Raw genomic sequence first — 975175 nt, forward strand, 5'->3', positions numbered from 1 at the left:
TTCTCAGAAAACCTTCGGCTTTCTCCTCTTATTGGGACTCTCCCATTGTAACTTGCTGTTTCTAACATAATATAACATGATAGGATTTGGAGATGATACCTTGTTAAAACCAAACAGAATCAGCTTTAGGGTTCAGAATGACACATTTCTGCAGCAGGTAAAGGGATTCCTACAATTTTCCCATCCCATATCCAACTCTTCATTGTATTATACATGCTACTTTCTCTAAATGCTAATGATAAAACCATCAAATCCATGACCAAGATGGGAGAAAATGAAGATCGGTTAATTATGCCAGTAATAGATCTATATTTACTCAAGAAAGCCATGGTTGAACTAAATTATGAGACCTGTCTGTCACACTGCACAATAAAGAATCAAGTTACTGATTTCAGAATTTATAACATGTACTGTTTTTCCATGTGAACTTATTCATAGAAGGGAAAATTTTTGAGATGCTGTCCCAGTATAAATTTTTAAATGCTCCACAGCTTGAAATATATTTCTACTATGTAAATAAAATTTATGAAGGATATGATGTAATTATTATGCATTGCATGCCTATATCAAAACATCTCACGTACCTCATAAGTGTATACAACTACTATGTACTTATAAAAATAAAAATTAAAAAATTATGAAGAAAAAGCTAGGTGAAATATGTCTAATATATTAAAGTTCAAGTGTCCCTTGTCCTATGGTAGAGGTCTGTAGAAAATTCTAGAATTTGCAGGGGCTGTATCCTTCACTGTATGTAAGTGTGCTAGTTTCTATTATCCTTGTGATATTTTAATGAGAGACCCAGCTCTCATCAGTAAAGAAATGGGTTTTGACTCACACCTAGGCTATGTATAAACTGACTTTTCATAGTGTCCATCTCTCTGCAGTAAGTACATTTTTAGGTAGAAATACATCTGCATCTAATTGTGATTAAGGTAAAAAGTTGTAGAAAGCAGTGAAGAAAAAGGTTGCTCCCTTTACAATTAACCAGTTACAATATATTGAGTAGCCTTTATATGCTCAGTACTTTGCTAGGCTCTTTGAGAGATGCAAGAGAAAAATTGGTCAAATAATAGGCTATTTTTCTATCCACATCCCTTTTCTGAGTTCCCATATCTTTCAGGAAAAATCAAATGCTAGGGGGCCCTGCATGAGTTGTGCTCTAACCCCTGTCTCAGTGTGACCCCATTTCTTCTGCTTTTCCTCTAGCTTAGGGCATTTTAGCCATACTGAACCCCTTTCTTTCCTTGAACATGAGAACATTCTTCTGCTGCAGAGGGCCATGATGCTGGTCTCTCCATCTCCAAGCTCTTTCCCCTGATATCCTCATGGCTTACTTCTTTGGGTCCTATCTCAAATGTCATCTTAGTAAAGGCTCCCACACATGGTATTTAAAATTTCAACATAGCACCCCACCCCCATTATTCTGCACTTCTTTCTTCATCCCCTGCTTCAAATTTCTTCATTGCCCTTATTGCTATCTCTCATCCTAAGTATTTTTTCTCTTTTGTTTATTGACTCTCCCTAAAACATAGGACAAAAATCTTTTAATATTTGCTCCTACTGCTGCATGCCCAGAGCCTAGAACAGTACCTGGTACATTGCAGGAGCTCAACAAATTGTTAATTCAATGGATAAACTTAGTTGCTGCTCTTAAGAAGTATGGTACAAGACCTAAAATTGAGGCCAATATTATGTGCTGCCTTGACCTCTGGTAAAATTGAAAGGATCTCAAATGGTCTAAGCAATTTCCCTCCCGACTTGCTCCTATGGATATTGTCCCCCTCATCAAACAACCCCCCTTATCAGTCTGGATGCATTTCTTGCTTATTCTTGACTACTGGGTTCCAGTTGTGGAATTGTTCAACAAAACCACTGACATACTGTCCTGGGAGCCGGGGGCACCTCATCCTCTTGATACTACAAAGCCTGCCTCCCACAGTCCTTGTCATTCACTCTGTTCCTAAGCACAGGCTCCATGTGGCCCTGTGTGGCATGGTGTCCCTCTCCCCTAGTCTGTAAGTATATGTGACTGCTGTTGATCTCACTTGTCCAGTGTGAAGTATTACGTGTCTGGCCATTCCCATAACACTATAGAGAAATCCTTTCCTCACCAATGGAGTCAATAGGGGGCAATTTTAAAATGAGGAATTGCAACATAGTGTATGAGGCAAGATATATGCAAGAATCAATAATATAATTAGGAATGTCCAAGCAAGTGGTAAATTATGTGATACTAACTAAAAGTACCATGTAAGTTCAGAAATTTTTGTATACATAAATAATTTTAGTTTAGTGAACACAATACTTAATGAAAAAAGTTTAAAGACTTTGAAATGGGAATAAAAAAGATTAGCAAGTGTTCTATTTAGTGCATTCCTCTGGGTTAGCTCTGCCTTCCACTGTCCACTACTTTACAATTCAGAAAGTTGTAGAAAACTGGTAAAAATGCATATTACTCTTGTCCACAGAAATAAAAACTAATTATATCTGCTAAAATGAAATCAACTGTTGCCCTATGAACAGACCCACTTTGCATCTGTTTGTTATTTCACTTCAAAGTTCCTTACTGCATATATATATGTGTATATGTGTGTGTGTGTGTGTGTGTGTACACTATATATTTATTTCCTTGGGATTCTTCATTGAACCAGTTGTAACATTTTCATCATTAATTGATGAGTGAAATAAAGTCTGTGACACATGTTCATTTTATATTTTTATGAGTCATTATTTTATCCTTTAAGCAATCATCCTTTACAATGCCATTTCTACTAAAACATGAAAAATAGTGTATACTGTTCTATCCTTATTCTTGTGATTAGCCAGAGAACACTTAACATTTTGAACAATATGGTAAATTATAATGAAATTAAACATGGGATATTATGATTATGTCTACCTGAAAGCAAACATCTGGATGAAACATGAAAATTTCAGACAGCCAAAATTCAGATGGCTGGACCTAAGCAGATGAAACATCTGGATTTTGTGAATTGATTAATTTCCATCCGGCTTTTCTATTTTGGCTTCATTTAGACGTAGCTTTTATCCTGACCCCAAACTTTTTCTTGGCATTATGCAAACAGCATTCTCTGTTGTGTAGAAAGAATTTGTATTTATTTTATTTTCTACCTTTCTTCATGCCTCCACATGGCATACAAGATAATAGGCTCTATTTTTACTTATTACTTAAAATTATTGTTTGACGCCATCAATAAGAACAAAAGAAAATAAAAACTAGTTTGTATTTCATTTATTTTATGTAATTGTGTGGGTTCCCCTTACATGAGAACTATTTCTGCTGCATATTCCTCTATACATATACAAACAAAAAATTTATTTTGTATTTAGTGTCACATTCTTGCAAAGAGAAAAGTAAGGAAAAAACCTGAAAAATATTGAAGACTTATGACATGCTTTAAAAAAATACCTGGATACATCACACAAACTTAAGACCATGACTATGGAGGAAGGTAATGACCCAAAAGTGCACCTGGACCTTAAAGTACAATGGTGCATTCATTTTAGTTCCTTGAGTATTGATTCTAAGTAGTCAAAGCCAAACTGTAAAATCTATGACTTTCATTTTTATTTTCTATTACAGATTTACCACGTGGCAACTCTTAAAACTACAGGAAAAAACAACAACAACCAGAGTGCAAGAAGAAATAGCGCAGTGAGTTGTCCCAGTTTATATTCAGTTTTGTCAATTTGACCTTCACAGGTCTGTAATTACGGTAATCACAGACTACTGAACATGCTAACAATCAAAGCATCCCAATTTGAACAGTTCAACAATAGCCTTTTTTAATGGGGGTGAAATCGTGCCAGAAAGACTGGAAGGCTGGTTCAGCCTTTTCTGAAGACGCTGGATAATGGGGAACAGGTATCAAACAACTCACCTCTTAAAAATATGCTGCACAGAGAGATTGACTCCAGCTGTTACTGATAGAACCACTACATGGCTACAAAGAGGACTGCCTTCATCCCTTTGTAGCTCTGATTCTTCCTAATGTTGCCCAATGATGTGGACAAAGTATTATTTCCTTTTAAGACCTTCACTTTGAACACCCAACAGTGCCTATGACATTTTTAAAGGTCAAAAAAAAATTAGCAAAATAGGTAAGAATGAGTTCAGACAATACGCATTTCTGGTATTAGGAACTTTTTCTCCCTGAGTTAGAGGGAGAACCTCACTGATTTGCAAGCTTCTTAACCTCATTCTCTCTCTCTCTCTCTTTCTCTCTCTCTCTCTCTTTAAATTTCTTCTTCTAGTTGCTGCAGATTTACTTGGAATTATCTATGATATCTTTCTCAGTACTCTCTGGACAAAAATAGACATTTATAAGTCTCTGGCTAAGATTAGGAGAATAATCTTTGGTTATGAAACAGTGTTTATGGTTCATGTTATTGTTGTTTTATACTTGTTAACTGGTTCTTATATGAATTACAATCTATATATCAATACTTGTAACAATCTTAGAATGTCCGGGCTCAAAAGAAATTAGAAATCATCTAGCTTATATCTGTAATTATTTTTTTCCTTTTTGCCCAAGGACATTTTTAAACAAATTAAATCAGTGTATAAAAACAGGTAAAAGCAAAGCTTCTCTGAGCCCAGATGTCTAGATTCTCATTTGCTAAGAGTCTGTTATATCAGTGGTCCCTACCTTGTGAAAGGCATAACAGAACTCCAAACTCCATGGAACCTAGCTCTAAAGTCTATGATTTAATCCAAGCTTTCAATGGTTGGAGAGATAAAGTGACCTAGCCAAGGTCACTCCAGCTTCTGGATTCACATTTCTCTGACCTGCTGAGTCAACCAGAAATGAGCACCAAAACTATTTTAATTGGCACTTACTTATTACTCTGTAACATTTTTCCACCAGCTTACCCTGGCTATTCTACTCCCAATCAAGTACTTTCTCAATGACTTTGACTATAGTGGCAGCAGAACTAGTCAAATCAATACTGTAAAGTAGTGCCCACCTTCCAGAACCAGCTTTGGTTAGAAAAGGGAGGGGATGATCATAGGATTTATGGCACTAAAAATGAGAACCATTTTTCACTGAGGGTAAGCAGTGCACACACACTGTGGGATGCAAGTCTTGGTTAAGAAATAACCTCCTGAAAGCCCAACCTCTCTCGCTGCCAGAGTGCAGTGTGTGGAGGGCAAATGAGAACGTTGCAAATTTTATATCTCCACTGTCTTTGTCTGAAGGTGTGGAAAATTACACTGCTTGCCTGGGCAGCTCAGATTGTCTTTGTTAACCAATCTCATAAGCACTGTAGGAAGTGGTTAGATAGTGAACTCACTGGAGATCCTTATACTATTATTAAGATTCACCTCTTATTCACTATCAAGGAAGATAATGATTGGGGCCACTTGAATATGAAGGCTTTATGTTGGAGTACTTCTGAGTCCAGAAGAGCCATTAAACTAGGAGCAGGTTAGGGTAAATTGTCACAACAAAGTCAATGTCACAACAAAGAGACAGGGAGCGGAAAGAACTAATGTTCACTGAGCAGCTACTATGCAATACTCACCCTTCTGATGTTTCCTCTACTAGTTCTGCAATTCCCCAAGTACTTGTGATCCTGAGTTAAGGCTTTAAAAATCACAATTAAATACAAATGTTATCAAAGCACCTTACTGCATCCAGCCCAGCTTAGTTAAATGGCACCAATCTCCATCCAGTTGCTGAAGCCAACTTAGAGTTATCCTTGATTCCCTCATCATTAATATAATTTATCATTAAGATGTGTCGAATCCACCTTAAAACATCCTATATCTGCCTTCTTGTCTCCATCATCGTGACCTCTCACCTGGGTTGCTATGATACCTTTCTACTTAGTCCATTTGCTTTACACACTTTATGAATACTTGTAATAATCCAATATGAGAGCCACGATTACAGCCCTGTGAAACGCAAATGTCAGGAGCACAGAGGATCAGGATCACAGACCTACAGCTAGCTGGGTGCTAGGTCTGTCTGGCAACACTCACTGCAGAGTCACTTCATACACTTCACAGAATTTTGAAAGAAGTTAAGTAATGTCAGTTATTTTGAAATTCACTATTCACAGACTATAAAGAAAAATAGAGTTCATAAGACAGGCTTGACTATGTTCCTCAAAACACTACAATTTAATCAAAGGCAAAAAAAAAAAATTACCACTTTAAGATCCCAGCTTTTTTTCCAGGATGAGTGGGTCAAAATACATTGGTAGTTAGAACAAGTGAAAACGTTAGTGTTTCTAAAATACAACTGAGTGAATTTCCCCCAAATTAAGTTATATTATTTATTTTGAGTAAGTGAAAACTTTAGCTATCAAACAAACTTTTTCTATATGCATCTAGTAGCTAATGTTTCCAAAGGAAGGAAAAAGTTATGAATATTGTATGAAATGTTTTGCTCTGACACTCTGATATTCCGAAGTCCTTATGCTAATATGTTGTTAAATAAATTACCACCTTTGAGGACTAAGCCAAATGTGCAATTTGTAAGCCAAATGTAGTACTTATTTTTCCAGGATGAGTGCATCAAAATACATCGGTAATTAGAACAAATGAAAACTTTAGTGTTTCTAAAATACAACTGAGTGAATTTCCCCCAAATTAAGTTATATTATTTATTTTAAGTAAGTAAAAACTTTAGCTATCAAACAAACTTTTTCTATATGCATCTAGTAGCTAATGTTTCCAAAGGAAGGAAAAAGTTATGAATATTGTATGAAATGTTTTGCTCTGACACTCTGATATTCTGAAGTCCTTATACTAATCACTGCTTGCTACTGCTCTATTTATGTCTGTTGTCTCACAGTGGTAGAAAAGTGGACTGTAGGAATGAAGAAAACTGATGTACAAAGCAAGGAAAGAGATTTTAAATACAAAGCAATTTCACTAATAAAATGCTCAAGCAGTCTAGAGTAATTTGGGTACTTGGTGAATCATTGCTTAGCAATTCATGAACACTGTGGGTGCTTGGAATTCAATTCCATTGTCCTCTATCTGAATTGCTTTGAAAAAGGTCACATGAGAAGGAAAGGAAGTTTTGACTTTCACATGCCTGTTATTGCTAAGGAAACCACTTCCTCAGTATTCACATATTCAGCATGTCTCTAGTTTTGGCTTTCATACAAATTACATCTTGGTATTGCATTAAGAAACAAACAAGAGTGGAGAATATTTTAAAAACTCAACTCAACTATGACATGTTCACAGAACAAAAAGAGGAGCCCTTTCAGATGTCCTTTCTTTTCTGAAGTTCTCTAGGTATGCCTGGATGGAGCCTCTAAGACCTAACAGGATGTCTGAGATTAGAGGGAAGTGGCCTGTGATCTGTCAGTAAACAAATAAAAAGCTAATACAGCTTTGTTGTATTTTCTGATTGGCATGGCTCTGAACTATCTCCTACTTGTAGTTGCAGACAAAGAAACAGGAGACGAATTACCATGTTCTGGGACTTTGTGTTCCTTTCCAATTCCAACTGCAATAAGAAATAAAAATGGTTAGGCTTCCAGTGTGTAGATTATATAATGTGTCTCCTCTCTTTTATGGTTTCATCTTGTTTCGTTTTTTGTCTTTTAAAGAGAAAAATGAATAAAATGAAGGGATATTTTAGAATGATTGGGTCCATCAATGGGCCTTATTGCAAGTACAGCTGAACTCTGAAGGGGCTCTTTTGGTTCAAGAATATCTTTACTATTTGATGGTTTCATTGCTTTTATTTATAGTTCTATTTTTGACCCAAATAGAAAGATCTTGTGTAAGCTACCTCTTTATCCATTGTAGATATGCAGCTATTTTCAATTCTTTCTGCTGCTAAGAATAATAATGAGAACCCAGAAGATCACAATTCTGACATATCTGGGATCTATCTGCCTGAATAGTCTGGTTCTCTCTCCCAGCATTAGGATTTATGGCTCATCTTCTGCCTTTTTGTTTTCAAACTTGTTCATGAATCATAGGTTCAGAACAAAACTGCACTGTTCTTAAGAGCAATCTGCAAGCAACTATTCTATAGTGAACTTGTAACAGAAGAGTGCTCATTTGATACTACATGGTGGCAACTATGAAAGAGGCAACTCTTAGTTATAATAAAGCTAGAAGGCATAGGACTAGCTGAATATTTGGGAAATTTTGTACTAACAGAGTTAATATCAAGTGGACACCTAAAACATTTAAAATGCATTGCCTTGAAAATCATTAATTTAGTTTTTATTTTTAGTATACAAGAAAGGAATATATTTATAGATTCATAGAGGAAACACAGAAAGAAACTTAGTAATTAACTTTTTGATGATCATCGATGCATACTCCCCAGAAGTTGCACCAAAACACTCTATTTCTGGGTTGAGTTTATGAAAAAATTGCAGCCACTATTGTGCATCTTGGTTTCAATAATGATCAAGATGATGATGATCATGATGATGATGATATTTCCGTAGTAATAGTAGTAAAAATGGCTAATGTATATTAAGAATTCACTAAGAACTAGTTATTGGGGTAAGCATTTTACATATATCATTTCATTTAATCCTCACAACAACCTTGTGAGATTAGTACTATTATCCCTGATCTTCATATGAAGAACTGAGGCTCAGAGAGGTTAAGTAAATGTTTAAGTTCACTCATCTAGTAAGCAACAATTTGAAAACTGGTGGTCTCTCCCCAGAGTTTGACTTCTTAATCCTTGGGTGTCTGTAAAGAGAAGGCTTTTCACATAGACTAATTTGAGATGCCAAAAGGTTAAAGGAAGGAAAGGACCCAGGCAGCTCAGCTCCACAGGAAGGCTCAGAACCACCCCTTCCTGTTTCAGCAAGTGCGTGTGTATTGCTTGTGTGTGATTCTTTTGAACTTAAAGAGGCAGATACCACAGTCCTTTGGATAGGGAAGGGGTTATCCTCAGCATCATTCATCCAAGAAAGGGGAGGTCTTGTGTAAGAGAAAGAGGGAGCATTTGAACACCAGACTAGATGAAAGGAGAGGTCTTGGCCTGAGTGTCTGGACAGTGGATGTGCTAAGATAACAGTGACTCCCAACACCCCACTATCTCCACCTCCTGGGAAGTGATAAGGAACTTAAAAGATATCTGCAGTGGACAGAAAGTTAAGGGCAAGTTATGTCTCGGTAAACTAAAAAAATTGAGTTTCATTGTACATCTTCCATCTGTTTCATATTTAAATGTTTATGCTGTGTCAAAGACATGCTCAAAGATACCAAAGGAAGAGTCATGTTTGGATCAAGTATTAAAGGAAAATCAGGATTTCCCCTTTCTTCTTGCTCCTTGGACCAAAGAGAAGATTTTGCCAAGTAGAGGGGTGAATCTAGTAGGAAAAGGTCACATCACCTCATGCCATTGAGGAGATCCAGCTTTCATTGCCAAATTGAGAAAAATTAGTTTTTCTTTCTTTCCTTTTTTTTTTTTTTAAGGAAGGAAGCCTTCTCGCTGCAGCATTTTAAAACTATTTCTGCAATCTCCTAAATATTCATGTTCCTTCATTAAGACATTAAAGGCCACAATTAAATGCAAATGTTATCAAAACACCTTAGTTGACATTTAGCCCAGCTTAGTTAAATGGCATCGATCTCCACCCAGTAGCTAAAGCCAAAGTCTTAGAGTTATTCTTGATTTCCTCATATTTTCATGCAGTTTGTCATTACGAGGTGTCAAATTCACCTTAAAACATCCCAAACCTGCCCTCTTTTTCTCCATCATCCCGACTTCTTACCTGGGCTGCTGCAGTTCCTTTCTCCTGGGTCCATTTTCTTCCACACTTGCCCCCTCTTAATTCATTCTCCACACTTCAGTTAGTGTGAGCTTTTTACAACTCAATGAAATCACATCCCTCTGGTGCTCAGAATCCTCTAGTGGCTTCCCATTTAGAATAAATCCCAAACTCCTTACCCTAACTTGTAAAGCCTTCTATGATCTGGACCTGCCTATTCTTCGAAAGGCTTCTATTACTTGCCCTTTCAACCACCATACTCTACTATGGACTATGGACTATTCTTGAAATATGCCAAGCTCATTTCTGTGGTAGCACACTCTGCACAAGTTGTTTTTCTTCCCTAGATTTTCTTTCTCCTTGCCTTCACATGGCTTTTCCCTTTTTGTTCAGATTTTACTTTTACTGTTAGCTCTTCAGAGAAGACCCCTTCAGCCTCCCCACTAAAGTGGCTGACTCACATCATCATCTGTTTCTCCTGCTAAAAGGGGCTTTATGAGAATGGGGGCTACATCTGTCTTGTTCGCGCTAGTATACTTGAGGCTGAGAAATGTGCTGCCACATTGGAAGATTTCTCTGAGTACCAGTGAAAGGAGAAACACACACTTATTATTAGCCATTATGATTTAGATCAATTCACATTCTAGCCAATGAGGAATAGAACAGGGAAATTTTTTATTGGTCATGAGGAAGATGGAGACTATAATCAAATTACATTTGTTTCACAATTAACATCGGTAGATTTTAAAAACGACAATAAAGATATTGATATTCAGGATTCTAAAGCTATTGTTTCCACTCCAGCAATGGCTACTACATAGCCTAAATTACAGGTGCTAATTTACTCTACATGTACCGCTCAGGATTGGCTAGAATAGCATGTTGGCAACAAGTAACCCCCAAACTTCTCAGGGACTTAAACAGTTGAAGTTTATTTCTTGCTAATGATGTATATTCATTATTTCCGCGTATTGTGGACCTTCAGTGACCCAATCAGATGGAGGAGTTACTATCCTGAACTTGTGTGTGGCTGGGCCAAAAGGAAGGGAAGAGAGCGTGCAGTAAATATCACCCATCTTGCCTCTGCTCACATTTTATTTGCTAGAGCAAGTCATGTCACCAGGTAAATTTGGCTGTGTGGGGAAATGCAGAACAGCACTGATGACTACCACTGGACGTCTGTCTGGCTAACAAAGTTTTCTTTTCTTCCTTCACAATATGTACATTTACTGCCTCCCAGAGGCAGAACACACTAAAATACTGCTCAGTCACAGCACCATGCAGGTCCAGTGTGGTTCCTTATGACCCAGAGAACTACAAACTATAAGACAAGTTACCTGTCTCTTATACACCTAATATGCAATGGCAAAAGCAAGAGCATGATAACTTCACAAACACTCCCGTTCAGAAAGGGAAGGGAAGGGAAATGCAAAGGAATCACTGATCCATAGAAACTAGAAGAACCTGCGGGCAGAAGAGAGGGTCCCCAGGTGATGGGAAATATTTCTTGATTAGGCTTCAAGTCTTCAACTCGGGAGAGATGAGCAGCTTTCCTACATTTGGCCCAGAAGATTGGGGCCTTCAGGATCATTTTAAGTCTCACACAGTCACTCTGTCAGTCCAGGCTTCTTTCTTTTTTGCCAGTATGTCTTTTTAAAATATTGAATAGTTTCTGTGTTGGTTATATTCTGTTTGCCCCATTAAAAATATTCCCTTCTCTGTCTTATTCTGTGTCCCAGGAGCTGACCTCTATGGGCTGCAGTATCCAGACTTCCTTCTACTCTGGATTTTTGTTGATTGGGCAAGTGGTAGGCAAAGAGGAAATTGGAGGGCAAGATTTAAGAGAGAGAGAGAGAGGTTCCAGTATTTATCCCTATCCTGACACTCCCTCAACCTTGTCACAATCCTGGCAGTGGCTGCCTTGCTCAGCTGTTTTCAGCTTCCATCTAAGGCCTTTCTTCCATGGCTCCAGACCTCACCATCTTCCTGCCACACTATCCCTTTATCCTTGAGGCCTAGGGGTGGCAAAGGTTTCCTGTGGTTGCTAGTTCCTGAGTACCTCCTCATTCCTAATTGGTACCTTACCTTTCATATGCTTCTGTAGACTGCCTCTTTATTACATTTCATTCAGTTACATAATTTGTGTATGCCATCTACTTCCTGCCAAACTGACAAATGCAGCTTCATTTCTATTTGATTCAAACAGCTAGATGTGTCAATGTCCACTGAAAGGTCTTTTCTTGACATATTTCTTAGATGTACTATATTCCTATTATTCCTTGCTCCTATGCCTCGCTCCCCTTCTTGACTTACTTTTGAAACCTTTGATGTCTATGATAACTGGTCCAACTGAAAGCATTTACTGGTTTTGTGAAAGCATTTAATTTTTGCAGATGCTTGCCTTCCTACTGTGTCCTTACATGGTCTTTCCTCTGTGTATGTATTTCTAGTGTATCAGGGTTCTCCAGAGAAACAGAACCCATAGGAAATCTATCTATCTATCTATCTATCTATCATCTATCTATCTATCTATCTATCTATTATCTATCTATCTGTCTATCTATCATACAGAATTAGCTCACATGATTATGGAGACTGAGAAGTCCACAATCTGCCATCTACAAGCTGAAGACCCAGATAAGTGGGTGATACAATTCAATCTGAGTCCAAAGGCCTGAGAACCTGGGGAGCCAATGATGCAAATCCCAGTCCTAAGGCAGAAGATAAGACAAGGTATCTCAGCTCAAGCAGAGAGTCAGGAAAAATCGGGTGAATTTCCCTTTCCTCTGCTTTTTGTTGTATTCAAGCCCACAACACGTAGAATGACATCCAGCCACATTGGGAGGGCAATCAACTTTGCTGACATCACTGATTCCAGTGTTAATCTCATTGAGAAAATACTCTGCCAAACACACACAGAAATAATGTTCAATATGGTCACCCAGTGGGCCACTCAAATTGGTACACAGAATAACTCTCACACCCAGTGATTCTCTCACCTTATGAGAACTAGATTGTATTACGGCCTTACCCTAATACCTTCTTTCAACTTAATCACTTAAAAAAATTTTTTTTAAATACTTTTATTATTTTTATATTAAAACATAACATAGCTAGATGCATGTGCATCTTACTGGGGGCTAGCATTTTATTGCCATCTTCACCTGGATTTTGGAGGGGACACATTCAAACCACAGCAATAGGGCTTGACAACTAGTGAATCTCGTTGTAGAGCATTGAGCAGGCATCCAGCTCTCTTTTTTTTTTTTAAATACTTTAAGTTCTGGGGTACACGTGCAGAACATGCAGGTTTGTTACATAGGCACACATGTGACATGGTGGCTTGCTGCACCTATCAACTTGTCATCTACATTAGGTATTTCTCCTAATGCTATCCCTCCCCTATTCCCCCAGCCCCTGCTACCCCTCTCCTACCCCCCCACCCCGATAGGCCCAGGTATGTGACATTTCCCTCCCTGTTTCCGTGTGTTCTCATTGTTCAAAACGCACTGATTAGTGAGAACATGCAGTGTTTGGTTTTCTGTTCCTGTGTTAGTTCACTGAGAATGATGGTTTCCAGCCTCAACCATGTCCCTGCAAAGGACATGAACTCATCATTTTTTATGGCTGCATAGTATTCCATGGTGTAAGGCCATATTTCAGATAGGGTTACATTCTGAGATGCTATAGGCTGGAACTTCAACATGTGAATCTTGAGGGGTATACAACTCATCCCATAACATCCTTGATATGATCCTTGTCCCAGGGCAGAATTCCAGCTGACCTTTGTCTCAAAGCCTCTAGTTTTATTTTTTAACTGTTGAAGAGATAAAATTGCCTTCTCCAATCCTTCAGCTTCCCAAATTCCTTGACACTTCCTTTTTTTTTCTGAGGCAGAATCTTGCTCTGTCGCCCAGGTTGTAGTGCAGTGGTGCAACCTTGGCTCACCCCAACCTCCATCTCCTGGGTTTAAGCAGGTCTAGTGCCTCAGTCTCTCAAGTAGCTGGGACTATGGGCATGTGCCACCATGCCCTGCTTATTTTTCATATTTTAGTAGAGATGGAGGGCGGTTCACTATGTTGCCCAGGATGGTCTCGAACTCCTGAGCTCAAGTGATCCACCCACCTCAGCCTCCCAAAGTGCTAGGATTACAGGTGTGAGCCACCACTCCCGGCCCCTACTTTTTTTTAAATTGGTGTTTGCAACCTCGCCGATTGCTTCTGAAGTCACCTCTTTTTGTGGTGCCCTGTCAAATACAGTCATGTATCATTTAATGACAGGGATATGTTCAGAGAAGTGCACTGTTTGATCATTTTGTTGTTGTGTGAACATTACAGAATGTACTTACACAAACCCAGATGGTAGAGCCTAGTACACACCTAGGCATTAAGGTGTAGGCTATTGCTCCTAGGCTATAAGCCTGGACAGCATGTTAGTGTACTGAATACTGTAGGCAATTGTAATACAGTGATAGATATTTATGTATCTAAACATATCTAAACATAGAAAAGGCACAGTAAAGATACGTTATAATTGTATAGGACAGCTGTGGTATATATGATCTATTGTTGACTGAAACATCATTGTGCACATTATGTAGTGCATGACTGTACAGCCAATTATAATCACTGCATATCGCTAACACTGTTTTCCTATCTTATTCTCTAGAGCTACACTTTCTATCTTATGTTTTAACATAGGCAACAGTTTCAGCAACAGTTTTACCAACTGTTTTGCTACTGCATTACAGCGTTCACTATCATTCTTGTCTCCAGTAGTAGTTTGCTTGCTGTCTACTGCCTGGCTGTTAGCCTCTACCATGTATTTTAGCTTATTTTATATGGTAGCACTCATGTGTAAGTACTTATTTCTACATCATTCAAGATAGATATTTTGCTGCCATAAAAATACATATTCTTTTCTTGCTTTGTTACTTGTCTTTCAGGTTTAAAATGGGTCCCTGCTAGTCACTCAGGGCAGACAGATGGAGAAGCACATTCCTGAACATGCTCAGGTACCATGCCAGAGGGATAAGAGAGCTACTGCATCTTAAAACCTCTCTTCAGATATGACACGTCACTTTTTAAAATAATTCTTTGATGAAAGTGGGTCACTTGAGTCACTTGGGTGCTTTTCATTTAAAGGGGGTGGGAAACTACAGTCTTACCATATGCTTGAGAAGAAAACGCAAAATTTTTGGTGAACAGCACCAATGATTACTGCACAGCCTCAACACTCAATACTTGGTATTTAGTTCTGGAAATTTAGAAAAAAATAAACATTTATCTGTGGCATAAATCACCAGTACATGACAGTATTTTTGTTTTATAGACTGTGGGCCACTGTTTCTCCCCTCACACACTAGAAAACAACATCCAGCTCCCTAAGGCCACAGAATTACATATTCAGCTCTATGGGTATCAGCTGCCTATGTCAGTTAGTAATTTTCATATCTTTTCTTTTTTACCACTAAAAAGTTCAAAAAGCGATGTGAAAGAGTCAGGTGAAACTCTCTTATGCTTTATTGTCCTTGTGATATATATTATATGTATCTTATTCCTTTCCAAATGCATTTTAAAGTGAAGTCATATTTCAATTTATCATATCCATAAAGCAAGAAAGATAGTATTTATTGTCATGTACTGCCAAGCAGACTGGTAGATGCCACTAACAAATGGTAAAAAATTCTTCTATGGATCATTATTTATATAAAGACTTTATTTTTTTGGTTATCATTTTTGAAAAAGAACATAAACCGAACTAAAAGTGACAACAAAAAAATGCAGTGGCCATCAAGCTCAATTGCAGTGTGTCTTTAGGGAGCTAGTGAATAAGTAGTTAATCACAATACCTAATATTCTAAAAAGGCCTCATCACCCAGGGTACCAATTAAAGTAGTTTCCAGTCTAAAATAGATGTGTCTGTAACAGGAATCACTAACAATGGGTTAAAAATAGAACCAGGTATAAAACCTACAGTGGAAGAGTATGCATAAAATTAGATTGTTTTGATTAGGTACATCCTTTTCTCAGAACCTTCTCTAGGAATAAATTATTTTGCTAAAAGTCTTTTCCCTATTATTCCATACCTGTCTCTGACTCCAAGTGATTTTTCTAAAATACGAATCTGATCTTGTCATTTCTTTACTTAAAATTAGTGTGTACAGAACTAGGTTGCCCTCAGGAAACAGTCCTGACTCCTTAACTCCTCAAGGTTTAACATCTTAACCTTTCTAGACAAACCTATTAATGTCTGCTCTGGACTGAATGTTTGTGTCCCCCTACAAATTTATATCCTAACTCCCAAGATGATGCTAGTAGGAGGTTAGGCTTTTGGAAGGTGATAAGGTCATAAGGGCAGGGCCTCATGAATGGGATTTGTGCCCTTATAAAGCAGGCCCCAGAGAGCTTGTTTGGTCCTCTACCATTTGAAGACGCAGTGAGAAGGCACCATCTATGAACCAGAAAGTGGGCCTTCACCAGACATTAACTCTGTCAGCTTCTTGTTCTTGGGCTTCCCAGCCTCTAGAACTGTGAGAAATATATTTCTGTTCCTTTATAGGTTATCCAGTTTATGGCACTTTGTAACTCAGCAGTCTCAACAGACTATGGCAATGTTCTGTTCATACACTGGTGTCCCAGCCATTGGGCTAATTGCTATGTTTCAGCACTGTTAAATTAGATTTAGCCTAAAGCTGCCTCCTTACATATTTGAAGTTGGGCTGAAAGCTTTCTCTGAGCATCATGAACTATACCTAAAAGGAGTTGTGTACAGACTGTAGTCTATGCCTGTACCAGTCACCACGTTCACTGAAGGTGGCCAACTGTTCTAATTGTGTTCAGATAAGGCAAAAGTCCAGCTGTAACCAATTCAGCTGTCTCTGTATCTCACTTCCTTTTTCAGTATGTCACTTTCCTTTTTCCATCCACAACTCTTCTTCCACCATGCGGCTGTGCTGGAGTCTCTGAGCCCACTCTGGCTTGACTTGCGAATCGTTCTTTGCTCATTTAAACTCTTTTAAATTTAATTCAGCTGCAGCTTTTCTTTTAATAGCTGCATCCTTAACGCTTGCCAGTCTCTTGAAGCTCTACTTATATGTTCCCCCTGCTCAAAAGTCCCCTTTGTTTTTTATTCCTCTAGGCCCCATCATCACCTCTAAGCATTTATTATTCAGTATTGAGATGGGTAATTTGCATGTTTCTTCAGTTTTCTAGATTTGGGGGAACTTGGGGACAGCAATTTTGTCTTATAAAATAAATGCGTGTGTGTTTATAACCCATCCCATTTTTAAAAAGGCTTTAAGGAAAACGGTCTTACTTACATCTCTTCTTTTTTATATCCTAAGAGAAATACTCATTTTTTTTCCTCATGTAACTTATTAGGCTATGGTGTTAAATCAGATTACAGTAAAACAAATTTCTCACAGAGAGAATTTGGTTATTTTATTTTATTTTTATAGTTTATAAAGGTTTGCAAACGTATTCTACTAAGGTGGCATGTTGTTGAGGTCAAGCCCCTGGAGAAAGAAATGTTTGTGTCTCAGCATATAGGTTGGCAGTATCTTTCAAATGAATATTGGTATTAACCATCCCGTAAAAATACTCTTTCTAAAAACACAACTTGTAGAGTTGTATTCTGTCAAAATGTGTCTTAATATATAGAATGCCCATGAGGCCCCTTGGTTGGGGCCATTGTATGATTCTCTCTCTTATGCACAATGAAGATGATGTTGGGGAGGTGCACCAGGAAACTATACATATTTTCAGTTGGGCCTAAAGGTTTCTCTGTACATTATGAACTATAACCTAAATGGAGTTGTATACAGCCTATGGTCGACAATATCCCCATGTTAGCTATATATCTATACAGATATCTGTATACAGCTAACATGGGGATATTGTCACTGTATTTACTTTAATTCACAGTTCTTAGTGGAACATGACTGTCAGTGCCATTTTGAATCCCTTTCCTGATTCCCTCCCCCTGCTGCTTACATCCTTCCCTGATTTACAGGTTCCTGATTGCTTTTCTAATGTCTTTTTTATAGTTCTCATTCAATTTAATAAAAATATTTATCTGACAAAAATTTTGAAAAGCAGCCTTCCCTTGCCTTGTTTTTCTGCATTTGCAACATGGTCATTCTCCGAGTGCTTTTGTTTTCTTTCACATATTTTCCCTGAGCGCTGGTTAGGGCAAGCTCTGACTGCCCTTGCCTTCCTGACTGCTGACTCACAGGTTTATTCCATCCATGGAGTACAGAACTCTCTGGATTCAAGTGGACCCCTGCCTTACTGGTACTTCTGGTTTCAGCATGTTTCTGGTCCTACCACCACCAGACACTCCTAATCCCTTCTGCATCTTTTCAGAGATCCTTGTCTTGATGTACTGATTTATTGTGCAATCCTGGGTAATTTATTTAACCTTTCTGTTTCTTAGTTTTCCTGTTTTACAAAGGTGAGCCTTGATAAGCCCCAAACTGCCTTCACACAGCTTGTGAGGATCAAGTAAGATAGTTTGTGAAAACACTTTGTTGAATGCAAAGTGCTAAACTAATGTAAGGTATTATTTTCACTGCAACACTGTTTTCATTGAAACATCATTCCTGTATACCACTGTCTTTATATAGAGCTATATGATTTTTAAAATACTGATTTTTAGTTGGATAGACTAGGATATATGTAAGAAGGAAAATAATGGTAACTATTGTTATTGACCATATACCATTTGCCAAGTACTCTGCTGGGTGTTTTCTGTCTTATCTATTTTTAATCTTTTCATCTACTCTGCAAGGTAGGTTTTACAGAGCCTCAGAGACATAAAGTACCTTATCCAAGTATATATAGTTTGTAAGTCACAGAATAAAGGAGTATGTTCCCTTGTGTTTTAGTGCAGAACTGTGATACTCAACACATGCTTTCCTTGAGATACTGATATATTCCAAATAGGTTTTGCATTTTTTTCTGGTCATATCATAGATATGTTTCCACCCTATGTACTTCCAGCTCCATGACAACCACGGTGTAGTGGGAAGACTTCTAGGGTGGTAACCAACAATCTCCACCTCCTGGTAATAAGATTGTGTAGTCTCCTCCCCTTGAGTGTGGGTTGGACTTAGTAACCTGCTTTTAATGAATAGAATATAACAAAGGTCATGGGATATCACTTCTGAAATTAGTTTATAAGAGACTGTGACTTCTGTCTCGCTGGCATTCTCTTGCTCTCTCTTCCTTCCTCAGTTTGAGGAAACTAACTGCCATATTCTGAACTACCCTATGTAAAAGCTCATATGGCAGAGAACTGGTGGCTGCCAAGGACCTGAATCCTGCCAGCAACAGGTCAATGATCTTGGGATCAGATCTGACCCCAGCTGAACCTTGAGATGACTGTAGATACAGCTGACACCTTGATTTTATTCTGTAAGAGACCATGAGCTAGAGAGAGGACCCAGCTAAGCCATGCCTGTATTCCTGAACCACAAAATTGTGAGATAGTAAATGTTGTTTTATTCAGCTACTATATTTCAGGGTAATTTGATACACAATACACATAGTATGTACTGAGAAGCATTATTTAGAAGACTCTGGTATGCAAATTACTGATGAATGAAGAAATTATCTGTGGCATGTCCAATTTTATCATCTAATAAGCAATACCTAATAAAGCTGAAATTGGTACTTATGTCACTCTGACTGTATGGCATTACTTACTATGCCATGCTGCTATGCAAGGGCCTTTAGTGGAGGATGAGGGTGGCAAGGCTGCTGTTTTTATACTCAACTGTAAACAAGTAAAAATATTATATCTGAAGATAGATTGGTAGCAAAGACTTTATAAGCTGAGTGTCTTAGAGGGCTTCTCAAATAATAACTGTTATGAATTAAGTTACTTAATTAAGCTAATTAAGTTAGCTCTTGCTCCACTTGGATATATTGGTACTATGACTGAAAACAGAGATTAAATTTTTTTCTGAAAAAAGTCAGATAGTAAATACTTTAGGCATTGCAAGCTACCTATGACCTGTGTTGCATATTCTTGTTCGTATTTTTCATAAGACTTAAAAAATTTTTCTAAATTTTACTTTAGGTTCTGGGGTACATGTGCAAGTCATGCAGGATTGCTGCATAGGTGCATACTATATCTGGTATTTCTCCCCATGTTATCCCTCCCCACCCTTCCCACCCCCCTAGTACCCCACAACTGCCCCCAGTGTGTTCTGCTCCTCTCCCTGAGTCCATCTGTTCTCATTGTTCAATACCCGCCTATGAGTGAGAATATGTGGTGTTTGGTTTTCTGTTCTTGTGTCAGTTTGCTGAGAATGGTAGTTTCCAGATTCATCCAAGTCCCTACAAAGGACACGAACTCATCTTTTTTATGGCTGCATAGTATTCCATGGTGTATATTTGCTACATTTTCTTTGTCCAGTCTATCATTGATGGGTATTTGGGTTGGTTCCAGGTCTTTGCTATTGTACACAGGGCTGCACTGAACATACGTGTGCATGTGTCTTTATAGTAGAACAATTTATAGTTCTTTGGGCATATACCCAGTAATAGGATTGCTGGGTCAAATGGAATTTCTATTTTCAGATCCTTGAGAAATCACCACACTGTCTTCTTAGCTAAGAGGTCTTATAAAAACAGTCTATAAGTCATATTTGGCATAGGCTATAGTTTGCCACCCCTGCCTAAATGTAAGGTAACCCTCAAAGACCTTGGATTAATTTTTTTTTTCCTTTTTTTTGAGACAGTCTCTGTTGCCAGGCACCAGGCTGGAGTGCAGTGGCGAAATCTCAGCTCACTGCAACTTCTGCCTCCCTGGTTCAAGCAATTCTCCTGCCTCAGCCTCCCAAGTAGCTGGGACTACAGGTGCGCACCACCACACCCAGCTAATTTTTGTATTTTTTAGTAGAGACAGGGTTTCACCATGTTGGCCAGGATGGTCTCGATCTCCTGACCTCGTGATCCGCCCACCTCGGCCTCCCAAAGTGCTGGGATTACAGGCGTGCGCCACCGCGCCCGGCCGACCTTGGATTAATTTAAGTATAGCTCTTTATAGGATTCCTGGAGGGAATTAAACCCTATTGTCTTAAGGCATCTATTGCATGTAATAAATTAACTTACCTCCTGTGGATCTCAAATGGTATTTGCTATATAAATACTTGAAAGAATTGAGTAAATAATCACTCAAAATATTTTTGTGATTTGTGGTTCAGATGACAAGCTCTGGTTAGGAAAAGCTAGTGGCACACATACTCATACAATTATTTATTCAACAGTCATTAAATAAGCAGAAACTATATGCTCAGTGTCATATTATGTGCTGTGAAATTACCTCAGAAACATTACCATCACACTGAGTGAACTGCAGGAAATTATGAAAATAACTTAATTTCTGTAGTCATGCTCTAGCAGAAACAGTGTGATGATCCTAATAACTATTTCTCTTTCACTTATATAATATCCTTGCTACAAGATAAGAGCATTTTTTTTCTCAACAAGGCTGTGATCTGTGCAGACCTATGGATAGTTGCCTGAGAAATAATAAGATCCCCTAGCAATATATGTCTTTAAGTAGACCAAGATTAGACCCAATCTTTACCCTGTCACTATGTGACTTCCAGCAATTGCTTAACTTCTCCAAGATACCATCTCATCACAAAATGGAGAAAATAATAATACTTATTTCAGTGGATTGTTGTATGAATTTAAATGAGACAAAACTTGTAAAACCCTTTGGAGTAATGCTTCACAAGTAGAAAAAGCTCTACAGAAGTACAGGCATACCTTGTTTTCTTGTGCTTTTTTTTCTTCGGCTTCATAGATATTGTGTTTTTTTCAAACTGGAGATTTGTGGCAACTTTTCATTGTTCAAGTCTATTGACACCATTTTTCCAACAGCTTTTGCTCACTGCATGTCACTGTGTCACATTTTGTTACCCATTGCAATATTTTAATAATATTGAAAAATTTGAAATTATATGAAATAACTTTAAATAAATTAATATTCAAACAATAATTTTGATTAAATTATTTGAATAAAAATTATTTTGTAAAAATGAAAAATATTTTTCATTATTAGTATATCTGTAATAGTGATCTGTGATCAGTGATCTTTGATATTCCTATTGTAATAGTTTTAGGGCACCAGAAACTGCCATAATTGGTTAACATAATTTATCAATGTTACATGTGTTCTGACTACACCAACTGGTCATTTCCCCATGTCTCTCCCTCTCCTCAGGCCTCCCTATTCCCTGAGACACAACAATATTGGCCAATTAGTTAGTAAACAGTGGCTTCTAAGTGTTTAAGGAAAAGGAAAAGTTGCACATCTCTTACTCTGAGTAAAAAGCTAGAAATGATGAAGCTCAGCGAGGAAGGCATGTCGAAAGCTAAGACAGGCCAAGCGCTAGGCACCTTGCTTATGTTCACAACCAGTTAGCCAGGTTGTGAACAAAAAGGAAATGTTTTTGAAGGAAATTAAACATGTTACTCCAGTGAAAACATGAATGCTAAGAAAGAAAACAGTCTTATTGCTGAGATGGAGAAAGTTTGAGTGGTCTGGATAGAAGATTGAAATAGCCCGAACATTCTGTGAAGCCAAAGCTTCACCCAGATCAGTGTTCCAACTCTTCAGTTCTGTGAAGGCTGAGAGAGATGAAGAAGCTGCGGAAGAAAACTTTGAAGCTAACAGAGGTTGGTTCATGAGGTTTAGGAAAAGAAACCATCTTTGTAACATAAAAGGGTAGAGCAAAGCAACAAGTGCTGATGTAGACACTATAGCAAGTTATTCAGAAGATCTAGCTAATTTATGAATTTGGCTACACTAAATAACAGATCTTCAAAGAAGACAAAACAGCCCTCTATTGGAAGAAGATGCCATCTAGGACTTTCATAAGTAGACAAAATAAGTCAATGCCTGGTTTCAAAGATTCACAAAGGATAGGCTGACTCTCTTGTTAGGGGCTAACGCAACTTGGTGACTTTAAGTTGATGCCAATGCTCATTTGACATTCCAAAAATCTGAGAGCCCTTAAGAATTATGCTAAATCGGCCGTGCGTGGTGGCTCACACCTGTAATCCCAGCACTTTCGGAGGCTGAGGCAGGTGGATCACGAGGTTAAGAGATCGACCCATCCTGGCCAACATGGTGAAACTCCGTCTCCACTAAAAATACAAAAATTAGCTGGGCATGGTGGCATGCGCCTATAGTCCCAGCTACTCGGGAGGCTGAGGCAGGAGAATTGCTTGAACCTGGGAGGTGGAGGTTGCAGTGAGCCGAGGTCATGCCACTGCATTCCAGCCTGGCGACAGAGCAAGACTCTGTCTCAAAAAAAAAAAAAGAAAAAGAAAAATTATGCTAAATCTATTCTGCCTGTGCTTATTTATTTATTTATTTGTTTATTTTTGAGACGGAGTTTCGCTCTTGTTGCCCAGGCTGGAGTGCAATGGCACAATCTCGGCTCACTGCAACCTCCGCCTCCTGGGTTCAGGCAATTCTCCTGCCTCAGGCTCCTGAGTAGCTGGGATTACAGGCACGCGCCACCATGCCCAGCTAATTTTTTGTATTTTTAGTAGAGACGGGGTTTCACCATGTTGACCAGGATGGTCTCGATCTCTTGACCTCGCGATCCACACGCCTCGGCCTCCCAAAGTGCTGGGATTACAGGCATGAGCCACCGCTGCCTGTGCTTTATAAGTGGAACAAAAAAGCCTAGATGAAGGAAATGTTTTTACAGAATAACTTACTAAATATCTTAATCCACTGTTGAGACACATTGCTCAGAAACAAAGATTCCTTTAAAAGCATTACTACTCATTGACAATGCACCTAGTCACCTAAGACCTCTGATGGAGATGTACAAGGAGATGAATATTATTTTCATGCCTGCTAACATAACGTCCTTTCTGCAGCACATGGGTCAAGTAGTAATTTTGACTTTCAAGTCTTAATGTTTAAGAAATGCATTTCATAAGACTATAGCTGCCATAGATATGATTTCTCAATGGATCTGTGCAAAGTAAATTGAAAACCTCTGGAAAGGATTTGTCATTCTAGATGTCAGCAAGATCATTTGTAATTTAAGGGAGGAGATCGAAATATCAACATTAACAGGAGGTTGGAAGAAATTGGTTTCAACCTTCATGGGTATTTTTTAGGGTTCAAGACTTCAGTGCAGGAAGGAGCTGTAGATGTGGTGGAAATAGCAAGAGAACTGATTATAAGTGCAGCTTGAAGATTGGACCTTCCTTCAATCTCATTATAAAACTTGAATGGATAAGGAGTTGCTTCTTATGGATGAGCAAAGAAAGTGTTTTCTTGAGATAGAATCTATTCTTGGTGAAGATGCCATGAACACTGTTGAAATGACAAGACATTTAGAATATTACATAAACTTAGTTGATAAAGCAGTGGCAGTGTTTGAGAGGACTGACTCCAATTTTGAAAGAAGTTCTACTGTGGGTAAAATGTTATCAAACAGCATCACATACTACAGAGAAATCTTTTGTGAAAGGGAAATTCAGTCAGTGTAACCCATTTCATAGTTGTCTTATTTTTAAAAATTGCTATAGCCATCCTAAGTTTTAGCAACCACCACGCTGATCAGCAGTGATCAACATTGAGGAGCAATTCTTCACCAGCAAAAGATTAGGCCCCATTCAAAGCTCAGATGATCAGTAGAATTTTTTAGGAATAAAGTATCCTAAAATTGAGGTATGTACTTTTTTAGACATAATGCTATTGCACACTTAATAGCTTGCAGTATAGTATAGACATAACTTTTAAATGCCCTGGGAAACTAAAAAAAAAAAATAGTATGGCTCCTTTTAAAAGTGATGTTTACTTTATTGCAGTGGTCTGGAACTGAACTCAAAATATCTTCAAGTTATGCCTTGTAACTATTAACTATTATTATTTTCAGGCTCACTTCCATGATGTGAGGGGCATCAGATACATGCTCTTATTTTTTCTAGAGTCACTCCAATACCACAGCCAATAATTCTGTATGAGATGTATTAATAGAAAGGAAAAATCTATAGTTTTCTCTAATTGATTGGTTTTCTCAGAAAACTGGGCCCAATATGGGGGGTAAAAAATACCTAACAATCTTACATCTTGAAAACATTTTGTTTTAAAAGGATAGTTGATCTTTTTCCTCAATGTAATAAATGGCTGCAAAAGAATGGGGAAAGAAGATAGGGGAGGCATCAGACTTCTGATTTTAACTTTTTTTGTGTGTGGGGGGGTTCTTTTTAGAGCTTCTCTCTTCCAGAAAAAAAGTGTTTGCTTTTTTAGATTCTGAAGTAAGAATAAGAGAACCAAGTCTTAGTAATTCTTAGACTGTGCCAGACTCTGAACATTTCATACTCAAACAGCCCTATGAAATAGCAAAGATTTTATCCTTCACAATTTTATAAATAGGAAACTTGATGCACAGATTCCCTACGTAACTTATGCAAGGTGACCTGGCCTGTGTATCAGTAGCCCGACTCTGAATCCAGGTAGGTTTACTTCAGAGCCCAGCTCTTAATTCCAATACTCTACCACTGTTATATAATAGAAAAATTTTCTGAGTTACAGATGCAATTTTAAATTTTCTTGCAGTCACACTTAAAAAAGGAAAAAGAAACAGGTGCAATTAATTTTAATAATATATTTTATATAACCAACTATGTCTAAAATATGACCATTTCAAAATGTAATCAATATAAACATTTTAATAATGTATTTTGTATTTTTTCATACTTCATTTATAAATCCACTGTGTACTAAATGCTTCTGTAGATCTCAATTTGGATTTGCCACATTTAAATGCTTCATAGCCACATGTGGCTGGTGGCTGCCCCAAGGAAAGCACAGCTTCACCAACTGTGCAGCTAAAGTCACTTGACTTTCTATTTATATCTTCTATGTTTACATAATCTTTATTCTTTTTGTTTTGTTATCTTCAAGAATATAGAGACCAAGGGTATTAAAACTGAAAGTAACTTTGGTGGTGTGGGGGGAAGGATGACAACCAGTAGCAATATTGTTATTGTCTAAGGGTTTCTAATAATGCCTGCGGAAACTGATGTTCTTAAGTGCCTTTTCTCAGATTCCTGAAATCATTTGAGTTCCACTGCATGCCCATTTAAGAACATAAGGTTCATTTACCATATCTCCCCGTTGGCCAAGCAGAAATCTAAAAATAAACTCTTAGTTCTTAGGTTTGACCTAACTCTTTATATAAATATCCGTTTGCAGTTATTTTAGGGAAAAAAATTTCTATCCCCTAAGTCTTTTGGTTGTGAAAACTTTAAGAAACTGATTTCTCTCCTGAACACTTCCTTCCTCTAAACTGCATACAGTTTGGGGTGTGGGGGAAGGAAGCAACAGTCACATTTTATTTTGTTTTTTGTTTCCCATAAAAGAATGAAAGCGACAACCCCACTTCACAAAATTTTTCTGCTGTTTCCCTTTCCACTACCAAATTTTAAATGATGATTAGTGTGTGAAAAATTGGTTCCTTAATATAAAGCTTAACTCTAAACTTTGGAGAGCTTTGGTCTAAGATAGAGCATCTCATCACCAAGTTTGGAAGTGCCCTATGGGAAACTGCCATGCCACATTTTCTCCTATCTGTATCTCTGCCGATGTTTCCTCAACACTTGATGCACAGCAGACAATAGTGAGTGCTTGTTGAAGTAAATTTATTTTAATTAATTGGAGGAAATTCAATACAAATTTTGGATTCACTATTTTTAAAGAAAAGTAGTTTGTTATTTCCAAATATATTGATGGAAACAGGAGAAATATTTGGATGAGAAAGGAGTGATTTGTGAGGAAGAAATGACCTAAAGATGAGTTAGAAACTACTGGAACTTACAAGGCTCATGAGCTTCTAGGGGTTCCTCCTTGAACCTATCTTTATTTATTATTATTATTATTTTTGAGACGGACAGTCTTGCTGTGTTGCCAGGCTAAAGTGCAGTGGTGCAATCTTGGCTCCTTGCAATCTCTACCTCCTGCATTCAAGCGATTCTCCTGCCTCAGCCTCCCGAGTAGCTGGGGCTACAGGCATGCACCACCAATGCCCAGCTAATTTATTTATTTATTTTTTAGTAGAGACAGGGTTTCACCATGTTTATCAGGACGGTCTGGATCTCTTGTCGTCCTGATCCGCCCACCTCAGCCTCCCAAAGTGCTGGGATAACAGGCATGAGCCACCACACCCAGCCCCTTGAACCTATCTTTTTCTTTTTTTTTAATTTGAGACAGAGTTTTGCTCTATCTCAAAATGGAGTACAATGGCACTATCTCTACTCACTGCAACCTCCGCCTCCTAGGTTCAAGTGATTCTCCTGCCTCAGCCTCCAGAGTAGCTGGGATGACAGGCACCCACCACCATGCCCGGCTAATTTTGTATTTTTAGTAGAGACAGGGTTTCTCCAAGTTGGTCAGGCCGGTCTTGAACCCCTGACCTCAGGTGATCCGCCTGCCTTAGCCTCCCAAAGTGCTGGGATTACAGGCATGAGCCACCACACCTGGCCCTGAACCTATCTTTAAATGAAATTTTAATATAAACAAAATATAAAAATTAAAAATAAAACAGAATATATATTAAAATACGTGTACAATTTTGGTTGAGAGAGATGTTAAGGTAGGTAGGAAACTTAGCAAGAAAACATGGTTGTATTTAACTGGATTAGAGTGAAGGAATATATATATGTATGTGTGTGTGTATATATATATATATATATATATATATACACATACATAGTCATGCATTGCTTAACAATGGGGATACATTTTGAGGAAAGCTTCATGAGATGATTTCACCACTTTGCGAACATCATAGAGTGCTTACACAAACTTAGATGGTGTAGCCTACTACATACCTATATGGCATAGACTATTGCTCCTAGGCTTTAAATCTTTATGGTTGTGTCTTTACTGAATACTATAGGCAACTGAAACACAGTGGTAAGTTGTGTATATGTAAATGTATCTGAACATAGAAAAGGTAGCGCAAAAATGCAGTATTATAATCTTATAGGATCAATAATCTTATGGGAACACCATTGTATAAGAGGTCCATCATTAACTGAAGTGTCATTATGCAGTCATGACTGTGTGTGTGTGTGTGTGTGTGTGTGTGTGTGTGTGTGTGTATACAAAACAATGGACTGGGAAAAATATATGCAATCAGAATGCCATCAGAAGACATAAAAGTGACATGCCGAATATACAAATGGTTACCAAAAGAAGTTGTAAATAAATAAAGAAAATAGGCCATAAACATTTTCTTTTTCACGAATGAATCAAGGAAATGCAAAATATATAAAAATTAGTTGGAATATTTCACACATCAGGTAAGCAAAATTTAAAGAAGAAGAGGTAACACTGTCCAACATTAGTGAAGTAGGCCCTTTACCTAGCTGCTGGGAGGGCAAATTGCTCAAAACATTTTAGAAATTAAACTGGCAATGGCTATTACAATTTAAAACATCATACACTTTTATTCAGCTATCCCAATTTGGGTATTACCAGTACATAAACACAGGCCTATTAAAGGGCTTCTTACTTTTAAAGTTAAAGCTCTGTAATAAACAGGTGATTTTTCATGTGGCAAAAACCCGAAAACAAGTTGAACGTTCATTAAAAGGGGAATAGTTGAATAAATTATAATATGGTCATTATGTATCTTTTAAAAATAATGAGATTTTTATGTGTCATCTAGGATAGTTAGTTCTGAGTGGCAGGACTCTGAGATTCTCCTGGCTTTCCCCAAATTACAATCTAGGGGAAAAAGAGTGGGGCTTCCTCCTCCTATCTCAAAAGCCATGCCCACCAAGCCTTATCCTTCCCATCCATACAGACATTTTTTCTGTCAGTATCCAGTGGCTATGATTGGGACATTAAATCTGTGCTTCAGGCCCAGTGTGGTGGCCCACACTTGTACTCCCAGCAGGTGGAATGTGGAAAGCTGAGGCAAGAGGATCACTTGAGCCCAGGAGCTGGAGGCTGCAGTGAGCTATGATCACACCACTGCACTTCAGACCTTGTCTCTAAAACAAAACCAACAACCTGAGCTTCAGCAGCTTCAATTGTGGGAAATCAAGTCTTCCTATGGTATCTTCCCAGTAGGAGGTAATTTTTGCTGTGTGGTTTGAGGGACAAATCAACAGGGTACCAAGGAAGAGCTATCTCATACTGGTTTGAGAGGCCCCACTGTGCCCTTATCCAAAAGGAAGATCTAAGTACACACTTGGCTTGGCTTCTCCTCACTCCAATTATCTTCTGGTTTCAGTCAGGCTGAGTGCCTGGCATTGATTTGGGTACCTCAAATCTATGGCTTTTTTCCTTTCATCTCATGCTTTTTAAAAGTATTACAGGCCGGGCGCGGTGGCTCAAGCCTGTAATCCCAGCACTTTGGGAGGCCGAGGTGGGTGGATCACAAGGTCAACAGATCGAGACCATCCTGGTCAACATGGTGAAACCCCGTCTCTACTAAAAATTACAAAAAAATTAGCTGGGCACAGTGGCGCGTGCCTGTAATCCCAGCTACTCAGGAGGCTGAGGCAGGAGAATTGCCTGAACCCAGGGGGCAGAGGTTGCGGTGAACGGAGATGCGCCATTGCACTCCAGCCTGGGTAACTAGAGCGAAACTCCGTCTCAAAAAAAAAAAAAAAAAAAAAAAAAGTATTACAAAACTGTATTTTTAAAAATAACTGTAATATTAATTGAATGTAAGATTCTAATGACTTTAATTTGGTTATATAGTTATTTTTAAGGTAGTAGAAATACAAAATGATGTCATAATTTGAAAAACTGGTGGGAGGCTCACTAGGTCATCTGGTCTTACTTGGTTAGAATGCTCAAAGAGAGAATTTGTACCTGAAAACTTAAAGTGTGTTTTTAAAAAAAGACAAAAAAGGATTTTAAATAAATATAGTAGACTTTATAGAGATTTCCATGAACTGATAGCTACCCATAGCATTAGCACTAGCTATTTTTGCTCAAAACATTTTACCAAAGTATCTTTCATATCTGTGTATGTTATATAAAATCATAATTACTATTAAGGTAATATCTTCTTATATACATATCTTAGCATTTAAAGTGATATTAACCAGTTGGGTAATTTCCTTTAGGTAATAAACTTAACTTCAAAGAACATTTGGTGGCTTCAAATAAGAGTCTTCCTTTTAAGACAGTGATTTGTCACTGTTCCAAAGCATGTGATGTTGACTTTGAAGGCAATTCCAAAAGAGGAGTTTCCAAAAATATCTGGACAATGATAACATCAATCAAATTAACCCACAGTCTCTTAAGATGACTACTCAAACTGAAACAACATTCATTTAAATGCAAAATTCTGGCATGTTTATTGAAAATTAGTAACAATATATAATTAGACTCGAGAGAGAGAGCAATAGAAAATAATTGAAAGCGACTGGGCCTGGTGGCTCACACCTTTAATACTAGCATTTGGGAGACTGAGGTGGGAGGATCACTTGAGCCTAAGAGTTCAAGGTTGCAGGGAGCTATGATGGCACTACTGCACTCCCGCCTGAGTGAGAGAATGACACTCTGTCTCCAAAACAAATAAACAATCAAACAACAAACAAAAAAAAGAAAGAAGGCAGTTGAAGCAATTCAGGAGTGGAGAAGCTTCCTCCCTGTTGAGGCATCAATAATTTTAATGGTTCTCTGCTTAAAATCTCAATTTTTCTGGACTTGTTCTAAAATACTAGTGACTACACTTCTTTTTTCATTTATTTCTATGCTTACATTTTCAGGCCAGCAGCTAAATTCTTTTATTTGTTTATTTTTACATAATTTCAAATAGAGTGATTTAGGCAAAAATCCTCTCTAATTTTACTCCATAAGTTGGTCTTTTCTTGAGAGTCCATAATTACAGTTTCAAGGCAGATAATATTTTTCAATAAATATTAAAATGAGTATTTTTTCAGGTTTCTACCCATGGCTGCTGTGTCCTACAACTCCAGGGGTAAACTTGCCATACTCTTTTCAGATGACCTGGCACACATCAGTCACTCCCAGTACACACAAATGGTACTCCCTGGGCCTGTGGGATGCAGTAGCTTTGTCATACCTAATGTTATTTGTTGTGCTATATGTTTAAATCTTTAAAGCCTGAGATCTAAAGGGGAGCTTGCATAACCGTAATTATAGTTATTATATGGTTCTAAATACTTTGTCTACAATACTTCAAAAGTGATGTGTATGCCCAATGAGATTATGTTAAATAAATTTTATTTTATTTTTACAGAAGAGCATGCCGTTTGTAAACTATTAAGCTAGAAGAAGATGCCACTTATTTTCAAAAAGATATATCAAGGAGGGCAAACATGGAGCACAGATGTCAATCATAGAGTCAGGCAACTTCTTCATTTACTATTTCATGAAAACACTCATGGTGTTTAGAGGATTTCTGTCCAAGTAAAGCCATTTGATTAACTAATCCTATCCCAGAAACAGTGTTCAGAAGTCTCCATTCTGATTCTTGACAGTCCCCAGCTTCTCTTGAAGTTCAATTGTTCTAGATGAATACTCATCCAATGGCCATGGGAAGAGGAACAAAGCGAACTTCAGGCCAAGGCTGCTAATAGTCTCAATAGGTTCTCTCCATGTCTGTTGTCTGCTGGAGTAGCCCAGGAGACTTTATGCTCCAGACCGTGTTGCTCTGAGATGGAGGAAGGCTTCCTGACAGCATCAGACTGTGATGTGAGCTAGTCTAGCATAAAACCTTTGTTTGGTTACTCTACTGAGATTTGAGGGTCAATTTGAGATCATTATAGACCAACCAGTCTTAAAATTAAAAAAGATATGGTATTTGTAGATACAGTATTAGATCAAATTATAAAACAGTTTGATCCTGGAAAACATGATCTGCGTCACCCTTTAATTATTTCTCTTTCTTTAGAGATTGTTTTGTACTGTGTTTCACTTCAGAGATTTATTAAATAATCTGTGGAATGAGTATATAACTCCAAAATATATTATACATTCTGCCATTTTCAAAGAATCGTGATATAATAAAATATGCAGCATTTTAAATTATATGGAAGAGAATTCACTTTACCATATACCTTAGATTCTAAGTCACACCTGATTCCACATCTTAACCCTCTACCATTCAGATACATCATACACACAACAGCATCTTAGATTTGATGAAATATTTTATTTTTTAGCACTTGGAAGCATATTTAGATCCTCTATAGCCTTCAGTTTATCATTATTTAAATAGATGATCATTAACCTGTAATAATACTTACTAACAGAATATCAGGCCATGGCATTTTTTAAGTTGCAATAGCCACTGTAAAGCTGTTTCTTATACCTGTTCTGAATGTTCCATCCTAACTAACTCTCCATTTTTTGAAGTTTCGATCCTATTACATGTTCTTCCATTTTTACCCTTGCTTTTCACATGGGACTTTGCCCTCTGCATTGCTTTTCCAGCTACAACTCTTGTACCTTAACCACATTTGTCTTAAAATGTGGTCCCATAGAAGATTCAGTCTCCTCCTCTTCTTGCTCACGTCGGGCCTTGGACCCAGGAAGCCATAGTCCTTTGTGCTCAGTGAGGCTTCTTATTGCTGAGTCTTCTGCCGTGTTTATTCAGACCCCATAGTTCTTCAACATAAAAACCTCAGTGTGGTTGGGGAGAAGGTACTAACAACAATAGACTGCAAAAAACATCATTGCCTTCTTTGACGAAGTTAGAGTTAATAATTAAACATCATAACACGCTGGAAGTTCCACAAATACTTGAATATTCGCATAATTCTCATGATTATTGGCCTCTTCAGAGGACCTAGAATCCCCTAGTAGAGTCTGAAAAATCTTATTCATAGGTTTATCATTTAACAAATAAGCTCTTTAAACTTACCACAAGAGTTTTATAGACTCAGCCCTGAAGCCACTAGTTGAAACTCTGAGATCTTATAGGAAATTATTACTTCACAAGGTATTTTTCCCCTAGAGAACCCAAATTAATATTTCAATAATTATTTTGAAAATACCATAGTAATAATTTTTTCCTTAGTGAAAATAAACTGAAATGGGACCCCAAAAATCCTAAATGTTTATTAGCAAAATAATAAAGTATGTTTTTTTAACTTTGTAATCAAATGAAACTATTAAAATAAAAAGTAGAAAGCCAATATTGATACATAAAAGATTACCATGAAATAAAGGTAAAAGAAAGCAGAGCACAGAATTTTCTCTACTTTAAGGTCAAAATCACAGTCATAGTTCCAGAGTAAGGACTTTAGCTGTGTAGCTGCTTTGAATTCAGCTTAATCAAAATATTCTCTATTGTTTTTTAGATGGACTAACTGGGGAATGAGTGATATTGGGGATTCTATTTCCATGACAACTTAAGAGCTCTTCCAGAGGAGCAATAGTTGAACATATTAGAGTTTGTGACTGGTCCCTAACATTGAGACTCAAAAGAAATATGGGCTAGGGATGATGTAGAGAGCACAAGGGCTCCACATATTGCTATTGGGAGGTTTACCAGATAAACCAGAGAGAGCACCATGATTCATAAGCTTGGTGCAGAGACACTGATAGACACTGGGTAAGGGGTGAGGACAGGCAGCAAGAGTGGGGCCATTTTGATTGCAATACTTAGCAAATGCAACTTGGATTTTCTTCAAACTCAATCTCTTTCCGTAAGCTGAAAACAGAAAAGAAGTCACATAAATAAGCGAACAATGTGTGTGTGTGTGTGTGTGTGTGTGTGTGTGTGTAATACAAAGAAGGTAAGAACTTTCTGTCTTGTATTCTACAAAGAAGTTTAAATAATGTTAAGAGCAGAGCCATTTTTCTATTCAGAGCAGCAAAGCCTGGTATAGAAGTGAGGCCAGAGTCATCTCTACAAAGACTCAAGCTGTGGTCAGAACAGATGCAATCGGACAGAAGAGAGAAATGGCACAGCTATTTGAAAGCACATGGTTTCGGAATAATGGGAGAATACCTATTTGGCTACTGCATTTTTAAAGTGCATATTTACTACATGTGGTCTAGGGAAACGCAAACTATATAACTAAATAAAGATACATATAGCAGAAGATGCTGACTAGGACTGTTCTCAACATCCTGGAAACTGTCAGAGTACTTTGAAGTTGTAGACTACATACTTTAGTTGTTAAAACTTGAGCTTTAGAACAAGACTGCCTGGGTTTGAGTCCTGGCTGCCCCATTTCCTGATGTAACCTTTGGTAGATTCCATAAACTTCTTTGTGCTCCCATTTCTCCATCTTTAAAATGTGGTGGTTGTGAAAATTAGATAAGCTAATACATATAACATTTTAAGAATGGTTTCTGGCATGCAAAGTTCATCTGTGAGGTGGTAATAACTGTGATGATGACAATGACTAGGGCTCAAAAATGATGAAATAAAGTCCAGTTCATGACCTGTAGTTCAAAGAAAATATCAATAATTGGCTCTAGGCATCTCTATAACTTATTTAGAAATCTGGTCCTGCAAGTTCCGGTGACTACCTCAAAACTCTTTGCCTTCTCTCACAGATGTATTATGTATATTATTTGGGGTACTTCTGGGTACTGTTAACAGAATGTAGAACAGGCTTAACACAATAGCAGTTTATTTTTTGCTCGCATAAAATTCATGTGTGTGTTATTGGTCAGCAATGGCTTTTCTCTATGGAGTCAATTAGGAACCAAATTTTCTTGCATTCTGTATCTTGACCATGCCCAAGGAGTTAGGGTCCTCTTCATCCAGCTGCAAAAGAGACCAGCACGAAGCTACCAGCTTCTTTTCTTTTTCTTTTCTTTTTTTTTTTTGAGACGGAGTCTCACTCTTGTTACCCAGGCTGGAGTGCAATGGCACGATCTCAGCTCACTGCAACCTCCGCCTCCTGGGTTCAGGCAATTTTCCTGCCTCAGCCTCCCGAGTAGCTGGGACTACGGGCACGCACCACCATGCCCAGCTAATTTTTTGTATTTTTAGTAGAGACAGGGTTTCACCATGTTGACCAGGATGGTCTCGATCTGTTGACCTTGTGATCCACCCGCCTCGGCCTCCCAAAGTGCTGGGAATACAGGCGTGAGCCACTGCGCCCAGCCGCTACCAGCTTCTTAAAGGCTTGGGCCTGGGACAGATACCTCACCTTCATTTGTTTTTCATTGGTAAGCTGAGTCACATGGTCCTACTTACATGCCACAGGGGGCTGGGAAACAGTCTCTGAATGGGTCATGGTCTCTTAGAGACATATATACACCATGAAAGGGGAGTATGCATTTTCATAGGCATCTAGCTCTCCCTTCAACAGAAGCAAAGAGGGAGAGAGATTTGAAGAGAAATTGTGAATTGCAAGAAGGAGACAACAGACATCTCATTCTTGACCAAGTGTTTTAATGAGCTGCAGAACTGGTAGAGCCACCTGACACAACCCTTGAGGCAGAAGGTAAGGGAGGTCTCAGGAGATCTTTATGTTTGTTCCCTGGAGTTAGGGGTCCAGGTGCGTACATGAAGACTGGTGCTTATTTCTCACCTGTTCGTTTCATAAGGCAGAAGTCTCACTGGAGTAGCTGAATCAGTGGAGTATGTGACAACCCTCATGTAAGATACATGGGAGGAACATGGAAGGAACATGGCTACCTCATGGACTAACTCCTAGTCCATCGGGGGCCCACACAAGGACCCTAGGAGCTGCCATGGCTCAAGACCCCGTCTCAAAGAAACAACAACAACAAAAGAAGGTGCATAACACTCGGAAAAAGAGGCAGCAGAAGATATGGATAATATGAGCTGTTCAGATGATGCCCCACTTATGGAGTGGTTTGGAGGCATAGGTTCCTGTTGTAGCCAAAAGGGAGATGTAATTGATCCTTTCTGAAGGCTTATTAAGTAAAGGAGAGGTCACAGCCAAGCTGAAGAGTACCCCTAAAAAATTGCACATAACAACAATTAAACGGAGAGCCTCACAATCATAGAGACTTCGAGGAGAAGGTTTGAGGGTCATTTTCCCCTAGCATTGGACAGCCAGCTATGTATGACCCCTGCCATTTCTTCTATTTCTTCTTCCCATGTGACAGTTCACTGGAAGAGGAATGGGATGCGTAAAAGAACAGACCATAGCTCTTAAGAACTAAACACCTCCCCGGGTTAAAGATTAAGCCTGAGCTTTGGGAAAGAAGAAATATGACAGTAGAATTTGAAATGTGAAGAGTTGAATGAGACTGTTCTAATATCTAAAAGGGACCAGAAAGCTACAAGATTTTCCAGAGATACCACTAGAAGATTTGAAAAGTCCCCAGATTGTGGTTGAGTACAGTGATGGGAACAAAACAAAAAACAGACCACCCCCCACCAACATATCAAGTATGTCCATATCAAGACAAAACTGCTGAATAAACAGGTTTTCTAAATGCATAGGTGTAAAAGCCAGCACGTGGACTAGAAGACACCGTTCTCCCTCTACTGTTTGTTTGAACTGATCAACTTCTATGGACTCCATTGACTTTTATCTGCCAGCATGGTTTACTATAGAGAGGAAGGATCTGTGTATCTCTTAAGCTTTGTAACATATCAGAAACCACGTGATACTACTGTAGGGCATTTGTAACTGAGTACATCAAAGTGCAGATGGTGGCAGGAAGAAACTATTTTTCTTTCTCCATATGGCATTGAGAGCCTTGGTGCTGGAAGGATTGACAGAGACCTGTTCTTTGGAGCAGCAGAGACAAGGGAGAATCTTGGGAATTTTAATATTTAAGAGGGATGTTTTAGGAGTCAGGAACTCCATGAGCAAGTGAGGCCTTAAAGCTAATGAAGTTCAGTTCAATGATTTAAATGTTTTCATTTATATCTATAAACTGGTGAGACATAAGGGTATATGGAGTTCAAGGATGAGTAATTAAGAGGAATATTTATTCATCATTCATTTTAATCAAAATATGTATTGAATACCTACTATATGCCACACACAACGTTAGATGTTGGACATACAATCAAGGGTAAAAAATTCATGCTCGACTGGATTAAATTTGTGAAAAAAAATGCAGAACACTTTGAACGGTGTACTCGATCTGTCTGAGGGCAGAAGAGGATGGCTCAAGGAAGTGACACAAATCCTCAGTATGTCAGGGTGATGGGAAACTGTGTTTATGTTTAGAAATTCCTTTAATGCTCTTTCATAATAAATCATAATCATAAAAGAAATGAAAATCTTTCCACAGTGAACCCAATGGAAACTGCTTTAAAAGAACCTCACATTTTTCCTTATAGTTATATAGTGTAAATTAAAAATCATTTAACACTCTGATGAAAGGTCTTCATTACCTAATTTCTACTTCCGCTTAATCCAAAGTATCTTCCATTTGTTCATTTCCCCTTTCTTTTACTTCATTTCATGTTGGGTCCTGCCATATCCTGTTTATTTTCCTCCTTGAAACAAATCACTTTAAATATTTCTTCTTAGTCTATGTTGTAATTACAAAATCTTAAGTAGTTTCAGAGGAAGAATATTAAACAAAGTTGTGAAACTGTCATCCTTTCTTATTATATCCTGAAAAATTAAGAAAAAGACTGCTGTGGTTTTTAAGGAATAAATAAAATTAGTTGAGAAACTCAATAGGCAGGAGTGCTTTGAAAGCAAATAATGAGTCTCTCATGATTCTCAAGTAAAGCCTGAGAAAGTAGATTTGAATACCCAGGTGTGCTATAGAAGAAGCTGAGAAGACACTGACACAGGCATTCAAGGTGAATTAGAGCATCCTCAATTCACACCTATTTTTTAAACCCATGTGTGCACACACAAACACACACACACACACCTTACACAGAACATTTCCTCCTACTAGCCGGTAGACTGAATATAGGCTTAAAAGGTAGAACTATTAATAAATTTAGACCTTAATATTAACTGAAACTATTAATAAATTTAGACCTTAGTATTAATTGAAACATGAGTGATACAAAATTTTCCTCCTGAAAATTAGAGTTTTCTGTTCATTTCAATATAATAGCAATAAGCAGTCCATCTCAATGCTGTATATGTGATTCTCCTAGCTTTTTACATAGATACCAATCTAACTGCAGGAATATTAAAAATATTAAAGTAAAACAGTAATATTCTCATAGACTCACTTAGGTGCTTGAATTGAGACAGCTCTCAAAATTTTTCATAATCCCAGATGAACTTCTATCTGACTTAGGTTGGAGTCCCTGAAAGTGGCTGTCAAAAAAGAAATGGGACTTTTTGGCCGGTGTGATGGCTCATGCCTGTAATCCCAGCACTTGGGCAGGTGGAGATGGGCAGAGCACTTGAGGCCAGGAGTTTGAGAACAGCCTATCTCTACTAAACATGGATAAACCCTGTCTCTACTAAAAATACAAAAAGTAGCCAAATATGGTGTTGGGTGACTGTAATCCCAGCTACTTGGGAGGCTGAGACATGAGAATTGCTTGAACCCAAGATGTGGAGGTTGCGGTGATCTGATATCATCCCACTGCACTCCAGTCTGGGCGACAGAATGAGATTGTCTCAAAAATAAAAATAAAGAAATAGGACTTCTGAATGTGATTTCAAAGCATAGGAAAAAGTGTGGTGTAAAAAATAAAAAGTAACCCAGATAAGGAAGAAACACTAGGAAGTTCATTTCTTCCATATTGACTGGATAGAATAAATAACAATAATTGTAGATATTGCATTTGCTGGTTACAAAACAACTATTTTGCTGTCTACACAAAATAGCATTTTCTTCTGAATTGTATGCTAGGAAAGAGGTCTCTGCTTAGGAAACCTGTTTGAAAATATAAGATGTATTTCAGTAGGGAGAGAACCGAATAAAATATGAAAAAATCTTATGAAAGTCAATAAAATACTCATGAATTTGCAAAAAAATGGACTTACATGAATGCTTAATGCAGTGTTAAATATATAGAAAAACAATTTCACCTCTCTTTTCACTTAATATGGTATCAAGAGCGTTTTTCTTAAGTCTCAACCTTAACTATATACCTTCTTAACATGTATATTTCTTAAAACCCAGTATATAGATGCAAGTGTGGGCCAGGTTTGGGGGATGTAAAGATGTGTAGAAATTTTTATGTTAATTGGTTTGTTGGACACTGTTGGATATTGTAAGATATTGTTACACAGTATAAGATAGATTGACAGATGAAAACTCAAAATATTGGGAAAGTTGAAGTTTGTTCTTTGTGAAGGAAAAACATTCTAAGTGACCCTCAGAGACTTATCCACTCTATTTATAATGCTGGAACCTAGTGAGCCTCCCCAGCTTGCAGTATAAGGGAGAACTGGTTTGCCAGATAGGATTTAAGGATGAAGGAGCAGAGGGTCTCTTTCTTCCAAAAATGATAGCGAGTAAAACTGAGCTCAGCATGCCCAATTTACCCTTAAATTCCCAGTGTGATAGATTACTCTGCTCCCCAAGGGAAAGGGAGTAAAGGAACAGAAAGAGGGCAGAAATGTTTAGGGAAAATCCCTCCTCCTAGAAACAAGAACAGCTGAGAAAATGTGTTTCTCTCTAGCGGAAATGAGTCTATAATCCATTTGGATTTTTTCATTCAACACTCTTGGTGGCTTCAGCACATGGTTCAAGGTGGCTTTGAAAGATTAAGCATCAAAAGTTTAAGAAGCGTACTTCAGTGTAATTGGTAGCACTGTTTTGTATTGCTTTGAATCCTAATGTTTTCTTTTGGGTCCTATGCCCAGAGCTGTGTTAATATGCTTGAATGTTTTAAGCTTATTATTAGTAGCCACAACTGGTAAGAATCTGACAAATAAGCCACTAAGATCCACATACTTGACTTCAGATGGTCTCGTTCCACAAACAAATCAATGACACTTTGTCTTGCTTTACAGATGTTTGTTCAATATATCAGTTACATCATTGTTCAGAATTTATGCTAAACACAGAAGAAAGATATGTTTCTGAGTTCTTAGAAGTATGAAAAATGTGTTCTTCATATAAGATATAAACAATAACATTTCTGTAGACATTTACTTTTCTGTTACTATGTATAATGTATACCATGTATATATTATATATATAAAATACAGGCTTCTAAATGTATTGTCCACTATGAGGACCAAGTGGGGTGTGATTGCCAAAGTTGAAGTTGTTTTAGTAAGAAAAACAATTAGTGAAAGCTCTCAAAGTTAAACTGTCTCTATGCCAAATTTAAAAAAAGTTTTCTGCAAAACCTACAAATCTTAGTTTTCAAAATGATATTGAAGAAACAAACATGCCTGAAGTACAAATGTGATAGGTATTATTGTCTCAATTCTTCCTGACTTCTGATAAACAAGTTTTAAAACAAAAGCAGAGAATTTTAAATGACATCTTATGAGCTAGGAGTCTTACCAAGAGTCTTTTGCATTTAGTGATCTGGTGGCCTTTGAAGATTTCTTACAGTTTAGGGGGGAAATTGTTCTTGGCGGAGGTCCATGAGTACATGTGGGGACTGAGAGAGGCTGATCAGAATTCTAAAATAAGTCTGTGTTTATAGTACTCACAAATCACAGCTGACTTGTAGTTGGGGCTGTTACCCTTCATTTCTAGAAAGGCGCAAGGGTGCCCTCTGGGGCCCTGGTGAAAGTTTTTCTCACACTTTCTTGAATTAATGTGGGCCCTCAAATCAGAAACCTCAGAGGCATTGGCAATGTTTTAGCCAGCTGAAGTGGAGCCTGTGAAGTGACAGCAACAGCATGATCAACTGAAGTCAGGATTGCCAGCAATTGCCAATCCCACCTCCAGTTGTCCACTAGCCCCTTCTAACAATGTGTGGCATTGTCATGGTGGTCTGCCCATTCCTCAGTCAGAATGCCAAACAGCTGCTTTAACGACAGGTTGACTTCTGTTGTGACTCTTTTGGCAATAATAATAATGTTCTTTGCAAAACCACACAGTACCATTTCTTAAAGTCCCCTCGACTTACATCGTTTGTTCCATTACCCATAGAGTCTATATAATCTGAGGGTTAGAAGGACATTACAGATGATCTAATTTAACTCATTTGTTCTGTTAAAGAGGAAATGGAAGCTGAGGACTAAAGTGACACAACTTTATAACCACGAGATTTGAATCTGGGATTTGTTATTCTGAATCCAAGTTGAATGAACTTTCCCTTACACAATGTTTATAACAAATGTGGGAACAGGACAGGATAGATATTATTCCCATTTTATAGATGAAGCTGTTGAAGATCATGGAGGTTAAGTGACTTATACATGGGAACATGACCAAGTCAGGACAAAACTAAGAAGGAATTCCGTTCCTTTGACTCCAAGTGAGTATTTTTTAGAAAACAATATGGCAGCTGGATTCCCCAAGAACAAATGATCCAAGAGAAAGCAAGGCAGAAACCACAATGTGCTTTATTGTCTAGCCTTGGAAGTAACACACAGTTGTTCCAGCAGTGTCCTATCGATTATACAGGTCATCCCTATTCAGTGTGAGAAGGGACCAGACTAGGGCATGAATATATATATATAACATATACACACACACACACACACACACACACATATACACACACATATACACACACACATATATACATATATATACACATATATATACATATATATGGATATATATATATATCAAGAGGAAAAAATTATTGGGGGGCACTTCGGATGCTGGCTTACACACATATGCTTGAAGACAAACTCAGATACTGAGACAAAAATCTTTCACTAACTAGTCAACTATTGATCATTTACTGAGCATCAGATACTTTCCTGGTCAGTAGGGATATTTTTAAACAGGACAGAGTCATAATTTCCATGGTGTGTAACCCAGAATCCAAAGTGCCCCCCAATAATTTTTGCCTCTATCTCTCTCTCTCTTTCTCTATATATATAGCACTCTTTATATGATATATATGTACACACACACACACACACACACACATATACATATATAGTCCCTTCTCACACTGAATAGGGATGACCTGTATAATCGATAGGACAGTGCTGGAACAACCGTGTGTTACTTCCAAGGCTAGATAATAAAGCACATTGTGGCTTCTGCCTTGCTTTCTCTTAGATCACTTGCTCTCAGGGAATCCAGCTGCCATAACATGAGAACACTCTAGCAGCCCTATGGAGAAATCCATGGGGCCAGGAATTGAGACCTCTCTCTGGACAACAGCATAAACCTGCCTACCATGTGTGTCAGCCATCTTAAAATCAGATTTTCTAGCCCCAGTCAAGTCAGATGACTGCAGCCCTGGCTGACATCTATTGGGAACCTCTTATGAGACTCTGAGGCAGAACAACCCAACTAAGCCAAATTCTTAAGTCACAAAAAGTATGTGAGGTAATAAATGTTTGTGGTTGTTTCAAGCTACGAGTGTTTTAGATAATCAGGCAGTGATTGGTAACTAATATCAAGGAAGTAATAAACATAAATTAATACATAAAGTAATTTCAAATGTCAATAAGTGTTATGAAGAAGATAAAGTAGGATAATATGATAGAGGAATGGGAGAAGAGCTGCTTTGCTAGGGTGGGAACGTCTCTGAGGAAGTAATACTTCAGACAAGACAGAATAAAGAAGCAATCATGGCTGGGCGCTGTGGCTCACACCTGTAATCCTTGCACCTTGGGAGACTGAGGCAGGAAAACTGCTTGAGGCCAGAAGTTCAAGACCTCAAGACCAACTTGGCCAACATGGCGAGATCCTGTCTTTTAAAAGAAAAAATCAATCACGAAAAGATCTGAAGGAAAAGAAACCCAGAGAGAAGCAGGAGTAGGGACAAAGACCCTGAGTCAGGAAGATTGGCATGTTTGAAGCACAGAAAGCAAGCCAATTTGGCTGGAAGATGGTGAATTAGGAAGAAAGTTGAGCAAGGTAAAAATCAGAGATATAAGTGGGGGCAAATCACAAAAAGCCATGCAGGTAATGGGAAGCCATTGGAGGATGTGTGGGTAGAGGAGACACATGATTTGATTTAAACTTTGGAAAGATCTTTCTGGCTGTGTGTAGGCACTGGATAGTCAGAGGGTGGGAATGCACACAGAAAGAGAAATTAGAGGCTGTTGCAGCTGTTCTGAAGAGCAATAGTTGCCAATTGAACTAGGGTGGCAGCAATGAAGTGGTAAGAACTGGTTGGACCTGGGATAGATTTTGAAGATAGGGCTGACAGGACTTGCTAATGGAATGGGTGTGGGGTGTGAGGGAAAGGGAAATTAAGGACAACTCAGCTGTGAGCCCTGTGGTCCAGAAAATACTGTTGACTTCAGGTTTTTGATGTGAAAAGAAAGGTAATAACTGGACCTATCTTTGTCATATGACATACTTTATGGGATATTTCTTTAAAAAGCATTCAGCATTCAGTAGCTTCAAGAGAGTTTTACTGCTCATGACCTCACTCAAGTTTATTAGAATTGTTTTGCTTGGGAAAGGAAGCAAATAGTGGGAGATACCTGACTGTGTGAGGTTTTAAGAGAAAAGAGGTGTGAAATGAACTCTTTCCTCTTAAAATTTTGTGTCTTCTCGAGACTTTTAAGATTTTCTGAGCCCCAGTTATAATTACTGCTTCAGAAAGATAACACTAAAAAGCAGCGTATTTCTCAATTGCTAATTCTTTCTGCATAGAAAACATGGTACTGATAAATATGAAAATCAAAAGGCAGTTTTCACTGCAATACAATCAAGCCTTGTGAAGAACCTTAGGAATTCAGTACCTATTTTTAATGCCAGCATGTATTTTTAACAATAACACATCATGATTTGAAAATGATAAGGCACATAACTATGGGTACTGTTTATGTTTGGAAAACTAATAGCAAGTTCTCTTATATTTTATCCTATGAGGGAAAGACCAGCATGGGTCACTGTGGCCATATTATGTTACAGTCCCGTGAGTATCAGCTGTTCTCTCACTCATTCACATACACAGATCCTAGCTACTTAATATACAGTTAAGCACATTATCTAAAACAAAATTAAAATTCATTCAAATGCTGAACAGATGTGAATAAAAAGAAGAGGGTAGTCTAGAAATATTTCTGTTGCTATCAGCAATTATTTTGTTCCATGAATGGCACTGGCTATTGGTGTAGAATGTGAATAAAGCTGGTTTGGTTACTGTGGGAGTTGGAACAATAGCAAGTTTCTCATTTTCAGTCCATGAGATTGTTTACTGAAAGTTCATTATGCTTTTCAAGCTATATTTTAAATGAAGCATCAAATAAAAATAAAAAATATTTTAGATATTAAAACTATTTTGTTCTACACATTCACATAGTTATGGGCATATACAAAATGCTACAAAGCTGATTTTTAGAAATATACCTAAACCTAAAAATGACTATAGCAATAAAAATTATTGCTATCTTTATTACTATAAAAACATCCCCTTGAACCACATTCAGACAGACACAAATAATTAGAAACTGGATCGTACTTGTAAGGTACTGCTTCATTTAAATCCTATCATGAGTTTGCTGGAAAATTAGAAAACACAAATGTACTCCAGCAAATCAATTATATGTACCGGCGATTTTTAAAATTCACGGTAATATGAAGAAATCTGATAGGTGGAAATGAACTTCCTAAATACAAAATCCTTATTCATAGGGACATTATTTTATAAAAAGTCCATCCAAATGAAATGTCAACCAACTTATGGTAAAGACCAACTTGATGATTAAAGAAGAAGCAAGTGAATACTACACTTGAAATTAAAACATGATTCTAATGGAAAAATTAAAATCAGACAGGCTGACATCTCATATTAACTATAAATGACACTGGGCTATGTATAAATCTAACTTCCATGGAAATAAAACCTTGTGTAATATATCTATGTTAGTCAGGGTCCCCAGGGAAACAGAACCAATAGGATGTGTATGCATATATACAGAGAGAGTGATTTATTTTAAGGAATTGGCTCAATGTGATTGTGTAGGCTGATGAATTCAAAATCTACAGGATAGGCCAACAGTCTAGACACCCAGGAAAAAAGTTGATATTGCAGTTTGAGGCTGAAGGCAGCCTTTTTGTAGAATTTCCTCTTCCTTAGGAGAGTTCCTTTTTTTTCTTAAGACTTTTAATGATTGAATGAGGCTCACTCACATTATGGAGGATAATCTACTTTACTCAAAGCTTACTGATTTAAATGTTTATCTTGTGTAAAAAATGCTTTCACAGCAAAATTCAGATGTATTTGACCAGGCATCTGGGTACTATGGCCTAGCCAAGTTGACATATAAGATTAACCATTACAAGAGTATGGTAAATCAGTTCTCTCACACATTGTTGGTGAATGTACTAACTCTTCAATAATTCTGGAAAATAATTCGAACAATGTAACAAGTTTCAATATATTTACAGTTTTTTTAAACAAAAAAGTTACATTTGTGTTCTATGGAAGTAAACCTAAATGCATATACAAAGAGCATAAATCATAAAGAAAATGATTAATAAGTGTAATATATTAAGATTAAAAATCTGTATGACATTAGCTATCATACACAGATTAAAAGTAAGTAATCAGGCTGGGCACGATGGCTGACGCCTGTAATCCCAGAACTCTGGGAGGCTGAGGTGGGTGGATCACCTAAGGTCAGGAGTTCGAGACCCGGTTGACAAATACAGTGAAACCCCATCTCTACTAAATACAAAACTTAACCAGGTGTGGTGGTGTGTGCCTATAGTCCCAGCTACTTGGGAGGCTGAGACAGGAGAATTGCTTGAACCTGGGAAGCAGAGGTTGTAGGGAGCCAAGATCATGCCACTGCACTCTAGCCTGGGTGACAGAGAAAGATTCTGTCTCAAAAATTTTTTAAAAAGTAAGTAATCAAATAGCAAAGGTATGTGGGACACATAGAGCAGACAAAAGATTAGTAACCAAAGAACATGGAGAGCTCTTACACTCCTATAAGCAACGAGAAAATGATTTAAGATCCAATGGAAAACTAGCAAAGGTTAAAGGGCAATTCTTGAAAGAGGACACCTGAATGACTAGCAATCATCTAGGCAGAGGCAGGAGAATCGCTTGAACCCAGGAGGCAGAGGTTGCAGTGAGCAGAGATCGTGCCACTGCACTCCAGCTTGGGTGACTATTCAGCCTAAATTGTAATAAGAGAAATGCAAAGTAAGACAACAGTCAATTTTCAAACTATCAGAAAGACCAAAAGTAAAAGTTTAACAATGCCAGCTATTGGTAAGCATATAAATTGGTATAACCACATTGGAGAATAGTTTACCAATACCTAGGACAACTGAAAATGTGTATACCTTAAAATTCTCCTCCTAGAGCTATATAATGTAAGGAAATTTTGGTACATAAACATAGGTATGTGGAAAGAATATTTATTATTCATAGTATTATTTATAAATGCAGAAAAGAGCAAATGATTTATATATCCATCAGCAGAAAAATACATATATCTTGATGTAGTTAGCAAATAGACTACTTATGACAATTTAAATAAACTAGATTCATATTTATCAGCATGGTTTTATCATGAAAATATGTTAAGTGCAAAAAAGCAAGTTACAAAGTTACATATATTGTATGATTTCCCTTATTACAGTTTTAAACATATTTAGTTCAGAAAGTCAAGTAACAGTTTAAAAAATTATAATACTATATTATAGCATACTATGCTATACTATACATGCATATGTAGTAGGATTTTTTTCAAAGAGAGCAAAACATCCACTAACATTAAAATATTGTTTATCTCTACAAAGATTGTGAGGGCAATGGGTGGCTGTGTGTGCATGTGGGCACTCATGCTGTGTAAAAAGGAGGGAGTGAGGAGGTACGAAGGGGCTCTAACTGAATATGTAATGTTTTATTTTTTTAAACAAAAACAAGTTAAGCAAAGATGGCAAAGTAATATGTTAAGAATGTACCACAGCAAGAGTGAACCCTAAGGCAAACTTTGGGTTCTAGGTGATAACAATGCATAATTCTAAGTCCATGGATGTTTAAATACGTACCGCTTGGTGCTGAATGCTGACAGTGAAGGAGGCATGTGCAGGGCAGAAGGCACATGTGAACTCCCTGTACTTTCTGTTCAATTTTGCTGTGAACCTCGAACTGCTCTAAAAGTAGTTTACTAATTTAAAATATGTTAAGTGATGTTTACACTTTAAAAATTATTATTTGGACATAAACAATATCTGAAAAATTTAATAATAACATTGTTAGTTTTAGGTCACTTTAAAATCTTATTTCTGGTGCATGCATTACTCCTATATTAAATATAAATATAAATAAACTTGAACATTTACTTCACAAAAAGCTAAGGTTAATATTTTTTGAAGGGAGGTCATTTTAGATAATATACATATTTATTATATGTATGTAAATATATGTATATATTTAAGTGTGTGTATACACAGTCATACAACACTTAATGACGGGCAGTTCTGAGAAATACATCATTAGAAGATTTTGTCTTTGTGTGCATATCACAGAATGTACATACACAAACTTACGTGGTATAGTCTACTACACACCTAGGCTGTGTGGAATAGCCTGTTGCTCCTAAGCTCCAAACCTGGATAGCATGTTACTATACTGAATATTGTAGGCAATTGTAACACAATGGTAAGTCTTTGTGTCTTCGAACATTTTTAAAAATAGAAAGCATACAGTAAGCTTACAGAGTAAAGATAAATAATGGTACATCTATTTAGGGCATTTGATAGGAATGAAGCTCTCAGGATGGAAATTGCTCTGGTGAGTTAGTGAGTGAGTGGTGAGAGAATGTGAAGCCGAGGATGTTACTGTAGGCTATATAAACACTATACACTTAGACTTCACTAAACTTATAAAAACATTTTTTCTTCTTCAATAATAAATTAACTTTAGTTTACTGTAGCTTTTTTACTTTATAAACTTAAATTTCTTTTAACTATTAAACTATCTTGTAGAAGCTTAGCTTAAAACGCAAACACATTGTACTGCTATACAAAAATGTTTCCTTTCGTTATATCCGTTTTCTGTAAGTTTTTGTTATTCAAATTTTATTACTTTTTAAAAACTAAACTTTTTTGTTAAAAACTAAGGCACAAACACACATTAGTGTAGTCTTACCCAGAATCAAGATTGTGAATATCACTGTCTTTCACCTCCACGTCTTATCTCACTTGAAGGTCTTCACGGCAATAAAACACATGAAGTTGTCATCTCCTATGATAACAATGCCTTTTTCTGGGATCCCTCCTGAAGGACCTGCCTGAGGTTGCTTTACAGTTAACCATTTTGTTTGTTTGTTTGTTTTGTTTTAAACAGAATCTTGCTCTGTCACCCAAGCTGGAGTGCAGTGGCACGATCTCTGCTCACTGCAACCTCTGCCTCCTGGGTTCAAGCGATTCTCCTGCCTCTCTGACTCCTAAGTAGCTGGGACTACAGGTGCATGCCACCATGCTGGCTAATTTTTGTATTTCTAATAGAGACAGGGTTTTACTATTTTAGTCAACCTGGTCTCGAACTCCTGACTTTAGGTGATCCACCCCACTCAGCCTCCCAAAGTGCTGGTATTACAGGCATGAACCACCGTGCCCAGCCACAGTTAACCTTTATAAAAAAATAAATAGAAGGAGTATTCTCTAAAACAATGATTAAAAGCATAGCATAGTAAGTACATAAACTAGTAACATAGTCATTTATTATCAAATATGGTGTACTGCACATAATTGTATGTGCTATAATTTTATACGACTGGTGGTGTAATAGGGTTGTTCACTACTTTATCACCAAACACACATGGGTAATGGGTTATGCTATGATGTTATGACATCCCTAGGTAATAGGAATTTTTCAGCTTCATTATAATCTCATGGGACTGCCGTTGTAGATGTGGTCCCTTGATGACCAAACATTGTCATGAGGTATGTGACTATACATATACACACACACATACATACCCATACAAACATATTTTGCATTTCAGTAACAAAATTTTCATTTTTGCAACTTAAAATATGAATGTTTAAGCTTTTTAGGTCAAATATGAGTGGTATACATATCAAGTATTTGCTTTATCATCTTTGTAAGGAAAAACGTGATTTCTTCAATTCTTTTAGTTGACTTTTTCACTCTACAGCTCTCTTAGGATTCTGCAGTTTATCCCCAAACTTCAGTCACTGTTTCTTGTTGCCAGCTAAATAGGATCCTCAAGATAATGACAAAATTACATGTAATTGCTAGAAAAAAATAGGTATCCTTATTATTCATAACAGAAAAATTACTTAGCTCTTGAATAGGAAGATTTCAGGATATTCCAGCTCAACAGTTCTATAGCTGCAGAGTTTTTAAAAATCCTGATGCCTAGACACATCTTGTATCAGTTAAATCAATCTTAAATTAGGTTCCAATGTCAGTATTTTCTAAACTTCCTAGGTACACAACCAAAATCTTTCAGTAATATGTAATTCACAACTGTAAGTTGTCTTCTTCTCTCTTGAAGATAGATATATACAATTAGATTCCTATAGCAGCCATGATAGTGCCTAAAATCGGTATGGTCTTCACAGCTTTGAACATTATGAACTCTATAAATATTTGAATTGATAATGGGTCAGGAGCATGACCCATTATCTTGTTAGATTTATCTTATGAATACTGCTTTACTTTTGTATGCTTTTTGTTGCTAATGGCAACAGCATCTAAAATTTCAAGTTTTGGCCAAAAATAATATCACAAAAATAGCTTATAGGTTATTTTGAAAAAACTTACAAATACTTACCTAGAGGGGCTTTTAAGAATGATTAGTTTTTAGGTAAAACTGAAAATCTGCAATTAAGAAACCTCATTTATTTAAATATCTGGAGATATTTATAACATTCTTTTGAATTTTTTTTTATCATTTCCTGGAAGTTGGGCTTGTGTTTATCATTGATTTATTTTTTTGTTTCATGTATAAAACAATAAAACCATAAATGGGCGATGATTAAGATACTTCAAAGGCAAACTATCTCTGGTTCACAATGTATTTCATGAAAGCTCAGTTACTACTGTTGGACATTGTAATTCAGTTTCAAGAACTGCTTGAGAGAATCTTATTCAGGATTTCTGACATGTGGTTATAAAGTGGTATGTCCCTCAATACTGATCTTATAACTAAATCACCACCAACTTAACGGTCTTGCAAGGTGGATCAAACATACGCTGTGGTGAAATATGCAATTACTGATAGAGCATAATTTCAGCGATAAGAGAAAACTAGTGTTTCTTCATGTATTCATCTGTTTACTAAAATAAAATTGAGCACCTATTTAATACTCTATTTTGTATTACAAATTGTTTATTTTGCAACATTATTGCCCCTTAGAAAAAAGGGATTGAATCTACTTGGTTTCAATGAAATGGAAATTTGACATTGACTAGTGGAAATCTTTGTAATACTTCCTTGCCTGTTGGCATGAATTTGCTTCACAGATTTATTAGCTACTACAGAGGGAAAGAAAGTTCAGAAATCTGTGAGGGGAAAGTGAAGGGTTCCTCCACAAATTTATTTCACATATTTAAAGTTTTTTTTTTCTTTTGTGAAAACCCTTTTCCTCTTTTAATATATCCAAGAGTCATATTTTTTTTTGCTTCTATATGCTGTCAACTTATAAAAGAAGTGCTCTACTATGCTGTTTTCATATCCTCATTAACAATTCACTTTACAAAATTAATTACTGATTTTGTCAAGATGACAAATGGCTATTATAGAAAGAAATATAAGCAATATTGAAAACTTAGAAAAATAATCTTACCCCTAATTGTCCACCTCCTCAAAATCACAACCATAAACATTTAAGGAATATTACTTACAAAATCTCTCTATGCATAAGTCAATAGAGAGATAAATTTTAAAATGAGAAAAATAGGATTATATTATTTATGCTCTTTTCAAATTCAAGATATTCAATATTTATTTTTCTTATCAACTCAATAAGTGTAATGTTTCATATATAACAAACTCCATCCATGTAGGTGCACACCTCGGTGAGTTTTGACACTTATACCCACCCATGAAACTACCATCACAATAAAGATATAGCAAACTTGTATCAATCCCAAAAGATTTCTCACCCCCCATTCCATCTCTCTCTCTGCTCCTAGTCCTAGGCAACAACTTATGTGTTTTTTGTCAATATAGATTAAGTTACATTTTATATAAATGGAATCATAGAGACTGTACTGTTCTTTGTCTTTCATAGAGAGGTTTTCTGAATATAATGTTGCATAAATGTCAGTTAGATCAATGTGATAGTGTTTTCCTGTTCTTGTATGTTTCCAATGAATGTTTAGTCTCAATTTTCTATCAATTGTTTAGACAAGAGTGTAAAATTCTCCTCTTAAAATTGTGGAAATACTTATTCCACTAATTCTATTAATTTTTGCTTCATGTGTTTTGAAGCTCTGTCATTAGACACATATCCGTGTATTATTTTTATGTCCTACTGATTAATGGAATCTTTTTTGTTACAAAATGTTTCTCTTTATATTTAGTAGTAGTCTTTATTTTTTTTTTTGAGACAGAGTCTCATCGCCAGGCACCAGACTGCAACCTCTGCCTCCTGGGTTGAAGCAATTCTCCTGCCTCAGCCTCCCGAGTAGCTGGGACTACAGGTGCGTGCCACCACGCCCAGCTAATTTTTGTATTTTTAGTAGAGATGGAGTTTCACCATGTTGGCTAGGATGGTCTTGATCTCCTGACCTTGTGATCCACCCACCTCGGCCTCCCAAAGTGCTGGGATTACAGGTGTGAGCCACCACGCCTGGCTTAGTAGTACTCTTTATCATGAAGTCTGTTTTTAAATTTTTTTTCTGGTATTATTTCTCTTTAGCCTGATGAATTTCCTTCAGTATTTCCTTTATTGCAGATCTGGAGGCAATAAAATCTCTTAGAGTTTTTATTCGTTATACAATCTGAAAATATCTTTAGTTCACCTTCATTCTTGCTGGATTTAGAGTTAATTTTCTTTCAGTACATTAAGAACATTGTTTTATTGTTTTCTTGTCTTTATGGTTTCTGCTGAGAAACTCTATGAGTTTTAGCCATTTTTCCTAATCATTCAAGTTTGATTGTCTAGTCGTTGCTGACTCTGTCACTTTTAAAATCTATTACCACTTGTTTTACAAATAGAAATTCTTGTTTCTTTTCTTTGTCAGCTGACTCCTGATGATAATGATCCATTTTACTGTGTGAACTGTAACTTCTATCATAGATTGTATGAGAAACCTTAGAGAGTGATTCGTGTTTGCTTCTGCAGGGACTAATGGATTTTCACTGGTTCCAGATGGTTTTTAGACTAATTTCTCAGAAAGGGGTTTCTGTACCATATGGGTTGCTTTAATTCTAACTACACACGTGTGGCACAGGCCTGATTTTCTTATTTCTCACAGAATATGCGTATTTCTACGCACATGGGTATTTTCTACCCATGGACTTGGTATTATGACAAGGTTTCCAGACTCTGATAGCTGCTGATTTTCTCATACCTGTTTTGCCTATAGGGTGACCCTTCCTGATTCTAAGCTGTATATTAGGAGTTCAACTCAGTGAGCTTCCTAGGGCAAGTGTTAGCATCCATCCTGGTTCTTCTGTTAAGCCTTCAGATTTAACTCCCTATTACCACTCTGACTTTTAGTTCAGCTCAGCTATGCATTTACTTTTGTGGTTGTGGTATATTTCTCAGTGGTAAAAATGGAAGAAGAGTATTTCACTTGGCATCTTACTCTGCCTGTTGACTAGAAGCCTCTTGTCTATTTTTCTCTCATTTGTAGTCAGTTAATGAAGCCTGATTTTTATTCCTCATTTGTAGCCTTTCCTGTATTTTATGTTTCTTTTTATTTTCACTCTGGTTCTCCAGCCCCAGTCCAGGCTCTTGACACATCACACTGGATTAGTGAATTCATTATCTAATTCCCTTTTCTACTGCCATTGTATCTCTACTGAAATCTATTTCAGACACTGCTATCATAACACTTTGATAAAAATTGACTTATCATGTGACTTCTCTCTACACAAGTCTTTAATGGCCTTTCAGCGCCTAGGTGAAACTCTGTTTCCAGCATAACATGACTGAAACCTCTCTTTCTAACCATATCTTTTATTATTCTCAGCACAAACTCTGGGTTTCAGGTGAAGTTTCTCTATTCATTTAGTCCCTTTAGACTGTTTGGTCATGCAACTTCCTCACTACCACTTTACTTCTGTCTATATTATATCCCAAATGCGGAAAAATGTAAAGTTCCTTTCCCCAATCAACATGATTTTCCAAATAATACTGAGAAAATTGAAGGCTCTCTCCTTCTAGGAGTTCTTTTCTGAGATTCTCCCATGGGTCCATGTAAATTCTACTAGTTGCCTCTGAAAGTCTTTCAGTGCTTTCTCTCTCTCTATCTGGAAGCTCCTTGATAGTTGGAAGGGAGGTAAGAAACTTCATTGTATGAGGAAACATTGACTGGTAACTTTTATTTTCATAGTTACAAAGTGTCTTGCACATAAGTATTTTTTGATCTAGAAAATGAGAAGGTGAACTTTGATAGAATTAAAAGGATCAAGAAGTACAATAGTAATTGTACTAAGGAACAAGCATAAAAAGAAACAAGAAGTACAATAGTAATTTTCACTGAAATCCAGAAGAAACTTGAGACAATGTCTTAAGAATAAAAGTGGCTGAAAATCCCAGGCAATTTATTTTCACCTACTTGATTAGCCATTGTGCTTGGGCAAGCCTCAGAAGCTGCATTAAGGCATTGTCACCTAAAATGAAACAACAACATAAGCACCAAACACATGGCTCAATTCTTATGGAACTTATTCACTGCCTCCTCAAGTAGCCCCTTGATCCCTGTATATCCAAAGAGACACCTCATACAGGAGAGCTCTGACTGAAATCTGGTGGGTACCTTTCTGGGTCAAAGCTACCAGAGGAAGGAACAGGCAGCAATCCTTGCTGTTCTACAGCCCCCAAGGGTGATTCCCAGGCAAGCAAGGTCTAGAATGGACCTCCAGCAGTCCTGTAGCAGAGGGGCCTGTTAGAAGGAAAACTAAAACCCAGAAAAAAATAGCTTTAATATCAACAGAAAGGATGTCCACTCAGAGACCCCATCCAAAAGTCACCAAATTCAAAGACCAAAGGTAGATAAATCCACGAAGATGGGAAGAAACCACTGCAAAAGGGTGAAATCACCAAAAACCAGAACGCCTCTTCTCGTCCAAGGGATCACAATTCCTCACCAGGAAGGGAACAAAACTGGGCAGAGAATGAGTTTGACAAACTGACAGAAGCAGGCTTTAGAAGGTGGGTAATAACAAAGTTTGCCAAGCTGAAGGAGCATGTTCTAACCCAATGCAAAGAAACTAAGAACCTTGAAAAAAGGTTAGACGAAATGCTAACTAAAATAACCAGCTTAGAGAGTATATAAACAACTTGGTGGAGCTGAAAAACACAGCATGAGAACTTTGCGACGCATACACAAGTTTCAATAGCTGAATTGATCAAGCAAAAGAAAGGATATCAGAGATTGAAGATCAATTAAACGAAGGAAAATGAGAATGAAAGATTAGAGAAAAAAAGTGAAAAGAAATGAACAAAGCCTCCAAGAAATACAAGAATATGTGAAAAGACCTAATCTACATTTGATTCATGTACCTGAATGTGACAGGGAGAATGAAACCAAGGTGGAAAACACTCTTCAGAATATTATCCAGGGGAACTTTCCCAACCTACTAAGGCAGGACAACATTCAAATCCAGGAAATACGGAGAACACCACAAAGATATTCCTCAAGAAGAGCAACCCCAAGGCACATAATTGTCAGATTCACCAAGGCACATAATCGTCAGATGCACCAGGGTTGAAATGAAGGAACAAATGCTAAGGCCACCCAGAGAAAAAGGTCGGGTTACCCACAAAGGGAAGCCCATCAGACTCACAGCAGATCTCTTGCTAGAAACCCTAAAAGCCAGAAGAGAGTGGGAGCCAATATTCAACATCCTTAAAGAAAAGCAGTTTCAACCCAGAATTTCATATCCAGTCAAACTAACCTTCATAAGTAAAGGAGAAATAAAATCCTTCACAGACAAGAAATTGTTGAGAGATTTGATCACCACCAGGTCTGCCTTACAAGAAGCTCCTGAAAGAAGCACTAAACATGCATGCGGAGGCCCTAGAACAGAATTTCTAGAGCTTGGCCCAGAAGAGCTTGGAAACCACTGAACTACATCCTGTTTAATTCTTGATCTTTTCTGTGTGTGACCTACCTATCAATTAGAGTCATTTACCTAAAAAAATATACTTGAGTGCTTCATAAACACTTTTTCACAAGAGAAAGATTGAACTACCAATCTTGGCTATCATGGGTAGTTAATAAATGAAAGCTGGTCCTATGATAAACTTTGTGGTATTTTTGAAAAACTTTTATATATGAAATGTAACAGAATTAACTTTTTCTTCTTTAAACTTTGAAACAAATTTTAGGGATTGGATCTTAAAAATGTTTATCTCTTCTGTTAAATTATTATACTTCCTTATGTTGACTGATCATTATATATTGTAGTTTATTTTTTGCCTTGCCTGGAAAAACTTATATTTAGATGTTCTTATCTTTTTTTCAGGTACAATTGTCTTAATATATTTTTAATTGGCTAATGTTGCTTTATCCTGATGATTTTGGTGACATATATTTTATTGTGAAAACTTCAAATGTTTTAGCAATAGAAAACGTGGATTAAAATTAACATGATCGAAATAATAATGTGTAACTAACTGTAGAACAACCATACCTCAATTTTGTTAGAAATTCATATTTTTAACTATTTACTACATTTCAACTTTCAGCAGTTGAAAATACTGCTAACATTTTCCTTTTACAACTTTTTTGGAGAAAACAGTTATTTATTCAGTAGCATGTCCTTAGGAATTCCAGAAATCTTAATGTCATTAGTGAAAGCAGCAATACCTAGTCAGTCATTAAAGCAATCTTTAGATCATAGAAAAAAAATAGAAACAGGTTAGATTTATTCTGTTCAGCTCTGAGTGATAAACAGGTACTTTATTTTAGAATACTTGTAAAACAGGTTTTAGTTTTGTAATGTTTAATATTTATGTTAAGAAAGAGTGTCAGCTTTTTGGACTAAGTGCCAATAAACAATACCAAAAGTATGTTGTTTTATTATTACATCATTAAAAATCTGTAGTTCTTATAATTGACAACTCACTGTGAACATATAGTACATTGTAACACAGATAAGTAGTATCCCACAATCATTTTATAAGAATCTGTCTTTTGATAGATTTATTCAAAATGATGCATTTAAAAGTTTATATTATGTAACAAATAACATTAATCCAAGATTGTAATGTAAATACTACTGTCAGCGCATTTCCCTCTTGAAAAGCATTTATAGAGATAAAAGAATTATAGAGTTTTAAAAAAGACTGGCATTGAATTCTGAAGTTTAAGTACAAAAGAACAAATAAAAGTTATGATAAATAGAAATAGGCACAGAGGCGATAATTTCAACACCTAAAAACAGATTAAACCATAAAAACTAACATTAGTTAATGGATTGTAACTAAGCAATATTTTGCTTTAAAGGGAAGGCAGGGGAGAAAAGTTGACCTTTTGTGTTTGTTTGAGTAAATGTATATTTGGCACATTTCCAAAAAGATTTTGGATGGAAGAAAATAGCTACAAAGAAGCCTATGTTTAAATATCACAGTTGTGACATAAACTGACAAACACCAGGCCCTTTAGCCTGTCACTCTCCTAGCTGAAGAAAACAAAGCAGGGACCTGAGTGAAGAGTGGCATGTCCGTCAGAACGCACAATTTTCTGGCTCTTGTCATTATGTCGTACATTGTGTTTCTTTTAAAATATGCTTTTTATTTTATACAAACCTCTCACAGATCTGGGTCATGTGACAAGCAGCCTAGAAAATAGAAAAATAAAAACAAAGACAGCAGTGAAATTTAAAAATATAACCTTTAATCAATCACGTTAGGTGACACAAGACATGTCATTGTGGGCAGCATGCTAATGCCACTGTTAGGGAGACAAGGAGAGGAGCAGAAGACTTAAATGACTACACTTTTACATTTTTGATCTGTCTGAAATCAACGCTATATTTTTGTGTACTTCTATCTCAACATCTCTACCGATATCAGTTGGTGAAGGTAATGAGAAACAACAGGTCACAGATTGCAAAGAAAAACTGCAGCATAAAACACTATGTTTGGCCATTTTGCCTCGTGCTTATTCCAAATATTTTAGGAATGATTGCCTGACCCAGTATAGTATAGCTTTGTTACTGAATACCAAAGGGTAGAACTGTCCGCTCTGGTAATGACATCAGTTCTTAGATTTGGCAATTCGAATGCTCATTCTCTACTATAGAGTACTGTAAACAAAGTAAGCACATCGCACATACCTGACCAAAATTCACTCCTGGACTTACACCTAGGAAACAATGAATTACTTAGGTTTATGATCTAATGCCCTTAGCTATTCAAATCACAATAATTGCAGCAAGGACTCTATTCATCACAACTGACAGAAGAAAACTCAAACTGACTTAGAGCATTTATTGTCTTATGTTTCTGAAAACTTTAGATATCTGCAGCCATAGGCCACATCCAAGTCACCAAATGATGTCATCTCAAATCCCTTTTTAAATCTTTTGGTTCTGTTTTTCTGTGTTTCCCTCTTTATCACACTGGTTCCTCCCATGCACTGGCAAAAATAGTGACTAGCAGATCCAGGCTCACTTCCTAGCAACTCAGCAACCCCAGCCAAAGAGACCTTTTCTTTCCAAAAATTCCAGCAAAATGTATCAGATCACATTCATTAGACAGATTTATTTGTCCATCTTGAACTAATCATCATGGTCAAGGGATGAACGCGCTGATTAGTTGGGCCTGTGTCATATTCCCACAATCTCAATATCTTGGAGGCGTTGGAGGGGCTGGGGAAGGATGAATGTTTGGACTAGGTCAAACTCACACAAACAACAGGTTGAGAGCCTGGTTTGCCAATGGAAAATGACTACCACGAGAATCTAACCTTACTATCCCTAGTGTGCCTCATCCTCTTTATTTTCAAGATGTCTTTGGAGAGCTTTCCTTAAAAGAACCATATTTGATTAGTTAAATAAGAACTCCCAAAATGTTCCAGAGCTTCATTGTACAAATAACTGATTTACAAATTTCTGTAAATTGCACATACACAAATCAGTACTGTTTGCATGAAATCCCATCAATTAAGGATTAGTCTCTACTGTTCATATATTTTACATCCTTGTGAAGAAAACTTAGCAAGCCACACAGCTGTGTGTAACCAGACCAAGTGTTCTAGTGAATGAGTGCAATCTAGTTATTGTTCCTTTCACATACATAATAGATTCCTTTACTCATCTTAGCTGAGTGAAAAATAAGAGGCTGTGTTAATCTGGATCCAATCAAGAGAGAGCAACCATGCAGTAAGTTGAATAGGGAAGGTTTAAAATAAAGAATTATTAACTAGAAAGGGGATTAGAATACAAGGGGCTGGGCAATAAGAATTTGAAAGAATATATGAATAACAGTGTAAGGGGAGACACAGCCTTTGGTTTGAGAGAGCTCAGGTTGGAGTGTGGGCTAGATCCAGACTTAGTTGGGAAGGATCACTTCCCTGGCTCACTGGCTCACTGAGGAGTTGCTGTGATGGGGAAAAAAAAGTTTAGGTTGAAATTTCAAAGTTTTCACAGAATAGCAGGAAAGAATGCTTCTGTGTATTTAGTGATAAACACAAAGTAGATTTTTCCTAAGAGGATACAACAGCCTAACTCATTTGGTTTTATTTTCTTACTTCAAAGAACAGGAACAAATGATAATACAGTACTAACCCCATGGATTTTTGGAATCACTAAATAATTTATGTTGAGTTTTACATTTTAATTGGTAATACATATTAAATAATAAATGGGTAGTAATTATATTACCTTGATTAAAAAGTAATGGATTTTGTTGCCGTTTTTCATAAAAATATATTAATATATATTTAGATGAATACAAATTTTTCTCAGAAGTTAGTTGAGAAATTATCTTCATTTTCCTAAACTGGATTTTTGCCTCTTTTTAAATTACAACTTTAAAAATTTATTAATCTTATACGCTTTGGAAGAAATTGATTGCAGGTACAAACTAACAGTCTATTGATTAAATATATAAGAATTTAGAATTATATTCTAAATTCTTTAGTATTTGGATCCAGTCAGACATTTTCAATTCAAGAAGGCATAGTGTATTAATCATAAACACACATTATTGACCGGGAATTATTATTTTGGCCGCCAGATGGAGCCAGTATTGTTTCAGAAATGCAATGAATCCTGGTATTTTTCACATTTTCTCACTTTAACTTAAACAAAAAGTTTTAAATTTGCTTCTAAATTTGGTCAGGAATTCCAGAACTACTATTATTAATAAAATATATTATTATTAAAAGCTATGTAAATTATTTTCTATAAATAGACACCTAAATTTCCTATGAGTAAAATGAAGGATTTGTTTTTGGTACCTATTAGGTCTCTTCCTAATTTAGAATTCTCTAATACATGCTGAGAATATTTTTGTAGTACCATTTAAATTCCTCTTGCTACCTTGATGGCATTCTTTGGTATTTTATTATTCACAATCATGAAAGTCATTACTGATATTATAAATGAGAGCTTAAAGCATTAGGTAATAAGATGGGGAGAAACAGAGATGGAATAAAAAAGATTCTTAATGGTGTATATTATGAAAGTCCATTGAATGTTTAAACAAAGTTCAAAATGTAGAGCCACTCAGTCCAAGATAATGTAAATTTGTTTTTCTGAGGCCCCAGCCTGAGGCCTCTGCAAGTTCTGAATAACCCAATGTCAGGTCTCATCAGAAAGATCTAGGGAGGTAACACTGAAATGTCAAAGTTATTTGCAAAAATTGGAATGTTTAAACATTATCCTATGTTAAAATTGGATTTCTAAAAATTTGTTACTCATGAGAACTTATATATTGAAGAAAGCACATATTCATATATACATAAATGCGTCTCTCTCTCTAATGTTGGTTTCTGCTATTCCTTTGTTTTCTTTCCCCACATTTGGTGCATAATAAATACCTACCTTCCAAGAAATTGACTTATATATGTATATTCTTAATATTCAACCTCACTCTTTTTGTCATGTACTCTAGTGAAATCATTGCTGATGACAAATTTAAACATAAAGTTGCTGGTGAAAGGGAAAATTGGGCTGAGAGAAGAAATACCCTCACTGTAACAGGAAAGAGTTAATACAAGATTAGGCCATGGCAGCATTTTAGGAAGATTGTGTACATGTTGGTGGCCAAGTGGTGACAGAGCTCAGCAACCTTTCAAAGCCAGTAACTCAGGGGAGTGGAATTCACACAATTAGTCTAAGCATGTAGTGTGAGAAAGGATTTGACAATATGTGAAAGGCAAGAACAGGAGGCTGTAATTGATTTCACTGATAAGAGGCCAGAAGGGAAGTTGTAGGTGAACAATAAGAGAAGTTGAGCGTTTGATGTTATATAAACTTAATGGGCATAGTTCGGAAATGGCACGTTGTGTCTAGGTTACTGTCAATTAGAATATAAAAATAAGGAATGGTTGCTGTTGCTAGGATTGTATCTAAGTAGAATTGTGCTATGATTAGGCTAATGGAATATAAAATCTGTTTTGGGGGCTCTTCTCTAAATGTGAAATTAGGGGGTGTGAGAAAGGATGAAAAGGAACAAGGAAGTTGAGCTAATGACTAAGAATATAGACTCAGAGGTGATACTGTGAGTTCTAATTCTTGTGCTGCCACTCTCAAGCTGGGTTAATTCAGCTTTCTACATTTATGTTTTCTCATCTGGAAAAACAGAATAAAAGTGATATTATTGCAAGCAGTTGTTAAGATTAATTGAGACCATATGAAACAATAGTCCTCAATGTGTGATGTATGCTTAGTAACTTAGGACAATAGTAGTGAATAGTATTACTATCTCCAGGCTGTGTTTTCCAGGAGATATATGCATGGCACTGAATAACAAAGAACACCTCGGAGGAGGCAGTTTATCCTACTTACTTACTGGAGGAAATGGCAAATGGCTAAGATTTGCCAAAGGACTAAGTGCCTCTTAATAGGGCAGGAAAAAGAATTCCATTCAGGTAATGAAGTCTCCTGGGGAAATACTAAGAGGAGAAGCGCTGCTACCATCTGGGATATACATTTTCTAAGTGGCTTGCCTGTGGATCCCCTTTCCTGTTTAGTAGCAGGGATCCTTCAGAAATGCTGCTCAAGGACTGGGAAGAGTGGACAAGAGTCCCTTCTACTGTATCTCTCTAAATCATTATGGCTTGGGAAAGTGTGTAATTCTTAACAGCTAATGTGCTATGGATAGCAAGCAAGTAAATAGCAAAGAATGGGTTAGGGAGGAGTTCTGGCACTTGTGGTACCCCAATTATTCTAGTCATGAAGGAGAAAATGTGACCCTGATTCATATAAAAGCTCCGTAACTGCAGTGATATACAAGCTAATGGAAAATTACTTATCAGGGGTTTATAAATATGGGGTATGACCATTGATTTGAAGTCTTAGTCTTTAAAAAACCTAAGAAGCAACAATTTATTATGTCATATTGGAAAAATCAAATTAAACTTATGAACTTTAAAAGGAATATCCTCTCCAGCTCTATATGAAAAGTGGCCAAGAGGAGCAGTGGTATATTTGCCTACTACTGGCTTGAGAATCCACATAGCCATGTGTACAGATTTGGCCTCTTATAATTGTCTTCACAGAGAAATGCCAGTGTTCCTAGGGAAGTAGCTGATTCCATATCTTAGGCAATGGAAAATTCAAAGTAAGCAAAGACAATCTTACTATTGCTGGAAATCTTTTTAAGGATGTTCGGGATAGTGTAAAAAAATTGAAGGGCAGCTTAATGAAGCTCCTTTAGACCAAGTTGTGACAATCCAATTTGAATTAATGGAAATAAATATTTTTAAATTCTTGAAAATTTAAGAAATGTTGGCTGGATGCAGTGGCTCACACCTGTAATTCCAGCACTTTGGGATACTGAGGCAGGCAGATTTCCTGAGCTCAGGAGTTCGTGACCAGCCTAGGCAACATGGTGAAACCCTGTCTCTACTAAAATACAAAAAATTAACTGGGTGTGGCAGTGTGCACATGTGCTCCACACCACTGCACTCTAGTGTGGGCAACAGAGCCGGACTTGTCTAAAAATAAATAAAAGGAAAGAAAATTTAAGAAGTATCAATATAAAAGTCACGATAATACTAAAGAGAAAACAAATTTAATGTTTATTTTTATTTTAAGTTCTGGGGTACACGTGCAGTATGTGCATGTTTGTTACATAGGTAAACATGTGCCATGGTGGTTTGCTGCACAGATAAGCCTATCACCTAGGTATTAAGCCCAGTATGCATTAGGTATTTTTCCTAATGCTATCCTACTGCCCCATGCCACTCCCTGACAGGTCCCAGTTTGTGTGTTCCCTTTACTGTGACCATGTAATCTCATTGTTCAGTTCTCACTTATAAGTGAGAAGAAAGAAAAATTTAATGATATTTGTCATATTGTCTTTAATTAGTAGGTAATATTTATATATGAACATCTTGATTTATTATAAAATTTATATGTATAAAGTATAGATATGCATTTCTTTTATTCTATGTAATTAGGAAGTGAGTGAGTCAAATAGACATAAGAAATGTAGTGACTGGACCAAGAACTTTTGGTATTAGTGGGTACACTGAACAACTGGATACAACAGGGTCCCACACACTTCAGAATATTTGGTTCAAGCAATAACCAAGTAGACAAAAATCAACACTAGGGGTACAAACATTGCGAATTAACTAACAAGAGCTATAGGAATAAACAACTAAGCAAACCCTATGCCTTATTTTCTATGAGAGGAAACCTCAATGGTGGCTCTAATAATATGCTATAACAAAACATATGTGAGTTTCTGATAATGTTAGTAGTCCAGGTCTATACAAAACGATGGGATCAGTTATAAAACACTGGCAGCCATGCAAGATTGAAGAAGAAATACAGAAGAGAACATGAGATGCTAGGCTGCAAAAATCCTAGGTGGAAAAATGAAGTTAAAAAGTCTTAGTAACGGGGCACAGAGGCTCACACCTATAATCCCAGCACTTTGGGAGGCCAAAGCAGGTGGATCATGAGGTCAAGAGATTGAGAACATCCTGGCTAACACGGTGGAACCCTGTCTCTACTAAAAATACAAAAATTCAGTCAGCGTGATAGTGCGCACCTGTAGTTCCAGCTACTTGGGAGGCTGTGGCAGGAGAATCACTTGAACCTGGGAGGCAGAAGCTGCAGTGAGGCAAAATCGTGCCACTGCACTCCAGCCTGGGTGACAGAGCAAGACTCTGTCTTTAAAAAAAAAAAAAAAGTCTGAGTGAGCTAAAATATAAAGTTTAACTATAAAAAGCAAAACAAACAAAAAACTTAGAGAGATAACTAGATAACTAGTGGGTCACATGTGACTCATTTTGGGAGAGGTAGGTAGATTCTTTGCCCAGCCAAAAAGCAGTTAGTTGGTCACCCAAATCCTGGAACCTCAACAAATCTGAGATGTTAACTGGAGAAGGAGGAAGCACGTTCAGTTTCAAAAACATGTAGTAAAAGAAGGTATAAAAACAGTAAAAGAAGGTATAAAAACCTTCTACAGTAAAAGAAGGTATAAAAACAAAAATGAGAAAAATATAAAATAATGAAGAAATACTGAGAAAAAGTAAACTCAGTCTAACTTTTTATAAAAATAGGTGTAGGTGTAGCAGTAAATTTTTTACTCATTGGATTTATACACGTTTTGTCTCTTGGTTTTGGAGTTTAAACATATTCAAAAGAATTAGTCATAGTAGATTTATAATTATTATTTAAATCATTGAAGAGATTTTAATTAAGTAAGGCTTTAATCAATGTTTAACTGTTTAAAGAAATTTAATTTTCACAGTTTTGGAAATGAGATATGAGTTCAATGAATTGGACATTAAATAAAATAAAAGTGATGGTAAGTGTTTCTTTCAAATAACAAAAAGCCCTTCCAGATGTTACCTAACCTGGTCATTAAGTTAAATTGATAAAATCTTTAATTTAAATTAATAATTTGATTCCAACACTGCAGAAATAGGACTACCAGAAGCCAAGTAGTGGGCGCCGTCAGTAGTAACTGACTCGGTATTCACAGTGGTGTGGAAGAGTGGGTCCGATTGGGGATGGAACAAGGAGAGGGACCACAGGTAGAGGAGCCTCACCCAGTATTGTACTTTCTGCCATTATTGGCAGGAATTGGTGAGACGTGGTTTGGGAGGGTGGCTTCCTTTTCATAAAAAAAAATTATTTCAAGAATGATTTAGGGAGGATTTCTTCTTTCTCTATCTTTTGGAATAGTTTCAGTAGGATATCTAAAAATAAAGATATACAAACAGCCAACAAACATGAAAAAAAATGCTCATCATCAGGGAAATTCAAATCAAAACCATAATAAGATACTAGGTTGGTGCAAAAGTAATTGTGTTTTTTGCCATTACTTTTAATGCAAAACCACAATTACTTTTGTACCTCTAATACCACCTTGCTTTTGCAAGAATGGCCATAATTAAAAAGTCAAAAACAGTAGATATTGGCATTGATGTGGTGATGTGGTGAAAAGGGAGCACCTCTACACTGCTGACAGGAATGTAAATAACTACAACCACTATAGAAAATAGTATGAAGATTCCTTAAAGAAATGAAAGTAGAACTACCATTTGATCCAGCAATCCCATTACAGGGTATCTATCAAAAAGAAAAGAAGTCATTAAATTAATATAAAACAGATACATGTGCCTACATATTCATAACAGCACAATTCACAATAGCAAAAATGCGGAACCAACCTAAGTGCCAATGGACCAATGAGTGGTTAAATAAAATGTGGCTTATATACACACCATGAAATGCTACTCAGCCATAAAAAGGAACAAAACAATGTCTTTTGCAGCAACCTGGAAGGAGCTGGAGGCCTTTGTTCTAGGTGAAGTAACTCAGGAATGGAAAATCAAATATTGTATGTACTCACTTAAAAGTGGGAGCTAAGCTTGAGGACACCAAAGCATAAGAATGATGTAATGGACTTTGGGGACTCAGTGGAGAAGGATGAAAGGGGGTGGGGAATAAAATACTACATTTTGGGTACAGTGTACACTGCTCGAGTGACAAAAGTGCACTAAAATCTCAGAAATCACCACTAAAGAAACTGTCTATGTAACAAAAACCCACCTTCCCCAAAACCACTGAAATAGAAAAATCATTTTAAGCTCTTCCTGAAGATGGGTAACAATGTGAGGCTTGCTGCCTTTTCATGTGTTGGTTCTCATTTATCTGAACGTGAAATGTGGTTCTTATAGGGCTAGAATATGTGTAGGTTGGACAGGGGTGAGAGGTGAAGAGGCAAATGCCAGTTCAGCCACCCCCAGACACCATGCTATTTTACAAGGACAGATATGAGTGACAGGATTTTAAGGCATATTCTCGAAGCTGCCCTGTATTCTGCATAAGCAGGTTTTCAATTCAGATTCTAAATTTAATGCTTGATCTGTCATCCCGACAAACAGCATCATTACTCACTTTTCTGCCTTGGATTGCAAAGATTTTCAGCAGTTTGAATTGAGTAACAAGGAGATTCTCTCTGTTTTTTTACTATTTGAAGCTCAGAACTAGTTTCAGGAATGTTGGTAGTTATTTTTCAGTATAAGAGGGCTGTGTGGTCAAAAAATTTTGGAAACTACTAGATGAAACTTAATTAAAACTATTTACTTTACTGTGAGACTTTCTTTAGGTGAGGATTCATTTTTAAGGTAACCACTTGTAAGCCTGAGGCTCTGCAGAGCATATTTTGGAAATTGCAGCTACTTCTGGTTTTCTTCCCATTCCCAGAGCTCTGAAGTCTGATTGGGGCAAAGAATAGATCAGCAAACAAAGAGTAATAAACAAGCAAAAAAGAGCTAAAGATAAAGATGATCTATCACTTGCATGATAGTGAATAATAGACAAAGCAAAACAAAACAAAACAACCTCCTCTCCTTTCTACTAGATAAGCAAACAAATGGAAACAACAAAAACGTGGTGTAAGGTAGCAAAGAAACCTGGCTTCACAAGTGTTTTTATTGCCTATGAACCATATGCAGGCACTGTGGACTAGACCCTGCCTGCCCAACTAAACTAATAGTCCCTTGAAGGATTGTGTTGAGGGCTCAATGAGGTTACACAATGTAAAATGTCGAATATAGTGCCTGTTACATGGCAGATGTTCAAGAAATGGTAGCTGTTCTAGTAAGTTTAATATAATCACATTACATTAAAATTTTTTGATATAATAAATGCCTTTGAAAAAATTCCTTCAAATTTTTACACTACAGAGTACAACCAGTGTCTCTAAATCTAGTTGACTGAAATTAAAGTAATGCTGTTGATAAATTTCCCCAAAATTTCTAGGTAAGTCTCAATTTTAGATGTATACTGTAATTTGATTAAAGAAAAACTCCTAATGGTTTCAGGATATGTTTAAGAGACTGACTGTCCACTAAAACGGTTCTCGATGTGGTCAAATTTGGGGGAAGACTCTGCAGTACAGATATGGCTCCACCAGCTCAGACTCTTCTAACTACTAGGGACTGATTGATCTCTCAGGGTTGTACTGAGAGTATGGGAGCTCAGAAAGACTCAGCTACAAAACTGGACTAGCTGCATTTACAATAAAAACAATAACTGCTGAGTGGACTAGGTTCCTAGATTCTTGTGTTTTCTGGCTGACATAGCCTTCCTCTGAAGTCAAGAGAGAAGGCTAAATCATATTCTGAAGTTGGCTTGATGAGTGAGTCACAAAAGGGAAGTGGCTTATAATAACAACTGGTTTAGTGTCTACCATGTGCCAGATGCTCTGCAAACAGTATCTCATTTAATAGCTTCCCAAACATTCTGTGCATTTGGTACCATTTGAGCCCTATTTTACCATGAAGAAAACTGAGAGATAAAGTAAACTATCAATGAAGACATGGCTAGTAATGCCTGGAACCTTTCAGGCCAAAAGCCTTGGAGCTGTCCTTGACAGCTGTCTCTCTTACACTCCACATCCAATCTTTCAATAAACAATATTTTCTCTCCTTCTGAAATACATCCAGAATATGACTTCCTACTACTTTCATTATTATCAGAATATGACTTCCTACCACTTTCATTACTACCACCCCAGACCCTGCCACTGTCATCTCACACTGAAATCACTGCAGGCATTCTTACAGTGGCCAACAGTAACCTCTTCTTTTGATTGTATCTCTTGCTACCTTTCTATGTCTGCACTCAACTCCTGTCATCCTGGCCTTGAAATTTGTGCCAGCAATGTTCCTATGCTTGAGGCAGTAGACATTCCCTGCATGGAGTATTCTCCCTCAGATAACCACTTGCAGACTCACTTGCCATCCTCGGATCATTTCTCAAATATCACTTTTCAACAAAAACTCCTTGATCATTCAGATTAATTACATGTTGTTTCTTGTTTTCATTTTTGTAGTATTTTGTTTCTGAAATATTATAAAATTTACCTGTTATGATCAGTGGTTATTGTCATCTGTTACATAGGGTAGGGGCTCTCTGTTTTGCTCACTGACACACCCTAACTGTCTAGAAAAGGTATTTGGCATATAGTAGGTGCTAAAAAAATATTTGTATGGTAGATGAAAGACTTACCTGATTATGAAGCCCATAATCCTTCTGCTGTATGGCATCATCTCAGTAATACAGGAACCAACCAGTCAGATACTCTGTTCAAAGACCCTCGTATCCAGAGACTTCTTAGATGAATAATACAAAAATTTTCGTTTCTCATCTTGCTTCCGTAGCAGATCAGTACCTTCCTGACAAAATTTTTATTTATATAAAGAAAAACCTTTTAATATATAACAGCCAATCCTGGCATACCTGAAGCTAGTATCTTTAAGGTAATTTTGTATATCTATGTTTCCTGTTGAGAATCATCTCAGGTCCTAGTTTCTGAGCAGGGGTGTATTACATAACACCCTGAAACTGCCAATTACACTGCTGATGTCCTAGTACCCATAAGTCATTGAAATGTACCAAATTTACAATGTTGTATTCAAAGTAAAGTTTGCCAACACCTAGGAAGAGCATTAATTTTTTTTTTTTTTGGTCAAAACCTTTTGTCCAGGTTTTATTTTGGTTTGCTATATTTAGTTATTATACACATTGGTGAGAGCTTTTTTTTTCAGGGTCAGTTATTTTCTTTGCATATTTTGAACAGAGGAGAAAACAACTGGTGCTCAAAGGCTTTAAGCAACAAGAAATTGGTTGTCTACTTTGGCCAGCTGGTGGCTCATTCAAGTGAAGAAGCAGGGACAAGGGAAGAGGGAGCTCCCTCTTTCCTTGTACCTCCATCTTAATAAACTAAAGGTCTCATTCTTCTTTGCTTCAGGATGCTACAAGGTAAAATCCATTCAGAACTTCACTAATCTCAACATAACTAGCATAAATTGTTCAATTATCTTTTCATTATTCCTTGTTGGCTTTGAGAAGAGGAAAATGTCAAGGGAAGCTGTTAGGAAACTGAAAATATCTAGGCAGTTTCAGCAGATATCTGCTGCTTCTTTTTCTCTGCCATGCATACCGCTTTTTGGACATAGGTAGGAACATGTCAATCATGTTCCTCTCCCATGTAAGGGATAGAAAACATGAGCTGGCAAGTCAGAATGCTCTCTTCTGCTGGACACAGAGATTGGTTCAGTCTTGAGTACAGAATCCAAGTAAAGACAGCATTCATTTGGCTGACTAATAGGGATATTGTGAAAAGAGGAGTGTGGCTTTCTCTCTGGAATACTAACTAGCATTATAGCTATAAGAATCTAAAGTTGAAAGTATAGGTGGACATCTTCTCTGACATGTGGAAGAGACCTGCCTAAGAATTAAGGTACCATTAAGAAAAGTAAAACTAAGAGGGCAGGGGGACAGAAAATGATATTTGAATTCCTAGCTCTGTCTGTGGCAGAACAAAACAAAACAACAACAACCAATTAGCCTCTTTTTGTGGACTTTCCAATTAATTACATGAGCCAAATACATTCCCCTTAACCTCCCCCACCATCCCACTGTTTAACAAAACTGGTTTGATTTGGGATTTCTTTCTCTTGCAACTGAAAAGTCCTGAAATACAACAAGGTTCCACAGCAGAATTACCTCAATGTCCTGCATCTCATTCAATCACATATAGAAATCATGTATAAAATAATGACCTGATGTTCTGAAATAATAAAAAAAAATCAGTTATGTTTTAGTTTCTTCTTTTGCCCCTTCTCTTCTTCCCTCTTCTCTCTTTCCTTCCCATTTTTCTTACTCTGTCAGCCCATCTTTATTCCGAAAGGTTTGAAACTGGCTGCATCCACTACACAAAGGGAAGAAAAGTGGGTATTATGAGCAGATATTTAGTGTCAATTGTTATAACAGCATATTCTGATTATTCTTCAGTTATCAAGAAATTAAATAAAGCAGTATTCCCATTCCGCAAATGCCATGTTACCTGGTTAACAAATTTGCCTAGCAAGTAAAGAGCAATTCCATCATTCCATAAGGTATTTTGTTTGTTTGTTTTATTTTGTGCTTTGCCACTTACTAGTTGTGTTTCCTGTTTAAATTATTTAACCTTCTGAAACTTGGTTTTCTTATTTGTAAATGAGATGAAATCTGCCTGGAATGCCCCCAAAGTGTAATAATGTAATAAGACAATAGATACTGGCCTGGAGTAGGTGCTCAATAAATGGCAGTTATTTTTATATTATCACTGTCGCATTACTTTTGCCCACCATTTTTAGAATCAGGAAGGAGAATGACATAAAGGTGTTCTTACTTAGTCTTCAAGAAAAGCTAAGGAAAATAGGACATTGCTAAGTAAGCAAGAAAATTTGCATTCCTATTTCGTGCTTACACTTGCAACAATGTAAAAAAGCTAAAAAATTAAGTTTCTTTTGTGGTAACCTCCAAATTTTCTATCCCTGTACCAATGATTTCCTATGTCTCTTGTTTTAAAGATTTGATTTGAAAAATAAAACCAGTGAGGTGTATCTGCAGAAGTGACAGAGTCCTAAGGGAAAGAATGTGCTTTACTCTCATGCAGATTCAGCATGCCTTTTCTATAATAGAGCAAACCAAGCTTTACTGGGTTAGCTGCACATTTGACTGCAGATATTGTCCCTTAAGCTAGATTTTTACCAACCACTATAATGGCATCTATTTCTGTTACATCATTTCCATTCAACAAATATACATATTTTCAATGGCCTAAAACTCCCAAGTATGCAAAGCATGCAGCTAGGAAGGGTGAAAGAATGCTGAAAGAAGACTGAGAAGGAAACATGGCATGACTTTGTTTTATTGGTTTTTGTTAGGCAAAGCTCTTTTGGATTTTTTTTTCTTCTTCCAGTGATTGATGAAATGTTCATGCCTATAGCAATGAGGACCCTTAAAATTAACTGAATATCTTAAGGTACAGAGATTTTCATAACTATGCAATATGACTTGAATTAATCTTTTATTTTTATCATAATAGATATCAATACAAAAATAATGTCTTACATTTGCACAGTGTTGCTCAGAGATTTACAAGGTAGCTTCATGCACTTTCTCGTTTTATCCTTCTACTAAAATAGTGATTGAGGTAGAGTTTGCCTGCATCTCTCTCTCTGCTTTAAAATTGTAAAATTTGAGGTTTATTATGTGTAAATACTTGGCCAAAGGTCACAAAGTGTGTAAGTGACATATTTGGTACAGATTGCTGGGCCTAAGTGCAGCACCTTTTTTGCTATAGTATCTTTCAAGGATTTGTTTGTTTGTTGTTTTGTTCCTTTACCTATTTTATCAGTTTTAAAACACTAAACTTGAATATCTTCTTTGTGCTAGTAAAGTCTTATTTTTCAGAAGAATTGAGAATTCCTTTGTTTTCATTTGAGTGAAGGAGTCCCTTTACTTTCCTACCAAATCAGTATCCTATAAGATACTGGTTTCCCTCATCATCTTTTAATAAGCAGAAAATGGTTATTTGGGAAGTATCAATAGCTGGATTATAGCACACTTACTCCACTCCCTTGCCTACTAAAATCCTCACTTAGTTGTACATATTGAGGACATAAGACTATGCAGCAAATTCAGCACATTCTTGGGGCATGTGTTTTAGAGTAGCTGTGCATAAACAGGGAAATCTCATGAAAGTTTTCCTGTTCTAAATTACCGAAGATTGATAAAGTGTGTGTGAGAGAGAGAGAGAGAAGCTCCATGTATGTATTACCTCTTTCCCCATGTTTTCGTTTTTTCTTCTTTACTTGGGTAATGATAAAAACTGGATGATGATAGAGTATGCTGAATTAGAATGTCTAGGAATATTTGTCTGGACTAAGAATGCTGAAATGAGAATAAGAGAAGTGCTAATATTTCTCAAAACCCAGGTTCTATGCAATACTCCCCTCTACGAACCTTGTTCTCTTCCTTATTCCTCCACCCTTTTTCAATAATGGACCTTCCTTATGTTTAATATCCAAATGTTTTCTCTCTCTCTCTCCAGCAACAGCACACCATTAGCTGTTACTCAAGAGTAAATTCAGCCTTCAATTTCCTCAGACCTAATGGTCCGAGGAGTCTACAAACTCATCTGGAACAAGTACTGGATATTCCACTACATCTCAGCTCAACTGAGTGTCCTTGCTCTGGCTCTGTTATTATTGACAAGGTTCCTGCGAAAGTCACAAGTATCAAAAAGCAAATGAAAATGCAAGAACAACATGAGACTGAATGAGATGATTAAAGTTTTGTATAATTGAAATTTCAGAAATGGAGAAGAGAGAGGATGAGGCAGAAGGAACATCTATGGACATAACTATGTTAAATTCTCCAAAGGTGAAGATTCAGGAAGCACTACTAAATTTAAGCAAATTCATGTTGTATTAAAATGGCCAAAAATCAAAGACAGTGCTAAGGAAAATAAAGCATTAAGGAACCACTTGTAAGAAACAGAGCTGACCTCTGTAATGAACATTCCCCAACCTCAGAATTGTGGGCCTTGACATGTGCCTGGCAGGAGTGTATAATTGTTATAAATCAGTGACTGCTATGATGCCTCTTTTGCTCCCTCTCTGGAATGTGAGTGTCTGGTTCAAGTTATCTTTTCCCCATCTCACCAATATATTTTGGATGTGTGGCATGAAAATAACTACTTGGTTCACAGATCCATGGCTTAAGAAGGGCTTCAAAATGCTGTTCTTGAGAAATTTCACCCAAGAAGCCTCATTTTCATCAGGACCTCACACGTATTTCCATAGCCTGGACTTTAAGCCTTATGCAGTGATGGGTTGAGATTTTGGGGGTCTTCAGAGGTGGTTAGTAAATCTTGTATGTGGAAGAAATATGAATCCATAGGGCCAACAGAAGGACTAAGATAGATTTTTACAATAATGCTCCCAGCGAATCAAACCTCCCAGTATCCAGGTGGCCTTAGTTAGCTAGGGCTACCATAACAATATATTGTAATATAGATGACTTAAACAACATAAATTTATTTTCTTATACTTCCGGAGGCTGTCAATCTGAGACCAGGAAGATATAGCTGGTCTTCACCTTCTGGTGAAGGCTTATTTTCTGGCTTGCAGATAGCTACTTAACTCTCTCTGTCCTCACATGGCAGAGAGATAAATGGAGAGAGCAAGCTCTCTGGCATCTCTTCTTGTAAGGATGCCCATTCCATCATGAGGGCACTACTCTCATGGACTTATCTGACCCTAACTAACTCCCAAAGACTCTATCTCCAAATACATCATGTTAGGGATTAGGACTTCAACATACGAATTTGAGGGAAGCCGCACTCAGTCCTGAGCAGTGGCGAAAGAACAAAAAACAAGGAACCAATGTAACAAATAGAAAATAGTTATAAAGACAATAGATATTAATCCTTTTATGTCAATAATCACTTTAAATGTTAGTGGTCTAAATATATCAACTAAAAGACAAAGATTGTTAATTGATTAAAAAAATAAGACCCAAGCAAATGTTGTTGGCAAGGAATCTATGTTAAATATAAAACGCAGATAAGTTAAAAGTAATGGGATGGAGGAATAAATACAATGTTGTTACTCATAGAAAGAAACCTGAAAGAGCCACATTAATATCACACAAAGTGTATTTTAGAACAAGAAAGGTTATTAGGGATATGGAGGAGCATTAAATAATGATTCAAGAGTCTGTTCTCTAAGAAGATACTGAAATACCCTAGCTTGGCTGTGATGAATACATTTTAAACAATCCTGCTGACTCCATTTTACCCACCCTGAGCTATGTAGGGCATTCTGTTCCAAGAACTTATAGTCTGAGACACCTGGTATCTTTGTAACCAATTTTCTGAGAAACAGGGCCCACAGGCCCATACATCCTGTACCTGCAACCATGTAACTGCCTACCCCACATCCTGAGTGAAAAACAACTTTAAATAGAATTTTGTTGTTAGGCACCACCCTCTTCCCCTAACCTGCTCCTTCTGCTTCTGTAATAATTTGCTTACCACCCCCTAACCCTAAACTGATATAAAAATGTTGACTGCCCTTTGTTCTGGGCCAAGAGGTTTGAGCTCTGGCTGACTATTGGACACCAGCCATTAAAGTGGACTCTCAACAAACTCAAAGAGTGTGGTGCTTCTGTTTAAACTCACTGGGGTATAACAATTTAACAACACTAAACTTTCATGAACCTGCGAACAGATTGACAAAAAACATGAAGCAAAACTAATGCAACTGAAATGAGAAAGAAAATGTTCCACCATTATAGTTGGCAATAGATCTCTAGAAGTACACATATACTAACAAAGTGATTTTCAGTTGAGAGAGGAACTCTGTATCTGGGGATAAAGATAGGAGAGTGACTTACTTTTTATTTTATGTCATTTTTTACCTTTTCACTTCTGTATCCTTTACATCTACTGTGTATTAACAATGAATACATAAAAAGAGAAGAAAAAAGTCTTTGGAATGAGACTTTAATTTAATAATTCTGCTACATAATTCTGCTCCAAAATTGCTGTGATGATTGAGGTACATGTGTATGTCAAGTGGTGACGACAGTGCCAAACCCTTGATAAGCTCTTGATAATTGCTACTTTTAGTTTAGGTTTGATTCACGTAAAACTTAACTGTGGCTGTTCAGCAGCAAAGTTCTCTATTATTTATTTTTTAGGGCCCCAGGTTCTCTAAATTGTATTGTGTAAGTTAATTATGTAACTTCCTGCCACTCAAATTGGATGATTCATATGCACAGTACTCAGGAATTTATTCTCGTGTCGACAACCAGAGCACACATTATTTGTGTCATCTTAATTGTGTCATAATTGACACATAATAATTACACATACTTATGGGGCACAATGTGATGTTTCAATACATGTATAAATTATTAAATGATCAAATTAGGGTAATTAGCATATCCATCATTTCAGACATTTCCCATTTTTTCATGGTGAGACCATTGAAAATCCTCTCTTCTAGCTATTTCAATATACTCAATATATTATTATTAACTATAGTAACCCTACTGTGCAATACAACATCAGGACTTATTCTTGTCTAATTGTAACTTTGCACTCATTGGCCAATCTGCCTCAATCTTCTCCTCTCCAGTCTCTGGTAACTGCTGTTTTACTCTCCATTTGTATGAGGTCAACTTTTTAGGTTCCATAAATGAGTGAGATCATATACTATTTGTCTTTCTGTGTCTGTCTCATTTCACTTAATGCAAAGTCCTCCAGGTTCATCAATGTTGTCACAAATGTCAATATTTCATTCTTTCTGAAGATTGAATGGTATTCCATATATATTTCATTTTCTTTATCTTCTCATCTCTTATTGGACATTTAGGTTGATTCTATGTCTTGGCTATTCTGAGTAGTTCCACAGTAACCATGAAAGTGCAGATATATTTTCAACCTACTGATTTTATATCCTTTCGTTAAATATCCAACAGTGGGATTGCTGGATAATGTGGTAGTTCCATTTTTTGCTTTTTTGAGGAACCATCATACTGTTTTCCACAATGGTTATACTAATTCAATTTCTCACCAACAGTGTGCAAGAGCACCCTGTTCTCCATATCCTTGCTAACACTTGTTTTCTTTTGTATTCTTGATAATATTCTAACTAGAGTGAGGTGATATATTATTGTGGCCTTGATTTACATTTCCCTTATAGTTAGTGATGTTGAACATATTTTCATATACCTGTAGGCCATTTATTTCTATGTCTTTTTTTGAGAAATGTCTACTAAGCTCTTTTGCCCATTTAAAAATCACATTATTTGTTTTTTGGTTTTTCAGCTATTTGGGTTCTTTATATAGTCTGGAAGTTAATCCCTTTTCAGATTTTTAGTTTGCAAATATTTTCTCTGAAGAGGTTGTCACTTCACTCTGTAAATTGTTTTCTTTGCAGAGCAGAAACTTTTTAGTTTGTCTGTTTTTGTTTCTGTCAACCATGCTTTTGAGGTCTTATCCAAAAAACTCTTGCCTGGTCCAGTGTTATACAATGATTCCTCTAATTTTTTTTCTAGTAGTTTCATAGTTTCACAACTTACTTTTAGGTCTTCTCAAGTTACAATACATTCATTTTGAGCTGATCATTGTATATGGTCAGAGATGGGCATCTATACTCATTCTTCTGCAAATGAATGTCCGGTTTTCTTACCTTTATTTAATTTATTTATTTATTTTGAGATGGAGTCTTGCTCTGTGCTCCCAGGCTGAAGTGCAGTGGTGCGATCTCACTCACTGCAACTTCCACCTCCCAGATTCAAGTGATTCTCCTGCCTCACCCTCCCTAGTAGCTGGGATTACAGGTGTGCACCACCAGCAATGGCTGATTTCTATATTTGTGTAGAGACAGGTTTTACCATACTGGCCAGGCTGGCCTTGACCTCCTGACCTCAAGTGATCTGCCCAACTCAGCTTCACATAGTCCTGGGATTATAGGCATGAGTCACTGCTCTTGACCCCCTACCACCATTTATTAAACAGACTGTCCTTTCCCTAATGTGTGTTCTTGGAAACTTTGTCACAAATCATTTTGCTATAGATGCAGAAATTTATTTCTGAGCTCTCAATACTGTTTCATAGGTCTGTGTTTCTGTTTTTATGCAAGTAGTATGCATCTTTGGTTACTATAGCTTTGTAATATATACATACATATATATGCGTGTCATTTGTCTATTTTGGCTTTTGTTGCCATTGCTTTTGGTGTTTTAGTCATCAAGTCCTTTCCTATGCCTATGTCCTAAATGGTATTGTGTAGGTTTTCTTCTAGGGTTTTTGTGGTGTTAGGTCTTATGTTTAAATCTTTAATCGATTTGGAATTAATTTTGGTATAAAGTGTCAGGAAGGGATTCAGTTTCAGCTTTCTGCACATGGCTAGCCAGTTTTCTCAACACCATTTATTAAACAGGGAATCCTTTCCCCATTGCTTGTTTTTGTCACGTTTGTCAAAGATCAGATGGTTATAGGTGTGTGGCATTGCTTCCAGTCTATATCTCTGTTTTGGTACCATACCATACTGTTTTGATTACTGCAGCCTTGTAGTATAATTTGAAGTCTGGTAACATGATGCCTCCAGCTTTGTCCTTTTTGCTTAGGATTGTCTTGGTGCTATGGGCTCCTTTTTGGTTCCATATAAAGTATAAAGTGGTTTTCTCCAGTTCTGTGAAAAAGGTTGATAGTAGCTTGATGGGGATAGCATTGAATCTGTAAATAACTTTGGTCAGTATGGCCATTTTCAGGATATTGATTCTTCCTGACCATGAGCATGGAATGTTTTTCCATCTATTTGTGTCCTTTTATTTCCTTGAGCAGTGGTTCGTAGTTCTCCTTGAAGAGGTCCTTCACGTCCTTTGTTAGTTGTATTTCTAGGTATTTTATTCTTTTTGTAGCAATTGTGGATGGGAGTTCACTCATGATTTGGCTCTGTTTGTCTGTTATTGGTGTATAGGAAGGCTGGTGATTTCTGCACATTGATTTTGTATACTGAGACTTTGCTCAATTTGCTCATCAGCTTAAGAAGGTTTTGGGCTGAGACGATGGGGTCTTCTAAATGTACGATCATGTCATCTACAAATAGAGACAATTTGACTTCCATTTCCTAATTGAATGCCCTTTATTTCTTTTTCTTGCCTAATTGCTCTGGCTAGAACTTCCAATACTGTATTGAATAGGAGTGGTGAGAGAGGGCATCCTTATCTAGTGCCAGTTTTCAAAGGAAATGCTTCCAGCTTTTGCCAATTCAATATAATATTGGCTGTGGGTTTGTCATAAATAGCTTTTATTATTTTGAGATATGTTCCATCAATACCTAGTATATTGAGGGTGTTTAGCATAAAGAGCTGTTGAATTTTGTTGAAGGCCTTCTCTGCATCTATTGAGATAATCATGTGGTTTTTGTCTTTGGTTCTGTTTCTATAATGGATTACATTTATAGATTTGCATATGTTGAACCAGCCTTGTCTACCTGGGATGAAGCCTAGTTGATCGTGATGGACATGGTTTTCGATGTGCTGTTGGATTCGGTTTGCCAATATTTTATTGAAGATTTTTGCATCTATATTCATCATGGATATTGGCCTGAAGTTTTCTGTTACAGTTGTGTCTCTGCCAGGTTTTGGTATCAGGGTGATGTTGGTCTCATAAAATGAGTTAGGGAGTATTCCCTCATTTTGTATTGTTTGGAATAATTTCCTAAGAAATTATACCAGCTCCTCTTTGTACATCTGGTAGAATATGGCTGTAAACCTGTCTAGATCTGGCCTTTTTTAGATTGGTAGGCTATTAATTGCTGCTTCAACTTCAGACCTTGTTATTGGTCTATTTAGGGTTTCAACTTCTTCCTGGTTTAGTCTTGGGAGGGTGCAAGTGTTCAGGAATTTATCAGTTTCTTCCAGATTTACTTGTTTATGTGCATAGAGCTGTTTGTAGTAATCTCTGATGGTAGTTTGTATTTCTGTGGGATTGGTGGTGATCTCCCCTTATCGGTTTTTATTGCATCTATTGAATTCTTCTCCCTTTTCTTTTTTATTAGTCTGGCTAGCAGTCTTTTAATTTTGTTGATATTTTCAAAAAACCAGCTCCTGGATTTATTGATTTTTTGAAGGGTTTTTGGATCTCTATCTCCTTCAGTTCTGCTCTGATCTTAGTTATTTCTTGTCTTCTGCTTGCTTTTGAGTTTTTTTGTCTGGCTCCTCTAGCTTTTTCAATTTTGATGACAGTGTATCAATTTTAGATCTTTCCTCACTTCTCATGTGGGCATTTATTGTCATAAATTTCCCTGTAGACACTGCTTTAAATGTGTCCCAGAGATTCTGGTACATTGGGTCTTCATCATCATTGGTTTCAAATAACATTTTTATTTCTGCCTTCATTTCATTGTTTATCCCTTCATCATTCAGGAGCAAGTTGTTCAGTTTCCATGTAGTTTTACAGATTTGAGTGAGTTTCTTAATCCTGAGTTCTAATTTATTTGCACTGTGGTCTGAGAGACTATTAGGATTTCCATTCTTTGGAATTTTCTGAGGCGTGGTTTATTTCCAAATATGTGGTCAATTTTAGAGTAAGTGTGATGTGGTGCTGAGAAGAATGTATATTCTGTGGATTTGGAGTGGAGAGTTCTGTAGATGTCTATTAGGTCTGCTTGGTCCACATCTGTATTCAAGTCCTGGATATCCTTGTTGACTTTCTGTCTCATTGATCTGTCCAATATTGACAGTGGAGTGTTAAAGTTTCCCACTAGGTGGTAGAGAACTTGCGTTATGTATCTGGGTGCTCCTGTATTGGGTGCACAGATATTTAGGATAGTTAGCTCTTCCTGTTGCCTTGACCCCTTTACCATTATGTAATGCCCTTCTTTGTCTCTTTTGATCTTTGTTGGTTAAAGTCCATTTTATCAGAGACTAGTATTGCCACCCCTGCTTTTTTTTTTTTGCTCTCCATTTGCTTGGTAAATCTTCTTCCATCCCTTTATTTTGAGTCTATGTGTGTCTTTTCACATGAGGTGGATCTCCTGAATACAGCACACCAATGGGTCTTGACTTTTTATCCAATTTGCCAGTCTGTGTCTTTTGATTGGGCATTTTGGCCATTTACATTTAATGTTAATATTGTTATGCTTGAATTTGATCCTGCCATTTTGTTACTGGTTGGTTGTTTTGCCCATTAGTTGATGCAGTTTCTTCATTGCTTCATTGGTCTTTACCATTTGGTATGTTTTTGCAGTGGCTAGTACTGGTTGTTCCTTTCCATCTTAAGTGCTTGCTTCCTTCAGGAGCTCTTGTAGGGCAGGTTTGGTGGTGACAAAATATCTCAGCAATTGCTTGTCTGTAAAGAATTCTACTTCTCCTTCACTTATGTAGCTTAGTTTGGCTGGCTGTGAAATTCTGGGTTGAAAGTTCTTTTCTTTAAGGATGTTGAATATTGGCCCCCACTCTCTCCTGGCTTGTAGGGGTTCCTGCTGAGAGATCATCTGTGGGTCTAATGGGCTTCCCTTTGTGGGTGACCTGACCTTTCTCTCTGACTGCCCTTAGCATTTTTACCTTCATTTCAACCCTGGCAAATCTGACTATTATGTCCTCTTCTTGAGTAGTATCTTTGTGGTGTTCTCTGTATTTCCTGGATTTGGATGTTGGGCTGTCTTGCTAGATTGGGGAAGTTCTCCTGGATAATATCCTGAAGAGTATATTCCAGTTTGGATCCATTTTCCCCATCACATTGAGGTATACCAATCAAGCGTAGATTAGGTCTTTTCACATAATCCCATATTCCTTGGAGGCTTTGCTCATTTCTTTTCACTCCTTTTTCTCTAATCTTGCCTTCTCATTTAATTTCATTGAGTTGATCTTCAATCTCTGATATCCTTTCTTCTTCTTAATTGATTGAGCTATTGAAACTTGTGTATCCTTCATAAAGTTCTCGTGCTGGTTTTCAGCACTATCAAGTCATTTATGTTCTTCTCTAAGCTGATTATTCTAGTTAGCGTTTTATCTAAACTTTTTTCAAGGTCTCTTTGTATTGGGTTAGAACATGTTCTCTTAGCTCGGAGAATTTTATTACCCACCTTCTGAAGCCTTCTTCTGGCAATTTGTCAAACTTATTCTCCATCCTGTTTTGTTCCCTTGCTGGTGAGGAGTTGTGGTACCTTGGTGAAGAGGCATTCTGGTCTTTGATAATTTTGTCCTTTTTGCACTGGTTTCTTCCCATCTTCGTGAAATTATCTACCTTTGATCTTTGAAGTTGGTGATTTTAGATGGGATCTCTGAGTGGATGTCCTTTCTGTTGATGTCATAGCTATTTTTCCCATATGAGGCATTTTTTTGGTTATGCAATTGTCAGGAATCCACTTATTGAGGTAGTCTGTCAGTTCTTTGCCTGCAGAAGAGCTACCAGGCTGCCTCAGGCTCAGCCAGGCTGCTGGGTAGTCTTCCTTTGGGTTTTGTTTACACCGGTGAGGTTAGACCCACTTTCCCAATGGCAGGCATCCTTCCTCTGTCTGAGCTGAATCTTCCTGGGTCAAATTCAAACTTATGTGCTAGCTGCAAAACTCTAGTGAGAGGGCTTCAGTTTGCTGTACTTTGTGGGGTGGGACCTGCCAAGCCATATCATCTTTTCCTGCTTTCAACTCTCCCTCTTTCTGGGGTACAGGTAGGTCGACATTAGTCAAAACTTCCTCCCAGGTCTGTGCCAACAACTGATGGCACTGGGCAGGCCAGAGCTCTTGCTCAGATCTGTGTTGATAACTCGTGCTTTTCAGCCCAGTGGCATTCTCCTGTGCTGTGGGTTGTGGAGGCCATGGGGGAAGCACAATATCTGGACCACAGTGCTGCAGGGGTAAGGTCTCCAATCCTCTGGGCCAGTTACACTTCCTGGGTGGGGCAGTGCCCCACCCTGCTTCTGTTAGCCCTCTCTGGGCTTCTCCCACCCTGCTTCAGTTCACCCTTTCTGGGCGATTCCCACTGTCCAACCAGTCCCATTGAAATGAACCTGGTACCTTGTTTGGGAATGTGGAGTTCACTTGCCTTCTGGGTCTTTCTCACTGGGAACTGCTCTCTGGAGTTGTTCCTATTCAGCCATCTTGGCCAAAGTCCCCCAGTCAAGGTTCTTAGGTGTGGACAAAAGAATGCTCCCTAGCCTGTGTCAAGATATTGAAGAGGATTCCCACCTGTATATATGAGTTACCAGTGAGATGTCTGCTGTTCCTTTCCATGTGGCCCCTTCATGACTATAGCTCTCTATTTCTTTTCCAGTCTTTATATATGAGCCTCTTCCTTAAAAGTGATGGGTGATCCCATCTGTACCATGCAGCTCACTTTGTAGTATATTTTCAAGTCAGGGGGTATCATGCCTCCAGCTTTGTTTTTTCACTCAAGATGCCTTTGACTATTTGGGGTCTTTTGTGATTCCATATGCATTTTTGAATTGTTTCTCATTTCTGTGTAGAATGTCATTGGTATTTTGATAGGGATTGTGTGGAACCTATGGATTGCTTTGAGTAGTATGACATTTAAAAAATATTAATTCTTCCAATTCATGAACATGGGATATTTTTCAATTGATGAGCAGTCAAAATCCAGCGTTTCTATGTTGATTTTCTGTGTGGATGATCTGTCCATTGTTTAAAGTGGGGTGTTGACATCCCCTCTTTTTTCCCACTTTCCCACTTGCAAACACATATTGAAAGTACCATGAAAAATTATAACAACACATGTGACACAGGCTGGTTTTCAACATACATAGAGCCTAAGCAAGAAGCATGAGTACTGAAGCTCTACAGAGGTCATTCTGGGAGCCCTGCTACAGGAAATTTTAATCTATCAAATCAGCTTTTTTCTCCCACACTCCAGGCTCGTCACTTCTTCCTAATCCAAGCTGGCTTGTCCACACATGGAAATCAAGGTTGCTCCATATATGTTAATACTTGTTCAGCTGTGTTTCACGAGGCATCTCCACAAGTCATGTCCTGGCTCAAATTCTGTACAGGAAGTTCCTGTTGCTGTCAAAGCACTCTTGCACCCTCTGCACTACTTTGCTGCTGAAGTAACCTGGCTCCCCTACCCTCAACTCTTCCAGCTTCTGATCATTTGGAAATCTACCATTGTCAGTTCTTCTGGTGCTCTCAGAATCACTGGAGTACTTCCGCAGCTCTCTCTGATGACCTAGGGCTGCAGCAAGAGGCACAGAACTCTCCTTCTCCGGTTTCTGGTTTCCTTTATTCTTTCCCTTCCATCTCCTTGGTACATTTGTCCTGTGAGTGTTTGACTCTATCACTTTCAAAGCTGTGGTGTGATTTGGGTCTTTGGATGAGGCATCATGCCCCGACATAAGCAAAGAGCCTGATACAGAGTGGCCTGCAGGAAATGGCTTTTAGGTATTTCCAGAGCCTGGGAGCTGCTGGAATAAGTAGGCAAGCCCAGTTTTCTTAAGGACTTTTTGATCCTGCTTCAGTTTCACCTCAAATGTGGGTACAAACTTGCTTTTTAAAACTCTTTGCATCACATCAGTGCTGACATCAAAGCCTTCAGTCAACCTGGGAACTGACCGGGACTCTGACAGAAAAATGTGGGAATGTTTGGAACTTCCCAGACACTTGGAGGGCTCAGAAGAGAGAAAGATGTGGGAAAGTTTGGAACTTCCTAGGGACTTGTTAATTGGCTTTGACCAAAATGATAATAGTGATGTGGGCAATCAAGTCCAGGCTGAGATAGTCTCAGATAGAGAAGAGAAACTTTTTGGGAACTGGAATAATGGTTCTTGCTATTCTTTAGTAAAGAGACTAATAGCATTTTGCCCCTTCCCTAAAGTTCTAGGGAACTTTGACCTTAAAAGAGATGATTTAAAGTATCTGGCAGAAGAAATTTCTAAGCAGCAAAGCATTGAAGAAGAAGCAGAGCATAAAGGTTTGGAAAATTTGCAGCTTAATGATGCAGTAAAAGAGAAAACCTCTAAGGAGAAATTCAAGTCTGCTGCAGAAATTTGTATACATAATAAGGAGCCAGATGTTAATCACCAAGACAATGGGGAAAATGTCTTCAGGGCATATCAGAGACCCTCACAGCAGCCCCTCCCCTCATAAGCAAGGAGGGATAGGAGGTAAAAATGGTCCCAGGGTCCTCCTGCCGTGTGCAGCCTAGGCACTTGGTACGCTGTGTCCTAGGTGCTCCACCCATGGCTAATAGGGGCCAAGATACAGCTCTGGTTGTGGCCTCAGAGGATGCAAGCCCCAAACCTTGACAGGTTCCATGTGATGTTGAGCCTGTAGGTGCACAGAAGTCAAGAATTCAGGTTTGGGAACCTCCACCTAGATTTCAGAGGATGTGTAGAAATGCTTGGATGACCAGGCAGAAGTTTGCTGCAGGGGCAAAGTGCTCATGGAAAACCTCTGCTAGGGCAGTGCAGAGTAAATGTGGGGTTGAAGCCCTCACAATGAGGCACTTCCTAGTAGAGATGTGAGAAGAGGGCCACCATCCTCCAGACTCCAGAATGATAAATCCACTGACAGCTTGCACTGTGAACTGGAAAAACCACAGACACTCAATGCCAGTCCAGGAAAGCAGCTGGGAGAAGGGCTGTCCCCTGTAAAGCCACAGGGGAGGAGCTGCCCAAGGCCATGGTAGCCCACTTATTGCATCAGCATTACCTGGATTCAAGACATGGAGTCAAAGGATATCATTTTGGAACTTCAAGGTTTAATGACTACCCTATTGGATTTCAAACCTGTATGAACCTGTAGTCCCTTCATTTTGGCCAACTTCTCTCTTTTAGAATGGGTATATTCACCCAGTCCCTCATCCCCACCGTATCTAAGAAGTAACTAACTTGCTTTTGATTTACAGGTGAATAGGCAAAAGGGACTTGCCTTGTCTCAGATGAGACTTTGGACTGTGGACTTTTGAGTTAAATCTGGAATCAGTTAAGACTTTGGGAGGATTTGTGGAAAGCATGATTAGTTTTTTTGTTTGTTTGTTTGAGTCTGTTGCCCAGGCTGGAGTGCAGTGATGCAATTTCAGCTCTCTGTGACCTCCATCTCCTGGGTTCAAGCAATTCTCAGGAGGCCTCAGCCTCCTGAGTAGCTGGGACGACAGGTGTGTGCCATCACATCCAGCTAATTTTTGTATTTTTAGTAGAGATGGGGTTTTATCATATTAGCCAGGCTGGTCTCAAGCTTCTAACCTTAGGTGATCTGCCCACCTCAGTCTCCTAAAGTGCTGGGATTATAGGCATGAGCCACCATGCCTACTGTCAACATGATTAGTTTTGAAAGCTTTTCTCATCTCAGATGAGACTTTGGATTGTGGACTTTTGAATTAATGAGTTAAGACTTTGGGGCATGATTGGAAGGGCATGATTGTGTTTTGAAATATAAGGACATGTATTGAGAAATGCTAAGTGTATGACTGCTGAGAAATGATGATTGTATGATAGAATATACTGTTTGCTAGGAAGAACGATGGCAAGGAAAACCTAGCCGACCCTCCCCATTACTTGGGGCATTTCAAAGTGGCAGGAAAATATATAAATATCATATACTGATTAAAACAATTCTTTAAGATACTGACTCTGCCCCCTTGGCTCCCTCATGGAGAATACCTTTTTTTTTTTTTTTTTTTTGAGATGGAGTTTCGCTCTTTTCACCCAGGCTGGAGTGCAATGGCGTGATCTCGGCTCACCGCAACCTCCACCTCTTGGGTTCAGGCAATTCTCCTGCCTCAGCCTCCTGAGTAGCTGGGATTACAGGCAGGTGCCACCATGCCCAGCTAATTTTTTGTATTTTTAGTAGAGACGGGGTTTCACCATGTTGACCAGGATGGTCTCGATCTCTTGACCTCGTGATCCACCCGCCTCGGCCTCCCAAAGTGCTGGGATTACAGGCTTGAGCCACCGGAGAATACCTTTTAGTTTGTCTGCGATCAGTGATAAGCAGGCACCAGCTACCTACAGAGCATAATTTGTGTTATGAGAAAATACCGAACATCTGTTTGCTAATAATAATCACCTGTTCAGAGAGAATAATGGCATGGGTCAGAGTCTACTTGGGGCCCTTCAGCCTGGAATGCTACTAGCCCCTGAGGTTCTCAGCTCAGAAGGCTGCTGGTCCCCTGGAAACACCCACTTTGCTGTTCTTTCTGGGTGTCTGCCTCTCAGTTTTCTTCAGCGCCACCTGGGTGGGGGTCTCTCTGGCAAAGTTGGTACTTATTAGACATAAGATTTGGGAGGAGCCTGGGGTGGAATAATATGATTTGGCTCTGTATCCTCACCCAAATTTCACCTTGAATTGTAATAATCCCCATGTATCAAGAGTGGGACCAGGTGGAGATAATTGAATCATGGACACAGTTCTCTCCATGCTGCTGTTGTGATAGTGAGTGAGTTCTCATGAGATCTGATGGTTTTAAGGGGATTCTCCCTTCTCTCGACGCTCATTCTTCTGCTGTCCTGTGAAGAGATGCCTTCCATCATGATTTCCTGAGGTCTCCCCAGCCAGGTGGAACTGTGAGTCAATTAAATCTGTTTTCTTTATAAATTACCCAGTCTTGGGTATTTCTTCAGAGCACTATGAGAACAGACTAATACATGAGGTTCTATTTTTATGTATTTCAAAGTTTTGTTCCAAGACTTACAACTTTTTTTTTTTTTTTTTTTTAGCATTTCTTGTAGTACTGGGTTAGTAGTGGTGAATTCTCTAAGCCTTTGTCTGAAAAGATTTTATATCTCCTTTATGAAGCATTGTTTATTTAAAAAAATTTTTTTTTCTTTGTCCTTGATTAGATTAATTCTAAAGCCTGTCTTCAAGCTCTGAAGTTTGTTCTTCTACTTGTTCTATTTTGGTGTTGAAACTTTCCAGTGCAGTTTGTACTTCTCTAAATTTGTCTTTCATTTCCAGAAGTTGTGATTGCTTTTTCTTATAAGACTTACTTCTCTGGAGAATTTTTTACTCATATCCTTATTGTTTTTAAATTTTATTTAAATTATTTTTCATCTTTCTCTGGTGTCTCCTTGAGTAGATTAATAAGCAACCTTCTGAATTATTTATCTGGCAATTCAGAGATTTCTTCTTGGTTTGGATCCATTGCTGGGGAGCTGGTATGATTTTTTTGTAGGTGTTACACAGCCCTGTTTTGTCATCTTAACAGAATTACATTTCTGGTTCCTTCTCATTTGGGTGAACTATTTTATTGCCAAGTCTGGAACTCAAGGCCACCTGTTCAGATTCTCTTGTCCCACAGGTAATTTCTGGATGTGGTACTCTCCTTCTCCTCCTGGAGATGGTGCTTCCTAAGAGCCAGACCGCAGTGACTGTTATTGCTCTTCTGGGTCTAGCCACCCAGCAGGGCTACCAGGCTCTGGGCTGATGCTGGGTGATGTCTACAAAGAGTACTGTGATGTGATCTGTCTTCAGGTTTCCCAGCCATGGAAAACCTCTAGTGGAGGTGACGTAGACTCTGTGAAAGTCCTTGGTTATAGAGATGTTTAGTGTTCTGGCTTTCTTAAATGCTGGTTATGCTAGCAGTGAATTTGTGTGTGGACACATTCAAAACCTCTGGTTGCTCAGGTGTGGCGGCTAACACCTGTAATCCCAGCACTTTGGGAAGCTGAGGGGGATGGATCACCTGAGGTCAGAAGTTTGAGACTAGCCTGCCCAACATGGCAAAACCTCATCTCTACTAAAACTATAAAAATTAGCTGGGTGTGGTGGTGTATCCTTGTAGTCCCAGCTACTGAGGAGGCTGAGGTGGAAGAATCAGTTAAACCTGGTGGGTGGAGGTTGCAGTGAGCTGAGATCATGACATTGCACTACAGTCTGGTGACAGAGTGAGTCTCTGTTTCAGAAGAAAAACAACAACAATAACAACAAACTTCTGGTTAGCCAGGACGTTGCAGGCAGTGGAATTAGCTGTTGTCTTCTCTTTTCTGTGATTGGGATTATTCTGTCATGAGTTGCTGTAATAACCTGAGTTGTTTGGTATCCAACCAAGATATGGCACTTTCAAGAAAGCACCAGCTGAGGTAAGGAATTCTTTGTTATTATAATGTTTCTGTAAGTAGATCCAAGATAAGGGGGCAACCAAGCCATGCAGGACCACATGCAGAAGGACCAGGTTGATTTGGAAGCTGAGGGCACATTATAATTTTTATTTGGCCACATCGCCCACATTTATTTGTCCATTTCTATGCTTCTGTGGATCCTGGCATCTTAGCTTTGGATCTCCTAATACCTGCTGGTCACAGCACCATAGAAATTGAGTATCTAGGAGCAGAGAACACAGACCAGTGATAACAAGATGTAACTTTTTTTTCTTTCAGCACTTTGATTATATTGTCCTATTGTCTCCTGGCCTGCAAGGTTCTGCTAAGAAATGTGTTCATAGTCTAATGGGGATTCCCTTATATTTGACTTGACACTTTTGCTAATGTTAGAATTCTGTCTTTGTCTTTGACTTTTGAAGTTTGATCATAATGTCCCTTGGGGATGATCTGTTTGTGTTGAATTTGTTTGGAACTATTAAGCTTCCTAGGTCTGATATCTATATCTTTCAGAAGATTTGGGAAGTTTTAAGCTGTTATTTTGTTAAATAAGCTTCTTGTGCCTTTCTGTATCTCCTCCTTCTGAAAATTACATAGCGAATATTTACTTAATGGTGTCTCATAAATTCTGTAGGCATTCTTTGTTCTTTTTAATTTTTGTTTTCTCTGATAGGGTAATCTCAAAAGATCTGTCCTTAAATTTAAAAAAGTCCTTTTTTTTAAAACTTGATTCAGTCTTCTGTTGTAGCTTGAGTTGTATTATTTATTTTATTTATTGAATTTTTCAGCTCCAAGATTTCTGTTTGGTTCCTTATAATATCTGTCTCATCTCTGATGACTTCCTCATTCAGATTATGAATTTTTTCTTCATTTTATTTCCCATATTATCTTGTGTCTCATTGACTTTCCTTAAAATTATTATTTTAAACTCTTTCAGCCGTTTTGTAAATTTTCTTTTGCTTTTTGAGCTCAGTTATTGGAGAATGTGCTCTTTTGAGGGTATTATGTTTTCTTGCTTTTTTATGTTTCTTGTGTTCCTATCTTGATATCTGTACATCTGGTGGAATGGTTGTTTCTTGCATTTTTATGGAGTAGCTTTTTTAGAGAAGGGTTTTTTTTTCCTGTATATGTGTCCTAGGATGTCAGTGTGCATGGGCTTTGGTTCTAGGTCGGTCCCATAGTGCACTTCTATGAGGTTTCTTCAGCTGTAATCAATACCAGTGATGCCTGTGAGTTTCTCAGTGGCCTAGGATGTAGAAATTTGTGGTGGCAGTGGTATGGCTTTGCTGGGGCCAGGACAGTTGGCTGCCTCTCAAACCAAGGGTGTTCACTGGCTTTGGCTCAGCATCTCTGTTGTGCATAACCACCTGTACACTGGAGAATAGGACACTACATGGGCTTAGGTACCGGGCTTACAGCTGTTATACAGCCTAGCTTCCAATTAGTTGATATTGTGGCACTGTAGCTAGATGGGTGAGCATGGTGGAATGGCAGTGCAGCCTCAGGGGTGCAGTGGCTACTGTCCTTCTGAGCAAAATGTACTCTAGCAGTGACTTCAGTTTCAGTTTGGCAGTGTGCCATAGCACCTTGCATTATAGTGGGCTTGCTGAGTCCTGGGGATTTGGAGTAGGTTCCTCTCCTGGAATAATGCAGCCGTGTGCACTCCAGGCAGTTTCCTAAACTGGGCTTAGGGCCTTGTATTACTTCATAATTGTGCAGTAGTAGGGACTCCAGGTATCTACAGTAGTAATGGAGTATCAGTGGAGTAGCAAACAGTGGTAACAAAGTGGTAAATGGAAGGGACCTCCTGTTTACCTTTTCCCTGCAGGGAGAAGTCTTTCTTAATTTGGAGCTGATGTCAACTGGGGAGATGGAATGGAAGATGCATGGCATTTTCTCCTCTCGTCTATGCTGCCAATCTGAGTTTCTGTGCTCCATATCATTTTCTCTACTGTTCTCCACCCCCGCCTATATTCCAATGCTCTCCTTTAGAGTCTCTAGCTGGAATGTAGTTGTTTATTTATTGTTTTGGTCCTTTTTATGAAGTAACAAACATTAGGCACGTTTAGTCAGTCATCTTGCTGACATTACTCCTCATCTTCATTTTTCATCGGATTTAGTGCTTTGTTCACTAAGACCTTATTGCTTCTGCCATCTCTTGGGCACAAGAGTTCTTAGTAGTGAATACCTGCAGACACTTACATAGGCTTGTTTGTTTGCTCAAACTTCACAGGGGAAAGTGTACAGCAAAACTGAGTAGAAGCTGAGTGTAGGAAGGAAATAAGGGGGCAAATAATTGGACAAATTTTCTGGTTGGCTTAAATATTTTTTTTCGAGATCAGTTCCAAAATTATTTGCTTAATGGTTTAGGTGTTATTGTTTAGATGTAACATTGTAGTAAATTGAATCAATGTATAATCACACTTAAGTCACTTCAACTTACAATGTATATGAAATATAAGAAAGGTAGTATAAGTTAAAACAGGTATAATAATCATAGTCACTATTCAAAAGCACAATGCAGAACTTGACCATGAGAAGAAATTACATCACTCTGAGTAAACTTTTGAAGCTTTTTGACATTTTGAAGCTAAGAGTTTATAAAATGTTAAAGGATCAAAAATTAATTCTAAATAAAGGTTGATTCATGCATTTTAAGGCAGGTCAGCCTTATATAAATGTACTGTGACCAGATGATGCTGCTAGTGCTGTGGCATAAAATATTTAAAAAGGAAAAATCTTTGTGCTTTGTTGATTCAGAACTATTTATAATGTGCTATCTTTTCCTGCTATCCCCTACCACTTGTGTCTTTGTATTGTTCTTGAATTCTGTAAAATGTCACCTTTTTGAGCTTTATTTTTTTATCTGGCCATTCTTTTCTTACCCCTACATGTCTAAAGTAACCATATTTCTAATTGTAAAAAACCATGAGGAGGTTATATTTTCAATAGAGATGTAATAACAGGAACTGGATTTACAGTGTGGCCAAAAAAAAGCACAAATAGGAAATAACAGTTTTCAACATATTGGAAATTAGAAAATGCATCACAGTGATTCCTAGGAGAGAGGAAATGAACAACGTATACCACATTAGAGCCTTGAGAGTGTTTCCAGGTTGTGGTGTAGGGAGGGGAACCCAGTGATCTCCCTGGGTTGAGGAGACAGAGCCAACAGTCCAAGAGAATACAGTAACTAGAGTTTGCTAGACAGAGTACTGGATAGGAGAGATCTGTACAGAGAAATAACTCTGAAGATGTGAAGAAGGTATTCTTTGGCTATTCAGGAGAGTCCTGATCAGTGTATTTAAGTGAGCAAACTACTCAAGGTCCAGAAAAGAACTCATTGAAAGTATTAGAGGAAATAGCACCCAACAATTATACAGGGCTAAGAATAGTGTCAGTATATACCTGCTGGAATCAAAAATCCTTATTTAGTAGGGCACTGAGTAAAGTACACAGGGTCTTTCTTCAGTTGTAGGAAACAGCCTTAGACTGAGCACTGCTCCAGTCCTGCTTAACAAATCTTAAAAGCAGGGTCTGACTAACCCCAACTATTTGCAAATAACTTAACTTCATCCCAGAAAAAAAGCTAAGAATATTTATAGTAATACAAAAAATTCATTACTCAACAAGGTAACACAATGTCTGGTATCCAATAAAAATTACAATGCTGTAATCCCAGCATTCTAGGAGGCCGAGGCGGATGGATCACGAGGTCAAGATATCGAGACCATCCTGGTCAACATGGTGAAACCCTGTCTCTACTAAAGATACAAAAAATTAGCTGGGCATGGTGGTGCGTGCCTGCAATCCCAGCTACTCGGGAGGCTGAGACAGGAGAATTGCCTGAACCCAGGAGGTGGAGGTTGCGGTGAGCCGAGATCGCGCCATTGCCCGCCAGCCTGGGTAACAAGAGCGAAACCCTGTCTCAAAAAAAAAAAAAAAATTACAATGCATGCAAGAAGCAGATAATCATGATCCATAATGAAAAGAATAAGCCATCAAAACTGACCAAGAATTGACACAGATAATAGAAGAGCAGAAGAGAACATTAAACAATTATTATGATTGTATATAATATGTTCCAAAAGTTAAGTGAATACATGTAAGATATTAAAAAGGCCCAAATGAAATTTCTAGAGATGAAAACTAAAATGTGTGAGTTGAAAAGTATTCTAAGACTGATGAGAAATTAGCATTGCAGAAGGAAATGTAGTGAACTTGAAGTTAGAGCCATAAAAACAATTCAAAGTAAAATACACAGAGGAAAAAGAATCAAATAACAAAGAACAGGACATTGATAAGTTATAGAAAAATATTGAGTGGTTGATGTATGCCATTCAAGTCCCTGAAGAGAGAGGAAATGGAAAAAAATTTAAAGAAATAATAGTCAAGATTTTTCCAAATTTATAAAAACTATAAACCTACATATGCAAGAAATTCAATAAATCCCAAGCACAAAAATTATGAAGAAAAAATGCATAAAAGCATATTGTTATCAGATTGCTAAAATTATTAAGAAGAGAAAAATCTTAAGATCAACAAGAACAAAAAAGACACATAAGAGAAACAAAGATAGGAATGACAGAATTTTATTTTTATCAACAATGTAAGTTAGAAGACAGTGAAGCAAGATTTTTATGTGTTACATAAGAAAAAACATTAACCTAAAATTCTATACTAAAAATATATTTGAAAACGTAAATGAAATAAAAGCTTCTTAGGCTATTTAAAAAAGTTGAAAAAATTCATTATTAGCAGGTCTGCAATATAGGAAACATCAAAGGAAGTCCTTTCGTGAAAGAGAGAAATATGTCAGATGGAAATACAGATTTACACAAAGAAACAGCAAGCACTGAAAATTATAACTGCATGAATAAGTGTATGAAATTTTTTTCCTATTGTAAAAAATCTGTTTAAAAAATAATTGGCTGTTAAAAATAATAGCAAAGTGGTGTGGAGTTTATAGCATTTGAAAATGTAAAACATACTGCAATAATAACATGAAAACAAGGAAGAGAGATAGAGTAGTGTACCACTGTAACATTCTTGTGTCATAACAAAGTAGTATAATATACCTTGAAAATATACTGTGATAAGTTAAAGATGTATAGTATAAATCCTACAGCCACCACTAAAATAGAAAATAAACAGCTAGATCTAATAAGCCAATTGAAGATGTAATTGAATCATTTAAAATGTTAAATTAATCCAGAAAGTGTAGAAAAAAGAAAAAAAACACAGATGCAATAAATATAAAACAAATATAATGATAGGTTTAAATCTGACCATATCAATGATAATATTTAATGTAGATTATCTAAATACTTCAACTAAATCAGCAGTTATCAGATTGGATAACAAACAGCAACCCCACTAGCTCTATGCTGCCTATTAAAAAAAACACACTTTAAAAATAAAGAAACAAACAGGTAAAATATAAATAAATTAAAGTATGGAAAACATATATCATATGAACACTAATTAAGAAAAACTGGGCCGGGCACGGTGGCTCACGCCTGTAATCCCAACACTTTGGAAGGCTGAGGCGGGTGGATCACGAGGTCAAGAGATCGAGACCATCCTGGTCAACATGGTGAAACCCCGTCTCTACTAAAAATACAAAAATTAGCTTGGCATGGTGGTGCGTGCCTGTAATCCCAGCTACTCGGGAGGCTGAGGCAGGACAATTTTCTGAACCTAGGAGGCGGAGGTTGCTGTGAGCCAAGATCGCGCCATTGCACTCCAGCCTGGATAACAAGAGTGAAACTCCATCTCAAAACAAACAAACAAACAACAACAAAAAAAAAAAAAAAAGAAAAAGAAATACTGGACTGGATATACTAGTATCAGAAAACTCTTGCTCTGAAATCTATGTATAAATATATTCATGGATAAAGAATATTATTTCTTAATGTGAAAGGATCAATTCTTTAGGAGGACTTAGAAATAGGAAATGTTTTTATGCATCTAATAATGACTTCAAAATATATGAAGCAAAACTCATAAATGGAATCTTTTTAAAAAACTGCCAGGACTAATAAATGTTATTTGCAGGGTTACAGGATACAAGACCACTTTAAAAAATCAATTATATATACTAGCAATGAAAAATCTGATATTGAAATTTAAAATATCATTTAAAATAGCATCAAAATATTTAATACAGGGGGATAAATCTGACAAAAGCTGCCCTAGATCCATGTGCTGAAAATTGCAAAATGTAGCTGAGAGAAATTCAAGAAGCCCTAACTAAATAGAGAAATACAATGTGTCTATGAGTGCAAAGACTCAATATTGTTAAGATGTTAAATCTCTAAAATTGATTTACAGAATCAATTCAAATAAAAATGCCAGAGCACTTTCTGTTTTTGTTTCACAGAAGTTCAGAAGCTGGCATTAAAATTCATGTGAAAATGCAGAGGGTAGAGAATAGACCAAACAACCTTGAAAAAGAAGGAAGTTGTAGAGTTAAAATTACCTGATTTCAAGAATGCTTATAAAGCTATAGTAATTAAGACAGTGTGGCATTGGCATAAAAAGAGGGAAAGAGAATAATGGAAAAGGATAGAGAACTCAAAGATAGATTCACACATGTATGAACAAAGGCTATTCAACAAAGGTGAAGAGAAAATTCAGTTGAGAAAGAATATTTTTTGCACTGAATGATACTGAAAAAAGACCATATCCATATGCCAGAAATGAACTTCTATTCATAGCTCATAAAGTACATAAAAATCTACTCAAAACAGACTATAAAATTAAATGTAAAACTCAAACCAGGAAACTTATAGAAGTAAGCATATGAAAAAATCTTTGTTGGCCAGGCGCAGTGGCTCATGTCTGTAATCCCAGCACTTTGGGAGGCCGAGGCGGGTGGATCACAAGGTCAAGAGATGGAGACCATCCTGGTCAACATGGTGAAACCCCGTCTCTACTAAAAATACTAAAAATTAGCTGGGTACAGTGGCCCGTGCCTGTAATCCCAGCTACTCAGGAGGCTGAGGCAGGAGAATTGCCTGAACCCAGGAGGCGGAGGTTGCGGTGAGCCGAGATTGCGCCATTGCACTCCAGCTTGGGTAACAAGAGCAAAACTCCATCTCAAAAAAAAAGAAAAAATCTTTGTTACCTTGGGTTAGGCAGAGATTGCTAAGATAACACACCAAAACTATAATTAATTAAATTTTATGTAAATTTAAAACTTCTGCTTTTTCAAATATACTATTAAGAGAATGAAAAAAAGCCACAGATTTAGAGAAAGTATTTGCAAATCTAATAAAAATATTGTATCCAGCTTACACAGAGAACTGTTAAACTCAATAGGCTGAATGTTTGTGCACCAACTCTCAACTCGTATCTTGAAATCTTAACCCCCATTATGATGGTTTTTATGAGGTAGGACCTTCAATAGGTCATAAATGCTCTCATAAAAGACTTAGGAGAGCTCCCTCCCTCCTTCTGCCACATGAGGTACAGGGAGAAGACAACTGTCTATGAACTAGGCAGCAGGCCCTCACCAGACACTAAATCTGCTGGTGCCTTGATCTTGGACTTCCCAGTCTCTAGAACTATAAGAAATAATTTTTGTTGTTTATCTGCCACCCAGTCTATAGTATTTTGTTATGGTGTTCCAAATGCATTAAGACAGAAAACAACCTAATTTAAAAATTGGAAAAATGCTTGAAGAGACATTTCAGTAATCAAGATAAAAGGATGGCAAGTAAGCACAAAAATGAGATGTTGACCATAAGTGGTTATGAGAGAAATGCAAATAAAAATCACATGATATGACTATAAGCCTTTTAGAATGGTTAAAATAAAAAAGGCAAACTACACTTATCAAGCATTGGCATGTATGTGAAAGAACTAGAACTCATGCATTGCTGGTTGGCAGTGTAAAAAGTTGCAAACACTTTGGAAAATAATTCAGCACTTTCTTTAAAGGTTAAGTGGATGCAGTACTTCTCTCTTATTTTTGAGTTTTATTTTCCACAGTTTCAGTTATCTGCAGTTAACTGTGGTCCAAAAATACTAACGAGAAAACTTTAGAAATAAACAATTCGTAAGTTTAAATCGCAAATTGCACACCATTCTGAGTAGCATAATGAAATCTTGTACAATTCTGGCCTGTTCTACCTAAGGCGTGAATCTCCCCTTTGTCAAGTACTTGAGTGCTGTGTATACTACATGCCCATCAGTAACTTAGTAGCCATCTTGGTTATCAGATGTACTTTCTTGATATTATTTTATTTTATTATTAATTATTATGGTTAATCTCTTACTGTGCCTAATTTACATATTAAACTTTATCATAAACATGCATAGACAGAATAAAACATAGTACTCTATATATAGGGTTTAATATTATAGATGGTTTCAGGTATCCACTGGGGTTCTTGAAACACATCCTCCATGAATAAGGGGGGACTATTAAAATATATTTCCTACTATAAAATACAGCCATTCTATTCCTAGGTGTTTACTCCAAAGAAATGTAACATATATTCACACAAAGATTTTTGTACAAATGCTCATAGCAGCTTTATTTGTAACGTTCCCAAACTGGGAACAACAGAAATGTCCAACCAGATGTGATTAAATAAATATACTGATGTCTGTTTGTCCAGTGGGATACAACTCAATAATAATCATGAATAACCTGTAGATACATAGTATAACTTTCAGTTGTGTCCAAACCTTTGAATGTGAGAATGTTTTTGCTTATCTGTGGTGGCAGATATCATGAAAATTATGCACAGACCTTTTTTTTTTTTTTAAAGCTCATTAGCTATAGTCAGTGTAAGTGATGTGTAGCCTAAGACAATCGTTCTTCCAGTGTGGCCCAGGGAAGGCAAAAGTTTGGACACCCATGAATGAATCTTGAAATAATTATGCTGAGTGAAAGAAGGCATACAAATAGAGTATAAACCTTGTGATTTCATTTTTTAATATATAAAATTCTAGACAATGCAAATTAATCTACAGGGACCAAATTAAGATCATTGGTTGCCTGATAATGGGAGAAGGGTGGGCGATATGAGGAAGGGTGGGAAGGAGAGACATGAGGAAGCTTTTGGGGGTGATAGATATGATTTTTATCTTGATTGTGCTGTGATTTCATAATACATCCATATATATATATAATTACATACTTTATTGTATGTCAATTTTACCTCAAGAAAGTTTTTTGTTTTTAATACAGGAGAAAGCCAGTATTAAATCAAGACATACAACCTTAAAATATTTTTTTCCTGATTGTTGAATTTATAAGATGAAATACCTTAGAACATATCTTTAATAATTAATTCAACAATCATATTCAAAATGATCTGAAACCATATAATTCACAGATATCCAAAATGTATAGTCACGATGTGCATATCCCCATCTAACTTCTACAGACATTGATAGTTATCTGACAATTCAAGCTTTCTAAAAGCAAATAACCTTTTTTCAGGAGATAAATTTTTTGTTGTTAGATAACATTAGTAGGGTATTACAGAAAGAATCTGCTGTGGAATCTTGGCTCAGATTCCTGTTGTCTCTGTGAACTTTAGCAAGTGACTTTACTTTCCAATATGCAAAGTTGTGCTCCACCTAGATCTTCTGGTGTCCCTTTTACTATCTTGGTGGGCCCTTACCCTGTCTTCAGTGGGCCTGCTAGTTCATTTCCATATCCAGTCTCCATCCTTACATTTATCTGGTCTTTACCTGATGACTGACAGATGTGGGAATTAGAAAATCTTGCCGGCCATTTCAGAAGTCTCTTGCCATATTAGGTTTTATGAAGCAGGACTTTGAAATCCTATGCATGCCTGGCTTCTTTCTGTCCTTTTACCTGCTTCCCTCACCCTCTTTCTTATTTTTTTGGGAGTGCTTCCTTCAAAAATCACTCACACAAGAATCTTCATTTCAGAATCTGATTCTGGGGAGCCAGATCCAGGGTAGTCCTCATAAGTAAAGGAGATGGCAAAATGTACCTTGCAAATTTGTTGCTAGAACCATGATATAAGGTCCAAAGCTGCTGACACACAGGGCCTTCATTAAATAACAAACACCCTCCACTTGTTACCTAGTGCAAGTTAGCTTAGCTTAAATACAGCATAATACTACAGAGAAAGAGTATTGCCAAGTAGAAAAAAATCATGAGCTTTCTAATCAGAGCTACTTGGCCTCAAATTTCAGTCGTGTCATGTACAAGCTATGTTGCTTCATAAGTTACTTCATTACTTTGTACTTATCTTTTCCTGTAAAATGGGGACAATAATGTTCAGGGTTGATAAAAGAAGTATGTTCTGTGTTATAACTGAGACTTAGGTCTGAAGTATCCTGCTTTATCTTTGAAGTGAGAAAATGTCTAAGAAATACAAATATGAGATGCAAAAAAGACAAAATAAAAACAAAACCAAAAACCCTTGACCTTTGTTCACAACCAAGATTCAGCCACAAATAATTTTTAGCTGGCTTGGGCAAAATGTGACAAGACAGTTTTGGTGATGTGTTTTTGGAAGTCCTGAGAATTCACAAAGGGGAGAAGTATAATACAATGAATCCACTTTACTCAGCAATGGGAAGTGCCATGAGGCGATTAATCATTGTGGACAGAGCTCAGGAAATGATTAGAAAAAGTTCCGTCCCAGCTATCCAAGAGTTTCCTGAGACTTGAAGTTGTTCTCAAACTTTGTAACACTCTAGGTTCCAACTAACTATGCTTTTCCACCCCCAGAGAGTTCCTTAGTAGAGCTGTGGTGGTTTCCATCTCACTCCCTTCATGCTACCAAATGACAGGAACCATCTCGGGAGCAGAGGTGAATTGGGAGGATTCTTTTCTTTTTAATTGTGGTAAGAATACTTAGCATAAGAACTGCTCTCTTAACAAATATTTAATTGTGCAAGACATTGTAATTTATCAGAGGTACATGTCGAACAGAGACTCTTTCGAGCTTATTCATCTTGTTTAATGGAAACTTTAACCTTATTGATTAGTCCTTCCCATTTCATCCTCCCTTTGGTCCCTGGTAACCCACATTCCATGCTTTAATTCTATGAATTTGACTATTCTAGATACCAGATATAAATGGAATCATATGATATTTATCTTTCTGTGACTGGCTTATTTCACTTAGCATAATATCCTCAAGGCTCATCCATGTTGTCCATTTTGTAGATTTGTAGATGCCCAGGCGGGAGTGCAATTGCACCATCTTGGCTCACCACAACCTCTGCTTCCCGGGTTCAAGCGATTCTCCTGCCTCAGCTTTCCAAGTAGCTGGGATTACAGGCCTGCACCATCACGCCTGGCTAATTTTGTATTTTTAGTAGAGATGGGTTTTCTCCATGTTGGTCAGGGTGGTCTCAAACTCCCGACCTCAGGTGATCTGTCCACCTCAGCCTCCCAAAGTGTTGCTATTACAGGCATGAGCCACCACGCCCGGCCAGAATTTCGCTTTTTTTTAAGGTTGAATAGAATCCCATTATATGTATATGCCACATTTTCTTTATCCATTCATATTTCAATAAAAAGAGGTTATTTCTACATCTTGGTTATTACGAATAGTGCTGCAGTGAATATGGGAGTGAGGATATCTCTCGGGGATCCTGATTTCATTTCTTTCAGATATATACCCAGTAGTGGAATTGCTGGATTGGATGGTAGTTCTGTTTTTAATTTTTGAGGAACCTCCATACTGTTTTCCATAGTGGCTGCACCCTTTTACATTCCTCCAACAGTGTGCAAGGGTTCCAATTTCCCTACATTCTTACCAATACTTGTTGTCTTTTGTTTTTATAATAGCCACCCTGAAAAAGGTGAGAGGATATATCATTGTGGTTTTGATTTGCATTTCCCTGATGAATAGTGACTTTGAGCATCTTTTATATATCTGTCATCCATTTACATATTTTTGGAGAAATGTCTGTCAAGCTTTTAGCCTAATTTTAAATCAAGTTATTAGTTATTTTTGCTATTGAGTTATAGGAGTTTCTTATATATTTTGGAGATTAATGCCTATCAGATATATAGTCTGCAAATATTTTCTCCTACTCCATAGGCTGCTTTTTTTTTTTTTCTTGGAGACAAAGTCTTGCTCTGTTGTTCAGGCTGGGGTGCAGTGGTGTACTCTTAGCTCACTGTAACCTCTGCTTCATGGGTTCCAACAATTCTTGTGCCTCAGCCTTCCAAGTAGCTATGTTTACAGGCATGTGCCACCACATCTGGTTAATTTTTGTATTTTTAGTTAGACACGGGGTTTAGCTATGTTGCCCAGGCTGGTGTCGAACTCCTGGCCTCAAGCCGATCCACCTGCCTTGGCCTCCTAAAGTGCTGAGATTACAGACATGAGCCACTGTACCCTGCCTAGGTTGCATTTTTATTCTGGGAAGATGCTACTCTTCTTGGAGGCAGAGGTAGGGGAGGCAGAGGCATCCCAGGGCAGAGCAGAGGACAGCCAACACCAGTGAAAGATGTGGGGAAGAAGCCAATGATAGGTGATCACTTAGTGGGTTGATGAATGCATGTTGTATATACTATATATCCAGCAATACATGAATGGAGGTTGTCAAGAGATTAGGAATTCTGCACTGAGCAGGTGGGACACAGAGCAAACAAGACTGAATATTAACATTAATACAGCCTCATTCTTATCTGTGGACAGTTGAGGCCTGGGTACATTCACGTTACATAAGAATCAAGTGAGAAAATAACTATAAAAGGCTTAGCACTAGCCCTAACTATACTAGGCACTTATTTTCCTTATTGCTTGCTCTCTATATCATACATATGTAAGAGCAAGCTATATATATGTATGCACACATCTGTGTACACTCATAATATTCTAATTGACATTTTTAGGAGAAATAAAATGGCATGAAAGATATTAAAGAGGCAGAAAGTCAGGAAAAAGCATGCTCACTTCTAAATTAGATGAACACATTTTGTCACATAAGCTTCATGAAGAAAAAGCCTTGTAATAAGATTTAATTCTTGAACCTAAATTTCTTCAATAATTCATAATAGAAAAGCCTTGAAAAATATGATAAAACCTCCCAACAGACTTATTACTTTAAAATGTGAATACAAATATTCACTTTTTTAAACCTCTCTTCCCAAACGAACCTTTTAGAAACAGTGCAGCAGTCTAGAACACAATAGTGTGCAGCCTGTATTTCACAGAGCCTTAGGGTTTCCCATAAAAAGGTATGAAAGGTATGAAGTTGTAAAAAGGAAGCATTGGTGAAAGGTGAATGATCCCTTCGCACTTCTTCTGTTTTAAATATTGTGACTCAAGGCAAGATTTCATTTGAAAAAAATAATTCTGCTATTGAAAAATAAGGAGAACAATAAGAGGAGGAGTAAAAGCCACCATTATAACAGAAAGATCTTTGACTAGGAATCATGACATGTGGGATATAATCTCGCCATGTAATTTTGGGCAAATAATTTACATTTTGTTTTGACCTGCAAAGATTAAGAGCAACGTAGCCTCTTTAACACTTTTAAAGGACCCTAGAATGGATTAACAAGTGATGCTATTTTCAGCTTAAAAAAATGATAATTTGAATTTCAATTACTTACATATGTGCAAATGACGATAATTAAAACCTCTATGTGAAACGTTTGTTTTCAGAATTATGTTAATATTAATACCTTGCCTATCAATAAGTTACTATTTATTGAAGTATTATTTCATTTAATTGAATTCTTCCCACAGCCCTATGAGTTGCTATTATCTCTATTTTATTCATAAAGGATAATGAAGCTCTGAGGTATTCAAAGACTTGCCAAAATTACATTATTTTCCAGGCCTTTATGAATGATGAGTCTCTCCTTTCTACCCCACAGGCAGCCTTCTTTTAGGATAGTTTTGGACCAGTGGTGGAATTTATTTGTGGAATCAATGCCTGAGTGGCAAGGATACTTTGGGTTTCTGTAATTTAACGAATCCATGTCTATTGGAATCAGTCTTAGTAAGAACATATATGATGACCGTGTGGTCAAGATTTTTTTGAACAGACTCCATTGCAAGTGTTTTCTTCCTGCTTTATTAAAGTAAAATTGAGAAATAAAAATTGTAGGTATTTACAGTGTATAATATGATGCTTTGGTATCTATACATTTTGAAATGATGAAATCAAGCTTATTAGCATGACCTTTTTCTCACATACCTATTTTTTTGATGAGAACTATGAAGATCTAATTTCTTATCAAACATACAATACATTATTATGAACTATAGTGACTATACTATACAATAGATCTTCAGAACATATTCATCTGAACTGAGACTTTCTATCAGTTTAACTAGCAACTCCCCTCTTTCCATGCTCACAGCCCTTGGCAACCACCATTCTACTCTCTGTTTCTGTAAGTTTGACATTTTTAGATTCCATATATAAGTGAGACCATGAATTGCAAGTGTTTCTTCCCTTTTGTTCACTAAAGGCAGACTTTCATTAAATGTAACTTGCTTGGCTAGGTAAGTGAGAGAGCAGAGCTAAGATTGAAACCTCCATCAGATTCAAATAGCTATGCTATTAATATTTGGCTTCCCAATATTTTCTTATCCAGTGAGTTCTAACACACCTACTATCAACACTTTAATTCCAAAATAGTAATCCAGTTACAAAAATCAAACTAAAAGGATCTGAAGACATTGAGTTTCTTTCTCTCCTTTTCAGCACTCGACTTGTTTAAATGCTGCATCATTAATCCTAACAGAGATCTCTTGTCTGTCTGGGCAACTTTTAAACTATTCAGGAACTATATTAACTCATTCTCTAAATTGTGGTGTCTGGATTAATGAGTTATGTTTACATGCATATAGAGTTATGTAAAATGCTGTGTATCAATAAAATACATTTACACAATTTATTAGACTTTCTTACTCTTGGGCTGTTTAATTGTTACTAGATAAATTACATTAATGATGACTTTACTCACTGTTTGAGACAATGGGAAGATGAACATCTTTGAAACATGGCTCAAAGTCATAACATTCAGTCAATCACACTGTTTATTGTTACTTTAATTTTGCTTCCGAGATGGGAAGTTATTTTTCCTGATTGTTAATCCAGTATTATAGCTGGGTCGCAACTGTCACAGATTCCCTATGCCTAAATATTTAATATATTAGGCTGGTTAAAATGCAAAATGGCTGAGCTACAGACTGCCAGCCTAAGGCCGCAGTTTGGATTTTCTTCTTTATTTTTTTCCCTGCATATTAAACATCACAGTAGGGGCCTGTTAACAATTGGAGTTTATTGGTTATGGGATTTCTGTTTTATAAGTGACAGAAAAACTCTGCACATCACTAGGTACACAGCAAAAGACTTCTATAATGAAACCTTTTTTAATTGGGTTGCATTTTATAATATCCAAAACTGACATAGGAGGAATTAGAGTTCAGACATTTACCCTCAAAATTTAGAATTGGATTAGTTACTAGTGCTACTAAATTCCTTTACCTTATTCATTTCCAAAATGATTATAAACATATATTATTATGGTAGCTCTCCTCCAAAGAGTCTAAGGCACTTTGCAAAGAATAATTCTCTCCTTGCCTCTGGGTAAAGGGGAGGAAGCTTACCAGAAACCACTCTCACCCTAGTTCTATTCCATAGTCTCAATGACCTAAGTAATATAATGGGAGATCTGGATTTCCTCACAAATTTAACAAGGTTTTTCTTCGTTCATTCTGAACCTGTGCTACCCATCTACTTAAACAGGCTCTGGAAATAATTGCTCACCTGCATCCCACAGAATACTCACTCACATTTTGTCTGGGAATGAATGGCAAGAAAACACATTATTTTTGTAATTTGTGAGTAAACCAGACTCTTCCAGTTGTAGAAAATTTTGTAATTTAAATAAAATTAAATTTAAAATGTGTTTTAAAATTTAAGGAGTATGCTCCTTCCAGTGGTTAAAAAAACTGTAACTTAATTAAATGCATTCATATTCCCATTCTAGGTCTGAACAAAATTTCTAATTCTGGAACTGTCTTTCCATATGTATGTATGTATTAATATCAAGAGTGATATCTTTATTCTTGTTTTTTTTCCAGCTTGTGATTAAGTTTTACTAAAATCTCTGTCATACCTACTCCTATTGTTTAGCTGTATCTCTTTCAGCTTTCTTTCCCCTATCTTTTATAAATAAAACACGATCCTTAAGAATGAAATATTATTAAAGCTGTTTTATTAGACTGAAGGCAGCACAATATTTCATAGGCATGTCTTATAATGAATGAAATACAGCCACAGAGAGATGTCCACAAAGCAAACACATAACACAGAAACATGTATTCGAACTGAGGATGGAATGCTGAACAGGAATTCTAGTCACTGTATTTTGTAATTTTGTTTTCCCTTTTGCCACTAACCTGGGACAAATGATTTAATGTTGTGTCTTAATCTTCCATTTGTACAGTAAAACCAATATCAAACTTGTTTAAACTGCAAGATGAGAGTTGGTGCTGCACAACTTTGGCATTGGTAAATCATATTCTTAGTAAACCTGAAAACAGTCTGAATCTTGAAGCAGTTAAACCTGGGGATAGTCATTTACCTTATCCAAGAGATATATCATTCATTCGTAGAACTACACTATGAATGTCAGTGGACACATATATGACGAAATACATTGTGGACAAGTATAGGGGACAAAAGGGGGGGGGCCTAAATATACTATACCATCAAGATGATGATGTGTGCTTCAACACTAGCATTAAGTTCTACAGGAATTGAAAGGTAGAAGGCTCAAGGAATAATTTTACTATCTCACTGGCAATGTAACCAGAATTACCTGAATTGGCAAATTAAAGGAGTAAATTACCAAATATCAAATACTGCAAAAAATTAGGTAATATTGTACTTTCCAAAGATACTTCTTGATATTATATGGGTAACATGTTAGATGGCCATGTACTTTTATCTTTCAAAACAGGGACACTTTTGAGAGTGAAAGGAGATACATTAATTACTCTGGATAGCAGGTATAAACTAAGACTATCTCGGGCAATCTGGGATGCAGTGTTAAGTTTGCAACTGGACAGAGTTAGGAGACATTAACATACTTGCAAGCTAACAAATTAGCCTGCCACAGTATGTCTGTATATGTGCATACTTGTATGTGTGTATGCACATATTTATGTGTGTGTGCATGCATTTATACTCTAACAGTAATACGAGACCTCTAGTCAGATCAGAAAATAGATTTCTTATCTCTCTTAATAGAGCATCTTGTGTCAGTTCCCATACTGCTATTCCCCATGTGGCAATTTTGCGAGAGCCAGATATGCCTGCTCAGGTAGCAAAAGAGAGAACACCACATTGTGAAACTCAGAACTTACATAGGCCAGCTGGCATGCCTGCACATCCTCTTTGCTGGGGAGAAAAAGAATGAGAGAGATAGAGATAGCGATACCTTTGCTCTGGAATGTGAACCAATCCTATTTGGGGAAAAAAGAGGAAGATGTCTACTTTATCACCTTCACCACTCTGGAATGTAAATGAGTGGCTCCCAGGAGCTAAATCTCTATGGGTCTCTGGTGGTATATATCTTTAGGATTGCTATTCAGTTATCTGTTTTCATGTTTGTTTTGTTTTGTTTTTGTTTTTTGCTTTTTGTTTTTTTTGTTGAAGTCTCACTTGTCACCCAGGCTGGAGTGCAGTGGTGCATTCTTGGCTCACTGCAGGCTCCACCTCCTGGGTTCCAGCGATTCTCCTGCCACATTCTCCTGGTAGCTGGGATTACAGGCTTACACCACCACGCCTGGCTAATTTTTGTATTTTTAGTAGAGACAGGGTTTTGCCATGTTGGCCAGGCTGGTCTTGAACTCCTGATCTCAAGTGATATGCCCTCCTCAGCCTCCAAACGTGCTAGGATTACAGGCATGAGCCACTGAGCCCAGCTCCAATTATCTGTTAACCTGGGTGCCAGTGCTCTTTGGTCAGAAACATTACAGCATTTATGAAACACTGTCTACCAACAAGTCTCTCCCCCTCGTTGAATGCTGGGTGCATGACAATCTTTTAAAAACCAAAGACAGTTAGGTTAAGTTCAGAATTTTCAGTGAAACCTAATCCTTCCCTAGGTTTCTCAGATAGCCTATTTGGGGCTAATTTATGTATTTATATCTGAGTTGCATATCCAGAGTGAATCCAGTTGAATTCCCCACAGATTTCTGGGATGAGAAATGTAGGCATTAGGTCTATTTTTGGTAGTAAACTACAGAAATCTGATTTGAGCTAGCTTAAGCCCCCAAAATAGAATTTGTTATAAGGCCATTGGGTGTCAGAAAACCTAAGGGAAAGATGAGCTGAAATGAAGGCTTCTGCTTCTCTGCATCTTTTTCCTGGTGCTTCTGTCTCATTTTTCTGTCTCATTGCAGATCAGCTCCCTTTGTGTCTCTGTCTATATAGCTTAATACGTAAAATACAGAATGCTTTTGTTTCAAAAAGTCCTCACATAGCTTTTAATGCATATTTTACATATCTATCTGTCTTAGGCTTTGTGGCAAGAAACAAAGATTCAATCAAACTACTGTGGGACATTCATGTAATAACAAGAGAGGCCGTGTGGAACTTAAAAAAAGCAAAAGTCATGGGTTTCTAAACAGGCAGATTCTAATACTGAGTCAGAAGCTGGAACCGCGTTAACTTTCAGCCCCTAGGAAGTTAGATTTTGTTCATCTTTTGTGTTTCACATAATTCAGAAGTTCACCCTTCTCCTCCTACAGCTACTACTGGTGCTATCCAACAAAAGCCATGTTACCATGAGGCCGTCTTTATGAACTTTCCCACCAGAGCACCCTGGCCTCCCTTGTATGTTTCCAGCTTCTGGTAAGAACTACTCAAGTCTCCTTTCAGTGGCACCTTTAGTATTTCTGTATGGGTGAGACTCAAGGGCAGGCATGAGGTTTGAAAATTGCCTGTTTTTTTTTTTTTTTTTTTTTTTTTTTAAGGAATTGAGGTGGGAAGTGATAAAGGTTATGGAGTAGGAGTGAGCCTTTTCCACAAACCAATGTCAGGTCTACAAAGGTACACATTTTTGAAAGAGAAAATCTTATTGGAATGGAAAGTGGCTGTCATCTCTGTTTGGGCAGAGCTTTTGCACTGTCCTCAAGTCATGTGCTCTCTCCCTGACCTAATCAGGAATGTCCAGAGAGGCATGGTCACATGGCATAGCTCAGGATTACGCCCATAGAAGGAGCTGCCTGGACCATATTACCCAGGGTTCCTGTATCATCACCATTGGGGTTCCTCTGATTAAAGCAGAGGGAAGCTTATTTGTAAGAGCACCAAGTCATAAACCTGAACCCCAGCTCTATGGTTTTGAAGGGTTGGTGACTGTAGACAAGTATTTCCTGTCTGTGAGGCTCCATTTTCTTGTCTTCAAGATGGAGACGTTAACCCCAATTGAGACCAGTAGTGAAGACAAAATGAGACAGTGGATATAAAAGAATTTTGTGGTTGGTAAAGCCGTGTGAAAGTAAAGGGTTAACATTTGCAGTGCTGTAAAACTTTCAGAAGACTTCAGTAATATTAATAATTAAATAGCCAACACTTCCTGAATGCTTCTGTTATAAAAACATTGTGCATATTATTTTAATTAGTCATCATAATTACTCTATGGGGTACATACTATTATTGTTTCTATTTTCAGATGACAAATCTAATGTACACGGAGGTTAAGTAACTTGCCCAAGGTCACATAGCCAGTAAGTAAAGTTAGGATTTAAACCCAGATGGTCTGGCTCCAAAACCAGTACTCTGTTCTACCTAGGTCTCTAAGACTCTAACAAAGTTTCATGGTAACAAACAGTAAAAAAATATAAATTAATCTATAAGGTAGAAAAATCAACTTCTTGTACAGTCCTAAAGAAGTAGTGATAACCTTAAGAAACTGATTTTTGTATGAGAAGAGAATCTACTTTATATACAATGAATCTGGCCAAAGTTGTGCCACTTGCTGGTTTAAAAAGATTTCTTTCATTTATTTTTTTGTTTTCACATTTATACTAGGAGGGTTTCCTTATTCTGTCAGAAATACTCATAGGTGTTAGTGCACACTGGTGGGTGAGTTTCTGGATTAAAGAAGTGCTATGCCAACAAATTAAATCTTTTGATCTTTTGTAAAGAAAATAGCTCTATAATTGTTAACTCTTTTTGTTAACAAACTCAGGTCCCTTCAAACATAAGAGATCATATAGTTGAAGTGATAATAACCCACACAAACATTGATTTTTCTGAATTCCACAGTTTTCTAATTTCCCTAGTTAATATCTTGATGTATACATATAAATTTTCTGAAAGTAACATAGAAAATTTCTACTTCTCCAAACTGGTTCCAGAATTATTATGCAGCTTTTTATAATTGAAAGGTTAGATGGACAGTTATTTTGTTCTTTTTACACTTATTTATTCATTTAAAAATTAAAATACATTTCATATTAATACATAGTTATTTTTAAGTTAAGGGGTCTAAATACTTCACATGATTCTCACTGTTCATGAAGATCTAGTACAAAAGTGGTAAGAAAACACTGGTGAATAGTAATTCACTAATATTGTTATTGTTTTAATAGCTAACAATCATCACAGATTTACTATGTTTTAGGCACTGTTTTCAATGTTTTTGTGTGTAATTCTTTTAATCTGCACTGCTTTAAAACATTGGTATAACAGAGATTACTAGTTTTCCCCCAATTTCTGTTCTCCCATCTTGCTATAGTGATAAAGTTTTAACAAGGCATGTGGCATCTCTTGAAACTAAATGTGGCCATTGACTAGGTTCTGGTCAATGAGATTGTGAGTGGGAGTGATGTCAGAATTTCTGGTTCATACTTCTAAAGGAAATGAGGACATGTTCCCTTTTTTTCTTATCCTCTTCTCTGGTTAGAATGCAGAAATCCTGGTGGGAGCTGAAGTAGTCATCATGGTTCAGGAGATGGAAGCCACCTTTTGAGAGAGCAGAAGAAAAAGACACAAGAAGTCAAACTCCACAGAATCATGGTGCCACCTTACCAGCCCTGGACTCCTATATTGAAGGGAAGCAAACTTCAATTAATTTAAGTGGCTATTATTTTTGTTCTTATTATTATACAGCAAAACCACTACTGTAACTACTGAAGTTGATGTCATCATTATTCTCATTTTAAAGATGGATAGACTGAGACACACAGAATTTAAGTGATGGAGTGGCAGAGCCAGGTTTGAACTAGAGAATCTGGCTCCAGAGTCTTCCCTGTTAACCACAGCCCTCTATTTTTCTGATAAGATGCCATGCACACTTGTGTTTAATTAATTTTAACATGTGATTTTCTGCCATTTGTGACTTAGGGATGGGAAAGTCAGAAGGTTTTTTTGTTTGTTTTTGTTTTTTAATGCCTTTCCACATTTTGTATCGGTGATCAGGTTGAAATCAATATGGATGTGTCTAGATTCATTCAGGGAAGGATGGTGAGGCTGATAATGGAACCAGAAACAGGGTGGCAGAAGTGATGATGTGCAGAAGATAAGGATGGGGAGGTAATGAAATTAAGATGAGAATGTGACTAAAGAGGGCCAATTTCTGCACAGCTGATATGGAAAGCAAATAACAAGTGTGTGATAAAGCATAAGGAGATAAAGTAAGTATTTTTACATCACTGACCTATATGGCCCCATATCAGGTGCAATCAAGGTTGCCTGGCATCTTGCAGTTGGTCCTACTAGCCAGCAGTTTCCCTGGGACAACAATGATCCTGCAGCCTAAAGGAACACGTAATGTTCTGGAAACTTGAGTTTCAGTGTGACCCTCTCCACAGCAATCTTTTCAGCTTTAGGTCTTCCTGGGAAGCCTCAGAGCAGCATTTCCTGCAGCTTCATTAAAGATACTGTTTCACTCACCTGTCTGTCCTGGCTTCTCCTTCTGTAAGCAGCAAAGGCAGGATAACCCTTGGTATTAGAAAGGTATAATGCTTAAAATTAGAAGACTCTGAAATCATCTCAAATTGACTCCTCACTTTTCATATAGGTTGACCTAAATTTCATGTGAGAAGAGAGATTCTTCCTTTTACCACATAATTTTTGAGCGTGTTCTTCACTTTTCTCTATTTCATTTTCCTTAGGTGTGAACAAAAGACTTGAACTAAGTGAGTGCTGAGGGCATTTACAGGAATAGCCTTCCATGGTTTGCCCTTCTTCATAGCTTTGAATTTCCAAACCACTGAAAAAGAAGTCACAAACCATGCATTTTCTTTAATACATCCTTACTTTTCACTGCCTCAGTCACTTAAATAATGGGAAGTTTTGTGTGTTCATGCCTTTGTCTAAGAAATCATGAAAGAGGAAGTGTCTCATTAGGAAAGGTGACTTGTATTTACTTACACTATGATTAACAAAAAGACAATTCCATCTTTAGGAAAGTGGAGTTGTTCCAGGGAGAACAATGAGAAGATGCATCTGGACTCCACATTTCTGCCTTCTAGGCTTGCTCTCTCATTGAAAGGAGAATTTCCTAACTTCTAACTTCATAAACATTGCTCTAAGAGAGAAGTAGTAATGACCCTCACTGACAAAGAATGCAATGCAATTCAGAATATGCTTGATGCAAATCATCATCAAATTGATAGTGCTTTACACTTGGCAAAGTGTTCTCACAGTACAAGGCCCCCTGCCCAATGTGGGCAAAACACAATGAATAAAATATGATCCCTTCTTAGAAGGGACCTATAATCCAGGGTAGAAAATAGACAAGTGCATAAATAATTCTAACTCAAGACAGGCCCCCCATTTATGCTTTATTAGAGGTACAAAGAAAATAATAGCAGAACAGCAGAGGGAAAGGTGACTTCCCATAGAATTTTAAATGGAGGATTCTTGAAAAAAGTGAGAATTTGTCGAGGCTATTGCTAATAGCAAACATAATTGGTTACTTTACCTATTTCTTTAATTTCTTTCAATTTTTACAATAACCCAAATGAGAAAAGTGCAACATGAAGAAAAAATTTGAAAATGCAGGAAATTTCCTGTCTTGTGTAGACAAGACATTCTTTGGGGTGAATAGCAGCATCAACCCCTTCTACCTAAGGTTGATGCTGCTATTCACCCCAGAGACAACCACAGAGTTGTCTGTGTGAGAAGCATCTAGATTATAGAGCACTTCCTATAATTGGAGAGTGTGCCTGATGACTTCTGATTTGTGGGCACATAAAGGAAATTTTATGCATGCTTCAATCTATATTTTAAGTTTGACCATACCTAACACGCCTATCAACAGTAGTCATTTTAGTATAATGAGAATATGTGAATTTTTTCCTTTTATTTATTTTCAAAATATGATTTAAGGGTATGCCTTTAATAGAAATAGAAAATAATAAAAAGAAATAAGAATAGTGACAGAGTAAAAGCAAGAGAGACATGAAGATGTTTTTCATATATAGGTTTCTTACATTTCATTTTTTTTGTGACTGAATGTATTGCAGTTCTTATTTTGATCCTTGAGAGTGCATATTGTTATTAGCAGACACTGTCAGCTGGTGAAAAGGGCACAGATCCGGAGACTTAGGGAGCTTAGGTTTTAAACCTGGCTCTCTTGTAAAAGAAAAAAGAAACAAAAAAATCATTTGGTAATATGTGCATCCCTCCATCTTTCTTCTTGACTATAGTTCTGTGTTTTTTGAGATGAGTCTCACTCTGTTGCCAGGTTGGAGTGCAGTGATGCGATCTCGGCTCACTGCAACCTCTGCCTCCAAGGTTCAAGTGGTTCTCCTGCCTCTCACCTCGAGTAGCTGCGACTACAGGCGCGGGCCAACATGCCCAGCTAATTTTCATATTTTTAATAGAGACGGGGTTTCACCATGTTGGCCAGGATGGTCTCGATTCCTTTACTTCGTGATCTGCCCACTTTGGCTTCCCAAAGTGTTGGGATTACAGGTGTGAGCCACCGCGCCCGGCCAGTTCTGTGATTTTAATAAGCCTTTAAACCTCAGCCTCAGGTAGCTCTTTTGTTGAGCGGTCATTTCCTCACCATGTGATTGTACAACATTGATAAACATATAATCTGTTATTTATTTTAGCTATTCAAAAAACATTTTTAGGCTCCTCCCGCGAATCGCAGCCCCTGGGACTAGGGTTGCTCCATCTGTGCTCCACCTCGCAATGACTTCCTACAGCTATCTCCAGTCGTCCGCAACCTCGTCCTTCCGGGCCATGCGCTGCAGCTCCGTACATTTTGGGCCGCGCGTCGCGTTTTGCGCGCTCAGCAAGCACCGGGGGTTCCAGCGGCCGCGGCGTGTCTGTGTCCTCCGCCTGCTTCCTGTCCTCGTCCTCCTCGAGGGGCTACGGCGGCGTCCTGGCCGCGTTCAACGGGCTGCTGGCGGGCAAGGAGCTCACCAGGCATAACCTCAAGGACCGCCTGGCCTCCTACCTGGACAAGGTGCGCGCCCTGGCGGCAGCCAACGGCGAACTGGAGATGAAGATCTGCAACTTGTACCAGAAGCAGGGGCCCGGGCCCTTCCGCGACTATAGCCACTACTGCAAGACCATTCAGGACTTGCGGGACAAGGTTCTTGGTGCCACCATTGAGAACTCCAGGATTGTCCGGCAGATCGACAGCGCCCGTCTAGCTGCAGATGACTTGCGAACCAAGTTGGAGACGGAGCAGGCTCTGTGCATGAGCGTGGAGGTCATCAACGGCCTGTGCAGGGTGCTGGACGAACTGACCCTGGCCATGACCGACCTGGAGATGGAGATCGAAGGCCTGAAGGAATAGCTGGCCTACCTATAGAAGAACTATGAAGAGGAAATCAGTGTGCTGAGGGGCTAAGGGGGAGGCCAGGTCAGTATGGAGGTGGATTCGGCTCCGGACACCGATCTCACCAAAATCCTAAGTGACATGCGAAGCCAATAGGAGGTCATGGCCGAGAAGAACTATAAGGATGCTGAAGACTGGTTCACCAGCTGGACTGAATAATTGAACTGGTAGGTCGTGGGCCACATGGAGCAGCTCCAGATGAGCAGTCTGAAGTCGCAGACCTGTGGCACACTCTCCAGGGTCTTGAGATGGAGCTGCAGTCACAGCTGAGCATGAAAGCTGCCTTGGAAGGCACACTGGCAGAAACCAAGGCTCCCTTTGGAGCCCAGCTGGTGCAGATCCAGGCGCTGATCAGCGGTAACGAAGCCCAGCTGGGCGATGTTCGAGCTGATAGAGAGCGGCAGAATCAGGAGTACCAGTGGCTCATGGACATCAAATCGCGGCTGGAGCAGGAGATCACCACCTAACGCAGCTTGCTCAAGGGCCGGGAAGATCACACTACAACAGCCTGTCTGCCTCCAAGGTCCTCTGAAGCTGCAGGCTCTGGGGCTTCTGCTGTCCTTCGGAGGGTGTCTCCTGGGTAGGGGGATGGGAAGGAAGGGACCCTTACCCCTAGCTCTTCCCTGACCTGCCAATAAAATGTTATGGTCCAAGGAATATATATCTATACACACACACACACACACACGTACATATTATATAAAAATATATTATAAAAAAAATATAACATAATATCTATAACACATATAAAATATAAAAACAACACATGATTGTTGTGAAAATGTGGAAAACACAGCAAACGAATCAGAATTTCATAAATATCACCCCTGACTTTACCACCCAGTGAGATCCACATTACTTGCACTTTGTTGAATCTACTTCCCATTTGTTTATCCATTACACGCTAAGAAAGGTAAAAGCAGGGAATCCATCTTTATCCAACTCAGTGATCCTGGTCAGGCAAGGAGGCACTTAACACATGTGTTGAATGTATAGGATATAAGCATGGTTTCCTTATTACCTTTTTTTTTTTGAGATGGAGTCTTGCTCTGTCACCTAGGCTGGAAAGCAGTGGCGTGATATCAACTCACTGCAACCTCCGCCTCCCAGCTTCAAGCAATTCTCCTGCCTCCACCTCCCAGGGAGTAGCTGAGATTACAGGCACACCACCATGCCTAGTTAGTTTCTAAATTTTTAGTAGAGATGGGGGTTTCACCATGTTGGCCAGGCTGGTCTTGAACTCCTGACCTCAGGTGATCCACCCGCCTCGGCCTCCCAAAGAGCTAGGATTATAGGTGTGAGCTGTTGCACCTGGCTGTTTCCTTATTATCTTTTTCAAAACTCTCTTGTGACTCAGGCTTAATTTATTCCATGCCTTAAAAATAGGCCTTCTCAAAAACTTGGTACCTCTTGTTTTTTTTCAGGGCCTGTTCCTGTTTACCCTTTAGTCTCCCAATTATCTTGTGGGGCTTCTAGGACAGACTTCCCCTGCTCTGGTGCATACTTGTAGAATGATAGAGTGGTGGATGTAGACAGGCCCAGGGAATCTTCTGTTCTCTTCTTTAGTTTCCAAGAGGAAAATCCAAGGCATTCAGAGGGAACTAGATCAGAGTTATAGAGAAGGTTCTCAGTGGACACTGGACTCATCTTGAAACTCCTATAGCCCTCACCCCAGAACAGAACATCTGGAACCTGATGATATAGTCAATCTTGAGATATTCCTGTCCTTGTGTAGAGAAGTCAACTAGAGTTTAATTTATATCTCTACTTCAACTTATGAGGCATTACTTTGCTGATACAAGGTCTGATTTAGATTTTGTAGGCTTTCCTCCCCACTAACACTACAAAGAAGAATCCTTAGGGAGTCTCATAACTGTCACATTGGTCTCTGTTGACCTTAAGTTTACTTCTCAGAATACTCTGAAGTGCTTCATTTGCATTCCTTCAGTCTTATTTTTCTGTTTTAAGTATTACATGTTCTGTCATCTATATGCATTTTTTTGAGCATAGCCTTTAACGTAGGAATACAGGAAAGATCTGAAGAAGCCCAGTCAGCAGCCATGTTACATAGTAATTCATGTTAGTGCTTGAAATTATTGTGTCAATTTTAATGGAATTTATATAGTTCTGGAATAAATCTGTGTTGTTTTAGTGCTCAGCTCTACAAAAAACTTCCTGCTTACAATTAATAAGAAACGTTCACGTTATGAGAGATAATCCTCTGAAGTATATTTTCAGTGAGGAAAGGCAGAGGGAGTCCATCTTCCATTCATCCTGAGTCTTCTGTCAATTGCCTCCTGTGAAGACCAGTTGCGCAGTGATCAAGATTGCAGGCTTGATTCTCAAGGCCCAGGAGCAGCTAAGCGCATTAAAACACACACTTTGGGTGCTAAACGAACCAAACTAATTCTGGGAGAGTTTTAGAAACATATCTGCTTTGCAAAGTGCTTCAATCACATGATCTCCCATTTTTGTTTCTTTGTTAGGCTTTTTTGCTTCTGATTATTTAAATCTACAAATCAAGACTATATTTTTATGGTACACAACATGATGTTTTGAAATATATATATAGTGTGAAAGGGCTAAATCAAGCTAATTAACATATGCATTACCCCACATATTTATTAATTTGTGGTGAGAATACTTGAAATTCACTCTCAGCAATTTTCAAGTACACAATACATTGTTATTAATTATAGTCACCATGTTGTACAGTAGCAGCTGCTTCAATAAATGTTGGAAAACTGAATATTTTAGACCCTTATCTCACACTATATACAAAAATTAACTAAAAAATAAAGACTTAAATGTAAGATCCGAAACGGTAAAGCTACTAGGAAAAAAATTATGTTTCTAAGAATTTTTGTTCAATTTTTGTATTACTTTTCAATATGCTGCACTTCCATATGATACGTGCAGATCGTTAGTACTGCATTCAAGTGTCAGGAAATTATAAAGTAGGGGGATATATATTAAGGGCCACATATCTTCAAACACATTATGTCCTTCAAATTACTTCCTCTCAATCCTAGCAATGACCGAAATTAATTTTCATATGTAATGGGCGCTTTAAAAATAAAAGTGATACACAACAAAAGAAAACAAATGGGAAGAATGAGACGATGTCTCTTTTAGCAGCAGTAAGCAGTTGCAACACGACTGTGACCATACAACATCAACTCCAGCAGCTGCCAACTCGCTAGCCAGGCGCGCTGGTGGTAACCAGGCGCGCTGGTGGTAACCAGGCGCGCTGGTGGTCGCCAGGCCCCCCATTGCGCTTGCGCGTAGCGGCAGCGTTCCAAGGAACCCAGGCCGGCCGGGCGCTCTTCCCGTCCCAGTTTATCTAGGACCCTGCGCTCGCGCTGGCGCCGCCCCACCGTAGCTTTCCAGCTTCGCTTTTCAGCCCCTGATGCTCGCTCAGCGAAGTGACAATGGGGAAGGGAGCAAGTGGCAGTGGCGGCGGCAGCCTAAGAGGCAGAAGGGGCGAAAGGGGCGAGGCCTGCGAAAGTTCCCCATGCAAGGAATTCCATTTTATGCCTGCAGACCTTGGGAAACTGGGATTTCACAGGGTGGAACTGCGGGACGCCCTCCTCCCCAAAGCGCGGAGGACAGGAAGCACCAGACACAGGAGGTACCGAGGGCCCATTTCCCGCTAGCCACCGGAGTTCAGTTCCACAGAATTCGAACCCGACTTCCAAGAACCCACCACTGGCCCCTCTGGTTGGTTATTATGATTCACTAATTTTCTGTTTAAAACCTGCAGAATTTTCGCATTGTCGGCACTTCTAAATATGTATGTATATATTTTCCGGTAACGTTATGGAACCTCCATGACCTACCTACCTACCACTCAGCCCCTTATTTGTAGCGTCGTCAAATACAAAATGCTTTAAAATCCTCAAAAACATGGCTGGCTCTTTGAACGCATTTGGGGCATTCCCTTTCTAGTATTGGTGTGTTAGACTTACTGTCAAAAATAGAATTACAGGACCTGGCGCTGTGGCTCACGCCTGTAATCCCAGCACTTTAGGAGGCCAAAGCGGGTGGATCACGAGGTCAAGAGATCGAGAGCATCCTGGTCAACATGATAAAACCCCGTCTCTACTAAAAATACAAAATTTAGCTGGGCATGGTGGCATGTGCCTGTAGTCCCAGCTCCTCGGGAGGCTGATGTGGGAGAATTGCCTGAACCCAGGAGGCAGAGATTGCTGTGAGCCGAGATCGCGCCATTGCACTCCAGCCTGGGTAACAAGAGCAAAACTCCCCCTCAAAAAAAAAAAAAAAAAAAATACAATTACAATGCAGTGTAAAAATATTGGTTATTATTTGGTCTTTTCCCCCCTCAGTAGTATACAGCATGAATCACAGGAGCATAGATCTGGAATTTTAACCTTGTTAATTAACATAATTTCCTCATCACTTCTGTGAGTCATGATCATGTGAAAACTGCTGAGAGTTAGACATGAGGTACAATGCAACACAACTTTTCTAAATGGAGATGCCAATGTCCTGCTTCCCACCCATCCCAATTTCTCTGGTGATTAATAGGTAAGAGTTTAAAAACTTGTAACTATTAGTGACGGGAACTCGCGAAAAAAGTTGCTAATTTGATTTGGTTTGGTGCTTTACCAATTCAACTAATTCGGAAAATAATAATACAGATAATGCTGAAATATAACTTTTGCTGCATACAATAGAAGATTGTGGCCCCGAGTAAGATATTTAAAGAAAGGGCCTGGAGTTTGCAGCTCCCCTCCCTCTCCCTGAAGAGAAGTTCAGCTGAAGGTGTCCCACTGTCTGCCCATCTTAGTAGGTGACATTTGAGGAGGCCCCCTTACAGGGGCTGTGAGATTCCAAGGGACCTCCTGCCTGGGTTAGCTTCCACCTAACAGTCTTTTCACTGTTCAGTGCCCCTTGTAACTTCTCTTGCTGACCATAGAGGGCTTGGCCCATCTTCTCAGGCTTCCTGGAGCAGAAAAGGCATGAATGTTCCAGCTTCTCCTGTCCTATGTCGAAACAACTGTCCTGATATTTTAAATATTTTGAAGACTTCCACCCTCATCATATAAATTATAGAAATTGGAACAATTCTACATACAACTACATCCTTGGGTTTTAATTCTGGCCCCGTCACTTAACAGCTGTGAAAGTTTGGACAAGTTATGAAATCATTTCAAGCCTATTTTCTACATTTGTAAAATGGCAATAGTAACAGTGCCTGTTTCCTAATGTTGTGGTGAAAACTGAATAAGATATTACATGTAAAGCCTTGATACATGAGCTATTAATAAGTATTATTTCCTTTATTTTGTTTTTTACTTCACTTCCTAAAAGCTGTGTTATTTTGGACACAGTTCATTCATGAAATGGGAGGGGCAGGTAATAGTAGAATCTACTGTTGCTGTTGTGAAGATTACATTAATGAGTGAAAAGCATTTAGAACAAGACCTGGCTTATATTAAATGGTAAAGAATGTTAACTAACTTTAATCCATTCATTGATGTTTAGATCTAGACCCTTAATTAATGGTGGACACAGAAGGAACAGAGTCAGTTCTCTTTTCTGTTTTCTATGTGTTCAGTGGGAAAGAAAGGAGCACCCAGACTTCCTTCAAGAACTCCCAGACTGCTGCTTTCTCTTCAGTGTGTACTATCTACTTCCAGACTGCTTTCCAGGCTCTTCCACTAGGTCTTGCTCTGACCTGAAGAGTGACTAAAGGAAGGTAGGATTCATGTTTGTTTTGGCTCTTAATTGAGTACTGGAAGACATTTAGGGGGCACCTATTCTGCAAACACAGAACCATCTTAAATGTGTGGGATATGGAGTGATCTTGGTGTTCTTCAGGGACACTTATACTTCTTTTGGTGTTCTTCAGGGACACTTATACTTCTCCCTTCAGGCTGACTGGTCATGGAAATCTATTTTCTAGTCTTCATTACTTCAGTTTGAGGCTCTAGCACTTGCTAAATCACACAAACTTTTGAGAGGATGTATACTGTTAAGTTTTCTGCAGTCAACATTCCTCAGTTCCTGCAGTCAGGATTGACTGAACATCTGGTATGGAAGGTTGGGTATTAGAAGCCAGGTATATGGTGAAGAGAGCATATCTGGTAAGCCCCCCTTTACAGACATCAAAGGCATACTTCCAGCCATTTACTGATGTTAGCTTTGCAGATTATGTAATGGTGCAGGTACAGTGAACCTAAAAGTGCTGGGTTTTCATGAAGGAGAGAAGGCAGGCCAATCAGATGAGAGGAGTGAAAGAATGGTACCAAAAAGGTTTTTCTTGACATTGTTTTTTCCATCTGGATTTTCACAGCTGGCTGCTTAAGCGCCAGGTAGGGAATGAGAAACATGTTTCTCTTCTGCTGCTTATCTAAAGTTTCCTAATTAAAGCAAAGCATATATCATGTATAGTTTCTACAGGCAGAACTCAGCATTTAGTCCAATGACCTACTGAAAGAGATAGCCCTTCACCTGGAAAACACTGCTTCTTAAGGCTCAATGTCGCTCTCTAGAGATGTTTTGAAAATAGCATCACAATTGCTGACTTGGCATCAGGAATGGGGTGGTGATGGGGTTGATGAGAAAGAATGTGTTTCTACTATAAGTTAAAATATTTTAAAAATATTTGGATGTCTGATCTCCTTGGCTGCCAGATTGTTAGTTCAACTTTCTCTTTATTTTCACTAAAACTGAAGGCTTTTCTAAACACAGAAGGCAGAGTACCTCCTGACATCTAGTACTAGGTTTTTTACCCTGTTGACTAATGCTTTAGGGTTAAAACAGAATATATTTTGGCCATGTGGTTATCTGAGAAAAACTTTTGGTCATCTTTAGTATGTGGAAAGAAATTTTTTATCCTTTTTTAAGGATGGTGAAGGATGGAAATGAGAACCAGCTCCCTAGAAAAATCTGCAAGACGGCCTGTGGGATACAGATACTTGCCTCCTAAATGTAGGCAGACTGCTGAGTGTTTTAGATCCAGTGATTACACAATCTGTTATAACATAAATAGATATCAATTTTAAGCTAAAAACGGATTTTGCTAGTGGGTCATGTGTAACAGCTCTCTCCAAATGAAAAAAAAATCTGATTGTAGTTAACTATGAGATATTTTAACAGACTAAAACTATAAAAAAGATTAAAGAATCTGTTTCCCATACTGTATATCTTTCTAAACCACAACCAAAACCAAACAGCTATATGTGGATTAATTTCTTGAATAGTCCTGGGGAAGGTCTCAGTTATGCTGGTGATTATATCTGTATAGAAATAGTTGAGAACCAACACACTTATTTTCTTAAAACTGTGCTTTTACTTTCATGGAAAATAACCCATTGCACACTGAATTGGGTTGTTTGGTAGACAAGATTTTAGTCAGCACTATTGTAGGGAAGAGTCAAATTCTTGGCAGGGCCTGGAAAAGAGGGTCTGGGATCTATGGATACTTCCATAAATATACTTACCAGATTTAACATATAACACACAATATATACGGGAATTACACAGTCTATTTGGAAACAGCAGTATTGCTAATATGCAAAGAAATGAGAGAAAGGCTTTGGCCTAAGTTCCTGGAACATTTGTGTGATTGCTGTTTTGAGTTTCAGGAATACTTCTGCAAAAGGTCTTTACCTTTCAGAAAGACCACTTATCCCTACCCTACAGTGGTTTAGTTAAATAATTTATAATTTTCAGTTACATTTAATTACTTTTTCACCTCACTACTCTTAGAAATGCCATCTCATATTGAATAATGACATTGTGTTTATTTGTTGGGTAGACCAGTAAAGTCAAAATAAAGGTTTTAAGTTTGCAAATGTAGAAAACTGTTATTTAAACAATCAAAAAAGAAAGAAAATAAGAGGACTTGATTTATGATATAGCATTTAATTATGCTGTTTAAGAATGTTTTTACAAATTTAAAACAGAGTTTTCTAACCTGGGTCTGTGAACTACAGATGAATTGTTAGACTGCACAAGGTCTGTGAATTTACTGATATGATAAGCAGAATTTCAAATGTGTGTGCATATGTGCTCTTTGTTGGATATAGATTTTTCTCACTTACATGAGATTGCCAATGATGTTCAAGAATTTTAAAAAACCCATTTAAAAACCACCAGTTTATAGGAGCCATGCATGCCAAATTTTAAGTTAAAAAAAAAAGAATATGTAGACAATTTGTAAAAGTTGCCATAAAATTAATTTTCTCCTAAATGGTAATTGAAGGATATCTGAGAACATCTTTTCAAATAAATATTTTTCTTAAGTGACTGTTACAAGCAAAGAATGCATTATGCTTTCTTGGCATAATGTACTTGTTCCAATATTTAAGGCATGGAGTTTGTCACACTGAGTAGTGACATTCATTTGTAAAATTGATAGCATGAAAAAATAGAACAAACTTGCTGTCTCAGGGAACTGAATTTTTGGATTATTGTATATATCATATAATACATATATATAGAATATTTGGATTATTGTGTATATAGTATAATAAACATGGATAATATTTTAAGAAATTTAGTACATATCTCTCACTTTTGATAAATACTTCAGTTTCCCAGTCACTTTCATATCCACTATCTTGTTTGAGCTTCACAACTAACTCATGCATAGATTGTAAGAATTATAATTCTCTTGATTTTAGATTAAGCAAAGTGAGGTTGTTGCATGAGTTCACCACAGCTAATATGAATCAGATTTCAATTTGGATCTCTTGACTTCTAAAATTTTAGAGTTTTAAAATTGTAACTTATTCTTTCCCTATGTGTAACAATAGAAGCTAGTATTCTTTTTTTTTGAGATGGAGTTTTGCAGTTCGCCCAGGCTGTAGTGTAGTGGCGTGATCTCGGCTCACTGCAATCTCCACCTCCTGGGTTCAATCAATTCTCCTGCCTCAGCCTCCCTAGTAACTGGGACTACAGGCCTGTGCTGCCATTCCCAGCTAATTTTTTTGTATTTTTAGTAGAGACAGGGTTTCACCATGTTGGCCTAGATGGTCTTAATCTCCTGACCTCGTGATCTGCCCACCTCGGCCTCCCAAAGTGCTGGGGTTACAGGCGTGAGCCACTGTGCCTAGCCGAAGCTACTGTTCTTTAAGAACTTAGAGGGCACTCTCAGGATCACATGTTGATTGTTACTATGACTGTTGTTATCACTACATAGTTCAAAATAAATCTTCTCATGATTTAAGCCTTCTGATAATATGGAGTCTAAGCATGGTGATAAACACTATCACAGGATTGTTTTCTAATAAAAGTGATTGTTAACAAAGTTCACTTTGCAAGTGGCAAGTTTCAGACTCTTTCATAGCCATATCAATAAAATTATTCCTGTTATCATATAGTACTCGACTTAAGCACTCTAGCTCATATCCATATTTTGTTTATATGTCACATATAACAAGAAAAGATATTCATCTCTGCAAAAAGCAGCCTAAAATAAATATATTTATGGAATAAGGACATTAGAAAAATTTTCAGATGATTTACATATGGATATTCTGTATTATAAAATTTTAGGCTGTGTGCGGTGGCTCACACCTGTAATCCCAGAACTTTGGGAGGCCAAGGCAGGTGGATCATAAGGTCAGGAGTTCGAGACCAGCCTGACCAACATGGTGAAAACCCATCTCTTCTACAAAATAGAAATATTAGCCCGGTATGGTGGTGAGTGCCTCTAATCCCAGCTACTTGGGAGGCTAAGGCAGGAGAATTGCTTAAACCTGGGAGGCAGAATTTGCAGTGAACCAAGATCATGCCACTGTGCTCCAGCCTGGGCAACAGAGTGAGACCCTGTCTCAAAAAAAAAATTCTAAGTTTGGTTCAAAATTATTGACTGAGTGTTGAAATTATCAGACACTGTGATGGACTCTAGGCGTACAATGGTAAATATGATGAACCCTGATACAAGTTCTCAAGGAACTTGTGTTTAATGGAGAATTGGGACTCTAAGATCTTGATTGTGTCAAGTGATTTTTTTTTTTTTTTAAATTTTTTATTGGATTTTAGGTTTTGGGGTACATGAGCAGAGCATGCAAGACAGTTGCGTAGGTACACACATGGCAGGGTGCTTTTCTTTTCTTCTCCCCTTCACCCACATTTGGCATTTCTCCCCAGGCTATCCCTCCCCACCTCCCCCTCCCACTGGCCCTCCCCTTTTCCCCCCAATAGACCCCAGTGTTTAGTACTCCCCTTTCTGTGTCCATGTGTTCTCATTTTTCATCACCCACCTATGAGTGAGAATATGCGGTGTTTCATTTTCTGTTCTTGTGTCAGTTTGCTGAGGATGATGTTCTCCAGATTCATCCATGTCCCTACAAACGACACAAACTCATCATTTCTGATTGCTGCATAATATTCCATGGTGTATATGTGCCACATTTTTCCAATCCAGTCTATCATCAATGGGCATTTGGGTTGATTCCAGGTCTTTGCTATTGTAAACAGTGCTGCAATGAACATTCGTGTACATGTGTCCTTATAGTAGAACGATTTATAGTCTTTTGGATATATACCCAGTAATGGGATTGCTGGGTCAAATGGAATTTCTATTTCTAAGGCCTTGAGGAATCGCCACACCGTCTTCCACAATGGTTGAACTAATTTACACTCCCACCAACAGTGTAAAAGTGTTCCTTTTTGTCCACATCCTCTCCAGCATCTGTTGTCTCCAGATTTTTTAATGATCGCCATTCTAACTGGCGTGAGATGGTATCTCAATGTGGTTTTGATTTGCATCTCTCTGATGACCAGTGACGATGAGCATTTTTTCATATGATTGTTGGCCTCATCTATGTCTTCTTTTGTAAAGTATCTGTTCATATCCTTTGCCCACTTTTGAATGGGCTTGTTTGTTTTTTTCCTATAAATCTGTTTGAGTTCTTTGTAAATTCTGGATATCAGCCCTTTGTCAGATGGGTAGACTGCGAAAATTTTTTCCCATTCTGTTGGTTGCCGATCCACTCTAGTGACTGTTTCTTTTGCCATGCAGAAGCTGTGGAGTTTGATTAGGTCCCATTTGTCTATTTTGGCTTTTGTTGCCAATGCTTTTGGTGTTTTGTTCATGAAGTCCTTGCCTACTCCTATGTCCGGATGGTTTTGCCTAGATTTCCTTCTAGGGTTTTTATGGTACCAGGTTTTATGTTTAAGTCTTTAATCCATCTGGAGTTAATTTTAGTGTAAGGTGTCAGGAAGGGGTCCAGTTTCTGCTTTCTGCACATGGCTAGCCAGTTTTCCCAACACCATTTGTTAAACATGGAATCCTTTCCCCATTGCTTGTTTTTGTCAGGTTTATCATAGATTGTATAGTTGTATGTATGTTGTGTTGCCTCCGGTGCCTCTGTTTTGTTCCATTGGTCTATATCACTGTTTTGGTACCAGTACCATGCTGTTTTGATTACTGTAGCCTTGTAGTATAGTTTGAAATCCGGTAGTGTGATGCCCCCCGCTGTGTTCTTTTTGCTTAGAATTGACTTGGCTATGCGGGCTCTCTTTTGGTTCCATATGAAGTTCAAGGTGGTTTTTTCCAGTTCTGTGAAGAAAGTCAATGGTAGCTTGATGGGGATAGCATTGATTCTGTAAATTACTTTGGGCAGTACAGCCATTTTCACGATATTAATTCTTCCTAACCATGAACATGGAATGTTTCTCCATCTGTTTGTGTCCTCTCTGATTTCGTTGAGCAGTGGTTTGTAGTTCTCCTTGAAGAGGTCTCTTACGTTCCTTGTGAGTTGTATTCCAAGGTATTTTATTCTTTTTGTAGCAATTGCGAATGGCAGTTCGCTCTTGATTTGGCTTTCTTTAAGTCTGTTATTGGTGTAGACGAATGCTTGTGATTTTTGCACATTGATTTTATATCCTGAGACTTTGCTGAAGTTGCTTATCAGTTTCAGGAGTTTTTGGGCTGAGGCAATGGGGTCTTCTAGGTATACTATCATGTCGTCTGCAAATAGAGACAATTTGGCTTCCACCTTTCCTATTTGAATACCCTTTATTTCTTTTGCTTGCCTGATTGCTCTGGCTAGAACTTCCAGTACTATATTGAATAGGAGTGGTGAGAGAGGGCATCCTTGTCTAGTGCCAGATTTTAAAGGGAATGCTTCCAGTTTTTACCCATTCAGTATGATATTGGCTGTTGGTTTGTCATAAATAGCTTTTATTACTTTGAGATACGTTCCATCAATACCGAGTTTATTGAGGGTTTTTAGCATAAAGGGCTGTTGGATTTTGTCAAATACCTTCTCTGCGTCAATTGAGATAATCATGTGGTTTTTGTTTTTGGTTCTGTTTATGTGGTGAATTACGTTGATAGACTTGCGTATGTTGAATCAGCCTTGCATCCCTGGGATGAATCCTACTTGATCATGATGAATAAGTTTTTTGATTTGCTGTTGCAATCGGCTTGCCAATATTTTATTGAAGATTTTTGCATCTATGTTCATCATGGATATTGGCCTGAAGTTTTCTTTTCTCGTTGGGTCTCTGCCGGGTTTTGGTATCAGGATGATATTGGTCTCATAAAATGATTTGGGAAGGATTCCCTCTTTTTGGATTGTTTGAAATAGTTTTAGAAGGAATGGTACCAGCTCCTCCTTGTGTGTCTGGTAGAATTCGGCTGTGAACCCGTCTGGACCTGGGCTTTTTTTGTGTGGTAGGCTCTTAATTGCTGCCTCAACTTCCAACCTTGTTATTGGTCTATTCATAGTTTTCAGCTTCCTCCTGGTTTAGGCTTGGGAGGACACAGGAGTCCAGGAATTTATCCATTTCTTCCAGGTTTACTAGTTTATGCGCATAGAGTTGTTTGTAATATTCTCTGATGATGGTTTGAATTTCTGTGGAATCTGTGGTGCTTTCCCCTTTATCATTTTTTATTGCATCTATTTGGTTGTTCTCTCTTTTATTTTTAATCAATCTGGCTAGTGGTCTGTCTATTTTGTTGATCTTTTCAAAAAACCAGCTCTTGGATTTATTGAGTTTTTGAAGGGTTTTTCATGTCTCAATCTCCTTCAGCTCAGCTCTGATCTTAGTTATTTCTTGTCTTCTGCTGGGTTTTGAGTTTTTTTGGTCTTGCTCCTCTAGCTCTTTCAATTTTGACGATAGGGTGTCAATTTTGGATCTCTCCATTCTCCTCATATGGGCACTTATTGCTATATACTTTCCTCTAGAGACTGCTTTAAATGTGTCCCACAGGTTCTGGCACGTGTGTCTTCGTTCTCATTGGTTTCGAAGAACTTCTTTATTTCTGCCTTCATTTTGTTGTTTACCCAGTCAACATTCAAGAGCCAGTTGTTCAGTTTCCATGAAGCTGTGCGGTTCTGGGTCAGTTTCTGAATTCTGAGTTCTAACTTGATTGCACTATGGTCTGAGAGGCTGTTTGTTATGATTTCAGTTGTTTTACATTTGTTGAGCAGTGCTTTACTTCCAATTATGTGGTCAATTTTAGAGTAGGTGTGATGTGGTGCTGAGAAGAATGTGTATTCTGTGGATTTGGGGTGGAGAGTTCTGTAAATGTCTATCAGGTTTGCTTGCTCCAGGTCTGAGTTCAAGCCCTGGATATCCTTGTTGATTTTCTGTCTGGTTGATCTGTCTAGTATTGACAGTGGAGTGTTAAAGTCTCCCACTATTATTGTGTGGGAGTCTAAGTCTCTTTGTAAGTCATTAAGAACTTGCCTTATGTATCTGGGTGCTCCTGCATTAGGTCCATATATATTTAGGATCGTTAGGTCTTCTTGTTGTATTGATCCTTCTACCATTATGTAATGGCCTTCTTTGTCTCTTTTGATCTTTGTTGCTTTAAAGTCTATTTTATCAGAGATGAGAATTGCAACTCCTGCTTTTTTTTGCTTTCCATTAGCTTGGTAAATCTTCCTCCATCCCTTTATTTTGAGCCTTTGTGTATCCTTGCAGGTGAGATGGGTTTCCTGGATACAGCACACTGATGGGTTTTGGATTTTTATCCAATTTGCCATTCTGTGTCTTTTGATTGGTGCATTTAGTCCATTTACATTTAGGGTTAATATTGTTATGTGTGAATTTGATACTGCTATTTTGATGCTAAGTGGCTGTTTTGCCTGTTAGTTGTTGTAGATTCTTCATTATGTTGAAGCTCTTTAGCATTCAGTGTGATTTTGGAATGGCTGGTACTGGTTGATCCTCTCTATGTGTAGTGCCTCTTTTAGGAGCTCTTGTAAAGCAGGCCTGGTGGTGACAAAATCTCTGAGTACTTGCTTGTTTGCAAAGGATTTTATTTTTCCTTCACTTCTGAAGCTCAGTTTGGCTGGATATGAAATTCTGGGTTGAAAGTTCTTTTCTTTAAGAATGTTGAATATTGGCCCCCACTCTCTTCTGGCTTGTATTGTTTCTGCCGAGAGATCTGCTGTGAGTCTGATGGGCTTCCCTTTGTGGGTGACCCGACCTTTCTCTCTGGCTGCCCTTAGTATTCTCTCCTTTATTTCAACCCCGTTGAATCTGACGATTATGTGCCTTGGGGTTGCTCTTCTTGCGGAATATCTTTGTGGTGTTCTCTGTATTTCCTGCAATTGAGTGTTGGCCTGTCTTGCTAGGTGGGGGAAATTTTCCTGGATGATGTCCTGAAGAGTATTTTCCAGCTTGGATTCATTCTCTTCGTCCCCTTCTGGTACACCTATCAAATGTAGGTTAGGTCTTTTCACATAGTCCCACATTTCTTGGAGACTTTGTTCATTCCTTTTTGCGCTTTTTTCTCTGATCTTGGTTTCTCGTTTTATTTCATTGAGTTGGTCTTCGACTTCAGATATTCTTTCCTCTACTGGTCAATTCGGCTATTGAAACTTGCGTTTGCTTCGCGAAGTTCTCGTATTGTGTTTTTCAGCTCCTTTAATTCATTCATATTCCTCTCTAAGTTATCCATTCTTGTTATCATTTCCTCGAATCTTTTTTCAAATCTTTTTTCAAGGTTCTTAGTTTCTTTGCATTGATTTAATACATGATCTTTTAGCTCACAAAAGTTTCTCATTATCCATCTTCTGAAGTCTAATTCCGTCATTTCGTCACAGTCATTCTCCGTCCAGCTTTGTTCCCTTGCTGGTGAGGAGTTTTGTTCCTTTCTAGGAGGCGAGGTGTTCTGGTTTCGGGTGTTTTCCTCCTTTTTGCACTGGTTTCTTCCCATCTTTGTGGATTTTTCCGCTGGTCGTCTGCATAGTTGCTGACTTTTCGATTGGGTCTCTGAGTGGACACCCAGAATGTTGATGATGAAGTATTTCTGTTGCTTGATTTTCCTTCTACCAGTCTAGCCCCTCCACTGTACGACTGCTGAGGTCCGCTCCAGACCCTGCTTGTCTGGGGTGCACCTCTAGCAGCTGTGGCACAGCGAGGGATGCTACCAGTTTCTTTTTCTGCTGTCTTTGTCCCAGGATGATGCCTGCCTAATGTCAGTCTTTTGGATATAGAGAGGTCAGGGAGCTGCTTGAGGAGACAGTTTGTACTTTATAGGGGTTTAATTGCTGAGCTGTGCGCTCTGTTGTTCCTTCAGGGCTGTTAGGCTGCTATGTTTGATTCTGCTGCAACAGAGCTCATTAAAAAACCCTTTTTTTTTTTTTTTTCCTCAAATGCTCTGTGTTGAGGGGTTTGGGCTTTATTTTTGGATGTTCGATGAGGTGTCCTGCCCAGCTAGAAGGCAGACTAGCCACTGTTTGGCTGCCGAGGCTCTGCCCTGCCGTTGTGTGATTCGCCCTGTTCCTGCAGGCTCTGCTGTGGTCTCCACCACGCCCTGCGGCGGAGTCTCTTCGTTGTAGCATGTTGCCTCAGCAACGGCAGGCTGCGTCAGCAGTGGGCGTGTATCTCAGTAGGGACGGGTTGCCTCGGCAACGGCTGGCTGCGTCAGCAGTGGGCGTGTATCTCAGTTGGGGCGGGTTGCTTCGGGAACGGCTGGCTGCGTCAGCAGTGGGCGTGTATCTCAGTTGGGGTGGGTTGCCTCGGCAACGGCTGGCTGCGTCAGCAGTGGGCGTGTATCTCAGTTGGGGCGGGTTGCCTCCGTAGTGGTAGACACCCCTCCCTCACAGAGCGTCTCGGGCCGTCTGCTCGGGATAGTTTGAAATCGCGGTTTTGTTCGTCCCACTGGGTATCCCAAACGATCTGTCCCTACAATCCCCTGGGCTGGGCTACTGTCCAAGTCTCGTTCAGTCTCAAGTCCAGCCCTCTCAAGTCTCAGGTTGCCGGTTCAACAAGGCACCCGGACAAGCGCGCCCTGTGGGGATTGCTGGGTATGGCTGGCCGCCGCCGTCCCGGCTGCCGGCTTCGCCAGGCAGACCTACTGCCTGGCGTCCAGTGTCTTTTTTATACTTGGGAGTTTCCCCGTTCTGTGGGCAACAAAGATCAGTCTGGAAATGCAGCTCAGACTCACCGTTTGTGGATTCAACGTGAGCTCCAATCCTGGGTTGTTCTCACAGCGCTATCTTGAGTCCTCTTGTGATTTTTTTTTATACACAATATTTGTATAGTGAATCTGTGTGAATTTGTGGAAGCCAGGACATCAGGATATTGGTAGAGACCTCTTTCTACAAATTAGTTTCATGTTGTGGATGGAAGCTAGAGTTCATATTTGGTCTTTCCAGATGCCTGTCCTTTGTAAAGAAGGAAACTTTTCCTATTGGGGTTAATAAGTTTTCTGATATGAAGGATCTTTCAGCAGGGATTTGTTAAGCTCTTAGGAGAGTCACAGAGGAAAATTAAAACATAAGTGAGTAGTCATTATAAGGCAAATTACAATTTTCTACAAATTAGAGATACCATGACTTTTGACAGACCCTTCAAACTTAATGCAGCCTTGGTTTCTTCAACTTATTACATAAATTAAATATATTTTATCTATCTACATTACAGGATTGTGATAGCTCTCTGAATAATTTAACAAATGTATACTAATGAATAATTGCTGAAGATGAACAATTTGCTTTCTCATTTTTGGCTTATAGTTTTATTTTCTAAAAAAAAAAATCAAAAATTTGTATTCCTCCCCAAACTAAAAAAAAGCCCAGATTTTTAATTTCTTGATAAAATCTCATTACTGTGGAAAAAAATTATTAAATATAGACTCGTTAAATTTACCTTTGTTGTTGGTTTATTGACAATAATTGGAGGGAAAATAACAACCTTATTAAGTTATAATTTACATGCAGTCAAATTAATGCTTTGTAAGTGACAAATGATTTTTAGTAAATTTATGGAATTGTGGGCTGGGCGCGGTGGCTCAAGCCTGTAATCCCAGCACTTTGGGAGGCCGAGGCGGGTGGATCACGAGGTCAACAGATCGAGACCATCCTGGTTAACATGGTGAAACCCTGTCTCTACTAAAAATACAAAAAATTAGCTGGGCATGGTGGTGCGTGCCTGTATTCCCAGCTATTCAGGAGGCTGAGGCAGGAGAATTGCCTGAACCCAGGAGGTGGAAGTTGCAGTGAGCCGAGATCGTGCCATTGCACTCCAGCCTGGGTAACAAGAGCGAAACTCTGTCTCAAAAAAAAAAAAAAAAAAAAAAAAGAATTGTGCACTCATCTAGTTTTAGAACCTCCTACCATCCCCAAAATATCCATTAAACACATTTATAACCACTCCTTGTTCCTCAACCCCAGGAAACCACTGATTTGCTTACTGCTTTTATGGACTTGTTGTTACTGGAAATTTCAGATAAGTGAAATTATGCAATCTATAGACTTTATAGTATAACTCCCTCTATTTAGCATAATGTTTTTGAGAATCATCTGTGTTATAGCATTTATCAGTATTTCATTCCTTTTAATTCCTGAACAGTATTGTGTGGTATGAATATATACATTTTGTTGATACATTCACTAGTTTATGGGTCCTGAATTGTTTTCAGTTTTTAGCTACTATGAATAATGATGTTGTGAGCATTCACATACAACCATGTGGATATAGGTTATCATTCTCTTGAGAAGGTAGAAACCTTGTAGTAGAATTACTGAAATTTATAGTAAGTTCATGTTTAATATTTTTAAAAAGTGCCATATTGTTTTTTCAAGTAGCTGTATCATTTTACATTTCTACCAGCGATGTACAATGGTCCCAGTTTTTTCACATCTTTGCCAACACTTAGCATTGTCATTCTTTTTGATTATAACCATTCTAGTTGCTGCATAGTGGTATCTTATGTGGTTTTAATTTTCATTTTTCTAATGACTAATGATTTTGAGCATCCTTTTACATGCTTATTAGCCCTTTGTATATATTATTTGACAAAATGTTGACTCAAATTTTTTGCCTTTATTTTAATTTGGTTGTATATCTTTTTGAGTAGTAGAACTTCTTTAGGTATTCTGAATACAAGTTCTTTATCAGATATATAATTTGAAAATATTTTCTCCTGATCTGTGACTTGTCTTTTAATTTTCTTAACAGTGCTTTAGGAATAGGAAACTTTAATTATGATGCAGTACAATTTATTACTTTTGGTTTTAGAGATTTGGCTTTTGGAGTTAAATGTAGTCACTCTTTGCCTAATCTCAGGTACCAAAGATTTTGCATGTTTTCTTTTTGAATTTTTATACTTGTAGGTTTTACATTTATGTCTGATTTATTTTGAATTAGTATTTGAAAATAATGTGAGGTGTTTAGAAAATTGGTCAGGAAGACACTTTTGGAGTTTCATTTGAAAAATAGTGCCTTTAGCAAGTAAATGTGTAAGAAACAAATTGCCCAAATGAGCTCTTATCTTTTCTATTGTAAAATGAGGGCATTCTTATTACAAAAGAAGGTTAGAAGGGATTTATGACTTGTAGCATTGGAGTAGTAGGGACCAGATGTACCCTCTAACCTGGAACAACAACAACAAAGGCAAAAATTACACAAAATAATGTTTTTTAAGATAATCGACTTCAGGCAACCAAATATAGTGACCATTGAGAGACAGGAAAATGAGGCAAACCTTATGATTTCCCCAGTTTACTGCCTTGACAGAAATTCCAGATCTTGGGCAGGGAGGGAGAAACCAAGTGGAGCCCAGCAGACTTTCTCAACTAGGAAGACCAAAGCAATTAGAATGATTAGAAGAGTCTCCTGGAAAACAGAAAGATACACAGGGAAAGAACTCTAGGTATTTGCAAATGGTCACCTACAGTTTTCAGCCGAGTACTGTTTAATACATGACTGTGAAGAAAACTATGCTAGGCCAGAAAAAGAACTATCCAAAAGGTTTAGCTATAACAGCTTACGTGGCTCACATCAGACCCTAAATTGTGTTTGTTCTCACTAGACAGACTAGACATCTCATAATCCACATAGCATTAGAGAATAATTAACTCTACACTAAAGATGCCCTCGTCCCACCTAACAAATATAAAAAGCAAGGCCCAAGGGGATCAAACTGTTTCCAAGTAACTTAACTGTACCACAGGGGGAAAAAAAGCATTAAGTACTATTTATAGGATTATAAAAGTATCCAGCAACCAACAAGTGAAAATTCCTAATTCTTGAGGCCTAATAAATAATTACTGATCATGCAAAGAAGAAAGAAAATAGGGGCTATGATGAGAAAAAAATTATCTATCAAAGTTGACCCAGAACTGATGTGAAAATTTTCATATGAGAACATTAAAACAGCAATTATAACTTTGTTTCATGGATTTAAAAGTTAGGCAAAAATATAGACAATCTAAAGACAGATCCAAGTCAAATGTCTAGAGAAGAAAACTACAATATGGGAGATAAAAAATATATAGTGGGATGGCATTATGGTAAATTACACATTGTAGAATAAAAGATTGATGCTCTTAGAGACATAGCAATAGAAACTAACCAAAATAAAACACAGACAAAAAAATTTTTTTTAAATAATCAGTGAGTTGTGGGACAACTTCAAATAGAATCCCTGAATGTGAGGAAAGCAGAGATATCAAAAGTATTTGAAGAAAAATGGCCAAAATTTTTCCAAATGTGTTGAGGACCATAAACTGACATATCCAAGAAATTCAATCAACTTGAAACACAACAAACAGACTACATCAAGGCATATCACAATCAAGTTGCTCAAAGCCAGAGATAAAGAGAAGTATCTTACAAGCAACCAGAGAATAAAGATACACACACACACACACACACACACACACACACACACACACACACACAAAACAGAGTAACAAATGTAAGTTTGACATCACTATGTCATCAGAAGCAATGGAAGCAAGAAGATAGTAACACAACATCTTTTAAAAACTGGATGACAGAAAACAAAACAACAACATACAACTCTAGAATTCCATACCCATAATTCAAAATGGAGACAAAATAAAGTCTTCTTCAGACCTATGAAAGCTAAAATAATTCATCACCTGCAGACCCTCACTACAAGAAATGTTACATAAATCCCTTCAGGAGTAAGGAAGATGGTACCGGGTAGAAATATGAATGGGTGATCTAAACAGAAGAGGAGCACCAGACACAGTAACTGCATTTATGTACATGAACTGTTACCACAAATCCTTTTTGATAGTTCTTTTCTTGGTCAAGTGTAGTTCCCTGAATTCATGCAATGAACAGTAGGTGACAGCTGAATACTGGAGGGGGCACTTTGCAAATATCCAGAATTTTTTCTCTGTGTATTTTTCTGCTCTCCAGTACTCTCTTCCAAGAATTCTAACTGCGTTGTTTTCCCCAATTTAGAGAGTCTGCTGAACTCCATTTGGTTTCTTCCTCTCTGTTCCATGAGCTGGAATTTCTGTCAGGGGAATGAACTAGGGCAACCATAAGGCTCACCCCATTCATTTCCTGTCTCTCACTGGTCACATATTTTGTTGCTGAAAGTCTAGTATCTTGAAAACCACTGTTTTATACATTTTGCCTTTTGCTGTTATTGTTGCTCCTGGTTAGAGGGTAAATCTGGTCCCTACTATTCTGATGTTGCAAATCAGAAGTCCCTCCCAATCTTCTTTGGTAACAGGAATTTTCTCAGTTTCCAATAGACAAGATAAGGGCTTATTTTAGCATATAATTTGTTCATTATACATTTGTTTGCTAGAGATACAGTTTTCCAAGTTAGTCTCCTAAGGTGTTTTCCTGATCAATTTTCTTTGACCCCTATTGATCCTTTTAAGAACACAATTTAATTGATAGCATTCCTTTTATTATACAGTTTTCAAATAGTCTTGGCAGCTTTCTTTTTGTTGCTTTTCTCCTTTATGACTCGATTGCAGTCCCAGCAGAGGAGCCTCACTCCTTTTGTCAAATATGCCTCTGAAAAAAGGCTTTCTGGGGCTGTTCTGTAGACGGTTTCTTCCAGCTGCAATTTCAAGTGTTGATCTGAAAGGAGAGCCTAAATTTATTTGATTTCTGATTTCTATGATAGCATGTCTTCCTAAGCACAGTAAAGAGTTAAAGTCAGCTGCAGCTTATCATAGCAGGATTTGAATTTCAAAAAAAAAAAAAAAAAAGAAAAAAGGAAATAGAAGGTTTTTATTGAAAGCCCTTAGATCTTTTGCTTCCTTTCCAAGACTTAGAAGAGCATTTTTTTTTCATTCTCAGGGCAAAATGAAATCATTGTTCCATCTTGTGCTAGAGGAGTAAGAATTTAGCTAATACCTATTTAAAAAGATTTCCTTTTCTTAGCATGTATAGTCCTCAACAGATTTAGTGAGGATTACTGAACTCTTGTTTTTTATTTTTCCTTTTGTAAAATAGGTCAGGCTCCTTAGAGGCAAGTAATTCAATAAAATAGTTGTCTAACATGTGAAGTTTAAAAGACATCTGTTTAAGAGGACTAGACAAGGGGAAAAGGGAGGAAATGACATATCTGTCTATCTATCTATCTATCATCTATCTGTCTGTCTGTCTGTCTGTCTGTCTGTCTGTCTATATATGTCACGGCTTCTGCATACAAATATGCCCACTCATTTTGTGGATGGAGACTTACTGGCAAATCCATTAGAGCTGCAGGGTGGCCAGGGCTCTGAGCCAGGTTGCCTGGATTCAAGTCCTGGTTCTTGTCTTTATTAGCTGAGCAATCTTGGCCAAATTACATATTAATAATTTCTGTATATCTCCATTTCCCCAATAGTAGGTGGGGGTAGTGAAATCACCTCTTTCATAGGTTTGATATGAGGATAATTCAAGTTAATATTTATAAAGCACTTAGAATAATTCTTGGTATGTAAAACATACTGTATAAGTGTCATATAAAATATGCTTTTAAAAATATATTTACTGGGAAATGTAATCATTTGTTGACCCAAGAATCATCCCATATTTGGAACTGTCATTTATGAAAATGTTATGAAAATTGAGCTCTACTAGGAAATTTAGTTCAAATATCTGTAAAACTACTTACATAGAAAAGACTATTATTTCCTACATTATAGGAGCTTATAAGAAAACATTTTTAAACTCAAAAGTGTATTGAGGGCTCTCCAGGTATTAATCACAATGCAAAGCATCAAGAATTTAAAGATGAGTAGGGCCCAGGCTTTATTTAAAGAACACTGCAGTTAACAGACAAATAATTGGATCATTTAAAAATAATATACAGATGCAGTACCAATAACGTTTCCACAGTGTACCAGGTAAGAGCACCTAATCCAGGAGTATGGGGGTGGGGGGACTGGGAAAATAGGTCAAAGAAAGCTACCTGGAGTTGTTGAATGTAAATCAGGCCATGAGGCAGGAAAGGAAATTCCTGGCAGAGGAAGAGAATTGCCATTGTGATCCAAAGAACAAAGTCAGTCATATGTTCAGCATTGCTGGAGCTCCTGATAGGTCACTAGGTTTTGGGACTAGACTGAAGCTCTGAACTTTAAGATACAATTTTATTATTTTTCCCACATGTAGGTGAGTTTCAGTGTTGACCCATAATAACTAGATTCATAAGTAGCTGATTTTCAGCCATATATCACATTATGACTATACCGGAACTTGAAATCATGCACAGTAGCCAACTGACTATATGTTCACAAGGCCTCCAGTTTTTAGCCTGTTAGTTGAACTCATTTAGGAAATCAAATTAGAGATCAGAATGCTGATCACTCAGCATCAAAATGGAACAAAGGTCATAGACGTTCTTGGGATACATTTCCAACAACGCATATTAGGGGATACTCTTCACTTTTTCAGTTTGCAAATATCTCAACCTCAATGATACCTATTGTTCCTTGAGGGTTAGAAGAAGCATCATTTTCTGGAGACAACTGAATAAAAGCTGATAATTTAGGCTTTATGGCTCTCTAGTTTTAGAATTTGTGCAGGATTATGGATTTAATATACTATATTTGGGCTATTATAATATGATTGATGGGCAACAGCTTTCTCTAACACCAAATCACTAATTATGTATGGTGTTTTAAAGAAATTGTATATACTCTTGATTGCACATGGTGGTTTCTTTTCTGTACAAAAAAATACAAAACATTTCCCATCATAAGTCAGTTCTGCCATGTTGATATTCATCATCTGTTGATTTTTGTTAGACTTCAAAGGAAAATTTTCTTTATCTCTCAATTCCGAGGCTTCTTAAATTTTGTATTTACTTTTACTTTTGTAGCTGACTGCTTACTGACTAAATACAATAGTCATTTTGACCTTTTTACTTCTAGGGCTAGGCAATGAAATAACTGCTTAAATAAACATCTCTGGTATACAGAGTATTAGAATTGAAGCTGAGAAATAAAAACCAAAACACTATGAGAAAGTTATTATACTTCATTTTCAAATTTCAGAAATAGAAGAGAAACCCCAAATGTACTATATTTTCATTTCTTGCATCTTTCTTCTTTAGTATGTCACCCAGGCCAAATTCATACCTTGTCCTCTTCAACACCTTTAAGTCAATATCTTACCACATAAATTTATTAAAAATTGTTCATGTCTTTTGAAATTGTGTCTTGCCTTTAATAAATCAATAAATAATGATTTCCTGAGTTGAATATTGCAGTATCTATCAAAGGAGAAAGAATCATCTGTGAAAAACATAGTCACAGTTCTTTGTCATTATGGATCTCAGATTATTATTGGGGGGACAAGATACATACATGAAAAGATATCAGATATGTTTTTTATTAACAATCAGTAAGTACAAATTGCTTTACTAGAGAATATAATCATTCACATTTCTTTTTTTTTTAATTGCATTTTAGGTTTTGGGGTACATGTGCAGAACATGCAAGATAGTTGCAGAGGCACACATATGGCAGTGTGTTTTGCTGCCTTCCTCCCCTTCACCCACATTTGGCATTTCTCCCCAGGCTGTCCCTCCCCAGCTCCCTGCCCCACTGTCCCTCCCCTATTCCCCCCAATAGACCCCAGTGTGTAATACTCCCTTCCCTGTGTCCATGTGTTCTCATTTTTCATCACCTGCCTATGAGTAAGAATATGCGGTATTTCATTTTCTGTTCTTGTGTCAGTTTGCTGAGAATGATGTTCTCCAGATTCATCCATGTCCCTACAAATAACACGAACTCATCCTTTTCGATTGCTACATAATATTCCATGGTGTATATGTGCCACATTTTCCCAGTCTACCCTATCATCGATGGGCATTTGGGTTGATTCCAGGCCTTTGCTATTGTAAACAGTGCTGCAATGAACATTCATGTGCATGTGTCCTTATAGTAGAACGATTTATAGACCTCTGGACATATACCCAGTAATGGGATTGCTGGGTCAAATGGAATTTCTATTTCTAAGGCCTTGAGGAATCGCCACACCATCTTCCACAATGGTTGAACTAATTTACACTCCCACCAACAGTGTAAAAGTGTTCCTTTTTCTCCACATCCTCTCCAGCATCTGTTGTCTCCAGATTTTTTAATGATCGCCATTCTAACTGGCGTGAGATGGTATCTCAATGTGGTTTTGATTTGCATTTCTCTAATGACCAGTGATGTTGAGCATTTTTTCATATGTTTGTTGACCTCATGTATGTCTTCTTTTGTAAAATGTCTGTTCATATCCTTTGCCCATTTTTGAATGGGCTTGTTTGTTTTTTTCCTGTAAATCTGTTTGAGTTCTTTGTAAATTCTGGATATCAGCCCTTTGTCAGATGGGTAAACTGCAAAAATGTTTTCCCATTCTGTTGGTTGCCGATCCACTCTAGTGGCTGTTTCTTTTGCCGTGCAGAAGCTGTGGAGTTTGATTAGGTCCCATTTGTCTATTTTGGCTTTTGTTGCCAATGCTTTTGGTGTTTTGTTCATGAAGTCCTTGCCTACTCCTATGTCCTGAATGGTTTTGCCTAGATTTTCTTCTAGGGATTTTATGGTGCCAGGTCATATGTTTAAGTCTTTAATTCATCTGGAGTTAATTTTAGTGTAAGGTGTCAGGAAGGGGTCCAGTTTCTGCTTTCTGCACTTGGCTAGCCAGTTTTCCCAACACCATTTGTTGAACAGGGAATCCTTTCCCCCTTGCTTGTTTTTGTCAGGTTTATCAAAGATTGTATGGTTGTAGATATGTTGTGTTGCCTCTGAGGCCTCTGTTCTGTTCCATTGGTTTATATCTCTGTCCTGGTACCAGTACCATGCTGTTTTGATTACTGTTGCCTTGTAGTATAGTTTGAAGTCCGGTAGTGTGATGTCTCCCGCTGTGTTCTTTTTACTTAGAATTGACTTGGCTATGTGGGCTGGCTTTTGTTTCCATATGAAGTTCATGGTGGTTTTTTCCATTTCTGTGAAGAAAGTCAATGGTAGCTTAATGGGGATAGCGTTGATTCTGTAAATTACTTTGGGCAGTATAGCCATTTTCATGATATTGATTCTTCCTAACCATGAACATGGAATGTTTCTCCATCTGTTTGTGTCCTCTCTTATTTTGTTGAGCAGTGGTTTGTAGTTTTTCTTGAAGAGGTCCCTTACGTTCCTTGTAAGTTGAATCCCTAGGTATTTTATTCTTTTTGTAGCAGTTGTGAATAGCAGTTCGTTCTTGATTTAGCTCTCTTTAAGTCTGTTATTGGTGTAGAGGAATGCTTGTGATTTTTGCACATTGATTTTATATCCTGAGACTTTGCTGAAGTTGCTTATCAGGTTCAGGAATTTTTGGGCTGAGGCGATGGGGTCTTCTAGGTATACCATCATGTCGTCTGCAAATAGAGACAATTTGGCTTCCACCTTTCCTATTTGAATATCCTTTATTTCTTTTGGTTGCCTGATTGCTCTGGCTAGAACTTCCAGTACTATATTGAAAAGGAGTGGTGAGAGAGGGCATCCTTTTCTAGTGCCAGATTTCAAAGGGAATGCTTCCAGTTTTTGCCCATTCAGTATGATATTGGCTGTTGGTTTCCCGTAAATAGCTTTTATTACTTTGAGATACGTTCTGTCAATACTGAGTTTATTGAGGGTTTTTAGTATAAAGGGCTATTGAATTTTGTCGAATGCCTTCTCTGCATCAATTGAGATAATCATGTGGTTTTTGTTTTTGGTTCTGTTTATGTGGTGAATTACGTTTATAGACTTGCGTATGTTGAACCAGCCTTGCATCCCCGGATGAGTCCTACTTGATCATGATGGATAAGTTTTTTGATTTGCTATTGCAATCGGCTTGCCAGTATTTCATTGAAGATTTTTGCATCTATGTTCATCATGGATATTGGCCTGAAGTTTTCTTTTCTTGTTGGGTCTCTGCCGGGTTTTGGTATCAGGATGATATTGGTCTCATAAAATGATTTGGGAAGGATTCCCTCTTTTTGGATTATTTGGAATAGTTTCAGCGGAATGGTACCAGCTCCTCTTTGTGTGTCTGGTAGAATTCGGCTGTGAACCCATCTGGACCTGGGCTTTTTTTGTGTGGTAGGCTCTTAATTGCTGTCTCGACTTCAGACCTTGTTATTGGTTTATTCATAGTTTCGGCTTCCTCCTGGTTTAGGCTTGGGAGGACACAGGACTCCAGGAATTTATCCATTTCTTCCAGGTTTACTAGTTTATGTGCATAGAGTTGTTTGTAAGATTCTCTGATGATGGTTTGAATTTCTGTGGAATCTGTGGTGATTTCCCCTTTATCGTTTTTTGTTGCATCTATTTGGTTGTTCTCTCTTTTCTTTTTTATCAGTCTGGTTAGTGGTCTGTCTATTTTGTTGATCTTTTCAAAAAACCAGCTCTTGGATTTATTGATTTATTGAAGGGTTTTTCATGTCTGTATCTCCTTCAGTTCTGCTCTGATCTTAGTTATTTCTTGTCTTCTGCTAGGATTGAGTTTTTTTGATCTTGCTCCTCTAGCTCTTTCAATTTTGATGATAGGGTGTCAGTTTTGGATCTCTCCACTCTTCTCATATGGGCACTTGTTGCTATATATTTTCCTCTGGAGATTGTCTTAAATATGTTCCAGAGATTCTGGTATGTTGTGTCTTTGTTCTCGTTGGTTTCAAAGAACTTCTTTATTTCTGCCTTCATTTCATTGTTTATCCAGTCAACATTCAAGAGCCAGTTGTTCAGTTTCCATGAAGCTGTGTGGTTCTGAGTTAGTTTCTGAATTCTGAATTCTAGCTTGATTGCACTATGGTCTGAGAGACTGTTTGTTATTATGTCAGTTGTTTTGCATTTGCTGAGGAGTGCTTTACTTCCAATTATGTGGTCAATTTTAGAGTAGGTGTGATGTGGTGCTGAGAATAATGTATATTCTGTGGATTTGGGGTGGAGAGTTCTGTAAATGTCTATCAGGTTTGCTTGCTCCAGGTCTGAGTTCAAGCTGTGGATATCCTTGTTAATTTTCTGTCTGGTTGATCTGTCTAATATTGACAGTGGAGTGTTAAAGTCTCCCACTATTATTGTGTGGGAATCTATGTCACTTTGTAAGTAGTTAAGAACTTGCCTTATATATCTGGCTGCTCATGTACTGGGTCCATATATATTTAGGATCATTAGCTCTTCTTGTTGTATCGATTCTTTTACCATTATGTAATGGCCTTCTTTGTCTCTTTTGATCTTTGTTGCTTTAAAGTCTATTTTATCAGAGACAAGAATTGCAACTCCTACTTATTTTTGCTCTCCATTTGCTTGATCAATCTTCCTCCATCCCTTTATTTTGAGCCTTTGTGTATCATTGCATGTGAGATGGGTTTCCTGGATACAGCACACCGATGGGTTTTGGTTTTTTATCCAATTTGCCAGTCTGTGTCTTTTGATTGGTGCATTTAGCGCATTTACATTTAGGGTTAATACTGTTATGTGTGAATTTGATACTGCCATTTTGATGCTAGCTGGCTGTTTTGCCCGTGAGTTGATGCAGATTCTTCATTTTGTTGATGATCTTTAGCATTTGGTATGTTTTTGGAATGGCTGGTACTGGTTGTTCCTTTATATGTGTAGTGCCTCTTTCAGGAGTTGTCGTAAAGCCGGCCTGGTGGTGACAAAATCTCTGAGTACTTGCTTGTTTGCAAAGGATTTTATTTTTCTTTCACTTATGAAGCTCAGTTTGGCTGGATATGAAATTCTGGGTTGAAAGTTCTTTTGTTTAAGGATGTTGAATATTGGCCCCCACTCTCTTCTGGCTTGTAAAGTTTCTGCCAAGAGATCTGCTCTGAGTCTGATGAGCTTTCCTTTGTGGGTGACCTGACGTTTCTGTCTGGCTGCCCTTAGTATTTTCTCCTTCATTTCAACCCTGGTGAATCTGACGATTATGTTCCTTGGGGTTGCTCTTCTTGTGGAATATCTTTGAGGTGTTCTCTGTATTTCCTGGATTTGAATATTGGCCTGCCTTGCTAGCTTGGGGAAATTTTCCTGGATAGTATCCTGAAGAGTATTTTCCAGCTTGGATTCATTCTCTTCGTCACATTCTGGTACACCTATCAAACGTAGGTTAGGTCTCTTCACATAGTCCCACATTTCTTGGAGACTTTGTTCATTCCTTTTTGTGCCTTTTTCTCTAATCTTGGTTTCTCGTTTTATTTTATTGAGTTGTTCTTCGACTTCTGATATTCTTTCTTCTGCTTGGTCAATTCGGCTGTTGAAACTTGTGCATGATTCGTGAAGTTCTCGTTTCGTGTTTTTTAGCTCCATCAATTCACTCATATTCCTCTCTAAGTTGTTCATTCTTGTTATCATTTTCTCAAATCTTTTTTCAAGGTTTTTAGTTTTTTTGCATTGAGTTAGAACATGTTCTTTTAGCTCATGGAAGTTTCTCATTACCCACCCTCTGAAGTCTGATTCTGTCATTTCTTCACACTCATTCTCCATCCAGCTTTGTTCCCTTGCTGGTGAGGGATTGTGGTCCCTTGTAGGAGGCGAGGTGTTTCAGTTTCGGGTGTTTTTCTCCTTTTTGCACTGGTTTCTTCCCATCTTTGTGGATTTATCCACCTGTCGTCTGAGTAGTTGCTGACTTTTCAATTGGGTCTCTGAGTGGATGACCAGATTGTTGATGATGAAGTATTTCTGGTACTTAGTTTTCCTTCTAATAGTCTAGCCCCTCTGCTGTATGACTGCTGAGGTCCACTCCACACCCTGCTTGTGTGGGGTGCACTTGTAGCAGCTGCAGAACAGTGAGGGATTCTACCAGTTTCTTCTTCTACTATCTTTGTCCTAGAATGATGCCCACCCAATGTCAGTCTGATCAGTCCTTTTTGAGGTGACTCTGGATATACAGGGGTCAGGAAGCTGCTTGAGGAGGCGGTCTGTACTTTGTAGAAGCTCAGCTGCTGAGTTGTGAGCTCCGTTGATCATTCAGGGCTGTTAGGCTGGTACATGTAAGTCTGCTGCAGCAGAACTCATAAAACCCCTTTTTTTCCTCAGAGGCTGTGTCTCAGGGAGTTAGGGCTTTCTTTATGAGTATCTGTTGCACTGTCCTGCCTAGCTAGGAGGCAGTCTAGTCACTATTTGCCTGCTGAGGCTCTGCCCTGCTGCCATGGGGTCTGCCCTGCTGCCGTGGGCTCTGCCCTGTTGCCATGGGCTTCAACCTGCAGCCATGGCTCCACCCTGTTGCCGTGGGCTCCGCCCTGCTGTCGTGGGCTCCACCCTGTTGGTGGAGTCTCTCTGTTATGGTGGGTTGCCTCGGCAATGGCAGGCTGCGTCAGCAATGGGAGTGTACCTCAGTAGGGGAGGAATGCCTCGGTAATGGTGGACGCCCCTCCCCTACCGAGCTGCACCATCCTGGGTTCAGCTGTGCCCGCAGTGAAACCCTCAACCGCGAGCATTTCGAATCGCCGTTTCGTTTGTCCCTGTGGGGGTGGGACCCACCGAGCCTAATCACCTGGCTCCCTGCCTCAGAGTCCTTTTATTTTTATTTTTTTTAAGTTGAACGGTTGACTCTCTCCCAGGTGTTTCAGTCACTTGCTGATAGGGCACCGGGATCTGTGTGATTTCCCACGCAGCGACCCTCTGCGCTGGCTCAAATGTCCCTTCCCAGGAGTATCCTGGTCTGGCTCACTGTTTAAGTCCCGTTGAATCAGATGGATATGCTAATCTGCCCTCCCAAATCTCAGATTGCCGGTTTAACAGGGCACCCAGACCAGTGCATTTTGTGCAGAGTGCCACTGCACTGTGGCACTGGCTGAAAGGGCCGCACGAATCAAAACAGCTGCGCTGGCGTCCTGTGTCTCTCCTACACCTGAGAATTTTCCCATTCTGTGGGCAACAAAGATCTGTCTGGAATTGCGGATTGCACTCACCCTCTGCGTCTTCACTGAGAGCTGCAATCCTGATTTGCTCCTACTGTACCATCTTCCAATCACTCGCATTTGAAAAAAAAAGTTATAATGGGTTTAGAGTACTTCAAAAGCTTTAATAATTCAGGTGGGACTTGTGTTGAATCTTAAAGCATGGATAGATTAACCAAGAAGTGGCACAAAGGACATATTAGAAAATGATGAGCTTGAGAAGAAGCAGAGATAGGAATGAGTGTGTGTTTGTGTGTGTGTGTGTGTGTGTGTGTGTCTGTTTTGAAGAACAGGCTATAATAAATATCCCTATTGGGACAAAGAATGTTCCTGTTCTGAAAGACAGGTAAACATATTTGAATATGTAAAAATAGCTATCATTTATAAAGTGCTTAAAATGCTAAGTGTCCTACATAAATTATCTCTCTTAATCCTTAACCAAAAACCAGTGAAGTAGATAGCACAATTTTCTTCACCATTTTATTTATGAGGAAGCTGGAACTTAGTAACTAAGGTCACACAGCCAAAGAATAGTGGAGCCAAGATTGGTACTTAGAAAGTTTGACTGCTGAGTCTAGGGTACTTTTAAAGGAGAACCAGGCCACATATTTAGTGATCTTAATTATAAGAGACTTGAATTTTGACCTGAATGTTTTAAGGTAACAGAAGACCATTATAGTTCTGAGTGGCACAATGAAACTGACATCTAAATATGAGTTGCCTGTCAGAGGTACATAGAATGATTTGGGATGAGCTCATGAAATCAATAGAGAGAAAGGGGTGAAAGTGAGGACAAGTCAGTGATAAAAATTATCAACACTTCCTTATGTCTCTGTATTGTTTGACTGTACTACTGACAGATGTTTGGGGTATAGTAAAAAGTTGGGCATCATAGCCTGCACTCCTTCTGGTACTACTCATTCCTGCAGTGAGCTCTTTCTAATGTAGCTGAAGGAGCTAGACTGGGCCCCATGAGTGAGGTACTTTAAGGTTTGAGTAATTTGGCCAGTTGGGGAGAGATTATTTTGTGAGCCAGGAAATAAAATGAAAAATACTCTAGATATCTGGAGTGGATGTAATTCATTGCTTGAGCATACATGATACTCACCTCAAGGCTCATTAGACCTGGCTGTAATTCAGGATATTCCATCATTTTTATTGACAGACACCATGACCATGAATTTGTTTCCAGTCTGCTAAGCATGGCAGTATGATATGATCTCTGACTTTCTCTTTTCTTCTTCTTCTTACTCCTTGGCCTTTAACTAAATTCTACTATATAATAGTCATTTTGACTGATTGCTTTTAACATTTTCAAAAATTCCAATGTGCTTTGACACTGGTAGTTCTGTAAAACAGTGATATAAGTAGAGAATTAAGTCCAAGCAGCAACAAAATTTTTCTTTTGACGAGCAGACAGAAATATTTTAACTTCCTAGTCTACTCAATACAGAAAAATGTTCTTGTTAAAAAAAGGAAAAAATAACTGAAGTATATAGGTACTATAGTCGCTGAGATTTTCTGTAACAAAAGCAAAATAAAAATGCCTTCATGTTGTAGTTAGCTGATTTTAAAACTCAATGAGTAGTATTATTGCCAAGAGTAATTAAGTTATTCAGATTTTGACCATATGGTAGTTACAATAAAACTGTTTTAATGTTCTTTTTAACTAATTCTATCATCTATGCAACTTTGTACTTTGGAGGCTGCTTCTATTGATTGATTATTTTTTCCTTCTTTATGGGTTATATTTCCCCTCTTCTTTGTATATCTGTAATTTTTGACTGGATGTCATGTGAATTTCATGTTGTTCAGTACTGATATTTTTGTTTCCTTTTAAATATTCTTAAGCTTTCTTCTGTGTTGCAGTTATTTGGAAACAGTTTGATCCTTAAAGTTGCTCCTTTCAAGCTTTGTTAGGTGAGACTAGAGTACTAAATTTAGCACAAAATATTCCTCTCTCCTGGGGCAATACCCTTCCAAATACTCTACCAAATGCCTTTTTTTAAATTATGAGTTTCCCCCCTCCATTCTGGCTGGTAGGAATATGAACTATTTCCCACCTTGTGTGATCTCTGGAGATTGTCCTGCTTGCTCCTTGCTGCCAGTTCTCTCCCTGTTCCAGTACGTTCCTCACACACAGATGCTCATCAGTACCCAGCTGCAGCCCTCTATCAATCACTGGATCTCTCTTTCTCTTTTTCTGTCTGTTTCTATTTCTCTTTCTCTCTCACCCTCTCTCTGCAACTCTCCTGGCCATTCTCCTCTCTCTGTGCAACTCTTTCCTATCACATAAAGTCTGTGAAAGCCTGTGGCTATAAAGAATGTTGAGCCATAGATTCCATCACAGATAGTAAAAGGGGCCTTGAAATATTCTGAAATTTGCAGGAAGGTGAAGTAAATACCTAAGGTAATTGTGATAGATAGTACCTGAAAGTATTTTCTCTGCAAATTCCATCCACCTTTGCCTCTGAATTCTCAACTTCGTCTCAGCGCAGGAAGACCATCAGACTGGTCTTCTGATGCACAGTGGCCAGGAAACCCTCTGCAAGCAGTAAGTGGGGCATCCTGGGGATCACGTAGTTTGTTTCCCATCTCTCAGAGATCTTTCTCTCACTGTCTGTTTTTGACGTCTAAAATATATTTAGACTGGTTTCTTAGTTGTCTAATAATAGTGAGTGTATCTTATCCTCGATACCTGTCTTGATTGGAAGTGAAAGTCCAGTTATTCAAATTTTTAAATATGTCAAAAAATAAAGTAAAAATTTGAAAAATTTGGTGCTTACAGTAGATACTTGTGCTTGAAGTTGAATCTGGACTCACTTAATAGATGTCCTGTAAGCCTTGTGAGCAGAGGATCTCTTCCAGATTCTCGTTACGTCTCTTCACAGCAAAAATTGATGTTAAAATTATATTGTCCTACATATCAAATTTTTGTGAGGAGAAATGAGCCAAGAAAAAAAAAGAATTTCCAGAACAGCAGTTGTGGAAGTCTGTTAACTACATTTGGGATCGAAACAGTGGTGATATGTATATTTATATATATACAAAAACCTACATATTTTGTTTTGAGTACTGTTATATTACTGACAATAAAATGTTTGAGTGCAATGAGTGTTATGATTAATTGGGTTTTTGGTTAAATTAATACTAATTTGACACCTCTTGTTTTATGCCTTGCTTTGAAAATCTTTCTAATATTGTTTAATTTGTATACCTGGGAACTAGAGAAAATTTGATATGATTAAGCTTTTGCAAGCTTAATTGAGTTTATATTTTTCATATATCTGTGATTCAAGTAGTATATCTAGGTCAATTTTTTGAATATCAGTAATCATTTTTTAGCACTGTAGATGTGGCTCATGCGATTTCACTGGGCTCAATTGTCAGTACATTGATCAGACAAAAGATATTCAGCATCTAGAAAGCTAGACACAGATATATTCCCACATCGGGCTGGGATATAGTCCAGGGGAGATTCCAGGAGAGCAAGCAGGAATTATCTCAGCAAGTGGGGAGTTGACAACTAAGAATCCAACAGGATGTAATACACATCTTACAGGTGGGAAGGAAGGTCTGGCAGTAAATAGAACACTCCGGATCCAGGAAGACTGTAACTTTGGGGAGACCTGGATGTAGGTAACCTGGGAAAACACATGGAAATTAGAATGTTAGTCTCTGAAGAAGATGGAGTAGGGAGGGGCAGGCAATGCAGTATTCTCCAAGGACCTGAAAGAAAGAAAGAGGGGATCTAGAAAAACACAAGAGTAGAAGTAATCAGTGGTATTATAAAGTGACTTGATGAAAGTCGTACTTGCTACAGGGATGAGAATATGGTTTCCCTGGCACCTTGTCTATGGATCTGATCTGTTAGTTTTAAGGAGGGTCACTCTTAAACATGTAAATTACTGTAGGCACCCATGTGAGAGACCTTAAAAAGAATGAGACAAGCAGTTTGTTATGATGTTGGAGAATGTGCTGCGTGTACCATTTCTAATCCTTTAAATCAACTTCATATAACTCCACAAACATATGCTGAGGGGATGTTAAAAGCTATCAGGGCTTATCACACTGATAATAATATCACGCTTCTGTGATATTATTGGGAATCAATCCAGATTGATTGGAATCTGGGAATCACTCCAGATCTCCTCTCTTTCACCTGCTTGCAATATTACCTCATAGCAGCTCTCCTTGCGTTTCAGGACTTCAAATCCTCCAACTACATACTCTCAGTTTTTCTTTTGACTCTTGACACCTTGCCCTTGATTAAGATTTTTGTTTGGCTTCCCTCCAGGACATTTCTTTGGAAATTCACTCTCTGATCTTTTGCATGCTGTAGATCTTGTATGCCATTAGAGACCCTATGACATTGACTGGTGTGTGTCCTTTAACCCCTTGATCAGTGGACAGTTTCAACCCTGAGTTATATCCTAGAAATGACTTATTTGAATAAATGCCTTAGGTAAATTTGTTCTCTTTGGTTTGGTTCAACACCCTTATGTTAAACATCTATTGTGAGTCAGGGCAGTGACCTAGTTCCTGGAACTGGAAAGATCTGTCTCCACAGCTAAGGAGGTTGCAGTTTAGTGTGAAAAAACACATAGGTAGCAGATAGTACATTAGAGTGTGATGAGTGCTTTGAAGAAATCCATGGATACATTTGCTAAGAAGAGGGGGCTATTTAACCAAGAGGAGAGAGACATTTAACACGGTATGGAGATGAAGGGAAGGTTGGAAAATCTAGGGAATTGTTTTCTCATTTGCTTCTTGGTGTTAACAGAAAGTGTATGGGAACATTCTAATCAAATAGTTTCACCAGATGATCATAAGAAGTCTAATAATGGATTCAAAATATAGAACCATCTACAAAATACTTTGAGTGGACAGTTTTCATCATAGTGCTCTTAGGGTGTGGTTAGAGCCTAGTTTTAAAATTACCAATCATTTGTGGTGCTGAACATAATTTCTGGCTCTATCATTCCTGCCGTATTACTGTCTCCAAGCCTTTGTGCGTCCCTGTGCCAGTATAGATAATGATTACTCTGCAAGTGTGTCAGTTATCAATTTATTGCCTCTCAGTTCCAAATGCACTCTTCAATATATGTTATGTGACAGCAGAATTTTTTAAAGCATTTCTAACTTAAATTGAGCACAGTGCTAGCTTTTCTTAACAGAGGATGCTGGAAGGACAATGGAAAGGAAGAGGTTTCCTGAAATTTCTGGTGTGGGCTGGGGAGATGAGCAGTGTGGGTGTGAGGACATCTGGTAGAGCCTGTCCCAGCTACAGGCTCAGAAAAGAGTCTTTTTGTGATCTTGCAGCCTTGATCTGACAATGCCTATTCTGCAGCTCACTTGACATGGAGCCTGGAGCACTGTGCAGCTTGTATGCAGCTGTCAGTGCCCAGAGTATCACAAAACAGGTAGTAATTCCTTCTGCCTTCTCTGCCACATTCCTTGCCCTCTGAAGGCCTAGCCAGTGCCCAGATTCCCACTGCACATTCATACCACCAGTTACTGCTCACTGGCTCACTACATGCACTCTGGAAGATGGCCTGTCATTTGCCCAGCAACTGAAGACAAATTCTGGCCTGGACAGATTATCAAACTTCTCCACTGTATAATGGTTGAACTACCCCTTTCCAACAAAGTCTTACCCTCTTCCAAATTCCCTTTATTGGTTACTCTTTGTCAGTTCTGGAGCACTGTATAAAATTTCCTCTTATAGTTTCGCTTTATCATAGTTTAATTATTCTTTATATTCACTTTCCCTATTTAACCATTATATGGTTTCTATCTCCTGACTGGACCTGGACTGCAGCAGGATTTATCATGAGGAGTATATGAAGTAACATTTGGCATAATAAATGATAACAATTATAGCTAACCTTGTTATCTCTTCCTTCTCTCCAACAAAATCCTAAAATTTGCTTGTAAAAATATGTGTATTTAGGAAGTTGTGTGTGGGTGAGACTAAGTTCATTCAATGCCAGTTGTGCTTCTCCTTCAGTGTGCTACAGTCACTTATGAACAGAAATATACTTTTTAGTGCTGTAAGGATCATCTAGTTCAACTCTGTGGAAACAAATTGATGAACAGGAAAGCTAAGATTCTTGCTCAATGGCACAGTGAATTCTAGGTATACCTTTAAAAGAAGCCATGTATCTTGATAACCAGTCCAGGGTTTTCTCTATGGCTGGAATTTATTCTCCATATCAGTTTTAAAGACAGAATAATCTAGATGGCTGTATTAGTTTCCTATGGCTAGGAAACTGTAAACTAGGTGGTTTAAAAAAATGGAAATTTATTATCTTACAGTTTTGGGGGCTAGAAGTTTAACACCTGGCAGGGCTGTGCTCCCTTGGGGGCTCTGGGAGAGAATTGTTCTTTGCCTCTCCCAGTTTCTGGTGGCTGCCTGTATTCCTGGGCTTATGGCTGCATCACTGCCTCCATCTTCACATTACCTTTTCCTTTATATACCTGTCTTCTCCTCTTTGTATTTTTTATAAGGACACTTGTCATTGAATTTAGTTTTCATTTGAATAACCCAAAGTAATCTCCTTATTTCAAGATCCTTAACTTAATTACATCTGCAAAGACCCTTTTTTAAATCAGGCAGCTTGTACGAGTTTCTGGGGACTAAGATGCACACATACCTTTATTGAGGTCACCATTCAGCTCAGTACAATGTTTTGTGTTTTTAAAATAGATTTAGATCCTTAAGGTCTAGGATACGGTACTCTACTAGCTTGGTTAATAAAATACAGAAATGTTTTTCCAATGTTATTTATTCTACAGCATATTATTTACCAAAGTGATTTGCTTAGGTTTTGTAATGGTAGTCATGATATGTGAACTTATTGGGGGCAAACAGTCTTTTTACTATTATATGTCATAACCAGCTGTTTCACATAGTTGACAGGCTGATCTTAATGCAAACTTATGCATGAGGAGAAGTTGGTCGTGACACACCCTTCTGTAGTATCTTCACCACACCATCAAGCAGGGGCTTTTACTAATATCTGAGGTTAAGCTTCTTGCATAAGGCATTAGAAAATTCAAGGAAAATTTTGGGCCCGTGATCACATGGACCAGCCTGTTGAATGCATTTTATAGAGGTTTAACTATAAAAGTATCCTTCAGGGGTTCAACTATAACCCATTATTTTTCTCTGTGTTAAGCTGACATGCTGTAGAAAAGTTCCTCCTATAGCTGATAGCTTTGCCCCTTTTCCTTTCTCATACATCGCTTTATGTTTAATCCCATTTATGTGGAAGTGTTTTTTTAAAAATATTTATTAAATTAAATGAGGCCAATTTTGAGCATCATAATAGACTCTGCTTAAGCAGAAGGAATATGTGCTGTGGTTGTGGAAGAGGGAAGAAGACATGTTCTCACATAAGAATGTTGGTTGAAAAATATGCGTTAGATTCAGGATAATCGCTACTAATTAATTCTAGAATGTAGACAGCTGGAAATGCAGGTTCACTCACTCTTCCTATTACCCAAACTGGATAGGTCTTCATAAAATTATGCTTCATGATAAGTCATTTAGTTCCATTCTTACTGGTACTGGTGGTAAAAGAAAAAAAAAAAAGATATGATTTCTTTTTTTTTTTTGAGACGGAGTCCTGCTCTGTAGCTAGGCCCAGGCTGGAGTATAGTAGCATGATCTTGGCTCACTGCAACCTCTACCTCCCAGGGTCAAGAGAGTCTCCTTTCTCAGCCTCCCAAGTAGCTGAGATTACAGGTGCCCACTCACCCCCACCCCCTGCAGCTAATTTTTGTATTTTTAGTAGTAACGGGGTTTCACCATGTTAGTCAGGATGGGCTCAATCTCCTGATCTTGTGATCTGCCTGTGTTGTGTTGGCCTCCCAAAGTGCTGGGATTGCAGGCATGAGCCACCGCATCTGTCCAAGAGATAAGATTTCTAAAAAATGTATTGGTGACTATCTTTTCTCCCACATATATTTGTCTTTGTTATTTTGGGATATGCCAGGAGTAATGACTTTTTCTAAACCAAGTTTAGGATCTTAAGAACAAATTAAGTTGGATTGGCTGAAAACTAAATTCAGATGATTATATTTGCCAAACTTAGTGTCAAAACACAAGTTGTGTCTTCTTTTCTTGTAGCAGCTAAAAACAAAAACAAAAGCAAACTCTTCCTTCTAAAAAATGGAATTCCCTACAGAGAAGATTCCCTGCATTTTTTTTCTTTCAGATGTTTAGATGACATTGAGTATTACTGATTCTTTCTATACATGTTTCCTATCAAGAAAAACTCAGAATTTCCTTCATAAAGGACAAAGCCATGAGTCTTCTTGGTACACAAATGCTTTGGAATCTGCTCACTTTCTCTTTAAAGTGCTCTCTATGTCAAAGTTCTTATAATTATTATGACTTCAGGTGGAAAATCTCAATCAGAATGTTCTCTTTAACATCTGTACATATCCTTTTCTGCGGAAAGACAATAGCAGTGAAAGTCAGAGATTGGGGGGTGAGCCTTGCGGCATATTAGAGAGCAGCCACTTCTGTTTGGGAACCTGGAAAGCTTTGTCCTGCCATTTTTCACAGTACAACTAATGAATGGATTAGTGGAATGATGAAGTGAAGAAATTACAATGGAAGAAAATAAAGAAATGGGTGTGAACATAGAGATTCTTTGGTTTGACTGAAGGATACTGTTTATGTTTTCTTATATTCTACTGTCTGCTCTTTGCCTTCTCCTTTTCCTTGCCCAATCTCCTTCTTCTCTTCCATCCTGATTGCATGCAGTCTTTCACAGCTCCTCTTCCACTGCATGCTGGAAAAGTCTAGACATTCATTCAGTCAGCAAATATTTGTTGGGTTTAATCATGTGTTCTGTACTATGTTAGATGGTGGCTATAGACTACTGAATAAACAATATGCTGGCTCACATGGAACTTTTACTCTAGGAGGAAAGTTAGAACCTGAACTAGTAGTTCTATGTGACACACAGTGGAAGAGTTCTTCACCAGAGTTCCAGAGAGCTGTTCCCTATAAGGGAAGAGCCTCAGCAAGGCAGACCAGATTCTATACACAGGGCTGAGCATAGGATAGAGGTTTCCAAGTCCGGTGGCCAAGTGGAGGGCAGACTGGAAGATGGGCAGCAAAGGCTCTAGAAGAAAATGAAGAGACTTTTTATAGCCACCTAGATTGAGAAGTTTTAAGAAAACAGACATCTATACTGTGTGTTTTTTGTTTGTTTGTTTGAAAAGCTCTCTGCATGAAGCACTATGTGAAATCCCTGGGCTTTTAAGGTAATACAAATGAAGATTTAAAAAAATATATTCTGGCTGGGCATGGTGGCTCACACCTGTAAACCTAGCACATTGGGAGGCTGAGACAGATGGATCACAAGGTCAGGGGTTTGAGAACAGCCTGGCCAATATGGTGAAACCCCGTCTTTACTGAAAATAGAAAAATTAGCCAGGTGTGGTGGTGGGTACCTGTAGTCCCAGTTCTCAGACTCCGGGGGCTAAGGAAGGAGAATCACTTGAACCTGGGAGGCAGAAGTTGCAGTGAGCCCAGATTGTGCCAGTGCACTCTAGCCTGGGTGACAGAGCGAGATACAGTGTCTCTCTTTCTCTCTCTCTCTCTCTCTCTCTCTCTCTATATATATATATATATCTCTCTCTCTCTCTCTCTCTCTCTCTCTATATATATATATATATATATATATATATTTTTTTTTTTTTTTTTTCATTCTGCAGGGTTTCAGAATGGGATTTACATCTGTTTGTTTCTAGGTAACAACCAGCACTGTGCTGAGAGAAGGAAAGGAGGTGGGGCTAGTTAACAGACTTAGTCATCTGATCAGCTCTCTTGCTCACTGGCTCTCACTCTGGCTCTCTCTCTCCCTCTCCCTCACCCTCTCCTTGTCTCACTCTTCTTCTCTTTCTCCTTCCCCTACCAAGTGTTCTTAGCTGGTATTCATTCTAAAGAAAGAAACCTCTTTTCCAATAATTCCTGCAAAACTTCTACTAAAACTTTCAATTAGCACAGCTGTCCATTCCACAGGTCCATCCCAGAAACAGTCACATAGGCAGGGGATGTAAAACTTTGAAGGGCCTCCCTAGAGATGGGTGTTTCAATTAGTTTATTGAAATATGAAACATCTAAATAATTACTAAGTACGCATGAAATGTTTGAAAAATGTTTGGGAAAGATGAATGTTTAACATAAATGGTTAACAATATTTACAGCAGTACACACAGTTATCTAGGCTGTGTGTCATTCTAATCTTATATTTATAAAAATTATTGCTACTCAAAAAAGTAAATAACGAAAAGTAAAAGGAAATAAAAATGTTAATCTCTAGAGTAGATGAAATTAAGAGTGTTATTTTCTTTACATTTTGTTAAATTTTCACATTTAAAAATTGATGCAGATTATTTTAATAACAAGGAGAAAGAAATAATACATGTTGCAAAGATTGTTTAGATTTATAATAGTAACACTGAAGAAAATCTTGTTTTGCCCTAATATAACATATCCCATGCTAATAAACTACAGGATTTTTTTTTTTTTTTGCTGTTGTTAATAGCTAATTGTTATTCTTCTGTTTTTTAAAATTTCTTGTAAAATCCTTCTATTTATCGAGTTAGTGGCCTTGCTCTTGGCATTTCTTTGATAATACATATAGTATCATTTTTTTTTCTCTTACCTATGTATCTTGATCTCTGTTGCTTTTACTTTAAACTTTCACTTTTGGACCTGTTATTTACTTTAGAACCTGTTTCTTTTTTCTTTTTAATTTTTTTCTATTTGTTTGGGGAAAAGAACTCTGCCCTCACATAGTAACTAAGAAATCTAAGAATACAGGATGTAAACCTCAGTTATTTACTGTGTAGCTTTTTATGTTCTCAAGTAATTCCTTTAAGCTTTATGGCTGGAAGATCCTCTGGAGAGATCATGGTTCAACCCATTTATTCTTTCTTTGTATCTTGCATTCAGAAGTGAATAAACTGAGGTTTAGAGAGGTTAAGTAATGGCGGAAAGTCAGAGAGTTAGTTAACTGCTGAGCCGCCTAGGACCCCAGACAGCTAATCCAGTTTTCTTTCTTTATATGCTCTCCTGACTTCTTTCCTCTGCAATTTTCTAACCCACAAAATGGCGTTTTTTAGCTCCTTCATAGAAAGCAGGTTATCATACCATGAAGGTCTCTCTGTAGATGAGAGTATTGTCATTCAGCATACCCTGTAAATGTTGATAGAAAAGGCAAAATCTGAAGAGACATAGGTAATATCAGAACCAAATACTAGAATGTAGTTTATATTTAATACTGTCAACAAATTTATTACTTCAGATTATTTTAATGCCAAATAAATTTTGTAAGTGTTCATACTCTCTGATTGTGCCAATTTGAATATGACAGAAACTGAACTCATAAGCTGCCTCTACAATCCCCAAAGCTGTACCATCTACCCTGTTGAATGAGATGACATCCAGGTGATTTTACTTTCTCCTTTTTCTCTCTGATGCTTTTTATTCAATCTACTATAAAAATGAGCAAAGCAGTTTGTTATAATGTTGGAGAACAACTCTCTGATGCTTTTTATTTAATCCACATAAGACTGTATATCAGTTTTAACTTCAGATTGTCTCTTGCAACCATTCACTTTGTTGCCTGTATCACCCCTGCCCCTTTCCCACCAATCTCAGATCTGTTATCTCTTGTAGAGGCTCCTGCAGAACTCCTTAGCGTCTACCTTTTGCTCACGGTGGTTTTTGAGAAATGCAGACTTGCTCAGTAGATTCTCCTGCTGACATGTTCAGTGTCTTCCTTTGCTCTAATGATAAAGGGAAATACTTAGCATGTCCATCAAGGCTCTCTCTGTTTATCTTTAGAATCTAATTCTGCTCTTCCTCTTGCTGGCTTTCAGCCCCTGGTACTGACTGTGCTCTCCGCTCCTTCCCACCCCAAGGTTTGTGCATATGTTTTCTCTACCCAGGGTACAGTTCTCTCACTCCTACTCAGTCTTCAGATATTTGCTCAATCTCTTCTTCCTTTCTCTGGGAAGCCTTCTTAGTTCATCCTGCCATGGGAAAAAAATCACTGTTAGATGGTGTTATGGCTCCTTCCTCTTTTCTTTTCCTTTCCTTTTCTTTTCCACTACTGTGATTTTCTATTTATTTGTGAGCTAATTTAATTAATGTCTTTTTCTCATTAGAGCATAGGTTCTAGTTTTTACTCATAGCATTTAGAGGACACTCAGTAACTAATGACCGAATCAGTGAATGTGTATTTAATATTCTGCAAATGTTATATTTATATTAGAGAGCCAGCCTATATATTCTCCTGCTGCATCTTGTTTAGGAAGGGGGCTGGCTTCCATAAAAATAGGACTTTATCTTTTATCTTTCAAGGAAATGCTGGAGAAAATGCTGCAACCATGTGGGCTGTTGATCCCCAAGATATTTTCTATCTAAGCTTAGCGTGGATGCTCCATGACACTTAGCAATCCTTGGTGTGTACTGGTTCAGCACACTCTTCCATTCCTTCTAGCTGTTCTTCCAACTTCCAGTTGTTCTCTTTAAGTTGCCCACTGTGACCCCACAGTCTTCTTCGTTCTTAACTGGAGAGATAGAGTAATGAATCTATCAAGATGGAGATTCCTTTCTATACACACACCTGCAACTGTACCTGTCTTTATCCCCTTCCCTCCCATGCAAGACTAATCCATGTTCACATGTTCTAAATCTCATGTTCTCTTGTTCTCTTTAGAGACTCACTAGACCAATTAATCTGTCTTTTTTTCTATATTTCCAGCTTTCTTTTGACTGGCTCTCACTCTCCAACATTTGTACTTATAATAAAAAATTTTACAAACAAAACACAATTTATATATCATAAATAAAACCAGAAACCCCTCTTTGTAAAATGTAAGAAAATTAGTTGTACCTTATTCTAAAAAACTGAATGTTGGCAGGGAGTGGTGGCTCATGCCTGTAATTCCAGCACTTTGGGAGGCTGAGGAGAGTAGATCACAAGGTCAGGATATTGAGACCATCCTGGCCAACATAGTAAAACACCATCTCTACCAAAAATACAAGAAGTTAGCTGGGTGTGGTGGCACATGCCTGTAGTCCCAGCTACTCTGGAGGCTGAGGCAGGAGAATTGCTTGAACCCAGGAGGCAGAGATTGCAATGAGCCAAGATCTTGCACAACTATGCTACAGTCTGGTGGACAGTGTGAGACACTGTCTCAAAAAAGAAAACCGAATGTTTGAATTTGACTAACAGTATCTATACCAGTGATGGATAATACTTTCTCTTTCATTCTGTTCTGGCAACACTAGCCTCTTTGCTATTCCTTGGATACCAGAGCACATTCTCAATAGAGGACCATTCTCCTTTTCCCTGTGACACCTTCCTCCAGGTAACTTTATGGCCTCTTCCTTTATTCTGGTATCTTTTCCAGTGTCACTTCATCAGTGAGACTTTCTATGACCAATTATATAAACCAGCCCCTCCCCAAGCCCCCATCCTCCATTTCTACTCCCAGGTTCCTGATCTTCCTTATACTGCTTTATTTTTGGCCATTATATAGTATTTGTCATAAGCTCTTCTCTCTAAGAAGACTTGCTTTTCTTAAAAAAAAACAAAAAAGATTCACTTTTATTTATGAATTGATTAGTATCTCCTTATCCTTTAAAAGTACATTATGTCAATCCTAGAATTTGGAAACTCCCCTTTCTGCCCACACTCTGCCATGTGTTGACTAAACATTGTATTTAGTAGTTCCTCATGGTAACACCTCCTATCCCCATGCTGCATCTTCCCTCCTGACTGGACATAGCTGTTTGACTGGCTTCCTTATTTAACACTGCTCTTACATGCACCCATCCACTCCATTGGTTTCCCAGTTCCATGCTGGTACACATTGCTATAGAAAGGCCCAGGAACTGGGTCTGCTAGTTTTTCTACTGCACATCAGTGCTTACCCTAAGGTGCATGTAAAACACTGCTCAGTGCTAGTTGATTCTTCTCCCTAACTCACTTTTCTTGTAGTGTCTCTCTGAACATTTGCAATCCCCTTAAAGATTCACTTCTGCTCTGTCTCTGAAAAGGCCAATTTTGCTTTTACCTCACCACCAGATAAAAACTACCAATTCATTGATTTGTTTCTTCTACACAAAAGATAACATGCACATGCACACAATATGTTTTTTAAAAAAGATCATCTGTATTTGTTCTTCTCTTTGTTGACTCTTACCTTAGTGGAAGTAGTTCCCTACCTTGTGATTTGATACAATATCCTTTGATCATCTCTTGTTTTATTCCAGTCTCATTCACTCTCTTATTACAATGATTCCCTTTTGCAACCTCTGAAGGGACATTGTAAAAAAGAAATAACCCCTATGCCCCAAACCAAAAATGGGACAACATTCCAATAATTCTCTCTATTATGGGCAGGGGGATTTTTCCAAACATAGTCTGACCATGTGTCTACTTTCCTTTCCTGTGCCTCACATCAGCACATTTTAAGGCTTCAGATACACTTAAAATTCTCTCACATAATCTGTATAGTTACTCTCTCCTCAGCTGTATTCAGCTGTTCACACATTGCTATAACTGAATACCCGAAACTGGGTAATTTATAAAGAAAAGAGGTTTAACTGGATCACGGTTCTGTAGGCTCTACAGGAAGCATGGTGCTGGCATCATTTGGCTCCTGAGTTCTCAGGCAACTTGCAATCATGGCAGAAGACAAGGGGGAGCAGGCATGACACATGGTTAAGCAGGAGCAAGAAAGAGAAGGGAGATGCCACACTTTTAACCAGATCTCACGAGAGCTCATTCACTATTGGGAGAACAGTACAAAGGGGGATGGTGCTAAACCGTTCATGAGAAATCCACCTCTATGATCCAGTGACCTCCCACCAGGCCCCACCTCCTACATTGGGGAATTACATTTCAATATGAGATTTGGGTAGGGAAACACATCCAAACTATATCACCAACTCTCTTCCTTTGACAGGTCTCCATACTTTTTTCTGTAACAGTCTAACTTCCCTAAAGAATAAGCTACATATTCAAAATCACTTCTCAATTCCTCCCTAATGCTTTTTTCAGTATTCCACTGAGACTTCTCTTGAAAAGGTCACTAGTGTCCAATTAACAAGTCACAGCAAAACTAGTGGTCTGCTCTCTATCCTCATTATCTGCTCAACTGTTTGAAGATGCTGTCCAACATTTCTTCTTAAATGTCTTCTTTACTATTGACTTTCAAAGAATAAATTATTTTTTTATTACTTTCCTTCTGTCTCTGAGTTTACTTTTTTAATGTGTATTTTCTGGGTCATCTTTCTTTCTCCACCTCCTACAAATAGACATTCTTCCAAAGTTATCTTTCTCTCTCTACACACCTGCCTGGATGATGACTTTATTGCCTTTCTTGTGTTCCCAGAGGCCTTTGCATTTGAAAGATTGCTCTTGGTCAAATCAAATCTGCCAAGTACTACATATAGAAGAACTTGGTGCTAGTTCTACAAATGCATAATTTATCCCCCTGATATGGTTTGGCTCTGTGTCCCCACCCAAATCTCATCTTGAAGCTCCCATAATTCCACATGTTGTGGGAGGGACCTGGTGGGAGATAATTGGATCATGGCGATGGGTCTTTACCATGCTATTTTTGTGATAGTGAATAAATCTCACAAGACCTGATGGTTTTGAAAATGGGAGTTTCCTCAGGCACAGTGGCTCACGCCTGTAATCCCAGCATTTTGGGAAGCTTAGGTGGGTGGGTAACAAGGTTAGGAGTTCGAGACCAACCTGGCCAATATGGTGAAACCCCGTCTCTACTAAAAATACAAAAATTAGCTGGGCATAGTGGCAGGCAACTGTAGTCCCAGCTACTCAGGAGGCTGAGACAGGAGAATCACTTGAACTTGGGAGGTGGAGGTTGCAGTGATCTGAGATCACCCCACTGCGCTCCAGCCTGGGTGACAGAATGAGTTTCTGTCTCAAAAAAGTAAAAACAAAATAAAATGGGAGTTTCCCTGCAAAAGCTCTCTCTCTTTGCCTGCTGCCATCTACTTTATATATGATTTACTCCTCCTTGCCTTCCACTATGATTGTGATGCCTCCCTAGCCATATGGAACTGTAAGTCCATTAAACATCTTTCTTTTGTAAATTGCCCAGTCTCAGGTATGTTTCTATCAGCAGTGTGAAAATGGACTAATACACCCCTTAATTCATTCTAGGACTCTTTATAGAAGTAACCAAGCTTTAATAACATTTCCAGCTTCTTACATGCCTGTCAGTGCACATGCATATTCTACATGCTTAGTATTGTTTTTTGTTTGTTTTGAGACAGAGTCTTGCTGTGTTGCCCAGGCTGGAGTGCAGTGCCATGATCTCAGCTCACTGCAACCTCCGCCTCCTGGGTTTTTGTGATTCTCCTGTCTCAGCCTTCTGAGTAGCTGGGACTAGAGGTGCATGCCACCACACCCAGCTAATTTTTGTATTGTTAGTAGAGACAGGATTTCACCATGCTAGCAGGATGGTCTTGATATCCTGACCTTGTGATCAGCCCGCCTTGGCCTCCCAAAGTGCTGGGATTACAGACATGAGCCACTGTGTCCAGCCACTTAGTATTGTTTTAATTAAATTAGAGGAGTTGGGCAAGCCAAGATCATGCACTAGGTAGCATCATCCTATTCTAAGACCATAACTTAAGTCAGGGATTTCAAGGTTTTGCATTTTCTGCATCAAAGGGTGTAATAATTAAAAAATATGTACTAATAAATAAAACGTAATCACAGTCTTGGCAAAATAAATGTACAGCCTGTAGTCAACATCAACTTTCACTAGAAATTGAGTTAAAAATGTTTATTATTTTTCTAATACACAGAGTAGAATCCAACTATTGTTTGATCAACCAACCAGTCAAGGATATCACAGGGCTTTTTGTATTTTTTGCTTTATTTTTTTAATTTGGTATTATGTCAGGCTCTTAACTGTGTTTTAGTTTTGCTCATCAATCAAGGGGCTAGAGATATAAAATAATACTATTTTTCTTAGCTACAATAACTATGTACCAGGTATGGGCAGAGCAACTCCATATAATCCTCACAGTGCAGCATGTAAAATATTATAATCTTCATTTTACAAATGAAGAAAATAAGGTTTATGAAGGTAGAATAACTTGCCCAAGGTAAAACAGCTAGGAAGAGGCAAAACTAGAAAATAATCAGGTGGTATGTGACTACAATGCCCATGGCATTAAAGAGTATGATTTCTAAGGTGAGGGTCAGAAAGTAAGGGCTGAATCCTTCCCTGCAGTGGGGTTGTGTTTAGGTATTAGAGTGTTTACATATAATTCTAGTTAATTTGAATATTTTAGGTATGGTGTGCCCCAGTCCTAGAATTCCTTTACTTAGGTCACCTGGCTAATTTGTACATCTGCCTAACACCTTTAGTGATGTGAACTCTTTACCTCCATGATGAGGCATCCTCTCTGCCTTTACTGAGTTTGTATTAGAACTGAAGGGTTAAGGATATAAGTGAAGAAAGTATATCAATATTACAGTTCTAGTAGAAGTTAGGAAATATTTTAAGGTAACCCATAGGTGAAGGAAATGCATATATATAGCTGAAGTTCACATTTATCTAGTCGTGTCATGTACTAGAAACTGTGCTTTTATTTTTTAAATTTCTTATTGCATGTTAGGTTTTGGGGTACATGTGCAGAACATGCAAGACAGTTGCATAGGTACACACATGGCAGTGTGTTTTGCTTCCTTTCTCCCCTTCACCTACATTTGGCATTTCTCCCCAGGCTATCCCTCTCCAGCTCCCCCTCCCTCTGGCCCTCCCCTTTCCCCCCCAGTAGTCCCCAGTGTTTAGTACTCCCCTCCCTGTGTCCATGTGTTCTCATTTTTCATCACCCGCCTGTGAGTGAGAATATGCGGTACTTCATTTCTGTTCTTGTGTCAGTTTGCTGAGAATGATGTTCTCCAGATTCATCCATGTCCCTACAAATGACACAAACCCATCATTTCTGATTGCTGCATAATATTCCATGGTGTATATGTGCCACATTTTCCCAATCCAGTCTTTCATTGATGGGCATTTTGGTTGATTCCAGGTCTTTGCTATTGTAAACAGTGCTGCAATGAACATTCGTGTGCATGTGTCCTTATAGTAGAACGATTTATAGTCCTTTGTATATATACCCAGTAATGGGATTGCTGGGTCAAATGGAATTTCTATTTCTAAGGCCTTGAGGAATCGCCACACCGTCTTCCACAATGGTTGAACTAATTTACACTCCCACCAACAGTGTAAAAGTGTTCCTTTTTCTCCACATCCTCTCCAGCATCTGTTGTCTCCAAATTTTTTAATGATCGCCATTCTAACTGGCGTGAGATGGTATCTCAATGTGGTTTTGATTTGCATCTCTCTGATGACCAGTGACAATGAGCATTTTTTCATATGATTATTGGCCTCATATATGTCTTCTTTCATAAAGTGTCTGTTCATATCCTTTGCCCAATTTTGAATGGGCTTGTTTGTTTTTTTCCTGTAAATCTGTTTTAGTTCTTTGTAAATTCTGGATATCAGCCCTTTGTCAGATGGGTAAACTGCAAAAATGTTTTCCCATTCTGTTGGTTGCCGATTCACTCTAGTGACTGTTTCTTTTGCCGTGCAGAAGCTGTGGAGTTTGATTAGGTCCCATTTGTCTATTTTGGCTTTTGTTGCCAATGCTTTTGGTGTTTTGTTCATGAAGTCCTTGCCTACTCCTATGTCCTGGATGGTTTTGCCTAGATTTCCTTCTAGGGTTTTTATGGTGCCAGGTTTTATGTTTAAGTCTTTAATCCATCTGGAGTTAATTTTAGTGTACGGTGTCAGGAAGAGGTCCAGTTTCTGCTTTCTGCACATGGCTAGCCAGTTTTCCCAACACCATTTGTTGAACAGGGAATCCTTTCCCCATTGCTTGTTTTTGTCAGGTTTATCAAAGATTGTATGGTTGTAGATATGTTGTGTTGCCTCCGAGGTCTCTGTTCTGTTCCATTGATCTATATCTCTGTTTTGGTACCAGTACCATGCTGTTTTGATTACCGTAGCCTTGTAGTATAGTTTGAAATCCGGTAGTGTGATGCCTCCCACTGTGTTCTTTTTGCTTAGAATCGACTTGGCTATGCAGGCTCTTTTTTGGTTCCATATGAAGTTCATGGTGGTTTTTTCCAGTTCTGTGAAGAAAGTCAATGGTAGCTTGATGGGGATAGCGTTGATTCTGTAAATTACTTTGGGCAGTATAGCCATTTTCACGATATTAATTCTTCCTAACCATGAACATGGAATGTTTCTCCATCTGTTTGTGTCCTCTCTTATTTCGTTGAGCAGTGGTTTGTAGTTTTTCTTGAACAGGTCCCGTACGTTCCTTGTGAGTTGTATTTCTAGGTATTTTATTCTTTTTGTAGCAATTGTGGATGGCAGTTCATTCTTGATTTGGCTTTCTTTAAGTCTGTTATTGGTGTAGAGGAATGCTTGTGATTTTTGCACATTGATTTTATATCCTGAGACTTTGCTGAAGTTGCTTATCAGGTTCAGGAATTTTTGGGCTGAGGCGATGGGGTCTTCTAGGTATACTATCATGTCGTCTGCAAATAGAGACAATTTGGCTTCCACCTTTCTTATTTGAATACCCTTTATTTCCTTTGCTTGCCTGATTGCTCTGGCTAGAACTTCCAGTACTATATTGAATAGGAGTGGTGAAAGAGGGCATCCTTGTCTAGTGCCAGATTTCAAAGGGAATGCTTCCGGTTTTTGCCCATTCAGTATGATATTGGCTGTTGATTTGTCATAAGTAGCTTTTATTACTTTGAGATACGTTCCATCAATACCGAGATTATTAAGGGTTTTTAGCATAAAGGGCTGTTGAATTTTGTCGAATGCCTACTCTGCATCAATTGAGATAATCATGTGGTTTTTGTTTTTGGTCTGTTTATGTGGTGAATTACGTTTATAGACTTGTGTATGTTGAACCAGCCTTGCATCCCCGGATGAATCCTACTTGATCATGATGGATAAGTTTTTTGATTTGCTGTTGCAATCAGCTTGCCAATATTTTAATGAAGATTTTTGCATCTATGTTCATCATGGATATTGGCCTGAAGTTTTCTTTTCTCGTTGGGTCTCTGCTGGGTTTTGGTATCAGGATGATATTGGTCTCATAAAATGATTTGGGAAGGATTCCCTCTTTTTGGATTGTTTGGAATAGTTTCAGAAGGAATGGTACCAGCGCCTCTTTGTGTGTCTGGTAGAATTCGACTGTGAACCCATCTGGACCTGGGCTTTTTTTGTGTGGTAGGCTCTTAATTGCTGTCTCGACTTCTGACCTTGTTATTGGTTTATTCATAGTTTCGGCTTCCTCCTGGTTTAGGCGTGGGAGGACACAGGAGTCCAGGAATTTATTCATTTCTTCCAGGTTTACTAGTTTGTGTGCATAGAGTTGTTTGTAATATTCTCTGATGATGGTTTGAATTTCTGTGGAATCTTTGGTGATTTCCCCTCTATCATTTTTTATTGCATCTATTTGGTTGTTCTCTCTTTTCTTTTTAGTCAATCTGGCTAGTGGTCTGTCTATTTTGTTGATCTTTTCAAAAAACCAGCTCTTGGATTTATTGATTTTTTTGAAGGGTTTTTTGTGTCTCTATCTCCTTCAGTTCAGCTCTGATCTTAGTTATTTCTTGTCTTCTGCTGGGTTTTGAGTTTTTTTGATCTTGCTCCTCTAGCTCTTTCAATTTTGACGATAGGGTGTCAATTTTGGATCTCTCCATTCTCCTCATATGGGCACTTATTACTATATATTTTCCTCTAGAGACTGCTTTAAATGTGTCCAGAGATTCTGCATGTTGTGTCTTCATTCTCATTGGTTTTGAAGAACTTCTTTATTTCTGCCTTTATTTCATTGTTTATCCAGTCAACATTCAAGAGCCAGTTGTTCAGTTTCCATGAAGCTGTGTGGTTTTGCACTAGTTTCTTTCCATCTTTGTGAATTTATCCACCTGTTGTCTGTGTAGTTGCTGACTTTTCAGTTGGGTCTCTGAGTGTATGCCCAGATTGTTGATGATGAAGTATTTCTGTTACTTGGTTTTTCTTCTACCAGTCTAGCCCCTCCACTGTACGACTGCTGAGGTCCACTCCAGGCCCTGCTTGTCTGGGGTGCACTTATAGCAGCTGTGGAACAGTGAGGGATGCTAACAGTTTCTTTTTTTGCTATCTTTGTCCCAGAATGATGCCTGCCAAATGTCAGTCTTTTGGATATAGAGGGGTCAGGGAGCTGCTTGAGGAGACAGTCTGTACTTTATAGGAGCTCAAGTGCTGAGCTGTGAGCTCTGTTGTTCATTCAGGGCTGTTAGGCTTCTACGTTTAATTCTGCTGCAGCAGAACTCATAAAAAAAACCCTTTTTTTCTCAGATGCTCTGTCTCGGTGGGGGTTTGGGGCTTTCTTTGTGAGTGTCCGTTGTGGTGCCCTGCCCAGCTAGGAGGCAGTCTAGTCACTATTTGCCTGCCGAGGCTCCACCCTGCTGTTGTGAGGTTTGCCCTGTTTCTGCAGGCTCTGCCCTGCTGCTGCGGTCTCCGCCCTGCTGCCACGGGCTACGCCCTGTGGCGGAGTCTCTCTGTTGTAGTGGGTTGCCTCAGCAATGGCAGGCTGCATCAGCAAGGGGCATGTACCTTAGTAGGGGTGGATTGCCTCGGTAATGGCGGACGCCCCTCCCCCGCAGAGCTGCACCATCCTGGGTTCAGCTGTGCCCTCAGGGAACCTCTCCACCTGCAGCGTTTGAAATCGCTGTTTTGTTTGTCCCACTGCACTACCCCAAACACTGTTTCCCTGAAATTTCCTGGCCTGGCTCACTGTCCAAGTCCTTTTCAGTCTCAAGTTCAGCCCTCTCAAGTCTCAGATTGCCAGTTCAACAGGGCACCCAGACCAGTGCTCTTTGTGCGGAGTGCTGTGTAGTGCCGCTGCACTACAGCGCCGGCCACCGGCTGCACCGGCTGCTGGCTGCGCCAGCCAAAGCCTCTGCCTGGCGTCCCGCGTCTCTTTTAACCTGGGAATTTCCCCAGTCTGTGGGCAACAAAGATCCGTCTGGAAATGCAGCCCTGACTCACCCTCTCCACACATTCACCGAGAGCTTCAATCCTGGGTTGTTCTCACCGTGCCATCTTGAGTCCCCTCCGAAACTGTGCTTTTATAATCACCATTTACACTTCCCAATAATTCTCTCAGATGAAGTCTTTATAATTACCTTTTATCAATGAGGTACCTAGATTCTGGAGCCTTTAGGTCATTTCCCAATACCTCATGGCTGGTAATAGAGGCAGAACTCAAACATAGGTACCAGACTCCAAATCCAAGATGATGAAGTTTTTCATGCTGCTTCTGATTTGATCCATTATAGTAAAAAATGGGCATATAGAGGCACTTCTGGTGGGATTTTGAAAAGTAACATTTTATCATAGCATAATATATCTGTAGAAAGGTACACATATCAAAAGTACATACTGCATTGACTTTGTTCAAACTGACTATACTCAGACATTGAGGATCAGATGAAGAAATAGAACATTACCCCCAATTATTCCCATTCTCATGCTGAAGCTCCCAGTTGTTCCCACTCTCAAGACTAAACATTGTCCTAATATTTAATAGCAGAAACAGTTTTACCTATTTCTGTGATAAATAGACTCACACAATATGTCTTCTTTTGGCTTTTGTTTATCCAATTTATTGTTTGTGAGGTTAATTCATATTGTTGAACATATTTGTAAATCAGTTCTTTTAATTGTGGTGAAGTTGATTGGGATTTTATTATTATGTTTTACTTTTGAATCACATAAATATACCAGTGATTTTTTTATCTTTTGATGCAGAAGAAAATTGACGTTTAACCAGAGATTCCCAAAATAGTATTAAGTACATGCAAAAACTCTTAAAAGGGGAGAGCAGCTTATGTCAGGATATTACTCATGTGTTTTTGTAAATTTATAGTTGTTTTGATGGAGACTATCAGTCTATTTTGGAATATTATGTATTATTGCTTAATTTTCATAACCTCCTATGCATACTTACTTTGTTTAATGGGAATTTTTATTTACTTTTTTGAAAGAGTCTTTATATACAATAAGATGGAAAATACAATAAGCAAAATTAATTGTAAATATTTACATAGTGAAGCAAATCTTACATCTATGTTTCTAAATAGATTCTGTAAAAAAATAGGATGATAAACATAAGAGTGAATAATAGTTTTCACTTACATTGTTTGAATTTTATAATCATTTAAATTATTTTGCATTTAATCGGTTTATTTTTAATTCAAAAATTTCTTCAAATGGTCCTTCAACTACTCATATATAAACCTGGGGGAAACTAAAGATTTATATTTCATTAACAATGAAATTTTCCTTTCATTAAGATGCTCTTTCCTTTGTGCTTTTCATCCTATATAGCCTTCTACTCCTCCACCCAGAAGTATATGTTAAACAAAAATAACAAAAACAAATGGATCTTCCGGTTATAGAATTGTTTTTCAGTAAGACCTAGTAAAGGCACAGAAAATGCATGGCATACAATGATTATTATTTTATAGTAACGTTTCCACTGATTGCCTTGTTTTAATCTCTGGTGCATGTACACAGCCCTACTTTGGATTACACTCCTGGTTCTGATCCACACTGTGCTTTGGTTGCTGGTTTCCAGAAAGACCCCAGGCTGGGCTTGCTTCTACTCTGCTTCTAGTCTTGCTTTGATTCCTCTGGGTTTGATCTCTTATCATCTCCACTTCATCATTTCACCATGATGTTGAACCTCCTGGCTGTGTCAGTCCTCTTCCGGTCCATGGCATGAAAGCAGCTAATTAGTTATCAGCCTGGGAGTTAGGTTTCCTTCAGAGATGGCTTGAGATTACTCTGCTTGCCTGTCACACTAGAGCAGTGGTCCTCAACTCTGGCTGGCCATTATAATTAAGCAGGGTTCTTTAAGAAAGTTCTGAAACCCAGATCCCAACTCCAGAGATTCTGAATTAATTGTTATGGACTTGGATATGGGGATTTTAAAAATGCATGCAGCCAAGTTTGAGAAGCATTTGTGTTCCTCTTTGCTTTGAAGTATAGGGTATTCTAAATATGAGATAGATTTCTGCTTTGACAAGACTTTTGGGGAAGTACTTAGCTATTTTCTTTTTGCTGTCACCTTCCTCCTGCTTTCTAATTTTTTTGTCCAACTCTTATTAAGAATACACTTGTATTCTCATCTGAGTTCTTAATCCTTGTACTTGTCTATTTGGACTTTCCTCCAACTGCCTGATTTCTATTTTAGAATCCCACTTCATTTTACATGTGGTCCTTCCAGGGGCACCCATTCCCTGCTCTCACTGTAGACCAAACCCTGATCCTTTCCTAGTGGTTCCTCTGTGAACCCTTGCACCCAGCGGCCTTCCTGGATCTCTTCTATACCTTGTATTGTTAAGCTCTGTTTGGTTCACTTCACCTCTATGTTTGCCTCTGTCACTAAACTTTCTTTATGCTGTACCATACTTTTGAGGTGGAAGGCTGGAGGGTGTATACAGTGCATTGTAGGATAGTGAGTACAGAACTTCTCACTAGGGTTTCTCCAGGTCCATTAGTAATCATTTTCTCATCATCTGTTTTTTCTGAGATAGCCCCTAACATGGATGAAGTTCATTTTCTTTTTTTTGAGATGGAGTCTCACTGTGTCACCCAAGCCGGAGTGCAGTGATGCAATCTCAGTTCACTGCAACCTTCTCCTCCCAGGTTCAAGCAATTCTCTGCCTCAGCCTCCTGAATAGGTGGCATTACAGGCTACTGCCACCACATCCAGCTATTTTTTTTGTATTTTTAGTAGAGATGGGATTTCACCATTTTGGTCAGGCTGGTCTTGAACTCCCGACCTCATGATTTACCCACCTCAGCCTCCCAAAGTGCTGGTATTACAGGTGTGAGCCACCGCACCTGGGCTGAAGTTCTTAACAACATGAATTTATTAACTTATTCACAAATATTAATTGAGTATCTTGTGAGTCTGTTTTCAGTTTTATAAAGTAATCAAAGGCTGACATACTGAATCGGTTAGTTATTACTGTAGTTTCATCTAGCAGTAAAGATTTTCATAGTGGATAAACATACTTTTAGAGAGTCAATTAGCTGATGACTACCAATTTAAAGATACAACAAAGTAGTCATCGATATCTTTGATAATATCAAAACATATTCTAGAATCTAGATCGCTTGAGCCGGGTAATGCATACTAGTACTACAAAAGGAAAATGACTCTTTTAAAATTAGTCTCGTGATTCATAAAACATTAATTGAACATTTATTATATGACAGATATTGCTTCTCCCTTTAAAAATATACATAATGTGATATACAGACATCTAAAAAATAGTAACAAAACATGTGCCACACATATACACATGTATGAGAGAGGAAGATAATAGATAATGTGGTAAAAACACAAAGTCCCCAAAGAGTAACTCTAGTTGGGAAGAGGGACAGTTGGAAAAGTTTTAACGGGGAGGTAGCATTTAAACTTTGTCTTGTAGAATTTTAGCAGGTGTGAAGAAGGGGATAGTTATTCCAGACACAGGACACTAAGTGTGAGGGCACAGGGCAGTGGGATGGCTGCTGGGAGAATTTCAGTGAGCTAAAATGTTAGCATGAGTGGCTCAAGAGGAATATGTACCCAGTACATAGCTCTGAGAAATACCCTTAGAAGGGTATCAAATGAATGGCTTGTAGGAAAGATTCCTGAAGGAATTCACTAGGTGGCACTCTTTCTTTTTTCGCAGTGTCTTCATAATAAGTGGCAGAATATTTGGAATTATTGATGAATTTTTGAGTTTCCTTCAGATGAGTGATGTAGATAGATACAACTTGAGACAGTATAGCCTTTCTGTCTCTGTAGATGCTTCAGGGAATGCCAAGAATGAGGATTCTCAAGTGACATGAAAAACACTAACAGAATAATTGATTGAGATGCTTGCATGTGTGATAATCTGGAATTGTTTTTACCTTGGTAGGCTTTTGTCTGTATTTGCAATTCTTCCATTTCAGTCCTTCATTTAATGTTTTTCACTCCTGTGGAATGTTTGTAAACAATTTTTTTTGATATATCATCTACTGATTCTATTAGAATCAAAACTTATTTCACTTTTCATATTAGAAACAAGAATATTAAAATCTAATTAATCTAAGTTTCTATAATTTGAGACTCATAAATAGAAGATTTTATAGAAAAGAATTTTATTAATTTGTAGCTAATAATGTTTAATTACAATGAACTCAATGTCTTCTGGAAATAGTTAAAATATACAAAATTCATAAATAAAATTCATACTGGGTCACATATTAATTTAAAAATATACAGCTTCACAAATCAATTAATTAGATTTTTTTTGCCATTGATTTTGACATATTTGGAGAGAGGTTGGCAGGTATTTGAATAACATGTGCAGTAAAATGACAATGAGATCTAAAAATCTCTGGAATAATTACGCTTCCAATTATCCTTACTAGTGCTGCAGATCAGATTTTGTTGTTGCTTCTTAATGAAACATAAAATATTGTTCTGATGTACATTTTTAAGATCCATCTTCTTAAAATGTTTTTAATTTTTTAGAAAAACTATAAAAAATAGTTGCAATTGAAATTCACATTATAGCAAGATCAATTTTTAGTGAAATTCTGATAAGAAAGTGGCAACAATGTTTTCTAATATTACCAGTTAAACTTGCCAACATTTTCATTGAGGATTACATAATAAAGCTGTAGAGAACAAATAAACAAATAAAACAAATTTTAAAAATCAAATAAACCTTAAAGAGAAAGTCTGTGTGTAGCATTTCTATGTATTAGATACATGATTATGGAGAGTTTATTACATGTAACAGAATATAATAAGCATTGTGAAAGGAGAATAAACAAAAGAAAATATACAAAGTTTGTTGTTTTTTCATTTTCTTATTGTTTGCACCTAAAGCAGAGCTTAGATATTAATCTCAAACTTGTCTGAAAATATCCTTTGGATGAAATACTGACAACTATTTTGAAAGGTAGCTTTCTTTCACATGTAGGGTTACGTGTCTGAATCCTTCACTTCCAATTGCACTTCTCACTGCATCTCTCTTATGATCCATGGTGTATGTATGATAAGCTACGCGCTTGACATATTCTGTTCTTGATTTCCAAAATGCCATTCCTAATTTCCCAATGGACTGTTCTTCAAGGCTTGGGTTGAACATCACCTTCTTTTAAAATGTTCTAGAACTCTCCTTTCTGTTCTCCCAGTCTGGGAGAACTTCTGTTCTCCCAAGATGGTTGCTTGTTGTGCAGGTGAATGCTACTGCTCTTTAACTTTTGGGCTTCTCGCCTTCTTAGGTGCCCACTAAATGATTTCCCAGTTTCTTGCAGTTGAGAGGTACCATTTTGATTGTAGCCAATTGAATATGGATGGAAGAGATAAATGCTGCTCTAATGTTTACTTCATAAAAGGCTCTCACATGCAAGACTTCACTCTCTCCTGCCCTTCTGACACTGAAGACTGTTTATTGAGGATGGTACCACAAAATGGGAAGAACCGGTGTCCCTGTGTTACTGCTTGAACTTGTTCCACTGTGAAGAGAGAATGAAAGTTCAATGTATTACACAATATTCTGGGGTTGATCTATTACACAAGCTAGTATGACTGAGGCTCTTTGACCTCACTCCATTCCTTATTCCCAGTTCTCCCCTCCTCTCAAACTACTTTCATTAAGATCTTCAATGTCCTATTTATTGCTAAATCCAATGGTCACTTTCAGTTTCTGGACTCTTCCTCTTTTGATTACTTCTAAAGCAACATCTAACCCTTACTCCTGAGCTTTACACAGTGCATTAAGTACTTGATATGGTTTTGCTTTGTGTCCCCACTCAAATCTCATCTTGAATTGTAATCCCATGATTCCCATATGTTGTGTGGGAGAAACCTGGTGGGAGGTAATGGAATCATGGGACAGTTTCCCCCATGGTGTTCTCATGATAGTGAGTGAGTTCTCATGAGATCTCATGGTTTTGTAATGGGCTTTTCCCTCTTTGCTCAGCACTTTTTCTTCCTGCTGCCATTTGAAGAAGGATGTGTTTGCTTCTCCTTCCATTATGATTGTAAGTTTTCTGAAGCCTCCTCAGCCATGCTGAACTTTGAGTCAATTAAACCTCTTTTCTTTATAGATTACACACTCTCATGTATGTCTTTATTAGCAGCATAAGAAAGGACTAATATCACAGAGAGTGGGGTGCTGCTATAAGGACACCCAAAATTGTGGAATTGACTTTGGAATGGGATAACAGGCAGAGATTAGAACAGTTTAGAGGGTTCAGAAGAAGACAGGAAAATGTGGGAATGTTTGGAACTTCCTATAGACTTGGAAGGCTCAGAAGACAGCAAGATGTGGGAAAGTTTGGAACTTCTTAGAGACTTGTTGAATGGTTTTGACTAAAATACTGGTAGTGATATGGACAATGAAGTCCAGGGAGAGGTGATCTCAGATGGAGATGAGGAACTTCTTGGAAACTGAAGCAAAGGTGACTCTTGCTATGCTTTAGCAAAGAGACTAGTGGTAGTTTGCCCCTGCCCTAGAGATCTGTGGAACTTTGAACTTGAGAGAGGTTATTTAGGGTACCAGGCAGAAGAAATTCCTAAACAGCAAAGCATTCAAGAGGAAGCAGAGCATAGAAGTTTGGAAAATTTGCAAGCTGACAATGCAATAGGAAAGAAAAATCTCTCTTCTGGGGAGAAATTCAAGCTGGCTGCAGAAATTTCCTTAAGTAATGGGGAGGTGAATGTTAATCACCAAGAGAATGGGGAAAATGTCTCCAGAGCATGTCAGAGACCTTCCCAGCAGCCTCTCTCATCACAGGCCTGGAGGCCTAGGAGGGAAAAATGAGCCAGGCCCAGGGCCTCTCTGCTCTGTGTAGCCTCAGGATATGGTGGTCTGTGTCCCAGCTGCCTCAGCTCCAGCAGTGGCTAAAAGGGGTCAAGGAACAACTTGCGCCATTGTTTCAGAGGGTGCATGTCCCAAGCCTTGGCGGCTTACATGTGGTGTTGAGCCTATGGGTATACAGAGGTAGATAATTGAGGTTTGGGAACCTCCAGCTACATTTCAGAGGATGGATGGAAATGCCTGAATGTCCAGATATAAGTTTGCTGCAGAGGTGGAGCCCTCATGGAGCACCTCTGCTAGGGCAGTGCAGAAGCTAAATTTGGGGTTTAATCCCCCACATAACAGTCCCCACTGTGGCACTGCATAGTGGAGCTGTGAGAAGAGAGACACTGTCTTTCAGACCCCAGAGTGATAGATCCACTGACAGCTTGCACTGTGCACCTGGAAATGCCACAGACAGTCAGTGCCAGCCCATGAAAGCAGCTGGGTGGGGGGGCTGTACCCTGCAAAGCCACAGGAGCAGAGCTGCCCAAGGACATAGAGCCCACTTCTTATATAAGAGTGATATGTGGATGTGAGACATGGAGTCAAAAAAGATGATTTTGAAACTTTAAGATTTAACGACTGCCTTATTGGATTGCAACTTGCATGGGGCCTGTAGCCTCTTTGTTTTGGCCAATTTCTCCCACTTGAAGTGAGTGTATTTACCCAATGCCTCTACCCACATTGTATCTAGCAAGTAACTAGCTTGCTTTTGATTTTACAGGCACATAGGCGGAAGGGACTTGCCCTTGTCTCTGATGAGATTTTAGATTTGGACTTTTGGGTTAATGCTGGAATGAGTTAAGAATTTGAGGGACTGGTTGGGAAGGCATGGTTATGTTTTGAAATGTGAGGACATAAGATTTAGAAGGGACCAGGACAGAATGATACAATTTGGTTTTGTGTCCCCACCCAAATTTCATCCTGAATTGTAATCCTATAATTCCAATGTGTTGTAGCATGGACTTGCTGGTAGGTAATTGAATCATGGGGTGGTTACCCCATACTGTTCTTGTGATAGTGAGTGAATTACTGTGAGATCTGATGGTTTTATAAGGGCCCTTTTTCTCCTTGCTTGGCCCTTCTCCTTCCTGCTGCCATGTGAAGAAGGACATGTTTTCCTTTCTGTCATCATTGTATGTTTCCTGAGGCCTTCCCAGCCCTGCAAACTGTGAGTCAATTAAACCTCATTCTTTTATAAATTACCCAGTCTTGGGTATATCTTTATTAGCAGTGTGAAAATGGACTAATATAGTACTTATTTCAAATATTTTCCTAAATGTCTCTAAAATAGCTTGAATTGAATTTTCCATCTTCCTTTCCCAATTTGGTTCTTCCCCCAGTGTCCTTATCTCAATCACTGTTTTCGCTCTAATCAAGGCAGAAACCCCACCTTCTCTCTATATTGTCCATCCAATGAATTTCAAGTACTTTTAATTCCATCTTCTAAGCATCTATATACATCAGTTTTATCTAATTTTATGACAAGTACCCTAGTCTACAAGGCCAGCTTATGTATTTAGACCAGTTAAGTCACCTAAGCACTGGTCCGTCAGAGTTTAGTCTTTAGTCTGCCCTGAATCAGGATGATGAAATCCCAACAATTAAAATCTGTCTATTTAAAACTCTTCAGTAATTTCTTTTTGCCTTTATGGTAAAGCCCTTGTTTTTTATTTTATTTTATTTTTTTAGGCCTTCTATGTCCTGTGCCTGCATGCCTTTCCAGTATATTCCTGTTTCCACTCTCAGTATATATTTAAATTTTCTCAGTTTTTACTATGTTCAATTCTATCCGGCCAATAGGCCTCCACACATGCCAATTCTTTTGCCTCAGGTTTGGTAAAATACTAGTTGTCGTTCAGGTCAAAGCTTAAAGGTATTTTCTTCAGGGATGCCTACTGGGTCTCCTAGACTATATTTCTTCCCAGAATGTTCCCTGTATTACATGTGTATATTTAGTACTTATACTTTTCACCACTCTGTTATAGGATCTTTCTGCAGTGACTAGCACAAAGGAGCAACATTAAGGTTCACTAATTTAATTATTTTACTTATGAGATGGTAAAATAAATGGCATTTTCATATATCTTTCTTCCACTGTATTTTTGAAATCCCTGAAGTCAGAGGCCAGAATTTTCATTGCTAGCATAGTATCTGGCACAGAGGTGGTATCTAAAAGCAGTGAATGAATAAATGATTGAATTAGAAAAAGGGATGCTTGTGTTTGTCCCTCATACTAAGAGGTAGGCTGTGGTAGTTAAGTATGATCAAGGTTATGACTGTGGAAGTATAGAGTTCCAAGAGACTATAATCTCTCTGACAGGGGCAGGCTGGGGAGGAAATGTACATGTTCTTTAGAGCTCTACTTGTCATGTATATAAAACTAGAATATAAACTACAAATGTGTGAGTCTTTGTGGGCATTTTTTTTGACCCCTTAATAGAAGATATTGATGGAGCAAACGAGGACTAAAGGAAAACCCTTCACTGTTTGGGTAAGAGCTTTTAGTGCAGAGTTGAAAATGAGGTGTGAAGAATGAGGTTTCAGGCCAGGTATGAGAGAAAAGACAAGTGAAGTGCCAGAAGAATGGGGGTGTACAAGGGAATTTTAAGAACTTGTGGTTTACAAATTTATGTTCATTCAGGAACATAAATAATGATTTTAATGAATATTTAAGTGCTTCAGATATTGGGCTGTTTGAATTAATATAACTCCATACTAAGGTGGGGAGGTCATATAATACCAAGGGGTTTATTTAGAAAAGGAAAAAAAGCACCTCTTAATAGAAATTTTTTTTAAATTTTAATTTAAAAAAAGCAATTGTACATATTATGGGGTGCAGTGTGATGTTTTGAGACATGTTTACAATATGTAATGATCAAATTAGGGCAATTGACATACTTATCACATCAAACATTTATCATTTTTTTATGGTGAGAACATTCAAAATCTTCTTTCCTAGCTATTTTGAAATATACAATATATTATTGTTAATTATGGCCACCCTATGTGTAATGAAGCACTAGAACTATTTTCTTTTATCTAACTATAACATTGTACCCACTGACCAACCTCTCCACATTCTACCTCCTCCCTTTCCTTGCCAGCCCCTGGAAACCACCATTCTAATCTCTACTTCTACTAGATCCACTCCTTTAGATTTTACATATGAATAAGATCATGCAGTATTTGTCTTTCTGTGTCTGACTTATCCTGCCTGACATAAGGTACCCCAGGCTCATCCATGTTGCTCTAAACTACAGAATTTCATTCTTTTTTAATGGCTGAATAGTATTACATTGTACAAATATACTTTTCTTTATCCATTTATCTGTTGATGGACACTTAGGTTGATTCCAAATCTTGGCTATTGTGAATAGTGCTGCAATAGACATGAAAGTTTAGATATCTCTTCAGCATATTGATTTTATTTTCTTTGAATATATGCTAAGTGGGATCACCAGATGATATGGCATTTAATTTTTTGAGAAAACTTCTGTACTGTTTTCCATAATGGCTATACTAGTTTACATTTCACAGTGTCTGAGTTCTCTTTTCTCCACATCCTCACAAGCATTTGTTCTTTTGTCTTTTTTTTCCCCACACTGTGAATATATTTAGTTTATTCGGCTTTTTATTTCCTGAACAAAGGGAGTAGAGACAAAAATGTGTAAGTGAAGGAAGTATTCAGTATTCAGTTCAACTCTGGCTTTATGATACTTAGTTTTTCTTTTTCCTTTAAAAAGTTATTTAAAGGAGAAAATAATAACCTGATAAACATGACGGAAAATTATGCAAAAAATGAAGAGATTCCCTCCACACACTATTTAATAAAGTTTGGATCAAAATAACCAACCAAGCACACACACCTACACCTTACCAACCACCAAAAATCCTACAAAATGTTAAAGGAGATACTTTTAAAAAGTAAAATATATCCTTGGAAAACAAGAAAAATTATCATCAACAAACCAGAAATGTTAAGAAAAGATGGAATGGAGAAAAATTACATCACAGAAAAATAAAATGAAAAGAAAATTCAATTTAAATTGTGTGTAGGAGACATCTAAGGCAAAGATTGGAGTAGCTGGAGAGAGGATGTATAAGCTCACAGTTAAGAGATAAAGAAGTGGGGAGAAGAAACTGAGGAATTGGTCAGGGAAAGTAATTGACAAAAGATATTTAGAGTAGCTAGGCTAGTCAACACCTTCCTCCTCCCTACCTGGTTCTAAATTGGTACACAGGAAGCTACAGACTGCCAGGAAGAACAAGCTTCTCCTTCTTTATGAAGATGAGCTATTAATACACTCTTGCTTTGATTTTGGAGTTTTTAAAATTAACTCATAATTCTACATATTTATGGGATACAGAATGCTATTTTCATACTTTATATAATGTGTAATGATGATAAATAATTAGCATATCCTTCACCTCAAACATTTATCATTTCTTTTTGTTAGGAACATTCAAAATCCTCTTTTTGTTATTGAAAGTATATAATAAAGTATCCTTAGCTTTAGTAACCCTACAGTACTATAGAACACTAGAACTTACCCCTTCTCTAGCTGCAATTTTGCATCTTAACCAACCTCTCCCTACCCTGCCATTATCCCAGCCTCTAATAAGCAAAATTGTACTCTCCACTTTTATGAGCTCAACTTTTCAGCTCCCATATATGAGTGAGAAAATGTGGTATTTATCTTTCTGTGCTTGGTTTATTTCATTTAACGTAATGTTCTCAGGCTCATCCCTGTTGCCATGAGTGACAGAATTTTATTCTTTTTTATAACCAAATAGTATTCCAGAGTATATGTACATAGCACATTTTCTTTACCCATTCATCTGTTGATAGACACTTAGGTTGCTTCCAAATCTTTGCTATTGTGAATAGTGATGCAATAAACAGGGAGTGTATATATCTCTTTGACATACTGATTTTCTTTCCTTTGGATAAATACTTAGTAGTGAGATCGCTGAATGATAATCTTAGTTCTATTTTTATTTTTTAAGGAAACTCCACACTATTTATCATTGTAGCTGAACTAATGTACATTTCCACCCACAGTGTATAAGAGTTCCTTTTTCTACACACCCTTGCCAGCATCTGTTATTTTTGTCCTGTTTTTAATTAAAATGTTTTAATTTGTATGGGCATATAGTAGGTATATATGTTTATGAGGTATTTTGATACAGGCAAACAATGTAATAGTCACATCAGAGTAAGTGGGGTCTATCACTTCAAGCATTTATCATTTCTATGTGTTACAGACATTCTAGTTATACTCTTTTAGTTATTTTTAAATGTGTAATAAATTTTCATTGACTGTAATCATCCTGTTGTGCTATCAAATACTAGAACTTATTCATTCTGTTGAACTATAGTTTTGAACCCATTAACCATCCCCACACAGTCCCCCCGACCACTCACTAGTACCCTTCATAGTCTCTCATAACCATCATTTTATTCCCTAACTCCATGAATTCAATCGTTTTGATTTTTAGCCCTTACAAATGTGTGGGGACATGTCAAGTTTGTCTTTCTGGGCCTGGAGTATTTAATTTAATTACCAACAGTTCCACCCATGATGTTGTGAATCACAGGATCTTATTCTTTTTAATGGCTGAATAGTATGCCATTGTGTATGTATACCACATTTTCTTTGTCCATTCATTTGTTGATGGTCACTTAAGTTACTTTCAAATCTTGGTGATTGTAAGTAGTGCTACAATAAACATGACAGTGCAGATATCTCTTCCATATACTGATTTCCGTTTTTTAGGTTATATACCTAGCAGTTGCTGGATGATATGGTAGTTCTATATTTGGTTTTTTGAGGAACCTCCATAATGTTCTCCATAGTGACTGTACTAATTTGCATTCCCGCCAATAGTGCACAAGTGTTTCCTTTTCTCCACATCCTTACTAGCCTTCATTATTGCCTGTCTTTTGGATAAAAGCCATTTTAATTGGGGTGAGATGATATCTCATTGTAGTTTAGATTTGCATTTCTCTGGTGATCAATGATGTTGAGCACCTTTTCATATACCATTTGCCATTTATAGATCTTCTTTTGAGAGATGACTGTTCGTATCTTTTGGCCATTTTAAAATCAGATCATCACATTTACTTATTATTAAGTTGTTTGAGCTACCTATCTATTCTGGTAATCCCTTGTCAGATGAATAGATTAAAAATATTTATTCTAATTTCAGGTGTTGTTTCTTTAGTTTGTTTACTGTTTCCTTTGCTGTGCAGAAGCTTTTTAACTTGATGTGATCCCATTTGTCCATATTTGCTTGCTTGCCTGTGCTTGTGGGGTATCACTCAAGAAATCTTTGCACAATGTCCTTGAGAGTTTTCCCAATGTTTTCTTGTGGAAGATGTATAGGTTGAGGTCTTGGATTTAAGGCTTTAATACACTTTAATTTGATTTTTGTATATGATGAGAGATAGGGATGTAGTCTCATTCTTCTGCATATGAATATCCAGTTTCCCAGCACAATTTATGGAGGAGTCTGTCCCTTCCCCAGTGTATGCTCTTAGCACTTTTGTCAAAAAAATGAGTTTACTGTAGAAGTATGGGTTTGTTTCTGTGTTCTCTATTCTGTTGCATTGGTCTATTCTATGTGTCTGTTTTTATGCCAGTCCCATGCTGTTTTAGTTACTATAGTCCTGTAGTATAGCTGAAAGTCAGGTATTATGCTTCCTCCAGTTCTTTTCTTTTTTCTCAGGATAGCTTTGGCTATTCTTAGTCTTTTGTCATTCCATATAAATATTAGAATTATTTTTTCTATTTCTGTGGATAATGTCATTGATATTTTGATAGAAATTGCATTGAATATGTAGATTGCTTTGGGTAGATATTTTAACAATATTGATTCTTTCAGTTCATGAATGTGAAATAGCTTTCTTGATTTCATTTTCAGATAGTTTGATGTTGGCATATAGAGATGCTACTCATTTTTGTATGTTTATTTTGTATCCTGCAACTTTACTGAATTTATCATCTCAAATAGTTTTCTGGTAGGGTCTTTAAGCTTTTGCAAATATAAGATTATATTATCTTCAAACAAGGATAATTTGACTTCCTTCTCTTCAATTTAGATGCCTTTTATGTCTTCCTCTTGTTTGACTGCTCTAGCTAGGACCTACAGTACTCTTTTGAATAATGGCAGTGAAAATGGGTATCTGTTGTGTTCCAGATCTTAGGGGAAAGGCTTTTCTTTGGTCCCCATTTAGTATGATACCAGCTGTGAGTCTGTCATATATGGCTTTTATTGTGTTGAGGTATGTTCCTTCTATAACCAGTTTTTTGAGGCTTTGTTTTTTTAATCATGAAGGATGTTGAATTTTATCAAATGCTTTTTCAGCATCAATTGAAATGATTATATGGTTTTTGTCTTTCATTATGCTGATACGATATATCACATTGATTGATTTGTATATGTTGAACTATTCTTGCATCCCTGGGATAAATCTCACTTGGTAATGATGAATGATCTTTTACATGTGTTGTTGAATTTAGTTTGCTGGTGTTTTCTTGTGGTTTTTGCACTAATATTTATCAGAGATATTGGCCTGTAATTTCATTTTTTTGATGTGTCTTAGTCTGGTTTTGGTATCAGGGTGATACAGGCCTCATAGAATGAGTTTGCAAGCATTCCCTCTGCCTCCATTTTTCAGAACAGTTTGCATAGGATTGGTATTAGTTCTTCTTTAAATGTTTGGTAAAATTCAGCAGTGAAGTCATCATGTCCCATACTTTTCTCTGCTGGGAGAATTTTTATTGTGGCGTTGATGTCATTAATTGTTAATGGCCTATTCAGGATTTATGTTTCTTCATGATTCAATCTTGGTAGGTTGTATGTGTGTAGGAATTTATCCATTTTTTTCTTGGTTTTCCAGTTTGTTGGCAGATAGTTGCTCATAGTAGCCACTAAAGATTCTTTGATTTTCTGTAGTATCCACTGTAAGGTTTCCTTCTTCATCTCTGAGTTTATTTGGCTATTCTCCTTCTTTTTCTTAGTCTTGCTAAACTTTTATTGATTTTGCTTATCTTTTAAAATACCAACTTTTCATTTTGTTGATCTTTTATATTTTTTGTTTTAATTTCATGTATTTCTGCTCTGATTTCTATTATTTCTTTTCTTCTACTAACTTTGGGTTTGGCTTGCTGTTGCTTTTCTAATTCTTCAAGATGTATTATCAGATTGTTTATTTTATGTTTTTCTACTGTTTTGTTATAGGCACTTATAGCTATAAACTTTTCTCTTAATACTACTTTCACTGTATCCCACAGGTTTTGGTATATTGTGTTTTCATTATCATTTGTTTCAAGGAATTTTTAAATTTCTTTCTCAATGTCTTGATTGACTCACTGGTCACTTAGGAGCATATTATTTTATTTTTATGTATTGGTGTGGTTTCCAAAGTTCCCCTTATTATTAATTACTGGTGTCTTCCATTGTGATCAGTAAAAATATTTGATATGATTTCAATTTTTTGAATTATTTAAGACTTGTTTTGTGACCTAACATATAGTTTATCCTTGAGAATGATCCATGTGCTGAGGAGAAGAATGTGTATTCTACAGCCATTGGATAAAATGTTCTGTAAATATCTCTTATGTACATTTGATGTATAGTGCTGATGAAGTCTGGTATTTCTTTTTTGATTTTCTGTCTGAGTGACCTATTAATTTCTGAAAATGGGGTGTTGAAGTCTCCAGCTATTATGTTGAGGTCATTCTCTCTCTAGCTGTAACAATATTTGCTTTATATATCTGGATACTCCATTGTTGGGTGCATATATATTTATAATTGTTACACCCTCTTGCCAAATTGACCTTTTTATTGTTATATAATGACTTTCTCTCTTTTTATAGTTTTTGCCTTAAAATCTACTTTTTTTTTTCCTGATTAAAGTATAGCTCTTGCTCTTTTTTGATTTCTATTGGCATAGAATATCTTTTTCCATCCCTTTAGTTTTAGTCTGTGTGTGTGTTTATAGGTTAAATGTGTTTCTTATAGGCAACAGATCAATGGGGCTTGTTTTTTAATCTATTCAGCCATTCTATGTCGTTTAATTGGAGAAGTTAATTCATTTACATTCAATGTTATTATTGATAAGTAAGATCTTATTACTGCCATTTTGTTATTTTGTTATTTGTTTTCTGGTTGTTTTGTAGTCTTCTCTTCATTCTGTCTTTACTTCCTTTCTTTTTGTTAAGGTGATTTTCTCTGGTAGTGTGTTTTAATTTCCTGCTTTTTATTTTGTGTGGGTGTGTTGTATGTATGTTTTTTGAGTTGAGGTTACCATATGGCTTGCAAATTACATCTTGTAGCCTATTGTTTTAAATGGATAGCAACTTAATGATGATTTCAAAAAGAAACTAACAAGCAAAGAGAAAACTCATTAAAATTCTACCCTTTAATTTCAGCAGGCCTGCTCTTTTACTTTTTGTTGTTGCTCTTTATATTTTGTTATACTTTCGATGGCTTGAAAATTTGTAGTTAATTTTGATTTGTCTTAAATCTTTCTACTCAAGATATCAGTAATTTACATACCACATTTATAGTGTGTAATATTTTGTGTTTGCATACTTCTAATAACCAAAGAGTTTTGTACCTTCAGATGCTTTCTTATTGCTAATTAGCGTCCTTCTCTTTCAGATTGAAGACATCTCTTTAGCATTTCTTATCAGACAGCTTTTGTTTTTCTGAGAAAGTCTTTATTTCTCCTTCATGTTTGCAGAATATTTTCACTAGATATACCATCCCAGGAAAAAAGTATTTTTTTTTCCTTTAGCACTTCAAATATGTTATGCCACTCTCCCCTATCCTGTAAGGTTTCCACTGAGAAGTTTGCTGCCAGACGTGTTGGAACTCCTATGTATATTATTTGTTCCTTTTCCCTTACTGCTTTTAGGATCTTTTCTTTATCCTTGTTGTCTGGGAGTGTGATTATTAAATGTCTTTGGGCAGTCTTCCTTGGGTTAAATCTGCTTCGTATTCTGTAACTTTCTTGTGCTTGAACATTGATATATTACTCTAGATTTCAGAAGTTCTCTGTTACTATCCCTTTGAATAAACCTTCTTCCCCTATCTAGCTCTCTACCTCCTTTTTAAGGCCAATAACTCTTACATTTGCCCTTTTTAGGCTACATTCTGAGTCTCATAGCCATGCTTAACTCTTTTTTTATTATTTATTTGTTTTTTGAGATGGCACTCTTGTTACCCAGGCTGGAGTGCAATGGCGTGATCTCGGCTCACCTCAATCTCCGCCTCCTGGGTTCAGGCAATTCTCCTGCCTCAGCCTCCTGAGTAGCTGGGATTACAGGCACGTGCCACCATGCCCAGCTAATTTTTTTGTATTTTTACTAGAGATGGGGTTTCACCATGTTGACCAGGATGGTCTCGATCTCTTGACCTCATGATCCACCCGCCTCGGCCTCCCAAAGTGCTGGGATTACAGGCTTGAGCCCCTACACCCGGCCAACTCTTTTTTATTATTTCTTTCTTTTGTCTCCTCTGACTGTATATTTTCAAATAGCCTGTATTCAAGTTCACTAACTTTTTCTTCTGTTTGATCAGTTCTGCTGTTCAGAGACTCCAATACATTTGCTAATACTGAATTTTTCAGCTCCAGAATTTCTGTTTGATTCCTTTAAATTATTTTAATCTCTTTGTTAAATTTATTTAATAGGATTCTGAATTCCTTCTCTGTGTTGTCTTGAATTTCTTTGAGCTTTCATAACACAACTATTTTGAATTCTCTGTATGAAAGATCACATATCTCTTTCACTTTGTGGTTGGTTGCTGGTGTTTTATTTAGTTGGTTTGGTGAGATTGTTTTTTCTGTATGGTCCTGGTGCTTGTGGATGTTGATTAGTGTCTGGACTTCAATGTGTTTGACATTTATTACTGTCTTTGTGGTGTGGGCTTCTGTATACCTGTCCTTCTTGGGAAGGCTTTCCAGGTGTTTGAAGGGACTTGGATTTTGTGATCTGCATCTTTTTTTACTACAGCTGTATCAGCCTTAAAGGGGACCTAAAGCTCATAATGCTGTGGCTCTTGCAGGTTGATAGAGCTACCACCTTGGTGGTCTTGAGTAGAATCGAGAACTTACCTTGGATTACTAGGCAGAGAGTCTTGTTCTCTTCCTCAACTTTCTCCCAAACAAATGAAGTTTTGCTCTACATGCTGAACTACCTGCAGCCTGGTGGAGGAGGAGCTACCTAAGACTACTGTTGCTGCTGCCACTGGGGCTGCACTGGGTCAGACTGAGGCCTACATATCACTGGGTATCACCCAAGGCCTGCCAGGATCACTTCCTGGTTACCACCAATGTTACCTCAAGTCTCTAGGACTCTACAATTAGCAAGTGGTGAATCTAGCCAGACTTGTGGCCCTCCATTCAGGGCAGCAAGCTCCCCTTTTTGTCCAAGGAAGGTCCAGAAATGCTGTCCTGGAGCCAGGGCCTAGAATCAGTAATCTTAGGAATCTACTTGGTGCTCTATTCTGCTGCAGCTGAGCTGGCACCCAAACCACATGACAAAGTCCTTCTTACTCATCCCTTTCCTTTCCTTGAACAAAAGGAGCCTTTTCCTGTGGCTTCTTTCCTTGAGCAAAAGAAGCCACTGCCCCACTGCCATAGTGAGTATTACCTGGCTCCTGCCAGTGTTCACTCAAAGACAAAGGGTCATTCAGCCAGCTTGTGGTGAATGCTTCTAGGCATGCGTTTCTTAATTCAGGACAGTGGGCAGCCCTCTGGCTCAAGATATTCAGAAGTCAAGGCCTGCAATTGAGTACCTCAGGAGCCTACTTGGTACTCTTCCTCACTGTGGCTGACCTGGTACCCAAGTTGCAAGGCTCTAAGGCTAAGTTCCCCTTATTTTTCTCTCCCCTTTTCTCAAACCAAAGGAGTCTCTCCTCGTGGCCACCACATCTGTGAATGTGCTGGGTCACGGGAAAAGTCAGCATAGTGCAGAGTCTAAGGCAAGGCCTGCAGTGGGTACTCTACTGGTCTAGGGTATGTCTAGAAATGTCCTTCAAGACAGTGGTTACCCTTCTGACCTTGGGTACCCTTCTGGCCTAGGATGTTTCTAGAAATGTCCAGGAGCTGGGGCATAGAATGGGGACCTCAAAAATCTGCCAGGTGCCCTATTCTACTATGGCTGTGCTGGTGTCCAAGTTGCAAGTCCTCTTTACTATTCCCCTCCACTCTTCAAGCAGAAGGGAGTCTTTCCTGGAGCTGTGAGCTGTGCTGCCTGAGGTTGAGAAAGGGGCAATGCAAGCACTCACTTGGTTACCCTGGCTGATAACTCACTAGCTTGCATGTATCCCAGTTCACTGGCTTTGAGCCCAGCACAGTACCAGGACATATCTAGGAATTGCAGTTGTGTTCTACACAGCCTTTTAAGTTTATTTAGGATCTCAGAGCACTTTAGCACATAGTGGCAGGGCTTTCTGGAACTCACATTCTAACCACTGGGATGGATGATTTCCCTCTGGCTAGGGCTGGTCTAAGGTCAGGAGTCCTGTGGCCTCTGTACTCCCTGGTGATTTCTGCCCTGTATTGCTTTCCACTCTGACAGGCAAAACTGATTTCCAATGCAAAGTCCCACAGTCATTGTGCTGTCTCTCCCCTAAGTGCACAGATTCTCTCTCTGTACCACACAGCTGCTGCTGCTCCAGGGGGGTTGGGGAGAGGTGGTGTTGGCAATTCAAGACTGTCTTTGCTTCCCTTTTCAGTGCTTCTTTTCTTGATATAATGTTAAAACCAGGTACTGTGGTCATTCACTTGATTTTTGGTTCTTATAAAGGTGCTTTCTTATGTAGACAATTGTTCAATTTGATGTTCCTGTGTGGGGAGGGGCATCATTTGCTGGAGGCTTCTATTCAGTCATCTTGCTCTGCTTCCCTGCCTTTTAAAATTGTTTTGATAATAGTTATCTTGATTGGGCTGAGGTGAATCTCATTGTGATTTTAATTTCCATTTCCCTAATCATTAGTGATAGTGAACATTTTTTTCCCATATAATTCTTGACCATCTGTATGTCATGTTTTGAGAAATGTCTATTCAGATCCTTTGCCCATTTTTAATTTGTTTATTTGTGGGGTTTTCCTCTTTTGCTGTTGAGTTGTTTGAATTTCTTGTTTATTCTTAAAAGTAATTCTTGTCAGATACATAGTTTACACATATTGTCTCCCATTCTGTAGCTTTTCTCTTCATTCTGCTAATTATTTCCTTTTCTGTGCAGAAGTTTTTTAATTTGATGTAATCTCACTTGTCTATTTTTGCTTTGTTTCTTGTGCTTTTGAAGTATAGTCTAATCTTAAAAATCCTTGCTCAGACCAATATCATAAAGCATTTCTTCTATGTTTTCTTCTAGTAGTTTCATAGGGTTAAATTTTATTCCATGTTAAGTTTATTTTTATAAGTGATGAGAAATAGAGGACTAGTTTCATTCTTCTGCATATGGTTATTCAGTTTTCCACAAATTCTTAACAAAATACTACAAACTGAATCCAACAGCACATCAAGAATATTTTTCACCATGATCAAGAGGGATTAGAGATTCAAGGATGATTCAACATATGCAAATCAATAAGTATTATACATAATATTAACAGAATAAAGGACAAAAGCCCTATGATTATCTCAATAGATGCAGATAAAACATTTGATATAATTCATCATTCTTTTATGATAAAAACTCTGCACAAATTAAAAATAGGAGGAACATACCTCAACATAGTAAAGGTCATACATGACAAACCCACAGCTAATATAGTGAATGGGAAAAGTTGAAAGCTTTTCCTCTAAAATTTGAAATAAGACAAGAATGTCCATTCTCATCACTCTTATTCGATGTAGTACTGGAAGTCTTATCCAGAAGCAATTAGGCAAGAATAAGAAAGAAAGGCCATCTAAATTGGAAAGGAAGAAGTCAAATTGTCCTGTTTGCAGATAACATAACCTTATATATAGAAAATCTGACAGACTCCATAAAAAGCAGTTAGAAATAATAAGAAAGATCAGTAAAGTTGCAGGACACAAAATCAACATCCCCCAAATTAGTAGCTTTTCTAAATGCCAATAGAAAACTATTTGAAAAGGAAATCAAGAAAGCAATTCCATGCTATAAAAAATACAATACCTAGGAATAAATTTAATCAAGGTGGTGGAAGATCTTTACACTAAAAATTATAAAATATTGATTAAAGAAATTAAAGAGGACACAGAGAAGTAAAAAGATATCTTGTATTCATGGATTGGAGGAATTAAAATTTGTTAGATGTTCATACTACCCTAAGTAATCTACAGCTTCAATGTAATCCCTATGAAAACAACAATGATTTTCTTCACAGATATAGAAACAGAATCCTTAAAATTTACATGGAATCTCAAAAGACTCAGAATAGCTAAGGCAATCTTGAACAAAAAGAATAAAGCTAAAGGCATCACACTACCTGACTTTAAATATGCTGCCAAGGAATAGTAACTAAAACAGCATGGTACTGGCATAAAAACAGACATAGAGACAAAAGGAACAGCATAGTGAACCTAGAAATAAATCTATGCATTTGTAGTCAACTGATTTCTGACAAAGACCCCAAGGGCACATATTGGGGGAAAGGCCAGTATCTTCAATTAAAAAAACCCAACAACACTTCTTATTGATATTCTCACATAGCTGTCTCATTTGATCTGCACTGAAATCTCATGAATAGTGTGGATTAGTATTATTAGACCACTTTATGCACATAAATTAAGACATTGAGGAGTTGAGTGGCCTAACCAAATTCACAGATAGTACATGAAAAATGGGAAGTCAGCCATGTCTTCCCACATTAATCCCACACACCACATGTTCTCTAGTACCGTCTATGCTACCACTGAAAAAAAGACAGAATATTTTATTTATTACTTTATGATTAAGCTTTTAAAAATGAAAATGGTCAGAATAAAAAAATTATTACTGAAGAAAAGAATCTTTAAAAATGTACCTAGAGCTGGGTGCAGTGGCTCATGCCTGTAATCCCAACATTTTGGGAGGCAGATCACAAGGTCAGGAGATCGAGATCATCCTGGCCAACATGGTGAAACCCTGTCTCTAATGAAAATACAAAAATGAGCTGGGCATGGTGGCATATGCCTGTAATCCCAGCTACTTAGGAGGCTGAGGCAGGAGAATCACTTGAACTTGGGAGTTAGAGGTTGTAGTGCGCCAAGATCCCGCCATTGCACTCCAGCCTGGTGACAGAGTGAGACTATGTCTCAAAAAAAAGAAAAGAAAAAGAAAAGTCCATAGAGTTTTATGAAATGAATCTTGCCTTTAAATACTTTGAATACCAAACTTATGTGTCTATTTGCCAACAGAGGAGCCTATTTCTATTTAAACATGTTTCTTTCTCTAGGCTACAACATTAACTGAGTTTATTTATTTATACATAAATTCTTTTTTTTTTTTTTGAGACGGAGTTTTGCTCTTGTTACCCAGGCTGGAGTGCAATGGCGCGATCTCGGCTCACCGCAACCTCCTCCTCCTGGGTTCAGGCAATTCTTCTGCCTCAGCCTCCTGAGTAGCTGGGATTACAGGCACACGCCACCATGCCCAGCTAATTTTTTGTATTTTTAGTAAGGATGGGGTTTCACCATGTTGACCAGGATGGTCTCGATCTCTTGACCTCGTGATCCACCCACCTCGGCCTCCCAAAGTGCTGGGATTACAGGCGTGAGTCACCACGCCCGGCTTATACATTAATTCTTTCATCTATTCTACAAACATTTATGAGCACCTGTTGATACCAACGAGAAGACTAAGAGATAAATAAGATGGAATCCCTGTTCTCAAAAAGTTCACTAATAGCAGGCAAAAAGATGTATTAATAGATAATGAAATACAACACCATCAAATGCATTGATAGAAAATAGACACAGTGCTATAGGAGCACCAAGATGAGTCATACAGTTCATTCTGGGGTTGTGATCATGAAAGATTTTCTTAGAGGTTTGTTTACCTGAGCTCAGTTATAGGTTGAGGAAGCATTTCAGACAGTAAGACCAACATAAGTGTGGAGTGTAGCTAGAGATGCAAGACGTATGTGTGTGAGTATGTGTGTGTGTGTGTTTCAACTTTAATCAAGGATATGTCTTGCAGAAGCAAAATTACAAAATAAGGGGTGAAGAAAATATGACCAAAATATAAAAGGTCTTGTATGTCAGTCATCACGCCAAGGAATTCCAACTTTATGCTGGAGATTTACAATGGAGGAATCATTAAAGAATGTGTCATGAATATATTTGCATTCAGATAGGTGTCCCTTGCTATTGGGTAAAAATAAAAAGAACTTCAATAGCTGGACTGGAAGTATTTTAATTATCTTTAGGACAGGTTATCCTATTAAGCAAATACTAATCAAATATATACATTCATGTGAATGAAACAATGGCAAAACAAATGAATAACAGCAAAACTTACATGAATAGAACACAAGTCAATTTTCTCATATTTTATAGATTTTTTAATGCAAATAGTGTCTAGAGATTTTGAGACTTTAGATTCTGTGACTTTCAAGTTCGTGGGGTAAGACTAAGTCCTTAAATGATGAAAAACAGGTATTCAACAATAACATTATTAAAAAGAGACATTAACTGCTCAATAAACAAAAGGTAATTTTTAGTGACAAGTATTTCTGAAAATAACCTGTAAAGAAGAATTTAAAAGAAGGATGCGGGGAGCCTATGATATGAAACAGTGAGTGATTAAGGTTGACAGATGAGGGCATGCCAAGTTGGTGTAGCACCTGGACATTTGGATCACATGATTAAAGGTTTTTGCCTAAATGAATTTCTGCTCATGAAAGAGAGCTGTGGTATCTTCAAACAACAGAGAATTAAGAATCCAGCCAATGCTTCAAAATGATAGGACAGAAAGGAGTTAATATAATGGACAAAGTTTTATTACTCTTATATTTTTTCACACATAAATGATAAATACAGATATACCTTGGATTTAAAATCTCACAAGGAAATTTTACTACTATATTTGGGATGACAGATTGTTTTCTATGGATCAGTGTTTCTGGGACCAGAGAAGTAGTCATGAAGAAAGATCAATCTCAAGCTTTAAGGGCTCAGAGTGAGTTCCCACAGGTGGTATTAAGTGTCTTTCTGAGTACTAGTTGCTCTATTATAAAAAATGATATTGTTGAAAATACTCAAAAGAAAGAAAATGGTGAATATTTTATCCAAGTTTTGCCCCAAAGATATTTGTAGCTCTGCATTGCTTGACATGCTGTTACAAGCAAAAAAGGACATAAGAGAGTTCTGAGGGAGTTCCCCTTCATTCTTTCTATGGATCAAGTGAGAGGTCTCAAGCAGTAACTTTCATTTAAAGTTACTGCTAAAAGGAAAAACTAGGTAGAAGATTCCTTTTAAGGAAAAATACCATTTCATCCAAAATTGATGTTTTAAAACTTCCTATATCTTTGAGCAGTGGTTTGTAGTTCTCCTTGAAGAGGTCCTTCACATCCCTTGTTATTTGTATTCCTAGGTATTTTATTCTCTTTGTAACAATTGTGAATGGCAGTTTGCTCTAGATTTGGCTCTTTGTTAGTCTGTTATTGGTGGATAGGAATGCTTATTATTTCTGCACATTGATTTTGTATCCTGAAACTTTGCTGAAGTTGCTTATCAGCTTAAGAGGATTTTGGGCTGAAATGATGGGGTCTTCTAAACATATAATCATATTATCTGCAAATAGACACAATTTGACTTCCTCTGTTCCTAATTGAATACCCTTTATTTCTTTTTTTTACCTGATTGCTCTGGCCAGAATTTCCAAGACTATGTTGAATAGGAGTGGTGAGAGAGGGCATCCTTGTCTTGTGCCAGTTTTCAAAGGGTAATGCTTCCAGCTTTTGCCCATTCAGAATGATATTGGCTGTGAGTTTGTCATAAATAAGCTTTTATTATCTTGAGATACGTTCCATCGATACTTAGTTTATTGAGAGTTTTTAGCATAAAGGGCTGTAGAATTTTGTTGAAGGCCTTTTCTGCACCTATTGATATAATAATGTGATTTTTGTCTTTGGTTCTGTTTATGTGATGGATTATGTTTATAGATTTATGTATGTTGAACCAGCCTTGCATCCCAAGGATGAAACCAATTCTGTGCTCATGGTTAGGAAGAATCAATAAAGTGAAAATGGCCATACTGCCCAAAGTAATTTATAGACTCAATGCAATCCCCATCAAGTTACCACTGACATTCTTCACAGAATTGGAAACAAAACACCTTAAACTTCATATGGAACCAAAAGAGAGCCCGCATAACCAAGACAATCTTAGCAAAAAGAATAAAGCTAGAGGCATCAAACTACCTGACTTTGAACTACACTACAAAGCTAAAGTAATCAAAACAGCATGATACTGGTACCAAAACAGAGATATAGACCAATGGAACAGAACAGAGGCCTTGGAGGCAACACCACACATCTACAACCATCAGATCTTTGAGAAACCTGGAAAAAACAAGCAATGGGGAAAGGATTCCCTATTTAATAAATTGTGTTGGGAAAACTGGCTATAGCCATATGCAGAAAGCTGAAACTGGATCCCTTCCTTAAACCTTATACAAAAAATAACTCCAGATGGATTAAAGAGTTAAACATAAGACATAAAACCATAAAAACACTAGAAGAAAACTTAGGCAATACCATTCAGGACATAGGCCTGGGCTTCATGACTAAAACACCAAAAGCAATGGAAACAAAAGGCAAAACAGACAAATGGGATCTAATTAAGAGTTTCTGCACAGCCAAAAAACTATCATTAGAGTGAACCAGCAACCAACAGAACGAGAAAAAATTTTTGCAATCTACCCATCTGACAAAGGGCTAATAACCAGAATCTACAAAGAACTTAAACAAATTTACAAGAAAAAAACAACTTCATCAAAAAGTGGGCAAAGGATATGAAAAGATATTTCTCAAAAGAAGACATTTATGCAGCCAACAAATTATAAGAAGAAAAGCTCATTATTACTGGTCATTGGAGAAATGCAGTTCAAAACCACATTGAAATACCATCTCACACCAGTTAGAATGGTGAGCATTAAAAAATCTGGAGACAGCAGATGCAGGAGAGGATGTGGAGTAATAGGAACACTTTTATACCTTTGGTGGGTGTGTAAATTAGTTCAACCATTGTGAAAGAGAGTGTGGCAATTCCTCAAGGATCTAGAACTAGAAATAACATTTGACCCAGCAATCCTATTACTTGGGTGTATACCCAAAGGATTATAATACATTCATTTATAAAGTCACATGCACATGTATGTTTATTGCAGCACTATTTACAGTAGTAAAGACTTGGAACCAACACAAATGCCCATCAGTGTTAGCCTGGATAATGAAAATGTGGCACATATGCACCATGGAATACTATGTAGCTATATAAAAAGGATGAGTTCATGTCCTTTGTGGGGACATGGATGAAGCTAGAAACCATCATTCTCAGCAAACTGACATAAGAACAGAAAACCAAACATCACATATTCTCACTCATAAGTTTGTGTTGAACAATGAGGACACATGAACACAGGGAGGGGAACGTCATACACTGGGGCCTGTCAGTGGTTTGGGGGATTAGGGGAGGGATAGTAGGGGGTGGGGGGATTGGGGAGGGCTAACATTAGGAGAAATAACTGATGTAGATGATGGAGGGATGGATGCAGCAAACCATCATGGCACATGTATACATATGTAACAAACTTGCACATTCTGTACAAGTTTGCTTGAACTTAAAGTATAATAATAAAAAAATTAAGAAATTAAAAAGAAAAAAGAAAAGAATGCAGAAAATACCATACACAGACAATTTCTGTGTCCTAAAACTACTGCTGTGATTTGGTAGTTTCAAAGTTTGGATTCACAAACACACACAACCATGTGTTACTTCTCTTCATGAAGTCACATATTTCAAAATAGCTCAAATTTCTATTGGAGACTACAAATTGTTGGAGAGTGAAAGGGGGATGAGGGTTGAAAAATTACCTGTTGGATACAATGTTCACTATGCTGGTGATAGGTGCACTAAATGCCTAGACTTCCCCACTATGCAATATGTGCATATTTAGAAATCTGTACTTGTCCCCACAAATAAATAAACAAATTTATAATAAAAAGCTAAAAAATAAAAGTAAAAAAACAAAAATTGTACATGTAGCCATTCTGACTACTTTAATTGTTCTTAAACTTTGTTAGATATCAGAATTACTTGAAAAACTTGTTGAATAAATATCCCTGGGCTCCACCCAAAAACTACTGTGTCAGATATTAAAGAATGTCTCAGAGATAATAAATGCTTTGTGAAATATAAAAAGGAGCATTTTTTACATTGGTGAGTTATGGGATAGTGCAATAATGTAAATTTTAAAAACTAATGGCTACTGTTTCTTGCTTTTGGTCTAGTAACACATACATACTTTTTCAATTTTGTTGAAAATGGAATGTAAAGGAAAGATGAGTACTAGTTAGTGTAGTCAAAGATTATTAATCATGGCAGTTCAAGTTAATTAAATATTAGGATTCAGTTTCACAAGAAAAAAATCATAGTTATGATAACATATGAATTTTTGCAATAGTTGTTATCTGAGACTTGCTCTTTGCAGAAATATAGGTCTGAAGTGGGCGAAGTGGTCTTAAGTCTGTAGCTTTGGATAGAAACTACAATGAAGAACCAGAAAAAAATTAAATAATAAATACAATTTGAAATCATTGACATAGATGTTTGGGAGTTAGGAGAGGGAAATATCAAAGATTACTAAGGCTTTTGGTTATCATTGCCTTCTGGTGAAGGGAGCCTACCAGCATCTCCAGAATATAGCAAACTTTGGGAGTATAGAATTGATCAGTTCCCTAATACAGTCAAATTTCTGTATTTAGTGCAAATTTATTTGTCTTGGGGACTGTTATAAAGTTGTTTTAGTTCTTTGTATTTTGTATTTTACAATTGTTACATGTAAATTGACTTGAGTATTAATTTCCTTTTTTTAAAAAAATTCTTTATTTCTACTTAACACTAAAAGGGAGATTAAATATTGCTTTAAAGATTGTTGATGATGTAGTCATTACTTGTTAGGATTAATTGTCTTTGGGCATTTGAGCTTCTTTCTCTAATAATGACTAAATTAAAAATAAAAACTTCAGTAATTCACCAAATTAGGTGTTCTGGACTGCCTTTATTTGCTTTTAGGAGGTGCACACATTGGAACATGGAAATGAATTTTATACAGATATCTGTTCTTTCTCTGTGTATGTTCCTTGGTCAATATTATATTTGTGTGATATTTATAAGATAGAGGAAATTGATTAACTATCAAAAAAGAGGTTAAAAAAGGAAATGACACACTTTCTAGAACACTGTGATGGACTGTGAGTTGCAGAACATCAAGCTTGTTTTCACAATGAAAATTTTCATTTCCTGTATTAAAAAATAGACCATAGTACAGTGACTCCTAAGAAAAGCTTAAAAAAAATAGAAATGCCTTTCTAAGTGACTTTTAGTGATCCTGTAAGAAAATACATTACAAAATAAGAAATAAAACTTATCATAATCACACATGCATTTTTTATTTTCATATTTTTTTTTACCAATAAATTGCTCCAATATGCAGGAGTTTAACAGTAATGTTTTTGTGTTTCTCCATGGAGGCTACACAGAGGATAAATAAAGAAACAGGTTGATTATAGAAGTAGGTAACACCAATTTACACAAAAGAGTGTGGTATGTCTCACAGTCTCACTGAGTGATTCTGCTTTCTTTATTCCTTAAGTAAGGAACCTGTTTCGCCCTTGTGTATTCTGGAATACATTGGTTTGCCCAACTGCGTCCCCTTTGTTTGTCATCCCCTTGACTGGCCTAATTGTATGATTGGATTGTCTCTTTGGATGTATTGTGAGGGGCATAAAATTTGCTGTAGTTCAAGCCTTCTGAAAACACAAACACCAACATAACAGCATTAACAGTGTGGCAAGATATTGTGGAAGATGTGGAGAGTCAGAGAAAGGGAAGAAGCATCTAGAGTTTAAGAGTAGGTGAGTTTGGAAGTCTTTAACAAAGGGACAACAAATGAAGGCATAAAACACACATGGAATGACCAGTGCTGGAAAAAGGTGAAAGCTTGGAGACTTCCCTTTCTTCCTCATGAGTCCCAGATAATATTCTGATATAATAGTATTAACCTGTGCCCAGTAGCACCCTCACTTTTGGTACTTGGTGTTCTTTACTGTATCCAGAAATTGTTTGCAAGCACATCACTTTTCTGGAGAAAGTATTCAGGCAAAGGATTCCTCAACTTGACTATTAGCATCAGACTTTTAGCAAACACCATTATTTCTTTGCCTTACGCATTTCCCAACTAGCTTTCATTTTGGAGGAAAACAGAGGTTAGGTTCTGCAAATTGAGGTACATAACTTCTGAGCTTTTGAGCTTTCAGGGGAAATATAGTACAACATCAACTTAACTTTGAGGTGGGAGTGTCAAGCATTGATTAAATTTCAAATTTATTTGTTTATAGAAGAAATATGTAAGTTTATTATAAAATACAAATATACTGTTATGGAATAAAATGTGTCCATACATTTTAAGGTGAAATAGAAAACTTTAAATAAAGTTTAAACTGAGAGATTAAAAGAAAAAAATAGTTAAATGCAGAATCAGAATAATACGCTATAGAGTAAAATAAAGTAGAAGAAAGCAAGAAGACAATAAAGTATAAAAGAATATAAAAATATATCCTTAGCGGAATTAAACTGTTTTTCTATCATTTTCTGTTTCTTGGTTTCACTAATATATTAATTCTATTAAAGATACAGTTCTGTTGTATTTTCATTTTTTCCTTGTAGACAGCTTTTGTTGTCAGATCATATTTTACCAATTTTACTCAGTATCTAATTGTAAGATTTTAGTTTTATCTCTTTTTTCTCTTTTATCAATTTTGTATGTTCACATTATCTTGTTTAATTTTATTTTCTAAATTTTGCTCATACATAGAGATACAAATGATTTTGTATCTAGTCATGTTGCTAAATTCACTTATTTTAATGATTTGTAGATTCTTTTGAATTTTTCTATATATACAAAATTAAGAATAATAAAGACTTTTTTTCTGAATTTTTAGGATTTAAGCATTTTTTTCTAACTTTATTACACTGATCAGGACTTCAAATATAATGTTGAATAAAAATGGCAATAGCAGGCATACTCTAAATGATGTCAATTCTTTGACATTTTTGGAAACTTGTTCTGTGGTTCAAACATTCAGTTTTGGTAAATATACCAAGTGTGCTTCAGAAAAATGCAAGTATCAAGGCAGTATTCTAAATATCTCAAGATAAGTTTGTCACATTTGGTATTCAAGTCATCTGTCTCTTTATCACTTTTGTATTTAACTCTTCTATTAGTTACCAAGAATATGTGTTAAATCTTCCAACTGTAATTTTGGATTTTCCTATTTTTTCTCCTTTTATTTATGATTTTTAAATTTTACTTTATTTTAAATTAACAAATAATAATTGTATATATTTATGGGATAAATTATATATATACATAAAATGTGTATATAGTTATACATCATATGGAATGTGAAGTTTTGATATATTCACATTGTAGAATGATTACATAAACTATTTATTACCTCACTTATGTTTTTTGGTGTGGTGAGAACATTTATAATCTACTCTTTTAGCAGTTTTGAAACATACATTATTATCAACTATATTTATTCTGTACAAAAGATCACTGAAATTTATTCCTTCTGTCTAACTGAAACTTTGTAACCTTTGACCAACATCTCTCTTCTCTTCATCTAACTTTCTCCCCACCCAGGACCTGGTAACCACTATTCTATTCTCTACTTCTATGAATTCAGCTTATTTAGGTTCCAAGTATAAGTGAGATCATGTGATATTTGTCTTTCTGTGCCTGGCTTATGTCACTTAACATAATATTTTCCAGTTTCATCCATGTTGTCCCAAATGGCAGTATTAATAATCCATTATGTATATATGCCAGTTTTTCTTTATTTATTTGTTGATGGACATTTAGGTTGTGTCTCTATTTTGGCTACTGTGAATAATGGTGCAATGAGCATTAATATACTGATTTTTAATTCCTTTAGGTACTGTCATAGTCTTTTTAGCGTTGCTATAACAGAATACTACAGACTGAGTAATTTATAACAAATAGAAATTTATTTCTTCCAATTCTGGAGGCTGGAAAGTCTAAGACCAAGGTGCCAGCATCTGATGAGGGCCTTCTTGCTGCATAATCCCATGGTAAAAGAGCAAAGAGAGAGGAAAAGAGGAAGTGGGAAAGGGAGAAGAGGAGAGAGGAAATGATAAAGGGAGAGGGGAAGAGAGGGAGTAAGAAAGAGGGTAGAGAGAGAGAATGAGAGAGAGAGAGAGAGAAAGAAAGAGAGAGACTCAACTTATTATCCTCCCTCCCAAGGTGACGAACCCACTCCTGAAAAAAACAGCATTAGGCTATCCATCAAGGTTCTATCTTCCAATGTCTTCATATTGGGGATCAAGTTTTCAACAGAAAAACTTTGGGGAACGTATTCATATCATATCATCTGCCTCTGGTCCCCCAAATTCATGTCCTTCTCTTGTGCAAACTACATTCATTCTATTCCAATAGCCACCAAAGTCTTAAGTCATTCTAGCATGAACTCAAAAGGTCAAAGTCTCATCTAAAATCAGACATAAATGAGACTCAAAATGTGATTTATTCTGAGACAAGTTCTCCTCCATCTGTGAGACTGAAATCAAAATGTATCCACTTCTAAAATACAATGGTGGGACAGGCTAGACATTCCCATTTCAAAAGTGATAAGTGAACAGAAAGGAGTAACTGGTTCCAAGTAAGTCCTAAAACCAACGGGACAAACGACATTAAATCTTAAGACTCCAGAATAATCTTTAACTCTTTGTGTTACCTCTGGACGCATTGGAGCAAGGGTTTGGCCCCCAAGGATTTGGATAGCCCTGCCCCCATGGCTTTGCTGCACTTAGTCCATGGAGCAGCTCTTATGGGTTCGAGTTTCATGCCTGCAGCTCTCTCAGACTGGAATTTCAAGCTGGTAGCTTTACAGTTCTGTGGTCTCAGGGGTGGTCCCATCCTCACCACTTCACTAAGCCTAGTGAGTACTCTCTAAAGTGGCTTCAAACTTACAGCTCTTCTGGGAATTGCCCTAGTGGGAACTCTGTGGTGCCACCACTCCTGCAGCAGGATTTTGCCTAAGCCCCCCAGGCTGCCTGATACAGTCTTTAAAATCCAGGTGGCTGCCATGGCCCAGTAGCCCAAAGGGCCTGTAGAATTAGCACTATGTGGATGTTGCCAAGGTTTACTGGTTACACCCTCCAGAGTAGCAGCTCAAGCTACACCTAGGCCCACTTAGGTCATGGCTGGGGTTACTGAGGGGTGCTGTGCCAGAATGTCCGGAGCAGAGAAGAGACATGAGGTGACACAAGGCAACAAATACTGAGGTCTCAAGAGTGCCTCTCTAAAAACCTTGCCCCTAAGGCATTACTCTGGCCTGATATTGGAGGTGCAGCCTCAAACATCTCTGAAATGCTTCCTGGCTTATTTTCCCTTTGCCTTGATGAATAGCAACAGCCTCTCTTTTCTCTACCAATTGTTTTCTTAGTCCATTTTGTGTTACTGTAACAGAATTTCACAGGTTAGGTAATTTGTAATAAATATAAATTTATTTCTCATAGTTCTGGAGGCTAAAAGTCCAAGATCAAGGTGCTAGTGTCTTGAGAGAGACACACACACACAGAGAAATAGCAAACTACACACCCGACAGGGGGCTAATATCCAGAATTTACAAAGGATTCAAACAACTTAAAAAAAAAGCCATTCAAATAGGGAAAGGACATGAAAAAACATTTTTCAAAAGAAGACATATAAATGACCAATGAGCATATGAAGAATGCTCAACATCACTAATAATCAGAGAAATACAAATTAAAATCACAATGAAATATTTTACATCAGTCATATTGGCTATTAGTATAAAGTCAAAAAATAATAGATGTTGGAGAAGATGTGGAAAAAAGAAAGGCTAGTACACTATGAATGGGAATGTAAATCAGTATAATCTCTATGGAAAACAGTATGGAGATTTCTCAAAGAACTAAACATAGAACTAAAATTTGATCTAGCAATCCCACTACTGAGTATCTGTCCCAAAGGGAAATAAATTATTATATCACCAGGACATCTGCATTTAGTTTTTTATCATGGTGCTATTCACCATAGAAAAGATACAGAATCAAACTAAGTGTCCATCAGTGGATGACTAGATAAGAAGAATGTGGTATATATGTGCAATGGGATACAATGCAACCATAAGAAATGAAATTGTTTCTTTTGTAGCACCATGGATGGAACTGGAAGTCATTATCTTAAATGAAACAATTCAGACAGAGAAAGACAAATACTTCATATTCTCACTTATAAGTGGGAGCTAAACAATGTGTACACATGGATGCAGAGTGTGGAATGATAAGATAATGGATACTTTGAAGGTTGCAAGGTGTGGGAGGATGCATGATGAGAAACTACTTAATGGGTATAATGTACATTATTCAAGTGATGGATACCCTAAAAGCCATGACTTCACCACTAACTATACAATATATCCATGTAACAAAATGATACTTGCAGCCTACAAAATTATGCAAATTAAAAAAAAACTTCTTAATGATACAGAGTTTTAAAGTTGTCTTTAATCTCTTTAATGTAATTTTCTTTTCTTCTGAGAAGTTGATTTTTAGCAGTATCATTGTTCATTTGAAGGTAATATGCCATTTTTCTTTGACTGCTTTAAATGCTATTGTTTTCGTTTTTTGACTTTCAGAAGTTCAACTGTGAGGCACCTCTGTGTGATTTTCTTTTTTTTTTTTTTTAATTTATTCTTCTACAGATTTGTAGATTTTTGAATCTGTAGCATAATATCTTTCATCATTATGGAAAATGTTTGGTCATTTTCTTGTTATATATTGCTTCTGACATAATTCTCTATTGCCTGTAATTCTGGGACTACAATTGTACATATACTAGAACTTTTCACTATGTCTCACATTTTTCTCAAGCTGGTTTTTAAACATTTTAAAATATTTTTTACTTCTGTTTAATTTGGACACATTCTATTGCCTGGTCTTGCAGTTTGCTATCCTTTTATTCTGCTGCATCTAATCTATAATTTTGTTTGTATAAATTAGTTGTTGCCCTTTGCATTTGATTACATTTTAATAATTTTTTTGTAGATTGTATTTCACTTTTTAGTAGAGTCCAATGTTGTAGTGAAATTTTCCATCTTTTCATTTATTTTCCTGAGCATTGAATTAGTTATTTTAAAGTCCTTGTCTGAAAACTTCATTATCTTAATCACCTAACATTGATGAAAAATAGATCACCACAAATTTTTACTGAGATTTTTTTTCTTTTGGCTTTGATAATCTTATTTCTTGACATAACTAAAGTACATTATAGAAGATTGAACAACAAAAAATATTAGAGATATTTTGAAGCATTGGCTGCTGTTTTACTCTTCTAGAGATAATTTATCTTGCTACTCTGAAGGGTGAAAGCAGGCAGTTAAAGTACAGGAAGCTGGACTGGAATTAATTCAGTTTTGTGAGATCCACTCTATTTCTAACTTATTTTCACTCCTTTGATGCTGCTCTCTCTGACTTTTTCCTGGAAATCTTAGATGTTTATTAGGCCCCCTCCTCCTTAGATAACTCCATTTTTTTTTCTGTCTTTATGATTTTTCCAAGACCTCTGCTCGTCTTTCCAGACCACTGGACACTGCTTTGTGCCTGACATCTTTTCCTTTAGCTTCTGTGCTGCTTAACAGATAGCACATTCCTTAATGGGAAACATGAGGCAGGGTGTTCGGCTCCCCTGTTTTTCTGCAAGTCCAATCTGCATGGATATCCCTGAACTCCAAGTTTTGCCTCCCCAGCTTCACCAAAATCTTATCTCAGGTTTCTGTTGGCAAGCTCTTTCTGCTTTTCTTTCCTTTTCTCTTTTTTTTTTCCAGTTTAAAAAACAGCAAATGTTTCAAGTGAAAAAATGCTATGGAGTATAATGTTCACTTAAATGAGTTTCCCTTCTCTCTGAAATTCTGTGTCTCAATGTCCTATCTCCTCTGGTCTCTCATTCGTTCCTTAAAACAGATGTTTTTGTGCTTTAGTCTAACTTTTCTAATGGTTCATTGTGGTAATATTGGTCAACATCAGCTATTCCACTGATATTGAAAGCAAAAATTTTTGTTATTGCTGTTGTGTTTTCTGTTCTTACATTTCCATTTGGCTCTTTTTTATATGCTCTATTTTTAGTTTTTTATTTTTGGTGAGAATGTTTTTGTTTTTGTTCATTTCAAGAGGGTTCATAGTTGCTCTTTGAGGCATTTAAAAAATTACAGATGCTTTAAAATCTGGTCAGATCATTCTAATATCTGTGTCATGTTGATGTTGTGTCTGTTGATTGTTTTTTCTCATTAAATTTGACAGTTTTCTGGTTCATGGCATGACAAGTTACTTTTTATTGTATTAGATTTTGTTACTAATTAATACCAGACTGGGATGGCAGTCAGGCCCCTTTCACACACAAAGCCTCCACAGACACCTACCATCCAGGAGGGAGCACCGTGTAGTTGCTACTGGGTTGTGGTGGTAACGTCTACTGACATAGTCTGGTGTCAGCTGATGCAAATGACAGGGTGGGGAAGGGCAGTTTTTTTTTTTTTGGAGTGTTTCTAGTGTTGCCCAAAAGGTTATGCCCTGCATAGTCATTTGGATAAAGCAAATAGGCTTATTTTGTTTTGTTTTGTTGGTTGGTTGGTTTTTGTTAGTTTTGTTTTTTGGGGTTTGCACTTACCCTTCTTTCCATATTGTGGTGAAATTTTCCAATGTCCAGCCTAGGATAGTTCAGAGGCAGAAAACAGCTTACCAGGCGATTCCTTGAGTATAACATCTCTAAGAAGGATGCCTTCTTTTCTTCACATTTCAGAATCTTCTTATGTTTATTTTATGTATTTTGTCCTGGGTTTCTAGGTGTTGTTGGTGAGAGGTATAGGGTGAAATGTGTCTACTATCTTTAGATAGGATGAACTGGATATCTTCATTATAATTTTTAACATTTATTTTCCATTTAAACATTATTTTATAAACTTTTAGCTCTCTAGCATCAAGTAGAATGAAATACTTTTTCTTTTAATTGTATTTTGGGTTCTGTGGTACATGTGCAGATCATGCAGGATTGTTGCATAGGTACATACATGGCAATGTGGTTTGCTGCCTCCATCTCCCTGTCACCTGTATCTAGCATTTCTCCCCATGTTATCCCTCCCCAACCTCCTCACCCCCCACTGTCCCTCCCCTATCCCCCACCAACAGACCCCAGTGTGTGATACTCCCCTCCTTGTGTCCATGTGTTCTTATTGTTCAACACCTGCCTGTGAGTGAGAACATGTGATGTTTGATTTTCTGTTCTTGTGTCAGTTTTCTGAGAATGATGGTTTCCAAATTTATCCATGTCCCTACAAAGGACATGAACTCATCATTTTTTTATGGCTGCATAGTATTCCATGGTGTATATGTACCACATTTTCCTTGTTCAGTCATCATCAGTGGGCATTTGAGTTGGTTCCAGGTCTTTGATGTTGTAAACAGTGCCACATGAACATACATGTCCATGTGTCTTTATAATAGAATGATGTATAATCTTTTGGGTATATACCCAGTAAAGAGATTGCTCTGTCAATTGGTATTTCTATTTCTAGATCCTTGAGAAATCACCACACTGTCTTCCACAATGGTAGAACTAATTTACACTCCTACCAACAGTGTAAAAGTCGTCCTTTTCTCCACATTCTCTCCAGCATCTGTTGTCTCTGTATGATTTTTTAAATGATCGCCATTCTAACTGGTGTGAGATGGTATCTCAGTGTGGTTTTGATTTACATTTCTCTAATGACCAGTGATGATGAGCATTTTTTCATATGTTTATTGGCCTCATATATGTCTTCTTTTGAAAAGTGTCTGTTCATATCCTTTGCCCACTTTCAAATGGGTTTGTTTGTTTTTTCTTGTAAATCTGTTTTAGTTCTTTGTACATTCTGGATATTAGCCCTTTGTCAGATGGGTAGATTGCAAAAAATTTTTCCCATTCTGTTGGTTGTTGGTTCACTCTAATGATTGTTTCTTTTGCTGTACATAAGCTCTGGAATTTAATTAGATCCCATTTGTCTATTTTGGCTTTTGTTGCCAATGCTTTTGGTATTTTAGTCATGAAGTCCTTGCCTATGCCTGTGTCCTGAATGGTTTCGCCTAGGTTTTCTTCTAGGATTTTTATGTTGTTAGGTCTTATGTTTAAATCTTTAATCAAACTAGAGTTAATTTTAGTGAAAGATGTCAGGAAGGGGTCTAGTTTCTGCTTTCTGCACATGGCTAGCCACTTATCCCAACAGCATTTATTAAACAGGGAATCCTTTCCTCATTGCTTGTTTTTGTCAGGTTTGTCAAAGATCACATGGTTGCAGATGTGTGGCATTGTCTCCAAGGCCTCTGTTCTGTTTCATTGGTCTATATCTCTGTTTTGCTACCACTACCATGCTGTTTTGATTACTGTAGCCTTGCAGTATAGTTTGAAGTCCGGTAGCATGATGCTTCCAGCTTTGTTCTTTTTTCTTAGTATTGACTTGGCTATGTGGGCTCTCTTTTGGTTTCATATGAAGTTTAAGGTGTCTTTTTCCAGTTTTGTGAAGAATGTCAATGATAGCTTGATGGGAATAGCGTTGAATCTATAAGTTACTGTTCATCCCGGGATACAAGGCTGGTTTAACATATGCAAGACTATAAACATAATCGACCACATAAACAGAACCAAAGAAAAAACCATATGATTATCTTAATAGGTCCAGAGAAGGCCATTGACAAAATTCTACAGCCCTTTATGCTAAAAACTCTCAATAAACTAAGTATCAATGGAACATATCTCAAAGTAATCAAAGCTATTTATGACAAACCCATAGTCAATACACTGAATGGGCAAAAACTGAAAGTATTCCCTTTGAAATCTGACACTAGACAAGGATGCCCTCTCTCACCACTCCTATTCAATATATAATATTGGAAGTTCTAGCCAGAGCAATCAGGCAAGAAAAAGAAATAAAGGATATTCAATTAGGAAAAGAGGAAATCAAATTGTCTATTTGCAGATGACATGATTGTATATTTAGAAGACCCCATCATCTCAGCAGAATATCTTAAACTGATAAGCAACTTCAGCAAAGATTCAGGATACAAAATCAATGTGCAGAAATCACAAAAATTCCTATACACCAATAACAGACTAACAGAGAGCCAAATCAGTTGTGAACTCTCATTCACAATTGTTACAAAGAGAATAAAATACCTAGGAATACAACTAACAAAGGATGTAAAGGACCTCTTCAAGGAGAACTACAAACCACTGCTCAAGAAAATAAGAGATGGCAAAAACAGATGAAAAACATTCCATGTTCATGGTTGGGAAGAATCAATATCATGAAAATGGCCATACTGCCCAAAGTAGAATGAAATTCTTACAGCAATCTTGCTCCTCAGTGGAAAAGAGCAGTCAGGACAGAGAGTTGTACAAATCACTTAGATTCTGGCCACTCCACTCATATGCAGGGGATAGAATCCTAGAGACCTGCATTCTTTTTTTTTCTTTTGTAAAATGAGGCTGACTATCCTTATTTTTCTCAATATAAAATATTTTTTACTAGAGTAAATTTAAAAATTCCTATAAAAGTTTTTAAATTGTTCTAGAAACTCAAATCCAAGCATAAAAAATACATTTTATCTTGATACATTTCATTACATTATTTTTAAATTACTTAATATTTTTAAAATTTTAATTTCTAATCTCTCAAAACCTCCTAATTAGCAATTAAACATGCATATGTATTTTATTAAAATTAAACAATAACAGTGTATTTCTAGACTTTGTTTTCTTCTTCAGCTACCACCTAGCTCCTATTTCACTTGCTAGCCAGTTTATCAAAATATTTGAGTCTCTACTTCATCTTGTGACACTTCACAAGCTGTTGCTGTCTGGGTGCTGTTCAGATCCCTGAATCCTAGCTCCACGGGTCACTGATTACGTTCCTTCTCCTAAATGTGGTGGATACTTTCTAACTTTCTAGATTGTACCTGGCTTGACCTCTGCATTTGATTACTGTTTGACATTTCCTACTCCTTTCAATTTTTTACTTTAAGTAAAAACAAAACAAAACACAAACTTTATTTTTTCCAAGATGACTTTTAATTTTTTAAATCAGAAATACAAATGCATGTAAAACATTCACATGATACTTAAATCTCCTTTCCCTAACAACTCCCAGTGTACTTCTCCAGAGGATGGCACCATTAGGTTTCTGCTTATAATTTCATTAAATAAAAACTTTATATTTGACATGATACCATTTTGGTACACTTAAAAATGTTCTTCTAACTCATGGTAATTTTTTTATTGCCCTTTGGCCATCCCTCTTCAGATGATAAGAGCCCATGTCTTCAGAGAATGAAAGAATTTTAAAAATCTTTCCTCAGTTTTCTGAGTTTCAAAATGGCTATTTTTTAAAAAAAATTTTATTTTTTTTTGCTTTAGGTGCATACTGTATCTGGCATTTCTCCCCATGTTATCCCTACCCTCCGTCCCCACCCCCCACTGTCTCTCCCCTACCTCCCCCAACTGTCCCCAGTGTGTGATGCCCCTCTCCCTAAGTCCACATGTTCTTATTGTTCAACACCCACCTATGAGTGAGAACACTTGGTGTTTGGCTTTCTGTTCTTGTATCAGTTTGCCGAGAATGATGTTTTCCAGATTCATCCAAGTCCCTACAAAGGACACAAACTCATCATTTTTTATGGCTGCATAGTATTCCATGGTGTATATATACCAGATTTTCTTTGTCTGTTCTATCATTGATGGGCATTTGGGTTGGTTCCAGGTCTTTGCTATTGTAAACAGGGCTGCAATGAGCATACGTGTGCATGTGTCTTTGTAGTAGAATGATGTATAGTTCTTCGGGTATATACCCAGTAATGGGATTGCTGGGTCAAATGGAATTTTTGTTTCTAGATGCTTGAGAAATTGCCACACTATATTCCACAATGGTTGAACTAATTTATACTTTCACCAACAGTGTAAAAGTGTTCCTGTTTCTCCACATCCTCTCCAGCATGTGTTGTCTCCAGATTTTTTAATGATCGCCATTCTAACTGGTGTGAGATGGTATCTGAATGTAGTTTTGATTTGCATTTCTCTAATGACCAGTGATGATGAGCATTTTTTCATATGTTTGTTGGTCTCATGTATGTCTTCTTTTGAAAAGTGTCTGTTCATATCCTTTGCCCACTTTTGAATGGGCTTTTTTTTTCTTGTAAATCTGTTTTAGTACTTTGTAGATTCTGGGTATTAGCCGTTTGTCAGATGGGTAGATTGCACATTTTTTCCTGTTCTGTTGGTTGCTGGTTTGCTCTAATGATAGTTTCTTAAAATAGCTATTGAAGCTCATGTTCAAATAATAGTTTTGAGAAAAAAGGTTTTAAGTTATTAATTTAGGCTATTTGAGTTATGTACTCAGTGTTTTTTATCTCATAAAAATGATGCTCTCATTTGTACAGTTGTGCAATCCAGAAACCTGGAAGTCATTGAAGCGCCTCACTCATTCTCATCCTCTCATTCTGTTAATTAGAGAGTGCTACCAGTTGTATTTCCTAAATATCACTAGATTATTCTAGTTTCCTTTCATCTTTGCTACCATCACCCTAAACTATTCAAATCTACTCTCTGGATTTCACTCTATTGTAGACATTCTTCTTGTAAATCTCTACCCAAAACTTAAGTATCTGGCTCACCTCAAAACTGTTTCCATATTTGCAGCTAGAATGATGCTTTCAGAGTGCAAATGTTATTGTATTTTAAAACTTTTTAAACTCTTCAGAAATTGTTTATTGATTTAAGAATGGAATTTAAAAAATCTCAATCATGGCTTACAAAGCCCTGCATGTTATGCCCCGAATTTAACTCTCCCGCCTCATTTTTTATTCTCTATTCCCTTACCTCAGCTCTCATCGTACTTGTTTCTCACTTCTTCCTGATTTGGTCTAAACCTATCCACACACACTGAGTATACCTCCTGAACTTTCCTTAAAGTGCATTCTTAAATCATTTATCTTTTCTGATTTTTATTACATATTCTGATTTTTCTGGTATATTTTTAAACTTTCCAAATTGTTTTATTATTTTGGTACTTTCTAGAACTGATTTTCTTCTTTCTAAAAAACCTCAGTCTCCTTAGAGACTGTCAGAAATTATCAGTGCCAATTATATTGCAAGCCATCCTGACAGGGTTTTGGGAAAGGTTTTCAATGAGCAATAATTGCACTTCAGATAGACCTCAGTGGCTATGATACTATTACTGTGCAAAGCTACAGCTGATTTTCTATAATTTTCAAATACAAAATTATAAAATTTTTTAGTAACATTACCTACTTCACAATATATATTCTGTCTGATTTCTTCCTTCTTATTTAATTATATTGCTTAATATTTGCAGAACAATATTCAGTATAATGGAAGGAGCAGGCATCTCTCCTGATTTATTAATGTGTATCTAAACATCATACACACACATACACACATGCACACACACACACACACACACAAACACACACAGGGAGACACATAGAGAGAGAGAGAGAGAGAGAGAGAGAGAGAGAGGAGTTAACATGGCAAATTTGAGACTGCCATCTTTAGAAAGCTCTGCTTGCAAGGTTGGCCCTTGGGTGACATCTGGATCATGGTAGGATTCCCTGTTAAGAATAACTTACTGTGCCTAAACTATGAAAACAATATGGTTTATGCTGAACATCTTTCCATTTGAGGTTTTAGAAAATGCAAGGCAGACATGGTCTGTGTGACCAGCTCCCAGTAAAAAGCTGGGGCACTGAGCTTTTAGTGAACATCCCTGGTAAACATTTCACTTGTGTTGTTATAACTCATTGCTGGAGGAATTAAGCTCATCCTGTGTGACTCCACTGGGAGGGTAACCTGGATTTCATCCCGTGCACTTTTTTCCTTTGCTAGTCTCATTTTATATCCTTTTACCATAATAAATCATAGCTGTGAGCATATACAACTATATGCCGAGTCCTATATGCCGAGTCCTGTGAGTTCTCCTAGTAAACACTCAAAACTAGAGTGGTCTTGGAGACTCCAAGCACACACAGTGCTTGCATATATACACATATATACAGTCACATGCATATATACATATGTATTATTAAGTTAAAGGAGCACTTGCCATTAAAATATTCATTAGATTCTATCAGTGATTTTTTCTCATCAGTTGATATTATTGTGCATTTTTCTCCTTTAACTTATTAATATATATTTTATAAATCGATACCATCAAGTTAGTCTTGTTTCCTGATGCTCTCTCTTCTTGACTTCTGTGACACTGCTGTGCACTAGATTTTATCCCTCCCTCTTTGAAGGCTATTTCCATCTCCTTCCTGCATGAGTTTCTCTTTTTTTCTTTTTCTGTCCTTTAGGTATGTTTGTGCCTTGCCCTCAGCTCTTTTTTTCTCATTTTTTAATTATAAAGATTATAATTAAAAATTATAATTTAATTCTCAGACAGTCTTATGCATAGTTATTATTTGAAGTGTGGCCCGTATGCATATGACATATCAAACTCTGTCTCCAGCAGCTCTGACCCCTTCCTGCATTTCAGATGCATAGATTGAATTTCCTCCTGGGCATCACCCCTAGATGTCTCATTCACACTACAAACTCAATGTATTTAAAATTGAACTCATTATCTTTCCCTCACTTACTTCTTTGTTTTCAATCTCAGTTAATTACACTAAGCTATAAAACTGGGCTTTATCCTTGACTCCTTTCCCTCACTCATCCCACACAAATTATCATTCTCCAAGTTCAGTTGATTCTAAACATCTTTCAAGTTCTTGGAGTTTGCTCCCTCTTCACTTGTACTAGCCCTTGTATGGGCTCCTTCAACTTTGCTGCTATTATTAACAAAGCCTCCCACTGGGCTCTCTGACTCCAGGCTGCCCATGAGCCAGTACATTATCTACATTGCATTTATGGATTTTTATAACTTGCAAATTTGATTACCTCTGTCTCCTGCCCAAACTTTTTATAGTTCTCCATTGCCACTTAGAAGACTAACAGTTTTTACTCTGGCTTACAGAATTCTTCATATTCCCTACCATATTAAATTAAAACGCCTTAAAAACACGCAACTTCAAATAGCCACACCAAACTATTTTCTGGAGAAAAATTACCTGGACATGCTTTTCTGATGTTTCTCCAGGTTTGAGTTGGGATTTCTTTCAGGATGCTCTCCAATCATGCACACATATGTATTGTAGCCCAGGAACATGGATTTCAGTTGCCTTTATTCTCTAAGCTATAAGAGCTTGAGAGCAAGGACCATGCATGCCACTGTTGCCACCTTATGTTGAGTGTTCAATGTGTATGTGTTGAGTGAGTGAGTGAATGGTGATACCATAAATGTCGTTTTGATTCCTGCTTTATTTAACATCACCATCAATGTGACTAGCTCCCCACAGGCCTTTCAGAGAGAAACTACTCTTTACTTAACCCAAGCTGAAAGGCAATGGTAAACAGCCATCTCGGGAAACCTGTGGGCATGTGTGTTAGCCTTCCTATTGGCAGAAAGAGGATTAATGGGATGGCTTTTGGAGAGAGAGAGATGTAGAGTGAACAAATTAGCAGCTTCCAAAAGTCTCCCAATTCCTGATTGCTTTTTTATTCCTTGCTAGTTTTACTTCATGTGTATCCTTATGGAAAAATTCCCACTTACTTGAGGTAACTTGAGTGGAACTAATTTAAAAAAGAGAAAATTAAAACAGTAAGTTTTTCTCATGCCATTTAAAGTTCTATGAAATCCCTTTAATAGCTGAATAGATTCAAATGAGTTAATGACTAACACTTTATTGCTATTTATTCAAAATTTTTCTTTATTATAAATATATACATTTTTGTACTTAAAAATCCTTATGCACAATTAAAACTATTTCTTTAGTGTATAGTCTTAAAATGGTGTTCTAGATGAAATATGACATTTTTGAAAAGGCTATTGGTAAATTTGGTCAAATTCTATAAATTCCTTTCTGGAAATTTTCTCCTAATTAATCTTCCACTAAAATGGGTTTACTATTTAAGTTTTTTTCTGCAATTAAAAGAGATAAATCCTTTGGGAATATAGATAGTTATGGGCTGCAAAGTCAAGCTGGCTACTCAAACTCAGTGACAGTTTTTTTAACCTCTCAACCCACCTTCTGCTTCTTTCCCATCTCACAAACACAGTGTGAGACAAAGGTCAGGCAAGATAAGGGTTTAGGCACAACTTAACAAAAGGTCAGGCAAAACAAGGGTATTATGACTTATGAAAGCTATAGGCACAGGATAGCTAGCTGACTTCTGCTATGGTAATAACAATATTGGTGTTACTATTTCCATTCCTACTTGCTTTTGGCACAAATGACAGCCAGTTCTGCAAATGCTAAAGCTGTTTTCCACTGCCAACATGTTTTACTAATGATCACTGCAAAAATGCCAGCTGCAGCTATGGAGGGAAGTATTTTTCTGATTTTCCTGAGTTTAGGAACAGAGAGAAGAAACAGTACTAAATGAATGTGAATTGGAAGCCAGTTAGGTAGAAGTCCTTCCTTCTCTGGTTCCATATCTTCTGCCCAAAGCTGTCACACTGAATTGCTGGGGATAAAATTCCCCATTTGCCCTCTACCCAGGTTTTTCTGCTTAGACTGAGGATTGCATCCTCATTACAATCAGAAATGGGTGGATCTGATCATTATATTCATATGAAAATAGGAGAAAAGTGCCAATTCTCCTTCTCCTACACTACTCAGCTCACTAACATCTTTTGAAATTTCTGAAAGGTTTGCAAGGGGAATTGGTGCTTCAAATAGTCTTCATTTAGTTTCCTCTGATCTCTGGAAGTGGCACTGATCAGGACCACACTGAGGAAGCACAAATGCTGCTTGGAAATAATAGTCAAAACCAGACTCAACCAGTGACAAGGAAACTACCTCTCCGAGAAGAGTTCTGGGAATGGGAGTGGGCAGGTTAATTACACTCCACAATTCCCAAGGCCACTTGGCCATGGCATTCACATTTATTTCAGCGGTGGCCCTGTCAGGTTGATTACATAGTTAAAACCAAAACTGTTTTGCATAGGTTTTCTGGAGCAGCTCAGCTGCTTAGCTACTAGCAAGCACTAATGACCTGGAATCATAGTGACAGGAGAGTCTCAGGCCCCAGTCCTCTCCTGTGAGCTCCTACCAATGTCTGTTTTTCTTCAAAAGAGCTACTAGAAAATAGGAAATTTGTCTTAATTTTGTCTTTTCTATGCATTTTGTCTTTAATAATAAAATGTGTATAGTGCTAGAGGGTTTACTCTGTGCTAGAAACCCTGTGTACATGTTCTTCAGTTCTTACAATCCTACTAGATATTTTGGTTTCCATTTTGAAGGTGAGAAAACCAAGGTTCAGAGAGTTTAGGGAATTTCCCAAGGCTACACAGCTAAAGCAGCTAAAGCCAAGATTTGATTCCAGTCTGCCTGATGACATGACTTGCACTTGTCTTCCCAGAAGACACTTCCCACAGTCTTCATTAGTAGCTTCGGTGAGAGCAGTGGGTATATCTTGTCCAGTATTAGTGACCAACATGATAGAAAGAAGCACAGTTAACAGTGGTTTAGGCTAAGAGTGGCAGCTAAATACATTGGTGTAGGGAAAAAGTTATGGTATTTACATTTAGCTAGAGATTTTAGCATAAAGGAAGTTAACTATACATAAAGCTGACTATTAAAACTTCACAGTAAAAATCTAAACTGTTCCACTTTCCTATTGGCCCAGAGGCTTTAACTTCTCTCTTGTTCTTCTAGTCCACACTAGCAAGGATGGAGCGTGCGCCTCAGGCTGTGTAACTCAGATCTTGTCACTCCTTCACTTACAAGCCTTCAGTGATTTCCTGTTGCCTTAAAGATTAATTCCAAACTCCATAAAAGAACAAATTAAGTTCTTAACTTTTACTACTCCTCCATTTTCTTCTCCAACCCCTCTTATTCTACCCATACTGAATTATCTGAAGTTCCTTGAGCAAACTCTCTGTCTCTGAGTCACTGTATATGCCATTGTTTCTGGCAGTTGTGTTTTCACTCACTAAATTCACTCCTCATCCCACTTCTCTCCTCCAAAACTCAGTCATGTTAGAGTGAAATACTCTCAGAAGCACTCCCTGACTACTTATTCTCAGGATCTAGATCGAACCCCTTGTGTTTCAGCAACACAATAAGGATACGTGTGGGAATTATCTTTAAAAATGTATGATATCTTAAGATGGCAAATTTGTTTTTCTAATATTTGTGTGAAATGTATGTATATATTTATATAATACATATTTGTATGACAGAGTGCAATCTTATAGGATGTTAGATGAATAAAATTTGGATAGCAGACAGAAGGGAGAAGGAATTCCTGACAGAGAAAAAAAGAAAAGGAATAGTGGAAGGAATTAAATAATGTTTCTAACCATAGGGAGACCAGTGAAGATATCAAAAGTTGACTAAAAAGTGATTTTTAAATATATCATAAAGAGGGTAAAAAAGAAGGGAGAAAATAAGATCAAAGATTTCTAGCTTTGGTTATTAGTGCCCATTATAGAATGACAGGTGTTGACTCTAAAGTAAAGATGGTGATTTTTGTATTTAGAAACATGAAATAACCAGCTGGGCACAGTGGCTCATGCCTGTAATCCAAGAACTTTGGGAGGCCAAGGTGGGCAAATCACAAGGTCAAGAGACCATCATGGCCAACATGGTAAAATCCTGTCTCTACTAAAAAACACAAAAATTAGCTGTATATGGTGATGTGCACTTGGGGTCCCAGCTACTCCAGAGGCTGAGGCAGAAGAATCTCTTGAACCCTGGTGGTCAAGGTTGTAGTGAGCCAAGATTGCGCCACTGCACTCTAGCCAGTGACAGAGCAAGACTCTGTCTCAAAAAAAAAAAACATAAAAAAAACCAAAAAAAACATGGAATACCATTAAATTTTATAATTTAATGAGAAGAATTTCAGTACATGTGAATTAGATCTCAATAAAGGTTTCATTTAAAAAAATGAGCTTAGTCATGTAGTGCTTTTAAAAACTTTAAAATATTTACCTGAAATTATATATTAATATGAAGGCTAGCTCTACCTGAGTATACCTAACTTGAACTCCTTTTAGTATAGTCCCTTTTCCACATCTAATCTCTCCACATTAGAAAAAAAGTTGTGGGCTTTTGAAAACCTTAAATTATACAAGGAAACATTAAACAATACAAAAATATGTTTATATTTATGAAACAATTACTACTGATCTTTCTAATATTTTATAGTAACATGAAAGCATTATGAATTTGAAATACCTCTTCTTTAATATCTTCAGATTTTCAAATTAACAGGAAACTAGTCATAAAAATCCTGAACAATATATATATATGTATTTTATCTATTTTTAAAATCATTAGGAATCTGGTAAGTCAATATGCACTTTCATTATTTCAAATTTTCATTTAAGAACTTTAAATGTCCCTCTTTGGCAAGAATAGAGTATTGTAAGTTTACCAATATATGAACAATGAACAGATGTTATAAAAATAGTACATCTTTCCCAAATTAATAGATAAATAATTCTTGCATCATGAAAAAGTCTTGTTCTGAAGTGATTCTGTTTGTCATGATCATAATCACATTGATAGTTTATAACCACCCAAAAAGTCTATTGTGTTGTTCTTGATATGTTGATTACAGAAGACCTGTAGGTTTTTACTTTTGCTGTTGTTAATTTGTTTCATTATCTATGCTATGACAATAAGGAGGAGCTATGAGACTGCAGTAATTGGGTTTAGTCTGTAGTTTGCTTTGTTGCCATAGACTTTATCTTTGAGATGTCAGGAGAGACCATTCTTTGTTGGCTGATCTTTACTGCCTCTATCTTTATTGGCTTAGTCAGTAACTAGTCTGGTATTTTGTTTATTCATCTTAGTGTTGAAGTCCTCCTTGGACTGAAGACCTGTTCTAAACTGAAGCCAATTTGGTAGGGAATCCACACACTTTGTTTAACTCTTACAAAGCTGTTCTGAGAGGGTGGATCTTTTTGAGACATGCTTTCTTGTTCCATCACTTCCAATGGCAGATTCTACCTTCCAGTGGATTAGTTTACCTGTTAAGATACTGACTTCTGATACAACAATGATGAACCTCATAAACATTATCCTATGGTTTATTAACTAGGGATCCCAGAAAAACAGAAAAAAATAGAATATATACAGACAGATAGTTGAGAGAGAGTTTATTAGGTGAAGTGGGTCACATAATTTTGGAGGCCAAGAAGTCCCATGACATGCCATTTGCAAGCTGAAGAACGAAAGAGATGGTAGGGTGGCTGGGTCCACATTTCAAGCCATAAGAACCAGATGAGCTCATGGTGTAATTCTGAGCTTGAGACCAAAAGCCTGAAAAAGTGCTGGTGGGGAAGAGGAGTGGATGGTGCAAGTCCCAGAGTCCAAAGGCCAGAGAACCTGAAGTTCTGATATTCATATGATATAGTTTGGCTGTGTCCCCACTCAAATCTCATCTTGAATTGTAACTTCCACAATTCCCACATGTCATGGGAGGAACCCAGTGAGAGGTAATTGAATCATGAAGGTGGGTAAATATTTCCCTGGCTGTTCTTGTGATAGTGAGTAAGTCTCACGAGATCTGATGGTTTTATAAATGGGAGTTTCCCTGCATAAGCTTCCTCTCTTTGCCTGCTGCCATCCATGCAAGATGTGACTTGCTCTTCTTGCCTTCTACCATGATTGTGAGCCCTCCCCAGCCATGTGGAACTGTAAATCTGTTACAACTCTTTCTTTTGTAAATTGCTCTGTCTTGGGTATATCTTCATCAGCGGTGTGAAAATGGACTAATACACACATGGTCAGCAGAGGATGCATGACTCAACACTCAGCCTGTTCAGTGAGGATGAGTCATTTTACTCAATCCATTTGTTTATTCTTCTGGAAACACTCTCACAGACATATCCAGAAATGATGTTTACCAGCCATCTGGGTAACCCTTAATTCACTCAAGATGACACCTAAAACTAACCATCACATAATTAAAAAAAATCTAGTCACACAGACCAAATATGTGATTTTGACACTTAATAGTCACATCTACAGACACAGAAAGTAGATTGGTTCTTGCTTAGATCTGTGACAATGGGACATAGGAAAGGTTGATGGCCGACAGATCAGGGGTTTCTTTGTGAAGTGACAAAAATGTTTTAAAATTGTGATAATAGTTGTATATATCTGTGAATATACTAAAAAACATAAAATTGCATGTTTTAAGTGGGTGAATTGTGTGGTATGTGAGTTGTATCTCAATAAAGATATTTACAATTAAACCAAATGAGAACAAGGAAACATGAAAAAAAAAGATTGATCTCTGTAGGAACCAAGCCTGAATTTGCCACATTACTGCATGGGATTTGTAGTTACCCCTTGAACCCCTGTTTTCCCTTCTCCATACTCTTAAACTCAAAAACACACACCTTGAGCTAGCTGCCTGCATTGGTTTCCTTATGTTGCTTGGTTCCAGTTTCCTTTCTTTCCTTCAGGTTCACCATTCCTAGGGCCCCCGTACCTTCAGTGGTTGAGTCCTCTGTATTTCTTTGCAATGTCTGCACTCTTCCCAGTGCCCCTGTGAGTTAGCTAAGATGTAACACAATGTCTGGTCAAGTTTAAGGCTATAGTAACTATTTTACTTCATGATATAAGTAATATTTTAGTTGGGTCTTGATGGGCTTACTCTGCCCATAGATAGGAGAAGGGTCTATACTCCAGGCAGCAAAAGTCAAGATAAGGAAAGGCCTGTTGTATTTTTTTTTTAAAGCAACAATCTTGTTAAAGCAAAGTGTAGATGAGAAGGATACTAGAAAAGGCAGCACAGCCGCAATTGTGAGAGGCCTGGTATCTTATACTGAGAAGACTGGGGAGGTGGTTAACCTTAGACAGTGGAGAATTCCAAGTATCTGGTAACTGAGTCAAATACAGGAGAAATGTTTGCCCATATATTATCACAGTGCCTCTTCATGGCATCAAATTCTATTCTGTATTTGCAGTATATGGTCACACGAAACTAATCTTTCCTTGAAATGATCATTTTATGTTTTAAAACCATTATTAATTTAATTTTTATTCAACTCTAATTGTTATCATGAGTCACATTATCATCATTATTATGTAAGTTTTTATGTTAAATATATTAACTAGGCTTTTGAATTTCTAGCTAACTTTTATCCCATAATCTTAGATTGCATGCTAGTTATTTTGTAACCATGACTGAGCAACCTCAGTGTTTCAAAAGTTTTGGCATACAGGTTGAATAAATTGGAGATAAGTAGCTTCTTTAAAAATTAAAAAATAATGACAATCTATAACATAAAATTGCTAAGTAAAACCAATATAAAATTCTTGGGGATCATATTGATCAGATTGTCAGATTTATTAATTTGCATATCATAGCCACATCGACAAGTTGTCTTTTATTCATGGGCTCCCTGTCACGTTTTATCTGACACCATTTTAATAAGATTCTGATAGGATCCAGAGAATCAGTTTTGTTCACTGCCACTCTATTTTCATTCGGCCTATTTAGGTAGTTATTCATTCAGCTATGCTAATTATTATTGTTCTATTTATAAGCAGTGTCTAGAACATTCTCATGTAGAAATGATTGCTATCTCTCCTTAAGTCCCAGATGTTTCTTTTTTCACTCATTATACCTTTCACATCCTACTTTGTATCTAGTTATTGTGGACCTTATCTCTTCTACTACTGACATGCTGCTTGAGGTCCAGAACCATCTTGTTTTTCCATTCTCCACTGTGCCTTTCAGAGGACCAGCAAAGAGTTGGCACTGAAGTGTCTTTAAACATGAATGACAAAACAGTATCATTTTATTTTTCCCATGGTCCACTTTTAAGCTCCCATCAGCCAAGCATTGAGAGTCCTTTAGAAATTGTTACTCTCCTACATATTTTAATATGAATTATTAAATATTATTTGGGAAAAATACACTATCTTAACAGGATGAGGAGTGGACACATATATATTCTCTGTATAAACATATCATATATATGTATATATTTATGTATAGTATGTATATATTATATATATTTGAATTTATATATATCCTTAAGAATATATATTTATTTAAATATTACTAGGGAGTACTATATAGATATGTTTTATACAATTTAGTTACTAATTCTCAAAAGTGTGTAAAAGAAAATTTTCAGAGAAAGACTGGAAATTCTTATATTTCCAGAAAACAATTTGGGTTTATCTGTTGTGGTAAGAAGAAAGTGTATGTCTGTTCTACTTTAAATTTATATTGATAACAGATGAATTCCTTTAAGTTAAGCTCATGGCTCGAATTTATTTATGTGCTCTTTCCCTAATCAAAATTATATGTACATTTTGGTTAACAATTTATGAACTATTTATTTTAACTTATTCAGTGATTGGTTAATCCAACTATTTAAGCTTTTAAAACTCTTGGTTTCTATATAAAACTATGGCTCATTATCTTGGGATATATCCATGTGTTGTAATTGTTCTTAGTGCCTAATTGTCAAGTGACACAAAGAAGAATTTGATGGCAAGCTTTGGAATTCTTTTTCTGTAAGTTGTTATGTAGCACATTCCAAAATAGAATATCTGATATGTCCATTATTGGTAATGAATTTAGGTTACAAAATATTATTGCTGCATTTATATGTTAGCCAACAGAAGGAAGGAAATTCTGTATCTGTCCAATCTTCATCAAGATTTAATAGGTAATTTGGTTGGCCCTAAGGGTTTCTTGGCTGGTGAACAACCTTGACTGATGGAAAAAGATTCCTTTGAAATACTGGCCGGGTGCGGTGTCTCACGCCTGTAATCCCAGTACTTTGGGAGGCTGAGGTGGGTAGATCATGAGGTCAAGAGATCGAGACCATCCTGGTCAACATGGTGAAACCCCGTCTCTACTAAAAATACAAAAATTAGCTGGGCATGGTGGCACGTGCCTGTAATCCCAGCTACTCAGGAGGCTGAGGAAGGACAATTGCCTGAACCCAGGAGGTGGTGAGCCGAGATTGCGCCATTGTACTCCAGCCTGGGTAACAGGAGTGAAACTCTGTCTCAAAAAAAAAAAAAAAAAGAAAAGAAAAGAAAAGAAATACTGTAGATTTTTTTCATAAATTAAATTAGTCAAGGACAATGAAGAGTTGAGGATAGAGGATACATCAGTGAAGAGATGGACCATTGCAAAGGAGGGAGAATCTTGCAGCATAATGACTTTGGGAAATAAGAAACTGTAAACCTATGTATTCGAGGCTTTGAGGGCTAAAATAAAAATGGAAAGGAAAGGATAGAGCTCTATGAATGATTAATCCAAAAACATAAAACTTAGCCAGAAGTGTTAAAGTTCAAAGTCATTATTGAAAGTAAGACTGTATAATTTTTTGACTTAAAATCTATGGCAAAATATCATAGAACTTGGAAAAGATGGTATCATTTTGGTGCTGCTAAGATATTAGACTAGAGACAAAAATGTTCAGAATTTAATTTTTTTTTTGTAGAAAATGGTTTACTTAGAGAGAGAGAGAGAGAGAGAAACAGGAGAAGGAGAGAGAAAGAAACAGCTAACTCTCACACTGCGTGAGAGAAAGAAAAGATGGAATCCAGAAGAGGAAAGACAGCTTCCACACTGAGTGGAAGGGAATAGAGAGAGATGGAGTTTAGGAGGGGAAGACAGGCTTCCACAAAGGGACTGTTTGTGGAAGGGGCCCCAAACATGGAGCCCCCAGAATTTAATGAGTATGTTTCTGTCATTGTAACTTTACAGATTATTGTGGTTTGATATTTTTATGCAAAAAGTAGGGAAATCAGAGAAATTAGAACTTAGTATAATCCCAATAAAATGTTTAAAAATAATTTCTAAAATGGCTTCTCAATGTGAATGAAAGTAAAATTTAGTTTAACGGTGGGTGAAAAACCCCACATGATCTGGCTTTTGCTTCTTTACCAGGTTTTCTACCTCGATCTCCCACACCCATCCCATACTTCAGCTACACTGGCCATCTCTGCTATTCGGAGGACATGCCAAGCACACTCCCACCTCAGGGCCTGTCTCTGCTTTCCTCTTTTTCTGGAACACTTTCCTCCATAATTTTGGAATGGCCAGCTCCTTTACTGCCTTCATATCTCTGCTCAAATGTCACTTTATTGATGCATCTTTCCTGACATCACTATATAAAATAATACTCACCTTGTCCATTTTGATCCCCTTTACCTTGTTTAAATTTTTCGTGGCATTTAATGCCCCCTGACACATTGTTTGCTCATGTATATATCTATCTCCTACGTGTAATGTAACCTTCATGAGGGCATGAACTTTGATTCATCACTGTGTCTCCAGTACATGAAACAGCACTTGGCATATAGTAGATTCTCAAGAAGTATTTGCCAAATAAATGAATGATAGGTAGTAATATATACGACCTATTGTTTTAGCTCTCCCTTAAAATAACATTCATAAAGGAAGAAATGCTCCTGGTTAGTTATGAGAACTTATCAAAGGCAGGAGTAGAGCCATATTTGTCTACTGATCTTTAGCATCCCACACTTCTGGAAAAGAAACAGAATGAACCAGCACAGGCAGACAGTTTAAAATGAATGATCAGTGAATAGATGGAAGAAACAATGACACAGATAATCTCAAAGAGATTATCTAGAATCTTTAGAGATTGTTGTACGTAATCATATGCATACACACACACAACTGGTGCGATTCTTCTCCTCTTAAAGAATTCTTCATGGGAGAGAGCACCTTCTCTCTCTAATCATCATTGCACATCCAGTCTGGACATTTTAATAGGGATTTACAGAGTGGGTAGTGAGATGCAGTACTTCTTAATGTACTAGGAATTATCTGTAGAGTAAAATATGCACGTTCATTGATTTACAGCCATGACCTAAGTCTAATTTTTTTTATAACATTAAATCTCGGGTTTTACAGACGCTAATAACTATGAGATAACCACAAAAAAAAAATGGATTCTTTGTTCAAATAATGTTAAAAAAAGGCTGTGTTAAGCAAAGTTAAACAGGTTTTCCTTGACAAGAATTCTCAGGATCCTTAAAATATACCTTGTGAATCAGAAGGAATCAGGCATCTAGATTAGCTCTATGCAGCTATTTCCGACTGAATACCATGTGTTATCTTTCAGTCGCTTTTCCCAGTGTTTATAACATTCGTAATTTAAGAAGTAGAATGCTCTCCTTCTATAACTAGCATGCAAAGTAGTTGAGCCAGCTCTGGGCAACCTTATCCTTTATTTCATTTATTGTTAGCTGTCTTAGGTAGAACTGGTTTAAAACTTTAAAAAATTTGTTTGAGAAGAATAGTACTATAATGTAGACTTTTTTTTTTTTTTAATTCAAGAAAACGTTGTGCTTATTTATTGGTTCTGAGGAGACAAAACTCTGGGAGGAGAGTAAAGTTCAGGGGACTTTGGATTGATTCCTCTAGGCCTGTCAATTAAGTGTTAGTGGTATTCCTGCTTCCTCCCCAGCTGCTTGAAAATAGGCAATGTGGAGAAGAGACCTGATGCCAGCGACCTGATATGTATGCTCTTTTTGTACATACCATGTAGGCAACATTCAACAGATTGACTTGCGTGGTCTCCAGACTCACCCTTTATACACTCCTCTCTATTAAGAAGGCATGTGGTGTCTCTCTGGAAAATCACAAAGGGGTGATAATCTGTTGAAACACATTTCTCTTCTAACAGACTAGCGTGAAGTAAAGATCTAGGCAATAGTATCTGCTCTGGAGACCCATATATTTCTTCGAGTGACCCATCCCAACATCTTTATAGAAAGTACCAAATTCATGGTGATAAATGGTAGATATGTAATTCTGCCCAATTAAAAAAAACTTAATTTTTTAACAGGTTTAGAGGTACAGAAAAATTATAATAGTTCAGATAGTTACCACATACCCCACATTCAGTTTCCCTACTACTAACTTCTTATCATCAGTATCGTACATTTATTCCAATTAATGAACCAATATTGATATATTATTTTTGAGTAAAGTCCTTACTTGATTCAGATATTCTTACTTTTTACCTAAGATCCTTTTTTCTGTTTCAGGATTCTATCCAGGATGTCACATTACCTGAAGTTATCATGTCTCCTTAGGCTCCTCTTGGCTGTGACAATTTCTCAGATGATCCTTGTTCTCGAAGATCTTGAGAGCTCTGAGGAGTACTAGTCAGTTATATTATAAGATGCCCTTCTATTGTGATAAGCTGAGGTTTTTCTCATGACTAGACTGTGGTGATGTGTTTTGGACAGGAAGACCATAAAAATGCCATTCTTATCACATCATATTAAAAGTACGTATTGTCAAAATGACCTTTCACTGTTGATGCTGACCTTGATCACCTGGCTGAAGTAATGTCTGTCAAGTTTTTCCACTGAAATGTTACTCTTTTTCCCCCCTTTTTATATATACTCTTTTCCACCCTTTTTTAAATCACAGGCAGCCTCACTGATTGTGCTTCATTTTATTGCAGTCTATAGGTGTTGCATTTATAATAAAGTAAAGGCTACCAAGCAAGTCTGTCAGCTCCACTTTTCTAACAGTATGTGCTCACATCATGTCTCTGGGTTACATTTTGGTCCTTCTTGCAATATTTCACATTTCTATTATTATTTTATCTGTGATGGTGATCTGTGATCAGTGATTGTTAATTTACCAATCTTTGATACTATTGTCATAATTGTTTTAGGGTACCATGACCCATGAATATATAAGATGATGAATTTACTTGCTAATTGTTGAGAGTGTTCTGACTGCTTCAGTGACTGGCCATTTCCCTATGTCTCTCTTTCTCTCTCTTCATGCCTCCTTATTCCCTGAGACACAGTAATTTTGAAATTAGTCCTATTAACAATATTCCAGTGGCCTCTGTGTGAAAGAGTCACACATCTTTCACTTTATTAAAAGCTAGAAATTGTCAAGCTTAGTGAGAAGGTCATGTAGAAAGCCAAGACAGGCTGAAAACTAGACCTCATGAACCAAGAGTTAGCCAACTGGTGAATGCAAAGAAAATGTTTTTTGAAGGAAATTAAAAGTGCTACTCTAGTAAACACACAAATGATAAGAAAGCAAAACAGCCTTTTTGCTAATATGGAGAAAGTTTGAGTGGTCTGGATAGAAGATCAAATCAGCCACAATACTCCCTTAAGCCAAAACCTAAACCGGAGTAAGACATTTCAAGTCTATGAAGGCTGAGAAAGGTGAGGAAGCTGCAGAAGTAAAGTTTGAAGCTAGCAGAGTTTGGTTCATGAGGTTTAAGGAAAGAAGCAGTCTCCATAAAAGTATAAGGTGAAAGAGCAAGTGCTGATGGAGAAGCTGCAATAAGTTATCCAGAATCTAAGTTACCTAGCTTGGATAATTGATGAAGAAGGTGGCTATAGTGAACAACATTTTTCTAAATTGTACTTTAAGTTCTGGGGTAAATGTGCAGATCTTGCAGGATTATTGTATAGGGAGACACATGCCATGGTGGTTTGCTATCTCCACCCCCCTGTCACCTACATCAGGCATTTCTCCCAATGTTATTTCTCCCCAAACTCCCCACCCCCTGCTGTCCATCCCCTAGCCCTGCTGCAACAGACCCCAGCATGTTACCTTCCCCACCCTGTGCCTATGTGTTCTCATTGTTTAACACCTGCCTATGAGTGAGAACATGTGGTGTTTGGTTTTCTGTTCTTAATGTCAGTTTGCTGAGAATGATGGTTTCCAGATTCATCCATGTCCCTACAAAGGATACGAACTCACCATTTTTTATGGCTGCATAGTATTCCATGGTGTATATGTGCCACATTTTCTTTGTCCAATCTGTCATCGATGGGCATTTGGGTTGGTTCCAGGTCTTTGCTATTGTACACAGTGCTGCAATGAACATATGTTTACATGTGTCTTTATAATAGAACAATTTATAATCCTTTGGGTATATACTCAGTAATGTGATTGCCGGGTCAAATGGAATTTCTATTTCTAGATCCTTGAGGAATCGCCACACTGTCTTTCACAATGGTTGAACTAATTTACACTCCCAACAATGTAAAAGTGTTTCTATTTCTCCACATTCTCTCCTGCATCTGTTATCTCCAGATATTTTCATGATCACTGTTCTAACTGGCATGGGATGGTGTGTGGTTTTGATTTGCATTTCTCTAATGACCAGTGATGATGAACATTTTTTCATGTTTGTTGGCTGCATAAATGTCTTCTTTTGAAAAGTGTCTGTTCATATCTTTCACCTACTTTTGAATGGATTTGTTTGTTTGTTTTTTGTAAATCTGCGTTAGTTCTTTTTGGATTCTGGATATTAGCCCTTTGTCTGATGGGTAGATTGCAAAAGTTTTTTCCCATTCTCTTGGTTCCAGTTAACTCTGATGATTGTTTCTTTTGCTGTGCAGAAGCTCTGGAGTTTAATTAGATCCCATTTGTCTGTTTTGGCTTTTGTTGTCATTGCTTTTCGTGTTTTAGTCATTAAGTCCTTGCCTATGCCTATGTCCTGAATGGTTTTGCCTAGATTTTCTTTTAGGGTTTTTATGTTGTTCAGTTGTATGTTTAAATCTTTAACCTATTTGGAGTTAATTTTAGTGTAAGGTGTAAGTAAGGTGTTCAGTTTCAGCTTTCTGTACACTGCTAGCCAGTTTTCCCAATACCATTTATTAAACAGGGAATCCTTTCCCCATTGCTGTTTTTGTCAGGTTTGTCAAAGATTGAATGGTTGTAGATGTGTGGCATTGCTTCCTGGACCTCTGTTCTATTCCATTGGTCTATATCTCTGTTTTGGTACCAGTACTGTGCTGTTTTGATTACTGTAGCCTTGTAGTATAGTTTGAAGTCAGGTAGCGTGATGCTTCTAGCTTTGTTCTTTTTGTTTATGATTGTCTTGGCTATGTGGGCTCTTTTTTGGTTCCATATGAAGTTTAAAGTGCTTTTTTCCCAGTTCTATGATGAAGGTCGATGGTAGCTTGATGGGGATAGCATTGAATCTATAAAGTACTTTGGGCAGTTTGGCCATTTTCACGATATTGATTCTTCCTAACCATGAACATGGAATGCTTTTCCATCTGTTTGTGTCCTCTCTTATTTCCTTGAGCAGTGGTTTGTAGTTCTCCTTAAAGCGGTCATATTTTTAATGTAAACAAAACAGGCTTCTTTGGAAAAATACATCCTTTAGTACTTTCATAGTAGAGAGGAGAAGTTAGTGTCTGGTCTCAAATCTTCACAGGACAGTCTGACTCTCTTGTTTGGAGCTAATGCAGCTGGTGACTTTTAAGTTGAAGTCAGTCTTCCTTTATCATTCTGAAAATCCTAGGGCCATTAAGAATTATAGTACTCTATCTGTGCTCTATAAATAGAAGAATAAAAAACCTTGGATGACTGCACATCTGTTTACACCATAGTTTCCTAAATATTTTAAACCACATTTTTTGGAAGAACTTGGTGACCCAGGGAAGAGGGGCTTAAAACTTCAATGGAGGAAGTCACTACCAATGTGGGAGAAGTAGCAAGAGAATTCGAATTGGAAGTTGGGCCTGAAGATGTGACTGAATTGCTGCAATCTTATTATCAAACTTGAATGAATAAAGAATTGCTTCTTATGGAGGAGCAAAGAAAATGGTCTCTTGAGATGGAATCTACCCATGGTGAAGATTCTGTGAACATTGTTGAAATGACCGCAAAGGATTTACAATATTATAGAAACTTAGCTGGTAAAGCAGGGGCAGGATTTGAGAGGTTTGACTAAAATGTTGACAGTTCTTCCAGGAGTAAGATGCTAGCAAACAACACTGTATGCTATAGAAAAAGGAAGAATCATTTGCTCTAGTAAACTTTATTGTTTTATTTTAAGAAATTGCTATAGCCATTCAACCTTCATCATTCACCACTATGATTAGTCAGCAGTGATCAACGTCAGGCAGGACCCTTGAACAGCAAAAACGTTGTGACTCACCAAAGAGTCAGATGATCATTAGCAATTTTTGGCAATAAAGTATTTTAAAATTCAGGTATATACATTTTTTAGACATAAGGTTGTTACACATTTAAGAGACTATAGTATACTATAACTATAACTTTTATATACACTGCTAACCAAAAAATTTCTAAGACTCCCTTTATTATGACATTTACTTTATTGCAGTGATCTGGAACTGAACCTGCAATATTTTGTTTGGAGGGAAGTCACTATGTACAACCCACATTTAAGGAGTGGTGCCACCTCGTTGAAGACTGAGTATATTCTGTTCAATTTTACCATCAGGCCTTTTATACATGTTTGCTTTTATGCAACATTTTACAAGGGTTATGCTAAGTCATTGATGATACTTATGTGCTCATAAGACAAGTGACACACTTTTGTGACTTGAGTAAAGGTGCAGAACTGGGTAAAGAAAGAAAATACACTTTTCATTTACTGGACACTTTGTGGACAGTATGACCCTGGGTGCAGACATAATGCTGTGGATATTAAAGACCTGCTCTCAAGAAGGTTATGGTTAAGCACAATAAACTAATACAGTTTTTAAGATAAAAAATCTGTATGAAGATATAGACAAGAATTTTAAGATACAAATAATTTATTTTTTGCTACTTGGAGGCAAATTTTCACAGGATATTTCAGTGTTTCCCAGTCTACTAGGAATTTAGTGTAAATAGACATATGAAGGTGGGTCTTTCAGTTGGCCAGATGTGACCCCCTTGATGTCCTAGAGAAGAGGCATGGTATATAATCCTTAGCCTTTGTTGGTGGGTTCCTAAAGGGCCTGAGGACAGTATGATCCCTGAGGCCCTTGTGATATAAGCCACAAAATGATGGGGCCAGTGCTCTTGTTTTACCCAAATGACTTTTTCACAACCTGCCTAAGTTTGTTTGTATCTTCCATTTGGCCTAAAATAGTAATTTCGCTTCATTTCTTTAATCCTTAGCTGAGGATTTAGAGCCTCAATTATACATCCTTGACAAGAAGTTCCCAAAGAGTATTTCAGATCACTGGGTCACAGGATGTCAATATATAGTATACAAACCAATTTATTTCCACAGGTAATAATCTTAAAGTTTCGTTAGGCTTAGTGAACTTACAGTTTATTTTCACTTGTTTCTTTTTCTTAATCAGACCTAAAGTAAACACAGCTAGAACCAAAAGTATACTAACTGAATTTCAAATTATTTATTTTTCTCTTCTCCCATACTGAAAGAAGCTTAATTCTGTATGGTGTCCAGGTTTGCCCATAATGGCTGCTGAGTAACTTTTGATTGTTATAAACTGACTATATAGTGATCCAGCCCCTCCAGCCCAGAGTTTGTTTAAGGTAGATTCTACTGCATTTCTGCCTGAGACGTAGAGGGAGTATGCTGAGAAGGCTTTGGGAAAGCCTTAATATAGATGAAGAAGGAAGAGATTTTGGATATTATCCTGTATAGATTGACTCCTGGTTTGCTGTGGCTATTTGTGAGCACAAAGAGCAGTTGCTTGGGGGCAGTCAGACATCCCGAAGATGGCAGAACAGAAAGATGAAAAGAACTTTGCTGCTCATAATGTCACTGAATGACTGGACTGACAAATCCTGGAGCCATTTGTGAGAAGACAAGTTTTCTTTCTTGTTTTAGCCAGTTGGGTCAATGTATTTTCTATTTGTAACAAAAGCATCCTACAAGATTCTAGGGTTGTATTCATAAAAACCACATGTATGAAGGGATTTAGAGCTATTTAAGAGAGTTCAAAGATAATTTTGTCTCTGTTGAGCTTTGCAATGTGTGCTGACTTTAGAACCTAGTCTCTGTAAGAGGAAATGCCACAGAATAGTTTATTGAAGAGAGCTCATTATTTCTTCTTGGTAGTATCTACCTTCTTGTCTTAGACATATTTTGGGTTAATGTCCTAATGTATGTTTCTTTTCACTGGGAATTTTTCTCCCGATTATATCTCATTGTATCTCAGTAGTCTTAACCTCTAGTTATGGTTTTCTTAGAGATAGAAAGGAAAAAAGTGTTTATTTCTATTCTCCGATTCACTACTTAACACTTTTGACACTAGATGTATGAGGGTTTCTCACTGCACACCAAACAATTCTCCAGTGGATACTGATGGGATGTTCTACAATTTAACTTAATTCTGATACTATTCACCTGGAGTTGATTAAGATCATACAAGTTAAGGGTTCGCTCCCACAAGACTGCCCCCACTTCACATGCCAATTCCAAGTAGTAGTAAGTTGTCCCTCTTACTTCTGACTGACCTGCTATAAGAAGGGAGTATCCATTACTCCCTTCTTAGCTTTGATTAATTTGCTAGGACAACTGACAGAACTCAGGGAAACATTTACTTGTGTTTATCCATTTGTTATAAAGAATATTACACAGTACACAGATGAACAGATAAAGAGCTGCATAGGACTAGTTATGTGGGAAGGGGCATGGAAGCCCTCTCTACATAACACATCCTTAAGGCACCTTCATGTATTTAGCTATAGGGAACTTCTCTTTTTGTGTTTTTATGGAGACTTCATTATATAAACATGACTGATTATATCACTGACCATTGGTGATCAACTCAACCTTTAGTACCTCTTCCTTTCCTGGAGGTTTGAGAGCGGGCCGAGAGTTCCAGCCTTTAATCACATAGTTGGTTCTTCTGGCAACCAGCTCCTCCCATCCTATCTGGCAGCCTACCAAGTGTCACCTCATTAAAATAAAAGACACTCATATCATTAAGGAAATTCCAAGGGATTTAGGAGCCCTAGGCCAGGTTTTCCTATCACTCAGGAAATTGCAGAGGTGTTAGGAGCTTTATGTGAGGAACTAGGTCAAAAACCAAATATTAGAACAAAAGATTCTCCTAACATCCCTATCTGCAACAAAGGGCAAAGACCAAATATATATTTCTTATTGTATCATAATGTCACAGGTTTGGACTGAGATGCATACCTGGCCCAAGCTGGGCCATTTAGGCCCAAACACTTCCAAGTACTATCTTCAGGGTATTTGGATTTGGGTCTCTGAGGCTTGGGTCAGTTTTTATTAGCTCTTGAACTGTGAAGTAATGCAAATTAAGGTCTGGGTCAATCATGCTTGGCCTTGTGCATGTCAAAGTAGAGAAAGCAATTTTTTTAGAAAAAGAGAAATTTAAAGGGAGAGAAGCAGAAATAAGAGACCATGACACTTCAGAAAGACAGAGTAATTTTGGGTTCTTTATTATCCAGTTTCTGGATCAATTTGCTTCTGAAGGCTAGCCTTGGGTTCCATGAGATGAATATATGCTTGCTAATGTTTCACTCTTTTTGTTGAAATATCGGAGGCTTATGTTACTTGCAACCTTTTAATACTTGACCAAAATGCTTGCAAACTGAAAGAGGCATAGCAGGATTTATTTTTTCCTGTTTTGGTAATGCCTCAGCAATTCAAATTCATTTATGGCACTAATTTCAAACTACCCAGTATTAGGGCTACATGGTGACCTTTGTAATCTATTTTGGTAGTGTGTGAGTTTAAGAGCAAAGATTTGCCTTATTCATGTTTTTGCTCATTAAATCTGGAGGTATTATTCTTTGCCTATAGTAAGAGTTTAAAATATTTGTTGAAAGGTAATGATAGCCTAAAGAAAGAAAATATTTTCACCTATCCAAATTGAGTGTTTATTTCAAGTATTTTAGGAATAGCTCAACCACTGAATAAAGACACATCTTAATAGAAATTATTTGCTTATCCAAAGTTATGTAATACAGTTAAATCCCTTTTTAAGATTAATCAACAGCATTACCCAAGGAGTGTTTCAAAATAACGGAAGGCATTGTAAGGTTTTTGCATATTGTTGGAGATTAAATAGTTCTTTTTAAAGCAAACATGTTTCTTTTTAATTAACTTGAAAACAATAAATTCCAAATAAGATTTTATTGACAATGATCTTAGAGCTTTTTACTAAAAGGAGGCATTGCTCTAGGGGTAGTATTGCTCTCATTACCCTTCTTTTAGATCGTGCATGAATTAATCTCCTGAATAGTGAGAATCAAAGAAACCCTGCAAATACGGTGACCAAGATGGGCTTAGAGTTCCCCTCACCTTGATTAAACATTAGATAATTTTCTTCCCAATTCTAGGCCACTGATATCCCTTTGCTTACAGTGTTTACTGTAGAAAACTTGTCATTGCAAATTCATTCTCTGCCCCTCTGAAAGGTATATAAATGTTCCAGTCTCTTGCCAGTTTTGCAACTCAGGAATGTCTTTCTTAAGAACCTGCAAGCTCTCCCTTTAAAGTGTAAGTAAGGAAGATAGCTCAAGTGGCTGTGGCTGGGATATCAGATATCTCACAGTATTGATGCGAGGGTAGGAGCGTAGCTTTTTTGGGAATTTTATCTTGGAAGCTAAAAGAAAGTTTACTTCTCTTTTGGGTAAGACCAGTTAACAAACACGGATATTTTACGATGTCTTCCCTCTCCCTATAGTTCTTAAAAACTCTCCAGCCTCCTACCCCACCCCACTTTTTTTTTGGCAGAGTTGAATTCAGACTGGATTCTGTTTAACTTAGTCCAGGGAAATTTTTCCTGTGACAGTTTGGAGAAAAGAAAAGGGTAATTTCTCTCAGCAGTGTGTATAGAATGCTTTGGGGAAATTATCATTATTAAGCATTTTCAATTTTGAAATAGTTAATTGCCCTGTATAATTTATTTGTGAGGTAGCAATAAATTCCCCTTAAATAAGGATATGCTAAGAGGCTTTACATTATTTGCTGTCAGAGAACACCCTTCACAGAATTACTTCTGCCCAGTTGGAAATGGGGGAATGGCTCAAATTCCCTGGTAGTGCTGAGGTGTCTGGAGTTTCTGAAGTCATTTGCTTCCAAGAATCAGGGTGCACTTAAAGAGATCACTTTGTTAATAAGCAAGGTTTGTCCTACTGAAATCTACCATTGCATACTTTCTGATTTTTACTGATTGCAATGCTTATCTTGTAAATGCTGCAGACTTTAATAACTCTTGATAACGGCCATTCCCATCTGTGTCAAGTATTTTCCCCCACTTTGATAAGAGCATCTTTTCAGGTAAGGAGTGTTAAGGAAAGAAGGGTTGGAGGATAAATGAAAAGAAAGTTAGTGCATGACATGGAAGACGAGTAGGGGGGCTGGAAGGAATCTTTGACCACAAAATGGTTGAGAAAATAAGAAATTTTTAAAAGAAAATTTTACAGTAAGGAAAAACACAAAAGATAGTAAGACAGACACACATTCTCACCACTCAAGATTATTATCTATGAAAATTGGATCACATTGGTTTGCACCTATCACTGCATTCAAGAGCATAATTGAATCAAATGAGTTAACTGACAATTCACCTTGATTTCTGTGATACTACCTATTCTAAAAGAAAGAATTAAAGAACGATATAAATTGGGCCATAATAATAGGAATATTAGAATTAGAAAAAAGTTTCTATATAATAGGTATTCATCACTTTTTGAATCTTTGAAATTTTTAAAAGGTTTGTTCTGCATTTTAAGAAGTATTAATTTAGAATATCCAAATACCTGGATTGAAATATTTTCTATATGTCTTCAACTTTATTTTGACTAATTGCTACTTAATGAGAGGTTTTAAACATAATGAGATGATAGCATTTTTATTTACTTAAAAGGTGGTCTGGGTTGGATATAATTCCATGCCTATAATCCCAGCACTTTAGGAGGCTCAGGCAGGCGGATTGCCTAAGCTCAGGAGTTCGAGACCAGCCTTGGCAACACGGTGGAACCTCGTCTCTAATAAAATGCAAAAAATTAGCTGGGCATGGTAGCATGAGCCTGTTGTGCCAGCTACTTGGGAGGCTGAAGCAGGAGAATTGCTTGAATCTGGGAGGCAGAGGTTGCAGTGACCCGGGATGGCACCATCGCAGCCTGGGCGACAGAGGGCAAGACTATATCTCCCCCTCTATCTCCCCCAAAAAAGTGGCCTATATGCTGAATCTGGTTCAAGAGGATCCTGGCTAAGTAAAGACTTGCTCTGGGATTTTGCTTATGATGGAAGATACATGGCAAAGCCTGAGGAGGATAAGGCTGAAGCTATTGAGCATGGAAAATTTAGAGAGAATGATAGGAATCCTGGATGGCAGTGTGGCAAAAGAGGGATTTGGAGAAGAACAGATATGGAATATAATATTAACTAAGCTGATCGCTATGGGGTGTGCATTTAAATCATCCCCCTTAAAATCTTCTGTGGAATCTACTGAAAAAAATATATAAGAAAAAAGTCTATATTTCTTGCTGCTGCTTTTGACAAGAAAGGATTTTTTTTTAAAATAGTGAATAAAGACAAGTTGTCTACAATGGAAGTTACACCTGAGCCAGCTGCGTGAGAGTTACCCCAAAAGACTGTGCAGAACACCTTCACCATGTACAAATGGAAGAGCAAACCAATTAGTCTTTTTTTTTTTATGGAGTCTCCTCACTCTGTCACCCAGGCTGGAGTACAGAGGCCCACTGCAACCCCTGCCTCCAGGTTCAAGCGATTCTTTGGCCTCAGCTTCCCAAGTAGCTGGGATTACAGGTGCCTGCCACGGCACCCAGCTAATTTTGTATTTTTAGTAGAGAGAGGGTTTCACCAAGTTGGCCAGGCTGGTCTTGAACTCCTGACCTCATAATCCACCTGCCTTGGCCTCCCAAAGCACTGGGATTACAGGTGTGAGCCACTGTGCTCAGCTCAGCTGGTCATATTTAATGAGTACCTATGCTGTGTGGATTTGCATGAAAATTTTAATTGAATTTTGTATCTGATAAGAACTAGGATATGCTATTGACACTACTAATCTTACCCATTGAATAAGATGGTTTGTTCCATCATTTGTATACAGTCTGGCTAGACATAAATATATAAGCATGGCTTTCTTCCTCCTTGATTATGGAATTACCCATTTGCTCAGCTAAGTTTGTTAAGCATTTACTATGCTAGATGTAATAGTGCCAGAGATGGTTTCCTCAAGTTGCTCATGATTGAGGAGCTGAGACAGACATCTAAACAGGTGATTGTGGTACAACACAACCTGTGCAATCATAGATAAATTTTTTAAAGTGTTATATAAGCATGGGAAAAGGGAGTAGTATTTGGATGTAGAGCAAGTTAGGAAAGGTACTAAATATTATATCTACATATTCTACTACATTCTAAGCCAGAACTTTCTGCAACTTTTATAAAGCCTTTTCAATATTTAGGGACAAGAACTGTTCTAATAACACAGATATCGTTTGTTAGAATGTGACTGTTTTTTGTTTTCTGGTCAGTTAACAAACATTGGCATTTGTGTACTAGTTATAAAGCTTGGCACCCAGATTTTGGAATGGAAAGGAGATCAAAGCAATCTGCTCCAAAATGAAGCCAACAAAATATTTCTGCCAAGAGATGGTGGCAGTGTTCTAAATGGAATCTTCTTGTGATAGTAGAACTATTTCTCATTTTCCTTTCCTTTATAGCATATCTTGTTTACATTTGGTTAATAAATGCAAATGTAATAACTACCACAGAGCGGGCTGCTTTAAACAAGTCTATTTCCAGAGAATTTTTTTGGGCTATGTTTGACCCACATTTATCTATGGAATGCCATCATTGTGTAATCCACACTTCATGCATCTAAATGTCACCTAGTAACAGGACTACTGAAAACATGTTTGGTTTTCATGTGAGGCATATGTTCATTTAGACAAGTATTATAACTTCTATGTTAGCAGTTGAATTCTGTAAATCAATCAAGGCATTGTGTACAAGTTCAAAACCTAAAAGCCAATAACTGATTATCTCTGCTCTCGAAGTTGAGGCAAAAGAAATATTTTTAGATAAGGAGAATATGCAAATATATAAAGATTTAAAATTAAATAGTAGCCGTAAAAATTTTATTTATAAAAAGATTAAGAAAAAATTATAGTATAAGGAGGTTAGAGACATAAAATATGGGAGAATACATTGGCATCTTGGATACAAAATCATGGGAAAGGGAAGGAAATGTCCTCTGAGTAGAATACCATCTCCGGATGTGATTGGTTGTTTGTTGCTGCTGTTGATGGTAGTGGTAATGTTTTCTTTCTGTCAGTATTTTGATTCCCACTTTAGATAATTAAAAGTTTAGCTTCCTGGTTAGCATCATTTGTCATCCCAATTAAGTCAGCCTCTAATATCCCTAAACAAGTATAATTTCCTCAGTACCAATGGGACCCACATTTTAGTAGGTTTTAGAAATATTTGTGGGTGCTAAACTGAAAATGCAGATTTCCAAGTTTCTTCCTGGAAATTCTGCATCAATATACCGAAAGTGGGGCCTCTGAAGCCATATCCCTATGAATATTCCTAGGAGGAGATTTTATCTTTATTTACTGTTAATATATTTGGTATACATTTATAGATGAATTTTGTAATGCTTCACCTTCCCCATCCCCTTATTCCTCCCCCTTCCCCTCCCCCTCCTTCTCCTTCTCTTCTCTCTTTTCTTCTTTCTTCTTCCTTCTTCCTCCTCCTTCCTTCCTCTTTCTTTCTTTTTTCTTTTCTTTTCTTTTTTTCCCTCTCCCTCCCTTCCTTCCTTCCTTCCTTCCTTCCTTCCTTCCTTCCTTCCTTCCTTCCTTCCTTCTTTCCTTCCTTCATTCCCTCCTTCCTTCCTTCTATTCTTTCCCTCCCTTCCCTCCTCTCCCTTCCCCTCCCCTCTCCTCCCCTCCATTCCCTTCTCCTCTCCTCCCCTCCCCTCCCCTCCTGTCTGCTCCCCTCCCCTCCCCTCCCTTCCCCTCTCCTTCCTTTCCCCTTCTTCTCCCTTCCTTCCTTCTTTCCCTCCCTCCCTCCCTCCCTCCCTCCCTCCCTCCCTCCCTCCCTCCCTCCCTCCCTCCCTCCCTCCCTTCCTTCCTTCCTTCCTTCCTTCCTTCCTTCCTTCCTTCCTTCCTTCCTTCCAGTTTTGCTTTTATTGCTCAGGCTCTAGTGCAATGGCATGACCTGGGCTCACTACAACTTCTGCCTCCTGGGTTCAAGTGATTATCCTGCCTCAGCCTCCCAAGTAGCTGGAACTACAGGCACCTATCATTACAATTGGCTATTTTTTTTTGTATTTTTTATAGAGACGGGGTTTCACCATGTTGGCCAGGCTGATCTCCCCTGACCTCAGGTGATATACCCACCTCAGCCTCCCACAGTGCTGGGATTACAGGTGTGAGCCACTGTGCCCAGCCTGCTTCTTTTGTATGTTACTATTTTGTGTCCTTTGCCAAGTTTTTCTTTTTACTAATTTATAAAAAATCTTGAAATACATATATCATCTTGATATGTATCTATATCTTGATAAGTAGTTGACTTTCATCTCTTATGCATGTAACAAAAATGTTCCCTGCGTGCTGCTGGCATTTTAATTGTATATATATTTGTGTGTGGAGGGGTTGTGTGTGTTTGTGACAAGTAGGCAGTAAAAGCAATTCTTGGCCTCATGATCTATGGCATATTCCATTACTTAGAGAGAAGCAGAGCAATTGTTTTCAGTGGGATTATGTTTTTGAAATATTAGCAAAATTTTAAGTTTCCTGTGGCATTTTTGTTCCCCTTTGTTCCTCTATCGTCAATTCAAGGTGAGAGGTTATTCTGGATTCATTGCTTTAGATTGCTAAAGAATGCGTTGGCAAAAAGCAGCAGAGGAGGAGCTCTTTCTGGCTTTTAAATTTCAAGGGTTCAGGCCCTGCCAGTAATAGAAAGGACTAAGGGTAGCAAACAATAAATTGGAGACAAAAATATGATGTAGTCTTTCTGCCTTCAACTGTTAGGGGGAAAGACTAGAGAGAGAGAAAAAAACTCTTAGTTTCCTTCTCACTTGAAAGGGAAACCTAAGGGTTCTTGGGGAGGCAGCCTGTGAGGAATGGGTCTTGTTCCCTCCCCAGGAATGAGAGCAGGAACAGAACTTCTGAGAGAAGAGAGAACTTGTGTCCTCCTTTCTTGGTTGATTTGTTAGCAGATCCCTGGGGATGAGGCAAGTCCCAAGAAACAATTTCTGGGATGTCCCAGGAACACAAGACCCCAGCTAACCTCATAAAGTTTCCAGTTCTCCAATATGGTGGGAGGACAGAACTAATCCTTTTTTCTTGCGAGTTGAGAAAAAGTAGCAGAGGTTGGCACTGGATCTGTGAAGAACTTTCAGATAGGAATAAAGGATGACCTGATAGCTAATTGTAAGAAACAGCAGTTGAGGATCTAAACCTCTTATACTCCCTTCATCCCATATCAATGTGCAAACTTGATCCTCTGGGTGAATGCAAGAGCCAACTTCAGGAAGAAGGCAGAGGGAGGTGTCAAAATATAAATTAAATCAATTTATGAAAACTAGAGAAAGGTATACTCTGTGTATACCCATTCTGTGTACAGGGCTTAGCCTGGTAAGATGTCATCTTAGAATTGCAGTGGAAGACCAGGCATGGGGGCTCCTGGCTGTAATCCCAGCATTTCAGGAGGCCAAGGTGGGTTGATCACTTGAGGCCAAGAGTTCCAGACCAGCCTGGCCAACATGGCAAAACTCCATCTCTACTAAAAATACAAAATAAAATAAAAATTAGCCAGGCGTGGTGGCACACGCCTGTTATCCCAGCTCCTCAGGAGGCTGAGGCATGGATCTGGGAGGTAGAAGTTCCACTGAGAAGTTGGATATTTACAAGGTGAGCTGCTGAATCTCCTATCTGACCTTCCTTTATCTTGTTCTCTTTTTTGATTCTCTTTTATTGGGCCTATAATTCTCTGAGGTAGGTTCAGTTTGTAATTCTCTGGTGCAGGTTAGTTGCCTGGGCTTATTCAATAGTAGGCTAGCTTTTGGCTCCTAATCTAAGGCTGTATTCCTAGTTTAAGATCAGAGGCTGGCAAAAATTTTCTTCAAAGGGGCATATAGCAAATATGTTAGGCTTTACAGGTTATACAGTCTCTTTTACCACTATCCATCTCTGCTATTGCTACACAAAAGCAGCCATGGACAATATATAAATGATAGCCATGGTTGTGTCCCAATAAAACTATTTACAAAGCAAGCAGCTGGCTAGATTTGGCCACTGAGCTTAGTTTGCCAACTCCTCTCTTAGATAGTATCTCCCTCCACATTTTATCTAAGAAGCTGCTTGTTGGAAATCAGGACTTGAACTATGGTAGGAGGAATATCCAAATGTAATGTGTTCACCTTTCCAAATGAGGTACTGGAATGAGCTTGCATGGTACCACACTGACTAGAGTATTGGTGTTATTTAAGATTGACTAACACAAACTTTGAGAAGTGGGTTGAGTTCTGATCCTAACTATAGGAGTCAGACAGTCCGGATTAATGGGAGTAAGAGCCTGGTGTGCTAGCCTACATCTGTAGTCACAGCTACATGGGAGGCTGAGGGGGGAGGATCAAGAGTTTGAGGCTGCTTTGATTGTGCTACTGCACTCCAGCCCAGGTGACAGAGTGAGATCCCCATCTCTCCAATCAGCCTAAGGCATGGACAGCAGCTTCTCTCTTGAGGTATGAGCACATGGGTGGTGGGCTTGGGTTATACCTCATTTCTGATAATGGAGAGTCTTGTTGGGAAGGGCTGAGGGCCCCTTACTGTGTATGATCCTCTTGGGTCCTGGTAGGTCCTTAGGTCCTTAAGGTAGGGTTTGGGATCCTTTCTGGGCTGCCCTTCCCTTAGGCCAGAGTTCTAGAGAGACATAATAAATGTCATAGTTGTTCTCAGTTGTGCTGGAGAAACAGGAGGAAGTGCCTCCTCCATAGGTCGGTGGGGCACTTCAGTCATGGTCACTAGTTGTTCTGGCGGACAACCATCTATAGCCAAGAGAGCGAGTGACTGTGGGAGCCAAGGGAGTTGGAAAGTGCCTGAAAGGCTCTCCTGGAGCATGTGTGGGCTAGTGACCCTGGAAACTTCTAGAGCCGCTGCTAGAAACTCTGAGCAGAGCAAACATTTGACAAACACGTCAGTGGGGTTTGAGTTAGAATTAGAACATAAAAATAAATATAAGCTCATTTCATATTCAGCAGCTGAGGAGGGCACTGAAATAGGTTAAAACTGTTTTCTAAACCCCCCAGGTATACTTACCAATATACATATAGTGTATTATGAGTTTGGTTTGTCGCGTACACCTATGGTCAGTTTTCTATGGGGATTTTCTCCAAATAGGATGATTCAAACTTTTCACTGTTATAACCTTTATAACTATCATTGTGAATACAGTATAGTGTCTTTTTAAAATGATTTCCTTGAGATAGATTCTTAGAAAGAGATTTGCTGAGTTAAATTACATGAATCTTTTTAAGATTCCTGGTATGTAATACCATCTTGTTTCTGACAGAGTGTGAAAGTGCCTGTCTCATTTAGCCTTCACCAACACTGACTATATGAAGAGATTATTGGTAACTCAATAGATATTTTAATTTTGTTTATTTGATTACTCATTAAATTGAAGACTTTATGTGTTTTTAACCATGTGTATGTTATTTACTTTTTGAATTGGCAAGCATTATTAGCTTTATTCTCCAGGAGAGGAAGCTGTGGCTTAGAAAGCTCAAATGACTTGCTCTGGGTCAAACCCAGAATGTTGCAGTCCTGGACTGCTAGCCTAAATTCTGGTTTTTATTCAGTGCTCATTTCATTGTTCAATAATATCCTGAAAGAAGAATAAATAGGGCCTTCTCAATTTTCTGTTTCTGATACTCACAAAGCATTCTTTTTTATTATTATTAATTCCTGGAAATTGCAACTGACACCAAAAATCTCAGGAGAAATTTATTATAAGAGCGTACAAAGCTTCATTCAAAGATGAAGGTCAACAGAGACAAAGTAGATACAATTTCAATCTGTTTTAATGAATCAAGACTGATGGAATGAATTCTCTTTTGTGAAAGAAAAAAAGACTGTTACTGTGGTTTCCTTTCAAAAGAAGATTTTATTCAGTCTTTGATTAGACTAAAGAGAACATAATATTTCAAGGACAAAATTCACCTTTCTCCAGATGTAGAAACATTTTTTTTCATTTGGAATCCATACTTATTTTCTATCAAAAATTAAATTTGTGGGAAAGTGGAATTGGGGTTATGTCAAAGCAGATAGAAGAAAAGACTAAGAAAGTCCTTCAGCAAAAGCTGAAAGAAGTCTTCAGTCAAATTGATCCTTGCTGTTGAGTCCTTTTTCTTCTAAACTATAAAGAGCTGTTTGAATTCTTAGTCCTGAGACTCTTGTTTCTCCTTCTGCCTCATCCCTGACGTCCCTCCAGTCTGTAACCCTTGCTTCCAACTTTTAATTTCCCTTGTTTTTTTTTTAAACTAAAATATTTTGTGTGTGTATATTTAAGGTATACAGTGTGCTATTTGTGGATACATATAGATAGTAAAAATAGTTACCATAGTGAAGCAAGTTAACATATCAATAATCTCACATAGTAAGCCCCTTTTTTCCCCAAATTTTCTCCCTTGAGGAATCCTTCTCAAAAGATTTCTGAACTGGGCAGCTGCTATGGATGCTTTCCCAGCCTGCTCGCTTGGGATCCTGGACAAACACTCACTTATAGCAGATGCTGTTGCTGAAAATTCCTACTGTCCTGAGCCTCTGAATTTCCTGGGCACCTTTCCCTCTTCCAGTGGTGATGCACATTTCCTTTCCATCACCATCTTATTCTGCTGTGAATCTTTTCATGAGACCTCTCCTTTCCATTCAGGTATGAAGGCTCAGGGTGCATGAGTGGAACTTCTCTGTAGAAATGACTTGGGTGTGTAGGACTTTAGGAGTCTGGTAAGGGGGAAAAGTAGCATCCAGGAGGAAGGTCAAGGAGTTTTCCCAGGTCCACGTATAGTTTGAGCCTGTTTGAAAGAGCCAAAGATCTCGGAGACTTATATGAGGGCTGAACCTTTTTCAAAAGTTTGAAACCAGCATGAAATTTGGGGTCAGGCTTTAGCTAGTGAAAAGCAATGACTTGAGAACCTAATGAGTGGTGTTCTGGACATAATAGGAAGCTATCGAAGATCCGGATACTTGGAAAGATATCTTTCAAGTATCTTTTAAAGGTAAAAAACATTTGCTATAAACAACTATGTCACTTTGTTGGCCCACTGGTGTTAGGAACACTTTGAAGTGGGTTTAAGGGTATGGCAAGGGTACATATGTTAAGACCAATTTATATTTTGTGGAACAAATTATTTTCTATTTACTATTGAAGGTTATCCTTAAGTACCAAAACAATAGAAGTTCTTTAAAAGTAATTGTGTATAAAAATTAATTTAAACAAATAATTAACTGGTACCTGTGATCAAGATTTTCATTATTTAATACTTTCTTGATTTTTAAGAAACTCAAAAGTTCTTGTTTCAATTGCCTGATTATGCTTTGATATGTTAAACTCTAAATTCTGATATATATCAATTTAGCTTTTTTTGTTTGTCTTTTAACTGTTTTTCTTATCTCACAGAAGTAAATTGGTAAATTTATCAATGCACACAGGTAAATTTACCATGGACATATGTAAATTTTATTTTAAAGCAAAAATTTTAGATGATCTACCTAGACAGAACAAAGTATTTCCTAAATGTATTTCTCTTAATAGTAGAATTTTAATAGTGCATAAATCAAAGTATATGAAAATAAAGATTACATTAGTATATGAAATAGCTGGAGAGTTTAGACTTTGGAGTTAAAGTTAAATATTGGTCTTCTGAACTTCATTTTAGTTCTTTAGAAACAAATAACTAATGAGATATTAATTCTGGTTATTATTATCCTTGTGTCAGTTCCAGCAGGAAAAATAAGAATCCCCAAAACTTTTAAGTTTTCTTTTAATTTAAACATCATATTGAAAAAAAAGATTTTATGTGGCATGTTGATTTGTGACATCCTTAAGATTAAAATGTTTAACCAAATATTAATATATTTAACTAAAAATAATAAATATGTAAATTTTAAACATTCATGGAGCTAAATCTGGCACTTTCAATTGCATGTAATACAAACTTCTATAGTTGAAATGTTATTCAAATGTAAATATTCTAAATGAGAACATATTGGGAGTATATTTTTGTCATTGTAGTTAATAAAACTATGTAATTTTTGCTTTAATTGAAATTTTATTAACAAAGTTCTCCTGAAATGATGAGCTTTCCTAATTTAGCCACATCCAATATCGATTTAAGAACTTCCAATGTCTTGCACTTATTGGTTGCTTGCCTAGTTCTTTAACTTAAACAACAAATGTTGATTTAATAATTAAGAAAAAAGTCCTGAAGATTTCAATGGGTAATGAGAAAACAGAAAATAATTTCAAGTCTGTTTGATAGAAAAAAATAATGAGGTATCCTTGCTGCAGAGGACCTTAGAAATAATGGCGGGGTAGAGCAATGAGGGGGATCACAGCTTGAAACTTATAATTATAAACTTTTGTATAGAACAGACAAAGGCCCATATCCTAATCTGGCACTCATCAGCTGTGTCACCTTAGGTAAGACTCAGTTTCACCATCTGAGATGGTGTCTCCTTCTCTAGGGATTTTTGCAGATTTCAAATGTGATGATAAATGTAAAGATTTTGCATTGTGCCTGGCCTAAAGTAAGTACTCAATTCATTATAGGTTTTATTAATATTATCATGAATGAGATTTTCTCCATTTTATTAGATGAGAAAGTTGAGGTCCAGGAAGATAAATAACAAACTCAAGATATTTCAGCTTATGTTTTTTATTCTGTCTTAGATTTACAGAATCGAGCCTGGTTAGCTAATTGAAATAAGAATTATAATCTGAACACTGGGGTCTCCAAACATTCCATAATATATCTCTCTCTATCTCTCCACAAATGTAAATATAAGCTTAAACACTTGAGGAGGGCAAATTCAAATCACACTTCCACAAAGCAAAATGGAGCTATACAAATACAGACTCACACACATATACTGAGAAACAAAATGCATTATGTACATTTGCTATGTCATTATAGACCATTTACTCCCTGATGATGAAGAGAATGTTCTGTATATATTTTTATGAATGTTCTACTCTAGAGACATCTGTAAGATAGCCAAATCTAGCAATTGTCCAAGATTTGGCTATCTTACACGTCTCTAGAGTAAGAGACACCTATATTCTACCTTTGGTACCCTTTCTAAGCTATGTGACATAAACAAGAAAATTAACCTTCCTTAGTCCTCATGTTTGCATCCATTTGTGGGGAATGATTATGTTTACCTTCCAGTGCTGTTATAAAGTTCAACACTTTTAAGGGTTTAAATATGGATTTCAAACTCTAAACACTATACAATTGAGAAGGATTAGTGAACAAGCTTTAAACCTCAGTGGGTAGCAGGTAATTACAAAAGTTTATATAAAAACATGTTTCAGTTAACAAGATGAAAGAAAGCATAGATTTTTGAGCTAAGGGGAAAATATGTCAATAAAATTGTATTTTAGCCTGATCTGCCTTGATAGTATTATAATTTAAGAATGATTTTTTTCCTTATAATTCTATGCTGTTTTATTTGCTGTACGGCCTTCCAAATAATTTAATGTTTTGATTTCAACCCAATGTAAAATTTATAGCTAAAAACCAACCCATTTGAAATAAATTTACTTATAAGCAATTGTTTATAACTCTTATTTATAAGCTGATAATTTTAGGAAAATTAAAACTTTTATTTTGATTCAGAGGAAACATGTGCAGATATGTTACATGAATATATTGCATGATGCTGAGGCCTGGGATAAAAATGATCCTGTTACCCAGGTAGTGAGCATAGCACTGACTAGTAAGTTCTTCTACTAAAAAACTTACCCCTTTCTCGCCCTCCCCTCTCTAGTATTCCCCAGTGTCTCTGATTGTCATCTTTGTGTCCATGTGTACCCAGTGTTTAGCTCCCACTTAGAAGTGATAATAGGCAGTATTTGGTTTTCTGCAAAGGATATGATTTAGTTTTCTTTTTTTTGTGACTATGTTCCATGGTGTCTGTATTCCACATTTGCTTTATTGAATCCACCATTGACAGGCACCTAGGTTGATCCCATGCCTTTGCTATTGTGAATAGTATTGCAATAAACATATAAGTGAATGTGTCTTTCTGGTAGAAATATTTTCTTTTGGATATATATCCAGTAATGGGATTGCTGGGTCAAGTAGTAGTTCTAAGTTCTTTGAGAAATCTCCAAACTACTTGCCACAATGGCTGAACTAATATATATATCCACAAGCAGTGTTCCCTTTTCTCCATAGCCTCACAAGCATCTGTTGTTTTGGGGCTTTTTCTTTTTTCTATTTAATATTATTAAAGGCTTTATTCATGCCTTAAAAAACACATAAGTTCTTGAACATATATTTATTATCTGGAGGAGTAAATACACTCCAAATGCTTATCATCAGAACTCTGGAAAAAGACATGTAAGTTCTGGACATTTTGGTAATAGGCATTTTGACTGGTGTGAGATGCTATCTCATTGTGGTTTTGATTTGCATGTTCTTGATGATTAGTGATGCTGAGCATTTTCTTCTCATATGTCTTCTTTTGAGAAGTGTCCTCTTGTGTTTTTGCTCACTTTTTAATGGGGTTATATTTGATTGTTGAATTGTTTAAGTCTCTTACAGATTCTGGATATCAGACCTTTTTTGAGGCATAGTTTGTGAATATTTTCTCCCATTTTATATAGGTTGTCTGTTTACTCTGTTTATAGTTTCTTTTGCTGTGCTTAAGCTCTTTAGTTTAATTAGGTTCCACTTAACAATTTTTGTTCTTATTTAATTGTTTTTCCTCAAAAAGCATTTAGGATTTAGTCATAAATTCCTTGCCAAAGCTGATGTTCAAGTTGGCATTTCCTAGGTTTTCTTCTGGGATTCTTATACTTTGAGGTCTTACATCTACACCTTTAATCCATCTTGAGTTAAATTTTGTGTATAGTGAAAGGTAGGAATCCAGTTTCATTCTTCTGCATATGGCTTGTCAGCTATCTCAGCACTATTTATGGAATAGAGAGTCCTTCCTCCATTGTCTATTTTTGTCAACATTGTTGAAGATGTGATGACTGTAGGTGTGTGGTTTTATTTCTAGGTTCTCTATACTGTTCCACTGGTCCATGTGTCTTTGTATTGGCACTATGCTGTTTTGGTGACTACAGCCTTTTATAATGCCTTTTATACTAGTATAGTTTGAAGTCAGGTAATGTGAGGTTTCTATCCTTTTTTGTTTGTTTGCTTTTTGTATAAGCAGACAATTTTGAAGACAAAGAGAAATAAAATCACCTTTTAAGTTGGAGAATTATTTAAGTTGTGTAGATCAGAAAAAGGAGAGTGGAAAAGATTTAAGAGGACAAATGGTGTCCCTAATCTTTTCAGTGATGTTGAATTTGACTTTGTCATTAGTCATTGTGATGAAATCAGTTAGATGTTGAGATTCAAAATGTTGTGAGTATTTACTATGTAGATGGCAATTTAACTGTTATGAAATCACCTTAAAACAAAGTAAGGAAAATAACAAAGGCCAGAGACAGAGAATGGAAACTTCATTATTACGTTATTTCTAAGCAATAATGAAAGATGTGAAAAGACAACCAGCAGAGGATATCATCACTAAATCCAGGGCAGTAGCAAGAATGGCGAAGCGTAAAGGAATGAAAAAAGAAGAATGAAGCAGAGTAAGAAGGAGAGAGAAAGATGCACAATATATGGAGAATATGTTCCACGAATAGGAATGTAGACATTTTGTAGAGCTATTTGAATTCATCCAGTTGTAATCAAGGAGAAAGCTGTCATTGGAACACAGATATAAGATGAAAAGTAGATGTCGAAGGAGTTAGAGTGGAGAGGATACCAAATACATTCTAAGCCAAATTTTAATCCTTTTCCATTTGATTAACTTAGGCAATTTTTATTATAATGTATAAGATGTTACTAATAGCCAGAAAAGAAAAACTTTGTCTGTAATTTTTTTCTATCATTTTCTAAAGACACTTCTTAGTGAATATACTTAAACATAACAATGTGTGTTTAAACATTCACTGAGAAGTGTAATGCATGTTTTTGAAAATCATCAACATTTGTATAAGAGCTAAAATATTAATGAGAATGTGCCAAAACAAGTTCATTGGAATATTTTACAGGAACAAATTTCACAATAGTGTCAGGTCTAACAGAAATAAGAGTGCCTTATGTTTTCATGGTGTTAATTGGTGTATTCAGAAAAATCACACCATTGTATCATGGCATGATTTCAAATTCGATTATTAAAATATTGGGCTACAGGAAAATGGCCTCCTATTAGGAAAGATGATCTAACTCAAACTACTGTGATTTTTTTAAAACAAGTAAAACATGTCACCAGTTCTGTTTATAGAAGACATTAATATGTGAAACATAATGTAGGTAAAAATACAACACAAAAAGCTAATGGAATTGAAAATATAAGTTGTATACCTTAAGATATATATATATATGTATATATATATATATGTATATATATATGTATATATATATATATACACACACAAATACATTAAATGTTTATCTTATTACCTGCTTGAAAGAAAGAAACATATTGAAAAATGTTAATTTACAATAGTGAAAACAGTCTAAAAACTGTATGAGATTTATAAAGATTTTTTAAAAAGTAGTTACTCAGCAAATATTCTTTGATTCACTCACTCTCAATACATATGGAATAAACACCTACTAGTAAGCCAGCCACCATTCTATATCCTGAATATGGTAGTGAATGACACCGACACAAGGTCCTGATCTTATGTTGCAAGCCTTTTGTTGGGAACACGCAGCCAATCAACAAGCAAATATGTATGTCAGTTAGTTATAAGGGCTGTGAAGAAGAGTTAAGCAGGATGAAGAGGGATGGGGTATAATGTTTAGACAGGTGGTTAGGGAAGATCATTCTAGTGGAAGGCATTTGAAGAGAAACATGGAGGAGAAGGGAAATAGCCATGTGGTTATCTAGGAGAAGAACATGCTAGCTAGAAAGAGTAGGAGCATGCTTGGAATGTTTAGAATTGTGAAGGCGGAGAAAGAGATGATAGAGTATGTGAAGGTCTTTGGAGGTTACTGCAGGACGTACTTGGAAGAAGATCAAAAGCTACCAGAGAGTTTTGAACAGAGGAGTGAAATAATCTGATTTATATTTTTAAAAGATTGTTTTGGCTCTTATGTGAAGAACAGACTGTAGGAAGAAAGGCAGAAGTAGGACGACAAGTTATAGTGATAAACAAATGCTAGACAAGAGTGGTTTGGAGCAGAAGGATAGGATAAAGGTGATAAGAAGTGGTCATAATCTAGATAGATTTCAAGCATAGAGCCTACAGGATTTGTCAGTTGACTGGCTAAGGAGCAAAATCCAGGAAAATAGCAAGAATGTAGATGCTGTTGGATTAAAGGAATAAAATAAGAGGAATGAAGCAGAGTAAGAGGGAGAGAGAGAAAGATGCACAATATATGGAGGATATGTTCCATAAATAGAAATCTAGACATTTTGTAGAGCTATTTTAATTCATCCAGTTATGATCAAGAAGAAGGTTCAGAAGGAAATCAGATTATTTCACTCCTCTGTTTGAAAGTCTTCAATAGCTTCTGATCTTTTTCCAGTTAAGACCTACAGCGAAGAGAAAGAGAAGAATGAGTCAAGGATGATTTCGAAGTTCAGGGCCTGAGCAACTGAGTGAAGTGTAGAATCAAATACTAATCTAGGGAACACCCCATGTAAGGGGCAAGTTTTGATGGTGGGGTTGAGAATGATCAGGATAATAGCTTTGGGTGTGCTAAGTTTGAGATGCCTGTTAGGTATATAGGACTCCAGAGATCAGGTGAGAAGTATTGAGTGGAAATTTAATTTTAGAAGTGTTTGGCATTACAGATGATATTTAAGGCAGTTGGACTGGATGCACCATCTAGAGCATGTGTGTAGCTGAAGAAGAGAAGAAGCTCAAAGGTCTGATTATTACAGGATTCTAAGTAGGCTTTCCAGCATTTGAAAGTTGAGAAAGTAAGGAGGATTCAGTAAAGGAGGACTAGCAGGAAACCCCAGTGCTTTAGGAATTGAAGAAACTGTTTGAAGGTGGGCGTGATGATGTGTGTCAGATATTGAGTGACCATTTTATTTAGCAGAATGGATGTGAATGATGATCTTGACAAGAGGAGATTAGGTGGAACAATGGTGATGAGTCTCACTAGAAAGTATTCCAGAGAGAACAGCATTAATGGAAGTACAGACAGAGGAGTAAACATTTTCGAGTTTTGCTGTATAAGGAGGCAGAGAAAGGATTTTTTAGAGGAGGACTAGGAAAAGTTGAGTTTAAGTATCATTTCAAAACATTTTTGATAGCTCAGTTAATACATATGATTGGAAGTGATAATATAAGAAACTTAGTTATGTTATTTTCAGGTATTCCAGGTGCTTCATTTGCATTTCTGAAAATAAATTTATGTTTTCATGCACACATTATGCTTAAAATTCACTGTGAAAAGTTGCCCAAAGCACTGACAATGCTTCTGGGTTTTTTTGTCATCCAAATCTCTTATGATTTTTGTATCTAAATATTACATATACTTTAACTTGCTACAGGTAATTTCATTTGTCTTTGAAAATACAACCCAGAACATTTTTAAATCATGGAGATTGTGTTAGACATTGTTAACTGCCTGCTAGCCGCCATCCATATCTTCTTCTTTTTTAATAGAATTCCAATTTTGTATAGAATGGCAACCTGTTTAGCTCTCAGTAATGAAAATTTCATTTCTCTTTGTCAGATATTATATGTTTGTATTAATAGCTTTAGCAGCCATCTTGTGATCATGAGGGGAAAAGCCAATAAACTGAGGATGGCAAAGGAGAAGGATGGTAAGAGACTTGGTTTTGTGTGATACTGTTGCAGTTCTGTACCAAATCAGTAAACCGTCACCACTAGTTTTCTTACACATATGAGATAATTAAATGTCTTTATTGATTAAGTCATTCTTCCTAGGAAAGTAAAAGCTGTCACTTGTAGCTGAGAAAATTAATAACTGGTACAATTTTCAATTTAATTGGTGGCTAAAAATCAAAGGTAGAAGTAGCTTAGATTTCTCACTGAAAAACATCCTTTATTCTCATTGTGGTGCTTTCATCTAAAGGAATCCATACATACTTTATTATTCATAACAATAATAGTAGCTAAAGCTTATATATTACCTATTTATATGTTCCAAGCACTGTGCTAAGTACCTTAGTTATATCATTTCATTTAATCCAATAAGGTAAGTATTATGTTTTCTATTTTATAGATGAGAAAACTGAGGCACAGAGAAATTAACAATTAACCTTCCCAAGGTTATACAACTACTTATTAGCAAAGTTGAGGTTAAAACCTGTGACGTCTTCCCCTGAAGTGTGTACTCACATGGCAAAGGCTCCCAAGGGTTATGAAGAGAATCTCTGCTTGCCCCTGTTTTCAACTTGTATATTATTGCACTTTAGGCTCTGGGGTACATGTGCAGAACATGCAGGATTGTTGCATAGGTACATACATGGCAATATGGTTTACCACCTCCATCCCCATCACCTATATCTGGCATTTCTCCTGAAGTTATCCCTCCCCAACTCCCTATCTGCCACTGTCCCTCACCTAGTCCCCCAAAACAGACCCAGTGTGTGATGCTTCACTCCTTGTATCCATGTATTGTCATTGTTCAATTCTGCCTATGAGCGAGAACATGTGATGTTTGATTTTCTGTTCTTGTGTCAGTTTGCTGAGAATTATGGTTTCCAAATTCATCCATGTCCCTACAAAGGATACAAACTCATTGTTTTTTATGTCTGCATAGTATTCCATGGTGTATATGTGCCACATTTTCCTTATCCAATCTATCATTGATGGGCATTTGGGTTTGTTCCAGGTCTTTGCTATTGTAAACAGTGCCACAATACGTCTGCATGTGTCTTTATAATAGAATGATTTATAATCCTTTGGGTATATACTCAGGAATGGGACTGCTGGGTCAAATGGAATTTCTATTTCTAGATCCTTGAGGAATCACCACACTGTCTTCCACAAAGGTTGAACTAATTTACACTCCCACCAGCAGTGTAAAAGTGTTCCTATTTCTCCACATCCTCTCCAGCATCTGTTGTCTCCAGATTTTTTAATGATTGCCATTCTAACTGGTGTGCAATGGTATCTCAATGTGGTTTTGATTTGCATTTCTCTAATGACTAGTGATGATTAGCATTTTTTCATATGTTTGTTGGCCTCATATATGTCTTCTTTTGAAAAGTGTCTGTTCATATCCTTTGCCCACTTTTGAATGGATTTGTTTGTTTTTTTCTTATAAATCTGTTTTAGTTCTTTGTAGATTTTGGATATTAGCCCTTTGTCAGATGGGTAGATTGCAAAACTTATTTCCCATTCTGTTGGGTGCCAGTTCACTCTAATGATTGTTTCTTTTGCTGTGCAGAAGCAGTTAAGTTTAATTAGCTCTCATTTGTCTATTTTGGCTTTTTTTGCCAATGCCTTTGGTGTTTTAGTCATGAAGTCCTTGCCTATGCCTATGTCCTGAATGGTTTTGCCTAGGTTTTCTTCTAGGGTTTTTTATGGTGTTAGGTCATATGTTTAAGTCTTTAATCCATCTGGAGTTAATTTTAGTGTAAGGTGTCAGGAAGGGGTCCAGTATCTGCTTTCTGCACATGGCTGGCCAGTTTTCCCAACACCATTTATTAAACAGGGAGTCCTTTCCCCATTGCTTGTTTTTGTCAGGTTTATCAAAGATTGTATGGTTGTAGATATGCTGTGTTGCCTCCGATGCCTCTGTTCTGTTCCATTGGTCTATATCTCTGTTTTGGTACCAGTACCATGCTGTTTTGATTACTGTAGCCTTGTAGTATAGTTTGAAGCCAGGTAGTGTGATGCCTCCAGTTTTGTTTTTTTTTTTCTTAGTATTGACTTGGCTATGTGACCTCTTTTTTGGTTGCTTGTGAAGCTTAAGGTGTTTTTTTTCCAGTTCTGTGAAGAGCGTTATAAGTAGCTTGATGGGGTATAGAGTTGAATCTATATAAATTACTTTGGGCAGTGTGGCGATTTTCACAATATTGATTCTTCCTAACTATGAGCATGGAATGTTTTTCCATCTGTTTATGTCCTCTCTTATTTCCTTGAGCTGTGGTTGTTAGTTCTCCTTGAAGAGGTCCTTTGCATCCTTTGTTAGTTGCATTCAAGGCTATTTTATTCCCTTTCTAGCAACTGTGAATGGCAGTTTTTTCTTGATATGGCTTTCTTTAAGTCTGTTATTGGTGTATAGGAATTTTTGTGATTTCTACACATTGATTTTGTATCCTGAGACTTTGCTGCAGTTGCTTATCAGTTTAAGGAGATTTTGGGCTGAGAGAATGGGGTCTTCTAAATATACAATCATGTCATCTGCCAATAGAGAGAATTTGACTTCCTCCTTTCCTAATTGAATACCATTTATTTCTTTTTCTTGTCTGATTGCTCTGGCTAGAACTTCCAATGTTATATTGAATGGGAATGGTGAGAGAGGGTATCCTTATCTTGTGCCAGATTTCAGAGGGAATGCTTCCAGTTTTTGCCCATTCAATATGATATTGGCTGTGGTTTGTTGTAAATAGCTTTTATTATTTTGAGATATGTTTTGTCAGTATCTAGTTTATTGAGAGTTTTTAGCATAAAGGACTGTTGAATTTTGTCAATGGCCTTCTCTGCATCTGTTGAGATAATCATGTGGTTTTTATCTTTGGTTGTGTTTATGTGGAATTATGTTTATAGACTTGCGTATATTAAACCAGTCTTACGTCTCCAGGATGAAGCCTACTTGATTGTGATGGATAAGCTTTTTGATGTACTATTGCATTCAGTTTGCCAGTATTTTATTAAAGATTTTTGCATCTATATCCATCATGAATATTGGCCTGAAGTTTTCTCTTCTTGTTGAGTCTCTGTTGGGCTTTGGTATCAGGATAATGTTGGTCTCATATAATGATATGGGAAGGATTCCCTCTTTTTGGATTCTTTTGAAGAGTTTTAGAAGGAGTGGTACCAGCTCCTCTTTGTATGCCTGTAGAATTCAGCTGTGAACCCATCTGCACCTGGGCTTTTATTGGGTGGTAGGCTATTGATTGCTGCCTCAACTTAAGCCCTTGTTATTGGTTTATTCAGGGTTTCAACTTCTTCCTGGTTTAGGCTTGGGATGGTGCAAGTGTCCAGGAATTTGTCCATTTCTTTCAGGTTTACTGGTTTATGTACATAGAGTTGTTTGTAGTAATCTCTGATGGTAGTTTATATTTCTGTGGAATTGGTGGTGATATCCCCGTTATCGTTTTTTATTGCATGTATTTGATTTTTCTCTTTCTTTTTTATTAATCAGGCTTGCTATCTATTTTGTTGATCTTTTCAAAAAACCAACTCCTGGATTTATTAATTTTTTGAAGGGTCTTTTGTGTCTCTATCTCCTTCAATTCTGCTCTGATCTTAGTTATTTCTTGTCTTCTGCTGGCCTTTGGGTTTTTTTTTTTATCTTGCTCCTCTAGCTCTTTCAATTTTCATGATAGGGTGTTGATTTTACATCTTTCCTTGCTTCTCATGTGGGCGTTTATTGCTATAAATTTTCCTGTAGACACTGCTTTAAATGTGTCCCAGAGATTCTGGTATGTTGTGTCTTCCTTCTCACTGGTTTCAAAGAACATCTTTATTTCTGCCTTCATTTCTTTGTTTATCCAGTCAACATTCAAGAGCTAGTTGTTCAGTTTCTCTGAAGTTATGTGGTTTTGAGTTAGTTTCTTAATCCTGAGTTCTAATTTGATTGCACTGTGGTCTGAGAGACTGTCTGTTGTGATTTTCATTTTTTCATTTGCTGAGGAGTGAATTCTTTCCATTTATGTGGTCAATTTTAGAGTAAGTGTGATTTGGTGCTGAGAAGAATGTATATTCTGTGGATTTGGGGAATGTATATTCTGTGGATTTACAGAATGTATATTCTGTCAATGTCTATTAGGTTTGCTTGGTCTGGATCTGAGTTCAAGTCCTGGATATCCTTGTTAATTTTCTGTCTTGTTGATCTGTCTAATATTGGTGGAGTGTTAAAGTCTCCCACTATTATTGTATGGGAGTCTAAGTCTCTTTGTGGGTCATTAAGAACTTGCTTTATGTATCTGGGTGTTCCTGTATTTGGTGCATATTTTTTAAGGATAGTTAGCTCTTCTTGTTGCATTTATCCTTTTACCATTAAGTAATGCTGTTCTTAGTTTCTTTTCATCTTTGTTGGTTTAAAGTCTATTTTATCAGAGACTAGAATTGCAACTCCATTTTTTTTTTTTTTTTTGCTCTCCATTTGCTTGGTAAGTCTTCCTCTATCCCTTTATTTTGAGCCTATATGTATCCTTGCATGTGAGATGGGTTTCCTGGATAGAGCACACTGATGGGTTTTGCCTTTTTATGCAATTTGCCAGTCACTGTCTTTTGACTGTGGCATTTAGCCTATTTACATTTAAGGTTAATATTGTTTTGTGCGAAACTGATCCTTCCATTTTGATGCTAGCTGGTTGTTTTGCCCTTTAGCTGACACAGTTTCTTCATTGTGTCGATGCTTTTTAGCATTTGGTATGTTTTTGGAGCGGCTGGTACTGGTTGTTCCTTTCTATGTTTAGTGCTTCTTTCAGGAGCTCTTGTAAGGCAGGCCTTGTGGTGATGAAATCTCCGAGCAATTGCTTATTCGTAAAGGACTTTATTTCTCTTTTGCTTATAAAGCTTAGTTTGGCTGGATATGAAATCTGGTTTGAAAGTTATTTTCTTTAAGAATGTTGAATATTGGTCCCCACTCTCTTCTGGCTTGTAGGGTTTCTGCTGAGAGGTCCACTGTGAGTCTCATGGATTTCCCTTTGTGGGTAACCCAACCTTTGTCTCCGGCTGCCCTGAGCACTTTTTCCTTCATTTCAACCCTGGTGAATCTGACTGTTATGTGCCTTGGGGTTGCACTTCTTGAGGAATATCTTTGTGGTATTCTCTGTATTTCCTGGATTTGAACATTTGCCTGCCTTGCTAGGTTGGGGAAGTTTTCCTGAATAATATCTTGAAGAGTGTTTTCCAGCTTGGATCCATTCTGTCCATCACATTCAGGTACACCTATCAAACCTTTTTTCAAGGTTTTTAGTTTCCTTGCATTGGGTTAGAACATGTTCTTTTAGCTCAGAGAAGTTTGTTATTACCCACTTTCTGAAGCCTGTTTCTGTCAATTCATCAGACTCATTCTCCATCCTGCCTTGTTCCCTTGCTGGTGAGGAGCTGTGATCCCTTGCAGGCAGAGAGGTGTTCTGGTTTTTGGTCTTTTCATCCTTTTTCCACTGGTTTCTTCCCATCATTGTGGATTTATGTATTTGTGGTCTTTGTAGTTGGTGACTTTCAGATGGGGTCTCTGAGTAGATGTCCTTTTTGTTGATGGTGAAGTTATTTCTTTCTGTTTTTTTTAGTTTTCCTTCTAACAGTCAGGCTCCTCTGTTATAGACTGCTGGAGGTCCACTCCAGACCCTGCTTACCTGAGGATCACCTGTGGCAGCTGCAGAACATTAAGGGTTGCTGCCAGTTTCTTCTTCTGTTATCTTTGTCCCAGAAGGATACCCACCAGACATCAGCCTGAGCTCTCATTTATGAGGTATCTTTTTGGTTATACGGGTGTTGGGGAGCTGCGTGAAGAGACAGTCTGTTCCTTACAGGAATTCAAGTGCTGAGTTGTGAGCTCTATTGTTCCATTCAGAGCTGCTGGGCAGGTATATTTAAGTCTGCTGCAGTGGAACTCATAATCACCTTTTTTCCTCAGTTGCTCTGTTCTGGGAAGGTGGGGCTTTATTTATAAGTTCCTGATGTGCTGCTGCCTTTTTTCAGAGGTGCCCGGCCCAGTGAGGAGGGAGCCTAGTCACAGTCTGCCATCAGAGGCATTGCTGAGCTGCCATGGGCTCTGCCCAGCTGCTGTGTAAACTTCCTTGCGGTTTTGTTTATAGAGGTATAGTTAGAACTGCCTCGGTAATGGCAGTCTGCCTCAGTAATGGCAGACTGTGTCTGTAATGGCAGACTGCCTCAGTAATGGTGGATGCCCTTCCCCACATAGAGCTGGACCATCCCGGGTCCAGCTATGCTTGCTGTGAAACTCTCAATCCAGAGCATTTCAGATTGCTGGTCTTTGTTGGGGGTGGGACCCACTGAGCCAGATCACCTGGCTGCCTGTTTCAGCCCCCTTTTTTTCAGTCGAATGGGTGACTCTGTCTCCCAGGTGTTCCAGTCACCAGTTGAAACAGCACCCGGATTTGTGTGAGTTTTTGTGCAGAGACCCACTGCTCTGGCTGAAATGGCCATGCTGGAGACTCATGGCACTTTTCTGCCCAGGAATCTTCTGGTCTGTAGGCAGGAAAAACTTGTTTGGAGATCTGGTGATTATTCACCCTCTGCGTTCTTGCTGGGAACTGCACTCCAGAGCTGTTCCTCTTCAGCCATCTTGGATCGTCTCCCTGTCTTCAACTTTTTATCCTTACTTTCTCATTGTGTTCCTATGACCAACAAGTTCTAATTGCTAGATGCCCCATCAAAAAAATTTTTTTTCCTTATTAATGTATCTTAATCATCTTATTCTTATTGTAGGGTGAAACAAAGTCTTTATTTTCCAGGAAGAAGACACTTGAATGCAAGTATCCTCTCTTCTTGATACTTTGGGCTAGTCCATAATCTTGCAACACATTCTTGGACCCTTTTTCCACTTAGCAATTTTGTGTGATTATCATTGCTAATTATTCTGCCTATTTCTTGGTGAAAGTAATATGCTTCCTGTTATTATATCAATTTTCTCTCTGCAGCAACACTGCTAACATAGATTTTGAGGAATACATAGAATATATATGAACAGCCAAAAAATGGAATGTCTACATATATCCATAGCAACTAATATACATCATGTACAACCAATAAATAGGATATTTCAATGGACATATGTATATCTATAATTGTGTGTTTTAAGGTATAATAACAATTTAGCTATCTATGCACATTATACATGTTGGGTATATTGTCAGTTAATTTTTACAGATCCCTATGATGCATTTTTAGCCATCATTTTATAGAGGCTCAGAGAGGTTAAGTAACTTGTCCAAGGTCACAGGGTTACTAAGTAGCTCTATCATCTCACCATACACTTTTGTGATATCTGGTACATCTTCCTAATTGTTATCCTCAATTGTAATGTACACTTATTTTTTATGAGTGTTTGATTATTGTTTTACTAATCTATATGGCAGAGTTTGCATCTTTTTTGCTTAGTGTTTTATTACCATAACCAAAAAAATGACTGATGCGTAGTAGCTGCTCATGAGATATTGAAAAAAATTAAATGGTAAAATTATATTATTGGATTAAAGTAAAATATTTTAATACTTAAAAAATATAACATAAATAAAAGTTGCAGAGCCTATATCAGACAAAATCTGACTCCAAATCGAGTCTTCTCTGGCCAGCTTACTGCTCTTTCTTTCAAAGTATCTAAGAAATCATCCTAGTTACTATAACAGGGGTGTCATCTAAGTTCGAGGCATCAAGTCAAGCATATATGCTGCCAATCTCTCCTTTTGTTCTGATGACATACATTGCTGAACAGTCATCTCCCCCTTTCCCATAGAGCCTAGATTAGGATTCAGAAATCTTCTCCACTCAGGACTTTAGACAATCATTACCTCTCAGTTGATGTTGACTAAGATATGAATCTAGAGGGTAACTGAAAAAAATATGTCGTATTAAATTTATAGTAGCTGTTTCTTCTGCAAGCTATTCCAACCCTGTTGGGGGACAAGGGTGGTCAGAACATTAATATTAGGAACAATTGTATTATATCATCACAAGTATTAACACATTCTGAAAGTGAAAAAACATCTGTTTATTTACCTATCTATGTGTCTGTGGAGGGTGAGAGAAAGAAAGGACATGTTACCCTTCTGACAAAATTCCCTAGAAATTCCTCCACTCAATGCATAGGTTCAAAATGATATGGGTCAGAATAATAGGTGCTCCTTTATCTTAAGTGAGTTATGTTTATTCACAAAGATGTCTGTACAGGGAAACTGTTGTCTCAATTGGTCTTTGCCTCACATAACAATTTGTCCTTTCAGGAAGACTGCCTTTTGATTTGGTCACACACCCATAGTAGGCAAAACCAGCCTCAAAATGGTTGCCATGCTCACAGTTCCCTTCTGAGAAAACCTGAACATTTTCCAATAAGGGAAGAATCCCTAGGCAGTCCCTTAATAAACTGCCTGACTGGTGCTGTCTGACCTTAGCCTTGATCACAAGTTATAGAATTGGATGTGGATATTGATATAAGGAGAGTACAATAATAGGCTTGGAAAAGGGCTTTGAGGCCAAGTGGCCCCAGGATTATCTCAAAAATTTTAAATGAGAGATACTGAGAAAGTTGAGGTTGTTAGTAGTAGAAGCAGATGCTGAAAACACACAGAGAGACTTAACAGTAGGCAGAAGTCATGAGACAATGGGCTTAGCAAGAATATTATTTAAAAATACTTTTTGTCTTCACAAAAATAAAAAAGTATAATTGGTCTAATGTCCTGAGAAGTAATATTCTCTGTTAATGTGTTAAGACATGTTTTACATAAACCAGGAGTATTTGGGCAATATATTTAATGAGAAATTACTTTCAATAATGTTTCTCTAGCAATTTCCAAAATATAAAAATTTATATGTTTTACAATTTCCATATTTGGCTGTCTTTACTTTTCTAACAGTTAGTTCCTATTTGATTTGTACGCCTCAGAAAACACATCATCTGTTTATTCTAAGAACTTTATGTGTGCAGTTCCCAGGGTGTTCTGCAGGTTATAATGCCAAATGTTTAAATTGGTCAATAATAACAAAGGATGTTTAGGAAATGGAATTCTAACTTAAGAGACACAGTACCTCACAGAGGAAGTGAGAAGGAGATGGTCATTGATTAGGTATTGAATGAGTATGTGGTAATGATTTGAGTAAATGGGATTTGCTAATTTTCTGTCTGAGTAAATACACTAATAAGAAGACTCACTTAGGTGGGTTGTTAATCAGCATTTCTGTTAGCAGCGTGGCCGAGAAATATTGATTTGGCTGTGATCATAGATGTCTAATAAATGTAGTGTGGTCCCATGACTGGTCTGTTGCCACAGGGTATATTTGGCATAAATCAGGGTAATCAGGAAGCAATAGAGACACATTAGACAATTCAACATGATCTGATGTCTAATATCATCATTACTTTTATTTTCTTTGCTAAAGAAAGTATCAAGATATTTTGAATTTTGAATTTAATATATTTTTATTTGAGGCTAATCATGATAGTTTTCTAGTAATTATCAATTAATTTAATTCTGTTTTCTTTAGTATATACCTCAATTTTATTTGTTTTTCTTACTCATTTTTTGATTGTTTGGTTTTGTTCTATATGGAGTAGTAGTTATAACTTTTGTTAATACTTTATAGATAATTTTTATTATCTTATGTTCATTATCTCTGGTTAATTTTTTTATTGATTAAAATGCAACAGATTTTTATTGAAGCAAAGTTAGAAAATACAGAAAAGTAGTAAAATGAAAATAAAAATTCTTGAAATTATAGTGATGGCCAGTCTTTGTTCTGGAACATAATAAATTATTATAATAGTTGGAAGAAAATAAGGTGAATTTAGGTGTTAGAGAGCTAATACTTATTCCATTTTCATATTTAATAGAGATAAGTTACAAAAGTAATCATATGTTTTTAAACTATAAGATGCAAAAAACAACTTGTACCAATCTCTTGTCTCCTATTCTGAATATTAATTATTTTTACAGGTAAAAATATGAGCAACAAGATTAACTTCAAGTTTTAAAGAAGGAAAATTCATAAAAATAAGAGCAGAATTAGAAAATTTATATGTAATGTTAAAGATCAATTACAAGTAGTGATTATAAGAAGTAATATTTTTTCCTTAATATCTATTCTATTTTTATTATTAATACAACAACCAATATTTAGATAGACATAAGGTAGCTTAGAATAATAAATGCAATTGCAGGAAGGTATAGCTATGGAAATAGACTTCGGTAATAAATGCTGTTGCAACTAGGTATAGTTATGGGAATAGATTCTGGCCAATGATGAGTTAGTGGACATGTTCTGTAGAAGCTTTGGAGAATCTGCCTCCGGAGAGAGCTACTGAGTGTTCTTTGCTCTTCTCTGACTTTGTTTTTCCTTTCTTTTGGACCATGAGAACAATGGTAAAATGATGGAGGAAATAAACCTAATACTTAAGGTCTCCATGAATAAAGCCACTAGGCCAACTTAGAGATCCCTCTCTAAACTTTTATGGGAGTCAGTGATAAAGTTCTGCACTTACTAAGCAGCTATTAATTGGAATTTCCTTGTTACTGTCATCTAAACCAATTCTGCCACAAAAAATCAACAAAGCTAAAGAATGGCTCTTTAAAAAGTAATATATTTGCAAATCTCTAGGTACATTTACCCCTGTCTTCCAAAAAAGGGGAAAAAATGAGAGAAAGAAAGAAGGCTCAAATCTGCAGCATGAGGGAATATAAACTGGTACTTAAGTTCTACTGGCATTAGGAAGATAAAAAGAAGATATAGAAAAAGTTGTATAAATAAGCTTGAAAATATAAATTAAATTCTAAGAATTTTATTACTTACCAAATTGACTTAAGAAAAGATAGAAAACTTGAATAGTCTTATAACCATTAAGAAAATTTAGTAAGTATTTTAAAACTTTCCTATAAACAAAATACTGAAATTATTTTATAAGTAAGTTCTACAAAATATTTAAGGAATTGGATATCAGTCAGTTTTTGCCAGTTTATACTGCATACAAGAAATCTTATGCCGGGAACGGTTGCTCACGCTTGTAATCCCACCACTTTGGGAGGCCGAGACAGGTGGATCACCTGAGGTCAGGAGTTCGAGACCAGCCTGACAAACCTGGAGAAACCCTATCTCTACTAAAAATACAAAATTAGCCGGTTGTGGTGGTGCCTGTAATCCGAGCTACTCAGGAGGATGAGGCAGGAGAATCCCTTGAACCCCGGAGGTGGAGGTTGTGGTGGTGCCTCTAATCCCGGCTACTCAGGAGGATGAGGAAGGAGAATCGCTTGAACCCAGGAGGTGGATTTTGTGGTGAGCCGAGGTCGCGCAATTGCACTCCAGCCTGGGCGAAGTCTGTCTCAAAAAAAAGAAAGAGCAAAACTCTGTCTCAAAACAAAAAAAAAAAGAAAGAAAAAAAATCTAAAAGTCGCAGTGTTTTATACAGCATGTCATCTTTCTTGCTCATTATTATAGTATTACTGTTTTGCTGCAGCTTTGCTGTAGCTCTTCTCTAGGTGTACTTTAGAATCATGTCTTCTACATGTGTCTTCTAATTGTGGGACTCAAACCGAGGGAACGTTCTCTATTCTGGATATGACTTTCTCATCACAAGGGACACAGGAGGAAGAAAGACTGCATATGCATCCAGTTATATTATGGCTTCTGCTTGGATGTGGCACATATTACAGCCACTCACATTTTGTTAGCCTGAGCAAGTCACACAGCCAAGCCCACATCAGTGGGGTCAGAAAGCAAATGGTTTTCAGAAAGTATAGGGCTATGGGAGAGAGATATTTCTGAAGATAGAACAATGGACTACACTATAGTAAAACCTAGTATTTAGATGACCTCAGAGTACAAACAAGTAAAAACTCTCCAACTTGCTTTGAGAAGATATTACAATTTGAAACTGAAAACAAACAGGAGCAGTACGAGTGAGAAATATGATAGACAATCAATCTTATTAATTCATATACAAAAATTCCAAACAAGACCACAAGCCAATATAGTAGTATTTGGAAAGAAAATATTTGATGACAAAGTTGTTTCATTCCAGGAGTGCAAGTTTTGATTAACACTAGAAATGTAAAATAATGTAGTTTACCATACTAATTGATGAAAGAAAAAAAATACTACCATCATGATAGATGCAGGAAAATCATTAGATACAATTCTCTTTCTTAAATATTCATTTAAAAATTTTTACAATTATGGGTACATGTGTAGGTTTGTTACACAGGTAAACTTGTGTCATGGGGGTTTGCTGTACAGATTATTTCATCACCCAAGTAGTAAGTGTAGTACCCATTCGTTATTTTTCCTGATGCTTTTCTTCCTTCCATCTTCCACTATCCTATAGATAGGCCCCAGCATGTGTTGTTCCCCTCTGTGTGTCCATGTGTTTTCATCATTTAGCTCACACTTATAAATGAGGATATGTGGTATTTGGTTTTCTGTTCCTGTGCTAGTTTGTTAACATAATGGCCTCCAGTCCCATTCGTGTTCCTGCAAAGGACATGATCTCATTCTTGTGAATAACATTCAAAATTGAATATTTCAATTAAAAATATTAGCAAGTGAAGAATAAATAAGAACTTATAAAGTTTTAACTAAGAAATGTTATCTTCTGAAACAAGTTTAAACTTACCAAAAACTTGCAGAGAGATTTATGTATACACTTTGTCAGCTTATCCAAATGTTAAGATCTTACATAACCAAAGGCAACTATCAAAATCCAGAAATTAGCATCAATACAATACTTATTGAGTAACCTACAGTCCATATTCAAATCTCATCAATTAGCCCACAAATTTACTTTCTCTGAACCAGAGTTTAATCTAGAATCAGACATGGATTTGTCTTTCATATCTCCTTTGTCCTTTTTAGTTTCTCACTTTTTTCTTTGACTTTTATAATCTTGATACTTTCGAAGAATAATGGCTACTTACATGCATACCTTGTTTTACTGCATATTGCTATATTGTGCTTCACAGATAACTGTGTTTTTTACAAATTGAAGATTTGTGACAACCCTGCATTGAGAAAGTCTATCGTGTCATGTTTCTGTGTCACATTTTGGTGATTCTTGCAATATTTTAATTTTTTTTTATTTCACATGCTATGGTGATCTGTAATCAGTGATCTTTGAGGTCACATAATTATTTTGAGGTTCTATTATTAAATATTGTATGTGTTCTGACTACTCCACTGACATGTTTTCTCTGTCTCTCTCCCTTTTCTTTTTTTTTTTTTATTGGATTATAGGTTTTGGGGTACATGAGCAGAGCATGCAAGACAGTTGCGTAGGTACACACATGGCAGTGTGCTTTGCTTTTCTTCTCCCCTTCACCCACATTTGGCATTTCTCCCCAGGCTATCCCTCCCCACCTCCCCCTCCCACTGGCCCTCCCCTTTTCCCCCCAATAGACCCCAGTGTTTAGTACTCCCCTTTCTGTGTCCATGTGTTCTCATTTTTCATCACCCACCTATGAGTGAGAATATGCGGTGTTTCATTTTCTGTTCTTGTGTCAGTTTGCTGAGGATGATGTTTTCCAGATTCATCCATGTCCCTACAAACGACACGAACTCATCATTTCTGATTGCTGCATAATATTCCATGGTGTATATGTGCCACATTTTTCCAATCCAGTCTATTATCAATGGGCATTTGGGTTGATTCCAGGTCTTTGCTATTGTAAACAGTGCTGCAATGAACATTCGTGTACATGTGTCCTTATAGTAGAACGATTTATAGTCTTTTGGATATATACCCAGTAATGGGATTGCTGGGTCAAATGGAATTTCAGGCCTTGAGGAATCGCCACACCGTCTTCCACAATGGTTGAACTAATTTACACTCCCACCAACAGTGTAAAAGTGTTCCTTTTTCTCCACATCCTCTCCAGCATCTGTTGTCTCCAGATTTTTTAATGATCGCCATTCTAACTGGCGTGAGATGGTATCTCAATGTGGTTTTGATTTGCATCTCTCTGATGACCAGTGACGATGAGCATTTTTTCATATGATTGTTGGCCTCATATATGTCTTCTTTCGTAAAGTATCTGTTCATATCCTTTGCCCACTTTTGAATGGGCTTGTTTGTTTTTTTCCTGTAAATCTGCTTGAGTTGTTTGTAAATTCTGGATATCAGCCCTTTGTCAGATGGGTAGACTGCGAAAATTTTTTCCCGTTCTGTTGGTTGCCGATCCACTCTAGTGACTGTTTCTTTTGCCGTGCAGAAGCTGTGGAGTTTCATTAGGTCCCATTTGTCTATTTTGGCTTTTGTTGCCAATGCTCTTGGTGTTTTGTTCATGAAGTCCTTGCCTACTCCTATGTCCTGGATAGTTTTGCCTAGATTTCCTTCTAGGGTTTTTATGGTGCCAGGTCTTATGTTTAAGTCTTTAATCCATCTGGAGTTAATTTTAGTGTAAGTGTCAGGAAGGGGTCCAGTTTCTGCTTTCTGCACATGGCTAGCCAGTTTTCCCAACACCATTTGTTAAACATGGAATCCTTGCCCCATTGCTTGTTTTTGTCAGGTTTATCAAAGATTGTATAGTTGTATGTATGTTGTGTTGCCTCCGGTGCCTCTGTTTTGTTCCATTGGTCTATATCTTTGTTTTGGTACCAGTACCATGCTGTTTTGATTACTGTAGCCTTGTAGTATAGTTTGAAATCCGGTAGTGTGATGCCCCCCGCTGTGTTCTTTTTGCTTAGAATTGACTTGGCTATGCGGGCTCTCTTTTGGTTCCATATGAAGTTCATGGTGTTTTTTTCCAGTTCTGTGAAGAAAGTCAGTGGTAGCTTGATGGGGATAGCGTTGATTCTGTAAATTACTTTGGGCAGTATAGCCATTTTCACGATATTAATTCTTCCTAACCATGAACATGGAATGTTTCTCCATCTGTTTGTGTCCTCTCTGATTTCGTTGAGCAGTGGTTTGTAGTTCTCCCTGAAGAGGTCCCTTACGTTCCTTGTGAGTTGTATTCCAAGGTATTTTATTCTTTTTGTAGCAATTGCGAATGGCAGTTCGCTCTTGATTTGGCTTTCTTTAAGTCTGTTATTGGTGTAGACGAATGCTTGTGATTTTTGCACATTGATTTTATATCCTGAGACTTTGCTGAAGTTGTTTATCAGTTTCAGGAGTTTTTGGGCCGAGGCGATGGGGTCTTCTAGGTATACTATCATGTCGTCTGCAAATAGAGACAATTTGGCTTCCACCTTTCCTATTTGAATACCCTTTATTTCTTTTTCTTGCCTGATTGCTCTGGCTAGAACTTCCAGTACTATATTGAATAGGAGTGGTGAGAGAGGGCATCCTTGTCTAGTGCCAGATTTCAAAGGGAATGCTTCCAGTTTTTGCCCATTCAGTATGATATTGGCTGTTGGTTTGTCATAAATAGCTTTTATTACTTTGAGATACGTTCCATCGATACCGAGTTTATTGAGGGTTTTTAGCATAAAGGGCTGTTGAGTTTTGTCAAATGCCTTCTCTGCGTCAATTGAGATAATCATGTGGTTTTTGTTTTTGGTTCTGTTTATGTGGTGAATTACGTTGATAGACTTGCGTATGTTGAACCAGCCTTGCATCCCTGGGATGAATCCTACTTGATCATGATGAATAAGTTTTTTGATTTGCTGTTGCAATCGGCTTGCCAATATTTTATTGAAGATTTTTGCATGTATGTTCATCATGGATATTGGCCTGAAGTTTTCTTTTCTCGTTGGGTCTCTGCCGGGTTTTGGTATCAGGATGATGTTGGTCTCATAAAATGATTTGGGAAGGATTCCCTCTTTTTGGATTGTTTGAAATAGTTTTAGAAGGAATGGTACCAGCTCCTCCTTGTGTGTCTGGTAGAATTCGGCTGTGAACCCGTCTGGACCTGGGCTTTTTTTGTGAGGTAGGCTCTTAATTGCTGCCTCAACTTCAGACCTTGTTATTGGTCTATTCATAGTTTCAGCTTCCTCCTGTTAGGCTTGGGAGGACACAGGAGTCCAGGAATTTATCCATTTCTTCCAGGTTTACTAGTTGATGTGCATAGAGTTGTTTGTAATATTCTCTGATGATGGTTTGAATTTCTGTGGAATCTGTGGTGATTTCCCCTTTATCATTTTTTATTGCATCTATTTGGTTGTTCTCTCTTTTATTTTTAATCAATCTGGCTAGTGGTCTGTCTATTTTGTTGATCTTTTCAAAAAACCAGCTCTTGGATTTATTGATTTTTTGAAGGGTTTTTCGTGTCTCAATCTCCTTCAGCTCAGCTCTGATCTTAGTAATTTCTTGTCTTCTGCTGGGTTTTGAGTTTTTTTGATCTTGCTCCTCTAGCTCTTTCAATTTTGACGATAGGGTGTCAATTTTGGATCTCTCCATTCTCCTCATATGGTCACTTATTGCTATATACTTTCCTCTAGAGACTGCTTTAAATGTGTCCCAGAGGTTCTGGCACGTTGTGTCTTCGTTCTCATTGGTTTCGAAGAACTTCTTTATTTCTGCCTTCATTTCGTTGTTTACCCAGTCAACATTCAAGAGCCAGTTGTTCAGTTTCCATGAAGCTGTGCAGTTCTGGGTCGGTTTCTGAATTCTGAGTTCTAACTTGATTGCACTATGGTCTGAGAGGCTGTTTGTTATGATTTCAGTTGTTTTGCATTTGTTGAGCAGTGCTTTACTTCCAATTATGTGGTCAATTTTAGAGTAGGTGTGATGTGGTGATGAGAAGAATGTGTATTCTGTGGATTTGGGGTGGAGAGTTCTGTAAATGTCCACCAGGTTTGCTTGCTCCACGTCTGAGTTCAAGCCCTGGGTATCCTTGTTGATTTTTTGTCTGGTTGATCTGTCTAGTATTGACAGTGGAGTGTTAAAGTCTCCCACTATTATTGTGTGGGAGTCTAAGTCCTTCTGTAAGTCATTAAGAACTTGCCTTATGTATCTGGGTGCTCCTGTGTTGGGTCCATATATGTTTAGGATCGTTAGCTCTTCTTGTTGTATCGATCCTTTTATCATTATGTAATGGCCTTCTTTGTCTCTTTTGATCTTTGTTGCTTTAAAGTCTATTTTATCAGAGATGAGAATTGCAACTCCTGCTTTTTTTTGCTTTCCATTAGCTTGGTAAATCTTCCTCCATCCCTTTATTTTGAGCCTTTGTGTATCCTTGCATGTGAGATGGGTTTCCTGGATACAGCACACTGATGGGTTTTGGATTTTTATCCAATTTGCCAGTCTGTGTCTTTTGATTGGTGCATTTAGTCCATTTACATTTAGGGTTAATATTGTTATGTGTGAATTTGATACTGCCATTTTGATGCTAAGTGGCTGTTTTGCCTGTTAGTTGTTGTAGATTCTTCATTATGTTGAAGCTCTTTAGCATTCAGTGTGATTTTGGAATGGCTGGTACTGATTGATCCTTTCTATGTGTAGTGCCTCTTTTAGGAGCTCTTGTAAAGCAGGCCTGGTGGTGACAAAATCTCTGAGTACTTGCTTGTTCGCAAAGGATTTTATTCTTCCTTCACTTCTGAAGCTCAGTTTGGCTGGATATGAAATTCTGGGTTGAAAGTTCTTTTCTTTAAGAATGTTGAATATTGGCCCCCACTCTCTTCTGGCTTGTAGTGTTTCTGCTGAGAGATCTGCTGTGAGTCTGATGGGCTTCCCTTTGTGGGTGACCCGACCTTTCTCTCTGGCTGCCCTTAGTATTCTCTCCTTTATTTCAACCCTGTTGAATCTGACGATTATGTGCCTTGGGGTTGCTCTTCTTGCGGAATATCTTTGTGGTGTTCTCTGTATTTCCTGCAATTGAGTGTTGGCTTGTCTTGCTAGGTGGGGGAAATTTTCCTGGATGATGTCCTGAAGAGTATTTTCCAGCTGGGATTCATTCTCTTCGTCCCCTTCTGGTACACCTATCAAACGTAGGTTAGGTCTTTTCACATAGTCCCACATTTCTTGGAGACTTTGTTCATTCCTTTTTCGCTTTTTTCTCTGATCTTGGTTTCTCGTTTTATTTCATTGAGTTGGTCTTCGACTTCAGATATTCTTTCTTCTGCTTGGTCAATTCGGCTATTGAAACTTGCGTTTGCTTCGCGAAGTTCTCGTATTGTGTTTTTCAGCTCCTTTAATTCATTCATATTCCTCTCTAAGGTATCCATTCTTGTTATCATTTCCTCGAATCTTTTTTCAAATCTTTTTTCAAGGTTCTTAGTTTCTTTGCATTGATTTAATACATGATCTTTTAGCTCACAAAAGTTTCTCATTATCCATCTTCTGAAGTCTAATTCCGTCATTTCGTCACAGTCATTCTCCGTCCAGCTTTGTTCCCTTGCTGGTGAGGAGTTTTTGTCCTTTCTAGGAGGTGATGTGTTCTGGTTTCGGGTGTTTTCCTCCTTTTTGCACTGGTTTCTTCCCATCTTTGTGGATTTGTCCGCTGGTCGTCTGCGTAGTTGCTGACTTTTCGTTTGGGTCTCTGAGTGGACACCCAGAATGTTGATGATGAAGTATTTCTGTTGCTTGGTTTTCCTTCTACCAGTCTAGCCCCTTCGCTGTACGACTGTTGAGGTCCGCTCCAGACCCTGCTTGTCTGGGGTACACCTCTAGTAGCCGTGGCACAGCGAGGGATGCTACCAGTTTCTTTTTCTGCTCTCTTTGTCCCAGGATGATGCCTGCCTAATGACAGTCTTTTGGATATAGAGGGTCAGGGAGCTGCTTGAGGAGACAGTTTGTACTTTATAGGGGTTTAATTGCTGAGCTGTGCACTCTGTTGTTCATTCAGGGCTGTTAGGCTGCTATGTTTGATTCTGCTGCAACACAGCTCATTAAACAACCCTTTTTTTTTTCTCAAATGCTCTGTGTTGAGGGGTTTGGGCTTTATTTTTGGATGTCCGATCAGGTGTCCTGCCCAGCTCGAAGGCAGACTAGCCACTGTTTGGCTGCCGAGGCTCCGCCCTGCCGTTGTGTGATTCGCGCTGTTCCTGCCGGCTCTGCTGTGGTCTCTGCCACGCCCTGCGGCGGAGTCTCTTCGTTGTAGCGTGTTGCCTCAGCAACGGCAGGCTGCGTCAGCAGTGGGCGTGTATCTCAGTTGGGGCGGGTTGCCTCGGCAACGGCTGGCTGCGTCAGCAGTGGGCGTGTATATCAGTTGGGGCAGGTTGCCTCCGTAGTGGTGGACGCCCCTCCCCCACAGAGCGTCTCGGACCGTCTGCCCGGGATAGTTTGAAATCGCGGTTTTGTTCGTCCCACTGGGTATCCCAAACGATCTGTCCCTGCAATCCCCTGGGATGGGCTACTGTGCAAGTCTCGTTCAGTCTCAAGTCCAGCCCTCTCAAGTCTCGGGTTGCCGGTTCAACAAGGCACCCGGACAAACGCGCCCTGTGGGGATTGCTGGGTAGGGCCGGCCGCCGGCCGCCGGCCGCCGCCCCGGCTGCCGGCTTCGCCTGGCAGACCTACTGCCTGGCGTCCCGTGTCTTTTTATCCTTGGGAGTTTTTCCGTTCTGTGGGCAACAAAGCTCAGTCTGGAAATGCAGCACTGACTCACCGTTTGCGGATTCAACGCGGGCTCCAATCCTGGGTTGTTCTCACAGCGCCATCTTGAGTCCCCTCCTCCTTGATCTCTCTCCCTTTTCTTGGGCTTCCTAGTCCCTGAGACACAACAACATGGAAATTAGGCAAGTTACCAACCTACAATGGCCTCTAAGTGTTCAAGTGAAAGGAAGAGTTGCAGGTGTCTCACTTTAAATCAGAAGTTAAAAATAATTAAACTTAGTGAGGAAGGCATGTAGAAAGTTGAAATGGGCTGAAAGCTAGACCTCTTGCACCAGATAGCCAAGTTGTGAATGTAAAATAAAATTCATGAAAAAAATTCAAAGTGCTACTTCAGTGAACATTAATTATAAGAAAGCAAGGAGCCTTATTGCTGATAGTTAGAAAGTTTCAGTGGTTTGGATGGAAGACCAAACCAGCCACAACATTATCTTAAGCCAAAGCCTAACCCAGAGAGGCCCTTAAATGTCTTTAATTCTGTGTAGGATGAGACAGATGAGGAAGCTGCAGAAGAAAAGTTTGAGGCTAGCAGATACTGGTTCAGGAGATTTAAAGAAAGCTCTCTCCAGAACACAAAAGTGCAAGGTGAAACAGCATATGCTGGTAGAGAAGCTGCAGCAAGTTATCTGAAGATCTAACTAAGATAACTGGTAAAGGTGGCTACATTAAAGAACAGATTTTTAACATGTAGTTAAGATTTCCTTTTATTGGAAGGAATTGCCATCTAGGACATTCATAGCTGGAAAGGAGAAGTCAATGCCTAGCTTCAAATGACAGGTTAACTTTCTTGGTAGGGGCTAACGCAGCTGTTGACTTTAAGTTGAAACCAATCCTCATTTATCATTCTGAGACTCCTACGGCTCCTTTAAGAATTATTCTAAATCTATTCTGCCTGTGTTCTATAAATGAAACAACTTGACCCAGCATATGCTTACAGCATAGTTACCAGTTATTTTAAGCCCACTGTTGAGATCTGCTACTAGGCGAAAAAATATTCCTTTCAAAATATTACTGTTCATTGACAATACACCTGGTCATCCAGAAGCTGTGATGAAGTGTAGAAGTAATGCACCTGGCCATCCAAAAGGTGTGATGGAGATGTAGTAGGAAATTAATATTGCTTCAATGCAACATCCATTCTGTAGCCCATGGACCAAGGAATAATTTTGACCATCAAGTCTTATTATTTAAGCAATATTTTTTGTAAGGCTATAGCTGCCTTAGATAATGATTCCTTTGATGGATCTGGGCAAAGCAAATTGAAAACCTCTAAAAATGTCTCACCCTTCTAGATACCAGTAAGAATGTTCATGATTCATGGGAGGAGGTCAAGTATCAGCCTTAACAGGAACTTGTAAGAAGTTGCTTCCAACTCTCATGGATGACTTTGAGGACTTCAAGACTTTGGTGGAGGAAGTCACTGCAGATGTGAATGATTGTTACCAGAGACTTAGAAGAGTAATGGGGTCGGGGGGAGGGATAAAGTGGAGATGGTTAATGGGTACAAATATGCAGTTAGATAGAATAAATAAGATCTAGTATTTGCTAGCACAATAGAGTGACTGTAGTTAACAATAATGTATCATATATTTAAAAATAATTAAAAGGATGAAATCAAAATATTTCTAACACAAAGTAATGATAAATGCTTGAAGTGATGAATCCTTCAATTACCCTTATTTCTTCATAACACATTGTATACCTGTATCAAAATGTCATATATATCTCATAAAAATATACACCTATTATATACTAATAATGATTTAAAATAATTAAAAAGAAATATTATTAAAAGTGAAGCCTGAGATGTGACTGAATTGCTACAATCTCATGATTCAATGTAACAGATGAGGAGTTGTTTCTTAAGGATGAGCAAAGAAAATGGTTTCTTGAGATAAAATCAACTATCAGTAAAGATGCTGTGAAAACTGTTGAAAGGAAAACAAAAATTTAAAATATCACATCAATGTAGTTGATAAAGCAGTGCAGGATTTGAGAGGATTAACTCCAGTTTTGGAAGAAGTTCTACTCTGAGTAAAATTGTATCAAACAGCATGGGATACCGCAGAGAAATCTTTTGTAAAAGGAAGAATCTATCCAGCAAACTTCACTGTTGTTTTATTTTAAGAAATTGCCACAATCAGTCAGCCTTCAACAGCCACACCACCCTGATCAGTCAGCAGCCAGCAACATGGAAGCCAGACCCTCTACTACCAAAACAATTATGACTGCAGGCTGGGATGATTGTTACTTTTGTTGTTGTTGTTTTTTGTTTTTTAACAATGAAGTAAGTTTTAATTAAAGTATGTATATTGATCTTGCAAACATAATGCTATTGCATGCTTAATAGAATACAATATATTATACACATAACTTTAATATGCACTAGGAAGCCAAAATATTCTTGTTACTCCCTTTATCATGGTATTTATTGCAGTGATCTGGAACCCAACCAACAATATCCTGAGAGGTTTGTCTGTATTTTGTAGCTTGTTCCTTAATTTAGGTTTGTGTTATGACTCCTGATTGTTAAACTCAGATTTCACATTTCTAGCAAGAACAACACAGAGGTGATGTACCATCTCTGTATATCATACTAGGAAACTTACAACATTGGTATGTCTCATTAATGGGAATGCTATCTCTATTCAACTGGTTAAGGTGGGGTTTGCTGGGATTTTTTTCATTGTAAAGATACTATTTTCCTCTTTCTCAATAGAAAGATATCTTGTGGAATTACTTCTTGATTGTGTAAGTGTTCTGTTTCCCACCATACTTTTGCCCACAAATTTGAATATCCATTGATGATGCTTGACTGCAAAAAATTATGGCTGTGGGATTTGCTAAAATGGTCATCTTTGATTTTCAAGATTATTTCTGTGTCTAATAGTTGAAATTCAGCTGTGAGGAAGTGCTTCTATTTCCCCCCTTTTATTTATTTATTCGTGTATTTATATTCAATACAGACTTGTGAATATTTGTGTACTCTCTGCGTTATAATTCATTACTTCCATTATATCCTTTATTCCTTAAATTGTCCTAGTGTTTATAATTGGGTGCCACTTCAAGTTCACTTCTATGGCCTTTTAAAATGTCCCCATCATGTTTTGAAGCGCTTCCTTCTTTTCTACGCTGAAAAGATGTTCCAGGTTCATCTTGTATTTTCTGCATCTGGCCCAAGAATCAATCATTCCTTCAAGGAGCTCTAGTTCTTTGTATTGGAGACTGATAATTAGAAATGAAGATCTGGGTTCAGGGTGTTGTCAGTGCTACCAGTATTACTGTTTGTAGGCTTCCATCAGCAAAACTGAACTAGAAAGTATAACTATTAATATGTATTAATATTTATACACATCTGCTTATAAATGTATGTTTAAATGTATATTAAAATCAGAGTTTCTGCTGATCATTGCAATCCCATCTCTGAATATATTCTAGCCTCTGCCCTGTCTCCTGAGGATCTGGGTGAGAATCAGATCCTGGTTTCCTCCCATTTCAGGTGGCTGCCCAGTATTGTTAGAGTTCCTTGGCTGTAGCCACCTTACTCCAGTCTCTTTTTCTGCTTTCTTGTCGCCTTGTTCTCTGTGTGTCTGAGAGAAACTTCCAGTTACCTTTTTCTTAGAAGGACCCTTGTGAATACATTTAAGGCCTAATCAGATAATCCAGAATAATCTTCCCACCTTAACATTCTAAATCATATTTATAAGCCCCTTTCTCAAGGTAATAATCACAGGTTCTGGGGATTAGGGCATGAACAAATCTGTGGGAGCCATTATTAACCTGCCACAGTAACCAGTCTCACTAATTTCTGGTTTATGCTTTCTGTTTTGTTTTTATTTTTTCCACACATGAAAATATATATAACTTTTCTTATTCCTCTTTCTTTTAATAGTAAACGTAGCATGCAATAGGTAATCTTTTGCATTTTACTTTTTTCATTAAACAATATATCTGAGAAATGTCTGTATCTATTCGTAGAGTTATTTCATTTTTTTACAACTTCATAAAACCCCACGTTGTGGATCTACTATGGTTTATTAATCCATGATCCTATTTAAGTATTTTAGATTGTTACTAATAATTTACAATTTCAAATAGTGCCACATATGTATTTTGGTATTGCTGGAGGTGTAGCTTCTTAGGGCAAATTCCTACAAGTAGAATAGCTGGGTAAAAAGATAAGAGTACATATAATATTGCTGGCATTTCCAAATTCCCCTTTAGAAGCATCACACAGGTTTGCATTCTTACCACCAATATGTGTCAGTTCCTGTTTCCAAGTAGCTTCCCCACAGATTATGTTGTCACACTTTTTAATAGTCACAAATCTGATAAGAAATGTTTTAAGTTTCATTTCTCTAGTCATGAGTGAGGCTGAACATGTTTCCATATATTTACGAGCCATTTTAATATCTTTTTATTTTTAATTGTCTTTTTATGCATAAAAGAACTTGTGTGGCCAAGTGAATTGTGCCTCTAAGTAAATCTGGATACATGTCAAATTAATAAAAAATTGCTTAAGGTGTTCATTTTATATTAGAAACAATAAAAGAATGATATTATCACTTTTATTCAATGTTGAGTTAGTTGTCCTGACTAATGAAGTAAAGCATGAAAAGAAAAGTAGGAAGGAAGAAAATAAAACCATCATTATTCATAGCTTACACAGTTGTCTGTATAGACAAAGAAAACACATTCACAGGTAATATATTAGAACTATTGAGATGACTTAATGTTTCTGGTTATAGAATCTAAGATAATTGCATTTCTAAATATGAAAAAATGTAATTCATAAAAACATACAATTAAAACTGAATAAAATGTGAAAAACCTAGAAATAATTCAACTTAAACTTTTAAGGCATTTATTGATAAATATAAATTTTGCATCTTATTCAGAGTTATTAAGGAAGATCTGATGAATAGAGACATGTTTATGTATAAAAGACACATTGTAATAAAATGTAACTGTCCTCGTCAGGTTGAGATTCTGTTCAAAATCTCAAGCCCTTGCAGTGCAACGTGTCCAACTGAGCCTTACATTTACATGGAAGAGCAAAGACATTCCTGAAGAATTAAGAACCAGATGGAGCACTGGTCTATGAGACATCAAAACTTCACAGAAAAAGAAACCCAAGTGGTTAATAAGCATAGGAAAATATGCCCAGTCTCACCCATATTCAGGAAAGTGTACACCAAAAATTTCAAGATATCATACCACATTTATCTAGCTAGTACAAATGATAAAGATGAACAAGCATAAACAGAAAGCAAGTGGATACTTTAACCTTGCTGGTGACAATGTAAAATTTAAAAAGATATTCTAAAGCATTTGTTTGTATCAAAAGAAGGTAAAAATGGGCATGTATTTTCATTGGAGAAATCCCATTTTGAGAGACATAAATTATTTGATATATATACTCAGAGATAAGTACAGATATTCTCTGAATAGCAACATTTTTAAGAATAAAACATTGTTTAAGAACCCAAATTTTATTCTGCCAAGGAATAAACTATTGTATCATCAGATAATAGCAAATCTATACAGTGGTGAAAATAAATGACCTTCAGCTGCAATTGTCAATGTGGATAAATCTCAAGAACAATATTGAGCAAAAATCAAGCTGCAACAGAACATGTATTCTATAGAGGTCATAAATAGATAAAGCTAAACAATGTATTGTTTAGGGATACATTGCTAGGGATATGTGGTAAAACTATTTTTAAAAAGTAAGGACATGATAAACACAAACTTCTTGATAGTGACTACATTCAGATGTTGGGGGAGAGAGTGGGCTGATATCAGGAAAGATCACGCAAGATTTTAAGGTTCTAGGGTGTTTTCTTGCTTAAAATAGGCATACTCATCACACCTTACACATATGCCACACATACTTTTATGAATGTATAAAACCTGAAAAAATATGGATTGAACAAATATACAAAACCTGGGAAAAATATGTATTAATTGAAAGCATCAATGTGACTCATTATCCTTTGAGAAATGGTTATTTATATGTTTTGTTATGAGAGGGCTGATAGCTCCTCTGTTCCCACTCCACTTACCATTGGCTCATATACTTATTCACTGCTGGCTGATTATGTTGGCCTAGAATATCATTCTCCACTAAAAAAAAAAATCAAGACTCAGAATCCAATTTTATATCTTGGGACAAGTAAAGCCCAGATGAACTGTGACATCTTAACAGAAAACAAGAAGCTTTCATAGAGACAGAGGAAGAACCTTCAGCAGTGTCAGAAAAGGCAAAACAGGAAGTAAATGTTGTTGGTTTCCTAATACTGATAATTTGAATGTCTAAAGGAAAACAATCAATAACATTAATTTGAACCAATCGAATTTGGAAAAGATCATGAGTCCATAACAATGCTTGAAAGGAGTAATGTGATATAAGCTGTTGGAGTAGATCATGTACGCCAATAGGAGTCAGTTTAGTAGGAGCCCAGTTTCTCACAGATGAGAAAATGGGTTAAGTCAAATGATTTAAGAGTAAGTGGACATTTGTTTAATTAGAACAATACTACCCCCTCATTGAATAGTTCAGGTAGCGATTGAAGTATTAGTAAGGAGCATTTGCTCTACTCTGGCTGAAGTATAAGATTGTGTCTTACAATGACAAAGAAAGATGAGCCTGCTGAGTTAATACTGTGAGATATTGATCTGAGACCAGAGGCTGGATTGCAAGTACACACCTCAGGCATATCAGAAGAGATAATAAATTTGAGTGCTGAACTTTCAGGAATAAGCTGCAATGTACTTCACTTGGTGAACAGGCAGGTGTGAAGCCAGTACGCAGAAGATTTGAGGAGCTCGCAGGAGCTTCATGGAATTCTCAGTCCCATCAGGTGGAATTTTTGCCCTTTGTGTAGCTGTGAAGGTAGAATTGTTGTGTTCCTCTTTTGCAGATATATCTGTTATATACTTTACTTGCATTAAAGTGTATGCATTCTTGGCTAGGGTTTGCCTTTTCATCCATCACTGACATGATTGTGTCAGCTCTGCATGTTCCAAAAACACTAGTTCTAAGGCACTTTGAAAAGTGTTATTAACAATAAAAAGTATTGTGAGATCAAATAAAACTGGAGAATTCTGTCAGTCAGCATTTAATAGGAGTCATTGAGTCTTCCTAGAGCCTTTAATAGTTACTGTGAATCTCCATAAAAGGAATTACATGTAGTCAAAGTTTTCTACCCTGATTTTACCATGAATTTCTTTTTCTTTTTTTTTTTTTGAGATGGAGTTTCGCTCTTGTTACCCAGCCTGGAGTGCAATGGCGAGATCTCGGCTCACCGCAACCTCCGCCTCCAGGGTTCAGGCAATTCTCCTGCCTCAGCCTCCTGAGTAGCTGGGATTACAGGCACGCGCCACTGTGCCCAGCTAACTTTTTGTATTTTTAGTAGAGACGGGGTTTCACCATGTTGACCAGGATGGTCTTGATCTCTTGACCTCGTGATTCACCCGCCTCGGCCTCCCAAAGTGCTGGGATTACAGGCGTGAGCCACCGCGCCCGGCACCATGAATTTCTTACATCAAGCAAACTTTCTTCTGATTCATGTTCAGAGAAATGTATTATGAAAACTCTAAGACTATTCACTGTATGGGTCATTCCTGCCCCTTCGCTGTAAAGACCATATTTCCCTGCCTGAAGACACCCAGCATCCTAACTAGTTGCATAAACAAAGTGGAAAATTTGTATTTCTGGGAGCTTCTCCCTGCATTACACCAGATTCCAAATTATCTCCTTCCTGGGCCACAAGAAAACAATTTTCCATTCCATTAGAGATTAGGATTTTGGATTTGTTGATAAAATTACTGGCAACATTGATTGGGTGTATATGAAAGGATAGAAACCATTACTAATAACTTATTGGGGACGTTGGAACAGACCCTCATTATCTTCAGAGAAGACACTTTTCGAATAGAGAATAGAATCCTTAGATTTAGAAATGATAAGCTAAAGTACAAAGCACCAATACATTCATTTATTTGGAGGGCATGATTTTGGGCTGTTACATTAGACTAGGCAGTGAGTCTTACCTAGAGATGCAAAAATGTCCCTAAAAAGCTCACTCACAGACCAGTAGTGCCTGAGGAGCCAGCTCCATCATCAGGTCAGGGAGATGCAACCATGAAAAGTATGTCAAGGAAGCTACTGGCACACAAGAAGGAAGGCACAGAGATGTGGGGAAAGAGGGGGACTGATTGTCATTCCAACTTAGAAATCTTCTATGACTGACCCCTGACCATGTCATTAGGTCTAATAGCTCATAAATGTGTCCAAAAGGGAACTCTGTGTCTCTGGTTTCCAATAACCTGATTCTATTCCTCTTATATTTTTTCTAATCTAATTAAGTAAATGCCACTGGCCTCCACCCATAATTTGATCCAAAACCCAATGAAGCATCCTTGAAAGTTCTCTTTTGAGGATAAATTTTACTTCTCCTTTCCAATATAATGCGAATCTTACTGTTCTGTGATGAATATGTATCTTTAATCTGTCAACCACTGCTGACAGATTAAACACAGGTCATTCTATGTTTAAACTCTGTAATCTTTCCTCAGGAATGCTAAAATAACTTCCTAGTGTCTCTGATTCCACTCATGTCAACCCATCTCTTCATTAATTTCTATATTCAAACTGATTCCCTCTATCATTTGGGAAAATTGCATATGAAGGCTTGTTATCCTTAAATATTAATAGTTTGATGTTTCTTCATTACTTTTAGAGTAAAATCCTCAGTATTTACTCAAGTCCCTAACACCTTGAATAATCTGGCCACTGCCTCCTCCTTCAGCATCATTTCCTACCACTTCCTCCATTGCATACAAGACTCCTGTTTCTCCAACACACAATCCTCTGTCCTGTCTCGGTTTGTTTATATTTGCTATTCACTTCCCTGGCTCAGATTGGTCTTTTGAGTGGCAGCTGAAATGTCTTATCCTAAGCTGTGTTCTTCCTGATCATCCCATATCTCCTCTCCACCCTACCCAATTACTCCCTCTTTCTCTCCTTCACTGCACTTGTCACAATCTGAAATAATATTGTTTGTGTCTATTTCCCCTTGATTAGAATGCAGTTTCCACTAAATAAGGCACTTAACTGATTTGGCTGTCTTATGTATCCCCAGCACCTTGCACAAATAAATGCCCAATGAATACTTGGTGATTGAATGTGGAAGAATTGAGAGACCTGAGTGTATCAGTCCATTGGGAAGGCTGGTCAATATAGTACAGCATGAACAACAAAAATATCTACAATAGTTATTATTTATTAAATGTACTTTTATGCCAGGTATGATTCTAGCCATATACATTATCTCACTTAACCTTTATAACAACCCTTTGAATTAGATGTTATTATAGATAATGCAATTGAGGCTTAGAGAGGTTAAGGAATGTCTCTGAAGTATTTGTAAGTAGAAGAGAAGGGTATTAAATGTAAGTTTGACTTTGACATTTGTACTCCTGACCCGTCTTGTAGCCAAGTTTCCTCAGAGCATCTGATGGGAGAGATTTGAGGAATCCATCAGTGATGTGATGGCCATTCTATTGGAATTCCTTCCATCCAGGTTCCTCTTGGGGGTGCTCTATTTGTATAATTAAGGCACAATAAGCAAGCTTGTTAAACTATTAGCTAAATTAGTTTGTTTATCTGATTTATCACTGTCTCCTTTTATCTGATACAGAATATTGCCCCAAGTGAAATGAACATGATAAGATTGAATTTGATATGTAAGGTTGCTGGTAGGGGGAAATTTAGAGGCTTAATCAAGCAGAAGAAGGAGACACTGGGAAACTTAACAGGGAAATAGATAAATGAATAAATGTTATTTATTCATATTTGTTAAATCATTCTTCTACTTGATTAAGCTTCTGTATTCTCCCAAATATAGATTTGAGTTTCTATATTAATATAATTATAGATTTTATAGCAAGAAGGAATCCATCTGAAATCATGCTGTCCACTTTTCTACCTTTAGTCAGCTAAAGAATTATTACCTATAATTTGTCCGACAAAGCCCAGAAAAGTTAAATATTTGCCCACCTTTGGCCTGAAATAAGGGGCATGTCTATAGAGAGGTCGCTGAGTTCTAGGTGAAGTGCTTCTTCTAGAAATCAGGTTCTTTATAAAATGTAGTTGGCAGAATGTCCTCTTACCCCTTGGATATCCAAGTTCTAATTCCTTGAACATGTGAATCTGTTACCCTACATGACAAAAAGAACTTTGTAGATGTGATTAAAGTTAAAGACTTTGAAATGGGAACATTGTTCAGAAGTATGCAGGTGGACCCAATCTAACCCATAAATTCTTAAAAGCAGGGGACCTCTTTCCTTTGTAGTCAGAGAGAGCCATGACTACATAAGAAGAGTTGGAGAGATACAAACCTGTTGGCTCCGAAAATGGAGAGAGGAGACCATGGGTTGAGAAATATGAATAGCTTCTAGAAGCTAGAAAAGCCAAATAATTGTCCACTAGAGACTCCAAAAAGGAATAAGGCCTGCTGATACCTAAAATTTAGCCCAATGGCAGACTTCCTACCTATAAAACTATAAGATAATACTTTTTTTTTTTTTTTATTTTTGAGATGGGAGTCTCACTCTGTTGCCAGGCTGAAGTGCAGTGGCACAACCTTGGCTCAATCCAACCTCCATCTCCGGGGTTCAAGTGATTTTTGTGTCTCATCCTCCTGGGTGGCTGGTATTACAGGCACACTCCACCACACCCAGCTAATTTTTATTTATTTTTAGTAAAGACACATTTTTTTTTTAATTGCATTTTAGGTTTTGGGGTACATGTGCAGAGGATGCAATACAATTGCATAGGTACACACATTGCAGTCTGTTTTGTTTGCTTTCTCCCCTTCACCCACATTTGGTATTTCTCCCCTGGCAATCCCTCCCCACATCCCCCTCCCACTGGCCCTCCCCTTTTCCCCCTATAGACCCCAGTGTTTAGTACTCCCCTCTCTGTGTCCATGCGTTCTCATTTTTCATCACCCACCTATGAGTGAGAATATGCGGTGTTTCATTTTCTGTTCTTGTGTCAGTTTGCTGAGAATGATGTTCTCCAGATTCATCCATGTCCCTACAAACGACACAAACTCATCACTTCTGATTGCTGCATAATATTCCATGGTGTATATGTGCCACATTTTCCCAATCCAGTCTATCATCGATGGGCATTTTGGTTGATTCCAGGTCTTTGCTATTGTAAACAGTGCTGCAATGAACATTCGTATGCATGTGTCCTTGTAGTAGAATGATTTATAGACCTTTGGATATATGCCCAGTAATGGGATTGCTGGGTCAAATGGGATTTCTATTTCTAAGGCCTTGAGGAATCGCCACACCGTCTTCCACAATGGTTGGACTAATTTACACTCCCACCAACAGTGTAAGAGTGTTCCTTTTTCTCCACATCCTCTCCAGCATCTGTTGTCTCCAGATTTTTTAATGATCGCCATTCTAACTGGCATGAGATGGTATCTCAATGTGGTTTTGATTTGCATCTCTCTGATGACCAGTGACGATGAGCATTTTTTCATATGATTGTTGGCCTCATATATGTCTTCTTTCCTAAAGTGTCTGTTCATATCCTTTGCCCACTTTTGAATGGGCTTGTTTGTTTTTTTCCTGTAAATCTGTTTGAGTTCTTTGTAGATTCTGGATATCAGCCCTTTGTCAGATGGGTAAACTGCAAAAATGTTTTCCCATTCTGTTGGTTGCCGATTCACACTAGAGACTGTTTCTTTTGCTGTGCAGAAGCTGTGGAGTTTCATTAGGTCCCATTTGTCTATTTTGGCTTTTGTTGCCAATGCTTTTGGTGTTTTGTTCATGAAGTCCTTGCCTACTCCTATGTCCTGGATGGTTTTGCCTAGATTTCCTTCTAGGGTTTTTATGGTGCCAGGTCTTATGTTTAAGTCTTTAATCCATCTGGAGTTAATTTTGGTGTAAGGTGTCAGGAAGGGGTCCAGTTTCTGCTTTCTACACATGGCTAGCCAGTTTTCCCAGCACCATTTGTTGAACAGGGAATCCTTTCCCCCTTGCTTGTTTTTCTCAGGTTTATCAAAGATTGTATGGTTGTAGCTATGTTGTGTTGCCTCTGATGCCTCTGTTCTGTTCCATTGATCTATATCTCTGTTTTGGTACCAGTACCATGCTGTTTTGATTACTGTAGCCTTATAGTATAGTTTGAAATCCGGTAGTGTGATGCCCCCCGCTGTGTTCTTTTTGCTTAGAATTGACTTGGCTATGCGGGCTCTCTTTTGGTTCCATATGAAGTTCAAGGTGGTTTTTTCCAGTTCTGTGAAGAAAGTCAATGGTAGCTTGATGGGGATAGCGTTGATTCTGTAAATTACTTTGGGCAGTATAGCCATTTTCACGATATTAATTCTTCCTAACCATGAACATGGAATGTTTCTCCATCTGTTTGTGTCCTCTCTGATTTCATTGAGCAGTGGTTTGTAGTTTTCCCTGAAGAGGTCCCTGACGTTCCTTGTGAGTTGTATTCCAAGGTATTTTATTCTTTTTGTAGCAATTGTGAATGGCAGTTCGTTCTTGATTTGGCTCTCCTTAAGTCTGTTATTGGTGTAGAGGAAGGCTTGTGATTTTTGCACATTGATTTTATATCCTGAGACTTTGCTGAAGTTGCTTATCAGTTTCAGGAGTTTTTGGGCTGAGGTGATGGGGTCTTCTAGGTATACTATCATGTCGTCTGCAAATAGAGACAATTTGGCTTCCACCTTTCCTATTTGAATACCCTTTATTTCTTTTTCTTGCCTGATTGCTCTGGCTAGAACTTCCAGTACTATATTGAATAGGAGTGGTGAAAGAGGGCATCCTTGTCTAGTGCCGGATTTCAAAGGGAATGCTTCCAGTTTTTGCTGATTCAGTATGATATTGGCTGTTGGTTTGTCATAAATAGCTTTTATTACTTTGAGATACGTTCCATCGATACCGAGTTTATTGAGGGATTTTAGCATAAAGGGCTGTTGAATTTTGTCAAATGCCTTCTCTGCATCAATTGAGATAATCATGCGGTTTTTGTTTTTGGTTCTGTTTATGTGGTGAATTACGTTGATAGACTTGCATATGTTGAACCAGCCTTGCATCCCCGGGATGAATCCTACTTGATCATGGTGAATAAGTCTTTTGATTTGCAGTTGCAATCGGCTTGCCAATATTTTACTGAAGATTTTTGCATCTATGTTCATCATGGATATTGGCCTGAAGTTTTCTTTTCTTGTTGGGTCTCTGCCGGGTTTTGGTATCAGAATGATGTTGGTCTCGTAGAATGATTTGGGTAGGATTCCTTCTTTTTGGATTATTTGGAATAGTTTCAGAAGGAATGGTCCCAGCTCCTCTTTGTGTGTCTGGTAGAATTCGGCTGTGAACCCGTCTGGACCTGGGCTTTTTTTGTGTGGTAGGCTCTTAATTGCTGCCTCGACTTCTGCCCTTGTTATTGGTCTATTCATAGTTTCAGCTTCCTCCTGGTTTAGGCTTGGGAGGACACAGGAGTCCAGGAATTTATCCATTTCTTCCAGGTTTACTAGTTGATGTGCATAGAGTTGTTTGTAATATTCTCTGATGATGGTTTGAATTTCTGTGGAATCTGTGGTGATTTCCCCTTTATCATTTTTTATTGCATCTATTTGGTTGTTCTCTCTTTTATTTTTAATCAATCTGGCTAGCGGTCTGTCTATTTTGCTGATCTTTTCAAAAAACCAGCTCTTGGATTTATTGATTTTTTGAAGGGTTTTTCGTGTCTCAATCTCCTTCAGTTCAGCTCTGATCTTAGTTATTTCTTGTCTTCTGCTGGGTTTTGAGTTTTTTTGATCTTGCTCCTCTAGCTCTTTCAATTTTGACGATAGGGTGTCAATTTTGGATCTCTCCATTCTTCTCATATGGGCACTTATTGCTATATACTTTCCTCTAGAGACTGCTTTAAATGTGTCCCAGAGATTCTGGCATGTTGTGTCTTCGTTCTCATTGGTTTCGAAGAACTTCTTTATTTCTGCCTTCAACATTCAGGAGCCAGTTGTTCAGTTTCCATGAAGCTGTGCGGTTCTGGGTTGGTTTCTGAATTCTGAGTTCTAACTTGATTGCACTATGGTCTGAGAGGCTGTTTGTTATGATTTCAGTTGTTTTGCATTTGCTGAGCAGTGCTTTACTTCCAATTATGTGGTCAATTTTAGAGTAGGTATGATGTGGTGCTGAGAAGAATGTATATTCTGTGGATTTGGGGTGGAGAGTTCTGTAAATGTCTATCAGGTTTGCTTGCTCCAGGTCTGTGTTCAAGCTCTGGATATCCTTGTTGATTTTCTGTCTGGTTGATCTGTCTAATATTGACAGTGGAGTGTTAAAGTCTCCCACTATTATTGTGTGGGAGTCTAAGTCTCTTTGTAAGTCATTAAGAACTTGCCTTATGTATCTGGGTGCTCCTGTATTGGGTCCATATATGTTTAGGATCGTTAGCTCTTCTTGTTGTATTGATCCTTTTACCATTATGTAATGGCCTTCTTTGTCTCTTTTGATCTTTGTTGCTTTAAAGTCTATTTTATCAGAGATGAGAATTGCAACTCCTGCTTTTTTTTGCTCTCCATTTGCTTGGTAAATCTTCCTCCATCCCTTTATTTTGAGCCTTTGTGTATCCTTGCATGTGAGATGGGTTTCCTGGATACAGCACACTGCTGGGTTTTGGCTTTTTATCCAATTTGCCAGTCTGTGTCTTTTGATTGGTGCATTTAGTCCATTTACATTTAGGGTTAATATTGTTATGTGTGAATTTGACACTGCCATTTTGATGCTAGCTGGCTGTTTTGCCCGTTAGTTGTTGTAGATTCTTCATTATGTTGATGCTCTTTAGCATTTAGTGTGATTTTGGAATGGCTGGTACTGGTTGTTCCTTTCTATGTGTAGTGCCTTTTTCAGGAGCTCTTGTAAAGCAGGGCTGGTGGTGACAAAATCTCTGAGTACTTGCTTGTTCGCAAAGGATTTTATTTTTCCTTCACTTCTGAAGCTCATTTGGCTGGATATGAAATTCTGGGTTTAAAGTTCTTTTCTTTAAGGATGTTGAATATTGGCCCCCACTCTCTTCTGGCTTGTAGAGTTTCTGCCGAGAGATCTGCTGTGAGTCTGATGGGCTTCCCTTTGTGGGTGATCCGACCTTTCTCTCTGGCTGCCCTTAATATTTTCTCCTTTATTTCAACCTTGTTGAATCTGACGATTATGTGCCTTGGGGTTGCTCTTCTTGCAGAATATCTCTGTGGTGTTCTCTGTATTTCCTGCAATAGAGTGTTGGCCTGTCTTGCTAGGTGGGGGAAATTTTCCTGGATAATGTCCTGCAGAGTGTTTTCCAGCTTGGATTCATTCTCTTCATCACATTCTGGTATGCCTATCAAACGTAGGTTAGGTCTCTTCACATAGTCCCACATTTCTTGGAGACTTTGTTCATTCCTTTTTGTGCTTTTTTCTCTGATCTTGGTTTCTCATTTTATTTCATTGAGTTGATCCTTGACTTCTGATATTCTTTCTTCTGCTTGGTCAATTCGGCTATTGAAACTTGTGCATGTTTCGCAAATTTCTTGTATTGTGTTTTTCAGCTCCTTTAGTTCATTGATATTCCTCTCTAAGGTATCCATTCTTGTTATCATTTCCTCAAATCTTTTTTCAAGGTTCTTAGTTTCTTTGCATTGATTTAGAACATGTTCTTTTAGCTCACAAAAGTTTCTCATTATCCACCTTCTGAAGTCTAATTCCGTCATTTCATCACAGTCGTTCTCTGTCCAGCTTTGTTCCCTTGCTGGTGAGGAGTTTTGGTCCTTTCTAGGTGGCGAGGTGTTCTGGTTTCGGGTGTTTTCCTCCTTTTTGCGCTGGTTTCTTCCCATCTTTGTGGATTTATCCACCTGTCGTCTGTGTAGTTGCTGACTTTTTGATTGGATCTCTGAGTGGACACCCAGATTGTTGATGATGGAGTATTTCTGTTACTTGGTTTTCCTTCTACCAGTCTAGCCCCTTCGCTGTACGACTGCTGAGGTCCACTCCAGGCCCTGCTTGTCTGGGGTGCACCTGTAGCGGCTGCGGAACAGTGAGGGATGCTACCAGTTTCTTTTTCTGCTATCTTTGTCCCAGGATGATGTCTGCCGAATGTCAGTCTTATGGATATAGAGGGGTCAGGGAGTTGCTTGAGGAGACAGTCTGTAGGAGCTCAAGTGCTGAGCTGTGATCTCTGTTGTTCATTCAGGGCTGCTAGGCTGCTATGTTTAGTTCTGCTGCAACCTAACTCGTAAGAAAACCCCTTTTCTTCCCTCAGATGCTCTGTCTGGGGGCGGTTGGGGCTTTCCTTGTGAGTGTCCACCTCACTGTCCTGCCCAGCTAGGAGGCAGTCTAGTCACTTTTTGTCTGCCAAGGCTCCGCCCTGCTGGTGTGAGGTTCGCCCTTTTCCTGCAGGCGCCGCCCTTCTTTTGTGGTCTCCGCCCTGTTTCCACGGGCTACGCCCTGCGGCGGAGTCTCTCTGTTGTACCTGGTTGCCTTGGCAGCAGCAGGCTGAGTCAGCAATCGGAGTGTACCTCAGTAGGGGCTGATTGCCTCGGTAATGGCTGACGCCCCTCCCCCGCGGAGCTGAGCTTTAAAAAAAAAACCTATTCACCGGGAGCGTTTGGAATCGCCGTTTTGTTTGTCGCACTGTGCTCCCCCAAACGCTGAGTCCCTGGGATTTCTGGGCTGGGTCACAGTTCAAGACCCGTTCAGTCTCAAGTTTAGCCCTCTCGGGTCTTAGTTTGCCGGTTCAACAGGGCACCCGTAACAGTGCGCTTTTGTATGGAGTGCTGTGGAGCGCCTCTGCGCTCCAGCGCGGGCTGGAGCCGCACCGTCTGCCGGCTAGGCCAGCGGAGACCTCTGCCTGGCGTCCCGCGTCTCTTTTATATCTGGGAATTTCCCCGTTCTGTGGGCAACTAAGATCCATCTGGAAATGCTTCCCCGACTCACCCTCTCCGTGCGTCCAGTGAGAGCTTCAATCCTGGGTTGTTCTCACAGCGCCATCTTGAGTCCTCCCCGATAGATAGTCGTAAAGACACATTTTTACCTTGTTGGCCAGGATGGTCTTGATCTCCTGACCTTGTGATCTGCCCGCCTCAGCCTACCAAAGTGCTGGGATTACTTTGGCAGGCTAAGATGGGATTATGGGCATGACCCACCATACCTGGCCATAAATTTGTATTTTTTAAGCTACAAAGATTGTGGTAATTGTTATGAGAGCAAATAAAAACTAATATATAAAAAATTAGGATTTTAAACTGTTACTAACAGTTTACACAGAAGAACTCAAAATACAGCACATTTCAGTAACTCAGGTTGAAAGTCTACATGACTTCATTACCCTCAGGATACTCTCATGAGTAAAAATATTCATTCAATGAACATCAATTATCTTCCTGCTTGTTGAAGAGACTCATTCAGCTAGAGTTCAAAGCCCAAATAACACAAATTCCTTTTTCACAAAAGAACACAAAAATGATTTTTCCTTTATCAGATGTTAAGAGACAAAATTTCATGAGGGAAGCTATGGCTCTGACTCTAGCCTGCAGGTTTTGCTTATTGTTTATTTTGTTTTCTTCCTAATATGGCTAACTAATATCTCATCATGAACTTGAGTCTGTTAATGAGAATTTAGAATTCTTACATTATTAAAAGATCAAGTGAGAGTTTTAAATTCAATCTGTGTTTTTATAAACCTACCTGATTTTGGTTAACTTCTTGTTTACTTTTAAACCTAAATGGTGGTTATTATTGCTTCACCTCATGCATTGTAGAAAGTACAATCTCCTCTTTTTAAATTCATCTTCTTTACCTCCTTCCCCCAGAAGAAAAGAGAAAACAGCTATACAGAGAATTAGAACTGTTATCAGGCTCAAAACATTTAATTAATGCATTTTATTATGTCTAATCATGTTGAATTAATCTTCTTAGTTCTGTCCTTATATTAGTCAGGAAAGGCTGGGCTATGTTATAGTAATAAATAAGTGATCAGTGGCTAAGTACAACAAAAGTTATTTCTCATTCAAAGTCTGTAGTATTCCTAAATCAGGTTCCTGTATGTAGTAACTTAAAAAATGACTTACAAAGAGAATTAGACTCCCACACAATAATAGTGGGAGACTTTAACACTCCACTGTCAATATTAGACAGATCAACCAGACAGAAAATCAACAAGGATATCCAGGGCTTGAACTCAGACCTGGAGCAGGCAAACCTGATAGACATTTACAGAACTCTCCACCCCAAATCCACAGAATATACATTCTTCTCAGCACCACATCACACCTACTCTAAAATTGACCACATAATTGGAAGTAAAGCACTCCTCAGCAAATGCAAAACAACTGAAATCATAACAAACAGCCTCTCAGACCATAGTGCAATCAAGTTAGAACTCAGAATTCAGAAACCAACCCAGAACCGCACAGCTTCATCAAAACTGAACAACTGGCTCTTGAATGTTGACTGGGTAAACAATGAAATGAAGGCAGAAATAAAGAAGTTCTTCGAAACCAATGAGAACGAAGACACAACATGCCAGAACTTCTGGGACACATTTAAAGCAGTCTCTAGAGGAAAGTATATAGCAATAAGTGCCCATATAAGGAGAATGGAGAGATCCAAAATTGACACCCTATCGTCAAAATTGAAAGAGCTAGAGGAGCAAGATCAAAAAAACTCAAAACCCAGCAGAAGACAAGAAATAACTAAGATCAGAGCTGAACTGAAGGAGATTGAGACACGAAAAACCCTTCAAAAACTCAATAAATCCAAGAGCTGGTTTTTTGAAAAGATCAACAAAATAGACAGACCGCTAGCCAGACTGATTAAAAATAAAAGAGAGAACAACCAAATAGATGCAATAAAAAATGATAGAGGGGAAATCACCACAGATTCCACAGAAATTCAAACCATCATCAGAGAATATTACAAACAACTCTATGCACATCAACTAGTAAACCTGGAAGAAATGGATACATTCCTGGACTCCTGTGTCCTCCCAAGCCTAAACCAGGAGGAAGCTGAAACTATGAATAGACCAATAACAAGGTCAGAAGTCGAGGCAGCAATTAAGAGCCTACCACACAAAAAAAGCCCAGGTCCAGACGGGTTCACAGCCGAATTCTACCAGACACACAAAGAGGAGCTGGGACCATTCCTTCTAAAACTATTTCAAACAATCCAAAAAGAGGGAATACTTCCCAAATCATTTTACGAGACCAACATCATCCTGATACCAAAACCCGGCAGAGACCCAACAAGAAAAGAAACCTTCAGGCCAATATCCATGATGAACATACATGCAAAAATCTTCAATAAAATATTGGCAAGCCGAATGCAACAGCAAATCAAAAAACTTATTCACCATGATCAAGTAGGATTCATCCCGGGGATGCAAGGCTGGTTCAACATACGCAAGTCTATCAACGTAATTCACCACATAAACAGAACCAAAAACAAAAACCACATGATTATCTCAATTGACACAGAGAAGGCATTTGACAAAATTCAACAGCCCTTTATGCTAAAAACCCTCAATAAACTCGGTATCGATTGAATGTATCTCAAAGTAATAAAAGCTATTTATGACAAACCAACAGCCAATATCATATTGAATGGGCAAAAACTGGAAGCATTCCCTTTGAAATCCGGCACTAGACAAGGATGCCCTCTTTCACCACTCCTATTCAACATAGTTCTGGAAGTTCTAGCCAGAGAAATCAGGCAAGAAAAAGAAATAAAGGGTATTCAAATAGGAAAGGTGGAAGCCAAATTGTCTCTATTTGCAGACGACATGATAGTATACCTAGAAGACCCCATCACCTCGGCCCAAAAACTCCTGAAACTGATAAGCAACTTCAGCAAAGTCTCAGGATATAAAATCAATGTGCAAAAATCACAAGCATTCGTCTACACCAATAACAGACTTAAAGAAAGCCAAATCAAGAACGAACTGCCATTCACAATTGCTACAAAAAGAATAAAATACCTTGGAATACAACTCACAAGGAACGTAAAGGACCTCTTCAAGGAGAACTACAAACCACTGCTCAACGAAATCGGAGAGGACACAAACAGATGGAGAAACATTCCATGTTCATGGTTAGGAAGAATTAATATCGTGAAAATGGCTATACTGCCCAAAGTAATTTACAGAATCAACGCTATCCCCATCAAGCTACCATTGACTTTCTTCACAGAACTGGAAAAAACCACCATGAAGTTCATATGGAACCAAAAGAGAGCCCGCATAGCCAAGTCAATTCTAAGCAAAAAGAACACAGTGGGGGGCATCACACTACCGGATTTCAAACTATACTACAAGGCTACAGTAATCAAAACAGCATGGTACTGGTACCAAAACAGAGATATAGACCAATGGAACAAAACAGAGGCACCGGAGGCAACACAACATATCCACAACTATACAATCTTTGATAAACCTGACAAAAACAAGCAAGGGGGAAAGGATTCCCTGTTTAACAAACGGTGTTGGGAAAACTGGCTAGCCATGTGCAGAAAGCAGAAACTGGACCCGTTCCTGACACCTTACATGAAAATTAACTCCAGATGGATTAAAGACTTAAACATAAGACCTGGCACCATAAAAACCCTAGAAGGAAATCTAGGCAGAACTATCCAGGACATAGGAGTAGGCAAGGACTTCATGAACAAAACACCAAAAGCATTGGCAACAAAAGCCAAAATAGACAAATGGGACCTAATGAAACTCCACAGCTTCTTCACGGCAAAAGAAATAGTCACTAGAGTGGATCGGCAACCAACAGAATGGGAAAAAATTTTTGCAGTTTACCCATCTGACAAAGGGCTGATATCCAGAATCTACAAAGAACTCAAACAGATTTACAGGAAAAAAACAAACAAGCCCATTCAAAAGTGGGCAAAGGATATGAACAGACACTTTAGGTAAGAAGACATATATGAGGCCAACAATCATATGAAAAAATGCTCATCGTCACTGGTCATCAGAGAGATGCAAATCAAAACCACATTGAGATACCATCTCATGCCAGTTAGAATGGCGATCATTAAAAAATCTGGAAACAACAGATGCTGGAGAGGATGTGGAGAAAAAGGAACACTTTTACACTGTTGGTGGGAGTGTAAATTAGTTCAACCACTGTGGAAGACAGTGTGGCGATTCCGCAAGGCCTTAAAATAGAAATTCCATTTGACCCAGCAATCCCATTACTGGGTATATATCCAAAGGACTATAAATCGTTCTACTATAAGGACACATGTACACGAATGTTCATTGCAGCACTGTTTACAATAGCAAAGACCTGGAATCAACCAAAATGCCCATTGATAATAGACTGGATTGGAAAAATGTGGCACATATATACCATGGAATATTATGCAGCAATCAGAAATGTTGAGTTTGTGTCGTTTGTAGGGACATGGATGAATCTGGAGAACGTCATCCTCAGCAAACTGACACAAGAACAGAAAATGAAACACCGCATATTCTCACTCATAGGTGGGTGATGAAAAATGAGAACACATGGACACAGAAAGGGGAGTACTAAACACTGGGGTCTATTGGGGGGAAAAGGGGAGGGCAGTGGGAGGGGTGGTGGGGAGGGATTGCCTGGGGAGAAATGCCAAATGTGGGTGAAGGGGAGAAGGAAAGAAAAGCACACTGCCATGTGTGTTCCTACGCAACTGTCGTACATGCTCTGCTCATGTACCCCAAAACCTAAAATCCAATAAAAAATTTAAAAAAAAAATCCAGATTTTGTTTTCCAAACTCTGTCTTAACATCTCATTTTTAAACCTCCATGTCTCTCTCTAGGTGGGAGAAAAGAGAGTGAGATTATTATAGTGCACCAGCTTTCAAATGCATTGGTCTTGAAGTGGCAAATGTCTTGTCTGCCTCATATATTAATAACAACTCTAACTTCATAGTGGCTCAGAAATTAAGAGGAGTATATGGAGATTCCATGAGAAAAATATGCCTGCCATAGCCTTTCATGTCCTAATACCCAATTTCCCACAAATGTTCCTATTACATGTAAAATTATTATTGGGAATTTAAGAACAAGAAAAGCTATAAGTTGTATTTTGTCATAAGGCACCAATTTGTCTGTCTTTACCATAAAAACTCAAACCCAAGGAAGAAAGTTAAAGAGAAAAAATAAATACAAAAGTTAAGGCCCCTGAGATATAAATGATAGCAAAGCATATGCAATATGTATTAATAGAAAGCATTGGGTGAGGAGTTGGTTTCTGTTTCTAGCTCTGCACATAATGGTGCTTGGTAAATACTTGAATGAATGAATAAACTGCCATTGTAATCAGGATAAAGCCTCTTGATTCCTGTATTTTTATCTATAAAATGAGGATTCTGCTTGGCCAATTTAAACTTTTTCCATGTCTAAAACTATTAATTGCAGAATTAGAACAATCCAAACTTCAAAGTGAATAATCCTAATGATTTATTTAAAGCAATCATTTTAAAAGTCTGTGGACCCCTGTGGGTTCTGAGACCTTTTCAGGATTTTATGAAGTCAAAATCACACATGAGTAAAAGATCCATTCAAAGTGAAAGGTAGACTGCTCAATTTTAATGTAACAGAGTGTGAAAGTTGATTGTAATGATTTTTGATTCCACATTGCAAGTAATCTTTAAGAAATTTTTACCTAATAAGTTTTGATGTAGTATTACTGAAGGATATCCATGATTATTTGAAAAGGCTCTTAAAATTATTTTCCCTTATTTGACTACATATCTCTGTGAAGTCAGATTTTCTTCATATACTTTAACCAAAACAACATACCACATTAGATTTAATTGTCAGTTATGAGAATCCAACTGTCTTCTGTTAAGCCAGGCATGAAAGAGATTAGCAAAAATATCAAACAGTGCCACTCTTCTCACTAGCTTATTTTGGAAAATATAGTTAATTTTCATAAAAATATATTTATGTTAATATGTAATAAGTTGGCCGGGCGCGGTGGCTAACGCCTATAATGCCAGCATTTTGGGAGGCCGTGTCAGGTGGATCACGAGGTCAAGGGATCGAGACCATCCTGGTCAACATGTTGAAACCCCATCTCTACTAAAAATACAAAAAATCATCTGGGCATGGTGGCGCGTGCCTGTAATCCCAGCTACTCAGGAGGCTGAGGCAGGAGAATTGCCTGAACCCAGGAGGCGGAGGTTGCGGTGAGCCGAGATCACGCCATTGCACTTCAGCCTGGGTAACAAGAGTGAAACTCTGTCTCAAAAAAAAAAAAAAAAAAATATATATATATATATATATATATATATATATATATATGTAATAAGTTTATTATTTTAAATAAATTAAGAAATCTGTATGTGAAACCACTCACTTTTAATCTCTACTTTGGTACATATTCATGTTTAATCTAATAATCTAATCTCTAAAATGGTACATATATCAAGAAATATAATGTATATAAACAAAATCCTTTTGTGTTCTTTAATAGTGTTAAAGTGTAAAAGTGTCCTGAGAAGAAAAAAATTGAGAATGACTTGTTTAGAGGGTAAGTATAGCATTTGACATTGTAAACAACATGTCCTCAAATATGATTTTTTTTCCCATTATAATTCGAGGATTTTAGTTTTCTTGTTTTTGGGACAGAGTGTTACTTTGTCACCCAGGCTGAAATGCAGAGGTGCAGTCACGACTCAAGGAGGTCTCTGGACCAACTGAGTAGACTCTCACTTGGCCACTTCTGGGCTCAAGTGAGTTTCTCACCTCAGCCTCCTGAGGATGGGACTAGAGGCATGCATTACTATGCCTAGCCTACAGGTATGTTTTAAAAGGCTCATACTGAAAGAAATAATAATACTGTATTCCAGTTGAGGAATGTGAAGTAATTTACAGAATGCTTTTATATAATTTTCTCTTCTGATATGCATTCACTCTTTACTAAGAAAACTAAAACTTAGGAATGGGAGAGGTTTCAATCTTATCAGCTATAACAAATTACCCAGAATCCCTTGAAGATAAGTCAGTACCAGCCAACAAAACAGAACTGATGTAATTGGAAGTTACTCAGTGGGATTTTGGAAGTTTTTTGAAGTACAGAAATGTTACTTGTTTTCTTTTTTTACTCTTATTCCTTTTGCTATTTGCCCTTCTCCTTTTACAAGGGAGTATGATGTATTTTCTGGAATTCAGCATCCATATTGCCAGTATGAGGACAAGGTTCATAAGCTAAGGATGAAAGAATAAAAAACTAGAAGCAGCTTTAGTTCTTGATAATATCAAACCACCACACAAATCTGGGCCTATGTACTCAGTGAATCTTTGTTCTGGAAGAGGGAAACAGGTCTTATATTGCTTACATCACTGCTGTTTATGACTTGTCAACTCAATTCTTAACTAGTGCACAGGTATTATCTCACTTAATTTCAACAATTCCTTAGATCGATAAGAAAGTTGTTGTTTTCATTTTATAAATGAGACTGAAGGTCAGAGAGTTTAAGTGAAGTGTCTTTGTGTCCCGGGGCTGCCATATTAAAGTATTGCAGACTGGTTAGTTTAAACTTATTGTCTCAAAGTTCTGGAGTCTAAAACTAACCAACCCTCAAAGTTAAGGGCTCTGAGGGTTGGTTCTTTGTGTGAGCTGAGAGACAGAATCTGTTCTATGCTTCTTCCCCAGCTTCTGGCATTTTGCTACCAATCTTTGGCATTCTTTGGCTTGTAGATGCTTCAACCCAGTATCAGACGCAATGTTCACATGTTCTTCCTGCGTGCATGTCTCTGTGTCCAAATTGTTTTTTTTTTTTTAAGAACACCAGTTATACTGGATGAAGGCCCAACCTAATGACATTATTTTAACTTGATTACCTCTGTAAAGACCCAGCCTCTAAATAAGGTCACATTCTAAGTTGGCAACATTCTATACTCTGATATTCTTTCAGTCAAACTCATTTTCTTCTAAAATGATGTTTCTTAAAGTATGAATCACTTTTGCCATAACCACTTGAATATGCACCTGTGATTATGGTGTTAAAATGCAGATTCCTAAGCTCTGCTTCAGGCCTACTAAGTCAAATACTTTGAGTGTGAGAGCCTTACATTTTATTTGTTAATATATAGTAACATTGATTTTGGGAGGTACACATGTACAGATTCATGGAACCACCACCAGAATCAGGATGCAAAACAGTTTCTTCACTCCCCCAAAGGTTCCTCATATTATCCCTTTTTGATCACATCCCCAAAACTAACTCCTATAGCTACTGCTCTGTTCTCCATTACTATGGTTTTTATGAAGAATATAAATAAACAGAAACATATGACACCTTACATTTCAGAGCTGGCTTCATGTTTTTGTGATGCTTTTGAAATTTATCCAAGCTGTTGCATATATCCATGGTGCCTCTCCCTTGTTTACTGAGGAGGACTCCACTGTGGGGATGAAGCAGGGTTGTTTGATCCATTCATCCATTACAGCACATTTGCTTTGTTCCCAGGTTTGGACAATTATGAATAAAGCTGCTATATACATTTCCATACAGTTTTTTTTTGAGACTGTTAATTTTCATTTCTCCATGTAAATACCCAGGAATGGGTTTGCTGGGTCATACAAAAAGTTTATGTCTAACTTTATGAGAAGCTGTCAAATTGTTTTTCAAAGTGGCTATACCATTTTGCTCTTGAATCAGATTTATTTTACCTAGCATTTTGGGTGATTCCTAGGCAGAGGTCAGTTTAAAAATTTCTCATAAATGCCTCTAGCAGCTCATCCAGAGAGCAAATCTATCAGTTAATAATGATTACAGTAAAATAGGATTTGTTTTTTCCTAAAGGAGTATCAACTTTCTATATCAAGAAACTTGCAGTCTATATACAGAATTCTGTAGTTTTCACTAATTCAAAGGATATTCCTCCAAAGACAAGAATACAAATATTCACAGACAGTATACCTTCACATCTAATAATAACTTGTTCTTTATTACCAAAATGCTTATTAGAGCAGTTCCAAAATACACTATCTTTTTTTCCTTTTTTTTTTTTTTTTCATAGAGATGGAGTCTCACTCTGCCATCCAGGCTGGGGTGTAGTAGTGCAATTTTCCTGCCTCAGTGTCTGGAGTAGCTGGGACTACAGGCGCATGCCACCACACTGGCTAATTTATTTTGTATTTTAGTAGAGATGGGGTTTTCATCATGTTGCCCAGGCTAGTCTTGAACTCCTGAGCTCAGGCAGTCCGCCTGCCTCGGCCTCTCAAAGTGCTAGGATTACAGGCATAAGCCACCATGCCCAACCAAAATGTAGTATCTTAAATACACAGAGAGAGTGGAGGTTATGTATAAATATTGTGCTGAATTATTAACCCAGAATTTTTTCTAAAAGTATATATTATTTAAAAAACTGTCTCAGGTATGTTTTTAATTTTAGGATTTCCTTAAATAAATGGAATAAAAACTGAATTGAGATCTACATCAATAAAGATGTAAGCTCTTACTAATCCTTGGTTTTTAAAATCTCCTACAGACTGAAATTTCTCTCTTTATTCTGTGGGATGCTGTCAGTCACCACTGCATATGCATCATAGAATTTTCCAGTTATAAACATAATGAACATCTTTGGACCTTATACATAGTAGTAGAGTAACATTGATCTAAATCAGTGTCACATACAAAATGCAACTGGGTCAGCAAAAATCATTAAGGGCCAGCTAAGATTGTCAGAAGAAAATAACCTAGAATCCTGGGTACACTCCTGGGTAACATTGATTTCTGCTTATATTATTGGAATCAAGTTGGTATCATACATATTCTATGTGATAATTTTTTGAGGACATGGAGTTGACTGAAATTTTCATGTATTTTGTGGTAACTGAGAAATGTAGCATCCAAAATCACTTCTGGTAGAAATATCTTCTACCATGTGCCATATGGGAGACTCTAACATGGATAAAAATTGATGATAATAAGAGACTATTGTCCTGTCAGGTGTGTATTTTATGGCTCTCATTATTCCTTGCATTAGTCAGATTACCTTCATCATGCTTCTTATCTCTATATTTGTAGCCAACTAACAGTATTGGAAATTACCCAAACCATCTCTCTTGTTGGGATTTGGAGGACTAAGTAATGAATATAAAGTGCTTTGGAAATTTAATATGCTATTTAAGTACTAAAAATGTATTTTCTTGCTCAATGAAAAGATTTAATCATTACAGAAGATTAAAATTTTGTTTTCCTTTATCAGATCATATTTTTGCAAAAGCATCATATGATTAAATGTTGATGGTGTCTTTTTTCTTAAAGATTTCATGTTTTGTATTCTTTTGTTATGAATGCTTGAAGAACAACCCTTCGGTAGCTACTAGGTTTCATCAGAAGAGTTTCTTTTTCTTTTTTTTTTTTTTATTTTTTATTGGATTATAGGTTTTGGGGTACATGAGCAGAGCATGCAAGACAGTTGCGTAGGTACACACATGGCAGTGTGCTTTGCTTTTCTTCTCCCCTTCACCCACATTTGGCATTTCTCCCCAGGCTATCCCTCCCCACCTCCCCCTCCCACTGGCCCTCCCCTTTTCCCCCCAATAGACCCCAGTGTTTAGTACTCCCCTTTCTGTGTCCATGTGTTCTCATTTTTCATCACCCACCTATGAGTGAGAATATGCGGTGTTTCATTTTCTGTTCTTGTGTCAGTTTGCTGAGGATGATGTTTTCCAGATTCATCCATGTCCCTACAAACGACACGAACTCATCATTTCTGATTGCTGCATAATATTCCATGGTGTATATGTGCCACATTTTTCCAATCCACGCCAGTTAGAATGGCGATCATTAAAAAATCTGGAGACAACAGATGCTGGAGAGGATGTGGAGAAAAAGGAACACTTTTACACTGTTGGTGGGAGTGTAAATTAGTTCAACCATTGTGGAAGACAGTGTGGCGATTCCTCAAGGCCTTAGAAATAGAAATCCCATTTGACCCAGCAATCCCATTACTGGGTATATATCCAAAAGACTATAAATCGTTCTACTATAAGGACACATGTACACGAATGTTCATTGCAGCACTGTTTACAATAGCAGAAGAGTTTCTAAACATGTTTGATGACCAAACACTGCATGTTCTCACTCATAAGTGGGTGTTGATCAGTGAGAACACATGGACACAGGGAGGGGAACATCACACACCTGGGCCTGCTGAGGGGTGGGGGGACTAGGGGAGGGATAACAGGGGTTGGGGGTTTGGGGAGGGCTAACATTAGGAGAAATACCTAATGTAGATGATGGGGGGGATGGATGCAGCAAACCACCATGGCACGTGTATATCTATGCAACAAACCTGCAAGATATGCACATGTACTCTAGAACTTAAAGTATAATAATAATTTAAAAAAAAAACAGGTTTAGTGACAAGCATTGACACTGTGTAAAAGAATACATCCTCTTTGCCATTATAAAATCATCAGCCCTACTGTGTGATTTATTTGCTTATATGCTAAGTTAACTTAACATTTTTGGTGAATAAATAGCATACTGGCATATTTCCTGTGGCTTGGTTTGTGAGTGGTTTTTTGTTTTGTCTTTTTTTAGATAGTCTTGCTGTGTTCCCCAGGCTGGAGTGCAGTGGCACAACCACATCACACTGCAACCTCCACCTCCCAGGTTCAAGGGATTTTCCTGCCTCAGCCTCTTTTCATAGCTGGGACTACAGGCACATGCTACCATGCCTGGCTAATATGTGTAGTTTCGTAGAGACAGGGTTTCACCATGTTGACCAGGCTGGTCTTGAACTCCTGACCCCAAGTGATCGGCTTATCTCAGCCTCCCAAAGTGAGGGTTTTATTAGTGTATCGCTGATGGACATACTGATTACTGGTTTGTCACTAAGTCATACTTGATCTCTTGGAACCTCAATTTCCTATGTATAATGTGAAGATTGATATTTTACTTCATAGAGTTACTGATAAGACTAACTTCTTTGCAGAATTCAGTTTACTTGATCTTGGAAAATATTCTGCTTGGAAGCTATTTAAGGAAGACTAAAATTGACTATTCAAAAATTTACCCATTGATATTTTCTAAAATTTTCAGAGGGAACATATTAAAAATATTTTGTGTTTGTTATGAAGTGTCATTAAATAAGTGTTCCTCAGACAGTCTGTAAATATTAGTAAAGTTTACATTTGCTGCTTAAAGACCAAAGACAGAGACCTAGGAGCCTAGGACTGGACACATAATGGTGCTCTATAACTATATTCATAAATGAAAAAAAGGATTTAAAATAATTGACTTCAGCTTTTAAGCCAGGTATAATAATACATCTTCTTATTTGTAAGTGATATGAAATAAAATTCTGTAATAAGCAAATTGAAACCCCTCTATCCACACAGAAATTATTACTAAAATGCAAGAGATATGAATTATAAAATATGTCCTACTTATTACTCTTTCAATCATATACAATTTGCCTGTCAATGGATGGCCTAAAATGAATGACCATACAAAGGTAAGAGCACCTAAATCACTGAATTAGCCAACAGAGTAAGGCAATGACCACTGCTGATATTCTTTTTTTTTTAATTGCATTTTAGGTTTTGGGGTACATGTGCAGAACATGCAAGATAGTTGCATAGGTACACACATGGCAGTGTGTTTTGCTGCCTTCCTCTCCTTCTGCTGATATTCTAATACCTGAACATAAATTGTTTCAGTAGATCAATGTATATGTGTTCAAATGATCAACAGAGAGAAAAAGCAACATGTCTACTGTAAATCCAAAAGATCAAACAATGACAATCTCTGAAGGAAATTTTCTCTATAAAATGTCAAAGTTTGACAGGGTAAGAGTGCTAAGAATTGAATACATTATCCTAGAAAGGTATTTGTTATTGTTTAGCAATTTCTGACATTCATTGAATCTAAGATGCCATTTATTGAAAGGCACGCACTATTATTTTACATGTGACTAAGGAACAAGAAAGTCAGTACTCATTTTAATTATAGTGTGTTATTATGTAAATTTCAGACATTTAAAAAAGGGAAATTATAGAATGAATAAAATACAGTATGTAAAGGACTAAGAGGCGATAAAGAAATATTGGTCAGGAAAAAAAAATAACAAGGGTCAAAGCCAGAACAATTTGAGCAACAAAATATTTGTATTATGTTGGTGCAAAAGTTATTGTGGCTTTTGCCATTGATATTGCAGTTTTGCCATTATTTTCAATGGCAAAAATCGTAATAACTTTTGCACTGACTTAATGATACTGTATCATGGCCCAAAGTATAAAATAAATATCCTTAAGTCCATCCTTACATAGATGATTGAATAAATAAATGGAAGAGAATAGAGAAATCTGTCTTGCAGGAAAATTCCAGTTTATGTAGGTACTCTGCCATCAAGGAGTTAGCACATAACTCTCTACTGTTTTTGTTTGTTTGTTTGTTTTGTTTTTTGTTTTTTGGTTTTTGGTTTTTTCTGAGACTGAGTCTCACTTTGTCACCCAGGTTGCTGGAGTGCAGTGGCACAATCTTGGCTTACTGCAGACTCTGCCTTCCACGTTCAAATGATTCTCCTACCTTGGCCTCCTGAGTAGCTGGGATCACAGGTGCACCATACCATGCCCAGCTAATTTTTGTAGTTCTAGGAAAGATGGAGTTTCACCATTTTGGCCAGGCTGGTGTTGAACTCCTGGCCATAGGTGATCCACCCACCTCAGCCTCTCTCAACTTCTTTTTTTTTTTTTTTTTGAGACGGAGTTTCGCTCTTGTTACCCAGCCTGGAGTGCAATGGCACGATCTCGGCTCACCGCAACCTCTGCCTTCTGGGTTCAGGCAATTCTCCTGCCTCAGCCTCCTGAGTGGCTGGGATTACAGGCACGTGCCACCATGCCCAGCTAAATTTTTTGTATTTTTTGTAGAGACAGGGTTTCACCATGTTGACCAGGATGGTCTCGATCTGTTGACCAGGATGGTCTCAATCTGTTGACCTCATGATCCACCCGCCTCGGCCTCCCAAAGTGCTGGGATTACAGGCTTGAGCCACCGCGTCCGGCCCTCTCAAATTCTTAAGTGTGGGCTGTGCATGCAGACTTCCTTCTAAGAATTACTGCGTGGAAAGGAGTAAAAAACCTTTGTAGTAAAGAAACTTGACACACACTACCCCACCCAGGTAATGAAAGTCAGTATCAACAGTGATACATCATATTGATAGTACATACACTTAATATGTTGTGATGAAAATGACACTTTACCTCTGTGTTTTTTTTTCCCTAAAGTCATAACTTCAGTCTCATTAAGAAAACAGCAATAAATCCCAATAGAAGAGCCTCTTACAATATACCTGACTAGTACTCCTCAAAAGTCTCAGAGTCATCAAAGACAAGGAGCCTGAGAAACTAACAGTCAAGAAGAGCCTAAGGATATAGGATCACTAAATGTAATAGTATGCTGCATGGGATTCTGGAGGAGAAAGATGACATTAGGTAAATAGGAAATCTGAATAAAGTATGAACTTTAGTTAATAATGTATCATTGTTAATTATTAATTGTAACCAATGTACCCACTAATGTAAGCTGTTAATAATAGGCAAAATGCGGCTTGGGGGATATGGGAACTCTGCACTATCTTTACAGTTTTTCTGCAAATCTAAAACTCTTCTAAAATAAAAAGGGTGCTTTAAAATATACATTGCAGAATCAACAAAATACAGTGTATAATGCATTCATTGGGGGTAATAAATACTGCCCTCCTATCTTCCATCAGAAGGAAAACACTAGGAATATGATATTGATTTGTGTATTTGCACATAACAGATCCTTAATGAATTTGCCAAGGATAATTAATAAATATGCTAGTTCATGTTGTGAACTTAAGTGAAAAAGATAGTCCTTATATTCCTTGAGCAAATTCATTTTTTAAAGCATCATACTGGGCACTTAATTATTTAATGATTACATCAAACCCATGGGGATTATGCCCTTTAAAAACCTGGGCAATACCATTTAGGACATAGACATGGGCAAAGACTTTCTGACTAAAATACCAAAAGCAATGGCAACAAAAGCCAAAATTGACAAATGGGATCTAATTAAACTAAAGAGCTTCTGCACAGCAAAAGAAACTATTATCAGAATGCACAGGCAACCTATAGAATGGAAGAAAATTTTTACAATCTATCAATCTTACAAAGGGCTAATATCCAGAATCTATAAGGAACTTAAACAAATTTACAGGAAACAAACAATTCCATCAAAAAGTCGGCAAAGGATTATGAACAAACACTTCTCAAAAGAAGACATTTATGTGCCCAAAAAACATATGAAAAAAAGCTCATCATCACTGATCATTAGAGAAATGCAAATTAAAACACATTGAGATACCATCTCATGCCAGTTAGAATGGCAATCATTAAAAAAAATGAGGATACAACAGATGCTGGAGAGGATGTGGAGAAATGGGAAAGCTTTTACACTGTTGGTGGGAGTGTAAATTAGTTCAACTATTGTGGAAGACAGTGTAGTGACTCCTAAGGATCTAGAAGCAGAAATACCAGTTGACCCAGCAATCCCATTACTGGGTATATCACCAAAGGATTGTGAATAATTCTACTATAAAAACACAAACACACGTATGTTTATTGCAGCACTTTTCACAATAGCAAAGACTTGGAACCAACCCAAATGCCCATCAATGATAGACTGGATAAAGAAAATATGGCACATCTATTTCATGGAATACTATGCAGCCATAAAAAAGATGAGTTCATGTCCTTTGCAGGGACATGGATGAAGCTGGAAACCATCATTCTCAGCAAACTGACAGGAACAGAAAAGCAAACACTGCATGTTCTCACTTATAAGTGGCAGTTGAACAGTGAGAACACATGGACGCAGGGAGGGGAACATCATACACCAGGACCTGTTGGAGGGTAGGGGAATAGGGGAGGGATAGCATTAGGAGAAATACCTAATTTAGATGATGGGATGATGGGTAGAGAAAATCACCATGGCATGTGTATGCCTATGTAACAAACCTGCACGTTCTGCACATGTATCACAGAACTTTAAAAAAGAATAAAATAAAATAAACCCAGGATCTAAGCTGTTAAGGAATATGTTTGCTAGGGCTGCCATAAAAAGTACCACAGTTTGGGTGGGTTTAACAACAGACATTTATTTTCTCACCGTTCTAAAGTTCAGAAGTCTGAGCTCAAGGTGTTGGCAGGGTTTATTTCTTCTGAGGCCTTCCTTGGGATTTCAGTTGGTTGTCCTAATATCCTCTTCTTGAAAGGACACCAGTTAGATTAGAGCCCACATGAATAATTTCATTTTAACTTAATTACCTTTTTAAAGACTCTATCTCCAAATACAGTCACATTCTGTGCTGCTAAGAGTTAGGACATCAAATTTATTCAGGGACACAATTTAGCCCATAACAATTTCCAGATTGATCTCTTTGGCCCCTACTCTTACCCCAGTGATGGCGGTTTGATACTAAGTCAGATCTTTAGAACTCCAAAGCCGGTACTCATTTCTTTATAGTATCATGGTGGTCACCAGCCATGGTTTATTTATATCTCCTAGAATAGTTCAGCCACAGGAGAAGCTGAATTCATCCAGCTTTGTTTTATCTTTGTTTTTTTTTCTTTTACATAATAATCCATAGTAACATTTTACTTAAAAGTGGGAATTAGTGCTTTAGTAATATAGTAAGATTCCAAAACAGACCTATATTTAGACACTGTTCTGCTACTCTATAACTGTGCTCTCTTCCTCCCAAGATTTTTAGTGAGCATTAAATGAGATACAGATAAACACTTGGCTTGAAACAAAAGATTATCAGCATTTCCCTTATTTAGAGAAAACAGTATTATAGCAAATCTACCTTTCTAGTCAGTACAGTAAATACATGAGGAGTACAGTGAAATGTTCCTTAAGAATGTGGAAGTGAAAGAAATATGATTGCCTTTTGAGAGTTAAACTTTAAAATCATCACATAATGGATAAAAACAGTCTCCTCTTCTAGCAGCAGAGTTGACGTAATACGACTGGAGCTATTAATACAGCTAACGGAAGGATGTGTCATTCCAAGGTGGGGGGTTGGACAGCCTATGGGAGCTTAGGAAGAAGAGTCACAGAGACAAATATTAACAGAACCCATCTGGGTTCTTTTGAGAAACAGGAACTTTGAGCCAGTAGATTTTTTTAAAATATTAAGTTCCCATTGCCAAGTTCCCAACTGTGGGCTTAATACTTTAACCTGTTTTAGTCTTAAATCATAGAACATTCACACATTCTAATGAGCTTCTTGTGCTTGAAAACCAGTTTTACCTGACCTCAGTATGATGTAGATGTGCTTACAGAGATTGTAAGGGCCTATCATGCTAAACTGGGTGTTTAGCAACCTGTTGTTTTTTACTGTTAAGTGAATAGACTTTTGTATACTTGGTTAATGTGACTGATCATTCAATCCATTATTTGTATACTTAGAAAGTCTGGTTTCTGTCGCTGAATGACTATGAACCCAATCTTCCATATTTTGAGTTTAACCCATAAGAGCTAAGATATAGGGTTGTTAGGGTTGTTAGATTTAGCAATTAAGAATATGGAATACTCAGTTAAATTTGAATTTCAGATAAACAATGGTTTTTTTTCTTAGTATAAGTATGTTCCAGGCAAAATTTTGGATATACTTATATAAAAAGTGTTGAATATTTATTTGAAATTCAAATCTAACACTTTACCTGGCAACTCTAGAGAGACCCTTTTTAATACAGCTCCTAGTTTTAATATATTTAAAGCACTAGTACAGATTATCACACATAAACACTATAAATGTGACACATTTCTTGTCTTATGTAAACAAAGCTATAGTGCATGAAAAGTAATCAGCTTTGTTGATACCTGTTAACTAAATAGTAGGCCCATAAACTTGTGCCCTTTTGCTCTTCATGATGAAGACCTCAAAGGTTGGTTATTGAGCCTTCTGTTCAAGCAAGATCGTATTGCTTATATTTTGCCCATGAAGTTTCCAAATAATAAAATATTTATGAAATGGCCAAAATGTTTGCTTCTACTCTAAACCTGAGTGATTATAAAATAGTCTAAACTCTTCCCTTCAACATTTGTTCCTGCTGGCTGAGATGGACGTATGGTGTGCCTTAACCCAAGACTCTCAAGGTTTAAAAAGTCCTTCTTTTCAAACCAGCCATACTACTACTAATCACTTTCCATTAGCACAGTGGGCATGGCATGAACGTGTAACTGACGAACTGCTTTAAACCTTTTGTAGGCAATTTTCCTTCAAGGTAGATGAATGCCACTGTAGGAGAGAATAAACATCTTTCCCTCACCTATCCTAAGTTCATAGCCACGGCCCCTATAACAGATTGGCAAGAGAATAAGGTACAGATTTATTTAATATAATTAGCATGTGATACAGGAGGCTTCATAAGGAAATAAAGACTCAAAGCAACAGTTAAACATGACTGTATTTTATTGACGGTTTTAAAAATAGACTATCATGAAGAAATTTGACAGGTTAAGGGGATATAATCTAATGGAAACTAGGGGAAATTTAGAAAGACCTGGTATGTTCAGATTCCTTTCTGTGTCCCTTCATCTTCAGAGATAAGGATGTTTCTTTCTTCTGGATATAGAGAGAGCATCTCTTACAAGAGGGTCTTATGACTTGTTTAGGGGAAGGTCAGAAAAACCTTCCTAGGTGTTATGACCTGTTTCACAAGAAGAGTGTCGATTAAGATGAGAATGAACTTCCTACCTTGTGGTTTTCTCAAATTCCTTCAGCTTAAACTATTTTAGGGTAGCATATCCAAAACCTCATCATTGGAAGAGTGAGTGAGGCTTGGCACAAAGAAGCAGCTGTAATCTAGGATATACAAAGCCCTAAGAGACTTCTACAGTAAAAGAAGAAAATCTTGGTGGGTAATTCAAAATCTCTTTCTCTCCACATCTGTCTGTTGCACCAAAATTTTTCATAAGATTAAAAGCTGTTAACTGGTCTTTTCATTTATGTGGTTTATTAAACTATCCAGGCAGTGACTTTCTCTAGATAATTTGGGTCAAGCAAATCAGTACATTCTTCTATTTGTTTTTCCTTCTCTTTCTTGCATTGTTCTTTAAGGAAATCTCTAATGTCATGAAATATACCAACTGGTCTACTCTCTGCTAGATGGAATCTACTTAAAATGGGCCATGTGGAGCAAATCTGCCATTCTAAAGAAACACTCTGTGTAGTTCCTGGCTTGGACACATATGACCATGTGAAAATGACCAGCAAAAATGTTAAGTTAGAGTTGGGGAAGCATTGTTATATCCTAAGTGTAGTTTTTAATATTTTTTCTCTTTTATGAAAGGACAATGACATTATCAAAAAGTAAATGCACAAAACATTAGGAGAGGAACAGAAAATATATTTATTAGGTATTGAACTTAATACCTGGGTGATGAAATAATATGCACAACAAACCCCCATGATGTGTGTTTACCTGTGTAACAAACCTTCATGTGTACCCTGAAACCTAAAGTAAAAGTTTAAAAAAGTATGTGTGCTTTATATTATCACCCAGCATTCTACATTCATGTGTGCATCTATTTTAATGTAACAGCAATAATTTAAAGGAAAAATAATGTTAAGCAAATTTTCATTAATAGGAATTACAGTAGAAGCTCTGGCTTTTCTTTTCTAGACTGCTTTAAAGGCTAGCTTTTCTTCTGTTACTTAATTTAACAAATAAGATAAAATGATGGTTTAAATTATGTGTCTTATAGAATGATTTCATTGGCAAAGTCAGAGTGTATGCATTCCTTAGAAAATAATTACCCTGACAACAACAAGCACTTACTCGGCTTCTTTTATAAAGACTCACAAGATGCTTTACACACAGCAAACTGACCTACTTTCTTAAGGGTATTCAGGAATAGGAATGAACAAATATGTCTTTAGTTTTAAGTCCAGACAGAAGAGTACTATGAATAGAATTTGCAAAGAAATTCTGGGACTGCAAGAGCCTGGAGCTCATGAGTGAGATAAAGCAAATATCCTGCTGACTCTGACCTTAATGATCAACCAGGGACATATGGTCATCACAAAAGATCTAACAAATTTCCTGGGACTCATCCATTAGCCAAGTCATCAGTCACTGATACACCATTTAAATCGGTACTAGGTTTTATGGGGATTTAATTCTGAAAAGCATAACTGAGCCACCTGAGCCAGGCGACCAACACCACCACCAACTGAGGACTACCCCATCTTAAGCTTCAGGTCACAATAGGTTCTTATATCACTGATGACAGAGGCCAGCTTGTACTCTGAAGTAGAGTGTGTAGGGGTTAGGAGAGAGATGTCTACAAGACAGCAGCAGGAGCTGAGGTCAGAGCGCTTATGGAATAGAACGCCCTGGAGCCAGCAGTAATATTAAATAATATCTTGGAGAGGCTTTGTCACCAATAGTTCCAAAGACTTTATCTATCTGACTTTTTAAGCCAAAGCAGCTTTAGCCAAGTTGATCAGGCATCCACTCTCAATGTGAGGACGTTTATCATCTCTGGCTGGTCTTTCTTACCATTAGGATTCTTACTGGGAGAAGGAAGAACCTGAATATTTCATGGAGATTTGGACTCAGGCTTCTCGTGTCCATTGCAAAAGCTCCAGGTCCCTAAAGGCTGTGGTAATCCTCAGATACATGCAGATGGTCAGTCTGTACTATTTTAGTATGGAAATTATGGTTGATAAAAATGAAGTGTAAACCTAAATTTATGTTTTAATAACAAACATAAAAAATATTTCAACATCAGGATAAATCAGCAGTTTTCAACCAAGGACAATATTGTCTCTCAGGGGATATTCAGCAATGTCCGGAGACATTTTTTATTGTCACTACTGGGGGGTGCTACTGGCCAAGAACACTCCTAAATATCCCACAATGCACAGGATAGGCCCCTACAGCAAAGAATTGTCTGACCCCAAATGCTGATCGTGTTCCTGTAGCGAGAATCTAGATTAGATTATGTTATATACAAATTATTTTGGTCAAGTTAGATTATATATATAAATTGAGAAAGTTTCAAGATGGTAAAATTATGACCTAAATTAGGATATGGGGACATATGCTGCAAGATTTGAAAGAAGGGCCCAATCAGGATTTTACAGAATGTGTAGAGAAGGGTTCAGGGAGGAGGTAAGACTTACAATTTAACAATTGTAATACATAAGCAGCGATGAGCCAAGAAGAAACTGTATATCACTCTTAGAAAGAAGTGCTCAAAAGTGCAGCATAATGATACTATTTCTCCAATTCAGTGTGAATCCACAGAGTATTAGGGAGTCTCCAGGACTTTTCCTGTGACTGAGTGCCTCTTTCTCCTTTTCTGTCCCTTCCATATCCCTGATGGAGAGAGATGGCAGAGAGCAGGTACTGTGTGGGGATTGTGGAATAACTTGCCAATAGTATGGTAGTACCCAGAGTGCTGCCAGTAAAGTGACCATGCTAACAGCCATACAGGATTTTTGATCTGCAGGAGGACTTGACTGCCAGTACATTTGTGCTTTAGTCAGTATGGGATATTATAACAGAAACTATGTGACTTGTAAACAACAAAAGTTTATTTTATACAGTTCTGGAGGCTGGGAAGTTTAAGGTCAAGGCATTGGCTTTATTTGGTGTCTGGTGAGGGCCTGCTTCCAGGTTCGTAAATAACATTTTCTTCCTGTGTCTTCATATGGTAGTCAAGGTATGGGAGCTATCTTGGTATTTTTTTTAATCAGAGACACTAATCCTATTCATGAAGTCTCCACCTTTATGATCTAACCATCTCTTTAAGGGATCACATAACATTGTGGATTAGTTGTCAATATGTGAATTTAGGTAGGATATAAATATTCAGTCTATAGCAGTTTGGTAGTTCACTAATTAATGTTCATCTCAAATTTTTTTTTTTTGAGACAGAGCTTCACTCTTGTTGCGTAGGCTGGAGTGCAATGGTGCCATCTTGGCTTACAGCAACCTCCGCCTTTCAGGTTCAAGTGATTCTCCTGCATTAGGCTCCCAAGTACCTGGGATTACAAGCGCATGCCACCACGCCTAGCTAATTCTGTATTTTTAGTAGAGACAGGGTTTCTCCATGTTGGTCATGCTGGTCTCAAACTCCTGACCTCAGGTGATCCACCTGCCGCAGCCTCCCAAAGTGTTGGGATTACAGGCGTGAGCCACCGCGGCCAGCTGCATCTCAATTTTTTTTGGCTCTTTACATTTCCTATAGTTGAGAATATGGGCTCTGCCTCACTCACATGGGTTTATTAACAGCATCTGTGATGTATTTCTTTGTTCTGTGCAGTAGAAAGTTGTAAGAGTCTCAGCCATTCTGATATTTCAATTTGTCTGAAGAAAGAAGACTTTCTTATATCCTTCATAATCAACACATGTAGACACAGCAAGGCGGGGACAAAGTCAGGAAAAGTTGACTCTGAAACTGGAGTTAATAATGAATGAAGTTATCCTTTTGCAGATGGAATTCATAGTACTAGATAGTGTAGGTGGTGACATTTTTCAAGTCTCTAATAGATCAGAATATATTTTTGGGTAGAGGCATTTCACTTCAACAAATACGTTGAAACTATTTTCTACAATATACTGTATTGGGCTACATGACTAGTGTTAAGTATGTGATATTTCTCAGGTACTTTGTGCCCATCTTTCCCCACTTTGTTTTGATGCTATTTTGTTTAGTGATCTTCTTACCCTGAATTTGTTTCTTTCAACAGCTTTGCCCAGTAGAGGGAAATGCCCTGAAGAGTAATGGACTTCAGCTCTCAACTTAAGAACCTCTACCAAGACTTCCCACTTACAAAATACTTGAACTTTCGCATAAGCTTATTGTACATGGTTGTAAATCCAGTGAGGTTGAGTGATCAGTGATTTTTATTAATGCACTCTATGGAAAAGGAGAGCAAGAAAGGCAAATTGATTTCTTGAAGTTAGTCAGTTAATCTGTGCCAGAGTTGAAACTGAAAAGCAAGCCTACCTACGCTTTCCATGATACTCATATCCTAAGAGAATTGATAAAACAAAGAACAAAAGGTGAAAGAATGAGCCCTAGAGACAAAAAATGTGATGGCTTCCCTCTGACACTTCTCCCAACCTATACTCCTTCCAGTTTTGCTGCCCTATCTTCTTGTGGTTTCTATGACTTTGGTTTCCATTCAGGAACATTTTGGGTAATTCACATTTCTCTCTTGTACCTTGGAGGCACTGGGGATGGAAATCAGAGATGTGGGGAAGGGAAACCGTGGCATCTCCAGAGACATGCTTAGAAGAGGGGAGATTCTTCCACACTCCCTGTAAGAGGAAGTGAGAGTCATAGAGGTGAAAGCCAGAGATGCCTGGGGAGGCAGATATTTTGAATCCTAAGCTTATTATGTCTTTCTTCATTTTTAGGTTTGGACAAATTGCTGCATCTGTCTGCCTTGGTATTGTTGTTTGTAATTGTAGAATGAGAATGCAAGAGTGCTAAAGGAATCCTAGAACCTTTACTCTTAAAAATCCTCAGCTAGCAAGTAAATGTGCTGGAAGGAATTGGATTTCTCAAATCACTTTGAGATTTGGCCAATCATTCATTTCATATACTCACCACATTTAATTAACCAGTTATATGAATCATTGTAAGCCCTAGAAAAACATTTTCTGCAGTTAATTGATCTAATTCCTTTGGGAGGGGACATACATGAGACTCTTTTTGGGACTTAGCTTTCTTTCCAAATTTTAAATATCACATATTTGCTAAATATGCTATATTAAGAAATTCTGAAAAATAAAATCTTGAAAGAAAATTCTACATGAGAAGGATTGTGGATAAATTCAATCATATTCAATACTATACTTAATTATCAAAGCAATTCAATAACATGTTTTAGGGGTGTTTAGCATTAACTTTTGTATTGATATTTAAAAAGTAGAGTAGGAATTTGAGAAGTAGAATTATTATTTTTATTATTACTTTTGAGATAAAATTTTGCTCTTGTCACCCAGGCTGGAGTGCAATGGCATGATCTCAGCTTGCTGAAACCTCCTCCTCTCAGGTTCAAGTGATTCTCCTGCCTCAGTCCCCCAAGTAGTTCAAACTACAGGCACATACCACCACAACTGGATAATTTTGTATTTGTAGTAGAGACCGGGTTTCCCAGTGTTGGCCAGGCTGGGCAGGTGATCCACCCGCCTTGACCTCCCAAAGTGCTGGGATTACAGGCATGAACCACCCCACACAGACTGAGAAATGGAGTTATTAAAGTGCCGCAAAGTCTTAGGCGAAGAGAAAAAAAGAAAAAACAAAAACCTCAGGAAAGTGAATCCCTGCCAGTAACAAGTTAATTATTCTTTTTTGCTTTAAACTACCAGTTATTAGATTCCAAATTTACATAATAGCTTTAGGGAAAACTATATTTGTCTGTACTTATGTATCTTCAGATGCAATGGTGTGTCACCTGGTTTCAGCTTGAAGGGATTGCTTTGAGCTTTGAGCTTTTCTCCTCAGAGCAGCAACACTGTGGAATGTTGAAAGTATTACATTTTTTTCGTGAAGTGCCACATGCCTCTGGAGCTGCCTAGGTTCCATGATTATGTACTTTGTGTTCTGCCAATTTAGATTCATTTTTATTCCTTATGAAATCTCTGTACCAGAAGATTTAGGAATAAAAGGACTTGCGACAATCACTTGCTACTGCACAAGAATCAGGAAACTGCTGCTGCCTTACTGTTTTTTCTTCCCTAATTCAAGAAAGAAAAATGTTCTGAAATCTTATACCATAAAGCCCCCAAAGAACATTCATCTGTATTAAGTCCCAAATTCAAAAGCCACAAACTGGAAAATTAAAACTTTAAAATACCCTTGACTAGTGTTTGTCATCTAAATTTAACTGCAGTACATAGACAGGTTTTTAATTAGGAAAGTGTGAAAACAAATAGAGTCCCAGGCAAATTTCTTATTTTGGAATATTCTTGTGACTCTGAGGATGAAAGTTTGCAAGAATGTGCCTTAGTTTTGTAAACTTTTTCTAGAGAAAAGGATTGGGGAGTAATACATTTCTATTAATTTCAATAATGTATGTATGTTTTTAATACCATGTGGTAGGCTCATCAGTTGCTTGCTGGACAGCAGATTCTTCTTGCTGTGAATCTGATTCCTGAGACTCTTTTGATTCATTTAACGGTTTATGCTAGGTAAATAATTCTTGAAATCCTCCTTTTCTTTGAGTGTAGTCAGCAGCAGGCAAGCAATAATATAGCATTATAATCTAAAAATTTCAGACAGGTAGATGTGACCATATTCAAGAACCATATACTTTTGGAAAATAATTTATTTGGATGTTTTAGAATAAGGGCTGTTTCATTAATATGATACAATAAAGAGGAAAGATGAAATATTGTTCATATATTGGTGGCAGCTAGAACCTTAAAATCTTGGAAATGGTAAGAGATGCTCCTAGTAATCTGCTATTCAATTCTGAGAAAATTTTTGTGGCACAGTCACATTTGGGAGCACTCAAATGAATTCAACAGAATTGAATTTAAAGCAGTTTGGTAAGTGTAGTGGAAGACACTAAAGTTAAGACAATGTACTTACTGTGTTCTTCCATAGTATGCTTTGCATGACACTGACTTAAGAATTCTACAGAAGCGCTTATATTTATTATTTTTGGACTGCTTTTTCCTTCCTAATAGACTGCAAGTGCTCTGCACAGGAAGGCAAGATCTTGCATATCTGTGTCACCAACAGGTAGTACAGTGGCAGAATCATAGTAGACACTCGAGAGTGTAGAGTAAATGCTACATTTTATTTTGTAGTAGGAAAAGAAATGATATCTTATGTTAATACATTTCTGTGTAGTTTCTTCTATTAACCAACCTTGCTAGGCCTGCTAGATTAAAATAATAATAAAGAAAAAGAATTCTAGCTCTCCTCTCATTAAACCAAGATCTACTATGTTTACTAGTGGGCAATGTCTAAAAGAAATTATTAATATTTCCCTTTTACTGTGCTTTTATGACTATTAACGTTACCTTAATTGCCAGAGCTATCTTATAGAAGAAAAACTTAGTATAGGGAAATTAAGATTATTACAAGATAAATGTAAAGAGAAAAATACAGGTAGTGTAAAGCTTTGGATGATTAAGTTTAGAAACATATCCTTTCAATTCATGTTATTTTTCTGGAAAAGGATTTTCCAAATTCCTTTAGCTCTCATTTAACATACCAAGGATTTAAATTGGCCTTATAGTCAGAAAGAAGGATTTGATATAGGGAAAGTAAAAGAAAACTCAGGCTCTTTCCAGTGCCTGTGGATTATGGAACAAGTAACAGGCGCAAGGAGAAAGAGCTAATCAGATGTGTATGTACAGATTTTCCTTTGTATGGCATTAGCTTGCTAAAAGCTGGTAAGTGAGGGTCTCATGCTAGCACACAGGGCCCTGAGTGTTAAGCAAGGGCATCTGCTAACACGTATGGATTTGGGGTACTCTTGCTGCACTCATAATTTTTAACTCTGGAAAGAGATACTTTCTTTAGCTTCCCCTAAACAACTAGGGCATGGAAACATCAACTGGAAGGTGCAGTGAGCAATTAAAGGCTTAAGGCATTTTCGTCCTCCCATACTACCTACAGTTACCATGGGACATGGATGCTAAATTTAGGTGTAGAGGGCCAGCCATCAGGTCCTTTGTGGCAACAGAGGCTGAGGGTACATGAGCAGGCCAAGGCACTGAATGGAGAAAGTGGGCGGATTTAGAGGTCTTTAGGACTTAGGAGTTGAGAAGGGACACAGTCATCCAGGGAGCCTCACCTAGTTCTGACCAAGCCAAGATTACACTGCACATTTCACAAGTCATGCATTCCACCAGTCATGAATTCCACTAGCCATGAATGAAGGCAAGCAGAAAGCAGATGAATAATCCCCAGAGACTACGTGGCTGAACTTGACAACTTGTAGGTAAGAACTTCTAAAGACTGTGTAACCATATATGGATGAAAACCTTACCTTTTTCTGCATGTCCAAATTGTAATTAAATTCTGCAAATCTAATTATGAGATTGTAGTTGTTTGCCATAGTCTGGGAATAGAATGGTCTGTTTTCAACCTGTCGGTGATCAGGCAGTATTAGCACAGGGTAAGGTCTCTCTTAATAGCCGTTTGGAGCATAACCCTTGCAATTATTTAATCAAAAACTGTTACTGATAAGAGAAACTCAACCTGATAAAGTCCTCTGAAATTTGTCATTTCAGGTCGATTATAAACAAACTTGAGGACATTTATATTGATGGTCAGGATAGGGATATAATGACTGCTTTCAATTCATTTTTGATATTCACAATAATAATGACTTTTAATGAAAGGTCTAAGTTCCTAATTAGAAATTCTTGTTCCATTGTTTCTTGTGCAGGAACAGAAATAACAATATACTGTATATTAAATTTAATTTACACATGTAATATTTGAAAATCTCCCAATTATTCTGAGGATAGAAATTATTATCCCAATGTTTGCAGCAAACTGACTTTCCAAGATTTCAGGTAAACTGGCAAATATTACAACTAATAAGAGTAAAGAGCAGATATTTATTGGCCAGGTGTGGTGGCTCATGCCTGTAATATCAGCACTTTGGGAGGCCGAGGTGGGCAGATCACTTGAGGCCAAGAGTTCCAGACTAGCTTGGCCAACATGATGAAACCCCATTTCTACTAAAAATACAAAAACTAGCTGGACATGGTGGTGGGCACCTATAATCCCAGCTACTTGGGAGGCTGAGGCAGGAGAATCGCTTGAACCTGGGAGGCAGAGGTTGCAGAGCCTGGATCATGGAACTGTACTAAGCCTGGGTGACAAGAGCAAGACTCCGTCTAAAAAAAAAAAAAAAAAAAAGAAAGAGTAAGGAGCAGGTACTTATTAAATAAATACTTGTCATAGGTCAAGAACTTACCATAAGTGATTTGAATTAATCTTCAAGACAACCCTATCAAGTGAATATTCATATGTCTATGGAGAAGAAAGATTAAGTAACTTGCTTAAGAATGCACAGCAAGATTAGAACCCAGGTCTGATTTGATTTAAAAGCTGCTGTTCTTTTCACTTTCTATTTTGCCTGTTTGAAGATTGATTTTGGCACTGTAAAATCTATAATGTATTATACAGCCTCATACATTATTGGAAGGATGAAACAGCAAATTAAAACAACAAATTGCAATGCAGTCTAAACTTTCTGAGTTCTTATTATTCTGTGTTTAATTCTATCTTGTAGAAATTAAATGAGCTAATATATTAAATGTCAAAAAAAAATAGGCCTGATGATTCACTTCTCTCTTCCTGTACAAACTTAAAATATAGAGAGATAGATGGACAGACAGGTATGCACATATAAAAACATACACCTCTATATGTCTCTATATGAGATATACCTTTATATAGTGTATAATACATATAATTTTAAAACCATGAAACTATAGTATTATAAAACTATAAAGGCTAAAAATAAAACATTTGAGCTGTTTGCATTTTGACTTTTTAGTATAAATGCAAAATACTTTGTATATAAGTACAAAGTAATTGAAAATGAAATTCTTACAAAGAATACTTAATCACTTAAAAAGAACATCACAATTTGATCAAGTCTAAAAATATTCAATTAAATTATTAAAATTACAAAGCTTTATTTTCATGTTAGTTGACTATATATTGTTATTGTTGATGTCAAATAAACAATATCAGCTATAGTCAGAAGAAAGTGCTTAAATGTTATTTGAAAATCAAATGTTTGTTCTCACTCATAAGTGGGAGTTGAACAATGAGAACACATGACACAGGGAGGGGAACATCACACACCGGGGCCTGTCAGGGGATGGGGGCCAAGGGGAGGCAGAGCATTAGGACAAATACCTAATGCATGCAGTGCTTAAAACCTAGATGATGGGTTGATGGGTGCAGCAAACCACCATGGCACAAACCTAGATGTTGTGCACATGTATCCCAGAATTTAAAGTAAAATTTAAAAAAGAAAAAAAATCAAAATGTTTTAAAACATACCAAATTATAAGCTTGAAACAACCTATAATTGGATAAAATATACCCTGGAAAATGCACAAAGCAAAAACACTCTGAAATGCTGGACAATGGGGTGTCTGCATGGCCCTCTTGCTCCCTGGGACTTTAGCCAGTCCATATGGTCATCTAATAGGGAGCCTGAAGACTGTGGGTGATCTTGCAGACCATATGTGCTGCAATACCTAGGAACAACTGGGGCTTGGCTAATGACATGACAAAAACCTAAATTTAAATTTAACTTGTTTTTATTGGGCAGAACCCAAACCTCACTGTTATTTTTGCACATTTCTTGGTTGTTTATCAATAACTTTGAAATGAGGCTGCAGAAATATTCTCCTTTCCACTACAGACATGCTTCAAGTGACCTATTTTAAAATGAAATGTCTTTCATTCTACCGATATATTTGAAAAGCCAAAAGAAATAATGTTGCAATTCTCCTTGTGCTGAGAAGTATTAAGTATTGAGCCCACCAGTGGGTTGATGTTAGAATTGCATCTGTAAATGATCCAGACTAGCTGATCTAAACCAAGATTGTCCTCTAATCTCAGAGCTGACATTAAAAAAATAAGAAAACAAAAACCATGAATGTGTAGTTGGTAGGATTCTAGAAGCCCCCTGGGAGTGCTTAAACTCAGGAATAGGCAAGAAGAAGGTCAAAATAGATGGACAATAGGCTGGGCGCTGTGGCTCACACCTGTAATGCGAGAACTTTGGGAGGCCAGGTGGGTGGATCACGAGGTCAGGAGATCGAGACCATCCTGGCTAACACGACGAAACCCCATCTCTACTAAAAACACAAAAAATTAGCTGGGCGTGGTAGTGTGTGCCTGTAACCCCAACTACGCAGGAGGCTGAGGCAGGAGAATTGCTTGAGCTTGGGAGGCGGAGGTTGCAGTGAGCCGAGATTGCACCATTGCACTCCAGCCTGGGCAGCAGAGTGAGACTCCATCTCAAAAAAAAAGAAAAAACCCAAAAAGATGGAAAATAAAGATCTGATGAGATGATAATCAAAATCATAAGATACAGCATTCTCCCTAAATCTTCACTGTTTTCTCTCCTTAGGTGAGCATCCTGTTTTATGAGAGGCAATTTCATTTGAATACTTCACCTTCTTTATATCACTTTAGCACCACTTACAAATACAGCAAAATTTATCACCAGGAAATATAATAAGGGGGACAGGGACAAGTAAGATAGAATTCAGGGGTGTGATATTATTCTGAGCTGTGTTCTCTGTTTATTAACTAATTAATTTTTTTGCTTAATCTTAAATTTTATATTGATTAATACACATTGATGAAGTACCAATAATATAAAGAAGCTTACTTTTAACTCAAGATTAGTGCAAAATACATTATAAAATGGGGGAAAATTTCTTTACACAAAAGATAAGCAAGGAAATACTTTAAGATGATGGATCCACTTAATTTGAAGAAATTCTACACCTCCAACAAGAGAGATGGGTGTTTTCCATTAACAAAACTACTTTTCTAGCTCAGCATCTTTGTATACAATTTGCACTGGATTAAGAGGCATTAACTGTGATCCTCCTTCTTAGGTTTCACATGTCAAAGACATATTGTTGAGGAGCAAATTGAAATTTCAATTAAGCTTATGTAAATGTCAACGTCTATTTAATTTCTTTTTACAGGTTAGAAATCAAAAGAGTGTGGGGCTCTCTTTTAGTTTGTATTGTGTTGCTTTAAATTTCTGTTTGTTCCAGATTATGATTTTAAAACTGGTGAATATGCCAAGGAGATGCCATATTTAATTCAGCAATGTGTTGTCAGATTGTTAGGAAGCAATTTTTATTTTCTTGAACAGAGGTGAGATCACTTGAGTAATATTAACTTTAATGTTTAAAATTGGCTTGGGTTACCCTCAACATCACACTTGATGCAAGATTACAAAATGGGAGAATTAATGCTTAGGTGTTTAGAGGGTTCTGAACATGTTAAGCACTAAATTTTCTGTTAATTTACCAGCAGGCTTTTTGATGATCACCAGGTAACATTTTTTTCTGTATTTGTGAAAATTAATATAGAGAGTGATGTGGTAACCACAGATTGCTCCTCCATATAGTAATGGTGTCATAAAGATGAGAAATATATTTCTGTTACTGGTTTTAAACCTTAAAAAAGAAGGCTGAATTTCATACTGGACAGAAACTCCTGTATAGTTTAGGTGAGCAACTATAGTTAAGAGGACAAAATAATGGTTTCATTCAATATAGAGACAATGAAAAAAGAACAGTGAGCAAATAGAACCATTAAGTCATTGTCATTGAGCTACATATAAAAATGAAATTAATATTCCAGAGGATAGGGAATTCTATAACAAGAGTCCTGTGGGTATTCTCCCTGAAAATGTTGTGGACGGGTCCCAATAGGAATAGATTTACTGATCCATTAGCAAATATTTATTGTATGTATCTACCATTCAAGAGACAAAACCTTATCAGTTATGTAAACAGAGAGAATTTAATATAAAGAATGAGTAATTAGGTATCCAGTTATTAACTAGACACCTAGTTAATGTCAAAATTACTGTAATGAGCATCAAGGAATAAGTGGTGCTCAAGGGAGCCTGACTTACAGAAAGCTATGAGGATGCTTAATAAAGCAGGATAATCCCAGAGGCAAGATAGATAGGAACCGAATGAGGGTTTTGTTTAATCTATACAACCCAAAGAAATTAAGGGTGGATATTTAAGGGGCTGAGGCAGTACCCAATAAACTACTGCAATTCATTTGATCAGTTGTTTACTTGGGCTAGTTTTCAGACCCAGAAGCCACAACTGAGGGGGAGGCTAAGTTGTTTCTAGGAGGAAGAACTCTGCAACACCATGACAATTGCATTTGGAGTAATTATCCCCACTTTCCTCTCCCAAAAGGACTTTCTACCATTTACTCAGGTTATCATATATTGATTAAAAGGTAGTGTTAACAATTCTGAGGGCTATTCAACACTATATTTGAGTTGACACTTATTCCTGAAAACCTACCAAAATTTTGTCATCCTATTCCATCTCTTAGAGTAGAAGTGCATGGGCAACAGGTAATGAATGCAGTCTTGGCTCAGGTCCATCCAGCTCACAGTGGGCTGCCTATATCCACCCACCCACTTAGGGATCATTTTCCTGGTTTGTCAATGTATTTTTACAGTGGACATACAGAAACTCACATTGGTTCTTTGACCTGTGGAGTAGGAACTATCAAAGGGGCCAATTAGAAACTTTTTTTTTGGATAGAGTTTCACTCTCTTCACCCAGGTTGGAGTGCAATGGTGCAATCTCGGTTCACTGCAACCTCTGTTTCTTGGGGTCCAGTGATTCTCCTGTCTCAGTCTCTTGAGTAGCTGGGATCAGAGGCACCTGCCACCATGCACAGCTAATGTTTGTGTTTTTAGTAGAGACGGGATTTCAACATGTTGGCCAGGCTGATCTCAAACTCCTGACCTCAGGTGATCTGCCCACCTTGGCCTTCTAAAGTGCTGCCCCATCTTTACTCCCCAAATCAAGATAGTAAATCAAAATCAACATTGCATCCTGAGGAGACATCAGGGATTAGTGCCTCCCATGAGGACCTTAATATTCAAGGAAGGGATTTGCCATCACAGCTTCACTAATTCACCACTTCGACCCTGTGTAAATGATATGGATACTAGAAGTTAGCAGTGGACTACTACAAATTTAGCTAAACAAATAGTAGTATCATTTCTAGCTGCTGTGCTGTATATGATAGCTTTGCTAGAACAGCTTAATATAGCTTTGGGTTTAAATATGGCTATTGAGTGAATGCAATAGTTCTAAACTGGTGATGATTTGTTTTTAATGTCATGACTGATATGGTACTCTATGGATCCAGTAGGTAGAAGCCAAAGATGCTGCTAAACATCATATAATGCACAGGACAAACACCCACAACAAATAATGTCCAGTCCAAATACCAATTGTGCTGATATTAAGAAACCTTGATCTAGTGATTACATTTTTCCATCTTTATTAAGAGGAAAGACCAGAAGCAGTTTACATTTACATGAGATGGAAAAGAGTAAACATCTAGATTCTTGGCTCTAGGGCTATGTTACATCTTTCATGCTATGCCATTTTATAGTCCAAAGGCATCTGGACCATCTGTACATTCCATTGAATGTCATGCTAGTCCAGTATTAATGACTTCATGTTAATGAGAACAGAAGACTATATGCTCCAGAGCATTGAAGATAAAGTCTTCAAAGTGTCATAGATTTGTGAAAAGTCAGTGAAATTTGTGGCCTCTGGTAGTGTAGGACATGCTAATATATTCTCTTATTTTCAGGCACATACTGCATCTCTCATTTCTCACAGTTAAGAGGTAGCACAATGCCCCAGAGGTTTCCTTGAATTCTCAAATTCTGGAGGGGGCATATTACTCATATAGGAGTAGTGCTTAGACCCATTTACTGAGTGACATGGAGGGCTAGCTTTGAGGAGGGCCCAGGGGAGAAAAGGGATCTAGGAATTAATGGTTGTAGTCCAGATGTGCTTGTCACATAGACCTTGTGATCTAGTAGATCTCAAGCTATTAGAGGTAACAATGGTGGGAAAAGATGCCACACTGGAGTTCATGGCAAGCCCAGATGTTAGAATCACAAGATAGAACCCAAGAGTTTTGGAGCAAAACCATGTTATCTGCAGCAGAAAATTTAAAACTATTCACAAATCAGCTACTAGCATGCTATTGCATCCTGAGAGAAACAGAGTGCCTGGCCATGGAATAAGTAATCATGTGTCCTCAACTGTTCATTATGAGCTAGATTCTAGAGGGTTCAATGGGCCTTGTAGCAATCTTTAATAACACAGAAGTATTGTATCTATTATTGGGCACAAACAAGGCAGAGGCACAAAGTGTGAAGATCTTTGCATTATATATTTACAAATACCACAGACACATTATCTCCAAAAAGGTGTAATGACTCAGCTAGTTGTCATACAATCTCTGTTAGAACTACCCCAGTGTTGACCCCCTAGGAGCATAAAGAGAATATTGTGATGCAGGGATAAAGGTTATCCAATTGTACTATACAGTTGTGGTATAGATGATAATGTGTCCTCCAAAATTCATGTTGAAACATAATCACCAATGCAAAAGTCTTAAGAGATATGGCCTTTTGGAGGAGCTTAAGTCACCTTCTTCATAAGTGGAACCTATCATCATAAACAGGATTAGCATCCTTATGAAAGGGCTTAATGTAAAAGGGAGTATTTTCTTGCCCTTCTGCTGTCTGCCCTGTGAGGACACAACAATGAGGTACCATTGGCAAGCAGTGAGCAGCCCTAACCAGGCACTGAACTTGCTAGAATTTTGATCTTGGACTTCTCAGCCTCCAGAACTGTAAGAAACAAATTTCTGTTTTTTTTTTTAAATAAATTATCCAGTCTAAGGTATTTTGTTACAGCAGCAAAAATAGGCTAAGAGAAACTCTCATGCACTTAAGCTGACAATTGCTGCTGCTATCAAGTGTTCAGTTTGCCAAGCAACGCTCTCCAACTTGATATGGCACCATCCTTTGAGAACACCAGCCAGCCACTTAGTAGAAAGTTATTATTGAACCCCTTCTTTTCTCCTACAGCCAGCAATTCATCTTGACTAAAATTGTTGGATATATCAGCAATCTGTTTGGCTTTTCTGCCTTTAGGGCTCAAACATCACTACTATTCAAGCTTACAGAATGTTCAGTTAAAAAATATAGAAAACTGCCTAACATTGAATAAGACCACGGAACCAATAGGGCCACCACAGGACCATGGAATCCACTGTTGCTATCACATACCTAGGCCATGTAGAAGCTGCTATCACATACATATCACAGGCCATGTAGAAGCTGCTGGCCTGATAGAGTGATGGCCTCTAGAGGCATGGCTGAAGTTCCAGTTTGGTAACCATAACCTGAAACAAATGGGGCTCCATCTCTCATGGTGGAGTATATACTCTAAATTGTTGATGACTTTGATGTTTCTGTGTTCCAGTGAATGGAATGCCTGGATGTGGGTGGAATACATGAATATAGGATCCAAGGGGTTGAATTTTGATGGGCCACAATTGTCATCTCAGTGATGAAATTGGGAAACGTGTGCTTCCTAATTCATTAATTCTTTGCACTTAAGGTCTAGAAGTCTGTGCTTCCTAACCCTTTAGTTCTTTGTACTTAAGGTCTAGAAGTCCTGGTACTCAGAGAAGGAATACTTTTACCACAGGATAGAGTAAGAATCTATTTAAACTTCAAGTTATGACTGCCTTCACGTATCTTTAGTTCCTTTGTGTCAATAAATGAACAGTGAAGGAAAGAAGCTAGCATCATATTGGGGATGATAGAACTTGAGTGTGAGAATGAAATAAGGCTGCAATGTCACAATGAAAAGAAGAAATTATGTGTTGAACACTGAATTATTTCACCTGGAAAGCTAGTGGTAGACCTCTGCCCAGTTTTTGTGGTAAGTGGAAAAATTCAGCCAAGGCTGAAGAAGTGCATGTTGGTTAGGAGCCCACACCCTCAGGGATGAGGTCTGTATAACCCCATCAGATAAGCTATGTAAATCAGCAGAAGTACTAATGAACATTAAATAAAGAAGGTAGATGATGAACATCAGTTGTAGCCCAGAGGCCAGCTTTAGTGGCAGAAATTGTAGCTTTTCTTACTAACATACCATTCATGAATACCTTAGGAAGAGACCAATCAAAATTCTGGAAGACCTGAACTTGGATGAAGTTGAAACGTTGAATTTGAGCACTGTAAGGGGTTGGACGATAGTGGATGCTGGAATACATTATCCAGATTCTCTTTGAGATGGAGAAATTCATTCTCCCAGCTTCTTGGACTGTTGATTGCTTAGGCTTCAAACATGTATCCCTTTCTTAGAATTTCCTTGGCCTCATTCAAGATTATACCTCCTCCTCAGGGAAGCCTGTATCTAAGCCCTTATGAGCACAGAGACATGAAGATCTGGTTCACTTGCTTTTATTCTCTAAGTGGACAACTTGACTTCACAGCTATCCAGAGGATCAGCTGAGTTTGTTTGAACTGAGAATCTGCATCACAGTTCAAATTCTCCCAATGCCAAATCTTGCTTCCCTCATTTCTGACAGGTATTACAAACAATACTCCCCAGCATACCCTCTGGATACAAATCTTAGTGTTTCAGAGTCTGTTTTCTAGGAAATCTGACCTGTGGAGGTCACTGATTTCATAGAGCTTATAACTGGTTTTAATAATAAGTGGGTATGGATACCAAAAATGTAAACAAAAAATCAAAATAATTTCAGAAAGTGATAGATGGTGCTATGAAACAGAACAGTTCATAATAGATGGAGAAAGTCATTGAATATGAAGAGCTGAGCGATGAGATGGAAGTAGGGGAAGTAGTTTGAATCCTAGGAGCAGGTTAATCTGGCTAGAGCACAGAGAATGTGGGAGAGCATGAGAGGATGTTAGAGCAGTAGATAAAGGGCAGATTATTAGGAGCTCTATAAACCATGGTTGAGGTGTTTGGAAGAGAATATTTTAAGCAGAGGAGTGCTATGATATGAATGATCCCTCAAAAATATAATGCTGATCACTTTAGTAAAAGAGAATTTCCTAAAGCTATCTAAAATTTCACTCTTACTTTTATCTTTTCCAACATTCTATATCCCTTTTTTCTGCATTATTTTTTCTTATACTTATCACTAGTATATAGTCTATGCTGCTCCCTTACTAGAATGGAAATTTTCTTAAGGCAGGATTTTTTTTCTCTGTTCAATCATTCCTCTACCCCCAGAACCTAAAAGAGTGCCTATTACTATCGCATACTACATGCAAAATAAATATGTATTAAATGAAAAAGCAAAAAAATATAAATAACTACTATATAGATAATGAACAGGGGAGGAGGAAAGAGCCTAGAGGCAAAGTGAGTATTATGAGAGTAGAGCATTGGTCCAAATGAGAGAAGACAATGACATGTATTAAAGCTTTAGTTTTGGAGACAAAGAGAATTTGGCTCATTTCAGTTAGGTTTGTGAGTAGAGCACTTGGTGATAGATTGAAGATCTATTAAATAGAGAGACAAAATCTATTAAATAGAAAGAAGAAAACCAAGGATAACTGGCCTGAGCAACTCAGTAGATGTTGGTACCATTAACAGAGATTGGGAAGATTGGTGGAAAAGAAGACCTGGAGTGTGTATATGTGACTGGAGAAGGTATTTTCTGCAGCACAAAGAACAGGGAATTGGCACCTCTGTTTTTATGCTCACAGTGCGCTAGAAATCATAAGACTCAAGGGAAGAAACTTGATCACAAAGGGCTTCTTAAGCAGAATGTATAAGTACTCACTCTTTAATGGTGTGTCTGGTTATTAAAAACACTGGGACATTGGGTGAGAGAGTGGAGGTAGCAGGGATCACTTAAGTTCAGTGACCAAAAAGGGGTTAGTCATGGAATGATCACTTGTTACCATTTCAGGGTCAGGGGAAACCTGTTATCTAATCTCAATGGAATAGTAATGTAACCTCAAGTGTGTTTATCACTTAAGCAATTAAAATCTTGAACCATCTTCAGATTTTGTATATTACAGTGTTTTAAATATGCACCTATACCAGGCATTATAATCAAACTATCAAAATCACGTTATCAACAATATTGAATGCATCTGATAGATCCAAATGTGACAGAAGTGGCAGCCAATGGGGTTAATTAGAGAATATGTCGTCAACTGCTGAAATGGCAGTATTCTCCTTTCCAAAAAGAGACCTTTTTCTAATCATTATGCAAAATAATGGTATTCCAAAAGCTGCTGGTAAGTGATTGGTAAAGAAGCCAACAACAAAAACTCCAAAACCTGTATGATTAACTAATATTGGAAAACTCAGCATCCTCTTTCTCTTTTATTTACAGAATGTAGAAAGCCTGAAAAAATCCTGATGCTCGTGCTATACATCATACCAATTAAGTCAGACCTTCTGGGGGTCAAACCAAGGCATCAGAATTAAAAAAAAAAATCTTCAGGTGAATTTAATGTGTAGCTAACACTGATAACTGTTGCATAAGAGATTCTTGAGGCACATTTGTGATTAAAGAGTCTTAGGGGTAGTGCAGTAAAATATCTGTTTTTTTTGTTCCCACAGTTTGCAAAATAATGTTGTTCATTCTTTGTGTATCATTTACAGTATCTCAAGTAATACTAGTATTGCATTGATATATTCTGAGAATATGTCTTTAAATAATTTAAACATAACCTGAACTTTCCTAGTATATAAATCTGAAAGGCTAAACATCATATCTCATTGTTTTATTCCATTTGCATTTCCTTGTTTATTAGTGAGGTGAACATCTTTTCAAATGCTTCCTTAAAGGTCAGAAAGCTTTCAGTGTTGCTGTTTGTGATTATGGATAATTCAAACAAGGGATTAGGAGAATAAGGTTCAGTACATGGAGGAGAGGGAAGCTGGTGATCTGGGGAAATTAGTCATTTGGACATGTAGTCCTGGGTTTTTCACTGATACCAGTGTGGCACTGTGCTTCTCCCATGAAAATTTAGAAAGGCGGTGATGTTAAACAGCTTGGTCTCATATTCATCTGTGTAGCCTAAAATATTAGCACAGTGCATGTCAGGTTCTCCAAAAACATTTGGTGAATGAACTGTAAATGCCATGCATTCCTGGACCTCAATAGGGTTTCATGGACACTGCATTAGTTTGCCAGGGCTGCCATAGCATAGTGCTACTGCCTGGGTGGCTTTAACAACACAATTCATTTTCCTACCATTTTGGAGGCTAGAAGCTCAAGATCAAGGTGTTGGTAGAGTTGTTTTTTTCTAATACTTCTCTTCTTGACTTATAGATGGCCATCTTCTTCCTGTGTCTTCCCATGTTCTTTTCTCTCAGTGTATCTGTGTTCTCATTTCCTCTACTTACAAGAATAACAGTCATATTGAATGGGCCCACACCAGTGACCTCCTTTTAGTTTAATTAGCTCTTTAAATACTCTTTAAAGGTCCCAAATATAATCACATGCTGAGATGCTGGGGTTAGGGCTTCCACATTCTACTTAGGAATTTTGAATGAAACACAATTCAGCCTGTGACACTCTCCAGGCAATCATATTTCCAAGTGGTCTAAAGAGGTGGCTTTGGAGTTGTATACAAATTGCCTTGAGTTGTGTATCTAGCCTGAACTAAAACTTTTTTCTTCCTCCCTATCAGCTTTTTTGTGTGTGTGTGTGTGTGTGCTCTGGATATGTGTGTCCCAGAGAGAGAGAGAGAGAGAGCGAGAGAGAGAGAGAGAGAGAGCGAGAGAGAGAGAGAGACACTGTTGGAAAGGAGTCTTCTAAATAAGTTAGATTATTGGAATATTCTAACAGGACCCTGGTATGCACAGGCATTAATATAGGTGAGAGGCTGGTCATATTTCTCCTCTCTCATTTAGTTATCTTGGAGAATTACATCTTCATTAAATCTTCATTCACAGTTTAGAACTTCGAAAAAGGTTCTTGGAGATACCTGGCAAATGTAGGACTGATGATTGTCTTGCCTCAAGACTGACTACAGATATAGTTTGTTCTTAATATTGCTTCCTCTATGCCACTGTAAAGAGGTAGAATTTGAGGCAAAAGGGCTTCAAAATACTGTGACAAATTCCTTAGAAAGTAGAGATTTTTTTTGTACTTTAGGCTCTAGGGTACATGTGTACTTTCTGTATCCTGCAGGATTGTTGCATAAGTACATACATGCCATGGTGGTTTGCTCTCTCTATCCCCCATCCCCTCATTGCCTACTTCAGGCATTTCTCCCAGTGTTATCCCTCCCCATCCTCCCCGCCCCCATCCCACCTAGCCCTGTGAGTGTTGTTCCTTTCCCTGTGCCCAAGTGTTCTCATTGTTCATCACTGGCCTATGAGTAAAAACATGTGGTGTTTGGTTTTCTGTTCTTGTGTCAGTTTGCTGAGAATGATGGTTTCTAGATTGATCCATGTCTCTACAAAGGACAGGAACTCATCATTTTTTATGGCTGCATAGTATTCTATGGTGTAGATGTGCCACATTTACTTTGTCCAGTCTATCAACCATGGCCATTTGTGTTGGTTCCAGGTCTTTGCTATTGTAAACAGTGCCACAATGAACATACATGTACACGTGTCTTTATAATAGTAAAAATTATAATCCTTTGGGTGTATACCCAGTAATGGGATTGCTGGGTCAAATGGAATTTCTATTTCTAGGTCCTTGAGGAATTGCCACACTGCCTTCCACAATGGTTGCACTAATTTACACTCCCACCAACAGTGTAAAAGTGTTCCTTTTTCTCCACATCTTCTCCAGCATCTGCTGTCTCCAGATTTTTTAATGATCGCCATTCTAACTGGCATGAGATGGTATCTCAATGTGGTTTTGATTTGCATTTCTCTAATTACCAATGATGATGGGCATTTTTGCATATGTTTTGGGTGAATGATATGAACAGACACTTTTCAAAAGAGATTATTTTCAGAACTCCACTTATTTCTTGAGCTATTGTTTGCTCACTGAGAATTCCAGCAGTGTTTTCTCCCATCTTAAGTGTTTCTAATCATTTCCATTTCCTTTGTATTGCTGAGTTATTTTTACCTTAGTTTAAATGAAACAATTAAAAACAAAATATAAGAGAAGTCACATAGCATAATATGTGGAACCACTCTGTTTCTTACTTATTGAGTTTTCTGTCCATTGGGAAGACATGTTGAATTGCTAATGTTTTCTTCTCATTTAGATTAAGAGATTTAGGACCTGCCAATATATTCAAGTATTTTGTATCTTTCTTTGCAGTTCTCAGCCACTTGAAGAGAATAGGTACATTTTCATTTTCATTAAAGTGGAACAGAGGAGGTGGTAAATCAATTCAGACCCCCCAACCCCATCCTGTGCGACTAAATTTCATACTACAATAAAAAGATAACAATTGCAGTGTTTCATTAAATTTCATATATCATAATTACCAGATTTATTTGCTAGAAAATTAAACCTGTCATACTTATTGAAACTTAGTTGCCAATATGTATTTCATGCATTTTTATATGACAAAAGAAACAAAAATACCTATAAGCTAAAGATTTCATAAAACATCATACTTAGGGAAAATGATTGGAGAAGAAATCTATTCTATGTGTGATCTTGTTTTTCTCGCTACTAAGGAATGTAAGTGCAGTTAACATTGTCTCTATAGTAAGGACAATTTCACTTCTGTAGTAATATTTTTCTAACAATGAATATAGGTACTCTGAAGACATACAATATCCCAGTTATATGTATCATTTATCTATTTATACATTTATCTATTTACACTAGTGAATTCTACCTCAGCTGCCTTAGCTATTTTAATGATTAGAAGCTACAGTGCATATTTTGGGTATTTGGGGTGGACTCTTTAGAAAAGTTTTACTTCTGGATCAACTTCTCAAGGTGAGGGTGCTTGATGAAATAATTCAAGCTAAAAAATGGGTATAATAATTGCATATTGAAATTGTGGTGACAAGTAATTGTATTAATATATTAATAAAATATATAGGTACAACACACTAAGGGCTTGGCAATTGATATAACCAAGGTTGTAGGGGAAGATTGTTTCAAGAACACTTGCATGATAGCTGGAACAAGGAAGTAGAATGTAACTGGTATAATGAGAAGCTTTGACTTATTGAAGTATGAAAAAGAAACAGTTTGATCATCCCAGTAACTATACTATCTGTGTGCTGCAGAATTCCTGTTTTACTCTGGAGGATGGCTCCCTTAACAACCCCAATCAATCCTATAATTATCAGTCACTATAGATTTTGTTAATACTGAAGACTCAGTTACATTTATTCAGACAAGTGGTTAGTCATAATCTCTGTGCTGGCTCATTGTTGATAACCCTACAGTAGCACATTTGACACCCAGGGAAGGTAGTTTTATTTGTTTGTTTGATCATCTCTTTCTTCCATACAGAAAAGCCATATTCAGTAATAATCATAAAATAAAATAAATAATATTATTGGCCAGAAAATAAGTAAGATTTACTATTTAGCTTCATATATATAATCATACCAGTAAAAATTTTAACTACAAATAACTATAAAAGTACAAAAAGGAAAAAGCTAATGGTTTGATACTGTTCAATTATACTGATAAATCTTTTGAAAAAGGAGAAAAAACTTGTACCTTAATATTGGGTTGTCACAGCAATGAATAATAAAATTGCAGTTTCTGTTTTAAGACATTTTTACAAATTTTTCAATGATTTTGTGATAATTATTCTCTTTTTTGGACATATGTGTTCAGTAAGCAGCATATATAGATTCAATCCATCTTTACTTGTACTTCATTAACATTTTTAATTAATTTTAATTTTTAAAAAAGTTTCATTTTCATTAAGCAACAGATATTTCAATTATTAGAAAAAGTTTTAAATATAAGGATACACCTGACAGAGATTTGTAAAAATGTTATTCATAATAAATTCTTGAAATTTCAACATGTATTTAATCCCAGGTTTAATTGTATTAGCTTTCAAATGTCTGTGCAATGGAAAAAAAAATAAACACAGTCAAAATCCTCCAAACAGTCACAGAGCATGGCAGAATTGAATTAACTCAGGTTGTATCTCTTTGTCTTTATGATCCTTGTGCTTTTAACTGTTTTAAGTTGGAATTGCATTGTCCTTCATGGGTTGGACTTACAGACTACACCCAAAGTAAGCCTGAATTATATTGAATTATTTGCATCCTTTTGCAAACTTACTCTATAAATAAACATATGTGACAGTCTTGTGTGTTGGAACACTTACTGTATGACTGAAAGTTTCCCCAAATTAACTCTGATGTACGTTATTTTTATTTAAGGAAAAATAATAGCGTGCAAATTTGAATATTACACATATATTATTCAAAGTCACCTGTAATTGAAACAAATGTAAAATTAGAACAAAACATTTTGTTTTGTTGTATTTTGTTTTCAGGAAAGAGAATTGATCACTGATATTATTGCTGATATATGCTGAATATTTATCTTGCATGTACCCAGGGCAGTCCTCTTCCATGCGCTCTACTTTTGGCCCTACTGTCAGCAGACAATATTTTATGGGTCTTTCATATTTCTGATTGCTTATAAGTGGCAGCACTGACTGCCTTTGTCCTAGACCATCTTTTCACAAATGTTTCTATTGAGAAGAGTTTGGAATGTAGAGATAGTGTCTTCCTCCAGATTAAAGGGCAGATGTGCTTACTGTCCGGTATATTAAATATAGTGTCTTCCTCCACAGCAAAGATAAGCGTAATGTCAATAAAAAAAATGGAAGTTCGCTAACTCTGGGGTTCTTTTCAGTAACACAACCCCCTGCATGGGCAAACATCACTTAGTCTTCTTCACATCACACTGTGGAAATTGGGGCTTAGGAAACTGACATAGATGCTGATATTTTGGCTACTGCAATTGCTATGAGTAATAAAGTTTTTAATTTCTGACCTAAGAGTCTCATGTCTTCCTTCAGCATCCATGAAATTGTATCAAGCTAACTTGCTACCTTACAAATAAGGTAAAATCTCACTTAGCATATAATATGATTCTATTATAAATATTTTGGAGATAAATTAACCTGTTAAATGTGCAAAGGAATGTAGATGATTTTAAAAAAATGAATGAGAGGCTTTCTTGTTTCTTAGATGGATTATATAAAATGCTTTGGTCCTTAAATGTTACCTCCATGATAATTGGGGTCATCCGTGGGTTGACATGGTGACAAGAAGCATGTCAGTACAAAAACAAGAGACATGAAGAGTCATGCAAGAAACAAAGAGTGAGCAAGTGTTAGATATGTTCCACGAGAAAGCAGTGGCTTATTGGAAGGGATGCAGCTACATTTTAATGTGAATAGTTAAACAGGAAGTGCCATAAAGAAGCTGAGTGAGAGGCAGAGGACAGAAGTTAAAAAAGAATGATGGCAAAAGAAGAGAAAGTAGCTGAAGGCTGGCTTAGAGGAGGCAGTTCTGGTACAACCTGATGACCTTTGTCAGGTCCTCAGTCTTTTAAACCTGCTAAGAGGACACATGGGCAATTCTACATCTTAACCTGCCATCTCAGATCTGAAATCTACAGGCATAGTATACATCTAACTTGCTTTCTATTTCCTTTCTTTATGTATATTTTTTTCGTTTTGGATTACTCCCTTTCAAATTTGAACATTTAAAGAGGGAAATCAATTAAAATCAGTTCCTTTCACTTTTCCACCTTTAGAGATTGTTGTGGATGGATTTTGTTTGTTTGCTTTCTTTTATTTTAATTTGCTGTTCATGATCTCCGTTACAACTCATTTAGAGACTCCTTTTCCCTGGTTACTAATCCCTTTAGAACTGATGGCTATTTTACAAGTACTAATATAATCATTATTATGCACTGGCATGTCCTTAGGGAGACAGAGTATGAAACAGAAAGTATCTACATCTTTTCCCTGGAGGAAACTCTAAAAGGACCATGATAGGGGCTAAAGAGACCATATTAATGTTGCAGACTGTAAGGAATATATTATCTGCAGACTTTAAAAAATCGTATAGATATTACTAGATTGAGAGTATATTATATTAAAGTTTAAAAATTGTAATTTAGACTAGAATTCTATAATTATTAAAAATGTAAAAATTTACGTGAGACCAGTTGAAAATGATTTCTTATTCTTGGTTTTTAGAATTAACTTAAAACTGTTAGGGAAAACACTAGATTGAGAGACTAAGACTATCTGGGCATGCAATTCCATGTTTATTTAGCACCTACCAGGTTCTAGGTTGGGAGTTTATGCTATGGATCAGAGACCTATTAAGCAGCAGGACCTGCCCTACAGCCATAAAAAAGGATGAGTTCATGTCCTTTGCAAGGACATGGATGAAGCTGGAAACCATCACTCAGCAAGCTGACACAAGAACGGAAAACCAAACACCACATATTCTCACTCGTAAGTGGATGTTGAACAATGAGAACACATGGACACAAGGAGGGGAACATCACATACGGGGGCCTGTCGGTGAGGGTGGAGGGGCTAGAGGAGGGATAGTAGGGTGTGAGGGGATGGGGGAGGGATAACATTATGAAAAATGCCTAATGTAGATGACAGGGGAAATGGATGCAGCAAACCACTGTGGCATGCATACACCTATGTAACAAACCTGCAAGATCTGCACATGTACCCCAGAACGTAAATCATAATAATAATAATTATAATATTAATTTAAGAAACTTGGCATGAGTATGAATTTCTTGAAAGACATTTCCCACATTTTAGGAAGGAAACAAACTTTGAATAATAATTCTAAATAAAAAATGTAATATTATCTCCTTTTAAAATGTGGATATACTTTTGTTCATTATTGGTGATGGAAATGCTGGTTTTAACCAGACAAGCCTCTTGAATAAAACAATTAGCTTTAGCTATTTTGTGCAATAAGCTACCTTTTGGAGACAACTTATGGAAATGACCAATGTTTATCAGAACGTGCTCTGAAAAAAAGCTCAGGATGAGGAATCTCATTAACGAGGCAACTCTGTGTCTTGAGACTGCACCTAATCACATCCTATCAGTCATGGTTTCAGATATGAAACTAGAGCATGCGAGTGGGAATGAAATGAAACTTCTCTCCTTTGTGAGCAAGTGTCAGCACAAATGAGCAAGGCCAAATGCTTCTCAGGAGGCTCAGGCTGGTCCCATGCAGTGAGAGGCTCTGTATACTCCTGCTTTTATTTCCACCCCACCCTGCCCCCAAACATTATTTAAACCACGTTTTACTATTTTCAGATATTTGCTTGCATTTTCTCTACCACAATTTATCAAGTTTATCAAAAAGAGGAAAATCAACATTTGCTTATTATGAGAAAGGGAGAAATGATTGGATAAGATGAAAATCTAAAAATTCAATTTTTAAAATCATCAGATAAAAAAATTATTGAAAAAATTATGGAGGCTAAAAACAAAACATTTTGAAGAGTATATCTGAAGGATATTTACCACTCCTAACTTCTCTCTATATTGGAAGTACTCAACTTTACCAGTTGATATTTATGATAGATAGGTTTGTAATTACCCATTTGTAAAATGTTGAGCTATTTGCGCCATTTCCAAAGGAGTTAACGTTGCTGTAGGTAGCTTGATCGTGTTTATTTGCTGGTTATGTGCTAACCAAGGACAGAGGCTATGTTCTGCTTCTAGTGACCATCAGAGAAAAAATGTAATGGAGTCTCCCATAGACACTCAAAAGTGCTTGCTGAACGAACTCATTTGCGTTTAAAGAAATGGGAAGGGAAGTTTATAAAGAATTCTGCAAAATGGTTTCTAAATGCATCTTTTTGTTAGGTGACCTTATATGTGTTATATAATAATAATGTACTTATATTTTTTCTTTAACTACTGGACCTGGAAATCTTTTCAGGACAGTAACTACACTTTTTTCATTTTTGGTAATCCCCCAAACCAGCGCAGTGCTAGAAACATCACAGATGCTCAACAAATGTTTATTTCTTTATGTAATTACTTGTGGCTATTAATTCTTGCTGTGAGCAACAAGAGACCCTCCTCTCATACAAAGTTAAAGAAAAAACATGAAGTCTTTACCAAGGGACATTTAAAAGGAAAAACTAAAAATTTTAATAAATGAAAGACATTATGTTCCTGAATTGAAGAGATTGAATATCTTTTTTCTTTTTTCTTTTCTTTTTTTTTTTTTTTTTGAGACAGTCTGGCTCTGTCGCCAGTCGCCAGGCTGGAGTGCAGTGGTGCAATCTTGGCTCACTGCAACCTTGAACTGCAATCCCAGTTCAAGCAATTCTCCTGCCTCAGCCTCCCAAGTAGCTGGGACTATAGGCCCATGCCACCACGCCCAGCTAATTTTTGTATTTTTTAGTAGAGATGGGGTTTCACCATGTTGGCCAGGATGGTCTCTATCTCCTGAGCTTGTGATCCACCTGCCTCAGCCTCCCAAAATGCTGGAATTACAGGCGTGAGCCACCGTGCCCAGCCGAGATTGAATATCTTAATATTCAATCCAATTTTAATGTTGAATTGAATTCAGTAAGAATCTCAATGAGAAGATAGGTAGATAGGTAGATACATGATAGAGATATCAATACATTTTGAAAACTTATAATTTCAAGTTTATTCTGACAAAAATAGTCATTTTGGGGAAAAAAATTGTCATAAGTGGGAAATATACTACCAAATATAAAAATTAAAAAAACTTAATCAATTAGAAATATGTGGTTCTGAGATAAGATGTACCAGCTCAAAGAGATCAGAATAGATAGCTTAGAAATAGACAAGGCATATGTAGAAAATTAGTGTATGGTAAACATAATATCATAAAATATTTGGGAGAAGAATTATTCAATACTGTGCTAAAATATGTATATAGTTAAGTGATTGCTCATCAGTGATGCTGCTTTATCAAAATGTATTAGAGAGATATTAAAATGTTAAATGGAAGATACAAATATATTAAGAAAAAGAAAGAATATGAAGGGTTCTTTTACTGATCTTGAGATGGGAAATTCTACATGTAAAAGGAATGCAAGAACACTCAAAGGAAAATAATTCTGTGTTATTCCAATTAAAAGAAAAAGCAGGGTAAATCAGAAAACATATTTGTAACATATACTGCAATTTTTTTGTCTTTTATATATAAAGATTCAGTGGAGAAAACTCACTACATCTACCCATTAAGGTGAGCAAAGGGCATCATGGCAGAGAGTGCCAGCTGGCCAACAAAATTGCCCTCTTTTTCTTTTTTTTTTTTTGAGACGGAGTTTCGCTCTTGTTACCCAGGCTGGAGTGCAATGGCACGATCTCGGCTCACCGCAACCTCCGCCTCCTGGGTTCAGGCAATTCTCCTGCCTCAGCCTCCTGAGTAGCTGGGATTACAGGGACGTGCCACCGTGCCCAGCTAATTTTTTGTATTTTTTGTAGAGACGGGGTTTCACCATGTTGACCAGCATGGTCTCGGTCTCTTGACCTTGTGATCCATCTGCCTCGGCCTCCCAAAGTGCTGGGATTACAGGCTTGAGCCACCGTGCCCGTCAATAGCCCTCTTTTTCTTCAGGAGTAACTGAATTGTAGTCTGGCTCATGGGTAGACTCATTACCAGCCTACTTCATGGCCACTTATCTAAGTCATTTCCAGTAGAATAGAAACAGAAACGATGTGCCACTTCAAGGCCAGGGCTTTTCAGAGTGTCCACATACTGCACATTCCCCTGTCCCCTTCTCTCCTATTCTGCCTGTGTGGTATGACCCAATCTTAATATTAAAGCTTTAAGGGGTTGCAGGGTCTGGGTCTCTCAAATATCTTGTGTCCACTTGCCAACTTAACACCTATTGGACAGGGTGATAAATAAACCTCTGTTTATTTCAGACTTTACTTGATATTAGCTCACCCTAATACACAATGCTTAAATAAGAAATCCAAATGACTAAAATACATTTATTTTCATTAAAATCCAATAAAAATTAAAACAGTGAGACATACTTTTTGTCTAACAAGCAATTATTGCAAATATAGAAAACAACAAATGCAAAAGTTTATTTTTAGTAAAGGTTCAGGGAAACTACAATTCTCATATAATTACTAAGAATACATGCTGGTCTCAATTCTTCCAAAGTAATTTTGCTATATTTATATATTTTAAGAGTCTTGAACAAATCACATATTTTAACTTAACAACTTGTCTTCGATAAATTTATTCTAAGTAAACAGTACTAATAAAGATGTATGTGCAAAGATGTTCACTGCAATGTTTCTTATAATAAAACATTTGGAAGCAAAATTAATACTCACAAATAATAAGATGAATAACAAGTTAGTGTATTTACATCATAGATTATTTAGACCCATTCAAATTGTGTTTTGGAAAATTTTAAAATTACATTTAAATACTCATATCATAATGGTTAGTATAAAAAATCAGCACAATAAAATATAGAATATGTTATCTAATGTATGGAGGGAACACCAGAACTGTATATATTTATAAATATAGAAAATTTAATTACACACACTTATATATTTGAAAGGGTATATGCCAAAACATTGTGTTTAATACAAGCGATTTCTATAATCTTCCCTTTACCTTTCCATAGTTCTTTCTTGAATTTCCACAGTAAGTATGTATTGGTTTATAATTAGAAAAGAAGCAATTTTGAAAAGAGAAAACAGGTTGTCAAAAAAACAAATAGATGTGTGAAATTATATTTGTCAAGGTAGCAATCATTATAGCAATTGATTTAAAATTGCTGCTTTTTGGAGGACTGTGTTAGCTTTATTTTTTTTTTGTTTTCTGGTTATAAAACATTTTATAGTTTTAGAGTTTCCAAGATGTAGTATTCTCTACAGAGTCATACAAAGCTGACACTTTGGATATCACATATTTTTTAAAAACTTTATTAACATATTGGATACAGAAAAATGCACATATTTCAAATGTATTGTTTTATGAATATTCACAATTGAGAGGACCCATGTTAACCCATACACAGAAACATCATCAGCACCCAGAATACTTATGTTCCATTCTAGTCACTTATACCCAAGGTAACTGCCTAGACTAATTTTGTATATATGTTGAAAGGAATCAAATGACATAGTATGTTTTCTGTTGTGTCTTGCTTCTATCACTTAACCTTATGGGTATAAAATTTATCCATTTCGTAGCATATATTATTAGATTATCCATTCTCATTGCTGTGTGGGATTCCACTGTGAGAGTACATTCCAATTTACTTGTATATTTTACTCTTGATAGGCATGTGAATAGTTCTGAGTTTTAGCCGTCATGAATAGATACTATAACATTCCTGTACATGTCTTCTAGTGGACATATGTATGCAGTTTAGTTAAATGTGTATCTAGGAGTGTAATTGCTAGATAATAGGGAATGTATATGATGAGCTTTAGTAGATATTGCCAAACATTTTTCCAAAGTTGTTTAATCATTTATATTTTCATCAGCAGTGCATGAGTTTTAATTGCTCTACACTCTCACTAACACTTAGAGTTATCTATTTTTTTCTTTTTTTTTGAGTCCTTCTGGTAGTGGTGATATTTATGGTATTGATATCTTAACAATAGTAAATCTTCCATTCAATTAATATGGAGTGTTTCTCAATTTATTTATATCTTCTTTAAATTTTTCTCAATAATACATATTAGTTTAGAGTGAATACATACTAGTTTACAGAAGTACACTAAATTTTTCTTTAAATGTATTCCTAACCCCTTGATGTTATTTGACACCACTGTAGATGGCGTGTATTATTTTTAAAATTTTCGTTTCTATTTGTTTAAAGTGCTCTTGGGTGCTCTATCCTAAGAACTCCAGCTGCCTTGCTATCCCCAGACTTTCTTCCCAACCCAGAGAGTTCTCTCTGCTTATCATGTTTCTTCCTCCTTGTGTGATGGCCTGGACATTCTCTCAAAACACTATGCTGGAACAAACTTATGTCTTGCCTCGTTCAGTGCCTGTTCCTCACAGATCATAACCTTTCATTTCCTGACATCCAGTTCCTTGAAAACCATTTTTTTCATATATTTTATTGTGTGTGGGGAGGTGGGAGTGGGTGATTATTTCAGCCAGAAGTACAAATCTTGTTCTTTTTCCTCCGTCTTGGCCAAAAAAAAACAACCATAAGATATAAGGTCCGTAAGTATTTATTATTGGTTTAAAACAATATGGGTATATTTTAGTACTTTTTATATGCATGTCAAATTTTACATACATATAATTTTTAATAAAATTCTTAGCTATGGAGTCCCTATTTTGAAAAAGTTAACACAGTTTGAAAATAGGTTAGCATATTATAAGATTTTTTTCAATGCTCTCTTTTGAAACATTAGCAGAGGAAGCAATGGGGTAGCTATTCTACCCCAATTGTAGAATAACAATTGGGGTTTCTGTCACTGGTAAACAGAGGTAGTAAATAGACTGCAATGTGTTGCTTCAGTGAAGATTATAGGTTATACAGGAAGCCTATAGAAGCAGAAAGGTGGCGGAGTTGTAGAGTTAGAAATGTAAGAGCTAAAAGAGCCCTGGTCAATTTAAAAATATACAACAGAACGAGACCATTCTTTCCAAGTTTAAGGGAAAAAGCCTCACCTATTTAATTAAGCAAAACTTGACCCTTTGGACGTTCCAATGGCACTAATTCCCACTTAGGTTGTCATACTCTTTTAGGATCCTTCCCAAATTATGTAATTTTTCAAAACACATCTACTTTGCTCTCTTCTTGGCCTTATGTCAGTCACAGAAGACTCCAGCTTCAATCCGTTCTGCAGGGAAGTTAATTTGGAAGCCGCAATTATAAACTCTCCAGTCCACCCTGTCCCCAGCACTTACTGTTACCTGACATTATGTCAGTTTCATTCTCTTAGTCTCTGGAAGCATCTGAATTTATGGCTCCTCTTACCTGTACACAGCTGTATGTAAAGGGCTTTCACATGTGATGTTTAAGACAACAATTCTAAAAGACAGGAAACTGAAATGTAAAATTATACATTATACAGTCAAATGAAGATTTGAACATCAGTCTCTCTTTATTTTCACATATAATCCCTTTTCACACAGTCATTTTATTCTCTCCTGTTCTTGTGGTGATGGTAGGGACAGGGCACACAAGGAAAGTCAAGCATCCAAACACACCTATATGAGGTGGTAACTGCCTTTCACCTGAAGTTGAATGCCTGCAGTCTGGAAGAGAGAGGCAATGCAATTCTAACTGCCTTTGCAGATCCAAATCTAAAAGTGAAGGCAAAGTCACATAACAAATTTAGGTGTCAACCCTAAGTCAAACATTGAATAAAAGAGTATGTGCTATATTCAGGCAATCCTGAGTTCTAGTCAGTCATATCTCTTGCACTTACTAGTGGTTCAACCTTGGGCAGGTAACTACAATTTCTGAGCCCCAGTATTCTACTCTGTAAGATGCAGATGATAATACTCATACCAGTGATGTGCTGGTAAATAATTAACAATTGACTCTTTCAGGAAGATGTTTGCATATTTATACCTATTATAACTTTATTATAAAATTTTATATAGATACTTTACAAATAACAATATATGCAATATTATATTTTGCAAAATGTACCCAACCATAGTAATTTCCATGTGATTTGCCATTTCTATATAAATCCACTATCATTTTATAATCCAACACAGCATCACAATATGTACTATGAAGAAATGCTTGATTACTATCCAATTCAGCAAAGAAATTCTTCGTGTCATTGACAAGTGAATGTAGTTCTGATGTGAATGTTGGTTGATGATTTTATTTATGTTAATAAGACAAAAATGAAACAGTGAAGACATGCTGGAATTTCACTCATTCATCAATGATGTGAATGAATTCTTTATTGAATCTAATAATAGTTATCAAATACTGAAAGAATGTTTTCTAAATTTTTTGTCCTATTCATGGTATAATAGCTACTGAAACTTAGAAGCAAGAAATGGTCAGCTGTTTCCTGTTTTAATGAAAAATAGGCTAATGTATATCAAGCTCTTTTTAGTATGGCTGGTTTCTATGATATAAAGACTCTCATCGTGGTCAATTTGATGCTCCCTATATGATGTCACTAAACACAGAGTTGGGAAGAGAAGTGCAGTAGCACACCATTGCATGTTTCCACTACATAGATACAAAAAGTATAGGGACTCAAGAGCATAATTTATATAAAATGTCCTAAAATAATTAGGAAACATTGGTTTTAGAAATTTATTGCCTGTGTTCTTAATGCAATTTATTTTTAATGTGAGTTGATAGAACTTAACTTTTAATAAGGATGTTTACTAACAAGATCAAAAAGTTCTGAAAATATAACAATCAACTCTCACAAGCTGATGTGAGCTGGCTCTGTCACAGTCTTGCTTCACTACAGGACAGTTGAGATGCTCAGAAATTGCATAGGTAAAGTTGCTGATATATAGAACTTGCTAAATAAAGGGTACAAGTTGCACAATCTTCCCCATCCCCCACTAAGGAAGATAGGCTCACCAGAAGCATTTTTGCTTTGTTGCTTTAAAAAAGGTATCATATTATAGAAAGATCTCTAAGGTCAGAATTCAGTATTTACTATTACTAAGGTTTACTATTCTAGGCCTGCTTCTTCATCGGCAAGTAAGGGTAATTACTGTGTGTGCATCATAAGGCTGTTGTGCATACTAAATACAATAATGTCCACAAAGCCCCTCGAACAGCACCTCATAAGTATAAAGTGCTAAGTTTAAAAAGTTATAAGGTAGAAAGTTTATATCTAATTTTGAAAGATTTTCCATGATTTGACAAAAGTCTTATTGATCCTTTCTGGCTCTATGTGTACTCACTCTGTTATTATTCATCTTCACAGCACTAAAAGCATCATACATCCCCCTTCCTGCAACATTTGAACGTGTTCATCACACATCGTGAGGTTTTTGGTAAAGTGGAAGAAACAACAATATGAACAAGTCAGTATCCACCCTTGGATCATTCCCCCAAACTGTGTGAACAGTATATTACCCCCATTACAATGCTGTGAAGCATAGGTTTGTTATTTAAAGTGATTTAAAATTTGATTTGGCTTAGAGAATATTTGAGAATTACATGATACTCCTTGAGATAATTTAAAAACACTCCAGGTGTCACAATATAGGAAAGGAAATTACTAACAGGAGCTTAAGCAAAGTGCTAATAAGCAGGGAAGAGAAAGTGGGCTGAGTGCTTAGTGGCAGTAGCCTGATGGAGCAAGCCTGGCATTGAACCTAAGCCCCTAAAGGGCTTGTACTAAAGAAAACAGATAGCAAAGGGAACCTGGAGTGACTCTCTTCCCCACATGGGGCTATGTGTGGGGTGAATTGGGAAAGGAAGACTCTGTAGAAAGAGTAAGGGGAGAGAAAGAAATTCAGTGTTCTTTCCCTTCCCCAGAGGCCATTTTAAATGGGTTCTGGAGCTTTTAGAATAATTAAGGAAGTGAGCATAGAGCTAGAAGACTGTAGAGTTGTATATTTTCCAAATCTGATTGTAAGACAGCTGGAAGTTCTTCATTAAAATTAAAAAAATAAGAGGTTTTGTTGGTGGAGCAGAGATCAAGGAACTTGAAGCAGGAAGATCTTTCATGTCTGCAAGCATTATAAATAAAGTCAAAGATGTATAATGGTCTTAAGGGATCAGACAAGGTTTGCCAGCCTCCTATATCATTCATTGAGAGACTAGTTTAGTTTATGGGTGGGATTATACTATAATCAGTTTTGTTGATGGGCTGAGCTCAGCAGTACACACTTCATTTTTCTCTTTCATTGCTTTGAAATAGGTTCCATTAAGATCTGTCAGCACTTGGCTAATGTTATAATTTTAGGTATAAAAAACAGATGCAGTTTTAATAAACTCTCAGGCTACTTTAAATATATTCTGAGATTATTATCTTTTTAGAGCTCAGGTTTGATTCATAGATTGGAGAACAGCAGTAAAGATGAAGGTAGGTTTTAATTTTGACTTTCATCTTTCTCCTCTTTCTCTTCCATGTACTATACTATTCCTCTGCCTTCTCCAAGTTTGGGAGAGGAGAGGCAGGAAAGCGGAGAAAGAAGAAGGAAAGGAGTAATGTCTTCTTATTTAGCCAGTGTGGCTTGTGACTCCTTCTTGGGGACTGTCATATCATGGTAGGTAAAAAAATACCCAGTCTTCCACAGAGCATCTCTCTAGAGATCTCCTTCTGAGAACCTCCATGCTGTGCTCTTCCTCAGTATGGGTGTTATTTTCTCTGGCTGATTTACTGATCTCTTGCTTCCTGTAGCACATCTTCACCTTTTCTCCTGGAGTCCTCTCCCCAACAAAATGCTTTCCCAGGTGGAGTCATTCCAAATGACTTGAGTCAAGCTAAGTGCTGTGGCATCTATTTGACTCCCCAAATGAAAAGAAGTTGACAGTCTTAATATGCACAGGTAGTATTAATATTCCTGGGTGCATATCTCAAGTTCTCTCAATATCCCTTGTGCTCTATTCTGCATAGTTCAGGAGAGTATCAAAATTTCTACAGCTCAGTAGCCATTTAGCTAGAGCAGTGTCAATAGGGGCTGTCTCCCTGGGTGCAGATAATAAGGAGAAACATTTGGCGTAAAAATTTTAAAACAGTAATAAAACTGACCAAAAGTCAGTTTTTAAAATTATTACTAGGCACTTGACAATTCTAAAGAGTATCAGTGATAAAATATTGTGAAAAAATATTTTGTTAGTCTAAGTTCTTTTGGAGTATTAAAAATACATAATAGGCTTCAAATTAGCATATTATTATTACTTATCCTTCAGCAAAGGATTCCATAATATTAATTTGGAAAATTCTTACTTATACAGTTGCCACCTGACAGACAGTCGTGGCTTCAGGGATTCATACTTGAGAGTAACTTCCTAATAGTATGTAATGGTTGACACTCACTTCAAGTGTGGTTTGTGTCTCCAGCCCTTGTGGTACAACAAATTCCTGCATTTAAATGGTAGATTACAGCACAGTGATCATAGCGGCAAAGAAACAGAACAAAAGTTATTTTATTTCTGTCATTCATTGTGACCCCTTGGAGTTTGTATTTGTGTTTAAAATTTAAAACAGTGAAACAGGTGCAAACTGCAAGGGATAATATTTTTGTTTGGTAAATATAAATTTTGGTTTACTCATAAAACACTTTATTAATTTTATTAACTTTAAGGCTGGGCACAGTGGCTCATGCCTGTAATCACAGCACTTTGGGAGGCCAGGGGAGTGGATCACTTGAGGTCAGGAGCTCAAGACCATTCTGGCCGATATGCTGAAATCCCATCTCTACTGAAAATACAAAAATTAGCTGGATGTGGTGGCATACACCTACAGTCCCAGCTGCTCAGAAAGCTGAGAAACGAGAATTGCTTGAACCCAGTAGGTAGAGGTTGAAGTGAGCTGAGATTGCACCACTGCACTGCAGCCTGAGCAACAGAGAGAGATTCCACCTTCAAAACAAAACAAAGCAAAAAACATCTTATTAATTTTGAATAATATTTAAAAAATAGAAACATTATTTTAAATATTATTTGTGCTCCGGTTATTTAATTGTGTTAAATTGTAATGTTATTCATTACTGTGACAAATTAATCTATAGATAGAATTTTACTACATACACACACACACACACACACACATAAATGTAACTAAAATGTTCATTTGCTGTATCTTTCTTTTTTGCACTATAACATTAATTTTGGCCATGTGTTGGCTCATGCCTGTAATCCCAACACTTTGGGTGGCCAGGGTGGGCAGACGACTTGAGGTCAGGAGCTTAAGACCAGCCTGGCCAACATGCTTAAACCCCATCTCTACTAAAAATCCAAAAATTAGCCAGGTGTGGTGGCGCATGCCTGCAGTCCCAGCTACTCAAGAGGCTAAGGCTCAAGAATCACTTGAACCTAGGAGGCAGAGGTTGCAGTGAGCTGAGGTCACACCACTGCACTCCAGCCTGAGCAACAGAGAGAGACTCTGTCTCAAAAATGAAACAAAACAAAAACCACTTTATTAACTTGGAATGTTTTTAAAATAGAAACATTCTTTTGAAAAATTACTTGTGCTCTTGTTCACAATAGGGAAGACTTGGAACCAACCGAAATGCCCATCAGTGATAGGACTGAATAAAGAAAATATGGCACATACACACCATGGAATACTATGCAGTCATAAAAAATTATGAGTTCCTGTCCTTTGCAGGGACATGGATGAAGCTGGAAACCATCATTCTCAGCAAACTAACACAAGAACAGAAACCAAATACTGCATGTTCCCACTCATAAGCAGGAGTTGAACAATGAGAGCACATGAACACAGGAAGGGGAATATCACATACCAAAATTTGTCAGGGGGTTGGGAGCTAAGGGAGGGATAGCCTTAGGAGAAATACCTGATGTAGATGATGGGTTGATGAGTACAGCAAACCACCATGGCACGTGTATACCTCTGTAACAAACCTGCACATTCTGCACATGTATGTCAGAACTTAAAGTATAATTAAAAAAAATACTTGTGCTCATATTGGTTATTTAATTGTGCTGAATTGTAATGTTAGTCATTACTGTGACAAATCAGTATGTAGATAGAATTTTACTATATATATTAATTAAAATATTCATTTGTTGTATCTTTCTTTTTGTACTATAATATTAATTTTGGCCATGCATGGCTGGGCAAATATAGGTGGCTCATGTCTATAATCCCAGCACTTTGGGAGGCCCAGGTGGGCAGATCACCTGAGGTCAGGAGTTTGAGACCAGCCTGGCCAACATGGTGAAACCCCATCTCTATTAAAAATATAAAAATGTAGCCAGGTGTGGTGGTGTGTACATGTAGTCCTATCTACTTGGGAAGCTGAGGGGAAAGAATTGCTTGAACCTGGGAGGCAGAGGTTGCAGTGAGCTGAGATCAGGCCACTGTACTTCAGCCTGAGTTATAGAACAAGACTCCTTCTCAAATAATAATAATAATAAAAATTTCATTCTTCCTGAGCGCGGTGACTCACACCTGTAATCCCAGCACTTTGGGAGGCCGAGGTGGGCGGATCACAAGATCAAGAATCGAGACCATCCTGGCCAACATGGTGAAATCCCGTCTCTACTAAAAATACAAAAATTGGCTGGGCGTGGTGGCGTGCACCTTTAGTTCCAGCTACTTGGGAGGCTGAGGCAGGAGAATTGCTTGAACCTGAGAGGCGGAGGTTGCAGTGAGCCGAGATCGTGCCACTGCACTCCAGCCTGGCGTCTGGCAACAGACCGAGACTCTGTCTCCAAAAAAAAAAAAAAAAAAAAAAAAAATTTATTGTTACTTTTTTAGTTACTTTTTTGCATAAGGGTTGATAGGTCATGTAGAGTGCACCTGCAGGGGAGCAAGCACAGCAGGATTACCTACCAGTCAGACAAAGATGTACCAGAAAATATCTAGGCTGAAGACTGAGACCAAACTTCCGATTTCTTTGTCAGTTAGGAATGCCTGCACATTTGAGAAGGGAGCAAGCAACCCCAAGGGAGTTCCTGGATTACAATTCTTTTCTATAAGTGTTTGCAATTTATGGTTTGCCAGAAAAGGACAGGACTGGGTTCAATGTAATAGATACTCCCTGGTGTACTGTATACCCCACAAAGCAGGCCATTCATTCTCATTGTTTTGTGTCCGAAAGAGTTAGCACCGAGGTGAAATTCAGTTCTGACATATTTCTTACTACAGCCCCAAAGCTCTCTGTCCGGTTCCAGTTAGCCCCTCACTAAATGCATGATGTATTTCAACATCTTCACACTGTTGTTAAATGATTTTCATTCTCTAAATTTGAACTCAAATGCCACTTCCTTGATTAAATACACCATAAACTTCTAAATTAACTATGTTTTCATCTGTCTGCCTCTGATATTCTGGTTTCACTTTTTTTATTTTATTTAATTTTGAATTGTACTTGATTTGTTTTCATGGCTGTTATCTTGACAGACTTTAAACGCTTTGAAGTTTAGAGTTCATGTTCTGTGTACTTTCAAACCTATATCTACCTTTCCCTTAAGGGTTTAACAAAACACATGAAAAAAAAAAAAACTCCCCTAGTAGTTACACAATAAACATATTTGGAGAATAATTTAGTTAAATGCTAAAATAATGACCATATTGATTAGAATGGTTACCACATAGTAATCAAATACCAAGTTTCTAAAAAAACTAACCTGTTTCCGGTTTTTAACTGAATACCTGTTATGCTCTATATCATTTTAGTAACACAGTAAACATTTCAGCAGTAAACATCATATAGTAAATATTTCACAGAAAATGTGAAAGCTTTGCCTAACTGCTTTGAGAGTTAGAAATATAATTGCCAGCTGTATTGGAACAGTTAGGGAAAGAGAGTGACTTAGTTCATTTGGGCTGCTATAACAGGACACCTGAGACTAGGTAACTTATACAGAAGAGAAATTTTTCTCTTATAGTTCTGGAGGCTCAGAAGTTCAAAATCAAAGGACAGGCATCTGGTGAGGACTTTCTTGTTGTATTATATCATGGCGAAGATATGACAAGGGAGAAAGAGAACAGCTACTTCCAAAAATATGAACCAATGGTTGCAGTAATGGCATGAATCCATTCAAGCATATGGTCCCTCTACAACCCAAGGACATTCCATTTGGTCCCACCTCCCAACAACATTGCATTGAGGATCAAGTTTCCAACAAATAAATTGTTTGGGGACACACATCATAGCAGACAGGTACTGTTCTTTGCTATGAGATTTCTGTTATCAATCTCACTAGGATTGATCTAATGAATCTAGACACAAGCCAGGGTCAAGATTCCTGAAATGAAATTGTCATACAAAGGATGCAACTCGGAGTTAGAAACCCACTCAGGTTTAGAGACATCAAGAGAGGGAGATCTGAGAGTGAAGAAACACACAATCAAAAACCATAAACTAGCATAAACCTGAGATCAGAGCAAGGTGGTTGGTGCAGTTAATTTCGTTCAGCTCTTACTGAAACAAAATGGGCCAAAGAGTCAGATCATCATCAGGAAAGAAATGTTTAGGGGCTTTAAAGTTAGTAGAATCTAGCGATGTCTTCTTTATTTACTTTTTGATTCTTATTTCTCTTTTGCAGGTTGTATTTTATGTGCCTGGACTAGCTTCCATTAAGGATCCTGATTAATTTATGATTTTAAAACAAAATAAACATCTAAATAGATAAATAAATCCTCAACTAATTACATGGAAGCCACTTCCAAGTTGGTGTATAGTTTTGATACAAAAAAAAATCTGCTTTAGTGTCTTATTCCTCATCTGAATGTTCTATTTATATTCAAAGTCTCAAATAATACAGATGTGTCCCCCCGCCTTTCTTTCTTTTTTTTTTTTTTGAGATGGAGTTTTGCTCTTGTTACCCAGGCTGGAGTGCAATGGCGTGATCTTGGCTCACTGCAACCTCCGCCTCCTGGGTTCAGGCAATTCTCCTGCCTCAGCCTCCTGAGTAGCTGGGATTACAGGCATGTGCCACCACGCCCAGCTAATTTTTTGTATTTTTAGTAGAGACGGGGTTTCACCATGTTGACCAGGATGGTCTCGATCTCTTGACCTCGTGATGCACCTGCCTTGGCCTCCCAAAGTGCTGGGATTACAGGCGTAAGCCATCGTGCCCATTGCCATGTTTGTACCAATGCAACAATCCTGCATGATTCCTCTTAAGAAAGGGATCAGCACACAGAGATTCATATTTTTTTGTCTTTTTTTATTGTACTTTAGGTTCTGGGGTACATGTGCAGAACATACATGGCAATGTGGTTTGCTGCCTCCATCCCCTATCATCTGTATCTGGCATTTCTCCCCATGTTTTCTCTCCCCAACCTCCCGACCCCGCTGCTGTCCCTCCTTTAGTCCACCCAACAGACCTCAGTGTGTGATGCTCCCCTCCCTGTGTCAATGTGTTCTCATTGTTCAACACCCGCCTATGAGTGAGAACATGCAGTGTTTGATTTTCTGTTCTTGTGTCAGTTTGCTAAGAATGATGGTTTCCAGATTCATCCATGTTCCATCAAAGGACACAAACTCATTGTTTTTTTATGGCTGCATAGTATTCCATGGTGTATATGTATCACATTTTCCTTGTCCATTCTATCATCGATGGACATTTGGGTTGGTTCCAGGTCTTTGCTGTTGTAAATAGTGCCACAATGAACATTCATGTGCTTGTGTCTTTATAATAGAACAATTTATAATTCTCTGGGTATATACCCAGTAATGGGATTGCTGGGTCAAGTGGAATTTCTATTTCTAGGTCCTTGAGGAGTTGCCATACTGCCTTTCACAGTGGTTGAACTAATTTACACTCCCACCAACAGTGTAAAGGTGTTCCTATTTCTCCACATCCTCTCCAGCATCTGTTGTCTCCAGATTTTTTAATGATCACCATTCTAACTGGCATGAGATGGTATCTCAATGCGGTTTTAATATTTTTATAATAGAATATGCTTCTTGATCAAAGATGTATTTAAAATATTGATATTGCAAATAACATATTTTTTGATTCTACTAAAGGTAGATTTTGGTTCAGTTTTTTGTTTGTTTTGTTTTTACAAAATTCTGTTTTGCAGAGCTTGACCTGGGGAAAGGGACAAAAAAATTAATGTAATAGGTTGAAATACAAGCAATTAAATATTCTTCAAATGCCAACTGAAATTTTACTTCCTGAGTGAAGCCTTTCCAAATTTCCTAGTCAGAATTCCTCATGTGAAAAATCAGGAAGAAAATGGAATCAGTAAAATCATTTATAAAAGAATATTTCTTAATATAACAGAATATAAATTATATAGGATATCAGAAACTAAAATATTGCATAAAATTGTATGTTGGTGTGCCTCCTGCCACGTCATGAAATACTGACACTGTGTTTATTCAGTATGACATATAGAAAACCTACAAATGCCATTACTTTTGATCCCCTGATTTAAATCTTACATTTATATCCACCATTGTTGAAGTACTTTTGATCCCCCAATTTAAATCTTATATTTATATCCACTATTGTAGAAGCAAACAAGACTAAAGAATTCACTTCATTGTATTAGATAGTGTTCTATAGGTGTGCTATTCACCTACTCTTATTAGAAAAATAACTATGGTTTAGTGGGTAAACACTGAACTAAAAAAAAGATCTGGGATTGAAAATGGACTTCTACATTTTTGGGGTGGGTGAATTTGAGGAAGTCTTTACCATTCTGAGATTTAGTTTATTTATCTATAAAAAAATGAACCTACTTCGCTCACCTGTTGTTAAAATTTATTGTGATCATATCTGTAAAACATATTTTACGCAATAGATAATCGTATTTATAATTTATGATTTCAATAAGTTGGATATGTCTTCACCACTAAGTAGAAGGTCAGTACACTTTGCTTATTTGATTTTCACTTTTAACAGCATACTGATACCTTGTCTGTGGTTTTGTTTATTTAGTTTCAAAAGAAAAAGATGGGAGACACTAAAGGATCATATGGGACAGTGTAAACTGGAAAGAGGTGTGTGTTGTAGTATAACTTTGTGGAGCTTTTCATAACTGGAAAGAGACATATGTGTAGATCTTGAAGGTACCGTGAAAAATTAAGGGGAGGTTCTGTAGCTCCAGGAAGAAGTATGGCTGGTGGATATATTATTTGTTCACTGGGTGGTGAGGACTGGTTGAAGAATGGCCACACATAGGTACATTGTTCATGTTGGTGTTGCTTTAATTTGAATTCAGTTTCCTAAATTGAGCACTCCTTCTAATTTTTATATATGCCCCTTGTAGTACACAATGTGGAAATTGCTGTACCTTAACCCTTACAGTGCATGAATTTAGTCTCCTCCATCCCTGAGTTTACAGTGAAATCTCTGAGAAAGGTATCTGACTGATCCAGGGAAACAGAATTCTTCATGGACAGAAACACCAAATTGAGTGGGAGGGTGCTAACTCCATCTTCCCCACTTTAGTCTCTCAGAATTTTTGTTTCCTTTTTTTGTAAAATGTGGGATGTGGCTAGCACCAGATGGTCTCTGAGATCTCCCTCAGTTCTATGACTCTGAATTCAAGTCTCATGAAGCTGGATCAAATGCTGTTTTCTCTACAATCACAATTTCTCCACTCTCTCCTTTGAGTTCATGGGGCTTATGTACTTAGGAGCCGATATAAATCTGACTTCAAAACAAGTTCCTAATTTTGCATAACAGAACTAATGTACAGCCAACCTATTAACTGCTGAAATTGTTAATATGTAAAAGAAAAGCAAAAGACCAAATAGTCTGATTTTTTCTGATGCAGCAAGGAATAAAAGTAGTTTTGCCTCTATTATTATGGCTATTGCTGACAGTTTGTTATGTCAGAAAAAAACTAGGTCAAGTTTAAATAATCTCCTGCTTATAAAAATATCTGAAACTATAAAACAGTCTTTGTATGTCTTTTCTTTGAAAGGGTGCATATTTTAAATGACCTGGCTGGCTTTGTGGATCAAGTCTTTGTTTCCATGACACTGCAACTCGCAGAGGGCAAAGAGCTGGTTGACTCATTGGCTTTTTCTAAGAGGCAGAGTTGACTGCAGCAAGTTTTCTAACACCTACAGGTACTAAGAGCTAGTTGTATTAACTTTCAAAAGTGTAATACAAATTATAATTTCTTTTAATTAAATTTTACCCAATTCTTAACTTTGGTTCAAGAGACGATTAGAGATATTCCCAGGGACAAGGTTATATATCACACATTATACTTCATGCTGATTTGTGGTCTTCATTTTATAATCCTCGTCATCAAATCCCATATCACACATAATAAAGAAGATTTTTGTCTCAATGCCACTTGGTAGGATGATCAAATCACTTATTTTTATTGCACTTTCATCCATGTATAATGACAAGATCTATTTCTTTTTTATCTTATGCTGAAGAATAGAATTTCTGGAGTCTGTCATGTGTTCTTTGTTTTGGGGAAATTGCCATAATCTATTTGGAAGATTGTAAATCTATTTAAATAGCATAAAGCTATCAACCTGACATTTAACTAAAAATATATGTAATTTTGTTGTTTTTTAAATTCATCTCTCTGATTTTGATTTCCACCCCTAAGAAGGTCATAGGGCCACTTACCTAGGGTGTAGAGGGGGATGAGGAATGACTTATTGCTGCCTGTAAATTGAATGAGTGAGGCAGAGAGTGACAAGAGAAGGAGATCTGAAGTAACATAGACCTTGAACAGGCCACTTGGGGCTGCTTGTGCTGCCAAATCATCAGTATTTATGACATCTTCTTTGAGGTTGTAAAATGCTGGCCCTGAGTATTATATGACAGTTATGTTGCAAGGGTCACCTATCCTGCTTCTGAATTTTTGCTCAAAATATTCCCTGTGTCTAGATTTGTCCCTCTGTGCTCCTCATTAAGTGTGACTCTTGTGCCTAAACTTGAATCTAAACTCTAAACTTGATTCTTCAAGAAAACTTGTCTAGTTGATGCAAAAAAGACATGTCATCCTACTCCCCTAAGCATTCTGTTTAACTTTCTAAAATAGTTATTTCTGTTAAGTTTACATTTTAAAAGTATTCTAAATACCTACCATAAGACAAGCACCATAGTAGTTAATTTTGGGAACCACCTTTGTGTGCACTGTCAGAATTTGCAAATATAAAATATAAATATAAAATCTCAGATGTGTTGAGAACTGGGCAGAACCTTCTGACCCAAGACAACCTCCCATAAATCAGGGCAGGAAATTCAATATGCCCTGGCCTTCTCTCTGGTTCTAAATTAAACACTCAACCCATGAATGAGGTGACAACAAAATTTGTCATTAACACTTAGATGTGATAGGTTTACTCAACCCTTCAATATGAGAGGTCTAGAGAACTCTTATAAGGAAGAGAATATGCTGTAACTGTAGGGCAATGGTGACAATCTGAATCAAGCCCACATCTTCCACATGCATCTTGAGCCATGCAAATCAGTTTTCCAGTGACCTTCTAGGAATTACTAGGAGGTCTCTCTGGTACAGTCTTCTCTCTAAGGCATTCTCTTCAGACAGGCAACTTTAAAAGAGAGAGATGTATATTGCATGTTCAAAAGTATTCTCCTTTTTTTCATAGAAAATCAAAGAGCTCAAAATAGCTCATTCCCATCTCTAAAGGAACACTGTTACAATGTGAGTTTTCCCGAAGCAGAAGCTCCTGACTGTGCCCTTGCTCTCATGACCTGTTTTGCTATTACTTCTTGTAATGATAAAAAGGTCTTTCAGATATTCTTCTATCTCCATTAAGGTTGCTTATAAAGCAAAATCACATGTAGCAAACCCAGTCTCCCCATTTACACACATTTAGAAGTAGGACATGGGTTTCAGTGAGGTGTCAATGAATCCCAGTCTCTGGAAGCCCTTGCCCCAACCTTATCGCTCAGGTTGCTTGTAAGATTTCATTATGTGCAGCAGAAAATCACTACACACAGCTCTGTTCTTATTTAATTAGGCAAAAATCTTCAGGACTTGTTCCGAATAAGTCTTTGTGGAGGGTGTAACTTATTGGGCTCTTTGACTTATCAACTGTAATACATTAAAATTCTGTATCAAATATCACTGTGTACCCATGAAGGAAACTCTCAGTTTCCCTGAGGGCCCTGTAGTAAATACTTGAAATGAAAAAAAAGAAGTAATTAAGTACAGTTAAAAGAGGTGGCTTATCTAAGAATAGAAATTGGACCTAGAGAAATTGGCTTTTCCTTTCTTTCCCCCTTCCTCTCTCATACACACAACTCCAACTCAAAGGGCTGATCTCACCTAGTGTGATCTTTTTACAGCAGGTGACAATGAAGCATGATGGCTTTGAGGTTTAACCTATTCAATGAAGAATTTTTAATTCAGTTTATCATTTATTTGAGCTACTGGCCTTCCTTTATCCCTCATTTGTTCTGAGAGGTCCCTAATTCCCTTTTTCCTCTTAGAATCTGGACGGCCCTTGCTACATATGCCTCTGACCTCTGTAAGGTGTTCAACATGTCACAGGGCCCGGAAAGACTCCATCCAGAATAAAACATTAAGGTTGTCAATGCAAATAAAAAATCCCAGCAGAAATTCCCCCTTACAAAGGGTTTGAGTAATTCAGTTGTGGATATAAGTGCTGCTGTAATAAAGAATTCATTATTATTTCTCCTGTTACTTCTGTGGACCACATTTCCCCCTTTATTTCTTTAAATAACTTCCAAAATATTTTAAATGATTAAAAAATTGTTTGCCAAACTAATACTTGCACACAGTTTAAAAAGTCAGTGTGTTCTAAGTGGCAGGCTTATACTATGCCCTTGCCCTGTTTGATCTTCAAAACAATTGCATTTAACTATTTTACCTGTTTCTCTGGCATCTCCTTTCATATATATAGTATTTTTATTCTGCTTTATTTGTTAGTGAGGTTTGGCCATACCTTTTTATTTGAAAACAGAAGATTTAACCTCAAAATCCAGCCTCTTCCCTGCACTGCCTCTTTCCCACAAAGGGTAAATTAAATATTCTGTGTTTAAATTACTATGACTATGTAAATGTTATTCTTACTCTGCCAAATATTGCACAATAATTTCTTTTCCTATACAAACTTTTGATAATCCTGAAGTTAATAATTAACTTGTTTTATCATTTGATGAGTTTCCTGTGTGAAGATCACTAATTCTTTCCACAACTTTCTTACAACTTAGTGCAATTTGCAGATGAACAACAAATCAAATCAATAATCACTCTAAATATAAATGGCCAGATTGTTGTATTGATTTTTTTTGAAAAAGACCCAACAATATACTGCATAGAATACATAAATTTTAAATACAAAGACAGATATAAGTCAAAAAATAGAAGATTTAAAAATATATACCATGCTAATAATATAAAAATAAAGCTTCAGTGACTATATTAGAATTAGACAAAGTAGGTTTCTAAACAAAGGATATTACCAGGGATACAAAATATAATTTCATAATGATAAAGGCATCAATGTGTCAAAAGGGCATAACAATCCTAAAAGTTTATGCAGCAAATAACACAAAGTACCAAAGCCCACTCAAGAAGAAATGGGCAACATAAACTGAATTTATAAGTTAAAGCTTTTCACAAAGAAAACTCTAGGTTCAGCTGGGTATGGTGGCGCAGGTCTGTAATCCCAGCTAATCCGGAGGCTGAGGTAGGAGAACTGCTTGAACCCAGGAGGTGGAGGTTGCTGTGAGCTGAAATCACGTCACTGCACTCTAGCATGGCATCAGAGTGAGACTCCATCTCAAAAAATAAAGAAGAAGAAGAGGAGGAGGAGGAGGAGGAAGAAGAAGAATAAGAAAGAAAACTCTAGGCTCAGATGATTTCATTAGAAAATTCTACCAAGCATTTTAAAATGAAGTCATATGAATTCTACCCTGATTTATTCAGAAAAATGTAAAGAGGGTATCTCTCCTTCTCTGAGGCCAATATCTCCCTGAGGACAAAAAATACACAAAGACATTAAAAGAAAATAAAACTACAAACCAATACACTTAACAAACAGAGATGTGCAATTTTTTAACAAAATGAAATCAATTCAAAACCAGTGCAGGCTTGGCTTAACATTCAAAATAGATCAGTATAATTCATTATATTAAAACATGTTTTAAAAGCAAACAGATGATGATGTTAATAGATAAAGAAAAAGATTTTACAAAGCCAAACATCCACTCCAGATGAAAACTCTCAGAGAGAACTTTGAATGAAAGATAACTTTCTTAACCTGACAAAGATTATTGTTGGGAAAATTATGGTTAACATCATATTTATTCATGGAAGACCAGATGCTTTTTCCCTATGTTCAGAATCAAAAGAAGAATGTCTATTTTAACTCTATTTAACGTTGCACTAGCAGTTCTAGAGAGTGGAATCAAGCAATAAAGAAAATAATGGTGAACAGCCTAATAAAGGAAGACGTAAAACTAATTTGTGTACAGTTAATATGCTTGTTCATGTAGAAAAATCAATAGAATCTACAAATAAGCTACCAGAACTAATGGGTTTCATAATGTTTCAGGACACAAGATGAATATATAAAAATAATCATATTTCTATATACTAGCAATAAACTCTTAGAAATTGAGGTTCAAAAACAATATAGTTTGCAACAGCATCAAAAATAGGAATACATTTGCATATGACAAAACATAGACTAGACTTGTACAGTGAAATCTGTATAACATTGCAGAGAGAAATTAAAGAAGATCTGAATAAACAGAAAGATATGCCTTCTCCTAGGCTGGAAGACTAAATATTGTGAAGAAGACAGTTTTCACCAAAAGGATCTACAAACTAACCACGATCTCAATCAAATTCTTAGGGTTTTGTTTCTTTTTAGAAATTGAGAGGGAGATCTAAAATTCATATGGATCTGCAAAGACATACAATATCCAAACAATTTTGAAAAAGTAAAACAATGTAGGAAGAAAAACACTGTCTGATTTCAAAAGTTATTATAAAGCTATAGTAACAAAGACAGGGTGGCATTATACTTAGACAAAGATATTACTGGAAGAGAATAGAGAGCTCAGAGACAGACATATATATTTATTTTTTCCAAAGGACCAAAGGTGACTCAGTAGATAAACAACAGGCTTTTCAATGAATGGAACTGAAACAACTGGACATCCATATGCCAAAAAATCTTAACTTAGTCCACACTCATTCCAAATACAAAAACTACCTATCTTGGCCATAGAACAAATGTAAATTCTAAAATTATTAACCTTTCTATGAGAAAACATACAAGAAATCACTATGACTTTAAGTTTGGCAAAATTATCTTGGATATAACACTAAACTCCTGATCTATTAAAGAAAACTGATAAATTAAACTTCATGAAAATTTTAAAATATTGCCCTTTGAAAACATTTTTAAAAGAATTTAAAAAGACAAGCCACGGACTAAGAAAAAATAATTAAAACAAATATGTATAATACTGAACTTATATCCAAAATCTATAATGAACTATCACAACTCACTAATAAGAAACCCATATAAATGGGCAAATAACTTGAACACTGTCCCAGAGAAGATATACATATGGTAAACAAGCACATGAAAAAATATACAACATCATAATGATTAGGAAAATACAAATTAGATCCACAATGAGATACCCCTACATACCTCTTAGAATGTCTAAAATTGCAAAAAATAATGAGCCATACTAAGTGTTGATGACCATGTGGGGCACCAGGCGACACCACAAGTAGAATTATGAAAATGGCAAACTACTTTAGAAAATAGTTTGGCAGTTTTTAAAAAATTAAATATACCCATACTTGTTTATTGGGCCATTCCAATTCTAGGTATTTATTCAAGAGAAATAGAAGCATATGTTTATTTAAGAACTTGGAGCTGTACTCCAATGTTTATAGCAGATATATTTGTAATAGTCAGCAATTGAAAACAACTTAATTATCCATCAGCAGGTGAATGGATAAATGAAATGTTGTGTCCATACAATGAATTTCCATTCATTAACAGAAAACAATCAACTACTGATACATGCAATAACATGAATAAATCTCATTATAATTATGTTCAGGGAAAGAAGCCAGGCCAAAAAGTACATATTACATAATTTCCTTTATATAAAACTTTAGGAAATATAAACTAACCTGACACAAAACAAATAAGTAGTTGTGTAGGGACAGGCAGAGAATATTAATAATGACTAGACATGTACTTTTTTATTGCCAATTTATAAGGTTAACTCAAATTGAGATTTACAATTGGTTGAATACAAGGTACATGCATAAACAGGCAGCCTGGCAAACCTGAACAGGAACTCCAATAGGAGGAAAATAATTATATAAATTAAAAATGAATACTATTTCATCATAACAGACACCAACCTTTGCACCTTGACGTATCAGTTGTGGCTTTGTTCTTTTCATTCTTCCTGGACACTAACACCAATCTTGTGATACAGTGTCTTTCATGTTTGATCCTTGCCTACTTCTTCAGTGTCATAACAAGCCATATTTTACCAACCTCCAAACTACTTCAGTTCTCCTAAAGAACCATGTTTGCTCATAATTCTATGCATTTGCATACAGCACTTTAGGGATGCTAAGTAATTTGGATTCAATCCGAAGGCAATAAAAATTTTTGAAGCACGTCAATCTGGGCAGTGACATAGTACATTTGCTTTTTAAAAAGATGGATCCCGACTTCAGATGGGTTGTTTGGACAAGTGAAATAATGTATTCTAGGCCTATCTATAAGGGTACTTTATAGATTGCCTATGGTCTCCTTCATGGTGGGAAGTAAATGATACTTAGGCTAAATCATACTGTAAAAGAAGAAGGAAAGAACGTTTAGGTTTCAGCTGCATATTCTTACAGGTACAAATGTGAAGGACCTACACTTGCTCAGCAGGTTTAGAACTTTTCCAGTGGAAGCCAGTTGTGAGCATTAAGTTTCAATAACAATTTGGGGGTTTGAAGTAATTCTGAAGAATTATGAGAAAGCTAATAGTTATTTAAGGTTTCCATGTTGCAATAGGGTTGGTGACCATATTTTTTTGGAAATAAACCATACAGTTGTGTGCATTTCATTAAATTATTTACAAGCTTGGGTATAGAGCAAAAAAGCAAGAGATTGTACTGATTTAGCGTTAAGGATTGACAGGGTAGTATAGTAGAATTGCCAATTTCTTATGAATATGGGGATGACACCAGAAACTTATGGAAAGTTTGGAGACGCAGAAGGGGAAAGGGAGTAAGATAGAGAGTGGGTATGGGAAAGGGAATAAGATAGAGAGTGGGTATGACTATCAAACTAAGTTTTAAGGAAAAGTTTCATGCAGTTGGTGGTGAACCCACACACTGGCTGAATCTACTTCATCCCTTCTAGTTTTCTCTCAGAGTCACTGTAATATGACTTTTCTCTTGCACCAAGCTATTGCATCTGCTTCACCAAGGTAAATGATGCCCTCACCATTGAATAAACCCTCATCTTTAGTCCTTATCTTTCCTGATATCAGGAAAACCAGATCCCTCTCCCAACCCTGAGACACACAAATAAAATTTCATTAGTATATTTTGCCTTGGGCCAGGTGTGGTGGCTCATGCCTGTAATCCCAGCACTTTGGGAGGCTGAGGCGGGCAGATCACCTGAGGTCAGGAGTTTGAGACCAGCCTGGCCAAAATGGTGAAACCCTGTCTCTAATAAAAATACAAAAATTATCCAGGCATGGTGGTGAGCGCCTGTAGTCCCAGCTACTCAGGAGACTAAAGCCATGGATGTTTGAGAGGTTACTTCAGACTCTTAAAACTTTGCCTGTCCAAGCCTGAAACTGTACCAGTCCCCTGGAGTTTTAATCTCAGGAAATAGTACCACTGTTTTTCTGGGGACCAAGCCTGAAAAACGGGAGATTTTTTTCCCTTACACTAAAGTCAACCAATCTGTAATTCCTGTCAGTTATACCTCCTAAATATCCTTCAATCCTGTCCTGTTCAGTTTTCAAATTGATTGGTATCTCTTCAGCAGTGGTTACGATGGATCTTTCTCTTCAAAAGCATTTTTTCCTTGGTCTCTAGAGCCTAATACTTTATTAGTTTTACTTTTTTCCAAGTGATCACCCCTCAGACTCTTTTTGATAATAATTTTCCTATCCATTTCTCAAATGTTGATTCCTAATCCAGCTGCTCTTCTCACTTTTACACATACTCTGGCTATTCATTAACCCTCGTGTCGTCCTCTACAATTTATGTTCCCAGGTGTACATTTAAAAGTCATACTGACTTTCTGAGCTTCAGATTCTCACTATTGACTGGTCATATTGGACTATCATTGACAAACTCAGTATTCCTAAATATCGTATCATGTTCTCCAAACCCAATTCTTTGTTCATCCATCATTTTATCACCATTTTGGATAACTTTTTAATTGGTCTTCTTGCTTCTAGTCTTTCCATACTGCAGCCAGAATTATTTTTCCATCATGTAAATTTGATCTTGTCACTTTTTGTCTTCCTAAAACGGCAATGGTAGCTCTTTGTTGCCCTTAGATTAAAATTCCAAATTCTTAACATGGCTATTTATGACTACTACTACAATTCTCTCCAACATCATCTTTCTCCAAGCTGTGCTCCAACTAGCTGACCTTCTTTCAATTACTGACTCTTTCATCTTGTGTCTTTTCACACTTTATTCTCTCCTTACCTTGTTTCCAACTTATTCTTTATCGCCTCTCATATAGGACATGGTACATGATAAGGCATACATTGCATTTAATAGAATGAATCAGTATCTGAATGTTTACCATCTTAACTCATAATACCAGTTTCTTTTTCAGACACAATTCTAGATAAACCAGGCAGATTTCACATATCTCTTTATCTCCATTCAAAAATAAATTCTCTTCCAAAATGTCAGTAGAGGAATAAATGAGGTATATACTGCAAGGAACAGAAAATGAGAGCATCAACAGGTGAGACTTCAACCCATCTGTTAGCAGGCAGAGGAAAGACAAGCAACACGGAAGAGTAGAGAAACTTGAACTCAAATGCAATCAGAAAAGATACAATAAGAAGAAAACAGAATTGCTCACAGAACTCCAGCTTGTCTCAGAATTTCCACAGGTGTGATTACTGTGAAAGACAAAGATGACCATAAAGCCGGGGTGGGGAGGGGGAAAGGACTGGTTATAGTCCTTTTTTGCTCAAGGAACAATTAGGTCTTCAGGTCCTCAGCCTTGCCCCCAAACAGTCCAATTTCTGCCTCAGCTCTACATGAGCATGGATATTTATTATTTTTTTGTCTGGAAAGCTGGAACCAGAGAATGGGACTCAGGGACAGCAGAAGAACACAGAAGTGGGTGTGGATTAACAAATAGAGAAGTTAATTTAAAATAGTCATACTGGGAGGTAAAATCTTCTCCTACTTCCCTTCATCTACTTATTTTCCCCAATACTTGCAACTAGGCTTATATTATGAAGTGCAAAATGGTGACAGGGGAGAGAAGCACATCTCAGGCTTCCATTTGACTATGCTCACTATACTACAGTGAAGTCCAACAACCAACAAGCCATGCTACGTACATAGTACTTCCGATCAGCTTTTTAGTGCCTCCCTCTAAAAGGAACTGAGATCTGAGAATTGCCTGAAAGTTGAGAAGGCCAGAAATCAAAACATGCAGACTAGGAAAGCACAAATGTACCCAGGTTATACAGAAGTAATGGAAAGTGACATGATATTCTTATCACTTTAAGCCTTTGAAACACTATTATATCCACGAAACAAGAATGAGATGCGGCAAAAAAGACCAATAAAATCACAATAAAGCCTCTTAGAAATGTAATTATTTAGGATCTACAAAATTTTGCTGTGGTAAGGACATAAAAAAAAATCTCAGGAATTAAACAAAATGAAAATTTATTTCTTGTTTGTACAGTTTGTTGTTGACCTGGGTGATTCTCCAACATAAATATTTTCTCTATGGAGTCTTGGCTTCTGTACTAGGCACTCCAAACTTGTGAATCCCTTATTTAAATACGATGCTTCTGGTTCACCATGGAAGGAAAAGAGAACATGGACAATCACATAGCAGCCCTTTAATGGTTTTACTCTAGGTCCCTATATTTCATCTGCTAAAGCAAGTCACATAGCTTCTTAATAGTATAAGGACACAAGAAATTGTAATAATTTCACATGTTCAGAAAAGGGAGGAGAGCCATATATGTTGATGAGCACCAGTAATATCTACCCCAGAAATCTAAGTGAGACAACTTCCTGAAAGTAGAACAAAAGGGCAAAGAGACGAAGAGTAGAAGAGAAAATGGTGGTATCCTGAAAACTGTTCTGCAGATATTTTGTCTGGTTTTGTGACCACTTCAGATGGCAGAGTAAATCCAGTCCTTTTTAGTATACCTTGACTGGAAGTGAAAGTCCTAACTCATTTATTTTTAAAGGTTGCTTTTAAATGATAGGAAGACTTGGTCTTTCTGTACACTTAGTCTCTATGTATCATTTTAGCTCACAGTATATTTTTATGGCAGATAATAGTAGCTTCTATTTATGCCTTGTAAATCATTGATGTAATTTTTCTGTCTGGTTACTTTCCTTATCCTTGAACTTAGAGATTCCCATCAGATAGCTTTTAATTCACAAAGTCTTTGTTTACATCATAATTTTTGCATAAAAATCTTTTTAAAAGTCTCTTTATTAACTAATTCTTTTACACAATAATTTTCTCAATTTTATGGCATCCTATTAATACTTTTCTCCTTTCTTAAGACCTATATAACTAAAATTAAAAAGATGCTGAGCACTAGTCAAAAACGGTGAAGACCATTATTTCAACATGTGATGTAAATTTTTTACAAGTTATAATTTTTTAAATGAGTTGTAATAAAATCAATTTTCATGCTAATATACTCATTTTAGAGCAGTTGCATAGATTTTTAAAATGTTACTTAATATTTATTTACTCCAATCCAAGGCACATTTTGCCCTATATTATATATTTATGAAAATAATTATTTAAATAAAATATTTTGCTTTGGTGGGGCAAGTATGACTCAGGAAAAATCTTCCCTGAAGCAATCTGACTATTAATATCCTTCTTGGCAACAGTCAAGATCTTATTTATAAGGGGGCATGTGATAGGTCAGTTCAATTTTTATCACATATATATCTTCTCTTTTCACTGAAGTTTATTGCTGAGAAGCCTCAGTAATACTTTTTAACTTTTATTCTGACTTTTTTGTCACAGACCCATTGTTTAAGATCCAAACTCTTACTTGAACACTCAATATGAAAAACATAAAAGCAGGTGTGCACTGTTGGGTTACTGACATCTTGGAAGCACTGAACCAGGAGGTATTGATCCATTTTGTACTTTTTCATTGGTGTCTTTTGATGTTACCAAATTGTAGGCAGAGCATCCAATATTCTCCTAGAAAACCAGTAGTCAACATCTGATCCCAATCCAGAGTTGGTGTGGACAAGCTGTTAGAATTATAAAGGTTGAAGTGTTGTTTCCTGTCTCTTCTAAATTGAATGATAGAATATGAAAGTTCTGACCCACTGCATTTGCTCATGCCTGTAACCCTAGCACTTTGGGAGGCCAAGGCAGGAGGATTACTTAAACTCAGCAGTTTGAGACCAACCTGGGTAACAAGATAAAAGCCCATCTCTACAAAAATTAAAAAAATTAGCCGGACATTATGTCATGCACCTGTGGTCTCAGCTACTCAGAGGCTGATATGGGAGGATGGTTTGAGCCTGGGAGGTGGAAGTTGCAGTGAGCCAAGATTGTGCCATGCACTCCAGCCTGGGCCAGACCCTGTCTCAAAAATAATAATAATAAAAATAAATAACATTTAAAATACAAAAGTTCTGATGGATAGGGATAGCTTCAACAACCATATTTATGGCTTTTTCATTGCTATCTGTGTTCGTTGAATCAACTATTTTTGAGCATTATGAGTTGGATATTATAAAGAATATTATAGGAAGGGGGTTAGGCAAGTGGCTCACACCTGTAATTCTAGCATTTTGGGAGGCCGAGGAAAGTGGATTGCTTGAGCTTAGGAGCTTGAGACCAGGCTAGGTAACATGGCAAAACCCCCCATCTCTACAAAAAATACAAAAATTAGCCAGAGTAGCATGTGCCTGTGGTTCCAGCTACTCAGGAGGCTGAAGTATAAGGATTGCTTGAGTCCAGAAGGCCATGGATGCAGTGAACCGAGATCATGTCACTGCACTCTAGCCTGGGTGACAAACTAAGACTTAAAACAAGCTGGGCATGGTGGCTCATGCCTTTAATGCCAGCACTTTGGAAGGCTGAGGTGAGTGGATCACCTGATGTCAGGAATTGGAGACCAGCCTGGCCAACCTGGGGAAACCCCATCTCTACTAAAAATTAGCCTGGCATGGTGTGGGTACTTGTAATCCCAGCTACTTGGGAGGTTGAAGCAGGAGAATCGCATGAACCTGGGAGGCGGAGGTTGCAGTGAGCTAAGGTCACGCCAGCCTGGGCAACAAGAGTGAGACTCTGTCTCACAAAACAGAAAACAAACAAACAAACAAAATAATATTATGGGGGACTAAGAAAAGTAGAATTTATAGCTCTTGGCTAGAACTTTGAGTTCATCTTAACCTCTGATGTCCTCATTCTTTATGAAACTGCATGTCAGCATTCAGTATGATGGAGGCATTGGAGCAGATTTGAAAAGGTGTTTCAATGTTTATAACTGCTAGGGCACAAAACTGCCCAAATAGGTAGGTCACCTAGTGATGCCTGTATGGTATAATCTGTGAGCCAAAAATACCATAATTCCTCTGGGATAAAACATATTTTCTCCCTGCTGATCATACAGAGATTTAAAAATTACTATTGATTTTTATTTTTATTTTATTGATAAAATTAATTCCAAATTTTCTAAATTGGATCCACTGTCAATCAAAAACTAGACTACTATTTTCAGTGAAAATCCTTTATTTATAATTCAGGATATATATGTATATATATAAAATTTATCATCTTTACTATTTTTTTTTTTTTTTTTGAGACGGAGTTTCGCTCTTGTTACCCAGGCTGGAGTGCAATGGCGCAATCTCGGCCCACCGCAACCTCCGCCTCCTGGGTTCAGGCAATTCTCCTGCCTCAGCCTCCCGAGTAGCTGGGATTACAGGCACGCACCACCGTGCCCAGCTAATTTTTTGTATTTTTAGTAGAGACGGGGTTTCACCATGTTGACCAGGATGGTCCCAATCTGCTGACCTCGTGATCCACCCGCCTCGGCCTCCCAAAGTGCTGGGATTACAGGCTTGAGCCACTATGCCCGGCCTCATCTTTACTATTTTTAAGTGTATAGTTTAGTGGTAATAAGTATATTCATTTTTTCCCACTTTATCTGTCTCTTCTTTCTACCCTTTCTGTCCTCTGGTAACCACCATTCTAATGTCCATCTTCATGAGATTCTCTTTTTAACCTCCCACATGTGAGTGAGAACATGTGGTATTTGTTTCTCTGAATTTGAGTTATTTTACTTATTGTAGTGGCCTCCAGTTCCATGTACATTGCCACAAATGATAGGATTTCATTCTGCTTATGGCTAACCTTCCCTTGTAAATATGTACCACATTTCCTTTATCCATTAACATGTTGATGGACACTTATATTGATTCATATTTTGGTTGTAAATATTGCTACAATAAACATGGGAGTGCAGCTAATACTTTGATATGTTGATTTCCTTTCTTTTGGATATACACCCAGTAATATAATTGTTGGATCATATGGTAGTTCTAGTTTTAGATTTTTGAGAAACTTCTAGATCATTATCCATAATGGCTGTACTAATTTATATTCCCACCAACAGTGTACTAGGGTTTCCTCTTCTCCATATCTTCACAGCATCTGCTATTGCCTGTCTTTTTGATACAAGCCATTTTAACTAAGATTAAACATTTCATTCTGACACTGACTTGCATTTCTCAAGTTAGAGATGGTTAGAGCTGTTGAGCATTTTTTCACATACCTGTTGGCTATTCATATGTCTTGTTTTGAGAAGTATTTTTTTCAGATCTTTTGCCCATTTTTATTGGATTACATGTTTTTCTTAATAATTTCAACTTTTATGTTAGATTCATAGAGTATATGTGCAGTTTAGTTACATGAGTATACTGTGTGACACTGAGGTTTTGAGTATGAATGATCCCAACACCCAGGTAGTGAGCAGCATATTCAATGGGTGGTTTTTCAGCCCTTACCCTCTTCCCTGTCCTCTCTAGTAGTCCTCATTACCTATTGTTTATTTTATGTATTGGTCTGTTCTCACACTGCTGTAAAGAAATACCTAAAACTGGGTAAAACTGGCTCATGTTTCTGCGGGTTGTATAGGCTTGTGCCTCTGGAGAGGCCTTAAGAAACTTAGATTTATGGCAGAGGCGAAAGGGAAGCAGGCAAGGGAGTCTTACAAGGAAAGAGGAGGAAGAGAGAAAGGGGGAGGTATTACACACTTTTAAACAACCACATCTCAAGAGAATTCCCTCACGATCACAAAGACAGCATGGAGAAAATCTGTCCCCATGATTAAGCTACCTCCCATCAGGTACCTCCTCCAACATAGAGGATTATAATCTGACATGTGACTTGAGTGGGAACACAAATCCAAACCATGTTTTTCTACCCTGACACCTCCCAAATCTCATGCCCTTCTCATTTTGTAAAATGCAATCATCCCTTCTTAACAGTCCTCCAAGTTCTTAATTCAAAAGTCCACAGTCCAAATTCTCATCTGAGACAAAACAGTTCCCTGCCTATAAACCTGTAAAATAAAAAACAAGTTAGTTACTTCCAAGATACAATGGGGATACAGGCATTGGGTAAAATACTCCCATTCCAAAAGGCAGAAATCAGCCAAAAGACAGGGACTACCAGCCTCAGGCAAGTCCAAAACCAAGGAGGGAAGTAATTAAATCTTAAAGTTCCAAAATGATCTCCTTTGACTACATGTCTCATGTCTAGGGCACATTTTGCAAGGGTGGGCTCCCAAGACCTTGGGAAGCTCTGCCTGTGAGACTGCAGTGTAAAGCCCCCATGGTTGATTTCACAGGCTTCTATTGAGTGCCTGTGGCTTTTCCAGGTGCATGGTGCAGGCTGTCAGTGGATCTTCTATTCTGGGGTCTGGAGGACAGTGGTCCTCTTCTCACAGCTTCACCAGGCTGTGTGGAATCTTTGGTGGGGGGCTCCAATCCCCTTTTCCCCTTCACATTGCCCTAGCAGAGCTTCTTCTTGAGTGCTCTGTACCTGCAGCAGGCATCTGCCTGGACATCCAGGCTTTTCCATACATCTGAAATCCAGGTGAAGACTCCCAAGCCTCAACTCTTACACTCTTTGCATACACATGGTTAAAACTATATGTAAGACATCAAGGCTATGGTTTGCCCTCTGAGGAAATACCCTAAGCTGTACTTTGGCCCCTTTTAGCCAAGGTTGAAGATGGAGTGGCCATGATGCAGGATGCAATGTCTTGAGGCTGCATACTGCAGCACAACCCTGGACCTGGTCTAAGAAATTATTTTTTCTTCCTTGGTTTCCAGGACTGTGACTGGAGGAGCTGCTGCAGAGATCTCTGAAGTATCTTCAGGGTCTTTTTCCCATTGTCTTGGCTATTGCTCCTTGCCGTCCTTTTAGTTATGTGAATTTCTGCAGCCTGCTTCAATTCCTTCCCTGAAAATGTGGTTTTCTTTTCTAACACATGACCAAGCTATGAATTTTCCAAACTTATACACTCTGCTTCCCTTTTAAATATAATTACCAGTTTCAAGTCATTTGTCTGTTTCCACACAGTAGTGTTCAAGATGTGGTCTGGTTGCATAGGCTTTTAGAAGCAACCAGACCACATCTTGAACACTGTACTGCTTAGAAATTTCTTCCACCAGATACCCTAAATCATCACTCTCAAATTCAAATTCCACAGATCCCTAGAGCAGGGGTACAATGCCACTGGGTTCTTTGCAATGCATAATAAAAGTAACCTTTGTTCTAGTTCCCAATAACTTCCTCATCTCCAACTGAAACCTCATCAGTCTGGCCATCTCTGTACAGATCACTATCAGCATTTTGGTCATTTAACAAGAGTTTAGGAAGTTACAAACTTTTCCTCATATTCCTGCTTTCTTCAGACTGTCCCAGCCTCTGTCCATTACCCAGTTCCAAAGCTACTTCCACATTTTCAAGTATATTTATAGCAATGCCCCATTGCTGGTATAAATTTTCTGTATCACTTGTTCCTGCACTGCTATAAAGTACTGCCTGAGATTGGATAATTTATAAAGAAGAGAGGTTTAATTGGCTCAAGTTTCCATCAGCTGTACAAGAAACATGGCTGGGAAGGCCTTAGGAAACTTGAAATCATGGCAAGGATCACAAATTGCTATTTCTAAAATGGCAGCTTAGAAGCAAACTGGCTTTGCTCCCCCACATTCCCCACACAGAGAAAAGCAAAAACAAACACATAATAATGAGATTTTTACCAGCAATATACCATAACTCAAATATAAGGATGAAATAGTTTTCATGGCCACAGACAAGTGAAAAAATTTCAAGCAGATGGTAAGAGAATCGAACTTCTACATCCACAATGCCCCATCTCCCATTCTGCTTGGTACCAAACACTTGGAAAATCTCCCCAAACTTACAGTTTCTAACCTGGAAAAAGTGAGATTGAGGCTGTTAGCCATCTTCCCCATCATCTTGGGTACCTTTTCAAGAGACTCGGCTTTGCTTTAAGCCAAGAATTATGGAAGCATTATAAATATCTGAAGAGAGAAGTATCCCTGAGGACAGCCAGAGACAAAGGGTAGAACTGACATCCCCATCTCTGGAAACTCTGCTCTGCTACTCAGCCAAGGGAGATAATAAATCATTGTGGCTCTTCAGCAGCATCATGGTGTAGGAGATACATTCCATAGGTTCCCTGGTCATAAACCCCTAGCAAGCCTCGACACATTCCTGGGGTAAATCATTTGGAACCTCCCTATTTCAGGACAGGCAACACTCCAATCATTTACCTGAATGAAAGCAAACTTGGTCTTAAGGTGCCAACTAGAGCTGGAAAGGAGGCAGCGATCTAGTGGTAAATATTAAGCAAATATATTCAATAAAAACCAAAACAGGCCATACATAGAAAACTGGAGTAAATAACTCACCTTCAATAAGAGAGATAAGTATATACTCTTAAGAAACTATAGCAAACAGTGATTTATGACCTCCCAAAAGGATGAAGCTAACATGCATTGACTGATCCTAATGAGATGGCAATGTCAGAGCTCTCTGACCAAGAATTGAGTGTAAATCTTTGAACAAAATTTCGTAAATAATGTGATGTTCTTGGTGAGTTCTAGAATCCCAATTTTGAAAATTTTCCCTTAAACTATATTCTGCAATTGTGATCTCCATGTTTTCATGTTGACCTATGTCAGCATTAAAAAAATTCTAAGACTGTTATTTGGGAGATATGCATGCTAACCTTGTTTCTTCCACTAAGTAGCAGTTTCCTCATCTGCAAAATGTGGAATTATATAAGCATAATCTCTAAAGTTATTTAAAGTTCTCAAATTCTGAAATATTTAAGCTTTCCACCAAGGGGAAAAGGACTTAACATGTCCACAAAATGCTGGTTACATTTGTCACAAATGGAAAAAAAAATGCATTTAAAAGAGAGAGACACTTAAAATGGATGTGCCAAGAGTTGAGAACTTTGGAATTAGAGCTTCATTATTTCTGCGAACACCATCATTCTGGGCCACTCAAATAAATATACTTTGCCATTCAATTTGGTTATGCTTTTTATTCACTTATGTACTTCACAAATATTAACCTAATAAATATTTACTAAGTGTATTTTATGTGGTTCTAGGTGTTGTTGCAAATACTTCCAATTTCAGATTATTTTTCCTACATGCTAATATTAAATGTAGAAAATTATAGGGTCTAAAGTAAGTACTGTATACAATGATGACACTGAAATATATGTAAGAGGATGATCTGTCCAGCAGCTACCTCTCTCCCTATTCCTACCACCACCCACATCCTGGCCAGTCCTTTGAAATTTCTTCCTAAATATTTTGGATGAAATGGAGGAGATTATTTTGCTGTATGAGGCAGAAATTATAGAAAGCATTATTTGGGTAAAATATTGAGGTGGACACTTTATTTATCCAAAGGATGGAGGAAAATATAGTCAGATGAGGTGGAGGAATCTAAGAGTAAAAGTGCACTTTTTTTTAACCAATAATGTACCATAGGCTTGTCTTTATGCATCACAGAAATAGCTTTTGTTGTTGTTGTTGGTAAAGGTACAATCTGAATATGTGTGTGTGTGCATGCATTTGTACTATCCCCCCACATTGAACACATGTTTTAAATGGCTAAAGGCCATTTTCACAATATTGATTCTTCCTAACCATGAGCATGGAATGTTTTTCCATCTGTTTGTATCCTATCTGATTTCTGTGAGCAGTGGTTTGTAGTTCTCCTTGAAGAGATCCTTTATGTCCTTTGTTAGTTGTATTCCTAGGTATTTTATTCTCTTTGTAGCAATTGTGAATGGCAGTTCACTCTTGATTTGGCTCTCTTTAAGTCTGTTATTGGTGTATAGAAATGCTTGTGATTTTTGCACATTAATTTTGTATCCTGAGACTTTGCTGAAGTTGCTTATCAGTTTCAGGAGATTTTGGGCTGAGACGATGGGGTCTTCTAAATATACAATCATGTTGTCTGCAAATAGAGACAATTTGACTTCCTCCTTTCCTAATTGAATACCCTTTATTTCTTTTTCTTTCCTGATTGCTCTGGATAGAACTTCCAATACTATATTGAATAGGAGTGGTGATAGAGGACATCCTTGTCTAGTGCCAGATTTCAAAGGGAATGCTTCCAGTTTTTGCCCATTCAGTATGATATTGGCTGTGGGTTTCTTGTAAATAGCTTTTATTATTTTGAGATACATTCCATCAATACCTATTTTATTGAGAGTTTTCAGCATAAAGAGCTGTTGAATTTTGTTGATGGTCTTCTCTGCATCTATTGAGAAAATCATGTGGTTTTTGTCTTTTGTTCTGTTTTTGTGGTGAATTACGTTTATAGACTTGTGTATGTTGAACCAGCCTTGCATCTCGGGGATGAAGCATACTTGATTGTGATGGATAAGCTTTTTGATGTGCTGTTGCAATTGGTTTGCCAGTATTTTATTGAAGATTTTCACATTTATGTTCATCGTGGATATTGGCCTAAGTTTTCTTTTTTCGTTGAGTCTCTTCTGGGTTTTGGTGTCAGGATGATGTTGGTCTCATAAAATGATTTGGGAAGGATTCCCTCTTTTTGGATTATTTGGAATAGTTTCAGAAGGAATGGTACCAGCTCCTCTTTGTATGTCTGGTAGAATTCAGCTGTGAACCTGCCTGGACTTGGACTTTTTTTGGTTGGTAGGCTATTAATTGCTGCCTTAACTTCAGTCCTTGCTATTGGTCTATTCAGGGTTTCAACTTCTTCCTGGTTTGGGCTTGGAAGGGTACAAGTGTCCAGGACTTTATCCATTTCTTCCAGGTTTACTGGTTTATGTGTATATAGTTGTTTGTGGTAATCTCTGATGGTAGCTTGTATTTCTGTGGAATTGGTGGTGATGTCCCATTTATTATTTTTTATTGCATCGATTTGATTCTTCTCTCCTTTCTTTTTTTATTAATCTGGCTAGCTGTCTGTCTATTTTATTGTTCTTTTCAAAAAACCAGCTCCTGGATTTATTGATTTCTTAAAGGGTTTTTTTGTATCTCTATCTCCTTCAGTTCTGCTCTGCTCTTAGTTATTTCTTGTCTTCTGTTAGCTTTTGAGTTTTTTTGCTCCTCTAGCTCCTTCAATTTTGATGATAGGGTGTCAATTTTAGGTATTTATTTGAATCAATATTGTCAAAATGGACATACTGAGCAAATTAATTTATAGATTCAACGCTATCCCTATCAAGCTACCTATGACCTTCTTCTCAGAACTGGAAAAAACATCTTAAACTTCATATGGAACCAAAAGAGAGCCTGCATAGCCAAGATAATCCTAAGCAAGAAGACCAAAACTGGAGGACTCGTGCTGCCTGACTTCTAACTATACCACAAGGCTATAGTAACCAAAACAGCATGGTACTGGTACTAAAACAGAAATCTAGACCAATGGAACAGAACAGAGACCTCGGAGACAACACCACACATCTACAACCAGCTGATCTTTGACAAATCTGACAAAAACAAGCAATGGAGAAAGGATTTCCTGTTTAATAAATGATGTTGGGAAAACTGGCTAGCCTGTGTAGAAAGCAGAAACTGGACCCCTTCCTGACACCTTACACTAAAATTAACTCCAGATGAATTAAATACTTAAACATAAGACCTGACACCATAAAAACCCTAGAAGAAAACCTAGGCAAAACTATTCAGTACATAGGGATAGACAAGGGCTTCATGGCTAAAACGTGAAAAGCAATGGCAACAACAGCCAAAATAGGCAAATAGGATCTAATTAAACTCCAGAGCTTCTGTACAGCAAAAGAAACAATTGTTAGAGTGAACTGGCAACCAAAAGAATGAGAAAACATTTTTGCAATCTACCCATCAGACAAAGGGCTAATATCCAGAACCTACAAAGAACTAAAGCAGATTTATAAGAAAAAAGCAAACAATCCCATTCAAAAGTTGGTGAAGAATATGAACAGATACTTTTTAAAAGAAGACATATATATATATATATATATATATATGAGGCCAGAAAACATATGAAAAATGCTCATTATCACTGGTCATTAGAGAAATGCAAATCAAAACCACATTGAGATACCACCTCACTCCAGTTAGAACGGTGATCATTAAAAAATCTGGAGACAACAGATGTTGGAGAGGATGTGGAGAAATAGGAGCACTTTTACACTGTTGGGGGGAGTGTATATTAGTTTAACCATTGTGGAAGACAGTGTGGCGATTCCTCCAGGACCTAGAGATAGAAATTCCATTTGACCCAGCAATCCTATTACTGAGTATAAATCCAAAGGATTATAAATTGTTCTGCTATAAAGACACATGCACGCCAATGTTCACTGCAGCACTGTTTACAATAGCAAAGACCTGGAACCAACCCAAATGCCTATCAATGATAGAATGGACAAGGAAAATGTGGCACATATATGCCATGGAATACTATGCAGCCATAAAAAAAAACGATGAGTTCGTATCCTTTGTAGGGACATGGATGAATCTGGAAACCATCAATCTCAGCAAACTGACACAAGAGCAGAAAATCAATGACTGTATGTTCTCATTCATAGGTGGGTGTTGAACAATGAGAACACATGGACACAGGGAGGGGAGCATCACATCCCGGGGTCTGTTGGGGGAAACCAGGGGAGGGGCAGAGGTGACAGGGTTATTGGAGAGGGATAACATGGGGAGAAATGCCAGATATAGGTGACAGGGGGATGGAGGCAGCAAACCACATTGCCATGTGTGCAACAATCCTGCATCATCTGTACATGTACCCCAGAACCTAAAGTACAAAAAAAAGAAAGAAATACCTTAAAGTAACACATGCTTCTATGAATATAAGACTGAATCCTTCACGTTTACGCTATAGCATCCATTTTTTTTACATTTTCTCCAGCTCCCAGACTACATTTGTCATCACCATTTCATTGTTTACATATTTATTTTGGGAATGCAACATTTAGAAAATTGGAATCGACTTCAAAAAATTTGAAGTGATAATTCCATCATAAATTAATACTGAAATCAAGTGGCGTTTATTTTCACACATCTTTTATTGAATTTTATATTTTTGGATATCACCTTTTAGCAAGCATGCAATCAACAGGATATAAAACACACACCAACTGTCAACTGAAATTCGTATGTTAAATTGTGTTAAAAGTTTGAAGATTGGAATTGGTTATGAGGCAGTCTTTTTTCCTTTTGACTTCAGAAAGCTGAAAAAGTAATTGAGAAACTGAACAATTTTTTAAATTCAAACTGCAAACTAAATATCCTAAAATATCATTACTGAAAGGCTTCAGAAAACATTCTGAAGCCATGATTTATTTAACAGATGCATATTGAAAACCTGAGATGTGTAAAACATGGTGATAGTCATCAAACAGGAAAAGAAACAATTACAGAAATGTATAAGGCACGGGACTAACCCAAAAACGTTTACAATAGGAAAAAAAAAAAAAAGAATTACCTCTGCAACTGTAGTAATTGAATTGTTGATAAAATGCATGTCAGACACTTATTTATATTTTTATCTTTGGACAAACTAGGAATCATTTGCTTCATGGCTTTTAATTTTATAATATTAAGCAAAACTGATCTAAAGGGAATCTCTTAAAATTCAATAAGAAAAGTTAACCACAAAAGAAAATCTCCCTCTTAGAAAGAAATTACTATTCTTGTCATTCATTCAACACTCAGAGAGATCGCAAAATAATAAGGTTCACTCAGTATCCGTAGGAAATCAAGATGGCTCCTCCATACCACTAGCATGACGTACCTGACATTTCATGTTCTCTGGAGGCAAATTAGTATGTTGCAAGCTGCCCTTGGGGTGACCATCAACATCATCACCTTCAGTTCCACTGACCATCTATGTCCACAATTTATGACGTAAGGGGTTTCCAGAAGCAAAACAAGAAAATGTGTAGGTATTGAAAGAAAGACAATCAATTCTGTAGATGACCTCTCTCTGGTCAGCCACGACAAAGGATGGTAACTCGCCACCAAGTAGCCAAGTGACTTATTCCAAGAATTTAAACATGGGTTCAACTCAATTTATCTTAATGATGATCTTATCTGTATCTTTATTACCTAACTTAAAGTCCTGACACTAATTTTTCACTATCCTAGTCATTAAGACTTATTTAGAATCTCTAAGTCAGAACAACATAGGCTTGGATTGCAGTTTTAGGGTATCTGAATATAGTCTCTGGAATATTCTAGATGGATAACTGAAAATATTAAAAAGAACACTTAAACTTAGGGCTGAGAACCAGATATATGGAAAATTAGTTTCTAACATTTGAAAATACACATTTCAAAACGGTAGTGGTAGTCTTGGAAAATGAAAGAATTTACAGAAAGTTAATTTAAGCTAAGTGGTAAATACAGAGAACTGCCAAAAGTGGCAGAATCCTCAAACTTTGAAAAGTGGACTTGGGATGTTAGAAACTACAAGAGTGTGAGGCCAGGAATAAAGGGAAGTTGCTGGTTATCAGGGAAGATAGACAGGAAGTTTTTTGACCTCTACTTACATAACTGTATAGGGAGAGTTACATAAGTTTGTTAATTTTATTGTTTGTCTGTTTTCAAAGTATTGTTTTATTATATAGCTCTAAGATCTAATTGATTCAAACTAAATTAACTACTCCTTAATTTTGTGAGCCAAGAGATAAAATTAAATGTATTCTGAAATATGTCACAATTTTTAAAGTTTTATTTTACTTTTAATTTACAATAATAATAATTACACATATTTGGGGAGTGCAGCATGATGTTTCAATATGTGTATAACTTGTATAATGATTGTCAGTATAATTAGCATATCCATACTCTCAAAAACATATTCTTTTTTGTGGTGACAACAATTAATATATTCTCTTCTAGCTATTTTGTAATACACAATACATTATTGTTAATTACATTCACCCTTCTGCACAAACAGAACATCAGAATTTATTCTATCTTTGTGTACTACTTTTAAGTCCAGTTACATGAGATGCTAATAGGTTCAGTTATTAAAATATGAAATATGTCTGGGCAGGAAAGAGGAGAAGCAGAGAACTTCTCTTGTGTTAGTAAAATGTAGCACAGAGTGGGAATCTGGCCTTGTGTTATATATATGTGTGATCCAATTGAGAAATCTTCACCTCCTGGACTAGGCATTACTGAAAAACACTAGATGGTACAGACATATTTTCAAATCTACCAATGTTCTTATCTTTGCTAACTGCTTGCTAAAATCTTAGCTCCAGAAAAGCAGGGGCTTGGCCTATTTGATTCATTACTGTATCCCTATAGAACTCAGCAGTTATTAAATAAGTATTTGTTGAAAGAATTTACAAATGGATGAATTTGTCTACTAGATACATTTTGTCTATTATTGTTAATTAAGTATCAAGAAAATTGTTTAAGAGTTTCTATATAAATAAAAAAAATTTTTTTTTTTGAAATGGAGTTTTGCTCTTGTTACCCAGGCTGGAGTGCAATGGCGCGATCTCAGCTCACAGCAACATCCGCCTCCTGGGTTCAGGCAATTCTCCTGACTTTTTAAATAAATATAACAATATCTTAAATGCAATGGGGAAAATTTTTATTGAGTTTTCTGATAATTTTCAGATGTGAAATACCTTCAGTATTTAAAATTTTAGCTTTGTGTATTGGTATATACATATATTTTCAACATATTCAACTGCATTTTATAAATTGTTAGAAAGATAGATATTCATATATAGTTTCATATATGGAATAATATTTATAAATTATTATATGTCATAATATTTAATGGAAGCATTGTATGTAGCACTATTTTATTATTTTAAAAATTTTTCCATAGGTTATTAGAGTACAGGTGCTGTTTGGTTGTATCAGTAAGTTCTTTAGCGGTGATTTGTGAGATTTTGGTGCACTATCATCTGAGCAGTATACACCGCTTCCTATTTGTAGTCTTTTATGCTTCGTTCCCTTCTTACCCTTCTCCCCAAGTTTCCAAAGTTAATTGTATCATTTTTATGCCTTTGCATCCTCATAGCTTAGTTCCCACATTTCGGTGAGAACATACAATGTTTGGTTTTCCATCCTTGAGTTACTTCACTTAGAACGATAGTCTCCAATGTTATCCAGGTTACTGTGAATGCCATAAATTTATTCCTTTTTATAGCCGAGTACTATTTCATCATGTATATCACAGTTTCTTTACCCACTAATTGATTTATGGCCATTTGGGTTGGTTCTATGATTTTTCAATTGTGAATTGAACTGCTATAAATATGCGCATGCAAGTATCTTTTTGGGATAATGACTTCTTTAAATCTTGGTATATACCCAGCAGTGGGATTGCTGGATCAAATCGTAGTTTTACTATTAGTTCTTTAAGGACTCTCCACACTGGTTTTCGTATGGTTGTACTACTTTACATTCTCACCAGCAGTGTAGAACTGTTCCCTGATCACAGCATACATGCCAATATCTACTGTTTTTGATTTTTTGCTTATGGCTATTCTTGCAGGAGTAAGGTGGTATCACATTGTGGTTTTGATTGGCATTTCCCTAATCATTAGTGATGTTGAGCATTTTTTCATGTTTGTTGGACATTTGTGTATCTTCTTTTGATTACTGTCTATTCATGTCCTTAGCCCACTTTTTGATGAAATTGTGTGTTTTTATTTTTTTCTTGCTGATTTGTTTGAATTCATTGTAGATTCCGGATATTAGTCCTTTGTGAGATGTATAGATTGTGAAGAATTTCTCTAACTCTGTGGGTTGTCTGTTTGCTCTGCTGACTGTTCCTTTTGCTGTGCAAAAGCTCTTTAGTTTAATTAAGTCCCAACAATTTATCTTTGTTTTTATTACATTTGCTTCTGGGTTCTTGGTCATAAAATACTTGCCTAAGCCAAGGTCTAGGAAGGTTTTTCCACTGTTATCTCCAAGAATTTTAAGAGTTTCAGGTCTTAGATGTAAGACCTTAATCCATCTTGAGTTGCTTTTTGCATAAGGTGAGAGATAACAATCCTTTTATTCTTCTACATGAGGCTAACCAGTTATCCCAGCACCATTTGTTGAAAAAAGTATCCTTTCCCCACTTTATGTTTTTGTTTGCTTTGTCAAAGAGCAGTTGGCTTTAAGTATTTTGGTTTATTTCTGGGTTCTCTATTCTGTTTCATTTGTCTATGTGCATATTATTATACCAGTACCATGCTGTTTTGGAGACTGTGGCCTAATAATATAGTCTGGAATCAGGTGATGCCTCCAGATTTGTTCTTTTTGTTTAGTTTTGCTTTGGCTATGTGAGCTCTTTTTTGGTACCTTTGAATTTTAGAGTTGTATTTTCTAATTCTGTGACGAATTGTGATGGTATTTTGATGTGGATATTATTGAATTTTTAGATTGCTTTTGCAATATGATGATTGGGTCTTGCTGTAGCTGCTATGGGGAATGGGGATGAGGTTCCCAGGTCAATGGAGTTCTGTACCTAGGAGGATTATGGCTACCTCTGTTTAGTCATGCAGGTTGTCAGGAAAGTGGAAGAAAGTCAGCAGTCGTAGGCCTCACCTAGCTCCCACACAATCTGACAGGCTGGCCTCACTCCCACCATGTCCCCCAACTAACAGCACGAAGTCTGATTTCAGGCAGTGGGCAAGCAGGGCTGAGAACTTGCCCCAGGATACCCAGCTCCAAGCTGCAAAAGGAAAGGGCTTTAGCTCTTCCCCTCCCAGTGGCGTCTGGATGCCAGAATCACACCCTCTCCAAAATTCTGGCCAGGAGGCTTCTCAACTGGTTCAAATTGTTACAAAGTTCAACTGGAGACTTCCTTCTCCCTGTGGCATTTTCCCCACACCTCTGGCCACTCTATCAAAAGATCCCTGTGATTCCAGGCATGAATAACCTCCTCAGAGACCCATCAAGCTCCCAGGGCTTTTACCCCTGCTTCCTCTAGCCCTATATTTCACTTGGCTCTCTAAGTTGACTCAGCTCTAGGTAAGGTCAGAATCTTCTCCTGTAAAATAGATCTTCAGTTTTCCCGGTAGGGATGTGTGTTTAGGATATAGCATCTCCCTTTGCTACTTCCACTGCTTGGGCACTGACAGTATTTGGGGTATCTCCTAGGTTCTGCGGGAGCAGTCTGCTTTTTTCACAGGATCTGTGGGTCCTCTCAGGATTCATGATTTATTCATGCAGTCGCTCTCCTCTGCACACTGCTCTGTCCATCTGAGTCAGAGCTTCAATCCAGTCCTGTTTCCCATTTGCCATGATGATCCACAGTATCTATTTTAGAAGAGAATTTCTTTTAACTGAGAACTGTCAAATGTAAAAGAAAAAAAGTCACTGAAACTTAAAAGTATAAAGTTAATTTTAGCTTATTTATTTAACATATTTTATAGACAAAATGCTTTATCATTAAGATCAGTAAAGATCTTAAGTAACAAACTTTACTGATAGTGTTTCTTAATTGGGTATACAAAGCTGTTGGGTGTGTACAGAATCCTCTGTACATTGAAGAACTCTCTTATCTGAGTACTTGAACAAAGCTGTTGAGATCAGTAGTAAGGAGATCTCCCTCCTTTCCTCTCTTTTTTTTTCTTATTTTTTTATTTCATTTTAGGTTTTGGGGTACATGTGCAGAGCATGCAATACAGTTGCATAGGTACACACATGGCAGTATGTTCTGTTTGCTTTCACCCCTTCACCCACATTTGGTGTTTCTCCCCAGGCTATCCCTCCCCACCTCCCCCTCCCACTGGCCCTCCCCCTTTCCCCCCAATAGACCCCAGTGTTTAGTACTCCCCTCTCTGTGTCCATGTGTTCTCATTTTTCATCACCCGCCTATGAGTGAGAATATGCGGTGTTTCATTTTCTGTTCTTGTGTCAGTTTGCTGAGAATGATGTTCTCCAGATTCATCCATGTCCCTACAAACGACATGAACTCATCATTTCTGATTGCTGCATAATATTCCATGGTGTATATGTGCCACATTTTCCCAATCCAGTCTATCATCAATGGGCATTTGGGTTGATTCCAGGTCTTTGCTATTGTAAACAGTGCTGCAATAAACATTCGTGTGCAGGTTTCCTTATAGTAGAACGATTTATAGTCTTTTGGATATATACCCAGTAATGGGATTGCTGGGTCAAATGGAATTTCTATTTCTAAGGCCTTCAGGAATCGCCACACTGTCTTCCACAATGGTTGGACTAATTTACACTCCCACCAACAGTGTAAAAGTGTTCCTTTTTCTCCACATCCTCTCCAGCATCTGTTGTCTCCAGATTTTTTAATGATCGCCATTCTAACTGGCGTGAGATGGTATCTCAATGTGGTTTTGATTTGCATCTCTCTGATGACCAGTGACGATGAGCATTTTTTCATATGATTGTTGGCCTCATATATGTCTTCTTTCGTAAAGTGTCTGTTCATATCCTTTGCCCACTTTTGAATGGGCTTGTTTGTTTTTTTCCTGTAAATCTGTTTGAGTTCTTTATAAATTCTGGATATCAGCACTTTGTCAGATGGGTAAACTGCAAAGACTTTTTCCCATTCTGTTGGTTGCCGATTCACTCTAGTGACTGTTTCTTTTGCCATGCAGAAGCTGTGGAGTTTCATTAGGTCCCATTTGTCTATTTTGGCTTTTGTTGCCAATGCTTTTGGTGTTTTGTTCATGAAGTCCTTGCCTACTCCTATGTCCTGGATAGTTTTGCCTAGATTTCCTTCTAGGGTTTTTATGGTGCCAGGTCTTATGTTTAAGTCTTTAATCCATCTGGAGTTAATTTTAGTGTAAGGTGTCAGGAAGGGGTCCAGTTTCTGCTTTCTGCACATGGCTAGCCAGTCTTCCCAACACCATTTGTTAAATAGGGAATCCTTTCCCCATTGCTTGTTTTTGTCAGGTTTATCAAAGATTGTATAGTTGTAGATATGTTGTGTTGCCTCCAGTGCCTCTGTTTTGTTCCATTGGTCTATATCTCTGTTTTGATACCAGTACCGTGCCGTTTTGATTACTGTAGCCTTGTAGTATAGTTTGAAATCTGGTAGTGTGATGCCCCCTGCTGTGTTCTTTTTGCTTAGAATTGATTTGGCTATGCAGGCTCTCTTTTGGTTCCATATGAAGTTCATGGTGGTTTTTTCCAGTTCTGTGAAGAAAGTCAATGGTAGCTTGATGGGGATAGAATTGATTCTGTAAATTACTTTGGGCATTATAGCCATTTTCACGATATTAATTCTTCCTAACCATGAACATGGAATGTTTCTCCATCTGTTTGTGTCCTCTCTGATTTCGTTGAGCAGTGGCTTATAGTTCTCCTTGAAGAGGTCTCTTACGTTCCTTGTGAGTTGTATTCCAAGGTATTTTATTCTTCTTGTAGCAGTTGTGAATGGCAGTTCGTTCTTGATTTGGCTTTCTTTAAGCCTGTTATTGGTGTAGAGGAATGCTTGTGATTTTTGCACATTGATTTTATATCCTGAGACTTTGCTGAAGTTGCTTATCAGTTTCAGGAGTTTTTGGGCTGAGGCGATGGGGTCTTCTAGGTATACTATCATGTCGTCTGCAAATAGAGACAATTTGGCTTCCACCTTTCCTATTTGAATACCCTTTATTTCTTTTTCTTGCCTGATTGCTCTGGCTAGAACTTCCAGTACTATAGGAGTGGTGAGAGAGGGCATCCTTGTCTAGTGCCGGATTTCAAAGGGAATGCTTCCAGTTTTTGCCCATTCAGTATGATATTGGCTGTTGGTTTGTCATAAATAGCTTTTATTGCTTTGAGATACGTTCCATCGATACCGAGTTTATTGAGGGTTTTTAGCATAAAGGGCTGTTGTATTTTGTCAAATGCCTTCTCTGCATCAATTGAGATAATCATGTGGTTTTTGTTTTTGGTTCTGTTTATGTGGTGAATTACGTTTATAGACTTGTGTATGTTGAACCAGCCTTGCATCCCTGGGATGAATCCTACTTGATCGTGATGAATAAGTTTTTTGATTTGCTGTTGCAGTCGGCTTGCCAATATTTTATTGAAGATTTTTGCATCTATGTTCATCATGGATATTGGCCGGAAGTTTTCTTTTCTTGTTGGGTCTCTGCCGGGTTTTGGTATCAGGATGATGTTGGTCTCATAAAATGATTTGGGAAGGATTCCCTCTTTTTGGATTATTTGGAATAGTTTTAGAAGGAATGGTCCCAGCTCCTCTTTGTGTGTCTGGTAGAATTCGGCTGTGAACCCGTCTGGAATTGGGCTTTTTTTGTGTGGTAGGCTCTTAATTGCTGCCTCGACTTCTGCCCTTGTTATTGGTCTATTCATAGTTTCGGCTTCCTCCTGGTTTAGACTTGGGAGGACACAGGAGACCAGGAATTCATCCATTTCTTCCAGGTTTACTAGTTGATGTGCATAGAGTTGTTTGTAATATTCACTGATGATGGTTTGAATTTCGGTGGAATCTGTGGTGATTTCCCCTTTATCATTTTTTATTGCATCTATTTGGTTGTTCTCTCTTTTATTTTTAATCAGTCTGGCTAGTGGTCTGTCTATTTTGTTGATCTTTTCAAAAAATCAGCTCTTGGATTTATTGATTTTTTGAAGGGTTTTTCGTGTCTCAATGTGCTTCAATTCAGCTCTGATCTTAGTTATTTCTTGTCTTCTGCTGGGTTTTGAGTTTTTTTGACTTGCTCCTCTAGCTCTTTCAATTTTGACGATAGGGTGTCAATTTTGGATCTCTCCATTCTCCTCATATGGGCACTTATTGCTATATACTTTCCTCTAGAGACTGCTTTAAATGTGTCCCAGAGATTCTGGCATGTTGTGTCTTTGTTCTCATTGGTTTCGAAGAACTTCTTTATTTCTGCCTTCATTTCATTGTTTACCCAGTCAACATTCAAGAGCCAGTTGTTCAGTTTTGATGAAGCTGTGCGGTTCTGGGTTGGTTTCTGAATTCTGAGTTCTAACTTGATTGCACTATGGTCTGAGAGGCTGTTTGTTATGATTTCAGTTGTTTTGCATTTGCTGAGGAGTGCTTTACTTCCAATTATGTGGTCAATTTTAGAGTAGGTGTGATGTGGTGCTGAGAAGAATGTATATTCTGTGGATTTGGGGTGGAGAGTTCTGTAAATGTCTATCAGGTTTGCTTGCTCCAGGTCTGAGTTCAAGCCCTGGATATCCTTATTGATTTTCTGTCTGGTTGATCTGTCTAATATTGACAGTGGAGTGTTAAAGTCTCCCACTATTATTGTGTGGGAGTCTAAGTCTCTTTGTAAGTCATTAAGAACTTGCCTTATGTATCTGGGTGCCCCCGTATTGGGTCCATATATGTTTAGGATCGTTAGCTCTTCTTGTTGTATCGATCCTTTTACCATTATGTAATGGCCTTCTTTGTCTCTTTTGATCTTTGTTGCTTTAAAGTCTATTTTATCAGAGATGAGAATTGCAACTCCTGCTTTTTTTTGCTCTCCATTTGCTTGGTAAATCTTCCTCCATCCCTTTATTTTGTGTCTTTGTGTATCCTTGCATGTGAGATGGGTTTCCTGAATACAGCACACTGATGAGTTTTGGATTTTTATCCAATTTGCCAGTCTGTGTCTTTTGATTGGTGCATTTAGTCCATTTACATTTAGGGTTAATATTGTTCTGTGTGAATTTGATACTGCCATTTTGATGCTAAGTGGCTGTTTTGCTCGTTAGTTGTTGTAGATTCTTCATTATGTTGATGCTCTTTAGCATTTAGTGTGATTTTGGAATGGCTGGTACTGGTTGTTCCTTTCTATGTGTAGTGCCTCTTTCAGGAGCTCTTGTAAAGCAGGCCTGGTGGTGACAAAATCTCTGAGTACTTGCTTGTTCACAAAGGATTTTATTTTTCCTTCACTTGTGAAGCTCAGTTTGGCTGGATATGAATTTCTGGGTTGAAAGTTCTTTTCTTTAAGAATGTTGAATATTGGCCCCCAGTCTCTTCTGGCTTGTAGTGTTTCTGCTGAGAGATCTGCTGTGAGTCTGATGGGCTTCCCTTTGTGGGTGACCTGACCTTTCTCTCTGGCTGCCCTTAGTATTTTCTCCTTCATTTCAACCTTGTTGAATCTGACGATTGTGTGCCTTGGGGTTGCTCTTCTTGTGGAATATCTTTGTGGTGTTCTCTGTATTTCCTGCATTTGAGTGTTGACCTGTCTTGCTAGGTGGGGGAAATTTTTCTGGATGATGTCCTGAAGAGTATTTTCCAGCTTGGATTCATTCTCTTCATCCCCTTCTGGTACACCTATCAAACGTAGGTTAGGTCTCTTCACATAGTCCCACATTTCTTGGAGACTTTGTTCATTCCTTTTTGTGCTTTTTTCTCTGATCTTGGTTTCTCGTTTTATTTCATTGAGTTGATCTTCTCTCGTTTTATTTCATTGAGTTGATCTTCAACTTCTGATATTCTTTCTTCTGCTTGGTCAATTCGGCTATTGAAACTTGTGCATGCTTCGCGAATTTCTCGTATTGTGTTTTTCAGCTCCTTTAGTTCATTCATATTCCTCTCTAAGTTATCCATTCTTGTCATCATTTTCTCAAATCTTTTTTCAAGGTTCTTAGTTTCTTTGCATTGATTTAGAACATGTTCTTTTAGCTCATGGAAGTTTCTCATTATCCATCTTCTAAAGTCTAATTCCGTCATTTCATCACAGTCATTCTCTGTCCAGCTTTGTTCCCTTGCTGGTGAGGAGTTTTGGTCCTTTCTAGGAGGCGAGGTGTTCTGGTTTCGGGTGTTTTCCTCCTTTTTGCGCTGGTTTCTTCCCATCTTTGTGGATTTATCCACTTGTCGTCTGCTTAGTTGCTGACTTTTCGATTGGGTCTCTTAGTGGACACCCAGATTGTTGATGATGAAGTATTTCTGTTACTTGGTTTTCCTTCTACCAGTCTAGCCCCTTCGCTGTACGACTGCTGAAGTCCACTCCAGCCCTGCTTGTCTGGGGTACACCTATAGCAGCTGCGGAACAGTGAGGGATGCTACCAGTTTCTTTTTCTGCTATCTTTGTCCCAGGATGATGCCTGCCAAATGTCAGTCTTTTGCATATAGAGCGGTCAGGGAGCTGCTTGAGGAGACTGTCTGTACTTTATAGGAGCTCAGTTGCTGAGCTGTGATCTCTGTTGTTCATTCAGGGCTGTTAGGCTGCTATGTTTGATTCTGCTGCAGCAGAGCTCATTAAAAAACCCCTTTTTTTCTCAAATGCTCTGTCTTGGGGGGTTGGGGCTTTGTTTCTAGATGTCTGTTGAGGTGTCCTGCCCAGCTAGGAGTTAGTCTAATCACTATTTGCCTGCCAAGGCTCCGCCCTGCTCTTGTGAGGCTTGCCCTGTTGCTGCAGGCTCTTGCTGTTCTGCTGCATTCTCCACCAGGGGCTACGCCCTGCAGCGAAATCTCTCTGTTGTAGCGGGTTGCCTCGGCAATGGCAGGCTGCGTCAGCAGTGGGCGTGTATCTCAGTAGGGGCAGGTTGCCTTGGCAACTGCTGGCTGCATCAGCAGTGGGCGTGTGTCTCAGTCGGGGTGGGTTGCCTCAGTAATGGTGGACGCCCCTCCCCCACGGAGCACCTCAGGGAAGGTCTCCACGGCGAGCGTTTGGAATCGCCGTTTTGTCTGTCCCACTGTGCTATCCCACATGCTGTGTCCCTGCAATCCCCTGGGCTGGCCCACTGCCCAAGTCCCTTTCAGTCTCGAGTTCAGCCCTCTCAAGTCTCAGGTTGCTGTTTCAACAGGGCACCCGGACAAGCATGCCCTGTGGGGATCGCTGGGTAGGGCCGGCCGCTGCCACCCTGGCTGCCGGCTTCTCCAGGCAGAACCTCTGCCTGGTGTCCCACGTCTCCTTTATACTTGGGAATTTACCCGTTCTGTGGGCAACAAAGATCAGTCTGAAAATGCAGCTTTGACTCACCTCTTTGCGGATTAACCGAGAGCTTAAATCCTGGGTTGTTGTCACAGCGCCATCTTGAGTTTCTCCTCCTTTCCTCTCTTACATATTATAGCTTTTTCTCTTCTTTGGATCCTCAGTCTCAGTATATAAATGTTTGTCTCTATATTCCTTTCATAGACTTAAGGATTTGCTAGGTACCACTTTTTTTTTCCTTCATTCTCTAAAAAGCTGCTAAAAACTAAGAACGAAAAACATCAGGATGACATCTGCCTTTTTCATTTCCCTCTACTTCACTGCATTCTTTTCTAACTCATTGATATGGTTTGGCTGTGTCATCACCCAAATCTCATCTTGAATTGTAGCTCCCATAATTCCCATGTGCTATGGGAGGGACCCGGTGAAAGGCAATTGAATCATGGGGTGGGTGTTTCTTGTGTGGTTCTCATGATACTGAATAAATCTCATGAGTTCTCATGGTGTTACAAAGGACAATTCCCCTGCCCACACTCTCATGCCTGCTGCCATGTAAGATGTGCCTTTGCACCTCCTTTCCCTTTAGCCATGATTGTGAGGTCTCTCCAACCATGTGTCCATTAAACCTCTTTTTCTTTATAAATTATCTGGTATTGTTAGCAGCATGAGAATGGACTAAAATAAACTCATGACTAGGCAGCACATAGCATAGTAGTTAGGAATGTGGACTCTGAAGCCATACAACATAGGTTCTAATCTTGATCTTACACCTCCTAACTTTGTGACATTGTTTAAATTCTTTAATTTTATGTGTTATAATAACTTCGTTTGTAAAATGAACATTATTTAGGATTGCTGTGAAAATTAAATGAAATTTTTTTTAAAGTACTTAGAAATGATAGTATCAACTACTTGGTGTGTGCTGGATATTGTCATTGTTATTAACCCATACTTCTTCTAAACCCATCTCTAAATATTTTACTGGCACAGATCATGAATACCCCAAGTGACTATATTTCAAGAATTCCAGGGACAGTCCCAGTGTACAACTGTTGTCTCAGCATAATGATTGGTAACATTCTGTTTTAATCTCAAAACTCTCTTCATTTGGAAATAAATTACATGCTCATCCTAACACTGACTTATAATTGAAAATGCCAGTAGGCCCATTTTTGTACCTTCCCAGCATTACTTTAAACTATATTGCATACTCTTATTTCTAAATTCTTATTCAAGCTTCTGTAATTGGGAGAATTATGCCCATATCCAATGTACCTGCCTGTGAGGGTAGCATTAACTAGCAGGTGGCAAGCTTTCACACAGCTTTTCACTGTGGTCCAGGGCCTCCAAGGGAATGCTTGCTCATGGATTTGACCAGGTCCACAGAGATTATACCACTTTCATAACAGTTTTGTGATTATTATGTTCATATGTATTTATACTGAATATCACCTATACAACATTTATTAAAATAACTTTGTCCCATTTCTTTATTTTGCTAAACCCTTTCAGTAGCTGGAATTCAATTTCTTCTCCAGGTTTTAATTTTTGGCTTTAAAGATTAAGGATTCTTGCATTAGGTTCAACCTCTTTAATGAGTTAAAAACAGCAAGATACAAAATAGCAGACTTCAATCATTGAAAAAAATCACCTGTCTAGTTCAGAAAGTCTGTTTCTCTGGAAAAAAAGTTCACTGTGCCAAAACATATGAAACCCTTGTCAAATCTCAATCCTGTGACATTCACTTTATGCTCTCAGGATACATTTGGAATAATGGAGCATCAGGTTAACTGTAGCTGAACAAATGACCAGAAAATGTCTTCTACCAACATCATACTCTTCAAATCTTGACCTTTATATAAGAGAAGGGATGAGAGATGCTTAGGTAACAGTTGGTGTTAAGCCACTCCTCTTCATTTGAGAATAGATAATCTAACACCACTGATTCTTCTTCATCCCAACCAAGTCTTTCTTTTAATCAATTAAAATCAAAGACTAATGCAACAAGGTGAAACTCTTACCTGTTTGTTGTAACAGTATTGCAACATTCTCTGATTATTGTCAGACCATAAGACTCAGATTTTGCTCTGATTTCTCAGTTGAGCGTTTTTCCAGTTCATACCAAATATTTATGGGCTTGGATCAACTGTAAACTCGCAGTGCATTTAGCAGAGGCCCACATATTTTTCTGTCTGATTCTATAAGCTATTTTACCCTATCCATACCTCTTTGCCTGGATCTTAGCTGTATGGAAAGAGAGCTCGCCATTGTTGCTGTAGATCTGACTCTTAAATATTACCTGTTAACCAGGTTCATTGCTACCCACCTAACTGCGTGTTCTAAAAATAATCCCTTGCAGAATTTGTTAGGTGACAGTTGAGTGTCCTTATTGGTTAGTTCTCCAGTTTCTCCCTTTTCTCCAGGCCTCAATTATGCCTCTGTTATAATATTTCCCCATGCTTTTGGGCTTCCAGAGTGCCCAAGTCTGAATATATCCAAGCAAAAATAGTATTCTTTTGCTGCCACTTATTAGCTGTGAGATCTTGAGATATTTACATATTACTCCTGTGACTCAGTTTTCAAATTTGTACAAACAAGGATAATAATACTTTATCTGCCTATTCAACAAGTTTTCTATGGATGAAACAAAAGTGTGATGCTATGCCTGAAACTGCTTTTTAGTTATAAAGTAATATACGAGTTACAGTATATTATGATGATGCTAGTGATTCACAGATTGATATGTATATAACTTGTGTTTTATTGGAAATAGAATCTTTGGTGTGTCAACGTGAATGTTAAATTTTAGTAGTTTCTTAATGTCTCAGGCAAAACAAGAACTAGCTAATGCATTATTTACAATGGAGAAAACACACAGAAAAATATCATGTGACTATTATATTTTTTTGTACCTGATTACATTTTATATAAGCCTGATTCACTTGTCATTTTCAACATGTAGGTGACTGTGGTGACAGGATAGTCAGCTTTTTAAAAAATACATTCAAGCCTATCACTCTAGAGAAAGGCCTTCAACATACATTTAAATCATAAAAAGTGAATAGGATGCTGGACAGTCTGGTCCAAAGACTTGTCGCCTTAGGTAAGCATAATAGTGGATGGGCCCTAAAGCTCCAAGATGTTGTCTTTTAAGACATATTTTATTTGGATGATTTTCTTATTATTTTACTATGCTATCCTATTGCTGTCTTGCTTTTACACTCTGACCTCTGCCACTTTTACTAATAACATTGTTTTTGCATCTAATTTTTTTTTGCTTATACCTTTCAACAGTAGATATTTTAAAAATATGTGTAAATTTATTTGTAATAACATAGCCCCATAATTTTTTTCCCATACCAGTTTTTTTTAATTGCATTTTAGGTTTTGGGGTACATGTGCAGAACATGCAAGATAGTTGCATAGGTACACATGTGGCAGTATGATTTGCTGCCTTCCTCCCCTTCAGCCACATCTGGCATTTCTCGCCATGCTATCCCTCCCCAGCTCCCCCCACCGCTGTCCCTCCCCTATTCCCCCAATAGACCCTAGTGTGTAGTGCTCCCCTCCCTGTGTCCATGTGTTCTCATTGTTCATCACCCACCTATGAGTGAGAATATGTGGTATTTCATTTTCTGTTCTTGCGTCAGTTTGCTGAGAATGATGTTCTCCAGATTCATCCATGTCCCTACAAAGGACATGAACTCATTGTTTTTGATTGCTGCACAATAGCAAAGACCTGGAACCAACCCAAATGCCCATCGATGATAGACTGGACTGGGAAAATGTAGCACGTATAGCCCCATAATTTTATTCAAAGTAACGAGGTAGGATTATTTGACAAAAACGTATGTTTGAAAAAATATTTTCTGAATACTAGCTAAATAAAATAAAATGACAATGGTTGATGAATTTCCAATGCTAGTATACAGTACTGAATATATTCCTGAAAAGTATGACTTTGTACTGGTAAACTTTCTATACCAAGACTTTTTGGATATATTAACAATAGAACCTGTATTTATTAAGATCACTCATATTAAGCAAAACAAGTATTGAATACTGACAGATTAAATATATAGTTACAAAGAATCAAACACTTGCTGAACTCTTACTTTAAAAAGGAAAATTTTAGAAAAAAACCAGTGAAACTTAAAACATGTTATAAGAGGAATAAAAAGGAAACACATTTATCAAGAGGCATTGTACTAGTCCGTTTTCACACTGCTGATAAAGACATACCTGAGACTGGACAATTTATAAAAGAAAGAGATTTATTGGGCTTGCAGTTCTGCATAGCTGGAGAGGCCTCAAAATCATGGTGGAAGATGAAAGGCAGAGCTCAATGGTGACAAACAAGAGAAGAGAGCTTGTGCAGGGAAACTCCCCTTTTAAAAAACTGTAAGATCTCATGAGACTCCTGCATTATCACAAGAACGACATGGGAAAGACCCACCCCCATAATTCAGTCACCTCCCACACATGTGGAAGCTGTGGGAGTTCCAATTCAAGATGAGATTTGGAGGGGGACACAGCCAAATCATATCAGGCATATTTATAAATGGAGAAATAAAAGAGATTAACCTTGGGCCGGGCACGGTGGCTCAAGCCTGTAATCCCAGCACTTTGGGAGGCTGAGGCGGGTGGATCACGAGGTCAAGAGTTCAAGACCATCCTGGTCAACATGGTGAAACCCCATCTCTACTAAAAATACAAAAAATTAGCTGGGCACAGTGGCATGTGCCTGTAATCCCAACTACTCAGGAGGCTGAGGCCGGAAAATTGCCTGAACCCAGGAGGTGGAGGTTGCGGTGAGCTGAGATCACACCATTGCACTCCAGCCTGGGTAACAAGAGTGAAACTCCATCTCAAAAAAAAAAAAAAAAAAAAAAGAGATTAACCTTAAGATTTTGTTGCTATGGCTTTTGGGGCACAGGATAAGAAGACAAAACTCAAAGGTAGAACAATGGGGAAAATATCATTGGAAACATCTTCACAAAAGTCTGGGACTCCAAAGGGCTGCTGTGTAAAAGTGAAGTAAAAATAATACCTGTTACAAACTACAAGAAGGAAAAATTGCCTATCTCAAATGTTGGCATTGAATTGAGTGAAAAACTCTGCTTTGGTTTATAACCATGAACTGTCTTTTATTTAAGTTTGAGGAAACTCACATTTCTTGCATAGGTTAAAAATAAAGTCAAGTAGGAAGCCATATTAAAGTTGACAAAGTAATTGCAGCCACTCAGCACACTGATCATCCTGGCACCCCAGACCCAGGGAAGCCATAGTTTAGTCAGCAGAGCAGCTCTGCCCCCTCAGTGCCTGAACTGACCTGGCACAATCTACCTTGCACCACAAATGCCACAAAATCTTGCAGTCTAGAACACTGAGGCACCCACAGCCACTATTGACATAGATTAGAGCTGAAGAAGCTGCACGCATACTAGTACCCTACTCAATTGATATCCTAAAATGTATCTGCAGATGATAATGTTTCCTTACAAGACACACTCTATGAAATTGGAAGAGGTGTCTTTTAACTTATCTGCATGGATGTCAATGTTAGGGCACAAGAAACATGAAAAACAAGAAAACGTCAACACAAAGGAACACAATGTTTTTTTCAACAACTAACCTCAAAGAAATGGTAATTTATAAATTTCCTGAAAAGGAATTAAGAAAAAATGATCCCAAGAAAACAAAAGAAGATATAGGAAAACACAGATGAATAATTCAAGGAAATTAGAAAAACAATTCATGGTCTAAATGAGAAATTCAGCACATACATAAATGTAATTTTAAAAAGAACCAAGCAGTGTACACCAAACACTGCATGTTTTCACTCTTGGTGGGTGTTGAACAATGAGAACAAGTGGACTCAGGGAGAGGAGCGTCACACACTGGGGGCAGGTGGGGGGGCTAGGGGAGGGACAGCAGGGGCTGGGGAGGGTGGGGAAGGATAAAATGGGGAGAAATGCTGGATATAGTCAAGGGGGGAATAGAGGCAGCAAACCACCTGGTTATGTATGCACTTATGCAACAACCCTGCATGACCTGCACATGTACCCTAGAACCTACAGTAAAATTAAAAAAAGAGAAATATTGGCAGGAAATACACAAAAAATTCCCAGCGATTGCCTTGGAGTAAAATAAATTGAACATTTGTATTATTTTACTTAAAAAAAAAAAAAAAAGAACCAAGCAGAAATTTTGGAACTGAATAATTCAATGGATGAAATAAAAAATACAACTAAGAACTTCAACATCAGACTAGATCAAGTAGAAGAAAGACTCTCTGAACTTGAATACATGTCTTTTAAAGTAACCCAGGAGAATGAAAAAAGAAAAAATAATGAAAAAGAGCAAAGTAAGTCTGTTGGACTTATGGGACACAATTAAGTGAATCAATTATTGTATCATAGGAGTCACAGAGGAAAAATAAATGAAGAAAGCAACATAAATCTTATTTAACAAAATAATTTCTGACAATTTCCCCAAGTCTTAGAAGAAATATGGACATCCAGATCCATGGAAGCTCAAAAGTATTCAAATAGATACACGCCAAAGATGTTCTCTCCTATGAACATTATATCAAACTGTCAAAACTTAGTGTTCCTAACAGACACACTTAGAACTTTTCATCCAACAGCAATAGACTCTATAAGCTTTTCTAGTGTACATGGAACAATCTCCAGAATGGATCATATAATGATCCATTGGTTCTTTTTTTAATATGCCACAAAACAAGTTTTAACAAATTCAAGAAGATTCAAATTGTATCAATACTGTTTGTGACAAATTTATATAACTAGAAATCAATGAAAAAAGATTCTTGGAAATTTTCCAAATATGTGCAAATTAAGCAACATTCTCCAATGAGCCAAAAAAGATACCAAAAGGAAATTTAAAAATATCTCTAGATATAAATACCTACATAAAAAAGAGGAAAGATGTCAAATAAATAGCCGTTAATTATACCTCAAGAAGCAAGAGAAATAATAAAATACCAAGCCCAAAGTTAGATGGAAGAAATAATAAAGAATAGAACAGAAATGAATCAAATAGAGAGCATAAAAATCTTAGAAAAAAATTGGTAAAACAAATAGTTGGTTATTAGAAAAAATAAACAAAATTGACAAACTCCTAGCTATATAAGAAAGAAAAAGAAAGAAGACTCAAATAAATAAAGTCAGAAATGGAAGTTTAGATCTTACAACATATGCCTCAGAAATAATAATAATGAGGGACTATTATGAATAATTATGTCCCAACAAATTGAATAGCCTAGATAAAAAGGATAAATTAGTAAAAAAAATCTTCCAGATTGAATCTGGAAGAATAGAAAGCTTGAGAAGACCAATAACAAATAAAGAGATTAAATAAGTAATTAAAAACCTTCTGATAAATAAAAACCAGGACCAGATGCCTTCATGGCTGAACTCTACCAAACGTTGAAAAAAGAATTATGACCAATGATTTTTTCAATTCTTTCATAAAATAGGGCAGAGGAAATGCTTCCAAAGACATTTTATGAGGCCAGCATCATCTTGACACCTAAGCAATACACCCCAATGGGAAAAAAACCACACACACATAAGCCAATATCTCTTCTAAATATCAATGCAAAAATACTTAATAAATATTAGCAAATCAAATTCAACAACACATCAAAAAGATTATACATCCTAAAGTAAGACTCATCTTGGGCATGCAAGTCTGGTTTAATATGGACAAATCAAACAATATGATATATCAAATTTCAAAATATAAGATAAAAACCACGATTATTAAAATTAATGCAGAAAAATCATTTGACAAACGTCAGCATTCTTTCATGATAAAAAGTTTTAACAGTTAGGGTAAAGAAGAAAAGTTTATCAACACAATAAAGATATTTATGAAAAACCCACAGGTAATTTCATAATCAACAGGAAAAAACTGACAGCTTTTCCATTAAGATTCAAAACAAGGCAAGAATGCTCACTTTCTTCACCTCTATTCAACGTAGTCATGGAAGTACTAGCAAGAGCAATCAGAAAAGAAAAAATGAAATAGAAGGCATTTAAATCAGAAATGAAGAAGTGCAATTTTCACTATTTACCAATGATACAGTCCTATATGTAGAAAACCCCAAAGATTACACACACACACACACACACACACACGCACACACACACACTGTTAGAACTAGAAAATGATTGAAATAAAGGTGCAGGACACAGAAATCTATGTACAAAAATTAGTGGCATTTCCAAACACAAATAATAATCTAGCTGAAAAAAATTCAAGGAAACAATCCCACTTACAATAACATCTTTAAAAAGTACCTAGGAATAAATTTAACCCAGGAGGTGAAATATATATATATACTGAAAACCATAAAATATTAATGAAAGAATTTGAAGCAGATACAAATAATTGAAGAGGTATACCATGTTCATGGATGCAAAAAAATAATTTGGTTAAACTGTTCATATTACCCAAAAGAATATATAGATTTAATGCAATTTCTATAACAACTCCAATGATATTCTTTATAGAAATAGAAAACAAAATCCTAAAATTTGTATGGAACACACAAAAATAACCTGAATAGCTAGAGCAATCTTGAGAAAGTAAAACAAAGTTGGAGGCATTTTGCTTTATGATTTAAAATTGTATTATGAAGCTGTGGTAATGAATACAGTATGGTGCTGACATGAGATACATAGGCTATTGAAACAAGACACAGTTCCCAGAAATAAATCTAAACACATACAGCCAACTAATTTTTGACAAGGTCACCAGGAGGACACAGTGGAAAATGGATAACCTATTTAAAAAATTGTTCTGGGAAAACTGGTTTTTCACCAGCAAAATACTAGAAGTGAACACTTATCTTACACCATACACAAAAAGCAATTTAAAGTAGGGAAAAGATCTAAAACGATAAAACTTCAAGAAGATAACATAGGCGATAATCTCTACTTTGGCCTTGGCAATAAATTTTTGGGTCTGACAACTAAAATTCAGGCTTTGAAAACAAAAATAAATAAATTGACTATATAAATGAAAAAGCTTGTGCACAGAAAAGAAAGCAATCTACAAAATAAAAAGACAACTTCTGGAGTGGGAAAAAACACAAACCTCATATCTAATAAGGGGTTAATATATAAAATTTATTAAAGAACACTTACAACTCAATAGCAGAAAAGCCAATAACCCAATTAAAAAAGAGCAAAGAATCTGAACAGTCATTAATCCAAAGAAGATATAAAAATGTCCAATAAGTATATGAAAAGTGCTGAATATCATAATCATAAGGTAAATGTAAATTGAAACCACTCTGAACTATTACCACTTACCCATGACTATTACCAAAAAGACAAGATATAACAAATTTTGGTGTGGGTCTGGAGAAAAAGGAACCCTGGTTCACTATTGTCAAAAGGTAGATTGGTACAGACATATGAGACAGATTATGGAGGTTCCTTAAGAAATTAAAAATAGAACTATATGACCCAGCAATCTGACATCCAAAGAAGATGACATCACTACTTCATAAAGATATCTGAACGTTTATGTTCATTGCAGCATTAGTCACAATAGCCAAGATGTGGAAACAACCTAAATGCACATTGACAGATAAATGGATAAAGAAAATGTGGATAATATACACAATGGAATATGATTTAACCTTTAAATAGAAGAAAATTCTGCATTTACCACAACATAGATGGATCTAGAGGACATTATGCTAAATGAAATAAACCAGACAGAGAAAGAAGAAAAATCTTGCATAATCTCACCTATATATATAAAAAAAATTTTTTTAAGAAAAACTCAGACTCACAGAGGTAGAGAATGAAGCAGTGGTTACCACAGGTTTGGGGAAGGGAGGAAATGGAGAGATGTAGGTCAAAAGTTACAAAAGAGCAAAAATGTGGGATGAATCAGTCTAGAGATCTAATATACAACATAACGACTAAAATTAATAAAATTGCATTGTATTAAATATATTTGTTAAATAAGCATATTTTAGCTACTCTTGTCACAAAAAGTAAGTATGTGAGATGATAGGTATGTCAACATACTTCACTATAGTAACTATTTTCCTGTCTGTACATATCTTATAACAGCATGTTGTAAACCGCAAATATACACAATAAAATTTATTTTGAAAACCTGAAGCCAATAATTTAGTTTAAAACAATTATTGTTTGATAGTATATTTAAGCAACTGGCAGAAGTGAGTGCTAATTCTCTCTGGAGTAAGTCAGTTAAAAGAAGACTGTGAAGTATGCTCTCAGATAAAGATCTAAAAAGGATGCGCTTCAAATAAAAATAAAAAAAGAATGTATGAGCAAGTGCAAACAGGAAAACTGACAGCAATACAAAACTTACAAATTTTAAATATTTTGAAGTTGCTAGACAAAAATATAAGATGTATGTTATATTTAAATAAAAAGAATAGTTGAAAATACTTGCAAAGACTATTATTAAATTATTAAAGTGTCTAAATACAGTTGAATAAACAGTTAAATGAAGTTAAAGTGTCTAAATACAGTTGAATAAACAGTTAAATGAAGCCTCTAGCTGTGGAAAATAAGAATATTGAGATACAAAATTCCATATATATGTTTTATTGAGCTAAAGAGGAAATTAACAAACTTAAATAGAAATCATAAGCCTTGTCTAAATGTTGGCCAAAGAAAAAAAGTGATGGGAAATATGAAAATGTGTTAAAAATATAATGGATAACATGAAGATCGAATTGGTATCTTACCTAAACCAAAAATGAAGAGAGAGGTAACAGGGTATGGTAACAATACATAAGGAATTGTGCAAATTGACAAAAAATACCAAGCTACAGATTCATTAATCCCAGAAGTTGGCTAACCAATAAACAAACAAACCCAATAAACAAAAATCAAAATTTAAAATTATTTTTCAACCAAGTGACATTGAAAACTAAAAGTGCCAAACTCAAAATACTTTATAGTCAATAGGAAAAATCTGCTTATCATTTTTAAAAAGACATTTAGAATGTCATCTGACTTCTCAACAGCAGCACTGAGAGTTGGAAGGCAGTGGCATAATGTGCTGTAATTACATGATAATTGTCAACCAGATTTATATACTCAGAGAGAATACTTTTAGGAATGAGAGCTATACATAAATATTTCCAGACAAAATAAAACAGAAATTTGCCACAAAGAGATGTTCCTTAAAGTCAATTATTATTTTTCATTGTTTATTCTCTTAACAATTTTTTAAGTCTACCATACAGTATTTTTAATCAAACATACAAAGTTGTACAGCAGTTGTCTAGAATTTATTCAGTTTGCGTAACTACAACTTAATACCCATTGAGCAGCAACTGTATTTTCCCTTACCCCTTCTCCTTACATCCATCATTCTCCTCTCTGCTTTTCTGAGTTTTACTATTTTAGGTACTTCATATAAGTGGAAGCATGCAGTATTTGTTCTTTGGTAACTGGCTCATCTCACTTCCTCAAAAAATTAAAAAACAGAACTACCATATGATACAACAATTCCACCTCTAAGTATATATTTTGAAAACTGAAATAAGGATCTCAAGGAGATATCTGTACTCTCATGTTCATTGCAGCATTATTCACAATAGCCAGAAATCAATTATAAAGAAGGCACTTGTGTGAGAAAAAGATTCCAGAGAGTAAGTCTGAGATGCAAGAAGGAACAATGAGCAAATACTATGTTAATATGTGATTAATCTAAGTAAACATTGGGTATTTAAACCACAATTAAAATAATTCATTGTGTGACTTAAAAAATTACAACAAAAGTATTTGACAATATCCATTAGATTAGAAAATGGTCATTGTATTTTAAGTATTTGGAAGCTAAGTGGATTTCTTGGAGAAGAGTAAATATATTACCAAATATTAGAATTTAAGAAATACAAAACTTCTTGAGTTACCATGTAAAAAGTAAAATAAATTGTACAATAGTAGCAGCAAAGAAATTGAATGAGAAAACGTAATACATTTTAAAATGACCAAAAATTAAAAGACAGAATGCAGACATGATGGGTCACATAAAAATTACAAAATGACAAGGTAGAAATGCTTTGTTTAAAAAGACTGAGTCAATTTAAAAAAATAATTCGGCTATATATTGTTTGTGTTACTCATGTCTGTATATATGTATACAGAAAGTTTGAAAATAAAAAAGATAAAAAGAAAAGAAATACAATTTATATTAAGATCAGAGAAAAGCTTTAAAGCAAAATTACTAATTACCACTGCTAAAGAGGATTATTTATTATAATAAAAACTTCAATTTTCCAGGAAGATATAACAAATTTCTATGCACCTAATAACGTATCATCAAAATGCATAAGGAAAACCACTGAAAACAAAGAAGGAACAGTCAAATCCACAAATCACAATGGAGATTTTTTTTTTTAGGAGTCTCGCACTGTCACCCAGGCTGTAGTGCAGTGGCATGATCTCAGCTCACTGCAATCTCTGCCTCCTGGTTTCAAGCAATTCTCTTGCCTCAGCCTCCCCAGTAGCTTGGACTACAGGCATGTGCCACCACACCCAGCTAATTTTTTTTGTATTTGTAGTAGAGATGGCGTTTCATCGTGTAGGCCAGGATCATCTCAATCTCCAGACCTCATGATCCACCTGCCTCAGTCTCCCAAAGTGCTGGGATTACAGGTGTGAGCCACTGCACTCAGGTCACAATGGAGATTTTGATGTAACTATCTTAGAAAAGGATAGATTAAGTAAATAAAACTTAAGCATGGATTTGAATATCAGAATAACAAAGTTTTTTCTAATAGAGAGAATAAGAGTATCTTAGATTCTGTCAAGTGGGTAATACATATCTCATTTAAACATACATAGAATATTTAGAAAAACTTTCTATTTACTGGGTTCTACAGCAAGTTACAAAAAGTTTCAGATAATTGACCTCTTACATACCATGTTCTCTGGTCAGAGAATTAAATTATGATTGTAATAAATAATATAACTTTTTAAACTTAATCTGTATATTAAGAAACATGCTTTTAAATAACTCATAAATCAAAAATGAAATCTTAATTAAAGTAAAAAATATTTAGATCCAAGTGATAATAAAACAATAGTCAAATTAAATTTGCGATATCTGGCTAAATAGTATTTAAAGAGACATTTATAGTGCTTACATTAGAAATAAAGAAATTGTGTAAATGAATTTACTAAACACCTAACATTAACAGTTAGTAAAGAACAATATAATATATCCAAAGGAAGAAGAAAGATGAAGATAATACAAACCAGAGAATAAGCTAATGTAATAGGAAATAAACATAAAATAGAATCTATAAAGTGAAAAGTTTACCTAAAATATTAAGTATTGAAGAGAATATGATGCTGTAATTAAAGTACTCATATACTACAGGTGCAAGTGTAACTTGATACAACCACTTTTGAATACAATTTGGCATTTATTCTATAGTTAAAGACGAACATACTCTATAAGCCAAGAGTTCTAGTAGTAGTTCTTTTTAGTACAGAAACTATGGAGACTGTGCCCCTGGAAATAGATGCAGAAATCTTCATAGACGCACTCTCTGTATAAAAATATATTTTTAAAAATGTATATACAAACACAAAGGACATTAAAAGTAAAATGGTTATATTATGCTATGTTCATACAATGAAGTCCTAAAACATAATGATAATTAAATTTTAACTACAAGCAGTAACACTGACAAATCTTAGGAAAATAATATTGATCTAACAGAGAAACTCAGAAAATAGTAAGTCCTATATTATTAAAAATTTTAAAGACATGCAGAAATAAATAATATAGTATTACAGATAAACTGGTATATGGTAAAAGCATAAAGCAGAACAAATAAATACAAACACAACTTCAGGATAGTTTTTTTTTTCCCAGAGAGAATGAGGAAAAAAAATGGAATCAGAAAGAGGCATGCATGCATCAAAGAAAATGATTTTCTTTTCCGATATTGGGTTGTGAGTATAGGAATGTCCATTGTATTAATATATTAATATCTTACAGATAATTCATAAATATTAGCTTGTTTCTACCTAATGCTTAATAAAAATAATTTTTTAAATGAACCCTATAGTTGGAAGATGAGGGCTAATGAGGAAAGATCCCCTCACTAGGGAAACTTGGAATGGCTACCTGGACAAGCTGTGGTATAATGATTATTGACAACTAAACATTAGCTTCTGATGTTGGTAGGTTGAGCATTTAGCAGTGGTTGTAACTATCTCACACTTGATGAGGTAGATGACTTTCTGTTAAGTCCCTGCATAAGCCTCAATCACTCCCTTCATGGTCATTTTGTAGTAGCAGGTGGCTGAGTAAAGAGAATGACTGACATTCACAAGATGGTTCATTTAATCCACCTAATTATTAATAGCCTCACAATATTACAAAAAAAACCTTTTATATTTATGTATCGATCATCATGGTGGTTTAATAGACAAAATAAATTCTTCTAGAAAACATAAAGAACTAAAAATTTGTTACAAAATTATGGTGTTAGATTTTAGTACTTTTCTCAGATCTTAAACATCAGTAGATAAAAGAAATCAAGACAAATATTTGAAAATGGAGTAAACAAGCTCAGTTTTTATTAATATAAATGTATATATAGGTATATATGTGTTTGTACCTATACTCAAGACATTTTTCTATTATGTCCATAAAACACCAAACTATTGTGTTTTATAATACTGTGATTCAGTATTAGACTGAATCACATAAAATAGGAATTTTTGTAGATCAAAATAGCATATATATTGGTAATTTCATAGGGTTTGATCTAATGACTGGAAAAAAATTTAAAGAAATGAAATAAACTCTATAGACAGTAATCTGTGAACAAACAAGCAAACAATAAAAACCTCTCCCATAAAAAACAAAGATTTTAAGAAACTGATAATCGAAATGAAAATTACAAGTTCATTAAAAAATTTAAGAAAGGAGAGGACAACATAAAAATTTATGGCATCTACATAAACTCAGAAAAAATTGTATTCTTAAAATGTACAACAGCAAGTTTTAAAATCAATATATGAAATGTTAAAATTAAGAAACTATAAAAGTAACAAGTAACTTCAAAAAAGAGGAGAAAGGAATTATTCAAGATAAAATTTAAAACTCTATCTTAAATAAAATCTTACGATTATAAAAACCTCACAAATTGAAAGGGTAGTAAGGAAAGGCAGAAGCAAACATCATCATTTTTCATATAGAAATACAATTGACTCTGGCATTGTAACCTGGAAATCTGTAACCTTGGTTAAGTTACTTAGTTATAGGAACTTTTTATAGGTTCTTTAGTATTTTATATATATTTCTTCCTTTCCCATCTGTATGCCCTTCCTTCATTTTTCCTGTCACACTAACTAGGACCTCTAGTGTAATGTTAAATTTAAAAAGTGAAGGTACTTAATCACCCATCCCCAGTACGATGTAGGCTGTGGGTTTCTCATTCTACTTCTTTAATCAGGTTGAGCAAGTTTTCTTTATTACTAATTTTAATGATGAATTAATATAGAATGTTGCCAAATGCTTTCTCCAGACTGTTGAGGTTTGTTTTATTCTTTTTAGTCTGTTAATGTGGGAATTACCTTGACTGATTTTAGATGTTGAACCTATCTTGTTTTTCTGGAATAAATATAACTTGGCAGTTATATATTATTTTTTAAATATATTATTGGAATCACTTTGTTATATTTTGTTAAAGATGTTTACAGCTATGTTCATGAGAATGACACTTCGTCACTGTTTTGTGTGGGGGGTATCTCTCCTGTTTTTGTATCAGAGTGCTATGGGCATCAAAAAATGTGTCGGGATATATTCCATCTCTTCGGCTTTCTGGAAGAGTTTGTATGGGTTGGTATTATTTCTTCTCTATATGTTTGTAGAGTTCTCTGGTGAAGCCATGTGGACCTGGATTTTCCTTGAAGGAAGTTGTTAACCATGAATTCCATTTCCTTAATAAATATAGAGCTTTCAGGTGATCTATTTCTTCCTGTGTGAGCTTTGGTAATATATGTACTGTAAATGATTAGTTTGTTTCACCTAATTTGTTGAATTTATTGGCGTACAGTTGCATAACATTCTCTTATTTTTCTGTTGTCTACTGGATGTGCTCTAATTTTTTTTTGATTTATGATATTGTTAATTAGTACTTTCTGTATTTTTTAACAATTCTAGCTGGAGGGTTATCATTTGGTTGATATTAAAAACCACTTGTACACTGATTTTGTCCATTATTTTCCATTTTCTGTTTCATTGATTTCTGCTCTTGTCTACACTATTTCCTTCCTTAAGTTTACTTGGCATTTAGTATCCTCATTTTTTCTCTTTCTAATTTAAGATGGAAGATCAGAGTATTTATTTGAGACATGTTTCTCCTTCTAATATATGCATTTAATGCTATATATTTCCCTACTTGCATTTAGCTACACCGCATAAATTTTGATATGTTGTGTGTTCATGTTCATTCATTACACAATATTTTTATTTTCTGACTAATTTGGGTTTTGGGTCCATTTCCTGTTTATAAAGTGTGCATTTGTATATTTTCTAGATATATTTCTGTTTTAATTCCAGTATGCTCAGAGAATATATGTTGCAGGATTTTAATTCTTAATTATTTATTGAGATTTCTTTTATGGTCCAGAAAATAGTCTATCTCATTGATTATTATCATGAATACTTCAGAAGAAAGTGTGTTGCACTGTTTTTGGATTCAAAGTCTTATAAATATAAATACATTTGTGTTGGTTAATAGTATTATTCAAATTTTCAATATTTATTCTTTTTTTTACTTATATCAATTACCAAATGAGTTATGTTGAAATCCCGAGTATAATCATAGATTTGTACATATCTCCTTTTATTTCTAAAATTTTGTTTTATCTGTTTTGAGGTGCTGCTATTAAATACATGCAAATTTAGAATTTTTTTCATTCTTGATGGCTTGACCCTCTTTTTATCATGTAACATCCCTGTTGAACCCTGCTTCTACTCCTTAGTCTAAAGTCTTCTTCATCTGTTATTAATAAAGCCACTCCAGATTTTCTTCTGATCAGGCTTGGATGGTATATCTTTTTTGCATAATTTTACTTTCTCACTATGTATATGTTTATTTTAGTGTAGGCTTATTGTAGACCATTAGTAAGTGGGACTTACATATTTATCAAGTCTGGCAATCTCTGCCTTTTAATAGACATAATGAGATCATTTACATTTAATGTAAATTTTATAGGATTCAGTTTAAACCTATTGTTAGGCTATCATTTTTAATGGTCACTTCAGAATTAAAATATACTTTTTTTTTCTTTTACATGTCATAGTCTACCTGCAAGTAACTGTGTTCATTTACTTATAGCATGAAGACCTTCAAATTACATTACGTTTCTTCTCTCTTCCTTTATACAATTTATCGTATATTTTACTTGTAAAAATTTTGTAAATCTGTAATACATTGTTAATATTTTTGTCTTAATATGTCAGTTATCTTTAAAAGGGATTTAAAATATCCAAAATGCATTGTAAATTTATTATGAATTTTATATGCTTCAGGTTTTTTATTTCTTTGCTTAGTATAATTTCTATATATAGTAATTTTTTTTCTTTTTTTTTTGAGACAATGTTTTGCTCTTGTTGCCCAGGCTGGTGTGCAATGGCATAATCTCAGCTCACTGCAACCTCTGCCTCCTGGATTCAAGTGATTCTCCTGCCACATCCTCCCAAGTAGCTGGGATTACAGGCATGTGCCACCACATCCAGCTAATTTTGTAATTTTAGTAGAGACGAGGTTTCACCATGTTGGTCAGGCTGATCTTGAACTCCTGATCTCAGGTGATCCACCCGCCTTGGCCTCCCCAAGTGCTGGGATTACAGGCATGAGGCACCATGCCTGGTTCATTTTCTTTATTTTTGAAACATTTCTCTTAAAAACAGTCTTTGTCTGTTGGCAATACATTTTGTTTTTGCTTTTCTGAATATTTATTTTGCTTACACTTTTGAAATTTATTTTTGTTGAATCTAGAATTTTAGGTTGACAAGTTTTATTTTCTTCTGTCAGTAATTTACAGTGTTGCCCCATTGTGTGTTGGGCCTTATATATAACTTTCTGAATACAACTCTTCTGTCATTCACTGTTCCACTATATAAAATATATATTTTTTTCTGGATGCCTTCAATATTTTATTTTAAACTTTGGATTTCAGCAGTTTGACTATGATATGTCTGCATGACTTTTTATTTATATTTCCCTTATTTAGAATTTTCCAAGCCCTTCGATTTGTAGTTTATTGTATTTTATTAAATTTGCAAAATTTTCATATATTTTCATTAGATTTTTTTCTTTTTATTATTATACTTTAAGTTCTGGGGTACATGTGCAGATGGTGCAGGACTGTTATATAGGTATACATATGCCATGGTGGTTTTCTGCATCTATCCCCCTGTCATGTACATTAGGTATTTCTCTTAATGTCATTAGATATTTCTTCTGTCATTTTTTCTCATTCACTCTCCTTATGGGACTCCTTTAAAAGTATGCTAGTTTGATATTGACCAATAGCTCCAACATGCTTTGTTCTTTTTGTCTCATTCTATTTTTAAATATTTTTTTCTGTTTGAGAAAATTTTATTGACATATAATCAAGCTCACTGATTATCTTTTCTATTGTAATCTGGTTGTAAATGAGCCCCTCAAAAATCTCCTCTTCTCTGTTATCATGGTTTTCTGTTCTAGAAGTTTCATTTGATTCTTTCATCTCTCTGCTAAAACTTCTTATCTGTTCATTCATGTATTTTACCTTTTCCACTAGATTCTTTAGCATATTCATCATAATTACTTTAAAGTTCATGTTAGACAGTTCCCTATCTCTGGGTCTGATTCTGTTGACTCTCTTATCTATTGAAAAATGGGCACTTCCTTCTTTTTCTTTCTGTCTATCTTATGATATTTGATTGAATGACAGATATTGTGTGTAACAAAACAGTCTAAAGATGGAAATTGTATATATGTCCCAAATGGGCATGCCTCTTCAACTTTTAGGCCTTTCTAGTTCGGGATTGAGTCAATCTGGTCAGTAATTTTAAGCCAGGATTGAGTTTTCTTGTTTCCATAATTACATTTAGTGTTTCACAGGTTTCAAGTTCCCCCAATGGTAAATGGCTGATATCTTACGCTTTGACTGAGATCAGGACTACCAGAGAATGTTTTTCAGTGTTCCTCCTCCATCTTCTCTGGGACTGAAACAGGTCTCTCCCAAGGTATCTCCATCTTTCTGCAGTAAATTGCTATTGCAATTCAGGACAATACTTTGTGTATGAGAAGAGAGTGGAGTTCATGATTCTCCTGCTCCAGTGTTAGCATTTGGCAGAACCTGTGCATCTAAATTTAATGGGCATGGCAGTCTCAGTGTGCCAGGCTGCTCTTTTTTTTTTTTGAGACTAGAACTCTCTCTGTCTTCTGTCACCCAGGCTGTTGTGATCACGGCTCACTACAGCTTCGACTTCTCAGCCTCAATAGATCCTCCCACCTCAACCTCTTGTGTAGTTGGGACTACATGGGTGTGCCACCATGTGCAGCTAATTTTTTTCTTTTCCTCCTTTGTTTTCTTTTCTTTTTTGTAGAGATGGGGTCTTGCCATGTTGCCCAGGCTGGACTAAAGATCCTTGGATCCAGTGATCTGCCAAAGTGCTGGGACTACAGGTGTGAGCTATAGCACCCAGCCCCTTTCTTAATCAAGGGTTTAGGTGCATTTGGTGTCCTGCCTTCACATTTTTCCATGGCAACCAAATTCTGCCTTATATCATTTGGAGTCTTTAGTGTGAGCAAATGATTGAGAAGCTGATCCAATATGGTATATTTATAATACCTAGTGTAAATGTATAGAGTGACATATTTACAATACCTACAGTAAGCAAAAGAAAAAAGAAAAAAAAGTGAGATCCTGTCTCAAAGGGTATAGATTTCAAACCTCACATCTTGGTCTTAATACTATACATCTTTGAAACTATGCTGATTAAGGTTAATCTAAATGTCTTAAGTTTTCCTGTTTCTATTTTGCACACTTGCTTGAACCACAGTCTGTCAGGAGGGAGATCAGGAACTTCAGATGCTCATGGTAACTCAGAAGCAGAGAGGCTGTTGTTTAGAGAGGTAATGCATGTTGACATTTTGAGTTTAAAATTTACCAGGAGTTTTCACATTGTGAGCTTCAAAGAGATTACTAAAGAGTCTTTAGAGATGAAGCAGAGATTTTTCTACTCTATGTTCCCCATGAGAAAGTCCAGCTTTTAATAAAATGAGATTCCAATTCTACTAAAATGAGTTTTTCTCTATAGATTCTATATCATATTTGATGTGGCATGTGGAAGGAAAAATGTTAAACTTTGAAAACTTTAAAGATTCTGACTTCTCAAAGTTTGAGATTAATAAATGGAGGAGGCAGTTTTCCAGAAATTTGAGAGGGAAAAGGCAAGCTGATGAGAGACCAAGAAAAAACATTGAGAATGACAGGTAGATTTAGAAGAATTTTGGGCTGTATCAGCTAATTTTTATTGAAAGCAAACACATACCTAGCTGCTTTAAATTAGTTCAAGTTTGCAAGCACTGATGAATTTCATTTCAAATTACAAAAAATACTTGCCGACCTGATTATATATCAAATGCTAGTCATTATATGGAATTGTGGATCACGAAATAGGATTAAGAATATGAGAGATGAACGATCTTTTAATTTTCAAAGTTCAAGAAAGCAGTAGATTCTGACTAGAAATAACATGGGCTTAACAAATTCTCAGTAAAAGTCTTTATTTATTAGGCATATGACTAGAGACAACTGATAAAGGGAGTTCACTAAAAACATGAATTTTCTAAGAACAAGTATTATCAGCCAATTTAATTTTATTTCCTTTTAAACATAATGAAAAAGCAGTATATTTTGAGGCATTAGACAAAGTATCTCATGAATATATTGTAGGCATGTGGAAACAAATTGCAAAGTTGATTTATGGTCTTGATTAGAGGGTTCAGGTAACTCTGTGTTCAGCTCTGCCTTATTTAATATTTCATCAACAACTTAATTGAAGATAAACATGTCATGCTTAGCACATCTGGATGCAGCAGAATTAGGAGAGTGGTTAACATGTTAAGTGACAAAATCAGATATCTAGAAGAACGCAATAGATAGAAATAACAAACTCAAATGGTATCTAAAGAAAATGACATAAAATCTTTTATTAAAATTTTAAAAAGTAAATCATACAGCATAGACAAATTGACTTTGGGCCTAAAAAGTATGTATTCACTTCTTTTTGTTTAGCATAAGCTTATACTGACAGGTAGGCTGAGAGCATTACTTTTTTTTCTTTTCATTTTGCTTATTCCTCTAAGTCTGCCTATATTAAGGCATTGTTCTTTAGAAGGGAACAATGCTTATGACAACGCACATTGGTGCTGGCTTGGCAAGAATCAGCGAGCCTGGTTTAGGCCAATTCAGTGACCCAGACTGTGGTTGGAAAATGATTTTGGTAAGGGATATACAAAATAAGGACATTTGTCCAAGTTCTGAGGTTCAGTATTTGGAGTAAGGGTAGGCATAATCAGGCTCTCAGACCAAATCCAGTCTAGCTGTTTTTATATGACTTGTAAGCCAAGAATGGCTCTTATGTGTTTAAATAGCTGAAAAGGAAGATTCAAAGAATAATAATATTTTCTGACACTTGAAAATTATTTGAAATTAAAATTTAAGTGGCTATAAATAAAGTTGTATTCAACCACATTTTGCCATTAATACATTAGGTTTTCTACCTCATTCTTAATGACCTTAGAGCATCCTTTTTTAGTGCCAAAAACATATGAGGAATCTCTTAGAGTACATTTATAGTTTTTGAAAATATTTTTGGAAATGCTTTTATAACCAATGCAACAAACTTTACAGTTCATCAAAGTAACCAGATAAAGAGAGAAATTTCCTGAGCCCTATTTCTTAAAAACTTTAAAGCCTTATTGGATATAATTAAACTAATTTGATATTTCAGAATTTAGGTTTTAATCATAAAATTTTACTTTATTTTAGAGAATACTATAAGTGAAAATCTTTACTTTTTAATATACAATTTAAAATTTTGTCTTATAGTTTTCTCCATATAATTATAATAAACACTAAAAATAAAAAACAGAATGCAAATTGTATTTTAAATAATCAACATGTAACTAAACCGTCTAAAGAATATAAGAAAAGATCAGAAAAAATAAGAATTTCCATCCATTTTTGATATTTTAACAACTAAAATAATGATCCTGAGTCAGAGAACTTTACCTCTTTCTCAAAGATTAAGTAAGTTGGACTTGATTTTAACTCTACATCAACCACAAATATTTCATGATTAAAATATTATTCTGAAATAATTAGTTAAGAATTGGAAAATTTGGCCATCTCTGGCCATTTTTCTCCAGGGAAATTTGCCAAAGATGTGCACTAGCAAAATAGACAACTTCAGCTTTCAGCATCACGTAATTAAGCTATATCCAAATCACAGGATCAGTAGCCAAGGTACACAAGAAAAGGTGGAGTACTAATAAAAAAGGGTTGAGTGACCTGCAAAAGTTATGTAGGGAGTGGTTATTTGCACTGTGTTTCCTTCAAAGGCCTAAAATTTGGTCTCTGAACCTTTATTAATTTTGAAGATAGGGTTCTTTGGACCCTACAATTGAAAATCAGGGCTTTTGATAGTGTATGTGAGTTTACTCTTATCATTTCACTTCTGCTGTCTAGCAAGCTGAGTAACGGACACCAATTTGACTAAGCAGATTCTTTTCAAGGGTAAAATAAAGGAAGCACTCATCTTAATAATTTCTTATGTAGGTTGCTAGAAATTCATTAACTCATAAATTGATACAACTCCAAGAAATCCAATTCTTAGTCTTCTCTTTTGTCTGTTACCAGAAATTCATTAACTCCTGAATTGGTACAACTTCAAAAAATTCAGTCCTTGGTCTTCTCTTCTATTACCAACCCCTTGGTGATTTCACCTGCTGCCTTTAATCTGAATCTATAATTTTATAATTCTGCATTTATATATCCAAAATAAACCTTTCTCTGGAACTCTAAATATGTGTATTCAACTGCCAACTCAATATTGCCACCTAAGTAGCTAATAAATATCTAAAACTCAACTTGTCCAAAATTGAAGTTCTAATTACTTACCCAAAACTTCTCCACTTGAAACTTTCTTTGTCGCAGAAAATATCTGTTTCTATTGCTCAGACTAAACACCTGAGAGTCATCCTTGCCTTTTCTCTTTCCCTTCCAACCTACATCCAATTGGTCAAGAAATGCTGTGGGCTTCACCTTCTGAATAAAGCCAGAAGCCAACTGCTTTCCATGACCCACAATGTTCCCTTTCTGGTATGAGCCACCTTCATCCCTTCCCTGGATTATTTCAATAGCCCTGGCAGGTCTCTTTTCTTCTACCTGTGCCTGCCTACACCTAGTCTCAACATAGCAGCCAGCATATGTCAGATCACATCAATCCTCTGCTCAAACCTGCAATGGCTTATCCGTTCACTCAGAGTAGAAGCCCAGTCCTTACTATGCTTTTCAAGGCCCTTAAAGATTTCACCTTCCTTACCTTCTTCCCATTATTTTTTATTATTTGTATTAACTTTTACTTTGCTTCTGTAGCAAAGTACCACAGACTTAATGGCCCAAAAGAACACAAATTAATTTTCCTATAGTTCTTTAGGCCCAGAGTCTGATGTGGGTCTCACTGAACTAAAATCAAGGTATTGACAAAACTGTCTTCCTTCTGGAGGACATCAGTTTCCTTGCTTTCTCCAGTTTTTAGAGCCTGCCTTCATTTGTTGACTCATGGCCCCATTCTTCATCCCTCAAATCAACATCACATAATTCCAGCCTCACTTTTTGCCTTCCTCTTCCAATATGAGAACCGGGTGATTACATGGGACCCACAGGCATGAGCCAGTGCACTCTCTCTAGCTTAAGGTCAGTTGATTAGCAACCTTTAATTCCATCTGCATTCTTAATTCCCCTGTGCCATGTAATGTTACATATTCATAGGTCCCAGAGATCAGGAGAGAGACATCTTGGAAGGAGGGACATTCTCTGATTACATTATCTTTACCTTCGTTCTGCTCTAGGCACACACACTGTTCTATGAATTTTCTAGACACACTCCAGTTAGGACTGTTTTTCCAGTTTATTCCTTTGCCAAGGATGTTCTACCCCATGTTCATACTTGGATAACTCCTTCATCTTCTTCTTAAGAAGTCTTCCTTTGCCATCCTATTGAAATTAAAATCTACCCAAACATCCATTCTTGAATTCTATAGCACTTATTATGTTCCAGTGTACTCAATTTTTTTTGTTATTTATTACACTTATTGTTTATTATGTTTCCCCTTCCACTTTGGTGAGATATTTGTCTTTTTTATTTATCAGGTATCCCCAGACCTGAAACAATGCTTGTTACACAGCAGTACTGAATAAATATCTGCTGAGTGAATAAAGAGAGCAAAATATTTTATTACTAGAAATCCTCGATTTTCCTGAAGTAAAATGTAATTGTGACATCATAATCATGAAGTATATTGCCACTTTGAAACCAGACCTAAAATTTCTGATTATTCCTGCCACGTGCTGCATATTTCCTTAGAAAAGATTATTGTGTGCATTCCAGCATTCAATTTATTGGAGTCACCACCAAAGCAATTATGCAGCTTTGTGATTAAGTAGGACATGAATATGCTTGCTTTTGTGGTGGGCATAAATCACAGTCTACCAACTTAGCTGTGCAAGTCCCTTTTCATTTTTTATAACTCAAATTAATATCTAATCCCAAGTGATCTAGTAGAAAACTGAACGTCTCTGTCTTTTTAGAGACAGAACCAAGATATTGGTAGAGAGTGAGTGGACGGACATTAGTTCTCCATCACAGATCTAGCAGATGCTATGGAGACCTACATCACCCATAGCCACCTTTCCTCTTCAGGTTCAGTGGTTGTGCACTGCGACCTATGACTTTCTTGCAAGAATGTCAGTGACCAAAAGTACTGGTTAGGAAGGCAGCTATAGCTTCTCTTTAATCTTCAGAACCATAGTCCTCTCTCTTGCTTCTACCCATAAAGCTGCAAAAATCTCTTTTTAATCTTTGGTCATTCGTTTTTCTAGACATTCTGTTTACGTCTTAAAATTCCTTTCTCCGTTTCTGATAGTCTTTAAATGTTCTAAGTTCTTCTAAGATCTTAGGCTTTCAGATAGCGAAAACCAGAGAGACTACCATGTTATTTTGATTTTGACTCTGATATACAGCTTCTTATGGGCATGAACAGCTAGTGGCTTCTTTAAAGGAAAAAGGAGGAAAACGGGGGGAAATAAAAACAATGATATCTCAAATTAGGCAAAACTTATTTTTAAAACTACCTTTTCTCAGGTGAAGATCAATGCCTCAGGGTGGTTATTAAATTCTCCTCTTCCTTGCTTTGCTAAGTGATTTTTGTGTCAAACAGGTGACCTCTCAGATAAATTGGGTAGGCATTTAAAACACTTTTGAACATTTCACTATTTTTTCAATAAAATAATTTTTAAGATAGCTTCATGCATGCTATTGATTATAAAGCCTTAATGATATACACAATTAGAGCCATATTAAGAACAAACAAAGCTTTGTATAATTTAAGAATAGCTTTAGTCTTAGTTGTTCTATGAAGAGAGGAAGCTAATTTAGAGTAAAAATTACTTCAGCCATTAGGAAATTTATCTGTGCAGGAAATTTACTCCTTTGCCTAATTGTTACTGAAAACATCTTTTATGCATATATTTTCTTTGAGCCATTTCTTGCTAGGACTCACTTCCTTCAAATAAAATTATATAATCATTTCAGGAAAGGGATAAAAACCACTTTCTTCCCCTTTTCTAATGGTCATATCTAGCAATTCCTTTTTAAAAATATTTTTATTGTGGTAAATATATATATATATATATTACATAAAATTTGTTATTTTAACCATTTTGAGTATACAATTCAGTGGTTCTAAATACATTCACAGTGTTGTACAACTATCATTATTATCTGTTTCCAAAACTTTTTCTATCACCACAAACAGAAACACCTACAACTCCTAACAGCCCCTGGTAACTTCTTCTTTGTTTTCTGTATCTATGAATTTGCCTATTTTAGATATTTCATGTATGGAGTCATACAATATTTTGTCCTATTGGGATTGGCCTATTTCACTTAGCATAATGTTTTCAAAGTTCATCTACATTGGGCATGTTTCAGAACTTCATTTCTTTTTATGGCTGAATAATATTCCATCATACATATATAACACCTTTTATTTATTCATGTGTTAATGAATAAATTAACACATATCGGGTTATTCATATCTTTTGGCTATTTTAAATAGTGCTAAAATGAACATTGGCATTCAAATATCTGTTTGAGTTCTTGCTTTTAATTATTTGAGATATACACCTAGCAGTGGAATTGTTTGATCATGTCTGATTCTCTTTAACATTTTGAATTGCCAAACTGTTTTTCACAGTGGCAGCACTGTTTTACATTTTCACCAGTAATGTATGAGAGTACCAGTTTCTTCACATTCCTGTCAAAACTTGTTATTTTCTTTTTTATTATTTTTATTACAGCCATCCTAGTAGGTGGTTTTAATTATTTATTATTATTATTATTATTTTTTTTTTTTTTGAGACGGAGTTTCGCTCTTGTTACCCAGGCTGGAGTGCAATGGCGCGATCTCGGCTCACCGCAACCTCCGCCTCCTGGGTTCAGGCAATTCTCCTACCTCAGCCTCCCGAGCATCTGGGATTTCAGGCACGCACCACCCTGCCCAGCTAATTTTTTGTATTTTTAGTAGAGATGGGGTTTCACCATGTTGACCAGGATGGTCTCGATCTGTTGACCTCGTGATCCACCCGCCTCGGCCTCCCAAAGTGCTGGGATTGCAGTCTTGAGGCACCGCGCCCGGCCAATTATTTATTATTTTTATTACAGCCATCCTTATTGTGGTTTTAATTTGCATTTCCTCAGTGAATAATGATGCTAAGTATCTTTCTATGTGCTTATTGGCTATTTGCATATCTTCTTTGGATAACTGTCTATTCACAGAAATGGAAAAAACAAGTGGAACAGAACGGAGGCCTCAGAAATAACACCACACACCTACAAACAACAGATCTTTGACAAACCTGACAAAAAGAAGCAATGGGGAAAGGATTCCCTGTTTAATAAATGGTGTTGGGAAAACTGGCTAGCCATGTGCAGAAAGCTGAAACTGGACCCCTTCCTGACACCTTACACTAAAATTAACTACAGATAGATTAAAGATATAAACATAAGACCTAACACTATAAAAATCCTAGACAAAAACCTAGGCAAAACTATTCAGGACATAGGCATAGGCAAGGACTTCATGACTTAAGCACCAAAAGAATTGGCAACAAAAGCCAAAATAGACAAATAGCATCTAATTAAACTTAAGTTTCTGCACAGCAAAAGAAACTATCATTAAAGTGAACTGGCAACCAACACAATGGGAAAATAATTTTACAATCTACCCACTGACAAAGGGCTAATATTCAGAATCTACAAAGAACTAAAGCAGGTTTACAAGAAAAAAACAAACCCATTCAAAAGTGGGCAAAGGATATGAAGAGATATTTTTCAAAAGAAGACATTTATGAGACCAAGAAACATATGAAAAAATGCTCAACATCACTGGTCATTAGAGAAATGCAAATCAAAACCACACTGAGATACTATCTCATGCCAGTTAGAATGGCGATCATTAAAAAATCTGGAGACAGATGCTGAAGAGGATGTGGAGAAATAGGAACGCTTTTACACTGTTGCTGAGAGTATAAATTAGTTCAACCATTGTGCAAGACAGTGTGGCGATTCCTCAAGGACCTAGAAATAGAAATTCCGTTTGACCCAACAATGCCATTACTGGGTATATACGCAAAGGATTTTAAATCATTTTATTATAAAGACACATGCACACATATGTTCATTGCAGCACTGTTTATAACAGGAAAGACCTAAAACCAATCCAAATGCCCATAAATGATAGACTAGATAAAGAAAATGTGGCACATGTATACCATGGAATAGTATGCAGCCATAAAAAGGATGAGTTCATGTCATTTGTAGGGACATGGATGAATCTGGAAACCATAATTCTCAGCAAACTGACACAAGAGCAGAAAACCAAGCATCGCATATTCTCACTCACAGGCGGGTGTTGAACAATGAGAACACATGGGCACGGGGAGGGGAACATCACACACTGGGGTCTATTGGGGAATGGGGGGCTAGGAGAGGGACGGCAGGTGGTGGGGAGGTTGGGGAGGAATAACATTGGGAGAAATGCCTGATGTAGGTGATGGGGGAATGGAGGCAACAGACTATCATGGCATGTGTGCACCTATTCAACAATCCTGCAACATCTGCACATGTACCCCAGAACTTAAAGTACAATAAAAAGAAAAGAAAAGAAATTAAACTTTATTATTTAGAGCAGTTTTAGGTTCCCAGCAAAATTGAAGGATGGTACCGGGATTTCACACATACTCCTTCCCCTACATATACATAACATCTCCTAGCATCTCCAAATATCAAAATTCTGTACCAGAATGGAGAATTGATTATAATTTATGAACCTACATTGTTACAAAATTATCATCCAAATTCCATGGTTTACATTAGGATTGTCTCTTGATATTATATGGGCTGTAACAAATGTATAATGACACATATGCACCAATATAGTATCATGCAGAATAACTTAATAGCACTAAAAATAAATACACCCCACCACCCAACAACCACTGATACTTTGACTCTCTCCATTGATTTACCTTTTTCAAAATGTCATATAGTTGAAATTATGCAGTATGTAGCCTTTTTAGATTGGCTTATTTGACTTAGTAATATGAATGTTAGTTTCCTACAAGTTTTTTCATTACTTGATAACTCACTTCTTTTTTTAATGCTGAATATTCCATTGTCTTAATGTCACAAAATTTATTCATTCACCTACTCAGGTACATCTTGGTTGCTTCCAAGTTTTGGCAACTATAGATAAATCTCCTATAAACATTCATGTGATGCTTTTTATGTGGACCTAAGTTTTGAAATTCATTTGAATAAATACCAAGGAATGCAATTTATGGATCATGTGGAAAGAGTGTGTTCAGTTTCTTTAAAACAAAATTGCCAAACTGTCTTCCAACATAGATGTACTATTTTGCATTCCTACTAGCAATGAAATAGAGTCCCTGTTGCCCCACGTTCTTGCCAGTATTTGGTGGTATTAGTGTTTTAGATTTTGGTTAACATTCTAACATTCTGATAGATGTGTGGTGATATCTCATTGTTTGCAATTCCCTAGTGAGATGTGTTGCTGAGTATCTTTTCTTATGCTTATTTTCCATCAATATAACTTCTTTGATCAAGTACTTGTTCAGGTCTTTTGCCATTTTTAAAGATGTGTTGTTTGAAGAACTGTTTGTATATTTTGGATATGGCTTTGCATATTTGTTTTGCAAATGTTTTCTTCCAGTCTGCAGCTTGTATTCTCATACTCTTGACAGTCTTTCATGGAATAGAAGTTCGTTAATTTTAATGAAGTCCAGGTAATCAATTATTTATGTGATGGTTTGTGCCTTTGGTGTCATTGCCACAGCCAAGGCCATTGAGGTTTTCTCCTGTTATCTTCTAGGAATTTTACAGTTTTGCATTTTACATTTAGGTCTGTGACCCATGTTGAATTAATTTTTGGGAAACGTGTAAGGTGTCTAGATTAATTTTTCTTGCATGTGATATTCAGTTGTTCTAGGATCATTTTTTGAAAAGACTATCTTTGCTCCATTATATTGCCTTTGCTCCCCTGCTGAACATCAGACATTTATGTAGGTCTATTTCTTGGCTCTCCATTCTGTTCTACTGATCTATTTGTTCTTCCACCAGTACCATTCTACTGTGATTACTGTCACTTTAGTAAGTATTGAAGTCATGTAGTGTTGGTCCTTTAACTTCTCCATCAAATGTTGGCTGCTCTAGGTCTTACTCCTCCATTTACTTAGAAGAAGTTTATCAATACACACAAAGTAACTTGCTGGGATTTTTGCTGGGTTTCCATTGTACCTATAGATCAGGTTGTGAAGAACTGACATCTTGATAATACTGAGTCTCCTTATCTATAAACATGGGCTACCTCTTCATTTATTTAGTTATTCTTTTATCTGTTTTAGCAGAGTTTTGTAGTTTTCCTCATATAGATCTTTTGCATATTAAATTTATACCTAAGTATTTCACTTTATAGGGTACTAATATAAATAGTATTTTGTTTTCAATTTCAAATTTCACTTGTTCATTGCTGGTATATAGGAAAGTGATTAACTTTTATATATTCATTTTGTATATTGTAATCTCACTATAATTGCTTGTAAGTTCCAAGCATTGTTTGCGTGTGTGTCAATTCTTTTCAGATTTGTACACAATCATGTTTTCTGTGAATAAAGACAGTTTTATTTCTTCCTTTCCAATCAGTATATCTTGTATTTCCTTTTTTGTTTTATTGTATCAGTTAAGATTTTCAGTGTGTTGTTGAAAGGTGGTTGTGAGAGAGGACATTTTTTATTTTGTTCCTGGTCTTAGAAGGAAAGCCTCTAGTTTCTCAGCATGAAGTGTGACATTATCTGTAGGTTTTTTTTTTTTTTTTTTGCAGAGTTCTTTATAGAGTTTAGGAAATTCCCCTCTATTCCTGGCTTGCTGGGAGTTTTTTTTTTTTAATTGTGAATAGATGTTAGATTTTGTCAAATGGTTTTTCTACATCCATTGATATGATAATGTGATTTTCTTCTTTAGCTTGCCGATGTGATGAATTACATTTTTGAATTTAGAACCAGCCTTGCATACCTAGCATAATTCCCACTTGGTCTTGGTGTTTAATTATTTTTATACATTATTATACTTGATTTACTAAAACTTTGTTGAAGATTTTGACCCTGGTATTTATGAGGGATTTTAGTCTGTAGTGGGATTTTTTGTTTGTTTGGTTGGTTGTTTTGTTTTTGTCTTTTGATGCCTCTGTCTGATTTTGGTCTGATTTAAATGCTTTAGTCTAATCAGCCTCATAGAATGAATTACAAAGAATTTCTTCTGCATTTTGAAGGAAAATATTACAGAGAATTTATATAATTTTTTTCCTTAACAATTTGGTAAAAATTTTCAGTAAGTGTATTGGGGCTTGGTTCTTTCTGCATTGGATGGTTATTAACCATATATTCAATTTTTAAAATAGATACAGAACTATTAAAATTGTCTATTTCTTTTTGTGTGCATTGTGGCCAATCATGTTTTTCAAGGAATTGGTACATTTCATCTAGATTATCAAATTTGTGGGCATAGAGTTGTTCATAATATTTATTATGAATTTAATGTTCATAAGATCTGTAGTGATGTCCTCTTTCACTTCCAATTTTAATAATTTATATGTTCTTTCTTTTTTTCTTGGTTATCCTGGCTAGAGGTTTACACATTTTATTGATTTTTTTCACAAAGCTGGTTTTTTATTTTGCTGATTTTCTCTATTGATTTCCTATTTTCAGTTTCATTGATTTCTGCTATAGCCATTATTATTTATTTTATTCTGCTTAATTTGGATCATATTTTCTCTTCTTTTTCTGGTCTTCTGAAGTAGAACTTAAGTGATTGATTTTAGATATTTATTCTATTCTAATATACAGGTTGAATGCTATAAATTTCCCTCTAAATGCTGCTTTCACTGCAACCCACACATTTTGATAAGTTTGATTTTCATTTTCATTTAATTCAAAATACTTTTAAATTTTTCTTGCTATTTCTTCTTTGTCCTAAGTGTTATTTGAAAGTGTGCTATTTGATCTCCAAGCATTCGGGAATTTCTCAAATATCTTTCTATTGTTGACTTATAGTTTAATTCCATTGTTCTTTGAGAGCAGACATCGAATTATCCCTATTCTTTTTAATGTGTTAAGGTGTGTTTATGCACAATAATGTGGTCTCTCTTGGTAAATACTCTACGTGAATTTTAGAATAATGTATAATCAGCTTTTGTTTAAGAATCAGTTTATTGGTGTTGCTGTTTAGTTCAACTATGTCATTATGGATTTTTTGCCTGCTGCATCTGTCCATTTCTAAAAGAAGGGTGTTGAAATCTTCAACAATAATTGTGGATTCATGTATTTCTCCTTGAAACCCTATTAGTTTTTGCCTAAGATATTTTAATGCTCTGTTGTTAGGTGCATACACATTATAAATTTTTATGTCTTCTTAGAGAATTGACCACTTTATCATTACATGATGCCCTTCTTTATCTCTGATAAATGCTCTTACTCTGAACCTTTGCTTCTGGACTACGAACTCACAAGTGCTTCTCAGTTTTTCCCTCCTTAAGGTGGCATGGGATGACTAGAATTGGCTGGAGTTGGGTATTTCCATTCTCCTACATGAGAGTCTGGAGAGGGCTCCAGTTGGGTATTTTTCTTGCCTCAGGTTGGTTAGGTGCTGAGAAAAACCTGATAGTTTATGCTTTGGTAAATAGTTTCTCTTGAAGACAGGCCTTTAAAAGAACAAAATGCTCTTGTTTATTTCAAAATGGTTAATTTTTCCTCCCTGTACTATGAGGAAATTTTTCTTCAATCTTTCCTGTGAAAACCTGGTTGAGTTCCTAGAGGTAAAAGTCACAAATGTGTGTGAGCCTCCTTATAATTAGATCCTCCTGGAGTTTTTAACTCTAACTTGTCCACATTGACCCAGAAGCAATTCATTAATTGCAGTTTTGGTTTTCCTACTACTGTGGCAGTGGGTCCCTCAGAGGTTTCTACCTGTGCTTTGGTAACTTGTTGATCCTTTGTATTCACCTGTCAATGCATCCAATTTGTGGGGCAGTGGTTTGCCCTGTGACTTCACTATTCTGACAGATCTATGAAGAGTTGTTGATATTTTATTTTTTTTAGCTTTACTTTTTGTTGAGATGAAAGGAAGAATTCCAGGCTTCTTTCATGCTGAACCAAAAATCAAAGTCTCTCCTTTGTTTATCTTTAAATTGGGTTTTCTACAAGACTTTCTGTTTCATCTAGGGTCAGTTTAGGTAATTTGTTTGTTTCTAGGAATAACAATTCCTTTCTAAAAGGAGTTGTGTTTCTTGTGTAAAGCAGAGAGCTGAAGTTTACATCACTTTATTTCAACTCCTAAACTTTCATTCTGTACCTTAGCTCCTCTTAAAACTGAAAAGTTCAACTTTTTCATTAGTTATCTGAAATTATTTATCTCAATCTTTATAATAAATTCAATAAGCCTCTTACACAAACATCTATATCCTATGACTAATTTTGTCTCATCAGTAGTGTTACAAAGGACTGTGATGTGTGGTTTGCTGTTAAATATCCAAATTTCTACCATCCTACCGCATCTGTCTCCTCTCTCTTCACCAATCAATGGAAGCATATCAAGGTTTCTCTTGCAATAAGTCTATTCTAACTGTGTAGGTGCTTATAATTGACTCACCCCTTAACTACCTGAGAATGGTTACCCTAATACGTTTTGAAAGAGTATTTCACTTCTTAAAGGTGATAAGCTTGCAATATGTTAAAACAATGATCCTTTAGAAATATCACTGTATGTGTACCGAAATGCTCTACCAATGTTAGCAGTGATACAGTAATAGGAAAACAGGCAGAATTTAGATGTTAGATCAATAGGTCCGGCTCAGAATTTCAAGAGGTGCTTTATAATACTTGCTCATGTTCTTGTATGATGATCTCATGATGTAAGTGTTTTTTTCCAACGGAATGATTATATTGTATATTTCACTATATAAAATAGACAAATGGCTAATATACAAAAGAGAGAAAACATAGCTGTCATGTAAAAAATGGTTTTTATTTCTCTTTATCTCTTTTTAAATAATGACAATGCTCATTCTGTTTCACAGATACAATTTGTGAGGAAAAAATTATAATTGAGATTAAAAGTTCAGCAAATGAAAGAAATATGAGAATTATGTTAGCACATTAAATTCTGTGATAACACAATTTATGATAAAAAAAAATTTGGCATCAGGGCAATTATGAGCAGGTGTCTTAGAATAACCTCTCAACTAGCCTTTGGACATGTGTTTAGGCATTTGATTGTCGGTACTTGTTCTTCTGAGAATATTGTCTCTGGAAGCCTTCCCCAAGGATTTTCTTTCCTCCTTCATCTTTTCCTAAGCTAGTGATGGTGATAGTCCCAGGGGGCATCTGTTTTTTTCCAGGGCTCTGTGACTTTCACTGCCTCCCCAAGGCAGTAGGAGACTCCCCAAGGATCTCACAACTACTTCCATAACCAGGCTCTCCAAAACTTAAGCTGTGCTATCTTCACTAAAGAATAAGCTCCTCTCTTGCCTTGAGATTTGGTTACTTGCTCCCTGCCTATAAAATATCATAGAATAAATAAAGATAAATCATGCTAATAAACATGAACTTTTAAAAAAACTATAACTATTACTGAACTTCTATCTAAATTATTCCCACATCAAATACAAAAGCTATTGCAGTTAGCTGTAAGGCATAATAATTTCTGCTTTCTTCTGAAAAGGAGCATGTTCAAGCTGTCATCATAGGCTAAGACCATTTCTCCAAAGATCCAAGAAGTAGTATTCCATCTGGAAAACTAGCAATTTCAAATTCAGCACTTTTGGCTAATTATTGTGGTATAGGCCTTCCAGATACAATTTTAGGGATTCCTAAAAGCATTTTGCTAATGATAAATTGACTATAAATATCTTGGTTCAATATATATTACAGAATTATGCCATCTTTATCTTTCACTCTTACAAGTACTTAGAGAAAAATACGTTGCTTAAAATACAGGTCTTAATTTAAGTAAGCAACATAAAAGTAAATATCTATACAATAGATTAGAGCATGACTATTTATTTTACAGAAAAGAAACAGAACCTTAGCGTATATCCAGGGCTGGCAAACTATCATCTGCAGACTGTTTTTGCAAATAAAATTTTATTGGAACACAGTCATTTCCACTCATTTACATTTTCTATGGCTACTTTCCTGATACAAGGGCAGAGTTGAGTAGTTATAACAAAGATTACATGGCATGCAAGGCTTAATATATTTACTATGTGGAACTTTACCAGAAAAAATTTCCTAATACCTGGCTTAGGTTTTCAAACAGGAGTGTTTTCAATGATAGGCATCTCTGATGAATTTTGGGGTTTTCTTGATAAAACTTAAGTTTACTCATGACTTTTGGGGAGTGCATCTGCTATTATTTGTAGGAGAATCACCCATACTTATAAGGACTTTGAAAAGCCTTATAGTTTTCTTTTAATGCAGAAAGTCATTGGTTAATTTCTATTAAAGGATGAGAGGTGATGTATCATTCTATCCTTTTTATATCAAGGACAGAATTGTTTGTCTATCAGCAGCAGCCTATGTTTATATTGAGTAACCAACCATGCTCATATATCTTTTTTATATACCTTTATTATTATTATACTTTAATAATAAAAGTTATGGGGCACATGTGTAGAACATGCAGGTTTGTTACATAGGTATACACATGCCATGGTGGTTTGCTGCATTCATCTCCCTGTCATCTACTGGATAAAGAAAATGTGACACATACACACCATGGAATACTATGTACCATGTTAAATTGGCTTCTGGTTTTTAATACTTTTTCATCAATATCTGCAACTTTTTTGCTGCCTGCACTACACTTACATTATGCAATCCTCTATCTTTTCTGCACTTGTACCCAGGCTGATTGCACTGTTGAAGAAAATGCTCACATCAGTTCAAATTGGTAACACCAGATACTCATGATCTAACTTCAGTCAAGCTTTCCTAAATTTTTTTCTATATCTCTAGTCATCTCCATTTCCGATGATCATGTATTCACTATATAACTTCATCATGATTCTTTCCTCACGAAGTACTCTCAAAACATTATGTTTACCTCTTCTTTTATTAAAGAGCAACTTCCTTTATGTCTGTCTCTTTCCCTCCAGCATGTATTAAACGTCTGTATCCAGACTAATTATGATCTGCATTTCATTTTTAAAAAATAAATTATTAGATTTCTTTTCTTTTTTATTGTATTTTAAGTTCTGGGGTACATGAGCATAATGTTCAGGGTTGTTACATAGGTATGCACGTGCTTTCTTTCATTTCAGATGACACGGAGGATCACACTATAAAATCAAGCTCATGAAAATCAGGGCTCTTATCCCTAGAAAATTGCTAATAATTTCAAAGATACAAGTAATCCGATGGAATTGATGAAGCTGAGAGAGGTCCAAGACCTCCAGTGCAGCCTTCACACCCAGTGCTTCATTCCTAAAACACCCATCCTAACCTTTGTTCCTGGTCCCACCCCAACTTTTATTTTTTTAAATGTATTTTATTTTATTGCATTTTAGGTTTTGAGGTACATATGAAGAACGTGCAAGATTGTTGCATAGGAACACACATGGCAATGTGATGTGCTGCCTTCCTCCCCATCACCTACATCTGGCATTTCTCCCCATGCCCTCTCCCCAGTCCCCATCCCCACACTGTCCCTCCTCTATTTTTCCCTGACAGACGCCAGTGTGTGATGCTCTCCTTCCTCCTTGTGTCCATGTGTTCTCATTGTTCAACACCCACCTATGAGTGAGAACATGCGGTGTTTGATTTTCTGTTCTTGTGTCAGTTTGCTGAGAATGATGGTTTCCATGTTCACCCATATCCCTACAAAGGACATGTACGCATCATTTTTGATGGCTGCATAATATTCCATGGTGTATATGTGCCACATTTTCCCTGTCTAGTCTATCCTTGATGGGCATTTGGGTTGGTTCCAAATAGGTCTTTGCTATTGTAAACAGTGTTGCAATGAACATATGTGTGCATGTGTCCTTATAGTAGAACTATTTATAATCCTTTGGATATATACCCAGTAATGGGATTGCAAGGTCAAATGGAATTTCTATTTCTAGGTCCTTGAGGAATTGCCACACTGTCTTCCACAATGGTTGAACTAATTTACACTCCCACCAACAGTGTAGTGTTCCTATTTCTCCATATCCTCTCCAGCATCTGTTGTCTCCAGATTTTTTAATGATCGCCATTCTAACTGGCGTGAGATGGTATCTCAATGTGGTTTTGATTTGCATTTCTCTAATGACCAGTGATCTTGAGCATTTTTTCATATGTTTGTTGGCCTCATGTATGTCTTCTTTTGTAAAGTGTCTGTTCATATTCTTCACCCACTGTTGAATGGGCTTGTTTTTTTTTTTTTTTTTTATAAATCTGTTTTAGTTCTTTATAAATTCTGGATATTAGCCCTTTGTCAGATGGGTAGATCGCAAAAAATTTTTCCCATTCTTTTGATTGCCAGTTCACTCTAATGACTGTTTCTTTTGCTGTGCAGAAGCTGTGGAGTTTGATTAGGTTCCATATGTCTATTTTGGCTTTTGTTGCCGATGTTTTTGGTATTTTGGTCACGAAGTCCTTGCCTATGCCTATGTCCTGAATGGTTTTGCCTAGATTTTCTTGTAGGGTGTTTATGATGTTAGGTCTTGTGTTTAAGTCTTTAATCCATCTGGAGTTAATTTTAGTGTAAGGTGTCAGGAAGGAGTCCAGTTTCTGCTTTCTGCACATAGGTAGCCAGTTTTCCCAACACCATTTATTAAAAAGGGAATCCTTTCCCCATTGCTTGTTTTTATCAGGTTTGTCAAAAATCAGATGGTTGTAGATGTGTGGTGTTGCCTCTGAGGCCTCTGTTCTGTTCCATTGGTCTATATCACTGTTTTGGTACCAGTACCATGCTGTTTTGATTACTGTAGCCTTGTAGTATAGTTTGAAGTCAGGTAGTGTGATGCCTCCAGCTTTGTTCTTTTTGCTTAGAATTGACTTGGTTATGCAGGCTGTCTTTTGATTTCATATGAAGTTTAAGGTGGTTTTTTCCAGTTTTGTGAAGAAGGTCATTGGTAGATTGATGGGGATAGCATTGATTCTGTATATTACTTTGGGCAGTATGGCCATTTTCACAATATTGATTCTTCCTAACCATGAGCATGGAATATTTCTCCATCTGTTTGTGTCCTCTCTTATTTTGTTGAGCAGTGGTTTGTAGTTCTCCTTGAAGAGGTCTTTTACATTCCTTGTTACTAGCCACTCTCTGCCAGTGCAGATAATGCCTCTTCATTTGTTGCAACTCAGTTTACATGCTGCTTATTTCAGTAATCCTTCTCTGAATTCCTGTCTGGGCAGAGATGCTCACCCCATATGATTCCAGATACCCTTTGCTTCACTGCATCATGTACTCTCCTGGCTATATTGTATTTGCTTTTTTATCTCCTCCCTGGATAGTAAGCAAATTGTAAGTAGAATTTTTTTTTGTATCACTAGCTATTAGCCTGGTACCGACACCAAATCAGGTGTTCAATAAATGCTTGTTAAAGGATAAAACATATTAAGGATCTCTGCCCTCTGGTACACTATAGGTTACAATGGGAAAAGCCTCATGGGGATAATTAATATAAATACAGTATAACAAGAGTTTTAATAGATGAGAAAGCTCTAAGAAGATCAGGGGGAACCACTAGCTCTGCCCGGGTAGTCAAGGAGTATTTCACAAAGGTAGAGAAAAAAATATAGCTGCATTTGGAAGAGAGAATAGATTTTTCAAGGCAGAGACAAGAAGGAAGGATGTGTGGGGTAGAAAGAATGCTACATCTGAAGTCATGATTATCATTCTGCAAAACTCAAATATAATGGTGAAAATTAGGTACCTCATGTGATAAATTATTCAAGTGTTATGCTTTTGTTTAGTTATAGAAAGCATCTGGTATTTCACTATTTATAAAGGACGTGAATTTAGCCTAACATTTGTATTCCCGGATGATGGAAGAATTTTTAAAGTTAGTGCATAACTTGAAGACATACTTTTTGGTAGCTCATTATGCAATGATTATTACAGATGTACTGTGAATTATTGATTTAGAAAGCAATTGAGTTTTAAAACTGCTAAAAGTAAACTAATAAGCATATCATTTTTTTATGATTCAGGCATCTGAGTACACAAGCCAGTTATTTGTTATTTAAACAATTATTGTTATTAATTGAATGTTCAAATAACAAGTGGAAGTTCTCCATTATTTGCCCTGACATTCAAGATGAACTTTAAGGTAATATTGAAATCTTAAGGTAATATGTTCACTGTAAAGATGGATAGGAAAGATAGTTTTGTAAAAGAAAGCAATGACACACACATAAGCTGGTTTTAATGGTAAGTGCAATGTACAACAGCTGATAAACATATAAAAATCTATAAAAATTACATCTAGTGAATTGTAATTTGCAACAAGAACATTTCTCACTGATTGTTGGTATTGTCATTGTGTTTTAATACTCATTACTGAGCAAGTTTGGAGAATGAATAGGCTGGGAGAAGGTATAGGAGATACGTAGAGATTATGAATGTTTCCCATGCTTTATGTACCCAGAGAACTTACCCAAACAATTGTTTGTGGGTTTCTAAGTCTCCAGAGAAAAAAAGGATGTGGTCCACAAGGACATTTACATATCAGGGAAACCAGGCCCTGCCCACAGAGGATTGCACATTCTACATCCCTGGAGAAACTAAAGAGAAAAGATATACAATGGAAATAGTGCAGAAAGGACAGAGAAGCTCTAGCAGAATGATTCTTAACCTTCACTGATTATGTCTTTTTCCTACACCCAGGAGGGGATATTTGGCAATGTCTGGAGACATTTTAATTTTCACAAATGGGGGTTGCTACTGGCATTTAGTGGGCAGTGGCCAGGAATGCTACAAAATATCTTATAATGCACAGGATCATCTTCACAACAAAGAATTATTCAGCCCAAAATGTCAAAATAGTGCCAAGGTTAAGAAACTGCACCATTACTGGCTGCAGTTGCTTTTTTATGTGAATAAAGAAAAGAAATATGGTTAAGAATTGACCTGGCATTACCTTTTAGGTTATAAATGCAAAACATAGTTTTAGATGGTATGCAAAATGAAAAATTTATGTGGCATATACGAAACAATATAAAGAAAAAAATGAAAATGTCTTGTCTTCCCAGCATCCAGATGGAACCATTATTAAATTTTAAATTTAATTTCTAGAAATTATTGTGCAAATTTAGAAGAATACTATTAGTCAGATGAGAAATCTGCTGCATTGGAAAAGGGCATGCCATCAAGGTAAATTGGTAGAAATAACATGAGAGAAGTTTGTAAAGTTAAAGAAGAAACATACAGGTTAATGAGAAATTGTGAAGAGACAAACAAGGAGAGAGGAGCCCAGGAATGTATTTTGAATGAATTGAGTAGAGTTAAGTGTTTGTAGTGACATGCATGCTCCACTTTCTATGGTTCCAGCAATGGGGTTAATATCTTCTAATAATGTTGAATTAGAAAATAAAAACAATACACTTCTAAATGAAATAAATATTAGAAGCAGACACATTAGTTGGCAGGAATGAGTATGTGTATTATAGTCAGAATATGATATCTTGGGGGAAGATTTTGTATAAATCGCTTTAACGAGACCTATATGAAAGACAATTTTGTATATGATGTGCATTTGTTTCTCCCAGTGGTTTGACTCAACCAGTGCCAATCATGCTAGCAACTTAAAATGAATATATCTTCATCTGTTCTCTATTTATTGACATTGTTGTACAGAAAACTTTGTATTAGGCAATGGTAGGACATTTTTGCTTGATGGTCTATGTCAATTGGTTTAGAATTAGAAAAATTGTTACAGTCACTAAAACAGATCCCTCCTGTTTCCCAAATTAATGAGAGGAACAACAGGAATAGTAAAAGCGGTTAACAACATGCATCATGTGAACACACGTGTGTTACAATTCTGTCATGTAAAAACTTGGGGTCATAAAGCATAGAGATTTAGTAGTCTGTTTTTTCATTTGGTATATGACATGAGAATTTCTCATTTCATTAGTCTTCTAGACTTAATTTTATATTCTGCACACAGATAATTCATCACATGACTTTACCATAATTTACTAAACTAACCCCATTGTTGAACATATAAGCTGCTTAGAACTCTTCTCTTTTATAAAATACCTCACATCAACCATCATTATACAATGGTTTTTAAAATATTTATAAATAAACATTGGATGTACAATCAATCCATTGGATTGCTTGCTATTAACAGCTTTATTGAAGTATAATTTATATATCATACGATTTACCCATTTTATACATATAATTCAATGATTCTTAGTGTTTACAGAGCTTTGCAACCACCACTACAATCTAATTTTAGAATATTTTCGTTACTCTGAAAAAAAGTCAAAAAAAGTCTTGTGCCCATTTACAATCACAGTCTTTCCTTAAGCATAATACTGATTTACTTTCTGTGTCTACAGATTTTCCTTTTATGGACTTTTCATATAAATGGAATGATTGAATATGTGTTCTTTAGCGTCTGGCTTCTTTTACCAAGCATAATGAATCCGAGGTTCATCCTTGTTGTCATGTACATCAGTACTTCATTCCACATTGGGCTTTTGAAGCTATCAGTCACCTATCATGAGCATGTATGCTTTAGATGATTTAACTTAGAAACTTCTTTTTTTTTTTTTACAACTTTTATTTGAGGTTCAGCAGGGACATATGCAGGTTTATTACATGGGCGAATTGTGTGTCGTGGGAGTTGGATGCGCAGATAATTTTGTTACCCAGGTAATTGACATAATAGGTAGCTTTTCAATCTTCACCTTCTTCCCACCCTTCAGACTCAAATAGGCCCTGGTGTCTATTGCTCCCTATTTTGTGTCTATGTATTCTCAATATTTAGCTTCTATGTATAACTTCTGATGTGTCTTTCTATACGGTGAACAGGGTTGATGGCAGATCTTGGCTGAGTATCCACATGCCTCTTACACACCAGGCTGTGAAGTTAGTGACCTTTATTTCAATATTTAGATGCAATTTAGGACCTAAGAATTTCCCTGTTCTTCTCAGTTGGAAAACACATCATACCTTCTTGCATTTCTTTTCTCTAGATGAGTATTTCAGTCATAAGATTATCCTGTTAGCTCTAATAGTGATTGATCAAAAGATAAAAATTATATGTTTGACTTGAAATTTTAACCTAACTAATGATACTTCGCTGGTGATCAGCCATGGATTTGATTTATCATGGTAAGATATCAAGAAACACAAATATATTTTTAAAAAGGAAGTCATCTTTTAAAAATCCAGCAATCCAGAGTACTTAAATATAAATTTAGTAGAGGACAGCTTACTAAAACCTCATAAGCAAGAGCAGAGAAACAGTAGAATGGCCCAGGATACATTCTAAAATATCTAAGGGGAAGGGATGTTTTTTGTAAATATTATTAAAGGTCACATTGTTTCAAAAATAAAAGCTTAGAATATAGCTAAAGCAGAGTGTGCTAGGCAGAATGATGACCCCCCAAATGTGTGCAAATCCTGATCCAAACTGAACTTGGCAGATGTGATTCAGGATCTTGAGATAGAGAGATTATCTTGGACTATCTTGGTAAACTCATATAATCACAAAGGTCCTTACAAGGGAAAGAATGAGATAGAAGAGTTAGAGGAGGAGATGTGACGATGGAAGCAGATATCAGAGTCATTCACAACCATGGGCCAAGGAGTGCAGGAGGACTCTTGGACTCCTGTAGCTGGAAAAGGCAAGAAATGGATTATTCCCTGGAGCCTCTAGAAAAAACACAGGCCTAATTACTCCCTAATTCTGGCCAAGTTCTACCACTTTGGATTTCTGACCTTCAGAACTATAAGAGCATATATTTATCTTATTTTAAGCTACTAAAGTTTTGGTAATTTGTTACAACAGCAATAGGAAATTAATATATACAGACTTATGATAAGGGGAGAGGGAGAAGACTCTGACCAGCATTCAAGGGGAAATGTGAGGGAGAGGAATGCCAGGAAATCCTGAGCAAAGCCAGCTTCTGAAAGAGATGCTGGAAGCAGGCCTCCCGCAGCCGTATCTGGGCTGGGGCCTGGCTTGTCCTGAAAAAGCTCTGAAACTCAAGCATCACACATCTTTCTATTCTCCCTTCCCCCAACACGCAAATGACTCCAAAGTGCCTAATTCCAGTTTACGTTCATGACGGGGCTTACCTAAAACATAATAAGTGCCCCTTTGTCTTAAAGTATGTTTTTAATTTGCCTTGGTATATGAGATTAAAATTGATATTACTAGAGAGATCTAGTTTTGCACATTGCTTTTGCTGCTTTCTAGCCGTGTCATGATAAGTAAGTAACATACTTAAAATTTAATGCCCTCATCTAAAATATGAGGAAATATTAGTATCTACCTCATGGAGTTGCTAAGGAGATCAAATGAAACAAAATGTTGATGTTTATACAGACATCGAAAACAGTAGCCATTATTTTTATCACCGCAAACCCCATCATTATCCCTTAAAATAACTTTGTACCTGTCACATAGTAAATGTTATATGTGTTGCTAATATAAATAAAAACAAATTAGGGTCAGATATGGCCTGGAAATTAATGACCCTGAAAACAGACTCTGTGGATGTCACAGAATTGCTGATAGTTGGCTCCACTTATTTGCCGATTTTCTGTGAAAATAAAGCTATACATAGTGATATTTCATCCTGCTCAGCAAGGCAGCCTCTTATTTTACCAGCTTTAAAGAAAGTGGGATTACTTCAAATATACTTCTAGGGCTTACTTAATGGAATTAAGAATAATTTGCTATTTTTCCCTTTCTGTATGATCATATAGTTGTAATTACAGAAAATTTTAAGAAATAAACTTGATTTGCTTCATAAACAAAAATTATATATCTATGAGTAGCCTTGTATTCCCACTAACATATCCCTGCATTTTCCCATGTTACTCAATGTTTTATTTTTTATTACATATAGTTTTAAAATATATCATGTGTTTAAACTGTATTTAGCTCCTTTGCCACAGTGGGCTGTATCTTCAGTATCAAGTGTGCAATTGCAAATACTTTTTCACAATGACTATGTATAAAAAAGATGGACAGTGCCAGTACATTTTCCAGAGTAAATGTTTTTCTCTAATCACTCGAATTGATGAAAAAAAGCCAGTGTCTGCTTCCTCAGGAAAGTTCATGATGCATTCCTTATTTTTGATTATCTGCATGGCTCCCTCTCATTCCATCTTCAGATTACTTTCAAATATTATTTTCTCAGGAGGCCTTATAATCCAACAACCACTTTATTTAACTGTCGACTCTTCCTTTTTTAGCATTAATTCTCCCTGTTCTTCATGGTATCTTTCTCAGAAACACAATCTCTCACACAATATATATTTTACTTATTTATTTCATGTCTCATCTGTCTCTCTATATATTTCATAAGGGCATGATTTTTGAATATTTTGTTTACTTCTGTGTCACTAGCTCTTGTAACAGTGCCAGGCAAATTGCAGTCATTCAACAAATGTTTGTTGAATATTTATCTAGTTAATTAATTACTTGTGTTTTGTGTCCTGCTTCTCCAGTTCTCTATTCCCAACAGGTTGAAGTACAACTACAAAATAGTCAAAATCTCATTTAATATATTTACTGCAATTTGTGGGAGGGTATAAGAGATAGCTTGGTGGCCATTGTTGGGATATACCCCTTGTTCTCATAGAAATGTTGACAGATTACTAGGGAATTGAGGGATGATGATTATTTCTGGACTCAGAAGCTCAGGTATAAAAGAATTTGAAATGAATTAGATCTGTATAAACCATCGTGTATCCCCTTAGACTGTTAGACCTCATAGATCATTAATTAGACCATTATCCCCAAGACCATTCTGTCTGATCTATGTGGCAGGCAGAGGAGGAGCCCAGGTGATACAGCAGCCAGGCATAGAGACCAGTGCCTTTCTCACGGTCACACAGAGGATTCGGCTACCTAATGAGGAGTTGCTTTCTTCCTTACCACCACTGCATAGAAATGGACTAGTGACAACTTACTTAATTTTGAAGTGGCTTGAGAAATGGTAGCTACTATAGTAGGGAGAGTTATAGACCTGACCTGTCGAAATGCAAAACACATTTAGGCTTTTATACAACCTGAATGAAAACATGTCTATTGACTCATGGTGCCCTGGCTCCAACTCCAAGCCACAATGTCCCTATTTTAGGAAGATTTCGCTTGCTGAAGTGGAGTCCTCTTCTTGTTCTTATCCGATTACCCTGGATTGAGAATTAACCAGGCATTATTTCCTAATTTGTTAGGGCTTAAACTCTTAGAGTGACCTTTTACTCTGTTTCAATTAGGATTGCAGAAGAAATCCAACCACACTGGTTTAACTAAATATTTTTTCCTGTCATGTAAAATGTAGTTCAGAGATAGCTATACAATGTTATCAAGATTCTGTCTCTTTCTGCCTCCCCCTGTATGTGACATTCATCTCCTTGTTTAAAACATGGTTGTAATCCCAACACTTTGGGAAGCCAAGGCAGGTGGATCACAAGGTCAGGAGATCGAGACCATCCCGGCTATGGTGAAACCCCTGTCTCCACTAAAAATACAAAAATTACCTGGATGTGGTGGAACATGCCTGTAATCCCAGCTACTCAGGAGGCTGAGGCGGAAGAAGTGCTTTAACACAGGAAACGAAGGTTGCAGTGAGCTGAGATCATGCCACTGCACTCCAGCCTGGGCAACAGAGCAAGACTCCATCTCAAAACACACACAGACACACACACACACACACACACACACACACACACACACCCCTTAACCCTTAGTCTTCTATTCATGGTTCTCAAATTCAGTCCTGACTTGGCTTAACCTCAACTGCTCTAGATGTTGCAAGCTAATCATCCAAGCCAGTCTGCAATGCTTGTTTTCTCAAATACTCATCATATTTTACACTCTCTAAGAGGTGAATTATGCTTCCTTCCTGAGGGTGAAGTACCCTCATAAATTATTTGGAATTCTTCTGCATAAGATATTTGTTTTATGCTCCCATATATTTATTTATTTATTAAATCATTTATTTTATCAGTATGAACTCATGGCTATTTTATTTTATACTTTGGGTTATAGTTCTGTACTATATTGAATGTTTTTGTCTCCCAGAGTTCTTTTGTTGAAGCCCTAACTCCAGTGTGGTGGTGTGTAGAGGTGGGGCCTCTGGGAGTAATTGGATTTGAATGAGGTCTTGAGGTGGGGTTCCAGGATGGGCTTAGTGTCCTAAGAAGGAGAAGATACAGCAGAGCTCCTTCTGTCTCCACCAAGAGAGGACACAGTGACAAGCTAGGGTAAGCTGGTAAGAGGGCCTTTCCCACAGGGGTTATTCAAGCCTCCTCCCTTGTTTATCTGTAAGCTCTTGCTCTGGCAGGAAGAAACATGGTTCCCATGTTCTGCAATCTCATGATGTAATTTTTCAATTTTAGTGTCAGAATTGTTAACCTGTACTCTCACAGGTAGTAACTTTATCAACTAAGAATAGTGTTTCTTCTTACATTTTGAAAGTAACATATTGAAAATTATTTACACCAGTAACTTTTACACTACTGTCTTCAGTGAAGTTGTTTCATACATGGGTAATATGCTTAGATTTTCTTATCACAATCTGCATTCTTTCCTGTGACCTTCTGTCAACCTTCTAAATATATTTTTAATTAGCATGCATTAAGGTTCACTCTGTATTGTGAGGCTCTATCGGTTGTGACAAATACATTTGCTATATATTCACCATTACAGAACAATCCATAACAGTTTCACTACATTAAAGATGTTCCTGTGTTTCATCTATTCAGTCCTCCTTCCTGCTGGCAATACCTGGTATTTTACTCTATAGCTTTGCCTTTTACAGAATGTCATAATTGCAATCATATAACATGTAGCCTTTTTAGACCTGCTTTTCACTTTAGTAATATGTGTTTAAAGTTCATCTCTCTGTTTTTGTGGATTGATAACTCACTCCATTTTATTGCTGAATAATATTTCATTGCCTGAATGGACTGCTGTTTGATTATCCATCTATCTATTAAAGGATATTTTGATGGTTTCTAGCCTTTGATGACTATGTGTGAAGCTGTATATTTGCATGCAAACTTTTATGTGGTTACATTTTCAACTGAATTGGTTAAATACCTAGAAGAGGAACTGCTGGATTGTATGTTTAGCTTTGTAGGAAACTGTCAAAACTTCTGTCTTTTTCTTATGTGTTATTCTATGCGTTGTATAGTTTTGCACTGTACATGTGGATCTACAATTTACCTTTAGTTAAAATCTGTAAAAAGTGTAAGATTGATGTCTAGATTCCTCATTTTTGCATATGAATGCCCAATTGTTCAGCATTATCTGTTTAAAGAACTACTTTTGTCTCCATTGAATTACCTTTGCTCCTTTGTCAAAGATTAGTTGACTGTAGTTGCATGGATCTGTCTTTTGAACTATGCTTCTATGATTTTGCCAATACCACACTGTCTTGATTACTGGAGCTTTGTTGTGAGTCTTGAAGTCTGGTTGTGGGGTCCTACAACTGTGTTCTTCTTGGCTTTTTTTTTTGTAAATTATTTTTGGCTTTTGCCTTTCCATATAAACTTTAGAATCAGTTTGTAGATATTTACAGACTAGCTTGTGGGTTATTGATTAAAACTGATTTAAACCTATAGATAAATTTTGGAAGAATCAACATCTTAACAGTACTGAGGCTTTCTACCAATAAATATGAACTATGTCTCTGTTTATTAATATTTAGATCTTATTTGCTTTATCTATTGGTGTTTTATAGTTTTCTGTATACAGATCCTATATTTTATTCCATTTATACCTAAGCACTTCTGTTTTTGTGGGTGCTATTTTAATTTTTAAAATCTCAAATTCCCATCTTTTTTTGATAATGTGTAAGAAAGCAATTCAATTCTGCAAATTTTATTTACTATAATCTCTAGTTAATTCCAGGAGTTTTTTGTCCTCTTCTTTGAGGTTCTCTACTTAGCTAATCATGTGTGAACAAGGACCATTTTATTTCTTACTCTCAAATATATTTACATTTTATTTTCTAATTTATATTTCACTGGCTAGGACTTTAGTATGATCTGGAATAGAAATATTAAGAGGGGATGTCCTTGCCTAGTTTCTGATTGTAGAGAGAAGTAAAATGACCTGCTTGCCACAATTAAGTATCATGTTAGCTGTAGATTTTTTAGATTTTTTTTTTAATCAAGTTAAGGAAGTTTTCCTATGTTCCTAGTTTTCTGAGAGTTTTTAATCATGACAATTTTAAAAGCCTGACTTACCAATACTTGTTTCATGCATTCATGCTTTGATATTATCAAACATGCAAAATTTTTTTACATCAATCGATATGTTTATGTTATTTTTTTTCTTTGCCCTATTGATATGGCAGATTCTATTATCCAATATTTAAGTATCGATTCAGCTTACATACCATTGGTATATTTTGTACATTATTGGATTTGATTTACTATGATTTTCCTGAGGATATTTTCATCTGTGTGCAAGAGACAATGGTGTGTAGTTTCTTTTCTTTTTTTAAATAATGTCTTTATCTGGTTTTGGTATTAGGATAATGATAGCTTAGTTAAGTATAGAGCTATTCCTTTGGCTTCTATTTTCTAGAATAGATTATGAAGAATTGATGTCATATCTTCTTTAAGTCAAGTAGAATTCACCAGTGAAACTATTTAGGCCCTGTGCCTTCTCTTTTAGACTATTAATTATGTATTAAATTTATTTAATAGATATAGGCCCATTCCTATGATCTACTTTTCCTTATGTAAGTTTTGGCAGTTTATGACTTTCAAGTAATGGGTCCATTTCCTTTAAATCATTAAATATGTGAGCATAGGGTTGTTTATGTTTATTCATTATCCTTTTAAGGTTCATGGACTCAGTAGTGATGACTGCTTTTTCATTTCTGATATTAGCGATTTCTCTCTCTCACTTATTTTTGAATAGCCTGGATAGCAGTTTATCCATTTTATTGGTCTTTTTAAAAATACCAGTTCTTGAGCTCATTGATTTTCTCTACTGTTTTCCATATCGATTTTTGCTCTAATTTTTATTTTTTTGTTCTGCTTGCTTTAAGCTTAAATTATGCTTTCTTCTCTGGTTTAATAAAATGAAAGCTTAGATTATTGATTTTAGCTGTTTATTTTTTCCTAATATGTGCACTTCATCATAAAAATTTTCCTCTAAGCACTTCTTTGCTGTATCCTTCAATTTCTTTTTTTTAGAGAGAAAAAAGAAAAAGAAAGAATGAAATAGAGAAAGAAAGGGGAAGAGAAAGAGGGAGAGAGAATGGGAGTGTTGCTTTATTGCCCAGGTGAGAATGCAGTCTAAAAATCGGTATTGAAAACCTCTTTTATGCCAATAATTGTGCAGAACAATGGAGACAGGAAGGAATAAGGGAGGAAAATAACAAACAAGCAGCCAACCAATATTTCATTTAAACCTGTAAAATGCTATGCAATTACTGAGGAGTGATTTACTTCCAATTATGTAGTCACTTTTAGAGTAGGTATGATGTGGTACTGATAAGAATGTATGTTTTGTGTATTTGGGGTGGAGAGTTCTATAAATGTTTATTAAGTTTAATTGTTCCAGGTCTGAGTTCAAGTCCTGGATATCCTTGTTAATTTTCTGTCTTGTTGATCTGTCTGATATTGACAATGTGATGTTAAAGTCTCCCGCTATTATTGTGTGGGAATCTAAATCTCTTTATAAGTCATTAAGAACTTGTCTTATGTATCTGGGTGCTCCTGTATTGGGTGTGTATATATTTAGGATCATTAGCTCTTCTTGTTGCATTGATCCTTTTACCATTATGTAATGTCCTTCTTTGCCTCTTTTGTTCTTTGTTGCCTTAACATCTATTTTATCAGACGTGAGAATTGCAACTCCTGCTTTTTATTTATTTATTTATTTTTGCTCTCCATTTGGTTGGTAAATCTTCCTCCATCCCTTTGTTTTGAGTCTTTGGGTATCCTTGTATGTGAGATGGGTCTGGATGCAGCATACTGATGGGTTTTGGCTTTCCATCCAATCTGCCTGTCTATGTCTTTTGATTGGGGGGTTTAGTTGATTTAAATTTAGGATTAATAATAATATTTGTGAGTTTAATACTGCCGTTTGATGCTAGCTGGCTGTTTTTCCCATTAATTGATGTAAATTCTTCATTACGTTGATGCTGTTTACTTTTTGGTATATTTTTTGAAAGGCTGATGCTGGTTGTTCCTTTCTATGTGCAGTCCTTCTTTCAGAAGCTCTTGTAAAGCAGGCCTGGTGGTGATGAAATATCTAAGTACTTGCTTGTTCACGAAATATTTTATTTTCCTTCACTTGTGAAGCTTAGTTTGGCTGGATATGAAATTCTGGGTTGAAAGTTCTTTTCTTTAAGGATGTTGAATATTGGCCCCCACTCTCTTCTGGCTTGTAGGGTTTCTGTTGAGAGGTCTGCTGTGAGTCTGATAGGCTTCACTTTGTGGGTAACCTGACCTTTCTCTCTGGCTGCCCTTAGCATTTGTTCCTTCATTTCAGCCCTGGTGAATCTGATGATCATGTGCCTTGGGGTTGCTCTTCTTGAGGAATATCTTTGTGGTGTTCTCTATATTACCTGGAGTTGAATATTCTCATGGCTTGCTAGGTTGGGAAAGTTTTCCTGAATAATATCCTGAAGAGTATTTTCCAGCTTGGATTCATTCTCTTCATGACATTCAGGTACACCTATCAAACGTAGACTAGGTCTTTTCACATAGTCCCATATTTCTTGGAGACTTTGCTCATTCCTTTTTGTCCTTTTTTCTCTAATCTTGTCTTCTCATTTTATTTCACTGAGTTGGTCTTCAGCCTCTGATATCCTTTCTTCTGCTTGATCAATTCGACTGTTAAAACGTGTCCATATTTTGGGAAGTTCTCGTGTTGTGTTTTTCAGCTGCATTAATTCACTTATATTCCTCTCTAAATTGTCTATTCTCGTTAGCATTTTGTCAAACCTTTTTTCAAGGTTCTTAGTTTCTTTGCATTGGGTTAGAACATATATTTTTAGCTCACAAAAGTTTCTTATTATCCACCTTCTGAAGCCTGATTCTGACAATTCATCACACTCATTCTCCATTAGGCCTTGTTCCCTTGCTGATGAGGAGCTAGGATCCCCTGAAGGCGGAGAGACATTCTGATTTTGGATGTTTTCAGCCTTTTTGCACTGGTTTCTTCCCATCTTTGTGGATTGATCCACCTGTTGTCTTTGTAATTGCTGACTTTCAGATTGGGTCTCTGAGTGGACGTCCAGATTGTTAGTGGTTATGTTATTTCTATTTCTTTGTTTTCCTTCAGCGGACACCCCTCCCACATAGAGCTGGACCTTCCTGGGTTCAGCTGTGCTTGCTGTGGAACTCTCAACAATCAGCGTTTCCAATCGCTGTTTTTTTTGTGGGGGTGGGACCAGCCCAGCCCGATCACCTGGCTTCCTGCCTCAGAGCCCCCTTTTTTTCTTTTCCTAATTGAACAGTCGATTCTCTCCCAGGTGCCCCAGTCACCTACCGAAAAGACACCGGAATCTATGCAATTTCCTGTGCAGCGATGGTGCTGGCGCTGAGATTGGTGGTGCTTTTCTGTCCAGGAATCTCCCGGTCAGGCTCCCGGCTTCAGTCCCCCTCCCAATCAGCTGAATGGGTGACTCTGCCTTCTCGGAGCTCCAAACTCCAACTAAAAGGGCACCCAGTCCCGCATACTCCGCACTGAGAACCGCCGTGCCAGGACACTGGCAAAACAGCCGCGCTGGCTGAAAGAGTCGTGCTGGTGACCTGTGGGGTTCCTCTGCTGGGAATCTCCTGGTCCTCAAGCAAGAAAAATTCGTCTGGAAGTCTGGCGCCCATTCACTCCCTGCGCCTTCACTGGGAGCTGCAATCCTGAGCTGCTCCTAGATGGCCATCTTGGATCTCTCTCTCCCTCAATTTCTAATATGCTGTATTTTCATTTTGCTTAAATGCATCTCAAGATAAATTAAAATACTTCTTAATTTATCTTGAGAGGTCTTAGACCCATGTGTTATTTAGAAATGCATTATTCAATCTCCAAATATCTATTTTCTAGCTGTCTGTTATTGATTTTTATTTACTTTCATCTTCTTCTGAGAGCATTTTTCATATAATTTCTATTCACTTAAAATTTTTAAGGTGTGTTTTTTGCCCCAGAATATGCTTCATCTTAGTCTGTCTTCTACATAAGCTTGAGGAGAATTTGTATTCTGCTGCTGCTGGAAGGAGTAGTCTATAAATGCCAATTTGATCAAGTTGATTGATAATAATCTTAAGGTGAACTGTATTCTTACTGACATTCTGACTCTTTGATCTATCAATTACTGAAAGAAGGACATTGAAGCCTCAAACTGCAGTAGTGGATTGGTGTATTTCTCCTTGAAATTCTGTCTCTTTTTTTTCTCCATTTTTTATATTCTGATGTTAGGTTCATACAGGCTAAGAAATGCTGTGTCTTCTTGGACACTTGACCTCTTTATCATTATGTTATGCTATCTTTTTCCCTGATATTTTTTCTTGTTCTGAAGTATGTTTTGAAATTGACATAGCTACTCCCACTTTCTTTTGATTAGTAATAACATGGTATATCTTTCTCAGTGAAGAATATCACTGGTAGTATTTTAATTGATAGATAAAATTGCATGTATTTACTGTGTGCAACATGAGATTTTGAACTATATTTATATTGTGGAATAGTTAAACCTAGCTAACAAACAAATGCATTACCTTACACAGTTATCTTTTTTTTTTTTTTGGTAGGAACATGTAATATCTATTCTCTTTGCATTTTTCAAGAATACAGTATATCATCATTTCCTAAAGTCACCATATTGTATAATAGAACCCTTGAACTTATTTCTCGCATCCAAATGTAATTATATATTCTTTGAACAACATCTTCTCATCTTCCCCTCTTTTCTAAACATCCCAGCCTCTAGTATTCCCACCCCAATCTCATGTCAATGAGATCTCCAATTGTAATCGTCACATGTGAAGGGAGGGAACTGGTAGGAAGTGATTGAATCATGGGAGTGGTTTCCCAATGCTGTTCTTGTGATAGTGAGGGAGTTCTTATGGGATGTGATAGTTTAAAAAGTGGCAGTTTCCCCTGCTCTCTCTCTCTCCTGCCACCATATGAGTACCTTGCTTCCCCTTCACCTTCCACGATGACTGTAAATTTCCTGAGGCCTCTCTAGCCATCCAGAACTGTGAGTCAATTAAACCTCATTTCTTTATAAATTACTCAGTCTCAGGGAGTATCTTTATAGCAGTGTGAAAACGTACTAATGTACCACCATCCTGCTCTTTACTTTTATGAGATGAACTTTTTTAGGCATTATTTGTCTTTTTGTGCCTGGCCTATTTCACTTAACATGCTATCCTCTGGGTTCATCCATGTTGTCACAAATGACAAGATTTTGTTCTTTTTTATGGCTGAATTATATACACAAATATTCAATGCAATTTTTATCCATCCATTTGTTCATTGATGGATGCTTGAGTTTATCTCCTGTCTTTTGTAAATAGTATTGGAATAAACATGAGAGTGTACAAATCTTTTTGGCATACTGATTTTATATCCTATGGATATATACTCAGTAGTGGGATTGCTGGATCATGTGGAATATTATTTTTAATATTTTGAGAAAACTCCCTACTGTTTTCTTTAATGGCAGTAGTCATATACATTCCTGCCAACAGTGTGTAAGGGTTACCATTTCTCCATATCCTTGCCAACACTCGTTCTCATTTGTCTTTTTGATAATAGCCATTATATCAGAAGTGGGGTGATATTTCATTGTGGTTTTGATTTGTTTCCCTGATGATTACTGATAAACAGTTTTTCATATACCTGTTGACCATTTGTATGTCTCTTTTGAAAAATGTTTATTCAGCTTGTATTCATTTTTGAATTGGGTTATTTATTTTCCTCCTATTGATTTGAGTTCCTTATATAGCAATACATAGCTAAAATACAATATACAATAAAGTAAAAATACTTTATGTGATTTCATCATGTGAACATCATCGAGTGTACTTACACAAGCATAGATGGTATAACCTATTGCTTCTAGGTTACAAAGCTGTACAGCATGTTATCGTATTGAATACTATAGGCAATAATAGCACAATGGCAAATATTTGTGTATCAAACATAAAAAAGTACACTAAAAATATGGTGTTATAATCTTAGGGAACAATGGTTTGTTTCTGACAGAAACATTGTTATGTAGTGCGTGACTGATATTTTGTAAATTCCTCGTCAGATGTATAGTTTGCAGGTATTTTCTCCTATTCTATGTGTTGTCTCTTCAGTCTGTTGACTGAAGAAGACTTTGTTTTGCAGAAGTGTTTCAGTTTTTATTCTTTTTTTTTTTTTTGAGATAGAGTCTCACTCTGTCTCCCAGGCTGGAATGCAGTGGTGCTATCTTGGCTCACTGCAACCTCCACTTCCTGGGTTCAGGCGACTCTTCTGCATCACCCTCCCAAGTAGCTGAGACTACAGGTGCGTGCCACTACACCCAGCTAATTTATTTGTATTTTTAGTAGAGATGGTCTCGAACTTCTGACCTCATGATTGACCTGCCTTGACCTTCCAAGGTGCTGCGATTACAGGCATCAGCCACTGCACTCAGCCGTGTTTTAGTTTGATGTAGTCCCTTTCTCTATTTTTACTTTTGTTGTCTGTGCTTGTAAGGTCATGTCTAGAAAACCACTGTCCATACAACTGTCATAGAACTTTTCACCTACAATGTATTCCAGTAGTTTCATAGTTTCGAGTTTAGCATTTAAGTTTTTAATTTACTTGAGTTGATTTTTATATGTGGTGAGATATAAGGATCTGATTTCATTCTTTTGCAAAAGGATACCCAGTTTTCTCAAAAGCATTTATTGAAGAGATTTTTCTTTGATCATTATGTATTTTTAGCATATTTTTCAAAAATCAGTTGGCTGTTTTTTGGGTTTTTATTTTATTTTTATTGTACTTTAAGTTCTGGGATACATATGCAGAACATGCAGGTTTGTTACATAGGTATACATATGCCATGATGGTTGGCTGCATCCACTACCCTGTCATCTACATTAGGTATTTCTCCTAATGCCATCCCTCCCCTAGCTCCCCTGATCCCCAACTGTCCTCAGTGTGTGATGTGCCCCTCCCTGTGTCCATGGATTCTCCTTGTGCAACTCCCACTTATCAGTGAGAACATGTGGTGTTTGGTTTTTTTCTTGTGTTAGTTTGCTGAGAATGATGGTTTCTAGCTTCATCTATGTCTGTGCAAAGAACATGAACTCATCCTTTTTTATGGCTCTGTAGCAGTATTCCATGTGTATATGCGCCACATTTTCTTTATCCAGTCTATCATTGATGGGCATTTTGCTTGGTTCCAAGTCTTTGCTATTGTGAACAGTACTGCAATAAACATATGTGTGCGTGTGTCTTAATAATAGAATGATTTATAATTCTTTGGGTATATACCCAGTAATGGGATTGCTGGGTCAAATGGTATTTCTATTTCTAGATCCTTGAGGAATCACCACACTGTCTTTCACAATGGTTGAACTAATTTACACTCCCACGAACATTGTAAAAGCATTCTTTTATCAAAAATCAGTTGGCTGTTAATGCCTGGATATATTTCTGGGCCACCCTATTCTGTTCCATTGGGTGATACATCTGTTTTCATGCTAGTATAATGCTACTTTGTTTAATATAGTTTTGTAGTATATTTTGAAATCGTGTCGTGTGATGCTTCCAGCAGTGCTTTTTTTTTTTGCTCACGATTACTTTGGCTATTATTCATGGTCTGTTGTGGATCTATACAAATGTTAAAGAGTTTTTTTCTATTTCTATGAAGAATATCACTGGTATTTTGATAGGAATTGCACTGAATCTGTATGTTGTTTTGGATAATGTGAGTATTTTTACAACATTTATACTTTCAATCCATAAAGACAGGATAACTTTTCATTTGTGTTTCCTTCAATTTTTTAATAAATGTTTTATATTTTTCAGGGTAAAGATTTTTCACCTCCTTGGTTAAATTTATTCCTGTTTTTTGTATCTCTTACAAATGGGTCATTTATTTGGTTTTACCCCTCATGACTGTATCTATAGTGACATTTTATAGACAGCGTATAGTTGGATGTTTTTAAAAAAATATACTCTGACAATCTCTGTCCTTTAATTGGTGTATTTAGACCATTCATATTTAAAATGATTATTGAAACAATTATATTCATATCTACCATGTTTGTAACTATTTCTTTCTCTTGTTTTTGTTGCTTCCTTCTACTCTCTTTCTGCCTTCTCTGGTTCTATAATAATTAAGCATTTTTATGATTCAATTTTTCCTTCTTTTTTTTTTTTTTTGAGACAGAGTTTCACTCTTGTTGTCCAGGCTGGAGTGCAATGGCACGATCTCGGCTCACCGCAACCTCCGCCTCCTGGGTTCAGGCAATTCTCCTGCCTCAGCCTCCTGAGTAGCTGGGATTACAGGCATGTGCCACCATGCCCAGCTAATTTTTTGTATTTTTAGTAGAGATGGGGTTTCACCATGTTGACCAGGATGGTCTCGATATCTTGACCTCGTGATCCACCCACCTCGGCCTCCCAAAGTACTGGGATTACAGGCTTGAGCCACCGCGCCTGTCCCAATTTTTTCTTCTTTTTAGAATACTAGACTTAATTTTTTGTCCAGTTTTAAGTATACATTCACCATTAATCCAAGTACATGTTTAACATTCTACCACTTCATGTGCATTGCAGGTACCTTTTAATAGGATATTTCCAATTTCTTTTTCCCATCCCTAACAGCATTTTTATCATTTATTTCACTTATCTATAAGCTATAATAACACAAACCATGGCTATTATTGTTTCTTTATACTGTTATTGTTTCAGTCAGCTAAAAATAATGAAAATGGAAGATTTTATTTTACCTTTGTTTATTCCTTCTCTGATCTTTTTAAATGCAGATCCAACTTTCTGATTTAGAAGGTTTTCCTTCCTCTTGAAGAATATTTTTCTAATATATCTTACAGAACATGCCTATGGAAATGAATTCCCTCAATGTTTGTTTGAGAGAGTTTTAATTTCTTCTTCACTTTTGAAGAATAGTTTTGCTAGACATAGAATCCTAGAATGGTGGCATTTTTTCTTTTAACACTTTAAGCATTTCATTACACTCTTTTCTTGCTTACATGTTTTCTGATGAGAAGTTGGCTATAATTCTCATTATTGTGTGTTTTTGGTTTTCTGTAGTTTGAATACGATAAACCAAAGAATAGCTTTTTTTTTTCATCATTATTTATGCTTCTTGGTGTTCTCTGATCCCCCTGGATGTGTGGTTTGATGTTTGTCATTAATTTTTGTAAAGTTCTTGCCATTTTTCCTTAAATATTTTTTCTGTTATGCTCTTTTTTCTCCTTCTAATATTTACACACATATTACAACTTTTGAAGTTGTTCCACAGTACATATTCTGATCACCATTACTGCTACTGTGTCTTTGATATCTATCATTTTTTTATTCTTCCTTAAAGTTTTCATCTCTGTGCTTATGTTACCCAGTTGTTCTTGCATGTTGTCTACTTTTTCCATTAGAGCCCTTAACATGTTAATCATGGGTATTTTCAATTTCCTATTTATTCCAAATTCTGTGTTTATATATGGGTCTAGTTCTACCGCTGGCTTTGCCTCTTCTGATTATGCTCTTTCTTGCCTTTTGGCACACTTTGTAACTTCTTATTAAAAGCCAGATGTGACATAATACGAATTGAAGAGAAAGGCCTGTAGTGTGAGGTTTTTGTTGATCTGGCTAGGTGTTGGGCTGTGTTTATTGTTTGCTGTGGCTATAGTTGCCAGAGGCTTTAAATTCCTCTAGGATTTTCATTTTTATTTTCCTGTGAGTTTCCCAGGAATACCTTCCTTGAATAGTGTTTGTGCTTCGCAGCATTTTCAGCTGTAATCCAGTGTTATTACATTGGAAATTTGTTTCTTTGGTTATAAATTATGGAGGAAGGGGTGAACTTTGTAATCTTTTGATTAAATCTCAGTTTTTTGTTAGGCCTTTTTCCCTAGAATGTGACCTTCACCGTGTTTCCTAACTTTCCTCCTCCCTATAGAAGAGTGATTGCCAGACTAAAGATTTCTAAAGTTGAATAAATACCCTTCTCCTTAGGTATAATAAAGCTATGGTAAAGTCTTTTCCCTAGAGAATCGCTCTTTGCAATGAAGAAAACTCTGAGTATATTGCAAAATGATTACTTTCCCTCTTCCCCTTATTAGAGCCACGAGAGTATTTGGTTTTTGGCTGTGAGAACTTAGTTGGGTTCCTTGAAGTAAAAAATAAATGAAATGTGGGGCTCCTGCTAAGATCGCAGCCTCCAGGAATTTCCCATTCTCACAGTAGTGTACAGTCAGCCTCCAGCAATTAGTCAAAATTACCATTAAAGTTTTCCTACCAGTTATTGGCCTCAGTGGTTCTGCTCCCAATGGGCTGATCTCAGCTGTGACTTTCTGTATTCACTTGTATCTTGAGATTTCAGGATAGTGGTATGCCCTGCAACCTCAGTTCTCTAATGGATCTAAGAAAAGTCATTAATTTTCTTTTTGCTCTCTTTGGTTATTATTGTGAATATGGCAGTGACAGCTTCCAAGTTCTTTACATTTAAACTGAATCTAGAAATCCCCATGTAGTTTTTCATCTTTCCATTGATTGGCACCATGCATTATCTGCTTAGTGACATCATAGGCTCTCAATATAATTTGATCAAATCTAACCAGGCACTATTGATTACTGTAGCATGTAAAGTGTAAGCAGCACCATTATGTAATACCTCAGTTTCTCCTCTTGAATAAATGGGGTCAGAATAGGGCATTGTTTTCATTTTCATTGGATCAGATCAACTTGGCCTTTGTCAAAATCATCACACTTAATAACATTTGGTATTCAACATATGATTCTGCTTCATTGAGTTCTATGTGAGAATGATCAAGGAGAAAAGGGAAAAATGATCTCTACTTGGTATTAAAATACGAATTTCCTTATACTTCCTAGGAAATAGATCACAACAGGAAAGATTTATCTCCTTATCTGGGAAAAAGAAGATTATTCTGTTATTACAAATATAAGAAAGAAAAAAAGAACTGTAAGGCAGTTTCTTTCTTGGAAACATTGATATGTGAATAAATTCTACTATACTTCTCACTTTCTAAGTCCAAAAACATTACCAGGAAAATGATATTTAGGCTTTTGTAGTCTGGGCACATAGTTAGAAATCGTTTTTTTTTACACAAGTAAGTATTCCACAAAATGTATTTTTATAATTTAAGTATGATACAGGTTGAGAGGATACATTTATCCTAAAAATATCAATGATAGATATTAGTTAAATCCTAGGAAACAGTGATATTACTTGTAATTAAAGTTAATAAGTAGAAAAATATTCAAATGTGAGGTATAGAGTAAGAATTAACAGAAGAGAGAGGAAGGGAGGAAAACAGGGAGAGAGAGAGATCAGGCCAGGCGTGGTGGCTCAAGCCTGTAATCCCAGCACTTTGGGAGGCCGAGGCGGGTGGATCACGGGGTAAAGATGTCGAGACCATCCTGGTCAACATGGTGAAACCCTGTCTCTACTAAAAATACAAAAAAATTTAGCTGGGCATGGTGGTGCGTACCTGTAATCCCAGCTACTCGGGAGGCTGAGGCAGGAGAATTGCCTGAACCCAGGAGGCGGAGGTTGCGGTGAGCCAAGATCGTGCCATTGCACTCCAACCTGGGTAACAAGAGCGAAACTCCGTCTCAAAAGAAAAAAAAGAGATCACACGTGGAAGTAAAAAGAAGAGAAGCTCTAATAATTTGGGTGGCTTTTGGAAAATTGTGGATCATAAAGGTTCAAAAATATAAGCTTTCAAAAATAGGAGCTTTAGTCTGGAACATATGAGTATGCTGATAGGGTCACCTAGAGATAGAATTCACCTGGAAGCTGAAAGCCAATACTAGATTATTTCTCATGACTTAGGGAGTAAGTAGAAGTCAAAGGCTAAGGAGGGGCTCTAAGCTAAGCCAGACAAATAGGACTGCTGATGCAAGTACAAGGAGGCCAGGGCTGGGTGTGCTGACTCATACCTGTAATCCCAGTACTTTAGGAGGCCAAAGCAGAAGGATCACTTGAGGGCCAAGAATTCAAGATCAATCTGAGAAATATAGTGAAACCTTATCTCTATAAAATCACAAATAATTAGCCCTCACCATGGTAGCACATGCCTGTAGTTCCAGTTGAGAAGGCTGGGGCAAGAGGATGGCTTGAGCCCAGGAGTTCAAGGCTACAGTGAGCCACACTCATGCTGCTGCACTCCAGACTGGGCAATAGTTCAAGACCCCATCCCAAGCTGGGGAAAAGTACAGGAAGTCCTAGAAAAGAATAAGTCATAACCAAACTCAAGTTTGCCTCTGAAATAGTTTTCCTTCCTTTTCCTGAGTGTTGCCAGCCAGCTTGGGAAGGTTGGCCAACTTTATCTGCCATTGCAAAAACTCAAGAGATTGGTGCTGAGCCTCATAAACAACAAAGGGGAATAAATGACTATGAAAATAACGTGGCCGGGCGCAGTGGCTCAGGCCTGTAATCCCAGCACTTTGGGAGGCCGAGGCGGGTGGATCACGAGAGATCGAGACCATCCTGGTCAACATGGTGAAACCCCGTCTCTACTAAAAATACAAAAAATTAGCTGGGCATGGTGGTACGTGCCTATAATCCCAGCTACTCAGGAAGCTGAGGTAGGAGAATTGCCTGAACCCAGGAGGTGGAGGTTGCTGTGAGCCGAGATCGTGCCATTGCACTCCAGCCTGGGTAACAAGAGCGAAACTCTGTCTCAAAAAAAAAAAAAAAAAGAAAAAGAAAATAACGTAAGGGTCATAGTAAAATCTGATGAGTCTCAATCCTAGGAATTGTGAATCAAAGAGAAGTACAGTAATCTCTAACTTCAGAAATGGTCAATTCAGACAAAGGCAATAGCAACTGTGAATGAAAAACTGATACATTATCCATATATGGTCCATTCTTTGATAAATTTATGAGCCCATGTTTCTGCTTGCTGCTTCAATCTACTTCACTAAATATATGACATGATTTTTGAATCTATATATTGGTTCACACACTTCTGTTGCTCAAACTACTTCTGGTTATACAGGATAAAGCAATCTGTACAACGCAATCGGAACATGTCAGCCCTGGCATGACTCTTCTGTGACTTCCCTTCCCCTTATTATCCGGGCCAAAATTTGTTGTTGCCTACAAGCTTTTACATGATCTGGCATTAACTACCTCATAGTCTGATCACACACTCATGATTTGTTATGGAAGCAATGTTCCATAGAACTCTCTGCAATAATGATAATGTTCAATACCTTTAATGTCCAGTAGAGTAACCAATTGTCACATGTGACTAAGTTTAGTTAAAATTAAAACTTTAGTTTCTCAGTTGCAATAACGAGATTTCAGACACTCAATAACCATATGTACTAGTGGCTATTGTATTAAACATTGCATAAATAGAGTATTTGCATCAATACAGAATGTTCTATTTGATAGTGATCCTTTAGATAGACTAACCTTGCTTCAGTTATTCAAATGCCCTAAAATTCTTTAGGTAGAGAGAGAAGGTATCTGGAAAAGCTTTTTCTCTTCTCTCTCCCCATCTGGTGAGTGGCACACATCTAAAAGCGTTTCCAGATGCCTTCTCTCTCTACCTACCTCTTTGCCTAACTATTTCCTATTCATTTGGTAAGAGGCTTTAGAACACAAAGGTTAGATTCCTTTGGATTATCTCCCCTTCACAGTACTTTTAATAATTTAAATTATTTATTGATTCTTTATCACTGCATTGTAATCTTTATTATGGCAGAGACTATGCCTGTATACCCATTTTTAGCACATGTGACAACTGGTGAATTGTCATTAAGGGTTTGTTTAGTAAAAGAATAAATAAATGGGTAAAAAAGAGATGACCATATGAGATTGGGAATATTTTTCTTAAGAAAATGTTTAAATAAGAGAGTTGAGAAAAAATTAGTTTTGGTAAGGACTTAGTACTAGTTTATTGTTAGACATTTTATCTTTGAGGTGATGGTGGGCCTGCCTATTTAGCTACTGGAAATGTGAAACTGAATGCCAGGAGAGAAAAATTGGGCTGGAAATGTAAAAGACAGTTGCTTAAATACAAGAATTGAAGGACTGGGAGTGAGTGAGATCTATGAAATAGTATAGTCAGTGACCAGGTAACAAAATGTGTGCCACTCACCAGATGGGGAGAGAAAAGAGAAAAATCATTGAATAAACCAAGGAAGGTTTAGTCTCAGTGAGACTAAAGCCCTCTAAAACTATCTAAAGTCATGTAAGCCAAGGAAGGAGAGGGTCATGTGATAGGCCCAGTTCAATCAGAAAAGTTTGTCTTTTAATATCCTGCTAGAGAAAGAAACAGTTAACCAGAGTTGGACATATGTACAATAAACATTGTAAAAGAAAAAAAGAGTGCTATGGGTTGAATGTGGTTTCTTCTCCAAAATTCATGTTGAAACCTAATTACCAAGGTGATGGTGTTGGAAGGTGGCTGAGCTATGAGGCCACCACCCTCATGAATAGACTAAGGCCTTATAAAAAGGGCTTGCAGGAGTAGGTTCACTCTCTTCCATTCTTCTGCTATGTGAGGACAGAGTTCACCCCATATTCCCCTTCCACCTTCTCCCATGTGAATATGCAGCAAGAAGGCCCTCACCAGACACCTTGTCCTTCTACTTCCCAGCCTCCAGATTGTGAGAAATAAATTTATAATGTTTATAAATTACTCAGCTCAAACAGACGAAGACAGGGAGAAAAGTAGCCTATGCATGAAGGCTTAATCTAAGCAGGAGATCCTGGAGCCCAGGTTGGTTACCTGTCATTATGTCCACACAGGCAGGAGTAGATAGGCTTCCTGAGGTGGAGGATTTAGTGACCAGGGACAGTGATTTGAATAAATGTGCATGAGACATTGGGAAGTGTGCTGTATGTTTTCCAGGTCAGGTTCTCCAAGAAACAGACTGTAAGACTCTGATATTTGTGCATAGAAAGTATTATTATAAAGTATTATTGGGATCAGCACCTGAGATGGAACAAGGGAAGCAGGACTGACCAAAGATAAAGGCTGGACTGTGATGAAGGGAATTATAACAGTGGCTTCAGCCAATCCTATAAGAAGCCCTGAAACTGAGAGGACCCTTCAGAAATGTCACTATCCTTCCTCTTTTTTTAATTGAATTTTAGGTTTTGGGGTACATGTGAAGAACATGTAAGATTGTTGCATAGGTACACACATGGCAGTGTTGTTTGCTGCCTTCCTCCCTATCACCTATATCTGGCATTTCTCCCTATGTTATCCCTCCCCAGCTCCCGCCCCCACCGCTGTTCCTCCCCTATTTCCCCCCCACAGACACCAGTGTGTGATGCTCCCCTCCTTTTTAAAAATTATATAGATGGGGCAACTCCTCATTTTGTAGATTTGTATAGAGGGAGCAATTAGCCATTTCCACAACTGCCACCCCTTCAACCTTCTTGTTCCTGATAACTGTATCTTCCTGACCTCTATAATTTTGGCATCCCATCATACTCTCTTCTGTTAGGAACCTAGTCCTATAACAGCATCTCTTAACATTAGTTCAGGCATAGAGAGGACAGCCACCACTGATGTTTTAAATGTGCTGGTGCCTGTTTCATAAGCTTATTCCTTATTGCTTTGGTAAATGGAGTGTACTCCAGGCTCTTGTTCAGAAGATATTTGACTGCTGTTTTTTTATGGCCTTCTATTATATATACACCCTAGCATGCTCCTTTCTCTGAGTTTTTTGATGCCTTCTCCCACTGTCTGCCCCAGAAGTTCTGGCATTTCTAATTCACTTATTGTGGTCTGACACTTTTCTCCATGTTTCCAAGAGCAATCCCAGGAATGTATCAGCACTGTCTCCCAGAATCCTTGTCAGGATGTGCATCTTGTATCATAAGGAAGTGCTTCTATATCCCCATTGATAAACATTCCACTATCTAACTTTATTTCCAATCTCTCTTGATCTAGCACATTCAGGATACAGTACCATAAGTACTTCTCAACTCCTACTGATATGTGTTGTCAAGGTCCTATCATTCCTTTAGAATATAGTCCCTATTCTCTGTAAACAGGCCCAGCACTACTCTGGCTGGGTTATATTATGACTTAACCATAGTTATTGATCAGGTGGTCAGAAAGAAAGGTGAGGTTATATCTTATGAGAATATTGCATCTGTCTTCAGATGAGAAGCCCTAGCTTTTAACACAGAGGAGTGAGCCACTTTGGCTCAGAGAGTTCAAGGTAATCTGGAGAGTTAATCTTTCTGAATGCATAGACTCACATGTTCTTATCCCATGTCTCAAGGTTCTAAGCCTTCTCAAATCAAGCTCTGATCTTGGGGTAGCATGGTTGCTGAAGTTGAGAATTAAACCAACTAAAATTTTAACTACTATGAGAATTAAGACCTGAGTCTGAATCTCGTCTCTTTTCTGCTTTCCAGCTGCAGGAGATGAGTCTCTTTTTTACATGCTGCTATCTTAGTCTGTTTTGTTCTGCTATAACAAAATGACTGAGATTGGATAATTTATAAAAAACAGAAACATATTTTCTCATAGTTCTGGAGGGTTCCCCAAGATCAAGGTGCTTATAGGTTTGGTTGTCTGGTGAGGGCTTCTTCCCGCTTTTAAAATGGTGCCTTATTGCTGCATTGTACAGAGGAGAGGAATGTTGTATCTTTACAGCGAAAAAGTGGAGGGGAAGGACAACCTAACTGAATGTTGGGTGAAGCTTCTTTTCTTTAAACTTGGATCCCATTAAGGAAGACAAAATTCTCATGGCTAATCACCTCATAAAGGCCCACCTCTTAATACTATCACACTGTCAACAACTGAATGTCGGAAAGAACACATTCAAACTATACCAGCTGCCAAGGAGGCCCTTTGACTTTAACACCTAGATGTGAATTGGTGATTAATCACCCTAAGTCATAAGTGAAGTCCTGTGTTGGTGTCCTATCCCAGCTCACGATCAATACAAATTCTATCAATTGTATTATTGCTAAATGGCAGGGGCTATACATATTCTACCTACAATTAGTAATATGTTTTTCATTGTCAGCTTGCCAGCGGGTGATTCAACTCCACAATTCCATTTTTGAGTCATTTTATTGGACCATTTATAGTAGAAATTGTTGAAGTTCAGGTTCCCAGGGAAACATATTCTGAAACTCTATGATTAGCATGCAGGAGGTTTACTGTGGCGTATTTTAGAGAACACCTGTGAGGGAGAAAGAAAGTGAATTGGGCAGGAAGAAAATGTAGCTGCCACACAGCTGCAACTGTAAACTACCAATTGCACAGGGACCACTAAGGGTAAGACACCCTCTTCCTTATACCAAATAAAAAGGCGGATTCTTTGTACTTTCACAATATTAGCCAGTCATTGAACAAGAAGCCTTCTTCTCAGAAGGGAATATAAGGCAAGAGTGCTTTCTTAGTCTCAGTACACAGCTGTCATTTGGGATCAGACAAACTCTTGGCCTCAGTGGTAATATGTACTTCAGTTCTGAAGAGGGATCTCAATGAAATATGACAACATCCACTACAGTGTAGATTCCATTGGAAAAATCAGAAGGTACTGCATGCAAGATTTCTGAAGCAGAGCTGACTGAAAAATATAAGGTTAAGTTTGGGATTGAGGAAAACATGAAGAAAGTTAAGTCTTGAAGGAAATGGAGATAATATGTTCCCATGGATGTCAGAATTCCCAAGGACTTTATGAGACGAGTGATTTCACAACTCTATGAGTTTGTAATTCTATTATGCTCATCTATATCTTGCAGTATGATTATTATTTTTATACTATACTCACTGCATATGTTGTAGTACTATAACAGAGAAGGGATAAAATATATAACTTAAACATTACATGAATGAAATGTATTTTGATGTAGAATAAAATGATGTGTTATTTTCAACGTCAACTGCATAGAATGTGCCTACCTATCAACAGTCACATGCCAACTTTTAAATCAGTGTCTGTGGCCAAGACAATGCTATACACTATGGTGAGAAAAAAGAAAATTCCCAGCATGGCTTAAGCAACTAAGTCCCAATCCTGAAACTGGGATCAACCCCCAAAGTCACATATTTATAGGGGTAAAATAGATGTAGATGCAAGCACCATTTGATGTAAATAAGAAGTAAGATAAATGACAACTTTTTAAGCTTTTATTTTGAAATATTTATAGACCCACAGACAACTGCAAAATGGTAGGGTCCAATGTATCATCACTCAGTTCCTCTCAATGGTGACATTTTATATAACTGGAGTGGAATATTAAAACCAGGAGGGAATTAACTTTGGTACAATTCTGTTAACTAGACCCATTCCATTTGCTTTATTTATTTATTTATTTTGAGATGGAGTCTTACTCTGTCTCCCAGGTTGGAGAGCAGTGATGTGATCTTGACTCATTGCAACCTATGTCTCCTGGGTTCAGGTGACTTCCTACCTCAGCCTCCTGAATAGCTGGGATTACAGTGCCCGCCACTCTCATATATTACTGGTGGAAATGTAAAATGGTACAGCCACTTCAGAAAATTGCTTGGTAGTTTCTTATAGAAACAGCTGTTTGTTGTATTTTAGTAAAGATGGGGTTTCACCATGTTGACCTGGCTGGTCTTGAGCTCCTGACCTCAAGTGATCCATCTGCCTTGGCCTCCCAAAGTGCTGGGATTACAGGTGTGAGCCATGGCACCCAGCCCCATTTGCATTATTTTTTAAACATAGATTAGTATATATGTGAGGGTGCAGTGAAAGGCTGTAGTTCTAGTAATTATATCTCATGTTTAGATTCAGGTAATCGCTACCTGCTGTTTTTTCAGTGTAAAGAAACCACCTCATGCTCATGCTTTATAATCACACCTTTATATTCACCCTCATTATATTACCTCATCCCTATCCCCTAGCAACCACTAATCTGTTCTCCACCTCTATAATTGTATCATTTAGAGAATGTTATATAAGTGAAAATATATAGCATGTGACTTTTTCTGTCATCTTTTTAAACTCCACTTGATTCTTTTAAGATTCATCTGAGTTGTTGTATGTATTAACAGTTCATTATTTTTTATTGCTTAGAAACATTTCATAGGTATGCCAGTTCCAGGATTACTTTAACCATTTACCCACAGATGGACATTTAGTTTGTTTCCATTTATTTGCTATTATTAATACATCTGCTACAACACATATGTGTGTAGCTTTTTGTGTCAACATCTGTTTCATTTCTCTGGGAGAAGTGCTCAATAATGTGACTGCTGGGTCATACAGTAAGGGCAAGTTTAATTCTATAAGAAACTACCAAACAATTTTCTAAAGTGGCTAAAACCATTTACATTTCCACCAGCATTATATGACAGACTTATTTTCTCTGTATTCTTGCCAATATTTGCCATTATCACGTTTAAATTTTAGTTCTAATAGGTATGTAGTGATCTCTCATTGTGGCTTTAATTTGCATTTCTCTAATGACTAATTAGGTCAATAAATAATCAGGATTTTTTCTTCTTTTTCTTTTTTCTTTCTCAAGTTTATGGTCAACCAGGAGATAAATGATCAGCTTTGAATCAAATAAATTGGCTAGGTTAGTATTTCTGATTTTCCTGAACATATCTTTTTAATATATTATGCTCTTATTTCATAAAGGAATTCTTAAACTCTGCAAAATACTGACTGCCATATATTGTTTACTATCTTTCTGTACTTTAGAATATTGGAGATCACTAGTTTCTTAAAGACTACTTAGTGGTGAAAGCTGTAATTTTACATAGTAGGAAACTGAGGCCTAGGAATATTAAATAATTTGTTCAAGATTACATCATCAGAGCTGGAACCAGAATCCAGACAACCAGTCTCTTGGTTCAGCACCCTTTTTTGATACTACTGTGTCTTGTGAAACTGTGTACCCACACATGTATGTGTGGTTGATGAATGGTTTTAGGTTTAGTACTTTTTTAGCACCCTTGCCTTCCAGTACCATTAATTGGAGTAATAATAAAATATCGCATATCATTATTTAAACTTACACAGCATTGCAAGTTCTATCTAGCTGGATCCTGGGGGACATATAAAGTTAAGGGAGTGGTGACATATAAAGTTAAGAATGACCAGGAATAAATAAGGCTAGATGCAAAATTAAGTCAGTGGAAAGGTGACTGGAGCTTTGAACTGCTCAGTTTTGAAGATGGAGAGTAGTATAGAGAAGTAAACCCAGGGAGAAGAGAATACCTTTAGGAATGGATACTCCTATGAGGTAATAAGCTGGAAAGAATTTAACTTCTTGATAGCTTTTCCTTGAACTAAAATAAGATCAATTTAACTGCTTGATAGCTTTTCCTAGAACTAAAATAAGGTTACATGTAGCATTTCATTTAAATTCCTTCCCTTATATTTTGTAATTTGCTTTGGTTCCTACTATATTTTTGAAAAAGTCTGATATATTCACTGCTATCGTGCAGATGTTTGTGTGCCCCCCAAATGTATATGTTGAAACCCAACATAATGTGAAGGTGTGAAGTCTTTAGGAGGTATGTCATGAAGACAGAGCCCTCATGAATGGGCTTGGTGCCCTTATAAAAGAGGACTGAGGGAGTTTGTTTGCTCCTTCTGTTATGTGAGGATGCAGCAAGATGACACTTTCAATGAATCAAAGATGATTCTCACCAGACACCAATTCTCCTGTCACCTTGATCTTGGAGTTCTCAGTCTTCAGAACTGTCAGAAATGAATTTCTGTTGTTTATAAGCTACCTAGTCTATGATATTTTGTTATGGCAGCCCAAATTGACTAAGACACTCACCTTGATAAAGTCTGAGATACCCTCCTAACTCTTTGTGAACAGGTAGAGAGAAATAATAGTCAAGACCAGGTGAAAATGGCCTTATCTTTCTTACTTCTTCACTATAATTGTTCTGAAGCACCATCAACCAGGATGCTGAGGGTCTGTAATCTCTAAATTCCAGTTGGCCTTGAGGAAATTATGCAGTTGGACATGGCAGATAAAGATGCCCAGAGAAGTAGCAGGAAGCAGGTAGTCCAACTGACAGAATACATGAGACAGCACACTCCACTTGCTTTTTATTCTTTATTCAAAAATACTAGAGGGAGAAAACCATACGAATGGGGAGAATTGGATTTTATATCACTAAAGAAGGTATTATGTAATACCAGCTGAATATGAAGATAAGTAAAACTACAATCAGACTAAAACAGAAATAATAAGGTATCAGTGAATTGTAGGTATCCAATTTATCGAAGAGTTTTAGAAAGTAATGGTACTTGTATTCAATAAAGGGATATTTGAATTGGTGAGTTTTGGAAATGCTAGTTTATACCAGAGTCTAAGGAGTGGCCGTGAAAATGGATGCTGAATGGAGTAGATTTGAGAAAATTGAGATATGCAGCGATTAAGATATTAGATGGATCATCTATGGGGCTGTTGAAATATTTCCCATGAGAGTATATCTTGGGTGGAAAGAAAGACTGTGAACCAAAGTCTTTAATAAATGAGATTGGGGGGTGGTAGAACAATTCTGAAAAGGAGAAAGGGGTGTATGCAACAAAGTGGAAGACATTGTACAAATTGGAAGAGGAATAATAATCTGAAAGCTGGGACCAAGGAAAATACTGGCTCTATCTCCTGATGCTGTGGAACAGAAGATGAGAAAGGACAATGATCTATACCAGTCATGCTAATATAATAGAACCCCAATGAATTTTAATAATGTGTGACCATTGTTAGAAGAAGAAAATATGATAAGGCATCTCAAACATTTAACACCAGCCAGGAACATTTAATAGGCTCAGTGCATGTTGCTACTTTTATGCAAAAGCTGGGAATATTTAAAGGAAATATAACTGTTTCCATTTTACAGCTAAGAAAATTCAAACTCAGAAAGATGAAGTGACTTGCTCAAATCTGTAGACCTGATTAGTGCCTAAATAAGGAGCCGAGTTCCTGTATTCTTCTATCTGGTTTCCTATTTGCCTGCAGAGGCTGTGCCACTATGGATAGAAAGGAGTTTTGTCTAGGGCTTCTTTGTGTGGGATTGGATTGCCCATCTCAAAGTAGAGAGTGGAAAAGAGGAAAATAGTCAAAAAATCTTCCCAAGAAACAGTCTCATGGTTTCAAATTAGAGCATTCTAGGAAGTAGTGTTTATTTAAATCTGATTTTTAACTATCTCTGTTTAAATCAAATATTTTAATAAAAATATATCTAATAAATATCAAATCTGGCCAATGTGTTTTCCAACTTATTAAAAACCAGTGCTTATGAAAGAACCTAGCCTTAGAAGTTTTTATCCAAATTCATTTCCTAAGTGGAAAATGAACGTTTTAACTTTTTAGGTGGTAAAGGTAACATTTCTTTTAAAGTCAGCTTAATATGTCATACTCTCAGGCAGAGATCCATCATAATCAGAGGAGAATCTCACTCAAAAGCTGGACTAGGGAGAATGAGCTCAAGACTTTGGCACTTCAGCTGGGCTGAGTGGCTCACCCTGTAACCCCAGTACTTTTAGAGGCCAAGGTGGAAGGATCCCTTGAGGTCAGGAGTTACAGACCTGCCTTGGCAACGTAGCAAGACCCCATCTCAATACATGCATACATACGTAAGTACATAAAAAGGCTTTGGCAGTTCAATCCATCCAGTATTAACTTGCAGAAGATACTCGCAGAAAAATAAAGCCAATAAATTGTTAATGTATCTACAATGGAGACTCTTCATAACAGATAAAATCAAAATAAGTAATTCAGAAGAAATTACTGAATGCAAATAAGGAAATTGTAATAGACTGTAGAGAAATTATTCTAAAACATTGCCAATTAAGAATGCTAAGTTTGACTAATATAGAAGGTGATCAGCCTCAGAAGAATGCAAAGAGGACATAAACTCTGATTTTGAGTCAGTAGACAAGTATTGAAAAAAAATACCTCAAAGTAAAAATAGTTAAATATGTTAATTCCTTGGAGGAAGTATATCCATGGTTGGTATGACCCACCAGAAAAGAACAGAATTATGTCCCTTCTTCTAGCTCCAACGACAAAAACAGTCCCACACATTGAATTCCTCATGAAATAAATGACAATGGTGGAACCTTACCAAAAATCAGATTAAAATAGGTATTTGGCTGAATTTGAGCCAAAATATGATATCTACTTTCAGCCAAATACTTTCAGGAAAATCTCTTGAGAGCCAAATGTTCTTTGATGCCAAAAGACTATATTTTTGCAAATTACGATAACCATATATAAATAGGGTGGCCATATAATCTATCATACAAACTGGACACTTTTAAGTGAAAGGTGGTGTCGCTGATAACTAATGCCAGTACAACAGGGGCAAACTCAGATGGTCCTGGGCAAATCAGGACATATGATCACCTTATATATGAACCATTGTTGTGTAATAGATTATAGTAGTACTCACAAAAGAGTGCTGAAAAAACATAGGTAGATGTGATAATAACTTAAGTCAAAACTCGAGGATTTGAGTTCATTGGTTAGCCATGATTGCCTCTCATTAGGTGTTGATGATATTCCAAAATAATTTCTTTCAAAATTTTCTAGAAATTAAAAACAATTATAGCTTGTGTGTACAAAATCTTGAAACCACAAATGTGTTACTGGCTTATTTTTTAGTACCGTGTTCTTAGCTCTTATGTGAACATGCACATGTGCATAGATTTCTGATAATAATACATTAACGGAATCCTTACTTTTCCCTTCATCAAGAGAGCTACAAAGGCCCTTTCAGCCTTCAGGTAAATCTTTGATAGAAGCAATTTTCAAAAAAAAAAAAACACTGCTTTTTTTAAATTTCAGGGAAAAAAATTTTTGAGCAGAGAAATCAATTAACAAATTAAATTCAAACATATTTCTCCTTTTGAAAGTTTTGCTGCTAATGATGATAGTGATGATGATGATGACAAAATGATGATGAAATGCTCTTGGTATCTCTACTTCACCACCTGTTCCTTCTCACAACAAACACCCAAATTCCCCATCTCACTATAAGGAACCACCACCCACTGATTTACTGCTCAGACCAAACAAGGAATTATAACTGATCTTCTCTTCAGACACCCCATGACTCATCAGTCAACAGATCTCCAGGTTCTATTTGCAAAGCACATCTTGCGTGTGTCCACTTTTCTCCATTCATATCATACTACACTAGCCCAAGCCACTTTAATTTCTCCTAACCAGAGTTCCTGTTCCTGCATTCTTTTCTTTCCACAGTTTTTCTGCCACCCACAGAAGGAATAATCTTTTCAAAAATGCAAAGCATATTGTTTAACTTCTTACTTAAGCTCTTTGGTGGCTTCCCATTGCACAAGAATAAAATATCACTCATTGACCTGGCTGACCAGGCCCTCTGTGAACTCATCTCCTGCCATTTTCTCTTCCTTCACAATGATCCTGCCTCACTGGCCTACTTTCTGTTCCTCCAGAACACTGCTCTTTTCTAACTCAGGGTTTTGTCTTTAGCACTTTCCTCTGCTTGTTAGACTCAGTGTTGAGCTCTTCTTAGGCTAGTTCCTTTTTATCCTTCAAATCTCTGCTCTACAGGACCCTTTGTTAAGATTTCCATGACTACCTATTTTCCCAACAGTTAGGCTCTATTATATCTGGCAAATTTTTTTCTAGAGTAGTTATTATACACTAACTGTTCTTGTGTGTTTATTTATTTATGCTTATTTTCTCCAATTGCATCTAGAGCAAGGGTCAACAAACTTTTTTCTATAGAGAGGCAGATTGTAAATATTTTAGGCTTTGTGAGGCATATGGTCTCTGTTGCATCTGCTCAATTCTACCCCTATAGCATGAGAGCAGCTATCCACAATACATAAAACAATGGGTGCGGCTGTGTTACAATAGAACATTATTTACAAAAAACAAAACAAACAGTCATTTGGCTGCATTTGGCTATTGGGTCAGAGTTTGTTAATCCTCAGTAGGGCCCTTATATGCTTTTTTTCCTACCATATCTCCAGCACCTCACACAAGGCAGGTACTTGGAAAATACTAAACGAATGAATGAAAGGAGTTCCTTCTGTTTTCCAGGCACTATCCACATATTCACAACCTTTCATCCCTATTAAATCCCTGGACGCTAATCATTTTAATTTTCATGTTATAGAAAGTGTAAAATAAGGCTCAGAAAAGTTTACGAATTCATTCAAACTTACACAGCTATTGCCGTAACAAAGTACCCCACATTATGTGGCTTAAAACAACAGAAATGTATCCCCTTACAGTTGTGGAGGATAGGAGCCCAAAATCAACATGTCAGTGGGGTTGTGCTCTCCACAAAGTCTCTAGGGGAGAATCATTCCTTGCCCCTTCTAGCTTCTGGTGGCTCCCACCATTCCTAAGCTTGTGAGAGTGTCTACCGGTGTCTCCACATGGCTTTCTTTCCTCAGTGTCTCTCTGGTCCTTCATATGTGGCCTTCCCTGTGTTTCTCTGTGTTCTTTTCTTTTATAAGAATGCCAGTCATTGGATTCAGTACCCATTGTAATCCAAAATGACTACATTTTAACTATTTTCAATCTGTAGGGTTGCATTCTGAGTTTATGGATGAATGTGATTTTGTAGGAGAGATAGTTTTCACTCTGCTACAACTATAAAATGATAGTGTCATGATTTGAATCTGACACCATTTCAGTAATTTTTCATTCTGAAGTTAGAACCTCAGCTATTAAGTTAAATTAAAGTTAAAAGTGATGTCAAATTTTAGAGTTATTTTGAGAAAAGATGATGTGAGAGCATCAGTGGAAAGGAGAGTTAAAAACCTACCTTTTAGGAGTTTTGTGCATGTCATAATTTCTGACTAATATCCTAAATATAATTTCACTGCTGATTTTAAGGACATTTGATACATATTTTACGACTGGAGATTTAAGATGTGTTTCTACAAATATTGTTGGTTGAACAAGGAGTCTCACATCCAAAATTTCCTGTTTTTTTTTCTTTGATTAACATCTCTGCATACCAGGCCTGTAACTCAGGGTTTTCCCCAAAGCTTGTTTAAATCATGTGTCTTCTATCAGGGAAGAACATAGTTCTATGGTCTAATTCATTTGGGAAATGTCAAGCCAAACCAGATAAGACAGATTGCTTTATTGTAGTATATAATTTCTTGTTAACATTGTTTTCATTTATTAGGGAGTCTTGTGAATTTCTAAGAGAGAGGTATTGTGAACATATTTCCACATTGAGCATTTTCAGAAACTAATCTATGCTACACACTTCACACACCTACTTTGGGTCTTTTCTAACTTAACTAAGTGCAGATAGGTTCTCTTTTTCTGGGGGCAAATTTGTGAAGACACTTCTCTTGGGTTTTAGAAATTGGTTTTGAATCCCTCTGTAATGGATGAGACTCCTGATAGAAGAGGAAACACTGATGGGCTGCACTAAGGCACTACTAATTTATTGGTCAGCTCATTTACTCACTCATTTATGCACTCATTTATTTCACAGAGACACATGGAGCCCAGGGAAGTAACTATAAACATAAAGATCATTGAGAAATAGATTTCTCTTCATTAAGTTATCCAGATAATACACATCGATTACTACTTCCCACAGAAATTTTAATAAATGGAAACCACATGTTATGGACTAAATTGTATTCCTTTCAAAGTCATATGTCTGAGTCCTATCTATTAGTACCTTATCATGTGACTGCATTTGGAAATAGGGTCCACATTAAAGAGGTAATTAAGGTTAAATGAGGTTATAAAGGAGGGTCCCTAATCCAATACAATTAGTGCCCTTATTAGTAGAGGGAGTGACACCTGGGCATAGATAAAAGGCCATGTGAAGACACAGCAAAAAGGTGGCCACAACAAGCCTAACTAAGTAAGAGAGAGGCCTCAGGAGAAATTACACATGTCGACACCTTGATCTTAGATTGCTAGCCTCTAGAACTTGGAGAGAATAAAAATTTCTGTTATTTAAGCTGCCTGGTCTGTGGTATTTTGTAATGACAACTGGAGCAAATCAAAGCACCACTGTTAATTGTTCATTAGGTCCTTGCCTTCAAGAGCTTTCTTCAGCTAGCTGTAATATCTACCAAGCCTTTATAATTCCTTTATTTGTATTTTAGAAGAGTTTTATCAGAACCAACTAGATTGTAAACCTCTTGAGAACAGGCCTTTGTCCATTGTATCATTGCATTTTCACACTGACTCACAGAGAGCAAAGAGTAGTAGAATAAATATATTATCTACTTTCTACTTTCATCTGTACATTAGCAATTGAGAGATGACCTAATACATCTCTTGGAGAGAGAAAGAAATAAGAAAGAGAGAACTACAAAGTGTTAAACCCATAGTTAGAAGCTTCAAATGTCTTCTTATTTAATACTTTTCTTCTATTTTGAGATAAATATCTTTATCCCATTTTGCAGATGAAGAAACAGAGTTCAGAGAGGGATCATAAAATCATAAACCGTCATCAATTGCTTAATTTTAAGAAAGAGAAAATCTGGCTATACAGCAGAACTAATAAAAAATAACTGAAAATTTTAGTGGCCTAATGTTTATTTCAGTGAGATCCTTATAAGTGATACAGCCATCAAAAGGAGTAGTGTCAAGTTGTGCAAATAAAAATAATGAGTATATAGCGTTATTGGTCACTTACTGTCAGGCACTGATCTTGGTTACACATATTCAAATAGTCGTGTACTCATAGAAGCAACTCCTGCATTTTATGGAAAATAACTAAAGTCTTCAGTTCCTTAAACTTAAAGATTTTAAGATTAATAATATCATCATCATAGTCATTTCCTTCTCCATTAATAAAGTTAGGCTTGGAAGGAAAAAAATGAGTGCTGACTTCCTTCTGGCTCTATTCTGAACAGCAAAATAAACTATCATCAGGTGAACAGACAACCTACAGAATAAGATGAAATTTTTGCAATTTATCCATCTGAAAAAGTTTAAAATCCATAATCTACAAGAAACTTAAATAAATTTACAAGAAAAACAACAACACCATTAAAAAGTGGGCAAAGGATATGAGTAGACGCTTCCCAAAAGAAGACATTTATGGAGCCAACAAACATATGAACAAGAGTTCAACATTACTTACTGTTAGAGAAATGCAAATCAAAATCACAATTAGATACTATCTCACACCAGTCAGAATGGCTATTACTAAAAGGTAAGAATCAACAAATGCTGGTGAGGCTGTGGAGAAATAGGAACACTTTTGCACTAGGGTGGAAATGTAAATTAATTCAACCATTAAGACAGTGTGGCAAGTCCTCAAATACCTAGAACAAGAAATAACATTTGACCCAGCAATCCCATCAGTCGGTATATACCCAAAGCAATATAAATCATTCTATTATAAAGATACATGCATATGTATGTTCATTGCAGCACTAGTCACAGTAGTAAAGACATAGAATCAACCCAAATGGCCATCAACGATAGACTGGATAAAGAAAATATGGTACATAGACACCATGGAATACCATGCAGCCATAAGAAATAATGAGATCATGTCCTTTTCAGGGACATGGATGGAGCTGGTAGCCATTATCCTCGGCAAACTAACACCAAACACTACATGTTCTCATATATAAATGGGAGCTGAACAATGAGACACATGGACACAGGGAGATGAACAACACACACTGGGGCCTGTGGGGTGGGGTCTGGGGCAAGGAGAGCATCAGGATAAATAGCTAATGCATGTGGGGCTTAATACCTAGGTAATGGGTTGATAGGTGCAGCAAACCACCATGGCACATGTTTACCTATGTAACAAACCTGCACATCCTGCACCTATATGCCAGAACTTAAAATTAAATTAAGTAAAACAAAAAAGAATAGTCTGGGAGAGAAACATGCCAATTCTCTCATCATCATTTCAAAGGAGTCTTCATTAGGAAATTGTTCAATTTGAATCCTTTTCTATATTGATTCTTTTATAATTATGTTAAGAAAATTCAGTCTCCACATTTCAAAGCTGATAACATTACCTATTTTGAAAGGATTGCCTATTTATTTTACCTTTATCAGCAAGAGAAGCCCATCCTTAATGCCTATCATTGGGCTAGGCATTAGCAGAAGCTTCTTAAATACAATAGGATATGCTTGAGTGTTTTTCTTATCTGGGATCAGTGTTTCTTGAGAAGTACCTACAGAGATACTCTGAGCTACATGTGAGTTCGTATGACGATAGCAAGGATCATTAGAGGAATTAGAGTAGATAACCCGTGTGCATGCACCAGAGAGGTGCAGTTACATGATGTGATGGAGCAACCCAGAACCAAAAATGACAAATTAGAGTTACCGTGTTGTGGGGTATCTTGAAACACTACAGAACAGTCCTAGTGAGGACGGGTCAAGAAAGACTCTGCATTGATGAGTACAATGTACCCAGAAAAAAACCTAGCCTGTTAAAAGATGTGTGTGTGTGTGCGTGTGTGTGTGTGTTAAAAGCATCCAAAAAACAACATTGTTGTGGCTGTGAACACTTAACTAGTAAATAAGAAAGACATGGTGGCAGGAAGGAAAAAAAAATTATCCAGAGAGTGTTCCATTCTGCCGTTCAGAACATTGTGGTTGCTCAAATAATATTAATGCTCTATGATGAAGATGGTAGTGAGGATGATGGTGATTAATGCAACCCATGGAAAATAGGGCTGGGGAGGATGACATGGGCGAGGGACCAGGATAGGGAGGATGACTCAAGGGTGAGGGGTACCTGGGGATAGAGCGAGGTGCTGTGCACGTTGGCGCATGTGGGGGAAGCGGCCGGGGCACGAGTGGCTTGCACCCCGGGAGTAGGCGGGTGGGTGCCCGTGGGCGGAGCGGCTCTGGGACTGAGTGGTTGGCAGCTATGTCTGCGAGAGCAGCGGCATCACCCTGGATGGAAGCCTCCGAGACTCCGCCTAACTGACTCCCAAACTCTCCCTCTTCCTCGCGCAGCCCCAAACTGGAGGCAGCCGAGCCTGGGAGCAGCCTCCGCGGCAGCAGCGGCAGCAGCAGCCCCAGCCCTAGCCCCAGCCCCGCCCCCGCCCCGCGCCCCGCCGGAGACGCCCGGATCGGCGGAGCCTGGCGCGAGCCCTCGCCCCCTCGCCGCGCCCGCCGCGCCTCCGCCTTCCCGCCCCCGCCGGCCGAGGCTGGGCTGCGGGAGGCGGCCGGGCGGCCCCGAACCTCGCTAGGTCGTCCAAAACAAAGGCAGCATCCGGGGCTGGGTGGATGCAAACAACCATGAAAGACTGGGTTCTCGCTCTGCCCGGCTCTGCTGCTGCTGCCGCCGCCGCCGCCGCTGCTCCTCCTCCTGCCGCCGCCGAGAGGGCTCCGCTGTGAGGGGAAGCAGGGGCGCAGCTGCTGGGCGTGCATCCGAAAGGTGAGAGCCGGAGATCGAGCGGAGGGGGCGGGCAGGCCATGAAAATGTCCTCGGCCGTGGGGCCCCGTGGTCCTCGCCCACCCACAGTGCCTCCCCCCATGCAAGAGCTGCCCGACCTGAGCCACCTTACAGAGGAGGAGAGGAACATTATCATGGCAGTTATGGACCGACAGAAGGAAGAGGAGGAAAAAGAAGAAGCCATGCTCAAGTAAGCCAGCCCTAGCCGTGCCATCCGTGCCTCTGTGCCTCCATCCGTCCATTCACCACACACTCCCCCAGTCCTGGTGGCTGAGTGTGGGGAAGGGGCGGCCAGGGAGCTGGGTGCGGGCGGAGGCGCCCGCCTTGGGCCAGGGGCGCGGGGATTGAGCAGGGAAGAGGTCAGGGGACCAGAGGAGGGAGGGGATATGCCACAGAGCCAGGAACCAGGGTTGGGTGGACGGGGGTCACTCTGGTGGTGGGAAGTGCAGAAGCTGAGAGGGGCTGATCCCACCCAAGTGGAAGGTCCCTGGGCTAGGAGCAGGTTAGGGGGCAGGGGAAGAGTAGAAACACCTGGAGGCTGGATGAAGAGGTGCTGAGGACAGCTCCTCTTCTCTTCTTGGAGTTGTTTAGCTGTTCCGGGTTACCCCAGTGAAGGGTGCCTATATTTACATCATAAAAATGCTTATTTTTAGTGTTCATTTTAGTAATCATTCATCTCACAGATCAAAATTGGGTCTTTTTTTGGGCAGTTGCCATCTTTGGCAAGCTACCTCCCCAGCTTCTCTTTAACCTTTTATTCAGAGTCTTCTAAACAGCATACCTGTGTGAAGACAGATTTTCTTACCCATATGTAATGCCATTGGCAACGCAAAGTTTTTAATCATGGGAGAAGCTGGCAGGGACTTTGGCCTGAATAACATAGAGGTTCCTCTTTACTGGTTTCCAAGAGACCTCTGGGGGCCTGTTCAGTTCCTGGAGGAAACAGTCCAATAACGGATTGGATATTTGCACTTCTCCTCACTTCTTTGGAGCCCATCAACCATTCAAGGGATCTCTGTCTGGTGCCCCATTTTTATGGAGACAGGGAGAGGATGGGGCTCCTTGCTGGTGGTGCAGAAGTGTGTGACACTGTGCTGCTGCTTGCCTCAGACAAAACTGCTTGCAAGGGACTGGCAGAGAGATGGGACTTTCCTTGCTTAGCATCACCCAGAGTAGTGCTGAAGAAGGCTTCAACCCTGCCTTCTCTTGGGAACTTCCCTTCAGGTATTCAGGAAAGTTTTCACTCTGGGGCAGAGGAATTTAGGGGCCTTCACTGTGATTGACTCCTTGGTGTCTCCTGCTTAGGCTGGGAGGTGTATCTGGGGCCAGGGAATTGGCATGAAGAGCCAATGGGAACCTGTTGCATCTGGAGTTAGCTGATAGCAAAAGAGGGGTAGGGAAGGAGCAGGGGTGACACCCAGACACAGAGCACACTCAGCATGTCCTCTCCCCCACACTCTAAAAGAGCCTCCTGGAGAGAAGATGCTGCCGAGGAAGATTTCTTCCGCTTCCCCTCAGTGCAGCAGTGCCTCATAGGAGAGGAATGGAGGGAGGTTGCATTCACAGAATGATGGATCTCCAACCAGGGCCACTGACACACAGATAAGGGAGGGAGATATTGAGGGAGACATGTGGATCTTAGGTCACAGCAAAATAGTATAAATGCAGTTATTCGTGTCCTTTCATTGTAGATTCAGAAAAGGGCCATTAACTCCGAAGGCCAGAGCTGGCCTGGTTCTATAAAGAGCAGCAGGTTTCTGAATTCCCTGCTCGTTCTCATCCAAAAATCAAATACTCTAAGCCTGCCGGCTTGAGGGAGGCAGAACCCTCGTTAATCTGCTGCCTGTCCCTAGTGGAAGAATGACGTCCCTGGTGCTGCAGGCTTCCCCTCTTCTGAGACTGGTAGTAATGGATGGTGTCTGATGGTGCTGCTGTCTGTTTGTCTGGTTGTCAGTCCGTCTGTCTTCACTGGTTGCAGCCACTGCCACCTGTCCTGAACACCTTTTCTGGTTGTCAGGATTTACAGGTTTGCTGCTGTTCCTTTTGGTGTTTGCTGCAGACGGCAGGTGGATGGAGGCCTCCAGCAGCTAGTGGAAAATATGGGCTGCTGCTTGCCAGAGTCCAGATAGGAAGGGGAAGGCACAGTGCAAGTAGTGGCCATCACGCCTCTTCATTGGTTGTCTCAAGCGTGGTGTAAAGCGAGGGATTTTAAGTGGGAGTGGGTGAGTTTTAGGAGAGAATTCCAAATCTTCTAATTGCCAAAGGACAACAACTATAAGATTGTATGGGCTTATGTGGACAAATAAATTTAGGAGCACTGTCCAACTGCTCATGTCTAACATATCTTTTCCACTGCTTCCCCTGTGACTGCTTTCTACTGGTTTGCATATATTGTTCTTTTATTGCATGGATTCACAAAATATCACAGTTTGTGATGCTGTTATACAACAGCTCTCTATAGTCCTGGACCTCTGCGTTAACTTTATCAATCAGCCTCCTCTGCTAATGTCTTGGGCTTTTGTTCGATGACAAATTGGTGAGTGTTTTGGAATCCCAGTTTGCTGCCATGTAAGCATGTCATATTGTCTGCAATTAGTGTAAAAGTGCTCTACTTTTTTTTTATAGGGGATAAATTATGTCTTAAAAACTGGGGATAATGGGAACTATTCAGATGACACATATATATGGGACTTAATGACACATAGACATAGATGGTGACCTTTTAAAAACTTTGTGTTAAAATAGATGGGAAAGCAGGATTCTTTCACAGGGCTTTAAAATATTGTTACATCAGAGAAAAGATTTTGTGGTAATTATTGGTGATTATAATCACATATCTGAGAAATTACTTTCACAAAAGGCCCTACAAAGCTTACGTTCTGGCAATACAGCAGTTAGACTTAAAATTCACTTGTGTTATCAGTGAAGAACTATCTCCTTAAGCTACCTACTGTGCGTGCTATCTCTCTTCACGATGTGTAAATAGACACAGAGAAAAAATAGAAAATGGGTGAATATGAGAAACCAACGTTGTAAAATATCAATTAAAATGTATTTGTAAGTTTCATTGGCCTTCATTGTAAATTAGTACTTGAATTTGGTTTTGAGAATGTCTTTAAATATGTATAAATGGAAAAAATCAAGCCATTTTCATATCAAGATTTTAGAAAAATTTTATTTGAAATTGAAAGTACTTTATTATAAAAAATTTATTTTGTTGGCAAAGTACACTGATTTTAAATTCCATTGCGAAATAACTAGAAATAGTTGGCTGCCACAAATTATGTTCGATGATTGACTTAATTATCTGCAAATTAGAGATCTTTTCTTAATAATGTTTTGGATGTGAGTGTACGTGTGTGCATATGTGTGCACACGCATATGTGTGTTCTGAAGGCTTTCTGAAACCTAACTTGCTCAATGAATATTCCTTCAAGTAACTGTTACTAGACATCATGAGCTAATGTAGTACATAGGCTGAAAACTGCATTATCTGGGACCTAAGTCAGGGAAGATCTCATTAGACCTAGAATCTTACTTCTTTTTGGGGGGAAAAAAAAAGCTTCATAGAGAAAGCAGCTACCAAATAGTAAGAGAAGAGAAAAAATGTGGAGAATTAGTTAAGGTGATGGTTTGAGGATGAGAATTGGGTACCATACTGGAATATTTAATGTAAATAGTTAACATTTATTGAACATTAACCACCTACTAGCTCTTATTCTAAGTTCTTTAATCTAATGCCAAACAGTTATACTGTGCTCAAGTTTAATATAAGTATAAATATTTGGATTCTCACAATAGCCTGTGCAGAAGGTAAGCCAGATGATATAATTCTCACATCCTCACAGTACACTCAGAGAATTTTAGTAATATTCTAAATTGACTCACATAACATGGATCCAATCAGGATTCAAAATCAGACCTTTTAGTCAAAATCCAAGTATTTTCCCATGCACTATCTTCCTATCAAGAAGAAGCTTCTGTTTCATTTATATTTTCTTCAAATGAATTTCTAGTCTTTCCTTAATTCAGAGAAGTGGCTTGGCAAAAGATTAGGCTGATTCAGATCAGCTGCTAATAACAGCAGAGCCTGGGGCTTCACCCATACCCTTTTACAGAGTGTAAAGATAATAAAAAGCATCACAGTATAGTGGAAAGACCATTCACTTTGTATCCAAGTGTTTTTACATTCTAGTTCTGCCACTTAGTGTGCAAATGTGGGCAAGAATATTAAATTAAGATTATATAAAATTTCATTTTTTCCTATCAATCCTTCAACCCATGGTATGAATTGATTTATAAAGAGTATTGACTTTGGGCTTCTCCTTCTCTTCTTAAAAGGTAACCTACGAATTTCTTTCTAATCATCCGTAATTGCTACTTTTTTTTCCTGGAAAGGAGACAGAAAGTAGAAGGAGAAGAATTCCTGTAACTTCAACTTTCCTCCTTCTTTTTCTTACTTTACACAAATTTAAAATTGTGGCCTGAAATGTATCCATAAGGCTCATTATGAGAGATGCCAGTTATCAACTGGAAAAAGAAGAAAAGTGAAAGGAAAAATTGGGAAAACTTGAAAGGGATGAGGATAGAGTTCCCAAGTATGCAGGAATCATATTTTCATTGGGGTTTGCAAATATCTTAATATCTTACACCCCAAAATATGAGAAAAGCATTATTTAAGTAAATAGATTACTAAATTTGAAGGAGAACATGGAAACCAGTGTGGGCTGGATGTGCTACTGCTGACTTGACTAATAGAAGGATAATGTCTTGGGAATGTTATTTGCTTAACTTTTTAAATGAGGAGAACAATTTGTGTAAACTTGTACAGTGAGCTTCCTGGAAATATATCAAATATTAATTCCTAAAATCATATTATTCTTCTCCCATACCTATAATAAGCAGATGAATGAAGTTGCACTACCATGGATTATATTGTCCATTGTATTGCATTTCATTTGTCCTCATGGACTGTTTTCTACTTTCTACATTTGGTCCTGTGATATCAATTGGGTATTTTAGAGCTGGTCCTGAGAGCCAAAATAAATTTGCCTGAGGCACGTGGCAGCTGGCGTAATGACTCCAGAACCGATGTACACTGACCTCAAACCATTAGTGTTCCTTTAAGTCTTTAAAAAGGTACATTGAGTGGTGGATATTATGATTTGTTTCCCTCATCATTGGGAAGGAGACTAAGATTTATTGTGTACCTTCTATGTGTTATGCATTTGGCTGGATGCTTTATGAATTTTACTCACCCAGGCTTACCTCTTGATGAGAAGTCTAGTCTGTATTTATTAGTTTTCCAATATTAATGAAATTCCCAGAACTAGCTCTATACCTTCCTTTGCTCATGACATTTGATTCTAGAGTCCAGATAACAAAACTTAAACAAGTGAGAGAGGAGCTTCATGTGATTAGTATCATGTTCTGCCCTTTTCTCGGGATGGGCTCTCCAGAACTGTCTGGCTTCCCCAGTTCTGGCCTCAGGTGACTCTCTAACTCCATTTTTACCTGAACCTTTCCTTATCTGCTTGATATTTTGCCCAGAGGATTCCCTAATACAATAACATTTTCCTACCATTCTACCTAACGATGAGTTATCTCTGCTTGCCACTGTTGTTCTGAATTTTATTTATTAAGTAGGCTATTTCTAACTAAGTGTCATATGATATTTAATTCAACAAGACCACTGTTTCAGGTATTAGAACTGGGTCAGGCATTAGGCTGTTGGGATAGAATAAAGGCGAATCCTCTGCTTACAGCCCAATGTTGGCTGAGTTCCTATCATTGTAAAACTGCCATGGTCAGGAAAGGAAGTATCAGATAGTCGGATAGAACACTGGGATAGATTCTGGTCTTAACATTATGACTTTTTATAGGTATGAACATTGTGAAGCTAATCCATCCAAGCATCATATTTTATATGTAAAGTGGAGTTTATAATGGCAGCCTGTCTAATTTGTGAAGTTTTAACATGATCATAGAAGCAACTTATCCTCCAAATTGCTGTTTCCAAGAAAGATGCCATTATTATGCTTGTTCTTTAAAACTGTAGAGGAATACCAAGATTATGCTTTCAGGTAGTCTTTGAAGGTGCTAGGGGGCTTAGGAAGATGAGCTCTTGGAGAACAGCCCATCTATCCTTTCATGCTAGCAATACAGTGTTGCCAGGGTTGCAGCTCCTAGTGTGAAAATTTGACAAGGAGCTAAAAGGTAAAATGAGTTCAGGGCTTGGTCTGAGACTATATTTACCTTCTTTCTTTTCTTTTTTTTTTTTTTTTGAGACGGAGTTTCACTCTTGTTCCAGGCTGGAGTGCAATGGCACAATCTCGGCTCACCGCAACCACCGCCTCCTGGGTTCAGGCAATTCTCCTGCCTCAGCCTCCTGAGTATCTGGGATTACAGGCATGCGCCACCATGCCCAGCTAATTTTTTTTTTTTTTTGTATTTTTAGTAGAGACGGGGTTTCACCATGTTGACCAGGATGGTCTCGATCTCTTGACCTCGTGATCCACCCGCCTCAGCCTCCCAAAGTGCTGGGATTACAGGCGTCTTTTCTTTATTTTCCTTCTCATGAAATAGCTTGTACATGTTTTTAGCCCAAAAAGTAATGTGGGCAAAATGATAAAGTTTGAAAGATCTAAAGGGCAATCTTAATTCAAAAACCAGAAGACAAATTAGCTTGGGGTAATTTCCTCATCTTTTACTAGAAAAAAGATTTGGAGAAACACAGTGATAATTTTAGTGTTAGTGGGTTTAATAAATTATTCATTTTCATAATTAGCTGAATAAGGGTCGAATATTTGTCAGGTACTGTTCTTTCATGTCAGTTTACCATTGAGTGATGTGGTAAATTGCATGTGTTTAAGAACGTTTTAAGATTCTTCATTGGATGCCTTAGGTTTTCTGTATTTATATTCTTACATTCTTATATCGAGTTTATATACACTTATTTTGGCTAGGTTGCTTTTCTGTGGACAGCAAGAGGGGGAATATTCTGAAGAATTGATTTTAGATGTTTCTGCTTCTGTTGCAATATTGTGAAAACTTCCTATTCATGTGAATCCTTACTTAAAGACAAAATAGAGCTGTTTAAAAGGAAGGTGATTGTATATGTTGATTTTCCTTTATTTGTTTATCCCAATTTCCTGCTATAATTATGTATGGTAACCCCTTCTCTAAATATTGAGTTTCAGCCCAGATGATACATTATATTGTCTTCCTTTTTATAAATCTTGCTTTCTCTGCCCCAAATTCAGAAAATCAAGCAATTAACAGTCTTAAAATATATTATCAATTAATAGTGCAAGCACGTGGTAGATATAAAATATTGATCATTGTTTGGTAAATGGGGAACACTTTTCTGAGAATGAGGTATTATTGGCTGGGCATGGTGGCTCATGCTTCTAATCCCAGAACTTTGGGAGGCTGAAGCAGGTGGATCACTTGAGCTCAAAAGTTCAAGACAAGCCTGGCCAACATGGTGAAACCCTGTTTCTACTAAAAACACAAACAATTAGCTGAGCATGGTGGAGTGTACCTGTAATCCCAAGTGCTCACGAGGCTGAGGCAGGAGAATCGCTTGAAACCAAGAGGCAGAGGCTGCAATGGGCTGAGATTTTGACACTGCAGTCCAGCCTGGGGAACAGAGTAAGACTGACTCAGAAAACAAACAAAGAGACAAACCTTACTAAATAAGGTATTATCTTTTATGGAATCTCAGTGGAATGCTACTTTTTATGGAAAAGCTGAATTTAAAATTTCAAAACAATTTTGAAATAATAGTAGTCATGAATTGCAACTTCATACAGGACTCTATCTCTTTATGAGAATTCTCCTTTGAGCCTTGCAAAGAGCAGCCTGCTGCAGTTTAGTGAAGACATCTTTAATGTATGAGAATTTATTTAAATCGATTTTAGGATGTAATATATTTATATTCCTCTGAGTCTGGATGGCAAAATAAGGTAATGTTACAGAAGTAATTTTATGTAATTTGTAACATTTTGATAATTCCTCTGATGTTTCGATAGTAAAATAATGTAATGTTATAGAAAGTAATTTCATGTAATTTGTAAGTAATCAATGCATTTAATTAGAATATTAGCTGTTTTAAAGAAGCGTAATGAATGGAAGACATTTTATATAATATAGAAAATAGTACCATGCTAATGATTCATACATTAGTTAGTATTTGTTCGTATTACCCATCATTATGCCAGGTAATTTAATTATTGTCTGGAAGACACTAGTATATTTACATACAGAAAATATTTGAATTGAACACCAATTAAGATATCTGTACTGTCATATAAATGTCTTACACTACTTAGCTTCTTTTAATGGACTCTCAAGCATAATAAACATACTTACAAGTAGAAACTAATGTAGTAATACCGATGGAGTTTTCTTGCTGTATTTGCTTGACTTAATAGTCTATTTGGTTAGTTCACAACTTACATACATATTGCTTTCTGTACTTAAAGTAGTTTTGCTTAATATTTGAAGACTATTCTTAATTTCAAGAACATATTTTAAAGTTGTCAGTTATTGGTGCACAAGCATTGTTTGCAACATTATTATTTTTGTTGTTTAAACACAGCTTTTAAGAAATCGTAACAAGAAACTCTTTGAGGCCAGGTGCAGTGGCTCACACCTGTAATCCCATCACTTTGGGAGGCTGAGGAGGGCAGATCACCTGAGATTAGGAGTCTGAGACCATCCTGGCCAACGTGTGAAACCCTGTCTCTATTAAAAATACAAAAATTAGCCGGCATGGTGGTGCATGCCAATAATCCCAGCTACTTGGGAGACTGACGCAGGAGAATGCTTGAACCCTGAAGGCAGAGGTTGCAATGAGCCGAGATTGTGCCTCTGCTCTCCAGCCTGGGTGACAGAGCAAGACTCCTTAAACAACAACAACAAAAACAAGTAAACAAACAAACAAAACTCTTTGACAGGATGTCTAGCTGTTTTATTTTCAATTTATATGGTTTATATTTTGGAAAAATTAGGCAGATTGTATATGAAGTATCTAGGGTATGTAAAAATCAATGTATTGGATTTCTTTAACTATATAGTAGTATATATCCACATTTAGAGGTTCTATTGAGGTTAGAAAGATTATTTAGTGTATTGGTAGAAGGAGATGAAAACAAAAGTGAAGTGACCAAATGGCTTTTCCTTTTATATTTCACATAGCTTAGAAGATTTATCTTCCTTGGCTATCTCTGTTTTGCAATATATTGGAGCTTAAGTATTCTTTCCTAACCCCTTTTTTTTCTGGGAAAAAATGAAGATATTTTTCATTCTAATATCTGAAATAAAGGGATATTGAAATGAACAGTCTCATTTATTTTAGATATTAGAGTTTTGGGAAGAGCCAAAATCCTAAAGAGATTCTACTTTTATATTATTCATGATCGTGACAATTTTCATAAAAATGTAATTTTGAAAAATGAAATACAGTAAAATCTTCTTATAATGAGAATGGATACTTCAATTTGCAGCTCTCTATGTACCCTAGGTCAAATCGAGCCACCTAATATATAGCAACTTGGAGTAAAAACTTGATGCTATTGTGACAAAGGTATTATGGTCTAAGTATCATGCCAGGCACAGGACTTAGAAAAGGATGTTATAGTATTTAGAGCTCCAAAAGCCTAAGCTCTAATAGTCACTTTAGGATACAGCTATGATTGATAATCCGTCAAGAGGCTATCTAGTCTATTACTTCCATAAATGCAGCATAGTTAAAGGCTTTAGGAGGTCCACATGCAATAGAAGAGAAACAAACATGGTACCAGGCCACAAGAAGCAGATACTGTTGTCCCTGGTGAGGTTGTGCAAATTTAAAAAAGTGTACTATGCACTTTGGAAAAAGACTATATAGTCAAGAACACAAAATAGGAGAACACAAATTGAGTGGTGATTATGATAAGAGCTGAAGAACATTTTGAAGCTCCCTCTTGCACTTGCTTCTGTAATTCTGCATCCTTTTGATTTGCCTTCAATGTTTCTAAATGCTTCTATTTTTCCTTCCCTCAAATTTCAAATGTTGACATTCTCATGGGGTCCCACTCTCAATATTCTTCCATTTTATATGCAGTTCCTTGTGAATCTCCAACAATGCCTTCAACCATGTATATCTCAGTACTCCCCAAATCTATATTACTACATTAGCATTTTCTACTAAATTCTGAATTCACGTCTTTATCCACCTGTTAAATTTCTCTACTGAGTGTCCTATAGGCACTGCAACTTTATTGTGTCCTGTTATAAATTTCTTGACTTTCTGCCTAAACACAATGTCTCTGTATTTCTTGTCTGTGTGGGTAGCATCACCAGTGCAACTCCTCATTTTGCCCATCATCAAATCCTGCAAATTTAATCTTTTGGAATCTTTTAAATTTCTCTCTTATTTTTCAATCCCATTTTTATTACCTTAATGTAGACTCTCTTCAGTGTTTACCTGGATGCCTGCAGGAACTGTACTTACCTGGATACTTGCAGGAATCTCCTGATTTATTTTTCTGCCACTAATCAGAATTGCTCCCATCTGATCTGATCTCCACATTGCCGCCAGAGGAATCTTTAAAATTTGTCTGATCGTGTCTCTCCCTTAAAACCTGCTTACTTTCAGAGTAAAGTTTGAACTTCATAATCTGGATCCTACTTGCTATTTCTGTTCTCTGGTCCATGAATACATTCCTGCCATAGTCTTGCTGAAGTAGTTCTCAATTGCTACTTCACAACTTGGTGATGCAGCTCATACTTTTCTCTCCACCAGAAATAACCTTTTTAATTTGACTAAGTTTTACATAGCCATTTTAATTTGCTCAAGTGACACCTTATCTGGTACATCTTCCCAGACTTCCCAGACAGATTTTGATATTTGTCTTCTGTGCAGATTTTTGTCATAACCTCTTTCTTTTTAACAGTCTTCTCTCAGAACAATATAAATTCTGGAGAGAAGGATCATTCTTATTTGAATCCCTAATGTAAGGATATTGCCTGGCATAGAAAAAGTGCCCGTTTTTTTAAGCTGTGTATAAGGATGAATGAATGAATGGATGGATGGATTCAGGGGATGTGGACTGGAGGAGACACCCAGGGCTGCTAAGTGTATAAGTATAAGGATAGAGTTGGATGCTTATTCTAACTATGGGAATTCAGTCAGTGAATTTTGAAAACAAGCAGTGAATTGAGTGCTTTTGGTTATTGAGAGAACCAGGTTGACCAGAACTCATGAGGAAAATATATTGGACACTAGACATTATAAGGTAAAATCAACGTGTAATATTTGATTGCCTATTGTATCTTGATTTATCATTCTTGGGTTTTTGAAAGACAGCATTCTTAAAGTATTTGAATGTAAGTGAGGATGTAAATAATATGTTTTAAAAAGTAATCCTCTGGACAGCCATGCTTAATGGAAACATTTTCTTTGAAATAAAACTCACTAACTTCCATGACAGTTTAAAGCATAGTACTATATGTTTTCTGATTTGATATTTAGAATTAGATCAGAAGTGTATTGCCAGAAAGCATTCTACTGATTATATTTTTAATAAAAAAGTACACCTCAGTTAAGTCATCTTCTAGACTTAAAATCCTTGAAGGCAGGTATCTTATATTAATCATCTTTTCATTTTCATTGCCTAATTCTGCACCCATACATAATAGGCCTCCAGCAAGTGCTGTTGAACTAAATTGTACAGCCTATGTGCCTAAGACACAAAAGCACTGACTTTTGCATTTCAGAATTGGGCTAAGTTGAGATGTGAGTGGGCACTTAATGACTGTGTAGTCTAATATTGGTAAATTCTCAGCTTACCTGCAAATACCTGTATCTAGAGCAGCCTCACTAATACATGTGAGATGCCTCAGAACCTTTCTGAATATAGTGCTTCAGACCCAGGCCATCAACAGATAAGAGTTGGCAGAAAAATGGCAATAAACATTTTAGCCACTGAGGATTTATTTCTACTCATCTTTAAGAAGAGAAAACTGAGGCCAGAGACTCAGGATTTCATTTTTAATTAATGTGAGAGCTATGTTGAGACTCCATGTTCTAAGTCCTTGTCTAGTGGTGATTTTTTCCCCACCATCACTCTCTTGCCACTTGGTTGCATTTTAACCACAAACACATTCGAACAGTTAATTTTTTAAAATTCTGTTTTCATTTGCTTGCTTTTTAAGATTCTATTTGTTGTAGAAAACTCCATGAGAACTTACAATTACTTTATTCATTTTGAATTAGGTTATATTAAGTAAATAATATATAAGTAAATTATTGCCAAGGACTAAGAAATATTTTATTTTAAATATTTTTTGCAATCACATTTGTTGAAATTTTATTTAAACTGTATCAACATTTCTTAATTGTGATAATTTTATTTTTAATTTTAAATTCTTCCCTGAAAGGTACACTTTTACTAGCTGTAATTTATTTATGATTCCAAATAACTTTTCCTACTATGCTTTTGAATTATGTATATATTAAAATAATGTTTTGTTTTTTACTTTTAAAAACTGGTTGACTTTTGCTCACAAAGAAAAAGAGCTTTCTTTGGTTCCTCTTCACTTGGAAGTTTGACTTCAATTAGACTATTGGCCAATGATTCAAGGAAAGTTAGTAGGGTGAGAAAAGAATGACTACTCACATATATATCTAAGAACTTACATTTGTATACACATATGTATATTCTCATTTCACGTGTGCATCTGTACATATAATCTCTCACACCCAAATTCCTGAAGACTTGAAACATTCTTTCTATAAAGTTTTAAGGAAGTTAATTTTATTTTATTTACCAGAATTTGTATGATATAGATATTTCTTGTATTACCGTTTGTACCCAAAGACCTTTCTATGGATTTTATGCCAGTGGCTATTCTGGAAAAAGCAGCTCTACATCCATATGATGCACCATGGCTGGACTAATGGTGGACCATTGGCCCAAGGCTAGGTAATTTATTAACTGGCCAAATACTAATAATAGTGTCTTTCAAATTTTTAAACCAAAAATAATTAGAGGGCCAAAGAAAATAAATGATCCACATTTATTCGTTCTTGAAGCAAAAATGGACTGAGCACTACTCATGGTATGCTAGCTGTGATGCTGGAATTAATAGCCTTTTGTAAAAGGAAGTAAATTTTCTTGAATAACCATCCATGTAAAATTAAAATTTATGATAAAGGCAGCATAGAACATTATATAATATTTTTATAAAATAATACCTATCCAGAATTTTGACTGAGATCAGGCTATCCAGGAATGCTTCCCATGAAAATGACAGTAAGGACTGAGTGAAGATCTGAGAATGAATGGGAGTTAAGTAGGCAAATAGGGGTGAAGTACTTCTAGAAAGAAAGAATGAGAGCCACTGTTGGAAGCGGTAGTGGTGAGTCTGAAGCCAGTCTTTTGGAAGAGGAAAAAGTCTGCAAAAGGCAGGAAGAGTGTGGCTTGAGAAAAATTTGGAGAGGTAGGCAGAAACTAGACTAGACATGGTAGGTCCCATTAGATCATGTTTTAGAGTTTTTTTCTTTATTTTAAGAGTCAAAGGGTTTTGAAGAGAGATATGATATAATCTTATTAGTATTTTTAAAAGATCATTCCGGCTGAAGTATCAAGAACAGATTAGATGAAGTCCCAGAGCATGTAGTGTAGAGACCAGCTGGTAGGTTATTGTAGAAGTCCAGGTGGCAGACGTTAGAAGCAGAAATTTGGTGATGATGGCAAAATGTTAATATTTGAGAAGCAGAAGCCACAATTGTTGTTATTGTTGTTTTAATTGATTGAATATGGACTGATGTCAGACTTGTGCCACTGAGTTTTGGGAGTATCTGGAGTGATGGAAGAGAGAGCCCACATTTAGTTCTGGTTATTTGGCTTTGTGGTAACTTTGAGAAATCCAAGAGAGATATTAAACAGGTTAAAGGTCAGGAACTCAGAAGAGAGTATGGGTTAGAAATGTAAATTTATGAGTCATCTATACACAGATAGCCATGAAGCTATGGGTGAGGCTGAGTGATTAAATTCAGACAACAAGAAAGCCTAGGAATAACCTTTAATGAAGTTTCACTTGGGGAGGGATAGCAGGGGGAGAAATGCCACCAGATATGGGTGAAGGGGAGGAAGACAGCAAATCACACTACCATGTGTGTACCTATGCAACTATCTTGCATGTCCTGCACATGTACCCAAAAACTTAAAATGCAATAAAAAGGAATAAAAAAGAAATGTAGACTTTATGGTGTTGATAAAGACATCTTTATCTAAACTATACAACTTTAAACCAGTTAAATAGACTGTATTCCATGTTAAAAAAATACTTATAATAAAATATATAAATAAATAAAAATTGATAGAGGGCAATAGTGCTGCAAAAGCATTAGAAAAGAAATGGCCAGAGACATAGGCTAAAAACCAGGAGAGCCTTATTTCACCAAATCAAAGGGAAGAGAATATTTTGAGGAGGCTGAGGCACACTCACTATGATAGCTAAAATTAAACAAACAAACAAAGAGACTGGAAATACCTAATGTTGATAAAGATACTGAACAACTAAAAGTCTTATATATTGTTTTTGGGCATAATAGAACCACTTTAGGAAACTTTGATCGTTTCTTAAAGAGTTTAGCATGCATCTACACTATGACATAGGAATTCCATTCCTAGATATTAATATATGAAAAATGAAAATACACTCACGTAAGACTTATACAAGAATGTTCATAGCAACCTTATTGTTAATGGCCCTAAAATGGAAATAGTTTAGATGTCCATCAGCAGAAAGAATTTAAAAAATGTGAAATTTTCACACAATGAAAAATTTGCTATTCCTTGATAAACATTGATACATAAACAACATGGATGAATCTCAAAATCATCATGTTAGATAGGAAAAGCCAGACACAAATAGTGCAGACTTCATGATTGATACCACTCATATGAAGCTCCAGAATAGGGAAAGCTAATCTATGGTGGTGGATATCAGATTGGTAGGCTTCTCTATGGTGGCAAGGATAAAGGATTGGCTGGAAAAGGGCAAGAGATGACTTTCTGGAGGAATGTAAATATCTTATATATTGATAGAGGTATGTATTATAAATATGTATGCATTTGCCCAAACTGACCAAACTGTGTACTTACTATGTGTGCATTTCACTGTATTTAAATTATACCTGAATCAGTTTTTTAAAAAGGGAGTTCTGCTGAGACATCAAATATGATGAGAACTAAGAAAGAGCTATTGTATTCAGTAATAAGGAGATCACTGGTAACTTCAGGAAAAGTTTTTTTTTTTTTTTGAGATGGAGTTTCACTGTTGTTACCCAGGCTGGAGTGCAATGGCGCAATCTCGGCTCACCACAACCTCCGCCTTTTGGGTTCAGGCAATTCTCCTGCCTCAGTCTCCTGAGTAGCTGGGATTACAGGCACGCACCACCATGCCCAGCTAATTTTTTGTTTTTAGTAGAGATGGGGTTTCACCATGTTGACCAGGATGGTCTCGATCTCTTGACCTCATGATCCACCCGTCTCGGCCTCCCAAAGTTCTGGGATTACAGGTGTGAGCCACCGCGCCCGGCCAGGAAAAGCTTTTTCTGTAAATTTATGGGACTAGAGCTAGATTGGAGTGGGTAGAATGGGAGAAAGATGGAAAAATACATATAGTTATTATATGTAAATCTTTCAAGGAGCTTGGCTAAGAAGGAGAAAGAATCATGAGAAGATAGCTAGAGGAGAATGAGGAGTTCAATTTGGGTTTACTTTAGATAGAATTTAAATGGATAAAGTGAAGAATGTTTAGAAATCAATAGGGAGAATACAGTGGAGAAGGTGATTTGAATAAAAGAGAGTGTATTTTGTGACTGGAAAGAAAATATGAGGGACCTTCTGTCTGTAAGTAGGAGTTGGTTCATCTTCTGAGAGTGAGGCGATTTTGAGATTTGAGGATAAAGAAAAGAGTCTGAAATAGCCAAGTTGGGGAGCAAGAGTGTGGGTTTATCAGGAAGACAGTTGATTACTGATCTACAGATGAAGCCAAGCTGGGTATTGTACAAGATGAGTCAGTAGAAAGGGAGAGACTGACAAAGACATGCAGATAAGAGAGGCTTTTTGGCCCATGAGACTCTAAAAGAAGAGTCTTTGATCTTGACCTCCCAGGCTGAAATATTGTGAAGCCTGGATCAACAATTCCCCATGTATGTGATCTTTCTCTTTTTCTTCAACTGTTTATTACTTTAAGTTCTGGGGTCCATGTGCAGGATGTGCAGATTTGTTATAGGTAATTGGTGGTTTGCTGCACAGATCAATACATCACCTATGTATTAAGCCCAGCATACTGTAGCTATTCTTCCTGATACTCTCCCTCCACCACCCAACTGACAGTCCCCAGTGTGTTGCTCCCCTCCATGTGTCTATGTGTTCTCATTGTTGAGCTCCTACTTAAAAGTGAGAACATGTGGTATTCGGTTTTCTGTTCCTGTGTTAGTTTGCTGAGGATAGTGGCTTCCAGCTCCATCCATGTCCCTGCAAGGGACAGGATTTCATTCCATTTTATGGCTGCATAGTATTCTATGGTATATCTGTATCACATTTTCTTTGTCCAATCCATCACTGGTGGGCATTTGGGTTGACTCCATGCTTTTGCTATTGTGAACAGTGCTGCAATAAACATATTTATGCATGTATCTTTATAATGGAATGATTTATATTCCTTTGGGCACATACCCAGTAATGGGATTATTGGGTCAAATGCTATTTCTGAGTCTGGATCTTTGAGGAATTGCCACACTGTCTTCCACAATGGTTGAACTAATTTACATTCCCACCAGCAGTGTAAAAGTGTTACTTTTGCTCCACAACCCCACCAGCATCTGTTGTTTCTTGACTTTTCGTAATCGTCATTCTGACTGGCTTAAGGTGATATTTCATTGTGGTTTTGATTCACATTTCTCTAATGATTGGTGATGTTGAGCTTTCTTTTCACACGTTGTTTGACCACATGAATGTCTTCTTCATAAAGTGTCTGTTCATGTCTTTTGCTCACTTTCTAATGGCATTTTCTAAAACCTAAACCATAGAAACCCTAGAAGAAAATCTAGGCTATATCATTCAGGGCATGGGCATCAAACAATGTCATTGTTTGGTCATGAAGTCTTGGCAATGTCAAAAGCAATTGCAACAGAAGCAAAAATTGACAAGTGGGATCTAATTAAACTAAAGAGCTTCTGTATAGCAAAAGAAACTATGATTAGAGTGAACAGACAGCCTGTAGAATGGTAGGAATTTTTTGCAATCTATCTATCTGACACAAGTCTAATATCCAGTCTACAAGGAATGTAAACAAACTTACAGGAAAAAAAAAAAAACCTGTGATGTAATCTTAAACTGACTTAGTTTGAGAAGGTTTCTGTTTCTCCCAAACCAAAGAGCCCTGATAAGGACTTTGTAGTGTATGTGTGTGTATGCGTGTGTGTGTGTATTTTTTTTCCTACATAGAATTAGACTCAGTCTGCATTCCTATTAAATCTACACTAGAAATAGACTAACTTTTGAGTGTCCATGTTCAGACAAAAAGGATATTTCCATTTTAATAATACATCTGGCTGGGGGCAGTGGCTCACACCTGTAATCCCAGTACTTTGGGAGGCCAAGGCAGGTGGATCACGAGGTCAGGAGATTGCGACCATCCTGGCCAACATGGTGAAACCTCATCTCTACTAAAATACATAAAATAGCTGGGTGTGGTGGTGGCAGCTGTAGTCCTGGCTACTAGGGAGGCTGGGGCAGGGGAATCTCTTGAACCCGGCAGGCGCAGGTTGCCATGAGCTGAGATTGTACCACCACACTTTAGCCTGGGCAACAGAGTGAGACTCTTGTCTCAAAATAATAATAATAATAATAAATACATTTGTTTTTATACGTGTATGTATATATGCATGTATATATACATAAATGCATATGCAATCTCCATAAATTGGCACTCTGCCAACAAGGTAAATTATCCTTCTTCTTTTTCACATATCTCTTTCATCTAGTCAGTTTATGGTTTTGTCCTTTCACCTAGGATGCCCTTATTTATTTAACTTGAAAGCTTTGGAGGATACAGAATAAAGAATGGCATGACTTCCTTTAGATCCTTTACCATAAGGGACAGTCTGATAGCCACAATGTCATAGGGAAAGCTCTGACCACACTAGTTTGACTTGTTTCCCATTTCATGGTTGCAGAGTAATTTGGATTTGTTTTAGGCCAGACCCCTCAGAAGCAGACTCTGAGTTGGAGATTATTGTACAGGAAGCTTATTAGGGAGTACTTTTAGGATCAACACCTGTGTGAGACTGGAAGTCAACAGTTGGGAAATAGGAGAATGTGGTCTATAATACACATACAGTAAGGCCTCAATGAGTCCCTTGGGCATTCTGATACTATCTGGAATATGTTGCTTTGACCAGTCACTGGATTCAGGATGCCTGGGGAAGAGGATCTAGCCTTAGGGGATGTGGCTGGCTTCAGAAAAGGGCGATTTCAAAGGGAAGTCTGACAGCTAAGAGCATCCTGACATCTGGAGGAATAAGACCCCAGTCTTGCAGCAGACATCTGGGCAGCTTAGTGCAGCATCCACTCACTGATTTTAACTGAAAATTAAAATACCAAGTTTGGGAAAACTAATATTTCTTTACTACCTAAACATTAAAGGAATTCACAGGTTAAATATAGAGTCAACTAATAGGATGATGAGAAACATGACTTATTGACAAAATGGAATATGTAAGTTAACTGATAAGACTGTCCAGATTGTGGGGCTCTTTTGGGGATTTACAATATCATCTAAATCTTAAATTACAAGTCTATCTATAGAACACTTGCAAATGTCTGTGAGGCAATGAATAAGAGTTATGGAGGGTAGTGACTTCACTGAGGACATTTAATTTGAAAGGTTTGCTTTCATGAAATCTTTAGTTCTATGAGATTTCATTCCACTAATTTTTTGTAAATAAGATAATATAGCAGGAATCTTATACAGTATTGAAGATATGTAATAATGAAACTTTACTTCTGTGACCTAAGTTATAGGGCAGCTATGGCATATGGTCTTTGGAAAATTCCCTCCTCCCATTTAAGCCATTGTTCCAAAAACAGTCCTTACCTCTTCCTTTGGTGTAGGCGCCTTCTGTTAGCACTAAACTCTGAGGACTCTTTTTATATGGGAAAATAGAGCAGTAAGTTTTAGAAGATCTATTCAGCAATTTAGTCCAAATATCTCCACTAAATTAGAAGTATGTTTTTGTTAGAAAAATTAACACAAACAACTTTCACATTTAGTAACCTAACATGATAAAACTTTCTGACTAGCATAGTTCAATGTGGATCAGGTGGCCCTCTTCTATCTTGAAGCAGTGATCCCTGAAACACATGGTCACAGCCAGTGAATAGAGGGATAGAGAAGGTTGAATTAACATACATTATTGTTGCTCATGGGCCATTCATTGGCCAGGACCAGGCAACTGCAGGAGATGACGGATAATATAGGAGGGCACAGGGATATTTGGTGAGGACCATTTTCAGAAATTTAAGTTAGAATAATTTAAAAGTAAATATTTTATTAATTAGGCTACCTGTTTCCAAAAATGGAACTAGTTTACTTTCCTTGATTTAAAAATAAATTAATTTGTTGATGATAGAAACAAACTGGGATGCATGGGATTTGAGTGAGAAGAGCATTAGCATCCAGATCAATGGTTTTCACACTCTGTCTGGTGCAGTTATCCCAGAGTGTTGGGAAATAACGTTGACTGGACAAGAAGGCAACAGGGCAGGCTCCAGGTGTCTTGGTTCTAAACACTGCTGTTTGATTGCCAGCTCTGTCCTTATCTGTTTTGTGATTTGGGGGAATAATGAATTCTGCTGCAAAAAGAAATATCTGATAATGACTCATCTACTCTACCACCCTCCTTTTAAAGCTATAAAGTTTTACCACATCCATCTAACCAATATTTTGGGGCTGTAGAAATAAAGTCCCTGTCCTCCTTATACCTGTACTCCGGTGTGTCCCAGAAAGCTACAGTGATTTCCCAACATCAGAATACTAACTTTAATTCTGCCTGAAGCAACAGTGAGATTGTCAATAGAGCCTATTCTGAAAATTTTGGCATGGAAATGACTATCTAGGGAGTGTCTAGAAGAATGGCTTCTATCTTGGAGAAGAGACACAAACCTCCTAACAGTTATTTTAAGTCTAATATGTAGGCCTTGTTAGGACTTTCCTTCTTTCTCACTTATAACATTTAGTGATGAGCAAATTCTCCTCTCAGAATGCAGTATGTTTGCTTTACAGCAAAGTGTCATCATCAACAAATAACATTGCACCAACAGCAAAAAGTGCTCACATGTACACTCCTTGTTATTCTTACTCTGACTCCGTGCAGTTGGTGTGACAGTTACTGCTTCTATCACTACTTTACAGAAAAGAAAACAGAGAAAAAATAATTTAAGTCAAGGTTACACAGCACAAATAGCAAATGTTCCATGGAACTGGGAAACAGACTTCACTATTATTACAACTGGATACTAAAATGCAGGTAATAAATGAGAGTTTCTCTAATGTAAACTCTTACACTAGTAGTAGTAATAATTATTATGGGATGCATGGAGGGGAGTGCCTGAGTGTGTGGATTTCTTTTCTTTTTCTTTCTTTCTTTTTTTCCTTTTTGAGACAAAGTTTGCTTCACTCTTATTGCCTAGGCTGGAGTGCAATGGCGCAATCTCCACTCACTGCAACCTCCCCCTCCTGGTTTCAAGCGATTCTACTGCCTCAGCCTCCCAAGTAGCTGAGATGACAGGCGCCAACCACCATGGCCAGCTAATTTTTGTATATTTAGTAGAGATGAGCATTCACCATGTTGACCAGGCTGGTCTTGAACTCCTGACCTCAGGTAATCCACCTGCCTCGGCCTCCCAAAGTGCTGAGATTACAGGCGTGAGCCACTGTGCCTGGCCCGAGTGTGTGGGTTTCTAAATCAGTGAGGCCTGGGTTTGAATCCAGATCTCCACCACTTACTATATGATCCTGATAGGTCATTTAAACCCCTCCCCATTGTCTTATCTGTGAAACAGAGATGGGTGGGAGGAGCAAATAAGATAACAATGGTAATATATTAAGAATACGCTTAGCACAGCTTCTCATACATGGGCAACATTAACAACTTTTGGTTATGATCATGATTATTTAAAAACAGTATGAATTCAAATAGTACTACACCCTCAGTATTCATATCTCTTTGAGTTTAAGGACAGGTGCATCTATACTGTGTGAGCACTGTTGCAGCTCGAAAGTACAGTACTGGCTGTGTTGATGCTATATAAAGGAATTTTGAATCACAATTGGAGCTTTGGTTCTTACATTGTGGTAAGCCAGAAGACTCTTATTCATTGTAGTGATTTTAGCACAATGCAGTTACCTGAGCTTTGGAAACACACAGAAGTTGGGTGCTTTCTTTTGAACTATGGTAATAAACCTTTTTTTAGCAGCACTTTGGAATAGATTTACCCGGCATTATGCTTACAGATTTAATTCTTCACATTTGTCGTTTTACTAAGGAAACATTTTGGCTCACCCCTTCAGCTTATAATCTCATATGAACGCCTGGGGATTTACATACGTTATTCATATGGTCTGTCTTCAGTGAATTTTTTTTCTGTCTTGGAAAAAAAAAAAACCCTATGTTGAATTTTTAGCATGGAGGAATACCTCCAACTAGGAAAACTCACCATTTGTATAAGAATAGCTTACTTAAACAATTAACAGATTTTTTTGCCCTTAATCAGTGGCATTCCTGAGTAAACATTCAAAATAAATGTTGTAAAAATATTTAAAATGCTCTTTAAAAATGTTGCTTGAATGTAGGTCTAATGTGAACTTCCATCAGGCAACAGTTGACATAACGCTGATATTTTCATACAAAATTAGAAGTGATAGAAAGTTTAAAAATTTTCTAGTATTTTTTTTTAATTTTTTATTGCATTTTAGGTTTGGGGTACATGTGCAGAGCATGCAATACAGTTGCATAGGTACACACATGGCAGTGTGTTTTGTTTGCTTTCTCCCCTTCACCCACATTTGGCATTTCTCCCCAGGTTATCCCTTCCCACCTCCCCCTCCCACTGGCCCTCCCCTTTTCCCCCCAATAGACCCCAGTGTTTAGTACTCCCCTCTCTGTGTCCATGTGTTCTCATTTTTCATCACCTGCCTATGAGTGAGAATATGCAGTATTTTATTTTCTGTTCTTGTGTCAGTTTGCTGAGAATGATGTTCTCCAGATTCATCCATGTTCCTACAAACGACACAAACTCATCATTTCTGATTGCTGCATAATATTCCATGGTGTATATGTGCCACATTTTCCCAATCCAGTCTATCATCGATGGGCATTTGGGTTGATTCCAGGTCTTTGCTATTGTAAACAGTGCTGCAATGAACATTTGTGTGCATGTGTCCTTATAGTAGAACGATTTATAGTCCTTTGGATATATATACAGTAATGGGATTGCTGGGTCAAATGGAATTTCTATTTCTAAGGCCTTGAGGAATTGCCACACTGTCTTCCACAATGGTTGAACTACTTTACACTCCCACCAACAGTGTAAAAGTGTTCCTTTTTCTCCACATCCTCTCCAGCATCTGTTGTGTCCAGATTTTTTAATGATTGCCGTTCTAACTGGCGTGAGATGGTATCTCAGTGTGGTTTTGATTTGCATCTCTCTGATGACAAGTGACGATGAGCATTTTTTTCATATGATTGTTGGCCTCATATATGTCTTATTTCGTAAAGTGTCTGTTCATATCCTTTGCCCAATTTTGAATGGGTTTTCCAGTATTTTAAAAATACATACCTCACAGCTCTACACTTTTGCTGAGATCAAAGGTGAAATAAAATTACTAAAAAAATTATCATATGTGTAATAAATACAACTATCACTATCAAGTTCTAGCTCACAGCTTGTATATATACTTTCATAATACCACTTACATGTCAAATTGTTTACATTTAAATTATGAGAAAATCAAGTGTATGTAACAAAGGCCTGTGTTGTGTTGGTGAAACTCTAGTAATTTGGATACATTGGCATTTAATGAAAATTTTCTAAAAGATAAAATCCTTCCATAATTTTCTTTATACTTAAGCTGGGAATTACTTAAAAAGGATTTGTGTAACTCTAAGAATTAGTCCTTAATTGTTTTTCCTTCAAATTTGAAAAGAAGAGGCTTTTGCCTTTATTATAGCAGGGATTGCTGAACCTATATGGCATGAAAAGTGGGCAGTGTGTTTCTATTTACCATTTTGGACTCTTGGTTCAAGACTGGTGTTCCTGGGCCCCTGCCTCTACCTTGACCCCAAGAGGAGACTCCTTGGCTTTTAGTTTCTGTTTTTATTTCTTTAGGGAAGAATTAATGGCTAACCTGGGAGAAATTTAGTTACTTTGTCTTCTTTTTTCCCTTCTTTGCTCTCTCCTCCTCCTTCTCATTACAGGAGATAGAAATATGAGAGCCTCAGTGGGGAATTTTCCCAGAAGAGAGAAATGAAGCATCCTTTGATCTTTAATGCCAGTCATTCCAGAGAGGAGTGATTTTTCTTGTCTGGCCCTTAGGGCTGTCTCCTGCTGGGTGAATGCAGTCATTTCTGCCATCTCCCTCAGGGATGCTGGAAGGGAAACCTGGAGAGGAGCAGTACAGATAGTAGGTGGACACTACTTCTACTTCATATGAGCCTCCCCTACGTGACCTCTCCTTCTTAGAGAGGTTCCCTCTCAGGGTGAGGTCAACTTCTCTAACTTTAAATGGGTCGCTGCATACAAGTATTTAATTTGCTCATAGACTCCGAGGTGTTACAGACAAAACAGTAACTCTGGGTGAGGCAGAAAGCACATTTAGAAAGGAAGAGGATGCTGTGTTGGCTGCACAGTCATTGGTAAAGTTTGAGCACCCCCTGTTATTTTCCCTTCAGCATGATGTTACAATATGTTTTGTTCAAGCCTAAATGAACCTTTTCATCTGGTAATTAACATTTTTACAGTGTTTCCCCTAATACCATATATCTTTGTTTAGAAAATTAAGACCCAGAACCAAAGTCAATGAGTAAAATGTTTGTTTTGCAAAGAGTATATATTTAAACCTGTAAGAGACGATTAGAGGGTAAAATGAGAAAATTAACAATAATTTAATCTCAACTTTCTTGATTTTCTCATGTATCAATATTTAGATTCTACTGTCTTTGCTGTTTATCTCTTTTCTTCCTTTTCTTCTTCTTTTTTTTAAAGCAGAGTCCTGCTTTGTCACTTAGGCTGGCGTGCAGTGGTGCAATCTCGGCTTATTACAAACTCTACCTCCTGGGGTTAAAGCAATCCTCCTATCTCAGCCTCTGGAGTACCTGGGAGACTACAGGTGCCCACCACTATATCCAGCTAATTTTGTTTTATATTTTTAGTAGAGATGAGGTTTCACCATGTTGGCCAGGCAGGTCTCCAATTCCTCATCTCAATAATCCATCTTGCTTGGCCTCCAAAGTGCTGGGATTTTAGTTATGAGCCACTGTGCCCAGCCTGCTGTTTATTTCATACTTACATTTTAAAATATGTTGATGTAATAGTCTTTTTCTAATACTAAGTGATATATACCACTCAGTGTTTAGTGGCATAACTTTTATGACATGCATTTTGACATATACAAAGAGTTGACTTGAGTTTGTGAATTCTGTGGGGCAAATTGACATCCAAATCACAGGTTAGCTGAAGTATTCCTGGATTCTAATCTTCATTCCACTGTCTCTAATCTAACCCTCTAAGGTCTCTGAGTTTTCAAGAATGTTTCATTCATTTTAATTAATTAATTGCTTAATTAAAATAATGTTTTGGCTCTAGCTTGCATTAGAAAATACAGAGGTGCACTAAAATTAGCAAAATTATGTGACTCTGTAACTTACTGCTGAGCCTATTAAACTCTCAGGAAGCTCTATTTTTTATATATGTGTCAGAGCTTGTTTTTAATTTATCTGAAGTGGTTTGTAATTATTGATAATGCTGATAATAAAATTTATACTGCTTAGATCAGAAAAAAATTAAATGTAGACTCTGCCTTTTATTAAATACAGTTTGGACTCTAAAATGTGCTTCCTGGCACAACAATCTGCATACTGTTGGTGCAATACTATCTGCCCTCCTCTCATAGAGCACAAAAAAAGCAGCCCAGATGAGAAGTCAACCCACCTCTTTCTAAACACTAATGATATGCTGTAAGATTAATGGTCAGAGGATGTCAGCATGACTGTCTAGGTCTTTGTTTAAAGATCTAAAAGGCAGCAGGAAAAGTTAACTTAGGTATGGCTTAGGTATGAAATAACTTCAGTAGTAAGTCCTTCTGGAAAGCTGTGAAAATGAGAGAGAGAGAGAAAGAAAGAGAGAGAGAGACTTACAGGCGTACATTTTTCTCCTGGTCAGGAGAAAATTAAAAATGACTATCCATTTAACATAATGTGCATTAGATAAGCTGACAACCTTAGGTTTAAGTAGAAATACAAAAACTCTGCATTTAAAAAAAGTATTATTTTAGGAGGAAGGAACACACGGTAAAACAATGGCTTCAGTGTGTTGTCTGACTCTGGGAGCTTTAGAACACAGCAAAGTATCATGCCTTCTTGGTCTGGACATATATTAGTCAATATGCTGACTGTGGGATCCCTGGGCTGAAAACAGGACCTGGTACAGGCAGTGGTAGCCAGTTGGTGTACGATGTCCAGTCCATGCATACGCACTGGGCCACATTATGAATACTGTCCAACTTTTATGACTTGAACATATTCTTTCCTGCTCAGTCTCTAGGTCTTACCAAAACACTTACTCCTTTCCGTCTGTTCTGTATCCCTCATTATCCAGGATTGATTTTAGAGATACTTCACATATGTTTTTTGGTGATGTGTAGCACACACAATGTTATTTGTGGACAACCGTTGCATACATACTGTGTGCCTCTACGCTGGGAACAAAGGAGGCTGGTTGGGGAAATTTCTAGGTGAGTTTGGAGATTCCAAGAAAAACATGTAAAAGGTGCCTTCTGATAATTTGAGTATTTACCCTGAGCCAAAGTATAATTAATTTTTCACTATCTTTTGGCATAGTAAACAGTGGAGAAATACATGGGGAGAGTTAGCAGCTCTGGAGGAAGAGATGATCAGTCTGGCTCCAATGGGAAAACTAGACTGGAGCAAGATAAAGGGGTATTAGGGTGTTTAAAACTGTGCCAGTGTGAAGGTTATAGAGGAGTCGAATCTAATTTAGGCATTAGGTTCTAAAAGTAGAATAGTACAGAAGGTGCCATTTGAGTATGGTTGAAAACCCTTTTTGAAGGAGCCATATTGAAAACAAACATCACAGTTGTATCCCACATAGGCAATTTGCCCTGAGGTATTGAATGATGCCCTTCTGTTGAGCTCCAGATTTCACTGTTGGCTTATGTTTTAAGGCCCACGTTGCATTAAAAAATGTGTCCATGTGTCATTGAACTCATGGAATACTATGGTCTTACTCAACATGGAGAGGTAACCTGTGGATGAGAACCACACAGGAACTGAGTTTACTTCTTGGGTAGAAGATATTTAGGATCATTTAGGATAAATACTTATGGAGAGAACTAGAATGGTGAGTGGATTTCTGCCCACTATTTAAAACAGTTTTCTTATCTCTCTGTCTTATGCATATGGTTAAATTTTTATAGGTTAAATGCTTGAACGATTCAGATGTATTGTCCTTGTGGTCACTTGGCAATAGTAAAGGAAAGAAGCTTCCCTTAGATCCCCATACTCTGGCCTTAGTGGATTTAGCACTAGAAATATAAACATTCATTTAAGTATTTCTCTTTTTTTCATGGATCAACTCTATGGAAATAGGCTACAATTGTTCTCACAAAATCTCATTCACCAGAGCTTTGGACATGCAAAAGTTTTGAGATCTTTGCTTCTTTAACACATATCAATCTGAAAGTGAAGTACTGAAGGGTGCTCATTTGTTAAAAATCTGTTGGTGCTTTCAAAGTATAAGACGTTGGCCCTGAGGAGTCAGTATATAGCAAGAAACACATATTTCAAGTCTTGAAGGGATTTCCATTTTTGGCCTTGCTATTTTTCACGTTTGATATTTCTAAAATTTGACCTCCCTGTACCTTGGTTTAAGACCACTGGGATTGAACTTTTATCAATAGTACTTTTGTTGAAAGGAGGAAATTCTCTCCCCTCACCAATGTCAAAACTTTTGTATTCAATTTTAAAATCAGTGTTCTGAAATTTTTGCTGCTCTTCCATGGATATAAGGTTTTTATCAAATCTTCAGGTTCATATCTTGAAACTAATCAGTTGAGTCAAGAGAATTTAGAATTAGGTATAGAAGAAAACTGAAGATGAAGTGAGCTTAAAACCTGGGACTTAATCCTGCTTCTTCTGTGGCTACAAACCTGCATCAGAATGAAGTATACATTTCAAAGAGGCAGAGACAATTCTCTTGTTTTAGGTAACACATTTTTCAGTCCTAATTTGTTTTGTTATTGAAACATTTGAAAACAAATCTTTGATACCCAAATTAATTATTTCTCACCATTCCTCCCTTCCCCAGGCTATTTATTTCTCGCTTTGTTTTGTCTCCAATAAAGCAAACATAGAATACTGTATGTAAAATGTGACAGTAGAATTTATATACTCTACCTTGTTATTACTGTTGTTTATTATAACAGCTATGCAATTATAATAGTTTATTTATAAAGCCTCTGTGCCTTTAATTACTTTTTTGATATGATCATATATTTATTTAAAATGTCATAGCATTGTTCTTAAGGATAGTTTCATAATCTCAAAACAGTGACTTGTTCCAATGACCAGGAACATCTTAAATGGTGAAGAAGGTGTTCAAGAGGTCCTGATGAAACATTTGGCAAATACTAGACCTTAGAAAGGAACACAAGCTTAAACATTTAATTTAATTGAACAAATATTTATTGAGTAAGGTATTATGTGTCAGATACTGAATCATATTGTCCAATAGAAAAATCTATTAGTAAAATAAATGGAATTTAAAGGAGAAAAGTATTTGCTGTCTACTGTGAACCCAGTGGCATGTGAAAGAAGGATTTGATGTTTCAGTATTATTTTGCAAACAAAAGACAAATACCTTTATTTCAAAATTCTAAGTAAAAAAAAATGTGAAAAATGAGCTTCATGCAAGCTTCTTAAATTTCACACACCATCCTTTTCTGAAAACAATTGAATTTAATCAGGTATGGTTTGAACTTTTTGAGGGAAATGAACTCAGACTCACTTTGTCTTTATTCAACCAAAAGCTCCTTTGATCAGATTACTAAATCTACTATGTATTTGCTAATGCCTTAATATAGCCCAATGTTTCTGAACTCTTTATTATCTGTTTTTACTAAAAGATGTACATTTATTAGAAATATGTGAAATATTTTGTCATTAAAAATTGTTAATGTAATTTTATATTGCAAAATGTTTTTAAATGTAGGTCTTATTAAAATGTTCCAGGGAGATAATTAGGCTTGGCACATTAATCCGTAGACAAATAGATGAATTGACATGATGCAAAAGAAAGGGACTTGAAGGGATGGTTAGTTGATAGAGCACCAAATGTATTTTGACAGAAACTAAATGCCTTTTATAGATAATAACGTTGTTTTGGGGAAATCAGTTTATCTTTTTATAAGTCTGCAACCTACTTGAATGTGCTTGAAGAATACATTTTATAGTTCTCCTGCCCCCACCCAATCTCTTTGTCTATACTGGGAATTCTATAATGTAACACCCTTAAATAGAAAACAGTTGCAGCTAATCTTATTTAAAATGGTTGCTAAGGGACTATTCATAGGAGCTTAGAAATGACTCAAGATCTCCCTTTAAGGAGTAAAGGAGGAAAAGTAAAGAAAAGAACACTTCTAGGAAGAATTTTAACATATGGGTTTGTGTCATGTGGTTTTTGATATGTAGGATGGTGGAATCATTTCCCAATCTGTGATTTCCAGGCCTTCCACTGAGCCCTGAACCTAATGCCAGCACACTGCTCTCTCCTCAACTTCTGAGGACATCCCTGAGCAAATGAGGTTACACAACTGGGGTTAGGGTAAGAGGGACACTTCCTTTCTCTGCAACTCAGGTATGGTAGAAAGTTACCTTATGACAGCTAAAATAGTATCTATAGCACTATAACCAGCTCCTTCAGAAAAAGAGCCAAAGTAGTCATTGGGGTGTGGTGGGGAATAAGGATAGCTGACCAGCTGTACTCAGCTCTTTGCTGCCCATTTTAGGAAATGCAGAGTCCTATTTCATCGTGCATTGAATGTATGACTTCTGCTTTTCCTGTTACAGGATGAATGTGCAATATATAGTTTTCCCTTCATCTATGAGAGTAGCTTGCATATTACTTTGTGAATAGGAAAATATGATCCCAGGGTTTGCCATATACCAGATGGATTATGCTTCTGCCATAAACAATGTTTTCTCTCTTTTTTTGGCCAGTTGCAAGTATTCATAAGCTTATAAGAGAAAATTTAGAATGGCAAATCATACATTGCTTCTGGCGAACAGAAAGTTAGAGATTTCTTTGTCCACAAAAAATTTAAGAGTGTATACAAGGGCTTCTTTAAAAATTAAAATAGGGCAGATAACACAGTCAGAAGTTCCTAACTCTAACTAAAAAAAAACGTTAGGGGCCGGGCGCGGTGGCTCAAGCCTGTAATCCCAGCACTTTGGGAGGCCGAGGCGGGTGGATCACGAGGTCAACAGATCGAGACCATCCTGGTCAACATGGTGAAACCCCGTCTCTACTAAAAATTACAAAAAATTAGCTGGGCACGGTGGCGCGTGCCTGTAATCCCAGCTACTCAGGAGGCTGAGGCAGGAGAATTGCCTGAACCCAGGGGGCGGAGGTTGCAGTGAGCCGAGATTGCGCCATTGCACTCCAGCCTGGGTAACAAGAGCGAAACTCCGTCTCAAAAAAAAAAAAAAAAAAAAACGTTAGGGTGTATTTGTTCTTAAAACTAAAAGTAAAATTAGGGTGTGATTAAATATCTAACTTTAATGATAAATGCCTCAAATTATTCTTAGATATTTATGTTTAGAGTAATTTAGATATTTTAGAATTTATGTTTAGAGTAATTCAGATATGTTTATACACCAATGCTAATACTTATTGATTACAAAACACAGACTTCTTGTTGTATAAAATCACTGAAATCAAGAAATCAATGTAGTCTCCATCTCATTTTGCCACAGAGCTTTGAGATCTATCTGAGGCACAATAATTTGTATTTGTTCTTTACGGGGCAAAGTTAACTCTTTAGGAATAAATGGCCTCTGATTATTAGCTTCTCAAATCCAAACGAATTAAATGTTAAGAAAAAAAAATGCTACAAATATGGGGCCTCTTTTGCTGGCTTTAGGTTTCATGAGGGTCAGAGTAATCCTAAGTTAATAACCTTTGTGTTTCCTGCATCACTATCAGAGTACCTTAAGTACAGTGGGCAGTCAGCAAATATTTGAGTGAGTTTAGTTACATAAGCAAATGTACTACTTTGATTTAATCCCAGAAGCTTGCTTTTTTTAAATGATGATGACATCAACTTACATATGGCAAAAGTATCCCTAAACTATGCATACAGACCCAAGATCTCCTATTCTTATTTGTGAGCATTATTTAGTGTTTTCCTATCTGTCTAAATCCCTGTTCAACTATATGTTGACAGCTTTTCTATTTATACGTTATGCTGACTAATGATATATATGTATATATTTTCTTTCTTTTCCAGATATTATTCTTTATCCTTCCTCAGTTCTGTCACATATGCTTTTCACTTTTACCTCCACTTTCCAAGTATGGTCAGGCTGATCCAGAAGAAATCAGTCTAGTGACATATGAGATAACCTGCCTTTCTTTAATAGTTCTGAATGTAAAAGGCCAGCATTGTGGAATGTGTTTGCTCTGTGTAGGTGGCCCAAGCTATTTTCTGATTGTTGACATGTCTTCTTATGAAACACCCGTGAGTCTTTTTCACTCAAGAACACCTAGTAACCCCAGCTCCACAAACTGTTTCTTCTCCCTCTCGTATAAGAACTGTGTGGCTACCAAGAATGTCAGGGAGATAGCAGAGCTTAAGCAAGTCATTTAGCTTCTCTGTGCCTCAGTTTCTTCTTCTCATGGGATTGTGTGGAGGATTACATGAGTTAATATTTATAAAGCATTTAAAACAGCGACAGACACATACTGAGCACTTGTATTAGTCTGTTCTCACGCTGCCAATGAAGACATACCCAACACTGGGTAATTTATTAAAGGAAAGAGGTTTAATGGACTCACAGTTTCACATGGTTGGAAAGGTCTCACAATCATGATGGAAGGCAAAGGAGGGGCAAAGTCATGTCTTATATGGCAGCAGTCAAGAGGGTGTGCGCAGGGTAACTTCCCTGTGTAAAACTGTCAGATCTCATGAGACTTATTCACTATTATGGGACAAGCCTGGGAAAGACCCACCCCCATGATTCAAATACCTCCCATCAGGTACCTTCCACAACACATGGGAATTGTGGGAAATACAATTCAAGATGAGATTTGGGTGGGAAGACAGCCAAACCATATCAGCACTGTCAAATTCTTTGATAAATAAAATGGGTATGGAGGACAATTAGTGGTTAAAAAAATGGCAATATTTAGAAAGCAGAATATGAATTTCTCATTTCCAATGTGAAGAGTTTAAGAATTCTCTGAGTTAATGCTTGGAAAAGCTGGAATAAGCTCCCTGGATAGGTTTTCAACTGAATAGTCAAGTTGTTTCTAGCAAAAGCCAACTAGAATAACTAGCATTCAAAAAGATTATTTCATTGATTAGAGTATTTGTAGGCTGTTTCCCAGGTTACATAACATTTTCTGACAGACTCCATAGCTGAACTAATTGTCCTACTAAGTGGTAATAAAATTTTACTTTATCTTTTCTAAAAATGTACTGCCTGCTCTCCTTCCGGTGGTTAATGAGTCACTTAAGCCAACTGATATTTGTATTCTAAGAATTCACCCTAGCTTTGAGTAATTCTAAGCTGATTTTAAAATTACTCTTATAAAATTATTATTGCTGTGGATTTCTGAGTATGTAATTAATTTTCTAGTCTGGAGATCATACCTTTCTAGAATTATAGGGAACCAGGATTACTTCTTTTTGAAAGATGCCTTGAGAATTCAAAAGGGATTTTACTCAGTTAGCAAATTTTATCTTAAAGACTTTATTCATAGGCAAACTTGTCTCGTACTAAGCCTGTTTATTCTAACTTGTCTATGTTGTGATGTAATTAAGTTAGTTAATTAATTAGCTATTGCCAGTTACGAAGGGAAGTGGGACAACCAGAGGCTTTATTTACCCATTTAATATTTATTAACTGAGTGCCTTTGTTTCAGGGGATGTTACAGTAATGACAGCCAAAGTTCCTACCCTCATGGAGCTTACATTCTAGGAAGTAAGTGTAGTATTGTGGAATTGGAGGTGTTTATATTCGAGTGTTTGAGGAAAGACTTACATTATCATTCTGCTGCCTACTGTGTGACCATGACAGATTTTTAACCTCTCTATGCTTGTTTCTCTATATGTAAGGTGGTAATAATACAATTACTTACTTTGTAGGGTGGTTTTAAGATTAAATGAGTTAAATACACATAAGGGGCTTAAAACAGTGCCTGTCACATAAGAACTATGTAAACATTTGCTATTATCTTTAATTAGTTATATAACATTATATAAAGTAAATGTATAAAATGAGGCAGAATAAGAGGATAGAGAAAAATAGGAGCTGCTGTTTCCGATAGGATTGTCAGGAAATCTCTCCCTGAGAATTGAATAATTTGAGCCAAAACCTGGATGAAACAGAGAAATGAACAGTGCTAACATCTAGTGGAGAAGAATTCCAGGCATAGGGAACAAGTAGTGAAAATGGCATGAGGTAGCATAGTGCTTACATGTTGAGAGTAACATGTAAGTCTGTGTGATGGAAGTTCAGTGAGCCACGGAGAAAGGATTAAGTTAAAAGACTGAAGAAAAGGGGAGAAGGTCACATAGGGCTTGGTGGGACAAAGTTTTCAGCAATGAACTATATTCTAAATAATGAAAAGCCAACAGAGGCTGAATCAGGGGAGGACCCAATTCTTTTTGAAGAATATACTGAGAGGAGACCAGCGTGGACCTTAGAAGACAATTCAGTAGTCTATTGCAGATATTCAGGTGAGAGATAGTTATAGTTTGAACCAACCAAAATAGTAATGAGGTTGGGTTGGTGAGTACTGACTGACTATAAAATATATTTCAAAAGTGAAGTGACAAGATTTTCTTATAGGTTTGATTGAGTGTTGTAGAACAAAGGCATCTATAATGTTTCCACTTTGGGGCCTGGGCATCTAGATGATTGAGGTTCCATTTGCTGTGATGTTGTTTACTTGGAGAGTAGGTCTAATTGGATGGGTGGCATTTTGGGATGTGAAAACTTTGAGATAATGATTAAATATGCAGTTGGAGATGCTAAGTAGGTAGTCAGATATTCAAGGTGGGGAGTTGAGGGAAGTATTTGAGGCTGGGGATATACATTTGGAGTGGTCAGATTATAGAAGTTTTAGAAAGCCATGGAACTTGAATTAGATCACCAAGACTAAAGGAGATGAAGAAGAGAGAAGAGCTGAAGACTTTGAGCTGTGGGAATGCTAAATATCAGATGGAGAGAAGAGGACGTAGAGCCAGTAGTAGAGACATAGAGAGGTGATCAATGAGATAGAAGAAGACCAGAAAAGTGTAGAGTTCTGGTAGCAAATGAAGAATCATTTTTAAGAAGGGTATAATGAAATAATCCTTCCAGATGCTTCTGAGGAAGGGAATAAAGATGAAGATTGACTGTTGCCTGCTGAATTAGACACTGTGGAGGTCACTAGTACCCTTGTCAAGAGCAGGGGAGAAGACAAAAACATAGTTGGAGTGGATTTAAGAAAGACTGAAATTGCAAAGATGGATAACTCTTTTAAAGAGTTTTGATATAGAGGGGACAAAAGTATGGAGTATAGTTTGATGGGGTCATGAGGTTAAATTTTTCTTCTAAAGGAGAAACATCACAGTGTATGTGATATGAAAACATTCCAATTAAGAGTTTAAAAGAAAAATATTGATGATGTATAGGAAAAAGAGGATAATTATAGGGTCAAAGATGTTGCATAAGCAACAGGAGATAAGCTTGAGCAGAAAGGAGAATAGGATGCTAATGCCAAGCATACCTCAAGTTTTTGAACAAAATAGTATACCTCAAGTTTTTGGACAAAAGAACAACATTGTTATATGTGGGTTCAGGAGGATGAATTATGCATCCTAGTGTCCAATTTTTGGAGGAGGAAGAGTTTAGGGAAAAGAGTCAAGTTAGGAATCATTAAAATAGCACAGGCAAAGGACCCTTTATATTTGTTTTATAACTTATAAATGCCCACTATGGTTGGTGCTACTAGTGATAGTGTCATTGGGAAGAGATAGGTGGGAAAAATTAATGAAACTAATAGAGATTCAGTCAATAAATGTGGACAACTGATTGGATGTGGTATTGAAGAAAGGAGTAATAAGGGTCAGGAAAACGACAAAATTTTGACAAATATAAACAGAGAACACAGGAAGGAAAAAAAGCAAGTATGGGTGGGAAGATTACCAGTTAGGTTTTGGCATATTGAGCTTGAAATGCCAGCCAGCATCTAGGTAAAGTTGTCTAGAAGGAAATTTAAAATTTAAGACTGGCACTTGGGAGTCATCAGGATACTGTCGATGGTGAAAGTCATGAGACTAGGTAAGAAAGCCATGGAAAAGGTGAGTAGAAGAGAGAAGTAAACAATGTCAATGATGCACCTTTGGAGCCCATTTTCATTAGGGAGGAAGAATGAGGAGTAGCCAGAGATTGTGGTAGATAAGCGTTGGTGAGAGTCAGCTAAAGAGTAAGCCCAGACAACTGTGATGTTACTGAATCCCAGATAAAAATAAGAATGTTTTAAAGAATGAAAGGGCTGTTCAACAGTATCAGAAAATCCAAGGAGGTTGAGAACAAGAAGTGAAAATATGTTGTTGGATTTTGATCCTTCTCAATTGATGGATGATAGCCAAACAACGTAAGTGACAACAAGCACCACAACTCTGACTTCAACTTCAGGCTTTAACTCTGACTATGACCAACACAACAATATTTTGCCACTAGGAGAAGAAAAAGACAATAAAAACACCATAAACATGAGAACATACTCAAATTTACAGCTGTCTGGGGCCAGTTAGTATAAGATTCAAAGAGTACAACTCATTTCAACAAACCCTAAAGGAATCGGTAAATTATGGTTTCATATAATTGATGCTTATGATGTTGAATCATGAGTCTTAAAGAGAAGATTAATTCACATTAGAAATTATTGGTTTAAAAATCAGTTGTGCTAAAATGCAACGTAGCATCCTGAATTAGATTCTGGAACTGCTAAAGGACATTAATAGAAAAACTGGTGAAATCCAACAAAGTCTGTAGTTTAGTTAATAGTCATATACCATAGTTGATTTTATATACCTATAATATGTCTGGTAATATATAACATTAAGAGACATAGAGTGTAGGGTTATGTAAACTCTCTTTACTATCTTTATAACTTTTTAATAAAACTAAAATTGTTACAAAATAAAAGTTTAAATTTTAAAAATGACCAAAAAAAATCCAGTGACACATATGGAAAGATTTTCTACCCAAATAATTAAATGAATAAACTCTTGGTGCTTATGTAGGTACAATTTAATTAATGGGTACTCTGTTTATGAGAATTAACTTATTCCATCAATGTTTTTATAGAAATGAGTTATTGTGTTCTTAGACAAAATAATAACATGAATAAATTTTCCAGTAAGTCACCTGCTTTCTCCAGTTGATTTTTAGATTTGTAGCTTAACTAGCCAGCATTAAACGAGCCTGTTTACACAATGAAATCAACTGCAGTTCTGCTTTTGTATTTGGTCGTTCTTCACAAAAAATAGTTAATTATATTCCTTGCTAAGAACAAGCAAGAGAAAGGTACCTATTAAATAAACCAACAAATAAGGTGTTGTAATGTTTTTTAAAAGTACTTATTACTTATTTGTTCTTCCTGAGATGTATATCAGATACCCTAGTCGGTAATGATTTGCATATGTAATTCGTATTAACAATAAGCAAAGCCATTCTTCTAGAAGTCCTGGATAGAAGGATATTTGTGGAGCTGAGGCAGAAACGCCTCTCCACGGTCTCAGTGAAGTCAGTGAGATTGATAACTAAAACTCTGGTCTTCAATACAAACCATTCTTTAGCTACTTTCTTGTCAAAGGGAAACTGAAGTTCCAAACTCCCATTTTCCATTGCAAGTATTAAACTTGTCAGACAATTGTTCTGAGCATAATGATTCACAAACACAGACTTACTTAATTTGGCCTCTTGTACAGTGATATTTACTGAATTGCATTTTGTCCTTACGGGAAGTTTGCCTACTGAATTAGCAAGTATTAAACCAAATTTGCTTATGAAAAAGAGATGACAAGTTTTTCATAAGTATCGAATCATTCAAAATCTGAAATTTGTATATATATTATACTTCCTCTGGTGGGAACCACAAGTATAAAAAAAGTCATTTTATACAGATAGCAACCTCAAAGAAAACTATTTTGGTCTTTATTACACAAATGCAGTTGAGGAAACTGGCCACCACATCTTGAGGTATTTCCTTTATGGGAATTTCTGATGAAATTTCTCTCTGGTTTCTTTACCAGCACTTACCCCAAGCAGTTGTTCTGGTTGTCATTTTGTGGATACTGTAAATTTTTATTTTGGTTACCAAGAAAACCAGAACTAAATTTGCATCTTACCTTTAACTACTCTATAGGATCCAGCAGCATACATTTTGAATACTGACCCAATTTTGTTTTATTTTCCTATTCTTACTTTCCCATAGTTCCACTTCTCACATATACATAATGCTGTCTCGCAGTTCTTCCTCAAGTCATTTTTTATTGTGCTAAAATATATATAACATAATATTTACCATGTTAAGCATTTGTAAAGTGTACAATTCAATGACATTAAATATACTCACAATGTTATGTGATCATCATCACTACCTATACTCAACTATATCTTGCTCCTCATGAAAAACCCAGTATCCATTAAAACATAAATTGATCTTACCCCCTCCTCTTATCTCCTGGTAACTATTCTACTTCATGTCTCTTTGAATGTGCCTATTTTAGGTACCTCATATAAATGTACTCATGCAATATTTGTCTTTCTGTGTGTGTTTATTTTTGAGGTAGGTGGATCAGTTGAGCCCTTGAGATTTAGGTTGCAGTGAGACATGATCACATCACTGCACTCCAGCCTGGACGACAGAGCGAGATCCTGTTTCAGAAACAAAACAATACAAAACAAAAACCAGAATAATGTTTTCAAGGTCTATCTATTTTCTAGCATACATCAAAGTTTCATTCCTTTTTATGGCTGAATAATATTCTCCCAAAATCCTTTTTGAAAGAAGTAAGGTATAAAAAAAAGGAGGAGGAAGCAGAGGAAGAGAAGAAAGAGCAGGAGGAGAAGGAAAGCTGGTCTAGGTTATTGCTATGAGAGGAGTATTTAGGTTATGTGTTAGCAGAAATGGAGTAGGTTGTTAGTAGATATTAGCAGAAATGGGTGTTGCTGCCTGCTAATATGGTCTTGGAAAAGTCATCTTAATTTTCTCAGCAGTAAGTTCTTGTGTTCTATAGGAGTAGTAACCAGACCCGATGGAGGCATATATAAAATATGAGAATTTGCTTAAGTTGTACATGCTTCATAAAAAGAATAGCTTGAAAAAATATTGGTGTTTAGTTTGCTGGCACCCAAGAGCTGCCCGTGAGCTAACCTGTGAGATAAGTGAAATTGGTATTTAGGACCTTTCTCCTGTCTACCATCAGGGCCTCTCTCTCCTCCCTCAACTTCCATCTTACTCTTCCAGATCTCAAGGCACTCCTGTTCCGTTTGTAATGTTCTACAGTTTCCACAGATAAACAGTTTCTAAACAGTTCACAGCTTCTTTAGAGTTTGACTACTGATTATCCTTGATAGGCTAGCATGTGATAATTCATGAGTGGCATTAATATTTAATAACATACAAAAAATAATGCAATGCTCTTTGATTGAAAGATGTTAGACGTCTAGTGTTAGAATTTCTGATTCTACAACTGTCTTATGTGGTGAGGATTTTCCTCAGGATACAGGTCATTATATTGGGGCACTGTCTTTCTCAGTCTCCACAAGCCATATTAAATGGAAAGGGGCATGCGTCACTGTGTCATCTCTACCGTGGTAAGGATACCCTGTCCATAATGGTTACAGGGCAAGTTCCACACCTCAGCATATTGCCTAATACTATACCTCTTTTTGTGATTTCTTAAAATGGCATTTGAGGAATCACACTACCTGGATATATTTTGATGCCTTTCTGCCTAGAAAAGGGGGACTGATTCTACTCTTATTTTGGTAGCCAATCATCTGTACATATTTTCCCTGAAAGATCTTATTAAACTATCTTTCATGGCCATTGTATTCTTCTTTCCCTCTATTAAGTACTTGCATGGTTGATACTTGAAGTAGTTTTATTTTACTATTGGATAAATTCTACCATCTAAGTATCTGGTAACTGGTGCCTAGGTGAAACCTTACAATATGATGAAGAACACAAAACACATATAATGTCCTCAGCTCTCTACAAAGCATTTGGTAGACAGGCTGAAAGAAGACTCATTAAAAAACAACAATAGCAACAACAAAAACCCAAGTTTCTATTTTTGCCTCTGGGGGAAATGAACTTTGCTCACCCAGAAACCAGTTTGGTAATATCATCTGCAGGGATTTATCCTCAGGTTAGTTTCAATAAAGGAATTTAAGGACTTAATGCTTGTGAACTACTCATTTATCACAAGTCAGTGAAGAGTTGTTCCTATCTCTGCATTTTTCTCTTTCTTTATTTGTTTTAAACATAGGAAAATAGTCTGGGCTTGGTGGCTCATGCCGGTAATCCCAGCTCTTTGGGAGGCAGAGGCAGGAAGATCGCTTGAGTCCAGGAGTTCGAGACTGGCTTGGCCAACACAGCGAAACCCCATCTCTACAAAAAAGAAAAAATACAAAAAATTAGCCGGTTATGGTGGTGTGTGCCTGTAGTCCCAGCTACTCAGGGGGCTGAGATGGGAGGATGGTTTTAGCCCAGGAGGAGGAGGTTGCAGTGAGCTGAGATTGTGCCACCACACTGCAGCCTGAGCAGCAGAGAAAAATCCCATCTCAAAAAAAAAGTTATAAAGTTATAAGCATAAAAAAAATTGCTAAAAAAATCTCTTTGAGGGTGTTGGTTTCACCAATAGCACACTACTTCTAATATTAAGATGTTACATTTCTTCCTTTTTAAGAATGTACTGTAGCAGAGTCTGGATTCCTCAGTGTTAGGGACTGTGCATTGCTATCTTGGCATGTGAATTACCTAGTAACTAGTTGGTGGTTAATAAGCACTCAAGTGCATGCATCAATGTATAAATAACTACTTATTGGAAATTGGTATATATAATATTTTCCCTTCAATGATAATGGGTTAATAAGGAATAATTTGGAAAGAATACTAATTTCACTTTTGAGGTCTTCTGTCCTCTTTCACTTTGGAATTATAACACCTTTCAACAATTGGATTTGTCAATTTGCACAATTAAATGTGACTCTGCCTGAACTTATCCATCCCTTGCCTCCCTCCCTAGCTGCAATATAGTGAAATCAGTGTGATAAAGTCCATGACAGAGCTCCATTTATTATTTATAAAATGATGGAGTTAATGAGACTTCATAGACGTCTCATGAAAAAAGAAATCAGAGATGGTCAGGCATATGGTAAGTTAAATATTATTTTTCTTCTTTGTTTGAATCAGGAATTATGAGGGGAAGGCTGATGGGAAAAATAATTGCTAAAGGGCAGGTAATTAGGTATAAATGAAATTGAGAACAATAATTTAATAGACAATTGGTGTTCTACTAAGTTGAAATATCTGTTTGATGTGGTATATAAAATTTGACTAGTTATATGAAGTTTTTAACAACAATGTTGGTTGGTAGATGTTATAAATTATAATGTCATAAAGCAGAATTTGTGAGTAATGCAAAGCTGCAAAATGGTTCAGCTGTTTAAGTTAATGACTGGATTACTGCATAATCTAATTTAAATAAAGAAATATTTAGACATTAAAATAAAATTAGGACTTCCTAAAAACTTTCAAAACCAAGGATTGGCTTTAGTCTGAGTGATTATGTCTTTGGACAACCAGGTCTTCCCAACTACATTATTTTATAGATATTGTCCCTGTGGAATTTTTTTACAAGAAATGTTTTTTTTACTGAAATACACATGAAGAAAATTTAACATATCATAAATAAACAACTTGATAAATTTTCATAAGGTGAACACATCCTTATAACCACCAAGCATATCAAAAAACAGATCATTTCTGTTCTCTCCCCATTTCGACCATTATTGTCAAAAGTCAATATACTCTTAAATCTTAGTGGTTTTAAAGCTGATGTTTCTGGTGCTTTTTTCATTTTTGAGACCAAGTCTCCCTCTGTTGCCCAGGCTGGAGGGCAGTAGTGCAATCTCGACTCACTACAACCTATGTCTCCTGTGTCCAAGCGATTCTCTTCCTCAGCCTCCCAAGTAGCTGGGATTACAGGTGCATGCCACCATGCCCAGCTAATTTTTGTATTTTTAGTAGTGATGGGTTTCTACCATGTTGGCCAGAATGGTCTCTATCATTTGACCTCATGATCCTCCCACCTTGGCCTCCCAAAATGCTGGGATTACAGGCATGAGCCACTGTGCCCCTTCTGGTGCTTTTTAAAATATTAACCAAAGATTCTATTACATGTTTAATCTGTTAGAGAATTGATAAAGTGTACAATTAACTCAGTAAATTTAGATATGAACTTTGAATTGTTAAAATCAAAATATTTTTCTCTTCTAGGTAACTTTCCCATGTTTATCTATACAACTGTCTTCCATCTCAGGTCACATTAAAAATGACACAGACTTAAAGATCCATATCTTCAAATATGAAAGAATATAACACACATTAAAATCTTGCTGTAAAATCATCTATATAAAGCTGATTTAATCTTTAAGTGTCCACGTCAATCTCTGCTCAGTATTGTACAAACAAATCCAAACCTGTTTCTAATTTCTTCAATATAATCAAAGACCAAAGATTGCTATTACTTACTTCGGGGATATAGTTGATACCCCTCGATTAAGTTAATGAGTAAACCGATTATAGAATTCAAGATATAACAGCAGCCCAAACACTTCTACTTAACACCAAACTAATAACTTTTGTGTTAGTCATGATATGAATTTTAACCACATAGGTTTTTTTATGATATCATTTTCCAAAAGCAGGATATAGTATTTATTAAATACCACCTAGATCAGCAGAGATAATAAGCATTGTGCTGAGTGTAGAATACAAGGATAAATAGGTCTTAACTTCATTTCAAATATTAGAAAACAGAGTGAAGCTCCTGCACCCAATATATGGCAAACCAAGCTATATCCTGAGTCTGTTTGGATCCAAAGTTAGTGTTCTTTTCATTTTGCCATATTGCCATTCCAAGGTAATGCCATTCCAAAGTTAACTTTATCTGAACTGATTAGAGGTACAGAAAGAAGGCAGAAGAAATCTTAAAAGAAATGAATGGCAATTAATAATTTATCCATATATGTTTTCACTCTAAGATAGGAATATGGAGAGAAAACAAGAATCTTTCTCAATACCCATGTACCACTCTACTTTTACCTTCAGCAACCTTCTGTTTTAAATTGACAGAACATGGCTACTTAAATATAAACTTAACAGAGTTGCTCTGAAGGATGAAGACATTTGGAGTATTTAAACCTGACTGATTCACAATTTTCTTGCCTGTTACTGCACAGTTTTGTGCAATGGTATGTAAAATTATTACAGTTAACTGCATAACATAATAAACTCAAACAATTGTTGAATATGTATAAGTGTATACTGTGATGAATTTAAAAAGTCACAGTGAGTTGGAATTGAAAGGCTAGTCTTGGCTGAATAAAGGCAGATGTTATTAATTGACTGATTAGACAAAATTCATTGAAATTCTCAAGGGCATACAGTATGAAATATATGACTGTGAACTTAGCTGTATGAAAATATGTTAGGATTATTTTTTATTACATAGCAGGGAAGTATATTATTGAATGGTACTGAAAGATATTGTTTAATTTCTAGGGAAATCTATACTCCTTAATATTCTGGACACATACCAAGTAATGGTTAGCTCTTATTTTTTGAACTTTATCATTACTTTAAAAAAGGATGACGGTATTAGCATCACTATCCTAAAACTGCATATATTAAAATAAAATAATTAAAAACCGGTTTATAATATTTGAAAAATAACATTACATTGCCTGGTATTCAGAAAGCATTTGTAAATTGCCACTTGCCAATTTTATTTTTGAAACCTCACAAACTTTTACAGAATTCTACAGTTATTTAATGGTTGAAAAATCATGGAGGAGTCTTCATATTTTTCACAAACTAGAAAGTTGGTATGCTCTGGAGGAATTGCAGAAATCAGAATGTTACATTTTTCAAATAAAAGAATACATGCTCATTCTTTGAAAGAGCTGAACAATATGTTAGTGTATGAATGAAAAGACAAACTCTTTCCCCTGCCTCAGCCACATTCTGCAGAAAAGTATGTGATGATTCCAGACATTCTTTGCATATATAAACAAAATTATAAGTATTTATATGTACATTATTAAATACACATATAGATCCAACAGATAAATAATTTCATTAAACTCTTCTGAAATCTGATTTTTAAAGGATTTAACAATATATTCTGATCATCCTTTTATTCAGAATATGTAGAATGACATTACTATCTTTAATGTTACTTTCTTTATGTAACAATGTTTATTTAACCAATTATTTATTGATAGTTTTCCCTTTTCATTATTTGAAATAATGCTCAAAGTCTATCTTTCTACATATATCCTCTAAACTGATTGAATTTGAATTTATTTTTGCCAACTTTTTTCTGATTATCCTGTGGAGGGTATATTATAATCAATATTATTTACTGAGTTATAGGAAATTTTGGTTTATACATGTTCTTTTCTATAAGAACATGATGAAAAGAACATGTATAAACTAAAATTTCACTCGAATAACATATCTACATATTCTTTACTAATCTATCATTTTGACTGAAAATTAGCTAATACTTTTTTTTCTTCAAGTCCTTGAATTTCTAAAGAGCACTGCATACAGCTGTGTTTCTCAATCTTACTACACATTAGATTTTAAAGGTCTTGATTCCCAGGCTACATCAATTGAATTTGAATCTCCAGAGGTGGAACCTGGGCTTAGTAAATCATCTAGATGATTGTAATGTGCAGCCAATGTTGAAAATCACTGACTCAGAGTAGCTTATTTTGAATGAGATGTTTCCTGGAGAAAAATAGAGAGGAAGCAGGAAAAAATTTAATAAATCTCAAAAGAAAAATTTCAACAAGTTAATGTGTCATTAAGAATTTACTATATGTGAAAAACATGCTCACATAGTGCTATTTGTTGGTAAGAGACTGAAAGGCTCCATTGTCAGGCTTAATTTGGTTAGTGGAAGTAAAGAGAGAAATTGCAGCATCTTGCTGCTGGTCCTATTGCCTGCTATAATAGCTTGTGGGCACCTCTCCTTCTTAGTACTTGTCTGGGTTGTGTTGTCTATTTTCTGTTGTTGTTGTTTTTTTTTTTTAATAATTATTTAATTCATGTTTCTTTTTCCCGGAAGAGGTAATCTCCATGAGAGCAGAGCTTCAGCCTGTTTCAATTCATGCTGTGTTCCTAGGATCAGGTATAGAGCCGACACAATTGATGATTGGTCAGTATTGGGTCCTTGAGTTAATGACTAACACTTCGGTAATTCAAAGGAAGGTAGAAGGTAATCAGAGAATAGAGGTTATGGCATGGGAGCAGATAGTTTTTGCTTTGCATTTTTTAAAATTCTTATATGCCAGATTGAGAACAAAGTACATTTTATTTGTAGAAGTCAAAGGGGGGAAAGTGTGAGAAAATGATAATAATAAATAAAATTATTAGAGAGAAAAAAGACTAACAAGTTAATGAGCACATTTTTTAGTAAGGGAGAAAACCAGTATAGACTATTCTGAAAAGTCTGTCTTGTATTTAGGCAGGAAATTATTCAAAGGAGACTTGGTTTTCATGAAGTCCATTTTAATCAGAAGGGAGAAGATTTGGGATGGAATGAAGACAGAATATAAAAGATCTGGGCCAGTTCAGCACTGGAGGGAGGTTTTGAAAACCATAAATTGTAAGAAAACTGTCTGTAAGTTCAATGGAGACAGTGAAAGAGATGAAAGTTATCATGTTTAACATCTAATATTAAAATTAATGGGACTGGCATGGTGTGAGAAAGAATAAGAATGATTCTAATGTGCTCCAGGACTCTGTAAAACTGGGCATGAAATCTCTATTCCAATTGTCTGAGAAAGAAAAACGGAATATTTCAGTCTAGTTTTGAAAACTTTTATTTGTATATTTGGGGAAATAGTGAGTAATATTTTAATGGTCAATGACGTTATGCAGATGATGGACAAATACTATCAGATTAAGATAGACTTGGTTTTATTGTGTAAATCCTGAAAGTCCCAAGTTAATGGGAATAAAGGTGTGAAAGCATGAAAATATGCATGTGTAAAAAAGAAAATAAACTAGGTGGCCTATTGAAATGTTTATAGTTCATTATTTTGTTGTATTCTCATTTCTACCAATACTTGTTCTCACTCTGTGCCTACTGAGAAAAGGACAGAAGAGTAATGTAATAATGCTAAATGGTGGCATTAAGAAAAGTTCTAATATTTAGAGACATATTTCAAGACTATTTAAATATGATATCTTCCATCTTAATTTATTTTAGAATATTTTTAAAATTAACAAACATGATTAACAATGTTTTTATAATAAAACTTGAAATTCAGTAAAACTTGGTATCATTTTTGTTATGATAGTCTTTCAGATTTTAGAAGATCTGAAAATTTTGTAGAATCAGAATTCTATTGCTTATGGAAAGACTCTATACATTGGTCAGTCCATTACCTTGTTTTATAGATGAAAACTGAAGCCCAACAGGTAGTTACTTTGATGGCTATAAGCTATGATCAGAATCCAGGCTCCATTAATTTTGTTTCTGCTGCTCTTATATATAACATTTTATTGGTTTTTGAGTGAATCAGGTCCAAGTATGTGTCCTCTCTGATTTCCCTTTTCTTTGGCAAACTCAAAATACCTTCCATAATGAAAATCAAAGCTATCTTCTTCCTATACTCTGAAGCTTGCCTGAAGATTTACAAATGGAAATGATGTTAGCACAGCCCAAATCTGAAGATATGTGGTATACGTGTTTAGATTTTATTAAGGTAAAGGTCAGAACTGGAAAAGTCAGAATGGATTAAAAGCAGAACCAGTGTAAGCACAAAGACCAGCATCCACTCAATATGCAAAGCAGAGATTGGCCTCATATTGACCCTTTTATATTATGAAGCCACTAAAAATAGAAATAAATCCTGATATAACTAAATACATATTATTGACACTAGTGTTTTTGACACTTGGAATAGATTTTTGTATTCATAGTTTCATGTATTCATGTATAATTGCTATTTAAAACCCCAAACTCAAATACATTGACCCTTAAGGAACTTAATGCTTTCCAGTTCAAAAATAAGAAGCCCTAACTAATTTCATCAATTATTTTGCATAAAGCGGTCATGTAAGACCTCAGGAGAAATACTTGCTTAATGTCATATATTTAAATACAGGGCATTTACATAAAAACTCTAATTTACATATGCTTATGAAATATAAAAGAGAACAGCAAGAAAATTTCACAGGAATATAAGATTTGACCTAAAGAAACGCAACCTTATTTTCAATTAATAGGCTCTACCATGTATAGAGGAATTGAAAAATAGCTATTTGCAGACATATTAAATTATCTGTCATCTAATAACAATAACAAATTCATCATTAGTGATGACTGCTGAGTGTCATTCAAGGAAGTAGTTTGACATTCAAATGTTCTACAACATGCCATAGATTTTTTTCTTTTAAGAGACAAGGTCTTTTGAAAAGTGTCTGTTTGTGTCCTTTGCTCACTTTTTTATGGGGTTATTCATTTTTTTCTTGTAAATTTATGTAAGTTTCTTATAGATGCTGGGTATTAGACCTTTGTTGAATGCATATTTGTAGAAATTTTGTCCTATTCTGTAGTTTGTCTGTTTACTCTATTGATAGTTTCTTTTGCTATGCCGTCTAGTTTAATTAGATCCCATTTGTCAATTTTTGCTTTTGTTGCAATTGCTTTTGGCTTCTTTGTCATGAAATCTTTTCCCACGCCTATGTCCTGGAATGGTATACATGCAGCCAACAATCATATATAAAAAGTTTAACATTACTGAACATTAGAGAAACACAAATCAAAACCACAATGAGATACCATCTTATACCAGTCAGAATGGCTATTATTAAAAGCTTCAAAAATAACATATGCAGGCAAGGTTGTGGAGAAAAATGAAAGCTTACACACTGTTGGTGGAAGTGTAAATTAGATCAACCATTGTGGATGACAGAGTGGCAATTTCTCAAAAACCTAAAGACAAATACCATTTGACCCAGCAACCCCATTAATGAGTATATACCCAAAGGTATATAAATCGTACTATTATAAACACACATGCACATGTATGTTTATTGCAGCAATATTCACAATAGCAGAGACATGGAATCAATCTATGCCCATCAATGATAGCCTGGATAAAAACGTGTAGTGCATATAACCATGAAATACTGTGTAGCCATAAAAAAAATGAGACTGTGTTATTTGCAGGGACATGGATGGAGCTGGAGGCCATTATTCTTAGCAAACCAAGACATGAACAGAAAACTAATAATGCACATTCTAACTTGTAAGTAGGTGCCACATTATGAGAATACATGAACACATACTGGGAAACAAAACACACTGGGGCCTTTTAGAGGGCAGAGGGTAGGAGGATGGAGAAGATCAGGGAAACTAAAGCATACTAGACATAAAATCTGGGTGATGAAATATTCTGTAAAACAAACCCCCATGACACAAGTTTACCTGTGTAACAAACCTACACTTGTACTCCTGAACTTAAAAAAAAAAAAGAGATGAGGTTTTACTGTGCCCTATGTTGCTCATGCTGGTCTCTAACTCCTGGGCTTAAGCAATCCTCCACCCTTAGCCTCCAGAGCAGCTGGACCTACAGGCATGTGACACCATGACTGTATTTTTTAAAAATCACTTGTAAGTTAGAAGATGCCATAATAAAATTTCGTGGAGAGAGATTGGGAAGAATGTTAATTTGAGGGAAGAAACTTTCTAAAAGTGACATGTTTGGTAAAAAGTATAAAAAATGATAGAGGAGCAAAAAGGACATAAATTTAAAATTCTTCACTGGGCTCCTAATATTCCTTTTTGAAATAAATTTTACTGAGCATATACTTATGGGCAAGGTGCTATTCTAGGCATTAAAGGATATAATAGTGACCCAAATGGACAATAATCTGTCCACTCAAGGAATTTGCATTCTAGTGATTTGTACTTCTTCTTATCAAAGGCATATAATCAGTGCTTCAGATATACATAAAGAATGGGAGAGTAGGGAGTAAGATAGAAGATAAAGAGAAAGAGGATAGAACAGGAAGCAGTGAACGGCAGAAAAATTGGGAAAGAGAAGTAGACTAATTTCTGGGGCTATGTCTATTGTGAAACTTCCTCTGCCTCTACTTCTACCTGAGGTATCTTCTCATGTACCTTAGTAGGTTTGCCTGTTTTCACCTCAGCATTAATCATCCCACTCTTTTCTCTGTATGTTTTCTTGTTTTTCTCCCCAGTTGCTTCTGATTTGCTGAGTCATTAGTCTGTATATAACAGAGTCAACCATGGTGCCTCTCATCTGTATTATTTGTTAAACAAATAGTAATTGCAATTATCCGACAAAGTATTCTGTTATTGTGGAGAAACATGCATCTCTGTATTGACCATCTGCATTACACTTTAAACAGAAATCGATTTTTTCAGGGGGCGGGGAATGGAGTCTCACTCTGTTGCCCAGGCTGGAGTGCAGTGGTGTGATCTCAGCTCACTGCAACCTCTGCCTCCCGGGTTCAAGCGATTCTTCTGCCTCAGCCTCCCGAGTAGTTGGGACTACATGTGCGTGCCACCACATCTGGCTAATTTTTTACTTTTAGTAGAGATGGGCTTTCACCATGTTGACCAGGCTGGTCTCGAATTCCTGACCTCAAGGTGATCTGCCCACCTTGACCTCCCAAAGTGCTGGAATTACAGGTGTGAGCCAACGCTTCTGACCGGAAATGGACTTTTAAAAAAATTGATATGTAAGTTTCCTTTGAATTTTTTAAGACAAAATAGCAGTGGCAGAGAGAAGAGATGCTGTGGGGGAGAGGATTTTAGCTGCCCCCCTTCCCTCAAATAAACGTCTGTCAGCTCTTCCTCACACACAGAAACACACACACAATTTTATTAAAATACAATGTGAAATTAGCTTCTAAACAGTTTCATAGGACTCTCTTCCAATTAGATTTCCATTCCAATGCAGTCTTTCCAGAGCTGATACCATCCAATTACTAGCTATTGGAAATAATTTCAAATCTTAGGAACAATTTATCTTTTAATTATTTAATTGTAATATATCTTATTTAATTGAAATAGATTTTAATTGTTTGATTAAAAGATATATTAAATTATATAATATACATTATGTATTTATCATATATATATATATATATATATATATATATATATGTATGTATGTATTTTGAGATGGAGTCTCACTCTGTCACCTAAGTCAGAGTGCAGTAGCATGATCTGGGCTCACTGCAACCTCCTCCACCTCCTAGGTTCAAGTGATTCTCCTGCTTCAGCCTCCCAAGTAGGCGGGACTACAGGTGCATGCCACCACACCCAGTTGTTTGTTTTGTTTTTTTTTTTTTTGTATTTTTAGTAGAGATGAGGTTTCACTCTGTTAGCCAGGATGATCTCGATTTCCTGAGCTCCTGATCTGCCCACCTCAGCCTCCCAAAGTGCTGGGATTACAGGTGTGAGCCACCACCTCCACCAATTATTTAGTAATTTTATAAAAATACAATATGCAAACCAGAAGTCCACTGAACCTTTTACTTTGTGGGTCTTACTGGAGTAAGGAAAATCCATAACTTGGATGATTTCAGGTACAAGTTTACTTGAATTGGTGCTTGGAGAGCTCTCCCACCTCGTCAAGTTTCCATGGCAAGTACAGTTTTAAGTTCTCTCTGAACCCTGTGCAGAAGATTTGGGATGTGGGAGTAAAAGGATGAGCATCACTGTGTGCTTAGTTCAGTTAAAATTAAATTCCAAGAGTTCCCTAGAGCACTTTTATATCAACTTGACCCAGCATTACCTCTGGTATTTGCTTCAGCAAATCATTTAAAACACATAACTGTTGTCTTTGTTTTCGAGTTTATAGTCAGAGTGGTTTGAAAACTCTTGGCGCATAACATAAAAGCCAGAAATAAATATCGAACATATTAACACTGAATATAGGTTGTGATGAATCACAGTTTGTCAGCTTTCAAGTATTACAATTATCTACCTAAAAATACTCTACTGTACTCAGTCACCTTCCCTAGCTGTTTACCTCTGCTTGTCACTGCAACTTCTAATGCTGTTATATGTTTTTAGGTTGTAATGTTAGCACCCTTCAATATTTTTTACTTAACAGTTATCTTTTAGTTACCATATGTTTATCTTTTGAGATAAATACAGTAGTTCACTAATCACACTAATTGAAGGTGGGCATTGCTAGCATTACTGAGATTTATAGATTAGCCATTGTGGGAAGGAAGGAGAATTGAAGGTAGCTGGATTCTATTAGTGCTGGCTAATTGAAGAGGAAAGAAAGTTAATGCAGACTTTGATCCTGAGCTCAGACTCGTAGGAGTAACTATCAAATGACACCAAATTCCTGCTGTTTAGTGTTAAATATCTGAAGCACACCTGTGTGTTTTATTAGCACATCTATGTGGTTATTGGAGAGCTCTGCTATTTGTTTATTTATAAATGCTCTGAATTGTATTTGTAGAAAAGCCACCAATTTTTCTTCCAGAATTAACCTGTATTTGTGTTCATGTATGCGTGTATGTTCGCCTGTAACAATAGGGGTGAGATAAAATTCAGAATTAAAACTCTAAAATTGAACTGTTTTTAACATTGAGATCAGTGATAAAGTAAGCAAGTTGAATAAAAAGACAAATTAAATAAGTGCAGTTTGAGTGAAAAAAAAAAAAGTATATACAGAGAGAAAGCAGCAGCCTAAGGTACACAGATGGATTGGTTTACTTGGAGCTTTTCTTGCAATTCTGAGTGAAACAGAAATTAACCTGAAGAATTATCCCTTTTCTTCACTTCTCAAATGCTAAGTTAGGTATTACATTGAAAACTCTTGAATTCAAACAGAGATGAAGAGTGAATATTTTATCAAGTCATATGGATTGATGAGGCAAAAGTATTTCCTTTCCACCAACCCCATATCTATTCTGTAAGCAAGACAAGATAATGTATGTATCAATTAATAGTATGTCAGACACAGTCTTACCTGATTTAAGTGTTATGAATAATTTTTCTGTCATAAATTTTCACATGTGTTGTTTTCATTTTGATAAGAAAAAATCATGAAAAATGTATAATCACATAATCTCTGTTTAAAAATGTTTTAAAAAGCACAGGGTTTTCTTAGACAAATATGGTTTGGTGTAGATGTGGTAGCTGGGCAAATTAAAGGAACAAAACAGCTTGTTCTTGCTTGTATAAATATTTTCCCTCTGGCCCATTTGCTTTTTGTCTCTCTTCCTATTTATTGCTCTGTATATCCTGTCTGGACACAGACCCATCCTGATATGCCCCTGAAAATGTGAACAGATACGAGTTGTAACCAAGAACTGCACGAACTGTCTGGCTTACTCCTGTCCTGTCAAAGCCATGACTAAAAGTTTAAAGTAGATTCTGTGAACACAATTTCAAAACCTCCCTTTCATGATTTTGGCTTTTTTTCCCTAAAATATTATTGACCTAGAAATTTTCTTGAAGTAATCTTTCATTGGGAGCACCAAAAAATCAAAACTGAAAATATAAACTATTTTAAAAATTAATCATGGCTGTTTATGCTGGAAGCTGACCAGGTAACTTCTCCAGTTCACATCTCAGAAAGAAAACACAGAGAAATCCCAGTGATTGTATCCTTTGGGTGCTAACAGAACAGTTTTAAGTGTGAAGAAAATGAAATTGTGGGGGATAGTTATAAGGCACTGATGACTGTAAAGTGTGAGTGAAAGGGTTCTGTACCTGTGGGTTAGTTAACCAGCTGCCTCCCTATACTACCTAAAGCAAAAGTAATCAACAGAAAGGCAATAAAATGCCCACACAAAAGCAGAATGTTTAGTTCAATTCTTCCTTTTGGAAACAGTAAGTTAGAACAATTAACAATATTATGTTGAGAAAGAAAATAGAGCTTCCTCTATGGAACCTGCCCTATATTTTTGTTTTTGTGTTGGAATTAAGCACACAAACAGCTGAGTTTAGAGAATGATCTAGTAGATGAGAGAAGCTTTGGAAGATTGTTTGCGGCTTTGAGGAATAAAGTACCTTCTGCTGACTACTTTTCTATTCAGTGCTGCATCCATTTTGTAAAACTGATTGAGAAAAGGAAGCCCTGTAAAGCCCACTTTTGCTAGAGAGGCTTGTGTGTACAGTAGAATTAGAAGTCACTCCCCGAGTCCCTTTTACAGTTGTCTTAATCATCAGCTGAACAGTGGTGTGGTCCGATGGTTCACAGTCAGAGAATACTAACGTATTAACTTTCTGTCACTGTCTAGCTCTGCTACTGAACTCTGGGAATCTGGAACAGCTTAAGAAGAGGTATTATTGTCTGGCTTACCTCTGGTCTCACCAGCTTGTGGTCAGTGCTTTCCTGTTAGCCAGTGTAACGGTTGACTTTTCTGTCTAAATTTACCTGTGTAGACTTAATAGAGGCAAGCACTTTTCAAAGTCAAACCAATGGATACCAGTGTCTTAGTCCATTTTCTGCTGTTATGCCAGAATACCACAGAATAGGTGATTTATAAAGAATAGAAATGTTTTTGGCTCACCGTTCTGTAGATGGACATTTTATTTTTAATTTTTAAAATTTAATTTTTTTGAGGTAGAGTCTTACTCTGTCACCCAGGCTGGAGTGCACTGGTACAATCACCGCTCACTGTGGCCTCAACCTCCCAGGCTCAAGCAATTCTCCCACCTTAGAATCCTAAGTAACTGAAACCACAGGTGCATGCCACCATGCCCAGCTACTCTTTGTATGTTTTTGTAGAGACAGGGTTTTGCCACATTTCCCAGGCTGGTTTCAAACTCCTGGGCTCAAGCAGTTTGCCTTCCTTGGCCTCCCAAAGTGCTGGGATTACAGTCATGAGCCACCACACCTGGCCAGAGGTGGAAATTTTAAGATTAAGGGGCCACACCTAGTGAGGGCCTTTTTGCTGCATCATAGCATGGCAGAAGGCATCACATGGCGAGAGTAAGACAGAGAGGGAAAATAGGGGCTAAACTCCTGTGGTAATGGCATAAATCCATTCATGGGGACAGAGGCTCATGATCTAATCATCTCTTTAAGGTTCTACCTCTTAATACTGTTTCAATGTCAGTTATATTTCAACATAGGTTATGAATGAGGACCATATAATTCCACCCCTGACCCCCAAAACTCATGTCCTTCTCACATACAAAATACATTCATTCTATCCCATCAGTCCCTAGAATCTTAACTCATTCCAGCTTCAACTCAAAAATCCAAAGTCTAAGGTTTCATCTGAATAAGATATTGGTGAGACTCAAGGCATGATTCATCCTGAGGCAAATTCCCTCTAGCTGTGAAATCTAGAAACCTGTTGTCTACTTCCAAAATACAGTGGTGAGACAGGCACAGTATAAACATTCTCAATCCAAAAAGTAGATATAGGCAAGAATAAAGGGGTATCTAGTGCCAAGTAAGTCCAAAATTTAGTCTGAAAACTGGTGAATGATCTCCTTTGACTCCATGTCCCGCTACCAGGTCACACTGCGGGGGTAGGTTGGAGTCATGCATGTAGGCTTCCCATGCTAGAGTTGATGCTGGTGGTGGATATACTGTTCTAAGGTCTCTGAGGTGGCCTTGCTCTCATGGCTCCACTAAACATTGCCATTGTGGGGAGTCTGTGTTAGTTCTGACTTCACATGTCCACTTGGCATTGCCCTGGTAGTGGCTCTCTGTGATGGAACCACCCCGCAATAGTTTTTGTCCATGACATTCTTTGAAATCTAGGTAGAGGACACTATACCTACACAACTGTTGCATTCTGCATGTCTGAAAAATTAGCACCACATGGATACCATTCATGTTTATGGCTTGTAACTTTCAGAGTGGCAGGTCAAGCCACAGCTGGACATGCATGAGCTGTGGCTAGAGTGGTCACAGAGCACTGTGCCAGAATTCAGGGAGCAGAAACCTGAGGTGGCTCTGTGGAGTGAACATGGTGGGTACGCTAAGCCCAACCAATAAAACTTTTCTGCCTTCCTACAGCTCTGGACCTGCGATGGGAGAGGCAACCTTGAATGTTTCTGAAAAGCTTTCAGGGTCTTTCTCCTATTGTTTTTATGAAGACATAAGTACCTGTCTTCCTTTTCTCTATACTTACCTTTATATCAAACAGTCCTTTGATCACACCCTTGGTTTGCTCTACTAAAAACATCTTTTCACTCTTTACATGGTAAGGCTGTGAATTTTCCAATCTTTTTATTGTACTTCCTTTTAAGTTACAGATTCTGTCTTTAAGCCATTTCTTTCTTCTCACATCTCACTGTATGCAGTTAAAAGAAGTGACCCAGCAGCCTAAATGGTGAATATTTTGCTGTTTAGGTATTTATTCTGCCAGACATCCTAATTTATCTCTCTTAAATTGTGCAATCCATAAACTCCTAGGATTTGGACACAATTATGCCAAGTTCTTTGCAATTATCTTACAAAGATGGCCTTTACTCCAGTTTCCAATATTTTTTCGTTAGTACCATCTGAGATGTCATAGGAATGTCCTTTACTTTCCATATTTCTATCAACATTCTAATCGCAGAAGCAATCTTTAAGAAGTTCTAGACTTTTCATACAGCTCTCCTCTTCTGACCTCTAACCGGGATCAGTCTTTTTGCTCTACGTCTGGCAATACAGCCTTTTTATATCCGACTTCTCCAATTTCTTCCAATCTGTATACATTACCCAGTTCCAAAGCTGCTTCCACATTTTGAGGTATTTGTTATAGCAACAAGCCCACTTCTAGTACCAATTTTCTCTCTTACTCTGCTTTCTGCAGCTATAGCAGAATATCACAGATATTGTATTGAATGCTGCGAGCATATTTTTGAAAACAAAAGATTGCTAGAAAATAGACGTATAAGCATAGAACCATGTAGAGAAGAGGCACCCCTTCCTCTTGTGGTCATAGCCTCCTACCTGGGGCACAGTGTTTGGAGTAGAGGACAAGCCAGCACTTGTCAGGGCATAATGTGCAACCATTCTGGGAAGCTCTGCTTAACTCTGATGTGAGAGAGGGACTGAAGTCTATGTTAAGGAAAATGAAGTAATAATAGAAAATGTGGAGTTTGTGTTAAGTGGGTGTTAAAGGGAAGAGAAAGGGAAATTGCCATCCTGGTGTAAGGCAGAAGAGTAGTGAGATCATTGAGAAGTGAGAGAAAGTGATGGGAAAAAGGCTGGAGAATTTTTATGAAAAACAGGCTAAAGGTTTAGTAACAGTATCAATAAAAACTATTCATAACATTGGTGTTTGGACTTTATCTCATTTGATCTACATAGAAATCATGTGAGATGTTGGCCTAAGAATACTCAGCTAAAATAGTACAATGTATGAACTGCCATTCAGATCATATATTGATCTTTATCTAGATTATAGATAAAGCTCTTTTTTGACAATGCGCCACTGACTTTCAGTTAATTCTCTAGAAATTGAGTTGTTACCTTAAAGGTAGTAACAAGGGTCTAGGTAGTAACAGAGTTGGTAAAGGGAAGGATCCTGGAGATTTGGCCCCATGCAGAAAAGTATAACATTTATGTTTTCTTGATCTGTGTGCAAACTTTCAAGACCTCTGTCTAAATTATCTCCTGTGCTAGTAGGGTTCTACATGGAAACAGATGGCATGGAAAAAGTGGTAATTTGGACAGAGTTTAATAAAAAGACCAAGCACAAAAATGTGGGCAGTATTTAGGACAAGCAGCAAAGGATGTTGAAGTAATTCAGAGCCAGTAATAGCAGAGGACTATGCCTTACCAGTCCTGAAAGAATAAGGAGAAAGAATACTGAAAATCAGACGGATAGCTGTGGGGAAAGAAAGACATATTGAGGGTTGCAGCTCTCAGTAAAGGGACACAGCACTGGAAGGACATACACATATACATGATCTGACAGGGAGCTGTGGAGATAAATACTTCATCCAACTCACTCGCAACCTTCTAGTTCTCCTGAGGGTCTCTTTCATTGGCAAGACCAATCCAGAGCCAGAGGGAAGGGAATTCTATTGACACAGTTCAAATAAGTAAGTCTCCCAGGCCTTAGAGCAGTGAACACATGAGCATAATAAAGATTATGTATGACAAGCCCATAGCTAACATCATACTCACCAGTGAAAAGTTGAAAGCTTTTTTCCTAAGATCAGAAACAAGAGAAGGACGCCCACTCACAACACTTCTATTCAAAATAGTATTGGATGCCCTAGCCAGAGCAATTAGGCAAAAGAAAGAAATAAAAGATATCCAAATTGGAAAGGAAGAAGTTAAATTGTCTTTGTTTGCAGACGATGTAATTTTTTTTTTTTTTTTTGAGATGGCGGTTTGCTCTTGTCACCCAGGTTGAACTGTGGTGGCACAATCTTGGCTCAGTACAACCTCTGCCTCCCAGGTTCGAGTGACTCTCTCTTGCCTCAGCCTCCCAAATAACTGGGATTACAGTCACCTGCCACCATGCCCAGCTAATTTTTGTATTTTTAGTAAAGATGGAGTTCCAGAAAACCTTAAATATTCCTCAAAAAAACTGTTCAAACTAATAAATGAATTTAGTAAAGTTATATGATACAAAGGCAATATGCAAAAGAGTAATCAAGAAAATAATCCAATTTACACTTGCTACAAAAAATAAAATAAAATACTAAGGAATAAATGTAACCAAGAAGGTGAACGATATTTGCACTTAAAACTATAAAACATTAATCTAAGAAATTGAAGAAGACACAAGTAAATGGTAAGATACCTGTGTTTATGGATTAGAAGAATTAATACTTTTTAATGTTCATACTACCCAAAATTATTTACAGATTCAATGCCATCCATTTCAATGATGTTTTTCAAAAAAATAGAAAAATACAATTCTAATATCCATATGGAACCACAAAAGACCCCAACTAGCCAAAGCAATCTTGAGCAAAAAGAACAAAGCCAGGGCCATCACACTATCTAATTTGAAAATTTACTACAAAACTGTAGTAAATACACAGGTAGACCAATGGAACAGAATAAAGAGCATGAAATAAATTCATGCATTTATGATCAATTTGTCTTTGACAAAGATGCCAAGAACACACAATGGGGAAAGGACAGTTTCTTCAATAAATGGTGCTGGGACACCTAGATACCCACATGAAGAAGAAATAAATTAGACCCTCATTTCACACCATGTACAAAAATCAACTCAAAATGAATTGAAGACTTAAATGTAAGACTCTGAAACTCTATTACAAGAAAACTTAGAGGAAAAGTTTTGTGACATTGGTCTGGGAAAATAATTTTGGAATATGGTCCCAAAAGTATAGGCAATGAAAGCAAAAAAATAAAAAATAGACAAGTGGGATTACAGCAAACTAATCGAACTAAAAAGCTTCTGCACAGCCAAGAGAACGATCAGCAGAGTGAAGAGACAACCTAGGGTTTGAGAGAAAATATTTGCAAACTGTGCATCTGATAAAAGGTTAGTATCCAAAATATAAAAGGAACTCAACTCAATAGCAAGAATACAAATAACCTGATTAATAACGGACAAAAGATTTGAATAAACATTTCTCAAAAGAAGACATACACCTGGACATCAGGTATGTGAAAAAATGTTCAACATCACTAATCATCAGGGAAATGCAAATTAAAACCACAATTAGATATCACTTTACACTGTTGAAATGGCTAATATAAAAAATGAATGGTAGCAAATGTTGACAAGGATGTAGAGAAAAGAGAACCCTTTTTAAATGTTGATAGGAATGTAAATTAATACAGTCATTATGAACAACAGTATGAAGATTTCTCAAAAGATTAAAAATAGACCTGTAACATGATCCAGCAATGCCACCATTGGATATATATCCAAAAATATAGAATCAGTTTGGTGAAATTTATCCGTACTCCCATGTTCACTGAAGCATTATTCACAATAGCCACGATATGGAATCAACTTGTGTCAATTAACAGATCAATGGATAAAGAAAATGTGAGATATATATATAATGGAATACTGTTCACCCCTTAAAAAGCAAATCCTGTCACTTTTGACAACATAGATCAACCTGGAGAACATTATGTTAATTGAAATAAACCAGGCACAAAAAGACAAATACCACATGATTTAACTTATATGTGGAGTATAACATACAAACTCAGAAACAAAGAATAAAATGGTGGTTATCGAAGGATGGAGGTGGGTGAGAGGATTGGGGAGATGTTGGTCAAATGACATAAAATTTCATTTAGATAGAAGCAGTTAGTTTAAGAGATTTATATTACATCATGGTGACTACAGTTAATAACAATACATTCTATAATTGAATATTGCTGAAGGAGTAGATTTTAAGTATTCTTGCCACAAGAAAACAATAAGTGTTTAAGGAAAGGCATATGATTTAGCCATTCCGTAGTGTAGATATATATCAAATATGTTTTAAACCATAAACATGTACAGTTTAGGCCGGGCGCGGTGGCTCAAGCCTGTAATCCCAGCACTTTGGGAGGCCGAGGCGGGTGGATCACAAGGTCAAGAGATCGAGACCATCCTGGTCAACATGGTGAAACCCCGTCTCTACTAAAAATTACAAAAAATTAGCTAGGCATGGTGGCGCATGCCTGTAATCCCAGCTACTCAGGAGGCTGAGGCAGGAGAATTGCCTGAACCCAGGGGGCGGAGGTTGCGGTGAGCCGAGATTGCGCCATTGCACTCCAGCCTGGGTAACAAGAGCGAAACTCCGTCTCAAAAAAAAAAAAAAAAAAAAAAACAACAAAAAAAAAAACATGTACAGTTTATACTTGTCAATTAAAAAAGAAAATTAACAAAATATAAACATTTATTCATACATATCATATATGAATGTATTATATATATCATAGTAGATATGTTTGTACAGGCATTCTAAATTTCTTAGTAGACAAGCATTATATTTTGTAACTAGTTTTAGCTGAACAAGTACCTAGCACACTAACCTCTCATTAAATACTTATTAAATAATTATAAGTGAATATATTCAAGGTGGATAAACTAATGTATTCAAGATACTATAGTAAGTAATGGGATTAATTTCCTAAGATATCAATTGAAATCAATATTATTAGCAAATAGTCACAATTTGTATCTTTTTAATACCATAGAGTGAAAATATTCATTTAGTTCATTTCTCCAGCATACATACAGTAGGATTCAAACATATTAGTAAATGCTGAGGATATCAAGTGAGCTAATCATTAGTTATTTTTATAATAGTAATCATCAGATGTTTTTGGTTTTCCTTCTTCTGTGCACTTGCTATTACGCTTCTCTACTCCCTTAAATTAGGCATGGTCATGCAACTTACTTTGACCAACAAAATATGAAAATAAGCAACACTGAATTTTTCTTAGTAGAAGCACCTATGAGGCAGTGGTCAATTTGCCACCTTTCTCTGCCTTTTGCCATGGCAATTTATGATGATGCTAATTGTAAAGCCTTCTTGAAGGTGAGCAGTGTAGAACAGAGCCCCTGCCTACCTGACATGGCACATGCTACATGGCTTTCTGATGCTACACAATTTCTTCTTTGTAAATTAGAGACAATAAGACCAACCACATGAAGATGTGAAGATTTAATGCTCTTAACAAAGTGATTGGCACATGAGTGTGGAAAACATGATTTTTATAATTTTTATTAGTAATATTATATAGGCTGTAATAATTTCATTGACAGAGATGATAATAGGTTGGGCAGTGGGGTTGGGCACAGCTAACCTAGAGAATGCAGGAAAGAACTACTGGCTGAAGTGACCTGCAAACTCCCCTGGGCTGTCAGAACAGGGATGCCCTGGGGATGTGTAAAGATTCTGTAATGCTGACCTTTCCAATTCATATCCCATTATGTTTTCAGTCTTTAAACATTAAGGAAAATCTAAGTTTACTCATCAAACCTATAAATAGAGTGAGGGCATAAGCTAATTCAGGCCAGCAAAGCAGAGGCAAGGGACAATTAGCAGGGCTCTAAGTATAACCATCATGTGTAAAGGCTGCCTTGTCCCTGGTGATTAAAGTACATTTCTAACACTGCTGAATACATTTCTGTAGTATGAGAATTTGTCTATCTAAGTGCTTATGGTGTATTTTTATGCCTTTCAGTGCAATATCCTAATGCAGATTCAGGATATATTGGAATAGGAATAAAAGAATGAACATGACTTGCAACTCATCTCAGTACCTTATATTAGGATGTATGCTTTTTTGGGGACACCACCTCCTAAATTCCTGCTTCCAGGCAGAGCAAGTTAACAAGAAAGTTCCTCTAAATTATCTGATTATCTTTTTTTCTTCTTTCTCCAAACAAGGGGAGAAAAAACGAGTGACAGAGAACAACTGTATACTCTATTTGCCATGCATCATTAAATATATTTTTTGTAGGCAACCACCAGTTGTCTTCTACACACCAAAGTAGTTTATGGAATCAGACTGCCTCAGATAATGTTTCAAATTTGTCACTTGTTTTGTGGGCAGCTTCACCCCTTTAAACTTCAGTTTTCTTGTCTGAAAATGAAGAATAAGTATACCCCCCTCACAGAGATAGAGGAAAAATGAAATGAACTAGCCATGCACATAATCTCCATAAATGTTAAACTTACTTAATGAAAATGGCTATGAGTTGTCAGTTCATCATGTGGTATTACATATAGTGTTTAATTATAAGATTTCCATTTAACAGTTAAGGACAGAGTAACTGGAATTCTCTTACACTGCTGGCAAAAATCTAAAATGATATAGCCACTTGGGAGAACAGTTTGACAGTTTCTTATAAATTAACATACACTTGCCATATGACCAAGCAGTTCCACTCCTAGGTATTTACTTGGGAAAAATAAAAATATATGCCTTCACAAAGATCTGGCTTCATTATTCCTTAACAGGTTTATTCATAATAGACAAAAATTAGACACAACAAATGACCATCACCTGGTAAATGAATAAACAGTCATGGTAAATCTATAAAGTGCAGCATTACTCAGAAATAAAAAGGAGCCAACTACTGATACACGCAACATCACAAATAAATCTCAAAAAATTATGTTAAGTGAAAGAAGTCAGACTAAAAAACTACATATTAGATTATTTCATTTACTCAACAATCTAGAAAGGGCAACATTATAGAGATAAAACCAGACATCTAATGAAGAAAGGGGACAGGGGTTGACTACAAGATAGTAGAGAACATTTTTGGGTAATACAAGTGTTCTTAGTTTTACTGTGGTGGTGGCTATAGGATCATGTATATTTGCTGAAGCACTTTTAACTCTACACTTAACATGGGTGAATTTTATTGTATGTAGATTATACCTTAATCTGAAAAAAAGCAGTTATAATGGAAACCTCTAGGTAATAAGAACACCAAAAATTAGTCAAGAATTGCAACCCAGAAAATAATTCTAGAAGGAGAAAATCAGAAGTTGGATACTGAGTGTTAGCCTCCCTGTTAACGGTAATAGACACTGGAGCCTGTCATTAGGATTTGGTGATAGCAAACTCAGTCAAGATATGAATTAAAAGAACAACCTTTTTTCAGGCCGATATCCCTGAGGAACATAGATGCAAAAATCTTCAATAAAATACTGGCAAACTGATTGCAACAGCACATCAAAAAGCTTATCCACCACAATCAAGTAGGCTTCATCCTGGGGATGCAAGGCTGGTTCAACATATGCAAGTCTGTAAACGTAATTCACCACATAAACAGAACCAAAGACAAAAACCTCATGATTATCTCAGTAGATGCAAAGAAGGCCTTTGACAAAATTCAACAGCCCTTTATGCTAAAAACCCTCAGTAAACTAGATATTGAGGGAACATATCTCAAAATAATAAAAGCTATTTACGACAAACCCATATTCAATATCAAACTGAATGGGCAAAAACTGGAAGCATTCCCTTTGAAATCTAGCACTAGGTGGGGTGTGGTGGCTCACGCCTGTAATCCCAGCACTTTGGGAGGTCGAGGCGGGTGGATCATGAGGTCAAGAGATTGAGACCATCCTGGTCAACATGGTGAAACCCCGTCTCTACTAAAAAAAAAAATACAGTAAATCAGCTGGGCATGGTGGCACGTGTCTGTAATCCCCGCTACTCAGGAGGCTGAGGCAAGAGAATTGCCTGAACCCAGGAGGCGGAGGTTGCGGTGAGCTGAGATCACGCCATTGCACTCCAGCCTGGGTAACCAGCTTGAAACTTGGTCTCAAAAAAAAAAAAAAAAAAGAAGGAAATCTGGCACTAGACAAGGATGCCCTCTCTCACCACTCCTATTCAATATAATATTGCAAGTTCTAGCCAGAGCAATCAGGCAAGAAAAAGAAATAAAGGGTATTCAATTAGGAAAGGAGGAAGTCAAATTCTCTCTATTTGCAGACAAAATGAATGTATATTTAGAAGACCCCATAATCTCAGCCCAAAATCTTTTGAAACTGATAAGCAACTTCAGCAAAGTCTCAGGATAGAAAATCAATGTGCAAAAATCACAAGCCTTCCTATACACCAATAACAGACTTAAAGAGAGCCAAATCAAGTGAACTGCCATTCATAATTACTACAAAGAGAATAAAATACCTAGGAATACAACTAACAAAGAACGTAAATGACCTCTTCAAGGAGAACTACAAACCACTGCTCAACGAAATAAGTGACGACAAAAACAGATCCAGAAACATTCCATGCTCATGGTTAGGAAGAATTAATATCGTGAAAATGGCCATACTGCCCAAAGTAACTTACAGATTCAATGCTATCCCCAACAAGCTACCAATGATCTTCACAGTACTGGAAAAAACCACCTTAAACTTTATATGGAATCAAAAGAGAGCCTTCATAGCAAAGTCAATTCTAAGCAACAAGAACAAAGCTGGAGGCATCACACTACCTGACTTCAAACTATACTTCAAGGCTACAGTAATCAAAACAGCATGGTACTGGTACCAAAACAGAAATACAGACCAATGGAACAGAACAGAGGCCTCGGAGGCAACACCACACGTCTACAACCATCTGATCTTTGACAAACCTGACAAAAACAAGCAATAGGGAAAGGATTCCCTGTTTGATAAATGGTGTTGGAAAACTGGCTAGCTATGTGCAGAAAGCAGAAACTGGACCCCTTCCTGACACCTTACATTAAAATTAACTCCAGATAGATTAAAGACTTACATAAACATAAGACCTAACACCATAAAAACCCTAGAAGAAAATCTAGGCAAAACCATTCAGGACATAGGCATAGGCAAAGACTGCATGACTAAAACACCAAAAGCATTGGCAACAAAAGCCAAAATAGACACATGAGATCTAATTAAACTTAACAGCTTTGCACAGCAAAAGAAACAGTCATTAGAGTGAATCGGCAACCAACAGACTCGGAAATAATTTTTTCAATCTACCCATCTGACAAAGGGCTAATATGCAGAATCTACAAAGACCTAAAACAGATTTACAAGAAAACAACAAACAAGCCCATTCAAATTGGGTGAAGGATATGAACAGACACTTTACAAAAGAAGACATATATGAGGCCAACAAACATATGAAAAAATGCTCATCATCACTGGTCATTAGAGAAATGCAAATCAGGCCAGGTGCAGTGGCTCACGCCTATAATCCCAGCACTTTGGGGGGCCAAGGCCAGTGGATCAAGAGGTCAAGAGATCGAGACCATCCTGGTCAACAAGGTGAAACCCTGTCTCTACTAAAAATACAAAAATTAGCTGGGCATGGTGGTGCGTGCCTGTAGTCCCAGCTACTCGGGAGGCTGAGGCAGGAGAATTGCTTGAACCCAGAAGGCAGAGGTTGCGGTGAGCCGAGATTGTGCCATTGCACTCCAGCCTGGGTAACAAGAGCAAAACTACGTCTCAAAAAAAAAAAAAAAAAAAAGAAACACAAATCAAAACCACATTGAGATACCATCTCACACCAGTTAGAATGGCGATCATTAAAAAATCTGGAGACAACAGATGCTGGAGAGGATGTGGAGAAATAGGAACAGTTTTACACTGTTGGTGGGAGTGTAAATTAGTTCAACCATTGTGGAAGACAGTGTGGTGATTCCTCAGGGACCTAGAAATAGAAATTCCGTTTGACCCAGCAATCCCATTACTGGTTATGTATCCAAAGGATTATAAATCATTCTACTATAAGGACACATGAACACGAATGCTCATTGCAGCACTGTTTACAATAGCAAAGATTTGGACCCAACCCAAATGTCCTTCTATGATAGACTGGACAGGGAAAATATGGCACACATGCACCACGGAATGCTATGCAGCCATAAAAAATGATGAATTCGTGTCCTTTGTAGGGACATGGATGAACCTGGAAACCATCATTCTCAGCAAACTGACACAAGAACAGAAAATCAAACACCACATGTTCTCACTCATACGCAGGTGTTGAACAATGAGAACACGTGGACCTGGAGGGGAGCATCACACATTGTTGTCTGTGGGGGGAATTGGGGAGGAACAGAGGGAGGTGGAGAGTTGGGGAGAGAGAACATGGGGAGAAATGCCAGATATAGGTGATGGGGAGGAAGGCAGCAAACCACATTGCCATGTATGTACCTGTGCAACAATCTTGCATGTTCTTTACATGTACTCGAAAACCTAAAATACAATTAAAAGAAAGGACAACCTTTTAGGAAACCTTCAGTTGCAAGATTATTAGCATAATTTTATAAGTTCCTTCTCTAGTTTCTGTATATATGTCTGAGAACTAAGATTTGTCCAAACATTTCAATATCTATTTTAAAATAGCTGGTTTCCCTTCAGAAACATTTTTTTCCTACTAAGACAGCTTCTACCTTACAATTAGTTTTTAAGTATTATAGTCTGATGGATTTTTGTCCAAAATGATGAAATTACATGACTTTCTCTTTAAATAAAAAAGGGAAAACTCAAAAGGAAGGATGCCTGAAGCATGCCTTTTGTGCATGCTTGTTTTTCTTTTTTACATATTTTATTGGACTGCCTTGACAAACAAAGCCAACATGCTAAGAAACTATAATCTCTTAAATGAGAGGGCATATACTGTTAAGTAGCTATAAATCTTGGCATTTAAATTCTTCCTGAAAATAACCATGCAAAAATCAAATTCACTATTGTCAGTCCACAGTGGTAAGATTAGAAGACATAGATAAATCATTAGAAGATTAGCTAAGTCAAAATAAGCATCTATGAAGGTTAAGATTCTGTTTTTATATTTTCTTCCCTTTTCTCATCTATGAGGGAGTATTTGGATTATATTTCCTTTGGTGAATAGATAACATGGTGAATTAAGCCTTGTTTTCTTTAACTTTTTTCTACATAAGGCTTGTATCAACTTCAACTTGGTTAGCTCTTTATTTTATTTATTTATTTATTTATTTATTTATTTATTTATTTATTTATTTTTGAGACGGAGTTTCGCTCTTGTTACCCAGGCTGGAGTGCAATGGCGCGATCTCGGCTCACCGCAACCTCCGCCTCCTGGGTTCAGGCAATTCTCCTGCCTCAGCCTGGGATTACAGGCACGCGCCACCATGCCCAGCTAACTTTTTGTATTTTTAGTAGAGACGGGGTTTCACCATGTTGACCAGGATGGTCTCGATCTCTCGACCTCGTGATCCACCCGTCTCAGCCTCCCAAAGTGCTGGGATTACAGGCTTGAGCCAACGCACCCGGCCGGTTAGCTCTTTATTGCAGGACGTTTTGTTTTTTCTTGTTTTCAGAATCACCCGATGCTGACATTGCCATCACTGTATTAAGAATGATGGTGACATTCACTCAACTACATTCCTACATTCAACAGAAAATTTTGGAGTGCCTTTTTATGTTGCCCCGGCTGGTCTTGAACTGTTGGGCTCAAGCTATCCTCCCACCTCAGTCTTCCAGAGTGCTGGGATTATAGGTGTGAGCCACCGTTCTCGGCCTGTTTACCTAAAATTTTTACTCAGTCATGTGGTAAACCAAGCCTCAAACTCAAGTCTTCTGACTCCTTGTCCTGTTGCTCTACCACACTTACCTTTCTTTATAAGACAATATCCCTGCTCCCTAGTAAGATTAAAATTGGGCAATTGAATGTGGGTGTGAGGTCGTCATGCTTTTTCCACCCAGGTCTCATGGAATGAAATCAGACAAAGTATTAAAAGACAGTCCAGAGTAGTGGCCCTGTGACAGTTTTATCATGGGCAGGCCTGACCCTGACTTACATTGTGTAATGTAATGTACAGTGTTATGTACTCTTATGTGGAGTTGGTAGGAAACCTACATGGGATTATTTACGAAACCCTAGGAAAAGCCTTGTGAATCTACAGTTTACCTCCCACTGTCCCCACTCCCCACCATCACTCTATGTCAAATTTCTCTAGTAACTCTGTCATTTGGGTGAGTGTATCAAAGTGACCACTAATTATAATCATTATCTATATTGAAAAAAAGTTCCAGTACTTTTATTTATGTGTTCAACAAATATGTATTGAGTGCCCATTATGTGCCAGAAAATTTTCTAAAAACTAGAGATACAGTAATGAATAAAACAAAATCCTGTCTATCATAGAGATTCTAATCATTCTCAATGATATTACTACAAATTCACTTCTCCTGAAATCAGGAAATTTGTGAGGTCTTTGGGGAATCTATATTGAATGAGGTAAGTAGTTGATAGAGGAAGGTGGTATCCTGCCCTCAGAGAATAGGCGTACAGCAGGCTTCTACTAGGAAATACTGGGAAAACTGAAATTTGGATATCATGAAAATATGCTAGGAAGTTTGGACCTGCTGCAATGGGAGGAAACGTATGTTTTGAGATCGCATAGCTGGCTATCCCCACAGGGCTAAGTAGTGATTCTGGAGTAGAGAGGAGGAATATGAATCTGTGGGCACAGCATTTATTTCTTGGGTGGTCTGTAGGACAGCTGGAGGGTCCTCAGCTGGGCTTACTCATGCTTCCTCGGGTTGGCTGGGTGGAAGTGACCTGTCCTAGGCTTGGCAAGGCTTGATCAAGCTGCAGACTGGGTTCAGATTTGTTCCATGTGTTTTTAGGTTTGTGTCACAGTAATGGCACTTCAAGAAGGTAAGTGCAGAAACGTATCTTTTTTTTGTTTTTTTTTTCATTTTATTTTTTGAGACAGAGTCTCACTTTGTCATCCAGGCTGGACTGCAGTGGTATGATCTTAGTTCACTTCAACCTCCACCTCCTGAGTTCAAGAAATTCTCCTGCCTCAGCCTCCCAAGGAGCTGCAATTAACAGGTGCAGGCCACCACACCCAGCTAATGTTTTGTATTTTTAGTAGGGACTGGTTTTCCCTGTGTTACCCAGGCTGGTCTTGAACTCCTGACCTCAAGCCATCCACCCATGTCAGCTTCCCAAAGTTCTGGGATTACAGGTGTGAGCCTTCACACTGGCCAAGGAGCACATCTTAAGCCCTTTATTGTGTTAAACATTTGCTAACATCCAGTCGTCCAAGGCAAGTCACATGGGAAGCCCCAGTTCACAGTGTGAAAAATAAATACACCCCCGGTACTGTGAGTTTAAAGAAAATGGCATAGCTAAACTTGGTAATGAAGAAGTGGGACAGTGGGGTGGAGGTGAAAATGAGTGAATATTTTTGAACAATACTTTAAGCGGGGCTGCGGGGGGAGCATTAAGGATAGAGAAGTAGATCCATTGATGTAAACTGTTTGTGAAAGCATGTTAACATTCCGACTTATTTCTCATTATTTTCCCATTATTCCATATCCTCCCTTTACCACTGTACCTTTCCCTTTCAGAATTAGTTTCTTTCTTAAATATAAAAACATACTTACTTCTTAGAATAATAGTAGATTGAAATAGCTTAATTTAGTGACTTCCAGCTGACTCTCCAGGATTCTCAAACCACTTAGGGCTAAGTTTTCAATGAGGAAGAAAGTCAAAGCAAATGTACCTGCTTTTCTATTAAGACCACTGAGCTATTATCAATGGGCATTTGGGTTGGGGGGAAAAGGGGAGGGCCAGTGGGAGGGGGAGGTGGGGAGGGATAGCCTGGGGAGAAATGCCAAATGTGGGTGAAGGGGAGAAGAAAAGCAAAGCACACTGCCATGTGTGTACCTACGCAACTGTCTTGCATGCTCTGCTCATGTACCCCAAAACCTATAATCCAATAAAAAATTTAAAAAAAAAAAAAAAAAAAAGACCACTGAGCTGCAGCAGCTCTAAGGACACAAGAATTACAGCTCTGAGACTATTTTCATGCTTCTCCTCAACCATACTGAATTAAAGGATGCTGCTTTTTACCTTTAGAGTCTTAAACTATCTATGTCTACAGAAGAGTGAAAGAGGGTTAGAATATAGTGATGGACAGCTTCCACTTACCTAATTTTTAAGTGGGAGTAGATGAGACTTTCATAATTTTTTTGTCTTTTTAGTTATGTTTCTAATTAAAATAATTTCTTAAAGCCTTTGGTATGAGATGTTACTGTTAGAAACTGCAGCTAATGCCCAGGATTTGTTAGAAAATAAATGATTTTTTCCTTACCAGAAAATATCTAAGACATATTTTTAGTTCTACATAGAATGTAAAGTCTTTCAAAATATCAATTTTAGGATTTTCCCAGCAATAAATCTTAGTATAATCTTAAGTAATATTTTCTGGGAAATACTGAATGCAAATATACCTTTCAAATAATCTCCATAACAAGTAATGCTTTTTAACATATTTGGACTTTTCCTGAACTCTGATATAAAGCTCCTTTAAGAGTGTCATGTATATGTAACAATTCATCTTGATGCAAAATTTTCCTACATAAACCCATTTCTTTTTTTTTTTTTTTTTTTTTTTGAGACAGAGTCTTGCTCTGTTGCCAGGTGCCAGGCTGGAGTGCAGTAGTGCTATCTTGGCTCACTGCAACCTCTGCCTCCCAGGTTCAAGCAATTCTCCTGCCTCAGCCTCCCGAGTAGCTGGGACTACAGGTGCACGCCTCCATGCCCAGCTAATTTTTGTATTTTTAGTAGAGAAGGGGTTTCACCATGTTGGCCAGGATGGTCTTGATCTCTTGACCTTGTGATCCACCCACCTCAGTCTCCCAAAGTGCTGGGATTACGGGCATGAGCCACCGCACCTGGCCATAAACCCATTTCTTAGCTTTAACTATATTTACATTTATTCTTCAGAGTCCAACATGGCATAAAGAAGTAAACTGTTTTCTTTGAAAAGCGTATTAATTATTTGACTTCCATTGTTGTTGGTTGGAGTGATTGCTTTCCAAATCACATGAAATTATATTCTACTGGCATGAAGGATGACATATTGTTAAATTAGTAGAATTTTGACTTTTTTCTTTGAGTCTGTTAGTAATTTTTCTTCTTTTATTTTTTACCTTTTTATTGAGATATAACTTATATAGAATAAAATGTACAGATCTGAAATGCTTAGTCTGATGAGTGTTCACAGTTGCATGAATACCACAACTCAAAACAAGCTATAAAACATCACAATACCACCCCTTAGTGCAGGCGCGCACGCACACACACACACACACACCTGGAGATGACTACTTTTTGATTCTTGTCATCACTGATTGCTTTTTGCCTATTCTTAGACTCTATAAAAATTGAATTATATTGTAATAATTCTTGTGTTTGGCTTCTTTGCTTTAAAAATATTTGAGCTACATCCATATCATTGCATGTGTTCAAAATGTATTTTATTGTATGAATGTCATGATTTATTTCCAGTCAGTTATTTTATTGATGAACACCAGTGTTGTCACTAATTTTAAGCTTAGTAGTCTTATTATCAATAAGACTACTCTACTATGAACATTCTTTTTTTGTTGTTGAGACAGAGTCCCTCTGTCACCCAGGCTGGAGTGCAGTGGTGCAACCTCAGCTCACTGCAACCTCCGTCTTACGGGTTCAAGCGATTCTCCTGCCTGAGCCTCCTGAGTAACTGGGATTACAGGCACCCACCACCATGCCTGTCTAACTTTTGTATTTTTAGTAGAGACAGGATTTCATCGTATTGGCAAGGCTAATCTTGAACTCCTGACCTCAGGTGATCTGCCCACCTTGGCCTCCCAAAGTTTTGGAATTACAGGGGTGATCCAGCATGCCCAGCCTGTGAACATTCTTGTACAAATCAGTTTGTAGACCTATGTTTTTATTTCTCTTGAGTAAATACTAAGAAATCAATTCCTAAGTCATAGGATAGGTTGTTTTGTTATTTATTTATAGTAATTCTTTAGTTATTCTGGATTCAAGCTCTATGTACATATATGTAATATATATGTATATGTACATATGTACCTAATTATATGTAATGTATATTTAAGATATATAATGCAAATATTTCCTTTGAGTCTAGGAGTGCATATTTATATTTTAATAGTGTCTATTCAGTAAAATTGTTAAGATTTTGATAAAGTTTAGTATTTAAATTTTTATTGTTCGTGAAGGATCCATAATTCTTAACTATCCAGTGTCAAAACTAAAATATTACTTCTAAAGTAAGGTCTTTTTGAGTTACATAGTAACAAACTATGGGTGATTTGAACTGATAAAGACAATGTCACATGTATTGTTTATTGTTAATGTTATAATTGGCTAATTTACTACTTAATGTTATATAAAAGAAAAAGTAGAAAAGTTTTTCAATAAGGTAATTATGTAGTTTTAGAGACAATGTCTCACAAAATTTATCTATAGGTAAAAGAAGATATAGTTATTTGCCTAAAAGATAAATGAAATTTATGTATGAACAGTAGTAATGTTTAATTTGTAATATTTCCACTCTACTGTTAGCATGACATACTGCAAGGTTTAAATTTTCCCACATATCTAATTTAGGAAATACAAAAGTACTTCAGGATCTTAAGACTGTTGTATTGTTAGGTTTTAATCTTCCTCTTTCTTTCTCTCTTCCTTTCCATAATTCTATTTTGCTTCTCTTTGATGGGATTTCACTAAGACATTACAATAATATAAATTGAAACTTACAACCAATAAAAAATTGATATTATAAACATGCCTACTATGTAAACAGAGTTATTAGAGTAAACTTTCTTTAAGTTTTACTTGGAGCTTCCTTTGATCCTTGACCAAAACAAATCATGATAAACATTTGTAACATAAGAGGAATATCATTTTTCTTGGTGTTAGATTTTGAAAAAAATTAATGTGGAGTTTATTAGAATGGGATCAAACTGATGTAATCATTAGTAACTTCACCACTATTTTACAGTAAAGGCAGAAAGTGACTTCATACAGCTATATCTTGTATCGACCTCTCATAAAAGCTGAGCACCTAACATTAAAATGCAGTTCAGGGAAAGCTCTTTTATAACAGACTCTGATAATGTGGTCCAAGTTATGGAGTCTTCTTGTGGTTTAGCTTCCTCTAAGGAAAGGACTCATTTCATCTACTGGAGTGAATGTATAGGTCATTCTTCAACAGCAGTTTCCAAACATCTGCCTGCACACATTAGCATCACCCAGGGGAGCTAATATGAAAATTTCTGAGCCCAAACCCCAGCTCTGTCGGTCTGAGCTGGGACCCAAGGACGTCTTCCCTTTAAAAACCTCTTTAGATGATTCTGATGTATAGCCAGGTGTGGAAGCCATTCATAGGTAATTTGCCCGGAATTTCATTTCTGTCAGTTGGCCTTTTTATATGACGTGGTTATTAGAGAGAGTTGTAAAATATGCATTTGTGTTGGACCTAGAGTGAAAATACCGCACAACAAAAGGAGTCAACTTTTAAGAAACTTATTAACCAAAAATTTCTCTAGAGTAGTTAGGTCTCTGCAATATATGCCTAGTGAGAGATAGTTGACGGACTGTAGAAAAACAGAAGTGAAGAAAGGATAAAGGGGACACAGGACCACTGAATTTAAATATATGCAGAGATGATCTTTTAGAAAAGCAGCAAACTTACTAGATACAGTTGCAGATTTCAGTAAACATTTTAAAAATAATATTCCAATAGTAAGGAGTTTTTATCAATAGAGTTAACTATCTCAAGGCTGATGAATTCTCTGTAGTTTTAGGTTTGCCTGTAGTAGAAGCCTGAATGCTAATGAACAAGTTAACGGCTTTGACTAAAGTGGTGACACATTTCAGTCTTAGAGTTTGAAATCCTCTGATGTTTTTCTGTATACATGAATCTATAAATAAGTACATGCAAAGTAAATGCCAGGATTAACCAGAACTCTGGAAGTGACGTTAAATAGCAAGGTGAATATTAGTTATACAGGATAATATAACTAAAATTATTTAAAACCTTCAATAACACTAAATGACATGACAGTGTATATACATACTAAAAGTATAATAAGCTAGAATTTTATTTTATAATATAAATATATTTTATATTTAACATTTTAGGAAAAAAAGAGTCAGCCTTTATTATATTGCTAATTCTAGATTCCTATGCTTGATCTTGCTTTTTATCTATATTTGAATATAATTAATTTTTAATTAAAAATTAATTTAAGCAATCAAGGAAATAAAACGGTTTAGTAATAAAGTAGGAGTTCAGCTTGTGAATCTAATGCTGTGGCAACTTATATAGGACAGGGCCGTGTAAAGCCTTTATCAAGATATTATTTAACATGCTTACCATGTAGAGTTGTTGTGAGGATCAAATGAGTTAATGCATGTAAAGAGCTTAAATGAGTCCCTATCATATCATAAATGTTCAATAAATGTTATTATTGCTATTATTATTGATGAACAGAGTGACTTGTTTTCATGATCATTACAAGTGTCATGGTATGTGGCACAGAGAAGGTTTCTTGTATTTGTTCATTGATTACACCCAATCACTATGTAATGATTTGATGTCATAATCATCAGGGCTTCCCAGTGAAGCCATGAAACACACCACCATTTCATGTATTTCCAGTGCAGACATTCCTTGAACTTCTTCCCAGTAGTTGGGCTGTTGCTATTAAACAAATTCTCATATTCCTGTATAAGAACATGTGTTTCCTGAAGAAGTTGGTGGTGGATAAATGAGAATACGTCGCCTGAAATTATTTCTGGAGTTCATTACTTTTGAGTTTTGAAAGGACTAAAAATTAAAGGAATGGGAGAAGGGGTCAGGTAATTTGAAGTAAGAAAAGTGGGATATGAAATAAAGATCAAAGTGAAAAAATGATATTCTAAAAATGTGAAGTAGATTTGCCAGACTTAGGAAATAAGCTATATTAGAAATTATGAATTTTCAGTAGATACAGATTTAATACCTGACAGGTAATGGGAGGTGAAGTCTGGAAATGACAATTCAGGAATAATTAGCTCAGGTAAAGTCACAAAATTGACAGCCCTATCAGGTCAAGGGAGAGAGCAAATGTCTTAGAGCATGTTCACCTTTGTCAGTGAGGAGTAAGAAATCCTGTTTACTAGATTATCTTTCCAAATGCCATGCTATTCATCCATATTTTCCTAAATGTTTCTTCATATTTCTATCAGTTTTGATGCAGGGGATGAAAAATTATTTGCAAGATTATTTGCTTTTCTCACTCTACATGCAAAAGATAGACTAAGAAGCAATCATATTCCAGTATTAAAGTTGCCATGTAAGTATCAAATTGATTTAGTTTCCTTTTTTTGGTCATATTTTAGGAAAAAGAGGCCTGTGACCTCTGGACAAAATAAAGAAATATTCATTCAAAATAGAAAATGAAAGGTGTGTATTTCTCACGTGACACTTTAATATTATTAGGAAAGTAACAGCCCATGTAATAACACATTTTCATATCTGACTAGCTCCATTTTTTCTCTAACTTTCTGGGCAGGTGAATGAGTTGAAAAAATAGTTACAATTAATTGAAAGTAATGTCTGAAATTGTTCATTAATGCTTTTCCAAGTTTCATTTTCCCATTTTATTTTATCTATTTAAAATCCACTTAAACCCCACCAAGGAACCATTGTGGGACCTCTCAGTAGATATTTATTTAGCTATTGGGCTCCCAGATGTAGGAGGAAAATGAATACTTTGTGGGGAAAAGACATACTTAGTTACATAGAAGTACCCTAAAATCATTATTCAAAGAGCTGTGGTTTTGTGATAAAAATAGAAAACAGAAAACTCTTAGTTGTAAAACAGCTCTGGAAATTATCCTTACAAATAGCATCAATTTCCCCCTCTGCTACCAAATTTCATTTTTTTTATCCTGAACATTTAGAGTGTGGACAATTATTAACTGATAACTCTCTCTTACTCTTGTACAATGTTGCAATATGGCAAGCGGATGTAAGTTAAAGACTAATGCTTACAACTCAAAACATTCTAGTGTAATTTTGTGGCTCTTGCTACAACTGACAATGAAATTATTTATTTGCTCAATACAAAATACTTCACAGATATCAGGTAATTTTGAAATGATGAACTGTGCTTCTAAGAGGAAACTCTGGTATTTCACAAATACATTTTGTAATTTGGGCGACATTATCTTTTTTTAACTTACAAAGCACCAGTCATAATATATGACATGTGACTATATGACATGACTTAAAGTATGTGGGATTCGGAGCAGAGTTTCAGGCCCACTGTAGGCACCAGAAATCTAAGCTGGTATTATTAACTGTTGTTTTCCTGTTTTGTTGTTTGCTTTTCGTATCTAAATGGGTTTACATTTCTTGACATTCATCTTGTTTTACTGAATTGCTTTCTTAAGTTAATCAAGACTGTTTATAGTTATTTGCCTCTCTTTGAGAGAGTTAATATACCTGTTTAAATTGATGTTATTGCCTGCTAACAGTCCCTCACCTCTCTCTCAATCAAGTGAGTGATTGCTTCTTATGACAGAGAGACCACAGGCAGCCTAGCTTGGGAAAAAGCCAGCAGGTGAGACTAGTGGTTTTCAATTGGTTTATAAAGCATATAAGTTAGCTGTGAGGGATGTTGGAATTCTTTACTAGTAGAAATGGAAATACTAAAAGCTATAAACAATTTTGTCTTTAACCTATGTTAGTTCCAAGATTATTCCTGTAACACTGTCATTCTCACTTTTTGATCAATATGTTTTCTTTAGTGGAAAATAAAATGACTGGGACTTTTGTTTATGCAACTGGAGCCTATGATGATGTCTCAAATGGAAGCACCTTCTGTCATTATGGATCAGGGAGCAAAACAGACTGAATCTGTGGATTGAGACCATGTTTTTTTTTCCTTTTTTTTTTTTGGAGACTGAGTTTCACTTTTGTTACCCAGGCTGGAGTGCAATAGCACGATCTTGGCTCACTGCAACCTCCACCTCCTGGGTTCAAGCAATTCTCCTGCCTCAGCCTCCCAGAGACCATGTGTTTTACCTTGCTGGAAATATTAAGGGCCGGGCGTGGTGGCTCACGCCTGTAATCCCAGCACTTTGGGAGGCGGAGGCAGATGGATCACGAGGTCAAGAGATCGAGACCATCCTGGTCAACATGATGAAACCCCGTCTCTACTAAAAATACAAAAAAAAAAAAAAATTAGCTGGGCATGGTGGCGTGTGCCTGTAATCCCAGCTACTCAGGAGGCAGAGGCAGGAGAATTGCCTGAACCCAGGAGGCGGAGGTTGCCATGAGCCGAGATCACGCCATTGCACTGCAGCCTGGGTAACGAGCAAAACTCCATCTCAAAAAAAAAAAAAAAAAAAAAATATTATACATCCTTGTGGTTTTTCTCATGTTCTCTCTAATTACTGTAGTTTGTCATTACCAAGTTAGTTTAAAACAAGAACAACAATAACAAAAACACCTTGCTCTAAATCTAAAACAATAAGCCTTCTAAGCAGGCCTCAGATGTGTTTACCTAAATATTCAAGTAGACATGGGTTAGTGAGAAAGAAAGACAGTTAGCTAGAGTTTGAAGCCTGGCAGAGTCTGCCACTCAGGCCTGCCCAAGGGTGCTTCCTGTAGAGAAGCTGGATACTCAAGAAGAAGTGAAAAAAAAATTTTTTTTGTGCCCAACAAGCCAAAGAGGAAACTGCCAATTTCTTCTTGCTTTTAGGACATGGTGATCCTACTAACTAGTGAAAACATAACTATTAGTGAATGATAGGTGGGAACAGAGAGCTCTCTCACATATGTCCCCTCTTCCCCACTTCTGGCACAGGTATGGATGGGAAAGAAGTATTTAGCCAAAGTTTCTGCCTCTAGGAACTTAGTTAGAAATATGAGAAGAGGTAGGCAGAGCAATAATTTTCATTCTCTAAACCTTTTGAAAATGAGTCTCATACAGCGTGGCTCTTCCTGGGAGAAAATGGAGATGGCCATTATTGTCAAATGAAAGGTGACATTTTGAGAAATAATCCCCTACGTGTTTAATTCATGTAATCCCTGTTTACCTCTTCAACAACTTTGTTTCCTCAAACTCTTTTCCCCTTCTCTCCCTCTTCCCTTTCCGTGCCCTACCTCTTGCTTCCACTTCCCCTTCTCTCCTCTCTTTCTGTATCTTTAACTTCTCCCTTTCCCATGGGTAATTCCTCATCTAGCATTGTACCCATAAATAAAAAAGACCATCTTCCCTTCATTACACCCTCTTTCCTCAGTTCAGCTTTCATCCATGTTTGCAGCAATTCTCTTCATTCTCTCTTTATTTTCACATCACGTTATTTCTCTTCAGCCCACTGCAGTTCCACTTGAGCTACATCTCCTTTTCCTTCTGCTTAATTCAGAGCAAGATTTTAGACGTCATCTTATTTGATACCTCCCTCTGATACACTACACTGACAATTTCTTCCTCTTCTGGCAGTTCCTTACTTCTTAGTGGATGGGTATTGTTTTGCTTTATTTTTGCCTGGAATGAACAAATTTTCCCTTGCAGGTTTAGTGGCAGGAAATTTCTGGTATTCTAAGATTTTCTAAAGTTGTGTTGAATTTGCAGGCAGCACATGGTTTTTGGAGAATGAATGCAGGTTAGTAAGTAGATAAAAAAACAAATGAGAAAACGAATATGTAGGGAATGATAGCAGATATAAATTCATAAGTAAGTAAAGTACGTATAACATTTTAAAAATTGCTGAATGGAGAAATAAACTGATTGTGTTAACAGAAAGTAATAGCTTGACTAAAAAGAAGTTAATTGAACATGTTGCCAAAATCTTGGAAACAATATGAGAAACTTAAAGAATCAAGTCTGTTGGTATTCTGGAGATATAAAGGATGATAATGGGGTAGATTGCAATGATTAAGATGACCAGAGACTTGACTTCTTAGCTATTATTTTGTTTTCTTATTAGTCTTTGAAAAATTTGTTTTTCCAAAATTTAAAATCTCTCATTAATCTCTGTAGTGAATCTTTATTTTGTTATCACCTTTATTTTAGAATCCTAGCCTTTTCATATTGTTTTGTGAATAATTTCCTGGCCTCTTCAGGGGAAGTTCAACATTCCTCATTGCTCGCTGTGAAAAATGGCCAGCTGGTTTCCCTTGTCTTATAATTAGGAGTCTACTTCACCTATCTTTCATACCTTTTGAAAGTAAAAATTACTCTGATGAAGCTCCTGAAGCTTCCCTGAATGCACACTGGTGGTGTAACAGGACCTGATGGTTTGTGATTAGTACATCTGGCTTTTCAAAATATCAACGTTCACTTTTCCCTTCTGGTGTAGAATTTTCACAATTCCATCTTCACCCTATGGGTAACAGTCATCATGTTCATTTGTTCACTGATAAATTGACGTGAATATACAAACTTCCATATAAAATGAGTTTTAAAATAATATTCTTCACCTTTTCCTCTTTTAGAATTTGTGAATGGAAGTGAGATCACTTCCAAACACCTCCTGTGAAATATATATTTGAAGATATTTTTATCGATTGCATTTTATTTGTCTTGCAAATGAATTATTTGTCTTTTCACCTTTCTTTATTCTTTCACGTATAGAAACGCTTTCTCTATGTACCAGGATCATATGTCTTATCTTTCACATTTTGTAGTGTTCCAGTATTGTCATTGGTCTTAAGGCCACTCTACACTTCTAGTTTAGCCAGCTCAATATTCTGATGTCACCATTGTTCTTCTGTTATGTAATATTTGGTGAAGATGATCTGGTAATACTAGAATAATGTTTAAAGAACACTGAATTATGTAGGATTATTTGAATACTTTCAGCAATATACCCATGTCAGGAAATCAATGGTATTGAAACATGTCTGAGGATACTGGACTCTGTAACTTCACAGCGGATGTTTATTGTTTATCAGTTTCCATTCATCTTTTAAAAATTAAAGACAGCTGCCTGGAATGGTGGAAAGGACATTAGTTTTAATACCAAATGAACCTTGACTAAAATCCTGATTTCTTAAGGTATCAACATTTGCCATTTATCATTGTAAAAATAATTTAACCTCTTAGATCCATAGTTTCTTCACTGGCCAAGTAGGACAATGATATCCTCTGGTAGGGTGGTATGAAGAATACATGACATATGCTTTGAATATTTTGGTATATTATAGGTATTAAATAAATAGAAGTTCTCCTTATTTTTCTACCCTTTTTAGAAAAATCAGAAAAAAGATAATTTTTTTCTCTTTACCATTAAGAAATATCCCCATAAATAATTACTTTAATGTCGTATTTGATAAAATATTGGTACATCAGATGTTAAATAGTATTTCACTAGTTTGAAACAGTAAGTGAATATTAAAGAGTTCTTTCCACTAAAGGAGTCATATTCTATGACATACGTACCCTTTTTCTTGTTCAGAAAGAGTGAACCTTACTCAAACCATATGAATACAAATTTAGTGAAGTTACTGAAATCATAAAACTTCTTGGTCACTTATTTACATTTTATGAATACTTTATAGAAACTTGCTATAATGTGACAAAGTATTGCCTAGAATCTGTTTTAAATCACTATATTTTACCATGTTAAATTAGTTACTCAAGCTTGAAATCTAGAGATTTTCATTCTTTTTATCTTCTTTATTCATTTAACAAATATGTGGTGAGTTGCTACGACATGTAAGACACTGTTCTAGGCTCTTGGCATATGTCAGTGATCCAAAGAGACAAAGAACTCTGATCTTGAGAATTTCATATTTCAGCAGTGGGAGATGGTACATCTCAGAAAATAGTAGAGCAAGGTGAAGGGTGCCTGGAAATATTTGGATGTGGTGAGGGGAGAAAATTGTACAAGTAAGTAGGATAATTAAGGTAGGAACCATCAAAAACTGACAATTGAGCAAAGACTTGAAAGAAATAGAGGTTTAGTAATACCTGTATTGGGAAGAGCATTCCAGACAGAAGGAAAGGTTGGTGCAGAGACTCAAGGCAGGAAGGTAGATGGAGGGAGTAGTGATGGGAGTACTGATGCCTAAGGATTCTGACACTTCCTTATGTGTAAAGTCGGGAACTACTGGGTAGACGTTGCAGGACCTGATTTATCTTTCAAAAGAGTCATTCTGGCTGTTGTGTTGAGAATAGACTCCAGGTGGAGGACAATAGTAAATGTTGGGTGACCAGTTAAAAGTCTATGGTGAGAATTCAAATGAGAGACAATATTGGCTCAGGATGGGGTGGCAATAGTGGAGGGGTTGATAAGTTGTCAAATTCTGCACAAATTTAGAAAATACAGTCTGGTAGATAGGACACAGGATGTAAGAGAAAACTAGGAGTCAAGTCTAAAGTTTTTGGCCTGAACAGCTAGGGAAATGTAGTTATGAACAGCCAAGATCGAGATGGCTGGTAGTAGAATCAGGTTTGGGGGAGAAAGATGAAAAGTTCCATGTTAGAATTGCTGATTTTGAGAGGTCTATTAAATATCCAAATAAAAATATTGAGGAGGCAGTCAGATGTCCGACTGAAATTAAGAAGAGAGAATCAGGCAGGAAATAGGAATGTTGCATGTATTTAGGGTACTTTATGGCTAATGTCATGTTGAAGAATGGCGTGAAGGAGGAAATGGGGGTTGTAGAAGGAAAGGTGGCCAGATGCAGAGCCCCTGAAGTCTTTTCTTGTCTGTTTCTAGGTACTTTTATTCAGTAATCAACAAATCTGAAAATTGTATATTTGAAAAATGTTTTTGTCAACCTTATATTGTCTTAACTGCTCCTAAGGTCTCTTAGGACCAATGTGAATTATTACAATAACACTTGGGAAGTAGACACAAACACGTTTTTCCCTAACACTGTTTGGAGATAATTGTCTCCATTTCTGATAGGAAGATTAAAACATTGTAAGACTAAGAACAGAAATGTAAACGTGCCATAGTCTACTATTTGGCTGCTTCCTGCACAGTAACTAGTTTCCTGACATTAGTCATGAAAGATAAAACCATTTAAAGTTCACATTCAAATAAAGCTTTACATAAAATAGTGGTGTTTTTTTGGGGAGGGAGGGTAGAGGGTAGTGATTGCAGACACCAAAATGGAAAGTCAAAAGAGAGAAGGTAATTATGTAAATTGTGTTTCTTGAAGGCATTTAGAATTTTTAATTCACATACTCTAAGTATCTGAAAGCACATTTAGTTTCTGTTTGGAGAGATGAAAGCCTTGCCATAGCTTCATCTGCAGGCTTGTGGCAATGTTAGTTTCTCCCGTGTGTAAGTGCACTGAAGAGTAGAAGTGGCTGAGTGGGCAGTTGGCAACCATTCATCGCATTGATTGCAGTCATTCATAAAACCCAACGGCACTGAGGGTGGAGTCAGGAGGAGCATTCCCCTGAGCCAGTTACAGAATGTCTTATTTGCATAAATCTTCAGTGATGCTTCAGTGATGAGGGAATGCTCACATGCAGTTAGAAGACTGTCTAAGAGCTCTAATCTGATAAATCTGAGAAATTAAAGACTTTGCAAAACCTAAGAGGTCAAATGCTTTGAATTCCTAGTCCCTCAATCCGTGGTAATTCTGGGAAGTCAGCCTTGTGGCGGCGTTTGTGGCTGAAGGAGTGAATTATACCCGGAGACCGACCCCTTAAAAGTTGCAGCATACTGAAATATCATTGTTGTGTTTCTTAAAGTATGTGGGGTTTATATTATTATAGCAAGTCTAATGCATAGGAGAAAGTGGAAATTGCTGAGGTTACACAGTTTCCATACATTAAAACTGTCAAAACTACTAAAGGTTTATCTCTCTAAACTATAATGCAGTTCAATTATAATTTTAAGGAAATGGTAATCCACACAAGCTAACAAAAAATCTTGTGAGTATATTATACTCTGATTTGTCTTATTCTGAGTGTGGAGTACTTCGTTCTTTTTCTTTCTTACATCTAGAAAAAATTTTAGCTAAAAAAGAAATCAAATTAGAAAACGCAGGAGTGTCTATTGCCATGATTTAGAATCCCCCCCAAATTGAATAAATAATTACCAACCTGAAACAATTAGTTTTCTCCCTTCAAAACACAGATTCAATAGCTAGCTACATTGCTCTAGGCTTGAATATTTGTCCTGTGGCCAGAATATATCTTATTATGGAAAATGTGTTATTTTCCTGTTTTATTCATTAAAGTCAGATTAATTCTAAATATATTGCTTTTGAATATTAATGTATTTATTTTTATTATTCAATAACACTTTAAAGTTAAAAACTTTCAATGAAGTTTTTGTCAGAAAGATTCTATAACACACATAGACCAAAACAGTATGTCAGCTTTTAATTTTAAATCAAAACCTTGAGATTAGACAAGAATTTTCTTAGAAAGATAGGGCTTTTTAAATTTTTATTTTATTTTTGTTTTATTTTTTATTTGAGACAAAGTCTTGCTCTGTTGCTCAGGCTGGAATGCAGTGGCACGATCTCAGCTCATTGCCACCTCCACCTCCCAGGTTCAAGCAGTTATTCTGCCTCAGCTTCCCTAGTAGCTGGGACTATAGGCATGCACCACACACCCAGGTAAAACTTGTATTTTTTTAGTAGAGATGGGGTTTCACCATGTTCGTCAGACTGGTCTTGAACTCCTGACCTCAACTGCTCCACTGGCGTCAGTCTCCCAAAGTGCTGGATTACATGCGTGAGCCACCACACCTAGCCAATAGGGCCTTTTAGTCAGAAAAAAAGTTTGCTTAGAAACCTGCCTTTAGTGCTGCCTAACACTATATTTGTTAGAAAACGGTTACTTCAGCACATATTTTTAAAAACTCTTAAGTGGTTGATTTGTTTTATTTGAAAGCACTGTATGAATACCTGAGACTTAAACGGGGAAAAAAAGAGATGAATCAAGATTTCTCACAAATTTAATTCTGTAGAATTTTTCCAAGTTGGTGATATTTCAGATATTTTCACAAATAAGTCTGTGTAGGTTAAAAATGCTGCATATGCTATTTTTAGTTAAGTGAGAATTGCTAAAGATTTTTGAATGCTATGAAATTTAACTTGCTGGACATTTTACCTGTGTAAGTTAGATTAAAATTTCAGCACTCAGAAATCCTAGAACATTACACTTCCCTAACAATTGCCTTCCTGAATGTTCTCAAGGCTGATGCATGATTGGCCTTCTCTCACAACACTGGGAAAAGAACACAAGGCTTTGTGGTTCCTGTGGATGTCGTTGACTCGTATCTCTTGACCAATTCATTGAAAGTTTAGCATCAATTCTTGACGAACACCATTTTTTGAAACTTACTCACAAAGGGAGGGTGTGTTGAGGCTTTGAAATGGCACCGTGTTCTTTTCCTGTCATGTTACATTTTGGTTTCAAAGTCTTACTGATCTTGTTTGAAATGAGCAGTATGTGTGTGCACGTTTCTGTGCATTGTGTCCATGTTTCCCTGTATCATTTCTTTCAGAAGTGGAGAAATTTGCCATGCAGTTTAAACTCTGGGAAAACAGTTTATCTACCACTGCTTCACCAGTGATCTACTTCTGGAATAACATGACTGGCCTTAAATATGAGCAGGGTAGTCAAATCTCCAAGAAGCCTCCATGAAAGCTCTTAAGAACCAGATTCATATTTGAAGAGTTCTGGATCCTAAGGGGAATTCCATTTAGCAAAGACTAAGATGTGGGCTCTAAGTTTTGTAACCAAACCTTCTCTATTCAAAACCATGTTTATTTTAAAGCTTTAGAGGAAAAGAAATATCTGAGCCATCCAAATTCATCCTCAGATGGAGGTGTTTTCTGATTTCTGCCAATAAATGTCACCAATGCTCTGTAAGCCCTGTTTACGTGAAAGTAGGAATATCTCTTCCTGCTGCCCTTTGAAGCTTTGTTATATTGTCTCCCATCTGCATTTATTTTGTGATGGATGGCTTAAGACACAAAGACATTAATTACATTTTTTTCACATTTTGGAGGTATCTTTCTTATTTTACACACACACACACACACACATATACACACACACACACTTTATATATGAGCATTGTCTTTGATCTCTTCCTCCCCTCTTAGTAGGAGGAAATTTTGAACAAGGGGGATGCCTTGAGGCCTCTCAGATATTTTTGTACAAACAGAAAGACCTGTGTGGTGATTGATGGTGTGAAAGAAAAGTCCATATTTTTTAGTAAAATAGCAAAAGCTACACAATATCCTGCTCAAAATTTAACATATCAACACAACAGCTGTTCCTATTTTTAAGCTTTCAGACATCTTCATGTGGTCACGCCAAAGCTTTCAGTAGCTTTTCTGCTAAGAGAAAAGCTGCTGACAATCATGTTGTTGATGCTAAAAGGAAAGTCAAATACAGAGGCTAGCACAGATTTTATTTGGGTATTATTGAGCTTTTGGAAGCCTGGTCAAAGATTTCCAACTCCAGGGGCTTTGCTGGGGCCCCAAGGTTAATGTTGAAGGGACTTGCAAAGACCTTCCCTTAGATTGTTTTCCAGTACCGTGTTTAATTTCTAGATATGTTCTACCCTTTTTATAATTAATAGTGCATTGTGCTGTCTATCATGCGCCCCAGGTGTGTTGTCAGGGACATGGCGAAGCCTGCTGCCTGCAAAACACCAAGAAATGCTGAAAACCAGCCCCACCAACCTACACCGTAAGTATGGCATTGGTTTTATTGACTGAAAATGTCGTCTCTTACGCAGATCATTGGTTGCAGATTTATTCATGTTGCATGTGAGAGTAGATACTCTGGCTACTCTTGTATATGTATAATAAAAAGGCTATTGTTGAATTAGAAAATATTAGCTGAGTTCTGGATTTATTATTTTTGTTAAGTGATGTTTCTAATACTCTATTGAAAGGATTAAGCTAGTTGGAGGAAAATGACAGTTATCTTAGGGCTCTAAAGTGACAGCAGTTCTTTTTTTATTTGTTTGTTTGATTGGTTTAGATTTGGAATGTGTATTAACTGGAACATGATACCTCAGGGAAGTAGAGAGGCAAGGCACAGACAGTGTGCCGAATGGGGCCTGCGTGTGTCAGGAAAATGCATAGGTAGTCCATTATTCAACCTTCACATGATATTATTTAAAGGTAATGGAAAATTTTTACAAGTGGATTGTCAGCCGGGCACGGTGGCTCACACCTGTAATCCCAGCACTTTGGGATGTCGAGGCAGGCGGATCACCTGAGGTATGGAGTTTGAGACCAGCCTGGCCAACATGATAAAACCCCATCTCTACAAAAAATACAAAAATTAGCTGGGCTCGGTGGTGGGCATCTGTAATCCCAGCTACTGGAGAAGCTGAGGCAGGAGAATTACCAGAACCCAGGAGGCAGAAGTTGCAGTGAGCCAAGATCATGCCACTGCCCTCCAACTTGGGTGACAGAGTAAGACCCTATTTCAAAACAAAAACAAAAACAAGTGGATTGTTCATCTAATTTTGTTTGCATTATTGAATTGTTAAGTCTAGATTCTAATGATCAGTTAAATGACCAACCGCAGGCGTCTCATTCACATCTGAAACTCAAGAGTTGACTGATTTGATTTCTTCTCTACTCCCTGCTTTACCCTTCATTTGGTCATTGAAATGCTTATATTTTATACATTACATACAGTAATATATCATTTAGAATTATTTGTTTTAGGATATGAAATTTGGTAAATTTCAGGAGGCTTGATAGGTGGTGTAGATCTTACCTCAATAAGTATACTTGAATATCATCTTCTACATTTAATCAGTATTTTCCAAGGAATAAAAATAGTTGTGAATTAGCAATAGTAAAAATGATAGATAAGTACATTTTAAAAAGTAAAAACTTGGAAGAAGTACTTTAAATGATACTGCCATTTTTTTCCTATAGATATTTTCTATAGATATTCTGACTTTATGTAAAGCCATTTTGTATGATGGAACTTTTTGGATAATTCATAGAAACCTTACATCCCCATTTGTCATCTTATATTCTAGGAATTAGAAAACATTTTACTTATTTTAGGATTCAAGTTCTATGAGGAATTAAAATCTGTTTATATTCTACATATTGAGGTTTCATTCTAATTGGTCTCACCTATTCCAAAGTTCATTTTAAATTGGATATTATTAGATATAACTAGCATTTGCCATCCTTCACAACAAGACATTAGATAATTTTTCCCTTATTTTGTTTTCACTTTCAACAGACTTAGCAGCTGTAGAAATCTGTGGTCACTTTCATTGTAGCTAGTGGAAACTTCTCTATGGCTCTTCTGAGTGTAGTGGCTGAGAAGAAGCAATTGTAGATTCTTTGGGGATCCTACTTTTTGACAATCTCTTTGCTCACTCAGTCCTTTTCTGTTTAAAATAATGAGCTTTTCTGTCAGTGACTTGAAGAATTTAAAGTTTGCTTTCATTCCTTAGGATAGCTGGTTCTCTGTAGAGAGTAATGTTTGTGAATGGAACTCTCCATAGCCACATAGATCCCTTTTTAGGTTAACATAAAAAGGACAAAAATAAATTGGAGGGGGTGATTGAGGACAGGCTTTAGCCTGTAGATCAGTGTTTTTAAATTTGTAGTTTATGATTTTCAGTGTGCCTAAAAATTAGTAGAGGCTAGTGACCAGACCTCTTTTAATATTAAAAGATAATAAAAAACGTAAAAGTGCTTCCCAGGTTAGTATTTTGGGTCAGAACTTAGATTTCACTATATGGTAACTGTGTTAAAATATAAAATTTAATAAGCATTGCAGTTAGTTATGAGGATTGCATTAGTGGGTTTTAATTAGGAGAATTCCATAACCAGTTTTGCTTTATCTTTAGATGTATGTACATAGATAACATGTATTACTTGCTTTGGCAGAAGTAGGGAAAATGGGCTATGAATGTAAAGTGGGCAAAACTAGAGACAAGTAAATCAATTAACAAACTATTGCAATAGCCCAGAGAGAGATAACAAGGTCTTAACTTAGAGGAAGGCGTAATAGAGGTTATGGGAGGGAGACATTTCAAGAGCTGAGAAGTAAAATGGGCAATACTCGATTGCTGGTTGAATATGGGTTGTAAGGAAAGAGTTTAAGGGGATTACCATATTAATAGCCTGGGTGACTACGAGCCACTACCAAGAAGTTGAATTAAAGCTGTAAACCAAATCTAGGCACAAATGGTGTATTTGTCTGTTTTCACGCTGCTGATAAAGACATACCTGAGACTGGGCAGCTTACAAAAGAAAGAGGTTTATTGGACTTACAGTTCCACATGGCTGGGGAAGTCTCACAATCATAGTGGAAGACAGTGGCAGACAAGAGGTAGAAGGTGAAAGGCACATCTTTTATGGCAGCAGACAAGAAAAGAGGTTATGCAGGGAAACTCCCCCTTATATTACTGACAGATCTTGTGAAACTTATTCAGTGTCACAAGAACAGTGTGGGAAAGACCTGCCCCTGTAATTCAATTACCTCCTACTGGGTCCCTCCCACAACACATCGAAATTCAAGATGAGATTTAGGGGGAACACAGCCAAACCATATCAGATGAACAGTAGTGAGTTCAGATTTTCATATAGTGATTTTTGTAATACCTGTAAGTTATCCAAGCATATATATTTAACAGCAGGTTGGCTCTGTTAACCTTTAGCACTCAGTTAACTAGGGAAATAGATGACAACTCCAAATGATACATAGAATAAAATAAGAGTGAGTTCTAGGTAAAAGCAAGGCTTGAGGAATGGGTAAAGTATGAAGTTCCCCCAACTCAGCCAAGAAGTAATCGTTAAAGAATCATAAGAATCAGAAGCTAAAGAGGTAGAGGGATTCAGGGGGAATGCCCAACAGTCTTAAATGCAGCAGAAAATCAAGAAATAAGGGATGAAAGATGTGCTTTGGTTTTGGTCATATAGAGGCCATTGGTAGCATTTCAACATGTAAGTGAGTGGAAATGCTGTATTTCTGTAGAATTGAGGGGGAAATGAGAAGTCAGGAAAAGGAGACAGTAAATGTACATGACTTTTTCTAAAAGCTGAGTAGGAAAAAAGAGAGTGGTTGGTAAAGAGACAGAAAGAGGGTGATAGTACTCCTATCACTTGGTATGTATTATTATGCAAGTCTAGATTGATGGATACACATTTCAATATACTTTATATTTTTGGTAACTATGTATATAAACTATCCAAGTGTTCCCTTTAAGTTATTATTAAAATGTCACTCAGTCATATTTTAACCATGCCACTTGAGTCGTCATCACTTTATCAGAGTAATAAATATATCAAAATATTACTAGAGTTCAACAGATTGAGTTATATGCCTGCTATTTCTTGGGTATGGGATAGAAAAATGAGATATATAAATGAATTAGAATCTTTTCCTTAAGAGTTTCTTCTCAATTTGGGGGAGGAGAGGATAGATAATCAAATAAATTGTAATACTGAATAATAAGTGCAGTAATAAAAGTGGGTTTAAAAGAGAAAATGATTTATTCTGTTTTGGCTTGATGTGGCCAGGGAAGGATTTACAGAACCTGCAGTAGCAATATGGATTTTAACGACTGAATAGTTTAGTAGGTATGCAAGTTTGAGGTACAGTCTTCCAGAAGCAGAAAACAATTACCCTGAGACCCAGAACATCAGGTTGTGCTGGGATAATTTAAACCATATACTCATTGCTGGAATCTGTATACATTACATTTTTCTCTAATTTGGTCCTGAGGTCTCTCTCGAGAGTGACTATAAACTCTAGCCCTGTGTCAATGGGGCTTCAGGGGAGGTGGGCATGGATGTTTACAATGTGCCTTTCATGGAATAGTTCTTCATCTGTGTGGCTGGCCTAATGCTGAAGTGACTAACCTTTGACCAAATGCCCCTCTCAAAGGAAACTTGTTCATAATGGCAGACACCCCTGTGGCTCTTAACTAACCTGTGTCCAATTTATTCCTACCAAGATGCCAGGAGAGTTGGCTAGGAGAGCCCTGGCTAGGAGGAGAGTTAGGCTCAGGTGTGTCAGTCAAGTGAGACACAAAGGAGGCAACACAATAAAACACATGAAATAACAGAAGCAGTGTGTCATTGACAGATTCTAGCGAGAAGGGGCCAGCATGCCTCCAAGGGCCAACAGGAAGCTGGGAGCTGTCTGAGAAATGTACGTTCAACTAGCTGGTGGGAAGCGACTGAGAGAGACAGAGAGAGAGAGAGAGAGAGAGAGAGAGAGAGGGAGAGAGGGAGCATGAGGGACCCATAGGCCAGAGCCTTTACTGGTCTCCAGGCTGTTACCCATGCAGGTTTCCTTTATGGAGTTCTAACGTGTAGAGCAATGTGGGGCACTAGTTCAGTAGAGTCATGCTATACTGAGAGGTGCTCCCTGTGGCATATCTGGGCAGTCCATGGGGGATGTGGGGGTCAGTGAGCAAGTCACATAGCTTGTGACAAACTGTCCCATGGGAAGCTGTCACCAGGAGGCAGTTGTATGAGGTTGCTATCTGGATTGATCACTGTAAGGAACAGGGAGGAGGCAGAGAACTGGCAGCTGTGCCAAAGGTGGGTAAACTCTGCTTGTGGCATGAGAATGTTCAATTTATATTTTAAATGGATGCCAAGGTAACATAAAATTATAGGGATTCACTGCAGTGTGTGTGTATTTATGTATGTGGTTTCCTGGGTGGGTGGGAATTTGTGTATGTGGGTGTGTATGGGTGTAAGTGTGTTAAAGAGAGAAAGGAGGCAGGAAGTGCTGCATCAGAAGAATAGGACAGTTATCTAATTTGGAGAAAATAAGCAACTTGTGCCTTGCCTTTGGTTTTACTTTTAATACTGCATTTTACTTTGAAATTTGACATAAAATATGTTTTTTGTGTGTTTTTCAGTTATCAGAGATTTAAAAAGTCTGAGAAACACTTGGCTACTCTTCAGTCTCAGGCACATATGTCAGTAGGACTAGGTAGGAGAGGCAGGAGGTAGAGAAGATTTGAGAAAATTTCACATGTGGTATAATTAGAGTATAGTGATTCATTAGATGTGATAAGAAAGCAATGGAGACAAGATAACCCGTTTTAGCTCAAGAGATTAAATGGATATGATGAAATCAAGAATAGAGCTAACTTAGACACTAAGGCAGGTTTACAGACAGCATTAGATTCATGTATTAGTAGCCAAGGAAATCTCTAATAGGAATACCTCAGAAAACAGTTGACTACTCTATTTCAAACTCAGGAGAGACTTAGAAAAGATATACTAATTTGTAAGCAATTACCATTAAATAATATAAATCAATAAAACAAGTGAAATAGCACTGGGAGAAGGTATAGAGATGGAAGAAATATAAACAAGTGATGGGTGCACCAGGTCCTCACAGATCTCCACTAAAGAACTTACTCATGTAACCAAATATCACCTGTACCCCAGTAGCTTATGGAAAAATAAAAAAAATACAGATACCAGTGATATTGAGACATAAGTACTATGACATTGTTTAGCAAAGAGTAGGTGATAAACATCATATGTTATTAAAAATTCTATCAATATATAAACAACATTTCATATATGCCCCCCCAAAAGAATTCTCTAAAGGGTATAACCAGTACTTAAATGAGGATTGGAGGACTTAAGAAAATTATGCAGCATCATGCAAAAACAAATTTGTCCTGGTTTTTCTTTCCATATTTTAGCACTAAAAAATCTCATGTCCCGAGAACTTGTTAGATCTGGGCTGACTGAATGGTTGGTCACCCTATTAGAATTTGAAGGTAATAATCTAGAAAGACAATATGATAGCTAAAGGAAAACTATACTTAGTCAAATTATGTTTATGTTTCTGTAAAAGGTGACATTATCAGAAGTAAATTGAATAATGGTACATGGATCAGAGTAAATACTGCTTTTTGTTTTGTTTTTAGTTTTTGCTGACAATTACCTGTTTCTAAAAAATTGAGATACAATGCACATACTGTACAATTCATCTTTTTAAAGTGTACAATTTAGTGGTTTTCAAAAAGTTGTGTAGCTATCATCATTATGTAATTTGTGAATGCTTTCATCACCCTGAAAAAGAAATTTCATACCTTTTAGCTGTCATTACCCCATTCTCCTCAAAATATAACTTCTGAAACCACTACTTTCTGTATTTATGAGTATGTCTACTCTGGACATTTCCTATAAATGGAATCATATTATATGAGTCTATTTAAATCTGGGTTTTTTTCATTTAACATGTTTTCTAAACTCATAAAACATGTGTCTATAGTTTATTCCTTTTATTGCCTAGTGATTGTGTCAATATATCAGGTTTTGTTTATTCATCCATCAGTTAATGGACATTTGGATTGTTTCTACTTTTTGGCTATTAATAATATTGCTATTAGCATTTGGGTACACATTTCTGAGTGTACGCATGTTCTCAATTCTCTTGGGTATATACCCAGGAATAAAATTACTGGGTCATATGGTAACTGTATGTCTAACTTTTTGAGGACCTGCCAAGCTGTATTTCAAAGTAGCTGCATTATTTTACATTCCTGTCAATAATATAAGAGAATTCCAATTTCCCTAAATTCTTGTTAATACTTGTTATTGTCTTTTATATTATGGACATCCCAGTGGGTGTACTTTCTTACTGTGGTTTTGATTTGTGTTTTTCTAATGAATAATGATATTGATGAACTTTTCATGGGCTTATTGGCTATTTCCATATCTTTTTTGGAGAAATATCTATCAAAATATTTTCTTCAGCTTTAAGAAGAGAATTGGGTTTTCTCCAAAGAAAATGTATCTATCAAAATATGGAGTATTTGGTTTTTCTTATTGTTGAGTTAGAAGTGTTTTTACATGTAATGGATAGATCTTTGTCACATAAATGATTTGCAGTATTTTCTCCCATTTAGTGAATAGTCTTCTCATTTCCTTGATAGTACTTTTGAAGCACAAGTTTTTAATTTTGATGAAGTCTAATTGATCTGTTTTTTCCTTGGTTATTTGTGGTTTTGGTCTTGTATCCAGGAAATCATTCTCATATTCAGTGCCATTAAGATTTACCCCCATGTTTCTTCTGAGTTTTATACATTTTGATCTTACATTTAGATCTTTGATTCAAGTTAATTTTTATATTTAATGTGGTTTTTTTTTTTTTTTTTTTGAGACAGACTTTTGCTCTTGTTACCCAGGCTGGAGTGCAATGGCACTATCTCGGCTCACCGCAACCTCCACCTCCTGGGCTCAGGCAATTCTCCTGTCTCAGCCTCCTGAGTAGTTGGGATTACAGGCATGTGCCACCATGCCCAGCTAATTTTTTGTATTTTTAGTAGACACGGGGTTTTACCAAGTTGACCAGGATGGTCTCGATCTCTTGACCTCGTGATCCACCCGCCTCGGCCTCCCAAAGTGCTGGGATTACAGGTGTGAGCCACCGCACCTGGCCAGATGTGTGTGTTTTTATATGTGCATGTATATGTATACTTTTCCCATAGCAGACTAGGAAATATATATTTTTATGCTTGAAAATATGATTCCTTATTTATAATCACCTATCTAATACTATGTTTATGCCTTAGATCAGTTAATAATCAAAAGTATGAATGGGTCTCTGATACTGTGAATAGTTGGACAAAAGCTCTTGTCATTATTTCTCTGTGCCTTTAATTCCTGCATACTAGGTATGACTTCAGGCTGTGTGGTCTAATGTTCACAGCTCTATGTCTTCCTACAGTAGTGAAAGGCAGAAACATCAGGGACAACACAGAGGTATGGATAATTCACTTGTAGACTGTGACCACCTCAGACACACCCCCATCATGAATATAATTTTTCCCAATGATTGGAAAAGACCTTATAAACATTGGAAACTTGCCCACCTTTGTCTGTTTTGGGGGCTCTTGCCCCTTTGTTGCTGCTGATCCATGTGGTCTTTCCTTCTTGTTAAAACAGCTTGGATCAGAAGGTAGCATTAAAAGGAAGAGAAGTTAATTTCTTCAACTGGTGGAAGAATGTGCAGTAGAGGAAACAGTTGTCTGCTTTTATGTAGTGAATTGGCCTATTTATTCTCTTCAACAAATATTTAGTCTATACCGTGTGTGTAACATATTGCCATGATGAACAAAGCAATGTCCTTGTTCTCATAAAGCTTGGGATATGGGAGGAGAAAGTCTAAACAAACAAAAATAGATGATAAAACCCTTCACTTTTAACAAAGGCCCAACCTGAATGCAGTAAAAGATAATTAAACTGGGGAAGCTATTTAGAAACTACGTTCAACGAAGGCTCTAAAAGGAGGTGGCATTTAAAAAGAGACCTGAAAAATGAGAAATCAGCCTTGCAAAGATCCAGGGAGAGGGAATTCCAGGCAGAGAAGATGATGGTATGTGAAGTGGTCCTTATGTGGAAAACAGAGTATCATATTTTTGGAAACTAAAGAAGGCCAGAGAAAGCAAATGAGGAGAAAGGGCAATGAATGAGACAAGCAAGGATTCCATTCTAGAGCTTTTGTAAGTCTTTGGATTTTATCAAAGACTTATATTGAGAAACCCTTAAAGCACTGCAAAGAAGGGAGACTCATGATCCAGTGTATGTAGCAGATGGGTTATAGGGAAATAAAATAACTTTTAGGAGATGGTTGTGGCAGTTGGGAGAAAATATAATGGTGGTCTGGACTCTTGGTGGCAGCTGAGATGAAGCAGGTGGAGTTTGGTTACATACCAAAAGTCATGAAGTTTTGAAAGCAATGAGGGAGAAGAGAGACGAGGAACTTCTGTGCACTAAACGGAGGAAGCTCCAATCGTCTGTATAATCTCTAATAAGCTTAAGAGGGTTACTGTTCATTGAATGCAGAATGCATATGTACATATTTTCTCATGAAATCTTAAGCATCCTACTATGCATGCAATTATATCTTAAATGGCATCTATTTTGAATACTGTAGAAATCTTATTTGTATTACTTTAGGTATACTTATATAGCACATGAAATATTGAAGGCAAAAATCATAAAAAGTGAAATTGAGTAAAAGTTGAAACATTGCTAGATTTTTCCACTTATCTAAATTTATTTAAAGTTTGTTTATTGTAATTTTTTTACTCTGATATTCTGTTGGGACAGAAGATTAATAATTTTGCAGGTGTTTCGTTACCCTTGAAGAAATAGTTTTTTAAAATATATGCTAGATTAAAAATATTGCATCTTTTGATGTGTTCATGTTCTTTGCAGGGACATGGATAAAGCTGAAAACCATCATTCTCAGCAAATTGACACAAGAACAGAAAACCAAACACTGCATGTTCTCATTCATCAGTGGGTGTTGAACAATGAGAACACATGGACACAAGGAGGGGAACATCCTGTGTCCCCAAATACAGGATGTTCCCCTCTCTATGTCCATGTTATCCCTCCCCAATTCCTCTAGCTCCTTAGAAGACACACTGGGGCTTTTGAAGGAGCTGGGGAAGGGATAGTAGGTGGTGGTGGAATTGGAGAGGGATAACATTAGGAGAAATACCTACTATAGGTGATGGGGGATAGATGCAGCAAACCACCATGGCATGCATATGCCTATGTAACAATCCTGCACAACCTGCACATGTACCTCAGAACTTAAAGTAAAATTAAAAAAATTGCACCTTTTAAAAAGATATCTCATTTACTGAGTCAAGAAGAAAAAGAATGTATTTTCATATGGAAAAGGATCTTTTAGCCATATATTTTATCATGAATGAAGTTATTTTTCAGAGATAGGCCTTCTCTGTACTATTTTTATTTATGTTTATAACAAAATTGCATTGGGTTTTAATTTCTTGCTTTGTTAAAAGTTGTTTTCATATACAATAAGAGATATTTAATGTCAGGGGCTATAGTTATATTACCACCTGCATTAGGAATCAATATCAGTTTTCTATTGATGTTAGAAAAAATGTCCAACTAGAAAAAAAAAATGTTTTTGCCTTTTAGAATAAAGTCAATAGAGCCAGTAACTTGAAAATAGAGAATTCTAGGAACACTGACATTTCCAATTCATGGTTATAATTAGGAAGTGACAGAATTTTAAAAAATTGTGTGGCTTTTATAGTCTTCATTCTTTTTATATGATTTGCTGGCTTATGCAAATCATTCTATGCCAATTCTCAAAGTCTTACAAAGCCCCTCTTTCTGCTATAGCTATTTTAATGATAATATTGTCTTTTTCTCTTTCTGAATGCTCAGAGAAGATGGTTCCCTCTTCAATTTCTTGGCTATTAAAAGCATTTAGTTCTGGAAGAATAGAACTTCAGTATTTCTACTATATGTGTGTGTGTGTGTGTGTGTGTGTGTGTGTGTGTGTGTGTGTGTGCATATGCATAACTAAGATCGTGCAAGCCCAAGCAGACTTTCGATTGAGTTTATTTAATGGCAGCTTCACATTAAGCCACATAATGAGGCAACAGCCAAGACTTGATGATTTGTGTAGTTGGCCTGCATATGGTAGACAAAACATGAACTATATTAGTGGCTTGCCCCAGGGTCACCCAGCAGTACAGGGGAAGATTACTGGATTCTAGACCTGAAAATCCATGAAATTTTAGACATATACTTGAGAGCATTGTGTATTCCATAAAGGACTGTGTAAATATCATTCATATATTCTACTCTAATAACAGTGAAAAATCTCTACATTATTCATTTATTTCATTAATTTAACAAATATTTACCAAGATCTTATAAGTGTACTTGTCGCAATTTGGGAATACATATTTTTGTAAATCCTGTCAAAACATAGGCTGTATCTTTACTTCTGAATGTTTCTTATTGAGAGGAATGATATAAAAAGGCATAGAATTGCTTTTTTAGAAGGTTATGTTTCATTACACACTATCCTGTTATGTATCAAATGCTTCCTACCATGCATGGGTAGGGAAGCCAGGCAATGTGTATTTGGAAAATCTTCCTAAGTGATCCTGGTGTACCCTCTTGATTTAGAATCACTGATATGCACCACTAATATGCTCAGTAAAAATGAAGGTTAGATGGGATGGGTGATAATTTTATAAGTCAAAATTAACGTGAATATCACTGAATTCGACCTCCCTTTCAAAACTCATGTGCAGATGTTGCAAGGAGAAATAAATATTGGTAATATTATTATTAGAAAGTTGCTGTGCCTTAGGGCTCAGACTGGTTACTCTGTGAATCACTGCTATTTCCTCTGCTCTTCTACAGAGTCATTTGTCCAGGATGAGAACAGTCTGCCTGTGTCAAGAAAATAGTTGGTTGTTGTGCCAAAACAGGAAGCTTATAGCCAAGGAGTCAAAATATAATGGTGGTTTGGACTTTACTGGTGGCAACTGAGATCAGTACCCACTGGCTACTGCACTAGTATTAGAAGGAATATATTAAATAAAAGAAAAAGATAATGCCTAGGACCTAGGTCAAAGAATACAGTGAATTAATATGTATTGAGTGAAAAAATGATAATGGTGAATAGATGGATTCACTTATCTATTATACATATAAAAAATCTTAAGCATTATGAATGTGGGTAAAAGTTGAGGAGTCAAAATGAAGCAGTCACTCAAAGGGTACATTGAATATATAGTCTGATTTGAGAAGCATATTTGGCCAATGAGTTGGAGGAGTACAAACCTGTGAAAGGCAGTTGAGGCCAGTTTATGAATGTCATTGAAGTTCAGCTTTGATAAACGAATTTTGCTTTGAAGGGAGACAAGAAAGTGTCTGAACATAGAGCTGTCCAGTTGAAAGGAAAGTTTCAGGATAATGGATTGTCAGGAATATGCATGATGAATGAGCGTATGGCATTCTTGGAGAAAAACGGATCAATTAGTAGATGATTAAAATAGACCAGACGTGGCTAATAATAGTAAGAGTAATGGCAATGACTCCAGAAAAAAATGGATCAGACAGACGTCTGAAAGAAGAAACTGGTATACCTTAACAAGTGGATGTAGTTATGAAAGGGACAAGGAAGAGATAAGACAAAAATTTTTGGAGAATCTGGGACTGGGAATTACCAAAGGAAAGTTAATAAAGAATAAGGATAGAAAAGACAAGTAGTTCTAGGGAATTACATTCTTTGAATTATGCATTTCTTTTCTGATTCCTTAGAGAAATCCACAGAAAAGAAGATTCTGTGGCACAATGGAGAGAATCATTCCATATGGGCACATCAAAAAGAAAAAGAGCACAAATTTTCAAAAATTTTTAAAATCTAAATTTTCAAAACTTCTCACCAGTCGAAGTTTTGCATAAGATTAAACCATAAGAGTGTCTAATTTTAGCTCTTTGCTGATTTTCTATCAACTCTGGTTACAATAACTGCAATTATACGCTATTCTGTTTTAGGCACTTTGTATGCATGTAACCTTCATGAAACTTTATAAAATATTGTTACTATATCCATTTTACATATAAGGAAACTGAGACACATAAAAGAAAATTATTTGCATATGTGCATAAACTCACTAATAATCACATTCATTTACGCACTAACTGCTGGTAATTGATTTTAACTATTCATCGGTGGCATTCTTCTTGCTCAATCTTGGGCTAGGCTCTAGTAGGGCTAGAAGACAAGAATAACATAGGATTCTTAACTCAAATAATTTATTCTAGTATGGTAGGCGTAATATAAACAGTGAGTAGGTCACACTCTTTGTGATATTCATCCCATGTTAGAAAAAGTTTATAGAAAAGGTGAAATTTGACAGAGGATGTACAAAATTTTGATTGATAATGTTTTTCATCTAAGTTTCCTTATTTATAAACCAAGAAGGTTCTTCTTTATTTTGCTTATAGAAAGGGGGTTTAATATTTAATCCCGCAATACTTTTAAAGAGCACTAGTCATTTGACAGTAAATCATGTGCTGTCTTGGGATACGTTTTCTCTGTTTGCCTTAATTTATTTATTTTTTAATATTCACTTTTTCATTTCTTTTCTCTCATTTCCCCACCTGTAGCATTTACCTCTTGAAGAAAGAGACTATATTGAGGGGAAGTCATTGGTGTACTATAATGCATACTATTAAGCTATGCCATTGGAACTTGATATAAATTGCTTTTTTGTTGTTTAAACTATGGTTTCATTTGATTTAAATACTGAATGTCTATTGACAAATGATTCCAAGATGGATTATGTTATCACCCTTATTGATAATGGCAATCTGAGCTGTTAAACGTTATGGAGTAGAGAATATGGAGGATCAGAGAGGAGAATAAAGGCTTCTTTCATTTTGTCCCTTTGATTTTTCTAACTCTGCATTTCCATGCAATTTCAGGGAACCATTTCCACCTTTGATTATCCTTTGAAGCATTAACAGTGTTAAAATACCTGGACTGGTCCTTTGTGGTGTTATTTTACTATCAGGCCTTGTAATTTAGTATGATACCTCAGATGATGGTCTTGGGATGCATTTATGAGAAATGTTCAGGCTTGGAAAAAGTGTGACTTTGAGTTCTATTTCAGTGTATGTGTGTGTGACTGTAGGTCTTGACACAAAACTTAAAGTTTTTGCCTCTCTACAATGCATGCTACTTTACACATAAGGATGCTCAAATATTATATTGCTTGTTTCAAGTTAAAACAGAACTGAGCTCAGTATTTCCTTCCACATCACACCCCAACAGACCAAGCACAATCACACTCATGCATCTTTCTTCACCTTCTCTCATCTATTTATGACATTTCCATTCTCAAAGTCACGCAGATGGGAAACCCCTGAGTCATCGTCAGTTCCCCACTTCCTTGTGCTCCCTAAGTGTAATCACTCACTATGTCCTGTCAGGTCTAATTCTGAATCTCTGAATCGTCTCACATCTGTTCCTTCTGTCAGTTCTCACTCCCATCCTCATATTTCAGGCTCTCCTTTCATGGAGTTACATACCCCTTGGCCTTTTAGTCTTCTATTCCTTTGCTAGTCTAACTCATCCCACCCAGCTTTGGTCAGAGCAACTGCCCTCTCTGAAGGCCTTTAGGCCCAATAGCCCATGTATAAATTAAGCCCTGCCTGCACAGCCCCTGATTGTCTTCTCTTTGACAGTGGCTTGTCTATTCAAATGTTTTACAAAACCACATTATTCCCTACTCATTGAAGATGGTTTTTCCTTCTTTTTCCACCCTGAGCTTTTGCCACTGTTTGTTTTAGTATCCAATTTTGTCACCCACTCATCCTTCTCCACCAGTGATAATCCTACCTGTGACTCAAGTCTCTGCTCCAAAATAATTTTCCCCAAAACTTACTTGACCACCCACCCAAATTTTTTCCTCCCTGAGCTTTGGTTAGACCTGTCTTGCCTAAAGCACACATCATATTCTACCTCTTATTTATGTGTTTTTTAGACCTGCTGTAAGTTTATGAGCTCTATTTTAGTTCTCTATTGTTTTCCTAATTCTTGTAAAAAAGGGTCAGTAGTTCTTAAGTAGGATTGGAGACCAGAATGAAACCACCTAGCGTGTGCTCATGCTCTCACTCTCATGCTTGGTCTCTCTTTCTATTTCTCATTTAAATATTAAGTTTAGAGATTAAATTATACAGGGAAAGTCCCAGTGTTGTATAATCAGAACTAAAGCGCTTTTATTATTATTGACATGAACTTGATTTTCTCCTTTTCTTTCAACATTGGCATAGGGACTGTGACTTTTTTCTTTTGAGAAAATTTCAGATTGTACACCCAGCCTCGTAAATTATCAGTTAAAAGTAAATAAGTGGCCGGGCGTGGTGGCTCACGCCTGTAATCCCAGTACCTTGGGATGCCGAGGCGGGTGGATCACTAGGTCAAGAGATCCAGACCATCCTGGTCAACATGGTGAACCCGTCTCTACTAAAAATACAAAAAAAAAAAAAAAAATTAGCTGGGCGTGGTGGCACGTGCCTGTAATCCCAGCTACTCAGGAGGCTGAGGCAGGAGAATTGCCTGAACCCAGGAGGCGGAGGTTGCAGTGAGCCGAGATCACACTATTGCACTACAGCCTGGGTAACAAGAGGGAAACTCCATCTCAAAAAAAAAAAAAAAAAAAGTAAATAAGTAATCAGACGTGGTTACCAGAAGAGTGATGTTGCAGAATATACAACAAGAAAAATCACTACTTTCCATGTTCTTTGTTTTTCTTCCAGACTATCCTGAATGCTCAGATATGGAGCACTGGGACTGATTTATGTTTTTCTTGCACAGATTTTATGTCTACTCATTACACAAAACTTGGAGGAAATAAATTGTGTACAAATTTTAAGTATAAATATGAAGAAGTTACTTACATAGTAAACCATCTTGTGTACACTTTAAAAGATATTCTTTCTCAAATCCCATTTTTATCATATTACTGTTTGATTCAGAAATGTATTTTGGTTTGCTGTTGCCTGTCAGGTTAAGCCTAAAATCCATTGTCTGGATTTCATGGCATTTCTATATCTTCATTAATTTCTATTATGTGTTTATCATATATGTCCACATGCTTTCAGTAACAGTGTATAATTTTTAAAATATGTTAATTTTTACATATTGATTGATTGATTATAAACTGGATTATAATCAATTGTAAGTATAGTTGATGATTTCAACAGCTGTAACCAGAATGTATTAAAGACAAGGAAACTGTTTTTTTAACTGAACACTGGATTTCTCTAATGTGTTTATATCAACCTGAGGAGAGTGCAAAGAGGCTTAAAAAACATTTCACTATTCTGAAATGCAAAATAATTCTTGGATGAAATGGAAGGAGACACAGAAAAGGAAATAAGAAGTAAAAGTTGTGGACATGCCTAGAGTGACTCAATGCTAATGTTAAGAGGTTGATCTTTGAAGGAATAGAAAACAAAACAACTGTACTGTTGGTGCTACACTGTAACTCATAAGGCTGTGTCTCTACCTTTTGCAGAAGCAGCAAATGCACAATCTTCTGAAAAAAATGTAGAAACCACAGTGATACTGATTTTTATCTCATAATTTATAACTTACAAGCCCTTGCTATATTAAACCTTAGTTAATTTTCTTCCCAGAGAAGAAGGCATTATTATGTTATACTTTGAGTTTTGAGAAAACTTATGCTCAAACTGGTTACCAGTAAGTGATGGAGTTAGTACTTAGACCTCTGATTCCAGGTGCTCTTTTTATTTCATTGCATAGAAACAAGCAGAACACTGTAAGTTGAGTCACATAAGTTGAGGTGGTAAACCTTCATGTCTACGTTTCTATCTATGTATGTGTCTATCTATCTATCTATCTATTATCTATCAATCATCATTATTGCCTATATATCTATCTATCTATAAGCTGATGAGGGTTGTATAAAAGAGAGGTCCAACATCCTCCCCTTCCCTATTCATTCGCACTCCCGCCCTCTTCCTCCTTTACAAAAACACTTTGTACTCCACTAATGTAGATTATAGTTCACCAGCACTTAGTGATGAATATGAGTCAGACCATACTAGCTTGGGAAAATCAACTGTTAGATATGTAAAAGGTTTGCAATCTAGTTTAAATAGAGCTATTATTAAAAATTGAATTACGGCTGGGCGTGATGACTCATGTTTGTAATCCCAACTCTGGGAGGCCATGGCAAGAGAATTGCTTGAGCCCAGAAATTGAGACTAGCCTGGGCAACATAGTGAGACATAGTGAGACCTCTGTCTCCACAAAAGTTAAAAATAAAACATTAGCCAGGCATAGTGGTGTGTGTCTATAGTCCCAGCTACTCAGAGGCTGTGGTGGATGGGTCACTTGAGCCCAGGAATTCAAGATTACAGTGGGCTATGATTGTACCACTGCACTGTAGTCTGGGTAACAGCCTGTCTAAAATAAAATAAGATAAAATAAAGTAAAATAAAATAAATTATATTAAAATAAAGCTAAATGCTCAACTAACCACTACCTAATTATTTTGATATATGTCTCTGTCTATGCTTTTGAGTTATGCACGTCCATTATATATTATATCTTCATGGTAGAAATACTATACTACACATCTTTTACCAATGTGATGTTAAAGTGACATCACATTTAAGGTTTGAAATATGTCTTAGGTGGGAGTATTTACACCATGGAAATTGGCAAGTCCTGTAATTCAGCAATTGTTACTTTTTTCGGTTTTTGTTTATTTATTTATTGGTAAACAATTGTTAAACATTTATGAGCACACCACTGCAAACACACTCTGTTGATTCACTCCTTCCTGCCTTTGTAAATGTTCTCTCCTCTGCCTGGAGTGCCCCTCACTCTGTCTGAAACACACATGTATATGTATGGACACACACACAGACACACACACACACACACCCCAGTAAACTCCTTTTAATCACTTTAACTGGTGTCATTCCTTTCCCAAAGGCTGTTTATGCCTTCCAGGCAGGGTTAGTCTGTGTACTTTGTAGTAGTTCTATAGTTTGAATATGTTTACTTTAATGTATGTCATTATTTATTACACTTAGAATTGCTAGATTTAGCAAATAAAAATACCAAGCCCCCAGCTGTTTAAATTTCAGACACAGTTAATATATTTTTATAAAAGTGTGTCTTATTCAATAATATGGCATAAGTATACTGAAAAATTATTTGTTGTATATCAAAATTCAGAATTAACTGGATGTTGAGAAACCATAATTACTTTGGATTTTGTTTTGTTTATTTAATGTTTCATCTTCTTAGTAAGGAGATACTAGGTCTTTTCTCACAGTGTCTGTAATGTCTAGCACAAAGAATGGCTCATAATGGGAAGCTTCTTTGTTTGTTTTAATAACATCTATACTGTGATTTCATCTTATTCCTCATTGTATCATTTCTAAATGTTTCTATTGGATGAAATCAGGAAAATGGAGATAGTGGAATTAGGACAACCAGATAGAAGCCTAAGGCAGTAGGCCAGGAGAGTGACAGCAATGTATGATCAAGAAACCGATGATGCCTTGTGGTCGGGAAAAGACCATGGCTTTTGAATAAGCATCTAGCGCAGAAACAACTAGACTTCATCACTGGATGTAGATGTTGAATGATGAGAAAATAGAAATAATTCTGAAATTTCTTATTTGGGCAGTGGAGTTGATGGCACCATTAACTGAGAGAGAAACAAAACATGTGTAGTTGATAAGAACCAGTAAAAATAATTGAGGGATTCCATTTGGGATATCTTAAGTTGGATGTGCTGTGATATGAAAAGTATTTATCCACCAGTGCAATGTGGGCACTGCCAATCAGAATGAATATTAATCAATTGGAATGGACAATAGCCCAAGGGTGGTGCTGTGTGAGAGTGCTTTCAACTCAGTGAAAATGTCCAATAGGGAATCATAACTAAGGGTCTGATACTCAGGGCAGAATTTGTGTCTGAAAATTTTGGGGTTCCTGACTTAAGGTGACACTGATGCTCAGGAAGTAGATGGCAGCATTTACAGAGAATTTGGGGAAGAGGATAAATGATGGCGCCATAGAGAATACTAATATTTACAGGACATACAGAAGTAAAAACAGTCAAAGAGAAAAATGCAGAGTGGTTAGATTTTTGTATATGGTAGAGGTGATGGATTATCTTGCTTTCACATCAAGCTCCTCCACATTTTTTTGCTACATCAATTGTTATGTTAGAACTGATATTGTATAAACCTAGGGGCTTCTGTAAAATGTCACATTAGTTCAGGCTGCTATTAAAAAATGCTTTTGACTAGGTAGGTTTAAAAGCAGACATTTATTTCTCATAGTTCTGGAGGCTGAAAGTCTGAGATCAGAGTGCTAGAATTGATTATGTTCTGTCGAGGATCCTCATCTTGGTTTACAGATGGCTATCTTCTTATGGTGTCCTCACAGGCAGGGAGCAGAGATAGAAGAGGCAAACTCTCTTGGGTCTCCTCTTATAAGTGCATTAATCCCATTTGTGAGAGCTCCGCCTCATAACTTAACTCTCAAAGGTCCCACCTTCCAATACCATCCCACTGGGGATTAGACAACATATGAATTTTGGGAAGGTACAAACATTCAGTCCACAACAAATACCAAGCACCACAGATATCTAAAGGCTTGACCTTTTGTGCTATAAGAAGACTTGGTTGGACCTAGTGGTTGATGAGAGATACATAATATCATTATCACTCCAGGAGGGTCTTCTAGGATAGGAAACAAAGATATGTAGACTAGGAGGAAGGTGAAATTATTAGTCTAGCATTTGAAGTTGATTGGCCAAGCAGACTTTCTGGTTTCATTTTGTGAGGAGAGAAGAAAGGGCCAGGAATAGAGAGTTGCTTGTGGTGTGTCATTGATTGTGTCCTTAGAGGGCTTTTGCTGTTGTCATATTTCTCAAACTTGATAATAGGAGCAATTTTGAGTTGATGAGAAGCATTTGCATTTCAACAGTGAATGTTGTTCTAGTTCTGTTACTCAAGGAGTTTCTAAGGAAAGTAAGACTGCCAAAGTCCATATGGTCTGGAAAAGAACACCATGCTCAAATATGTGTGGGTCAGCAGACTGCTGGAGTTTCTTTTCTTTCCTTCCAATTCTGAAAGGATGCTTAATCATTTGTCCCATTATTGCAAATGTCACAATAATAATTATAAATGATTCTTTGCTTCCTATAGTAGCAAATCTAAATTCTTTTAGTTGACATCGAGATTCATGCTAGCCTGCTTGCAGTAACCAAGTTCTCATATCTAATTGTCCCCAAATTATACCACCAGCTTTACTGAGTCCTGATTGCCACATGGACTCATCATATTGTTTTCTATTGCCACTTCCTAGTCTATCTTATTTTTTTTTTCAAAATTCCATCTAGTTTCTGCTTTGCCTATCCAAGTTGTTTGGGGTCCATGAGAACTAAAATCAAAATCCTAAATTCTTTACTTAGGAATTAAAAAAAAGGAGTATATACTCATTGAACTAGTAATTTAATTTCTGGAAATATTTCAAATGGAAATCAGATACTAGAATGTAATAATATATATACAAAACATATTTACTGTGATAAATTAGAAAAACATGAATGTCTACCAATAGAAAAATGGTCAAATAAATTATGGTATTGCCCTGCTGCGAATTTCTTTTTATTCTGTGCAGCTACTGAAAATAATTGAGCATCATCAACTGTCCAATGAGTGAACCTAGAGGGTTGTTAGAATCAGTGAATTAAACTATACAATTGTGACTGGCCCATAGCAAACTGTAATACAGATGAACCATTATTACAACTATTGGTAACATTATTTTTGTTATTAGCAAGCGTAGGACCAATATATTTTTAAGTGAATAAAGTAATTCTGTGTTACCATCTATATGTGGGGTCTAGTTGTTAATACAGCAATGTCATATAAACAATTATTAAACAACTTGTAAAAAGAAAGACATGACTTTATAAAAGGTACCCTAGCTCTCTGAGCAGCTGGATTGCCAACAACAGTTTATAGCTAGCTCTTTAAAAATCCAATACCAAAGACTATCGCATAAAAAATGGAAGAAGTATGGAAGTATATGCACACCATTGGCAATAGTGGTGCATTATACACATGGGAAGTGGGAGGAGGGGATCATTCTACTAGAACATTGCTCTTGCCTGAATTGCTGCATAAGCATATATTACTTTCTAATTAAACTGACTCCATTTTAAATACACAAAATATTGATTGGCCATTATTAATACCCATTTTTAGAGTGAAGCAGCATTCCTGTTCTCTCTCCCTCTTTTTCTTCCTCTTTCTTCCTCTCCTTCTCTCCTTTTTTTACTTTTCACCATCCTAGTTCCTCACCTCTACTCAATACATTCCTCTGAACACCTGATTCCTTGTGATTCTCATGTCCCACTGAAACCTCCAATCCATTAAAAAAAAAAACAGACTCAAATTAAAAATAATGCTTCTTTAGTAAAGTGACTAGCACATAACAGTTGCTCAATATTTGCTAACTGTTATTGTCATTATAGGCACTCATTATGACTGCCTCAAGTTCCATAAACTCCAGAAATCTTCACTAATAACATCTTCCTTATCCTTTGGAATGAAACACTGATATGTGCAGCATATTTACAAAGCATTTAATTGCATGGGTGAGGCTTCACTCACCAGGGGATTACCTGCATGGAAGTTTTGTTTTGCTCTAAAGGCATAATTTTATTTAAGATGAATTCACATTTTATCTTAATTTGTCTCAGCCCAAAGCATGAAAAAAATTTCAATTACAATGAATTACAAACAAAATATTGGCAAACAGTTGCAATCCATTTATTCCAAATAGATAAGAATTTATGTGCTACAGGTTCTTGATTACATTTGGTGGTAATCATTGATTGATTCAATAATTCAGTAGATATATGTTGAGCATCTGCTATATACCAGGTACCATGCTAGGTACCAGGAATACAACAGTGAGTAGGAAAGATAAGGCCCTTCCTATCAAGGTCTAGGAACTATTCCACATCAAACTCGAAATAAAGCCCACAGTCTTTACTGTGTTCTGCATGTCTTGGCCTGAGCCTGCTCTTTCAGCCCCACCTCAGGTCACACTAACCCTTGCTCAAAGTGTGCCAGGGAAACATAGCTTTTGATCTTGGAGCTTCCTGCCCATCCTGTCAGGGACACCCACATCCCAGCTTTTCCCAGACTGCTTCTCCTCATTTCTCAGCCCCCAGGTCTCTCATGGAAGGCATCTCTCATTTCTGTATTAAAGTAGGCCCCTCTGGTATTCTCTACCATTGCTTCTATTCATTTAATTCCTATCTCATATTACAACCTCAATTTATGTTATGTATTTATTTATATATTTACAAATATATGTTTACACAGGTTCATTTGAATGTCACCCAGAATGACATAAATCCCACAAACTCCAGAAATGCTCCATGAGCTCCAGAAATCTTCAATAACAAAATCTCCCCTATCCTTTGGAATGAAACACTGATATGTGCAGCTTATTTATAATGCATTTAATTGCACGGGTGAGGCTTCACTCACTATAGCGTTACCTGCACTGAAGTTTCGTTTTTCTCCAAAGGCATAATTTTATTTAAGATAAAGTCATACTTTATACTTAATTTGTTTCATTAAACAAATTGAATTAAAGATAATTAAATACATTTAATGAAGCCTTATAAAATGGTGGTCAGCTATTATTCATACAATATTATTTGAGAATACCACTACCAAATTGAAATAAAACCTGCAGTCTCTACGGTACCCTGCATGACCTGGCCTAAGCCTGCTCCTCCTGCCTCAGTAGGCCCAGAGGGGCCTAATTTAATACAGAAATCAGAGATGGCTTCTATGAGAGACCCAGGGGCTGAAAAGTGAGGAGAAGCAGTCTGAGAAAAGCTGGAATAGGGGTGTCCCTGACAGGATGCGCAGTAAGCTCTGAGATAACAAAGAATGTGCCCTAGAACAGTCTGAGTGAGGGTTAGTGTGACCTGGGGTGAGGCTGGAGGAACAGGCTTAGGCCAAAGGTCATGCAGGACATGGTAGAGACTGGTGGGTTTCATTTCAAGTTTGACAGTGGTATTCTCAAATATTATCACCTATTGGTAATAGCAGACCATAGTCTTATAAGGCTTCATGAAATATATTTTAAAACAAGATAACAGAATGCTTTCACATCTAAGAAGTCATATCTAACAATGCTTTAAAATATATTTATGTACATTAGATTTTGGTCTCAAACTATATTTAAGGAAACAAAATGAATACAGAAAGATCAATGGTTTTTTATAAGGTCACAATTACCAGCCTCAACTACATTGCGTTTATTTATCTAGGACTCGCTTCACTAAGCCATACTGAAAGGAATATTTTTATTTTTTTTTTATTTTTATAAATGCCTTCCTTTAAATTTCAGAGTTTATTTTTGAAATTGCCTCCAGACTATATGAGTCACTGGTCTTTTAAATTAAAAACAGAACAACAACAAAAAAACCTTTAGTTTTTTAACAGTATTTTATGTCAATTTCCCCAGAACATCTGAACATGTCTTTTAAAAATGCTGAATTGTATACTATTTACTTTATCATTTCCTTGGCCATATTCTTTTTTACTAGCACATCCTAAAACCCAGATTTTTTCAATATTTTTAGGTCATACAAATATTCCCCAAATTGAGTGTAGTCTATTTAGTATTTATTTACTCATTGAACACAAGCACATGCTGTGTACAAATCACTAGGTTAAATATTATGAAAGATATCAGACCGAATTCCTGCCTTCAAGGATATTCGTTCTCATAGCAGAATTTCAATGTAGTGCTCAAATGAAATGCAGAGTTGATTATATATTACCTTAACAAGGGAGAAATAAAGTACTGTAGCATAGAGACATCATAGATCTAGTGAGAGGTATAAATGCACTGTTACGGGAACTTACAGATTTAAAAAATTACTTGTATGTTAACCCTTAAAATTAATTAAAATAGGCCAAGCGTGGTGGCTCACGCCTATAATCCCAGCACTTTGGGAGGCCAAGGCAGGTGGATCACCTGAGGTCAGGAGTTGGAAACCAGCCTGTCCAACATGGTCTCTACTAAAAACACAAAAAATTAGCCAGATGTGGTGGCAGATGCCTCTAATCCCAGCTACTCAGGAAGCTGAGGCAGGAGAATTGCTTTCACCCGGGAGGCTAAGGTTGCAGTGAGCCAAGATCTTGCCACTGCACTCCAGCCTGGGCAACAAAAGTGAAACTGTCTCGAAAAAAAAAAATAAATAAAAGATATTATATAAAATAGAAATGTCAGAATTTTAGAGCTAAAAGAGGTTTAAAAGATTATCTAATCCAGCTCCCTTGCTTGAGATGTAATGTCACTGAGGTTCAGAGAGGTCAGATTAGAATATCCTGCCTAGTAGAACACAGGGAGTTCGGTTGGGGGTTTTTCTGACTGTCAGAGGTACTTGCTTCCACTGTAGTGGAGTTATTGGTGCCAATTTGCACTTCACCAGGAATGTTACTGTTATGCATGACAGCCAAGGCTTATCCAGAGAATATAGTTTAATCTGCCTTTCCTTCTTTCTTTCTTTCTTTCTTTCTTTCTTTCTTTCTTTCTTTCTTTCTTTCTTTCTTTCTTTCTTTCTTTCTTTCTTTCTTTCTTCCTTGTTTCTTTCTTTCCTTCCTTCCTTTCTTTCTCTCTCTCTTTTTCTTTCTTTCTTTCTTTCTTTTTCTTTCTTCTTTCTCCTTCCTTCTTTCCTCTTCTCTCTTTCTCTCTCTCTTTCTTTCTCTTTTCCTCTTCCTCCTTCCCTTCGTCCTCCTCCTTCTCTTCCTCTTCCTCCTTCTCCTCTTTCTCTTCTTCTTTTTTTTTAAGACACTGTTTTACTCTGTTGCCCAGTCAGGAGTGCAATGGCATGATCACAGCTCATTGCTCACTGCAGCCTCAACCTCCTGGGCTCAGGTGATCCTCCCATCTCAGCGTCCTGTGTAGCTGAGACTACAGGTATGCACCACCACACCTGGCTAAGTTTCTGTATCTTTTGTAGAGATGCGGTTTCACCATGTTTCCTAGGCTGGCCTGGAATTCCGAGGCCTCAGCAGTCCACCCTTCTTGGCCTCCCAAAGTTACAGGCATGAGCCACCATGCCTGGCCTTTGCCTTTTTTAATTCTCAAGTAATCACATTTCATTTTCAGAGAACTGCTTAATTGGAATTTAAATGAGCAAATGCATTTTAATCAGGTTCTTTTTATCTAAACACATAGAAGACTGTTAAGGAGAAATTGGATTTAATAAAATCAGTTGAGATGTTGATTAGTTATAGATAAAGCTGTTTCTTGATATTCAGGTAGTTACAACACCAGAATGCTCTGTTAAGAGAGGTTTTTAAGACTCAGTCCCCGTCATTTTAAAAAAGAAGAAGACAGACTGTTTTGCCTACAGGTCTCAGGCAGTAACAGGCACAAGGTCTCTCAAGGCCCCTCTGTTCTGTGACTTTATTTAAATTTTGTTTTGTTTTCAGCACTATGAAGAGGGGGAAAGCTTCAGGTGAAATTTGTGCTGATTTCTGTTTGTTCTCATGCCCAAAGTTCATGACATGCAAAGCAGAAACAGAAACAGGAACATTGCTATTTTGGTGTGATTGGCATCTTGACTTGGCATATTTTTGGTGTGATTGGCATCTTAAATTGGCCTATTTTTTTAAGTGGGAAGACTTCCTTGGTAGAAATTAATCCCAGAGTGAAAGGTCTCTGTTTCTTCTTCCTGTCTTTGGTACATAAGGACAAAACAACCACAAACCTGAGAACAAAGCAACAACAAACCAGCTGAACATGTCCACTTGGAGCTTCCAAATGGTGACAGCTCAGTGTGAGTTTGAACCTACATAAGCCATTTTTATTCTTTTCTAGCTTTATAATTATTTTCAAATTATAAGGTTTATACAGTTTGATATATAGGGGATTCTATCTAGATTTCATACAGTGGTAGGGGGATATTTCCTTATGACATTTAAAACTGGAGTTCTTTCAGACATTATGGCTCAGATATGCACACGATATATTTTCATTTCTATTAAATAGTCACAAATTGAAGATTTTTATATTATCATTGGTTAAATGAACAACGTTTAAGCAATTTTGATAGTCAACATTCTCACTGTGATTTTTTGAAGTGCTTTATTTTCTAAAAATAGATCTTTGAGTGACTACAATTCAAGAGCATTATATTCTAAGTCAATGAGAGTGGAGAATGATCAGTGATGGTTATAGTGTGTTTTATCAAGACAGCTTGTGGGAGATGGTAATGGGAATTCTCCTAGCTACTTTTGTTTATTTTTATCTCCCTTGTCATATTCAATATGCAGGATTTATGTGGGGAATTTAGTGTTATTACTTTAAAATTGATCTTCAGAAAGATAAAGCAAAAATCATTTGTGGTTTGGCAAAACATTTTATTAGAGAAGGAGAGAAAATATTTCCATCAAATACGTGTAGTAGAAACCCTCTTTGCTTCTTTACCTTACCATATGTTGACAGGCCAGCTGTTGTTCAAATAATGGCAATGAAACTACTGGATAATTGTCATTGGAAGGATAAGTGTGCCAATAGAAAGTACCTGCCCTCAAGAAGCATAAAACGTAAGACACAGCATGGTATTGATATAAGCCATTTTTAAGAACACTCTTTAGACAAGTCATTTTGATAATATAATGGAGACATTTTGTCATGCCCTAAATATAGTTTGTTTATTGCTCAAGGAGTCTCAATTTATTCCTGAGCCTCAGAATGCTTCACCTTGTCATAACTACCCAAAAGGATGTGTCAATATCACCAGCTATTCTTTTGAATAAAGGAAAATAAACTGAAGTGGCAGTCCAGTTTTGCCTGTGGAATGAAGATTATATTTTAAACATATTAAAATGATGTTACAATTTCTCCCTTAAATTGTTTGTTGCCTTACACACTTCTTTCTCTAAAGCTGAACCATGATACTAAATGCCTGGGGAAGGAAAGGGCGGGTATAATGCCTAGAACACAAAGGCCATTGTTTTACTTTTGCATCTCAAAGCCAACTCTTTTGTTCTACTCTTCAGCAAAGAAACTATTTTGAAATATAGCCTTTGTTAGAAAGAAACAGATATTCTGAGTTATGTGAGATCTATTAACATATCAAGAAGTAGGCCAGGATCACAGAATATTCTTCGTAGTATAGATCTAATACTCTTTCTATCATAAAGGGTGAGCCATGTTTCTCTGGGAAGAAAAGACATGTGATGTAGGGGAGGTCCACTGGGCCACTCTTCAGGAATTATTTATAAAAAAGAGAGAGAAGATGAACCAGAACTTTGAAAGCTGAGCTTATGTCTAAAATGCACAGTTCGAAACTAAAATAAAATTTATTTAGAAATGACTTTCCAAATTCAATTTTCAAATGTTAAGCTAGTTCCTCAATCATTTCTGCCTCAGACTGTATTTTCTCTGTACTCTTGAGGATAAGTAAATTATAAATTGCTATCCCCTTTTATAGTGATACAGTATGAACTGAGGCAAGCTGTTCTGTCTTGGTTTTTGATTATTTTAATCTGTAATGTGTGTGTGTGTGTGTGTTTATGTATCTGGGTCTGTCTGCCTGTTTGTATTTGGTGTGTGTGTGGGTGTGTGTATGTGTCCTAGATGATCCCTTCTGTATTAATTTTCTTGGGCAGCCATAACAAAAGATCATAGACTCAGTGGCTTAAACAACATAAATGTATTTTCTCACAGTTCTGGAGGCTAGAAGTCCAACATCAGTTTCTGGTGGATTTTCTGGTAAAAGCTCTGTTACTGACTTGTAAATGGCTGACATCTTATTATGTCCTCACCTGGCCTTCCCTTGGTGCCTTGCTGCATGCAAAAGAAGAGAGCTTGAGCTCTCTGGTATCTATCTATTCGTGTTTTTTGTAAGACAGAGTCTCACTTTGTCGCCAGGCTGGAGTGCAGTGACTCAATCTCCGTGCACTGCAACCTCGGCCTCCCTGGTTCAAACAATTCTCCTGCCTCAGCATCTGGAGTAGCTGGGACTACAGGTGAGTGCCACCATGCCTGGATAATTTTTATTTTAACAGAGATGAGATTTCATCATGTTGGCTTGGCTGGTCTGAAATTCCTGACTACAGTGATCTGCCCGCCTCCCAAAGTGCTGGGATTACAGGCGTAAGCCACTATGCCTGACCATTTATTCTTACAAGGACACTAATTCTTTCACACCAAGGTCTCATCTAACCTTAATTTACCCATCGCTTTCTCAGAGATCCCATCTCTAAGTATAGCCACACAAGAGGTTAGGACTTCATCATACAAAATTTGGGGAGCCTCAAACATTTAATCTATAACACCTTAAAACCTACATTTTTTCATTCAATGTATACCATGATGTTGTCAATTCTATTTTTATATGATCAAATTGGCTATAAATAGCATCTATGTTTACATTCAAAACTTTATTAAAACCTTGCCTCCCTACTAATGCTAAGTGCTTGTGTTTTATACTTTACCTTTGCTCTTATGTTTTTCAGATTTATAACTAGCAGAATCAAACTTAGAATGGCTAAAGAAAAGAGAATTTTATGGAGAGATTTGGGGGTACCATCAATACCTAAAGTTCTCTTTCCTCATCTGTACTTTATTCCTTTATCTTTCTTTTCTTTTCTTTTTTTTTTTTTTGAGACAGAGTCTCACTATGTCGCCAGGGGCCAGGCTGGAGTGCAGTGGCACAATCTCTGCTCACTGCAACATCTGCCTCCTGGGTTCAAGCAATTCTCCTGCCTCAGCCTCCCGAGTAGCTGGGGCTAGAGGCGCATGCCACCATGCCCAGGTAATTTTTGTATTTTTAGTAGAGACAGGGTTTCACCATGTTGGCCAGGATGGTCTCAATCTCTTGACCTCTTGATGCGCCCACCTCGGCCTCCCAGAGTGCTGGGATTACAGGCTTGAGCCACCACGCCCAGCCTTATTCCTTTATCTTTCAACGGATGTTTTCTCTGCATTATTTATAAAGATTGCAGAAAATGACAAGCTCATCCATGAGCCTACATTACCTCCGAGCCATACTACCAGTGATCACTTCGCTGATATCTGTTGTCTTTATACTGAGGGACTGTGAAAGTACAGATCAGGGGTTCTGCCTGGCACAGCCTCTGAATGGATAGAGGTGACAAAAACAAGGCAACACAACCTTGGAGACCTGTCACACTGCTGGAGGGGCAATTCTTAGGGAAATAAAAGGAGTCTCACTGTAAAGCAACTTTATAATCTGACCATTAAAATTGCACTGGATTTGATTAATGATACAAGGTTCAAATTAATAATGAAATTAATTTATAGGTTTTATAATTGATATGTAATAACTAGTCAGATGTAGTAATTCCTATGTAATTATAAAGTTAAAGTATGCATATGGAATGACAGATCAATTTTCATCAGTGTGGTCTTATTGAAAATTTCAATTTGTTTTGATAAATCACTTTTTCCTTAAAGCAGTAACAGCATTTTGTTTGAAACATTTCTTTATGACTAGTCTGCACAGAATGTATATTACGAAGTAAATTAATTACTTTTGAAGGAAGGCAAAGTTCACTTACATATAATTTTAAAACAGAGGTAAAATAAACTTTTTTATATTAATGAAGAACCCCCATTATCTGCCCCTAAAATGAGTAAACCTTGGCATAAGTTTTCAAATTTACCTTCATTTTAGAATAAGAAGAAATAGAAATTAAGATAATATATTTATAAACTAGATGATACCTATATGCAGCAAGGTTTCTTTGAATACAGTATCAAAATTCCTGGTGATAGAAATTAAGCCAGCTAAAATTTAAAAGGAATGCAAAAGCCATAAAATAAAATAGCCATTTAAAATATTTAATGAAGTGTGAACAAAGCTTATGTGCTTTAAATGGTTGTCCCTTTCATTAATTTCTTCTCTAAAGCCTAAACAATTAGGCTAAAATGTTAGAAATCATCATAAAATTTAAATAGCACTTTGGAGAATGAGGTGTTTTGAAGGAGGTGTTATTATATAAGAACTGCAAACATGAAAATAATTTTATCTCATCACAGCAAGTTAGATGTGTGTTCCATATAGGATGGTAAAGAGAGAAGGGAAATTTTAATACAGTTACAGGCAACAGGAACCATTACAAATATGCATGTTCTTATAAGTGAAGCTCCTATTTTAGAAACTCAGAGTTTTTAAATGCTAAATGAAGTCGATAGGAAAATAAAATAGATAAACATATCCAGGTGACTTTTTAAACCCATCTCTCTTGTTACAACTGTGCCACTCTATTGTATAGAAAAACAAGTAAATTAGCTTGCATTTGTTACTAAATTTGAATGGTGGACTAATATAAAAATGTATAAGAATTGATTTGTTCAAGTCCAGCATTACCAGTAAAAAATATTGGCATCTAAAATGTTTAATGATTACTCGCAAAGATTAGAGAAGCTGCTTTCAGGGTAGGATCTGTGTCTCCTGCCACTGCCTCCATCCTTTCAATTTGGTATTAGGCTTAGAATGTTTCTCAGCACTTGATTATTCAGGAACATTTATCTACTTTATGTGGATTTTCAATATTTTTGCTTCTAAAATTTAGAATATGTATTGTAATAGGTAGGCCTCAGTGGTCGAATCACTTATTTACTGCTCTCTTGGACGTGTGCATGGGTGGCTGACCCCTCCACTCTTCAGTTTCCTGTTTCCTTTGTTCAGAAGGAGCTTTCCTGGTGCCTTCATCTCGTGCAGCGCTAGAGCAGTGCTGGTTCTTGCTCTTCTTCCCCGTGCTGTACTGTTATTCCTTATGTTGCTCTTTGCTACTTTCACTGAATTGTGAATCCATTTGTTTATGGCATGTCTCCTCCATTAGAATATAAACTCCAGGAGAGCAGGGAACTTTAATCTCTTTCCCACTCCCTCTTCAATATTTAGAATAGTGCCTAGTAAATGGTCATTGCTTAATAAATCTTTGCTGAATAAAAGGCTAAATGAGTAAATCCATATCATCATTTATTTGAAATTACACATTTGTCACATCTATCTCTATGTTGATAGTTTTTAGAGTCTCTTTTTCTTTTGTATCTATTTTTGAATACTATGTTGTGTTCATTAGTATTGCTTTAAAATATACTTTCATACTTACAAAAAAGCAAAGAGCAAAGAGCTCCTCATCTGAAACATTGCTGTTTCAAATACATTTTGACTATTCTATATTTATTTTTTCAGGATGAGCTTTAGAATAAGTCTGTCCGATTCCAATGAACCTGTTACTCATTAGACTAATGCTACATTTATAAATGAATTTCCCTCTTTTAATATTGTCTTCTAATTCCAGAACAAGAATCGCATTATCCTTTTTCTCTTTTATTTTTATCTCTGTTGGATTTGTTCTATAGATTTTTTATGTATCTTTTGCAATTCAAGTTAGGATACTTTTGTGAACTTTTTTCTACTTCTTAATAGGATCCTTTTTACAATATTTTTCCCTGACTATAGAAATATCTTTATTTTTAAATAAATCATAACTGATCACCAAATCAAAATCTAATTTAAATACATAATTTTATTTCTGTTTTTTATTCTTTCAAGATAGACAGTCATACACAGTGTTGGTAATCTTACTTTCTCTTTTCTGAATTTTTAGATTTTAAATATTATGTCCATATTGAAATACCTTGGAAAAGACTCGCAGGACAATACTAAATACTAACAATGAGGACAATGACCCTTGTTTTGCTCCTGACTTGAATGAGAATGCTGCTAGTGTTACTAATACATGTAGCATACATAGTCCTGGCTGTTAGTTCATGAGATGGACAAAACATACACAGAGATTCATCAAAGATAAGGATATAAAATATTTATCTTTTGTTCTACAGATTATGTATTCGGTGCTTTCTTCGTAAGTTTTCCTTTCAGAATTCTGTTGATTCTGCAAAATAAATTGGCAAGAATTTTAACCCCCTTGGACAGTTTTTAATAGTATTTAAACACTGGCAGCTTGAAAACACTGGCATTTTGAGGTAAGAAGTAATTCTTTGGTAACTAAAATTTTCCACCTTCAATGATGGTTAATGCACACTTCTGTTAATAAATGTTGATGTTTACTAGTGTGACATTAAGCAGGTAGGACAATTAAATGAATTTGCTACTTTTCATTAGTGGTGGGGTAAGATGTCTTCAGTGAAGTATTTCCATCTTTTGTAGTCAGCGGGTATTTCCAGCCTATCTCATAATTGGATGTTGTCATTGTTTTTTTTTTTTTCATAACTTCTTCCAGTTCCTGTGTCATTTTACTGTTCTGAAAAAGGATAGTTCAATGCCAAATTCCATCATCTTATTATACTTTAGATTGAAATACTCTCTAACAGGTAGTTCTCAAAATTTAAGGTATTAATCTGTTGTTCATTATTTTTAGCATTGGTAAACTTTTCTTCTCTAATTTGTTGTTTTTATTCATTTTAATCACTTTCTGAGAATGGATCAAATGAGGGAAAAAGAACAGTGAAAGCTTTCAATTTACCCTATCTTTCTTGGATATCAGTATATATGATATGATGTATTAACATAAATCTTATATGATATCAATAAATCTTATAAATCAAAAGGAAAAAAAAGTCCTGATTCACAAGTGATGCAAAAAGTTCTTGGGATATAATATAAAATATAAAATTTTATATTTTCTCCTATAGATTTATTTTTCATCAACTGAGTTCAAGATATAACAAATTTTCAAGTTACATAAATATATTCTTCAAGCATGTGTAGTAGATGTATACTACCTTTGGAAAACAAATGACTAATAGGTTTATCACTTCTGAGACTTAGTGTAAAGGTTGCTACTACATTCTTTCATTTTCAGTTTCTCTTCTCTACAATCTTTTCTACAACCCACAATCACACTTCAAGTTCACTCATCTTCAGTAATCTTACCCTTTGCAAATAAACAAGTAAACAAGCCTTCCCCTAATGCATGTACCCCACTTTGACTGCTGCTCTATCTTCCTTCTCTTTTCTACCACACCTCATCAAAGTGAGAGCTACTTCTAAAGCCCTAAAGTCTGACTGCTTCTCTAGCCACTGGTTTCGAAGCTGCTCCCCTAGTCACAAATACATTTCCAGTTACCAAATCTAATTGTTTCATGTTTATTGTCATGAGACTTCTTCAGCTTTGGACATTGGCTATTGTTGATTGTTCTATCTTTATGAAATTCTCTCTTTTCATTACTTTTACAGCTATTAACCTTCCCACATCCTCCTCAATAATCCTTCCTTCAGTCTTTTTCTTTCAGATTTCCTCTGCCACTTCCCAAATGTTTTCCTTTACTACTATTATGTGCATATACAGAGATATATTATGTTGTACATTCTGTCAGTCACTAATATTTCTGTCTTTGTAGTCTGTGGTCATTCTAAATTTAAAACACCTGTACAAAATTCATACTCTCTGCTTCTAGTCACTTCTCAATTCAATTAAGTTCATCTATTTTACTCGTTATCTGAAGCTGGAAATAGCAGTTGCCTGAAGGAGGAAACTTGACCCTCCAGAGCCTGACCACACACCACATTTATAGGCTTTCTGTCACCCCAGCCTCTCTGCACATTCTTATCATGCTCTTTGAGTCTTCATCCTCATGCATTCTTACACATCTGTATATTTTACTTTGTTCTTCTCGTCCTGAAATTTATTTCTGTTCTTCCACATCTGAAAAAGTGTTACTTAAACATTACATTGCTGTTAACATATAATCTCATCATCACAATTGGCAATTTGTTCTCTGTGATCCACCATTCTTGGGCATGTTGCCATTTTAAAATTAATTATATTCATATTTATTGTTAATGATACATTTTTCTCTCTTCTTCCTACTCATCCTTGCACCATATACATCTGAATGTGCTCTTTTTTAGGGAAGGAATCATATCTAATGTGATTGTCTTATATAAACAATAAAAATTTTCTAATAAATAAGCATAAAGAAGTATGGGGGAGGTACCCTTCTTTTATAAATAAAGCATTTATTCCTATAGGTTAGTATAGTCTAAAACCTTGACTAATCTAACACTGATTTTGATTGTATATTTTGTCATACCCCACATATTATGGTTGTCTACGGCAGTATAAATAGTTTTCTAGGGTGAAATTTTAATGAATTTGTATTCCATGAAGTTTCATGACTTTCAGTAATAAGGGACATCCTTCTGATATTTTGGGTAGTGGAGAAAGATCTTACTCTGTTCAAAATGTGCTACAGAAAATTTCACAAAATACATAAGTAAATGAATTAATGAGGAGGATGAAGATATGGAAATCCTCAAAAGAACTTAAAAATGTTCATTTTATGTTCCTATCTCTGTAATGTAAACTGTTCAAATGACTTTAAACAGTCATTAAGTTAAAACTAAAAACATGGTAAGGGAGAAGTTTGTTAAAGTTTGCCACTGTGTTGGTAAGAAAGCCAAAGATGATATTTTCTGGCTCCCACCAGTCCATCTTGCTGCTAAATGCATGCTGAGTTATTGCTTATAAAAAAGTTATAAATAGCAGTAGGTTAAGAACATAAAGGAAAAAAAGTCAAAAAATACGAAGTTTCAGAATGTTTTAAAAAGTTGCTTGAGCTCTGTCCTGAGAGCAGCTTTCACTAAGACTTCAACAGGAGAAAAAGATATTAGCAAAAAATTTACAAAGTTCTAAAATGTATAGAATATGAAAGGTGATGTAGCAGCCATGGCACCATTATTGTCAGACTTGGCAACAATACCCCAGAAGTCTGGGAAAGGGAAAAAAAAGGTTCAAAATAGCATCCTAAAGATAAAATGTTTAAAAATACTCAGTGGGACTGGAGGGAACAAAAGACCAAAGTTACATTGGGTGGGAATGTGTAGAAGCTGCGGCAGCGCTCCTATAAGTACATCATCCCAGGCAGGAAAGCATGCGTGGCAGCCTGAGGAGGTGGCAGTGACAAAGTCGGATTTCACTGAGCAAAGGCGAAAAGCTTGTGCATTCAGAAACAAGATCACTAGTGATGCCTCTGGAACCTGCAGAGCTGTGTGAACTGGTAAGTCAGGGCAGGATCAGGCAGGATGCAACAAAAATAGGATGGGGTGGGATAAGTGATGAGTAGATAAAGTTGAAAGTCAGAAGTACAGGAAAAAAATGGAACTCACCTGGAGTGCTGTTTACCCTTTCATCCAGTGAAATAAAATGGCCAAATCCCATATCAGAAATCCTATAAAGGAATAAAGACTCAGTGGAGTAATTGTCCTTTTACATAGCAGAACCTGTGTGTCTGAAGCTGCTAGTCTCCTTACTTCTGTCTCCATCTCCTGCACCAGCGGGGTCACAGGTATGCTTTCTAGACTGAAATGAAACATCCATTTTTATCTTTTCTCCACAGTGGTCAACTTACAGGGTGGCCAGATTATAAGAGAATTACCACAACTCAGCGGCTGAAGTAGGGGCAGAGATGAGGGAGGACTTAAAATAACTCTTAAGGTGATCATGGGGGTGACTGTGATAGGTTGGGTATAGAGGGAATGATCTCATCGACACCCTGATGTGCTTAGTGATCTCTTCATTTTCAGATCTTATGACTGACCTTTTCCTTGCCTTAATTCTTCTTGAGGTTTCTGTAACTCTTGACACCCCTTACCTAAACTTTTCTTTCCTGAAATGCTCTCCTTTTCTATATTTCTTAGTGTCAGATTTTAAGTTCCATAGGGCAGTGATCATGGCTGTCTTACTCCCTACAGCACTGTTTGGCTGATTGAATGAATACATGAATGAATGAGTGAGGTTTCAGCCATCTTCCTATTCCTTTCTAATTTCACTGACACCTAGTTTTTAGCTTACTAAAGTTATCAGATTTAGCAAGCTATGGGTTTCTGAAAAAGAAAAAATAATAAGAAAGTTATCAGACATACAGTTTTGCTTGCAGGTATAAGTGTGTGTGTGTGAATGTGTGTGTGTGTGTGTGTGTGTGTGTGTGTGTGATAAGAATTTACCTGGACTCTGCCTAAATTATCCCTGCTATATGACTATATCCAAAATGTATGTCTCCAACAAAAGTGGTCAAGTAATTAGCTCTATCCACTAACTGAATAGAGCTATGTACTTTTAATTAACTGTTCACAATGGTTGTTCTTTTTCTTCAGTTCAATTTTAAGCAATTTGAGGAATGAGGCTACAGATCATCTTTCTTTTCTGATCAGTGAGTGTTTGCTGATTAATTAATAGCTGGGAAACAGGTTATTTATTTTAGCTTAAAACATATTTACTGGTTGAGAAATTGTATTTGCGTTCCCTTAAATTCAGGCAAGTAAGTAGACTAGAACCATCATCAGGTACGGGAAAACACACCGACTTGCCTCTGTTATCATACTTCTGTAATTCGAGGGCCTGTTGTGCTGCTGAAGAAGGCTGTTTTGAACAATATTTTACTTACTTATTAGTCAACTAAAAAACATGTTGAATGGGTATTCTGAGCTTCAAACTAGAGATCAAGTAATAGATTTGATTTCTGCTGACATGGGAAATGTAGATCAATAGGAGGCAAAATATAATTCAGAAAACAAGTAAATTAGATATTTACAAAATTTTAGTTTTCTCAATGTAACACAAGATATAGTAAGTGGAAAGACATGTCTTAGTCAATTCAGGTTGCTATGGCAAATTATGATAGACTGGTTGGCTACTAAACTACAGAAATTTATTTTTCCCAGTTCTGGGGGCTGAAAGTCCAAGATAACGGTGCCAGTATGGTTGGGTTCTGGTGAGGGTTTACTTTTTGGTTTACAGTCGGCCTTCTTGCTTTGCTCTCAAGTGGTGGAGAGCAGAGAGAGGAAGCAAGCTTTCTTGTTTACGTTCTTACCATGGCACCAATTCCATTTATAAGGGCTCCACCCTCATGATCTAATTACCTCCCAGGGGCTCCACCTCATAATACCATCGTATTGGGGATTAATATTTCAACATATGAATGTTTCAGGGAACACAAACATTCATTCCATTGCAACTTAGGGTTTTCAAGAAGCACCTGCTTAAGAAGATAACATTGAAGCTGAGACTTGAAGGATTAATAACTAATTCTTAAAAACAAATAACAGAAATGGAGCTTGTGAGGGAAAAAAAGCAACCTAGGTATATGTTTTGAGTCATAGAAGATAACTTAATGCATGCTGGGACCTGAGAGGACCTGAGAGTGCTCATGAAGAATGGTGCCACAAGTAAGGGTAGAGAGATGTACACAGCAAAGTTATAATAAAGCTGCTTGGCACTGGTAAAGAATCTGAATTGGATTTGAATGTGATGTGATGCCTTTGAGACCTTTTAGCAAGAGTCACATGACCTGAATTATGTCTTAGAAAAGGCCACTCTGTTATATTTCTGGTATTATCAGCTCAGGCGATAAATTAGAGGTGTTTGGGTTAAATTGTATGTTGAGAGCATTTGTTTTGTGAACGCATGTATTCCAAGGTTATTTGGCTTTAGGGCATGATTTGCAAAGGCATCAGTGCTTTTGGAATCAAGACACCTGTGTTTAAATTATGCCTCTCTTTATGTCTATGTAGGTGATGCTGTGCAAACCACTACTTTAGTTTTTGGTTTGTTAAACATTGCTAGGGTGGATTTTATCCCACTGAATCCTAAAGTCCCTTCAAGCTCTATAGCTATATAAATCTATTCACATATTTATGTGCCAGTTACACATACATTGTGCCAAGTAGACCTATTTAGAGAATGCCCAGAAAATAACCCCAATACTGCCTATGCCTATCTGGACACAACTAACAAATCCCTGAACACCAGTCTTTGCCCATAAAAAACAGCAATATAATTTATAAATATTTTGTCATGTAAGTACAGGATTTATAATTAAGAATATTTTTACTCTAATTCTGACCAAATCCTCTTATTCACCAACCATCTTTTGAATGTCCAGTGTGTATGTTAGCTGTGATAAAATGCCATGGTTGTGTAGAATAAGACAAAATATGTAACCCTTACAAGTATCTAGAGAAATGAAAAAGACTGACCTGGGAATATATGATGATAATATACTGTGATTGTTATGTGAAAGTATGGACAGAGTATTCTGAAAATCCAGAAGAGAGGCAAGCAGTTTGCCTAAGGAGACAGCAATGACATTTATAAGGCTCGGTCTGTCATTTTACTTCTTGGCTCAGTATCTCCTTCATTTCAAATGCTAGATTTAGCAAAGCTTAAACCCAGTAGTCTTCTTTTTAAATAATGTCTTTACTGATAAATAATATACATAGTATAAAATTCACTATATTAAAGTGTGCAATTCACTGATTTCTAGTTTATTCACAGAGTTGTGCAATCTTCACCACTATGTAATTGAAGAACATTTTCATCACCCCAAAAAGAAAATCCATCCCTATTAGCAGTTGTTTCCCGTATATTTTACACCTAATCCCTGGTAACCACTAACCTACTTTCTGTCTCTGTATATTTGCTGAACCTAGCCATGTCACATAAATGGAATCACACAATATATGGTCTTTTATGCCTGACTTCTTAACACGCTGTTAATACGCTTAGTGGATTATCACACTGTAATTTATAAATTACCCTGTCTCGGGTATGTCTTAATTGGCTTACAGTTCAGCATAGCTCAAGGGGGCTTCAGGAAAATTATAATCGTGGTGGAAGGGGAAGCAAACATGTCCTTCACAAGGCAGGAAGAAAAGTGAGTGCCAAGCTAAGGGGGAAGCCCCATATAAAACCATCAGATCTTTTGAGAACTCACTATTAGAACAGCATGGCAGAAACCACCTTCATGATTCAGTTATCTCCATCTGGTCCCTCCCATGACATGTGAAAATTATGGTAACTACAATTCAAGATGAGACTTGGGTGGGGACATAGCCAGACCGTATTATTTAGCATCATCTTTCAAGGTCCATCCTTGTTGTTGCATGGAGCATATATAAGTATTTCATTCCTTGTTATTGCTGAATAATATTTCATTATATGGATATACCACTTTTATTTATCCAGTCATCAGTTGTTGGACATTTGGGTTATTTTCATTTCTTGGCTATCATAAATAATGATGCTATGAACATTCATGTGTAGGTTTTTGTGTAGGCATTTGTTTTCAATTTTTTTGGACATATAAATAGTCACATGGTAACTATGTTTAACATTTTGTGGAAATGACAAACAGTTTTCCAAAGTGGCTGCATCATTTTATAATCCCACAGGCTATGAATGAGGTTTCTAGTTTCTTCACATCCTTGCCTGGTCATTATCCATCATCTTGATTTTAGCTCTGCTTGTGGGTATGAAGTGGTATCTCATTGTGGTTTTAATGTGTCGATCTCTAATGAATAATATGGTCAAGTATCTTTTCATGTGTTTATTGGCCATGATATATCTTCTTTGGAGAAATATCTAATCAAATTTTCTGACTTTTTCTTTTCCTGCTCAGATTCTTTTTAGGTTATTTTTCTTTTTATTATTGTATTAGATTGTTAATTGCTAGGGTATAGAAATCCAAGTTAAGTATCCCTTTTCCAAATTGCTTTGGACCAGAAGTGTTTTGCATTTTGCATTTTTTTAAATTTTGGAATATTTGCATATAAACAATGAGATACCTTGGGGATGGGATGAAAGTCTAAACATGAAATTCATTTATATTTCATATACACATTATACACACAGCCTGAAGGTAATTTTACACACTATTTTAAATACTTTTTGGCATGAAATAAAAGTTTGTCTGCATTTTGACTGTAGCACATCACAAGAGATCACGTGTGTAATTTTCCACTGTGGCATTATGTTGGTGCTCATAAAGCTTTTGATTTTTGAGCATTTTGAATATTGAATTGTTTGGATTAGGGATGTTTAACCTTTATAACTGATTCTTATATATTGATCTTGTATTCATCACCCTTGCTGAGCTTTTTTTTATTAATCCTAACAAGTCATTTGTGGCCTGCTTAGAATTTACTATATAGAATATCATGTTATTGGCAAATAGGAATAGTATTCTTTGTTGCTTTCCATCTTTTCTGAATACCTTTTATTTCTTTTACTTGCCCAACTTCCCAGGCTACATTCTTTAGTTTAATTTTTTTTTAACAGAAGTGGTAAGAGCTGGCAACTTGGTCTTGTTAATGTCATAGGGGACATAACTTAGTATTTCTCCACTAAGTACAATATTAGCTGCTTTTCATAGATGACATTTATCAAATTGAGAAAGTTATCTTCCACTTTAGTTTACTGATTATTTTTTCATGGAAGATTTGGGGTTGTTTCAAATGCTTAATCTGCATCTTTTGGGATGACCATGTGGCTTTATCTTTTATTCTATCAATATGATGTATTATATTTAATATTTAATATTATATTATAATCTATATGAATTGATGTATTATATTAATAATATTTAATAACCTTTTGGATATTAAACCACCCTTGCATTACTGTGATGAGTTATATTTGGTCCTTGGTCCTACTGTGATAAGTTATACTTGGTGCTATGAATGTGATGTATTATATTGATAATATTTAATATCCTTTTGGATATTAAACCAACCTTGCGTTACTGTGATAAGTTATACTTGGTCCAGGTTTATATAATCTTTTTTATGTATTGCTGGATTTAGTTTGCTGGTAATTTTTTGGTGATTTTTTATAAGAGATACTGGTCTGCAGTTTCTTTCTTGGATCATATCTTTGTCGTTTGATGTCAGGATAATATTCTTTTCCTACTGTCCAGTTCATTTATTTCTGTTCATGTCATTATTGTCTTCCTTTTCTTTGCATTAAGTTTAGTTTGCTCTTTTTAAAAATTCTTTCTACAAGCTATATCCTAGGTTTTTAGTTTTTACAGAAAGTTCGGTTCTGGGGCAGCTGGTTTTGAAGGCTATTTTAGACATAAGAAAAGAATGGAATAGGGCAAGTGAAAATGGCATAAAGCATACTGTTCTTTCTATCTGATTCAGTATATTTTCTTGAATAATTTCTCCTTGGATTGTTGGAAGCTTGTGGTTAATTTCAAAAGTTCTCAAAAAATTGATTTTGACTAATTTTGCCAGTGTTCTTATTGCTTTTATGGCGGATATAATTTCTGAAGGCACTTCACTTATTTTTTATGCTAGAAGTGCTTTTTTTCTGTAGTGTTCTTTTAACTGTATTTGACAGAAAAAGAATGATCTACAATATTTTGAGGACACAGTTGTACATTTATGTGAACACAACATAGATGATGATGATTTGAACACAAAGTAGATGATGAGAATTTAAATTCATTTTAATGTCTATAATGGGGACAATAAAACATTCTGGATAATCAGTTCATGAACATGTGCCATTGGCAGGGTACCCTGGCAATTCTTATACAGTGGGAATCCTGATTATCTTTACTCTAGTGAGGAAATGCTAATGTATTAATGGTCATAACTACGATATTTGATATCATTGGCTGAGTTGAGTCCATTAAATCTTTAAAAGATTGCCTCTTGAAAAGAGTGCATATGCCAATACCCCTGGTAGGGAATACTCATGATGGCCCCTGCTATAGACATAGGCAGAGAAAACATGTGTTCACTCTAACTGATGTAACAGAACGTGCTGTCATCTCTTTTTGTTTTTATTCTCCATTTTTATCCCTCCTCTTCCTATTTATATATTTTGATTCAGTTATTAATATTTAAATGTATTTTAATGGGAGCATGTTAATGCTGAAATATATTGCCAGTGAAGATGGTGGTAGTAATAATTTTTTTTTGTAAATAATACAATGATATTATGGTAGTTTGATAAAAACTACCCTTTGCTTCTTGAGATGGTATACAGTGCCTCTGTAGATGTGATTCTTTCCATTTTTCCAATTTGGATGTGAAGGAGCCAAAGTCTTTTATTTTAAGTAAGAAATAACACACACAATAGAAAACTGACATTAAAAATACAGTAAGGTAAAAACATTAGCATGGTGGATGTACACAATGCATCATAATGGTGGCATTTATTTGTTTTTTTAAAAATATTTTGGAGCATTTATTATATATCAGAAACTGTCCTCGATTCTTGAGATACAGTAGTAAATAAGAAAGATAAATTCTTTAAGGAAAAGTCATGATAAATAGAGGCAGCTTAATTTTAAAAAATACTTAAGGAGAAAATTTTCAAAATAAAATAGAATAGGGGCAGGGAGTATTGCTGTGACATATTGCAATAATATATAGGTGCTCAAAAAAGGACCTAACTACTTAGGTGACATTTCAGTGACAACTGGAAAGAATTGTATGTGATCCATTCTGGGCAGAAGAACATGTAAGTGCAATATCCACAAAATGGAACTGTTCCTGGATCACTGAGGAGGCATGTATGTGCCAGCAGCAGAATCAAGGCCAAAGAGGTTTCAAAATGGCATGTCATTATCAGCCAATGGAGGCACTTTGGATTCTGCTCTGTGTGAAGTAGGGAAACACCTTAAGAGTTTGGCCTGAAAAGAGACATTATCTGAGGTACATTTGAACTATATCACTGTAGCTGCTGGGATAAACATAACCCTGTAAGAGTGCAGGCTAGAAACAAAGATCACTTGAGGGCTATTGAAGTAATATAGATGAGAGGCAATTACTTTAGTCAGGGTAATAGCAGCTTAGGTTTTAAGTATTAGTTGAATTCTAGATGTATTTTGGAAGTAGAGTTGAAAGGATTTCCTGACATATAAAATATGGGGTGTAAGAAAAAAATAACCAAAAATAATTAGTTTTTTTGGTCTCAACAAACATAAAAATGGAATTTCCATTTACTGAGATGGGGAAGACTTTTAAAGGGCCAGATATACGTGTGTGTGTGTGTGTGTGTGTGTGTGTGTGTGTGTGTGTTGGTAGGGGTAGAGGTTGAGATATCAAGAGCTTGATTTTAGACAAGATAAATCTGAGGTGCCTATTAACATCATAGATGGAGATATAGAATAGGCATTTATATACACAAATCTAGAGTTCAGGAAAATCTCTGAGCTGGATAAATATATACTGAGAGTTATCAGTAGGTGATGTCATTTAAAGCCATGGGCTGGGAAGATTACTAAGGGTAAGAGTATTGGGAGAAAATAGCAATGATCCCAGGTGTGAGCTGTGTGCCATTTCTCCATTTAGATGCTGGAGAGAACAGCAGGACATCCAGAGAGTGTAGTAACCTGTAATCCAAGTGAAGAGTGTCTCATGGAAGAGAATGTGCAAATTCGGATTGAGACTTGGCCATTTGGTTCAGCAATATAGAAATCATTGTTTGATCGAGCAGATATTCTCCCCCAAGAATGAAAAAATTATAATTTTAATGAATGATGTGTCATATTTTAGACCATAGTACTCAACATTTTAATAGATGATAGAAAAGATGCTGAGTTGAAATGCACAATCATAGCCATTAGGGAAGAAGGCCTCCACTGGCTCTTTAGATGACCTGCTTGATTAGATAAGAAAGTGGCTTGGAGGTGGCAGTGTGACTCCTGCCCTGTGTTGATGTACCATGGAATTCTGCTAGAAGAAGTGCAAACCTTATGGCTCTTATTGTATTTTTGTACTGAAAAATCCTTATGTGGTATTAATTCATGTTTGAGGTATGATAACTCCAAACCCATAGGATAAAAATATTTATATGAATTTTAAATGAATCAGAATTGTAGGTGTTTGTGCAGGTATACACATGCTCTCAGTATGGTATCATTGGCCTTTAATTTAGAAGCTTATTAAGGCATTAAACTGTTGTTATATCTGAGATCCCTTTATAGATTGCAATCAACACAAACCTTGGCCAGCAAATGAGGTCACTAATATTTACTGTGTTCACTTGCCAGTGTTCAAGTGAAGATCAAACAAGAAAATTAAAAGGAGAAAATCAGGTGACATTGTCATGTTATGAATAATATGTGACAATCTTTTCTTATATATAAAAACCTTTGCAAGTGTTACAGTGATCACTATAGTAAAACCTGTTTACATTTTAGTTGAGGGAATTTGTGATAGAGATAATGCAAAACATAGACTAATCAAAATGTGAATTCATATTTTAGATTTTTGTAATGTAATTTGAATGGCTGTAGAATTAATATTCTGGAAATTATTTCATAATTTGACTAAATTGATTATTTAATTAATCTGATTAAAGAACTAGGAAATTATTTAAATATATATTTCCCTTTCTTTGTTCTTCTTGGTTCTGTGCTGAATCTTGACTCTGTGGGAGTGTGGGTGCTATGTCTTTGGTGGAGGATGAGAGTGATGGCATTTTATCAGTTTAGTTTTGGAAGTCTGGTAAATTGTAGTTTTTTCCCCACATAGGTACATGAATTTACATATATTGCCCACATACTTGATCCTAATGTGGTGTTCACCATTGTCTTGTAAGATTCTTGGGGATTGGTGGCACGTCATGTTTTGCGAAGCTATACCAGATATTCTTAACTCTGAAAACTGATGTAACAACATCACAAGATGATGAGAGATCCAAGATGGCTGATCACTAACAGCTCAGGATTGTAGCTCCCAGTGAAAGCTCAGAGAACGAGAGGATGCCACACTTTCAGACGAATTTTCATCACTCACAGACCAGCAGATTTACAGTGGAGGAGCCCCACGGGTCTCCAGGGCGACTCTTGTGGCCAGTGCAGCGGTTTTGCTGGGCCTTGGCGCGGCAGCTCTTCATGCAGAGTAAACGGGACTGGTTCCCTTACTGACCGGTGTTTCGAGCTCCGGGAAGGCAGAGCCGCTTGTTGTGGACTCAAGAAGGAAGCCAGACCAGAGATTCCCGGGCAGAAGAGCACCATCAGTCTTATCGCTGCTATTTTGGCTGGCGTAGTGGGTTGCCTGAATCCCAGCACTGGGAATCAATAAATTGGGTGTCGACTCAGAAACCTAATTAGAAAGGCAGTAATTGTAAAGACGACAGATGGATAAATTTATAATAAAGGGAAAAAACCAGCCTAAGAAGGCCAAGCATACCCAAAATCAGAACCCCTCTCCCTCTACAGGGGATTGCAGTTTCTCATCAGCAACGGAACAAGCCCTGTTGGAAAACGACTGTGTTCCATTATCTGAAGTAGGCTTTAGAAGGTGGATGATAAGAAACTTCTGGGAATTAAAAGAACTTGTTCTAACCCAATGTAAAGAAACTAAGAATTTTGAAAAAAGGTTTGACGAAATGCTGAAAAGAATAGACAATATAGAGAGGAATATAAATGAACTAATGGAGCTGAAAAACACAACACGAGAACTTAGTGAAATATGCACAAGTTTAAATAGCAGAATGGATCAAGCAGAAGAAAGGATATCAGAGGTCGAAGACCAACTTAATGAAATAAAATGACAAGACAAGAATAGAGAAAAAAGGATGAAAAGGAATGAGCAAAGTCTCCAAGAAATATGGGACTATGTGAAAAGACCCAATCTATGTTTGATTGGTGCACCTGAATGTGATGGAGAGAATGAATCCAAGCTGGAAAATACTTTTCAGGATATTATCCAGGAAAATTTTCCCAGTCTAGCAAAGCAGGACATTATTCAACCCCAGGTAATACAGAGAACACAACAAAGATATTCCTCAAGAAGAGCAACCCCAAGGCACATAATCGTTAGATTCACCAGGATCTAAACAAAGGAGAAAATACTAAGTGCAGCCAGAGAGAAAGGCCAGGTTACCCATAAAGGGAAGCCTATTAGACTTACAGCAGATCTCTCAGTGGAAACCCTACAAGCCAGAAGAGAGTGGGGGCCAATATTCAACATACTTAAAGAACAGAACTTTCAGCCTAGAATCTCATATCCTGCCAAACTAAGCTTCACAATTGAAGGAAAAATAAAATCTTTTATGAACAAGCAAGTACTCAGAGATTTTATTACCACCAGGCCTGCTTTACAAGAACTTCTGAAAGAAGCATTATACATAGAAAGGAACAACCAGTATGAGCCTTTCTAAAAATATACCAAAAAGTAAAGAGCATCAACATAAAGAAGAATTTACATCAACGAATGGATAAAATAGCCAGTTAACATAAAATGGCAGTAACCCTAAATTTAAATCGACTAAATCCCCCAATCAAAAGATACAGCCAAAACCTAACAGTGTATCCAAAGATACACAAAGACTCAAAACAAAGGGTTGGAGAAAAATTTACCAACCAAATGGAGAGCAAAAATAAATAAATAAACAAAAAGCAGGAGTTGCAATTCTCACATTTGATGGAATAGATTTCAAAGCAATAAAGATACAGTGGTAAAAGGATCAATGCAACAATAAGAGATCTTAATAACCCAGATACATAAGACCCATAACGAGATTTAGACTCAGTGAGACAGAAAATTAATAAGGATATCCAGGACTTCAACTTAGATCCAGAACAAGTAAACTCAATAAATATTTATAGAGTTCTCCATTTTAAATACACAAAAAATTGATCAGCCATTATTAATACCCATTTTTAGAATGAAGCAATATTCCTGTTCTCTCTCCCTCTTTTTCTTCCTCTTTCTTCCTCTCCTTCTCTCCTTTTTTTACTTTTCAGCATCCTAGTTCCTCACCTCTACTCAATACATTCCTCTGAACACCTGATTCCTTGTGATTCTCCCGTCCCACTGAAATCTCCAAAAAATAAATAAATAAAATAAAAATTTTTTTAAAAAAGAAAAAGAAAACAACATCACAAAGAGCTTAGGCTTCAGAGGCAGAAAACTGGGGTTCAAATCCTGCTCTGTCACTTCCACAACAAGTCACTCAACCTCTCGGTGTCTGTTTTATTATTTGAAAACAATGGTAATTATACTTATTTGGAAAAAACGTATCAAAGTTAGTTCTATATATAGTCAATTCTTACACTTCTTAATATAGCAGTCAATTAGTATTAATTAATAATTGCTACTAATATTACAATGATGCAAATAGTCCTACCTTCTTTGGAGTTACTGGAAATAATAAAGTGTCTGCATTGCAAAATCCTTTTCAAATAGTCTGCACAATAGCCAGAGTAAACCTTTAAAATCACAGTTTTTCCTGCTTAAAATCCATTGGTGCTATCTTTCTGAAAACACCTTCAGTTGTTTGGATAGCCATACTCTAAACCCAAGCCCTTGGCCCACTCAGCCTCTTTGCACCATGTACCAGCAGTCCTTGACTTCCTTCTGCTGCCTCTTGTGCCAAAGTCTTCATGCCACTGGGTCTTTAGTACCTGCTAGGGGTGTTCTCACTCTCCTTCCTTGGCTACATCTATTGGTCAATTCCTGCTCTCCTTTCATTTCTCCTTTTACAGTGCACTTGCTATTTCAATGGTGTTTAATCGTTTGTAGCTGGAGAAGTCAGAAATGTTGGCCTACTCTTCCCATGAAATTCACAAGGAACAATAACACATGGCAAAGAACTACTGTCTCTTTAGTGGGCTTGTTCTGGGAACTCCCAAAGATTACTTTGGTGAAGCAAGTTGGAGAATATGGCTTAGACAGGATGAGAGTGTGAGTAGGATGCCCAGACTCCAACAAGGAATCTACTAAATTTACCCATATTTTTAAATGTAAGCATTCTTTTCTGAAACTAAAACCTGTTAGAGTACTAGCCACCCTTTTAATATGCTATTGCTGAGTACCTGGTCTATGTGATACTGTACTGATTACTGTACCTGTTTTCCTTAAATTCTGAGATATTCCATATCCATTTTCTAATTGAAGTTGTAGTGAATGTGATAGAATAGATTATTCAGTCACTCTAATTTGGCTACATTCATTAAAACATGCCCACAGATAAATAAAAGTTTATGACCTTGCCCCATATTATGTCATAGAGTTGGCTCACTTTAGATTGAAATTGTCTCTTAATTCTCCCTCCAAGAAGACATTATATGCGAGACCATAATTTTTTTAAACAATCATCTTAATAAATTTGTTATTTTCTTCTGTTGAAATTAAAAATTCACATGTTTATATTGAAAGAAATTGTTGTTTAGTGCAAATATACTAGAAGCTTTCAGAATGCTGTTATAGGGGCTTGGGTATTGAAGCTGACAGATGTTGATGAACAGTACTTGCCAGTCATATACTCAATTTCATATACAACAAGTATTTTTAAATGTTTATCAGATCTATACTATTTTCCATATGCTTGGAGGATACAAAGGTAAATATGATATACTCCCTGCCCTTGAGGTTCTTATCTAGATGAATCGGTAAATCGCAGCAGCATGTGTGTTATGTGTAAAACTTAAGCTCAGTATACCTGAAGCACAAAGAAAGAACACAATGTCAGTTGGGGTTATGTTTGTCTGAGAGTACTAATAACAACAGGATACCCCATATAACAAGATCAAAATTTATTTTTCTCTCAGGTCTGACAAGGGTATAGTAGGAAATGTATGGTGCCTCACCATGTTCAGAGCTCAGGCTTCTCTCCTGTCCTGTTACTCTTCTGTGAGTGGCTTTCATTCCCAAGCTCTCTCATGCTCCAAAGTGGCTGCTGGTATACAGTTAGGTCTGCATGGATCCATCAGGGAGCAGGAAGGGGAGAAGGCAGAACTCATCCTCACCTTTGAGGAGTAAGTCCCAGAAATTGTACATAGTACATCGTCATGTATCCCATTGACTAAAAAGTGGCCCCATGGCCATACCCGCATATGCTAAGAGTTTGGAAATACAATTTTTCTTCCAAGCAGTATTATCCTCAAGTAGAATGATAGGTTATCTTGCTATGAAAGAGAGAAAGACTGCATACTGGGGACAACTAAATATAATAAAATCCAACCCAGCTAGGAGTGAAACTGAAAAGAATTATCAAGTGTTAATAATAAAATAATAATATTAGTGTGTGATATTTTGACTTGTAAGCTATATTGTTTTTCAAAAAATATTTACAGAAAATTTATAGTTTAATTGATAACTTGCTGTAACAAACTTGCAGCCATTGACAGCAAAACGTTTAAATTGTTTGCACATAAAGGTGGAGAGTGCTACAGGGGTATCTCAGCAGTTATCCTGACAGGATGGAGTCCCATGTTCCCCTTGTTCAAACTTGGGCATTATCATTATTATCTTCCCCAAATTATTACATGTAAATTCTTACATGAAAGTAAAAAAGCTTATAAGGAGAGTAGGTGATCCACCTTTCTAACATATTCTAATATATTAGGTACATTTACATTACATATTTGCTGTAGTATAGAAGAAAAAATATTCAGTACCCTAGTGTATTGTTGTTAACTTCAGGCAAAATACATACTAATGAGCTCATTAAGCATTAAATAACTTGGTAATTAGTGTCCTAAATGCTTTATATTATGCAGAAAACCTTGGTGAATTGTTACGTATGTTTAAGAAGATTTTAGTCATGTTCAAAGAAATTGGTTCGAGATTTTTGGATAGTCTCCAAGTTCTTTATTGTTTTTTCCCATTTAAAATATTGGAACAGAGGCTCTCACTATCTGAAAATTTACTATCAATTCCATTTTCTGGAACATATTAGATGCAAATAAAGAGGAATACTTCTAATAAATGAATTCGAAAGCAGGAGGACACAGCGGGGAGAAGACTGACTAGAAAGGCAGAGGCTTTTTTCATAATGTATTCTTAATGTAATACAAATATTGAAAGATGATTTTTATATGTGACATTAAACACACTCATCCAGATACACATAAATGTATAGATTTTAGTCCTTTCATTCCCTTACCTTTGACTGTTTACTCATGCATGAGTTCTCCATCTGCGGAAACAGTTGAGAATGGCAGGCTACTTTTTTTTTAAAGGCATATCTCTGTTTGGAGTGATTTTTGAATTATTTTCCTTTCCGCAGAGAAATTCAACAAAGGAAAAAAAAATAGTCATTTATGTTAACTGGGAAGCTTTTCAATGTGATTTAAATTATCCAAATCATGCAAAAGACTCATTTATATTCTGAAAGTGCAAGAAAAATATTGCTAAACGTTTGATTTGATAGCTAACATATACATTTTAGGTCTAATTTGTGATATAGAACAGTGTCATACTTAAGTGTTTTAAATAAATAGCACAGTACCTTTCTTATATAATTGAAGCTTTTAACACACTTCATAGCTTTAAATAATTCATAAGAAACTTCAATAAATTAAATTATTATAATATTTTGTAGTTGTAGGGATTTTTGTTATTTTAAAGTGTCTAAAATTACTCTAAAGAAATCTAGGTTTACATTATGTTTTCTGTATGAAAATATGACCTTAGTTGATAAAACTTTTTTTCTAGTAAGTGTTTTAGAAAACAGAAAGAAAAAAACTTTCAATAATTATTATGTTATTTGAGATATGGGAGACATAGCTTTGTGATTTTTTAAAATTTATAAGACCTTTTCATTTTTATGCTATTTGTAGCTAAGGCAAGGATTTCATTAATTTGGATTAGACAGAATTGTTACATAGTATAGTTATATTATGCAGGTATCTTGTTTGTATAAAATACTGAAACCAAATTTATTTCATGATGAATTTATATATATATATATTATATATATATATTATATATATTATATATATATATATGCATTTACTTCATAGAGATCTCTATTTAAATACATACACTTTAAATGGCCTTATAGTATTTAATAAGAATCAATTCTTAAGCACATGATATGTTTCAGACGGTATACAGAAAATTTTATGTAAGCTAACATGTTAGGTTGACTCCTTCAAATATCATCTCCATTTTATAGATGAGAACACTTTGTCTTAATGAGGTGAAATTACTTGTCCCTTAACAAGGGTTTAGTGTCTCAGAAACTTATAACAAAAATCAGCCTGTAAAACATGATTTTAATCTACTAATTAGCTTTAAAGGAAATCTATAGGTGTACTTGTAAAATTCCCTTTCTTGCCTCTCAAGCATTTCTCTTACTACATCTCTCTTTCTGCCTACAACTTTTTAATTTTATTTTTTAAATCTTTCTTCCTTCTTGGCTTCTTCGTTCCTCATTGTAATGTATGCCTATCTTCTTCTGATTCCTAGGCTATCTCTCTAAATTCTCTTTTTTTTCTCTTATTCTAGGAGTTTTCTCTAGCAATATGCACACCTACTTCTGAATCTAATAGACTTGGACTTTGTCAAAATTTACACATTATCTCTTAGTCTCAGTTTATTCACATGTGAAATGGAGATGCCAATTCTGACCTCATAAGGTTATTATGAAGATTAAGTGAAATAGTGAATATAAAATGACTGACATATACAAGGCACTCAAATAATATTTGTTATTTTTATTGATATTTGGCTCCCAGGATTTCACCTAATATCATTGTCAATATCTGTAGTCAGCAATGGGTTCTTTAAATTTTCTCACTTTTCAGAGGTCTGCAGATCCTCTCCACTTGATGATCACTAGGCTACACATAATATCTCCACCCACTTTCAACTTAATAAAACCAAAATAACTTAAAGTCAAATGAAATACTTACAAAGCCTTCTCTATATCAAGCAATATATTGGGCACTGTCCCATATATTATCAATTTAAGTCTCATAGTACTTTTGTATTTTTCTGAATAGAGTAGTAATAAATTGAAATTGAGAAAGAGTGACTTGTTCAATGTCACATAAATAATATATATTAGAGCAGAGATGCGAACTCAGGTTTCTTAAAATCTGTTGTTTTTTTTTAAATTTTTGTTTTCTTTTTTTGAGATGGTGTCTCTCTGTTGCCCAGCTTGGAGTGCAATGGCACGATCTCATCTCACTGCAGCCTCTGCCTCCCAGGTTCAAGCAATTCTCCAGCCTCAGCCGCCTGAGTAGCTGGGATTACAGGTGCCTGCCACCATGCCTGACTAATTTTTGTAGTTTTAGTAGGGACAGGGTTTCACCATGTTGGCCAGGCTGGTCTCAAACTCCTGATCTCAAGTGATCTGCCTGCCTTGGTCTCCCAAAGAGCTGGGATACAGACAAGAGCCATGGTGCCTGACCAAAATCTGTGGGTTTTATTGCCATGTGCTCCTTACATTTGATTTAGACTTTTACAGACATTTGCTTCTTTGAGTTTCATTCTTCCCAAGGATTCTTCTTTATGATGGTGAGTAGGGCAGCTTCATACTCACATGTAGTGTGAAGAAGTAAAGGGACTTATTCACATTGGTGGAAGAGCTGAAATTTAAAAACAGTTTAGTCTACTTCAGTGTCCTACCTCTGCTACTTCTCTAAAGTGAAGATAGTAGTTTGCAAAATATTTATGTATCTCTAGATAATACACTATAATGTGATATAAGTAATATACCACACATCATTATTCTACCTATAATAGAATGTGTCAATAATGCACAGAAGAATAGTTACACTAATTTTCCAAAATAATATTTTGTCTAGTAGAACTCCCAGTTGAGTTGATGTCTAGGACCTTTTTGTATTAGTTATCTATTGCTTCACTCGCATACATTACCACTAAATGTAGCGTCTTCAAACATCTATAATCGTTTCTTATATCTCATGACTTCTATAGGTCAGGAATTAGAGAAAACTTTCTGTGAATGACTCAGGCTTGGATTCTTTCATGAGGTTACAGGTAGATGTCAGCTGATGGTAAATTCAACTAAAGATTTGACTAGTGCTGGGAGATTCACTTCCAAAGTGATTCACTGATATGACTGGCAACTTGGTGCTAGAAAAGGTCATCATTCTAAAAATGGATCTCTCCATGGAGCCACTTGTGTATCCTCACAAGATGGCAGCTAGCCTACTCCAGAGCAAGAAATCCAAGAAATCAAGGCAGAAGCTGCAATGCCTTTATGACCCAGACTTAGAAATCGCATACTGTCACTTCATATGTTGTTAGCCTTATAGGACAGCCCTGTTTCAATGTAGAGAAGGCCTAGATAGAGCCTGAATATCACAGATGTGGATTACCGATGGCTATCTTGGAGGGTGGCTACCACATTTCAAGAAAAACAGCAACTTGTTATTATTTATTCAGCACAGAGAGGCAGTTTATTGTGTCTGAAAGAGCACAGATATTGAATCTGAGAGCTCTACTTTCCACCTCAGATTTATCACATACCAGCTAGTGGCTTATAGTGTATTATATCTGAATTCCCTTTTACAAAACTTTGGTGATTCTTTATTGTCAATAGAACAAAGTATAAAAATCATAGCCTGGAATTGTAGACTAAAATTCTGTCCCTAATATACTCTTCTTCCTTTTTTTTTTTAAACTGTTCTTTTTGATTAGGGAAGAATCTACCAATGTGGAGTCTATATGGGTTTTTGGAACTCTTCAAACCTCAGGAATTATTTAAAATAACATATATAGGAATATATGTCCTTTATTTCTAAAGAAATTTGCCCAGATTTTCTATCAATTCTTCCTTCTAGGAACAACTCAAATAAAAAATTATACATGAAAACCTTATCTGATCAACAGCTAGAAAGATCATTTCCACAATTGCCTCACCCAACCCTTTACAAAATTTAATAGTATTTTGTGTTCACTATGTAGTGGCACTTTTGTATACTGCCTTCTATCACCATTTTATAAGTTCATTCTTTTAAAGCCCTTGAGGGCAAGTCATTTCTAAATTACTTTTGATTCTCCCAAGACTTTTGATTTTCTAATTCAAGTAAAATATGTTAATATTAGAAAATTTAGGATTTAGATAGAAATTTGGAATTTAGTATAGAAATTAGATGGGAAAATCATATTCATCCATCTTCTGCAGTTTAAGCTCTAAATTCAATGAAAAATGTGAAGAACAATACATTAATGAATTTTAATCACATGTGCCTACAAGTATGAATGATTTAAAATATATTAATATATTTATTGGCCAATTTATCTGGACAGGCAATATTTTTTATTGTATACTGTGACTCCTTAATTTTCTATGCATTCTAAGACCAAATTGGCATTCTTCTGCTTTATTGGCTGCTACACAAACTCTGTCTTACATCAGAAATAGATGAACCCAGAGTCAAGCCCAGGACGCCTGTGGTTCATTAACCTGGAAGACTTGAATTGCCAAATAGGTCATGTGTCCCTGTGGCTGGGACAAGCAAATTTTGCTTCTCTGAATGGCCAACCACAAGACTGAGCTAACAAAATAATCAAGTTGACCACATCTCTACCATGAAAACTCTGAAAAACTAATATGACACATATAACAGGGACTTCTTGGGAATGCCCTTAGAGAATGTAAATAATATATATCAAAGTAGGTTTATTATTGCTAATAACAATCTAATCTTTTTACATGACCTGCAAAATTCTTGGAAATGAAGTAACAGAACACTCTGTGCTTAGGAAGGTACACTTGCCTCTCTCTTCATTAAAAACAGCCATAAGAAATTTCCGAGACGGGTGGATCACGAGGTCGAGAGATCGAGACCATCCCGGTCAACATGGTGAAACCCCGTCTCTACTAAAAATACAAAAAATTAGCTGGGCATGGTGGTGCGTGCCTGTTATCCTAGCTACACAGGAGGCTGAGGCAGGAGAATTGCCTGAACCCAGGAGGCGGAGGTTGCAATGAGCCGAGATTGCGCCATTGCACTCCAGCCTGGGTAACAAGAGCGAAACTCCATCTCAAAAAAAAAAAATAAATAAATAAAAGAAATAAATTTCCTTGGTCTCAGCCTCTTTCATAGATAGCTTCTTACTGTCATAAAGTTATCACATGAGACTATATCCCATTCCCTAACTAATCCAATAACAACAGTTTCAATTTTTATGGGTTTTTTATGGCCGTAGAGGAGAAATTAGAAACTCAAGGATTATCAGATTTACTTTGCGTCATTTAGTTTTGGATACTTATCTAATAGATGTTCATGGTAGCATCAACAATGATAGCCTTGACTTTTGTCTCTTGCTGTGCTTTTGAGGATTAAGTACATTGGAGACATCCGTTTTCATTTCCATCTATATTTATTTTTGCTCAGTAAAAACAGTATGCAAAATCACTTATCTTTAGAATTCAGATTAAAGAAAAGCTTAATCAAATCGATATGTACCAGGTTGTATAGGCTATCAAATTGTTATTAAATGGAGGAAAACATATTATGAATTCTGACTGGATGTGTCAAGTACAATGATTATTTGATTTAGCCAAGCAGTCAACAATAACGGATCTTATGTAGTCATGCAATATTAATTTAGTAAAAAGAATCATGTAGCCCAGTACAATTGTTAATTTTTCGGTCATAATATTTCTAATGTAACATTTCTTAAGGATATCTCATAAGAAATAAATATTTAGATATGTTTGTTAAACTATTAAATGTATTAACCTAAGAAGTCTATGTAATTATTTGGTTACTATAACTTAACTATGTGTATATTTCTTGTAAATGTTTTATTTTAATATCTGTACCAACCGTAAAATTTGAAAATCTATTTTGTGGTGTGAAATTTCATATGTAATTTGGAAATCTACGATCAGCCAGATAAGCCAACAATGGAAGCTGAGTAATGTTTGATAGTCTTGTCCTAAATCAATACCATTTTCAACATGATGGAAACTGAAATGCTTCCTTTCTCAGCTTCTGCAATATCACATTGGTGATGAGTCAACACACCTTTGTACCAAATTCCCTGCTAAAAAGGCAAGCGAAAGCATGGATCTCTTTCAGTTATTTTAGTTGAATTTCCTTAGATTAAAATAGGATATTCCTTAAAATATTTTAGAGACTAAAAGTACTCAGAAGTATTTATAATACATATTTCTTTTACGAAACATACAGACTCTTAAAATCATCTGGATGCTGAAAGAAAAGTCTGTGTAAAAAATGGAGATTCAATAAACATGCATGTATTGTGCACCTTCTGTGTGCTTGTCTTTCCTTTATATTCTGCAGAACCAGGCAGACACTGGCTTTACTTATAGTCAGAAATGTGCCATGGTGGTTCTGAAAAAGATGAATAATGAAGCTATTAGACTGTTATTTTCTCATATCTGACATTAAAGTTTTTATTGAAGCTTAAAGAGTTTTAAGTCTCAGGTAATGTGATACTGTGGGTCTTTGGACTACATTTTGATGTGGCTATTGGTTGCTAAAATAATTTTACTTGATTCAGATAGACTTTGCCCTCTATTAGTTATGATAGAGACTTTATCTATAATTTTAGCAGAATATACTTTTGACCTTTCATTTTTACTTAAGCTGTTATATTGTTAGTACTATCATAATGGATGTTTGAAACTAATATATTAAAACATAATGAAAGCTAGATATGTTAATATTTATAATTACAATGACATTTTCACAGTTTTTTGCATTAATTTTCCATGTCATAGACCATCATTTATTTCTATGATTATAAACTATTATGAATTTTAAAAGATATACTATACAATTACATTTTAATTATTGTAAATTTGAGATTTAGTTTTTAAATGTAATTTTTAATGTTATATCCACTCTTCTAAAATCTTAAATGATGTAAAGAAATCTTTGAATTCAAAATCCTTGTGATTTTTTAAACAACACAATTATGCCATATAAATAGAAAAGCAAAATCTAAGAAACATTACTTTCAATTGCTAACTTTTATTTCCATTCTTATTTTCACCAAAATAGGTCACAGATAAAAGAAATATTTAGTTCAAACTCTCTTTGTTTTACTGCTCTATTGTTAGTAAAGGAGGCGTGCAAAGTAAAGAGCACAGAAGCAGTTGAAATATACTTTGGATTTTTAACTTTGGTTCTATTATTTGTCTACTGTCCCTTTCTAAAGAATCTCATGTGAAGGCTTTTAGGTCTTCTTGTTAGAATAAAAGCAAATAAGTAAAATAAATACAACACATGACATTATAATTTTTAACATTATATCTTTTGATTATGAAACTTTCTTTTTCAAACCTTTAGTTTACCTGTGATCACTCCCATGTGACCAGAGATTACACAAATGGTCATAAATAGCAATAAGAACAAACTATAAGATGACAGCTTGAAGCTACATTAAAAGAAGTGCTAAAAGAAGAGATATCACCTCTGATTTTCCTCCGTCTGAAGGAAGTGTGGGGATTTTAGTTCCACCACTTCCTGTATATATTTAGCAGTGTATAAATGATTAAACAATACTTCTGTAAGAGCCCCTACCCCGTTCTTTATTATCTCAACTCATCCACCCAAAAAAAGCATTTTCCTTTATAGCTTAGAATAGCAGTTTATACTTGAGTATAATTTGCCAGTGATTCCAAATAAGGAAGTGTTATTCTTGCAACTGGGATTAAAAATATAGAAAATGCTTCTCAATATAGGAAAGTAATTATAGAACTCAGATTCTCTTGAATTGATGTAAACTAAAATCCGGGGGAAATAGTTGGATAGGAAAAAATTTCATATGGGTAAACACTCAGGAAGCAATAAAAACAAACCTACAGCATTATGGTCCAGCTTCTGAAGTATGTGGTGGTTAATGCCAGGCAGAGGTAAAAGCTTTTTTGAATGTCAGCATGATTCATTTGTGGTGAAATCCTGAAATCTTTACATTTCAACATATATTTATTTCTATTTAGCTATTTACTTGAACATTTATTAAATGCACAGCAATATACTCTGTGTTTTTAAGGGTGAGAAAAGCAGAGTAGAAAGAAAGGTTTTGCCTTTGAACCTGTAAGAATAGAGATGGAAAGAATTAATAGGCATACATAAAAGAATTTTAATGCATATGTAGATGTTTGATAATATAATGATAAGTATTGGCTTTAAGAGGGAACAGTGAGGAATACATTCAAGGAAGACTTCTTGCAGAGGGTCATACTGAAGACCAATGATGCGTGTATATCAGAGGAAAGGAAGGAATGCAGAGTCTAGAGAACATAAGCAAAGTTCTATAGGAAAGAGTGAGAGGTATGTGTGTGTAGGGGTATGTTTTTGTGGGGAGGTATATATGCATGGAAATGTGTGCATTGTGAAGGTATTTCCGTGTGGTCTTAGAAACAACAGATCACCCAGAATTAAACAGAAAGAATGGAATGTATGAGAGGACTAAAAATACAACATAGAACTGATTTGGTGTCAGTTAGAAGTACTGTCTTCCTCAGTTGTTTCATGTGTGAATTTCCAGACTCTTCAAATAGACGTTAGCTTCCTGGAGCTCTCTCTGCAGTACTCACATTATACTGATATATATGAGTTTAGAGTTTGGCTTGTCCTAGAGAACTGGGCTCTTTGATTTTAGTTGGAAATGAATGGTATCTGGGAGAGAAGACAGGATACCTCTGGCACATCATGGATTTACATTTATTCAAGAGGGTTTGTTTAAGAGGAGTTCTGTTTGTATAAGTCCTCCGTAAATAAAAATGCTGTATTGAATTTCAATCAGATTTCACCGTGACGCCTTAAGAAGAAATGTAGAATTTTTAAAAATAAAATGAGTAAATTCACAATAGGAAGCAGCAGACAATGGGAGAATGGTATCTGAATAAAAGATCTTGTGTCTCAAATTCTATGATCTATATGTCTGATTATTTCTATCCTCTATCTCACATGACCACTTATATTATCGTGCATTCATTCAGAAGGATCTATGTGCCCTATGAGTGTCACAACTCCTATTCTCAAATAGCTTTTGCCTTGTCGGGGAAACAGACATATTGACACCTAACTCAATCTAATAAGACACTAGCTATGTGGGAGCACTGACAGGTATATAAAAAGTACCAGGGAGTTCTAAAGAAGAAATAACTAGCCAGGCCTTCAGGATTTCTGGAGATGGGATGACAAAAGACAGAAAAATCTGCAGAGGAGGAACACTGGAATTGGGCCCTAAAAGATAAGTAGACATTTTTCAGGAAGTGAAAAAGAAAATGAACATTCCAGACTTGCCTGACCCTCCCGTTTTTTTGTAATTGGCTATTGCTTTTTCCAGAATTCATCTCTATATTTCTTTTTTCACCTTAGATCTACAGCTTAAAAATAAGAAAAATCACGGCTGCCTCATTACCTTCTATTCACTAACCATCCAAATTAAAACCCTCTTGACAAGTTGTATGTTACAGTATGCTGACCTCAGTGGCAGTCTAGGGCTATGCATAGGCATCTTACTCTTATTCCACCAAATAAGCTCCTGCCTATTGCTTGCCCTAACCTGGGCGTGTAATTGTTTTATGTTAATTATCTAATTAACTATCATTTACATCTATACTTATCATATCATGTGCCTCTCAAAAATAAATTTCACTCGTCGTGTCTTACCTCCAAAATTGCCAAATGTTCTTTATTTTGTTGTTGTTTGGCATGAGCATTCCCTTCTACTAGTATAATAGTGATTTTAAAAAAACCCATTAGGAAATTAAAGAACAACAACACTCAGAGAGTTGGCTTATAGAAAAATATTTTAAAAATTATCTTACTGCCCATAGCATGTTCAAATAGTAACCAGAAATACAATTTAGTCTTTCCCTATATAACTGATAATTTGGTGTTGGGTAGGCATGGATGTCTATAAAATGAGGAAAAGTAAATGATACCTTAGACTAGTATTTCTCGGATACATGCTCAGTGGTTCATAAGTTTCCATTATTTTATTTTGGTTTTGTGTTATCACCTCAAATAAGTGATTCATTTACTAGAAAAACTGCCAGAAAAAATTACAAGTACGCAGTAAAATTTAAATTTCAGATAAACAATGAATGATTTTTGTTATGTCCCTAAAGCTTTTAGTATGGGAGATATTTCTCTTTTATTTAGGGATGTCCCTCAATAGGAAATACTAAGAAGTTATTCTTTGTTTATCCAAAATTCAAATTTAACTGGTGTCCTCTGTATTTTTTTTGCTAAATCTGTCCATTTCACTTAGTAATAAAAAGCAATTTTCTCCTTTGTAAGGATGATTCACAAATACAAGATATTTCCACGGTACAAGACCAGAGTTTTTTGAGTCAGTATTTCTCCACTGGGCAACTATGGAAATGTGTTTTGCAGCTCTCAGGAATTATGTTTTCCTGGAACAGGTGTGGTGCTCCATACGCTGGCTTTTAAAACTTCCTTTTTAAAGTGGTAAACTGTAAAATTATGGAATTGCTTCTTCATCATCTGAGTCATTATCAAGGAGGTAGAACAAATATCAGGAGACAACAGAATCCTAGAAATTTGGAGCTGCAAGAAGTATTAAAGGTCACTTTGTCTAAGTAATTTTTATTATCGCTAAGAAAGCCACAGCTTCTGATGCTAAGAGACTTATTAACGAATTAAGTTAAGCTGAGACTGATCACAAGTCTTCCAGCTCTCAGTCTGATGCTATACAGGTATGTAAATAGTATGTAAATATAAAAACCGTATGCTAATATTTACATATGAGCTTAATTGCCTTATTAAGATGAATAATTTTTTGGTAATTTAAATGAGCAAATTAATTGAATGCAAAAACTTTGAAACACTTTTGTTTGGACATTATAAACCATAATAACAATCTCCAATAGCACTAATTGTTTACTATACACAACTAGTTATCCATTGCCTGTGGTTAAGAGCCGGGAGCCATACTGCTTAGTTTAAATCCTTGCCGTACCACTTACTGACTCTGTTACTTTGGGCTAGTAACTTCTCTGTAGCTTCTCCTAAATGTCTTTATCTGTAGAAAGGGATTATGGTAATGATAGCTACATCAAAAACTGTAGGAAGAATTTATGAGGATCTCTGTAAAGAATTTCTAACAATGCCTCAAACTGGTAAGGGTCTAATAAGAGTTGTCTATTATTATCTTGTTATTCTTCTTGGTGTTATTTATATATGAGATACCTACAAATAGTGAGGTCTGATTATTTCCCAACCTTTATCAGAGTAAATGTGATTAAGAATGTGATAAAAAGCTGTAATTTAGATACAGATTTTTAGTAATTTTATGGAAGACTCAAGGGCATAACATTCAATGTTTTGTAAAATTGGTGCTTTAATGTTTTAAAAGGGCAGTAGACCTCCTCCTTTAGTTTAGCAACCAAAGACAAATATCCCAGTTTCTGTCCTCCTGCCTTCAGTCATACCATGTCTGAGATTCAGCCCCAATTTCTCCTTTCTTCTTTTTAAGATTAATTAGAAAAATGTGCCCACAGTAGAAAAGTACTTGAATTTGTGAGTTTATGCAATTCTTTCAGTGACTCAGGAAAATCTGTCAGGTTAAGCCTCAGGTTCCCTTAGTGACTTCCCAAGAGGCTCAATTATTCCCTCATGGGAAGAAGAGAAAGAGTAGTTCCCCACTTCAGTTCTGTTAATTCCAATTAGAGGTTCATAAACAGCAAAGTTTGGAATGTATTTCCAAATTTAGTGGCTGTAGTGTGTTAAATGCTGGAAGAGTCACAGGGGAAAATGATGTATTTATCTCAGTAATACTTTCGGGCAGACAAGACCAAGTAATATTTTTGAATAGAAAGGTCTTTTTTAAAAAGTAATAATTTACCTGCTTTAAATTTAACTAAACAAGTAGGTAGCTGTTGTGCTGTTATTTGGTGGATTCAAATCCATTATAATACTCTTTAAGGCACAGAAGAGCTGCATTTTTTCCCCTGAAATACTCAAATTCATAAAATTCTGCCAACAGTTTATGGCAACATGATCCAGATCAATTTCCTTTATGTTGGTCTGTTAGCATGGCTGTGGCAAAGAGTGAATCATTGTGTATTCCTGTTCCTCTGTGAGACCTAGGAAGACCTATTACTTATTGTTCTTTTAAGAGCTGGAATTTAGTTAAGGAGTTTCTTAACTTTCCAAAAGCTGTAGATAAGAAGTCAAATGTAATACAGAAAGACAAGTGTCTCCTGGTTTGCAGTAATGTCAGGAATATCTACTATAGAAAATCGTACCCATTCGTATGTTCACAGATCTGTTTGTATGTGTATTCATGCCTTCCCTGCACTTACCTATTTATTCATTTGTGCCCAAAGACTGCAAGGCATAGGAGATACAAAGACAAGTAAGTATAGTTCCTGTACTCAAAGCGGCTGTTTGAAACGTATAGTAAAGGCTACAAAATAAACAGATCTACTTCTAGACTGTGTTCTATAAGTCTGGCTCTAAAATAAATATAATAATATCTTAGAAAATATTTTCACTTAATAACTGAGCCTGTAAGAAAATTATAACCTCCATATTAGCAGCAGCTACATATTTAACACTATATCCTCACTGTGCATGATATATGGCAGGTAAATAGTTGTTTAAAGAATGGAGAAGTAACTGGATATATTCTTCAAAAAGCTTCGTGCTTTTTAGGTTCAAACTGAAGCCATCTATAGAGCTGTTATAAGTTTTCACTCATATAAAGAGTTGTTCTCCAGTTAGAAATGAAAGTGGGCAACTTGGGAATTTTTAATGCTATAGTGGAAGGTATAACCTCCACTTTGCTTTTAGATCAATCAATAAATCTTAGCCTCAACTTTCTCCTAGCAACCAGAGTCTCTGAGTAAGTATCACATTCATACTGGAAACAACAGCTGTGCTTTGTACATATTAAAATGATGAAATTCTTTTAGCTATCAGGCTCAGAACCCTTTGCCATCACCCTTCACCATCATAAACTCCTTAGTAATCTGAGTTATGTATATATACTTCCTTATACCAAAGGCATTTTGGAGGTTGGGGGTGGGGATGGAATGCAGCATTCTATTTTGACATGTGGCTGAGGTGACGGGAGGATTTTAGCAGCTCCGTGGGTGGGTGTTCAGGGAGCAGGTGGCATTGGGAGAAGGAAGTGACTGTCAGGATCTGGTGGCATTTGGGGGCGTGTTTAAGAAGGCATTAAAAAAAAGAGTTGGATATTCTAAAAACATTTGGTATTCTTATAATAAGAAATGTAATCCAGGGCTTTTGCTGTTCTAAGGCACAGCATTTTACTTTGTCACCCTGTGCAGTTTTAGGAAAAGAGCTCAAAGGGTTAAAGTTAAATAAGAGTGGTAACCAATACACAGAGTACATTAACAAAATATGAGTGAACCCTTGAGGTTTTAGGTTTTTTTAAACAGCTTTATTGATGTGTAATAGATGTAATATGTAAAAACTGCATATATTTAATATATACAATTTGAAAAGTGTGCACATATGCATAGACCATGAAACCATCATTACAATCAAGGTAATAAACATATCTATCACCTCCAAAAGTTTTCTGGTGCCCCTTTGGGTTTTTTGTTCTTTCTTTTGGTATTTGTTTTAATGCAGTGCTTTTGTTGGTCAATAGTAGGCTTCTTTATGTTTTTACTTTATCAGAGAGCAAAGAGTTTTCACCTCACTGTTCATACTGGTTGATTTGAGAGACATCAGTTGCCTCAAATGAAATGAGCTGTTTCTGTGTGTCAATTAGAACCACATCAACAACTGATTACCTTTATATTTGGCATTATGTGGCATATACGTCCTGAACTTCACCTCGAGTTGCTCATCTCTTAAGAAGTCTGGGCACTCTGACATGCACAGTGAAAGCGTTTCTTCAGTTATTGATCCAGTTCTTTCTTGATCAAACAAGCAAAATATATATATATATATATATATATATATATATATATATATATATATATATAAAATCTATATAAAACTCACCTACCCCCAATTTTCCAAGGTCACAATTGAAATCTTCAGTAAAAAAGGTTAAACAACAGAAATATGAAAAACCCAGATATATTAACCACAATGGCATTACAACAAAGTTTCTAGAAATGAATAGCAAGGTCTCTTTTTTAAGTAGGCTTTTGATAATCTGGGGTAGTTTGTAAACACTGTCACATCAGAACCATAAAAAAAAGTATTCAAAATCTTTGGGAAAACAGTTTTTCATAATTCAGCGTAATGTTTAAAGATAAGAATACCCTTCAAATGCTCATGTCACTTTAAAGACATGTTAGGGTTTAAACACCTTAAGTGTAGAAATTTAAATAGCAATTGTTGTATTAGACCTTAACTCCTGAACATTGATAAGCTCATATTGAAATGGGAATAGGGAGTTTTCAAAACAAGTGTTTATTTAACCATTTATTAAGGGTTATGAGGGGGAAGGAATCAAGGTCAGTTATGTGACAAATCAATGGTTGTGTGGTGAAAGCAGCATCAGTTACAGATATTCCCGACTGCATATTTTGTTCCTCAAAGGAAGAGTGTTCAGACTGCAAGTACATTAGAAATAACATGGTATCACTTGCTGTTCTGGGCTTTGCAGGAACCTGCTGGTAATGAAGTTTCCGGGGCTCTTATGTGGTTTGTGTTGGGATTTCTTGAAGTTACCGTAATGAGGTGTTTTCCTATTGCCCTGAACTGACTGGGCTATAAGAGTTTTCTTACACAATTTTTGTTTTAAAGTATCTCCCTCTTAGGTGTCTTCCAATACATTTACAGTTTATAGCTTAAAAAAAAGTTTATTTTAATTAACAGTGATAATCTGAAAACAATTTAAAATAGCATTTTACTGACAATTCAACATGAAAATGACCTTGATTTGACTTTTCCTAATGGTTTTTGAATGCTCTTTTGTTTGTACTTATTTCTTCTCCAGAAACCACCATTCATTAAGTGCTTTCCAAAATAAGAAATACCAGTATTTTTCATAACTACGGGTGTAAATTAGAAACATACTTGTTTCAAATAATGTTGATTGCCAAACATTATACCATATTGTCCTCATTGGTGTCAAATATAGAAACCAATTTAATGATTCTTATATATTTTTGGTGATGAAAAGCAAAAAAATATGAGGCACATTTCTCTTAATCTCACAGAGAGAAAATGTTAATTTTTTTCCGAAGCAGATCTTCCTTTGTACCTGACATTCATTTTGACAGTATGAAGAAACTGTAAATGGATTGATCAAAGTGTGTTGACATTTTAGTGGGTTTTAAATGATTCTTGGTATTCAGGCAGGGCTGATGGCTTCATCTGCAGGTGAGCCATATTGTTAAAATATTGAAACACTTTCTTACTGTTCAGAAAACGGTGCCCTTCATTAAATTCCTCCAAACTACCTCTGCCTCCTAAGAACCAAGACCCTCTCTGATCCAACATTTGTTTTGGGACAATATATTTTTTTGTATTGGACATTCTATCTGGTTCAATGATTTGGGTAGAGTTATTTGTTTGCGTTTAAAATGTATATTCAGAAATGTTAATGGATTAATATTAGTTTTAATAGCCCAAATGAAGTTTTAACCCAATGTGTATTGTATCAAAGAAACTTATGTAATACAAGTGCAATGATTCAAAGCAGTCACTGTACTTAAAAATAACTGTTATAACGAATATGGCATGTTTTGGTGGGCAGGCTTAATAAGGAAGCAGAAAGAAATACTGGATAATACAAAGGATTACAATATTTGTCTTAACACTTTTTTTCTTATTTTTGCACAACTAAAGGATGTAAACCAGAACTGGTGACTTAAACTCACAGAGACTGCAAATTGGCATTGTTCACAGCACGTAGTTTTAGCTGCTAACACAAAAAGTATTTTAAAATAATTATTTTTGGATTTGCTACTGTTAGATTCTATGATATGGGATAGAAGATACTTAGTACCTAGGGACCTTAACTTTCTCATCTGCAAAATGAAGAGTAGAACTAGGTTCTATCTTGAGCTCTATAATTTGTATTTTTATGTCTCATTTTCCCTTATGCACGATAATTCCACTGGAAGACTCGTGAAGATAGACCCTGGTGTCCAGTTACAGTTTTCAGCCATCTGTTGTTTGGAGCTAAGTGAGAGCAATATCAGGACTTAATGAATAGTAGTCACAGACTTTCCTAGGCAGCATGACGAGAATGTGAAATTTGGAAATGCCTGTCTAGATTTTGAATTCTAGCATACAGGACGATATTTTTATTTTGCAGATGAGAAACACTATGCCCTGAAAGGAAAGCCTGAAGTCAAGTTAGACAATTTCTTGAACTAGAAGTTAGGATTTGGGCTAGTATATTTGGGGTACATTGGTAACATTTTGAAAATTGGACCTGTACTCTTTCATATATTATGATTACTATTACATAAAATAAGTAAGTACTTTTAGGATGAGATGTCTCAGCAAGCTACAGAATCTATGATTAAAAGAATATTAGTGTCATACACTAGCACCTAATCACTAAACAAACTCTGGAAAGCTAAAGTAAATTTAATAAATAGTAGACTGTTAGGTAAAAGACCATTTTATTGTTTCACTTTACTTTTGTTTACTCATAATTTTTCTAATATTCATTTAAATTTTAACTTTAATGTTATAAATTCATTGCAGATGTTCAAAAGATAATAATATCTTTTAAAAAATATTTCATGTCTCCCTACAATGCTACAACCCCTCAAAAAGCCTATTTGTTATCTGGTGATCATTTCAGATGTTTTCATTTTAAATTGTCCTGCTCACCTTCTAGACAATACGAATTGACCTTTAATATTTGTTTTTAGAATATAATGGCTGAATTTATGCTTACATATGTTTGTGTGGTTATATGTGTATGTGTGTGTGCACAAGGGAATACACATTAAGTAGTTCCAGATGGGCTTTATGAATGTAATGTTGAAAAAATAAACTGAAGTTTGTTATTTCCATCTGCCCATGTGATTGGAATCACACTTATTGAGAAGACAGAGCATTGCATTCTGGCCATGGAGAAAAACCTGAATACATAGCTGCACGTGCTGAAGTCAACTGACGCCAACAGATTTTGTAGATTTGTATTCATTTTTTGATAATAAAGGGAGGTTTTGAGAAGGCTTTTAAGAAAGGCGTATAATGTGAAATCCTAAAAACTGTTTGGATATGGTATCAAAAGTAATAGTTTTTATCTTGATCACTTAAGATGAAGGGAGGATGCTTATCTACTAAAAACTGGAGAAAGATCAAATTCTTTTCCCTAGGTTATATCTCTAGGGCTTGATGAAACTTTATATGTGTATGAAATCTGTTTACTAATACATTTTAAATTATAATGATGCTATTACTCTCTCTTGTCTAATAAGAGGTGGCCTCACTCCCCCTTACCTGCAAGCAAGTTCTCCTTCCCCACATACAAGCCTTCACTGAACAAAAAATAACTATAGCAAATGCATGAGTTATCAGGGAGTATGGACCCCTAGCATTGATGTCTATTTATTACTGAGCACATGCTCAATGCTGTGAAGGCACAAAACACATATCTTCCTTGTATTTCATCAGTGAATCTTCAAAATAACCCTATAGGATAGATACTTTTCTTATTTTATGTAATAGTTAAGGAAACTGAGACTTAATAAGGTTAAGTAATTCACCTATGTAAGCAAAACTGATAAATGGCAGAGCAAGGATTCACATAAAGAATGACCTAACCTCAGACTTCAGCTCTAAACCATTATGTTATCCTTCTCCTCTCCATGATAGGAAAATTTTACAGCATTTGTATCTGGGAAGCCCAAGTCTTGCTTTATACTATATTTGTGTCTTCTTATTGTTAAATATTTCTTGGTATCACAAAAATATCTTTTCTAAATGAGCGTATTTTAAGATAACATACAATATTGCTACTAGTTTCACTACAAATTTACTAAACTTTCAATCCAGATCAGGTACTACAGAAAGCTAAAGTGTCTAGTGTTAATAGTAGAAAGAGGTCTCTGCTCCACACTTCCTCCAGTTGAGAGAAGAAACCCTGCTGATCAGGAGCTGCCCTCTTATGGAGAAAGACTGTGGCAACATCTTTTTTTTTATTTCCTTATATTTTTTTATTTGGGTTTTGGGTTTTAGCTGGTTTGTGCCACCACAGACAAGCTCTGGAAACAGATTTATGCCACAGCAAAATAGCCCAGTGCCTAGACCATATGCTCCACAAAGCTCTACAGGATACATGCCATATTTTCATCCTTCAAGTTACACAACACATCCACAGATGCAGCAAGGTAAGAAAGTGGTTTGTAACTTTACTGGGATTGTCTGAGTGCTTTAATTCTAAGCAAATTTGTTTTTTAAAATCTGATTATTAAACACAAACTAAAATGCTATACTGTAACACTTGTCAGTAACCTTTTTTAAAGATATGGCTTAAATTGTATTTTTACAGTAGCATTCTTCCAGTAGCTGTGCCTTAAGATCTCACAAGTTTCTAATGATTTTACTTACACATTTTTAAGATACTAGATAAGCAAAATACAGTAATTAAAATTATTCCCAATTTTTAATCAAGTCTTAAATTATATATAACATTTTATATCAATGAGTGTTCTTGAACCACATTATATTTTTAATATTTGGAGACTATTTCCCTGTATACATGTGCCATAATTTATTTTAAAATTATTTACCCACAGAACACATAGGGCATCTCCAATTTTTTTCCTCAAGTTATTAACAATGCTATAACACTTGTACTTTCTCTGCATGCTGCATTTATTTTCTAACTTTTTCCTCTGTTGAGGTTAACACACTGTGCTTAGGATTTACAAATAAATTAACAATATATTCTATCTCTAGGAGTATTTCTAATGGAGTTGCCTTTCCTTACATTATAAATGCTCTTAACATTCAGACCATGATAAAAACTTAAAAATGGGTTCCCAGAACTTTTCCAAATGATGTTTGAATAAGGTATAAAATGACCACCCACAACACTTGGCCAAATAAGTATTCTGTGAAGTTAGTGGAGAAAGCAATATCTTTTTACTACTCAAAATGCTCAAAAGAAATATAATTTTAACAATCAGAAATCACCCGAGAGCTAGCTTCAGACACTTGAATTGGATATGAAAATGAATTCCGACTTCTACTTTGCTTTTTTAGCTCTTACACTACACCCACTTGGTACTAATTATAAATTTGCCATGTTTCAATTTATCTTAGGATCTGTGCTGTATAATACCATAGTCATAGAACCTGCACACACACGCACACACACACACACACACGCCTGCGAGATCACTTACATCATTGACACTGTGAATGCAAATAAGAAATTCCTGAAAAGGCAAGTTCCGCCCTGCCGAAACTATCATTCCTATGAAATAAGAATGAGAAATCTTAATGGTTTTCATTTTTATTTTTCTACCTTAAAATCTAGGAAGAGAAGAAAATCAAATTATTCTCTATGTTTTGTATGTACTCTGTGATACTAGTGGAAAGTTCCTGATGACCTGTGAGTGTGAGGAAGGAGGTCAAAACTATTACATGAAATTTTATGGCTAACTCGTTCATTGACTTTTTATCTTCTTAAGGATATGTTCTGTTGAGAACATTTGGTTTAACTTTAAAATTCTAAGTCTCTTCCTTTGAAAATATTAATTTCACAGTAAAATTGTCAAGTAAAATCGGACGTGCTATTAGCAAATGCTAATGTACTATTAACTAGATGTTTTCCCCCTTTTCTGCCTTACTTAGTACATCCTTATTTGATTTACTGATGTAATTATTAATTTTACTAGTAGCTTAAATAAAAAGGTAACTCTGAAGTAGCATCGAATTGAAAAATTTAATAAATACAATTTTAAAATATTTATTATGGTTTATATATACACTAGTAAAGAAAAAATTAATGAAATACATAAAAGAAAAGTAAAATTACCCATGATTAACCCAATAACCCCTGTGTGAACATTTGGTACATATAGTCCAGGTATGCACACAATGTTTTGCTGTGTCAGCTTTTTCTTTTTACTTAATGATGTAATTAAGTAAATATTATTAAAATTAAATATTTTAATAATATTATTAATATTTTATAAAAAGCATTTATGTGAATTTTGTGAGAAATTAGTAAATGTTTTAAAATAAATGGTTTCTTTTTAGGCCTGGCACAGTGGCTCACACCTGTAGTCACAGCACTTTGAAAGGCCTAGGCAGGTGGATCATGAGGTCCAAGACCAGCCTGGTCAGGATGGTGAAACCCTGTCTCTACTAAAAATGCAAACAAAAATTAGCCGGGCATCGTGGCCAGTGCTTGTAATCCCAGCTCCTCGGGAGGCTGAGGCAGAGAATTGCTTGAACCCAGAGGTGGAGATTGCAGTGAGCTGAGATCAAGCCACTGTGCTCCAGCCTGGGTGACAGTGAGATTCCATCTCAAAAATAAATGAATGGATAAATGAATAGGTTTTTAAGTTAAAAGTGAAGAACTTTTCAAAGATGCTAAAGTAATTCAATAAATACTGCTAAAACAACTGGATATCCATCTACAAAAGAAATAAAAAGAATTTATAAAACACCTTATATAAATATTAACTCAAAATGGATTATAAACCTAAATATCAGTGCTAAAACTAGAAAACTATTAAAACATAAGAGAAAATTTTTTTTTTCTGAGATGGAGTTTCGCTCTTGTTACCCAGGCTGGAGTGCAATGGCGCGATTTCGGCTCACCGCAACTTCCGCCTTCTGGGTTCAGGCAATTCTCCTGCCTCAGCCTCCTGAGTAGCTGGGATTACAGGAAAGCGCCACCATGTCCAGCTGATTTTTTGTATTTTTAGTAGAGACGGGGTCACGAGGTCAAGAGGAAATATTTTTTACTTTTAAATGGGTAAACATTTCTTGGAATGACCACAAAAGCATAAAACATAAAAGGAAAAAATTGATAAATTGTTATTTTATCAAAATTAAAACTTTCGTTCCTTGAAAAACACTGTTCAGAAAATGACTGAAAATCAGACTTAAAGAAAATATTTATAAAGCACATTTTAAATAAAAGACATATAACAAAAATAACTAAATAATGAGACAGCAAACAATCCCCCAATAATGGGAAAAATATTTGAACAAACCCTTCACCAGAGATGATTATGGCAAATTAGCATATGAAAAGATGTGCAACATCTTTAGCTACCAGAGAAATACAAATCAAAACCACAGCAACAAACCCTTCACACCCACTAGAGTGGCTAAAATTAAAAACACAAACAGTAACAAGTGTGGACAAAAAGTTGGTGTAGTTGAGATTATCATAGGTTGATGTTGAGAACATAAAATGGAAAGCCACTTTGGAAAGCAGTTTGGTAATTTCTTGTTAAATATATGTTTACTATATTACCCAGCAATCAAGCTCTTAGATATTTAGCCAAGAGGAAGAAAATATCATATCCACACACAGACATACATGCCAATGTTCATAGCAGTTTTATATATAATAGCTACAATCTGTAAACAACTCAAATGTCTTGGTTAGTGAATGAATAAACAAATTATGGTATCTCTATACCACTGCTACTGAGCAATAAAAAGGAACAAACCATTGATAAAACAACACTGACAAATCTCAAAAACATCATGCTAAATAAAAGAAGTCATACTCAAAAGGCTACATTCTATAGGATTCTATTCATATGAAATGCTACGAAAAGCAAACATGACCAGGTCAGAAAACAGTGACTGGGAGAGAGTGGGAATTGACTGCAAAGGGATATAAGGGTACTTGTAAAGATGATGATAGTGTTTTATATCTTTATTGTCAAAATGCATCAAACTGTACACTAAAATATGAGTTGTATTATATTACATATTTTATTTAATTGACCTGACTTATAAAAAATAAAAGACAGAACGCCAGATCCCTCTTATTCACCAAATATATTTATTTATTATCTTAAAAACTCTAAGACCTGAAGAAAACAATTTTTGTTTCATTTTAATAACCTGGGAAATCCATAATTAATCTCATGGATAAAATTTGTTCTAAGTTATTTAAAATGCTTTCAGCACTTTGTAATTATTAAATAAGTTACAGTGCTATATTCTTAAAATAAATTATAAAAGTATAATGCTTTTGTTATATATTGACAAATATCTTACTGAAAGGCTGTGCCAATTTTCCTGACAGTGATTATTTTCACAGACGCACAGGATATCGTCTGCTTTAAAATCTTTTCTAGCTTTATAGGTAACAAGTGGTTCTTTTTGTTATTTTCATTTGTATTTTTTCGCTACTAGTAGTAAATATAAGTATTTTCCGGATGTTTACTGCCCATTTATGATGTTTTCATTATGATTTTTTTTTTTTTTTTTGAGACAGAGTTTCGCTCTTGTTACCCAGGCTGGAGTGCAATGGTGCGATCTCGGCTCACTGCAACCTCCGCCTCCTGGGTTCAATAAATTCTCCTGTCTCAGCCTCCTGAGTAGCTGGAACTACAGGCGTGTGCCACCATGCCCAGCTAATTTTTGTATTTTTATAGAGATGGGGTTTCACCATGTTGACCAGGATGGTCTTGATCTCTTGACCTCATGATCAACCCATCTCAGCCTCCCAAAGTGCTGGGATTATAGGCATGAGCCACCGTGCCTGGCCTATGAATTTGTAATATACCTTCTTTATTCTTCCCCCTCCCTCAGTTTGGGTTTTTGTATTATTTAGTGGTCTTTACGTTTTTTTTTTTAGTTGAAACCTTTTAACATATTATGTTGAGTTTCAGTATTGAAATGTTTTATAAATAAAAATACATTTATTTTTAATGTTTCAATAATAGAAAATTTCCCTTATAGTGTATGTCTTTGGAATAACTTTAAACATAATTTTCTTTTAAAAAATTACCACTGCTGATTTAAAAGCAAACTATAATATTTAGCTTCACAGATAACTGGTTTAATCATTGGACCGATAGTGACTGATTCAGCATTCACGTGCCTCTTTTGAACTCTCAGGAAGTTGTTGAACTCCTGGGACCAGTCTGTGTGCGTATTAACCTTAGTATCAGGTTGTCTACTTACATAACCCTCTGGTAGGTTCAGAAAGTGCTGCTTGGTGCTGTTCTCATATCCATCATTGTGTGTGTGTTAAATAGGTTGGGAGGGGAGTGAGATAGGTTAGAGATTTTATTTTTGGGGGAGGGTGTTGACATGGAAAAACTTTGACCATGTTTAGATACTGGAGTCAATAATTCCAGAAAAGTTTGAAAATAGTATTCCTGAGAATGTTGCAGGGGTCCATATCCAAACACATTTAAAGGGGTTAGCCTTGATTAGAAGAAAACTATTGCCTACTAGGCCACACAGAAGAATGGGAACAGGGAAAGGTATATTTGTAAACAAGATGTGGGAGGACTTTGAGGTAAATCCTACCCAATGACCCATATCATTTCTATGGAACAGGGCAAGGTTGTTTGCTATAAATTGGGGGTTCAAGGCAAGTGTCAGTTATTCATTTGAAAATTCATACTGAGAACTGGAATTTTAAACTTTATTTTTGAAAACAGGGAATTCCAGAAGATGTTTATTACTTTTATAAGAAATATTGGCCTTAAATATTTGTTTCAGGCCTATAGATCATATAAAATATAAAATAGATGTCTGAGACTATTTTAACAACTTCTCCTTCCATGTTTATACTTCTCTCTTCTTTAGCTATCATGATATATAAAAAACTATAATATTACAAATAAATTACCCCAAAGGATACTTTTTGTTTTGTATTTAGGAAATAAAATTTGAAGTCATATGACACAAGAAAGTAAATAATATTTATTAAATAAATAATATAATATAAATAATATTTATTAAATAAATTACTCAAATACCTTTTTTACTGTAGGAAGATTATGATGTATGTTTGACCAAAAATATCTGTTTTACTGTTATATAGCCAAAAATGAAATGTTTTATAATTTACAGTGGCCTGTGTAAAGAAACAATAGATATTTTTAAAGAAAATTCACGTTTCTAGTTTTAGCTCCTCATTACTTTTTTGTGTGACCCTCCAACTTGCAGATTGATTTTCTATTTGTGCTCCCTATTACAGTTTTGAGATTCTTCGAATAAGCTCATTAGACATAACTACTTACTAGAGCTTTATTTTTGAGAAACACCACTGTGACACTCAACAATTCCGAATTAATTCCCAGGGCAAACCATGGAATTTTCAGTTTCTCCATTTCATTGAAGGCCTGATAAATACTGCAGAGGAAGGATTTTGGGCTGAAGTAATTCTAGAAATGATCACATTAGACATTGCAGAGATACCTTATTTTAATTTTCACCAGCCTTAAGCAGTTTATTAATCTGCCTGAACTAAACACCTTGTAATCTCCAAGCTAAAGATGTGAGCATACTATATGAAAGAAAAAAGTCTAATGAAACAGAAAAACAGCTTTTAAAACATGTAGCTACTAGATCTATAAACTGTGGGGGCTAGTTTGCATCTATTGTGGCCTCAATGGCAATCTGGAATGGAATAAATTAGAGGACATACAAATCTAAAGTCCCTGCTTTGATAAAATTTACACTAAGCCACTAAAAGAAGCAGGAAGTTAGTATCAATTACATGATTGAATTAGGTTACTTTTAACATCATTTTCCCAATCAGAAAGTCTGTTAATTCTATGCTTTTTATGTGGTTTGTGACTGAATAAATCAGTTGGATATTGCTTGGAACTATTCACCAAAATCTTTGGGTTTCTTGGGCAGTTTGTTTTTATTTGCTTTATATTTCCATTATTCCAATTAGTAAGCAAGTGGTGATGAATTCAAAACCATCACTACTACTAGCAAAACAACTTTTGCATTCAAGAATTATTTGCTGAATGTTTGGCACTTTTCTGTGTATTTGGAACACAACTGAACAAAGCAAACAAAAATCCCACTCTCATGAAGCTATGTTTTATTGGAGAGAGTCAGAAAATAAACAAAATAAATCACCAAACTATATATTATTATTACAAGGTGACAAATGGCTAGAAAGGAGACAGAGAATGAGATCAGAAGTCCTGCAAGGGAGAATGAGTTTGTATATTCAAGTAGGATAGCTTGGGCAAGCCTCAATGAAAAGGTGACATTTTACCAAGGATTTGAAAGGGATAAGAGAATGAGCCAAATAGATATTGCAGGTAATGGTTTTAGGCAGCTGGGACAAGAAATGCAAATCCCTGGGGTCAGGGTATTCCAGGTGATTACTAGAAATAACAAAGGGGCTATCATGGTTAGAGAAGAGAAAGTGAGGAGAAGTAGCAAGTGATGAGGCTAGAAAGTTAATGGGCTTTGTAGCCATACCTCTAACAATGAGTATGAAAGACTATTCCTAACAATGCAAACTTCATAAATGGTTAGTTACTTTTTCATGCATAAACACACTAAATGTCATTTGTAAAATTAGAATTCCACTTGTTTTGATGGGAAGAATGACTTGCTTTTCAAGTAAAATTAGAATGTTAGAGAGGTATAAGCATACATTTTTAAAAATAAAAAGAAAGGAAGTAAACCATAAAAATGTGAAATTGCTTAGAAACTATAATGTCTTGATCTGAATTTTTGCCATTTATATTTAATACGGTAGTGTTAACTTACTGTAGACTCATACTCATCTTGATCAGCTTGAGTTCTTTTAATCCCTTGCCCCAGACCTCAGAGTCAAATTCAGTTCTTGAATGCAGAAGTGACCTATATGTATTAATAGAAATTAACCAATAGGTGCACTGTAGAAACTATAAAGTGGTAGTTGCCTAAAAGAGAGAACAATTTTGATATGCTTTGATTCTTGGTTGCAGTTATCAAACAGCCTACAGAGAGAGGGTCAACACCAATATATTTGCCTGAAAGAGAACTATTTGAACCATTTCTGTTCTGCCATCTGTTACAAAAAAGAATGGTGTTATTGATTATTAGTGAGATCTTTATCACTTCAAAGACAGTGGGCCTCCTATTACATTATTCATTCTTCACAACCTCTATGATGGCCTCTAAGGCTTTATTCAAAGTACTGTGGGTAGACAACACCATCTTCTTCTTCTGACTTCTAAGTTGCTGATTATCTCAGCCTTCTGCTTGGTTGAAAGTGTCTGGAGAAAACATGATGAAGCCACTTCAGATCTTAAAATAGAAACTTCATTAAGTTTTCTGATTTCAGAATTTTTTTCAATACTATTTTTAAGAGTCAGTTTTGAGGCCACAGGAAATCAGAAGTAAAATGTAAAAAGACAGGCTAAGACAAAAAAATGGATTTGTATTATGGTGCTTGTGGTACTAATTATAATTTCAAAAACCAAGAAGGTGGGGAGGAGAAATAGTCTTTCAGGTAATGGGTTTTATTTCTTTAATTTAAAATATTTTTTTAAAAAACAATCTTGCTCTACTCCTGAAATACTTTCATATTCTTTTGCAATAGGGAAAAATTCAGACTTAGACTTACAAAGAATTCCTAGCTTGATGGAAAAACTTGCATAAAGCCCGTATTTCACTGTACTACATTACTTAAATAAAATTATACTCCTTTTTTTGGATATTGTGGATATTGTTTGGTTAAAAGTGTTCCCAGGAAAGAATAAATCATACCTCTTTATGTTGGCCTTGAATGCAACCTGAATTTTTCTCTCAGGATCTGTCTTATTATTCATGAGGTTAGGGAAGATGGTCTGTTGAGCTTTTTCATTTGCCACCCTTTGGTTAAAATAGCACATTTGTCAGGACTCCTAAACTCTGTGATGATCCATCCACCGTGGTGAAAATATATGCATATCTTAGGTATGGTAATGTTTTTCAGTAGGAATGGTGGACAATGGAGCACAAAATAAATATTTACAAAATATTCATGTGGCAAATATTATAAGAGGAGCTATTTTGACTAGTGCAAAAATCTAAGCAAAAGATCCAAAGCAAAAGCATTTCACTAAAACATTTAAAAATCATCAGCTTCATGGGTGTCTGAGTGCTTGCTTTCTTCTGGCAAAGTTCCTTTGCTGGGACTTAGCCAAGATGGCACGTGTCCTTTTTGCCTAACGCAGTAACATTCTCCTGAGTCCTGAGCCCACAGCACAATATTCTTTAAAGCTGATGATAGTGTGTTTCAATTCATCAGTGACTTTCAGAAAAATGTGGGCTAAAAGTTGCCTTCTTAAGAGTTGTGTATAATGTTTATAGGATGTAAAAACAAAATAAAATAGAAAAAAAGCCTGAGAAAGGACAAGCCTGAATTTGCAGCAGCAGGTAATACTACCATAATAAAGGATCTGGGCCTAGTGGATGAGGTGTTTCATCAAGAATCTGCTAGGAAATAGGTTAAGTGTAAAAATATTAATGAAAAATGGTATTCTTTTATCTAAGTTATTTTCTTATCTTTAAAACTTTAATCATGAAAATAGATTGAGACCAGAGAGTAAATCCATTCTTTTATGTCTGAGATTAAGCTTCTTGAATTCCCACTGGAGTTAAAATATTTGAGGAAGGGGCTGACTGCAGTCTGTATAAGCCCTACCATGTATTGGCTTTTAGCCCTTGACCTGATGTTTCTATCCAGCCCTCCTGGAGGGGGTGATCCAGGGCACTGGCTGATAAGACAGTAAAGAAAAGGTGAGGATGCAGGCAAAGATTGAACAAAGCTAGGAGGCTGGGCATAGGGGAGAAGGTGGAGTGCTGCTGAAGCAGAAGACTCAGTGTGTCTAAAAAGCAGGACCACCAGGGGCTGAGCAGACCAAGCCTACACTGATTCAGGAGGACACAGAGCTAGAGACCAAGAGCAGAAGCCAGGTACAGGGGATCCATAATTTAGGGGTTGAGGAAACAAAAATGTCTGAATCCTGGCAGAATGGGCCCCATAAAGGACACAAGAACTGGGAAAATTCTGCCTTGCCCTGTTGTGGGGAAACATTTTTTTTTCTTTATATGTTCCTGGGTTGGAATTAGCCTCCAGAGTTCAGAGCCTGTATCGGGAACTCACCCATTCTGACAGTGTGGCACGAGGGCAGAGATGACTGAGATCTTCTTATTTACAGAAACATCCATCACAAGTTGCAACATCTGATTATAGTTTATTTCAGATGCGGTCAAGTTCGATAGTAGGCAGATAGTGGGCATTCTAATAACATTAAGTGTAGTATCAGAAAGTGACAAAGTGGGAGGATTTACAGTCACTGCTTAACTTGAACAATAAAGAAAGAAGTTTCCCAAATTGCTTAGGCTTGCATAATACTGAGGTACAAGGTAAGGTCAGCGAACAATGTAGGAGAAAATGAGTTCTTACTTCACTCCCAACCCTTAAAACGATTTTGGATACATTTTTGCTTTGTAGACATATGGCTTTTGTTTGGGGGAAGTATTAAGGATAATTTTGAAAGAAATATTAAAGGATAATTAAGGAAGAAGTACAGTAATATTTTTTAGTGCTTCCCTTATTGATCATTGCTATCTATTTTTAGCATTTTATTATAATATTTTCAGTTTTTTCAGAAAAATAACTTATTTTGTATAATAAACTCCATATTGAGTAAGTATATATTACTCTCATGAAAATTATCTTTTTAAGTTTAAAACTGAAGAAGCTGTGATGAAGGAATTGTCAAAGAAATTAAAGAGAATAGGATGACTCTACTTCCCAAAACTTAGAGAATTGCTTAGGGAAAACAAAAAATTATTTTAGGAGGCTAAAATGTTAAATTGAGATAAAGCATTTGTACCTTCCCCCACCAACCACCACTGGTTTTGCTGAGGGATAGATCCTGGCTGAGTGAAGGATGATCCTGAGCACAGATTTGTGCAGTGTGCATGACCATGGCAGAGACTGTAATATCTATTTTTGTAAGAATATGTTTTGATTCAGAACTCTCAACTCATAAGGACTAGACATCAAATTATTTCTCTCTCTCTCTTTTTGTTTTGTGAAAACTGCCTCCTGAGGATTCTCCTGCTGTGATTCTCCTGCTATGAATTCATCTGTCTTAAAGCCTTCTCAGTCCAATTCTGTCACTTTTCAGTCACTTTAATTTGGTAAGAATAAACTGGTGTCAGGAGTGAGTTATCCATCCTCTTTAATATTTCAGTCTCACATTTGACTCCACGTTCCTTCCTTCCACACCTTACTCTCTCCCCTCTCTCAGTATATGTCACTGTGGCCCAAACCCATGGTGGATGGTGTGGGCTTTGGGGTGTGAGCATGTCTTCTCCCCTCAGACACTTGCCTCCCTCCTCCCTGTCCTGTTCTCCTAGTGCTGGGGCTTGGAGCTGAGAGGGGAGAAGACAGTCCTCCTGTGGCAGCCAGGGTGTGCCTGGCCTCCCTTGGGGAGTCATCACTGCTTCTCTGACTCACACTCAACCAGTCCTCAGTTCCCTCTTTCGGGTGAACATCCAAATGCCTATCTTTCCATAAGGTTTATGTGGTGGACTTTTAGAAGGCTTTATGGGAACCTGCATAGTGCTCTGGTATGGGACATCCAGGAATGACTCTATTTTATTATCTTCCTTTCTACCTTTCCTTGCCAAATGATGGGATTGCAGTCTGCCAGTATTCTTTGTATTGCCCCTTTCTCTAGTTCCAATGGCATCAGATACACCTTTGAGACAAGAAGCAATCACCAGTTCCTAAGTCAGTGGACAGAATTTTCAGGCTCATTCATCTTGAAAAAAGAAAGTGTGAAATTGAAGGGAGGGTGAAGAGAGAGCCATTGCTATGTCAATTCAGTACATCTTCCAAAAGATAGTTTCTTTTTTTCTGCCTACTCTTTTTGTTATCTCACTCTGACAAAGGCCAGAAACTGCTTTGCCTTCTTTTGCCTTTGAGGGTATGAAGAATAGGACCCACTTTGAACTTGGCCCTGGAAATTTTATGGTTTTCTTCCTCAACTTTTCTTTTTTCAATGCACCATCTTTGCAATAATCTGTTTTGTGAAGGGTAGGGAGAGAAGGAAGGACTTTACATTATCCTTCTAGTAACACTGAAAGTTTACTATGTGTTTTGAGGTATTACCTAACTCACTTGAAACTGAGGTCCAGAAAAGTTTGTCTTTTCTGTCCAGAGTTATGCAGCTAGCAAGTGGCAGAGCCAGAATTTAAATCTGGGTAGTCTAGCGAGAGAGGCCGAGTTCTAAACACTTCCTCTTGAAGCTTGTAAGATGTAATGCCTAGTCCTGCATAGCTTATGAAAGCCTAATCCTAAAACAGTAGGGTGTGGCTCTCAGAGGACACATATGAGAATATTCATCTTATGAGTGAGAATTCCAAGTCATAATGCTGTGAAGCCTCATTAAAGCTTGGTATCAGCTGGAAAACAGTAAATCACTGACTCCAGAGATGGTAAGATCTCAGCAAATTTACTTTCTGTCTAAATAAAAAGCTTATTAAAACAAATGATAATTATTTTAGTGTATTCTCGTCTTGTGTAATTAACCACAAAAGTGGTTAATCTTGCAAAGGATTATATAATTTAGTGCCCACTTAGCTGTTGCTTTTCAATTTGGTACACGCAAACATAATCAGTAGTAGATGTATTAGATAACCAAAGGGGTTTTAAGAAAAATGATGCTCACAGATTAGTGGTTGATACAAGCAAGGTGGAAACAAGTGAATAATTTTATGCACTCTTCATATTATGCTTTGCAAAAATTTCACAATCAATGGTAAATGTCAGATTTCTAAAGCTATTTATTGTTAAGATAGTGGTATACATAGTCTAGTTTCAAGTGGGTAAGACTGTGTTGAAGTCCTCTGCAATACAGCTATACTTTCTCAAATGAAATGTTGATTCTGTCTCCTTTAAGATGAGAGTGTAGTCCTCACAACATTAGAAAGATCTGAAGCTCCTCCAACTCTCTTGGTTACCAGTTAAGGACCTGCTGCCCCTGTAGCACACGAATGTAGTAGGATGAGTTCCATTGTAAGTTAGAGAACTCCATCTAGGTTGCTTAAGGGATGCTGCAGTATCTTGCGAAATTCCAGGAGGAACAGAGTAATAGAAAGGAACAGGGACAAGAGTACTCACAAGAATCCTGGAAATGTTCCACTTTTTTTTTTTAATCTCCTCAGGTATGTACCTCCTTGGTGGACTACTCATTGATCTGCTTTCATTCTTTTTCATCTATTAAAATTAGAAAATATTCACTACCTACATTTCTTCGGAGTGTAATCATAGTGGACTGTAAATATCATGGACTTTGAAATTGGACTGACCTAGATTTTGTATTTCAGTTTTGCCACTTGCATATATTGGGCAAATCATTTAATCTCAATTTCCTTATGTGTGAAAATAATATGAGATTTACTGGTTTAATGAGAACTAAATGAGATGCTATAGGTAAAGCATCTGTATTTTTTGCCTATGTGTTATTCTCTTCCTTGTTTATTTAGTGATGCCTTGACTAATAGTATAGCACAAACGTAATCATACCATATAAGATACTTCATTTGATCGGATGTTTATCAATTTACACTCTTAGTATGAAAAGGAAAAGCAAAAAGGTTGTATTCACAATCTGGTGGGGAATTTGCTTCTGCGTGAGAGGGTCCCTGCAGTTACACCAGGTCTACTATGTTGGACCACAGGGTTAATCTTATTTAACCCATTTACTACCTGGAGAGACAGGAAGAGCTGAACGATAGTCTCCTACTTCCTGAAAACAATGTGCCTTGTGTAATTAGGTCCAGGAACCTGGGCTGTTTCTATAAGCATTCCTCTCAAGAGCTATCCCGAAGCCTAGTGAGCATTGGCAAAAGTCTGACTCCTCTCTCTAAAGTGTCCCCAGTCCCTTTGTTCCTCACCATGACGAGACTCTTTGAACCATATTTCTTTCCTCTCCATGGTTCCTATGTACATTCTACATAGTTCCTGTAGAAATGTTTGCACCATAGTCTTTAATCTGATTTTTTAGATGGCATATTTATGTTGCCTATTTAATTTCTTTCTGTGTTTCTCAAATTTCTGAGAAAGATAGCAGAAGATCAGTAGACTCTTGGCTTTGGTGGAGAAATATCTATTGGTTTTACTCTTCATGAGTGCCCCAACCAGCCCCATTCCTGTAGTGGTTTATTACTTTGCAGACACAGATTTGGATTGCTTTTGAAATGAGGCAAGATAGGAGTGAAGATTACACAGAATACTTGCCATCTACCTAGAGTGTTGTTGGCATCTCCCTGAAAATTTATGGACTGTACTCATAAAGATATATGCAGTTATTCTTCCCAAATGAGGTGCATTTCATTTTTTGTGAAGAATGGTCCTGGAAATTAAGCCTATTTTAATGGCTGGTGTTGGAATAGAAAAGAACACAAAGAGATCTAAGGAAACAATGCTTTTGAATCAGGAAATAAATTCAGGGTTACAAAACTTAAGAGTAGAATATCAGATTTGGCAGTAATTAATACATGTGACATGAGTAAGTTTACAATACTCTGTAAATACAATCAAGCAATAATGATTCATGAAATGGTTTCACAGAGTATTAAAGCCAGTCTCCAAGTTTTATTATTTTTATCTTTATTTTTTTATTTTATTTTAAGTTCCAGGATACAAATGCAGAATGTGTAGGTTTGTTACATAAGTATACATGTGCCATGCTGGTTTGCTGCATCTATCGACCCGTCATCTAGGTTTTAAGCTCCACATGCATTAGCTATTTGTTCTAATGCTCTTCCTTCCATTGCTTCCCATCCTCCAGCCAGCCCTGGTATGTGTTGTTCCCCTTCCTGTGTCCATTTGTTCTCACTGTTCAACTCCCACTTATGAGTGAGAACAAGTGGTGTTTGAGTTCTGTTCCTGTGTTAGTTTGCTGAGGTTGATAACTTCTAGCTATATCCATGTACCTGCAAATGACATGATCTCATTCTTTTTTATGGCTGTGTAGTATTCCATGGCATATATGTATCACATTTCCTTTATCCAGTCTATCACTGATGGGCATTTGGGTTGGTTCTATGTCTTTGGTGTTATAAATAATGCTGTAATAAACATATGTTTACATGTATCTTTATAGTAGAATGATATATATTCCTTTGGGTATATACTTAGTAATGGGATTTGAACCAGCTGGTTCAAATGGTATTTCTGGTTCTTGATCCTTGAGGAATTGCCAAACTGTCTTCCACAATGGTTGAACTAATTTACATTCCCACCAAGAGTGTAAAAGCATTCCTTTTTCTCCACAGCCTTGTCAACATCTATTGTTTCTTGACTTTAATAATAATTAGTGATGTATAAATAATAGTAACCATCTATGAAAAACCCATGACCAACACCATACTGCATGGACAAAAGCTGGAGGCAATCCCATTGAACACCAGAATAACACAAGGATGTCCACTCTCACCTCTCCTATTCAACACAGTACTGGACACCCTAGTCAGAGCAATAAGGCAAGATAAAAAAATAAAAGATATTCAAATAGAAAGAGAAGTCAAACTATACCTGTTTACAGTATTTTTGAAAACGTCTTTGGGTTACTCATGGAAATACAATCTGTGTGACTTTCAATAAGAAAATTTACCTCTTTGAATCAGTTTCTTTAACTTTAAAGGAAGATTAAGATCAAGATCTCCCTCATGTACTTGTGAGAACTAAATATAATAGTATATGAGGAATACCCAGAAGTGTGCCCTGAATGTAGCAGATACTCATGAAATGCCACTATTATTCTTATTTTTAAAAGAAGCAAAAAGCAGTTTCTTGACAGTCACACAGTTTATATCCCAAGACCTCTGTGAACTCCCCAGTTCTCAAATGTCCCTCTATGACTTCATGATGAAAATAATAGACAGACATTATACTTTATACAAAAATTAACTCAAGATGAATTAAAGACTTAAATGTAAAACTCAAAACCATAAAAATCTTAGAATCTTAGAAGAAAACCTAGAAAATACCATTCAGGACATAGGCATGGGCAAAGACATGTAGAGGCTTTCCTACTTAATATAGGTGCAGTTGCACAGGTGCTTAGAAATCAGTATTTCTTTACAAAATATTTCCAACAATCTCATTTATTTATAAGGTACTTACTTGATTCCCCTGACGTTGGATACAAAGTTGTTAGGGAAACCAACTGGTCCTCTTAAAGGAAAAGAAATCAAACCCTGATCTTGTAAAATGTATATAGAGAAAAGACTTCACAGCATGACTTTCTGACCTTGAACTTTATTCCCAGAATTTACCTTACTTTTTGGAATTTCTCACTCATCACTATTGAAACCCTCAGACTAGCCTCAGAGAGGTTCTGTAAAGACAAATTTTCAGTGTGATTCTTCTTTTCAGAAATGACACCCATCTTTATCATTTAAACACAATTTTACAAAAGGCTCCAAAATTATAGATAGTTAATACCCAGAAACCAACAAACATGTTGATTATGTGGTTTGGTTACAAAAGGGTTTACCCATTTTCATTTTGGAAACCCCTCTGGGGTTGGACTGCCTGCCAGGTCCTCAGCATATCTCCACCTGACTGAGTCTGTCTTTCTTCTCCCATCCCTTATAGGAACACTTTCAGATCTGTTTGTGATCCTAGAGATTCATGCAGAGGAAAGGGTAGCTCAGAACTTGGTGTTTTCTCTCTTCCTGCTTTGGGATCTCTTCTAGGTTCTGGTTCCTCCTCAAAGACTTTTTTTTTTTTGAATTATCAACAGCAGGACTGTGGACCCATTCAGAGGAGGCCTCCTTCATCTTATTTCTTGCCAAAGGCACTCCTAATTCTATGAGCACACCTTATAAAAAGCTTAACATGAACAAGAGAAACACAGTGTTTCAGGAAGAACGTTTTGTTTCACATAATTTACAGAAGCAATGCACTTGGTCTGAAAATATTTATTAAAGTAGTACCAGATGACTGTTTTATCTGTATAATAAGTATTGAAAATATTTACATTATTAAAACTAGCTGTGGAAGAAAACAGCCTCCTGACTGGGTGTATAAAGTAGTAAAACAAAGCTATTAATTTAATCATTTTAACATGTTAATAGTGATAGTAAAAGGAACCTCCATTCAGAACTATATATCTACTACCTGTACTATTTTCTTATTTCTAACTTTAAATTCATGATTATCATTGGGAACAAGTATATGGTATATACACAGAATATAACAATGACATTATTCCATTAGATTTTTCCTGCAAAATATATAAGTTTCATGACTTCATATGACGATGACATGTTTATGCTAGGCATTTTATTTTATTTTTAATATTTTGAGACAGATATTTTGTTTTTAATTTGAGACAGATTCTTGCTCTGTTGCCCAAGCTGCAATATAGTGGTACAATGACAGCTCACTGCAGCCTTGACCTCTTAGGCTCAAGCAGTTCTCCCTCCTCTGCCTCCTGAGTTGCTTGAAACCACAGGATTCTGCTACCACACCCTGCTAATTTTTTAGACTTTTTGTTGAGACAGGGTTTTGCCATGTTGCCTAGGCTGGTCTTGAACTCCTGGACTCAAGCCATCTGCCCGCCTCAGCCTCCCAAATTGCTGGAATTAAAGGTGTGAGCCACCATGTCTGGCCCTCTACCAGGTGTTTTAAATACCTTCTAAATCATATTGGTTTGGACTTGTTAACTACTATGTCTTAAAACCTAATTTATACAAAATTAGCTGGCCATGGTGGCACGTGCCTGTAATCCCAGCTACTCAGGAGGCTGAGGCAGGAGAATTGCCTGAACCCAGGAGGCGGAGGTTGCTGTGAGCCGAGATCGCGCCATTGCACTCCAGCCTGGGTAACAAGAGCGAAACTCCGTCTCAAAAAAAAAAAAAAAAGAAGGAATGGTTAAACATAATAATGCCACTACACAATTTGATGCCTTATTAATTTATGCTAAAATCATTCTAAGGTACTTATTAGTGGTGATCCTGTTGAAAACTGACAGCCCATAAACTGAATTCGGCTTTCAGTCATCAATCAATGAATCAATCAATTATATGTTAATTATTTGACATTTATGAATTAGAAAATTTCACATCAAAATCTGGATTTGCAGTTTTTCTGGAATAACTGAAATATTTGGCAGAATTGGATGTGCTGAATTTCATATGAGCTAGAACTGAGTAGGTACTCAATGAAGCTGCTTTTTTTTTTTTGAGATGGAGTCTTGCCCTGTCACCAGGCTGGAGTGCAGTGGTGCAAACTTGGCACACTGCAACCTCTGCCTCCCAGTTCAAGTGATTCTCCTTTCTCAGCTTCCCGAGTAGCTGGGACTACAGGTGCGCACCACCACGCCCAGCTAATTTTTGTATCTTTAATATAGATGGGGTTTCACCATGTTTGCCAGGATGGTCTTGATCTATTGACCTCTTGATCTGCCCGTCTTGGCCTCCCAAAGTGCTGGGATTATAGGCGTGAGCCACCATGCCCAGTATGAAGCTGCTTTTTACAGAATCTTTCTGACCCTCATAAGCACTTGAATTTGCAGCCCCTGATCTAAACACTTACTATTTCGGTGCATCCTACATTCTGCATCCAGATTAAACTTCCATCTGTATTACAGTAAGTGTGCCACTCTCACACTTCCAATAACCTTCCTCAACTCCTCATTGACTCTGTGACCTGACCTCCAAGGCCTTCCCGTTCTGGTCTCTACCTGTTTTTGTTCTGCCTTATTTTCTGCTTTCTACCATTAGGTACTATTGTTCTGATCAAGTACGGCTACTTGTTATCAGATCACAGCTTGTGCATTTATAGCTCTTTTCTTTCTTATGTCTTTTCTTCTCCCTCAAATTCCTTCCCATCTGTAGTTGTGTACAAACACCAAAGCCATTGTTTTAGGTCCTCTGAGTCTGGTTCAGCATCTCAATTATATCTTTCCTGAACAGCCGGTAGTATTCTTCCCTCTTTTAGACTCAAACATTTATTTTTCTGACTTTCAGATTACTGAATGTATAATCTTTTATATTGAAGTTATTTGTGACCAAGTCTTTTTTCAACTACTGGATAGGGTCTAAATCTTGTTCACTTTGAATCCCACATGTGCATAATACATTTCCTTATATTTATTTGCCACTCAATAATTATTCATTGAATGAGAAAATTTTCTTCTTTTTTTCAGTATTCTGTATGTAAGTAACATCTTCTGAGACACAGATATCGATATTGATATTTGCATTTCATTTAGGTAAATAATAGATGTGTGTATTTAAAATATTGATTTTTGTTAGGTATGTGATTATTTGGAACTCTAGAGCCTTTTATACATTCAAATATTTGACCTTCCTATTTAATCTTTTTTCCCATAATTACCATGATATAGCTTGGTTCTTAATAGCTCAGACCCACTAAAATAATTTAGAAGGAATTATGAAATACTTGCACTATGTCTTTCTTGACATTATAATACTATCATGTACAAACTATAAGAAACACTGTTAATTTAAAACTATAATTTGGTATTAAATATTAGGCTAACAGGATTAAGTGTGAAGCTTAACTGGAAACATTGCAGCTGATAGAAGTCTTTTAAAACATGACACCAAAACAATTTAATATCCTTTTAGTTACACAGTTAGGCTGGTCGTTGCTCAATGTTACTAACTCGAAAGCATGCGCTTGCATTTAGATTATGTTGAATAGTAGCTATGGGTTGATGGTTTGTTTCCACGGATGGACTGGTTTACTTTGCACTCACTCAGCTGCCATGCATTACCACCTTTCTGACTTCTGATCTTCTGGCTTTTCTTCTGTTTCTTGTCAAAGTGTGGGTGTATATTAAGGTGGTGGTGGTAGAGGGAGAGGCCTGGAGTTCACCATTTGTTCCCAGACCCTCCTCTAGTTTTCCTCTAAGGTTATTTCAGTATTTCCCGGAAAATAGTTGACTGTAGAATGAAAAGAGCTGCCAAATTTGGTCAATGTATACATGCATAAAGTTCAAGTAAAAGTATTTTTTCTTTTAGTATTTGAAATATGTTACCAGTAATTATAGAAAAGATTTATAACACAGTAACATTTTTATTTTTCCCCTAGGGGGAATCTTTAATTGTTTTTAAAGACAGAAACAATTGCATTCTCATAAATATATTCATGGCAGTGTTCATAAATATAATTATTCAGCACAGCTATGTCAGCAAGAACTACGGGAATAACTTGTGCTTGACCTTTACTCACAGTAGCAAAGAAACCATTTTATGTTGGCACTTTAAATCTCTTAGGGGACCATTGTGACAGAGGAATATGGCCTGCAATGAATAGCATTTAAACTTATGTAGTGTCTGTCTAACAGGGAACTTTGAAAATGGTTTCAAATTTTTTATAAGATTTAGGGTTTTTTTCTATTTATTTCTTAATGTTTTATATTTTATTTAAAAGAAACAGGAGTAATGAGGCAACTGAATATGAAAATTCTTTTCTTGTGATCCAACCATAAACTGGCCTTTTCCAAATAGTGGTTCAACTGATTTGTTCTGTATTATCTTTCTCATTTATCTATGTTTATGTGCACAAACTACTTGGATCCTATGCCTTTTTTATACTGCTTTCCCCTTCTTCCATCCTTCTTTCCCTCCTTGTCTTACTTCCTTTCTAAACTTTTGTTAAGTACTGACTATATGGAGAATAGTTTGCTAGTTATCAGAAGGGTTAAAAACAACAGAAAGCTCAATGTTTTTTCTAAAAATCTCAAAACTGAATTGGAAAGATACATTTTAGTTAAGCAGACTCTGAGATAATAGTTCAAGTTCAAGTAGTTTATTTGGGAGGTAAAGGAGCTTCCTGTAGGAGAATGGTAAAGTGAGAAGACAAGTATCATGGTTTCCTAGGGCTGCCTTAAAGTACCAAAAACTGGGTGGCTTATAGCAACAGAAATGGGTTGCTGCACAGTGCTGAAGCCAGACGTCAGAATTCGGGGGTTAGCAGGGCCATGCTCCCTTTGGAGGCACTAGGGACAGGATGGTTCCATGCCACTTTTGTACCTCATGGGAGTGCCAGGTGTCCCTTGGCTTGTACAGGCATCACTACAACTGCCATCTTAACAAGACGTATTATATTCCCTCTGTAGTTGTCTGTCTCTGTGGCCAAATTTCCCCTTTTGATAAGCCCTAATGGGTTAGGGCTCTCTCTAATACTCTCATTTTAACTTGATTACTTTATGAGAACGCTGTTTTCCAAATAGTCACATTCAGAGGCACTTGGGATTAGAACTTTAGGACTCCAGCATATCTCTTTTGGGGTTGAGGGTGGTGCATAATTCAAACCATAACAACAGGTAGGATAAGGAAGACAAAGAATGAACTTAATTCCAGGCAAACAACATCTAGGAGCAGGTTGAAAATGCAAGCCTCAGAGTTATCCCACTAAAAGGGGCAAAGGAGCAGGCATATATATTTACAAACCCCCATCAGTCATGGGAGAGGAAGTATTAATTCCCCCTTGTCCTTATTTCTGCTCTGTACTTTAGGCAAAGCAGGCTCCAGCAGTCAGAGAAAGCCCTCAGGGAAAGAAATGCACGTGATGGGAGCTGGGGGAATGTGATTCCCCAGTGAAGCAGAGGAAGGGAACCTGAGAGGGACACCACCAACATCCACCAATACCTGAAACAATAAGTGTAAAAGCACATAACCCAAACTGTACTGGGGAAATACAAAGCAAGTTAAAATCTGGAGTAGCAGATGTTAACCAGAGGAGGACTTTGAGCATACCTTCAAACCCTGAAGGAACTGATGAATGTTGTTCGCTAGTGAGAGGCCAACGAAGGAAGCCATAACACTCAAAGACTGGATAAAGTAGGAAGCAATTCATGTGGAATAGATCAGAGGGAGGACCCTCCAACTATAGTGGTGTCTTATTCTAGGCAGATGATTCACATTTACTTCTAGGTGAAATTTCACATTTCTTAACATGGTTCTTAAAGATGTGGCCACTGCATGTTTCTTAAATCTTATCTCTGTGTTAGTTTGCATTTGTTTTAGCTGTAAAAACTGAAATCACTATCAGTTTGCTAGGACTCTGTAACAAAGTACCACAAACTGGGTGGCTTACACAATAGAAATTTATTTTCTCACAGTTCTGAGAGCAAGAAATCTGGGATTGAGGCATGGCTGTGTTGGTTCCTTCTGAAGCCTTGTTGGCTTGTAGATCACTATCTTTTCCCACATTATCCTCCCTCTTTGCCTATTTACTTCTCTTCCTAATCTCCTCATATAAGGATGCAGTCATATTAAATTAGTCTAATGAGATTACTTGGCCAGGCATGGTAGCTCACACCTGTAATTCCAGTACTTTGGGAGGCTGACATAGGTGGATTACATAAGGTCAGGAGTTCAAGACCAACCTGAGCAATGTGTCTCTACTAAAAACACAAAAATTAGCCAGGCTTAGTGGCAGGCACCTGTAATCCCAGCTACTCAGGAAGCTGAGGCAGGATAATAGCTTGAACCTGGAGGCGGAGGTTGCAGTGAGCTGAGATCGTGCCATTGCACTCCAACCTGGGCAACAAGGGTAAAACTCCATCTCAAAAAAAAAATTACATTTTGAGGTACTGGGGGTTAGGACTTCAGCATATGAATTGTTGAGAGAACATGACTTATCCTGTAACACTCTGCACTCTGGGAGGGAAGGAAGGGAAAAATGCATAAAGGGAAGGAGATCAGACTGCTTGGTAGGAAGCTGTGAATCAAGGCTGTGACAATGTGGTTTCAGCACAGCTGGGTGCATCATCATGATCAAGCGATTTAACCTCACTGGACTTCATCTGGCAAATGAAAGAGCTAGACTTTGTTTTTCATCTCTATGATGAAGTTTTTTTTAAAAAATATTGTTTTTCAGCTGCTGAGAGTGCATTTAAGATGTGCTCAGGGCAGGCTTGGCTCTGAAGGACCACCCTAGGAGTCTCTTGTATAAATACAGGTGTGAGGTTCTGTTTGAAAGAAAGTTAAAATGATGAATTTTGTTTGGGCTTATGGTTTGGACATTCAACGCCTGCATTATGTTCCTGTTTTTTTCCTAGTGTATGCTTTTTGCAGGCATATGTCTGCTGTTACATAGGCGTGATATACAGTACAGTCACCTCTTTAAAATATTGTTATTCATTTTCAGTACATAACAGAGAGCAATAGTATGAAGGTTATTTGAAGTTCTGTTTAAAATATCTTTTTATATTGTTAATCTAAATTATGGTGATATGATTAGTTATTAATTATCTGTGATTAGAGAACATGTCCTGGCGAAAGGTGCAGGGAAGTCTTCCATGGATTAACATGAAGCAAAAAGAGAGCCATTGGGAGCTGACCAGGTCTTAGGCCAAACCCAAGCTTGAGAGTGATTTTGTGGTGCTTAATGGATATCAAATTCTTGTCATGGCTCCTCTCTCATCTGCACTTGTATTACTGGTAACTTGACAGAAAAAAGAATTATTTTTATGGGAAGTTGAATCACAATATCCCTTTGAGATCTAATGAAGATGTGTATTAAATAATAACTAACACCACCTAATTTTACCAATAGAAATTGCAAAAGGTTTTTCAAAAAATCATTTTAAATATTAAAAAATTTTCAGTTATTAATGTTGGTAATTTTACTTTTTATGATTTTTGTCTTTTTGTTGTTTATTCCTCTCCTAGGAAAAAAGGGAGGGGGTATACTTGGAATTTGAAGTCCATGTAAAAATAATAGAATAATAACAATAATAATGGCAAACTTTTATTGATCTCTTATTGTATGTCAGGTTCTTTATCAAAGGTTTTGCCTTTATTTATCTCAGTACTCATATGAGGAAGATCTGATGATCATGTCCATTTTATAGGTAAGGTTTCTATAAGGCACAGAAAGGTTCTATGACTTGCCCTTGACCACATAATGTTAAATGATGGAGCTGAGATTCATATTCAGGCTAGATGAGTCAAGAAGTCATGCTTTTAACCAGATATGCTATATTTTTATAAGCCGATAAATAATCACTTGCAAAATAGAAATCAGAAATAATGTTGACAGAGAAACAATAGAATGAGAAGCTTAAAACAAGAGAATGTTGGATATGGGTATTCCAACTGAATTTATTTGGTATTGGGAATTCTCCAAGATTATGTACAGGAACACATGACTTTTCCATTCCACTGAACTTTTTCTCAAGGGTGGTTAGATATATGCAGGTAAAGACCATGGAGGAGCTCAGCTTAAACAAAGTATGTGGACAACCTCCTTTCTAGAGATATTTAAGTGCATTAGAGATACACACAAGTGTGGTAAATGATTCATTATCTTTTACATATTTACAGATTTCAATATTTCCTTTAAATATATAGTTAGCCAAGATAAAAATATTTAGAGTTTTCAGTTTTCTTCATTGCTTTCCAGGTACGTCCTTGGCAGATTAGACCTATTATGTACTCGTGACTTTTCAAATATTTCCTTGCCTTTCACTGACTGTAAAATTGGAATCTTCTTTTTGAGGTCATTCTGTATTATAATAAATGTTATTCTTGAATCTCAGTCAATATCCAAGTTTGTTTTGTCATCATGCATTTTCCGATTTTTGTTATTGACTGCAGTTGGATTTATCTCCTCAGTGAACCCGAATATTAGTCCAGCTATTTATAAAGAAACTAGATTTTTTCCTCTGTTGTTTTCTTTATAACCCTTCTCTGTGCTCAAAAGCAAATTATTTCGTATCTTCAAGCCCGTTTTCTCTTCTGTAAAATGGAGATAATAATAGTTCCTATATCTTAGAACAATGTGAGCATTAAACAAGACTTACACGTGTATCTCTACCCCAAACCACTTTCCCGAGGGCCTGCTACTTGTAAATAACTGCTTTTTCATCATCTTCATTCACATATCAGGTAGGCATCTCAAATCTAACATAATCTGGATGCTACTCTTGAATTTTCTCCCTCAAATAAACTCCTTCCCTGGCTTTCTAATCTTCATAATTTACCTAATTTGCTGGAGTCAAAAACTTGGGAGTCATCCTTAAAACTTTTTCATTCATACCTTCCAGCTGATACATTAGTAAAGTCTGTGAGCTCTGCTTTCAAAATAAGTCCTGATCTCGCCATTTTCATTACCTCCCTTGCTATCATCCTAGACTATCCTCCAATTCATACTACAGATAAGAATTGCTTTGGTGAAGCCCATCCTCTTCACCAGGGCAATTTCATATCTGCTCTTACTACGCCTTACTCTTGACTGTGGATTTCTCCTGCCCCAGCAGCAGCCAGAGTGATCCTGTACATCTTTCAATGAGATTATGTCTCTCCCCAGCTTAAAATACTGTAGTCGGGTCTCATCACACTAAGCATAAACTCTATGCAATTTGTCATTGATGATATGATCCTACGGCATCTGCCCCCTGGCCATGTATTCAGTTTGTCCTACCTTGCTCATTCTGAGGCTGCCCCACTCACCTTCCTGCTGTTACTCAGTTACATCAAGCTCATTCCTGCCTCAGTGCCTTTGTACTTGCTATTCCCTCTACCTAGAATATTCTTCCTTAGATATGTACATGACCTGTTACCTCACCTTATTTGTATACATATTCAAATTCACTTGCTCTTAGAGGGGCTGGGTCTTGCCTTTTTAGGATAATTTATCTAAAACTGCTCTCTTACATGCCTGGTTACTCTCCAACCTCTTACTCAGTGATCACAGCATCTATTATTTGTTGTGTGATGTCTTTGTTTGTTTATGTGTTCTCTCCCCATCCAGAACATACACCCCTTGAGTTCAGGGTCTTCATCTCTCTCTCAACATGTTACCTCCGGTGGCTACAATAGCACCTGGCACATGGCAGATTTGCAATATAGATTTGTCAAAATAAGAATTAATGAATAAAAAGCACTTAACTTACATTGCCTGGAAAATACTGAATACTATACTCTTTTCCAGTGATACACATTAGAAAATCAGAGTCTTATATTCTCCATTAATGTGGGTAAAGTACTTTTAAAAATCTGTTTACATATTCCTCATAAATTATGTTAAGGCAATATTTCCATTTCACAAATGGAGTAACTGTGATCTTAGAAAGATGGCTAACTCACCCAGAATCACGTTATCATTAGAAGCTCATGGTTGACCCAAACTGTTGTTTCTATGTTCAGAAATTATACAGTAGAAGGTGATTTAAATGAAAGAATGGCACTCTTTTGATCACAAGATTTGGCTGATGTCACTGCTGGACCAATGCCTCTTCTTTTACTGTGCCGTCTCCATGCCTGGAAGAAGACAAAAGCATCCCAGAGGGCAGGGGACCAATTTTTTTGGTCCATGGGAATGAGTATACTAGAAAATGCCTGAATATCCAGTGATACTCTACCATGTTCCATGTGCCTCACAAATCCCTGCCATAAAACCAACCTCAATTCTTTTTTCTTTCAAACTTTGTGGCTTTTTTATTTATTTTCAGTTTACATAGTATGGGTAATTATTATGTAAAACAATTTGAAACCGTTTTTTGTCCACAAAAAGTCATTATACTTAAGCACTAATAAATAAAATATTTTCTTTACTCTTAGACACTAATTGCAGGTCTGCTCAGTTGTCCTCAAAGGCAGAAAACAGGTGAGGAAGAGAAAGCAGATTGCAATGAAGCTGGGAGAAGTGGAGGGGTGGGGAAGTAAATGAGAAACAGTTCAAAGTTATGAGAAGATTGAAGGGAGATGGCCAGAACTGCAACAGTATCATCAGTGATGAATAAGAAGTGGCAATTTCTGATATGAATTTATGAGGTGCCACGAGCTGATGGGAGTGCTGAAAGGAAGTGAACTGAAGCAAGTAAAAAAAGAGGAAAGCTCCAGAAATACCAAACAGAGAGAGTAGCCTATAGTAGATGGTGAGGTGTTTGGGAGTCATATGATGAAAGTACAGTGGAAGTACAGGGGAGGCTAAGAATGGTTCTAACAGCTAAGGAAGTGTCATTTAGTGGAAGCATCACTTTAATGCTCTACTGAGTTAGAAGGAAAATGGGAAGCTAGACTTAATTTTTACTGCTCTAGATGCCAGAGGCACCTAGGTGCTTTGCTGCTGTTAACCCTGCTATAGTATTAGAATAGCAGCAGCTTCTGTTGTGGCAGTGCAAAGAGAAAAGGCAGCTGAAAGCCCTGAACAGTCAGGGAGCTAACAAACTGTAGCTCACTGGCCAGCTTCTCTAATAGAATTCTCTGGTGGTTTGTTGAGGCTGTAAGGGCAAATTCAACAATGTTTGTGATAAATATCAGTTTGAAATTACTTGAGGAAACTTTAGCTCTGCAAGTTAGTGCTGTGGCAAAAATAAATGAAAAATTTATGCCTCAGGATTTTAAAAAATTATGCAATTGTTTATATTTCTTTTGAATATGAAATCAATGCTTTGTTTGCTGAGCACATGCCTTAATATTGTCCACCCTATAATCTACATGTTGCTGTTCAAATCCTTCTTTATTCTTGATGCTCCTGAGAGATGAGGCTATCTCCTTTGTTCTTACAGTATCTTTGAGCAAGGGGCCAATTATATGATTTTCATTTTTTACTTGTAAATTGAGGCTTGAGATCGAAAAGTTCATCTTAGATCATCACTATAGCAGTCAAGACCTCTTCTATTCTTGCAAGCACTCTTGTTTTTCTTTTCTGATCCATGCTTGACTTAATTTGATTTACTTGTACATGTTGGGATGAGTTAGAGGAGCAGATATAGTGCTCAGAATAACTATATGAACTGTTGCTCCCAGGAAAACATGTATTACACTTAAATTATGTCATAAAAATTTCAACATACATTTTAATTTGATATACTTGTTTTGCTTATCATACCTTCCCAAGTTTTCCTTTAATATCTTGCATATTATTCTCTTATATTAATTTATTTAACTAATATACTTGAATAACAAATATTCTATATGCTAGGCAAGATTCTAGGAACTAATAATACAATGATGAGCAAGATAGTGTGTAAAAATTAGCACAGAGACAATTCTTGGATCATTTTATAAAAGAAGTAATTTGAATTCTATCATTTAAAAATAGGTAAAATGGAAAATCGTATGAATTATTTTTAATATGTATTGATTTATGATTATGAATAATACAATAGTATTTGTCCTAAGGAGCTTATGGTCAACTGGAGGAAAGGCATTACAATAAATGATTTCCACAAAATAGCATTATATGATGAAGTCTATTAGGGCAAATACTATTGCTTGTGTTGCTCTCAATTATATTCTCAGTACTTAGTCATAAAAACAATAAAGATATTCTTCAAAAGGAATTCAGTAAGTTTAGATAAGATAGTCACAATGTAAAAGTATTTTTTTCTTATGGAGGTATGGGCTAGATCTAGCAAGGTAAAATTCAACAGGTAAGATAGTAAGTAAGGTCCTATATGTTGGCCTAAAAAACAACCACACAATTAGAGCAATTTAGCTTTTGGAAGTGTAAAAATGACATTGGAGTTTTAGTTGACATTACGTTCAAATAGGTGTCAGTTGTGTGATTATGACTAACCAAAATCTAATGTGATATGGACCTATAAATAGAAGTATAGAATATAAAATAAGGAATAGAAAGACTACACCTAAATAATTGATTCCAGTTTGAGATGTCCTACTTTCATAATGGAATAGATATCTGAAGTATTTTCACAGGGAAGCTATTAGGATGGTGAAGGGCTAAAAAATTATGCCAAATAATAAATGACTTAGCCTGAGGAAAAGAAGACTCAGAAAGGGCATAACAGATAGCAGTCTTTAAATATTTGGATTAATGTCATGTGGAAAAATGGTTAGGTTTATTCTGAATAAGCCAAAAGGGTAATGCCAGTTATGGAGATAGTGCAGACATGTTAAGCTCAATATAAAAAGTATACTAATTATTGTAAATATAGAATTATATGCCTCACAAGGTGATTCCTTTATCTCGCTCCAAGGTGTGGGCAGAGATGGGATTTGGGAATCAGAAGGAAATTTAGATTAAATTACACCTAAAATCTCTACATGAAGTGTCTCAGAAAATATTTCTGTTATATTATGCACATATTTGAATATTCATTGAGCATTTACTATTTGCAGAGTATTTTTTAAATAATTGCAAAGGATACAATGAGAATCTGTGATATGGCTTCCAGGAGACAAAGGAATTTTACAAACAAGACAGAGCCACATAAAACATCAGGAGGAATAATACAGAAACCTAAATTTTATAGTCATTCAAAGAGGGTGGGATCAGTGAAGACCTCCAGAAGGAAGTGAGCTCTGACAAGAGCTATGAAGATGGGTTTGAATTTGGATAAGTAATGGTAAGGCATAGATGTTCTAGGTAATGAAACAAGCAGGAACAAATATCAGTTAGGGAAGTAGATATGTTTGGTGGGGGAAAAATGCTTGCTAAAACAACATTCATTCATTATTAATTCAACACTTGAGGAGCACCTTTGGAAACCACAATGCAAAGCAAGGTGTGAAGGGAGTTACAAAGATGAGCAAAAAAGATTCCTGCCCTCAAGCAGCTCCCAGCCCAGTAAAATGAAAATCAATGTCAGCACCACCCCTCTATAGTAACTTAAGTCCTGGGTGATTCAGCCATAAGTTACTGGAAATTTCTTGAACTGTATTCTTCCAGCTTAAAAAGGTCATCAACATTTCATTCAACAAATATTTATTGAATTTCTGAATTGTTCTTGCTTTCTGGGATATATCAGTGAGCAAAACAGAGCCCTCATGCCAACCAGAATGTACACCAAACATATTTTTTGTTATTCCCTGGTTCTGCAAGAAAGAGAAAACAAAATTTATTGTTTTACAAATTTTGAGAGAGCAGAATCAATAGAGAAATATCTTTTGGGGCTCTCAGAAGGGTATTTAGAGCCCTGACTGTGGAACAAATGGTGTGAGACACTCCGCAGTATCTCTTTAAACCTGTGCTCCTTTCTTGAGCAGCATTTGTATTTTTGTCATCCATGCCATTTTTAGGGGGTTTTGTTTTTGTTTTTCAGCACCTGCAAAATTTATACTGGAAATTTCATCCTTTGTGTCTTAGTTCTTGTCACTCTAAACATCTCTCATTGTGTGAATCAGTATTGGCTCTTCATACAAATAAAATGCAAATCATATCCTTGTCAGAGCTAAACACTTATCTCAACAAAATCAGAAAAAATACTTGAAGGTTAAAACTGAGACTCACTGCTAGCAGAATAAAGAGAAAAACACTGAATGCAACATGAATTTTCCACTGAGATGAATTCAAAATGCAAGCCAAAAATTCAGTAAAGATAAAAATACTTCTCATGCCAAATGATGGGTTTCACTCTTGATAGATATCAGACTTCTTTCTCCACCATTTTTCTTTCACACGAAACTTAATACTGAGAATCTGATTGCTTCTCACTGTTGAAAAATGCCATATTAAATTTCACAAAGGGAAGCATGTTAATTTTGGTGTCCAGGTCAAATAACTGTTCAAAAGGAGTGGTTTTTCTGGTCAATCAAACACAACCTCACTCACTGATGAATTCTACTCACTGATGAAATTCTACTTACTGATGAGTGAGTGGCCTGGATTTTGTTCAGTTCTGCGTTTATCTATGTTATTACTTCTCTGGTCCACTGTCTTCTCATTTGTTAACTCTATGAAGCTGTGAATATCAGTATAGCTAGGTCATTGCTTTGCCCCCTAAAATAAACATCAGTATATTATATTCCATTTTTTAAAGTATTCTCCTTAATGTGTCCAAGAAGTTAAAATTACTGTATGTATGCCTACATTAAAATTTTGTTTATTTAATATTTTGATAACATTTTAAGCATAATTGGTTGCCTTTATTATTCTATGTATTTTATGATAGATGCTTAAAAATATTAATCTGAAAAGGGATCCATAAACTGTCAAGGAGTCCATAACACAAAAATGTTTTTTTTTTCTTAAGTCTCATATATTTCTGGTAAGGGAGTAGGGCACATTCTCTGACCCACTCTCCATTTGCTCCTTAGGTTACTCCCTTAAGAGACAGGCAGCACTCTAACTGAATATGCTAAAGAGAGTCATGAAATAAGACACCCTCAAAACAACATTCATTTACATAATGAATTATGTTACACAGCTGGTATTCATGGTTATTTTTTGTGTTTTTGGTATATTTTTTATTTTGTTTGAGATCCAGGCAAAAAACACAAATACTCAAATTTAGATTGGACTTGTTGAAAAATCATATTAGAGGCCAGGCACAGTGGCTCATGCCTGTAATCCCAGCACTTAGGGAGTCTGAGGTGGGCGGATCGCTTGAGTACAGGAGTTAGAGACCAGCCTGGACAATATGACAAAAACCCTTCTCTATAAAATATGCAAAAAAATTAGCCAGACACGGTGGCCCACACCTGTAGTCCCACCTACTTGGAAGTAGGTGAGCTTGGGAAGTCAAGGCTGCAGTGAGCTGTGATTGTGCCACTGCATTCCAGCCTGGGCATGGGAGTGAGATCCTGTCTCCAAAGGGGGAAAAAAATTATATTACAGTGAAACATTGTGTCTGTTAGCTGGCCAGTATCTTGAAGATGATTGAGATAAGGTAATTAAATTATGTGTATTGTTTCTGCGGTTTACATAGTTGCTGCATTAAACAGTAAGTACTTTCCAAGGGGGTAAGCTGATTTCTGGATGTAATTAACATAAGCAAATTGTCATCACTGAATTCATAGACATGAAATCTATGGATTAATTAATGGAAGCTGTCCAGTTGTAGTTATCCTTTTTTTTATTTTTAATATAAAACAAAATTTTAAGAAATCAAGTCTCAACGTATTACCCAGGCTGATCTCAAATTCTTGAGCTCAAGGGATAGTCTTGCTCATCCCTCAAGTAGCTGGGAAGACAAATGGGAGCCACTGTGCCTGGCTTTACTCTTTTATTTTGAGGCAGGGTCTTGCTCCATCACCCAGGAGGTAGTGCAGTGGTGCAATCACAGCTCACTGCAGCCTGGACCTTCCGAGCTAAAGCAGTCTTCCCACCTCATACTCCTAAGTAGCTAGGACCACAGGTGTATACCACCACAACTTAGCTAATAAAAAAAAAAGTTGTAGAGACAGGGTCTTACTAGTTTTTCCAGGCTGGTCTTGAACTCTTAGACTCAAGAGATCCTCCTCCCTCAACCTCCCAAAGTGCTGAGATCACAATCAAGAGCCACCGTACCTGGCCTCTTTAAGTATTTTCAAGGAAAAGGGGGAGATATCCTTTTAATGATAAAAAGGATAAAGTCCATTATTCAGAAATCATCTTAAGAAGAAACCTATAACTATAATTTGGAACAGGTATTACTTTATGTCATTTTCTGGTTGTGGTAAACTTTGTTTTTCACTTCTACATGGACTATGATGTAAAGACCTTTCATCCTGACATCCCATGCTTAATAAAATTAGAAAAAATATTATTCTGCTTAACTAAGATTAGAAAGATGAAAACAGAATGCTCAACAACTCATCTATAATTCTCATTAGTTCACTAGAAATCCTTTCTGTGGGTCTCTAAATAAACACAAAGGTTCAAACATTACAAGTGTATATCTGTCTTATAGCTCTGAATAAAGTGTTTAATTAAACAGTAAAAATTATTTTTATAGAATTCTTCCATGAAGGCTCTTCTTTTAGACTAGACCTATAACATATACATCCAGCTAGGGGAAAAAAGAAATTTAAAAATTCTCTATGAGTAAATATGTGAGTATGTGATCTGTTTGTTCTTGTGTAATTATATGTGAACTACATTTATTGTAAATATTTACTGGCAAGCTTTAGGACTTTTACAGTTATTATTCCTAGGAATTTACCCTTATATTAATCATTATGACTTGAGAAGATTTTAAATTACATTAATTGTGGCTGTCATTTAGCCAGGCACTGTGCTAAGTCCTTTACTTATCTTGTTTCATTGAGGTCTCACAACATTACTGTGGAATAAACAGTATTACTATTCCCATTTTACAGATGAGGAAACTCAGCATATTATCTTGGGCTTCCATAACAAAATACCATTGGCTGGTGGCTTAAAGTCCATGATGAGGGTCCTGTCCTCATCAGTTCTGTTCCCTGCTGAGGGTCATCTTCCTGGCTTGCAGATGACCCCCTTTTCACTGTGCTCTCACATGATAGAGAGAGGGAGAGAGTTCTGGTTTCTCTTCCCAGATATATGGATACTTATCCCAATTTGAGAGCCCCACCCATATGGCCTCATGTCCACCTACTTACTTTCCAAAGGCCCCACATCCAGATATGACCCCTACATTGAGGGCTAGGGTTTTAACATGTAAATTCTGGGGGAACGCAGATATTCAGTCCATAACACTCAGGTTTAAGGGAAATAGAGTAATTTTCTTAATTTACAGATCTAGTAAGTAGTTAAAAATGAAGTGTGCTCCAGAGACTTCCAGGGATGATCCTATCCTGGGATATAATTTTCTGTGCAAAAATAATATTTTGCTTTGGAGCTAGGCTGAAAAAATCCTCAGTTTGACTTTTCCTTACCATCTTCAGCATAAGCAGCCTTTCAAAGAACCATGTGACTTGCTTCTCTCCTGGACTGCCTTGCTTATGGTCTGGTTTCCCAGGAAAAACAAAGGGATTCTTTTAATTCTCTGTGTCATCATGTAAATTTGTTAATTAGATTCCTTCAGCAACCTCCCGTTACACTTAGAAGAAAATAAAAAATCCCCTCCATGGTTCTCAATTCCTTCCTGACATCATGTAACTGACCTTATCTCCAATCCCCACTCCACTCTGTCTTGTCTGCCCTGACCCAAGCTCTTTCCTGTCCAGCCTTTGCACTCACTGTCCTATCTGCCTGGAATCCTCTTCCCCACACAAACTGAAGGCATGGTTCTCCTCATCCTTCAGGATCCCACTCCTCACTCAGGGTTCCCTGACAATCCTGTCTATGTAGCTTTGCCCTGTACGTTTCCCTCTTTTATTTGTCTTCCTAGCTATTAAATCTACCTGATATTTCTCTGTTCTTTTGTTAACGTGATTTAACACCTACCTCTCTTAGTTACATATGTTTTCTAATAAGGACTTAGTTTTGTTCATGTTTATATCACCAGTGCCTCAAAAGCAACTGGTATGCAGTAGATGCTCAATCATTGTGTGTTGAATTTATGAATGTATCACTCTTAACAGAGAGAAAGAAGCCCAGTTCAGAAGTGCTAACAGGCTATGTCCAAACTTCTTCAGGATGTAAGAGACAAAACCACAACTCACACTTACGTCTTCTTACTTTATTGTCTTCTATTCCTCTCTCCTACCCATTTCTGTAGAAACAAAGAATAAGGAGCAAGCCACACTCCTCTGAAAGTTGAAAGTGGTAAAAGAGAACTGAGATCTACTAAGCATTAAATCTGTGTCAGATATTACACCAACATTCTCTAAAGTCTTAAGAGGTACAGTTACTACCCTCAATTTAGAGATGAGGGAAATAAAGCTTCGATGGACTAATTCACTTGTCCATGATCACTCAGCAAATCACTGGCAGAGCCTTTATTCACAACCTGGCTTATATTTGGTGGTAATGCCTTTGCTCAGGGGATGCTTACCATGGACCTTAGATGAAACATTTTTCTGGGCTTTCATTAACTCAAAAGTTAAAGACAAGGGATAGCTTCACCTTAGATGATAGTAAACTTTTCTAAAATTTATGGCACAATCCCCCCCTTTCCTCGTGTCTCTACGCTTCTGTTTACTATGATGGTATTTAAAGCTAAAACAAACCTCAGAAATCTTTGGGTTTTGAAAGCAATCTGTTAAAAACTATAATAATCCATGTATCCTCAGACTTGAGAGCATTTCTAAATGAAGCTTGCAATCTGATCATTTGGTGATGTTTGGATTATGTGGTTATAGTAGGCTTTAAAATGCCTTTTCACACAGATACTATAGAAAGGTGAGCAGCAGGATGCACACAGTGACAAATTAGTGGTGCTCTTAGCCAGGCTGTTTAAATTATTTTTAGGCAGGAGACATACTGTACACACCAGGTTTTAGATGAAAGTAATTAATATGAAATGTTACCTCACTCTGCCTGTAGTTAATCTGCACTCTCCTGATTTCTCTCTTTCCTTCCAGTCCTATTCCCTAGTGCTTCATGTATTATCTTCATTGCAAGTGCCCTTATTCTGTGAAATTTTTTCTTGTTATATTGTCAAAGATACCTGTCTTTACAAAACAGGTGGTGGCTGCAGCAGAGCTGCAGAGCTCACTATGCAGAGACTTTGTTGCTTCCCTGGTGCCACCTTCTGAGACCTGGGCTTCCCTAATACAATAGGCCAAAGTCATTTGTTCAGATTCACTAGTGCCTATATTGGGAGTTGAGGCAGGTTGCTATACCAAACCTATCTTTAGTTTAGGTTTCTACCTGTTTACTCTATTAGGTAGAAACATTCTCCTAAACTTAGGAGAGCGAAAGCAAACACAAACAAACAAAAACAATGCTCTTCATTTAAAGGAGCATTTCCTCAGCATCTGAACTAATTACATATACCTACTTTCCATATCTAAATGTATAGCATTGCACAATGAGAACTCATATTAAAGACCTCGAGGCTCTGCAATATCCTGGATCATCTAACAAAGTTTTTAACTTCTTACATCACAGTTCACATTTGTATAACTTCCTAAGAAAAGGTGGAATCTATTACAAACCAAACAGAAAAAGATGATTTAAAAAGCCCTTAAGAGTTGGAGTTGTTTTGTTCCTTCATAGAACCTGCATTCTAATAACCATTTAATATAACCTCTACCTTGATTTGTATATGGACTCAAAAGGTATGACCCCTGGGTCTTGGCACTGAAGATGAAGAAACAAAAAGGGGTTGAAGGAACACTACTTACATAAGATTTCCAGACATGGGATTACTGTGCATTCAGATTCCCTATACAATATTAATGGCACATACAAAATAACTAAAATTTCTGGGAACTTTAAAGCTGTTTGGTATATCAAGCGGGGTCTACTTTCATGCTACAGTGATTGCCACGTTTTAGATGTTGGGTAGGTGTCTGGCAGGTACTTCATTCATGATGCCAGTAGAGCATCAAATAAACATGAATATTTTTAGCTATGAAATAGTATATCATCATACTTCTGCATTCTATTCCAGTTATGAGACACAGTTTTCTTTTATGTCACTCAGCCTCAGAAAGTTGAACACCTTTCACTTGGTGTGATTTGGCAATAATTGTCTTTGATGCTGAGAAGACATGCACAGTATGAAATAAAAACTGTGGCTGGGTGAGGTGGCTCATGCCTGTAATTGCAACATTTTGGGAGGCCAAGGCAGGAGGATCAGTTGAACCCAGGAGTTCGAGACCAGCCTGGTAGCATTGTGAGACCCTGTCTGTACAAAAAAAAATTAAAAATCAGCCAGGCATGGTGGGGCATGCCTGTGGTCCCAGCTACTTGGGAGGTTGACATGGGAGGATTGCCTGAGCCAAGAGTTAACGGCTGCAGTGAGCTGTGATTGTGTCATTGCACTCCAGCCTGGGTGACAGAGAGAGACTCTGTCTCAAAAGTCAATCCATCAATCGATATAATAAAATAAAATAGAAAAATTCAACCTGATAATTTTTTTTAGAAAATAAAACAAGGGCTGGGTGTGTTTGCTCACTCCTGTAATTCCAACACTTTAGGAGGATGAGGTAGGTGAGGATCACTTGAGGTCAGGAGTTCCAGACAAGCCTGGCCAACATGGTAAAACCCCATCTCTACTAAAAAAATATAAAAATTAGCCAGGCCTGCAATCCCAGCTAGTTGAGAGGCTGAGGCCAGAGAATCACTGGAACCCGGAAGGCAGAGGTTGCAGTGAGCTGAGATCACGCTACCGTACTATAGCCTGGGCGACACAGTGAGACTCTATCTCAAAAATAAAATAAAATAACCCAAAATACATAAGAGTTGTGAACATAAAATATGCCTGCCTGCACAGACTCTGGGAGAGTTGCTGCAAGATAAAAGCAAGAAGTACCTGAAAACTACCCCCACCTCCACTATCTGTGGCCCAGACTCACATTGTCTGTAAACTGGATTATTGCCAGGCCTCCTGACTGGTGTCTCAGCTTTCCTCCTTGCTGTCTTCTATTACAAATGTAGGAGCCACAGGGAGTCTATGAAAATGTAAGTCCAGTTATCTAATTCCACCTTTCAGACTCTTCTAGTGGCTTCCCGTTCACCCAGACAGAGTAAAAGCCAAATCCCTGTGATGATGAAAAAAGCTCACATAACCTGTGTACCATCTTCCTCCTCTGCCCTTGCTCAGTCCTTCCCGACCACAGGAGCCCACTCGCTTTGCCTCAGCCTCAGCAAGTGGGCTCCCACCTCAGGCCTTTCACACTTGCTGCATTCTCTGCCAAGCCCCACTCTCCGTAACATGCTCCCTCACCTCCTTCAGGTGTTTACTCAAATTTCATCATTTTGGTGAAGCCTTCCCTAACTATCTTAATTATAGTTTAAGAAGCAGGAAAATCAGTAGTAACAAAATATTACTTCGCTTTCCAACTTCTCAGATGATTATATGTCATATATATATATATATATATATATATATATATATAATATGAATTTCACTCTGAGTAGCTATAATATTTTCAATATACTAAATTTAATCCTAAGAAGGGCAAAGGGAAATATAAGTTAAAGAGTCAGGGGACAAGTAGATTTCTCCTTAGAATCACAGAGTTTCTTTCCTGGGCTACTCCACTGAATAGCTTTCAGTTCAGTTGAACTCTAAGTGTTTACCAATTGCCTATTCTAAGGGACTTGATCCAGGGGTTACTGAATTGGATAAGAAAGGATGACACCCAGATTTTAAGGTTAAGACGATATATCAGAGGGGATTACTCAAATACTCAAAAGAAATGACCAAAATATCTATAAAATAGGGTGTTGCTCATAAGTATAGCAAAATGTTTTCATGTTGACCAATTGCTAAAAAATCGATATAACTGTTGAGGTGGAATTAGATCATGCTTAATTTGATTGGATCATTACAGTGACAAAAACTGCGAAATTATCTGTCCAGGGTTCTGACACAGTCTATTGAATTAAGTGCGGTTCAAATTCAAAGTACCTTGATATTATTCAAAGTTTTTCATAGACATTTTACCTTATGAAAGGTAAAATTACTGCTCCTAACTTTGTATGCACTGTGATTAGTGAAAACTTTATGACACTTTTTAAGTATCTAAATATACCATAAAGTGGTAAGTTTTAAAAATAGACTTGATTATTACCATGCAGTGGCTGGTGAGGGTAGAAGAGGTTGTCTGGAGTTGATTAAACAGTGTTAGGGGTTCTGTGTTACATGGGACAGATATAGAATATATCTGCACTTGTATAAATTAAAAATTCTTCTGATATTCTCTGGAATTTTATATTCTACATTAGTAATAATATTTGAAATATTTGTTTTATCATCTCTCTTTCATGGATATAAAATAAGTTATTTACAACACCTGTTATATTATTTAGATGATAGTTAGGTCTTATATACATATTAACAATGTATTTTAATTAAATGATGAAAACAGATGTCATCATTAGCAAAAGTAATGGGAAGGAAATTGCATCTTGTCACTTGCCTTGAAATGCACTCCAGAATGCCTTAGAAAATCCAGGACATAGGAGTAGGCAAGGACTTCATGAACAAAACACCAAAAGCATTGGCAACAAAAGCCAAAATAGACAAATGGGACCTAATCAAACTCCACAGCTTCTGCACGGCAAAAGAAACAGTCACTAGAGTGGATCGGCAACCAACAGAATGGGAAAAAATTTTTGCAGTTTACCCATCTGACAAAGGGCTGATATCCAGAATTTACAAAGAACTCAAACAGATTTACAGGAAAAAAACAAGCCCATTCAAAAGTGGGCAAAGGATATGAACAGACACTTTACGAAAGAAGACATATATGAGGCCAACAATCATATGAAAAAATGCTCATCGTCACTGGTCATCAGAGAGATGCAAATCAAAACCACATTGAGATACCATCTCACGCCAGTTAGAATGGCGATCATTAAAAAATCTGGAGACAACAGATGCTGGAGAGGATGTGGAGAAAAAGGAACACTTTTACACTGTTGGTGGGAGTGTAAATTAGTTCAACCATTGTGGAAGACGGTGTGGCGGTTCCTCAAGGCCTTAGAAATAGAAATTCCATTTGACCCAGCAATCCCATTACTGGGTATATATCCAAAAGACTATAAATCGTTCTACTATAAGGACACATGTACACGAATGTTCATTGCAGCACTGTTTACAATAGCAAAGACCTGGAATCAACCCAAATGCCCATTGATAATAGACTGGATTGGAAAAACGTGACACATATATACCATGGAATATTATGCAGCAATCAGAAATGATGAGTTTGTGTCATTTGTAGGGACATGGATGAATCTGGAGAATGTCATCCTCAGCAAACTGACACAAGAACAGAAAATGAAACACCGCATATTCTCACTCATAGGCGGATGATGAAAAATGAGAGCACATGGACACAGAAAGGGGAGTACTAAACACTGGGGTCTATTGGGGGGAAAAGGGGAGGGCCAGTGGGAGGGGGAGGTGGGGAGGGATAGCCTGGAGAGAAATGCCAAATGTGGGTGAAGGGGAGAAGGAAAGAAAAGCACACTGCCATGTGTGTTCCTACACAACTGTCTTACATGCTCTGCTCATGTACCCCAAAACCTAAAATCCAATAAAAAATTTAAAAAAAAAAGAAAATACGGTACCTAATGACGGCTGCTATGGTATACTGTTCAAGTAAAATTCAGGAGCTTGTATTCCTCTGCTTTTAAAACTGAAAAAGAGGAAGCCTTTTTGAAATACATTTTATATTACTCAGCTGTTCAACTTAAGCTTTACAGATAGACTATTTGATGATACTGCTTTAAAAAAATCTGGACTCAATCTATATATTTTATTTCATAGTTCTGGATCCTATTTATATATTTCAATTCATTAAATAATGTTACATTTCACAGGACCATAACAGATGTTTTATCTGATTTTTGTTCACTATTTCCTCTATACATGATAAAGTCACTAATATTTTACTAAGGACTTACTATTGTTTCACACCTCCCTAAGTGCTTTGCACATATCAGCCATTTTATTTTTATTTTATTTATTTTATTGCACTTTAGAATCTGGGGTACATGTGTAGATCATGCAAGATTGTTGCATAGGCACATTCATGGCAAGGTGGTTTGTTGCCACCATTACCCCATCACCTATACCTGACATTTCTCCCCACGTTATCCCTCCCCAGCCTCCCTCCCATTATCCCTCCCCTAATCCCCCTGCAACAGACCCCAGTGTGTGATGTCCCCCTCTCTGTGTCCACATGTTCTCATTGTTAAACACCTGCCTATGAGTGAGAACATGCGGTGTTTGATTTTCTGTTCTTGTGTCAGTTTGCTGTGAATGATGGTTTCCAGGTTCATCCACGTCCCTACAAAGGACACAAGCTCATTGTTTTTTATGGCTGCATCGTATTAGATGGTGTATATGTGCCATATTTTCTTTGTCCGGTCTATCATTGATGGGCATTTGGGTTTCTTCTAGGTCTTTGCTATTATAAACAGTGCCGAGATGAACATGCATGTGCTTGTCTTTATAATAGAGTGATTTATAGTCCTTTGGATATATACCCAGTGATGGGATTGCTGGGTCAAATTGAATTTCTATTTCTAGATCCTTGAGGAATCTCCACACTGTCTTCTACAATGGTTGAACTAATTTACACTCTCACCAACAGTGTAAAAGTGTTCCTATTTCCCAATCCTCGCAACAACCCCACAGTAGGTAGGCATTATTATTCTCATTTTACAGAGGAAAATGTGGAGTCTTTGCATGTTAAGTACCTTGCCAGGTCACAAGCTAAATAAGAGGAAGAGCCCAAGTAAGTTCTGAACCTAGGAAATTTGGCCCTAGAACCACTGGGCTCAGTTCTTTTCTTGAGTGTTGGCACACATGGAGATTAAACCTAAAACCAAGAAATATGCTTGTGCACTCACTTCTTGAGGTCAAGAGGCAAGTAATATACTTTCCTTCTATACCCAGAGTAAAATCAACATATCTTCATTATTCCGTCACTAGGGATAATTGAGTGTTCAGAACCTCTGAAGAGACAATACAGGATTGTTACAGGTGGCCACATAGAGACCCTGGTAACCAGAATGGATGAGCACAAACTTTACCAGCAGAAGAATTTTTCCAGGGAGATGAAGTCATTAGATGTTCTGGAAATTAGGGAACACTGCACTTCTCATTTATCACCTAATGGCTCTGTGATGTCTGAGAAACAAAGCAGCTTAAAGAGCTTTATAGGACCATTGACATTTTAAAGGAATTATTCTGATCAAATATTAAAAATGTAAGGTAATGATACTTTGTCAAAGTAACATTGAAAGCCCCTCTCCCTTAGCTAACACATACCTGAACATAGTTTATCATCTAAAAGAAGAAAAGGCAATACAATTTGGTTAGCTCACTAATAAGAAGGATACATTTGATGTATGTAAATTTATCAGGCATTAAAAATGAAAAGGAAAACAAGACTTTCACATTAAAATTTTTTTGTATGTAATTCATTCACCAAGTATTTTAGAGCATTGGAAATATTTGTGATTCAAGCAATTTACATTTATCAGTGCATTGATAATACTAATGATAATTCTTTATAAATATCAGATTTCTAGAATCTCTTTGTTGGTTTGCTGTGAATCAGCAATGACCATAAAAATGCTGAAAAAAATTTCAGACAAAATTACTTGTATTCCACCAGTGGTTATATCTTCTGAACTTCCCACAAAAGGAATTTTACATTTAGGGTTACTGCCATTTGATGTTAACTGGCTATTTTATCCATTCGTTGATGTAAATTCTTCTTTATGTTGATGCTCTTTACTTTTTGGTATATTTTTAGAAAGGCTCATACTGGTTGTTCCTTTCTATGTATAATGCTTCTTTCAGAAGTTCTTGTAAAGCAGGCCTGGTGGTAATAAAATCTCTGAGTACTTGTTTGTTCATAAAAGATTTTATTTTAAATTTAACCCTAAATTTAAATCGACTAGATCCCCCAATCAAAAGATACAGCCAAAACCTAACGGTATATCCAAAGATACACAAAGACTCAAAACAAAGGGTTGGAGAAAAATTTACCAATCAAATGGAGAGCAAAAATAAATAAATAAACAAAAAGCAGGAGTTGCAATTCTCACATTTGATAAAATAGATTTCAAAGCATCAAAGATACAGTGGTAAAAGGATCAATCAACAATAAGAGATCTTAATACTTAGATACATAAGACCCATAACGAGATTTAGACTCAACGAGACAGAAGATTAATAGGGATATCCAGGACTTCAACTCAGATCCGGAACAAATAAACTCAATAAATATTTATAGAGTTCTCCATTTTAAATACACAAAATATTGATCGGCCATTATTAATACCCATTTTTAGAATGAAGCAATATTCCTGTTCTCTCTCCCTCTTTTTCTTCCTCTTTCTTCCTCTCCTTCTCTCCTTTTTTTTACTTTTCAACATGCTAGTTCCTCACCTCTACTCAATACATTCCTCTGAACACCTGATTCCTTGTGATTCTCCCGTCCCACTGAAACCTCCAATCCATTAAAAAAAAAATAAAAGAAAGAAAGAAAAGCCAAAAAAAAAAAAAATCCTTTTCTTTCTCTATCACATGGCCAAGATGCAGATTTTCCAAACTTTTATGTACTGTTTCTTTAAACATAAATTCCAATCTTAGGTCATTTTTTTGTCCCTGCATCTGAACATAGGCTATTAAAAGCAACTGGACCACATTTGAACACTTTGCTGCTTAGAAATTTCTTTCATCAGATACCCTAAACATCACTCAAGCTTAAACTTCCACAGATCCCTACAGTAGGAACAGAATGCAGCCAAGGTCCTTGCTAAGGCATGGCATGTGTGACCTTTGCTCCATTTCCTATAAGTTCCTCATTTCCATCTAAGACGCTGACACCTGGACCTTTTACTATTAAAAGCCTTTTACCATCCTTATTACTATTAGCATTTTAGTCATAACAATTTAACCAGTCTCTAAGAAATTCCAAACTTTCCCTTATTTTCCTTGTAGTCTTCTATGCCCTCCAAAAAAAAAAAAAAAAAAAGAAATTTTACCTGTGGATTCATCTTTCACTCTGACTTCCATCTTACAAGATGACCTTTTTGCCCCTCACTTGTGATCTATTGATAGATCATCTAAGCCACTCATACTGATCCCCATCTGCCAGGGAATCCTGCCAGTCATCACTGCCTTCCCAAGTTATCAGCTAAGTGTACTCAGAAACTTAAAAGCAAAGAACTCTATTTCCCTCATGTATTATCTATGTCTATGTATAATAAAAATAGCTAATATTTATTGAGCTTTTACCATAGGCTTGACATGGTGCTAAGCACTTTACATTGATTATCTCAATTAACCCTCCCAATAATCTTACAAAGTTGCTATTACTATCACCAGTTCATAAATGATGAGATTGAGCAACAGAGTTTAAATCATTTCTTCATGGTCATGAACTAAAAAATAGAACTAGGTTTGATCCTGACTAGGCCAGACTCACCCTTATGCCTGAACTATTATATTTAATTCCTTCCAAAAAGTGTCCAGTTGTATAATGAAATCAAGGTTTTTTTTTCCCCTCTATACAGTAACATAACATAGCAATTCTAGTGAAAATAGTCAAGAATACAGCTAAGGCAATGTTTACAGTGTGTTTTGCATTCCAGTAGATGCAGGCATGAACTGGTTCTTAACACTTTGGCTTGATCATGTATGTAGACACCACTGTCTTCTAAATTGCCAGCACATGGAGTTTGCTCTTTATGTATTAGGTAGGTTGGCATGATCATAGGACATATTATGGAAAAGTTTGCATGGAGTCTGATTAGACCTATTTAATATCAGTTGATTACATATCTGTAATGTAGATGATCCCAATATTACCTGTTAAGATTATTTGCTTAAAACTTACCTTCATTCCTTTTAAAATTGTATTCCTAATTCATATACTACTTTATGGTTTCTCCTAATTTTACTTGATTTTATTTCTTTGAATTGCACTGTGAATGAGATAATTTGTTTGTCAAAATATTGAAATGACCCTTTCTTGAACCACATTTTCAGTTTCACACCTATGATATATCTCCAATGTTAGAAAGCAGTAATATTGTTCCATAATCTAGAAACAATATTTCTAAGACCCAACACATGAGCCCTCTACATATGTAGCACCTCATAGCATTCAGGAACACAGTGAAGTTATTTCTTGGGAGATGGAGTGCAGCAGAAACTTTAAACCTATGCTAGTGGGCCTTCGTGTCCTCAGATGTCTTCATTTAATGCTTACCCAGGAGTGGCCTCCTATGGTAAATTGAAAATGGAATTAAAAATAAATGCTTGACTGAAGTAATAGACTATAAAACACTAATAGCTAATCATCGGTTATGCTCTTATTTTTGTAAGTGTCATCTCTCAGTGCTTTCAGAACACTGTGGGATGCTGATTGGATGAAATACATTTTTAACAATGCTAAATGGAGGACCATAAAAACTACCAACAATGGAAAAATGTACAAAACCCTTAATATACAATTTAATAAAATGGTATGTAGAATGACAGTCTTCTGCAAAAGAGCAAAAATTGCAACATTTTATAAATTTCTATTTTGTTCTTTTTTAGCTACCTCTGAAAACACATTTTCCTAATAAGTCAAATCTCCTGCTGATTGTACTAATTTTTTTTAACAAATAAGATGTTTTAAAGAAAAGTAATTTAAATAACGATTGTAGAATATAATGCAAAAATAAAAAGCTTTAGTGCCATCTGCTGGACATTTGCAATAAGAAAAACTATACTCATTTTAAACTAAAGATCAAACATGTTTTTAGATACAAACTGATAATTTGTTGAACTGTAGTAATTTTCAAAAGTTACTCAAATACATCTGGTATAAATTTCTGAATTACTGAGATATTTAGAATATTACCCCTGAAGCAATGTATATTTAAGCTTGTGTACAAAACACTAGGATGCTTTGGAAAACTCACATACGCAAATGTGCACATTTCTGTGATTCATAAAATTGTAAGTTTTAAACAATGGTGCTTATCAGGTTAAATATGTATATATAACATAATATTAAATTATTCAGCATGTTTTCAGAGGGGTAGTGCTCCAGATTTTCATTTATGCTTAAAATTTCATTGGGATGATTATTTTTATGAAGTGAGATGACAGATCTGGGAAAAAAGCTGCCTTCATTTTCAAGTTTATTCTTACTGTTTGCAGTCTCTGCCACATGGTGGTCTCTGGATAATTTGCACCAGAACTACTAAAAAAGCTTATTTCTGGAATTTATCCCAAACCTCCTGAATCAGAAGCTCTGTAGGTTTGTCCAAAAATTTGCATTTTAACAAGTCTTTTAGAAAATTCTGATGCTTATTAAGTTTGAGGATACCACGGAAACACCTCTTACAAAGCAATAACTTTCCATTCCTTTAGCCATAATTAAAATTAGTATTCTGAAACAGAATGGTGTAGTGGAAAGTTTGAAATAGAGGACCTAATTAACACTAACCATTTTACCAGCCTTATGTAAGTCACATAAGACATGTCCCTAAATGTTCCCATTTATAAAATGAGGAAATTGTACCCATTAATCTTTGGAGTTTTTCCTGTGCCTGTATTTTCCTAAATGTTTCCATTTCACACTGGAAATAAAGATAAGGAATCCTTTCTTTATCTTGTCTCACTCTATGCAAAGTGTTTAAATGATGTTATAGTAATGAACCCCAAGTCCTGCCAAAGCAGAAAACCCTGGCTTTAAACTGTACAACTAGATTTCTTAAATTTCAGAAGTGATTCACAAAAAGGGTTGAAGCACACAACAAAGACAAATGGTAGAATAATTCCTACTTCTTCCAAAAAAGAGCCTGTATGCTCATATCTAGAATAGCATATTATATTCCTACAGCTGGTGTTAAGTGAAAAATTCACATAAGTAAATTTAGATTAGTAAGGTATTGATAAGTGAAAGTTTTAATGATACTTGGTAAGGGTTCAAGGTATGAAAGGAAGTTCAAGGCTGAAGGAAAAATACACTGCAGTAAAAGCAATTTCATCTGAGTTACATACGTTTGCAGTTGCAATCAGTTCCTTTTGCGGGATACTATATGCTGACACCTGTAAACAACTTGTATTTATAATAGGTATAACAGATAATAAAAGAACTGAAACTCAAGACCTTCTTACGCTTTCTTTGTACTCCCAGAGCCTTAAGAAGTGTGGATTGTAAAATGGACCTCAATATATGTTTGTTGAATTGGTGTTTGGAAGATTCTACTGTGTTTGACAAATAGCTAGAAAGTTTAATATGATTTTAGTGTAAGATGTATGAGAAAATGTATGTGACAGATGCTAATAGATAAGTAAGGGGGGACCTTGTACCACAGGATGTGAAATTAAACTACCTCAGAGATGATATTTAATCAGTAGATTGACATGATTGGTTCAGTTTATTAGGAAGATCATTCAGGTGGTATGAAAGATGTACTAGAATGAGGGAACCTATTGGCAGGAAACCTAGTTAGAAAGCTAGTGAAATAATCCGAGCTAAGAATAATGAGGGTCCTTATTCACAGGTGATAGATTTGTGCTGTGCATTAAATCACTGCAGAAAAGAGGGTTTTTTGTTTGTTTGTTTGCTTGATTGATTGTATATGTACCTTGTATCTGAGTCCAAGTTTTACCTTGATTTGATGTCTCTGTACCTTTTTAACCAGATAAAATGAACTAGACAGACACAAGTACATATATTCACAAAGTTTTCAGAAAAAAAAGGGATTAAAAATTTTTAAAAATTACAAACGTTACTTCTCTACATAAGATCCATCAAGTTCAAGACACTTTTGTAACCCATGCACATCTGGGATTTGACCATGCCAATGCAGTATTTTTTACAACATTAACTGAAGAAAAATGAGTGCCCTTCACAGATATTTTAAGATTAGGAAACAAAAGAAAGTTAGAATTCAATTTAGGACTCTAAGGTGGATGCCTAATGATTGCCTATCAAAATTCTGGCAAATTGCCCTTGTTTGATGAAAAGAATGAGCAGGAATGTTGTGGTGGAGAAGGACTCCCAGATCGTCTTTTCCTGGGACATTTTCTATGAAACAGTGGCTAACTTGGCTGAGGCGCAGTGGTGCACGCCTGTAATCCCAGCCCTTTGTGAGGCTGAGGCGGGGCATCATGAGTTCAGGAGATCAAGACCATCCTGCCAGCAAGGCGAAACCCCATCCCTACAAAAATACAAAAATTAGTTGGGCATGGTGGCACATGTCTGTAATCCCAGCTGCTCGGGAGGCTGAGGCAGGAGAACTGCTTGAACTCGGGAGGCAGAGATTGCAGCGAACCGAGATTTTGCTACTGCACTCTAGCCTGGCGACAGAGGGAGACTCCACCTCAAAAAATAAAGAGAAAGATTGGCTGACTTTATCAAAACACTCTCATAATAAGCAGATCTCATCATTCTTTGCCCCCCCCTCCCCCAGAAGTTGGCAAGCAAAATGGCTTGAGCATCCCAAGAAACTGTTGCCATGACCTTTGCTTTTGACTGGTCTGCTTTTACTTCGAGTGGACTACTTCCACCTCTTGAAGGTCATTCTTTTGATTGTGCTTTGTCTTCGGGATTATACTGGTAAAGCCATGTTTCATCTCCAATTCTTCAGATAAATGCTTTAGCATCTTTAGCCTTCTTTAAAATTTCCATTGAAAGCTCTGCTCTTCTCCGCAGCCGATCTGGGTGCAATGGCTTTGGCACCCATCAAATGGACAGTTAGGTCAACTTTAACTTTCCAGGCAGAATTGTGTAAGCTGAGCCCATTAAGATGTCTGTGGTGCTGGCTACTATTTCTGCTGTTATTCGTCAGTGCCCTTCAATTAGGGCACGAACAAAATGATTTTTTTTCCTCACAAATTGATGTGTGTGGTCTCCTACTACAGGCTTCATCTTCAAAATCATCTCTTTCTAAAAATGAGTTATCAATTTGTAAATTGCTGATTTATTTGGAACATTATCCCCATAAACTTTTCATAAAGCATCAGTGTTTTTACTCTTCTTCTGCCCAAGCTTCACTTGAAATTTGATGTTTATTCTTGCTTCAGTTTTAGCAGAATTCATGTTGCTCTTGTAGGAGCTCTTTTCGAACTGATGTTTTATCCTTCTTAGTGCCTCAAACTATTAATAGATCCTGTTCAAAGTTGTTATAACAAGTTAGTACAAGTTCATTTTGGTGCAAGAAAATTTTGAAATCTATGCCTACTTTTTAAATAATAATCATTTTCTGTGAACTTTTTGAAGACCCCTCATATAAGTAATATGTTAGGGGAACCAAATCTATTTTTTAAATTTCCTGGTGGAGGCAAAATGCTTTCCATAGTAATGTGTGCTTAGTGAATGATGAAGAAAAAGAGAGGGACGGAGAGGAGAGAAAAGAAGAGGGGGAGGAGAGGTGAGGGGACAGGAGGGGAAAAGAGGGGAGGAGAAAGAGGGGAGGAGAGGGAGGAGGGAGAGATAAAATGTAAAATGAACAGGAAAGCGAGATCCTAGACACAGATGTTGTTCACCCATGGTACAGTGGAAGGAGTTAAGCAATTTTACATAGATTACAGGGTTGTAGCTGAAGTGGAAGACTGACCCTCACAATATCTATTTCAAAATCATTTTAGGAAGTCTTAAGAAAAAGCTAGAAATCCAAAAACTGAATTTCATAGACTCTCCTGCAGCTAGAACCCCTGATGTAATTTAGGTTCCATTAGTCAAATGTGCTTGCATGAGATGTGAATGGAATCTGAATTAGATGCAGAGCCACAACATACTGGCCATCATTTTCCTGGAATCTCCTGTTGTGACTCTGGTGGTGTCTTCTAGAGCAGAATACCTTAGCAGAGGTGGTAGGATACTAGCACCAGCCATTTGAACAGTGGCTTTATTTCTGCACCTTCCTAATTGAGGAACTTTGGTATTTTTGTTTTGTTTTGTTTTTGTATTAGACAGGGTCTCAATCTATCACCCAGGTTGGAGTGCAGTGGCGTGATCACGGCTCATTGTAGCCTCAACCTCCAAGGCTAAAACAATCCTCCCACATCAGCCTCCTGAGTAGTTGCGTCTACAGGCATGCACCATCATGCCTGGCTAATATATTTTTAATTTTTAAATAGAGATTGAGTCTAGCTTTGTTGTCCAGACATGTCTAAAATTTCTGAGCTCAAGCGATCCTCCCACCTTGGCCTCCCAAAGTGCTGGGATTATAGGCATGCACCACTGTGCCTGGCCTGATGGTAGAACTTTGAGTAGTTAGTTTGTGATTTTGTTTTCATGGGCATTCCAAGACCCCACAACCATCCCCCTTCCAACTATTTTGTAGCACAAAACGTCATTAGTTAATCTTTCTGCCCAAAAGACTGTGCTGTTTGTTATTTTCATCTCAACTCTGACACAAGACACCACTATTTGCAACAATCATTAAAAAAATAATAACCGGCAGGGCACATGGCTCACGCCTGTAATCCTAGCACTTTGGGAGCCAGAGGCGGTTGGATCACCTGAGGTCAGGAGTTTGAGACCAGCGTGGCCAACACGGCAAAACCCCATCTTTACTAAAAAAAAAAGGTATGCAAAACTTAGCCAGGTGTGGTGGCGCACGCCTGTAATCCCAGCTACTCAGGAGGCTGGGGAAGAAGAATCCCTTGAATCTGGGAGGTGGAGGTTGCAGTGAGCCAAGATCAGATCATGCCACTGCACTCCAGCCTGTGCAACAGGAGTGAGACTCCATCTCAATAATAATATTAATAGTAATAATAATAGTCACCCTTGAAATTTTGTGAAATTTTACCACTCCACTATTATGGAGTGGAATCAAAAAGGCAATTTAACTAAAAGGGGGACAATTGTGGAGATAAGAAAGAGTTTTTTACTGTACAATTATATGACTTACTGTCCTTCCTTGACACAGTACATGCTGCCAAAAACTGCTAATTTATATTTATGTATAACTTACTGTCTAAATTGATTATACATTCATTGAAGTCAAGAACTGTGAATTTATGTTCAAAGGTAAAGTGTGATGTCAACATGTGTATAAAGCAACCTACCAGACTAGCAAAACGTTGAATGTCAGTCATTATCAGGGGTCCCTCTTGGACAACCCCATGGCTTTGGAGGCTCTTAATCAGCCCATGATTCTCAGAACAACTCTCCTGTCTCTAATATCCATTTCACTAACTTCATAAGGCCTTGGTGGTGCCCATGGGCTAAGGCTGATGAGGGGAACACATGATGGTACTGATCTGTTTTCTGTGCCAAGGGTGAGAAGGGAAACAGAGGCCATGTTCCTGTTTTCAGTGCCCGTGTCCTTCTGCCATTGTATACATATACCAAAGCAATCCTTCATTTGGGAGTACTACATACAAATTATCCTGGCTTTTGACTTTCTTTTATCTCAGAGAAAGCCCTTACCTGCTTTCAGAACCTGCTACTTGTAGTTTTGAAACTTTAAAACAATAGCCTCCATTCTTTTCTCCTCTGGAAAAATCCAGTTCTATTTGCCTGGACTTCATAAAGGAAAGCCAGGAAGAAAGGTAGAATTTTCTGCTAGATTCTCACTTCTTTGGGAAGAAGAAGTGAGATTGAAGAAAAAATACAAAACAGAAAAATGTGAAGTACTGTGGTAATTAGAAAGATTTCTCTATGTTCCACTATTACCATTTACTCATTCAAAAATACTTATTAATTTGTACAAACATCATCAATAATTGCTTGTTTAAATTATTTATTTTTCATTCAGAGCATGATATTTAGCTTTTCAGACAGTTACAGAATGATATTTAGTTTTTTAGACATTCATCTTTGTTTTCAAAATACATACCATTAGCACCCAAACAACTTGTTACAAATTGAATTTTAGAGTTTCTTGAATTGAATGTACAATTATTAAAATAATGCAACTATTATTATATGGTGAAACAATGGAAAAAATAATATCCCAAGATAAAACCCATTTCAACATCAATGCTTTTATTTTGATAGTATGGTGCATTTTATCTCTCCATTTTCCATGTAGATAATTTAAATCTGTGATTTGTGATTATACATTTTCAACCTCACTAATCAATAAGAATATATAGTTAATTCTAAAATTGAAGTGTACAAATAAATTTCACAAAAAGATTTCACATTTGCAGTCCCACATTTACTGTAAGACCATATAATAAATATGTTTTTTCATTTATTATTCATACTAGAACACTGTCACAAATTTGATATAGATTAAAGCATTAAAACATCAAATACAAAAAATAAATATGCTGTTTATGATTTCACTACCCGTATCTTGGTTCCAAAGGCATATTTTGTTATGAGGACAGCATCTTGACAGCATGAGATACTAGAGTAATGTAAGAGGAATACGAATTGAGAAACGGGCATTAAGGTTGTATTTGAACAGAACAATTTAATAGAGTAGTTCAGGTTATGGAGTAGGTAGATTTTATGGATGTGGGAGCAAGGAAGACTGTCCTTTCTTTCTCCCTCCCTTCTTCCTAACTCCCTTCCTCTCTTCCTTCCCTCCTTCCCTCATTCCATAATATCTACTGGTAAAATGGGGAGCACACCAGGAAATAAGTTGGAGAAGTTGACAGAGACCTGAGTTGGACCTTTTCTTCCAGAGCAGAACAGGGGAATCCTATCTGTAAGCAAAGGAAGAAACCCAGAAAGAAAAATATGTGAAAATGTAAGACAGTTCTAGGCTGAGGAAAGGCAAGCTCTTTCTTCTCTCATTATACTCCCTGCTGGGATGTATATGCTAGTAGTTTAAACGTGGCTTGCTGCTGAAACTAAAAAGGAATTTCTAAAACACATGAGAGGAGGCCATAGATGGGTACAGGTCACCAAGGGCCAGCATTCAGAAGGATGTGATTACTGTTAGAGTTTGGAATGATGCCTGTGTGAATGGCCTCATAAGCTTTGGGATGAAGCACTTGGTGAAAACCTTCCCCAGGCCACTTAGGTTTGTCCCTTTGGGAGAAGAACACTGTCCGCTCGTGGCTGTCTTCCTTAGGACTTATTCCAAGATCCCCCATAGAGAAAGTGAGAAGCTAGAGATCTTATTGTCATACCTCAGTGGAGAAGTCTCATCTAACCGACTCACTTGCCATGGCCAATTAGAGAAGGAACAATTGCTGCTTGTCCACCTCTCACCGCCAAGAGACCTCACAGGCTAAAATGCATGAGTGCTTAGGACACCAATAAAAGGTTCACAAATCATCAAAAGAGTATCTTGAGTCTTTTAAGAGGACATAGTAGCTTGAAGTGAATTTGAGAAAACAAAGTTTGGGAATAAATAATATGAAGGAGTTAAAAAATGAATGGAAATATTATTAAGTAAGAGTAAGGGCTTTGTAGACGTTCATGGCATGAGCTCCTCAGCATAGTTTTTGCTTTTTCATAGCTTTTTGTTTCATCAACTAGCCACAATCAGAAGATGACATTACTTGATAGTTGACATATTAATGATTCCAGAAACATTTTAATTTTCAAGTTTAATCCATAATTATCATTTTTTAAGCTAAACACACGATGTAAAGAATGTGAATTTACAATATATATTCAGGTAGAAAGTAAAAGCAATGCCCTAGACAAAAATTAGTTTCCTTATCAACAAAATGGATGATATCATAATAATATCTGCTTCACATTCTTACTGTATGTGGTTAAATATATGTATTTCTTTTTAAAATGAATTACATGACATGGTTGGTCAGTTATTTCACAGGTTTCAATGCTGTCAAACACATTAATCTTTTCAATTCTGTATAGCCCTCATTTGTTATTTAATGCAATTTGATGAAATAGAACTTTTTTCTTTCTAATAGTAAATCATTTATACATACAAAATAGTATTATATGACATATATGTAATGTGTAAAGAAAAAATAAAATGTACATCATGTAACCCCTCACCCACCAGCTTAAGAAATAAAACAAGCTTAGTACCTTAGAGGACTAGAGTTTTGGAAAAGTTTAGATCTGTATTAAGCACATATATATACATTTTTATGCACACACACACAGAAGTCAACAGCAAGATTAACAAGTGAGTTTAATCTGCTGGATAGATATGTGTATGTTATATGCAATTAAGTTGATAATTGTCATGTACAAACTAAAATGAATGCTTTTTAATAGTAGTTTACCCTCTGTAGTAATGCTTTTTAATATAAGTTCTACATCACCTTCTGTTTGTTTGCTTGTCTGTTTCTGTTAATAATTCCCTAGGATATCTTTTTTCTGTCCTTTCATTTCAAACATTCTGTGCCTTTTTATTTTGGGTATATTTCTTCAAAACTTCATTTAGCTACATTTGTAAAATCTAATGTGATGATCTTTGTATTTGATGCTGCTGCTTGTAATGTGTAACACTTGTGATTCCTCATGTGTTAGTTTTTTACCATCTCCTATCGTAATATTTAATTGTTCTGCCTTGTCTATGTTTATAAACTTATTTTAATTCTTATCTTCTTTTGGATGAACTTTTTTCTCATTCCATATTTTTTCTGCTACTGGTTTGGATATCATGCACTCTATTTCAGTTATTTTTGGTGAATACCTAACTCAAATTTTATTTTCAATCACTTGTACAAGAGTTAAAACTGAAGTTCTTGGTCAGTTTTAACAGTTTTTATTATGCACTCTCTTTATGCTGAGAGTTTCTTGGGTTAGAGATATTTCCTTGCTCCTATTCCTTAATTACTGAGCCTCAGTGCATGTTCCTAGGCTTCTGCTTTAGAGATATGTTATTTTTCCGAATTACTGCTTCTCTTCCATTTTTGTCCTTTGAGAATTTTGCATACTTTCTCTCCAGCTCAAACATAAATTATAAGCTATTATTTTAGGTATTACACCCAGAATTTTTAGTGTTTTGTGAAGCAGGGTGTATTAGGATATTTTGTCCTCAATATGAACTTGTTTGTAAATTTTTTGTTTTTTTTCCTCAAAATGGGCTAAGAAAAATAATATGTATATGCATAAATTTTCCATTCAGCAAATATTGGCTGCTACTAAGGAAGCATATGTCTGAACTATTTGCTAAACTGTTCATTTTAATACTGTTTACTGTTTGGTAGAAGAGAGGTGTTATGTACAGAAATAGTAAAAATACATAATCAAAATGTTAACTGGTCTATGAGTGACCCAAATGAAATGTTATGAGACTGCAATAGAGTAATGTTTTATCTCAGTAGTCAGTGCCCTGCATCTATATATCATACAAAGATTTCCTGAAATAGATTCCCTTTTGATTAAGCCCTGTAAAATTCCTTTCTGTTTGAATTTAAAAACACAAAGAAACTTTGGTTTTCAAACCATTATATCTTAGCATAAAACATATACTAATCAGGAATTGACAAACTGCTGTATGGGCAAAATCTGGACTGTCATCTGTTTTTGTAAATAAAGTTTCATTGGAGCATATTTACATTCATTCATTTACATACTATCGGTGGCTACTCTCCTACTACAGCAGAATTGAGCAGTTGCGAAAGTAACTACACGACCCTCAAAGTATAAAATATTTACAATCTGACCTTTTTTCTGAAAAGTTTGCCAACACCCAAACTGCATTATGTTCTATATTTTAGAATAAGTTTATAGGGAAACTTTTTCCTTAGTCTAGCTTTCACCTTCTTATTTATATATACTTAAATATATTTTATGTGGTGGTTCTCACAATAAATATTTATTATGCACTCTCTTTATGCTTAGAGTTTCTTTGGTTAGAGATATTTCCTTGTTCCTATTCCTTAGTAATTATTTTCTTTAGTGGAAGAAGTTTGCCATGCCATTTTGCATGATAACTTTTGAAATAACAGATGTCCACATTTGTTTTCTACCAGCTTTGCCCTAGATTAATTATACTTAAAGTATAAAAAATTGAACATATTAAATAACTCTTCAATAAATTCACCAGATAATCTTGCATTCAATAAATGAAATATCACATATATTCCTTTATGAAGTGAAATTAGCCCATCTTTACATTGGGAAATAGTTCAGATTCTAAACTACACTCATATGCTGGTGCTTGGATTTTTGCTTTAACTATTGGAATTAAACAGAAAAGGTGTCAAGTGGCAAAGCAGGAAAGGAATTTAATAATTTTTAAAGAAATCAAAGAAGTTCTGCTTAAGAGCTATTAAGGTTAAAAGAAAATATAGTGAAATCTCAGTACCTCAAACACTGTAGTACCTGGACATAACTTATTTGATTCTATTTCCAGGGAGTATCAGTTCCCCACAGTTATCTTAGATGGAGAACAACAAACTAACTGCTGAATTAACAATAGCATCTGTGTACTCTGTGTCCTAAGGAATACTCAAATCCAGAAAACTGGCTCAGATACCCAGATGAACTTGAGCAGGAGTTCCTCTTTTGGTGAAATAGCCAGTAGTCATTGGCTATTTCTATCATATTGGCCTGTTCTATCATATTCTAAGTTTAATACCGAATATAATTCAAAAATAAGTTTGTCACAGTAAATTGATTCCATGAGGCAGTATTTGAGCATGATTTTTAAAGTATGCATCATGCTTAAATAGTGGGTCATGGAATCAACTTACTCTGACAAACTTATTTTTGAATTATATTCGGTATTAAATGTAGAATACAATAGAAAATATTAGAGTACATCATATGTGTGTAGGCGAAATATTTTGTGTAATTTTTGTTTCAGTTATATGCACACGTGACTGTAGTTGTAAAGTGTTGAGCTCTCAGTTGAAATATTTTTAAAAATACAAAAGAAACAGAGGCATGGAGTAGATACTCGAATTTCACCTCTGGGGACAAGCAGTGCTTATATAGATTCTGCATACACATAGTTCAGTGCTAAAAAGCAAAACTGGGATTATGGAATCTGCTGATACATATCCTACGTTTGACGGTATGGTTAGTGGGGTAAATAGCTTTGTATGTTTTGCTTTAGTTCAAATAGCTATTCTTCCTTTTGGTTAGGAAAAATTCCTTGTTTTCTTTGTTCTTGTTTTTGTCTCCCATAATTTACTTCGTTTGCTACCATTTTCTCTTTTGCCTAGGAGATTGCATCAACAGTTTGAAAGCTATAAGGAACAAGTGAGAAAAATAGGGGAAGAAGCACGGCGTTACCAGGGCGAGCACAAAGATGATGCTCCGACCTGTGGAATCTGTCATAAAACAAAGTTTGCTGATGGATGCGGCCATCTTTGCTCCTACTGTCGCACCAAGTTCTGTGCACGCTGCGGAGGCCGTGTGTCTCTACGGTCAAGCAACGTGAGTATTCCATGAACATAAGGAGAGCTGTGAATGTGGATAAAAATCACATGTCTTCCAAGAATGAGAACACACGCATCTTAGAAAGCAGGCATGTGTATAAATATACACATTAATATGAATCTCCCTCATTTTGTTCATGTTCTTAATAAGGTAGTGGAATGTTGGTGAAAATAATTCCTAAAAACATACTTTATGTGTGTTTCTTAATATATGATTCCAATTCAAAACCACCAGATTACCTATGAGAATACATTTATTTTTTTAAAAATATAGTTAATGTAGATTTCATATTATCATGAATTATCAAACTCCTGAAAGTTATAACCAGTTCTTTTCAAAAAGTTAACTACTTTTAATTTCGGTAATGTTAGTGTTCAGATTGAATGCACGTAAAATTCCAAATAACGGAATGTCTTATATTAAGCAAGGATTAGCCTCAATGAGAGTAAATTCAGTTTTACTGACATGTTAAAGAAATAACTAGTGTCACACTTATCTCATGGAAATTGTTTAGATATTTGAAGACTATGTCAAACTAGACCTTTTCTAAATTTTGAGATTTGCACTTCTCATTTTCTTCTCTATCAGATATATCTCACCTGATGATGTTTTCTTCTTTGTCTTAAATAAGAGCTACTCCTGTTATGCCAGTACTTTAAATAAATGCAAATTTTGAAGATTTAAGATGCTAATATGGTAGGAACCAATATTATTATGTATGAAACACTAGAGTAGTTCTAATAAATATTTAGTTATAATATATTTTAATGTTGTACTTTATCATATTCTCTAAAATAGCGCAGTATAATTATTTATAGGGAAATCTGGGTGAATTTTCTTTGATATAGATCTGCAGCTTAATGTAGAACAGTTACAATTTTGTAGCTAAAGAATTCCCAGTGTTCCTGTAAATAATTTGTCATATTATCTAATCATTAATAGATTATAATATAATACTAAGTGATGTTTCAAAATAACATGAAATTTTTAAGCCCTCTTGTTATTTTTCTAACTTGCACATTATGGTTAAAATTAAAACAAATCTCTAAATCAACATTGTATTCTTTGGTAGTCTAGTTTAGTCATAAGTCAGATATTCTAAAATTTATTCCAGTGAACTTAAGGCACTGAGTATGATGAACACTCTTTTTTATTTTATTTTATTTTATTAGAGTCTCACTCTGTCACCCATGCTGGAGTGCGGTGGCACTTGGCTCACTGCAACCTCTACCTCCCGGGTTCAAGTGATTCTCCCACCTCTGCCTCCCAAGTAGCTGGGATTACAGGTGCCCACTACCTGTAATAACTTCTGTATTTTAAGTAGAGACAGGGTTTCTCCATATTGACCAGGCTGATCTTGAACTCCTCACCTAGGTGATCTGCCTGCCTGAGCCTCCTAAAGTGTTGGGATTACAGGTGTGAGCCTCCGCACCTGGCTGACCAATATATCTTATACTTTAAGGTGAGACTGTTACTATATCTGTGGCTTAGGAAGATAATGAAGTTCTCTGAACAGTTTCTTTACCTATGAAAACTGGACAGTAACATTTACCTTGTATGATTGTGAGGAAAATTAAATAAAAATAATTAAAATATAGGTCTTTATGATACCTATATTTAATCTTTCTCTAGGGTCCCATTCTTACAACTGCATAAGTTTTCTTTTTCTCTCCTCATAGTAATTTGCTGCAGGAAATCCTCACATGCCATCTTATAGGCTTTCTAAAACAAGCTTGGATACTAAGGTAGTATCTGGCCCAAAGAAAGTACACAAGATCTGTTTGTTAACTTCTCCTTCTATAGTGATCTTTAATACACTATACTGAAATAAATTCTTACAGGTAAAACTTGGAGGCAGCATCAAAATATTTAACAACCCATGTAGTAAGGACACTGTTCAGTCTGAAAATATGCTAGCAGTGAACAATGAGGCAGATCAGCTCACTGCTAGTGCTGGCTAAGCACTCATAACTGTTAAATGCTTTTAACTTGCTATTATAGGTTTGAGACAAGCCAATAGCAATACAGTTAATGATTGATATATTAAAGACATCAGGTCTTAAAAAGGAGAGGTTGTTTAAAGAAAATTGAGCTAGGAGGTACTTAGGCTTTGGAGAGGACACTCAGGCCTAGTGTAGTTCATCTTTACTAAACTCACCTAATCTTGGAAAAAATATTTAAAGGAGCAAAACAAAAGAAAGCACACATCTTAAGATGTTTCAGTTGGAGCACAAGACAAAAACGTTGTATAAAGTTGTTTTTTTCCTATGACATAATGTTAAAATGTGTATCACAATTATTGCCTGTGGAATAATTTATAGCTAAAATAGTCAACATACTTGTCTAACCATTTTTATTTATTACAAACATTTCTCATTCTTAGATTTTCCCAAATTGTGACTATAAATATTTTAACAATAATTTGACAAAATTATTCATACGATTTCATGCATTTTAATAAAATATTTTTCAATTATAGGTAGGCTATGTGTGGTAGTGAATTAACCTTCTTTATGAAGAATATTTTAAATCTAGATCTACTAATCCAAGTTGTCAAAATTTGGGAAATTATTGTGCCTAACTCTTGTATCTAACATATAGCAGGACCCATAATGTGTGCATTTTCAATGAAGGATTAACAATGACTGTTTTTTTAGGAAGAGTAAACATTTACTTTTCAAAATAGATGTGCTTTAATACTTTGAAGAAACACATAATTGTTTTCTTAAAACCAATCTATTAACACATGGCTCATTTTTGTTTTTCTCTTCTTTTTCTTCTTTCTCTACTCTGCTTCCTTGGATGCGTTCCCAAAGGAGGACAAAGTGGTTAGATACATACTTTCTTTTCTATCATTTGTTATTGTATTGCTGTCAACTTTATTAAGTGAATGTTGTACCTAGTGTTGTAGAAACTGTATTTTACAAAGAAATTATATACTAAGAAGAGTTCATATCCAGTTATCATGAAAAAAATGAACATTTAGGAGAATTACAGAATTTGATATTAATAGATAAAATCTGGATAGTTTGAGTTCATGATGACAGTGAAACTTTAATATAATCTATATCATTGTAAGCTCATTTATCCGCTTAACTCTGAGTTTTGATGATTATTCCATCTGCTTTCAGAAACAATAAATTCTAATGGGCTCTACCTTTTTCAGCATGCAAAGGCAGGTAATTTGAAACTTTTTTGAGGAAGGAATGGAATACACTTAGTAGAGAGAATGGATCAATTCAAGTAAAGAGGCCAAAGTATAATTATTTTTCTGTAGAACACAAGTAGCGGAGTTGTCATATTGAGCTACATTTTGCCTTTATCTTCTCCCATGCATATGAATAACTACTTAGAAGAGTAAAAGGTCACTTTTAACTCTTATCAACTGTAGAAATCACAGAGGCTTTTTGTGCCTGGGAAGATAGGCTCCAAGTAGAATCTTCAGTCAGCCTTTCCTTTGTATACATATTATACATCTTCATTTGGTGTAAATTACAACTTCCTCCCAGCTCATTAATCTACCAATATGAGACTGAAACAATGAGTCTTTCAGGTTCAATATATCAACTGAGCTGCCTTTGTTCAAAAATTTTAAAGCTTATATGATACACTGCAGTGCATAATTAGCAAGCATGACATTAAATTGAACATTAATCTGTGTTTTTAAACTTATGCTAGTATATTTTCATTGATTTTTTTCTATGGCAAAGAAATAGAGTTGAAAAATTATATAGAATAATCTATTTTTGCTGTTTATTTTTGCCTGTACCATTGATTGTATGTGGGATAATTTTAGGGGCTATTACTATAATGCCAATTTCATCATTATTATTACTTTGGATGAGTCTACAGTCAAAACATGAATAATTTTAAGTTCCTTTAAAGAGTAAAGTGTAAGAAAATAATGCTGATGTTTAGGCAGATTTGATGATAAGATTTAAACTACTCTTCTGTAGGGCTGGCCAGACTCACTGTCCCTTTGGCAGCACTTCCAATAATGGTAGATTATTTGTGATTATTATGATTATAGTGTAATGAGAATACAGGTGGATTTTGTGGACTCAGACTAAAAGTAGAGTGTAAAGACCTGTAAAATATAATCACCCAATTATTTTATTCACTTTGGTTAGAATGCATATATCTATCACATTATTTTTAAGTACTCTATCATACTTTAAAACCCATTTTAGCCTATTGAAGCAGTTCAATGAATGGCCTTTCTAGTCAAGGGAAACTGAAGCTGCATTTTGTCTTAGCCATGTCAAAGAGAATAACTGACTATTAAATGAAATACTTCATTGCCAGTTCTTTCTCTATTTTTCTGAGCTCTTTTATTTTTAGTAGAGAAATTATAATTTATGTGTGTGGTATTGATATGGGTAGAAAGGGAAGGGAGATAAGAGTGAATAAAACTCTTCTATAAGTAATCTTCATCTCGATCAATATAATAATAATGAATTCTACTTGATCTGTTAAACTGGTGAAGTGTGATTAAAATACTGAGTATATGACATGAAGTCCTAAGAATAGCTAATGTATAAATATTCCCTTTGTGAAATCCAGCAAAAAGAATGATCATATTTTCCATACCAGCAAGATTTTATTTTAAAACTTCATCCTCAGCCTAAATAATATCTAGATTTTGTATTTACTTATAAAGAAAATGACTGTCGTAAGGAATGACTTTGTAATGGGCATATGTAACGGTTGATAAATGATTATGTTGTCAAGTGCATACTCTCATTGGTAAAATTATGATTATATTTTTTACTTCATTAAAAGCCCTCCTTGAAGTCTAAATATATAGGAATTCTGTAAAATTTCCCATAGCCTGTTTGTTTTTATCTTTGTTTTACTATTTGGTGGCAGAGAATTGAATTTAGATAGCTCTCTTGATAATATTGAACACTTTGCTCCTTCTAAGCCAACTGAATTGAATCCTGCAAATTTAATTCCTTTGGGAGTTCCCATAAATTTTCATCACTATTTGTTTAGTAGGGAGGATTGGTTGATGAATATAGCAACTAAAATGAACTTGCAACATTTCTAGTTCATTTTTATTTTCACAAAGTGTCAGGTTTTATAAGTTGAATGAATAAAACTTTTCTAAAAGTAATTTTTTAAATTTTTTGTATCAAGGTAAAAATAATGTTTTTAGATTAAGGTAATGCACTAAATCGACAAAGTTACAATTTTTAAACTAGTTTTTGTATAACTGTCCATTTATGTTTGTTTTAAGACATCATAATAATATGTTAGTAAATAAATGTGCTTTAATAGAAAAGACATAAAAGGCGGGAATTGGCTTGGATGGGACAGAATGTTGGCTTTAATGGTACAGTGCCAACTGAGTTTGAATCTGGCTGTTGTAAAGTGTCTGTGGGAAGGTTGATTTTTTTTTAATATTTTGTTTTAATTTAGGTTCTGGGGTACATGTGTAGATAACACAGGGTTGTTGCATAGGTGCATACACAACCAGGTGGTTTGCTGCGTCTATTCCCCCTTTGTCTATATCTGGCATTTCTCCCCCTGTTATCCCTCCCCACCCTCCCCACCCCCACGATGTCCCTCTAGCTCCCCCCAACTGCCCCCAGTGTGTGATGCTCCTCTCCCTGAGTCCATGTGTTCTCATTGTTCAACACCCACCTATGACTGAGAGCATGAGGTGCTTGGTTTTCTGTTCTTGTGTCAGTTTGCTGAGAATGATGGTTTCCAGATTCATCCAAGTCCCTGCAAAGGACACCAACTCATCATTTTTTATGGCTGCATAGTATTCCATAGTGTATATGTGCCATATTTTCTTTGTCCAGTCTATCATTGATGGGCATTTGGGTTGGTTCCATTTCTTTGCTATTGTACACAGGGCTGCAATGAACATAAATGTGCATGTGTCTTTATAGTAGAATGATTCATAGTTCTTTGGATATATACCCAGTAATGGGATTGTTGGGTCAAATGGAATTTCTGTTTCTAGATCCTTGAGAAATCGCCACACTGTCTTCCACAATGAACTAATTTACACTCCCACCAACTGTGTAAGAGTGTTCCTATTTCTCCACATCCTCTCCAACATCTGTCTCCAGATTTTTCAGTGATCACCATTCTAACTGGCATGAGATGATACCGCAATGTAGTTTTGATTTGCGTTTCTCCAATGACCAGTGATGACGAACATTTTTTCATATGTGTGTTGGCCTCATATATGTCTTCTTTTGAAAAGTGTCTGTCCATATCCTTCTCCCACTTTTGAATGGGGTTGTTTTTTTCTTGTAAATCTGTTTTATTTCTTCGTAGATTCTGGATATTAGCCCTTTGTCAGATGGGCAGATTGCAAAAATTTTTTCCCATTCTGTTGGTTGCTGGTTCACTCTAATGATTGTTTCTTTTGCTGTACAGAAGCTCTGAATTTTAATTAGGTCCCATTTGTCTATCTTGGCTTTTGTTGCCATTGCTTTTGGTGTTTTATTCATGAATACCATAAAAACACTAGAAGAAATGTAGGCAAAACCGTCCAGGACATAGGCATAGGTTTGGTTGATTGTTAACAGCTTAAAAAAACATTACTTTCAAAGACTCAGCTCTTAAATACCAAAGTGATGATTTATTTTTTCTCTGGCTAACATTAGATAAAAGCAACCAAGAATAATAACCATTTTTAAAAATGATTTGCATGATTGCATTATTAATTCTTATTATGAAAAATCTTCTCAGAGTTACCATATTTAGCTCATGGCATGATGAAGCATATGATCCTAATTTACAACCTTCGGTCTTTTGAAAAAGTGATTGTAAGAGTTTGCCTGACCCACTTCTATGTTTTCCTTTTTTTTGTCTGGATGTTTGACAGATATCTCTAACAAAAATCATCTTTAAGATTCCAGAAAAATAATGTAGGTCTATCTAGTTTATAAATATAGGCAAATATTTCAATAAAGAAATTTTAGAAAGTATCAAGAGGAGAATTTTATTTGGCAATTTAACTGATTAGATTTTACAAGTTATCTGGTTTTGCTGAACTTATACTAGAAAGGAATAAAACATCAAATTGCAGAAACTTTTATGTAAAATAATTCAGAAATCTGTGAACTTTTTATTACATGTCTGTTTTTGAAATTTGCTAGCCTGTTTTAACCTCTTTCATTCAGCATTACTATTCTTTAAACTTCATAATGATTATTGCATGTTATAAAATCCTGGTTAGTCTTGGTTTTGTACCTTCCCCTATCATCTTTTAGTACAGTTATAAAATCTGTTTCAATAAATTATAATTTTTCAAATCAATATTAAATAAAGATTAATAGTAGGACTATGGGAGCTGCCCAAGGGTATAGAAAATTAGCCTCTTATAGTATAAGGAGATGCTGTAGTAGAAATAGCTTCCAAGAAGCTAAAGACCATGGAGAAAATTCCTTGCTGGGCGTGGAGCAGAGAAGAAAGGGAGTTGGTTGTGGCTAAGGGCCACAGTCCGTTGCTGTTCTTATAAAAATTTAGTAGAGTTTCTTAAATAATTGTTTCTCCATTTGCTGTCTTTTTATTATTATTATTATTAGTTATAATTGTTTTAATGGGAAGAAAGGTCTGTAGAGCTCCTCACATTATCAGTCTGAAGCTACTCAAATAGACTCTTCATAGTTTTGTTTTAATTCATCCATTCACATATTGATTGATTGATTTTTGAGATAGAGTCTCACTCTATCACCCAGACTGGAGTGCAGTGGCACAATCACAGCTCACAGTAACCTAAATTTCCCAGGCTCAAATCATCTTCCCACCTTAGCCTCCTGAGCAGCTAGGACCACAGGTGTACACCACCAGGCCTGGCCAATTTTTTAAAAAAGTTTGTAGTTACAGGGCCTTCCTATGTTGCCCATGCTGGTCTCAAACTCCTGGGCTCAAGCAATCCTCCTGCTTTGGCCTCCCAAAGTACTGGAATTACAGATGTGAGTCACCATACCTAGCCTTTTAATTCATTTGTTGGCTGTCATTAGTAGTCTCATATATAATGATTTTTATTTTAAAAATTACTATCTCATTCTTTTCAGTAAATGCATTTTACATGGTAATGTAGGCCAACATGCTCTTTTTCTGTTCATTTTAATATAAAAGTTGTTTGTATTCAAGAAAATTCAATTGCATTTCATCCTTGAGCTTACTTTTGTTTAACCAAGCAGCCACTAAAATTAATTATTATAATTAAGAGTAAAGTCTATTCCTCGGCCAACATGAACTCATTCATTTATTCATTTATTCAGGGAATTTTAATTTAATTTTGTTATGACTACATTAGGTTAAATGGTTAATATACAAGGTAGAAAATAAACACTTTTCGGCAAGCTTATTATTTAATAAATTCAGCTTAAATGTGTATCTATATGCATATGTATTCTTACAGTATAACTATAATGCTATACTGATGCATAATAATTTTCAGGAATGTTATACTAAAGAATAAATAGAATTCCCTCCGATTTCCTTGTAGTGTACAGGATGACAACTGTCTAGTGCTTTGGTCAACATCCCATCAAACCTTTTAGTGACAAAAGCATCTTGTGCCCATTTGCTTATAAGACACAAGTCTACTAAACCATGACTAGTCCTCGTATTTTATGTATTAAAGCAGCTTTGAAGATATTTTTTAAGTTTTGGAAATTATGTTCTAAACTTATTAGTTTTTTTAGTTATTTTTAAAACTTTAAAAGTATGTTCTAAATCTTGTGACCATAACTTGAAATTAGATATGCAAATCTTTAAAAAACCTTGTTTTTATATATGGCTTTACTGAGGCATTTAACAAATACATTTATTCATTGCCCAATTAATTTTGTTGTTGTATGTGTATATGCAATAGTTTTTTCATACATAAACTTCAACAGCAAATATTTTGTTTTCAGAAAGTTTCAATTACTTTCTGAATCACTTGAATCACTTTATAATGGTGGCAAAATAATTTTGTGCATTTATGAACATCTTTGTTATAAAAGACTTAATTTTTATAAAAATCAATCAAGTGTTTTTATTCACCAATAAAGTGCTGTTATAGCAAAGTATATGGGAAAGAGTAGAAAACTTTCTTTCATGGAGAAAATAATATGCCTGTGACTCTTCAACTACTTCCATGGATTTTGAAAATGTCTGTGTCTTTTAAACTTCATAGAAACACAGAAGACTCACAATGTCAGTCATTGAGCCAATATGCAATTATAATATTTTTCAGTACAAGCTAAACCAGGAATGAAAATCACATGGAGAAGATACACTTGATGGACAGTATCACAGAAGCTTCTAGGTAGGGCAGTAAGTCAAGCCTCAGATCAGTAGTTGGGATTTTTCTCGTTTCGTTGCTGTTTTTTGTTTGTTGTTTTTGTTTTACTTTTAGACATGGTTAAAACTTGTATTACTTTTTACAATTACTTTGTTAAATTATGTGTCAGACTGGTACATGATACTGCCCCATAAAATGTATCTTCTGAAATCTATGTATTTTACTTCTCTTTAAAATTTACTGTTGCTAGAGATGCTTAAATTGTTATTAGATATCAAAGGACCATATGGGAGGAGTCTGTATAGAAAGTTTATACATCAAATGTGGATTGGCTTCAGTTACCAGCTATAAATACCTGCTAACTTCCCTTAGTATATCTTTCTCTTATATACTTTCACACCTATTTTTAGTTTCTCTTAATGTTGAAGTACTTTTTGTCAAACCTTTTCCAGTTGATGAAGAGCTGTTTATCAAAGGGCCGGAGCAACTCAAATGACATCCTCCATGCAGAGTGCTCCTTGAGTGTCCCAGCCAGAGTTAGCTCTTTCTGTACCTTTTACACTTCTTCATTATAACAGATTTCATTTTCATTTGTGAGTCTCTGGCAGACAAGGAAAGAATATATACACCCTTAAATACTGAGCACCTGGCTTGAAGAACAAATAAAAGAACATAAATCCTGGTGGATAATAGAAATGAAATACGGTTGGGTGCAGTGGCTCACACCTTTAATCCCAGCACTTTGGGAGGCTGAATCGCCTGAGGTCAGGAGTTCAATACCAGCCTGGCCAACATGGCAAAACTTTGTCTCTACTAAAAATACAAAAATTAGCCAGGCATGGTGGCAGGTGCCTGTACTCCCAGATATTTGGGAGGCTGAGGCAGGAGGATTGCTTGAACCTGGGAGGTGGACATTTAAGTGAGCCAAGATCGCATCACTGCACTCTAGCTTGGGCAACAGAGTAAGACTCCATCTCAAAGAAAAGAAAAAAAAAAAAAGAAATTAAATGCAAAGTTAGGTGACAATATTGTTTTGTTCCTTAAAATAATTCAGTGGTGATGATATGGTCAAAGGACAATTAAAAACAATGGAACTGGGCAGAGCCCAGTTAAGGGGTTGTGAGAAGACATATATACAAAACATACCCAATTTATTTCATATTTGTTGGGAAAATGCTAATTAAATGAGAGAAGATGTAAGTTTGTTTCAATTCTGACACATTATATGTGTTAATAGTGGTAGATGCTGCAAATCATTCTTAGAAACTGATGTTTATTAGGAATGTCTTTCTTAAACACTAGATTGATCGCAAGGCCTAATTCCTGTGCTGTTTATATCAGAGATTCCACAACAGCCTTATCATTTGCTGGTGTCAGCCCAGTTGCATTCTGTTTTTCTGTTTTTTTTTTTTGTTCTGTTTTGGTTTTTTGAGACAGGGTCTTGCTGTGTCACCCAGGCTGTAGTGCAGTAGCACGATCAGGGCTTCCTGCAGCCTTGACTTCCCTGGGCTCAGGTGATCATCCTACCTCACCCTTCTGTTACTGGGACTGAAGTGGAATCTCCTGTAGTTGGGACTTAGGTGGTTGAGGCCATCTTGGCCTCCTGTAGCTGGGACTACAGGTGCCCACCACCACACTTGGCTAATTTTGTGTGCATATGTTTATGGAGATTGAGGTTTCACTGTGTTGCCTTGCCTAGTGTGGAACTTGTGGGCTCAAGTGATCCTCCTGCCTCTGCCTCCCAAAAGCTAGGATTACAAGTATGAGCCACTGGGTCCTGCCCAGTTCCATTGTTTATAATAGTTATTCTTTGACCACATAATCACCGCTGAACTATTTTAAGAAACAGCATTGTCACCTAACTTAGTATTTCATTTCTACTGTCTAACAGGATCATATGTTTTCTTATTTTTTATTTAAAGTTCTCTCTTTTAATGGAGATTGAGGAAACAAAAGACTATTCTCCTGCCTTTACTGTGAGTTAAATACAAGTCAATGTATCTCATTTTTCCCTAACTATATTTGATTCTATCTTTTCTCTATCTTTAAAACTTTACTGCCAGCACCCAGGGTGTTTGCAGCCTCAGAGCCAAGCTTTCCACAAGCCCACCTGACCCCAGAGCCACAGCTGCAGCTCCTGCTCTGCTTTCATTACAGCGATGGGCAGGCTGGCATCAGGACACCCGCTGCCTCTGCCTGGGTAGTGCTGTGCGTTCCAGCCAGCCAGGGCAGCTGCTGGGACCACCCCTTCATTTTAGTATCCAAATTCTTCTAAGTTCTGCCATTGTGGTATTCTGGTGGAAAAAAAAAAGAACCGTTTGGCTGTTTTTGAACTGCCTGGAACCTAAGATCCCAAATTGTTTTTTTTACTGTATTTGAGTTATCTTGTTTTTGTTTTTTTCCCCAAGGGGGAAAATCTATATGTGAAGAGTAAAAGTTGTGATGCTAAGATGAGTTAGTGGATATGATGTGTAAAACGTAATAAGAAGTGTCTAAAATAAATTAAGAAATTGTACAATTAGCACTTCTTGTGTTTCCACCTCAAAACTATTATTTAAAAGGCAGAGTAATTTTGATGAGTCTGTTTTTGATGTCTTCAATGTTTCTTTGTATTCAAGATGAAAGAAAAAATGTATAAAGACATGGATAATTGTCAGTGTCCTATCGAAGTTGCTTAGTTCTTTGTGTGTTCTTTTGATCTGTAGGCATGTGTTTCTTTAGCCTTGATCATTGTTTCTCACCTATCTACTTCGACTTCTCCTTTCTATTACCCTATATATGTTGAATTTTCTGTATCTACCTTCTCATGCTTTTTCTCATCTTCTTCACCACCTTTAATTAGTAATACTTTTAAAAATCTCAAAGCTAGTCTTATATGATTATTCATCCAGGTGCATTTGAATAATCTGAAAACAAAGTTTTGTCATATAAGGTTGTCCTATTTCTGTGGAAGAAATGTCTTCTCATAACCCCTTAAGAATATGAATTACAGTTTTCTTTTTAATGTAGTTTTTCCAAATTCTTATAATCCTGTATAATATGGCTGTTTCTTAGAGAAACATTTGCTCTGATTCCTCAGAAAAGTTCCACTTTTTCAAGTTTTCATCCATTGGTTTATTTCTGGAATTTTATGTTGATCTTTTTCTAAATTTTAGTTTTAGGCAAAGAGGAGAGTTTTACTTTTTTATGTCTCATCTGACCATTCTTGAAAAGTCTATAAATGATGCTATAAATAGTATGCCAAGCAGCAGGGAGTTCAGGGCAGGGTTTCTGGGAGAGGTCTCTCTCTGGGCCACTCCCACTCTAGCGTTCCTATTCCGTATTCCTTTGGCAGTGTCCTCAGTACTGTTCAGGGAATTCAGATTTCTTTCCCTCCAATTGTCCCGTGGATTGTACTTGTCTTCAGCCTCTGGAGGTGCCTCTGAACTTCCAAGTATTTATAATAGAGTTCTAATTGTCCTAGTAAACAGTAAGGATACCACCACCAGTGAGGCTTCAGCCTGGTAGTCAAATATATTAGCAAATGTTTAATAAGCATCTTGAATTTAACATGTAAAACCCAATCCCTGTTTTAACTCTCCAAAACAGCTTATTCCAGCCTTCTTCACTGCAGTAAATGACTAATACATTATTAAAGTTAACAAAACTAAAAACCTTGAAATCCTCCTGACCTCTGCTCCCCCTACATCTAATTCATCAGGAATTTGTCTCCATCTTCAAAATATATTCACAATGCAACCTCTCCTTACCACCTCCACTTTCACCAGACTGGTTCAAGACACCATCTAGTCTGGTTTATGGCACTGAATCCCTAATTGGCCTTTCTTCCTCAACTTCTCACCCCCCACCCCACTCCCAAAGACAAATCTGAGCAAGAATAATTGCTTTAATGTGTAAACCAGATCATGCCATGTACATCTCTCCTCAGAAACCTCCAATGGCTTCCCATCTCATCCAAAGTGAAAGCAAAAACCCAACACCCTGCATCGTCTGTACTCCACACATACACACATCATCTCCTGTCACTTTCCTACCTACCTGCTACCTTCTGTTCACTATATTCTTCCTGGCCCTACTGCATACTAAACAAAATCCTGCCTCAGGCTCCTAGCATAGCTCTTTCTTTTCCTGGAACATTCTTCTCACTCCTCACTCCCCAACTCTCTTCAGGTCTCTGCTCAAACATTACCTTATCAAAGAGGCCATTATAATTACTCCATATAAAATTTCAGCCACAGGTCAACCATAGAACATCCAACATGTTCTCTAATACATCTTGAAATTATTTTAAAGAAAAAAGTTTCAATTGTAGAAAATCATTGTTGAACTGTAATACTTTTTCATTGGTGAAGTAAGATATTGTGATGATTAGAGAAAATGAGGAAATTAGTATTTGACTTGACACAATGTGGTAAATGTAAGTAACTCAAAAATACACTTTTATAATTTGTTATTTAATTTGTGTATTTTAAATGTGTGCAGAGTAGTTTTCAATATGCATTATTTCATGGAATTTTATTCACACGAGTCATATTAGTTATTACAGGCAAAGTTCTTTATAGGTATATGAGAAAAGTGAGGCCAGAGAAGTTTAGTGATTTTCTATACATCATAATGTTGACAACATGTGGTTGAAAATCCAGGGCACTTGCCTCAGAGCTCCTGACTTTTAAAATTAAAAAAAAAATTAAAAGAGAAAATAAGATCATTTGATTAATTTATATCAAGACAAATTCTTGTTATAAAAGTTCTGTGCTACTTATAACAAATTTTAAAGGAAATATCAAATTTTTTGTGTGTTAATTCCCTCACTTTTCTGTGTTCTTGGGTGACATGAGCCATGCTTAATTTTCATGGTGCTTTTGCTCACCCTGTATAGTGCTGTAAATATAGTAAGCACTCAGTGAACTTTGAATGAATGAGTGAATAAATGAATGGCACTTCTCTCTATATTTTATTTTCCTCAATTAAGTTTTTTTAAAACTCCAGTGTTTGAAACTATAAACGTAATTTAGGATTTAGATTCCAAGTAGGAAGGAAAGATCTAGGTGAGCCTTAATCAGTACTGCTCATTTAATGCAGATGGGCTTCCATGTAATTTACTTCTCTTAAAATGTATTAAACCATTTTTCTTTTGCTTATTGCGAACTGCTAAAAAAAAAGTGACTGCTCAGCTTTGTTGGCTTGTAGTATTTGTAGTAAAATGGTAACTGCATCCAACCATTACTTTAGGATTGCCTTACCAAATAGTCTCAAGAAACATACATGAATTTTAATTAAAAAAAAAAAAAAGGTGGCCTAGAGGGTCACAGTGCAAAACCAGATCATTTGTTACTTATGATTCTGTTCAGCTGTTGTGATGTATGACTTTTCTATGATTCCCCCTTTACGAGTTTTTTTTACCTACATTATTGCAGGATAATATCATTTTTAGTCTTGTAAAATAAATAGAATTAAAACCAGTTTGATAAGTTGATTTTAGTTAGAAATTTCAACAGATTTTGTTTCACTTATTCTGGGGAAAATATTCATTTATTTACCTTATCTTGCTGGCTGTTGTGAAGTTGAAACTACTGTTTTCTCTAAATGCACCAGTTGTTGGGCCCAAATTCTCTGACTAGGTGATTATTTCAGAAACCTTATTATTTAATATGTTGAATTACATTACTTATATGTGGTTTAAGCCATTCCCAGCTACTTTTTTTCTGAATGTATTATTTTATATACCTGCCTTATTTTATAGAGAGAGACATTTTTTACCTTATTCATATATCCACTACTTTGCTATGAGGTTTGAATATTTTAGGCCAAAATGTTTTCAGTGCTACTGCTTTGCCAATCAGTATAAATTGTGTATATTCTGCTTCTGTTGTTGAAGTATAATATCAAGGTAGGAACCGATTATGAAAGTAGGTCATAATGATGATAATCTCCTTAGAGACATGTGTTTTGGGGATATTGTGCTGCTTGATCCACTAAATTCTATTATGGTAGCAGCAACATAATGATGTTATTGTGATTTTTATAGTTTAGTCCTTTTATTGTTTTAGTTATCTTTTCTTCCACCAACAGCACATATTTGTTTTTAAACATATTTTAGAATACATATATGATAGACATTTATCTTGCAGGAAAAAAATTAAGTCCCACAGTTATTTGGGGAGTTTATGAAAGGTAAAATATTCACATTTTTATATGCCTTAGGAAAATACACTAAGGCACTAAAAAATAATATTTACAAGCCCATACTAATAGTTACAAAGGCCAGACTTTTTTTGGAAAAATAAAGAAATTGGCAAAATATTTTTCAAAAAGACTTGCAAGATTCCCCAAAATAGGAAATATTCTATGTTGTTATTTCAAAGAAATTGAGCAGTTCAAAAAGCACAAAGTTAAAAATGAGAGGGAAAGAAGGAAATAGGAATTGATCAATTTGCTTTCCCAGGCCTTGATTAATTACCTGTGATGTCCTTAATATATCTTTTTGACTTGGTTCCTTCCTTTAATGGAGAAAGTACTCTCTCCTACATTTGTTGATATTACAAATTGTTATTGGAAAGGAGAAATTTATTAATCTTTATACTCCAACATTAAGGGAGTTAGAATTCTCTTATACCAAGCATAGTGGAAAGTGAACCTGTTTCTCACTGAAGATAAAGTAGGAGTCTGATGACTTAACAACTATGAGTAAATTAGCATTATTGACAATTGGTGTCAATAATAGCATAATTAGAGTTAATTCATAAAATATATCACTTGAAAATATCACCAATTGTTAAGTCAGACATTTTTGAACTAATATTTATTGAATACATAATATTATTGCAGTGTTCTTAGTTACCTATGTGTATGTCTTTCTTTAATTGTTAAGGCAACTTTATTACTATCTCCATGTGATACATGAGAAAACTGAGTCAGTACAGTTTTCCCAGGTCATGCTTGACTTGCTACATGCTTCAGTTGGAGAATTGTATTACTCACATATTGTCACTTTAAACTCTAGGCCAGTGCAGACAAATCTCTTAAGAGACTCATTTAAAAAGAGTTTTATTGGGCCCACCCCAAACATCTTATACTCTCATATTATATCCCAAACATAGAATGTGGTTTAGTAATGAAGTAACGTCTCATTTATCCAAAACTGAGCTATCAACTTGAACTTTCTTGTCAGAAAAACAGACATTTTTGGGCTAAAATTTATTAAGTCCAAAATATTATTGCATAGTATTACTGCATAATATTATTATAGTGTTATGTGTTATGCGTGGGTGGAATATATTCATATGTTTTTTTCTTAATTGTCAAGACAACCTTATTCCTATCTCCGTGTAGCAGATGAGAAAATTGAGTCACAGCACAATTGCTCCATGCCATGCTTGACTTGCTAAATGGATCACTTTAAGAATGCTTTCTGAAAAACAGATAGGCAACAGGAAATAAGCAAAAAGATAATGTGGAATTTCACTAACAATTTGATCATGTCATATCCATGCCATTAATTCATAAGAGAGCTTAGTGTACTCATAGTTTGTGCATATCTCCTTTTTTTTTTTTCTGATAGAGTTTCACTCTGTTTCCCAGGCTAGAATGCAGTGGCTCAATCATTCATAGCTCTTAAAAATCTGGGTTTTATTGTTAGTCTTCAAGTTTGTAAAATTATATTAGAACAAAAGACAGGCTGCTCCAATTTAGCAGATATGCTAGGTGAGAAGAATCTTACAACTTCAGAGGATAGTCAAAACTAGAAAAGCAGACACAGGAATTCAAAAATTTAGCAGTGTGGGTCTATGACATGACATGCATAGTCCAGCTGGCTTACACATATCAGTTGGACCTTGACTATTTACAGTTCTCCCTCACTGCAGCATGAGCAAATAAATCTGCCTCTTCCAGTGATGGCTATAGAGAGAGAGAGAAGAGTAAGTGATTTAGAGTCAAATTTATTCCATTTGGAGTAGTTTCAAATCTCAGCTCCTCTACTCACTGTGGATGACACTAAGTTTTCTGCAAGTAAGTTTCTTTCTATCTTTTTTTTTTTTTTCGTCTGTGAGGTGGTCATAGCAACAGCCTCCCTAGATACAATAAATAATGAAGGTGGGAAGATTCCCTATCAGGATACCCAGCACATCATAAAAATCCAAGTCTTTTCTTTGTCATCTTCCAAAAGCATGAAAGATAGTTGCAGAGGGTCTGATATTGTGTCAGGCAGCTGTTGACTCAAATTCTGGCTGCATACTTATTAGCTGGATAACTTTAGGAAAATGATTTCAGCTCTTAGTGCCTCAGTTTTTTTCATTTGCAAAGTGGAGTTATTAATGCTTATTTTTCTGGGTTAACGTAAGAATGATTAATAATATACATACAGTGCCTTTAATATATTAAGCCTTCAATAAATGAATGATAGTAATGATTATATTTCTAATTTTCAATGTCTTCTTTTAAAGACAATATTGCAGATGTGTTATATATTTTGGGAAGATTTGTATCCTAAATCATCAACTGTAGGTAATTCACTACAATTTATTCTTCATGGTCCTGGTGGTTTATGGGTTAATGTTTAAGCCTTATTTTCATATGGAAAATATATACTTTATTATTATGAATTTTATTGTGGGACATATTTACATATAAACATAGGTATATATCTGGATTTTTATTTTTCCTACATTCTCGGCATTACACACATCTTTATTTCTTTACTCTTAACAACATTAGCTTATGTAAATTTATTTTGGGATGAGAATTTCAGATTTTAATACACTTTAATATTGATATTATTATTGTTCAGGAAAATTAACATAAGATTCTGAACTTAGAAGTGTAAAAGAATTAAAACTTGGCTTCTCTACTTGTGAGTTTTGTAACTTAGGATGATCTGTGTAACCACATTGAACCTCAGTTTCTCATTTCTAGAGGCAATAATATTCCCTGCTTAGTATTTGGGGATGATTACTAGCATTTATAATGTGCTTAACACAATGCACATTTTAAATTACTAAGATAAGGTAGTCTATTCTGTTCATTTTGCATCTGACTGTCACATTTGATAGTGATAATAATAAAATTTGATTACTTAGTCTTCAATACTTAGGTTCTAAAAAAGAAATAAAAACACTCACATTCTCCCTGGTCTCAAGGACAACACACTTAATGGATAGGCAAACATAAACAAATGAATACCAGTAAGGGTCACAGATGTTTTGATTGTTTTGAGTAAGTTAAATGGGAGAAAGAAAGGGAGTGATTAATTTGACCTGGAAAGATCAAGGCTTTCCAAAATGTGACGTTTAGTTTGAGTACATTTAGTTCAGGCACAAAATTTTTGTTAAATGATAATGATAAATATGTGATGCAGAAGACTGGATCAAGATACTAAATAGAATGCACATATAAACACCTCACCACCCACCCAAAATTCCTTTAAGTAACAAGGAAACATTTTAAATACAGACAAATTCAGAACAAAGTCAAATGTAAGAAAGGGTGTCATTAGCAGACCATAATTTTTAGATACTCTTCAAAGATAGCCCAAAAGAGTTAATTAATAAAAGCAAGCTATGTACCAGCTCAAAACACAAACAGTAGAATATTATTACAAAGATAAAAGCTGGAGAGGTTATTATGGTTTAATGATAGTATAAATACTAAAAGACGAGGAAACTGTTAGTGCAATTAGTCAAAAAAATCATGCATACTGTCAAGGACATTTGAGTTCACCTGACCTCCTGACACTACTCCTTGCATGTCCACTTAAAGAAAAAAATGCATCAGCATATTTGACCCAAGTTCCAAAGTAACATTCTAACACTTGAGAACTTATAGACAGTACTCTAAGGAAATTTAGCTACTTATTTGAGGAAGATGCTTAGTATGCGCATCAGTGTCTGAGATGAATTCTTAGGGAGGATGGTATCAAAGGGAATCAAAGAGCCTGAACTACTTTGATATCCAAAACTGACTTAGAAAGGAGAAAAGAAGTTAAAGCAGCTACCTAACAGAGAAATTCACTAGGATATTCTGTAATCAGAGAACAGCCAACTTTGTTTCAGTAAGTAAAAAATTGAGAAATGTTTTTGTGGGTTTGGGTAGCAGTGGGTGATCAGTGCCATTCTGCACATGTGTAATATGCCCAAGTGATAAAACAAAGCCAGTCAAGGTACCTACCCATTTACATCAAACCCATGGTGACCTCATCTGTTTAGAAGATGGGGACCTTTAGAAAATAACCCTATCACCTGCATAATGGCAAAAGAAATTCACTCAAGGATGAACAGAGAAGATTCCGTGAAATTTTAAGTAACAGAGATTTGCATTTACCAAATAAAAACAGTCTGTTGAGGAAGGAAGCAATGAGAGGGTAAGAATGAGTTAAGAATTAAAATAAGTTTACAAAAATTGTTTTTAAAAGTCAATAAAACTGGTAAATAGAGCAGACAGCTGAAGATGGAATCAGTAACCTATAAGATAAATATATGATATTTTCACTGGTTTAAGAAAAACGAATAATTAGAATGTTAGAAGAGTTAGTCATAGATACTTAATCAAGGAAGTCTAACTTCAACTAACAGGAGTTCCAGAAGACGAAAAAATAAAAAAATGGAGAATATAAATAGAAAAATATTCCCAAATTAAGCACAATTGTTGAAAAAAGACACAAATATGCATTGTGGTGGACTTTTGTTACTGAATGAAGAGAAGAATCCTAGAATAATTCAAGAAAAAAATGAAAAGGTTTTCTTACAAAGAACTGAGAAACACTGCATTCAAATTTATCTTTAACAGAATGTTAGAAATTAATTAAGCAATGTATTCACTTATCTGAAACAAAGAAATACAAATTTTTGAAATCTAGAATTCTGTATCTAACTAGTTGTGAGAGAAATGGTAACACAGTTTGGACAAAAAAACATCCAGAAAGTTTACCTTTCACATACCCTTCTAAAATAATCACTTCAAGATTTAGTGCAACAAAATGATAAGTAACATTTACTATAGGAAGATAAGGATGGCTTAACACCAAGAAATCTAGCTACATAACTCAGTGTATCAAACAAGTAAAGAAGAAAATCATATGATTAAATCAATAAATGCTTGAAAAACATTTGATAAAATTGACATCCATTTCTAATGAAACAAGGTATAAATACAATAAAGCTTTCTAAATGTGAATAGGAACATTTACCAAAAATGAACATTATTTTTACAGATGAAACACTAAAACCATATCAATAAAAATCAAGACATGGAACACTAACTGATTATCATTTAACATAGTCTTGAATGTTTTAGTTAATATAATAAGACAATAAAATAAAATAACTAGAATAAAAGTGGAGAGAAAAAAGTAAAGATGTATCTTTTTGCTGACTTTAAGATTGAATACCAAAATGAAAATTAATGAGAGATTTAGTGAGGTGGCTAAATATAAAATAAATTTGAAAAACCCCAATTGTATATCTCATAAGTTATTTAATATTCTTATTGTTTCAAGGGTTTTTAAGAACACCACCACAGTTTTCCTTGTGCATATATTCTCAGTCGTATTTATATTGTAAGGAAAAAGTTTAAAAAAAACGTTTCTTTTGAAACTGCTTTCCAAAAATGTTTTAGTCATTCAGCAATATTTGAGAGTACACACTTCTCACATAGCACCAATAGTAAATGTTAATACTTTCCTTGGATTCCAGTCAACATGATACATATAAATTAACATTTTATTATTAATCTATTTACATTTCTTTATATGCATTATTTCATGTGTTTTGAAACATTTAATTTTGATTTTTCTGAGAATTACTTGCTCATAACCTTTGCTCATTTTTATAGACTTGCATTTTCCTTGTCCATTTGTAAGCACTTGTTGTATATTAAATATATTAGCATTTCATCTATTGTGTTATAAATATATATATATTTTTTCAATCTAATAGTTTGTTCACTTTATAGCTTTCTTGTTGTGTTCTTCTGTCCTGAAATTAAGATGTAAATTTGACTTAATGCAAAAATTTAGTGTATACAATCTTAATGCAAAGATCATATGTGAGCCTGTGTGTGTGTGTATGTATGTATATGTGTAGAAGGTTCAAAAAGGTAGGCTTTCCTCCTATTAACTTGTAGGGATATCTATGATACATTTTATTTAAAAAAGCAAGGTGCTAGAAATGTGTACACATCTTTTTAAACAAGTTGATATATACAAATGAAACTTATTATTTTCAAATGTGCAATTAAATGTTTCTTAGTAACTTTCAGTGTTTCTTGGTAACTTTACAGAGTAATACAATCATCACTACAAATCAGTTTTAGAACATTTTAGTCCCCCCAATAAAATCCCTTAAGCCCATTTAGAATTAATCTTCATTCCTGTCCCCAGCTTCAGGCAAAAACTAATCTACTTTTTATCTCTGTAAATATGCTTTTTCTGGACTTTTCAAATAAGTGAAAATCAAATAATTTTATATGTGTATAAATATGATTGTGTATGTTTGTATGAACAGGAGAAAGCTGAGAAGGCGTACACATCTGGCTGTTGACATTGGTTGAAATCAGAGGAGTGAGATGAGAACAAGGGAGGCAAAACAAAAACAACCAAATAGACACACTTAAATAAATAATAATTCAACAGAAATATATAAATAACAAATTTGCATAAAGCACATTACAAAGGCAAAGAAATATATTAAGAAAAATAAACTATATTGAGCAACGAAAAATCATTTTCACTATCAGATTGCCAAAAATTCAGAAGACTGATAACACCCATTGTTGTTGGGGGTTCTGAGAAGTAGTAATCGTCATATGTTGTGGTGGAAGTGTAAGTTACTACTGCTTGTGGTGAAGGGTAATTTGTTAGCTTCCATGAACATTTAAAATGAGTTTACCATGAACAATTCTACTTTTATATTTTTAAATCCTAGGGAAATTACAGATGAGCAGTGCTGTACTTTATAATAACTTAATTAAAATTTCTGTAAACACAACCATAAATGGATATATGTGTGTATATGTATATGTATGTAGATATACACACATACATATATACAGAGAAAGATACATACCTGTGTGTGTGTGTGTGTGTGTGTGTGTGTGTGTGTGTGTGTGTGTGTAATGTTGGAAGGATACTTGTGAAAAAAGTCTGGCCTTCTCCAGGACCTAAGAGCCCTACTATAGCTGTAAGGGCTCCTCCTCTTCACCACACCTCTCCCAACATGATCCCATCCTCTCATGTAATCCCCTCCACATACACTGGTCTCTTTGTTGTTCATGAGCCCACCAAGTAAGGCCTTGACATTTCAGTTTCCTGTTCCTGAAATGACTTCCTTTATCAGTCTGGCCCAAGGTTGTGCCTTTGCTCACTTGGCATCTCATCAGAGAGGTCCTTTCTAAAATCTCCTTCTTAAAAAGCACTCCCCATCCACCTCTCATGTCCTGCACTAGCCCTTTGTGCTAATTTACATTTCATAAAGCACTATGTAATATAGTATGTATTGTCAGTGTAACTGCTTCTTCCCACTAGATTATAAGCTTAGTGATAATAGAGACTTGTTTCCCTAGAGTCTGATTAGTACCTGGCACAGAATAGACACTAAATAATATGTATTAAGTGTTAAATGGATGAACTAAATTATAATAGATTTTGTATGAAGGGAAAGTCTCAGATTTCAGTTTTTAATCTGTATAGTTCTTTAATATTTTTCCAAAATAATACATTTCCCTAAAGTGTACATTGTTGTTTTATTAAGTTATTTAAAAATCACAGACCAAATGCAAATCGGTCTCCCATCTTTCCAAATTAATCCAGGAAGCATGTTTTTAGTTATTCTTCCAAATTACCTAAAGAAATTCTAGGTTAAAATTAATTAAAGGCCTTAATTTTACGTAAGAGGCTTGAAGGTTGATTTAAGATATTACATAAACAGTCATGAAGGAAATAGCAAGTTAATTTCTTTGTATTTAACTTTGTTGGATGACTGTAGCATTGGTCCAAACAGACAGGGAACAGCTTACCTTATTTCTGCTACTCTGAAGGAAAAGTATTCCTCTCTTTTGTGGATATCTGGGCTCTAAGTTGAGCTATCTTGGTTTAGAAAATTTTTCTAATCAGTAATCTATAAAAGACTGATTTATTTTATTGTGACCTTTTTTACTTAAAAACAATCACTTGAACTGCCAACCTTTCTAAAGAATTTTTTATCACTTTAAGCCTTTTAAATGTTTAATTATCAGCAAGAAACAATATTATTTTAGTTTCTGTATAACCCTATCTGCCAAGTAGTAACTGAATTAAAAATCAGAAATTATGTGGGTAACATAGTTAAACAGAGGCAATAGTCTATAACAAGGCTATCTTCTTTCCAAGGTGTTTCAGTATATTTAGAATTTTAAAAATTCTTTAGTATTTTCTGTGGCAGAATTTACAAAGCACTGGAAAGAGAAAAATGTCCCTATCATACAGTATGATACATTTAGTTAAATATTTCCATTTGGCATGTAAAACTTAATGCTTTGAACTCTTTATGATGGTTATTTTTATTTTGTCTGTGCTTATGAGAGAAAGCACCTTCATTTCTCCAACAAGAAAGCAGAGTCCTGTTATGTGTTTCAGTGCTGTAAGACCTCTAACTTCCCAGAGTTTTTGAGATCAGTAGACATTTGGATTCCATTTGACATCTTCAGATTAACAAGGATTAGAGACCATTTGAGTTCATATTCACATTTCTGTCCTTAAGAGACATCAACATTTATACAATATATACTCAAGTATACCTGTTTTCCTATTGTCATATTGATGTAAAGATACTTTTAGCAAAACTGTATCGTTTTTCTAAGGGTTTGGGGTTGAACTTAGAACAAGTCTCCAAGGAGGGAGGAATTTATTTCTTTAGATGGTGATGTTCTCCATCCTTCCTCAGGATGGCAGGAAAAACTTGGTCATTTACCCAATTGATAAGCAGTAGTATATACTTACCTGTATTTTAAGGAAGGTATGAATTCCAATATTTCCAACAATAATTTTGATAGACATTTCTGCATATCTTCTAGGAGTAGATAATGTTTTCACTAATAGTTTAACAAACTATTTGAAACAAATCTATAAAGTTAGCCATCTAATAACACAGTTGTGGAGTTTAGATAAAGATTCATTGAGAAGCTATGTGGTCTATGAATATATTGGGGGACAATAAAAGCATCAGTGACATAGTGACAGCCAGTTCAGCATGAAGGCCATCAGTATGCTGTTACTAGAAAGTAACTCCATGGAGCTTTTAATGATATTAATTTTCCAAATTCCCTCCTCCCCTTCAAAAAAGGTTTAAATGTACATCCAGGTTTTGAGTATTTAAGTCAAATGACTAGTAAATCTGATAATCCATTATGGTGACACTTGGTAAATTAGAGGCTGCAATTTGAGGCAAAGCTTTCATTAAAAAGTTACATTTTCCCTAAGAATAATAGTTGAGTGGTGTCTATCATGCTTAGTACTCAAAAGAATAAACTTGCCTTTAAATGAAAGAGAATGAGGAGGGTCCTAATTAATTTTCCTCACATTTTGACATTTTATAAAGTTATTTAACTTTTACCACACAATTTAATCCGTGATAGAGTAAGTACTAAAATTTTAAAGTTCTGAATAAGTGTTTAAGAGTAGTGAAAAAAAAAACCTTTGGCATTATATTTTTAAAATGTGTTTTTCAGAATTGCATGTGTTTATGGTAGTGTTAGCAAAGCAAAGGCTGTTAATAAAAATAATAAGTCACTAGACTTGGATTAAAGTGGTTGCTTCTCACCTTAGCTGAGCTGTTAGTAAAATGTATCACTGTGGACAAGTTATCTAAATGTACTTTCCTTTCCTAGAAAGTGATGAGTATTGAATTAGGTGGCCTTTAAGTTCTAACATTTTTGTAATAAAAATATTGTTCTTTTGATAAAATATTTTATATTATGCTTTTAAAACATCTATTAAAAGTGACCTTCTGTATTTGTCTTAGTTGCTAGTGGATCTTTTAAATTTTGTATGATGTCTTATAAGAGATCACTTTTTTTAAACTTGTACACTGAATATATGACTGGAAATTAATCTGGCCTCCCTCTAAATACCAAACCATTTAATATTTTATCTCTTCTGGCAGAAAATATCAAATCATTGGGTTAAACATTATTGTCCTCCCTTTATAGGAGAAAACTTAACGCTGAAATGATAAATTGACTCACTATATTTACCAAGCAGGTATGCCTAACTCCAAAGACTGTGTTTTTCCCCACTACAGTGCCATTTTAAATGAAAACACATTATTTATTCCTTGGAACAAAATATGTGGTATTTTATTATTATTTTAAAGTGATATTCGACAGAAAGTAGTAGAACATTGTTATATGTATTTTAACAAGTTAGACTGTCAGTTCCTTGTCTATTATATGACCTCTTTCTATTTACTGAGAAAAATAGGCAATTATTTGTATATTGTTTTTAAAATCTATCAGAGCCTACCCCAGATCATCAATGAAAGATAGCTCTCTTATGAGTGGTCACAGAGTGATCTCAGTGTGAAATCACTGTCAAGCAATATTTTCCATTATGTATATAGAAATGAGGTTACCACCAGCTTAAAATTAAGCAGGAATCATCTTGCAATGACAGTTGTTTCTGCTTTGTTAGGATATCTTTTCCATGGTAACTAAACAGAGTACCGTAAAGGAAGGATTATGTTAGCAGGTGTGAAATAAACAGCAGGAGGACACTTACAAAAACTTTATTAAAACTTGAAGATAGATGACATTTTTAATAAACATTGCCACCAGGAATAATACATATGGACTTAGGAAGGGAATAACATTTTTACCTAGTACATGAAGTACGTGGTGAAAACTCTTCTAATATTAATTTATGAGAAGTAGAGGAATTTATACAAACAGCTTTCTCCATAGGACAGTTTTATTAAACAGACTATTTTTGCAAATTATGTGATCACCATGGTAATGTTATTTGTGATGTATTGATATGTAGTGGGTAAAATTATGTCCAGAATACAGTGTTCATGGTGGTTGGTGCGCTTATGTTTTCCTTTTTTTTTCTACTGAAAGCTGTTTCCATTTGTTTCTAACATGTAACCTAGGCATAAAAGTCTCTAAAATGTGATATTTGTCTCAAGACTGAGCAGAAAGATACATAACTTCTTTTTAAATATATACTGAGTTGTGGTTTCTGAGAGGAAGAAAGACATTTCGGAAAACTGGAATATGGAGTTAGCCTTGTTTCTATTTAAATTTAAGGCATATTGTTTAAGTGCATAGTTTTGGGGGAAAGAAAATTAGTTTAAACTACTTAATGGGAGCTGGGCATCATAGAGTCTAAAGCAAAATATTGGGTGCACAGTGTCTCAAGCTATGGCCTTGGTATTTGAGAAAAATGGTCAATTTCAGAAAGTAGATCTTGGTAGAGGTCGGGATGGAATGAAGAGGCTGTTGGCAATGAAATGTGGTAACGTGTGCAGTATTTCACAGCTTCTGTAATTATGAACTATGACACTGAAGGCAGAGGGTTGAAGGTTCTAGGTTGAAGACTTGGTGGTGATCTAGCCTTCCTTATATCATTTTGTGTTGATGTTTAGTTGATGCTTAACGCTGCCTATGAAGATCAAACTCCAGTTTGAGCAGAGGATTGCTCCAGACAATGCCAAAGGGGATACAATTAATTTTTAAACACAGCTAGTGCTTTCTACATTATCATATTTTTACATTTTTCTGCTATAAGCATTGCATTTCAACATATGACACATTACGGGATAAAGCCCTATTTCTTGAATGAAAACTCTGAGACATCTATAGATTTGGAAATTAAACTATAGCATATGTATTCTGGAATTGGTGGCTAAAAGGACAGGGAAAAGTAAAGAAAGATAAGATTGGATATAATCGAAAGTAAACATGTCCTGGACCCAGTATTTGGGGTGGATAAAATTATAGCATGAAATTCATGGCTTCCAGTTCTTCCACTATAGCAGCGGATGCAGGCCAATATCATTAAAGCAGCATATCATTATTTAAACCAATTTAAGATACAGCCACAACAAAAATAACAACTGTTCATTATACATCTATTAAGTGTTATTCAAGCAGTTAGCCATTAACAAAATAATGTACTTTAAGGCCATATTAATTTTTATGAAGGTTTATAGCTAAAGATTACTTCTTGCCAATGGATCAGTGGTTCTGAATTTCGAAAAGCAACTAATATGCACTCTGTCAGAGAATAAGCAAAGAGGAGTAACATCTATTTAACTTCCTAAGTAGAGTAAGAGTTTGAGATGGCAGCTCTAAAGAATGATTCTTGTCTTCATGAAATCTCAGTGATGCAGTATTTTTCTTGGTCACTTTGCCAGCTGGGGACCTCCATAAAGGCAGATGTATCAAAACGTAGACATGTATCAAAATAAAATTATAGGGTAAAGACAGCTCAAAAATCCTGAGGCTGCCAGCATGCCCAGATAATTGGTGGCTAAGTTATGCCTGCTAAGATTTGGGTGCGTGGGACTTGGCTTTGATTAGCTCCTGTGGTCTTATTTAAAAAAAAAGATACCTCCAGGTTACAGGTACCCCATTTACCTCCAGCACCTGGAAGGATTTGCAGGATAATTGCCCAGAATTAGAATATCGATCCAGATGTTTAAATTAACCATCCCTTTTATTTCTTTTTTTTTTTCTTTCTAGTAATGATTGAAACTAAACCTGGACATCCCTTTTATTTCTTTGGAGCTGCGGCCAGAGATCACTGGTTGGGTCACAGGAATGAGGGTTAGTCTAAAATTCAGACAAAAACTTAAAAACAGCTAATAATACCAGGATGTAAGGACAAGTGTATGATAAGGTTTTTTTTGTTTGTTTGTTTTTAGTGCAGTGGCATGATCTCAGCTCACTGCAACCTCCACCTTCAGGGTTCAAGTGATTCTCCTGCCTCAGCCTCCCAAGTAGCATAATTTTTCTCTTGTCAGTTCTTATTTTTGTTAAAAAGAAATCATGACAAAACTGAGTTGTTTGCAAAATAAACTTTAGTGTTTTACTTGGCCTAATTATTTGCATAAAGTACAGCAAAAATAATTATGTTTCATATAGGCTTTTTAAAATTGGCTTTGATGGAACTCTGTTTCATAAGGAATCTCAGATAAGACCTTTTAAAGCCCATTCCAGCCATGAGTTTGCACCTTCAAATACTTATGAATTTGGTAAATTCCTCTCTTATTAATGTCCCCAAGAAAACTTGGGCTCCTGGGCCTGTTAGAAAGTGACATTCTTGGCCAGGTGCAGTGGTTAACACCTATAATCCCAGCACTTTGGGACATTAGAATTTTAGAATCTCATATAATTTTGTAACATACATAATATTACTCACTAAAATATAACCTGAAGAAGATTAAACATTGTTTTTATTTTTGTAATCCCATGTAACTAAACAGGTCAAATCTTGTTTACCTCTCTTTTGGATGTTTCAAGGGCCTTCTGTAGTGTCCAGAAGTTAGGGGTTAGAAAAGACAATATCAAAGCTGAAATTTGATCTTGGGAAGCCTATCAAATATGTTAAAGTTTAAAACACTTGATATTATGAAATAGAATTCCAGGTTACCATGTCATTTATTTAGCCAATATGATGACTCAGACATTTTAAAAAAGGAAAAATCTTTACTCATCAAGAAGGAAGCCTTAGCTTTCCAAACAATCTGTTGCTTGTCTTTGTCTTCTTTATTCTGAAGAAAGAAGAAAGGCAAGGCAAATGAAAATCTTTCATTATTCTTTTATGTCGCATGAAAATCTGTTCAAGAGGTAGAAAGCTCAGTTTCACTCTTGCATTTGTCTACCATTAAGGTCAAGCCCAGTTTTTAAATAAAATCTTATAGATAACTCTTAATCAGTTTGACCATCAGGTGAAATTCTTATAAACCTTTTATAGCCCTTTACAAATTTATGCTAAAGAGCAGATCAGTGCCTTAAGAAAACCTTGTTTCCAAATTGAAAAACCGAATAATGCCATTTTTTATTTAGTCAATAGGTTCACACGCAAAATTTCTTTTACAAGATTAATTTTTACAAACCTTGCACAACTTGTTCAAACCTTTAGATTTATCTTATTTAATATAAAACAGTCATTTAACCCTATAACCTAGGCAAAAATTTACATTTCCATGCCTTCTTATCTTTTACTAAACACATTTTACTTTTCTTATGTACCCATAGTGTAAATCTATTTTCAGTAGTCTAAATTACATGTTATAATGGTAAATTTTAGCAGTTTTAATTTTGATGTAAAACCTGCTAAGTTACTTTAATTATGTACTAGTTGTAGAAAAGGTCTGTCTATTTCCAGCATATCAGGGGCATGGTTAACTCTTTATGTTAGCCATGTAACCAAACTGTAAAGCAGGCATATTGAACAAGTTTCAAAAGCCAAAGAAGCAGTTTATGACCTTAAAGCATTTAGCAAACCTAGTATCTGACCTGCATAATTTAGACCACATGTCTAAATTTTGAAGTCATTTTTATTTTGCCAATAATCTTTAAAGCTGTTTTTATTTCCCAAAGATTAAAATCATGTTATATAAAAGGCATTACAGCTTAATTTTTTCCTTTAAAGATACGTGCTCTATGCACTTATTTTTATTTATTTAATTAATTAGAGTTCTTTTACATAAACATCACACACATAACACATACATAACTATACAGACAAACAGAAGAAGATCCAGTAGTTATAAGATTTTTCATTGGCCAATTCCTTAATTGGATTACTGGCCTCAGGGTGGAGCCCTTGAAGAAACAGAGCTAGAAAAGCATGCAGTTTCTAGGGCCAAATAAGCAAGCATAGCTGGAAGACATAAACAAATTTTGAGAGGGATCTATTTGCTTTTAATTCCTAGGGGTTCCATGAAAAAAACAGAGGTTTTTTTTTTTTTTTTCCAACACAGGGTCAGTGATACCTCCTCTGATTCCCAGGGAGTCCCAGGCTATCAAAAGCTACCCTAGGGACTCTCATGTGTGTGTGCATTAAGAGTGGAGAAAAATAATTCTATTGACTGAGAAGAAAGAAAATATTTTTTTCAGCAAAACGAGATCCACAAAGAGAAAAGACATAAAGGCCTTTTAAATATACCTATAGTTTGGTTATCTACTTTTAATTAAGCTGACTTTTAACCATAGTGCTCCATTTTTTTTAAGTCCTTTTAAATCTCTTATTACTGGACCTTAGCCACAGTATATAGCCAGTAATTCTGGCTTTTGAACTCATAGAGGGACAGAAAATACAGTGATTTTTACCATTCCCACAACCATTTTGCACAGAGAGTGTCCAGAAGTCCAACTGGTAAGAACCTTTATCTTTTTTCCAGCATCCTAGGCTTCTGGGTTCCATTCCCCCAGGCTAAGGAGCACTATTGACCCTAGAGTCCTACAACAGGGAAACAGACAAAGAGGATATGTTCATACTGTAAAAGTTAGTCCCTCCTCAAGAGATTGCTCAATTAAATTAGTAATTTCTTCCCAGTTCATTTTTAAGCCAAACAGTTTAAGGTTTTGGGAAATTAAACTTTTTCAGTTTTGAGGATGTATCTGAGGGGAGGGTCCTGTGGTACAGGGCCACAATTAACCATCTGGGAAGAGATGGCAAAGGAGAAAAAGAAAAAAGAAAGTGTTTCTATTTCAGAGTCCTAGTGATTCAGGATGCACTCAAGAGAAATACAGACTGAAGATGTTTAGTTAGCCATCTGGAAAAAGGGGGAAAAAAAGGGGGGAAAAGCCATCCCTTTGTTCCTTTCTCTTTCTAGCAAAAGCCTGCGGTAAAAGAGGGAGAGAAAAAAGGGTGTCCCCATTTTTTGTTCCATCCTTACATCCCCTCATCCCAGTGACCTTGACAGGTGCTGCCAAGTGTGACCTTCACCATGAAGCAGGAAGGCCTAGAGGGTAGGATTATTTGTACTCACCTACACACTGGTCTATACTCCCTGCTGTCAGTAGACCTCATCTATACCATGGATATGAGCATGACCTCCTTCCATGAAGTGGGGGGCCTAATGAACAGGAATTAGTTGTGTACACCTACGCTGTGCCCCTACACTTGTGCTGTCACTAAGCTTTGGGTTTTTCAAGACTTCAGTTTGTTATTGTTGTTGTTATATCCCTAGGCTCCAACCCAAAGCTCAGGATTGAGTTTGGAACAAAAAGTTGCCTCAGGAGGGTGCAGAGACTCATTAAATTAAGTCCAAGGTGACTCTCAGTGATTGGTGGGAGCAGTTGGAGCCACTTCTCTGTTGCTTCCCTATCATAAGCAGAATGCTAAAGTGAAGCTGTGGAACCAGGGCCTCCTGAAATAAGGGAGAGAAAAGGAGGCCCAAGAATCGGGGACATGGACTACTAAAGTGCCTCCCAAAAGAAAAAAAATTCTCCCACACAGAAAAGCTCCCTTTATTCACAGGACTTTGTGAACTCCTGATATGGTGAAGGAAAAAAAAAACAACTTAAGTGAAGGGGATGGGTAGGTGCCTGTGAGAAAATGACTCTTGTTCTATGCAAATGGATTCCTTAAACATGGGAAAAAATAAAAAAAACCTCTTTAATTGCTACATCCTCCCTGCTTCTAAGAATAGACAGAAACTGCATTGTTCTGAATTACATTTCTGATGACTGGCCCAGTGCCCATTCTACTCCCTAATATCTCTGTAGTTTGCAACAACACCTTTAACATAAAAAAAAAGAGATAGCAGCCATCACAATCCATGAAAGAAAGAAAGAACGTGCCATAGAAAAGTCTGGGGATCTTGGCTGACACCTAACACCCCCTCTAGTTGGGGATTGGAGATGGTCTAGGGGACTTAGGACAACAATAAGGTGTGGCCTTTGCCAGATGCCTTCAGTTGCCTCAGGACCTTATTCTGATCCTACATGACAGCTAGACCTCCGTGAAGGGAAACAAAGCCCAGATTCCTGATACCTGAGAGTGATGGGGTTCAGGGAGCAGTGGTGGCAGTGCCCTCTCCAGCATCCTGGCCTCTGTAGCCATCCCATTCACTCTTAACTGGCTAATTGGAGGTTCAGTGCTTCATTAGCCTTCAGAAAAAATACCTGAGGACAAAAAGCCTTGGAAAATAAGTGAAGAATCATAGTTCCACATTCACCCACCCTTCTGACAATCCTAGATGAGGCCCTAGAAATGACAGGATTTTTCTTGGTCAGTTTGCCAGCTGGGGACTTCTGTGGCTAGTGACATCCCTGCTTGAGCCACGCTTGGCCCTAGGCCTGCTGCAGGAGGTGTCTTATTCACTTGGCCCACTGGGCCACACCTTGCTTCTGCACCAGCCTGCATTGTGTGCTCAATGAGGGATCCATGCTCAGCCTGTGGCTGGGCATGCCCTATCTGCTTGTTTTATAGCTCATACTCATGTTCAGTGGTTCCCCAGTTCTTTTCCTGTATTTTAAGAAGAATGAGGTTACACTGAAAATCGAAGGGTGAGGAAGGTGAAGAAGAATTTTATTTCATGACAGAACAACTCTTAGCAGAGAGGGGACACAAGGGTGGTCCCCCATCTGAAGTTGGGTAGTTTCTCTCAGTGTAGCTGGGCCCAGGGCTTTTAGAGGCTCAGAATCTAGAGTGTATGCTGATTTGTTTGTGAGTATGCAAGAAGAAGCAAAAAAAGGGCAGTCAAAGGTGGACATGACAGTGTAAAAACCCCACTTATGGAAGGGTACATATATGTAAAATAGGTGACGGGTGAGGATCAATCAGGGGAAAGAACCAAATGGAAAGATAGGTTCTCAATTCGGTCTGTGGATTAGACTTGTATTTTGGCTTTCGGGCTTTAAACTGTCTTTTGGCTTGAAAGTGGAGTTTCACCAGGGACCCACCCCTATCTGTTTAGGATTTGCCTCCTGCCACTATCTTCAGGACATGAGATATTGGAGACATTGAAATATGGGTTGTGAAGATTTTTTTCTCATGTTTGTGAGGAAAAATATTCAAGGATATTTGACTCCATTGTCCTTATTAATCACAAATACAGGTTATTCTGCAGAAATCTCTCAAGCTAGCATAGACAGAAATGTGTCATCATGCATGTGATCTAATGTCACAAACTAGTTTTATAGGAATTAAAGTAAACAAATATGCAATATTAATTGCCTGTTCTTTTGTTTGCTCATTACTATTCACATGTCTCTTTTCCCTAAGTCTGACTTTTTGTTTCCCTTCCATTTTACTTTACAGGCTTCCCCTCATGCTCTGGTGAATTCTCATGTTCTCACATTTCAAAACCAATCATGTCTTCCCAACAGTCCCCCAAAGTCTCAATTGATCTCAGCATTAACTCAAAGGACCACAGTCCAAAGTCTCATCTGAGACAAGGCAAGTCCCTTTTGCCCATGAGCCTATAAATCAAAAGCAAGTTAGTTATTTCCTAGGTACAATGTGAGTACAGGCATTGAGTAAATACAGCCATTCTAAATGGGAGCAATTGGCCAAAACAAAGGGCTATAGGCCCCATGCAAGTCCAAAATCCAGTGGGGCAGTCCAATCTAAAGCTCCAAAATGATCTCCTTTAACTCTATGTCTCATATCTAGGTCATGCTGCTGCAAGGGTGGGCTCCCATGGCCTGGAGCAGCTCTGCCTCTGTGCCTTTGCAGGGCACAGCCTCCCTCCCACCTTATTTCATGGGCTAGCATTGAGTATCTGCAGCTTTTCCAGGCACATGGTGCAAGGTGTCAGTGGATCTACCAATCTGGGGTGTGGAGGACAATGGCCCTCTTCTCAAAGCTCTACTACTAGGTGGGGTAGGGGCTCTGTGTGGGAGCTCCAACCCCACATATCCTGTCTGCACTGCTCTAGAAGAGGTTCTTCTTGAGCACCCCACTCTTGCCGCAAATTTCTGATTAGACATCCAAGCCTTTCCATACATGCTCTGAAATCTAGGTGGAGATTCCAAACCCCAATTCTTGACTCCTCTGCACTCACAGGCTCAGCACCATGTGGTAGCTGCCAAGGCTCCACTTTGGCCCCTTTCAGCCATGACTGGAGTGACTGGGATGCAGGGCATGAAGTCCTTAGGCTGCACACAGCAGAGGGACCCTGGGCCTGGCCCAGGAAACCATTTTCTCCTAGGCCTCTAGGCCTGTGATAGGAGGGGCTGCCATGAAGGATTATGACATGACCTGGAGATATTTTCCCCATTGTCACATTAGGCTCCTTGCTACTTATGCAAATTTCTGCAGCCAGCTTTAATTTCTCCTCAGAAAATGGTTTTTTCTTTCCTATCACATTATCAAGCTGCAAATTTTTCAAACTCCTGTGCTCTGCTTCCCTTATAAAATTGAATGTTTTTAACAGCACCCAAGTGACATCTTAAATACTTTCCTGCCTAGAAATTTCTTACCAGATACCCTAAATAATCTCTCTCAAATTCAAAATTCCACAAATCTCTAGGACAGGGACAAAATGTTGCAAGTCTCTTTGCTAAAATATAACAAGAATCCCATTTGCACCACTTCCCAATAAGTTTCTTATCTCCATTTTAGACCATCTCAGCTTGTTCATATTGCTATCAGGCACTTAGTTAAAGTCACTCAACAAGTCTCTAGGAAGTTCCAAATTTTTCCATATTTTTCATTCTTCTTCTGAGCCCTCCAAACTGTTCTAGCCTCTGCCTGTTACCCAGTTCCAAAGCTGCTTCCATATTTTCAGGTATCTTTTCAGCAACACCCCATTCTCAGTACCAATTTACTGTATTAGTTTGTTTTCACGCTGCTGATAAAAACATACTCAAGACTGGGCAATTTACAAAAGAAGGGGTTTTAATTGGATTTACAGTTCCATATTGCTGGGGAAGCCGCACAATCATGGCAGAAAGAAGGAGGAGCAAATCACATCTTATATGGATGTCAGCAGGCAAAAGAGAGCTTGTGCAGGCAAATTCCTGTTTTTAAAAACCAACAGATCTCATGGGATGCATTCAGTATCATGAGAAAAGCTCAGGAATTATCTGCCCCATAATTCAATTGCATCCCACCAGGTTCCTCCCATGCCCCCTGGGAAATGTGGGATTTACAGTTCAAGATGACATTTGGGTGGGGACACAGAGCCAAATCATATCACTAGACCATAGGTATGTCAATAGGTGGTCAAATTCGCTAATCATCAAGGAAATGCAAACCACAACCACCATGAGATATCACCTCAGAGCTATTAGGATGGCCACTATCAAAATGTCAGAAGATAGCAAGTGTTGGTGAGGATATGGAGAAAAAATAACCCTATACCCTGTTGGTAGGGATGTAAATTGACATAGCCACTATGAAAAAAGTGTGGAGTTCCCTCAGAAAATTATAAATAGAGCTACTTTGTCATCTGCCAATATCACTTCTGGGAATATATCAAGAACAAATGAAATCAATATTGTAAGAGACATCTTCACTTCCATGTTCATTGTGGTGTTATTCACAATAACCAAGGTGTGGCAACAACCTAAATGTCCATTAACAAATGAATGAAGAAAACGTGACAAAACCATACAATGTAATATTATTCAGCCTTAAAAAAGAAGGAATTCCTATCATTTTTGACAACCTGGATAATCCTGGAGGGTATCATGTTAAGTGAAATAAGCCAGGCACAGAAAGAAAAATACCACTTTTCATTTGTATATGCCATCTGAAAAAGTTGAACTCATAGAGACCAGAAGGATGATTAATAGGCAGGGCCTGTGGAGTGAAGGAAATGGGGAGAAGTAGGTAGCAGGGTACTATTTTGTAGTTATGATCAATAGGTCTGGATGCCTAAAATACGGCATGTTGACTGTACTGAATAACAATGTATTGTATACTTGAAATCTGGTAAGAGAATAGATGTTAAGTGTAATAGATATCACACTTAACATCTCCACACATATGGAGAAAAGATTACTTTTCCTCTCCACACATATGGAGAAAAGATTACTACTACTCGAGGTAATGAATATGTTGATTACCTTGATTGTGATAATCATTTTAGTGTATATGGATAACAAAACATCACTTTGTACACCTTAAATATATATTTATTCATCAATTACAATTTGATAGAACTGAGAATAAATGCAAATGGATTAATATGAAAATTCTTACAAATGCAAAAGCTTTTATCCACATGTAATATTTTATTGATTGACATTTATTGAAATAATTAAATTATATGAATGCAAGACTACCAGATAATCCAAGATGTGATCATGTATAGGTATCTTAATGCTAATTTCTGTTAGAGCAGATAATAACCATCTGCCTAAATAATACGGAAATAACTATGCGATTGGGATAGTAGCAGTGATGCTTAAAAAAGCAATCTGTTTGTACTTAGGAATGTTGGAATTAAAAAGAGCATAAGTCTCTGAAATTTTTCTCTTTCAAGATTGTTTTGACTCTTCTTTGTCTTCAGAATGTCCATGATAATTTTAGACTCTCTTTATGCAATTTTTGAAAATCTTTTTTGGGATTTATGTGTCAGGCATGTAAGGGGCAGACTGTATCAAATATATAGAGCATTTAGAGAACAACATATATACAGTTGTTATTCTGTAGTTAACAAGCATGGCTCTTTTAATATGTGTCAGTGAGATCAAATTTTGTTCAACTCTTCTATATCCTTGCTGTTTTTATTTTGTATGTTCTGTCAATTACAGATATGTTTCTCCCATTCTACTTGTGATTCACCTATTTTATTAATTAAATTATGTTTTATATAGATTGAGATAATCTTGTTACTGTGTATGAAATTAGAGTTGTGTGTCTTTTGGGTGAATTAATTTTTCATCTTAATTAAATGCTCCTTTTCCTCATGAGTAGTTTATTGCATAAAGTCTACTTTGTGTGATGACCATACTATTGTTACTATAACCATACTAGTTTTCTTCTATTCAGTGTTTGCATATATTTCTTTACTCTATCTTTCTGTATCTTTGTGTTTTATTAGTCTTTCTTCTAATTAGCAAATCATTGGCTTAGTTTGTTTATAAAGTCCATTGTGATGATTGTTTAAATGGGAAGATTTAATTCCTTTACATACTGTAGGTGTCACTGTATTTGTGTTGAAATTTATCATCTTATTTTATATTTTCTATCTCCCATTTTATTGCCTTCTTTTGGATTAGTTATATTTAGCATTCTATCTTTTCATTATCTTTCCAGCAATACATTATTGTGCTATTATTTTGTTATTCATAAAATCTTATGTTATTAATGCTTAGTGTATATTAACATATTTACCACAATGGAAGAACCTCATTCCACATTAACATAGTTTATCCCCACAAATCTTTTGATGTTATTATTGTGTAATTTGTTCTAATGATAAATATTTTAAATTATGCTTATTTAGCATCAATATTCAACTGTTGCTCTTTATTATTTTCTGTATTTTTATTTCTATGTGGCCTCATTTTCCTTCTGCTAAAAACACTCTTTTGTATTTCTTTTCCTGTGATTCTTCTGGTAACATATTCACTTTTTGTTTGAATCAAAATGCCTTGATATTTTTTTAAATTGCATTTTAGGTTTTGGGGTACATGTGAAGAATATGCAAGATAGTTGCAAAGGTACACACATGGCAGTGTGATTTGCTGCCTTCCTCCCCTTCACCTATATCTGGCATTTCTCCCCATGCTATCTCTCCCCAACTCCCCACCCCCCGCTGTCCCTCCCCATTCCCCCCAACAGACCCCAGTGTGTAGTGCTCCCCTCCCTGTGTCCATGTGTTCTCATTGTTCAACACCCTCCTATGAGTGAGAACATGCAGTATTTTATTTTCTGTTCTTGTGTCAGTTTGCTGAGAATGATGTTCTCCAGGTTCATCCATGTCTCTATAAAGGACACGAACTCATCGTTTTTTATTGCTGCATAATATTCCATTGTGTATATGTGCCACATTTTCCCTGTCCAGTGTATCATTGATGGGAATTTGGGTTGATTCCAGGCCTTTGCTATTGTAAACAGTGCTGCAATGAACATTTGTGTGCATGTGTCCTTATAGTAGAACGATTCATAGTCCTTTGGATATATACCCAGTAATGGGATTGCTGGGTCAAATGGAATTTCTATTTCTAGGTCCTTGAGGAATCGCCACACTGTCTTCCGCAATAGTTGAACTAATTTACACTCCCACCAGCAGTGTAAAAGTGTTCCTATTTCTCCACATCCTCTCCAGCATTTGTTGTCTCCAGATTTTTTCATGATCGCCATTCTAATTGGTGTGAGATGGTATCTCAATGTAGTTTTGATTTGCATTTCTCTAATGACCAGTGATGATGAACATTTTTTCATATGTTTGTTGGCCTCATGTATGTTTTCTTTTGTAAAGTGTCTGTTCATATCCTTTGCCCACTTTTGAATGGGCTTGTTTGTTTTCTTCTTGTAAATCTGTTTTAGTTCTTTGTAAATTCTGGATATCAGCCCTTTGTCATATGGATAAACTGCCAATAAAATGGCAACCAACCCATTCTGTTGGTTGGCAATTCATTTTAATGACTGTTTCTTTTGCTGTGCAGAAGCTGTGGAGTTGGTTAGGTCCCATTTGTCTATTTTGGCTTCTGTTGCCAATGCTTTCGGTGTTTTGGTCATGAAGTCCTTGTCTATTCCTATGTCCTGAATGGTTTTGCCTAGATTTTCTTCTAGGGTTTTTATGGTGTTAGGTCTTATGTTAAAGTATTTAATCCATCTGAGTTAATTTTAGTGTAAGGTATCAGGAAGGGGTCCAGTTTCTGCTCTCTGCACATAGATAGCCAGTTTTCCCAACACCATTTATTAAAAAGGGAATCCTTTCCCCATTGCTTGTTTTTGTCAGGTTTATCAAAGATTGTATGGTTGTAGATATGTTGTGTTGCCTCCGATGCCTCTGTTCTGTTCCATTGGTCTATATCTCTGTTTTGGTACCAGTACCATGCTGTTTTGATTACTGTAGCCTTGTAGTATAGTTTGAAGTCTGGCAGTGTGATGCCTCCCACTGTGTTCTTTTTACTTAGAATTGATTTGGCTATCCGGGCTCTTTTTTGGTTCCATATGAAGTTTAAGGTGTTCCAGTTCTGTGAAGAAGGTCATTTGTAGCTTGATGGGGATAGCATTGAATCTGTAAATTACTTTGGACAGTATGGCCATTTTCATGATATTGATTCTTCCTAACCATGAACATGGAATGTTTCTCCATCTGTTTGTGTCCTCTCTTATTTCGTTGAGCAGTGGTTTGCAGTTTTCCTTGAAGAGGTCCTTTATGTTCCTTGTTAGTTGTATTCCTAGCATACATTGAACATTGTATTTCTAGCAATATGAACATTGCCTTCATAGCAATTGTGAATGGCAGTTCGTTCTTGATTTGGCTCTCTTTAAGTCTGTTATTGGTGTATAGGAATGCTAGTGATTTTTGCACATTGATTTTGTATCCTGAGACTTTGCTGAAGTTGCTTATCAGTTTCAGGAGATTTTGGGCTGAGATGATGGGGTCTTCTAGATATACTATCATGTCATCTGCAAATAGAGACAATTTGGCTTCCTCCTTTCCTATTTGAATACCCTTTATTTCTTTTTCTTGCCTGATTGCTCTGGCTCAAAATGCCTTGATTTTTAAAAACATGTTTCACTATTACAGAATTCCATTTGCCATTTATATTCCTTCATCATCAAAGTATAATTGTATTGTCTTTTATTCTGATTGTTATGTTGAGCAATTAGTTATCAGTATTATGATTACTCCTTTGAAAATAATGTGTCTTTTATCTCTGGTTGTTTTAAAATGTTTGTCTTTAGTTTTCTGTAGTTTTATTATGATGTGCTGACATGTTGTTTTCTTTGTATTTATTCTACTAAGGTTTGCACCAAATCTTAAATCTGTGGCATAATGTCTCTTACTGATTTATTAGACAGTTCCAGCTGCTAAATCAATATACCATAGACTGAGTCACTTGAAAAACAAACATGTATCTCTCACAGGTCTAGAGTCTAGAAGTTCAACATTAACATGACAGAAGATTTGTTGTCTCAAATCCTGGTTTGCAAACAACAACCCTCTTGCTATATCTACCCATAGCTGGGAGAGAACAATGTGGTCTCTTTTTCTTCTTATATAGGGACTGATCCCATCGTGGAGGTTTCATATTCATGACCTTAAGTAAACCTAATTACCTCCCAAAGGCCCCAACTCCAGATATATTTCAGATAAGGGCTTCAACAAATGATTTTGAAGTGACAAGAACTTCAAATTCATAGCAATTGATTTTGGGAAACCATGGCCAGAAGTACTGCTTCTGTTTTATACTCTGTATTATTTCTAAGACTCCAATTATACATGTTAAATATTTTTTTCCATATTCTGTATATTTGTGATAATCATCTCTATTTTGTATTTTTCATTTTCTTCTCCCTACTTAGACTATGTCTTTTAATTTGAGTTCACTAATCTTATATTTTGTTTTGTCTAATTTGAAAATATACAAGTCTACTTAGTTCTTAATTATATAAGTTCATTTAAATTTTAGTTATAGAATTTTCATTTGATTCTTTTATGTAATTCCTGGTTCTCTGTCTTGTCATGTAAATTACTGAACATGTCAAACAACATATTGAAATATGTGTCTTACACATCCACTCCATTATCTCTGGATCTCCTGTAGGTCTGTTGGTCTACTTCCATCATGTGTGTTTCTTTCTCTCTCTGTCTCCATCTCTTTCTGCCTTTATGTCTTTCTGTGTCTGTCTCTCTCTTTTCATGTGGCATTGCCCTCTATTATGCACAGCAATTTATGTAGGGATGCCTTATATTTACTTGAAAAATTATAGATATAATTTGAGGCTTATATCTTCTAATCATCCACTGAGACAATGTACTTTTGCTTCTTGCAGCCAGTAAGCAAAGAGGCAGATTACTTTAATTGAATCAGATATTGAACAGATTTGAAGCTGGAACCCATGAATACACCTAGATCTAGATGAGTAAGGAAATAAAATGATGATACTAGGGCCATAAGAGAATAATGAATGAGAAGTCCACGTAAAAGGAACCATGATGGGATAAAGTAATGGTCAAAACTACCAGTAATCTGAAGGTAATATTTATACTTTTCTCCTCTGACCTCTTGTATCCTACTGGTACCTATTATTTGGGAGAATTGGCATCTTAACCATACTGAGTTTTTCAGTCATTAAATATGATATATGTCTTCATTTCTTTTGGCCTTTGTATCAATATGTTTGGGTTTCTGTAACAAAATACCATAAGCTGGGTACTTTTAATAACATAAATTATTTCTTACAGTTCTAGAGGCTGAGAAGTCCAATAGCAAGGTGCCAGAAGGGATAGTTTCTGTTGAGAGCTCTCTTTCTGGTTTGTAGTTGGCCACTTTCTCACTGTGTCCTCAAAGGACATTCCTCTGGGCTTGTGTGAAAAGAGACGTAGAGAGAAATACACACACACACACACATACACACAGTGACAGAGAGAGAGACAAACTCCTTGGTGTCTTTTTTTTTTTTGATGACACTAATCCTGTTGGGTTAGATTACCTCTTCATAGTCCCTACCTCACAATACAGCCACATTCAGAAGTAGAGCTTCAACCTATAAATTTTGTAGGGCTATAGTCCATTCTACAGTAGTGTCTGTGAACTTTTCTCAGCAATGTTTTGTAAATTTTAGTGTACAGCTCTTGCACATATTTTGTTAAATTTGTTCTAATGAATTGTAGTTTTTTGGGTATATATAAATTGTATTTTAAAAATTAACTTGCTAGGTAGAGCACAGTCACTCACACCTGTAATACCAGAACTTTGGGGAGTCCAAGGTGGAAGGATCACTTGAGCCCAAGAGTTTGAGACCAGCCTAGGCAACATAGTGAGACCCTGTCTCTAATTACAAAAAAAAAGTTACTCTCTAATTATTTGCTTCCGGTGTATGGAAATAAAGTTGCTTATGTATATTGACTTAGTATCTTGCTAATTGATACACTCATTTACTAGTCTCAATAGTGTTTTGTCAATGTTATTTAGGATTTCCTATATATACTATCATAACTTCCTCTAAGATAGATTTAATCTTCCCTCTATTTCTTTTTACTGCTTGATTGTATTTATTATGATTTCTATTACAATGATGAACAGAGGTTTTAAAAGGATATATATTTGCTTTGTTCCTGATCTTAGGTAGAAAACATTTGCCTTCTATCCTTAAATTTACTGTTAGGGGTAGGATTTTTTTTTTATGATTACTTTATCATATTGAGGAATTATTCTGAAATCTTTTCTATGTCTAGTTTGCTGATAATTTTTTCTCATTAAAATGTGTTGGATTTTGTCAAATACTTTTTCTTAAATATATATTTATACACATATATAAAATATATGTTTATTTTACATATATATGTATATATTGCATCGCTAGGATAAATCTCACTTTGTAATGTTTTTACATGGTTATATAGTACTGTATTAAGTCTGCTAATTTTTTTCTGAACTGTTTCTGCTTTTCTTTTTGAGAGACATTGGTTTTTAATTTTATTTTTAATCATTTTAAAAAATGTGTTGTGTCAGGACTTTAGTATCAGGGGTAAACTGATCTGATAAAGTGAGTTCAGAAGTGAAAGTGGTTCTGCTCCCTCTTTTTCAAAAAAAGTTTCATGTAAGATTGATATAATTTGCTCTTTAAATATGTTTTAAGGAATTTACCAATGAAGTTATCCAGTTCTAGCATTTTCATTATAAATTGGCTTTCCAATTATTAATTTAACTTTTTAATAGCTAAAGGACTATTCAGGTTTTCTGTTTCTTCTTGTGTCAGTTTTGTAATTTGAATTTTTGAAGAATTTCTCTACACATGTTACTGAATTTATTGACATACATTTGTTCATAATATTCTCTTATTTGTATTTTTAATGATTCTAGGCTCTGTAGTGTGTTCCTTTCTTTGGATAATTATATTTTCTGTTATTGTTCTTGACCAGTGCTGTGAGATACTTATCAATTTTATTAATCCCTTTGATAAGGAAATTTCTGGGTTTATTTATTTTCTCTAGGTTTTATTGATTTTTTAGTTTATATTTCATTTATTTTCACTCTAATATTTATTATTTTCTTCTTTATGTGATTTTTGGCAATTTAAAAATTTGAAAGATCTGCAAACAGTATGGATAATTGATTGCAGGAGCAATAAAAGAGGTAAGAACATCAATTAGAATATTAGTTATGGTAACGCTTGCTGTTAGAGGTGATGGCTCAAATAAGGCAGTACAATATAGATTAGACATGAATAAATACATTTGAGTTATTATGTTTCAGAATCAGAATTAAGATTTGATGAAGAAGAGGGTGTTAGTGGTGAATCCTTAGGGTATGCAGCAACCTCAATTCTTGCCCTCTTAGAAGAAAGAATTTGACTGAGGTGCATAAGGCAGAAGAATAGACTAAAGCAAGTTTTATAGCAGGAGTGAAAGTTTATTTAAAAGCTTTGGAGCAGAAATGAAAGGAAGTAAAGTATACTTGGAAGAGGACCAAGCAGATGACTTGAAAGATCAACTGCACGGTTTGACCTTTGAAATGGGGTTTTATAGGTTGTCACACTTCTAAGATCTTGTGTCCTTTCTCCCCTAATTATTCATTTGGGGTGGGCTGTCCGCATGTACAGTGGCCTGCTAGCACTTGAGAGGAGAACATGCACAGTGTGTTTACTGGAGTTATATGCAATGCTAACTTGAGTTGTTCTTCCTTTACCAGTCTAGCATTCCTAGAGGAAGGTCATATACCAATTAAACTCAGTCATTTTGTCTCATACTGCACATGCTTGAGCCCGCTCACCCAATTCCTGAGGGCTTATTGGGAAGCTGCTGATCACATTTCAGAGTTTTTGTCTGTTGGAAGACTGCCTTTACCTGTTGCTGGCTGAGATCAATTATTATATTAGAGAGACAGTTAACAACCGCCTGACCATCACCTGATAGTCACCTGACATTCCTGGTGATGGAAGGGAGACTTCTCCTGCCCTGCTCATGTCTGTCTACTGTAACAAGGGTAGGCTAAGATCAATTTTTGATCAGTATATTGAGTTATTCTGCATATGGTGGTACTGTTAACTAAAACAAAAAGTATTGGACAAGAAGTTGTGTGAGAGGCATGATCATTTCTGTTTTGTATATTTTAAGTTTGAGGCTCCTGTGTAACGTTTAAGTGGCCACATATGGTAAATAAGAAGATAAATGGATTTGGATATTTTTAAAGGTGTCTGAGCTAGAAATCATGATTTTAGAGTCAGCTTATACTGCAAGATACTCTTTTTGGGTACAAAATAAAATAGAAATTCAATTTATATTTTTATCTGATTTTAATTATTATTTAATTTCGACTTCTGCATGTTTTGTAATGCAAATACTGTTATTATAATAGACATGCATAATGTATTACACAAATATTTATTATATAAGCCTTCTCAAAAATATTTTTTCAGAGGGTTTGATCAAAATGTTTGGAAAACTTTACATCTCTAATGAAGTCTATTGAAGTAACAAATATAGAAGAGCAAGAATGCAGTCCAGTGTAACACCAACATTTATGAAAGAGTAAAGAGGGAATATTTTAGCCAGGAATATGAGAAGAGGTGATACAAATAGGAAGAAGATCAGAAAAGAAAATTGTCACTGAATTTTAGAAACCAAAATGAGGGCTAGTTAGGAATTCCAAATACTCAAAAGAGCTTATCAAGAGGAGAGTTAAAAAGTTGCCCTAAGTGGAATTGGTACTATAGAAGGGATCACTAATGTCCCTGGAAGAAAATCACAATTGTGGGGATGAGTCAGTTTTCAAGATGGTGAGAATAAATGAGATGTGAGAAAGTTGAGAGGCTATGAGTTTAGGTTACAACAAGAAGTGACTTGGTTTTAAGGAGGATGATGAAAAAAGTGACGAGACAGAGGTGGCTCAAATTGTTTTTACTAGAAAAAAAGTCTCGATTATTTTGTGTACTTTTGTGGTTATATGGCAAGAGGAAGGGAGTAGTGGAGAAGATGAGATTGAAGACTCAGGAAAATAAAGGAGTAAATAATGAGTGAAGTCCTCCATGGGCAGAAAGTATGAAATTCAGTGCATGAGTCTATGCATTTACTTTCAGTGAATGGAAGAACACCTAATAATGTAGATAGGACAGAGGAATAAGGATTGGTGCATATTTAGATACTATGATAACACAAAAATTATCAGTTGGATACAAAATGCATTTCAGTCTTGTGCTGTCTATCAGAGGTGCACCTCCAACAAAGTAACACAAAAAGATGAACTAAAGAAATGTTTTACTTTACATATCTGGTAAAGATGAGCTAAAAGAGAGCAAAAATTGCAGTATTAGAATTTATGTTACAAATATTCCACAATTGATTCCCTACATTTTATTCTCAAACAACAACTAAAGGGATCTTATTAAAACCCAAGTTATATCTGGGTTGGTGGCACACGCCTGTAATTGCAGCACTTTTGGAGGCCAAAGTGGGCAGATTGCTTGAGCTCAGGAGTTCAAGAACAGCCTGGGCAATGTGACAAAAGCCTGTCTCTGAAAAAAACAAGACAAAACAAAAGTTAACTGAGTGTGGTGGTGCCTGCCTGTGGTCCCAGCTACTTGAGAGGAAGAGATGGGTGGATCACCTAAGCCAGGGAGGGTGAGGCTGCAGTCAGCTGTGATGGTGCCACTGCACCCCAGCCTAGGTGACACAGTGAAACCCTGTCTCAAACACAAAACAAAATAAAACAAAACACCCCAAGATATATGAGATGATTTCTCTGCTCAGAATCTTCAAATAGCTTAGCATTACTTATCATAAAAATCAAAGTCATTGCTTTGATCCACAAAGACCTACTGGATCTGATTCACTGCTTTACTGAACACCACTTATACCACCTGAACCTTCACTTACTCGGCTCCACCTGTGCCTTGAAACCACTAGGTATAAGCTGCACAAAGTCCTTTTCATTTGCTGTTTTTACAGCTTGAGATGCTTTCTTCCAGATATCTGTATAGCTTACTCTTACTCAAATATCACTTTCTCAATGAAGTTTTCCTTGACCAGCCAATTTTATATTGAACTCTACCACAACTCCGAGTGCCCAATGTCTTTTTCTTTTTCATTTATTCCTCAGTAGTATAGATGTAGTATTACCACCATCTATAATACTACATATGTTTACCCTTTTTTCTTTTGAGTCAGTCTTGTACTGTCACCTGGGCTGGAGTACAGTGGGGCTATCTCAGCTAATTGCAACCTCCATCTCCTGGGTTCAAGCAATTTTCCTGCCTCGGCCTCCCAAGTAGCTGTGATTACAGGATGCTCAGCTAATTTTTTGTATTTTTAGTAGAGATGGGGTTTCACTATGTTGGCCAGGCTCGTCTCGAACTCCTGACCTTGTGATCTGCTGGTCTCTGCCTCCCAAAGTTCTGGGGTTACAGGCATGAGCCACTGTGCCTAGCCTACCATTATGTTTTGTTTTCTTTTCCGTCTTCTTTCACTAGAACATAAACTCCATGGGGATAATTCTTGTCTATTTTGTTCACTGCTGCATCCTAGCACCTAGAACAATGCCTAACACATAACAAGCACTTAAAATATTTGTTGAAATCAAGAATATAAAATGAGTATTTACTATGTGTCAAACACAGTTATGTATAACTCAGTTCTAACACAGTCAATGAAATCATTATTATTATTTTCCCTATTTTATAAATGAAGATACTGAAGCACAGAGAGATGATACAAGCTGTCCTAGGTGGGATATTGAGAACATGAGCAAATAAGGATTCAGGTCCATATATTCTACCTCCAAGTGCTGCTCCATTTACCGTGACTCAGTGTTCATTGCTGCGTCTTAACTGCCATTACTTACATAGAGTCAAGGTAATAAAATTTTAGTCATTTACAGAAACATGAAAAGTGGGTGACAGACCGTTAAATAGTATGTAAGATCAACTTTAAAATGACAAACTTTAAATAATGTAATATAATTAATATTCAATAATTTAATATGTATACACACCCACACACATACACACACACACACACTCCATGGGAAGAAATAATTTTCTTACTAGTATTGTATGAAGCTGATAGCCCCCAAACCTTTTTGATAATCATAAAATAACCATTATGATGCTGATAATGCTTACTTACTGTTTCAAGCACTATGCTAAGCAATTTAGATATATTATCTTACTTAATTCTCAAAACAATTCAGTGAGATAGGAACTATTATTACCCCCTATCTATGGATGATGGCACTGAGTCTTTGGGAGGCTGTGCAAGTTGGCCTGGGCAAATTGCAAGTAAGCGATGGATCCGAGATGAGAACCTAGGCAGTTTAATTCTAGTGATCACTCTTCTTTGCAGGTTAATAGTGAAATGAAGTATCCTTCTGTAAACATGTTGAGACAGTTATCTATGAAAAAAAATGTAAATTCCTAACTCTTGTTATACCTTAAAATAGATTCTGAGAGACCAAGGAAGACAATGGAAAATGTTCAACAATATAAATAGTCAAAGAAAATAAAACTGAATATTTATAAAGGCACTTTCTGAGCTAACATACAATAGAAGGATTGCAAAGGAAGAGAATAAGAGATTAGACAATATAAAATAAAAACCATCTTTATGACAACAGAAAAAAATCAATATGGCAAGTAACAAAATTTAAAAAACTATGTCAAAGTGTTAATAAATCAATTAAAATGGTAAGAAATACTGTGAATTTAATTGATAAATACACAAAAACATGAGTAGCTTACATGCTAACAAACATGAAAAACATTTGAAACAAAATGGTTACCTTAATGGTACAACAAAAATGAATAAAAAATGATAAAATCATCAATAAATGGTAAATTTTCCAAGAAAATTATTTTAATCATGTTATGACTATGTTAAAAGACGAATATATAACTATATAATACTACACATAACTATTTAACTGTGTATATGTGGATAAAAGATGAAACAGAGGACTTAAAATAAAAAGGCTTTGACTATTATTCTCCAATTTTGTCTATTCATGAGAGACAAAGCACTATTAAGCATTTATATTTAGGCTAATAAACTCTTCACAGCTCATATAGTACTGCAATGACTTATAAAAATAAAGGAAGAAACTGAAGCACAAAGAGATGTCATTTGGCCACTCCTCTGTTCTTCCACCCTGAATCTCAATGACTTATAAAAATAAAGGAAGAAACTGAAGCACAAAGAGATGTCATTTGGCCACTCCTCTGTTCTTCCACCCTGAATCTCTGTTTTGTTTTGTCTATGGTTCACTTCTGCAACTTAACTCTGTTATTGCTCGCCATAGAGCCAAGCAGTGAGTTTAGATTATGCTTCATATTCTATGTATCGGATATCATGACCACTGTACTACTTGGTGGGAAATGTTCTTAGCTTCAAACAGAAATGGGTCCTTCATCCTATGAAGCTTTTGTTTCATTTGTCTTGTGCTCAAAATTGCACTATGCATTTGATCAATTTGCCTTTTGTGTTGCTGCTTGTTAGTTTTTGCTGCCAGAATCCTCATTCTAGAGCCGCCATCCTCCTGCTTGAAATTTCTCTCTAGGCTTCCAAAGAGGGCTCCTCCTGAATAGCTGGGACTACAGGCACTTGTCACCACTCCCCGCTAATTTTTTTGTATTTAGTAGAGATGGGGTTTCACCATGTTGGCCAGAATGGTCACTGAATTGTTTTGAGAATTAAATAAGATAATACATCTAAATTGCTCAGCATAGTGCTTGAAAAATAGTAAGTAAGCATTATCAGCATCATAATGGTTATTTTATGATTATCAAAAAGGTTTGGGGGACTATCAGCTTCATACCATACTAGTAAGAAAATTTCCTGACCTTGTGATGCTCCCATCTCAGCCTCCCAAAGTGCTGGGATTACAGGCGTGAGCCACCTCACCTGGCCTTTTTCTAGAACTCTTATTTTATCTCATGGTTTTTTATTTCATGTGTTTTATCTAACATATTACCTCATGTGTTTTCTTATCTCTTCTTTTTTCATATATTCTTTTAAATTCTTTTTTAATTGAGATAATTTTACTATTAATTTTAAAAGCTCTTTTAATTTTGACATTTGAACACTAATGTGAGGTTACTTTAAGGTTTCTTTAAGATATCTCCGGGAATTATCCCTTACTCTTCTAAGATTAATTCTTCTCTATGATGATTTTAGCATTCACTTTAATGTTACAGTTTTTATTTTAATAATTTAGTGTTCCTTGATTAGACATATATAGGGGAATAAACAAAAACTAGGCATGAGAATGGATGATTGGGTTGTGTGTTTGTGTGTGCATATGTGGAAGGTGTTTTTGAGTGGACAATTGGAGAACCAGCCATTAGGATGGAGATGATTTACCTGCCATAATGAGGAGGGTTCTTTGCAGGTCAACACCTGTTTCAGATTTGTCAGAAAGTGATAATTCTATATATGGAAAATAAACTTAAGAAAAAAGACAAATAGTCATCTGTTTTAATTATATTTCTCACTTCTCTCCTGCCATAGTATCTGCCATCTAACCTAGATCTTCTTGTGGGGTTCTGCAGAGATCAGGTTCGTTCATGGTTATGGCCCTCCTCCAACTGCATTTTAGCTACAGCTTCCTCCATTTTGTTTCACTTACCACCCTTTCCATACACTTAGCAGCTTCTAGAAATTCGTTAGCATCTCCTTTCCTTGACGTTCCTCTTTTGCTGTGGCATTTATGGTTTTGTTATCTAAATGAATCTCACTGTGTTATTTCAAATTTGAAACATTTGTGAGAGTATAGTACTTGAGAGCATTATTAAGTCAATAGATTGTGAAGGGCAGAATTGGTATTGTCATGTTTGGACTACAATTTAGCACACTTTTTGGGAAGCTATTTTGCAAATTATAAAGTGAGCCCCAACTGCTACCACATAGTGATTGTAGGAGAGGAAATTTAAATATATTCTAAAATTTTACCAAATAATTTGATTTTTTCCAATGTGTCCTAAAAAAATGACCTTAACTATGAAAAAAAATTTGATCAACAGAGCTTTTCACTGCAGAGTTCTGTGTTAATATGAAAGATTATTTTATATACATATATATATTTTACTGTACTCTAGGTTCTGGGGTACATGTGCAGATCATGCAGGATTGTTGCATAGGTATACACATAGCAATGTGGTTTGCCGCCTCCATCCCCCCATCACCTACATCTGGCATTTCTCCCATGTTATCCCTCCCCGACCTCCCCACCACCCCACTGTCCCTCCATTGGCCCCCACAAACAGACCCCAGTGTATGATGCTCCCCTCGCTGTGTCCATGTGTTCTCATTGTTCTTCACCTGCCTTTGAGTGAGAACATGTGGTATTTGATTTTCTGTTCTTGTGTCAGTTTGCTGAGAATTATGGTTTCCAGATTCATCCATGCCCCTGAAAAGGACACAAACTCATAATTTTTTATGGTTGCATAGTATTTCATGGTATATATGTGCCACATTTTTCTTGTACATTCTGTCATTGATGGGCATTTGGGTTGGTTCCAGGCCTTTGCTATTGTAAACAGTGCTACTATGAACATAGGTGTGCATGTGTCTTTATAATGGAATGATTTATAATCCTTTGGGTATATACCCAGTAATGAGATTGCTGGGTCAAATGGAATTTCTATTTCTAGGTCTTTAAGGAAGGACCATAATGGTTGAACTAGTTTACACTCCCACCAATGGTGTAAAAGTGTTCCTGTTTCTCCACATCCTCTCCAGCATCTGTTGTCTCCAGATTTCTTAATGCCATTTTAACTGGTGTGAGGCGATATCTCAATGTAGTTTTGATTTGCATTTCTCCAATGACCACTGATGATGAGCATTTTTTCATATGTTTGTTGGCCTAATATATGTCTTCTTTTGAAAAGTGTCTGTTCATATCCTTTGCCCACTTTTGGATGTGTTTGTTTGTTTGCTTTTTTCTTGTAAATCTATTTTAGTTCTTTGTAGATTCTGGATATTAGCCCTTCGTCAGATGGGTAGATTGCAAAACTCTTTTTCTCATTCTGTTGGTGGCTGGTTCACTCTAATGATTGTTTCTTTTGCTGTACAGAAGCTGTGGAGTTTAATTAGGTCCGATTTGTCTATTTAGGCTTTTGTTCTCAATGCTTTTGGTGTTTTAGTCATGAAGTCCTTGCCGATGCCTATGTCCTGAATGGTTTTGCCTAGGTTTTCTTCTAAGGTTTTAATAGTGTTAGGTCTTATGTTTAAGTCTTTAATTCATCTGGAGTTAACTTTAGTGTAAGCTGTCAGGAAGGGGTCCAGTTTCTGCTTTCTGCACATGGCTAGCCAGTTTTCCCAACACCATTTATTAAACAGGGAATCCTTTCCCCATTGCTTGTTTTTGTCAGGTTTGTCAAAGATCAGATGGTTGTAGATGTGTGTTGTTGTCTTCAGGGCCTCCATTCTGTTCCACTGGTCTATATGTCTCTTTTGGTACCAGTACCATGCTGTTTTGATTACAGCCTTGAAGTATAGTTTGAAATCAGGTAGCAGGATGCCTCTGGCTTTGTTGTTTTTGCTTAGGATTGTCTTGCCTATGCAGGCTCTCTTTTGGCTCCATATGAAGTTTAAGGTGTTTTTTTCCAGTTCTGTGAAGAAGGTCATTAGTAGCTTGATGGGGATAGTGTTGAATCTATAAATTACGTTGGGCAGTATGGCCATTTTCACAATATTGATTCTTCCTAACCATGAAGTTTAAGGTGGTTTTTTCCAGTTCTGTGAAGAAGGTCATTAGTAGCTTGATGGGGATAGTGTTGAATCTATAAATTACTTTGGGCAGTATGGCCATTTTCACAATATTGATTCTTCCTAACCATGAGCATGGAATGTTTCTCCATCTGTTTATGTCCTCTCTTATTTCCTTGAGCAGTGGTTTGTAGTACTCTTTGAAGAGGTCCTTTACATCCTTGTTATTTGTATTCCTAGGTATTTTATTCTCTTTGCAGCAATTGTGAAAGGGAGTTTGCTCATGATTTGGCTCTCTGGTAGTCTGTTATTGGTGTATAGAAATGCTTGTGATTTCTGCACATTGATTTTGTATCCTGAGACTTTGCTGAAGTTGCTTATCAGTTTAAGGATATTTTGGGTCGAGATGATAGGGTCTTCTAAATATACAGTGAGGTCGTCTGCAAATAGAGACAATTTTACTTCCTCTTTTCCTAATTGAGTACCCTTTATTTTTTTTCTTCCCTAATATCTCTGGCTAGAATTACCAATACTATATTGAATAGGAGTGGTGAGAGAGAGGGCATCCTTGTCTAGTGCCAGATTTCAAATGGAATGCTTCCACTTTTTGCCTATTCAGTATGATATTGACTGTAGATTTGTTGTAAATAGCTTTTATTGTTTTGATATATGTTCCTTCAACTAGTTTATTGAGAGTTTTTAGCATAAAGCACTGTGGAATTTTGTTGAAGGACTTCCCTGAATCTATTGAGATAATCATGTGGTTTTTGTCTTTGGTTCTGCTTATGTGGTGGAGTATGTTTATAGACTTGTGTATGTTGAACTAGCCTTGCATCCCTGGAATGAAGCCTACTTGATCATGATGGATAAGCTTTTTGACGCACTGTTGCAATTGGTTTGCTAGTATTTTATTGAAGATTTTTGCATCTATGTTCATCATGGATATTGGCCTTAAGTTTTCTTTGTTTGTTGAGTCTCTGCTGGATTTTTGTATCAGGATGATGTTGGTCTTATAAAATGATTTGGGAAGGATTCCTTCTTTTTGTAGTGTTTGGAATAATTTTAGAAGGAATGGTACCAGCTCCTCTTTGTACATCTGTTAGAATTCAACTGTGAACCCATCTGGACCTGGACTTCTTTTGGTTGGTAGGCTATTAATTGCTGCCTCAACTTCAGCCCTTGTTGTTGGTCTATTCAAAGTTTCAACTTCTTCCTGGTTTAGGCTTGGGAGGGTGCAGGTGTCTGGGAATTTATACATTTCTTCCAGGTTTACTGGTTTATTTGCATAGAGTTGTTTGTAGTAATCTCTGATTGTAGTTTCTATTTCTGTGGAATCAATGGTGATATCCCCTTTATCATTTTTTATTGCATCTATTTGATTCTTCTCCCTTTTCTTTTTTATTAATCTGGCTAGTAGTCTGTCTGTTTTGTTGATCTTTTCAAAAACACAGATTCTGGATTTATTGATTTTTGAAGGGCTTTTTATGTCTCTATCTCCTTCAGTTCTGCTCTGATCTTAGTTATTTCTTGTCTTCTGCTAGCTTTTGAGTTTTTTTTTTATCTTGCTCCTCTAGCCCTTTAAATTTTGACAATAGGGTGTCGATTTTAGATCTTTCCTTGCTTCTTATGTGGGCATTAATTGTTATAAATTTTCCTCTAGACACTGCTTTAAATGTGTCCCAGAGATTCTGATATGCTGTGTCTTTACTCTCATTGGTTTCAAAGAACATCTTTATTTCTGCCTTAATTTCATTGTTAATCCAGTAAACATTCAGGAGCCAGTTGTTCAGTTTCCATGAAATTGTTTGGTTCTCAGTTAGTTTCTTAATTCTGAGTTCTAATTTGATTGCACTGTGGTCTGAAGACTGTTTGTTATGATTTCCATTCTTTTGCATTGGCTGAGGATTGATTTACTTCCAATTATGTGGTCTATTTTAGAGTAGGTGCAATGTGGTGCTGAGAAAAATGTCTCTTCTGTGAATTTGTAGTGGAGCATTCTGTAGATGTCTATTAGGTCCACTTCGTCTAGATCTGAGTTCAAGTCCTGGATATGTTTGTTAATTTTCTGTCTTGTTGATCTGTCTAATATCGACAGTGGAGTGTTAAAGTCTCCCACTATTATTATGTGGGAGTCTAAGTCTCTTTGTAGGTTGTTAAGAACTTGCTTTATCTACCTGGGTGCTCCTGTATTGGGTGGGTATATATTTAGGATCCTTAGTTCTTTTTGATACATTGATCCTTTTACCATTATGTAATGTCCTTCCGTGTCTATTTTGATCTTTGTTGGTTTAAAGTCCATTTTATCAGAGACTAGGATTGCAACTCCTGCTTTTTTTTTTGCTCTCCATTTGCTTGATAACTCTTCCTCCATCCCTTTATTTTGAGCTTATGTGTGTCCTCGCATGTGAGATGGGTTTCCTGGATACAGCACACCAATGGGTCTTGACTTTTTATCCAATTTGGCAGTCTGTGTCTTTTGATTAGGGCATTTAGCCCATTTACATTTAAAGTTAATATTGTTATGTGTGAATTTGATCCTGCCATTTTGATGGTAGCTGGATGTTTTGCCCATTAGTTGATGCATTTTTTTCATTGTGCTGCTGGTTTTTACCATTTGGTATATTTTTGGTGTGGCTAGTACTGGTTGTTCCTTTCCTTGTTTAGTGCTTCTTTCAGGAGCTCATGGAAGGCAGGCCCAGTGGTGACGAAATCTCTCAGCAATTGCTGGTTTGTAAAGGATTTTCTGTCTCCTTCATTTTTGAAGCTAAGTTTGGCTGGATATGAGATTCTAGGTTTAAAGTTCTTTTCTTTAAGGATATTGAATATTGGCCCCCACTCTCTTCTGGCTTGTAGGGTTTCTGCCGAGAGATCTGCTGTGAATCTGATGGGCTTCCCTTTGTGGGTAACCTGACCTTTCTCTCTAGGTGTTCTTAGCATTTTTTCCTTCATTTCAACTCTGGTGAATCTGACAATTATGTGCCGTGCGGTTGCTCTTCTTGAGGAGTATCTTTGTGGTATTCTCTGTATTTCCTGGACTTGAATTCCCTCCATCACATTCAGGTATACCTATCAAATGTAGATTCGGTCTTTTCACATAATCCCAGATTTCTTGGAGGTTTTGTTCATTTCTTTTCACTCTTTTTTCTCTATTCTTGCCTTCTTGTTTTATTTCATTGGGTTGATCTTCAATGAAGATCAACCTGATCAATTTGGCTATTGAAACTTGTGTATGCTTTGCAAAGTTTTCGTGCTGTGTTTTTCAGCTCCATCAATCATTTATATTCTTCTCTAAGCTATTTATTCTAGTTAGCATATCATCTAACCTTTTTTCCGGTTTTTTAGTTTCTTTGCATTGGGTTAGCACATGTTCTTTTAGCTCTGAGAAGTTTGTTATTACCCACCTTCTGAAGCCTGTTTCTGTCAATTCATCAGATTCATTCTCCATCCATCTTTGATACATAGCTGGTGAGGAGTTGTGATCCTTTGGAGGAGGAGAGGCATTCTGGTTTTTGGTGTTTTCATCCTTTTTGTGCTGGTTTCTTCTCATCTTAGTGGCTTTATCTACCTGTGGTCTTTGTAGTTGGTGACTTTCAGATGGGGTCTCCGAGTGGACGACCTTTTCATTGATGATGAAGTTATTTCTTTCTGTTTCTCAGTTTTCCTTCTAACAGTCAGGCCCCTCTGCTGCAGGACTGCTGGAGGTCCACTCCAGACCCTGCTTGCCTGGGGATCACATGTGGGGACTGAAGAACACTAAGGGTTGCTGCCGGTTTCTTCTTCTGTTATCTTCATCCCAGAAGGGTACCTGCAAGGTCAGCCTGATCTCTCCTTTATGAGGTATCTCTTTGGGTATACAGGGGTCTGCTAGCTGCTTGAGGAAACATTCTGCCCCTTATAGGAGCTTAAGTGCTGTGCTGGGAGCTCCATTGTTCCATGCAGAGATGCTGGGAAGGTAGTTTTAAGTCTACTGCAACGGAATTCATTACTGTCTTTTCTCCCAGGTGCTCTGTTCTGGGAAGGTCGGCTTTATTTATAAATAAAAATGCTGTCGTGCTGCTGCCTTTTTTCATAGATGCCCTGCCCCGCATGGAGTAGTCTAGTCACAATCTGCCAGCAGAGGCATTGCTGAGCTGCTGCTGCCCCAAGCTCTGCCCAGCTGCTGTGTGAACTGCCTTGGTAGTGGTGGACTGCCTCGATAGTGGTGGTCACTCTTGCCCACACTGAGCTGGACCATCCTGGGTCCAGCTGTGCTTGCTGGGAAACTCTCAATCCAGAACATTCCAGATTGCTTGTTTTGTGGGGATGGTACCCGCTGAGCCAGATCGCCTGGCTCCCTGTCTCTGCCTGCTCCCTTTCAGTTGAATGAGTGGCTCTGTCTCCCAGGCATTCCAGGCGCCATTTGAAATGGCCACCGAGATTTGTGTGAGTTTCTGTGTGCCAATCTGGCACTGGCCGAAACTGCTGTGCTGAAAACTCATGGTGCTTTTCGGCCTGGGAATCTCCTGGTCTATAAGCAGTGAATATTTGTTTGGAAATGTGGTGTGCACTCAGCCTCTGCATTGTTCTTGCTGTGAACTGCACTCCAGAGCTGTTCCTATTTGGCCATCTTGGATCCTCCTCCAATTATAAGCAGTTTAAGGGCTAGGTTATATTCCATCTCTATAGAATATTTTATAGATATTAAAATGCTTTAGAAACATTTAGAATCACATAGAAATACTTGTACTATAATATTAAATATATAAATAGGATACAGACTTACAGTTGATATCAGTTATTTTAAATTTTTATAGAAAATTATATTAAAAGGCTAATAGTAAGACAGTGGAATTGGGAGTGATTTTATCATTAAAAAGAAACATTCTATATCATTTTTGTCTTTTGCAAAACCACATAACATATTTTATAAACTTCCAAAGGGAAATAAATTTATGAAAGAGCAATAACAATAAAAGACTAAGAGAAACATAACCTCATACACACACCCATTCTCACCCACATTCACACTCACACTACTAGAACCAAAGACGTTTCATTCTCATTTATTCCAACATCTACAGTAGATGTTAGTATCTCATCTACTTTTGTTAGTAGAATCTCATCTACTTTTGTCAACAAACTTGATATATTGCCTTGATAATTTTGTCTCCAGTTTCTGCTGGAGTGCGTGCTTACTGAATAAATAAGTAAAAGTATTCAGAAAATGCAGTAACTATAACTAACATTGACTATCTTGCCTTCTTTTTCATGCTTTTCAAAATGGTAGCATAATTTTTGAAAACATCCTATATTTAATGAAAATTTATCTTAAAATTTATCTGTAAAAATATCAAATGAAAATTGAATCAAAATCTTCTTTTTTAAAACCTTCATGTTTGTATTTATTCTTTCTAATACTAAATACCTCAGATGGATTCTTACAAGCAAGAAATTTGTGTTAATACAAGAATTGTGGGCCAGATGCAGTGGCTCATGCCTGTAATCCCAACACTTTGGGAGACCGAAGTGGGTGGATCACCTGAGGTCAGGAGTTTGAGACCAGCCTGGCCAACATGGTGAAGCCCTGTCTCTACTAAAAATATAAAAATTAGTTGGATGTGGTAGTGGACACCTGTAATCAGCTACTGGGATGCTGAGGCAGGAGAATCACTTCAACCTGGGAGGTGGAGGTTGCAGTGAGCCGAGATCACGCCATTGCACTCCAGCCTGGGCAATAAGAGTGAAACTCCATCTCAAAAAAAAAAAAAAAAAGAATTCTGCACCTCATCATGCATCACCTTAATAATATCATCAAGAATAAATCTAGGGCATACTTCTTTTGTTTTGTGTGTCTGGCTCTGTAACTATTTCATGTGAAGGCAAGTGTAAAATATTTCTTCCATTTGAATATCTTTTTAGTTTTTCTGCCAAAGGTGCAGTTTTATCTCTGGAATTTTCTGTATATGTATAGTAGAAAGTGTTGCAATTTTTGTTTCTCTGGGTAAAAAATTCCTGTGGTTTTTATAAAATAGTTTATTGTACTGCTTACAGATTAAGAGGAAAAGACAATTAAAAATGCAGTTACAGCAAAAAGTCAGAATACAATTTTCAATCCTTCATATTTTTCTGATATGTAGCATGGTGTTTCAAGTCATGTAACATCACAATAATATTTGAATTGAGTTTGTATGTGATTGCTTAACATCTGTGAATTGTTAAGATAAATTATTGCACTGGCCTACTTTAGTTTAGATTAGTTTGGAACACATCCCATCATATTTAATCAGGGTATAATCCTGCATAGTGCCATTTCTAAAAGGTGGTTTGTGTGCTTTAAATAAATAGCATTTTTATAGGCAAAGTTATGTCTTAAAAAAATTACTTTTTAAAAAAAAAGCTTACTTTTTAAAAATCAAAAATTACTTTTAAAAAATGTTACAAAGTTACTTTTTAAAAAAAATCTGTTAAAAATATCTCCCCATTGCATTCTTGTATTATCTGTAGCTTCAGACAAATATAATACTCAATACTAACTTCAAAAAATGTGTTGTCGATGTCTGCAGTATTTGGCATGAACTGCGTTGAAATGTTAGACAATGTTCTATTGTAATCTTATATATTTCTTTATAACTCACATGAGCAATTCATTTTTCATTTGTAAAATTTGTGGTATGATTAATTTATAGAACTGAAAATAGAGACTGGGAGGTGATATTTTAATAAAAATAAATATTTTAACATTTTATGGCTAATTTTACTTTCAGTTTGGAGGATGGATTGTCTACACTTATAGTTAATTTAAAAATATAAATTTTAAAAAGTTGTGGTGTACAAGGAAACAAGACAGGAAAAGTTTGGAATTATACAATATTGTACTAAATGTTAAAAATAGAAAAAAATTAATGAAGCATCACAGACTTTAATGAATATACAGTATTTTAAGAATATTATTTGAAATGCCTATGTTCTTTTTACATAGTCACTAATTTTAACTTTTCAAATAAATTGGAAATGAAATTAAATTGTGAAATTCAACTTATTTAATAATAAATTATGTTTCTTTTAACTGATCTGGTAGCAATTCAGCACATATTCAAAATTTGGAACATGCTCAAATTTGGCAGTTATCATTGACCCATTTTTGTAACATTCAAAAATGTGAAGCAATCAAAATAAAATTGTGATAACCATTTCTAGAAAATATTCAGATGTAAAATGAAGAGTATCCTTTACCCTTCTATCACTATTATTTTGCTCCTTCCTGCTTCTTTATTTAGCTTTATTCAATTTTAGAAACTGTAAACTTGTGTTTTCTGAATGATTTTATAAAAGCTGGCTATTTATCCTAAGAATACCTTGATATTTCTGTAGAAAAGAACCTACTTTATTTTATTTTGTTTATTATTTATTTTGAGATGGAGTCTCACTCTATCGCCTAGATTGGAGTGCAGTGGTGGGGTCTTGACTCACTGCAATCTCCACTGCCTAGGTTCAAGTGATTCTCTTGCCTCAGCCTCCCGAGTAGCTGGGATTACAGTTGTTTGCCACCACACCCAGCTAATTTTTGTATTTTTAGTAGAGACAGAATTTCACCATGTTGGGCTGGCTGGTCTTGAACTCCTGACCTCAGGTGATCTAGCCTCAGCCTCCCAGAGTGCTGGAATTACAGATGTCAGCCACCACACGTGGCTGAAAAGAACCTACTTTAAGGCCGGGCGCGGTGGCTCACACCTGTAATCCCAGCACTTTGGGAGGCTGAGGTGGGTGGATCACAAGGTCAAGAGATCGAGACCATCCTGGTCAACATGGTGAAACCCCGTCTCTACTAAAAATACAAAAAATTAGCTGGGCATGGTGGCGCGTGCCTGTAATCCCAGCTACTCAGGAGGCTGAGGCAGGAGAATTGCCTGAACCCAGGAGGCAGAGGTTACGGTGAGCCGAGATCACGCCATTGCACTCCAGCCTGGGTAACAAAAGCGAAACTCCGTCTCAAAAAAAAAAAAAAAAAAAGAACCTACTTTAAATGATGAGTAGTAAGTTGCTTATTATTAGTCTAAGAAAAACGAACTGAATGTCAGGTACTGAACCTGGCTGAAAAGGACCTGCTTTAAATGATGAGTAGTAAGTTGCTTATTATTAGTCTTAAGAAATACAAATTTAATGTGTTCTTAGTTGATGTAAAATAGTCAAAATTTCATACCAATCTTCTTGAATTACATGATTTCAGACTTGATTATCATTGTCTTGTCAGCTAAAGAGACAACAAAAAACAAAAACAACCTCCTTGACACACATATGTCCCCTGTTCCCACTCAGGATTCTGGGAAGAAGAGACTCAGTGTCACTGACTGTTAAAGTGAAGGTCCTGGCCCTGGACCTTTTAATGTTATTCTTGATAGGTCCATGTTCAAATAATCAGGACTTCTGAGGGACCATCTTAGTAATACATTTTGTAAAATATAGCCTAATTTGGCTAGCACTTAAATTGAAGTCACTTTCCACAAATTCCTTATTTTGATATAGCCTTATGCAATAAATTGTTCATCTTTGCCACCACACCCAGCTAATTTTTGTATTTTTAGTAGAGACAGAATTTCACCATGTTGGGCCGGCTGGTCTCGAACTCCTGACCTCAGGTGATCTTGCCTCAGCCTCCCAGAGTGAGTTAGTTTGACATCTTAGTAAATGAAAATTCCATAATATTGATTATAATTGTTTGTGTAGATGTTATATCTAACTGCTTTTTTGAACCTAGTCCACTTCATTTTATGACCTGGAGAAGTCTAAATTAATTAATTAACCTTCATGAATTAAAAATTTTTTTTATAGCAGGTATTTCTCTTCAGTCTTAGTTTTTCCTATATTACAATTTGAGTTTTCTTGCCTGGAAAGCAGTTCTTAATTCATCTGCAGTATTTTCCTCTTAAAAAAATGTATTACTTTTTTCCTGTCTTTTTCTTATTCTTATTTTAGCTTCATTTTATTCTAAGTCTATAGTTACAGGTTTTCCCCACTTATCTGAATATTTTCAGTAGTTCATTTTCTTCATTTGACCTACTAAACAATGCTTCTTTTACTATTTCCTATTGCTTCTCAATTAATGTATCTAAGATTTATTCATCCTGATGCAATATTTTTGAGTACTTACTGATTAGTCAGAGCCAGTATTTGTGACAAGGTAGCCTAGAGTTTGGTAATTAGCTTTTCCTGTGGAGGTTGTTTCTGAAGTACAAACCAACAAACACAAAACACCTGAAGTGCCTTTGGAGGAAAGCAACTGAAGCAGCGATGTAAAGTCACAGCACAAAAAAACAGGTACTGAGGATATTTGAAAAGAAGGCTCATGGAGCTGTTAGCACCTATCTTTACTCTGTGACAGCTGTTATTGATGACTGACAACAGTAATAGTCATTGCTGCTGTTATTTTTTATTATGATAATCCTCCTCATTACACATTCATTTTAAAGGTCATTAAATGGAGAACAGATATATAGGTTTAAGTGGTGCTACATCTTATAATTTATCATCAGTGGATATGTTGCTAAATGATGGTTCCCAAATAGGTCTCCTTGGGGAGCATTACATTGGAGTAGTCACATATGAATAAACTCAGACTCAGACTCAGATTTATTTCTTTAGTAAATATGTGCATGGAAAATTATATTTTATAGCATAAAATAAGTTTAAGGTTTATTACTAAGAAACTAGAGAAAATATAAAGATTGACATTTTTGTGTGCTTACCTTTTTATTTTTGTTTCTTTCAAATGAATATTTTTAATATTGCCTTTAATTGTGGATGATTTTTGAAAAGACAGCCTTCTTTTAAATACTTTCAAGTTCTGAGGTTTATGTATATATATGTTGATTCTGTAGTTCCTGGTAGCATTTTTCTAATAACTAGCCTGCTTAGAACATTTCTGCTAACACTCCAGAGTCAATTATACAAAATATGACAGATACATGGTAAAAGGAAACTCATAATCAACAAATTAGAAATGCTGAGAAACTCGTACTCTGCCTTCCCATAGGCACTCTAGTCTCAGACAAGTTCCTGTCTAGGCATTCATATATTTGACTGTGACTTGTGGGAGTACCATTTTCACAAGAAATTTGCAAGGATAAATATCAAGATGAATACTGTTCTTTGTTTCTTAAAGATATTTCAATATACTGAAAAGTTATTTCCAACAGGGCATAAAAATTTATATTGTTCTTTCCTCTTCAAATAGGTTATGTGGGTATGTAATTTATGTCGAAAGCAACAAGAAATCTTAACCAAATCCGGGGCATGGTTCTTTGGAAGTGGCCCTCAGCAGACAAGCCAGGATGGAACCCTGAGTGATACAACTACAGGTACTGGTTCTGAGGTACCAAGAGAAAAGAAAGCACGACTCCAAGAGCGATCGCGGTCTCAGACACCCCTGAGCACAGCAGCTGCCTCCTCCCAGGACAGTGCTCCTCCCAGCGCACCACCAGACAGCAGCAAAGGGGTTGAGCCCTCGCAGCAAGCCTTGGGGCCTGAACAGAAGCAGGCTTCATCCAGGTCTAGAAGTGAACCTCCTAGAGAGAGGTAATAGTTCTTTCACCCTGTAAGCAAAAGGCAAGGTTTTGCTAGGAGAACAAACACATTTTCAAAACTTTAACTTCTACTAAGAGGAATATGTGGAAGTAGTACTTCTTAGGCCACACATGGAAAAACATCAGGCCTGAGTGGTGTTGTCTATCTCTAGAATGTATTCCTTAGGAGATCTTTGTTGAAAAGCTTTTCTTTCTTGTCATGCACAGATGTAAAAATGAACTAAGTCACCCAGCTGAGCTACTGACTTCCAAGGGTGAACTCAGAAAAGCTCTTAGATCATGTTTCACTTAAAACTAGCCCTTTAATTAAAAGTGTGCTCTAAGAGGATGTGATGAGGGAAGCTGACCTATCGGAAAGTATGTGGACACATCAGAGAAGCCTTCTTTAAGGAAATTTTTTTATGCTGAACTCGAAAGAGTGACTTTGGGATTAACCAGAAGGTTAGGACGGGCGCTCCAGGTATCTGCACAGGCATATGGCCTGAGGGAACAAGCCCAATGTGAGGACCTCCTAAAGGATAGCTACTGGCTACAGTGCAAGTAGTAGAGGGAATGTTTGGGGGAAAAAGGCTGGTGAGGTAGTGAAGGGACAGGTTACTTTTTTTTTTTCTGATGGAGTCTCACTCTGTCTCCAGGCTGGAGTGCAGTGGCACAATCTCGGCTAACTGCAAGCTCTGTCTCCCGGGCCCAAGCGATTCTCCTGCCTCAGCCTCCTGAGTAGCTGGGACTACAGACGTGTGCCACCACGCCCAGCTCATTTTTGTATCTTTAGTAGAAATGGGTTTCACCATTTTGCCCAGGATGGTCTCAATCTCTTTATCTCATGATCAGCCTGCCTCGGCCTCCCAAAGTGCTGGGATTAGAGGTGTGAGCCACCACACCTGACCCAGGTTACATTATATCACTTTTATTGTAGGCAGAAAGGGAAGCCACTGAATATTTAAACAGGGGCTAATATTATCAGATTATTTACATTGATTGGTTGATTCATTCAAAAATGTATTCATGGGCAAACATGAAGCTATGCACTGGGAAAAAGTGTTGACAAGGAAGACAGACCCCTTATCTTCATGAAGCTCATGGTTTGGGGGCCGGCCAGGACTTTTGTTAGGACCTGGATTAGGCTTGTTGTTTTTGAATGTGTAACCATCACATGGAGGAAGGAGGCTCCAAGGAAAGCTTTTGAACCCCTTTTCAAACAAAGCCCATACAGTAAAAGAATAAGGACATCAAAGTTTAACAGGTCTGGATTCCAGTCCTGGCTCTGCCACAATCCACAGTAAAAACTCACTCGCAGGGTTGTGGCATGTATTAGAAAGGAACATGTGTTCCCAAGCTGGAACATGGTAGGCTTTCAGTGAATGTAGCTATTATTCAAGCCAGTAGTCATTGTGTATTTACTATAGATAAACACTGTGCCAGGAACCAGAGGGTATGAAGATGATTAGAACATACATGGTCCCTTTTCTGACATATCCTAGGGAAGAGACCACACACTATCCTAGGGAAGACAGACACTTAAGCAATTAACCAGGATGCTAATTTGATCAAAGCTAGGCAATATGTATAGTACTTTGAGAGCTCTAGGAAAGAGGAAGTGACTTCTGAATTAAGCTTTATAAGGTACTCAGGAGTTGTAAGGGAGCTAGACAGCATATAAGAGGGCAGTACAAGAAGAGAGAATGAGTGTAACTAAACTATTTGAAGAAGGATAGAAAGGACAACAGAGATATCTTAGGGAAGGTGGAATTAATAGCATTTGGCGACAAATTGTGGAAGAAGAAGAGACAAACATACTGAAGGTGCAGTTTGGAACTGATTGGGAGATGATACTTTTAAATAAGACAGAGAATTTGGAGCTGTAAAGTTTCTCAAGAGGAAAGAGTTCTGTTTTACATATAGTGAAAAACTACAAAAATTCAATAACGAGGGCTGAATACTTTTTGTTCTGACTTCTAGTTAAAATTAGAAGATTGATAGGGACAAATACCTTTACTAATGACATAAATTCATAGGAAAGCAGTGAGGAATTGGGAGGTACAAGAGCAGGAAGAGAAGTGGCCAGTGGTAAAGAGCTGGGCAACTTCAGAAAGAAGCAAGATTGAAAGAAAGACTCTTTATTTGTTTTAAATTACTGAAGAATTCTTGACCATATTTTGTACACTGACAAGGAGTAAGTGGAAACAGAACAATTAAAGGTAGAGATGAGAAAAAGTATAATCAGAATCACTATAAAAGAATAAAAAGAATAAACGTATGAAAGAATCAGACACTGGAAAACTCCTTCCATTTGCATAACACTCTACCCTTTCATAAAACGTCTTCATAGATGGTGTCTCTAATCCTCACACGAACCCTCTAAGGTAAGTATTATTTATCAGCATTTCAAGAAAAGTAAATTGATTCAATGTAAACTTCTAACAAGAGCAACTATGCTTCAATGAGCTGCTAAATGTAGTACAACATCACACTCTTATGAAAACTATTTGATAATCATTAATATGTGTTCCTATTAGATCTCTTACATTGTAAAATTCCAACACCCTTACAGTTCCACCTTCAGATCGAAATCCCTTTCACTTCAAAGGGCCAACGTAATCTAAATACCTCAAGGAGAACTCACCATGCTTCTGCTTTGTTTTCCTGTGCCACTTGAAACCCTTTACACTTTCTCTCTACCATTACTAGCCTTTCCTCAAACTCACCCCAAAACATATCTTAGCAACTGATACTTTGGTAACCCACGATAGAAACTGCCTCACTTTTTCCTATCTGGTATTTTTTTTTTCTCAATTTTCGTTCATGACATCTGCCTTTGCATTTCCAATCAAATGATGTTACCTCTGGAGAGCCCTCTCTGTGGACCTTAGCATTCCCAGTACAACCTTAGGTCCATTTTAATTGCATGTTAGATCATATAGTGTCACGACACGTCGTTGTCTCCTACGTTTTGTAACTTCTGGTATAACTGCTGGGACTTTCCAAAATCAGGTGCACTCCAGTGTACAGAGAAGGACTAAAAGGAACAACTGAATGATACACATACAAGATTCAAAGATAGCAAAACCCTTTTCCTTTACATTATATTTGCCAGTGACTTTGACAGCATGAAAAGAAAAATAGGACTCAAACTGGTTTCCTCTTTAGGACCATATCCTGAAAGGAAGAAGAGGGAGACAGAATGAGAATGAATAACAATTTCAAAAATTTTAGTATTTCTATTTATTTTTATCTGAGGAAGGAAAAATGAAAACTATGTGTTAGCCATATTTTTCCTAACCAACTCCCTACAAAAGTGTTGGGTGCACATGATCAAGTTAAAATTACTTTTCTTCCACTATTCAAGAAGTGCTATTAGATTTGATTTCTGAAATGGACATACTTGTATTAACATGGCTTTAAAAGTTTCAGCTATAATAAAAGATTGCCAATATGTATTATCCAAATATATATTGAGTATATATTTAGTTTGAAGTGGTATGTATATATTTTGCTCCTATATTATCTATATTATTTTCATCTAAAACATATTTAATTCTTTAAGTCACAAGCAGAAATTAGCACAAAACTTGTTCATTTATTGAAATTATTACTTTTTAATTGATCTGGTTAATTTGTTTAAAAATTTTTAAATGTGAAACCAAATTTTTAAGTCCCTGAGTATATTGTCCCACAAAGGAGCCATATTTAAAAGGCTCATCAGATATACAGGATTAGTGTGGTTATCATCTACATTTTTAATTACACATCAAATTATAACTAATTATTGTAACAGAAATGATTTAAGACTGGAATGAGAAGAAAACATGATTTTTATGTCTATTCTCTAAGGTTATAAACTGCTCTCCTTGACGTTCCTTTATATATCATAGAAAGAAGACTCCAGGGCTTTCTGAGCAGAATGGCAAAGGAGCCCCGAGGAGCGAGCGGAAACGCGTGCCAAAGACCTCAGCGCAGCCCGGAGAGGCGGCCGTCGAAGAACGGGAGCGCAAAGAAAGGCGGGAAAGCCGAAGGCTTGAGAAAGGGCGATCACAGGATTATGCAGACGTGCCAGAAAAACGGGATGATGGCAAAGCGGCGGATGAGGAAAAGCAAAGGAAAGAGGAGGAATATCAGACCAGGTACCGCAGCGACCCGAACCTGGCTAGGTATCCGGTGAAACCGCCGCCTGAGGAGCAGCAGATGCGCATGCACGCCCGGGTGTCCCGCGCGAGGCATGAGCGGCGCCACAGCGACGTGGCGCTCCCGCGCACCGAGGAGGGCGCCGCGCTGCCGGAGGGCAAGGTCGGCAAACGTGCGCCGGTGGCGGCCAGGGCCTCGCCTCCGGACTCGCCGCGGGCCTACTCGGCTGAGAGGACTGCGGAGACCAGAACGCCGGGCGCCAAGCAGCTAACGAACCACAGCCCGCCAGCGCCCAGGCATGGGCCGGTTTCCGCAGAAGCCCCGGAGCTCAAAGCCCAGGAGCCCCTCAGGAAGCAGAGCCGCCTGGACCCTAGCTCCGCAGTCCTCATCCGGAAGGCGAAGCGTGAGAAGGTGGAGACCATGCTGCGGAACGACTCGCTGAGCTCAGACCAGTCTGAGTCGGTGCGGCCGTCCCCGCCCAAGCCTCACAGGTCCAAGAGGGGCGGCAAAAAGCGGCAGATGTCGGTGAGCAGCTCTGAGGAGGAGGGCGTGTCGACTCCCGAGTACACCAGCTGCGAGGACGTGGAGCTGGAGAGCGAGAGCGTCAGCGAGAAAGGTAAGGGGGAGGTGCCGGCCGCGCGGGCACCTCAGCCAGGAGCAGAGGAGTGTGTGCAGGGCGAGGTGCCTGGCTTCAGCAGTGAGGCTGGGAATTCTGACAGCATTACCTCCAGTGGAAGGTCATTTTTTTTTTAATTAATTTAATTTGATTGATTGATTTGTGAGATTTTAAAACACAACAAGCTCCAAATTTAGGCTACAAGGGTTCTTGGTGATTTTGCGTCCTGTCATTCTGGTAAATTTGGTATGCAATCTGATATTTTTAAGATATTATTTTAGGGTGGATTTATTGTTCGGTGAAAAAAAAATTATTTGCTAGAAAATGAAAATTATGCCTTATAAAGGAAAAAGACATTAAAAAATGTCAGTTATGTAATATTCCAATTGCAAAGGTAGTTTTTTTTCAAACTTCTAATTAATCTTTCTCACAATTTGTGAACAAATTACTGTTTATTCTTGAACAACACGGATTTGAACTGCACTGCATGGGTCCACTTATACGTGAATTTTTTTTTCAATACATAGAGGAATTTTTTTTTGTTTTTGAGATTTGCAGCAATTTCAAAAAACTTGTGGATGAACCGTGTAGCCCGGAAATATTTTAAGAAAATAAGAAAAAGTTAGGTATGTCATGGATGCATACAATATATGTACTTACTAGTCTGTTTTATCATTTACTACCATAAAATGTACATAAACATATTATAAAAAGTTAAAGTTAATAAAAATGTATACACACTTATAGACTGTATGGCACCATTTGCAGTGGGAAGAAACGTAAACATGTAAAGATGCAATATTAAATCTTAACTGTATAAAATTAACTATAGTGCATACTGTATCACTGGAATAATTTCTTAGCCTCTTGAAGTGTACTTTAGTATTGCTTTTTTTTATTTTTTAATTAATTATTATTATTTTGAGACGGAGTTTCGCTCTTGTTGCCCAGGCTGGAGTGCAGTGGCACGATCTCGGCTCATCGCAACCTCCGCCTCCTGGGTTCAGGCAATTCTCCTGCCTCAGCCTCCTGAGTAGCTGGGATTACAGGCATGTGCCACCATGCCCAGCTAATTTTTTGTATTTTTTTTTTTTTAGTAGAGACGGGGTTTCACCATGTTGACCAGGATGGTCTTGATCTCTTAACCTCGTGATCCACCCGCCTCGGCCTCCCAAAGTGCTGGGATTACAGGCGTGAGCCACCGGTACTTTAGTATTGCATGCCTCACTTTAAAATGCCCTGTGATGCTTATCATCTCCCTTTGAGGAGTTTCTTTCTCCAGTAAATTGCATCATATCTTGTTCTCACATATATTTGTGATGTTTAGTGCGATACTATTAACCTTGAATCATACCATGAGAAACATGCAGTGTCATTAGTGACACTAGAAGTGCTCCCAAGAAGCAAAGTCATGACATTAGAATTGCTTGATGCATATTGCAGATTGAGGTCTGCAGCTGCAGTTGCCTGCCATTTCAAGATAAATTAATCCAGTGTAAGGACCACTGTTGAAAAAGAAATCTGTGACCCTGTTGCTGCAGCTATGCCAGCAGAAGCAAAACCATTGCACTTTTTGTGAAAAACTTTTATCTTGCATTACAATGCAGCTTTTATGTGGGTGCAGGATTGCTGTAAGAAATCGTATCTATAGACACTATAGAAAAAAGAAAAGCAAAGTCAGTATATGACAAAGCAGAAGAATAGTGAAGGACCTAAAGCTAGAGAATTTAATGCCAGAAAAGGATGGCTTGATCATTTCAGAAAGAGGTTTGGCTTTTTAAAAATGTCAAAATAAAAGTAGAAGCAGCTTCTGTGGACCAGCAGAGATAAGTTCTAGATGCCATTAAGAAAACTATTGAGGACAAAGGATATGTGCCTGCACAAGTTTTTAATGCAAAATGCTTTATTTGGCAAAAAATAAGTGCCTTAAAGGACATTTAGTAGTAAGGAAGAGAAGCAAGCACTAGGATTTAAGGCAGGAAGGGATAGGCTAGCTCTACTGTTTTGTGCAAATGCAGTAAGGGCTGCCGCTAGGTGTAAAGCTGCTAACCCCCGGAGCACTGAAGGAAAAACATAAACACTAACTACCAGCCTTTTGGTTGTACAAGAAGGCCTAGACAAGAGTTCTTTTTCTGGACTGGATACATCGATGTTTTGTCCCTCAAGTTAGGAAGTACATTGCTAATAAGGGACTGTCTTTTCAAGTTCTTTTTATATTGAACAATGCCCCTAACTACCCAGAACCCCGTGAGTTCAACATGAAAGGTGTTAAAGTGGTTTACTTGCCTCCAGTCACAAAGATTCTAATTCAGCTTCCGGACCTTAAAGGCTCATTTCACATAGTACTGTATGGACAAGTACATAACCCTATGGAAGAGAACCCCAATAAATAGAACATCATGAAAATCTGGTAAGATTACACCATTGAAGATGCCATCGTTGTTATAGAAAAAAAAAAAAGAAAGAAAAAGAAAGACATGAAAGCCATCAGACCCCAAACAATTCATTCCTTCTATAGAAAAGTATATCAGATGTTGTACTTGACTTCACAGGAGTTATGAAAAGACAAGTCAAGGAAATCATGAAAGAGATTATGGATATGATGGAAAAAAAGGAGTGAAGGGTTTCTAAATATAGATTCCATAGTTAATAGTTACCACAGCAGAGGGATTAACAGAAGATGACTTGATGGATGAGTACTTCTTAATCAATGACAGACAGTGAGGAAGAAGATGTAAAAGCAGTGCCAGAAAACAGACTGACATTAGACAGTCTGGTAGAGGGTTCCTGTTATTCAAGATTCCTTTTGACTTCTCTTACCACATGGATCCTTGATAGAGACAATGACACTAAATCAAATGGTGGAAAAAAGATTGGTACCCTACAGAAACATTTTTAGAGAAACAAAAAAGCAAAAATGTCAGACAGAAATTACCATGCATTGCCATAAAGTTACACCAGGTGTGCCTGCCTTTCCTACTTCCCCTTTCATCTCCTCCACTTCTGTCTCTTACATCCCAAGACAGCAAGCCTCTTTCTCCTCTTCCTCAATGTGAAGACAATGAGGATGAACACCTTTTTGATGATCCACTTTTACTTAATGACTAGTAAATACATTTTCTCTTCCTTATGATTTCCTGAATAACATTTTCTTTTACTTTGTTGTAAGCTTTATTGTAAGAATAGGGTATATGATACATATAACATACAAAATTTATGTTAATTGACTTTATACTATCAGTAAATAGTAGGTTCTGGTTAACAGTAGGCTATTAGTGGTTAAGGTCTTCTGGATCAAAAGTTATGCTCAAATTTCTGACTACTTGGTGGTCACAACACTCCTAACCCCTGGGTTCAAGCATCAACTGTACTTCACAAGTATTGTATCAAGCAAGGTGTTATGTGTCGTGTTTTAGGTAGTAATTTTGAGGTAAAAAGTTTATACTCCAAAAGTTGTGGGAATATTGTGTGGCAGTCTAAATTTCCACTGTATATTACTGTAGGCTCCATGTAGCTATTTCAATTTATTAAAATAAAATTAACTTAAAAGTTTCCTTCTTCTGAATAACGAGCCAAAAAGCCTAGTGCTCAAGAATGATTATCACAAGAAGTTCCATTAGATGGTGCTTATATAGAAAATGCTTCAATATAATATAAAAATTATGTGTTTACTTTGAAGATTCTCCTCATTTTGCTTCTGTTCACTGAGATTTAAACTGGCCACAATCCTAAATTTAATGGTGCTGGTCATCATCCTTGTAGAAGTGTTGGGGTCCTTGAGTGTTTCTTGCGGTTTTTGTATTTAGGGGGACTGTTTGCAGCTTTTTGGCTTTCTTTATAATTGCCAAATTACATAGTAAGTTATATATAAAAATAATATAATTTTTTTTTTCAAGACGGAGTTTCGCTCTTGTTACCCAGGCTGGACTGCAATGGCGCGATCTCGGCTTACCGCAACCTCCGCCTCCTGGGTTCAGGCAATTCTCCTGCCTCAGCCTCCCGAGTAGCTGGGATTACAGGCACGCACTACCATGCCCAGCTAATTTTTTGTATTTTTAGTAGAGGCGGGGTTTCGCCATGTTGACCAGGATGGTCTCAATCTCTCGACCTCATGATCTACCCGTCTCGGCCTCCCAAAGTGCTGGGATTACAGGCTTGAGCCACCGCACCCGGCCAAAAATATTATAATTTTATTTTAAAATTACTTTGCTTCCTCATTCTTTGTCTAAACTGCATGTATATATATGTGTTCCCCCATATGTATGTGCCCACACAATCTCATACTATATATAGGAACAATTAAGAAAGCTCATTCTGACCAGGCGCAGTGGCTCATGCCTGTAATCCCAGCAATTTGGGAGGCCAAGGAGGGCAGATTGCCTGAGCTCAGGAGTTTGAAATGAGCCTGGACAACATGGTGAACCATCTCTACTAAAATACAAAAAATTACGGGGACATGGCAGCGTGTGCCTGTAGTCCCAGCTACTCGGCAGGCTGAGTGAAGAGAAATACTTGAACCCAGGAAACGGAGGTTGCAGTGAGTGGAGATCATACCACTGCACTCCAGCCTGGTCAAGAGAAAGAGACTTTGTCTCAAACAAAAAAAAAAAAAAAGGAAAGCTAATTCTGTTATTATTGCTGCAACCAAACTTAAAATAGGTATCTTTGGAATGTATTGTATGTATACGGGATCAGTCAGCTTATCTGCCAATGATTTCTATTCATAAGTTGCATATTATTTATGGGCTTGTAAAGTCAGACGGCGGGTAAACTCTCTTGACTGCCTTTTGTGTCTTAATACTGTTTTATGAACACATTTTTTTTCTGAAGTAATGAAGTAGGTGTTAAATAAAAATGTAGATATACTTTGTGTCCAGATATCTCCTTTTTTTTTTTTTTTTGAGACAGAGTCTCACCCTTGCCAGGCTGGATTATAGTGGTGCAATCTTGGCTCACTACAACCTCCATCTCCCAGGTTCAAGTGATTCTCCTGCTTAAGGCTCCCAAGTAGCTGGGACTACAGACATGTGCCACCAGGCCCAGCTAATTTTTGTATTTTTAATAGAGATGGGGTTTCACCATGTTGGCCAGGATGGTCTCGATCTCCTGATCTCATAATCCACCCACCTCGGCCTCCCAAAGTGCTGGAATTACAAGTGTGAGCCACTATGCCGGGCCTAGATATCTGTTCATGGAGATGGATATGCATATTAGTGTTCTCTAGAGGGACAGAACTATAGGAGAGATGCATATATAAAGGGGAGTTTATTAAGGAGTATTGAGTCACACCTTCACAAGGTGAGGTCCCACAATAGGCTGTCTGCATGCTGAAGAGCAAGGAAGCCAGTTGAATTCCCAAAGCTATAGAACTTGGAGTCTGATTATTGAGGACAGGAAGCATCCCACACAGATGGAAGGCTGGAAAACTAAACCAGTCTAGTCTTTTCATGTTCTACCTGCTTTTATTCTGGCCGTGCTAGCAGCTGATATGATTGTGCCTGCCCAGATTGAGGGTGGGTCTGCCTTTCCCAATCCGCTGACTCTGATGTTAATCTCCTTTGGCAACACCCTCACAGACACATCCAGGAACAATACTTTACATCCTTCATTCCAATCAAGTTGACACTCAAATATTAATCATCACAAGTCTACCCCTTGTCAACTTGAACCCATACACATCTCCTGAAATCATACATAATCTTCAAATAAAGACAATAATAAGGTCATAATTATGCCCAATATAATACAACTATCCTTCGTACAACCAGAAACATACCAATCCCCAACTCAAATGCTATTAAATAAAGTTAACACTTAAATTCTGATACAAAGTCAATAAATCTTACGTCACATGATAAAGGGAAAAAGAAATAAGATGAAAATATTTTCTTTGTTCAAGTGTATACATGCACAAATATGTTATTAACAAAATAAGGAAGAAATACTTATGACAATGATATTTCTAATTTCTGTAACTGGTCACGTGGTCATAGCTGGAGTTGATGACTACGTTATTCCACTACCCATTCTGTATTTCGCTTGCCTTCAGCAAGCACCTCAGCAAGTTGTAGTTTTTTACCTGGTAGAGCGACCCAAACTTTCATTCCTAAAGGGTCTGGGCCATTTGTAGTCTTGCCTGGATTGGGCTGTTGTAGTTTCCCATTTACCTTAATCACAGGGCATGATAATAGGGATCTCCTGTATTCCACAAATACTTTTCATTACCTCCATTATGGAGTAGTAGACTGATTTCATCTTGATAGTCCAGGTCAGCCACCCAAGCCAACACTGTAACTCCCTTCTTAGCCTATTAACTTAAAGGTAGGAGGACCCCAAAGTGGCCAGGTGGCAATATTAACTTCCAGTTTAATGGAATCATTGTTGTGTCTTCTGGTAACACGTACCTTCTGGAATTAAGACCTTCAGACCAGCAGAACATAATGTTGTGGGACAGGAAGCAAAAATTTTCCTAGTGAGTCTCTAGGGATGAGGGTGAGTGGTGCCACTTCTAATTCTACCTCTTCATTCCTGGACCTGTGAATCCTGGCCATGGGAGAACATTGTCCGTATACTGGATGATGATTCAGAGCATACACAGCCCTTTGGAGAACTTTGCCCCAGCCCTGCAAAGTATTGTCACCTACTTGGTGTTTTAATTGTGACTTCAAAGGGTCATTCTACTATTCTGTCAATCCAGCTGCTTCAGGATGGTGGGGAACATGGTAAGACCAGTGAATTTTATGAGCATGAGACCAGTCGCACTTCGTAACCACAGTAAGAAGTTGCACTTCTTTAGCCATAAAGTGAGTGCCTTCATCAGAGGCAATGCTGTGTGGAATACCATGATGGTGGATAAGGCATTCCATGAGTCCATGGATGGTAGTCTTGGCAGAAGCATTGCATACAGGATAGGCAAACCTGTATCTGTAGTAAGTGTCTGTTCCAGTGAGGACAAACTGCTGCCCTTTCCATGATAGAAGAGGTCCAATATAATCAACCTGCCACCAAGTAGCTGGCTGATCACTCTGAGGAACAGTGCCATATCCAGGGCTCACTCTGCTGCTGGCAAATTGGGCACTCAGCAGTGGCCATAGCTGGGTCACCCTTGGTGAGTGGAAGTCCATGTTGCTGAGCCCATGTGTGTAACCTCCATCCCTGCCACCATGGCTACTTCGTTCATGGGCCCATTGGGTGATGACAGGGGTGGCTGAGAAAAGAGGCTGAGTGGTATCCACAGAATGAGTCATCCTATCCACTTGATTATTAAAATCTTCCTCTGTGGACGTCATACATGGTGAGCACTCATATGGGAGACAAATATCTTTAGTTTCAATTTTTGACCACTCAGATGGGTTCATTGACATACCTCTTCCCCAAATTTCTTTGTCACCAATTTTCCAGTCATGCTACTTCCAAGTCCCTCACCATCCAGCCAAACTATTGGCCACAAACCATGAATCCGTTTATAATCACACATCAGGCCATTTCTCCTTCCACACAGAGTGCCCAACCAGGTACACTGCTTGAAGTTCTGCCCCCTGGGAAGATTCGCCTTCACTGCTGTCATTCAGGGATGTCCTAGAAAGGGGCTGTAATGGGCTGGGCACAGTGGCTCACACCTGTAATCCCAGCATTTTGTGAGGCCGATGCAGACAGATCATGTGAGGTTGGAAGTTCAAGACCAGCCTGACCAACATGAAGAAACCCTGTCTCTACTAAAAATACAAAATTAGCCAGGGGTGGTGGTACATGCCTGTAATCCTAGCTACTTGGGAGGCTGAGGCAGGAGAATTACTTGAACCCGGGAAACGGAGGTTGTGGTGAGCCGAGATCATGTCATGGCACTCCAGCCTGGCAACAAGACAACTCCAGCTCAAAAAAACAAAAAGAAGAAAAAAAAAAAAAAAGAAAGGGACTATAGTACTGCAGCTGTCTGCTTTCAGGTGGTGCCTGCATGTGGTACAGAACCATCTGTGAACCAGGCGCTAGTCTTCTCTTCCTCTGTCAACTGATCATAGGTAACTCCTGATGAGACCATCAGTGCAGGCTGGGGGAGAGAAGGTAGGGTGGCAGGGGTGGAGACCATGGGCATTTGAGCCACTTCCTCATGTAACTTACTTGTACTTTGAGGACCTGCTTGAGCCCAATCATGTGTGTATTTGATGATGGAATGCTGCTGTGCACTCCCCACTATATGGCTAGCTGGGTCAGAAAGCACTCAATTCAGATCACATGGTGACGTGACCCATGGTCAAACGTTTAGTTTTCACTGAAGCCCAGTAAGAGGCCAAGAGCTGTCTCTCAGAAGGAGAGTAGTTATCTGCTGAAGATGGCAGGGCCTCGCTCCAAAATCTTAAAAACATCCGCTGTGATTCTCCTATCAGGGCCTGCCAAAGGCTTCAAACAGCATCTCTTTCTGCTACTGACACCCCAAGTACCATTGGATCTATTGAATCATATGGACCAAGTGGCAGAGCAGCTTGCACAGCAGTCTGGACCTGTTGTAGGGTATTTTCCTATTCTGGACCCCACCCAAAACTAGTAACCTTTCAAGTCACTTGATAAATGGGCCAGAGTAACACACCCAAATGAGGAATATGTTGCCTCTAAAATTCAAAAAGGCCCACTAGGTGTTGTACTTCTTTCTTGGTTGTAGAAGGGGCCATTAGAAATGTAGAAGGGGCCAATAGGAATAGGGGCCACTACTATCCTTTACCTTAGAAGGAATGTCTTGACAAGCCCCACGCCATGGACCCCTAGAAATTTTACTGCGGTAGAAGTTCCCTGAATTTTAGTCCAATGTATTTCCTATCCTCTGGCATGTAAATATCTCATCAATAAGTTCAGTATGTTTGCTACTTCCTGCTCACAGTGTCCAGTCAGCATAATGTCATGAATGTAATGGACCAGTGTGATATGTTTTGGAAGGGAAAAGCAATCAAGGTCTCCAAATAAGATTAATGCAAAGCCAGAGAGTTGATATACCCCTGAGGTAGGACAGTAAAGGTATATTGCTGGCTTGCCAGCTGAAGGCAAGTTGCTTTTGGTGGGCCTTACAGACAGGAATAGAGAAAAAAGGTATTTACCAAATCATTGGCTGCATACCAAGTACCAGGAGATGTGTTAATTTGCTCAAACGATGAAACCACATCTTGTAGAGCAGCTGCATTTGGAGTCACCACCACTTGGTTAAGCTTATGATAATTCACTGTCATTCTCCAAGATCCATCTAACTTCAGCACAGGGCAAATAGGAGTGTTGAATGGGGATGTGGTAGGAATCACCTCCCCTGCATCTTTCAAGTCCTTGATGCAGTATTATTTTTGAATCACTATTCTAGGTAGAGGCAGCTCTAGTGGCTTCCCTTTGGCCTTTCCTACCATAATAGCCCTCACTCTACCAGTCAGGAGCCAATATGGAGGTTCTGCCAGCTGCTAAGTGTATCTGTGTCAATTATGCATTCCGGTACTGGGGAAATGGCCACAGGATGTGGGACCTACTGGGTCCCACTGTAAGTTTGACCTGAGCTAAAACTTCATTTATTACCTGACCTCCATAAGCCCCAACTTCAACTAGAGGACCACAAAGATGTTTTATGTCCCCTGGAATCAGTGTCAGCTCAGAGCCAGTGTCTAGTAGTCCCCAAAATGTCTGATCATTTTCCTTTCTCCAGTGCCCAGTTACCCTAGTAAAAGGATGATCTCCTTGGGGAAGGATGGGGGAAAGATTAGCAGCATAAATTATCTATAGTGTAGTGGTGTCCTTTCTCAAGAGGAACCAGCCTCCCCTTCATTCAGTGGGTTCTGACTCTGAAACTGGCTCAAATCTGGAAATTGATTGAGGGGCCGTGATTCTCTATTTTAATAATTCAAGTTAGTCTTTTGTCCACTCTACCTAGAAGTTTTCTGCTTATATAAATTAAGTAAGAGTACTGTAGGCTTCCTATCAATTTTATGTCTAAGAACACTGTGATTAATTAGCTAGTGCCAGAGCTCTATGTGAGTCAGACTATTCTGATTGCTGCTTTGCCTCTGCTGTCCATTATGCCCACCTTGCCTTTGATGGTTGAGTGCTGCCCCTTGGCTCCTACCACATTGGTATCTAATTATTTCAATTGCATTTAAATTTTGTAGTTGAGTGACCGCAGCTTCCATTGTCGGATCTGGCATACAGAGAAGAATAATCATAGGGCTCTTCAAAGATGCAGGTGCTGCCCTCATAAATCTATTTCTCAAAGCGTTGGTCAAGGGTATATCTTCTGAACTTCCCAGCTGGGATGAGTGGGTCTAATGTGACTAATCCACTCTAGCATTCCAGTCTCCTAAGCCTTTGGATTCCTTCCTCTACATTTAATCAGGGGAGATCAGGCATTTCCAGCCCACTCACAGTGGGGCATCTTTTAATCCATATTTCAGCTAACCAAGCAAATAAACTATTAGAACCCTTTTTTAACTCCCAGAGCTGCAACATTAAATGCAGAATCCCTACGTAGTCAGCCCAAATCAATAACTTCAGCCTCATCCAACTCTGTGTTCCTCCATTATTTCACACTCTTAATATACATTCCCATGCCTGTTCTCCAGATTTCTGCTTATATAAATTAGAAAACTCAAGCAGTTCTTTTTGAGTTTGGTTTACCTCCTCATGGGTCACACTCTGAACCTCACCTCTAGGGTCTTCTGGGACTTTAGTCTAGTTATAGGTCTAGAAGCAAACAGGGGTGTTAGGGGGGATCAGTCCTGAGGAAAATCAACATTGTCTTGCTTGGCATCTGCCTGAGGGAAGGCAGGCCGTCACTGTTGCCTCAGGCGGCACAGGGTTTATTTCCTGAAAGGTGGGAAGGCTGATGTCAGAGTGAGTTAGGGAGGGGATGTGCCACTACTGGGGATGGGGAAGCTGTTTCTTCTGCAAAAAAGAGCTCATCAGAGTTTACAACCTCAGTGTCCCCAGCTTTATCAGGGTCCTCCTGCATGTCCTCATTCCATGTTGCAGAGTCCTATTTTTTTCAAATCTATGCTGTCACTTTAACAGTAGACACCTGGCAAGGCTGCCTGTATGCCTTTTGTTGCAGGTTAGCCACTCATAGGATAAGAGCTTGTGTCTGGTTTCCCACAATTTCAGCTCTTCCTCTACAGGGGATAAGACTCAGGGCAATCTTAGACGATTTGAGACTCAGTATCTGCTTCTGAAGCTGAAAGTTAGAATCCCTGAGTTTAATCATTTTGTCACTTTGTCCGGTGAACTTAAGAGCAACCATCCAACTTCATCATATTCCTTGGTTCTCCACATATGGTCAAAGGTATTAGATATAGAGTCAGTAAGCACCTTGCCTCTCACAGAATCAGGAGTGTCAAAGGCATGTATTTTCCATGACTCTCGAAACAGTTCACACCAAGGACTATCAGTGTTGTCCATACTATTAGAAGTAGAGTCCTTAGTATTTTTGGGTCTAATTATAATAAGCAGCCAACTCCTGAAACCCCAAAACCAATACTGCATCCTTATTATTCTGTTCCTCTGGAACCATTCCCGGTACCAAAATCTGTATTAGTTAGGGTCCTCTAGAGGGACAGAACTATAGGGTAGATGTGTGTATAAAGGGGAGTTTATTAAGGAGTATTAACTCATACCATTACAAGGTAAGGTCCCACAGTAGGCTGACTGCAAGCTGAAGAGCAAGGAAGCCCTTCAGAGTCCCAAAGCTGAAAAACTTAGTCTGATGTTTGAGGGCAGGAAGCATCCCACACAGATAGAAGACTGGAAGGCTAAGCCAGTCTAGTCTTTTCATGTTCTTCTACCTGCTTTTATTCTGATTGTGCGGGCAGCTGAGGACATTGTGCCCACCTAGATTGAGGGTGGGTCTGCCTCTCCCAGTCCACTGACTCAAATGTTAATCTCCTTTGGCAACACCCTCACAAGCACACCCAGAATAATGCTTTGCATCCTCCAATCCAATAAAGTTAACACTAAGTATTAACCATCACAATATGTATATTTTCCCATTCCTTAAGGGGCTCTTTACCAGTTTTTACTGAGTAGGTGTTATAAATCACCGTGGGCATGGAATCAGACATAATTAAATTCTAAAATTATTTACAGTAACAACAGATAATGAAAGAAAACCAGACTAGTGGCATGAGTAGTTGGAGGGATGGAGCTTGTCTTCTGTGAGGAACTTATTGCCTCACTACACCATTTTCCCTCCTTGGGAATTTATCACTCTGGAGACTCTGGTTACCATTTGGGATGTACACACCTCTGAAGTTAGTGTTAAACCTGTGCCCCTGGGAACACAAGGATACCAGATATTCATTTGTCTGATAAAGACAACCTGGTTCCTCTTAACAGAATCTCATTTTCAAATAAATTGTTTGAATATACCTCAATTAAAGTGGTCATCCTACTCTAATATTTTAACCAATCTCAACCTCTACAAAGTGAAACATATAAAGAGCAACACCTTTTATTACTGTAGCATAGGCATTTTCTTATTTCAAACTTAATTAGAAATGCTGCCACCTGTAATAGCTATTAATAACTTTATTAGCAAACTCTACCATTCCCTACTAAGGGTGATTTGGGGAACCAGCCATGATGATCTCCAGCACCCGGTGACACTGTACAAATTACTTAACTTCCATAAATCTTCATTTTTTTATTGGCATAATTGAAATAAAAATATCTGCCTTATAAGGTTATTGAGTGGTGTGGATGAGATTATACATATATAATAGGAACTAAATTAACATTCTTCCTATCTTGCTTTTCCCTCTTGTACTAATGCCATGTATGTTTAATATCACAATGATTGTGAGATAATTATCAGTATCTGTAATATACAAAGAAAAGGGGGAAAAAACAGTTTTATATCTTATGGGCCCCAATAGAATGAGAAGCCAAAGGATGATCTGGGAAGAAATTTTTTTTTAGAGTAATTCATTTAGAGTTTAAATGACAATTGACGGTCTAACACTTTGCGGAAGATGTGTTCTATCAGAATACATTTAAACAAGGAGGTGAAAGATCACTGCAAGGAGAACTACAAAGCACTGATAAAACAAATAGATGACACAAACTAATGAAAAATCATTCCATGCTCATGGAAGAATCAGTATGGTTAAAATGACCATAACTGTCCAAAGCAATCTACAAATTCATTGCAATTTGTATCAAATTGCCAATCTCATTCTATACAGAATTAGATTTCTTAAAAGAGAATAGTATATCATGTTGTGAATTTCAGGGTGAGGGAAGATTTTCCTCATGGAATAAAATTTAAAAGGACAATCTATCAATTACACATATAAGTTAAACATTTAACACAGTACCTGACATATGTTAACTACTTAATATATCTGTACTATTATTGTCACAGATATTATTTATATTTTGATAATATGCTGAGTTGGTTCTTATATTTATTAAAAATACATATTTCATATGTTCTATGTATTTACTGAGGTTAAAACAAAGATAAATATGCTCCCTCTCCTCATGGAGCTTATATTCTATTGGGAAAAATAAACAATAAGGAATAATTACACAATAAAATACAACTTGATAAATTCCTCAAAGGAACATTTCTCCTTGATGTGTCAATATAATTTTGCTGTGTGTTCTGCTATCCCACAAAACCAAAAGATAACCTGGTAATGACATCTGAAAGATAACACAGCTTTTATAGTCAATATAATCTTTTAAATATAGTTTAATTCCTTTGAACACATGTTGCCACACATGTACACAAACACAGATTAACAATGAGCTCTATCTGGTGGGGTTATTTAAAAATTGAGGTTAACAACCACATTTTAAGAATGATTACTATTCATACTGTTATTGCCAAGTGAGAATAATTGGGCATCTCTTGTCTTTTAGTTTATAAATATTAACTAACACAAATCTCTCTAAATGGAAGAAAAAGAAAGTGAACTATATCCTGCTTATAAAATAACAGTTAAATTTAAATGAAATATGTAATATAATTCATTGAAAGAAGGTCTGCTGAAGATTTGTGCCTGTGAGGAATTGAGTAAAGAGGCCTAAGAGTAAACAAAGAAACTAAGGTGTTGTCCTGATCCATGGGAAGACCACTTATACTTAAGGAATTTAATGTATAAATCATAAGGCAAGGAGTTGGAAGAAGAGCCTGGTATAGGATAACAGGACTTCCTTTCCTTCTTTATCTTCTCCTTGCTGACTTTCAGTAAACTGAGACAGTACAACACAAATTAATTGTGCCTTTGAACTTCTACAGTGCTTTGAGAATCACTTTAGTTGTCAACCTGTATTACAAGGAGTAATTGGTTGGTTTATAACTGTTACTGCTAGGCAGTGTTTAGCAGTCTTTTGAGGAGCATACAGTATCTGGATTAGTCTAAGAATTATACCTGTAAGAATATCAAACAGTGAGTAGCTAAATAAGACTGAGGACCCTTAATAACAGATGTGACTTTTCCCCAAAAAGATAGAGATAGTGTTGGGGACTAAGTGTAGATTGTGGGCAATATGAATAATTACCTGTTAAGTTTGGGTACCTGACAATCACTGGGGACTCAGGAACTCTTATAAAAATAAGGTGACTTACAATAGCAAAGACCTGGAACCAACCCAGATGCCCATTGGTGATAGATTTGACAAGGAAAATGTTGCACCTATACACCATGGAATATTATGCAGCCATCAAAAACGATGAGTTCGTGTCCTTTGTAGGGACATGGATGAACCTGGAGACCATCATTCTCAGCAAACTGACACAAGAACAGAAAATGAAATACCGCATGTTCTTACTCCTAGGTAGGTGTTGAACAATGAGAACACATGGACACAGGGAGGGGAGCACTACACACTGGGGTCTGTTGGAGGGAATGGGGAGGGACAGCGGGGGTTGGGGAGTTGGGGAGAGATAGCATGGGGAGAAATGCAAGATATAGGTGAAGGGGAGGAAGGCAGAAAATCACACTGCCACATGTGTACCTATGCAACTATCTTGCATGTCCTTCACATGTACCCCAAAACCTAAAATGCAATTAAAAAAAATTTTTTTTTAATAAGGTGATATATTCTTTAAATGTAACTTATGCAGTGCTTTATGTGATTATTTAGTTTTTAAACATACTGGGAGTGTCCTCTTTGGGCTTCAGCAGTGCAATGGCTACTGTTCACATTGTGCTTATAATTTTGACTAGAAGTTGATTAGTTCATTCTCATACTGCTATAAGAAACTACCTAAGACTGGGTATTTATAAAAAGGTTTAATTGACTTATAGTTTTGCATGGCTGGGGAGGCCTCAAGAAACTTAGAATCATGGCAGAAGAGGAAGAGGCACATCTTACATGATAGCAGGTGAGAGAGAGCAAGACTGTGAAGGAGGAACTGTCAGACACTTATAAAACCATTAGATCTTGTGAGAATGCACTATCATGAGAATAGCATGGGGGACACTGCCCCCATGATCTATCACCTCCCACCAGGTTTCTCTGTTGATACATGGGGATTATGAGGATTACAATTCAAGATGAGATTTGGGTGGGGACACAAAGCCTAATCATATCAAGAAGTTATTGGTTTAGGTATCTTTCCTGGGAGCAAAGAATTCATTCTGTGTTCTTCTTATATTCCTAGTTTTTTTTCTTGTAACATCAAGAAGGTTTGCAATTCAAAAATTTGACCATTATTTATTTATTCATGTATTAATTTGTTTAATAAATATCTAAAATAATCTGCATTACAAGTGCACTATTCTAGCTAGTCACTTGAAAATGCCATGAATGCAAGGACCATGGCTATTTCCGTATCTATGTGTCTGTCTGTCTGTCTAATTGGGGACTTTATAGAGAGGATGCTTCAAAACAAAATCAGGCTCTTAAGAATTTAGCTACAGATATTTTTAAAATTGTAACCTTAAAACAATTGCAACATAACCCGTTTGCTGTTTTCCCTAAAAGTACTGTGCTGGGAGCCAGCTGCACTTTTTTTTTTTTTTCCCTAAATAGGAAACAGGTTAAAAGGCGCTTTCTCTTCAAATGGCTGTCCAATCTCAGCATTTGTTTCTCTTACTCCATGAGACTCCCATAAAGTATTCATAAAAGCGAAGAGAAAAGGTGAACTATTAATAGATTAGATGTTTATAGAAGATGGAAAGAGGAATATAGCCTGCTTTTCCATATAAGAGCTTGCCAAGTAGGAATGAGAGTGTGGTGGTGGAATAGAGAGCTATTTGTCATAAAGCATCTTGTAAAGACTTCAGGCTCAGAGACATCAGATTCAATGGAGTTGAAGTGAGAAGGGAAACTTCAGGTAGGCACATTCATTCAGTATTTGTTAACACTCTTTTACGTCACTCTTCTTACCATTCCCCCTTCTTTATTGCCTTGCACACCATAAATGCCCAACATTTAATCACATTTAAATTTCAAGAAGCAATTCAGTAAACTGCTTGAGCAAAAATCAGATAACCGGGAGTAGGTACCTCCCCACTGTGGAACCCCCATCTATACCATCCTAAAGTTGAACTTCACACCTCATTTTTCCTAAAGTGAAAGGCATGCATTCACATACTCTATTCACAAATGTCAGAGGTACATTTAATATCTACTAGAGCAGCCTAGCTAAAACAATGTACATGGAAACACTTACCAGCTACAGGGAAAATTGACTGGTTGATTGCCCATTTTAAATATAAATGAACAACAAAATCCAAAAGATAGGGAGAACCAAGATAAACTAACAACCAAGATAAAGACCAGGATAAATGGAAACACACTGACCCTGGAAATAAGAGGTAATTCAAGAGCAGAATAATGCTTAAAAAACAACCAGAACAAACTACCACACATCTTGGTCAAGTTTAGTATAATATAATACATCCTGAAATGCCTAACTTCCACCCACAGGGCAGTTTGTTCACCCAACCACACAAATATTCTGTTTAAAATACTTTTTTAAATATTGAAGTTATTAACAGAGCTCAAGATAAAGAGAAAGCTCTGGGTACCAAAATTCATAACATTGAAGTGCTTGAACAAAGTGATTGGACAAAATACAACATTATGTGACTAAAGTCAGTATCACAAACTTGCCTACAGATATGGTATCCAGGCAGTTCTCCAAGTCAGGAAGTAAAATAACCTGATCTTAGACATTAAAACAAAAGCTGAAGTAAAAACGATGAATTTTGAATCCAGAAAGAGGCAACCATAAAACTTACCTATGAAGAAGCCCATACAGCCATGGGGATGCCCAAAGATGAGTACAAAGATTATAATTGTGAAACATTAGAGGAACTCCAACATCATTAAAGATGCCAAAGAAAGGGGGAAATGTATAATCTTTTGAAGATTAAAAAAATAAACTGGGTCATATACAAAACAGAGTTAACTGCCTTTATAGTTCTCATCAGTGATAATGAACTACAGACTAAACATAGACTACAGTTGATGAATGCCTTCACAATTTTGAGATTTGTTAAAAATAGAACAACAGTGTCATCCAGTAATCTCACTACTGGGTGTTTACCCAAAAGAAAGGAAATCAGAGTATCAAAGGGATATCTGCACTCCCATGTTTATTGAAGCACTATTCACAATAGCAAAGATGCTGAATCAACCTAAGTGTCCATCAGTGCATGAATGGATACAGAAAATGTGCATATACACAATGAAATACCATTTGCCCATATGAGAGAATGGAATCCTCATATTTGCAGTAACATGGATAGAACTGGAGGTTATTATGAAATAATAATAATCATCATCATCATCATCATCTGCAGTAATGTGGATAGAACTGGAGGTTAAGTGAAATAAGCCAGGCAAAGAAAGCAAACATCACAAATTCTCGTATGTGGGAGCTAATAGAATTGATTCCATGGAGATAGAGAGTAGAGTGATAGTTACCAGACATGGGGAAGGCTGTGTTGTGGGGAGAGGGGTGGATGAGAGAGGTTGGTCAATGGATACAAACAGAAGGAATAAGAGCTAAGTAAGTAAGATCTTATACTTACTCTAATGATAGTAGAGTAAGTATACGATAGTTAACAATAATATATTTCATATTTCAAAATAGCTAGAAGAGAGGACTTAAAATGTTCCCAACATACAGAAACAATAAATTCATGAGGTAATGGATATCTTAAATACCCTGATTTGGTCATTACATATGCTATACCTGTAACAAAATATTACATGTGCCCTGTATATATGTACAAATATTATGTATTAATAAAAATAAAATATACAGAAAAATTATTTGCAAAGTAATTTTGAAACCACAATTCTGTATACATCTAAACTGTCAACTTCAAAGTTCTCTGAAAACCTACTTTTTATTCTCCTTCTGAGAATATTATTTAAAGATATATGCACTCAGAAAACTTAATAATAATCATGTAGTCAGGACAAATAATAAACAAGAAATAGTAGAACTAACCTAGAAATTCAGTGCAAGGAAGTTCCTGAATGACATGTGCAGAAAGAAGTTTGTTCAAATTAAAATTGGAGATCATTTCTAGGAGGCTGTAAAAGAATATTTGTATTAATAAGAATGTCCTGGATTCCAAGAAATATCCAATGGCTAGTGAATGAGTTGCATGACATCGTGGACTTGGTAAAGAAAGGTATTGTTTTTTCTTTCAACAATAAAAAGGGCCAATTAAAAATTGATAAAAAATAAACTTAAAAAATCCTTGTCCAAATATGAAGCAAGAAAAAATATGATGTAATTTAAGTAACCAGTAGAGCCAGTTGGGCTATAAACCTAGCTACATTTTTCTCAGATTGTCTGACAGTGCATCTATAGAAAAGGAAATTTAACCCTTGCACATTATTTGCCTTTTTCTTGGTTCAGGAGTATTTAGATGTAATGATATTGTAAAAGCTGCTTATTGGTTTTCAGTTTTTAGAATACACCCTTTTCTACATGGAATAATTACAGATGTCTACACAATTGAATATGAATATTGTGTCTGCATCAAAATAAAGGTAAAATGGACAGATACAGGATCTGAAGGGCTCTGGAGAGAGGAGAGGTAGAGGGATAACAATACAAACAGTCATATAAAATGTTCAGGAGTTAAAAGATTCTGTTCAGATTTTAGGACAAAAATAGAGGATTAAGTAGGTTTAAACACAGGATTGTAGAAAGATAAATAAAAACTATTGGCTTGTGAAAGCAAAATGATGTAAATAAAATGAGCATCTCCTCTTTTTTTTTTCAATGCATACACGAAAGGTTTTGGAGCACATACGTTAACATATCTTTTTAACCATACATATAGGTCTCCAGACAACACTCAGACATCTATATACATTTTTAAATATATACACACATACATTTACATACACATACATAACACGCATTCATTCACAGATGAAGGAAAAAATTGCCACTGTTTGGATTGCAAGGCAGTGTAATGAAATGTTCTAGTCACTTTAGTGTTCTAGTCACTAAAGTGACTGGAACCTTTCTAGTCTTCTTTAATATTTAAAATATTACCTATAAAATATAGGAAATATTGCCTATGTTTTATAGGTAATATTTTAAATTTAGAAACTAGTAGATAAATTACCAATAAAGCAGTCAACATATAGTCAAATTATTTTAAAATTAGGATGTTTTCCATTAGAACAACTAAGAAATATCTAAAAATAAGGTTGGGAAGTAAAAGTGATAGTGTGGGAAGAAGGGATATGGAGAAATCAATTGCTGTAGCTATGCATAGGAAGCCCTTATTTATTTTAATTTTCATTATAGGTATGTATTAATTTGATATCCTTTAAAAAGAAAATAAAAATTCTATTTAATATTCCTTTTATTAAATTGCAAGTAATCAATTTTGACGTATTCTAGGGCCTTCCATAATTGGTATTTTAACAATCAGAACCTCAAAAAGAAGTGGGTTCACATGGAACTGTAAAAGCCTTGACTTCCCTTTTTATACTAATTTCTCTTTCCTTTCTCTTTATATATGAATTTTTCATTTAGCTCACACTATGTGACAGGCACTTACTAGATTTAGGAAGTATATTGGTTAGAACATAGCCCCTGACCTCAATGGCCATCTCAAAAGAATCCACTTGATTTCTTTTGTGCTCCTCCCTTTTATCTACTTCTACCATGGCTCCTTTCCCACACAAGGTGGGGAACACACTTTCAAAGACCTCTACCTCCACTTGTTAGCCTTCAGTGAAATGCTTTCTGTAGTTTCTTCTTTAATTACTCTAACAGAGGAAAGAAATTTCCATAGAGAAGCAGTTGGGCAGTTGGACAGTTGGACAGGTTGACATTTAGCACTAATGCTCAACAGTTTTACCTGGCCTGCCTTTTTTTGGTCTTATGAAGAATAAGGATGAGAATAGGCATAAAATAGAAGAGAGACTACTGTCTGCCACTGATGAGGTAAGGATAAACCATTCTCCTTCTTAGTTACTGAAAGGGAGACTTATGACTTGGGGTGTTAGATGCTTCATTTTAATGCCTTAGAGAGAGAAGCCTGAGAACTAATTTCTTCTTACTGTGGATATGGAATGGACATTAACTGTCTTAATCATCTGTGCAATTTAAATCTTAAGAAGGAATTGAAAAAAAAATAATAGTGTATGCACGTGTGTGTGTGTGTGTGTGTGTGGTCTGAGATAACATGCTAATTTCTAAGAATATACATTAGAAAAACTTGGAAATCATGGTGAGAGGCTGGATTTTCAGTTTCAATTTCTGCTTAATATATAAATGACCAAAAAAAATCTTGTTGATTCTAAAACAGGAGTTATGACTAAACATAAGTTCTATAAAAAGGAAAGAAATTAAGTCAGTAAATCTAACATGATTATACCCAATAATATTTCTTCCAAATTAGTCCATAGCTAGAAATATTAGTCCTTTAGTTGCATTTGAAAGAAATTTCTATTCTTGAATCAGGAGAAACTAAATTAACATCAGGGCTACATTTTCAAAAATAATCATACAGATTTTACATTTAATATATGCTTATAACTTTAATATAGAACTTTTAAAAAGATGTGTAACTAATGGTCATTTTAAGGGGAAACATTTATGCTTCAAAGTTCATTTAGAAAAAGATTTGATATTGAAGATTTCACTGTCACCTATTTTATCTCTGTTGTTCTTCAGTACCCTTTTAAAATGCAGAATCATACTGCAGTGTTTTTGACCCACTTTATCCAGTGAATGAAAAGATTGTCCTTACTTTTGGTTCAATTTAATAGAATAACAGAGTCTCAGACCTCGAAGAGGGTTCAGAAGCAAACAGAAATCTCTCTTTTCACACACTCTTGATCAGAGAAGAAACATGGGGGTTGAGATCTGCCGGATTTCCTGCCCTTGAAGCCCTTTATTCTTTGCAGCTGTGAGAGCTTGGTACTCATCTTGTTTTCAGCTTCAGCCAAACCCTCTGAAGACTAACACTTACTCAGTCCTGCTACTTGTTCTGTCTACAGTCTGGGCTCAATCGTAGCAATCTAACTTTTAACGTATTCCAGAGGCCAGGCTCCAGCCAGAGTTGCGCCTAATTTTGGTTGTTAGATCCATTTCCCTAGATCTTGTGGCTGAATCTGATTCTGTTGCCCAAGTCTCTTTAAAACTATAGCTTTTGCTTGCCTCACTAGTCCCTGTCCAGGAATTAGAAGCTGGATCATTAGATACCCTAGATAATGACTGATGTCAACTACTGTATTGGAAATCCAGATATTTCCTTCCATATCATTCTCATCCATACCTTGTGGGGCATCTCTGATTCTTACTGCTATTCTATATTTGTGGCATATAGCCATCTTCTTTGTATGTCTTGTTTTAACTGCAGAGCTGAACTTGTGCAGTTGAGTCTTTTTTAAAAGCATATGTTTCATCTCAAAGGGCAGATCTAATTTTAATTCTAGTAAACCTCTCTGAGGCTGTTGTGTACCACATGAGATAATAATTATGTTAGTTTCCACAGGTTACCATAACAGAATACTGCAGACTGGGTGTCCTAAACAACAGGAATTTATTTTCTCATAGAATTGAAGGCTGGAAGTCTGAGATCAGGGTGTTGGCAGCATTGGTTCCTTTGGAAGAATATCAGGAAGGATCTGCTCCAGGCCTTTCTCCCTGGTTTATAGATGACTGTCTTTTCCCTGTGTCTTCACATGCTCTTCCCTCTGTGCATGTCTGTGTCTAAATTTCCTCCTCTTATAAGGACCCCAGTCATACTGGATTAGGAACCTCCCTAATGGCCTCATTTTAGTTTAATTGCGTCTCTAAGACTCTATCTCCAAACACAGTTAGTCTGAGGTACTAGGGGTTAGGACTTCAACATATGAGTTTGGAGGGGCACATAATTCAACTCAACAATAATATTCATAGGAGGAAAAGGACCAAGGCCTGTACATGTTCATGTACGTACATGATAAATACTGATTTTGGCATTTGTCTCCATTATTGTTTATGAAAAATCTAAGATCATGAAGAATCTTACTTTATAAAGAGGGTTTAATATCCCAGATCATGAGTACACAAATAAGTTGTAGGCATAGCCAGAGCCTAAGATCCAGGACATGTTGCCTAACTCCCTCTTGAAGACTCGAGTTCAATAGTTAGAACCTGGAAATAATAATTGCACTTACCCCATGGAGTAGTTGTAAAGATTAAATGAGATTATGCATGGCTCTGTGTGCCTTGTACCTGATACACAGCAAGTACTACTTAAATATTATTTCTATGACACCAAATAAGATGCATAGATAATAGATGTTACAGGAGCTCAGAGGGAAGCTGGAATGCCAATGTTTAATATTAGAGCTGGGGCAGATTTTGGGCAGGAAGAACCAATGTGTCATTCTAGTGAAGGAGACTGGCATGAACAAAGAAAGACAAGCATACACACTGTTCTAGGAAGAATAGGCTTATAGGCCTTTAGAGAGAAAAGAGCTCAGCAGTTACAGGTTGAGGCAATAGGTTATCCTAGTTCTGTCAAGAACTGGATTATTATCTTGGGCAACAGAAGGAGAGGGTTGGATTAGATCAGTGATCCTAAAATTTTTATGTGCTTATAAAATTATCTGAGGAACATTTAAAAATTACATGCTGGGGCAGCACTGAAAACTATCTAACTTAGTCAATGTGGAGAAGTGCCTCAAATTTATTTTAATGTGTAGTTGAATTGAGAACTGTAAGACTAATTCAGTGTACATTGTAATCACTTGAGGAACTTTTTGAAAAACATGCCAGTATTCAGGTCCCAAGACCAGAGATTTTGATTTTAGTGTTCTGGGTTGGAGCCTGAGTATTGTTATTGGCAAATCTCAAACCTGACCCTTCCTAAATTATGAAGTGCTAGTCCTTCCATGAGAATTTTTATTTTGTATCATAAGATACCCATGAAAAGTTGCATATTAATTTTGAAAGACACATTTGACTGAGAAAGTATCCAAAATATATTTAACTTCTGTTTGGGGTATAAAATGCAGAGTTGTATGAATCCAGGTATATTTTGAAACTCGAACCCAGGAATTCACTTTCTGACAGACTAGCGGGTGTGAATTCTGCCCTGTATAGCTCTGTAGTGCTTGGGAGCACGCAAATGAGGGAGGGATTGAAGAACAGAAGAGTGATCTTGCATGTATTTGGAACAGAAATGGAAAGTTGTGTCTACTTTGGGAAAATAAATGGGAAAGTACTTCTCAGTCTCGAGGATCATACAAAGGTAGTAACTGTAACTGCTCTAACACTTTGTTATTCCAGTTGGTGTAGTGATGGAACTCCTATGGATTAGGTTATCACTACACACAGAATGAAATCCAAAAGCTTCCTCCAAGCCCTATAGTATTCACAGTGTAGCTCTAACTTATCTTGTCATGATCACCTTTAGCACTCTGTTCTTCCTGACTGATTAGCATTTATTTCCTGTATTTCACACTTACCATATACTTTTTTCATCTCCATTATTTGGCAGTATTCTGCCTTTTTAAAATGCCCTCTATCTCTAGCCATGATTTAAAACTGTAATCAAATTTCACCTTCTCCTTAATTGTTCTCTTGGAATATCCAATTTTATTCTTAATGTTTGCATGTCCTTTCTCAAGGGAAATTACTATAAATGTAGAAATCAGATTTCTACAATTATACACTGTTTTATTGTTATAAAATTGATAGTTAACATACATGGAATTATCGTTGCTGAATTAAGTTGTATGTTGTTGAATCTTTATTTTTTTAATTTGTAGACATAATTAGAAAGTAAGAAACTAATACATTTTATAATTGCATAGGGAGAAAAGATGTATACAAAAGTACGACTGAGGATGATTGGGTTTGAAAAAGGGTAATTTTTCTTGTCTTCTAATTCCTGGTATATCTGTTAAGTTTATTGATTTAATGGCCATGCATTTGGGAAAACTTACTTAGGTCAATAAGTATTTTTGATTGGATGACAAGACATTATTTACTTTGTTTCTTGTGTAATTACAGAAATCTAATTACAGAGAAGTAATTACTTCTGTGTTCTCAGAATTCTGTTTCTTTAATGATTTTAGTAATTTGGACATTAATTTTGGAACTACAAAGAGGTAACTGTAATATTCCTACCATTAGACATTAACTTAGTGTGTGTTTTAATGAAAGAAAAAAATATGCACAGGAAAAACTACAACATGAGTTATTAGGAGAAAATTGCCATTAGATTTCAGAAAAATAAAGCAACATCAATAGCATCAATAATTATAGTGTAAAACAAAACCTGTTTAGGAAGCTCAGACTGACAAGTAAGTGATCAGAAGGAAAGAAGCTAAAATTTTAATTGGCATAACCCGCAAAAGAATAAGAACGCTAAATTAGGTGTAGGGCTGCAAAGACAGCCTTTTCTTTGGGAAACCATGAGTTAGTTTAGAAATTCAGGACTTTTGGGAAACTGAGTTGAATTAAGCATCAGATTGTGTGTTTCACAATGAATGGGGGAGCTAGAATAGTGATCAGAGTAGTTCAAACTCAACCAAGCCTGATGTTTGGAATTGAAATCAAGTAAGAACTTGTCTGTATCCCAAATAATGAGTCAACTTGTCAAATTTATCTAATAGCTGGAATCATTCCCTCTAACTGACTTATTTGTATTTAGTTTATAAAATGTGATTACATCACAAAGAGTATCTTGGCACAATAAGTACTTTATGATAGATATGGGCAAATATTTTTTATGATAATAATCTCTATAATATAAAAATTGGAAGAAGTCAGCTTAGTTACCAACAAGAAGATACTGGTTAAAGGGTACTGATTATAGGAATATTGTGTAGCCATGAAAATCTTGTTATGTATTTTTATATTTAATGACATAAAAATGTATTTGTGATAGTTCAGGGAAAGGCATCACTAATTACATGTACACTATATGGTATGTTTTTGAAAAATGATTACATATATGCACAGAGAACTAACAGGATATACATCAAAATGAGTATATACTTAGATTTGATGTTTTCTTTTTTGTATTTTTAACCACCTACCATAGATATATTCCCTTGTATTTGTATTTGCTTAGATTTTCTATTTACCATTCATTCCTTGGATTTTCTTTTTCACCTTTCATGCATTCTAAAAGATCAATCAAGTCATTTTCCTTGTTTCTTCATTTCTTTTAGAGATTAAGGCATTATTTATTTTATTTCTATCCTTTAATACAAATCTTAACTTTTCAATGAAGTACTTAATTTTGGAACTTTTTGTAAAATCTAAAATTAAATATGTGTCTATGAAAGAAGACTTTAGCATACTTTCACTTTTCTCAAAAATTTACTGCCTTCTGTCTTTTATGATATTATTTGGAATTTAGGTTCAACTTGTATTTCAATATTCACATAAGTAAATGTCAGTATTATTATTATAGTTAACACTTAACTACCAATGTGTTTAAATAATGTCATTGTTCTTGGTTACTTCTTATTTTCCGTTTCTGCTTTATTTTTCTTCTTGTCAGTGCAAGTCCTTTGTTAATTCTTTCAGTGAGAGTCTGGGGGTAGTAAGATGCTGTTAGTTTGTTATCATTTCTTGAATGCTATTCTAGTTGGGTATATAGCATAGACTTTTTTTCTTCCATAGTTTCCAATACCTGGACCCCAAGTCACAGGGTATATAGTATATTACAAGTGGCCACCCTGAGAGAGATTGACTGGAGTTACTTTTAGCCTAATTAATGGAAGGAGCTTTAGGCATGGACTGACTTCATCTCTCCTAGCAGCACATTGAAGCTCTAGTAGCCTCTATCCACCTGCTCTACCTTTCAGTGGGCTGGGTGGCTTGAGCCACTCTCATCACTTTGCTTTTTAAAGATTCCAGCTCTACATTTGTCTTATTTGTGTTTTGTAGTATGAGTCTTTATTTTTTTAAATAAATACTGTTTTAGAGGTAGAATACTATATGTATATTTATATATTGACACAAAGCTCATAAATATTTTTAAGAAAAATTTTTGAAAATTATTTCAGAGAGGGATAAATAAGCAAGAGGTAGTCTAGTCCTGTAAGCAAGGTATAACCCAGATAAAGTACTGGCCTTTGTGTGATTTGTCTGGAAATTCAACTGAGGTAGAATTTAGGGAACCTTCTATTCTGGAAAACCGCTGGTTTTTATTTGTTTTGCTTAATTCCTAATAGATTTTCAAAGTACTTCTAACATAGAGCAGATGACAAATGGATAAATATAAACAGAAAAATAGAAATATATTTAGAAATAATGGGGTGGAATGTAAGTTTCTATGTAGCATTTAATTACTTAGCTTGTACATCGTGTAAATCATCTTGACTCTACTTGACTGTGTGCTTTATTTTGGAATTTGGTATTATAAGTCTTGTCATATTTTCCCTAACCTTTTTACTTGGCTTCTTATATTTGTTGGGTTTTTTAGTGGAGAAATAGCTGATGCCCATAACCATACCTAGGAAGGAACTAGGTACATGGACAGTAGGATAATAAAGAAGGCATTGTTACTTCAGATAGCATTGCTTGAATTATAGTTCTGTGAGGACAAATAAATATATCCATTTAATGGCATTTGAATTGACAAATTAGATTAAAACTGTCAGCATATCAAAGGGAAAAAGCTAACCTGGGACACCACTTGAAATTACTTCCAGTTTACAGTAACATGGCTGCCTAGGCTAAAGAAATTAAAAGTAAGTAAAACAAAAAAACATAAAACCCTCCCTAACCCCCCCCCGCCAAATTCCACTGAGAAAACCTATAAATTATGCAATAAGATAACACTTTAAGTTTAAAGACATAGATGAATTTGTGTGAAAGAAGAATCTCCAAGTGCCAGAAATGAAATGAGAAAATTAGATCTCTAAGTATGTAGGGCGGTATACTTCAGCAGTATGCCTGGTTGAATCAAGACTTATAATGAATAAGGGGTGCGCATTTTGAAACCACACAGGACCACGAGAATGTTTCCCTCCTTAAAAGCAGGAAATTGTAATTTTTTAACCTCTTTTTTAACCTTGCATCTTTACACAAGGCCAGGACACTCAAGAGTGCTTTCTCCACAATGGAAGCAGGATGAATATAAAACTTCACACAGCTTAGATAAGTGAGTAATCTTATTTCTGTCTGAACCCTGGGTGAAAACAAAAACAAACAGTAAGTCTGTTGTAATCTATTGAAATCTCATTCTGCTCATCTGTTCATTAAGTGAGTTTTATAGACTGAATTTATATTGCCTGCATTGTTATATATTCCCACATCAAGAAAATAACATTAAATTTGGTCCTTGGTCAGTGATACATCATTCTATAATACCTTTCCCATCTAGTTTTAAACTCAAAACTTTTTCCATTCCCATAGGATCAATTATTAAAGTTACAAAGAACAGGCAGATGCTAAGAAATGGTGCTCAGAGAGCTAAAATGTTGGCTTTGCAAATTGGAATCCTTTTTCTTCTGACATGTTTTTTATCTTTTACAGAGAAATACAGCAATGGCTAAAATATTTGTTCCCAGCTTAAGGCTGAAATAGTCAACTTCCGATTATCCTTTAAATATCTAAGCACCATAAAAAGCACTCAAAAGGTCTCCTGTAGGTAATGTGTAGGACCTGTCAGAGGGTAAAACTTGGAGGAGACATATTCCATGGGAGATGAATCAAGTTTATTAATTAGACATAGTACAAAGTTGCCTTTTATTTCTCTCTTGATCTTCCTTTCCTACCCAAACATCTTCTCTCCAAATCTCCTAAAAATATTATTTCTGAAAAATTCCCTACTCAATCCTTGGTCACATCCTGCCACTGTCTGACATTTTGACATGTTTGCTGTTTGGACTTCCTGTATTCCATATCCAGTAATTGCCGCAATTTCTCCATAATGTTGGGTCAGGATCTGGAAATTTCAGGGCTCCTTAGCTTAGAAGACATCACAAATCAAAGGAAGTGATCCCAAACAGTTCTCATGGAAGATCTCAAATATCTTTGTCCTTTAACACACTGTAAAACAAAGAATATAATTCAGTGGGTGCTCATAGTCACTTATATTATAAAGTATATCATTACTGCATTTTGAAAACAATAATTTCTATACTCGTAACTTAATTTAAATTTGAATTCCAGGGCGATTTGGGTTCCAGAGCCCCCTTGATCACATCAAATACTTTGAGTCTTTTTTAATCTTTTACATTTTTCCAGCTAGACATTTTATAACCAGAATTGCTTCTAATGTCCAAACCACTCTGGTGGGAAGCCTGTAAATAATGATACAAGAGGAATTGAAGTCTAATAACTCAGGAAATTACAATTATGAAAGAGGTTCTCAATCCTGAAAAAAAAGTTGAACTAAATATGTTAATTTTCCAAATCCTAATATTTTAAGAATCCTTATGTCTTCTAAACTAATTTTGCCTCCTTTCTTGTTATTGTTACTCTACAAATTGTATTTTGAATATTGATTTATTCTGTGTTTAGCTATATGCAATCAGAATTTACTGGGCTGTGTCAGTTGGACTTTTTCTTGAAATATTTTTAAGTTTCATTGAAAGAAATAAACAAAACAAAAACATTTGCCACCATTTGATTATGTAGACTTGAATAAATGGAGCTTCAGTACAGAAGCTGTCCATCTGAGTCAGGAAGAGGGTAGCTGAGCTGATAAGTTGTGGTAGCAGAATCACAGATATCCCAGTGACAGAACCAGACATGAGTCCCTTTTATTATAGAAACTACCCAAAGGAACAACACAATCTTGAACATCAACTCTTAATCTATAAAATGGGATTCAATACTCTCTCTTTCTTGTTCCTTAGGATAGCTTAACAAAGTATTAGTACACAGTATTAATAATGCAAGCCCTTTTCCAACTATTATTTCTGCAAAGCAATAACAGGCTTTGTAAATGTTGCCAACAATATTGTTTATGCTCAACTAAGTTTAGCCAGTGCTAACTTTAGCTAAAAGTGTCCTCAATGCAGGACTTCTCACCACCTTTACTGGCAATATGCCTTGTTATTTTTCTAGAAAAGAATAGAATATGCAGTGTGTCCTGAATACATGTGGTTGGGAGCCCTTTTATTCTAAACCATCTGCTAACATCTCTGTAAACTGGTGTTCTGAGGTCAAGGCATGGTAGAGCTATACTAGATTCTCATGGAGGACCTTAACCAATAGCATAATGTATGTTTCACTTAGTGCAGATTTATTTGCCTCAGTGACAAACTGCCAAGAACACAGCCTTGAACTGGATATTAGGTAAGAGTCCACAAATTTAAGGAAGTGGTAATCTAAAGTGATATTAGCTTTGATAAATGTTGCTTTTGTTGAATTCAAATTCTAGTGTTGCCACTAACTTGATGTGTCATTTATCATACCTAAGCCTTGGTTTCCTCATCTGTAACATGAATAAAAATAGCATTTAAACCTTGAAGGCACAGACCTGTTCTTGGTATTTTTTCTCTTTACTCCAGTGCTTAGTATAGTTGATATTCAGAATTTTTGTAGATGAAAGAAGTTTTGAATGCATGCATGCAGGGATCAGTGAAAATTGAAAGAAATAATAGAATGAAAAATTATGTAGGACTGACTCTCCCTTGAAGACCTAAAGAGAAGTACTAAATAATAAAAAGATCGGAGGACTCAAGATGGCACTGTGAGAACAACCCAGGATTGGAGTTCTCGTTGTGTCGGCGGAGAGGTGCGTCTGAGCTGCATTTCCAGACTGATCTTTGTTGCCCACGGAACGGGGAAATTCCCAAGTGAAGAGGAGACGCGGGACGCCAGGCAGATATTCCGCCTGGCGAAGCCGGCAGCTGGGGTGGCGGCGGCCGGCCCTACCCAGCGCTCCCCACAGGGCGTGCTTGTCCGGGTGCCCCGTTGAACTGGCAACCGGAGACGTGAGAGGGCTGGACTTGAGACTGAGCGAGACTAGCCCAGGGGATTGCAGGAACAGAGCGTTAGGATTGGCCCAGTGGGACGAACAAAACCGCGATTTCAAACAAGCCCCGTGCAGACGGCCCAAGACACTCTGAGGGGGAGGGGCGGCCACCATTACCGAGGCAACCCGCCCCAACTGAGATACACGCCCATTGCTGACGCAGCCAGCCGTTGCCAAGGCAACCCGTCCCTACTGAGATACACGCCCACTGCTGACGCAGCCAGCCATTGCCGAGGCAACCCGTCCCTATTGAGATACACGCCCACTGCTGACGCAGCCTGCCGTAAGCAACCCGCTACAACAGAGAGACTCCACCGCAGGGCATGGCGGAGAACAGCAGAACAGCTGAGCCAGGGTGAGCCTCACAACAGCAGGGCGGAGCCTCGGCAGGCAAACAGTGGCTAGTCTGCATCCTAGCTGGGCAGGACCTCAACGGACATCCAAAAATAAAGCCCAAACCCCTCAACACAGAGCATTTGAGAAAAAAAAGGGTTTTTTTTTAATGAGCTCTGTTGCAGCAGAATCAAACATAGCAGCCTAACAGCCCTGAATGAACAACACAGCTCACAGCTCAGCAATTAAACCCCTATAAAGTACAAACTGTCTCCTCAAGCAGCTCCCTGACCCCTCTATATCCAAAAGACTGACATTAGGCAGGCACCATCCTGGGACAAAGATAGCAGAAAAAGAAACTGGTAGCATCCCTCGCTGTGCCACAGCTGCTAGAGGTGCACCCCAGACAAGCAGGGTCTGGAGCGGACCTCAGCACTCGTACAGCGAAGGGGCTAGACCGGTAGAAGGAAAACCAAGCAACAGAAATACTTCATCATCAACATTCAGGGTGTCCACTCAGAGACCCAATCGAAAAGTCAGCAACTACGCAGACGACCAGCGGACAAATCCACAGAGATGGGAAGAAACCAGCGCAAAAAGGAGGAAAACACCCGAAACCAGAACACCTCGCCTCCTAGAAAGGACCAAAACTCCTCACCAGCAAGGGAACAAAGCTGGACGGAGAATGACTGTGACGAAATGACGGAATTAGACTTCAGAAGATGGATAATGAGAAACTTTGGTGAGCTAAAAGATTATGTATTAAATCAATGCAAAGAAACTAAGAACCTTGAGAAAAGATTTGAAAAAAGATTTGAGGAAATGATAACAAGAATGGATAACTTAGAGAGGAATATGAATGAATTAAAGGAGCTGAGAAACACAATACGAGAACTTTGCGAAGCATGCACAAGTTTCAATAGCCGAATTGACCAAGCAGAAGAAAGAATATCTGAAGTCGAAGACCAACTCAATGAAATAAAACGAGAAACCAAGACTAGAGAAAAAAACGCAAAAAGGAATGAACAAAGTCTCCAAGAAATGTGGGACTATGTGAAGAGACCTAACCTACGTTTGATAGGTGTACCAGAAGGGGACAAAGAGAATGAATCCAAGCTGGAAAATACTCTTCAGGACATCATCCAAGAAAATTTCCCCCACCTAGCAAGACAGGCCAACACTCAATTGCAGGAAATTCAGAGAACACCACAAAGATATTCCGCAAGAAGAGCAACCCCAAGGCACATAATCATCAGATTCAATAGGGTTGAAATAAAGGAGAAAATACTAAGGGCAGCCAGAGAGAAAGGTCGGGTCACCCACAAAGGGAAGCCCATCAGACTCACAGCAGATCTCTCGGCAGAAACACTACAAGCCAGAAGAGAGTGGGGGCCAATATTCAACATTCTTAAAGAAAAGAACTTTCAACCCAGAATTTCATATCCAGCCAAACTGAGCTTCAGAAGTGAAGGAAAAATAAAATCCTTTGCAAGCAAGTACTCAGAGATTTTGTCACCACCAGGCCTGCTTTACAAGAGCTCCTAAAAGAGGCACTACACATAGAAAGGATCAACCAGTACCAGCCATTCCAAAATCACACTGAATGCTAAAGAGCATCAACATAATGAAGAATCTACAACAACTAACAGGCAAAACAGCCACTTAGCATCAAAATGGCAGTATCAAATTCACATGTAACAATATTAACCCTAAATGTAAATGGACTAAATGCACCAATCAAAAGACACAGACTGGCAAATTGGATAAAAATCCAAAACCCAGCAGTGTGCTGTATCCAGGAAACCCATCTCACATGCAAGGATACACAAAGGCTCAAAATAAAGGGATGGAGGAAGATTTACCAAGCAAATGGAAAGCAAAAAAAAGCAGGAGTTGCAATTCTCATCTCCGATAAAATAGACTTTAAAGCAACAAAGATCAAAAGAGACAAAGAAGGCCATTACATAATGGTAAAAGGATCGATACAACAAGAAGAGCTAACGATCCTAAACATATATGGACCCAATGCAGGAGCACCCAGATACATAAGGCAAGTTCTTAAGGACTTACAAAAGGACTTAGACTCCCACACAATAATAGTGGGAGACTTTAACACTCCACTGTCAATACTAGACAGATCTACCAAACAAAAAATCAACAAGGATATCCAGGGCTTGAACTCAGACCTGGAGCAAGCAAACCTGATAGACATTTACAGAACTCTCCACCCCAAATCCACAGAATACACATTCTTCTCAGCACCACATCACACCTACTCTAAAATTGACCACATAATCGGAAGTAAAGCACTGCTCAACAAATGCAAAACAACTGAAATCATAACAAACAGCCTCTCAGACCATAGTGCAATCAAGTTAGAACTCAGAATTCAGAAACAGACCCAGAACCGCACAGCTTCATGGAAACTGAACAACTGGCTCTTGAATGTTGACTGGGTAAACAACGAAATGAAGGCAGAAATAAAGAAGTTCTTCGAAACCAATGAGAACGAAGATACAATGTGCCAGAACCTCTGGGACACATTTAAAGCAGTCTCTAGAGGAAAGTATATAGCAATAAGTGCCCATATGAGGAGAATGGAGAGATCCAAAACTGACACCCTATCGTCAAAATTGAAAGAGCTAGAGGAGCAAGATCAAAAAAACTCAAAACCCAGCAGAAGACAAGAAATAACTAAGATCAGAGCTGAGCTGAAGGAGATTGAGACACGAAAAACCCTTCAAAAAATCAATAAATCCAAGAGCTGGTTTTTTGAAAAGATCAACAAAATAGACAGACCACTAGCCAGATTGATTAAAAAGAAAAGAGAGAACAACCAAATAGATGCAATAAAAAATGATAAAGGGGAAATCACCACAGATTCCACAGAAATTCAAACCATCATCAGAGAATATTACAAACAACTCTATGCGCATAAACTAGTAAACCTGGAAGAAATGGACAAATTCCTGGATTCCTGTGTCCTCCCAAGCCTAAACCAGGAGGAAGCTGAAACTATGAATAGACCAATAACAAGCTCTGAAGTTGAGGCGGCAATTAAGAGCCTACCACACAAAAAAAGCCCAGGTCCAGACGGGTTCACAGCCGAATTCTACCAGACACACAAGGAAGAGCTGGCACCATTTCTTCTAAAACTATTTCAAACAATCCAAAAAGAGGGAATCCTTCCCAAATCATTTTATGAGACCAACATCATCCTGATACCAAAACCCGGCAGAGACCCAATGAGAAAAGAAAACTTCAGGCCAATATCCATGATGAACATAGATGCAAAAATCTTCAATAAAATATTGGCAAGCCGATTGCAACAGCAAATCAAAAAACTTATTCATCATGATCAAGTAGGATTCATCCCGGGGATGCAAGGCTGGTTCAACATACGCAAGTCTATCAATGTAATTCACCACATAAACAGAACCAAAAACAAAAACCACATGATTATCTCAATTGACGCAGAGAAGGCATTTGACAAAATTCAACAGCCCTTTATGCTAAAAACCCTCAATAAACTCGGTATCGATGGAACGTATCTCAAAGTAATGAAAGCTATTTATGACAAACCAACAGCCAATATCATACTGAATGGGCAAAAACTGGAAGCATTCCCTTTGAAATCTGGCACTAGACAAGGATGCCCTCTTTCACCACTCCTATTCAATATAGTACTGGAAGTTCTAGCCAGAGCAATCAGGCAAGAAAAAGAAATAAAGGGTATTCAAATAGGAAAGGTGGAAGCCAAATTGTCTCTATTTGCAGACGACATGATAGTATACCTACAAGACCCCATTGCCTCAGCCAAAAAACTCCTGAAACTGATAAGCAACTTCAGCAAAGTCTCAGGATATAAAATCAATGTGCAAAAATCACAAGCATCTGTCTACACCAATAACAGACTTAAAGAAAGCCAAATCAAGAGCGAACTGCCATTCGCAATTGCTACAAAAAGAATAAAATACCTTGGAATACAACTCACAAGGAACGTAAGAGACCTCTTCAAGGAGAACTACAAACCACTGCTCAACAAAATCAGAGAGGACACAAACAGATGGAAAAACATTCCATGTTCATGGTTAGGAAGAATTAATATCGTGAAAATGGCTATACTGCCCAAAGTAATTTACAGAATCAACGCTATCCCCATCAAGCTACCATCGACTTTCTTCACAGAACTGGAAAAAACCACCATGAACTTCATATGGAACCAAAAGAGAGCCCGCATAGCCAAGTCAATTCTAAGCAAAAAGAACACAGCGGGGGGCATCACACTACCGGATTTCAAACTATACTACAAGGCTACAGTAATCAAAACAGCATGGTACTGGTACCAAAACAGAGATATAGACCAATGGAACAAAACAGAGGCACCGGAGGCAACACAACATACATACAACTCTACAATCTTTGATAAACCTGACAAAAACAAGCAATGGGGAAAGGATTCCATGTTTAACAAATGGTGTTGGGAAAACTGGCTAGCCATGTGCAGAAAGCAGAAACTGGACCCCTTCCTGACACCTTACACTAAAATTAACTCCAGATGGATTAAAGACTTAAACATAAGACCGGGCACCATAAAAACCCTAGAAGAAAATCTAGGCAAAACTATCCAGGACATAGGAGTAGGCAAGGACTTCATGAACAAAACACCAAAAGCATTGGCAACAAAAGCCAAAATAGACGAATGGGACCTAATGAAACTCCACAGCTTCTGCACGGCAAAAGAAACAGTCACTAGAGTGGATCGGCAACCAACAGAATGGGAAAAAATTTTCGCAGTCTACCCATCTGACAAAGGGCTGATATCCAGAATTTACAAAGAACTCAAACAGATTTACAGGAAAAAAACAAACAAGCCCATTCAAAAGTGGGCAAAGGATATGAACAGATACTTTACGAAAGAAGACATATATGAGGCCAACAATCATATGAAAAAATGCTCATCGTCACTGGTCATCAGAGAGATGCAAATCAAAACCACATTGAGATACCATCTCACGCCAGTTAGAATGGCGATCATTAAAAAATCTGGAGACAACAGATGCTGGAGAGGATGTGGAGAAAAAGGAACACTTTTACACTGTTGGTGGGAGTGTAAATTAGTTCAACCATTGTGGAAGACGGTGTGGCGATTCCTCAAGGCCTTAGAAATAGAAATTCCATTTGACCCAGCAATCCCATTACTGGGTATATATCCAAAAGACTATAAATCGTTCTACTATAAGGACACATGTACACGAATGTTCATTGCAGCACTGTTTACAATAGCAAAGACCTGGAATCAACCCAAATGCCCATTGATAATAGACTGGATTGGAAAAATGTGACACATATACACCATGGAATATTATGCAGCAATCAGAAATGATGAGTTTGTGTCGTTTGTAGGGACATGGATGAATCTGGAGAACGTCATCCTCAGCAAACTGACACAAGAACAGAAAATGAAACACCGCATATTCTCACTCATAGGTGGGTGATGAAAAATGAGAACACATGGACACAGAAAGGGGAGTACTAAACACTGGGGTCTATTGGGGGGAAAAGGGGAGGGCCAGTGGGAGGGGGAGGTGGGGAGGGATAGCCTGGGGAGAAATGCCAAATGTGGGTGAAGGGTAGAAGAAAAGAAAGCACACTGCTATGTGTGTACCTACGCAACTGTCTTGCATGCTCTGCTCATGTACCCCAAAACCTATAATCCAATAAAAAATTAAAAAATTAAAAAAAAAAAATAAAAAGATCAATGTGCATTGGGTTTAGTCAGTGAAAACCTCTCAGAGGAGGTGTTATGAACCTGAATATGTTTTTATGCCATAACCTTTCATAAATACTATATTCTACTACTGGTTATAAAGATTAAGAATCTTGGTATCACTAAAAGGATCTGGGGTTTACACATGTACAGATTAAAGACAAGATATTTATCCCCTCTGTCCAGAGTTTGTCTTGCTATTGATTCTTAGGTGTCAATACATTAATACAATACATCCGAGCTCACACAGCAGATTTAGCCAGTCAACTCAGTAGTAATGTGTTAGTTCTATCTGGGCAATCTTCATTCCCTGTAAAGAATGAGATGCTAGATTTACATCTCATCAACAGTAAATTATATAGGCATCCTCATTATTTAAAATGATTAGTATATCTGTTTATATGGAAGTATACACTTTTTTACAAGATATAATTGTGAGCAGGCCAGGTGCGGTGGCTAAAGCCTGTAATCCCAGCACTTTGGGAAGCTGAGGTGGGAGGATCACCAGGTGGAGAGATCGAGACCATCCTGGCCAACATGGTGAAACCCCATCTCTACTAAAAAGAAAAAATACAAAAATTAGCTGGGTGTGGTGATGTGCGCCTGTAGTCAGCTACTCGGGAGACTGAGGCAGGAGAATTGCTTGAACCCGGAAGGCAGAGGTTGCAGTGAGCTGAGATTGTGCCACTGCACTCCAGCCTGGCACCTGGCAACAGAGCAAGACTCTCCCTCAAAAAAAAAAAAAAAAATTGTGAGCTACAGACGATATTACGTAAGTCAGTCAGCTATAGATGAGTAGAGATGTTTTCAGCTTATGAGAGTACTTTAGAATAGTTTGGAAATAATGTATACATTTTTTGTATAGTACTTCAGTGCTGTCCTTAATACACTAATGGTGTATGGAACTCAGAAAATCAATACATTATTGATTATTACATTATTCAAAGAATACTTGGAGATTTGTGATTTGAAAATCAGATTTATTTTGCATATGGAATTAATAGGACTATGGAGGAATAAAAAGGAATTTCTAAGTTATTGTAGGTGATTAATATTTCAACATTAAAAATATTGGTATTTGATTAAAATAGGTTTTTATCTGTACTTTCTGGCTGTCATATTAGTACCAAAGTTTAATTTGAAAATGCAAGTTTGGTGAAGTAGAAGCCTTAGGTTAGTGAGTTAGGAATTTCATTTCCAGGATAAACCAGTCTTGGTATATACTCCATGTCTGTTTCTCTACATGGTTGATTCTCTTGTTAATGCAGTCCATCTTTTTTACCTCTGAGATTGATTTTGAAATACATGACTATTAGGAAGTATGAAATATATGCAAATGCAAGGTGATTGTGTTATTTTTGCTATTTACATTTCCTGTATTGAAATTCAAAAAGTTAATAATTACTTGTGGGAAAATATGCTTAAATTAAAATTAGATGTGCTTGTTTGTTTTAGTGAAAAGACTACAGTTAAGGTAGATAGAAATATATAATTTTATTCATAAAGTAGGAATATGCATTTCATTTATCAGAAGGTACAGTTCTTCATATTTTAGAAATGTGTATTTAGGGCTGCGCGCAGTGGCTCATGCCTATAATCCCAGCACTTTGGGAGGCCAAGGTGGGTGGATCATGAGGTCAAGAGATCAAGACCATCCTGGTCAACATGGTGAAACCCCATCTCTACTAAAAATACAAAAATTAGCTGGGAATGGTGGCGCATGCCTGTAGTCCCAGCTACTCACGAGGCTGAGGCAGGAGAATTGCTTGAACCCAGGAGGCAGAGGTTGGTGAGCCGAGATCGTGCCATTGCACTCCAGCCTGGGTAAAAAGAGCTAAACTCCATCTCAAAAAAAAAAGAAAAAGAAAAAGAAAAAAATGTATTAATGTTGTACCATGTCACATATAGTAGGAATATATATATGTATAGTATATAATACGTTCATATATACATGTATTTGCATCTGATAGAAAATAAAACAATAGGAAGAGGGAACCTACCTTAAAAAGTTTATGTAATAAGTAGTAAGTACTATATAAAGAGTATATGACAGTTAAAAATACAGCCTAATTTTGAATATTTCATCAGAAAGAAACAAAAATGTGTTTTTCTTCATAAATGAAAGATACAATAAGAACAATTGCTCCCATTTAATTAATTTTAATAGTACGAAACAAAAACAGAAGAGTTATGTTTTAAGAAATCATTCCATGGGCCAATGGCCATTTAGTTGTCATAAAAATCCTTTATTTAGCCTTCTCCACAAATAAGCTCACAGCAGGACAAAGGACACTAGTTAGAGTAATTTGGGCGATAAGTAAACAGAAGGAATGGCTAGGAGCATAGTGTCATCTGGCAGAGAGCTTATTTCCTGAATCCTGTGGATCTGGTTAAAACCCAACAGAGATGCCAATATGCTTCTCTCCTCAGTAAATGCTACCAGTCCCCACACCACCAGGCCCACTGAAGCTTGTCTACAGTATTTTATCCAAGCAGTCCTTTGGGTAACTGCACAGTGCCTGCAATGACCTGAGTCAGTCATGCAAGGAGACTTTCTTGTTCCCACACCAATGTTTTATTTCAGTTTCCATTTTCTGCTGGTCCTGTTGTTCAGTGATATAAGCAGAGTGATGAAGGAGGCACTTCACACTCTTCTTAGATAAGATCTTGAGCAGCAGAGTGGTTTAAGCAGCAAGGCTTAAATCTCCCAAGTTGGATTTATTTGCACAGTTGCTGTCATGTGTGCACCTGGGATTCATGTCTCTTCAGAAGGGTGGGAAGAAGTGAGGTCTGTTGAGTCCGAAGAGGGAACAATTGAGGCTCGACGAGCAGTTGCTGGTAAGCAATAAATAATGGTAATCCCACTTCATTTTCTTCCCAGATGTACACAAATCTATATTTAACACTCCCTCTGTATCTATTTTTCAGTCAAAATATTTCTCTTCTGCGTGTGTCAGGTGCACACTGTTCTTACTGTTCTTAATTGAATAAAGTTTCTAGTTGTCAACTTTAATCTATTTCTCTGAAATGAGATTTTACGGTTTTTTTAACATAGCCCTAAAGATTTTAAGATGATTAATTGTATTTATGATTTATTCCTGTGTAATAGCCAAGTCAAGAAAGATTTGAAGATTATAAAGTCAACGTTCTGTGAAAATAATAAAAAAAATGGCATGTTGCTTAATTATGCATGGGTTTTCTTTTCTATCAATGTGTTCCATTCTTTACTATCTCATACTAATACAAAGAATGAGAAATACATGACAAATTGCAGTCATCATTAATGGAATGTCAATTCAAAAATAGGAAGTTTGTATCACTTTTTCAAAATAATGGTTCCTGGGTTCTTGTGAAAGAACCAAAACCTTTTCACAAAGGCAGGCCTTGACCTAAACTACAATAGCACAAGGTTAAACGGAATATGTGAAGCAAGCTCAAAATTGCAATTGATGTTAGGTTTTATGTGTTCTCTCCCAAGGGAAATCAGTTTTCTGGTCTTCGATATAGCTGTGGAATCACAACTAAGTATGAGGATGTGAAGTATATAATCCAGAAGAAGTATATATGTGACTCAAGATAAAGGTGTAGAAATGTTTAAAATGAGTAAATATTGTTAACATAAATTTTAGAATTTATAAAATGAAAATAGAAAGATTTTTTTCCTACTTTTACATGGACAGTGGCTCCAGTGAATAACACTTGTTACTATGCATGAAAGCTCATAGTGTGTGGTACCCAGGAATGAGTTAGGATATTTTAGAATAAGATGAACATTAATCGCTTCTAATATTGATTCTCTGCTTTAATTCTGTATTTTGAAAGCCATGAACACTACTTTACTTAATAAACCCTGTTTGGTTAAGTATTTTCTGTTAGAAATGCAATTTGTTACCATTTGATAAATGTTCTCGTATCAAGGCCCTTTAGGGAACTCAAGGTAATTACACTAAATTAATATAAATTCAAGAGATAGAATGAGGGACAAATATTAGATTAATGACATTCAAAATGATTTTATAACTTGAAATAAGCCTATACTGGATAATAAACAAGAGAAAAGAACTAGGAATGGAGAAATAAATTTTTTTTTAATCTAAAAACTCAAGCGCAATAATAGACACATGCAGTATATTAAAATGTTTTATTTCAGTTGACTTGATCCTACATAGGCTTATATGATTTATGCTTTTTTTGGAGACAGAATATCACTCTGTCACCCAGGCTGGAGTTCAGTGGCTGGCAGAATCTTGGCTCACTGCAGCCTCTGCCTCTTTGGTTCAAGTGATTCTCCTGCCTCAGCCCGTCAAGTAGCTGGGACTACAGGCATGTGCCACCACACCCAGCTAATTTTTTGTTTTTTTAGTAGAGATGGGGTTTCACCATATTGGCTGGGCTGGTCTCGAACTTCTGCCCTCCGCCTCCCAAGGTGCTAGTATTATAGGTGTGAGCCACTGTGCCTGGCCTGATTCATGCATCTTAAATTCTAGTCAAAGAAAATTATATAGTTGTGATTTCAACCAGACAAAATGAGTATATTGGTGGTTGAAAGTTTTGACCCCCTTTCTACTGGTTCTCTTCTGTATACTTGCTGGGCCAGCAGGTCTATCTCTAGACCATGCCATCTATATGTCTTCTTAATGACCATATCATAATGGAAGAAACTTAAGTTCAGCAAGTATAAGATTTCAGCTCCATTAGCTGCTCTAAAAAAATCCTCACCAGCTCCAAACATGGGAAATAGAAGTGTATCATTATAGGTGCCCCTGCACCACCAATGAAAGTCACGAGTACTTTCACCAAAACTGGCATAATTTTGAGGTAATTTACCAAAATAATTGCAGTAATACCTAACTGCCATGGCTTATGCATGGCTTTCAAAACAGACAAAGCCAAGTTCAAATCTCAACTCTGCTACTTATAAATCATGTGACTTCGGGCAAGTTAATTAGCTTTTCTAAACCCCATCTCTAATATGGGATAAGTATTATTGATTTTCCATGAGAAATAAATTTTTCATGAGAAATTAACTAAATAAAATTAATAGGCAGTATAATATTTGGCACTTAATAAGCATTCAGTTTATTTCCCTTTTGCTTTTTTCAGCAATAACTTGGTCTAGTTTTGAGTACAGCCAGTTTTAAGCACAGGTGGAAGTTTGGGAAAAGAAAATAATACAGATTCTGAATGAGACTGTGAATATGTTCTTTTAAGAGAGAAAAATTGTTCAAATCAGTCATTTCATTTGAGGCTGACATTTTGCAGTTGTTTTAGTAATGAGATGATCCATGGCTCAATATTAATTTTTTTCTCATGAGATAATTATTTTTGACAGGTACATGTAATTTAAGTAAACACAGCACGTTTGTTTTAAGTAAATGAAAGAGGTTCCTAATTCTCTATTATCACTTGACCATTTCATTTTCTAAAACAGACTAGAAGCAGTCCACCTCTGTTTTTCAGCAAATAATCCCTAGTGGATTAGAGAAGTGTATCATTGCTCATTGCTCTTTCTGAAATCTGAACATTGCACTACAATAAAAATATAATTGAGAGAGTAACATAATTTCAAATCAACTGATTTTTGTTGTTATTGTTGCTTTTCTGTAACACAAAATATGGGTGGATGAAGTAAATGTAGGTGACTCAATGAGATGATAATTATTCTGTCTCAGTGATAAAAAAAATCTATTGTTTTATGAATTACGCATCTACAGTCATCAGAAACATGCATCTTAAAAAATATCAGAAATATGAGCCGCCTTCTCCTGTCCCCAGCTCCCTGGCAAAACCTATTTGAGGTTGTCCTTTTGCCCTCTGGATATGAGCCACCATTGGCACTAGGCTTGCTATCCCAGAACAGCCTGAAGAAGCACTTTTGCCTGTGTTCCCAAGAATCAGTTGTATACTTTTTGTTTATGCTTACTGGTGCCAGTTGTTGTCATTGGACTGAGTAAGATTCCTCAGTTAGGGAAACTGCAGAGGAAGTGATCTGTTACACAGGGCTTGGCAGGATCATTGCCAGTGATTGATAATGGGACCAAATCATTTCAGGTGAGTTTTCTTTGGTCTGACAGTCAGGCATCTGTTCAACCTTGTCGTCTTAGCCCATGGATATCATAGCGAATGTCAGTGGGTGCAATATGAGCTCCTGCACATTTGTCTGAGTGTTTTCTTCTGTTTTAGCTTTAAGGACCACAATGTTTCATCTCTCTGCCTGTGGGAAAGTAGCAGCTTTTGTGCATTGTTTTAGGAAATGGTTAACTGCAGAGCTAGAAGAGCTTTTGTGTTTGCTACACTGGGAACCACTTTAGTACAGCACGGAGCACTATATATTAATGCTGTAATCAATGAGAATCTGTACACTGCAGAGATCTGTTTTGATGACAGCAGCACTTATGGCCCTGTTTAGTGTCCCTGTTGTATAATGTTGGACACTGCAGGCTTTTTTAGTTTTCATTTAGAATGCAAGAACCACAAGGGATTTTATTTAAAATTTTGTGTTTTGGTGGCTTTTTAAATTGTGTTGTGCATTTGCTGCTGTTGCTAGCAGAGATTTGGTGATTTGATGCCAGTGGCATGTATTTAACCATTCTGATGCTGCTGTTATGTTTGCTGGGTTTCTGCAGTTTCTACTACTTCATACGTTACACTCAGGAACAGGTAAATGAAATTATATTAATCTATGAATAAATATAAAGTTAATGGAATTTATTGTTTAATTATCCAAAAGAGTAAGATATTAAAATGTTTCATTTAGCTTATATCATTAGAGAATAAGGATGTTTGCTTTATATAGTAAGTTATTTTAGGATGCAATAATGATTACTTGTATTACATGAAGTTATTTTTATGTTTTAAATTCATGTCTGAAGTGCACATTTAATTATATACATTGTGGTATTATGTTTAAATCTCAACTTGAGATATATGTATACAAAATATACAATTAATTCAAGAAGTATACATTTTTCTTCTCTAATGGATCAGAGTTTGCTTTTCCTATTTAGTGACTTTCACTAAAATTAGAAAACTTCATATTTTAATATACTTGAAAATACAAAAATATAAATTTATATAAATTGTTCAAGTGTTTAGAAAAAAAAGGCTGACAAGGCTTGCTTTCTCCTAATTGACAGTCCTGATTATAGAACAGATTCATGGAAATTCATGTGTTTTTGGTGATGTTAAGCTGTGGACTAAAGCAAAAACTATCAGATGAGGGGAACAGAGAGCCCAAGACACAAGGAAGGGAAGAGAAGTGTAGTCTTTTGCATCAGAGATTTAGGTTTGTGACCTTGGGTTAAAGAGTAACTGGTGACCAACGTCTTCTGGCCCTGGTTTCCCTTGTGCCAGTTTGGAAAAAGACTCTCCTGTTATTCTCTATAGGAATGACATAACATTTTTCAGGTGCTCAGTATCATCTATTGATGATTTTCATGTGGAAGAAGACACAATTGTTAATTTTTTTTAAAGGTATGCAGTTTTCCTAATACAGGGGGTAAATAAAGCTGTTTTTTTCCTGCTTTTATTTGTAGTGTTTTAGCTACCAAGGCTTTTTTTTTCTTTTCTTTTTTAAGAGATATGCCTCTTTTAAATTAAGCTGGTAAATCTCTTGGCTTCTTGTAACTATTTTGCCAAACAGGCATTAAGTTTGAGGTGTCCCAGGGGCACCTGCTGTTAAGACTGCACTCCTTGGGAGAGAAAAGAGGCATCCGTTGTGCTGCAGCCTGATGAGGACCTGGATGCAGAGAAGCACTGTGACTCTCTGAAAGTCTGCCAGGGACAGGGGCTCTCCTCACTGCTCCCTTGCTCCACCTCAGGTTCCATGTGTATTGCTGAGGGCAGCTGAAGAGAGCTCCTGGCTTCTTTTCTCAGCAAATGTTTTTCGAGAGGTCCACTTCCTGCTGAGGGCAAGTTCAAAATTCAAAGGATCAGGGGTAACTGGAAAAGAAGTAGCCACCTTCCACTTGCTAAAGTATGAATCAGATTGCTGCCTACCAAGTGCAAGTTAATATTTTTGAGTCTAGACTAATTAAATATATTCTTTAATGAGAATGGAAGGATTTTATTATAAATTGAACAGTGTGCTTACAGAGTGGCTAATAATTGCCAGTTTATAATGATCATGAATCTTGTGTTCATATTGACACTTTCTGGTTCTTCTTAATAATAGACACCCACCATTATGAGAGGAAGGCTGAGGCAGTGATGGTTCATGCTCCCACACATATGCACATGAGCGATGAAAGAAAAAGAAAAACAATGTGATTGATTGTTCTGTCTAGTTCCAAGGAACCAGTCTGAATTATAGTCTCTACACATATATTTATGAGGGCAATAACTTTATTAGTAAAGTGATTATGCATTCCATAGAAGGTTATCTGCTCAAGTCTTTTCCAACTTTCTGATTTTTATGGGGTGCTGTTATTTATTAGTGAGTAGTTAGTAAGATCTTCAAGGAGAATAAAGTATTTTCATTTTGAAGTATTACCTGTGAATGTTCCTGGGAAGAGCTCTGTTAGAGAAATGAAGTCATTTGGAAGACCAAAACAAAAATTAATCTCAGTAAACAGCAAATATATATTCTCCCCCACCCTTCCCCAGGTCATTCATAAAAACCTTTTTAATAAGTAAAACAAATGGTTGCCATTCTCAATTTTCTAAGACTAGGGACATTGGGAAGAAGCATACCAACTTATAAAAGAAGATAAATTAATGAAAGAATTAGTACTTATTTTATACTATGATAATAATTGTCAGGAAAACTTATAAATACTTAACATTGTGCCTGTAAGTTGTAGGCTAATGAAATGGGTTTACGTTTTATATAACCTGCTTCAGGTAGGCCAATCTTTTGTCTTTAAGGAGATAATCATCCTAATCATATAATGAGTTGGTCAATTACTTGCAAAAATGTAACCAAAAATCTTGATTGCATAGTTAATTTAAATGAATTGTTTTAGAGAAGGTTTTATATGACTTCTATGAGTCTTGAATGTCTGGAAAATAAATTTTTATTGTGATGAACTGTAAACATTGAACAAATTTCAAAACTGACTTCAGAAAGGGGGCCATATTGATATAATGACTTGTGAGTTTTAACAAACGTATTTCAATACTATAACATCTGTCATATATTTTAGACTTATAAATAGCATTGAAGGTTTTTGGTTATTGTTGTTACAAGAGGCTGTTAGCCCTGCAGTGTTTGTTGTTTTTTTCTTTAGAGAATGTTTAGCCCTTGAAACTTGTTCTCCTAAGTAGGTTTAAATTGGAACAACTTTTTTATCCACTTATTTTTTCTTACTTTTATTTCAGGGTTATGTTTTTTAATCACTTACTTAGATTATATAAAGTTTGTTATATTTTTTGTATTTTCCTAGTTAGCATATATCTCTGAAATTATCTAAGGTATTCACCAGAGAAGAGATGTTAATACATTTGTGTGTAGTATTTCTCTTGCTTATACTGTATTAAAGACTTAAAAATATAATTCATTAGAGTCTTGATAGGTCATGAAAGTGGTTTTTGAGGTGAATTCCCTTGCTCTCTATACGTATTCACAAAGCTCATTTTCTCTGAGTATGGTTTCTTGATTTCCTAAGTGCCTGGCTTAAAAAGGGATCTTAAAATGCTGAGGCTGAGGACCTGCAAGAGAGGATAATTCTGGGACCTAAAGGTAAAGCGACAAGTCCGTATCATAATATCCTACTCTGAGTCACTCATGCATTTAGTCCCTTTCATCATTTGTTCTTAATTTGGAGAGAGATCAGAGGTCTTTCAGAGAAATAGAGGCAGCAATGGACTCTTGGGGAAAAATACTTTTGCACCCAAAATTTTACTTACAATTTTAAAGGGTGCATGTAACCCCGAAATATAATTATGGACCATGTAAAAGGGCTTGGATACCTCAGGTTTATAATCCTTTCCTTAAAAGTCATGACAAAAAAAAAATTTCTTGACATTCAGTGGTAGAAAAAGTCTTGCCTACACAAAGGTATACCACTTCTCATCTATGGTTAGTGAAACCCTAGACCAGCTTCAAATTGTTCTTGCTAAACAAACAAACAAACAAACAAACAAAAACCCCTTAATTACTATTTGCTGTTTCATGGGCTCTGGCATTTTATATGATAAAAAATTCACCCAAAATTTAAATCTCCCAAAGATAAACACGTGAGGATTAGACAGATCATTAGCATAAGCAAACATTGGGAATGACTGACTGCAAATTCATTGAGCTTGTTTCTGTTAAGAATGGCTTGACAGAGACCAGGTTTCTTTTGTCAATAGGCTTCTTTGACAAATATGTTGTGATTTCCTGATTTCACAGGCTAGTCTTGTTTAGGCAGACATTTAGTTGCAGAAATCTCTATGTAAGGTTTGTTGTAGTCTATGAGATTTTACTGTAAGCAGAGCTATTTAATTAAGGCATAAAATTGATGGAAAAATTAAGCGCAGAATAAGGGCCTCTAAAACATCTATTTAACCTGAAAGCCCCTCTGAGTATTGGTAAGAAACGTGTGGTTTGTAATGAAAACAATTTTTCTGAAGTTTTTGCTTGAAGCTGTCCTTTTTGAGTTTGCTGTATAGAGTCTTTAAACATAATATCTTTATTCTCCACAGTTTTCCTGGCTGATTTAACAAAGCTAAATTGCAGTAGATGCAGTTTGCATACTTGTGAGCTAAGTACATATCCATATGTGTGATCTAAAATGTGATGCAATGATAACTATGTCAGATATTTTGGTAGGCCCAAAGATGTGTGTGTGTGTGTGTGTGTGTGTGTGTGTGTGTGTGTGTATGTGTGTGATTTTTTCTCATTAAAACTATTAGTACATCACTTTGAAAAACAAATACAACCAAAGAACTTCTTGGTAATAATGGAAATTATAAAGGCCGATAAGTTGTTGCTTTTCAGTGTTTTTAGTCCCTTTCAACTGTAAATGATGCACAATAGCTAGCCTAGGATAATAATGAGTTTCTCATTTGAAAACTGAGCCATTAGAATACAGTTGCAACAGCTTCCTTAATATAAATTATTTACAAATATATTTCAAACATGAATAATAAAAATTTTATTTCTAAAGGTAAATGCTACTTATGGTCTTGCCAGTTAAAAATACGCTGAGGTTGGGCCGGGCGCGGTGGCTCACGCCTGTAATCCCAGCACTTTGGGAGGCCGAGACGGGTGGATCACAAGGTCAAGAGATTGAGACCATCCAGGTCAACATGGTGAAACCCCGTCTCTACTAAAAATACAAAAAATTAGCTGCGCATGGTGGCGCATGCCTGTAATCCCAGCTACTCGGGAGGCTGAGGCAGGAGAATTGCCTGAGCCCAGGAGGCGGAGGTTGCGGTGAGCCGAGATTGCGCCATTGCGCTCCAGCCTGGGTAACAAGAGCGAAACTCTGTCTCAAAAAAAAAAAAAAAAAAAAAAAAAAAAATACGCTGAGGTTGAGTTTAGGAGGTGCTATTGACTGGCTATTTTAAAATGGAGATCAGCCTTTAATTTTATTTATATTATACCTATATATAACATAATGTCTTGTTTTACAAAAGATAAAATTAGGCTATGATTATTTTTCTTAATATTGGGATTATTAGAATTACTATAATTTGCTATTTCTAATGAATTCTGTATTTCTCCAGCTTAATCCTGCTGTAATCAGTAAGACATTTTAGTTAACATTTGGGTTGGCTTGTACAGAAATTAGGTGAAATAGAATGATTTTATATTGTTAAGATTGGTGATATTATTAGGTTACTCTTAAATGTGCTCATTTCTACTGAGAAAACTGAGTTAAAGATATTTACTGTCTTTGTGAGTGACATCACCTTATATATCAATTGGGAATATTTTGTTATTAATTTATAAAAAAATTATAAAGTGTGAAAAATTGGCTTTTTAACATTACTGAAATAATATTCAGTTTTTAATAAATGTAATCTTTCAGATGGTAATTTTAATTTTCAGATTTAATGTTTTAAATAGTTTATCAGTGCTAATGGTATGCAGTTTTAATTTTTCAACAAATATCTCTTAATTTCAAAATTTAATTCAATTGCATAATTCTCTAAAAAGATAGTTTTGTTCACTTGTGTTGCTCTTACTTAAGAGACATTGATTTTAGTTAGGAATCTTCTTTTTTTTTTGAGACAAAGTCTCACTCTGTTGCCCAGGCTGGAGTACAGTGGCGCGATCTCAGCTCACTGCAACCTCCGTCTCCTGGGTTCAAGCAATTCTCTGCCTCAGCCTCCTGGGTAGCTGGGATTGCAGGCACCCAGCACCATGCCTAGCTAATTTTTGTATTTTTAGTAGAGACAGGGTTTCACTATCTTGGCCAGGCTGATCTTGAACTCCTCATCTCTTGATCTACCTGTCTCGTCCTGGGCCTCCGAAAGTTCTGGGATTGCGGGGTGAGCCACTGCACCTGGCCGTTAAGAATCTTTAACAGGCAATTCAGTCACTCTGTGTGGGGAACATTATGCAAAGAGCACTTGATCTTGTTAATTTTTTTGTATTGCTTTCAAAAAATATCAGGAAATAAAACATGCAAAGGGATAAGAGTTATTATTTACAGTACATTTAATCTTTAAATTCATGATCAATCTGAAGCAATATTTAATAAACAGTTGCTGTATGTTTCTGCTTTTATTTTTTATGTTGATGAATAATGACTTAATTGTAACAGCTTAGCTTCAGATTCCTCATTTTGAGAGCTGAGTTTTTTGATGTGCTAAGTATTTGTCAATCAGCTTATTGTTAGGTTATTGCTCTTTGTTTACATTGTTTTAATTAAAATTTTTTTCATCAGAATTATAATTTACCAACTTTTTTCCCCCTTAAATTAGGAAGGCTATAAAGGGATTTTATCCTTGTTTTTATAAAAGTTTACATTCTATGATTTTTCCAGCTATTGCCTAATGGATACAGTTTTAACATCAGTGTGTTGCCCTTTAATCCAGTTGTGTTCATACATATCAGTTCATCATCCAGTTATGCTACTCTTTGATGCAGTTATGTTCATAGAGCTACTCACAGTATCACAGTGTTGAGGACACATAGACTCTTAGCTGATTCATTTGTTTTTGTTAGGTTTCCCTGTCCCCTTTATTGTGAATAATTATTGCTGTCAATGTGCTTGTTTGAACAAACTATTTTCCATTTTACGGTGTGCATCTTTAATGGTTTCGAAGGGTTGAATACCAAAGAAACTCTTGTATTATTATGACTATAAAGTTATGAGTGAGGGCCAGGTGGATTTTTCTAGGAATAAAGTCTAGGGGCTCAGATTTTTTTTAAATTGCTTTTTGCCAGATAAGAAGCCCTTTTCACTTACTTCCCATCCTTTGGCAAGACTCTCAAATAACTTAAGATAATTTTCTATTTATTGTAAACTAATACCTGAACATCCGTTCCATTTTGTTGTTTTCCATTGAATCAAAATTATTTTGAGTTTGATGGAGGGAAAACTGCATTTTAATGAAAATAGAGTTACAATAAATATACTAAATTATATTGTATACATATTCATGTAACCTGATTTTAATTCCTATGTTAATACCATTTTGAAACATATTTTAATACCCTTAGTGATTTATGATAGCTACAAAAATGTAAAAATGTAGCCATGTGAAATAAATTGAAAATACATGGAAAAAATCAGTAAGGGAAAATAAGGTTAGAAAATTAGGCTGCATATTTAATCACAAATATCCCAACACAAGAAAGTTCATTCATTACGAATGAACACCTGTAACATAAAAATAAGCTGGTTGCATAAGTGCACACTAATTATTCCTGATACCAACACCAAAGGGAAGTTTCTTTTCTGTTATTTCATAGAGAAGATCAGCAGCAGCAGCAGAAGCAGAATGATCTATATAATATGAGAATCATCATCACCGTGCTTCATATAGTAAACACCCTGATGTAGTAATGTTAAAGAACAGTCCAATAAGAGGAATTGTAGGGACAGTGAGGGGAGGGGTACTGTCTAGAAATATAGTGTGTTCCTGGTGCATGGTTGTTTGATGGTGTGAATTAATTCATTGTTTTGTTTTAGAAAATATAATTTGATTTAACACATAGCCCTCACAAAGACTCTGTATATAATGTTGCTTTGTGTTAAACATTTCAAAAATATTGTAGGGCAGTATTTTCAAGGATATACTCTCTAAAGTGTACTTGTGAGTAGTCCATTCAACTAGTGATTGTGAAGTCAGGTATTTAAACAGCCAGGCAAGCTGGGAATTGGATTCTTGTGCACCTGTGACAAAGCCAAGAAACTGATGTTGAACAATTTTAGTCTAGGTCAGTCAGTGAGCCTTCCTTATTTTTTAAAGTAACAGACAGTTCTAACATGAAGACATTTTTAAATAATTATATTGGAAATATAGATTTAGAACTATTTATTCACTTAAATATTTAGGGACTCTGGAAGATAATTCTGTTCTTGAGTTAGTAAGTTAATTTTTGACCAACATTAACGTAGTTTGCCTTTTAACAAAAAATGTGTACAAAATCTATATGTATTTGTTGATATTGCTTTCTTATCCTCATTTCTTTTTGTGGTTTATCTTATTAAATTATTTACTTCTGTCACATGGAGTTGGAGTACAGTTGAAAGAACATGACTCATGACTTTATAAAGCTTGACCACTTCTGCATTGAGTCAGAGAGTTAGACCAATGACTATAGTGTTTTGCAACCTCATTTCCTATGGCTATAATTTTGGAGGTTTATTAATATGGCTACCTAGAACTTTTCTCAAAAACAGTGCTGAGGCGTAAAGTAAAATGTTCTCCAAACTTCTGTGCCTGGTGATTTTCCATTGCCAGTTTTTTTTTAAGAAGTTCCAACTAAAAAAGTTCTATATCTATAAATTATTTGTTTGCATAGCCAAAATAAAAACAAAGACAAACAAACCAAAAAATAAACAATAAATAGAAAAGAAAGAAACAAACTGTTTATAGTCACTTGAGGGATCTCTAGTGTCAAAACATGTTTATATTACCCACTATTTGCTAGAGTATAAACTTTTCTACTTTTTTGTGGATTGATCGTCTATTTTTAAATAAGAAATATCAGTGCTATATAAGTACTTCTGTTTTGTTCTTTATAGCCTTAAAATCCAGCTTTATTTTCATTTTACTATTCTCATTTATATCACTAAAAGCATGTATCCATCTTTACTTTTTTTTTCTCTTTAGGATATAGAGGCAGGTAAAAATTGAGTAACCTTTCAGAATATTATTTCAACTTACTGCTGTTTTGCTAGTGTTGCCTGTGTCTGGATAAGGACTAACATTTTCCTTTATCAAAGATATTTATATGTAGAGTTTGTTCTTGTAATGTCTCTGCTGTGAACTTGCCCAGCACAACAATTTCTTAAACCTATGGTTAACATCTAGTCCCCAAACAATGAAAACAAATAAACCCCAATTTTTTCCACAGGGTTTCCTGGCTGGTTATTCGAGACTTTGCACATGACAACCTGTTCTCCCACGTGAATGGAATACTCAATGTCAATGTGGAAGCCTGGTCAGTTGGAAAGTTGCAGTGAAATATTTCCCTCTGCTGTATAGCACTTCCCAAATTAATATTTATGAAAAGTCATTGTATTGAAAAAACAAATATCCCTAATATTGACAATTTTATGATTTGTTATTCAGGTTACCTTAATATTCTATATTTAGATTTTGGGGAAGAAATTTCTCAGTTATTAGGCCTCAGGTCATATTTGCACATGAAATTTATTCTTTTCCAAACTGTTATATGTGGAAAGCATTTTGCCTGTTATCAATGACCTTGGGGACTTTTCTTCAGATACATTTTCATTATCATTTAATACAGATAGCACAGTATGGTCTAGATTTCTTGAAGACCATGATCACATCTTTATTGTCTAACTCTAAGCACAAAGTTGTGTGTGCATGCATGTGTGTGTGTATGTGTTTGTGTGTTTGTTGTTCAAGCTTTCTGGAATTTTAATTTATAAAATTTCTCTAAGGCCTTATAGCACCAGGCCAATGTAATGGTAAGAAAAAAATGGCATTGAGTATCATGGCATTTTGGGAATGTTTTCTGGACCCCAAAGCTTCATGTGGTCTCAAAAATATAAATTTATATAAATATACATAATTTTTTAAACTAGGAAGAATTGGCCAGGTGTGATGGCTCAAGCCTGTAAATCCCAGCACTTTGGAAGGCCGAGGTGGGCGGATCATGAGGTCAAGAGATTGAGACCATCCTGGCCAACATGGTGAAACCCCGTCTCTACTGAAAATACAAATATTAGCTGGGCGTTGTGGCTTGTGCCTGTAGTCCCAGCTCTTCAGGAGGCTAAGGCAGGAGAATTGCTTGAACCTGGGAGGCAGAGGTTGCAGTGAGCCGAGATCATACGTGCCACTGCACTCCAGCCTGGCGCCTGGCGACAGAGCAAGACTCTGTCTCAAAAAAAAAAAAAATTTAGGAAGAATTAATCAGATGACTGATATTTACTATCTCAAATTTATTTTAATTTCTCAATATCTATTACACTTTACAAAGCCGACAAAGATTTCTTTGTTTTCTCAAAGCCCCATTAACTATGGTGACCCTATTTCAGGTTTTAACTTATAATAGTTATTTTCTTAATACCATCAATCCTATTACTGTTTAGATAGTTTTTTAAGGAATATAAACTAAAGAATCACACAAAGTTAGGAAGCTTATAATCTATTAGTAAATAAATATTATTTACAACTAATGTCTGTTAAATAATTTTTAAGGTATAATACAAGCTGACTTCAAGGAAACATTGTTAGGGATTTCTTGAGTAATCTGGCCATTTAATAATTTTTATAAACAACAGGACTTAAGCATTTTTCTAAGCCCATTTCAAGAATATTTTGCAAAGATTATAGATATTAAGTATATTTTGGTTACAGTCACTAATTAACTGTAAGTTTGATTTCTAACACCATTATTTCATACTCCTCATCTTAAGTGTGTAAGGAGACATTAAGTTCTCTTTCTAAACTCCTTTACAATACTCCCATACTGACATATCTCAGTTAATCCTCATGAAATGTTTGTGAGGAAAGGGGCTATTCTCATTTTGTAGGAAAAAAAAGCTTAATAGAGATGAGAAGAATGCATCTCATATGGCAGATTTAGGATTAGTCACAAGTCTCCAACTCTAAGTACAAGGTTCTTTTTACTGCATAATCGCTGATTTTATGAGTGTTATATGAATATTATTATTAGCATATAATAATGTTGATGGAGAAATTCAAATACAGTGAAGTTTTGTGATTACTCAAGATTTCAAATAAGTAAACTGCTGGGTAGAAAAGTATCTTTTTCTTAATTTGTACATGTTATTAGAATTGACAGAAATGCTTGTAATTAAAAATACAAAATGTTTTTTAGCACATATTTTTATACTCTGACAATGTGCATTTCTGTGGTGTTCTGTAGTTATAAAGTAGTTCATGCACATGATCTCATTGTACCCTCAGAAGAAAGAGGGAATTTTATGAGAGTTATCTGCTGAGTTGAATGACTGAGCTCATGTTTCAGCCAGAAATTTGATTCTGGGTTCCATATAACTGCTTTGTAGAGTTGTGTCATTATGGTGTTTGCATCCCAAATATTTGCTCCCAAATTCAACAATACATGCATCCAGAGGAAGCACTGCCTCTATTAAATGTTAATAAAGTTTCCCTTTCCTGGACCAGCTACTGAGTTTCCTTGCCTCTGTCCTAAAATTATAAAACATAAAGATGGCACCACAGGGTTTCAAGCAAATATTTAATCACTCTGGGGTAGTTCAACTCCAGAGGTTTTATTGAGTATTAATAATTTCTGAATAAAAACAACTTTGTCACACCAATCACTTAATAAATTATTCATACATTTACATGAATCAACTTAATAATACTTCAGCTTACTTGACTGATGAAAGTTACATATCAGACAGAAAGACACAGCGATGTTCTTGGTTTTAGGATGGAAGCAGAGTGCAATTATGAAGAAAGGGGAACTTAAAAAGGGAAATATTTTTCTTTTTTTTAAAACCACTTTATTGGCTGGGTGCAATGGCTCACACCTGTAATCCCAGCACTTTGGGAGACCAAGGCAGGCTGATCACAAGGTCCAGAGTTCGAGACCAGCCTGACCAGTATGGTGAAACCCTGTCTCTACTGAAAATACAAAAATTAGCTAGGCACGGTGGTACATACACGCCTGTAGTCCCAGCTACTTGGGAGGCTGAGGCAGGAGACTTGATTGAGCCCGCAAGTACAGTTGCAGTGAGCCAAGATTGTGCCACTGCACTCCAGTTAGGGCGACAGTGTAAGACTGAGTCTCAAAAACAAAACAAAACACTTTATTGAGATATATTTGACATACAAAAAGCTGTGCATATTTATTGTATACAACTTAATGTGTTTGCAGAAAAGTATACAATCCCTGTTTCCCCATTCCCCATCTGCTAGTAACCACCACTCTATTCTCTGTTTCCATGAGTTTGACTATTTTAGATTCCTCATATAAGTAGTAGTATGTAGTATCTGTCCTTATCTGGCTTATCTCATTTAGCATAATGTTCTCAAGTTTCATCCATATTGTCAAAAATGGCAGGATTTTCTTTTTCAAGGCTGAGAAATATTGTGTCGTATGTATATACCACATATTCTTTATGGACATTGTTTCCACCTCTTGGCTATAGTGAATAGTGCTGCAGTGAACATGGGAATGCAGACATATATTTGAGATTGTGATCTCAATTCCTTTGTATAAGAAGTGGTATTGCTAGATCATATGATAGTTCTATTTTTAAATTTTTGAGGAACATCTATACTGTTTTCCATAATGACTGTACTGATTACATTCCCATCAGCCATGTAGAAAGGTTCCAAAATTTCTCCACATTCTCACCAACACTGATTTCTTTTTAAATTTTTATCATAGGCCATCCTAACAGGTATGAGGTGATACCTCATTGTGGTTTTGATTTGTATTTCTCTTATATTGAATATCTTTAGTGGTAAACATAGCTGCCATCCAAAGTAAGATTTCTAACATGCATTTAGAAAACAACAGGGCTAATGAACTCCTAATGGCTAGAGGTGACATGTAACTCTCCAAAGGAGTTATACCCTTTTTTTTTTTTGGTCCTAGAACCAAAGCCAGAAATTGAATTTTAAATTACTTAAAATTGTTGAAGAAGTTTTTGCTGAAGACTGATGATCTGGAGAGGCCTCAAGCCTACCTTACGCCTTGAGCTCAAGGGACACAAATCTGTATTACCTAATTTTATGCAATGTTTGCCTTCAGATATGTTTAGGGAGTAAATATTGGCCTGGATTTAGAATAAAATTAACAAAAAGTATTTGAGGACCAATTTTTCACTATATTAATAATTGCAAAAGATAATTTACAAATTTTATAACAGTACACATAGATTTATTTCTAAAATACACTTTAATATTTCATAGATTGTATGATTAATGATTAAATTTGACAAGTGTATCTTTCTATTTTATTGTAATGCCTAGATAATAAGCCCTGTTAAATAATGTGTGTTTCTTATCTCTGATCACTAGTTAGGTGAAATTAGACTTGCTAGGACATTGCTATATAGGAAATTATTGCTGATTTATTCCAAAGTTAGCTCCTCTATTATATATAATTTAGGGGAAGTGGAAGCACATTTTCCCTTTGTGGGCATGGGACCATCTTAAAAAGACTACTAAGACATGAAGAAACATTTCACAGTGGTGTTTTCAGTATATTAATCCAGAGTTAAGAGTTTAAGTTCTTAGACTTCGGGTTTTAACTCTTATCTATGAGAAGATTCTTTCCCAAATGAATATCCCTGTAAAATCTTACAACGTTTATATTTTTAATCACAATGTAACTACAACAATATTTAATTCATGTATGGTAACTCTGGTACATGTCTGTGTGTCAATATCTTGTCTCAACTTAAAAACCTTTTCTAACTCAGTTGGCTTTTTGTGTATGCAGTCCATACAAACATTCAATAAACATATTTCGTTCAATGTTTCATTTAGTTCCAACTCACATCCTGGTATAGAGGACTCAAAAAACTAAAAGAAAAAAATATTTTAAGAGGTTCAGGAAATATCTGGGAAGGATAATTCTTCTGATTTTTGGTCTGTGATATTTACATTTTTTGAATGAAAATCTATTAATATATAGGAAGAACAATCTCTTTTTTAAGGTGACAATGCATGTATGTATTTGGAATTGTTATTACATTGCTGTGAGTTGCTGTGAGCCAATCTTAGAATCGATTTGAATTCCAACTTTTATCATTATTCATATGATGGTATTAGAAATATGCTGCATATTACTTCTAGAGATAGTCAAGAAGTTCAGATTTTATAATACTTCAAGGCTTTGGGGTAGATAAGCTTTCCTTTACTACCTAAACATTAGGTACACATTCCACCTGGGCAAGTAGAGCTGTCAGGTGAATTGTGAAATAGGTATTTAATATATGAAATTAGAGGAATGGTTTTCTTGTATTTTTAACATACACATGCTCAATCATGCATATATATTATTTAGAAGAGATTTTTGTTTAATTGTCATTGGTTGATCATATTGAAATCTATTGTGCTTTAACACTAGACATCATAAGATACACAATTTTAAATTATAGAGATAGAGATACACGTTTATGCTTTGTAACATACTCTAATTATAATGACTTGGGTTTGGAAAGTACTAGTTGTCTTTACAGAAAACTCATGTGTGATTTGGCTGACTTTTATTTCTGCATTGATAGTTGCGTGTTTATTAAGTTTAAAAATCTACTTTTTCACAAGGGGTAGTATAGAAGTTAATTTTAAAATTCTTCACGAAAAATAATGTTCAAAATTATAACACTTGATTGAACTTGGCTAGTTATGAACTTGAGATATTTCTGTAGACACAAGCAGCTAACATATTTCCTGATTCTAAATTAATGGTAGTAGTGAATTAGTTCCTTGGAAGTTTTATTGACTGTTAGAACCAATGTGGTTTTATATTGATTCCACAAGCAAATACCATGAATTTATCATTTTGCAGCTATGCCACCCGGCAGTCAGTATCTTTAATCAACTATTACAAAATTAATCAAGGAAAATGTTTTGTATTAATGAAATACTACATTCTGGATATTTTAGGAGCATATTTGTTGAGTGTTGCTTAATCCATTAATAATAGTGAAATATGAGTTATAAAGACAAATTAAGACTGCTTAAAAGTTCAGTAATATCTTTCAAACTTAGTAATTACAGGGATAGAAGAAACAAATACAGTTTACGACTACTATTTAGATTTTTAATTTTATTTTTTCTGAGTCTTTAAGTAAAACTTATATTTTAATGGATGATGATGAAATTAGTGATAAAAACTATTAGAAACCATTCAGAATATGAAGGAATTATAAGTGTATACTAAAATAAATGTATGTTAAAATAATGAATGGGTTTTTTACATTTACATTTGTTAGCAATACCTAGTAGATAGCTACAAAACTATGTATGACCAAAGTTGGAAAAAAATAATATTTGTTTAACCTGCAATATCTGTAGCCTCCATTTTATTACAGGATGATATAAGAGTGCTGGCTGTGCATTGGAATCATCTAGCAAACTATACTCATCCAGTACCAAACCAATTAAATTAGATTCTCCATTCAACATCATTAATCTACAAAGCTTATATATCAAAGAATAGTACTGCTTGATAGCACTGTTTTTGTAATAAAGTGTGTTGACTATCACCATTGAATCTTACCCCAAAACATCATCTTTTGGTTCCTTGCCTATAAGGAACAGTTTTTGCAGATTGAATATTCACCATATGAGATATATCTATATCTATCTATATCTGTCTATCTATCTATCTATCTATCTATCTATCTATCCATCCATCCATCCAGACAGTCCTTTAAGCATAAGAGGAGCAGGATAACCCTGGTTTTTTTTTTCCTGTACGTTTATATGTGTTTTCTGACTAATTTATGAGAGAAAAAGGTAGTCATTCATTGTAGGAAGTGTATTTGTAGCATACATTCATTCCAGTGATTCAAGTCACAACCTTTGCAACATAGGTGTACATCATTCTGCAATATACACACTCAAGCTTGTGATATTTATAACCCTTTATAAATTGAAGAAGTAAAGCTTAAAGTGATACACTCTTCTCTTTAACACCATTATACTTATTATTTTTCTGTTGAACAGGTGATTTGGATTATTACTGGTTGGATCCTGCCACGTGGCACAGCCGGGAGACATCACCTATTAGTTCGGTAAGTTTTCTGGGAAGTGTATTTGGAGTTTAGGGAATATGTGTGCTGCTCATTGTCCTTTGTCTGATATGTAATAGATAGTAATCTTGTTCTGTTCTATTCATTTGGTAAGGGCAAATATTGATTTCATTTAAGATAATATAATTTTGAAGAAAAAAGGCAGTTATTACTGAGTAATTATAACAAATTTTAAATTGACTAAAAACAGTTATTAGATAATGACTGTAAGTAAGATTGACATGTTTGATTATGGATATTGACATTAACAATTAAACATTCAGAATCAGTTTTCTTTATATATGCAGGTATATTTTTAAATTTCAGTCAATTCCATTTAGAACCATTTAAAAACGTATATTTATTTGCTAACTACTTTTAGAAACTTTTAGTATAAATTTCTGCTACAAATGAAATACACTTTTGAATGAAAATTCATATAAGCCAAAGATGAAATCTACTGAAATGATTTCCCCTACAGTGTCTTTTAATTGAAGAAATTGCATCATGGCATAATCAATAATTTGTGGCTGTTAGAAAGAAAGCAAGTTGTTTACTTTTAAAAAATTAAATAGGCCTTTTTCAAGCAGTTTTAAGTTTACAGAAAAATTGAGTGGAAAGTACAGAATTCCCACATATTTCCTCATTCCACCCCTTCCTCTGCCTGTTTCCCTTGTTATTAACATCTTGCATTAGTGTGGTCCATTTATTACAACTGATGAGCCAATATTGAGGTATTATTACTGACTAAAGTTCATAGTGTACATTAGGGTTCATTCTTTGTGTTACACATTCTGGGGTTTTGACACACGTATAATGTCATATGTCCAGTCATACAGAATAGTTTCACTGCTCTAAAAATCCCTGACACAACTTATTCATCCCTCCCTCCTTTCTTCCCCGCTGAGTCCCTGACAGCCACTGACATTTTTACTGTCTCTATAGGTTTTCCTTTTCCACAATGTCATGTGTCTAGAATTATAGCCTATTCAGATTTGCTTCTTTCACTTAGAAATATGCATTTAAAGTTCTTCCCTGTCTTTTTGTGGCTTGATAATCATTGGTTTTTTTCAACCACTGAATAATATTATTGTCTGGATATGCCCAGTTTATTTATCAATTTCTTAGGATTTTAAAGTATTTTTAGGTTGACATTATACATATTTTTCAATAATGATTTCTAAGTTACTCTGCCAGTTTGTTCCTATTTTCTTTTTTATATTATTTTTAATTGACACATGACTGTACATATTTGTGCAGTACATAGTGGTGTTTCAGTACATGTAATGTATAGTGATCAGATCAGCATAATATGCATATACATCATCTCAAATATTTATCATTTTTTGTATTGGGAACATTCAGTATCCTTGTTCCAGCTTTTGGAAACTGTATATTATTAACTATAGTCATTTTGTAGTACTATAGAACACGAGAACTTATTCCTCCTATATAGCTGTAATTGTATATTCCTTAACAAATCTCTCCCTATCCTTCCCTTTGCCCTACCTTCCCAGCCTCTATTACCCTCTGTTTCACTTTGTACTACTATGAGATCAACATATTTTTAGCTTCCACATGTGAGTGAGAAAATGCAGTGTTTAACTTTCTGTTCCTGGCATGTTTTACTTAACATAATGTTCTGCAGTTCCATCCATGTTGCTTCTAATGGCAGGAATTCATTCTTTTTATAACTGAATGCATCTCATTCTGTATAGATTACTTTCTAAACTTCTTTCCTGTTTTAACAGCATCCTGTAACGTGGCAGCCATCTAAAGAGGGGGACCGATTAATTGGGCGTGTTATTCTTAACAAGAGAACAACCATGCCCAAAGAATCAGGTGCATTGCTGGGTCTGAAAGTAAGTATGCTGGTTTAAAATGTTTCTTGAAGGGTGAATTACAGTATGGCCTGCATTCATCAAAGTTTCTGGCAATGATTTTTAAATGTCATTTTAATATTTTATATAATTTTATTAACATAGCATATAGATGTGTTAGGAAAATTAAATAAAATTTAGGGAAACATTTTTTTTGAGTATAAAGTTCAGGATGATTTTTTGCATTAAAAAGATTTAATGGAAAGTAGCATAGATAATGTGGACTTTTATTGTATCTTGAGCAGAAGCATAAACATCATAAAAGGGATCACTTTGTTATTACAATAGCTTTATAAGAAAGTTTTTTAGTTAATGTGCGTGCTTACTGATTATTACCATTAATTACTCCTGCTATGAAATAATTCTGATGATCTCCACTAATCAATATGCCACTAAGAACTGTGGTGAATCTCAACTTTTTGATGATATTCTCTTCATTTTAAATTATGTATATTTGAGTCTCTGCATTGGAAAAAATTAAACACAGATTTTTAAATATTCTGTAATAAAACTCAGACTTTGATAGTCTTATGGGCAGAGATACATATTTCAGATGAGATGGTCAGTTGCAGAGATGCATTTAGGCTATTAAGCTTTGCACAACAGTAAATTGCTTCCCAAAAGTGCCATTTTCTTGGCTCAGATCTATAGTCTTTATGGTCATAGTCCTACATTTTACTACAGATACACAAAAGAGGTCAAGATCTTACCTTGACAATGGAATATTAGCTTCATGTAGAAATAGTTCAAATGGTACACATGAATTTGGATGATAAAGAAAAATGAACCTTAATGTACACAGTGTCAAACAGTCACTGTTGGAGACTAAGTAGGGAAGACCTGGCACCTGTCTTCTAAGTATATGCATTATTTATGGTGCCCTTTTATTGTTAAGTCACTTCAAGACAGGGCTGTTTAATCTTTTGGTTTCCCTGAGCAACACTGGAAGAAGAAGAATTGTCTTGGGCCACACGTAAAGAACATCAACACTAACAATAGCTAATGAGCTAATCAAAAAAACAAAAACAAAAAGCCTCATAATGTTTTAAGGAAGTTGACACATTTGTGTTGGGCCGAATTCAAAGCCATCCTGGGCCACTTGTGGCCCACTGACTGCAGGTTGGACAAGCTTGCTTTTAAGAAGTCAGTACAGCCTGGTGCACTGACTCATGCCTTTAATCTCGACACTTTGGGAGGCAAAGGTGAAAGGATCACTTCAGTCCAGGAGTTTGGGACCAGCCTGATCAACATAGCAAGACTCCTTCTCTACAAAATTAAAATTAAAAAATTAGCTGAGTGTAGTATCTGCACACATCTGTAGTCCCAGCTGTGGGAGTTCAGTCAGGATGGTGGGAGAGATTGTACAATTATAATAGTCCAAACCTTCTCCCAGCTACTTGGGAGCCTGAGGCAGAAGCATCACAGGAGCCTAGGAATTCAAGGCTGCAGTCATCCAGTATCATGTCAGTGCACTCCACTGTGGGTGACAGAGTGAGGCTTTGTCTCAAAAAAATTTTTAAAAAGAGAACACATGGACACAGAGAGGGGAGTACTAAACACTGGGGTCTATAGGGGGAAAAGGGGAGGGCCAGTGGGAGGGGGCGGTGGGGAGGGATTGCCAGGGGAGAAATACCAAATGTGGGTGAAGGGGAGAAAGCAAACAAAAAGCACTGCCCTGTGTGTACCTATGCAACTGTATTGCATGCTCTGCACATGTACCCCAAAACCTAAAATGCAATTAAAAAAAAAAAAAGTAGAAAGAAATCAGTACCTAAAATGAAAGAAAGAAATCAGTACATAAACTTCCTTAGGATGCATAATCATCTCAAATATGAGATGTTTTCTTTTCAAAACTGTTCTCCCAGCAACTTTAATAAAAAACGTAGGCCAAGTGCTTGTGGCTAACACCTGTAATCCCAACACTTTGGGAGGCCAGGGCCGGAGGACTGCTTGAGTCTAGGAGTTCGAGATCAGTCAGCCTGGTCAACAATAGCAAGACCTTGTCTCTACAAATAATTTTAAAAATTAAATGGGCATAGTCATGAATGCCTGTGGTCTAGGCTACTTGGTAGGCTGAAATTGAAGGATCACTTGAACCTGGAAGGTTGAGGCTGCAGTGAGCCATGATCACACCACTGCACTACAGCCTGGGTGACAGAGTAGGATCCCATCTCAAAGAAAAAAAAAATGTGTTTCACTTCATTAATGTTTCTATATGCAATTTCAAGTACATCAAAAAATGTAGAATTAATTCCTCAAACTAATAATGTTTTATGTTTTAGTATGAATCCTGAAAATTTATAAATCTGTGATTATCCAGGTTGTTGGAGGAAAAATGACTGACTTAGGACGACTTGGTGCTTTCATCACCAAAGTAAAGAAGGGTAGCCTAGCAGATGTAGTTGGACACCTAAGAGCAGGTAAAGTTTCTTTTTGTAACATTTAAAGTGTGTTCTCCATGCATGAATGTGAATTGGTGGTTTTCAATTTGGGGCTAGTTTTATACATACATACACATATATTTATAAATATGTATGTATGTATATATAGATATATATCAGATAAGTCACTAAATTTTAATGCATGAATAAAGATTTTTTTCCTGATATCCATTTTTACCAATTGCAATAATAAGTAACTATACATCAGCAGCAATCTGGAGAGTAAGGGTAGGAATCTTCTTTATTTATATAAAAATAAATAGATGTAAAATATAGAAGAGTTACTCATTTTTATAGATGGCTTCATAACATTGCTACAAGACTTGAAATCTAAAACAATTATTTTTGTGAAAAATTTTTATATCACAATTATTTAGTTTATATTTTAAGCTATAATAATTACCAAAATTTTTCTGAGTGGTCCTCAAACACTTATTCAGGAGCAGTATAGTATATAAATCATAATCAGATTTTTATATGGATTATATAATAAAATATTAGTTAATTTAAAAATGACATATGTTGTACTCATGCCGATATGCTACCTGTTGGTATTTAGAAATTTATTTTTGTTGCCTATAACCTGAACATGACACAATGAAATTACTTAACATATGTAAACGTACCCTATATTAAATAGTAACATATTTTAAAAGCTATTTTGGGTAAATTGTTTAATTTTTATTTTTGTTAAAATCCCATTAAAACATTTCACTTTACTGCACAGTTTAGTAGAAATCTTTTGATTAGATGACTGTTTATGCTTTTGCCACAACTATAAAGAAAACAGAGTTGACTGAGCTATAGAATTAAAGATTAATAACCCATTACACAAAGAAAGAATACCTTTTCAGGTGATACTCTTAAGTTTTACACCTTAAGATTGTAATTCTTGAAAACTTTGGAAAAATATTCTAGGACTCTTAAAGACTTTTCAGCGTATTTATTTACCAGGATATCAGTTCAAATCCTTTTAGTTTTTTTTTTTTTTTTTTAATTTGACAAGTACTTGCTATGCAGGTGTTATATAGGAAGAAAACTCTAATCAGACATTTTTCTCCACCTGCTATACAACTTTGAATATGTGTAGAGATATGTTACACTATTACTTCTTATGAAGGACCAGTTATGATTCAGTAGGAAAATAACTCAATCAGCGGTGACTGTGTCAATAAACTGAGAGTGTCTTTGTCTAATGACTCAAAAATAAGGCTCAGAAAGTCTGAGAATCCCTTGTTGGCTAATGTAAAATAACTTTACAGAAGGCTGAGTTTGCAGACTGCATTATAAACATTATATACATATTATATACACATTATTATGTTTTAATAGAAAGTTACTAAGGAAGTAAAATAAAGAGGGTGTTCTATATGCAATATCTGTTAGTGATTCATTTATTTAACACCCACATGAGCCAAGAGCCTGAGAAACTTAAATCTGAAATGTTAAAATCTCAACTTAAATACTATAAAACAGACAGGTGTATTTTTCACTCTGAGCAATTTATGTATTTGAAGAAAGTAAAGTTATTTCGCAGATTCAATCATATATTCTGTTTGATTTACATATAATTTAGGAACTGACTAAATATGTGCATATATTTGTTTATATGGTGCATATAAATGTCCTTACTCTATAAAACTACAGTGGAATTTTTAAAAATCCAATGAAATCTTTCATTCAACATTTCAATCTTGCTTTAATCTTGTAATTTCTTTTTCCAGTCCTGCCCCCACTTCAAGTCTATACAGTGTACTGCTACTTGATGTAACCATCTAAAACACAAAAATGACACTGACACTCCTTATTATTAAGATCCTTCAGTGTTTCCTAGTTATCATTTGTTCAAGTCAGCGCTCTGTATCCTTGTCCTCTGCTAACACTTTCAGCTGTCCAGGATGTTGGTCCACTTGTAGGTTCCTGTCAGGGTGTTTCCCACCTAGAAGACGAGATCAGTGCCTCTTGTCTACCTAGTTTTCTGCTCCTCCTGTTGAAGGCCTTTCCATCCTTCACAATTCATCTGAAGTTGCCTTAATTCTAAAGTGGTTCCTAATATCTGACCTGGAGCAATAACTAATTACTACATCCTTTGATACCACTTGACTCTATTTCTGGTCCTCAAATGAACTTCTATCACTGCATATAAAATATATTATTAAAGTTATTTGTTTCTGTGTCATTTCTTCATGACCAAATTTAAAGCCAGAGAAAATGTCATTTTCATCTTTCTGCTCTCATTGTCTATATCCCTCCTAGAAGAGATTATCCATACATAAACACATAATTTTTAAAAATCCATTCTGGTTTAGGAATTATTAATCTGTAAATGAGTAAGCATATGTATTAAGTTAATTTGATACTAAAAGTTATGCTTCCAGGTTGCTGCTTATAAAGAGGAGAGTTTTATAATGCAGTACTTTTGCAAACTTCTGGTTGCAACTCACTACTGGGTAGTAAAATCAATTTAATGGTTTGCATCTAGTATTTTAAAAAATTGAGGTAGAGCACAATAGAATAGAAAAATCAGGGTAAGTATTGTTTTATAAAATATTTTTAGTATATATGTATATATATACACACACACACACACACACATACATACATATATACATATTCATATTATATGTATACAGAACCATGATGTAAACTTTGTTTTTTTCTTGGTCAAAAAGTTTTGAAAACACTCTTAATATATAGTAAATTGGTAATTATTATTTTTCTTATTTTTACAGTGAGGTATATTCATTGCCTATTTGAAAAGCTTTTCTAGGTAACTGCTTAGGGCAGTGTATTAGAAGTCATTTAAGAATTGGTGGCCAGGCACGGTGTCTCACGCCTGTAATCTCAGCACTTTGGCAGCTCTGGCAGGTGGATCACCTGAGTTTAGGAGTTCAAGACCAGCCTGGCCAACATGTTGAAACCCTGTCTCTACTAAAAATGCGAAAAATTAGCCAGACATGGTAGCAGTGCCTGTAATTCCAACTACTCAGGAAGTGGAGGCAGGAGAATCGCTTGAACCCAAGAGGTGGAGGTTGCAGTGAGCCAAGATTGCACCACTGCACTCCAGCCTGGGCAACAAGAGTGAAACTCCATCTCCAAAACAAAAAACAAAAAACAACAAGCAAAAGAATTGGTGATTACCATAGTATTTTACCAAACCAAAGCAGCATCGTTTACTTTTCGCATATTTACTTTTTACTCTTCAGTGAGCAAACAACTGGAGAAAATCGTTACTTTAAAGTAATACTAGCAAAGCAATTTTTCCTACTTTTATTAAAAAAAATTACAGCTAAACATTGAAAAGATTTTATGCTTATACCTGGCTTTAAAATGTATACTGATGATACAGATCCAGCATTTTAACACAAACTTACTTCCCTCCTAAAATGTTCTAGACACTGAGAACAACAAAATAAGCCTGAGCGTCAGCAAGTTAAGACACCTCAGTGCGTCATTGAGGTTGGGATATTTCAGCTGAGACTACCCTTTTGAATAGAAGGGTCTAAGGCAGAGAACCATTTGGTACCTACAACTTCTTAAATATTTATGAAAATAATTTTTTCACATGACTATGGTGCAAACACCCTCGTTAAAATAACGACTATAAGTTGTTAGACTGTTTTTTTTAATGCAACATCTTATAACTTCCCTTGATTAATCTTAGAATATTTAAGAAACTACTACATACTGTATTAATATTTTGTTATTTTAAAATGTTTTCTACTTGTACTTTAATATTCACAATATAGATTATATATAGTACATACGTGTTTTGAACATCTGGAAGTGGGTTAACTGTCATGCAACAGTTTTACATCTGCTTGCTTTGTAATTTTGCCATAGCTACCTGCGTTAACTAATGGGTGTGAATTCAAATCCTTTCATGCATTTTTATTCTGTTGTGCATCTGGTGAAGGCAATGAAGCATGACTTATAATTGGGAAATTCATGCTAACAAATATTAATTGTTATTTCTTCCAAAAATAAAACAGGATTTATGTACAGTTTAATAAGAATCTGTCACAAATAGAACCGCCTACATTTATTATATGGAGGGCATGCTGCTAATTATTATTTTTTAATGTTTTCAAATAGGCTGTGCTAATTCCATCCCATAGCATGAGATTATTTTCATATTATTTCTGGTATATCTCAAAAGATAAAGATAGTTTTGTATTGTACTGTTTCCAATCACCAGTAATATTCTGGGGGAAAAAAAGAAAAACAAAAGAAAAGAAAAAGTGTTTAGCAGAACCAATTAACAGACATTATATGGCAATCAATTTGCTTTTGAAAGCAGAGCCTAGACAATTAAACTATTTGTATATGTTTTGCATTTCTTTGTTAAAAAAGAGAAAAGATAAGAAAAATAAACAGAATATATAAGGTAAAAAAATACCCTTTTTTTTAAATTCAAGGGGATGAAGTTCTAGAATGGAATGGTAAACCCCTGCCGGGAGCTACAAATGAAGAAGTTTACAACATTATTTTAGAGTCAAAATCAGAACCTCAAGTTGAAATTATTGTTTCAAGGCCTATTGGGTAAGGCTAAAAAAACTTACTTCTTAAGTTTAGTAAATTACATGTATTGGTAGGGTTTTAAAAAGAATTTTATACATTCATACAGTACATGTTAACATGGATAGTTTTTTCATCAATTATGGGCATACATTTTTAGATTTTTAAAAATTTCTTAGTTTTTTAACAGAATACTGAATTTCACTACATTTTAGAAGCTTCATACATTAACAATTGTAATATCAAAAAATATAAATATGTACTTTTTGCAAGTGAAATATAAAGTAAAATATATTATTTTAATGGCAGATATATTTAAGTAATTCAGATTTAATAAGTAGTATTTCCTTTAAGGGAGGCACTAACAAACTCCTCTTCTTGTGATGTTTAAAATGTTAATGATTTCATGTGTCTACATGATCTTTTTATTATTCTACTAAGAATATTTTTTTGTATCTTTACCCATGAGTAATTTCAACTTTTATTTAAAATCAAGCAAGAAATATTACAGATTTTAATATTTTAATTGGTCATAATTATATTTTTAAAACCTCAATATTCAGCACAATTTAATTATCTATAGCCAGTGGGATATTTTCTATATACGTATGTAGACTTACCCATATTGTTAGCTTTTTCTGACAAACCCACATGGTCCAAAATAAATACTCATTTTGCCAGTGTATAATTTTTTAAAGGCATTTTGAACTGTTTCACTATACTTGGCTTAATGTTTGAATGTATTCTTGGAAATGATTCTTTTTTTCCCTATTCTCCAAGATATAATAGAGCCATTACTTCCAGGCTTTTTATGTTGAAAAAGTTCTAACCTTTAATTTGTATTGGCCTCATGAATATATGTCAGTGCAAAACATACAAGAAGATGTAATTATCATAATTCTCAAAGAAAGAAAATGTATGATCATTTGTCTGTATGATCATCTATCAAATAATATTAATATATAAAACTCTAAAATAAAGGCAAGCTTTTAACCAATTTTAAGTGGTGATTATTAGGAGTGAACACTGAAGACATTTGTAAAAGTGTTGTACATTTCCATATAGATTTTTAAAATAACAATATTACAATTTATGCTAGTTTTACATGACATATGTTCTAGTGCTGAGGTAAATATGAGGTGGAAAAGAGGTAAGTAAATTGAAAAATGAATCAAAAGTATGAAAGAAAAAGTTTAGAATCAAGCATTGTGCACTTGCCAAATACTTTCAAATATATAGTGGTTTAAGAGTAATCAGCTAAAACAGAATCGATACATGATGACTTAAAAAAGTAACAGACAATTAAAGTAGACTGGAATAACATTATTTTTACTTTTTTATGAAAATTACTGAAGAAGTAATTGTCTGCACAGCCAAACCCTCAACTATTATAGATTATAAAATTAAAAAGAACATGGAATACAAAAATTATAATTTATAGATTATAAAATTCAAAGGATACGGAATATAAAGATTATAATTGAACCAGAATCAAAACTGATATCAACTTTCTAGTGACTACATTATTAGAATCCTAGAAAAATAATTTTAGCTACATTTTTTTAAGACAGGGTCTTCCTTTGTCACCCAGGCTAGAGAGCTATGTTTTAATAATAATATTTAATGTAGTTCTGTTTAGCAACTACAATTAAAGGAAAAAGAAAATATTCATAACTTAGTGACATAATTATTTCAGGAATCATTCTAAATAGAACTTACAAGCACATTGATCGATTCACAATAAGAGACATCAGCCATCTTGAGGTATTGACTGTTTTTGTGAATCAACCAAATACAATATCCTTGACCTTTATGCTTATAATCGTTATTAAAACTACTCTACTACCTGACTGGTAAGTAGAACTAACTAAGAAGGCTTGTTTAAACATCCAGTGGAAATTTGTGCCTGAAAATATTGCTGAAGCAATTAACATAAATAAATTTTAATTATAAGTCACTTAAACATTTTTTCAACAACTTTCCCACCATTCTTTTTTCACAGGCACACATAAATTCCAAAGCTTGTACCTGGCTTTAGAGTTTCGAATTCTGATTTCATAATGGACTATGAGGCTGATTTTTAAAGAAGTCATACTATCTAACAATTGATTGTTCCTGGATTTTTTAATAATTTACTTTTATTTGCTTGGGTTAATTTAAAAGAAAGGAGCAGAATATATAGTATTTTGTGTGTTTTAGGTATTGTAAATTAGTTTCTCAATTATAAATTCATCCAAATGATTTATTTTATGTAAATGTATAGACATACAAAAATATATAATAAAATTTGTTTTATAAAACACACAGCATAGGCCGATTTTCATTTATAAGAAGTATAAATTATAGGTGTTTATGAGAATTACTTTTCACAAAATAGTCAAAATAAGAGCTCTGAAGAACAAACAGGGAAAACTCTTTTTGTTTTCATTCCCCCCAAAGTGAAAAGAAACTTAAAGTTAGGTCATAAGGTAAGTGGTTAGAAATTCTTAAAACATATGCTGATAATTTTATTGGGACTAGCTAACTCCAGTCTGCTTTAATATGTCATGTTAATGCTGGCATATTGTTAATCTCCTTAAATTGATATTAAAACATCTTTGGAAAATGAGAAGTAAAGTAGTCCTATGCAGTATAATACCTAAACCAAGGTGATCTAGGGTTCTTAAGGTCATAGTGGGTAATGGATTAAGTTGAGATTATAGTATATATATTTCTTCAGAATAATTTGTCAGTGTGTCAGAAGTGGGTGGTCTCACAAGTCACTCTCTAACCATGTAGTGAATAGCCATATATTTAGCTAACTTTGGTATAGAGATATGAATCTCTATAAAGACTATATATGTGTATATGTATTATATATTCACATATATAAAATAATTTGGCTTTTTTGTTGCAAGCTTGAACCATTTTTACTTTCCAGAGCAACTCATCCTTTTCATTTAACTTTGCCCATGATATTCACCATATCATTTTATTATTGAGATATTCCCATCCTTTTCACTCAGTAAACTCTTTCAGATGTGTTTGTAAAGCATATTACTGATTTGTAAAATTTGTGTCATTTTGATTTCTTAGAATTGAAGGAAAATATTAGCTTTAACATTTTTTTATTTCCAAAACCTGCTGTTTTGGTAATAAACAAAACCTGCTGTTTTGGTAGTAAAAATATTGTGGTGATTTTAACCACAATATTAGTCTGATTTTCATGTTGAAGTATTTTGCTCTTAAATATATAAAAACTTATTTTTATTACAGTTTTTGTGTGTGTGTGGTGTTTGACATTCATGCACATTAGTAGTTGCCTTAATAGTAACTCCTGTTCATTTCCACACCTTTAAAGACCCAGCAGGATTTTTCACATCATATAAAATGGGCTGTGGTTGCCTCAAGCAGGGTCATTTAGCTAATGGGATTTTCACCATACCCTGTTTCTTTTAGTGACATTCCCAGGATTCCTGAGAGCTCCCACCCTCCACTGGAGTCCAGTGAGTATAAGATTTCTCTGATATTACCAAAGTATTGAACGAATTGAAAGTAAAAATTTCTCCCTTTCTTTAGTTATTTGATATAATGAATTGGGGTTACTATACTAAAAATGTCTCCATTGGTACTAGATGTTAGCAATGTTGGCAATAACTGGAAATCCAAAGAAATTCTACTTTAAGATTTTTCTTCCTCTACTTTTTTAGGTGGTTATAAAAAAATCTTTACTGGCAATGCTCTTTAGCATCATAATAGTCAGGACTCTCACAGAGCTTAATTAATACACCAGGAATAGTTATATTCACATAACATTTATTGTGATACTGGATTATTCAGTTTGATTGATAAGCAGCTCATTCTTAAGAGCAGCCTCTTGAATGAACTAGGCACTTTAACAAATAATTGTGATACCAAAGAACAAAGTGTGTGGATTGATTTTAGAAGTGAATGGGTGGAGTAAGCTTCACTAAACATAATTCATAATGGATTGTGAAACCAGAGGGTTGAAAAAATTATCTATATGGGAATTAAAGTCATTTCTGTATGAGAGAAGATGATATTGTACAAAATAAAATACAGACGATTAAGTTTTCAATCATAATGCAGAAGTGACCCAAGTATTTACTTTGCAATGGATGGTAATTAAGTTAATACTTGGGCTTGATTCCCCAAGTGTTCTTACAGAACCCAGGTTATAGATATAGAAAATGAAAGGTGATTTGGGGGAAACCAGTGATAGTGATTAGTAGGGAGAAGAAAATATGAAAGTAGGATAAACAAGGAAACAGATACTAGGTTATCATATAAAATGCATACCATCATGTTCTGTTAGAGGTGGACCCAGATTTGGCTTTGAGCTTTCTGGTGACCAATACAAAAAAGGAAGTGGGACTAACTGTATAATTTATATTATTGGTATGATTAAAAATATAATGATTGCCAAAAATAGAAACAAGCATTATTACAAATAACAGTGTTCCTGTTCTGAGACCCAAGGAAAATGTATTCTAAATATACCCAGGAAAAGACACAGCAACAATTTTATAGAGCTGATTTTTTTTTCTTTTTATAAGAAAGTGATTTATTTAGAGAGAGAAAAAAGAGAAGGAGAGAGAAACAGCTAAGTCTCAGACTGAGTGAGAGAATCCAGAAAGATGGAATCCAGGAGAGAAGAGCAGCTTCCACACTGAGTAGAAGGGAATAGAGAGAAAGATGGAGTTTCAGAGGGGAAGACAGGCTTCCATGAGAGAGTGTGGAAGGGGACCCCAGAGGGGAAATCCAGGAAGGAGATAGATGGCTTCCATGAAGGGAGTGTTCGTGGAAGGGGACCCAAACATGGAGTCCCTAGAGCTGATTTTTTATCACTAAAAGTTTTTGGAGGGCACAAAATGGTAACATGAGAATTAATTTGTAGGTATAGGAAAAAAATGTGGATTGCCCAGACTCAGGCAATGCTTTGTAAATAGTATTTATCAATGAAGGCTTTTGTAAGTTTGAATGGGGGTGAGTTCAAGGTTATACTTGCTGGATCAATAGCATTCTATAAACGCTTTATATTGCTCTGTGTGTCAGGGTATACTTGAACAGTGAAGAACTCCACCAAGTGGCCGAGAGGAGAGCCAGCCTCCTCTAAGTGAAGTTGAAGCACATCACTAGTTGTGAATTACTTGAAGCAGCGTTTTCAGAGGTTTAAGATACTCATTTCTAAGAACAAAACTAAGACGATATATCTTGGTTTTAAAACAATGATGAAATCTAGGTTTAAATGTGACTCGTAAATTATATTATGTATACATTTATTTTAATTTCCAGTAAGGAAAGTTTATAATAGATGATCCATTAGCCAAGATAATTAGTGTTAACAGACCTATCTTCCTTATCTCTGAAGCAGACCTTTACCCATATGTGAAGTTATACAAGAGCCTGTTCAATATAATGCGCTCCAGAAATGTAGATCATTTCTTTCCAATTGAAATAAGCACAATGCTTTGTTATATCATTTTAAATATTCTTTTAATTAAAGACAAAATTTCTCCCATTAAAAGTAGGTTCTGTTATCAATGGTAGTAATTATGGTTTTATGCAAATAACAGATGCATTTAGCATTTTATTCAGAATATTTCCTGCACTTAACAAATATTATTTACATTTTTTTTATTTTAGGTTCAAGTTCCTTTGAATCTCAGAAGATGGAAAGGCCTTCCATTTCTGTTATTTCTCCTACAAGTCCTGGAGCTCTAAAAGATGCCCCACAAGTCTTACCAGGACAACTTTCTGTATGTATTTTTTGTACATGTTGGAGACTGTTATTATTTCCACACACTGTCTATCTTTAAATATGTCCACCTTTCCTTGAAGCCTGCAATAAATACATGGTCATTTAAGACAATAAATCTACTTCATTAGTTTTTCATGCATTTTTTATTATTCCTTTATTCACATATTTATTTGGAAATACTTACTGAGTGCTTGCAGTATGCCAGATACTCTGAACATTAATTGATGAATGGTAATATAAGTAAATATGAATAATCCATATTTTTGGTATGCTATGTGAAAATTTCTAAGGTAAATGATTGTTTACACACACTATTAGGAGTTCATGCCCCAATTATAGAACAATCTTATAAGCCTAGAACCTGAGTAGCCTAAATTTGGAATATTCTTTTTAACTTCTTAAAGCATTTGGCAAAACTCTTTATTGCCACTGAAAGCTCTCTGAAAAAGCTACCATTTTCTCACTATTGCCTTATTATGTGATCTGGGGAAACCTGGAATGGAGAAACTGTGGTTAAGTATATAATGAAGAGCTCTATCTATGTAGATTATGATGGAATATGGGATATTGATATCATAATTTAAGGACTTCAGACTATTTGTTTCAAATTATTCTACAAATAATGACCTTGCTCCTCTGATAATGTATGGTTTTCTGTGGTCTGCCTTTGTGCTTTTCTCTTGGTTTTAATGAGACAGCTTATATATATGTATATATAGGCTTATTGCTATTTTCAAGAGCTTTTATGGTTTTAACTTTTATTTTTAATATATTGAATATCTTTGTAATACCCTTTGGATTTATTTTATCTGCCCTGCCATATTTTTCTTCAGTGTATGTATAAATCTCTCATATTCTACACATATTTTAAAAGAGGATAGGAGACACATTTTGGTTCTGTGAAAACCACATCTTAGGTATTAATTGGGAATCAGAGAAATGGATTTACAGAGATCCAGGTTTGAATTCTTAATCTGTTCCTTACCATGAAAAACTAATCCTATGTTAAATTAGTTTATTTTGTTGTAATGACTCTCAAATATGTTCTAACCTATGCCCATTAACAGCATATGCTTACTCAAACATAAAATGAAAAGTACCTTCTAAATTAAGGGAAAAAACTTAAAGTTAACATTGTTAAAGTGTCATCACCACTGCTAGTGCAGATACTGTACTGATTACTAAAATTCTGATTCTTGTGAGTTTGACCATAGCATGTTAGTATGTTACTCCCCATTATTCTTTGGTCTACTATCATGAAATCTTGGTTAGTTGAAATATCATTTGGCCTTCTTGTAGTTTGAAGATATTACTTGTGTATTGTATCCTTTGTTTTTTCTTCCTTCTCTCATGAAAATTAACCTGTAATAGGTTAATTATAAAAATTAAATGAGGCGGGGTTCAGTGGTTCACTCCTGTATTCCCAGCACTTTACGAGGCTGAGAAGTTCAAGGCCAGCCTCGACAACATAGCAAGTCCCTTGTCTCTACAAAAAATAAAATTAAAACAAAAATTGCCAGACTTGGTGGTGCACCCCTGTAGTTCCAGCTCCTTGGGAGGCTTGGCAGATTGCTGGGCCCAGGAGTTTGAGGCTGCAGTGAACTATGATCATGCCACTGCATTCCAGTCTGTGACAGAGTGATACCATGTCTCTAAAAAACAAAAAATAAATAAATAAATAAGTGAGAAAAAATACCAGGAAATACTTAGCAGTGCCTGTATAAAATATAATCCTCAAACTCTTATTTTTAACATTAAGAACAAGAATAACGACTTAATATCTCCCTCTTCCCTTACTTTTTTGGAAAAATTATTATTGGTTTATATGTATACTCTTAAGTATAAAATGACACATGAGAGTATACATTAACACTGAAGGCTGCCAGTTGTAAGTTATATTTCAAGTACTCAAAGAGAAAAGTAAATTCTGTGTGTTTATGCTTTCAAATTGGCATGCTTTTTAGAAATAATATCTGTAATTGCATTATATTGTAATTCAAAATTTCCTTCTTTAAATATAACTTTAATTTTGTATTATATAAAGTAGTAATGCCTCATGATTTTTACAAATAATGATTCCTGTCTTCATTGCTCTTAGGTGAAGCTGTGGTATGATAAAGTGGGACACCAGCTGATTGTAAATGTTCTGCAAGCAACAGATCTACCTGCCAGAGTAGATGGGCGTCCTCGAAATCCCTATGTAAAAATGTATTTTCTTCCAGATAGAAGGTAGTGAATAATTTTAGAAAAAAAAATCTTAAAATCTATACTAACAGAAAAGGTAGAATTTTCTTTTTTGGAATTTAAAAAAAATATAATGGTTAATTCTTTCTGAGGAGATAAAAGTACATTACCTCTGAAAAAAGAAATCCCTCAAGGCTTGTGTTGGAAATAGTTGAAAATAATCTGCCAAGTAAAAAAAAATCTATTACCTTGTTTATAGGTATATTAGTCTTTGACAGTGACACATTATTTAGAATGTACCTTTGTATATGTCCCTATAATCACAACTACTGCTTTTATTGTAATTGAAGTTAGAATATTATTAAATTCTATTATTTTATAGACTTTCAATGAGTTATAAATTTAAAATAATATAAATACCAATGGCAGTTTTACATATAACTACAGTAGATGGCAGCATATAATTCCCTTTGCTTTTTCATTTACAAAACATACTTATTTTTCAGTGATAAAAGTAAAAGGAGGACCAAAACAGTAAAGAAAATACTAGAACCAAAATGGAATCAAACTTTTGTCTATTCACATGTACATCGTAGAGATTTTAGAGAACGAATGTTAGAAATAACTGTGTGGGATCAACCAAGAGTACAAGAAGAAGAAAGTGAATTTCTTGGAGAGGTGATGTATATTTTAAAAACTAAAGTAAATTAGTTAATAAAGTTCTGTGTTATTTATTATGATTGCTATTACGTTATGTTTTGATAAAGGTACTTGATTTAATTTGAGAATTACCCTCTCAGATCCTCATAGAATTGGAGACAGCGCTTTTAGATGATGAACCGCATTGGTATAAACTTCAGACACATGATGAGTCTTCACTACCTCTGCCTCAGCCATCACCTTTCATGCCAAGGCGACATATTCATGGAGAAAGCTCTAGCAAAAAGCTACAAAGTAGGTTAAGGTCTTTTTAGTTACCACATACTAATTATGCTATAATGATCTAATTAGTGATTAATAATTCAAGATTTTTTTCAAATGTTTTATTAGAGATCAAAATATTGGAAAATTGTTCCTCTCTATGAAGAAACTTGGCAAAACTATTTCTACATTTTCACAATGAAAATAATATAGGTAGCATAGCATAGTAATTACAGAGCTGAAAGCTGAAGACCTCTGAATTAAAATTCTTGCACAGAGCCAATTGAGCTGCCAGTTATTGACTGATGGAAAAATTTCTATCATCATTGGTGGTTTGCTACATGTGATGTCTTAGTAACTTTATAGTTTGTGGATTTTTTTTTTTTTTTTTTTTTGGAGACAGAGTCTTGCTCTGTTGTCCAAGCTGAAATGCAGTGGCAAAATCTTGGCTCACGGCATCCTCTGCCTCCTGGGTTTAAGCAGTTCTCCTGCCTCAGCCCCAGAGTAGCTGGTGATTACAGTTGCATGCCACCAGGCTCGGCTAATATATTTTTGTATTTTTAGTAGAGATGGGGTTTCACCATGTTGGCCAGCCTGGTCTTGAACTCCTGACCTCATGATCCACCCACCTCAACCTCCCAAAGTGCTGGGATTACAGGTGTGAGCCACCATGCCCAGCCAGTTTATAGATATTTTAATCGTTCTTGTAAGAAATATTATTTAAAATGTTAGAAGGTATGTTTATTGCTGTTCACCTAATGATTGGGAAAAGCATTTTTTGTGCTTATTCAGAAATTTTTGAGTCATAACTACATTTCTAAGTTAACAACTGAAAGAAGCCTCATTTTGGTAATCTGAAACTAAATTATTTTTCTCACATAATTAAATATTTCATGTTCATGCTTTCCTGATCAGTAATTTATTTCCTCAAAGTTAATGTTTAATGCAGTATAATGACTAATTTGGGAAGCTAAACATAAATATTTTATTAAGGGCCTTGATTTTTTTCAATAACATAGGCTGAATATAGCTCCAGCCAAGAAATGTCTCTGAACCTTTCCACTCAGCCCTATCACCTCTGAACTGTAGAGGAAGACACTTAATTGTGTAGAAAACAATGTACTATATATACTGTGCTACAGGCTTTTAGTATATTTTAGTTAAGAAATTAATCTGAAAATTTTATTCTATAAAGTCCCCTTCTTTCTGTATGTCCTCAGTGTAATAAGGAGAAAATACTGATAAAATATTGTCCTTCAAAAACTAACATTTTTTTAAAAATTAGCTCAGTGTTTACTTTGTATTATTTTTCACAAGTTTTCAGTAGTAAAGCAATTCATTTTTTAAAAAAATTTGACAATGTCTTTTATGTTTCATAAACCAACCAGACACAGAAATATCTGTTTGCCTTACTTTTGTGCAGGATCCCAGCGAATCAGTGATAGTGACATCTCAGATTTTGAGGTCGATGATGGTATTGGAGTAGTTCCTCCAGGTGCGTAGGTGAAGAACATGGCCCTGCTTCACTGTGCTGCTTTGCTGGTTGTTTTTGTCAGCTTCTAGACTTCTTTAGGATACTAAACTGAAAATTTATAGTATAGAGAAATCAGTATTATATTATTCCATGGTGACTTACATTTCAAATTCTTAAGAAAGTTTTAAATGTACTAATATCTACTAATTAGCATTCCCACTTATTTTATTCAGGTTCTTCCATAAAAACATGGCTAACTAGGTAAAACAAATTATTATTTCACAATGCTCTAAGCATAAGTGAAAATATGAATTTTATTTTGAAAAGATGGGGTTATTAAATAAAAATTCCATTATTATGCATTTTATTTTATATTTCTATGATTTTCCTTCCACTGTTTCTGCAAATAATGTAGCCTTCCATGGAATATACTGAGAAAGGTGCATGACGGGGTGTAAAATTGCATGTGCCATGGCTGTAAGCTTTTGTGATGTGTTCCTCACTGATTATACCTAGAATGTGTGTATATGTTTTAAAATAATCTTATTAGAAAGATTAAGTATTCATTTGAAGTCAGTATCTTTTTGTCATTGTATAAGTTAGTAAACTTTTTGTGTTGTTCTATGCTTTAAATGTTTCTCATCTGACTTGTCAGAAAAGTGTGTCAAATCAAGTAGTAAAGACTTACTTCATTGGCACTAATACTACACTTTTAAAAAATTTACTAATGAGAGGAGAAGTAAATATTTAAATAAGAAGAAATTGAGGAGCATCTTAAAATGTATAAATGTGAATTTTAAGCGCAGTTTTAAAGACAGTAGTACTCACATATGTGCCCTTCATATACGTAATTTCTCAGATGAAAGCACTTAATTTGAGGGCAGTGGTTTTCCTCTAATTGATAGATTCCACAGTACTAACTTCTCAGTTTGGAGAGTTGCATACAATTTTATTCAAACTGGGAGAAAACTATGGAGAGTTTTTGAAAATCAGGTTACATTTGTTCCCTTTAATTCAGAGAAAATACAGTATTTAATCACTGTGTGAAAGTAGAAAATCTGTTAAAACAATAAAAGTGCTGTGAAAATCTATATATGTATATATTAATGTTTAGTGTCACTGTGTTAATGAGAGATTTAGATAATACTGGAGAAAATTTTATTTTTGCTTTCTGTTTTTATTTCTTAGAAGGCCATAATAACATAATTTTCAACAAAAAGGTTCACACCAAATATAACAGCATATTAGTTTGTCATGAAATTGAAAGAGTAAAGTGATTATATATTTAAATTCATTTGGCATATTCAAATAGGAATTAGATTATTCCTGGTAGAAAAATTATCACCTCTGACAAGAATCTTGACTAATAATCAGCCTTAGTGTTGTCATTACCTATTTATCTAAATAGAATTTACTTCTGTGAGTGGTTCCCAAATTTTATTCACCTGAAATTTCATATTTTTTGTTTTGAGACGGGTTAGTGAATGATGAATAATACAAAGCCAATTAAATAAATGCTTACTCAAATGATGAGTTTCTTGCTCTTTCTCTGAGAGAGCAACATGGATAATGATTGTGAGAAGTCAAAGTGAGTTATGGGATCCACTAGAGATGGAATTAGTGCTTGAGTACCACCAAGAAGCACTGAATTCTAAATATACTCCATACTGAAACATACCATGTCCCTCGAAGTGTTTGCAAACATACATAATCTCTGTTATCATACAGAAGCAGTCTTTAAATTGTCATTTCAAATAATATCGTTCATTTTTATTTAACATTAAAATGTAATGAGTCAAACTTTTAGTAGAATGTGACTAGTAGCTTATAAAATCTGGAAGTAATATATTGTTTCAAAGATCTCTTCATAAATTAAAGGAGATCATGTAAGTCATTTATATTTTCAGATAATCTCTTCATTGATCCCTTGTGATTATGTGGTAGTACCGGTATGGCAAATATAGCTAGTAACAGAGTAATACACAATACATTTTAAATGAAGAGGCAAGATTAGTCAGTATAATTAGGGCAAGAAGCTAAAATAAAGTGAGGTGATAAGTTAACACAGTGCATTACATGTACTTTTAGATGTTGGTTACAAATTTGCTTCTACATATTCTAGCATCCAGTATGAAGAGAAAATTTGTTTTTATATGGAAGTCATCTTCTATATATGTTTAATGTACTCAGAGAAGTTCCTGGTTGTATATTCTCTAAAGAAGCTCAAAAGCTCTATACAAAATGTTTTGCCACAGCCAAAACCTTAATTTCCTAATATCTTGGCTTTTCTAGAACATGGAATTCTCTGTTTTTGTTTGATGTGTTTACTGTATTTTTCCAGTTAGGGAAATATAGCAGATTTTCAACGTTGAGACCACCAGGGCTACATTTTTTTAACTTTGTAGTTATAGCCTTCTTGTTATTTAAAGTAAATAACTTTAGCTGGTTAAGAAGAATAAAAATAACCATATACAGAATGCCCTCATCTGAGGTGAGGAGTCTAGCAACTTCAATCAGAAAATGGGAAAAAAGAATCTCTAATCTCTAACTCTGAGCCAATTCAATATTGGGATTGCCATAAAATAGTTTCATCCCAGCCCAGCGGGGTGGCTCACACCTGTAATCTCAGCCACTCAGGAGGCTGAGGCAGGAGAATCTCTTGAACCCATCACAGCATTGCACTCCAGCCTGGGTGACAGAGCAAGAAGACATCTCAAACAAACAAACAAACAAAAAAACATAGTTTTATTCCACTCATAGTTCTGAAGATAGAGTGCATGTTGTCAACAATAAATTAAACATAATGTGAAGAAAATCAAATTATGGTAAAACACAAAGAACTTTAAATGCACATTTATTTGAGATCATTCACTATAGAGTCAACTGTTAAAACATTGAATATTATAGCATGTAACTTATATTCAAAATGACTTTGAGTCACCAAAATAGTATGCATTGCCCTGAGTATATTTTCTCTTTATAAGTTCAGAACTTTGTAAGTTACATTAGAAGTTATTAATATATTAAAAGTTTCAAGTTTCAAGATGGCACTTGTTTCCTTAAAGTCCCTTGTTAATAGAGTAAAAGAGACATTAATTTTTATATAAAGACAAAGAATCTAAGAAACAAATTAATTACACACCTTTAACAGTAAGATGACAAAATTCTCTAAGATTTATTCTGTAATAATTAATTATAGGAAATCTATTTATGTACCTTGAATACTCATTGAAATCTTGAAATAGGGCTCATAAGTCAATATTGGCCTTCCATAAGTATTGTGTAATTGATACCAAATAGTAAATGTTTAAGTAATTCAGACTGGGTTAACTGTCTTTAAAAAGTCACCATTTTTTAAAATGAGTGATATTAATAGTATATTCACTACATATTTACTTAGTTGGCCTCTTTCTTGCCTATTATAATTTCTAATCTTGAACTTACAATATAATATTACATCTGAACAACAGACTTTTTTTTTTTTTTTTTTGAGATGGAGTTTTGCTCTTGTTACCCAGGCTGGAGTGCAATGGCGCGATCTCGGCTCACCGCAACCTCCGCCTCCTGGGTTCAGGCAATTCTCCTGCCTCAGCCTCCTGAGTAGCTGGGATTACAGGCACGCGACACCATGCCCAGCTAATTTTTTGTATTTTTAGTAGAGACGGGGTTTCATCATGTTGACCAGGATGGTCTCGATCTCTTGACCTCGTGATCCATCTGCCTCGGCCTCCCAAAGTGCTGGGATTACAGGCATGAGCCACCGCGCCTGGCCACAACAGACTTTTTACACAAAACTCAATAGCTTAGTTGATATTTTGATGTTAAAAATTAAACTATTTGAAATTGTAAATTATACCATTTATGATTATTAAACTTATATTCTTACAGAGTGACAAAATGGTTTTATTTCCTTGGTCTGAATGTTGTCAAAGTACACTTAATGAAATGTTTAAAGACCTTTAAACTTAGGCATAAGATCATGAATTCACAGTAAATAAACTGCTAGGGAATATTAGACTGCCTTTAATAATGATGTTTTATAACATATTTTTAAGAGAATGTAAGAGTTATCAAGTAAAAAACGAACAGCAGTTTTAGCTTCCTAGTTAAATTTAATGTATTTATGGTTTATGTATGTTTTATGTAGTTGTAAATATCGTCTTTTTCCTTTCCTTTGGCCACATATTTTTTTATTTTTCTTATGATAATAAAACAGTAACCCTTGTGAAAAAATTTTAAACCCGAAACTGTTATTTTGATTTTGAAATTGCTGTTTTATCTTTAGCAAATCAGAGACAATATAAACCTTTTTACTTCAAGGAACAGTGGCTGTTATAATTTATTTTAAATTGCAATATTTTAACTATATTATCTTAATTATGATAATTAAAATAATTATGGAGTAGTTTCAGATGTATAAGCAGAGTTGATGTATGGTTCTTTGGAAGGGTTCATTTTCTCTGCACTATTGTGATAGTCATTTTCATTCATACACTACATTTGAAAATTGTGGTATTATTTGTGGTTTGCAGAATTCATGATCAGTATAATGGTGAAGATTTGTTACTCTTCTTTGTTAATTAAAACTGGAAAATTTGTTTTCGTATTAATGAGGCCATCTGCAATCCAACTAAAATAATGTATCCTCTAGAATAAAAATTGAAAGGAAGAATTTATTTAAATTTAAAGAGACACCAAATTTCCAAGCATTGACTTGTATATCAACTATAGTTTTCTGTCAGGTGCTTCATTTGTGTTACTAAGTCAGGAACTCATTCATTATTTAAATTAAAACAGTATCCCAACTCATCATAATGTCTGAGGCATCAACTGTCATATTCATATTAATATCTTTATGGTACCTTTGAGCCAAACTGTAACCTGTTTCAGTGCATGTGTATGTTACACTCTGTGGGTACACTTAATATTTTTGAAGATAAGGCTATTAATATTGATTGCATGACATTTATTATTCATAGGTCAATGGCTGCTTTAATTTAATTTTATATTTCTATGTTAATGTTTGCATTATAGAAGAATACTGACTAAATTTTTTCTGTATGTACTCTTGCCAGTAGGCTATAGGTCTAGTGTTAGAGAAGGTAAATCTACAACATTAACTGTGCCAGAACAGCAAAGAACAACTCATCACCGCTCACGTTCAGTATCTCCTCATCGCGGCAATGATCAGGGAAGGCCGCGTTCACGTTTACCAAATGTGCCATTACAGAGGTAGGCTTTGAAATGGGCTCAGTGTCCCTGACAGTACATTTTTATTATAATGCAGTGTAGATTGCTGCAAAACTAACTGAAATGAAAAAATGGTTTGGTCAAATTTTTGGGGGGGAATTGTTTCTAGGCAAAATGCTTTTTTAAATTATTTATCTAACCTATGTGGCAGTCTATTGTTTAACCTGAAGAAATTCCCCAAGGAGTAGAAGTTGTTTATGTTCCAGGAATAGTTTTTGAATAATTGTCTTGTACTCTGTTTGCTAGTTTTCTTCCTTGTTAGAAAAAAAATTGTAACAAATCAGGATTGTAGAGAGAAGCATCTTAAGAGGATAAAGTCAAGAGACAGAATGGACTTTTAAGAGATTTAGGATTGAAATACTTTAAATGCTTGGAAACATCAATAAAACTTTTAATGTAGTGCTCTCCTTCATTTTACTCTGATATTCATTCCTGAAATTGTAATTAATTGCTTTTTGATAGAAGTGTGAAAGAAGTTTGGAGAAATGCCGCCACAGGCAAAAAGCTCATAAAAAATTAAGACTCTTAACTCATTGATAAAATAGGTTTGGTTATGATGCAAACACTTTTCAGTGTTTATTTTCATATTAATAAAATAATAAACTGTCAGTTCCTTCCCTTTAGTCTGTCTGCCTATTTTGGGAAGATGATACACATAAGAATTTTGTAATTATTTTAGGAGTTTAGATGAAATTCATCCAATAAGAAGGTCACGTTCTCCAACCAGACACCATGATGCCTCCCGAAGTCCAGTTGATCATAGAGCCAGAGATGTGGATAGTCAGTATTTATCAGAACAAGACAGGTATTTGTCAAATTATGATCTCAATGTTATGAATTTTTTGTTCTGTTTTAATATATACAGATATTGTGGCATAGCACATTAGAGAATAAAACTATTCAAAACTGAACTTTTCTCAAGCAACAGCTGTTAAGATGTTCTAATAGAAGTGCAATTCTAGGAAATATTTGGCTAATATTGTTATAATTATGCAATTTATTTTACAAAATCAGAATTTATGCTTAGCTTTAAAGGTACAGCTTGTTGACTTAGATATTGACCTAAATTGTAGAAGGGAGCCTGCATAAGCAATTTTCAAATATTTTATTTTTTGTGGGTCACCATATTTGAGGTATTAAGTAATCATAAAAATTATGTTATTTATATAATTAACATTGTGGATACATGTCATTTGGAAGACAGTTAATTGCAGAGTTTCTATGATAACTTCAATAATAATGTTTCTGTTATATGCCTCTTTTCAAAAAATCTCTTTCTAGAAAATATCTATAGAATACAAAATATTGAGATGGGTTCTTATGGGGATATGTACTTAGATTAATTCTGCATTTTTTGTGAGCTAATATTTTATGGAAGCAATTACTATAAGTCTGCATTATGAATCTGTTGCTCTACACGCCCACAGACTTTCTTCTCAAAGTAACCACATACCTATACAAGTAGCTTGATTATAAGCTCAGGATCTGAGTTAAGGTTTTATAATACCCGCCTTGTTGAATATCCTCTTCTGGCGTTTTAAAGTAGGGAAACTTTCATTGAGGAGTAGGATCATGATAGTGGTGCTGAATGATTTTTTGCCGTGGAGTGAAGGACATAGAACCCAAGTAGAGCATCTTAATCTACCTAACTGCCATCCTGCTGTGGAAAGTAGCGCTGTGACCTTTAAGAATGGAATCACAATAGGTACCAGGATGAAAAGCTGCTCTGAGGAATAGGATTCCAGACATCTTAGCTTGAGTTGAATGAGGGCTATTTTATCAGCATTCATTTGGGCCACCATGAATTTAGGTGAGGAGAGAAAACACAGGGCTACTTGACCAGGGCAGTCAATATAGTGAAATTAATTTGGATATAGAAAAATTACTAATTTTAAAATTTAAAAAGTCCTAATCAATTATATTGTTAGTTGGCTAATAAGAAACATAATATCATATTGCATTTTCAGTGGCTATCATAGACAAGAAAACTATCATGCTTTAATTTGCTATAAAGAAATAAAAATATTCAGGGTTCCCATTAGTATCAGTCCAAATTTATAGTATTTTTTTTAAATACTCAGTTTTCTATAATTGGAAACAGATTTCTATATCTTATTTGAGGATGATTTAATTTTGTTTTATTTTAATATTCTATAAAATCATTTTGAAATATAATGGCAAATCAGCAACCGCTAGGATTTCAACCATAATGTTTGTACTTTATTGTTTAAATTTTTTAAATGCTTTCATGTTTATTTTTGTTTAAATTCTCAAGCAAATATGCTAGTGCAGACAAATCTGGTTTCTTTCCTTTTCATGTTTTCATTGGCATACCATTGGCATAACCCATGTCTCATAACTTATCTGTTTCACTCACCACCCATCCTGTCTGTGCAGTGAGCTTCTTATGCTGCCCAGAGCAAAACGAGGACGAAGTGCAGAATGCCTACATACTACCAGGTAAATACAGGGATTTGGTAATGGTGACTGTGTGTGATGACTCTCTTTTCATTCTACTATTCTTCGTCTCTCCCTTATTGGTATTATTATAAGCAAGTAAAATAAATTTCCCAAGTATTTGAAATTTGTTTTGTTTTTATATTGAGGTTATGGAAAAGGTTCCAAGTAGATTTCATTTATGATTCAGGCAGACTACTTTGCCATCTGTACATTCAAAAATCCAGAGACCAGTGGGCCTCTCTGGGACTGTTTACATTCCTAAAACTGAGGAACCAGTTTCTGCATTAAAATTCTGAATACTCACTGTGAATGCACTCAACCTTCCCACACACATTCCTGTCTAGTCACAAAAGGTCTAATCTGTGTATGGCAGTGTCATTATTTCATAATTGTAAGTTTGCTCTGTTTTAGCCTTTTTTATTTCATATTAGAATTTATTGTTCTTTATATTCTGTTTGCTTTTGATAACATTTTTACTAGTTCATTTTTAATGGCTGAGCTTCAACTTCTTTCTTGATGAAAAGTGAGGATGTTCAACCTAATCGTAACTATCCAGCCCACCAGTTTTCAGAAATGGCTGCAGCACAACCTTTCCCGTAAAGGCATGTAACAATATAAATACGTCTTTAGAAGCAAGAAAAGATATAACTTGTGCTTCTAAATTGGAGCTTAGAGCCTGATGCTTTATGTTAATCTCATTACGTCTTTAATTTCATATCCAAAGTAAAACTTCTTACAGATTACTCATGGAAGATACTCTATAAATATTTATTGTATATTTGAAATTAATATGGAAGTTAAGGAAGTAGTAAGTCAGTGAAACAAACCAACACATTATAATAAAACTCAAATATTTTAGCCAATGAAAAGGAAGAGGAAAGAAAAGGAAAGAAGTATAACCACAGTACTTGGGATACAAAGGCAAAAGCATGATTTAGTATGTCTCTGTGTAATACCTAGTTCTGCCCAATAATGCAAACAAAATTGGGCTAATAAAAATTGTTTGAACTTTTTACACTCTAAAATCATGCTACTGATTACTGTCATGTTTGCTTGGAGTGCCACAGGAAAAAAATGAGGAAATATTAATTAGTTCTGCTTCCTGAGAAAAAAATATAAAAACATGCAAATTGTAAAACCCTACTGAAAGTCAAAGCATGAACTATCTAGGTTTTTTATTAGTTGTTCTTTTTGACAGACAATTACTTAATAAGAATGGTTTCTTTACTAATTCTGAAAGTTTTCTCACAGTTCTATTGATGTGACTGAAACTGCAAAAGAAAAAAAAAATGCACACTAGACAAACGCACACAAAAGGATAGTTATATTTTAAGCTAACTAGTTTGTGCCTGGCACTCAATGTGTGAGTATTTCTGGGACACTCACACCAGTATACTAATTATAATAGCTAAAAATATTTTTTCTTTCCCTTATTTTGTACTTGTAAAATACTAGTATATAGTTACATAGTTGCAACATTTTATACAATCTTGTCCTTAAGATTGGTGCTTTGCTAATTCTGAGCTCCATATGTCCTGTTTAATGGACTGTGTGTTGACTTTGCATTTCCTGATTTAAACAGACACCATATTTGTATGTATACAATTTAAAAATAGATGAGTATTCAGCGAGGCAGATCAAGTCCTGTGGACAGTACTATGGCAATAAGGAAGTAGAAGCTGAGCTAACCAAATGTGTCAGTACAAAATGTATGTCACCGGTGTCTTTCCTCCTTCCTGGCTTTCATTCTTTGATGTGTAATGCGAATAGTTTGAAGATAGAGAAAACATGAGTTAAAATATATTTATGTGTATGTATATGTAATCTCTTCTGTGTTTATATTTGCATACTTATAAAAGCATTTAATTTCTATCTGAATAAAAATGAATGTCAAAATGAGTACATATAAATAACCACAGCTTTTATAAATATATCAATAATATAGTTTGCTTGCATATAAATTATTGAAATTTATTATTTATATAACTGTCAGTGACTAAATCTAAAGTTTTCAAAATGTCATACCATTTTCACTTAAGATTTTCAAAAATAAAATCTGAGGATTTACTAGTATCCAGTAAACATAAGAAAAATAAAAGTTACTTAATACCAAGCATAGTGTTAAGTATCTAATGTACTTTATGTCAGTTTCCTGACAGGAATTACATGTCACGAATATCATTATCCTATTTTAGCGATGAGGAAAAAAGCTAAGATAGTTTATTTGACGACGAATACAGCAAGGATTCAAAATCATGTCTATTTAATATCTTCTGCTAAACTAGTTTTTCCAAAAATATGAAAACTCATACTATGAAGTGTTCCACCAATAAAATATTTTGTGAGTCAAATATATTTTGGAAACTTTGCAAATGAAAGTGTCTATCTTGAAATTTAATATGCACAGCATATTGAAGTCATGTTTTAAAGAAATCTGTATAATGTTTAATTCATTTTCTCCCAAATTATTTAATTGCCCAACCCTTTTTTAGTAAAATGTGTCCTGAGGAAGTAGTACTACAGAGAAAATGCTGTAGTTGCCTTATTATATCCTGCTGTGTCCTAGATATTGTATACATGTTATCTCATTGAATTCTCACCATACCCCTCTGAAGTGGATGTTATTTCCCACATTTTGTGAATGTAGAAACAGGCTTGGAGACTTAATCGAATTATCCAGGTCACAGCCGATAAGTGGCAAAGTCAAGGCAGGAACTTGAACATTCAGACTATAAATTTTGTGCTATTTTCTAGCTGTTTCCCATTCTATGTTGATCTCATTCTTGAAAAAAAAATGTCATTTTTGAAGCAATGCTTAGAAAAGTTTTATAGCAACCTATTACTAAAGATAGATTTGCCTGAGGTTAAGAGTTGAAAAAAAAACTCTACATCAAGAAAGGAGGCTAAATCCTTAGTTTCATTAAAATTTGTCCTCAGTTTGTGCTTAAAAATGGGAAGGCAAAAGCAGGCAGATCACATCAGGTCAGGAGTTTGAGACCAGCCTGGCCAACATACTGAAACCCTGTCTCTACTGCTAAAAAAAAAAAAAAAAAAAAATTAATACATTTTTTAACTGAAACTTTAAGGGATTTCCTTTGATTTGATCATTAGTATAAATATGATTAAACCAGTGAGGTGTTTGATGTTTAGGAAGTCTTTGATAAATGTTTATTCTCTTTCTTCTTGATTGTGCTTTACTGCTAACTGAAGTGGATGGTGGATTTTCACAATTAATAGTTAAATTTATGGAACATTATTAAATGACAAAAAAATAAATAATTGGCTGGACCTAGTTTGTTCTTCGTGGCATAGATAATCCAGAATCCTTCACAGATTTTTAAAGGAATCAGGTGCCATTGGGTCAATTTTCTGCCAATTCAAAATCCATATTTTGGTTTACATCTTATGCTCATCTCAACCTCCTTCCAGTGGTAAATTTCCTGTGTTTGGGCCTGGATCCAGACAGAAGCCGATAAGTAGAAAATAACTTTCTCCTCTGGAATCACTTCTTGGCCTTTTGCTCTTTTGTTTCTTTGCTGCAGTCTGGTACTATGACCAGCCTTGTCCCTGGAATGCTGGTCAACCCTTTGTTTTGTTTTAGAACATTAATTCTTTTAGTCATATTTTAACTGCCAAATTATGTAAAGTTGTTGATTTTTTACTTTTAGCTAGGAGTTGTTTACTTCCGTAGAAGTAGACATAATATTAAATCAGGGATTAAATAGCGCATTTAAATATTGACCAATAATTCATAGAGTTTGGTGAGCAGATATTTTTCTAATTCAGATAATTAAATAATAATTTTGAGTATCTTATGAAATCAAGTATGTATGATTTCATATTTTAATAATTGTAGTCTTCCCTTCAAATAGTTATTGTGGTTCTTTTAAAAAAAAAGACAAAAGATTTGTCTATATAGTTTTATGGGCCTCTAGTTTCTGAATATCTTAATAAAATTGGCTTTATATATATTTTTGCGTGTTTGTGTTGCTGTGTTCCAGACATCTTGTTAGGCACTATAAAACATTACCTCCCAAGATGCCTTTATTACAGAGCAGTTCTCACTGGAATATTTACAGGTAAGAGCCATACAGTGAGTCCCACCCAGTTATAAAGTAATTTCTAATCCCTTGCCTACTAAAAATAGAACATTCACATTCTAATAAAACATTAAATAGAAAATTTGCATTCTAATAAAATATTTTCTTTTGAAATAATTATACAATGAGAAACATCAAATTAATGATATCTAAAATCATTTTAACTGTAAAACTTAGTACTAGAATAATTATCTAAATGAAATCTAACTCAAATATCAAAATTCTAGTTGCTTTGTTATTTGTATTTTATTGTACTTGTTGATTTTAATTATTTATTTTATTTTATTTTTGTGTAATTTTAACTTGTGAAGCTCAATTCTGCCTGCACATACTAAGACCAGATCAGTGACTAGACAGGACATTCCCCTTCATCATGAATACTTTAACTCAAGAGTATTGAGATTTACTGATGAGATACTGGTTAGGTAAGAACATATGGAAGTGGTATCTTCCATTTCCCTTGTCTATTGTTGTGAACCAAAAAAGTTGAGTTGTACAATTATTTCTCCTCTGATGTCCTTCATTTTGTTTTGGTGTGGCATCTGTTCTTGGTAATGAAATTTTAGGCATTTTGTTTTAAGTGCTTTCTGTATCCAGTTTTTTTCATAAGTAGGTGTGATTTAGTCTCATTTTTCAGTCTGAGACACTTCTAAAAATTATGCAAAGCAATTTAAGCATAATCTTTGTTTAGTTTCATTTTCTAAACAAAATTTTACGCTGTCATTCTGTCAACTCTCTCACACCCTTATGAACTGAATCCCAGTGATTCTACATTTTGTGTAAAGGGGACATTATTTTATGCTTTACTCTCTAACATGGTCTTCCTTTCTTTGTTTTCTCTGTCTTTCTCTTCTACCACTGGATGCAATGCACTGGCACTAGTGAACTGCAGCCCTTTCTTGACAGGGCTAGGAGTGCTAGTACCAACTGCTTGAGACCAGATACTAGTTTGCATTCACCAGAACGAGAAAGGTATAAAATAAAGACTTTCTTAATTTCTTATCATTTGTACTGGTGATTTTTTTCAGTCACTTTGTTTTGTGTCATGAGAGCCTCACAGGTTTATTCATTCATGTTCACTTTGTAACTGTCTACATTTCCCCCTTCCCTTATTATACATGTCTATGTAGAGATATGCATATGTGGATAAGCCCAAGGGTACACATACACATATTTCTATGAATGTTGTTGCAAATAGTGTAATGTAATTTGTAACTGCTTCTGGCTGCTGCTTTTCCCCTTTTGTTGCTGTTTAGTCGTTTTACTGACACATTATTCAGGAAGCCTTCAGTATGCTGATAATGTTATAAGGTCCAGTGAATTATCCCAAGGGGAGGATCACTTTACTCTTAGTACCACTGAAAAATAGTATTTATAGATGTAGCAACAATCTTCTATAAACTCATAACAGGATTTTTTAAATAGAATACTTCCTTTGTATATCTACATTCATTTTTAATCAATACTCTTTGATATAGTGTTTTACATTAAATTATACTTCGACAACCAAAAATGGTATGTTAATCATACATTTCCTGGTGCCTAACAAAAATGAGTACATATATATGTACACAGATAATGTTGCTTAAAACTTTAATTAATAAATTCTGATTTTAATTAAAAGGTATTCATTGATGATGTGTTACACTGTCTCCTAGCTGTAAGCATCTAATTTTTCCATTGTGATGGAACTATTATAATTGCTATCTCTTTTTAATTAGAAGCTATTCAGAAGAAATTTGCATACTACATATTTACAAATCCTGAAGAAGAAATATTTAGTTGTACTAATGTAATCTACTTCTCCTTCTTAGGGGGTACTTAAAGCTTTTCTTTAGGTATATTTCTAATCTGAGTCTATTCAGTTATTTGAGATATTTATTTCTGGAATTGAACAATAGGTTGAGGTGTACATATCTTTTTTTTAGTGTCTTAAAAGTTTACTTTTAAATTGTGCATTCAAATATAAATTGTGTATACAAATATAAAAATATTTGTAAAATTTGTAATAGAAAAAGTGAAATTTAATTTCTATTATGTATCCCTTTACTATTGTAATATAAATTTCAGTTGATATGATTATATACTCTTCACAATTGTAATTGTTTTATCATTCTCTTTTGTCATATATAACCCCCCTAAATAATTACAAGAGTAGCAGGAAAATTTTAAAATATGTTTAGTTATTATTTTCTTACATGTTTTTGGTTAGTATGAAAACAAGAATGAAGTTCTCAGGTCAGTGGAATCTTCTGACCATAGCACCCTGACATTTTTAATATTATCCATATCAGTGCTATCTGATAGAGATATAATGCAAGCTATCACTTTAATATTTTCTAGTAGCCACACTAAAATTATGAAATTAATTTTAATTTATTTAACCTAGTATATTCAAAATATAATTTTCACATGTAATTATCATTTAAAACTATTAGTGAGATATTTTGCATCCGCTTTATTGTAGTATAAGTCATAGCTACTAAGGATATTTTGTACTTGCAGCATATCCCACTCTGAACTAACAACATTACAGGGCTCAATGGCTTCATGTGGCTTGTGACTCTTGTATTGGACAGTGCAGGTCTATTCTTATGGGGAAGCCTGTCTGGCATATGTTCCCTTGTGACACTGAAGCTACAGAGTTTATAAATCTCTATGTTGGTAAATTTAATCTCTCAGATAATATCCTTAAAACAGGTCAGCCATACACAATCTAGGGACAGTTATTGCACAGGTTGTTGTAAAGTCCAAGTAAGTGTACTTACCTTGAATAGAAGGAAGAATATGATTTAAAACATATATTCATCCTACAGATTGAATAAAAAGGAATGTTTCATTTAAAAACTCAATGAAACAAGTCTTGGTATTATCAGTGATCCTTAGTTTATTGGAGTCACTTTGTTGCCAAGAAAAACAACAATTATTTTATGTAATGTAAAATAAAACTAGATAAGTTTTCATCAAGTAATTACAGAAGCTGTAGATGCTTTGTGAACGTGTCTATGAAGCAACTTTGAAATGGAAGATAACATTACCAAGAGTGGTAACATTGTTATCCTTGGAGAATGTGTCTAAAATCCTCAGTCAGTATGTGGAGAGTAGGACAAGGAGGCTTAGATGGTTTTCCAGGCTACTTAATTTCTCTTATTGACCACAGGGCTTCTTGTATTAAAGTCTAACATACATAGTAGATAAAATGTTAGAGCAAATGTTTTAAAAACTTAATTTTATATTCTTAAGAGAAAAACATTATTTCTACAAATTTTTGAACTATGTGTGGTCAAACGATTTGATTATTCTAACCCATTTTGATTAACATTTACATGCTGTTATACCAACTTGACTCCTAATTTTTGAAACAAGTTTTCTGTTAAGATAAAGGGTGAAATTGTTAAATCACACTTAGTGCTCAATATCATATTTTACTAATGATTCAAAAGATAAAAGAGCAGCATTCTTTTCCTGAAGAAGTGAAAACCATCAGATACACCTATGTTTTCTCCCTTGTTGTATGTTTGGCCTACTGTAACAGATGAGTTATGAATAATGCATGTAAAAGGTAGTTTGGAAAGGAAACCATTTTAGTTTAGGCAGCACCTCCATTTCATGTTCTGTTGATTACACAAATAGAAAAAATGCTTATGGGTTACCATAATTCATTTAATTATTCCAATTCAGTTATGCTTCATAAATTAAGAAACTTGAGAATTATTATGTTTAAGAATAGATAATTTCTCATTTATATCTTCCCATTTCCCTTGCTTCCCTGATTGACAAAGAGTGAGTTACAGGCCTGCTATTAACTGCTTTTCTAGGTTTTCAAACAAATTATTGCTTACATGTTCAGAAGCAATGATTTTTAGGGCCATTTCTCTGAATGATTATATTCTTCCTTGGTCTTTCAGAGCAATCATATCCTTGATGAAGACTTAAGAGAGAGTAGTGTATGCCTTACCATCTGCATTTTTTACCTTCCAGTAATTCCTTCAGTCTGATATATGCTCATTCCTAGTGCTCTATAGTTGTGCTGAAATTCTTCTGTGTTTTACATTGGCTCCCAAGTTGTTCAGCAGCATCTTGCAGCATTTTACATTAGCCACCCTGCCGCTTGAATCTCTCCTCCATTAAGTACCTGTACAGATTTCCTTAAGCCTTGTTATTATGTCTCCTTTGAAGGCTTGTCTTGCTCTGCTGTCCCATAAACATAGTATTTCCCTAGTTCCACCCCCAATTTTCCTCTTTTGCCCCACCCATGATGTCCTGTTCCTTAAATTTTATTTCTATAAAAGGTTCCCACTCTAATACATATGAAGATAACCCTCCACTGTGATTGACCAGGCACTACCAAGCCTAAATTTCTAAATGGTGTTGTCTAAATCAACTTCATTATCTCCGCTTTTGCCCCTTTACGGCAAAAATGCTTCCTCTTTGTAAATTTTCCTCTCATTTTTTGGTTTTGACATACAAGCAGCCACATAATCTGGAACTACTTCTCTTCCTGCCCCTTTACAAATTCAGTCACAATAAATTCAGTCAATTCCTTCAGAACAGGTCCCTCACCTTGATTATATTAATAGATAGCCCTTCTCCAATTCCAAAACGGTCCTGCTCCCATTAATTTTCTTAAGTTCTAATAGTTGTTATTACCTTATATCTCATTTTCTATTAAAATTCAAATATTCTTCTTCCTTTTTTGTCTGATTAAAAATTCTTCTCATTGTTCAAAAATGCAGGTAAATGCCATATCTTTGTAAAACCCTTCTTAACCTCCTCCCCCATCCTTGGACTCCCCACCAACACACATACACACTTCCCTTTCTTTTGCCAGTCAGAATTATTTACTGTCTTTTCTGGTCCCACAGAATTTTATATACTTCTTTAAAATACATTTGTATTTTATTTAATACTGTAGTATGTTTGTGCCTTCTACTATTATTATTCCACTATATCACTATATAGTGGAAGAAACACACTAGGCCTAAGGGAAAGGAAGTTCTTGGCTAAAAATCAATGGCTATATTGAATTGAAATAGATATCATAGATCTTGTTTCAGAGTATAACTGTCTGTAATAATTAAAATAAGTTAAATTTAGTGTAAAACAATATTGGGAAAAAAATGACTAAAATGAATAGTGAGAACAGACAATGAAAATACATATGTGTATAATCAGTTACCTCATTTAGTTTGGTTTTTAACGTTAAAATTTGTCATTGAGGGCAGGAATAATATCCTATTTCTCTTTTCCATCTTTAGAGACATTATGTATTTTTTTACTTGTAAATGTTTCACTTGGGTACTTTAGGGGCTTAAAAAACACCCGCTACTTTTCACTCTCAAATTTGGATTGAGCTGTGAGTTAGACCTAGCTAGGTACTAGAAAGATGGGAGATGTAATTTTCACTATAAATACTTTGAACAGAATTTAAAGCTGTGGCTTTGAGTCTGTAAGATGGCTAATAACTAATCCCAGAATCAGCCAGTTTCACTCTGGGTTTATGAGCCACATAAACTTCTGCTTCAGGGTCAAGCCTCAAATCTCATCATTGCTTTATAAGTTTGTTTGTTGTGCTGTTTGCAGGCAACAAAATTGGGAAAGAGGAATACAGACAGGGCTAAGTTTTCTGTGCTCAATTCTTTATCGTAGTCACCTATCGTATAAGCTACTCTTTCTTCCTTGGGGTGCAATGAGGTAAGGCTTACTTGAATGAATTTTCCTCAAAATGGAAACATGAGACTTAAGGAAAAAGAAGTTTCTAACTAAAAATCAATATTTATATATTGAATTGAAATACATATTATAGATCTTGTTTCAAAGTATAAATATCTGTGTTAATTAAAATAAGTGAAATTTAGTTTAAAATAATAAGGAAAAATATTTAAGGACTAAAATGAATGGTGAAATGGACAATAAAAATATATATGTTTAAAATCAGTTATCTCATTTGTTTTGGTTCTAATGTTATAATGCCTCATACATATTTTTAATTTGTGCTATTTATGGATTGAAAGATTTATATTTCCATATAATGTCTTTTTTAGAAAATTAAGCATTTTAGCCATGTTCTGCCAAGAGATATACACCATTAAAAGATGTGTACAAATGCAAGTATAGGTATTAATAACACATTTAAACACATATATATATATATTTGTTTTAAATTTTATCAATGCCTGAGGGAGAGGGAAGAGCTACAACATAAGTATCATTTCATTGCTTTCTAAGGCCTATATTTTCTCAGTCCCCTCATTATTAATTGCACTGTTTATTTCTCCATTAAAGTTCTCATTATTCCTATCCACAAAGCCTATAGCCTTATATCATTATTTACTTAAACATGCACAAATATTTATTTATTCTGTGCTATGCATAATGGATATAATTGTAAAAAGAAAGCCCCACTATTTTTTCTTCTTTAGCGAGTTCACAGTCTGTTCATTCAATCCTATAACCTTCGGTGATCTCCTTTTCTTCTGACCACAGTAAAAAGAGTGGGCTCCCAAGAAATAGTTGTTTCTCAATTAATGAATTTAGAGTACCTGATACTAAAATACTAATAATTTACTGAGGTAACTAAGCAATGAACTTTTAGGTAGGCTGGTTTGGAAATACAAATCAAGAAAGGTCTAGATTAGTTAAACTTTATTATTAAAATCTCCAACGTAGCCTGCCATGTTAGCTTGTAAAATGAAAATAGAAATGAAAGTTGAAGCTATATATTGTTTCTCAATAACCAGAGTTGGGAAGAGAGATAAGATTCTAATTTTGGATATTTTTTGTAATAGGATAAATAAAGAAGTAGCACCTATTATAGAAAGCATATAAAATATGCTAGTATAGTTAAAACTTACAAATATATGTTATTAAAGCTTAAGTAACATCTATTCTTAGGACAAAAACTTGGATATAAATTGATCCTGCTCTCCTTGTGTGCACTTTATGTGGGAAAAAAACAGATTTCTTATATTGGTACTACATATCAGCATATTCAGAAGGACATTGAGTATACAAATATACATGTATTAAGCTAAATATTTGTTAAAAATTACCTTTTAATCGCTTGCATTCACAGCTGCTTGTTTCCAAATGTATACGTTTCTCCTTCATAGCTTTCACTGCATGTTTCATAATTATGCCATTTTTACTTGCTTTTTTTACTTTTATGTTTAAATAAACACAAGGACTGGAATTTTGCCCTAGGAAGCAAGGTTGTTCATAACTCTTATCAAGTTAGTATTATTACTTCACAGAAAAATCCTAAGTCTGTATTTGTGTTTTCAAATAACACCAAAAATTTTAACACAAACTGAGTATACCTTAATGTAGAAAATGCTGCAGGTGTAATTGTTTTCCAATTATTTTAGAAATATTTTTTATTTTATCTATAGAACAAAAGCCAGTAAACTGAAAAGAAATTTTTTAAAACATTCAGACTGGATTGACCAACCCTTAAATAATTTGAAAGAATTAAATAATTGAATGCCACGTGTTATTTTATAAACATTTATCACATTTAAGAATATGTTCTACACATTTTTATCTTCTGCTCAAAATCTGCTATTCAGTATTTTCACTTGCTTCATGACTTCTTCAAAGGCCGACTTGAATCATGTCAAGTTTGTCTATTTAAGATTGATTAAGCAAAGGCTTCCAGAGGACTTCAGAATTAAGTATCTGATGACCTCACATATCGTAAGTGACAAAAGCCCTTTGCTGTGTTTGGCCAGATAGTCTAAATTATTCAGCAAACCAAGTTATATCTGGCAAGTTTTTAAAAAGAATTTTCTTTAAAATGTTAGGACTAGACGCCTTTGGATAATTATAAAATCTTATACCTAAATGAGTCCTTTAAGACTATTCAGTTATTCCTTCTTACATATAAGAAAGCCAATATCTAGAGAAAATTATCCTGTTAAAATTCATATACAGTAAATAAAAATGTTTAAGTGTGGCCCATTCAGGGTCTTATCTCTTCAGTGTTAACTAGATGTTTGAAATTTATGGCTACACACAGACATAATCTAAGGGTAGTTTAACAAAGTAATGAACCAGTCTTGTAACGTTTGTTTACTGTTAATGCCAAGAAAAGTATTATTGTAAGTGCTGGATTAAAAAGCAACCATTTAACCAATTAAGACATACTTTTGCAAATAGAAACTCTTGAAACTAAAAAAGTAGTTAAGGCCAATTTATCATTTCATATATCTATGCTCTTTACTTTTATTTATCAGTACCTTTTAATTACAGCTTTTAATGTTCAGCAATTAGCCCTGTGGTTTTTGACAAGAAAACTTAAGAATTCACTGGTAGCTTTCCCATGAATTACTTCTTCATGTCATTGTTTCAATACTAAAGAAGATTTTTATTTATTCCACTTAATTGTATTCTTGCTTTGTATTAAATTCATACACCCCCACCTTTGCCACACTACCCAGTAATTTCATGGCCTGGTATCACATAATCATTGGAAACTGATTAAGCCTGTTTATTCAAACATAAGCCAGATTCTTAAAGATGCATCTTTAACAACTTAAAGTTACATTAATGTTTATATGTTTATAGATAAATATGCACATAGAAGCACATTCTGGAAGAACAAAACTGCACTTATTAGGTGGATTTCAAATATCTTTCCTAATAAATTGTTTCTTTATTCACTTGTAAGATTACAGGTTTTATGTTCTTAAAGTATTATAACTTATCTTTCCAAGGCTTATAATAGCAAAGATTAAATTATGGAGCAAAGAATCTATACTTTGCCTTTATGGGGTGCTTTTCCAGTCCTGTTGTTCCATGTATTCTTTTATTTTAGGAGTTACTAAATGTCCTGTTTTTTCCTGTCTTGTTCACTGGGCAAACAGGGGTAGATGGTCCCCCTCCCTAGATAGGAGACGACCTCCTAGTCCCAGGATTCAAATCCAGCATGCGTCTCCGGAGAATGACAGGTACTAGTGAACTACTCCTCACAGACAAGTGGCTTCTAGAAGCTTATAGGCCACCAAGTGAAGGATAGCCAAGAGAAATGTTGAATATGATGTGCTTTTTTCCAGGAGCCAGAGCCAGATATGTTGGATGTAGCCAACTCTAGTAAAGCACCTCAGAATATTTACTGAAATGAGGATAGCATGCAAATGGCATAGTTTAAACACAGTGAAGTCAGGATTCATTGAAAGAATATTCTGTTTTGAAGAGCACTTGATTATGTTTTGAATTTCTGGAAACAAATTTAAATACCGTTTTTGTTTATAAGTGAATACATAAAAATTCTCAGGTGCTTTAGCGTATATTAAAATCTGTCACAGAGCCTATTGTTTGTTATATTGGTTGATGGTTTTATCTCAGTTGTCTTGTTTTGCTGCTGTGTAAGCTTGTTAAAAATGAAGTTTAGGCTTTGTTATATTAAGAATTATCTGTCTTATAAAGTAAAATACCTGGTTTTATATATTTTATAAAGATTATATTGTTAAACATGATATTGTCCAGGGCCAAGGAATTAGTCCACAAGGTAGGTTTTTAAAAATAGCATCAGTGCTTTGAATTCACTTTATGCTGATATGTCAGAAGTGCCACAACATATATTTTCCATTACTTTGTTATTCTTCTCAATTTGAAGTTGTCCCAGTTTTCCTATTTTATGGTATTTATACATATAGGCCTTATGTTTGCTATGTTTTCCTGACTGGTCACAAGGTTTTTGGGTGTTTGAGATGCTTCTCTCCTGTTGTAAGCAGAAATTCAGCCAAAAAACATTGGTAATATTTATTCAGCAGATAAGTAGATATGGTATCTCAGAAGCAGAACAACTAGTCATATAAACATATAGACTTCTTTTAGTATGTGTGTGTATGGCAGAGTAATTTGAGCCCTAATTAAGCATGATACAGTTTATTTCCTGTATTTGTAAACAATCAAGATGTCCTCAGGATTTTAGCTTGAAAGAAAAAGGAAACACTATCACCAAGAAAAAATCAAGGTTATTTTACACATATTGGAAAAGACTACAAACTGATACTTTACGAAGGTTTCAGGAACATTTTAGCATCTTTTAATCTTTGAGATACTTGCCTCAATATGATTATACTTACATATTTGGAAATTAAATGTAATTATTTCTGCTACTGTCTGATTTCCAGGATAGAATTTCTGGGACTAGAAAAACTAATCACTAATCTAAAAAATATTCCAAGTATAAATTAAGTCTTTTCAAATAAGAACATAAAGTAATTACTTAAATTAAATAAAAAATTTATGTCTATATTTGCTACTCATTTATTCAATAAATAAATATTGAGAATAAATATTTATTGAATAAATGAGTAACAAATTCTATTGGCTAGGTCCCAACAGTGATTAAGATAGACAAAGTCCTGGCCATCAAGGAACTTAGAATTTTCTTTTAGAAAAGATAATTCTGTGCCAGGCATGGTAGCTCACACCTGTAATCTCAGCACTTTGGGATGCCAAGGCCAGGTGGGGAGGATTACTTGAGCCCAGGAGTTTGAGACCAGCCTGGGCACCATAGTGAGACTGCATCACTGCAAACAATCTGAAAATTAGCTGGGTATGGTAGCACATGCCTGTAGTCCCAGCTATTTGGGAGGATGGGGCAGGAGGATTGTGTGAACTCAGGAGGTCAAGGTTGTAAGCCATGGTACACCACTGCATTTCAGCCTGGGCAACAGAGTGAGACCCTGCCTTCCTTCCCACCCACAAAAGAAAAAAAAAAAGAAAGATAATTCTGGAAAACCTTACTATGTATTCCAAAACAAATAGTAGATTTCATCTTCTGTGGTGACTGAATATAGGAAAATTAAATGTGATGGTCTTTGTAATGAATATAAATGTAAGTTTATCTGGGCATTGATTAAGCATACTGGAAATACAAATAATACTTTCAGTTCTTACATGCACAAGATGTTATTAGCTTCATTTAGTGGTATATGAATTATTCTGTTTGATTGTCTAGATTGTGTATATAAGGATAGATTTGGGGAACAGAAATGATTCTTTTAGATAAGATTATAAAATAAATTCTTATTAAATACATAATTTTGAATATGTATTTTTCTTTTTTATGATGACTTATAGATAAGTCCTATGTTTGACCAAAAGTAATATATTTTACATCTCTTGATACTATTATTTATTAGTGTAGAGAATAGAAAATTATTCACAATACAATTTCATTAAAATACAAGACTAATTTTTACTTATAAAATGAAAGATAAATTATGTCAACTAATGCTAAAATTCATAGATTACCATTTCAACCACTTGGCAAATCATAGTGAACACTGGCATTTCATCTCTCATCAGCTTTATTTACTCATTCAGAAGTTTGCCAATTTCTAAATGAAGTAAATATGGTATCAGATTTGGATATAGTGAATGTTCATAAGAATTTGGGCATTAGGTGACTTTTGTCATAGGACACTCATGTGTAAATGACAATTTATACAATTCACCTTTGGATATCTTCTATCAGGGCCGTAGTTAATTATTTTGTAAATAACATTGTAATACAGAACATATGTTATTGCTTAAGAGAGTTCTCCAGTACATTCGGATAAATCGAAAAGCATTTAGTTGCCCTCTTGTTTCCCACAGCATGTATGTTTACACAGACACATAATTTTTAGTCAACTATTTCTCAATAATTTTAATAATAAGCATTCTGAGCTTTATCTCAAGTGATACCATAGGTTTTTTTGTAATTAATATGAGAAAGGTTTATCTAGGAATATATTTTAGATGTTGAGGAAATTTAAAACACTGATGAAGAAAAAATACATAAATTTGTAATTGCAGGGGATGTTTCTGATTTTAAATTTGCAGTGAAAATTTCCTTGTAGTTTTATTTCTAAAAACGTTGACATTTAAAAAGTCATCATCCCAATAACAAAGTACCTCTTTCTAAATAAAATTATTTTAATACATGAAAATTCTAATTAACCTATATGTACATCATTCTATGAGTTTTAATAATATTGAGTTGTACCTTGAAATTATTCAAAATTTGTAAATAACCAGTTAGATAAAATATATTTTAATATGGCCCTGAAGCATCAGGGTTCTGAGATTAGTACTTACAGTTTAATCAGTTGTCCATATGGATGAAAGGCTAGTATAAGTTATTAGTGAATTCAACTTTAACTATTTTGATAAATGTTTTATTCAAGAAAATGCAGTATTCTCACTGGGTACATTTTGAGGCATATTTTAAAATGTACACCTGGCTTTAACAAATCATTGGAGTTACTAACTTCAACAGTTTGAGAATGGTTTTTAATCAATATGTATGATTTTTAAGGATACAATTTAGTAGTGCATAACTCAAATACTAAAAATATTTGGTAAAATAATTCTATTTCCAGATCTTTAAATTATTTAAATAAGTAAAGCATTCCACTGTGTTTAAGATTATTCCTGAGTTGTTCTGCTAAAGTAGCTCTAATTACTTTTGCAGATACCCAAATTTGTGTAGTTTTCTATACCTGTTAGTTGGTAGCAGCTATTTGTCTATAAGAATCCTCAACCAAGAGTATTAAGTGGCTTCTTTTGGTTAAAATGAATTAATCTGATTCCTTTTTTGAAAATATTTTGAGACAAATCACACACTTTTTCTTCCAGGATTCATGGCAGTTGCCACATATTTTCAGAGTTAGTGTAGAACTACTTATAAATTTAGTACGTTACTTATTATTTCTTTTTGTTCTATAGTGTCCTTTATTATCTGTGATTTTCAGAAATATTCTTTCTTTGTGAACAAAGTATACCCATGAAGTAAAATATAGTGAGTCTGTTTAAAAGCTACAGTCAAATATATAAATATCAATAATACACAGAAAGGTAAATGTATCTTATTGCATGCATCCATCTTCACTGCCTAGGAAGATCTCTTATTTAGGTTCATTCTATTCAAATTTAGTTTTTTCTTCCCAAACTTAATGAGTAAATAGGGTGATAGAGATTTGCATTGCACATTAAGACAGTGTAAGCCATCTAAGTCACCAGCCAAAATATAGACAGATATATCCTTAGGATATCAGTGTTAGCTCTAATTAATGAAAATATTTATGTAGTAGACTTTTGTTACAGTATTTGCAAAGCAGAACAAAGTATGTTTTCATTGGTATAAAATAGTCTTAAATAATATTATTTTATTTTATTCTTTAATAACATTTTAGTATTAATTTTATTTAATAAAATTTTAATATCTTCAGAAAAGCTTTATTTACCAACATCTTTAGGGAGTTGCTCTAACTGAAGTTAGGTACTGAAAAGAAAAAGCACATAGATTTTAATAAATATGTCTGTTTTTCATCAGTTCATTTTATAAATCTTCACACTAAATTAATAGAAAGGGAATAATCACTGGAAATGGAACTTCAAAATAATTGAGGTTTAAGTAGAAACATTCCATTTTCTGATTATTACTCTTGCTTTGATTTAATGAAATAATTGCTTTTATACCTTACATTTGAATGTACTTTTATAGCTTTAAAAGAGTTTCATTAGTACTCTGTGAACTAGAAAGCATAAGGCCCATATCACACAACTATTAAGTTATGAATAAATAGAGAGAAAGTCAAGATTTCTGATTCCTCCATGTTTAAATCAAGTAAATATTCTTTTTTTTTTTTTTTTTTTTTTTTTTTTGAGATGGAGTTTTGCTCTTGTTACCCAGGCTGGAGTGCAATGGCGCGATCTTGGCTCACCGCAACCTCCACCTCCTGGGTTCAGGCAATTCTCCTGCCTCAGCCTCCTGAGTAGCTGGGATTACAGGCACGCGCCACCATGCCCAGCTGATTTTTTGTATTTTTAGTAGAGATGGGGTTTCACCATGTTGACCAGGATGGTCTCAGTCTCTTGACCTCGTGATCCACCTGCCTCGGCCTCCCAAAGTGCTGGGATTACAGGCATGAGCCACCATGCCCAGCCAAGTAAATATTCTTTATGAATAATATTGTAAAGATAAAAAATTTGTACCAGAACAAAAAAGGATGTTTAAACTAAAAATAAGACATAATGAAAACACTGAAACAATCTTGTCTTGTTCATTCCTACCCAGAGATCTCTTAAAAAAACATCTAATCATTGAAAATGAATGTGTGGCAGAGACAAAAGAGAACTTAAGCACATAGGGGTGTGATGGTGTTATTCTTACCGACTTATTAAGGTCTATCATAGCCTGGATAAGACACTTAAACTTTTGTGGACAAAGTTTCCTTATCTTTAAACTTAGCTAGTTATAGATGGGCTAGCTGAATTCTAATGTCCTGTAGACTCTAAAATTGAGTCTATATACTCTTCCTGCATCATAGTAAAACATACATTAGGCTTTCAATAATGACTGACAGTTCATTATGTATTAGGCAGTAAGTCAAAGGTCATGTTTTATTTAAGTATTTTATATTTTGTTGAAGCCTAGAAAATTGTGCAGAGTTTTATTTTTAAGTTTATTTCATTTGGGGCAAACCAGATTTTATAACCCTAATTCTTTTTTATTGTAATTTTTGGGCTTCCAAGTTTTGTGATAATACTCAAGTGCGGAGACATTAAGTAACTTCACCAAAGTCACCTGGCTAGCCAGAAACAGAGCTGAGATTACACCCAATCTGACTCTATAATTCATTATTTTAGCCATTTATGCCAGAGATGCAACATGATTACTGCTGTTCAGATTATGAACTCTCAGTTTACCTCCTGACTAGATATTGAATGATCATGTAAGCTAGAACAAATTAATCTCTAACCCTCAATGTTCTTGCTCTTAAAAAGGATAAAAGAGTAGTATCTACCTCTGGATTGGCAAGAAGATTATATGAGATAATGCAGACAAAGTGAACATGTTAGCACAGAGAAAGCCCTCAGTAAATGTTATATATTATTAATATCATCACTGTTATGATCATTGATTACTGTGATAATCTAATATATGAATCCATTACATTTTAGGAGATGAAAAGAGGAGGAAGAGTTTAAAAGTTTCACAGAGGAAATGAAATCTCAATTGGGTCTAGAAATTAATAGAAGTTGCCAGGGATCAGAAGAAAACCAGGCTATTTCAAAAAGATGCCTATAACCTTTTGATTTTGCAAAAGTTTTATACAAGGGTTCACCAGATTTGACACAATTTCTCTGCCTTTTCCTACAAAGTTTTTCATCTGACTCGCTTCTCTTGACCCCTGCCTCCTTATTAATTCTTTCCATTTCCTGAGATGCTTTTCTCTTAACAATGTACTTGACCATCTCCCTCACTTTATATCATTGCTAAAATGTCACCATTTCAGTAAGTCCTTTCCAACCACCCTACTTAAAATTGCAATCTGCCCTGCCCCTACACTCCCACCTTACCCTGGTTTACTCTTGTTAGCATGTATCACCTTTTCTCATACTATGTAAGTACTTGTTTGAGATTCTTTTTATTGTTTATTTTTTGTCTTGTATCAACGAAATGTACATTTTTTTGAAGGTAGAGATAATTGTGTTTTTTCCACAGACAGGTTTCAACTGCCTAGAACAGTGCCTAGTACATATACATGCACAAGTATTTGTTGGACAAATGAATGAATGAGTGGAAATCTTAAGGACAGAGACTTTTGTGGGTCTTCCTGAATCTCTCTGCTGGCATCTGCTCTACTTGTGCTGAAGATGAGAAAAGGAGCATTTGATCTTCCAGTCAGTTGCCCTGAGCACTGTGGGGACCAAGCGTTAGTTTCCCATACTGTATTTTTATTTTGAGCTCCAATACCTCCTGAGCCTGAAGATCTAATTACCAATCCCCTCTTCTCCCCTTCCTTCTCATACTCCCACTATGCTTATGACTTCTTCCCTGTACTTCAGGAACAAGATTCCATTCCCAACAACCATCTCCCATTGATTTTAGCCATAAAATCAATCATGAAATATCTGTTCCCATACCACCCATGATCCTCTCTCCTAACCATAGAAGCAATAAGGTAAATAAGAACCTTAATGTCAGCAATAGAGTCATCTGTTAGTGATTTCCCAGTGCCTGATTTCATAGTTTCTTCCTTTGAGAACAAAGATACGCCCATAAGGCATGTGTCAGAACCTATCTTCTTCAGTCTCTTTGCTGTATAGTGTGTAACAGAAACAGCTTAGGAGCCTGATAGACTTGTATTTTAATCCTAGCTTTGCCACTTTCTGACTGAGTAGCTTTGCCCTGAACCTGTTTCTTCATCTATGAAATGGAAATGACACATTCTTAAAGGATTTTCGTGAAGTTTAAATAAATTCATACCTCCCTCAGTGCCTGACGGTTATCCCTCAATATATTGAATACCCTCTTTTCCACCTGGTGAGGGAATATGACATCTCCCTCCTCTATTTCTTCCTTTTTTTTACCTTAGAAGTGTGATGTCAGATTAATGTGAGTCTGAAAACACAGCTGAAGACCTGAATTGAAGGGACAAGATAGTGTGAACACAGTTTATGGTGAAAGCTGAAGAGATTGGGAGAGAGGAGCAGTCCCAGAACTCTCTAATAGTCTGTGGAGGCTTATACTTTGATAGGTGTTCCTAGTGCCTAGCAGAACTTGGTATATACTGGACACTTAATTATGATGTCACACATTAGTAAAGACAGATATTTGTCTCAACATTGTTGGAAGGAATATCAGTAAAGAAAAATAAGTGTAAATTATAGATAAATAATATTAAATATACATTCTTAGGGTTTCTCTTTTTTAAAATTAGTATGAATTTCTTGACGACAATATTTTACATTATGTCAAATATATAGTACTTCAGACATTTTAGGCTAATTAGACATATGTAGGCTGCCTTGGGGAAGCAAGTTTTTTATAGAACATTATTCCTGTGGGAAAAAATGCATTTCAAGCGTTCAGTGTACTTATGTACTTTTAAAAAGTAGAATAAACTGGGGAGTATGATTTGCGATGTTTTTAAAATGCTATGTTCTTTTTAAAATGCCATGTAATTTATAAACGCATCTTGATGAAATTTTTAAAGTGACTTGAATAGTTTATATAAATACTTTTATTTATGTAAAACATCTTTTACTATAGCATTTTTCTTCATTTTGTTCATAATTTCTAGGCGGCAAAAGAAAAAAATCTTTGTAGCACCAAGTTTCAGCTTGTAAAAGTAGAGAGCATTTCATCCCTTTGAAGCTTTTCAGCACCTAAACTATTACCATCATCACATTTATCATTATTACATCTCAGCATTGTATTTGTTTACTCATCAGCAGAGGCAGAGTTGCTCAGTAGGGGTCCGTATTAGATCATTGTTGTAGACATACTTGTCTAGATTAATGAAATGTCAGCTTCTTGGCGTCTCCTGTTGGACAACTTTTGTCTTCCACCTGGCACCAGTTCTGGTTTTTATTTTATTTATGTAATTTATTTTTGAAAAGTACTGACCGCCAAATTCATTTAGGTAGTATAGTTGCCATTTTTCATGTCTATTGCGTTTATCATTGTATGATATTAATGTAGCTTTATTCATCATATATTTTGTGTTTAACATTTCATTCCACAGGCACTCCAGAAAGTCTGAAAGATCTAGCATCCAAAAACAGACTAGGAAAGGCACTGCCTCTGATGCAGAAAGGTAGGCTTGGTGTTGTGGTGTGCTGACATTTTCCATTTTATGAATATATTTAGGGATGCCATCACTCTCATTTTACATGATCAGTTCTTAAACACAAATTGTGATGTATAAAGGCATTCATGTAACTAAATCTACCCCTAAATAGAAATGGTCTCATTGAAGAATTAAGAGAAGGATAATTTCGAGGCAGTTCTTAAATCTTAGGGTTTAAAAATAATATTATGTGCGATCATTCTGATTTCTAATAAGGATTAAATACATATTCATTCCTATATACATATTAGGATGTTAAAATTTTGTTTCTGGGATCATTTTAAATGTTACCAGTGAATATAGTGCCTGGAATATGCAAATAATTCACTGTCTAATTTATCTGAATAATGCCATCTTTTTTAAAAGATCACTTTTCTACAAATATATATTTTAATATTCTATTGGCATATTATAACCAAGGATACACATTGAGTTAATGTAAAAATTATAAGGGGTTACTAACTTTGATTGCAATTTGTCCAGTTCCACAAAGGTTTTAAGTATTTTTAGGTACAACATATTGACACTTTTTTTAACATAGTGTAAAAATACCTAAGAATTGCAACTAATATATTTTCATTCACCCATTCATTTATCCAATAATGATTGAGAGCATATACAGGGACACATATCTAAATGAATGAGTGTATTCAAGTATCATAGCTTTCATTATAGAGGTATGCACAGTTACAGTATAAACACAAGGAAAGGTATTGGGTAAGGATGAAAATAGGAAATGCTTCACAAACTGATGTCCCTTGAGCTAAATCCAGATACATAAAAGTATGAGTAGAGTAGAGTATTCTAAGAGGGGACAATGTGAGAAGACGCTGAGATTGGAAATATTTTCTCGAGTTTGGGGAAATGGTACTAGTTTTGGGATGGAGAACAGGATTCGGGGGGTAGAAAAGAGAGCCGCAAATAAAATTGGAGAAATCCTGAGAGGTTAAATGAGTGATATAACTATGCCGTGTTAATACCATGCTAAAGAATTTCAATGTCTTTATTGATCTGTGAGCCACAGATGTGCTTTAAACATGGAGGCAGAGGATCAGTTTTGAGTTCCAAAATTATAGATCACTTTGACTAATTTTTGGAAGGTGGATCAAAGGATCTAGGGGTAGGTGCAAGGCATCATCCAGGCTGTCCCAATACGCCTGGTAAAGATAGAATTTGTAAAATTTAGTGATTCATTCAGTTAAAAGATATGTACTAACTATGTGCTAAGTTCAGGTAATAAAATAGCAAGTAGCAAAAAAAGGAGCTTTCCAGAAGGTATTAACACTGAATTGAGATATGAAAAATGAGTAGGTGTGAGAGATATCAAGGGATGTGTTAGGTAAAAGGGCGATGAAATTTACTTCTGGACAGTGGTCCACAGATACTGACTGTTTAGGGAACTTAATTCACAATGGAATAAGGATACAGGGGACTCACAAAGAGTGTTGAGTAGAAAAAGGAGTTGGACTTTGAGTAAGGAAATTGATCAGTTGATAGATGGATAGCCTTTGATGAAACAGTACATTTCTACTTTCTCATTCTTTAATCCCAGCTCAGCTAACTGCAATTTCTTTACCATCAATGTAAATAACTATAATTTCTTAGACAAATTTTCAATCTTCCACCATCATTCCCAGCTGCCTCTTCAAAATTTCAATTATTTTGACATGATTAAACCTTTTCCTTGAAGTTATATTCTTTTAATTCCATTCAGGATTCTTTCATCCATTTTTTAAAAATACTAGTTGGGGCCAGGCACGGTGGCTCACACCTGTAATCCCAACACTTTGGGAGGCTGAGGCAGGTGGATCACCTAAGATCGGGAGTTTGAGACCAGCCTGACCAACATGGAGAAAACCCATCTCTACTAAAAATACATAATTAGCTGGGCATGGTGGTACATGTCTGTAATCCCAGCTACGTGGGAGGCTAAGGCAGGAGAATCACTTGAACCCAGGAGGTGGAGGTTGCTATGAGCTGAGATTGTGTCATTGCACTACAGCCTGGGCTATAAGAGCGAAACTCCACCTCAAAAAAAAAAAAAAAAAACTAGTTGAGTGACTACTGTGTGTAGTTATACATTAAGGATATTTTAGTGAACAAGTTTTTTTGGCAATAGGATAATATTTTAGAGAATGATAGATGATGATGATGCCAGAGTCAACTGAAGGTGCGTAACTCCATGTTAGTGATATAGTGGGATCTGCCTCTGCAACTCTGAATGTAATCTGTGAATAAACACAAATCTTCCAATCACAATAGCAAGGATTTGATTGACTTTCGTTTTCAAAAGTTTGGTACTTAAGATTCATATTCATAGTACTCCTGTTCTTCCTTTGCTTGTAGTTTAAAATAGAAAGCCCTAACCTTTTAGATAGATTTGATTATAATTAAAGCTTTTCATTGATTTTTATTAGAGTGTAAACTACATGCCTAGTTTCTGTGTGAATTGTTGAATAGCAAGTTACAAAAGAACTGGCCTGAATATTCTAATTTACATTAGCTCTTATTTCTTCAGAAGATACCTTGAATTTACATCTAGCTGCACGTGAACTGAAGACACAGTATAAATGCTTTGGACATTGATTCCTGGCCTTTGAGAGTTGATAACTTCCTAAAAGGAGTCATACTACAGTTTTGCATTGGTTTCTGGCAAAGTTGCTGTTTAATGATGTTAATTTTAAAGGCCTTTTATTACCCTCAACAAATGTAACCTCTTGGCAGATAACCTTTTAAGAATATGTTTTGAAAAAAAACGATGACCAGTTGTAGTTAAGAGACAAGTAGAACTGATTTATGTCTTTTGTGCCAACCCACTTAAAGAAATGTGTCATATTTTCTTGGGAAGCTTCTTGATAAGATAAAAGTCTAGCTTTTCATCTTCATGTGAATTCACCCATGAGAACTGCTGCCCATCATTTCTACATTCCATTCTAGTGACTTTTCTTCTTGTGGAAACTATACTCTATGTTTTAACTGGGGGATGCTTTATTTCTTTATTTGCTTATGTATGCATTTTATGGTGTGTTCTTACAAAAGAGCCTTTGCAGGCCTGTAAGGGGCCAACACAGTAGGAACCAGTCTGAAAATTTGACCTTAAATACCACCACATGCATGTTCATCCTTTAACAAGTTGTTAAAAAAAAACTACATTTTTTTAGGCTTTGGTAGGCTTTTTTTTACTGCAAGTCCATTTGTAGCAACAAAAATGTTTGACTAAAGGCTCAAATTTTCATTGAGAAGTGTGTTTTACTTAAGTGTAAATCAAAACACTAGTCTTAGATGAAGGAGAGTAGGCATGGATTGAACTCAGTGGTTAATTTTTAGATACATATTTGGAGATGGTGAATAGAGTCAGGCATACTTAAATTTGAATTGAAATTTTGCTCTGCAAACCTCATTTCTTTTCTTTTTTTTCTTTTTCTTTCTTTCTTTTTTTTTTTTTTTTGAGATGGAATCTCACTCTGTCACCCAGACTAGAGTGCAGTGGCCCAATCTTGGCTCCCTGCAACCTCCTCCTCCCAGATTCAAGTGATTCTTCTGCTTCAGCCTCCTAGGTAGCTGGGATTACAGGTGTGCACTACCACGCCCAGCTAATTTTTGAATTTTTGTAGAGACAGGGTTTCACCATGTTGGTCAGGCTGCTCTCGAACTCCTTACCTTGTAATCCGCCCACCTCGGCCTCACAAATTGCTGGGTTTACAGGTGTGAGCCACTGCACCTGCCCTCAAACCTCATTTCTTAAAAATGAGGAAGTACAGATATACACATTAGAATATGTAGTTGTAAAATGCCATTGTTCATATATTTTGATTCTACAAATTCTCGAACACAGTTCTGTTAAGTCCTGCCATATAATTTGATACTTGGACACATGATTTGTGTTATGAGATTCCTGGTACATCCTGAGATGTGAAATTAACCATTTTTTTTCTCATGATGTACAAACAAATCCTGTCTCACTAGACAGAAAAGAGAGCAAGCACTGGAGCTGGGCAGACCTGTGTGGATCCTGCCTCTACCACATTTAGCTGTTTATCTTTCTCCAAGTCACTCTATGACCCTCAGTCATAAAATAAAATAAAATACTAATAACAACACTTCTCAGTGTGTGAGAACAGAAGAAGGCACGTATGTATCTACATGTGTGTATACACATATAGATACATATATACATATATACATGCATGCCTGCATATGAGCACAAACACAATCAGTTCCTAGCATGTGTAGATTACTCTATATTGATGCTCAGTAAGGAGTAGCTGTATATGTCCATCCTTCATTACCTGTTTTATTCTCTAACACGTTTTTCTGTCATTCTTACTTCCTTACATTTTTAGCACATCCCATTTCATTGAAAAGATCAGGGCACAACAGCCTGGATTCTTTCAGCTTTACACTCTGTGCCTCAGAGTTTCTTGATTAAGTGTCCTTTCCTCTTGCCTACAAACAAGCTATACTTGGTTCTATTTTTTTGCCTCTGCAAAATCTTGCTCTTCTCTCTCCAAGCTCTGCATTTTTCCTCTCCCCAGCTTCCTCTTCATAGTTCAGCTTTGCTACCATATTCTTTTTTTCTTCTGGCAAAGTGGCTTTCTGTGCTTCTCCTTTGGTCTGTGCTCTCATGCTTGTTACAGAGTGGCTGGGGGCAGGAACTGTTTCATTATTGAGAGACTATTCATGTCAAAGAAAAAAACAGATCTTGTGCTAAATGATTAACTCAAACATTACAGGCTGTTTTCAGGCACTGCAAGCCTCGTGGCTTAGGAGATAGAACACTAAGTTATACGTGGTTGAGCTGTGAATTCACCCAGGAATTATTTGCTCTTGAAATTGCTTTTTATACTTTCGCCTTTTAGTTTGATGCCACAGAAAGTTCACCTAAATTATTTACATTTCAAGTCACATTCGAGTTTTACTTTTAGTGGTTGCGAATTGCATTAAGGAATAGAGCAAGATTTTAGTGAAATTGTAATATCCATGACATTTTCGGTACTAAGGTGCAAAACTGTATAATTCCATTTGCAGGCCACATTTAGAAAGTGTATCTTGAACAAGGATTTCTTGAAGCTTATTGTCATAATAATGGCTTTAAAGGATAATAGATAAAACTCATCATTGGAAAGGACTTGATCATTTACTCTATCCCATAGAAATTAATTCTGTATAGTTGATGTGAAAAACCAATTTAGAATGAACAGATATGTAGAGCACTGTCAGTTACTTTTTATTTTAATTTAGAAATTGAGGTAACAGTCCAGGTTTCAGGATTTAAATTACGCTGTGATAACGCATTAATTTATAGCTCAAGAAAGTAAAATACACCTTTATTAAAGACCTGAGTTGAACATTTGTCTGTTTTCTTCAAGCTGACATTTTCCCATTTTATTGTTCTTAAATGAATAAGACTCTTAGAATCAAAGTCATTATAGCTGTAAAAATCATTTTACTTAAAAGAAAAATTGCTAATCTGAATAGAAGTTGAATGACATTCCTTTATGTGCTTTTGGTGATAAATATGTATTCTTTATTCTCACACATTTTTAGTCACTACATGAATTTTACAGTATTGCTTTAAAAGGGATGAAGCATCATTTTATTCTTTCTGCCAAAATAATACATGCTAGGTATTCTAATCATGCATTTTATATAAAATATATACCAAAATCAATGAAAAAGGCAAAAGCATGCATTTAAAAAATAAGTACATATATATAAATCAGTTTTTATTCTTAATTCATTAATTGGCTTCATAATAATTTTAGACATCATATTAATATAATTGTCAAAATGTGGACAGATACCTTTTCAGATATTGTTATATCTGAGAGAACATGTTTTTATCCATATTTAAGTCATTTATATTTAATTAGATGTGTAATTAATGAAGCATTCTCCATCATACATTGTTTTAATTTTTTTGTCAGATTAACCTCAAAAGGCAGCCTTCTTTTGCTGTTTTTGGCATAGTCTTGCTTATTACATAGTAAAATTATGAACATTATAAAAATATAGAGGCTTACAATATTTCTTCTTGAAAGCAAGCACTTAAACCTTCCCTGTGTTCATCATTCTAATTATGGTCACGCATCCTAGCAGCATACCTTTATTGATCTCTTGCTATCTGTGCCACTGTGTTGTAGGCACCGGAGATAGAGCTCCCATAAAAAAAAAAAAAAATGAAGACAAAAGTCTCTGCCCTGGTGGAATATACAAGGGGTTTATTACATAAGAGCAACACCAATTAGCCTTTAAAAACCACATGGCATGCACATTTGCAATAATAACTTGTCAGTTTTATTTGAATTCCATTTTAATAATCATGTGATGGGTTCTCTTCTTTGAAATTACTGTCATGTATGAGTAACCAGGTTTTCCTTGGACAAATGTGTTGGTATCAAAGTTAATGTGAACCTGCTGACTGAAGATCTTTTTTGGCCCTAATGTTTTAGGGTTCTCCCACCATGTCTTCCTAGACGGGGACATGCAGCCCCAAGAACAACTGATCAGCCAGTCATTAGGGGAAAACATCCTGCTCGCTCAAGGTCGAGTGAGCACTCTAGTGTCAGAACACTGTGTTCTATGCACCACCTTGTCCCTGGAGGGTCGGCGCCACCTTCTCCGCTTCTGACAAGGTCACTCTTCAGTGTCCCCCTGAGCATTCATGTCTTACCTCCAGGTGTTGGTGTGGTGTTGTACCTTCCTCAGCACTCGAAGCTTTCACTCATTATGACACCATAACTTTTAATCTTTTCTTTGTGACACTTAAATCTCTCCCACATCCTCTATTACTTGCATCTATCTTCACTGTGCTGGTGGTATTCTATAGTTTCTGCCAATTAGCTCTCATTGAAAATTAAATTTGGCTGTGTTATGTCCTTTCATCTGTTTGTGGCATATTCATATATAATTTTTTTAGTTATGTGAAATTTCTATGATAAGTTACCTGGAGTTAAATATGTGCTTACTTTAAAAAGCATAAGAGGAAATTTTTTAAATCTTTTATATCAGTAAAGTGTTAGAATGTTTTAAAGTTCTTCAGTTTGAAAAGTATTTAAATACCAACAGATGGAAGTCAGCTTAACCCTGGGCAGTAGTAATATATCTCCACACTTCTCAAATTTTATTTGTAATTTTAATGTTTGTACCAGTATCTTTCATAATGTGTCCAGGATTATTTTAAATATCTTTCAAATTTGTTCCTATTTAGAAATAAAGTACAAGTGAGTGGTAATTTATAAAAGTCTACAGCTAGAATTCTTATTAGTTGTAAATAATTCTACACTATATATCAATTTAATAGTAGCAATTTAGGCAATAGCGTTTCTTATCTTGTTTATCCATATTGTTAAGATCCAGATGCTGTAACTAGATATATTTGGTTCACTACTGCCAAAAATGAATAACTTGCCCAGATAGAACAACTTAATAGAAAGTTAATGAAAAGAAGTGAATTGGATTCTGCTCAGTTTAAGAATTCATTATGCAGAACTGTGTGTGGTGCACATTGCCTTATCTCATTTAACCCCTTTTTGTAATATTCCATTTACACATATCATAAAGTGTTTGATTCTGCTCCCATTGGCCCAGTGAGGGGCTTTATGTCTATTTTAATAGTAACAGGAAGGAGGAAAAGATTTTTGTCAGACCTCAATGGAATTTCATTATTTCCACTTTGCTTTTTGCCTGCAGAATGCACCGACAGAGAAGTCCAACACAATCTCCTCCAGCGGACACATCATTCAGCAGTCGCAGGGGAAGACAGCTCCCACAAGTGCCAGTGAGAAGCGGCAGTTTAGAACAAGGTATCCAATAAAGAGAGATCATTGTTCAAAAATCTTGGATTTGAGAACCTCTTCTATTTACACTCCTTTTATTGAATGAATAGTATTTTGATTATATGTAGTTTGCTGAATCCTAAAAATTTGATTTTCTTATAATTTTATCCCCAATACCTAGTGACAGTGGTTCATGGCATGCACTCAGTTTTTGCTGAGTGAGTTTTGCTGCATGAATAAATTTTAAATGGTTATTTAACAGAAGGGATGGAGGCCTAGATCTTTTTCCAAAGGGACAAAGAAAGAAAATAAAATTTTAAAATCTCAGTACAAAATGGCATTTTATGTGTTAAAAGAATACTTTACCTTTTAAAATATTTTTAATTAAACAATCATACTGAATCCTTTGCTTATGTTTTTAATTTAACTTGATTAGCAGTAGCCTATATTTAATATAAGTTTGATGATAAAAAAATGACAGAACATGTTTTAGTATCTTGAACAGTTTATATTGCTTAAAGATTTCCTTATTTTATGCATACATTATTGTGTCTGAGCAACAAAATTGGGGGAGGAGACAGAGAGAGAGAGAGAGAGAGACAGAGACAGAGACAGAGACAGAGAGAGAGAATGTGTACAGTCTGCTTTTATTAGAAACAAAATTCTCTAAACTACCTGAGCTAGATGATTTAGACATTGGGTTAAAATAGTCAGTATTCTCATGCAACCCAAAGTGTTATCACATATCTTAGTAGGTGAAATGACTTGTTATCATTTTTTATCACATATTTTTAATGGGGGATTTGATAAGCAATTTACTAAAATAATTTCTACTTTGGGATTGTAATATAAATGTAGTAGATTTGTATTTTAGATATTTATTAAAAATCTTCATCTCTATGAAACAACTGAAAGGTTAACAGTTTATTTTTTTTCAGCAGTGTTGACTGTTGCTGATGGAAAACTTGCATTTCATTTTATATTGAGGGTACTGGGATATGTATTTTTCTCACTTAATTGAAGTGCTTTACTGAATGTATCACAGAAATGTTAAAGATCTCAGAAGGTAAATGCATTGTTTCAAAGACTGATGTGGCATAGTTTGCCATGCAGAATACTTGATTTTAGAAAAATTAGTGTAGATTTTTAGTGGTATCAACTTATTAATAGAGTAATACTGGTGTGATAAACTCTGGGTTTGTATTTTTAAAAATACATTCTATTGATAAACCATGCTTTAGTTATCAGGGCTGCTGAAGCGGGTATTCATTTAGTGAATCATAAAAATATGATGTGTTGTGAAACTGACTTTCTTTTATAAACTAGCAGTTAATTCATTGGAATTATCAATTGACATTTTAACATTTTTCTCCTCTGGGAACATTTTAAGATTATTCATAATTAACCTGGCAATAACCCAGATGAAGTTGTTTTAAAATTTATTTTTTAAAACAAAAGTTGGTGTTTATTTCAATTATCTATTCTTGAGCTCCTGTTGCACAACTGAAAGAACTAAAATTTGGGTGTTTACAAACTCAGTCTTACCAATCATATTTTGCTAAAGATTGATATTCTAAAAGTCATGTGCTCCTAAAATTCTTTGCATTTCCTCCAGTTGCAAATAAAACATTTTATGGGTTCAAAAGCATATAATGTTACTGCATGTAACTCTCCTATAGTGAGATTATGGTTACATCATTTCTGTAGAAATAAGAATTGCTTCCACAAAATCAGTTGGATTGTCTGTTGCATTTTGGTTTTTTAAAAAGCTCATGTTCTATTGTTAATATCAATGTTACTGTTTATGATATTCATATTCACAGTTGTCTTTCAGAGAAATCATCAGTTTGTAAGAATTGAATTGAGGTGGGAAGAAGGGAATGACTACACTGGTGGAGTTATTTTGATATTTAATATGACAAATACACTAATAAGCACTTTTAGTCATGTGAATTTCTGAAATATATGATCTTTAGCGTTATATACATACAGCTTTTTAAATTGTGACAAAAAGCATGTATTTTTATATCTATATATTGAAATGTTCTATAAACAAAATAGACCTGGTGTTTTTTATGAGGTAAATATGTGCTTTGGGACTTTTGGTAAATGATCTTACTGTCTGCCATCATCTTATTATGGTTGTATTTCAAAATGAACAGTCCACATGACAGCTTTGTGTGTCCTAAAATATGTTTTCAAAAGTACATTTTTAATTTGATTTTTGAGTTAGATAGGATTTAGCATGTTCTATTTAAGATTGATTTAATTGTTGTTCTTAAGGCTATAGAATTATTTCATTTTATTGTTTTGATATTATTTGTTAAACTTTAGCTCCATCTCCCATGAAGATTAATGCTGACCACAGTCTATTACAATTGACTAAGCCCCTACTGTGCTTGACTTCCTTCCCATCTTTTCTGTCTTTTTATTTTTAACAAAGGGGGTTTTCTGTTTAAAAAGTAATAATTGAGTCAATAAACAGATGATTGGTAAGAACAAATATTTCAGATGGTTTAGATTACTCAATAGTGATACAGCTTCTTGAGGTACTTATAAAATAATTTTATTCATATACAGTTTATGGGTACAGTTATCTACATTACTGATTTTAGAATGTATGCCAAGACAATTTGACTGTTTCACTGGAAGTATGTTTTTTTCTTGTAAATCAAATATACTAGTCTCTATTTATACCATAAAGGCAGTATTTCTTATTTTAAAGGATAACATTTCACTTGAAAAGACCTGTTTACTCAATTTTTAAAAAGATGTTTTAAAGTTTCTTTTAAAAATTGAGAATGCTAGCCTATTTGCTACATAGAGTCTAATTATTATAAAGTAGATTTAGGGGAAAAGCAAAGAGGTGATCACAATACAGATTTTTGAGATAAAGTAGTTGAAAATGTAGCCTTGTAATTTAAGTAACTCTAATGGTATGTGGTAATTGAAAGCAAAGACTTCCACAAAATTTTTTCTGGTTATATTTCAACATGATATCCCAACATATGCCTTGTGTAGAGTCAGGTTGAAAACAACCTAATTGATTGTGTAAAAATGGATTTCTGAAGCCAACCAGTGACCTTTTTTTGTGTATGTGTGCTCAACTGGATCTTTAAAGAAGCATTTAGAGATCATTCACAAACTAACAGTAAATGTGTTAGTTATGTTTTAAATCTTCCATTATTATATCACCTACCTAAAACCCCAATGATATTCCTCTTCAGAAAGATAGAAACAGGCCATCCTCTGTAAGTAGTACACGGGTAAAGAGTTGGATAAAATGTCTAAGAAGTATAGTCTCTACAAAACAACTAATTTTACTTTGATGTATTTTAATATAATTAATATGAGAAGAAAAAAAGTTTACTTAAATTAGAATTTTTTTCATGTGGAAAATGATACAGAATAGTTCCCATAGTGCAAACAAAGTGTAAAAATGGAATTTATTTTTTGTTTATCAGATAAAAAAATAAATTTCATTTTATCATATAAGCCTTTATCATATGAACTTTCATTTTTGAAATGATAAAAATTTTGGTTATGAAAATTAAGTGTGCTTTTAAATGCTTTTACAGAAAAAAATCACAATGGAATTAAGATGTTTTAATAAAATTGGTACTGAAATACTATACAGCTCTTAAAGGAAAAAAAATACAGAATATATTTTAACAATGCCAAACATACTAATTTCCCAATGTTTTTGTTTCATTTTTAATCTTTAAATTGCTGTATTCATTCTTTCTTTGATTAATTTTAGTACCATATTTGGGAACTCATGGTTTTTCATTGTAATTTATCATGTCACATTATATGTTATGCATTTTAATTATTCATGCCTTTGTGTTAATTCACATTTCCATGTCTAACTATAAATTTGCTGATTTCTTTCTTTTGTTTCCATCATTATGTGCATTTAATTCATTGAAGAACAAGAAAAATATAACTCTTCCACAAAAGGTAAATATTAACATAACTTTTTAACCATTTAATATTGTTACTTTTAAAAATGGTAATATACAAGAGTTATATAACGGTATTTATTGAATAATGAGCAAAATTAGCAGGTAGTTATTTTCCTGAAATGATTTTGTAGTGTATTTGATATTAATTCTTTCATATTCTGTGTTCACATCAAAGAGAAGATTACTTTAAAATTAATGTTTTTAAAAAAAATTTATCCACACTGACAACTAGAAAACAATTCTCCTTGGAAAATGACATTTTCTTTGTTTCTTTTTGTTTGCATTCCTCTGCTCTCACAGATGAAAGATTTGATTTTTACCTTCTATTCAGGGCAATATCTGGTAAAATAGAAAATCCCTGTATTTTACCTTCCATATAACAGTAACCTTAGTAAATGTACTGGCCCTTGCTGCAGTCATTTATCTGGGGAGCTGCTGCTAAATGTTACTTCTGTTTTCCTCAGTACTCTTAAAATACCCATTAATTTTACTTTTCTGAGAGTTGTAGGAGAGGAAAACCATTCAGCATCTTTGGTCTTTGCACTTGAATTTCAAGTAGGTTATAGGCTTCACTCCAAAGTCGTATGCTGCCCACACCATTTTCTTTTCAGAGTTACTGTTGGCCTGATAATTAACTATTTGAACACGAGTTTTCAGCTTAATGTGATCAGGGTAATCATACTTAATAAGAATATAATTCTGTATAATTTAATAAAAGCACATTTTCTCAATATTTGAAAGTGGACTAACGATTGAACTAATTTGTTGCCCATGGTAACAACAAATTAACTCAAAGCTGGTTCTGAAAATAATATTATTTCTGTTTTAGAAATAAGAAAACAAGTTCAGAGAGATTATGACATCTGCCCAAACTGCTAGTCTACTACAAACCCAAATCTTTTTACTTTTGATCTTTTCCACTACATGATGGTGTATTCCATTTTAAGAAGCAGATATCCCAAATGTATTTTCTTGCTCCTAGTGTATTTATTATGTGTTACGTATCTCAGTATTATAAAGAGAAAATTTTCAATTTAATCTGAATTTATAAAATATATTGTAACTGTATTTATATTCAGGTATTTTATATATATATATATGTAATTCTGGCATAGTGTTTGAATTATTAGGCAATACATATATTAATAAAAAATTAAAAATTAAATGAGATCAAGATGTTTTGGCCATAGATTTTGCATAGATTCTAGCCATCCTGCATATTTAGGTCAGATATTGGAAACACAACATTAGATTCAGTAGTATAAAAATGACCATTGTATTTTTTTACAGAAGAAATGTAGTTAGATTTGCAAGATAAATTTTAGTGTAATAAAAGTATTAGATTAATACTAAAAATGGGCCATGATCTAATTCTTTTATCAAAAAGAATGAAAAGTATAGTAATTCTTCATTTAGTGCTCTTCCCTTATATATTACTGGGCTAAAGCTATACCTAGCTAAATAAAACAAAACAAAATCTGTAAGTATAATTTAAAGTCTGCACGAAATATGCACATTTAGGGTGTCTCTTCAGAGCATGTCAGTTTATGGTTTTATACACTCAGTGTGTCCTGGCTGAGATGTGTCATCACCCCTCCAAGTGTTCCTTGGAAACAGGATGTAGAAATGCCTCACAGACTAGACCACATTATTAGAAATAACCAAAGAAGCACATCCCAAAATACATCCAGCATGGTATAGGTCAGAAAAAGGATGCTGCAATTCTTTTTAGGGATTTAAGATAAAGAGTTTAGCCACTGAACATGGCTCTCAAAGCCTCAAAAGGATAGAAGCAAGCTCAAGAAATTTCACTGAAGTCATATTTTAAGCTCACATACACCAAAATAAAGGAAAAGTTTACAGCATAAAAATCCCACTGCTGTGAGCTGAAGTTTATCTTTGCTGGGATCCATCTTATTGGAGAATTCAGATGATCCTGAGTGCATCCTGGATAAATGAAGACCAGTACACAAGCTAAGGGGCTCATTAGTCTGGGTTATTTTTTATTAATTGTAGATAAACCTGTAGGACAACCAGTGGTTCCAGTTTGCCAAGAACTTAGTGTGTTCCCAAGTTGCAGGACTTTCAGTGCTAAAACTGGGACAGTTCTGAGCAAACAAGGATGATTGGTTACCCTACAGGGAACCAGTCTATTAATTTTCCAGTGTGTTTGTAAAGTCACATAAAGAGAAGTGTAAAATACTCAGAACATTATTACTAATGGTAGGTAGGATATATTGAGCACTTTCTACATGTCAGTGACTCTACTAAAAGCGTTACATATTTATCTCATATTGTCACAGCAACCTGAGATGTAACTATTTGTATTCTTATTTCCTGCTGAAAAGCTAAAGGTTAGATTAAAAACTTGGCCCCTTATCAGACAGTAGTTCATTTCATAAATGATAGAATAGGTAATGAGACACAGGTCTCTCTCCAGAGAACTTGTTCTTAACCACTTTGCTCTGTAGGCTCCTCAACATTCAAACAGCATTTACTGAGTACCGGCTTTGCATGCATCACTGTGTAATTATATTAACACGTATACAACTGCAAGGAATGTTTTTTCACCCCTGTTTTATTGAAGTAAAGTGAAAGAGGTTAAGTTGAATGCCAAAGGCAACAAAGCTGCTACGAAGCAGAACCAGATTTTGATTCCACAGCCCATGTTCTGTGCCCTATATCATGTTTCTGTAACAATCACCACTCACAACACCAGAATTTTGGAGAAGCCTATTCAGTTTTTCTTTCCTTTCTCTATTGACTTAGTTTTGCACCACTCAGTTAAACCTTCTAAATCTGGACGGCTCCTCAAATTCCAATAAAACTTGAGAAAATGACACTCTTGTATTTGAATAAAGATAACACATCCTTTGGCTTGAAAAGTTAACCAGGGAACTATAAATGTTCATACTATTTTGTTTATGTTTTTATTCCCTCTTTTATGTTGAAAGCTGAAAGACCATATCATTTTGGTTTTCACAAACTGCTTTATAGGCCTATTTTAAATTATTCATTCTAAAAGTAAGCCAATTTTTCCCTCTCTGCTACATTTCTTGGACAGTTTTAAAGAGCCCATGAATGTAGTTTGGGGGCATCGAAATAATGATATAAGAAGATCAAAACTGAACCAGAAATTAAATGACTTCAAGGTGAGAAAAAATGTTATTGTCATAATAAATTTATGATTTGTATGCCTTTAGATAGTATTTTTAAGTGCATTAAGTTTTTGGTTCTTGGAAGCAATTTTGAATCATAACAAAACACATCATATTATCTTTTCTACAAATATGAATTTCCTTTATCATGATAGTGTATAATTTATACACATGAAGAATGAAAACAGCTAGAGTTAAGTAAGTAAATTATTTGAATAGGAACAAAGGAAATACCATTTTGGTGCTTTTTGTTTTTCTGTTTCACTAATAAAATATGTAATAATTATTGTAACTAGATCATAGAGATTGTAACTAAATCTTTAGGATTGTCTCTAGTCAACTATATTTTTAAGTACCAGGATTTTCTTTAATAAATTCTCAAATAAGTTAACTGTGCTTTCCTTCTTTATATGTCAGCAAGAATAGTTTGAATGCTAAGTTATACAAACTATATTTTCCGTGAAACTTATGGGCATTAACTTTAATTTGGTGAAATTCAAGTAAAGCAAAAAACATTAATTTTAGTAATTTTTTGTGCAGTCGTATAAATAAAATTTAAGTACATTTCAATAGCGTACTGTGGTTGTGGAACACATCAGAACAAATTATGTACCCTTGCTAAAATAAGTAAACCAATTTTTGCATTTTTCAGAATCAGCATTCTTTTAACTGTCATTAAGTAGCAGTTTACATTTTATTAGTAGTATTAGGTGCATATTAGGCTAGGTGAATCATGTTTGGTTATTGTGTGTTAAGATTTCAAAAATACAAGTTTCTTAATATTCTTGGGCATTGCTTTTCCTGAACACCTATGAATGTTTATGAATATTTACTCATAACTGTTTAGCAGTTCATTAGGAAAGGTAATTTATTCATTTCTTTTTTTAGCACAATCTCATAAATATATTGTCATTCTAGCCTTCTCTTTGAACTTCAGGAACCCAGAGGGTTAAGTAGATTGATTAGAAAAATTCAGAAGTTATGCTTTTGACCCTATTTTCCCATTTGGTGATTTAGATGTGTTTATTTATAATAGTATCATAGGCTTTTAAAGCTTCAAAGGATTTAACACATATTAACCAAGACACAACTTGCAACAGAGATCTACCTGAGGGAAAACAGATGTCTAACCATGCACAGCCTCCTTGATGTATTTTCTCTAAAGTTGTATATGTTCCCCCAATACTGTAAAACTCAGGAAAAGACTTTCAGAAATCAAAGTTAAATTTAGCAAAATAGTGCCAATAAGTATTTCAAGATAGATTCTGTATCCATTAGTATTATTGGAATAATGAAAAAATTTGACTAAACATTTTAGAGATCTCTTGATATAAATAACATGACTTCCTCGGTGATTGCTTTTGTCATCTCCCAAAGAAAGCTTAATTACACAGGTTGCTTTTTATAAAAATTGCATTTGAAGTGCATCTTATGGGAGATAGTGCTGCCTCTCAAAACCTAAACAGGTTTTTAAAAGCTGTTTAACTTTGTGTAACCCTAAAGGACAAGGTAAATGACAGATTCTTTCATAAGAGCCTGACTTTCTTACTTGTCAATAACTAGTATTTTCAGTGACATTCTGGAAACTGGCAGCTTTGACATTGAGAAATGATGTCTGGAGTTGAAAATCCTGAGCTTTGTTTTAGATAGTTCAGTGGGAATAAGCACACTAGAACAGGAGATGATCTTGTGGTTTTGGCTTCAGTGAGACTTGAGTGAATATATATACAAATTGCCTTTTTCACCTATGCCAATGTTCAGTTGCACTTATCTAGACTAAACATAGGCAGTTTGCTTTAAAAGTCCTTAAGGCAATGTGGTGTTTTCACTTATGTGTTATTTACTTATTGTATTTTCTGTTTCTCATGCTGGTAGATGTTCATTTTATTGGTAGTTTATGGATAGATGATTATTTTATTGGTAGATGCTAGATAGATGTTCTTTCATTGTTTATATTATTATAGCATAATCCTTAACAGCCAAGAGAATTATACAAGGTCAAAAGGGAAACTACTTGGAAACTTTTTACACTTACAAGTTGAAATCCATTTTATTCCAAGAAAATGTCCCAGATCTAGGGAATTTCTACATAGTCAAAATATTTTAAACATTTAATCCTTATATATAGTATATATATGTGTGGAGATGTGGAAGTTGGATATGTACTATGTCAAAGTTTCTCACTATGTTTGCATGACTCCAAAACTAAGGATGAACATGAAAATAATACATTACAGTTGACCCACAGCATCCATGGATTCCACAACGATAGCTCCAACCAACCATGAATCAAAAATGTTAGGGGAAAAAATGATTGGTTGCATCTATACTAAATATGTACAGACTTTTTTTCCTTTTCATTATTCTCTAAACAATACAGTAAAACAGATTTTTGAGATTTCTTTAAGTCATAAGCCATTTAATAATATAAAAGGGATAGATTTAGGAAAAGGCATATAGGCACTATTTATAAGTAATATAAAAGGGATAGATTTAGAAAAATGCATATAGGCACTATTTACATGACATTTATCTTGCATTTGTTCTTATAAGTAATCTAGAGATGAAAGTATATGGGATGAGGTGCTTAGGTTATATACAAATACTATGCCTTTGTATATAAGGAACTTGAACATCTGTGAATTTTGGTACATGTTGAGGGGGGTGGTCCTGGAATCAATCCTGAACAGATATGTTTTAAATTGGGAAAACAACATGATAGAAAATAGTGATGTAAAATAAAACTGGTGAATTTCCTCATAACACATATAGTAAATTGGAAAATCTTAAAATGCTGGAAAGTAGGCAATAAAGCAAGAGACAAAGTCATTGAGGTTTCTATTTTTGCAAATATGAAAAAAATAAGTATTTTAACAACACCCTATTGAAATACTATAGAATCATAGACTACAACAGCTGGAAGGTTCTCTGAGCAGTCTCTTCTTTTTACAGATTAAAAACTCTGTAGTTGAGGGATATATCAGGAATTGATCAAAGGAACATGGATGAACTGATGAATGGTGATGGATCTAAGACTGTAATCTATGCCTAGTCATTCCCATTCCTTGCTTCTTAATGTTTTGCCACATTGATTCCAGGTATATGCAGAATGCTTATCCATATAAACAATCCCTATTTCTCTAAAGTCGAAAAAACTGGGAACAGACACAAGGATTGTATTTTTGAATTTTCAAATATCAAACCACCTTTGTTGATATATTTTAAGATCTAGTTTAAATATTAAACATTTAAGATCTTGTCTTTTTTTTTCAGTCTTGATATAGCTAAATCTTTTTTATCCTGTTAATCTCAGCTTTTTTTTTCACTGCAGTCAATAACTGCGGCATAGGAAGTGTTTCATTTATATTCTTCATTCTATCTGACAATTTCCAAATATACAGTCATTATCATTGCTCGTCCTGAGCGATGTTCTGGAACAAGAATGGGAATGCAATATCATGGAACTCTGATTGTGTTGCTATACAGCAAGGAAGCAGAGATAGTAATTTTTGATTCATAAAATACAATAGCACATCATAGTTAACTAGACAGGTTTAAATATCCTGTTCAGATGATATCACATGTCAACTTCAATGCATGTGTTAAAAGATAAATTTTTAGTGTTGTCATTGATAACACTAAATTAGGAATTCTTAGCAAGGCATGCGAAAAGAGAAGTAGTTATTTTGATGTCTTTATTTTTAATTCTAATACTTTACATTTGAAAATTGTAATAATTATAGTACTTTGTAAATGATATTTACTTCTCTTATCTTACATACTCCAGTCAGGTTTTTAGTCATTGAGTTTTAGAAGACAAGAAATGATTTCACAAGTATGGTTTTCATTATACTCTTAAAAATAAGTTCCAGTTTTATGCTTTCATAATTTTAACATTGAATTGATTTGTGACATACATAGATTAATATGAAAAAAGCCATAGTTTGGAAATAACAATGTATATAAAGTTGGAATAAAGAAAATGGATCCTGTTCAATAAATACCTTTTTGTAAACTAATATATGCTTTTTAGAAAGTACCATTTTTTAAAACATAAGACATATAATTTAGTTTGTACCTTATACTGAAAGATTTCAATCCTTCAACCCCTGGGGGAAAAAAAGCATTTTTATAAAATTGCTATTTTACATCTGAGGAACTAGGAGACATATATTTTTAATATATAATCACAAAATCTATAATTAATGCTGAAATATAGTCTATAGTAAATATCCTTATCTTTTGACTTTATTATACATAAGCTAAATTTTCATTAAAAGACTAAATGAAATTGCATGATAATTATATTTCTTGTAGAAAATGAGAGATATTTTTAGCTCTTTTTATGTGGCAGTTAATGACATTTTTAAAAATAAAAATTCCACGGCCTCCCAGTTTCACATTTTCTATAAAGAAATAGCAACTGGCCTTTTAATGGTTTTGTTAGTTTACAATACTATTGACATTCAGAATATTCCTAAAATGTGAATTTAATGCTAAGATTTGTGGGATAATTGGAAAATATTTTATTTAATATTTTAGTTTCGCTACTGGATTTTAAATTGTTAAAATAATATAAAAATTTTAAATGATAGTAATCTTTTTTTAAAGGAAACTATTTGAGCTCTCTGGGTTACAGTTAATTTTACTTATACTAAAATACTAGAGAGAAAGTCACAGTTCAAGGATTCAATTAGTTTTTAATCATTACTACTATTTGCCATATAAATCATATAACTTATTGGAATCATGCCTTCTGGTTCAAATTTGTGATAATTATTCTATCTTCTTATATTTGTCTTAATATTTGGCTTGACACATCTGTAATCCAGAAATAATGTTATTTTATTATAGATACATAGTTGAAAAATAAAAATGGAAAACACGCAAAATCTTTAGCAAAGTTAAAGAATTTCCACATTTACCCTGAAGGTTTTTCAGTGATTATGAAAAAACTTTTACTGAAGCACAATAACTTGTATAAACAGTTATTTCAGAATATGCACTAACTCACATGTCTTGGGAAATAATGAAAAATACTACAAAAAATATGATATTTTGTAAGTATCTGGCTTTTTGATAAGAGTAAATAAATGATAAGCTATTGGCATTTTGATTCTGTTGCTGGAATGCTAGAGCAAGCAGTGACGATAGCGTAGCAACTGCGTCTTTGATGGAGAGTCAAGGGAGTCTACTCATTGTTTTGAATCATAGTGTTAATTTGGAGATTTTTTTTTTACTTTCACAGATTAAATAAAGTCAGTTTTAATTTTATTGGGAGTAAATATAGTAATGACTTGAGGAGGTAAAATGAAATCATTTGGAACCATTTTTAGATTCATTTTAGTTATGTTACCACTGTCTTCTTATGATTTAGTTTATATTTGCAAATAAAGGTTTAAATGCAACTATAGCATAAGCTAAGTAATCTTATTAATGTTTAGAGAAATGAAATGTTGTCCTAGTAAGGTTCAGTCCCTAGATCTGTGGGACTGAACTGCTTTGGGCCAATAGCTGTTGGGATATAATTATCAGTGTCTAAGTAACAATCTACCCTGAAAATTGCATGACACTAAAAGTAAAGGTTGCAAAGCTGTGGAATAATCAATGTCAACATTTTTTAGAATAAAGTTAATAGCATTTTGAGACTAGTTAAGCTAACACCTTTTAAGTCTGTTTTTATTATAAATTGAGATTGTTTTGAGTTGCTTTAAGCTTTAATCATAGAAGAGAACTAAATTTGCAGTCCATTTGACTTACTCAAAACTCAAAGCAAAGTACTCACGCCATAGGCAAAAGACAGAGAGCAGACATTTCACATTTTCTATATTGCATATGTCTTTCTATAAATATAACTCACATATTTCTGAGCTTTAATTACTCTTACATAGCATTTTACTGTATAATACTCTTTTTGACTCTTTATATGTTGTTAAGTAATAAATTTCTGAACCACATTTCTCAAGCTCTCCATTGAGCTCTCCTGTAATGGTATCAATAGTCACCATTTATTATCCTGAAGTCAGCATTTTTAAGGCAGGAGTGAATAATTGCTTAGCTGGCATAACTAAGGGTTGTTGGGGATTTTAGATTAGTTATCTAATTTACTGAATTTAAACAAAGGAAAACATTTTATAATTTAGTGCTAAAAGTATGATTGAAATAGCCACAAATTCCAAATTTTATTATTTCTTGTGCTGTTAGTCTGTACTTGAACACACAATAAAAGTTACAGATTGACTTCTTTTTTAAAGTGTGTGTTGGTGTTTTATAATAAAGGATGATAGGTCACATTTAGTCACTGCAATGAAAAAAAATTTGTTAGCAAGTGCCTTTATGAACTCTTTATAAGAGATAAAATCATCAGCCAAGTCAATCAGACATATCGACATTGCCATTAATTTCTAAACCATTCATCTCTTGGCAGAAGCTCCCAGATATCAGTCACCAATAAACAATTTTCCACACACATGCACACGTGTGCACACACACACACACACACACACAGCCCTACAACTTAAAAATCTGAACACTTGTTGCAAAGGTTGAATTGTCTGGGAAGCTGGCAAAAGTTGTACAAAGTAAACAGTTCTCATATAGCATAGGTTTAAGCTTTGGAATCGTTTACCCTACACATGACTGTACCTTAGCTGTTTCTTTCTCCTTCATTTGTAAAAATGCAAAATTTAAATGCAGGGTTTTGAAGTGATGTTGCTGATGATGGATTCTAACTTAGAATAATTCATACTTTCTCAAAGGCTGCAATTCTTGCCCTCCTACGCCTCCCAGGAGATTAATAAAAGCTTAAGGAAAATATATTTATTTACATATTATAAATTAAAGGGCTAAAAGTCATGTATTCATTTTCAAAAATGGCAGATTTCATTTATATGGTTCAGATATAGCCATCAGGAATAGAAAGTTAATCTTTTAGTAAGTTTGTTTTAAGGACTGGCAAATACTCAGAAGCCACTGACAGAAATTAATAACTTATAAGAATGCCTCATAAAGTAGATACTTAATAATTGAAACAATTTTTAGATGACTACTGTTAGCCAAAGGTGTTAAGTGGGTGTGTGCATGCATGTAAACATGTGCATATATGTGTGATGTGTTAAGTATGCATATTTTTTCTCTATATATGTACATGTGACAAACAGGTGTTTAAATTGAAAACATTTTCACAATTAAATTTGATTTCACATAATCATTTATGAAGGGAATTGAAAATATTTCATATAAAATCAAGAAATAGAGTATTTATCTTTGTTACTAACATTTATGTTCTTCATTCTGTGTAACTTGAATCATGTTCATCTTTAGATTAACAGTTGCTAGTACTGTATATTATGCATTTTGTTTAATTTACTGCTTATGTGTTATTTCTAAATTTTATTTAATTGAAGTCATTTCAAAAGCATTGAAATTTTAAACCATTCAGTTTTTAAAAGGTGCTTCACGTGTTTTAATAGGCTTCCATTATGTGTTTTTGCAGCAAGCTTAGTAGTGGAGGAGCGAACAAGACAGATGAAAATGAAAGTTCATCGATTTAAGCAGACAACAGGGTCTGGTTCTAGTCAAGAACTTGATCGCGAGCAATATTCCAAGGTAAAATTAGTAGTATCCAACCAATACTTTCCCTTTTGAAAATGTATAGTGTGTGTACCAGGCAGGACTAGATGCACCAAATTATAAAAGAAAAGGTATATAATTTTCTTTTCTTATATAATTGGGCTGGGCACAGTGGCTCACACCTGTAATCCCAGCACTTTGGGAGGCCAAGGCAGGCGGATTATGTAAGGTCAGAAGTTCGAGACTAACCTGGCTGACCTGGGTAAACCCCACCTCTACTAAAAAATACAAAAATTAGCCAGGCATAGTGGTGTACGCCTATAATCCCAGTTACCTAGGAGGTTGAGGCAAGAGAATCCCTTGAACCTGGGAGACAGAGGTTGCAGTGAGCCAAAATCTTGACACTGCACTCCAACCTGGGTAACAGAGTGAGACTCCATCTAAAAAAAAAAAGTATCATTAAAAGATAGTCTTGCATCATAATTTTTTCCAAAGCCTGAAAAACTTCTTTCCTCTTGATATTTTCATATAACTTTATTGAAATATTAACTTGGATTTGATTTTTTTCTAAAAATATGTAAATATTTGATATTAAAATCACTTAATGATTGATTAGCATTTGTCAAATTCACATAAATAAGATATATGAAGCCATTTTGTTTCTTGAACATCATTCAAATATTGCATTTAAGATATTAAGATATATATTTATAGTCTTAAATACTACTTTGGATTGATATTTAACTATTGATATTTGTGAATGATAAAAATTATGTGACATGAGATTTCTTATTGCTCTGTCTTTAGTAAGAAAAATAACTGATTTCAAACTACTAGAAGCTGAAATTTACACAACGTTAAGTGCTGATGAGCATTTAATTTTTATTTCAATAATATATTCTAAGGAAACACTAAGGAGTTTATAAACTGCTAATATCTGATAATTTTAATTAAAGTAGCATAGATTTTTATTCTTCATGAAGTAATTTTATGTATATTATCTGACTTATTTAAAAGACTTTTTTCTTTTTAGAATACTACAAAAGTAGCAATGGCTACTTATTTTTAAGCAGCGGAAGTGGTTTATTAGCTATCAAGATTTCTATGACTAATAAAAAAAAAGAGGTGGCTACAAAATATGATTTATCACCAAGACTACTATAGAGTCATGTATGTTTGATACATTCTATCACTTTACATGTTAGGTTAGATGCAGAAGGGTTTCCAAATGAGACAATGCAGAGGGTCACTGTGATTCAGGGATACCCAAGTCTGTAAGGGCCTTACCAAAAAAATGGTAAACAAAATAATGTGATGTCCCATAATGTTACCTATTTCAGCTCTGTTCAGGTTTATCTTATCTGCAACTTGTTATTTATGGTATTATCACCTAATCAGCCTACTTGTCTGTCTTCACAGATATCATCATTTTTGTTTTCTTACTACAAATGCAGTGAGAATTAGAAGGCAGGGTAATTTGGGGTTTTGTTTTCCCTTTACAGTTGGATGCAGTTACCTGAATATTTCTTTAAACTGGAAATGCTCCTTTTAAGCTGGAAATTTTTATCCGTTTCTTAGCTTTATGTCCAAAGATTAGGTCAAATAGAACAGCAGGAGAGGTAGAGCCAGTATAGGAAACAAGAAAGAAGCGAGTAAAGAATCAGGGTAAAATACTGAAAGCCTTTCTGTATCATCCTGAGCTGGAACTCTAATCATTAATTAGTCAATCCAAAAACTCTACAAAGTGAAGTACTCAGAAGTCTAAACCACCACTAATAGTCATAGTAAACCAAAAGTAGGTGTATCTTGTTGGTGGTAGGTGTACCTTGTTGGGCAGGTTCTAAATTCTCTGGCTCATAACATTTAAAACTTGAAAACACGTCAAAATCTTCTACTCCAGCTCACTTATTTACAAAATTTATGAAAACTGAGGCTCAGAAGCAAAGAGGTAATTTATTAAAATTTGTGTTAAAATTAGTAGAGCCTCTACATAGTAAAGAGGCCTAAAACAATGGATTTGGGACTAAGGGTATGACTTGTTCTACTTATATCATTGAAATGAACACATTACTCTAGATTGATTCAAAGGTTCCAATCTGGCTTTCGATTTACATACAGTTAAATTAATATACTCTATCTTTCCTCCCTCCTTTGCACAGGCACCCTTTTTCTTTTCCTCTCTCCCATTGCATTTGAGTATTTTAAAACCTCTTACTTTCAGATATAGTACTGTGGCTTCTAACTTGTACGAATATAGGATCGGAAATTATATAAGATAAAATAAATGATTAGCCTTTTCTTATATGCCAATAGAAGATAAAATATTCTCCACATCTCTAATATTTATATTACATACTAACACAATTTAATTTTTTGTTTTCAGTAGCTATTTGTATTAATTCAAACCTTTCACATATACTTGAAAAATTATCATTTTCATTTTTATTCTTTTACTTCAAATATTTTATAACTATTTTAAAAATATATATTTTTATGGCTATAATTAAAAGCCAATATTGGCACAAATGTTATGTAGATTAAATTTTGAACTTTATTTTCTATTCGCTCTTTTTTAGTATCTTAATCCATTTGACATTTTGGATGAAGCAACAAAGCTTAGGGGGAATTTATGCCGAGAAGAAGTTATTTAACTATTCTCAAAATACTTTTAACCAACCACTAGTAGAACTGGATTTTTTTTTCAGGGCAAAACATTGTCAGCCAACTATAATTCCTGAGATGCTTCTTGAAACCTAGTACCTCTTTTAGAAGATTAAATGATCCTAACATCCATCCTGTGTAGGGAATTAGCACTAACTTTGCTTTTGAAAAAGCACAACAACGCTGCTTACGTATCCTTGAAATGTGTCACCATTCTGTTTTTTTATTGGTGTTGTACAGAGTTGCATGCCTTAATGATGAAGTGAAATTTATAATTAGAGGCGAATTCACATTTAGGCACACACAATTTAGAGTGTTTATGTTTCTGTAATGCAGGAACAGAACCAAAAGTGATGTGATGGGTTTTGTAGGTAGCTGAAGAGTGTTTGTTATTACTTACTTCTAAAAATAGTATTTTATTACTCCTCTCACATCAACGATTTATTTCCCCTCTGTAGGATTGGTAGAAATTCTTCCTGAGGAATTATGTTCCTCAAAATATAATTTATGTGTTTCCATTAAAATATTAAATTGTTACATTAGGAATTTAACAGATCATGCCTGTTGAAATTCAGAGTGATTAAAATATTAACATATTTTGGAAAAAGTAAATTTTTTTTTTTTAATTTTTTAATTTTTTATTGGATTATAGGTTTTGGGGTACATGAGCAGAGCATGCAAGACAGTTGCGTAGGTACACACATGGCAGTGTGCTTTGCTTTTCTTCTCCCCTTCACCCACATTTGGCATTTCTCCCCAGGCTATCCCTCCCCACCTCCCCCTCCCACTGGCCCTCCCCTTTTACCCCCAATAGACCCCAGTGTTTAGTACTCCCCTTTCTGTGTCCATGTGTTCTCATTTTTCATCACCCACCTATGAGTGAGAATATGCGGTGTTTCATTTTCTGTTCTTGTGTCAGTTTGCTGAGGATGACGTTCTCCAGATTCATCCATGTCCCTACAAACGACACGAACTCATCATTTCTGATTGCTGCATAATATTCCATGGTGTATATGTGCCACATTTTTTCAATCCAGTCTATTATCAATGGGCATTTGGGTTGATTCCAGGTCTTTGCTATTGTAAACAGTGCTGCAATGAACATTCGTGTACATGTGTCCTTATAGTAGAACGATTTATAGTCTTTTGGATATATACCCAGTAATGGGATTGCTGGGTCAAATGGAATTTCTATTTCTAAGGCCTTGAGGAATCGCCACACTGTCTTCCACAATGGTTGAACTAATTTACACTCCCACCAACAGTGTAAAAGTGTTCCTTTTTCTCCACATCCTCTCCAGCATCTGTTGTCTCCAGATTTTTTAATGATCGCCATTCTAATTGGCGTGAGATGGTATCTCAATGTGGTTTTGATTTGCATCTCTCTGATGACCAGTGACAATGAGCATTTTTTCATATGACTGTTGGCCTCATATATGTCTTCTTTCGTAAAGTATCTGTTCATATCCTTTGCCCATTTTTGAATGGGCTTGTTTGTTTTTTTCCTGTAAATCTGTTTGAGTTCTTTGTAAATTCTGGATATCAGCCCTTTGTCAGATGGGTAGACTGCAAAAATTTTTTCCCATTCTGTTGGTTGCCGATCCACTCTAGTGACTGTTTCTTTTGCCGTGCAGAAGCTGTGGAGTTTGATTAGGTCCCATTTGTCTATTTTGGCTTTTGTTGCCAATGCTTTTGGTGTTTTGTTCATGAAGTCCTTGCCTACTCCTATGTCCTGGATAGTTTTGCCTAGATTTCCTTCTAGGGTTTTTATGGTGCCAGATCTTATGTTTAAGTCTTTAATCCATCTAGAGTTAATTTTAGTGTAAGGTGTCAGGAAGGGGTCCAGTTTCTGCTTTCTGCACATGGCTAGCCAGTTTTCCCAACACCATTTGTTAAACATGGAATCCTTGCCCCATTGCTTGTTTTTGTTAGGTTTATCAAAGATTGTATAGTTGTATGTATGTTGTGTTGCCTCCGGTGCCTCTGTTTTGTTCCATTGGTCTATATCTCTGTTTTGGTACCAGTACCATGCTGTTTTGATTACTGTAGCCTTGTAGTATAGTTTGAAATCCGGTAGTGTGATGCCCCCCGCTGTGTTCTTTTTGCTTAGAATTGACTTGGCTATGCGGGCTCTCTTTTGGTTCCATATGAAGTTCATGGTGGTTTTTTCCAGTTCTGTGAAGAAAGTCAATGGTAGCTTGATGGGGATAGCATTGATTCTGTAAATTACTTTGGGCAGTATAGCCATTTTCACGATATTAATTCTTCCTAACCATGAACATGGAATGTTTCTCCATCTGTTTGTGTCCTCTCTGATTTCGTTGAGCAGTGGTTTGTAGTTCTCCTTGAAGAGGTCTCTTACATTCCTTGTGAGTTGTATTCCAAGGTATTTTATTCTTTTTGTAGCAATTGCGAATGGCAGTTCGCTCTTGATTTGGCTTTCTTTAAGTCTGTTATTGGTGTAGACGAATGCTTGTGATTTTTGCACATTGATTTTATATCCTGAGACTTTGCTGAAGTTGTTTATCAGTTTCAGGAGTTTTTGGGCTGAGGCAATGGGGTCTTCTAGGTATACTATCATGTCGTCTGCAAATAGAGACAATTTGGCTTCCACCTTTCCTATTTGAATACACTTTATTTCTTTTTCTTGCCTGATTGCTCTGGCTAGAACTTCCAGTACTATATTGAATAGGAGTGGTGACAGAGGGCATCCTTGTCTAGTGCCAGATTTCAAAGGGAATGCTTCCAGTTTTTGCCCATTCAGTATGATATTGGCTGTTGGTTTGTCATAAATAGCTTTTATTACTTTGAGATACGTTCCATCAATACCGAGTTTATTGAGGGTTTTTAGCATAAAGGGCTGTTGAATTTTGTCGAATGCCTTCTCTGCGTCAATTGAGATAATGTGGTTTTTGTTTTTGGTTCTGTTTATGTGGTGAATTACGTTGATAGACTTGCGTATGTTGAACCAGCCTTGCATCCCCGGGATGAATCCTACTTGATCATGATGAATAAGTTTTTTGATTTGCTGTTGCAATCGGCTTGCCAATATTTTATTGAAGATTTTTGCATCTATGTTCATCATGGATATTGGCCTGAAGTTTTCTTTTCTCGTTGGGTCTCTGCCGGGTTTTGGTATCAGGATGATGTTGGTCTCATAAAATGATTTGGGAAGGATTCCCTCTTTTTGGATTGTTTGAAATAGTTTTAGAAGGAATGGTACCAGCTCCTCCTTGTGTGTCTGGTAGAATTCGGCTGTGAACCCGTCTGGACCTGGGATTTTTTTGTGTGGTAGGCTGTTAATTGCTGCCTCAACTTCAGACCTTGTTATTGGTCTATTCATAGTTTCAGCTTCCTCCTGGTTTAGGCTTGGGAGGACACAGGTGTCCAGGAATTTATCCATTTCTTCCAGGTTTACTAGTTTATGCGCATATAGTTGTTTGTAATATTCTCTGATGATGGTTTGAATTTCTGTGGAATCTGTGGTGATTTCCCCTTTATCATTTTTTATTGCATCTATTTGGTTGTTCTCTCTTTTATTTTTAATCAATCAGGCTAGTGGTCTGTCTATTTTGTTGATCTTTTCAAAAAACCAGCTCTTGGATTTATTGATTTTTTGAAGGGTTTTTCGTGTCTCAATCTCCTTCAGCTCAGCTCTGATCTTAGTAATTTCTTGTCTTCTGCTGGGTTTTGAGTTTTTTTTATCTTGCTCCTCTAGCTCTTTCAATTTTGATGATAGGGTGTCAATTTTGGATCTCTCCATTCTCCTCATATGGGCACTTATTGCTATATACTTTCCTCTAGAGACTGCTTTAAATGTGTCCCAGAGATTCTGGCACGTTGTGTCTTCGTTCTCATTGGTTTCGAAGAACTTCTTTATTTCTGCTTTCATTTCGTTGTTTACCCAGTCAACATTCAAGAGCCATTTGTTCAGTTTCCATGAAGCTGTGTGTTTCTGGGTTGGTTTCTGAATTCTGAGTTCTAACTTGATTGCACTATGGTCTGAGAGGCTGTTTGTTATGATTTCTGTTGTTTTGCATTTGTTGAGCAGTGCTTTACTTCCAATTATGTGGTCAATTTTAGAGTAGGTGTGATGTGGTGCTGAGAGGAATGTGTATTCTGTGGATTTGGGGTGGAGAGTTCTGTAAATGTCCACCAGGTTTGCTTGCTCCAGGTCTGAGTTCAAGCCCTGGGTATCCTTGTTGATTTTCTGTCTGGTTGATCTGTCTAGTATTGACAGTGGAGTGTTAAAGTCTCCCACTATTATTGTGTGGGAGTCTAAGTCCTTTTGTAAGTCATTAAGAACTTGCCTTATGTATCTGGGTGCTCCTGTGTTGGGTCCATATATGTTTAGAATCGTTAGCTCTTCTTGTTGTATCGATCCTTTTACCATTATGTAATGGCCTTCTTTGTCTCTTTTGATCTTTGTTACTTTAAAGTCTGTTTTATCAGAGATGAGAATTGCAACTCCTGCTTTTTTTTGCTTTCCATTAGCTTGGTAAATCTTCCTCCATCCCTTTATTTTGAGCCTTTGTGTATCCTTGCATGTGAGATGGGTTTCCTGTATACAGCACACTGATGGGTTTTGGATTTTTATCCAATTTGCCAGTCTGTGTCTTTTGATTGGTGCATTTAGTCCATTTACATTTAGGGTTAATATTGTTATGTGTGAATTTGATACTGCCATTTTGATGCTAAGTGGCTGTTTTGCCTGTTAGTTGTTGTAGATTCTTCATTATGTTGAAGCTCTTTAGCATTCAGTGTGATTTTGGAATGGCTGGTACTGGTTGATCCTTTCTATGTGTAGTGCCTCTTTTAGGAGCTCTTGTAAAGCAGGCCTGGTGGTGACAAAATCTCTGAGTACTTGCTTGTTCGCAAAGGATTTTATTCTTCCTTCACTTCTGAAGCTCAGTTTGGCTGGATATGAAATTCTGGGTTGAAAGTTCTTTTCTTTAAGAATGTTGAATATTGGCCCCCACTCTCTTCTGGCTTGTAGTGTTTCTGCCGAGAGATCTGCTGTGAGTCTGATGGGCTTCCCTTTGTGGGTGACCCGACCTTTCTCTCTGGCTGCCCTTAGTATTCTCTCCTTTATTTCAACCCTGTTGAATCTGACGATTCTGTGCCTTGGGGTTGCTCTTCTTGCGGAATATCTTTGTGGTATTCTCTGTATTTCCTGCAATTGAGTGTTGGCTTGTCTTGCTAGGTGGGGGAAATTTTCCTGGATGATGTCCTGAAGAGTATTTTCCAGCTTGGATTCATTCTCTTCGTCCCCTTCTGGTACACCTATCAAACGTAGGTTAGGTCTTTTCACATAGTCCCACATTTCTTGGAGACTTTGTTCATTCCTTTTTGCGCTTTTTTCTCTGATCTTGGTTTCTCGTTTTATTTCGTTGAGTTGGTCTTCGACTTCAGATATTCTTTCTTCTGCTTGGTCAATTCGGCTATTGAAACTTGCGTTTGCTTCGCGAAGTTCTCGTATTGTGTTTTTCAGCTCCTTTAATTCATTCATATTCCTCTCTAAGGTATCCATTCTTGTTATCATTTCCTCGAATCTTTTTTCAAATCTTTTTTCAAGGTTCTTAGTTTCTTTGCATTGATTTAATACATGATCTTTTAGCTCACAAAAGTTTCTCATTATCCATCTTCTGAAGTCTAATTCCGTCATTTCGTCACAGTCATTCTCCGTCCAGCTTTGCTCCCTTGCTGGTGAGGAGTTTTGGTCCTTTCTAGGAGGCGAGGTGTTCTGGTTTCGGGTGTTTTCCTCCTTTTTGCGCTGGTTTCTTCCCATCTTTGTGGATTTGTCCGCTGGTCGTCTGCGTAGTTGCTGACTTTTCGTTTGGGTCTCTGAGTGGACACCCAGAATGTTGATGATGAAGTATTTCTGTTGCTTTGTTTTCCTTCTACCAGTCTAGCCCCTTCGCTGTACGACTGCTGAGGTCCGCTCCAGACCCTGCTTGTCTGGGGTGCACCTCTAGTAGCTGTGGCACAGCAAGGGATGCTACCAGTTTCTTTTTCTGCTCTCTTTGTCCCAGGATGATGCCTGCCTAATGACAGTCTTTTGGATATAGAGGGGTCAGGGAGCTGCTTGAGGAGACAGTTTGTACTTTATAGGGGTTTAATTGCTGCGCTGTGCACTCTGTTGTTCATTCAGGGCTGTTAGGCTGCTATGTTTGATTCTGCTGCAACATAGCTCATTAAAAAACCCCTTTTTTTTTTTTTTCTCAAATGCTCTGTGTTGAGGGGTTTGGGCTTTATTTTTGGATGTCCGATCAGGTGTCCTGCCCAGCTAGAAGGCAGACTAGCCACTGTTTGGCTGCCGAGGCTCCGCCCTGCTGTTGTGTGATTCGTGCTGTTCCTACCGGCTCTGCTGTGGTCTCCGCCACGCCCTGCGGCAGAGTCTCTTTGTTGTAACATGTTGCCTCAGCAACGGCAGGCTGCGTCAGCAGTGGGCGTGTATCTCAGTAGGGACGGGTTGCGTCGGCAACGGCTGGCTGCGTCAGCAATGGGCGTGTATCTCCGTTGGGGCGGGTTGCCTCGGCAACGGCTGGCTGCGTCAGCAGTGGGCATGTATCTCAGTTGGGGCGGGTTGCCTCGGTAGTGGTGGACGCCCCTCCCCCACAGAGCATCTCGGACAGTCTGCTCGGGATAGTTTGAAATCGCGGTTTTGTTCGTCCCACTGGGTATCCCAATTCCTGCAATCCCCTGGGCTGGGCTACTGTCCAAGTCTCATTCAGTCTCAAGTCCAGCCCTCTCAAGTCTCAGGTTGCCGGTTCAACAGGGCACCCGGTCAAGCGCGCCCTGTGGGGATTGCTGGGTAGGGCCGGCCGCCACCGCCCCGGCTGCCGGCTTCGCCAGGCAGACCTACTGCCTGGCGTCCCGTGTCTTTTTTATACTTGGGAGTTTCCCCGTTCTGTGGGCAACAAAGATCAGTCTGGAAATGCCGCTCTGACTCACCGTTTGCAGATTCAACGAGAAGAGCTCCAATCCTGGGTTGTTCTCACAGCGCCATCTTGAGTCCTCCCCCTGAAAAAGTAAATTTAACAGTTAAAAGTGAATATAGAAGTATTTTACTTTCTTCAAATAACCAAAACTGTGAAGTAAAACTGGTATCATGTCAGAATGATAGATTGTTCTTTATTGTAATATAGAAAACTTTATTATGGCATAAGAATTTTGAAATCCCTTTTTGTCTATTTTCTGTAATAACAAAGGTCTGTATACAAAAAGGTTGAAGAAAAGATGGCTTAAGTGAAGGAAGATTTTTTCAGTTGAAAAAATGTTTTCATATATACTCATATAACTTTATGATTTAGTGTATACTTCTTAATATTTTCAAATATCAAATAAGGGGAGCATTTGTTGTGGGTATCAGTACCATGCTAACAACCAGAAAGAATATTACATATTCTCTCATGGGCAAGGTATCATTCCAATACATTTGAAAACAATAATTACATAGCATCTCTCTTTTAGCACAGTGTTTCAAAAAACCAATAATATAGGAGTTGTGTTTGTAACCCAGCAACAGTGTTAAATTCAGGTTCTATTCTGTGAACATATTGAGTTTTTAACACATATGCTCTGTAAATCAAAAACAGATCTTATTAAAATGAATTGTATCAGTCAGTCAGAATCATGGTATTAAATATGACTGAATTTGCTGGTAAAACATACTGTCACATTGCTTTCAATACATTATCTTAAATCGCATTACTTTTAGATCAAACATAAAGTAATGTAAGTAGTAATAGCTCAGTTTGGGTACATTAACATATATGAATTTCCTTTGGATTCTAATTTGGCATATGACTTTGAAGGATAAATCACACAATTATTAAAAATCCTTGGGAAAAATAATTGTATAGATATCCTATATATTAGGAATTGTTTTCATGCCTGATATGAAATTCTTTTACCAACACATACACATGAGAGGCGATGAAATAAAACTCACATTTAGGGAGCCCAACGTGGGCAGATTGCCTGAACTCAGGAGTTCAAGACCAGCCTAGGTAACCTGGCAAAACCCCATCTCTTCTAAAATGCAAAAAATTAGCCAAGCATAATGGCATGTGCCTGTAGTACCAGCTACTCAGGAAACTGGGGCAGGAGAATTGCTTGAATCCGGGAAGCAGAGGTTGCAGTGAGCTGAGAACGTGCCACGGCACTCCAGACAAGCAAAAGAGCGAGACTCCGTCTCCAGAAAAAAAAAACACTAAAAACAAAAAAACTCGCATTTAAATGTCTTAGTCCTAAACTACTCTCTTATAAGAAATTATTAAGTAAACATTAGACCTTTCTCTAGGATAATTTTTTAAATGTTATTATCTAATCCTCTTTTTAGTATGTATAGATCCAGGTTGTAGCATCAGTTAATTTAGTGTTTTAGCAAGACAGTTCAAATTCATTAAAATTCCTGACATGGAACATCACAAAGGATAGATGACTTTTCTGCAGGTTTAATAAACATTTGATATTTTCATACCTTATTTCTCATAAATATAAGATTAAATTGCTTTCTAAGAAACAAATACCCATATGTTACTTTGTTTTACAGAAGAAATTATAGTATCTTACCTACCAGTGTCCAAGAGTACTACTTACATTTTAAGTATCTTTAAGTTATTTATAGTTATGTAACCTAAATATTTATTACAACTGTAACACATATATAAAAATACTATGTAATACATGAGCTATTCACTGTGTGATTCATCACAATAAGACAGTGAAGTAGAAATAAGTGTAGATTAACTGCTTTGGCAACTTTGCACATTTTAATCTCTTACGATTCCTAAAATTTTGGGAAATGAATATCAGAGACAAAATTAAAGGTATTTTTGAATATAAGATATAATGTACAATGAAATGTTAACAGGGATCCAGTATTCCACTTTTGATACTAAGTTAATAGGTTAAATCTGAAACTGTCTAATGAAGCCATAGTAGAAAGGTAAAGACTAGTCACTGCCTTTTTACTCAATTTATATCAGCCCTTGTTTTTGAAAAGTTAATATATTTTAAAGAAATTTTAGAGACACTATAATGTCTTAGAAAGTATTTAAGTAAACTGAATAATTTTAGAATCGAAAAGTCTATACAGGTGGAATCAGTCTATACAGGTCAAGTGTCCCTTACCCAAAACGCTGGGGACCAGAGGTGTTTCATATTTTGAATATTTTTTATATTTTGGTATATTTGTACTATATACATTATGTATTTTTCAGTTGAGCATCCTAATCTGAAAATCCAGAATGTTCCAGTGATCATTTATTTTGTGCATCATGTCAGTGCTCAAAAAGTTTTGGATTTGGGAGCACTTCAGATTTTGAATTTTTTGATTATGAACGCTCAGCCTGTACTTTGACTAGAGTAGAAGGTGAATAAAATGAACAAGAATGAAAATGAAAACAAAAAAGAGAAACATATGTACTAGAAAAAACATGAATAATATACTTTTGAGGTTCTAAGTATGTTCAAATAATTTAATGAATTTTCCAATCAAGCATTTTATTGTTGTGTTTAATTTATATTTCAGTCTTCATAAGCCATCTCTTACCACTCAGAGGATGTTATTGTTTTTATATTGGAAATCATATGTTAGCGTTTGGATTATTTTAGATTCTACACCTACTTTTACAAAGGTACAACTTTATTTGGTGTGGGCTGAGTAGTCGTTCATCTCACCATCTATGTCTTTTCCATGATCTAATGATAGAGCTCACACTTTCTTGTTTTTAATCTTTAGTATAACATACATAAAGATCAGTACAGAAGCTGTGATAACGTCTCTGCCAAATCATCAGATAGTGATGTCAGTGATGTTTCCGCCATTTCCCGAACCAGCAGTGCCTCACGCCTCAGCAGCACAAGCTTTATGTCAGAGCAATCTGAGCGCCCCAGGGGTAGAATCAGGTGAGTTGGCAATACTGTTTATATAAACTGGATCTTTATCTATCGTATAAAAATGCAACTAGCTTCCTGAATATTTTTTCTATAATACAGTTTCGGTCACAGTGGGTTAAGTATTTATCAACTGCTATGTCATATTGCCAACAGAATGTTTAGTATTGACTACTATCAGATACAGCTTATAACCCTAGTCACAAGTTTACAGATAGCTCTGAGTCACATGTGTAGTAGTTTCCTCTATTATGATTAAGTTCCCTTCCTTTAGTCCAACATCAGAAAGTGTATTCTGTAAAGGGCCACTTAGTGAGTATTTTAGGCTTTGCAGGACAGTCTTTGTTGCAACTACTCAACAATGTCATTGTAGTGTGACAGCTATATAAATAAATCAACATGGTTGTGTGGGGGGTATATATAGGGGTGTAGTGGATGTGGTAACAAAATAAAAATTACTAATTACATATGTGAGTTGTAAGGCATTTATATCAATTTTGTTTAAGTCACCAATAGTGTTTTTGTGTTCTTAAAAGACAAATACCCTGCTGAAAGGGAAGAAACCCCAGACATCCAAGTGCTGTCTAAACAGATTGATTATGGACAAAGTGCAGATTGATTATGGACAAAACATATTTTGTATTAGTTCTTTACTAATTTTCAGAAGTGAAAGTTTCATATGGTTATAGTTATGTAACCTAAATCTTTATTACAATTGAAGGAATTGTGGGGTTGATGAGAGGTCCAATAAATGTAAGTGCTAAAAATAGGAATAAACACTTTCCGAATACTCTAAAAGTCTGATGTTAGTGCACATTTTGATGATGTACAATGAATTGTATTTTGAAGATTCTTCCTTGTTTCTTGAAGCAAATTAAAAGTAATCATCCTGCTGTTATTTAATAATTTCATGCTCTGATAATCTAACATGAGCAATTTCAACTGATAAAGATATTGGTAGAACACGTTTTATCTTTACTTTAAGTGTTCTCAGCATCTGATTCTAACAGAATTTAAAGTTCTTTAAAAATTAGGGAAGAATTATAAGAGCTCAAAAACGTAGCTATATTGAGCTGCTTAAGATCAAGGGCTAAGAAGTATTCTTATAGATTCCTTTTTATTGAATTTTTTATAAGATAAAATGTTTTAGAAACAATTGAATTGAGGGAAGAATGTAATAAATAAGACTTTTTCACCTTATTCACTAAAAACAATTTGAAGTAATTTTTATTTATATTCACTACAGAGCCAATTACCGTGATCTTTGTGCTTTAAAGTATTACTAGTTAATATAATTTGTATTACTAACCAATTGCATATAATAACTTGTGGGTTCATTTTCATTCTCCTAAAATTTTAGAAGTAAGAGTCTTCAAAAATTTATCTTCCTATAAAATTTGGTTACGTGGTTTCTTTTCGAAAGAATAGGAAAACAGCGACAACAAAGTACTATGATTTTATACAAGGAGAATGGGGGGAACCACATGTTAGTAGTGTATTGGAACAAGTGTTACTTTGTGGGGAAAATGGCAACTAAACAAATTAGCATTGACTATATCATGAAAAGAAGCAAAAGATAGAAGATTCTTTCCTTCTTTGATTCACATGAATTTTCATATTTAGTCAAGGTGGTAGGAAGAGGGGTGGACCTAAAAGGAGTATAAATAAACTTCTTGGTGATAAATATATTTTCTCTAAGCACTTTTCTGTTTTTATCTTTCTTTCCCTTCTTTTTAGTTTAAAACCCATATAAACTGAGACTTTATTTTATATAAGTGAATTATGTAAATTAAGGCACTATAGCTAATAGTTAAACAAGTTTTCCATGAAGAGCTACTTCTCTTGTAGTCTCATACTGTATGTCAGTGATTTGTCACATATTTGATCCTCTTAGAATAATTAGGAAGAATAGAGAGAAATAATAAGATGTGAGAAGGGACACATATTCTCTTCTGACATTTGTAGACTTATCACTTCATATGCATTCTTCTGTCTACATATCCTCATAGACACACAGACAAACAAGCGCGCGCGCGCATGCGTGTGCAGACACACACACACACAGAATTATTTTGCTTCCATCGTCAATCCTGTGGTAAAATCCTGAGAGAGGACAGTTTGGAATGATAAAGAATAAAATGACATCAGTATAAAAACATCAAAATTCTGTGAACAAGGGTTGCAGGCTCTTCAGCTGTGAATATCCCCTGCCTTTATAGCTAACTCTATGTGGAACAATGGTTCTTAATATATTAGGATTTCTTATTTCTTTATTTTTTAGCAACTAACATCTACATAATTTTTATAATTCTGTTTACTCAGGTTCATGGTTAAAATATGAACAAAGCTAATTAATTATAATGATAGAAATATTTACATATAAGTTGTAATAATAAGCAGCAAACTTTTTAGTTCCTGTTATGTGTAAGTACCTTATTATTTTCTACTTTTTTAAAGTTGTAAGTTCCTTTACTGTTACCTTCCTCACCACCAAGACCATGAAGCATCCAGTCTACTCCCTAACCCCTTTACCAAAAAAGGTGCTACCTCCTTCACAGACAGATGAGAGAGAGCAGGTCTTCAGGCTGGATCCACCATTAGGCTTTCCCACCCCTAGCCGGGAGCACCAGACAAGAGGTGACTCCTGGTGATAGATGGATGGGTGATGGACTGAGAAGAGGGGACAAGGAAGGGCTATCACAGGCTCAACTCTGTTCTTCCAGCCTTGCCTCTTGGTGTAGGGGAAACAGAGGCATGACTGACCAGGACCAGGGTTATGCCCAGCGTGGCTATAGTCACGCATGGGATAGTCTAGTAAATACCATGCACTCCCAGTAAGGCTGCTACCTGGTATTTTGAGGCTGCTCTGGTCACAGACACTCCCCTGGCCTTGGCTTCTTATGAACAAGCTGCGGGTGGGAGAAGGAGGGAGGAGCAACCCCTTCCTTAGGAGCCTCACAGGCTGCACCAGGAAAGCAGCCAGCCTGGGGCGGGGGTTGCCAGGTCCCAAGGATGGCTTACCCCAAAGTCATAGATAGTTTTCTTCAGTTGCACCTCCTGGAAGAGGGCATCTAGATCCCAGAGCAGCCCTGTGGTCCCTCAGGTTTCAGAAGCCACCCCCTAGTAGGCAGAGCCGGTTGACGTTGGACACTGGGGACAGAAGGTGGGTTGTGGTGCCAATGGCATTACCACATTGGAAATGTAGATAGGCAAGTAGGAGATGGGCAGCATTCCCCAGAGGGAAGTCCTGTGTCTCCCACTGGACAGCCCCCTAGGAGCTGAGGTACCCCGCAATAAGTGGAAAGACCAAACCCTAGCCTCTGGGGAGAGGGTTGAGGGCCTCATGGCTCCCTGCTGGGAAGCCTCCCCCTCAACTCTTATGGGGCCGAGAAGGAGGCAGAGGGGCCACAGAGGCCTCTCGGAGGAGGGTGGGTAGGGTGGGCACCACCTCCTCCCCACTGCTCCACATGCCTGCAGGAGCTAGGCTTCTCTGCGGCCCCAGCCCCAACCAAGGTACCGCCTCCCCAGAGTCCTCTAGCAGAGACTCGATGCTGAAGACCTTGCTAGGTGGCAGCAGCAGACGGGGCAGACCATGCAGTAAGTAGGGGCCCACGTCTTTGGCGAAGGCTCCACGGGCATTCCAGTTCTGCCAGAGCCTGCACAGACAGCGCAGTGTTTTGTGGCCATAGAGCCTCTGCCTGAATCAGGCTCATGTCCGCTGCCCAGAAGTTGCCTTTGGCCTGGGGCTTTGCAGGGCCCACAACTATACATTTATAAAAATTTGGCATTCGATGTCAGTAGGGCTAATCAATAAGCATATACTGAAAGGAATGTTCTACTTATTTGAGGATTTTAAAACAATATAGGTTAAATTATTCGATATTTTAAGTTGTGATAGCAAAGATAGAAGTCAATATCTTCTGGAAAATCAATCTTGATACTACAGTTATGTTTGCAAAGTGTTAAAGAAAGTAATTTCAAATGCCCCTTATTTCACAGTAGTTCTTCAATTCAGTAAATAAATACAGGATCAAATTCAAAAGTAATACTTGGATTTTTGTTTTAGCATATGAAAAGTACTTAACTGCAAAATTATTTGCTGTTTTAATAGCTAAAATAAACAAATGAAACTTTCATATGCTCACTAATTATTATGCCTACTGACATCAGATGTAATCAAGAGTGAGCCAGAAGGATTATTATTTTATTTATTTTATTTTAGCTATTCATACTGAGTTTTGCATGCCTGTTTGTTATACTATAGAAAAATAAGGTTTATTGCGATCTACAAAAGTACTAACAAGAAAGAGAGGAAAATTCTGTGGAAAGTAGATGACAAGGAAAGATGAATCTTAACACAGTGAAAAATATTAAATATATGAGAAAAAATCTGTTTTAGTGTTTTCTTTCTAGTGTTTTGCTTTATAACATTTTGATAGTTCAAGGTTGATGAGCCATTCCCACTACTATTTTTTGTAAATAGATTAAAGCTGGCCAGAAAGAATATGACATGTACCCTTTACAAAGACTCTAGATGTATGACGAATATATTAATAAATTACTATATTACACTTATGAACATATATGACTGAATCAATCCCTATACCATATGTATGAATTGTAGTGGCATTGTTATAGTCATAATCTATGAATATAAGTAACACAAAAGTCTTGATAATAGCCAAATACATAACTTTTGGGACAGGTGAACAACTTTTCCCAGATTCTTCCTTGCAAACCATTTAAGGCTGCAGTTTGAAGTGAAGCATCACTGGTACAGTTTGAGACAGCTGCAGCATGCTTTATTTTTACCTTTACACTCTGTGAGTTTATTATAGATTTACTAACATATGTTTAATCAAATTCCGGGAAGCTCAGTGTCATGTAAGGTAAATGTTTACTATATAGTAGACAAGGAAAGTGGTCATTTAAAATAAAGTTTTCAAAACTTAATACAAACCTGTCATATCTTATCAAGATGGGGTTATATTTGTAGATATGACCATGCATAATTAGATCTTAGATACTGTTACCTTTGGGGAGAAAATAACTATACATTGTTTATGGAGCTTTAAAAGTACATTGTATAACATCTCATTATATGTAGAAATCTAATTTCCTGTAGCTTTATTTTCTTTGTTAGAATAAATTAGATTATTTTTGTAACATATTGAAGTCCTCTTAAGCCAGTCATTTTGCCATTGGATAGCTAATATGGCATTGAACATCCTTAATATAACTGGTCTTTGTGGTAATTACAACACATCAAAGATAAAAGGATCAAATAAGTTGCCCTTGAGGAAGACCTCATGTGCTATAAAAGTGTGTTTATATGTTTATGTTTGCATATTAGAGAACCAAATGCTGATTATGCACCTAGCAATGTTCTGTCAGTAGGTAACTAATTGTTTTAATGGTCCCCAGGCATGAACTCTGGTTATCAACATTAAATGCCCTCTCTTTGGGCAAGTATTCATATTTCTGTAACAACCAACATATTATTTGGAATAGATACAATATCCTTTAATACTGAGAATCAGTGCTTCCCAAACATTACCTGTTTGATGTGTCACTTTCATAAGTGTTTCTATAACATCTATATTACTACATTTTTAATGTATTAAAATATTGTGACTTATTAAGTATACTTTATAAGTAGACCAGGTATTCTGATAGGTGACTTATATGCAACATTGTTACTGCTGAAGGGTCCTGTCATGTAATTGTTAGTAATCTCATTTCACAGATAAAGGTAAAGCAGCCTATTGAGTTCACATGACCAGTAAGTCCTAGAGCCAGAATTTAGAGGCTGCCCAGCTGAAAAACACTCTCCTCTGTTTAACTTAAACTTCTTTTGTAATTCATGATGCAATATTTAAGATACACAAAATGTATGAATAATAATTAAGGCTTATATACCAACCACCAAGCTTAAAAAGTCAAATATTAGCTGGGCGTGGCAGATCACAAGGTCAGGAGATTGAGACCATCCTGGCTAACATGGTGAAACCCCTTCTCTACTAAAATACAAAAATATTAGCTGGACGTGGTGGCAGGTGCTTGTAGTCCTAGCTACTCAGGAGGCTGAGGCAGAGGAATTGCTTAAACCCAGGCAGCAGAGGATGCTGTGAGCCAAGATCGTGCCACTGCACTGCAGCCTGGGTGACAGAGCAAGACTGTCTCAAAAAACAAAAACAAAAAAGGCAAATATTACCATTATATCTGAATCTCATTTTACCTTTCCAATCCAGCCACTTGTACATTAGACCCAGACTTTCACTGATCTGAATGCAGCTCTGTCCTTTGTCAAGACTTTACAAACACAAGTTTATTTCTAGCCTACATTTCATTGGTCTATGTCTATTCCTTTACTAAAACCACTGTCATAATTCATACAGCTTGTTGATATAACTCATAAGACATACCGTAATAGTGCAAATCTGCCTGTTTTATTCTTATTTATTTATTTTTTGAGAAGGGGGTCTTGTTCTGTCACCTAAGCTATAGTACAATGACACAATTACAGCTCACTGCAGTCTCCACCTCCTGGAGTCAGCTGATCCTTCCTCCTCACCCTCCCAAGTAGCAGTGACTATAGGTGTGTGCCACCACACTTGGATAATTTTTTTTTTAAGAGATAGGGTTTTACCATGTTGCCTAGGCTGGTCTTGAACTCCTGGGCTCAAGCAATCCACATGCCACAGCTTCTGAAAGTAATAGAATTACAGATATGAGCTACCATACCCAGCCTTATTCATTATCAGGAGTGTCATGGCTGTTTCTGTGCTTTGTTCTTACACACTGATTTTAGAATAAGTGCATAAAGTTCTACAAAATAAATCCTTGGTTTGAAACTTTATTAAATGTATAAATTGATTTATGGGTAATCAGAATCTTTAGAAGATTGAACCTTTCAACATTCTATACCTCAGTTGATTTTTTTAGTATCTCTTAATGAAGCTTTGAATTTTTCTCAATAAAGTTTATGCATAACTGTCATAGATATATATACCATACATATATTTTTGATGTCATGAATGGTATCTTCTTTTTTATATTTTCTCCATGTTGCTATTTTATAAAAATGAAATTCATTTTTCAACTTCTTCTAATACTATATCATTCTATAAGTCTAACTCTCCTTCCCTTGAAATGTGGCTTTATCTTTATCTCACCAATTTTGGTTTGTAACATATTCATTTTTGTGTAATTTTAAGTATATTTAAATTTCATCACATTTTTATTTTCTTTTTATCCATTAATTATTTAGAAGTAAGTCTTTAAATTCCAATGATTTGGAATAGTTTTGTTTATTTTTAACTTAACTGCCTTAATGGCATTTTGGTCAGAGTGTATTTTGTTTGATATTATTTGAAGTTTTTGAAGTTTGATCTGTAATCTACTTTTGTGGTCATTTTTGTCATTTTGCATATATTACACATGTGGTTGAGAAGAAACACTAACTTAAACCTTAAGTTACAGTTACCTACATATCCAATACATTAAGCTTATTATTCACACTGTTCAAAACTTCAATTGGTTTACTACTCTTTTGCCTCCATTATGCTGGAAATTATGCAGTTTCTATGATTTATGCTGACTAGTGTCTCAAGCATATACATTTTGTTAAATAGTAAATCTAAAGTTAATAATTACCTCTGCTTCCTCCTAGGGAAAAAAAAGTTACTGTCATATGCTTTATCTGTACTGCTATCCTTTTCCTATTTGGATATTCTTGTCCAATGTTTTAATTATAGATTGATTCATTTTTCTTCTTATTGCATGTTATATTTTTAATGTCTTATATTAAACCACATATATTCTAGTTTGTTAACCATTTTTAGTGCATCTTAGACCTTCATTCTGGATCATTTTCCTTTCTGAAAAAAGTACATTAGAAAGCCACCAGTGAGGGCCTATGAGAGTTTAGACTGAGACACACATTTTTCCTTGTTGTTCTTTAAGGGTCTTGGCTCATGAGGATTTCAGTTCTAATTCCTCACTAGACCTGCAGGATTTCCAGACATTCATCATTCACTTACCAAACTGTTTTAGTTCTCTTTTGGTCTTTGGATAAGGAGATATGCCTTTCTTTCTTGTGTCCTCAAGTTTATATTTTAACAGGTATTTTTGGTAATTTTCCCAGCATAATGATTAGGCATTTGGAAGTGAAAGGAGTTTTCAGAATCAGAATATATCATCTACCATACTGCCATAAATATTTCATATTTGATGTGTTACCATTTTTCTTATTTTTTAAAAAATCTGCTTACTTAGGATATTTAAAAATAATAAGAAGAACACGTAGGTGTAAAAAGTAAGAAGGGTGGTGGCTCTAGAGACTTTATCACAAGTTAGAGGGCAAATGCCAAGGCAAAGCAAACAGAGTTGAGCTTGAACTGGAAGTAATATCTAAGGGGCTTGAGAAAATAATCAGGAACATAGAAGGAGATGGTAAAGGGAGCCAAGAACTGTAAAACTTCCAGGAAAGAAGAGAGTATGAGCAGAGAAAGGATCATTTCAGTTATGAGGTGGACCGGAAGCAGGGGAATGAAGAAGTAATGTAGGAGGTAAAGGTAGATACAGCTCAAACTGAGAAAGAGATTCTGAATTCTCAGAGGATACTGGAATGTAAGAGAGAAGAATTAGGTGAGCCTGAAGTTAAGGGAGTGTTTAGTGATCATTAAATAAAGAGCATCTTGTGATCAGAGTTCCCCTGCCAGGATAATGCAAAGACTCCCAGCTTGCCCTTAAAAACTGCTTTTGACTCAGATGTCAATCTTCGGTTCCGTCAGCTATGGTTCAGTACTTTTACTTATGAATATTGAGAGCTTCACTCAACAAGTGTACAACTTCTTTAGATCTTGATTTATTTTTCCATATAGTCGTATGTGCATTCATTTACTTATTCACCAATTATTTATTGGGTACCTCTTATATGCAGATACTGTACTTGATACTACCTGTTACAAAACAAAACACATGATTCCTAGATCTTTGTTTTGTAGTGGATTTTCATACACATGTAATAATAATATGAAATGTATATTCATCTGAAAAATATGAATTATACCTGCCACTCCTACCTTAAAAGACTGTGTGAGAATAAAATGAAATCATGTATATCAGAATTCTTTGAAAATCTAGCATTGCACTTTATGACTTCAGTTACTGCATACATGATATGAAGTATTAGGTAAGTTACTTTATACTTTTTTAAATCATCCTTAAATGTCTTATGAGAGAGATGGCTGCCATAAAATATAGTGTAACAGCATTTAAAATTTGAATTTTGATTCCTGATATTTAGCTTTTCCACCTAACATTGCTTCATGGTGAGTTGGATGAATTGAACTGTTGGTTTTGATACTTGAAGAGTTCAGTTTTATTTGAGTGGTTTTCAAAGTTACACCCAGGGACTGTTGGTGTTCTCATGAACCTTATTGTCTCCAAGAATTGCCTGATAGACAGGAGAAAACTGTCCATGGAGCAGGAGAAAAACTAAATGAGTAGGAGAATTCTTAGATTGCAGGACTTCAGCAACTTCAACTAAAGCAGCTTTACTAGTATGTGTTTAATACAACAGAAGTCTGTGAAATAATTTATTTTTAAAAAGGAAGGTAGGTACTGCTGCTTTAAAAGCTTATTGTATACCGAAATATATGGCACAGTAAATTCTAGTGCTATTACCTCCTAGGAGAAAATTAAAATATGAGATGTGGTTCTACTTCTCTAGTTATTACCTGTTTTTAAAATTCGGATAGTACCATAATTGAGCTGAAGGATTATGCAATGTATAGTGAGATTTCAGTATAATACACTAAGAAAAAACAAATTTCAAAGAAAAAGGAAACTAGCAGACTGTTCTATATTGGACTTAGTTGGTCTGTTTTTTTTTCCTTGAGATGGAGTTTCGCTCTTGTTACCCAGGCTGGAGTGCAATGGCGCGATCTCGGCTCACCGCAACCTCGGCCTCCTGGGTTCAGGCAATTCTCCTGCCTCAGCCTCCTGAGTAGCTGGGATTACAGGCATGCGCCACCATGCCCAGCTAATATTTTGTATTTTTAATAGAGACAGGGTTTCACCATGTTGACCACGATGGTCTCGATCTCTTGACCTCGTGATCCACCCACCTCAGCCTCCCAAAGTGCTGGGATTACAGGCTTGAGCCACCGCGCCCGGCCTAGTTGGTCTGTTATTCTACTATATATTATGTTTATTAATTATACACCTGGTATATGAGGCAGATTAAATACTTGTTATTGCTTTTTAGCATTTTAGCTTTAAATAGCATGATATAGATTGTCCAGAGGAATATATATTATTTCTAAGCTCATTGTCTCAGCTTGTACAGTTAATAGACTTTATACTATATTATTATACTATTCTTAATATCTGTTCAATTTAAAGCAACATGGTAAAAAGTTTAAAGTATATTTTTACTCTGTATTTATTTAGAAAATCATCATTTAAAGCTTTGTTTCTTTACTCATTTTAACACATGATTACCTTGATTTCATCTAGACTATCTTAAAGCATAGACATGATAACCAAATGTGGATTGATTGATATTTGCTAATTGAATACATACTACTTATGCAGCATAATGAATAAAGAAAGCATAGACCTTGAAGTATCCTCAAGAGGGCATACATGCTATTTTCTTATAATTAGTGGAAATATTTTCAAAGTTGTCTCAATCATCCAAAATAATTAGTTGTATCATTTGTTACTTTGTAAACTACAACAGATATATCAAGGAAGCATTTGTGCATATTTATCTTTAATTTTATGACTTTATCATTTGTGATTCATTTACACTGTTCTATGGTTCATATATAATATAATCAATTGTTTTCTCATGTTTTGGTATTCACTCAATATGTATATCAGCTTTTGTTGAAGTATGTATTTGTGTTTGTATGTGTTGCATTTACAATAGATTAGAAATACATGAGCATATATATTTTTAACTGGCTACTTGCAGTCATTAAGACATCTAAAACAACATTTCTTATAACAAGTGTAAAAACATTATTGGCTTGTTTAGTATTTGAACAGAATAATTATATGCTTTTTACACCATTATCTACCCAGTTTCCAAATCAAAAAACTGGAAGCCACCCAAATTTTTACCTCACTCCAGTCATCCTCCTAATTCAATGTTTCTAAATCTTTTTTTATTATCACTCCCCTAAGGAATCTTTTAGATGTTCCTTTCCAAATTGCCCTCCCCACATGAAATTTTAATACTGCAGACATACTGTTTATATACTGCAAGCCTTTGGAAGACCACTAATCATTTTATTATCCAAGATTTTTTTGTTCCCTCTACTTCACCAAGGATCAGTTATCCCCTTCTGGGAACAGTATCACTCCCAATGGGAATGCATGTTCAAAGGAGTCATCAAGTCCTGCTGATTTTACTTCTCAAAGATACCTCATGATCACAGATTTAAAATTACAGAGATCAGATGTGTTTACTCACCTCAGTTTATAATAAAAAGACAAAAAACTTCGTCTAAAATGAAACTAGAATTTAACCACATCTGTAAATTATAAGCTTTAGAAAGCAATTTTCAAATTCAGTGAAATCTGGACCAAAATGAGGGGAAATGGCAAAAGTAGATGCTTACTTATTCAGCAGTTGAACAGAATGTAAAGCTCTCTAAAATAAATACCACAGCCTTTAAAAACCCAACCAAATATTTCCTTCTAGAACATGTAGCAGCTAGGGAAAATTTTAGCCCTAGAGTACCCTGAAACAGTATTTTATACCTCGGAGTGGCAGAGTACATGGACTCAGGAGGACCATCTCAGGTCTGCCATTCTGTGGCAGAAGCAGGGTATTAGGGGACTGTATATGGGAATCAGTGTGGCAAAAGCTATTCAGTGTAATTTACAAATAAACTGCTATAGCATGATTTTAACACATGTCTTCATTATGAAACCCTGTGAAGATTTTGATAACAACTTGTCCAGCTAATTCTATCATTTTTCAAAAATAATAATAAGACATGGTCACAGTTCCCCAGACATGACAGTATAGTTTATATCAGACTAACTTCTCCATGTATAAAACTACAAAAGCTAAATAAGAACAATGAACAAAAACAGCAAAAACTGTTGGAAGACATTTGGGAGCAACAAAGCAGGCAAAAATTTGAGTAGTTTCTGTTTTTGAAAGGAGGGAAAAACACAAGGTAAGTGGTAAATTTATCCCAGTTTCCTCTGAAGTTACTTTCCAGTTTGGTGACATGGGATAATAGCACCTTAAGCAGAGAGCAGTGGTCTTACTAGGCTGAGAAAATAAATTTCACAATTCAGGAACTATAGAAAAACTGGAAATTGTGGGTGGAAACCTTCACATTTTGCTACAGGTTTCCCTCATATGTTGACTGGTAAGCTGTCTGTGCACAGGAAAGGTTCCAGGAAAGCAAACAAAAAGCAGCAGCTGGAAGGCCAAGGAGTCAAGCACAAATTCCAGCATCTGCTGGTACTGGGGAGATGGATTGGACTTCAAGTTTCCAAAGGCAGAAGGATCAACACCTTTGCTTTCTTTTACCTATCTCAGAAGGGCCAAACTCTAGAGATAAGCATTACACTCTAAGTAATGGCAAGTCTTTAGACCCAAACTCTGCAGGAACAAGAAATCTTTCTGTCAATTAAATGAAAATTTTACCTATTTTGGAAGAAAATAATATCATCCAGAGCCTCCACAGGGTTTCATCCATAGTTTTACATCTTACTGAAATTTATGAGTCATGCTTAACCAAGGATAAAAGGACTGCCTGACTAAAAACTAACAAGAGTTATCAAATAGAGACTTGAAAATATTTGTGATTAATATGCTCAAGAAATAAAAGGAGGATGGATTGTTTAGCAGAGACCTGGAATCCATTTTTTTAAATTAAATTATAATTTAAAAATTTGTTAATGTAATAGGTAGGTTTAATGACATATGAGAAACAGTCAAACTAAGGATTAGTGAACTAGTCAGTAGAAAGTATATGAGTTGATGCACAAAGAGAAAAGATAGAAACAAGTAGAACATGATGAAAAATTCCAATGTATATAGAGTCCCAGAAGGAGAGGAAATGACAGAAGCAATGTTTGAATACTGAAATACAGACTAAGAATTTTCCAAGGCTGATAAAAGATATCAAATTACAAATCTAAAATCTTTACATACCCAACGATATATTAAGAGAGAAAAAATTCAGCATTATTATAATCAAAGTACAGAAAACTAAAGAAAAAACATTTCTTAAAAGAATCTCAGGAGAAAAAAGAGATAGTATCTTTGGAGAAGCAAAGATAAGACTAGCTGAAATTTCAGCAGATGTTATGAAACCCCAAGTTCAGTGGACTGGCCAAGAGAAAGATCACTGAAAGGAAAAAAAAAGTCCAACCTACATTTTATGCTTTTTTATCCAGAAATGTCTTTCAGAAAATAAATGAATGAGTGCATGCATGCATAGATAGATAGATAGACAGATGACAAAGAGAATTCATCAAGAAGAGACTTGTACTACAAAAAAATACTAACGAGAGTTTATGTTGAAGAAAAGTATCTCCAGTTGGAAGCACTAGTGTTGAGGAAAGAATGAACTTCAGAAAGAGTTAATAATGATAAAAACATCTTGTGATAGTTAAAACATATGTAAAAGTGAAAAATATTTTATACTTTATATTTTTATATATACCTTAGTGAAAGGTGGGAGGGGAGTAAATGGAAGTAAAGTATTGTACAGATCTTGCATTATTTTGAGAGTAGTAAAGGCCGGGCGCAGTGGCTCAAACCTGTAATCCCAGCACGTTGGGAGGCCGAGGCGGGTGGATCACGAGGTCAAGAGATCAAGACCATCCTGGTCAACATGGTGAAACCCTGTCTCTACTAAAAATACAAAAAATTAGCTGGGCATGGTGGCACATGCCTGTAATCCCAGCTACTCAGGAGGCTGAGGCAGGAGAATTGCCTGAACCCAGGAGGCCGAGGTTGCGGTGAGCCGAGATCGCGCCATTGCACTCCAGCCTGGGTAACAAGAGCGAAACTCCATCTCAAAAAATATATAAAAGAAAGTGGTAAAAATGTCTAACTTAAGGAGGATTTAAGTAAGTCAAAGTGCATATATTAATCTTTAGGATAGTCACTAATAGCATAATAGAAGAATGAACAACTCAGATGCTAATAGTTGAAAAAATATGGAAAAATATAAATAGCTAATTCACTAGGCAAAAATCAGAAGTAAACCAACAAACAGATAGGATGACTACAAATAAACAGCAACTAAGTGGACTTAACTAGATCTATATTAATAATTACATCAAAAGTGAATGGACTAAATAAAAATGGCCAGTATTATAGAATGAAAAGGGACAATAATACATATCATACAGACAAATAAACAATACCATAAACAACTTATGCTGGTAAATTTTTCAACTCATATCACAATGAGCCATTGTGACTAAATCTGGCCCACTGCCTATTATTGTGAATAAAGGTTTGTTGGAACACATCTATGCCCATTTCCTTATATACTGTCTATGGCTGTTTTCCTACCACAACAATTGAGTGGTTGCAGCAGAGTCAAGTAGTTGCAACAGAATCAGACCCTCAAAGTCTAAAATATTTGCTATCTGGCCCTTTACAACCCTGGCTTACGTGAAATATACAAATTTTCTAAAAAGTGTAACTTACTAGAAATGCTGTAAGAATGAACTAAAAATCTGAGGCATTCTATATTTAGTTTCTTAAATGATTCTGTAATTGTTTTCAACCTTTTCACAAAGAAATATCCTGACCCAGGTAGATCCTGATAAATAATCACAAATGTTTAAAGAATAAATACTCTGTCTTACACAATTTTTTCCTAAGGAACACTTCGAAATTAGGTGAAGCCAGTCTTTCCCTGATGTATTTGGTAAGGACATTACAAGATATAAAAATTAGGTCAAAATCTTTCATTAAAATAGACAAAGAGACCCCAAACAAAATTTTAGCAAATTGATTCCATATAGAGAGGGGGATGATAAATGATGGTTGAATTTATGGATCACTATTTACAGTTTGTATGATTATGCATATAGAAGATTCAAAATATATATATAATATATATATAATAACTATTAGAATTAATGAATTTAGCAAAGTCACTGGATATAGGTCAACATATAAAAAGGAATTTTATTTTTATGTACCAGCAACAAACCTTAGGAAATGAAATTTACAAAATGCCATCAATGTAATTTACTCAGAAATATAAAATACCTAGAAATAAATCCCAGACCTAGGAATAAACTAATGAAATGTGCATGAGCCCTCAGCACTGAAGACTACTTATAGCTTCACATGAAACTCAGCACATGTATGTATGTGGGAATGAGATTTAATAAAAATTACAGAGGTAATTACTTTTTAAGGTCCAGCTTACTTAAAGAGATTGAATATAAATAGTGATCTAATTTGAGTGCATTTTTCAGTTCTAGCTGATTCTTATTATCAAAATAAGTGCACCAGATACCTTTGGGAGTTATTTAATGCCGCGTTGGTTATTAATCACCAGTCCCTGTGTTATGACCACTGAAAATTAGGATATGGGCTTCTACATATTGATCAAAAAGTTTCTGTCCATATCTACTGTTAGTGGTTAGTAACTTGTGTATTGATCCAGATGTAAGTGTAGGGCTTAAATAATTTTTGTTATTTAGCTTTTAATATGTTTGTAAACAGCATTGTGAACTTATGTGCATTATTATTATTTATACTACTTGTTCCTTCTTAAGGAATAGAGTAGAATCATGGTAGATTTCTAGGTTCTTTTAGTGGATTGAATATATGTAAATTGATTGTAATTGTTTTTAAGCTAAGTTTGTCATGAAGAGTTGGAACTGTCCTTACATAGCCCCTCATGTCTTCTGAAAACATCCTTGGTTTCTGAAAGGAGAAGGTATTTTAGGACTTGTATTTTTTATCCTCTTTTAAAATGTTGTGTCAGCCACCTTAGATTGTAATAATTAGCCAAAGTGTGGCAACTGAACGTGCAGATTTGATTGTCTTACATCATCCATCACTTGTATATCTGTAAGTAACACCAAGTCTTTTTAGTCTGTATTTGGAGATGTAAGCTTCTGATGTTTTAATTTTATTTTATTATTCTTAAAAATTATTGTTTAAATTTGTTTATTGGTTGTCTGCCACCATAATTTAATTGATTTTATCCACATTACTTGTTTGTATTTTACTATCTATGCAATCAGTACATATTCTACAATTTATGACATGTTATTGTTTAATTAGCAGCATTTTTCATTCTTAAGAGAGAGATTCCTTACCCCCATTCCTGAGTTACTTGGTCAGATAGGCAGGACAATGTGCCCCCAACAAAGGGGTCCATATCTTAATCCTCAGGAAAAAAATGGGAATTGGGATGTCAGATGGAATGAAGATTGCTGTCATCTGACTTTAATGTAGGGAGCTTATATAAAGTTAGTTATCCAGTGGGCTCAGTGTAGTCATAAGAGTGCTTATAAGTGAAAGAAGGAGGCAGCAGAGTCAGTCAAAGACAGAGATGTGACAATGGAAGCAGAGGTCACAGTGATTCCACATGAGAAAGACTCAACCAGTCATTGTTCCCTTTGACAACGGAAGAAAGGACTGTGAGACAAGGAATTTGGGCAGCCTACATTAACTAGAAAAGGCAAGGAAACAGATTCTCCCCTAGAGCCCCCAGAAGGAATGTAGCCCTGCTGACACCTTGATTTTAGGACTTCTGACCTCCAGAACTGAAAGATAATAAATTTGTGTTGTTTTAAGCCACCAAAAAAATTACATAAAATAATAATGTATCCTAATACTGGTGGCATATTTGATTTGGCTGAATGTGTATAGATACTTGATTACCTTTTCCATTTAATGCTTAATTGTTTCATACCAAATTATATGTGTCATTTGTAATGTGGACCAAAGTGTTATTACACCAGATTTCATTTTCTCTATCAGCATGAGGTACCCAAAATTCACTTCTTTTTATGCTTGATAATATTTCATTATATGGATTTAACACATTTTGTTGATCTATTCATCAGTTGATGGGCATTTGGTTTGTTTCTACTTTCTGACTTTTGCAAATAATGTTGATATGAATAGTTCATATATGTTTGTATGGATATATATTTTCAATTCTCTTGAATGTATACCTAGGAATGGAATTGCTGGATCATGTGGTAACTCTGGTTTACCTGTATTTAACTAAAGTGCCATCATACTTTCTGAAGCAGCTCCATCATTTTACATCCCCATCAGCAATATTGAGGGCTCCAGTTTCTTCTAATTCTAGTCAATCCTGTTATTGTCTACTTTTTATTATAGTTATCCTAGTACATTTAAAGTAGAATATCATTGTGGTTTTCATAAAGCTGCTGTTAAGCCAAAATTATCAGACTACTTTGTTATCTTCAAGAATTCACTTTGATTGTGAATTTAGATTCATTTATTAAAGTTCTGAGTTAGAAATTTTTTGAGAAGCAATTTTCATTAAAAGGATAGCATTTTTAAAGTATTAGAAGTTCAGTTTCTTTCTTCTCTGGGGATTCTTTAATTCTCTATGCTAGAATTATCTAAGTACTTACTTATACAGATCAATCAGAACAGGAGCTCTAGTAAATTTAAAATATTCTTCTGTAAACACACATGCATATGTGTATTTATTGCAGCACTATTCACAATAATAAAGACTTGGAACCTACCCAAATGCACATCAATAATAGACTAGATAAAGAAAATATGGCACATATACACCATGGAATACTATGTAACCATAAAAAAGGATGAGTTCATGTCCTTTGCAGGAACATGGATGAAGCTGGGAACCATCATTCTCAGCAGACTAACACAGAAACAAAAAACCAAGCACCACATGTTCTCCTGGTAAGTGGGAGTTGTACAATGAGAACACATGGACACAAGAAGGGGAACATCACACACTGGGGCCTGTCGGGGAGTGGGGGGCTAGGGGAGGGATAGCATTAGGAGAAATACGTAATGTAGATGACAGGTTGATGGGTACAGCAAACCACCATGATACGTGTATACCTGTGTAACAAACCTGTACATTCTACACATGTATCCCAGAACCTAAAGTAAAATTTTAAAACCCCCAAAAAATATATACACCTACTATGTACTAAAGTAAAATTTTAAAAACCCCTAAAAATATATACACCTACTATGGTTTTTTTTTTTTTTTGAGACGGAGTTTCGCTCTTGTTACCCAGGCTGGAGTGCAACGGCGCGATCTCAACTCACCGCAACCTCCGCCTCCTGGGTTCAGGCAATTCTCCTGCCTCAGCCTCCTGAGTAGCTGGGATTACAGGCACGTGCCACCATGCCCAGCTAATTTTTTGTATTTTTAGTAGAGACGGGATTTCACTATGTTGACCAGAATGGTCTCGATCTCTTGACCTCGTGATCCACCCGCCTCGGCCTCCCAAAGTGCTGGGATTACAGGCATGCGCCACCACACCCAGTCCCCTATGTTTTTTATATATAAACCCCCCCATAAATATATACACCTACTATGTACCTATAAAATTGAAAATTAAAACATTTTTTAAAACAAAAAAATTTAAAATACCTTGAGATCTAGTATTGTCTACTATTTGGACAGCTATCCCTATGGTATACACAAAGTAAGAGATTTTTTTGTCACTAATTGAAAAGATTATTTTTTAGCAAAGAGAATTAGTAGGTTCAGTGTTACCAGTCAGCTATAGAGTTAAAATTAACATAGTAACCTAAGCCTAGACTTTAAAGGGTTTTTCTTCTTTCATTGTCAACAATATATTTCTTGAGTGATGTGAGTTTTTAGTAGCATGCAGAAAAGTATATATATGCAAAAAGTTTAACAAACTACATTTTCTGTCATCTACCATCCGGCTTTCAATATATTCCTGATACATTGAAATCTGTTGGCCAGCCATCTGACAGATTTCACCCTTAAATAGATTCCTTACTGTCACTGACACTAGTTGGTATGTGTTATTAGTCATAAGCAATGCAGAATCAGAGCCAGTCTTGCCAAGACCCAGAACCAGAAAGAAACAAAACAAAACCAAAACACGCATAGAAAACCAGAGTCAGAAAAAAGAAAACAGAAAGAAGACTGTGTTATTGCCTCTTGAGATTAAATTTGGAAGCCAGGAAAAGCCATGCTAGGCTTACAGAGCCCATGAAATGCCTGCTTGGACAACACAGCTAATTGGCTTAAGTAGGGAATTCACTTAAGTGTCTTTGGTGGGACTTCCAATACTATCAGAACGTAATTCTCAAAATCAAAACAAAATCACCAGAAAAATAGCAAATGTTGGACTTTAATTAACTAATTTGTGAGAAAACTAAGAGTATAGCAAGCTGCTTCCAAAGATGATACAAGAAACCCTTGTAATTTTATACACACACAAATAGTTATTGGGGAAAAATGGAATACTGAAATTAGATTACTAAGTTAGATTCAAAACTGGATAATGTGTTCTAAGTCAATAAAACTATGATGTATTGGTTATCCTCTCTAGAGCCAAATACAATCATTTGCCCTTTATCAGATTTTTTGTTTTTCAAATTAACATCTAACTTTGCAAATAATTACAATGCTTAGACAATAATTAGTAAATATTAAGTCAAAAAATTTACATTTTTGTAGAGAGTTAAATGACCCTTAGGTGGGTTTTTTAGGGAATGCTCAAGAAAAGTGTCCAGGAAACTAATTTGTTTGGTTGATTGGGTTTGTCTTATTTCCAAGATTGGATATTTTTTTCTTACTCTGAGCAGTTGGGTAGATGGGTATCTGTAATGTGACACCAAAGACTGGAGAGGGAGCAGGTTTCTTGAGGGGTTGAACACTTCGAGAGCCTTATTAGATGTATCCAAGCAGATATGTCAGTTGACCAATAGATATATAAATCTGGAGTCCAGGGCTGAGTTCAAGGTGGAGAAAACAATTGGGATCTGCATTATATAGATAGTATATAAAGCTTGGGACCAGAGGAGACATCTGTGGAGTTCATTTCTTGTGGAAGAATATAGGCTAAAGGGTTGGGCATTGAGGAACTCCTACAATTACTGATAAAAGAGGACCAAGGTCCTGCCAGTGAGAGACAGGTCTGGAAAATCCATGAGAATAAAATATTTCAAGACAAGGGAATCAGATGCTTTGACAAATGCATGACATATTGAGGGGTCAAAAAGATAAGGATGGGTAAGTAACAAGATTTTGTTATGTGAAGTTGTTAGCAACTGATAAAAGACAGTTTTAGTGAAGTGTTAGGGACAAGACCTGATTCAAATTAGTTTCCCAAAAAAATAGGAGGAGGGGATATATAAATAACTACTTAAGATTTTTCAGCAAAATGTCTAGAGGAAGAGATGGGATCAAAAAGAAAGGGATTTCGTTTGATTTTTTTAAGATGAGTTATTCTGATCATTTTTTTACTTTCTACTCATAAATCAATTCATTCAGCAATGAGAAGGGGGCTGTAGCAGTTTTTTTGATGCATAAGGTGCATGCTGTTATGTAATATCAGAATTTTAACATAATCAGTACAAAATGTAAAACAAAGAGCCAGGAGACAACAGTCATGAAGCTAGAGAAACTGAAAAGCTTTATTAAGCAGAAAGCCTTAAGGTGCATCTTAAGGGATTCAGATATGTATAAGTGATAGGAATAATTTTTTAAGAAACAGAAGCAGAACAAATAAAAGTTAAGAAATGGGGCAATAGAAGGCATATTTGTGCTGTAATATTCAGATTGATCGGATTAATCTGACTTTTTAGATCCTCTGAACTGCCTCCTCAATTAGAAGAAATGAAAATACCTGGATTGTTTTCTCATTGAATAATTATAGTATTATAGATTATTTAAGAAGCTATACATATCCTCATATAAGAATGTTTTTAAGCAGTGAGACAAATGTTTTATTTTTTGAGACAAAAAGCACCTCATAATTTATTCACCCATTTTTAATAAACTTGCCCTCCTCCCAATGATAATACTTGTTACACCTATTTTTCCAGAACTTTTATTTGTCAAAATTGTACAATATTTTACTGCCAAGATTGGATATCCATAAAATAAAGTTTTGAATCTTCCCAGCTCATCTTAAATTTTAATAATAAAATACGATAGAAGACATTTTCCTATACTTTTAGACTTTTTTATAAACTAAAGAACAATGCCCAGAATTTAACAGTGGTATTTTTTTGTAGACTGATATTAAAAATGCAAATTACAAGCTGTGATAGAATTCTATCTTTATGGAAATAATGGGGAGAAAAAGGGGTACATGTTAATTAATTCATACTTTCTTTAAAGGTTAAAAAAATCATCAGAAGAGAGGTTTTCAGTAACCACTGTGGAGAGTGTCCTAAAAAGATGGATGAGAAATGAGAAACCACTGCTTTCTCTGTTGTAGGCATTTGATTGAGCATGGACATTTTAACTATGAAATTGACAAAATCCTGACATTTCTGTAGATTCTCCAGAAGAATTCTGCAAGTAAAATAGTAAAAAACAACAACAACAACAAAGAAGACAAAGTAGCCTTAAGGATGGGTGGCATATTTAGATAATGCATTCAAATATGTTGGTAAAGACACAGAAGAAATAGACTGTAATATTCGTCAGGAAAGAAAGTCTGCTGGAGTTGGGAATATAAATCCCACAGGAATCAGTTTGAGACTAATCATATATAATAATACTCACATTTGTGTCTCAAAAGATATGCATTTTATGCATAGCAAAATTATCAGATTTGCAAGTGACTTTTAAATCTTTGAATTAATTAAAATCTGACTGGAATAAATTGAAAGACTAAGAATTACATATTATTATCAGAATTGTGATGTGGACCAGTTCAAGTAATGCAGCTAAGTATTAAAAATTACAGAATGTCCTCATCAAGTAGAGGTCTCAATTTTCAATTCACAGTTCATGAAGGATCCTAAGGACCAGTCTTGTCTCTTTTCCATAGCTTGTAAACTCTCCTTTCTGATCTTGCCCTCCCACCTTTCTGAACTCACCTCATACCAATTTCTCTCTCATGTATATGACAACAAACTTGTTACATAATCCCAAGACTTTCTGTTTTATAATTTATAATCATATTAGAATTTGTTCTGACTCACATATTAAATATCCTCACTGTTAAAGATGCTGTATCAGCTAGTGTATATTTTGTAGTTAAAAACAAGAAGTAGAAAATGAAGATCAAAATGGTGATAAGGGTCATATAAGTTAGGTTTTGCAAATATTTTGAGAAAACATAAAATTAAGAAGGTCATTTTAGATGTATCAAGATAGGTTTTTATTAGTCAGAAGCGACCTGTATGGATAATAAAGCTGCATATGGATTGTAATTTAAAAGATTGTAAGAATCCTAACATCCATGCTCCCCGCTTGCTTGCTCTCCCTCTCATCAACTCTGACGTAATTTACTTTAGCTAGTAGAAAGGAGTATTTCCCAGCTAACTTTTCATGCTGCATAAAATAATTAACAATAATATATTCTTCGGGGAGAGAAGGAATCTATTCAGATAAACTTGTACAAGATGGTAACATAGACAAGTAAGTTTTGATAGGAAAAAAAAAAGAAATCAGTCCACATCATGCAAATATGAGGCACTGAAAGAAGAAATGGGGGGACAAGGAAGAAGGAGGGAAAACTTAATCCAAAAGCAAGTCTTTTTTTGTTTCGTTTTGTTTTTGTTTTTGCTTTCTTAGCAGTCTTAGACTCATTAAACAGGATAGTTAGTTAGAATCCCAAAGGGAAATTAGAGCAGATATTCTTTTCATTTCTTAAACCTTGTTATATGGCAGATTTAAAGAGTATAAGTTTCTAAAAAAAAAACATTTTTCTGTCTGGAATGTATATGAACTTTTCTTAATAATTGAAATATTTTTGTTTTTCTCTGGTAACATCATAACTATACTGTTTACAAAATTGGTCAGTAACATTCATCTCCCCAGGCATGGCATTGGTTCCATTTATTTTTATAATCTTTAAAAAGTTTATAAATTATTCCATGTTGAAATGGCATTGCCTTAAACCATATCTAGTAATAAATATTTTGTGGGTGGTGATGTGATACTGAAGTATTTGTAGCTATAGAACCTCTTATTTTCCCCCTAAAAATGTGTCTGGATTATTTCAAAATAAATTAGATTTAGGATTTCAGTTATGCTGACCTGTAATTTATGGATGCATGTATGTTTTTACTTTGTAAATATAGTTCATTTACCCCCAAAATGCAAGGCAGACGGATGGGGACTTCAGGAAGAGCCATCATGAAGAGCACCAGTGTGAGTGGAGAGATGTATACACTGGAGCATAATGACGGCAGCCAGTCAGACACAGCTGTGGGTACAGTTGGAGCAGGTGGAAAGAAAAGGAGATCCAGCCTGAGTGCCAAAGTGGTTGCCATAGTGTCTCGAAGGAGTAGAAGCACATCTCAACTTAGTCAAACAGGTGAGTGATATGAATTCAGCCTAAACAACTCAACTCCTTGATGGAGAGATGAAAGTTGATCTTCCTGCTATAGCTTATGATGGGATTGTGGCATATATTTGGTTCTTCTTTGAAAAGAAAATTTATTTTTGTGTCTCTGAAAATCTGATAAATAGATGGGTTTATTTTTTTCTGTACAGCTCTCTTCACAAGGTATCACTTTTTAATCTGTAAAGTGGACAGTTTGTAATTAAAAATATTAAGGTTGTATTTGCAAATATGCAAGGAAATGCAAAGAAGTATTAAACATCCAAATTTATTTACATGCAAGAAAAGCAACAGGATTCTCTTTTTCAAAATGTTCCATAATTCAATTACTTATTTTTGGCTATGTCTATACTTTTTATAGAAAAGAAGGTCAGTTGTGCAACTTGACATATGCTCTTCAAGGTACTGTATAAATAAAATAATTGAACTGTACTTGTTTTAGTTTCAATGTAAGTAAAAACCCTGCAGCAATTTTTACTTAAGAAAAATGGGTCAGTGGTTTTATGCAAAGAATAATGTTTTAATATAAATATGTGTTTCAGATACTTTCTGCTACTTATAAACTTAAAAGCTTAATGTCCTAAAGGTATATATTTAAAAAGCAAGTACAAAAGGGAGAGTGGCTATTTTTATATTGTAAAATATAATAAAGCACTGCTTAAAATTATATAAAATTGGTCAGATTAGATTATTCATCATTCTGCTCAATACTATGTGAAACTAAAGGTAAGTAAAATATTGAAGATATTTAAAGTGTCAGCAACTGTTTTTCCTGTTATAACCAACATTGGTTCCATTTTCTGTTCCATAATAGCAAAAGCCTTATCACAAAATTTAATTGTACCAAAAAGCTTTTGCAAAATACTTTTTATGTCTCACTCAGCATTCTGGAAAGTACTAATTTTAAATTATTGATTCTACTGGATATATTGGCAAATAAATTGGAAATAGTAAATTTGAGTCATGTCTTAAAATTACAGAATTAGAATGAACTTAGAATAGCTAGCATCCCTGTGATAGATCTGCATCTTTGCCATTCCAATTAGATGAGCTGTTCTATTTGTTATGAAGGAGAATTATTTTTCTTCTTTAGAGTCAGGTTCCTTTACAGTAAAAGAGGCATTTTTCATTTGTGTTGTTTCTTTTGTTTAATTTTTTATGGTGGTGCTTCCTAATTATTGGTTTTGAAGTAATTTTTTATAGCATGAGGTGGTGGAGAAGGTTTTGACCACCAGACTTCAAAATACTTAGATGAAATGGAAACATTCTTTAATGCCTTTGAAGATAGCCAGTGTTTTCTGTGTGCGAGACTGTAAGTGTTGATTTTTCTTTTTCCCTCAACTTTCCAGTCTCTCTCTTTCTCTCTTTTCTCCCTTTTTACCCTCTTTTCCCCTCTAGCTATTTAGTTCCCTATTATTCATTACTTGAGTAAAATATAGTTTTTTTTATAAAACACAACAGTAATTTTGCATGAAAACTATACTTGTGGCTCTTTTTTTATTAATAGGTAATGGGTTCAAATTATTGTCATCAAAACACTTAGCCTCTTTGCATTTTTCATTTAAGTTTTATCCCAGTTATGGTCAAATGTTGTCTTCAAATAATGTCTTCCTTCCCAAAAGTTGTATTGTTAATAACTTCATGGAATACCCTATTTTCAGAGATTAGATTGCAATGTACATGTTCAAAAAGGAAATTGGATTATGAAGCCAAGATACCAAAACATGTAGTTCTATTCCAAAGTGACTCAATGAATGAACTTTGACTTCTCTCTAGGACTCAGTTTTCTTATATAATGGTGGTTTGAATGGGGTGTTCTCCTGTAAACTTTCTGTGTGTAAAATTTTATGCTTCTCTTTGCACATAATAATTTAACCTTTTATTTGATAGCCTCTCCTTAGATTTCAATCTGCTTGATCTTTCTAAATCAGTTAGCAAATGTTGATAACCCTCAATTATCACCCCTCTTTGTTTTAGCCTATTTCTCTTTCTTACAACTTCCACTAGTGATTTTTCCCATTAATTTAATTATATTTCATCTCTCGTACAGAGAGGTAACAAAATTCAGAATTAATTATTCTAAGAAATTTTAGTTTTTATTGCTTCAGCTTCTGCATTCACTATGAGATCTGTATTTCTGGATTTCTCTTTTTCTATGAAATATTCCTTAATTTTATTCTCTTATAAGAAAGCCCCTCTTAGATGTCTCTCTTTAAACAAGTTTATATTCCCTCAGTTTTCAACCCTTACTTTCAATATAGATAGAAAGGGTATAAAGTAGTAAAGAAAGGTAAATTTTAAGAAAGTGTCCCTGATCCAGAATAATTTTGGAATAGAATGAATCTCTAGGTAAAATATGGGTTGGGTTTTAAAATGTGAAGGTTTTAATCTATGTTGGTTTTAATGGCCTAGTCTATGTAATATAAGGAATTATCCCCTCACACATATGCTAACTGTATAATATTCCGTATAATATCCTACATCTTCTATTCACTTAAAAATGAAGGCATTCCTTCCACACTCTCTCGTGGGAGCCTATCTTCCCCCTCTAAACTCCATCTGTCTCTCCATCTATCTCTCTATTCCCTTCCACTCAGTGTGAAAACTGCTTTCCTCTCCTGGATTCCATCTTTCTGGATTTGCTCACTCAGTGTGTGAGTTAGCTGTTTCTTTCTCTCTCCTTCTCCTGTTTCTCTCTTTAAATAAATCACTTTCTACAAACAAAAAAAAATGAAGGCATTATTGGGAAATTTCTACAAGTCTATGCAAAGTCATTTCTAAATACACTTTTGAAATTATGATAAGTATCATAAGAATGATAAGTATTCATGTATCTAAGTGGATAAAAGTAATATATCTACATTTCTAGATCTTTTTCCATGCTCTCCTAAGTTATGTTTGTGTGAAGGTATACAATTTCGCTCCTTCATTGGTCACAAGATACTGGTGAAATGTTATTTTTCCCATTTTAAAGCTGAAGACAGTAAAAGAGATTAGATAATTTGCCCAAGGTCTCATAACTAATTGGGCCTGAATTTAAACCCAGGGTACCTGGTACCAAAGCCCATGCTTTTAACCCTTCTGCAAAAAGAGAGAAAAAAAATGAGCAAATGAGCATGAGCACATTTGAGAGTTTGAAATAAGTTCAAGCATTTATTGAACATCTATGTGGTTAGTACATGCTAGGCATCATACCAAACACTGGGATAGAGGAATGAATGGCGTATAGTTCCTGCTATCAAGGATATCACAGTATCATAGAGCAAATCATATATAAATATTTCATCTCAGAAAAGGCCATTACAGCTCAGAAAATGCAATTATATTAAATACAAGTGTCAGAGTGGTAGAATGGAGACACAGGAAAGGACGACACCCATTCTAAGAGGCTTTCTTGAAGAGGTAAAGCCTGAGCATAAAAACACAAATAAATCAAGATGAGTACACAAGGAAGGACTTTCCACAATAGATGGAACAGTACATTGATTAAATGTTGAAAATGGTGCTTAGTTTCCTGGGATATGGGAAATAAATCTGTGTGGAACCTAAAACTATATGAAATATTTCTCTAATTCCCATGGATATCACTCCTCAGTATAAGAGTAAGGTCATCTCAGGACAGATCTCAAATCAAATAAGCCCCATACAACTGAGACTACAATTTCTAATAGAACTTTTAGTTTTTACGAAGAAAACATTTATAAATGTAAAATATCAGCTTTATAAACTAGAAATTACTCAATTTACTTTAACTTGTACTGTTGGGTAACTTTATCAGCAGTGCTATACCAGGCACAGTGGGTATTTTAAAAATAGAAGTATCATTTATACTGAAAGGATATCATTCATGCCTGAAATACATGAACCAAAGAACAAATGAAAAAACGTAAAGTAAAATGCCAGAAATAATAAAATCTAGTTCCATTCATGTGTGTTATCAAAGGTAGTGGGGAGACAAATTAGTCAAGGATCTAAGTCCCCAGGATGAGGACCCATGCAGAACGGGTAGATGATTTGTTCTAACCATTTAGTGAAATTATTTATTACTTCATTAACAGCTGAGACTACTTTGTTAGAGTAATATCTTTTCTATAATTACTTAAAATGTTGATGTTATAGTCTAATTATGGAAAATATTGCAGGATTCTTACAATTTTCAAACAGTTGTCAGTTATGACATATTATGAATGTGTTAACAATCACTTCTATGTTTCTTTAGTAATAGGTATTCTGGACCTTTCCAATATTTTTCTACTATCAAAGTTTATTTCTCCCCTGTGTAGATCTTTTCCTTCAAGACCCTGTTCAAGACCCTCTAACTCTATATGTTGTCCCCCATTATTTTTACAGTTTGACTGAATTCCTAAATAGAGCTCTCTGACTTCACTGTCAACTTGCTGCCCATCACTCTCCATTTTGTCATTCATTTCAGCTCCCTCACTCTAAGCATCATCTCATTCATCTCTATTTCAATTCCCCTCCACAATTAGATTTGAGATGCAGTTATTGTCATAGGTGAGAAAGGCTAGAACAGGAGATATTCTGGGTGGGAGCCCAAGGACATAAGGCTAGAATGTCTACAGTGGGTTAGAGTGAGGCTGCCTCCACCATCCCAAAAGTCTGTTCACAAGAATGGTGCTGGGGCTGGCAAGATGCATAAACAGAGGCAACTCTTATCTTCAGGAAGCTTCGCATTAGGAAGAAAAGAGATCAAATGTAGCAGTCCTGTTTTCTAAGAAAACATTTATTAAGCACTTTTTATGTGCCAGATTCTGTAATTGAGACATGTAATTGAGACAATTCTGTAATGCACGCACGCGTGCACATGCATGTCTCAGAACAAAGGAATCTAATCATTTTTAGAGGTGAAATGTGGACATAACACTTCCAGATGGAGAGATGGAAAGATATGGTACAAAGAATTTTAATTTTGCAAAGTTCCAGAGAACAGAGGCTAATTCAAGGACACAAGTTTATTCTTGGAGACAGAGAAGGTTGATTCCTTCTCTGAGTATAACAGAAAAGAGGAAATGATTGAAATACAAAGGAATATTGCAGTGGGAATATTGTAAGCTGAAGGAGCTTGAGTCAGAGGCTCCTTGATCTTCTCAGTGCTAATGAGGCATTAGCAAATGGGGAGAGAGGATACAGGGTAAGCAATGTTGTAAGAAATTAATTGGTATGAATATAATACTACTGATCCAGCTAAATTTGGATGATGCAAGTCATCTGGAATGTAACTTTAAAAAATATTTATTAGAGATAAAGGCCACCCTTGCAGGTAGCTGATTCACATGCACTGTTCTTTTGTCTTTCAAGGTTGTCATCCCCTTCCTTTATGCACCTCCAGTGTCCCTGCCAAGGTGTCTGAAATCACCATAAGATTCTTTGAGAATATATTGCCACATTCTTTAAATATCTGATTAAGGCTAGATTCTTGCACTCATTTTAGAGATTCACCTGTCTTGGGCTGCCATTTACTGTTTAGTTTGACTCTTTCTAGCATGCATATTATTATTCTTATTGGAGAAAATTGAAGCTTTGCTCTCTCATTCTTATGTATTAATATTGTGTCTTTACAAGGAAATGAGAAAATCTTATTCCTTTTCTTTTCTTTTCTTTTCTTTCATGGTCTTGGACTCCTGTCCTCAAGTGATCTTCCTGCCTCAGCCTCCCAAAGTCCTGTGATTACTGGCATGAGCCACTATATTTGGCTCATTCTTTTTCTTAATATGGTTCTGAACAACTTTTGGTTTTTTTTGCTTTGGCAATTTATTTCTATTTATTTATATAAAATTAAATAATTATTTCATTATAATTCATTGTAATCAAGGGAATGAAGCACTCAGGAGGTCCATAGTGGAGTTCAAAACTATATAGAGTTCATTATTCTACAAGATTATACAGGCAATAAGTATTCTAAGATATTTTAGGTAGATTTATAGATACTAGATTTCAAAACAGGTTAATGAATGTTTGTGAATCTCCAAGGCATATCACTGACTTCTCAAGATGAAATCCCCTATGTAAACTAACAAAATTTCCCTTGTTCTACTGTCAAGAAATGAATAATATATACTGATATAACTGTAACTCACATCTAAAGGGATAGTGTTTGAATATGCTAATTTCCAGTGAGTTCAAGGGATTATTTTAAAATTCTTATTGTCCTTAGACAATAATTATGCCAATAAATGTGCAAAATATTAAATCTCCTCCTGTTAATTTTTTCCAGTTTTATTACGCAAAAGTCACACAGATAAAGCAAGTCCTGAAGTAAATCAAATGAACACTTTCCTGGAGAGCATACTTAATTTACTTTGGGAAAATGGATGACATTTGCCCTAGGACTTATTTTTATCCTTTTAACCAGTGCAGTTTACCAAAATATTCTCTGTATTTAAAGTGTGATATGGCTTTGTGAAGACTCTCAGCTTTTTCTCTTAGAAAAATAACATGATAGCTGCAGGGGAGGAAGGCTAAGGTAGTATCTTTGAACATTCTAAGAAATGTTTTTTTGGCTGTGCTGATTATTAACAATATAAGCCAAAAATTCTTACATAGGATGTAGGCCCTTCGAAAGTTTCAGAAACTGAAAGCTACTGTGGATCAAAATCTTGCTGAAATCTAAATTCCTTATTCATGCCTTATTGCCTCATTTACTTGAATCATTTAATGGCACAAGAAAAACATTCTGAAGAACATAATGTTTCATGTTCTTTGTTTCCTGAACACAAAATCATGGTGCCAGAAATGATTCTCAAGTCTGCAAAACTATCAAATGAATGTAAGCATGGGTTCTTTTATTTACTGTTGCTGTCTGGCTTAGGAATTCACTACTGTTAATAGAGATTCAATTCAACTATAGTAACTCATCTTCTGAAGAGATGACCTAATAAGGATTAGTATTTTCAAACATACTCCAGCTGTTCTGTGTTTGTTCTTTTCCTTGCTCTGACATATAAATTTTGAGTTTGGCTAAGAAGTGGATATACTTTTAGGTTGGCTTGGCAGAAAAAAATTATTGATTTCAGCGGAATTAAGTTTTATAATTAATTGGTATTTCAGGATTTGGAGGAGGAAAGGAAACTAAATTTATTAAGTGCCTTCAAAGCACAACACTTAGTGCTAAAATAATTACACATGGTGTTAATTATTTTTAACTATACTAATTCTTAAGCCTGAGATCAGTTTCAGAAGAGGTATCATAAAACATTTCAGGTAGCTAAAGATGTACAGAAAGTTTATAGATATGAACTTATTTTATTAATTTAACTCATAGTGTAGGCCACAGGTGCCATGCAGATGTGAAACCAGTGTTATGTATGGTAACATCAAAATATTAGTAAAAGATGTCCACTCTTATTTGACATGAGTAAATGGTTCTTATTTATGTTTCATCTCTCAAATGTGTAACTTTATTTCTTGTTATGCTTCAGATCTGTCTTCCTGGAGTTCACAGAACACACCTTAAAGCTTCTTTCTGTGTACCTCTGTAGGTGCTCTACCCAGAAAATTCTTAGTCTATCAGCTTGTCTGTCAAAATCTTTCTCTTCATTCAAGCTCTATCAAAATTTCAACTTCTTACCAGAACCAAAAATAATTTTCTTAAGTTCTATAAGACTTTTGGGGAGTTCTCATGTGGTGCTGTTTAAATACCTTTTTGCCCAAATGCATCTGTAGAATTCATGTCACAAGATGAACTCCGAAGTAACTTAAGGGTAATGACTATGCAACAGGTATTTTCTGGTCTTTCAAAACAGTGCATTTAATGCAGAAGAATCTTGATAAACGTCTATTAGGTAGATGAATATTATATTTGCTCAGTCAAAACATAATGCTCAGATGGTAATTAATTGATCATATCATGATAAAATATTATATTTAACATTGTAACAGTCAAGCTCTTCCAGGTGGGTAAATTTTTCTTCTGTGTTTGGTTATTTCTAGGAAATAAATAAATCTTTTTTACATTTTAACAAGTACAGTTGACTCAATGCGATTTGAAATGCAAAGGCCCATTCTTACACAGATTTTTGGCAGCCAAATGCAAATCCAAAATTAAGTATCCATGGGAATTATTATAGAAACCTGCATATGCGAAGGGATAGCTTTGACTTTGGTATACATGGGGGTCCTGGAGTCAATCCCCAAAGTTTACTAATGGATAGCTCTAGAAGTGATTTGCCTATTATTATGCTACCTCTTTTTTCCTTTCTTTCTCTTCTTTGCTTATATATCACTTCAAAAGCACCTGAACATTGCTCTGGATACATTTAACCAGTTAATTCTACCTTACTGCTTTTAAATATTAACTCTTCTATAAGCAGGAATAAATATTATCATTTTAAGGTTTTGATTTTTTAATAGATTAAGAGGATACATTTGCAAGTTTGTTACATGAATAGATTACATAATGGTGAAGTTTGGGCTTCTGGTGTTACCCATCACTCAAATAGTGAACACTATATTCAATAGGTACTTTTTTTCAGCACTCACTCCCTATACTGCCCTCTCCTTCTTTTGGAATACCCCAAATTGGTGCCATTTTATCTACTTTTTACCATTACAGTAAATGTCAAATAAAGTAATATTTTATTAGGAAATTTAGAAAGATAAAAATGGACATTTACAAGGAATGATAATGATTGATAAAGATACCAATTTACAACATCCTTTTACATCATTTACAAAAAGTTTATTAATCTTATGAAAACACTTAAGTATTAATACAAAAATATCCAGATTTTTTGGAAATCTTTCTTTTGTTAGGCATAGGGCCAGAGGAGGCTTGTGGATAAAGGATCTACTCTAACTGCTTTTCAAGAGAGCTAGTAAATTCTTACTTGGGAAACAAATCTCTGATATTGAGCTAGTACATTGTAATACTCATTACAAAATCATTTGCACTGTAAAGATTCTTTTCTTACAACCAAAGAATGTGGTACACACAATGATTAGTCATAGTTTTAGTAAAGCTTAACAGACTTTATGTTCTAAGCCTACAAGGAGCTCAAAAACATTCTGTATTCCAGATTCAAAGTCAGTTCCATAGGATGTTTTTGTAAATGGAAATACCACACTTATTTTTCTCTTAATTTGAAACTATGAAGATTCTGGCAAGTAATCAAATAGTAAATAATGATACTACACTTAGGAAAGTTTAAACTGAAAAAGATTCAAACATGTAATAATTAAAGTTACATTTATAAATAGGCATATAGTTGCATTGAACACTGCTATATCTACTGATTTAATGATGTAAAAACTATATTAGTTAGGAAATATAAAGCATTAGTTAATATCTATATTAATATTTTTATCACTCTGAATTTGAAATTGTAATATTGAATCTTTGACCTGTCTACCTGCATTATGGAAACTGAAAATGGATGTAAATCCTCTAATGAGGAAAGGATCTTTCAAGGAAAGGGTCTGATTAGAAACTCACTTGAGGGGTTGATTAGCAACCCAAGGAAAAATAAAGCCAAAACAGTTAGTCAGCTCTAGGTAATTTAACCTGCTGCTGAAAATGCTGGTTCCTATTTATAGTTTCTGCCTTGGGAAATTCACCCAAGCTATCATTTAATTGTTTTTAAAAAGGGGGGAAAAAAAAACCAGAAGAGTCATTTTAATAAATGATTACATAAAATTTCATAGAGATTTATAACTAGAGTAGGATTCTGTGATCAGCTAATTAAAGAAGAAAACATACTAATTGTCATAGGTATTGGAGATTTATTGAGAAGGTTGTTATGAATAGCAAGGTCAGAGTAGGAAAAATTTACCTTTGAAGTAAAAATTTAATCTCAATTCAGTTATTTGGCTTTCTATAATGCTTAGTAATTCTGTCTTCTCATGGATCATTCTTCATTGTCTCTGTCAAAGTACAGTTTGAAAAGTATATTTTGTGGGAAAATTATTCACTTTAATAAATACATAATTTTAAAAATCTAATTTTTATACACAGAAGGAAAAAAGGCTAAATTCAGATATTTTGATGTTGCAGTAAATGCGTTGACCATGATAATACAGCATATTTTTTCCAGAGCTGCTTGAATTTGGTCTAAGTGCAATTGCAGGAATTGACTTTAATTTCTAAGAGTTTTGTGGCTTCAATGATGAGTCTCTTGGTGCCTAAACCAAAGTGGCTCTGTAATAAGTGAGTTCTGTTGGCTCCTTTCTGCTGATGGCACCAGAAGCAACAGCATGTCTTCTGGAGACCTCTGCCTGTGCTTTTCTCTTCATATTCAGCACGTCCTAGATTCACTGGCCCAGATAACACAATACAGCAGGCAGCTTTTTACTGTAAATGGCTTAGTGACATTATTTAAAGTAATGCCAGTTGTCTATTCTTTTGTTCTGCTTTTATATTTTCATAGTTGTCACTCATTGCATACCCTTTGGCTGAAGCAGAAGAGTCTATGCCCTTTAGAATGTGGCATTGAGCACTATTAATGGTACATAAGAAGTAAAAGCATTTTTCTTGCCCTGGAGTTATTTACAAGCTCATTTACTAAGTAGTGTATCAACAGGCAAAGAGTGATTCTTTCTTATAGAACTTTAGCTTTTACAAAGCCCTTCCATGCTTACCATCTCATGAGTGCAAAATTATTGAAAGCTTTTAAAATAAAAGGCTGATCAGATTGGGAAAGATAAGGAATGCATAACTAAGGAAGGCTTCCTGAAGAAAATGACTTTGAAAGTAAAATGTAAATATCTGCTTTTTATTCCTCAAAGTTTCCATAAACTTTAATATATTCTTAATAATTCACTTTCTTCTCATCTAAAACGTAATTGTGAAAATTAAATGCAATTTTGAAGGAGCATAAATATTTCATATTTTATATCCTTGGCACATGAAATTTAATTTTTTAGAGAATCTTTTTTAGTAGCATGTTATGTAGCATTTATCTTATTTATTCTTAGTTGTATCCTACTCACCACCCCCCCAGGGTATTAAAAAAATGTTACTAGTTCTGTTATAAGCTTTACCTTTGTTCTCACCATTAAATTTTTAGGTCAGTATTGCCTAAAATTAGCAATCATTTTCCACTGGACTTAACTGGCTGCTGTTTTTATTTTCACTCATCATTGACAATCATGTTTGGGTGATGCCGAGCATTTACTTCATTCATTCCACAGATATTGATCAAGTGGCTAATAGTTGCTAATAAGAATGGCTAATAGTTATTCAGCCCATATTCACCTGGTCCTTTGTATGGCTTATAATGTGTATTGTCATATTTAACTCTGTCAGCAACCCTATGACATTGACACAAGAGACTATGACACAGGACTCTGACTATTGGCTGGATTCTTCAAGGAAAAAACAGAAACTGAGAGAAATTAAGTCACTTAACCACTGTCGTACAGCTAGTAAGTGGCAAAGAAAGAATATGAATTTTTGTCTGTGTCTACAGCCTCAGTCCTTAACCACTATACCACATGGCTTTGGTATGTTTGAAGTGCTATTACATACTAATTAAATGTATCATTGCCTATAAATATCTAGAATATCCAGTGTCAGTGGTGAGCACTTTGTCTTTTCTACAGAAGTTTATATAACCAGAAAAGTATTTAATTTGGACTTCAGTTTTTTACAAGTAGAAAATTATAACATGTATATCTGTATAATTTTATACCCTGACACTAAGCTGAAGCACACCACTATTTTTTTATCTTCAATGATATGCCTTACCTTATTAGTCCCATTTACTCACCAGGAAACTGTAATAGAGAGAGGCTGTATAACTTGCCTGAGTTCACATAGTAAGGGCAGAGCTGGAATTTGAATCCAGCAGTTGGGCTACAGAGTCTGTGCTCTAAATGGGACATGTCATTGAAGTTGGCCGAGGAGGTAGCACTGTCAGTGAGCCTTCTGACTGCAACCATTTTACTGCACCCCAGCTCTTTGATGGATTAGTTCAGCTGGTGTTACCTTAAACTGTTCAGAATGCCACTATATACTTACAAGAAAACTGGATTCATTTGCTCTGCTTATTTAGTGAATTTGCTTATCCACAGGGATAAGCCTAATTGTAGATATTAATAAACTCTAGGTATATTGGGTACCTACTCTGAGCCATACTGGCACAATTATAGCACTTTAAAACAGGTACCATTATCATCATCATTTTATTTAGATAAGGAAACTGAAGCTCAGAAAGATTACTTTGCCCAGGATTATATAGCTAATAACTGGTAGGCACAATATTTGTATGGTAGAATGTATTCTTAGCTATTGTAATTGGATATATTAGTTAACATAATTTTAGTTTCTTTTTTTTTTTTTTTTGAGACAGAGTCTTGTTCTTTCACCAGGCTGGAGTGCAGTGGCACGATCTCAGCTCACTGCAACCTCTGTCACCCGTATTCAAGCAATTCCCCCGCCTCAGCCTCCTGAGTAGCTGGGACTACAGGCACACGCTACCACGCTACCACACGTGGCCAATTTTTTGTATTTTAGTAGAGATGGGGTTTCACCATGGCCAGGATGGTCTCGACCTCCTGACCTCATGATCCACCCACCTCGGCCTCCCAAAGTGCTAGGATTACAGGCATGAGCCACCACGCCCAGCCATAATTCTAGTTTCTATAAAAAGTTACCCTAAATGTGTAAGGGCTCACATTTAGTAAAATTCTATTTATTGTTAATTTAACAATTTGAGGAAGATGCTTGTGGCTGGCAATCAACTCTCCTCTGTGCAGTGGTTCAGATGCCCAGGCTTTTTATATGTTATGCATTTTGTCATTCAAATCCATATGTCAAAAGGATAAAAGGAGAATGCAGAACATATATCTGACTCCTAAAAGCCCTGTTCTAGAAGCTTCACACTTCATTCCTATTAATGCTCTATTAATGACCAACCCTCGATGCTAGGGAAGGGAGCTGAGAAATATAATTCCTGACTTAGCAACCATTTACTACGAATTCTGTACCTGGAAAGGGAGAAACCACTATCTGACTCTCACACATATACAACTTTTAAAAAGGCTTTCATTATAATTAATTAAATTGAAAGTTTAAATTCTTTTCTGAAGTAGAGTCTGAAAATACTGGTGCTTTCTTTTGTTACTGTAAAATTTGTGCACTGCCAATATAATCTGAGAGCCCCTTTATCGCATTTTCAAAGCCTGTCAGATTCCAAAACTGACCCCAAAATTTCTATTCATTCCTCAGTTTTAGATTTTCCTGGCCTCTTTTAACTCTTGGAATACAGCTTCCCTTGTTTAATACAACACAGACTGTATAAAGCTCAGCCATTTCCTTGCTTTGTAAAACAACACAAAGCAAAAACCTTTGTTTATGTCCAGGATTTATGAGTGTAATAGATTTTGATGAAGATCTTTTGGTCATAGGGGGATTGGAGGAAAGGTGATTAGGAAGTGTTCGTGTCACAAAGCACACAGTATTTTGCTTTTTTTCTTTTTCTCTCTCTTCTCTCTCACCTCTGCTGCTCAGTTACTACCTTGGCTTGTCTATGTCTACAAATAACAGACATGTACATTTATATATCATTTACTCTTCCAAGGTGTTTAATCAACACTTTAATCTTTAAAACAAGCCGATGGTTCTGTTTTGATAGGTTCTGTTAAAATTTTTCTGGTGTACAGTCAGGAAACTCAGGTACAATGATTAAGTAACTGGGGTTTGGCAGAGCTAGTATTAAAACCCATGCTGGCCAGGCGCAGTGGCTCATGCCTGTAATCCCAGCACTTTGGGAGGCTGAGGTGGGTGGATCATGAGGTCAAGAGACCAACAAGACTGGCCAACATGGTGAAACCCCGACTCTACTAAAAATATTTAAAAATTACCTGGGCGTGGTCCCCAGCTACTCAGGAAGCTGAGGCAGGAGAATGGCTTGAACCCAGGAGGCAGTGGTTTCAGTGAGCTGAGATCACACCACTGCACTCCATCCTGGTGACAGAGCAAGACTCCTTCCCCACCAAAAAAACGGGCTTTGGCCAGGAGTGGTGGCTAACACCTGTAATCCCAGCACTTTGGGAGGCCATGGTGGGTGAATTACCTGAGATCAGGAGTTCAAGACCAGCCTGGCCAACATGGCAAAACCCCATTTCTACTAAAAATATACAAATTAGCCAGGCATGTTCATACATGCCTGTAATCCCAGCTACTAGTGGGGCTGAGGCAGGAGGTTCGCTTGAACCTGGGAGGCAGAGGTTGCTCAGAGCCCAGATTGTGCCACTGCACTCCAGCCTGAGCAACAGAGTGAGACTCCATCTCTAAATACATACGTACGTACATACATACATACATACATACATACATGTGTAAATAAAACTCGGGCTTGTGGCTACATATTCTGTCCTCTTAGCTACTCCATGGCGACAGTTTTCTCACTATGGAAAATTCTGATGCCAGCTCTTAAGCTAGAACTCTATTTTATTAAATTTACTTCAGACACTAAGCCAATATTTTTTAATTTTTAATTTTTGTATGTATATAATAGGTATAAATATGGGGTATATAACCTACTCAAGTATTTACTGCAGTTAAAATAATTGTAATGATTACACAGCACAACTTTAACAAAAAAAGTAAAACATGTAATATAATCTAAAATTGGGAATTGCTTACATTTTGTTTCTTAGATGCTCTATAAGCTATGCCCAGTGTTAGCTTTTAAAAGTGAGAGAATTGCTGTTGATTGATTTAACTATAGGGGACTTGATCTATTTGTAATTTTCCCTAGTACTCTTTTGCTGTATAGAATATAAAGATTTTGATGGATATATTCAGTTTTATTCACCTTGTATTTGTAAACCTGTAGAACATCTACCCACACCTCAGTGTACATGGCAAACTCTTTAGTGCTTTAGACCTTTTGGGGTCTTGTTAACCTAAGTCTAGGCCAAGAAATCAGTCTAAACATCACATGAAGTCTGCCCTGTTGCTACTTTCTGCATAAAATCCAATTGCCAATTTTAGGTTTTACTTTTTTAAATTCCCTTTTTTTTTTTTTTTTTTTGCTCAGTGTCATGTTCAAATATTAAACATGTGAGGAAAGTTAATAGACCCATTTAGCCAAATTGGTGTGGGGAGAACTATTATGTGTTGTAATAGTGCACCGAAAATGCCATCAACCAATAAGGTAGACAGCACCTTACGAGAATAAATACTTTCCCTTTGTATACTTAGCTAAAGTTTTATTTTCTGTTTTTAAATAACAACTGTGTCACTTAATAACTTTTGACAAAATGAAAATATGGGTTAAAGGGACATATAATTATCTTTTAGTCAATCCATGGTGGATTTTATATTGTCTCTAAACTTTACAGTTCAGTACTTATATAAAAATCTCTGTAAATATTATAATTTATCATACCCTTTTAAAAAATATTTTATTGTAGAGGGTTTACTTGTATTACAACTCAATCTTAACTTCTCAAAACAAGAAAATATATGTATTCATATACTGTTACTAGAGCAAAAATAACCTGGAAAATAATAATGTTACAATATATTTGGTATTGGAAAGATTTTTAAATTATTAAAATTATTGTTCCTTGATAGTTTCTTTTTTCTTTATAACCAAAAGGCTAATTGTGTTATTCTTCTTTTGTATGCATAAAGATGGGTGAAAATACCTTTATAACAAGTAGCTTATTTTTTACACTGAAAAATTGTATAGCAGTTAGGTTCTCAGGTTACAGAATAACACTTCGAGATGCTGGATATTTCCACCCCCTATTCTGCATGGTGTTTTAATAAACATTCCCATCTAGCTTCCCAGTGGTTTATTGCCTGGTTAAACACATCATTGAGCTATGAAGTCTTCTGACATGTCTAATTCTATACCGATCATTTATAGGTGGGTATCTTTTCTTCCTCCCCCAACAATAACAAAAAATCATAATAAGCATAATATCAGATTTGCTCATAAAACATACTTTTGACATTTCTGTGATCACATAGTGACTCCTGCCTTTGATTATCAAACTTTTGGTGTGTTCTACATACTTATTTGGCTTAGACACCTCAAAAACTACAAAGAATATTGAATATCATCATTGATGTAATTATTTCACATAATCTGGAAGCTGATCCCAACCCAAGATATTAAGCTTTCCTATGATACCCCAAACACAGGTTAGCATTATATATCCAGTCAGTTGACACAACAATCTCTAAATTATGTCCACTTTATGCTGACCACTGACCTTAAGGCTATCTTTAGAACATAATTATCTCCTATCTGTGGAATGTATGAACTAAAAACTATTTTAACTCCAAATCACTAAGTTTCAAGAAGACTTGAAATTCAATGGCTTGCTTTCTGGAACTTGGAAATGTACTACAAAGGTAAGTTAAAAAAATGATATTCTGTGTTTCTTAAACTCTTCCACTGAAGGGCCTCTAATGGCAAAGTAGTGCATATCTGCAGAAAGACAGAGCATAGACTCAAACAGCAGCTAAAAGATGAGGATTCTTTAAAACCTTCAATTTTATCTTAAAAATCATGAGACTTGGTAGGGCACGGTATCTCACCCTTATAATATCTACACTTTGGGAGGCTGAGGTGAGTGGATCACCTGAGGTCAGGAATTTGAGATTGGTCTGGCCAACATGATGAAACCCTGTCTCTACTACAAATACAAAAAATTAGCTGGGTGTGGTGGCTGGCACCTGTAATCCCAGCTACTGAGGAGACTGAGGCAAGAGAATCACTTGAACCCAGGAGGCAGAGGTTGCAGTGAGCCAAGACTGTGCTACTGTACTCCAGCCTGGGCAACAAGAGCAAAACTCTATCCGCCCCCTCCCCGCCAAAAAAAAATATTTATATCATGAGACTTTAGCCTTCCGCTTATCATAGACTACTGTTTACTATAAAATTTTCCAAAACATTTCAGTACAAAAGAGCATTCTTCCCTAAATTATACATTTATCTTTGAGCTTCAAATATCCTCTAAAATACTGCTTAATTCCTCCCATGAACATAATTCAGAATTTTAAAGCCAGGGACATGCATATCTGTGGGTGAATAGCAAAGATCTTTCATTGTAGCTGGAGGATCTGTAACTATGGTTAAAGCACCGCTGAATATCACAGATATTAAACATTTTTTTACCTGTCACCAAAATTTGTCTTAGCTATTCAGTAATTCATATTGAGTTCAGTTTAGCCTGTGAGACAAAGAATAAAGATTCTTTTCCATGGAGCCTCCAGAGAAAAGATTTCCCTTTGATATTCCAGGTTTTGAGTTGCTTTGATGTTTAATACTCAACAAGGTTCAGTTGGAGGATGAGTGGGGCCAGGACTTGGGCTGAAATGTTCTCATAGCAGCCCAAGGGCATCCTACAATCACCACTAGGATGAAGGATCAGTTCTGCTGCTGAATGGTGCACCTGCATGAACTACACCAGCCTCCTGTGCTGGGATAGGAGTACTTTATGGGTAGAATATTCTAAGGAATTTCTCTAAAGTGATAGAGAAATCTTTACAATTTTGTTTTTAGGGTCATTATTTCTGAAACATTTCAGTGAGTATTTTTCTGATTCTTTTAGTGAATACTTTTCTCTTTTTTTCAGTGAGTATTTTTCTAATGCAAAGTAAATTTCTCATTTGTATGAGAACAGGAACAAATATTTAGAAGTTGCTGCTGAGATTCCAGAATTACTGGTTAGCAAAGACTGCTTTGATAAATTCAAGAGAATCTGTGTTTGCAAAATATTACACTTACCAGAGATTACTTGGGGACAGAGAAAGATGACATTTGTTTAAACGTTGTTCTCTGAGATATGAACAAAGAAGGGGAGGCACTTAAGTCTGTCAAGGAAGAGCATGGGTTTTGAAATACTTATATTCTATTGAAAGGAAGATTTTAAGATAAAAAGATGAGAGAACATTAGAGCCTGGTCCCTGAGAAGGGAGGAGGGATCACATCCAACAAGAGGAGAGAGACCTTTTGCATAAACAGCTAAAGAATAGATGTGAGCAGTTCAGTGGTGCAGTGACCTGACACATCAGGCTCCAGCTGACTACCTAAGGTGCTACCTAAGTCCATAGGTAGGTCTTCAGATAATATATTGACTTCCCTCAGGGGGCATAACAGAGCCTTAACCATCAATATCAGGGACATCTTAAACTTCAAAGAGGCCACCTAAGGGTCTTTCTTTAATCTCTCATTCAATGTGTTCTTTAAGCTTCATCTTCACTTTTAAGTTACATCATTACATCATCACAAGCAATGTTCTGTGGTGAGCTAGTTAGTATATGCAAACTCACCCCCAAAGGCCAACAGAGCTGAGGGGCTAAAAACAGAGGCTAGCAAATACAGTTTATCAGAAAGAACTGTTAATTAGGGACTTAGAAACAGAAGTGATGTCTTAGATGGCTGCAAGATGATGGATCCTTGCACCAACTTCCAGAAAGAATTCTTTATGTAGCAAGCCTTTAATGTGCTGGTCACTTGCTCAGATTTCCTTGCCAAGACTCATAACTACTGGGGAGATTAGATAAACATCTTCATGATTATCTATGCTGCAGGCATTGTTTGGAGACGTTACTGAAAACACCTTTACATGTTGGGGTCAAACATTGGTTATTATGGTGGTTTCACTTCAATAGAGAATCATTCTTGCCATGCAACAGGCTGTTTCCCTACAAGCAATTTGCTTTTTTTTTTTTAATCCAGATAGTGACCTTTTCAAATATCAGGGCCAGTTAGGTACATCTTCAACGACCGACCTTAATATTGACCATTTCATACTATAGTATAAATAGCAAAGCTCACTAAATTAACGTATAGCACTAGAGTCACCAAAACCTCCCTAGTACAAGGAAATTAATTGACCACTATATTTCGATGTGTATTTCTTTTAACTAACGTGTAAAATAGCAAAGAGTTCCTTTTCAGTTGACAATTTCCCTTCAAGGGTCATGTGAGAGAAATAAATAACACAATACATAAATCACAAAGTGCATCCCAAGGTTGAGTTTTGAAATAAAGTGATTTCTTCCCATGAGCAGATATCTGAAGAATTATTGTCTAAAATCATGAAAACGACCCAATATATAAAATATTTGTTTTACTCAACTTTCTGAAAGCGTCTTGTTCTTTTTAACTATATAGACCTTAAGATGGAGACCTAATATACAATAGTTTTCATAGATTTCTAACACAAGTTGTATAAAAATTATCAGGTAAGTTTGTTTGCTTTGATTGGAGTGATTGGGCTAAAACAGAAAAATTTACAAGTCAGAGTTTTGTTCACCCTCCTAATTCAAATTTTATAGCCATCTCAAATTGCCAAGCAGAGACTAGTTTCTGATTACTCACTGAATGACTCCTACATTTTATCCCTTCCCCACCATACCTTGAAAAGCAGGAAGTAGCATCTAACTTGTGATTTGTGTCAAAAAGTAGACCATAAACACCCTCTGAATAGCTAGTGCTAATTTCAAGTTTCTATTTGCGTAACATTAATCTGTTCCATTTATCACATACCTTCCTACCAGAGCACTGTGTCTTTATGTAAAATAGTCTTCATGTTAGCATCTGCTTTCAAATCTATATGGAAATGTTATTACTCAGAATCCTTATTTGTGAGAAAATACAGAGGGTCTACAGTACACTGTTATTCAATGGATAAATCTATCATTTTCATTCCTCCCAGCAAACTGAACAATTTCCACTTTACATAAAAAGAAACTTAAACAACTTACCAAAAGTAGTATCAATTTGGATTTGAATGTAGATTTGCATAGAGTCTTAATAAAAGGGAAATACATATCTACATATATGTGTGTATATACATACTATATTTATATTTTTTTATATATTCTATATTATCTATATGTATACTATATATATATATATATATAAACGGATACAGTACAAATACCTAAACAAGATAGGAATAAAGACAGCATTTTATTTTTTGTGCATGGTTCTTTAACACTTAATAAATATTTGACTAAATGTATTCTAATTACAAATAACTCTACTTTCCCTAGTAGAAACACAATAATGTGTATAGTGGATATGTTTCCGAGCCTTAGAAATCCTCTGTTTAAGTAGTAGGCTTTTTTTTTTTATGTTATTTGGAAACCTTCATATTATTCTCAGAATTTGGATCATGAGATCTTCTTACATATAAAAGAGAACTTTAGGGAGGTTCCTTTTGTAAAGTGATAACTTTTTGATTGGTGTTTTTTTTTTTTTTTTTTTTTTTTTGAGATGCAGTCTTACTCTGTCGTTCTGGCTGGAGTGCAGTGGTGCAATCTCAGTTCACTGCAACCTCTGCCTCCCAGGTTCAAGCAGTAGTCCTGCCTCAGGTGCATGCCGCCATGGCCGGCTATTTTTTATATTTTTAGTAGAGATGGGGTTTCACCATGTTGGCTGGGCTGGTCTCAAACTCCTGACCTCAAGTGATCCACCCACCTTGGCCTCCCGAAGTGCCAGGATTACAGACGTGAGCCACCACACTGGTGGTATTACTTTCTTATTACTGTTATAATAAATTAACACAAACCACAAATTTTATATCTTGTTCTGGAGGCTGGAAGTCTAAAATGGGTCAAAGTATTTTAAAGCATTTCAAGTATTTTCTAAGTATTTCAATAACCCAGTCAAGGCTGTGTTTTGAGCTTGGTGCAAAAGTAATTATTTGCCATTAAGAGTAATGATAAATACTGTAATCATTTTTGCACTAATCTAATACTTCTGGAGGCTCTAAGAGAGAACTTATTTTCTTGCCTTCCTAGCCTGTAGTGGCTGTCCACAGTCCTTGGCTTCTTTCTTTTGTCATCAGAGCAAGCAATGGCTGATGAAGTGTTTCTCACATTTCTGCCTCTCTCTTCCTCTTATAAAGACTCTTGTAATTACACTGCCTTCACTCAGATAATCCAGGATAACGTTAACTGTTTGGCAAGCTTAATTCCATCTGCCAGCACAATTCCTCACTGCTATATAACATAGCATAACATGTTCACAGGTTGTAAACATTAGGACATGAATGTCTTTGAAGTGCCAGTATTGTCTTTTGTTTTGTATTGTATTTTTGGCCCAAATTAATGTATTTTTTTCCCATCTTTAATGCTAGCGAGCATTCCAAAGCAGACTGATATCCATAGATACAGTTTAAATGTAACAAAGAGTTGAACTATAACATTGAGAAAAGAAAAGGGATTCTATTTCATTCCAACCTTTTCCTACTTTGCAGTTTCTGAATAGTAGAAACTAAACACATTTTTTTCTTATCAATTTAATTCAGGATATAGTAGTACAATTTTTACAATAAACCACTTAAGTTTTCTTTAAGGATAAAACATAAAGAAATTTTAAAATGAGCATTACCATATTTATTATTGAACTGCCTCCATGGTTCCCTTACTCCAAGTCTGGACATCAGGACATGGAGGGGCATTATTTTACTTACCAGAGACAGATTTAGGTTTTATAGGGTCTGAATTTTGTGGAAAGCCCTCTTTAAGAAAATGGAGAAACAAAATTATGAATACAAAAGTAGACAGTAAAATGTATACTTATGTATAATGAGGGGGGAAAGACAACAAAATACAGACTTTTAAAAAAGCAAACTGCATCCCACTTAATCCCAACTAATTTTATTTCCAATTGTTTAATATACCTGTATAGCACATAAAACAACTGTGTGATGGAATGCTTCATTCGGCACTCCTGTATCTTTTGACTAAATTAAAAATAAATAGGTAGAACTCTTGCCAAAATTTTGTGTTCAAAGTTTGATTTCTAACCAACTCTAGTCATCTTTATTTATGTTATTTTCCCTATTAGTTCATTCATTCAGTTCCATGTGTTATGGGAGATGTAGCACAAAGGATATGGAATTGGGGGCCAGAAGGCCTTAGATCAAGTCCCGGCTCACTTGTTCATTCAAAATATATTTATTAGAAGTCTGGTACATGCCAGGCCCTATGCTGAGCTTAGATAATACAGTAATAAGCAGGACATAATGGATCTTATAATGTAACAGAAAGATCTGACCCATCATGGATCTTATAATGTAACAGAAAGACAGAAACAGGATGTTCATCTCAAGTGTATTAAATGTTATGAAAAGTTGTAGGGCCCTGTGAGTGTCCTACATGGGGGCGTAACCTAGACTGGTGGCAATGAAGTCTACTACTCCAGGACCTGAGGGATGAGGAAGGGTGAACAAGGCAAAAGGGAGTAGTGCAGGACAAAGAAGAGGACCTCAGACAAAAGAGATATTATGGATAATGGCCTATGAGGGGAAAGGTGAACCTAAGGTCAAAACAGTAGAGCATAGGAAGAAACGGAGAAAGTGGCACAAAAACATTCTTAAGAGCAACTTAGGGCCAGGTCCAGTAAGGCCTTGTGACCATGTTTACAATTTTGGTTTCATCTAAAGCGCAATAGAATGCCATTGAAGGATTTTGAGCAAAGATGGTACATAATTTGATTTGCAGAGTTAAAGCTTTTCCTGTATGCTTTGGAGAATGGGGCGGGGACAAGAGGAAATGGCAAGAGTGGATGCAAGAAAATGAGTTAGGATGAAGAGAAATATTTGGAGTTGAAATATAAAGACAATTAACTTCTAAAAAGGATTTTGATATGTATGCCTTCTCATTGACAGTGACTCCTTTTAAATAAAAATACTGTTAAGCACTACTAAAAACATACAAAAGGATCTAAAACATACCTCACTGACTGCTTTTGTGCTGAGATTCATTTGGCCTGTTTCTTTAACCAGGCGTTTGCATTTTATTTCAAATTGTGTAATGAAATGGTTTCCCTAACTACAGGTATTTCTGGCATCAACCAACTGGTTAATGGGATAATTGGGGTATTAGAAAGCTCCTTCTCTAATCACACCAGACCTTAACAGATTTTAAAGTTTATTGGATTTAATACTTGGTGGTAGAATGAGGGAGGAAAGACAACCTCACCCCACACAGTTTCATGTTCCTGTGGGCTTAAACACTCCAAAACTGCTGGTCCTAGGGTCACTGTGCCTTCACCAGATTCTGTGGAAAATGAGTTATCGAGATGAGTCAGCTGGCATCAACTCCTCTACTCTGGGCCTTTTCTTTTGTCTTTTCAAGCCTGGCCAATAGGCCAAGCCCTCTCCCCTACTTCTATTAAAATAACTCTATTCTGTCTTGCCTGTTTTTCTGCCTTAATATGGCCAGTGACATCATTTGTTTTCATTGTGGTTTTTGCATCTCTTTACCCAGCTTTTTATACTCTTTTATAAAAGCTTATTGCCCCTTCTAATACATTATAATAAGGAAATACATCATGGAGATACCTTTCTCTGTTGATCAAGGTCTAATACACCTTTAAAAATACTCAAGATGGATAGCCATATAAAAATTTATAGAGCATGAGTACCTGAAGGAAGCTGTACTCTGTGTGCAGTCCTCACATGCTACCTGTGAAATGTGAGGCATTTATAATTTATGGCAAATAAAAGTTATGTCCTTCTAATCTTTATAAAATACTAATCAATAATGAAAAATTCCCTACCTTTCTCAAATGTTGGCTAAGCCACATAGCCCTCCAGCCTTACAAAGTAGAGTAAGCTTCCCTTTGGCAACTGTGTTCGTCAGGCTTCCCTAAAAGCAGACCCTGAAACAAAGATTTGAGTGAAAATAGTTTGAGAGGTGATCTCAGGGAAGCACCAGTATTGATTGTGGGGAAATGAGACAGGGAAAGGAAGTCAGTATACAGTGTTTAATTATTAGATTTCTGCTATAGGCAATTGGGGTTCTGTGGGAGAATATGAGAAGTGTTTCCTCTGAGCGTGAGGAAACTGTAGAATTTATCCAACATCTCTCATTTGTCCTTGGCTATGGGACTTCTTGCAGAGTCATTGACATCTTCATGCCTGCTTTCCAGATGCTCACAGCTAACTACATAATTGGAAGGAACCCTCAACAGAGTGTTGGAGGTGCTTCCAGTAAGATAGCATCCTTACATACAGGTGCAGTGAATGTCAGGGGGACATAGCCAGGATACCAACAGCATCTGCTCCCGTAGCTTTCTACCCAGAGTCTCCACCTAATGGTGTGGTTTGGTCTTTGCACAGAGGTGCCGAGCCAGTGGGGTCTTTGAGGCACAAAAGTGCTCTTTGCCCAACCACAAGTTCTGTGAGTTTATTTCTACTTCTAATTTATTCAAATTTGCAATATGTGCTTGTAAAGGCTATTTTTTTACCTCCTCTCTCGGTGGCTTCTTGTCCCTGCTGGGGTTCCTCTGGCAGGATTTTAACATTGTTGATCTTCTGCCTTTTTTCAGGTCACCCTACCATGGCATTTCACATGGCTATGGTTGCCTTCTATAAACCCAGATAAGTAATCCAAGTTCTGAGAAGCAGATACATTGTTTACCAAGATACCACTAGGCTAAACTTATAAGTTACATAGACTTCATCCCTTGCCATTTCAATTTTAGTAACAGTCCTGTCGAAATTCCAAAATATCACTTGCAGTTTTGAAGCAGGTTTAGTTTAACTTGTATCATTCTACCACTTATATATCTATTGACTATATAACTTAGCATCCAAACTGGAATGTTAGTGAGTAAAAGAGGGACACCATTAGTAATATGCTAGAATAGGCATAAACCAGGATTATCCTGGTTAACCATGAAAAATGGTCATCCTGCTGACTTTTACTCCTTCATACTGTTGACACAGACCTGGAGGGAAAAAGAGGAAAAAGCAGAACACTCTAGACTCTGATGTTTTTAATTCCTTGGTGCCATTATGAAGGTGAGGAGGAGCCACACACAGAAATATGTTCTTATGGTTAAATGATCCTGTTGTTTCCATATACCCCCCTGAAAATGATGTTATAAAAAGAGCTTAAAGAGCTTACACATGTTTGAGAAGACGAGCCTTAGAATTTGCTTGTGGTTTTGGGGGTTTTGTTTTTGCTTGTGGTGGTAGTTTTGCTATTCACTACTGCTTACCTCTCTGAACCTCAGTTCTCATGCATGTATAATATTAGCAATAACAATACCAGAGAATTATGATGACGGTTAATGGAAATGTGTGTAAAGTATTAAGCATAATGCATGGATTGTAAAAAAGTGCTCAACAAAAATTGGAACCATTTTTCTCTGGTGTTCTAATGCATTTCTCCTGGAAGGAGGGTGGGACTTGAAATGACACAGGGAAAGTAGCTAAAATTACTATCAGTATTTAATAAGTACATATTGAAAGTGATAATTTTGACAGCTTAAGTGTATTAAATGTGTGTTGCAAGTGCCAAGTGAGTACAACGCAAGAGGTCGATGTAGAACCTTCCTCTTAATTGTATAAAAAGCTTTTAAACAAGCTTATGCTGGAAATCAGGTATCAGCCCCAAGCTTTACTTCTCTGAGATTTCGCACCTAATTGGAGAAGCTATATTGTGTTTAATAAAGTAAGCAACATATTTTCATTTCATTTGATTTAAATGTCTTTGTTACACAGTTTGTTTAAAATTTTGTGACTATGGCAGTTTTCAAATTGTGGCCCTTTAGCAGTTTTCAAATTTCTAAGATGACACATGGCAAATTTGCTTAGTGATGTTACACTTTATGGTCTCACAATAAGCTGTAGAAAAAAATGCTCTTGACAGAAGCAATTTAACTATATTGTGTATATGCATGAGGAGGAGAGAGTCGGGAGGGTGAGGGAGGAGAGAGGGAGAGAGACAGAGAAGACAGGTCACAGACCGCTCAGACAGATATTGCAGCCAGAGACTGCACAAGTTATTTAAACCAGGTCAAAACTTCTTTGGTGTTCAGCTTTCCCCTGAGAACAATTGAATGCTGATACTTAATTTTTTCAAGATAAACAAGGTAAGTCTATGTTCCATGTATGTATTTACTAAGTTATAAGGGGAGTTTGTTAATTTATAGCTTTTTATAAAACCTAGACAAAAGTCAAATTTCTGTATTTGCCTGAAGCTTTCAGTGATGTGTAACAATTTTCAAAGGTAGTGTTATACTTCAGATTGCAAATAATTAAATGAAAATGAAAAAAACATAAAAGTTACTATGCAGTAGATGAAATAATGAGAAAATGAGGTTACAACTATAGATTTATTTATAGCATTATAATATCTACATATGATTACCTTTAATGCTAGACTTATGAGATTTTTAAGCTGGATTTGAAGTTGGGCAGTCCTTAAACTCATTAGGACCAAAACATACATCTTAATGGTATCATAATGTTATATTTTTCTTTAAAGCAACTTTATTCTTATTTAAAATTTGTCAACTATGTTATGTACAATATAGCCTTTTTATGTACAATTCAGCACAAATATATGAGCATTTATTTTGAAAATTCAGAAGTACATTTACTTTGCATTTTGAAATTATCAGTAATATTTTCTATTTAGGCTTTCAAAATTTGCCTTTTATTTTGTTATGTTCAGGCAAGGACCAGGGAAATGTCAGCTTTTAGGTCTGAAGAAAACGTATGTGTTAATAATTTGATGAAATTTCAAGAATTAGATTTATATTGTGCTTTCAGAAAATGTATGGGTAGAAGTATAACCTAATAATTTATTTCTTGAATTATTTTCTTATTCACTGATATTCTGATGTCACAAACAGTCTGGCTGAAATTGAAAGTGTACTGTTGTCACCACTAGAGTTTATGCCAAAGCCATCCCTAGAACCCTTTTGAAAAGGACCCTCTACATACATATATATTCAAAACCAGTGCTGTTCTCCAAAGACTAAACATATAATCTCTGCAGTAATGTCAATATTTATTGTAACTTCCTTTCTTGCTTCTTTCTAAAAGAACTGTCAACTAAAATCTGATGGAGAATACTTTTGCAAATAAAGGGTTTTATAGATTATCCAAGAAGAGTCTTCTACATGTTGCTTGTGTTTTGTTTATATGTTTTTATTTTATATTTTGAGTAATATTTGTATTAATTTCTAATTTCAGTTTTATTTAATAATTATCTTCAGAAGCAGGGTTTATCCATGGAATCAATGTATAAATATACTTAGGATGACTTTAATACATTTGTAATTTATATTTTTCCCTCCCATAATTCTCAATTTAGTTTCAGTCATTTGTCTTCAAAGAAATCTTAACATCTATTTGGTTTTATGCCGTCATCGTGCTTAACTTGCTGTGTAAAATGTCTTCTTATTTCTTATCTGTGCTTATTATAATATAGGCAGCAAGATATTATGTTTTTACCTAAGCAAAAAAGTTTCTTTTTCTCCCTTACATTATAAACTTGGTGTGAGGCCAGCACTACAGAATCAGTGTTGTCCAGAATTTTTTTTACCTGACTGACCAATTAATAAGAAGCACTTTGGGCTTCTGTGAAGATACATACACAGTTAATGTTCTAAGTTTTAGTTACTAAAAATCTGTCACAAGCTCACTCAGTGAAAATGTGGTGAGCAGTAGTCTTCACAAAGCACTCTGGCAGGAGTCTGCTGAGGGGAGATTTGAAGTATATACATTCAGATGATGTTAGGTATAAGAGAAAGATTTTATTTAAAGTTTATTGCATTAATCTGTTTTCATAGAGTAGTTCATAGTCAATTCCTTCTTTGTAGGAAAATAATATAGGAGTTTAAAGAGCAATATCACTACAGCTTAGGGTGCTCAGACTTGGTTGTAGGGAGAGATGCTTTGAGGAAGTCTTAAAGGATTGTTAGGGGAAAGACAGGAAAGGACATCCCAAGTGAATGGGATAGCATAAGGAAAAGCTTGGAGGCAGAGCGTGTCAGCTCACGTAGAAGAAATGGGATGTAACCAGCTTGGTTGGAACAGAGGGTTGCTTTCAGGGTGTAGGAAGAGGTAAATATGGCAAAGGTGGTGTGAATTTAATATGGGAGCACAGTAAATATTATGCTAGACTAGGAGAGAACCATTAAAATTTGAAGAAGAGATCAATACACCATCTCTATGAAAATTAAGCTGTTGTTGTACCAAGACAATTGAAATGATAAGAATCTCAATATGGGAAGACCAACTGAAGTAAGAAGGGAGGAATAGGTAGAGGAGAGAAGTCAGTGAAGAGTAACAGTCGAGTTTTGATAGTAAGAGGACAGCAGTGCTCTTACCAGAAATGGGAAACTTGTAGGAGGCTGGTTTGGGACTGTACATCTCAGTCAGATTCTAACCAGGGAAGCAGAATCTGTAGGAGATGTATGTTAAAAGATGTTTTACAAGAAACTGCCTTATGTAACTGTGAGAAGTGTCCAGGCAAGTCTGAAATCCCTGGAGCAAGTCATGAAAGAAGGGTACAGTAGGGCTCTCAGGCACCTGCTGAAGCTGCAGTCAGCACGTAAATTTTCTTCTCTGTCAGGGAAGCCTGAACTTTGCTCTTAAGGGCTTTCCACTGATTGAATTAGGGCCACTTAAATTATCTGAAATAATCCCCCTTACTTAAAGTCATGTGATTCTAGACTGTAGTCACATCTACAGAACACCTTCACAGCAACACCTAGATTTACGTCTCACTGAAACCCCAGATTAACTGGCAACTGTAGCCTAGCCAAGTCAACACATCGGAAAACCCTGAAGTATTGTAAACACTAAGATGCTAGTAGGATTTCTAGGTGAAAGCGGCCAGAAATCTATTGGAAATTAAGATTTGTAACTCAGAAATGTTATTTGGATTAGAGATACCACCATGGGAGTTAATCCACACAAAGAGTTAAAGAAATCCTCAGAGAGTTAAGGAGATCCTGGAGAAGGCTGTAGAACTTCTGCATCAAAGATTAATTCTTGGAAGAAACCATTTGTTAAGGGGCAGAAGAAAGAAGAGTAAAGACAAAAGGAAAAAAGATTAAAAAGCTAAGAAAAGAACTATAATAGCGTATAGTTGTAGCTGTTCCTCTGTTTGCTATACTTTCTCCCTGGTTTTCCAAGATTTCCAGTGGGGCAGGGAACACAGCATTGGTTCCTCTGCTGTCCTCCTGTATATGGGGACCTTGCTACCAAAGTTTCAAACAGAATTTTCCCTGAGAAAAGACTAGTGGTTTTATTGTGAACTTTGAAATTACAATTTAAGTAAGATTGTTGAAAAAGATTCCAGATTACGGGTGTTTGAAGACACAGCAGATAATAATGAATTACAGGTACAACTGTTATGATTACTTAGTGAAAAGACCACTCAGGACCCTTGCCCCACAGTCGTGAATGCCCTTTGCCTTTCTCATCTGTCTAGCAAGTTATATTTAACTCAAATTATAGTTCAAGTATCTCCTCCTCAGTGAGTAGTTCTTTAACTTACCCAACAGAGATGCTGACTTGACCCCCTGTCTCATCTCTCACTTAGGAATATTTTATACTTCTGATCCTACTGAAATAGAAGTGCTTATGTGGTTTCTTTCCTCCCCCACCAGGTTGTAAGTGCCTTTTAATTTTTAATCTACAATGCTTATAACAATACCATTTAAGTGCTGCATATATATTTGGGGAGTGAAGGTATGAGTATTTATATATGTATGGATAGCAGGTAGAAAACAGACAGATAAATATTTATAAGCAGCTTATGAAAAAAGAAATTTGGGGAGTACTGGGGCTTAAAGAGTACAAATAAAGAGAATAAAGTAGAGAAGAAAAGGAAGGGAACTATATAAAAAAAATGCTGCAAAGGAGGAGGAATACCATGCTCCCAGTACAGAAAAGGAGGAGAGGTTTGATGTAAAGGATGTAGTTGGGAGGAAGTATGGGAGAAATCTGCCTTCCCGTGAAAGTTAAAGACCAATGGATATGAGAAAATGTGGCTTCTCCTAAAAAGATGAGATTTTTTTATGTGAATGAAAAACTTGAAATTTTAAAATTATGTTTGTCAACTCTGATCAAAAGCATTTAAAGTACTTATAGCAATGAAAGCTATTATTCCTTTTCTCTCATATCTCTGTGTTTTTGTGTTCATATGTTTATGTATCTATGTATGTATGTGTGTGTGTGTGCTGTGTGTGCACATGTGTGGTCTGGAGGGTTAATTATCGGTGGTTCTTATGCAAATTAATTGATATTTCACCTATGTATGCCATCCCCCCAGCCATAATGCTATCATAGGATTAACGACAAGTGCTAGGAAGTCACAATATGTGTCCTTGTAAAACTCATGGATTATTACTCCGGTAAAATTACAATACTCTTCTGGAGAAATATGGTTTCTGCAGATGCTTAAAGATGTGTAACTCAAACTCTGGTCCCGTTTTTCTTTCTAGAGCACTATTATGACAACTTTAGTTAAGTCTTGAAACTTTGTCCATATTTGAATTTTACAGTTTTATGTTTATTTGCATATGTAGTTTAAGTGTGATGAGTATACCCTGAGAAGTTGACTAAATTCTCTCCCGAGGGCACCAGAAAGGTGGAAAGAATCAGGGATCATTTGAAGGCCAGAGTTAGGAAGAGAGAAATGTAATTTATTGAGGTCATGTCCTGAAGTGCTGGCCAGCATTCAAGAGGAAGTTAAGAGGCAATGGGCAGGACCCAAACAGTCACTGTGTAGATAGACAATCCCCATAGCTGTATTTCACCTGGTACCTTTTAAAGTGCAAAGTGTTTACCAACTTGGAGCTAGAACCCCTGAATTTGAGTTCTAATTCTGCCATTTACTGGCTATGATCTCAGCGAAATCATTTAACCTCTCTTATCCTTGGTTTTGTCATCCAAAACACTGACCATATTTATCAAATAGTGAAATTGTTTATGAATACAATTATTCTACTCTGGGTTGTAGTCTAACCAGGAGACAATCTAGATCATCTTGGGCTCACAGCAAGTCAGAATATGGAGTACTAGAATAAGGGCAGAAATCTTAACAGATGTTTCAAAACAAGAAGCTAAAATACCTGGGCCAAGGATTCTGGGCCTGTGGTTCTGGAAGCCTGTTTTGAAATTTCTGGATCAGAATCAGACCTCATAGTCTGTGTTGGACGTGCCATAAATGTGTGTTGGTGAGAATCATGACTTTCCACATCAATATTATATTGTGGTTCCTTGAGAGGAAAATAAAAGGTAAAAATATCTCATTCAGCAATTGAGATTGATGATAAATGTTTCCATGGTATTTAACCTCTACAAAATTACCTACCATTTTTCATCAAAATTGTTAATGTACTCCTGAGGTAAATATGTTTGCCATGCTTTATAGGGCTCCATCATTTTTAATTTTTTTAAGTTTTTTTGTGCTTAACTTAGCAAATGGTAGGTGAAACTTTAAAATCCACAGAACTGTTCTTTTTTTCCTCAGATTAATTTAGAACATGACTGCTTAATTTTCCTTCCAAAAAATATGAACTTATTATATAGAGAAATACAACCAAAATCAATTTACCAAGAGTTTAAACAGGGATGTACATTACTTTTCTTCCTTTTGTGCCTTTTTAGGGGCAATTTGAAGGAGCATACTTAGGAATTAGGTTTGCAAACAAAATCTCCGTGTCTCCAAGAATATCAGTAAGAACTAAAAGTGGTTTCTCTGGACTGTGTCTAGTCTTCAGTGATTGATTTGCTATTCACTGGGAAACTATAGCTGCCGCCAGGTTGCACCACCTGTTATATAACAATTTATTGAAGCAGAGAGATGCTGAAGTCACTGGACCCTGGACTTGGCCTGTTAAAAGTGTGAACAAATTGAATGTGGCAATGTGTGTTATTTCTGAAACAAACAATCCTGGGAATAAAGGGCATAGTCCACTGCTTTCATAATAAGACTATTCTTTTTTAAACAAAATTAAACTTTTATCTACAGTAAAGGGCAAAGACTTAGAAGTGGAAAGATTAAGGCTCTAATTTTCATTGTGTTGTTAAGAAGCTAAGTATCCACAGGCTAAGGGTTTAACCTTACTGCACCTTGGATTATTTGAGCAGACTTTGGATTCCATCACTTATTTTTAAGGTTTCAGCGCTAAGTTTCTGATCTGTTCTATTCTAAAATGGATCAATTTAATCCACCTAGTATTTGAATTTCAGGGTTTTCAACTCAGTGCTTATTTTTAGTATTGCTTTAATATTGCATAAACCAGTATTTAATATTCTTATAAAGGTACACCTGCTATAATGAAAAAGTGTCAGGTTTGTTTTACCTTATGAATTAAAGTGTGTTCCTTCTCGGAAACAATTATCAGTTCCACAGTCTTGGCCATGTTCACTCATTCCTACTTGTTGAAGTGTAGCTAAACCAGAATCAAACATTTTCTTGTGTGTTGAACACCAAACACACCTCCTACACCTCAAAGTATCAGAATTGTCATTGTTTATAGTCGAGTTAGGACAGTGCCTTGAGAGTAATAAGCAAACTCTGAAAAGAAGAAAAGCAGAAAGTGATTGACTTTGCTAAGGATGTCAAATTAGAGTCAGTAATATTTTGTCATTTTTATCTCATTTTGTTAAGATTTTCATTCATTAAAGCTTAGACATCTGCTTAGGCAATTTGGTTTTCTCACAGAATCATTAAATTACCTCTACTTGAAGTAACTTAGTCAGTTCCTTAAGATACAGTAATGTGGTTCTGAAGACTGGTAAACCTTAATCCACCAGATTTTTTCTTCAGTATATTTTTTATTGTATTGCATATTTGAAGTTCATCTTCATCTAATTTTTAAAAGATGAATAGTGAGATGAAAACTAAAGACCTAATGGTTTTAATACTGGTTGTAACAGTTCTTACCACCAAATTGTTTCTTATTTCCTAAGGGCTTTCTTTAGCTCTTTGGATATACAACTATGTTTTGTTATTTAGTACCTATTCTAACCACAGTCACTCGAAAAGCAACCAGCCAGCAGTTTCACAAATCAATTAAGTACACAGGCTCAAATTAATTTTTTTCATCTTTTCATAAAGCATTTTAATGCATCTACCAGAAAATCTAGTATTACATATGAGGTTAACATTTTGTTTTTTTTATGGTACTTTAGGTTCTGGGGTACATGTGCAGATCATGCAGGGTTGTTGCATAGGTACATACATGGCAAGGTGGTTTGCTGCCTCCATCCCCCCATCATCTATATCTGGCATTTCTCCCCACGTTATCCCTTCCCACCCTCCCCACCCCCACTGTCCCTTCCTTAGCCCCTCTCAACTGACCCCAGTGTGTGATGCTCCCCTCCCTGTGTCCATGTGTTCTCATTCTTCAACACCCGCCTATCAATGAGAACATGCAGTGTTTGATTTTCTGTTCTTGTGTCAGTTTGCTAAGAACGATGGTTTCCAGATTTATCCATGTCCCTGCAAAGGACACGGATTCATCGTTTTTTATGGCTGCATTGTATTCCATAGTGTATATGTGCCACATTTTCCTTGTCCACTCTATCACTGAGGGGCATTTGGGTTGGTTCCAGGTCTTTGCTATTGTAAGCAGTGCCATGGTGAACATATGTGTGAATGTGTCTTTATAACAGAATGATTTATTATCCTTTGGGTATATACCCAGTAATGTGATTGCTGGGTCAAATGGAATTTCTATTTCTACATCCTTGAGGAATCACCACACTGTCTTCCACAATGCTTGAACTAATTTACACTCCCACCAACAGTGTAAAAGTGTTCCTATTTCTCCACATCTTCTCCAGCATCTGTTGTCTCCAGATTTTTTAATGATTGCCATTCTCACTGGCATGAGATGGTATCTCGATGTGATTTTGATTTGCATTTCTCTTATGACCAGTGACGATGAGCATTTTTTCATATGTCTGTTGGCCTCATATACGTCTTCTTTTGAAAAGTGTCTGTTCATATCCTTCACCCACTTTTGAATGAGCTTGTTTTTCTCTTGTAAATCTGTTTTAGTTCTTTGTGGATTCTGTATTAGCCCTTTGTCAGATGGGTAGATTGCAAAAATTATTTCCCGTTCTTTTGGTTGCCGGTTCACTCTAATGATTGTTTCTTTTGCTGTGCAGAAGCACTGAAGTTTAACTAGATCCCATTTGTCTATTTTGGCTTTTGTTGCCATTGCTTTTGGTGTTTTAGTCATGAAGTCCTAGCCTATGCCTGTGTCCTGAATGGTTTTGCCTAGGTTTTTTCTAGGGTTTTTATGGTGTTAGGCCTTATATTTAAATGTTTAATCCATCTGGTGTTAATTTTAGTGTAAGGTGTCAGGAGAGATTCCAGTTTCTACTTTGTGCACATTACTAGCCAGTTTTCCCAACACCATTTATTGTTCAGGGAATCCTTTCCCCATTGCTTGTTTTTGCTGGGTTTGTCATGGATCAGATGGTTGTAGATGTGTGTTGTTGCTTCCAAGGCCTCTGTTCTTTTCCATTGGTCTATGTCTCTGTTTTGGTACCAGTACCATGCTGTTTTGATTACTGTAGCCTTGTAGTATAGTTTGAAGTCAGGCAGCATGATGCCTCAAGCTTTGTTCTTTTTGCTTAGGATTGTCTTGGCTGTGTGGGCCCTTTTTTGATTCCATGCAAAGTTTAAAGTGGTTTTTTCCAGTTCTGTGAAGAAGGTCATTGGTAGCTTGATGGGGATAGCATTGAATCTATAAATTACTTTGGGCATTGTGGCCATTTTCGTGATATTGATTCTTCCTATCCATGAGTACAGAATGTTTTTCCATCTGTTTGTATCCTCTCTTATTTCCTTGAGGCAGTGGTTTATAGTTCTCCTTGAGAAGGTCCTTTATATCCTTTGTTAGTTGTATTCCTAGGTATTTTATTCTCTTTGTAGCAATTGTCAATGGGAGTTTGCTCATGATTTGGCTCTCTGTTAGTCTGTTATTGATGTATAGAAATGCTTGTGATTTCTGCACATTGATTTTGTATCCTGAGACTTTGCTGATGTTGCCTATCAGCCTAAGGAGATTTTGGGCTGAGACAATGGGGTCTTCTAAATATACAATGATGTCATCTCCACACAGGGACAATTTGACATCTGCTCTTCCTATTCAGATACCTTTATTTCTTTCTCTTGCCTGATGACCCTAGCCAGAACTTCCAATACTATGTTGAATAGGAGTGGTGAGAGAGGGCATCCTTGTCTTGTGCCAGATTTGAAAGAGGGTGCTTCCAGTTTTTACCCATTCAGTATGATATTTGCTGTGGGTTTGTCATAAATAGCTCTTATTATTTTGAGATACGATCCATCAATACCTAGTTTATTGAGTGTTGTTAGCATAAAGGGTTATTGAATTTTGTTGAAGGCCTTCTCTACAACTATTGAGATAATCATGTGGTTTTTGTCATTGGTTCTGTTTATGTGATGGATTACATTTCTAGACTTTCGTATGTTGAACCAGCCTTGCATCCCCTGGATGAAGCCTATTCGATCATGATGAGTAAGCTTTTTGATGTGCTGTTGCATTTGGTTTACCAGTATTTTGTTAAAGATTTTTGTGTCAATGTTCATCATCAATATTGGCCTAAAGTTTTCTCTTTCAGTTTTGCCTCTGCCAGGTTTTAGTATCAGGTTGATGTTGGTCTCATAAAATGAGTTAGGGAGGATTCCTATTATTTGGAATAGTTTCAGAAAGAATGGTACCAGCTCCTCTTTGCACATCTGGTAGAATTCAGCTGTAAACATGTCTGGACCTGGACTTCATTTGGTTGGTAGGCTATTAATTGCTGCCTTAACTTCAGCCCTTGTTACCGGTCTATTCAAGGTTTCAGCTTCTTCCTGGTTTTGTCTTGGGAGAATGCAAATGTCCAGTAATTTATCTGTGTCTTCCAGATTTACTGGTTTGTGTGCATAGAGTTGTTTGTAGTAATCTCTGACGGTAGTTTGTATTTCTGTGAAATTGGTGGTGATATCCCCTTTATCATTTTTTAATCACATCTATTTGATTTATCTCTCTTTTCTTTTTTATTAGGCTGGCTAGCAGTCTGTCTATTTTGTTGACCTTTTCAAAAAACCAGCTCCTGGATTTATTGATTTTTTGACGGTTTTTTTCTGTCTCTATCTCCTTCAGTTCTGCTCTGATCTTAGTTATTTCTTGTCTTCTGCTAGCTATTCAGTTTGTTTGATCTTGCTCCTCTAGCTCTTTCAATTTTGATGTCAGGTGTCAATTTTAGATCTTTCCTTGTTTCTCATGTGGGTATTTATTGCTGTAAATTTCCCTCTAGACACTGCTTTAATGTGTGCCAGAGATTCTGGTACATGGTGTCTTCATTCTCGTTGGTTTTGAAGAACATCTTTATTTCTGCCTTCATTTCATTGTTTATACAGTCAACATTCAGGAGTCAGTTGTTCAGTTTTCATGAAGTTGTGTGGTTTTGATTTATTTTCTTAACCCTGAATTCTAGTGTGATTGTGCTATGGTCTGAGAGACTGTTTGTTATGATTTCCGTTCTTTTGCATTTGCTGAGGAGTGATATATTTCCAATTACATAGTCGATTTTCGAGTAAGTGCAGTTGGTGCTGAGAAGAATGTATATTCTGTGGATTTGGGGTGGAGAGTTCTGTAAATGTCTGTTAGGTCCACTTGGTCCAGATCTGTGTTCAAGTCCTAGATATCCTTGTGGATTTTCTGTCTCATTGTTAGTCTCTCACTATTATTGTGTGGAGTCTAAGTCTCTTTGTAGGTTGCTAAGAACTTGCTTTATGTATCTGGGAGCTCCTGTGTTGGGTGCATATATATTTAGGATACTTAGCTCTTCTTGTTGCATTGATCCTTTTACCATTATGTAATGCCCTTCTTTGTCTCTTTTGATCTTTGTTGGTTTCAAGTCCATTTTATCAGAGACTAGGATTGCAATCCCTGCTTTTTAATTTTGCTCTCCATTTGCTTGGTAAATCTTCTTCCATCCCTTTGTTTTGGGTCTTTGCATGTGAGATGGGTCTCCTGAATACAGCACACTGATGGGTCTTGACTTTTTATCCTGTTTGCCAGTCTGTGTCTTTTGATTGGGGGATTTAGTTCTTTTACATTTAACATTAATATTGTTATGTGTAAATTTGATCCTGCCATTTTGTTACTGGTTGGATGTTTTACCCTTTGGTTGGTGCTGTTTCTTCATTATGTCATTGGTCTTTACCATTTGGTTCTTTTTTGCAGTGGCTGGTACTGGTTGTTCCTATATGTGTTTAGTGCTTCCTTCAGTAGCTCTTGTAAGGCAGGTCTGATGGCAACGAAATCTCTCAGCAATTGCTTTTCTGTAAAGAATTTTATTTCTCCTCCACTTATGAAGCTTAGTTTGGCTGTATATGAAATTCTGGGTTGAAAGTTCTTTCCTTTAAGGATGTCGAATACTGGCCCCCACTCTCTTCTGGCTTGTAGGGTTTCTGTGGAGGGATCCACTGTGAATCAGATGGGCTTCCCTTTGTGTGTGACCTGACCTTTCTCTCAGACTACCCTTAACATAGTTTCTTTTGTTTCAACTCTGGTTAATCTCAGGATTATGTGCCTTGGGGTTGCTCTCCTTGAAGAGTATCTTTGTGGTGTTCTCTATATTTCCTGTATTTGAATGTTGGCCTGCCTTACTAGGTTGGGGAAGTTCTCCTGGATAATATCCTGAAGAGTGTTTTCCAGCTTGGATTCATTCTCCCCTTCATCTTCCAGTATACCAATCAAGTGTAGATTAGGTCTTTTGACATAATCTCATATTTATTGGAGGCTTTGTTCATTTCTTTTCACTCTTTTTTCTCTTTTCTTGCCTTCTCATTTTATTTAATTGAGTTGATCTTCAATCCCTGATATCCTTTCTTCTGCCTGAATAATTTGGCTATTGAAACTTGTGTATGCTTCGCAAAGTTCTTGTGTTGTGTTTTTCAGGTCCATCAAATCATTTATGTTCTTCTCTAAGCTCGTTATTCTAGTTAGCATTTTGTCTAACCTTTTTTCAAGGTTTATCATTTCTTTGCATTGAGTTAGAACATGTTCCTTTAGCTCAGAGAAGTTTGTTATTACCCACCTTCTGAAGCCTGCTTCTGTCAAGTTTGTTCTCCACTCTGTTTTGTTCCCTTGCTGGTGAGGAGTTGTGATCCCTTGGTGTGGGTGAGACATTCTGGTCTTTGATGGTTTCATCCTTTTTGCACTGGTTTCTTCCCATCTTCTTGGATTTATCTAGCTTTGATTTCAGGTAGCTGCTTGGGGAAATGGCCTTTTCTTTGTCTGCCTGCAGAAGTGCTGCTGGGCTGCCACAGATTCAGTGGAGCTGCTGCCTAGATTTCCTGCATCTTTTGTTTACTCAGGAAGATTAGGCCCACCTCTGCAGTGGCAGCTGCCCTTCCCCTCACGGAGCTGATTGTTCCTGATTGTGATCTAACTGATGTGCTGGCTGCAAAACTCTCGAGTGAGACGGCTTTAGCCTGCTGAGCTTTGTGGGGGAGGGATCATCCTAGCCATATGGCCTGATTCCCTGATTTCAGTTCCCTTTCTTTCTAGGGGTCTGGTAGCTCTGTCCCATGGACTTTCTCGGAGTGGGCCAGTGCTTCCACCTAGATCTGTGCAGACAATACAGATTGAATTCAGGGCCATTTAGGCAGGAAATTCTAGGATCCCATGGATCTGAAGGTTAATTCAGAAGGGAACATGGGCTCTGAGTGGGTATGGACTCCGGGTGGGCACATCTTCTTGGCCCTCTCTTGGTCTATGGGACAGGGAAGGCTATATGCTATGTGAAGAGGTAAGATCAAAAGAGGGCAGAGCAGAACCCTTTAAAACAAGAACAGAATAGGGCCACAAGCAAGAGTTTGAAGGTCAAGCTGAGACTTATCTTTTCATAGTGTCTTGAATATAATATGTTTTTATGAACTACCTGTACTGATTAACTAACTCACTTACTGATTTCATCTTTGTGAATTTTTATTTTATATAGAAACCTATAGCTCTCTCATTTCTTAGGAAATCATGGCTAATCCTCATATGATAAATGTATACAACTAAAAGATGTAAAGAAATCACAAATGCCTCTTTACGCAAACCTTGCCTTTAGGAGATAATCAAACATATTTTATTTTTCCTTGTAACACTTAACTAGTTCATATGAATAATAATAATTCCAGCTTCTCAGTAATGGTCACGTAAGTTGTTCAAAGCATTTTGCTCCACCTTCCTTACAAACGTATACTTACACATGCCATCTGCCTCTCAACTGTGGATTGGGAAAATCATAAGCACTCAAGAATAAATAAATACTTCCTCTGCTGTTCTTTCAAGTTACGTTGAGACCCTCAACAACAAACTGCCCAATTAACCCTTATCACCCTACCATTTAGAGTACCTGATGCTGTGATTTTGAGTTTCACTGTGGGGACTTCATTATTGATGATTAATTACATATGCTACATCTCTTTTAGATCAGTTGTACTTCTGTTTCAAGTTCTCTCAAGAATTGCTGCCTATCTCTTTAAGTTGCCCTCCTAAGTCTCCCAAAAAGAATTTCACATATACAACATAGCTTGTATTCTGAATCAGACCATCCCAATTTTGATGAAAATCCATCTAGTTCATTTTATGGAATGTGGTAAGAAGTACAGAGAATCTATTTCATTTTACAGGATATAGAAAACACTTTTTCTTATTTTTTTGTGTGATCTAAAACTCTCTCTTCTATCTATAACTCGTGCAGTACAGCCATTGCCACACAATAATTAAGAACTTCATACATGTATGTCTTTTTCAGAATTTTAAAAAGACCACCTCTGGGTAGGCATGGTGGTTCACACCTGTAATCTCAGCACTTTGGGAGGCTGAGGCAGGTGGATCACCTGAAGTCAGTAGTTTGCAACCAGCCTGGCCAATATGACAAAATTCTGTCTCTAAAAAAAAAAAAAAATACAAAAATTAGCCAGGCATGGTGGCAGGCACCTGTAATCCCAGCTACTCGGGAGGCTGAGGCAGAAGAATCACTTGAACACTGGGGACAGGCATTGCAGTGAGCCTAGATCACACCACTTCACTCCATCCTGGGCGACAGAGTAAGACTCATTAAAAAAAAAAAGAAAGAAAGAAAAGAAAAGGACACCTCTGTTTATTGTACCCTGTGGGGTGCCATGAGGGTATTTAATAAATGGTGTTTATTGCTAGAATCTTCCTCACCTCTAACCCAACATTCTCTGAGACTTTGTAGGGCAGAAAATTTTCCATTAACCTTCTTATTAGAAGAGGAGGCTTATTCCAAACATGAAAGTGTAGAGGACAAAAATGTTCTATCTGAAGCTAAAAAGCTCAGAGTATTCTTTCTAAAACTACTTTTATTATTTTAAAAATCCACACTGTTTTTTATGTAGAATATTATCTTCTCTGGTACATAGTAGGCTCCTGTAGCCAGGTACCCCCAGATACAGTGTTTATTCACAACTGTTACATAATAGTCCCAAAGGACATCCCAATCTGGGATGTTATGGTGACTTCATCATGTCAGAGGCCTAGGCTTCCCTGGCTTCATTAAATTCTCCTATCCTAGACCTAAAGTAGCTGCTCTAGCTCCCACCATCATGTCACCATGCCTTCAAGAGCAGAGGACAGAAGGGACATGTGGTCAGTCCTTAGCTTAGAGGATGGGAAGTTTACCAGTAAAAGAAGTGGTGAGAACGGATACTAGAGGCACATGTAATTATCTGTGACATATTGAAGCTTAATAGTACTGCATTCTAAAATAGCATTTGGAGTCAAATATGAAGCACAGAATGTGTGCTTTGAATAGAGCAAGGAGAATTGGCATCATTCTACTTGAAGATGTAATCTGTGCAGAGTATTTTGAGACCTTATTCTATAACAATAGATAACTTTAAATGTACCAGGTAGTTTCCTGAGTGCTTTACATGAATTATTTCATTTAATACTCAACCCTAGGAGCTAGGTATTTTGATCCCCTCATTTCACAGATGAGGAAATTAAGGTGTAAAAAGGCTCACTAGGCTGCCTGAAGGCACAGAACTAATAAGTGGTAAAGCTGGTACTTGAATCCAGGCATTCTGATTCCAGAGTTGCCCCTCAAACCACTTGGAATATTAGACTGCCTGTTGAGATTAGATAGGAGGAAAGGTTCCCCAAAGTCTTGAGTTTAAATAAAAGTTTTTAAAATATATGAAACAATGCAATAAAGCATTTGCGTCTTTCTGGGCTTCAGCCTGAAGTATTACTTTATTATTATAGTCAGGGTGGTAGAAAGGAGATATTCTAGGTTTATGCTAAGTAAATGAAATCCACCTTCATCTGAGGTATTAACTTAGACCAAAGTAGAGTAAAGAAAACAAATGTGAAGTAAATGCCGTGTTTTTACTACTCCTGAGCAAATAAAATCTGAGCCTTTATCTTCCTGTTGTCGAGAGTTGTTAATAAATTATTTCAGTATACCCATGATATGCTTCAGATCACTTTTTTAAAAACTGATATGAGGTCCAGCTGTGTTTTCCAGACTGGCCTTGAACTCCTGAACTCAAGCAATCTTCCCACCTCAGCCTTCCAAAATGCTGGGTTACAGGTATAAGCCACCATGCCTGGTCTTCGGATCACTACTTATTTAAGGAAACCTGAAAAACAAGTCCATCCCAGCATTTGGGGCTTAATCTTATCCTCAGACAATTTAGGTGATTATTTATCTCCACATGCTTAAAGTATTTAAAACATCACAGTTATTAAACAGCGTGATAAAAATAATAAAATCCACTACCTAGATGTGTTTGTTTACTAGGGCTGCCATAACAAAATATCATAGACTGGTTGGCTTAAACAGCAGATATTTACTTTCTTACCATTCTAGAGGTTAAAAGTTCATGATCAAGGTGTCAGCTGGTTTGGTTTCTTCTGAGGCTCTCTCTCCTTGGCTTACTTTTGGCTGCTGTTTTGTTGCCTTTTGCTAAGGTGTTCCCTCTTGTGCAGGTGGCCCCTGGTGTCTCTCTGTGATGCCTGATCTCCTGCTCTTCAACACCAGTCAAGTTGGATTACGGCCCACCTTAATCACCTTGTTCTAACTTAATCACTTGTTTAAGAGGCCTTATCTACAATTACAGTCACATTCTGAGGTACAGTGGTTAGGGCTTCAGCATGTGTTTTAGAGGGACATAATTTAGCTCCTAAGGCTAGAAATACTTTGGAAACAATGAAGCTGTGAAATCAATTTACAGCAGTGAAAAGTTCAGCATTTGGATGTTTCCCCCTCTCTTACCTGGCTTTAGCCAAAACAAGATGTAGTACAGAGGTTATCTTTCTGTGAATACAAATCTCTTAAATATTTTTGGGCAGCCTTATTAAGTTTAATATGAACATTATTTAAAACATAAAAGGCCATGTTGAACTTGCTGTTTTTTATACTTTCAACAGCTGGGCAAAGGGAAATATCAAAGTTATATTAGCGAACATTTTGCTGAAAATATAAGTGTGATTGAGTAATCTAAGGAGATCTGACAGGCAAGACTTTATAGTTAATCATAACGACACCAGATTTTTAATGAAAGAATTGCAGTTAGCCACGGAAAAGCTGAAAATAAAAATAAAGGTCAATGTTCGAACAGATGAACATACTTTTCTGCAGTAGTATCTGTAAATAAAGTACATAGTAACAAAAGAAAACATTTTATATCTTTTGGGTTAGGAAAATGGAATAAAAAAGGATAAGTACATCACTAGGAAAGATTTGAAGTATTCTCTTGAAGGAAAATATCATCAGAAGAATGATTCCATCTGTCTTACAAAAATATTCAGAATGATACTGTTTTTAGTTTCTTGAGCACTGTATTCTTTCATTAGAAATATCTTTGGAAAATGGGAAAATGGAAGGAACATAATGGAGTTTATGATTGATAGGATTAACCTGGAGAATAAGTGAGAGAAAATGAAGAAAACAATAAAAGTCAAAGAACTCTTGTGCCATTTTCTAAAAATAATCCTCCAACCTATGACATTGTTATAGTTGTACATATCTGACTTAGGATAAAATATATTCAAAAACTTTGGCACATCACAAAAGGAATATTTGTGTTTATTTGCTTAAATACTAAAGAAAATGATGGCACTATTAGGTAAGACTAATAAAAATTTCTAACTTCATGGTTACCACAACATTGGAAGCATCTGACATCAACAAGGAACTGCTGCATATTTTAAGAAATAATTGTAGATATATGACAATTTTACTCTATTAGATTGCATATAATACAAAGTATACACTATTTTATATAGGTAATATTGGTATAAGGAAGACCAGGACCTTGAGATCATTAAGAACAGCCTTAATAACAATACAGCCTCAGCTCAAATGATATGTAACTGTACACCCTGAGAGCCTTAGATAAAAGGCCCTCCACCCTCCAGTGTTTACTTCTCTGGCTTCACACCTCACTGTCTTCACTCACCATTAAATTAACTCTGGTCATTCATGAGATGTAGTTATCTTGAGGGGCCATACTTTCTCTCTTCAGGACCTTTAAATATGCTGCTCTCCTGGCTTTAAATAGAACTGTACAATTCCCCTCCACCCCTGCCTACACTCTACCTCTACACAGAGTGAAAATTTCCTGTGAAAATCTCTTTATTATAAATTTATTTATTATACTTTAAGTTCTTGGGTACATGTGCAGATCATGCAGTTTGTTACATAGGTATACACTTGCCCCTGTGGTGGTTTGTTGCATCCATCACCCCATCATCTACATTAGGTATTTCTCCTAATGCTATCCCTCTATAATCCCCCACCCCTTGATATTCCTCCCCTCCCTCCCACCCCTGGTGTGTGATGTGCCCCTTTCTGTGTCCATGTGTTCTCATTGTTCAACTCCCACTTATGAGTGACAACATGCAGTGTTTAGTTTTCTGTTCGTTTCTCAGTTTGCTGAGAATGATGGTTTCCAGATTCATACATGTCCCTGCAAAGGACATTAACTCATCCTTTTTATGGCTGCATAGTACATGGTGTCTATGTGCCATATTGTCTTTATCCAGTCTATTATTGATGGGCATTTGAGTTGGTTCCAGGTCTTTGCTATTGTGAACAGTGCTGTATGATTATGTGTATGATCTTTATAAGAGAATGATTTATAATCCTTTGAGTATATACGCAGTAATAGGATTGCTGGGTCACATGGTATTTTTATTTCTAGATCCTTAAGGAATCACCACACTGTCTTCCACAATAGTTGAATTAATTTGCACTCCCACCAACAGTGTAAATGCATTCCTATTTCTCCACATCCTCTCTAGCATCTGTTGTTTCCTGATTTTTTAATGATTGTCATTCTAACTGGCGTGAGTTGGTATCTCAATGTGGTTTTGATTTGCATTTCTCTAATGACTAGTGATGGTGAGCATTTTTTCATATGTTTGTTGGCTGCATAAATGTCTTCTTTTGAAAAGTGTCTTGCCCACTTTTTGATGCGGTTGTTTGATTTTTTCTTGTAAATTTGTTTTAAGTTCTCTGAAAAGTGTCTTGCCCACTTTTGATAGGGTTGTTTGTTTTTTTTTGTAAATTTAAGTTCTCCATAGATTCTGAATATTAGCCCTTTGTCAGATGGGTAGATTGCAAAGTTTTTTTCCCATTCTGTTGGTTGTCGGTTCACTCTATTGATAGCTTCTTTTGCTATGCAGAAGCTCTTAAGTTTAATTAGATTTCATTTGTCTATTTTGGCTTTTGTTGCCATTGCTTTTGGTATTTTAGTCATGAAGTCCTTGCCCATGCCTATGTCCTTAATGGCATTGCCTAGGTTTTCTTCTAGAATTTTTATGGTGTTAGGCCTCATGTTTAAATTTTCAAGCTATCTAGAATTAATTTTTGTAATAGATTTAAGGAAGTGATTCAGTTTCAGCTTTCTGCATATGGCTAGCCAGTTTTCCCACACCATTTTTAAATAGGGAATCCTTTTCCCATTGCTGGTTTTTTTCTGGATTGTCAAATATAAGACAATTGTAGTTGTATGGTGTTTTTTCTGAGGCCTCTGTTCTGTTCCATCAGTCTATATCTCTGTTTTGGTACCAGTACCATGCTGTTTTGATTGCTGTAGCCTTGTAATATAGTTTGAAGTCAGGTAGCATGATGCCTCCAACTTCGTTGCTTTGTTTTGTTTTGTTTTGTTTTTTGATTAGGATTCTCTTGGCTATGTGGGCTCTTTTTTGGTTCCATATGAAATTTAAGGTGTTTTTTTCCAATTCTGTGAAGAAAGTCATTGGTAGTTTGATGGAGATAGCATTGAATCTATAAGTTACTTTGTGCAATATGGCCATTTTCATGATATTGATTCTTCGTATACATGAACATGGGATGTTTTTCCATCTGTTTGTGTCCTTTCTTATTCCTTTAAGCAGTGGTTCGTAATTCTTCTTAAAGAGGTCCTTCACAACCCTTGTTAGTTGTATTCCTAGCCATTTTATTTTTTTTGTAGCAATTGTGAATGGGAGTTTGCTCATGATTTGGCTCTTTGTCTATTATTGGTGTATAGGAATGCTTGTGATTTTTGCACATTGGTTTTGTATCCTGAGATTTTGCTGAAGTTGCTTACCAGCTTAAGGAGATTTTGGGCTGAGACAATGGGGTCTTCTAAATGTACAATCATGTCATCTGCAAAGAGGGACAATTTGACATCCTCTCTTCCTATTCAGATATGCTTTATTTTTTTCTCTTGACTAATGGCCCTAGCCAGAACTTCCAATACTATGTTGAATAGGAGTGGTGAGAGAGGGCATCCTTGTCTTGTGCCAGATTTCAAAGAGGGTGCTTCCAGTTTTTGCCCATTCAGTATGATATTTGCTGTGGGTTTGTCATAAATAGCTCTTATTATTTTGAGATACAATCCATCAATACCTAGTTATTGAGCATTTTTAGCATAAATGGCTGTTGAATTTTATCAAAGGCCTTTTTCTGCATCTATTAAGATAATCATATGGTTTTTGTCCTTGGTTCTGTTTATGTGATGGATTACATTTACAGAATTTTGTATGTTGAACCAGACTTGCATCCCTGGATTAAGCTGACTTGATCATGATGTATAAGCTTTGGACGTGCCATTGGATTTGATTTGCCAGTATTTTATTGAAGATTTTTGCATCAATGTTTATCGTGGATATTGGCCTGAAATTATCTTTTTTAGTTGCATCTCTGCCAGGTTTTGGTATCAGGATGATGTTGGTTTCATAAAATGAGTTAGGGAGAATTCCTTGTTTTTGTATTGTTTGGAATAGTTTCAGAAGGAATGGTACCAGCTCCTCTATGTACCTCTGGAAGAATTTGGCTGTGAACCTGTCTGGTCCTGGACTTTTTTTGGTTGGTAGGCTATTAATTGCTGTCTCATCTTCAGACCTTGTTATTGGTCTATTCAGGAATTCAACTTCTTCCTGGTTTAGTCTTGGGAGGGTGTAAGTATCAAGGAATTTATTTCTTATAGATTTACTGCTTTATTTGCATATAGGTGTTCAAAATATTAATCTCTTAAATAGCAATCTATAGTCTTTTAGTAAGTCCAATACTATCTGCTTTTAGACAGTTTGACTCTATTGGTGCTGTTTTGTTTGAATACCAGATAAAGCTATTGGCTTGCATTTAGGCGGCCTTTTTTTAGTAATCTTAATAAACACCAGAATTATCTTGAGGAACTGAAACAAAGGAGAAGATTTGCATTTCCCAACTCATGATCTCTCCAGGTTATTTGCTTATAAAGTGGCATTGCAAGCTGCGACTCACACTCACTGCTTGAATTATTCTTTCTCCTTCTCTTCCTCTCTTTATATCATGGAATTTACATAGGATAAATAGATGAAGTTAAATACATATAAAACAAGCCACTTGCATAGCACTTATACCACATCACAATGAGACTTTTACTTATCTATGTCTCCTCCTAGACCATGAGATGCTTGATGTCAGGATTTCTTTCCTTTTCACACATACATATACAGTGTTGGGGCACAAAGCACTAAGGAAATATTTTGTTGAATAACTAAATGACAAAATGAAGAAAGCATATTATACTAACCACAACTTTAAAAAGAAAAAACACTGAATTTTCAAGTTCTCACTGCAGTTACACACAAAAAAAAAGAAAAAAAAATGAATTTTGGCCAGGCACAGTGGCTCATGCCTATAATCCCAGCACTTTGGGAGGCCAAGATGGGAGGATTGCTTGAGTCTAGGAGTTTAAAACCAGCCTGGGCAATATAGCAATACCCCATCTCTACAAAAAAAAAATTTTAGTCAAGTGTGGTAGCATGTGCCTGGTGTCCTGGCTACTCAGGAGGCTGAGAGGAGAGGATCGCTTGAGTCCAGGAGTTTAAGGTTACAGTAAGCTGTGATCACCCCACTGCACTCCAGCCTAGTCGTGGCATAATCATAGCTTACTGTGATCTTGTTACTGAGACCAAGCAAGACCCTCTCTCTTAAAAAAAAAAAATCAATTTTTACAAAATAACTGAATTTGTCACCACAAATATAAAAAATATACTTTCAGAATAACCAAAAAGGTTATACTTACTTGATACTTTGTTTTTGTGAGTTAACAAACCATTATTGCATTTATTTTGGACCTACAGTGCTTAATCAATCAGGTGATATTCTTTTATTGATTTTTTTCAGTTAATTGATAGATTAATTTTTTTGCATCAGAGATTGCTTTGATTGGAAGATGATTTATCTGATGTCGTCTATCTTTATACATCTCTCCAACACATACTATTAGGCCTAATAATGTGTTTTTCCCTGTTCATCTTAATTATTCCGATCTACATATAAATAAGCTTTGCTACCATGCGTCTTAAAGAAAAAGACAATCTCCCCTAATAGTATGTGACTTTCCAAATATTACTTCTCAATTACAGCAAACCTTTTCAAAATAGTCATAGGAGCTGTCTCTACTTACTGGCCTCTCATTCCCTCTTATGACTGGCCACCCCTTTCTGGGACCTAACCCTACTGCTTGACTGAATCCACTCCTCTGAGAGTCAGTTATCTCCATGAATCCAAGCACTGGTCACTTCTATATTTTTTTTTCTTGCTAAAACTCTTAAGTAGTAATCAACAACATTTTTTACTTCTTGACACACTTTCTTCTGATTTCTGTACCATTGCACTTACTGTTTTTCTCCCACCTTAAGAGCTCCTCCTTTTCAGCCTGCTTGACAGTTTTGATTTTCTTCTGGACCTCTAACTGTGTGAATATTCCAAGCTCCATTTTCTTTACCCTGTTTGTCTACATTTCCTCCCTAAGTTGTTTCATCTAGCACCATAGATTTTAATTGTATATGCTTGTCAATATATTCTATCTGTCTGTCTTTCTAGCCTTGACCTGTTTGTCATGGTCCTAACTTATAAATACATGTTTATTGTATTCCCTATTCTATCTTATTACTCATGTATCTGAAGCACCTAGAACAATGCCTATATCATAGGTTCTTGGTGTGTAATGAGTATTTATAGAATGAATTAATAAATCAGTGGGTGTTTCTAAATATAGCACATATCTCTAAATATGCAAAGAGAGAAAGAGTTCAGAAGTAAATATGACACCTTTTAGAATACTCTTTGAGAAAAAGTTTGCTCTTCCGGAACACGGGTGAAATGTTGCCCCCAAACATTTTGGATTTTAGTAATTTTTCATGTGACTATGACTAGAGAATATTAAATGCACTAATTTTCTGATCTTTTTATTCTTGATGGAATACTTGGGATGGTGTTCACAAATCAAAAGTTTCATGTCATAATAAGGCTCGTGTCTTTATAAGGTTAATGATTCTTCAGTGGATATGAATAATTAATAATGATGGCATTCTTAGAAAGCATAACAGTATTTTTAATATTTATATGTTTTAGTGAACTATATTTATATTAAACATATTACATAGATGTAACCCATATTTGTTATAATTATAGCATATGTATATAGATGCAGATAATTATACATTTGTGCTTTTATAGAATATATATGCTTTTAAACAAACTTGTACAAATGAACTTGTAAAGCCATATGTGAATATATACATGAAAATACCTGTGTAGATAAGCCATTGTTTTATTTGCAAAATAAATAAGACCAGACCTTATGTTTTCCTAAAATGTAAAATGGAAAGATTGCAGGACTAAGATTTAAAAAGACAGGTTTCTAATTCAGCTTGCTGGTAACTAGTGTGATGTTAAGCAAGTCATTATATATAGTGTGATGTTAAGCAAGTCATTATACCATAGAATGTAAGCTCCATTGGGGCAGGGATTTTGTCTGTTGTGCTCCTTGCTGTATAACCAGCACTGGAAAGACTGGATCCAGAGCAAGTGCTGAACCAAGTTCTTGCATGAATTCTGTTTCTCCAGATTTACAGTTTCCACATCTATAAAATAATGTTTCGTCTAAACTTCACATTCCAAATTAATAGTAGGGCCCTTATGAATTTAAATAAGGCAGATTCAAAACTAGAACTGTTTATTGAGCTTCTGCCTGGACTTTTATATTGCTTAATCAATCAAAGCTCTTTTCATGAATACTTATTAATATGAATAAGACAATAGTTAGATGTCAGTTCATCTGCCATCTTCAGTCAACAGGAATAAAACAAAAACTTTAATGTTAAAAATGTATTATTTAAATTCCCAAAATCAAGTAAATATAAAAGAAAGTTCAATAACTAGCCCCTCAAATACTGATTTTCTGGCATTTGTATCCTTTACACTGTGGAAGCTATTAAAGTTTAAAACTGCTCTTAAGAATTTTGAGACACCCTGTAGACACACCCTTCTTTAAGAAAACTCGATATCCCAACTAAAACATACAAATTAATAAAGATTTTCCACTTAATAAAGTTTTTTGTTTCATTCATTTTCATTCATTACCAAATATATAACTAACAACAATCACGTGAAACGTGTGTTAGAAAATGCAAGAGAAGGCCGGGCGCGGTGGCTCAAGCCTGTAATCCCAGCACTTTGGGAGGCCGAGGCAGGTGGATCACAAGGTCAAGAGATCGAGACCATTCTGGTCAACATGGTGAAACCCCGTCTCTACTAAAAATACAAAAAATTAGCTGGGCATGGTGGCGCGTGCCTGTAATCCCAGCTACTCAGGAGGCTGAGGCAGGAGAATTGCCTGAACTCAGGAGGCGGACGTTGCAGTGAGCCGAGATCACGCCATTGCACTCCAGCCTGGGTGAAAAGAGCGAAACTCCGTCTCAAAAAAAAAAAAAAAAAAAAGAAAAGAAAGAAAGAAAATGCAAGAGAAATCAGTTATTGACCGTCTGCACTCCACCGTCACTGGACTGCCAGCAACACACGGAGCCCAAGATCCCTGGCGATGTCTCTGGGTTGGAATCAAGATGGACATTACAAATACTGGAGAAGAAGCCTGGGGACCTGTGCACCACTTGCAAGAACTACAGCCCTCTCCTTCCCCTCTGCCACAGCCACCATTACTCACAACACCCCCTGTCAACAGGACCGATCCTGACAGTGTACTGCTTTCCTCTTTCCTCGTGGCTTGTGTCCTCACTTTCTCCTGCCCTGCCTAAACAGACCCTGGCTCTTTTTCAAATAAAACCATTCCTGCTTTACCTTGTCACTCACTACCCCTTTCATCCTGCCTGATATTTTTCCCACAGAACTAATTATCAGCAATACCATATCTTTGTTTACTGTCTTTCTTGAAGGCACACATAAACTAGAATGTAAGCTCCTTTAAGCAGGAAATTAGTCATCCATCTATATATCCCCAGCACCTAGAGCAGTGTATGACACATAATAGATGCTCCATAAATATTTATTGGATGGATAGATGGATGAGTGAACAAAAAACAGAATGAACACTCTAACCTGAACCTGCCATACTGCTGATCCTCTTAACCGTTTCTCCTTCAATTGCCAATAGCATCTCACCATTTAGATTTAAAGTTCCTGTAATTTCTCTAGCCATGATCCTCATTATTTTCAATAACTGGTGTTCTAACCTAATTTTATTGTCTCTTGCTGCCTTGGATAAACACTTTGAATTCACCTTGGCTCAATACCTTGGTAATATACCCCTAGGGCTTGCCCCTGTCCCTCAAGTGAGAGTGACCAGTATGTGGCCATGAATGACCACTGCTCTACCACAGTGACTTCATAAATGAATTACCTCTAGAACGTAATCATAGTATATAAATAAATAAATAAATGCCCAAACTAAACCAAACAGCATTTACAGTGGCCATAAATGAAGTCCCTGTCTTTGGTAAATGTGCATCTTCTATAATAACAAGTCAAGTGGACAAGATAGAGTCCAAAAAGGGGAAAGGTAGAGAATTCTTGAGCCATAGGTAGGTAAGTGGGAACATCCATATGACTGTTGGTAGGAGTATAAATCACTACGATGTTTCTGAAGGGGAATTTAGAAATTGCTATTTAAATTTCTTTCTCTTTTGAGATGGAGTTTTGCTCGTCACCCAGGCTGGAGTGCAATGGTGCGACCTCGGCTCACTGCAACCTCTACCTCCCGGGTTCAAGTGATTCTCCTGCCTCAGCCTCCTGAGTAGCTAGAATTACTAGTGCCCACCACTACGCCTCGCTAATTTTTGTATTTTTAATAGAGATGGGATTTCAGCATGTTGGTTGGCCAGGCTGTTCTCGAACTCCTTACCTACCCTTTCAGTAGCATTTCAACTTTTATCAATTCATTCTGTAGAAACTTTCCTATAACTGGAAACATCCAAAAACCCATTAATAAAGAGATGGTTTAATGATGAAACCACATAGTCATAAAATGGAATAGTGCAATCCTTAAAAAGAATAAATATATACCTGTTTGTGTTAAATGGAATGTGAAAATTGCACATGAGTATATGTGGTGTGATTTCTCTATCAGCAGTTTATACCCCTCTTCTAGATATGAGAAATAACAATGAATAATACAATGATGCTGCTCTCGTAGATGACAGGGTGATGGATGTAGCAAACCACCATGACACACGTGTACCTATGTAACAAACTGGCATGATCTGCACATGTACCCCAGAACTTAAAGTATAATTTTTAAAAGAAATAAATTATAACTGGAAAACAGATCACAAACAAATAAAGTTTCAATAGCAGACGAAGTAGTACTATGAAGAAAAATAAAGCACAGCAAAAGGGACAAAGAGTGATAAAAGCAGAAAAAGCCTCTCTGAGGAGACAGCCTCTCTTGAATCAGAAATCTGAATAAGGAACAAGGCAAGAAAGTCAGAAGGAACAGATAGAAGTAAAACAGGCCCAGAAGAAGCATCCTTGCAGGCTTGAGGAAATATAGGGAAGACAGTGTGACTGGAGAGCATTGATCATATGGAATGAGGGACAGAAGATGAGATGTGAAGTGTCCAAGGACCAGATCATATGGCATTTCCGGTGTCACGATAACAATTTTGGATTTTCATTTTATTTTGGTGATTAATCATTAAAAGATCTTGAGCAGGGGAATGATATATTCGGATTTACATTTTTAAAGGTTCACCATGGCTGCTATGTCAAGAATATTCTGAGGAGGAAAGGAATAGAAGCAGTGAGACCAGCTGTATGGGTATGACAGTGCTCTTTTGAGTGATGGTAGTATCTGGACTTAGGATTGGAGCTGTGGAGAGGAAGAAGAATGACTAGATTTGTGATGCATTTTGAAGGCAAACCCAAGAGGATTCTCTGATGGATTGGGTGTGGGGTATATTAGAGGAATCAAAGATGATTACAAGAATTTAGGCCTGATCAGCTGAGTAAATGGCAGTAACATTTACTGAGGGAGGAGGTTTTAGTAGTAGGAGGTGGCAGTGTGTTGGAGGTGGGGAAGAGTTCTGTCTTGGATATGTTCATGTTGAAGTGCCTATTATATCTGTAAATGGTGCTACTAGGTAATTGGGTTAATGACTTCAGCATTTAGAAGAAAGGTTAAGTCCTTGATGTATACTTGGGAGGCATAAGGGCATGAATGGCTTTTTTAGCTGTGTTAAAGCTATGTTAGAGATCACCTAGGAAGTAATTGTAGAAGAAAGCAAGAAGGTCTGAGGCCTGAGGTCTAGGGATCTTCTATATCTAAAAATCTCAAAGAGGAAAAATCCAGCAGAAGAGACTGGAAGTAACAACCAATGACAGAAGGAAAAATGGAGAGAGTGGATCACAGTAGCCAAGTGAAGAAGTGTGTATAGGTATAAAGAAAAAATAATTCCCAAATTATTAACCATTGCCTTTCTTGAGTGGTGAAATTATAGGGGCCATTCAATGTTTGTAATTTCTTTTAATATTTAAATATTTTGTAACATACACATATTGTCTTTGTAAGCAAAAATAGAAATACAAAGAACAATAAAAAATAAAAATTTAATAACATATTAAAACAATGTGTAGAAAGCATCAGCATTAGTCCATGTAACATAACCTATTATATCCTTGATTAGACAATTTACAAAAGGAATCCAGTGACCAAAAATAAGAGGAAAAAAAATGCAGTGTTTCATATGGCGTATCTAAGAGTATATGTAGGTACCTGCTTTGTAAAGGTTTTATGATTATTGAAAAGTTAAAGTGTTTATAGTATTTATTATGTATGTAATTAGAGAGCATTTTTCATATATTATTAATGGGTATTAAGTGATACTGTACACAAACTAAAGAGAAAACCAGAAATGTATATAGAATGTATAGATGGAATAAAGTCTAACAGTTTTCCTAACCTATTGATACTGCTCATACATGTAAGCTAATAAATATTTTAGGATTTATTTCCATGCTATGAATAGAATGCTAATTAGTGCATTTCAAAGTGGCTCAAGAAAATTCCTCTGAACTTACCAAGAATTGAAATGAAAATGTATGTAACTCCCAGTGCAAATGGAGGTGTACACCCCAAAACTGCGAGTCAGAAGTCATGCAGCTGAGTCAAAAGGCCATGAGACAGCTGTGTAGCCTTGGAATTAGGATAAAATCTATTACACCTAACTCCATAACCTACATGCCATCCCAAATGAGTATAAATATTATATAGTGTATGTTAAAGTGCTGCAAAAATCATCAAGTAATAGACTAGTTTCTCTTAAAGAGTTTGCTGGTATGTGATAGTACAAAAACTGTGGTATTTTTCATACTGGGTTCCAAGTGCACCTTTTCCTTAAAAGGATGTGACCTATCATTCGGGACTATTCATACACACTTAGAGAATTCTGTATTAGGAGAAACCTATTAGATTGTTTACCATTATCTTTCCACCTAACAGTTGGGTGCCACATTCAGATTTTCAATGAAGTTGTCACTATCGATAATACAATGAGTTCATTTTGGCTGACTGAGATTCAGGAATTCACTGAAACTGTGGCCATGGCATACCATCCAGTGCTACTCTTAGCCAAGTACACTTTGGCAAGGAGCCTGAATCAAGCATAGTATTCTCTTAGGTTACTATTTTAATGATTAAATTTGTAATTATGTGTAATATTAACTATTGTATTGCAGGATCAATTGATATTCAGGGAAAAACTGTCTAAATAAAACTTAGAGTTTCTTTTACTCTCTCCTGTCAGAGTCGGGCCACAAAAAGTTAAAAAGTACCATTCAGAGAAGCACAGAAACAGGCATGGCAGCTGAAATGAGGAAGATGGTAAGACAGCCAAGCCGAGAGTCTACTGATGGCAGCATCAACAGTTACAGCTCTGAGGGCAAGTAAGTAATGTCAGCACGTCCGCATCACTGTGGAACCACAAATTGTCTACTAATCAGTAAAATAACAAAGCCACTGAGTGTTACTGTGCAGCTTTCTATTTAACCAGAAGTTCGACCATCCATTTTAAACTACCCTGATGGCTTGTAAGTAAGGACACATGGACACACCTCTATACCTGGTCCTTCATATCGTTCAAGGATGAAGAAATTCTGAGTCCACATGAACAAACTGATTTCCTCCATCCAGGAAAGCCCAGAATAATCCTTTACTGGATATTTAGTGTAGAAATACCACATGTAATGGACTCTAAAATGGGAAACCCAGTCTGTCCCTGTTACCAAAGTCTACATGAAAATTAGAAGAAAGGAACTGATTTCATATGTTCTTAATTTTCTCCAAGCTATTTTGAACCCTAAACCTTTCTTACACTCTCATACATGTAAGTAACTTACATTTTCTTGTTTTTAAACATTGCTGACTCATTTTTACCTTATGTAATAATCCAGGATCTATCAGCTTCATTAGTTTTCTGACTAAAATGTTTTGGTTAATTCTGAAAAAATTGAATAAGATTTTTTTTTACTCATTTTTATTTTTTACCATTTCATTTGGATCCTGCACAAAACCTGCTTCTTCTAGTGATTGAGACTATTTCTGGTAAAACTGAATTCTTTTTGAGGTAGTGGATCTTACAAAAATAAGTAATTAATGTGTTGTGTTGGATTACATGGAGATTCACCACACATAAATTTTCCATGATTATTTATTAATTACCACTCACATTATTCATATACCAATCTAATATTCCTAATTTCTTGTCTTTACTGGAATTTTTCTATTTTGTTTAGAAAATTTAACAAAATTATGCCAAGCTAGTGGTTGTAATACTCTTTCTCATTCCTGAAACTAATTGGTCTCTGTTTAGTTGGTCAAATGACTGGTGTGCATGTTTCCAGTAAGGAATAGCTAAGAACAAAAATCAGCAAGTATGAAAGTTATAGAGATAAACTAACTGACAAAATACCAATATTTGATGAAGTAGCATAAAGTAATGTACAAATGAGACTTGAAGACATTATTTTCTGATACAAAAAAGTAACAAATTTGCCTCCATCATAAACCATTTAATCTCTTGGATTTATGGCCATTGTTTCTGGATGGAATTGTAATATGTGTCCCATTTAATTTCCTTAGTTAAGAGCAATAATAGATGTGAAATCACAGTGGAAACAGTGAGTCTCTATAGAAATATTTTCAAATAAGTAATCCTCCCCCACTTCTTTAGGACTTTAAAACTAGGCATCAATGAACTTGTTTTTCCTATTATACCTGAAATTTAGACATGATACCTTGACTCATTTCATCATATTTCAAGAGGATTCAGAATGCTAGAAATTATTTTGGCAGCCTGTAACACATGGCAACACTGGTCCTTGGGCCAGTGACCCACATATGATGTAGTATAGAGATCATTGCTAATTATATATTATTAGTGAATCTTTTTGATATTTTAAGCTCTAGTGGGAAAAATATGGCCACTTCCATGTTTTTATGAAGGCCATGGAATAAAAGGATCCAAAGACTTACATATTTTTATCTATTTTGATTTTTTTGTTAACTTTCTCCTTAAAACATTCAGTGGTGACAAAAATATGGAAACTGTACTGTAGGAGAATTGTAATATTTAATGCTGGTTGACATATTTTTTTTAATTTTTTATTGCATTTTAGGTTTTGGGGTACATGTGCAGAACATGCAAGACAGTTGCATAGGTACACACATGGCAGTGTGTTTTGCTTCCTTTCTCCCCTTCACCCACATTTGGCATTTCTCCCCAGGCTATCCCTCCCCAGCTCCCCCCTCCACTGGCCCTCCCCTTTTCCCCCCAATAGACATCAGTGTTTAGTACTCCCCTCCCTGTGTCCATGTGTTCTCATTTTTCATCACCCGCCTATGAGTGAGAATATGCGGTATTTCATTTTCTGTTCTTGTATCAGTTTGCTGAGAATGATGTTCTCCAGATTCATCCAAGTCACTACAAACGACACAAACTCATCATTTCTGATTGCTGCATAATATTCCATGGTGTATATGTGCCACATATTCCCAATCCAGTCTATCATAAATGGGCATTTGGGTTGATTCCAGGTCTTTGCTATTGTAAACAGTGCTGCAATGAATATTCGTGTGCATGTGTCCTTATATTAGAACAATTTATAGTCCTTTGGATATATACCCAGTAATGTTATTGCTGGGTCAAATGGAATTTCTATTTCTACATCCTTGAGAAATCGCCACACTCTCTTCCACAATGGTTGAACTAACTTACACTCCCACAGTGTAAAAGTGTTCCTTTTTCTCCACATCCTCTACAGCATCTGTTGTCTCGAGAATTTTTAATGATCGCCATTCTAACTGGTGTGAGATGGTATCTCAATGTGGTTTTGATTTGCATCTCTCTAATGACCAGTGATGATGAGCAGTTTCTCATATGTTTGTTGGCCTCATAAATGTCTTCTTTTGTAAAGTGTCTGTTCATATCCTTTGCCTAATTTTGAATGGGCTTCTTTGTTTTTTTCCTGTAAATCTGTTTGAGTTCTTTGTAAATTCTGGATATCAGCCCTTTGTCAGATGGGTAAACTGCAAAAATTTATTCCCATTCTGTTGGTTCCTGATTCACTCTAGTGACTGTTTTGTTTTGTTTTGTTTTTTGCCATGCAGAAGCTGTAGAGTTTCATTAGGTCCCATTTGTCTATTTTGGCTTTTGTTGCCAATTCTTTTGGTGTTTTGTTCATGAAGTCCTTGCCTACTCCTGTGTCCTGGATGGTTTTGCCTAGATTTTCTTCTAGGGTTTTTATAGTGCCAGGTCTTATGTTTAAGGCTTTAATCCATCTGGAGTTAATTTTAGTGTAAGGTGTCAGGAAAGGGTCCAGTTTCTGCTTTCTGCACATGGCTAGCCAGTTTTCCCAACACCATTTATTGAACAGCGAATCCTTTCCCCATTGCTTGTTTTTGTCAGGTTTATCAAAGATTGTATGGTTGTAGATATGTTGTGTTGCCTCAGATGCCTCTGTTCTGTTTCATTGGTCTATATCTCTGTTTTGGTACCAGTACCATGCTGTTGTGATTACTGTAGCCTTGTAGTATAGTTTGAAATCCAGTAGTGTGATGCCCACCGCTGTATTCTTTTTGCTTAGAATTGACTTGGCTATGCGGGCTCTCTTTTGGTTCCATGTGAAGTTCATAGTGGTTTTTTCCAGTTCTGTGAAGAAAGTCAATGGTAGCTTGATGGGGATAGCGTTGATTCTGTAAATTACTTTGGGCAGTATAGCCATTTTCACGATATTAATTCTTCCTAACCATGAACATGGAATGTTTCTCCATCTGTTTGTGTCCTCTCTTATTTTGTTGAGCAGTGGTTTGTAGTTTTCCTTAAAGAGTTTTCTTACGTTCCTTGTGAGTTGTATTCCAAGGTATTTTATTCTCTTTGTAGCAATTGTGAATGGCAGTTCGTTCTTGATTTGGCTTTCTTTAAGTCTGTTATTGGTGTAGAGGAATGCTTGTGATTTTTGCACATTGATTTTATATCCTGAGACTTTGCTGAAGTTTGATAACAGTTTCAGGAGTTTTTGGGCTGAGGTGATGGGGTCTTCTAGGTATACTATCATGTCCTCTGCAAAGAGAGACAATTTGGCTTCCATCTTTCCTATTTGAATGCCCTTTATTTCTTTTTCTTGCCTGGATGATCTGGCTAGAACTTCCAGTACTACATTGAATAGGAGTGGTGAAAGAGGGCATCCTTGTCTAGTGCCGGATTTCAAAGGGAATGCTTCCAGTTTTTGCCCATTCTGTATGATATTGGCTGTTGGTTTGTCGTAAATGGCTTTTATTACTTTGAGATATGTTCCATCGATACCGAGTTTATTGAGGGATTTTAGCATAAAGGGCTGTTGAATTTTGTCGAATGCCTTCTCTGCATCAATTGAGATAATCATGTGGTTTTTGTTTTTGGTTCTGTTTATGTGGTGAATTACGTTTATAGACTTGTGTATGTTAAACCAGCCTTGCATCCCCGGGATGAATCCTACTTGATCATGATGAATAAGTTTTTTGATTTGCTGTTGCAATCGGCTTGCCAATATTTTATTGAAGATTTTTGCATCTATATTCATCATGGATATTGGCCTGAAGTTTTCTTTTCTTGTTGGGTCACTGCCAGGTTTTGGTATCAGGATGATGTTGGTCTCCTAAAATGATTTGGGAAGGATTCCCTCTTTTTGGATTATTTGGAATAGTTTCAGAAGGAATGGTACCAGCTCCTCTTTGTGTGTCTGGTAGATGTCGGCTGTGAACCCATCTGGACCGGGACTTTTTTGTGTGTGGTAGGCTCTTAATTGCTGCCTCGACTTCTGACCTTGTTATTGGTCTATTCATAGTTTCAGCTTCCTCCTGGTTTAGGCTTGGGAGGACACAGGAGTCCAGGAATTTATCCATTTCTTCCAGGTTTACTAGTTTATGTGCATAGAGTTGTTTGTAATATTCTCTGATGATGGTTTGAATTTCTGTGGAATCTGTCGTGATTTCCCCTTTATCATTTTTTATTGCATCTATTTGGTTGTTCTGTCTTTTCTTTTTTATCAGTCTGGCTAGTGGTTTTTCTATTTTGTTGATCTTTTCAAAAAACCAGCTCTTGGATTTATTGATTTTTTGAAGGGTTTTTCGTGTCTCTATCTCCTTCAGTTCAGCTCTGATCTTCGTTATTTCTTGTCTTCTGCAAGGTTTTGAGTTTTTTTTATCTTGCTCGTCTAGCTCTTTCAATTTTGACAACAGGGCATCAATTTTGGATCTCTCCATTCTCCTCATATGGGCACTTATTGCTATATATTTTCCTCTAGAGACTGCTTTAAATGTGTCCCAGAGGTTCTGGCATGTTGTGTCTTCGTTGTCATTGGTTTCGAAGAATTTATTTCTGCCTTCATTTCGTTCTTTATCCAGTCAACATTCAGGAGCCAGTTGTTCAGTTTCCATGAAGCTGTGCAGTTCTGGGTTGGTTTCTGAATTCTGAGTTCTAACTTGATTGCACTATGGTCTGAGAGACTGTTTGTTATGATTTCAATTGGTTTGCATTTGCTGAGGAGTGCTTTACTTCCAATTATGTGGTCAATTTTAGAGTAGGTGTGATGTGGTGCTGAGAAGAATGTATATTCTGTGGATTTGGGGTGGAGAGTTCTGTAAATGTCTATCAGGTTTGCTTGCTCCAGGTCTGAGTTCAAGCCCTGGATATCCTTGTTGATTTTCTGTCTGGTTGATCTGTCTAATGTTGACAGTGGAGTGTTAAAGTCTCCCACTATTATTGTGTGGGAGTCTAAGTCTCTTTGTAAGTCATTAAGAACTTGCCTCATGTATCTGGGTGCTCCTGTATTGGGTCCATATATGTTTAGGATCGTTAGCTCTTCTTGTTGTATCGATCCTTTTACCATTATGTAATGGCCTTCTTTGTCTCTTTTGATCTTTGTTGCTTTAAAGTCAATTTTATCAGAGATGAGAGTTGCAACTCCTGCTTTTTTTTGCTCTCCATTTGCTTGGTAAATCTTCCTGCATCCCTTTATTTTGAGCCTTTATGTATCCTTGCATGTGAGATGGGTTTCCTGGATACAGCACACCGATGAGTTTTGGTTTTTTATCCAATTTGCCAGTCTGTGTCTTTTGATTGGTGCATTTAGCCCATTTACATTTAGGGTTAATATTGTTATGTGTGAATTTGGTACTTCCATTTTGATGCTGGCTGGCTGTTTTGCCTGTTAATTGATGTAGATTCTTCATTATGTTGATGCTCTTTAGTATTTAGTGTGATTTTGGAATGGCTGGTACTGGTTGTTCCTTCCTAGGTGTAGTGCCTCTTTCAGGAGCTCTTGTAAAGCAGGCCTGGTGGTGACAAAATCTCTGAGTACTTGCTTGTTCGCAAAGGATTTTATTTTTCCTTCACTTATGAAGCTCAGTTTGGCTGGATATGAAATTCTGGGTTGAAAGTTCTTTTCTTTAAGGGTGTTGAATATTGGCCCCCACTCTCTTCTGGCTTGTAGAGTTTCTGCCGAGAGATATGCTGTGAGTCTGATGTGCTTCCCTTTGTGGGTGACCCGACCTTTTTCTCTGGCTGCCCTTAATATTTTCTCCTTCATTTCAACCCTGGTGAATCTGACGATTATGTGCCTTGGGGTTGCTCTTCTTGCGGAATATCTTTGTGGTGTTCTCTGTATTTCCTGCATTTGAGTGTTGGCCTGCCTTGCTAGGTGGGGGAAATTTTCCTGGATAATGTCCTGAAGAGTATTTTCCAGCTTGGATTCATTCTCTTCGTCCCCTTCTGGTACACCTATCAAACGTAGGTTAGGTCTCTTCACATAGTCCCACATTTCTTGGAGACTTTGTTTATTCCTTTTTGAGCTTTTTTTCTCTAATCTTGGTTTCTTGTTTTATTTCATTGAGTTGATCTTCGACTTCTGATATTCTTTCTTCTGCTTGGTCAATTCGGCTGTTGAAACTTGTGCATGCTTCTCGAAGTTCTTGTGTTGTGTTTTTCAGCTCCTTCAATTCATTCATATCCCTATCTTAGTTATCCATTCTTGTTATCATTTCCTCGAATCTTTTTTCAAATCTTTTTTCAAGGTTCTTAGTTTCTTTGCATTGATTTAAAACATGTTCTTTTAGCTCACAAAAGTTTCTCATTACCCACCTTTGGAAGTCTAATTTTATCATTTCGTCACAGTCATTCTCCGTCCAGCTTTGTCCCTTGCTGGTGAGGAGTTTTGGTCCTTTCTAGGAGGCGAGGTGTTCTGGTTTCGGGTATTTTCCTCCTTTTTGTGCTGGTTTCTTCCCATCTTTGTGGATTTATCCACCTGTCGTCTGAGTAGTTGCTAACTTTTCGATTGGGTCTCTGAGTGGATGCCCAGATTGTTGATGATGAAGTATTTCTGTTACTTGGTTTTCCTTCTACCAGTCTAGCCCCTCCACTGTACGACTGCTGAGGTCCACTCCAGGCCCTGCTTGTCTGGGGTGCACCTATAGCAGCTGCAGGACAGTGAGGGATGCTACCAGTTTCTTTTTCTGCTATCTTTGTCCCAGAATGATGCCCGCCAAATGTCAGTCTTTTGGATATACATGGGTCTGGGAGCTGATTGAGGAAACAGTCTGTACTTTATAGGAGCTCAAGTGCTGAGCTGTGAGCTCTGATGTTCATTCAGGGCTGTTAGGCTGCTATGTTTAATTCTGCTGCAGCAGAACTCATTAAAAAAAAACCTTTTTTTCTCAGATGCTCTGTCTTGGGGGGTTGGGGCTTTCTTTATGAGTGTCTGTTGCACTGTCCTGCCCAGCTAGGAGGCAGTCTAGTCACTATTTGCCTGCCGAGGCTCCCCCCTGCTGGTGTGAGGTCTGCCCTGTTGCTGCAGGCTCTGCCCTGCTGCTGCAGTCTCCGCCCTGCTGCCACGGGCTATGCCCTGTGGCGGAGTCTCTCTGTTGTGGCGGGTTGTCTCAGCAACAGCAGGCTGTGTCAGCAATGGGAGTGTACCTCAGTAGGGGCAGATTACTTCAGTAATGGCGGACGCCCCTCCCCCACCGAGCTGCACCATCCTGGGTTCAGCTGTGCCCGCAGTGAAACTCTCCACCCAGAGTGTTTGGAATCGCTGTTTTGTTTGTCCCACTGCGCTGGCCCAAATGCTTTTTCCCTGGAATCTCCTGGCCTGGTCTGGCTCACTGTCCAAGTCCCGTTCAATCAGATGGATATGCCAATCTGCCATCTCAAGTCTCAGATTGCCGGTTCAACAGGGCACCTGGGCCAGTGTGCTTTGTGTGGAGCATTGTGTAGTGTCACTGCGCTGCGGCTCTGGCCGCCGTCTACACCAGCCAAAACCGCTGCGCTGCCATCCCGCATCTCTCCTATACCTGTGAATTTCCCCGTTATGTGGGCAACAAAGATCCATCTGGAAATGCGGCCCTGACTCACCCTCCACATGTTCACCGAGAGCTTCAGTCCTAGGTTGTTCTCACCGCGCCATCTTGAGTCAGTCCCCAGCTGGTTGATATTTTATATTTTAATTTTATATCTTTTGAATACCTCTACAAGGCAGTGTTTTATAATTTGCTTCATTATTAAGATCCAGTACTTGGCAGCCATAATTTAGATAATATTGTTTGGTGCTGTTTGCTTGCTAGTTAACAACAAAACCTTTTAGAGGACCTACTAATCATGATACTGAAGACGTTTCTGAGGCATTCAGACCATCAAAGCTAGTACTATGCCAATACCTGTGTAGCCTGTTTGATATGTCCCAAGCCAATTTCAAGAAAACTGTAAATATAGTTCTACTTGCTCCAAAAGTATTAGTCCACATATTTTCCCAGCTCTCTAGGTCACTGACTGAGGCATTTTTTGCCCCAGCAATAATTGGCAGCATGGCATCCCTGCAGTACACCTTACAATATTAAAGCAAGATTTTTATTCTAAATAACCAAATAAAACTATTCAATAAAAAAAAATGCTCATTCAAAAAAGTGCTTACTGAATGCCTATTACATAATGAGCATAGTTCTCGTTACTCAGTGATAACTGCAGCAGTGAAGAAGAAGATCACAGGCACTGCCCTTGTGCAGCTGAACATCCTGGGGCTATCAGTAAGTTATATTATAGGAAGAAATGCATATTTTTTTAACCAATTAATTTCTATTAGAACCAAATAAAAGTCTCAAATAATCTAAACATTTAATTAACCCAAAAATGAATACATTATATGTTTTATTTGTAAATAAGAACTTGTACTATGCTATAAAATTTATTGAAAAAAATAATTGGCCACTTTTAAAAATTTAGTGTTAATGTTACCTAATATTCATGAGCAAGTATCTGTGTAAGGTTTATGATATAAAAATTTGCATCTTATTTTTTTTTGTCAGCAACAAGTTTGTATAGGGATTTGGAACTTAATATATTGAAAACCATAACTGAGTCCTCTTGAAAAGAGCATTAAGAGTTTACACCTTTTCTCAATCAATGTTGGGCCTCATATGCTTGGCCCAAAGACAATCCAAAGAACCAATTTTTAAAAAACAGATTGTCTAAGTAATATTTATATTTCATGATCATAATTAGTCAAATGAAAACTAGTGAAAATAATTCTGGATTATTTCATGGGTTTTCTTCCTTTGGTTTTTATCCTTTGGCTGATAGTTTAATATTTCCTGGAGTGCGTCTGGGAGCTGACAGCCAATTCAGTGATTTTCTTGATGGATTGGGACCAGCCCAGCTTGTTGGCCGCCAAACCCTTGCCACCCCTGCAATGGGTAAGAATCATTTTTTATACATGAGAATTGATGTTTTGTGTTTGACAAAGTCATTTAAAACTTAAAATTGTGTAATTGCAATACAAGTGAGAAGCAACATTTTGGCTAAGGTGTTACTGTTTGCAAACAACTATTATAATTTCAAGTATATTTTTCTAATTCGAGATATTATGAAAAAGGAAATAAAATTAGTCATAAATATTTGAATTACCAGAACCCTGTTAAGACAGAGAGTCTACAGTGGATCTAAATGTAGGACAAGGGTGGTATTTCACAGCATGGGGAGAAAAAAAAAGACTGTTTAGTAAAGAATAGTGGCATCACTGTTTACTTCTGTGAAAAAAATTAATGGAATTCCCCCACTCTACACAACTTGCCAAAAAAGTTAATATTTTAGACTTAACTATAAAATAAAGGGAAGGTGGAGAGAGACACTAAAAAGTCCTGAAAAACACTTAAGTTGATCTTTCTATAATATTGCAGTGGGAAAGAATATCAGCAAAAATGTATGTATGAAAACTGATTAGCTGGAGGATACAACATAGTAGAATTTTACAATACTGAGGCTTGATAGAAAATCATACAAGCTTCCTAAGAGGAAAAATAATTCTACAAAAAAACTTTCAAAAATCAGATTCTCATTGGACTCCTCACATTTTCACTGGACTCTTCAATAATACTGGAAGAGAAGAGTATTAACATTACCTTCAGAATTCTGAGTAACAACTGATTTCCAATCTAGAATACAAAAGCCAGCCAAACTATGAAGTAAATTTGAGGCTAAAGTAGATACATACTCAGCCCCAAGCAAAGCTTCAAATCATTTTCCTCATTTCTAATATTTCAGAAAGCTACTCAGAGGATTTACTTCAACCAAATGAACTAAGTGAATTTTCAAAATTATGGATAAAAAAAAAGAAAAGATGGAACCAATAAATAAATACTTGCTTCCTCACAAGATAAAGATGATTGGGATAGCCAGGATGATAGGGAAGGAGGAACTAAAGATAGCTGCAGCAAGGTTTCAAAGCAACGTTCAAATTGTATCATGTCAGATTTCATGAGATAAAATTTATAGAATACCTAATGTGTTTGATTTTAAGGAAGAGATAAACAACCAGGAGAAACTAAGATTTGAATTAGTGAGATGTACATAAAAATGTAAGCAAATGCTTTCCTAAAAGACACTAATTGGGCCGGGCGCAGTGGCTCAAGCCTGTAATCCCAGCACTTTGGGAGGCCGAGGCTGGTGGATCACGAGGTCAAGAGATGAGGACCATCCTGGTCACCATGGTGAAACCCCGTCTCTACTAAAAATACAAAAAATTAGCTGGGCACAGTGGCGCGTGCCTGTAATCCCAGCTACTCTGGAGGCTGAGGCAGGAGAATTGCCTGAACCCAGGAGGCGGAGGTTGCGGTGAGCTGAGATCGTGCCATTGCACTCCAGCCTCGGTAACAAGAGTGAAACTCCGTCTCAAAAAAATAAATAAATAAATAAATAAATAAATAAATAAATAAATAAATAAATAAAAGACACTAATTAAGTATAGGAAAAAGGAAGATCTAAGAAATGAGAAGTAGTTATAATATTCCAGTTCACACAGTTATGCATAAGGTTACTAGTCAAAATAATATAAATAGTAATATTGGGAAAATGGGATGACAGAAAGAGATCAAAATTGGAAGTAGTAATAATATCTAAAATGCAAAAAGGAAAATATAAGTATAGTGCTTAGAAATAATAAGGCAAATACCAGAAAGTAAATCAGATAAAAATATTGAAAATTGTGAAAGCAATAATTTTTGGAAGATAAGAAGTTGAGAGAGGGGATAGAAGTTAGTTATGTATAAACATAACAGGTTTTATAGAACAGTTGGGGACATCTATATGATTTTAAAAGAAATCTTTAAAAAACATGAAAAGGACAAAAAGAAAACAAAAGATTTCTGGGAACTGAGGTCTAAAACAGAATTATAAAACTAATGAGAATGTCTAGAACAACAAAGTTGATCAACTGACCAGGCAAATAAAGAAAATTCATGCCTGAGAAAATAGAAGTGATTCAACTAAGTAAAAATAACTTAGAAATTGTTAGAGGTAGAGTATCACAAAATCCACGGAAAAAAGGACCAAGCGTTATTAAACAAAAAACAAGTATATATTTTAAAGAAAAAAAGAGAATGGAAAATATAATGAATTAAAATTTAAAATTCAGTTGATGAGGTAAATAGTATACTGAACAAAGCTTAAGATAGAATTAATACAAGGAGAACTATAGAATATCACTGTAAACATTGCCTATTTAAATTTTAAAAATTCTTTCATAATAGAGAATATGGGATGTAGGAAGAATAAACTGAAAAGCTCAAAATTACTCTAAAAGGAGCCTAAAAAGATAATAGAGAAACAGTTTTAGAGGAAAAACTAATGATGACTGAACTGTTTAAGGAAAGCAGAAAACCTGAGAGACTGAAAGAGCACACTGAGTGGTAAAATGAACAATCTATACAAAACAAATGAGGAAAAGCTTCTTAATGTAATTTCAGAACATCATCTCAAATCATGAGGAAGATAAAGATTACCTAGCAAAGAAAGGCAATAAATGAACAGCTTTCATTTCTTAGCAATGCCAAAACAAAAAAAACAACAAAAAATATATATATATATAGAGAGAGAGAGAGAGAGATATTACTCTCAAACTGCTAAAGAAAAGGACTATCAACCCAAATTTGTATATTAAGACAAATGTTCATTCAAGAGTAAAGATGAAATAGAGACATACTCATTCACACAATGATTCATGAAGTTTACCATCTCGTGCTCTTCACTCAGAGGTGTGCTGTATCAAGAATAAACCTAAAAGGAAAGAATGGGATTTGGGAAGTAATGATGAGTGAAGAAATGAGTGAAACTTGGTAAATATATTAAAATAATAATAATTTAACAAAAACAGCAATAAAAACAGGGTTTTAAGTGTGTATTTGACAACAAGCAGAAAAAGCAAAATAAAATAAGTTGAAACAAAAATGCCACTCAGCATCTACGTGAAAGTTGAGAAGTTGAAGAATTCTTAAATAATTAAAGATACTTGTCTTATATGGGAGAAAACAGGGAAACACTAACTTTAGGTTTTGGGGCAGTCACCTATTGGAATAATATGACAGTATCTAGTAAAATTTAAAATGTAGATGTGCTATGACCCAGCAATACAGTTTGTAGTTACATATCTTCAAGAAATTTCTTGCAGCATTCTTTGTTGCAGCACCAAATAGGAAGACCAAGACCCCTAACTGGATATAAGATAAATAAATATAGCATTCACATAATAGAACAGTATAGAGAAATTAAAGGGAATGTTCTAGATTTCAACCCATCAACTTGGATGGATACCTAAGAAAATGTTAAGTGAAGAAATAAAATTGCTGAATGATACCACTTACACAATGCTTAGGCTAGACACAGTAGCTCACATTTGTAATCGCAGCACTTTGGGAGGCCAAGGCAGGCAGATCACCTGAAGTCAGGAGTTCGAGACCAGCCTGACCAACATGGTGAAACTGTGTATCCACCAAAAATGCAAAAGTTAGCCAGGCATGATGCTGCATGTCTGTAGACTCAACTACTCAGGAAACTGAGGCAGAATTGCTTAAACCTAGGAGACTCTGTCTTCCAGGTTGGAGTGCAGTGACGTGGTTTTGGCTCACTGCAACTTCTGTCAAAAATAATAATAATAATAAGCTTAAAATTTGGAAATGTATTTGAGATGGACAGTTATTAAAAACTATAACCTACCACGAAGAATTTTAGAGTAAATAGAAAGCTGAAAAAACCTGAGTAGAACTATAATTGGTATTTAACATTCTACTCACCAAAACATGGGGAGAATAATCCCAGATGTTTTCACAGATGAGTTCTAATAAATATGAACTCAAGAGACATGAAAATTATGAAACAAATATTTTCTTGAAATAAAAAGGGACTCATTCTAGTTGCTAATCTAATTTTGTATCAAACTATACATAGGCTATGTAATCCACCTTAATAATCAAAGAAATGCAAATTAGAATATCTTTTTAACCAGATTGGCAAAAATTAAACATATTTTTGATACTGGTATTAGACATATTGCTAATACCAATATTATTGAGGGTGGGAAGCAGGAAGGGAGATATTTCTGGTGATAGTGCAAACTGGTACAACCTTTCCAGAGGAGTTGGCAGTATGCATGGAATTTTTGGATGTCCATCCTATTAGATATGAAAATTTAAAATCTTGGAATTCTATGTTCAAAAAATAACTGATGCAAGAATGTGTGCAAGAATTTTTATAAAACTGTTCATTCCAGCCCCATTTTCATACACCAAACTATAAATAGTTTATGTAAATAACCTTTATTTCCATCAACAGGAGCCTGATATAATAGGTAATGACATGTCCATATAGTAGTCCATATAGTCAATAAAACGACTGGGTATGATATGATTGATGATAGATAGATAGATAGACAGACAGGCAGAGAGATAGATAAAAGAATGCGAGGATATTCACTAAATATTAATGGTGGCTTTCTCTGGATAATGAAAATACAGATGGTTACAATTTTTTTTTCTTCCCATCATTTTAAGTAAATATACTGAATGAAATAAGAGTAAGAAGTCTTATTAAGTACAAGAATCACAGAAATACTTCAACATTGTTATAGTCCTTTATTACTATAATGTAGATGTGCTATGACCCAGCAATACAGTTTGTAGTTACATATCTTCAAGAAATTTCTTGCAGCATTCTTTGTTGCAGCACCAAATAGGAAGACCAGAAAAAAATAAGAGAATTGTTTCCAAATTTGATTTAGAAGCTGGGGGAAAAAAGTGGGATTGTGCAGTAAGGGGTCTAAATATTAGTTTCTTATCAAAATCATGAAGATAAAAATCTGTAGTCTGATATGGGCTGTCCTTTTTGTTTTAACTGCACATAACTACAAAGAAGCTGAAACGCACCTTGCTTCCCCTCCATTTGCAGGTGATATACAAATTGGAATGGAGGACAAAAAGGGCCAATTAGAAGTTGAAGTTATTAGAGCACGAAGCCTCACACAAAAGCCTGGTTCTAAATCTACACCTGGTAAGTATTCCTGAGTTTGGTGAAGAGATTATTAAATAGGCAAACAAGTAAAAACATTTGCTGCATTTGAATTCCATATGCTCTGTTTTGCATCATCTAATTGATTTAAAAAGCAGTATTTCTGTGTTCTTTGATGTTATTAAAATGGATCTCGGTTTTCCTTGCACAATTATTATTTCAGAAGGTGTTAGAAAGTGTTTTATAATATTTTTAAAGTTTAGTTATGGTTGTCTCTTAGCTTTTGTCAGTCATTTTCTTTCTTCACATTTAGAAAGGCAAAAGAAAAAGAGAATATAGTTTTAATCATAAAAAGAGAACAATGAACTTTAAGATCTAAACCTGCTTTGTAATCCAAGTAAGTCAAAGTCTTCAAATAACTTTGTATACATTGACTCAAAATGAGGAAAATGGCAGTAATGGTAACATATAGATTTAAGGAATAGAATTTATGGAACAATGGAAGTTTTAAGTAATTTGAATAGTCAATGGGAAACTTTCAGTAAGCATCTCTAATTCTGTAATAGGACATTCTCTAATTTAAAAAATAGTTGAATTTAAGGAATAACTTCTTATATGTTAATATATCTTTCTTCAGCTCCATATGTCAAAGTATATCTTTTGGAAAACGGGGCGTGTATAGCCAAAAAGAAGACAAGAATTGCACGAAAAACCCTTGATCCTTTGTATCAGCAGTCCCTGGTTTTTGATGAAAGTCCACAGGGTAAAGTTCTTCAGGTCAGTAATGGTTTGTTTGACTTTTTACATTGAAATATTTGTATTATCCATACATTGAAGAGATGGTCAAACACAAAGAGAATAAAATTTGGTAAAGATAAATGTAGAATAGTATTCTTGAGTAGAAAAATTCAAATGGTTAATTTATAATATAAATAATGTGTAGTGTTAAATATATTTGGCAGATCTAATAGAGAACAATTTTATTCTCTCTCTTCTTTTCTTTTCTCTCTCCATCCTCTTCTTCTAGGTTTGCCCTGTTCCCTCCCCTCCTCACTCCTCTCTAGATAGATAGATGATAAATAGAGATATATCAAACAAAACAATGTGAATAATAATTGATTGAGCATTGCTATGTACCAAACATGAGATACAAAGAGGAAGAGGGAGAGGAAAAGAGAAGTGTGCAGAGACCAGCAAATATTTAGTCCTGGTTGACTGCCATGTGTATTTTTAGGTGCATAAATATATATATATATATATATTATTTATATATATAAATATATATATAATTTAAACTTTGTAGCTAACATGTGCAATAAGTATCATTATCCCCATTTTAAAGATTATGTCTGAGATTCAAGAGGTTAAGTAATTTCACAAAGTTACTCAGTAAATTGTAAAGGCGGGATTCACCACCAACCCTGCTTGTGTAAAGCTGGTGAATGAGTTCAGCTGAGAAACTTTACAGATGACTGAAGGATTAGAAAATAGAACATGGAAGTATGTGTAACAGAAGGCTTGTCTGACACCAATAGGAGTTGTTCTAGATTGTGGCAATTTTCAATGATTTAATTGAAATGTTAATCATCTAGGTCAAAATTGGAGTGCAAGTCCTCAAAATGTACCAGTTCTTAATTATTTATTTTTTGGCCTGCTCTTTACTAAAAAGACCATAACACGTAAGAAATCAAATGAATAATCTCATTCTTTGTGCATATTTTCTTGTACATACACTCCATGGTATACTGAGTTGGATTGCTAGTCGCCCTCCTAAACTGCACAAATTTTAATTTTTATATTTCTATGGCCCTGCACATCACTAATTGGATAGTAGTTATACAAGAAAGGTGTTGCATTCGTATAATAATAATCTTACATATTTCTTTCTTTAACATGGCTTATGTAGATAATACTCATTGACTAGGAACACACAGTCCTTAATTCCATCAGACTAAAAATTTTTGTGAAGTGTCTATGAGCACCTTAAGGTTATTGTATCTTCTTTTCTGCGCCTTCTCCTTCATGACAGTTGTATTCATTATTCATTTCCTCTCCTTCTCTGACTGGCCCATTTTTACAACATAGTTGCTTTGAACCCTTCTAATGTGAAGCAGACAGAAGTCCTGGTAATGTTGCATTTCTCTATCTCTGCAGGTGATTGTCTGGGGAGACTATGGCAGAATGGACCACAAATGCTTTATGGGTGTGGCTCAGATTTTGTTGGAAGAACTCGACCTGTCCAGCATGGTGATTGGATGGTACAAATTGTTCCCACCGTCCTCTCTGGTGGATCCCACACTCACTCCCCTCACCCGCCGGGCTTCCCAGTCATCTCTGGAAAGTTCAACTGGGCCTCCCTGTATTCGATAATAGTGAACTCATACCAGTCATTCCAATAAAACTCTACATTTCAGGATAATAATCTGAACCAGATATTTCATGATCAAAAGCATTGTTGGAGACAGACAATCAACTTATGTTTTGCCTGTAGTAGTTTTTCAATAATATGTCCCAATCATTATTTAAAACATGGCTTCATATGACAGAACAAGGCAATCTATCAAATTACAGGAAGAATCAATGTACTGGTGAGAGTCACTGATGCTTCTAACAAATAGAAAAAGAGGAAACTTTAAATCCACACATACAGATACACACACGTATACACACACACACACCAAATTGAACAAACTGGAAACTCTCACTCTGTGAAAAGTTGTATTCTACACGTATCTGCACAGACCACAAGCAGTGTTATTTCCCTGATGTTTGAATTGTTTTGTTCTTTCATGTGTTTTGTTTATTTGTGTGGTGGTTGTTGGTTTTCATTTCTTGAGTTTTTGTTTTGTTTTGTTTTCACCACATCTGTCATCTCCACTAGTTTTTTTTTTTTTTTTTTTTTTTTTGGCTGTGTCATGACAGGCCTCATGATGCTAACAGAGACTCTTCCCTTCTTTTTTCCAAAAGCACCAAAAAAAGGGCTGAAGTGATCTCTGTGGCATCTTCCCAAAGTGTTGAACAGCTACATAAGGTGAAGCCAGGGAAGGGTTTCACTGGCTCTCATTTTATAATTCTTTAAAGTCTTGTGTCTGGAAACCAAAAAGACAAAAAGTTATCTTCCAAAATAAATAATCACAGAAGTACTTTTTTTGATTAAGAGCCTATCTGTTTGCATTCTAGAAAATTAATTTATGGTTTCCATTGTTCTGCATGGAAGACTTTTAAAGAAGTCGATCTGCAACTAATGCTGGAGACTAAAACTAACTGCATAATTGTACTTTGAAAACACTCCTTGTAATGCCTTTTTCTTCCTGATATCAAAAAAAAAATATGCTCATGTGTATAAACCATACTTTGACTTTCCAAAATGGTGACTAGGAATGGATTTGAGCCTAAGACACTTTGAGCTATGCCCAGGCTTCTCAGCCATGCCTCAGTGTAGACACACCCATCTGCCCTGGATAGAGCATGGTATGAGCTGTTCAATATTCCACTGGAAATTCCAGTTGAAATATTCTGCACTAAACTAATGTTTTTATTGAATTTTAGTTTACATTTCTTTGAGACTGATGCAAGCACAAAGCTTGATTTTTTAATGCAAAGTATCTTACTTTTTGGGGGGAAAATAAACAAAGTCAACTTTCAATTTGCATTTTCTTCATTTAGTTTTTCTTGGCCTTGAATTTCCCTGTGACATTCTGTACATGTGCTACAAACTGCAGTCTCTGCAGGTGCATTGATATGTTCTCCCTCCTTTTATGAGTCACTCCACTTTTGTGATTACACAAATAGAGCAGCATGACTTGAAACTGTTCAAAGCTGCATGCACATTTTGTAAAAAAAATTTTTAAAAAGAAAAGAAACAAAAGGTTATTTAATAATGTATGTTAGTTCCACATAGGCCAGCTTGTATGTTGCATGTACTTGTACAGTTTGCTTGTTAATTACTATACCGAAATAACCAAGAAATCTAAGCCATCCATTTTTGTTATAGACATTTTGCGGGTTTTAGCCAGACTCAGTCTCTGGGTCTGTGGTGAAATGTCTATAGATGGACTTTATTTTTTACCCTCCGGAAAACGTGATGTAGTATGGACCAAATTCCTTCCAATAAATATTTTGGTGTAGATTCCTACTGTGGGGCTATAACACATGTAGACACTGTGTACACACTAGGTTTTAATTCATAGACATACTGCCTGCACCAAGTGAATTATTTATTATTATTTACACATGCCAGAATTATCTGCCCATCTTTCCACAGGGCACAGATTGACCACTGCTCACCATGATGAGCAGGAGGAACTGAAGCATTGGTGCACTTCTACTAGATTCCGTTCTGTCTTAGTGGCCAACAATCAACTGATTATAATTGGGTAGTATCTTTCTATTTTGACCATTTGTCTTAACACTCCCCTGTGCTTTTAAATGAAATTCCAACTCATGTATGTAAACATGTTTAATAAAATTTACTTTTCATGTCTGTTAGTAGCCATCTGTGTTCTATGTCTTGCCAGATTTCCATTGTGGGTTCTATGGTGCAAAATGGGAGCCAGACCACGGGAAGGGGAGGCTGGGGTTTGTTGTCTGCTGTGGGCATTTGACTTGACTTGTCACTGCACTATATTATGTCTTAATCTATGGCCCAAAGGGTACTTTGCATCACCTACAAGTTTTCACTTTGTCAGCCTGTCTAAGTGAGCACATGACTATACTTCTGAAAAGTGGCATTATTAAAAATAATAAATCTCAGTAAGAATCAAATGGAAGGTTGTTTTCTGCTGCTGTTTGAATGTGCTAATAAAAGAGACAACTCTGTTGTCCAGTTGCCAAATTATTTCAAGTTATGTGACATCAAAAAATTGATTCCTGCGTCTCTCATCAGTGTATTTCCTCTTTCCATCTTTTTGTTCTGAATCCATGACTAATTTAAGTAACCTTAGTTTAGAGGAAACCAATTTAACAAAAAATAAGCAATACAATGACTCTAAATTATTTTTAATAGAATCTTCAGTAATAAAACTATCTCCAAATATAGATAGATAAATATCCAAAATAATATATTCAAAGAGATGTTATTAACTTTCAGGTTATTTTTATGATTTTATTCTTATCTAAAAGTGTGTTCATATACTTCATAATCATCACCTCTCATAAAACCCTTGGTAAGCACTACTTTCACCTCGCATTGTAGTAAAATAACTTTTGTGATCTAATCTTGTCTAAGAGCTCCTATCTTTTTATAGACCACACTGGCTTTAACTTGTAAAGCAAAGTAAACACAGCTACATCAACATCAAATTTGAGGCAATAAAGTGATTGGAGAAATGAATGCATCAGTTGTTTATAGTTTTTAAACAGTTGACTGAATTTTGCCCTATTAAATTATCCATTTGTCTACATGACACAAGATTATCTGTCAGGCTGGGTCAGTAGGAGGCAAAAACAACTGATGAGTTCAGTTTAAAACAAACTGTCAGAGTGAATCTGTTTAAGGTGTGTGCATTAAGATAGAGCTGGGTGAGGCCAGGAGACAAGTCTGCCACTGAAACAAGTGATGACAGTTGTCTTCAAAATTATTGTCTAGACAGAAGAAGAAGAGCAGTAATCTTGCTTCAAACCATGTAAAGCTCATGGCATTGGGATTTTAGGGTCTACAATGATAGGAGGAAGGAACCTAAGAAAAAGCAGTTTTGCTAAATCTTCATGGTTTCTTGCTGACTCTTAACAACTTAATTGTTGGAATCCCAGCCTCATAAGTATTCTAGATAATATATTATTTGATTATACTTAACCAACATTAAGGGCTTTGTTAAGTACTAGGTATTAAGTACTTAGAATATAAAGTAGCTCCTTGTGTATTAAAAGATATATATATAGAAATAATTATGACAACATACAGTAAATCCTCAATGTCATTGATAGGTCCTCAGAAACTGTGACTTTGAGTGAAATGACATACAAAGAAACCTTTTTTTCTCAACAGTGTTGTCGAGGACCTGCTGTACATTGTTTCACTTCAAGTCACAGTTTCCAAGAACAGGTGGTTAAATTAGTCCAAGTTAGGACTTACTGTATTTGATTTGCATACAGTAGGCTGTGGGATTACATCTACTCCCAGCAGTCCTAGAGGTAAGTATAGGACTGCTAATTCACATATAAGGCTCTGCAGCTTAGAGATGCAAAACAACAAGCTAAGCTCACACAGCTAGTGAGTGACCATGCTGGGATATGAACCACTGTCTGACTAACTCGGGATCCCGCCATGCCAAACGCTCTGTGTCCTCTACTGACTGCTGACAGTTGAACTAGATATTAAAGAATGAAAAGTCCACAGGGTTAGAAAAAATCCTAAGCTATTTCTCTGCCACGAGGCAGCTCCTGGCTAGCTTGGTCTCAAGTCGTCTGAGTGACTCTGCTTTACAATAGGCATGGGGGGGCGCGGTAGAAAAAGGAGGCATTCTCCATTCCCTGAAACCTCTTTCTAAGCCTGTCTCTCTCTCTCTCTCTCTCTCTCTCTCTCTCTCTCTCTCTCTCTCTCTCTCCCCCCCACCTCCTCTCTCCCCCAACTCCCTCACTCCCCTGACCACTCACCATTTGCCTTATCAAACTTCATGAATATATTATATGCAGCTTTCAGGAACAGTTTGAGTAATGGACATAGAACAAAGAAAGACTTATTCTTTAACTTTTCAAAAATGTTTTTGTCCACCTTGCCTCGAATTACCCCACCTGCTGCTCATTAATAGCCCCAGTTTAGGTTGCCAGACCCAATAAAGCAGGGGTCCCCAATCCCTGGGCCATGGACTGGTACTGGTCTGTGGCCTGTTAGGAACTGGACCACACAGTTGGAGGTGAGTAGTGGGTGAGTAAGCTCTGCCTCCTGTCAGATCACCAGCAGCAATAGATTCTCATCGGTGCTTGAACCCTATTGTAAACTTTACATGTGAGGGGTCTAGGCTGCATGCTCCTTACGAGAATCTAATGCCTGAGGATGTCACTGTCTTCCACCACCCCTAGATGGGACTGTCTAGTTGCAGGAATACAAGCTCAGGGCTCCCACTGATTCTACATTATGGTGAGTTATATGATTATTTCATTACATATTATAATGTAGTAATAATAGGAAAAAAGTACATAATAAATGTAATGCACTGGAATCATCCTGAAACCATCCTCCCCCATGGTCTATGGAAAAATTGTCTTCCATGAAACCAATCTCTGGTACCAAAAATGTTGGTGACTGCTGCTCTATAGCTCTTACCTCAGAACTCCTTTAATTAAATATATATACACCTCTCTTATCACATACTTGGTGATCAATTGGTTTTTCTAAATGTAAATGTGTTAATTGGATTAAAAAGCCACAATTGCCCCATCATACCAGCAAAATCTCCTTTGGATCTTCTTGATCCATGCCTAATGCTAAACAAATATCTTTGCCCAGAAAGATAAAATACATTGCTGGGCAGGCTTGTGTCAAGAATCCAGCCCTGGATCTAGGGAATCCAGACAGTTGCACCCAAACCACATAGAAAAGTTAGGGTAGTTCTCCCAAGGCAATATGAATGCTAGTAGAAGAAAGAGAATGCTTCTGCCTTAGAAAAAGACATGATGGGAAATTGTGTCTGCTCTAGACCCATTTTTTTCTCTTTCTTCAAGACCTAGGAAAGATGGGACAAATATTCTCAAGGCTGGCCACGCCCAACCATACTCACTCTGATGACACTCATCTTCTCCTCTCTTCCAAATTATGAAGCCACTCATCTGGTACCTTAAATATTTCTAAGACTTCAGCCTGATATTTTGAGGAATATGTCATTGTAGTTATGTCTATAGCATGCAGGAAGACATACAGCTAACATAAAAGACACTACAACACATCTGTTAAATGGATGATAATACCTACCTCATACAGTTATTTTGTGGATCAAAGTAAGCATTAAATATTAAATTCTTAGGACAAAATCTGAATTCATAGTAAGTGGCTTAATAAATGTTAGCAACCATTATGTGTAACCCTAACTTTGTGAAGTCAA

The 975175-nt window shown here is 36.3% G+C and overlaps 1 protein-coding gene, 2 long non-coding RNA genes, 1 other non-coding gene and 3 pseudogenes across 58 annotated transcripts; 4 read left to right on the forward strand and 3 right to left on the reverse strand.

Annotated features, from left to right (window-relative positions):
* Window positions 1-81464: 81464 nt before the first annotated feature.
* On the reverse strand, window positions 81465-82572 carry LOC100403531 (neugrin pseudogene; annotated as a pseudogene).
* A 3736-nt stretch (window positions 82573-86308) lies between these two features.
* On the forward strand, window positions 86309-109905 carry LOC118152689 (uncharacterized). 2 transcript variants are annotated; one of them, XR_004741418.3, is made up of 4 exons: window positions 86309-86892; window positions 105648-105750; window positions 106574-106628; window positions 107810-109905. It is a non-coding gene; the product is annotated as an uncharacterized LOC118152689 (long non-coding RNA). The 2 variants fall into 2 exon arrangements; XR_004741420.3 differs by lacking the exon at window positions 106574-106628.
* A 112-nt stretch (window positions 109906-110017) lies between these two features.
* On the forward strand, window positions 110018-112368 carry LOC100406319 (keratin, type I cytoskeletal 19 pseudogene; annotated as a pseudogene).
* A 2627-nt stretch (window positions 112369-114995) lies between these two features.
* Window positions 114996-350353, forward strand: LOC103792494 (uncharacterized). Of its 5 annotated transcripts, XR_004741866.3 has the most exons (8): window positions 114996-115426; window positions 117288-117428; window positions 296325-296531; window positions 320074-320184; window positions 335561-335660; window positions 336744-336851; window positions 344176-344237; window positions 345167-350353. It is a non-coding gene; the product is annotated as an uncharacterized LOC103792494 (long non-coding RNA). The 5 variants fall into 5 exon arrangements; XR_013534829.1 differs by lacking the exons at window positions 344176-344237; window positions 345167-350353 and adding an exon at window positions 341827-343123; XR_013534828.1 differs by lacking the exons at window positions 296325-296531; window positions 320074-320184.
* LOC118153218 (U4 spliceosomal RNA) lies at window positions 205715-205855 on the reverse strand. Its single transcript, XR_004742478.1, has one exon. It is a non-coding gene; the product is annotated as a U4 spliceosomal RNA (small nuclear RNA).
* Window positions 350354-457110: 106757 nt separating the features above from the next.
* Window positions 457111-971971, forward strand: RIMS1 (regulating synaptic membrane exocytosis 1). Of its 50 annotated transcripts, none has more exons than XM_035296065.3 (33): window positions 457111-457738; window positions 541267-541347; window positions 664698-664911; window positions 667731-667742; window positions 727142-727482; window positions 731363-732228; window positions 790984-791051; window positions 792800-792910; window positions 795249-795348; window positions 799788-799911; window positions 803326-803372; window positions 805534-805646; window positions 807747-807877; window positions 808339-808510; window positions 808633-808786; window positions 810177-810248; window positions 815303-815459; window positions 816157-816282; window positions 817875-817937; window positions 822920-823009; window positions 830902-830985; window positions 839569-839640; window positions 846126-846308; window positions 847366-847478; window positions 851382-851411; window positions 862070-862182; window positions 874556-874722; window positions 897998-898233; window positions 952587-952725; window positions 961944-962056; window positions 967077-967178; window positions 967774-967913; window positions 969291-971971. In XM_035296065.3, the coding sequence occupies exons 1-33, from the start codon at window positions 457569-457571 to the stop codon at window positions 969504-969506; spliced, it is 4920 nt and encodes a 1639-aa protein (XP_035151956.3). In that variant the 5' UTR covers window positions 457111-457568; the 3' UTR covers window positions 969507-971971. The 50 variants fall into 50 exon arrangements, with proteins under 50 accessions (XP_035151956.3, XP_078225639.1, XP_078225644.1 ...); XM_078369513.1 differs by having other exon boundaries at window positions 815306-815459; XM_078369518.1 differs by lacking the exon at window positions 846126-846308.
* LOC118153057 (forkhead box protein H1 pseudogene) lies at window positions 877666-878498 on the reverse strand (annotated as a pseudogene).
* Window positions 971972-975175: the final 3204 nt, after the last annotated feature.

This window comes from Callithrix jacchus, chromosome 4 (assembly GCF_049354715.1).
Source record: "Callithrix jacchus isolate 240 chromosome 4, calJac240_pri, whole genome shotgun sequence".
In the NCBI taxonomy this organism is placed as follows: domain Eukaryota; kingdom Metazoa; phylum Chordata; class Mammalia; order Primates; family Cebidae; genus Callithrix; species Callithrix jacchus.

Excerpts from the sequence above, each read along its gene's own strand:
- RIMS1 (XM_035296065.3), top strand. The coding sequence starts at position 457,569 with ATGAAAATGTCCTCGGCCGTGGGGCCCCGTGGTCCTCGCCCACCCACA. Across the intron at positions 808,787-810,176 it reads CTCTAGCAAAAAGCTACAAA|GATCCCAGCGAATCAGTGAT; the intron begins GTAGGTTAAGGT and ends ACTTTTGTGCAG. Across the intron at positions 967,179-967,773 it reads TGGTTCTAAATCTACACCTG|CTCCATATGTCAAAGTATAT; the intron begins GTAAGTATTCCT and ends ATCTTTCTTCAG.